The 1,153,433-nt window shown below is 37.9% G+C and overlaps 2 protein-coding genes across 5 annotated transcripts; one reads left to right on the plus strand and one right to left on the minus strand.

Annotated features, from left to right (window-relative positions):
- Window positions 1–31,249: 31,249 nt before the first annotated feature.
- Window positions 31,250–804,785, plus strand: ATRNL1 (attractin like 1). Of its 4 annotated transcripts, none has more exons than XM_087432666.1 (30): window positions 31,250–31,896; window positions 61,267–61,350; window positions 62,513–62,626; window positions 67,801–67,929; window positions 69,314–69,522; window positions 87,813–87,866; window positions 88,222–88,396; window positions 92,676–92,763; window positions 97,622–97,877; window positions 131,146–131,329; window positions 161,533–161,687; window positions 184,939–185,023; window positions 186,275–186,483; window positions 187,521–187,639; window positions 191,125–191,257; window positions 195,469–195,650; window positions 202,961–203,174; window positions 204,008–204,196; window positions 212,934–213,152; window positions 233,488–233,625; window positions 253,914–254,007; window positions 288,963–289,015; window positions 310,710–310,804; window positions 324,614–324,692; window positions 326,617–326,774; window positions 376,084–376,145; window positions 400,703–400,781; window positions 572,178–572,285; window positions 697,549–697,663; window positions 778,031–778,119. In XM_087432666.1, the coding sequence occupies exons 1-30, from the start codon at window positions 31,607–31,609 to the stop codon at window positions 778,102–778,104; spliced, it is 4,143 nt and encodes a 1,380-aa protein (XP_087288792.1). In that variant the 5' UTR covers window positions 31,250–31,606; the 3' UTR covers window positions 778,105–778,119. The 4 variants fall into 4 exon arrangements, with proteins under 4 accessions (XP_087288792.1, XP_087288791.1, XP_087288790.1 ...); XM_087432665.1 differs by lacking the exon at window positions 778,031–778,119 and adding an exon at window positions 720,090–720,187; XM_087432664.1 differs by lacking the exon at window positions 778,031–778,119 and adding an exon at window positions 799,762–804,785 and having other exon boundaries at window positions 31,251–31,896.
- A 108,598-nt stretch (window positions 804,786–913,383) lies between these two features.
- GFRA1 (GDNF family receptor alpha 1) lies at window positions 913,384–1,128,579 on the minus strand. Its single transcript, XM_087432669.1, has 10 exons — window positions 1,128,516–1,128,579; window positions 1,127,923–1,128,216; window positions 1,126,792–1,127,085; window positions 1,125,511–1,125,594; window positions 980,987–981,323; window positions 953,161–953,270; window positions 950,374–950,508; window positions 946,418–946,599; window positions 922,134–922,187; window positions 913,384–920,993 (listed from the first exon to the last, which is right to left on the minus strand). Exons 2-10 carry the CDS (start codon window positions 1,127,960–1,127,962, stop codon window positions 920,838–920,840), a joined length of 1,392 nt encoding a protein of 463 aa, XP_087288795.1. The 5' UTR covers window positions 1,127,963–1,128,216; window positions 1,128,516–1,128,579; the 3' UTR covers window positions 913,384–920,837.
- Between the last annotated feature and the right edge of the window lie 24,854 nt (window positions 1,128,580–1,153,433).

The following is a 1,153,433-nucleotide window of genomic DNA, read 5'->3' on the forward strand; positions in this document are numbered from 1 at the left end:
AACAAGGGAATGGGATACTAGGATTAATCCAGTGTGGGTCAACTGCCTGTCCCTGAGGTGGGAGTAGTGATAGTGGAGTCTCTCTAGAGGAATAGGTGTGTGTTAAGGGGGTAAGGCTAAATACACAAGGACAAGGGCTACTATACCATGTTAAAAATGATTTTCTTTGATGTTTTCCTAAATTTTGCAAATGCTTCTAACAAAGTAGCACAGGGGAAAAGAACACAGGAACTATACTAGTGGGTACTAAGCTTACTTGGTGCTTGCCTTGAATCTCACTCACTGCCTGGGCCTGAGGCTTTAGGTGCCCTGTAAAAAGCTTCTACAGGATTGCTCCCAAGCTGGGCTCCTCATATGGTTCTCTCCCCTGTTGCTTCACACCAGCGATCTCTTTCCTTTCCTGATCCCTGGGACTGATGGCTTATTTGTATGGACTGCCTAGCTTTGCTTTTGTTTTCCTTCCAGAGGACAACATCTTCGGATTATCCTAAACCAAGTAAACCGTAGCCACTGGGCCAGTCTCTGCCTCCCCCAACTGGGCCATGTTCCCAGTGCCCTTCACACTAGCTTAGGTCAAGCCCTCCTGGAAAAGGAAAGGCCTCGTTCACAATAGACATTCTAGAAACTGATTGTTTTTGACATGTTGTAAAATTTATTCACACTTTGGAACTAAAGCATCCCCCTACTGAAACCAACACCAACCAAGCTCCCCTGGAATGTAGGGAGGATTAAATGTGGGTATTCCAGAGAGTTGTGTTTTGGCCATTTAACGTATTCTCCAGAAGTTCTGCTTAGGGCACAGTGCTGAAATTAACACCACTAACTCTGTCATGTCTGTGGAGTTGGTCTCACGCAATGCAGCCTCAGAAGTAGAGCCAATCTCTTTTGTGTGTCCAGCCTTCCCTCCTTCAGAAGTCAGCCATGTTTTCTGCTGACTCTCTACAGGAAAGGCAGTGCCTGAATCGTCAAACCATTACCTGGAGTAGTAAGTAACCCTGCTAGTCTCAGGAAGCACCGACCGCTGGAGCTCCAGAGCCTGTGATACATTACAAGAGAGAAATGAGAAGGCGGAGCTCTTCAGATAAACCTTGCTTTTTACAAGCACCCTAATTTTACTGCATAATTATTTTGAATCCACTGATAATTTGTACAATTTTCCTGTAAGTCATTCACACACAACTCCGTCTCATGCAACACTTGGCTTTGCTAATACGTATCTATTAATGAGTGCTGTGCTTCTCAAGTGTAAATGTTTTATATGTGTTATGGCTCTTGGCTTACATACAAAGGGTATTGAGTACTATGATATTGAGGTCTTTTCTCTACATATGTAAAGAATTCACTGGACTGGCTGAAATAGACTGCTCTTGTCAGTTTCTTTGCTCACTTGTAACAAAGAAGTCATTTAGCTAAGAAACAAAAAATACAATCCATGCAATTAAAAGAACAGACTGACTTTGCCTAATATTAAAATAAGACAAAAGAAACTATGTGGGGCTGGCCCCGTGGCTTGGTGGTTAAGTGCACGCGCTCCGATGCTGGCGGCCCGGGTTCGGATCCCGGGCGCACACCGAGGCACCACTTCTCCGTCCATCCTGAGGCTGAGTCCCACATACAGCAACTAGAAGGATGTGCAGCTATGACATACGACTATCTACTGGGGCTTTGGGGAAAAAAATAAATAAATAAAAAAAATCTTTAAAAAAAAAAAAAGAAACTGTGTAAAAGACAGTATTTCTTTAATCAGGTCATTGAGAGTCTATTAAAAACATTTTTTTCTTTATGATGAAAACTATCTTGACTCAGGTGAGCAGTGATGACCTCTTTGGCCTTCCGTATCCGTGTAGAATGGTGGCTTTCCTTTAAAATCTCTCCTGGTACAGGTACTGAGATAAAGGCCCCAGGCTTGCTCTTAAAAAGCACTCTGGATTGTGTTTTAGTCTTTCAGTAAACCGAAAGGAATGAATAAATCCCTCTGTGAGAACATCTCTTCTATCCTTGGGGAAGCCATTCTGCAGGGTTCTATCTAGTAGTTACCTTTTCCGATTCATTAAATGCTATCTCAAGGCCCCAGCACTGCTAATTTGTCTCTCATTTGTGATCAGTTTAAGCACAGGGAATTAAATATTCAGCTTCTTCCCCTCCAGGATATATTCAGCCTTATCACAAAGATCTTCTAGGGAAGGAACTTAGATTTTTGAAGACTCTGTATCCTCCTCCCGCTTACTCAAACCCATTCAATTGTTAATTCTGCTGGAGACAGGCAAGAAGAAAGTGCCCTTGTAGCCTTCTCCATTCTCTCTGCAAGAGAAAAGTCATTTGTGGCAAGGTTGACCTTACAAAGGTACTCTAATGCCCGATGACAGTGAAGACCTTCTGCAGGTCATTCAGTTTAAGAAAAAATACACACATGCGCACACACTCAGACCACATTACTGCAAAACAGCTGTGATGGCAGTTTACATACTGAACCAGCTGTTTCCAAGAATGGTTTATCCAACATCCTCTTTAGATAGTGAATGTAAAAGTCTTAGGTTGGAAAAGTGCATTAGCTTTTGATTAAAGACTGGATGAGGGCCAGTTAAATTTTTAAATGTGAAAGAGCTTGCTGACTCAGACTCTTTAGCAGCATAATGGACAGACAATCCTCAAAGCTTTCATTAAAAGGGTTTCTGGTAACTGATGTCTGGAGAAATGAGTTGAAATATAATTCACCGAACTACTCAGCTTTCATCTGAAACAGAATATGTAATCTCAAAGAATTCAACTGGTCTCTTGAAATTTTCAGATGAAATTAAATTTAAAGAAGCCAGAGCTTAAATATTTTGAAGAAAGGAAACCTCCACTAGCTTTGTGACTATATCATTTTATCCTTTTGAATCCTGTATTTAACTCTGTTTATTGCATTTTAAGTGCAGCTGGAGTCATTGATCCGCTGATAACGAAGTCTGGAATGGTTTGTGGGAGGTTCTCAGGATGTATCAGAGACTGATTTGATTTGAATTTTATTTTTAATTTTAGGTCCTCTCTGAACTCCGCCTTCTCATTTTTGTCTTTTTTTCCTCAGTAGTAGGAACAAACTGTGTCTTTGCAGAAATCTCCCCAGGAAGTCTGGCCACAAAAAGGCCCCTGAAATTATCCTGACCTTGGAAGCGTTTCATAAATCAGGACCAATCACTCTCAACCTTTAGGCTGTAGCCGGAGATGTCAGCACACTCCTTTTGCAATAACCCTGGAGGCGAAGGTGCTCTCCCTTCTTTTCTTGTGAAAGAATGTAAATGATATATTTTAGCTTCCTTTCCCAGTCCAGTAATATCTTGTTAAATTTATGAGATTGTGGCAGCGCCTCCAGAAGGGGCAGCTACAATGGCTACTTTAGAAAATGGGTGAGTTCTTCGCAGTCAACTCTGAGTTCAATGCTTCTTGTATAATTTGTCTTCCCAATTAGGTTGTGAGTTCCTTAAGGCAGCAGATCTATCTTTTACTCCTCCCTGATCTCCCCAGCCCTTCCATGCCACAGGATTCCAATAATCAGTTACCAAGCCATTTTAATTGTTTTTCTGAAATGTGTAGTAGACACCTTTTAGTGTGTCTGCCGGGTTCCCAAAGACCTCTGTCCTCTCTTGAAATCAGCCCTAGCAGCTGTATTTGTGCTGTATGACTCTTTCAGAGGCAATAGCTGATTGGAACAGTGATGGACAATTGCCACATTGTGATAGACAATGTGGTGGACAAGCTGGGCCAATCAAATTCTCTCTCTTTCTCTCTCTGGAATTTCAAATTGAGATTCAGAAACAGCCATTTAGTCTCTGTATGTGGCCGGAACTATAATATATGAACTCAAAGCTACAGGGATGCAATATTCTACCAAGCGGAGAGAGAAGCAGTGGAGGCCAGCCTGCACAGAGAGAATGAAGTAGCAGCCAGAAGCAGACACGAATGCAGAAAAGCCTGACACCTGTCTGGTTAGATTCCAGTCTGTTCAGAGGCCCAGATGCATTCCTGTCTGGGAGCATTGCCATCCTCTTTTGTAACTATATAATAAATTGTTTCCCACCCCCTTTGCATGTTAGTTTAAGCTCTTTTGCTCTTGAAACCCAAAGAGTTCTAAACGATACAAAATGTTTGTTATACGGAAAGGAGAATGGTGGTTGCCAGGGGCTGTGGGGAGGGGGAAATTGGAAACATAGCTTGTGTTGTGCAAGATGAAAAAGTTCTGGAGATTGGTTGCACAACTGTATGAATGTACTTAACACTACTGAACTATACACTTAAAAATTAAGATGGTAAATTTTAGAAGTGTTTTACCACAATTAAAAAAAAACTATTTAAAAAATGTCTGTTATAGTCAGCTTCCTTTTTTTCCTCACTGCCACAGCCCTATTCAGGTTCCATTGCCCCAGGTATGGACAATTGTAGTTATCAAACTGGGCTCCCCACTTCTGAGCCATTGGAAGATGGTCCCTAGCAATCTTTCTGCATGCATGGAACAATTCGTATTCTTAAAACAGCACTCAAACTATACCTTTCTCCAACATATAAACCTTCATGGCTACCCACTGAATTCAGGATCATGTTCCACTCCCCAGCCTGGTATACAGGACCTAATAGATCCTTTCTAAATTTCTGATCTACTGATTCCCAACAGGAAGCAAACCCTAGCTAGGTTATTCTTATTCATCCAGAAAAGTATTTACTCATGCTATTTCCCTACCTTGGATACCTTCCTTCTGCTCACCACATCTCATCTCTCTTTCAAAGTCCAGGTCCAGGCACCTCCTCCATGAAACATTTTCTGACCACTCTAGTTCATCAGTGATATTTATTATTTGAGTCATACTTCTTAGAATTTAAATAGTTTCCTATGCATCTATCTTGTTGCTTTGCTAGTTTATAAATTGCTTGATGATAGGGACTGAGTCTTGTATTCTTTGATTTTTCCTAAATTGCCCACCAGGATACTGCATTCTTGGTAGGCTCTTACTAATGCTTGTTGAACGAAATCAGAAACAAAGGACCGCTTTACCAGTCTGCCTTCCAGGACAAACAGTTGCAGAGAAGTAGCAGAAACATTTATTGAACACTTAGTATTTGCCAGATATCATGCCAAGTGTTTTACATGGATTATATACCTCGCTTAATCATTCCAACAACCGTATTAAATAGATAGGATTATTATCCTCATCCTATAGACGAGTTAATGCAGGCACGTACAGTTAAATAACTCGTCCAAGATCATACCTACAGAAAGAGGCAGGGTCAGGATTCTGAGCTAAAGCTATTTGGCTCCTAAACTTCTGCTCCTTCTACTACATCACCAGACATTCCCTACTCTATGTTATTGCTAGCTTTTTTGCCTGGTTTTCCTGTGAATTATAACCTCCCCAAGGGCAGGAATCTTGTTTTAATATGTGGTAGAGGCTCACTAAATATCTATTAAAGAAAGGAAAGACAAGCTGCCTTTCTGTCTCAGGACAGAAAGAGGGAAGGAAGAAAGGAAGGAAGGGAAGGAAGGAGGGAGGGAGGGAGGAATAGGGGAGAATAACTTTGGGATAGAGCTTGTTCTGCGCCTAAGCTTGGCAAGGTTCAATCTTGCAAGGGGTTTGGCTAGGAAACACTTGCTCACCTATCTGAACCACATTCCCAATGTCATTGATCCCTTTCCTCTAGGGAGTTATTCAACCATGTGTTCACTGTGTGGATGAAAGTCAATGATGAATATCCTCTTGCCCCAGTCTCTTTTGGCTGGGGTTCCTTGGCTTCCAGCCTGCTTCTTGCTTATTTTGAGCAGATAGTACAAGACCTTCCTCTCTGTCTGGCAAAAGCTGAACTCTGGCCTCTCTTAGCCATCAAGTCTCCAAATAAAAAGAAAAATATAGGGCTTCCTGCCCTGCCCTTCCCACCCTGTACCCTAGACTGATTATGCATGGGGAGCTACAGAATGTGAGTCGTGACAGAGGTTTAAGGATAAGTAGGCAGAGAACCCGTAGCTACAGTTCCTAAAATTATACTATTGGAGATTATTTCTCTGGGTTAAGAATCTCCTCCCTCCCTCCTCCGTATCTCAGTTTAGTTACATATAAAATAGAGATCTTAGAGTTGTTTTAAATAAATTAATGCATATATGTGCTTAGCATAATACCTACCACTCAATAAATAGTAACTATTGTTGTTGCTATTAGTAGCTTAAGTTGCATGGTAACCTGGGAAAAGCAGCACGTTAAGCCAAGAATAATCATGAACTACCTCAAGGGGATTAGTTAACTAGCCTTTTCATGGTATTTCCCAATAGGACAGTTCATTGAGATGAAGAATGTATAGAGATGACTTACTACAGATGTGGAGTCTGGAAATGAGTGGTATGTATTTGGGTGCAGTGTGAGGGGAGGGGAGGGAATTGGGGCAGGGCACAGTAGTGTTGAGTGAGAACTCTTTGGTTTGCAAGTGACTGAAAGCTACTTTGACTAGTTTAAGCCATAAGAGAACTTCTCAGAAGTGTACTGGGTAATTGCAGGGACCAGGAAGCAGGGTCTCTCCTCTCACTCCCCATTCTCCTGAATTCTGTGAGGCTTTATTTTCTCTTTCTGCAAACACACTTTCTCTCCATCTGGTGATGATAACCAATAATATCTCTTAAGTCTCACCTTTCCAGCCTGTGACCAAAAATGCAAGGCTTCTTCTCCTCAAGCTTCAAATTTTAAAAAGAATCCCGGGGCAGAACATTTATTGGCTAGGCCTGGATTACATGTCCAAACCTGGCCTTTGAGTTGGGAAATTCAGAACTAGGAATGGTAGCTCCAACAAGACTCACAAGAACAGAGCAAAATAGGAACTAGTCAAACGGAAAACAACAGATCTCCACTGACTTTATAGTATGTCATTCTTAGCAGGACTGCCGGAAAGCAGACACCCAGAGCCTAGATGGCCTGGACATTTTCCTTTAGGCAGATGAAAACCCACATTCTTCCAGCTAAAATTTTTCCATTCTCTTTATAAGGAGTTTCCATGGAGAGGCTAGCTTCGTGGGAGAGAGTAGGAAGAAAACAATTCATGCTGTTACTCATTGGGGCACATCCTTATTGCTACTTTAGTCCAGTCCTTCCCACGGCTCACACAGTATTCCTTACTCTTACGGCTTCTGGGCTTTTCCTTTTTTTCTTTGCATGCTGCTCATATTCCTTTCCTAAAAGCTACTCTATTAAGAGGGAGATTAGCCAAGTGGGCTGGTTTGATTATGTGCTGATTTAACCCATAATCATATACCTGGAAAAGAAAATGTCAGACACACTTTAATAGCTCAGGATATAAAACACGGAGTACAAAGCAGACTGCAGGCTTTCTCATCACCCACAGACAAATGGAACTGTAATTCTATTGGAACAGGCAAGGAAAGAACATAGTGAATAATGGTATTTAACATCAATTGTGGCAATGTCCAATTTTGTCTGGGAAGATCATGGCAGTGGGGGATGGAAGGGGATGATATCAAGACTTCAGAACAGAGTCTATATATTTAGGGCTCAGGTTAAACAATGAGAGAAAACAAATGAAGTACAATTCCATTGGCTCTCTGACTAGGCCTAGCATGAACTGTGTCTATATTGGTGCTGTTCATTTGGAGACGTTGGACATTGTCCTTCCCTATTTGGCAAGGGCCTGACTGAGATGGAGAGAAATGATCATGCTTTACAGTTTACAAAGCACTTTCCTATATAATATACTGTTTTAATCCTCCCAACTAGTTTGACAGGCAGTAAAATTATTCCCATCTCACAGAGGGGAAAACTTGGGCCAGAGCCCAGGAATTGGTTGATGAGTTTGGAAAGCTGAGCACCAGTGGTTCTCAACTTTAGTGCACAGAAGCTCCTAGTGAGCTTCTAAAAATTATGTTCCTGTTCTCTACTTCCAGAGTGTCTGATTGAGTCAGTTTGGGGAAGAGCTCAGGAAATTGCACCCTAGGCAATTTTGAAGCATGCGGTCCAGTGAGTATACTTATGAAACATTGTCCCAGGCACTAGCTCAGGTGGCTGTGTGAGAAACTGAAGCACACAAAGCATGTGACCAAGTTATTTAACCTTCCTGAGCCTCGGTTTCCTCATCCGAAAAGTGGACAATGATAATGAAAATAGCTGGGCGCCATGCCAAGTGATTTACATACGTTATGTCAATTAATCCTCTCTATAACCCTAGGAGATTGGTGCTATTATTGTCCCCATGTTATAGGACTCAATCTCAGATCATTTCTACTCACTCCTTCTTTGCATAATTGCCAGGAAGATTAGAAGTAAAAGAAAGTAGCACATATTTTTGACATTGAGTGAATGACAGCAGCCGTTATAACTAACTGCTAAAAGTCACGATACTGACAAGACAGCCACTGCTAAAATGCAGGGGTTGAACCAGATAATCTCTGAGGTCCCCTTCAGGTCTACCATGCTATGATTTCAGCATGTCAAGTGTTCTCTATTTGGAGGGGTTCCTCGAAAGAATGTGGCAGTAACGTAAGTCAACTGAGTGACCCAATACTTCCTTTAAACAGAAATTTATTAATTTATTTAAGAGTGAGCCTACAGACAAAGACTAGACAGATACAGAGAAAAATGACAAGAACTATTGTGCTTTGATAGTGTGGTTATGGATGATTTTTTTTATTCAAACAGTTTCCTTTTACATATGTTAATATGATTTCTATATCAAATAAAAATTTGGAAGAAAAGCAGAATATCCAATTTGTCTTGTACTGCCAATTTACAGTATATTTCTTAAATGTATTTTTATCACAATCAGCAACTGAAAGTCCTCTATAAAGAAGAAAAAAATCAACAAAAGAAAGATATCAGAGCTAAAACACTTCTGAAGTGATGGCCCTAAACCTAGTGTATGTGCTCTTTAGCCTTGACTTATCTCAAAATACTAGAATCAAAATATGACCCAATCTGCATCTCTCGCACAGTGTCATATTTTAAATAGAAAGTTCTCAGAACAATCTGTACCATCATTGAAACACTTCATTCAGTTCTAGGGCATTAAATTTAATCCTCTGTTCCTGCTCCATATCATTAAACAGTGCTTTCAACTTCATTCAAAGTCAATTACTAAGGCCTAATACTGTATCTTTTACATTGGACATAAAGCATAAACATTTACAGTTCCAAACCTAAGTTTTCTTTGCTTCAGAAATAAGAGGTGTTGGGCCGGCCCTGTGGCTTAGCGGTTAAGTGCACGTGCTCTGCTGCTGGCGGCCCCGGTTCGGATCCCGGGCGCGCGCCGAGGCACCGCTTCTCTGGCCATGCTGAGGCCGCGTCCCACATGCAGCAACTAGAAGGATGTGAAACTATGATGTACAACTATCTACTGGGGCTTTGGGAGAAAAAATAAATAAATAAAATTATAAAAAAAAAAAAAAGAAATAAGAGGTGTTGGTGAGAGAGGAAATCCCTTAGACCCTAAAAACCTGACCCTAAAAACCTTATCTGTAAGTATAAGAAATAATAATAATCTGTGAGTATTTCATTTAGTGTACTCTTCAGAGAAATTGCAGTCAAGTTGCTATCTGTATTTTCATTTGCTTTTTAATTATCCTTTAGTTTTAATAGAGTGAACTTGTAAATTCATATTCTGGGTTCAGAGAACATGGTCACCGTAGCAATGAGAATAGTCAATGTCTCAAAATCCTGGATTACATTGGTGCTTACTACAGAGCGTGGATTTGAAGAGGACACAGCATAGCAGAGTGGGTAACAGCTTGGACCCTGGACTGGACTGTCTGGATTCAAATCCTGGCTTTCCCACTACTCTCTGTGTAACTTGGACAAGTTAAACTAGCCTTTCTGGGCCTCTCACTCCTTATCTTTAAAATGGCCTACCTTATAGAGTTATTGTGATTATTAAATGAGCTGAGGTTTGAAGAAGATTAATGAGTTGGTTTTGTTAAAATGGTGCCTGGCACATATTAAGCACTTAGTGTTTGTTTAAATAAATGTTACAAAGAACAGAATAGCCATTCCACATACAGCAGTGATTGAAATAGGAAAAAAATGCCTACCCTCACATAACTTACATTCTAAAGACAGAATATAAGCAAAAATAGATTGTACAGTGTACATATAAAGTGAAAATGAAGTGGAGAAGCATGGGGCGAGGCAGACATTGCAGTTATAAATATGGTGGCCATTGAAAACTTCATTGAAAAGGTGACACAGGGCCGGCCCTGTGGCTTGGCGGTTAAGTGCGCGCGCTGCGATGCTGGCGGCCCGGGTTCGGATCCCGGGTGCGCATCGAGGCACCACTTCTCCGTTCATCCTGAGGCCGAGTCCCACATACAGCAACTAGAAGGATGTGCAGCTACGACACACAACTATCCACTGGGGCTTTGGGGGGAAAAAATAAAATAAATAAAATCTTTAAAAAAAAAAAAAAGAAAAGGTGACACAAGCAAAGTCTTCAAGGGGGTATGGAAGTGAACTGTGTGAGTATCTGGCATAAGGACATTCCAGGCTGAGGGAACTGGGAGAGCAAAGCCCTAAAGGCCCTGAGGGTCAAGGAACAGCCAGGAAGCCAGTGTGACTAGAGCAGAGCCCGAGGGGAAGAGCAGCAGGAGATGAGGTGATGGTATGAAGGCACAGATCATGTAGAGTTTCACTGACTACAGTAAGGCCTCCAGCTTTTATTCTGAGCAATGTGGAGAGTCATGAAAGGTGTTTGAACAGAGGAGTGACGATTACTGTGTTTAGAGTAGACTGCAGGAGAACAAGGGTGGAGGTGGGAAGACCAGTTAGAAGCTATTACAATAATCCAGGGGAGAGATGACAGTTTAGACTTGGATGATAGCCGTAGGGGAGGCAAGAGGTGAATTATGGATATGTCTGGCTCATTCACTCTTATATCCCTTATGCCTAGGCATAGTGTTTGGTACATAGCAGGGACTCAATAAATATTTGTTGAGTGAATGAATAAATGAAGGTGAATTTGGGTAAGGTAACTTCTCTAATGCTCTGTTTTCTCACCTCAAAAATGGGGGTTGGGAGAGGGAGGTATAAATAGTATCTAGCTCTAAGGGTTATTATGGGAATTAAATGAGATAATTCCTATAAAGTGTTTAGCACAGTAACTGAAACATAAGATAATGCTAAGATGTATTTATGAAACACATAAATATAAAACATTTTGGGAAGAGTTTACCTTCGGAGAGATGAAGGTGGGTAGATTTTCACCTTTCACCTTATATACTAAAAATAAAGGAAAGAAAGAAGTATTGGAATTATGAGTCATTTTTAACTTCCTTTTTGTGCTTTTCACTATTTGAAATTTTTCTATAATGAACGTGTGGAGTGAAGACAGAAATGAAAGGATAAGATCACTCAGAATTTCAGGTTTTTCAAAGCATCTGAAATGTAAGATTTCTTTCTGCTTCTTGAACATGGCCCATTTCTCTGACTCTTTGAATGTGGGTATTATGCTTATCCTCCTCCTCCTCCTCTCTTTTTGGTTGAGTAAAGTGAGCTTTTGAAGGTCTTACAAAACAAGAACACCAACCTAGTTTATCCTCACGGGTTGGAGCCTCTTATTCCTTGAAAAGAACAAACACGTCTATTTAGTGGTTAAGAGTCCCTTGAGCTGAAACCATTCATCAGGGTAACTACATTCCATCTGTCTGAGGTATAAGTTATCACTGAAGAAATGAGGCCCCTTGTTGCAATTTACAAATTGACTATCCAAAGAAGGGTTCTGATGCTTTTTAAATGGGGGCACCAGAAGGTAAATGTAAGACACTCCGTTGGAGGCAGAGGAAAGGGCAGAGGTCACCAGGAGACTTGGTTGTCAAGCCTAATTGCAGGGAAACATCAAGAAACAATTATGCTAGAATGAGCCCTAGGATGCAAGCACTTTAGCCCAGGATCATGCATGGCTCTTCCTGAGCAAAACTGAGAGGTCATGCCACCTTGCTTTCTCTTGCTCTCCTGGTCTTCAGTGCTTCCTTCCTGTTGGCCTTTCTGGTGCCAGTGTGCTTATTCCTACGTGCACTCCCAGCTGACTTCCAGCTGTCCTTGCTAAGATCCAGCAGTTACAAGTTCTCAACCTTGGCTGTATATTAGGAAACTCCTGGGAAACTTTAAAAAATATTGGTGCTTGGGCCCCAACCAAGACCTGTTCATTTAGAATCTCTTCCGGGTGGATCCTGGGCATTGCTCTTTTTTTCTTTTTCTTAAGCTTTTCAGGTGATTCTAATGTGCAGCCAGAGTTGAGAACCAGACTGATAATTAAAGCTCAAGGAGTGACCCCACCCAGGGAGAGTTTACTTTTCTTAGGGATCTGGAAGGCCAGAAAACTGTTAAGACCCAAAGGAGTATAACAACAATATTAACAATAATAGTAATAATGTTATTGAGATTGTTAGCTAATATTCATTGAGATTTAAATGTGTTAGCTAATTTAATTCTCAACAAACTCTATGAGATAATTACTATTATTAATATAACCATTTTACAGATGAGGAATACGAGGCACCAAAAATTTACATAATTTGCCAAGCAAGCCAGTGCTCAAGCTGGGATTCAAACACAGGCAGTCTAGCATCAGAGCCCGACTCTTTACTATTACTCTCTACTGCCCACTTGCAATGTTGAAATCAGAGAGGGTGGTGATGGTTTTGCAAACATGCTGCCGGCATTTTACCTCCTCCTTGTTAGGCTGAGCCGTTCCACAGTCCAGTGGACTACACCTTAAAAGCAAGATATGGCTAATATATGCAACTTCTGGGGCCGGCCCGGTGGTGCAAGCAGTTAAGTGCGTGCGCTCCGCTTCGGGGCCTGGGGTTCGCAGGTTCGGATCCCGGGCGCGCACTGACTCACTGCTTGGTAAGCTGTGCTGTGGCGGCGTCCCATATAAAGTGGAGGAAGAAGGGCATGGATGTTAGCTCAGGGCCACTCTTCCTTAAGAAAAAGGGGGAGGATTGGCATCTGATGTTAGCTCAGGGCTAGTCCTCCTCACAATTAAAAAAAATATATATATATATATATGCAACTTCTCTGATATAATTTGAACTAACCAGAAGACTCCATCCTCTGTTGTTGTTTGTTTTTTTTTTTTTGTGAGGAAGATCAGCCCTGAGCTAACATCCATGCTAATCCTCCTCTTTTTGCTGAGGAAGACTGGCCTTAAGCTAACATCTATTGCCAATCCTTCTCCTTTTTTCCCCAAAGCCCCAGTAGATAGTTGTAGTCATAGTTGCACATCCTTCTAGTTGCTGTATGTGGGACGCGGCCTCAGCATGGCCGGACAAGCAGTGCGTCGGTGTGCGCCCGGGATCCGAACCCGGGCTGCCAGTAGCCGAACGCGCGCACTTAACCGCTAAGCCACGGGACCGGCCCTCCATCCTCTGTTTTTAAAGCCCTGTAAATTATTAACCAGCATTTTGTGATTCCTTTTGGAATCTAATTCATGGACTAAATCCATGGCTTAACTTAGTATCATAAGTTTTCTATAAATTGCTCATCAATCAGTATGTGATGTAAGATAAAGCATTAAGAGTTTTCCTCCAAAAAAACGGTCTTTCTGTTTGTGACAAATTATTCTTGGCAATGTAGTTAGCCAGTTGGGTTATTGAAACAGATGGGAAATGTTTCTTTCGAAATTTTAGAACTGAAATGATTCTTATTCTGTCTTGTGATAAATGTGATAAATGTCAATTAAAATAGTTTTCCCTTCACAGGAAAAATTAAGAAAAAATAGTTTAAGAAAATATCAACCCGGATTGCCAGAGGAAATTTGTTTTTGCAGTAAAACAAGCAAAACAAATCAAATCCCTTAAAATTAGGAACAGACTATCTTCTGAAGTCAAGTTCACATCTGGAGATTTTTATAAAATTTATTGGATAAGTTCTGGTTATTTCTATTTTTAGCATAACAAAAAGATTCTTATTGTTTGTTGAATTTGATCTAAAATGTTATTTAGCCAAGTCCTGACACAGCTCCTATATGGCTGGAAAAGGTTCTCTATGTTGACGAAGAAGCAAAGATCTTAGATATTGAGGCCAAAGTGGACCATTAATCAGCTGGACACTCTTAAATATTTGTAAATTATGTCTAATGCCCATCCTTAGAGGTTTGACCAACATGCAAAGAACTGACAGTAAGTAGCAAAATTAAAGAATCTCTGATAAACACATTGTGTTTATTAATGCTCTTGAAATACATGAACCTACGTCGCATTTAAAGAATACTACTTATACTAGGCATTTTCACCAAAGATGTTTTTAGTTAAGGTATCAGAAGATAGAAATCTAAATAGAACGTATTTAAAAGGACCCTAGAATGACTGAATACTCACCTGTGAAAATTCAAAGTTCAAATAATTGAAATGTTCTTTCTAACTGCAAAATATCTTTTGGTCATATAGGAGTTTCCACGCTGAATTTTGATTTTTTAAAAATTCATGAATACAAGTCAAAACAAAATCTATTATTTCACAAGTAAACTGCCTTTTTTTTAAGAGAGAAAAGGCAAGGAACTACCCCCATCCAAATCTTTAAAATCTAAGATTAATATATTGAAATTTTAGCCAACATTGAAAATATTCACACTTAAAACTTTTCTTCATTATTTCTTATTTTGGGCATATAGCAGATTTTTTCTTGTCTTTTAAAACAGGAAAAATTAGACAAACTCTGTCTTAAATTCTTATTATTATTGTTATTAAGTCATGACTAGGATCACCTTGGAGGACTAAACACTCTTATCAGCAATGGTTAGATTTAGCGTACCGAGGCATAGATGGAAGGGAACACTCAGAGGGACATACATTTAAATCTAGGCTCAAGAGCAAATATGTCAGTTCTCTTTGACAGAAAAATCTTCACCACAGATCCTAGGTAGTTACGTTGATGGAACCTACTCAAGATGTTGGAATTTGTGGGATTTCAGGTTGGGAGGTAGGGTGTCAGCAGGCACAACTATACGTGACCTTGAAACTGAACTCGAAATACAAATGTTCTGTGAATTAATTTGACATTGCAGTTATCCCATCCATCAACTGACCACATCTTGAGATGAGCTGGTTAGGTCTAGTTAGGTCTCATCTTAGCACGGCAGCATGGGTGTCATTTAGGGCCGCCTAAATGTGGGAGCCCCACAATCATTGCTGGGAGTTTGCTTCTCAAATCAACTTAAGTAACTTTCCTAGGCTGACAGGCTGAAGCTGCTCAAGTACTTTCTATCCGGCATCTGGGGCAGGGCTGAGTCTATGGGCAGGGAGATTCAGACCCAAAAGATTGAGGCCCAGGAGCTACATAGCTGATAAGTATATTCCATGAATGAGGGCTACTGGAATGGCTCCACATACAGGACATGTTGATAAATCATATTAAAATATTTTGCTTTTTCCGTTTCTGGTAACCCATTGTGGATGAAAACTTACACTGAATGACTCTATAGAAACAACAGAAAATTGAACCAGGTCTGAAAATGGCCCAGGTAGCTCTGCAGCAATGCTGGGCACCGTGGTGAGGACCTTAGTGTATCCTTCTTGCACAGTTTGGGGTTTGATGAGATAATCTCAGAAGGCAGCAAGAAATCTGTCAGAGGATTCAGCATGATAAGCACACTGGAAGTAGCTGCCAGGAGCCGTGGGAGCCTGCTCTCTCCGCTCCCTGTTGGTGTCCATGCCATCATGGCCCTCGATGGAAGATTTTCCTACAAGAGTGCCTCAGAGCCTTCCTTATACCCTTCTCCCTTGATTCTTGCACCTCTTTTTCTAGATCTGGTCCATTCATAAGTATAAGTAACTAGAAGTACTTATCCGACAAGCTGGCAGACTTGTATATACTCGTTTCCCTACTTTCCCTATAATTTCTTCACCTGTGCCCCTGTCACTCTTTTCTTTCCCTGTTGTCTCTGGTGTCTGACCCTGGAGGCAAGTTGAGAATGGTGTTGGTCTAACAATAAAGAACTAAAGGAACAGTAAGGCTTCTGTTTATTAATAAGCCTTGCCTTTTATTTCTGGGTCAGTGTCTATGTAATAGGAATTAATGGAATGGTAAAGGAAAAGAATGAATGCATATTAAGTGCCTACTGATAGGGGTTAATACTAGTTCGATGGTATTATGGCCTGGGATCCAGGAATGCTAAAATCCTACCTCAACCTACAGCCACCCCTCCTCTTACGGTTCTCTGTGTGGGATAGATATATGTACAAGGACTAATGGAAAGAAGGAAATCAAAGTACTGCTTTATTATTATCTGGATTTGTGCCCCCAACTTCAATGCAGAGCTTGCTGGTAAAATGAACTGGATTATAGGGCACAGAGACAAGGCCCAAGGGGTGGGATGGGAGGTAGAGAGGGAAATCTCTCTTTTCTTCTAAGCCCAAATCTAAATCTTACAGCTGCTCCATGGCAACTGAGATAAAAAATGATGAGAGAATCCAAGCACACTTGATCAAAGAGGAGAGAGAGATGATGACCTCTCTCTCTTTCCTTCTCATGGGGAAGTGGGTCCTCCCCTTGTTGCTCTACCTACTTGATTAGAGGAAGCAGAAAAAAAATGACTGCCACATCCACGTATGCAATTTTTTACACACACAGTGATGGTGAACACTAGTATAAATACCCAATCTGTGATCTAGAATCTGACCAATCAGGTTGCATTTCCTGATTTTTAAAAGGGAGTTGGTGGGCCGGCCCCGTGGCTTAGTGGTTAAGTGCACGCGCTCTGATGCTGGCGGCCCAGGTTCGGATCCCGGGAGCGCCCCGAGGCACCACCTCTCCGTCCAACGCGAGGCCGAGTCCCACGTACAGCAACTAGAAGGATGTGAACCTATGACGTACAACTATCTACTGGGGCTTTGGGGGGAAAAAACTGAATAAATAAAATCTTTAAAAAAAAAAAAAAGGGAGTTGGGAGGTAGGTCAAATCTCCAGAAGTCTACACTTACGGTGTTCAGATTTGTTATGTATTATTTTATGTAATCTTTGGACCTCTTCTCTAGCTATTTACACCCTTGGGTGACCTCATCTAGTGTCATCATTTTAAAAACTGTAAATATAAATACTCTATCTATATATTATACTATATACATATACATGTATGCTATATACATATAGTATATGTAATAGATATATACTGTATATACTGACAATTCTCAAATTTATATTTTCATTTCTGATCATTCTCTTAAACGCCAACCTCTAATATCCAACTGCCTACTCAATATCTTCACTTGGATTTCTAATAGGCATCTCAAACTTGTCATGTCCAGCGTGAAGTTCTAATCTTCTCTCCCTAACATGTTTCTCTCACAGTTTTCTTCATCTCAGTAAATGGAAATTCCATCCTTCCAGTTGCTCAGGCCAAAAACCTTGGAGTTATCCTTGACTCCTCTCTTTCTCACCCCGCAAGCAATCCGGCAGCACATTCTGAAGCCTCCAACTTCAAAATATATCCAGAATTTGGATACTTTTCTCCACCTCTACAGTTACCACTTTGGTCTAAACCACCATCATCTTTTACTTGGATTATTGTAATAGCCTTCTAATTTACCTTCCTTCTTCCTTCCTTGCATCCCCTACAGTATAATCTTAATGAAGCAGCCAGAATGGCTGCCTAAAAAACTTTAAAATCCTAAGCCAGATCATGTTAGAGGTTTATTAAAAACCTTCCAATGGCTTCTCATGTAAGTAAAAGTCCTTACATTTGTTTATGAGACCCTGTGTTATCTATTCCCACCCTCCACCTTTCTGATCTCATCTCCTGCCACATCATCCCTCAACTCACTCTGCTCCAGGCACTCTGGACTTTTTAAACATGCCACACACATTCCTGCCTCAGCGTCTTGGCACTTGTTTTCCCGTCTGGGACTCTCTTCTTCCAACCGTCTGCTTTGCTCACGCTTTGCTCAACTGTCACCTTATTAGTGGGCATTTCCCTGACTACTCTATTTAAAATCACAATTCCCTCTTGCTCCTGCCCTCCCCATTGCCCTTTCTTGATTTCTTTTTCTCTTTAACACTCTGTATACCTTACTGTTCATTATCTCCTCTCATTAGAGCACGAAAGTACTAGTGAAGAAAATCGAAGGTCAGATTCATCAATTTGATCACGTTTATGTAGGTAGGGGAACCCAGGTCATCTAACCCCAAATCTTTCCAATATACCATGCTATTGGCTATAAGGACTGGTGCTGTTCTTGAGCAAAATGTGCTCTATAAGGTTTAAACATTAATGTATGTAGTAAATCTACAAAGCATACTAGCAGAGTACATTTTGTAGGAAAGAGTACATTTTCTACTTCTTAATGCTCAATTTTTCCCCTTTATTATTGGGTTATGACATACATACAGTATAGTGCTCAAATTTTATATGTAGCTTAATGAGTTTTTACATTTGTATACTTCTGTGTAATGACCACTTAGATCAAGTTATAGAACATTTCCAGCACTCCAGAGCTCCCTTCCAGAAGTTATCCCCACTCTGAGGTTACCATGATTTTGATGTCTATCATCATACATCAGTTTTGCCCATTCTTTAACTTTATTTAAAAGGAATAATATAGTATGTAGTCTGCTGTACCTGGCTTCTTTTGCTCAATATTATATTTGTGAGACTCATCCATGGCGTTGCATATATCCAGTTTTTTTTATTGCTTTACAATGTTCCATAGCATGAATATACCATGATTAATAAATGTGTGCATATGTATGTATCTATGTATGTATTTAACCTACTGTTGTGCCAACTTACACTCTCATCAGCAATGCATGAAAATTCCAGTTGCTCCACATCCTTGGAAATGTTTGATGTTATTATTCTTTTTAATTTTATCTATTCTGATCAGTGTGTTGTGGTACCTCATTGTGGCTTTAATTTGCATTTCCTTGATCACTATTGATGTTAAGCACCTTTTCATATGCTCATTGGCCATTTGGATACTCTCATTTATGAAGTATCTATTTAAGTTTTTGCCCATTTTTTAATTAGATTGTTTATGTTTCCAATACTCACTTCTAAGTTAATATATTCATTAATAATCTGGAGGAGAGAATATATATTAAAGTATAGATTATAGAGTCATTTATTTATCCATTTAGTTCACAGGTATTTATCAAGTGCCAACTATATTGCAACACTAACAAGGCAGTCTCTGCCTCTGATAAGCTCACTGTCTAGAGAGGGAGACCATATACTAACATGAAATGATGTAGATGTTATCACAGAGAAGTGTGTGGAAGACGTTATGGGAGTTTAGAGGGGAAGCACAAGGCGAGGACCCGTGACATAATCTGGAAAAAGTGATTGTAATAAAAGGTGACCTGAGCTAAAAAACAGATCAGAGTGAGTACTATGGTTAGGCTCTTGGGGTGTCTAGGGTCAAAGACTCACTCAAGCCAGCTAAAGTAATGGACTTATTGTATAAATATCTATTCAAGATAGAATCTCATGGAAACCCATTAATGGGAACCACGGAGACTGGAATTCAACGGCCGTTTTGGACCCAAGGCAGCCTATAATCCTCAGCAGCAGTTCATAGCTCATCACTCTGCTGCTTAGCTAGCAATATGACTCAACATCTCTCCATGTGTCTGCTTCTCTCTTTATCTAATTACTAGTAGAGAGAAATCTCTTAATTTTCTACTCTATCATTTCTCTATGTCATAGTTGCTACTTATCTATAATTTTTTCTTCCTCGTAATTTTGACCTTCTCATAACTTGTTACACCTTTTTTACTCCTTCTCTACCCAGCGGTCTCTCTATCTCTTTCTGTACAAATTTTCAATTTTAGTTCCTGCTATTGATTGCTTAGTTCTTTTTATATTTCCTAATTCAAATTCTCAAAAGTGAGAATTTGATTGCCCCAGCTCATCCCTATTTGGTTAGAGCTTTTACGCCAAGTCACCTTGTAAAACTGCAGGTGAGCCTAAGGATTGGCTGCCTCCAGGTTGGCACTTGCCTCTGTGCTAATTATCAGTAGCTCAGGAGAGCAGAATCGTGTGTACAAAACATGGCTGCCTAAGTAGGCTTTATCAGTGGAGGATATGGAAAGGATACTTTTCCTCAGAAGAAGTTAAGGGCTTATCTCTCACAATAATTACCTAGTGCAGATGGTAAAGGACTAGTGGATTATCCAAAACCTACAATCATGGCAATCTAGAAGCACCTAGACATTTTACATAGCCAAGTAGATGAACTCATCAAAGATGGAAATTTACCTTGAAATTCTATGATTCTAATGTCTCTCAGAAAGAAATAATTTAAGTAATATCCTCATGGGTACTGAATTTGTTCTAATCCCTTTGGAAAAGCAGGTAGACATCATTACAAATAGTCTGAAGAATACGTTTTAAAGAGCAGTGGTAATCAGACAAGTAAATAAGAAACTATCCTGGTGAAAAAGGGTTGTAGAGAATATTGTGATAAATTTCTGTTCATTTTTATAAAATGCACATCATAACTTTGAATGGCCTGTTCCATTTTATCTTCTTCATCTCAAAAATAACTGAGCTAGATAAGAAATAATTTAGATGACATCGGCTGAAATAATTACAGCTGGTATAGCAAGATAGAACCCAGAGGTAAATGACTAGGACTTTTTAGTTAGGGGAAAAAAAGTAGCAATCTGATAAGAGCTATAAACTAATAAATGTTAAAGAGAAGGATAATTAGACACTTTTATTTATATTTTCTAATAATTAAGGACTAGGACATTTGATAAAATTAAAAAGCAGAAAAAATTTAAACTAATGGAGTCTTTTTTTTAACTTAGTGAACTTTAGAAATTTAATCATAGGATAGTTTAGTATGGTTCAGAAAGATTAGGCATTCATATGAATGAGGGTAGTGTTTGCAGCAACAGAGTTAAAATAAAAATAATGAACACAAGCAAGTCCTGAGGCTTTAGGGCATACACTGATCATACCCAGAGGAAATGTATCCACCTGATATAATGTTGACCCACCGGGACGGTTGGGCATCTACAAGCCTTCTGAGCATGTGCTGAAGGTTGGCACTGGCTTCATCAGTGGCTTCCCTTGAGTTATTGCACCCTCAAAGGCATCCTACCAACACAATATTGCTGCTTTGCTGTTTATTCGTACATATTTTTGGTGTCTGGCTAGCTCGGAATGCCCATATTCTTTTCCCTTTTAATGAGGTTGATTTTTTCTTATTTTGAGCGATCACTTCCAGTTTCACTCTTTTCAATCTTTCTCTAATAAGTATTTCATTTTGACTAGTCTGCATGTTTAAAAGAAGTTAGGTTGAGCCAAGAATCTGTCTGTTATGATGTTATTACTTATGCAGAGGAGACTTGGGGTAATCTTTGAGACTGACGTTTCTTTAAGCATCCTCCTAGCCATTAAAAATAGTCAAGACTCTTGCTGATGATTCCTGCCAGACTTGAGTTTGGAGAGGGTATTTCCCAGCGAGGACCTTCCATTCTAATTCTCCTCTTAAATTCATTCATTGTGTAGTCAGAGATGCCAAAATCCCACTGCTAGTCCAACCTCCACTTGGAAGTAGTAGCTGCCCACCATGATTGACTTGAGGTACATGTCAAATCTTTCATCCAGGAGCCACTCTGTCTAAAATCCCACCATTAGTATTTAATTCCTTTGTGTTTGTCCCCTCTTTTGGTCTTCTTTTAAAAAATATGAACATTTCCTCCATGGACGTCATATTATACTAAAATAACTAGAAGGTGTTAATGACTTCTCATACTCATTTTCCTTCTAACAGGCCATGTAGTAGTCAAAGAATGTTCACAGGATGTATGTGCTGTGTGTGTTCTGTGTGGTGAGGAGGGGTTGTTGGGGTGGCAATGGAGGTGATACATCTTTCTACTTTGCTTATATTCCTTATCAAAACTATTCTTGGGAATAGATACAAAGTCATTCATAGTAAGATGTTAATGACCGGTATAATCTAAACATCGTTAGCCCTTCGTAGGCATTTGCAATAGAGCAAGTGCTCAAGAACCCTCGTGCTAAAGGACAAAAATCACTGAGCTGGAGTTCCAAGTCTTCACTCAAGTGTGGGGGTAGTGTGTTTTGTTTTCCAGGGCCTTTCAATGGTCGCTGCAGTCACCCACACATGTGGTCACTTACCTCACCTAGGCAGAAGGCAGAAAACTGTGAAGTTGCTGCAACAGGGGATCAAGATGCAGAGGAATTATTGGGCTTGCTCTACGGCTCTCTACTGTCACGGGCCCCAGGGGTTCCTAGAGCAGTCTTCTCCACGAAGGAACAGAAGCAGGCAAAAAACTATGAAGCAGTCAAATAGGGCTTCATAGTTTTTTAAAAACTTTGACATTTTATCTCACTTGGAATTTTGATTCTCCCAATAACATCCAGGGAAGGCCAATATTTTCTGCTGTTTTACAAATGAAGGAACTGAGAGTGAGTGAGGCACATACTGTTTTAGTTGTAGAGATTGGGTCTCCTGGCACTATCTTGTGCTACCTCCATAAACCAGAAGACGTTGTCCACGATGAAGAAATGGCCATAAAGTGGTTTAGATAATTGAATAAATAAAACTCTTGCACACGCATCCTAGTTGTGGATATAACATTTTCTCTGTTTACCGTAGAACAAATTTTCTAAGGAAAATATATGTCTTCTTCATGTGCAGAAAGACTTTCAGACTATATTCTAAAGAAAAAATGGAAAACTTGGGCTCTTGCTTAAAATCAGCAATGTTTGTGTTGACTTTTTTTCCATTTAATTTAAAATTTTGCATCAGCCTTGCAGAGGGACATGGGTGAGGGACTTACAATAAGAAGAATCAAGGCTGGTTTTAATTTACTTGTGTACATTTTCAGAATTACTGTGCCTGGAGTCTTCCAAGACTGATGTTTTTAATAAGGAGAATGTCGTGTTATCGGGATTTGTGGGGCCTGGCTATCATTTGTCAGATATTTTTCTTTTTTTAAACCTGTGCTGTTTGGTGGTTCTTCTTTGTCTCTGAGCTCTGTTCAAGGAAACCTCGCTGTATCCCGATGGCTTAGTTTCTCTTGATCAGAGGGTCCATAATTCTCTTTCATGCTCTTTTCCTTGTAAACATGAACATATTTTCCTGTGTCAGGACCCCAAGCAGCTTTCTAAAAGCTAGTATGTTACTGTTCTTATGACTTGTTTATTTTGCTTGGGAGCTTGTGTTTTTCAAGTACTTCCTGTTTTTCTTACTGTGACTCACTCTTTCTTTAAACAGAGGGAACATGAAACAAACCTTAACTAAAGGTTTACAGACATTCTACCTGGTTTATCTATGTTGATTGTAGCAGTTGTTGGATTTTCTCACAACTAAAATAATCCTTTTTGTTACCCAAAATCACAAGTACCTCTCTGTGTTCAATGACGCTATTTTTCAGTGTGTGACCCTTCTTAAAGCTGGTGTATTTGGATGTAAGATGATACAGCCTAGTGCAGTGATACCAATAAGAGTCATCTTGAGAAAACAGAATTATCTATCGGGGAAAAATTATGACTTCTGAAAATAAAAGAGTGTGATATTTCCTTTTTTGTTACCTGATTCAAATTGAGCAAATGATTTCCTGGGTATGGAATGGAGAAAAAGGTACCTGACCTTTTCATCTTTCCTGTGCCTTCATTCTTTTCAATATTATCCCAACGAGAAGAGGATAGGGAAGCCTACTAGATGTCTTGCAATAGCTTGGAGAGTTCCAAATTTAGGCACCCTTGACACATTTTGTCAATCACTGGGCCATACTCTGTCTTCCTTTGTTTTCTTCTCTCTTTCTCACATCCTTCTCCCATTCAGTAAATAAAATTATTACATCGCCATCATCTCCATTTTCAAGAGATTTTGCTGCTGTCTTGGCTTGTCCAATTACCTTTTTTTGTTAAATATGCCTATTTCCTTTCTGGCTTTGCTCTCTGTTCTTAGGCAGGAAATTTAGTCAGCTGGTTAACTGATATTAATTGATCATCTGTGTGTTGCAGACTCTGAGCTGGGCTTTCAACATATGCCTTTAGCTCTGCTGGTAAATTTCATTCAGTTCCAAGTTTTTGGTTCAAGGTCTGTCCTTTGATTTCGCTTCACCTCTGCTGTCATTAACTTGTGTGATGGTGGGCAAGTCACTTAACTTTATTGAGCCTCGGAAGGCCTTTCTGGAGCTAGGTATGGATGATGGATTAACCTGAAAATTTCTCCTATTAGCCTGAACTATAAGGTATAAGAAGAAGAAAACTGGACTGCATTTCAGAAGAACCAGGGTTTTTAGACTTACCTCTGCCACGGTGTGAGTCTGGATTAAGACTCATCACTTTTCTGAGTCCCAGCTTCTCATCTGTAAAATGGACTAGATCCATCTTTAAAATAAGGTGGCTTTCTTATAGCTCTGCCTGTTTCTTTGTGTTTTTTGTGTTTTGTATCAACCCAAATCTCTTTCAACAATCTCTTCCCTCACACAGAATTAGAATTAATTCTGTTCCTAAGAGTAATTTTTGATTAACGTTAAATATCAAAGCTTGTATAGTGCTTTACCATTTACTGGGTGCTTTTACGTATTATTCTGTTTGGACGCTCATCTCAGCTCTGAAATGGACATTGACAGGTAGTTTGATTATTCTCATCTTATAGGTGGGAAAACTGAGGCACAGAGGTTAATGGATCATTCAAGGGTAACCAGCATATAGGTGGCAGAATTAGAAATCAAACCCAAGTTTTTACGAGTCTTAGGCCCCATGCCATCTTCTTTATTTTCTTATGAACCCATTTATTTATTTATTTATTATTTTTTGGTTTTTTAGAAGTAATTTTTAATTTTCAAAGAGTACTAAAAGCCTTATAATAAAATGCTGCATCTCCTGCCCCTCTTCCCTATCCCCTAAGAGAAATCAGCTTTCAACTCTTTTCTTTAGTGTAGTATGCTTATACTGCTATTTCTGGATTTATCAGTTTTGGACAAGCAATTACTTATTAAGAAATTAAAGATTCAACACTACCCATCTTTACCCCTCTCCCATCTTTTTAATAATATACATATTATACATTTTTGGTTCAATCAACAGTTAGTGTTTACATTATTAGAACTATGTAAGTATTGTTTACTGCTGAACCATCTTGTACAGGTTTTCTTTTTCTTTTTTTTCTAGTCAACAATTGCTTCAGTTTGTTCATTTACTTAGTTTTCTGTGTGCTTTTTCCATTTTCTACCCAAATACTCCCAAGATCTGTCACCTATTATTAATATTTTTTCCAGAAGCTCAAACAGTTCCAAGCATCATATCCATTATGGTCCTAGATACCTTTTTCCCCAGCCCTCTGTTCCAGGTTGGACTGGCTGCTCTCTGAGTCTGGGGCACAGCTGTCTGTCATCCTAGCATATCCCTTCACAATTCTCTCATGTTCAGTCTCTTCACCCTTTATTCCATTCTCCAGGAGTTTCCTAAAGAAGGGTGCCCCAGGAGGTAAATTTTATGAATATTTGTGTGTCTGAAAATGTTTTTATCCTCATACTTGAGGATATCGTTGCATTTGCCTTTTTTCCCTCCCCATTTGTGAATCTTTTTTAACTCAATGTTTCAGGTTGTAGTGGGTCTTTCATCTGGATGCTCAGTTCAGTTCCGGGAAATTTTCTTTTGTTGAAGAAATTGATATAAACAAATTCTGTCTGCTTCTACATTGGAATTGTGCATTAATGTACTATCACATTAATAAATGTACTCATATGATAAATGCTTAATTTAGAATCTTGCATAATCCTTAATGAATCTTCTAATTTTCTTAGTTTTTCCCTCCTCCATAACAGGTGAATGGAAATGAAATATACTCTCCAAAATAGCTAAAGATCCTGGTAAAAGGTTAGTTGTGGAGAAAACAAATATAATTTTCACTATACTTTCTAGGAGATTTCCTAGGCTTTATTTTCCAAACCTTTTATTGCATTTTAATTTTGGCTATTCTATTTTTATTTTTTTGTTCTCTGAGTGTCCTTTTTTGTTTTTTAAGAGTATCCAGTTCTTGTTTTACGGTTGCAAAAATCTTCCATTATTACTTGACAGTGTTTCCTCTGATTTCCTTTTCTCTGTTTGTTTTGGTGTCTATCTTTTATGTCTAATGAACTTTTACTGCCTATATTTAAGAGATTCATGAAAAAAAAAAAGATTGAGTGAGGCTTATTGACTAGCAAGCTTCACTGTAGGGTGGTCCAGAGGCTGGGTTGCCATTTGGTTGGGAGACCCCAAATGACTGTATTGGACAGTATTGGACTGTTCAATTCTGCAGATAAGTATCCTTCCGGTTTCTGCCTGGGGGTTATTCAGTTGGCTGTAGATGTTCGGGGAACAGGTAGGAAAGGAAGCAGAGAAATCTTACCATTTAATATATGGATTTTCACTTAATCTCTCCATTTTCAGCTGTGAACCTCATTCCCTCCTTTCATTTTGCCTGGTGCTCCAAGTCTGCAGCCTCTCTGATTCAGTTTTTCAAGAGATTTAGCCTCCTGTCAGGTTTGAGTCTGGGGTAGTCTTTAGCTGGTTGGGATAAAGAAGGGGACTGTGGATCCTTATGTTGCCCTCAACCATTCTCCTTGTTTTCAACCTAGAACCCCACCATAGTACTCCTTGCCTCTGAGTCCTGAGACTTTCCCGGGCTCTTCAGGAGAAACAGCCTTGTTTCTTATTGTAATTCATCTCTGCAGGCATGTATGTTTTAGTTACCACTTCTACATTCACTTTCCTCCTTCCAATGCGTTGACCTTTCCAACTGCATTGACACCTCTCATCTATACTAGTCGGTTCTTTTCTCATTTTCTTTGTCATTGTGAATTTATACCTTTAAAATATAGGTATACATATTTTTATATACCTATAAAATTTTTAAAAAATTCTTTCCTGCCATATTGGTAGAGTTTGGAGCAGAGGTAGATGCACATACATAGTCCACTACGTTTAATAGGAAGTCCCAGCCCATATATATATATATATATATATATGCATATATATATATATATATATATGCATATATATATATATATTTTTTTTTGTGAGGAAGATTGGCCCTGAGCTAACATCTGTGCCAATCTTCCTCTATTTTTTGTATGTGGGATGCCACCACAGCATGGCTTGATGGGCTGTGTGTAGGTCCGCACCCGGGATCTGAACCCACAAACCTGGGCGCTGAATCAGAGCATGCAAACTTAACCACTATGCCACCGGGCCAGCCCCGTAGCCCATATTTTTATTGAATTAAAATTCACAAAAGAAACATTTCTGCAATTGACTACTAGGAATCAACTTTTTTTTTGGTAACAAGTCTGAATATTTAGGATGAAAAGTTTAAGGATGCTCATTTTATTTCTCAGTTAAAAATAATGTCTTAGCCCAGCATAGTGAATTTAGAGTCTTTGGACTTATTTCCTTGGATTTACTTATAACAATATGTTTGAAATGTGTTAAGTAGAAAAATTGGCAGGATCAGAGTGTATGTCTGTGTTTGCAAGTGTGAGAGCAAGAGAAACCCATGGAAGAAAAGAATGAATCCAAGAGAAAGCAGAGTGTTAGATTTTGGTGGTTGGGGGGGGCGGGAGGGGTGGTATTTCAGGTCACAGCCACACAAACATTTTTAATATCATCAATAATTTTTTAATGAGTACCTAAAGTTGATTTTTTCTTTATTGCCTAATCTCACAGATCATGCATGCTCTATCAGTGTCTTAAAAATACTGCCCCATTTGCACTAAGAGGCCCTTTGAACGAATGCGTTTCTGGCTTTTGGGGCCAGGCTATCTGCAGCTCTCATTATCTTGGCTGCTTTCAGAAGCCTCCTATGAGCCCAAGGATGAACAAGAACCAGAGCAGAGACTATTCTACAGTCAAGGAACTGAGAAGGGGCTGCTTTGGTTCATTAGTTCAAATAGGATCTTCTACTTTTAGAGCAGCAATCAAGAGATCAGTGGATCTATCATTTATCTTGTGCCTTAAAAAAAATCATTTGAATTTCCTTCAAACAATTTGGTGATGTGAAGCCTTAGATTTTTGCCCATGATACTATAGTACTATTGTGAAGTGGTATGAATGGAAATGAAATACACTCCCCAAAATATCTAAAACTCCTGATATAAGGCTAATTGTGGAGAAAACAAATAAAACTTTCTAATCTTTCCTCTTGTAGAAATTTTAACAGATAATTCCAATCTTAACAGCTTCATTCTACTTCAGTAAAACTGACCTTTCCCCCACTACCTCTTTGGAGTAAATTTTTACCTTTCTGCTGGATTTATGACTGCTATTACCAATATGATGAATTATTGTAGTGTCACATAGCAATGCTAGGATGCTGACTCTACTTTGAAAACAAGAGATAACATCATGTTGGAGTTTTAAAATTTCTTGATCATAGATGATACTGAAACATTAGTCAAGATTCTGGGCAAGTTTTATCAGTCACAGTTTGTGTGATGTTTGTAAATCATTTAAGTTTTCTGTGTCTATATTTGTAAAATATTCGACCCTCAACTGTATAAGCAACTCTCAGTCTAGTGAGCCTAATAGAAAATATGCTTATCCAGGGGTAGAAATCATGTTTTATTCATCTCTGTTTTCTCTTGCTTAAATTCATAATAGTTACTCAGTAAATGTTGACCAAAAGAGTCTGAAAGAAAAATAGGATATAGGGCAAGTGGAAATCCTGTGAGATCCTTATGAGAATAATTTTATATGAATACATTCAGCTTGATTCTAAAGGCAATGTTGAGAGGAGGCCTGTGGGGCTGCATGTTCTTCAGTGTAATGTGAAGTAGTGAGCTGACTGTAGTGGTTAGAACATTAAAAGATATATATTTTTAATGGGCGAACTCTTTTCTCAAATATAGGCTACAGTCAGTATGTGGCTGAGCACTGATCTCTCCTGTTCAAGTGGCTCCTGTGTACCCTCTGAATTACCTTTGCACTCAGTGATGGCTTTAAGAGCTTGGCCACTTTCCACATGTCTGAAAGGAACGCTACATTAGATGTGAGAAAGATGTGGCTGACTCTAAACTTTGGCTGGCATGAGGAGAAGAATGAAGAAGGCAGCAGAGATTGATTGTTCATGTATGGCTAATACTAGAAGGAGTTCTTCTGGATTTTATAGTCATGGAAATTAAAAGGTCTGATCCAGAACCATATCCTCCTTTTGTTTCTTGGAGAATGTTCTCTCCTTCTTCCCCCATCCCAGGTAGTCTCTAAGGGTCATTCTGATAATGAAAAGATGAGAAAGGAAGAAAGGGCTGTCCTACTTTTTAGGTTTAAAGATGACATTTTTGGGGCCAGCCTGGTGGCGCAAGCGGTTAATTGCGCGCGCTCCGCTGTGGCAGCCCGAGGTTCGCCCGTTCGGATCCCGGGCGTGCACTGATGCACCGCCTGGCAAGCCATGCTGTGGCAGCCTCGCATATAAAGTGGAGGAAGATAGGCACAGATGTTAGCTCAGGGTCAGTCTTCCTCAGCAAAAAAAAAAAAAAAAGAGGATTGGCAGATGTTAGCACAGGGCTGATCTTCCTCACACACACAAAAAAGATGACATTTTTGGTACTGATATTATGGGGGAATTGTGATTTGTTTTGTTATATAAATGAAAATCATGGTTTTCCTTTTTCTTTTTTACTTTCAAAGGAGCCACCTCTTTCTGGACATTTGTTTTCCTCCTTAAGTCACTGCTGAGGTATTTGCAAACCAAGCCAACACTTACATTTTATTCACCAAAGTAGAACAAAGCATCTGCTAATAGAAACAGCCTGGTAAATAGTGGAAAAAGCATGCAAGTCAGAGGACTTGTGTTTAAACCTCGGTTCATTACTTATCCTAACCTGCCATTGACAAATCTTTCCACCTTTTTGAGTCACTATACCCTCATCTACAAAATAGGGTTAATGGAGGATTTCATTTGCAAAGTGGGGATAACAGAGATTAAAAGAGATGACATGGGTACATTATGCCCCAAATAAACATGAGTTGAATCTTAACAATATTATGACTGTATGGTTACAACTAAAACTTTCTCTCCTTTTGCTGTCAGAAATGCCTTTGGTAGATTGCAAATTCATACTGCCTGGTCTTCTTTGGTGCGGATCCAGTAACATTGCTGTAACTCGAGTGTACATGGCTACAATTTGTGTTCACCTTCCTTTCTCAAGGGTTCAAGTAGCCTGTTTAGAGAAGGCACAAAAGTACAAAGCGAAAATTTCAGCATATGCCATCAAATCTTGACAAGTCATCTAAAGGAGGAAAGACTGCCGCTGAGGAAGGAAAACGGCTCTTTTCAGGGCATCATTTAGGCTCTTCTAAAAAAAGCCCCGATGTGGCAATATTTTTGAAGGCACAATATTGTCCCAGATGGAGAAGGAAACACTGACAAGCAGAAAAGGAGATACCTGGGGTTCCGAGGCAGCGTCGGAAAGGGGGGCGCGCCCCGGGGCTCGCAGCTCTTTGTTGGGGGCGGGGGAGTCATTCTTTCCGTGGAAGAAAGAGCTCCACCTCGGAGAGGTCCCTCCGCGGAAACGGCTGCACGACCCTCGCAGTTCCTAACCCCCGCCCCTCCCAGTTCTTGCGGACCCCACAACGTGGTCGGACTGCGGTGCCTTTAAGACTTTTGCTGCTGCACATGCTCAGCTCTTTGTGTGTTGCTGGAGTTTTTCTCTTTTAAGAAAAAAGGAACTAGGCAGGAGGATGGCGCGGAGGAAGGGGGAAGAGCTGGGGAAAAAGCGCTGCACTTTTGCAGCTGTAGACGGCGGACGGGAAGGGCTTCTTTGCTGAAGCTGCGAAGCGGGTCCCGATCTGATCTTTCGTTTGGGGGGGCTCAGGAGGCGCGTGGTGCGCGTGGGGTGGGGTTCCCCGACGCGCCGAGGGGAAGGGCACCGGGGGCACGCAGGCCACACCTGGGGTGCCAGCCTCCCCTCTGCACGCGGGCCGGGCGGGGTGGACGCGCGCGGGGGAGTCCCTGGTCCCTGTCAGGGCGGGGCGAGACCACGGCGCGAGGCCTGCGGGGGGGAGCGTGGGCACGCGCGAGTTGGGGGAGGCAGCCCAGCGCACCGCAGGCTCCAGTAGCAGCCGTGGCGGCGGGCTAGCGGCATGCGAGAGAAAATGGCTGCTGGGGGGCCGCCGGCCGCCGGCCGGGCGCTGCGAGGCTGACCCCCGCTTCCCGAATCCCCCCTCCCGCGTTGGGCGCGCCCACCTCGGGGCTCCCGCTGGCCCCCGCCCTCCCGGGCGCGCGGGGCTGTGAGCCGAGGCAGTTGGCGCGAGCGGCGGGCGAGGCGGGGCCGCGCACGGGGTCCCCTCCCCCCCACGCGCAGGTCCCCTCCGGAGCGCCCCGCGCAGCCTGCGCCGCCGGCTCCCCGCCTCCGGCCGGGCCCCGGGCGCCGCGGCAGTGGGTCGGCCCGCTGAGGACAAGGTCAGCAGTCGGAGAGGCGATGCTCGAGTGCGACTGGAGAGAGCCGAGCGGAGGCGACAGCGATTGGGATCTGTCCCTCCTGACTGGGCAGCGGGACTGGGGCAGGCGCCGGTGAGGAGGAGGAGAAGCGGCGGCGGCGGCCCGGTTTTTTCCGGCCGGCTTTCCCCTCAGGAACATCCCTGTCCGCGCCCGCGAGCGCAGCCCCCTCCCCGGGCAGGGGCGCCGGGGAAGATGGAGCCGGGGGGCCGGGCCCGCACTGGCCCCCCGCAGCCGGCGTCCCCGGGACTGTGGAGGGCTCGGCCGGCGGGCGGCGGCGGGGGCGCCTCCTCCTGGCTGCTGGACGGGAACAGCCGGCTGCTGTGCTATGGCTTCCTCTACCTGGCGCTCTACGCGCAGGTGTCCCAGTCTAAGCCGTGCGAGAGGACCAGCTCCTGCTTCTCGGGCCGCTGTGTCAACTCCACCTGCCTCTGCGACCCGGGCTGGGTGGGGGACCAGTGCCAGCACTGCCAGGGCAGGTTCAAGTAAGTGTCTTCGCCGGACCCCGAACCTCAGCCCTGCCCCGCGCCGGTCGCGGTCTTGCCCCCGACCCCCGCGGCCTCGGGTCCCCGGGCCTGGAGGGACCCGCAGCGCGTGGCGGGAGCGGTGGGAGCGGGGCCCGCGCTGCCCCTCCAGCCCGCGCGCCTCGGGGACTCCCGGCCCCGCGCGGAGCACTGACCGCCGTGGAAGCGAAGCCTTTCCCGATGGTCCAGAGGTCCGCAGCGACTTCTGGGGTCCCTGCTCATCAACAACGTGTCCACACTCAGTTACGGTGCCAAACACCATTTTGTTAGGACACTGTTTTTTAAGCAAAAATTATGCAAGTAACTCATGAAACACTTGCGCATTGTGATAAAATTCAAACAATACAGAAGTGTAAAGGTTAAAAGTTATGGTCTACCAGTACCTTCCTCTTTCCCATCCTCCTCGTCTCCCTAGAGGCAGCCACAGCTGACATTTTCAGTTTATTTAGCAATAATAGTGATCATAAGTAGAGTTTATGATGGGCTTACTATGTGCCAAACACCGTTCTAAGCGCCTTCCGTGGATTATCTCATTTATTCCTCACAACAACTCTGTGAGTTACTAGAATTGTTTTACTGGATTTACAGAGAGAAACCGAGGCAATGAATTTAAGCAGTTTGCCCAAGATTACACAGTAGTAAGGGCCGAGTCATGATTACAAATCAGCCAGTTTAACTCTAGAATGTTTCCTTTTTCCGATATACTATGTGGAATTTGCTGGGACACTCGAATTGAGAAAAACAAGAGTGACTTTGGGTTAGATAAAAGGATGAAATACCCGGACTTGTTAATGTGGTGAAGATAATGGATTTTTCTAACTGGTTATTTCACCATCAGCTGTTATGTGGGAGCATCACTTTGGTTTTTCTGAAGCTTAAGGCCCTAAGGAGTTTGCTTTACAACAGTAAAGAGACTTTCCCCCTATTGGTTGATGTTTTTTGCGTTCCTGCCAGATATGAAAAGAAATGGGTGAATGTGGGGGAGCAGCTAATAAGATAGTTGAGGCGTTTGGGATAGCCATCTGACAACTTGCAGGTAATAGTCCTTAAGTTCTTAGTCTTCTAGGTAACTTTGGTATGAAGTTTGCTGGCTGGTTTCTGGCTCTGAAATTACACTATGTAGATTACTTATATTTTTTGTCAGGATGATAGCAAAATCTGAGTGAAATGTCTCTTGGGCTCTAAGGCCAATGTAGGGTTATGGTTCACCTTATTAATATATTATAGGAAAATTTCTTGCAAGTTTTAAACACAGCATATTTTGCTTTTTTTTTTTTTTTAACTGTTGCTGGGTAAAACAATGCCCCATAAAACTCATTGTAAAAATGTATTCTTTTAAATGGCACTTTTTAATTTTAGGTAGATCCTACTATTTAAAATAATTTGCAGGAGGTTTTTGGAAGTGAAATCCCAAAATGATGTTTTCTGAAATTCATTTGCAGCAATTGGTTGAAATGTTTTCATATTTTCTCAAATTAATATAGTACTGTAGTTTTTAAAATACATTTTTTTAAAATTTGGGAGAGGTGCTAATTAAAAGTTTTAGAAAGTGTTTCAAGATGAGGAAAGGTATTTTATTGAATTGTGCTTGTTAGTAGCCTTTTTTACTTAAGTATTCTTCAACTTTTGCTATCACAATAGCAGCCAGCCTCTTTACCTAGCAAGAGAGAATTTTGAACATAACATACTGGCAGCCAACAATGAAGAAAACCCCATCCATTTTTTTACATCTTTTATACATAAATAGGAAGATTACCTGATTTATATATATTTTAGGGATATTGACCTTTGTGTGGGTGGATCCGCACCATTTGTCTAAAGAGGACAAAAATTGCTGCAGTCCTGAGATGCTTCTCCCTACGTTTTATAGTAGTGGATCTTGAACGTTAATCAGCTAGATCAGCAGGCTGTGACCTCACTAGCAGATGTTGTCCCAGTTAGTAGGAATGATCAAAGATCAAGTTAAAACTAGCTTAAGTAACATAGAGAAATGGTGTTCATAAACATAAGACATTAGTGAGTAAAAGAGGAATAGCTTTTTTTAAATATAGATATAGTTAAATAACAATAAACCCTGAACTAATTGTTGAATATTCATCGTTTCCATGGCAGCTTTTATTTCCTATGATTCATTGTACTCTATTGGTAAGTAGTTTTTCATTTCTCTGTGGAATACAAGCTATTAATTAGAGTAAATATAGCTGGTACAACTCTGTTTTGTTATGTATACTCTTAGGGGTAAAGAAAATGTGGTGTTTAATGTTAAAGGGAAGAATCAATTTAGAAGAAAAGAATTCTTCCTGGTAAAGTACATGCTAAGCTAAGAAAGGTTTATTTGCGGATGGTGGCTTATTTTATCCAGCATCTGAAGTAATAACACAGTGGGAAAGACTTTAACTGGAAATTCTCACTTCATTAATTATCTTGAAAATCTTTTACTAAACTGAAGGATAGCAACCTAACAACAGACATCAAAAGTGATCAATCGTGGTAAGCAGGTGTCAAAATTAATTGGCTGGTTCCATGGTAACTTAGCTTTTTTTCTACTATAGGGATTTCACTAGGGAATAAGAGTATTCTTCAAATGCTTCCTTAGAATGGAAGATTGGTGGTTGGGGGAGAAATGCAGAAGCAAATATGGTATCAAAAGTGGTACTTCAGTTCTCTTTGTATTGATTCCAGTCTTTTATCTGTTTCCAATTGAAAAGAATAAAACACTCAGAATTACAAGCCATTCCTTGCATAGGTAAAACAGAATGAACACTGATCTTCAGGTAAAGCCAGGCTGAAAGAGTTAGGACTGAGAATCAGAAAGGATAGTGCCATTTGAAATATAATAATTAAGGATATGATATATGTTAATTTGAATTATATTTACTTGAGTGGCTTAGTATAACATTAGGCTAGAAAACACTTTGCTATAAACTACTTGAATGAATGACATTCTCTTTTAGAAGCTAGTTCTTAAGAATTATTTTTGTAGAGTAGTTGAGATTTATGTTTATATAAATTTATATTTTGTCTGAACTTAGACATTTTCTTGCTAGTGTGACTTAGGAACCTATGACTTCTAATTTCTCTTAAGGTAAACCAAGTAACCTAAACTAATGCTCTGAGATTGGAAAATATCTCATATTGTGAATATTTTATAAATGTAAATTTATTATTAAAACACATTTATGAAAATATTTTCCTAAAATCATCTATTAACTCTTATATGTTCAAGGATATAGATTTTTTTTAACCTCTTAGGTTAGTCAGATAGGGATACTGAATTTTACACCTTTGTTATGGAAGTATTCTATTTCTAGTGACAGGAAAATGAAGATGTAATATCAGGAACGAGGTTGCTATTGTAAACAAAAAGGGACAGGGTTAAATGTGTAAATATTTTTCCTAAGCTACTATTAAAAAAAAATGTGTGTATGTATACACACACACACGTATATTTGGAATTCTTTTTATTAATAGTAGGGAAACTATCAGTAACTATAAAGTTAAATTGAATGTTCCCTGTCCTCAAGTCTTCTTTATTTCAAACTAATTTATACCCATGTTTTCTTTTTTTTTTTACATTATTAAACCATATAATCACACAGTAGCAATCTAAAATAATTTAAATTGAGTGTTTCTAAGATCCTAAATTGATAAAGTAAGTTGCTTGTAGTGGCATGGTTTTCAAGACCATGTGTCTGGTGATTTGGCTCCTTTAGCAGATTAGACTCACCCCTCCTTTTTGTTTGCACTGGTCTTTTAAAGTTCCTTGAAAGTGTCACATTCCTTTTGGCCTCAGGAAATTTCACACATGCTGTTACTTCTCTCTGAACCCTCTTTGCTGTCTGGTCTTTGCTTGGCTGATTATCAAACATCCTTCAAATCTTAGTTTGTACTAGTAACTAAAGGAGGCTTTTTTGACTCCTCAGACTGCATTACTCCTTATTATATATTCTACAGCACTATTTTTCCTTTTTAATACTTTCAAAATGAATTATTTAATTACAATTGTAATTTTTCCTTTAAATTATTTTTAAGAGCTTTATTGAGGTATAATTGACATGCAATAAGCTGTACAATTTAAAAAGTTTTGACATATGTATACACCTCTGAAACTGTCACCGTAATCAAGATCATAAAAATATCTATCACACCCAAAAGTTCCATGTGCCCCTTGGTAATCCCCCCCCTTCCTTCCTGCTGCCTCACCCTGTCCCCAGGCAACTACTAATCTGCTTTCTGTCACTATAGATTTGTTGGCATTTTCTAGAATTTCATATAAGGGGAATCATACATTGTGTACTCCTTTTTGTCTGGCTTCTTTCATACAGTGTATTTAATTTGAGATTCATTAATCGTGTATCAGAAGTTTATTCCTTTTAATTCCTGAATAGTAGTGTAATGTATGGGTATGCCACAATTTATCATTCATCTAGTGATGGGCATTTGGGTTGTTTACAATTTTTGGCTATTCGGTATAAAGCTCCCCTGAAGTTTTATGTAGGTGTCTTTGTATGGACATATGCTTTCATTTCTCTTGGGTAAATACCTAAGAGTGGAATGGGTGGATCATATGGTGGATATATGTTAAACTTTTTAACAAAATGACAGACTATAGTTGTATCATTTCCATTCCCACCAGCAGTGTATGAATGTTCTAGTTAATTTACATCCTTGCCAACATTTGGTATGGTCAGTCTTTTAAATTTTAGCGATTCTAATAGGTATATAGTGGTATCTCACTGTGGTTTTAATTTACGTTTCCCTAATGACTAATGGTGTTTAGCACCTTGTCATGTGAGGTGTCTGTTCAAATCTTTTGCACATTTTTTAAATTATTTTTTTCTTTCTTACTGATTTTGATGAGTTCTTTACGTATTCTGGATACTAGTTCCTTATCAGATATATCATTTGCAAATATTTTCTCCCAGGCCGGGGGGTGTCTTTTCATTCTCTTGATAATGTTTTCAAAGAAAAGAAGTTTTAAATTTGATGAATTCCAGTTTATCATTTTTTTCTTTTATGGATTGTGCTTTTGGTGTTATGTCTAAGAAACCTTTGTCTAAACCAAAAATTCTTTGATTTTTTTTCCTAGACCTTTTGTAGTTTTAGAATTTACATTTAGGTTTATAGTGTATTTTGAGTTAATTTCTGCATATGGTGAAAAGTATGGAACTCAATTCATTTTTTTTGTGTATGGATATTCAGTTGTTCCAGGACCATTTGTTGAAAGGATAGCCTTTCCCTGCTAAAATAGTTTTACACCTTTGTTCATATATATTTTTTTTGTGTGTGAGGAAGATCAGCCCTGAGCTAACATCCATGCTAATCCTCCTCTTTTTGCTGAGGAAGACCGGCTTTGAGCTAACATCCACTGCCAATCCTCCTCCTTTTTTTTTTTTCCCCAAAGCCCCAGTAGATAGTTGTATGTCATAGTTGCAGGTCCTTCTAGTTGCTGTATGTGGGACACGGCCTCAGCATGACCAGAGAAGCGGTGCGTTGGCGCGCGCCTGGGATCCGAACCCGGGCCGCTGGTAGCGGAGCGCGCGCACTTAACCATTAAGCCACGGGGCCGGTCCAAACCATTTGTTCATATATTTGTGTGTCTTATTTTTGGACTCTACTCTGTGCCATTGATCTCTTAGTCTATTTGTACGTCAAGACAACAATGTCTTGATTATTGTAGCTTTATAAGTCTTGAATTCAGTAAGTGTGAGTCTTTCAATTTTGTTCTTTTCCAGTTATTTTGACTACTCTAAGTCCTTTGCGTTTCCGTATGATTTTCAGAATCAGTTTGTCAATTTCTACACGAAAGCCTGCTGGGACTTTATTTGGGATTGTGTTGAATCTCTAGATCAATTTGGGGGACAGTTGGTAGCTTATCAATATTGAGTTTTATGATCCATGAACATGGTATATCTCCCCATTTATTTAGGTCTTCTTTAGTCTCTCAGCAATATTTTAAAATTTTCAGTGAATAGTTCTTAAAACTCTTTTGTCAGATTTTTCCCTAAGTATTTAATATATTTTGATGCTGTTGTAAATGTGTGTTTTTTTTAGTTTCAGTTTCTGATTGTTTGTTGTTATTATATGGAAATACCACTAATTTTTGTATGTTGATTTTGTATCCTTCAATCTTGCTAAACTCACTTATTGTAGTAGATGTTTGTAGATTCCTTACGATTTTCTATATAGTTGATTATGTTGTCTGCAAATAAAGATACCTTTACTCCTTTCTTTGCAATCTGGATGCCTTTTATTTCTTTTTCTTGCCTTATTTCACTGGCTAGAACTTCCTTTACAATGATATATAGAGTTGGTGAGAGTGGTCAACCATGTCTTGTTCCTGATTTAGGGGGAAAATATTCAATCTTTAACCATTAAGTAGGATGTTATCTGTAATTTTTTTGTAAATCCCTTTTACCACATTGAGGAAGTTCCTTTCTATTCCTAGTTTGCTGAGAGTTTTTGTTAGAAATGAATATTGGATTATGTTAAATACTTTTTCTGCATTTGTTGAGATGATAATATTATTTTTCTTTTTAAGTTTCTTAATATGATGAATTACATTGCTTAATTTTTGAACGTTAAACCAACCTTACATTCCTGAGATGAACTGCATCTGAATTGATACATTTTCCTCTTTTAAGTATTGTTTGGATTTGACTTTTTAGATTTTATTTAGAGTTTTTATATATATGTTCATGAAGGCTATTGGTCTGTAGTTTTCTTGTAATATCTTTGTCTGACTTTAGAGTCAGGGTAATGCTGGCCTCATAGAATGAGCTGGGACCTTCCTGGTCAATTTGCTGGAAGAGTTGTGTAGAGTTGGCATTATTTCTTCAATATATGTTTGTAGAATCCACCAGTGAAACTCTTGAGGCCTGGAGTTTTCTTTAATTCCAAATTCAATTTATTTAATATAAATCCAATTTATTTAATATATATAACTACAGGTTCAATTTATTTAATATATATCGGGCTATATGACTAGAATCCATTAAAATTTATTGGCCAGAATATTGTCTGTCTTTGTAAATATTGCTTGTACATGTGAAAAGAATGTGTGTTACCCTATTGATGCATAGAGTGTTCTGTAAATTTCAGTTAGGTCAACTGGTTGATAGTTTCATTGAAGTTTTCTAAAACCTTTCCAGTTTTCTGTCTATTTCTATCAGTTATTGAGAGAGAAGTATTGAAATCTTCAATTATAATTTTGTATTTGTATGTTTCTCTCCACAGTCTTATCTGTTTTTGCTTCATATATTTTGAACCTCTGTTATTAGGTGCATACATTTTGTATTATATCCTCTTGATAAATTGATCCCTTTTACATTATGCAATGACCATCTGTTGAACAGACTATCTTTTTTTCGTTGATTTCTTTGCACCTTTGTTGAAAATCAGTTGGAAATCTCTATCTCTATAACTATTTCTTGACTCTATTCTGTTCCATTGATCCATGTGTCTGTCTTTTTGGAATTCTATATCTGTTTTGACTACTGTATCTTTATAGTAAGTCTTAAAATTAGATAGATTCCTCCAAGTCTATTTCTATTTTTGGAAATTCATTTGGTTATTCTAGTTCATCTGCCTTTACACATAAATTTTAGAATCAGTTTGTCAATTTCTAAAAACAAACAAAAAAATAATCCTGCTAGGATTTTGATTGAGATTGTGTTGACTCAAGAGATCATGTTAGGAAGAATTGACATCTAGACAATCTGTAGTTGATCTAGTCTGTCAACATGATATATTTCTTTTTTTTTTCTTTTTGGTGAGGAGATCAGCCCTGTGCTAACATCCGCCAATCCTCCTCTTCTTTTGCTGAGGAAGACGGCCCTGGGCTAACATCTGTGCCCATCTTCCTCCACTTTATATGGGACGCCGCCACAGCATGGCTTGCCAAGCAGTGTGTCGGTGCGCGCCCGGGATCCGAACCAGCGAACCCCGGGCCGCCGCAGCGGAGCGCGCGCACTTAACCGCTTGCGCCACCGGGCCGGCCCCATATATATTTCTTCATTTATTTAGGTTTTCATTGGTTTCTTGCATCAGTGTTTTGTAGTTATCAGGTACAGGTCCTGCATATATTTTGTTAGATTTATACCTAAATAGTTTATGTTCTTTGATGCAATTGTAATTGGTAGTGTTTCTTTTAATTTCAATTTCCAGTTGTTCATTTTCATTAAATGGAAATACAGTTGATTTTTGTATATTGACCTTGTATCTTGCAATGTTGCTAAACCACTTAGTTTCAGTAGTTTTTTTTTGTAGATTCCTTGGGGTTTTCTACATAGACAATCATATTGTCTCTGAATAGAGATGGTTTACTTCTTCCTTTCCAATTATAAGCCCTTTATTTTTCTTCTTGCTCTATTGTACTGGTTAGGACCTTCAGCCTGGTGTTGAAGAAGAGAATAAGAGTGTGTAATTTGGCTTTGTTCCCAATCTTAGGTGGAAAACATTCAGTCTTTAAACCTTAAGTATCGTGTTAGCTGCAGGCTTTTTGTAAATGCCCTTTATTAGGTTAAGGAAGTTACCTACTCTTCCTAATTTTGAGAGTTTATCCTGTATAGATGTTGAATTTTTATCACATTTTTTCTGTATCTATTGAGATAGTCATTTGGATTTTCTTCTTTAGTTTGTTGGTATTAGTGAATTAAATTGATTGATTTTCAAAATGTTTAATCAGCCTTACATTCCTGGGATAAACCCCACTTGGTCATAATATATTATACTTTTTATATATTGCTGGATTTGATTTGTTAATATTTTGTTGAGGATTTTTGCTTCTGTGTTCATGTGAGATATTGCTCTGTAATTTTATTTTCTTGTAATTTCTTTGGTTTTCTTATCATGGTAATGCTAGCCTTATAAAATTAGTTAGGAAGTGATCCCTCTTCTTCTGTTTTCTGGAAGATTTTATGTAGAATTGGTATTACTTTTTTCTTAAATGTTTGGTAAAATTTATCAGTGATGACATCTGGGCCTGGCATTTTCTTCGTGATAAGGCTTGCAACTATGAATTCAATTTCTTTAGTTGATATAGGGATATTCATTTTATCTATTTCTTTTTGAGTGAGTTTTAGTAGATTGTGCTTTACAGAGAATTGGTCCATTTCATCTGAGTTTTCAAATTTATGGGCATAAACTTGTTTGTAATATTCCCTTATTATCCTTTTAAAGTCTGTGGGGTCTTTAGTGATATTTCTTCTTCCATTTCTTATATTGGTAGTTTACATTTTCTTTCTTCTTGCTTAGTCTGGCTAGATGTTCTTAATGTCATTGATCTTTTCAGAGAATATGTGTTTGGCTTAATTGATTCTCGCTATTTTTTCTTTTGTTGTTGTTTTCAGTTTCATTGCTTCCTCCTTTCTTTGATTTTAATTTGTTTTTCTCATTGTAGTTTTTTAAGATGAAAAGCTTAGATCATTAATTTGAGATGTTTCTTTCTTTCTTTTTTTTTTTTTTTTTTTTTTGGTGAGGAGATCAGCCCTGTGCTATCATCCGCCCACCCTCTTCTTTTTTTTTTTTTTTTTTTTTTGCTGAGGAAGACGGCCCTGGGCTAACATCCGTGCCCATCTTCCTCCACTTTATATGGGACGCCGCCACAGCATGGCTTGCCAAGCAGTGCGTAGGTGCGCGCCCGGGATCCGAACCAGCGAACCCCGGGCCGCCGCAGCGGAGCGTGCGCACCCAACCGCTTGCGCCACCGGGCCGGCCCCATGTTTCTTTCTTTCTAAGAAGAGCGTTTTAATGCTATCCATGTTCTTCTAAGCACCGCTTTAGCTGTATCTCACATATTTTGATATGTAGTACTTTCATTTGTATTCGGTTCAATGCACTTTCTAATTTTCCTTGAGACATTCTCTTTGGCTTACGTAGAACTGTTTCTTTTAATTTCCAAATATTTGGGGATTTACCAGAGATTTTTCTGTTTACTTATTTCTAGTTAAATTCCATTATGTTCAAAGAACATACCTTGTATGATTCCAGTTCTTATAAATTTGTTAAGACTTGTTTTTTGGACAAAATATGGTGTATTGTGAATATTACATTTGCAGGTGAAAGAATGTGTATTCTGCTGTTGAGTGGAGAGTTATAGAATGTGAAGTAGGTCAGATTGGTTGTTGGTGTTGTTCAGATCTTCTCTATCCTACTGATACTCGGTCTACTTGTTCTGTGGATTACTGAGAGAGGAGCCTTGAAGTCTCCAACTGTAATTATGGATTTATCTGTGTCCTTTCACTTTTATCAGTTTTCCATCTTGTATTTTGAAGCTTTTTTGGTAGGTGCATATACGATTAGAATTGTATCTTTTTGGTGAACTGACCCATTCATTATAATATAATTTTATCCCTCTTTTTCTTTGGTAATTGTTTTTGCTTTGAAATCTATGTTGATATTAATAGCCGCTCTAGCTTTTTTCTGATTATTGTTTGCATGATGTTTTTTTTGACTCGGAAAGAATTGTGTGTGTGTGTTTGTATGTGTGTGTGTATGTGTATATATATATATTTAAGCCATTATAATAATTTCTGTCTTTTTATTAGTTTATTGAGACTATTTACATGTAATATATTTGGATATTTTTTAGCATTCCATTTTAATTTTCTATTGGCCCTTGGGGTATATGTCTTTGTATTATTTTTTAGTGGCTATGCTAGTGTGCTAGTGATTACAGTATGCATAGGTAACTTTTTATAGTCTATTTGGAGTTAACAATATATTACTTGAGGTAAAATTAAGGAGTTTGGGAACTGGATAGATGCGTTTATCCTTCTCCACTGACCTTTGCTATAATTGTCATACGTATCGCATCTACATGTATGGCAAACCCCATCAGATAAAGTTATAAATTTTCTTCCAACAATTATGCATATCATAAAGAACGTACAAGGGAAAAATAGTCTTTTATATTTTCTCAGCTATCTGCTCTTTCTTTTGCTCTTTGTTTTTCTCTCAAGATATAAATTTCCTCCTAGGGTCATTTCCCTTTAGTCTGAACCACTTTCCTTTGCATTTCTTTTTGAGCATGACTACTGCTGATGTATTTTCATAGTTTTCCTTGATCTGAGAATATCTTTATTTTGCCTTCTTTACTGAAGGATATTTTTGCAAGCATAGAATTCTAGGTTGATAATTCTTTTCTTTCAGCATTTTAAAGATGTTGTTTGACTTTCTTCTGGCCTCCATGGTTTCTGATGGGAAATTTGCAGTCATTCTAATTGTTTATCTCCTATATATAATGTCATTTTTCTCTAGCTGCTGTCAAGATTTTTCTGCATCTTTTGTTTTCAGCTGTTCAGATTATGATGTATCTGGATGTAGCTTTTTTGAATTTACCCTGGTTAGGGTTTGCTGAGTTTATTGAATTTGCATTTATGTCTTTCACCAAATATGGGATTTTTGTGTTTTTTTTGGTGGGGAAGTTTAGCCCTGAGCTAACATCCATGCCCATCTTCCTCTATTTTATATGTGGGACACCTGCCACAGCATGGCTTGATAACCGGTATGTAGGTCCGTATCCAGGATCCGAGCCTGTGAATGAACCCTGGGCTGCCGCAGCGGAGTGTATGAACTTATTAACCACTACGCCACCAGGCCAGCCCCTGGGATTTTGTTTTTAACCATCGTTTTGTCAAATATATTTTTCTGCACCAGTCTTTTTCTCCTCTCCTTCTGGGACTTCAGTGACATTAGTGTTAGGTTTTTGATTTAGCACCACAGGTCCTTAAGGCTCTGTTCTTTTTATTCAATATTTTATCTTTCTTCAGATTGTATAATTTCTATTGATGTATATTGAACTATCATCAACTTCACTGACTGTTGTATCCGTCATCTCCATTTTACTTTTGAACCCATCCAGTCATTTCTTAATTTAAGATGTCTTTTTTCAGTCCTAACATTTCTGTTTTGTTCTTTTTTTTGCTTTGTATTTCTCTGTTGACATCTTCTCACTTTTCATTTCATTTAAGTGTCTTTACCTTTGCCTCATGGAGTCTAGTTATAATAGTTAACATCTTTATCTGATGATTACAATTTCTGAATCTTCTCAGGATTGACATCCATTGATTATCTTTTCCCCTGAGAATTGGTTACATTTTTCTAGTTCTTTGTATGTTAAGTGATTTTGGATTTATTCTGGACATTATGAATGTTATGTTGTGTAGGTTCTGGGTCCTGTTATCCTTTGAAGAATGTTGATTTATCTATCTATCTATTTATTTATTTTTATTTAGTAGGCAACTAACCAGTTCAGTTCAAGTAGCAAATTCTCTGTCTTGCTTTCTGGTTCTAATCTCAGTTCCATTTTCAAAGCCTTTGGATCTGAATGCACACATGCCACTGAGAGATTAGTCTGAGACTTGTGGGATGTTTGTAAATTTTAACTCAGTTCTCAAAACTTTTGTTAAGCTACTTTTAGGTCTGTCACACACATGAGCAGCTCGGATTGAGAATTAGGATATTTCCATCTTCAATTCTTTCTTCCTTGGGATTCCCCCCATACTCTTTGGCTTGTAGGGGCACCTTTTCCCAGTTATTCTTGCTGGAAAGACAGAGTTTCTCTTAAGAGTTCATCTGTACATGCATGTGCTGCTGCCATTCTCTCAAGGTTTGCCGTTCTTTCCATCTCCATGGCCATTGTCTAGTAAAGTCCTAAATTTTTTCTTTCTTGGATTGTTGCAGTAGCCCTTTAATGATCTCTCTGCTTCTATTTTTTGCCTTGCTGATTTATCCTTTATTGCTACCAGAGTTTGCTTTATAGAACACAAATCTGATCATATCTCTCCATTGCCCAAGAACTGAAGTATTTAAGGCAGTGATCTCCAGGTTTCTGATGAGGAATCTGTTGTCATTCAAATTGTTGTTCTCCTCTAGGTAATGTGTCATTTTCCTCTGGCTTTCTTTCTTTTTTTTCTCTTTGGTTTTCAGAAATTTGATTATGATGTGTCTGGGTGTAGAATTCTTTGAGTTTATCTTATTTGTTATTTGTTCAGCTTCTTGCTCTGTAGATGTATATCTCTTTTAAAATTTGCATAATTTTCTATTACCATTTCTTCAAATATTTCTTCAACTCCACACTCTTTCTTCTCTCCTTCTGTGACTCCAATGACACAAATGTTAGACCTTTTGTTATTGACTTTTAGGTCACTAAGGCTTTGTTCATTTCCTTCAGTCTGTTTTCTTTCTATTCATATTGGATGATTTTTATTTATTTATCTCTATGTTCACTGATTCTTTCCTCTATCTTCTCCATTCTGTTGGGCCCATCTTGTGAGTTTCTATAAAAAGTTTCATTTATTATATTTTTAATTTCATTCTTCTTTATGTCTTCTCTTCCTTTACTGAAACTTTTATTTTTATATTTGTTTTAAAAGTACCTGCAGCTGCTTGTTGGGCCATTTTTCTGATAGCTACTTTAAGATTCTTGACAGTTAATTCCAGCATCTTTGTCATATCAGTGAGGGTACCTGCTGATTACCTTTTCTCAAATGAGGTGAGATTTTCTTGTTTCTTGGTATGGCAAGTAATTTTGGATTGTATCCTGGATATTTTGAGTGTTGTCCGTGAGACTCTGGTTTTTATTTAAATATTCTGTTTTGGGAGGCAGTCAACTTGTTTTGGTTCAGCATACATGACCTTCACTTTTTTAATAAAACCTTTATTGAGTTATAATTTACATACCATAATATTCACCTTTTTAAAGTGTATGATTCAATGGTCTTTAGTATATTTAGAGAGTGGTGCAACCATTACTATTATCTAATTTTAGAACTTTTTCATCACCCTATAAAGAAATGCTGTACCCGTTAGCAGACACTCCCCATTTTTCCCCTGCCCACCAACTCCACTAATCTGGGCAATCACCAATTTACTTTCTCTATGAATTTGCCTGTTATAGATGTTTCATATAAATAGAATCATACACTATGTGGTCTTTTGTCATTGGCTTCTTTCACTTAGCATATTTTCAAGTTTCCTTCATGTTGTAGCATGTATCAGTACTTCGTTCCTTTTTTATTACTGAATAATATTCCATGGTATGGATAGTCCACATTTTGTTAATCCAGTCATCAGTTCTTGGACATTTGAGTTGTTTTTACCTTTTGACTATTATGAATAATGCTGCTACGAATTTTTGTGTACAAGTTTTTGTGTGGACATATCCTTTCATTTCTCTTGCGTATATACTTAGGAGTGTGCCGGCTCACTGTTGTGCTGAGATTTGAATGCAAATTTAGTTTCCAAAGCCTTGGCTGTACTATTCTGCTCTTGCCTGCTTGTCTGATACCCAGAGACCATTCTGAAACGCAGATGGTATTCTATACTGTAGTTCAGTTCTAAAAGTTTTTTCTGTGTTGATTCTGATCAGTTTCACATATGGGCTGCCTGAGGATGTGCCCAGGACTTCATACACAGATTTAAAGGATTGCCTTTTCGCCTTCCTCATGTTTGTAATCTCTTTCCATTCTCTAGTTGGGAGGATGAAGGGTGCTGATTCTGCTGGCATTTGCTTAGCGCAGGGCAGAGATGGTCCACCCCACAGTCTCTGCAGCTGCTGTACCCCCAGTGACAAAGGGCAGGGGTGCTACTGCTTTACTGATATTTGCTTAGTACAGAGCAGGAATGGTGGAAGGGTCTCACCCAGTAGGGAGGGGGATATACTTATTAATTTTATAGGTAAAATATAAGCATTTAAAAAATAAAAACACTGTGTAAATTAGAAACTTTGAAATTGATTCTCTATGTCTCTTATAAAAAATAGAAAATTCAAGAGCATTTTCCATGTTTTGATGTATTAAGTTTAATGCCAGGCTTCATTTATACTTTTTTGACAATATGATTATGCTAATAATAAATTTTTTCTAGAAAATATAATTTATTATTCTGTTTCATCTAAGACTAATATTAATAGCATTAAAAGTAGCATTTCCAAACTTAAATTATGAGTTTGTTTGTTTTTTTTTGTGAGGAAGATCAGCTCTCAACTAACATCCATGCCAATCCTCCTCTTTTTGCTGAGTAAGACCAGCCCTGAGCTAACATCTATTGCCAGTCTTCCTCCTTTTTTTCCGCTTTTTCTCCCCAAAGCCCCAGTAGATAGTTGTATGTTGTAGTTGCACATCCTGCTAGTTGCTGTATGTGGGATGCGGCCTCAGCACGGCCAGACAAGCAGTGTGTCGGTGCGCGCCCGGGGTCCGAACCGGGGCTGCTAGCAGCGGAGCGTGCACACTTAACCGCTAAGCCACGGGGCCGGCCCCTAATTATGAGTTTAGAGGAGAAGTAGTATATGCGGTGGAAAAAGCTTTTACATGTAGTACCTTTTTTATTGTTGATGAAGATCCTGTGGGTAGATATTGTTATTCTTGTTTTCAGTGGGAATAGAGGATAAAAGACCTGAAGCAATTATTTATGCAAAGTCTGACAGCTATTAAGTGACAGATGAGTTGCCAAATCATATCTGTCTGGTTCTTTTTCCATATCAAGCTATCTTTTGCTCTTCAATAAGAAGTTTCTCCTTAGTTATAAACTCATAGTCTTCTGAATTTCCAGATAGCATAGATATTACTTAAGATCGTGAGTTCTGGTACCAAACTGATAGAGGTTTGAGATCTCTTTCGGCCGATCTGCCATGAACTTTACATGGATTTGCTTTGCTGCTTTACTGAACACTTGATAAGTTTTATCTCATTACTTTTTTAAAACAATCTTATAAATAAGTATTACTGTTATGACTGTTTTACACAACGAAACTGAGGCTTAGGGAGGTTGAGTAACATATTCATTAAGTGACCAAGCTGATTCTTGTAGCTCTTCTAAAGTTCTGCCTGTTTCTTTCAGTTTCTCAGTCATGTCTTTTTCATTCTTCAGTGAAAAGAGATTATTGTTCTGCAGAGTTCTTACTTGTCCTTTATAAAGTTAATAAGAATGGGTGCATTTTATAGTACACAAAGATACCAAAAGAAAAATCTAAGCTTATCAAACACTTCTCTATGATGTAGCAATATTTTATCTCTGAGCTTTTTGATTATTTGAATGTATATTATAACCAGAGTCTTTAATGTCAGGTTCCTGGATGGGCTGTGAGTGATTGGTGAATCCTCAGACTGGTATACAAATATTATTTATATGAATTTTTCTAGGCAGGGGGGTATAGCTTTTACAAGATTCTCATCCATGTAAATTTTAGGATTCTTTGTTCTATTTCTGTGAAAAATGTCATTGGAACTTTGATAGGGGTTGCATTGAATCTGTAGATTGCTTTAGGAAGTATGGACATTTTAACTATGTTAATTCTTCCAATCCAAGAGCATGGAACATCTTTCCATTTCTTTGTGTCTTCTCCAATTTCTTTCAACCAGGTTTTATAGTTTTCAGTGTACAGGTCTTTCACCTCTTTGGTTAAATTTATTCCTAGGTATTTTATTCTTTTTGTTGCAATTGTAAATGGGATTGTATTCTTAATTTCTCTTTCTACTACTTCGTTGTTAGTCTATAGAAATGCAACTGATTTTTGTATGTTGATTTTGTATCCTGAAACTTTACTGTATTCATTTATTGTTTCTAAAAGTTTTTTGGTGAATTCTTTAGGGTTTTCTATTTATAAAATCATATCATCTGCAAATAGTGACAGTTTCACTTCTTCCTTTCCAATTTGGATGCCTTTTATTTCTTGTTCCTGCCTGATTGCTCTGACTAGGACTTCCACTACTATGTTAAATAAGAGTGGTGAAAGTGGGCATCATTGTCTGGTTCCTGTTCTTAGATAGCTGTCAGTGTTTCTCCCTTGAGGATGATATTAGCTGTGGGTTTGTCATATATGTCCTTTATTATGTTGAGATACTTTCCTTCTGTATCCATTTTATTCAGAGTTTTTATCATAGATGAATGCTGTATCTTGTCAAATGCTTTCTCTGCATCTATTGAAATGATCATATAATTTTTATTCTTCATTTTGTTAATGTGGTGTATCACGTTGATTGATTTATGGATGTTGAACCATCCCTGCATCCCTGGAGTAAATCCCACTTGATCATGGTATATGATCTTTTAAATGTATTGTTGTATTTGATTTGCTAGTATCTCGTTGAGGATTTTTGCATCGATGTTCATCAGTGATATTGGCCTGTAATTTTCTTTTTTTGTTTTGTCATTGTCTGGTTTTGATATCAGGGTAATGTTGGCTTTGTAGAATGAATTAGGAAGCTTCCCCTCCTCTTCAATTTTTTGGAAGACTTTGAGAAGGATGGATATTAAGTCTTCTTTGAATGTTTGGTAGAATTCACCAGGGAAACTGTCTGGTCCTGGACTTTTATTTTTTGCTAGGTTTTTGATTACGGTTTCTGTCTGGTGATTGGTCTATTCAAATTCTCTATTTCTTCTTCATTCAGTTTTGGAAGGTTGTATGATTCTAGGAATTTATCCATTTCTTGTAGATTATCAACTTGGCGTAGTATTTTCTTATAATCTTCTGTATTTCTGAGGTGTCTGTTATAATTTCTTCTCTTTCATTTCTGATTTTATTTATTAGAGCCCTCTCTCTTGTTTTCTTGGTGAGTCTAGCTAAAGGTTTGTCAGTTTTGTTTATCTTTTTGAAGAACCAGCTCTTAGTTTCATTGATTTTTTTTCTAGTCTCTATTTCATTTATTTCTGCTCTGATTTTTATTTCCTTTCTTCTGCGGATTTGGGCTTTGTTTGTTCTTCTTTTTCCAGTTCCTTTAGGTTTACTGTTAGGTTGTTTGAGATTTTTCTTGTTTGTTGAGGGAGGCCTGTATTGCTATAAACTTTCCTCTTACAACCGCTTTTGCTGTCATACCATATTCTGAAGTACCACTTGGGCCAAAAAGTGAATAGGAAAAATATGGTATAGACACCTTAAGGTTTTGAATGCTTAGTAGATGTGATGTCAGTTTAGCCAGAAGGGGAAGAGATTGTCCTTATCATTAGATAGCAGATGAATTTGAAAAGAATGATTACCATGTGAAAGAGACTGTATAACTTAAATATGTTTGGGTTGTATAGTTATCTCAGTGACTTAAGGTGATGTTGAGGAAAAAATGCATTAATGAGCTGAAATCCTCATATTTGGGAATATCATTGTTAGAATTTTAGAGTTCATTGTCAGTTAGAAATACGCCTAGAGGGCTGGGCCCATGGCTTAGCGGTTAAGTGCGCACGCTACGCTGCTGGCAGCCTGGGTTCGGATCCCGGGCGCGCACCGACACACACCGCTTCTCCAGCCATGCTGAGGCCGTGTCCCACATACAGCAACTAGAAGGATGTGCAACTATGACATACAACTATCTACTGGGGCTTTGGGGGGAAAAATAAATATATAATAAAAAAAGTTTAAAAAAAAGAAAGAAATAGGCCTAGAAGTCAGATAGTTAATGGCTAAAATATCAGCTTTATCAGTATTGTTATGGAGAACATAACTTCCATGTGTGGCCATAATGGGCTATCTAATACTTCACTTCAAAATTAAATTTACCTGCAGGCAGAGTTAGACAACTGCTGGTCCATATTTCCAGGCAGGGCACTTGTACATGGAAGAAGGTAGGCAGAATTCATCCCCTCTGCCTAGAATCAGCTGAGCTTTGCATGCCCAGTTTTTTCTGCTTAACTTACCAATCAGAAGCCACCCCTTCTCCACTGGGGAAGGAGGAAGGAGTGAGATGTGGGGAGAGAGGCCAGGAGTGTCACTCTAATTAAAATCCCTCCACATGGAAACAAGAAGAGTGGACAATATGTTCTCTCCCTTACAGTCAGTAAAAAAGAAATGAGTACAACTGAATCAAGTCTCTTCAAAATGAAATATCTTGCCTGGTAGCTTAATTTCTTCCTCCTGTCTCTGCAGCTCCCTTGCTTGGAGTGGAAGTCAACTTGACGTAGCCATATTTAACATGGCCAGAAATCTTGAAGTAAATGCCTAATTATAATATTTGGCCCACAGATGCTCAAATATTTGAATGAAAGTCTTCTGAATACACAGAATAGCTGTTGTCAATTCCAGTATAATTTATCAAGAGTTAAAATGATGAAACCTTTTTGGTATTGGTCTTAGTAACGTTCATCCTGAAGGCACTGTTTAGTCCTGGCAACTATTTGAAGCCCAGTTGAAGGCGAGATTGGGAGAGATTTGCAGTGGGAATACAGTATTTTGAAGGATCATAGACAAAGTTCTCTTTATTTGCTGGAGGAGAAACGATGATGGACTTACCAGTGGCATTCTACCAGAAGTCGATTATTTTCCACCCCAAATCATGGGAAGAGGGTGGTATAAATAGCTCCTTCCTTTGATACCAGACTTGAGAGTAGACTAATGAGCACATACTGTTTGTTATCACTGAGACCAGTCTGTGGAGAGATTTTTGTGTGTGCTGATGGCCAATTCAACTAGTATAGCCAGCTTGGTTAGTGTACTTGCGTGGGAGAAAGTGATTAACTAAGAAAGTCAATAACTCTGTGGCAAGGATATGATTTGTACAAATCAGTGATCCCCAAAGTGGAATGGTACCCAAGATGACTTACTGGAGGATGGGAAGAAAATATTAGGACTTCTATTAGTATTATTTTTAATTTTGATTTTTAAATTTACAGTGCACAATATTTTAAATAGTTTATGTTTATTTACATGTAAATATATATATTTGAGTTATATAATAAAAATTTTTGCTGATTAGGGAGCATGATAAAGTTTGGAGACTACTGCTGTAGCAGATGAGGTCACCTAAACTTTTATTAGGGATCAGGTGGACAGAGAATGCAGACTTGGGAGTGGGGGATGCAGAGTGCACTTGAAGGAAACAAGAAGAAATGCAAACTCAACACAGTGTAATACAAAAATGTATCAATGTGCAGAGAGGAAAAAAATTAATACCAATGGATATAATATAGAGGTCTTCATTCATTTTGTTTAAAAAGAAACCAATAAACTGTTAAATAATATTTTAATTAAAAACAATGTTTTAGGAAGAGACTTCCATGTGAGGATGGCTTACAAAGGTGACCCTGCATAAACACTATCCCTGAGTGGATCTGACTCTTCCTTGTAGAGTGGTTATACCAGCACTAAAACCATATTCTTTGATAAACAGGATTTATTGTTTCAGAGACTTTGTAATATTGAAACTATTGAATTTTCTTATTTTTATAATGTCTTAATCCAATTTTATATTCATAGCCAGGATAGAGAACAGCACTTAAGTTGATTTAATTTTAGTTAATTAACTGTTTAATGTTTGTGCTGGTTTTCTTGCATTTAGTAGTGGCCACTTCTGTGTTAGAAACAGCCCAGCACGCGTATTTGATCAGGGACTCTAGACTGGGCGGTTTCAGCTAGATGAGACACTGGAAGACATATGGGCATGTGGCAGGCATCTAGACGGGGATTGGCAAACTTTTTCTGTAAAGGGCCAGGTAGTAGATATTTTAGTCTTTGCAGGCCAGATGGTCTCTGTTGCCACTAAACTCTGTTCTTGTAGCATGTTAGCAATCTTAGACATATGTAAACAAGTGGGTGTGGTGTGGTGGTGTTCCGGTGAAACTTCATTTACACAAACAGGCAATAGGCCAATAGTTTATGGAGTCTCGATCTAGGTTAACATGTCAATATGGTTCTCAGTTCAAGAACAAGACTGCCACAAAATTAAAATAAGTTAATTGAAACTTAGAATGCACTGTAGAAACAACATTAGAAATAGTAGTTATGTAAGAAGCCTATTTTACCTTTTAAATAGCTGAACTATATGCTACCTAATTTCTGGAGATCTCTACCCAGTTGGGATGTAAGGGTATTAGGAGTAAGAAGTGAAGAAATAGATTGAAAACTAGGTGTTTGTGGTCAGAGTATGAATTTGGAGAGTAAGATTTCTGAATTTTAGAAGAGGAACAGTTACAGATTGTGAAGATGACCAAAGTATGTAATGGGAGTGTTTTGCTCAAGTGGCATGGAGGTGAAGGTTCTTAAGGTTAAAGAAGAGATCAGGAAACTACAAAGGGAGAATTGCTCTTTCCTTATTGTGGAGGTGGCAAGGGCTTTTCCCCCTTACTCCTATCTCTTGGTGGTGAGGAAGGATTTTCCATCCCTTATCTTGTTTGGTGTCAGCCTCCCGTGTTTCCAGCAGAGAGGAAATGCTACAGAGGAAACCTTTTTGCAGTAGTGGAGGCCACGGTAGGCTCTTGGTAGGAGCTTTAGTGCTGGCGATGGGAGAAGAAAGTAGAGAAGGAATTCAGGGGCTATAATGAGTAGAGTTTTCTTTTAAGTCTGTGTAATTGTGCCCCTGAAGTTAAAGAGGATGGGACAGAGTAGGTAGTTTCCATGTACTCCTGTTGTGTAGCCTAGTGGGGGACTTGTAACAGTTCCTTCGCATTACCTCCTTTAGGTGGGAGATAAGGGCTAAGTGGTCGCTCCTAGAGTGTATGTGTTTTTGGAGGAGGGAAGATACATTTTAAACTAAGGGTAAGGAGTTGGGAAACATAGGACAGGACTAGAGCAGTTGGAGGAGTGGGGTGGTAGAGAAATAGGGGGCTTTGGGGGAAAGAGACCCTCAGTAGCAGTAGAGAGAAGAGGCCGTTTCCTCATCTGCAGTTTGGGAGGGGTATTCCCAAGTAGGAAGATGGATTATGTTGTAGGTAATACTTGCAAAGGGGGGCTGCCTGTTCTTAAATTGAATTTCCAGCTTTATTTCCTTTTAAAAAGGGCTATATATTTCTTAACTATGTATTAAGGTGCTTTTTGAATATGTTATACTTATATTCTTGCGTTATAGAAGAAATTAAAATAGAAGTAGCTTTGTAGAGTCATGGACCAAATTAGGATTTTCTTTCAAATTAAGTCCCTGAGGCTCTAAACTGTTATTGCACAGGCTTGATTTATGTCTGATAATTTGTATCATTAAGTTCAGCCCTGATTTTGGAAAGTTTTACAGTTTAAATTATGGCAATATTCTGATTTTAGGGATTTGTTAAAACTATGAATTAGAAACTAGGGAGAAGAATTTCTTTTTTTTTTTTTAAAGATTTTATTTATTTATTTATTTTCCCCCCAAAGCCCCAGTAGATAGCTGTATGTCATAGCTGCACATCCTTCTAGTTGCTGTATGTGGGACACGGCCTCAGCATGGCCAGAGAAGTGGTGTGTTGGTGCGCACCCGGGATCCGAACTCGGGCCGCCAGCAGCGGAGCATGCGCACCTAACCGCTAAGCCACGGGGCTGGCCCCGGGAGAAGAATTTCTTAATGGACCCTGCTGATCTAAGCCTGGTTTAGATCCCTCAGTAGGATAGGATAAAAGGAAACTTTTATACAGAATTTCCTCTTTTATTACCTTGCTTCTTGAGAGAATGGAAATAATATGACTTTGAGGCTATAACTATAAAATTTCTGAATCTTTATTGATATTCTCTATTTGTTGAGATGTTATTTTCCTGGGGTCCTTTAGCTGTTTTCCATGGTTTCCTTGAACTCTTTAGCCTATTTAAAACAGTTGTTTTAAGTCTTTGTCTAGCAAGTCCAATGTCTGTGTTTCCTCAGGGACAGTTTCTGTTAATTTCTCCTGTGAATAGGCAATACACTCTTGTTTCTTTGCATGCTTTGTGATTTTTTGTTGGAGACTGGACATTTGATTATAATAATGTGGTAACTCTAGAAATCAGATTCTTCCCCTTCCTCAGGGTTCATTTTTGTTGCTTATGTAGGTTTTAGTTGTGTATTTGTGACTTTTCTAAATTATTCTTGTAATGATTGTATTCTTTGTTGTTTATGGTGTCTAAAGTCTCTGTTCCTTGAGCTTGTGGTCAGCTAGTGTTTTGACATAGATTTCCTTGAATGCCTGGAGCCAAGTAAACATGAAGAACTCTCCAGTCTTTGCAGATTGACTCTTTTGGGGTACTTCTTGAGTGCTTAGCCAGGTTTATGACTCGGCCTTAGCCTTTACTTCCTTCTTGCTCTGAGTCTAAAAAATTAGCCAGAAGTGAAAGTGTAGAGTCTTCTCAGGTCTTTTCTGAGCATGTGGTCTGCCCTGGGTATGCATGTGGCTTCCCAAATTCCATTGTATAGGCCCACGCACTGCATATAGCTTTTCAATGCCCTAATTCTTCAAAGAGTCTCTCTCCCCAGATTTTCCTCCCAGGCTCTTGGTGTGTGTATTGTTCGCTTCCACTGTAGTCTATTGCCTGAGGCAGCAGGGGTTGTTCATATATTTGCCTTGCAATGTTTTTGAGGAAAAAGCCTCTGTAAAGCTGCTTTTTTGCCCTGAAAGGGTTTCATGTTAGGCATGGGATGATTTTCATACTGTATCAGCAAATGATTTTGTAAATTAAATGCAAAAGTATTAGGTAAATTTCAGTTGCTCAAAAGATTAGTACGATTAAATTTATGGGTTCCTTCCTTGAACCAATCTGAGTAACTGTTAAATCCATCTTCTCCATTCTTATAACCACTGGCAAATGGATTACCCTATATAGTCTCCTCTTTAGATGTTCCCCATTGATCTACTGAATGGTTTGCAGTTCCTCAAATTTATCATGCTATTTCATGGGCTTCCAGGTCTTCAGACATACCTCTCTTAGGAACACTGTTGTATGTTATCCTTTTTAGATACCTGCTAGATTAAATTTGATAATATTTTGTTTAGGACTTTTTATTAGTGATATTTGTGATTTTCATTTCTTCTTGTGTTGGTTTTGTCAAGTTGTGCTTTTTAAAGAATTTTTCCATTTCATCTAAAATGTCAAATTCATTGATATGAAGTTGTTCTTAATGTCTTATTCTTTGTATAGCATCAGTAGTGATGTCCCTCATCCTTTTTGATAGTGATAATTAATATATATGTTTATTTTCTTGATCAGTTTTGCTGGGGGTTACTAATTTTATTAATCTTAATAAAGCCAACTTTTAGTTGTGTTAATTTTCTTTATTGTGTGACTATTTTCTATGTTAGAGATTTCTGTTCTTTATTATTCCTTTCCTTATACTTTCATTTTAATTTACTGTTCTTTTTCTAGTTTCTTGAGCTGTAGTCTTGGATAATTGATTTCAACGTTCTAATATACACATTTAGAGCTCTAAGTTTCCCTCTAACCACTAGTTTAACTTCATCTCATAAATTTTGATATATTGTGGTTTTAGTATTATTAAATTAAAACTATTTTCTACTTATCCTTTTCACTTAGAAGTCTGTTGCTTAATTTCCAAACATTTGGGAATTTTTAATTTTTCTTTTTGCGTGGTCACTGTATATGGGGTTGCCACTAATTGCATGGCTTTTGGATGCATTATTATTGTAGCCAATTGTTGTTGATTGCTTAAATTGATTTAATTCAATTCTGGTGTTACTTGTTGCTATGGCTTAAGAGCAAGAATTCATTTAAAGAGGGTGGGAATTTTTTCTCTGTCAACCCTGGCTTTTGAAAGACTTTTGCAGGCCCAAAGGGCTAAAAAATCTAGGGGTTCAAGCTTCTCAAGTGCATTTACCCAGATGACATCCTCCTAGGTATCAGGGTTTCACCTCCTTGTAGGGGCACTGAAGTCTTTAGCACTGAAGTCTTGCCAGGGCTGTGAATTAAACTTTTTCTGTAATTCTGCTCCTCTCACACTCTGGTCCTGGGCCTGTTTATCAGCTTGATCTACCCTCGGGCTTTAGGTAGAGAGTCTTTTTAAATGTTACAGAGTCCCCTGGCTCTTAACACTATATCTAAAATTGGTGGTTGGTGAACTGAGTCTTATGGGATGTTGGGGAAAGTTGTTCATGTGGAGGTGTCTCACTGGAGGCACTCTGCTGCAGTTTTCTTCCTTCAACATATCAATGGCTTTTAACGGCAATCAACTAATTCCACAGTCCTTATAATTACCCTTGATACTGTATTTCAGATATTAGAGATATTACATATGCCTATTGCATTAGTCAGTGCATCACCTTCCGCTGGTATCCCAGCTCAATTCACCGCAAGTGAAAGTCTTAGTCATTGTGCTGCTATAGCGTGCTATGGGTTCTTACTACTCTGTCCACCACCCTCAGTGTGGCTCTTGTTGCCATCTGGCCAGTGAATTATTCAACCCCAGAATCCCATCCTGAAGATCTGCTTCCTGGTACTCATTGTCAGTTTGGTCACTTTCCCTTCCACCACCCTGAAGCAGATCTTGAGACATGAATTGAGCATGTGTAGTATATTTGGGAGGTGCAGAGACACTGACAGAAGTGATACAGAGAAGAGAAGGAGCCAATAAGACATATGTTATCAAGTCAACTACCACAGTAGGTGACTAGAGCCTAATCCCACAGGGAAATGCTGGGGAAAAAATGCACTTCATTATTAGGCCAGCAAAGAGGTAAGGAAGCTTGGGGTATTTACACTCTTTAAACCAAATCGTTCATTGGCTAAGGGCTGCCACTGGGAGGATGTTGATTCACAGGCACTTTCAGCCCACCGTATGCACAGGAAGAGTGGGTTCCAGCAGCCGGAGGGGAACCTTTCAACGAAGATGCAGGTGCTGGCCTGAGGAAATCAGGCTGGAGTGTCTGGAAATGGTAAGGGGGTCTGAGAGGATATGGGTGTAGCACGGACACTGTTGGCCACTGCATAAGATATGTCTGTTTTCAACTATGCAAGATAATAACAAATTACTTTCTTCTTTTTTTTTTTTGTGAGGAAGATCAGCCCTGAGCTAACATCCATGCTAATCCTCCTCTTTTTGCTGAGGAAGACCAGCTCTGAGCTAACATCCACTGCCAATCCTCCTCCTTTTTTTCCCCAAAGCCCCAGTAGATAGTTGTATGTCATAGTTGCACATCCTTCTAGTTGCTGTATGTGGGACGTGGCCTCAGCATGGCCGGAGAAGCGGTGCGTTGGTGCGCGCTTGGGATCTGAACCCGGGCCACCAGTAGCGGGGCGTGCGCACTTAACTGCTAAGCCACTGGGCCGGCCCCCAAATTACTTTCTAAAGTTGTTGTGCTGATTTATTCCTATGAGAATTCTTTTTCTCCACATCCTTGCCAATATTTGATATTATCAATCTTTTAAATTTTAGCCATTCTGTTGGGTGCATAGTGGTATATTATTATGATTTTATTTTGCATATCCTTGATTATTGTTGATTGGTTTGGGTCCAATCAGGAAAGAGAATCACACAGTAATTTTAAGAGGAAAAGTTTAATGTAAAGAATTATTGACTATAACAGGGATTGAAGTAATGAGAAATTGGCTAGTAAGAAATCAAGAGAACACTGAAGAATATAAAATAGTAGGTATAAGGAGCAGCCATTGCTGAGACAGAGCACTTAAGTAAGAGCCCCTGCCTCCTGGCCTCAGATCCAGACCTTGTTGGGAGGGCATCGCTGTGGCTTACTGAATGGTGGAAAAGTTGCTGTAATGCCTCACTGGTGGAAGTTGCTTGACATCTGTCCTTTGGGATTTGCTATGATTACTTTATAGGATGCTGGGGAAAGCTGTTCATGGGACAGTGTCTCACTAGAGGCACTCTGCTGCAAAATTGCCTGAGAGGAAGTGCTAGGGGAAGCTGTTGGTGGCTGGGTGCTGCTGGCCATCACGTACTGTAGAAGCCGACAAGCTGCAGGAGCTTGTTGAGTGAGTACATTGGAACCAGGAAGCAAAATTCTTCTCCTGCGGTTTCTCCAGTGCGTTCTACTGACGAAGCATGCCAGCTTATCATGCCATCTGGCAAAGAAAAAATATTTAAAGGGCCCAGATCTATTTTCACAGAGTAGGCAAATAGTGTGAATTTTGAGGTGAGAGGTGATGGATAACTGGTACAGTCTACCCTTTGATTATTCAGCTTCTGTATGCTTCCTTCTGAACACATGTGAACTCCCCAAAAACCAAACAACACTATATTTATACCTAAGAAGATATACTTCTTCCAAGTGAAGAAGTTCTCATCCTTTGTCTAAAATGAGGAAACACAGTCCCAAGAGTCATTGTTTCTGTCATTGGTTATATTAATTACTCTTCATATTCAGTCACAGTCACACCAAATATTTCATTATCTAAGTCTAAATGGTAAAGTTAATTTACGGCAACTTGTATATAAAATAAAAATGTGAAGGAGAGACAAGATGTACATATAATAGCAAATAGAAACTATGCAAAGCTGTTATATATGATCCTTACAAGACCATAATTGATATCTATGATTTTGTTGTGCCACTCCCCATTCTGTATTTACCCTGCCCTCAGCTAGAATCTCAGTTCATTGGAGTCAAATTCTTAATTTTGATTATGATAGTTTTCAGTATTAGAATTTCCCATTATTTTTTTCAAATATGCCGTTACTTTTTACAGTTTTCAATTAACTACCAAAATTTTAAATCTTGTCGTTTTGAACTTAGTAAATTGTGTTTGTTTTGTAGGACTCATCTGATAATCTCCATAATTGAAATATCTTCAGGTTCTCTTCCCATTGTCTGTTGGTTCTTATTTTGTTGTCTTGTATCTTCATATGCCTAATTATCTTTGATCATGCTAGACATTTTATATGAAAATTATTGGTAGAAATAATTTGAGGCCTGGGATAATGTTATCTTGTTTAGAGAGTATTTTTGTATCATCTTTTGGGAGTCTTGGCATACTAACATTTCTACTATCACCTTAAGCCAGTTGTTAAGTCTTGGGGTTTTCTGCCACCCAGATGACTCGTAGCTAGTCCATGTAAGGGCTGGTTACTTCTGGTACACCGTTACCCTAATAGCAAGACACTGGGTCCCAATTCAGAGTGCCATGTTGTTTATTTGAGCCCCTTTTGTGGGCCATTGCCTCCAACATTGACCACCCCCCGCCCCCCCGCCCCGCTGCCAAAAGCGCTCTCAGCCCTTTGGCAGTCTTTATTTCTAAATAGACAAATTTCTGCAGAGCAAAAGTACCTCTGAGTGCCTGGCTCCTCTTAAAGAATTTGTGACTTCTGCATCTTGGCTTGGTAGATCTTACCATTTTGTTACTTATAAGATGCTTTTAAGATTTTAAAATTATTCCTTAGGTTTTTAAGTTGTCTTCAGTGGAGGTTTGTCTGAATTAGTTCATCTGGTATTATTGGAAGTGAAAAATCAGGACAAGTTATTTAACTTGTCATTTAAATTGTGCTTCAGTTTTCTTATCTGTAATATGGGATTAATAATTACTTACTATCTCATAGGGTTTTTGAAATTTTTAAATGAGGTAACACATTATGCGCTTACAGTAGTGCCTGACACGTAGAAAATGCTCAATTTGTTATTACAGTAATTTGAGAACGTTGGAATTTGTCTGTTGCTCTTCAAAAACTTTTCCAAGCATGAATTAGCCCCTTTATTACCCAAAGTAATTTGCAGGGATTATGAAAGATTTACAAATACCATTCATATTGACTGACCTGTCTGTCAACCCTGCTTTAGGTAAATGAAAGTTTTTTTCCCCTAATATTTTTAAGACTCTAAACTATAAGGAAAATTTAATTTTATCTAAAACTAGATCATAACCCTGATATCTGTATGTATATGTGTGTATGTGTATATATGTGTGTTTGGATATGTGAACATATGAAGACCGATAAGCCTTGATGTGTGTATGCATATATAAATATGTAAAGGCTAGATGGGAAAATGTTTTATTATTTAAAATATGGTCTTTTGTTGATAAAATAATTGGGCTAAAGGAGAACAAAATGAAGTAGGTTGGGTTCTTGTTTTAAATACTTTTAAATTCTGAAAATCTGAAGTTTTTTTAAAATTTCTTTTTTATGTTTAAAATAGAAGAGTATAAAACCTTTGATTTACCCTATCTTTAAAATTGATTGAGTTCTTGGACTAGGAATAAAGTAGACAGAGAAAATGATAATAAAAACGGGTGGCTAAACTCAGTAAAGTCTGGTGACAGCTGCTTTAGCAATCCTGTTGCATGAAAAGCAAATATAGTTAACAATGTAACTCCCCAAAGTGGTATGTACTTATACTATTGCTCTGTTCCATACCTGCATCTTTCAAAGTGCATTTGATCTTCATTCTTTGCCTCCACGTGATTTTTGTGCAGAGGAAATTTAACTTGCTTTATTTCACATCAACAGTGAACTCATCAGTACAATGTTCAGTCTTTCAGTGTGATTTTTCCACTGTGTAAAATGAAACAGTTTTAATATTTCAAGATTTAAAGTTCCCAAAGAAGGTTCTTTTGAGATGTGGAGAGATACATGGCAATGTGAAAATTTTCCTAAGGTGTAAATAAATTCTCCCTTTTGGAAATTCCTACATCCCATTCCTTTGGTTTAATGTCTTTTTAATTTTCTTATGCTACTATATGTCTTAAAGTCACTTTAAGATAATTATTTTCATGATTTTGTTTTCTAGGTTAACGGAACCTTCTGGATATTTAACAGATGGTCCAATTAACTATAAGTATAAAACTAAATGTACATGGCTAATTGAAGGCTAGTAAGTATACAATTTGGGTTAAATTAATTTATTTTATTCTGAAATGATAAAGAATCTGTTATATCAATATTAAATTATTAAAGTGTAGCAACTTCATAGTTGTATAGGTTATTCAATTGCATATTATTGGAAAACATTATTCACGATTTTTTTAATGAGATTTACAACTTTTAGATATCAGGTTTAATATAAATTATAGTACCCCTTCACTTGTGGTAATAGTTTAATTTTTACTTGTATTTTATTTTTGAGCTATGTTACTCTGGCATTAAATCAAATAGGCATTTTTGGCTTCTTTTAAATATCTTTTTATGAAATTTGAAGACTCCATGGAAAGTATAAAAATATTCCATGCTGAATTATGCTATTGGTTCATACTGTTCAGCGTTTTAGTTCTAAGGGTGTTAAAAAAAGAACATTTTGTAGAAGAGAGAGTTAATTATCCTTTTAGAGATATTTTTCAGTAATTAGGGCTTGAGACTGAATTTATCTATTTAAACATATTATGAATGGATCATAAATGAATTGATATGAATTTTTTTGAGCCAGTTTATGATTTTTAAAGAGAGTATTTGGAAAACTGGATGGTTTTTTTGGGTTATTTTAAAAGTTTTTTAGAACTTAAAAGTTATTAATTCTCTGTGCACTTATGGTCTCATTTTGTTTATTTCTTAATAGTGTATCATATTGAGACCTTTCAATTAAAATTTGAAGACCTTATTAGAGCCTCTAGTTAAGGGTTCTGTAGAAATAAGAATAGTTGTTTCATGAGTGTTGAATTTTAAAAATCAATTTTATTCAAGTACAATTTGCATACAGTAAAATGCACCCATATTTAATGTACAGTTCAGTAAGGTTTCAGTAATGTATACAGTCTATGTAACCTCTACCTTAGTCAAGACATAGAATGTTTCCTACTGACTAAATTTTTAGAAAATGGTAATACATACATATGGCCTGTTAATAGATTTTGAAGTTGCAAGTCATTTTTACAAATTAGATATGACTGCTTATCAGTGTTTTACTCTGGTGACTTAATTAAGAATTTATAGAAAAATTATCTGTAAATAGGTTTTTAATAAAATATTATGTCTAAAATTTCTTTACACTGTGCTTTATATATTACATATTAATTTAAAAAATATTTTAATTTTTTTTTCAGTCCAAATGCAGTGTTAAGATTAAGATTCAATCATTTTGCTACAGAATGTAGCTGGGATCATATGTATGTTTATGATGGAGATTCAATATATGCACCTTTAATAGCTGTACTTAGGTGAGTAGTTATGTTTACTTGATGAACTTATAGTCAGTTGTAGAAAAGTAACTAATTTATTAATTTTAAATATATACTGATCTGTACTTAAAAATAAATTTAGCATAGATATTGATGGTTAAATTTCAGCGATTGTTATAATACTATGTTGTATACTGTGCCTGTCAACTTAGGTAGATATATAATAATGTAAATATTAATATAGCAAAGATAAATAAGTGCTATATCAGAAATGTAGGTTTCTTATTAAATATCTCTTATTCTTGCTGTGTATAGTTTATTCTTTTAAAGTGATTTGAATATGTTTTCAGAACTACCTATTTGGATAGATTAATGTGAATTCTAGCTAGCAAAGAAATAGACAAATATATATATTTTTGATAGTTGTCTTTTTAATTCAGAGAAACAATAAAATTTTAAAATCTGTAAAAAAAAGCTTAGGTTATGCTTTATGAAATGGTTTAATAAAGGAAATGTTTCTATCAGTTCTCAAATCTTGGGAATTTTGGTTACTTCAAATATTTTATTGTTAGTAGGTGGTCAGACAATTTTAAAATCACAGCATTTTCAGTATCAATTTAAAAATTTTTTCTGTGTGTATGTACAAATTATTATAAAATATTTTGCGAGTAGAAGAGACTATATTAGACACAGAAAAAATTAGGAACATACAGTGTAGATTTTGTGTACAATTTAACTGACATGATTGTTGCAGAGTTATTCATTACATTATTTCTTACTTTTGTTATTTACATAATATCTCATATGTTCTGTCATTGTTAAAAATTTAAATATAGATAAAAGCTTAATATTCCCTTCAAAGTCTTTTATTTTATTTTTTCTTTTTACTATTTATGTCACAAATATTCTGTTTAACAGGAATGTGAACTATTATTGTGTTGGACAGACGTGTGAGGACTTGTATTTCCGAATGACTGTTTCAGAGTGATTCCTTGGGAGCTTAGACGCTTATTCTGTGATATTGCCATTGCCCAAGATACTTTTAAACTTAATTTTTGAGTTGTTTGAAAATTATATAAAAAGTAGCCAGGAGTAGCCCCTTCATCTAAGGACAGTAGATAGAAAATGGAGTAGAGCCTTCTGAATAATTATGTTGTAAGATAATTCATTGGAACAATTAGATAAGGTCCGGAGTTGGTACATTTATTTTTAGCAATTTAAATATCACTCTGCTATCATTCCTCTATTTTTATGACCCCATTGACTGACCATCATTTATATGTGTGCCTTTTCGTTTGTTTTTCTTGAGTCATAATGGCTTTGCATTGATTAACGGTGATCCATTAACACTCTTAGCCCCTTTCTTGATACTAAAGGAAACTTTTGTAAGGTAATTAGGAGGATGGGATTTAGTATATGACTATGAAGATGGAAGCAGTGATTTTTCATTCACAAGTGTTCCTGTTATCTATCCTGAGGGAGATGGAAAACTCATGTTTATTGAATATCCACTTGATGCTAAGCACTGTATTAGGCAGTTTAAATGTCATCTGCTCCTCACAAGGATCTTGTGGAAGAAGTACTATTATCCCCATTTTACAGTTGAGAAAATTGAGACTCAGAGAAATTAAGTTTTACTTTTTTTTTTGCTGAGGAAGATTCACCCTGAGCTAACATCTGTGCCAATCTTCCTCTCTTTTGTATTTGGGTTGCCGCCACAGCATGGCTAACGAATGGTTGTAGGACCGCACCCAGGATCTGAACCCGTGAACCTGGGCCACTGAAACATAGTGCACTGAACTTAACCCCTATGCCGTGAGGCTGGCCCCAAGTTTTTACTTCTAATAGATGGTAGAGCCAGAATTAGAACTTGACAGTCTCTTGACTTAAAAGCCTATACTGTTTGCATTTCACCTTGCTAAGAATTCAGAATCTAAATGTTTGAATTATTCCAGTTGTATAAGTATTTATTATTCAACAAACATTTGATAACCTACTCAATTCCAGAGACTATCATAAGCCTGGAGGATGCAATAAGTAATAAGATACAGGCCACTGCAGTGACTTCAGACACCAACTACCTGGAGTTGGGCCAAACTTCATAGGTTAAGTGCACAGTCCTCTACAAGACTGGTCTCACTTGAGACTGGTTGCAAGTTCTGGGGTCCTCAGGCCACCCACACTTATGACCAGCTGGCTACAAATTTAGGGGGGCGCACTACCCCCTCAGGTTCAATAATTCACTAGAATGAGTCACAGAACTCAGGAAAGCACTATGCTTAGGATTACAATTTTATTATGAAGGATAACAATCAGGACCAATCAAATGAAGAGACTTATAGGGTGAGGTCTGGGAGAATCACAGACAAAGGTTTTGTGTCCTCAGGACGTGTTACTTTCCTAGCACATCAGTGTGTATCACCATCCAGGAAGGTCACCTGAGCTACACATGTCCAGAGTTTTTATTGGGGTTTCATTATGTAGGCATGATTGATTGAATCATTGGCCACAAGGTTGAACTCAATTTGTAGCACCCCTCCTCTCTCTGGAAATCAGATTGATTTCTTGTGGCTTAAAGCCCCAACCCTTTAATCACATGGTTGGTCTTGCTGGTATGGTCAGCTCCCCTCCTGAGTCATCTCATTAGCTTAAACTGTCTAGGGACCCACCATGAGTCACCTCATTAGCATAAACTGTCAGAGCCCACCATGAGTAACAGAGACTCCTATCACTTGGGAAATTCCAAGGATTTGGAGGCTACATCACTACACAGTAGTTAGACACTGGTGGCAGCACATAAACAGATTTTTTTACACAGCACAATAAATGTTATAATCAGGTTATGAAAAGAGTGCTATATGATTTTAGAAGAAGTTACTAATTCTTCATGAGTAGAAGAATGATAGACAAAGTATGGGGGCCAGATAGAACATTCTTGGTAGAGAAAAACATGTATAAAGGCATAGACGCATTAAAGAACATTATACTTTGGGACAGTAGTAAGTAGTTATGAGTACCTTGATCATGGGAAATGTGAAGGGATAGGTAGGAGCCGGATTATTCAATAAGTGGTAATCAGTAACATCTACTAAATGCTCTGATGTGCCAGGCAGTGTGCAAGAGGTCTTTATATACATTAACTCATTTAATCCTCACAGTAACCCTTCAGGTAGGTATTATTATTGCCATTTTATAAATGGAGACTTGAGGCACAGAGAGATTCCTTGAGTGGCCCAAAGTTGCTTAGCTAGTAAGTGATAGAGTCAGGATATGAGCCCAGTTTTTATAATCCCTTAATCACTGTAGTATTGCTTTCTTGTATACCAAACTAAGGAAACTGGACTCGATTCTGTAGGCAACTTTTTAGAATATGGAGAATTGATTGGAATGGAGAAGCGTTATTTTTTTTTTATTATGTACTGGATATCATGTTGTAAAATCATACGTAGTAATAATTTGAGGCCTAGACAGATGTTATTTTCTTACAGAGAGTACCTGGGTACACTAGCAGTCCATAGTTAACTGAATCCTAATTCAATATTCACTTATTGATGTAGTTCACACCCACGCTGCAGTGCAATACCCCGGAGGGCTTGTCTTTTACTAGTTCACTTTTACTCCTAGTCTTTGGATCCTGGGTCAAAGTGAGGGCCCTGGGTTCCACTTTTTGTTTTCCTAGTTTCCTAGAAACTCAAGTTTCTTAGCCCTTCAAACTGCACCTCCAGCTTTGAAATCAGCAAATGTCTGTAAGGAGAAATGGCATCATTTCTGGGCTGGGCTCATCATCATCTTAGTTCTCTAATACCTTCAAGTTGATTTTTTTTGTTTTTAGAAAATTTGTTGTTTTTCCAGTTGACTTCAGTGGGAGGGTTGATTGGTCCAGATTGCTCGGTGTGTTATGCAAGAAGTGGAAGCCCTGTTTCGTTTATGTTTTTAAAACACTTATAAACAAACCACCAAGCAAACAAATCTGTTTTTTTAATCTGTTTCGGAGAGATTAACTATATCTATTATAAAGACTTGGGAATATTATTTTTAGCAATGTACTCATTTTGGTATAATCTCTCTATAATGAAAAATGTATATGTGTAACTAAGATTGGTATTATAGAATTTGAATTCTGTTGGCAATCTCCTTTTAAAATCTTTTGTTCATTCACAGACATAAGCTAGTTGATGTAATAATAATTATTAAAGCATCAAGAGTTGATTGATTAATTTGCTTTTCAGAATGTTACTTTTTAAATTGTTTGCTTTTCAGAATGTATTTGCAAAATAGATTATTTGACTATAATATTTCATTTTGTTCTGTCAAATATGATTTGAATGAGGGAATTCAGTTCCTGGTAGTGCCAAAACATAAGTTTAACAGTGTCTAAAGGAATTGACTATTTTGAGTAATGTCATTTGTTGTTAGTAGCTTTTTTTCTTTCGCATATTGCATGTTGTCACAGATTTAGAGAGGATAGTATGGTGTAAGTAAATGAAGATATATAATTTTTCCCCAAGAACAAGTAGGCTTAAAAAGAGAGAGGTAGTAGTTACTAACCTAGAAGTCTTGCTTTTGCACGTTTATGTTCCCCCCCACAAAGTTTATTTTATTTTGTGTGCGTATGGGCTTAAGTGAGTAATATTGTCTTTTGGACTAGTTACATATTAATATAATTTGTATAAGTATGCAGAATTTTAGAGAAAAAGAAAAAGTGTATATTTTTACATGACCTAAAATACCTAGGTTAGTGTGTTGGAAGTGTACAACTTGAACTAGAATGTCACTGTAGTCTTTCCTGGTGTGGAGTGTTTCTTGTAGCTTCATCAGAATTTGCAACCAGTGGGAAAAAATAAAGTTATAAGGTCACTTGTTAGAGTACCAAGATGGCTTTAAGTGAAGGTTTATATGTGAGTTAAGTAAAAGACCACCCTATAGTATTATGACAGGATGGATAGCAGGAGGAAGGGAGAAATGGGACATTGCAGTCTAAATGGTGAGATGAAGGAGTGTGGTGACGTGAGAATAGATGTTAGTTTATTGGTAGCAGTAGGAGAGCTGATTGGGTGAGAAATGGCTAGGAACTCCTTTTGGATTTATTTCCCTAGTTGCCCACTAGTACAGATACTTAGTGATTTCTGACAGAATATTTTTGAGTAAGTTTTATATGATTAACAGGCATATGTATTTTGATATACACAATGTTCAATTCTGCTCTCTTATAGTGGTTTGATAGTCCCTGAAATAAGGGGAAATGAAACTGTGCCTGAAGTTGTTACAACATCTGGCTATGCACTGTTACATTTTTTTAGTGATGCTGCATATAATCTAACTGGTTTCAACATTTTTTATTCGTAAGTATTTTTTTTAAATTTCATCTTGTAGTGATTCTTATAATTTGACTTAAAAGAGTTTATTGTTTGTTTTTATAAATGTCTTATATACGAGGAGCAGGCTAGTGTGTTAAATTTCAAAATATACAGGATCTTTTCCTAAGTGACACAAAATCTTTAATAATATGCTTCAAAGTACTGTCTAAGCTTGTATTAGGATAATTTCTAAGTCTCAAGACATTATGGCAGCAAGTTAAGTTTGGTTAAAAATTAATTACAAAATTTAAAATTGTTTGTTGGTAAACAAGCTAGTGTAACTTTACTAGTAGCAACCGGGTGTGTGGGATTGCAGGGAGCCCTCTTCTGCCTTTCTGTGCTCCAAGGTATTTTACTCCTACTTTGAAGAGGGTTATAAGAGCTAAGTTTTCATAGTCCTTCTGTATTCCAGAGACTGTACTGGGTGGTACTGGGTGCTTTATATATATTATGTTCTTTAATTCTCTTCACAACAATTCTGTCAAGTGGGTTTTTTCCAAGGAGGAAATTGAGGCTTAGGAGATAAGGTAAGTGGCTATATCACTGTCTCCTCTAAAATTAGAAATATAATATTTATTGAGAATCTATTATGTGTCTGACACTTTCTATAAATTTTTATATCTGGAAGTCCAAGGGTGAAGTGAAGTAGCCAGAGATGCTTTCAGATGCTTTCACAGGAATGGCACAGAGGAACTTGATATCTTTCTTTCCCCTATCTTCAGAAATGTAGAAAATGATAACCAGAGAATTTTTGCACCAGGAGTAGAATATTCTAAATATCTTTGAATTAGCAATTTATTATAGGGTTTATTTATCTCAAGTATGTACACAAGGGAGAATAAGTATATAGTAGAATGTAATCAGTTAAAGTGCCTTAAAATAAAATTTGGTGAACATGCCTTTTCTTCTATAACTGTGTATATATAGGTGATAGGATGCTATTTAAATATTATATAACCAAGTTATATCTTGAGTTCTCATGTTGTTTCAGCATGAATTTAATTGTTCTCTGTAAAATGTGTATTCAGAACATTTGAGTACTTAAGTCTTTACAAAACATTGTGCTTGGAACTATATAGGCCCTGCAGATGTTGAGTGCATAGTCCTTGGAAGTTTGGAGTCTTGGTAGCAAAGTAATAAACTCATTGAGTGAACTAAGGCCAGTTGCAGCTGAATGTAACTGAATTGCATTTTACTGCAACTGAATTTTACTCTGTAAAAGGGTACAGAGTAAAGAATTGAAGTCACATTGTGAAATTGTGTTGTGAGACACATAAGACACAACATAAAAATGATAAAGTTTATGAAATATCAACCGAAATCCTTTTTCAATTATCTTGAATTTGAATATGTGAATTATATTTTACAGAATCAATTCTTGTCCTAACAATTGCTCTGGTCATGGGAAATGTACAACTAGTATCTCTGTTCCAAGTCAAGTATACTGTGAATGTGATAAATACTGGAAGGGTGAAGCTTGTGATATTCCTTACTGTAAAGCCAACTGCGGGAGTCCAGATCATGGTTACTGTGACCTAACGGGAGAAAAATTGTGTGTCTGCAATGATAGTTGGCAAGGTAAGCACTTGTGGTCTGATGGCTTTTGAAACGTTGATTCATGTATCTAATAGATTAATACAGTTTCTCCGCACCTTTGTTAGGCTACAGTTTGCACACCCAAATATCACATAATTATTTTGTTTTTAGCATGTTCAGATTAATAATCAGCTTCTTCATAGTTTTCTTCTTCACAAATAGAATTGGTAAAGATTTTGTCTACGTGCTGTTTTGAAAATCAAGGTTTATATGAAGCTCTTTTTACATTGTAGTACAGTGTATGATCATTATGATCTTCTGTAATTTTTTGTTGAATCTCCAAACATTTAATGACTGGACTGAATTTAGCATGTGGTGCATTCAAATTTGATTTGTACTGGATAACATAAATAATATTTTGCAGAAATAGATGCTTATCTTGGAAGGTACTGCGTGTAGTATATTTAACTTATTTCTTAGGAAAGACTGACCTCTTGTGGCTATTTTTAATAGAACACAGAAGATTTAAAGTATTCAAAAGAAGATCAAGTATTTCAGCTGCTTATTGCAAAAGTGAGATTCCTGGGGAAGAATTTCTATAAATATCTATCATTAAAGATGAATTTTAGACTACATTGAAGAGTTTCAGCTTACTTAAGTGTTTGGGTATAAAATCCTAAATTTTGTAATTGTGGAATTACATGAAGACAGGTCTAGTTATCCATATGCTTACCCATCCAGAGCTTACTTTGTGCTAATTAAATATTTACATATTGAGAGCTTACTTTGTGCCAACATATTAATCCTGTTGATAGAGGGAACTTGACTCAAGAAATACATAATCTGAAGTTATGTGATCATGTGTGTATGCAGTGTAGCAATAGTAGCAGTGGTGCCTATCAGACATGTCTAAGTAAAAACCAAAGAGAATGTGCTCCTCGTGTGGTTGTATTCATCATGCTTGAGAAGACTTTTTGGAAAAATGGTACTGAGTATGCTGAGTACTTATTTAGAGGAATTATTTTAGATTTTGTATGAATCATGCTCATCTTAAATCCATGTTATCTCATTAAAAGTAATTAGTTACTCCAACCACACAAAATACCAGTGATTTCTTCTTGAATTGAATTTGATTACCTATTATGATAATGACTGATACAAATTTCTCAGTGTTCTTTAATTATAGGGGCATGCATTTTGTTAAGTGGCTATTTTAATAATTTGTGACCTTTCTTTGTCTAAAAAGTGCCTTAAGATATCATTTTTTTTCATTTCGTCTTGAAACTAAAATAATGTCCTTTTATTTTTTTTATTTACGTATTTTATTTTTTTAAAAATTATTTTACTCAGGTCATATTGGTTTATAACATGGTGTAATTTCAGGTGTACCTTAGTATATATCAGTTTCTGTAAAGACTACATTGTGCTTGCCACCAGTAGTCTAGTTTTTATCTGTCACCATATATATGTGCTCCTTTACCCATTTTGCCCACCCCACGTCTTTCCCCTCTAGTAACCACTAATCTGTTTTCCTTATCCATGTGTTATATCTTCCACATTTGAGTGAAATCATACCGTATTTGTCTTTCTCTGTCTGGCTTATTTCGCTTAACATAATACCCTCAAGGTCCATCCATACTGTTGCAAATGGGACAATTTTGTCTTTTTTTATGGCTGAATAGTATTCCATTGTATATATATACTACATCTTCTTTATCCATTCATCAGTTGATGGGCACTTGGGTTGCTTCCATGTCTTGGCTGTTGTGAATAATGCTGCAGTGAACATAGGGGTGCATAAATCTTTTTGAATTGTTGATTTCATGTTCTTTGGATAAATACCCAGTAGTGGGATAGCTGGATCATATGGTATTTCTATTTTTAACTTTTTGAGAAATCTCCATACTGTTTTCCATAGTGGCTGCACCAGTTTGCATTCTCATCAGCAGTGTATGAGAATTGCCTTTTCTCCAGAACTTCTCCAACATTTGTTATTTTTTTTCCTGTTAATTATAGCCATTCTGTCAGGTTTAAGGTGCTATCTCATAGTAGTCTTGATTTGCATTTCCATAATGACGAGTGATGTTGAACATCTTTTCATGTGCTTGTTGGCCATCTGTATATCTTCTTTGGAAAAATATCTGTTCAGATCCTCTGCCCATTTTTTGATTGAGTTGTTTGTTTTTTTGTTTGTTTTATGTCTTCTTGATAGATTGCTCCCTTTATCATTATATAATGTCTGTCTTTGTCTCTTATCTATTTTGGTTTGAAGTCTGTTTTGTCTGATATAAGTATGGCTACACCTCCTTTCTTTTGGTTGCCATTTGCTTGTAGTATAATCTTCCATTCCTTCACTTTGAGCCTGTGTTTGTCTCTAGTGCTGAGATGGGTCTCCTGGAGGCAGCATATTGTTGAGTATTGTTTTTTAATCCATCCAGCCACTCTTGTGTCTTTTGATTGGTGAATTCAATCTATTTACATTCAGGGTGATTATTGATTTGTGAGGACTTAATGGTGCCATTTTATCTTTTGTTTTTTGGTTGCTCTATGTTTCCATTGTTTTTTTTCCTTGTGTTTCTTTCTGCCATTTCAGTTTGGTGGTTTTCTGTGATGTTTTCCTCAGTTTCCTTTTTTTATGTTTTGTGATTCTGCTCTGAATTTTTGTTTTGTGGTTGCCGTGAGGTTTGTATAAAAGGTCTCCTAGATAAGATAGTCCTTTTTATGCTGATAGCATCTTATCTTCATTTGCCTGTACAAGTTCTGTCCTTTTCCTCTTCCCCTTCAATGTTTTTATTGCCACAAATTATCTCTTTTTATATTGTGAGTTCATTACCAAATTGAAGTGGTTAAAGTTATTTTTAAGTCTTCCTTTCCCTTTAACCTTTATGTTACAATTGTGTACTGACCTATTCTGGTATAGAATTGGAATTTTCTGCTTCTGTCTACTTATCACCTTGCTCAAAGTTTTGTATACTTTTTCCTTTTTGTTTCAGGTAGGAGATCTCTTTTCAACATTTCTTGGAAGGCAGGTCTAGTGCCAGTAGACTCCCTCAGATTTTATTTGTATGGGAAAGCCTTTATTTTTCCTTCATATCTGAAGGATAACTTTGCTGGATAGGGTATTCTTGGCTGACAGTTTTTATCTTTCAGTATTTTGAATATATCATTCCACTCTTTCCTGGTCTGTAGAGTTTCTGCAGAGAAAACTGCTGATAGTCTAATGGAGGTTCCTTTGGAAGTTATTGGTTTTTTTTTTCCCCTAGCTGCCTTTAATACTCTTTCTCTGTCATTGATTTTTGTGAGTTTTATTATCATGTGTCTTGGAGAATGTCTTTTTGCATTGAGATAATTAGGTGTTCTATTAGCTTCATGGATTTGTATATCCAGTTCCTTCCTCAAGTTTGTGAAGTTCTTATCTATTATTTCTTTATGTGAGCTTTCTGCTCCTTTCTCTCTCTTTTCTCCTGGGACACCCATTATCCTTATGTTGCCCTTTCTAATGGCATGAGATAATTCTTGTACAATTTCTACATTTAAAAAAAATGTTAGTTCTCTATCCTCTGCTACCTGCATCATTTCTGTGTTTCTGTCTTTAAGCTTGCTAATTCTCTCTTCCATATGGTCTGCTTTATTTCCAGTGCTTTCTAATGCACTCATCATCTCCTTTATTGAGTTCTTCAGCTCTAGAATTTCTGTTTGGTTCTTTTTTAGAGTTTCACTGCCTTTATAAGGTATTCCTTGCTCATTGATTTTATTCCTGAGCTCATTGAACTGCCTTTCTGAGTTTTCTTGTAGCTCGTTGAGTTTCTTCAAGACAGCTATTTTGAATTCTTTATCAGTTAGATCACACTCTTCCATGACTTCATGTTTGGTTTCTGGAGAATTGTTATTTTCTTTTTGTGATGCTGTGTTACGATGGCTTTTCATGGTACTTGCTGAGTTACTCCTCTGCTGGCACATTTGTCATAGCGAGCACTTTTCTTTTTTAGGTATAGCTTTCTTTGTTTTGATTCTAACTATTTAACTGGTTGATTAGAGGCCTTTCTTTTGTTTTTCAGTAGGTGGTGCTATAGCACTAGTTTTTGGTTTCTCTCACCTGAGCTGCCTCTGGCTATAGTTGAGGATTGGCATGTTCCACCCTCCACCACCTCCATTAGGGGTGCTGCCGGTACTCTTGTCGCCGCCGGCACCTCTGGGGGTCACTGATGCCTTGCTGTTGCTGGTGTTGCTGCAGTCAGTGGCTTGGCCGTTGGGGGTATAGAGATGGCTGATGCTTCTGCCACATTCTGGGTTGGAAGCTCCACCGCCGTGGCAGGGGCAGAGGAAGGGTAGAGAGAGAGCCGGGTTCTTGGGGCTCCATCTCTGTTGTTGCCCATTTCCTTCTGGCCCCAGGCACTGCTGAGGTTGGAAGGTAGGAGTCGTGGGTGTGCCTCTGCTTGATGCTCCCAGGCTCTGAGCCACAGCCAGGGTCTGTGATCACAGGGCTTCACCTCTGCTGCTGCTCTGCTTCCTGTGGCTGCAGATGCCACTGTAGATAGGAGACCAGAATCATGTGCCCGCTTCTGCTGCTCCCAGCCAGGTTCTCTGTGGCTGAGGGCAGCCGGCTCAGTGGCTGTGGCCAGGGGCCAGGATCCTGGACACCGCCTCCGAGGTTTCCCCACTTGGTCTCCTCTGTGTATTCCAATCCATCCACCTTTGTATGTACTGATGTGTAGATCTCTCTGGCATCCTGGTGTGTTGGGCAGTGTAGCCTTTATTGGGTTATGGATGTTTTATTTGCTGTAGATTGAAGGGGAGAGACAAAAGGATCCTGTTATGCCACCGTGATGATCCCCGGTCCTTACAATATTTTTCAAACTGGTCTTCAACTGCTATTAATGTCCATCTCATTTTAACAGTCGTGAAAGCAAAAGAGGAATACATTTATATAATATTCTCTATGAACGTGTCTGTCCTTTTTTTGTTCTTTACTTCCTTTTATTAGTCATTCTTTGAAATGGTTTATTTTCTGGTGGTTTTGTACTATAGATCTGGTTCAAAATATTATCTTTTGTTTTTCTGGCTTTTGTTTATTGACCTTTAAAATTTTATTATTCTCATCAGTAATGCCTCAAATCATAAAAATTCTCGACTCTTATATTTCTGTGAGCAAATGGAAATGAGGCAAATACTAGGTATGTTAACTTTTAAAATAAAGTTATATGAATTATATATATATATACATATTTTTAATAAATTACAAAATATATAGAAATCAGACGTTTTTATATCATTATTATTAATAATTAAATAATTGATCTCTGAGTTAATGTGAGTGTTTTAAGGGTAGAGTGCTTGCTGAAAGAGATTTTGTGCTTTTTTCAAAAAGATGTGCAGATTGGTTCCTTTGAGCTTCAAACCTGATTCCTGATTCTCTATTTAAGGAAGCATAGCTTAAAGTAGGTGGGATTATGACCAAAATAATTAGGGGAAAAATGATGTTTTTATTTCAGATACATAGAATGGGAATCATTGAGGGAAAAAGACAGAGAGATTTGTTTCTAGGACATCTGGGGAATGATCAAAGAACTAGTGATATTTGAAAATGAGAGTTGAGGAAGCAATCTTTATGAGATTCAAACGCTGGCAGGTTTTTGTATTGTGTTATTCATAACTAGATTCTTTGGTTTAAAAATAACAAATTGTTGCTACCTCCATTGTATTTTATCCTTTTATGTTGGTTAACTTTACTTATTCTGTTTGGTTCTGTGCTAGTATACAAATAAAAAAGTAAGCGTTGCTTTCTAGAAACCGAGATTTTATTAAGAGGACACAGAGGAAAGGCCTGCTTTATCTTAAGTCTTGGATCCCTTCCTAACATCTCTCTAGTGCTTGTCCCGCCTGGTCTTCATGCCTCTTGTTTTCTAAATTCAGTTTTTCTACATGGCACCTCCTAAGACTTCTGCTCTGCCATCACTATACTTTTCCCTCCTTTACTTTCTCATCTAAGTCTTTCTTCCTTAACTCTCTGCCTTCATCTTTTTACTGTTTGAGGCATTTTTCCAAATTACATAGGAGTATGTTTTAAGGATAAGAAGGCACCATTAAAGTCAACTGTCTCCCTTTTCCTATAGAAAGCACTTAACAAAAACCAAAAGCTGAAATAGTAAAGAATATAGAAAATGCCAAGTGTACCATTTTGAAAAGCACTCAAGTTTATTGTATAATGTTTAATTTTGTCATAATGTCTAGTTGTCAAAGATAATGATATATACATATTAGTTAGGTTACTTAAAGGATAGGAACCCATATGGACTCATCTGCTTCTGTGACATTTTTCACGTAATAAAATTTAAGTCTTAATAAGTCACAGGAGGGAAAAAGGCAACTTTGAAAAGCATTTTTCTTTAAGATGGTTTCCAAACATTGGGATAGATGAGGAATTTTTAAAACATCAAAATCAAGATATAACAAATTGTATTTATGTTCATATATAAAGAATATAGTAGAACATTAATTTTCAAAACACACTTCAAAGCACATGGGGTGGTGTCCGCCCCATTATCTCCCTAATCAGGGTGGCTTCATGTTTCTCCCTTTTACATAACTTAAAAAAAATCTGAATCACTGGAAATCTTTGATTTTAAGCAACAGAAACAGTAAGTTCTGGCTTACTTGAGCAGAAAAGGCAGTTAACTGGGAAGTATGGGAGAGACACTATCTCTCAGCATTCCTTCTTTCCTTCTTTTTAGTAATAGAATCCACTGAGTTTTTAGCTTAGCATATGGTCTTCCAGCTCCATGCCACATTTCTCAGCCTTCCTTACAGTTAGTATGGCTGTTGTACTAAGTTTAGGTCAGTAGGATGTGAGTGGAAGTGCTGTGTAGAAATTTTAGATCATTGAGATCTTTCCCAATGGCTGGTAAATGGCAGTAACTACAGTAACCAGTAGCACTTGCCCATTTGCCTCTAGAATGTTTCCTGAGAGAGAAATTAACTTTTAGCTTATTTAAGCAACTTATTTTTGGTTCTCTTCACCTGTACCCTAACTAATACAAAAGGACATGGAGTAGCTCACAAAAGAGATGGGAAGGCTGGAAATACCTTGGTTGGGAAGGGGCAGGTAGAACAGAAGGCTAGGTAGGTAAGTTCGCAGCAGAGATGAAGCCATAGGAAAGTGTGATTAGGATACTCCTGTCACTGCCACTGGTCCCTGGATACCACCACTAGCATTCTTACTGTGCATACTGCATGCATGGATAGAAAGAATTCTAAATTGTTCCCACATCTGTGTATCACTTGTGAGGATTCAAAGTCCTGCTTAGTAGCATCTCCTTGGCAAACTTAGGTCTTACTTGTACCTTGGCTGCCTTGAAATATGGGAATAGAGAATTTAACTTTTCTGATTTTTGTAGTGGGGAGAGATCCTGTTTCTGAACAAAATTCACACAATGAGAGATTTTCCCAAGCACAGGAAGGGGGTTTGAATGATTAGAATCTTCCAAACAAATAAAAAATCCAAATAAAATATTTTTAAGTATAGATTGTTGCCATAATTGACAAGGAATGGGCTGAGTGGTTCTCTCATGTCTACTCAGGAAAACTTTGCAGTGTGGCGTAGATGGTAGGAATTAGGTTATAAAGATACACCAGCAGGCTTTAGCATTTGACTTTTGCTTAGTCCATTACAACAAAACATTTTTTTCCCTATTCTATAGAGATGAAAAATAGGTTACCATCTTTTATATACAAGACTGTTACTTAACCATTTAAAAATTGTCTCTGTTCTTTTCCTATTCCTGAATATCTTGCTCAATTTTATTGTTCAGTCCTTTTAAATGTCTTTAGGGTGTTTTTATGTTCTCAGTATTCCTTTTCAATCTAGTTCAGACACAGTTCTCATATAAGGATTAGAGTTGGTTGTTTAAGCCTTTAAATTATTGATTAAAAGACAATATCTGAATATATATGTCATGTAATTTGATAGCTTTGTATAGTGCCTCTGAATCTTTATTTAAAGTCACACTTTCCTTTGGACTTACTTCAGTTTCTTGCATGATCTTTATTCCTTACTATTTCAAGGCCTTTCTTATTTCTGAACTTCCTCCTAGAATACCCTCACCCCATTAACATTCTAAGACCAAGTCAGATCCCCCTCTCATATGCTTTCATAGGACCCTATGTTTAAATTTATATTTTTATAAATATAAATTTATAAATATAAATTTATATTTTTATAAATGTGATATATTTATATCAAATTTATGTTTGTGTGATTCTTTGATTATCTTTCCTACTGAAATACAAACTCTATAAAGTTAAGAATGATTATGTTTGATCACCTTTGTGCCCCTAGCACTTACTATAGTGCTTGACGTGTAGTAGGCACTCAAATTTTTTTCTTTTTTTGTTGAATGAATGAATTAGAAATAGATTTGTTAGCACAGTGATATATGGACATTCAAGTATAGATGTTTTAGAAGGTGAATACGCCAATAAATTATGTAGTTTACTTGATATAAAAAACAGAATTTTAAATATTGAGAGAAACAATTGAATTTGAGCATCTGGTTCTTGGATCCTTTGTCTTGTATTTGTTTCAATCCTTTGGTTTTAAATTTTAACATTTGCCGTTGGGTGGCAGTATTGACTACCAGAACATACACTTAAACTCCATGGCGTTGTTCAAGTTGTAAAAACTTGATACTTTTGTTTGTTTTAGAAAAATATGAAATCTTTTAACTCAAACTCATGAATATTTTATCCTAAAATACTTTATCCTAAAGTATTTTTTTTTCTGGGTTAGTCATATAACATATTAAGACATAGGTACTTTAGGATAGTGTATAAGTACATGTGAGGTAATAGGTTGCCTTGAAGAAATTCACAGGATAGCTTACATTTTCCTTTAGAAATTTAATAATGATAAACATGATCTCTCTGCTTTATTTAACTTTGTGGAGAGACAAGTGACAGGTAATGTACTAGATTAAATTCTTCTCTTTTAGTTTATTCTCCCACCTAACAAAAACAGCAGATTCAGCTTTTTGCAAGAGCCAATAAAATTGTTTTTATTTCTAACTTACTTGAAAGTTGACTGTTTAAAAATAAAAGTAGCATTGAGAATGTGTGTATAACAAGCCTTGTTCACTAATTCATTCATTTTTGTAACAAAATTTTTTGAGCTTCTGCCAAGTGCTCGACACTGTTCTAGGTTCTTAGTATACATTGTGGAACAAAGCAGACAAAAATCTTTGTGGAGCTTACATTCAAGCTGGGAGAGACAGACCATAGATAATAAAAATAACATATATATTATAAGTATAGTGTATTAGAAAGGGATAGTACAATGGAAAAATACAGTAGAGCTGAAAAAGAGGGATAGATAGATCTGAGGATGGGAGTTACAATTTAAAATAGAATAGTCAGGTTAGGCCTTGTAGAGAAGGTGACATTTAAGCAAATACTTGAGGCAAGTGAGGGAGTTAGCTATATAGATATTTAGGAGAAGAACATTCCAGCCAGAGGGCACAGTCAGTGCAAAGGCTCTAAGGCAGGAACATGCCTCGTGTGTTTGAGAACCAGCAAAAAGACCAGTGTGCCTGGAATTGAATTCCTGAGGGGGAGATTAGTCAGATATGAGCTCAGAGAAGTTAGAGAGCAAGGGGGATCATTAGGGATATGGGGTTAAGGGGTTGTTGGCGTGATGGAGGTATGTGAAGAATGGAGCTAGATTGTAGACCATTGTAAGGATTTTGACTTTTACCCTAAGTGAAATGGGGAGCCACTGAAGAATTTTGAGCAGAAGATTGACGTAATTGGACTTAATTTTTAAGGGTTCCCGTTGACTTCTATATTGAGAATAGACTGGAAGCAGAGTACCAATTAAGAGGCTCCTGCTATAATTATAATCTAGATGAGAGATGATAGGGATGTGGGCAGGCAGTGGAGGGGGTAGGAATTGCTTGAATACTGAATGTAATTTTTTTTTTTTTTTTTTTTTTTAAGATTTTATTTATTCAGTTTTTTCCCCCCAAAGCCCCAGTAGATAGTTGTATGTCATAGGTTCACATCCTTCCAGTTGCTGTACGTGGGACTCAGCCTCGCGTTGGACGGAGAAGCGGTGCCTCGGGGCGCTCCCGGGATCCGAACCCGGGCCGCCAGCATCAGAGCGCGCGCACTTAACCGCCAAGCCACGGAGCCGGCCCCTGAATGTAATTTTAAAGCAGGGTTAATAGGGTTTGCTGATGCATTGGATATGGGGGATGAGAGAAAGAAAAGAATTAAAGATGACTTTAAGATTTTTGACCTTAGGGCCGCCCCCGTGGCTTAGCGGTTAAGTGCATGCGCTCAGCTACTGGCGGGCTGGGTTCGGATCCTGGGCGCGCACCGACGCACCGCTTCTCCAGCCATGCTGAGGCCGCGTCCCACATACAGCAGCTAGAAGGATGTGCAACTATGACATACAACTATCTACTGGGGCTTTGGGGGAAAAAAAGGAGGAGGATTGGCAAAAGATGTTAGCTCAGAGCCAGTCTTCCTCAGCAAAAAGAGGAGGATTAGCATGGATGTTAGCTCAGGGCTGATCTTCCTCACAAAAAAAAAAAAAAAAAAGATTTTTCACCTTAGAGTAAGGTGGTTGTCATCAGCTGATCTGAGGAAGATTTCAGGAGGAAGATCAGTTTGATTTTGGTATGTTAAGTTTGAGATGTCTTTTAGACATCTTAGAGGAGATATTGAAGAGGCAGTTGAAGTTTAATGGAGAGGAGTCTGTACTGTAGCTATAAATTTGGGGGTGGTTGGCTTAAAAATATTAAATTGGAAACTCCTGATCTCCATGAGATCAGATGAAATCACCAGGGATGTGAGTGTAGAGAGAGTAGAACAAAAGACTGAGCTATGGGTCACAATACGATTCACAGAACATTGTATGCTAGGCATATAGGTTCCTTATAGAAGCTTACCTAATGTTGAAATATTTACAACCACTTATTTTGTTGCCTCTGACTTAGATAAGTAGGATAAACAAATTCTGATCTCAATCCTAGCTAACTCTGTATTTGTCATTTTCAACTAATCAGAACCAAAATCTGTAAAGCTTTGTTTTAAGCCTTCCGCAGCTCAAAAATAAGTTAGAAACTGCTGATCTTTGCCAACAGAATGGCAGTTCGTTTCCGTACTGTAATAGCATCATTGACCTAAGCTTTGAGAACCAAGTATTCTTGGAACAGATCTAGAGTAATGATTACCACTCATACACTTCACTGTTCTGTAAAGTTAAAATATTGTCAAAACAGCTGTGGACATTTAAAATACACTAAAATTGACACCTGGCCTTTGGAGATTGGTATTATGGGCCTAGAAAATGTTTAGAATACTTTGGATACTGAAACAAAATGAAATTTTTCTAATGATGTTAGAAGATAAGACTCTTGCAGTGATGTTATCTTGATTTGCCTTTTATTGGAGAACTTCAGATTCAGTACACATATTAAATCATAAGACTGTTCCTGGAATGGTTACAGTAAGTTACATATACCTCTCTTAAAATCTCCCTTCTCAGCATATTTTCCCTTTCCTATTAGCAATCCAATTTCTTCTTGGAAAATTGCCTTTCAGTTATTGAGAGTAGTCTGGATGGGATGATAAATCCAGATACCTGTCTGTTGTAAGCTTGATTTTTCAGCCTCTTTTTAAAATTCTCTGAATTTCCCCATATTTTTCCAATAAATTCCCACTTTTCCTTAAGCTAGCCAAAATTAGTTTCTGTGGCTTACATCCAAAGAAATCTAACTGATATACTACTACCCTAGAGATACTGTTAGAGGGCATATATCTATATTTTTTTGTTAGATTTATTTAAAATACCCAAAGTTATATCTGTAGTATAGAGTTATTTATAGAAATGCAGCTTAACAACTTGCATTTGATATAGTTCAAAGTTGGCTGTATTTATTTAATGTTTTCAATTGAGAATTTCAAAAAGAAAATAAATAAAATTTGACCCTTAAATATGTACCACCTTAGTAGTAAAATAAATATTTTTTTACGATGCCATAGATTAAATATGAATTTAAGGTATGAGCCAAAATGGTATCAAAAAGAAGTCTGAAATTCTGAAGCAAGATTAATTTTTTTCCCTGAAAATTCCTTATTTGACTAAATCACTTTTTGGTTTCTTTTCCTGCTTTAAATGATATAAAGAAACTCTACTCAGACTAATTCTTGTTTTTAGAAATCAAAGCCTACTGTTAAAATATGAGTCAGTAGAAGGAACAACTCATCTGCCTCGTTGTTAGAGAAGATACAATTGTACTGCTAGGTTTTCCATTCTGTGTCTTCGTATATAGCAATTATAGTTTTTCTAGTAACATCAGAAATTAGTATATAAATCTGTTTATAAATTTGGGGGACCTTTGGAGTATTGCTGTTTCACTCACCTGAAGACTTTAAATCTTTATCCTTCTTTATGGAAGCAAAAGTTATTTTATAAATTTAATTTGTGTAAAAGCAAATAAAATTTTTGTACTGATTGCCATTATAAAATCAGAGATAGATTCCTTTAGAAATACTTTTCCAAGGCAAAATAATTAGAATACTTTGGAAAGGAAGAAAGAATGGAATTCAGTAGTCTAGAATTGCTTTGGAAAAACTTTCAAAATTTTGTAGTACTTTCTTTATTCTAGCTTTCGTTCTTTGCCATTATTTCTCAATTCAGTTTACCTGTGATTATAGGAATTTTTTACTTGTAATTTTACTTTTTTCTCTTGTCATGTATATTTATATCTAATAACACTAGACTTCATTAACCTATTTTGCCTGTAGACTTAATTATACTTAGTTTCCTCATATGTATATAAAATGAGGGGTTGACTTAATAACAACAATAAGGTTACTGTTATGAAGCTTTTATTATAGTATTAAATATTAAGTACAATCTCATTTTATTTTCACAGAATCTTATGTTATTTGAGGTATAATCTCCATGATTAAACTGAAGCTTAGAAAAGTTAAGTAACTTGTCCAAGATTTCACAGCTAATAAGTAGGAAAGATAGGTTTGACTTCATAGCTCAGGCTCATAATCTTTTATAGTTCTAAGGTTTTTTTCTTTCATTCATTCATTCATTCATTCATTCAGTGTATAACTGAGGGCAATCACGTAGGGATTGTAGGCTTTGTTAGGATTTTTCATTTTATTTTAAGTGTGATGGGAAATGATTGAAAGGTTTTTTTTTTTTTTTTGTGAGATCAGCCTTGTGCTAACATCTGCCAATCCTCCTCTTTTTTTTTTTTTTTTTTTGCTGAGGAAGACTGGCCCTGGGCTAACATCCATGCCCATCTTCCTCCACTTTATATGGGATGCCGCCACAGCATGGCTTGACAAGCATGCGTCAGTGCCCACCCGGGATCCGAACCGGTGAATCCCGGGCCACTGCAGCGAAGCGCGCTCACTTAACCGCTTGCGCCACCGGGCCGGCCCCCTGATTGAAAGATTTTGAATAGGGGAATGATAGGAGTGGATTTATGTTTTTAGTCATTCTGGTTACATTGTAAAGAGTTGAATATGATGGGAAAGAGCAATGGAAATAAGGACACCGTCTAATTTGGAGGCTGTTTCGATAGTCCAGGTGAGAGTAGATGATGGCTTGGACTAGGATAGTAGTTGTAGAGAAAGGGATTAGTGGTTGGAGTCTGGTAGGGTGATAGAATTTAAAAATGCTTATAATTATAAGATACAGACACACAGACACCAGTCAAAATGGTTGCTGGCCTTAGGACTGGAGCAGGATCCTGGATGAGCCATACTGTGCCAGACATTATCCCTTTAGTTGTTGATTGTGCAGAGGTCTGGATTATCTCAGGGGAGGGGCCAGGGGAACTGGGAAGGGAAGGCAGGTACTTGAGGCAGCATCTGCTTACCAATAATCACTGAATCATTTCCATACTGTAACAATTGGAAAGGCTGTATCCCTGCATACCTAATGAATGTCAGTCCAGGATTTGTTGGTGGATTGGGTGTGGGGCGTGGGGCAAAGAGAGAACTCAAGAATAGCACCATGGTCTTTGCCCGGGACACTGGGTGAGTGAAAGTGCCATTTCCTGAGATGGTAAACACTGATGAAAGAGCAGATTTGGGAGGGAAAAATTAAGATTTTAGTTTTGGACGTGTTAAGTTTGAGATGATTATAGACATCCAAGTGGAAATGTCACATAGGTAGTTTGACACTGAGTCTGGAATTCAAAAGAGATTATGGGGCCAGAGATATAAATTTGAGAGGAATCAGAGTATAGTTCTACTCTGTATGATTAAAGAATAGCTTCCCTCATAAATCTGTCTTTCAGCAGCCTGTCACTAATGCCTGAAGTTATAGCATTAGCAATTCATTTATGCTTTTTGGATTGTTAAACTACACATAACCTGTGGAAAAGGTATCATATTAAAATTTTATGAAAGCCCACTGTAATGTGAATTAGTTTATTACATCCTTTCCAAGACATCTGAGATCTGCTTACGTTGAGGAGATTCCCATGTTGACAGAAGTTATGCAGGGAGAGTTATGCAGCAATGTTGCATAAGGGGCCAGATTATGAAGTGGTAGAAGATTTTTCATGGACGTGTTTTTTTAAAAGTAAGTCTTAGATGGCCTTAAATGTAAGACATGAATATTAGATTTTTAATGGATGACGAAGCCTTTGTGTGTATAAAGTAGTCTTCATAGTTATTTGTTTTAAATTAATATTCAGTTTATAGATTTACATTTTTAATCATTTCAGTTATAGAATGCAGAAAGCTACAAATTAAGACATCTAATTTTTGTTAAACTTTTAAGTCATATTCATAAATCTTTCATCCTGTTTATAAGCTTATTCATTTAGAGTAAGATAAAGACAATGTGAAGAGTTTGGCTGTAGACAATTCCTTCTAATAATTACTAGAAGTTACATAAAGTATGGTAGTAACAAAGATAGGAAGAATTTTGACTGCTGTTTTCTTTTGTGTAGAAATTAGGTATTTTAGATTACAGAGTAAAATGAAAAATCTCTATAATCTTGTTTTCTGTATTAAATAACAGTATTTAGTTTAAATAAATAAAAAAATTAATAAATTTAGTTATTAGTACTAGTTTCCTATAACTGCTCTAACAAATTGCCACAAACTTGGTGTCTTAAAGCAGTACAAATTTATTAAACTTTTACCATTCTGGAGGTTAGAAATCTGGAGTCAGTCTCACTAGGCCGAAATCAAGGTGTTGGCAGGGCCACACTCCCCCTAGAGGCTGTAGGAAATAAACTGTATCCTTAACTTTTCTGCCTCTTAGAGCTGCAGTTCCTACATTCCTTAGCTCCTTTTCCCTTCCTCCATCTTCAAATCTTGCAGCACAGCATCTTGCATCAGTGGCCATATTGCTTTCTTCTGTAGTCAGATCTCCCTCTCTTATAAGGACACTTGTGATTGCATGTAGAGCCCACTTGAATCATCCAGGGTAAACTCCCCAGCTCAGGATCCTTAATTTAATCATATCCACAAAGTTTGTTTTGCCAGATAAGGTAACATTCACAGGTTCCAGTGATTAGGACCTGAATATCTTTGGGGGCCATTATTCAGCCTACCACAAACCTGCACTGAAATATTTTGCTTTAGTGCGGCATAAACATATTACTGATTTAAATATATTCCTGACTTTCTTAAGAGTTTTACATGCCATTATTCCCTATCAAACTCTTTGCCAAGTAATACTCAGATATTACTTGAGTGCTTCCAACTCTGTGCCTTTAGGTGGTAGACTGTTTTTAACTTTTTATTTAGGAAGAGTTTCAAATTTATAGAAAAGTTGCAAGAATAAGAATAGTACAGAGAATATCTCAGTGCTCCTTATAGATTCACCTGTTGTTAATGTTTTACCCTATTTGCTTTATTATTTCTGACTTAGGTGATTTAAAATAAATCTTGTCAACTTAAAAAGAAAATTTGCCTATTTTAACAAAATGAGTTTATTCGGGAATAACAGAAGAATTGCAACTCAGGATGTGCATGCTATGGCAAACCATAGGCAAATCCAGAAAACAAAGGAGGGGAGCTGTTTTTATAGAGAAAAAGGGGAAGTAGGGAGGGACTGTTCTAAATGAAAGTCCATTGGGGGAAAGTAACAGTTCAGGGTGACAACGGCTTCTCATTGGATGAGCTGTAGTACTTCTCATTGGCTGGGCTGTTGCTGGGTGAGGAGAGAAATCTTCCTTCAGTGCTGAAGTAGTTTTACTTCCTGTCAAAGATGCAAACATATATCTTTTCCTGTTTGTAGTTGATGATGTGTGTTAGGGCATGTGAGCTCCCCCTACAGGCCTTCCCAACTCCAGTTTAGTTAAGATTTCTTTTATTAATTTCCACAATCTGCATTTTCTTTTTAAGAAAACAAGATACAAAATTCATACCAATAGATATATTATTTGTATATAATGTCTATATGATCTCATTTCTCTTCAGTTAAATTAGAGGTTGGCAAACTTTTCTGTGAAAGGCCATATAGTAAATATTTTTGGCTTTGGAGACCATATGATTTCTGTTGCAACTACTCAACTCTGCTGTTGCAGTGAAAAAGCAGCCATAGACAATATGTAAATGAATGAGCATGCTGTGTTCTAATAAACCTTTGTTTACAAAAACACGTAGTGGGCTGGATTTTGCTCATGGGCTGTTGTTTGCCTACTTGAGTTAGAGTTCTAAGTGATGTAGAATTGTAGTTAAAAATAATTTTTTTAAGTCATTATGTTCCTTTAATTTCTTCAATTACCAAGGAATACTTCACAGTCTTTTCAATCAGAAGTAGTAAAATTTTCTATATCTGATTTAAAAGATTGTGTCATTATCAAAGAGATAATCTAGGGTGCTTACCTAGTTTGTACCTGAAAAATACAGACTCATAGAATGTAAGCATTGAAAAGGACTTTGGAGCCTGCCCAGTGGCTTAGCGGTTAAGTGAGTGTGCTCCGCTGCTGGCGGCCCGGGTTTGGATCCTGGGCACGCACCGACACACCACTTCTCCAGCCATACTGAGGCCGCGTCCCACATACAGCAACTAGAAGGATGTGCAACTATGACACAGCCCCAGCTATCTACTGGGGCTCTGGGGAAAAAAAAAAAAGGAGGAGGAGGATTGGCAGTAGATGTTAGCTCAGAGCTGGTCTTCCTCAGCAAAAAGAGGAGGATTGGCATGGATGTTAGCTCAGGGCTGATCTTCCTCACAAAAAAAAAAAAGAAAAAGACTTTGAAGACGAATGAATGCATGGGTGAGTGAACAAATAAACAAATGAAAACTGTGTAGGCTAATGTTTCTCAAATTAGGGTCTGTTTGGAAGTTTTACAATTTTGTGATTCAATGATAATCTAAAACTTTTTGATATAAGCAAATTTAAGATCGAGTGATTGATCTCATAATTGAGTGAAAATGCCTCTTGATTGCATTCTGGCATTTGTGTTGACTACTGAGCTGGGACCAAGTAGTATCCCTTATTATAGGCTAAAAAAGAGGAGTATTGTTGAAGTGTGCTGACGCTATTGTGACAAGTGAAGGTCAAATGATGATATGGCATGTTATATGAATTTAAAAGGTTTATACAAGATAAAGAAAAGAAAAGTGATGGGAGAATTATGTTGTCAGAATAATATAGGGTATGCTAAAGTTATGCAAAAAAAGCCCTATAAGAATTAATATCATTTTTAACTTGGGACCAATGATTTACTTTGAGCAAAATATCATCATCCATCATATTAAGTAAACATTAATTTTATTGGTCTTATAAATTGGTTGATATATATAATTTATATATTTATGTTGGTTTAATATTTATAAAAGAACTTTAAACATAAGGAGTTTGTATAGTTTTTATTTGAGCATATTTTAGTTTCATTAGAATTAAAATAATTTATGAGCCCTTAAGTTTGATGAAAATATATTTTCTTTAGGAGCATTCCTCCCATTACTTAAGTTTGAGAAACAATGATCTAGGATAGTTTCCTACATTTTACAGATGAGATAACCAAGATTTATGAGTAACATCATGAATATGCATAGGAAAAGACAGTGTTTTCTACTTACAGTATTTAAGTTATCCTGCAGTAACTAATAATTTTTGTTTTATTATGCATAATAACTTTTTCTGTTTGCAGATAATAAACCTCCCATCTAATGCCAATTTTGGTTGTTCTTGATGATGCTAAGAAAAAATGTAATTTTTATTTTTATATTTGTTTAATAGTTTACAATTTATAAATGCTTTCATTTCTACTGTCTTTTAAAAAATTAAATATTTATGATAACCCTTAGGGAATAGATTGTTATTTCTGTTTTATAGATGAAGGCTTGATGATGGGAGAGGTAAACAGACTTGCCCAAGGTCACGCTTCTAGTAAGTGACAGAACTGGGATTTGAGTACATTGTTTTTTCCATTCTAATATTCTAGTAGCATACTAAAGTAAATCTGAAATTTTATATTATTTAAATGATTCTTTCAGATTGTGATATTTGTTTGAATATATCCAAGTCTGCTTGAGTGTATGATTTTTTACCCCTGTACGAATTACATTTCCTTGTAGAATTTTTCCTGTAAGTTATATTTCAGACCATTTATTTTGTCCGTTAATTACATTTATTAATATGATAAGCATTGAATTCTTAAATTCTCTTAATCCACATATTCTGTTTGTATAATCTAAGGTCTTTGTTTGATGCATTGTTTTGTTTGATTTTTTTTTTTAAATAGGTCCTGATTGTTCTTTGAATGTTCCTTCTACTGAATCTTACTGGATTCTGCCAAATGTTAAACCCTTCAGTCCTTCTGTAGGTCGGGCTTCCCATAAAGCAGTTTTACATGAGAAATTTATGTGGGTGATTGGTGGATATACTTTTAACTACAGTTCTTTTCAAATGGTCCTGAAGTAAGTATTTTTTCTTCAGATTTTCAAAATCTATTTTTTTAAGCTGGATTTTTTTTGGTAGTAAGACTATCCTAAGTGTCTTATATAATTGCTGTCCAAATTTATGACTGGTTGTTTTTGTGATAGTACCTATTTGCTATATGGACTGATTTGAGAATATATGAACTCAGTATATCAATAGTTAATTATTTGTCATTTCGCATATAGATTTGCTTTGTATAGAAATTTCCTTACCTTTCTAGAGTGCTTTTAATAAATTCTGAATTAGAAAATATTAACTTCAAATAAGGGCAGGCCATGCCTGTATTGGGCATTGTAAATCCTGCCACCTTTTATTTTTTCGGAGTGAAGTATAATTGCTTATGTAAAAATACTTTCAATTTGTTCTGTAAATTTTCATTTACCTGAACTTTTACTTTGTATTTACTTTACAACCTTTTGTTAGGAGAACAGTGCCAGTATTATAAAATACATCTCATCTACTGTTGGCTCAATAGAGATTGTCCTCTGCATGATTGGAGGATAAGGGAAATCACCTGGATGGCAGCTTTATCTGATTTTTTTTGAAGCTGGTGATTGTATTTTATGAACGGTTCAATAACAGAATAAAGGAAGAAAGAGGAAGAATAATTTGATTATCAGTGTTGTTTTCAGGGATGATGTAACTTGGGCATCGACCAATCAGAACTGACTCTGAACAGTATATCATAATGGTGTGTGCCCAGTAGGATTGCCAGGTTTGGCAGGTACATAAACAGGACACCCAGTTAAACTTGAATTTCAGATAAACAATGAATAATTTTTTAGTATAAATGGGCCCCTTGCAGTATATATATTTTTTGGTTTTGTACCAAATATTGCATGGGTCATACTTAAACTAAAAAATTATTTGTTGTTTTCCTGAAATTCAGATTTAACTGGGCATCCTGTATTTTGTCTGGCAACCTTACCCACTGAAAAATCCCTTGTTAATTTTGGGGATTTAAAAAGTTCTGTGTATAAGAAGAGATTGCTTTAAAACTATGATTGAATATGACTAGAATTAAAGTATAAAATAAATTCTGCAGAGAGGGAGGAAGAGTTTTAAGTAAATATTTAAGTGAACAGTTAGAATTCTGTAACACAATATATCTAGGATAAAATGTAATAGAATTGAAAGAGAGTTGGTGGGATTAGAATGAATTGTTAAGATATAAAAAGAACCAGAAGAAATAATGAGATTTAAATGTATAAACAAAAAGGAAATTAACTATGATTAATGAAAATGAAAAGCTTGTGAAAATAGAGTAGAACTTTTGATTAAGCTGTGATATTTGCAAAGTAGAGACAATGAGTATAATCGTCAAGGAAACATGGAAATCTTCAAAGTTTGTGTTCTGTAAAGTTCAATAGCATATTTAAAATTAAATGATGAATATTACTTTATATTCTTCTAAACTTACATATTTTCCATTTGAACCGAATAGTTTTTTTTTTGTCTGAAACCTAGTTCTTTTGGTTACAGTGTTTATTTAGTTTTGTCATAAACTATGAGGTATCAGATTAGAAGTAATTTTGTTGCTGTTTTCACAGGTTAGAGAATATTTTTTCATTATTCTGAGTGTAGGTCAATTGTAGGTAAGGATATTTAAATAGCTTGTAGAAGTGATAGTGTCAGTCATAAGTTGATTTATCTTCTGCAGTAGAATTGACTTGAGTAGAATTTAATTGAGGTTACATTTTAAGACAGAATTATTCAGTAAGTAAAAGTTTGTGTTAGTGTCTATTAAATTAGAGTATATTTTACAGAACATATATGCATTGACATTAGTGAACATTAACATGTATTCATGGGCATAGCAAACTGTTTTGAATACTTACTATGCCCTTGATACTTGGGATGTATCAGTGGACATAATAAACGTCCCTTTCTTTATGGAGTTAGTGAGGAAAGACAGGCAATTAGAAAAAAACATACCTAATAAAAAACTACCATAATAAATAAGTACATTATAAGTAAATTACATATAGTCACGTGTATACATATATAGAGATAAATAGCAAGATAGCAGAGGTAAGCAAATCAGGAGTGCCGAAGAGGAGGGAGTTGGAATTATAATGTAGTGGTCAAGGTAGACTTTATGGGAAAGGTGAAAACTGAGCAAAGACTTGAAGGAGGTTAGGCATTGGCGTGCAGTTATCTGGAGGCAGAGAAAAGAGCCAGACAAAAGCCGTAAGGTAGGAGCTACTACTTGGAGAGTTCAGGAAGCAACAGGAGGCCCATATGACTTACATGGAATACATGAGACGGAAGCATGAAATTAGAGGGATAGTGGGAGAGGGAGATAGACTGTGGAAGGCTTTGTAGATCTTTTGGGAGTCGTTGAAGTGTTTGAGCATGCTTTGACTTACATTTAAAAGAGTTACTATGCCTACTCTGTTGAAAATATACTGGGATTGGGAGGAAGAGTAGAAACAGAGATTGAGTTAGGGTGAGATTATCAAGGGAATGAGTTCTAGATAGAGAAGAGGACCAAGAACTGAGACTGAGGCACCATGTCACTAGGAGCTTGGGGAGAAGGGGAGAAACCAGCAAGGGAGACTGAAAAGGAATGAGCAGTGAGAAAGGAAAACCAAGAGTATGGTGTCTTTCACGGCAGAGGAAGAGAGTATATGAGGAGCAAGGATTGATTAACAATGTCAAATGCTAATTGATTAACCAGGTCAAGGAAAGTGAGGACTGAAAAGTGGCCGTGGATTTAGCATGAGGAAGTTGACCTTAACAAAAGCAGTTTTGCTGGAGCGGTGTTGTTAAAAGCCCAACTGGAGTTAGTATAAGAGAGAATGGAAGGTTGTAGGGAGGGACAGTAAAGAAGTGGACTGGTAGTTTGAAGGGGAGTGGTGAGGTCAAGAGAAGTCTTTTTTTTAATAAATGGAGAAAAATAGCACCATGTTTGTATGCTGATGGGACTTATCTAGTAAGACCAAAAAATGGTGATGAAGGAAATAGATGAGAGAACTGCTGGAGTGTTGTGGGATCTAGTGCACAAGGAAAACAGTAGTTTATTTATAGCAGGAATCAGCAAACTGCAGAACTGGGGCCCAGGGCCTAGAAACTAAAAATGGTTTTTGCATTTTTAATGGGCTGTAAAACAGAAAGAAAGATGTGTAAGACCAATGTGGTCCACAAAGCCTGAAATATTTACTATCTGGCTCTTTACAGAAACAGTTTGCCGAGCCCTAATTTATGGTAACTCAGTGGAAAGCAGTGTGTTGGGTGCAGATACTGGTAGGTAGGTAGATGTAGTGGTGCAAGTCTGTGGAAGTTATGTTCTGATTGATTATATTTTCTCATTTGTATCATACACATGTGTCTTATAACTCCAAGGTAGGAAATAAGTTAAACATAATGCCGAAAACAATTTTTGGTAACTGTTCCCTTTTTTTGTGAAAGGAGCTTCCTTGCCTTTTCCTGATGAGTTGGAGAAAGAAAGAGAAGCGGGGAAATAACTGATAGTGAGCTTCTTCAACAAGGTCCTAGTCAGTTCTTGGCTGGGTGCTTCCTTTTGTATATTTTGGCAAATTGAGATTTGAGTGCAGAGTATGATAGTGACAGCTGAACTGGAATGCTGTTAGATAAGCGTTTGATACCCATAGTTTGAAACTACTGTTTTCATATGTGTATTTTTAGATTACTAGAACAAATATTAATTTTCTTTTTGTATCCTGTAATTCAGTAGTACCTTATTTTTTACAGAAGCTTCTCTTACTATATTCATTTTGCACAATCTCAACAAAATGATCAGTAAACGAGCTATATTTGTGCATAGGAGATACATACTTCTTGATTGATTTATATAATGCTAAGTGCGTGTAAAAGAATAAAAATGAATACATAAAGTAAATGGCTATGGTAAAAGTGGAGAGAATTTTCATCTATTTCCAAAAGGAAATGCTTGCTTTTTTTTAAATTTAAAAATGCAGAACAGCTGACTATTGTTTAGGTTAATCAATTGGCTGAAATTATTAAAGGCAACTGATCAAATTAATTCCAGTAATAAATAGCCTACTGAAGTTAATGTTTATTGTACATTCAGGTAGTTGAATCCTAATTTAGAGTAGGTATATTTTCAATGAGTCTTTATTAAAAATTTTTAATATGGCACATGAAATTATGAGTTTATTCTCATTGTTTTTGAATTTAATGAATACTTGAATATAAGTGAAGAAAGCATACTGCAAATTAAGAAACTGAAAATGAATCTTAGCTTATGAAGTTATTTTCTTTTCTTGCTTTTAGTTACAATTTAGAAAGCAGTATATGGAATGTAGGAACTCTGTCAAGGGGACCTCTCCAGAGATATGGACACTCTCTTGCTTTATATGAGGTATGAATCCTGCTTCTTAAATTTTAATCATTTTTTTTTTAAGAATTTACCTTAGAGAAAAAAGTACTAAGTCTCAGATTTATTTCAAACACTAGTAGGAACAAAGGATTATATGGATCACAGTAACTTGAGATGTCACAAACTAATGTACTATTTTAGTGAAAAAATGGATTTTAGTACAATCCTCCATTGAACATGAGAAGAAATGAGGATTGAGTTTTTGTCCATGGCTTTATAGCTAGTCATCAGGTCAGTCACTTTTTTTTTTAACTGTGGCAAATACACATAACATAAAATTTACCATTTTAAACATTTTTAAGTGTAGAGTTCAGTAGCATTAAGTATATTCCATTGTTATGCAATCATTACCACCTTATCTCCAAACCTTTTTTTGTCCTGCAAAACTGAAACTCCATATCATTAAATAATAACTCTCCATTGCCTGCTTCCCCGGACCCTGGCAACCATTATTCTACTTTCTGTTCTTGTGAATTTGGCTACTCTAGGTACCTCATATAAGTGGAATCATACAGTATTTGTCTTTTAATGACTAGCTTATTTCACTTAGCATAATGTCCCCAAGATTCATCCATGTTGTAGCATATGTCAGAATTCCCCTCATTTTTAAACTTTTATAATATTCTATTGTATGTATATACCACATTTTATTTATCCATTTGTCCATCGATAGACACTTGGGTTGCTTTCAGCTTTTTGGCTGTGGTGAATAATGCTGCTATGAACATGGGTGTGCAAATATCTGTTCCAGTCCCTGCTTTCAGTTCTTTTGAGTAGATAGCCAGAAGTAGATTATATGGTAATTCTATTTTTAATTTTTTGAGGAATTGCCGTATTGTTTTCCATAGTAGCTGCACCGTTTTACATTCACACTAACAGTATACAAGTGTTCCAGTTTCTCCACATCCTTGTCAACACTTGTTATTTTCTGGTTTATTGATAATAGCCACCCTATGTGTGTGAAGCAGTATCTCACTCTGGTTTTGATTTGCATTTCCTTAATGATTAGTGATGTTGAACATCTTTTCAAGTGCTTATTGACTATTTGTATGCCTTCTCTGGAGGAACGTATATTCGAGTCCTTTGCCTATTTTTTAATCGAGTTGTTTGTTTTTATGTTGTTGAGTTGTAGGAGTTCTTTATATATTCTGGATAACTACAAATCAGATACATCATTTGCAAATATTTTCTCCCATCTGTGGGCTGTCTTTTCACTCTGTTGATAGTGTCCTTTGATGTGCAAAAGTTTTCAATTTTGACGTAGTCCAATTTATCTATTTTTTCTTTTGTTGCCTGTGACTTTGGTGTCATACCCAAGAAATTATTGCCAAATCCAATGTCATGGAGCCTTTGCCTATGTTGTCTTTTAAGAGTTTTAAAGTTTTAGTTCTTATGTCTAGGTCTAATCCATTTTGAGTTAATTTTTTTTTTATGGTGAAAGGTAAAGGTCCAGTTTCATTCTTTAACATGTGGATATTCAGTTTCCCCAGCACCATTTGTTGAGAAGACTGTCTTTTCCCCATTGAATGGTCTCAGCACCCTTCTTGAAAATCATTTGACCATATATGTGAGGGTTTATTTCTGGACTCTTTATTCCTTTGATCTATGTCTGTGTTTATGCCAGTGCCACTCTGTTTTGATTCCTGTAGTTTGGTAGTAAGTTTTGAAATGAGGAAGTATGAGACCTCCAACTTTGGTCTTGTTTTTCAAGTTCGTTTTGCTATTCAGGGACCCTTAAGAATCCATATGAATTTTAGGATGGATTTTTCTATTTCTGCAAAAATCATTGGGATTTTGATAGGGATTGCGTTGTAATCAGTTATTTTTATGTACGGATAGGATTCATGAATTTAGCATGATTAAAATGACAGGCTACTTAACTGGTTTTTATTTTGAATCAACAAAGATTGTGGTCTGTGACTAGACCCTTTAAATCAAAATTTATATATTTTCTGTGCTTATTTAAGAAAATTCGGAAAATACGGGAGCAATGTAAAGAATAAACTATCACTTTTTTTCTATGCATAGGCGTGTTTTAAAAATAAAATAAAAATCTCTATGTGTATATATGTATGTGTGTATATATATAATATTTATATACATATGTTTGTTTTCTTTGAGTTCTGTTTTTTATTTTTTGTCACTTTATTGAGATATAACTGACATGCTATACAATTCACTCATTTAAAGTGTACAATTGAATGGTTTTTAGTATATTCAGAGTTGTGTAACCATTTCTTGCAGATTTGTGCAAAATTGCAGAGTTGTATAATCAATTTTAAGACACTTTCATCACCTCCCAAAGAAACCCTGTACCCTTTAGCTATCACCCTAAACGTCCTCATCCTCCCAGCCTTAAGCAATCATGGGTCTTCTTCCTGTTTCTATAGATTTGTTTATTCTGGACATTTCATATGAATGAAATTGTATACTTTGTGGCTTAGGACTGACATGTTGTAGCATGTATCAGTACTTCATTTTTATGGCTAAATAATATTCTGTTATATGGATAGACTGTATTTTGTTTGTCCATTCATTAGTTGATGGACATTTGGGTTGTTTCCACCTTTTGGCTATTATGAATAACGCTGCTGTGAACATTCCTGTATAAGTTTTTGTGTGGCATATGCTTTCATTTCTCTTGGGTATATACATAGGATTGGAATTGCTGGGTCAAATGGTAACTCCGTATTTAACTTTTTGAGGAACTTCAGACTGTTTTACAAAGTGGTTGTAGTGTTTTACATTCCTACCAGCCATGTATGAAGTTTCCAATTTCTACACATCCTTTCCAACACTCATTAGTATCTTTTTGATTATAGCCGTACTAGTGGATGTGAAGTGGTATCTCATGTCTTGATTGGCATTTCCCTGTTGACTAATGATGTTGAGCATCTTTTCATGTGGTTACTGGCTATTTGTATTTTCTTTGGAGAAATGTCTATTTAAGTCCTTTGCCCATTTTTAAAGTGGGTTATTTTTCTTGTTTTATTGAGATGTAAGGGTTCTTTTTATATTCTAGATACAAATCTCTTATCGGATATATGACTTGTGAATAATTTTCTCCCATTCTGTGAGCTTTCACTTTCTTGATGGTGTCTTTTGAAGCGCAAATTTTTTAATTTTGATGAAATCCAATTTATCTTTTTTTCTTTTGTGGCTTGTGATTTTGGTGTTATATCTAAGAATCCATTGAAAATCCACAGTAATGAAGATTTACCCCATGTGTTCTTTTAAGAGTTGTATAGTTTTGGTTTTTACATTTAGATCTTTGATCCATTTTGAGTTAAGTTTTGTATATGGTGTGCAGTAAGGATTCAAATTCATTCTTTTGCATGTGACTATACAGTTAACTCAGTATCATTTTTTGAAGAGACTATTCTTTCCCCATAGAATGGTCTTGGTGTTCTTGTCAAATATCAGTTGGCCATAGATGTATGCACTTATTTCTGAACTCTTTGTTCTACTGATTTATATGTCTATCTTTATGCCAGTAGTGCAGTCCTGATTACTTTTGCTTTGTAGTAAATTTTGAAATCGAGAAGTGTGTCTTCCACTTTTATACTTCTTTTTCAAAATTGTTTGGATATTCTGGGTCCCTTGCAATTCCATGTGGATTTTGGAATCAACTTGTCAGTTTCTACAAAGAAGCCATCTGGGATTCTGATAGAGATTGCTTTGAATCTGTAGATCAATTTGGAGAGAATTGCCATCTTAACAATATTAAGTCTTCTGACCCGTGAACGTGGAATGTCTTTCCATTCACTTAGAACTTTTAAAATGTCTTTCAACAGTGTTTTGTATTCAGAATATATGTTTGGAATTTCTTTTGTTAAATTTATCCTTAAGTATTTTATTTTTTTTGATGTTTTTGTAAGTGGAATTGTTTAGTTAGTCTCATTTTTGGATTGTTCATTGCAAATATATAGAAATATAATTGACTTTTTGTACAGTGATCTTGTATTCTGCAGTGTTGCTGAACTCATTTATTAGCTCTAATTGTTTTTTTTTTGGGTTTCTTAGGATTGTCTATATACAGGTTCATATCATCTACCAATAGAAATATTCTACTTCTTTTCCAATCTGGATGCCTTTATTCAGTTTTTGCCTATTTTCTCTGGCTCAAACCTGGAGAACAATGTTGAATATAAGAGGCAAAGGCAGGCGTCTTTGTCTTGTTCCTGACCTTAGTGGGAAAACATCTAGTCTTTCACCATTAAGTATAATATTAGCTGTGTGTTTTTCTTAGATGTTCTTTATTAGGTTGAAGAAATTCCTTTCTGCTCATGGGTTGTTGAAATAGTAGTAATTTATATCAGTTATGTACTGTTCATTTCAGTCATATGTGATTGAAATGGTTTGTATAATTTATAAGTGCTATAAAGTATCTGCCCATAGCCATGAGAAATGGTAATAAGAATGTACTCCACATAATACACAAATGTTGTCTACCTTTTTGGTGAACAGTTCTTGATGAAAATAATGAGTGCTGAGAATAGCACAAAGCAATACACTTAGTTGGTGAAATTTAAATATAATAACTGGGGACTCAACAACTAGGATAATCAAAAATATGGTTAATTGACTATATAGCTGTTTTAAATAAAATATCTTAAAGTAACTTTTTGAAAGCATGGATTTTTTTCCCTCTTCTTATAAGTAAAAACATTAACTATCATTACTCATGTATTCTTATTTGACTTTTTACAAGTAAGAACTATGTCCTATCCACGTTGTGAGCAATTACTAAAATTTAATGTTTAAAGTTAGCCTTATTTTTAATTAATATATGTTACTAAGAAATAACTATTTTGTTTGTTAATATGTTTTTAATTTACAGGAAAACATCTTTATGTATGGAGGCAGAATTGAAACAAATGATGGCAATGTCACAGATGAATTATGGGTTTTTCACATACATAGTCAGTCATGGAGTACAAAAACTCCCACTGTCCTTGGACACGGTCAGCAGTATGCTGTGGAGGGACATTCAGCGCATATTATGGAGTTGGACAGTAGAGATGTTGTCATGATCGTAATATTTGGATATTCTGCAATATATGGTTATACAAGCAGCATTCAGGAATACCATATCTGTGAGTTACTTTGAAAATGTAACTATATACTCTTTTCTTTATTGGTTGAGCATATTTTTATCTTTAATAAAATCTTCATATGAATTTAGTCAAAATGTGGAATTATTTGAAATCAAAATTGTCAGCCAAGAATTAATATTTTTTGTGTTACATTTTGTCCTTTAATATTTATCTTCTTAGCCAAATGTGGAGAAATGTTACATACTAGTCACATTTTTCCAAGAATTGAGAATATGTTTAAATATGAGAAATTCCATTAGATGGTGCTGTTTCTTTGGGATTTACTTATGAACCAAGGGCTAAAACTAACCCCATCTCTTTACTATGCAATCCATGATTGCAGGATTTTTCATTTTTCAGGGTTCTGTTCCTATCTTATTGCAACATCTCTATGTATGTATTACTCTTTTAAAGTAAGCTTGCTAAGGATAGTCTGTTGGCTTCTATAAGAGATTATTATCTGGTGTGTGAAGGTGACTGGGGCAATCTACATATGCCTTTCTGTACTGTAGTCTTAAATACTCTTCTTAGTTTTCTGGTACTTAATTTTTTTTTGAAGTCTTTATGACATTTGCAAACAGTTGTAAGTTTTTGTTTTTTTAAAATTTGTCTACAAATATATATAAGCTGTGGTTGCTATTTAGATTCAAAAACATACTCCATTTCTGGCTCTGGCCATATTAGGAACTCAAGTTTTTGGTTCTTTTGTGTATAGGCAACTATATACAACTGTTTAGAGTCCTTGTGCAGTCTTACTGAGAAAACTCACTTGCAGATCACCATTAGCAGCAACAACCAAGTGCGTGTGTGCTCAGAGGAAGACTCCCCTTCTGAATACTCACTGTTTCCCCTGCAGTCCTTTCAAGTGATCTGTTTTCTTTTCCATATCCCAGTATATCTGGGCTGAAAGTGGGATATGGATCCTCCTTATTTATTGCCATTTCTACTCTCTTTTCCTTCCTTCCTCCTTTAAATCACTCAACTCTGAATCTTATGTCATCACACCAAACCACTTATTACTTCTCATTCTTATGCTCTTCTATTGCTCCTCAGATCACTGTGTTTTATTCCTTGAAGAATATAGCTTATGGCTCACTGTCACTGTGTCCCACATATGTTAGCCAAATACTTTTATGGTTTCAGTATCCACTTAAATACTTCTTCGAATACCTGGCCTCTGATTTTTGGATCTCTCTTCCAGAGATCTTGTTTTCCGTCCTTCTTGAGTCATTCTCTTCCCTTGTCATATTCTTGACCTTGTGCAGCTGCAATGAATCCCTAATTTCCACTTTAAGTATCTTACTCTTCAAGTGCCACTGATCTTTCCAGTTACTCCTTCTAGTACCCACACTCTGACAATTCTTCAACCTTCAGCCTTTAGTCCATTGAGCCTCCTTTCAGTTTTTCATTATCTTTTACTCTCTCTTGTCCATACTTCTAACCTTATCCATCTTTAAGTTCATAATCCCAATCTTTCTTCCAACTGTCCGAGGTGACTATTTCATACATTTTCCTCTCTCTTCAAACTTCCAACACTTCCTTCTACATCCTTACTCTCAGCTGATGACCTTACTTCTTATTTTACTGAGAAAATAGAAGTAATCTAACAAGAGCTTGTGCTGATGGGAGCATTTTGGAGTGCAATGGTTGATAAGCAATGCTACATTGAATAAGCCTGCTTACATACATTATTGTCATAACAAGCTCATGACGGTGTTGAAGCAGGTGTGGCTGAGTCATTCTGATTTTTCAGAGGGGCCCAAGAGTTGTTTAAGCCAGAGTTACAAATATTCTGTATAGAAAGGTTGTTTTGTTTTTTGATTTTGTTACTAATTTTTGTTTTTATTATAGTATTCAGAGGATGTTGTAGGTATTATTTCTACTTTCTGTAATTAATTGAGATTTTCTTTGTAGCACAATTTTCATAAATATTCTATAGGGACTTGAAAAGGAGACAAATCCTAGAATATCAAGATATGGTGTTTGATATATATTTATCAAATCTACTTTATTGATTATACTGTTTAGTTCTTTTATTTCTTACTGTTTTTTTGTACTTGATCTATCATACTATGAATGTTAATTAAAGTCTAAAAATGTTAGTTTATTTTGTGTATTCTGGAATTTGTGCTTTATGGAAGTTGCTATTATGGATATTTATAACTGTTATATCTTTTTTGCATATCTTTTGGTGCTATAATGTGCTTTGCTGCTTTAATGTTTTTTGACCTGATTTCTATCCTGTCTGATATTAATATTATGGCTCTTGGTTTTTTTGGAGGGGTGGGGGTCAATATTTTCCTGGTATAATTTTGTCCATCTCTTTATTGTTAACCTTTCAGAATCACTTTATTTTTTATTTATTTATTTATTTTTTGAGGAAGATCAGCCCTGAGCTAACATCTATGCTAATCCTCCTCTTTTTGCCGAGGAAGACCGGCTCTGAGCTAACATCTATTGCCACTCCTCCTCCTTTTTTTTTTTTTTTCCCCAAAGGCCCAGTAGATAGTTGTATATCATAGTTGCACGTCCTTCTAGTGGCTGTATGTGGGATGCGGCCTCAGCATGGGCGGAGAAGCGGTGCGTCGGTGCGCGCCCGGGATCTGAACCCCGGGCCGCCAGTAGCGGAGTGCGCGCACTTAACCGCTAAGCCACGGGCCAGCCCCCACATTTTAAATGTATGTCTTGTACACAAGAGAACATTGGATTTTGCTTTGTGATCCCATCTGGTTCTTGTACATTTTCTGTACACGTTTTATATTTTTTAAAGTTGCTCTGTCGTCTCTTTCTTTTTGTTTTTAATTATAGCTCCTCTTGTGTTTAGGGAGAGTGAGGCCCATTTTTTTTGTGGGAATGAGTGTGGTAATTATTGAAATCTGCCACCATTAGGCTTCTCCCATACTCCTTGTTTCTCGTCCTCCTGTCTGCGTTCTTTGGCTTTCTGTATCTGGCTCTCTTAGTTTCACTTGCTTTCTGTATATTCTCACCTGATTTGGAGTTTGTGGGTTTTTTTCATTCCTAGTTTCTCTGGAAATTTAATTTTCTTTTACTTTTCCCCCATGTTTTCCTATGTCTTCCCTGAGGAGAATGGGAAGGTTCAGAATTAAACTATCACCGCGCTTGTACTTGAACCATAGGTTTTGAGTTTTGAAGTTTTAAAATGAGTACTTAGTTAAGTCTAAAGTTAACCAGTACTCATACTCTTTGATCAACCTCCAATTTACAGGCTGCTGTTTTCCACTGCTTTAATTCATCTTGTTTTGTTTGAAACACATTTGACATTATTATCAGTATTTTATACTAGGGGTGCACAGTCTTTTCCATAAAGGGCCAGATAGTAAATATTTTAGGCTTTGTGGGCCGTATGGTCATTCTCACAACTCATCACCTTTGCTGTTGTAGCATGAAAACGACCACACAAGACATAAACAACTGTGCACAGCTTTGCTCTAGATTTGGGTCTTAGTCTGCCTACCCTTGCTCTAGAGAGAGAGTGTGTGTGCTTCTGGGGGCCTTGCAACCCTGGTCCAAATTATATTAAAATTTTGGCATGTGGTTTTTTTTGGACCTTGTATGTAGCATGAATTCATGCCCCAAAGTGGCATGGTGTTTGTCTGTGACTGGAAGTTCCAAGAGGAAACTGTTTTTTTCCCTCCTCATAGAACCAAGGCTGAAATAGACATTTTCTTCTGCCTTTACAGAGCAGGTTAAAAAAAACTCACCTTTTTGTTGAGGGTATAGCCCTTCAGGGATCCTGACTTTCTGTAGAATCTCTCTGATCCAATAACTACATGGGCATACCTTCAGTATTGGCCATTAAAACCAAATCTGTAGGACACCTGATTGGTACATGCTTTCCCTACCCCACCTCCTCACTGAATATAGTTTACATTTCACAGAGTGTATTTTACTCTTTTTGTACTTCCCTTTATTGAAGGATAGTCTCGTTCAGCCATGAGACATGGTTGGTGGTTATGCTTTCCAGGGATGGCTAGAAAGGCACAACAGATTTATTCTAATCTTCTATGAATGGTTAATGTTACATAGATTGTTAACTGATAAATTCCTTGGCCAGTAGATTTGGGTTTTCATTTGGAATGATTTAATTACAGAATGTCAATTGTAGTTTTGGTAAATTTTAAACTATTTCTATAGAGTTTCTTTTGGCTTATTCTATAACCAAAGTGCTATTTATAAATAAATTTATCAACAGGGTATTTTTGGTTTGATTTTTGTCTTATTAATTGTATTACTTGTCAGGTATACTTATGAATGTAGTATAAGATGGAAACAAGAAGAATACATGATTTATAAATTTTATGAGAATAACAGATGAATTGTGATTAGTTTTAAAATTCTGTGAATTAAGTATAAAATAAAACTCATCAATTTTTCTGTAAAATTATATCTTAATAAAATTAACTTATTACTAATTTACTCCTAATGCATTTTGAATTTGCTGCTTATTGTATGTGGTGTCAAAAAATAATCTGTAAGTACTTTCACTTTGAAAAGTACTTACAAAGAAAAGAATATAAAACAATGGGTAAATATAGTTTAAAGATGTTATCAGAATAATTAAGTTCTATATACCATAGACAAAGTGATACTTTAGGAAATGATACTATATTAAATAGGGTTGCTTTGAACATAAGTAGTGGGATAATTTATCATCTTAGTTATAAGTGAATGCTTATCACCACAGAAAGAGTTAAAAAAAATTTTTTTTTCTGTTCTTAGTGAGAATTACTCTACTGTGACATCAGTGTAGGTGCCTTTTTCCTGGCTTGATTTTAATGGCATCAACTACCCAAATGTAGGTTGGATTTACTTTGAGAATCCTTACATGTTTAAAGCGTCTAGAAAACTAAAAAAAAAAAAAAATTTTTTTTTAATTAAAGAAGGAATTCTCTCTTTAACCAGTATTGTGGTGTGTAACTGAAAAGAAAGCTGAAATTATAGCATAGTAATTCATGAAAACAGGGTATTTTACTAGATAAAAATTTACTTTGAAATATACTCTAAGGGGCCGGCCCCGTGGCTTAGCGGTTAAGTGCGCGCACTCCGCTGCTGGCGGCCTGGGTTCGGATCCCGGGCGCGCACCGACACACTGCTTCTCCGGCCATGCTGAGGCTGCGTCCCACATACAGCAACTAGAAGGATGTGCAGCTATGACATTCAACTATCTACTGGGGCTTTGGGGGGAAAATAAATAAATAAATAAAATCTTTAAAAAAAAAAAAAAGAAATATACTCTAAGGATATTGATCTCACCATTATGTAGAAATTTTAAAAAGAGACAAAAAACTCCCAGTTATCATACTCCAAAATGACTACTCATTCAACTTTTAATAATAATGCAAATAATTGTGAAGTATTTCTGGTTCTGTGCTTAGTACTGTGAATCTTCTTTGAGATTTTTGTAATAATATGACTTAGAACAAAGGAACCATCTGATTAACTTATCTTTAATTCTCTCAGTTTGAGCATTACAGATTAACATTAAAAAAAATCTAAGATACTAGAAAATATTTTTAAACTGTTGAGACTATAGTTAAAAGTCTGTTGGTATTGTCATTGCTCTTTTATGAGTTTTAGAGTATCTGTTGAGCTAAGGAGTACCTCCAAACATTAGGTTGACTCTGTAACTTATAGAAGTACATTTTTGGTTCCACTTGGTTCCAGACATATGCAATAATGCATATTTGCAAATGATGCGTTGGGTATTTTTCCTTACCTTTGCAGAACTTACTTCTAGCAGGATGATACAGACAATAAAGAATAAACATAATAGGTATGCATACTGTATGATGTGTTAGAAGATAGTAAGTTTTATAAAAGTAGAGCAAGGTAAGGAGATTGAGAATACTGAGGGTTGGAGGTGGTTACAAAATAGGAAGGCCAGGTTATATAAGCCTCAATGAGAAGATGAATTTTGAGTGAAGAATTGAAGGAAGTGAAGGCGTTTGCTATTTGGATCTCTGGGGGAAAGAATGTTCCCTGCAAGAACACTGAAGTAGGAACAGCTAGTGTAAAGGCAAGAACATGCAGAGAATGTTCAAGGAACAGGAAGGAGTCTGGAGAAGAGTATGGGCGAGTAAAAATTAGCAGATGAGGTTAGAGAAGTAATAAGGAGCAAGATCATTGGGTTTTTGCATAGCCTTTATTTTTTACTTGGAGTGAAACTGGAGAGACATTGCAAGATTTTGAACAGAGCAATGACATAATTTTAAATGAATGATTTTGGCTGCTGTGTTGAAAATAAACTCTGGGGAGGAAAGAACAGAAGCAAGGAGGCCAGTTAGAAAGTTGTTACAGTAATCTAGGCATTGATGGTGGCTTAGACCAGGGTGCTAGTATGGGAGATGATGAAAATCAGTCTATTTGTTTTATGTTTTAAAAGTAGAACCAATAGTGTTTGCTGAGGGTTTGGATGTAGATTCTGAGATAAAAGAGAGGAGTCAAGGATGATTTCAAGATTTTTGGCCTGAGCAACTGGAAAGATAAAGTTGCCATCAACTGACATGTAGAAGATTCTGAAGCTGATTTGAGGTACAGGTAGTTTGAAGGTCAGGAAGTCAGTTTGGACATGTTATATGTGAGATATCCATTAAACATTAAAGTGAAAATGTCTAGTAGACAGTTGGATATATGGGTCTGGAGTTCTAGAGAGGTATCTGGGCTGGAGATGTAAATTTGAGAGTTCTTGGGATATAGATGACATTTAAAGTCATGAGACTGGATCAGTTCGCTAAGGAAATGGGTGTAAATAGAAAGAAGAAAAGGATTGAGCCCTAGGATGTTCCAGTTAAGAGGTAGGGGAGAAGAAGAAAATAAGCAAGTAGGAATGCTGGGAACTAGAGGCCAAGTGAAGAAAGATTACTAAACAGAAGAGTAATCAACTGTGCCAAATGCTGCTCTGCTGTTGGGTCAAGGAAAACTAAGGGTTGACCGCTGAATTTGGTATTGTGCAGGTTATTGGTGATTTTACAAGAACAGGTTTTATGTAGTGGTGGAGTAAAAGCTTAACTGGATTGGATTTAAGAGGGAGTGAGAGGAGTGGAATTGGAGATGATGGGCAGAGTCAACTCTCTCAAGGAAATTTGCTTGTAAAGAGGAGCAAAGAACTTAGCGGCAGCTGGCAGGAAATATAGGATCTTTTTAAACTTGGGTTTTCATAGAAACGGACCATGAAACAAGGATTGGAGCGAAAGGATTTTATTTGGGAAAGTGCAGGTAACACTATTAGGGAAGTTGAGAAGTAATGTGGGCATGAGAAGACAGCCATAAAAGGGTTCATTAATAAAGCTAACTGCCACAGTGGTGATGGAGCTTAATTACCCAGACTTTAAATCAACACATAATCTGAAATTTCCTTCTTTAATTATTAAACTTCTAGTTAGTTGATGAGTTCTGTGGGCTATGCCTCCAAAATCAGTCCATTCTTTAGCTGAAGATATGTTTCATTCAGTGTGGGTTGATTTATATGAAAATGTGTATAGATGTATAACAACAGAATACTTAAAAACATAGCTATGTGGAGCACACACAAATAGATGTGGCAGGGAAGTTTTTCATGAGGGCACCCTAGATTACAACTTCTAAAAGTGATGTATGGTTATCAAGTGCTTAGGAGTGACAGTAACCAACAAGCTTCCTGCACAAAATTATTGGAAAAATCAGGAAAATGCGTAATGAAGTCAGTTTGGGGGCCGGCCCTGTGGCGTAGCGCTTAAGTGCGCGCACTCTGCTGTGGTGGCCCGAGTTCGGATCCCGGGCCTGCACCGACGCACTGCTTGTCAGGCCATGCTGTGGTGGTGTCCCACATAAAGTGGAGGAAGATAGGCACGGATGTTAGCTCAGGGCCAGTCTTCCTCAGCAAAAAGAGGAAGATTGACATGGATGTTAGCTCAGGGCTGATCTTCCTCACACACACAAAAAAAGAAGTCAGTTTGCCGTAAAGGCTCCGTAAACTTTTGTTTAAGTAACAAAGTGGAGGTGGCTTTTGTCATTTTATAGTAATGAAAGACTTGTTATTCCGCAACTATATTTACTACCTTTTTCATTTTCTGGAACTGGTTTAATTTTCCTCTAAATTCCTCTATCTCTTTTTTTATAAATGAATATGATACATATACTCCTTTTTATAGGTATTCTTTTTATATTTAATTTTCTAAGAAGTTAATTTTAGAGCAGGAATCCTGCTGCATTCCTCTTTGTGTGTGTACTTTCTAGTAAAGTGCCATGTATTAAATGCTTGATAAATATTTGTGGATGAATGAACAGGGTTTTCAGCAATATTCCTTAAAAGTAAATCTATATATTTCCTGAATATTGTTTAAAGTATATTAGCCAAATTATTTAAATTGTATACTGTACATAGTATTCTCTTTCTAGTGGTGACTCATAAGGTACGATGTTTGATATTCTCCATTTGTCTCTCCAGATCCACCCTTCACCATTTTCATCCTGCTCCCATGCCTGCCAGCTTTCAGTTGGGATTAGCCAGTAGGAGGCACCAACAGTAGATCAAAAGGCAGAGATGAGTGAGGTTGAGATGTTTTATTCCTCTAACTCACTCCTTGCTGGGTCTTGGGTTAGTTGGGTTGCCCTACTGAAGGCTGACTTGTCAGGTGTTCTCCAAACAGCCACTCTGTAAGTTCTGAAACCACTCCCTCTTGCTTTTTTCAGGCCATAGGTTAGTAAAGGCTTCTTGCTGTGATAGTCCCAGGACATTGCCTGGGCCATACTTTTGTAAATAGTCTTTTTATTAGACTCTTTACAGTTACTCATTTTGAGCGTATCATCTGTTTCTTCTCAGGACCCTGGCTGATTGCAGCTACTATTGGTTCTTTAGAGATTCAAATATAACTTTTTACGTAAATGGTCTTTCACATGTACTTAGGTATTAGGATCCTGGAGGTTGGGAGAAAGAGATATTTTGTGAGAGGACTTCATACTTTATTAATGGAGGAAAATGTCAGCAGAAATATAATCCTTTTGAAATAGAATGGAGCTAGATCTTTCAGTCCATTTCTAATACTGTTATTCTTGAACTATTTTTAATTTTAATACTATGTGGTCATCTGTAGCATTTTATTTTCTTTTAATGTTAAAGATTGATATATTTGCTTAGCATTTTTCAAGAGTATCAGCTATTCAAGTTTTTTATAAGCAGGACTCTTATTTGCCTATGTATTACTTTCCGTTTATTAAAAAACATAACCATTTGTTGAATATTCTTTTGAGTTTTCTCTTTGTAATTATATTTACTCTAACTCAACTTTATTTGGGTGTCATCAACATAGAGGCAATCCTGTCTTACTGGCAAAGCTACCCCCAAAAGTGTATCTGATGAGAGGATATTTGTTTTAAGAAACATAACCATTTGTTGTATTCCTTTAAGTTTTCTCTCTCTCTCTTTTTTTTTTGTGAGGGAGATCAGCCCTGAGCTAATATCTGATGCCAATCCTCCTCTTTTTTGCTGAGGACGATTGGCCCTGGGCTAACATACGTGCTCATCTTCCACTGCTTTATATGGGACGTCGCCACAGCATGGCTTGACAAGCGGTGTGTCGGTGCGCGCCCGGGATCTGAACCTGAGAAACCCCGGGCTGCAAAAGCAGAGTGCGCGCACTTAACCGCTACGCCACTGGGCTAGCCCCTAAGTTTTCTCTTTATAATCATGGTCATTAAAAAAAAAAATCATTGGATTTCAAAAAAGTTTTCTGTCCCTCCACTATTCTGAAATCCAGAATTTCTCATTATGTATTTGTTTTTAAAAGTAGTTTTATCACGTATACATTTATGCTTATATGGCATGTTGTTTTACTTGCTTTTAAATTTTATAAAAAGGAAATAACATTTTATGCAGTTTTCTGAGGCTTTCTTTTATTTCCTTCACCGTTATATTACCAAGGTTTATCCATGTTGTTATGTATTATGCAGTTAACCCCTTTGCATTACTGTATTTCATTGTACGACTCTACTACAATTTGCTTATCCATTCTTCTGTTTATGAACTTTTGCGTTGGGTACCTGATAAAATTCACCCACAGCAACAATTTTGAGACATCTTGATAGAAATATTATATTTTAAAAGAGAAAGAAAATAATCTTCAGGCTCTTCAGGCAGAAAGATGAAATATCTTACAAGGGCAAGAGATTAGATTAGTATCAGATTTCTCGAAAGCAACATACAAATCAAAGCAACCAAAGCAAATAGGGCAAATTTTTCAAGAAACTTAAGGAAAGAAAGTATAGGCTAAGGGTTTTATATCTTGCCAAACTGTCCTTCAAGTGTCAAGGCTATAGAACAAACAGTTGAACATGGCAAAACTCAGGTAACTCTCTCTATATATGCCCTTACCTAAGAAATCTACTGGAGTAGAAATGTGCAGACTTTTTTTGTAAATGTCTAGATAGTAAGTGATTTAGGCTTTGTAGACACACAGCCTCTGTTGTCATTACTCACTTCTGCCATTGAAACTGTACACAAGCAACCGTATAAAATTCATAAATGAATGAGTTTGGCTGTGTTCCAATAAAGCGTGATTTATAAAAATAGTTGGTGGGCTGGATTTGGCCTGTGAGCTGCAATTTGCCAACCTCTCTCCTAGACAATAAGCTTCATCTAAAGAAGAGATGAGTGGGAACACTTCAGGTAAAAGACTGATGGAGAACATTTCATGTATTTAATTTGAGAGCCAAGACTAAAACAAGGGTAGGGATGTTGGTAGACGACTAGTATGCAAATGTTAATGTGTTCTGTCCAAATAGAAAGAATGCAACTAAAAATGGGAGGAGAAGGCAGAAAGAAAGGGAAAAGCAGAAAATAAACATTGACTGTTGCATAGGTAATAGGTAAGAATCAAAGGATGTCATTTAACTCTTGGTGTACCATAAGGGTCTATTGGACTCAATTTTAGTTCTTTTAGTCTCTTTTTTGAGCAGGCCCAACTATCTATGAAGACTGTTATTTCATAAATTTCATTGTTTCTTAGAAGTCTTCCAAAGAACAGAGAGAACATTTACTTATTTAAAAAATATGGAATAAAATAGTCTATCTTTAATTACCAGTTGGATCTATTGGACCCTTTTATAAATCTAAGATAAACACTGTGGGATCTTAGTGTTCTTATTTTTCCTATGTTTTGAAACATTTTACTATTTAATCCCAGGAATTAATTCTTTGCTCATCAATTATTCCCAACTATCCTAAAAAATTAAATTAACAAGAAAACAACTTGCTTAGAAGGATGATGCCATGGTGAAATATATTGTCATCTTTCAGTTTTCTTATTGCAGTGCCCAAAGTATTTTATTACATTTAAAGACGGCATAAAAGATGACTGGAGGCACCATTGTTGTAGGCTGCTTTTAACTTTTATTGAACACAGTTGAGAATTTAGAATTTTTCATTTTTTGCCTATAATGGTAAAGATAAGAAATCAAGAGAGGAAGATCTTTCACGATGATTAGACAAATTAGAAGATGAATGCAAAGAGACAGCAGCATTCTAAACTCTAATGATGATAGTGGAATTGATCATTTAAGTTAAATCTCAGACTGTGAATCTTCAGAAGATGATATCCTAAATGCTTTTTTCAAATTCAAGAATTAATGAATGAGCAATATATTTTTATTTTTTAGTGTGTTTGTGCCCCAACATTTATTTGATACAGAGAGATTTGCTATATTTAAATTCTTATTAAAATTCATAAAAAGTAGGTTTTCACTATTCCTTTATTCTTCTGTAAATTATTTATAACATGACTGATAACATAAAACAACTAAAAGGAGTCATTGAACCCAGATAGTAAATGTTGATTGCTATTGTTCCTAGTATACTGAGGTTTAAAATTGACAGACCAGATAATAAAAGTTGTAAGTAGGAATGAAAGGAACTAAGGGCACTATGAGAGGTATAAACACAAAAGAAAGCACTAGAACAAAAATATAAACTTTCCTGAATGCCAAAAGAAAGAAAATATTAGATAGAAAAAAAAAAATCAGGAAAAAACATCATAATACATATAGTAATTATAACACAATATGACAGAGTTGAGACCCAACATAATATTATCAGTAAGTGTGAATGCAGTTAACTTGCCTGTTGAAAGAAAATATTTTCAAATTGGTGCATAAAGTGAAACCCAACTCTATGCTGCACATAGAAGACATCTGAAACACACTGATTCAGAAAGGCTAAAAATGAAGTGATGAAGAAAAATTTCCTAGGAAAATGGATACAATGAGACTCGGGTTGTGATCTTTATACCAGAGAAAGTAGAATTCAGGCCACCAAAACATTATGTGAGACAAGAACACCTTATAATATTAAAAACCACAGTTCACCATAAAGATATATATAATAGAGGAATATCTATGCACCAAATAATCCAGCAACCACCTATATAAAACAGAAACTACAAGTGATACAAAGAGAAATAGATAGCATCACTGTCAGTACAAAACAGTTCAAGAATTACTCTCAGTACATGACAAGATAAAAAATAAAAGATTTAAAAAAATCTAAACAACATAACCAATAAAGTTGATGTTAAGAATATATAACAAACAACATAGCCTGATTATAGACAATGTTATCTTCTCAAGTGCACATGGAAAATTCAGAAAAAGTGAGTTGATCATATATTAGGGTGTAAAGAAAACATCAGTAGTTTCCAAAAAGTGGAAATATTAAAATTAAATACCTGAATATTAAATCAAACCTTTCTATTGGGTGAAAGGGGAAATGCAAACAAATTACAAAACTGCTGAAAAATAATGACAGTATAAACAATGCATATAAGAACCTATGAGATACATTTAAAGCAGTTATCAGAGGAATATTTATAGCATTAAAAAATTATATTAATATGAATGAAAATAAATGAACCACATTCCCAACTCAAAAAGCAAGAAAAAGAACAAACTAAACAAATAAAAAAGGTGCCAGGAAGGAAATAATAAAAATAAAAGCTGAAATTAATGATGTAAGAACAGAAAAATAATAGCTTGATTTAATAGATTACAATTCTGTTTTTTTAAAAAAATAATAGATAAACTACTAGCTCACTTAAGAAACAAGGGAAGAATGACAAATATACAAAATAAATAAGAGAGAAATAATATTTATAGAAAATTTAAAAAAACATGATTATACTGTATACATCTATGCAAATAAATTTGAAAATTTAGAAGAAATAGATAGTTTCTTAGAAAATAACAGTTGCCCAAAATTGAACCCAGTAGAGATAGAAAGTTTATAGAGAGTAATTTCCATAGGAAAAAATAGAAAAAGCACCAGGCCTAAATGACATTACAGGGTAAGTTTAGAAAACCACTAGTAACAACATAGTCCCAATGCTTGTAAATTGTTGTAGAGAATAAAAAAGAAAGAAAAACTTACAAATTTGTTTTAGAAAGCAGGTATAACATTGCCACTTAAACCTGATGCAGTTAGCACAGAAATAGAAAATTACAGACGTCTATGATTAAAAATGAATTAAAATACTTCCTCTTAAATGTCATCACAAAAACGCTAAATAAAATGAACAGACCCCAACATGCATTAAGAAAAGAATATATCATGATCAAGTGGGATATATAATTAGGAATCCAAGGATGGTTCAATATTAAGAAATATTATAAAATTCACTAGTAGGTCTAGGGAAAAAAATCATATAATTATCTCCATTGATGCTAAAAAAGCCCATTCCTAGTAAAAACTCTTGAGGAAATAGGAATGGATGGCCACTGTTTGAACACAATAAATATATATATTTCAATCCCAAAGCCACCATCTTACGTGGGGAAACGCGTTTCTATCAAGGTTAAGATCAAAACAAGGATGCCCACTATCTCTACTACTGTTTAATCTTTCGAAGGTATTAGAGGAAACAATTAGAAGAATAAGAATTGGATAAGGAGAAATTAAAGTATTTGCAGATGATATAGTAGAATTCCTGGAAAATGTTACACAATCAATAATAGGACTAACTGAAACAATAAAAGAATTCAACCAGGTAACAGGTTATAAAATTAATATGCAAAAATCAGTACCCTTCATATATACAATAATTGGCAGTTAGAAGACATAAAGGAAGAGAAAAACACAATAAAGTTAAATCACTTAGGTATAAATCTAACAAGAACTGTTCAAATTTATGTAAAGAAAACTACGAACCATTCCTGAAGGTCGCAGTCTTCAACAAATGAAAGACATCCCTTGTTCTTGGTTAGAACATGTGAATATCACTAAAATGTGATTTCTCTCTAAGTTAATTTATAAATTTAATGTAATTCCAATAAAAATACCATCAGCTTTTTTTTTTAAAGAAATGGAACCAAGTTGATAATAAGTTAATATGGAAAAATAAACCTGCAAGAATAGCTAGGAAAAAATTGAAAAGGAAGAGCTATGAAGAGGACTTGTCCTGCCACATATTAAAACATACTGCACAGTCTCCATAATTAGAATAGTGTGACAGTGTGATAATGAGGCATAAACGTACAGAAGGGCAATACTATAGAATAAAAGGAAATACAATCAACTATATAAGGAGGTCTGGTATGGATTCTGTGTTTCAGAAATTTGGACCGACTACAGCATGGGTGGCTTGTCTCTGCTCTGTGGTGTCTGGGACCTCATCTGGGTAGACCTGAACAGCTGGGGTGACTTGAATGGCTGGGTGCTGGAATCATCTGCAGGCTTTCATTTATGTATATTGTGTCTCAATTGAGATGACTAAAGGCTAAGCTCAGCTGGGACTGTTTTTGGATAACTTATGTCTGGTTTGCATGTAGTTTGGACTTCTAACAGCGTGCCAGCTGAGTTTTAAAAGGGAGTATCCCAAGAGGAAACTTCAGAAGATCAAGCATTCCAAAAAAACCAGGCAGAAGCTGCATAGCTTTTATGACCTCGCCTTAGAAGTCACATAGCATCATATCTGTACACTTTTGATTGAAGCAGTCACAAACCTACACAGATTCAAAGGGAGAGTTCATAGACACCACCTCTCAATGGTAGGAGTTTACAAGAATTTGGGCTACATTTTAAAATCACCTAAGTATCTAACAAAAATACATATCAATTCCATTTCAAGGAATTTATCCTGCAGATACATCTCCAGAAACACAAAAATACGTTTTTTTTGTGTGCACAGGGTTATTCATGTGACATTACTTGGAAACTACTTCAATGCTAAACCTAAGAGAGTGGTGGATAAACTCTGGTACAATCATGTTAGTGGTCATGTACTTGTAGAAAAGAATGAAGAACTCTGAAATCGTATAGAGTGATTTACAAGATATATTGTGACCAAGTAAAGTGCAAAATAGTATGTATAATGTACTACTCTTTGTGTAAGAACGTAAGGGAAATCAGAAAATATATGTATGCCTGCTTATATGAGCAAAAATAAACACTGGAAGGATAAACCAGAAGACAGTGATGTTGGTTACTTACAAGGGGTGGTGAAGAATGGTGTGGAAAGGATAGGAAATGAAAATGTATTTCCCTGAGTTTGCATTTTTTAAATGCAAAAGTTTGAACTTTTAGAAGCATATTGCTTTTAGAAACATATTGATTGTGTATATATAAAAAATTAAATCAACAAGGAAAGGAAGAAAAGAAAATCCTAGAACAATGCAAACTGAAACAAATGAACCCAAACGTCTTTCAAATGAATAACACAGTCATGCTGAAAGGGGGAGAAAAGAACTAACCCAGGTGACTTTTTAACACAGTACTTGACCCTTTGCCCTCAGTCTGGGTGTGGATGTGGGGAAGAACTGCAAACAAATCTTTTAGGTTTGTTTTCTGAAGGTTTTGGTGAAGCAATTCTGAAATTATTTTAGGTGTATTGTTAGATTGAAATAATGAGTAAATGTGTTGATGTTGTTGGGAACTAAAGTTCTCAATGTGGAAGACAGGAAGTACAAATTTGAAATAGGGAAGGCAAGGAAGAATCCTGCCTGGATGGGTTGGAATTGGAAGTATCAGTGTGAGCTTATGATTAGGTAGGTAGGTAGATACATAGGTAGATAGATAGACAGACAGTAATAGACATAGATTCTTCTGAAAGGGCCTAGAAGCTAAGACACTCCAGTAGTAATGAGCACACTGATCACTCATATTCCCAGGTATAGTTTCTAATAACATTCCCATGAAAAGGAAGCAAAGCTCTTTGGATCAATGACTGGTCAAGGGCTGTGGCAGGAATACTAAAGATGGGCCTGGTATGTCTTGTTTTATTAAATAAGGAAGTGCTCAAGAAAATGATGGGTCATGTCACAAAAGCATAGGAGTCAGGTTGAAGGGGCTCTCACTGGTAAAATCTGGGACAATTTGAGCATCAAAATAATTTAGGAAAGTAATAAATTATAAAACATTGAAAAAATAGGAATCCATGAACTTACACAGATGGCGAACAGACTGACAGACACAAATAGATGAGAAGGGAAGCCTCTTTTTTACACAGAATGCTGACTGGCATTACTGGAGTTGAAAAATCATCATTTTGCAATAATCATAGTAAAAATTGGTTTGAGAAAGAATTGACAATGGGTGTTAAATTCGTGAGGATGGGGACAAATTTTTGATGAGATGTGCATGTTATTTAAGTGTCTTTCCCACAGATTGTTTATAGGGTGCAGGGGAAAAATAGTAACTATAGTGGAGAAATCTGTCAGTACTTTGTGTAAATCAAAATTAACATCACAAACCATGGGAAATTGGACATTGTATGCCTCTGGATATGAAACATCACTGAAAGAAACATCACTTATAGCAGGGTCCTGCAAAATTTTTCTGTAAAGGTTTACATAGTAAATATTTTAGGCTTTGTAGATCATGCAGTCTCTGTTTTACCTGTTCAATTCTGCCAATGAAGTTTGAAAGCAAGCCATAGATAATATGTAAATAAATGAATATGCCTGTGTACCAATAGATCTTTAGTGACAAAAATGAGCGGCGAACTAGATTTGGTCCATGGACATGGGTTGCCAACCCTGGCTTATAGTTTTCTGAATGGGAATGCATACCTGAATCTGATCATGAAGCAATATCATACAAACTTCAAATAAGGAACATTTTATTTAAAGGGGAGAGAGCTTTATTCTTCAAAAACAGTGTCATGAGAGACAAAGACAGGCTGAAAAATTGTTCCAGATTAAAGAAGCCTATGACAACTGAATGTGGTAAGTGATCCCAGATTGGATTCTATGCTGGACAAAAAAATGCTATGAGGGATATTATTGGCTCAATTCATAAATTGAAATATATATGTGTATTAAAGCATTGTATAAATATTAGATTTCTTGACATTGATAACTGTAATATAGCTATGTAAAAAGGAAGTCCTTGTACTTAAAATCTGCACCAAAATAATTAGGGGTAATAGGAGTGATGTATACAATTATTGTGTCTGTGTGTACATGAGAGAGAGAGAGAGAACGAATGATAAAAGAAATACGACAAAGTGTTAACAATTAGTGAATCTGAGTAATGGGTGTATGGGAATCCTTTGACTATTCTTGCAACTTGTTTGTACCTTTGAAATTATTTCCAAATAAATTGCTAAAAATAGATTAGGGGAAGTAGATGTACAGTTTTTTAATATTTGGCTGTACTGCATAGGATATATATTTGAATTGAAGATTATAAGAATTCCTGTGAACTTGCTCTGGCAGTAAAGGAAACGTCTGTTTATCCTTCTGCTGTACTTAGAATTACGGCTTTTAGGGAATCTGTAAATCTCAGAGGGGAATTATGTGGATGTTTTTGCTAACTTGGACCATAAAGCTCTTCTGGGTTAGTCCTGAGGGAAATTTACTTTAGGTTAGCAATACCTCATAAACCTTCTAAGAACCTCAATGTGAGTCTCAAGGTTAGTATAATATTAATGTTTTGCTTTAGTATTTTTCATGCCTTTAGAATTTGGCAAGTGTTGTTGGGAAGCCATTATTAATGTCATTTTATGTTAACTTTTTTCCTTTTGACTTAAAAACCATTAGATATGATTTTTTTAGGAAGGTAATTTTTTTCCTCTATAAGTGTAGTGGTGCTATGTGACTTTCTCTTCTCTTCAGCTCTTAACATCACTTGTTTTTCAAAATTCTGTGCTGAATTTCAAGTGTAAATCTGATGTTGCTTTTTAGCAAACTGGTGTCTGAAAATATACAACTATAAAACAGATACATTATTAGGTGGTGAGAATTAGGATTTTTTAATGGATGAAATCTCCCCTTTAAAAATAATTCAATCATAAAATGCAAACTTTTCTTGTGCTTAAATTAGCCTTGGCATTTGCTGTGGAGTTTCATTTGTGAAGAACTTTTCAGGACTAATTTGGTAAAGTGAAACAATTTCAATGTAATAAGTAAAATATCATTTTAATAAATTGCTAGGTCTGTGTGACAAAGGCTGCTGTTAAGATTGTAAACGTTTTTATGTTTACTCATGTTTCAGAAAATATCACAGTAAAAAGACTTTAGTTTTGGTAAGTGAAATTATTACACCGTATGCTTTTAAAAATATTTATAAGCTGCATAAATGTTATACATATATTTGAAAATATGCATAGTTATATTAAAAGTTTCAGTAGATGTGCATTCAGGATTCAGAAAATTCTGCTTTCTTTCCTGCTTAACATTCTTTCATTGATGGAGAACCAGTGCCTTAAAAGGCAGCCATTTTATTCTTTTATATATTTTAAAATTTTTATTTATATTTAGAAAAAATGTGCACTTCTTGTAGTTTGTACTTGGTTTTTCATGACTATATAGAACTGTACAAGTGCAATTTAATCCTTCTTCTACATAGTGGCCCTACAGATGTTTTGAGATATCTTGTTTTCCACCTACGTTCTATTCTTTAAACAAGCATCCCTAGTTCCTTCAGTCTTCACTTAACAAGGTTTCCATTCATCTTCTTGATAATGCCTTATATTAACACAGATGTTAATGAATTAAAAAATATTTTCTAATAATAATAACAGCAGCTCACTTTTACTCAGGACTTATCTGTGCTAGGTGGTGTCATAAGCACTTTACACATATTAACTCCTTTGGTCCTCCAGGTAAACATGTATATTTGTGCTCTTTTTACTCCACTTTACAGATCAGGAAAATGAGGCATAGATGTCTCACACAACTGGTCAATGATACCCAGCTAGTTAATGCCAAAATCGGGATTATGTAAATATAAGATGCACATTATCTTATTTAACCCTTTCTCATCTTTATCACCCTCTCTCGACAAACTATACTTTGTAACGACCCATTCAAAAACAGAGTTTAACAGAGTGTGGCATGTTACCTAATGTTAGACCATTACTCTCCCTTGTTCTGGACATATTTTATTAATATTTTTAAAGCAACCTAAATTTATATTTTATACTAATATTATGTTGACTTATAGTTAACCTTAGTTGTCTTTAGACAGCAAAACTTCTTACTTAGTTCATTAGTTTTTGTTTTTTATATAGCTGCTGTGAAGCAAGGTACACTTTCTCCTGTACTTGTCTATTTAATGTTGGAATCTCAGTGACATTTATTGTTAAAATAGCTTCAGCCCATCATTGTTTTTGATTCATAATTTTGGTATCTAAAGATTTAGTTAGCTCCTCCTTTTATTGGGTCAATAATCATTTAATAAGTACAGCTTCCTTGCCTTCATCCTAGGAATTGACAAAAAATGTTGAAGAGCAAACTATTGACAATAAAAAAAGGGATGGAGAATGTATGGATTAAAAGAGACTTAATAGACGTTATCAGACCACTGCAATGTGTGGATCTCATTTAGATCCTGATTCCAACATGCTTTTGAAAAAAAAGAAGCTTATAAGATAATTATAAATTTGAACACTGACTGGATACTTCCTGATATTAAATAATTATTATTAACTTCTTTTTTTTTTTTTTTTGAGAATCATAATGCAGACCTCTAGGGTTTTGGAGTAAAGCCATAATCTCTATAACTTTTCGAGAAACAGTTTCTGCTTTGTTAGCCTTGCTGCCTGTTATATGAGTATAGTTCTTTTTTGTGTTGTCTGGAAGACTCTCAGTTTTTACTACTTTTCCCAAAAATGTTTGGTAGAAGTTGGTGAAGCTCTCTGGGTCTGGAGCTTTCTTTGTGGCAAGGTTTTAAAATTACAGATGCAATTTATTTGATAGTTATAAGGCTACTTTTTCTCATCGGATTTGGTAATTTGATTTTTTTTTCAGAATTAGTCCATTTTATCTAAATTTTCAAATGTATTGACCTAAAGTTTTTCATCATATGCTTTTAATGAAGTTAGAATATTTTATAACCATGTCCCCTTTTATATTGGCTGCTTGGGACTTCTTACTTTTTGTCTTGATCGGATGATTATTTTGATTTGTTATGGTTTTTCCCCTCTTTATGTTGATGCTTAATTCATCATCTTTCAGGTTTTCTTCATTTAATTTTTTTAAGTATCTGTATTTAAAGCTATAATGTAAACAATATAAACATAGCTATAGTTATATGCTACATGATTTGGTATGTAGTATTTTAATTGTTATTTAGTTCAAAATATTTAAAAAATTCCATAGTAATTTCTTCGACTCATGGATTATTTAGAAATGTAGTTTAAAATTTTCAAACATGGAATTTTCTAGTTATTTCCTTTTTGTTATTGATATCTAGGTTATTGTATTATGGTCAGAGAACATAGTCTATAGGCTTTCCCCCTCTAAATTATTATGAAAATTTTTAAAAATACATAAAAGTTGAAAGAATTTTGCAATGAATTCTCATAGACCCACTACTTATATTCTATAATTAACCTTTTGCTTTTTCACATACCAGTATATGTATCCATATCTCTACCCATCTGTCTGTTTTTTTGTGCATTTTAAAGAAAGTTGCAAACATCAGTACGCTTGACCTCTGAACACAATGGTATGCCTATTATTAACTAGAGTTCTATACTCACATTTTTAAGGTAAAAGTTACATACAATGAAATGCACAAATTTTAATTGTACCATTCAATGAGTTTTGACAAAACATACATCTGTAACCTAAACTCAAATCAAGATAGAACATTTACCATTACCTGAGAAAGTTCTCTTATGACCCTTCCCAGTTGATACCTGTCCTGCTTCTGGATTTTTTTTCACCATTGAATAGTTTTTCCTATTCTAGAATTTCATATAAATGGAATCATATATTATGTACCCTTTTTTTTTTTTAAATAAGGCTTCTTTCACTCATCATGATGTTTTTGAGATTCACACATGTTGTATGTATTAGTAATTTGTTCCTTTTTTATTGTTGAGTACTACTACAGTGTATGGATATACTGCAGATTGTTTATCCATTCTCCTGTTGATGAATACCTGGGCCATTTCCAATTTTGGATTGTTATGAATAAAACTTCTATGAATATTCTTGTACAAGTAAACTTGTAGACATGTTTTTATTTCTCTTGTCTAAATACCTAAGAATGCTGGGTCAGAAGGAACATGTATCTTTAACTTTTTAAGAAAGTGCCAGACCTTTTTTCCAAAATGGCATAATACATTTGTTTACTAAGTTTAGTTAATTGCTTGTGTTGTTTAAATCGTTTAGATTCTTACTGATATTTTGACTGCTTGTTCTGTCAGTTATTGGAAAGGATACATTAAATTTTCCATGATGATGTTGATTTTGTAAATTTTTCCTTATAATTCTATCAATTTTTGCTTTATATATTTTGAAGCTTTGTTACTCTTCTAGAATATTGATCTTTTAATATTCATATGTAGTGATCTTTATCTTTAGTAATGCTTTTGCTGCTTTTGTCATAAAGGCTATTGTGTTCTGATACATTGTGGTCATCCCACAGAATGGACCACTCTACCCAAAATTTGGTTTGGATGTTGAGACTGATGGTGCCACACACACTCAAAGAGAGTATGAGAGTGTGAAAAGTTTCTTATTCGCAGAATGAGGCTTTCTGAGGAGAGCAGGGCAGGCTCCCAAGCAGGTCTGAAAATGGCTTGAGAGAGCAGGAAAAGGAGATTCGCTTGGTTTTTATGATTGGAGGGTTGGGGTAGAGTAAGGGAAGCATGAATGCAGGCTGGGTCTTACTTGGCCTAAAATTCCCCTTGGCCCTATAGGAGGGAGTGATACAAATAGTTGATGCTTTATTAGTAGTCTTTGTGAGTCTGTATCACAGATCACTAAATTAACTAAATAAAAATCGTTTCTCCTGTGTTGTGCATTTTCCGTGATTAGTCATTCAGGTGAATAATGATATTGTCTTGGAATAGTGTGTTAGCAGGGGAAGTGGTGAGAAGTAGTTGGATTCTAGATTTGTTTTGAAAGTGGAGACAATGGGAATCACTGACAGATCATGTGAAATGTGAGGGAAAGGAGTCAAGGATATCTCAAAGATGTTTTATCAACTAGAAGAATGGAGATGCCACATATTAGGTTGAGGAAGCCTGAGAGAAGCAGATTTACTTGTCACCAGCACATGCGTGTGTGTGTATATAAAAATACCAATTTTAAGAGTACAACTTGATGAGCTTTTAACAAATGGATACAGCTATGTAAGTACCATCTCACTCAAGATATAGAACGTTTCCATTACCCCAAAAACTTTACTTGTGCCCCTGTGCAAGCAATCTCTCGTGATCCTCTGGCCCTAGGGAACCACTGATCTGTTTTGTCATATTTTTACCTCATTTCAAATTTCATATACAAGGAATCATATAGTATGTGGTCTCTTGGTATGGCTTCTGTCACTTAGCATAATAATTTTGAGATTCATCATCTAAATTTTTGCCTGTATCAGTAGTTTGCTTCTTTTTATTCTTGACTGGTATTCCGTTGTATGGATAAAACACAATTTGTTTATGCATTTACTAGTTAGTGGACATTTGGGTCTAGTTTTTAGGTCTTTTGAATAAAACTGTTATGCATAGTTGCATATATAAGTCTTTGTGTGGGCATATGTTTTCTATTCTCTTGTGTAGGTACTGAAAAGTGGGATTATTGGGTTATTTGCTTGCTAATTATAGGTTTAACTTTATAAGAAACTTCCATACTATTTACCAAAGCAGTACTACTATTTGCAACCCATCAGCAGTGTATGAGAATTCCAATTATTTCACATCCTCACCAACACTTGGTCTTGTTAGTCTTTTTAATTTTGGCTATTCTCCTGGGAAGGTAGTGATATCTCATTATGTTTTTTATTTGAATTTCCCTGATGGCTAATGATATTGAATATCTCTTTATTTCAGTGTTTGCCATTTGTATATTTTTGGTGACATGTCTGTTCATACTTTTTGTTGATTTTAAAAATTGGATCATTGACTTCTTTTGGAGTTGTAAGAGTTATTTATGTATTCTGGATATAAGTTCTTTATTTGACATATGTTTTGCAAATATTTTCTCCCAGTTGTGGGACACTTTTTCATCTCTTCAGTGTCTTTTAAAAGGTTAAAGAGGTTTTTAGTTTTGGTGAAATACAGCTTATCAATTTTTTATGGTGTGTGGTTTTTGTTTCTACCTAAGACATCTTTTTCAAGCTCAAGGTCACAAAGGTTTTTCTCTTATGTTTTCTAGTAGGTGTTTAGAGTTTTGGTTGTTTTCCTCAAATCTGTCATCCATTTGAGTTAATTTTCATAAATGGTTTAAAGTAAGGTCTGAGATTTTTTTTTACAACAAATAAATATCAACTTGTTCCAGCAACATTTCTTGAAAAGATTTTCCTTTCCTCATTGAATAACCTTAGTACATGTGTTGAAAAGTCACTTGACCAATATATGAAGGAATCAATCTTTGGACTCGATTCTGGTCCATTGATGTGTATTATACTTACTCCAATACTACATACACTCTGTTGATTACTGTAGCTTTATAAATCAGGCAGTGTAAGTTCTCCATCATTTTTTCTACTTTCAAAAATCTTTGGACTATTCTACGTTCTTCACATTGCCATATAAAATTTAGAATCACCTTGTCGATTTCTTTAAAAAAAAAAGCCTATAGGGATTTTAATTGGGGTTGCATTATGTATATAGAGGAAAGTTGAGTCCTTAACAATATTGAGTCTTCTAACTCATGGACGTGGTGTATTTCAGCCTTTATTTAGGTCTTTAAGTTTTTCAGCAATGTTTTATAGTTTTCAGTGTACTGGTATTGCACATAGTTTGCTAAATTTATTCCTAAGTGTTTCATGTTTTTTATATAATTGTAAATGGCGTTTTGTATTTCCATAGTATAGTGGTTATCACATTTGCCGGGAAATGGCATTTTAAAATTTCAATTTATAATCATTGATTGCTATATATAGACAAACAATTGATTTTTAATATTGAACTGGTATCCTGCAACTTTGCTAAACACACTTATTAATCCTTGTAGCTTTTTGGTAAATTCCTTCTTATTTTCTACATAGATGATCATGTGCTATGCTCATGCTAATAAATGTTCTTCTTCCTTTTCAATCTGTGTAACTTTTACTGATTTTTTTTTTTTTTTGTGTTATTGCACTGGTAGATCTCTGGTACAACACTGAGTAGAAGTACTGAGAGCAGACATTCCTGCCTTTTTTTCTTATTTTAGGAGGGAATGCTCCAGTCTTTTAATTAAGTACTATGTTAGTGGTTATGTTTTTTAGATGCCTTTTATCAGGTTGAGGGTATTCACTTTTATTCCTAGTTTGCTGAGAGTCTTTTTCATGAATGATGTTAAATGTTGTCAGATAATTTTTCTGCATCTGTTGAGAAGATCATTTGTTCTTTTTTTTTTTTTTTTGATTTCTTAACATGGTGAATGACATTGATTTTCAGATGTTAAACCACTATAGCATTCTTAGATGAACGCTACTTGGTCATAATGTATTATCCTTTTCATATATTGGTGGAATTGATTTGCTAAAATGTTAAGGATTTTCATGTTTATGCTCAAAGGAACTATTGGACTATAGTTTTCTTTTCTTGTAATGTCTGTGTTTGGTTTTGCCATCTGGGCAATGGTAAAATGATTTGGGGAGTGTTGCATCCTATTCTATCTTCTGTAAGAGTTTGTGTAGAATTGGTATTATTTCTTTTTTAAAATGTTTGGTAGAGTTTCACCAGCGAAACTCTCTGGTCCAGGAGCTTTCTTTGTGGGAAAGATTTTGACTATTGCATTTATTTTCTTTAATATATGGTAGGGATATTCAAATTATCCATTTATTTTTGAATGAGCTTTGGTAGTTTGTTTTTTTAAGAATTTGTCTGTATCATTTAAGATGTTACATTTATTGGCATAAAGTTGTTCATTATATTCCCTTATTATTTTTAATGTTTTAAGATCTGTTCTGATATCTTCTCTTATATCTGATATGAGTTATTTGTGTCCTCTCTTTTTCTTGTCAGTCTGACAAGAGATAAGTAGGTTAATCAATTTTATTGATCTTTTCAAATAACCAGCTTTGTTTTCTATTTTCTGTTTTATTGATTAATGCTTTATTTGTTATATTTCTTTCCTTCTTTGGATTTTATTTACTCTTGTTTTACTAATTTCTTAAGGTGGAAGAATAGATCATTGAATTGGGATTGAGACCTTTTTCTTCCTTTTTAAAATATAAGTATTTATTGCTATAAATTTCCCTCTGCGCCAATAGTTCTCAACTTTAGTATGCATAGGAATCACCTGGAGGGTTGTTAAAATACATTGCTGTGTGCTATCCCCTGATTTTCTTGTTCATTATGTCAGGATTGGTGCCAGGAAATTTTCATTTTTCAGCCTTTTTTGTTTGTTTGTTTGGTGAGGGAGATCAGCCCTGAGCTAACATCCGTGCTAATCCTCCTCTTTTTGCTGAGGAAGACTGGCTCTGAGCTAACATCTGTTGTCAATCCTCCCCCTTTTTTTTTTTTTTTCTGTCCCCAAAGCCCCAGTAGATAGTTGTATGTGATAGTTGCACATCCTTCTAGTTGCTGTATGTGGGACGTGGCCTCAGCATGGCTGGAGAAGCGGCGTGTCGGTGTGCGCCTGGGATCCGAACTCGGGCAGCCAGTAGTGGAGTGCGTGCACTTAACCACTAATCCATGGGGCGGCCCAGGAAATTTTCATTTTTAAAAGTGAAAAAGTTTCCAGGTAATGCCAATTGCTGCTGTCAGGGACCCACCCTTGAGAATGATTGCTTTAAGCTGTGTCCCACACATTTTGAAAGGTTGTATTTTTGTTTCCATTTAGTTAAAAATATTTTCTAATTTTCTTTGTGATTTTTCCTTGGTTCCTGAGTTGTTTAGTAGTATTTAGTTTAATCCAAATATATGAAAAAATTTTAGATATCTTGTCATTATTTCTTGTTTAATTCTGTTATTGTCAGTGTCTATATTTTTTATAATTAAAAATTTTTATAATGAAGAAAAATGAACAGAGCCTCAGAGAGCTGTGGGACACCATCAAGCATATCAACATATGTATAATGAGAGTCCCAGAAGGAGAGAATGGAGAGAATGGAGAGAAAAGAAGAGGTGAAAATTTCAAGAAATAATGGCCCAAAACTTCCCAAGTTTGTTAGAAAACATTAATCTACACGTCTAAAAAGCTCAATGAACTCCACAAAAGATAAACCCAAAGAGATATCCACCCCTAGACATATCGTGGTCAAATTTCAAAAGTCAAAGAGAGAATCTTGGAAGAAGCAATAGGAAAAACAACTCATTGTGTACAAGAGATCCTCAATAAGATTAACAGCTGACTTCTCACTAGAAACCATGGGGGCTGGAAGAAAGGATGGCATATTAAAGTGCTCAAAGAAAGACTGTCAAACAAGAATTCTATATCCAGCAAACAATCCATCAGAAAAGGAGAAATTAAGATACTCCTAGATAAATTAAGAGCAGAGAGACTTTGTTACTAGCAGGTATGTCCTACAAGAAATACTAAGGAAGTTTTTCAGGCTGAAAAGAATGGACACTAGAAGATAACTCAAAGCTACATCAAGAAGTTAAGAGTTTTACTGAAAATAAATACATTAGCAAATGTAAAAGTAAAAAAAAAATTTTTTTTTTGTGAATCTTATTTTCTGACCTAGAATATGGTCTGTTATGGTGAATCTGAAATGTGAATTTGAAAAGGATGTGTATTCTGCTGTAGTTGGTTGGAGTGTTCTATAAAGGCCAATTATGTTATGGTTGATGGGGTTATTCAAGTCTTCTATATCCTTACTGATATTCTGTTCAATATTTGCCTTAGTTATGGAAAGACTAGTGTAGAAACTTCTAGTTGTGATTGTGGATTTATCTACTTAATTTTTCAGTTCTATCAGTTTTTGTTTCATAAGTTTAGATGTTCTGTTGTTAGGTATTTACACAATTAGAATTGTTAGATCCCTGTGATAAATTATCCTCCTTCATTCCGAGTTTCTTTCTGTTATCATTGCCCTTCTGCCTGAAGAGCTTCTTTTAGCATTTCTTTTAGAGCAGGTCTGCTAGCTATGGATTAGAATCCCTTTGTTTCACATAGAGGGGAAGGATAGTCTGTTGTATGTACTCAACTTTATTTCATGTTCATCCCTGAAGGATATTTTTGCTAGATGTAGAATTCTGAGTTATAGTTATTTTCAGCTCTTTAAAAAGTGTCAGGCCACTTCCTTCTGGCCCTCAGGATTTCTTAGGATAAAATCACAGTCATTGAACTGTTGTTTCCCTATGAGTAATTTGTTGGTTTTCTCTAGTTGCTTCTGAGATGTTTGATTCATCTTGAGTTTTCAGCAATTTGATTGTGATGTGTTTGGGTGTGGACTTTTTGGAATTTATCCTGTTTGTGGTTTGCTCAGCTTCTTGACTCTGTAGGACTATTTATTTATTAATTCTACCTTTTTGTTTTATTTTTGTAGAGCTTGCTCTAGGGTTTACAATATGCATCTTTAACTTATCTGTTTCTACCTTTAAATAATGTTCTACTACTTCACATATAGTGTCAGAACCTCAGAATACTATACCTGCATTTCCTTCTTTTTCCTTTGCACTAATATCATATCTCATATGTTATGAACACCATAATAAATTTTTATAACTTTTGCCTTTGACAGTAAATTATCATTTTAGGGAGAGAAAAAATGAGAAAATGAGAAATGATGCCAAAATATTTTGTTACCTCGAATGTTTACAGAGTCCTATGTGCACATTTCCAAATGCAAAAATAGTAAGAATATAAGGAGAATGTAAATCATAATTAATTTTATATTTCAAGTTTATCACCTGTATCTGAACAAAATGCTTTCTTTAATTTTTCATTTGAAACTGACGTATCACCTGTGAGTTTCTTGATTGAATTGCTAGTGACCAAACCTTGAGAAATACTGCTGTAGTATTTAAGAATACACCCTTTGGTGTTATAACTGTCATAGCTCTTACACTTTTAATTTTTTTAATGTTTGACAAATAGTTGTGTGGAATATTGTATGTCATGGTGAACTGCCCATGACTAGTAAGGTGAATATATATATATTTTTAATTAAACTTTTAATTTTGAGAGTTGAATTAAGATTCATATATACTTATAAGAAATAACAGTGATCCTGATGTGGTTTTCCTCAGTGGTAACATCTTGCAAAAATATGGTACAATATCACAAGCTGGATATTGACATTGATATAAGCCATTAATCTTATTCAGATTTCCCCAGGTTCATTTGTACTTGTTTGTGCATGCATGTGGTATGTATGTGAGCATGTGTGTATGTATTTAGTTTTGTGACATTTTATCGCATATTGTTTCATGTATCTACCACAGTAGTCAAGATACAGAATAGTTCTATTACCACAAGAATCCTTCACATTGCCTTTTTTTTTTTTTTTTTTGGTGAGGAAGATTAGCCCTGAGCTAACATCTGTTGCTGATCCTCCTCTTTTTGCTGAGCAAGATTGGCCCTGGGCTGACATCGGTGCCCATCTTCCTCTACTTTATATGTGGGACGCGTGCCACAGCATGGCTTGATAAGTGGTGCGTAGGTCCATGCCTGGGATCCGAACCCATGAACTGAAGTGGGAGTGTGCAAACTTAACCACTACGCCACTGGGCTGGCCGCCCATGTTGCCTTTTTAAACCACACCCACTTCCCTTCTATCCTCACTCCTCTCTCAACCCTAACCCTTGGCAATCACCGATGGATCTGTTCTCCATTTCTATAATTTTGTCATTTCAAGAATGTTATGTAAATGAGCCATTTACATTCAAGGAATTTTGATATGTTAGTGCCTAAGTCTGCTATTTTATTATTTGTTATCGATTTGTTTCCTGTTTCTTGTACCTCTGTTTCTCTTTACTTGCTTTTAGTAGAGGTTGCTCTGGCTATTACTGTCTACTAGTATCAACATTTTACCACTTCAAGTGAAGTGTGGAAACTTTGCTTTCATTTACATCCCCTCATCTTCCCCACTTTTAAATATCATTGTCTTGAGTATCAGATGATGTGATAATTTTTGTTTCCTTCATCAAATATGATTTATAAACCTCACAGAGGGGAAAGGATAGTGTATTATATGTCTCATATTTCTGCTCTATTTGTTGTTCTTTCCTGATGCTCCAAGATTCCTTCTTTTATTATTTCATTTGTGTTTGGAGAATTTCCTTTAGCCATTCTTTAAGGGGAGGGCCACTAATTTCAAAGTCTTTTATTTTTTTTCATCTAAGAGTCTTTTTTTCTCCTTAATTCCTGAAGGATAGTTTTGCCGGAAGTAGGATTCATACCTGACAGTTCTTTTTTCCAGCATTTGAAAAATGTTGTGCTGCTTCCTTCAGACCTTTATAGTTTCAGATGAGAAATCCACTGTTATTCAAACTAATGTTCCCCTTTAGGCAATGTGTCATTTCTTGCTGGCTGTTTTTAAGATCTTTTTTCTTTGTCTTTAGTTTTTACAAGTTTACTTATGATGTGTCTTGGCATGAATTTATCTGAATTTATTCTTTTTAGACTTCTCTCAACCTCTTTAATCTGTGTTTATGTCTTACAAAATTTGGATGTTTTTAGCCGTCATTTCTTTAAATAGTCTTTCAGCTCCATTCTCTTTTCTCTTATTCTGGAATTCCAATGATATAAATGTTGGATCAGTATGTATTGTCCCAAAGGTTTCTGAGACTCTGTTGACTCTTGTTCAGCCTGTTTTCTCTGTTGTTCAGATTGGTTAAATTTTATTGATCTGTCCTCAAGTTTAGTAATTCTATCCTCTATTAGCTCCACTCTACTATTGAGCCTGTCCATTTGGTTTTTATTTGTTATTGTATTTTTCTGTTTTTTTTCCTAAATTTCTTTTTTTTTTTTTTTTGGTGAAATTCGTTGTTTCAAGAGAACTTATAATTGCTTGTTGGGTATTTTTATCATAGCTACTTTAAAATTCTTGTCAGATAATTTCAGCATTTCAATGTTAGTGTCACTTGATTGTCTTTTCTCATTAAAGTTGTGATTTTACTGGTTCTCGGTATGACAAGTAATTTTTGATTGTATCCTGGATATTTTGGCTTTTGTATTAGGAGTCTTTGCATCCTATTTAAGTCTTCTGTTTTAATAGGCAGTAACTCTGTTTAGGTTTAGCATTCAGGTCTTGTGGTGAGATCTCCCTTTAAGTCTCAGGCCTGGTGGGGAAGAGTTCCTCTTCCCCTCTCTGCTTATTATAAGCAGTGTTTGGTGGATTCCTCTTGCTGGTGCTGCTAGGGTCATTTAAGGTTGTCCATGGGACTCTTGTTCAATCTGGGGGAGGAATAAGCCTACCTGAGTTGCCTTTCATTGCTAGGTTAGAGGTTGAGAAATGCTGGGAATAAGTAGCCATCTTCTGTTGGGTGGGGAGTCATGAGACACCCATACTCTAGTCCTGGAGTCCCTAACCTGTCTTTCTCTTTACACCTTTAAGATTTCTCCTTTAGTTGTCTCTTTATTTTAGTCTGTTGTTGTACTTAGTGGTGAGGAGAGAGAGAAATTAGTCTACACCATCTTGTCCCTCTTCTTAACTTTTAAACTTCTGATGGGTTACTTAATTTTTCTAACTCTAAATTTCCTCAGCTGTAAAGAAGGGATAGCAATAGTAACCTTTCAGAGGGTTATTATTAAATGAAATATTAAGCTACTTCCTGAGATGAAGTATGTGCTCTCTTAGATAATGATGCTACTGCTGATTGCAAGATTGTTTATTGCATCGTTGTTTTTAAGAACAAATTGAAACCCAAATGAGTCACAATGTAGAGTTATTTAAATGAGTTATGTATCATTGATACAATGGAATTTAGCTGTTAAAAAATAATAAATGGGAGGGGCCGGCCCGGTGGTGCAAGCGGGTAAGTGCGTGAGCTCCACTGCTGCAGCCCGAGGTTCGCTGGTTCGGATCCTGGGCACGCACCCGTGCACCACTTGTCAAGCCATGCTGTGGCGGTGTCCCATATAAAGTGGAGGAAGATGGGCATGGATGTTAGCCCAGGGCCAGTCTTCTTCAGCAAAAAGAGGAGGATTGGCAGATGTTAGCTCAGGGCTGATCTTCCTCACCAAAAAAAAAAAAAAATGGGACATGGAATGTGCCCCTAATATTTTGTTAAGTGAAAAAATATTAAAATAGAATGATTTTTTGGTACAAATGTTTATAGGTATGTATGTACATCTAGGTCATTTACATGTGTTTTGTGTATGTGTAATAAAATTATTCACAACTATAGTTTGAAAATAGTTTGAACATAACACTGTGAAAATTCCTCTAGATAGTGGGCTGAGGGAGAAGGTAGTATTCACTTTTATATTATATACCTCTTTATTACTACAATATTTTTTGGTAAGAAGCATGTTTATTTTTATTAAGAGAATGAATAAAAATATGAAAAACATTCAGTTTGGCTATATATGTAGTTTTAATAGGTGGTTAAAAAATATTAAATTATTTCCGATAAGTTATTATTAACTTCATTCTTTGGAAATTACCTCTAAAATGTAATGCCCATTAGTTCCAAGAGTACTCTGAAATTTCTTCACATATGTTTAGTTTTCTCAAAGTAAAATTGGCTTTAATGACTCCTTTTTGACACTTCTGTGTTTTATGACCATTGAAGTATCACTTTCTTCACCTTCACATTGTGTAAGTGTGAAGAATGTTTAAGCATCATCTTTATTTTCTGTTACTTAATTTGAGTATTTTCAGTGAGCGTTCTAGGATGCCAAAGTTTAGGTGACAGTTAGAGGGAAGATGGAGGTGTGGTCTGGGTGGATGTGTAAAGACTAATGACGGATTTCTATATAATTGCTCTTTATAATCTAAATTTTCTAAGACCAAGGATCTGTGTGTTTTTTTTAAGGGTCTGTGTTTTTTATCTGCATATTCTTAAAAGCATGCCTTGCATATGATTAGTGCTTGTATCAGTGAATTTGCAGTAAGGAGTTCTTTCTAGATATATCAAGCAGAATGGAATTTAGTACAGGGAGTTAATTACAAAAGTGCTAGAAACACCAAAACGAGGAGATCACTCAGAAATCTGGAGGCTGCTACACACCCAAGCTGGAGCCTATGACCACATTTGCCATTGAGCTACTTACTGTAGGTACCACTGCTGTCACTGAGCAGGAGCTACCCCTGCTGCTGTTGCTATAAAGCCACCATTCTTGTTACCTAGTGTAGTCTCCTGCCTGTTCCTGCTGCTAGAGATGAAAGCAGAGTGTCTTTCTTTTTGCCTTGTAATCTCTCACCAGTACTCCCTTTGGTGGAACCTAACAGTAACACAACTGTCAAGGGAGTCTTGGAAATTTAGTTTTTAGGTTTTCATCAGCAATACAAGGTATTCTAGTAGGGAAAGTGGGACTCATAACCAAGAGATAAAGGATCAGCACAATGCTAAAAATTGTTAAGGGCTGGGGTCATGTCTTTTTTTTATCTTTGTAATATCAGTGACTGACTCAGAGCCTTTCACATAGTAGCCTGTCATAACCTATTTGTTAAATCTTTTTTTTCAGGGTTATTTACAAATACAGAAATGTATGTGAGAATAAAATTTTCCTTTTTCTCTTGTACACACAAATATTTGACATTTTCAATATTTCAGAGTTTAATTTATTAATCTATAGAAAGACCAGTCTTACTCAACTTCAACCCTAGCACCTAACATGGTAACTAGCGCATATTTAATAATTGTTTCTTGATTAGATGAATATCAGGTATACTTTATTTACTCATAAAAATGTGGTGTTAGAATTGACTAGCTGGTAGTTTGGTGATGTATTAGTTATATTTTTTAATACTACTTGAAGTTCACGATTTATCTTCTTTTTCTTACAGCATCAAACACTTGGCTTGTTCCAGAAACTAAAGGAGCTATTGTTCAAGGCGGTTATGGCCATACCAGTGTGTATGATGAAATAACAAAGTCCATTTATGTTCATGGAGGCTATAAAGCATTACCAGGCAATAAATATGGATTGGTAGATGATCTTTACAAGTACGAAGTTAACACTAAGACTTGGTGAGTAGATTGGGCAGAAGTATGATGAGAAAATTTGTCACTATTATATTTTATATTTGGGGCGTTTCTAAATATTTTCAGGGAGACATTCTTGGCCTTTTTCCATCTTTGTTTCAACTTATGATGTTCTATTATGTAGCAAAGGCACAAAACAGTACGTTTTCTATGTAGCCATCATTACTGTAAATGATCGACCTTAAAATGGTTTCTGATCCTGTAGATGTGCTTACTCTGTATGCATTACTTATACTTATAAGTGCTGATATCATGTTCAATTCAGATGAGCAATTTTGCTTACCAGTATAACTTTGAGCTTTGATATTGTATGTCCTGGGATTTGTTTTTCTTTACTCACATTTTATTGTCATTTGTAAATTTTAAAAACCTTTCTTCAGTTTTATCATCTAGTTTCCTGTGTAATAGAAAGCTTGAGGCATTTAGGTAGATTTTCCCTTTTTGTTGCTATAAACAGTGCTACATTGTACATCTTGTACTGGTCTTCTCATGCACATATACAAGAGTTTCTCTAGGGTATATACTTGAAAGTGAAATTGCTGTGTCTGAGGATATTCATATCCTCAACTTTACTATATGTTGTCTAATTGCTCTTCAAGTCACTCTGGTAATGTATACTTCCACCAGCAAGATTTGAGTGTCCCTGTGTCTTCATCTTCCCACTGGACTTTGGTAATTTTGCCAACACAATGGATGCGAATGGTATCTTACTGATATTTTAATGTGCGTACACTGAGTACTACTGTGTATAAGCATCTTTTTATGTGTTCATTTGCAGTTTGTGTTTCCTATTTAGTGAATTGCCTATTTATAACCATAATGTTCTCTTCATGTTTGAAATATTATTCATTAATTTTTCATTTATTGATTTTTCTAGGTATATGAGTCTGAAAATAGAATTTTTGTTGTATTTGTTTCCCTTTGAAAACCTGGGAAATGACTCCTTTCTTGTTTTAAGACACTACATATTCTTTTAAACTTTTAGCCTGAAATTACTTTATGTGTTTAAATTAAATATAGTTTTCCGGCAAATTGTGATTTCTTTTGCCCTCTTCACTTTCAATCATATAGTCTAATTTTTACTTTATTTGAAAAAAGAAAGATGGAATTTAAAAAAATTAAGACTTTTCTTTTGCGTGATTTTAATTTTCATGTTTTTTATTCTAATAAAATGTAGTATTATTTATATTTTTATAAATATTAAAATAAATAAATCATTTTTTAAATTTTATATAATTTACATATTGCATTTTATTTCCTAATTTTAATATTTCTAATTTTTCCTCTTTGACTTTTTGTTATGATAGCAAGAGGAATTTTGGTGTAATGATTAAGGCACTATCATTATGCTTAACATATTTTTGCATATATTACAGATATTGTATCATACCAAAAGGGAAAAGATAACTGCTTCTTCATGAAAGAAGCAGCATAGTTCACAGTAATAATAATGCGTATAGTAATGCTCAGGGAAGGATCTTAATAGAAGAGAATGGATAAGAGAGCCATGGGTATTATTTGAATAAAGTCAAAATGAGAGAGTTGTTGCTCACCACTTGAATGGAATTTGCTCAGATTTTACATGCTTCCCTACCTGAAAACTTTCCATAGTGAACTTTTGCATAGAAGAATGTAATTATCAGTCTTGGCAATTTTAGTATATGCACAAATAACATTGGCTACTTGTTCCTTAGGAGAATTTAATAAAATAATTTGTAAATTATTTTGAGTACCTCATTAGATATATGTTATAGATATATATGATGCTTTAATATTTTACTGAGTCCTATATTTATTTATTTATTTATTTTTGATGAGGAAGATCAGCCCTGAGCTAACATCCATGCCAATCCTCCTCTTCTTTTGCTGAGGAAGACTGGCCCTGGGCTAACATCTGTGCCCATCTTCCTCCACTTATATGGGGCGCTGCCACCACATGGCCTGACAAGTGGTGCATCGGTGCACACCTGGGATTCGAACCCGGGCCGCCAGCAGCGGAGCCTGTGCACTTAACTACTATGCCACGGGGCCGGCCCCCTGAGTCCTATATTCTTTAAAAAGATCAGTAAAATTATCAGAGAGCACTAAAATGATATTTTCCTGTTATCCTTAAAGTTTGTAGTGTTGTTAAAGTTTTGATGCTTTTTGCGAGTTAATTTTTCGAATTTGCTATTATATATGGATTATAGTATATATCAGGTTTATTTGTCAAATGTGATGTAATTTTAAAATGTCATTATTGTGTGTCCATTGTACAGACTAATTTTAAATTTTTACCACCTCACAACTGGCTTAATTTTTTAGTAGATATAGTTTAGTAGATAAGTTGCTTTGTTGAGATATTAGTAAATGTGTTTGGAGGAATTTTAAATGGTGAAATGGATTATTTTGGGATACTAATTCTACTGAGAAAAATTAGGAATTACATCTTTTTAAGGCATCAGAGAACTATCAAGGCAGTGAGAATTTGTGGTCAAGATGTAGGCGAGGTAGAATGTCAAGGGAAGTAAGATTGGCATTTTGTGCAACTTTTGTGCTTAAGACAATTATAAATCCTGAAAACTGACTGAGAAACTCAGAAGAATTTTTATCGATCAACATGGAGGACCAAAATTGGATTTTCAGGTGCCAAGGAAGAGAGTCCTTGGTACACACGTAAGGAATTTAGTCCGGTCCCTGAAGTTCTGAACCTACTAGTGAGGATAAGCCCACCTTTGAATCATCACAGTCTTTAATTGGATTATGGGGATCCACCACAGTCTAACTAGCTAGCAGAGCAAAAGTAAATGCTCTCTTGAGGAAGATAATATCATACAGAGTCTCAAATTATTTCTTCAGTATATCATATGTAGTATCTGATATAAAATAAAAAAAGTAAGGCTTAGAAAGAGACAAGATATTAAAATAAAATAGCCATTAGAAGCATACTTATAGGATAATAGTGTTTTTAGACAGAAACTTTAAGATAATTAGGGTTTTATGGTAAAGGAATTAAAATACAAGGTAGGAAATATTAGCAGACAACTGGGAACTCTTACTAAGAATAAAATGGAAATTATAGAAATGAAAAATACATTAAATGAATTAAGAATTCATTGGATGGGTTTAACATCAGGTTAGACACAGCTGAGGAGGAAAGTAATGAACTAGAAGATAGGTCAGAAGGAAATACCCATGCTAAAATAAGGAAAGATAAAGAATGAAAAATAAAAGAGGGAAAAAAATAAGAGGGACATGTGGAAATGGTCTAACATTCATGTAACTGGAGTCCAGAAGAAGAGGAGTGAGAAAATAATATAGAGCACTTTTTGAAGTCTTAATGACTGAAAATTTTCAAAAATGATAAAAGACATCAAGCCACAAGTTGAAGAAGTTCCATGAGCACCAAGGGGGATAAGTACAAAGAAACTTACACTTAGAAATATCATAGTAAAACTGGTGAAATGAAAACCCAAACATGAAGAGACAAATTTGAAAGCAGCCAGAAGGACAAAAGGCATGTTCTTTTTAAAGGAGCAACACTAAGACTGACAACTGATTTCTTAACTGAAAAAATGGCATCTAAAGACATGATGTCTTCAGATGGCTGAAAGAAAATAATCATCAGCTTAAAATTCTGCACCCAGTGAAATATCCTTAAAAAATGAAAGCAAAATAAAGACATTTTCAGAAAAAAAGAATTGAGAGGACTTGACAGTAGCAGACCTGCAATAAAAGAAATACTAAATAAATAAATGAAATGCTATTGAAGTAGAAGAACAATGATCTCAGATACTGGAAGGAATATAGACATGGAAGAGGTAAATCTAAGTGATTACTTATTATATAAACTATAATAATAATAGAGGCTTAAATATATACAAAATTTAAATACATGATAATAACAGACATAAGTCAGGAAAGAGAGTAAGTGGTGTTCAAAAGCACTAAGGTCCTCTTATCATGTGGGAATTGATAAAAGAACTAATACCAGACAAATAAGAATTTAGGTTAGGCATCTACCTAGAAGATATAAGAGTTCTGAATTTATATGTACCTTATAACACTGTATTAAGTAAAGCAAAAATTGAAAGAATAAAAGGAGACAGATCACAGGATATTTTTAACCCAGTTGTCTTGGTAACTGATTGTATAAGGGAACCAAAAAAACAGTAAAGATATAAAAGATTTGAACACTACAATTAATAATTTTGTCTTTTTTGATATTTGAGAGCATATTATCTTATGACTGCCAAATATACCTTGTTTTTGAGTACATATGGAACATTTTCCAAAATTTACCATATGCTGGGTTTTAATGCAAGTAACAAGAAACTTAAAAGGATTGAAATCATACAAAGTAATTGACCACAGTGAAATGAACACAAAAGTGACTACAAAAACCCGAAGATGTCTGGAATTAACAAACTCCTTAAAACTAATTGGTCAAAGAAATTATGCTGAATTTTAGAAAATATTTAATATTAAGTGATGATACGTCAAAATGTGTATGATGCTGCCGAGAGGGACATTTGTAATTTTAAATGCATTTATTAGAAAATATTTTAAAAAGCCTGAAAATCAGTGGTCTAAACATAACCTTAAGAAGTTAGAAAAACAGCAGATTAATCCCAAAGAAAGGATAAAGTAAATAAAGATAGGGAAAAGGAAGAATATAAGAAAAAATTTAATGAAATTTAATGAAACAGAGAACAAATATATGATGGAGATGACTCATATAGCCACCAAAAATCAACAAAGTTAGTTGTTTGTAAAGAATAATAGATAAATCCCCCCTAGCTTAGAAACAAAGATTATACTCAAATAATCCATATCAAGAATGAAAAAAGACATCACTACAGATCCTACAGACATGAAAAGATAATAACAGCACATGATAAGCAACTTATGACAGTAAATTTAAAAAATCAAATGAACCATGTCAAGTTTCAAGAAAAGTGAAACTGACCAGAATTGGCACATGAAGAGATAGAAAATTGGAATAATCTTATATCAAAGAAATAGAATTTGTAATTGAAACCCTCTATCCTTAAAAAACAAACATGCAAACAAGACAAAACAAAACCAAAAACTTTCTAGGCCCAGATCACTTTACTGGTGAATTTGCCCAAACGTTTAAGAAGTAAATATTTAAGAAATAAATAACACCAATCCTTCACAATCTTTCAGAGAACAGAAATAATTATCTTGAGATTAATGAGGCTAGCATAACCTTGATACAAAAATATGAAAAAGATATTACAGGTAAGGAAAATTATAGTATCATCTTTTTCATGGACATAGATACAAAAAAAAAAAATCAGGGGGACCAGCCCGGTGGCATAGTGGTTAAGTTTGCATGCTCCGCTTTGGCAGCCTGGGGTTCATGAGTTTGGATCCCAGGCATGGACCTATATAGTGCTCATCAAGCCATGCTGTGGTGGTGTCCCACATACAAAACAGAGGAAGACTGGCACAGGTGTTAGCTCAGCGACAATTTTCCTCAAGCAAAAAGAGGAAGATGGACAACAGGTCTTAGCTCAGGGCCAGTCTTTCTTACCAAAAGAAAAAAAAATGGGGTGAATCCAGCCATTTATGAAAAAACTAATACATCATTTGGGTTCATTCTAAGAATATATGGTAAATTAAAAATTCATAAAATCAGGGTAATTAACACATTAAGAGAATAAAGAAGTAAAGCCATATAATCTTCTCAAAAAATGCAGAGAAAAGTTTAGATACAATTTAACATATATTAATGATAAAAACTCTGGTAAAGTAAGAATAGAAGCAAACTGTTCATGTGGTAAAAGGTACAAACTTTACTGCAAACATTATAGTGTAATGTTGAAAAACTTTCATTTAAGTTTAGGAATGATATAAAAGGGCCCACTGTCACCATTTCCATTTAACATTGTATTGGAATTTCCAGCCAGTGCAATAAAGCAATTAAAGTAAAATACAGTAAAAAAGGTATATGAATAATAGGTTGCTGGAAATAAGATCAATATAAAAAAACCAAAAAGTGTAATTCTATATACCAAGTCAAATAGAAAATGATGATTTAAAAGCAATATAGGGCCGGCTCCGTGGCTTAGCGGTTAAGTGCGCGCGCTCTGATGCTGGCGGCCTGGGTTCGGATCCCGGGAGCGCCCCGAGGCACCACTTCTCCGTCCAACGTGAGGCCGAGTCCCACGTACAGCAACTAAAAGGATGTGAACGTTTGAAATACAACTGTTTGCTGGGGCTTTGGGGGGAAAAAAACTGAATAAATAAAATCTTTAAAAAAAAAAAAATAAAAAAATAAAAAAAATAAAAGCAATACAATTTATGTTGTCATCAGAATATCAATAACCCAAGGAATAAATGCAAAGATATATATGCAGGATTTTTACACAGAAAACTATAAAACCTTATTGTGAGAAATTGAAGACCTAAATAAGGGGAGGATACACTATGATAATTGATTGAAAAACTCAGTATTGTAGAGATATTTATTCAGCCCAAATTGATCTATAGATTTAATGTAATCTCAAACAAAATTGCAACAAGTATTTTTCTTTTAGAAATGGACATTCCTATTCTAAAATTTATATGAAAATGCAATGGACAAACCATAGCTAAAAGAAACTTTTAGAAGAATGAACTTCTCTACCAGATCTAATGACTTTTGAAGCTACAGTAATTGTGTTGTTGTAAAGATAGGGAAATAGACCAATGCAGCAAATGGGAATTCCACAGGTAGACCTATACATTTATGAGCTCTTAATTTATGACAATGTTGGCATTACAGAGCCATTTTTTTCTTCTTTTTTTTTTACAGAGCCATTTTTTCAGTAAATTATTCTGGGCCATTTGGATATACAATTGAAAAAAATGAAATTTGGGCCCACTTCACACCATACACAAAAATCAGTTTCAGATCAATCGTAGATCTGCATATGGAAGGTAAAATAATAACTATTGTAAAAGATAAGAGATGCAAATATCTTTATATCCATTGGTAATGAAAGACTTTATTTAAATAGGATTTAAATAGTACTCTTAATAGAGGAAGAATTATAAACTGAACGATATTTGTTTAAAAATATCAGTAAGAAAGTGAAAAGGCAAACTGCAGTGTGGGAGATATTTGCAACATGTAAAACTAACAAAGGACTCTATTCCTGAAAATATAGAAAAGTAATACAGATCGGTAAGAAAATGTCAGATAACTCAAGAGAAAATCAACAAGAGACTTTAACAGGTACTTCACAAAAAAAGGGTATCCAAATGGCCAAAATACACATTAAAAGGTGCTCAGCCTTATTAGTCACCAGGGAAATTTAAATTAAGACAACATTTAGGTACCACTACACATCCACTTAAGTGTCTAAAATTTACAAACTGCTAATATAAGTGTGTATAAAGCGGTAGAACCACTCTTAAAACCTTTTGACAGTTTCTGCTAAATTTGAATACACTCATACGCACATATGTAAAGTATGTATCCTATGAGATAGTTATTCTAGTTATATACCCAACAAATGCATATGTGTGCACTGCAGTCACATAGAAGAATATTCATGACAGCATTGTTTGTAATAGTCAATAATTGGAAACAAATGAAATATCCATCAACAATTCAAGTAGATAGTTATATATTCATACAATGGAATGTTATGTAACAATAAAAATGAAAGAATTGTCTCTGCGTGCATCCATGCAATTGTAGCTCACCAAAATAATATTGACCAAAATAAGCCAAAGACAAAAGAATATACAGTATATGACTCCATTTATATAAAGTTTAGCGCCAGAAAAAACTAATCTGTGGTCTTAGAAGTTATGACAAGGATTGCCTTAGGCTAGGGAATTGAATGGTGATTGGGATGGGCAACAGGGAAGCTTCTGGAGTGGTTACACATATATGTTCACTTTGTGATAACTCATTGAACTATATCCTTTAGATTTGTGTACTTTTGGTGTATATGTTGTACTTCATAAAAGTTTATTTAAAAATAGAAATCTGTGTTTGATTTGACTTCTCGGGTTTAATATTGTATGCTAATAGTTTATGATCATTTGGAATACTAAAAGAGGGTCAATTTTTAATGTACAGTTACCAAAATACATTTTTTTTGCCTTTGTTAGAAAAAGATTGAGACATAAAAGTTTAGATACACCCAAAGGATTGCTACTACCCCAATATTCAGGACTAGTGGAGTCTGCTTTCTTTACATTTAAAGAATAAGAGAGCAAACATCCTGCATTTATAGGAATTTCCATTTCTCAAAAATGATTCCTTTTATATTGTTAGGACATTCTATTAATTGGTATTATCCTTTGCTAACAGACTTTAACTTTGCTTAATGATTTTGAGTACCAGGGCCATTGTAGTTTTGATTTCTTAGCCTTGTTAAATGAGATATCTCATAACATTCTTTGCACATATGTTTGTCGAGCTAACTGTAGGAGCCTACACCTTCATTGTTCTTCTATGTCAAGGCTTTTCTGTGATAGTAGAGCCCTCAGATTTTCTCGGCCTGTTGTTGAGGTTCTTCCCTCTATTGTTGTGTTCCTTTATAGAAGCACAATAAGTTTTTTTTTTAATTTTTTGTTTATTGCAGTAACATTGGTTTATAACATTGTAAAAATTTCAGGTGTACATCATTGTACTTCTATTTCTGCATAGATTACATCATGTTCACCACCAAAATACTAATTACAACCCATCACCACACACATGTACCGAATTATCCCTTTCACCCTCCTCCCTCCCCCCTTCCCCTCTGGTAACCACCAATCCAATCTCGGTCCCTATGTGTTTGTTTATTGTTGTTATTATCTACTACTTAATGAAGGAAATCATACGGTATTTGACCTTCTCCCTCTGACTTATTTCACTTTGCATTATACCCTCAATGTCCATCCATGTTGTCACAAATGGCTGGATTTCATCGTTTCTTATGGCTGAGTACTATTCCATTGTGTATATATACCACAGCTTCTTTATCCATTCGTCCCTTGATGGGCACTTAGGTTGCTTCCAAGTCTTGGCTATTGTGAATAACGCTGCAATGAACACAGGGGTGCATGTACCTTTGCAAATTGGTGTTTTCAAGTTCTTTGGATAAATACCCAAGAGTGGAATAGCTGGATCATATGGTAGTTCTATCCTTGATTTTTTGAGGAATCTCCGTACTGTTTTCCATAGTGGCTGGACCAGTTTGCGCTCCCACCAGCAGTGTATGAGAGTTCCCTTCTCTCCACACCCTCTCCAACACATGTTGTTTCCTGTCTTGTTAATTATAGCCATTCTGACGGGCGTGAGGTGATATCTCATTGTAGTTTTGATTTGCATTTCCCTGATAGTTAGTGATTTTGAACATCTTTTCATGTGTCTGTTGGCCATCTGTATATCTTTTTTGGAGAAATGTCTGTTCAGATCTTTTGCCCATTTTTTAATTGGGTTGTTAGTTTTTTTGTTGTTGAGATGCATGAGTTCTTTATATATTTTGGAGATTAAGCCCTTATCAGATGTATGGTTTGCAAATATCTTCTCCCAATTGTTAGGTTGTCTTTTCGTTTTGTTGATGGTTTCCTTTGCTGTGCAGAAGCTTTTTAGTTTGATGTAGTCCCATTTGTTTATTTTTTCTATTGTTTCTCTTGCCCGGTCAGATGTGGTGTTTGAAAAGATGTTGCTAAGACCGATGTCGAAGAGCGTACTGCCTATGTTTTCTTCTAGAAGTTTCACAGTTTCAGGTCTTACATTCAAGTCTGTAATCCATTTGGAGTTAATTTTTGTGTATGGTGTAAGGTAAGGGTCTACTTTCATTTTTTTGCATGTGGCTATCCAGTTTTCCCAACACCATTTGTTGAAGAGACTTTCTTTTCCCCATTGGATGTTCTTGGCTCTTTTGTCAAAGATTAGCTGTCCATAGATGTGTGGGTTTATTTCTGGGCTTTCGATTCTATTCCATTGATCTGTGTGTCTGTTTTTGTGCCAGTACCATGCTGTTTTGTTTACTATAGCTTTGTAGTATATTTTGAAATCAGGGAGTGTGATACCTCCAGCTTTGTTCTTTTTTCTCAGGATTCCTTTAGCTATTCGGGGTCTTTTGTTGTTCCATATAAATTTTAGGATTCTTTGTTCTATTTCTGTGAAAAATGTTGTTGGAACTTTGATAGGGATTGCATTGAATCTATAGATGGCTTTAGGAAGTATGGACATCTTAACTATGTTAATTCTTCCAATCCAAGAGCACGGAATATCTTTCCATTTCTTTGTGTCTTCTTCAGTTTCTTTCAGCAATGTTTTATAGTTTTCGGTGTACAGATCTTTCACCTCTTTGGTTAAGTTTATTCCTAGGTATTTTATTCTTTTTGTTGCAATTGTAAATGGGATGGTATTCTTAATTTCTCTTTCTTCTACTTCGTTGTTAGTGTACAGAAATGCAACTGATTTTTGTATGTTGATTTTGTATCCTGCAACTTTACCATATTTGTTTATTACTTCTAAAAGTTTTCTGGTGGATTCTTTAGGGTTTTCTATATATAAAATCATGTCATCTGCAAATAGTGACAGTTTCACTTCTTCCTTTCCAATTTGGATCCCTTTTATTTCTTTCTCTTGCCTGATTGCTCTGGCTAGGACTTCCAATACTATGTTAAATAGGAGTGGTGACAGTGGGCATCCTTGTCTGGTTCCTTTTTTTAGAGGGATAGCTTTCAGTTTTTCACCATTGAGGATGATATTAGCTGTGGGTTTCTCATATATGGTCTTTATTATGTTGAGGTACTTTCCTTCTATCCCCATTTTATTCAGAGTTTTTATCATAAATGGATGCTGTATCTTGTCAAATGCTTTCTCTGCATCTATTGAGATGATCATGTGATTTTTGTTCTTCATTTTATTAATGTGGTGTATTACGTTGATTGATTTGCGAATGTTAAACCATCCCTGCATACCTGGAATAAATCCCACTTGATCATGGTGTATAATCTTTTTAACGTATTGTTGTATGCGATTTGCTAGTATTTTGTTGAGGATTTTCACATCGATGTTCATCAGTGATATTGGCCTGTAATTTTCTTTTTTTGTGTTGTCCTTGTCTGGTCTATATTTCCCTCCAAGTGTTTTATAGTTTTGCCATTCACATTTAGTTTTTAATCCATCTGGGTAGGGATCCATTTTTTTAAATGTGGAAATCAGTAGTCCCCGAACCATTTAATGAAGACTCCATTCCTTTAATAGTCTACAGTACTAACAATTTCTTGTTAGAATTATTCCTAGGTGATTGATATTTCATGTACTTTTCTAAATGAACTCTGTTGGTTTTCTAAGGCTGAAATAACAAATTACCACAAATATGATGGCTTAAAAACAACAGAAGTTTATCCTCTCACAATTCAGTAGGCTAAAAGTCCAAAATCAAGGTGTTATCCGGGTCATTCTCCCTCCAAAGGCTCTAGGGAAGAATCCTTTCTTGCCTTTTCCAGCATCTGGTAGCTCCTGGCAATCCTGAGCATTCTTTGGTTATAACTGTATTCATCCCTCTAATCTCAGCCTCTGTCTTCACGTCGTGACCTTCCTCCTGTGTGTTCGTATGTGTCTTCAAATGGCCTTCTTATAAGGACACCAGTCATTGGATTTAGGGCCCACCCTAATCTAGTAAAACCTCATTTTAACTTAGCTAATTACATCTGCAAAGACCCTATTTCCAAATAAGGTCATATTCTGAGGTTCAAGGTGGACATGAATTTTGGGGGGATGCTATTCAATCAGTACATTATCTTTTTATCTATTTTTTTCTTTATGGGTTGATATATGGAGATGCAATTGATTTTTAAATTCCTTTTATGTCTAACGACTTCCTGTATTTTAGTAATTTATGTGTAGACGTTTTTCAGTTTTTTACAATAGATACTCAGATTATATGCAAATAATAGCAGTTTTGTTTCTTCCTTTCGGGATTCTACAGTTTTTTATTTTTCTTACCTTATCATTTCAGCAACAACCTCCAGTTTAGTGTTGAATGGAAGTGGTGATAACAGGCATCTATTTTTATTCCTGAGCTTTAAAGAAATACTTTCAGTGTTTCTCCAGTAAGAGTGATGTTCACTGTGGGTTTTGTAGGTATTGTTATTAAGAAAGTTTCCTTTTTTCCTAGTTTGCTAAGGGTTTATATTATGAATGGATGTTGGATTTTATCAAAGGCATTTTTGGGGGATGATTATCTGATCTTTCTACTAAATAACTTAATGTGGAAAATTATATTTATTTTATTTTTATCCCAATTTGGATTGTCAAACTTAGTCAAAATGTATTACTTGTTTTTTGGTTTGCTAATATTTTGATAAGCATTTTTGCACTGATGTTAATATGTGAGATTTGCACATGGTTGTCTTAAATATTCATGTCTGCTCTTTGGTATTAAGGTTATATGGGGCTCATAAAATGAGTTGGGAGTGTTCTTTTTAATACTCTAGAACAGTATGTATAATATTGGAACTATTTTTTCCTGAATATTTTATAGTAATAATCTTTGTCAAGTTGTTAGAAAACAACTTTTCTTTGTGTGTATAATTTTAACTACTAAATTCAGTATATGTAATGGTTATAAAAATGTTCAGATGTTTTATTTGTTCTTGAGTAAGTTTTGATAAGATGTCTTTTCAGGAATTTATCCGTGAAATCAATGTGTTCAGTTAAATTGTTATCAAGATGTTCATAGTGTTCTCTTAGAATCTTTAATATCAGCAGCATCTACAGTTATGTTCCCTTTTAATTATTTTTTGAGCACTGTCTCTCTATCTATCATCTATTTTTTTTTTCTGAACTAAGAGTGAGTTGCCAACATGATGTCCCTTCAATCCTAAATATTTTTAAATGTATTTACTAAAAAACAAGGACATTCTCTTACCTAACCACAATACAGGTATCAATTTAGGAAATAACATTGGTAGAATTTTATAAACTAATCTATAGACCTTATTTAATTTTTAACAATTGTCCTAATATCTTTTATTAAAAAAGTAGAACTTTTCTTATTGCTAAATTTGGTTTCTTAATAAATTTTGCATCTATGTTCACATGTGAAATTGCCCCATGGCTTTCCCTTCTTATACTGCCCTTCTCAGGTTTTGATATTTTTTTCTTTGCTAGATTTGGGTATCTTTTCCTGAGCAGGATCATATCCAGGATCGTTCACACATATAGTTGTCACGTCTTTTACTGTTCCTTTAATCTGTTTTACTTGTTCCTTTAATCTGGAACAATCGCAGTCTTTCTTTTGAAGAATGTACCCAATTTGGGTTTGTCTGGTGTTTCCTCATGGTTAGATTCAAGTTTTGCATTTTTTGGTAGAATACCAAAGTTTTGTGTCCTTCTCTTGTGACTATTTTGTTTTGAAAAAAACTTTTTTATTGAGATAAAATTCATATAATATAAAATTCTCCATTTTAACCATTTTAAAGTGTACAATTCAGTGATTTTTAGTGTATTCATAATGTTATGCAATCATCATCACTAGTTTCAAAATATTTCCATCACCTCAAAAAGAAATTCCATATCTTCCTTTACTCTCTCCCTTCATCTCCTGGAAACCACTAATCTACTTTCTATCTCTATGGATTTGCCTATTTGTGATATTTCATATAAATGGAATATACAACATGTAGCCTTTTGTGTCTGGCTTCTTTCAGTACATATAATGTGTTCAGGGTTCATCCACGTTGTGGTGTGTTTCAGTACTACATTCTTTTTTATGGCTGAATAATATTCCATTGTATGACTATACCACATATTGTTTATCCACTCATCAGTTGATGGACATTTAGATTGTTTTCACTTTGGGCTATTATGAATGAAGCTGCTATGAACATTCACATAGAGGTTAACTTTTATATCTTGGTTAAAGTGGTTCCAGGCTTTCCACTAAGATATAATTTTTCCTTTTTAAATTAATAAACACCTTCGGGGAGATACTTTTAGGCTATGTAAGTATTCTGTTTCTCATTAAACTTTTACCCAATAGTTTCAGCATCTATTGATCATTCTTGGAGAAACAGTTATTACTACAATGGTTACCAAATGGTCATAGTCTAATTTTATTATTTCTTCTAAATCACCCTGATTTGGATGTTCACTTATATCAGTATGAATTGTTGGATTTTTATTTTATGTTTTATAATCAATTACTATTCATCTTCATTTTGGTGCTCAAAGTGTCCTAGATTTGGCCAGTGTGAGCTCCTTTCAATCAAGCTTCTGTATTCTTTAGAGATGTCCCCATCATTCTTTGTGCACTCCTCCAATGTCTGGCATGTGTGCAAAAAAAATTCTATTCATATTTTGTACTTTCCCTGCTGGAATAAGTCATTTCCTCAAGGAACCCAGATTCCTTTTAGTGGAGAATGGTATTTAAAAACCAAGGTTAGGGCACTAAGTATGTTTATTGCTTTTTTGATGTGTTTACAGGCCCTCTCAAGAGATAGTGCCAGAAGATATACAAACACACACATATCTATATCTATTTATAGAAATGGGTATATGTCTCCACCTCTCTATATCTGTCTGTCTGTCTGCCTCAACTCTATCTATCTAAACTGCATAATGATGCAGTATAACATCACAGGATTTATTCTAACCTCCCTCCTTTCCATATTTGTAAATCCCTTCTGACAGTGAGAAATCTGAATCCCATTTTATACTTCATATAGTTTTTGAAAATATTTGCATACTAGGTTCTAGGGGCTGGGTTTATTTATTGCAGTAAAGATACCGTATCTGGGAAAGCAACTGCAATTTTTATCACCACCATTTTGTTTGTTTTATTGTTGTTTTTTAATTAATATACTTTATTTTTTAAGAACAGTTTTAGGTTTATAGAAAAATGAGTAAAAAGCACAGAGTTCCCAAATACTCCCATACCTACCCGACCCCAAGTCCCTCTATTATTAACATCTTGCATTAGCGTGGTACATTTGTTACAATTAATGTCAATATTGATACATTATTACTAACTAAAGTCCATAGTTTACATTAGGATTCATTTTTGTGTTGTAGGCTCAATGGGTTTTCATGACATGTTCCACCATTACTATATCATAAGAATAGTTTCACTGCTCCCAAAATCACCTGTGCTTACCTCTTCATCCCCCTGTCCTGAACCCCTGACAAGCACTGATGTTTTTAGTCTCCATTGTTTGCCTTTTCCAGGATGTCATGTAGTTGGAATCGTACTGTATGTATCCTTTTTTAGAGGGCGTCTTTCACTTAGCAGTATGCATTTAAGGTTAAGCCATGTCTTTTCATGGCTTAATAGCCCATTTACTTTATTGCTGAATAATATTCCATTGTATGGAAGTATCATAGTTTGTTTATCTATTCACCTATTAAAGAACATCTTGGCTGTTTCCAAGTTTTGACAATTATGAATAAAGCTGCTATAAACATGCATGTACAGGCTTTTGCATGGACATAAGTTTTCAACTCTTTTGGGTAAATACCAGTGAGTGCAATTGCTGGGTCATGTGGTAAGAAAATGTTTAGTTTTATAAGAGTATGATAGTTTTGTAAGAGTGGTTGTATCATTTTTCATTTCCACCAGCAATCAATGAGAGTTCCTGTTGCTCTGCATCCTTGATAGTATTTGGTGTCAGTATTTTGAATTTTAGCCATTCTAATGGGTGTCTAGTGGTATCTCATTGTTATTTTAATTTATAATTCCCTAATGATGTGTGATGTTGAGCATCTTTTCATATGCTTCTTTTTGCCATCAGTATGTCTTCTTTGGAAAGGTGTCTGTTCAGACCTTTTGCCAATTTTTTAATCAGGTTGTTTGTTTTCTTCTTGTTGAGTTTTGAGAGTTCTTTGTATATTTTGGATACCAGTCCCTTATCACATATTTGTTGCAAATATTTTCTCCGAGTCTATGGCTTATTGTTTCATTCTGTGAACAGTGTCTTTCACAAAGCAGAAGTTTTAAATTTTGACAAAATGCAACTTATCAATTTTTTTTCTTTTATGAATTGTGCTTTTGGTGCTGTATTTAAAAAGTCATCACCAAACTCAAAGTCATCTAGATATTCTCTTATATTATCTTCTAAGAGTTTTATAGTTTTACATTTTACATTTAGGTCTATGATCTATTTTGAGTTAATTTTTGTAAAAGGTGTGAGCTCTGTCTAGATTTTTTTTTTTTTTTTTGCATGTGGATGCAAAAAAAATTGTTGTTCTAATACCATTTATGGAAATGGTATTTTCCATAAATACCATTTATGGAAAAGGCTATTTTTTTCTCTGTTAATTATTTTTGCTCTTTTGTCAAAGATCAGTTGACTGTATTGGTGTGGGTCTATTTCTGGGCTCTGTTCTGATCATTGATCTATATGTCTGTTCTTTCACCAGCACCACACTGTCTTGATTATTGTAGCTTTCTTTATGTAGGTCTTAAAATCAAGTAGTGTCAGTCCTCTGACTTTGTTCTCCTTCAATATTGTGGACCCAATATTCTGGGTCTTTTACCTTTCTATATAAATTTTAGAATTAGTTTGTTGATATCAACAAAATATATTTCTAGAATTTTGATGGGAATTGCATTGAATATACAGTTTAAGCTGAGAAGAACTGACATCTTGACAATATTGAGTCTTTCTATCCATGTATATGGACTATCCATTGTTTAGTTCTTCTTTGATTTCTTTCATCAGATAGGTCTTATGTATTTTGTTAGTTTTATACCTATTTTATTTTTATTTTTTTGGTGCTAATATAGTGTGTCTTTTATTTCAGATATTAATTAGTCATTGCTGGTATATAAACAAGCAGTTGACTTTTATATGTTAACCTTGTATCCTGCAAGCTTGCTAGAATCACTTATTAGTTCAAGGGTTGTTGTTGTTGATTGTTTGGGATTTTCTACATATATGGTCATGTCATCTATGAACAAAGACAATTTTATTTATTCATTCTCATTCTGTGTATCTTTTCTTATCTTATTGCATTAGCTAGGACTTCCAGTACAATGTTGAATAGGAGTGGTGAGAGAGTACATCTTGCCTTGTTCCTTTTCTTAGAAGGCAAGCATCTAGTTTATCACCATTAAGTATATTTTTTTGGTAGGTGTTCTTTATCAAGCTGAGGAAGTTCCCCTCTGTTCCTAGTTTACTGAGAGTTTTTATCATGAATGGATGTTGGATTTTGTCAAATGACTTTTCTGCATCTGTTCATATGATCATATGATTTTTCTTCTTTAGCCTATTGATGTAATGGTTTACATCAGTCAACCTTCCGATGTTTAATCAGCTTTGCATACTGGGATAAATCCTATCTGCTTAATTGTTACATTTAAATTATTTTCAGCTTAAATTTCTCTCTAGTAGCTGAATATTTTCTCCTTGATCCATATTATTCCTTTGCTATTCACTAGATAGCATTTGTTTTGTAAAGAGAGATTAGAGACCTACAAATTTTAAAAAGAAGATGAGCTATATTTTTGTTTAAAAATGTTCAGCTTGGAAGTCTTCTATATTTGACATAAAGATATAATTTTGAATCCTTAAATTTCTTTTTTAACGTGAAAGGCTTAGGAGAGAATGGAAGTCAAATTGCTAGATGAAGCTATCTATAGTAATTTATTAAAAAAGCCTAATATTCTTTCTTTTATTACAGCCTTATTGAGATATTATTCTTCTACCATAAAATTCACCCATTTATAGTGTACAATTCACTGGTTTTTAGTTATTCACAGAGTTGTCCACCTATCACCACAATTTTAGAACCATTTCATCACCCCAAAAGGAAACCCCGTACTTATTAGCAGTTACTCTCCATTTCACCTCAAACACACAGCCCTAGGCAAGTGCGATTCTACTTTCTCTGTAGATTTGTCTTTTGGACTTTTCATATAAAGGGAATCATACAATATATGGTGTTTTTTTTAAAATTTTTTTTATCTTTTTGGTGAGAAAGATTAGCCTTGAGCTAACATCTGTCACCAATCCTCCTCTTTTTGCTGAGGAAGATTGGCCCAGGGCTAACATCTGTGCCCATCTTCCTCTACTTTACACGCCTGCCACAGCATGGCTTAATAAGCAGTGTGTAGGTCTGTGCCCAGGATCCGAACCTGTGAACCCCGGGACGCTGAAGTGGAGCATGCAAACTTAACCACTATGTCCCCGGGCTGGCCCCTATATGGTGTTTTTTTATGACTGACTTCTTTAAGCATAAGTGAAAGCATGATTTCAGGGTTTATCCATGTTGTAGCATATATCAGTACTTAATTCCTTTTTGTTGTCAAAAAATATTCTGTTGTATGGATATACCACATTTTATTTATCCATTCATCAGTTGATGGAAATTTGGATGGTTTCCACTTTTTAGCTGTTGTTACTAAAGCTTCTATGAACATTTGTGTATAAGTTTTTGTGTGGAGATAAGTTTTCATTTCTCTTGGGTATATATTTAGGAGTGGATTTGTGAGCTCATATAGTTACTCTATGTTTAAACTTTTGAGGAACTGCCAGACTGATTTCCAAAGGGCTGTACCATTTTACATTCCCACCAGCAATGTATGAGGAATCCAATTTCTCCACATTCTTGCCGACACTTGTTACTGTCCCTCATTTTGATTATAGCAGCACTAGTGGTTCTGAAGTGGTATCTTGTTATAGTTTTGATTTGTGTTTCTATAATGGCTGTTCATGTTGAGCATCTTTTCATGTGTTTAGTGGCCATTTATATAGTTCCTTTGAAGAAATATCTATTCAGATTCTTTGCCTATTATTTAATTTGATTTTTGTCTGTTTATTATTGAGTTATAAGAGTTCTTTATATCTTCTGGGTACAAGTCCTTTATCAGATATATGATTTGAAAATATTTTCTCCCATTCTGTGTGTTGTTTTTCACTTTATTGACAGTGTCCGTTGAAGCTCAAAAAAGTATTTTTGATGAAGTCCAATTTATCTAGTATATGTTTTGTCACTCATGCTTTTGATGTCATATCTAAGAATTCATTGCCTAACCTAAGGCCAGGAATATTTACTTCTCTATTTTCTTCTAAAAGTTTTATACTTATACCTCTTAAATTTAGGCCTTTTATCCATTTTGAGTTAGTTTTTGTGTATATTGTGAGGGAGGGGTTCAATTTCTTTCTTTTACATGTAGATATCCAGTTGTCCTAGCACCGTTTGTTGGAAAGAGTATTCTTTCCTTTCTTTGAATTGGCTATTCTGGTGCCTTGAATTTCCACATGAATTTTAGGATCAGTTTGTCAATTAAAAAAAAAAATCCAGCTGAGATTTTTATAGGGAGTGAGTTGAATCTGTAGATCACTTTGGAGAGTATGGTCATTTTAACAATATTTAGTTTTCCAATCCATGAAAATGGGATATTCTTACATTTACTTAGGCCATTTTTAATTTCTTTCCTCAATATTTTTCTAGTTTTCACAGTATAAGTTTTATACTTGTTTTGTTAAATTTATTCCTAAATATATTATTCTTTTTGATATTATAAATTGAATTGTTTTCTTATTTCTTTTTTAGGATTTTTTATTGTTAGTGTATAGAAATATAACTGATTTTTGTATATTGTTCTTTTATCCTCCAAACTTGCTAAACTCATTTATTAGTTCTAACGGCTTTTAACAAAGCTTTTAACAAAAACTTTTGCAGAAAAAGCTTTTGACAAAAACCAGCACCCCCATCATGATAAAAACACTCAACAAAAAAGAGAAGAAAGAGAACTTCCTCAACCTGATAAAGACTGGATGGTTCCTCACCCCACAAAAGTACATCCATGTCCTAATCCCTGGAATCTGTGAATGTTACTTTATTTGGGAAAAGTGTTTTTGTAGATGTAATTAAATTAAGGATCTTGAGATGAGGAGATCACCCTGAATTATGCAGTGGACCTAAATCCAATGACAAGTGTCCTTATAAGAGACATACAAAGAGGAACAGGTAATATAATTGTGGAGGCAGAGATTGGAGTGATTCAGCCCCAAGTCCAGGAATACGGATAGCAACCAAAAGCTGGAAGAAGCAAAGAAAGGAATTTCTCCTAACACCTCTGGAGGGGCCATGGCCCTGCTTACACTTTGGTTTTGGATTTCTTGCCCCCAGATCTGTGAAAGAATACATCTCCATTGTTTTAAGTTACACAGTTTGTGGAATTTGTTATGGCAGCTGTAGAAAACTAATACAAAGGATATCTACAAAAAAAAAACACAGCTGGGCTGGCACAGTGGCGTGGTGGTTAAGTTTGTGTGTTCCGCTTCGGTGGCCCAGGGTTCGCAGGTTTGGATCCTGGGCACGGACCAACACACCACTTGTCAAGCCATGCTGTGGAGGCATCCCATATAAAGTAGAGGAAGATGGGCACGGATGTCAGCCCAGGGTCAATCTTCCTCAACAAAAAGAGGGGGATTGGCTACGGACGTTAGCTTAGGGTTAATCTTCTTTGCAAAAAAAAAACAGCAGCAGCAAACATCATAGTAAATGGCGAAACACTAAATGTTTTCCCACATAATCAGGAACAAGACAAGGATGTCTGTTCTTGCTACTTCTATTCAACTAGAGGTTATAGGCAGGGAAATTGGCAAGAAAATGAAATAAAAGGCATTCAGATTGAAAACAAAGAAGTAAAACTCTCGCTATTTGCAGATGGCATGATCTTGTGTATAGAAATTCTAATGAATCCGCAAAAAGCCATTAGAACTAATACATGAGTTTAGCAAGTTTGGAGGATAAAAAAACAATATACAAAAATCAATTGTATTTCTATACACTAACAATAAAAAATCCTAAAATAGAAATAATAAAATAATTCAATTTATAATAATATCAAAATGAATAATATATTTAGGAATAAATTTAACAAAACAAGTATAAAACTTATATTGTGAAAACTAGAAAAATATTGAGGAAAGAAATTAAAGATGGCCTAAGTAAATGTAAGAATATCCCATTTTCATGGATTGGATGATCATTGAGAAAAAGATGATCCTTTGGTTTTTTTCTTCATTCTATTAATATAGTGTATTACATTTGTTGATTTTCAGATGTTAAACTAAGCATGCATTCCTGGGATAAATTCTGCTTGTATATGATCCTTTTTACATATTGCTGGTTTTGATTTGCTAGTTTTTTGTTGAGGATATTTGTGTCTATATTCATAAAATATATTAGTCTGTAGTATTTTTTTTCTTGTGATATCCTTGTCTGGTTTAGGTATCAGAGTTATATTGTCTTCCTAGAATGAGTTGAGTGGTGTCCCATCCTATTCTGAATTTTTGAAGCATTTGTGAAGAATTCACATTGCTCTTCTTTAAATATTTTGTAGAATTTACCAGTGAAGACATCTGACAATTACTTTTCTTTGTGGAAAGTTTTAAAATTCCTCTTCAATCAATTTATTTTTTATAGGTCTATTCAGATTTTCTTGTGTCAGTTTTGGTAGTTTGTATCTTTCTAGGACTGCTTATTTCGTACTGTTGTTTGTAAGTTTCACAAAGACTTACAGTTGTTTAGTATTGCATTATTATGTGTTTATTCCTGTAAAATTGGTAATGTTCCTTCTTTCATTCCTGATTTTTATAATTTGAGTTTTCTCTCTTTTTTTTCTTGTTCACTGTAGCTAAGGGTTTGCCAACTTTTTGATCTTTTCAGAGAAAGAACTTTTGGCTTTCTTGATTTCCTCTATTGTTTTTCTATTCTATATTATATTATTTTCTGTTCTAATCTTTATTTCCTTTGTTCTTCTTGTCGTAGGCTTGGTTTGCCCTTTTTTCCAGTGTCTTAGGGTGGAAGTTTAAGCTATTGGATTTCCATGTTTCTACTCTTTAAATAAATATGTCTACAACTATAAATTCCCTCTAAATTACTGCTGTTGGTGTATTCCATATGTTTTGATATGTCTTATCTTCATTTTCACTCATCTCAAGGTATTTTCTAATATGCTTGTGATTTTTTCTTTGGCCCACTAGTTATTTTAAAGTGTGTTGTTTCATTTCCACATATTTGTGATTTTCCCAAGTAACTATTATTGATTTCTAATTTCATTCCATTGTGGTCAGAGAGTATACTTTGTATGATTTCAATCCTTTCAAATTTATTGACGTTTATTTTGTGATCTAGCGTATGATCTATCTTAAAGAATGTTCCATGTGCACTTGATAAGAATGTGTATTTTGGTGTTGTTGGCTATAGTATTCTATATATGTCTTTTAGGTCTAGTTGGTTTATGGTATTACTCAGGTCTTCTATTTCCTTATTTATCACAAGTTGTTCTATCCATTTTTGAAAGTGGGTATTGAAGTTTGCTACTATTATTATTGATGTATCTATTTCTCTCCAATTCTCTGAGTTTTTGCTTCATTTTTGGAGGGGGCTCTGTTGTAAAGTTGTATATGTTTGAAATTGCTGTATCTTCCTGATGGACTGACACTTTTATCAATATAAAATATCACTATTGAAGTCTAGGAACATTTTTGTTTTAATGTCTGTTTTGTTTGATATTTTTATAGCCACTCCAGCTTTCTTATGTTTATTGTCTGCATGATATCTTTTTCTATCCTTTTTCTTTAATATATTTCTAATGTAAAGTGTCTCCTGTAGAGAGCATATAGTTGATACCTATTTTTTTATCCTGTCTCACAGTCTTCGCCTTTTATTTGTGTATTTAATACCTTTAATTTAATGTTATTTTTGATATAGTTGAATATATGTCTGTCACTTTACTCTTTTTAAAATCTCTCATGTCTTTTTGTTACTCTATTTCTTTTTATTGCTTTTTTTGCATTAAGTAAATATTTTCTAGTATAACATTTTAATTCCTTTAATTTTTTAAAAATACAATTATTTTAGTTACTTTCTTAGTGTTGGTTCTAGGACTTATTATATATCTTAACTTATCAGAATATACTTCAGGTTTGATTCCAGTGAAATACAGAAACATTACTCTTACATAGCTCTATTCCCTCTTCTATCTTTTCTTTGTGGTATTATAATTATATAACATCCATATGTGATGCGAACTCTACAATATATTGTTATACTTATTTCTTTATATAAATTTTATATCTTTTAAAGAGACTGAGAGCAATATATATTTGTTATGTTAACCTTGTTCTTGAATATTTTTGTGTACTTTTTTTCATGCGTTCCTGTTGATTTGAGTTACTATTTGGCATCATTTCCTTCCTTCAACAGAGCTTTGCTTCCATCCATCCCTTCCTTTGTGCTGTTATTGTCAAATATATTACATTTCTATATGTTATAGGCCCAACAATACAATTATATATGTATTGTTTTATAACAATTGCTTTTCAAATTTATTAGGAAAAGAAAGGAGAAGAAATATGTATTCATACTTTGTTTTATAATTACATAACTGCTTTGATAGCACTCTGGATTGGAATCACTTATCTAAGACTGAACAACTCCTTTAGTATCTTGTAAGAAAAATCTCCTACCAACAAATTTATTAGTTTTTGTTCACCTGGTAATGTCTTTGTCTTTATTTTTGAAATATAGTTTTGTGAATGTAAGATTCTTGGTTGACATTTTTTCTAGCTTTCTTGAGGTATAATCGACAAATAGAAATTGTATATATTTAAAGTGTATAATGTGATGTTTTGATACACATATGCACTGTGAAATGATTACCACAGTCAAGCTAATTAACATAGTCATCATATTACGTAGTTACCATGTTTTTTGGCATGTATGGTGAGAATACTTAAGATGTACTGTCTCAGCAAATTTTAAGTATACAATACAGTATTATTAACTATAGTAACCATGCTGTACATTAGATCTCCGTAACTTATTTATCCTGCATAAAACTTGTACATTTTGACCTACATCTCTTCATTTCCCCATCTCCCAGCCCCTGGCAACCAACATTCTACTCTGTGCGTTTATGAGTTTGACTTTTTTAGATTCCACATATAAATTATATCATACAGTATTTGTCTTTCTGTGTCTGGCTTATTTCAGTTAGCATAGTGTCCTCCATCCATGTTGTCACAAATGGCAGGATTTCCTGCTTTCTTAAGGCTAAATAATATTATATATATTAATATATATTACGCATTATATACATATTATGTTTTCTTTATCCATTCATCTGTTGACAGACACTTAGGTTGTTTCCATATCTCAGCTAATGTGAATAGGCTGCAGTGAATAGAGGGGTGCAGATATACCTTTGAAATACTGATTTCATTTCTTTTGGATATATACCTGGAAGTGGGATTGCTGGATCACGTGATAGTTCTTGGTAGTTCAATTTTTAATCTTTTGAGGATACTGTATTCCAAATGTATTCCAAATGATATACCATTTACATTCCCACCAACAGTGTACAAGAGTCTCTTTTCTCCACACTCTCACTAGCATTTATCTCTTTTAAATTTTATTTATTTATTCATCTATTTATTTATTATTTTTAAATTGAAATATTATTGACATATAATATTGTCTTGGTTTTAGGTGTATAACATAATGATTTGATGTATATATATATATAGTGAAATGGTTATCATAATAAGTTTAGTTAACATCCATCACCACGCATAGTTACAAATTATTTTTTCTTGTGATGAGAACTTTTAAGGTCTACTGTCTTGGCAACTTTTAAATGTACAATACAGTATTGTTAACTATAATCACCATGCTGTACATTACATCCCCAGGACTTATTTGTCTTATAACTGGAAGTTTGTACGTTTTGGCCGCCTTTACCCATTTTGCCCACCTCTTATTACCTGCCTTTGGCAACCATCAATCTCTTCTCCATATCTATGAGTTTTTTTTAGATGTAGAATCTAAATGTAAGTGAGATCATACAGTATTTGCCTTTGTATGATTTATTTTACTTAGCATAATGTTCTGAAGGTCCATCCATTTTGTCGCAAATGGCTGAATAAATTCCCTTTCCTTTTTTATGGCTGAATAAATTCCCCGTGTATATACACCACATCTTCTTTATCTGTTCGTCCATTGACGGACACTTAGGTTGTTTCCATGTTTTGGCTATTGTATATAATGCTACAGTGAACATGGGGTGCATATATCTTTTTGAGATAGTTATTTCATTTCCTTCAGGTAAATACTTAGAAGGAAAATTGCTGGATCATTTGGTAGTTCTATTTTTAATTTTTTTGAGGAATCTCCATACTGTTTTCCAAGTGACATTCGTTACATTCCCATCAACAGTGCCAAGGGTTTCCTTTTCTCCACATCCTCACTAACATTTGTTATTTCTTATCTTTTTGTTAATGGCCACTCTAACTTGTGTGAAGTGATATCTCATTGTGGTTTTGATTTGCATTTCCCTGATGAATAATCATGTGGAGCACTTTTTCATGTACCTGTTAGCCGTCTTTATCTTCTTTGGAAAAATGTCTGTTCAGATGCTCTACCCATTTTTTAATTGGATTGTTCTTATTTTCTATTGAGTTTTATGAATTTTTATATATTTGGAATATTATATTTTCTCCATCCTGCAAAGCCAGGCTGGGTGCTGGGAGCCTCCCATTTATTTTCCCTAGAATAGTGCCTGAAGTGTTCAAGGTTATGCACCTTCTACCAGTGCAACAGAGTTGAGCCAGCTATCTGTGTGTGCTCGTGCATGATCTGTAGAAGCTCAAGTGTACTGTCCGCAGGGGTGTGTGTGGGTTACCAGCTACATGGGGGAGGGATTTATGGATTGCTGGGGATATGTGTGTACTAGTTGGGCTGAATCTACAGGTGATGCATCCTGTGCAGTTCCTGAGTGGGCCTTTTGGTGGAGTTATGAGGTGGTTAGTGAAAACCTTGACTCTTTATTCAGTTTTGTGCTCCTGTTGCTGTGAGCCCTCTTTTTCCTCCTCTGCCAATCCCCTCATTGTTCTGGATGGAGTCAGAAAGAAGTGGTCCTCTTGGGTATCATCCTGCTTGGCTATGGAAGCCAGGCACTCACTATGCTCTCACAGTGGGAGAAATTACAGGTTGAAGGAGTCTCTCTTGGCCATGAGCTGTGTTGCCTTGGGGGAGGGGTGCTGTGATAAAGTGAAACTGTTCTTCTTACCCTCTTCAGCCCTTCTGTTCTCCTAATTTTTGTCTCAAGTGGCGCTAGAACTTCTCGGCTCCCACAAAGGTACTGTTGTCTCTGGGCAGTTGATAAAATCATTGTTTCTGTGGGAGGATAAGAGTAGAAAACTCTTACTCCACCATCTTGTTGATGTCACTTTCTGTATTCTGACATTTTTTTTTTCACTCAGCACTTTGCATAAGTTATTCCACTGCCTTGTGGCCTTTATTGTTAATAATGAGAAGTCAACCGTTTGTCTTGTTGGGGTCATCTTGTATGCAAAGAACCATCTTTTTCTTGCTGCTTTCAGGATTTTCTCTTTCTCTTTGGCCTTCAACATTTTTACTATTTTATGTCTGAGTGTGGATCTTTTTGTGTTTTTTCATACTTGGAGTTCATTGAGCTTCTTGGATGTATATATTAATGTTTCTCATCAAATTTGGGAAGTTGTCAGCCATTATTTTTTGAAAAATTTTTTACCTCTTTCTCCTCTGCACTAGTATACCCAGTAAATGTATGTTGTTGCTGTTAATGGTATTCTATATTTCTCATTTTCCTCTCTGTTCTTCAGATTGCAGAATCTCTGTTGATATATCTTCTAGTTCACTGATTATTTCTTCTGCCTGCTGAGATTTACTGTTGAGCTTCTTTAGTAAATTGTAAAATTTAATCATTATACTTTTCAACTCCAGATTTTCCATTTTTTATGTAATTTCTAGCTCTTTGTTGATATTTTATGTTTTATAAAATGTTGTCATAGTGTCCTTTACTTCTTTAAACCTTGTTTTCTTCAAGTTTTCGACATATTTATAATAGCTGCTTTAAAGTCGTTTTTGCTTCATCTGACATCCAGGTCCTCTCGAAGGCAGTTCTGTTACCTGCTTTTTTGCCTCTATGGGTGACACTTTCCTATTTCATTGCATGTCGTAATTTCCCCTGAAAACTGGACATTTTAGATGATATATTGTAGCAATTCTGAATCCTGATTTTTCCTCCCTCTCTGGGACTGTTGTTATTTTATTTGTTCAGTGACTTGGCTGAACTCTTTTAGTGGTCTCTTTCCTCCTCCAAATGCATCCTCTGATGTTGCTCCTCAGAGGGCACAACCTGGGGATGCACACATTCACCCTGGGATGACAGTAGTTTTAGCACGGCTGTCTTGGACTTTTTCCTCTGAGCTCTCTGTTAAGCTATCTGCCTCTGTTTTTATCACACCCATCTGGTAGCCTTCACTAATTGCTGACTGATTGCTTTATTATTTTCAACAATGCTCTGGGGCATAAATTGTTCCGTGGTGTATTTGAATTCAATTTCAGTCATTTTTCAAGGGTAGTCTTTGAGTCCAGTCTTTGAGGTTCCGACCTCAGTAGGGCTCTTATTACCTGTTGTTGGGGGAAGAGGGAGAATCCCCTCTGCCCTTTCCCTTAAGGTTCTTATGGCTGGCCAAATAATTAACAAGACAGGTTAGCAGGAGAAAATATTACCAAGTTTAATAACATGCATACATGGGAGAAAGCAGGGACACTGCATTTCTCAACACAATAGCAGAAATTCTCGTCCTAAATACCATGTTCAGCTAAAGACAAAGGAGGATGTTGGAGGTTGGGGGTGTCAGTTACAGGAGATTACCAACAAAGCACTGTAAACAAGGGTAAGGTTATTATGCGGATTTAAGGCCCCACTTTCCACATTGATAAGTTTCTAGAAATGAGGTCATCCCCCCTCTTCCCAATACAGAGAGGGAGATACCTTTACAAATGGAGATTTCCCTTATAAATGTAAATGTTTGTCTGGCAACTCCTCGCAGGGCCATCCAGAGAATGTGGCCAGAGAGACAGAACTTCTGATAAGATGGACTTGTTGCTGCCTTTTCTATTGTAACATCTATTTTGCATTATATTACAGCCATCAGATGGAAGTTCTGTTCCAGGAAGGAGTTACTACCTCAAATTCTTTAGGCAGTTAGTGGGGGAGGTCAAATGTCCATCAGAGAAAACAATCAAGGTAAAGAGAGATATTTCAGGGTGGCCAAATCTTCATCTCCTACATTGTCTTTTCCCCTGGTTCTCTCTGGTAAACTTCTGTCTGGTCTATGTTTTATCTTATTGTTCTCTTGGAGCTACTAGCTATCTCTTAATTACAACCCAAACCTACATTGTTTCTGAGAGTGCCCTTAAGTTTCCCACCCTGTTCCAAATAAAGTCAGTTCCTTTGGGAAAGCTTTGGAACTCTCCTTTTCTTGACCTGGCTCTCCTTGTGGGAGAAAACCTCTGTGCCAATGCTTAGGAATTGTAGGTGGGCTTAGTAGCCTGTTCCCCTTGGAGTGACACCACTGCATTATGTGCGGGGCACTGGATGGGGATGGTAGCCTTTGCTTTTCTCAGCTTGCTTGTTTTGGCATGTAACCTCTGCCCTGTGAGTGAGGTGGGGTGAAGACTTTTTGGTCCTGTGTTAGCCTGCTATCCCTGGTGTATAGCTTCTACCCTATGAATGGGGGCTAGGTAGAGGGTGAGTACTCCAACTTCCCATGCTTTCTCCTTGAATAGAGCTTCTGCCACCCAGAGCTGGGGGACATGAGAAGTATTGGCAGTCTGCTGCTCCTGGTTAGATATCAGTGGCCTGGACTAGGAGCTGAGGGATGAAGGAGCTCTCTGTTCTTGGCTCCACACTCCTGGGGTTGAATATCTGTCTCGCTGAACTGGTTGTGTGTGTGTTTGTGTAAGGATGGGAGCAGATAGTGGGTCAAATATCATAAACTGTTGCTGTTCTTACTGAAATTTAGTAGGTATTCTTGAGTAAATATTTCTTTACTTGTTCTTGCTCTTAGTAAAATCTTCTGAGGCCTTAAATGGTTGTTTTTTATAGTTTTTACCAATTACAGTTGTTTCCCTGGGGAGAGTGCTTGTGGAACTCTGCATATTGCCATTCTGGAAGTCAGCTCCATGTTCTTAAAGCATTAATTGCTATTATAATAGATGATTTTTGAGATACTACATATACCTTACTAACTATACTATATATACTATGTTTACATTCTGATTTTTAGTTTGTACCAGGGATTTATTTAGAGTATTATAAAGTATTGATTTATATTGTCATGCACCTTTCTTGTGTGTCAGTTCTTTCAGGTGAAATATAATTGTGAGCATATATTTATAGTACTTTCAGAGTTCACTTTAATTAAAAGAACATTTATATTAATTTTAATGTTTCTCAAAAATGCATTGGGATTTTCAGTTATACACAATAATATGGGTGTACAGTCAGCCCTCCATATCCGTGGGTTCTACATCCATCGATTCAGCCAACTGTGGATCGTGTTCTGTGTTTACAGTGTGTGGTTAGTTGAATCCACGAATGCAGAATCTGTGGATATGGAGGGCCAACTAAGGGATTTGAGCATCCACAGATTTTGGTATCCGTGGGGGTCCTGGAACCAATCCCCTTCAGATACCAAGGGACAACTGTATCTCAAAACAATCTTGAGCAAAAGAATGTACACAGAAATAAATACAAACTGTATGATTCTATTTTGTAAAGTACAAAGACAACAATACAAATCTGTGCTGTTAGAATCAGAATAGTGGTAATGTTCTTTTTTTAAAAAAATCTTGGGTGCTGGTTATTTAATTGTATTCCTCCTGTGAAAATTCATTGAGTTCTAGACTTATGATATGTGCACTTTTATGGATGTTATACTTAAAAAGTTAACAAGTGTATCATGGTACCCATGTGAGTTGTGTGGTTTTAACTGAATATAGGTTAGAATAAATTTGTTATATTTTACTTTTTATTTACTTTGGTATTTAAAACTGATGGTGTATTGGTCCTCTAGTTTTAAGGAAACTTGTTTCCTACTTTTATAAATGAAATAAAAATTCAAGATATAAGTTAGTATAAAATCATTAACAATTGTGTTTAATATTGTGTTTCCTCAAAGCATTTTAAGATACTGTGACTCTCAAAATATTTATTAAAAAATATTGAAGTTTAGGGGCCATTTATGAGTTGTTAAAAAAAAAAAGCATGTTATTTGCACAATTCCAAGGCAAATTCTATATGCAAATTAGACCCTTTATATAATATATATAACCTCAAGGAGGTCTTTTTATCCTTTGTAATACATTTTTAAATTTTATCCTGTAGGACTATTTTGAAAGAAAGTGGGTTTGCCAGATACCTTCATTCAGCTGTTCTTATCAATGGAGCTATGCTTATTTTTGGAGGAAATACCCATAATGACACTTCCTTGAGTAACGGTGCAAAATGTTTTTCTGCCGATTTCCTGGCATATGACATAGGTATGTATCTGTTAGGATTGTACAAAGTAGGAACTATCAGAAATTTTTCATGTAGAGATTCTCAAATACATTACATGACAGCATGTGTATATGTCATTTTAGAGATAAATTCAGTGACAGATTATGAATGGAATTCTCTTAATTTCAGCATAGTAGTAGCGTAGGGCTAGGAGAACAGACATACTGAGGTGAGTTAGTGGTGGAGACAGGGGAATTCAGAAATCTAGGTTTGAATGTCCTCTTTGAAGGCTTTTATGTATTGTATCCCTACATGAGCACTGTATCAGTCTATTGTGTTTGACTGTTACCATACTAGTTTTGATAATGGGTAGATATGGAGCACTATCAAATTATGTAAATTACAAATAGTAGGAATGTAAGCATTTTAGAGTTAGTGAATACGAGCAAAGTTGCATTTAAATTAAACACACCAGATATACTTACTGAAGCTGATAGAACTAAAGAAAGAAATACAGAGACAGTAGAGCTAAAGAAATAAGATGTTGGGACAAAATGGAATCCAGAACATACGTAGGAATGGAAGTAACTAAAAAAAGAATCTTTTCCAGAGAACCAGAAATATAGTGCATCTATACAATTCATTTAATTTTAATTATGCTATCTATATTCCTATCAATTTCTGAATATTAAATGAATGTATTTATTGATATACTCAACTTAGCTACCCAGTAGATCATTGTAGTGAAAACCTTTTTTCTCTGTATATCATATTATAGATAAAACCTAGCTGATATTTAAAATATATTTACCAGTACTTAAGAGCACCTTTTACTGATGGTATAAATATACTAATTTTAAGCTATTAAGAAACATTTTGATAAATAAAAACAAAAGAGACCAAAGAATAACACATTTAATAGATGTAAGAAGTATACTTTTGCTCTTAAATATCATAAAGGTACATAATCTACTTTGGAACATTATTTCAAGTTGGCAGCATATAAAGAAAATTATGCCTATTAATAAGCACTTGTGATCTTTATACTATTATAAGTTTGGAAGGAAGTTCCTAGTAATGAAGTTAAGCGTGCTTTTTATCTCTAAGCTATTAGTATCTGTCTGTGATTAATCATTTAAAAAGATCCACTGTCTTTAGGATTTTTAGGTTTTAAATAAATCTTCACCTTTTTGAAATAATAATTTGAAGTGATGATTTGTAACGAAAATGGGATTGTCTCGGCTTCTAGAAGGCTTATAAATCAGTGCCTGAGATCCTGAAAAATGGTTTAAATGAAGTACTGTATCTAGGCTGGCTTATTGTGATCTGTCATTGCCAGGCTGGGACTGTCAACAGATTGTTTGGCTATGGCGATGAGACAGTAAGCTTATTTCTCTGGAGGTAAATGAAAGTTTTGTTTGTTTATTTTCCTTCTAAGAATAAGTCCTAGGAAAAGTGTAGAATTTTTGTTGTTATTGTTAAAAATCCATGAAGTGAGAATTTGAACTTTGGCAAAAGATACTTCAAAGACTTTCCACCCAATGTCTATACCTTAATGAAGAAATTAATGTTGAGCTATTTTGTAGTTGACATATTGAAAGTTTCTTTTTATTTCTTCTATATTGTTCAAGATTATCGTATTTTAGGTTTTATGTTTCAAAAAAGGCTTACTTTTTGGGCCGGCCCCGTGGCTTAGTGGTTAAGTGCACGCACTCTGCTACTGGCAGCCCGGGTTTGGATCCCAGGTGCGCACCAACACACCGCTTCTCTGGCCATGCTGAGGCTGTGTCCCACATATAGCAACTAGAAGGATGTGCAACTATGACATACAACTATCCACTGGGGCTTTGGGGAAAAAAAGGAGGATTGGCAATAGATGTTAGCTCAGAGCCGGTCTTCCTCAACAAAAAGAGGAGGATTAGCATGGATGTTAGCTCAGGGCTGATCTTCCTCACACACACAAAAAAAAAGCTTACTGAGGTGAAAAATCATTAGAGGTGTTGGTTTCGCAGAGAACGAGAGAGAAAGAGTACGGATTATCATTATTCTAATTACTACTATTTGTTAAGTGTCTTCTGAGAGCTAGATACTATGCTAAGGACTTTAACCTCTCTAATAACTTTGTAACAAGGTGTTAATAAACTCATTTCCAGAATACCAAGCAGACCCAGAGTAAAAGGAACTTGCCCAAAGCCATGCAGGTAGTAAGTGGTAGACCTAGCTTTTGTAACTCCTACAGCTTGTGGTAATCTTTCCACTTGACCACACCATGCTGTTTGGTTGGGTCCGTTGCATGTTCTTAATTTTGGCAACAAATTACCAGATACCTTATGTTTAGTAATGTTTCTTAATGCTGTGGAAAAATGGAAGCAAATATCAGTTTCATTTTTAAAGCAAATTGTTCAGATTGGAGGAAGCATAACATATTTTAAACAGTTTTATATTTTAACGTAGGATTTTTTTTTGCCCTGTGCTAACACTAACAATAAAAACATAAAGCAACCATACAATTCAACAAAGAATAAAAGTGTTTTATTTTATATCATTTGATTATTTCTATGCAGTTCCCAATAATCTCTGCCCCCCCGACATCTGCATTTATTCTCCTGAGTTTGTAGCATCAGATGTTGGAATATTTTCTTCGGAAAAGTATTTTTCATATTTCAGAAAATTCTTCCAAAATAATTGTTTTCCTTATGGAATATATTTTTGTGGAAATAAAATACAACTGTTGCATAGTGAACCAACTAGAAAATAGGTCTCTTTTAGAAGAAAAAAGGTCACATTGCTAATTTTTCTCTTTAGTATAATACACTAGGACTTTTATGACTTATTTAACTGGAATGCACCTGAAGACTTAGCTGACTGCTTTGCGTTATATGATGTTTAAACAAATAGGAATATTTGTGCCAATACTAATTTTTCATTGCTCTAAAGTGTACTATTTCAACCTTACTGCCATAGTAAATTTTATATGGTGAATATCATTGATCTTTGAAGATATAAGCTTGCCTTCACAGTTGTCATTATATTATACAGGATAGATGTAGAAGGCATGTGATGGTGATTTTCAAACATGGCTGTACCTTGGCATCCCTTTGGGGGGTTGTGGGGAAAAAAACCAAACCTATATAATCTGATTCTCTTAGATTAGGCCTGGCATCTGTATTTTTAAAAAGTGACTCAAGTGCAACTGATAATAGAGCCAGTGCTGGTGAATGAGAATGGATCGACTGTAACATCTAGAACGATATATTACTTAATATTCTAGTTTGTAAACTTAGCTTGAAGTCAGGTTTTAAATACGAAAACTTTATTAATATTTTTTGTTATTGTTAGTGGTATTATTATTGCTTTCAGAAAGCCACCATGACACTTTACTGAAGATTAAAATGATCTTTCTGGTAAAGATAATCTAGTATGTTATGAGGCTAAAGATACAATGGAAAAACGTCTCACTGAGTTGATCTCATGTTATTAGACATATTTATACTTTGAAACTATGTGGCTGTGGAAAGTAAATAGATTTAAAAGATTAGTTTTCTAGGCTCAGTAAGAAAAAAGGAATCAGATTGTCTGTTTTTTTATATCTCTTAAGTGTTACCAGGTGGTTTGACTGAGGATTTCAACATTTACAAGTGAGAGATTTTTATGAATTGAAACATACCTTAAAATTGAAGTGAATTTTGAGACAATAATTTAGAATCATCAAATGAATAGCTATTACACAATTTTAAGTATGCTTAAAATATAATTATGATGCTTTTAGTTATAAATGGTAGTCATTATTCTTCAATAAGAAAATTTACTTCAGAGTTAAGAGAATGTATAGAATTCTGAAACAAGATGAAAGACAACTCAGAAATACAGTGATCATATTTTTTTCTTCAAAAACGTAGGAGAAACTTGAAAATGTAATTTCCTGAGTTGAGTATTTCAGAATAGGGTAAGGAGGAGGATTTATATCAGAAATATATCTTGTAGAAAGCAGAATGGCTAAAACTTCAAATCAGATCAAAATAATAATAGAAGTGTTTTTTTTTTTTGTGAGAAAGATGGGCTCTAAGCTAACGTCTATTGCTAATCTCCCTTTTTTTTTTTTTGTGAGGAAGATTAGCCCTGAGCTAATATCCAATGCCAATCCTCCTTTTTTTTTTTTTTTTTGCTGAGGAAGATTGGCCCTGGGCTAACATCTGTGCCCATCTTCCTCCACTTTATAGGGACACCACCACAGCATGGCCTGATGAGTGGTGTGCCAGTCCACACCCGGGATCGGAATCTGTGAGCCCCAGGCTGCTGAAGCAGAGCGCGTGAACCCAACCACTGTGCCACCGGGCTGGCCCCATAATAGAGTTTTTAAAATAAATTTCCTGAACATGATAGTTTTACTTATGACATTAATTTCTTGATAGGTGATTATTTAAAAATAAACTCAGTAAACAAAACTGAGAAGTAATTCCATATTTGAATAAGTAATATTATTTTAATTGGTAATTTATAGTAATGGTTAACCATTTTAAAACACAATGGAGTTGTAGTTCAATATACCCTTAAAAATCACTTACCTAGTTTATGAAGCATAACATACATGATTTTGTACAACCCTGTAGAGTGATATATATGTATACATGTATAGTGGATACAATTTTGTAAGGCACATAATTTCGTTAAAAAGTCATATTCAAATTAAAACATCTAATTATTTAATTTTTTGGAACACTCTAGTAAGATTATAAAAATTCCAACTTGCTTGCTCTTCATGTTTATATTTATTTTCATTTTCTGGAAGTTATTTTATTAGTTCCTCTCTTTGTTAATCAATATTTCTCTATGCACTTCGTGGAACTCTTAGGGCTCTTCCTTGATGAAAGCAGCACCCTTTGCCTGGCTACCTGAAAGAATCAGTTTGTTTCTTTGCCCACCAGAAAAACTCTTAAAATCATTCACACATTTTTTTTTCAATGAATTTGTCCAACATTGACTGTTTTAAGCTTTAGTGTATCCTTTGCTCAAGGTGTTCTTTTTCTTTCTATAATATACTATTATATAGAAGAAATAGTAGTTTCTTCTTTTTAAAAAAGAGGCCAGTAAGTAAAGGAAAAAGTGATCTTTCATTGTGAGGAAAGGGAAAGCTAACATTTGCCGACTGCTTCCTATAGTTCTTGGCACTTTACACTTGCTTTATAATGTAATTCTCATAACATCTTATAACATCTGTGTAAGATGTACTATCATATTCATTTACAGAGGAAGAAACTGTGCTTTAGCATGGCTGAACCCAAAGTCACAGAGGTCATAAGATGGTGTATTCAGATTTTGAACCCAAGTCCAAGTTCAAATTGCTTTTGATTCTACCACTATACTATGATGCTGATTGTTTCCTGATTAAGCAGGAAAAGATGTGAATGAACTTTAATTGGGGAAAGAGCATATAATATTTGTTAATGTAGCAGGACACTCAAAATTAGTTTATCAGTAGATTTAGAGTTAAGTTGCGTTTTAAGGTGTATTTGAATTTTTTTGTGTCTCTCCAGTTCAACAAATTAATCAGAAAATAGTGCCTTCAAGATAGAAAATCAAGGAAGAAGAAAAGAGTAATAAACAACAGATCTCTCTCTTAACAAGCATTTTTAAAGGTTGTTTTGAATGCAAAAAATTGCTAAATAAAGATTCCTGAAATAAAATATACACTGAAAGAAAAGTTTTTAAATATTTTAACAAAACTCCTGGGGAGGGAGGCAGGGGAAAGCAGTCATGAATATAGAATCAAAAATTTAAAATTAAATATTAGCAATTAGAATTCAATGATGTTTCAAAAGTATGATAAACTATGACCAAGTAGGATTTATTCCAGGAATTCAAGTGTGATTCATTATTGGGGAATCTATATATATATAATTTTTTACATCCTGACTATTTACTGAAGCCAACAGGAAATAGCATTGTATGTTAAAACACTATAAAATGACAATCAAATAATGATGCCCACTTTTCCTGGCAGAGAGTAAGAAACTAAGTAAATATTTCTTGAATGAATGCCAGGGAACAAAATCCTGAGAGAAGCTGTGGGCATGAACGAGATAACCTAGGAAAAGTGTGCACCGGTTAGAATAGTAAGAAAAGTTTTGACCTAGTGGAGGAAAAAACCCAGTGAAGCACCGTCTTCATAAGACTGACTTATTAACTGGCACTTCAAGTGGAATTTTAAAAGAATTTAAAAAATGTGTCCTTAAAGGATTACAGATGCATATTTTCATGAAAAAATATGAGCATTTGTAGAAAAATCAGCCAATGAATGTGCATTTCCACCTGTACTATTTTATGCATTAATTGATAAAATAAACCAGTCCCTAAATTGCAGCATAGGTTCTTAATGTAATAATGTGCCCTTCATAGGTAAATAGTTCTGACAGCACAGTATTCTGATTGCTGAAATTTGGGTTTGAGAGAATAGTAACTCTAATTTCTTCAACTTACGTTTATTGAGAGTATGGTTTGTAAATTAATGTTAGTACTTGTAGGACAGATTTTAAAAAAATCTGTATTCCAGAGAGGATATTTTACTTGCTCTTTATTCCTATGTGGCTTTTCTGTTCGTAAGGAATTGTATTTCCATCAATTTTCATGATGTCAATAACAGTGTGGATTTTGCTTTAATTCATCTAGCCTTGAACAGTTTATGAAGTGATAATGACCTGAGTGCTCTGGAAATGTATTTTCTTCTTGGCAAGAAATATAATTATAGATTGCAGTCAGACAGATGAATAATATAAGAGACTTTATAATGTAAAAATGGGAAGAGACTACATGTAAACAGATTATGTTAATTTAATATTGAGCTTTAAGGCATTTGATAACTTCTACATTTTACAGGAAAACCAACCTGTATTTTATAGAGAATCCTGATCATGAACGTGAAAACTCAGCAACAGAATTTATCTAGCCCTACATTCTGTTTAGAAGTTACTGAAAAAGCTGGAAGCATGTTTGTAACAACTGCTCCTGTCTTTTCCTTTTCCCATTCTGTTGAAAAATCCTGGCAGTTGAGCAAATATTAGCAAGCAAGAAATACTGTGTCTGTAGCTACAAAAGTTGCTTGCCTCAACTAGCTTTTCATAAGCTTGCAAATTAAATTCTGTTCTTCCTAAACAATTTTATGAGTGAAAACAATTTGCTAGCTATTTTAGGAAATGGCAGAGGAAAATTCACATTTATTGTACTGTATCAGTCGGTACAGGTTAAGTTATAGGGGCAACAAACAACCCTGCTTTCCCTGTCACAGTTTGGGTTCTCTGGAAAGCAAACTGAGACAGAGTTCAGTGTTCAGGGTGCTTCTTAGGTCCTTGAGATTAACCTGTGAAAGGGAGGGGAGAAGCAGGATTGGGCAGAGGGAAAAGTCGGGCAGAGGGTAAAGTCAAGCAGACTTCACAGCCTCAGCCAACCCCAAGGGAACTCTGGAGTTGAAATGCCCATCAAAGTTGTCCCTTAGTAGGATGAAACAGCCAGGCCTTGATCAGTCATTGTATGAGGGTCACTCCTAGAAGGGTAGGACCTTGGGTGAGGAAGCTCTCTGTAGCTAAAGCAATCTCTGCAGGGGCTGGCAGCTGAATGATGTCCAGTAATAGCAATCCTAGCAGCAGGGGCAACGAGTTCTTCCCTGAAGGTATATTTAGCCTGCGCATTTCCATGTTCATCACAATTCATTCTTTGAGCAACTCAGTCCACTTCTTTAAATACATTTGTCAAAAGCTTCTCTAGAATTCCACTTGGCCTTTCGTCCTGAGGGAAACCTAGATTATTGCTCTTGCTTCTGCAGCTGGTCTCAGGGCTGCAACTGACATTCCTCATGTCCCTCCTCCATTATTCTTTCTGAATATCTCCTACCATCAGCTAGAACCTCTTCTGGTCTCTGTGTCGTACCTGGTGGCATGACCCAGACCCTTACCCTTAGGTATCTGAGCCCTTGATCATCATGTACCTCCTAGTCTGGGTTTCTGTACTTGCCCATTTACCATCACACTTGGCAAGGGGATACCCACAGACTCCTAAGTGGATAATCTGTGTACCAAACATATCCCCCTGTCCTCATTTTGTAACAGCAGTCCTACCTCCTTTTGATGGTCAGGGCCAATTACCCCTGCCAAGATGTTGACTCCTTTTTTGTCTGCTTGCTGGTTCCTTGACATGAGGAACCTGAAGTGTCCAAGTGGCAACTGTAGCTTATAGTTCAATAGGACAATGCTACGTCCCCTGCCACAGTATTTCCCCTCTGGGCAATAGGACCTCTAATCCTGCAGATCCCAGAATTGTGGGATGAGAGGCATGAAGTTCCCAATTGTGTCAATGAAAGTGAGGCCACTAGAAGTGTCCTTCAATCCTTGATCCCTGGACCTATATGTTCTTCCTACTGGGGACACAGCACCGTTTAAAGGTCTTTAATTCCAAGGTGTATCCTGCATCCTGTGCTTCAACTGTGCCTATCCAAGTCTCTATCAGGTTGTGTGGTGTGGGATCCAGTGGATCCCATGGCCATGGGCCTATTCCTCTACCTCCTTTGCTGTAAAGTGTATCTCTTGATTATATAGGATCCCATGCTGGTTGAACAAACACTTCATAATTTCTAAGATAATCATGCTGGTTAAGACCCTGTGGGTAGAAAAAGCAAATTCATAATCAAAATATGTATCTACTCTTGTCTTAATGAATCGTTAGCCCATCCAGGGTAGAAGAGGCCCAATGTAGTCAACTTGCCACCAAGTGTATAGTTGGTTTTCTTGGAGAAGGGCCTTATCAAGGGATCAGAGTTGATATCTTGGTGTCATTCTGGACATTTGGCAGTAACTGTAGCTAGATCAACTTTGTTCAGAAGGAGCCCATGCTATTGCACTCCTGGGTGGCCTCCATCTCTCCATCATGGCTACTTTGTTCATCTGCTTATTGTGCTAGCACTGAGGTGTCCTATGATAGAGACTGACTGATGTTAGTTGTCTCAGTCATTTGTTTACTTGTTGTTTAATGTCTCTTCCATGTTGAATGCTCTCTGATGGCCTTTAACTTGTGTCACAAAGATCTTCAATTTGATGCTCATCCAAATAAATCCATCCATGGGTCTCTACCCCACTGTCTCCTTGTTTCTGATCTTCCAGTATTTCTTCTTCTAGGCTCCTAACCAGCCGGCTAGGCCATTAACTACTGCTCTTGGCAATTTCTCTTTCCACACAGTGTAGGTGAGGCATACTGCCCAAAGACTTGTCCAGTTGTTTCCACTATTCTTCAAGGCCACTCTTGAGTGAGGCTGTCTTGTAAGTGATGTCCATTTTTGACTTGTGCCCACATATCAAGCTGACATATTTGTATTTTCCTCCTCTTGTTATCTGAGCATAGAGGATACCCTATATGGCCATAGCTGTAAGATGAGGGATGGGCACTGGTGCAACAGTGGTGGATGACATGGAGTCTGAGCTACCTGCTTATGCAGATTGCTTGTGCACTGTGGTCTTGCTCATGCTTGATCTCGGGTACCACTTTCATTTTATGTTCCTTTGATTATTGATAGCAGAGCCAGTTTATGATACAAAACTCTGAACACATGGTCACTTGATTACTTATATTAGGCATTCGATCACTACCAGGGCCCAATAGCATGTTAGGAATAGAGGTGTAAAATTTTCCACTGCAGATGGCATGGCTTTTGACATGTGTATGGGGTCTGCACTGGGATTCTTTCACTGGAGCTTTCTATATATTCCACATGAATATATATTTCACACTCTTTCTAGCAATGACACCATCAATAATATGGTGTCTGCTGGTTCATATGGCCCTAACTGCATGGCTGCTTGCAGTGTAGCCTGGACTTACAGCAGAGCTATTTCCTGCTCTGGCATGCACTCACAGCTGGCAGCCTCTGAGTATATGGGCTGGAGCAGTATTCCCAGGAATGAAATATGCTGCCTTCAGAACCCAAAGAGACCTACCAGATGGTTTGCTTTCTTCTTTGTAGTGGGAGTTGCAAGATGTGATAACTGGTCTTTCAATTCAGATGATCTGTTTCAGAATGCTCCTGACTACTGTACCCCTAAATATTTTACTAATTTGGAAGGTCTCTGAATCTTTATAGGTTTTATCTTCCACCCTTTGAATCATATATGTCTTAAAAAGGCTTCCAATGCATTAGCCATTCTTGTTCACCTGGCACAATTAAAGTGATGTCATTAATGTAGTGAAAAAATGTAATGTTCTGCAAGATGTCCAGCTGGACCAAATATGTTCTGACTATGTTATGACAAAAAGAGGGAGATTTCATATAATCCTGAGACAAAATTGTGAATGTATGCTATTTTCTATTCCATATGAATTCAAACTGTTTTTGATCCTCTTTTCTGATTGTGTTAGGAAAGAACACATTTGCGAAAAATGGCCGTGTTAATCTGCTCTAACAAAGATATGCGTCTTGCATGGTGCCTGCAATTTGGGCTACTACTTGGTAGTAGGCTCTTGTCATCCTCGAGTCTTGTTTAGTTTGCAGGAGCCAGACTGATGATTTAAATGGAAATTTGATAGGGTCCATTATCCCAGCATTCTTTAGATTCTTTAGGGTAATACTAATTCCTGCCACCCACTCCCTCTGGAATGTAACATTATTTTAAAATTTATTATATTATTCAGGGAGTAACAGTTCCAGAGGCTTCCACTTGATCTTTTCCACTGTGATAGTTAAGGACCCATTGTGAGGGTTGTGCCATTTGTCAAGAATGTCTGTTTCAATTATACATCCACGGCATGACCACTGGTGGGTCTGCAGACCCAGTCACTCATTTTCGGCAAGATCTTGGCCAGGATGCCAGTTATTTCCTCATTGCCATATATCCCTACTATAAAGAGAGGCCATGATGACACTTTATATCTACAAGTGTCAGTGTCAACTCAGACTTTGTGTCTAATGGTACTTGAAATGTTTGTGTTACCTTTTTCCATAGGCTAGAGTTACTCAATGGAATGACCACGGGTGCCTTTGAGGAAGAACTAGGGGAATTATTACCATGTACCCTTGCTGTGGTATTGCAGGGTCCTCCCTCCTGGGACCCAGAATTTTAAATATATTAGCCCTGGATTCATTTGTTTTTTTGCTCAAGTCCAGAAATTGAGCAATAAATTGTGAGTTTTTATTACAAATCTACCATCAGCCTCCTGATCATGCATCCTTGATTTCTTCTGATGAAGAAGTTAGGTATACCCTTGTTGGCTGCTTATCTATTTTGCTTCTAGGGATGCTGTATTCTGTTAAACATCTCTATAATTCTCAATAGGTCTGTCCCCTTGACTGACACGCCAACCTTGCTGCTTATTACAATAATTGCCCTCTACTTGGATTGGATTCTGATGGTTAAGTGTCACTGGTTGGCCTCTATTGTCCTACTGTCTCCATCACTGAGCTCAGTTCTATTACAGTTTCTCCTACCATCAGCTTTGGCCTGTGGAAGAGAGCGACCGCATTCTTAGAGATGCTAGTGTCCCTCTCACCATCATATTCTTCATGGCTTTGGTAATAGCATATCCTCTGGACCTTCACATAGATATAGTGACCTGGTGGATTTTCTGACGTTACATAGTATATCCACTCCAGAATGCCCACATTCCTAGACTTTTAATCTATGCCCTTACTCTTTGCTATGACAGTTCTGGCATTTGGATCTTTCTTAGCATGGGCTATATTTTTCCATGTTTCTAGGAGTCATATTTTTTTCTTTTTTCAGCTTTATTGAGGTATAATTGACAAATAAAATTGTAAAATCTTTAAAGTTTACATCATGATGATTATGTACTTGATACTTCTATCAATAAGTATACATTGTGAAAAGATTCCTCCTATCTAGTTAATCAATGCATCCATCACCTCACATATTTATCTTTTTTTTTTAGTGAGAACATTTAAGTTCTACTCTCTTAGAAAATTTCAATTATATAATATAGTGTTTATCAATTGTGGTAACCATGTTGTACATTAGATCCCCAGATCTTATTCATTTTATAGCTGAAAGTTTGTACCCTTTTACCATCCTCTCCCTATTTCCCCTACCCCCAGCCCATTGCAACCACTTTTCTACTCTCTGTTTCTATGAGTTCGACTTTTTTTTTTAGATTCCACATATAAGTGATACCATGCAGTATTTGTCTTTCTCTGTCTGACATTTCACTTAGCATAATGCCCTCAAAGTCCATCCATGTTGTGGCAAACAGCAGGAGTTCCTTCTTTCTCATTGCTGAAAAATATTCCATCGTAGATATATCTATCTATCTATATCTATATCTATCTATATCTGTATCTATATCTATACACCACATCTTCTTTATACATTCATTCACTGAGGGACACTTAAATTGTTTCCATATCTTGGCTATTGTGAATAATGCTGCAATGAATATGGGAATGCAGATATCTCTTCAATATCTTGTTTTCATTTCCTTTGGATATATACCCAGAAGTGGGATTGCTGAATCATATGCTAGTTTTGTTTTTAATTTTTTGAGGAACTTCCATACTGTTTTCCATAGTGGCTGCACCAATTTACCTTCCCACCAACAGTGCACAAGTATTCCCTTTTCTCCACATCCTTACCAGCATTTGATATTGCTTGTCTTTTTGATGATAGCCATTCTAACAGGTGTGAGGTGATATCTCACTGTGGTTTTGATTTGCATTTCCCTGATGATTAGTGATGTTGAGCACCTTTTCGTGTGCCTGTTGGCCATTTGCATGTCTTCCTTGGAAAAATGTCTGTTAGTTCCTCTGCCCATTTTTAAATTGGCTTATTTGGTTTTTGCTATTGAGATATGTAAGTTCTGTCTGTATTTTGGATGTTACTTGCTTATCGGGTATATGATTTGCAAATATTTTCTTCTATTTCATAGGTTATCTTTTCATTTTGTTGGCAGTTTCCTTTGCTGTGCATAGGAGTCATTTTAATAGTGAGTTCACACCATCTCCTGGGTCCTTGTCAGGGCATAAATCCTGCACTTTGCGAGAGTGCTTTCAAATCAATAAACTTTCCCTAATCCAATATAAGGTTCTGGCCCCTTTGATCAAGCTCCTCTCAGTATGTAGTACCACGTGTACTCCCCTAACTTCTCTCAGTATATTCTGTCCAGGTCTTATAGATCCTTTGGGGTATAGTATTTTTCTTTCTATAACAGTCCCAGCCTGTACCTGGCTGAGTTATGCTGAGCCAAGTTTAAGCCCTGTAGCCAATAGGGAAGGTATGAGCAGATTCTGAGCTGGGGGCACAGGTGTTGCTGGAGAGAAGCCTCTGCATTGTGTTCAAGCAAGGCCAAGTACTATCACTTATTAGGATAGGGTGGACCTCTTCTGCAGTCTCAGATGATTCAGGAAAATTTGGAAATTCAAAATTTGGGGAAATTTTTGGGTTCGTCAACTCACATGTCCCCATCCCATGTATCAGGGTCTTATTCTTTTCCTATTAGGGGCTTGACTTTGGAATAGCAGATCTTCTTTAATTTGCAGAACCTCTATGTTTGGCAGCCTCTATATATGGTACTAAGGAGGCCCTCTGGCATTCTCAGCCTTTCATTATCTTTTTCGAGAGCTCAGTGGGGCTAAGCAGTAGATATGCAATTCCAGTGTATTAGTAATTACCATTTTCCTCATACTTTTCAAACATCTGGTGCTTCACACCTGCTAGAGTATTCCCTTCATGCGCATACCTTCCTAACTTACCGTTGGTTTAAGTATTAATAATTGATGGCCACCTTGTGCCAGGGGCTTTCTGTGCTCCACCTACCACTAATGATGGGTTCTTCATTGCTAGCCTGGCAGCATGTGATTCAGCTCTCAAACATCATCTCATTTCCTGCTTTCTTGTACCACTCCTGACACCACATGTCATGGTTTGGGTTCTCTGGGAAGCAGACTCTGAGATCGAGTTTAATATTCATGATGTTCGTTGGGAGTACTCTTAAGATCGATGCCTTTGGAAGAGGTGAGAGGAGGAAGCAGGATTGGACAAAGGGAGAAGTTGAGTTATGATGCTGGATGGACAGTTTAGTCAATTCCACAAGGAACTCTGGATGCAAAATTGTTGGTCAGAGTTGTCCTATGTTGGGCTGAAAGGGAAGGGCCTTTAAAACCCCACAGTGATCAGTTTGTGGGTCATCCTTGGAAAGATGTGGCCTTGAGTGAAGTGGCTCTCTGATACTGAGGCAATTCCTGAGGTAGCTTGTAGCCGATGACTATTCACTGACAGCACTCCCAACAAAACAGACAATTCCTTCCTTGAATGATAATCTGGGCAGCACATATCCATGTCCACCACAAATCTCCAAACTTCAGAGGATTAAGACGAATAAAAGTTTATTTTTCACTCATGATGCATGTCTAGTGTCGGTTGGGAGGGCAAATCTGCTCATTGTCATCACTTAGGGATCCAGACTGAAATTGTACTGTCTTTCATTGGTAATCAAATGGTTCCATCCAGAAATACAAGTGTCACTTTAGCTTGCACTTCATTGGCTAAAAAAAATCATATTGTCACATCAAATTTCTAGAGAGTGTGGGAGTATAATTTTACCATGGGCCTGAAGAAAGAGAACTGGAATGTGTGTTGAACAGCACCAATGTCTCTCACAAATATTGTATGTAATTCTTTTAAAACTTGTAGTATAGTTGAAGGTGATGTCTTGGAGATAGTAATACAGCCTTCACTTCCTACTAGCATATATGTTAAAAGGCAAAGAACTTCTAGGAGTAGAATTGCATTGTATTATTATTTGTCTGAATTGATTGCTCTCGTGTATAATTAAATTGTTATTATTTTACTGTAATGTTTTTCTTCTGCAGGAACTTGTGTACTTTAAAAAAATTATTATTTTAAAATTTTCATGAAGTTGATGTTTGTATCAAAAAGGACATTTTGATGGTGTAGTAAGGCAGTATAGTGTAGTAGTTAAGAAGATCTGGTTTTGAATGCTGATTTTGCCATTTAAGTTAAAGGAAGTTACTTAACCTCTAAAGACTCTGTTTCCTTATCTAAAACTTGGTGACAAAAATATTTACTCCTCAGAATTGTCTTTAGAATTAAATATTACATAGCACTGATAAGCAATTAGCATATTATTTTATTAGGTAAAAGGTCACGACCACTTATTTTAGGAAACTTTTCCCATTTAAAAATACCATAAAAGGTTTTATGAATTCTTCAGTTTATTTTATAAAATATTATTATAGTAATTTTTTAAATGTTTAACTATTAGCAGCAACTATGTGCTTTTTATGTTTTGGGCTCCCATAGCACTCTTTATATATCTCTCTTAATACTTATCACATCCTATTGTTATTGTTATTCCTCAAGAGGAGGAACTCAGTCTTATTCAACTTTATATCCATAATGTCATTGGATCTTCATTACATCTAAGTTGATTTCCTTAAATAGTGATGATCCTTTTTCTTAGGTCTTACCTAAATCCATTAACCTAAATTTTATATACTTTCCTCCTATTCTTAGTTAAAAACAGTTGAATTCTCAGTCTTTCTTTCTTTAGATTGAAACACTCAAGTTAATCTTTCACTCTTGGTTTTATTTTTCAAGACATAGTTTATGAAAAAAATGTGGCTTGGAGAACATTCAGAAGATAACTCCCTGACCTTTAGAATGGTTACTAAGCTGGGATGTACAGTTTTAAATGTGCAAACAAATATTGCCTTAATAGGAAGAAACTCACTAAAATGAACAAAATCTGGAAGCCAAATGCTTTTGAGTTTTGAGCCTTGCTCATTTATGTTAGCTGTGTAATTTGATCAGTATATATGTGGTCTGATGGGTTAAATCTCACTATTTCACGGTCTTGGACAAGCTCCCAGTACTCCCCATTTTTTTGGGAGTTGAGTTGGTGTTGTTTATCTCTCTTTTATTGGTATTATTAAGTACTTCTGAAAATGGAGATGCTCGTGGGCCTGAAAACAGAAAATTTGATTAGAAACCTATACAATTAGCTGTTAAATCCCCAGATCCCCTTCCTCAACTTGTGCACATGAGTACCTGCCTCTCTTCTACTCTGCTGGAAGACAAAGGTTTACTCTCTATAGATGTTGACCCAGGTACCTTATACTTAAGGTTAGCAGAACATGGCTGAGGGTGTAAATACTCTTTTGGAAACAGTGGGATTAAGTGCAAGTATACATACTTAAGAATGAAACCTCTTTCTCCTTCCTTCAACTTAGGTTCAGAATACTGTTAGCCAGGTTTATAGCTTATAGGCAGAAGATTGGAGGATTTAACTGAAAGAATCAGATAAGAGAAAGCATGTACAAAAACTGACATTTGGAGGTCTCCAACTGAAATGGCTCCACCTAATCAGAATCCCAACACTGCTGTACGGTACATATGAAAGTTGTTAAGAGAGTAGATCTGAAGAGTTCACATCACAAGGAAAAAACCATTTTTTTCTTTATCCTTTTTAAATTTTTGTATCTATATGAGATGATGGATGTTAATTTATTGTGGTAATCATTTCACAATTTATGTAAGTCAAATCATTATGCTGTATACCTTTAATTTATACAGTGCTATATGTCAAGTATTTCTCAATAAAATTGGGGGGAAAAAAGGGAACGTTAAAAAAAAAAAATAGACTTCTGACAGTCAAGATGTCTTACCCAAGCACAAAATTTCCAATCAGTTGTGTTGTGCTCACACCTAAATTTGAAAGGGCAGCTAGTTATTATTTAGATATTTGCAAAAAGCTACTAAATTTTACCAAAATATCAAAGAAGTAGGAAAAATTTAGAAATTAGAGGAAATTGAGATAATGCTGGGAGGAAATCATAGCTTAAGTCTTTTTGGACAGAAGGTGTTACAATCATGAAGCAAAAATGTGAGTTTTAAAAATAGATCAGAAAGCAAAAAAATAGGGTCTTTGAAATTAAAATTAGGATAACAAATTAATAGATGATTTGAAGATAAAGTCAAGAATATGTTCCAAAAGTATTATGAACAAAGAACAGATGTAAAATAGGATAAAATATAAGATATTTAGATGATTATTACAGAAAGTTCGATGTTTGAGTAATAGGAGTTACAAAAATAAAGAACAGAAAATTTTAGATGAGGAGGAAAATTATCAAATGAGTAATTCAGGAAAAATATCCAAGTTTGAAGTACATGAATTTTCAGAATGAAAGATCCCACTGAGCCCCAGAAAAATGAATACAAAAGACTCACAGCAAAACACATCATGAAAAGTGAAGATAGAAAGAAGACCCTAAAAGCTTATGTAGAGAGAAAAGAAATAGTCCAAATAAGTCATTGGACTCCATAGCATAGGGCCTTGCAAGAGCAATACTAGAAGCCAGAAGATAGTGGAGTAATACCTTCAATATCTGAAAATGCTTTCCAAGTTAGAATTCTAAATCCAATCAAATAATCATATAAGTACTACAGGGAAATAAAGTCACTTTTAGAATTGCAAGGTCTCAAAAATTTACTTCCAGTGTACACTTTCTCTGGAAGCTGTAGAATTTTGTCTCCTACTGATATATGAGATTAAATAAATAAATTAAAACAGATAAAAATTAAAATCCAAGAAATAGAATACATAACAGAGGGGAGATGTGAAGGGAATCCTTAGGATAATGTAGCAGGCCTAGAGAGCAGCATGTTTAGATTGGAGAATAAAGATGGAGTTTTAGGAGGGATGTCTTCAAGAAGTAAATGAAACTCATAGATAACTTGGTATAGTAGAAAATACTGAGATGAGACGTATACATCTGGCAAAGAGTTGGGGATGAATTAGCAGTAGATATGTGGACACCTAACCTAAGTGAAAAATATAATTTGCAGGGAAAGTAAAAAGTTGTTCAAAAATAAAAATGTAATCATAGTATGCTACATGGTTTATCTGCAAATAATATCATATAATAAATACTGAATATTGATCTAAACAAAATTATAATATAAATATATGAGGAAGATGGAGGGAGGGGAAGTATTTGTGTGTGTGTCTGAATAAGAGTTAAATCTTCATCTTCTAAAGAATGAAGTCAGAGATGTTATGTGAAACTAAGAACTAAGTCTGCCATTTAGAATAAGGAGGTAAATACCAAAACAAACTCTTTCTAACTTTTTATTTAGAATTGAAAGTGCTTACCTCTGTGATTCTGGACTAAGCGTTGGGAAGGTAGAGAACAGGGGACTTTTTTGTGATAAACTTTGTGGGATTATTTGACTTTTAAAATTTGCACTTATATATCTTCAGTTAAAAACAAGCAAAATAAGAACAAACCACAGCAGTACAGTAATTAAATGGTCACAAATTAGTGGGTCAGGGATAAATTTTCAAAAAATGATTCTGGGAAAATTGGTGTGGAAATACACTGAGAAATATCTGGGAAATGTGGAAAATATTAAATTAGATCCCTGCAGCAATGCAAAAATAAGTTCCAAATGGGTTGAAGGTCAAAATAGTAAAAGCCGAGCTATATCCTTTAGCAGAAAATTAGAGATTATTTTTAAAATCTTGAGTTAAAAATAAAAAGAATAAATCATAAGGAAAACAATAAATTTGACCAAATTAGTGTACAAACTTTTTGTAAAATAAAACTTCATAAACTAAGTGAAAAGACAAATCACAGTATAGGAGAAGATATGGTAATGCGTATCACCAGCAACATTTAATAAAAATTTCTTTAAATTATTAAAAAAAGCCACAAATATCAAATAGAAAAATGGCCAAAAGACTTGAACAGTGATTTTACAGAAGAGTAAAAAAAAAAATAACCTATAAACGTGAAAAGATGCTTGATCTCACCAGTAATGGGAAAAAGATGCAAAATAAAACCATTCGTCAGACTGGTAAAAATTAAAAAGTCTGATAGAGCCACATGTTGGAGAAGAATGTGAAATAAAAATTATTATGCACTGCTGGTGTGAGTTCAAGTCAACTACTTTGGCGAACAAATTGGCAAAATCAAGTAAAATTGAAGTCGTGTCTTTCCTTAAACCTAGTAATTTTCCTCTTAGAAATCTACCCGGAGAAACTCTCAAAATGTGCACAAGAAGATGTGTATAAAAAAGGAACATACCAACATGACTTGTGGTAGAGAAAATCAGGGAAAAGGCTAAATGACCATAAACAGTTTAATGGATAAATGTGTTTTGGTGTAATTGTAAAATGGAATGCTATACATGGTTAAAATGAATATATAGCACCACATAAATGCATAAATCTACATGGATTGTTGGATAGACATTGCTCCAAAGAATATATACATAAGGCCAATAAGGACATGAAAAGATGCTCAACATCACTAATCCTTAGGGAAATGTAAATAAAACTACATTGAGATACAACTTCACACCCATTAGGATGGTTATTATTATGAAATAGAAAATAACAAGCATTGGTAAGGATGTGGAGAAATTGGAACCTTTGTGCCCTGCTGGTTGGAATGTAAAATGGTGCAGCCACTATGGGAAAGAGTATGGAGGGTCTTCAAAAAGTTACACATAGCATTACCATATGATTCAGCAGTTCCACTTTGGGCACATGCCCAAAAGAATTGAAAGCAGGGACAGGAAAAAATATTTGTATACCCATGTTCATAGCAGCATTTTTCACAGTAGCCAAAATTAGAAGCAACCCATGTGTCCATCGATAGATGAATGGATAAACAAAATGTGATATATACATACAATAGAATATTATTCAGGCTTAAAAAGGAAGGAAATTCTGACATGCTACAACATGGATGAACCTTGAAGACATGCTAAGGGACATAAGCCAATCAGAAAAGGACTTAGACTATACAATTCCATTCATATGAAATACTTACAGTAGTCAAATTTGTAGACAGAAAAGTAGAATGGTGGTTGCCAGGGTCTGGGGAGACAGAGAAATGGGGGAATTATTGTTTAATGGGTACAGAGTTTCAGTTTTGCAAGATGAAGGAAGCTCTGGAGATGGATGGTGGTGTTGGCTGCACAACATTGTGAATGTACTTAATGTCACTGAATTGCACACTTAAAAAAGGTTAAAATGGTGAAAAAACCAAAAAGCAAAACTCACTGGGTTGAACAAAATAAGCAGGTTGTGGAGGAATCTATATTGTATGATATCATTTATATTAATATAAAGTTTTACAATCTATAAAAATAGTTTATATGTATCATAAATATAAAAACATTAATAAGTAAATATAGAATAGTGGTTTAATCCAAAGAAGGAAGACATAAAGAAACTTGAACTGGGGAGGGAGTGCACAGGGAACCTCAATCAGGTCTGTAATATTTTCTTTCTTTAAAAAATCTATAGTAAGATGGTAAGATATTGGGTTTGGCAGATCTGGGTAGTGGTACATAGGTGTTTGTAATGCCATTCTTTAGACTATTCTGTGTGCTGAAAAAAATTTCATCATTTTCCCAAAAGAGAGTGACTTATGGAGTTAGAAGAAATCTTCAAAAAGCCCAATTTTTAGTTAATGCTGGTCTTTATTCTCTCAGCTCATTTTTCTAACTCACTTCTTCTTCTTTTTTTTTTTTTTTTTGTGAGGAAGATCAGCCCTGAGCTAACATCCATGCATGCCAGTTCTCCTCTTTTTGCTGAGGAAGACCGGCTCTGAGCTAACATCTATTGCCGATCCTCCTCCTTTTTGTCCCCCAAAGCCCCAGCAGATAGTTGTATGTCACGGTTGCGCATCCTTCTAGTTGCTGTATGTGGGACGTGGCCTCAGCATGGCCGGAGAAGCGGTGCATCAGTGTGCGCCCGGGATCTGAATCTGGGCTGCCAGGAGCGGAGCACGCGCACTTAACCGCTAAGCCATTGGGCTGGCCCCTCTAACTCACTTCTTAGATGTTTTTCTCTGAGTATTTTCTCTGTTCTCATCCTGACGATCTTCTTTCCTTCCCTCCTTCTGCCTGGGTTGTGTTGGATACTGGGCCAAATTACTTACCCTTTAGTCCTAGGTAGGCTCAGATTGTTGGGTCGCTTTGTTTTCTGGACTCCAGATGTTCCAAAATGATCTTGAAGATTCTTCTTCTTTGGAGATTTTTATAATAAACTTGTTTCTGGAATCTCTACTTTCTGGAAGTCCTGCTCTTTGCTGTTTCATATCTCTGAAGCATATTCAGGTTTCTAATTCTGTTGTTGGAATACTATAATCAACACGCAATTTATAAATCAGCGGCCATGGGATGTATGTGTGAGTGTGTGTTAGAGTTGGGTGGAACGATTGAAATCTATCTGCCCTAACTCATTAGGTGTCTCTAACATTTCTCTCTCTTTCTCAAAGCCTGTGCCCTTTACAGGTCACTCTTTCTCTCCAAATGGGAATATGTAATCTTTCAGAATCCTATCAATATACTTTTGTAATATCAAACATTCATAAACATAACTTATAGAAAAACAAAGGGAGTCAAATGGGCCTTAAGTAAATTGTTTAACTTCTAGATCTAATTTTTCATTTCTAACATATGGTAATACGTACTCAATCAACTTCACTGGATTCTTACAAAGACAATTTTAAGTTCTGTAGACAAAAGCACTTTGGAAGTTTTGTAGTACTACACACATATAATGCACATTTCTTAAATGAACTCGAACATGTAAAATTGGCAGACTGTTAATCTTATGCATAGGCCTCTATGATAGTATTTCCCAAAATGTGATCTTCAGAGCGTTGGCTCCTGGAAATATTAATAGGTGTTATGTGAAAAGTGCCTCTATGAATAAAACACTGGGAAAACACTGACTTAAGTAAAGTTAGGCTTCTAGACTTTTGTACTCTGTCTTTTGAGAGTATTTAATAGACAAATGTACTTTGTGAACTAAAGGAGAGATTATACAAACTAAGGAATACCCTTTTTTTGGGAGGATTTGTGGTCCTTAGAATACACTTTGGGAAATATAACTCAAGATGTATTTTATTGCTCTCAGTCTTCTAGTTTCATTTTCTAAACTATGATTTTGGTTTTTGTAATTCCTTTGATCTTCATTAGTAGTAATATTGAATTAAAACCAAATTTGTTATTTTTTTTACTAGTGTTATAGAAATAATTACTTAAATAGGAAAATAAATAATTCATTACAACTTTAACTTTTACAAGTGACGGTATTTTAGATTATTTTCTTGTTCCAAAAGGGCTTCTAAGCTACCTAAAAATAAAGTAAATTTGTTTTTAAAAGCTCGTTACACCTATGTGCTTTTATTAGAAGACTTGCCTTTAGATATGGCCTAAGATGATGAAATCTAAAACACTGTCCTGAGACTGTCTCTAGTTACTGAACACTGAATCATTTGACATCTCAAAATCTATGTTGTGGGCCGGCCCCGTGGCTTAGCTGTTAAGTGCGCGCGCTCCGCTACTGGCGGCTGGGGTTCAGATCCCAGGCGCGCACTGACGCACTGCTTCTCTGGCCGTGCTGAGGCCGCGTCCCACATACAGCAACTAGAAGGATGTGCAACTATGACATACAACTATCTACTGGGGCTTTGGGGAGAAAAAAAATTAAGGATGAGGATTGGCAATAGATGTTAGCTCAGAGCTGGTCTTCCTCAGCAAAAAGAGGAGGATTAGCATGGATGTTGGCTCAGGGCTGATCATCCTCAAAAAAAAAAAAATCTATGTTGATATATGTCAATTTTGAGGCTATGTTGAAATGATATACAGTTTTCTCTAACCATTTTTCTTCCCAGTGTCTTTATATAGCTCATGAATTATTTAGGTTAGTCACTTTTTTGTCTAGGTTTTTGAAACTGAAATTATTCTCCTTTACATGAAATGAAAACTATTCTTTTGAAATATCAAATCATTAAAGTGATTTAAATATTTTATTTTGATGATTCTGTTTTAGGCATTCTTTCACTGAATATTATATATTCTATTTAATTTTGTATACGTGCGTGTAAAATTTGATTTAGTGATTTAACTTTCTAATAGGTTTACCCAATATTGATATTCATGTATTTTACTGTATGAACTTTGATTTATTTAATAAAGATATGTTGTTGAAATTTTTCTCCAGTATAAAGTATTCCTGATTTCTTTCCTTTCATTTCCTTTATTCTCATACACTTAGATATATTTGTGAGAATTTTAGACAGAAGATATTTTTATTTCGGGAATAATGCTATTTGAGTAACAGAACTAAATTGTAGGTCATGGAAAATTAATGAAAGGCTTCCTAATTTTAAGTACTGTATCTTTAATTTGGCCAATGATTGTTTTATCATATTTGTCTTATTCTTTTATTTCATTTTCTGCTTTGCTGTTTTCTGTATTCTAGCTTGTGATGAATGGAAAATATTACCTAAACCAAATCTTCATAGAGATGTCAACAGATTTGGACACTCTGCAGTTGTCATTAATGGGTAAAAGAAATACATTTATCAGTCATACTATCCACATATTCTGTTATTCTTTTAAAAAATTATTGTTTATACTTAATGACATCGGATTTTATGTATCCCTACTCTACTGTGGAATACATTTTGGTTCATTAACCATATCCGTCATTTTTTGTTTAAATATATTTAAGGGGCAGGGGAATAGTCAGAGGAAAGGTGCTGAGATAAAACTTCAGATACTTGAAGAAAATCTTCCCGCTTTCTTTCCTTTTTCCATAGATCAGATAATGAATGACCTCCTGAAAAAAGATCAAACTGAAATGATAGAAAGGCTAGGCCCATATTTCTGTGAACGAGAGCAAGGAAAGTGAGAAGAATTAGATTCTCATTTTAATTCTGTCATTAACTAAATGCATAATTTCTGACAATTCTCTTAACCTCTCTGGACTTTCATAAACTTATATGCATTGGGAACTTGGACTGAAAGATCATTAAGTTACCTTCTTCCTTTAAGTTACTATGGTTTTTCTATTTCTATAGCAAAAATTTGGTAATGTGGACCAAGTGACAGTAAACAATATGCTAGCTCATTAATTAGCTTAAAATTTGTAATTCATAATGACATTTTTATAAGTTTATTCTATTACCACCTTATTCTAATTAGGTAATAATTCTCCAATATGATACTCAAAGCAGGTACAAGTTCACCACAATGAAAATACTACTGACATCAGTTGGCTTTCAAAATAGTAGTAAATGAAATTCAGAGGGTAAACATAAAACCTCTAGGCTTCTCTTTGATCAATTTGTGTTTGGTTAATTTTTATTTTACTTCTTTTAAATAATAAAAAATATTACTGAAGCATTTTCTGATCTTTTCTATTGTATTAATAATATTTTTAGAAATAAAAATTATACTCTTTTGATTAATTCAGTAATTATCTGGGCTTTTCTTTCCAAATTGAAAATTTTAAAATATTTTTCATTATTTTACTCTTGGTCTTTTTATTTTATAAAAGCATAGTAAAACACTGTAAGAAGAATTCTGTATTTAATATCTAAATTCTATGTCTATATTCAAAAGTTGTAATTCTAGATAGCAAATCTAAAGTATATCTTATTATGTATAGCTAGTGTTTATTTCTAAAATAATTGTTTCCTACTTTGATAAAATAATGTAAAATGTAAATTTAAATTTATTTTTAAAACTAATTTTTTAGACAGAGACTCTTTTTTAATGTTGTTTCTTTAAGATTCTTATCTTGTTTCTAATAGGTCCATGTATATATTTGGAGGATTTTCTAGTGTGCTCCTTAATGATATTCTTGTATACAAGCCTCCAAATTGCAAGGCTTTCAGAGATGAAGAACTTTGTAAAAATGCTGGTCCAGGGATAAAATGTATTTGGAATAAAAATCACTGTGAATCTTGGGAATCTGGGAATATTAATAATACTCTTAGAGCAAAGTGCCCTCCTAAAACAGGTATAGTTTTATTTTCTTTTCCTTCTCTCTGGCGCAAAACTTCTATACTTGGCTAGAAGTAGAAATACATTTTGCTTATAAGAATTACCTTAGTAGCTTTCAGAAATTAAAAACTCATAATCCTCTAATTAGGAATTGTGTGTTTGAACTGAGCAGTGATTAATAATTTAATATCTTTATTAGCTTTTTTTAGTCTTTTTTGAATTCTGTATGTAATATTATATAATAATATTTTATATGTAACATGGTCATATATATATGTGAATTATTTTCTGATATAAGTAAAAAATGCTTTCAAATACATCCTTTCTAAGAAATACTGTGTTCTTCAAAGTTCTTCACTTTAAAGTGTTCTTCAAACAAATAAAGTGAAGTAATTTATTCTACATTTGGTAGTTTTTTTCCTTCCTGAATTATTGCCAAACCAGACCATAAAGTTAAAAAATTTTCTATAATTTTGATGACTAATGTTCTAGTTTAATATTTCTTATAAAATATTGAATAAATAAATCTAATTTATAAAAAGTTGCTAGTAAATATTTATGAATGAATGATTTGGATAAAAATTATTCAGTTTTTTAAATAGGTGGGGCTTTTATCCATTTTTGATGCTACAATTAACAAATGTATTTTCAAGTTTTGCTAATCTATAATAACTCAGATGTCTCTAAATATCTTTATGAAGAATGATAAACAGTATTTGTTATGATGTTTTCTTTTAGATGTATAGTAATACATTTGTTTAGTAAAATACCTATAAGTCTTTTTCCCCTTCCATAATGTGTAAATTTTAAATGGCTGTAGGATCCTAAGGTTGAATAAGTGAGATGAGGGTAGAAGGTATCTAAAACCCTGTTAAACTACAATTAAACTACAAAGTTGACTTCATATTGAGGAAGTTATTTTGATACTCATGGTCAAATTTATGGTTTAAAAATGTCTTAGTGATTCTTAAACAGATTTAAAAATGTGTGAATCAAGAAGTGTGACATTTTCTTTTTCGTCCTGATGTGTTCTATCTCCCATTGGTATTACAGCTACTTCTGATGACAGATGTTACAGATATGCAGATTGTGCCAGCTGTACTGCCAATACAAATGGGTGCCAATGGTGCGATGACAAGAAATGCATTTCAGCAAACAGTAACTGCAGTATGGTTAGTATTTATGGGTAAATGATGATGTAGTTAACATTGCTGCTTTATAATCATTAGCTTACCATTTAATAGCACTGCACAAAATAGCACTTCACACATCAAGACGTTTAGAAAATATGTAGGGAATCGCTTACTTCTTGGTACATTGTAAATTTAGTCTGTAGTTTGTGGCTCAAATTTGTCAGTCTAAATTCCATTTTGAATCTAGTAACTTTTACTTCTTTTCATGAGTGAGACTGGGAAAATTCTTTCAAAACTGATTTTAAAAAAAAGACTGTAATTGTAAACATTGTCTTCTGTGCTGATGGAAACAGGATTATATAGGCAAGTATTGAAATCATTTCTGTAGGATTCTTGTCAGACATGCATTAATAGTGATGTGGTCTAGTGTTTTGTTTAAATACTTTGTGTGTAAGTTCAACCTGGGGGATTGACAGTGGTAGTTTTCCTTTTCTCTGTCTTGAGATCAGTGGTTCTCAACTGGAGCCAATTTTGTGCTCCAAAAGACATTTGGCAATGGGTGTAGACATTTTTGGTTGTCACAGCAGTGGGGCTGCTACTGGCATCTAGGAGGTAGAGGCCAGGGGTGCTGCTAAATACCCTACAATGCATGAACAGCCTCTCACAAAAAATAATTATGTGGTTCAAATGTCAATGGTGATGAGATTGAGAAACTCTACTTTAGGTAGACTATTGAAAGAATTATAAAATTAATACTTATGGTAGATGAAATGGAATTAGCAGCAAAAATTAACCTTTGAAATGAGTAGTGTCAAAATGTCCCATATTTTTTAGAAGATGTCAACAAATTGAAAGAAAAATTTTAAAAAGTATTAAAAAGCATATTTAGTAGGATTAAAGATTCTTTTATTGGGCTATAGCTTAAAAAACCAAATAGTGTTCATCTGGATTTCCAACTAAATGTAATACATGTTATTTTTTCTTTTTCTGAATTTTTATTAATCAACCAAAGTATCCACTTATTTTTTAAGATACCAGGCAGCGGTGAAAAGTAAAGAAAAGGGAGTTTGAAAACTATAAAAATTTTTTATTGTATCATCTAAAAATTTTCTCCGGTAACCAGTTATATCTCAAAATATTTGTTGTATGATTCTATTCTAAAATGATACTCAAAACTTAAAACGGAGGAAAATTTTCAGTTTATTGACTCATAAGATTGAACTCTTTTGCTTTCATACATATTATGTTGGTATATACTTTCCAGTGATATAAGTCGCTTTAATAACAATATATACTTCAATTTTATTTGAGTTTTAATGTTAGTATGACATGATTCTGCTTTGAAAATTTGAATTACTTTTTTGTATTTGCATTGATATTCATATAATGGGAGTTATTTTAGTGAGTAATGTGGAAATAGGAGTTAAGTAAGATAAAGCATGGGAATAAGGGACTAAAATGGAGAATGTTATTAGATAAAAATTGCAAGCAGATTTTATTTAAAGCTTTGTTGGATAACTCTGAGTTAATTTGTGTTTAGACGTTTACACGAAATGAAAATACGCATATCTCAAAAATTGTGTTATATAAATTGCTGTCAGGTATTCATTTTATAAAATGGCTTTTTGCTTTATATTTTATTTTTGATGATGTGTTAACAAGGAAAGCACTAGGTGAGATAGTATAAGTGAGCAGATGGTACTCACTTGTAATTTAGACTTTGAAGTAATGTGTCTTTTAGACAGTTTTATCAGAATGTCTGGTGATTAAGCTAAAACAAATGCTAATGGATACAGAAAGATCTATGAGATTTTAGTGCAAATGATGTCCATGGATATCCTATTTCATTATTTAGTCATATTTACTGCAAGTTGCATATTTTGTGCTCTACTAGCTCAAATAACCTGCTTACTTCTCACAGATTTTCATTTTAAATTTACATCTAAATATATTAGAGTGAAGATCAGTAGTGTAATGGTTACTCTTCATAGTCTGTATACTAACGTACATCTGGTTCATTAGGCCAAAAAATGCTAGCCATGTTTCAGAATAGCAGTCAGCTTTCTTCCATCATTGATTCAGTTAGCCCTGTGTGTGACTGAAATATAATTTCATCTGTTGTACTGGTTCAGTATCAATAAATGACTATACTCTTCTTAATGAGGAGCAGCAGAGTTATTTGGATGGTGACTCTAATGATGCTGTTGGTATTCTAAAGACTGGCATTGAGCTGCTATTCTTTCTCTTAATCTAGCGTGTTGTTTAGCCCTTCTCTTGTCATTTTTATAGGTTATTCTCTTTATCAGATGATTCAAGTAAATTTGCAGTTAGCTGGCAAATGTTTGGAACTGTACTCTAAAGATCATATAGAATAATACTAAGATTTATATGCTATATGAAAACAAAATCTATGAATCAGAAAAAATAACAGGAAGTTTCTATCTTCCCAGTGAAAATGTGGTGGTTGAATAAGAGTCACAAAATAATTTGAGATTTAAAAAAAAAGTATCTTCTGTGATTTTTTAGAATGAATAAAGGTAAACACTAGGATCTATGTACTTTTTATCTGTCATCTTATAGTGTATGTAATTTGCCCTAAAGAAATTAACATCTTTGGAATGGAGGTGACTGCAATGTAGTTTATGTAAGACAGTATAGTAGTTTATAAATAAATATTTGGTGAGTGACTGTTAAAGTATTTAAGAGGATAAAAATTTCAATTTTATACGTCTGATAGTTATAACCAAATTTTAATGACTGAAAAGAAATATTTAGCTCCCTTATGTGAGAAAGCCTGAGGTGAGCATTTATACCTATAGAAAAAAAGAATGAAGCAAGGCTCAGGGTGCAACATTAAGTCCTTTGTGGTTTTTTCTCGAAGAAGAGTCACAGGAGAGTTTAACTTTTTCAGGTTCACAGATCAAAATTTAACTTTTTAAGATCAAAATTTAACTTTTTCAGGTTCTTTGCAAGCTAAGTAAAGGAAATGTGACAAACACATACATGAGAAACATGAATTAACCAAAACCATTATTTAGTGTCCATGGAAGTAAAATTAGTTTGAATTATTAAGAAAATAATTTATCTTTTTAGATTGTATTGGATTTTGATAAAGCATCTCTTTAATTTTTTGTATTTATCATTTCTACTTAATGCCAGGGGTTTGCACGATAGTTTTCTTATGACTAGAATTCTTTCATGTGATCATTAAGAGACATGACTGTGCATTGGCTTTATTTATTGAATTGGAAGCCTGTTATCAGATTCAATAGAAAAGGTTTTTATTAGGTGGTTTCTGTTTCAAATTGTATAATTTGTGCTTTTTTTTCAATAAGCACACATTCCAATTCCAAGAAGTATAATTTAACTAAAGAAATGAATAAGATTCTGATTCAGTAGAACTTGATTTGGGGTTAGAAATCTGTATTCTATAATTCACCAGGTGATTTATGTATACGCTGAAATTTAAGAATCATTGCCGTACAAAGGTGAAAAGTAACATGCTTTATCTTTTAACTTTCTAGTCTGTGAAAAACTACACCAAATGTCATGTGAGAAATGAGCAGATCTGTAACAAACTTACCAGCTGTAAAAGCTGTTCACTAAACTTGAATTGCCAGTGGGATCAGCGACAACAGGAATGCCAAGCTTTACCAGGTAAAGATTTTGATTTGGTAAATGAGTTTTATAGTCCACAAATGAATGCCATCATAGTAAAGAGTCTTTAGTAAGAACATTCCCTTTTATAAAATTAAATCAAAAGCAAATAAACAAAAATATTGGAGTAATAATAGTATTGTTTCTACAAGACAAGTTTGATGTTTGCTTCCAATTCTTTTAAGATGTTCAAGGTTTGTTATATTTATTATCCTATTGATTTGATCGGAATCCTTTTCAATTTTAAAAAATTATGTCTTAAAAACATAGAAAATAATAAGCACTCAGACTAATATCCAGGTTTAACAAATGTTAACATTTTGTCGTATTTAATTTGTTTTTTAGTGCCCTTTATTTTTTAAATTCCAGGAACTATTTTTACTGACTGACTGCCTTTTTATTATAAATTGTAACATTTACAATAAATATTACATGATTTAGTGAGAAACTAAGTTGTGCCAACCAGAGCAAAGTTCATTTTAAAAAGCAATTTTAATTTGGTTTTTACAGTTAACATTCTTCTTAGTAGACCCTAAGTACTCTTCCTTTTAAATATAAAGGAAAAAAAATCAGAAAATCAAAAGGTAATGTAGAGATTTAACTAGTTCCATCTTATTGTTATACAGATAATCTGAGACGTGTACTGGTTAAGTGACTTGCTCAAAATTGCATGGCTTGTAAATGGCAGGCATAACTATTAACTGTGTGTTTTATCTCTGTTCTCTGGGCGTTTTTGCCTCTCTCTATCCCATGGTTTTTTGTTTGCTTTTTAATTTTTTCATAGAAAAATTTCTGAACCTATGTAACTATAAAAAGTATTGGGAAATTCCATCACAAGATTTATGTCTTTCTTACAAGTTCATGTAATAAAATAAAAATTAGATTGCCTTTAAAAGTATCATTGAGGTATTTCATTCGCATTTTCAATTTTGTATATATACTGACCTTTAAAGCTTTTAAATAGTGATATATGCATATGTGTTCACTATGAGAAAATTAGAGAATATTAGTGCAGTAGGCAGGATTTGAGGAGCAATACTGAGATGACACTAAACTTGAAAGTAATATTGATTTCTAAATGTTAAACTCTAAAATCAACATATAGGACTGTAAAAGTACTTACAAAGTGTCTTTAAAAGAGAGAGTAGGGCAGGCCCCGTGGCATAGCGATTAAGTGCGCGTGCTCCGCTGCTGGTGGCCCTGGTTTGGATCCCGGGTGCGCGCCTCTGCACCGCTTGTCTGGCCATGCTGTGGCGGTGTCCCCCATAAAGTGGAGGAAGATGGGCACGGATGTCAGCTCAGGGCCAGTCTTTCTCATCAGAAAGAGGAGGATTGGTGACAGATGTTAGCTCAGGGCTGATCTTCCTCACACACACACACACACACACAAAAAGACAGAGTAAATTCTGGACCAAAATAAGATTTGACTGAAGGAATGTATATGTTTAAAGAAAGATTGCATCAATAAGAAGGGAATTTGGTTGCCAGTGGAAGTCTGGAAAAATAATAGCAAAGTTATATTTGGTAGTATTCATCTATCATTGCCCAGGAAAAAATGCTGGTTTGGTATAAGGGCTTCACTTGACCAGGCTATTATTTTGGAGAATAATGAATACAATACAATAAGTACAATAAAACATTGTATTATACACTAACTTCCCTTGTTCTCTGTTCATATTTACTAAGCAACCAACTGCGTATACATAATTTGGTTTCCATTCAGCTTGTTTTAAGGAAGTGATTGCTCTAAATGGAGGGTGCAGTCTACAGAGCAATTGCACTTTTCCATGAAAATTTGTGAATTGCATTTTTTTATTGCTCTCATATAAACTTGGCAATTTGAATTTATCTCACTGAACTTATTTAAAAATTAACTGCTGTCCTTGTAACTCTAAAGCTGAGTTGATGCTCAATACTACAAAAGCCTAAAACATCAAAACATTTGGTTCAGTGGTGTAATTTAGCGTGGTCTCAGAGGCCCACGTGTTTGTTTTCATTTGTATGATTTGTCAACCAGGTATTTTGTATCTCATTAAAAGAAAGGAGACAGGCAAAAATAATCTAAATCTTCCTTGACTCAGTAAGATAAGAAAAAGCCATAATTTAACAAACTTTTGCACTGTTTGCTTAAAGTGATTTGTTACTTTGGATTCCAGAAGACAAGGAACGTTGCTATATGTGTAGCCAGAAAACGAAAGCAAAGGTGTTTTAAACAATCTTATTAAATGATAATTACAGTTTATTGAGGGATTACTCTGTTCCAGGCACTATTCATGGTACCCAATTTAGTAGGACAGCAGTTATTAAAGAACAGCAGTCTGCTGTTCATGGACCCTTGCAGAGGGTCCAGGAGGTCAAAACTAATGATACTAAGATATTATTTGCTTTTTTAAAGATTTTTTTTATTTATTCAGTTTTTTCCCCCCAAAGCCCCAGTAGATAGTTGTATGTCATAGGTTCACATCCTTCTAGTTGCTGTACGTGGGACTCGGCCTCACGTTGGACGGAGAAGTGGTGCCTCCGGGCGCTCCCGGGATCCGAACCCGGGCCGCCAGCATCAGAGCGCGCGCACTTAACCGCTAAGCCACGGAGCCGGCCCTTATTTGCTTTTTTTAATTTTCATTCTGTCATGGGTTTACTATGGAGTTTTCCAAAGGCTAGGTGATATATGATTCCAGTAGATTGTAGAAGCAGATATGAGAATAAAGTTGTCTTATATTAAACCAACATTAAAGAGATTTGCAAAAATGTAAAACAGTGCCACTCTTTTCACTATTTTGTTTTTTGTTTTGGAGACTATAATTTTTAAAAAATAAAATATGCTATTTATTTTAAGTTGTAATGTTTTCCCCTCAACATTTTATTATGAAAATTTTCAAACATACAGAAAAATGGAAAGAATTGTAGAGAGGACACCCAATACCCACACCCTAGATTCTACAAAGAACATTTTGCTCTGCTTTATCCCTAATCTCTCTGTCTGTCCATCCCTCTGTTCATTCATCAATTCATCTTAATTTTTGATGCCAGGGGCGTAATTTGAACTGTCAGCTGCTCTCTCTTAGGGAGAGAATTTGATGGTACATCTCTTTTAGACCTGTGTATACCATAAAGGGGCAAGACATCCCCGAAGCTGGAAGAGTGTGTTTGTAATGAATTTTTAAATTATAATTTTAAATTAATAAATAAATATATTTTTAAATGATCGGTTTTAATTTTTAATATAGTCAAAAGCAATAGATATAAAATGCATAATGAAAGGATCTGTGGGGTCCTCAATAGTTTTTAAGAGACCAGGGGGTCTTAAGACCAAAACATTTGAGAAATTCTGTTTTAGAACAGTTCCCTGAAGTTTGCACTAATGCATCTAAGGCCTCAAGGACAAGGGGCACTGACATATTTAATGTGATAATGGAAACTAAAATGTAGTCAAACTTCATGGATCAGTGTGTTGATGAAACACTGCTTTGTTAGTTAGTGCACACTAGAGCATAACTTGATAATGTATTTATAAATCTGTGTTTTAGAAAATAGGTGCTGTTTTAAGTTCAATTTGGACTCTTAGGATAAACCACTATTACTGAATAGTATGTTTAAACTTTAGACCTGAATAACTGTGTAAAAATAAACATTAGAAAGCAAAGATTATGGCTTCTTTACTAAACATAAATGAAATGAGACTTCTCTCCCCGCAGTTATAATTAAAGAATCAAAGAACCCAACTTATATCAAAATAGTACACCTGGGCTATGGAAATTAGATTTGGAGGATAATTAGCTGCACTTGTAGAAATAACTTTGAAATTGCTTTTGTTTTGTGCTGGTTATTTTTCTATTAAAGTGGTCTTGTGTTATGTAAATTGGACCTTGGGACGTAAATATAGTAGTGATTTTACTTGTTGTGATACCATATGCCAAAACACTAGATTTATAGGAAAACCTAGCAAACAGTCAACATATTTTTACCTATGTTATAGAGCCATAGCTTATCTTACATTTAAGAATTAAAGAAAAAATTAGGATCTTCTGTTCTTATTCTCCACCAAACTATTAGACAAATTTTGTTTAGTATATTATATTGATATATTTAAATTTTTTATTGTTAAAAATTATTTAAACAAATATAGAAGTTGTATTAGAATTCTGAAATAATTAAAAGATACACATGCTTTTTGATAATCTAAATTGAGATATAATTTTTTTTTTGACTAGCTCATCTTTGTGGAGAAGGATGGAATCATATTGGGGATGCTTGTCTCAGAATAAATTCCAGTAGAGAAAGCTATGACAATGCAAAACTTTATTGCTATAATCTTAGTGGAAACCTTGCTTCATTAACAACCTCAAAAGAAGTAGAATTTGTTCTGGATGAAATACAGAAGTATACGCAACAGGTAACAGCTATACTTGTTTATATTATGGAAATATGCTGACTATCCTATAATTATTGGCTATGATTCATTCTTCTTGTTTTTTAATAAATTCTTTTCACTAAATCTTGAAAGTAAAAGTGGAACTGACTTCAAAAGTGAACTGGCAGAGGACTCATTCTGTATGTGTATTTGGCAAAGTTTTCTAAATTACTCATTCATGTTTTGCACAGTACACCACTGCATTATCTTACCAAGAAGTCAATTCATATACGTAAATACACTTAAAATACATATGCATATAATTTAAGAATCTACTTTGAAGCATAATTACTTTGTAACTTGAGATGTCCCTTATAATTTAAAACAGTAGACCAATACACTAGCTATATTTGCACCATTTTTTGTGATTGTGTGTGTGTATTGTGAGTTAGGTTTTTGAATTATACTATTTTTCTAGGTATGGATTTGCTTGAAATAATATAATAAAGGTTAGCAGGACTAAAACCGATTTTTAAAGTTTGTGGAATATATTGGAACATACAGCACTTGGAAATAGTTTCAATTTTCTGGACAGTTGTTTCATGGAAAATATTTCCATAGAAAATGGAATATTCCTTTGAAAACTGTGTCAAAATATCATTTTATAAGAAATTTCTAAGAGGAATTTACAGTTTTTTTCCCTAATAGTTCACCTGAGCACAGTTTATTTAAAAAAATTGACACTGTATTTTTCATATTGCCCACCCTTATTCACAGTTGAGACCTCGAAAATCTATTCATTTTCTATTCTTGGGATGGTAAAATATAGTCAACTCTGAAGAGTAGATTATGTAAGATATTTGGAAATAATTTACTAAATCCAGTTTTGAATACCTTATTTAGTTCATACGCTTACTTGAAATATACTAGCATAATGTAAACTGTCATGGCATCATAGCAGATTTTTGTATTTTGTTTCAAAAATAAAATTAGAACTCAAAATAGATCAGGTAAGTGGTAAGGCTAAACAATAACAAGTGCCTTAAAATCTGAGATTTGTATTAGATTTGGCCTGGGGTTTAAGATAAATACACACACACACACACACACACACATACATAGACACCCTTTGGTAAGTAATATACAAAGTGGCACAGTTTCTGTACATCCAGTGAAGGATGGACCAATATTCATTCATTTAGAACACATTTATTGAGCACCTTCAGTGTACTTGGCAATCTACTGCTTGCTGAGAATAGAGATCAAAGGACAATCACTGTTTTCAAAGAAAGACAAACACAATTATACTGAAGCGTGATAACTGCAATAATAGATACACACAGGGTGATCTACGAAGATAGAGAGTGGATATCTAGCCAGTAATGTGGACTTAAGGAGTTTCCTGGAATAATGCCCTAGCTAACTTTTGCAGGTTGAGTTGGCCAGCACATAAAGATATTTGTAAGGAGGCCATAGAAGCACCTATGTTTTTTTTCCCTTAAGTTGTCTTGTTTGAGAGCTACTAGCCTTATGGCTGGAGGATAAGATGCATGTGGTGTCATGTAGAGACCTACTGATTTTTCCACATTTGGAAAAATGTGAGAGGGTGTATTTGTAAAGTTTTATTTTTAACCATATGGAGCATACACATAAGTTAGGATCTGTTTATATTCTTGTGATACCAGGAGCTTCATTTCTTTAATTACAAAATTGAGGGACAGTTACCAAAGAACATTTGAAAGTAAGTTCTAGTGAATATGTATCACTTATAAAGAGCTTATTATTGGTAGATCCACATTCTTTGAGTTATAGAAAGTACTAGTGTTTGGCATTAAAGCTCTATTGCTTTTATCCTTGTTTAAAATATATTATTTTTAGTTCTTGCACTATAACTTTGAAATGTGCTATTTTAGAAGTTGCATATTTCAAGATTTCTTGTGTTAGTTGCTCTTTTTTTCTTGCTTATTATTATAAGTCATCAAGATTGGACTAACAATTATTTTGGATGTGTGATGAACTTAGATTCGGTAGTCTGTGGACTAGCATGCCCTATAAATTAAGAATGTTTTGTTTCATTAGAAAGCTGAGCTTTAGCAAAATTTCAAAGGTTGAGACTTCTGCAAGGCAATGTTCCATTAAGCCTGTCTTTATAGAAAATGAATTATATTCTGAGTCATTGCAGTTGTGTAAATTTAAGATAACCCTTCCTTGGCAAATAAAGATCGACAAATTCATGCACTTTAAAGAGATACCCTGGATCAAATAATCATTTACTTATCGGAAATGGCTAATGAAATATTGCAATGATTTATGGTGTGCTGTAGTAAATTTTCATAATATAGTAATTTATCTTTCATTTTCAACTGCCTGTCTAGTTCATTTACTGGGTAATAGTTACTTTAAATGTTTTATCAGCTGCTTCATTTTTCTGTTCCTCCCCTCTTCCTCTCAGATTCTTATCATGTTGAGCTAGGAAGTAATATTTCATTTTAAATGACTTGTCTTTACTATAGATAGTTGGAAATATAGGCAGAGTTACTGTAATGTGAAGCACAATCATTAATCTGAAATATCTATGTTGGATTGACTTCTGCTGTCATTATCAAGAACTGTAAAAATGTTATAGCTTTTATGTTATCTAAATATCTTTCAGAATAGTGTATGAAATATGTGATGATCACAAGGCAAAGTAGCATGTGTATTTTTGTAATTACAAACATTATTTATTAAATACTATCTCCGTCTCAGGAATTGGATGATGGAAAATAACCATCTCTGTTCTAATGAACTTTGTTCAGCAAAACTTATTGACTACCTACTATGTATACAGTACTGTACTAGATGGTATGAGATCTATTGTCATAATGAATATTCATCAGATATTTTAATTTTATCTAAGAAATATTTGTTGAGTGTTTAATATGTGAAAATTGTCTTATTTATACACTTTACAAATTTCTAAGTTTATAGCTATCTTTATAGGCTCTCTAGGACCATTTGTACAAATATTTAGAATAAATACTGAATATATGTTATTTCTAGTTAAAGATTCAGATGGAGAGACATAGTTTTCTCTGACAGTCCATAATGTAAAAAGGATGATGTGGAGTTTTGAAACCACCTCACATTATAATATAATATCATTAACTTAGTGACTTAGAAAATAAATATATCATCATGTATATTAAAGCAGAAGTGTTTAGAATAATGTCAACCAGATGACGGAATGGGAGTTTCCAGCACTTATCCCCTCATGGAAACATTGATTTGAACATCCATCCATATACAAAAATACCTTCACAGGAGCTAAGGAATCCAGGTAAGAGTCAAAAGACTCTTTGAAGAGGGTAGAAAGACAATTTCACATTGCCTGTATCATCCCTCTCCCAAGCTCATGCAGGGCAGTGAAGCATGGTGAGAGATATCCTCTCCAAAAAGGAAGGAGAGTGAAGTGAGCACCCAACTTTGCTGCAGACACCAACTCTAGGCCTGTTCTCATGAACCCCAATACCTAGCTGGTCCTTGTGGACCCAGGCACCAAGCACACTTCAGTGCCAGACTGGCCTCCATGGCCTCAGGCTCCAGGCCGGCACTCATGGACCCAGAATCCTGGCCAGCCCGCTGTGGCCCTAGACTCCAGCAGACCTAGGATCCAGGCTCTCCCCAATAGAACTCAGCACTGGGCTGGTCCCTGCAGGCCCACCCCAGAAGACTCAGGCTTCAGGCCCTCCCCTGTGGACCCACCCTTCAGGCCTGCCCCCAGGGACTCAGCCACCAGGCTGTCTTCCACGGACGCAAGACCAGGCCTGCCCCCATGGTTCTAGGCACCAGGCCTGCCCCAGTGAACCCTGGCATCAGGCTAGCCCCTACAGACTCAGGACCAGGCCCATACCCGTGAGCCCAGGTGCCAGGCTCTTCCAGGCAGCAGGATGGCCCCAAGGGACTGAGGCTTAAGACCTACCCAGTGCCAGGTCAGCCCCCATGTTTCCTTCAGACTGGCCCCCACAGATCCAGGCTCCAGACTGGCCCCTGTGGACCCAGGCTGTAGGTCTGCCATCATAGACCCAGTCACCAGGCTTATACCAGTGGATCCTTGTGCCAGGCTGGCCTCCATGGACCCAGGATCCAGGCCCACACCCATAGACCCAGATGCCAGGTCCACCTCCGTGGACCTAGGTACCTGGCCAGCTCATGAGGACCAAAGCTCCAGACCCACCCGAGTGGACCTAAGCTGCAGGCTTGCCCTTGTGGACCCAGGCACTAGGCAGACCTCTGTGGACCCAGATTCTAGGTTTGCTCACCCAGTGACCTAGCCACCAGGCCAGCCCACCCAAGCACTCTAGCAGTAAGCCTGTCCTTGGACCCTACTACCAGAATCCCTGGATGGGCTGACTAGTGAAGGGCTTTTCTTACTGAAGCCAGTTTGTAAAGACTGGAGGAAGTGATTACTTCTTCAAATGCACAGACACTACACAAGGCCATAGGGATCACAAAAAATCAGGGAAACATGACACTACCAAAGGAACAAAATAAAGCACCAGTAACCAACCCTAAAGAAATGGAGATCCACAAACTGCCTGACAAAGAATTCAAAATAATCATCTAAAAGAGGCTCAGTGAGCTGCAAGAGACATAGATGGATGGCTAAATGGTATTAAGAAAACAGTACATGAACAAAATGAGAAGTTCAACAGAGATAGAAACCATAAAAAAGAAACAGAAATTATGGAACTGAAGAACACAGTGACTGAACTAAAAAAATTTCATACAGATCTTCAACAACAGACTCAATCAAGCAGAAGAAAGAATTAGCAAGCTCAAAGATAAGTCATTTGAAATTACCCAGCCAGAGGAAAAAAAAAGAAAAAAAGAATGAAAAAGAGTGAAGAAAGCCTGTGGGCTTATGATTGACCATCAAGTGAATCAATATATACATTATGGGAATCCCAGAAGGTACAGAGAAAGAGAAAGGGGCAGAAAACTTATTTAAAGAAATAATGACAAGAAACTTCTCAAATCTGAAGAGGGAAGTGAAGATCCAGATTCATGAAACCCATAGAATCTCACATTGATTAAGCACACAGAGATCTTCACCAAGACACATTATAACAGAGAGCCCAGAAATAAATCCATACATTTATGATCAATTAATTATCATCAAAGGTGCCAAGAACATACAGTGGGGAAAGGACAGTCTCTTCGATAAATGATGCTGGGAAAACTGGATATCCTCATGCAGAAGAATGAAAGTAGACCTTATCTCACACCATATGCAAAAATCTCAAAATGGGTTAAAGACTTAAACATAATACCTGAAACTGTAAAATTACTAGAAGAAAATGTGGGGGAAAAGCTTCTTGACATTGGTCAGGACAATGATATTTTAGATATGACCCCAAAAGCACAGGTAATAAGAACAAAAGTAGGCAAATAGGATTGTATCAAACTAATAAGCTTCTGCACAGCAAAGGAAACAATCAAGAGAGTAAAAGGACAACCTATGAAGTGGGAGAAAATGTTTGTAAACCATATATCTGATAAGGAGTTAATGTCCAAAATATATATAAGGGACTCAAACAACTCAATAGAAAAAATAACCCAGTTAAAAAATGGGCAAAGGACATGAATAGACATTTTTCCAGAGAAGACATACAAAGGGCCAACAGATATATGATAAAAAGCTCAATATCACTAAACATCAGGGAAATACAAATCAAAACCAAATTGACATACCTCACACCTGTCAGAATGGCTATTATCAAAAAGATAAGAGATAACAAGTGTTGGCAAAGATGTGGAGAAAAAGAAACCCTTGTACACTGTTGGTGGATATGTAAATTGGTATAGTCAATTTGGAAAACAGGATGGAGGTTCCTCAAAAAATTAGACATAGAATTACCATGCGATTCAGCAATCCCATGTCTGGGTATATATCCAAAGGAAATGTAAACAGTTTATCAAAGAGATATCTGCACTCCCATGTACATTACAGAATTATTCATAATAGCCAAGGTATGGAAACAACCTAAGTGTCCATCGGTCGATAAATGGAAAAAGAAAATGAAAAGTAGATAGTATAATGGTGGTTACCAGGGTCTGGGGGGTAGGGGAAATGTGGAGATGTAGGTCAAAGGTACAAAGTTTCAGTTATGCAGGATAAATAAGTTCTGGAGATTTAATATACGGCATGGTCACTATAGTTAATAATATTATATTGTATACTTGAAATTTATTGAGACTAGATCTTAAATATTCTCACCACACAAAAAAAGTAATTATATGAGGTGATGGGTATGTTAATTAGTTTGATTGTGGTAATCATTTCATGATGTATATGTATACCAAAACATCACATTGTACACCTTAAATGTACACTATTTTTATCAATTATACCTCAAGCAAGCTAGAAAAAAATTAAAAAATAAAATTCTGGAAAAAAGTCTAACTTTAAAGCAGAAACAAGAAAAGAAAAAGATAGAGGTGTTTATAATCTAATAGAATTTTGTAAAGACAGTAGGTTAGACCAAGAGTATATCATTATTTTTTGATTATAGTAAGAACATATTTTAAAATTGAGTAATGATTAAAATAAGGTATATAAATACAGAATATATTTTATTTTCAAGTTACTTTTGAAATATTAGAGCAGTAAGAATATTTAGTTTTGTGGCATTCATCAACCTCCGTTAGTTAAATTTTAGGCACAAGAGTCAGAGATTTTATCAGTTTTTTTGATTTCTTTAATAATGAAAGTAGATGACATAAATTTATCTAAAATTGCATGGAAGTCATAATGTACTATTAGAAGTCTGAACTAGGAGTGTGGCAATTATTCTTCTTACTCCTTTTGTGAACCTGAGTCCTTCACTCAGTCAGCCTCTATACACTGCTCATTTTGTTTTCTATTTTCTCACAGTGCATATGATGGCAATTTAGCTTTAGATTCTTACTTCCATAACTGATTACATTGGTAGCAGTAGTAGCAGTAACAGCAGCAGCAATAGCAATAGCAATATGTTAAGTTTTTAATGGTCTTGTGTCATAAGGTCGGTATTTATATCCGATATTTATATCTCCATTTTATAGAAGAGGCAACTGAGGTTCACAGGGCTAAATAACTGACCCCAATCGTGTAGCTAAACACAAATCTATGTTTTAAAAATAGTATTCTATTCCACATCGTTCTTCAAAATGTGCGGGAATTGTTAATTATCCTTGGTACTAGACGTCATTAGAAAGGCAGTTGTATACATTTTCAAATGTGATTTCTAAGGCTATGAACTATTTGCTAAGGAATATGACAGTATTTTTACATCTAACTTTTTTAATGCCCCTTTTGCTCTTGTTTACAGAAAGTATCACCTTGGGTAGGCTTGCGCAAGATCAACATCTCCTACTGGGGATGGGAAGACATGTCTCCTTTTACAAACACAACACTACAGTGGCTTCCAGGTGAACCAAATGATTCTGGGTTCTGTGCATATCTAGAAAGGGCTGCAGTGTCAGGCTTAAAAGCTAATCCTTGTACATCCATGGCAGATGGCCTTGTCTGTGAAAAACCTGTAGGTAAGTAGTCCACTAAACTAATATTTTTTAAAAATATAATATTTTCTACCCTTCTTTCCACCACCCTTTTCCAGGGTGTGACAGTCTATGGGCCTGAAATAACTTTCACTATTTCTTTATGATACTGTACAAATATCTTTTCCAGTTTCTGCTTTTATGCATTTTGGTTATATAGCCAGAAGTGGAATTGCTATATCATATGGTAATTTTATGTTTAATTTTTTGAGGAATTGCTATATTTTTGCCGTAGAAACTGCACCATTTTACATTCCCTCTGGCAACATACAAGGGTTTCAGTTTCTCCAAATCCTTGCCAACATTTAAAAAAAAATAATAGGCATCCTTAAAGGGTGTGATAAATATATTTTATATAAAGATTTTTTAGTAAATTGTTTTATTTTTATTGTTTATTTATATCAGAGACATATTCACTGACAGGACATTTGCTTTGATACGGTGTGGAACGTTTATGGAAAAGATTGTAGCTAGGAAAGGAAATGATGATAGTGTACGTAGTATTTAGGCGATAGGTAGAAAAACTAGGTTATGTACTTCATTTCTATTTATAATTTTTTTAAATTATACAACTTTATGCACTTTGTAAAGGAATTAAAATTCCCAAGGAACTATAATTTTCAAATTTGATAATAAGTTTAAGAAATATTGACATGTCATCTTCATTTTCATTTACCTTATGTAATTTTTGCTGTAATTTGTATCCCACCCTTGGCTTCACTGAAACAGTTCCTAAATAGCAAAACAAATGAAACTCATATACTTCTGTTAAAGTACGGTTAACAAGTAAAATAATTATATTTGTTGATTTATTCCAGTTAGTCCAAATCAAAATGCAAGGCCATGCAAGAAGCCATGTTCTCTAAGGACATCATGTTCCAACTGTACAAGCAACGGCATGGAGTGTATGTGGTGCAGCAGTACAAAACGATGCGTTGACTCCAATGCTTATATAATCTCTTTTCCATATGGACAATGTCTGGAGTGGCAAACTGCCACCTGCTCTCGTAAGTACTTATCTAGAGTGACTTTTCATTTAACAGCAACACAAATCTCTTTTCTGTGATGGAAAGATGAATTAAACTTTTGAGGGTGTTTTTAAGAAATGAGAAAAAATATTGTTACAGCTAGTTTTAAAACCTATTAATCCTATAAGCCCTTGATTTGTATTGTACCCTCATTTTGAATTCCACTAAATATCATACCAAAATGTTAATATCATATTAACATTTTGCCACATTTGTGCTCCCTGCCAACTCTGAGTGTATGTTGCAAACAGCATAACACTTTATGAAAGTGCTCACTTCAAGGATCACAAATTGCTCTGCTGTGCTTCTTTAGGGTCCTTTAATCTAGCACAGTTCCCATGTCTTCTTTTTTCTTACATGACTGTGATATTTTTAAAGAATCTACACCAGTTGTTTTGCAAGTTCCCCAATTTGGATTTGTCTAATTGTTTCCTCATAATTCGATTCAAGTTAAGCATTTTTTGGGCAAGAATATATATCAGCGCTGGTATATCTGCTACAAACGCAGGATGCACCATCCTGGCATCACATGGAGAGTCATATCGTCAGGGCAGTACTGGACTTGCTGTGCGTTGTGCTTCAGGTGCCCCTTGCTGGTCTCATGTTTTATAAGGACTGTGGGATAAGGATGCACCTGACTGAGTCTGTGATACTGGGTACTGTGTGGTTAGGCGAGTGGCCTTCCTTGCAAAGACAAATTGTGTCAGGATGCACTGCCGAGGGAATTGCATAGTACTACTGATAGCACTTGGTGTCCTTGTAGGACTTTGAGACCACATGCACCTCGTTTTCTTGGGAGAATGTTGAAGCTACTGGTCTCAGCTAGCTCATTGTTAGCGGAAAATATGGTTTATCAATCCACCCTCTGACACTGAGGCTCATCAAAAAGATGCCTATCCATCAGGGACATGAATTAATTGGTCTGTTCAGATTTGTAATAAGGTAGAAAGGATTATTACTTCCACTGCTCTAACCACCTGCCTCTCAGTGTTGAATGCTTTCATTCATGTTCCACTAATTGGGGTCTGTTCCTCTTGTGATTGATTCAGACTTTCTGCCCTTTTTGGGGGAATAATATGCTTTGCAGGGGCCCAGGAGTCACCATTTCATAGCCTCGGTTAGCTGCAGAATCACCTAAGATAAAGTTGGAGTCCAAGTTTATTTCCTTTCAGAAATCCTTTCTTTGAACAAGGCAAAACATCCGTTCACTTGCTAAATCCAAATAAGCATAGATACAGTGAGAGGAATATTTTGTTCCTCTTCAGTTCCCCACTTCCCAGCTTGTGAATGTCTAGGAAGCTTGCTAGGACAGAAGGACCAGGAGTCCTTGTTTTATTTTGCTTTTCTCCCAATACTTTTACCTATAATAAGCAAGATTTGCAGTGAGTGAATCCAGTTAACATGTGCCAGGCCAAAGAAACTGCAGCAGCAGTGCAGTCAAAGGAGATAAAATAGCAGCCACTTGAGGTCCAGTATCAATTAGACTCAGGCATGTGTTGTAGTTGAACGATATTCAATGGGATAGGGAATAGTTTCAATCTTTTGATAGTTTTGGTCTTTACAAAGGATCCCCAGAGTATCTTGTCATCTAATTCTGTTTCCTTTCTCCTAACAATTGCTCTAAATTATACAGTATTATCTCTTCTCTTATCCCCATCTTTGTAATTCTTGTAGGTCCGTTCCAGGTTTCTGCTTCAGTCCACTGGTTTTCCTCTGTTCCTTTCCCTCCTGGAAGCAGCCACTTGCAGGTTTCCTAGAAGTGTGGGCCATAACACAGCTTGTTCTTGTAACTTTCTTAAGTACCTTCTGGACCTTCTTATCAGCCCATTGGCTTCCTTGCATTCTTTCCATAGGAGGAGCCACTGGTAACATGACCGTGATGAAATACAGAAAACTATCCTAGCAGCAACATGCATTGTCTGCCCATCCATTCTTCCTTCCATCCTTCTTCTGAGCTCTCTTGTTTTTCTTCTAAGAGGTAGGCTGTTACAGTTAGCAATCAGCAGTTTCATAATTCTGAGATCCCTTTTGGTGATGAATCTACTGTTTGAGGCTTGCTTCTGGGACCCAGTAGCCCTCGGATGACATGGTCACCCAGTTATTAGCCCTTTTTGCTCCGATGAGTGACCTTCTCATTTAGAGGTAGCCCAGCTGCCTAAGACAATGCAGGTGGAGTCTCACTGGCTTTTCCAGACCTTCCATCCCTCCCAAGGAGAGTGCCTCCATGTCCCGAGGGTCCCACTCAAATCCATGTTTGCTCCTTATGGGCATCACTATTACATGAAGAGCTGAGACAAAACAGTAAGTGCCACAGTACAGGCTAGAATACCAGGCTGTGGCTGCTGGGTACATTTGTTCCCCGAGGCTTTTGGCATCAAGTAGAGAGGTATTCCTGAGATGGCATGGCTGGATGTATTATGGGTTTAGTTCCCTGTTGCTATCCCTTTTTAGGAACTTTGATAAGGAATGGGGATGTACCTGATCAAGTGTGTGGCAGTGGGTTATTGCCGGCATAAAATAGTCTTGCTTGCACAGAAAACATTTTGTAATGTAGCGGGAGCCAGCTGCCTAGAGGAGATGAATACCAGTGCTGGGGACTTGTGGGAGGTTGAGACAGAGCTTAGCCTCTCCTGCCTCGATAGTCATGTTTGTCTCTTCACAAACGTTAATGTTCAGTGAAAGAAGCCAGACACAAAAGATTACATACTCTTTGACTCCATTCAGATAACGTTAAAAGATAGGCAAACCTACACTGTGTTGTTTAGGAATGAATATTTAGGTGGTAAAACTATAGTAAGGCAAAAGGTTATTCTTATAAATGTCAGTGGATACTGCTGGGAAAAGATTAGGGATGCTAATTAGGAAAAGGGTACACAGAGGCAATGTTCCACTTCTAGGCTGGGTGCAGGTACAGAGTATTTATTTACAATAATTTATTAGTCTGACATTTTTCTTTATGTACGTCTCTGCATATGTGTTATATTTCACAATAAAAAAGGCCAAAAGGTAGGGAAAAGGAGCTTGGAAACTTTCCAAGCTCTTATACTCTTAAGAAGTTTCTAAAAATTATTTAGAGTTGTGTTTAAGTTGTCTTCTCGGCTCACAAATCTTTCTTGTATTTCATTCCTTCCTTCTCATTTATTCATCTTTTGGAGAATAGTCTTCAGCAATTATTTCCAAATAAATTTGTGGCTAGTAAGCTTTTTGAGTCTTTGCATGTCTGAAAGTATATTTTTCGTGTTCACTTGAATGATAAAATGGCTAGAATGTGAAGTTCTAAATAATTATTTCCTCAGAACTTCTAGCATTCGGTGTTGTGGATGAGAATTCTCATGCCAATTTAATTTTCATTCCTTTGTGGGACATCTTTTTTTTTCCCCCCTTTCTTTGAGAACTTTTAAAATTTTTCTCTCTATCCTTGGCATTTAACATTTTGCAGTTTGTTTCAATTCAGTTTTTCAGTAATTGATGTGGATTTTTCAATCTGAATCTCTTCAATCTGAAGAGTAGTTTCTTTTTTTTACCTGCTAAAAATATTCTTTAATGTCTTAGATTATTTGTTTTCTTCTGTTTACTCTTTTTGGAAATCTTAAAATAGTTGTTGGGATTTCTAGATATATCTCAGTATCTCTTAAATTCACTTGTACTTTTCATCTCTTTGTTTTCTAAGATTCAGATATTTTTCCTTTTTTATTTGCTTAAAATTCACAAATTGAAGAAAAGAAATATATTTTAATACAAACTTTGCCTAATGGTTTTTAAGAAAGCTTTCTTAATAATTGGAATTATTAATAATTGATATATTTTAAGTAGTTATTCTATTTGTGAAAATGAATTCCAAGGGGATCATTTAAAGCAAGCATAGAAGATTTACTTCTTAATATATAAAAATTAAAAAATTGCAATTAAATTAATATAGTGAAAATGGAATAATAAGAAACATGAGAATATAGTATACCTCTCACAAATCTATATTTTTTCCAATATTTTACAGGTTATGTACATTCTCACTTTAAACATTTTTTTTCTTAGCAGTTAGGGAAGGTAATCTTTTTTTTAAATTAATTAAACTTTATTTTTTAGAGCAATAGGTTTACAGCAATATTGAGAGGAAGGTGCAGAGATTTCTCACATATGCTCTGCCCCCACACACGCGCAACTTCCCCCACTATCAACATCTCTCACCAGGGTGGTGCATTTGTTATAATTTATGAACCCACATTGACACATCATTATTGTCCAAAGTCCATAGTTTACATTAGGGTTTTACTCTTGGTGTGGTACATTCTGTGGGGTTTGACAGGTGTGTAATGGCTTGTGTCCATCATTATGGTGTTATACACAGTACTTTCATTGCCCTAGAAATCCTTTGTGCTCTGCCTATTCATCCCTCCCTCCCTCCTAACTTTGGTCAATCAGTAATCTTTTTACTGTCTCCGTGGTTTTGCCTTTTCCAGAATGTCATATAGTTGGAATCATACAGTATGTAGCCTTTTCAGGATTGGCATCTTCACTTAGTAATGTGGATTAAAGTTTCCTCCATGTCTTTTCGTGGCTTGATAGCTTGTTTATTTTTAGAGCTGAATAATATTCCATTGTCTGGATATATCACAGTTTATCTACTCACCTACTAAAGGACATCTTCATTGCTTCCAAGTTTTGGCAATTATGAATAAAGCTGCTATAAACATCCAAGTGTAGGTTTTTGTGTGAACATAAATTTTCACTTCATTTGGGTGAATACCAAGGAGTGTGATTGCTGGATCATATGTTAAAAGTATGTTTACATTTGTAAGAAACCGTCAAACTGTCTTTCATTGTGGCTGTACTTTGTATTTCCACCAGCAATGAATGAGAGTTCCTGTTGTTCACAATCCACATACTCACCAGCATTTGGTGTTGTCAATGTTCTGGATTTTGGCTGTTCTAATAGGTGTATAGTAGTATCTCACTGTTTTTTTTTAGTTTGCAGTTCCCTAATGACATATGATATGGAGCGTCTTTTCTTACTTGCCATCTGGATTTTCTTATATGTTATCTTAAAGGAGTTTTATAGTTTTGATTACGTAGATGGTCTGTTCTTGCATGCTGTCTACTTTATCCATTAGAGCCCTTAGCATATTAATCATAGTTGTTTTAAATTCCTGGTCTGATAATTGCAACATCCCTGCCATATCTGGTCTGGTGCTTGCTCTGTCTCTTCAAATTGTGTTTTTTGCCTTTTGGTGTGCTTTGTAATTGTTTTCTTGATAGCCAGATATGATGCATGGTTAAAAGAAATGGCTGTAAATAGATCTTTAGTAATGTAGCGGTAGGGTGTGGGGGGAGGACAAATATTCTATAGTTCTATGATTAGGTTTCAGTCTTTTGGTGACCCTGTGCCCTGTACTGTGAACTTCACCAGTGCGTCTCAGTTTTTTCCTCTCTTAAATGGTACAAGATGGCTGGACGCAGCTGGAGTTGTGTATTCCGCTTCCCCCATGTGGAAGGCTAGAGAAGGCTAGAGTTGGGTATTTCCCTTTAACCAGGTCAGTTAGGCTCTGATAAAACACCAGCAGTTTAGGCTCTCTTAAATAGTTTTTCCAGGCCTTGTTAAGAAGAACAGAATGCTCTGGCATGTTTCAAAATAGTTCCTTTTCCCCTCCGCCTGCTGGAAGCACAAGGGAGTTTGTCTTTGATATTCTCTGTGAGACCTGGGAAAGCTCCTGGAGATAAAATTCACAAAAGTATGGGAGTCCCCTATGACTGGCTCCTCTTGGGGATTTTAACTCTCAGAATTGTCCACATGGAGCCTCCAGCAATTCGTCAGTTACAGTCAGGTTTTCTTACCCTGGCACTGGTTCCTGCAGAGGTTTCTACTTTGGTAAATTGTGATTCTCTGTATCTTCCTGTCTGTCTCTCTAATATTGGGAGCTGTGGTTTGCTCTGTGACTTCACTTCTCTGATGGATATAAGAAGAGTTGTTGATTTTTCAGTTTGTGCTGCTTTTTACTTTTTTTGAGGATGGAGAGGTGACTTCTAAAGCTCCTTACCTCCTGGACTGGAAATTGGAAGTCTCCAGTAATCTTTTGATAGCATAATTTCTTACAGATTGATATTTCAAGTTCTTACACATTTCAAAAACCATGTTGAAGGGGCTGGCCCCGTGGCACAAGCAGTTAAGTGCGCACACTCTGCTGCAGTGGCCCGAGGTTTGCTGGTTCGGTTCCCGGGCGCACACTGACGCACTGCTTGTCAAGCTATGCTGTGGCGGCGTCCCATATAAACTGGAGGAAGATGGGCATGGATGTTAGCCCAGGGCCAGTCTTTCTCAGCAAAAAAAGAGGAGGATTGGTAGATGAGGCAGATGAGGAGGCTGATTTCACCAAAAAAAAAATTGAATATTTAACAGCTTAATATTTCAAAAAGCCAAAAATAGATGAAATCAAATAAAAATGATTAATTACTTGTAGTTCATACATAGTCTCTATACTATCTATAACTTAGGAAAAATAGCACAGCCTAGAAAAGCTTTCCTATATTACTGTTTTCTGTGAGGAAAAAGAAAAAACACTAGAATCTGTCAGTTTTTGAGTCACCATTAAATACCAATGAATGAATTTTCTGTTAATCTTTCAGCAATGCGTGTTGCTTTCCACTCTTGAGCAAAAACAAAAATATTACCTTATGTACTAGTTTCACATTTAAATAAAATCTACGAGAATAGAATGTTGCTCTGAACATGACATTTTGTAGCTCATTATTAAAACCTAAAATTAAATAGACAAACAAAACTAGAAGATTACTAGTTTTTCCTTTAGTCAGTGCAAGAATCCGAGGATTCTTTCATCTAAGATTTCCCTAGCTGTTTGAAAAGCATTAATAGGAATGTTGTATTTGAGAAGAGGTTGGATTTAATTTGTACGTAGTGCTCCTTCAAGACATTTTATTGGTTATCTTTCCTTAAAATATAATCCTAAAATAAAATATACTCTCCTGGGAGCTATCTATAGACTATAAATATAAAATTAGATTTATTCTGGGTGAGACAGTAAAGATTTACTTCAATTCATCACATGATAGTAATAATTGGAATTTCAAGATAACATACCTAATTTGGTATTTTCCATTGTTTCCCATTGATTTCATAGCAACCCAATATAGTTTTGAACACAATTAAAATAACCCAGTCAACAGTACTGTGGGCTAGCCACAATAACAGATATAAGAGAAGTACTTCAAAGCCAGAAAGCTGAAGAAGAGTATGGTAATAGATGAAACGTTCAGTTGTCTAAGAACCTTTTAAATGAAGTGTCATTTAACACTGTGTATTGCTGAGAAAACATAAATTTCAAAGGGAAGTGTGTTCGTGTCAATGAATTATTTATCTGCAAGATTAACATTAGTCACTTGTGTTCAATGACTCAAAGAATATTCTTCCTTTTTAAATTTATTCTTAAGGAAATATAGGAGATGATACTCATTTTCTACCTTCTTACATCCAATCTCTGAAACTCAGTGTCCAAAAAATTCATAACAAGTCATATTGTAATTGGTGAATACTTTAATCCAGTATTCTATTATCTCCTCACAGTCCCCTATATTGAGTTCCTGATGGTCACTGAGAAGCTTGTGCCATTCTTGTTTGCAGCAATGTGAAAAACATTTTTATTTCTGGTAATATTAAAACATTGAATGGTAATTAAGTTATTACCACCACAACAATGAAATCGAGTCTGCCAGAAATCTATCATTTTTGCCCCTCTGCGGTTTTTCTACTATGTGACTAGAAGACATCATTCCTGGTGCCTATGTTACTTGTACCTATCTTCTATGGATAAACAATTCCCAAGACAAAGTGTGCCTTTTCTGGCAAAACATCAGCAAAAGTAATTAAAGAAAGTCTCAGTCCAATATAAGATACTCTGATTGTGAATTAAAAATGGAAAGCATCACATAGCAACTATTGTGAATGTGACGGAAGACTATAATATGTTCATCCTTGGAAAAGGCATGACAATATTCATAGGCTTTGTTGAGGCTCATAGGTTATACATCAATTAAACAAAAAAGGTTGAGCTTCAGCAAGTGAGTCTGGGAGTGAGACTCTGCAGCCCTGAAAGTCAGAGAGAGCCTGTGCTGCTGGTTGCCTGGCTGAGGCAGAGTATCTGGTTTCCGTGTTGCCATTCAGTTTGGCTTTTTGGGTGAGATTGAGTTTACTCATCACATGATAGCCAAATTCTAGTATCTTGGACCCTTGGGAAGAGCGCTGTCAATGAGAGGCAGTCTCAATGGGGCTCTGCCATCTCAGGGAATGGGTGGCATCACTTACATTGGATGTTCACAGGCAGATGCAGAGTTTTTCCTTGAAAGCCCTCACTAGGCACAACAAGAACAATTAACATGGCTCTACATCTCAGACAATGGTAAATGTAGTCTGTAGGCCACTGGGTCAGCTCCCAGGAATCTTTTAAATGCTGACTTCGTTTTTGTTTATGTTATGGTTACCACACCCCTTCTCACCCTCAAGTCAGTCCGTTTATCTCCTCTTTGTTCTCGATGTATGTTTTATTTGCCTTAAGTAATTGCTGTCTCTTAGGTATTATTAAAAAATGTTTATATTAACTATAGATGGCCTTTTACTGTCTCTTTTTCAGATCATATTTTTTCCGTTAGCTTATAGTTCTATTTGAATATAAAGTCATATAACATATTTGTTAATGTTCCTGTCATGCAGCTCAAAATTGTTCTGGATTGAGAACCTGTGGACAGTGTTTGGAACAGCCTGGATGTGGCTGGTGCAATGATCCTAGTAATACAGGAAGAGGACACTGTGTTGAAGGATCTTCACGGGGACCAATGAAGCTTGTTGGAATGCACAATAATGAGATGGTTCTTGACACCAGTCTTTGTCCTAAAGAAAGGAACTATGAGTGGTCCTTTATCCAGTGTCCAGGTAATAAAAATGTGATGAAAACAATTTCAGTTTCTGCTTGAGGAAACCAAGAATGATTTTTCCTTTCTTATAATAAAGATTTAGAAAAAAATAGCAATGAAAATGAGAATCAAATTTCAAAGATAAAAAAATATTCTTCCCTAAATCTGTCTCTGTTGTATACATAGTATTCTGTTTGGAATCGTTAAATAGGCTAAACCAGATGCATGGCATATAATTACTAGATTTGGTTTCATGTGAACTGTTAAGAGGAAAAAATATTGGCTTCATGCCAGTTCTCTACCCTGTGGTATATTGTACATAGTATTATAATATCTTAGAGTTCAAAGACAACTCAGAGGATCCAGTTAAACTTCATGCTAACTATGAGAATGTTCTCTATAATATCTATGATGGAGTCAGCTGGCCTCATTTTGAAAGCTGCCATTGGTATTCACTACCATTCAATTTTGAAGGTCAGTAAAGTTTTCAGGGTTTTTTTCGTAATAAGTCTGTTCTTATTCTGAATAAAATCAACCTTCTTGAAAAATTAATTTATTCAATATGTTTTTATTGAGTGCCTAGTATGTGCCAAGGAGTGTTTTAGGTGCTAGGGACACAACAGTTAGCAAATTAGGCTAAAATCACTGCATTCTTGGAGCCTGTATTCTAATTGAAATTAATACAATTAATTTATACATCTATGAAGTTAGATGGTGATAAGTGCTATTAAATAAATAAAGCAAGGAAGGGGGATAAGGCTTGCAATTTAAAATAGGTTGGTAAGAGAAGATCTTACTGAGAAGTAACAATTAATAAACACTGCAAGTAGATGAGGGAGTGATTCATGGGGATATTTGGGGAAAGAGTGTTCTAGAAGAGGTAACAGCCTGTCACAAGGACTTGGGTGAGATTGTTTGGGAGGTGAACCTTGGAAGCACGATTGAGGGAACAGAGAGGTTTCAAAGATGGGAGAAAAACCAATAATATAGGCATGATTAAGCTGCCTACTACATTGGGATATTTGGACTCAGACCCTCTAGGGACTAAGAGTAACCATGTAGAATGCTCCTCAGAGTTGACTCCCTGAGGGCCTGGGAGGGTGGGACATTTATCCACTAGCTCTCATCTCCCAGTGGTTGAGTGATGCCTCTGAGAGTATTGTACTTCTGAGCTGTGCCAGCATGTCTGATTAATAGCTTTCCCGGGCACCAGTGAAAATTCTGAGGCAGAGAAGTAGAAAGATACTGCAGAACTTGCTTTAGGTGAGACACTGACAGTATGTTGCACTGAAACCAGATGGACTAGGGGAATATGGCACAGGATGCAACAATGCCTGCTACATAAACTTTGAAATATATGAAAAGCAAAGAAGGAACAAACTATTGATTCACACAACATTGCTGAATCTTAAATACATTTTGCTTAGTGAAAGAAGCCAGACCCAAAGGCTTCTTTCATACATGTCGTATTCTATTTCATTTATAAAACAATCTGGAACAGGCAAAACTATGGGGGTGGAAAAAGATCAGTTATTTTCCAGGGGTAGTAAAAGATATGGATTGACTTCAAGAGACCTCACGATGGAATTTTTTGGGTTTTGAAACTGTTCTTTATGCTACTGTAGTAGTTCATACATGACTCTATGCATTTGTCTGAACCCATATTGTATACCACAAAGAATGAACATTCCTGAATGTAAATTAGAAAAGTCAACCAGGATGTCAGGGGATCCCAGGAGGGAATGCAAACTGTGACAAATAAATTTAACTGTATTACAAATGCCATAACCTCATCAAAAAAAAAAAAAGGAGCTGACCTAAGTAACTTTGGAAAACAGTGTTTTGACTTGGATACTGTAAAGCTAAAGAAAAAAACGCAGTAGATAAACATTGTATTCTGGTTAGTAAATTTGTTTCTCACATAGTACAGGTTAACAATTCTAACAATATTTTATATGTTTACTAGGTTTGGACAAATAAATAAATAAATTTTGTTTAGTGTGAGCCAGGTTTCCCACTGTCAGAAAAAGAGGTTAAAAATAAGCAAGGAGTGAAGACTACCAAGAACCCTGTGGTATGGGATTAGAGTCTGAGAGAACAGCATGAATTCATGTTTATTTTAATATATATGTGCAGAATTTATATTTTAAAATCTATAAATAGAAAATCTATATTTTAATATAGATATGTGTGTATACATAGGTTAATATATATACAAATATTTCCTAGCTCTGTTTGCCAAGAGGGCCTAGAAGCCATGACGCTCGAATAGCAATGAGCACATCCAGTGCCCTCATCTTGGTGTCTAAATACTGTTTTCCAATGAAAGGAACCAGGGCTCCTTGAAGAAATGGCCAATTCCAGACCTGGGGCAGGGAGAATGCAAGAAGGGGCTGGAGCATTGGTTAGTGCCAGAACGTAAGAAAATGCTCAAAGAAAAAGAAGACTGGATCATGTGTAAGGGACACAGAGCCAACCTGAAAGAGTTCTCAATGGATCAAATCTGGACAAAAAATAAATAATAATTGTATTATATAATACATACATACATATATATATATATATATATAATTGGATTATAAACCAAAGAACAAAATACATATCCATGGTTCTATACTGATTTAAATGATTGACTAAATAATAAATGGGTGAGAATGGACAAATATTCGTCATAGAAAAATTCCAAATAATAAATGTAGAAAGAATGAGGGAAATAAAAAATCACTATGAAAACCCCGCCGTATTAATTGCTGTAAGAATAATCCACTTAAGAATGTTGAAATTAGTGGGTGAAACTTTAATGAGAAACAGGATATTTGCATAGCTTCAAAGTATCTCCCTCAAAAATATTTCTTAATTACTGTGGTGTTTTAACATATGTCCGCAAATTCTTTGACACTTCTTCAACTAGGAGATGGAGCTTAATTTCTCTCCCCTTGAGTGTGAGTTGGACATAGTGACTCGCTTCTAATGACTAGAGTATGGAAGTGTAAAAATTGTAACTTTGCAGTGGAAAAAGCAAGTAGACATCATCTTAACCAAGTGATCAAGGTTAAAAACACCAGTAATGAGTCATGTTAATATCATGCATCTCCTGACATGATGTGGTAAGAAGGGCACTTCATTTCTGCAGTATTCTTCCCCCAAATCTATAACCCAGTCTAGCCAAGACAAAACATCAGACAAACTCTGATTGAGGGACATTCTATAAAATCCTTGACCAGTGCTCTTCAAAACAGTCAAAGTTATGAAAGTGAAGGAAAGACTAAGAAACTGTCACTGGTTGTAAGAAGCTAAGGAGACATGACAACTAAATGCACTGTGGTATCTGGATTAGATAGTGGAACAGAAAAAGGACATTTGTGGCAATACAGGTGAAATCCAAATGAAATCTATAGTTAATAGTATTGTACCAATGTTAATTTCTTAACCTTGATAATTATACCATGTTTATATAAGATATTAACATTTGAGGAATCTGGGTGAAGGGTACACTAGAATGTGCTGTACTATTTTTGCCGTTCTTTTATAAATATAAAATTATTTCAAAACAAATTTTTTTGAAGATGTGGCAGTTTAGAAAAATAGTCAAAAGAAACTTCTAGAAATGAAAAATATAGTCACTGAAACTAGAAATTTAATGGATGCATTAAATAGCAGATTAGACATAGTTGAAGAGATCATTGCCAAACTGGAAGATAAATATGAAGAAATAATTCGAAGTATAGGACAACAGAGATAGAAAGATAAAATGATGCAAAATATGAAAAAGAGGTTAAAGGCAGTAAGGATAGAATGAGAAGTTCCAAATATACCTAATAGGAGTTTCAGAAGGAGAAAATAGAAAAAGGGAGAGGAAATACTTAAAAATATTGTCATGCAATGAGGATATTGACACACACACACACACAATTACTGCCATCTTGTCCAAATATAAAATAAAAAACCATATTTTGTTAGATGTGTGTATTTTGTTATTTGGGTTAAAACAGGGAAAATCTTATAATATGAGAAGTAGAAGAGTGTGTATGATTTCTAAAGCTCTCAATATGTGAAGAAAGTTGTGTTTAGACCAGCATTTCTGAAGAGAAGGATACTGATCCCACGATACTCTACAATTTTTTAGGAATGAAGCAAGGAACATCTATGTGACATGAGGGATGAGTACTTCCTAGTCAAGAAACTGATACTTTTAATTAAAGATGGCCTCTAGAATTCTGTGGCTGATATCATACTAATTTTCCATTGAGCCTTCAGAAAGCAAGAAGAAAAAAAAATAAATAAAAATTCTTATGACTGCAGCTATCAACACCTATGATAGATCTATAGTAGTTTAGACAGTGTGGAATTAGTATATGAATGGACAAATAAACCAGTGCAAGAGGATTGAGATTATAGAAACAGATCCACATATATATGATTACCTGATTTATGACAAAAATAACACTGCTAGTGCAATGGGAAAAAAGATGGCCTTTTTAATGATTGATGCTGGCTGAATTTGATATCTGAAAAATTGTATCTAGACTCCTACCTCATATTATGCAAAATATTAATCCCAGATAGATTGTGGATCTAAATGTGAAGGCTAAAACATACAGTTTCTGGTCATCAGTGACTTCTTAAAGAGGACACAAAAGATTAACCATATAAGAAAATATGGTAAATTGTACTATTTTTAGATAAAGAAATTCTACTCATGAAAAAAGCACCATTTAGAAAGTGAACAAAGCAAGCTATAGAATCAGAGAAGATATTTACAATATATATATCTAATAAAAAACTCTTATCGAGAATAGAGATTTATTACAAATCAGCGATAAAAAGACAAAGCAAATGAAAAATGGGCAAGAGAATTGAATAGGTACATCACAAAAGAGAATATTGAAAAGGCCAATAAATATCTGAAGAGGTGCTTAGTTTTTTCAGTCATGAGGGAAATGCAAATTAAAACCACAAAATGATACCACTAATCACCACCAGAATGTTTAAAATGAAAAAGATAATTTTTAAGTGTTAGCAAGGGTGTGCAGCAAGTGGAAATCTCATATACTGCTTTTTGAGATCCTAAATGGTATAGACTCTTTGGAAAACAGTTTAGAAATATCTATTAAAGCTGAACAAATGCATACCCTATGATTCAAGGATTCTGTGTCTAGGCTAGTGACTGGCAAACTACATTCTACTGTGAAATTTAGCCTGTGCCTTGTTTATATGTGGCCTGTGAACAAGAATGATTTTACATTTTTAAAGAGTTGAAAAGAAGAAAGAGGAAGAGGGGGAGGGAGGGAAGGAGGGAGAAAGGAAGCAAAGGAAAGGAAGAAGGGAGGGAAAAAAGGGAAGAATTTTTGACAGAGTCTGTGTATGCCCACACTGTCTAAAATATTTACTATTTGGTCCTTTACAGAAAACAGTTGCTGACTTCTGGTTTAGGTCCAATAGACCCAATAGAAAGCACACCTAGGTTCACTTGGAAGACACATACAAGAATGTTCATAGTGGCGCTATTTTAATAGCTCCAACTTGGAAATCATCTAAATGTTCATCAACAGTTAGATGAATAAAGAAATTGATCATCCACACAATGGAATACATAATGTGAGAATGATTAAACTAAAACTACATGCAACAATGTGAATGGCTCTCGCAAATATAATGTTGAGAGAAAGAAACCAGACACAAAAGAAGACATACTTTATGATTCCATTTACCTAACATTCAAAAACAGGCAAAACTATTTTATGGTATTAAAGATTGACAAATAGATTTCAAAGCAAAAAGTATTACCTGGAATAAAGAGGGTAATTTCATAAAGATAAATGAGTGAATTCATCAAGAGGACATAACATTCCTGAACACTTTCACCTAATAACAGACTTTCAACATAGATGAAGGTTTAGTGGTGTATGACAAGGATCCTCTTTTAATTTCCATATATATTGTAGGTTACCACTTTCTGCCTTGATTTGTGTAGCTGCCACTGTACTGGTTTGTTTTTCTCTCACTGCTTTATTTTGGAGAGTGTGTTAGTTTTCTATTACAGCATAACAAATTACCACAAACTTAGAGGCTTAAACAATACCAATCTATAGCTCACAGTTCTGTATGTCAAATGTTGGGGCATAGCCTGGCTGCTTCTCTGCTCCAGGTCTTAAAGGCTGAAATTGCGGTGTCAGTAGGGCTGAGTTTTGTTTGGAAGCTCTGGCGAAGAAAATGCATCTAAGCTCATTCAGTTTGTTGGTGGAATTCAGTTTCTGACAGTTGTAGGACTGAGGTGCCTGTTTTCTAGTTGGCTGTTAGCTCGTGACCACTTCAGCTCCTAAAGAATGCTCACATTGTCTCCCACATGCCCTCCTCCATCTCTGAAGCTAGCAATGTAGGGTCTCGAAAACTCAAATGGGATCTCTCACACTTTGAATCTCTTTCTTCCGGTAGAGACCAGTTCCTTTTAAGGCATCATCTGATTGGGTCCATCCAGCATGCTCTCCCTTTCTTAAGGTCAGCTGTGCCATGTAACATAACCTAATCATCAGTGACTATCCCATTATGTCTACAGGTCTCTACCACACTCAAGAAGAGGCCATTGGTGTTTGATTAAATAATTGAGTGCTATAACCTAGCTTCACTGACATATATGACTAACCATTGCAGCATACAGTTTACCTATTTAAAATGTGTAACTCAGTGGTTTTTAGTATATTCACAGTTATGCAACCATCACCACAATTGACTTAAAAACATTTTTATCATCCCCAAAAGAAACCTTATACTTATTAGCAGTCACTGCCTTTGAAACCTCCCAGCTACCTTTGTCAACCCTAGGCAACCACAAATCTTTATATCTCTATAGATTTGCCTATTCTGGACATTTTATATAAATTGAATCATACAATTGTAGTCTTTTGTGACTGGCTTCTTGCACATTGCATAATGTTTTCAAGGTTTATCCATAGTGTAGCATGTAGCAGTACTTCATTTCTTTTTATTACGAAATAATATTCCATTATATGGATATACCACATTTTGTTTATCCAATTAACACTTGGTAGACATTTGGTGTTTCCAGTTTTGGGCTTTTTGAATAATGCTTCTGTGAACGTTCATGTACAAGTTTATGTGTGGACATATTTTCGTTACTTTGGGAATGGAATATCTGGATCAAATGGTAACTTTTTTTATTTATTTATTTTTTTGTGAGGAAGATCAGCCCTGAGCTAACATCCATGCTAATCCTCTTCTTTTTGCTGAGGAAGACTGGCTCTGAGCTAACATCTATTGCCAATCCTCCTCCTTTTCTTTGTTTCCCCAAAGCCCCAGTAGATAGTTGTATGTCATAGTTGCACATCCTTCTAGTTGCTGTATGTGGGATGCAGCCTCAGCATGTCCGGAGAAGCGATGCGTCGGTGCATGCCCGGGATCTGAACCCGGGCTGCCAGTAGTGGAGCGCGCGCACTTAACCGCCAAGCCATGGGGCCGGCCCAAATGGTAACTACCTTTAACCTTTTGAGGAAATGCCAGACTGTTTCAAAGCTGCTGCATTATTTTACATTCTCACCAACAGTGCACAAAGGTTCCAATGACTCTACATCCTTGCCAAAACTGGTCATTTCACATCATTTTGATTATAGTCATCCTGGTGGACGTATCGGTATCTCATTGTGGTGTTGATTTGCAATTCCTCGGTGGCTAATGATATTGAGCATCTTTTCATGTGCTTATTGGCCATTTGTATTTCTTCTTTGGTGAAATGTCTATCAGATTCTTTGTCCGTTGTTTAATTGGAATTTTTGTCTTTTTATTATTGAACTGTAAGAGTTCTTTGTATTTTCTGAATACAAATCCCCTATCAGAGATTGAATTGCAAATATTTTATCCCATTCTGTGAGTTGTCTGTTCACTTTCTAGATAGTGTCCTTTGAAGTACAAAAGTTTTAAATTTTGATGATATCCTATCTATTTTTTCTATTGTTTCTTTTGCTTTTGGTGCCATACCTGTGAAACCATGTATAATATGAGATTGCAAAAATTTATGCCTATATTCTCTTCTAAGAATTTAATAGTTTTTAGCTCTTACACTTAGGTCTTTAATCTATTTTGAGTTAACTTGGTGTGTGGTATGAGATAGGGATTTCAACTTAATTCTTTTGCATGTGGCTATCCAGGTGTCCCAAGACCATTTATTGAAAAGACTACTCTTTCCCCATTGAACTTATTTTTCATTTTGCATATTTTATTTTTCAACTTTAGAAATCATATTTTAGTCATTTTTATATTTCGCATTTCTCTTTTTCTTGTGTTCGTGTTTTACTCTGTATTCTTGAGCATATGGTGCATAGTTTTAATAGCTTTAAATCCTTCTCTGCTCATTCCATCTTGTTTGCCATTTCTTTGTTTCTATTGATACTTTTTTTTACTGATTATGGATCAGATTTTCCAGATTGGTTATCTTTGATGGTATCCTACATGGTGAATTTTTATAGTTTATTATTCAATTTTGTTCTATTTCTTTCCGTGTGTTGGACTTTATTCTAGCATGCAGTTATATTAGGTAGGAATTGTATGATTATTTCAAAAATTGTTTTTTAAAGTTTGTTAAGGCCTGTACATAGCAGCCCTAAGTCCAGTGCTAATTTATTTCTGCTACTAAGTCAGTACCTTTCTGTGGTCTCTATACAATGCTGTTTGTATTATGAGGTGTCTGCGCTCTGACTAGTGGAAATACAAATGATTCCCAGTCCTATGTGAGCTCCTGGCATTGTTTGACTTACTGTTTTCTGGTGGTACTTCCTCAAGCTTCATGGAGTTTCACACCATGTGTTCAGTTGATTAGTCAGCCAAAGATTCAAGGGGACCCTTATGCAGATTGCTGTGTGGAAGTCTCTCTTCTCTTGTATTTTACCCCACAATTTCTAGCCACCATGGCCTCTCTGAACTTTGATCTTGGTTTCCTCAACTAAATGAGATCTCTGACCTTTGTTTGGGTTTGCCTTCTTGGGCTGCATCCTCAATTCTGCCTCCAGGTAACAAGCCAGGGGAGTCATAAGTTCAGCTTATTTGTTTCTGTTTTCTCGGAGATACCATTCCTGAGCTGCCTATTATATTTAAAAGTAGTTGTTGCATATATTTTGTTTTGTTTTCTTGTTGTTTACAACTGGAGGTCAGTTCTCAGAGTGGGTAATCCTTCATGGGCAGAAGTGGAAGTCTTCTATCTGTGTGTTTTTATTTACAATGAATCTCTTGTAAACAGCATATAGGTCTTGCTTTTTTTGTTTTTCTAAATCTAGTCTGACAGTCTCTGCCTTTTATCCGAGTGTTTAGTCAATCTAGATTTAATATAATATTGGTTTTAATGAGTTTAAGTCCTGCCATCATGGTATTTGTTTTTGAAATTTCTTTTACTTTTTCCTCTGTTATTTGTTCCTCCTTTTGCCTTTTTTGGATTAATTGGGTGTTTTTAAAGTCCGTTTTTATCACTTATATTGGATTTTTAGCTATACCTCTTTTGTGTTTTTTTTAGTGACTGCTGTAGTGATTGTAATAGTCATCTTTATCTTATCACAGTCTACCTTGAATCAATATTATACTACTTCGTGTATAAGGTAAGAATATTACAATAGTGTGATTCCATTTGCTTCTTTCTTGTCCTTTGTGTAATTATTGCCATATATTTTACTTTAGTATGTTATTAACCACACAATACATTATTATTTTTGCTTTAAACAGATGATTTTCTTATAAAGAAATCATGACAGGAAAAAAATCTTTTTATTTACCCATGTATTGACCATTTCTTGTGATCTTCATTTTTTTTTCCTATAGATCTGAATTTTCTTCTGCTGTAATATTTCTTTAGCTTGATAAACTAAGTTTAACATTTTAAAATACTGTGTTTCTCAGTTGAGGCTATAAATTATCTTAGCTTCCATATATCTGAAAGAAGTTTTTACTGTGTAATTTTGTGACTTTATATTTGAAGGATATTTTTACTGGAAATAGCATTCTAAGTTGACAGATGTATTTTTTCAGTAATTTGAAGATGTAATTTCCTTTTCTTTTGGCTTCCACTGTTTCTCTTATGAATCTCTCTATCAGTTTTATTGTTTCTCTTATGAAAGCAATATGTCTTTTTTCTTCCTTTGACTTTTTTAAATAGATTTTTTCTTAGTTTTTGTATGTCAGTAATTTTAATGTTATGTAGCTAAGTATCAGTTTCATTTTTTATTGTTTGTGAATTGTATGGTTTATTTACCTTGTGGCTTGATGTTTTTCATCATTTTTGTAAAGTTTTCTGCCTTTATCTCTTCAAATATTGTGTCCATCTCATTGTGTCCCCCTGTCTTCCATTTCTGAGAGTTTGCTTCACTTATGTTAGGCTTTTTCACTATGTCCCTGATTTTTCTTACTGTTCTCTGTATTTTATATCCTTGTATCTCCTTTGATCTATGTTTTCACTTAACTAATTCTTTCTTTAGACATTTCCAATTTTCTCTTAAACCTGTGTTTCAATTATTTATTGCTATTTAACATAGCACCCCATGATCACTGTATTAAAGCAGTTTTATTCATAATTCTGCATCATCTGCATCAGATTATTAATGAATTCTGCTAGGCAGTTCTTCTGCCAGTCTCTCCTGGTTTTTCTCCTATGGCTAGAGTTACCTGGCAGCTTGACTGGTTTTCAATGGTCTCAGAATGTTTCACTCACATGTCTGATGGTTTGAGCTGGCCAGTTGGTCTAGAAGTCCTTAGATACAAATGGTTCTTCTCTGCTGTATTTGGCCTATCATCCTCCAGTAGTATAGACTGGGCTTCTATACACGGTATTCTTAGAATAGAGTTCTGAGGAGAGAGTAGAGTATTTATGCCTCTTGAGGTCTAAGTTCAGAATTTCTACACCATCACTTCTACATTCTATTATTCTGAGAAAGTTTTGATGCCAGTCCATGTTCAAAGGATGGGAAAAATCTCACTTTTTTGATGAGAACAAGGATAAAGTAACATTATGAATGTTGTATATACAGAGATGGCAAGAATTTGTCAGTTATTTTTCAGCTTATCTAATTACTTCTAATTATTTTGTTTGTTTGTTTATTGACATATAATTCATATACCATAAAATCCACTCCTTTTTCTTTGCTGAGGAAGATTAGCCCTGAGCTAACCTCTGTTGCCAATCTTCCTCTTTTTTTTTGCTTGAGGAAAATTAGCCCTGAGCTAACATCCATGCCAGTCTTCCTCTATTTTCTATGTGGGTCACAACCACAACATGGCTAACAAGTGGTGTAGGTCCACGCCTGGCATCCGAACCCAGGCCACTGAAGCAGAACACACCAAACTTTAACCACTATGCCACGAGGCTGGCCCCTAAAATCCACCATTTAAAAGTATACAATTCAATGATTTTTAGTATAATCAGGAGGTGTGCAACTATTATCATCATATACTTCCAGAACATTTTAATTACCCCCTAACAAAACCCCATACCCTTTAACAGTCACTTCCTATTCTTTTTTCCCCCCAGCACCTAAAAACCACTAATCTACTTTAGTTCTCTTGGGATTTGTCTATTCTGGACATTTCCTTTAAATGCAGTCGTACAATATGTGGCCTTTTATGTTTGGCTTCTTTCGCTTAGCATGATGTTTTAAGGTTCATTTATATTGTAGCGTGTATCAGTCCTTTACTTCTTTTTATGGCTGAATAATATTCATTTGCATACCACGTGTTTATACATTCATTAGTTGACGGACCTTTGGTTTATTTCCACACTTGTTATTATGAATAATGCTGCTATGAGCATTTTTATATAAGTTTTTTTGTGGACATGTTTTAATTTTTTTTTGGTATATACCTAGGAATAGAATTTTTAGTCATGCAGTATATCTATATTTAAGCTTTTGAGGAATTGCCAGACAGTTTTCCAAAGCTACTGCACTATTTTACATTACCACCAGCAATGTATGAGGGTTCTAATTATTCTATGCTCACCAACACTAGTTATTGTCCATCATTTTAAATATTACTATCCTAGTGGATGTGAAGTGGTAGCTCATTGTGGTTTTCATTTGCATTTCCCTTACGACTAATGATGCTCTTTTCATGTGCTTCTTAGTCATTCGTATGTCTTCTTGGGAAAATACTCAAATCCTTTGCCTATTAATTTTTTTTTTAATTATAGAATTTTAAGAGTTATTTATGTATTCTGGGTAATAGACCCCTATCAGAGATATGATTCTCAAATATTTTTTCCTATTCTGTGAATTATCTCTTCACTTTCTTCATGATATCCTTTGAGGTGCGAAAGATTTTTATTTTGATGGTGTCCTATATGTTTAATTTTTCTGTTGATTCCTTTTGCTTTTGGTGTTGTATCTAAGAAGCTCTTGTCTAATTCAAAGTCATGAAGATTTACACCTATATTTTCTTCTAACATTTTTATAATTTTAGCTCTTACATTTAGGTCTTTGATCCACTTGGCATTAATTTTTACATATGGTGTGAGAAATGGGTCCAAATTCTGTCTTTTGCCTGTGGATATCAAGTTATCCCAACACCATTTGTTGAAAAGGCTATTCTCTCCTCCGTTAATGCTCTTGGCACCCCTGTTGAAAATCAGTTGACCATAGATATATGGGATTATTTCTGGACCTAATGCAATTCCATTGATCTATATGTCTATCCTTTTGCCAATACCACACTGTTTTGATTACTGTAAACTTTGTAGTAGGCTTTGAAATTGGGAAGTGTCAATCTTCCAACTTTTTCCTTTTTTTCAAGATTGTTTTGGCTGGGTTCTTTGTAACGCTGTATGAATTTTAGAATCTGCTTGTCTATTCCTAGGAAAAAGTCTTTTGGAATTTGAGAGATATTGCATTGAATTTGTAGATCAATTGGGATGAATTGCTATGTTAATAATATTGTCTTTGGCTCTCTTAGAGTTTTTTATATGTAAGATCATGTCATCTGCAAATAGAGTTAGATTTACAAATTCTTTATAAATCTGGATGCCTTTCATTTCTTTTTCTTGCCTAATTGCTATCCAGAACCTGCAGTACAGTGTTGAATAGAAGTGACAAGAGAGACATATTTGCCTTGTTCCTCATCTTAAAAGGAAAGGTTTCAGTATTTCACTGTCAAGTGTGATGTTAGCTATGAGTTTTTCATATATGTCCTTATTCAGGTTGAGATAAATCTCTTCTATTTCTAGTTTGTTGAGTATTTTCCATCTATTGAGATGATCGTGTGGGGTTTTTTTCCTTTCTTTATTAGTATGGTGTATTACTTGATTGATTTTCATGTGTGTAAACAATCTTGCATTTCCTGGGATAAATTCCACTTATTCATGTATAATCATTTTTTGTATACTAGTAGATTCAATTTGCTGGGGTTTTTTTGAGGATTTTTGCACCTATAATCATAAGGGATATTGGTCTGTCATCTTCTTTTCTTGTGATAACTTTGTCTGGTTTTTGTATTAGATTAATATTGGCCTCACAGAATGTGTTAACGAAGTCTTTTTGCGTCTCTGTTTTGAAAGTGTTTGTGAATAATTGGTGTTAATTCTTCTTTAACCCTTTGGTAGAATTCATGAGTTAAGCCAGCTGATCTTGGGCTATACTTTGCTGTACTTTGTTGATTACTAACTCAGTCTCTTCATTGTTATAGTCTATTCATATTTTCTGTTTTTTCTTGAGTCAGTTTTGGTAGTTAGGAACTTTCTAGGAATCTGTCCCTTTCATCTAGGCTATCTGATTTATTTGCATACAGTTGTTCATAATATTTCCTTATAATCTTTTTTTCCTACCCTTTGTCAATGGTATGTCTCATCTTTCATTCCTGATTTTAATAATTTGTGTCTTCTCTCTTTTATTTCTTAGTCAGTCTAGTTAAAGTTTTGTCAATTTTGTTGATCATTACAAAGAACAAACTTTTGGCTTTATTGATTTTCTTTATTGCTTTTCCTACTCTGTATTTTATTTATTTTTGCTCTAATCTTTATTCTTTCCTTTCTTCTGCTTGCTTTGGGTTTAGTTTGCTATTTATTTTTTAGTTTCTTAGGGTGCAAAGTTAGGTTGATTTGAGACCCTTTTCTTTTTTAATGTAGGTTTTTACAGCTAATAAATTTCTTTCTGAGCAGTGTCTTTGCAGCATCCTATAAGTTTAGGTATGTTATGTTTTCATTTTCATTTGCCTGAAAGTAATTTTTAATTTCCCTATGATTTGTTCTTTGACCTATTGGTTATTTATGAATGTGTTGCTTCATTTCCACATATTTCTGGTTTTCTCAAATTTTTTCTAATTTTATTTCATTGGGTTCAGAGATCACACTTTATATGACACCAGTTCTTTTAAACTTGTTTAGGTTTGTTTCATGACGTAGTATATAGTCTATCCTGGAGAATGTTTCATGTGCACTTGAGAAGAATGTATGTTCTGCTGCTGTTGTGTGGATTCTTCTATTTATGTCTGTTTGGTCCAGGTGATTTTTAATGTTGTCAAAGTCTTCTGTTCCCTTGCTTATCTTCTGTCTAATTGTTCTATTAATTATTGAAAGTGAGGTACTGAAGTCTCCAACTATTGTTGAATTGTGGATTTCTATTTTAATTTCTGTCATTGTTTACTTACATTGTTACATGTATTTTGAGGATCTGTTGTTAGGTACATATGTGTTTATAATTTTTATGCCTTCTTGATAGATTGTCTTTTTATCATTATAAAATGTCCTCTTTATCTCTAGTAATATTTTTTAAAGTCTATTTATCTTGTATTTGTATAGCCACTCCAACTTTCTTATGGTTGCTGTTTGTATGCTATATCTTTTCCATCCGTTCACTTTCAATCTGTTTGTATCTTTAGGTGTCGATAGTACATTCTTGGATCTTTGTTTTTTTATCCAGTCTGTTAATCTCTGCATTTTGATTGAATTATTTAATCCATTCACATTTAATGTTATTATTGACGTAATTGGGTTTATGTGTATTTTGCTTTTTTCCTCTATATGTCTCATGACTGTTCTGTTCCTCTGCATTTCATTTATTTATTTTTCTGTAGAAAGTGAATTTTCAAATGTACCATTTTATTTATTGATTTTTCACTATATTTTTGAGTTGTTTCCTTAGTGGTTGCTCCAGGCTTTACCATATACAATTTAAATTATTAAAATATGCTTCAAATTTATACTAACTTAATTCTAGTGAGATAAAATAGTGTTACTCATATGGATCTATTCTCTTTCTACCTGTTTTGTGGTATTGTTATACATATTACATCTATATATGCTGCAAACCCAACAACATTTTTACAGTTAATACTTTATATAATTTTATGTCCTTTAAAGAATCTGAGAGAAGAAAGGAGGGCAAATGTATATTTATAGCTTTTTTTGTATTAATCTTTGTATTTACCATGTCTGGTTTTCTTTGTTTGTTCCTGTGAATCCAAATTACCATCTGGTAATACCATGTTGTATCCTTATCCCAGTATAAATTTTCCCACCCACTTCCTTTGTGCTGTTGTTGAGAAATATATTACACTTTTATGTGTTATAGGCCCAAGAATATGATTATATATATCTTTTTAAATATAATTTTTAAAAAATCAGGTAGAAGAAGAAAAGAGATGAAATATGTATTTTTACTGTCTTTTATATCTTTTATAATGACATAATTACTGTTACTGGTACTATTTGTTTTATTGTGTAGAGTTTAATTACCTTCTGGGGTCATGTGCTTTCACCCTGAAGAACTTCCTTTCATATTCTTGTAAGGTGAATATGCTAGCAATGAATTCTGTCAATTTTATTTTTTTGTCTGTGAAAGTGTTTATTTCACTTTAATTTCTGAGAAGTAGCTTCGCTGGATAGAAAATTTTTGGTTGGCAGTTTTTCTTTGAGAGTTTTAAATATATCATTCCTGTTACTGGCCTCCATTATTCCTGATTAAAAATCAGTTGTTAATCTTATTGGGCTTCTTTCTAAGTGAGGAGTCATTTTTTTCTCTTGTTATTTTTAAGATTTTCTCTTTGTCTTTCATCATTTTTATTATAATGTGTCTGTTTGTCAGTCTCTTCATGTTTATATTACTTAGAGTGTGTTAAGCTTCTTGAATGTGTAGATTAATGTTTTTATCAAATTTGAGTTTTTAGGAATCATCCCTTCAAATAAACTTTAGCCTCCTTTCTCTCTCTTCTATCCTTTCAATACTCTCATTATCCATGTATTGGTGCACTTCATGGTGTCCCACATTTATGTGAGGCTCTGTTCATTTTTCTCCATTCTTTTTTCTCTCTGGACTTCAGCTAACATAAGCTCTATTGATCTATCTTCATGTTTACTAAATCTTTATTCTGCCAGTTCAAATCTACTGTTGGATCCCTCTAGTATATTTTTCATTGCAGTTATTGTACTATTCTACTCCATAATTTTCATTAGTTCTTTTTTATAATTTCTGTGTTTCTACCGATATTCTCTATTAGATTGGACATTGTCATCATACCTACCTTTACTTCGGTAAGCATGGTTTTCTTATTTTTTCTTTCTTTAAGTATTTTGAATATTTTTACTGTTTTCTAATTGTCCTTTTACTCCCATTCTTGAGGTGTCAATTCTCGTTTTTATTATCTCTCTCTTTCTTTCTCCTAACTCTCCTTTATGATGCTTTGTAATTTTTCATTTTGAGGTTTAATTCAGTAAGTGTTTTTTCTTCTATGTCAGAGGTTTGAAAACCAAGGCCTGAAGGCCAAACCTAGTCCACTGCCTATTTTTGTTAATAAAGTTTCATTGGAGTACAGCTATATTCAATTGTTTGAGTATTGTGTATGGTTGCTTTTGCACTACAAAGGCAGAGTTGAGTAGTCGTGACAGAGATTGTATTGTTTGCAAAGCCTACAATACTTACCATCTGGTCCTTTACAGATAAAAGTTTTCCTGTCTCAGTTCTGTGCTATCTTTGTGTGACCTGAGTTGTACAAGTATTTCAAGTGGCCATTTACATCTGCTTTTGTAAGGTGTATGAGGCTTTACTTCATTACAGGACAGGTTTTACATTAATGTTTGATATTGGGGTTTCTCCACCATATGGGCAATGTGGATTTCAACCCAACACATATGCCTGGCGCAGGCTTTAAGTTCTCACAAGTGACTTTTTTGTTTCATACACATATTCCAGTGTACTTAAGGTTCTTTTCTGCTTCTTTGGGCTTGTCATGTGTTTTAGTACCTTTTTCACAGTTAGGGGCTATAATTGAAGACTTCGAGCATTGTAAATATGGTTCAGTTTAGCTCCCTTGCTTGAGGGTGCCAGAGATTATATCTCCTGGCCCTGTTGGATTTTGAAACCCATGCCTCCTAGCTCTTGCTTGTCTATCCCATGTGTAGTAAAATTCTGCCAAGCTGAAACTTCTCGTTAAGATTCTTGTTTTTAGTCCCTGCTTTATTTCTTGCATCTGATAATTCCCTTTTGTTTTAAGATAGGCTATGTGTTGAAAAATGTTTTGGGTGAATTTTAGCCCTGATTTTCTGTGTATATAGTTTTGAATTTTATTGAGAATGTCAGGCAGATATTTTTAAATGTTTTACATCTGTTTTTGAGAGCACATATTTTTTAAAACTATGTACTTCATTTGCATATCAAATGCTGAGTTTTTCATTATGTTTTACTTTCATTTTTTTTTCTGTTTGTGTATCCGTAGATGAGGAGCCATCTGGGCTGGTTTTAAAATTTAGACAAAACAGTATGGATGGCTTCTCTTTAGTTTTATTCATGTTCCACAGCCAGGTTCTTATTAGAATCTTTCAAGTAACAATGTATCCTGGAAGAATTATTAGATGCAAGCTTATATTGCCTGTTGCTGCAACACCCTGATGGTAGTGAGAAGTAACACACAATCATCAGCTTACTAGTGTATCCTTTTCTTGTCTGTGTTTGGTACAGCCACTATGCCTGGGTTCTGCTTTCTATAACATGCTTTCTCCTTTGCAATACCATACTAGTTACAAGCTATGACAATGACTATCCTTTTTTTGCTAGAAATTTTGCCTGCAGTTGGGTCCAAATTATACCAGCTTTCTGCATGGTATATTCACTACATGAAACATCAGACTTTTCTGTATTATACTTTCCAGTGGCTGTATGGAGGCATGCCAGTGATATGCTTCTTGATTGCCCCATGGCCCCAGACTGCCTTTAGAACTTCTCACTTTCAGGAAGGGCCATTTGAGTGGCGTTTGAGTGGCATTATACCAGGGCTCCTTTTTAAATTTATATATAAATTTTATATATTTATATATATAAATATAAATTATATATATGTATCTATATATAAAAAGGTATAGTAGTTCACTACTTTGTAGTTTTATTTGTGTAGTTGTCACTGTACCCAAATTCCTGTTGTTGCTGGCAAGTTTTCTTGTTATTTCAGTGGTAATCTGAAGGGAGGATGTTAGATGTGACCGCTAAATTTAGCTGTATTATGCAGAAATTAAAGCATCTATTTTTCTGATGAAAAAATGCAGCCAGGAGTTTCATAAAATACTGATAGTAACCCACGTCTTATTTTGAAATTTTCATGTAATGCTTTACTTGTAGTGGGCATTCAATAAATTTTGTTTTTACCTGAGTGAATTAATTAGTGGTGTGACATAATAAATTTTCTATGAAATAACAACTTAAACTTTTAAGCAAAATGCTAAAAAATTGAAGTTGTTAACATTATTGTTTCTTATTATTGAAGTAATATGAATTTATTGTAGAAAATTGATGATGCAGAAAAATCTTACTAAACTAAGATAACCATCATTAACTTTTCTGAAGGCATAGTTACACATTTAAAAACAGAATTATGATCATTCTAAACGTAATGTTTTGTATCCTTATTTCACTTAATTTATCTTGAACATTTTCCCTTGTTATTAAATTTTCTTCTAGTTGTTTCATAATGTAATATAAAATTTGAAAACTATAATTTTACTCAATTTCATAAAGAAGATGAAGATTATTTAGCATTTTCCCATGATGACTGCGTGTCATTTCTATACTATGTTGCAACAGAGTTATGCCTATGAAAATTTCTGAAAGATATAGGTATTTGGTTCTTACTCTTTTTGCATATTTCTTCATCCTTTGGTGTTAATTCTTGTTGATGATATTATGCTAGTCTCTTGGGATTTCTCTCTCACTTTCAAATTTTCTGCATACAAGAGGTATGGTATTTAATGTTTGATCTTTTGATTCATACTTCTTGATTGTGTATTTGTTTCTGCCATTGATTATCTGTATGACTTTGGGTAGTTGCTTAACCCAGGCTTCCTCATCACAGAAGTGGTCTGAAAAATAGTAGCTTCCACAGAGAATTGTTGTGAGGATTAAATGATATAATTCATGTATACACCTGGTAAACTATACGGCAATGGGGTGTTATTTACGATATTTTTAAACTGATGCAATGTGTACACTGACCAATCAGAATAGATGCCAGCCACAAACCATTGGAATCAATTGAACACTGGCTTTCCTGGCTAGAGTGAGAGAGAGGTCAATTAAATGCTATCTTAGTTGTAATAATGATGAAAATGATTAGGAGGGTGATAATGATGATGATGTTGGGGCAAGCAGTTACCAAACTAAGTTAATATTATGCCTCAAATAGGCACTAAAGGCACGAGCTTTCATATGAACTTTATCTCTCATCTGAAATTTTTGGATTCTGTTGTAATATTAATATCAAAACATATTAAATCTCATATTATGAAGACATAAAAAAAATCTCATGCTTTAAATCGGATTCTGTTTAGTTCACATTCAAATAGAATTTCAGTTAAGCCTTTGGCCAAGCTTTTCTTGGCCAAAGAAGATAAACATTTACACAAATTATTTTAAAAGTGCTATTTTTCTTCATGTATTTTCTAGAAGTAAGGACATATTGCCACACAATTTTCTATATTTATTGTTCCTTTGTTATTAGGTGTAAATATAATTAAGATGCATCTTAACATTTGTTAATCAAAGCTATATTATTCACTCTTGTGTTTATGTAATTTAATAGACCTAATATTCACATGAATCTTTAAGGAATATGTTAAAAAGTATTTCCTCCTTAGCTGTAATTTTTATGTTTCATTTTATCTCTAGTCCCTACATTTTATAGAGCATAAGGCAAAATTTCAGCACAGAATTTATTGTATATATTGTCCTGCATTAATATTTTGAGCCACATACGTTATATATTAACAAAACTTGGGAAATGTTGCTTGAGCTTGGCTGCTGTTCAGATTTTTAAAATACATTCTTTGTTTTGATAGCTCTTATACCTGATATTGTTAAGTAGGTATTTGTAATATTTTTTACTATTTTTTTTAGCTTGCCAGTGTAATGGACATAGCACTTGCATCAATAATAATGTGTGCGAACAGTGTAAAAATCTCACCACAGGAAAGCAGTGTCAAGACTGCATGCCGGGTTATTATGGAGATCCAACCAATGGAGGACAGTGTACAGGTAAGTATTTTTTCTTTTACCTCAGTGTATTTTTAATACAGAAAAGAAAATTGAGAAAGATATGCCACTTGTGGAAAATATATTTTATTAAAGAAAGTTTTTTTCCATTGTCTCAATATTTTTAAAATGTAAAAATATTTATTAGGGATTATGTGAACTATAAAAATTCTGTGATATACTTGCTTTAAAAATTTTTACTTTTTCTTATTTCAGAATGGATACATGTTTATTATAGGAAATTTATCAAATGCAGATAAATTAAAAATTACCTACAATCTCACTATTTAAAAATAATCACTGCTTATTGTTTTTTTAATAATAGTTATCATTTTGACTTTAGAAACAAGAAATAATTAAAGGTTTTGTGTATGCCTTATATGAGGTAAGAGTTTTTTTTTTTTTTGCACAGGGTGAGTGGGAGTATAGTATTATGTTTAAGAGAAAGGGTTTGGAATCAATCCTGGGATGAAATCCCAACTCTGCCACTATTTGCGTGTATGGCCTTTGCTAATTAACTTAGTTAACCTCTCAGAGCCTCATTTTTCTCGTATGTAAAAGGGATATGATAATACTTCATTGGATTATTGTAAAGATCAAATGAGTTTACGTGTAATAGAGACACATGTAATAGGAAGTGAAGCACATTAAGAGAGCATATATAAGTGCTGGCTATTACTATCACATTTTTTGTTCACTAAACCGTACTTTTCTCTATCTTCCGCTCTATCCTGCTGTTTCTTTCTCCTACTTTTTAAAGAATTTTTGGTCTTTCTTTTAAAATTTTCTTTTTAAATTATAAGTTTACAGTAATCCTTCTTTATCTCTAGGTTAGTCTTTGTCCCTTAAATTTTTTATCTACTTTTTCTAAATGGAGATTGCCTATATAGCGACCACAGAAAACCCCAGTTGTTAGCTATGAAAGGATGAGGAATCTTGAAAGAGACAGTTGGGCCTGGCCTAGTCTAAATAAAAATTTTAACACTACCTACATATTAAAACCACCTGAAAGCTTTCAAAAAATATCAATGTCTAGGCCATTCCCTAAAATAATTAAATCAGCATCTTGGTTGAGGTTGTAAGGTGATTCTTGGACATTGGTTCTTTTCAAAGGCTTCCCAAATGACTCTAATATGCACTCAGGGTTGAGAAACACGGAGAATGATGGACTCAGTCTTTGAGTCAACAAAATTGCTCAGGCAATAGCAGGTTTGGTGCTAACTGAAGAAAAGTGAATGAAAGTTTTGTGATATGGAATGCTCTGACCTGTTTGAATCCCTAACACAGATGAATTGGCTGACATTTGCATTTTCTGTGTTGTAGGCGCTATACTCATAGTGTTATATTCATTATCTCGTCTCAACTTCACAACAACTGTATGGGAGGTATCACTTTTATCTCCATTTTACATACAGACCCCAATTCACAAAGAAGTTAAGTAAAATACCCAAGATCATACGCTAGTAAGAGGAAGAAAATGTTTGATTCTTAGGCTTTGCTCTTAACTCCTAATACAGATTTTCTGTTAATATGGACAGGGAAGATCCGGTATCCCCTAGCCAAAAGCCACAGCTTAGTGCTCTGTCCCGTGTATAACAGGAGGAGCAGTAGACATGGGCGCGGTGGAATCCACGAAACTTAGACTTCATCTCTTGGAGTCATAGTATATTGTTATTTTATGTTTTTTAAGTAAGAAGATAAAGGCTTTGGAGCCATCCTGTTTTCCAAAGCTTTTTACTACTGAAATTTCTACAGCCGAGAATTTCATTGGACAAAAAATATACTTCAGATAGATTATTTATATATATTAATGTTTTGTTTCCACAACTTTAAGAAAAAAATAAAACCCTGGGATGTTTTTTCACATTACAATTTATATGTCTCTGCAACCTTTAAATATTCAATATATAACTGTATATGTTTTATTTTACTTTAATGACAATGATTTCATGTATACTTTCCAACTTATTTTAATGCCTATGTAATAGTCCATCAGATTTTTGTGAAGTAACTTATTTAATATATTTCTGTTATTTATGTAACGCTTCCAACCATAACCCCAATTTTTGAGCATTATTTTTTTAATTAATGTCAAATCCACATAACATTAAATTAACTATTTTAGATGTATAATACAGTGGCATTTAGTACATGCATAATATTGTGCAACCATCACCTCTGTGGAGTTCCAAAACATTTTCATCCCTCCAAAAGAGAAAACCCCATACTTACCAGGCAGTCATCCCAGCCCCCGGCAACCACTAATATGCTTTGTGTGTCTGTAAATTTACCTATTCTGGATATTTCATATAAATGAAGTCATGCAATAGATGACCTCTTGTGACTGGCTTATTTTACTTAGCATAACGTTTTCAGTGTTCATTCTTGTAGCATATATCACTACTTCATTCCTTTTATGGCTGAATATTATTCCACTGTATGGATATACTACAATTTTTTAATCCATTTATTCATTGATGAACATTTCGTTTTTTTCCCACCATTTGGCTATTCTAAATAGTCCTGACATGAACATTACTGCAAAAGTTTTTGTATGAATACAGGTTTTCAGTTCTTTTGTGTATAAACTAGGAGAGGACTTGCTGGATCATCTGATCATTCTATGTTTAAGTTTTTGTGGAACTGCCAAATTGTTCAAGTTGTTTCCCATAGTGGCTGCACTGTTTTACATTCCCACCAGAAATGTAGAGAATTCTACTTTTTTCACATCCTTGCCAACACTTGTTATTTTCCTTTAAAAAAAAAATTTTAGCTATCTTAGTGGGTGTGAAGTGATATCTCATTGTGGTTTTAATTTGCATTTCTCTAATGACTAGTGATATTAACTATCTTTTCATGTAGTTGTTTGTTGGCCATTGTATATTTTCTTTGGAGAAATGTCTATTCAACTTCTTAGCCCATTGTAAAACAATTTATTTTTCTTAATTGTGGTAAAATATATGTTACAAAGTGTACCATTTTAACTGTTTTTAAGTGTGTAATTCAGTGGCATTAAGTACTTTCACATTGTTATACAATCATCATTATCATCCATCTCCAAAACTTTTTTCATCTTGCAAAACTAGAACTCTTTAATAATATTATTATTAAATAATAACTCCCCATTCCCCTCACCCCCAGCTCCTGGCAACCACCATTTTACTTTCTGTTGTTATGACTGTGATTACTCTAGGTACCTCAAATAAGTGGAATCATACACTTTTGTGTATGATTTTGTCATTTAGTGATTGGCTTATTTCACTTAGCATAATGTCTTCAAGATTCATTGGTGTCGTAGCTAGTGTGTGTCAGAATGTCTTTCCTTTTAAAGGCTTAATAATATTTTGTTGTGTGTATATACCATATTTTGTTTATCTATTCATTCGTTGAAGGACACTTGAGTTGCTTCCACCTTTTGGTATTATGAATAATGCTGCTATGAACATGGGTGTACAAATATTTGTTTGAGTCCCTGTGTCTTTTCATATGCTTATTAGCCATTTGTAATCTTTGGAGAAATGTCTATTCAATTCCTTTGCCCATTTTTTAATTGAGTTATTTGGTTTTCTGTTATTGTTGTTGAATTCTAAGAGTTCTTTGCATATTCTAGATACGAGGCCATTATCAGATATGCGATTTGCAAATATTTTCTTCCATTCCGTAGGTTGTCTTTTCACTTTCTTGATAGTGTCCTTTGAAGCACAGAAGTTTTCCATTTTGATGAAATCCAGTTTATTTATTTTTTCTTTGTTGCTTGTGCTTTTGGTGCATATGTTAAGAATCAATTGCCAAATGCAATGTCATGAAGATTACCAAAGTATTATTTTAATTTTTTGCCAACATAGGCAAAAAGAACTTTTGAATAACTGTATTAGCTACAAAATGTTTTAAATTAGAATGGTAAGTTTTATCATTCCGAAAGGCATAGTGCTTTTAGAAATATGTTCCCCTTTGGGGATGATACTGTTCTGCTAGGTTTAAGACAAGTTCAGTTATTCCATATTAATTGTTGTTACTGACATTGCACATCTGGCAAGTTGTGGCACAATGCAATGGAAAATGAAAGGGAATGGAAGAGAAATGCCCATCTTGTTCACTCTCGCACATTCTCTGGTAGTTTAGGAAGCTTTACACAATTCCTTATAGTTTCCTTGTTTCCTAAAGTTGGTAAGAAAATGTTTTGCTGTCTGACTTCTCTATGGTGATTTGACATATAAAAGTCATTTTTATTTCTTAGAGCCACATTAGCTATCTAACTAAGTAAATAACAACATGCCTAGTAATTATTTTTAATGCAGCAATGGCTAAAATCAATTTATAAAAAACGAGAAGTATAAATTTACTACTACTTCTTCATTTTTAGTTCACCTTGTTGAGAAAAGTTGATTTTTTTATTGGTGGATGAATTTATTAAAATTCAAAGTCTGTGATGATATTAAAGGAAAGAAGGAAATAGATTTATATTTCAATAGTGAGGCTTTGAATATACTGCAGATTTAGATATTATTTTTTAAATTAAGTCTACTAAAGCCAATATAACATTGTTGTCAATATTATATAAATGTATTTGTAGATTTTCCTGAGATTTTTTTTAGACTATGGCATATTTGTGGCTACTCTGTTATTGCAATTAACTATTACAAGTGTTTTATTATTAAAATTGTTTTATTTCTCATTAATGTTCAAGATGATTCTCTGATACAAACTTGCTCTGGGGCTGCCATCCTTCCATCTATCTATTTATATCTATCTATCTATCTATCTATCTATCTATCTATCTATCTATCTATCTATATCTTTCTATCTATCTATCATCTATCTTTGTAGCTATGGAAGAATACAGCATTGGTAAGAGCTTGGGCTTTGGAATCATACTGTTGGGGTCCATATCCTGGCAATGCCACTGTCACCTTTGGTAATTATTTAACCTCTTAGTGTCTCAGTTTTCTCACCTGCAAAATGCAGCTAGTTTAAATTATCATGAGGCTTAAATAAAGTAATTTACATATTAAATAATATGTGTTTCTGGCAAATGTTAACTCTACAATGCTAGTTATTACTGTGAATATTATTATTAATATTATTACTATTTATAACATTAATAGGCATAAGTATGTTAATAAAAATATATGATTAAGACTTTGGAACAGTCTTATTTTTGTCATATTATCTCCAATCTGACATAAATTTTAGTAAAAAGAAAATAAGTGAAAATTTCGTTGAATAGAACAGCTCAATACACTACAGCAGCTCAACACTCAATATACACTACACTGCTTTGCAATGAAGGATTATCCTTGAATTCCACAAACAAGTATTGAGTACTTACTATATGCAAGCTACTGTGTTAGATCTTAAATTTATATACCTTGTGTGGGTGCTATGATAGTGTTATGAAGAAGTTGAATGATAGAATCAGGGACAAAGAGACTAATTCTGATAGAAGGATCTGGGTAGGCCTTTGAGAGTTGAGGGCAATTTACAAGCTTCAATTTTATGTGATGATCATTAGTTACATGTTTTTCATTGTCACTTGTTCTAAATATAAGACAACTAAGCTATAAGGTTATTAATCTCAAAAATATTTTAATATATTTATATGTATTTGTTGTATTTGATTATTCATAAAAAGATGTAGTACAAGAAAAAAACTTTCAAAATCATGAAATATACAGACATTTTAAAAATTGCAGTCTTGTATGACTAATAGTTTTCTTCATCTAGGTCTTACTCTCTTTGGTGTATTGCAAGATGTTTAAGAGGTTTAGCTGGTATGATGAATAAATTCTTTTCCTTTAACATTGCATCCATAATTGGTTTTAGTAAAGTCTACTTTTTATTAATTTATGTCTTTTAGTTCACTTCGTTCTTTTTCTACGTTCTTGAATAGTATACTTATCTGATTTTTTTTCTTTCTCTCTCTCTTTTTTACTTTTAATAGTGATAAACAAACTTTTGTTATTTTCCACTTTGGGGAGAAAAGAGTTCTTTCAACATAGTGACAGTTTTATTTTTTCGTTAGTTTCTTATCAGTAAACTTTTGCTTTTCTTTTGGCATATTATGAATATCTGTCCATATCAGACTTTTACAGAAGTATTTAATACTTTAATAAATGCAGTGGGCTATGACACAAATATTCTCTGAGACTAGAGGGTAATAAAAAGGAAGATGAATTAACTCTTCTTAAGTTCGCACGCTCTGCCACAATGGCCTGGGTTCGCAGGTTCGGATCCTGGGCGCAGACCTATGCACCGCTTATTGAGCTATGCCATGGTGGCATCCCATATAAAGTAGAGGAAGATGGGTACGGATGTTAGCCCAGGGCCAATATTCCTCAGCAAAAATGAGGAGAATTGGCAATGGACGTTAGCTCAGGGCTAATCTGCCTCAAAAAAAAAAAAAGAAAGAAAGATAAAAGAAAACCAAGAGAGACTTTTTAAATTATGCAGAGCTGCCTGTTTCCACTGCATGATTAAAAAAAAAAAAAAAAAAACTACTTCATTTCATAGCTTCTATAATATTGTTAGCTAGTTGGTCTTTTCTCTATACTAATTTTTTGAAATCCTTGTCTTCCTTGGAAGAAGTGTTCCTCTAACTTCAGATGCTCAGTAACCCTAAGTTTTCTTTATCTACTCTATCTTTTTGATCTCTTTTCATCCTTTTTGTTCTCATAAAAGGAATTGAAAGGACAAGATGAGCGGAGACTATGAAAACTATTTGGCCCTGATGTTGTCAGAAGTTTTAGAGTGACCTTTGGTTGTGGGTTATTAGAAGATGCAGTTTACTACTTTTTTCTGTTAGATGCGATTTAGAACTGTCTGTGGCTGGGTCTTGTGAAACTGCTGCAGACATAGTCACTGACCTTCTGAGTGCTGGGGCCCTGCCAGGTGTCACTCTAGCACCTCTATTAACCTCCCCATCCTCAAGATCTCCCTTCCTATTTTTCATTTGCACAATGTTCTACTTTCCGCCTATCCTAGCTTAAACTTTTGCTTCAACTTTTGGCATTTGGATTGTGTTTTTTTAGGCTCCTATGCCTGATGCTATAGAATATTTTCACCTCTGGTTTGCAAGATTTTGACAGTGAAATGTGTCATTTGCATGCTTTCTTTTTATTAGTAAATTCACTAATATATCTCGTATGGAATTTTAAAAGCCATTCAATGGTTTTAGATCTACAAGTACAATACTTATCTATTTGGGACCAGATAGAAACCGTTCTTTTTTCTCGTGTTCAATACTTCTCTTTAATTTCATTTGGTGGGATGCTTAGCTCCCTTATCATGTATTGCTTGAGGTTTTGTGTTAGAAGGATCTGGCACTATTTGGCTCTTTAAAAAGTGATATAAGTGCCGGCCCGGTGGCGCAAGCAGTTAGGTGCCTGCGCTCCGCTGCGGTGGCCCGGGGTTTGCCGGTTCGGATCCCGGCATGCACCGACACACTGCTAGTTAGGCCGTGCTGTGGCGGCGTCCCATATAGAGTGGAAGAAGATGAGCACGGATGTTAGCCCAGGGCCAGTCTTCCTCAGCAAAAAAAAAGAGGAAGTTTGGCAAATGTTAGCTCAGGGCTGATCTTCCTCACCAAAAAAAAAAAAGTGATATAAGATATTATAATTTAATTTAACAATAAAAATGGCTCTTACATTGACCTACAAAGGTTGAGGAATTCCTGTTTTCTTCAAATGACAGGCCTAGGATGAAAACTAAAAGGTAAATTTAAAGTGGAGGATACTTCTCATATTCTAAAACATATAAAACATTTTATACTACAGAAAATTAGAGGTTAACCTAAAGAAACTCTAAGCATATATTTGGTTTTATTCTGATATTTATAGATTTTTTAAAAACCAAAATCAAACTAAATGCCAATTTGACACACACTTTTCATTGCTCAGATAGTGCACAAAAACTAATTAGTGATGGCGGAGAAGTTAATTATATATCAGAAATGCCTAGAGCCGGTGGCAGAAAGCATCAGCATAAATATTCTCTGTAAATATTTCATAAACATATTAAAATCCTCCTTAATATATATTTAAGAAGCAATGCCTTTTCTTTCAAATGTCCATTTTATATACCGTAGGACGTGAATATGAATATTTGCTTTTCTGTTAATCACATATAATTTTATCTATACTTTTTATCTTGCTTTTTCTTTATAAGCCAATTTACTGATTTTATAATAATCGTAATCTACATTTTTAGGCTGTAAAGGAAGTATATAAACATTTAGTTGTATATTTAGTGAATAGTATAGCCTACTTTATTAAGCAATTTTAACTTTTTTTTGACTTCCTGTTAAACATTTCTGTACAAGGTCACTGCTATTCAAATTAATTAGTTCAAAAACTGAATTCAGTGACTTTATTATTTAAAAAATGTTCTTCCTTCTCCCTCATCTTAGTTAATGATGATGCCATCCTTTTAGGCTCAGTTTCAATGGTACCTTTGATTCATTCTTTTACATTCTGTCCCTAGCTGATCCTGGCTCTCTCCTGTCTCTGACATCTGTCCCTCCTTTGTAGTCCGTCATCCTTATTAGTTTAGGCCCCCAGGATTCCTCTGTTCTTCTGCCGCTGCTGGATGTTACAGATTACGTGCAGTGGAAAAGGTTCTTGTGAAATATTTGTTGGATTAGTAAATGGATACCCTCCCTGTATACAATCTCTCCATATGTAATCCGCCTTTATATTTCCTTTATAGGAGGAGAAACAGTTTTCTTCCTAAAAACATTCAGTGATTTTATTACCATTTCTAAAATCTTTCATTGTCTCCAAAGTGTCTGTGAAATAAATTAAAAACTCTTTAACAAGACTTTTATGCTCTGACCCCAAATAATTTTTCTGGTTTCATATCCAGGTGGTAGAATATTTCACATATTCTACCACATCTTGCTTCTCTTTTTCTGTATGTCTACATTTTGGTTAATGACTCTAACATATTCCTTGTCAGCCAGCTCCAAGCATTACATTAAAAAATATATAACTAATATTTAATGGTAGTTTATTTATGCCAGGAACATTGCTAAGAACTTTGCATAAATTTTTTCATTTTATCCTAAGCAATTTATAAAGTATATACTATTATGTCCATTTTACAGATGAGTAAACCAAGGACGTAGGCCTAAGCACCATGTTAAAGGCTAAGCCAACAAGTTCTGGAACCAGAATTCAAGTGTGAGATACCTGACTCTTGTGCTCCAAACCAGTATGCTCTTACATCTTCTTTGAATCTCAGATATAATTAGTGGTCAACTCTATCCATTTCAAAGCCATAATATTGAACTGCCATTGTCTAGTTGTGTCTATCTTTATTTTAGCCTAGACTATTGTAATAGTTTTGAAACAGATCAGCCTCTCTTTCTTTGAATTGATCCTTTATTCTGTTTCCAGGTCATTCACAATATTGTGTACCTTTTCACCTCATATCCAACCACTCCTTCATATAAATCCAGCTCTTTACCCACTTGAACCTTTACTTCCCTGGTCACTACCATGTTTCTGAACTCCATTACTCATTTTTCAAATCTCAGCTCAGGGGGTATTTCAACCTGAAAACCTGTTGTAACGTCCCTCCTAACATTAGGCAGAGTTGCTACCTCCATTATGATGGCCATAAATGTTTTTTAAGTCATCATTTACGTGTCTTTCTATGTAGGATGTGAAGCTTTTGATGAGAAAAGTTTTATCTTATTTGTTTTGTATTTTGTTGTTGTTGAGGAAGATTTGCCCAGACCTAACATCTGTGCCAGTCTTCCTCTATTTTGTATGTGGGTCGCTGCCACAGCATGGCTGCTGATGGGTGGTGTAGGTTCATGCCCTGGAACCAAACCCAGGCCACGAAAGTGGAACACATCGAACTTAACCACTGGCCATGGGGCCAACCCCTGTTTTGTATTTTTTATGTTATCTTTGTATCCCCAATGCATAGGTAGGAGTACTGTGCTTGGCATATAGTTAGCACTTTGCTATCTTGACATTACTAAGAAAATATAATATGTGTCATCTGCTTTACTCATTTTTATATAATCCAAAAAAAAATAATTCAGACTTTCTAGCTAGATAGCTTTCTAGTTTCAATGAATATTTTCACTTTAGAGCAAGAGGCAAAAAGTGGCTTACTATTTTTTCCATGTTGATTTTTCTGCTTTCTTTTATTTTTCAGTAATAGAGCCAACAATGAAGCAATATTGGTTCCAATGTGTGTATTTTATGTTGCTCTGAATGAGGATTAGTTTTAATAATTATAAATGATATTTCATTCTGTACTCATAACTTATTGAGCAATAATCTAGTGTTTTGTACATAAATTTTTCATTAAGTACTAAGAGAAGTTATATAAAGTTTAGATAAGGAAGAAAAATGCAAATTTAAATATACAAATATAAAATTTGTATAATTTTATTCAGTTTCTAGTTTTTCTAGAGAGGATTAATAGAACTTTGGTGTCTGACTTCTCAAAGCTTACTGTCTACATTTTGTCTCACTAACCTATTTATTCTGGGGTCATTTTAGCAGAATGTATTATCCTATAAATTTTATCAGGTAACTTCAAAGTGTCTATTTCACTATACCATATAATTTGTATTTTAAATGATTTTTAAACGTATATTTTATATATTCTATCTGTCAGCAGCTAATTCTTTCTAGTTCAAAGCTATATTGCTGTATATGACTCCCATTATTAGTAACAGAAGATGTTTCAGTAATTATTCACATAGGATGATTTTTTTCTTGAAAATGTAAGGACTAGTGTTTTCTTGAGAAATGGAACCACTGTTTATTTTACCAGTTGCTAACAACATCCCTGCTGCCCAAAAGGAAAAAGCGTGTAAAATGCTTGATAACATATAGGAAAAACGAAGAACTCTTCAAATAAAGTTGTTAAACATAATGTTATTAACTTAGAAGTCAAAAGCATAAAATTGTATTTTATTATCTATCTTTTAAGTGTGGAAATGTTTAATACTTTCAAAATTGAAAAGGTCTATTTAATTTTTTTTGTTTTGACATAATTTCACACAGAAAAGTTGTGAGGATATACAGAGTTCCTCCAAGTTTCCTCTCTGTATGTCTCAATTAAACATTGCAGGTGTGATGTCTCTTTACTCCTTAAAGACTTCAGTGTATATTTTTTAAAAAGCAGGAATTCTCTTAACCACATTATAGTTATAGAAATCAGGACATTAACATTGATGCATATTGTTATTAAATAGAGACCTTATTTATATTTTACCAGTTGTCCCAACATTATTTTTTAGAGCAAAAGAAAATTCAAGATTATTAGTTGCATTCATTTGTATGTCTCTTTAGACTTCTTTAATCTGGAACATTTTTCTTTTTATTTAAAATGACATCGACATTTTTTAGGATATAGCTCATTTTTTTGTTTGTATATAGAACATGCTAGAATTTGGCTCTGTCTGACATTTCTTCATGACTACGTTCCAATTACACACTTTTGGCAGGAATACCACTGAAGTTATGCTAAATTCTCTCACCATATCAAGAGCCACATGCTGTCATTATTCCATTAATGGTATGTTCACTGTGAACATTTGGTTAATGTGGTGTTTGCCAGATTTCTTCACTATAAAGTTACTATTTTATCCTTTAATGAAAAAGTATCTTATAGGAGATACTTGGAGACTATGTGAATATAGTGTTATTTCTCAAACTTTCACTCACTAGTTTTATGACTTTTATGAAATGGTGATTTTCTAATTCCCTCATTCTTTCTACAATAATTAGTTGGCTTTCTTCTACAATGAAGAGCTTTCTCTGCTCTAGTTTGTCTGTGTTATCTTATCTATGTATCTATCTATTCTTCTATCTATGTATCTAATACATCTATGTATGCATGTGTCATCTCTCTGTCTATTCATTTATCATCTCTCTCTCTCTCTCTCTGTCTACTCTTTATCATTCTTTTAGCATTTCTTTATATTTTTGGCACTCATCTTATTCTTTTCCTGCCCTAACTGGAAGCTGTTATTTCTCAAACAGCCCTAGTTCCTTTAGTGGGCTCCTTTCTACAGGGACATCGTTGTTTCTGGATCATCTCAGCAGACAGAACTAGAGAATAGATGTGTGTGTACACTCGTGGTTATTAATGTGTCTACCCACAGACACATGTATATTCTCATACATACACATAACTACACACACCATACCCATTTCTATATCTACCTATACTCTGTGTTAAAAATCAGTGAGTTCACACTAATACCTCTCATCTCCTATCCCTAACTACATGGTGCATTCTATACTTCCTTCTTTCCAAATTTTTAATTTCCTTCTCTGCTGGCAAAGAATCTGGCTTTCATTATCCACAATGTGTACTTTTTTATTTGCTCCATCTTAGAATGTGCAGAAAGTAGTTTCAGAATTGCTAACCATGGCTCTGTGAAAAGGAAGTCTACTAATTAGAGTTTGGTACTTATTTCTTTATTTTTGTCTTCAGTCTGAGGACATAGGGTCTGTAACTGTATTTATTTTATTTATTTATTTATTTTATTTTTTGTTTATTGCAGTAACATTGGTTTATAACATTGTATAAATCTCAGGTGTACATCATTATACTTCTATTTCTGCATAGATTACATCATGTTCACCACCCAAATACTAATTATAACCCATCACCACACACATGTGCCAAATTATCCCTTTCGCCCTCCTCCCTCTCCCCTTACCCTCTGGTAACCACCAGTCCAATCTCTGTCTCTATGTGTTTGTTTGTTGTTGTTATTATCTACTACTTAATGAGGGAGATCATACGGTATTTGACCTTCTCCCTCTGACTTATTTCACTTTGCATAATACCCTCAATGTCCATCCACATTGTCACAAATGGCTGGATTTCATCGTTTCTTATGGCTGAGTAGTATTCCATTGTGTATATATACCACATCTTCTTTATCCATTCGTCCCTTGATGGGCACTTAGGTTGCTTCCAAGTCTTGGCTATTGTGAATAACGCTGCAGTGAACACAGGGGTGCATGTATCTTTACGCTTTGGTGTTTGAAAGTTCTTTGGATAAATACCCATGTGTTGGAGAGGATGTGGAGAGAAGGGAACTCTTATACACTGCTGGTGGGAGTGCAAACTGGTGCAGCCACTATGGAAAACAGTATGGAGATTCATCAAAAAATTAGGGATAGAACTACCATATGATCCAGCTATTCCACCGCTGGGTATTTATCCAAAGAACTTGTAACTGTGTTTAAAAGGTCCTTGGGTTAGTTCTTCTTCTCTCCTTCAGTGTGGTGGTTAGTCATTTGAATAAGGGTCATCGTTTATTTCTGTATCGAGTCAGCTTTAGGTCCACCTCCAATATCATTGATGTTGCTTTCTTTTTTTAATATGTGAAACATTATCATGGTCCGGAAAGTCAGGAATGTACAAAAAACCCTTTCCTCCTCACCATTCCTGCTATTCTTTCCATGCCATTCCCACTCCTGCCCTGTAAGAAACCTATCTCAAACCAGTCTCTGATTTATCCTCCCTCTGTTATTTTTCTTTTTTGATTAAATAAGCAGACACATGCATATTTTCTTATTTTTCTTTTCTTTCCCCTACACAAAGGGTAACATATTCTTTCCTACTTTTGTTCATTTAATAATATTTAGGTTACTTGCAGTAATTTTCAAGTGTCAATAATGGTGTAGTGGAAACATTTTTGTGCATATACGTATATATTTTTTGCATGTGTGAGGAAGATTGGCCCTGAACTAACATCCATTGCCAGTCTTCCTCTTTTTGCTGAGGAAGATTGGCCCTGGGCTAAAATCCATGCCCATCTTCCTCTACTTTATATGGGACGCTGCCATATCATGGCTTGGCAAGCGGTGTGCATATATATTTTTGTACTGTAAGAGGTATAGCTTCAGGATAAATTCCTGAAAGTGAGTGCTAAGTTAAAAGATAAATGCATATATAGTTTTGTTAGCATATGGTTGTAGCAGTCTGCATTCCTACCAGCAGCGTATGAGAGTGCATGTTTTCATGTAGTTTCATGAACAGAATATATTTTTATACTTTTTAACTTTTGTCTAATAGGTGAGAAACAGTAAAGCAGTGTGCTTTTAATTTTTAGTTTTTTTATTATGAGTGAAGTTAAACTTATCTTCATATATTTAAGGACCATTTTTATATTTTTTGTGAATTTGTCGATGTCTTTCACTCAATTTTCTGTTGAAATATTTTTGTCTTTTCCCCTTAATTTGTCAAGTTCTTTAAATATTAGGAATATTATCTTTTTATCTGTTGAAAATTTTTCTCCAAATTTGTATCTGTCTTTTGACATTGTTTATGGTGATTTTTGTTTGTTTGTTTTTGCCATGCTTAAATCTTTTTATTTTAATCTCATCAAAGTCATCACTCTTGAATCAGAGCTAGACTATGTTTCCCTACATACAAGTTATAAAGGAAGTCACCTATATTTTCTTCTATTACTTGTATGGTTTTAACTTTTTACATTTAGATCACTGATGCATTTGGAGTTTAATTTTGTGTATGATGTGAGGTATGGATCTAAATTTATCTTTTTCCACAGTTGTGCCATTACCATTTATTTAAAAAAATTTATTTTGATCCATGATTTAAAATACAACCTTTTTCATATACTAAAGTTTCATATGTATTTGGTTCTATTTATGGATTTTCTATTCTACTCTACTGATCTATTTGTGTATTGATGTGCCACTATCACCCTTTTTTTTTTTTTTACCCCTTTTTTAGTGTTTTCCTGGCTATTTTTGCATGGTTATTTTTTTGTATGATGATTATTATCGATTTATCAAGTTCCATAAAAAAAACTTGTTGGTATTTTTATTGAGATTGGATTTATAAATTAATTCCAATAGAACTGACGTCTTTATGATGTTGGTTGTTTTTTCCAAGAATAATGTGTGTTTTTCCATTTATTCACAACTACTTTTATGCCTCCTATGGGTTTTGCATATTTTTTGTTAAAATTTATTCCTAAGTGTTTTATCTTCTTCATTTCAATCGTAAATGAGATTTTCTATCCTTTACCAGGTTACTGTTAAAGGGCTATTGATTTCTGTGTATTAATTTCTTTATTTGTTACCTTACTGAATTCCTTATCGTTTTAACGCTGATTCTCTAAGGTTCCCAGGCATACTATTATATCATTTGCAAAGAGAGATAGTTTCACCTTTTTTCCAGTTCTTATGCATCAATTAATTTTTCTTGTATAATTACATTGGCTAATATCTCTAATACCGTGTTAATAGTAATAGAGATATCGGGCAATTTTGTCTTGTTTCTGATTTAGTGGAAGCAATGCTTCCAGTGTATTCTTATTAAGCAAGATACTGGCTATTATATATATATGTGTGTGTGTGTGTGTATGTCTATGTATATGTGTGTGTGTGTGTGTATAGCTATGCTAAAAAGTATCCTTCAATTTCTATTTTCTTGAATGTTTTATAAAGAATGGGCATTGATTTTTGTCAAAGATTTATTAGCATCTATGGAGATAATCCTATTTCTTACTCTTTAGATTCATTAATATGGTGTATTAATGAATTCCTTAATGGTGAATCAACTTTGTAATCCTAGTACTTATTTTTAGCTGTGCATTTACTGAATAGATAATTATTATTGATGTTTTCAAGTTAGTTTTCAGCTTTCAGACATTTAAAAAAGTAATTATATAACATATTTGAAATTAACAAGCATACGTGGTCAATAATGGTACATTTTGTCTGTATGTGCACAAATTCATCCGCTCACAAACATATTTTCTATCAAGAAGTTGGAAAATCTCAGAATATAATTCTTAACTCTGCTACTTACTGGATGTGTAAACATGGACAAGTCTTTTTTCTTTTTTCATCTCTTTGAAGCTGTTCCTCTATCAAATGGGTATAATACATAGTGTAAAGATTAAATAGGTAATGTGTGTGAAAGTACTTTGGAAATAGTACAGTCATATATAGATATAAAATATTGTTATTGTTATTGACCTACTTCATGTCTTATATTTTCAACATAATGAATACTCAACTTTTTTACATATGATTTGATTCATAGATTAATAACTATTAAAAGCAATATTTTAAAACAATCTCATTGAAAACAATATGGATTTAAAAATATACAGTAAAAATTCAGTAAATTGGAATTTAAGAATTTGAATTTGAGGCAAATAGTAATTTTTGGTGGTAGGACTGAATGTGGGAAAAAATGCCTGTATTTCATTTGGTGTTGATGTTTGCTTTGTGAATCAGTTCTAATAATATTGTCGTTCTTGCCTCGTCTATAGCCCAGGATATTAATATTTTGTTCTACTTTTTTAGATGAGTGAAAATTTCAGATTAAGGAAATAAAGTATAAGAAGTCAATTTTAAAGGGTTTAAATACTTTAATGGCAGTCATTAGAGGGGCTCAAGAAATTTAGCTAGAGTAAGAAAATGAAATATGACTAAAGTTTTTCTTTTATCAAAGCTAAACACAAGATATTAAAAATGCAATTCCAGAAGAGTTGGGTTAAAATTTATTGGGTGACATTTTTTCAATGTTTATGCTTAACCCTGTTCTATTAAAAAAAAAAAACTTTTTTTAAACGAGGTTTCAGTTTTTAACCTTCAATTAAAATGTAAAACTGATAAATTATGTGACTCCAGGCTTTGTGATTATAGATCAGGGATTGGCAATTTTTTTTCTGTAAAGGGTCAGAAGTAAATATTTTGTTTTTCTGTGGGCCAGATACAGTTGCCACTGTTGCTGTTGCTGCTGCCGCCGCCTCCTCCTTCCCTCCATCTTCACCTCCTCCTCCTCCTTCACAATCCTTTAAAAATGTAAAAACCATTCCAGCTTATGGGCCGTACAAAAATAGGAAATGGGCTGGATTTGGCCTCAGGGATATAGTTTACTGACCCTTAGCATATATGGTTAGAGTTTCTTCTTTTTGTTTTTCAATATGTTAGATGGCTCTGGAAGGTAAAATATAAATCTTACAGCCCTCTTGGCACATTATGACTTTCCAACCTATAATTTAAATCCTTGAAACAGTGCCATTTGCTTGAAGGTTCCAGTTAAGTTCTAGACTCCTGTTTATCATCTTATTCACAGTACTAGAGCAGTGCCTCACACCCAATAGCATTCAATAAATACTGGATCAAGGACTGAATAACTGAGTTTTATTGTCCTTTTTCTATTGGAGAAAGAATCATTTCTTAATTTCCCACTTAATCTTTATTTAGGCAAGTACATGGGCCCAATATCCTAAGTAAACAAAATAATCTCTGTAAGTCAAACGGCCTGTTTTAAGTTATGAGAACTATCACCTTTCCAGCAGAAAATAAAATCACACTCTCTTAACAACAGATTAATACATGGCAATAGTTGTAATTCTGGAATTTTTTGTGATGAAAATCAGATTGCTAAGATATTATTGATATCAACATTTCATGTTTATGTATATCAAAAAAACCCAGCTATATTCTGTTTCCCCTTTTCATAAACCACACATTGGTGAAAATTTGGGCTTAGAGCTGTAAATCAAAATATACAGTTGAAGAATAGAATTTTAAGTCATGTGGCTCTTTGAACAATTGTCTTTGCCAGAATTCTTATTATATTTGAAATCTAAAGTATGGCATATGTACCAAATATCAAGTATAGTTATGCTAGAAGTATACAAAGGAAATTAAATGGACATGATTTCCTAACCTGCAGAAGTTATTGTTATATGTGTATGACAGAGAGTAATGACATAGCAATGAAAGGACCTAGGACCTTTGAAACAAGTACTGCCAATGACTACTTTTTTGTTTCATGTTTCTAAAATATATTCATTACATACGATTTGTTTGAATAACCTTTATGGCATCTTCTTTTCTATGCCTATTGTTTAGTTTTGGTTATAAGTTGATATTGCAACTTTATATTATAGGGAAACAGAAATATCATGTGACCACATAATGTCCCCCTAGTGTATGTCTAGGTTGTGAAATCATCATCATATAACATTTTCCAAACAAAAGGCCACTGTATGATAATTTCATAGGTGCTTATTCAGCATAAAAAGACAACCTCAAATGCTGACAACAAGAGAATAATTTCAACACTGTCATGAAGTATAGATTCTAAACAATTGAATTTAAAATACGTTTGTGCCATTTTAGCATGAAGTTTAGTACCACAAGGGAATTCTCTCAAAATGAGCTTACATTAAAAGGTATTTTAACAGTTTTTTTTGTTTCAAAAATTATTAAAGCTACTATACAATGATAATTCTTTTAAGAAACTCTGCAAGCATAACTATTTTCCAGTTCTGCCATAAAGGATAAATGAAAGGTTTATCCAAGTTTTTAAATATTAATGTGCATCGTTTGTTTTTTTAGTGAAGTTCTGAGTCCAACACAGTATTAATATGAAACTCTGCAAGTTAATATTAAAAGATATCATGGAATGTTCATTCACTATTTATGAAGTTATGTGTTATCAGTATATCTTTGCGTCCCTTTATTCCTTTATTGCTTGAGGATAGGTTTATTTTTTTGGTGAGAAAGATCAGCCCTGAGCTAACATCCAATGCCAATCCTCCTGTTTTGCTGAGGAAGATCGGCCCTGGGCTAACATCTGTGTCCATCTTCCTGTACTTTATATGGGACGCCATCACAGCATGGCTTGACAAGCGGTGCGTTGGTGCGTGCCCGAGATCCGAACCTGCGAACACCGGGGCACCGAAGTGGAGTGCACACATTTAACCGCTGCGCCACCGGGCCAGTGCCTGATGATAGTTTTTTTTTATTCCTTGTATTTCTACACCTTGTTATTTATTTCTATAATTCTCACGTCTTGTGTTTCCATAGTTAATTCTACAAATTTAAAGGAAAATTATGCTGATTTATTTAAATATTATTAATGAAGAAAAATTCACACTTTGATGTAGAAATCTCTTCTAGCAAAAAAATGAAACAAATCAAAAAAACAGATTCTTAAAAATCTATCCAGTACCTAACTTATATGTGTGTTTAGGGGTGTGAGTATTTACTTTATATTAATTATCTATTGTTTCAAAGCAAATTATCATAAAAAATTATCAAGAAGTTTAGTGTTCTAGAATATTTTGTATTTTGATCAAAACCAATGACTCATTAGCTTATTTTTATATGTTTATGTGAATCAGGTAAAGATCACATTATTTCATTTTTATCAATAGAGTGGTTTAACTAGCTGCTGATAGGCAGGAACACGATAGTTCTCATTAATCGTTTTTGAAAGGGCTAGTGACATGATCAGCCATGTCTCTGTAGAATATGTCTCAGGATTGGAATGAGTTGTAGCCTAGAAATACTGAAGGTGGGAAGATCAGATATGTGATTGTATTGGTGTCAGTAAGAGAACGTGAGTGACGTACTTGAATGATGGCTATCACAATGAAAAGGAGGGGTCAGATTCAAGAGAGAGTGTGCATGTCGAAACTAGAACTTGCCAATTGGTTGGATGTTTGGCACAATAAGGTGTGAGGTTTATGTCCTAAAAAGTGAGAATGCTGCTCTTGAACAAAGGAATGTAAAAATAAGAAAACGAGACGACTTCACATGAACCAAATCTACTGTGAGTAACTATTATACCGTGGAATGTTTCAGTTAGTATTCTGGGATACTAAAACTGAGAATGATCTCAGAAGCTTAAAAGGATGATTTTTGGGAATATAAACAGACATGCTTTTTTACACAATATATAACTATATATTATTGTTGGAAGTGGTAATAGTAGTAGAAGTAATAGCTGCGTTTATTAAGTGCTTGATATATGTTAGATATTTTAAAATACATTATCTCATTTACTTGTCACATCAATCCTGAGAGCTAAATATTATTCTCCTTTTGCAGATGAGGAAAGTAAGTCTAGCGAGGTTAAACAAACTGCCCAAGGTCACATAGCTAGTGATTATAGATGTACATTTTGAAGCTAAGCTGTTTGACTCCAAAGCTCTTGTGGTCTTTGAAACTCATTTCATTAAGTAGAGGTACCAAATTAGAAATGGAAAGAAGCCCAAAGAAGAACGCAATAAATACTTGTATCTATACTAGACTTTGGGATATCCCAAAGACTTCAAAGAGTTTCACAAAATTTTTAAATAAGTGAATTTACTTTCCTTTAATTAAAACTAACTTATATGGCAACCCTAGTTTTTGGATGGCAAGAGGAAAATACGTGGCATAAAAATAAGATAACAATAAAACCTTCCCTGAAATGTGATGCACATGTTTGTGATGGAGAATATTCAAAATACTTGTTTTTCCTTACAGCTTGTACATGCAGTGGCCATGCCAATATTTGTCATATGCACACAGGAAAATGTTTCTGCACAACTAAAGGCATAAAGGGTGACCAATGCCAATTGTAAGTAAAAATGCCTTTATAGAACTTTCGTGGATTGAATTTGTGCTGTAGAACTCATTGTTATAGGTTTTCCTTTTTAAGTTTAGTGTTGTGCTAGTTAAGCAACTGATATTATTGTAAGCTATGTTTACTTGTGTTTTATCAGTTCTCATAAAAAATTAAGCCTTTTAAAATGACAGTTTTGGGCCGGCGCTGTGGCTTGGCGGTTGGGTGCGCGTGCTCTGCTGCTGGCGGCCCGGGTTCGGATCCCGGGCGCGCACCGACGCGCTGCTTCTCTGGCCATGCTGAGGCCGCGTCCCACATGCAGCAGCTAAGAAGGATGTGCAGCTGTGATGTACAGCTATCTGCTGGGGCTTTGGGGGAAAAAATAAATAAATAAAAATTATAAAAAAAATAAATAAATAAATAAATAAATAAAATGACAGTTTTGTGGAGGCTTTAAAAGAGAGGCCATAGAGTATGTTTGTCTTTTGTATCTCTCTAAAACACAAAACATTCTTATTTTTTCTGGAAAACACATCTTATATATCGTCTGCATTATTGTCTTTATAATTTTCCTCTCTATCTTGTTAAATAACTCAAATCCAATGTTTCTATGCTATTCTTTCTTTTTGAATCTTTCATTATTAATTCTGGTAATTGTAGTCCTTTAAGCCTTTCAAGTGGTTTCTTATACTCTTCCTCTTCTTTTTCTCTGTTATTTCTGTAGACGTGAACCCACTCTTGCTGTTACTCTGCCTTGAGTAGTTTTATGAGTGGTTTTTGCTTTTTATAATTTAGTTCTTATTCTCAAGATTTATTCTCCCCCCAAACTAACTTTAAAAAGAAGTTGTTTCATGTTATTTAAATGTTTTTTCTTTTTTTCTTATTCATATACATCACATTATTAAAATTGTTTTTATAGTTTTGAATTGTATGCATTCAAACAGATGTTTATATTTGATATAAATGTACTATATTTGGCACAAACCATAAATTCCAACCATAGTACTTATAGAATTATTAAAAAATTAATAAAGGATTCTCCAAAACTAAAAATATATAAAAATTTATATCCAAAGAAGTCTGTTAACCATGGAAAATGATCTTTTTGTTTTTATTTAGAATAGATATGTTATTTGCTATAGAATTATCCTAAACATTTCAAGTTAGATGATCATGTCTTTGACGAGCCACTGAAATATCAGGTTTTCAAGTTCAGAGAAGGTGAGCAGAACCAGTTTTTATTCCTTCTCTATAGTCTTTTTTTTTTTTTTCCCCTCTATTTTCTTTTTTTTTTTTTTTTTTTAATTTTTTGTTTATTGCAGTAACATTGGTTTATAACATTGTAAAAATTTCAGGTGTACATCATTGTACTTCTATTTCTGCATAGATTACATCATGTTCACGACCAAAATACTAATTAGAACCCATCACCACACACATGTACCGAATTATCCCTTTCACCCTCCTCCCTCCCCCCTCCCCCCCTCTTACCCACCAATCCACCCTCTGTCCCTATGTGTTTGTTTATTGTTGTTATTATCTACTACTTAATGAAGGAAATCATACGGTATTTGACCTTCTCCCTCTGACTTATTTCACTTTGCATCATGCCCTCAATGTCCATCCATGTTGTCACAAATGGCTGGATTTCATCGTTTCTTATGGCTGAGTAGTATTCCATTGTGTATATATACCACAGCATTTTTATCCATTCGTCCCTTGATGGGCACTTAGGTTGCTTCCAAGTCTTGGCTATCGTGAATAAGGCTGCAATGAACACAGGGGTGCATGTACCTTTGCAAATTGGTGTTTTCAAGTTCTTTGGATAAATACCCAACAGTGGAATAGCTGGATCATATGGCAGTTCTATCGTTGATTTTTTGAGGAATCCCCATACTGTTTTCCATAGTGGCTGCACCAGTCCGCACTCCCACCAGCAGTGCACGAGAGTTCCCCTCTCTCCACATCCTCTCCAACACATGTTGTTTCCTGTCTTGTTAATTATAGCCATTCCGACGGGCGTGAGTTGACATCTCACTGTAGTTCTGACCCGCATTTCCCTGATAGTCAGTGATTTTGAACATCCCCTCATGTGTCCGTTGGCCATCTGTATATCTTCCTTGGAGAAATGTCCGCTCAGCTCTTCTGCCCATTTTTTAATTGGGTTGGTAGTTTTTTTGTTGTTGAGATGCATGAGTTCTTTATATATTTTGGAGATTAAGCCCTCATCAGATGTATGGTTTGCAAATATCTTCTCCCAATTGTTAGGTTGTCTTTTCGTTTTGTTGATGGTTTCCTTTGCTGTGCAGAAGCTTTTTAGTTTGATGTAGTCCCATTTGTTTATTTTTTCTATTGTTTCTCTTGCCCGGTCAGATGTGGTGTTTGAAAAAATGTTGCTAAGACTGATGTCGAAGAGCGTACTGCCTATGTTTTCTTCTAGAACTTTCACAGTTTCAGGTCTTACATTCAAGTCTTTAATCCATTTGGAGTTAATTTTTGTGTATGGTGTAAGGTAAGAGTCTACTTTCATTTTTTGCATATGGCTATCCAGTTTTCCCAACACCATTTGTTGAAGAGACTTTCTTTTCCCCATTGTATGTTCTTGGCTCCTTTGTCAAAGATTAGCTGTCCATAGATGTGTGGGTTTATTTCTGGGCTTTCGATTCTATTCCATTGATCTGTGTGTCTGTTTTTGTGCCAGTACCATGCTGTTTTGGTGACTATAGCTTTGTAGTATATTTTGAAATCAGGGAGTGTGATACCTCCAGCTTTGTTCTTTTCTCTCAGGATTCCTTTTGCTATGCGGGTCTTTTGTTGTTCCATGTAAATTTTAGGATTCTTTGTTCTATTTCTGTGAAAAATGTTGTTGGAACTTTGATAGGGATTGCATTGAATCTATAGATGGCTTTAGGAAGTATGGACATCTTAACTATGTTAATTCTTCCAATCCAAGAGCACGGAATATCTTTCCATTTCTTTGTGTCTTCTTCAATTTCTTTCAGCAATGTTTTATAGTTTTCTGTACAGATCTTTCACCTCTTTGGTTAAGTTTATTCCTAGGTATTTTATTCTTTTGTTGCAATTGTAAATGGGATGGTGTTCTTAATTTCTCTTTCTGCTACTTCGTTGTTAGTGTACAGAAATGCAACTGATTTTTGTATGTTGATTTTGTATCCTGCAACTTTACCATATTCGTTTATTACTTCTAAAAGTTTTCTGGTGGATTCTTTAGGGTTTTCTATATATAAAATCATGTCATCTGCAAATAGTGACAGTTTCACTTCTTCCTTTCCAATTTGGATCCCTTTTATTTCTTTCTCTTGCCTGATTGCTCTGGCTAGGACTTCCAATACTATGTTAAATAGGAGTGGTGACAGTGGGCATCCTTGTCTGGTTCCTGTTCTTAGAGGGATAGCTTTCAGTTTTTCACCATTGAGGATGATATTAGCTGTGGGTTTCTCATATATGGTCTTTATTATGTTGAGGTACTTTCCTTCTATCCCCATTTTATTCAGAGTTTTTATCATAAATGGATGCTGTATCTTGTCAAATGCTTTCTCTGCATCTATTGAGATGATCATGTGATTTTTGTTCTTCATTTTATTAATGTGGTGTATTACGTTGATTGATTTGCGAACGTTAAACCATCCCTGCATCCCTGGAATAAATCCCACTTGATCATGGTGTATAATCTTTTTAACGTATTGTTGTATGCGATTTGCTAGTATTTTGTTGAGGATTTTCGCATCGATGTTCATCAGTGATATTGGCCTGTAATTTTCTTTTTTTGTGTTGTCCTTGTCTGGTTTTGGTATCAGGGTAATGTCAGCTTTGTAGAATGAGTTAGGGAGCTTCCCCCCCTCCTCAATTTTTTGGAAGAGTTTGAGAAGGATAGGTATTAAGTCTTCTTTGAATGTTTGGTAGAATTCCCCAGGGAAGCCATCTGGTCCTGGACTTTTATTTTTGGGAAGGTTTTTGATTAATGTTTTGATCTCCTTACTGGTGATTGGTCTATTCAAATTCTCTACTTCTTCTTCATCCAGTTTTGGAAGGTTGTATGATTCTAAGAATTTATCCATTTCTTCCAGATTGTCGAATTGGTTGGCATATAGCTTTTCATAGTATTGTCTTATAATCTTTTGTATTTCTGAGGTGGCTGTTGTAACCTCTCCTCTTTCATTTCTGATTTTACTTATTTGTGCCTTCTCTCTTTTTTTCTTGGTGAGTCTAGCTAAAGGTTTGTCAATTTTGTTGATCTTTTCAAAGAACCAGCTCTTGGTTTTATTAATTTTTTCTATTGTTTCTTTGGTCTCTATTTCATTAATTTCTGCTCTGATTTTTATTATTTCCCTTCTTCTACTGATTTTGGGCTTTGTTTGTTCTTCTTTTTCCAGTTCCTTTAGGTGCATTGTTAGATTGTTTATTTGAGATTTTTCTTGTTTGTTGAGATAGGCCTGTATGGCTATAAACTTCCCTCTTAGAACCGCTTTTGCTGTATCCCATAAATTCTGGCATGTCATATTTTCATTTTCATTTGTCTCCAGGTATTTTTTGATTTCTTCTTTGATTTCTTCATTAACCCAGTCGTTGTTCAGTAGCATTTTGTTTAATCTCCATGTATTTGTGGCTTTTCTGATTTTCTTCCTATAGTTGATTTCTAGTTTCATACCTTTGTGGTCAGAAAAGATGCTTGGTATTATTTCAATCTTCTTAAATTTATGGAGACTTGTTTTGTGGCCTAATATGTGATCAATCCTGGAGAACGTTCCATGTGCATTTGAAAAGAACGTGTATTCTTCGGTTTTTGGATGGAATGCTCTGTATATATCTACTAGGTCCATCTGTTCTAGTGTGTCGTTCAAGGCCAATGTTTCCTTATTGATCTTCTGTTTGGATGATCTATCCGTTGGTGCAAGTGGAGTGTTAAAGTCCCCTACTATTATTGTGTTACTGTCTATTTCTGTTTTTATGTCTGTTAATAATTGCTTTATATATTTAGGTGCACCTACATTGGGTGCGTAGATATTTACAAGTGTTATATCCTCTTGTTGGATTGTTCCCTTGATCATTATGTAATGCCCTTCTTTGTCTCGTTTTACAGTTTTTGTTTTAAAGTCTATTTTGTCTGATATGAGTACTGCTACCCCAGCTTTCTTTTCATTGCCATTTGCGTGGAGTATCTTTTCCATCCCTTCACTTTCAGTTTGTGAGTGTCTTTAGGTCTGAAGTGTGTCTCTTGTATGCAGCATATATATGGGTCTTGTTTTTCACCCAGTCAGCCCCCCTATGCCTTTTAATTGGAGCATTTAGTCCATTGACGTTAAAAGTAGCTATTGATAAGTATGTACTTACTGCCATTTTTAACTTTTTTTTTTTTTTTTTCTCAGTGTTTAAGTAGTCCTTCTCTGTTCCTTACTTCTTCTATACAGAATTGATGGTCACTTTACTTTGACCTCTGTCTGAAAGCTGTACTCTTTAACTACCCTCCTCCCTCCTTTTATGTTTTTGATATCATATCCAACCTCTTTTTGTGCATTTGTATCCATTACGTTCTAATCGTGGAAATAGATAATTTTTCCTATTTGTGGTCTTCTCTTTTCCCCTTAAATCAGTCCCTTTAACATTTCTTGTAACACTGGTTTCTTGGTGACAAACTCCTTTAATTTTTGCTTATCTGGGAAAATTTTGATCTCTCCTTCCATTTTGAACAATAACCTTGCTGGGTAGAGTATTCTTGGCTGTAAGTTTTTTCCTTTTAGCACTTTAAATATATCATGCCATTCTCTTCTAGCCTGTAAGGTTTCTGCTGAGAAGTCAGCTGATAGCCTTATGGGGTTTCCTTTGTATGTAACTTGACATTCTCTTGCGGCTTTTAGGATTCTCTCTTTATCTTTAATTCTGGACATTTTGATTATGATGTGTCTTGGTGTGGGCCTCTTTGGGTTTATCTTGTTTGGGGCTCTCTGTGCCTCCTGTACCTGGATGTCTGTTTCCTTCCTTAGGTTAGGGAAGTTTTCATCTATTATTTCTTGAAATAGATTCTCTGCCCCCTTGTCTCGCTCTTCTCCTTCCGGGACACCTATAACACGGATGTTAGTGTGCTTGATGTTGTCCCAGAGGTCCCTTAGACTGTCCTCACTCTTTTTAATTCTTTTCTCTTTTACCTGTTCACCTTGGGTAATTTCTTCTAGTCTTTCTTCCAGCTCACAGATCCGTTCTTCTGTATCCTCTACTCTGCTTTTGAGTCCCTCTAATGAGTTTTTCATTTCCAGTATTGTATTCTTCATTTCTGATTGGTTCTTTTTTATATCTTCCATTTCTTTGTTGACATTCTCACTGAGTCCATCTATTCTTCTCCCCAGATCAGTGAGCATCCTTAACACTCTTAGTTTGAACTCTCTGTCAGGTAGGTTGCTCATTTCTGTTTCACTTAGTTCCTTTTCTGGGGTTTTGTCCTGTTCCCTTACTTGGATTGTATTCTTTTGCCTCTTCATTTTGCCTCTTTCCCTGTGCTTGTGTCTACGTATTAGGTAGGTCAGCTACGTCTCCTGCTCTTGGATAGGTGACCTTATGTAAGTGATGGCTTAGGAGGCTTCCAGTGTGCTTCCCTCAGTTCTCAATGTTCCAGGGGTGACCCCTATGTGGGCTACGTGTATCCTTCTGCTGTGGCCTGTTTGCTCTCCCTGTAGGCGCCCAGGGAGGCTGAGTTATGCTCCTGGCCGGCTGTTGTAATGCTCAGCTGCTTGTAGTTGTTGTGGGCCCTTCAGTCTCTTTATCAGGTGTAGGGAGCCCCAGCACAGTTGGCTGCAAGTTCTAATACCACATTTGTGTTGCAGTATTTCTTTTAAGTGAGTAGGCCCCCAGCGTGGCAGGTTGTTAGGCTCAGGGCCTTACAATTGCTGTAAGCCTCTAGCCTATTAGATCTCTTGTCAGCTCTCTGAGGATTGCAGCTGGGTGGGGCTGGCCTCAGGCACAGGAGCACCCAATTGTTTCAGGTTTTGGAAGGTGGAGCAAACCTCCTATGTGGGTCTTTGAGAAGCACAAGTCTTCTGCAGCTGACAAGCCCTGTTGCCCACAGGTCCACACACACAGTCAACACAGTCCTGCCCCGTGTGAGCGCCCCAACCTCCCCAAGCGGACCCAGTTTCTCCACGGCGGGAGTCCCCCACACTCTGCCACCGCCCCACACTCTCCACCCGCTCCTTGTGCACACCCTGCCCCGCTCAAGTCAGCTCAGTTGCCAGGCTGCAGAGAATCCAGTCACCAATCTATGCAGGCCCACACGTTGCCTGAGGGCTTGTTGTTAGGTGGGGCTAATCTCTGGGGTGGGCTGCCTGCCCTGGCTGAGCTGGATTAAATCGGTGCTCTAGCGGGTGGAGCAGACCCTGGGCTAGCAGGTCTCAGGGAGAACTCCAATGGCGTCTGTGTCAGCAGGCTCACACCAGGCCACAACAATGGCCGCCGCCAATGTCCCAGTCCCTGGAGAGGTCTCACCCCTCACCTAGATGCACTCAGGGCCTGTTAGGTGAGTCTCTTGTCACCGAAGCACTGTGCACCTTTCTTTCTGGTGATTTTAGGATGCTTTCTGGAATGGGTGAGTTTGTGCGCGGGCCCTTTAAGAGCCAGTTTTAGTTTCTTTGTGAACCGGGTTTTCTGGGGGTGCTCCCCAATGCTTTAGTAGCAGGCACAGTCAGATATTATGCTGCTGGTCTCAATTGTGCTGGGTCCACAAAATGCCCACAGCGGGGGCGCTCCCCGGCTCAGGGCCCCGCGCCTCCAGGGAGGCTGCGTACCTGTGCGCTGCTCCCGGCGGCCGTGAAGCTGGCGGCTTGTGAAGGCGGCGTTTTTCCTCTCCAGAAGGGAGTCTCTGCCTCTTCTACCCCAGTTAGGATTGTCCGTTGTTGCAGGAGTTCCTCTCATCCAGTTTTCAGTTCTGTCTCAGGGGTAATTTTTCCACGAGTAGTTGTAAATTGGCTGTGTCCACGGGAGGAGGTGAGTTCAGAGTCTGCCTACGCCGCCATCTTGACTCCCTCTATAGTCTTTAAACTTAAAAATGAGGTCAAAGCATAAGGTCTTAGAGAAATTAAGGAAGGCTATTTTGGTCTGAATACAATGGGATTAAATCAGAGTCCTGTGCTCTAAGACAGAAGGATGCCTCCAATATTTTGCAACACCAAATACTGGTTGTCATAAGCAGGACCGACTACATGGGTGTGTTTCCCATGCATTTGCACAGGGCCTCGTGCTTAGAAGGGCTTCATGCTTGGTTTAATGCCCTGCTGTCACCATCTTGAGATTCTTAATAAATTTTTAATAAGAGCTGTACATTTTCATTTTGCACTACTCCTTGCTTCCCCCTTCCCCTCACAAATTATGTAGCAATCCTGGCCATAAGCAACAAATATTTTATTTTTGTTTTGAGATTCCATCATGATGATAAACACTGACAATTTTAATTTGTACTGCATTTTTGCATAAATGATATAATCATCTGTAATAATTATCTCTTATGTGATGTAGTACTTTAGTAACATATTTATATTTCCAGATAAGAGAGAGCAGTATTTTAACTCATTGAACTCTTGGGCTGATAAGCTTCGATATATAGAATTACATGGTTTGTCATATGTATGAAATATTAAAAAATAAATTATATTGTTCTGAATGATGAAATAACATTTTTCCCTAGTTCTATTTATGATTTTTTATAAGCAAGGTTAAAATTGGAATACTAATTTGTAAAGAGTATTTTGTAGATAGAATTATGTTCATTACTTTTTTTATTTAGCTTTTGAGTGTGGGGCAATGAAAGATAGGGTCATTAAAGCAATTATTTCCTACAGTTTGCTTAAACTGGAAAAAATGCTCTTGTTAGAAAGCAAAGCTAGTCATTCAAATTAGTAAACAATTATTAAATGAGTGTTTGGTACTGTTAATGAATATGAATAACACATGGTTTTCCTTAAAGTATCTTTCAGGCTAGCAGTGGAGACACTAGCCACAATATAATATACTAATTTATTACATTAGTGATTTGAGATGCTTATGAACCCTTCCCTCTTTCCAGGATAATTTCTGTTTGGCTTTTAGTTTGTAGTCTGACATCACATCTTTTCATATATTTTTGATAACTTTCCCAAACTGAAATTGATTCTCTTCCCATTTGCTATTTTCTTCCTTGTTTTATCTGTGTACTTGCCCATATCCTTTACTAGAGTGAACTTCTTTGGGAACCATTGCATCAGTACCACAATATAAGTGTCCAATAAATTTATTTAATGGAATGGAATGAAGAAAGTATTGAAGGAGTACTGCAAAGGGGGTGATTAATTTATCTTGGAGGGATAAGGAAAGTTTGAGCAGAGGATATTTGAGCTGGAACTTGAAGGAAGAGTTAAAATTTTCTGGGTAGAGAATGTAGTAAACAGAAGGGGAAAATGTATCAACATTGCAAAGAAGTAAAAATGAACATGGTCGTACCATTTCCAATTTTTGCTCAAGGATGTAGAGAGCTGGAAACAGCATCACTCCCATCTTTACAATGAAAGAAATAAAAGCTGGGCAAACTCCAAATTCATGAGTTTTCTTGAAACCATTGGAGAACTGAGATTACAGTGTAACCAAATGGCCAAAAAGCTAAAGAGAAACAAGAGCTTTCAGGGAGAGAGGAGACCTGAACACTGGTTTACCTAGAGTGAAGCCAACTGGAAACTTAAAAGAAGAGCTCAGCTGAAATGACTGATACATTGGTGCTCAAGTGTGCACTGTCAATAGAGTGGGAAGCTCCTGGGGGCCACAGGAATTGGTGGAGTCCACACTCTTTTTAGAGTTTTCTTTCCGTGAACCCCACCGGTTGCTCATGGAAAAAATTGGAGAAAATTTTAAGAATGTGTTTTCTGTGGTGTAAGATGAGGGAGAGAAATGGCAGATATGGTGGGCAGGGCTTCAGTAATGGGTCAAAATATTCCTTGAAAGGGGCACCAAATTATTTATCTTGCCAGAGTAATGAAAGTTCTCATTTTGGCCCTGACCTGTGTTTTAGGTCAGGGCCAAAATGAGAAACTTAAAAATGGTAACTTAAAAATGAATGTATCTTAAGACTTGTTTTTCCCAATTACCTCTGTCTTTTTTTTTAAGTCTTCTATATTGGGAATGGGGAAAAGTAGTACCTCTCCTATCTCTATGCCTTCATCTACATTAAGTTCTTATAAAAGAGTATAGAGGAATCATTGGTACAACCTGCTTTTTTACATTGCATCTAATTTGCATATAGGTCATCAGCTTTATAAACACAATTGGATAAGCAGCTGGTGAATATAGTCTTTAAATACTAACACTAAATATAGTTAGGATTTTTCTAGGTCATTTTTGCCCACTGCAGTTGCAACTGCACATAGGGCTAATGGTTTATTTGTGCTGATGAGCCATACAGCCTTGATATCTAAGAAATACGATATGTGGGGAACTCCTATGTTTGCTTTATTCTGAAAACATTTATTCAGTGGGAGGCCATAAAGCAGTACCAAAACCCATAAATCTCAAATTACCAGTTCAGAAAGCATATTTCTAATGCAGTTTAAGCTTGCCCAACATGAAACCACATTTGGTCGAGTCCAACCCCTACTCTCCAGGAAGGTGCTTTTCTGGTAAGAAGTCTAACTTCAACAAAAAAACTTCTCATGTCAAGTAAATGCTTGAGTTCTTTTGGAGTATGTCTTCCTGAATTTAAAGCTCTTCAATTTTTAGGAATTTACTTTTGAAAATAAGTATTTCTAAGCCAACACATCATCCCCCAGAACTGTACTAGATTGAATTTCATTTAGTTGTGAAACTAAATGAAATTGTCAGTTGTCAGTTGTGAAAACTTTCTGAACACAACTAAGCTGTGTTTCCCATTTTCTATTAGAGTTAGGTTGGAGGTCATATAATTGGGTTCTGACCAATACGCATTAAGTAATGTCCACCACTCCAGGCCTGGCTCCTAAAAAGCTCCTGTGCCACACATCCTCTCTTTCCTCCTTCAGTTCAATGGGGAGGAAGATGAGGACCTAAAAGATTGCAGAGCTCAGGAGCAGCACAGGTCCTGGAAGACTACATGGAACAAGACCTCTTCCCCAACTCCACCCCTCTACACTGGTCTGTGCTTTAAGCTACAATAAAATGTTTATTGTGTAATATCCTGAGATTTTAAGGTTGTTTGTTGCAGAAGTTAGCATACCCTTCTATGAGTAACTACTATTCCCTTGGCACCTTGCTTGACATCCTTAATTATTGCACTTTCATTTGAATAACCTTAAGTGACCTATTCACTAAGTGTGACTTCTGGGGTTAGGTTAGTGAACTGTCTGTGGGATGTTTAAGGTCAATATGTTCTTTGATCCCCATTCATCTCTTAAAACTTTTTGCAGACTTTTCCATCTCTTTTATCAGAGCTATTCTCATTGAAGGCTGTCTCTTAGGAGACTTGAGCATAGTCCTTGATCTTCTCAATTTGATTATTACATTGACATATGAGGCATAATAAAGTTAAGTGATTTTCACTCTAGATGGTCAGAATAGGTCTCAATACATATAGAATTGTTGAGATTGTTAGTATAAAAGAAGTACACTTTAAGGAACGGTGTGTCAAGTTAAGGTGTAGGATATACTAATTATAAGTTGGAAAACAATTACAAAAGAAACAGATTTATGTGCCAAAGAGTATACACTTTAAGCTTTCAATTTATTTCGGTCTTCTATATTTATTATTAAAAGTTATCTTGAAATATCAGAGGATGAAATAAATAGTGTCCTAGTATGTTCCAACTTAACCTTCTCTGAAGAAATGAATTACAGTAAATTTCAACATTTTAATGTAGAAAATATATCTGGTATATGTGTAGATATTTTATCAAAATATGAAAGCCTTTCAAATGCATTATAAGATGAACTACTGCTATACACTACTGTTTCAGTTTGATTCATTTCTGGGGGACCCAGTGCAGTGGCTGTATTGTACATAGTTCAGCACTCTTACTTCTAGGGAAAAAAGACAGATGATTGAAAATATTTCAGTGTAATCTCTTTCTCAAATAATTTTCTTTTTTATCTTGCTTTGACATTTGCAGGTACAAATATAATATTCTCTATTTTTATTAATGTTTTTCCTCTTCTTCCTTGATGTTGTTGTTGTTATCATCATCATCATAGTTAACATATATTGAACCCTACTAAATGCATGTCTCTGGGCTAAGCACGTGTATTTAATTCTTATAACAATTCTCTAAAGTAGATAGCATTATTATCCCTATTTTACTGTAAAGGAAATTGAAACTTACAAAGTTAATTTGTCCAAGGTCACACTCTAATTAGTGTTGGAGTAAGACTTCTACCTAGCTTTCTTTAACTAAGAAGTCAGTGCTCTTTACCTATTGTATACTCATCATTTTTTTATTAGGATAATTGGCAAATGAGGATTGAGGCACTATTTCCAGACTGAAAAAAATATACTTCATTTCTCTTATTGAGAATTTGTCAGAGAATATATGAATAGTATTTGTGAGCTATGTATTATTCTATCTTTTAATTTCCAAATTTTAATATAAAATATTTAGTAATTAATCAAAATTAAATATTCTTTGAATAGCAAAAATTCTTAGTCCTGTTTTTTTCCTAGGGGAAGATTTACATAATGTAGAGCTTTATTTTATTCCTCAGAGACTTGTGCTCTAACTATACAAGTTTCAGATTAATCACTATTCAGTTTGTATTTGTTTTTTTTAATGTGAAATATTTTCTAAATTATCAGTAATTTCGATTTTTATTTTATTTTGATCCAGTAATTATTTCTTGATTTTTCTAAATTTCGAAGACGTTAAATTATTTTTTTAAATCTTTTCATTGACTTGTTTTATAAATCTGGATTTTTTTTTAATAGACTATTTTCTAGAGCAGTTTTAGGTTCACAGTAATATTAAGCAGAAGGTACAGACATTTCCCATATACGCTTTACCACCATACGTGATTAGCTTCCTCCATTATCACTACCCCTCACCAGAGTGGTACATTTGTTACAATATATGAACCTTCATTGCCACTTCATTATCACCCAGAGTCCATAGTTTACATTAGGGTTCACTCTTGATGTTGTAACATTCTATGTGTTTGACAAATGTATGATGACATGTATCCACCATTAAAGTATCACACTGCCCTAAAAATCCTTTGTGCTTCTCCTATTCATCCCTCTCTCTCCCCTAACTCCTGGCAATCACTAATCTTTTTACTGTCTCTGTAGTTTTGCCTTTTCCAAAATGTCATATAGTTGGAATCTTAAAGTATGCAGCCTTCTCAGATTAGCTTCTTTCACTTAGTAATATGCATTTGCTTCATCCATGTCTTTTCATGGTTTGATAGCTTTTCTTTTTAGCACTGAATAATATTCCATTGTCTGGATGTACTACTGTTTATTTATCCACTTACCTGCTGAAGGACATCTTGGTTGCTTCCAAATTTTGACAGTTATGAATAAAGCTGCTGTAAGTATCCATGTGTAAGTTTTTGTGTGCACATAAGTTTTCAACTCCGTTGAGTCAATACCAAGGAGCGCAATTGCTGGATCATATGGTAATAGTGTGTTTAGTTGTGTAAGAAACTGCCAAAATGTCTTTGAAAGTGGCTGTACTCTTTTGCATTTCCACTTGCAGTGACTGAGAGTTCCTGTTGCTCCACATTCCACATACTTGTCAGCATTTGGTGTTGTCAGTGTTCTGGTTTTTGGCTAGTGATGTCTCATTGTTGTTTTAATTTGAATTTCCTTGATGACATATGATATGCAACATCTTTTCGTATGCTTGTTTGCAATCTATATTTGGTGAGGCGTCTATTAAGCTCTTTGGCCCATTTTCTAATTGGATTGTTTGTTTTCTTGCTGTTGAGTTCTAACAGTTCTTTGTATACTTTGGATAACAGTCCTCTGTCAGATAAATCTTTTGTAAATATTTTCTTCTACTCTGTGGCTATATTCTTTTGTGTCTAGTGTCTCTCATTCAGCATAATGTTTTGATATTCATCCAAGTTGTTAATCCCTGTAGCCATAATTTGATCTTTTTAAATGCTGTAGAGTATTTCATTTTATGATTATTGCACACTTCCTTTATTCATTCTCCTATTCCCCTATTTGATAATCCTAGTTTTGTTGTTTTTTTTTTTTACCTTTACAACTAATGTGCTTATAAGTATTCTCATATATGTCTTGGGTTAACAAGTGTATATATTTTTGATCAGTATGTATTGGGTATCTATATTTTCAACTTTAGAGGATTAACTCTTTTGTAAAATTGTTATATCAAATTATACCTCTTCTAGGGCTGTATGAGTTTTCTTAATGCTCCATACTCATGACAATACTTAGTGTTATAGGACATTTTAATTTTAAGGATTCTGATGGATGTGTAATTGATATGTTGCAATTTGAATTTGCATTTTCTTAAGAACTAAAGAAATTATTTAGTTTTTTATATGTTTAATATGTTTAATCTTTTTTTTTTTTTTGTGAGGGAGATCAGCCCTGAGCTAACATCCGTGCTAATCCTCCTCTTTTTGCTGAGGAAGACCGGCTCTGAGCTAACATCTATTGCCAATCCTCCTCCTTTTTTTCTTCCCCAAAGCCCCAGTAGATAGTTGTATGTCATAGCTTCACATCCTTCTAGTTGCTGTATGTGGGACACGGCCTCAGCATGGCCGGAGAAGCGGTGTGTCGGTGCGTGCCTGGGATCCGAACCCGGGCCGCCAGCAGTGGAGCGCACACACTTAACCGCTAAGGCACCGGGCCAGCCCTATGTTTAATCTTTAAGAGGTTTCATATGTTTAATCACCAATTGAATTTCCTCTTTTATAAACTAGTGCTCTTTCAAGTTTCTTGTGATTTTTTCCACCAAATTCTTTCTCAATCATTTGTAATGATGTTTTATACATTTTGGATGCATGTCCTTTGTTGATGACATGTGGTAAATACCACTTTGTGGTCTGGATTTTCACACTGTTTTGTATGTCGTTGATGAAGAGAAGTTTTTAGTTTTAATATAATCCAGTGTGTCAATCTTTTCCATATGGTTAGTGCTTTTGAGGGGTTCTGTTTAGAACTTCCTTGTCTTCCTCATTATTAGGTAACATCACCAAAGTGGCCTGTTGGTCCCAGATTTTTGTTTGTGGAAAGGTTTTAATTATTTCTTTAAAATAAGATATAAACTATTCCATTTCTTTAAAAGATATAAACTATTCAGATTTTTAATTTCTTTTGTCTATTTTATTCTTTGGCTTTTTAAAAATATTCCTTTTTGTTTTACCTGTTTCACTATGATGTGCTTAGTTATTATTATTATTTTTTCATGTGATACATGAAAAACATGATATGTTGGGGGGTTTCTGAAAGTTCAGCCATTACTTTTCAAAGGTTTCTTCTTCTCCATTCTCTCTCTCTTCTGTTTTTGAAACCCAGTAACACCATATCTTTTATGTCTCTTTCATATTTTTCCACTCTCTCCTGACCTATTTTTCAGTTCACTTTTCTCTTTTCCACTGTGTGTAGTTTGCTGTTAATCTCATTCATTCAGTTCTTAATTTTGGTTATTGCATTTTCATTTTGTTCTTTTTACAGTTTCCAATTTTTCAGACTAAATTCTTAATCATATCTATTGTAGTTTCTAATTGTCTTTTGTAGTTTCCAATTATAGACAAATTTTTAATCTTGTCTACTATCTCCTCCAATATAATAAAGATAATTATTTTAAAGCCTGTGTCTTTTCTTAGTATCTGAATTCCCATGGCTCTATTTCAGTTATCCTGTTTCTGCTGATTCTTGTTCTTGTTTTCTTGTCTGTTTCCATAACTGGTTATTTTTTATTTTGTACTGGATACCATATTTGCAAAATCTATTTATAGATAGGTTGAGACCTTGGATGAAATCTTTTTCCAAAGAAAATTTAATTCTGCTATGGGCCTAAGGGCAGTAGCCCCTTAATCACTTTCAGGGATAAGGATGGTTCAAAGTAGATTTACAGTCTCTAGAAAGCCTTTCTGTGCCCTTACTCCTAAGGTTACCCTTTGGGACTTAGCTCACCAACCTTTGGTGGGCCTAGACTGCAGTCCTTTTTCCTGTGAAATACTCTTCTCATCCATAATCAGGGACAAAGGGACCCCCCAATGATTTAATATCCTGGAATTCTATCCTTCTCTGCATCTTGACCTGGTAATATTTCACTCTTTTGCTCTCCCAATGCTTTTAAGCATTAAAAAATGAAATTTACCTATTTTAGTTGTCTTGAACTTACCTAGTTAGTTCTACTTACCACTATTGGACTCTGAAATTCATAAATAGCCTTATAATTTTAGAATCTATACCTTCTCTACTAGTTGAAGATTTACTATACCTTGATGTCTGAATTTTCATGATAAATTGTCTTAGAAGTATGGTATCAATATGGATACTATGATACTCTTTAATATCATATTTTTCTTCATATTATATGATATGACTTTTATGGATGTCTTTAGAAGAAAAACAAAACAAAAGAAAGTGTGTTTTTTTTGTTTTTTTTTTTTGAAAGTGTGTTTTATCTTGTGTATAATTTTCATAATTTTTCATAAAAACATAAATTTATTTATCAGATTCTTAGCCATTTTAAACATTTGTCGTGATATTTCAAAATTGTAGCAAGTAAATGTCCCCCTTTTCTTTAGTTTCTGAGTAGAAAAATTATATCCCATGATAAGATACATATGTACATATATTTAAATATTTAAATCAATAGGGACAAAATGAAATGCTATATTTTAACACTTAGAAATGTGGAATTATTTTATATTTTGTTTTTTAAAAAGTGATATTTATAATGTAATATGATCATTCATATAAGTCGTGACCAGTATTTAGGTGACATATAAAGTCAATATTTACTCGTTCAAAGTCCCTAATAAATATTTCAGCCTAAATCTGTTTTCTAAAAAGGTCTGGCTGTTTGCTTAGTGGGAATAGAGGATGATTATCTCTTTGCTTAGATGCAGAAATACTTTGAAGTTATGTTTTTAATTAAGCCATACAGAGGACTTCTGAAGGCTTTTAATGTTTGTATTTAATTTTTATACAGAAGGATTCTGAATTTTAAAAATATTACTTAGTTTACATATCAGAAATATTAATGTAATATATATAGTATAATTTTAATGTAATTTATATAGTGCAATATTAATTTCTTTAAAGAATTATTATTTATATCTACACTTCTCCCCTCACATTCTCTTTACCTCTTATAATCTGAGTTTGAACTTGATCAAATAATTTAACTTCTGAACTTATTCATTATGTGAATTAGATTAGTATGTGTTCATATCTCAAATAAATACATTGAAATATTTTATAATAAAAAATTTTGGGGGGGGCTGGCCCGGTGGTGTAGCAGTTAAGTTCGTGTGCTTCGCTTTGGCGGCCTGGGGGTTCGTGGGTTTGGATCCCTGGCGTAGACCAACACACTGCTTGTCAAGCTATGCTGTGGCAGCGTCCCATATAAAGTAGAGGAAGATGGGCATGGATGTTAGCCCAGGCCCACTCTTCCTCAGCAAAAAGAGGAGGATTGGCAATGGATGTTAGCTCAGGGCTAATCTTCCTCACACACAATTGTATATGGTGGACAGACCCTAAAGTGACTATCTGCCTTCTGGTATTCACACTACTGTATAATCCCCTTTCCTTGAGTATGGCCAGGACTTGTGACTGACTTCTAAACCAGAAAATATGGCAAATGTGATGGGATATCACTCCTATGATTATGTTATATTATATTGTAAAGGTGTTGGTGTGTCATTTCCATGAACATGCTTTAAGTCAGTGTCTTGCTAGAAGACTTGCTCTATAGTCTTTCTCCTTTGCCAGCTTTGAAGAAGTAAGTGGAGCTGAAGGCATCCTCTAGGAACTGAGGGCAGCCTCCAGAGAATACTAATTAAGAAACCAAGGCCCTCAGTTCTATAGCCACAAGAAAATAAATTCTGCCAACAACCTGAGGGAGCTTAGAAGCAGGTACATCCCCAGTCAAGCCTCTGATGAGAACCCAATCCCAGCTGACACCTTGATTGCAGCTGTACAGTGGACCCCAGTGCCAGTCAACACCTTGATTGCATCCCTCTGAGTCTCTGAATCAGAGAACTCAACTAGGCCATGCCTAGACTGCTAACCCACAAAACCTGTGAGATAATAAATGTGTTGATTAAAGTCACAAGTTTGTAGTAATTTGTTACTTAACAATAGATAGCTAGTATAAGTATATCGAATTGCACTTTTGTTTTATTCACTGAATTATATATTTGTGTACTAAATATTTATATAATACACACATTAAGTGCTTTAAGAGTTTTCAAGCTATGAAAGGACTAATTTTTTCTAAAGAAAATATACTTTCTTGGAATGGGTAAAATAATTTCAACAATGCAAATGAAGACTTTTCTAAAAACAGATTATTTAGAAAGAAATTTTACTTTTGTGTTACTAAACATAGTGGTCTATTACAGAATAAAACATAATTTAAACATTTTTTATTAATCTGATTATTTTACTCATATATGCAAAATTGCCTTAAGAAAGAATTGACGATTTTCTTTGTTTACAGTACTGCTCTTTCCTTTTGTTGAAAATAGTTGTTTGTGAGACCCTCTATTCTGATTTTTTAACTTGCATTTATTTATGAGGGCTACAATGAAATTGATAGAGTATGATATTCTTGGTTCCAGATCACATTATTGTATAGGTTACATGAAAATCTATAATGGCTATGCCAAACATTTCAATATATCAGCTGATTATATTTACAATAGATTAGTGTAAATGGTTTTACCAATTGATTTTGCCATGTGGAAATGAGATGGGAAGATCTTGGTTTGCATAGCACTACATTGGGTATAAGTGATACATTTAAACATAGATTTATAAATTTATACATTTATGTATGTATATATTTATGTATTTATTTGAGATTTCATTCATTTCATCCCTTATAATGAAGATATCTTCCTAGGGGTGGTGACTCTGCTTAGATATAATTATATTAGAATGCATTTACTAGTCCATAAGGTCTTGGTATTTGTTTAGAGATGTGATAAGTGACCTGAATTCTTTTTCTTTTTTTTTGCGTTTTTTTGAGTTAATTAGACATAAGACAAATTTATCTAATAGGACATGACATATTTATGAGAAGAAAAAATTGATTCCTCTTGCCTGATCTCAATCTTTACTATAATGATTACCAACTCCCATACTTCCTCTACATTACCTGTCAGTCCTCAGAATTCTACTATAAGCAAGAGCTCTCCCTTCTCCACCATTTATATTTATCTATTTATTATTGGTATTAACTCATGAACCCCTGTTTTCCCAAATGGTTTATAATTCACTGCTCTACTTAATCATTTGGCACTCATATTGTCCCAGATTTGGCCAGTGGGAGCTACTTCAAGCTGGCTCTTGTGTTTTTGTGATGTGCATCTATCATTTTCTGACTACTTCCTTACTCTCTGATATAAGAAGATGTTCCAGGCTCATCTTATGCCTGTCCTGCCTCTGGAATCAGCCATTTTTTTTTTCAGAACTCTGGTTCCTTGTAATGGAGAGTCATATTAGAGAACAATATCTTGGTGCTAGGTATGCTTTTTACTACTAAAGTGTCTTTACTTAGTGGCCGGTTCAGTGAACAGAACTAGGGAATAATAATTTACTTATATACACAAATAAATACACATAAGTACATATATATGGAGTACACACATACATATACATGTGCACATATGCTTGCATATACACATTCATATACATATTTTAGAAAGTATTACTTCATACCCAAACTTCCAATTCCAGTCCATCCCCACAAGGTTCTTTTGGGTGTTCTCCAGTTCAGTATTTGTATATCTCTTCCTCCTCAGTCAAAACACTGGCTCCCAATGACATTAACACATTCCTTATTTGCTCAATTCTATAATATGTTTAAGATACTTTCAGAATTGCTTTATCTATATCACTTCAATAAACAAACCTACTAAAATGATTTCAAAGTTTGATTACAATTTTCCCTACTCCACCTTACCCTGTCCAAGATTGAGAATATGTAGTCAAATACCGTGTTCATAAGTTACTTGGAATTCTCCCTCCCTCTCCCTCCCTCCCTCCCTCCGTCATTCCATCCTTTCCTCCCTCCTTCCAACCTTTGCTTCTTTCTTTCCCTCCTTTCTTTCTTCCTTCCCTCCTCTTCCCTTCCTCCCCAGTCGCCTCCTCCTACTCTTTCCTCTCTTCCTTTGTTTCCCTTCAGGATGGCTACATAGTAGTCACTTGAAATCATTAGGTTCATTTCTTTCAGTTTACTTTCTGTTTTAGGTTTTTTTCCCTTTCCCATTCTTATTGGTTTAATATATTTTTTTTGGAATATATTGAACATTAACATTCTTTCAAAAGACAAAAGTATTAAAATAATATACTCAGAGAGATTAATCCCATTTCCTCTTTCCTCCTCTAGTAGGTAGCCAGCTTCCTTGTTTTGTACTTGATCCTCCCTGTGTTTCTTTTTGTAAAGGTAAAACAATTTAAATGGCTTCGTGTATCCTGTGTGTGTGTGTATATATATATAATGTATATATATATATCTACATATGTATACAATATACATATATACAATGTGCATTTGTATACATATATACAATAGATACAATATATACAATATAATGTATCATATGTATATATACACACACACACATATATATACGTTCATACTTTTCCTTCTTACACAAAAGTTGACATATTGTGGGTATATATCTATATCAGGTCATAAAGATGTTCATTATCTTTTTGTTTCGTTTTGTTTACAAATGCATAGTACAACATTGTGTGTATGTATCAAGGTTTATTTAACAAATCTCCTATGCGTGGACATTTAGATATTTTCCAATATTTTGTAATTACAAATGATGCTGCTGTGAATAAACTTGTGCACATGTATTTTCATATTGTTGCAGGTTTATCTCAAGAGTAAATTCCTGTAAGTGGGGTTGCTGGGTAGAAGACTAAATGCATATGTAGTTTTGTTAGATATTGCTAAATTCTCCTCCACAGGGATTTTCTCATTTTGTATTCCCATCACCAATATATGGGAGAGCCTGTTTACCCACAGACTCAAAAGCAGACTATATTGCTGTGCTTTTGAAATTTTGACAGACAGTCTCATGGGGGAGAAATGGTTTTAACGTATATTTCCCATATTATGAGTGAAGTTGAACATCTTTTCATATATTTAAGAGCCTTTTTTAATCACTTTTTTGTGAATTGTCTATTCATGTCTTTTGCCAACTTTTCTATAGAATTATTAGTCCCCATTATTTTTTTTAGTTGATGTTTTAATAGTTTATAACATTGTGAAATTTTGGGTTGTACATTTTTGTTTCTCCATCACCGTATATATGTCTCTCTTCACCCCTTGTGCCCACTCCCTACCCCCATTGTCCCTGGTAACCACAATACAATTTTCTCTGTCCATGTGTTGGTTTATATTCCACATATAAGTGAGATCATACAGTGTTTGTCTTTCTCTTTCTGGCTTATTTCGCTTAACATAATACCCTCCAGGCCCATCCATGTTGTTGCAAATGGGACTGTTTTGTCTTTTTTTATGGCTGAGTAGTATTCCATTGTATATATATACCACATCTTCTTGATCCAGTCATCAGTCGAGGGACACTTGGGTTGCTTCCACTTCTTGGCTATAGTGAATAATGCTGCAATGAACATAGGGGTGCATAAGCTTCTTTGGATTGTTGATTTCAGGTTCGTTGGATAGATTCCTAGTAATGGGATAGCTGGATCATAGGGTATTTCTATTTTTAATTCTTTGAGGAATCTCCACACCATTTTCCATAGAGGCTGCACCAGTTTGCATTCCCACCAGCTGTGTATGAGGGTTCCTGTTTCTCCACATCCTCTCCAACATTTGTTGTTTTTTGTCTTGGTGATTAATAGCCAATTTTTTTTTTTTTAATTTTTTATTTATTGCAGTAACATTGGTTTATAACATTGTAAAAATTTCAGGTGTACATCATTGTACTTCTATTTCTGCATAGATTACATCATGTTCACCACCAAAATACTAATTACAACCCATCACCACACACATGTACCAAATTATCCCTTTCACCCTCCTCCCTCCCCCCTTCCCCTCTGGTAACCACCAATCCAATCTCTGTCCCTATGTGTTTGTTTATTGTTGTTATTATCTACTACTTAATGAAGGAAATCATACGGTATTTGACCTTCTCCCTCTGACTTATTTCACTTTGCATAATACCCTCAATGTCCATCCACGTTGTCACAAATGGCTGGATTTCATCGTTTCTTATGGCTGAGTAGTATTCCATTGTGTATATATACCACATCTTCTTTATCCATTTGTCCCTTGATGGGCACTTAGGTTGCTTCCAAGTCTTGGCTATTGTGAATAACGCTGCAATGAACACAGGGGTGCATGTACCTTTGCAAACTGGTGTTTTCAAGTTCTTTGGATAAATACCCAACAGTGGAATAGCTGGATCATATGGTAGTTCTATCCTTGGTTTTTCGAGGAATCTCCATACTGTTTTCCCTAGTGGCTGCACCAGTTTGCACTCCCACCAGCAGTGTATGAGAGTTCCCTTCTCTCCACATCCTCTCCAACACATGTTGTTTCCTGTCTTGTTAATTATAGCCATTCTGACGGGCGTGAGGTGATATCTCATTGTAGTTTTGATTTGCATTTCCCTGATAGTTAGTGATTTTGAACATCTTTTCATGTGTCTGTTGGCCATCTGTATATCTTCTTTGGAGAAATGTCTGTTCAGGTCTTTTGCCCATTTTTTAATTGGGTTGGTAGTTCTTTTGTTGTTGAGATGCACGAGTTCTTTATATATTTTGGAGATTAAGCCCTTATCAGATGTATGGTTTGCAAATATCTTCTCCCAATTGTTAGGTTGTCTTTTTGTTTTGTTGATGGTTTCCTTTGCTGTGCAGAAGCTTTTTAGTTTGATGTAGTCCCATTTGTTTATTTTTTCTATTGTTTCTCTTGCCCGGTCAGATGTGGTGTTTGAAAAGATGTTGCTAAGACCAATGTCGAAGAGCGTACTGCCTATGTTTTCTTCTAGAAGTTTCACAGTTTCAGGTCTTACATTCAAGTCTTTAATCCATTTGGAGTTAATTTTTGTGTATGGTGTAAGGTAAGGGTCTACTTTCATTTTTTTGCATGTGGCTATCCAGTTTTCCCAACACCATTTGTTGACGAGACTTTCTTTTCCCCATTGTATGTTCTTGGCTCTTTTGTCAAAGATTAGCTGTCCATAGATGTGTGGGTTTATTTCTGGGCTTTCGATTCTATTCCATTGATCTGTGTGTCTGTTTTTGTGCCAGTACCATGCTGTTTTGGTGACTATAGCTTTGTAGTATATTTTGAAATCAGGGAGTGTGATACCTCCAGCTTTGTTCTTTTTTCTCAGGATTCCTTTAGCTATTCGGGGTCTTTTGTTGTTCCATATAAATTTTAGGATTCTTTGTTCTATTTCTGTGAAAAATGTTGTTGGAACTTTGCTAGGGATTGCATTGAATCTATAGATGGCTTTAGGAAGTATGGACATCTTAACTATGTTAATTCTTCCAATCCAAGAGCACGGAATATCTTTCCATTTCTTTATGTCTTCTTCAATTTCTTTCAGCAATGTTTTATAGTTTTCGGTGTACAGATCTTTCACCTCTTTGGTTAAGTTTATTCCTAGGTATTTTATTCTTTTTGTTGCAATTGTAAATGGGATGGTGTACTTAATTTCTCTTTCTTCTACTTGGTTGTTAGTGTACAGAAATGCAACTGATTTTTGTATGTTGATTTTGTATCCTGCAACTTTACCATATTCGTTTATTACTTCTAAAAGTTGTCTGGTGGATTCTTTAGGGTTTTCTATATATAAAATCATGTCATCTGCAAATAGTGACAGTTTCACTTCTTCCTTTCCAATTTGGATCCCTTTTATTTCTTTCTCTTGCCTGATTGCTCTGGCTAGGACTTCCAGTACTATGTTAAATAGGAGAGGTGACAGTGGGCATCCTTGTCTGGTTCCTGTTCTTAGAGGGATAGCTTTCAGTTTTTCACCCTTGAGGATGATATTAGCTGTGGGTTTCTCATATATGGTCTTTATTATGTTGAGGTACTTTCCTTCTATCCCCATTTTATTCAGAGTTTTTATCCTAAATGGATGCTGTATCTTGTCAAATGCTTTCTCTGCATCTATTGAGATGATCATGTGATTTTTGTTCTTCATTTTATTAATGTGGTGTATTACGTTGATTGATTTGCGAACGTTAAACCATCCCTGCATCCCTGGAATAAATCCCACTTGATCATGGTGTATAATCTTTTTAACGTATTGTTGTATGCGATTTGCTAGTATTTTGTTGAGGATTTTCGCATCGATGTTCATCAGTGATATTGGCCTGTAATTTTCTTTTTTTGTGTTGTCCTTGTCTGGTTTTGGTATCAGGGTAATGTCAGCTTTGTAGAATGAGTTAGGGAGCTTCCCCCCCTCCTCAATTTTTTGGAAGAGTTTGAGAAGGATAGGTATTAAGTCTTCTTTGAATGTTTGGTAGAATTCCCCAGGGAAGCCATCTGGTCCTGGACTTTTATTTTTGGGAAGGTTTTTGATTAATGTTTTGATCTCCTTACTGGTGATTGGTCTATTCAAATTCTCTACTTCTTCTTCATCCAGTTTTGGAAGGTTGTATGATTCTAAGAATTTATCCATTTCTTCCAGATTGTCGAATTGGTTGGCATATAGCTTTTCATAGTATTGTCTTATAATCTTTTGTATTTCTGAGGTGGCTGTTGTAACCTCTCCTCTTTCATTTCTGATTTTACTTATTTGTGCCTTCTCTCTTTTTTTCTTGGTGAGTCTAGCTAAAGGTTTGTCAATTTTGTTGATCTTTTCAAAGAACCAGCTCTTGGTTTTATTAATTTTTTCTATTGTTTTTTTGGTCTCTATTTCATTAATTTCTGCTCTGATTTTTATTATTTCCCTTCTTCTACTGATTTTGGGCTTTGTTTGTTCTTCTTTTTCCAGTTCCTTTAGGTGCATTGTTAGATTGTTTATTTGAGATTTTTCTTGTTTGTTGAGATAGGCCTGTATGGCTATAAACTTCCCTCTTAGAACCGCTTTTGCTGTATCCCATAAATTCTGGCATGTCATATTTTCATTTTCATTTGTCTCCAGGTATTTTTTGATTTCTTCTTTGATTTCTTCGTTAACCCAGTCGTTGTTCAGTAGCATTTTGTTTAATCTCCATGTATTTGTGGCTTTTCTGATTTTCTTCCTATAGTTGATTTCTAGTTTCATACCGTTGTGGTCAGAAAAGATGCTTGGTATTATTTCAATCTTCTTAAATTTATGGAGACTTGTTTTGTGGCCTAATATGTGATCAATCTGGAGAATGTTCCATGTGCCTTTGAAAAGAACGTGTATTCTTCGGTTTTTGGATGGAATGCTCTGTATATATCTACTAGGTCCATCTGTTCTAGTGTGTCGTTCAAGGCCAATGTTTCCTTATTGATCTTCTGTTTGGATGATCTATCCGTTGGTGCAAGTGGAGTGTTAAAGTCCCCTACTATTATTGTGTTACTGTCTATTTCTGTTTTTATGTCTGTTAATAATTGCTTTATATATTTAGGTGCACCTACATTGGGTGCGTAGATATTTACAAGTGTTATATCCTCTTGTTGGATTGTTCCCTTGATCATTATGTAGTGCCCTTCTTTGTCTCTTTTTACAGTTTTTGTTTTAAAGTCTATTTTGTCTGATATGAGTACTGCTACCCCAGCTTTCTTTTCGTTGCCATTTGCGTGGAGTATCTTTTCCATCCCTTCACTTTCAGTTTGTGAGTGTCTTTAGGTCTGAAGTGTGTCTCTTGTATGCAGCATATATATGGGTCTTGTTTTTTTATCCAGTCAGCCACCCTATGCCTTTTAATTGGAGCATTTAGTCCATTGACGTTTAAAGTAGCTATTGATAGGTATGTAATTACTGCCATTTTTTAACTTTTTTTTTTTTCCCTCAGTGTTGTAGTAGTCCTTCTCTGTTCCTTACTTCTTCTATACAGAATTGATGGTCACTTTAGTTTGACCTCTGTCTGAAAGCTGTACTCTTTAACTCCCCTCCTCCCTCCTTTTATGTTTTTGATGTCATATCTAACCTCTTTTTTGTGCATTTGTAACCATTACGTTCTAATCATGGAAATAGATAATTTTTCCTATTTGTGGTCTTCTCTTTTCCCCTTAAATCAGTCCCTTTAACATTTCTTGTGGCACTGGTTTCTTGGTGACAAACTCCTTTAATTTTTGCTTATCTGGGAAAATTTTGATCTCTCCTTCCATTTTGAATGATAACCTTGCTGGGTAGAGTATTCTTGGCTGTAAGTTTTTTTCTTTTAGCACTTTAAATATATTGTGCCATTCTCTTCTAGCCTGTAAGGTTTCTGCCGAGAAGTCAGCTGATAGCCTTATGGGGTTTCCTTTGTATGTAACTTGACATTCTCTTGCGGCTTTTAGGATTCTCTCTTTACCTTTAATTCTGGACATTTTGATTATGATGTGTCTTGGTGTGGGCCTCTTTGGGTTTGTCTTGTTTGTGGCTCTCTGTGATTCCTGTACCTGGATGTCTGTTTCCTTCCTTAGGTTAGGGAAGTTTTCATCTATTATTTCTTGAAATAGATTCTCTGCCCCCTTGTCTCGCTCTTCTCCTTCCGGGACACCTATAACACGGATGTTAGTGCGCTTGATGTTGTCCCAGAGGTCCCTTAGACTGTCCTCACTCTTTTTAATTCTTTTCTCTTTTACCTGTTCACCTTGGGCAATTTCTTCTAGTCTTTCTTCCAGCTCACAGATCCGTTCTTCTGTATCCTCTACTCTGCTTTTGAGTCCCTCTAATGAATTTTTCATTTCCAGTATTGTATTCTTCATTTCTGATTGGTTCTTTTTTATATCTTCCATTTCTTTGTTGACATTCTCACTGAGTTCATCTATTCTTCTCCCCAGATCAGTGAGCATCCTTAACACTCTTAGTTTGAACTCTCTGTCAGGTAGGTTGCTCATTTCTGTTTCACTTAGTTCCTTTTCTGGGGTTTTGTCCTGTTCCCTTACTTGGAATGTATTCTTTTGCCTCCTCATTTTGCCTCTTTCCCTGTGCTTGTGTCTACATATTAGGTAGGTCAGCTACGTCTCCTGCTCTTGGATAGGTGACCTTATGTAAGTGATGCCTTAGGATGTTTCCAGTGTGCTTCCCTCAGTTCTCAATGTTCCAGGGGTGACCCCTATGTGGGCTATGTGTGTCCTTCTATTGTGGCCTGTTAGCTCTCCCTGTAGGCGCCCAGGGAGGCTGAGTTATGCTCCTGGCCAGCTGTTGTAATGCTCAGCTGCTTGTAGTTGTTGTGGGCCCTTCAGTCTCTTTATCAGGTGTAGGGAGCCCCAGCACAGTTGGCTGCAAGTTCTAATACCACATTTGTCTTGCAGTATTTCTTTTAACTGAGTAGGCCCCCAGCGTGGCAGGTTGTTAGGCTCAGGGCCTTACAATTGCTGTAAGTCTCTAGCCTATTAGGTCCCTTGTCAGCTCTCTGAGGATTGCAGCTGGGTGGGGCTGGCCTCAGGCACAGGAGCACCCAATTGTTTCAGGCTTTGGAAGGTGGGGCAAACCTCCTATGTGGGTCTTTGAGAAGCACAAGTCTTCTGCAGCTGACAAGCCCTGTTGCCCACAGGTCCACACACACAGTCAACACAGTCCTGCCCCGTGTGAGCGCCCCGACCCCCAAGCGGACCCAGTTTCTCCACGGCAGGAGCCCCCCACACTCCGCCACCACCCCACACTCTGCACCCGATCCTTGTGCACACCCTGCCGCACTCAAGTCGGCTCAGTTGCCAGGCTGCAGAGAATCCAGTCACCAATCTATGCAGGCCCACACGTTGCCTGAGGGCTTGTTGTTAGGTGGGGCCAGTCTCTAGGGTGGGCTGCCTGCCCTGGCTGAGCTGGATTAAATCGGTGCTCTAGCGGGTGGAGCAGACCCTGGGCTAGGAGGCCTCAGGGAGAACTCCAATGGCGTCTGTGTCAGCACGCTCACACCAGGCCACAACAATGGCGGCCGCCAATGTCCCAGTCCCTGGAGAGGTCTCACCTCTCACCGAGATGCACTCAGGGCCTATTACGTGAGTCTCTTGTCACCAAAGCACCGTGCACCTTTCTTTCTGGTGATTTTAGGATGCTTTCTGGAACGGGCGAGTTTGTGCGTGGGCCCTTTAAGAGCCAGTTTTAGTTTCTTTGTGAACCGGGTTTTCTGGGGGTGCTCCCCAATGCTTTAGTAGCAGGCACAGTCAGATATTATGCCGCTGGTGTCGATTGTGCTGGGTCCACAAAATGCCCACAGCGGGGGCGCTCCCGACTCAGGGCCTCGCGCCTCCAGGGAGGGCGCGTACCTGTGAGCTGCTCCCGGCGGCCGTGAAGCTGGCGGCTTGTGAAGGCGGCGTTTTTCCTCTCTGGAAGGGAGTCTCTGCCTCTTCTACCCCAGTTAGGATTGTCCGTTGTTGCAGGAGTTCCTCTCATCCAGTTTTCAGTGCTGTCTCAGGGGTAATTTTTCCACGAGTAGTTGTAAATTGGCTGTGTCCACGGGAGGAGGTGAGTTCAGAGTCTGCCTATGCCGCCATCTTGACTCCTAATCCTCGATTAATAGCCAATTTAACGGGCGTGAGGTGATATCTTAGTGTTGTTTTGATTTGCATTTCCCTGATGATTAGTAATGTTGAACATCTTTTCATGTGCCTATTGGCCGTCTGTATATCTTCCTTGGAGAAGTGTCTGTTCATTTCCTCTGCCCATTTTTTTGATTGGATTGTTTGTTTTTTGTTGTTCAGTTGTGTGAGTTCTTTATATATTATGGAGATTAACCCCTTGTCAGATATATGTTTTGCAAATATTTTATCCCAGCTGGTTGGTTGTCTGTTCCTCTTGATTCTGGTTTCATTTGTCTTGTAGAAGCTCTTTAATTTGATAAAGTCCCACTTGTTTATTTTTTCTTTAGTTTCCCTAGTCTGGGTAGGCATGTCATCCGAAAAGATTCCTTTATGACCAATGTCAAATAGTGTGTTGCCTATATTTTCTTCTATGAGTTTTATACTTTCAGGTCTCACCTTCAGGTCTTTGATCCCTTTTGAGTCAATCCTTGTGAATGGCGATAGCAGATGGTCCACTTTCATTCTTTTGCCTGTGGCTGTCCAGTTTTCCCAACACCATTTATTGAAGAGACTTTCCTTTCTCCATTGTATGTTCTTAGCTCCTTTGTTCAAAATTAGCTGTCCATATTTGTGTGGTTTTATTTCTGGGCTTTCAATTCTTTTCCATTGATCTGTGTGTCTGTTTTTGTACCAGTACCATGCTGTTTTGATTACTATTGCTTTGAAGTATGTTTTGAAGTCAGGGATTGTGATGCCTCCAGCTTTGTTCTTTTTTCTTAGGATTGCTTTAGCTATTCGGGGTCTTTTGTTGCCCCATATGAATTTTAGTATTCTTTCTTCTATTTCCGTGAAGAATGTCATTGGGATTCTCTTTGGGATTGCACTGAATCTGTAGATTGCTTTAGGTAATATAGACATTTTAACTATGTTTTTTCTTCCAATCCATGTGCATGGGATGTCTTTCCATTTCTTTATGTCATCATCGATTTCTTTCAAAAATGTCTTATAGTTTTCATTGTATAGGTCTTTCACCTCCTTGGTAAGATTTATTCCTAGATATTTTATTCTTTTTGATGCAGTTGTAAGTGGTATTATCTTTTTGAGCTCTCTTTCTGTTAGTTTGTTATTAGCATACAGAAATGCAACTGATTTTTGTAGATTGATTTTGTACCCTGTGACTTTGCTGTAGTTGTTGATTATTTCTAATAGTTTTCCAAGGCATTCTTTAGGGTTTTCTATATATAAAATCATGTCATCTGCAAATAGTGAGAGTTTCACTTCTTTGTTGCAGATTTGGATTCCTTTTATTCCTTTTTCTTGCGTAATTGCTCTGGCCAAAACCTCTAGTACTATGTTGAATAGGAGTGGTGAGAGTGGGCAGCCCTGCCTCGTTCCTATTCTCAGAGGAATGGCTTTCAGTCTTTCCCCATTGAGTATGATGTTGGCTGTGGGTTTGTCATAAATAGCCTTTATTATGTTGAGGTAGTTTCCTTCTATATCCATTTTGTTGAGAGTTTTTATCATAAATGGATGTTCTATCTTGTCAAATGCCTTCTCTGCGTCTATTGAGATAACCATGTGGTTTTTATTCTTTGTTTTGTTGATGTGGTGTATCACGTTGATTGATTTGCGGATGTTGAACCATCCCTGCGTCCCTGGTATAAATCCCACTTGATCATGGTGTATGATCTTTTTAATGTATTGCTGTATTCGGTTTGCCAATATTTTGTTGAGGATGTTTGCGTCTATGTTCATTAGCGATATTGGCCTGTAATTTTCCTTCTTTGTATTGTCTTTGTCTAGCTTTGGTATCAGGGTGATGTTGGCCTCATAGAAAGAGTTAGGAAGTGTTCCATCTATCGGCTTCACTTACTGGTATTTCCTGCTCCTTCCCCAGATTTGGGAAGTTCTCAGCTATTATTTCCTTGAATAGGCTCTCTGTTCCTCTTTCCCTCTCTTCTCCCTCCGGAATACCTATAATTCTTATGTTACATTTCCTAATAGAGTCAGATATTCCTCAGAGACTTTCTTCATTTCTTTTTAGTCTTAGTTCTCTCTCCTCTTCCATCTGGAGCATATCTGTATTCGTATCCTCTATAATGCTAATTCTTTCCTCCATATTGTCAGCTCTGTTCTTTAAAGATTCCAGATTCCCCTTTACCTCTTCCATTGTGTTCTTCATCTCCATCAGTACTGATTGGTTTTTCTTTATGATTTCAATCTCTTTTGTGAAGAAACTCCTAATCTCATTGAATTGTTTGTCTGTGTTATCTCGTATTTTGTTGAGTTTTTTTTTATGATAGCTATTTTGAAATCACTGTCGTTTAGGTTATGGATTTCTGTGTCTTCAGGGTTGGTTTCTGGGTGCTTGTCATTTTCCTTCTGGTCTGGTGATTTTATGTACCTTTGCATTGTGGTTCCTGTATTGGCTTTATTTTTCCTCATCCTGGAAATATCTGGTGTAATTTCCACGGCTGCCACCGTGTGGGGGTTAAGGGCTGTGTAATCTGATCCTCCTGCACTCTGCCCCGGCTGTTTGCTGTGATCCGCAGGCCACTTGGTCTGGTTGGGTCACCTGAGCTGCAGTGTCTGGCTTTACGGAGAAGGGGGGGGCTCTCTCTTTTGCCCACTGGGTCCCTGGCGGGGGGGGGGGCTTCTCGCTCACCCCTCGTTATCTGCTCTCCTGGAGTGCTCAGATGTTAATGGTAGCCCTGTAGCTGTTCTGAGTCCTGTGTGAGGGAGTTTCCCACTGGCTGAGAGAGCCCGAAGAGCTACAGTTTCCCCGCAGAGGGCCGCCCCTCCCCCCTCTCTGGGACTCACTCGGACTGGGATCACTGATCTGATGGGGAGGGAGAGGAGTTCTCCTTACCTCTCCCCACTTCCTCTGGGGGCCCAGCATGTTCCTCTCTCAAATGTGTGGCAGTGTGGATCTTTCCGATCTTGCTTTTCACTGTCTAGGAGTCCGTTATTGGTCTGTGACTGTTCCTTTTGTTGTATCTTGTCAGGGGAAGAGTTTACGGGAAAGCTCACTCCGCCATGATGCTGACGTCACTCCAGTCCCCCTTATTTTTAAAGAGTTCTTTATAAATTAGGGATTTTAGCCCTTTTTATGTGACATATGTTGCAGATATATTTTCTCCCAATTTGTCCTATGTCTTTTGACTTTACTAGTGGCATTTTTTTTTTTTTTACCATGCAAATATTTTTTTCATTTAGTCATATTTCTTAATATTTTTTATTTTTATTTTTTTCTTAGTCTTTTTGAAATTGTATTTGAAATTTTATTCATGCTTAGGAAGCCTTTAATTATATCTATGTTGTTGTGCAATTCACTCATCTTTTCTTCTAATATGTTTAAAGTTTTACTTTTTACACTTAGGTCTCTGATGCATTTAGAGTTTTTTTTTGTGTGTGTACCGTGTGAGGATTGGATCTGATTTTATATTTTTCCAAATGGCTATCCAGTTGTCTCAATACCGTTTGTGAAAAAGACTATTATTACTGCAGTCCTTCAAAATATTACTTTTATCATATACTAGATTTTTAGTATATGATAGTTGAGCCTGTTTCTGGAATTTCTGTTCTGTAACTTTGGTCTTTCTATTGATGTGCTAATACCACACTATTTTAATTATATAGACTTTGGGTATATTTTAATGTCTTTTAGGTTTAGCTCCCCTCAAAGTTCTTCCTTTTCATTGTTTTGCTAGCTATTCTTATATGTTTACTTGTGCATGTGAACCTTAAGATCCACTTTTTATCACATTTTAAGCTCTTTGGAAATTTTGTTGGATCTAATTAGACATTATCTTTGAAATTAACTACCTTCCTGATGATGTTGAGATGTCCTAATGAAAAATAAGGAATGTCTTTCCATTTATTTATATGTACTTTTGTGTTTTTCAGGCTGAGTTTTATGCCTAAAATTTTATTATGTTTCCTTTGGAACTATTTATATCCTTTGTTGTTTGTAGGCACTAGTGATTCTTTAAATGATACCTGAAATTAAACTACCAAAAATTGATATTTAAACTCAACTCATAATTATACATTTGAAAATACTTCTAATAATGCAAAATTATCTCAATATTATTGATTAATGTAAAGCACTTTTGACAATATGTTTCTAATTGCTTTTTTGATTTTGAAAATTTAAAAGAGAATGTAATTCTTATATTGGATACCTTCAAGAACACTGTAAAGTATTTCAATTTACTTCTTAAAAAGATGGTGTTAATTTCTTATTTCTGTTGAAATTCTGAGTTTGAGTAATGAAAGCTAGCAAAAGTTACTTCCTAAACAAGAGCATATAATTCATCCTTCTGAGAAAATTTATGGTTTGGAGAAAAAATTTTAACCATTCCTTTGTAAAAATTATGTTATGTTGAAGGTAAACATATTACAATAATTTCCAGTCCAATATAATATATAATTTGAATAAACTGAATACTATTAACAAAAATGAAAACTTTATAATTTTCATATTGGAAAATAAGTTTGTATCCAGAGCTCTTAAAGTCAACATACAGATCAAGTAAAAAGTACTTAAGATACCTTGTCATTTGTCAAAGTTAGTCATTTTAGATTGCTATGGGACTTTGAAAGCCATCTATTTAGGCAAGTAACATATGTAGGGAGTATCATGCATAACAATGCAGGGTATATTATGTTGAATATTTTTCTATTCTAAAAGTAGTATTGAGATACTCACTTGCAATAAGTCAAGTTTATTTTTTGCAACAGAAAAAGAAATTATATTGGTATTGTAAATCCCTTCTTAATATATATATACATATATATATATATATATATATATATATATATATATATATGTATACTTGGTACAAAGTGATGGGATTTAAGGAGGCAAGCCTAAAGAAAGGAACAATAGTATAGGACTAGTATAGGTTCTGAAGTGCTTAACCCAGCAATAATGAGTATGATCATTTTCTAAAGCTAGAAAACTGCTATATGTATCATACATTTTAAAAGGAGCATTTGGAGCAGTCATGAAAAACCTAACGTCCAAAGTTCCTTTGTTTCACAAAGAATAAAGTTAGTGGTATAAAAGGCTGTTACATTTTTACTTTGATTTTGTAGTTAGTGTAGAAAAAGATTTACTCTTCAACTCATTTTTTTGCATAGATAGAAAAACTAGCAAGCACGTGGCTGGAAAATGCATTCAGAGTGTAACCTAATTATTTAGCTTCTTATTCTCAACTGTTTAGCCCTTTATTAATTATAATATATATGTATTAAAATTATTCCTCTGTTCTAGTTAACTCTACTAAAATAAAGACATTTTAAGAAGGTCTTTCTCACCTTTTAAACTTTTATGCATAATTTAAATATTGTCACTTTATTCAGTTACCCTGTTGTATACGTTTTATAATAATTTATTTTGGAGGGTGTTCCAAGAAGTAACATTATGCAAAACCAGGCTATATCTCTGTTAGGCACTAATTGTCATTTTAATTGAATTCTAGAAACAGTGATTGAAAAATGTTAACCTCAGAAATTTTGAAAATACTTACAATTTTCTCCCACTGCTATCGTTGACCATATTTTTGAAGAATTTAATTTAACTTAGAATTCATGAGTTTGAATGCTCATATGTTCTTTCACTTTTTATAATCTGCTTCCATGAATTCAGTTTGAGCTCCTGAATTTAGAGTTGGATGATTTAGAGAAAAGTCTCCATTACACAATTGAGGAGATCTTTTTTAAAATACAGATTCATTGGTGTAGAAACTGGGGAAAAGTATATTAATTTCAAAGAATACAGGAAGTAGAAAACAATGTGGGTTTATGAATTCCCACAATTTTCTTCCTCTACTTAAAAATGTCTCTATATCTTTATCCAGACTTTCAATTCCTCCTCATATTATTGAGGAGAAATACATATCCCCAAACTCATCATCTTATGGATGGCATCTGCCTTACGACATCTCCTGTATTCCTTTTGTGTGTGTTTATTTGTCTTCACTTATTTCTTCTCTCACTCATACTCATATATAGGCTTTCTACATTAGGACTTTTGAAGATTTGTTTTTAAAACTTAAATTAATGGTGTAGTGTTTAAGATGTTTTAATGTGGAGTTTAATTACTTTTTTGCTCAAAGAAAAACATGAGGCTTTTGAATTTTGTTGTTTAATAGTAAATGAGTTTTTGCATTTCTACAGATGTGACTCTGAAAATCGCTATGTTGGTAATCCACTTAGAGGAACATGTTATTGTAAGTATTTATATTTTTTCATTTTACATAGTTGTTTTGTACAATTATTTAGTTAAAAAAATTCATAACTGATGCTGTCATTTCTGTTACCATTTTTATTTCTTCAATTTTATAATACAACTCCATATATATTGCTAAGAAAGACAATATCTTTTTGCTATATTCTCTTAATTGTATTTGGTGCATTTTTTTCCTACTCTGAAGAGTGAAATAGTAATACATTTTATTCTGAACATGGAACAAAATATAGAACTTGAGTAAACTCAGCTGGATTTTAATGTAATCTTTTTCATTATGAATAAATTTTGAACAAATAGAATTTTGTAATAGATTTTTGCAGGGGGCAGTTTTGGTCATTACTAAAAAGCTGTAGTGATTTTGTACTGAAAGATACTTTCGTTAGATAATGATCATATGATAGATGTATGTTAAACTTTTTAAGAAACAACAAACTATTTCCCTAATGGTTGTACCATTTTACATTTCACCAGCAGTGTATGAGAGTTTCAGTTCTTCCAAATCTTGCAACATTTTGTATGATTAGTCTTTTTAATTTTAGCCATTCTAATAGGTGTGTAATGGTATCTAATTCATTTATTTGCATTTCCCTAATTACTAATGATGTCAAGCATTTTTTCATGTGACTGTTTGCCATATGTAGATTTTATTTGATGAGGTTAAATCCATTGCCAAATTTTTAAAATTGGATTATTTGTATTATTGGTTTTTCAGGGTACTGTATATATTCAAGATACAAGTATTTTATCTGATGTATGATTTGCACATATTTTTTCCTAGTTTGTGGCTTGTCTTTTCACTCTATTGAGAGTATTTTTTTGAAGAGCAGTTTTTAATTTAGACGAAGTTCAATTTATCACTTTGTTCTTTTGAGAAATCTTAGTCTAACCTAAGCTCACAAATATTTTCCCCCTGTTTTCTTCTGGAAGTTTCATATTTTTAGGTTTCCGTTTAAGTATATAGTCCATTTTGAGTTAATATTTGTATACATTTCAAGGGATGGGTCAAAATTTTTTTTCTCCACGTGGCTATCAAAATGTTCTAGCACCATTTGTTTAAAGACTATCTTTTAACCAATGAATTGCTTTTACCCCTTTGTCGAAAATCAGTTATCCATATATATATATAAGACTGTATAAGACTATTTCTGAACTCTTTATTCTGTTCCATTAATTTGTTTATTTTTATGCCAATATAGCACTATTATAATTAACTTGATACAGGGAATAAATACTACATGATTTCAAGACTTATTATAAAGCTAAGTCTTGAAATCATGTAGTATTTATTCTCCAATTTTGTTCTTTCTTTTCAAACTTGTTTTGGCTATTCCGTTTCCTTTGTGTTTACATATGAATTTTAGAATCTGCTTGTCAGTTTTCACAAAAACATATGCTAAGATTTGGATTGAGATTTTGTTTAGTTTATAGATAAATTGGGGGAGAATTGATATCTTACTACAGTAAGTCTTCTGACCCATGAACATAGTATATCTCTTTTATTTCCTTAATTATTCTTCAGTTTATTCTCAGCAATATTTGGTTGTTTTCACTGTGTAGTTATTTCAGTTTTTGTTGGATTTATCCCTACATATTTTATATTTTTGATGCTATTGTAAATAGTATTTTTTTAATATTTCATTTCTGATTGTATCTGGTACGTACAACTACAATTGATTTTTATATTGATTTTGTATTCTTCAGCTTTGCTAAACTCACTTATTAGTTTTAATACCTTTTTTTGTAGATTCCATCATATTTTTACATAGATAATAATGAGTTCTGCAAATAATGGAATTTGATTTTTTCCTTTCCTCTCTGGATCCTTTTTATTTCTTTTTCTTGCCTTAGTGCATTGGCTACTAACTCTGGTACCATATGAAGACATGTGGTGAGCATGAAAATATTCTTGTCTCATTCCTGATCTTAGAGGGAAAGCATTCAGTCTTTCAACATTAAGTGTGATGTAGGTTTTTCCTAGATGCCTTTATCAAATTGAGGAAATTCTCTTTCATTCCTACTTTGCTGAGCATTTTTGTCAGGATTGAGTGTCTGTTTATGTCATATGCTTTTTATGAATCAATTGAGGTGATCATAAGGTGTTTCTATTTTACTTTGTTAATATAGCAATTTTAGTTTTTAAAATTAATAAATGGTATAACATTGTATGGATATACCACTTTATTTTTGGTCCATTCACCAGTTGATGAACACTGGGATTGTTTCTAGGCTTTGGGTATGATGAAAAATGCTAATATGAACATTCAGATGGTCTTTGTGTAGACATATATTTTCATTTTCCTTGGGTAGATTCCTAGGAGTGGAATTGCCAGGTCATATTATAAGCTTATGTTTAACTTTTTAAGAAACTGCCAAATGATTTTACAGCATGGCTGTAACCATATTACGTTCCCACTAGCAATTTATAAATGTTTCAGTTTTTCCACATCCTCATCAACACTTTTTGTTGTCTGTCTTTTTGATTGTAGTCATTCTAGAGTATGTGTGGTAGTATCTTGTGGTTTTAATTTGCATTTCTCTTATGACTAATAATGTTGAACTCAATTTCAAGTGTCCATGTCTGGAAGATGTTTTGTTAGATGTGTAAAATACTAATTGCCTAATACTTCTGTTGCTGTTTTAAATAGTATCTTTTAAAATTACATTTTCTATTTATGTTTGATATATAAAAATAAAATTCATTTTAGTACATTGATATGATATTCATCAACTTCAGTGAACTCTGTTATTAATTCTAATGGTTATAGATTTGTTTGATTTTTAAATGTAATTATATTACATGCAAATAAGGACAGTTTATTTCTCCCTTTCCAATTTTTTTATCCCTTTATTGGGATGGTTGGGATCTCTATTTCAGTGCTGAGTCAAAACGATGGTAGTAGACATCACTTTCGAGTAGAGAGTTTGCTATATTTTATGGAATATTCCCTATATCAAGTTAAGAAAATTCCTGTCTATATTAGTGTGCTACAAGACTTCATCATGAATGACTTTTTTTCTGTACATTGTTAAATGTGAAGTTGCATTAATTGATTTTCTAATGTAAAATGACTTTTTATTCTGGAGTAAACCAAACATTAAAGTTAAGTTGTATTATTTGGGACACTGCTAAATATTGTTTATATTTTGTATAGGATTATTTTCAGTATAAATGAATACAAACTATATTTTTATGTTATTTTTCCTAATGAAATGACCTTTCACTGTAATTTTTAGTTTTTCTTTTCTATCTTCATATTGGGTAACTACAGTAATAGCTTTAAAAATGAATTTGAGAAGATTGCTTTCTTCTTTTAAAATAGGAATAGTTAAAAATATTAGATATTAAAATTAAATTTGTTTTAACTGAAATTAGTTAAATTAGTTGAATATTAAATATTAAAAACTTCAAAGATTAGCTAAATTCAACCCAGATCTCTGGGTCTGGTGCGTTTTTATTCATAGCTTTTTTGTTCCTCATTTTTTTTTTAATAGAATGAGCTTTTGGGTTTATTCATCCTTTTCACTGATTTTGTTTTCTAGTTCATCAGTATTAGGTTTTGTGTTTAGTAATTTCCTTCTCTCTTATACTTTTTAATTGTTCTTGTTTTGCCTACATTTGGTATGTTTTCTTAATAACATTATTTTCTACATAGTTTATGGTTGAATTTGTCATCTTCTTTTTATATATATGTAAGAATTTTCTTAATTTCCAATTAGGTAAATCTTTTTAAAACCAGCTTTTAATTATTTCTATAATTTTATTGAGAATGTGGCATGTAAAATCCCAAATCTTATTAAGGTGTTTTTTCTGGTTATGGGACATTTGACACTGTTTGGAGACATTTTGGTTTATCACAACTGGGCATGGGGCATGGGTTCTATGGACATCTGGTGAGTAGTGGCCAGGGATGCTGCTACACCTCCTACAATGCACAAGACAACCTTCTTCGAACAAAGAATTATCTGGCTCAGAATTTCCAGAGTGCTGAGGTTGAGAAACCCTGATTTAGAGGTTTAATCAGATTCAGATTTGGTGTTGGAGGAAACACTATTTCATAGGTGGTTTTGTGTTTTTCATCTAGCAGAAGCACATAATGCTTGCTAGTCTCTCTTTACATTCTTAGCAGACATTGATACTCAATGTTTAGATTGTAATTGATTAGGGCTGCAAAACTGTGATATTCCAATTCTTTCTTCATTTTTTGATTGGAAAATTTCTGTAAAAACAAATTTCCTCTCATCAGATATTGGGTTACTCACTGCTACAGTTCATCTAGGATAGGCATGATAAATGCAATAGACTTTCTTTTTATTTATCAGTTTTCAAAGTAAAGAATTGTTTGCTCAATATTTGTCAAATGTGACAACTAGTTTTTTTGTTTTTGTATCATAAACTTATGGACTCATACATATTTAATATGTTTCAACCTGTTTTCAATTATTATTCTTACTGATGCTCAAATTATCTATTTTCTATGTCTTTTAAATTATCTTTATTCTCTATCTTTTCCACATTCATTTTGTTTTTCTTCTTTCAAACATTCTTGATTTTATGGGGATATATTTTTGTCTTATTTTTTAAAATTAGAAATTCCTCTTTGATTCTTCTTGAATCTTAACTTTTATTGTGTCCCAAAGGAGTACCTAGTTACAGTTATGGACACCTATAAATTATATTTCATTTTTTAGAAATAATAAATATACTAATATTTAAGCTTTTTTTGTGTGTGTGAGAGGAAGATTTGCCCTGAGCTAACATCCGTTGCCAATCCTCCTCTTTTTTTGCTTGAGGAAGATTAGCCCTGAGCTAACATCCGTGCCGGTCCTCCTCTATTTTTTGTATGTGAGATGCCTCCACAGCATGGCTGATGAGTGGAGTAGGTCTGCGCCGGGGATCCAAACCCACAAACCCGGACCGCTGAAGTAGAGCATGCAGAACCTTAACCACTTGGCCACGAGGCCCCCTAATATTTAAGCTTTTGTGTTTAAGACTAAGAGAAGTTTTCTTCTAGATCAATGCTGTACAAAAAAGTAAAAGGAAACAGGTGAAATCAATTTTAATAATATATTTTATTTAACTCAACATATCTAAAACATGTAATTTTAACATGTAACAGTATTAAAAAATCATCAGAGAAATACAGTTTGTATTCTATATTTATAGTAATCTCAGTTTAAATCAGTCACGTTTCGATTGCTCAATAGCCACATGTGAATAGTGACTATCATATTGGACAGCTCATCTCTAGATTATTTAGGACTCTCGCTCTCTTTTAAAAAAGGAATGGTCATTAAGCACTAGATGGCAGTCGTGTCATTTGTTATGAGACCTTTAAAGCTTAATAATGTTTGAAAGAAATGGTGTTAAAAAAGAGAAAAGGTCAATAGTTCTTGTAATAGTGTTAATGGAAACTATTCTGCTTTTAAAGATTCAAGTGAAACTTAAAATGCAGGTCCACACTGTAACTTAAAGCAATTGAGTGCAACGTGGTGTTAACTTAATTGAAAGTAATACACCAGCAGTTGTATCCAATAGACAGTTTTAGTAGTTTTTCAAACTTCAGTTTAAAACCCAAAACTGAATGTATTAGAAAGCTGTCATGCCTCACATGGAAGAAGAAAGAAAGTTTTTTGCAATGATATCTAATTTGATTGACCCTTGTAAATGTTGAATTACTCAATTTATCTTGGCAAGTATAAAGTAGTAGTCACAAAGTGGTGTAGTTTCTTTTTTCTTAAATGCTTTCTTTTCAATTATAATAACAATTATAACAAAGAAAACCTGAAACACAAAATGAAAGACTGGACTATGAAAATGTTAGATAGATGATATCTTTCAGTGAGTAGAGTCCGAGGACAAAAAGTCACTTTCTCCAGTTGTCTACTTTCTGCTCCTATACATTAATTCTTTAAATACTTATAAAGTCCAAACTGCTAATTATTGTGTTTTAGTATATTTCCAAGTAATCTAACATGTTTTGGCTTACTTCACCTTTTCCTCTTTGAAAAATTACTGTTTTATTTTGTATTTCTTCTATTGCCATTTAGAGTTTAGGGTACAATTTTGTGATGATAATAATACACTGCCTCTTTTAAGAGCAAGGTATTTAATTACTACTTTACATTCAGTGCTCACCTCTCCCACTCATCACATCTTACCTTAGTTTATATTACCAAAAGAATGAAATATTTATCCATTCATCTCACTCTAAACCCTTTAATTATTACTGGTTTATTTAATTAATCTTTATGTCTTGGACTGAAAGACATTATTTATAAGCATATTATTTTATTGGATTTGATTTTTTCTTTTATTTGATAAACGAGAGATAATATTTCTAATAAATGTTAGTATAGCTATAAATTAAAAAAAGAATTATTAATCTCAATTTATTTACTTAAAATGCTATGTCATACAAAACAATGAAAGCAATTAAAACTTGAATTAACCTTGTATTTAGTGTGATTATTTGTTTTGTTCTAAAATGGAATAAAAGAATTTTCCTGTTTTAAACTAAATATATTGTATTTTGTTAATGTTTTATATGAGGTTTTTTTTTTTTTTGGTGAGGAAGATTGGCCCTGAGCTAACGTCTGTTGCCAATCTTCTTCTTTTTCCTGAGGATGATCAGCTCTGAGCTAACATTTGTGCCCATCCTCCTCTACTTTGTATGTGGGATACCGCCACAGCACAGCTTGGTGAGTGGTATGCAGGTCCATGCCCGGGATTCAAACCTGCGAGCCCTGGGCTGCTGAAGCGGAGTGTGCGAACTTAACCACTATGCCACTGGGCCGGCCCCTTATATGGCTTTTGAACCAGTCAATGTAAATAGCTGTTTAAGTAGGATGTGGCTGGTCCATCTGCAAATAGAGCAGAAGTGCCCTTGATGAACACAGAGAATCTAAATTCTTATGTTGCACAGATTGAAGACATGATGGATTGAGGATTATCTGACAAAACAGAAATGAGCCACATGGTTGGCATTGTAACCTTATTCTTTGATTCATCAGTATTTTTATTAAATATCCCAGTAATTTTCAATGTTCATTTCAGAATTGTTTAATATTTTAGCATATTCCAAAATGCAGGATAATATAGCACAGTTATGAGAAAGTTAAAAATAGCTGAGAGAAAAAAATTGCTATTGAATTAATCTAGAAGAGAGATGAAAAATTTATTTGACTATATATTTTATAATACAAGTGTTGTGTTGTGTTATTCTGGTTGTGTAGATTACAGACTCACTGTAAAAAGAATTAAATAAAACAGTTTAAGGAAGAAAATAAATATGTTTGGAAACCTCCCACCAGGGCTCCCAAGTGGAGTCGTCCAGTCTGTGTCCTCTGCCAAGGTGCCCAGCTGCAAGGAAGAGGGCAGCTGGTATCCCTTACTTACTTTTCTAACTAAGCCATGGAACCTAGTGAGGGCTTATCTGCCTGGAGCAAGGGTTAATAGTTCCTTATTAGCATAAAGATTCTGAATGGGCTGATGAAGTATATTCTAAATACTGCATGCCTTTCTAAATGAATCGTGTCCTGAGAACAATTTCACATAAAGAGGTTATAACATATATAATATTCTTATTGTGAAGAATTTTCTTCAGAGATATATAGCTCATTATTTAACAACATTTATTAAATAAAACATAGTTTTTGTCCAAAGTAGAAAGCAACCACCTGACTTTAGAATAATGATAATACTAGTTAACCGTTATTGAGCACTTACTGTGCCAGGCTATTCTAAGCTTTTTATATTTATTAGCTTATTTAATCTTCAAATGAGAAGGGTATGCTTATTATCCCCCTTTTTTATTTTAGGGAACAGAGGCAGAGAAGGTTTAATTAATCTGTGTAAGATCACACAGCTGGGAAATGGCAAAGTCGGTTTCAATCCAGGCAGTCTGGGTCTATAGCCCACCCTCTTGACCACAGGTGATAAAACGAGAGCAACAAAAATTAGCAATATATTTAACCTGAGTTGTTTTTATATGAGTAAAATAAAACAACGTGTTGAAGGAAATAAAAAAAGGATCTAAACAATTAAAAATTCATACCATTTTCTCAAATGTCTTCATATGAAAATATCATACTTACCAAAATTGATATATAAATTTTATGCAGTTCTGATTGGAATTTCATTCAGTTCAGTTTTTTGAAGCATCTGCATTAGAATAAATTATCTTAAAATTCATTTTAAATAATACACTTCTAGAATATTTAGTAAAATCATGAAAAGGAAGAATAGTGAGAAATTCCCACCTGATAGATATCCAGGTATACTGTAACTCTGACTATACTGGTTTCCATAATGGTATAGGAATCAATGAATAAAATAGAGTCCAGGATTAGATTCCTGAGCATTTTGGGAATTTATATGGTGACTTTTACTTTTATAAAAGTCCTTAATGACTTAATCTGCTTGTTCTTAAATATCCCCGACTTTATCTTAGATCATGGCTTTTGCATTTACTATTTTTCTGCCTCAAATATTCCATCTCTAGCTAATATTCCACTCCTACCTAAAATGGACTCCCTTGGGTATCACGATAATCTTTTTTCCCTCCATTCTAACACTTACACAGTTTGAAATTCTCTCTCTTGTTTGTTTACTTGCATGTGGATTTTCTTTACTCACTAGAATGCAAGTCTGTGAACCCAGGACCTTCTCTTGTTGGAACACATACTTAGAACAGTGTATGACAGGTGACAGGTTTTCAGTAAATATATAATGACAATACACATATAAATTATCAATAAACAAAGGAATATACTGTATTGTGGCTGTATGGGAAAGTATTTTTATTCATTGGGTGTTTGACCAAAAATGTTTGAAGGTCATGTTATAGGTTATCAAGTAAAAGTTGCTTTACATTAATTTTTAAATTTATTTACATAAAGTAGTACAATTCATCATTGAAGAACCTTAAGCATCAGTCATTCATTTAAATAAAAATGAACTTCAAGCTTTATTTTTCTACTTAGCCTGTGGAACATTTGCTTCAAATAAAATCTAAGCAGATTCTCATAGGTCATTGCAAAATAATGGAAAGTTTAGCTACTTGGAGATACTATGAAACAAAGGAAAGTGGCTTCTGAAGAGATCTGGCATATTATTTGAAAACCCCTAAATTAGAATCATTGATGTATCGGCATTGGTGATCATCGTCCATCCTCTTGTAGTCATTGATGGAAAAGGTCAGACCCAATGAGTTTAAGTGTATATCCTAGACCACACAATCAGTCAGTTTCAGAGTGTGGATAACAAAGGTTCTGTGCTTTTTCTGTGATACTATATCTAACAAATATTCAATTTGCAAAATTCCCACAGTAGATTTTACCTCTGGAATTATTCTAAATGTTCCAAGCTCAATAGAAGTTCTTAATTAATAATTGTAAGCATGGATAGTACTGTTCAGCAAGCAAGGAAAACTAATATTTATTGAATATTTATTATGTGCAAAACATTTTAATATTAATTTTTAATTTAGTACTCACCAGGTTGACATAGTTTTTTCTCCTTAATTTACTTACTGAAGAGTTACGCTATTAGAAATTGGAGAGAGTGTCAGTTATTGGAATTGACTCACTTTTGTTTATTCATTCAACATATATTTATTGACCAACTACTTTGTTGGACTCTGGGCATATTACAGTGAATAAAACAAGTTCTGCTCCATTGAAGCTTATAAACTAGTAGGGAAAATAGATAATAAACCTGTTATAAAATTACCTAGATATGATTGTTATAAGAACTCGGAATGAGAATTATAGATGCTTTGGGAAATTATTACAAGAGAGCCTGACCTAATTAGTGGGAAAGGGAGGAGGAGTAGATGAGGCAAGAGAATGATGGAACTCTGGCGTGAAAGATGACTTGGTAGTGGAGTGGTAATGGTGTGAGTGTGGGAAGAAGTAGAATCAGTGGGGGCAGCATGCACAAAGGTCTGTGGTTAGAAAGAACGTGGCATGTGGGATACAAACACTGAAACCCATAGAACTCAGTGAAGAGAGGCAAGAGATGGGGTATGTGGGATCTGCAGGATCTGCAGATCCACTGAGATCTGCAGTGCTTTATAGAACATGTAAGGGTTTGGGTCTTTATCGTAAGAAAAGTAGGAAGCCATTGAGGGTGTTAAGAGGAAAGTAAAATGTTAAATTTTAATTTTAAAATAATCACTCTGCACACTTGTCAAAGCTTGGTGAGGGCAATAGAGCATGAAAGAGACCATTTTAGTCCTTTTTCTGAGGTGTATTCCTGGAGCTACATGTTAAATATGATTATGAGACATTGAGACTGTGAATATACTTGAACTTATATTCACATAAGTTTTATCGTTTACTAAACAATTGTCTAAGTTGGCAAATACATATATTTATACATATGCCATTGTTCAAAACATATTTGGATTGTTGATATTGTTGTCAAAGTTCATGTGCATCCTTTTTAGAGCCCTCAGGATGGCTTAATATATGATCATGAACTCATATATTAATGAACAAATAAATAACTACATATAAAATTGCATGTATGAGAACCTGTTTGACTTTTGAAATCTTTTCAAATTCATTCAGAGCCAATATAGTGATTAAGGAAAGTGAAATAACATTTATTGAATGCCTTTGTTTTATGAGACAAATACAATCTCGGACAATTATCTTTAACCCACAAAGCAATCCTATGAGATAGGCAGTTTTATCCCCATTGTACCATGGAATCTCACTGAGGATAATTAACCTGCATAACAACCCAGGTAATAAATGGTGATTACAATGGAGATCTCCTTAAATACTGTGGATAATGCTAAATTAAGTGTGAAATACAACATTAACTAATGAAAAAAGCAAATCATTAGTCCTCAGTGTCTTTCTCAAAATATTCAAATTAAAAATTTCTGGATCATGTGATATTTCTATTTTTAATTTTTTGAGAAATCACTATGTTGTTTTTCATAGTGGCTGTATCGGTTTGCATTCCCACCAGCAGTGTATGAGAGTTCTTGTTTCTTCACATCTTCTCCAACACTTGTTCTTTATTCTAAAAAAAAATTGGAATTTTGAAACATACATATATTGTAGGATACAGCAAATAATACATTAGTGTTATTAGGAACTAATTTTCACTGCAAAGGATATGTAAATTAAAAAATTTAAAAAAATTTCTAAAACAATTCAAAATTTATATAATAATTATTCTGGTTCCCAAATGAGCTGAAATTTGTATGAACAGTGCCATTGATAATAGCATACACAAATCAAAATTAATTTCATTTGTGATCCTGGCATGTTTGCCTTCTTGGATCTCAGATATATAGTTATTTCCATAATACACTTTGGTTATTTTTATCACTGGTTACTATTTTCTGAAAAAAATACGTTATTTTATGTAGCTTTTGTTAAAAGAGCAAAACAAATATTTACTATTTGCTCATCACCCCAAATATATAATGCACTCAGAAACTTTCTTCATAGTTCAAGTTCTCTTTCAAAATGTCTTTTTCTATATATAAATTTTTAGTCATCACTTTCCAATCATCTGACCTCCTTAAACATTTTATATGTTAAAAATCTTTTCTCTTGATATTTTATTTGCTGAACCTCGTTTTGTCATACTGTGTTTTACTCATGACCTTAATTTTGTATATAATTTTTCTTTTTTACATATTACATATTTGATAGATGTCAATCAGGGGGTAATTTTTTTTAATGGCATGATGATGTGATCTTTACAAGTCAAGTTTCTTTTGTTTTTGGGGAAGATTGGCCCTGAACTAACATCTGTTGCCAATCTTCCTCTTTTTTCTTTATTCTCCCCAAAGCCCCAGTACATAGTTGTATATCCTAGTTGTAGGTCCTTCTAGTTCTTCCATGTGAGATGCCACCTCAGCATGGCTTGATGAGCGATGAGTAGGTCTGCGCCCAAGATCTCAACCGGTGAACCCCCCGGCCGCTGAAGTGGATCGCACGAACTTAACTGCTACGCCACCGGGCTGGGCCCTTTATATAATTTGTTAGTAATTCTTTGTAGTAAATAGTAGTCACTTTTTTCTGCTCCGTGACTCCTAGTCCAGTACTGACTGAACTACCTGAAAAAATCTGCTGCTGGACATTGGAACTTCACCCTTGGTTTGCTCTAGTCATATAAGATTAGGAGGAGAGACTAATTATCTTACATGTTTTTGTTAGCTTATACCTAAGAAGTTAAGTGTATTAGGAATGAGATATGCCATTTTTGGAAGGATATATAACCATACAAATCTTTACTTAACACATAAGTGTAAAATCATGTGAAAAACAGGTTAAAGATCAAAAATCAAAAGAAAAAAATTGTCTGAACATTCCTTTTAAAAATTTTCCCCTTTTTTGGCCTAATTATTGAAGTAGTGTGTATTCATTTTAGAAAAGAGGTAGACAAAAAGGCAAATTAAAATACCTGATAATTCCTCTACCCAGAGAAAATTGTTGCTAACATTGTGTTAGATATTTTCCCAGTCTTTTATCTATGTACTGACACTGTGGTAGGCTGAAGAATGCCCCTCCCCTCCAAAAGATGTCCGCATCCTAATCCCTGAACCTTTTGATATATTACTTTAAATGTCAAAAAGGAATTTACATGATCGGGGCCGGCCCGGTGGTGCAAGCGGTTAAGTGCACGTGCTCCGCTGCGGCGGCCCGGGGTTCGCTGGTTCGGATCCCGGGCGCGCACCGACGCACTGCTTGGCAAGCCATGCTGTGGCGGCGTCCCATATAAAGTGGAGGAAGATGGGCACAGATGTTAGCCCAGGGCCGTCTTCCTCAGCAAAAAAAGAGGAGGATTGGCGGATGTTAGCACAGGGCTGATCTCCTCACAAAAAAAAAAAAAAAAAAAAGGAATTTACATGATGAATGTAATGTAATGATTAAATTAAGGATCTTGAGATGGGGAGATTATCCTGGTGGACCCAATGTAATCACAAATGTTTTTATGAAAGGAGGGCAGAGGGAGATTTGACTACAATAGTGGGAGATGTGATGATGGAAGGAAGATGTTGGAGAGATAGGAGGAAGGGACCATCAGCCAAGGGATGAAAAGTCTTTAGAAGCTGGAAAAAGCAAGGAAATGGATTCTCTTTGAATGCCCCCAGAAGGAATAGTCCCTAACACCTTGGTTTTACCCTGTAAGACTAATGTGGACTTCAAACTTCCACAGAGAATAAAGTCTTGTTGTTTTAAGCCACCAAGTTTGTGGTAATTTGTTACAGCAGCAATAAGAAACTAATATATACTTTTTATGTATTTGTTTCTTCTCCAAGCATGACATCACAAAGAAAATATTTCTCAAAATTATTATTCTTTAATTTATCCTTAATATCTTTATGCATGTCATTATCTATTCTCTTGTAACCATCAGCATACCATAGTTTTAAGATAATTTTATTTATTTTTTCCCAACTTGGCAGTTTTTAAAACTAAATTAAATTAAAATTTATCTTATTTTGTTTTATTTTTAACATGAAAACTACCCTCAACAAAATTTTAAATGTACAATATAGTATTGGTAACTATAGGAAAAATGTTGTACAGCTGGTCTCTAGAACTTATTCATCTTGCATAATTGAGACTTCATGTCTGTTGATTAGTAACTCCCCTCTTTCCTCTCCTCCCATGCTCTTGGAACTACCATGCTTTTCTCTGATTCTGTGAGTTTGACTATTTTAGATACTTCATATAAGTAGAGTCATGCGGCTTTTGTCTTTCTGTGTCTGGTTTATTTCACTTAGCTCCAGCAATACCATTTCTGGGTATTTGTCTAAAAGAATTGAAATAAGGATCTGGAAGAGATAATAGCGCTCCAGTGTTCACTGTAGCACTATTCAACATAGCCAAGATGTGGAAACAGCTTAAATGTCCACCGATGGATGAATGCAATATACAACATGGATGAAACTTGAGGACATATAGACAGTTTTTTAAAAAGTTCTTTCGAAATTTTCAATGTGAAATAATTTCAGACACAAAAAATTTGGAAATTTTTTTTTATGACCTTGACCTTTGAAAAATATTGGACAGTTATTTTATAGTATATCCCTCAATTTGGATTTGTCTGATGTTTCTTCATGATTAAATTCAGGTTAGGCAGTGATGTGTGTCTGTCAGTGTATCTTATTGGGAAGCGTATGGTATCAATTTGTCCCATTATTGGTACTGTTATCTTCGGTCACTTGTTAATATGTGGTGTCTGCCAGCTTCTACACTCTAAAGTTCCTGGTTCTTTTTGTATTTAGTGAGTATATTATGGGGAAATTATTTGAGGTTATGTAAATATCCTATTTCTCATCATACTGTTACCCACTATCTTTATCATACATTGATTATTCTTACCTGAATTATTATTAATGTACTTGCGAAATGGTGATTTTCTATTTCGTTATTTTTTCTACATTTACTAACTATAACGAAGAGCTGTCTCTTCTTGCTCATTTATTTGTTTATTTAATTATTTGCTTATATCAGTATGGACCCATGGATATATTTTTTATTTTATGGCTTATAATAAAGTACTATCATTATTTATTCTATATCTGAAATGGCTCTAGATTTGGCTATGGGAACCCCCTCGAATTGGCTCCTGTGTCCTTTTGGCATGACTCCGTCATTTTCTGAGTACGTCCTTATTTTCTGAAATTACAAGATATTTCAGACACCTTGTTCTTTTCCTGACCTATCCCTGGAATCAACCATTTTTCCAAGAAGCCGTGGTTCCTCATGTTGAAGAATGGTATTTAGAAATCAAAATCTGGAAGCTAAGTATGCTCATTGGTTCTGGAGTGTTATTCTTTCTTTTTTAAAAACAAATTATTGTTTTTTAAATTAAATCACCAAGTATATTCTTGTTGCCTTTTTGGAACTCTACTATTTTGCTTTAACTGAAACTGGTTGTATCTTGAAACCTGGCTGTCCTCTAAGGGAAGTGTTGACTGTTTTTGCTTTTCCAATATTAATACCTTAGAATCTGGATATGGGAATGGTATCTGCCTTGCTCCCTTTGATACTGGCAAATAATTGCTTTTCTTTACCCATTGAAAAATTTCATCCCCTTGGAAGCAATATTCCACCTCTCCTTATTGCTGCCTTTCACTGAAATCCTGTGCACTCCATGTAATATTTTATCCATTTAATACTTTTTCACCTGCCTGACTGTCTTTCTCTTATTATCTTTCTTGACATCATTCTTTTTTTTTTTTTTGGAGGAAGATTGGCCCTGAGCTTACATCTGTTGCCAATCTTCCTCTTTTTTTTTTCTTTTTTCTCCCCAAAGCCCCAGTACATTGTTGTATATCCTAGATGCAGGTCCTTCTAGTTCTTCTAGGGGGGACGCTGCCTCAGCATGGCTTGATGAGCAGTGAGTAGGTCCGTGCCCTGGATCCGAGCCAGCAAACCCCAGGCTGCCAAAGTGGAATGTGCAAACTTAACCACTAGGCCACCAGGCTGGCCCCGACATCGTTCTTGATTTCAATTTCCACATGTACTTTAATTATGCATTAATTATCTTTTTTTTAATTTCTGAAAAACCCTATAGGACTCAAACAGTCTGTACTCTCCTCACAGCTTTCTTATAAGCAAAGGATATGCGTTGAAAGAAATCTGGAGATCTTAGATGTTAGGGCTAACGATGTAGTTACAGGAATTAAGACAGTGTGGTTTTTTTGGTGGAGAGATAGGCATAATCACCAATGTAGTGAAATAGACCCAAATAAGAGCTGTAGGTGTTTATATTTTTATATTATATCTGGCCAATACTGAAATCATTTATTATTTTAGTAGCATTTTAGTTGTTTTATATTTTTTGGTAAACAATATTATTATTATTATTAATTTATTTATTTTTGTGTGGGGAAGATCAGCCCTGAGCTAACATCCATGCTAATCCTCCTCTTTTTTTTTTTTGCTGAGGAGGACCGGCTCTGAGCTAACATCTATTGCCAATCCTCCTCCTTTTTTTTTCCCCCCAAAGTCCCAGTAGATAGTTGTATGTCATAGTTGCACATCTTTCTAGTTGCTATATGTGGGACACGGCCTCAGCATGGCTGGAGAAGTGGTGCGTTGGTGCGCGCCCGGATCCGAACCCTGGCGGCCAGTAGCCGAGCACGCGCACTTAACCGCTAAGCCACGGGGCCGGCCCAACAATATTATTTTAAACATAAAAAGATAACTCTGTTTTCTTCTTTTATTTTAACTTTAAATCTGTCATCTATTCACTGCCAGATCTTTTTGCTATGCTATTTTCATATTTGTATTTGTCTCTTAGTTGTAGTATGTGTATGAATAATTTTTTTTCATGATGAGTATGTAGGTCATATACTTTTAGGGCATTTGCTTCCCAGAAATTATCACTATGTTGTTTTTGTATGTAGACAGCATGGCTGAGCATACATATTCATAAATAGTGTTCCAGTTTCTTGTCTTTTGATATATATTTTTACTTAAGAATACTTGGCATCTTGCCTGATCTTTCTTTGTAAATAACTCATTTGTCTGTGTGAATGTGTGTGTGTGTGTGCGCGCACGTGCTCACATACCCACATGGATGTGCCTGGATGTCTATAGTATTTTTTTAATAATAGCTTTATTGAGATATAATTCATATACCAAAAATCTCACCCTTTTAAAGTGTACAATTCAATTTTTTTTAGTATATTCACAAAGTTGTGCAACTTTCAATTCTATTTCAAAATCTAATTTTAGAACGTTTTCATCACTCCTAAGAGAAACCCAATACATGTTAGCAGTCACTCCTCATTCTCCCTTTCCCCAGCCCCTGGCAACCTTCTTCCCATCTCTACGGATTTGTCTACTCTGATGTAGCATGTAAATGATGTCATGGAATATATGGTCTTTTGTGACTGGCTTCTTTTATTTATCATAATGTTTTCAAGGTTCACCCATGTTGTAGCAGATATTAGCACTTCATTCCTCTTTATGGCCAAATAATATTCCATTGTATGGAGATGCCGTATTTTATTCACCATTCACCAATTGATGGACATTTGGTTGTTTTTACGTTTGGGCTATTATGAATAATGCTAAATTCTTTTTATGTTTTATGCATGGTATTTCGTTTCAATATTTAGGTTTTGGTCTTCAACAGATTTTTTCTATCATGTATTTAACATATATTGTATGTGCTTCTTTTCAATTTGTTATGTCTGCTTTAACAACATTATTCATGCATATATTGAAAATTTCTGTGTCTATTATTCTTCATGAGTAATTTTCATCTCTGTTCTATTCTGGGAGGCTTTTTCAGATATTACCTACACAGCACTGATTCATTCTTCTGTTTATTTTATTGTCTGATTCTATTATGTTTAATTTTGCCATTATATCATTACTTTTTTGTTTGTGTTTTGTCTTTTACAGTTTTAACTTACTTAGCTCTCTTTTTATTATAGTCTTCAGTGTTATTACCTCATCTTTCATCTTTAATTTTGCGGAATTTTTTAGATTTCTTTTTTCCTCTGATACACATAGATATTTTACACACTAAAAATTCTAAACATAGATACTTTAAATGACTAAACACTTTACTCATATTAAATAATTATATATATTTACTCTATTGTTGACAAAATTATATTTTTCTTTTTCTCTTCACACTATGCAAGTCAAACTAACTTAACAATACAAAAGATGTCAAATTTTTCTTTGTTTTCTTGATTTTTTTCATCTATGCAATTAGAATTTGGAGCCAGAAGTGTGAAGAGGCTCAGATTCAATTTAAGGTCTATCAAGTTCATACAAAAAGTGAGAGAGGTATAAAGAAGACTAGTGGTTCTTCTTTATATCCATTTTACCCATATTTGTAGGCTTCGTTTTTAGATACAATTGGGAAATTAATTGCCAACCTCTGGTTTTCCTGGAATTACCAGAGATAGTTTGCTGATTGTTTGCCAAAATATTTAAGAACTAGCTATATCATTTATGATTGTTTCAACCTTCAGGGCTCAGTCTATGAAATCAGAGGATTGATTTATGTAGTGTTTGGTTTCTCCTGCTTTGAAATGTGTCTCCTTGGTATTTTTTTCTGTTCACAAAGTTTTCAAATAATTGTTTCTAGTCAGTAATATATTTAAACATGCAGAATACAGTTTATCTTTTTTTAATTATGAAAATTTAAAATATGCTGAAAAGTATAGTATATACACTTTCATATATATATATAGTATACATACTTTTATAGTATATGTAATATAATTTAAAAATTGTGTACCTGCCATTGAACTTGAGTAAAGCTTAACACCTTGCTATATTTCCTGCAGCAACTCAGGCTCCACTCTGCTTATGTTAGTGCAGGATGGGAATGCTTTACAGGGCTCCACCCTGCAGTCTCAGCAGCAGGATTTTCTTAGTGCTTTTTTTTTTTGGTATAAATTTATTGGTGCTTCCAGATTGCAGCTGCTGTAGCACCCAGGTGGGGATTTATAGGAAGCAAAAACAAACAAAAGCCCTGCAAACCCAGGGAACTCACCACTGGGTCATCCCTCGAGGTCATCCCTCGAGTTCCAAGGTCATCATCGCCTTTTACCTACCCGGACATTGTTCTAAAATTTCTCCTCTCTCTCCTGTCTTATCAACGTTTCCTTTTCTACTAAATTTTTGTTTATGCCAATCAGTATAAAAACTCACTATTTCTCCCAATTTAAAAAGCAGCTCTCTCACCTCTCTTGATCACACTTAGTCCTCCTGCTACTTGATCATTTCTCTGTATTTATGAATAATGCTATAAATTAAGTTGATTCATAGTCAAACATGATTTCCTTTTTTATACCATAATAAAGTGACTCATTAATGCAGTACAAAAACTTATTTTCAAATTATCTATATTTGCAAAAACTGGACATATATTTTAAATTTTAATGTTTTATGTCCTGTACCCTACTTAGCTACGAAGTTCAGAGAAAATTTCAGCGTTAAGGTACATGTTTTAAGTACCAGGTAATTATTAATTCACAACACCCCTAAAAATACACCAACATCATATCTAAAATTGGGGGGAGAAATATATCATCTCCTGATTAAGTGGAAAATTGTGCACTTGGCTTCTGAAAGACTTTAATTTGAAGCAGCTTTAGAAGGAAACATTTCAGGTAGAAGTCTAAGCTTTCTTCAGTTTATAATAATTCACTTTCGCTGAGTGGTACTCTTCCTAGTCACTTGAATTGAGTAATACTCCTATTAATTTTGTTTGAGGCTTATTTTTTTAGCTCTGCTGACATTAGGATTGATCATTACCATACATAACATACATTGTGCTGATCTTGTACTTCCAATTCTATAAACAAGGACGAAGAAATCAAGCTTGAATGCCAATGCCTGGCCAAGAATTTGGTGGCACATGATTGTGGCAGAGGGCTAGAGTCCATAAAGGCAGAAGAATGTCTGCAGGCCTGGGGCACTGCAGCCTCTGCCTAGACCTGCTCATGTGTCCCAAGTCACCCACTCTCTACTTCCTAAAGGCCATCTACTCATGGCTTCTTAATACTTAGTTTCAAGCTAGAAAAAAATAATCGTGCAGACAAATTCTTGGAAATAGCTTTGAAGTGTTTACTTTTCCTCAGGGGTATTTTTCCTTCATTCTGAATATTACCTTTCCTGAGCATTGCAGCCCTGCTTCTGAACCCGTGTCAGCGGCAGTTGACCAAGGCGATCACTACTCTCCTTTTTAAACATTATATTGACTTGGCTCCCGTTACACTAAATTCTGGTTTTATTTCCATCTCATAGGTTGCCCCCTCAGTGTCCTTTGTTGGCTCCCCCAAGGATCTGTCTATTTAACATTGATGTGCCTCAGGGCTCATCCCTTGGACCTCTTCTCTATCTACAACTGGTGATTTCCAGCTTCATGGCTTTAAATCCCATCTAAAGTGTTGATAATTTCCAAATTGTTATCTACTAGATGTGCTCCTGAGCTCGACTCAGCATATCACTTGGATATTCAATAAGTAACTCAAACTTAACATCTTTAAAACTAAGCTCCTAATTATTCCCCCAACTCCCAACAAATAAAACCTATTCTTCTTACCCACCTCAGTTAATGCTGACATTTTGCTAGGTCTTGGGTCAAAATCTTTACCTTTCTTTCTTTCAAATGCTACGTCCTTTTATTCAGCTCATCTTGTTTGTTGTATCTTCCAAATACATTCTGTGTGTCTGACCCCTTCTCATGACCTCCACTGCTATTACCGCGCCACTGTCACCTCTTGCCTGCATTCTTGCCACAAGCTCTTTACAAGAATCACAGTTAAGTCTTGTCCTTTCTTTGAGGTTTTTGTACTTATTTCCTCTGCCTGGATTACATTTTCTCTAGTAAACTCCATGGCTTATTCTCTTACTATCGTTTATCTGTAAATGTTCCTTCTCAAAATTGCAGGCATACTCCTATCCCAACAGCAATTTCTCTCCTCTCCATTGGTTTTTTATTCTCCAAAACACTTACTGTCATCTTTTATACTATATACTTAAATTATTTATTAATTTCCAATGTCCATCCAAAAGAATATAAATTGCATGAGGACAGAAAATTTTATCTTTTATTGGTGTATCTCCAGTGCCTAGAACAACACTGGCCCATTGAGTTTGCGTCTGCATTTTTTGGCAGTCAGGTGAAAATCAGAAATATGACCCATTGCATAATTCTCATTATTACGTGTATAAGGATGCCTATAAATTCTTAGAGAGAGTAAGTATTGCCTTACACTAAATTATGCAAGAAATATATAGGGTGGACTTTATGAAGTGTATATTAAACAAAATAAAGAATGCTGCCTTGATAACTTTAACAATAAATCTAGTGATATTATTCCTATTTTTACTTTTTATTTTAATAGTGTTTAATGGCTGAGGGCCTAACATGAAAGGTATGTATCCAAATAGACGTCATTTCTATTTAAAATAATTTGAAATATTTTTTATAAAGGAGGCAGTTTAATATTCTGAATATTACTTCACCTTGTGTAACGTGAAGCTACTCATGACTTGTCACATTCAAATGTTTTACCTTGGTTTCAGCATTATACACGGACAAAATTAAGAATTGTTTACCTCTGAATTCTTTTTATCAATTGTTCACTAAAGTCACTTCTTTAGAATGATATTTACCACAGAGTCATTTTAAAATTGCTAAAAGTAAAAATTGCCACAATAATAAAGGAACAAGTAAATGCATTATAACATCTGATGAAATATTATTTAGCTATTAAAATTTATATTTTCAAAGAATTTTGATTTTATGAAAGTAGTGTACCAAAATGTCTGCCTGTCTTTCTATCTACAAAATTTTAACTGGAATAAAATGCACCAAAATGTTACCTATATTTTTCTCTAGTTGTAAGATTATGGATGACTTTTATTTTATTTTTTTACTTTTGTGTAGTTTCCAGAATGTCTACAGTGTTTGTAGAACTTTTATAATGACAACAGAAGTAATGAATATAATTTTTAAAGAAATAGGACTTCTTCCTTATCTATAGTTTACTTTTTGTTGCTTGACGACAAAGATTTATATTTTGGCAGTCTTGGATAGGCCACTAATAATTAATGCTAATCATTTTCGATACTGATATGCAATATGTTTTCACCTAACTTTTATCACACAGTTTTTAAAAGTACATATCAGGATTGTATTTTTTTCCCCACAGACAGCCTTTTGATTGACTATCAGTTTACCTTCAGCTTATTACAGGAAGATGATCGTCACCATACTGCCATAAACTTCATAGCAAACCCTGAACAGGTGAGAAGATCATTTAACTTGTGTAATATAATTATACTAATATCAAGGGATACAACCCTTTTGTCATCTTTCATTGTAATTTTACGTCTTCTCAGAATTATCACACTGTAGGACTTTTGGAAAAAGACTCATCCTATTAATTTTTCTTTTCATAAAACTTAGGTATCCTTGTGATTCAGAGAACTTGTGAGTTTGATATTTCGGATTTTGCAAACAGTCCTACAATTTTAATTATATATTATTTTTATTATTTTTTCAGGCTTATGACAGTGTGCCTATACTTATGCTCTCAAACTAAGGGTAGTCTTATTTGAAAATTAAACCCATAAATTCAAAACATGCTAATATTAAATATATTTTCTTTCTCTTATGTATCATTACGTAGTAGTAGGTTTTGACTGTCTTTCTTCTAAATCCACTGGTTTATCTGAGTTATATGGATGCTGGCTTTTTAAAAATCATTTTTATTGAGATATAATTGACGTGTCACGCTGTGTAAGTTTAAAGTGTGCAAGGTGTTGATTTGATACATTTATATATTGCAATATGATTACCACTGTAGCATTAGCTAACACCTCTATCAGGTCATGTAATTATCATTTCTTTTTTGTGATGGGAATAATTAAATAGTATCTTTGCAACTTTGCAGTTTATAATACACTTTTGTTGTCTAAATTCACTATGCCGTGCATTAGATCTCTAAGACTTATGTATCTTAGTTGCAATTATGTACCCTTGCACAACATCTCTCCAATTCCCCCCACCCCTTAGCCCCTGGTAAACACCATTCTACTCTCTGTTTTTAGGAGTTTGGCTCCTTTAGATTCCACATATAAGTAATATCATACAGTATTTGTCTTTGTCTGACTTACCTGACTTAGCATAATGGAATGCTAGCTTCTTTAAGCAACTTACTGCATCAGTGCCATAATTTTACAAGTTTATGAAGTTTAAATGTATGAAAGATTAATTGTGAATTTGAAAACCAAACCATCAATTCAGGAAAAGACTCTGTTTGTTTAGAAATGATACACATATACTGCGCTATCCATCTGAGACTTTATAACGTTAAAAAGTCCAGGAAATGGAAATATCAACCATATAGTTTACTTGGATGGATTTTAGTTCTTTTGAAACTGAAAATAACTCTTTCAAAATGAAAATGTTCTGTGAAATATTTGAATTATTCTTTTTTGTTTATTGTTTTTAGAATATTTAACATGAGATCTACTCTCAAGTTTTTAGGAGTACAATACAGTATTGTCACTATTGGTATGATGTCGTGCAGCAATCTCTAGAACTTATTCCTCTTGCGTAACTGAAACTTTATATCCCTTGAACAGCAACTCATTTCCCCCTCCCTCCAGCCCCTGGCAACCATCATTCTATTCTCTGCTTCTCTGAGTTTGACTATTTTAGATACCTCATATAAATAGAATCCTGCAGTATTTGTCTTTCTGTGACTGGCTTATTTCACCTCCAGGTGTTCTGTGTTGTCACATATGGCAGGATTTTCTTTGTTAAGGCTGAATAATATTCCATTGCATGTATACCACGTTTTCTTTTTTTTTAATTGAAGTATGATTGACATATTACATTATAGTAGTTTCAGCTGTACAACATAATAATTTCATATTTGTATATATTGTGAAACGGTCACCACAAAATATCTAGTTAATGTCCATCACCATACATAGTTACAAAATTTTTTTCTTGTGATGAGATCTTTTAAGATTTACTCTCATAGCAACTTTCAAATGTACAATACAGTGTTATTAACTAGAGTTACCAAGCTGTAAATTACGTCCTCATGACTTATTTATTTTATAGCTGGAAGTTTGTACTTTTTAACCCCTTTCACCCGTATCACCTATGCACCCCACACCTCTGGCAGCCACTGGTATCCATGACCTCAGATTTTTGTTGGTTTGTTTTAGATTCCACATGTAAGTGAGATCATACAGTGTTTGCCTTTCTCTTTTAGACTTATTTCACTTAACATAATGCCCTCAAGGTCCATCCATGTTGTTGCAAATAGCAAGATTTTTTCTTTTTTATGGTTGAATACTATTGCATTGTACCCCTATACCACAATTTCTTTATCCATTCATCCACTGATGGACACTTAAGTTGCTTTCATATCTTGGCTATTGTAAATAATGCTGCAATGAACATGGGAGTGCATCTATCTTTTCAAGTTAGTGTTTTTGTTTTCTTCTGGTAAATACCCAAAAGTGGAATTGCTGGATCATAAGGTAGTTCTATTTTTAATTTTTTGAGGACAGTCCATATGGTTTTTCATAGTGGCTGCACTAATTTACGTTCCTACCAACAGGGCACAGGGGTTCCCTTTTCTCCCACACTTATTATTTCTTGTCTTTTTGATAATAGCCGTTCTAACAGGTGTGAGGTGATATCTCATTGTGGTTTTGATTTGCATTTCCTTGATGATAGTGATGTTGAGAATCTTTTCATGTACCTGTTAGCCATCTGTATGTCTTCATTGGAAAAATGTCTGTACACATCCTCTGCCCATTTTTAAATTGGATTTCTTTTCTTTTTTTTTTTTTTGCTATTAAGTTGTATGCATTCTTTACATATTTTGAATATTAATCTCTTATGAGATATATGATTTGCAAATATTTTCTCCCATTCAGTAGGTTGCTTTTTCATTTTGTTGATGGTTTCCTTTGCTGTGCAGAAGCTTTGTGGTTTGATACAGTCCCACTTGTTTATTTTTGCTTTTGTTGCCTTTGCTTTTGGTGTCAAATCCAAAAAATCATCACCAAGACCTATGTCAAGGAGCTTACACATTTTATTAATCCGTTCATCCACTGATGGATATTTAGGTTGATTTCTTATCTTGGTTATTGTGAATAATGCTGCAATGAACATGGGACTGCAGCTGTCTCTTCAAGATCGTGATTTTAATTCTTTTGGATATTTACTTAAAAGTAGGATTAGTTGATAATATGGTAGTTCTATTTTTAATTTTTATTTTTTGGTGAGGAAGATTGGCCCTGAGCTAACATCTGTTGCCAATCTTCCTCTTTTTGCTTGAGGAAGATTGACACTGAACTAACATCTGTGCCAATCTTCCTCTATTTTGTATGTGGGATGTCACCATGGCATGGCTTGATGAGCAGTGTATAGATCTGTGCCCGGGATCTGAACCTGTGAACCCTGGGCTGCTGAAGCAGAGTGCATGAACCTCACTATTACAACACCAGGCCAGCCCCTATTTTTAGTTTTTTGAGGAACTTATGTACTGTTTTCCATAACAGTTGCACCATTTTACATTCCCATCAATAGTGTACAAGGGTTCCAATTTCTCCGTCTCCTCTCCAACACTTGTTATCTATTGTTTTTTTGGATAATAGCCATCCTAACAGATGTGAGGTGATATCTCATGGATTTAATTTGAATTTTCCTGATTATTAGTGATGTTGAGCATCTTTTCATGTACCTCTTAGCCATTTGTATGTCTTTAGAGAAATGCCTATTTAAGTCCTTTTCTCATTTTTTAATTTGGTTATTTATTTTTGTTTTGTTTTGCTTCTTTGCTATTGAGTTATAGGGGTTCCTTATATATTTTATATATTAACTCCTCATCAGCTATAAGGTTTGCAAATATTTTCTCCAATTGCATAGATTGCCTTTTGATTTTGTTGGTTGTTTCCTATGCTGTGCAGAAGCTTTTTAGATTGATATAGTCCCAATTGCCTATATTTGCTTTTGTTGCCTATGCTTTTAGTGTCATATCCAGGAAATCCTTGCCAAGACAAATGTCACGAAGCTATTTCCCTATATTTTATTCTAGGAGTTTTATAGTTTCAGGTTTAATATTTAAGTCTTTAATCTACTTTGAATTGTTTTTTTGGGTGTGGTGTAAGATAAGGCCTATAGACTGAATGTGTGTCCCCCCAGATTCATGTGTTAAATCCTAAAGCTCAATGTGATGGTATTTAGAGGTGAGGGCCCTTGGGAGATGATTAGGTCCTGAGGGTGGAGCCCTTGTAAGTGGGATTGGTGCCCGCATAAAAGAGGCCCCAGAGACCTCCCTCAGTCCCTTCCACTATGTGAAGACACAGCTAAGAGAGACTTGTCTATGAACCAGGAAGCAGGCCTCATCAGACACCAAATTTTCCGGCACCTTTATCTTGGAATACCCAGCCTCCAGATGTGGAAAAATAAATTTCTATTGTTTAGAATCCACCCAGTCAATGGTATTTTTGTTATAGCACCCCTAATAGACTAAAACAATAGGGGTCCAATTTCATTCTTTTCATGTGGATATTCACTTTTCCCAGCACCATTTGTTGAAAAGACTGTCCTTTCCCCATTTTTTATTCTTGGCACCCTCATCAAAGATTAGTTGACCATATATGTGTGGGTTTATTTTTGGGCTCTCTATTTATTACATTGGTCTATATGTCAGTTTTTATGTTAGTGCCATATGTTTTAATTACTATAGCTGTATAATATATTTTGAAATAAGAAAGTGTGATGCCTCCAGCTTTGTTCTTCTTTTTCAAGATTGTTTTGGCTTTTTGGGATCTTTTTTGGCTTTTTGGGATCTTTTGTGGTTCCATCTGAATTTTAAGATAGTTTTTTTTTTAATTTCTGTAAAAAATATCACTGGTATTTTGATGGGATACCATTGAATTTGTATATTGCTTTTAAACAATATTTAGTTTAAACATTTAAACAGTATTTAAACAATTTGTTTAAACACTTAAACAATGTTAAGTTTTCCAATCTGTGAACACAGGATGTCTTCCCATTATTTGTGTCTTCTTTAATTTCTCTCCTCAGTGTTTTGTAATTTTCAGTGTACAGATCTTTCACCTCCTTTGCTAAGTTTATTGCTAAGTAATTTATTCTTTTTGATGCTATTGTAAACAGAATTGTTTTCTCAATTTCCTTTTTGCATAGTTCATTGTTAGTGTATAGAAACAAACCTGATCTTTTATGTTGATTTTGTATCCTGAAACTTTACTGAATTTGTTTATTAGTTCTAACAATTCTTTTTTGGTGGAGTCTTTAGGTTTTTCAACATATAAAATTATGTCATCTGCAAATAGAGATTATTTTACTTCTTTCTTACTGATTTGGATTCATTTTATTTATTTCTCTTACTAATTGCTTTGGCTGCGACTTCCAATATTTTGTTCAATAGAAGTGCTGAGAGTTGGCATCCTTGTCTTATTCCTGACCACAGAGGAAAAGCTTTCAATTTTTCTACATTGATTATGATATTCATTGTGGGCTTATCATATGTGGCTCTTATTATGTTGAGGTACATTCCTTCTGTACCTAATTTGTTGAGAGTTTTTATCATGAAAGGATGATGAATTTTGTCAAATACTTTTTCTGCATCTGTTGAAATGATTATGATTTTTATCCTTCATTCTGTTAATGTGATGTATCACATTAATTGATTTGTGTATGTTGAACCATCTTTTCATCTCAGGCATAAATCCCACTTTCTCATGGTGAATGATCCTTTTAATGTGCTGTTGAATTCAATTTGCTGAATTTTGTTGAGGATTTTTGCTTCTATGTTCACAGGGTTATTGGCCTATAGTTTCCTTTTTCATGTATTGTCTTTGTCTGGCTTTGCTGACCTCATAAAATGAGTTTGGAAGTATTCCCTCCTTTTCAGTTTTTTGCAAGAGTTTGAGAAAGATTGGCATTAATTCTTTAAATGTTTGGTAGAATTCACCAGTGAAGTTATCTATTCCTGAGCTTTTCTTTGTTGGGAAGTTTTTAATTACTAAACCTCAATCCATGTTATTGGTCTGTTCATATTTTCTATTTCTTCATGATTCAGTCTTGGTAGGTTGTATGTTTCTAGGAATTTATCAGTTTTTGGTAGGTTATCCAATACCAGTTTGTTGGCATGTTATTGTTGATAGTACTCTCTTATGATTCTTTTTATTTCTGTAGCATCCACTGTAATGTCTCCACTTTAATTTCTGATGTTACTTTTTTGAGTCTTCTCTCTTTTCTTCTTAGTTAGTTTTGCTAAAGGTTTTGTCAATTTTGATTATTTTTCAAAAAACCAACTCTTACTTTGTTGATTTTTTTCTATTGTTTTTCTACTCTCTATTTCATTTATCTCTGCACTAATCTTCAATATTTACTTCTTTCTGATAACTTTGGACATAGTTTGTTCTTTTTTTTAGTTCTTTGAGGTCTAAAGTGAGGTTGTTTTCTTGAGATCTGTCTTCATTTTTAATGTAGGCGTTTGCCACTATAAATTCTCTCTGAACTGCTTTTGCTGTATCCCGTAAGTTTGAGTATGTTGTTTTTTCATTTTAATTTGTCTCAATATATTTTCTAATTTTCCTTTTGATTTCCTTTTTAACTTATTAGTTTAGAAGTATGTTGTTTAATTTCTACACACTTGTGACCTTCAATTTTCTTCCTGCTACTGATTTCTTGTTTCATTCTGTTGTGGTAAGAAAAGATAATTGATATATTTTCCATCTTCTTATATTTGTTAAGTCTCGTTTTATGACCTAACATGTGATATATGCTGGAGACTGTTCCAAGTGCACATGAACAGAATGTGTATTCTGCTGCTCTTAGGTGGAATGTTGTGTATATATCTGTTAGGTCCATTTGTTCTGTAGTGTTGTTCAAGTTCACTTTTTTCATGTGGATTTCCTCTTTGAATGTTCTATCCATTGTTGAAAGTAGGGTGAGGTCTCTTACTATTTTCTGTTCTGTCTATTTTTCTCTTCAGTGTGTCAGTGTTTGTTTTATATATTTAGGTGCTCTCAAAGTGGGTGCATATATATTTATAATTGTTATATCTTCTTTATGAGTTGATCCTTTCATCATTATATAATGTTCTTATTTGTCTCATGTTAAAGTTTTTGACTTAAAGTCTATTTTGTCTCATATAAGTGTAGCTACCCCTTCTCTTTTTTGTTTACCATTTGCATGGAATATCTTTTTCCATCCCTTCACTTTTAGTCTATGTGTGTCCTTAAATCTAAAGTGGCTCTCTTTTAGACAGCATATTGTTGGGTATTCCTTTTTTTTTTTTTTTTTGTGAGGAGATCAGCCCTGTGCTAACATCTGCCAATCCTCCTCTTTTTTTTTTTTTTGTTTTTTTGTTTTTTTGCTGAGGAAGACGGCCCTGGGCTAACATCTGTGCCCATCTTCCTCCACTTTATATGGGACGCCGCCACAGCATGGCTTGCCAAGCAGTGCGTTGGTGCGCGCCCGGGATCTGAACCAGTGAACCCCGGGCCGCCGCAGCGGAGCGCACGCACTTAACCGCTTGTGCCACCGGGCCGGCCCCTGGGTATTCCTTTTTAACCCGGTCATCCACTCTGTGTCTTTTGATTGGGAACTTTAATCCACTTATGTTTAAAGTAATTATTGATAGGGAAGGACTTACCATTGCCATTTTGTTAATTGTTGTTGTCTGTCTTATTGTTCTTTTGTTCCCTTTTCCTCTCTTGCTGTCTTCCTTTGTGTTTCCTTTTTCTGTCCTCCTTTATCATGAGGCTTACATACAACATTTTATAGTTATAACAGTTTATTTTAAGCTGATAACAACTTAACTTCAATCACATACAAAAACTCCATACTTTTACTCCCCCCTCCCATTTTGTTATTGATGTCACAAAAATTTAACATTTCTTATAAGGCAGGTCTGGTGGTGATGGCCTCCCTCAGCTTCTGTTTGTCTGGGAAAGTCTTTATCTCTCCATTTTGTTAGGACAGTCTTACTGGGTATAGTATTCTTGGTTGGCAGATTTTTTCTTTCAAAACGTTGAATGTGTCATCCCAACCTTTTCTGGCCTGCAAAATTTCTGCTGAGAAATCCGCTGATAGCCTTTTGGAGCTCCCCTGTATGTATTAAGTCACTTTTCTCTTGTTGCTTTCAAAATTCTCTTTGTCTTTGACTTTTAGCAATTTGATTATAACGTGTCTTGGTATAGATGTCATTGTATTGATTATCTTTTTAATCCTTTCAGCTTCCTGAATCTAGATGTTTGTTCCTCTCCTCAGATTTGGGACATTTTTGGCCATTATTTCCTTAAACAAGATTTCCACTCCTTTCTCTCTCTCTCTTCTCCTTCTGGGACTTCATAATGCATATATTAGTTTTCTTTTTGCTGTCCCATAAGTTGATTAGGCTTTCTTCAGTCTTTTTCATTCTTTTTGTTGTTGTTGCTTCCCTGGGTAATTTCAAACGATTTGCCTTTGATTTGCTGATTTTTTTTCACATGCTTGGTCAAGTCTGTTGTTCAAGTTCTGTATTGAAATTTTCAGTGAAGTTATTGTATTCATCTGCTCCAGAATTTCTGTTTGGCTCTTTTTTATGGTTCTATCTCTGTTGATATTTTCTTTTTGTTCATGTATCATTTTCTTGTTTTCATTTAGTTATCTTTCTGTGGTCTTGTATTACTCCCCTTTAGCTTCTTTAATACAATTGTATGGAATTCTTTGCCAGGCAATTCTAGAGCTCCTTTTCTTTAGGGTCAGTTACTGGAGATTTATTTTGTTCTTTTGGCTGTGTCATATTTCCCTGATCCTTCATTTTCCATGTAGCTTTGCTCTGGTGTTTGTGCATTTGAAGAAATAGCTATTTCTCTCAGTCTTTATGGATTGGCTTCACAGGGAAAGCCCTTCACCAATCAGCCCAGCTAGAGATACTGGGAGCATCTCAAACCTTTTCTATGGATCATCATGCTCCATTCCTCTTCCTTCCTCCTGGGGGAGAAGTCTCAGGGTTGTGCACTTTCTTTCAATCTCACAGAGCTATTCTGGCCATAGTAAACTGTCCACCCCTTTCCCCTAGTCTAGTGAACTGAAAGGCCAGGATGTTGGAGGCACATTCCATTCCTCTCCCTCCTCAGGGAGAAGTTTCAGGGTTGTGTGCATTTTCTCAATCTCACAAAGCCATGCTGTCCATAGTGAGATGCCTACTCTTTTCCCTTTGGACAGTGCACAGAAAATCCAGGATGTTGAATAAACACCCCACTCCTCTCCCTCCCTCCTGGGGGAGAAGTCTCAGAGTTGTGTATCTTCTCCCAATCTCACTGAGTAGTGCCAGCTGCAGGAAGCCACCCACTTATTTTCTTTGTTCTTAGCTGCTCTCAGATGTCCACACTATGCTTAATCTCTCAGTGCTTTGGGTGAGGCAAGACAGAAACAGGTCCTTTGGGCAGGGCCATGAAAGGCCAAAGATGTTGCATGTATGCTACACCCTTCTCTTTCTCCTGGGTGAGAAGTCATAAGTTATGGTGATCTCTCTGATGCTGAGCTGTGCTGGCCTGGAGAAGGGGCTAATGTGGGTAAAGTGAAATTGCTCTTCCTACTCATTATAATGTGGCTATTATTGGCGTTGTATTAACCTTTCATACTGCAACTTCTTAATTGGATTTTAGTTCTCTTAAAAAGGTATTTTTGTCCATATATAGTTCTCAAATCTGTGTTTTTGTGGGGGATGAGGGCTGGAACTTTCTATTTTGCCATCTTGCTGATGTCACTCTCTCTCTATTCCTGTAATCTTGTTATATATTAATCCATCTTATTAAATACAATCATGTTTTAATACTTTTTGAAATAGGTGAAACCTCAAAATATCTCCTGATATTTGCTAGCTTCTTTCCTCTAAAGTATTTTATTGGACTTGCCAACAAATAATATAATTTCTTATATTCCTTTCCAGTAAAATAGGATCCCTCTTTCCCCAAAATAGAACAGTTCTTTTTATGTTACTCCTTATTCTTAAAGATGTTTTCTTTCAAGTATAATCCTTTCTTCCTTGATGCTGTGTGCTTTTATAAAGACATATTAATAATATGTCAGAAACTATATTTATCATTGTTATAAGAAAGTTTTTATAAATGCATTATAATCACCATTGACTTGTTTATTTATTTTATTTTTTTGTGAGGAAGATAAGCCCTGAGCTATCATCCATGCTAATCCTCCTCTTTTTGCTGAGGAAGACCAGCTCTGAGCTAACATCTATTGCCAATCCTCCTCCTTTTATTCCCCCCCTGCCAAAGCCCTAGTAGATAGTTGTATGTCATAGTTGCACATCCTTCTAATTGCTGTATGTGGGACGCAGCCTCAGCATGGCCAGAGAAGCGGTACGTCGGTGCGCACCCGGGATCCGAACCTGGGCGGCCAGTAGCGGAGCGTGTGCACTTAACCGCTAAGCCACGGGGCCGGCCCCTGACTTCTTTTTTATTGTGGTAAAATATACATAAAATAAAATTTATTATTTTAACTATTTTTCAGTGTACACTTTGGTAGCATTAAGTGCATTTGCAGTGTTGTGCAACCATCACCACTATCTATAGCCAAATTTTTAATCATTCTAAACAGAATCCCTGTATCCATTAAGCAATAACTCCCTATTCCTCCCCTCCTCCCAGCCCCTGGTAACCTTTATTCTACTTTCTGTCTCTATGAGTTTGTGTATGTTAGGTACCTCATATGTGTAATCACACAATATTTGTCCTCTTGTGTCTAGCTTGTTTCACTTAGCCTAATGTTTCCAAGTTTATCCATGTTGTAGCATGCATCAGAATTTCATTCTTTACTGTTGGCTTCTTGAATATTTAATAGTAATTCCAGAATTGTGGAGTTCTTTGAGGATATAAAAAATTTGATATAAGTGGGATATCTGACTCAAAATGTAGATGTGAATAATATTCCTTCCCAGTATTATCCATAATGTCATACACATAGGTCCAGATTAGCCATAATTCTAGTTTACTTCCATCTCGACTATCCTCTCCTTTTTCAGTTTCCAGAAATCCTTGAGTGCTACCAAATGTCACAGCTTTCAGTTTTACTGTCTACTGTCTTGTCCAGTTGAAGCCAAGAGCTCAGGTACATGTTCTTTGAAACTGAAGGAAGCTAAACTATCATGAGAGGTGCCACTAAGAATGCTTATAACATCATTATATATAATTTACAATTATATAAATGTAATTTATTACTAAAGAGATATTCCACTTGGAAAAATTTCTGAAATTAATATGAATTATTGATCAGGGCTTCCTACTTATCCTACAAAAAAATAATAAAAAATTGGTACCTTAATTATTTATGCATTTCCTACATTTTGACAACAGGTTTAATTCTAATGCACTATGAATTAACTTCTAGCCAGTGCTTTCATGTGAACAATTTCTGGAGTAGTTTCCTGTATAACATGATCACGCTGAACTTATCCACATCTAACCAACAATGTTCTAAATGACTAGTTTTGTCATTTACTGTGGTAATCACAGTTTCACTTCTTTCAGTCTACCTTTTTTTCTTTGGCCTTCAATGCATTTTATAAGGCTTTAGTGATAGTACCATATATTTTAGTAATGCCTAAACTTGGAATTGATAGAAGATGAACTAAAAATTCAAGAAGGGTTTTATAGTTTTCTATATCAATTGGAAATTTTGTGTGACCTTTTTACCAACAATAGCAATTATTCTCATATTCCCCCCCCCAAAATAAGGTATACACAATTATGAAGATGTGACTTCAAGATAAAAATAGTGATTTAAGCTTTCTTAGAGGTAGTTTCTATCATGTTTTTCATAAAAAAGCAACTGGTTTTGAACTACTTCATTAATAATAAAAAATCAACCCCTTCTCAGATGTCGGCAAGCATGCCTTCTTTCTGAGTCCCCTGGTGAAGATGAAGAGGAAGAAGGAGAAGAAAAAGAAGACATCCTGTGTCCTCAGACCTAATAAAATCAACAACACTACCATTATCAGTACCGTGGGTTCACAAGAAATTCTTTAGGGAGGTCATCGTATCCCCATTTTAGAGATAAGGAAACTGATTTTCGGGAAGGATGAGTAGCTTTCCCTAAATCAATCAGCACGTATATTAAAGAGCTAAGGTTTGAACCCCAGGTCATGTGACTCAATAATGCATACTCTTCATTAATTCATTTTATTGCCTCATGAATGTGATTTAATGAATATGAAGCAACAATTGGTTTTTAGGTCTGGTTAGTTCATTATGATGACATATATCAGTATTTGTTATCAGAAATGTTTCTTCTTTTCATATCTGGGTTTTCCTTAATGCAACATTATATATATGTTGAAATAGATGTTGCTTACCACACCAGAACAACATAGTCTACTGAATAGACCTATCTGCATGCTGACATAAAAGCATTTTGCATTTATTATTAGAGTCGTTAGTAGTGGCATTATCACGGTTCAGTGTCAGCTGTTTTCACTCATATCTTAAAAGAAGTAGGAACGTCTCAAGAAGTTGGATAGTTTTGTAGTACACATTATGGAAGGTATCTTAACAGCTTATCAACAGAACTCAATAAGTTAACTTCCTCCTTAGGTTCATGGCCATTTATGAGTATGACTCTGCTGGATAATGCAGTATCCTTCTGAAAAACTGTATATATTTAAACTCCCAGAATTTATTTTTCTTTGATTACTTCCAATTCTCAGGTGATATCTCTGCAATATTAATGAGCAATATACCCTGAAAAATCTGTATGACAATCGTTCAACCTTTTTATAACATTTTATCTTGCATGCTCTTTCAAGATGACCATTCTTCTTGAATCTTTATTTGCTTCCTGGAAACTGTGAAGAGAATGTCTTGAGATGATTATGGAGCATTGTTAATAGTTCTCCATAGAGGCCCAGCTGTCCCTCTGTCTATGGCAGTCATTAAGAGTAGATGTTATTTGGAAGTAAAAAAATTGGATCTTAGTGTATCGTTTAAATGGGATGACTATCACACATCATCCAGCAACCTTTGCCTTTTATGGTGCTCCTTCTGTCTACTCTTACCCATCAGGGAAGGGCCGTGTCCTTCAGTCAGTCTCCCTCTAAGATTGTTATGTCAGATATGAGGAGCTTAATTGCCTACAGGTTTATTTTCTCACAGAACCACTCAGATATTGAAGATGTATTTCCCATCGGCTTACCTGTTTCATCTTATTTAGAACAAAAGAGTAATACTAAAAAATTATTTTTTATCTTTTTAGTAGCCAGGTCTCAGTGATACAGGTTTTTCTACAAGCCTTTGCATATTTAAAATATAGCACAACACACTCAATAGCTGAAGCTAAACTTATTCAATATGACTATCATTCTTTGCCTTTCTGTAGGACTAAATAGTTGTAATCATACATATTTTCTGTTCCTCATCTCTTGGCGTAAGATAATAGTAAATAACATTTAAAGAAATTTCTTAGGCATTTGTTTCCTTGAAATTAAGTGGAAAAGGTTTGTACTCTACTAATGAATGGCAAGAAACAGGTTGACGTAAAATTCTTCAACGTTTCTCTGTACAGATGTTTAAATGATGTGATCTCTTCCTTTTCCCCAAGTAGGTTCATTATTTTTACCTGAAAGTTTTAGTTTACATATTTTAAGTTTTTTTTTCACTAGAAAATGTGTGTATAATAATACAATATGCACCTAACAAGAAGTCTTTTAATGAAACTATCTTATAATGCTATTAAATTACTTTGGACTAACCCAAACCTGTATCTTTTAAATATTAACTACAGGTAAAGCAAAGAGAATCAAAATACAAATATTGAATTACAGCAGCCTTTGGCTTACATACAGAAGGCCAAATTATAGATGAGACCTTAAAATCTATCTTTGAATTTATCACCTATTTTTTTTATTAAAAAAGTGTAATGGGCATCTACACTTAGTTGAATAGTGACATAATGTATAGAGTTTGAGAAATATAGCATGGACATAATTAAATCATTAAACATATCTATCTAGTATAATTTTATTTTTTTAATCAATATTTTCTTTCTTTGTAGTCAAACAAAAATTTGGATATTTCGATTAATGCATCAAACAACTTTAATCTCAACATTACATGGTCGGTTGGTTCAACAGGTAAGAGAATTTTGCTGTCACGTGTCTTTCACATCTGTTACTATATAGAAGATATTCTAACATGACCTTTTACTATTAATTTAAATAGTTGAAATAGAAAAATATTATATACCATAATCATTGTACTGGTTCTGGTAAAAATAGTAAGTAGCGTTATTAATAAAGCTTCATTTTTGCTGAGGGAGGGTTACTTAATATATCTTCCATAATAAGATTTATAAATTGAAATTGTTTACTTTTAAAAAAATCTAAGAAGTACAAATCTGTATGTTGGATTATTAAAAAGCATGCTCACTTTTTTTGTATTTACATCTTAGGAAATTGATTTCTATTTTCTACGTCAAAGATGTACTGTTGCGTAAAAGTGCTGGAAACTTGTTTTTGAAAAAATATATGAATTCTTAGAAATCTATGTTTGATTTCTGAAAATTAAGTCATTATGCTATTTTAATATGTAGAATCATGGAAACATAGAATTCCAGAGTACAAGGTCTTTGCAATTCCAGAACCTGTATTACATGTGTAAAAAATGAGAAGTTCAGGTAAATATATGGATATTTTGTTACAATAGTGTCAAACATGTAGTAAAATCTTGGCACTGTGAGTTTCATTAATTAAGAATTCATGATAACCTATACTGTCAATTTGAAATTTACTTCTGCGCAATAAACTGACTCCACAAGAGTTTTCAAATTTGTCAACAACAATATATAAAACCTCTGTAATCACTTTAGAACCGTGATTTTAGTATGCAAGACATCTTGTAACTTTCAGATTCTTAGAACCAAATCTCAGAAATTTTGATTCGTCAGGTTGGGAGATGGGGTCAGGAAATATGCATTTATAAAAAGCATCCAAGGGGCCAGCTCGGTGGCGCAAGTGGTTAAGTGCGCGTGCTCCACTTTGGCGGCCTGGGGTTCGCAAGTTCGGATCCTGGGCATGCACCCATGCACCGCTTGGCAAGCCATGCTGTGGTGACATCCCATATGAAGTGGAGGAAGATGGGCACGAATGTTAGCTCAGGGCCAATCTTCCTCAGCAAAAAAAGGGGAGGATTGGCAAAGATGTTAGCTCAGGGGCGACCTTCCTCACAAAAAAAAAAAAAAAAAATGAGGAAACAAAAAAGCATCCAAGGGAATTTGGGAAGGTGATCAGTTAGAAATTAATTCAGTTGCTCAGTATACTAATTCTAATTATTTTGATTGTTTGTTAAGGTGGAGGACTTGGTAAGATTGTTGGAAATTCTTTGTTCTATTTGGTTAATTTCAGTAAATATTTATTGAGTACCCAATATCTATTTAACTAATTGAACATTTAGCTCATATTTTAAATTATAGCCTCCTCCCAATGTATTCAAAGTAGTCATGGTTCAGTTTGTAGTAAGACAAAGAAATAGATTTTCTCCATTTTTTAATTGGATTGAGACATATGAAATATGTTGATTTGTTTTGAAAGGCTCTGTGAAGTAGTAAGTAGAAAGAACTCAGTTTCTGGAGCCATATATACTTGAATTCTAAAATTCCAAAGAGGAATTTACTGTTCAGTAGCTATAAAGTTGAGGCAAGTGCTTTAATCTTTCTGAAGCTCAGGTTTCAATTTGAAAAATAGATATGGAATACCCCTGGGATAGAGTTGTTTTTAGAAAAGAATATAAAGTCTCTAAGCCAGTGCCTAGTACATAGCACTTAATCTGTGGTGTCATTGTTAAAAATAATTTTTATACTAAATCTATTTCCATTATATTTATGGAAAATCTTATTTTCTTTCTTCCTTATCATTCTAAATGGAAACATGAGTTTATTTTGATAATTATGTTCTTATGAGTACAGTTATAAAAATTAAGTATGACATATTTTTAAGTTCATAAAGATCCTTATTTCCTATTATAAATTATTTAAATTTGTTATTATTATTTACGTTTTAGCTGGAACAATATCTGGGGAGGAGACTCCTATAGTTTCCAAGACTAACATAAAGGAATACAGAGATAGTTTTTCCTATGAAAAATTTAACTTTAGAAGCAATCCTAACATTACATTCTATGTGTACGTCAGCAACTTTTCCTGGCCTATTAAAATACAGGTAAGTGTTAATAGTATTTAATCTAATGACCACTGAGTATTTTCATTACAAAAAAATGCTGGTCTTTTTCAAAGAGATGTTATAGGTAGATTTCTATGTTTTGAACAATATGAAAACATGTATTAACCCTTGATAAAAAGAGTACATGAATGTCTGTGATGATGAGTGTCTCCATAAAAACTGTTCATACAAATAATATGGAATCAACCAAAGAATATACTAATTTTTCAATGAAATTATGTTCTTAAAAAAATGCATCAAAACTTGAAATAACTACATTGTTTGGGTTTTGTGATTAATGGTATAATTAACTTGAGGGTTAAGTAGATACTCTTTTCTTATAACTCCACTTATAATTATTTGCTGTGTTTAGTGATCTCACTTTTGCTTTATTATATACTGAACATAATTTAAACTTTCATTAAAACTAACAGTTCTTTAAGACCCACCACCTCTCACCATTGATTTCTTTATCTGTTCATATGGTGTAGGTTTCATTTTTATTGTGTTTAGTGAAAGGCTGCTAAAGCCTACAGATTTGTTGTTAGGAAATATTTAGAATGTTCTTTCTATCTTAAAATAGTCAAGTTTTGTGTTCTTAATTTATGCTTTTATAAAAGAAAAGCCTATATGCTGTAATGTTGGGATTTGTTCATTTATTCATTCTTTTGACTGATTGTTTGATTAGATTGAATTCAGATTAGTTTATTGAATAGCTCATACATGCCAAGCCCTGTGCTAGGCCATTATGTTTTAAAATGTTTTTAAAATTTACAGATCATTCCTTCCCTTTTTATATTAATGAATGGCAGCTTGTGATCTGTGCTTAGAGATATTGGCATGTTTTATTTATATTAATTTCTATATGATTTGTGGGAGGACTGAGTAATTTTTAAAAATCATATGTTTACTGGAAAAATTCTTTCTTCTTGTTTACAAGGTTGATATAACATCTAAATTAAGGAAATTATTTAACTGTTCAAGAAATATTAGTACAAATTACTACTCAGTAAACAACAATGGAAATTAATTTGATAAATTTATTTCTTCATTGTATAATGATTGATTTAGATGCTAATACAGTCAGAAAATGCCAGAAATATTTCCGTATAGTTTTTAAAAGTTTACACATAGATGGGGCCGGCTTGGTGGCGTAGTGGTTAAGTTCAGCGCACTCTGCTTTGGCGGCCCGGGTTCGAGAGTTTGGATCCTAGGTGTGGACCTACACCACTCATCAAGCTATGCTGTAGCGGCATCCCACATACAAAATAGTGATTGAACGTGACAAAAGGACTCATGTAGAGTTTATCAAATAGTAATTAAAATTGATATAATTGTTATATTGTTAATTGTTTCATGCCCTTTATTTCTTGGTTATCTAATTATATTTTATTTTTAAGCAAATTACATAGTTACTTTAGAGTGTTCATGAATATCTAATGGTTAGAAATTAACTTTCTAAATTGGATTATCTTTTGAAAACATACTAGTAATATGTTCTAGGAGCCAAACCAGAATTTGTGTAATAAACTTGAAATAGTCCACTCTCCCAAAATAATAAAATGTGCAAAATAACTGTGATGGTCAAGATAGGTAGAGCCTAAATCCTACTGTTTCATTAAAATCATTACACTAGTCCTGAGGAATATGTTATATTAAGGCATATGAGTATGTATGTTTTTTTTAATAGGACTATAATAAACTTTCAATTATTAAACATAAAATAGTAAAATTATTTTACTATTTTGAGATTGATTTAATAAATCTCAATAAATCAATTGAGATTTATTTGCTAATAGAATTGAATTACATTGATTGATTTTTGAATGTTTAATCAACCTTGCTATAAGGGGTAAGTGGATGAGGGATGTTAGTCTGTAGTTTTCTATTCTTATAATCTTGGGTGACTTTGTATCATGGTACTGCTGGCCTTATAAAATGAACTGGGAAGGAGTGAACTCCTTCCTCTGTAATTTTTTGAAAGAATTTGTGTAGAATTGATATTATTTCTCTCTTAAATGTGTAATAGGATTCAACATGAAATGTGTTTGGACTTGGGATTTTTTTTTGTGTGTGGGAAGGTTTTAACTACAAATTTAATTTCATTAATAGATTTAGATCTTTTCTGGTTACTTCTTTCTTCTGGAGTGAGCTCTGTCAGTCTCTGTCTCTTAGTTGTGTCTTTCCCATTTCGTCTAATTTGTAAAATTTATTGGAAAAAGATTGTTAATAGTATTCACATATTATCCAGTGATGTTATCTCTCTCATTCTTGATATTGGTAATTTGTTTCTCCTCTCTTTTTTTCTTTTCTTGATCAGTCTGGCTAGAGAGTTATCAATTTCATTGATTTTTCTTAAAGATATAGATGGTTTCCTTATTTTCTCTATTTTTACTATTTCATTAATTTCTTCTCTAATTATTCCCTTTCCTTTGCTTACTTTGACATCAGTTTGCTCTTCTTGTTCTGGTTTCTTAAGGTGAATGCTTCCTAATTTTCTTTTTGATTTCGTGCTTGATTAATGCGGTGTTTAGAAGTGGGATATTTCGTTTCCAACTGTTTGGAGAATCTCTAGAAATGTTTCTCTCACTTATCTCTAATTTAATTCTAGTGTGGTCACAGAACATATTTTGAATGATTTGAATTCTTTTAAATTTATTGAAATTTATTTTATAGCCCAGCGTGTTTGGCAGAATAATGGCTCCACAAAAGTGACCATGTCCCGTCCTAATCCCTGGTACCTGTGGATATATTATCTTATATGGAAAAGGAGGACTTTGAATGTGTGGTTAAGGTTAGGACCTTAAAATGATTATCCTGGAAACCTGGGGTGGACCCAGGCCAATTACATGAGTCCTTAAAATAACCTCTGCTAGCTGAGGTCAAGATCAGGATGCCTACAGAAGAATGGTCAGAGAGAAGCAACACTGCTTGCTTTGAATATGGGAGAAGGAGGCCACCAGCCAAGGAATATGGTGTCTAGAGGCTGGTAAAGTCAAGGAAACAGATTCTTCTCTAGAGGACCCCCCCAAAACAAAAACAAAAACAAAAAAACGCAGACCAGCCAACACCTTGATTTTAGTCCAGTGAAACCTCTATCAGACTTCTGACGTAGAACTGTGAGATAGTAAATATGTGTCGTTTTAAGCCGCTGAGTTTGTGGTAATTGGTTACCACAGCAATAGAAAGTGAATAAACTTAGTGTCTTAGTCCATTTGGGCTGCTATAACAAAATACCCCACTGACAGAGTAGCTTAAGACAACAGAAATTTATTGCTTACAGTTCTGGAGGCTGGGAAGACCAAGATCAAGGCACCAGCATGGTCAGGTTTTGATGGTAGCTCTCTTCCTGGTTCATAAGCAGGCACCTTCTTGCTGTGTCCTCACATGGTGAAGAGGATAGGGAGCTCTGTGGGAGCTCTTTGATAGGAGCATTAATCCCATTCATGAAGGATCCACCTTCATGACCTAAGTGTCTTCCAAAGGCCCTGCCTACTAATACCATCACCTTTAGGAGTTAAAATTTTAACATATGAATTTGGGGTGCACATAGACATTCAGACCATAGCCCCCATGATATGATCTATTTTACTAAATTTTCCTTGGACAGTTGCATAAAAGGTGCATTCTGCTGTTGTTGGGTGGAGTGTTCTCAAATGTCAATTACGTCACGTTATGTTGATAGTTTTTTCAAGTCTTCTAATGTCCTCGGTGATATTCTATCAGTTTGAGAAATGAATGTTGAAATCTGTGACTGTAATTGTGGATTAGTTTATTTATTCTTGTAGTTCTATCAGTTTTTACTTCATGTATTTGGAAGCTCTCTTACTTAGATGCATAAATGTTTAGAGTTTTTATGTCTTCTTGATGAATTGATGACTTGACCTTTTTATTATTAGGAAATTACTTTCTATATTCCTGGTAATATTCTTTACTCTAAAATTTATTTTGCCAGATATTAACATAGCCACTCCAGCTTTCTTTAGATTATTGCTAGAATGCTATATCATTTTTCATCCTTTTACTTTAACCTATTTGTGCTTTTACATTTAAAGTGGGTTTCTTTTAGGCAGCATATAGTTGAGTCTTTCTTTTTTATCCAGTATTAAACCATGTGCATGTGATGTACATATATTTATATTTTTTGGTTTAAATCTAACATCTTGCTATTTGTTTTCTGTTTTATTTCATTTTTTTGTTTCTTCTTGCCTCTTTTTCTGCCTTCTTTTTGAATTGAGCATTTTTTTATGATTTCATTTTATCCTCTTTGCTGGCCTGTTAGCTACAACTCTGTGTTGTGTTATTTTGGTGGTTATTTCATAGTTTATTCTATACATCTTACACTTTTCATTGTCAACCTTCAAGTAATATTACATCACTCATTTTTTGTATATTAACCTTAAAAAAGTATACTTTCATTTCCTTCCTCCCGGCCTATGTGCCATTGTTGGATATATTTTACTGCTTCATATTATAGAATCCATACCACACTGTTACTATTTTTGATATAGTCAATTATAGTTAAATATTTTAAAAGTAAGAAATCATTTTCTATTTTACCTACATATTTACACTTTCCAGTATTCATCATTTCTTTTTCCTTTTTGTGGATCCAGATTTCTATCTAGTATCATTTTCCTGCTGCCTAAAGGACGTCCTTTAATACTTTAGTGCAGATCTGCTGGCAATGAATTATATCAGCCTGTATTTCTGAAAATGTCTTTATTTCACTTTTTTGTTGTTAAAGTATTCTAATTGTAGCTTTTTTCTTTCATTATTTTAAGGATATTGCTCTACTGTCTTTTGGTTTGCGTTGTTTCTAGTGAGAGTTCTACTTTTAACCTTATTGTTCCCTTGCATTTAAAATTTTTCTCTTTATCACTGGTTTTGGCCAGTTTGATTTTGATGTGCTTAAGTGTGGTTTTCTTCATGTTTGTTTTGCATGGTTTTTACTGAGCTTCAAAAATTCATAAAATTGCAGTTTTCACCAAATTTGGAAAACTTTCAGCCATTATTTCTCAAATTTTTTTCCCACTTCTCTCTTCTCTTTTAGGAATTCCAATTGTGTGTATATTAAACTGCTTGAAATTGTTCCTTAGCTCACTAATGCTCTGTTCCTATTTTTTATTCATTCTTTTTTTTTCTTTCTGTGTTTCATTTTGGATATTTTTTCTTCCTGTATCTTCAAGTCTCTTCATCTTTATTTCTATAATGTCCAATCTGATGTTAATCCCATACAGTGTATTTTTCATCTCAGACATTATATTTTTTATCTCTAGAATTTTGATAAGATTTTTTAGAAAATATCTTCCATGTCTCCACTTAACATGCTCCATCTTTTTACTGCCTTCTTGAACATAAGGAATACAATTATAACTCTTTTAAAGTTCTTGTCTACAAATTCTATCTTTTGTGTCAGTTCTGAGTTTCTTTCTATTGTTTTATTTTGCTCCTCTTTATGGGTCATATTTTGATTGGACATTTGAATTTTACCTTTTTGGGTGCTAGATCAATTTCATCAATTTGGGTAAATAAGTTTTAGCTTTGTTCTGGGATGGAGTTAATTTACTTGCAAAAAACTTGATCTTTTCAAGGCTTATTTTTGTGCTTTGTTAGGCAGAGACAAAGCATCATTTAGTCTAGGGTGAATCTTTCGTCTCCTGAGGCACTGCCCTTCTGGGTACCCTACTGTGTGACACATGGATTACAAGCTTTTCCACTCTGACTGGTGGGACCATGAACCATTCCCAACTCTGAGTTTTGAGGGTTTTTCTCTCTGCTCCTTTCAAATGATTCTTTCCTCAGCCCTGGATAGTTTCCTCACTGGTGGTAGCATTCACGTGAAGACTCAGGAGGACCCTCAGCAAATCTCTGGAACACTCTTGGCAGTACATTGTCCCATGCAGTACACTGTCCTATAAACTCTACCCACCACCTACCTGTCTCTTCTCCAGTACACTGTCCCATAAACTCTAGCCACCTTGGCTTCTCCTGATTCCCAGCTTCATCTCCTCAACTCAGGAAAATTTCTGGGATGCACGTGTGTTCACTCTCCTTTTGATGCAGCCTCAAAACCATGATAATCTGTGGCATTTTTAAGCACACCTCATTTTTTCTCCACTCAGGGATCGTTGCCCTGCATTGCTTGATATCCAGTGTCTAAAAACCAGTGTTTCATATTTTACTAGTTGTTTTGGAAAGAGGATAAATCTATTCCCTGTTACTTCATTTTGGGAGGAAGTAGAAATCCTACATATAATTTTGAGTCTAGGTAGTAAATAGAATAAATATGGTAGCCATAAGTTTGTTCACTAAATGAGAGGACTGTTACTAGATATGTGGTTTTATGTTTATTTTTGTAAATTGTTTTATTTGGTGGCTTGGATCTGAGCTTCCAAGTACTTTTTGGATAAATGGTAGGCTGTAGGCCTATGTCTATGTATTTTAGATTTCATAAGCACATACTATTGCAGATTCCAACAAGCTGCAAGTTATGAGAAACTTTACAATCCATAGATGAAATTGTTCATAAATATTTGCAAATGACGTTCTATGGAAGCAGTTATTTTGAAAAGTGGCTGAAGTAAAAAAGTACAAAAACCTAATTTCTATTGAAAAATATCCATGAGACCATGAGATACCAAGAATGCTCTGTCCAAAAATAAATATCACTGTTTTCTTTTCACAAAATTTTGTCAGTGATGTTTCTAACAAGCAAAAATAAAAAATTTCTGATAAAAATTAACATTTAACTTTTGTAATCATTTTTATGTAATTTATTTTAATATTTGCTTCAGTCGAGTTGCTACACAGGGAGAGAACTTTGTGACCATAGCTGAAAGAAAGTGCTTCAGGTTACTTTAGCCTTTCTGTTTATAATTTAATTCTTTTTTTTCTTATATGCTATAGCATAAAAGATATATGAAGAGTCTAATATTTAATTATTTGTTGTTTGCATAACAAAATATCTTTGTATCATATCCTCTTTATAAGCCAAGCATGTCACATAGATTTTGCTTCAATTAATATCAATAGTATTTTCATACTTTTATGTGATAGTTAATGTTTTCCATCACAATTCTTTTGAGCACTTTTAGTTGTAATGTTTCCATATGTATTTGAACAGATTCAACAAATCAATTTAAAACGTGAATAAGGAGAAGTCTTTACTGATATGTAAGAAAGTAAAAAAGTGTTTCTTTTGGCTTAATCCAGCTTGGGTCTAATCCTGTTATTAGCGGGATGAAATTTACTAGCATGATAATAGAACTCTGTCAATTTCTACAAATAATGAACAAAATAAAAAGGCATAGTAATGATTGTTATTTACTCAAGATCATCTGTATTTCGTTAGTCAGAGGCTAATATAAAGTAGTGCATCTTACAGAAATGGCAGATATTGAAGATTTATGTGAATTTTTGGCTACATTTTCAAGCAGATATTTATTGTCAATCACATACAAGACACTTTGCTATGGGGATAAAATAATATACAAAGTAGTCTCTGTCCTCATGTGGCTCATAAAATATATTAGTCTGCGTTCTTTCTGTTGTAGATAAAGAAATCCAAGTTTAAAGCTTTAAAGTAAAACAAGAGACATCATAGGCTTAGAAAACAGGGCATTCCTCCAGGAAGAAATGTCTTTGGAAACTTCAAGAACTCAATATCCCTTTCTCTGACCGTCTTACCTAAAACTGCATCCCTTGACATTCTTTATTCTGTGCTATATAAGTAATTATTGAATTGACTAATGTGATCATTGCTTCTCTATCTCTAGGTTGTGTTTCACAATGTATGTTGACCATATTCTATTCTACTTACGTTGTTGGGTTTATAGCATCCTAATTTAGTCATCTCAGAGAGAAAAGAGAAAAGACTCTTTCTTAGAGTCTTTATATATAGAGAGAGAGAGTCTCAGGGACATGTTTTGGTTTGGTTTAGGTCATAAAATTTTCTCCGAGCCATTCACTTTGGCTGATGTGGATGTAAATAGTATTTATGAGTTGGAGAATCTAGATTATGTATCCACTTCTGTGACTGTTACAGAGGCGATATTGATTCAGGAAAGCTTCTTGGAGAGAGTTATATTGAAGCAAGATTTTGAAGGATGAATAGGAGTTCAGCAAAAGGACATAATGCATGAGAGGGAATTCTAGACAAGACAGATGGCTTTTCAAGGTTATGATTAAAGAATTTTCATCAGGAAGCAAATAGATTTTTTAATGGCTGGAAAACAGGTTGTATGATAGAAAAGTGATGGTGTAGGATGATAGGAGTGGAGGAAAATGGAGAGGAAATGTGGCTGGAAAGTTTCCTTGGAACCAGATGATAAAGTATTTGCAGAGTTAATCATCAAATGTGCATTTTAGAAAATTTTGACAATCATCTGGCTGAAGGGTTGGACTGGAGAAAATTTTTCTGAAAATTAAATCTAAGTTGTGTTTATATTTTAAAGTTGACATTTAAAAAAGACATTTAAAAAAGGAATTTTGTATATTCTGAATTAATATAAATATTCATTTATGTTGCTGATTCTTTTTTCTTCAAGTTCAAATCTACTGTTGAGCCCTGCTAGTGAAATTTTCATTTAGGTTATTTTATTTTTAACTTCAGAACCTCCATTTGATTCTTCTTTGTAATTTCTCTCTTTTTATTGATAGTCTCTATTTCATGAAACATTTTTATCACACCTTTCTTTACTTCTTTCAGCATGGTACTCTTAGTTATTTGGACATATTTATAATAGCCTCTTTGAAGTCTTTGTTAAAGCCAATGTCTGAGCCCTCTCACAGGCAGTTTCTGTTTTTTATTCTGTGCATGGGTTACACTTTTCTATTTCTTCGCGTCTTGTATTTTTTTGTGTTGAAAACTCTCCTTTTAGGTTATATGTATTGTAGCATCTTTGGATACTGATTTTCCTTTGTTGTTTGCTTGTTTATTTGACTTGGCTAGATTATTTTAGTGAAATCTATTTACTCTGCAATGTGAAGCCTGTGACATTATTCCTCAGAGGCCAGCCTTGGGCCTGAGCACAGTCACCATGGGATAACAGTGGTTTTAACATTGCTCTCTTTGAGTGTCTCTCACTCCCTAATCTCTTTCATAAGCTGTTTGCTGCATTTGGTATCACAACCAGCTGTTAATCTGCACTAATTTGCCACTGATCGCTCTATTGTGTTCAACAGTATCCCAGGGCATAAATTGCTCCACAGTTCTGATCCGATTAAATTTAGGCAGGGGTAGCTTTGGAGCCAGTTGTTGATATTTTTTCCCAGCCCTGGTGGATTCATGTTATCTCTTTTTCCCTGGTTCCCTCTGATGAACTAGCTGGACTATATTTTAATGTGTTGCTCTTAATTAAGAAAAGCTGAAAAAGACAGAAAACTCTTCAGCAAGTTAGGAATGGAGGGGAATTACCTTAACTTCATCAAGAGAACATTTTAAAAGTATATTTTTATATACTGACAATTGTTGGGGGAGGAAGAGTGTCCTCTACTCACTCTGGGTCCTTCTTGGCTGGGCTACAAATTAAATTGAAATGAGACTGAATAGCAGGAGAAAATCAAACAAAGTTTAATAACATGTGTACATGGGAGAAACCAGGGAAACTGAGTTTCTCAACAAATGGCGGAGGTTTTTCACCTTAAATAGATTTAGATAAAGACAAAGGAGGATATTGAGGGTGGGGAGAGAGACAGGAGGGAGACAGAAATAACAGTAATCAAGAGTATGCAGATTTAATTCCTCTCCCTCAGTACTCATAAGAGTTTCTAGAGATAAGGTCATCTCCCTTCTTCCCAGTACAGAGAGGGAGATACCTTTACAAATGGAGATTTCCCTTATAAAAGTAAATGTTTGGTAAACAGAACTTTGAAAAGAATGGGTTTAGCAAGAACCCTCCCAGTCTGACACTTTTAGGCATAAGTTTGGGGGAAGGTTAAAGTTTCTTTCAGAAAAAATAATCAAGGTAAAGAAATATATTTTGAGATAGATATATTTTGATTTCCCACACAATGAACATGTAGAAATTGAAATTGAAAACACGATATTACTTATAATTGCTCCAAAGATAATGAAATACTTAAGTATACATTTAACAAAACATATACAGGATCTGCCTGCTGAAAATTACAGAATGGTGATGAAAGATATCAAAGAATACCTAAACAAATGGAGAGACATACTGTATTCATGGATTGGAAGACTCATCGTAATAACTACACCAATTCTTCCCAAATTGGTCCTTAGGTGTAATGCAATTCCTATCAAAATCCCAGGAAGATATTTTGTAGATATAGGCGAGCTTATTCTAAAATTTGTATGGAAAGGTATAGGCCCTAGAATAGCTAATACAATATTGACGAAGAAAAATAAAATGGAAGGAAATACTCTTTCTTACATTGTCCTACTATAAGGCTATAATAATCAAGGCAGTATAGGGTTGGTGGAAGAATAAACACATAGTTGAATGGAACAGAATAGAGAATCCAGAATAGACCCACAAAAATATGTTCTACTTATTTTTTACAAGGAGGCAAAAGTATCTCAATGAGAAGGATAGTCTTTTCAACAGATGGTACTGGAGAAATTGGACGTACATGGCAAAAATGAACCTGGGCCTAAAACTCACACCTTGTACAAAAATCAATTCTAAATGAATCATAGGCTAAAATGTAAACTTAAAACTATAAAAACTTGAGCAATGGGAGAAAATCTTTATAGGATATAAGACTGAGTTAAGAGTTCTTGGACTTCACACCAAAAGCCTGATTCATAAAAGGAAAATTTGATTAATTGGAGCTTATCAACATTGAAAACTTGCCTTGCAAAGGTCCACATCAAAAGGATGAAAAGTATAAGCTATAGACTAGGAGAAAATATTTACAAATCACATTTCCAAGAAAAGACTAGTATGCAGAATATATGAAGAACTCTCAATACTCAGCATTAAAGAAGCCAAACATACCAATTAGAAAATGGACAAAGACATGAACCGATGATATAAAAATGCCAAATAAGCACATTAAAAGAGGTTCAACATCATTAGCTGTCAGGGAAATGCAAATTAAAACCACAACAAAATACCACTACACACTTACCAGAATGGCTAAAATAAAAAAATCACGACAATGCCACATGTAGTCAAGAATATGGAGAAAGTGGATCTCTCATATATTGCTTATGGCAATGTAAAGTGGTATAGCTACTCAGGAAAATAATTAATCAGTTTCTTATAAAACTAAACATGCAATTGCCCTCCTATAGCCATTGCACTCTTGGTCATTTATCCCAGAGAAATGAAAACTTATGTTTACACACTTCTACACAAATGTTCATAGCACCTTTATTTGTAACAGTCAAAAACTGCAGTCATCCCATATGTTTTTCAGCAGCAGAATAAACAAACTATAGTACATATATACCATGGAATACTACACAGCAATAAAAAGAACAAACTATTGATTCCTATAATGCTTTGGGTGAATCTCTCAAAAATTATGCTGAGTGAAAACAAGCCAGTCTCAGTAGGTTACATACTGTATGATACCATTTAGTTAACGTTTTTAAGTGACAAAATTTTAGAAATGGAGGGCAAGTTAGTGAATGCCTGGGGTTAGGGACCATAGTGGGTGAGATGGAACAGGGGTGGAAGGGAGGTAGATGTGGATTTTAAAGGACAACACCAGGGATCCTTGTGGTGTTGGAATCGTTCAGTATCTTGATTCTGGTGCTGGATGTATGAAACTACATATGTGATAAAATTGTGTGAAACTTAATACACGCATAAATGAGTACAAGTAAAATTGGGAAAATCTGAGTAAGATCAATGTTAATCTCCTGATTGGAGTATTATACGACAGTTTTGCAAAATATTACTTTTGGGGGAAACTGGGCAAAGTAGAGAAGGGCTCTCTCTGTATTATTTCTTACAACAGCAAGTGAATTTACAGTTATGTCAATCCAATTTTCAATTAAAAATTATATTGCATAAAGTGGTAAAAACCAATATGTATAAAGGGTCAAGGAGTTGATGTTCCAAAATGGGCAAACTGAGACAAATGTAAAACATCTGTCAGAGTTCTAGTTCTACAGTTCTATGAAGAAGAGTTAATGACATTTTACACCACGATTTGCTATATCTTTTTACCATGTGTATATGGGTTGAACATAATTCCACGGCCAGAGAAGGGTCTCAGTCAAAGATGCAGGTACCTGGTATAAGAAGATGCTATCATGCACTGGAATGTAAATTCTGAAGGGATAAGGGCAATGCACAAGTACCATCTGTTACTCATGGTTCTAGGAAGATGAAAATTGGATTGCAAAGCCTGCGAAGGAGAACAGAAACTGGCAAATTCTCTGTGCTTTCAGTTGTGTCCCCTTAAGGGCTTTACTTACTTATGTCCTGTAAGTAAAGTCACACCAGAGAGCTTCAAATTATTTTGTTTCCTGATTTGATCAAGGTGATCAGTCCTTCTTTCACTACATGTCTGAGAAATAGAAGAATCTTTCTAGAGGAATATAACATCATCCACTGCATCTGCCATTTTTTATACACAGTGTCAAGTAAAGGATTAAAAATTACCAGTCATTAAGGGAGATTGGACTAAAAGACCAAAATCCAAGAGAAAAAACATAAAACTACAGGAAAACAAAGGTAAACAGGAATTTATCAGTTTTTGAATTTATCAGTTTTGTAATATCTATGATTAATATCGTCAAGAAAAAAGATGAATAAAAATGAGAATTTTATTAAGGAAATATAGTCTTTAATAAGAATCAAATGGAAAAATAGATTAAAAATAAAATTGGTGAAATTAGGATCTCAACATATGGGTTTCACAGTAGATTAGACCAGGGGAAGAGAGAAATAATGAATAGAACATAGTTGTGGTAGATTGCATTATTGTCCAAAAATTCTTCACCTTTTGCAGTAGCAACACCTTTTTTAGTCCATGTGATTTTACAGTTTCTTGCATTAAAGTGGTTGAGTATATTTTCCCATCCTTGACTTTGGGTTTAGACAGTTGTCCTGGTTTTGTTAATTAACGAGACAGTAGTGCGGGTATGTGAGTTTTGAGCCTGGCACTTACGAGGACTTGCATGTTTCCACTTGCCCTCCTGCCATCTCCATGAGACTTTCATGCTCAGACTAGCCTACTTGTCCCGGGACTAACAGGTGACTTCTCAATAGAAACCAACAGCTGGGAGACAATCAACAACATCTTAACATGCTGAAGGAAAATATCTGCCAACTAGAAACAACGGAAACATTTTCGAAATCAAGGTCAAATAGAGACATATTCAGTTAAACAAAATCTGCAGGATTTTACTCACAGTAGGTTGGAGCCAAAAGAAATACTACAGAGAGGATGTTAGGCAGAAGGAAAATAATCTCAGATAAAAACATTGGAATGTGAGAGTAAATGAAGAGCAACAGAATAGGTAAACTTGAATATTGAATGTAAAAAAAATAGCTCATGGAGTTTAAAATGTGTGTAGAACAAAAAATATATGACAACAGTAATGCAAAGAGCAATGGGGTAAATAGAGCTAAAGTAGCCTAAGATGCAGCAATATCAGTGAAATGGTAAAAGTAATAAACCTTAAGAGTCTCTAATTGCTATGATTTCTAGGGTAAATCTAAAGAAGAATAACGGAAAGAATGAGCTAACAAGTTGATTGAGAAGTTAAATTGACTAATAAAAATATTCATAAGCTAACAAGAAGGTATGAACAGAGAAAAAAGCTACATAACAAAAGTGGTTCAAATAAAAATTAAATAGTAAGATGGTAAGTCTGAACACAACTATATCGGTAATTACATTAAATTTAAATGGACTACATATATCAAGTAAAAGCCTAAAACAGTTATACAGGATTGAAAAACACTGATGCTTAAAAGAGACACACTTCAAATATAACAATTCAAAATGGTTGAAAGTAAAAGTATACCAAAAGTATTTTATTTGAACCTAATCAAAAGAAAACTCTATTCATCAGAAAAAGTAAACTTGAAAGGAAGCTGTATTACTAGAGCTAAAGGAGGATGTTTCATAATGATAAAGAGGTAGTAGATCCACTGGGAAGATGTCACAGTCCTGAATCTATACATGACCAAAACGTAGCTTCGAAATGTATGAAGCTAATGAAACAGATTGCTGTTCCACAATCCAATGGAATAATAATTAATTACAGTAGGTCCCCCTTGTCTGTGGGGGATCCGTTTCAAGATCCCCAGTGGATGCCTGAAACCATGGTAGTACCAAACCTTATATACACTATGTTTTTTCCTATACAACATACCTGTGATAAAGTTTAATTTATAAATTAGGCACAGTAAGAGATTGATAACAATAACAACAATAATAAAATAGACCAATTATAACGATATACTGTAATAAAAGTTATCATAAATCTTAGCAACCTCAGCACACGATTTATTGCTTTCCTTATTAAGTGGAGAACTTTCACCTTTTCACTTAAAGGAAGCACTTTACGGTGTCTCTTTAGGCATATCCGAATTGCCAGCATCACTACTCTTGCACATTGGGGCCGTTATTAAGTAAAATAAGAGTTACTTGAACACAAGCACTGCAATACTGCGACAGTTGATCGGATAACTGAGATGGCTGCTAAGTGACTGATGGGCGGGTAGCATACATAGTGTGGATACCCTGGACAAAGGAATGATTCACATCCTAGGCAGGTGTGTGATTTCATTACCTGCTCAGAATGGCACACAATTTAAAACTTATGAATTGCTTATTTATGGAATTTTCCACTTAATATTTTCAGACAGAAGTCCACCAGGATAACCAAAACCTCGGAAAGTGAAACCACAGATAAAGGGGGACTACTGTACATAGGGCTACGCGAACTGATGAGATAATTCAAAATGTTGTTATTTGTATAGGAATATTATGGTATTATTTTTAATATTCTATTTTCTAATAGATATATGATGAAGGCCTTTCTCTTTCTTCTTGATTTGTGCTTTTGCTAACTAAACAAAACACACTCTAAGTGGTATCTTGTTCTCATTGCTCCTATAGAATTCAGCAATACACGCTTTTTTTAAAGAGTAAAAATCTCTTTAATTTTTATATCAGTATGATTATTTGCATAGTTTTAATAAGAATGTGTCCTCCTTTTTACCAGAATATAATTGGACAAATAGATTGTCCAATTAAAGCCTTCCATATGATGTTAAATTTGAGAATAACTTGCATTTTTTCAGATATGACAAGCCTGCCATTAAAGAACAAGTGTTGTATTCGTATGTGAAATCATTACCTAAGCAGTTGCTTGTCTGGTAACGTGTTCTATGGCTTATCAGGTCCAAATCTCACATGTAGTAGTCAAGGTCGTTTCCTGGATCTTTAGGAGATTTGGAGGACTTCGAAGAAAGAGTAATTCACTCACATGTTAGGTGCTGAAGGCAGAATTGGTGGAGATGAATTTCTTAGATTTGGTTTCCTAGCTTTAGAATAGAAAAGCAAGTAAGATCAGTTAAAAAATCTTTGGGAAAATAGAAGCTATTGAATATCCAATCCTAGATAAGGAAGCTCAAGACAAATTAATTTTCTTGACTTAGTAGTGGCTTAATACCAAATGGCTTTAGATTTACTGATGAGTCTACAAGGAGGCTGTATATATATCAATTAACAATTCTTGCTGCACACATGTAAATGAATTAGACATCATGAAATCAGCTTTTTAGGGAGCTCAAGAATACTTTTTGGATTGTGGTTTGAAGGGAAATTTTGTTGAGTAAAATTGTCTAAAACTTGGAACTAGGCAAAAGTGATTACTGTCTAACTTGTTATTGTCTAGCATTATGGCTAGGTGTTGTATAGCTATTCCCCAAGGGATTATCTGATTCTCTAAGAATGTGTACCTTTGATTGATTTGCTATTTTCTATTGTTTGGAATAATTTGTAATTCTCTAATTATAGATATTTTAACCTGTAAAAAAACTAATAGAGATGCAAATGATTTTTGTCTTATAGCAGTGCAAAAGATTCTTGTCTAACAGTAATGCAAATGAATTTTGTCCAACAGAAATACAAACGATTATAGTCTAGTAGGAAATATAGCCCCAGAGACTACACTTTTATTGATATAGAGGTATTATAAATTTTGTATTTAAATTAGCAGTTTTAGTTAAGCATTCTTTCTTCTAGCCACTATAAATGCTTTCTTCTGTGCAGTTTTCTTACTATGAATATTTCTCTCTCAGCAATTCCACTTTCTGCATTTCTTTTTGAACCATTCTTAAAACCTTGCTAATTCTCTCATTAATGACTTAGAGAAGTCTATGAAGTCTATGGCATTTGCCTATATATGTATATCTGTGTATGTATGTGTGTGTGTATAGACAGATTCACAGTTGTCATGGCAGAGACTTTAACCCACTTTTAACTCTCGTTCACTAATAGCGTAAGGAGGAATAAAATCTTTTAGTATCACTAAGATAAAAGAAGATCTATACGGCACAATAAACATAATTGTGTCTGTGTGTGTAGTTATATGTGTGTATATATACATGAGAGAGAGAATATAGCATCCAACAATAACAGAATTGATGTATTTCTGAAGTACACATGGAACTTTTAATAAAAACTATTAAAAGACTATTTGTTGGACCAGTCCTTAAATGCATTCCTGTTCCAGGTAAGAGGTAAGATGGAGTAAACACTGTCAACCTTTCTCTCTTGCTGAACCAACCAAAAAATTCTGTACGGAATGCATAATATAGCTATTTGAGGTCTCTGAAAAGTAATTATCAGTAGGCAGATTGGGTAAAAATACCAGAATTCCAAAGTACCACTGAACTGGTGGTGGGATTATTATTTTTACCCCTGGGATTCTCTGGCCTGAACTCAAGACAGCCCCAGACCCAGAAGTGAGCGCCCTGGTGCAGAAAGAGTGAGATGCAGAAGAAACCCTCTGCTTCTGGCCTAAAGAGCAGAAAAGGGAACTCCTAAAGTTCAGGGAGCATGGGAGATAGCCACCTTCCTTCTCTCTTTTTTTCCACTCTCTTGGGTCTCAGTAATCAAGCAGTCAAGTGGTGGGCTGGTAGTGGCTGCAAAAGCCTCTGGGAGTGTGAAGCTGCAAAAGTCCAAACTCCTGAGGGCAGGAGACCTTCCTTTCTGTTTGGTAGAGGCACAACTCCAAGAGGGTGGGACTGAACCTCCCTGTTGGTTTTTGTTTTACTTGCTCTCTTTTGTTTTCCTGCCACTGTTGCACAGTTGCAGAAGTGGGCAGCTTATGGCCAGAGGACTAAAAAGGAGATTTCCAGGGAACCAAAAGGTGTGAGGAGGGAACAGAAAGTTAAGAATTCAGATGTGCGGCCCCATAAGGCTGTTTATTAACTTTTTGTTTCACCCTTGACCTGTTAATGTGTGGAACTGATCCTAATTAGTATACCAAAGACTTTGAGAACTAAGTTCGTGGAAAGACATCTGCCCAGGTCTCACACTGACCACTAGGTAGCACACATGTGGGACAGATCCACGCAGCACTGCAAAAACTTTGAAAACTGAACTAACATTGGGCCACAGCCCAGAAAACGGGTTTATGAACTTGAGACTGGAACACAACCTGGTCAAGTGCCTGCTGAAAGAAAAATAATTAACATTCACCAAAGGATTTCAACAAGATTTAGAGAGCCTCCTAACATAAATATTCAAAATATCCAGGATACAATCTAAAATCACCCAGAATTCTACATTCAGCAAAAATATCCTTTAAGAATGAAGGTAAATAAAGACATTCTCAGATGAAGGATTTAAGACTGTATAGTTGGAGCAAGGATAGACAAACTGGCCAATCAGGGTAGAAAGTCAAGAAACACACCACACAAATACAGCACCGTATACAGGACAAAGGTATAATAATAAATCATAAAATCCAGATCAGTTACAGAACTAAATACTAAACAAGAAATTTTCTAGAAAAAAATATAGCAGAATATCTTTATGATCTTAGAATTATAAATATTTCTTAAACAGAACAGAAAATAGCTACCCATAAAAGAAATGTTTGATAAATTAAATTACATTAAAATGAAAATTTTTGTTTATCAAACACACTGGTTGTAGTGAAAAGCAAATCACAGTGTTGGAGGAGATGTTTTCTGTACTTTGTCCAACAAAGAGCTATACTCAGAATATATAAGGATCTACAAATCAAGATGTAATAACCAGACAACCCAGTTTAAAAATTGGCGAAATACTTGAAAAGTCCTTTCACAAAAGAATGCCTCCAAATAACCAATGGGCATATGAAAAAGCAGTCAACCTCATTATTCATCAGGGAGCTGCAAATTAAATCCATGATGAGATAGCACTATACACCATTACAATGGCTAAAGTTAAAAGAACTGAAAATTCCAAGTGCTTACAAAGATGAGCAACTGGGAATTCTCATATGCTCACTGCTGGTGAGGGTTCAAATGGTACAACTGTTTGGCAGTATCTAATAAAACGAGCATAAGCATATGATATGACCACACAATCCCATTCTTATGCATATGTCCTCTTCAACAGAAATACATACACATGTGCACCAAAAGGCTTACAGAGAGTTTTCATAGCAGCTCCGTTCATGAAAACCCTAAACTGAATACATGATTTAAAGTAAAATGTCCTGATTTTTTCAATTTTCTTTTTATATCTTAACTATTTGCTTTTTAAATATTATATATCAGAGATTATTTTAACTTCTGAATCATGTTTTTAGTTTTTTTATGTGAATTGTTTATTCTACATCTTGTCTAATGAGTTGTATCCTACATTAAGATTTTGTTTAAATTGGAAATCAAATAATAATTTAATTTTCCTTACCTATTTGTTTTTTCATATTTTTCCAAATTGGGATAATTATTTTTGACAACCTATATACGGCTATGGATTTCTGAATTTGAAACTGAACAAGAGTGTGAATAGGGTTAAGTTAACCATGAATATTTGCAGAACAAGCCTATTTATGATTCATTCTTCCAAGCATGAAGAAGCTGCAAAAAGGGAAAAAATATTTATTATTATATTATATTATTATTATATTGACTAGAGATTAAGTAAAGATGAGGAATCTTAAAAGTCTTTTTGCTATCTTCTTAATTGATTGTGGCTGGATCATCCCAATAAGTGAAGATACTTAGTTCTTTTCCTGGTATTCCTAGTTTTTTTTAGAAATAAAATATAATGGCTGTATTTATTTTTAAGGATTTTAGAAGGCTATATGGTCATTGATATTATTTTCCTTTTAAACCTACAGTTAGTTTTATAACTAGGGAAATTATGCACATGAGTCCTAAAAGCAAAATTCTTTCATTGTCTTATAGCCCTTCCATATATGAAATGGAAGAAGCAAAATAAATAAAAATATTAATCAACTTTCAAATTCAAAGAAAATTTCAGTGTGAATAGCAACTACCAACATATCACTGATTATAACATAAATCTTTAAAGCACCTAGTAAGTAAAATCCAGGATTATATAAATGCAAAATAACTGGACAATTCTCAGTACATTTTACAATGTAACTTTAAATTTGGGGACTGCAAACAAGAGTTTCTAAAATAGCTTTTTTTGAATAACTGTAAAATAAACAGTTGTTCAATATCTTGCTATTCAAGTCTGGTCCAGGGATTAATCAACAGCAGTGGCATAACCTGGGAGCTTGTCAGACATGCAGAATTTCAGGCCTTTCCCTAGACCTACTGAATTAGAATCTGCATTTTACCAAGATCCTCCAGGTGATTAATATGCACATAAAAGTTTGCGAACTGCTGTCTAATAGAAAAACAGCAACAACAACAGAACACTCCTTGCCTTAGTCCAGGAGTTGTTTGCAGTATTTCCAGTCATCTCTGTGAAGATTTTTAATTTTCTGGAATTTGAGAATTCACTTAAATTATGTTTCACAGCATAGTTTAGTGAAATGTTTAGTGTTCTTTTTCTCCCTCCTTCTAGATTAGTAGAGCTATGGTGTTTTTAACACTTTTTAAATTTTAATGAGTCTTGGAGATATATTGAAAGCAGTTAATATATAATGAATAATCCTTTATTAAACTACTATTTTAATCCTGCACTTTGTGTAACTGTACATTAAACAAAAACTTTCTTTCTTTCCTTCTATACATATATGGATAACAAAAAAGAAGGATAGTTTTAAACAGAAATTGATGGAGTCTTTGTCATTCATAGGAGCAGAAATACCTTTATATATACACATTTGTAGTGAAAGAGCAGAAAACGAAATATAAGTGTGATTAGAAACCAATTCTAAAATTCCAGAAAGTTTTCACCTTTTTCAATTGCTGTAACGATAAGCTGCTACCATTTAAATGTATTATGTCATGTATTCTGAAAATCAGATAGTTAGTGTGTAGCAAAACAACTTTAAACTATACCTGTCAGTTTGGCAGTAATGATGTCCTAGCTACCGTGCCCTGTGGATACTTGTTAATCCTTATGCTCTTCAGTTCTCTGTGGCATTTCTCACTCATTTCTTTCTGCAGCTTGCACTACTTCTTCTTTGATTTCTGTTAAATCTGTCTTTCCCACATTTGTGACTTCTTTAAGTTATTCACTTATCTGAGCTTCAGTTACCTCATCTATAAAATGAAGATAGTAGGGCTTCCATTATATTATCATGATGATTAAATGAATGATTATGTAAAATAGAACCATATCTTTATATAGTAAATATTGCAGTAAGCAGTAGATAGATGATAATCATCTTTATTTCCTCATCATCACCATTATAATCATTGGTGTGTAAGAGGGTTTTTGATCTTCTCATATACCTCACCTGTTTATATCCTTCTGTGATTTCCCATAACATTTAAGATAATTTTTTCTCTTCTATTTTACTTGTCTATGTTAGGTTGATTAGTTAACCACAAAAAGTAGTACAAACATGAAATATTTAGTTTAATTTAAACAATTTAGTTTAATTCACTTTTTTTAGCTTCTTAAGGTGAGAGTTTAGATCACTGACTTTAGAACTTTCTTCTTTTCTTATATACGCCTCTAAAGCTATAAATTGCCCTCAGTGAACTGCTTTAGCCATATTCCACAAATTTTGATATGTTTTATTTTCATTTACATTCACCCCAAAATATTTTCTAATTTCCCCTGTGATATATTCTTTGACCCATGAGTCATTCAGAATTATCTTATTTAATTTGCAAATACTTGGGAATTTTCCAGGTGTCTTCCTTTTATTAGTTTCTAATTTAATTTTTCTCCGTAGTCAGAGAAGAACTCTATATAATTTTAATCCTTTTAAATTTATTGTTTTTTTTTTCAACCCAGCATGTGGTTTCTTTTCCTGAAAATCCATATCTGCTTAAAAATAGAAGGGCATTTTGCTGTTGTTTGTTATTCAAATGTTAATTGGATGTTTGGTTGATAGTGTTGTTCAATGTTCTATATCCTTATTTACTTTCTTTCTATTTTTTCTATCAATCACTGAAAATATTTTTTACATTTCCAGCTATATTTGGTGATTTGTTTGTTTCTTGTTTCAATACTGTCAGATTTTTCTTCTTGTTCTTTGAGGTTGTGCTATTTTGTACATATACATTTACATTGACCAATATTCCCTTTTATTTATATGAAATAGCCGTTTTGTCTTTATTATCTCTACTTCTTGCCATACCAAACTACTTGCAATTCCCCAAACATCTATTTTCTCTCTTTTCTTTGTCTCTGTTGGGCATTTTTACATTTTGCCATTTTTCTTTCAATTGACCTTTGTTGTCTTACCTTTACTAACTCTTGCTTAGCCTTTGCCTCAGTGCAAATATAACCTCTCCTTTATACCCAACTACTTTAAGTTACTCTTCTCTTAGAACTGGTTCATTTTCCAGCTAATCATACTTAGTTGTAATTGTTGTTTCACTTATTTCACTCCTGTTAGCCTTAAAACTCCATTACTGTAGATGGTATCTTTTATTTCTATATCCTCAGCACTCAGTTGATATAATTCAATGAATAGTTTTTAAATTAAGAGATGAGTAATATATTTTTCCTGAGGGAGAAATGTAACGATCGTAATACTTTTCTACTATACTCTTTTGAAATTTTTTTTTTTTTTTGGTAAGAAAGATTAGCCCTGAGCTAACATCTGTGCCCATCTTCCTCTATTTTATATGTGGGACGCCTGCCACAGCATGGCTTGATAAGTGGTGCACAGGTCCGTGCCCGGGATCTGGACCTGTGAACCCCGGGCTGCTGAAGCAGAGTGTGTGAACTTAACCGCTATGCCGCCGGGCCAGCCCCTGATTATTTTTAACATGTAATGTAGATAGTTTATTAGTGCAATAAAGGATTTTCCCATCATATTTATAAAAAGTCAAATGGGCTTCTTGTAAAACTAAACAGACTTTTTCCTTCTCCAAAAATGAAATTTTATAGTAAATAGTTTTATTAGTTAAGATTCTTTGTAAGGAACAGAAACTATCTCTGACTAACAAACAGATGGAAAATGTGTTATCAGTATAACATGCTGCTAACAATGTGAAAGGGAAGAATAAATAATCGGGCTTGCAATAGGCAGAAGGCTGTCAGTTCCAGCAGTTTTCAGTTATATGAATTGCTTTACATTCTCACGTGGGCGTGACTGGTGGAGTGAATGGAGTCTCACGGTTTCTTCAATCCATCCCATGTTACTCACTCAAGATCTAAAAATCTTAGGTGAAGGAGTCTGACTGGCAAATTTAGGTCACATGTGTATCTCGCTGCTATACCAGAAGGATGGGAGGAAAAAATCTCCCAGAAAGGGCTTTTTGGCTTCTGTACTGGAATATATGGGACTTGGATGCACTATCCCAAAAAGAAAACAAATATTTGAAGAAAGCCATTCCTTGTTGGGACAGGAAATGTTTACTGGTGACCAAAAATGGAAAAAAAAATTACATCAGCATAGGTAACCCTGATAAAAGTGTATCAGTATCTAGGGAATAAGAAGATCTTTCTGAAATTGATATTTGCTTATATTAGGAAAGTATCACAGATTTGACTGAGGAAATAATGCAATTGTTATTAAAGTGAGAAAGGAGGCTTCACTTATTATGTTTTTAAAATATACAATTAATTAACCTGCTGCATGGTAAATTATATATGATATTCTTCATCAATGCCAGTCTTATGTGAATGTTCTTATTTAGGTCTCCAGGTGACAGTTGTTTGCTTTCTCAGTGGCAGTAAAGAGTAGGTATTAAGAACACAGATCCTCAATCAGACTTGGTGAATTTCAAATCTCCATTTTCATGTTATATGATTGGGAGGAAGTTTTTTTAAGTGTCAGTACTTCGATTTCTTGATCTGTAAAACTGGAGATAATAATAGTGCCTACCTTTATTAGTTTCTCTTGCTGGGTAACAATTTATCACAAAGTTATCAGCTTAAAACAGTACCCATTTCTTATCTCACAGTTTTGGTGGGTCAGGAATCTGGACATGGTTAGCTGGGTCCTCTGCTCAGCATTTCAGGGTGCAGTTATGGTGTCACGCTCTCATCTGTGGCACAAGGACTTCTTCCAAGCTCACTGGTTGTTGGCAGAATTCAGTTCCTTGCAGTTGTGGGAAAGTGCCCACTTTCTTGCTGCTGTCAGACATGGACTGTTCTCAGTCCCTAGGAGCTGGCTGCCATTCCCTGCCACCCGATCCTCTCCACATCATGGCACTGTGCTTCTTCAATGCCAGCTGTAGAACCTCTTTCGCTTAAAATCTCTCTCTTCAGTCTACTAAAGTGGAGTCTGATATAATGTAACAATCACCAGAGTGACAATTCTATCACCTTTCCCATATAATGTAACCTAATCAAGAGAGTGACTTCTCCATCGTTTTCACAGATTTAGGGGAAGGGATGTACAGAGTGTATACAGCAGGGACTGGGAATCGTGGAGGCCATGTTAGAATTCTGTTACCACACTATCTTAGGGCTGTTTTGCAGGTTAAAAAGATAATAAATGTCAAACAAAATATATAGTAAGTGCTTAGTTAGTGTTAGCTATAATTAGTGTTATTTAAATGCAGAATTCTTGATTGTCACTAAAGTAGTCATCTGAAACTAAAATGGCCTTCAAATGTGAAGAAGTTGTAAAGTAATTTCTAGCTGGATTATAGACTAAATATATATTTTATTAGTAAGATATCGACTCGTATTTAAATATTGAAATTAATTCCACATCATTCTGATTCTTATTATTATGTGGTATACTTTCTCTCTCTTAAGAATTTATTATTTTCTATTTGATGTTCTTTAATATTACTCTGGTTCTAGGTGTGAAATTTTCATTCATTCTAATTCAAGGAAACATATCTATATTATGCCTTCAAATACTTCTTCCAGTGCATTTTTCTTTGCCATTCTGAGATTCTTTTTATTTATATGATCACATTTCTATTTCTATCTTCCATATCTTGCTTTTTCTTTTAAATTTTGTATTTCTTTTTTCTCTCCTTCTCCTTCCTCAATCTGGTCTTCTAGTATCCTAATTTGTTCTATTTATATATCCATCCATGCTACTTTTTACTTCACCTATTTTATTTTTAAATGTTTTCTGCTTCGCCTTTCACATTGCTCATATTTTCTCTTAATTTTTGACTATACTTGTGGGGATAATTTGAAATTCTTGAGCAAATTCTTGGGCCTAGGGATATTGGCTACTCTGGCCACGCCCTGGTCTGTGTCACACCCAATGACTCAGGTGTTAGAAGAGATGTTGAAAATCTTTAAGATGGAAATCTCCATGGCACTAGAAAACTGTTATTTCCAAATTTATACCTCAACCCAAGCCTCTTTTATAAAGACTAGACTTGCATATCCAGCTTCCTTCTTGATATGCCCACTTGAATGTATAATAGGCATTTCAAAAACTATTATGTCCAAAAATATAGTCCATGATCTTTTCTCAAAAACCTGCTTTATTCCATTGTATTATAAGCATTTAGAAGACATCCACTACTGGTCATATATTAACAGGGACATTGACAAACTGGGATACATTCAGAAAGGGTAAACCATAGAAGGGAATTTTATCATATGAAGAAAGTTTAATGAATTAGAACTTTTACATGGAATAGAATTTTAACTATTTCTATGGAACTCTAGAAAGTGAAATTAAAATCACTCAATCGATGTTACAGAGAAATATAGTGCAATGTAAGGCAAAATTTCTAATGAATAGAGTTGCCCAGAAGAGTGGTTTGCCAGGCTTAATAGTGAGCATTCCACTTCCAAAATTGAGTAGAGGCTTGTTAAAATCTAAATATTGTAGAGAAGATATATGTGGCTTTCTGACTATCTCTAGTACTTCATGAATCTATAATTTTATAATCACACTATAAGATTTTACATTTTAAATAGATGAGAAAATTTTTATGCCATTAGTTATTAGAATGCTTGTAGTAATTAATATGTGCTTGATTTGTGAAAAGTTTCTCATTAGACTTTGGAGATACTATCACTCGCATAGTTTGTTTTAGGTAGGCAGTAGATTTTCTGGAAAAGTCAGAGCTGACGAAATACATATGGTTTAGTTTTGAGTATGTAAAAGTAAACCATTGCAAATTCTTTTGGCAACTAGGGGACTGAATATTATATATATCAATGGATATGAGATATTACGTATATAATATATCTGTGTAAAATATTTATTATAAATAAATATCTATCTATCTATCTATCTATCTATCTATCTATCTAACATTTTTAGACTTAGGGTAAAAGAAAAATAAATGGAAAAATATTTAAGCTGATTTTGTTATATAGTGAAGATCTTGACTGAAATAATATTAGTATTTGTATTACATTTTCTTACATATCTTGTAAGATTTGTATGTATTCTTATAATGTATGTATTGTATGTACATACATACCTTGCATACATACAATATCTTGTAATGTGCAAACAGTATCTTGTAGTGTAATATCTTGTAATGTATGTATTATATTTCTTATATACATTTCTTACGTTCTATTACATAAAATAGTTGTTTCTCTTTTTAATAATGTGTATTTTATTACAAAGTGTATTATCAGATATGTTTTTGTTTCTTACCTATCTCCTGTCCCTTTCCTCAATAATCCTGTTAGGTTTTTTAATTTTATTTTTTACTAATTCCTTTATTATTCTGTAAAACATTTTAATATGAATTACATGACAGTCGAGCAGTCCTTGTGGTATTAAGACTGTATGTGTGTAAAGACTGTGACAATTGCTGAGTTAAAAAAAGTTATGACTTTTCATTCTACAAGCATTAATGCTGCCAAAATCCACTGGCTCTATGACTTTTTTTAATGTTTATGAAGATGTTTGGAGAATAAACATCTTTGTTGAGGATTTTTATTTTACTTTTTTGTAAGTATTATACCAAATTTTTTTCTTTTACTTCCTGTTGCTGAGTTATATATATAGTAAAAGCTTAGTTCTTATAGCATCATAAATCTTATACTTACTAATGGAATTCTAGAAATCAAGAAAATGATTACTTTTTCTGTCAGATACATAATATGCCTACTAAAGTAGAAAATTTTAAGTAGGTGGCTATTTATACAGTTAATCAGACTTTAATTTGGCCATTGAGAGCCTCTGCCATTTTAATATATTATTTGATCAATTGATGTATTTAAGAAAGCTGTTTCAGTTGAATGTAAATCATTCATTTTAAACAAATTTTCTTCATTGTCTTTGATAGAGTATTTTATGTTTTAGATTGCCAACCACTTTAGCATTCAGATACCCTTAAAAATTCTAATTGTGACTGTGAGACACAAAGTGGTGCTATATGATAAATATGCCAATAATCTAGTAATTAACCAGGAAATTTTTTTTTCTTTTGGAATGGTGGGAATCATGCTACTGAGTTGATCTGCATCAATTTCTAAAGTGAGATTTTATTTTGGTAACACTTATTCTTTATGACTTGTAATGCCATGCAATTGAATCTTGACAATAAAAAAAGAGAAAAAAATTACTACTATAACTGCAATGCTAATAACTTGAAAAACAGAAAGAGTGAATTGAACTCAAGTACTTTGTATTCTCCTACAAGAGTGCTGCTCATCAACACTTATACATCACTGTTTAAATTAAATTAAATTAGATTGAATCTAAAATTACCTGTTTCTGAGTAAATAGGATTTGGTAATTCACTATTAAGTCAATCTGCAAACTGATGTCATAATTTAGATTTGATTGTTTTTTATGAGAATGATGCTTGGAATCATTCTTCAATTTGCAAATCTAATTTCCATAGTAGACTAGGTGATATCCTCTTACTAATAATGGTTAAGTTATACAGAACAAAACAGAGAAAGAATGGAATCCTAATGCTGATGTCTGTAAATTTTTATCACAAGTGTGTTAGTATTTTGAACATAGAAGATGAGTCATTTGAGCACAAAATAAGATGGTAAGCTACTGGATAAACAGGTATTGAAGTAAGGGGAAGTTTTATCTTATGCATATGGTTTGAAAAGTGAGGGTTATAATACAAATGTGCCGATAAAGATGTCCTTGTATAATTTTTTCCCAAATTATCCAAAAGGACACATTGTTATTATTATGTTATTATTATTTGTTGTTGTTACCTTCCAAATTATTATAAGCTTGAGGAATTTATCATGTATATTTTCAAATATACTTTTTTTAAACCTCAATTTTTTTGTCATTAAACCTAAGTTGGCATAGTTCAAGAAGTAGTATTAGAAGTTGTTAATCAAGTAATTTTATCAATTACTTAACTAATATATTAATTATACTAATAAGAAAATATAAATGTGAGGAATATATGAAATAATACTTAAGAAACATATTTTTATATAGGGCAATGGGAAGTTTTATGATAGCTACAAAATAAGATTGGTATGATAAGTATAAATGTTCTAGAGAGTCAAGGGAGGAGGATATATCAAGTTTACACTAATGTCAGAGTTGACTAGTAAAAACAGAGACCATATTGCTCACAAAGCTGAAAATATTTATTATCTGGCCCTTTACTGAAGAAGTTTGTTGATTCCTTATTTGAAATATTACTACTAATGCTATTCTTTATAAGCAATAAAATTGTTTGAATTAGATAAAATGGATTAAGTGTAAAATATGGTTTTATAAGAAAAAATTCTGAGAGAAAACAATTGGAATACATATATCTGACAAAAGATTTAATTCCAGATATATATATAAAATAACTCATACCTCAATAATAAGACTAGCATCCGAATTTCTAAAACAAGGCAAAAGAACAAGATGGCAGAATAGGGGGCTCCTGACTTGCCCTCCTTCCTTGGTTGCATGAAATATACAACTGTACATGAGTCAGTTCCCTCTGAGAGAAATCCAGAAGCTAGTTGAATGACTTCTACACATCAGGCAACAGTGTCTACATCCAAACAGGTAGGAAAAGCTGAGACACCCTAGCAGCATAAACCCCACTGCTAGCACAGAGCCTTACAATTGGGAGGACCCCCAACTTCCAACCTCTTACTGAGGAACAAAGGGTTTGGACCAAACATCTAGTGTCCCAAATTTTATGGCTGCCATCTAAGGGACTGGCTCCCAAATCACCTATCTCAGATACCCAATCTAGCTTGATATTCACCAATTCCCTGAGACCTCAGAAAACAAAGAGGTGGTTTTTAAATGGGTGCATGAGTACTTCTATGGCTATCCTGCAGAGATCTGTCTCTGGCTATCTGGCTTCCAGGCACAGCTGCAGAGGGAGCAGGCAAGAATGCCCAGTTCCCAATTTCTTTCTGGAAGGAGTTTGACTGTATACTTTCCCAACTGCAGCCTGAGGGTCAGGCTTCTAATCATCCTGAATCTGGGAGCTGACTGGGCTCCTTTGGGAGCCTGAAAGGGCTTGTGGGCACTTTCTCTGCCTTCTCCCAACTCACTTCAACAGTAAAACCATGTCTCCAGCAAGGGTCCCAATTTATCCCTGGAAGGGGTTTGACTGAATACTTTCCCAGCTGCTGCCTGAAGGTTGGGCTTCTAATTAGTGTGCATCTGGGAGCTGATGGGGTACATAATAAGTAGTCCTGCAAGAGCCCAAATGGGCTTGTGGGAACTTCCTGTACCTTCTTCCCCCAGCCTGCCCCAGCAATTAAACCAAGTCTCCGGCTTCTCCCTGAAAGGAGTTTGTCTACACATCTAGCACCCCAACTTCACCAAATGCTACCACCCAAAAGACTGGCTCCTAAATAACCTAGTTCTGGGAGGTGATGGGGCTCAGCACTTATAACTCATCAAGGACCACAGAGAATGAAATGGTTTTTCTTGAGTGCCCAAGCACTCTTAGCAGCTCTCCCCCTGGTTCAGCCCAGAAGTAGGCGAAAACACCCAGCTCCCAATTTCTCCCCCATAGGGGCTAGACTGCATATCTTCCCTGGCTTCTGCCCAAAGGTCAGGCTTCCAATTAGCTTGTATCTGGGAAGTGATAGCACAGGAAATTAGTAGTCCTCTGGGAGCCTAAACAGGGGTGTGAGTGTTTCCCCTGGCTTTGGGGCACTGATGGGACTTGGCACACTCTAATCTCCTGGGAGCCAATAAGAACAAAGAGTGATTTGGACAAGCACACAGGTTTGAGAGACACTCAGAATCATGGACCAGGCTGATTGGTGAGGTTTATCTCCAACATGAAGCTGATCTGTCAAGACTGGGGGAGGTGGCTGTTTTATCTAATGCATAGAAACCAACACAGAGAGTTAAGAAAAATTTAAAAAATAGAAATATATATTCCAAATAAAAGAACAAGATATATATCCAGAAACTGATCCTAATGAAATCGAGATAAGTGATTTTTCCAACAGAGAATTCAAAATTATTGTCATGAAGGCCCTTACCAAGGTCAGGAGAGCAATGCATGAAAAAACTAAGACTTAAAGAAAGAGATATAATATAAAAACGTACCAAACAGAAATCATAGAGCTGAAGAATAAAATAATTGAGCAGGAAATTTTAATAGGTTCCACAGCAGACTAGATCAAGTAGAAGAAAGGATCAGTGAACTTGATGACAGATGAGTGGAAATAATCTAATCAGAGGAGGAAAAAAGGACGAAAAAGAGTGAAGATGGCTTAAGGTACTTATGGGAAACTGTCAAATGGAGCAATATATACATTATGGGAGTCCCAGAAGGAGAAGAGAGAGAGAAAGGGAAAGGAAACTTTTATTCTAAGAAATAATAGCTGAAAACTTCCCAAACCTGGAGGAAAAAATAGACATCCAGATTTAGGAAGCCCAAACAACACTAAATAAGATGAAACCAAAGAGATCTACACCAAGACACATTATAATCAATTTGTCACACGTAAGGCGAAGAGAGCATCTTGAAAGCAACAAGAGACAAGTAGCTTGTTATATATGAGGGGCCTTCCATAAGACTATCAGCAGATTTTTCAGAAGAAACCTTGCAAGACAGAAGGGGGTGAAATGATATATTCAAAGTACTGAAAGAAAAAAAAACCTGCCAACTAAAAGTATTATACCTGCCAAAAATGTCCTTCAGAAATGGAGAGATAAAGATATTCTCAAATGAACAAAAGCTGAAGGAGTTTATTACTACTAGACTACTAAAGGGAGTTCTTTAGGCTGAATTAAAAGGACATTAATTAGTAACATGGAAACATATGAAAGTATAAAACTTACTGGTAATGGTAAATATATAGTCAAATTGAGAATACTCTAATATAGTAATGGTGGTATGTAAATCACATATAACTCTAGTATAAAGGTTAAAATACAAAAGTATTAAAAATAACTACAGCTACAATAATTTGTTAATGGATACACAATACAAAAGGATGTAAATTTTGAGATTAAAAACAAGATGTGGGAGGGAGAGTAAATGTGGAGAAATTTTGTATGTTATTGAAATTAAGTTATTATCAGCTTAAAATAGACTTATAACTATAAGATATTTGATGTAAGCCTTATGGTAACTACAAAGAAAAAACCTATAGTTGATACAGAAAGATAAAGAGGAAGGAATCTAGGCAGAAAAATTATCAAATCACGGAGGAAGAAAGCAAGAGAGGAAGAAAGGAACAAAGGATCTGCAAAACACCCAGAAAACAATTAACAAAATGGTAATAGTAAGCCTTTACCTGTTAATAGTTACTTTAAATATAAATGACTAAATTCTCCAATCAAAAGACATAGAGTGGCTGAATCAATAAAGAAAGCAAGATCCAAGTATATGCTACCTACAAGAGACTCACTTCAGCTTTGATGACACACATAGGCTGAAAGTGAAGGGATAGAAAGAGGTATTCCATGTAAATGGAAATCAAAAGAAAGTTGGAGTTGCTATACTTATGTCAGATAAAGTAGACATTAAGCCAAAAATGGTAACAGAGACAAAAAAAGTCATTATATAGTGATAAAGGGGTAAATCCAACAATAGGATATGACATTTATAAATATATATGCACCCAACATCAGAGCACCTAAACATATAAAGCAAACTAACTCATCTGAAGAGAGAAATAGATAGCAATGCAGTAATAGTAGGGGATAGTGTACTTTTAAAAATGGATATATCATCCAAACATTAAATCAATAAGAAAAATTGGATTTGAACTACATTTTAGACCAAATGGACTTAACAGACATATACAGAAGATTCTATCCAATAGTGGCAGAATATATATTCTTCTCAAGCACACATGAGCATTCTCTAAAATAGACACGTTAACTGACAAAACAAGTCTTAACAAATTTAAGAGGAAATACTATCTCACTGTGGATTTTTCTTTATTGGGAGATTTATGATTACTGATTCAATCTTTTTTGTTATTAGTCTGTGCAGATTTTCTGATTATTCATTATTCAGTATGGATGGTTGTATGTTTCTAAGAATTTATCGATTTCTTTTAGGTAATCCAATTTCTTAGCAGAAAATTGTTCATAGCATTCTCTTATGATCCTTTATATTTCTGTGGTATCGGTTGTAATGTCTCCTCTTTTATTTCTGATTTTGTTTATTTGAGACTTCTCTCTTTTTATCTTAGTTACTCTAGCTAAAGGTTGTCAATTTTGTTTGTCTCTTCAAAAACCAACTCACAGTTCTGTTGATCTTTTCTGTTGCTTTTTTAGTCTCTATTTCATTTATTTTTGCCTGGTCTTTGTTACTTCCTTCCTTCTCCTAACGTTTGGATTTTCTTTTTCTAGTTCCTTGAGGTGTAAAGTTATGTTATTTATTTGAGATCTTTCTTTTTTCTTAATGTAAGAATTTATTGCTATAAATTGCTATAAATTATTTATTGCTATAAATTTATTGCTATAAATTAGAAATGCTTTTGCTGCATCCCATATGTTTTGGTATGTTGTGTTTCCATTCTCATTTGTCTCAAGATTTTTGTTACTTCTCTTTTAATTTTTTCTTTGACCTCTTTGTTGTTCAGGGGTGTGTTGTTTATTCTCCACATGTTTGTGAATTTTCCCGTTTTCCTCTCATTATTGATTTCTAGTTTCATACCATTCTGAAAAGATGCTTGAAATGGGTTCAGCAATTGTGAATTCTACCAAACATGTAAAGAATAGTTAATGCCAATCTAGCAAACGCCTCCAAAAATTTGAAGAGGTGCGAACACTCCAAAATCATTTTACAAGGTCATAATTATCCTGATACCAAAGCAGATAAGGATCCTACATTAAAAGGAAATTACAGACCAATATCCCTGATGAACATAGATGCAAAATTCTTCAACAAAATACGAGTGAACTGCATTCCACAGCACGTTAAAAGGATCACACACTGTGGTCAAGTAGGATTTATCCCTGGGCTGCAAGGATGATTCAACACATGCAAATCAATGTGATACACTACATTAACAGAATGAAGGATAAGTCATATGATCACCTCAATAGATGCAGGAAAAGGATTTGACAAAATTCAACATCCTTTCATAATAAAAATTCTCAACAAATTAGGTATAGAAGGAATGTACCTCAACATAATAAAGGCCACATGTGACAAGCCCACATCTAACATATTCAATGGTGAAAAGCTGAAAGCTTTTCTTCTAATATCAGGAAGAAGAAAAGGATGCCCACTCTTGCCACATCTGTTCAACATAGTACTTGAAGTCATAACCAGAGCAATTAGGCAAGAAAAAGATATAAAATGTATTCAAATTGGAAAGGAAGATGTAAAATTATCTCTGTTAGCATAAGACATGATCTTATATATAGAAAACCCTAAAAATTCCACACACAAAAATGTTAGAACTAAAAAATGAATTTAGTATAGTTGCAGGATACAAAATCAACATACAAAAATCAGTTGCATTTCTATACACTAACAATGAACTATCAAAAAAAGAAATTAGGAAAAATATTCCCATTCACAATAGGATAAAAAAATAGTTAGGAATAAATTTAACCAAGGTAAAGCATCTATAAACTGAAAATTATAAAACATTGATGAAAGAAATTGAAGAAGACACAAAGAAATGGAAAGATATCCTGTGTTCATGGAATGGAAGAATTAATATTATTAAAATGGCCATACTACCCAAAGCAATCTACAGATTTAACGCAATCCCTTCGAAAACCCTAACAGCATTTTTCACAGAAGTGCAGAAAACAATGGTAAAATTCATATGTAACCACAAAGACCCTGAATAGCTAAAGCAATCTTGACCAACAGGAGCTAAGCTGGAGACATCACACCACCTGATTTCAAACTATATTGCAAAGCTGATTTCAAACTATATTACAAAGCTACAGTAACCAAAACAGTGTAGTGTTGGTTTATTAAAAGACAAACAGATCGATGGAAAAGAATAGAGAGCCCATAAGTAAACCTACGTATATATGGTGAACTAATTTTCGACAAAGGTACCAAGAATACACAATGGGGAAAGGATAGTCTCTTAAATAAATGGTGCTGGGAAAACTGGATATCCACATGCAGAAGAATGAAATTGGACCCCATATCTTACATCACTCACGAAAATTAACTCAAAATGAATTAAAGACTTAAATGTAACAACTGAAACCATAAAAGTGCTAGAAGAAAATGTAGTGGGAAAGCTCCTTGACATCAGTCTTAGCAATGATTTTTTGGTTCTGACACTCAAAGCACAGGCAACAAAAGCAAAAAGTAAGTGGAACTACATCAAACTAAAATGTTTCTGCACAACAAAGGAAACAATCGACAAAATGAAAAGTTAACCCATGGAATGGGAGAAAATATTTACAAACCATATATCTGATAAAGAGTTAATATCCAAATATATAAGGAACTCTTACCAATCAATCGCAAAAAACAAATAACCTGATTAAAAAGTGGGCCAAGGACCTGAATAGACATTTTTTCCAAAGAAGACATACAAATGGCCAACAGTTATATGAAAGAATGCTCAACGTCACTAATCATCAGGAAAATTCACATCAAAACCATGATGGCATATCACCTCACACCTCTTAGGATGGCTATTGTCAAAAGTCAAAAGGTAACAAGTGTTGGCAATGATGCAGAGAAAAGAAAACTCTTGTGTGGTGTTATTGGGAATGTAAATTGGTACAGCCATTATGGAAAACAGTATGAAGGTCCTTCAAAAAATTAAAAATAGAACTACCGTATGATCCAACAATCCCACTTCTGGGTTTATATCCAAAAGCTGGAAATAACCTAAATGTTCCTCAACAGTTGAATGGATAGGGATAAGGTGGTATATATATACAATAGAACATTATTCAGCCAGAAAAAAGGAAATCCTTCCATTTGCCACAACATGGACGAACCTTGAGGACATTTTTGCTAAGTGAGTTAAGCCAGACACAGAAAGACAAATATTGCATGATTTCACTTATATGTGAATGTATATACACACATACATATATGTATATGTATATGTGTGTGTGTGTGTGTGTGTACATACCTGTATATATACATATAATAGTAATAGAGAGTAGAATAGTGGTTACCAGAAGCTGGGCTGTGGGGAAAAAAGGGAGATCAAAATTATAATTAATAATAATAATAACTGTAATAAACAATGTAGAATGGTGCTTGCCAGGGGCTGGTGGTAGGAATTCTTGGGGGGTTATTGTTTAATGGGTACAGAGTTTCAATTTTGCAAGATGCAAGAGTCCTGGAGATGGACAGTGGTGTTGGTTGCACAGCAATATGAATGTATTTAATACCACTGAACTGCACACTTAAAAATGATTAATATAGTAAGTTTTATGTTATGTGTATTTTACTACAATAAAAAATAAGGCAATGTAAAATTAGCCAATAAGCACAGGAAAGATGCTCAACATCACTAGCCATCAGGGAAATGTAAATTAAAACCATTGTGAGATACCGTTACATAGACACTGTAATGACTAATTCAAAAGAATGAAAATGCCAAGTACTGGTGAGGATTTAGAGTAACTGGAATCTGCATACATTGTTGGTGATGATGTAAAATGGTACTGCAACTTTGAAAACGATATTACTTATTTTATAAAGTTCATCCCACATTTACCATAGGACCAGCAACCTGGCTTCTAGTTATTTACACAAGAGAAATGAAAACAGGCTACATGAAAAGTCTTAATAACAAATATTTCTAATACCATTACTCATAAAACCCCCAAACTGGAAAGAACCCATAAGTATATTAACTGTGGATGGATAAACAAATTATGATCTATCCATACTGTGGAATACTACTCAGCAATAAAGAAAAATTAAATATTTATACCACCATTGACATGGACAAATCTTAAAAACACTATGCTAAATGGAAGAAATAAAACTTGAAAAATTACATATCCTATTCTATTTATATGAAATTGTAGAAAAATAAAAACGATAGTGATATAAAGTAGATACGAAATTTAGGGTCTGGAGAGAGGTTCAACTCCAAAGAGTCAAAAGACGTTTTAGGTTGATGAAACTGTTCTTTATCTTGATTGTGGTTGCAATTATATAACTGGAAAAATTACTCAAATCCATCAAAATATGCACTTAAAATGAGGGAATTATAAATTATAATGTAAATTATACCTCAATAAAGGTATTATTGACCTGTAATTATGAGTGTATTGCAAATGTTATGATCTTTCCAAATATGAAGTATTTGAGTTTTTATGTCACCACAATATTTAAGAAATGGTAAAATATTTCGAGAGAAAATCTCTTATTATTTAAATTGCAGTCTTCTCATATTTCCCATATCATATATCTGCTTGAAATCCAAAATTAAAATGGTATAAATGAAAATTATACTACAAGAGTTATTCTCTCAATTCAATAACTTAAAAAACATTTAATACTTGTTTAATGAATTACTAGTACAAAGCTGTACATTCATGTTTTATCATAAGCTTCAAAGAGCCAATTTCAAAAATGGGTGCATGATTTATTTCATTTGAGTAATTTCCTAGGAGATTAGTGCAAGAATGTAGTAAACAATATAAAGCAATATTAAATCTAGAGACATTAAAATCCTAAAAGTAAAACCCATTAAAACCAAAATAAAAGTATCTAAAAATTATTCATAGTGAATCAAGATAAAAATAATAAATAAAATACAGAATTTTAGATTTTGTGTATACGTGAATACATATGTAGAATATATCTCAGAGTAGGTCAGTATGTATATATTCCTTTAAGCTCATCTTCTTTAAGTGTGACTCTCATGTTCCTATTGTCATACTTAAATTATATCCGTTAACAAATTGCCATTTGGCATAATCGACAATTTCTCTTTTTGTTTCTTCCCACTTTCCCATACATCCTCTTAAACCAAAACTTTAACTCCTACTTAAAAGTAGCGCAAATCAAAGCACCCAGTCCAAGAGAGGCGTTAACCTATGTATGGTAAGAGTTAACCTTAGTTTAGGTTCATATTTTCCTCTAATTTGTCATGGATGCTGTCTCTTCAGTCTATTTTCTTGCTCTGGCAAGAACTTGGACAAGGGAATAGGGTGAGAAAGTTGGAAAACTTCCTGGTTTACTGGTTTGAAGTGTGAGATCCTAGATTGGACTCTTTTTCTAGTGTAAGAAACATTGGAATTCTTCACAGATAATTCCAGGTATGCTAGAGCTAATTTTCAGTGTGTATATGTGTGCAGCAATTGAGAGGATTTAGCTGTTATTAAACTTATCCCCATAATAATTTTTTAGAAGGGCAATGTTATTATCCCTGAACATTTTTCAATGAAGAAACTGGCATTGAAAGAAATTGATTACTCGGAACTTCACAATGAGTCAGAGACAGTGTTCTACTCATGCAATACCAAAATTGCATTTAGATCATCTATATTACTCTGTTATATTATTTAGACTATTTATGTGATCTGTAATCATTATAACCAGAGTAAGTGTACTAACAGTGTAATTGAAAAAAACATCATGAAAGGATCCATGGGTGATTGAACAGTCATCATGAAGAAGTTCCTCAAAGAGCAAACTGCTTTATAACTGTGCTATTAAATTGATACCAAATCTGGAATTGAACAGTGCTCAGCACCATCTAATTTTATTTCATACATTGGATTCAACTTAAATATTATATTTACCAATGATTTAAGAAAAGAATACTCTTAAAGATTATATAATATTTAAAGATACTACCTGATAGTCTTGACATATTTAGTTTTTTTATCTCCTTTGCCTATTATTTTTTCCTGCCTACTACACTGTGGGGTGAAGGGCCTGCTAAAGACCAGAATTGAACAGATTTCCAAAACTTACAAATGAACTCCTGTAATTATGTTATCTGACGTCACATAATTTTCAACTACATCAAATAACCGTATGATTTCATGATTTTTTATTTCAAAGTCGTGACCCCTCAACTTGGGTTTTAAAATTTTATCATTTTTTATTATAAGGAAACCTAAGTTCTATGACGCCATTGCTTTTGATGTAGTTTGAAAATGAAAATCTATTCATATAGGGGCAAAAAACATCAGAGCAATTGTGGGGACTTACTAAATCATCTTTATAAGCTCTTCCTTCTGGAAGGCACCTCACTCACTGCATTCTGTTTCATTAGTCTGTGTTTAATGGAGAGAAGAGAATAGTGAATTAACTTTCAAAGTATCCAAAATTAAATTTCATCATTTTAGTTGTTTCCTTAACTATTAATGTATTTTTGAATGGAAACGGTTTTATTACTTATCTAATAGGAATACTTATGTATGGAAAATTGACATTTGAATAATACAACATGCTTTACTAAGGCTATTGGCTATACTTGCTACTTTGAGGTTTTAGACATAAATCCATTTCTAAAGTTTTAGAGGTAGGACTGAATAATGAAGTAGGTTTAGTGAATATCGCTTGCTAAAAGGAAGCTCCTTAACAAATTACAGAGGAAAAGCTAGGTTGTGAAAAGAAAATGACAATTTCTGAAAGTGGTGTTACAAGCATAAATTGCATATAGACTTCTATATTCGTCATTATTCTTGCTGTTTATCTTTGATTTGTGAATTAAGACCTGAGGCTCTTCAAGAGACCTCATAAATATGCTAATACTATAATTAAGAACAGGTAGTGTTACAAATGCAGATTTTTATCTTGTAATTTTAAAGGTTCTGTTTCATTTTTTAACATTTATAACAATATTGGTTTTTGGAAAAATAACATCCTTTTTTTTTTTTTTTTAAAGATTTTATTTATTTTTATTTTTGCCCCCCAAAGCCCCAGTAGATAGTTGTATGTCATAGCTGCACATCCTTCCAGTTGCTGTATGTGGGACGCGGCCTCAGCATGGCCGGAGAAGCGGTGCGTCGGTGCGCGCCCGGGATCCGAACCCGGGCCGCCAGCAGCAGAGCGCGCACACTTAACCGCCAAGCCACGGGGCAGGCCCGGAAAAATAACATCCTTTAACTTCAAGAAAATGTACTCTCTGGACATGTAGATATAAAGTTCTACATGTTTTAACTGACATAATCTTGATGTAAAAGTAATTCCTGTTTTCTTGTACAGCTTGACCTTTAGTAAAATTAAACTGTTTTAAGACTTTCTATTTAGGACATTAAGATATACATCTCTAGAAGTTACTGCAATTTATTCACTAAACACGCACAAGTAAAAATGCTAGGTTCTTTGCTAGTTGCTAGGAATGTAGAACCAAACATCGTAATGCCTGACTTCACATATCTTGAAGTCAAGTGGAGAGAAAAGACAGGTAAGCTAATTTCACACTACACCGTGACTAATTAGAATTACGAAAGTGTAGAATTTAAGAACTAGAGTCAGAATGCATTGATTTCCGTTTTAGTTCCACTGCTTATTGACTGGGTAACCTACAAACCTTTATTTCCTCATCTATAAAATGAATTTAATGACACTACCTATTTCATGGGATTATTCTAAGGATTAAATAAATTAGTGTATGAAAAATAGCACAGTGCCTGGGCAATAGTAAGCACTTTATAAATATTAGCTCTTTTTAGTAGTACTGTGGTAGAAGTATGTGGTAGAGACAATGGGAGTACAATCGAGGGCCGCCAAAGGACAAGATCCAGAACTGCCAGGAAATGAATCATTTGGATTGGAGCCACCCAAGAAGAAGGTGTTAGGAGGGGGAAGCAGTTTGTGCCAAACGAGGTACAGAGGTGTAAGAATGTATGGCAAAACTGTCAACTGCTGATACTGTTATCTGATGAGATTGCAGTGTCAGTGCTACGTGTAGAGAGAGGAGCAAGGGACAAATTTTGAAGATCATTGTATGTCAAGGAGGTTGGGCTTCAAGCTAAAAAGTGATGGAAAAAATTTAAGGAAATTTAAGCAGGGGAGTGAAGGATTGTAAAGAGGGGAATTACAGAAACCTCTTTCAGTTTTTTTTTTCAATTTTTAATTAATTTTTTTATTGCCATAACATTGGTTTGTAACATTGTATAAATTTCAGGCATACATCGTTATACTTCTATTTCTGCATTGATTACGTCATGTTCACCACCCAAATACTAATTTCAATCCATCACCACACACATGTGCCTCATCATCCCTTCTGCCCTCCTCCCTCACCTCCTCCCCTCTGGTAACCACCAATCCAATCTCTGTCTCTATGTGTTTGTTTGTTGTTGTTGTTATCTTCTCCTTATGAGTGAGATCATGCAGTTTTTGACCTTCTCCCTCTGACTTATTTCACTTTGCATAATACCCTCAATGTCCATTCATGTTGTCACAAATGGCTGGATTTCATCGTTTCTTATGGCGGAGTAGTATTCTATTGTGTACATATACCACATCTTCTTTATCCATTCGTCCCTTGATGGAAACTTAGGTTGCTTCCAAGTCTTGGCTATTGTGAATAACGCTGCAATGAACACAGAGGTGCATGTATCTTTACGCATTGGTGTTTTCGTGTTCTTTGGATAAACACCCAGCAGTGGAATAGCTGGATCATATGGTAGCATACAAGAGACACACTTCAGACCTAAAGACACTCACGAACTGAAAGAGAAGGGATGGAAAAAGATACTCCTCTTTCAGTTTTAAAAAGAGCATTTTGTCAGCTGGGTGAAGGGTGACCAGAGAGTTATGAAATTGAAGGCGGAGAGACCAGTTAAGTTTTTGCATTACACCAGGAGGAAAGTTATAAATGCCTTCACTAAGGCATTTACTTCCTCTAAAAAGAATTAAACCCATTAAATTTTTATAGACAATATTCCAGGATTTATAACCAGAGTAATTTATGTAATATTTATGCAGAATTGGCTGGTATGTTTATTCCTCATGTTTTTATACAGAAATAGGTCTTATTCTATCTTTTAAAAATCATTTATTTTCTGTTTAACCATATTTTTTGAAATATTGCTTTATCAAGTATGATACACATTATTATATCAATAAGCAGTGTGTTCATTAACTGTAGGAAGTTTATGCTTGTCTGGAATAGATTATCATAGTTGGTCTTATCTGGTAATCGCTAATTTAAGCCCCAGTTTGCTTTTATTTATTTTAAAAATGAATAAATAAAACCTAATGAGATCTTGAATTGCTTGCCTGAAACATAGCTCAGTTGTCTTTGAGACATGACTAGTTGACTTAACTGCCATTATCCAGCTATGGTTTTATGTCAGCATTTTGAAAGACTATAATCCAAACAGTGGTTTGAAGAACCTCTCTTTGACTTTCAGTTTGTTAGATAAACTTCATAATTGTAGCACATCCCTTTATATCTTCATTTTTGTTTATCTCAAATATTATATCAGAGTTTATTTATGGCAAGCTGACATTTTGCACAAACACACCAATTTGTTCTTCAGAATAAGAACATTTTTTTCTCCCTTACAAATTCTGACATTTAGTGTAAAATATCAAGCTATTAATCTACTTCTCTATTCAAACGCACTTAATGCAACCTTTTTTGCATCGAATCATAAAATTCAAAATGTTGATCATTATTATTAATTAATGAAAAATATAGCATATCTTAAATTCAGGGTTTAGATTTTGGACATGTTTTCAATATGAATTTGCATGTAAGCTCAAATGGACAAAATATATTATCATCGCTGTTACTGTGGTTTCACAAAAATCAGTTTTTTAGTGTGTCACTTGATCAATTATTTGGAGGGCTCTATAAAAACGTGGGGAAAATGAGGATATTATGAAGATTTACCATTAATTGGTCTCTTGATTTTGATTAATTTTCTTTGAATAATCATTGGGTAATTGAATAAAATTGTTACAGGAAAGGGAACTCCAAAGGTGCATTCATGCTGGCTGAAGTTTTAAAGCTAATTTTAAATGCAACTTGAGTCAACTTTTCATATTTTTCATGGGAATGACCACAGAACCAAAATGAAACATATTGATTATCTGTAAAGGGCCATGTTCTAGCCCTTTTAGCCAATGGAAATCTTTCTAATTGTTAGACTTTGTTAACAATTGTTGTTATTCATTTGTCTCACTCACTGTTTTCTAAATAAAATTGGCTAAATAATCACTCTTTTAAGGCAATCTCATTTATTTTTTCATAGGTTAAAAAAATATTTTTGGTAATACTACCTACTTTAAACTAGAAGATTATAGTCTGATTTAATTCACCTTCTGTAAGAAATTCCTAGAAGCCAACATAGTTAAAAACGTTCATTGATGCAATTAAAAAACTGAGGTAAAGGGGCCGACCTGGTGGCACAGCAGTTAAGCGTGCGTTCTCCGCTTTGGGGGCCTGGGGTTTGCAGGTTTGGATCCCTGGCGCGCACTGACGTGCCGCTTGTCAAGCCACACTGTGGCGGCATCCCGTATAAAGTAGAGGAAGATGGGCATGGATGTTAGCCCAGGACCATTCTTCCTCAGCAAAAAAAAAAAAAAAAAAAGAAAACAAAAGAGATGGATTGGCATTGGATGTTAGCTCAGGTCAGGGCTAGTCTTCCTCACAAAAGGGAAAAAAAACCTGAGGTAAAAATACATATTAAGAAACCATTTCAGATATCTTGGTTTCAAAATATTTTATTTGTATTGTAACTAAAGGTATAAATGTTAGATCTTAGAGGAATTTTTCTATGATTAAAACCAAATAAAAACATATTTTTATATAGGAGTGCATATTTTCCATAGTGTATGAACTCTACAATAAATATCAATTTTATAAGGAAAAATAATATTTTTGGTCTGAAATTGGCAAGTACTTATAGTCCGTATGATTATTGATTTATGAAAGAAATTCAAATAAATAATTTTTTAATATTTCTTAGAATAACATCTGTACCTACTTCCTTTAATGGCTTTTATTAAGGATATATGAAGTCCTAACAATACTCTTGTGCTAAATTTTGCTATTAAATTTTTTCATTCATTCAGCAAACCTTTATTAAATGCTTACTATGTACTCTGTACCATATCTGTGCTAGGTACTGGAACAGTGCCATGAAGAATGTGAACAAGGCCGCTCTTCTGAAGGAGCTTACATTTTAGTGGGGAAAGACATTTGAACTAATGATCAACCAAAAGAATAAGATCATTTCAGATTGAAGTATAAAAGAAATAGGTTCATGCAAGAGTATAGAGTAAGAGAAGGGGCAGCTACTTTAGATGAGGGTCTTAGAGAAGTGTGATATTTGAGATGGGAGCTAGAGGATAAGGAGCCAGCTGTATGAAGACCAGTTGCCCAACATCACTTGGAATGGTTCTCCCTCTGTCTGCACTTACTCATTTCTCTATAGGCGGTTCAGTCTCATGGAGTTGCTGGAGGCTGTTCTAGGTAGAGAAAAACTGACAATAGCCAGATACATAGGAACCTAATGCTATGTTTCGTTTCTTTCTGCTACCTCTACCTTTTTCTCCTGTCTGTTCTCAGAACTTCTGCATATTTTTAGACACCAGGGAGTGATTTCTTGTCCCACATATGTTAATAATAGAAAATAGGGTACTTTCTATGTTTCTTTTCTCCCATAGCACTTATCAAGGTTTAACACCCTATATAGTTTATTATTGTTATTACAGTTTTTGTCTGTCTCCACACCACCACTAAGAATTTTATTATTTTTTTCACTAATGTATCCAAGAACCTGAGATGGTGCCCAGAATATAGCAGATGTTCAGTGAAATATTTGATGGATGTATAAACGGCACCCCATAAGAGGGAATCTTGAGAAGGAATCTGCTGGAGTTAGTGTCTGCTTAGCCTTGCTTACCAAATCATCCTTGGATCTGCCTTCCATTTCCAGAATCAGTCCAGTCTTATTTTTAAGCCTGGGCCTGACAATGGACTGTCTGATACGGTGTTTTCCATAGGCTATCTGCCGGGGAACTTCCTATAGAAAGTCTCAGGCGGAGAAATATTTTGAAAGATTTATATAACACATTGTAGTGCTGACTCTCCTTTTGAACAGCCAACATTGAATGCTGTTCAACCTGAGGCTCTATCACCTGGATGGTGTGCTGAGTACAGAGACTGCTTGTGCCAAGTCTACATTTACTCTTGAGTACAATTATGTTAACAGGTGAGTTACTTTGGGGTGTCCCTTCTGTTTTTAAGGCAGTTTGTGTTTCAGGTGTGGTTTTGGACGGAGACCTCCCCCATCAATTTTATCCTACTGTTATACTCCTTATTGTGAAAGATAGGAGATTGTTATCTGTACAAAAAGTTGGTCAAGGTCTTTAATCAGTGCTTTACTTCATGTTCAAGCATTACATTGCAACTTCATTTGTGAAAAACTGCAGCTTTTGTTTTCGACAATTTAGATTTTTGGGAGGTCTAGGTCTCAGCACCCCTTAGTAGTGGTATCTCAGCTTCTCCTCTAAATATCAGCTGGAGTCAAAATATCATTCACATCTCTTGTGAAAACTTTTTTATTTTTTATTAATAGGTACAGATAGTAGTATAATTAAAGCTTTGGACTGTTTCAGTGCTTTAGTTCATGATTATAACTTGTAGATCTTTCCCTGACTACTTTATTTATTCATATATTCTTTGGGAAAATGTAGGAAATTGTAGATATTTTCATGTGTATCTGTATTTTGCTTACTTGCCTCAAAACATGATTTTTCTTCCAAGGTACTTAGTTATATGGACCCAGACAGGACAAACACACCATAATAAAAGTCTGCAGGACCAGCTTGAATCATGTGCTTTGCCAGTCTACATTTATTTTAACTCTATCGGTTAGTCTCACTATTTATGCATCAATTATCTGTTCTAGCCCCTTTTAGAACTTCCCAAGGACCCCTTGCACTCATGTTAATGAATGACAAATATTTGAGAGTGATAATGAATTACATTGGCAGTACACAAAGAAATTAATGGCAAAACCCATATTTGAATATATATATATTTAATGATGAATATGGTTTTGTTCCCCTAAAAATGTGCCACTTGCTTTTAAAGATTTCCTTGTTCTGTTCCTCTGCCCTATGGCACCTTCTTCCATTTGTCTCTATTTTCCCTGCTCTGTTCACTTTTGATTTCACTTCCAACAGTTTCTCCTCAATGTGGGGCCTATCCTGGAATAGGGGTTTGACTGGTTGTTTTTAAAAATTCATGTGGCCCAAGCTGTTCTAGCCCCTTTTAGAACTTCCCAAGGACCCCTTGCACTCATAAGCTCTTGGACTGGGCGAAACCATTTCCATTTTCACCTTCTGTATTCAAATTGGCCTGCCTGGTTCCAATGAAAACCGTTTGGATTTTTTTTTATTTTCTTGTTGATTCCCTCTTCTTACTTCCACGCAGACACTGGTACCACAAATACCTTGTGTTGTGGCTTATCCATACCTGTTTGTGCTTTGGTATTCAAGGGTATAATTTGTCACTTTGTTGCCATTGTTTTCCATGTATTTTTTTAATTTTGCAATTTAGTTGTTATATATTTTTTATGGAAACTCAGGGATTTTAAAAAGTATCCTACCACCACCACTGCCCACCTAGAACTCTGTCCCATGGATTATATTTCTTAATTTCCAAGTAATTAAGCTTGCTTTAGTCATCATTGAAATTATAGTTTTAATTTTGATTTTAATCTGATAATCAGTGCATAAAATCACTACCATTTAGAATTTTTAAGTAGTTTCTCTGCGCAGTGTACATTGTCTACTTTTCTAAATGCTCTGTGGATTTAAGAAGAGAATTTTTTTTTCATATCCTATGTGTTCTTGATTATTTCTTCTCTGTTTTTTAACAGATCTTTTTGAAAGTTCAGTCAGTAGTTGCTGTCTCTACTTCCTCATATTCCATATTATCATTATGGTACTCTGTTTAGATTAACATCCCCATCACTTCATTGAAAGTGCATTTGTTTAAGTTACCCACGAAGTTGATGTTGTCAAATGTAATAATCATATTCCCATCCTCATCTTAACCAACAAAACTAACCACTGCTTTCTTGCAACATTTCTTTTCCTTGAACATCCTTGACACAACACTCTCCGGGGTTTTCTCCTACCTAATTGATCACTTTTTTTTTAGCTCTCATAAGGGGGTGGCCTTGAATTTCCTCTTAGAAGTTTTAAATGAGTCATATCCATTCCTTCACCAAGTCTTCTCACCTCTCACTCTAAATTATGTGCCCATCTACTTATTTTTGTCTCCATGGCTACTACTCTTGTGCAAGCTACTATCACCTCATAACTAGAAAAGTCCAATATTCTTCTCTCTTATCTCCCTGCTTTCCTCTATCATCTCTTCCCCAGCCAGCAGTCAGAATGATTTTTTTCTTACAAGTTGGATCATGTCACTCCATAGCTCAAAATATTTCATGAGTTCCCATTGCCCTTATAATATGTTCCAAACTCTTTATCGTGGCCAAAGACCAAGTGACATTGCCCTTATAATATGTTCCAAACTCTTTATCGTGGCCAAAGACCAAGTGACTTAACCTCTGCTTGTCACTCTGAACCTATTTTCAACTACTCTGTCCCTAGCTCACAATACTCCAGCTGTTGTGACTTCCCTTTAGTTTCTCAAACATGTCTAGCCCAAGCATACTGTTCCCTAAGCCTGGAAACCTCTATTAACAGATCTTTGTGTGGTTTTACCCTTATTATTTGAATATCAGCTCGTATATCATGTCTTCAGTAAGGCCATCTCTAACTAACTGATCTAAATTGGCCACATATCCTTCTACTTCATCATGTCACCTGTTTGTTTTCTTCAGAACACTTACCACTATTGAAAATTAAGATATCCGCTTATGAGTTTACCTGGTGATTTTCTGTCTCCTGCTATTAGAATGCAAACTCCAAGAGACCAGGGGCTTTGTCTTATTTATAAAGCTGTCACCAGCACTTAAAATAGAGCTTGCTTAACCAGTATTTCTTCGAATATTTCTTTATGATTTAAATGACTGAATAAATTAATTTTTGTCTGCTTGATCAGATAGGTTCTGAAAGAGATATATGTATTAAAAATTTCTTCCGTCATTATGTTATTATCATTCTCCTAGTACGTCCAGACATTATGTTTTTATTTATTTCACCTGTGTTTTTGGTGCATATAGGTTTATTATTGTTATGTATTCTTTGTGCCTTATACATTTTATTTGATCAGGTTTTGACTTTGAATTCCAGTTTGCCTTAATATTATCTTTCATGCCTTTTTTATTGTTGTTTTTAAGTGCCTATTATATTTTTTTACAAACCTTTATATTTTGTACATAAATGTGTCACTGCTCTGGATGTGTTTTCTGTAAAAAGACATAAAGCTGGGGTGGGCCCAGCGGCGTAAGCAGTTAAGTGGGCACACTCCTCTGCGGCCGCCCGGGGTTTGCCGATTTGGATCCCGGGCACACACTGACACACTGCTTGGCAAGCGATGCTGTGGCGCCATCCCATATAAAGTGGAGGAAGATGGGCACGGGTGTTAGCCCAGGGCCAGTCTTCCTCGCAAAAAAAGAAGGAGGATTGGCAGATGTTAGCACAGGGCTGATCTTCCTCACAAAAGAAAAAAAAAAAGCCATAAAGCTGAATTATGCTTTTTCATGTACTGCGGAAATCTGTCTTTCAATGAGAATTCAGTCTGTTCATATTTAGTGCGATTGCTTATACTTTATCTTATTCTTTTATTTTTATGGTGTATGTATTATTTATTTTATTTATTTCCTCTTTTCTCTTTTCCATGAATTTGCTAATCTATTTAAGCCTTTATTGAAGCTCTTTTTCCCCCTTTTTATTTAGATATTTTCCAACACTAAGGTTACCTTCCTATTCCAAATTGTCTTAATCAAACCAATTTTATTTATTATGATTTCAAAATAATTATCCTTTTGAAGATTATCCAGCTAGTTCTCAATTGCTATATCCAGAATTCTCTGCCCATGGATTTAAGTTACTGTTGGCAATATTGTTGATAAGCTGTGTTTCTAACACACTCTCATAGATAATCACCTGGGGAGAAAATTTATTTGTATCTTTTTCATTTTAAAAGATGTGTTTTCTTAAAATTTTTAAGATAGTTTCACCTATAACCAATCTCCTACAATAATTATCTTTCCTCAGTCTCTGTATGAGTGCTTTGTAATTCTTCAAATGCTTAGAAGCTCGTTGAAATGAATGTTACTATATTTAAGCTTTCATGTGTATGCCAAAAATTTTACCATCTTCTCAATTGACTGTAATTCTTTATTTTATATAAGAAATACTGATATTTCTTATTTTAAATTTAAATTCCTTAATGTTATTTCTTTGCACTGAAAGCTGAGACAATTGTTAAGACTCATCTTCTTTGTTTTCCTTCACTAATGAATTATATCCTCCTCTGCCTTTTGTCCAATGTCTGAAAATGGTTGTTTCATATATTTTGTGTAGTTTTCTAGTTGTTTAAGGCAGAAGAGAAATCTCATCCCTCTTAGTCCATTTTCATTGGAAGTAGAAATTCTATTATATGTTTTTGAAAGATTTTCATAAAAGATTATTAAAGGAAAAAGCGATTTCAACATCTTAATCATTTAGTTTCAGCTATCTGGGAAAATTCACTTATGTTGATCATATCCTTTATACATAATGTAAAAGTATAATAATATTCATTATATTATACCTATTATTTGCCAGATATGTGAGAATTTTATTTTATTAATTCAGTTAATCTTTCCTCTAACACTATAAAGTAGGTGCTTTTACTATTCACATACAGGACAGCTGAGACATGATAGGTTAGTTTCCCAAAATATATACACCTAGTAAGTGAAAAGCTGGTTTTCAAAATCAGATATTCTCTATTCAGATGCTGCATTGTTGGCTAATACACTGTATAATACTTTCTCAAGAAATGCGTTAAAGTGTGATCTCTATAATGTTAACAGAAATGGTGAAAACTTGAGCTTATTGGCTAGTTTCACCTCTCAAAATTTACTTCTTATTAACATGAAGTTGTAAAATGAGGTAACATAAAACATATTTTATTCTTTGAGGATGTATAACAAAATATTTGTTTGTATGCATGCAGCTTACCTAGGCAAGACATATGGGCAAAAACAAATCCCCTCAGTTTTCTTAATCGAGTTGAAATTTATTTTTTTGGCTTAGAAGCAATTATCAATTGTATTAATAGAAAATGTGATTATTATTAGATGAAGAAACTCATTTGCATGTTTTAGTTAGGCACATTTAATATGTCATAGGCTTTCACATGAAATTCTTAGCATGTGTTGAATTAATTTTATAATAATTTTCAATGTTATAGTCTATGCAAAGTCATCGTCAATAGTTGAAGATACTAGGTATTCTAGATGAAGTTTTAATTCCAGCATATGGGATTTATAGTATGGTGATCCAAATGTCTTGATGATTTAACCATATTGTACTTACAAATGCTGTGAAACATCACTACAGGTATTGGAGAAGAACGTAGATTCAGTAAGTTTCCAACTTTCTTTATTTTGATTTTTCAGATTGCGTTCTCACAACACAATACAATCATGGATCTTGTGCAGTTTTTTGTCACCTTCTTCAGGTAATTTGCTTTTACTGACTTTGAATTTGTTAAGCCTATATTCTGATATATGTTCTGTCAATCAATTAGGTAATTTATTGATTCTTTGGCCTCAAAATAACATATAGTGTGTCTTGAATAGTTTTATATGCTTAAATATATACCACAGAGCAGAGGAAACATACTTTCAATATACTTTTGCAAGATTATTTTGCTGGTGTACTATTTAATAACTAATGGGTTCAGTGGAAAGAGGATGATAACTTTGTGTTCCTGTCACAGAAGTAATTAAAGCCTGCTTTAATTAATGAAATTAACAGTATATTCGCCATATTGATTAGGTACATGTTTAGAATTAAGTCAATTCAATTATTTCTTAGGAAATTGTCGTATGTGTTTACAATGTGCTAAAATCTGTAGGGGGTAAGAAAAAGTAGGTATTTTCTGTCCTCAGCAAGCTAATAATCTGAAAGTACTCAATATGACTTTGAATAAAGCATCATTACCTAGAACATTAGTTATTTGAGATATTAAGAGTAGTTTCATAAAAAAGAGTTCCATAATTAAACAGCTTTGGAAAATGCTGTGTATACTAAAGTTAAATAGGGCTCTTTTGGTTTGTTTTTAACTGATATTACTTAGAGTTTTTAATATGCTAATTTGCAATGTAATTTTCTAAAAGAGAGGGTAGGGTTTCTAGCATTTCTTAAAACATAAAAACAATTTTCAGGGAACATCTGTCTTCATTTCCGTGGGGTGTAAAGAAAGAAACACTGGGTTAGGAGAAGAAGCTGAGTTTCAGTGATAGAATATCTGTTATAGATCATCTGGATTGGAAGGGATGTTATTTTTGTTAATATGATTAAGATATGTTCAGCTTGTGCTGGTCCATTGGGTGCCTTTGTGCAAATTAGACAAATGTATCGCCTCCTTATGGCAGACATAGTCTTACGTCATGGCACACAACTTTACAAACAGTGCAGCATGAATTTTGATCTCCACTTACCAGGTTGACTGGGCTGCCTTGTACAGTAAAGACCCTGCACAACCCATTCCTTGACACAGATGATATAACAAGCACTTTCCTAAACACCAGAGTATCCACTATTGGGTATTTTTGTCCAGATATCCATACAGTACTTGAATTTCTAATGCCTTCTCCACAGGGGTCAGCAAAGATTTTCTGTAAAGGGCCAGATAGTAAATATTTCAGGATTTGTAGCTACATGGTCTCTGTCCCATCTAGGCAACTCTGCTGCTATAGTCCTAAAGCAGCCGCAGCCAATATGGAAACAAATGGGAGTGGCTGTGTTCCAGTAAACCTTTATTATAAAAACAGCTGGTAGGCTGAATTCTGCCTGTGGACCTAATTTGCTCAACCCCTGATCTAGCTTATGCCTGAATGCCTTTAATGACAGGAAACTCACCATCTCCTGAGATAGCATTTTCTATCTTCCGATAACTAATTGTTCTTTATAATTGAGATGAAATCTGTCTCCCTGTAATATCTCTTGTAACTCATCCATATGGGCCCATAGATAGCAAGTCTAATCTTTCATCTCTATTTACAGCCCTTCAATTATTTAAACTCTTTTCTCCAATTTACACATTCCCTGTTCATTTATTTGCTTCTGTTGTCAAAATCTTTGCCATGTTGGTCACTTTGCTCTGAAAACAATCATGTTTGTTTATGTTCCTTAAAAAGTTGTAATTTCCCGAATTTAATGCTATAAACATATTTATCACTAACGTGAGCAAAGGTTATTCATACTTTAAATCTGTCCCTAAAAAATGAAATTTTGGGAAACATCTTAGATATATTTAGTATTTTATGACTTTGTACTTCTGAATATAAATGGATTTTAAAGCTATTAATTAGTTTACAATATGTTTTGGGAAAGTATTAGAAGTTACAATCAAGTGAGCATTATTTAATGCATCAAAATCAAATTGTTTTTGATGCAGAATAGTGTGGATGGAAATATACTGAAAATTTCAGCTCTGTAAAAATTCACAATGCTGACTATATATGTAAATTATTTAAATTTTTAGGGTTTTATTTTAAGCTTTTGAATTCTTGTGCATATTTAAGTTCAATGGCTCTTTTATTAAGTAAAAGAAAGCTAGTGTTAATGTGTACCATGTCTTAGAGATAATCCTATTTATTATGTTGTCATCAAAGACAAAGTGAAATAAAATATTCTAATCATTGTGTGAGATAAAATATATTTGATGGTTTTTTTGTCATTTAAATTTCTTTCAGTAGTGAAATGTAAATTAGATAGTTTTATAATTGTCTCATTGTTAAGAAAAAACAAGGACAGAATATTTTGAATTTCATTTGTTTTCAATAAGGCCACTGCTAAATTTTAAAAGAGACTTTTAAACAGATCAGCATTTATGGACATCTTTCAGTTAGGCCACCATTACTGCTATTGCTGTTTCTAACAGTTACTGAAGTAGCAGAGGTGAATGTGTCAACTTTTCAGTTTAGCTACTGTTCAATGGAGTCCAGTTCACAAACTCTGTCAGTTTTTTACCTCTATCTTGGGCAAAGTTCTGGCAGTAACATAATTGGGCCAGCACTAGGGAGATAATTTTGAGACATAGCCTGTCTCTGATCTTAGCTTTCTGTGCCATCTTAAGTAGGTCACCTAGCATCTCTAAATCTCGGTCCTTTCATATATAGAATTAAAGGATTTTGTTGTTGTTCGAGTCTGTGGTGTAATATAGTAAATAATTAGGAAACTGAAAGGAATTATTTAAAAAGTAAATACTTTTTTTTCTGGTATGTAAAGTGGAAAAGTAAGTCTGTGTGAATCTGAAAAGTCTGAATTACTTGTTTTAATAAAAGTTAAGCCAGACTGGTAAGTTAAATGGTGACATAGTAGGGACCACTACCCCTGCACCTTTTAGATTTTTAGTGGTGTTACTAAGTTTCACTATCCCACTGGGATGACATAATGTTTTTGATTTACCATCTTGACCAAATGGAGAATAGTTTCAGAGGTTGCCAGTTGGTCTTTCTCACTATGATAGATCTTACCCTACAGGCCAGGGATGTAATGTAAAGGTTACTCCAACTACTGTGTACATAAATTCTAATTATACACTCGAGAACTAGGGAAATTATCACTGGGTGGATCCATATACACGATTAGCCTGCTGTGAGCCAGAATTTGTTACCCAGCCTCTGAAGATGCCTCAACTCTAATGAGTCGCCATGATGACATTTTAGTCCTTGGGTGTCTGTGTTGTCTCTAACCTTGTGTCTAATAGTAATCAAAATATCGACTTATTCCTCTTGCGTTGTGTATATATACCCATATATATACACTTTTGTGTATACCCAAATATACACAGGTCCCTTTGTATAGGGATCATTTTATACACTTTCCAAGATGTCCTTTCTTCTCTGGACACAGCCACCTGTTCCATCAGTGGATTCTGGATTTATAAATTAGCTCATCTTGGAACTGAGCAGAAGATTATGATTTTTTATTAGGGCAACCCCCCTCAGACTTCCGTTCCTCTATTCTTAAAGTAAAACTAAACGTTAAATAGCCATTGTTGGTTGCCCACCCATTTTGCCCCTTGGGATACCCTGCATTATTAATCAGTCAAGCTTTTTGTGGACCAACCCTCTTGGCTGCTCCTCCAGTCTTGTTGATCATTATGGTAATTATGGCCTTGGATTCTGTCAGTTAAACACTGATACCTGGCCTCTTTTACTTTGGCCCCTATCACTTAACAAACCTAGCCCTGTGACGGGCTCTCCTGTTGTCAGCTCTGGTTTGCAGAAGAAAGCCATCACTGAGCTTCTTAGTGAAGCTGGTGCCCCTCTCATCAGCATTCCTTATTGCCTTGAAGAATAATGTGTCCCACGGAACATAATCTTCTAGTAGTTCTTCTGGCCTTAAATAGTATATCCATTCCATCACATTCCCTTCTGTTGGCTTCTTTATTCCTTTCTCTTCCATCTGCTAGGGCAACTCAGGAATTTCCATTTCACTTTGCATTAGCCATTGCTTTTTCCAGCTTCTAAGAGTCGCTCCAGCAACAAATTTGCCCCATCCCCTGGAGTCCTCTGTAGGGTATTACATCTCTTGTGGTCCTGAAAATATGCACCAAAATTCATGAATTCTTGCTTATCCAGTCTTACATTCCATCCCACATGATCAAATACCGCCAAAATCCAATTCCTGTCATACTCCCCTGGCTCCTCTCCGTACATGCTCGCTAATCCTTGCAGCTCTTTCAAGTATATAATCTCTTCTCTCTCTTATCGGGCCAAATCCCCATTTTACCTCCTGATTACCCAGACTACAAGTCCTCAGAGAAGCAGACACCAAGATGGAATTAGACATGCAATAAATGTATTAGGGGATTATGCTGTCATTTAACCCTAGTTATCAGTTTGGCAATCAGGAGAGGAGGTGGTGGCAGCTTGTTAGGGGATCATCTGTTGTTTCTATTACTGGGAAAGGGAGCTGTAGAACCAACATCCTCAGAAGCATCCATCTAGATATTCCATTCTAAATATTCCTGTTCCGTATTTCAAGGGCTCAGGTTTTCTCAACCATGGCCCTTGCCTTTGCATAAGAGAACTGCTCTGGCTGAGCATTCTATCATCTCTGGAGCTCTGTAACTCTAACAATTAGATCATCAGCCTGCTGCTCATCCATATTGGCCCTTCCACCGTCAGAGATAAGGGTCTCATTTAAAGCTGTAAAAGAGACCCTCTATCTCTTATATTAAGCCAGTAATGTTGTTATAATGGCCTTCAGTTTCTCAATCTGCCTCTCCAGGTGTTGACACAACATAGCAGTAATCAGCCAATGCCATTCCTTTTTTAAAGCGTTTTCCCCAGTCACCACTGGTGAAATCTTTAGCAATTGAAGCCTTCTTCCAGGGGCTGTCTGTGCCCCACTTACTAACATGGATGGTGTCCTTTTAGTCTACCAAGTAGTGAGTGAGCCAGTTCCAAATCCCCATTTTACCTCCTGATTACGCAAACTATAATTCTTCAGAGAAGTAGACACCAGGATGGGATTAGACATGCAATAAATGTATTAGGGGAAACTTCTGTGAGGGAAAGAGCAGGGGAGAAGGTGAGAGATCTTAGACTATAGTGTCGATCTGATCTTTGTGAAGCTGATCAGGAAGAAAGGGAAGTTGACTGAGACTGAGATTGCAGTGCAGTTCTAAGAAAGTTTGACAAGACCAGTGGTGAGTCCTCAAGCCAAATCACCCATCAGAGGAATTCTGCGTCTCCCAGGATCAGGCTTGCCTTGTTATCACTGCCATGCTCAATCATTGACGGAGAACAGCTTGTGGGAAGTGTGGCCTCGGCATGAACACAATAATGGATTTCAGAGTGCAGTAGCTGGGGCCATTGATTAATTATGCTCTCAGAAGTCAAAGAGGCACTTTTTTTTTTTTTTTGCTGAGGGAGATTTGCCCTGACCTAACATCTGTGCCAGTCTTCCTCTATTTTGCATATGGGTCACCGCCACAGCATGGCTGACGAGTGGTATAGGTCTGTGCCTGGGATCCCAACCTGCAAACCCCGGCCGCTGGAGCAGAGCGCAAAGAGGAGCACGCTGAACTTAACCACAGAGAGGCACATTTTAATGATTGGCACAATAGATTTGTCTGTTGCTTGAAGGTTTGGTAGAACTGACCTATAAATAACCATTTGAATTTGGTAAGGTTTTTAGATTTGTTTTTGTATGGTTTGATTTTTTTTGTGGAGATTTTTCAATTTCTGATTAAATTTTGTTAATAATTATGTCTTCTCAGGTTTTCTATTTTTTCTTGACATAGTTGACAATTTTCTTTAGGAAATTGTCCACTTTATCTTATTTTTAACATTTATTGGCATATATTTTCCAATATTAATATTTAAAAATTTCTCCTTAATTAGAATTATGCCTCTTTTCATTGTGAATTTTGCCTCTTTTCCCATTTCATTTTTTTCTTGATAAGCTATGCAAGAGCTTTGACAGTGTTGGGAGTCCTTTCAAAAACCAGATTGCATGGCTCCTTACCATTGTTTTCTAATTCATTATTTTCTGCTCTTATTTCTTCTATTTTTTTGGAATTACTCTATTAATTTTCCAACTTTATGATTTGCAGGTGAAATAAAGCTCATTAATTTCTAGTTGTATGGCTCTAATATATGCATTTAGGGCTACTTATTTATTTTTAATATTCTATTTCAGCTGCATTCCATGGACTCTAATAAATAGCATTTTTATTGCCGGCAGTTCAAAATATTTTCTAATCTCTTTTATGATTTCCACATGAATTATTTAGAAGTGTATTTTTGAATTTCCAAATGTGTGGGATTTTTTCAGTGTGTGTTTTTTATTGATTTCTCTTGAGTCAATGAAAGATCTTTATGATACTTTGGTATTTGTTGAATTTTTTCCTTTTGTCAAATATGTGATCGATATTTGTAAATGTTCCACCTGCTTGGTAAGAATGGGTTTTCTCTGATCCTTGGATTCAAGATTTTATAGATGCCCATTAGATAAAACTTGTTATTTTTTCCTATATGTTCCTTTTTAATTTTCATGGTCCATCTGCCTGTTATTAAGTGATCTTTTTTAATGTTCACTCTATTATTTGTGCATTTGTCAACCTTGCCTTAATATATTTCCATTTTAATATTATGTGTTTAGATACACACAAGTTAGAATTATTTTTTTAATGAATTGTTGCATTTTTTCCTTCAACTTTTTTATCGTGGTAAAATACCCATAACATAAAATGTGCCATCTTAACCATTTTTAAGTGAACAGTTCAGAGATATTAAGTACATTCATATTATTGTGCAACCGCCGCTATCCATCTCCAACTCTTTTTATCTTGCGAAACTGAAAGTCTATACCCGTTAAACAATAAGTCCCCATCTTCCTTGCCCCAGCCCCTGACAACCACCATTCTGTTTTCTGTCTTTATGATTTTAACTAGTCTAAGTACCTCGTATTAGTGGTATCATATAGTATTTGTCCTTTTATTACTGGCTTGTTTCATTTAGCATTATGTTCTCAAGGTTCATCCATGTGATAACATATGTCAGAATTTTCTTCCTTTTTAAGGCTGAATAATATTCCATTGTATGACTATACCACATTTTCTTTATCCATTCATCTGTCGATGGACGCTTGAGTTGCTTCTGATTTTAGCTATTGTGAATAATGCTGCTTAAATAAGTAGAAATATGTATAAATATTTATTTAAGACACTGCTTTCAGCTCTTTTATTACTAGTGTCTGGCTGGACGCCCAGTTGCACGAGCAGTGCAGGATATGTTGCGGAGAGACTGAGGAAAAAGACCTGGAGATGGTGTATGAGACATGAAGGTTTATTGGGTCTTACTTACAGGGAATGTCCAATGGTGGCCAGCTGGGTGGAGTTACCACTACTGTGAGCAGAGAGGGGGTTGCTTATATAGGCGAGGAGCAAGGGCTAAGAGGGCCTGTCTTTGCGTGGCCAGCATTCCAAGAATCAGTAGCTCACATGGAAGGGCTCTGTGTTCCCTCAAGAGGTGATGTTCTCTGAGAAGAAGAGTTACAATACTGGATGGTTGGCATCCTTCCCAGAAGAGGGCCAGAAGGACACATGGTTGCTAGAGGGCACATAGGTTATTGCTGGGCAAGCATGACCATACAGCTGGGTCATAAGGTAATTCCATTTTTAATTTTTTGAGGAACCTCCATACTGTTTTCCATGGCAGCCGTACCATTTTACATTCTCACCAACAGTGCACAAGGGTTCCAATTTTTTCATATGCTCACCAATACTGGTAATTTTCTATTTTTTGATAGTAGCCATCCTAATGAGTACGAGGTGGTATCTCATTGTGGTTTTCATTTGCATTTTCCTGATGATTAGTGAGGTTGAGCATATTTTTCATTTGCTTATTTGCCATTCATATTTATTCTCTGTAAAAATGTGTATTGAGTCCTCTTCCCGTTTTTGAATTGTGTTTGTTTTTTTGTTGTTGAGTTGTAGGAGCTTTCTGTATATTCTGGATATTAATCATTGATAATTAATCAGATATATGATTTTCAATTATTTTCTCCCACTCGGTAGGTTGCCTTTCACTCTATTAATAGTGTCCTTTGATGAACAGAAGTTTTTAATTTTAATGAAATCCAATTTCTCTATTTTTTCTTTTGTTGCCTGTGCCTTTGGTGTCATATCCAAGAAATCATTGCCAAACCCAATATCTTGAAAATTTTGACCTTTGTTTTCTTCTAAGAGTTTTATACTTTTAGCTCCTATGTTTAGGTCATTGATCCATTTTGAGTTAATTTTTGTGGGTGGTGTTAAGTAAGGATTCAACTTCATTCTTTTGCATTTGGATATCCAGTTTCCCCAGCACCATTTGTTGAAAAGACTGTCCTTTCCCCATTGAATGGGCTTGGCATGCTTGTCAAAATCATTTGACCGTAGGGCCGGCCCCGTGGCTTGGTGGTTAAGTGCACGCGCTCCGATGCTGGTGGCCCGGGTTCGGATCCCGGGCGCGCACCGAGGCACCACTTCTCCGTCCATCCTGAGGCCGAGTCCCACATACAGCAACTAGAAGGATGTGCAGCTATGACATACAACTATCTACTGGGGCTTTGGGGGGAAAAAATAAATAAATAAAATCTTTAAAAAAAAAAAAAATCATTTGACCGTATATGTAAAGATTTGTTTCTGGGATTTTTGTACTATTCCATTGGTCTGTATGTCTATCTTTATGCCAGTACCACACTGTTTTGATTACTGTCGCTTTGTAGTAAGTTTTGAAATTAGGAGGTATGAGTCCTCCAACTTTGTTCTTTTTCAAGATTTTTTGGGCAATTTGGAATCCCTTGAGGTTTCATATGAATTTTAGGATGAATTTTTCTATTTCTGGAAAAAACATTTTTGGGATTTTTGATAGGAGTTGCATTGTATTTGTAGATTGCTTTGGGTAGTATTGACATCTTAACAGCATTAAGTCTCCCAATCCATGAACATGAGATGTTTTTCCATTTATTTCTCTTGTTTAATTTCTTTCAGCAATGTTTTGTAGTTTTCATTGTACAAGTCTTTCACTTCCTTGGTGAAGTTAATTCCCAAGTATTTTATACCTTTTGAGGCTATTATAAATTGAGTTGTTTACTTAATTTCCTTTTCAGATTGTTTATTGTTAGTGTATAGAAATGCAACTGTTAGAGCAACTAGAAGGATGTGCAACTATGACATACAACTATCTACTGGGGCTTTGGGGGAAAAAATAAATTAAAAAAAAAAAAAAAAAAAGAAATGCAACTGTTTTTTATGTGTTGGCTTTATATTCTGATACTTTGCCGAGTTTGGTTATTAGTTCTAACTTTGTGTGTGTGTGGAATTTTTAGGGTTTTCTACATATAAGGTCATATCATCTGCAAACAGATATGATTTTACTTCTTCTTTTCCAATTTTGATGCCTTTTATTTCTTTTTCTTTCCTAATTGCTCTATCTAGGACTTCCACTACTATGTAGTAGAAGTGGCAAAAGCAGGCATCTTGCCTTGTTGCTGATTTTAGAGGAAAAGCTTTTAGTCTTTCACCATTGAGTATGATGTTCACTGCAGGTTTTTCATATATGGATTTTATTTCGTAAGATAGTTTCCTTTTATTCCTAGTCTGTTGAGTGTTTTTATCATGAAAAGATACTGAATTTTGTCAAATGCTTTTTCTGCATTAATTGAGATGATCATTTGTGTTTTTTTATCCCCTTCTTTTTATTAATGTGGTGCATTATGTTGATTGATTTTCATATGTTGGACCATCCTTGCGTTCCAGGAGTAAATCCCAGTTGGTCATGGTATATAATCCTTTCAATAATAATAATAATTTCCTCTTTTGCATCATTGTTCATAAAGGATATTGGTCAGTAATTTTCTTTTCTTGTAGTGTCTTTGTCGGGCTTTGGTATCATGGGAATGTTGGCCTTATAGAATCAGTTAGGAATTCCTCCCTCCTCATTTTTGGAAAAGTTTGAGGAGGGTTGGTATTAGTTCTTCTTGAAGTTTAAATGTTTGATGGAATTCACTAGTACAGCCATCAGGTCCAGGCCTTTTCTTTGTCAGGAGATTTCTGATTACTGATTCAATTTCATTACTAGTTATAGGTGTATTCAGTGTTTCTGTTTCTTCATGATTCAATCTTCTAGGTTTTGTGTTTCCAGGAATTTTTCCGTTTCATCTAGGTTATACAATTCATTGGTGTACAGTTGTTTATAGTACATTCTTATAATTCTTTTTATTATTGTAGAATCAGTAGTAATATCTCCACTTTCATTTCTATTTTTAGTAAATTGAGTCTTCTTTCTCTTTTCCTTAGTCAGTCTAGCTCAAGGTTCATCAATTTTTTTGATCTGTTTGAAGAACCAACTTTTGGTTTTGTTGATTTTCTCTATTGTTTTACTATTTTCTATTTCATTTATTGCTGCTTTAATCTTTATTATTTCCTTCTTTGTGCTAGCTTTGGGTTTAGTTTTCTTTTTCTAGTTCCTTAAGTTTAAAATTAGGTTTTCAATTTGAAGTCTTTCTTGTTTTTCAATCTAAGCATTTATAGCTGTAAATTTCCTCCTTGGCACTGTTTCCACTACATACTATAAGTTTTATGTTGTGTTTTCATTTTCATTTGTCTTGAAGTACTTTCTGCTTTCTCTTCTAATTTCTTCTTTGAGCCTTTGGTTGTTTAAGAGTATGTTGTTTTATTTCCACAAATTTGTGAATTTTTCAGTTTTCCTTCTGTTATTGACTTCTAACTGTATTCTGTTGTGGTTGGAGGAGATACATTTTGTGAGATCTATCTTTTTAAATCTAATGAGATTTAATTTGTGACCTAAAATATGGTCTGTCCTGGACAATGTCTCATGTGCACTCAGAAGAGAGTGTTCTATTTATGTCTGTTGGATGTAGTTGGTTTATTGTGTTATTCAAATCCTCTGTTTCCTTACTGGTGTTTCTTTCCATTATTAAGACTGGGATTGAATTGTTGTTTTAAACATTTTGAATTCTCTTTGTCCCTGTGCTACTTTTGGTCTTATTGTATATTTTCTTTTGTATAAACATAGATATAGTATTGTTTTCTTATAATTTCCCAGGTACATCTTTTTTCATTTCTTTACTTTCAAGATTTTTTTGTCTTGTTATATTGTAAATCTGTTTCTTATATGCCACAAATATCTGGATATTGTTTATTTTGTTTAAAAATCTGAGCATCTCTGACTTTTAAGTCACAGGTTTAGTGAATTTACATTTGTTGTGATTATTGATATATTTTAATTTTTTCTCCGTCTTGCTTTTCACTTTTTAAAATGCTTTCTCAAGTCATCTTTTCCCCTCTCTGTTTTCTATTTAACTGGATGTGCTTCTAATATTCTCTAATTTTCTTCCTTTTAGCAGTTGAGGAATTATACATTTTATATATTTTTTTAATGATTACCCTTAAATTGTAACATGCATATTTTTCCTTACCAACACTAATGTTAATCAGTATCTTTTTTTCTCCTGAATCATATAGGAACACTAGAAAATTTGAAACTTGCAGCTTTACATACCTCTGTCTAATTTTTAACTCATTTTCTAATTTCTAATTTTAATTTGTTTTTTTAAACAGCTTTATTGAGATATAATTCACATACAGTACAATTCACCTGCGTAAAGTGCACAACTCAATGGCTCTGCAGCCATCATCACAATAAATTTTAGAACATTTTCATCACCCCAAGAAGAAACCATGTACCATTGCAGTCTCTTTCCATTCCTCTTCCACACCCCCAGTTCCTAGACAGTCACTAAGCTACCTCCTTTAGATTTGCCTATTCTGAACATTTCATGTAAATGGAATCATACAATATGTGCTCTTTTGTGACTGGCTTCTTTCACTTAGCACAGTGTTTACAAGGTTTATCCATGATATAGTGTATATTAGTACTTCATTTCTTTTTATTGCTGAATAACATTCCATTGTAGATATAATTTTATTATTCTCTTCATCAGTTGATGGGCACTTGGGTGGTTTTTCTTTTTTCCCCTTTTTGGCTTTTGCGAATTATGCCACTATGAACATTTGTGTCCAAGTTTTTGTGTGGAGATATGTTTCTATTTCTCTTGAGTATATACCTAGGAGTGGTGTTGCTGGGTCATATGGTAACTCTAGATTTCTCACAGTGTGAGAAACTGGCAAACTATTTTCTAAAGGAGATGTATGAGGATTCCAATTTCTCCGTATTCTCACTAACACGTGTTATTATCTGTCTTTTTTATTATAGCTATCCTAGCGGCTGTAAGTAGCAAGAGAGATTATAATTTGGAGGATCCGAAAGGGAAAAGTTTAGGTAGAGGAATGTAAAGAATAGAAAAACAAAAGAAAAAGTAGGAGTTAAGCAATTGAAAACAAGAACAATCAAGGATGACTCTGTAGAAGTGAGCATGTGAGTGGGAAGAGTAATGCAAAGTTAGCACAATGATCAAAGATCTTGGGGAAATGAAACTTATTCATGTTGTATGTGAATATATTTCAAAATAATAAAAGAAGAGATGTAGCTCCCTACAGGGAGAGAAGTAAACCTAAGTCATTAGTCACAAAATACATATATCAAAGTAGCATAACCTAGAAAGAGTATTTGGTATAAAGGTTTTTTTATAAAAATAATACAAGGACAAAGAACACTGAGAATAATGAAAAAATAAACAGATGTCTTCCTTTTCAAAAGTGAGATTATGATAATGGATATATTAATGGAAGTGATGCTTGAAGATATGTGGATTTAGCTAAGTAGAAACCATAAATTACGTCTTATTATATTGGAGGTTTACTCAGGAATTTTATCCATGGCTTTGCTGTAGAAGAAAACAGATATTTAGGTGCCAGCTGCTCTTTTAAACCAAAATATCAAATGTAGCTTAAGTAAAATGGTTATTGTGCCAAGTTTATTGCAATTTAGTTAACCCAATGCTCTACATCTAATTTTCGATGCTGAGGTTTGGAACGCTAGAGGCTGAAACATAGTTCTCTAAGAGTGATATCAGTAACTCACATTTTCACCAAAATATTGCTTAACACCTCAAAATTAACATGTCCTAAACTAAATTTGCTGTCTTGACAAACAGCCTCTTTTTTGCAGTATTCTAGCTCAGTTATGGGTACCACTATTTACCTAACTGTAATACCTGGGGATCAACTAAATACACTTCTTTTTCCTTAATCTCATACATAAACCCTGATTCTTCCTTCTGTCTATCCATCTATTATATTCAAAACAGCCAAAGTGATTTTTTAAACATAGATTAAATTTTGTGACTCCACTGTTTAAAAGCTTCCTTTCACATTTATAATATAATTCAAACTATGACTTTCAGGTTCCTATGTAACCAGGCCTAATTATCTGCCTCCTCTCATATTATTCTCAGCAAATTTACTATATTACAGTCACTTTTTCTTCTGGTTTATTCCTTGTCTGGTTTTTGTTTTTGATTTTTACTCATTTCTGAAGTCTTTTTAAATTTATGTGCAGTAAAATTCTGTTTTGGGGGGTACAGACATATGAATTCTAACACATGCATAGCTTCTTGTAATCATCAGCTCTACCAGGATACAGAAAAATTCCAAAATCTCAAAGATACCTTCATAGGGCTTCCTTTGCAGTCAGACTTTCTCTCTGCCCATATGCCCTGGCAACCACTGATCTGTTCCCTGTCCCTGTAGTTTTGCCTTTTCCAGAATGTCATATACATGGAATCATATAGTATGTAACCTCGTGAGACTGACTTCTTATCCCTAGCATACTGCATTTGAGATTTATCCAAGTTGGTTTTTTGTATCAATAGTCCATTTTGTTTTATTGTTAAGCAGTATTCCATTGTAAGGACATACCACAGTTTGTTTGATCTATTCACCCATTGAGAGATATGAATCGTTATACTTTTTGGTAATTATGAATAATGCTGCCATGAATAATATACATACTTACAAGTTTTACACCATACATAATTACAAGTTTTGTGCAAACATAAATTTTCATTTCTTTAGGATAAATATCTGGAAGTGGGATTGGTGGATCGTATGGTAAATGTATGTTTATCTTTATAATAACTGCCACTAGTTTCCAGAGTAACTGTATCATTTTGCATTGCCACCAGCAAGCGTGAGGATTTCAGTTGTTCAACATCCTTAGTGATTGGTCTTGTCAGTATTTTTTATTTTAGTCATTCTAATAGGTATGTGGTGGTATCTTATCATGATTTTAATTTGCATTTCCCTAATGACTAATAATATTGATTATCTTTTCATGTGTTTATTAGCCATAGTTTTTTTTTTTTTTTTTTTTTGTGAGGAAGGTTAGCCCTGAGCTAACATGTGTTGCCAATCCTCCTCTTTTTGCTGAGGAAGATTGGCCTCGGGCTAACATCTGTTCCCATCTTCCTCTACTTTATTTGTGGGACGCCTGCCACAGCACAGCTTGATAAGCGGTGTGTTGGTCCGCACCCGGGATCTGAACCTGTGAACCCCGGGCCACCAAAGCGGAGTGCTTGAACTTAACCATTATGCCAGTGGGCTGGCCCATATTAGCTATCCTTTTATGTTCTTTGGTGAAGTGTCCACAGATTTTTTGCCCATTTTTTATTGGCTTGTTTGTTTTTTATTGTTGAGTTTTAAATGTTCTTTATGTATTCTGGATGTAAGTCTTCTGCCCGAGATGTGATTTGAAATAATTTTCTCCCAGTCTTTGATTTGTCTTTTCGTTCTTTTAACAGTGTCTTTCATGGAGAAAAGGGTTTTAATTTTGATAAAATCCAATGTATTTTTTTTCTTTTATAAGTTATGCTTCTGGTGTCTTATCTATGGCCTCTGCCTACCTCAAGGTCGTAGATTTCCTTCTAAGAGTTTTATACTTTTACATTGTACATTTAGGTTTATGATCCATTTCAGTTATTTTTTGTTTATGATTGAGATGTAGGTCAAGGTTTATTATTTTGCATATCGATGTCCAATTGTTACAGCATGACTTGTTGAAAAGACTGGTATTTCTCCTTTGAAATGCCTTTGCAACTCTGTCAAAAATCAACTCACCATGGGGCTTCCAGCTCTGGTTAACACTGCATAAACTATACATCTCTTTTTACTTTCTGCTGCTCTCAACTATATTTATTTATTTATTTATTTATTTGTGAAGAAGATCAGCCCTGAGCTAACATCCATGCTAATCCTCCTCTTTTTGCTGAGGAAGACCTGCTCTGAGCTAACATCTATTGCCAGTCCTCCTCCTTTTTGTTTTCCCCCCAAAGCCCCAGTAGATAGTTGTATGTCATAGTTGCACATCCTTCTAGTTGCTGTATGTGGGACGCGGCCTCAGCATGGCCGGAGAAGCGGTGCGTCGGTACGCGCCCGGGATCCGAACCCGGGCTGCCAGTAGCGGAGCGCGCGCACTTAACCACTAAGCCACGGGGCAGGCCCTGCTCTCAACTATAAAACCTGGATAAAATGCATGGGCAGCTATTTGATAATTCTGAAAAGTAAATATCAGCAGGCAGATCAGGGAAGAACACTAGAATTCCAAGTGCCACTGAACTGTTTGGAAGTTTACCGTTTTTTCCTTTAGTAACCCCTGACCTGAAACTCAATATGGTTTGAAACCTGAAAGTGACTGTTGTGATCTAGACAGGAAACATCCTGGAAAAATTCTCTAGTTCTGACTTGTTGTGTGGAAAAGGAAACTCTTTAAAGCTCAGAGAGAGTAGGGGAGGAACCCCCCCCCCCCAATTTCTTCTCTCTTTCCTTAGTTCACTCGCCCCCAATCCCAAGCAGTCTCACAGTGGGTACATTGGCTGCAGCAAAAATGGCTACGAATGAGAAGCCGCAAAAGCCACATCTGCAAGGGAGGGGACTCTTCTTCTATATAGGGTGGATCTGTGGTTACAAGAGGGCCAGGACACATGCCCTTGCTTTTCTCTCTTCCCTGTCTTCCCAGTGCAGAACCTGGCACAACCCTGGAAGTCGACAGTTTCTGACTAGAGGATGGAAAAGTGGAGATCAGGGAACCAGAAAGGATCTGGGAAATAACAGAGAGAGAAAAGCCATCTCATAAAGTTGTTTATGAACTTCTGGGATCACCCTTGAGCTGCATGTGTGAGGATCTGATCCTAATGAGCATACCAAAGAATTTGAGAACTAGGCTAATGGTTAGAACTCTGCCCAGGCCCCCAGACTGAACCTGCAGGACAGACTCAAATAGCACTAAGAAAGCTTTGGGTACATTGTAACTACAGCCTACAAATGGCTAAAACAAAATATCTGCATAGAGATAGGATATAAACAAGACCCCAATCCCTCTGTAAAGTTGATATAGCATGGGAGAGCTCTGGAGTAAAGGGAAAGGAAGGGCTCTGATGGAAGTGGGCTGTTCTTAAGTTTCATTAGCAAGTCAAGACTGTCTGTTAATGTTTGTGGCTTTAAGAAAAACTTTATCAGGTGCTGGATCTATTAACCATCTACATGGGGGAAAAGTAAAATTTGACTCCTACCTCATACTAAGTCCTAGAACCACCACAACCTTTTTTGTTCCTAAGAGGGAAACAAGAAAGAGAATAAAACTGATGCACAGCAGAGTGTATAGTCCAGAGAATCTGAGAGAAATGTAGCCAGGGCACTGATCAGACCAAACCTGGAAGTTATTCTTCCTTTTGATTTTGGGAAGTGTCTTAGTCTGCTCGGACCGCCATAACAAAATGCCACAGACTGAGTGGCTTTAACAAGAGAAATTTTTTAATCTCACAGTCCTGGAGGCTGGCAAGTCCAAGATCTGCATGCCAGCATGGTTGGTTTCTGGTGAGAGCTCTGCTCTTGGCTTGCAGATGGTGGCCTTCTTGCTGTGTGTTCACATGGCCTTTCCTCAGTGCATGTGCACGGAGAGAGAACACGAGCACTCTGTGTCTGTTTTTGTAAGGATACTAATTCTATTGGCTTTGGGCTCCACCCTTATGACCTCATTTAACCTTAACTACATCCAGAAGTCCCTATCTCCAAATACAAGCTGGTTTGGAGGAACACAATTCATCCATAGCATTCTGCCTTTGGTCCCCCAAAATTATGTCCTTGTTGCATGCAAAATACATTTCATTCCATTCCAATAATCCCAAAAGTCTTAATTTGTTCCAGCATCAACTCTAAAATCTGAAGTCTGAGGTCTCATCTAAATATCATCTAAGGGCCTGCCCCGTGGCTTAGCGATTAAGTGCCCGTGCTCCGCTGCTGGTGGCCAGGGTTCGGATCCCGGGCGCGCACCGAGGCACCACTTCTCCGGCCATGCTGAGGCCACATCCCACATACACCAACTAGAAGGATGTGCAGCTATGACATACAGCTATCCACTGGGGCTTTGGGGGAAAAATAAATAAAAATTAAAAATTAAAAATAAACAAACAAACAAATAAATAAATAAATAAATAAATAAATAAATATCATCTAAATCAGATATGGGTGAGACTCAGGGTACGATTCATCCTGAGGCAAAATTTCTCTCTATCTGTGAACCTATGAAACCAGACAAGTTATGTGATTCCAAAATACCATGGTGGGACAGGCACAGGATAGACATTCCCATTCCCATTCCCATTCCTTCAGATAGAAGGGAGTGATGGGGCCCAAGCAAGTCTAAAACCTAGCAAGGCAAATTTCATCAGATCTTTAAGACTCAAGAATAATCTTCTTTGGTTCAATGCTCTACCTTCAGATGCACTGGGGTGGCAGTGTCACCCCCACAGCTCTATGGAGTCACCCCCACAGCTCTATGGAGCAGCCCTGCCCTTTTAGCTTGGTAAAGAGGCCCTGACTCTGCAGTAATGTGTCACAGCCTTGCCCCCCGGGCACTGGGTGGTGGCATCCTGTTCCCCTGAAACTAAAGAGGCCCCACCCTTTGAGACTGAGGAGAAACCAGCCTTGCCCCCTGGGCCTGTGGTGGGAGTGGGAGCCCTGATTTTCTCTGAATCACCTTCAGGGTCATTCTTCCCTTTTCTTAAAGAATAAAGCATGTTCCCAACTGAATAGCTCTGTGGTCCCATCCTGTAGAATCCAAGAAGCCTGACAGCCTTCCTTCATTCCATCGTGCTTTCCCTGTCCCTGTTAGTTCAAAGTTGCATTGTCTCTGTTGGTATAATCCCATCTCTATTCTTGGTTTCTGCTGAGATGGCTGATTAGTCCATGAATCACACTCATGAACTCTATGGAATGGTTGTTCCACCACACTCTCAGTGTTTTCTTAACGAGCTTCCTCATTTTTTGCAATATGGATAGGCTGAGAAATTTCCAAATCTCCAAGTTCTAGTCCCATTTTTGCTTAACAATTCCTTCTTCAATTCATCTCTCTCCTTTTGCGTTTGGCTATAAGTAGCAAGGAGGACCAAAGCTACATCTTTAATACTTTGCTTAGAAATCTCCTCTGCTAAATATCCAGTTTTATTGCTTGTAAGTTCTACCTTCCATAAAACACTAGAACACACTTCAGCCAAGTTCTTTACCATTTTATAATAAAGATGGCCTTTCCTCCAGTTTTCAATAAGCTGTTGCTCATTTCCATCTGACATTTCACCAGAATGGCCTTTAATGTCCATATGTATATCAACATTCTGTTCATGATTATTTATGTATTCTCTAGGAAGATGAAGGCTTTCTCTCCAGCTTTATTTGTTTCTTTTTGAGCTCTCACCAGAATTGGCTTTAACATCGATGTTTACCAAAAGTCCCTGCATAGCAATTAAAGCTTTTCCTAGCATGCACCTCAAAATTCCTCAAGCCTCTGCCCATTACCAGTTCCAAGGCTACTTCCACAATTGTAGGTATTTGGTACAGCAGCACACACTTCTTGGTACCAAAACCTGTCTTAGTCTGCTCATGCTGTCATAACAAAATACCACAGATTGGTGACTTAAATAATAGAAATTTATTATTGCACAGTTCTGGAGGATGGGAAGTCCAAGATCAGGGTGCTGGCATGGTTGGTTTCTGATGTGGGCTCTCTTCTTGGCTTGCAGATGGCCACTTTCTTGCTGTGTGCTAACATGGCGTTTTTTCAGTGTGTACACACAGAAAGAGAGAGAGAGAGAGCTCGTTTGTGACCTCATTTAACCCAGTTACCACCTAAATTCCTTATCTCCAAATTTAGTCACATTGGGTGTTAGAACTTCAACATGTGACTATTTGGGGGGAATACAGTTCAGTTCATAGCAGTTGGTATAAAATCTGTTTAGTCTCAATATTGTTTATACCGTTTTGTGTTAGGTTTCTGTTACTGTGTTTGAAATCATCTTAGCTGACAGTGCATCCTAAGGTATATTAGCAGACATTTGGTCCTATTCAAAATGTCCATAAGACATTTGGTCTATGCCAAAAGGTTACTGATATTAGGATATATTTGGTCCTGTCCAAAATGTCCATTGAGACAGTTGGTCCACCCCAGAAGGTCCTTGATATTTGCGGGACCATTTAGTCCTGTCCAAAATGTCCATAAGACCTTTGGTCCATGCCAAAAGGTCCTTGATATTTAGTTATATTTGGTCCTGTCCAAAATGGCCATGGAGACATTTGGTCCATGCCAAAAGGTCCTTGATATTTGGTTTTGTCTAAAGCCATTTGGCATGGACCAAATATGCTCTTGGATGTTTTGGTCAGGACCAAATGTCAAGGACCTTTCAGTGTGGACTAAATGTCTATGGACATTTTGGAGAGGACCAAATGTGCTGCAAGGCTAAGATATAGTTAATTGTTGCTTAACAACCCTCAAAAAAGCTTGTAACAATTTATACTATGAAATATTGCTTCCCCTATTTTCACCCACTAGGCTTTGCCGGTTTTTCATCTTTGCCAGTCTAATAACTGAAACAAGTAAAATTTTTTTAATATGCAGTTTTTATTGCATTCTAAGTTAGTAATTTATTTTGTTAATATTTTAGTTGGTAAGAAAAAAATCCTTCAAGTGTTAGGGAGATACTTTTAAAACCTTTGAGAGAGATTTTCTGGAATAGCAGTTATTAGGAGGTAAATTACCTTTTAAAATAATGTGTTTCTGTATTTCAACACAGTTCCCTAGTTTATAACATTTTTCAGTGAAGTAAAAGATTAATGTGCCCAAATCATCTTTTAAAATATGTATTTAAGACTTGAATTTTATGATGAGTTAACCTCAAATTGCTATAAAATAGTGACAATATTATCTCTTTTTGCATTTGGCCAACTAGATTACTACCAGAGGGTATTTCTTTGTCACTAGAATCCTGCTTCACAATATAACCTTATACCACACTGTGTTACTTTTATTGAATTCTTTTTAATTTTCCCTAAATGAGAATACCTAATGAGTTCCATGTTTTTTCACACTAAGAATCCTTTCTGTAATGACCATTTTATGAAGGTTAAAATCAAATTATTGAAATATCTCTCCCTAAGTTCCTATGCTTCCCTTTTTTTTTTTATCCTTGTAGCTCATGTACTTGCCTTTTTATGTTTCTTTTCCTGTTTTTCCTATGTCCATTGGGAGGATTTCACTGAAGGGTGTTGAACCTTTCAGATCTTCTGACACTCTTATACAGTAGATTTTTTTTTTAAAAAAAACAAAAGCCCAATTATTACCACCCCCCCATATCTATACAAAGAAGCAATACAAGCTATTGTATAATATAACAGGAAAAAAACAAGATCTGAAAGAAAGCAGTGAAACTAATTTTTCTCTGGCAGACTTGCCACAATACTAGATAAAAGATGCTAATATTTGGCGTTGCCCATTAAAACCTTTGACTTAAGAATTATATTAGAGACAAGCAAATTGGAACAGATAAACCCAGAAATCTCAGTCATTTTATATAATAAAAGTTTATTTCTCTCTCACTTAAAGTCCAGTGGGCAGAAGGAAACCAGTGGAAGGGACAAGGTGGTGTGCAAGACACTGCTCCATCAGGGAATTCAGACTGATGGAATTTTGTAGTTCTTCAGCCTTCCAGGATTGTCAGTAGACACTGGGGTTTTCTGATAGTCATGAAAGGATGAGTGTAACTTTTCAACTCTGCTGGATAAATTTGTCAAGTGTTTTTGTTAGTTTGCTTTTTAATGAAGCAAGTGTTCTCAATAAACTACTTTTTGTTGAATGTAGATATTTTTAAACTATGATTTTAATTTGCAATGTGATTTATTAGAAATCAAAAATGTTTGTAAGGTATTACCTTGATATAAGGATAATAATGCCAAATAAGACATTCAATGTCAGAAAAAATTGTAAGATATTCAAATCAATTAAAGAACCAATTCCATTGTTTTAGGAAAGTTTAATGACAACTACTCTATTCCAGGAACTGAGATATTTTTTACTGGGTTTTTAATATTTATTGCAGATTATTAGAAGAATATTTTCTTAAACTATTTATTTATTTTACCAGTCAATTTGTTTACATCATGATTTGTCTTTACTTTTACTGCTAACCCCTAAGGACTTTTGTAACTTAGGCAATTTACTTAAACTCTCCATGATTCAGCTTTCTCATCTTTTAAATGAGTACATAACAGTATACATGATATATCATTTGTGATTGTGTTAATTAAAGACATAATGCATGTAAAACACACAACGATAGTGCTTGGTACATATTATTCAATAGATGTTAGTTGCTTTTATTATTATAAATGTTATTCATGAGTTCAGTTTGGACGTGGTAGATTTGAGGTGATATGTATGTCTCTTATGTCAAAAAATTTTAGGGGTATAATGGTAGAACTGCAATTCAGATAGGTGCATCCTTGGACTATATCTATATCTAAAGTATCAATTTTCAGTACCATATTTTAACAGTTACAATGTTAACCTGGATATAACAAGGAAAGTGTAACCACTATAATAATAATTCAGACTGGAACAGGGTTTCAAAACACTATTGGCATGTTGGGCTGGGAAAATCTTTGCTGGGGGAGAGGAGCTGGCTGTGTATTGTAGGATATTTACCAGTATCCCACTAGATGTCCAAATGGTGACAACCAAAAGTGTCTCCAGACACTGCCAAACATCCTCTGGAGTGCAGAACTCTCCTGGTGGAGAACCACTGGACTAGAGGGAATCACGTAAGCTTCTTCAAATATATGAAGAAGTTTTAGCATATAGAAGAAAGAATTGGCTGATTCAGTGTAACCCAGAAGACAGAAGCAGCACTGATTGATAAAAGTTAGAAAGACAGCTTAATAGAACGTTTTCATAGTTTGAGCTAGCTAAAAATAGAATGCACTGACTTGTGAGTCAGCAGCTTCTCAGCTATGGTGATTATTTATTTAGGGGCTGGATCACTATCAGCGTTGTCCTGGGCATTTCTTTCCTGGGAGGGAGTCTGAACTAAATAATCTCTTAGATCCCTTTTAATGATAAGATGCTCTCATTTTGGCAGGTATAATGATATAGATTTGGAAATCATTCCAATTGAGGTCGTAGTTGAAGCCATGAGAATAACTGAACTCTCTCTCTGAGAGCAAGAGAAGATAAGAGCATGGTGTTGTGAACTGAATTTTAAGAAATGTCCATAATTTAGAAGAGGGAATCTGGAACCAAACCTACCTTCATTGACCCTGTAGTATGTCAGGAAGGATGAAGGGAAACCAAGAAAATAAAGTATTCAGAAGGAACTTCAAAGAATGGATGGTTGGTATTGTCAATTGAGAAGTGAAAGTCAGTCCATAAAGAACAGTTTATTTAATTTTTAGAAAGTCATAGTGAGGCAAGTATCCTCTAAAATGTTATATAAACATTTATCATTATTAATATTAATATTAACATTTTTGTTAGTATACAAGCCATATGCCAGATTATAAGGAGTTAAATATGACTAGGTTATGAGGAAATTGACATGGAAGTGGCTGCATTGACCATTTGGTCAATAAACTACAGTGTCAATAAAGGAGGGTTATTGTTTTTATTTTTTAGGAGATATGGGACTTGAGCACTTTTGAAAATTTAAATTAAGATGAAACAGAAAGAGAGAGTTTATAAATATTAGGGGGAAAATAATTATGTAGGAAACAAAAAGGCACCTCAGTGGTTGGAAAGGTTAGGGTCATGGGCTTTTTTCTTTCCTTTTTTTTTACTCCATTTTCTTTGATACTGGAGAACAAATTAGAGAACGGATATGGAAATACAGCTGTTGTGAGATGGTGTGCAAGCTCAGAGTCCTCAACAGATGGGGAGGAAAGAGTTGGAGGCTTATATAGCTGGATTTGAATTTTGGCACTAGTGCCTAGTCCCTGTGTGCCTATGAGCAATTTACTTTGAGCTCTCTGAGCATTGGATTCTTCTTTTCTGAAATAAGAATAATATATCCTATCTGGAAGTGTTCTTATAAAACCAAATCCAGTCATTAATGTGAAGTATCTAGCACAGTATCTGGAATGTGTTCAGCACTCAACAGATAGGTGCTAGAATTGTCATTGTCATTATCATCATTGGAAGATATTCTGAGATCTTCTCTTCAAGTGAGGCAAGGAAAAAAATATATTAAGGACTTGACGAGAGTAGAAAGTGTCAAAATTTGTGCTGCTTATGAGTGAATCAATTGATGAATTATCCATTAAGGGGGTTATCCATTAAGGATGAAGACCAGGTTTTTTGTAGTGGCCAATGACCAGTGAATTTGTAGTGGCCCAGGTCTTTTTATAGCATAATCTTTGACCACAGAGCAAAGGAAGAGAAAACAAACAGTGATACATGGTTGGGATTCATTAATCAGATTCACATAAATCTGTTATTTTGAGATTTGTCAGTCTCAAATTACTGCTAACAAAGTATCCTGCATTATCATAGCTTATTGCATATTGTACCTAATATGTATAGACCACCTGTATAAACATTGTAACTGAATTATTTTTTAATTTAAACATTGGCATATACCAGAGTTTCTCAACTTCAGCACTACTACCATTTTGGACTTGATAATTCTTTGTCGTTGGGGGCAGTCCCGTGTATTGCAGGATGTTTGGGGTCATCTCTGGCTCAACTCACTAGAGGCAAATTGCACCCCTCTCCCAGTTGTGATAGGCAAACATGTCTCCTAGACATTGCCACATGTCCCCTGGGGGAGGGAGGGACAAAACCACCTTCAGTTGAGAACCACTGGAATATTCTCATCTCTAAAATAGTTGCTAATAAAGATAAAATGAATGAACATGTATGATATTTAAATTTATAAAATTGCCAGATGTTATGACTCAGTAGCAATTCTAAATAGATTTCTGTTGCTTCATAAAACTAACAGAATTATAAATTTACATTCCTTGTGACAGAAAAGATCTTAAAGATAGACTATAATGTATAGCAAGGAATATAAAAAATTTTTTTCTATCTGTATACTTTGATTTTACTTGAGAACATTTTAAACACTGCTAATTTATCCTTTTTTGGTTGAATTATTTACCAAGGCAAAGTGACTACTTCTATATATTTTTAAATCCTCTACATAATCTTTATTATTTCATTACATATTTCAAATATTTTAAGCAAAAATTATTTGTGTTTTATTTTCCAGTTGTTTTTTATCCTTGTTACTGGTAGCTGCTGTGGTATGGAAGATCAAACAAACATGTTGGGCTTCTCGACGGAGAGAGGTATCAGTAATATTATTTAATCTTTTGTTTAAAGATCTGAGCAAACATATGGATCTCCAGTGCTTAATTAACATGCTTCTTTCAAATACTGATTTTCAAACCACTTTTATTTATTAAGATTGAACAAATTATTCTAGTATTTTTTAAGCTTTAGAGTAAACTTTACCAGTATCTTTTAAGTCAATATCTGTAGAAACACTAGTTCATTGCAAACAGATTTTTTTAGTAGTGTTAGAATTTATAGTGAATACAAATATTAGTTCTGTTGATTAAATATTCTTCAATCTCTTTAATAAGTAATTAGTTATATTATAAAAACATTATTTTTATAACTGCCTCTGTGGCAATTTAAAAGAAAATTCTGAGTGATAAATATTTATTTTTGGTTTTTATCTCCTAGAATTTTTTTTTTTTTTTGGTAATCAGTTCTTTTCCATTTCATGATTATCTGGTAATCCAAGTATGTTTGAAATGCACCTCAATTTGATACATTTCTGTATCAGAATTAATCATGTTTGTTCCTGATAATACTACAATTGATAAAAACAGTAATACTCCCACAGAACAACAACTAGTGATATAAATATATTAAATAAATAGTTTCTTAACTTTGTATATATTAAGTAATTGAAAGGAACAAAGAAATTTAATAATCTGAGGAGCATAAGTGTGCAGTAGATTTATTGTTCTATACCTCATATAATGAAAAAGCAAGTTTCTGTTTTTATTAGTATTATATTATTATATTCTAGTTCTATTAATATTAGTATTCTAGTATTAGTATTATTAGTATTCTATTTGTTGTTGCATTTCCCAGCATGTTTCTATATGTATAATTTCATTCAACAATATAAAGCAGCGGTATAGTTGCTTACTTTCTTTATTCCACATACAAAAAGATTATATTTAAAGATAGAAAACAATCCAGAGTATTCTACACTATGGAATTAGTGAATGACATGAGTTTTTCTTAATTATTCTCCTATTTTCAAACATTTATTAAAGCTCAGTCCCTATCTATATTTGTAAACTTGACACCCCCCCAAATAAATTATTCATTCTAATCCTCTCCACCTCTCTGATTTTCTATCTAAGGCCACTGTGACGTCAATGAGAATTTGCTTGGTATGACCCTATGATAAAAAGTAATCCAATTGAAAAGGAGCTTATTAAATATAAATATTTGGCAAGAAGTAGAATTCTTTGTGGACATAAACAGTCTTCTACACTTGTTAGACAGTCTATTAAGGTGAAATTATAGATCCAGGAAGAGAAAACAATCCGTAGGTGGGCGGTGTGAAGACCTTCCATAATGGAATAGGGCAAGTGACAATTTATGTCTCTAATCATTAGAAATGAAGTCAGAATCACTTCATTATGACTAGCAATGTTTAAATATCTGATTTCTAAGCTTTATAAAATGCAACTGTATAAATAAGCATTGTGAAAAGATCAATGTACAACTCTGTCGTTAACTGGCTTCTGAACATGGGTAAGTGGTCTAACTGAATTTCTTTTCCTCTAAAGAGAAGATATTATACTAGATAGCAAATTCCCAGTTTGAGGTTCCTAGAGCTCTAGAAACGTTTATGTGTAATAACTAAACTCTAGAAACAGTGCTAAATATTTGAGAAAACTAACGTGAAGAGTTCATTTACCTACAAAACTTTTCACGCTTCTCAAAATGACAAATTTCTTTTGGTTAATATTATATCATCTCAGTGTAGTAATGTTGTTTATTGCGTATTATCAGAAGCTCTGGTAAGCTGATATTACTTTAATTTAAAAAATACAAATGTGAATCTGTCTTCTGTTTGGAAGTCAAAATCTTTCAAAATATGTGTTGCATGTGGAGAGAACGAGGGAGAAATACGAAGGGAGAAGCAGATTAGAGACCACTGGGCCAGTTCTAACCTGTGCTGCTAAATATTACTGTGTCCTCCTGCGAGTCCCTCAGTAAAATGCCCTGCTTTCCAAAACCCATCTATGTAGTGAGTTTTTGTTAAAGAATATAACAATAATGTTTGCATTTAATTTTCTGTCTCTACCGAAATACAAAATCTGTCTTGTTGAGAGGTTGTGTCATGTTACGATATCATATCTTAAAAAATATTGTGAGAAATTTTCTCAAATTTAATTTTATTAAATCCTTTAAATACAAAATTCTAAATGTCTTAGAAACCGTTCATATGTTGATGCCCAAAGTAAAGATGGCATTATTTTGATGAGTACAAGAGATCTATTATTAGATAATAATTTTTATATTATTAAAAGATTGTCGGGCTGGCGCCGTGGCGTAGCAGTTAAGTGCGAGTGCTCCACTCTGGTGGCCCGGGTTCAGATCCCAGGCGCGCACTGATGCACTGCTTGTCAGGCCATGCTGTGGTGGAGTCCCACATAAAGTGGATGAAGATAGGCACGGATGTTAGCTCAGGGCCAGCAAAAAAAAGAGGATAATGGGCATGGATGTTAGCTCAGAGCTGATCGTCCTCACACACACAAAAAAAGGATGGTCATTTTGGTCTTTGGGGCTCAGACTTTTAACTACACTCGGTGTAGCTCGTGTGATAGTCCTAATTTATAGACTGTATGTGAATGGAGGTAAAAATGTGTTTTTATCTGATTCTCTGTTTAGTTTTAACTATTAGAATAACTCTAATATTTCCAAAAGGAAAAAAATCACAGTATTTTTTCTTTATGTGGATATGTCACTTTCTCCAAAACATTAAGACATCAATTATTGTAAACCTAAGAGGACCCCTGTGATTAGTAGAAGGACAATTTATCTGTAATAGTAAATGAAAATTATTTAAAGGATTCTTCCTTCTTAGTATTTCCGTAATTTTATTACAGGAGTTGTACTTGCTTTTCTAAATATGAGGACTGTTTTAAAATGAAAATAATATTTGGACGTTTTTTAATTTATTAATTCAGCCAGAGATATTATTATTATTATTTTTAACTATTTGAAGCTTTGGTTTCTCATAAACACACACATTTGTTTGTGGTATAATTTTAATATCAGAAGGCTACTGTTAATGTTATGCCTTTTGAATAACACCTCTGAGAATTCAGAGGCTCTTTAAAGCGCAAAAATGAAACTATGAAGGACTTCAATTTTAATATTACCTCATCATATAGAATCCCCAAACTCATTTCTATGATAACCCCATAAGGAATATGAAAGGGTTTTTTTTGGGGGGGGTGCTAATTCGTGGAAATACTAAGTGGATATTGATCAGTGGAAATATATAATACACTAGAAAGATGAGTTCATTTTTATAGCTTATGCTTATCACAGAGGTATTAAAAACATCTAGTTTCAGTGGCACATTCAGTTTTAAATAAATAGCCATTACACTACAAAAACATTTGTTAGGAGCAAGTGTATGTTAAAAAGAGTCTCTTGAGGGGCCAGCCCCTTGACTTAGTAGTTAAGTTCGTGCGCTTGGCCTCAGCGGCTCAGGGTTCGAAGGCCCGGATCCCAGGCATAGACTGACGCACCACTCGTCAAGCCATGCTGTGGAGGCATCCTTCATACAAAATAGAGGAAGATGGGCACAGATGTTAGCTCAGGGCCAATCTTCTTCAGCAAAAAGAGGAAGATTGAAAACGGATGTTAGCTCATGACCAAGCTTCCTCCCCCCACCCCCCAAAAAAACAGTCTCTTGAAATATTGTCACGCTTAACAATTTTCATTTTTAAACTGAAATTTTAGTTTTTAATAGGTATCTCAAATTTCCTGCACATTTCATAATCTCACAGCTTAAAACCTAGATTTGACTTTAGTGTTATAAACCTGCAGTTTTAGTTAAAACTAAAATCCATAGGTAAGATTCTACTAGCTCTGAGTAACAAATTACTTTCCTAGAGGGAAATGCATTAATTCTTTCCTTCTATATCTAACTGGTTTGTGGGCACAAAAACAGAAAAGTAATAATATCATTAAGTTTTACTTTACTATGGGTATGTCATGGGTAAATAATTAATGATAAAATATTCTCTGAGATGCTAAATTTGTGGTGAATGGGTTATCTAAATATTATTAATGCAATACAGCAATGTTTTACAAAATGAGTTACTCTACCTCCTTAGACAATATATAGAGAGAGGAGAGCACAGAGTGAAGAGAGTAATGAGAAAATGTTATTTTGGGGGGAGAAATTAAAATTAATTAGGTACTATATGCAAATTCTTGTAGAATTTCTTACTACTTTAAAAATATTTTATATAATATTTTTATAAATAATTTTATATAATATTTTAATATTTTAATGTCTAGATGAAGCTTTGAAAAAAGCAAGAAAGTTTTTTTTTAATTTTTTGCAGGGGAAGATTCACCCAAAGCTAACATCTGTTGCCAATCTTCCTCCTTTTGTCTTCCTTTTTCTCCCCCAAAGCCCCAGTACATAGTTGTGTATAGTTGTAAGTTCTTCTGGTTCTTCTGTGTGAGCCACCGCCACAGCATGGCTACTGACAGACAAGTGGTGTGGTTCTGCGCCCAGGAACCAAACCTGGGCTGCTGAAGCAGAGCGCACCAAACTTTAACCTCTAGGCCATGAGGCCTGGCTCAAGAAGTTTTTTTAACCATTATTAAATAATGCACTCAAATAAATATCTAACTTTGCAGTTAATGGTCTCAGTGTTAACTTATTTTTGCTTATAATTTTTTCCTATTGAATTGCAAAATATAATGATTACCATTGCTTTACATTTTTTTTTTACTTTATCCTATAGACTAGAAATTGCAGATGTTCAGCATGCCTATTTATATTATCATAATTTTAAAAATTAGCATAAGTCTACTTAGAAATAACTTGAATTGAGAAGTCAAATGTGTACAGGCGCATAAGATTTGAAAGTTAACTGATTCTTGCCTTGTAAACCTGTTGCCAGAGATCTTATTGCAGATGCAGTGCTTCCATTTTGCTCAATTCAACAAAGATGTATTAATCTTTAAAATATTCCAGACAATTGATATATGCTGCAAATATAAAGAAAAAGACACGGACCCCAGTTTTAGGGAATTTATAGCTTTAAAACATTTTCAGTAAGACACACACACACATATATACACAGTTCTCAAAGGAACACCTTGATTTACTTTGTTGTGGTGTCACCCATAGGGGGAGATATAGTATATTAAAAAGTTTTTGGAAGTGGAATTAGTAATGGAAATAAATGTGAACTGCTGCATAACTATACATAGAATTAATTTCTAAAAAAAATAGATAGCTTTTACGCTTGTTTTTACTATATATATACGATATGAAAAATTTGCCTAAAATCATAATTTTTTATTTATTACATGTCATTATCTTTAATTTAGACCCAATTATTTATGTAGGTTAAGAAATGGCCAGGAATATTGATTTCCTCTCAATAAATTTTAATCAGGCTAACCACAAAATTTTATATATCTGATACACAGACACAAATATATCTGTATATATATGTCTTCAATGTTTATGTGTATGTATGTGTTTTTATACTAAAAAAATTCATTGTTCATCTAAAATTCAAATATAACTAGGTGTCCTCTATTTTCATTTGCTCAATCTGGCAGCCCTATTTACAAAACAAGTGCTCACCCTGGAGCTGGGGGATGGGTTCAACCCTACAAAATCCACATGGACGAGAGAGAGAAAGGACTGATTATCCAAAGTAAAATGTTGATTTGTTTTCTTTTTTTTTTTTTTTTATTTTTTGTTTATTGCAGTAACATTGGTTTATAACATGGTACTTCTATTTCTGCATGGACTACATCATGTTCACCACCAAAATACTAATTACAACCCATCACCACACACATGTACCGAATTATCCCTTTTACCCTCCTCCCTCCCCCCTTCCCCTCTGGTAACCACCAATCCAATCTCTGTCCCTATGTGTTTGTTTATTGTTGTTATTATCTACTACTTAATGAAGGAAATCATACGGTATTTGACCTTCTCCCTCTGACTTATTTCACTTTGCATTATACCCTCAATGTCCATCCATGTTGTCACAAATGGCTGGATTTCGTCGTTTCTTATGGCTGAGTAGTATTCCATTGTGTATATATACCACAGCTTCTTTATCCATTCGTCCCTTGATGGGCACTTAGGTTGCTTCCAAGTCTTGGCTATCGTGAATAAGGCTGCAATGAACACAGGGGTGCATGTACCTTTGCAAATTGGTGTTTTCAAGTTCTTTGGATAAATACCCAAGAGTGGAATAGCTGGATCATATGGTAGTTCTATCGTTGATTTTTTGAGGAATCTCCATACTGTTTTCCATAGTGGCTGCACCAGTTTGCACTCCCACCAGCAGTGTATGAGAGTTCCCTTCTCTCCACAACCTCTCCAACACATGTTGTTTCCTGTCTTGTTAATTATAGCCATTCTGACGGGCGTGAGGTGATATCTCATTGTAGTTTTGATTTGCATTTCCCTGATAGTTAGTGATTTTGAACATCTTTTCATGTGTCTGTTGGCCATCTGTATATCTTCTTTGGAGAAATGTCTGTTCAGGTCTTTTGCCCATTTTTTAATTGGGTTGGTAGTTTTGTTGTTGAGATGCATGTGTTCTTTATATATTTTGGAGATTAAGCCCTTATCAGATGTATGGTTTGCAAATATCTTCTCCCAATTGTTAGGTTGTCTTTTTGTTTTGTTGATGGTTTCCTTTGCTGTGCAGAAGCTTTTAGTTTGATGTAGTCCCATTTGTTTATTTTTTCTATTGTTTCTCTTGCCCGGTCAGATGTGGTGTTTGAAAAGATGTTGCTAAGACTGATGTGGAAGAGCGTACTGCCTATGTTTTCTTCTAGAAGTTTCACAGTTTCAGGTCTTACATTCAAGTCTTTAATCCATTTGGAGTTAATTTTTGTGTATGGTGTAAGGTAAGGGTCTACTTTCATTTTTTTGCATGTGGCTATCCAGTTTTCCCAACACCATTTGTTGAAGAGACTTTCTTTTCCCCATTGTATGTTCTTGGCTCCTTTGTCAAAGATTAGCTGTCCATAGATGTGTGGGTTTATTTCTGGGCTTTCGATTCTATTCCATTGATCTGTGTGTCTGTTTTTGTGCCAGTACCATGCTGTTTTGGTTACTATAGCTTTGTAGTATATTTTGAAATCAGGGAGTGTGATACCTCCAGCTTTGTTCTTTTTCTCAGGATTCCTTTAGCTATTCGGGTCTTTTGTTGTTCCATATAAATTTTAGGATTCTTTGTTCTATTTCTGTGAAAAATGTTGTTGGAACTTTGATAGGGATTGCATTGAATCTATAGATGGCTTTAGGAAGTATGGACATCTTAACTATGTTAATTCTTCCAATCCAAGAGCACGGAATATCTTTCCATTTCTTTGTGTCTTCTTCAGTTTCTTTCAGCAATGTTTTATAGTTTTCGGTGTACAGATCTTTCACCTCTTTGGTTAAGTTTATTCCTAGGTATTTTATTCTTGTTGTTGCAATTGTAAATGGGATGGTATTCTTAATTTCTCTTTCTGCTACTTCGTAGTTAGTGTACAGAAATGCAACTGATTTTTGTATGTTGATTTTGTATCCTGCAACTTTACCATAGTCGTTTATTACTTCTAAAAGTTTTCTGGTGGATTCTTTAGGGTTTTCTATATATAAAATCATGTCATCTGCAAATAGTGACAGTTTCACTTCTTCCTTTCCAATTTGGATCCCTTTTATTTCTTTCTCTTGCCTGATTGCTCTGGCTAGGACTTCCAATACTATGTTAAATAGGAGTGGTGACAGTGGGCATCCTTGTCTGGTTCCTCTTCTTAGAGGGATAGCTTTCAGTTTTTCACCATTGAGGATGATATTAGCTGTGGGTTTCTCATATATGGTCTTTATTATGTTGAGGTACTTTCCTTCTATACCCATTTTATTCAGAGTTTTTATCATAAATGGATGCTGTATCTTGTCAAATGCTTTCTCTGCATCTATTGAGATGATCATGTGATTTTTATTCTTCATTTTATTAATGTGGTGTATTACGTTGATTGATTTGCGAATGTTAAACCATCCCTGCATACCTGGAATAAATCCCACTTGATCATGGTGTATAATCTTTTTAACGTATTGTTGTATGCGATTTGCTAGTATTTTGTTGAGGATTTTCGCATCGATGTTCATCAGTGATATTGGCCTGTAATTTTCTTTTTTGTGTTGTCCTTGTCTGGTTTTGGTATCAGGGTAATGTCAGCTTCAGTAGAATGAGTTAGGAGCTTCCCCCTCCTCAATTTTTGGAAGAGTTTGAGAAGGATAGGTATTAAGTCTTCTTTGAATGTTTGGTAGAATTCACCAGGGAAGCCATCTGGTCCTGGACTTTTATTTTTGGGGAGGTTTTTGATTACTGTTTCGATCTCCTTACTGGTGATTGGTCTATTCAAATTCTCTACTTCTTCTTGATCCAGTTTTGGAAGGTTGTATGATTCTAAGAATTTATCCATTTCTTCCAGATTGTCGAATTGGTTGGCATATAGTTTTTCATAGTATTCTCTTATAATCTTTTGCATTTCTGAGGTGTCTGTTGTAACCTCTCCTCTTTCATTTCTGATTTTACTTATTTGTGCCTTCTCTCTTTTTTTCTTGGTGAGTCTAGCTAAAGGTTTGTCAATTTTGTTTATCTTTTCAAAGAACCAGCTCTTGGTTTTATTAATTTCTTCTATTGTTTTTTCGTCTCTATTTCATTTATTTCTGCTCTTATTTGTATTATTTCCCTTCTTCTACTGATTTTGGGCTTTGTTTGTTCTTCTTTTTCCAGTTCCTTTAGGTGCATTGTTAGATTGTTTATTTGAGATTTTTCTTGTTTGTTGAGCTAGGCCTGTATTGCTATAAACTTCCCTCTTAGAACCGCTTTTGCTGTATCCCATAAATTCTGGCATGTTGTATTTTCATTTTCATTTGTCTCCAGGTATTTTTTGATTTCTTCTTTGATTTCTTCGTTAACCCAATCGTTGTTCAGTAGCATTTTGTTTAATCTCCATGTATTTGTGGCTTTTTTGATTTTCTTCCTATATTTGATTTCTAGTTTCATACCGTTGTGGTCAGAAAAGATGGTTGGTATTATTTCAATCTTCTTAAATTTATGGAGACTTGTTTTATGGCCTAATATGTGATCAATCCTGGAGAATGTTCCATGTGCATTTGAAAAGAACGTGTATTCTTCGGTTTTTGGATGGAATGCTCTGTATATATCTACTAGGTCCATCTGTTCTAGTGTGTCGTTTAAGGCCAATGTTTCCTTATTGATCTTCTGTTTGGATGATCTATCCGTTGGTGTAAGTGGAGTGTTAAAGTCCCCTACTATTATTGTGTTACTGTCTATTTCTGTTTTTATGTCTGTTAATAATTGCTTTATATATTTAGGTGCACCTACATTGGGTGCGTAGATATTTACAAGTGTTATATCCTCTTGTTGGATTGTTCCCTTGATCATTATGTAATGCCCTTCTTTGTCTTGTTTTACAGTTTTTGTTTTAAAGTCTATTTTGTCTGATATGAGTACTGCTACGCCTGCTTTCTTTTCATTGCCATTTGCGTGGAGTATCTTTTTCCATCCCTTCACTTTCAGTTTGTGAGTGTCTTTAGGTCTGAAGTGTGTCTCTTGTATGCAGCATATATATGGGTCTTGTTTTTTTATCCAGTCAGCCACCCTATGCCTTTTAATTGGAGCATTTAGTCCATTGACGTTTAAAGTAGCTATTGATAAGTATGTACTTACTGCCATTTTTTAACTTTTTTTTTTTTTCCCTCAGTGTTTTAGTAGTCCTTCTCTGTTCCTTACTTCTTCTATACAGAATTGATGGTCACTTTAGTTTGACCTCTGTCTGAAAGCTGTACTCTTTAACTACCCTCCTCCCTCCTTTTATGTTTTTGATATCATATCCAACTTCTTTTTGTGCATTTGTATCCATTACGTTCTAATCGTGGAAATAGATAATTTTTCCTATTTGTGGTCTTCTTTTCCCCTTAAATCAGTCCCTTTAAGATTTCTTGTACGCCTGGTTTCTTGGTGACAAACTCCTTTAATTTTTGCTTATCTGGGAAAATTTTGATCTCTCCTTCCATTTTGAATGATAACCTTGCTGGGTAGAGTATTCTTGGCTGTAAGTTTTTCCTTTTAGCACTTTAAATATATTGTGCCATTCTCTTCTAGCCTGTAAGGTTTCTGCTGAGAAGTCAGCTGATAGCCTTATGGGGTTTCCTTTGTATGTAACTTGACATTCTCTTGCGGCTTTTAGGATTCTCTCTTTATCTTTAATTCTGGACATTTTGATTATGATGTGTCTTGGTGTGGGCCTCTTTGGGTTTATCTTGTTTGGGGCTCTCTGTGCCTCCTGTACCTGGATGTCTGTTTCCTTCCTTAGGTTAGGGAAGTTTTCATCTATTATTTCTTGAAATAGATTCTCTGCCCCCTTGTCTCGCTCTTCTCCTTCCGGGACACCTATAACACGGATGTTAGTGTGCTTGATGTTGTCCCAGAGGTCCCTTAGACTGTCCTCACTCTTTTTAATTCTTTTCTCTTTTACCTGTTCACCTTGGGTAATTTCTTCTAGTCTTTCTTCCAGCTCACAGATCCGTTCTTCTGTATCCTCTACTCTGCTTTTGAGTCCCTCTAATGAATTTTTCATTTCCAGTATTGTATTCTTCATTTCTGATTGGTTCTTTTTATATCTTCCATTTCTTTGTTGACATTCTCACTGAGTTCATCTATTCTTCTCCCCAGATCAGTGAGCATCCTTAACACTCTTAGTTTGAACTCTCTGTCAGGTAGGTTGCTCATTTCTGTTTCACTTAGTTCCTTTTCTGGGGTTTTGTCCTGTTCCCTTACTTGGAATGTATTCTTTTGCCTCCTCATTTTGCCTCTTTCCCTGTGCTTGTGTCTATGTATTAGGTAGGTCAGCTACGTCTCCTGCTCTTGGATAGGTGACCTTATGTAAGTGATGGCTTAGGAGGCTTCCAGTGTGCTTCCCTCAGTTCTCAATGTTCCAGGGGTGGCCCCTATGTGGGCTACGTGTGTCCTTCTATTGTGGCCTGTTTGCTCTCCCTATAGGCGCCCAGGGAGGCTGAGTTATGCTCCTGGCCAGCTGTTGTAATGCTCAGCTGCTTGTAGTTGTTGTGGGCCCTTCAGTCTCTTTATCAGGTGTGAGGAGCCCCAGCACAGTTGGCTGCTAGTTCTAATACCACATCAGTGTTGCAGTATTTCTTTTAAGTGAGTAGGCCCCCAGTGTGGCAGGTTGTTAGGCTCAGGGCCTTACAATTGCTGTAAACCTCTAGCCTATTAGGTCTCTTGTCAGCTCTCTGAGGATTGCAGCTGGGTGGGGCTGCCCTTAGGCACAGGAGCACCCAATTGTTTCAGGCTTTGGAAGGTGGGGCAAACCCCCTATGTGGGTCTTTGAGAAGCACAAGTCTTCTGCAGCTGACAAGCCCTGTTGCCCACAGGTCCACACACACAGTCAACACAGTCCTGCCCCGTGTGAGCGCCCCAACCTCCCCAAGCGGACCCAGTCTCTCCACGGCAGGAGCCCCACACACTCCGCCACCACCCCACACTCTCCACCCGCTCCTTGTGCACACCCTGCCCCGCTCAAGTCAGCTCAGTTGCCAGGCTGCAGAGAATCCAGTCACCAATCTATGCAGGCCCACACGTTGCCTGAGGGCTTGTTGTTGGGTGGGGCCAGTCTCTAGGGTGGGCTGCCTGCCCTGGCTGAGCTGGATTAAATCGGTGCTCTAGCGGGTGGAGCAGACCCTGGGCTAGCAGGCCTCAGGGAGAACTCCAATGGCATCTGTGTCAGCACGCTCACACCAGGCCACAACAATGGCTGCCGCCAATGTCCCAGTCCCTGGAGAGGTCTCACCCCTCACGGAGATGCACTCAGGGCCTATTAGGTGAGTCTCTTTTCACCGAAGCACTGTGCACCTTTCTTTCTGGTGATTTTAGGATGCTTTCTGGAATGGGTGAGTTTGTGTGCGGGCCCTTTAAGAGCCAGTTTTAGTTTCTTTGTGAACCGGGTTTTCTGGGGGTGCTCCCCAATGCTTTAGTAGCAGGCACAGTCAGATATTATGCCGCTGGTCTCGATTGTGCTGGGTCCACAAAATGCCCACAGCGGGGGCGCTCCCTGGCTCAGGGCCCCGCGCCTCCAGGGAGGGTGCGTACCTGTGAGCTGCGGCTTGTGCAGGCGGCGTTTTTCCTCTCCAGAAGGGAGTCTCTGCCTCCTCCACCTCAGTTAGGATTGTCCGTTGTTGCAGGAGTTCCTCTTATCCAGTTTACAGTTCTGTCTCAGGGGTAATTTTTCCACGAGTAGTTGTAAATTGGCTGTGTCCACGGGAGGAGGTGAGTTCAGAGTCTGCCTACGCCGCCATCTTGACTCTCTCTCCGTTGATTTGTTTTCAAAACAAGGGGGAGTTATACTGGGCAAGCAAAAATAAAAGATGTTTACTCTGGATATTAGCTATCAAAATTAAAAGACAAACTCTTTGACTCAACAATTAGGTTTCCGAGAATATATCCTAAAGATATATGCCTGCCTACTTTTTCAAAATATATTCATACAAAGATATTTATAGAGGGGTTTTTGTATATCAAAACAATTTCATGTCATTCAAAAAGATTCTTAAAATAATTCTATTTTCTTATAATTGGGATATTATGTAACTGAAGACTAAGAAGGAGGTAGACAGCTATGTGTAAAATGAAAAATTTATTCCTTCATTCAACAAATATTTATTGAACAACTACTACTGTTCAAGCACATTTTTAGATGAATACAGTAGTGGAGAAAACCAGACAAAAATCACAGCCTTCAAAAGGTTAGATATCTCAAATATATATTATTAACTGGGAAATACTTGATATGGTTTTATAATGTTTTTATTTGTGTAAATCATACACCCACAAACACACACCCATGTATTACATACATGGAAATTTTAAGAGAATTGCTAAGATTATCTCTAGGTTGTGGGATTGGTGTTTGGTAAAGAAGGATGATTGTGTTATTTCATGATTGTAACACTAACAAGTAACTGAATTTCAGGAAAGTAGAGGAAGCGTGATCTAATGTTTTGGACTTAGGCATTTTACAAAAATAGTATTTAATCCTTACACTCGAAGATATATATTATTTCCCTTTTAACTGTATAAGGAATTTCAGGAGAGTTGAGTGCAGTGCTCAACGATTGTAACCAGCAAATGGAAGAGCTATAATGTTAAATTGTCTATCAGATTCCAAAATTCAAGCTCTTTGATCCAGACAGAGAACTTCAAAAATAGCCTGAGTTTGAACAGATTTGATTCCCTAATTGACCACTTATAATAAAACCTATGACTCTGTTGTAGGGGAAATGTGCTCTATTTCATCTAATATTGTCATGCATCAATCATTATTTGATGTACCACTTAGAAAGAAAAAACAGTGCCAATTAAACTATGGCACAGTGTTCTCTTACCACTAAGAGTGTTTATTTTATACTTATTGAAAGAGCTCTTATAGAATTACTTAGATATTGATTTTATTATATATCATTCACATATATACGTTGAAAGGAAGGTAGAAGCAAAATAAATTGGTTAAGGTATTACTAAAACTTGTTCACATTCATAGTCTAATTTTTCATAAATCACTTTCTGCCTCTGGTAAAATGTTCTGTTTGTTTCACGTAGTGTCGTTAACTAGAATAATCAAGTCTGTGTCTTTGTAGGCAATGATAACTATATCGTAACTGCCCTCTGGCCAGCAGTGGTTGTATGATTTCATTGATTGTAAGACACATCAGATTTCAGACATATTAAAATGTGAAAACAAAATGTGTCTTAGAATCAATAAAATATTGTAGGGCCTATTTTATAAGGTTTTTAGTATTAAATGAGTTAATACAGGCTAAATGCTCACCCCATTGTCTTTTACTTACCAGAATTCAACAAATATTAGCTGTTATTGCTGTTGATATGTAATATAAAGGATGATTGGCATTATATTATATATTAATATTAGTAACAGCAACTCCTGTATATCTTGTATTCTTCTCCTCCTCCACTCATATCCACTCTTAGAACAGTGGTTCTCAATTCAGTAGGCCCTTCAGAATCACCTGTGGATCTTAAAAAATATATTTATATATCCCTGAGTGCTACTTCACTGTTCCATCCCCACCAGAGCTATAAATCAGACTTTCTTTGAGGCTCAGCTTGATGTGTCTTTTGTTAAAGCCCACAGTTGTTTCTAATATGCACCATTGACATTGAAACTCTGCTTTGACTTCTACCCTTAGAGAAAACCATAGAAGAATTTTCAGTGGTGGACACAGGGAGACTGGTAAGAAGGTCAATAGCATACCTGGTGAGGGATGATGATGGCTCAGATCAAGATGTGGCAGTGGATATGGCAAGAAGTGATCGGATCATGGATATATTTTAAAGATAATAATAGGATTAGATGGAAAGGGAGGTGTAAGAAAGAATTAAACCAAACATGACTTCAAAGGAATATGAACCAAGCGTGACTTCAAGATTTTTGCCTGAGCAACTGTAAAGGTAAAGTTGCCATCAGGGGCCAGCCTCATGGCATAGTGGTTAAGTTCGGCGTGCTCCACTTCAGCGACCCCAGTTCGCCGGTTCGGATCCTGGGAACACACCTACACCACTTGTCAGCCATGCTGTGGCAGCGACCCAAGTATAAAGTAGAGGAAGATTGGCACAGATGTTAGCTCAGGGAAAATCTTCCTCAGCAAAAAAAAAAAAAAAAAAAAAAAAAAAAATTCCATCAACTGAGATTGAGTTGATTGCAAGTAAAATTGGTTTGGGAATAGAAGTTCAATTTTTACATGTGAAGTTTGAGACATCTATTAGACATCCAGTTAGGTAAGTCAAGAAGGCAAGAGTTGGCTCTGGCATGAGGAAACAGATCTGAGCAGGAGAGATAAATTTGGGAGCCATGGTATATAGATGGCATGCAAAGCCACGGGAGTGGATGATATCACTGAGAGAGGAGAATTAAGCCCTGAGGCGTTAAAATTAAATGCTATGGACTGAATGTTTGTGTCCCCTCCCAAATTCATATGTTGATGCCCTAAGTCCAAATATGATAGTATTTGGAAGTAAGACCTTTGGGAGGTATTTAGGTTTACATAAGGTTATTGCCATCACAATGGGATTAGTGCCCTTATAAGAAGAGGAAGAGACGTGAGAGTACTTTCTCTCTGCTAGTATACAAGGAAGAGGTCTGTGAGTATATAGCGAGATGGTGGCCATCTGAAAGCCAGGAAAAAGGCCTTCTGTAAGAGCCAAGTCAGCCATACCTTGATCTTGGACTTCCCAGCCTCCAGAACTGTGAGAAATAAATGTCTCTTCTTTAAGCCACCCAGTAATAGTATTTTGTTACAGTAGCCTGAGCTGATTAAGAGACAAGAAGTCAGAGAGAAGACAAACAATCAGCAAAGAATACTGCGAAGCTGGAGAAAAACTAAGTGAATGTGGGCTCCTAGAAGCTGAGGAAACACAATATAAGAGAGGATAGAGTTATCAACTGTCTCAAAGGCTGCTGATCGGTAAAGTAAAATAACTAAAAATTAATCATTGGATTTAACCATTACTTGGAAGTAATTGGTGACCCTGACAAGAACAATTTTAGTGGACCCATAGCTGCAAAACTTCTGTTGAAGTGTGATTAACAGAAAATGGGAGGAGACGACTTCCAGAATGGCAGCAAGAGGAGCTCCACAGACCTACAACCATAACTGATAAATGACCAGCACTGGTGAAAATTATTTTAAAAACAAACAAACAAACAAACAGCAATTTTAAATCTCTGGAATCTGTCCTAAGTGCATGCAGCAAATGAAGAAACATTTATTCAAGAAAATCTATTAAATCTCAGTAAAAAAAGCAAGTCTATAGCATTTGAGCCATGACTTGCTCTCTTCCTGTCCTCTCTCAGCTCAGTATGAGCAGCATTTCTCATCCCCCACCCCACCCCACCCAGTTCTGTATTGCAGAGGTTCTATTCCAGGTAAAGCAGCTGAGATCTGAAGCTTTCTTCCTTCACCAAGCCCCTTCTTGTAGGACAGAAGCTCTTCCCCACAGACAGAAGGCTGAGAATACCAGGGCCCCAATTGCCCTCATCACACCCTGCGCAAAGGGTGGAAGTTTCATGCCAGGAGGCACAATTTGAAAACACAAGAGGCTACCATACCTGTCTAGCACCCTCCTCATGAAATAGGTGAGTTGTTTGAGAGATGTGTGGGCTACTGTTCTCACCACCAGCTGTGGTGCAGTGGCACAGAAATTTTGCCCAGCTGGAGAGGCAGGCTGTAAGAACAGAGAGCTCCAAGCTCTCTCTAAGTGAACTGACTTTATTTGGAACAAATTGTGGAGAAGTTCCACGCTAATGGTTCTCCTGAAAAAAATGGAGATTGTGGTGGTAAGCAATATAGAGGAAACTGATACTGCATGAGAACAACAAGTTAAACCATAAATCAGCTAGAAGTCTACCAGAAAGATCCAGGGATAGAGAAAGTTAAGAAGATCCCTCCTGGGGTTGTAAAAAAGTCAAATGTAGGTCTCAAATATTACCTCTACAATGGGCCCCAAGTTAATTGGGCCAGATTAGGGAGCAACTTAAGCCCCAGAGCATTATCAAAAACAATAGAGTAATCAGTCTTCAATTCATGGAGGCTAACAGCGGGGTGTGATACCAAAGGAGACAGACAGCTTAACAGAAAGACCTGAGAAAGAAACAGTTGGAGAGATCCCTAATAAAACCACTGTCATCCCAGATGACTGTGCACATGCCCAAAGGTATGCCCTCTGAGGAGCAACATCACAGGCTGCACTGCAGAAAAAATAGACTTCACTAAAATAACCCAACCAAGTCACTAAACAAATAAGCTTGTAAAAACAACAAGTTTTGTGTGGGAGAGGGAAAGGAATCACTATCCAGAGTTGTCACAATCTGTTAACTAAAGTATCAGTGTTTTTCAACAAAAAATTCTGAGACATGCAAATAAAGAGGGAATTGTGGCCCATACACAGGACAAATAGCAGGCAATAGAACCTGCTTGTGAGAGGATAGAGCTGTCAGATTTAACTGACAAAGACTTCAGAGCAGCCATTGTAAATAAATACAAAGAACAAAAGAAAACTGTGATTAAAGAAGTACAGGAAATCTCATCAAATAGAGAATGCCAATAATGAGATAGAAATTATAAAAAAAGAGAACCTAATGGAAAATCAGAAATTGAAAAGTACAAACCACAATGAGAAATTTACAAGAGAGGCTCAACAATAGATTTGAACTGGGAGAAGAAAGAATTCATGAACTTGAAGATAGATCAATAGAGATTACGAAACGTGAAGAACAGAGAGAAAAAAGAATGAAGAAAAATAAACAGAGCCTCAGAGAAATATGGAACAACAACAAGGACACCAATGTATGCATAATAAGAGTACTGGAAGGAAAGGAGAAAGAGAGGAGCAGAAAAAATATTTGAAGAAATACTGGCTGAAATTAAAAAATACTTTGAGATGAATGAAAATGAAGATGCAATATACCAAAATAAGATTAGAGAAGAAATCAATGAAACAGAGAGCAGAAAAACAACACAGAAAATCAATGAAAACAGAAGTTGGTTCTTTGAAAAGATCAATAAAATTGACAAAATAGCTAGACTGACCAAGAAGAAGAGAGAAGACTCAAATATCTAAAATCAAGAATGAAAGAGGGGATATTATTACTGACCTTCCAGAAATAGAAAAAAATCTAAGGGTACACTATGAACATCTGTATGCCAGTAAATTGGATAATTTAGATTAAATGGAAAATTCATAGAAAAGCACAAACTTCCAAAACTGACTCAAGAAGAAATATAAAATATGAATAGACCTATAATAAGCAGAAATATTGCTTTAGTGATTTTAAAAATTTCCCACAAGATACATCAACATCTTTTCTTCAACAAGCACATTTAGTGCCCAGATCCTGCTTTCTAATACAATTTTCCAGTAAAAGGAACCAGGGCTGTTTGGAGAATTGGCTGATTCTAGAACTGGAGTAGGAAATATACAAGCTGCGTTTGGAGTTTCTTGTAGTGCCAAAATGAAAGGAAGTGCCCACAACACACACACACACATACACATACACACCCCCCCCCACAATGGTGGGAATATGGCAACAGGACACAGGAGCCACCAGAGACAGCTCTCAGTGATCAAAACTGGAACAATTTGAGCAATAAAATAAACAAAGTAGTATTGGAGTATAACCCAAAGTATAAAATGAATATCAATGAACCCATACTGATATAAACAAGTGATTAAATAAATAAATGGAGGGGAATTAGCTAGACTGACCAAGAAGAAAAGAGAGAAGACTCAAATTTCTAAAATCAAGCATTTGACAAAATCCAACACCCTTTTGTTATAAAAACACTCAACAAACTAGAAATGAAAGGGAACTCCTCAACCTGATGAAGGGCATCTATGGAAAACCCATAGCTAGCATCATACTTAAAGAATTCTCTCCCCCTAAGATCAGGAACAAATCAAGGATGTCCATTCTTTCCATTTTTATTCAACATTGTACTGACTGTTCCAACCAGGGCAATTACATAAGGAAATGAGGCCAAAGCCATCCAGATTGGATAGAGAGACGTAAAACTATCTCTATTTGCAGATGACATGTTTTCTATATAAAAATCCTCAGGAAACCACTAAAGAATTTTTAGAACTAATAAATGAGTTCAGTAAGGTTGCAGGATGTAAGATCAATATATAATAATCAGTTATATTTCTATATACTAGCAGTGAACAATCTGAATATAAAATTAAGAAAACATTTTGATTTAAAATAGCATCGGGGCCGGCCCGGTGGCGCAAGCGGTTAAGTGCGCGCGCTCCGCTGCGGCGGCCCGGGGTTCGCTGGTTCGGATCCCGGGCGCGCACCGACGCACTGCTTAGCAAGCCATGCTGTGGCGGCGTCCCATATAAAGTGGAGGAAGATGGGCACAGATGTTGGCCCAGGGCCGTCTTCCTCAGCAAAAAAAGAGGAGGATTGGCGGATGTTAGCACAGGGCTGATCTCCTCACAAAAAAAAAAGAAAAAATAGCATCACAAATAAAATACTTAGGAACAATTTTAACAAAGGAAGTATAAAACTTATACTCTAAAAACTATAGCACATTGTTGAAAGAAATTAAAGAAAGCCTAAATAAATGGAAAGATATTTCTAGTTAGTAGATTGGAGGACTTTATATTGTTAAGATGACAATACTTCCCAAACTGGTCTACAGATTCACTGTGATCCCTATCTAAACACCAGCTGGCTTCTTTGTAGAAATTGACAAGTCGATCCTAAAATTCATATGAAAATTCAAAGGACCCTGAATAGCCAAAGCACTCACACTTCCTGAATTCAACTTACTGCAAAGCTACAGTAATCAATTTGGTGTGCTACTGGCATAAGGATGGACATATAGATCAATAGAGTAAAATTGACAGTCCAGAAATAAACCCTTGCATGTACAGTTGGTTTTCTACAAAGGTGCTAAGACAATTAAATAGGGGAAAGATTAGTCTTTTCAACAGATGATGCTGGGCAACTGGATAGACACATGTGAAACAATGAAATAGGACCCATACTTCACACCATCCACAAAAATTGTCGATAGGGATCAATATACCTACATGTAAGAGGTAAAACAATAAAATCCTAGGAAGAAATCACAGAAATAACTTTTTCTGGCCTTGCAAAGTCTACTTAGATATGACACTAAAAGCATAAGTGACAAAAGGAAAAAATAAGTGGAAATTTCATCAAAATGAAAAACTTTTGTGCTTCAGAGAACACCATCAAGAAAGTGAAAAGACAATCTAACGAGTGAGAGAAAATGTTTGCAAATCATATATCTGATAAGAGACATATCTAAATATATAAAGAACTCTTACAACTCAATAATAAAAAGAAAAATCACTCAGTTAAAAATGGACAAAGGATTATGAATGGGCGTTTCTCCATATAAGATATATGCATGGCCAATAAACACATGAAAAGATGCTCAGCAACATTAGCCATCAGGGAAATAGAAATAAAACCACAATGAGATACCACTTCATACCCACTAGGATGTTTATGTTGTGGTCTAGTGGTTAAACTTAAGTGTTCTCACTGCTATGACCTGGGTTCATTTCCCGGTCAGGGAACCACACCACCCGTCTGTCGGTTGTCATACTGTGTCCGCTGCCTGTTGCTGTGATGCTGAAGGCTATGCCACCGGTATTTCAAATCGCAGGGTCACCCATGGTGTACAGGTTTCAGCAGAGCTTTGAGATTAAGGTAGACTAGGAAGAAGGACCTGGCCATCTACTTCCCGAAATATCGGCCAAGAAAACCCTATGAATAGCAGTGGAGCATTGGCTGGTATAGTGCCAGAAGATGAGAGGATGGGGCGGAGTTCTGCTCTCCTGTACACAGGGTCACTAGGATTTGGAATCCACTGAACGGCACTAACAACAAAGGATAGTTATGATCAATAATAGTGTATGTTATTTTTCACAAATAATTATCACCACTAATCACCAATAAATACACCAATAATAAATGATAAAAAATGAAGTGAGGATGTGACGAAATTGAATCCCTCATACATTGTTGTTGAGTATGTAAAATGGTGCAGCCACCTTGTAATACAGTCTGGCAGTTCCTCAAAAAGTAAAATTTCCTTGTGACCCAGTAATTCCACTCCTAGGTATACACTGAAAAGAAATGAAAACATAGGTCCACACAAAAATTTGCACACAAATGTTCACAGCAGATTGTTCATAATAGCCAAAAAGTAGAAATAGCTGAAATATCCATCAACAGATGAATGAATAAATAAAATGGGATATGTTTGTAAATGGGAAATTATCCTGTATTAAAAAGGAATGAAGTACTGATACGTGCTATAACAGTGGATGAACCTTGACAACACCAGGCAAATCTATAGAGACAGAAAGTAAATTCATGGTTGTCTTGGGCTGTGAGTGGCTAGTGGGTAGGAGGAGTGGAGGACCAGATGGCGAGTGATTGCTAATAGGCACAGAGTTTCTTTTGGGAGTGATGAAAGTGTTCTAAAATTAAGTTGTGGTGATTGTTGCACAGCTCTGTGAATATACTAAGTACCATTTAATTTACACCTTAAATGGGTGAGTTCTATTGTATGTGAATATCTCAAGATAGCTGTTAACAGAGGAGAAAGAGAGAGAGAAAATAGGAGGAGAAGGAAAGAACTTAAAACACCGAGTGAAGATAACTCTTAAGAGGATATTTGCCTCAGTGGGGCTTTTGTACCTGTAGAGTATATATATTCTACTTTCCTGCCTTTTGTTGTAGAGGAACTTTCAATGCTTCAGTCTAAAACAAATCCTTCCACCTGTGCACTAGATAATAGTTACTGAATCATGTAGATAAGGCAACCATATAGTTGATTGAACTTAAAAAATCACACATTTTTAGCTGGTTATTTAGTTTGGTGTTTTATAGTGTAAATGGAGTCTTGCTTAATATAGTACAGCAAAACAAGTAAATTACATCTTATGCTTGAAGTCCGACATAGCTGCTTCTCATTTACAATCATTTATGTAGCTCAACATAGAAAAGAAAACAGAAGTTTAAAAGGGAAAGCCATTTTCGTTTTATGTAAATCTGCTAGATGACTAGGGACTAGTATGTTCTCTATCTTACATCTAAATACCTGGTTAGTAAAAGAAGAATTTTTTTAAATCTGACTTTGCATTGTTTTTGCTAAAATAATATCTTTGTCAAAGCAATGGTGTATGATCTTCTGTGAAATGATAGAAATAGAATTTCTCTGAATTGTATTAACATATAGGATTTGACGCGTTGAAAGTTGAGTATGTAGGTGATAATATTATCAGCATTCCATATAATGCTGATACCATCATTCATATTCTGTAAATTGTTGTTTAAAATACAGAATTGTCCCCATTTAAAGAATGTGCCATAATTTTCACATCTATTTTTGAGCATCCTTCCTTCTGTCACCCTCCCCCCCCACACACACACACTGTACATTTGTTTTGCTTACTGTGTACTGTTAACACTTGGGCATTTATATACACATTTAAACCTAACACAAAATGGAGCAGTATGTATAATTTTATGAGTTAAAATTTTTTCTCTTTGTGGGCTTCTAAAGTATATTCTACTGGTTCTAATTTGAAAGAAAAAACTGCTTCCAGCAAAATGATTTTATTATGACTTGAGCATAGTTATTATAATGCATTTCTTTTTAATTGTCCAAAAATTAGTTTAGTCGTCTAACAGTATGTAGTTATCTTAATCATTTACTTTGTATTTTTACTTCAGAATAAAAGTAGTTTTACAATAATATCAGCATCCCAAAGAATTGGTTTTCCTAATAATTCAACCATATTAGAAAGAACATGAAAATAGGTAATAAATTAAAACATCTAGATATTGTGAACCTTCCATCATTAGTCAGTGGTTCACTATTATAGGATTCTCAACCAAAGAGGACATTTCAAAATTGTATAATTTGAAAAAGCCTACTCTGGTTGATTTTGATGTCACCTTTAGGGAAGCAATTCTACTTTCTTTTTCATCCCCAAGAATCACAGCTCTACTGAAAATAATCCTAAATTAGCATTTGACATGTACTGTTATTATCTAGAAATCACCTGGTATTCTTGCTACGTAGTATATTGTATTTATTTATTTTTAAATTCTTTTGATATCAGCATAATTATGGTCTAATTTGGTTTATTGTCATTCACTGAAATGATTCATATACTTTAATTTTGATATTTAGGCAAACTACTATTACAGTACATTAAATGAATATGGTATTAGATTCATGAATGAACCTAATTTTGAAAACATTAGCTATTTTAGTGTATTAATTATTTTGAGTCTGAAATCTACTATTATATTATAACCAATAGTTTGAACAAGAGCAGGCAACCAAAGCCTGATTCTTTATTCCCATAGCCCATTCAAACTCATTTCCTGTGGCCGATTTGTTCCTGTTCCTTGAGTAACTAGGGACAGGCATGATTTTTTTGCCCTCCCTGTTTTTCTAGACATGTTTTCCATTTCCTTGGTAATTTGATATCACAAAATTTTATTCTAGTAGTGGAAGAGATTTTTAGAAGTCATTCTCCTCCCTATTGGAAGTAAACATGGGCAGATTGCTATCAAATCAAGCGTCATTTTTGTTCCTTTTACTTGTTTGCTTTTTGTTTTAATATCTATTTTTAATACTGATATATCTGTTTCAAAATTCAAAATTTGCACCCCTGTTCTTTAGTCACTCAGTTGTCTCCTCCCCAGAGCCAATCAATGTTGTCAGGGATTTTTTTTGTATGCATTCTTTTGAAGTTATTTTATATGTACACAAGTAAATGTGAACATACATTCTTTTTCCATATTACTTACTCAAATGGTAATATACTATATATACCCAGTTTGGAAGATTTTAGCATGTAATTTTAAAATTCTAATAAATTCTTGTAATTCTAAATTATTATTCTCTTAAAAGTAATATTTCATATCTATTAGTGGGGAGTCAAAATGTATAAACTAACATTTTCAGGATACATCATATTTTGATCATTTTTAATTTTTTTCTCATTACTATTTATTACTCCAGTGGAGTTATGCACTTAGAATACTCTTTCAAAGAGATTTTCTTGTAAGAAATTCAGGATACAATTCTAGCTATGTAGTTCTGAGAAATAATTCTTAAAACCACACTACAATGGAGTACCTCTCAAAACTCATGGCTCTTACTCGCAAGATGAATTATAATCTTAGAGAGTTAAATTAAAATATTGATAAACTTCTCTAGACCATGTTGTAAATTCTTTGAAATATGATGAATAAATGGAAATAATAATAAAATTTGGCATCTGCTACTTTTTCCTTCATTTAAATTAAAAAAATATAATATAAACAACTAGTTTTTATGTTGGTGTAGAAAGACTATATAATTGTATAATCATTATATCATGCAATTATAAATTCGTGACATGTCATCGTGTTAAGGAATGGTACAGACTTATGGCACTTAAGTACTGGTCTTCCACCTAGTGCCTTTAGAATAATTTGTATTTACTTATCTTGGCCCTAGTTCTTTGCTTTGGAAATTGACTTACAAGGATTTTGAAACACAAACTCTCTAACTGCTAATAATTTAAAGTGGTACAATAACATCCAAATTTAAAATTTACGTATAGTCAGTATTTTCGAGTAAAATATGTGAGATTATAATTAAAAATCCAGAAGTCATCATTTATATTGGAAATTTCCCTTTTGACTATCTTTATTTTTAATTATTGCTCTCTATCAATTTTTTTACTAGTATAAAAGTATATTTTTCTTAAAAATGCCTAGTTATTACTGTAAAATAACATTAATTTCAATAAAATACAGTTTAGCAAGGTCCTACTTAGTCTATTTCTTTTAAAGTGCCCTGCTAAAAATATTAACTTTTTATTTCTTCTTAATACATCCTGAAGTACTGACTTTGTGGACTCCAGTGAGGTTTATAATTGCAACATTATCTTGACTTTCAAAAACCATACATAATTGTTAAACAATTCTATATAAGGCACATCATTTCCTAATCAAAATGAGAGAAATACACTATTCTTTGAAGCTGGTTTTGTATTATATCATTGAATATAAAACATTTATCTCAAATAGATGCGGACAATTTATTATTATTTTCGGAATAGTTATTTGCCTAACAGATGAGCTAACATGAATTAAGCAGTAAATCAGTTTTGCTTTCTTTAGATAATTAGTAATTTACATATAACCTTTGGCTATTCCTTTATCTTAGGGTATTAATGTAAGTTGCATCAAATTATTTTCTGTATAGAAATGCTTTGAAATGCAAAATCTAATTAAAATGCATTATTATTTGAGGACAGTTGTGTTGCTAAATGATACTATTGAGACTATTGGGAATATTTGAGGAGTCAATGGAATGGAATGTGTAAGGAAGCTAAATTATAACCTCTATGGACTACTACAGGTTATTTTATCAATCAGTTGGAACAAGTGAAACTGCCAAAGTATTTAGAGTATTGCATTTTTTTTTTACATATACTGTATTTAGAAATAATGCTTTTGTTACCATATTATACTACCTAGCCTATATGTCAAGATACACATTAAAAGGATAAGTCTGTAAGATGAAGTTAGATAAGTAGGTAAGGTTGATTGTGAATGCAGGCATCCTGCCCAGGGGCTCTGACACAGGCCCCTGGAGGCTGCCCAAGAAGTGAGGGCATCAACGCATTCATAACCAATTAATTGCACACTAGTTGGTGAACCATATCCCAGGTACTAGCAGCTGAAATCTAGTTTTGGAGAAAACATGGTAAATGGTGTACCTCTCTGTCAGCAAAGTCATGCAAAAAGTATTTGTCAATGTTGCATTTCATTTTAAAACTTTGAGAAGTTTATGTGTTTTTAAAGATTGAACATAGAATCTTGTGGTGGCTGGAAATTTATGTAGCTAGATGATTATTGTCCAGAATATTAATATCTTGGATCATAGTTTAGTAATCTTAATATTTTACAAATTAGGGTTAATGCTTTTTTAGACTGCTATCCCTTTTTTTCTTTAATATGTATGGTAAAATGGACTACTGTGTTTTACTTATTCATTGAGATGTATTGGGGTAATTATTTTTCCTGATGAAAACATCTCATTTTATTTCAGAGATTAATTCAAAATCAAGGTTTGCCTAATTAAATTCATTTTCCATTTAATTTTGATAGATCTATTTTATCAAGAAAAAATATATTAATTAAAAGTATATATCAGATGAATTGGTCAGGGATGCCATGCATGCCAACAACCTATTAAAAGATCAAGAATTGTTAAGATTCATTTCACTTTGATGTCTCTGTTGACAGTTTTAGTCTGTTTTTAATTCAAAAGTATAATCATATACTGATTCAAATTCTATGTTAAGGTGTAATTTTAGATCAATGCACAAGTATATTTTTTCCTTATTTTGTTAAGACTTAGTCATTTTTTACATCTCCTAATTAGCAAATTACCTGCTCATTAGTGAACAACTAGGAGGTATTTTAATAATAATAAGTTTAATTAGGGTGGTGAAAACCAAATAAATTCTCTAGCAAGTGCTTTCAGGGAGAATAATGCATAATAAGTAACAATCACAATGTCTGTGATTCCCTTTTGTTTAACCTTTATAAAATCTTTATAGTTTTCATGAGTGAAATATTTGGTGGCAGCTTGAGTACTATCCTTTATCTAGTTGTTACTCTACTAAATATGCCTCATTATTGTGCTTAGAATTACTTTTTATTTTTCTTAAGATAAATGTTTGTTGAATTTCAAATGAAGGTGACTTTGATGCTGAAGGCTGGCAGTTAACGATAACAGTGGAATAACTTTTTATGAGTGTGGGTACGAAGAATCACGTCTGGTAGAGAGGGTATTGTCATACATAGTAAGTGGCCGGCAGATTTTCTGCAGGCTATTAAATCTCAGTGATATGTGTTATTTCAGCTAGAGGAAAAAGGATATTATGGTTAAGTCCTTTCTCCACGCTGAAGTTCACAAGAAATGGAACAAATTCTAATTGGCTTCGTCTTTTTTTATGCCAAAAATTTAATATTGAAAGTGAACTTAAGAATCTGAATACAAGAGGATTAAACAAAATAAAGCATATCTATTGAAGATGGGATATCCAATTACTAAAGTCATGTTCTAGCTTTTTGTTGAATTAAAGATTTTAAATTTCAGCAACATCCCTTTGGTAGCAATATTTTCAGTTAGCATTGATCATAAAGACATATTGATCCTGTCTACAGGGACTGGATGTTACCTTAAATTTCTTTGCCAGAATTTAGATGCTAAATATAAAGTTGTCAGCAAGTTCTCAATATTTGGCCAAAACTCACATTTTGTCTTAGCAGGAGTATTATGTGGTGAGTAAAGCAAATGTAGACTCTTTTGAGGAATATTTTTAAAATTTATCTTGCAGTATATATTTTATTTTAATTAAATTTACTTTTTAGATAAGTAATACATTCACATAGTTCAAAAATGAGAACAAAATAAAAATTTATAAATTTAGAAGTTTCACATCTATGACCTTATCCACCCCTTTGCCCCCTGCTCCCACAGAGCACTGTTTTTTATGTGTCCTTCCAGTTTTTTTTATGCAAAATCAACAGATGCAAATATGTTATCTTATTTGCTGCATTTCTACACAAAAATAATGTATTTCCATATTTCCTCAAACCTGAGACATCATGCAGTGTAATGCACAACATCTTTATGTATCATCAAGAAAGAAAAAATGCTGGCAATTAAATTGTGACATGCCATTGATTATAAAGTACATCACAATGTCAGAAATATTAAAATAGGAAGAAATTCACATCTTAGACTGAAGAGATGTGGTATGTATCCTTTGTTACACATCACTTTTGTCTTTTAACAATACAACTGAATGTCTTTGCATTGCAGACCTTCTTTATTCCTTTTTTTTCGCAGGTACATAGTATTTCATAGTATGATTGTACCCTAGTTTATTTAGCCCCTATAAATGGACACTTGCCTTTTTTTTTCAGTCTTGGAAACTTTTTATATAGGTCATTTTTATATGTGTTGCTGGTATAACTACAGTAAAAATTCCAAAGAGATTGCTGGCTTACTGCTAATCACATTTCTAATTTTTATAGCTTTTACAAGAAAGCACAGTTTTACCACTGTGTTTTTCCTGTGAACTGCATGAAGAGTATGTTGTCAAACTTTGGATTTTTGCCAGTTGATAAGTGAGAAATGGTACTTCAGAGTGGTTCTAGTTTGCACATCTTGAATAAGAGTAAGGTCAAGAATATTTTCCTATGTTTAAGGGCCATTTGTTTTTCTTTTTCTACAAACTGTTCAAGTTCTTTGCCCATTTTCTAGAAATAAAGCAGCTTTATTTCTAGAAACTCTTTACAGGTACTTAGGGAGATTAGCCTTTTCTCTCTGGTATGAGTTGTAAATATTTTTACCAGCTTGCCATTGATTATTCACCTACTTTTTTTTAAATATGAAGATGTTTATGTTTAATGTCAAATCGCTCAAACTTCTCTTTTATGGCCTCTGAAATTTGAGTTATAGTTAGAAAGATTGCTCACTCCAAGATTATGAAGGCATTTCCAGTGTTTTCATCTAGAAATGTTATGGCTTCATTTTTATATTTTGGGCAGACTATCACTTTTTGACCCCCCCCCCCCAATGACCCATGTGTCCAGATATTCACACCCAGTGTACTCCCTTCCTATTCTGACTCTAGACTGGAACGCTGACTGTTTTGACCAAGCAAATGTGGTTGGAGTGATACTTGGCCAGTTTTAGGACTAGTCCTTAATTAAGGTGGCAGTTCTTCTTCTTCCATCGTGGAAGCTCACTAATGAAACCCTCCTTGGAACCCGATCACCATGTATTAAGGCAGCCCCAGTTGAGAGGAGGCCCATATCAGGGAGAACCCACACCGCCAGACAGTGGCCTCAGCTGAGCTCCCTGTTGGGCCTCCAGATGAGACAGGGATCCAGGGGTGCTGGACCTTCCAGCTCAGGTGAGGTCTCACTTGATCCTCCAGTTGCTTGCAGCTGTCCCAGGACACAAACCAACACCAAGTAGGACAGAACTTTCCAGTTAACACACAGAATTGTGAGAGATAATGCATTGTTGCTTTAAGCCACTAAATTGTTTCATACCACTTCAAAATTTAGTGGCTTAAAATAATAAAAATCATTTGCTCAGAATTTGGGTAGGGCTCAGCAGGGATATCACATCTCTCCCCAACAAGGCATCAGCTGGGGCAGCTCCATTGAGGCTGAAGAATCTTGAAAGAGGGCTAAATTACAGTCTCACCATTGGCTAAGAGCTCAGCTGGGGCTATTGGCTAAGGGACCTCAGTTTTCCTCCATGTGGGCCTATCCATGTGGCTGCTAGTTTTTCTAATAGCATGGTAGCTGAGTTTTGAGATGGAAGAAATGGAGCTGTAATTCCTCTTAAAGGCTAGGCCTATAATTTTCACAGTATCACCTCCGCTGTATTATATGGGCAAAAGCAGTCAAAGGACAAGCTCAGATTCAAAGGGGTGGAGAAATAGATTGTTCCACCTCTCTATGGAAGAAATGATGAAAAATTTTTGAATATCTTTTATCCACCACACATTTAAATATTTGTTCCAACTTTATCTTTTCCGGATGGCTATTTCCAAAAGGTTATTCCACCACCATTTATTAATAAATTCTTCTTTTCTCTCAATATTTTGAGATGTTTTCATTACCACATTCTAAATTCCCCTAATTTCTGTACTTTCTGTTTGCTTCCATTGGTCTGTCTATCCACGCACTACTACCACATTGTTATAAATATTGAGGCCTTATACTATATTTTCTCTCTGGTAGACTACCTACCTCTCATTCTTTTCTCTTCCTATTCAAGAGCGTAGTATGTCTTACTGTCTCCTTTTGTGTCCTTACGGATTGTTTTAAAGCTTTCTTCAGATAGATTTTGCACATTTTCTTTTAAGTTTATAAACACAGACATACACACATGGACATGCACACATATAAATATTATTGATTAGATTTATCAATTTAACATGTATTTTGTGCTGAATTCTCTTATTTGTAATAGTTTTTCAGTTCTTGCTTATGGGTTTTCCAGGTGTACAATCACATCAGCTGAAAATAGGATTCTCTCTTTCTTTCTAATATTTATACATCAGATTTATTTTTTTCTCTAGTTATACTGACTGATATTTACATTACAAGGTTAGTAGTGGTGGTGGTGATGGTAGACATCCTTGTCTTGTTCCTGACTGGTGGAAACGTCTCCAATGATGTCCCATTAAGTAAGATGCTTTGGGGCTTTCAGGCTGATTGATTAATCTATTTATTCATGAACTTATATTAAAATGTATTTCTATTTTATTGAGTGTATTAAGAATTTGTATCAAATATCTTTTTAAAGGTATTTCTGGAAACATGACATTTTCTTCTTAAATCAAGCAATATATTGTAATAACATATTTTCTAATATTTAACCATCCTTACAATCTTGTGATAAATCCCCTGGAATATGATAAATTATTCTTTTAAGGTGTTTCTGGATTCTATGTGCTTGTTTGATTTAGAGTTTTGCATCAATGTCTATAAGAGATATTGGTCTCTTGGAACAGTAGACTACCTCTTATTCTTTTGTCAAATACCATTGGAATTTTTGCTGTTTAAAGGTTTGGTAGAATTCCTCTGTGAAAACGTTTGGACTATTGCTTTTTGGAGTTACAACAGTCTGACAGTTTTTTCCTACTTCTATAGGAAATTGTTGGTTTAGACTTTCTATCTGCAAGAATTATCTATTTTATCCAGATTATTAAAATTGTTTGCATAATATGCTAAGTATATCTAACTCATAAAGAGTTTGTTCATTTACCAAAATGAAATCAAGTTAGAGCTAAATAATGGGAGTATAAATAGGAATTTCTCTATATTTGAAAATTAAGGAATCCATCCTAAATAACCCATGGGTCCTAGATAGCATTATAACAGAAATTCAAGAATATTTTGGATTGAATGATAAATAAAATACTACATATCAAAATTTTGTGACACCTAGCTAAAGTAATGCTTACCAAGAAATTGATGGTTTTAAATGCTTGCATCAGAAAAGATGAAAGGCTGAAAATCAGTGACATAAATATCCATAACAAAAGTTAGGAAAAGAACAAAATTAAAGTCAAATAAAATGGATGGAATAAAATAATAAAGATAAAAGCAGGAATTAATGAAATAAAAAATAACATACAATAAAGAGATCAATGAATCCCTAAGTTGATTCTTTGAAAAAATTAATCAAATTGATAAACCCTGAGGAAGATTAATCGAGTCCTTAGGGTCTTCACACACGCTGTTCTCTCCACCAGAAATGCTGACCTTACTCAGGTTTCTCCTCCTTTCATCTGTCAATACCTATTCATCTTTCACATCACAGTTCAAATGTCACTTCCTTAACAAAGATTTACCTCACCCTTCCGGATAAATTTAGACCCCCTGTTGAATTCATTCATTCAGTAAATTTGGGTTTCATTTTAAGTAAGATAGAAAGCCATTAGATTTTATGTAGGAATTATATGATACGATTTATGTTTTTAAAAGATTTCCCTGTACCCCCCAAAGTGATCTATAGATTCACCATAATACATATCAGAATCTCCAGTGACTTTTTGAAGAAATTGGCAAGCTGATCCTAAAATTCACAAGAAAATGCAAAGGACCCGAAATAACCTTGAAAAAGAACAAAGTTTGAGGACATGTGCTTCCTGATTTCAAAACTTAGTACAAAGCTACAATAATCAAGAGTGTGTGGTATTGGCATAATGATAATCCCATAGATCAATAGAATATGATTGATAATCAAGAAATAAACTCTTACATTTACGATCAATTGGTTTTTGGCAAAGATGCCAAGACAATATGATTGTAGAAAATGTCTTTTCAACGAATTTTGCTGGGACAGCTGGATATCCAAATGCAAAAGGATGAATTTGGATCCCTACATCACACCATACAAAAAATTTAACTCAAAAATGGATAATAGACATAAATGTAAGAGCTAAAACTATAAAACTCTTTGAAGAAAACATAGGAATAAATCTTAATTACCTTGGGTTAGGCAATGATTTTTTAGATGTGTCACCAAAAGCACAAGCGATAAAAGAAAAAGTAATAAATTGGACTCCATTAAAATGAAGAACTTTTGCACTTCAAAAGACACCCTCAAGAGAGTGAAAAAGTGGGCCCAGCCCCATGGCCAAGTGGTTAAAGTTTTGCATGCTCTGCTTTGGCTGCTCGGGTTCTCGAGTTTGGATCCTGGGCATGGACCTACTCCACTCACCAGCCATGCTGTGGTGGTGTCCCACATGTAAAGTAGAGGAAGATTGGCAGAGATGTTAGCTCAAGGTGAAATATTCCTCAGCAAAAAAAAAGAAAGTGAAAAAGCAACCCATAGGATGGGAGAAAATATTTGCAAATCACATATCTGATAAGGGTTTAGTGTCCAGAATGTATCAAGAACCTTTGCAACTCAGTAATAAGATGAATAGCCCAATTTAAAAATGGGCAAAGGATTTGACTAGACATTTCTCCAAAGAATACATATGAATGGCCAATGAGTATGTTAAAAGGTGCTCAACATCAATGTCATTACGGAAATGCAAGTTGAAACCACAATAAGACTGGAGGACAGGGAACCCATTGCTAAGTGGGTACAGAGTTTCTGCCTGGGATGATAAGAAATATGAAAACAGTGATGCTTGTTGTACAACACTGTGAATATAACTGATGACATTGAATTGTATGCTTAACAATAGTTAAGATGGCAGATTTTGGTATATATATTTTAACACAATGAAACAATAGTAAACATACACATACACAGTGAGATACATTTCACACTCACTAGGATGGCTACAATAAAAAAGACAGACAGTAACAAGTGTTGACAAGGAAGTGGAGAAATTGGAGCCCTCATACATTGTTGATGAGAATTTAAAGTGATGCAGGGGCGAGCTCCAGTGGCCTGGTGGTTAAATTTGGTGTGCTCTGCTTCGGCAGCCTGGGTGTAGTTCCAGGGCACAGACCTACACCACTAGTCAGTGGCCATGCTGTGGCGGCAGCCCACGTACAAAATAGAGGAAGATGGGCAACAGATGTTAGCTCAGGGCATCTTCCTCAAGCAAAAAGAGGAAGATTGGCGACAGATGTTAGCTCAGGGTGAATCTTCCTCAGCAAAAAAATAAATAAATAAAAAATAAAGTGATGCAGCTATTTTGGAAAATAGTTTGTCAGTTTCTCAAAATGTTAAACCTAGAGTTACCACAGGACCCAGCGATTCCACTCCTAGGTAACTGCTCAAGGGAAGTGAAAAATTTGTCCACAGAAAGACATGGATGTGAATGTTCATAGCAGCATTATTCATAATAGCCAAAAAAGTGGAAACAATCCAATTATCCATCTCCTGGTTAGGGAAAAAACAAAATGTAAATGAATGAAGCCACACACAAAATACCACATATTATATGATTACGTTTACATGAAATGTGCAGAAAATGCAAATTGTAGAAAGACTACCTAGGGCTGGATACAGGAATGAAGAATGACTGCAAATGGGCAAGAGGTTGCTTTTTGGGATGATGGAATGTTCTAATATTACACTGTGTGGTGATGGTTACACAACTCTCTAAATATACTAAAAATCATTGAGTTGTGCATTATGGTGACTCTTATGGTATGTATATTATATTGCAGTAAATTTGTTAAAAGAAAATCAGATAGCTCTGGCTACTGTGTAGAAAATGGATTATAGGGGAACAAGAGCAGAAGTAGAGAGACCATTGTGGAGGCCAGGTAGTAGTCCATGTAAGAGATGATAGTGGTTTGGACTAGGTAGGTGGTAGTAGAGATGGAGAGACAGGTAAATTTAGGATTTGTTTTAGAGGTAGAGTATATAGTACTTGCTGATAGATTTGGATGTAATGGGTGAGGGAGAGAGAAAGACTGGGTCTCACTATTAGACCTACAGTTTTGTCTTCAATGACTGGCTGTATGGTGGTACCATAACCTGAAATAATAAGAACTAGGAGAGAAAAAATGTGGGAGGAGAGTTAGCAATCAAAAACACTATTTGGTCCTGTTAAGTTTGAGATGCCTAATAGATATTCAAGGGGAAAGGTCATACAGGCAGTTGGGCATAAAGACAGTTGGATGTACAAGTCTGGGTTTCCAGAGAGATGTCTGGGCTGAATATGTAAGTTTGCAAATTATTGCCATGAAAATGATATTTAAAACCTAGGGCTGGATGAATGTTGAATGTTGTTTGCCAGGTCACAATGAGCTCACAGCTCAGTGAGCAAGTATGCTCCAACTGTATACACAAACTGCTAAATTTCACCACCAGGTGGAGGACAGATGGTTAGAATAGGCCTTACCAGAGAGGAACCCTTTGAGCTATCAAGAATGATTAGGCAGTTGCTCAATGGAGAAATTGGTTAGGATGTTATTCAATGTCAATATGGGTAGAGGAAATACCATTGGAAAATACTGGAAGATGTGAAAGTACCTATTGTTTTCCAAATACTGAATAATCCAGTGTGGATGTGTTAGTTGAAAGATGAAGCAAAAAGGGAATTCTGTGTCTGATTATAGGGGAATTTATGACAGGCAGGAAGAAAATTGGAAACAGAGAATTGGATAAATCACTCAAAGCAGTATATTCTTTGGGAAGTAGTTGTTTCAGTTTTTCCTTACAAAATCATGATGCCATTTCTTCTACTTTTGATAAGAATCAGACTGACTATAGCAAAACATCCATATATACATGAAGCATGAGTATGCCATGCATTTTCATTTTTCAAGAAAAATGCCTATAGTTACCAATATTATTTCATTGAAACAAGTTCCTTCAAATTTACTTTGGCTGTTTTTATGAACTTATATCAAAAGAAGTAACTGGTGTATATTAACTATCAAGTATTTTAATAACAAACCTTCCTTATCAATCTTTTATATTTTTTCTGCAAACTATGCTGAACATTTCCAAACTGAAATTCCTTGCTAAATGCACTATACCATTTTCTTCTATTTTAATCACTCTAAATTCTATGTTCCTTGGACACCAGATGTTTCTTAATTGATTTCTGTATGCAGATTTCCACTAGCCCCCGAAATTCCCTGTCCATTGCTAGCATCAAAGCCAGTTAGATTTTGCTCACCCCTCTTCTTGACAATTTTTCTACTCATAGCAGGGTGCTAGGACAAAACTTTCTCTCTCCTCCTTGCTTATTGACTTCAGACAGGCTTAGCCTATTTTCTTTGTAAACACTTAGAAGCATCTCTTAATTAAATAAAATAGCTAAATAAACAGATGTAAATCAATGTAAATTATTTTGAAATGGTTGTAACTTGTGGAAACTTGTTGAGATAATATTTGAAAATAATATATAGCACTTTAGGTCTGACAATTATAAGGGGAATAATTCAGTGTAATTCGTAAATAGTTAAAAATAGAATTGTAATCAGCATTGCTGCTTTTTTCTTAAACCTGTTCAGCTGATTGTTTTAATGGAAAGTGTTTAAATACTCTTAATCTCAAGAATTTATAAATTATTTTAAATAAGTTTATTTAAATTAAAATTATTTTAAAACATCAGATTTTGGAAAGTGGTTTAGGTAGAGCATATAATATATATTCATCTTTTTCCATTTAATGTTGAATCTTAGAAAATGTATATTGTTAATGGGCCATCCACTTTCAAGTCATTTTGTTTACTAGGCTAGAACTGAGATCTGAGCAATTACGTGTGTAGTAAAAATTTTATCACAGAATGCATTGCATTAAAGAATGTTCATGTTCATTTGCAGTGAAGCAGAGGATAGTGTCAGAATTTTGCCCTACCTAGGATTAAGTTGATAAGTAAACTCTGTGTACATTGTTGGCATTTATTATTATCTGAATGTCTGAAGGTTTAATGTTATTGACATCTGGACTTTTTTTTTTGTGAGGAAGATCAGCCCTGAGCTTACATCTGATGCCAATCCTCCTCTTTTTTCTGAGGAAGGTTGGCCCTGAGTGAACATCCATGCCCATCTTCCTCTACTTTATATGGGACACCCCCACAGCATGGCTCAACAAGCAGTGCGTCGGTGCGTGCCCGGGGTTCCAAACTGGCGAACCCCGGGCCGCCGCAGCGGAGTGCGCGGACTTAACCGCTTGTGCCACCGGGACGGCCCTGGACTGTTTTTCAACATGTTTTACTCTCTTTTCATTGTTGATCACATAGCCATTTCCATTCCTGTAGTGTTTTCCAAGTGTTAGAAACCTTTTTTCTTTCTGCATGTTAATGACATCTACTTGCCACAACTATATTTTTGCAAACATCCTAGATGTAGAATTCAGGTAGACTTAAAACAACTATATGTGATTTCATTACATTTGTAGCACTTTCCATGTAGAGTAATTTTGCAGATGATTAGACTATTAATATCAAGTGCTAAAGAAATTATGACTCTATCATTCTAGCTGATAGTAAACTGAACAGTAGTGCTTGTGAGAAATGACAAGCAAAATAAAAACTATAAGGAAAAGTGCATGTCTCTGTGAGTTGTAATGGTGGATACTGGGAAAAATGAATATTTAGATAAAATTAAGCCATGACTATAGCATAATATATTGAAATATCTTTAAAGATTATTAAGATGCTTATGATCTATAAAGCATAAGCTAAATTCTTCCAATAATACCAAAGAATTGTGTGTAAAGGTTATTAGTTATATGAAGCTGGAGGAATATTTAAGTGATCTATTTCAAATCAATTACTCTTTGAGCAATAATCTTGAGCAAAAAGTCCTTATCATCTTACAAAAGAGCTACCTAGACCAGTTTGGGGATTATCATATTTATTCAGAGTCTTTTATCATTATATCCTTGCTTTGTCATTGGATTCTCGTTTGCTTAATGAAGAAAACACACTGAATTGTCATAGGGACTATATTTCAATATCTGGCCCTTTGACAGTAATTGTGTAAGAGCTCCAGACCTCACACAGCTGGTCTTAAATTCTAATTGTATGACGACTACTTTCAAATACTTGAAAAAAAAACAAAGAAACTTCCTTCTCTTCTTTGTTCTTTGAGTGTTTAGGATAAGATATATTTCCTGGGCTTAGGTCATCTACACATGCTTGTGGCTATCTTTTTGGCAATAATTTTTGACAGATTTAACAGCTGTCATCAATTTTGATTTTAACTTTGAATGACATTGTTTTGAATTAAATTTGTTTATGTAACACATAATTTTTTCCAAAGTCTTTTGAATCAAAAATGTCAGAGTGGATATTGATGAGAGATGAGGCTGTTAACCTTCCAATAGAAAGGTCAGGAGTCCGTGCTCCATAATAGTCTTATCAGACAACTCCGTTTGGCAATAGGCCATCTCCTTTGCTGCTGTTTATCATTTTTTGTGTGAAACTAAATTATAGCTGACACAGCTTTGTGTTGATTCTCTGTAAAAAAGAGTTCCAATATAGCAGCTTACTCCAGCAATGTAAAATTCACAGTATAGCATATACTGTAGCAAAATAAAAGAATCCATTGTTGTGCTAGTTAAATTGAAAGTATTGACTCTACCAGCCTTAAGAATAAATCTGAATTGTAAAGAGTCTCATTGTTAAATGACTACAATCATTTACTGCCATAGGCCACAAAAATTGAAAAGGTCTAAGTGCTTCTTTTAGACAGAGATGCAGAGACTAATTTTACATGAATGCATATCCTAACAAGATTAGTAGGCTTATTCTGTGAATTGTACTTTTGTTTATCATGTTGAACAGGCTTGTATCTTCAGTGTCACCGTATTTTACCATAATCTTAAGCTCTTTGCTTTAGTACCATGCTTTCTTTGTGTGTATTAACCTTTAGTTGCCTAATTATTGTTTCCTTTGGTAGCTATTTAATATTTTTTTGGTTGTGTTTTCCATTATTTGTGTTATAAATCTGTTACTTGTCCAATAAGTGAGTAAATATAAAAAGAAAATCTACTCCTCCCACAGAGTGGGAAGGGGGAAGAGGAATATTTGTGAACAATAATAAAATCTACTACAGTCCATTTTCTCACACATAGGAACTTCCCTTCCTTTTGTATGTAAAATATACTCACTACCCAGCTTACTCAGAGAAACTCAGGAGTCATATCTAATTGTTTAATAACCTCGAAGTAAAAATGCAAGTTGTCTAGCCCCTTCTCCCTCCACAGTCGACATTCAGTGGTGAAACAGGACAGGATATACGTAATAATCGCTTCCGTTGGAAAGGGAAGAATAGAAGGCATACAGCAGTCCCTGAGCATAGCATTTCTGAACTCCTATTGGTCAAATGTTTTACCTACCCCTTCCTATGAGTGGGAAATCTTTGCTTAGGTTTTCCAGGGGCAACTCCCTAGTCTGTTGTTTATGGCTCTTGGCTTTGCCCTCTGGGAAATCCTTCTGTTGCCATTATCTTGCTTGGTGGTATCTGAAGAGGACATTGCAGAATCTATCTTCTTTGGAGTCTAAGTGTTGAGGCTGAACCTGAGAAGAGTTTGATATATTACTATACTTGCACAGATATACGTATACACACACACATACATTGATGTGCATATATGCCATATATGTATGCACACATGCACACACGCATCTATTAAACAGAATCTTGAGAACTCTGGTTCAGAGATAGACTGTTCGCTCACATAGCAACTTGTATCACTTCCCTATGCCTCATTTTCCCACAGAGTGGGAAACCAGTGAGAACAGATGTATTCTGCACATGCAGTGGGGTTTGTACCACAGTGAGAACCCACAGTGAGAACAGATGTATTCTGCACATGCAGTGGGGTTTGCACCACAGGAGGAGTTATGAATCTTGGAGCTTCTATAGGGCAGCTGGTGCATGTGCCCCTCCCTTGTGGATATGGAGAGAGGGACCTTTGCTCTGGAATGTAAACAAATATCTCTGGGGGAGATGTCCTTAAATCTTCTTGGAGGTTTCCACCTTTAACTTCCAACTTGCTGTTTAATCATCCTGTAACTATTGTCAGTAATTTTTTTTTCAGAAAGCCTTGATTGTGCAGAAACATGAAAATATTCATGGAGCATTGCCTCCTGACATTGAAAAGTTTTCTCAGCCTGTCCCCTGCCCAGAAGGTTGGGGGTCCAAAGGTGGCCCCTTTTTAATAACTACGTTCTTTAAATATAATTCATAAACTATACAATTCACCTATTTAAAGTGTACAGTTCAGTGGTTTTTATATATTGACAAAATTGTGCAACTGTCAGCACAATTTTAGAACATTTTCATCACCCCAAAAAGAAACTCCATATCCATCAGCAGTCACTCCTCATTTTCTCCCACTCTCTTCTCCCACCAAGCCCTAGGCAGTCACTTGTGTTTTCTGTCTCTATGGAATTACCTATTCTAGACATTTCATATAAATGAAATCATACCAAATGTGACAGGTGTCTTTCACTTAGCATGGTGTTTTCAGCATTCATCCATGTTGTAGCATGTATCGGTACTTCATTCCTGTTTATTATTGAATAATATTAAATATAGTGTTTTTATTTCTCCAGGAATCATAGTCTCTTTTCATCCAGGATGGTGGCACTTTTGACAGCACAAAGCCCTCAAAAACATAGTGTTTTTGCTGTTGTTACTACAACAGTCGGCCACGTGTCCCTACTCACAGTTCTTTGCAGGAAATGCCAGGGTCTGCTCTCTCTCTCTCCCTATCTAATTACAGCTACTTGGAGCTTATCAGGCTTCTTTGGTATCATATTTTTGATTTATCTTCCCTAAGACATTTTGTCCAATGGAATGGATTTACTGGGGACCAGCTTAATCCAAACATAAACTTTAACAAATGCCAAGTCACTGAATTTCTGACCTCTTTATTTTCTCTTTCATCTCTTCCTGAAAACAAGACAGTTCTTTTCTGAGCTCACTTCTTTATTGTATTAGCTTATCATTTTTAGCGATAATAATTAGTTCACATTACTGGTTATCCTTTGAGAACTGGTTGTCCACAAACACTTGTTGATTATACATTAAACCATTTGTTATACATTAAATGGTTATAGGTTTACCAACTGTTTTGACGCTGCATAACAAGTGTTGCCCTTTTCCAGCCTCCGATAATACTGACCTCTTATTTACCTCTTAGCCTTGAAGCCAGTGCTGTGTATTTTAGTTTGTGTTAACAGCACCCAACCTCTAGATATCCTTTTTTTGTAAACAACCCCCAAATCATAGTAGCTAACAAAGCCACTCATGTTATATAACAGCTGGGGTAGTTAGCTGTGGCCCTGCTCCAGACAGCAGATTGACTGTGAGTCTATTCCACATTTTTCTCGTCCTAAGACTGATTGCTGGAGCAACCTCCTATCTGAGAGGACACGCTCTTCTTATGGCAGAGGGCAGTAGTAACAAAGATGTCAAACCAAACTGTGCAATTGCACTTAAAGCTCTGTCAGGACATGGCATATATCATGTCTTAACACATTTCATTGACCGAAGCAACGAAACATGATCAAGCCCAAAATCAATAGGATGGGAAGAACATTCTCAGAACACATGAAGAGAGGAGTGGGTCACAAGAGGAGTATTTGTGGTCAATAATTCTATCTGCTGTAGAAAGAAAGAAAACATGATCCTTTTTCCTTTGTGTGAATGAGCAACTCACAGTTTTTAAGAAAATGAATGAAATAATCAGTATCTAAATAGTATCAGTATCTTTTTCACTGTTTCAGAATATTCTCTGTGATTTACTGCTACACTTGATAATCTACACTTGATAATCTTGATAGAAAAGAAGTAACAACCCCGTTAACCATAGAATTAAAGATTTATTTTCAATGTGGGCTGATATATTGATGATGAAGCACTGAAAATGACTGGATTATTGGGAATCTGAAAAATCAGTATTCTTGAAATTTGTTTAGCTTCTGAATCAAACCCAGTATGATTTTGTTTTATAAAGTCGTTTTCTGAGACCCATTAAGAAACATTAGCTCATTTGCCACTTTAGAATATTATAAATATTTGAATGTGTGCCGGTTCATAAATTTCACTGAGCAAAGAGTTTGGTTTGAGGGCACATAATTGATCTGAATTTCATTTTTATTCCAGAGACCTTCTCAGAAAATCAAGTGACTCTAAACATTTAATTTTAACAGATTACTAATGGGTTTATTTTAGTATTACACCTGTATGCATTAAGATAGTAAGTCATGTGTCAGTGTTACAATTTTAAAAGTTTTTCCTTTTTATTGAAAAGTAATATATCATTAAAGTAAAATTTGAAAATGACACAAAACAAATCATCATAATCCCATCACTTTACCACAAATGTCTACTCACATCTATAATTAATATGTTAGCATCATTGTATATGTGGAAATTTATATTATTTTTTTAATCAACATGATATCATAAACGTTTCCAACACATCTCTATTTTAATGACAGAGTCTTAACAATTATATCTAAAATTTACATTGAAACAAAATTGGTATTGACACTTCCTTATAAGCATTCTGAGATTGTTGTTAAATGGGTAATTTTGTCCTATTAAATAAAGATTTTGCTCATACATATTATCATTATCTTCTTTTACAGTGAAGATTTAATTGATTATCTTACCTTTTCGCCAGGTAGTCTGTGATTATTTTGTTCAAAAAATATATATACTTTATTTAATCTATTTAAAAGACCCAAAAGAGATGGATTTTCATACTTTGCTACAAAATAAACTCTAAAACATATCATTTGGTGAGTAAGATTCCAGATATCTTTGTTTTTGGTCTATTTATATGAGCTGTAACACCATTCATATTTACTTTTATTGGTTTAGGAGGAATAAAACTATACTTTCATATGATTATGAGTGATTTGCAATTCTTTGTGAAAGAGGAAGAAACTCTTAACCCATCCTTGATATCTAAAAGCAATAAATGCCTCAAGATTCTGAATACTATTATATATATGATATCATATATAAATTATATATTGTAAATGAAATATTACCTAATATTTCATATTCCTCCTTAAATATTAAATACTATATAATTGATTTTTTTTAATTATATACATTTTAAGCTAAATTTTAGCTGATTTTCAGACCTTTTCTTTTTTTCTCTGGGGGAATTTTCCCTGTGCTTTAATAAACTTGCTTAAGAAACTCTGAAAATTTGAATTAGATGAAGTCTTAGGTAGTGTGAATCTGGGTGGGTCTTAATTTGCATTTTCTTACCAAGAACTCTAGGATAAGAAAGTAATTCTTCAGTAATGCTATTTCGGAAATCTATTATGAAATCCTCTAAGTCCCTGAAGAGGTCACCAGGCAATTGATGGCTCCAAATCAAAGCAGAGTTGTTGGAAGTTATATGTCATTCTTCTTGTGCCATCTTCCCTTTTCAAGTCTCTAGTCATGGATGCTTAGCAATTCTTTCTTTGATTTTTTTAAAATATCTTTTCTTTGTTAGGTAAACTTTCTATTGAGGTATAATTTGTATACAGAACAGTAAACAAATCAGAAGTATATAGCATGATGCATTTTTACAGAATGAACACTCCTGCCTAAGCACCATCTACATATATTTATATAAAGAAACGAAGTACCACAGAAGGTTCACTCAGCCCCTCCCAATCACAGTCCTCTCCAAAATAATGACTATTTTGACATTTTAATTAAAATCATCTATGGTTACTCTGAGTGTTTGAAAAATGTTTCTTGGTTCCTTCCCTCCTTCCTTCCTTCCTTCCTTTTTTCTTTTCATTTTTTTTTAACTTTAAAAGGGGTCAAATATGAGACACTGATATAATCTATGTAATAGCATCCATTTCCAAATGGAAAGAATCAAGCATAAATGAAATGTGTTTTTACTTTGTCTGAATATAGACCTCCATGAGATTTGTAATATTATATATATATATATATTTTTTTTTTTGTGAGGAAGATCAACCCTGTGCTAACATCTGTCAATCCTCCTCTTTTTTTGCTGAGGAAGACTGGCCGTGGGCTAACATCCATGCCCATCTTCCTCCACTTTACATGGGACGCCGCCACAGCATGGCTTGCCAAGCAGTGTGTCAGTGCGTGCCCGGGATCCAAACTGGTGAACCCTGGGCCGCCGCAGCGGAGCGCACACTTAACCGCTTGTGCCACCAGGCTGGTGCCTGTAATATTATATTTTATCTAGTAAAAATACCTATTAAAAGTAGCTGTACTATCTTTCTTTTAGTTCTTTATTCATTTTTAGGTTTAAATTATTATTTGGTTAATACGTTACGAAAATTATTAAGGCAATAGTTAAGAGCTTAATTTTCATGCAAAAAAATTAAACAGTTTTTTCATTTCCTTGAATGCTTATACTGTATTACACTCTCATTCATGTTGAGTAGATAGAGCTATTTATTAATTTTTTTCCTTTAAGATTCACTGTCACAATAAGATTTGATTCATTTGACTCTTTTTGGACATGAAAATAACAATATGGCCATTGTTCAGTTTTTTGTATTTATGACTCAGCATTTTATGAACTGATTTGTTCTTCACTTGAAATGTTACAGTTTACTCTCATTTTGAAAGGTTAGAATTAATTACAATGAAGCACTGAGGATTGATAAAATAGAATTTGAAATCAAAATGTCAGTATATTTATTGTGAAGCTACTTGAATGGGCTGAAAATTTCACTAATATTTGACAAGCATTGATAGTAAATACTCCAACACAATTCTAAAGGTAACACTGTCTTTGTTATCCTTCAATTTTTTTCTCTCCATGATCTTGTAAGTATAAAACAGATATGAGTTATAATAAGTGCTATTAGTAACAGTGATAATGGTTTGTATTTATAGTGTGTATTTGGAAATGAGTCAGACTTGAATTATCTCATTATTCTCATTTGAGTCAATAGGCGTAGATTATAATTTAAATATATGTCCATGTACTATTTTCACCTCATGGTAAACACAGTGACATTCATAGATAAATAAAAGGAGTAACAAATGAAAAGGAAGGTCTTCATGCTTTTTTGTGTGTTGGTAATTTCACCTAACATGTTAGAGTAGAGAAAATTGGCTCTTATAGAAGAGTAGAAGCTGTAGTCATGGTCAGTGAGTGGGCGGATGTACTGGACTTAAATTGAGGATCCTTTCGCAGGCTGTGGTGGTTGGAATTGGGTAAAAGGTAGAGCAAGGACAGTACTGGAGTCCTGTGAATGTCAGATGAATTGACATTTAACATGATAGGCAATAAGAAATAAGACTGTATGTGAGAAATTACTTTGTCAAGCTTTAAGTAGTATGAAGTTATTAGTTATTATTATTAATCCATTTATTTTTAAGAATATTAATTTAAGAATATTATTTTAATATGGAATATTAGAAATAATACATCTCAGATCTATCTTTCTTTGTCAAAAGGACCACAGTATTGGTATCCTAAAAATCAAGTTAAATTTATTGTTACCTACCATAACTGATTTATAACATTACATTTATTTCTTATTGATCTAGTTACTTGACAGTAAATATGAAAAACAGCAAATTAAAAAGATATATCCTAATTTCTTTTGGTATTCATAGCTCATGTTTAAACCAAATATTTCAATCAGTTTAATTTAGCTTGCATAGTCTAGTAAAATATTTTGACTATATTTACCCCAAAGGATGGATCATTAAATTATTTTAAAAGTAAGATCATATTTTTTCCTCTGCATTTGCTGAAAAATTTTTCCTCAATGGAAAAGATGGAGTTAATTTTTATTTTCATTGTTTTGCCAAAGTGAGTTGAGTTTCTCAATTAAGCTAGTAAATCACATAAGTTCTAAAACACAAATATTATTCACATGTAAATTTCAAAACTAATTAAAATAGTAATATATCCATAATTATAAAAAATTCTTAGGTTTTTGAATGGTTGAAAAATAAGATGATGTGAGTGAAATGTATAGTAATATCTATCTATCCACCTATTCTATGATAAAATTTTAGAAAAAGATTTTGTAGCTTTACTAAATACCTATTATGTGAACTAAAATAGTAATTAAGTATAAGTATGGTTTAATTGAGTTTAAAAATTTATTAGAAAATATTAGAAAATATTTTGAAAACATGATCTGAAACACTTCATTTATGCAAGCTGTTTAAACAAAGATATTCTCAACATTATTGTCCAGTTTCTGTAGTAGGGAGCAGTGTATTTGTATAACTGAACTTGCCAACTAGTGGTATACACATTATGTTAAGCCTGCCAACACTATTTGTTGGCCAATAGAGGGTTTAAAAAATTAAGAAACCTCACATAAAAATTCAGATTTCCAGGGCCAGCCCTGGTGGCCTAGCGGTTAAGTTCAGCGCACTTTGCTTTGGCGGCCCGGGTTCGGTTCCCCTGGCGCCAACCTACACTGCTCTTTTAGCGGCCATGCTATGTTGGCGGCCCACTTACTGAAAAATAGAGGAAGACTGGCACCGATGTTAGCTCAGGGCAAATCTTCCTCAGCAAAAACAAACAAACAAACAAACAAACAAACATATTTCCAGTTTTTAGTAAAGAATTGTAAGACACAGGAACAATAGACTTAATCCAAAATGACAAATTAACTGCAGGAGAATAGTGTCCACTCCATTTAAACAGGCTGAGCAATATTCCAGTTCACTCCTGGTCTCACCACGTTCTATTGATTTACACATGGAGTTTGTATCACTCATTTATGTAACCTGCTTGTAGACATTTGTGTTAGCCACCTCTTTTGTTTATCAGTCTTAATACTGACATTTATTAGCTGTATTACCTTGTTTCCTCATCTGAAAAGCAGAATAACAATTTTTTTCATTTTTGTGCTACCTCTCAGCAATAGGGAATGCCCCACTCCATTAGGGGTTGAAGGTCAAAATTCATGTGCTGAAAGCACAAGTTCGCATACTGGATGCATGTGTCAAGGAGTAGTCAGGGTTAAGATAACCTTACCTAATTATTGCATTGAACAAGAGGAAGAAAGAAATGGGGAGAAAGTAGGCTGAGAAACAATACCAGGCAAGCAATGGTATTGTCACATTGACTGCAATGTACTCCATTCAGTACAGCAACTCTCAAACTTTTTGATCTCAAGATCATTTTATATGCTTCAAAATTATTGAAGACTCTCAGAGAGGTTTTATTATATGGGATACAGCTATAGATGTTTTCCATTTTCAAAATTAAAATTGAGAAAATTTTAACTTTAAATTTAATTTAAAAATATATTTAAAAAACAATAATGAAAAATCCATACCTGTTATAATAAATAACATATTCTTTAAGAAAAATAACTATATATTTTTAAAAGTCAGTGAGAAGAGTGGCATTGTTTCACTTTTTACAAGTCTCTTTAATATATGGCTCCATAAAAGATAGCTGAATTCTCGTACCTGTTTCTCATACTTAATCTGTTGTAACATGTTGGTTGGGTTGAAGTATGTGAAGATAATCTGAGCTCATACAGATACGTAGCTGGAAAAGAGAGGAGAATTTTTAAAGTCATTTCAGATAATTGTGGATATTTTTCTTTCATACTTCATTGAAACCTGAGAAGTGTTTCTTGAAGTTAGTTTCAATATGCAATCTGAAAATAAAGCAATGAAAATTTTGTACACATGCATAATTTTATAGCATTAGGGACTGGTCACTTGGAGAATGCTGATTCACTGAGTTATGCAGGCCTTCTAAATATTGACCCATTTCATTTTATAATATGAAAAATATCATCACTAATTTAATAAAAATAGTCTTTAAGTATTGGAAAGCTGTCAAGCTCACAGTGTATGATAGAATTTCCCCCAATTATAAATTTTGCTTAAATCTCCTATTTTATTATTGCCAACAAATATAGTCAGTTATTTTCCTTGAAGTGATAGGCATACTTCATTCATTTAAAAATGTCTGCAAAATACCCAGTCTGAATAGTTTGTCTGTCAGTCATTCTTTCAAGTAAAAATGGTGCTTCATGAAAAAGGCAGCTAGATCAGCTTGCCACTCAATTGCACAAGTGCATTTCTGGGAGACCTTTCATTATGAAATAGAAAACCTATATGCATACTTCCCATTTTATGCACTCGAGAGTCAAGATTTAACAAAATTCATAATTTTTACTTATTCATCAAGGAGATTTTTAAGTAAACCTGGCTTTTTGTTGTTGCTCTTCAAGCTCTTGACAGTGAAGAATTCAGTTAGTACTAGTACTCTGATTTATGCTAAGGTCCCAGCAGTTTTACCCACCATTGCTTTTGTACCATCAATGCAAATGTCAATACAGTGCAAAAGGCAAATGACATCTTAGAATTACTGTTAGAAGAATTTTGAGTTACTGGATGCTCAGAAGGGTTCTCTAGACCTTCCTGTCTTCTGTAGTCCACACTATGAGAACTGTTGCTCTATAAGCAATTTGCTAATTTTTAAAAATCAATTTTATGGAAACATAATTTATATACAATAAGGCATACCATTTTAACTGTACAGGTTAATGAATTATGAGAAAAGTATTTATCCATTTATCCACCACCACAATCAAGATAAGGAATATTTCCATAGTCTCAAAAGGTTTCCTTGTATCCCTTTGCAGACACTCTCCACTGTCATCTGCACCCCAGACCACCACTGATGTGCTTTCTAGCACTATAGATTTTATTTTTCTTTCCTAGAGTTTCCTAGAATCATACAGTGTGTAGATTTTTCTGTCTGGCTTCTTTCACTCAGCATAACAATCTTGAGATATATCAGTATTTTTGTGTATAATCCCAGTTTATTCCTTTCTATTGCTAAGTTATATTCCAAAGAGGTTATGAATATTTGTTTATAAGTTTTTTTGTGTGGACATTTGTTTTTCTCGGATAAATACCTGGGAGTGGAATTTCTGGATATTACTATAAATGTGTTTAACTTTATTAAAAAATACCAAACTCTTTTCCAAAATGGTTGTATAGTTTTGCATTCCACCTGCAATGTATGATAATTCCAATTGTTCTACACCCTTGTCAACTTATAGTATTGTCAGTCTTTTTTTTTTTGGTGAGGAAGATTCGCCCTGAGCTAACATCCGTTGTCAATCTTCCTCTTTTTGCTTGGGGAAGATTTGGCCCTGAGCTAACATCTGTGCCAACCTTCCTCTATTTTGTGTGTGGATCGCCACCACAGCATGGCTTGATGAGTGGTGTGGGTCCAAGCCTGTGCCACTATGCCACCAGGCCGGCCCCTTAGTCTTTTTTTTTTTGTGTGTGTGTGTGTGTGAGGAAGATCGGCCCTGAGCTATCATCTGCCAATCCTCCTCTTTTTGCTGAGGAAGACTAGCCCTGGGCTAACATCCGTGCCCATCTTCCTCCACTTTATATGGGACGCCGCCACAGCATGGCTTGACAAGCAGTGCGTCGGTGCGTGCCCGGGATCCGAACCTGCGAACCCCAGGCCGCTGCAGCAGAGCGCGCGCACTTAACCACCTGCGCCACTGGGCCGGCCCCTTAGTCTTTTTAATTTTAGTTATTCTAGTGACATTATGGTGGTTTTAATTTTCATTTTGTTGGCTAATGATATTGAACATCTCGTGTTTATTTACGATTTGTATATCTTCTTTTAAGTGTATCTTCAATTCTGCTCATTTAATTAAAAAATATTATTATTGAAATGTAAGAGTTCTTAATATATTGTGGGTTACAAGTCTTTGTCAGGTTTATGCAATGCAAATATTTCCTCCAGGTCTATAAGCTTGCTTTTGAATTTTTTAGGGTCTTTCAAAATATATATAGTTTTTAATTTTGACGAATTTTTCTTTTATGGTTTGTGCTTTTTTTGTACTAAGAAAACTTTGTTAATCCGAAGGTCACAAAAACGGTTTCTCCTATCTTTCTTCTAGTTTATGGTTTTAGCTTTTAGTTTTGAGTCTATGATCAGTTCAAGTTAATTTTGGAGTATGGTGGAAGGTAAAGATTGAGGTTCATTTTTTTTCCTCTATGGATGTCGATATGTTTCAGAACCATCGTTGAAAATACTACCCTTTCCCCATTGATTTTCCTACTCTTTGCTCTCTTTCTGCTTTCACAGCATTCCACAATTTTGATATGTTGTATTATCATTTTTGTTTGTTTCAAAATATGTTCTAATTACCCTTGTAATTTCTTCTTTGACTCATGAGTTATTTAAAAATATGTTGTTTAGTTTCCAAATATGTGGTGTTGTTTCCCAGATGTATTTCTGGTTTTGATTATTAATTTAATTCTTTATTGGTCAGACCACATACTTTGTATGATTTCAGTGCTTATGGAGACTAGTTTTATAGCTCAGAATATAATCTATATTGATGAATGTGTGCTAGAAATAAATGCAGTTGTATTAATGTCAGTAGATGAGGTAATGTTTATTTGTGGTTTCAAGTCTCCTATATTCTTAACTTATTTTCTGTCTACTTATTCTATCATTAGACAGAGAACAGTTTTGAATATCCAACTATAATTGTGAATTTGTCTATTTCTCCTTTCAGTTATGTCAGTTTTGCTTCATGCATTTTGAAACTGTGTTATTAGGGGCATACAATTTTAGGATCAATGACTTCTTTATGAATTGACACCTTATTATTGAAATATTCCTTTTTATCCCCAGTAATAACCCATGTTCTGGAGTGTATTTTTTTCTGATATTAATATAGCCACTCTTGCTTTCTTATGCTTAATGTTTGCATGGTATATCATTTTTCTTTTTACTGTTTTAATATATTTCTTTAGTTTAAAAGTAAGTTCTTCTAGACGGTATATAGTTTTTCTTTATCCAACACAATAATCTCTTTCTTCATTTTTAATTGCAGTGTGTAGACTACATATCTTAATGTAATTATCAATATTGTTGTGTTTCCCATATAGATATTTTTTTCCATCTTTTTTTGCTCACTTTTTCCTCTTTTCCCTCCTTCTTTTGGATTAATGAGTACTTTTTGGATTTATCTCCATGATTGTTTTATTGGCTCTACTTTTCTTTCATATGGTGGGTCTAGAGTTTACAATATGCATCTGGAACTTATACAGTCTACCCTCAAATTATATTATACATCTTCACATATAAATGTAGGAACCTTACAACAGTTTATTTCTATTTTCCCTCTCCCGTCCCCATACATTTTACTCACACATATTTTATAAACATCATAATACATAGGCATCAATTAATTTTGAAAAATTTTTTAAATGAGAAAAAAATCTTTTATATTTATCTAAATATTTCTCATATCCAGTGCTCTCCATCCCTTGGTCTAGATCCAAGTTTCCTTCCAGAGTCTTTTTCCTTACTCTTGAATAACTTCCTTTAACATTTCCTGTAGTACAGATCTGCTGGCAACAAATTCTTTCCACTCTATCTGGAAAAAAATCTTTATTTTGCCTTCAGTTTTCAAAGATATTCTCACTGGGTACAGAATTTTAGGTTGACCTCTTTCAGCCCATTACACATGCCTTTCCTTTTTCCTCTTTGCATCGTTTCTGATAAAAAAAGAAAATACGACTGACTGTCTTTTCTCTGTTCATCTGCACATAATATGTCATTTTCTTTGGATGTTATTTATGGGGCTGTTTTTATTCATTGATTTATTTGTCCCTTATTATGGTCTATTTCCTGCTTCTTGACATGTCTCATAAATTTCTATTTGATTTAAGACCTTGTAGGGCCAGCCCTGGTGGCCTAGTGGTTTAGTTTGCCATGCTCTGCTTCGGTGGTGCAGGTTTGGTTCCCAGGCATGGACCTGTGCCACTCGTCTGTCAGTGGCCATGCTGTAGAGGCAGCTCACTTACAAAAAGAGGAAGATTGGCAGCAGATGTTAGCTCAGGGCAAATCTTCCTCAGCCAAAAAAAAAAGAGGTTGTATATTTTACACTGTTGAGTGTCTGGATTTTGTTGTTCCTTTAATAACTGTTGAGTTTTGTTTTGGTAGGCAGTTAAGTTATTTATGCTTAGGTTTAATCCTTTTGAGGCTTGTTTTGAGCTTTATTAGAGCCGTCTAGACTAGCCTCTTCTCTAGGATTCAGACTACTCCTAAGGTATGGGCTTTCTGTATTCTCTACTGAGTACCCTGAATGACCCCCAGAGACTCTACATCCTGCCTGGTGGGAGCTCAAATGTCTTCCAGCCCTTTGTGGGCTCAGAAAACTGTGCAACTCACCATTCTTTGGTCGTTCTTTGCCTGGCCTGACCCTTTTAGTATTCAGGGGAAATTTAAAGAGATATTTGGAGCTCTTTTTCTGCATATATCCCTCGTCTCCATTCTAGAGAGGATAGAGTCCTACAACTGGCAGCTACCTCAGCCTCCCTGAATTTAGTTATTCTACTCCTTGAGTCAGCTCTCATTTAGGATGCCCTTTCTGCTCCACAAGCTGTAATATGCTGCCAGACAGAAAACCAGGGCAATTATTGGCTCACTTCATCTTTTTCTCTTCTCTCAGGAATTACAGTGCTATTCTGCCTGTTGTCCAGTATCTAGAAGCAATTCTTTCATATATTCTATCCACTTTTCTAGTTGTTTCTGGCATGAGGATAAATCTCATCTCTGTTACTGAATCATGGCAAGATGTGGAAATCTTAATTTGCTTTTTAACTTTTTATATTAACAATTTGATTTCTAAAATGGGTACTTGAAATATATATTATTAAAGATATTTCTCCTAATTGTCAGCTTTGTGTAGAAAGATTCTAACTAAAGAAGAATTGTAACATTTTTTACTATTTTAAAATGTTAACATTTTTACATGAAATAATTTGGAGGACATATTAGGGGTTGGATAAGTAGGCATGACAACTATTCACCAAATATGGTATGTATATTTAGTGTCATTTTTATACAATTTTATAATTATACATCAATTTAAATGTTTATTTACTACAGTTATTACCTCCTTATAATGCCTTGGCTCACAGAGTTTTTCTAGGTCCAATGTTGCTATCATATTTTGTTCACCAGGAAAAATAGCTCTGATCCCTGGAAATAGAACAGGATTATTGGTTTCCCTCTCCATTTGAAGGTAGTAATTTGCCTTATTACTTCAAATAATATGTTAGATCTTGATGATGGATTAGGCTTACCTCTTGAGGAATGTACAAGCATAACTATTAATAATAAGAATGCTCTGTAGCTACAGTTAGCATATATATGTATATGTACATATGTATATATACGGAGAGAGAGAGAAAGAGGGAGAATATTTTACTGATACACCTTTACATAGATTAAATATATTTATTCTCATCTTTATATTTCAAACATCTTTTATGGTAGAGCAGTGAATAATTAAATAGACATGTGTCTTACAGTATGTATATAAAGAAATCCATAGGCAAAATAGTGGATATCATTCATCAAAATATTCAATCTTTTTGTATTATGATAACTATTTCCAAATTATTTTTATTGTACTTTCTATAGACTAAGTTACTATATAACTTAGTTTTTCTAAATAAAAATTTGAGTATGACAGTCTTTACTACAGTAGCAAGAAATTTACATACATAATGGTTTGAACAACAAAAAGGGAGGGAGAAAAAGAAGAAAACTGAGGATGTTTTTATCTGAGCCTATCATATCCCCATGTGTTCAAAGTCCAAGATCCATTCCCTGACATTGACTGTGCTGGAATAAATTGAAATGTATTAGAGATGATTTGGATTGTCATTTTGCAAATGTAGGATGTTGTGTTTTTCAGAAATACTTTTCATACAGACCCTCTAATTGAGAGGCAAAAGTTCAGATAGCAGTTATACAGATTAGGCTTTCCATATTTGATTCTAGAAATGTACATTTTCAGCATGGTACTCATAGAATTAAATGCACAGCTGCCAAAACTGTTAATGGGAACTGCATGCTTAATTTAGTGCTACACTGAAAATCTGAAAAATCATCCCTTTCTGCTCAATATAATCAATTGAAAAAATTCAGTAAGAAGTGTTCTTATCTACCGTTCATTTTCAAGGTACAACAAGAGAATGTTATATTCTGTTAAAAATGAATGTTTAAGTAGCAAATTTCAGAAATAAAATATTGACTTTTTGAAGTGCTTTTTGGGAAAATTTAATTTATGAAAAAGAAAACTCTTGGAATGTGGTTGTAGCATTTTTTTTCCTTGTAGCTTTTTTTTCTGTGCTTGCAATTATTATGCAAATATTATTGCCATTGCAAAAGACCTTTGTCATGAATTGCTTTGTAATGGAGCAAGGTTATTGAACACTATTTTTTAAATAGATGTGTCTATGACAGTGTTATATGTAAGACCTGAAGATAAATTGCTGGTGGTAAAAGACTAAATAAATGCACTCAACTTTTTTTTTCCTAAAGTTCCAGAATTAAAGATGTTTATCCAAGTGCTTTAAATCAATTAGTTTTTATATTTTCTAACTATGCCTGTGGTAGTAAATATGAAACAATGATTGTACTAAACTTTCTTCTTTAGCTGTCACTAAGATGGTGTTGTAATGTTTAGAGATATGCTCTCTAACTGTCAGCATTTGTTACAGTTCATTGATGCGTGATAAAGTGTGAGGGACATTGTCTTCTTGCACTGCTAAATGTGTTAATGCAGTGATAATATTTCCCAATGACTCCATACTCAAGGTCAAAATAATGAGATTCATCTGCATTTTTCAACAATTTTTTTATTAATCAATATATTTTCTATCTCAGTCTGTTTCCTTGAGTTTAATAGATGCTTTCTAAAATTTGAGGCAAATATATATTGCAATTTAAAGAAGAACTTGTCACTTTTAGCCTTTAACTGTATTTTAAATAATCAACATGATTTCTCCATTCATCTTTTAAAATAAATAAAACCACATTATTGTTTGTTCTTTTTATTGCTACCTATGAAGATATGACTTGAGTTAGAACTCTAGATTTCTCTATTTACATTCTCTTTATGAAAGATTTTATGAAAATTATTTTATAAAATAATAATTGTTATATGATAACCAATCATCATTCTATTTATCCAGTAATTGTCTCTTATTCATCTAGTGCTTTAAAGTTTACAACTTGCTTTCACCAGTAATATTTATTTTCATCCTGATAACAAGTCTATATGGTAGATACTTCAGAAAATATTTACCCCCATTTTACAGATGAGGAAATTGAGTTTAGGGATGTTAGTACCTTAAGTTCACACAGCTTGAACTTAAAGCTAGGCTTTTTGATTTCAATTTCAGTATCTTTTTTTCTATTCCATTCTTATTTGTTTATATTTATTGAGAATCTTGAGATTGCATAGCCCTGGAATAAATATTACGATGTGTTTTATAGAATAACAAAGTTACCACTACTGCAATTAAGTATTCACAGCTTCTAGATTAGTCTTTCTAAATCACCGCTCTAAGTGATGTCACTCCATTGCTCACAAAACTTCAGTGGCTCATTGCCAACTCTGCTCCTCCTTCATGTATCCATATAACCATTTTCCAAGAGAATATTAGCTCAGATAAGAGATGCCATTGTTTGTAGATTTTCATTTACTGTAGTTGATCTCATTTCCTTGAGTAGAGCACATATTGATAACAAACATTTGCATGGGATAATTTCATTTTATTAGATTAATAGGAACCAATGTATGCTATTTAGTAGCAACAATCTTTCCAATTACAATCTACCTATATGTCATAAATGGTCTTTAATTTTTCCCCATAGAATTTTTAATGACTCAATTTACATGGAAAGCTGTACTATCCAATGGTATTTTTCAAAGCAGGCTCTGTAAATCTTTTAAATGTTGTATTATTAGCAATGTTATATGCATCTATTAACTTCCATTACTTATAACTACCCTTCCACAATGAAGAGTCTAAAAGAGTAAAACGTATAATTCGGAAATCTGAACTCTGCTGTTCAAAAATCCTCAAGATCAGTAGAAGTAGTACTAAGAGGTAATTCAAAAAGCAGATCTGAACTGTGAAGTTCTATGTCAGAATTTTGGTCCTGAAAGCTTCTGGTAGGTCAACGAACAAGGATCATGATCACAATGTACTTATGTAGATACTTTTGGACAAAAGTTTATTATAACCATATATTGTAACAGCCCAAATATGTGACAGTGGATTCACAGTTATTGCTAAAAGCGTGCATTCATGTTTTCAGCCATTTAAATTATGACGTATGTATAGTAACTAGATTTTTTATTATTAAAGATCTGTAAGGGACCGGCCCCCTGGCTTAGCGGTTAAGTGCGCGCGCTCCGCTACTGGCAGCCCGGGTTCGGATCCTGGGCGCGCTCCAACGCACCACTTCTCCAGCCATGCTGAGGCCGCGTCCCACATACAGTAACTAGAAGGATGTGCAACTATGACATGCAGCGATCTACTGGGGCTTTGGGGAAAAAGAAAAAAGAGGAGGATTGGCAATAGATGTTAGCTCAGAGCTGGTCTTCCTCAGCAAAAAAGAGGAGGATTAGCACAGATGTTAGCTCAGGGCTGATCTTCCTCACAAAAAAAAAAGAAAAAAAAATTAAAGATCTGTAAAATAGAAATGCATAATATATCAATAATATATACTATTGTCACTAAATAGAAGAATTTCCATTGTTGGAAGTTTGAAGTTATTTTGCTGTTGTGGAAACCTAAGATCTTAAAAGGATTAGGTTCAGCAAGAGTGCCACAGGTTAAAGCTACACACTTTAGTTTTTCTCAGCTTTCACTTTCAAAAGAATATAATTTGAACCTTTTATTGGAAGTAACGAATTCCTCAAATCTTCAAAAATCTCAGTAGGCAAAATTGAAAAAATTGCTTCAAGCTTTTGTCTGATTTACTGTGTAAAAATGGTAATAGTTACTGGAGATTATTTTTAAATTTGTAATTGTTTGGATAACGTGAATTTACCAATTATGTATAAGTATATGTAAGTACTTGTAAGTATACTATTAATATAAAATACCTTATAGCTAACAGATATTTTTAAATATAGAAGTTAAGTTGAAATGTTTATTTTAATGTTATTAAAATAGAATAATACTAATTCATATGAGTTATATTTGGTGAAAATTCTGAATTTTTTTTAGAAAGGTATATAATTTTAATAAGGCTATAGCGGCTTCATGGTACCAAAATTATATAGCTTTCTCCACAAGCTTCACTGCTTCTTCAGTTTCCCTGCACCCTGTTGATAGGATGTGGAGCACACTGAGCACCTGCCAGTGGAGTAACCAGGATGTGTGCAGTAGACAGCACTGGTACAGAATGCAGTGAAATCCAAAGAATGAGCCTCTTCTCTGACCTGCCAGAAGTTGCATCCACGAGGAACCTTACCCTAACTTCTGAGTTGAGGTAGCATAGTCTATAATTATAAATTAAGAGTGTTTAATTTAGAGTTTAAAAAAAATGAGTGATTAGGGTCGGCCCTGCGGTGTAGCGGTTAAGTGCATGTGCTCCACTGGTGGCGGCCCGGGTTCGGATCCCAGGCGCGCACTGAGGCACTGCTTGTCAGGCCATGCTGTGGCGGCATCCCATATAAAGTGGAGGAAGATGGGCACGAAGATTAGCCCAGGGCCAGTCTTCCTCAGCAAAAAGAGGAGGATTGGCATGGATGTTAGCTCAGGGCTGATCTTCCTCACACACACACACGCAAATGAGTGATTAATCTTTGTGTTGTGAATAACTATTCCATAATCACCATTAAAATTGCATCACTCCTTTAGGAACTCTCATTTTAAAAGAGAGAAGATTATTTTTCTATGTTTAGAAATATACACAAATGTATTTTATTACATCTACTCAACACACAAGAATGATTGTTTTGCCTACTTTCTCCTGTTCATTTTTTGGCACAGTGCCTTAAAAACAGGGAAATGAGCAGTGTGGGTGGAGCTGAGGGGAGGCAAGGGATTGAATCTCAAATTTGGGCACCATCAATATAAGGCAGAAAAGAGTAAATCTGATAGTTAAACATTTGGTTACACTGAGCAGAGGTGGAGGGTGAAAAATCTGGCATCTGTGGTGCCCTCATTAGAGGTGTGAGGAGGATAGATTCTTCTTAAGAGATTCATGGCCTCTTCTGTGCTTCTTGAACAATAGGGCATATGTATGCTGATCGTATGAGATGTTAGGAGTCTAATCAGGTAGACATAAGACAATTGACAAAAGGAATAAAATTATTACCTTTTATTATGCTGCCTTCTATGCTACGTGCTTTCTAAGAAAACCTATTCCATTTTTTCTTCACAACTTGTGAGATAGATAAAATTATTATCCCCATTTTATAGATCAAGCTTGTAGAGGTCATGTAACTACTTAACATGACATAGCTAGTAGTGGAAAAACCATAATGCAAACCCAGGGTGTCATTATTCCAGAAACTATGCTCTTAACCACTACTTTCTGGTACACTATATGGCCTTTCTATACTTGCAATAAAACCAAATTTGAGTAGCAAATAGAATAAATTTAATAAATAAATGGAAGCAATTGAATTCTTTGATTCAGACAATCAAAGAATCAACAGTTCTTTTGTTCTTTGAATTGAACAATTGAAAATTGTTTCATAGTATGGAATCTGTATGACTCCAAAAGACTTCCATTTTCTCTTGGTAGCTTTATTTCTATAGAAATGATGAGCCAAAGCCTCATCAAGAATTTTTAATTTTTTTGTGCAGTCTCCTGAATGTGATAGTTGTAATTGCTTATAATTTTATTTTTATAGGTAAATTAAATTTGGTTATGATTGACCCTTAATAGAGAGAATTAGAATAGCATGGCTGCTTAGAGCCAGTTTGTCTGAGTCAAGTCTCAGTCGTGTTATTAAACTTCTTTGTTCCTCAGTTTTCTCATCTGTGAATTAAGGAAAATAATAATACTTATATCATAAAGTTGTTGTGAACAATAAATTGCTGCATGTAAAGTTCTTAGAATAGTTCTTGCCTTGTTTATGCACTTAATGTTATTTAATTAGCAATTATTGTTAAAGAGAATTGTATGTCAAAATTATGGAATCCAAGGTTAATTTTATTTTTAACAAAGTTCAACTAAATAGCGTCAGTTTTGATTATATTCTTAAGCAGCATTCAAAATGACAGAATGAATACTGTTTGTAACATTTTGAGTTGATGAAGATTACCATGAAAAGAAAATAACGAATATAATCCTTTACTTTTGTTTTAAAGTTTCAAATATCTAGATGATATATTACACACATTTAGAGTTTCAAAATATAAATCCTTTCCAAACAACACAGTAGTTTTCAAAGGACTTTTTTACTATGTATTTCATGCTACAATGAGATAGTCAAAGAAGAGCTTAATAAGGTGGAACTGATTGGATTGGACACTTGTATACCTCTGTGGGTGTTGTTTAATTGTCCATGAGATTGAGTTGTTAAATAAGCAGATTAATATAAGTAACATAAAGAAGGAAAATAATAAGAACATTGCAAAAATAATTTCTAATGTACACTTCTTAATTATAGGTAGCATTTTTGGGCTTGTAAAATACATACGTTTCATTTGGAGAGAAATTTTTATTTTACTTATATCAGATTGTTTGGATTCTATTTCATATATCATTTGTTGAATATTATCAAAATAAAGCATTTAAAGTTAAACAGAAGTGGACATATCAGAAAGTATAAATTGATAGAATGGCTACTGTATATCTTTTTAGGATGATTTAATTCCATAGGTTTAGCTTATGTCTTAATCAAGTTAAGTAAACTCGTGAAGGATTTCAGTCTACTGTCTTTCAGGTATTTATATTCTAGTGTAAATATTTATGTAACGAGGGAAAAAGTTCAAAAGCACAATTTTAAATAGCTAAATGATATGATATATTTAATTAAATGCCATCCAAATCATCTAATGCGTATAGACATAAAGTTTTTCATTAATATTAATTTTATTAATATTATTTGAATCATATTTTGTAATTTAGGATAATGTTTTATTCAAAAAATCAGAGCCAGTAATATAGGGACTTCTGTTGACAGGATAGGTTAATCAGACCAGCCTTTCCACTGGATTTTAAACTACGGGATAATTTTTTTTTTTTTATTATTTCTTAAAAACATCAGAGAGCTAGGTTGACAAGATAGACAGTAATTACAAGGCAAAAAACTAGGGAAAGAAGAGTGGAGAAGTAAGACGAGCGCTGAGGCAGTTTTGCCCTTTTGGCATTTGTCCATCAAGGCAAACTTGACATTTAGTTTGTTGACCTTAGAGTGTAAGGGAGAACAAGTGAAAGCGCAAGCCCTACCCAGCATTGGAATCTAATAGAAAATGCTCACCATGTCAAGGTGGAAAGTCAGAGGGATGCGCATTCAGGGGAAGGGTAAATTGGAAGTCAGTCTGCATCACTCCCTCCATTTTGTAGCCATGAGCTATCTCTTAATTACTTGCATGATCCAAAAATATCTTGAACCGTGAATTTAGTTTAAACTAGCTTCTGGCAGAAGAAGAAGAAAATCTTCTGTGAAGAAACATACCTTCACCCGGGCTTCAAAGAATCTCCCAACATATTGTTTTTTTAAGGAAAATAGGTAGCATACAGTCGAAAATTACCAAGCACATGGGAAATAAAGTACCATGAGCAAGAATCAGAAGAAATGGCAGATGAGTAAAACAGACCTGAAGATTTAAAATATTGGAATGATCTGATGCATATTGTAAAACAGCCATGCTTACTATGTTGAGAAAAATACAAAGAAGTTTGAAAAAATCTGGAAATGACAGAAAACTAGAAAAAGTAACCTAGCAGATTTGAAATATAACCAAATAGAACATGTAGAATTGAAAATTAAATCAATTTAAAATGTAAAATTCTGTACCCAGTGAAAATATCTTTCTAGAATGAAGGCAAAATGCTTATATTTTCTACCTCAGTGAACAACCTCTCCTCTCTCCAGAAGAAACTTCAGTGCCCCTAAATCAAAGCCCCTCAAGCAGACCCAATTTGCCCCTCTGTTTGTGTAAACATTATCCTTGACCACTCACCCTTACTTAACTGATCCACACACCTTTTCTCTCAGCTCCTGAATTTGCCCCAGCCTGCCTTGCAGAGTAAATATCTTATTAATAATTCCTACTGTATGCTGTATCTCCATGCCACCTGAGATTGGAACTGACCTGAAACAAGATACCCAGCAGTATTAAACCCTTCTTAAACAGGCTGGATATATAACATCATCATTTACACAGACACAGACACACACACACACATACACACACACACACGTTTTGTTAAGAATATATTGATTATAATTAAACTGAAAAATGATAGCCTATAAATAACCTAAAACTTGTAGGGTGATTGTTTTTTTCTCTGTGTCACTTGTTTCGGGGGGAAATAAAAAGGGTTAGGATTGATTATTCTTTATATGTTGCTCAGTAGCCAGAGCAGCATGGGTTCATTTGAAACATCAGCTGTCCTGGTAATTATCATACTTAGAGTTAACAGTAATTTGGCTCAAATAATTTATTTTTGGCCTCTGTATTGCTTAAGCATCTGTCCATGAATTAGTTTTTGTAATGTTTCAATATGTTCTGGTTCGTGTTTGGCATATTTGGTTCTGTTACAATAATGAGATAAAACCATAGATTTTCTAAGTAGTCTTTGGGTAATATTTATACGTTCCCTTAGACAGGCAGCAAATTAAATTATTTTAAGTTGTTCTTAATAAATCTGCTTTCATCTTATTCATATTTGATACTAGCAGTGAACTTCAAAATCAGTATCTCAGAGTACACAAAATAAATTAGGTCCAATTTGAAATAAAAATAAGTGAAATGTCACAGAAGAAAATATTTTATAACTGATTTATAGATAGATATAATATAAAAATATTTTTTTCCCTTGAACCAGCCCTGATGGTCTAGTGGTTCAAGTTCAGCACGCTCCACTTCGGCAGCACAGGTTCCCCGGGCATGGAACCACACCACTCGCCTGTCAGTAGCCGTGCTGTTGCGGCAGCTCACACAGAAGAACTAGAAGGACTTAAAACTAGAATATACAACTATGCACTGGGCTTTGGGGAGGGGATAAAAAGAGGAAGATTGGCCACAGATGTTAGCTCAGGGCTAATCTTCCCCAGCAAAAAAAATATATATTTATTTATATATGTATATATACTTTTTTTTCCCCTAACTCAATTTATGACATTATTTTGGGCTTACATATGAATAAGAGAGAATCCATCATCTAGCACCTATGTAAGAGTCATTTCCTCATATAGAAATCATCAATAAATATGGTATACTCATGATTAGCCACTCTTGAAAATCCTTGGCACATATTTATTTCCATATTTTGATGTTTAGCAAGTTTCTGGCCTCCATATAACCTCCATATTTCATGCTTTAATGATAGAAATATAATTAGGCAGATAAATGAGGCAGTTTTAAAAAATATTTTTTAATGAAATGAAATTCACAAATCTTAAAATTAACCATTTTAAAGTTAAACAATTCAGTGTCTTTTAGAGCATTCACAGTGATGTGCAACCACCACCGCTATCTAGTTCCAAAACTTTTTCATCACCACAAAATAAAACTCTGTACCCATTAAGCAGTTGCTCCCCAATCTCCTCCCTTCCCCCACCAGATCCATGGCAACCACCAACCTGAGTTGTCTCTATGGATTTACCTATTATGAATATTTCGTATGGAATAGAATCACACATGTGACCTTTTGTGTCTGGCTTCTTTCACTTAGCACAGTGTTTTCAAGATTCATTCATGTTATAGCATGTGTCAGTATGTCCTTGTATGTGTATATCACAATTTGTTTATCCACTGATGGACATTTGAACTGTTTCTACCTTTTGGCTATTAGTGCTGCTATGAACTAATTGCTATTAGAATAGTGCTGCTATGAACATGAGTGTTCATGTATTTGTTTGAGTACCAGTTTTCAGTTCTTTTGGGTATATTCCTAGGAGTGGAATTTCTGATTGATATGGTTATTTTATGTTTAACTTTTTGAGAAAGCACTGAAATGTTTTCCACAGTCCAAAATGAACATTTTATATTCCCACTAGCAATGTAATCGTGAGTGTGAAGTGGTAACTCATTGTGGTTTGAGTTTGCATCCCTAATGAATAATAATTTTGAGCATCTTTTTATGTGCTTTTTGGCCATTTGCGTATATTCTTTGGAGAAATGTCTATTCAAGTCCTTTGCCCATTTATTAATTGGGTTGTTTGTCTTTTTGTTGTTGTAGTGTATTCTAGATACTAGACCCTTATCAGACATATGATTTGCAAATATTTTCTCCCATTCTGTAGGTTGTCTTTTTACTTTCTTGAAAGTCTTTTGTGATAAACAAAAGTTTTAAATTTTGATGAAGTCTAGTTTATATGTTTTTTCTTTTGTTTCTTGTGCTTTTGGTGTCATATCTAAGAATTCATTACCAAATCTGAGGTCATCAAGATTTGCCTCTATGTTTTCTTTTAAGAGTTTTATGATCTTAGCTCTATATTTAGGTCATTCATCCACTTTGAGTTAATTTTTGTGTATGGTATGAGGTAGGGATCTGACTTTATTTATTTATTTTTTTTGATATCCAGTTTTCCCAGTACCATTTCTTGAAGACACTATTTTTCCCCATTGAATGATCAAGGCTTGGCCCCCAAATCAATGGGCCATAGATGTATGGGTTTATCTCTGGACTCTCATTTCTATTCCGTTGGTTTATATGTGAACCATTAGAAGTATTTTAAGGCTAAATAAAATAGGAATTGTGAATTATTCATACTTTTATAAAATTATTGATCTATAATTTTTAAAGTCACAGTTATATAGATTCTGGGGGTTGTAGGTACTGTGCTGGGCAGAAGGAACATAAAGATGAATATGACACTATCCCTACTCTCAAGAAAGAGCTTAATGTTTAGTGTGTGGCCAACATAAGTGAATCAAGAACTTAAGTTCAGTCTGATAAGTGCTAATATTGAGATGGGCGTAGGATGCTATAGGAGGGTGGGAGACATAATAAGTATTCACCAATGTCCATTCAACTCCAGGTGATTAGTCTAAGCCAATTATGGAACCCTATCCTCTTGCCAGGGATTTTTTTTTTTTCAGGGATGGGTATCCTAAATCAATTTACGCCAGAAAAGGCCTAGAAAAGGTTACTGAGGGGTTCTGGAAATGTTTTATCGTTCTAAGAGAAAGCCATAGGAAGTTGGTCTCATTCTAGTGGAAATGAATGAGGAAATATGTTTCCCAAGTGGTACTAGCAGCCTTCCATGAAGCCACACTGTTGACGTAGAGCAGAGTCAAAACTGAACTACCTTGATCGTATCATTGATCACTGGCCTAACCAAGCCTGAAGACTGACCTGTCTTGATGTGAGCTCATAAATTTACTTACTATTTATGGCAGTATGAACATGGAATTATGTTTCTTGAAGATGAAACATCCTGATTATGGGGAGCACAGTGCCAAAGGTGTCTCAACATATGACTAAGGATCAGATACAGCTTCCCAGAGATGGTGATATTTGAATTGAATGTTAAAGAACAAGTAGCAATTAGCTATGCAAAGAAGAAGGAAAATGGTATTGCAAGAAGGAGCATGAAACGGGAATTACACAGAGTAAAACGTGAGCCCTGCTAACAAAGATTTTACGATATAATTAGGATAATAGAATATTCATATAAAAAGACAGTGCACACTCTCGCGTGTATTATGCCTCTTAGTTTTCGCATCCACCCTGTTAGGAAGGTAAGTGAGTGTAAGGGAACAGATAGGAGAGACACTCAGAAATGCCAGATCTCAACAGTAACACGATTAAATAAACAGTTGTTGAGGTCAGATGTGTTGATACCACATCTTAGTAATACCTTACCTGAGGAGTTTTCAAATCATCAAGAGATCATGGTATGTTCTAGTTAATGTCTGCCTATGGTAATATATTAAATCTGTGACATACAGTCCTGTGCTAATGCTAAGATGGTGACACCTTCTGACATGATCAAGATTGCATTCTGAAAAAAGGAGAACACCTAGAGACCATTTTCAGTGGGTCTCCAGAACTGAACAGCAAAATGGTAGTCATATCCTGACAAAATGGCAATCTAGTCTACTTGACAAGAGAGAGGAATGCCTACAACTGTGGCAGAAACTCAGTTTCTTCAGATGATAATGCTTACCATACTACATTTTCATTGTGATAATAATTTCCCAGATAGCGTGGGTTCAGTGAAAGAATTCCCTATTCAGGCTGACAAAACTGCTGATTTTGCCTGACAGTTTTTTCCCCATATAAATTAAGAATTTGAATTTTATTTTATTTTTTAGATTTTTTTGAGTCTTGAATCTGATAAAGCAGTATGGTATATTTGCTAAGACTGCACACTCTGGAATCAGACTGCTTGTCTGGTTCAAATACTATATTAGTAACATAATAATATTAGCAACATAAATAGCTGTGTAACCGAGAGCTGCTTGTCTGCCTCAGTTGCCTCATCTGTAATGAGGGATAATAATTATAGAACCTTTCTTATTTAGTTGTTGTGAGAATTAAATAAATTATCCATGTTAAGTTGCCTAGAACAGTACTTGGCATAAAGTTAGTAGTCAATAAATGTTGTTTTAATAGCTATTTTATTAGTATTAAATTATTCTGGGACTGATTTTTTTCTAAAACATTGATAAAAATGACTTTTTGGGTATCTGAGACTGAGCGCCAGAAGTCATACTATGTAGGGCCAGCTAATGCATCCCTACTAAAAGACAGGCTTGAGCAAGTAGCCAGTGCCCTTGGGCTACATCACTGTCTTTCATGCGTTGCATGCTTGGTAGCACTGCACACTATGATAGACTAAGTGAGGTAGTCATCGGATAGAGGAATGGGCTCCTAGAGTGAAAGTGATTTTCCCAGTGTCATGGAGCCAGTAGCTGTTATGCTTGGGGCTTGAACCCTGGTCGTCTGACTCCATAATCCTGTGGTTGTTTCATTGTGTAATGAAAATATGAGATTCTCTAGCTCTCTTCTGCTTCTCTTGTTTGAAGATTAGTAGAATTTATATAAGCAAGTAAAGTTTGATATTCCCTAAAGAGGTTCTGTTGGTTAAAAGCAGTGTATTTCCTGCAAAATCATACCCCCAGCTATGTGGATGCTTTTCATTCTAGAGCAAGTTCTGCTAAAAGATAATGCAGGAAGAGCTCCTGGAAAACATAGCATTTATGTGATGGTGAATGTTTATCCTTTAAACATTAGTCTCCTCAAGAACAATTTTTAATTCCTCTCATTAACATAAGCATCATGTATCATATAATTGTTTAACACAACTGTGGTAAACACATCTTGATTTTTCAAAGCAGGCACATGTAATTTATATTATTTAGGGTACAGGCTGAGTGCTATAATGGAGGCTCAGAAAAAAACCCAACATGGTAGGAATGTCTTTGTCTACTGTAGTGTCCCAGGGCTCGTGAGTGGTTCAGGGCAGGCAGGCAACTCTGTTCCACGAGCTCATCCAGGAACTGAGTTTCTTTCTCTCTCATTCTCTGCTGTGCTCTAGGGTTGTCCTTGTTTACATGCTGAAGCTGGCTCTCAAGCACCACATCCTTATATTCCAGCCCATGTGACCAGGAGAGATGAGAAATCAGAACTTTTTCAAATTCATTTTTAAAGAATATGTATCAGAAGTTGCACCCATCACTGTGTTCACGTTCCACACTTCAAAATTTAAATACTAGCTGTAAAGGATTCTGGAAAATATTGAGTCTTAACTATGCAGCACTGTACCTGTCTAAAATTTGGGGTATTCTATTACTAAAAGGAGGAAGGGAAGAATTAATTCTGGAGACAATTAGCAGTGTTCTGTAAATCCACAGGGAGAAGTGATTTCCAGGGACTAGGTAGAGGCAAGGAGACATATAGGCAAGTAATCCAGTTACCTGGATGTGAAGTAATAAATAATACTACCCAGCTTATGAGGTCAGAAGGGAATACGATTGTGTGAATCCAATAAATGTTGCAGGGAAAGAAGCACCATGTCTTTATGACTGGGATAAAGAAAGAAAAAAAATTGGTTTGATTATTTTTCTATGGTCTTCAGTGAATAAGCAAGTTGGCTGTAAATAAGAACATCTTGTCTATTATATTCAAAGTATAAATAGGGATCAAAAAGATCATGTTTCTTTCTTTAAGCATTTTAGAGTTTTTTAAGAATCTTTTTGGCATAGGACATCAACTCTCTTTCTTTCTTATTTCACTCAAGTTTGTAGCTGATTTTATTTATCTTAGCAAGCTAACTAATTTTACATGTTGTGATTTTTTTTTTGGTATTCCTTGAGAGTTCTCAAAAACCTTTAATATAAAGGAATATGCGTCTGGTCATGGACTATGCTCCATTATTTATTTGTTATTTATCCTACTAGAAAATTCTGATAGGTAGAGAATAGTAAGATTATCACGCTCACACACAATTTTTTGATAAGCCACAGTACATGAATAATATAAAGCCAAGTTTTTAAATCCTGAGTCAAAATTATAATACAAATCCTAGGCCCTAAAGCTAAAATTTCAAGAGACAGTCTTCTTGTCCATTATTCATTGCAAAAATGCACATATCTCTAACGGGAAAACCACTTCTATCATGAAAAACGGAAGATGCGTGAGTGTTAGTTCTGTCTATGCTAATGTAAGTATTTTTATCACCATAAGTTTGTAGGTTTGGTTGTTTTGGGACTCATCTTGGACAGTTTCTTTCTGTGTGTCTGAATTTGGTCTATAGATTTACACTATGAGGAAACAAGCTTATTCTTTTCTTCTATAGGAATTTAAAATCATTTCAAAGGCAATGAGTTAAAATGTTTTGGTAACAGACTATATAGCCATGGGTTCTGACACAAAAATAAGTCCAGTCAGTAATCTAACAAATGGTTACTTGCATTTGTTTCTAATTGTTTCCAAGATAAATAGAATTAATAATAGTTTATTAGCATTGTCCCCCAAGCCATCCTATTTGGGTGTGTGACATATATATTTTAAAAGTTGTAGATACTACAAGCATGAGCTAATATATTTTTTTCTCATTAACACTTTTAGCAACAAGTCCTTTATACTCTAGAAATAATCAAACAGAGATCCTGAAGTACTTTGACACCAATGATGCCTTAGAAAGTGAGCTTTTCATATTTCCTTTGGTAGGAATGAGAGAAAGTCTATGTTTGGTATTAGCTGTGGGTAAAGGTTTTTTATTATAAAATAAATTTACCTCTATTATCTATAGTATTATTTATTATCCTCAAATTTGTCATAATTACTACATTAGAGAAAAGGGGGGGGAGCAAGTGTTATATGTAATATAATGATACCGAAATATTAATATCAAGATCTGAAAATTAAAATTAGTATCTATGAAAAGTCAGCCAAACTAATTTTATCTGATAAAGCATCTTAAATCACTTCAACTTTTGATGTATACAACACACCATGATTATTATGCACTCTTATCTTTGCCAAATTATCCTTACCATTTTCTAAGTCACTACAGTGAAACAGATTTTCCATTTCATGCTACACAGTAGCAATTCATTAGTGTCTATAATGGTACTTGAATTCAATCAACCATATTAAGCACTGACCTATTTCCAGGATAGTTCAAAGAATAGTGGTATATATATTTAGATTTTGATAGTCTTAGATTCTGGTAAAAGGTAACTTATTTTATGGCTGATAAAATTCATACTGGAACATTGAGTTTAATTGACCACCAGACAGTAAGCAAATAAGATGTCAAAAATCTGTATAATTTATTAGTCCATTAAGCCTAAGGTAGTTATATCCTACAGAAGCCAAAGGATTTGATTAAAATTGTATTTTAGATAACCACCATCATCCTTTACTATTTGAATGAAGCCTAAAAAAATGCTTAATCTAAAATATTTTAAACTATTTATTTGATTTTTTTACTACATAAAAGTAAATGTTATACTCGAGCTTTAAAAAAGTAGATGCAATTGATCAATTCTAAAGAGATTATGTATCTAAATGTGAAAACAAAATATTTATTATTTATTAAAACATCTTTTCATGACCTTAGAGTAGGTATAGATTTCTTAAACAGGACATTAAGATCATTACCCATAAAAGAAAAAAGTAATGAATTGGACTATATTAAGATTAATAACTTCTCTTCATCAAAATACATGATTAAGATAGTGAAAAAATAAGATACAGAGTGAGAGCAACTATTTTCAATGCATAAATCTGGCAAATGACTCATATTCAGAATATATAAAGAACTTTTTACAAATCAATAATAAAGACAGAAAAGGGGGCAAAAATTTGAACAGACACTTTGCAAAAGAGGATATCCAAAAACCTATAAGTGTATGTAAAATTTTCAGTTTCATTAGTCATTAGAGAAGTGTAAAGTAAAACTACAATTAGATAACACAACACATGTACCAAATGGCTAAAATGAAAAAGATAGACAATACCAAGAGTTATCAAGGATGTGTAGCATTGAAAATCTTATTCAGTGTTCTAAGGAGTGTAAATTGGTACAACCCCTTCAGATAACTGTTTGGCAGTATCTATTAAAGCTGAGCATATGCATACCTTATGACTGATAAATTCCACTCCTAGATATATACCCAATAGGAGTGCATAGATCACTTCACCAAAAACACATACAAGAGCGCTCATAATGGCATTATTAGTAATAGCCAAAATCAAGAAAATCACAGCTTACATAAGAAAAGATAATAACTGATGCCAACATAGATGAATTAAATGTTGGAATTATCAAACGACGACTTTAAAGCAGCCATCATAAAAATTTCAATAAGAAATTCCCTTTAAGAAACGGAAAAAAAGGGAAATCTCAGCAAAAAAATAAAAATTATAAAAAAATCAATATACAAAAACCAATTATATTTCTATATACTAGGAATGGACAGTGTGTAAATGAAATTGAAAAATAATTCCATTTACAATAGCATAAAAAAGAATAGAATACTTAGGAACAAATTTAACAAAATAGTTGTAAGACTTGTATATTGAAAATTACAAAATATAGTTGGAAGAAATTAAAGACCTAAATAAATAGAAAGATATCTCATGTTCATGAATTGGAAGACTTAATATTGTTAAGATGGCAATACTCCCCTTTAGTTCCACAGATTCCACACAATCCCTATCAAAATCCTAGCTGCCTTCCTTGCAGAAGTTAAAAAGCTGGTCCTAAAATTCATATGGAAAGGCAAAGGACCCACAATTGCAAAACCACTCTTGAAAAAGAACAAAGATGGAGGATTCACACTTTCTGATTTCAAAATTTATTGTAAAGCTACAACAATCCAAAGTGGTATTGGTATAAAGATAGAAATATAGATCAGTGGAATAGAATGGAGGGTCTGGAATAAACCTTAACATTTATGGTTAATTGGTTTTTTCCAAGGGTGCCAAGACAATTCAATGGAGGAAAGAGTAATCTTTTCAACAAATGGTGCTGGGATAACTTGATATCCACATGAAAAATTATGAAGTTGAACCTCCTTCCTCACACCGTATGCAAAAATTAACTAAAAATAAATCATACACCTAACTGTTAGAGCTAAAACTATAAAATGCTTAGAAGAAAACATTGGAGTAAATATTCATGACCTTGGATTACATAGTGGTTTTATAGATATGACACCAAAATCACAGCAACAAAAGAAAAAAATATATAATTTAGACTTCATCAAATAAAAAACTTTTGTGCTTCAAGCGATATCATGAAGAAAGTGAAAAGATAACCTGCAGAATGGGAGAAAATATTTGCAAATCAGATATCTGATAAAGGACTTGTATCCAAAATATATGGAGAATTTTTATAACTCCATAATAAAAAAGAAAAATAACAATTTAAAAATAGGCAAATGATTTGAATTGATATTTCCCCAAAGAAGATATATAAATGTCTAATAAGCATATGAAAAGATGCTTAACATCATTATTAGTTTGGAAAATGCAAATCAAAACCACAATGAGACACCACTTGATACCCACAAGTATAGTTATAATCAAAAAGACAGACAATAACAAGTGTTGGTGAGGAATGTGGAGAAACTGAAGCTTCAAAAATTGTTTGTGAGAATGTGAAATGTTGAAGCCTCTTTGGAAAATAGTTTGAGTGTACCTCACAAAGCTAAACATAGAACAACTATGTGACCAAGCGATTTCACGCCTATGTATATACCCAAGAGAATTTTAAAAATATGCCGACACAGAACTTACACATGAATGTTCATAGCAACATTATTCGCAATAGCTGAAAAGTGGAAACAACCCAAATGTCTGTTAACTGACGAATAAATAAGTAAACTGTGGTAGATCCATACAATGGAATATTATTTGGTAATAAAAGGAGTGAAGTATTAATATATGCTATAACATAGATGAACCTTGAAAACATTATGCCAAGTGAAACTAGCTAGACACAAAAGGCCACACACTGTATGATTCCATTTATATGAAATATCCAGATAGGAAGATCCATAAAGATAGAAAATAATAGTTTCCAGAGACTAGGGGAAGTAGAGAATGGGGAGTGACTGCTAATCTTTTGGAGGTGATGAAAACATTCTGGAAATAGGTAGTGGTGATAGTTGCACAACTCTCTGAATACATTTAAAAACCACTGATTTGGATACTTTAAGCAGGTGATTTTTTTGATATGTCCTTTATATATCAGTAAAACTGTTATTTAAGAAAAAAAGAAACAAATGAAAATTATAAAACTAAAAGATTCAGTAACAGAAATTAAAAAAAAAAAAAACCTTGCTGGATGGGCTCAGTAGTAGAGTAGAGAGGACAGAGAATAGAATCACTGAACTTGAACAGAATAATAGAATTCATTCAACAGAGAAACTGGACTCAAAGGTCATGAACAGAACATCAGGGGCCTGTGAATGACATTGTCAATGTACAAGATTTAATTAACATGTAAGAACAAGTAAGAATACTCTACCCAACAACAACAGAACACACATTTTTATCAAGTGTCCATGGAACTTTCACTAAGATAGAAATTATCCTGGGCCATAAAAAATTTAAAAGAAATCATACAGAATGTATATTCTAACCATAATAAATTCAAACTAGATATCAATAACAGACAGTGAGAAAATCTCTAAACATATTGAAATTAAACAACAAACTTGTAAATAATCCATAGATCAAAGAGGGTCTCAAACAAAATTTTTTAAAAATACATGGAACAGAATGAAAAAAAAAAACACAACATATCAAAATATTTGGGTTGCAGCTAAAGCAGTGCTGATAAGGAAATTTATGGCGCTAAATGCTTACCTTAGAAAGGAGAAAGGGTCTCAAATCAATAATCTAAGTTCTCACCTAAAGAAACAAGAGAAAAAGATTAAAAAATAAACCCAAATCAAGCAGAAAGAAGTAAATAATAAAGATAAACCAGAAATCAGTAAAATTGAACATAGGAAAACAGGGAGAAAATCAATGAAACTTAAAGCTAGTTCTTAAAAATAATCAATAAAATTGATAAGTTTCTTGAATCTAAACTTGATAGCGTCTAGGAAAAATAGAGAGTACACAAATCACTAATATCTGGAATGAAATAGGGAATATTACTACAGATTCTGCAGTCATTTGGGGAATACAATGAACAACTTTATGCCTATAAATTTGACAAATTGAAATGGACCAATTCCTCAAATATAAGAAATTAGCAAAACTCAACCAAGATTAAATAATCTGCATAGCACTATAACCATTAAAAAAATTGAATTTGTAATTTAAAAAGATCCCTTAAAAGAAATTTCTAGACCCAATTTGGTTTCAATGGAGAATTCCATGAAACAGTTAAAGAAGAATTAACACAAATTTTATATAATCTCCTTTAGAAAATAAAAGAGGAGGGAACACTTCCCAGCTCATTTTAGTCCATTACTCTCATACCAAAAACCAGACAAAGGCATTGCCAAAAAAGAAAATTCCAGATCAATCTCTTTCATGAACTTGGAAACAAAAATCTTTAAAAAAATATTAGAAAATTTAATTCAGCAATATAAAAAGAATTATACACCTTGACCAACTGGGGTTTTTTCCAGATATGCAATGCTGTTCACCACTGGAAAATCAATTAATGTAATGTACCATATGAACTTGCTAAAGAAGAAATATCATATGGGGACCGGCCAGGTGGCATAGTGGTTAAGTTTGTCCTCTCTGCTTCTGTGGCCTGGGGTTTGCAGGTTAGGACCCTAGACATGGACCTGCACACTGTTCATCAAGCTATGCTGTGGCGTTCCATATACAAAAAGAGGAAGATTGACATAGATGTTGGCACGGGGACCATCTTCCTTAAGCAAAAAGACAAAGATTGGCAACGGATGTTAGCTCAAGGCCAATCTTCCTCACCAAAAAAAAAAAAAAAGAGAGAGAGAGAGAAATATCATATGATCATATCAGTCGATGCAGAAAAAGCATTTCACAAAATCCAACACCCACTCATAATTTTAAAAAAACCTAAAACTATCAGCTATTTGGGAATAAAGGGGAATTACCTCAACTTAATAAAGAGCATGTACAAAAATCTAGGGCTAACATCATACTTCATGGTGAAAGATTGAATGCTTTGCCCCTAAGATCAGGAACAAGGCAAGGATGTCCATTCTCCTAACTTTAAGTTTTGTTATTTTACCATAGGACTTAGAATTTAATTTGAACTACATTCTTCACTGACTTCCCCTTTGTAGTTTCAGCACTGACATGATTTAAAGCACACACACATACAATGTAATATGATGAAATGATAAAAAGTGTGCTTTTTAAAAGTAGGAACAAAATGCAGATACAACCATTGTTACTATTTTGCACTCTTCTGGAAGATGAACCAGTGCAACTATATAAGAAGCATATGTATTAAAAATAAAATAGAATCTACTGAAAAGTCAGCAGAAACAATAAGATAATTCATTATTATAGATAATTACAAAAGTAATATAAAAGCTTTTTCTTCTCCTATATGATAATTACAGCCTCCTTTCAAAATCTGATTTCAACTTGATTGTATAATCATTTGATGAGCTATATATGGTCTTATCGGCTGGAATGTAATAGGAGCTATCATCTTACTTATTTAAGAGACTTGTCAACAGAATAGATAACCCAGAAATAAACCCACATATATACAGTCAACTAATCTTTGATGAGGGTGCCAAACGCACAATGGGGAAAGGGTAGTCTCTTCAATAAATGATGTTGGGAAAACGATATCCAATGCAAAAGAATGAAACTGGACCCCTATCTTACACCACTCACAAAAGTTAACTCAAAATGGATTAAAGACTTGAATATAAGACCTGAAAATATAAAACTCCTAGAAAAAAACTTAGAGAAATAATTCTTTGACATTGGTCTTGGCAATGATTTTTTGGATATGACACCAAATACACAGGCAACAAAAGCAAAAATAACCAAATGAGACTACACCAAACTAAAAAGTTTCTGCATAGCAAAGGAAACCAACAAAATGAAAAGGCAGTCTATGGAATGGGAGAAAATATTTGCAAACCATGTATCTGATTAGGGGTTAATATCTAAAATATATAGGGAACTCTTGCAACTCAATAGCAAAAAACAAATAATCTGATTAAAAAATGGGCAAAGGACCTGAACAGACATTTTTCCAAAGAAGACATCCAGATGGCCAACAGGTACGTGAAAAAATGCTCAACATCACTAATCATCAAGGAAATGCAAATCAAAATCATAATGAGATATCACCTCACACCTGTTGGGATTATTATCAAAAAGACAAGAGATAGTAAATGTTGGCAAGGATGTTGGTGGGAGTGTAGAATGATGCAGTCACTTTGAAAAAAAGTATGGAGGTGTCTCAAAAAATTAAAAATAGAACTATCATATGATCCAGCAATCCCACTTCTGGGTATATATCCGAAAGAAATGAAATCAGGATCTCAAAGAGATATCTGCACCTCCATCTTCATTGCAGCATTATTCACAATAGCCGAGATATGGAAACAACCCAAATGTCCGTTAACGGATGAACGGATAAAGAAAACGTGGTATATACATGCAATGAAATATTATTCACCTTAAAAAAGAAAGAAATCCTGCTATTTACAGCAACATAGATGAAGCTAGAGGACATCATGCTAAGTGAAGTAAGCCAGTCACAGATGAATAAATACTGCAGGATTCCACTTACCGAGGCATCTAAAATAGTCAAACTCAAGCAGAAAACAGGAAGGGTGGTTGGCAGGGGTTGGTAGGAGGGAGAAATAGAGAATTGTTTTTCAAGGGGTATAAAGTTTCGGTTATTCAAGATAAATTCTAGAGATGTCCTGTACAACATAGTATCAATAGTTAAAAATGCAGTATTTTACACTTTAAAATATGTTAAGAGGATAGATCTGGATAGATCTCATGTTCAGTGTTCTTACCAAAAGATACAGACATGTACACACAAAAGAACACAAGAAAATTTTTAGAAATGATTGGTATGTTTAGTACCTTAGTTGTGATGATGGTATAATAGGTATATGCATATGTCCAAACTTATCAAGATGTGTACATTAAATGTGTGCACTGTTTTGTATAGCAATTATAACTCAGTATAACTAAAAGAAAAGTACATTATGTAGTATAATACTAAAAGGTTTCAAAATCAGTGAGTTTAGAAGGTCAGAGGATACAAGGCTAATACGTAAAATCAGGGTTATTCTTATATACTATCAGGGAACAAAGAGAAATAGAAATAAATGTAAAGAGTGCCAATTACAATATCTCCAAAAAACATGAAATATTTAGGTAAAATTTAGCAAAATATGTGATGAAAACTAAAAAACACTGATGAGAGAAATCAAGACCTAACTAAATGGAAAAATATACTTTTTTCATGGTTTGGAAGAATAAATATTGTTAAGAAGTCAGTCATTCTCAAATTGATCTATGGATTCAACATAATCCTAGTTAAAATTCCAGTATCTTTTTAGTATAAATTGATAAGCATTTTTATGTAAATGCAAAGGAACTAAAATAGCGTAAACAATTTTGAGAAATAACAAAGTGGGAGGGTTTACAACACTCTATTTCAAGGCTTATTCTAAGGCACTGGTTCTCAATGGGAACTCTTTTGCACCCCCAGGGAACATTTGGCAATTTTTAGGGACATTTTTATTCTTATAAGTGGGAAGCTGATACTGGCATTGAGTGGATAGAGGCTAGAGATGCTGAGAAACATTACAATGCACAGGATAGCCCCAAACAAAGAATTATCCAGCCCAATATATTAATAGTGGTGAAGTTGAGATATCCTACTCTAGAGCAAGACTGCAGCATTGGTGAAGGAATAGATCCATAGATCAGTGGAACATAAATATACCCACATATATATAGTCAATTGATTTTCAGCCAAGGTGAAAAGGTATTTCAATAGAGAATGGACAGACCCTTCAACAAATGGTGTTGAAACAATTGGACATCAATATGCAAAAAAATAAACTTCGACTCATACTTCACAGTCATATGCAAAAATTAACTCAAAATTGATTATAAACCTAAACTTAAAACCTAAAATCATAAAATATCTAAAAGAAAACTTATGAGAAAAACCTAGGTTAGGCAAAGATTTTTTTAGATATATCAAAATCATGATCCATGAAAGAAATAATTGATGAATTAGACTTACTACATGAAAATGAAAAACCATAGACTGGGAGAAAATATTTGCAAAGCACATAGCTGATGAAAAACTTGCATCTAAAATATACAAAGAATTCTCAAAATGCAGGAAAACAATTGATGCAATTTTTAAAGTAGGCAAAAGATTTGAACATACAATTCAACACAGACAATATTTGGATGCCCAATAAACACATGAAAGATATTCAATATCATTAGTCTAAGAATATGCAAATTAAAACAGCAATGTAATACTATTACTACTACTAGTGCACTCACACACACATTAAAAAACAAAAACAAAATACCTTACAATACCGGAGAAGAATGCAGAACAACCAGAACTCCTATACACCACTGTTGGGAATGCAAAGTCATATGGTTGCTTGGGAAAAAGTTAGGCAGTTTTTTATATAGTTAAACATACATACCATATGACATAACAATCCCGTTCCTTTGGATTTACTCAGAAGAAATAAGAACCTATGTGCATACAAAAGCTGTATGAGAACATTCATAGTGGCTTTATTCATAAACACCAAAACGTGGAAACAATTCAAGTGTTTATCAGCTGGTGAATGTATAAACAAAGTGTGGTACATCCACATAATGGAATGCTACCTAACACTAAGTGAAAACGAAACTACTGGTACAACAGCATGGGTGAATCTCAAATGCATTAGGCTAAGTGAAAGAAGTGAAACTCAAAAACTCAAAAGCTCCTTATTTGGTTCCATTTATATGAAATCTGGAAAACACAAAATTATAGGGAAAAAAATAGATCACTGGGAAGATTAGCTTAAAAAAAGGACCATCAGAGAATATTTTGATGTGATGGAACTGTTCTATTTCTTGATTATGGTGATTGTTACACAATTGTATGCATTTATCAAAGCTCAAAAAACGGTAATTTAAAGGGTGAATTTTGGGGCCGGCCCAGTGGTGTAGCGGTGACTTGCGCACGCTCTGCTGCTGCAGCCCGGGCTTCGCAGGTTTGGATCCCGGTCGTGCACCGACCCGCCGCTTGTCAAGCCATGCTGTGGCGGCGTCCCATATAAAGTAGAGGAAGATGGGCACAGATGTTAGCCCAGGGCCAGTCTTCCTCAGCAAAAAGAGGAGGATTGGCGACGGTTGTTAGCTCAGGGCTAACCCTCCTCACTAAAATAAATAAATAAATAAATTAATTAATTAATTAATTAATGGTGAATTTTACAGTATGTAGATTATACCTCAAAAGACCTGACCCCAAAATTTTAAAAAATAACAAAAATAAAACCTGACCCAATGTCTTGTTTAATAAAAATAAAAATGAAATACATAAATAAATAAAATGTGTGCTCCTCTGTCCAACTACATATCTATATGCATCTGGCTTTTCTTCATATATTCAACCAAAACAGTAAAACACATTGAAAACAGAAGCATAGGGGCCGGCCCCGTGGCATAGTGGTTAAGGGTGCGCAGTCCGCTGCTGGCGGCCCGGGTCCGTATCCCGGGCACACACCGAGGCACTGCTTGTCAGGCTATGCTGTGGCAGCGTCCCACATGAAGTGGAGGAGGATGAGCACGGATGTTAGCTCAGGGCCAGTCTTCCTCAGCAAAAAAGAGGAGGATTGGCATGGATGTTAGCTCAGGGCTGATCTTCCTCACAAAAAAAAAAAAAAAAGAAAGCAGAAGCATAAATGAGAATCAGTTATCCTCTTTTAAGCTAGGCATTAACGAGATTTGCACACATGAAACAGTGCCACTCTTCTCACAAATTTTTAGTTTTGTTAAAAATAGTTTTTTCATAAAAATGCATTGTTGCTATTCTAAATGAATTGATATTTTTTTCAAATGCTCGGTTATTATTTCTAATATGGTAAATTTTGATAGCAATAATCCACAAAATAGAAGCTGTTTGGGATCCTCAATATATTTTAAGAGGGAAAAGGGGTCCTGAGACCAAAAAGTTTGAGAGCTATTGCTTGAAAGAGTGAAAAACCAGCGACTTGAAAGGAAACTGGTGTCCTGAATGACCACAAGGAGCAGAGCTGCTCCGCAGTCTGAACTAATCACATGTTATGTGATACAGAAATAAATTCCTTTGTCCTTTAATCAATCTGCTGTTGGATCCCTTTGTTACAGCAGCCAACCTTACCTTAACTAATATAACAACCATGAGCCACCTGCTACACTAAACGATGCTACATTCTCACATTTAATTCCCACACCAATATTGTGTGTAAGCATTTTAAACTCATTTTTATAGACGAGGAAAATGAGTCTCAAAGAGATGAAATAACTTGCTCAAGGTCACACAGCTAAAAAGTTCCATATTCAGGTCTTATTCCAAAACCTGTATATTTGCATCATATCGTATACAGGCTTGGAGTCAGATCTGAATTCATATCCTTGCTTAACCATTTATTCCTTTTAAGACATGATAGATATTGAATGGAAATTTGGATAGTACCTATTTCACAGTGCTGTGAGAATTGAAAAAATGAATTAATATAAAATTTTATCCAAGGTAAATGCTAAATAAATGTTAACTATTATTATGTCTCAATGCCTCTCCTCATCTGTACCTAGTAGGGGTTTCATGGTAATTAGAAAACTATGTGTTAGGTACTTAGAAGCAACATATCTGGCATGTTGTTAGCGAACAGTAAGTGGTAGCTGTAATTATTATTCCTGCACTTTGTTGTGCGTGATTATTTGAGGAAGCCTCCTTGGTTCTAGCAGGCTCACTAAAAATCATTTTAAGTGCTCTGCATTTCATCTAAAATGTCTGGTGAAACAGTCACAGCTCTGAACTAGTTATTTGCAAGACAGAATCTGATATCATCACTTCTGACATTATTTCTCAGTTGAATTTAGAGAATATAGAGATATCAAGATTTTGCCTCATCACTCAAGCCTAATGGACAGGCTGAATAGTTTATTCTTCTAAGGGACTCTGAAGCACTCTTAATAAGATTTTCATTGCTTACTGTGTTTTTCCATGTTCAACAACAGGAGGATATACATCCAGCTTGTCCAGTCCATTCACACTTACATGAAATTTTACAACATAAGTGAGAAACTATATAAGATACTTCTCTATTTAAACCTATAACTTACTCATGAGAGAAAAAATGTATTATCTTAAGTACACTGTCCCTCTTGAAGAAAGTCATCAAAAAAGTAATACAGTAAAAATTTTCCTTACATCCTTGTTCCTCATGTACACAGTTTGCACCCCATTCCTAATGGGTTTCCACTATTATTCGTTTCCTATACATTGTACCAGAGATTTTTCTTTTCCTTTTTTTATGCACATACAAGCACCACAGGATTTGATAAGAATTTTGGCATTTAACCAAACTGGGTTCTTGCCACAAACATTAAGATGAAAAGATCCGTGTCATACCATGTGGATCCTTAGTATACCTGCTGGGAGACTTGACAACAGTAGGCATTAGAAACGTACTCTGAATGTTTATCTGCTGGTTTTATTTCTTCTGTTTGTCTCTGGCAGTGATTCAGGATGGAGTTAGCATGAAGTTGTTATTGAACTGTTCTGGAAGTCCCACTCATTTCCTGCCACCCCAACCCAATTGTGTTTGAAGTAGAAAGCTGAAGGGTTAAGATGGTGAAGGTAAACACAGACATGTTTTAGTCCTTGGCATCTTAAGGCACAACTGGTACTTGAAACCGGATCTCTGCCTTCAGATCCCATTTTCTTTTATCTATACCATGCTCCAGCCCATTCTATCCTCTTTTGTATGTTTTTTCAAACTTTCAAAACTTGCATTGTATATGCGCTTAGGCCAAGGGAATATCAGAAGTTATGGAAGATTTATGTAAAAGGGATAATCTTTATTGAAAAGACCTTAAAGTTATATTGATTTTAAGAAATAGGTATAATTTTATTCTAATGTTCATTTAAAACTACACATTGATATTTTATAATAATGACTGCTGTACCATGAAAATTAGTGTCCATCAGGTCTGCTTTGGACCATTTATTAGTTAGATAATGTAGTAATGCTAATTATAGTAACCAAAGGAATTTATTTCTCTCTCATGGACTAGTTTAATGTAGATGTTCCTACCAGTAAGCTATTGTCCTCCAGAGAGGAGTCAAGGACCCCTTTCCCTTCCATCTGTGGTTCTCTCATTCCCTAGGTCTTCCAGTAAGCAGAATGGTAAATATACAGTGGAGAAGGCCCACCTGCTTCTTAAAAACTATGGCCTTGAAGTGATACCCATCCACATCTGCTGCATTTCATTAGCATGAAATAGTAATAAACAACCTTAAAAGAGTAGTTTTATCCATTGGTAGATAGCTAGTCATCTCTGACACAGACTCTTTTAAGATAGTTCATTACTTTACCTATTGTCTCATTACGTGGCCCTGTAATTTAGTACATTAGCAGGATTTGTGAAATTTTGTTTTAATCGAGTGAAGCAGCAAAATGGCAACCACCATGCTTTGTGTAGAACATTTATCTTTAAGTTCTCATAGTCAGTGCAAAGAGTATTTCTAGAATGAAGACCAGGTCCGTGTTTGTCTCTAGTCTCGCTAGGTGTGTGACCCTGGGAAAATCATTTAATCTCTCTGAGCCTGTGTTTCGTCATCCATAAATTCAGGAGGTGTTATGATCTCCAAAGGTCCTTTCAATCTTAAAATTCTATGACATTTGAGTTATGTAAATTTTAAAAGTGTGTAGTGTCATTTTTGTTTCACTTATTTATTTGTCATTTTAATTTAAATGAAATATAATGTCATTATCATTTTAAGTCAGTAGTCCTCACTGAAAGAGTAAAAATTTGGTATTTGTATTTATTCATGCCTAGTTAAATTTAACAGCAACATGAAATAAATGATTACCTGTTTAGATATAATTTCATAATAAGGTCTCTGAAGGTCGTTTGAAATACTGCACTAATTAATGTTTTATTTCCAGCCTTCCTTAATTATTCTGGCCAGATGGTCCTTTATTTATGTTATTGCTAGAGGTTTCCAGCTGAGGTTGTTTGATTGTTGAAGAAAAATATGTGATGGCACCGTAAGATAACTGTAATTGAATTGTTAGGTATGTTAGAGCATTTGAGCCTTCTGTCCCTGTTCTGTCCACATCTGGGAAATAAGTTTGTTAACAAAGCACTTTGACACCTCATCTGATGCTTGAGTGAGATTCTGAACTGTGTAGAAGGAATTCAAATGGGAAAATGACTCTGCATTTTATGTAAAAGGAGGCACTTTGCAAATATTTCTGTGAAAAATTCGTTTTGTAAATGATAAAAAACTTTAAAATAAGTACACTTTTAAGGACATGATCTGTGTTCCAGTGTCCTAATAACTTCAGGAGTAAGCTGTTCCATTAAGGTCAAATTCAAAATTTGTGCAGATTAACCACCATTTAGGAAGCAGTTAAATGGAGTTTTTATGGCATAGAACTTCAAAAGTCTAAATGAATTATCAGCTGAATAGATAGTCCAATAAAAGAAACAGACTTAAAGTGGAAGATAAAAGTGATAAAGTGACAGTAAATGAGAGAATAGAACTAAAAGCTCCATTGTTATGAAGAACAACAATAGACCTCTGAATTATCTATGTTTCTTTAGAAAGTATCTCTTCTCCTTCCTTCACTTGTGAGTTTTAGAATTACTAAATAAATTAATAGCATTTGAGCTTGAAGCTTCTATAAGCCAAGTTAGGTAGGAAGCTTTATTAACATGGCCATTGGCAACTTAACACTGGACAATTTTCTTTTAAGTGAACGTGATTTCATTATTATCGTACTTAAGCTGTGCACATGCAGAATAAATCAGTTCAATGACCTTCTTCCCAATATGTTCAAATACTGTGAAACCTTAGTATATGCGGAGCTGATGCATTTGGACATTACTCTCCAAAGATCTTGGTAGTTCAGTCTATATGCTCTTTGTTTGTGTCATGGAGGCTTTGTCTTATCTTTGCTTATCATGATTTATATATGTAAATAAAATTTTATCAGTCAGAAGACTGTTTTCTTTAAATCAAGTTACTGCTTGAATATAATATACTTAATAGATATTTATTATTAATGATTAAAGAGTATCAAATCTGTGAGATAATTTGATACTTAATGGGCAAAGCAAAACAAATAAGTAACTCCGGATACAGTGTACATACACGCATACGTACATATATTTGCTTGAATAGGAAAATTGACTTTGTGGATTTTAAAAGATTTTTAAAGAAACCAAAGAGGAAAGTAGAATGTAAAAGGATTGAATTTTTGTTTTGTCTTCTTTTTTTAATTTCTTCTATCATTTTGCTTTCTTTTGCCAATTAAAATTAAATGGCATATTTAAGTCAGCCATCTTAAAAGCACTGAATGCTGCTTCATAAGGGAAAGAGCTTAATAGAGTGGTGTTTGGGTGTTTTTCCATATTAACTTGTCTCCATTTCTGCCTTTTGGTTAGTTGATTATTCCCACCTGAATAGTTTCTCTCTGCAGTTTGGACTAATTGGACCAATTGCTGAAGTAAATCTAATTTATAACCCTGAGCATGTTTTAATCTGACCTTGTAGCTATGTGCTTCAGTAAGTGTACTTAGTTCCAGGCAGATGAGAGTCAATTTGAGTGTTCTCTTGACTTGCCATGGAAAAGCACTTAACCACAATCCCTTACTTCAGCTATTGGCCACCATCCAGTTTATAAGGGGAAGATCAATATTCCCAAAGTCACCATGAAATAAAAGAAGAAGTATGTTTGAAAAGATGACCAAGGCATTCATGAAACTCATGTAGATTATGAGAAATAGAGATGGGGACTTTTACATAAGCATCTTGCTGGGAATTATTAAATGTGCTTCCACTGGGATTCATAAGATGAAAGGGTACCTTTGGCCAATTTGCTGTAATTATTTATTTTGCAGCTGACTTCTCTAGTTCTCTTGTCATTTACCAATGGTCGGTTAGTGTTGAATTTATCTCCCTTCCAAATGGCAGTATTATATAAATACTGTATGTGGAACTTAACATTGGCCAACCAAATGACGTTAGCAGGAAATATATGCTAGAATGAACTCTTTAGTTATCTACCATTGTGATCATGAAGAAAACTGTGGTTTTATTGTTTAAAGGATTTATAAAATGTTATAGGAATTTACTTTTTCTATGCACTCAGGGACAATCTTGTTAAAAAATTTTTTATGTATTTTTTTGTGTGTGTGTGTGGAAGATCAGCCCTGAGCTAACATCCGTGCTAATCCTCCTTTTTTTGCTGAGGAAGACCGGCTCTGAGCTAACATCTATTGCCAATCCTCCTCCTTTTTTTTTTCCCCCAAAGTCCCAGTAGATAGTTGTATGTCATAGTTGCACATTATTCTAGTTGCTGTATGTGGGACGCGGCCTCAGCGTGGCCAGAGAAGCGGTGCGTCAGTGAGCGCCCGGGATCCGAACCCAGGCCACCAGTAGCGGAGCGCGCGCACTTAACCGCTAAGCCACGGGGCCGGCCCAAAAATTTTTTATGTATTTTAATAAATTTCTGCTACAAAATAGAATCCTGAATAATTTTTAGTAAAGAATTACTCTTTGCAGTTTTATATGACTTTTATATGATTATGCACATTTTCGTAGCTTTAAAGATAGCATTTCTCTATCCACAAGTACCTGCCAGAAATCAGTTTGTTTTAACTTTAGCTAATATAGTCCAAGGAAAGTTGGAGCTTTTTCTATTTTTATTTTTTGCTATATGTTTGAAATGACAAAATCATTTGTCATTTTTAATTACTAGAAAACAGTTCACTGAGTGTAATGTGAGCTAAAAGCCAGATGCCTAGAAAATTCCTGCACTGACCAATAATAGTAGATCCCGATGCATATTTTGTCTCTAATATATCAATAACATTCTCTTTTTCCATTGATTTGTGAAATATACCTGGTCAGTGCAAGTGGACATGGACAGATGGCTTGTAGAGTGGAGGAAATATTTAGAAGAACCAGAATAATGGAAACATGTATATAACCATTCCTGTTATTTGATAATGAAATGTCATTGATTTTTTTTAAAGGGCAAAATCTTAAAGAAGCAGTATACTCTGGATCGCATTTATTCTCAAAGCGTCAGAATGAGAGCATACCACCCTGCATATATATTATTTTTAAGAGACTTGGAGCACATGAAGGTTACATATTTGTTTGTAATGGTTACATTGTTGTATTATAAATGACTATGCCATTATGTGTTCTTAAGTCTAAAAACTATTAGGTAAGAAATGTTTGCTATTTGTCTAAATTTTATTTTGATGAAGATGGACTTTTTTCTGAGTTTGTCTTATTTTCTGAATCATTATTGGTCATTTATTATAGATGAATGATTAAAAGTTTACAGTGCATGTAGATTTCTCTTCAATTTAGTAAAAAGAAAGTCTATTATTACCAATTTAAATATTATAGTTATATACATCCTAGTTAAAAACTAGAGTAGAGGCTTTTGTATTAGTCACTTCTTAAAGAGTAGTTTATACTTATCACTGCATGAAATAATTCTAACACTGAAACTGTAAACACTAAATCAATAAGTAATCTACTAAATGCAAGCAACTGATAAAACACATTTGGCTCATAAATAAAACCCTTCAGACTGATGACATTAAATTTAAAAGCTTTCACGTCCTTTTATTTTTGAGCTCTGATATGTGACTTTTCAATAATATTATACTGGCTGTTTACAAATATGCTTTTTTATATGTGGCTATGCACATGTTAAGTATTAATCAGAAATTATCATGTTCTTTTATTTTGTCGATTATTACCTCCTTGTGGCTTTCAGTATGAAATCCATACTCACCAGCATCAAATAAAACACGTGACATGATCATAATTCTCTCTCTCAGGCCTGTCTCTCAATATGTCTTTCTGCCCAAAATTGTCCCCCAGTTCTCCCAAAGCCGCACTGGCTTTGCCCTGAATCCACCCTGATTTCTCTTTTCCAGATCTGTTCACAACCTTTGCCCCTCTGTTCAGAGTGTTTGCTAACTCCTCCATTACTCAAAAGTGGCCTCCATTCTCAAACAACAATAACAACAATATTGGGCCAGCCCCATGGCTTAGCAGTTAAGTGCTCGCGCTCCGCTACTGGCGGCCCGGGTTCGCATCCTGGGTGCGCACTGATGCACCGCTTCTCCGGCCATGCTGGGGCCGCGTCCCACATACAGCAACTGGAAGGATGTGCGACTATGGCATACAACTATCTACCGGGGCGTTGGGGGGCGGGGGAAAGGAGGCGGATTGGCAATAGATGTTAGCTGAAGAGCCGGTCTTCCTCAGCAAAAAGAGCAGGATTAGCATGGATGTTAGCTCAGGGCTGATCTTCCTCACAAAAAAAAAAAAAGAAAAAAAAATAACAACAATATCCTTCTACTGGACCTTCAGCTGTCAGGTTGTCATTGTCCTCTGGAGAGTCTTCCCAGGCATATCAACCCTCAGTCTGAGCTAAGTATTTCTCCTACGTCCTACAGCAGCCTGCACTTATATTTTCCATGGGACTTCTCACTCTACTACAGAATTACTCATTTACTCATCTTTCTCCCCAACATTCTAAGTTCCTTGTTTGCAAAGATGATGTCTTTTTAAATCTTTATATCTCCGAAACAATACAGCACAATGCCCTGGCACATAGCAAGCATTCAATAAATGTTTGTTTCATTAGTGTTTATCGAAATCATTCATGAGGTCCACCTACAAATGCAATCTTAAATGTGCCTATGATCACATCTTTTTTATGCCTCATTTCTGGGTTTAGATAATGTATCTTGAATACTAATATTAAATATGATTATCTCTGGTTTCTCTTGTGAGACAAGAAAATAGCCCACCATATTTGTCTCTGAAAATGTGTTTATCCTCAGAACTGAATGCAGTATATGCAGCCTGAAACATTGTATTCATTATTGACATTTTGTCAAAATAGAGAATGTTTTCCGGTTATTTGCACATGGGGGAGATTGGCATTACTGTTGTAGACAGAATAAAAATCTGTGGATTTCTAATATGTCTGTTTCTCACTCCTATCATTCTCCTTTTCTCCTTGACCAGTTTAAAATATTACCTGGAAAATAGTTAACTGTTTATAGTTGCATTTTTCATTTTTTTGAGTGAAATTTTTAATTCCTTGAAATAAGAAACTGTGTTTTGTATAGCTCTTAGCATGCTGCTTTACATGTAGTTTGTATTCATTTTTCGCTGAGTATGAGAATTACTGACAGGAAACAGAATAATTTATTATTGCTTCAAACAAGATGTGATGGATTTGAGATCACTACAAATTCTTTGGCATTACTCAAAAAGAAAGGTAACATTATATTCTCTCTTCTTGAATTAGGGTGGGCCCTGTGATAGCTTTGTCCAGTGCTGCACTCGGGAAGTGACCCTGTACTAGTTTCCAGGCCCAGGCCTTAAGAGGTTGCTTCTTCCACTTCTTGTCTCTTAGACTACTTGCTCTGAGAATATTTGCTCAGAGTAAGCCAGCTACCATGTGGGGAAGTCTGTTTTCCCTGAGACCTCTGTGCTGTGAGAAGCTTAAGGCCTGTGGCTAGAAGGAAGGGAAAGGAGAAAGAGAGAGAGACAGAGGGAGGGAGGGAGGGAGGGAGAGAGAGAGGCGCCAAGAAGCATGAAGATACCAGATATGTGACTGAAAAAGCTATCTTGGAAGTGGATTTTCCAGTCCCACTCCCCTCAGCTGATACGACATGAATCAGAGATGAACCACCTATCCAAGTTTTTCCAAAATTCCTGACTCACAAAACTGTGAATTAAGTATTGGTATAGTTTGTTAAGCTACAATAGATAACCAGAACAAAGGGTGATAGTTTTAAAAGACATGTAAGCTTAACATAGTTTAGTCTCTATTTCATGAATAATAAGTGTAAAAATATATTATTATCAAGGCCATTATTTTATTTTATTGAAAGCTGTTAAGGGATGTTGCAAATGTCTTTATTACATAGCTTAAAGAAGAGTGTCTCATCAATTATATCTTTATCTTCCTTAGCAACCATCACATGTTGCCAAAAGTTTCTTTTTATATTTCTTATTAATTAATAAATTATTCAAATTATACTTTTTTTCTTTATATATTGGCATAAAAAAGTTTGAGGGGCTCCAAAGAATAAAATTTTAGGGGATAAAGTGGAATCCAAGATGACTATCTCATCCTATAATAACTGTCTGTTCTAAATTTTATAAACACTTTCTTTGATTTGCATGTTATTGTTTTGAGGCTTAATTTTACCCTTTTTGGCAAGCCCAACCCACTTAGGTGGCAGTAAGATAAGGGAGAGCAATTAAGGCAAGCAACTGCTGCAAATTGCTAGTAATCCAAATCAACTTGAATTCTTTCCATATATTAAAGTTTAAAACTTAAAATGATGAGGCAATGTGAATTAATGAAAACTCAGTTTATTTACCCTGACAGTAGTCATGTCAGTAGAAGGAAAAAGAACACTGATATGTTAGGCTTAATACATTTTCTTTCATTTATAACTAAGGTCATTCGCCTTGTGATTTTATCCTTTGTCTCTTCAAAAGTTCCTCTCCAAATTCCTCCTTAGACCATCCACTAAGTGGGAAAATATGTACTGCTGCCACTAAATACTCTTTATTTGCACATAGGTTTTCTCATTATGGTGTTATTAGCATAAGTCAGGGACTCCATGATCAGGAGAACTGGGAATAGCACCTCTGCTCTTTGGTATTAGCCAGGCCTTCTGCTGTTGTTGATCTCCAACAGTATTATTGGCTCATATCACTCTTGTCCTTCCAAGAATTTTAACCAGTGATTCTCAACTCTGTGCCATTATAACAAATATTTTGTAGTTTCTCCTTTATTAGCATAGAATGAAACTTATTACCAATATAACTCGTATAAATATGTGATTCTAAAAAGCAGTAAAATGCTGTAATGTCAAAGAGACATAAAAGAAATTTATGAAAAATCAATATATATTTTAATATCCAAATGTTTGTGTATGTCTATGTTATACGACATAATGAAGTAGCCAGATGCTTTCATCTAGTCACAGAATTACCACAAATATGACATCTACAGATGCTGACAGACAGAGGTTGGTTGTATTGGTGACTCATCCATAGAGCAGCATTGCAGTATAGTTACGTAATTTTCTGAAAAGGTGAATGACTCACAGTAAAGTCAGGAACAAAGCAAAGAACAGTCTTCTCTTAAAATACATGGTAGTTGCATTCATGAAAAATAAATTGTTAATAACAATTGTGTAAAACATACTTACTGTTCATATAAAAATGTAGTTAGGTGTTGGGCTTAAATAATTATGAACAGATGAACACTTGAATGTCATACAGGAATCAGGACAGTTTGTAGTGGGGGAAGTGTCTTTCTTTGTGCATTGAAGGACATTTAGAATCTCTGGCTTCTGCCCATTAAATGCCAGCCCAGTCATTTCTCTCATTCATTGTAACAATTCTCACACTGACACACACCCAACAAATTTCCATAGCACGCCTATGGATGGCCCTTCCACCAGTTAGGAACTTCTGCTTTAAACACTCTTTCTTTTCCTTTTCATCTTCTTTGTTTATACCCCAGCATCTTGCTGACAATACATGCTTCCAGAATTCTCTGGGTTAACACACATAATTTCTGCTAACTAAACATAACACAAAATGTTGTCAAACTTATACAATGACGTGATTATAACTTTCCCTTTATGACATCTCTTACCAAATAAATTCTATATAGATAAATCTTGACATACAAATTTCATACTCCTAATACTGCACCTTTTAACTAATATTACTCATTGTACTTTATACTGTTCAGTTTGTACTCTTAGTGTATATATACTCATTTATATTATAACCCCATTAGGGCAAGAACAAATTTTATGGGAGAGATGAGGATTGGTAATATGGTTATAGAGTCCTCAATATAAGGTGATCATTGAAGTGAAGGAGATTAAGATGGAGCAGCCAGGGAGGCAAATCAGAAGAATATCATTATGCCACATGCCAAGAAAAGGGCATTTTAAGAATGCTTTGAGAAGACAAAGTAAGGACTGAGAGGGCTTAGAGAAGGAAATGAACAAGTTGACGAAGAAACCTTGACTGAGGCAGTGTCAATGGAGAGGTGGGGATGAAAGCCAGATTAGAGAAGTAGGATGTGAGAAAGTAAAGAGAGTGAGTACAGACAACTCTTTCAAGTATTTTTTCCCTGCATGGGAGAAGATGTGGCTGTAGTTCTGGTGGATATGGTGGTGGCTCAGGGACATGGATTGTATGTATGTATGTGTGTATGTACATTAAAGGAGGTATCTTGAGGTTGAAATGCTAAGGTTAAACAGGCAACAGGGAGTGGATTACAGGTTCAGGAAAAGGAGAATAGTCAATAGGTTTAGATTCGTGGGGAGGTAGGAGAGGAGCAATATTGTTATCACTTTATATTGTTCTTTTCTACCAGTCTGAGCCCTGAAAAGGCAGAAGCTATCCATTTCTTTGTGTCTTGAACACGTAAAACATTACCTAGGGGGTACTAGGATATTCTATATTTTATTTGAAGGAAAGAAGGAACAGTAGCCTGCTATAAGAGTTAATTTACCTCAGAACTCTTCCAGGATTCTGGGCCAATATTTTCATTATATCCCACGTTCAAAAATTGTCAAACATATGTTCTTTATATATTTAGTGACATTTTAGAATTATCCCTCTCAGACATTAAACAACAGTTTTAATAATTTTGAATTAATATTAAGTGTATAATTTCAGTGCCCTTCTAATATGCACTAAATGAAAAAAAGTGATAAATGTAAGAAATGAATTAAACCAATATGGTTAGATTTAATAAAATACAAGTTGAAGAACCTACATTATTTCTACGGTAATATCGGTAAGATATGTGACAAAGACTTCCTCAATCTATAGGTTTCGGTAGTAAGAGTAAGATGATTATGTGCAGACAGCTTTGTTTTCTTGGCCCTGTATCTCACCTGTTCTTTTTTATTGATTGATCCTATTTCAAGAGACTTGAGTCTGTTTACATTAGATTAGACTGTATACCAGCCACATGGCTTTTTGTCATACTAAAATTTAAAATTTAATAAATGATCAGAAGTAATCTAGGTTCTATAATAATAAATCGTGATATAGTCCCATCTAATTATATTGTGGTGGTGGGATGTTATTTGGTGAGAGTGTGATGTGTACTCTTTTATCAGTCACAGCCTATTGTCGTACTTTCTTTCTGAAGTGTATTGAATAATCACATATTCTTAAAAATACTTTACATTTGGAGGATTTTGGGTAAAATACTTATTTGGGAATACCATCTGATTTATGAATTTAGATGCTGTCCCTCATAACAGAATTTCAAAACATCAAACAAGTTATTTTTTAAAGGATAGAACAAGATAAATTCCAACTATCTGATCATTCTAAGGGTAGAATTACTAACTTGATGGTAAATTTTCTTTTATCATAAAAAATGATGTTCCAAATAAGACAAAAATAATTTTAACGAAAATCTTCTTATTTATTTAAAGGAAAAAGAAAACAGTTTACATCTCCTTGACATTAGCTGATAAAAATTAAGATTAGTTTATGTTAACATTTAAAGTAAATAATATTAAACATGGAAACTGTTAAGTGGAGAAATACATACTGTTATCTCTTCTGAAAAGTGATTCAAATTTTTATTATAGTATAAATTAAAATTTAGTGTAATTTTTTAAACTAGTTTTCTCTTTGTTGCACTGTTAGTATATGTCAGGGCCTGTACCAAGTGCTTTACATACATTATCTCATTTAATCTACACAACAACCCTATGAACTATTATTATTCCTATTTTACTAATGAGTAAACTGAAGTTCAGAGAGTTTAGCTAACTTGATATGGTCATAAGTTAGTAACTAGGCAAAACAAGGATTCAAATCTGGGTTAGTCTGATTGAAAGTCAATGCCTTTGACCACTATGTGTGTGTGTGTGTGTGTGTGTGTGTGTGTGTGTGTGTGTATAACAATCTTGGCAATCTGTAACATTTGATTTATACTTTAAGGATAATATTTATACGTGCATAATATAATTGGCTATATTTGTTTATTTTTAAATGCATTAAAAGAATATTTATATAGTACCTGTTATTATGCCTAGAACAGCACTAGGCATTATGGGTTTCAAAATGTATAACAAGCTATCTACTCTCAAGGAATATTCAATCTAGATAGAAAAGGATGACATACACAAATAAAATAATTAATGAATGGTATAGTCCAAATTGTATGCTATATCATATGATGCTATAATACCCAAAAAACATGTCTGTTAGAGACAGTAAATCCTATAGGAGTTTTAAAAGAAGAGTTCAATGGCATATGTCATTTTGGAGGAGATGAGAACTAAGCATTAATGGACGTAAAATATTTGAGTTGATTTGGATACACAAAGTGGACTTGCTGAGATCCATCCACGTTAGGATTAAGGTTCCTCTAAAACTGAATAGGACCATGCATTTTCTGGTTCTGAAGGTACTTTTAGCGCTGTGGTCCCATATATTACTCTGATGTAGCCAAGGCAGTTTATTTGGAATCCTGTCACCTGCCTTGGCTAATTGACAGATCTCTCTGTTTGATCCATTCCATTTTCCCACAACTCCTGCCTTACCTGAGTTTTATTCTGGAGCATCTGCTCCATCACATTCTCATCTAAAGGCAACCTTCTTAATGGTAGCGTCCTTCCCTGGTTTCTGTTCTCATTAAGCTTGCCTTCCTGATTCCTTTACCAACGTTGCCCACTGAAGGGATGACTAAGTACTTGCCAGCTTCTGTGGCTAGCAGAAGTCCCAGCACTTGCTGAGTCCCTATACCAATCTACAGCAAGCCTCACAGTCAGTAACATGCTGTGGTCTCCATGGCAGAGTCAAATATCCTGAACTGGAACATCTTCATTATGACAAAGGCATGGCAAAGCAAGTCAGTGAATCATTTCACCATTTTAAATCCCAAATGTCATTTTTCTTGCTGTGCTATTCGATATGAACAATTATAATATACGAGGATAATATGTAGGTTTTTGATAAATTCTGTTTCTAATTTTCTGAGTAATACATATATGGAAAGAAAATATTTTTGTTCAAGATAGTGAGTCATTATTTTGCTCAACATTTTATGTCCTGTCACTGTGTATAAATAAGCATACAGCTTTGAAACAATTTAATGTTTTGCAGTGAAAAAAAAATTCATACATAAAATAGTTGTGCATTTTTCAAGTTAGTCTATTGTTATCTTCAAAGGTTACAGTCACTTTCCAATATATGAAAATTATCATATGAATAATCTGACATAAAATTTTGTTCTCTTCACATTTCAAGGTTTATTTTTAGATGTAGAAAAGAATCAGACTTTTTTCTCCATTCCATTCCTAGAATCAGAATCCAAACCAATTGTAGGTATTTTCTCTTCCTACTTACTTTTTTATTTACCTCACTATAATTGTATCCAGTGGTGCAGTCTACAGGATCAAGGTCACCTTGTTCTATGTCAAGCTACTCCACTTCTTAACTGTGTCTGTATTTAAAAAATATGGTATTAGATATTAAATTCTGATGTTTTGTTTATTTAATTTTAAAGCCAGAGCTAAATTGGTTCAGCTTAGGAACATTATCCCAGAAACGTTATGTGCACTTGGTCATTTGGCTACGGAATCCAAAGTTCAGAGGGGAGAATATCTAAAGATGCTCAGTAATACAGAGAATGCAGCTATAGAAGAAGCAATATGTTTGTTGTGGTGGCTAGCATTAAAATAAAATAGCAGTTATCAAGAAGCTAAAGACTGCTGATGTGGGATTGGGGACAGGAGTTGGGGAGAGGAGTTGAGGCATTATTTCTATTTGGAATATCTTGCAGAGCCATGGATTATTAAATCTGTGAAGATACCTACAGATCTTCTAGTAAAAACTCTTCATTTTCTGAGAGGAAACTCAGAAACTCCTAGCCAAGAGCACCCAGCCAGTTAATAATTAACCCAGACTAGAACTCCATCTCATTACTCTCAGCCAGTACTCTTTGGCCTTTAAAAAAAAATACAAACACACTTTTGTGTTTATATGCACCAAAATTTGGGGGAAAACATATACAAGAAACTCTTAACATTGTTACCTTTGGAGGAAAAGATGAGTTCATTCTATATTTTTTAAAAGTTTAAATATATAAAATATATGTGTTTATAATTTTAAGTGAACAAATAAAACTTTAGTACATATAACTAGGATTTTTACATTTAACATTTTCATTTCTCACTTTAAGATTTGAATTGGGAATACTGAGTCAAACTCGATTACACTATCTGGCTATTCTCTGAATGTTACTTTTGAGGAACTAATAAGGAAACAATGTTGGTCTGTTCAGCAGTTATTTACCTCCTGTTAACATGGCCAATGTGAAATTAGCAATATTTTTGTGAAAAATAATTGTATTTTGTGTATTACATATAATTATATAATATCTTGCCTTACAGAAACGATTCTTAGTGGGGGGTGGGGGTGCTATTTTGACCTCTAGAGAATGTTTGGTAATGTTGGTTTGTAGTTTTGGTTGCCATAACTTAATGCTACTGGCTTCTAGTGAGTAGAGGCCAGAGATGGTGTTAAACATCCTGCAATGCACAGGACAGTCCCCCCCCGCTATAGACCAAATGTTTGTGTCCCCCTAAAATTCTTATGTTGAACCCTAATGCCCAATGTGATGGTGTTAGGAGGTAGGGCCTTTGGGAAGTATTTAGGCCATGAAGATGGAGCTCTTATAAAAGAGACCCCAGGGAGATAGCGTGCCCCTTCTTTCCACCCTGTGAGGTTAAGGGAAGAGACATCTATCTAGGAAGCAGGCCTTCACCAGACTCCCAATCTGCCAGTGCCTTGATCTTGGACTTACCAGCCTCCAGAACTGTGAGTAATAAATGTTTGTTGTTTATAAGCCAACCAGTTTATGATATTTTGTGACAGCAGCCTGAACAGACTAAGATAGCCCCTACAGAAAGCAAAGTATTATCTGGCCCAAAATGTCAATAGTGCCGAGGTTGAAAAACCTAGCTTTACGAGTATTAACCACTCGATTGGGCAGTGGTAAGGTAGAAATCAGTAAATGTATAACACAGTGCAAGGCATACTAAAAGCAATCAAGTACTCAATAGATATTGAGTTAAAATAGCACTGATTGTCACAACCACTGTATCTCTTTTTAGTACCTTTAGAGTTTCTAGCCTGACAAAATAATAATAATACCTCCCGTTACCTTAAAAGTAGAAAATGAAAGCCAAAATGGTAAGCTTGTCAATTTTATGTCACAGAAAAAGTAATAATATTAATTTTTTTAACTTTAAAAAAATTAAAAATAAACTTTTTATTTTACAATAATTTTAGATTTATAAAAAGTTACAAAGATAGTACAGAGTTCTCATATGCCCCTCACCCAATTCCCCTCTCTGTTAATATCATCTATTACCAGTCACCTTTGTCAAAACTAAGAAACTGACGCTGGTACATTACCATGAACTAAACTCTAGACTTTATTTGGATTTCCCCAGTTTTTCCATTAATGTCCTCTTTCTGTTCCAGGATCCAATCCAAGGTACCACATTGTTCATGTCTCCTCAGCCTCCTCTTATCTGTGACAGTTTTCAGTCTTTCCATGCTTTCCATGACCATGACAGTTTGAGAAGTATTGGCCAAATATCCAGTAGAATTTTCCTTAATCTATGTTTGTCTGATGTGTTTTCTCATGATTAGACTGGGATTATGAGTTTTGGAAAGAATTCCACAGAAGTGAAGTGCCCTTCTCATTACGTCATGTAAGGGAGTACATCGTATTAGCAGGTTTTGTATCAGGAGTACATCAAGATTGCTGATAATGTTAAACTTCATCATTTGGTTAAGCTATTGTTTTCCAGCTTTCTCCATTTTAAAGTTATTCTTTTTCTACTTCCCTACTCTATTCATTAGAAACAAGTCACTAAGTCTAGCCTATGGTGGGAGCGGGGAGAGAGAAATAAGGCAGGAATTAAGCCCACCTCCTAGAGAGGAAACTAACAGGACTGAAGTGTCCAATTGCCCCAGGTTCTTGGTCAGCATAAGAGAGGAATTCAGACACCGACACAATGGCAACAGCAAGGAAGAAAAGCTTTATTAGAGGAAAGGTCAGATATACTTCAAGTGAGGAGAGGGCGGTGCCAGGGAACACATCTGCCCCGTGTCTTGGGTTAGTTTTATTTTTATTTGGGCTGTTTAGAAGGGAATTTGCATTATCTGGTTATCCACCAATAATGATCTTTCCTCCACCCACACGTCTGGAGGGCGAGTTCTTGACCTTTTAGGGAAGTCTCCGGAACTGTCATGGCGGTCATCCCCTGCAGAAGCGGGGCTAATGTATATGGAATCTGTGTGTAAATTAAAGAAAGGTCAGTGTCCTCTAGCGGTGTATAGCAGAAGGCTTTGTATGTGCTGTTTGTGCACCTGTTATTTTTATCGTCGTGGTTGATGGCCTCAGAGTACGGTGGTGGCGCCAGGCAGGTCTCAGTTCCCCTTTATCTGCATCTTGTAGGATGCCAGCAAGACACTTCGCTGATGCAGTAAGGTCTCCATCCATGATCCCCTGCTCATATCTGGATGCCAGTAAGACGCATGCCAGTAAGACGCTCCACTGATGCAGCAAGGTCTCCAACTATGATCCCCCACTCATGTCTACCTACCTACGTATCTCAGAAACTATCTACATATATTCTTTTTTTATTATACTTTATTTTTTTTATTGAGGTAACATTGGTTTATAACGTTATGTAAATTTCAGGTGTACATCATTATATTTCAATTTCTGTGTAGACTATTGTCATGTTCACCACCCAGAGACTAATCATCCATCACTGTACACATGTGCCCTTTTATTCCTTCCACCCATCTTCCTCCTTCCTTCCCATCTGGTAATCACCAGTCTAATCTCTGTATCTATGTGTTTCTTTGTTGTTATTGTTGTTTTTATATTCCACTTATGAGTGAAATCATATAGTATTGACTTTCTCCGTCTGACTTATTTCACTTAGCATAATACCATCAAGGTCCATCCATGTTGTTGCAAATAGCAGGATTTCATCTTTTTTACAGCTGAGTAGTATTCCATTGTATATATATACCCCATCTTCTTTATCCATTCATCCACTGATGGGCACTTAAGTTGTTTCCAAGTCTTGGCTATTGTGAATAATGCTTCAGTGAAATTAGGGGTGCAAATATAATTTTGGATTACTGTTTTTGAATACCGTGTCTCACCATGGTATTCATGGTGAGAAAAGAAAAAAAATGAACAAATGGGACTACATCAAACTAAAAAGCTTCTGCACAGCAAAGGAAACCATCAACAAAATGAAAAGGCAACCTAACAATTGGGAGAAAAATATTTGCAAATCACATATTTGATTAGGGGTTAATATCCAAAACATATAAAGAACTCATACAACTCAACAACTAAAAAATGGGCAAAGGATCTGAATAGACGTTTTTCCAAAGAAAATATACAGATTGCCAACAGGCACATGAAGAGATGTTCAACATCCCTAATTATTAGGGAAATGCATATCAAAACTACAATGAGATATCATCTCACGCCTGTCAGAATGGCTGTAATAAACAAGAGGAGAAATAACAAGAGTTGGAGAGGATGTGGAGAAAAGGGAACCCTCATACGCTGCTGGTGGAAACGTAAACAGGTGCAGCCACTATGGAAAACAGTATGGTGATTCCTCAAAAAATAGAACTACCATATGATCCAGCTATTCCACTTTTGGGTATCTACATATATTCTTTAGAATTCTTCTATAAAGAAGATTTGTTTCTCTTCCCTCATTTATTTATTTATTCAACCATTAATTTATATCAGTATGGACTCACGTGTATTTTATACTTTGAGTTATAATTGAGTACTGTGTTATTTATTTTATTTCTCAAATTGTTCCAGCTTTGGACATTGAGAGTTCTTTCAAGTTGTCTCCTGTGTCCCTTCTATATAACCCCATCCTTTTGTTTTTTTTGAATACTTCCTTACTTTCTGGCACTGCAAAATACTCCAGGCTCATTTTGTATTTTCCCTGCCTGAACCCAAGAATGAATCATTTCTCCAAATGTTTCTTTAATTGAGAATGATAATTGGAAACTAAGATTTGGATGCTAGGTGTGTTCTTTGCTACTGGGTTGTCACTGCTTCTAGGCCCTTTCATCATGAAGAGGTGGGCAATAAATGTGTGTATACTAACCCACGTACACATACATATCTATAATTATTTCTATATCTGTTCACTGTGTGTGTGTGTGTGTGTATTAAGTTAAGCATGATTTCGTGCTGATATCTCTGACTCTACCCAGTACCATGGGGTTCATCCTAACTTTCTTTTCTTGTTTATCTGTGATTTCCCTCTCTTACAGTGAAAAACCTGGCTCCCACCATCCATCACTGGTATACTTAATTGTTTGACTCCGGTATACATATGCAGCAGTTTCAGAGTGATTAACATTTACTCCTATTAGAAACAAATTTGACAACTAGAGTACTGGGGTTTTTTGTAATTGCATACATGAAAGTTCACTCTTTCTGATGTAAAGTTTATAGGTTTTGACCACTGCATAGTTTTATGTATCTACCACCCCAGTAATGCACAGAACATTTCCTACACTCGAAGAGTTCCCTTGAATGGCTTCTCAGTAGTCAGCCACTCTCCAGTCCCTCAACCCCTGACAACAAATAATCTGTTTTCCATCCTTATTTTTTTATCTTTTCCAGAATATCATCTGAATGGCCTCATATAATATGTAGCTTTTGGGTCTGTCTTCTTAAAATGCATTTACGTTTCATTCATGGTGTTGTGTAAATCAATAGCTCATTTCCTTCATCACTGAATAATATTCCATTGTGTGGCTGTACCACAGTTTCTCATCCAACCCCATGTTGAACCACATTTGGGAGCTTCCAGTTTTTAGTGATTATGGATAAAGCTGTTAAAAACATTTATGTACAGGTTTTTGTGTGAATGTATGTGTTCAAATCACTCAGTAAATACCTAAGAGTATAATTGTTGGGCAACATAGTATATATATCTTTTTTTTAAGGTGTAATGGAATTTTTATTTTCATTTTTTGTTAGCCTTCATGCATTTTGATTTTTAAACAGTGTTCTGTCATCAAATCAGTCAAGTTGAAAATTGAACTGTATCAATATTGACAGCCAGTCTTGATAATTCAAACTAAAAAGACCCTTTCTCAAGGGATATATTCTCCCTGGTTTATTTAGTCTGAATATTTCTTTTTCTCCTCCAGCTTTATTGAAGTATAATTAACAAAATTGTATATATTTAAAGTGCGCAGTGTGACAACTTGATATATGTATATATTGTGAAATGATTACCACAATCAAGTTAATGACACATCTATCACTTCACATAGTTACCTTATTTTTGGTGGTGAGAACTCTTAAGATCTCAAATTTCAGGTATACTGTACAGTATTATTAACCATATTCACCATGCTATATATTAGATCCTCAGAACTTATTCATCTTGTAGCTAAAAGTTCATACCCTTTGACTAAATCTTCCCATTTCTCCCACTTCCCATCCCTTGACAACTATCATTCTACTCTCTGCTTTGGTGAGTTTGACTTTTTTTTTTTTAGATTCTACATATAAGAGAGATCATACCATATTTGTCTTTCTTTCTCCACTTATTTAACTTAGCATGGTGCCCTCCAGGTACATCCATATTGTGGCAAATGGCAGGATTTCCTTCTTCTTCTTCTTTTGTTTTTGGTGAGGAGGATTGGCCCTGAGCTAATGTCTGTTGGCAATCTTCCTCTTTTTCGCTTGAGGAAGATTGTCCCTGAGCTAACATCTGTGCCAGTCTTCCTCTATTTTGCATGTGGGATGCCACCACAGCATGTCTTGATGAGTGGTGTGTAGGTCTGCCCCTGGGATCTGAACCCACGAACCCCAGGCCGCTGAAGCAGAATGCGCAAACTTAACCACTATGCCACTGGGCCGCCCCCAGGATATCCTTCTTTTTGATGGCTGAATAATATTCCATTTTATATATATATGCCTCATTATCTTTATTCATTTATCTGTCAATGGGCATGTAAGTTAATTACTTCTAACAGTGTTTTGGTGGAATCTTTAGGGTTTTCTATGTATAAGATCATGTCATCTGCACACAGAGTAATTTTGCTTCTTCCTTTCCAGTTTGGATGACTTTTATTTATTTTTCTTGCCTAATTGCTCTGGCTAGGACTTCCAGTACTTTATTGAATGAAAGTGGCAAAAATGAGCACCCTTATCTTTTTCCTGTTCTTGGAGGAAAAGCTTTCAGCTTTTCACTGCTGAGTATGATGTTAGCTGTGGGCCAGTCATATATGACCCTTATTATGTTAAAGTACATTCCTTCTAACTTAATTTGTTGAGAGTTTTTATCATGAAAGGATGTCGAATTTTGGCAAATACTTTTTCTGCTTTTGTTGAGGTGATTATGATTTTTATCCTTCATTCTCTTAAAGTAGTGTATCATGTTAATTGATTTGCATATGTTGAACCATCCTTGTATCCCAGAGATACACTTGTATCAAGTATATCCCATACAATTGATCATGGTGTGCGATCCTTTTAATGTGCTATTGAATTTTAATACTTTTGTCTTTTAACCTTTGTACTAGAGTTAAGTGATTTTCACATTGCTATTAGAGTACTGGTTTTTCATTATGGTTATATAGTTGCTTTGCCAGTGAGTTTTATACTTTCATAGGTTTTCATGTTACTAATTAGCATTTTCGGTAGGACAGGTCTAGTGGTGATGAACTCCCTCAGCTTTTGTTTATCTTGGAAAGTCTCTATCTCCTCTTCATTTCTGAAGGACAGCTTTGCTGGGAAAAGTCTTCTTGGTTGGCAGATTGTTTCCTTTCAGCACTTTGAATGTATTATCCCACTCACTCCTGGCTTGCCAAGTTTCTGCTAAAAATCCACTAATTGCCTTCTGGAGGTTCCCTTGTATGTGATGTGTTTCTCTTCTCTTTCTGCATTCACAATTCTTTCTTGGTCTTTGACTGTTGACAGTTTTATTATAATGTGTCTCAGTTATGTCTTCCTTGTCTTGAATCTGTTTGGGGACCTATGAGTTTCATGTACCTGGATGACCAAGTCTCTCTCCAGATTTAGAAAGTTTTCAGCAATTATTTCTTTAAATAAACTTTCTTCCCCTTTCTCCCTCTCTTCTCCTTCTGGGACTCTCATAATGTATAAGTTATGTTGCTTGATGGTGTCCCATACTTCACATAGGCTTTCTCCATTCTTTTTCTTTTTTCTTTTTTTCTTTTCTGATTGGCTAATGTCAAATTATCTCTCTTCAAGTTCATAGATTTTTTCTTCTGCTTGATCAAGTCTGATGTTGATGCTCTTGATTGCATTTTTCATTTTACTCCTTGTAGTCTTCAGCTCCAGAATTTCTGTTTGGTTCTTTTTTATGATTTCTATCTCTCTGTTGAACTTCTCTTTTTGCTTGTGTATTGTTTTCCTGACATTGTTAAGTTGTTTATCGGCGTTCTCTTATAGCTCACTGAACTTCCTTAAAACAATTATTTTGAATTCTTTGTCAGGCAATTTGTAGATCTCCATTTCTTTGGGGTTGGTTCTAGAAAATTATTGTGTTCTTTTGGTGACATCATGTTGCCTTGATTTTTCGTGTTCCCTAAAGTCTTATTTTGCTTTCTTCACATTTGAAGAAGTAGTTACCTCCTCTAGTTCTTAGTGACTGGCCCAGGAGAGAAATACCTTCAGCAGTCAGTCTGGCTAGGGATTCTGATGCTTTCTTAGACCTTTCATATGGATATGCCCACTCCACACTTCTTGTTCCCACTTGCTGGTGGGGCAGGACAGCATTCTTAAGATTATGTGTTTTCTCTTTATCCTGCAAAGCCAGGTCAGGTGCAGAGACTCCTGTTTGCTTTCGCTAGTGTGGTGCTTTGAAATGCTCAAATGTGTGCTTTCTCCCAATCCCACAGAGTTGGGCCAGTTCTATGTGTGCTGACTATCCATCTGCAAAGGTTTGTACTTGATACCTGTGGTACATACACAAGGGCTGACCCTTGGTTGTACAACCCTTGGTTGTCCAGATCACCTCAGTATTTTGGGTAGAATGAGAAAGAAGAAGCCTTCTGCAGCAGCATCCTGCACAGCTGGGGAAGCTAGGCCTTCACCACCTATGCTCTCGCTTTCCTCTGTGGGAGAAATCGTGGGCCAAGGGAGTCTCTCTTGGCATTGAGCTGTATCCCTTGGGGGAGGGGTGATGCTGGTTTTACCCTCTTCAGTGAGTCTATTCTCAGATTTTTTGCTCCAACAGTGTGCTAGAACTTCTATGCTGTATTCTCAGAGTTCCACAATGATTGTCAATGAATGATTGTCAAAATTGATGTTTTATGGGGGGATAATGGTAGAGAACTATTCTGCCATCTTGCTGATCACTCTGCTATATATATATATCTTTATACAAAACTGCCAACTGTCTTACAAAGTGGTTGCGCCATTATGTGTTCCCCATAAATGCAAGTTTCTATTGCTCCACATCCTTGCCTACATTTCTTATTGTTAGTTTTTTGGATTTTAGTTATTCTACTAGATTTAGAGTGGTATCTCATTGTGGTTTACATTTGTATTTTCCTCTTGATCATTTTCTTATGAGTTTAATTCCTTCTATATATCTTTGAAAAAGTGTATGTTCAAATCTTTACCCATTTTTAAATTGGATTTCAAAACTTTTAAGGGTATAAGAATTATTGTTGGGTTTTAAGAGTTCTATATATATTCTCCAGTTCTGTGTCAGATATGTGATTTGCAAATATTTTCTGTGACTTCTCTTTTCATTATCTTAACAGTGTCTTCCTCAGAGAAAAAGTTTTTAATTTTGATAAACTCCAAGTTAAAAACTTTTTCTTTCATGGATCATGCTTTTGGTGTTGTATGTAAAAACTCATTGGCAAAAACTCAAGGTCATAAAGAATTTTTTCCTATATTTTCTTCTGGAAGTTTTATATTTTTATCTTTTACCTTTAGCTCTATAACCCACTTTGAGTTAAATTTTGTATAAAATGTGAGATATATTTCTAGGTTCATTATTTTTGCATACAGATGCCCAAATATTGAAGCCCCATTTGTTGAAAGATGATCATCTTTCCATTGAATTCAGTGGAATTGAATGTTTCCCCTTTTTCAAAAATCTGTTGACTATATTTGTCAAGGTCTATGTCTTTGCTTTCTATTTTGTTCTGTTATAATTTTTAATTAAACATTTTGGAATAAACATCCAAAAATATGCTCTCATTTTCAAAATATGTTTACCTCTTAGTTTTCCCCAAGCACTTGTTTTTAGATTAACTATAATAAAAGAAAAGAAGAAAGAGGAGGAGGAGGAATAGGAGGGGAAAATTATTATAGATCACCTTTAAAAAACTATTGAGAATCAATGAAAACTTCTAATAACCAATGAACACCAGTTTGGATCTACTGCAATCTGGGAATACTCTTTTGCCGCCATACACATTTAAGGGTTACTAAGTAAATGTTAGACACCCAGCAAAAACAAAGTTTTGACTCCTCTTGAATTATAGTTTGACCACTCTTGCTTCTCCAGAGAGAAACTATGACGATGAGTCATATCTCAAAAGGTTAAGCTGAATAAGCAGAATTTGGACTAAAGCAGTCTCACTCTATGACTAAGGCTCAATTTCAGTAAGTGTAGTTCCTATATATTTTTGTTCAGAAAATGTTACCTACTCCTTACCGGGCTAGCAGACTTGGTAGAAGTTAAGGATTATTAAATGGATTGTAACCCTGACGCATCTTCTGTTTTGTGTTTTTTGGTTTTGTTTGTTTGCTTGTGTTTCATAGTGTGAAAAAGTTGAAAATAATATTGGTATAGTAATTTGATTGTTATGCATCTAAATCCAGGTTCAGTGTTCCAAGCCATGACGAAATTGAGAGGACACTTATAAGAAAGTAGAAAGATAGCTGAGATAATCTCACCGACAAGATTACAGATTCTTAAGCCTCACTTTCAGAAATTCTGATCTGGGAATCTATAATTTTAAAGGGGACTGCCAGAGGATTCTAAAGCACATCCAAGATTTGGAAACCACTAACCTACACTGTCTACATATTGGATGTTGTGATTAGTTTATAAAGTTTATATTCAATGCATTTTGCACCATTTTTTGATTAATTTGATGTTGCTTTTTTGTTTTTACTGTGTATTTGGATTATTCATGGCTTTCTTAACTCCCATTACTCTGGTTTATTGAGAGTTGGGTTGGTTGCCTTGGAAAGCTATATTTCTACAATTCTACAACTCTATAATTCTGCAATTAAAATATAACTCAAACTTATTATTGGGAACTACCTTCAAAGATAATTGGCAAAACACATAAAGAAACCAGCCTCACTATGCCTTATATTTTTTCCTTGAAAAGATGAATAGCTCTGAGCTGTCCAGTATGGTAACCACTAGTCACATATGGCTATTTAATTTTTAATTAATTAAAATGAAATACAATTAAAAATCCAGTTCCTTAGTCACACTAGCGTCACGGCAAGTGCTCAATAGCCGCATATTCTTAGTAGCTGTTGTATTGAACAGCACAAATATGGAACATTTCCATCATTGCAGAAAGTTCTGCGGACAGCACTTATCTAGAGTGACTATCAACTTTCCTCACAAGACTTGTCTCTAGAGCTTTTAACTATTTGCAATATTCACACCCACTTTCAAAGGGTAAAAGAATTCACCAACCCTAAAGATAGCCAAAGAATTTTGCCATAGGCTCTAAAGGCAAGTTCAACGTGCAAAAGTATTTTGAGCAGTATCTCAAATACATGCAGTTTAGGCACTATAGATGAATAATTTGCAAAGAAAAACTTTTATTTGAATGTGTACATTTTTGTAGGTGTGCTGGCTATTTTCTTTATGCCCCTCCAGATCCACTCTTCACCCCTTTCTCCCCTGCTCTCTGCCCTAGTTGCTGACCTGTAGGTTCTATGCCAATGGACCAATTGCCCAATTTCCTCCAGTAGGTTTGATTGATCTCATAGGTGGAGTATGAGATCAGGGCATTTATGTCCAGTTCTCTCCTTGCAAGGCGCCACAGGCTGACTGTACCTCACTACCCAAAACGTATCACTTACTTACTGTTATATAACAAGCAATCCCAAATTTTGGTCGCTTAAAACAACAATTTATTCTTTTTCACAATTCTCTGTATTTTCTAGATTCCCTCTGGAAAGTTCCTCTTTTCCTTGTTGTGTTGGCTGGGATCACTTATGTGATTGCATTCAGCTAGGAGGTCATCTGGGGCCAGAACATGTCTGGTATCTCAGCTGGAGTAGCTAGAAAAGCTAGAAATGGTTGGTCCTAGATTATCTATGTTCAATAGAATTCATTTCCTTCAGTATTTTCATTAATGTTTATTTCTATTCTGTCTTATTTAATTGATTTCTGTTTGAACACTTGAAATTTAAAACAGATGATCACATGGCAGTTCTATCCTTGATTTTTTGAGGAATCTCCATACTGTTTTCCATAGTGGCTGCACCAGTTTGCACTCCCACCAGCAGTGTATGAGAGTTCCCTTCTCTCCACATCCTCTCCAACACATGTTGTTTCCTGTCTTGTTAATTATAGCCATTCTGACGGGCGTGAGGTGATATCTCATTGTAGTTTTGATTTGCATTTCCCTGATAGTTAGTGATTTTGAACATCTTTTCATGTGTCTGTTGGCCATCTGTATATCTTCTTTGGAGAAATGTCTGTTCAGGTCTTTTGCCCATTTTTTAATTGGGTTGGTAGTTTTTTTGTTGTTGAGATGCATGAGTTCTTTATATATTTTGGAGATTAAGCCCTTATCAGATGTATGGTTTGCAAATATCTTCTCCCAATTGTTAAAATAAGTCAGAGGGAGAAGGTCAAATACTGTATGATTTCCTTCATTAAGTAGTAGATAATAACAACAATAAACAAACACATAGGGACAGAGGTTGGATTGGTGGTTACCAGAGGGGAAGAGGGGAGGGAGGAGGGTGAAAGGGATAATTGGGTACATGTGTGTGGTGATGGGTTGTAATTAGTATTTTGGTGGTGAACATGATGTAGTCCATGCAGAAATAGAAGTACAATGATGTACACCTGAAATTTTTACAATGTTATAAACCAATGTTACTGCAAAAAACAAAAAATTAAAAAAAAAAAAAAGATAAAACAGATGATCACATAATCTGTCTTTAAGGATCCAGGAGTTTCAAAACTAAATTTCAGTGATTCCCTCAGACATACTGATTTCTTGGTATTAATTTTTTTTAGAGTTCATAGATCCAGGTTCCTATTAAAAATGGAGGAGGACTAGCTCCTTCTGCATTGACATAAAAAATGTTTCCAAATGATTATTTATTTAATGACATATATTCCTTTAAAATTAGTTTTTGATTTTGATTAGAGAAAAAAAAGTCTTTAGCAACCTTAATTAAAGTGAATCACTACCCTGAGACTTAAGGAAACATTTGTACTAAACTATTGAACAATATTTGTGTCATTTCATTGAAAGTCTGAATTTTTGTTTCTTATTCATATTGCTGGTAGAATGTAATAGTTGTCTGAAGAATATATGACGTTTATAAATGAGGATGTAGCAGATACACACTAGAATTGGAGTATATCTAGACATAGAAATATCAGATTTCTTTATTGAGATCACATCACTATGGTATTTCATCGCAGCTGTAAGAGATTTGTATGACTTATCGTAAGGTAAATGCTAACTTTCCAACATGTATCATTTGTGTAACTGACATTCTGTGTTCAGGTTCACTGTGTTCCTGACATATTCCCATCATTTCCTTTCATGAGAGAATCTCTTCCTTGTGAACTACTTTTGTGTCTTTTTTATTGACATAATACAAGTGCAAAAGCTTTATAGCAAAGCATTATTTTATAACAATAGACCGGAGACATTCTGCCAAGCAATAAGTAATCTATATATTCACTGGAGCACAGAAATATTTTACTGATATACCAGGTAAAATTGATATTCTAGTAGAGAGATTTTGATTCAATGCCATTTCTTCTGCAGCTTTGGTAAAATTTCAGGTATTTAGTTCCTATATATAATTATGTTTCTGAACTTCATATGTACATTGTTATGTTTTTCAAGTGAATTCCCAGCTGCATATAAAAACTGAGAACAAGAAGAGGTGTTATTACTTAGAGGTGTTTTTAACAGTTCTCCAATTTTATAACTTGTCATTTCCTTTTTCTTTCATTTAGAAATGTGTTATACTCCTGGAAATTTTCATATTTGATATATGCAAAAAATAAAAAAAATTGAGAGAGATTATACTAGCATAGTGGCTAAGGGCTCAGACTGTGAAGCCAGACAGCCTGGGTTTTTTTATAATTTTATTTATTTATTTATTTATTTTTCCCCCAAAGCCCCAGTAGATAGTGGTATGTCATAGGTGCACATCCTTCTAGTTGCTGTATGTGGGACGCAGCCTCAGCATGGCCGGAGAAGCGGTGCATCGGTGCCCGCCTGGGATCCGAACCCGGGCCGCCAGCAGCGGAGCGCGAGCACCCAACCGCTAAGCCACGGGGCCGGCCCCAGCCTGGGTTTTTAATCTTGGCTCTGCTCATTACTTGCTTTTAATCTTGTGCATATTACTTATCATCTCAATATCTCGGTTTCTTCATCTTTAAAAATGGGAATAATGGGAGTAATATCTCATAGAGTTGCTATGAGGATTAAGAGTTAATATATGTAAAGTACTTAAAATTGTGAATATTGTATAGCAAATTCTATGTGTTTGCTGTCATTATTGCTACTGAAAGAAAATGAAAATACATTTGCTCCAATCTTTGAGCAAAATTAGTTCCAATCATTGTTGATTTATTTTATTTCAATTTTCCTACAGTGGAAAGAAATGCAATGGATTCCTTTGCCATTATTTGATATTTTAAATTTTATTTATGTTTATATATGAAATATCCCATAATGTTTCACAATATGTTAGATATTGGGAATTTAATACTAATTTGTGTGAGTAATATCTCCATTCCCAGAGATTCTAACATCATCCTAACTAGAGAAAGCAAGTTGTTCTCTCAACTACTAAGCATGTAGTCTCCTTAAAATCATCCCATTTTGTCGGTGCCATATACATGTTATTCTTTAAGCATTGTATTTCTCGCCTTGAGTGGAGATTAGGACCTTGTTTTGTTGAGAAAAAGAGATTTCTTTATGAGGAAGAAGGAGAGAGAGCCCTGGTGTTTCTTTTTTGTTCCCAGTTTTATTGAGAAATAGTTGACATACATCACTGTATAAGTTTAAGATGTACAGCATGATGGTTTGATTTACATATATTGTAAAATGATTACCACAATAGGTAATCTTGTATAGATCTATCATCTATATAGATCCATCATCTTATATAGATACAATAAAAAGAAAAGAAAAAAATTCTCCTTGTGATGAGTACTCTTATGATCTACTCTCTTAACAGCTTTCCTATATATCATAAAACAGTGTTAACTATTCATCATGTTGTACATTACATCCCTAGTACTTATTTATCTTATAACTGGAAGTTTGTACCTTTTGGCCATCTTCCTCCAATTCCCCCTCTCCTCACCTACCCCCACCTTTGATAACCACAAATCTGATCTCTTTTTCTATAAGTTTGGTGGGTTTTTTTCTTTCTTTCTTCAAGTCGCCACATATGATATCATACAGTATTTGTCTTTCTCTGTCTGACTTATTTCACTTAGCACAATGCCTTCAATGTCCACTCATGTTGTCACAAATGATAAAATTTTCTCATTTTTTATGGCTGAAATAATATTCCACTGTACGTATATGTATTTACCACAACTTCCCCATGTGTTTCTTGAGTGAGGCAATGAGGTATATGGTAAAATGAGCAGTGAAGTAGAAGGTAGAACTCCTGAGTTCTGGCCCTGTCTCTGCCATTTATTCGCTGTGATCCTGAGTTGACCTCTTACCTTTCTGACTTACAGTTTCTTTGTTAGCTAACTCTGTGATTATTGTAAAAATCGAATATGAGAGCCAGCCCTGGTGGTCTAGTGATTAAGACTCAGCACTCTCACCGCAGCTGCCCGGGTTCATCTCCCAGTCATGGAACCACACCACCCATCTGTCAGTTGTCATACTGTGGTGGCGGCTCACACAGAGAACTAAAAAAACTAGCAACTAGGATACACAACCATGTACTGAAGCTTTAAAAAAAAATCAAACATGAGAATTAGTGCAAAGATACTTTGGATACTGAAAATATGATAAAATAAAAAGCAGTATTATTGTTAATTTTGATTAGAAGCAACTCTACCTTTACCTCTGTGAAGAGGTTAAGGATTAAACAGGTTTTTAGTATGCATTGTGTAGACGTGAGGTTAGGATACTACAGAACATGCTGATGTTCTTGCATAGGGAGAGGGACAATGATGATTTTCAGCCAATTCTTAAAGTGGGATGGCAACTCTCAGAACTGTGTGATGGTTAAAGCACAGGCTATGTTTGGCAGAAGTGATAGTTTCTTAATGCCTAATCAAAGCTAGAGGGCAGATCAATGGTGTCCAAAAGATGATTTAGAAGCCTTATTTTTGTTCAAAAGCTAAAAGACATCTCCTTCAAATATTTTCCTAAGATGATTAATAAGTCACAAAATTAACAGATTTCAATTGTTTCCCCTTTTCATCCTTACTCATTGTGGTGGATATGCTAGTGGCTCCAGATAACAGCCAAAAGGAAAGAAAAAATAATGGACACATTAGATGCTCATAATATAAAACAGTTACCAATTAACTGAGTGCTGTATAATAAAAAGGAAAAATATTTATGTTATTTTAACAAGTATTTATTGTGGTACACATTTTGATCGAGTTACAAAGATGATCCTTGTCCTCAAGATTCTTCTAGTCTAGTTGAGGAAAGACATGTATCAAGGAAAGTATCTATACTCCTCCTTTCCAAGCTACCTAAAAGAGATCCATTGTTTTCCTAATCAGGATGTTGGGTAAAGACAAAGATGAGAGCGTGGGTAATTGACTGTGGGGAGGGGATAACATAGACAGACACACCACTGACTCAACCGGAAGACAGGGAGCAACTGAGGCAGCTTCCAAAGAGAGTGGTACTTTGGAACAAGAGGTTTAAAGAAGATTGTTTTTAAGTAATGTAACCCTCTCTTCTTATCCCAAAAATACCATCACTGAAATTTTATATTTCACTTCAAGGCTTTTGAGTTGGATTTGTGGGTACTTGGAGTTGTTTTTGAATACGATATTATGCTGAGACTGGTCATAAGGTGAGAAAACAAAATGGCCCAATAAACTTCGTATATAGATTTAAAAAAAAATACAGAGACAATGCCACTAGGTTTTTAACATAATGTTCATTTTAAATACAATTTTTACATAGTAAATATTATTGGTCACAACCTCTAAGCAAGTAAATAATTGACAGATCTAAAAACAATATAATTATATATAATATATTATGCTTTTGATAATAAATCTACTACCATATATGAGTGCCACCACCAGGAATTATTCTAGGTGTTTTTATATCATCCAATCCTAACAATAACTTGAAACACGTAAATTTTGATATCCTCATGTTACAGATGAGAAAAAGGAGGTGTAGTGGTCAAGTGATGTTCCCCGGATTACACAGCTAGAAAATTACAGAGCTAGAATTTCACTTGAGGGTGACTCTGAAAGCCTGTTCTCTTTCCAACTTATTGTGTTGCTTTTGAAAGAACACAACTTATTTTAGGAATTACTTATAGAAGCATCTCCCGTTAATTCTATATTTGTAAGCTTCTATATTCAATCTTAAATTATAGCATTTTAGAAAATAGTATATCAAAAAGTAGAACATATTTGGACTGGTACCAAGAAAATGATTAAGAGGATAAAAATAACCCAAACCAACAATATTAATTTAAGCAAATTTAAGCTGAACATTAAGAAGTTAAGAATATAAGCTTCTTAGATTTTCAAAGCAATAACCCTTCCTATTGCAGAAAACATTCACTTTATGTAAGACATTGATTACTAAAAAAATAAAATAGACTAGTCATTTGTTATTAATCTCTCCAACTTACTGAATTAGTTATATTGGCCAATTTTTGTATTTATTAAATTATTTTTGATCTAGTGTTCCTATCTCATTTGAGAAAAAAAAAAGAAGGAAAAAGAGAAAAGAAATCCCTTTCTGAATCTTCATACATGTTGAAGTTTTGTGTTCATAGTAAATTAAGTCATCGTATTTGTTCAGTTTATGATGCTTTTGTGTTTATTTCCTCCACTCCCACCACATCTTGTTTCAACGACTTAGTTCATTAACAAATCCTGCCACTTCTCACTTTACTTTACTCCCATTTCCAATCCAGTTAATATTTTATTTTAGTGATTTTGACAAAAACAGTGAATATGGTCTCTTTATTCACTAAGAGGTGCCCCACAAGTTTGTGTTGTTTCCTAGTGTTAAGTAAAGCATGTGGATATTGAAGTGTTATGGGACATTCTGAGGGAGATGCCCAGCATGTGTTTAGGATCGTGTAAGTGAAGTCTGAGTTAGGATACTTATTTGAGACAGTTGTTTCACACTTGAATGATGTAATGCTTACCTTTAAAGGAAATAAATAAAGAACTCTCATCAACTTTATGGTTGACTTAGGTTTATTTTTTATTCTCTTAGTTGTATGTATGTAATCATTAAATTAGATATAATCAATCCTTGCCCTTATAAAGCTATGAAACCCAAATTAAAATATCTTTAAAATTTTGAACAAAATGAAAATCCCAAAATTCAAAAATTCTGATGAATTAGAAGACCTTCCATGCTCCTCATTTTCCTATCACAATCTATGTATTTCTTAAGATTTGACTATAATGCTGCCTCTGCCAAGAAGTCTTTCTTAATCATCCCAGATATAATAAGTGATCCTTCTCCCCTAAAACTATGAAAATCACACATTTTTTTCTTATGGTACTCATCACATAATATTTTATGCTATAACATTACCCTATTCAATCATATATGTTTCTTGAGAACAAGTACCATATCTCATTTATCTCTGTATACCATAATGCCTTGAACATAGTTACTTATTCCTGATTATAAAAATAATGCATGTTCATTTTTGAAAATTTAGAAAATAAAACTATTTAAAAAGGAAATCATCCATAGCTCCAGAGACAGCCACTACTAAAATTTTAGAGTGTATCTTTCCTTTCCTTTATTCTAATCATCACAAAGATGAATTAATAAGTTATTTGTAAGGGCAAGTGTTTAAGGATATGTATGTATATATGTATTGTTTTACTCATTCAACCAATGTTTTTGGTGATCCTGCTCTTTACCAGGGTTTTTTTTTTTTAGAGATTATTAGGATCATGTTATCTCTGTGATTTAGTATCTTGCTATTTTTACTTATCATTATATCATGAGTATTTCCCCATATAATTATTCTTCAAAATATATGTTTTATGACTATACACAATTACAGAATTACAGATGAATCTTAAGTTATCTATTTTAATGACTTTACAATTATGGATGTACCATAGCCTCATTCTATTTTTGTATACATTTGTTTTGTGTAGATTAGTATCTTGCACATAAATATTTGTAGAATAAATCACTTAATGAGTTGTATTGTAAGGCTGTGTGTCTGTGTAAGCATATATATGTTTGTTTGCATTGTTTTTTTCATTCAGTCAGTACTTTTGGAGATCTGATTATGTGTCAGTCATCAGGTAATGTCTGGAAAAACAGAATTAAATACAATTTCTGCACTAAAGAAGCTTAGGTCTTTTAGAGACGACAATTCTAGTGCTGTTAACGATGAGCCCGGGATAGGTCCAATTCACTGATGAAAACTTACAATAGGGAGGTTTCCAGTTTCCTTCCTAACTTGCATAAGGCTAATTAAATTAAGCACTCAACACCCAGCACTTGAAACTGAGACACTTAAAACTAAGGGATGCAAAACCCACTGTAGGAAATATCATATATCTCATGCCTTTCTTTTTCTCTCCTCCCAACTTAGATCTCAGCTTTTGGTTCTAGGGATAGAAAACTTTTTGTGATGGAGCTTTGTAGGGCTGTGGAATGAGCTCTTTTTGAACTGTCAGATGCCTTATTCCCTATTTCAATCTCCACTTCCGTCTCCATTTCAAATGCCCTTGACTTTAATTTCTCTTACAGTGACCTACAGATTAATTTTTGTTTTTTTCTGATGCACATTTATCATGATGTGATCACATCTGATATATTTTATAATTTTAATTACTAAAAAATAAACATAAGACACAACTGTTTGAGCAATAAAGAGCACTAAGAGATGAAACTTTCCCTCAAATCATTTACAACCCAGTCCAGGGCCAGCCCAGTGGTGTAGTGGTTAAGTTCACGTACTACTCTTCCATGGCCTGAGGTTCGCAGGTTTGGATCCCAGGCACGGACCTACGCACCGCTCATCAAGCCATGCTGTGGTGGCGTCCCATATACAAAATAGAGGAAGATGGGTACAGATGTTAGCCCAGGGCCAAGCTTCCTCACCAAAAAAAAAAAAAAAAAACCCACTACACGTATAGAGTGTTACATGTATTTTTTTTTTCTTTTTTTTAATTTTTTTTTTATTATTTTTTTTTTTTTAATTTTTTGTTTATTGCAGTAACATTGGTTTATAACATTGTAAAAATTTCAGGTGTACATCATTGTACTTCTATTTCTGCATAGATTACATCATCTTCACCACCAAAATACTAATTACAAGCCATCACCACACATATGTACCGAATTATCCCTTTCACCCTCCTCCCTCCCCCCTTCCCCTCTGGTAACCACCAATCCAATCTCTGTCCCTATGTGCTTGTTTATTGTTGTTATTATCTACTACTTAATGAAGGAAATCATACGGTATTTGACCTTCTCCCTCTGACTTATTTCACTTTGCATTATACCCTCAATGTCCATCCACGTTGTCACAAATGGCTGGATTTCATCGTTTCTTATGGCTGAGTAGTATTCCATTGTGTATATATACCACATCTTCTTTATCCATTCATCCCTTGATGGGCACTTAGGTTGCTTCCAAGTCTTGGCTATTGTGAATAACGCTGCAATGAACACAGGGGTGCATGTACCTTTACAAATTGGTGTTTTCAAGTTCTTTGGATAAATACCCAACAGTGGAATAGCTGGATCATATGGTAGTTCTATCCTTGCTTTTTTGAGGAATCTACATACTGTTTTCCATAGTGGCTGCACCAGTTTGCACTCCCACCAGCAGTGTATGAGAGTTCCCTTCTCTCCACATCCTCTCCAACACATGTTGTTTCCTGTCTTGTTAATTATAGCCATTCTGACGGGCGTGAGGTGATATCTCATTGTAGTTTTGATTTGCATTTCCCTGATAGTTAGTGATTTTGAACATCTTTTCATGTGTCTGTTGGACATCTGTATATCTTCTTTGGAGAAATGTCTGTTCAGGTCTTTTGCCCATTTTTTAATTGGGTTGGTAGTTTTGTTGTTGTTGAGATGCATGAGTTCTTTATATATTTTGGAGATTAAGCCCTTATCAGATGTATGGTTTGCAAATATCTTCTCCCAATTGTTAGGTTGTCTTTTTGTTTTGTTGATGGTTTCCTTTGCTGTGCAGAAGCTTTTTAGTTTGATGTAGTCCCATTTGTTTATTTTTTCTATTGTTTCTCTTGCCCGGTCAGATGTGGTGTTTGAAAAGATGTTGCTAAGACCGATGTCGAAGAGCGTACTGCCTATGTTTTCTTCTAGAAGTTTCATAATTTCAGGTCTTACATTCAAATCTTTAATCCATTTGGAGTTAATTTTTGTGTATGGTGTAAGGTAAGGGTCTACTTTCATTTTTTTGCATGTGGCTATCCAGTTTTCCCAACACCATTTGTTGAAGAGACTTTCTTTTCCCCATTGTATGTTCTTGGCTCTTTTGTCAAAGATTAGCTGTCCATAGATGTGTGGGTTTATTTCTGGGCTTTCGATTCTATTCCACTGATCTGTGTGTCTGTTTTTGTGCCAGTACCATGCTGTTTTGGTGACTATAGCTTTGTAGTATATTTTGAAATCAGGGAGTGTGATACCTCCAGCTTTGTTCTTTTTTCTCAGGATTCCTTTAGCTATTCGGGGTCTTTTGTTGTTCCATATAAATTTTAGGATTCTTTGTTCTATTTCTGTGAAAAATGTTGTTGGAACTTTGATAGGGATTGCATTGAATCTATAGATGGCTTTAGGAAGTATGGACATCTTAACTATGTTAATTCTTCCAATCCAAGAACACGGAATATCTTTCCATTTCTTTGTGTCTTCTCCAGTTTCTTTCAGAAATGTTTTATAGTTTTCGGTGTACAGATCTTTCACCTCTTTGGTTAAGTTTATTCCTAGGTATTTTATTCTTTTTGTTGCAATTGTAAATGGGATGGTATTCTTAATTTCTCTTTCTGCTACTTCGTTGTTAGTGTACAGAAATGCAACTGATTTTTGTATGTTGATTTTGTATCCTGCAACTTTACCATATTCGTTTATTACTTCTAAAAGTTTTCTGGTGGATTCTTTAGGGTTTTCTATATATAAAATCATGTCATCTGCAAATAGTGACAGTTTCACTTCTTCCTTTCCAATTTGGATCCCTTTTATTTCTTTCTCTTGCCTGATTGCTCTGGCTAGGACTTCCAATGCTATGTTAAATAGGAGTGGTGACAGTGGGCATCCTTGTCTGGTTCCTGTTCTTAGAGGGATAGCTTTCAGTTTTTCACTATTGAGGATGATATTAGCTGTGGGTTTCTCATATATGGTCTTTATTATGTTGAGGTACTTTCCTTCTATCCCCATTTTATTCAGAGTTTTTATCATAAATGGATGCTGTATCTTGTCAAATGCTTTCTCTGCATCTATTGAGATGATCATGTGATTTTTGTTCTTCATTTTATTAATGTGGTGTATTACGTTGATTGATTTGCGAATGTTAAACCATCCCTGCATCCCTGGAATAAATCCCACTTGATCATGGTGTATAATCCTTTTAAGGTATTGTTTTATGCGATTTGCTAGTATTTTGTTGAGGATTTTCGCATCGATGTTCATCAGTGATATTGGCCTGTAATTTTCTTTTTTTGTGTTGTCCTTGTCTGGTTTTGGTATCAGGGTAATGTCAGCTTCGTAGAATGAGTTAGGGAGCTTCCCCCCCTCCTCAATTTTTTGGAAGAGTTTGAGAAGGATAAGTATTAAGTCTTCTTTGAATGTTTGGTAGAATTCACCAGGGAAGCCATCTGGTCCTGGACTTTTATTTTTGGGGAGGTTTTTGATTACTGTTTCAATCTCCTTACTGGTGATTGGTCTATTCAAATTCTCTACTTCTTCTTGATCCAGTTTTGGAAGGGTGTATGATTCTAAGAATTTATCCATTTCTTCCAGATTGTCGAATTGGTTGGCATATAGCTTTTCATAGTATTCTCTTATAATCTTTTGTATTTCTGAGGTGTCTGTTGTAACCTCTCATCTTTCATTTCTGATTTTACTTATTTGTGCCTTCTCTCTTTTTTTCTTGGTGAGTCTAGCTAAAGGTTTGTCAAAAACTGTAAAAAGAGACAAAGAAGGGCATTACATAATGATCAAGGGAACAATCCAACAAGAGGATATAACACTTGTAAATATCTACGCACCCAATGTAGGTGCAACTAAATATATAAAGCAATTATTAACAGACATAAAAACAGAAATAGACAGTAACACAATAATAGTAGGGGACTTTAACACTCCACTTACACCAACGGATAGATCATCCAAACAGAAGATCAAGAAGGAAACATTGGCCTTAAACGACACACTAGAACAGATGGACCTAGTAGATATATACAGAGCATTCCATCCAAAAACCGAAGAATACACGTTGTTTTCAAATGCACATAGAACATTCTCTAGGATTGATCACATATTAGGCCACAAAACAAGTCTCCATAAATTTAAGAAGATTGAAATAATACCAAGCATCTTTTCTGACCACAACGGTATGAAACTAGAAATCAACTATAGGAAGAAAATCAGAAAAGCCACAAATACATGGAGATTAAACAAAATGCTACTGAACAACGACTGGGTTAACGAAGAAATCAAAGAAGAAATCAAAAAATACCTGGAGACAAATGAAAATGAAAATACGACATGCCAGAATTTATGGGATACAGCAAAAGCGGTTCTAAGAGGGAAGTTTATAGCGATACAGGCCTATCTCAACAAACAAGAAAAATCTCAAATAAACAATCTAACAATGCACCTAAAGGAACTGGAAAAAGAAGAACAAACAAAGCCCAAAATCAGTAGAAGAAGGGAAATAATAAAAATCAGAGCAGAAATTAATGAAATAGAGACCAAAAAAACAATAGAAAAAATTAATAAAACCAAGAGCTGGTTCTTTGAAAAGATCAACAAAATTGACAAACCTTTAGCTAGAGTGTTACATGTATTAAATGCCATGACTCATTCATTTGCTCTAACACATTTTCTGAGGCCTATTTCATACTAAGCTTTGAGCTAGATCCTAGAAATACAACAATGAATGAGAGACAAATTTCCTGCTCTCATAGAAATTATATTCTAGTGGATGACAGAAGTATGTGCAAGATGCCAAGTGTTTATTTATAACTTAGTTTTATGAATTTTCCTTAGATAATATTTACAGATGGAGTTATATTTATAAGAACATCTTTAAATAATTTATATTAAATAAAAATTATAATGCTAATGACTCAGTAGACTCTAACTCCTGGAAAAATGTATGCCAACGTTCAAGTTGAAATGCGTATGACACTTATTTCCTTATGGAATGAATAGTGGGAGCCTGAACACTGTTAGCACCATGAGCATCTTGGGAATCCCAGAAGCAGAAGCAATTACAGTAATAGCTGGCATGCAAAGGTTGCTGGACGGCAATACCAGACAGACATGGGAGTGTCAGTGGCAGCAGCATTTTCTAGGAAACAGTGGTAGAGGTGATGGAATGGTAGGAAAGGCCATTCATATGTACCAGTGATTTTTAGGTCAAGTATAGTTAAGATCAAGAACTATATGCAATCAAATACTAAATACTAACTAAGGTAAAAGTAAACCAAATAGATATAACCAATATCAACATCTGTGACAGACTTTGTTTTCCAATAATGGCCCCAATATCTCCTGTCTCACATGCTCTTCTGCAATGTGACTTTGCTACTCCCCTATCAATAGGTGGAATCTTATTCTTCTCCCCTTGAATGTTGACTGGCCTTAGCAATTCACTTATAACCATTAGACGACAGTGGAAGTTATGTGTGTGCCTTCCAAGCTGGGTCAGAAAAAGCCTTGCAGCTTCTTCCTTGGCGCCCTGGTCTCTTGGAACACTTGCTTTCTGGATAATTCCTCTCAGGATGCTTTCTTTTGGTAGCTTCCGTGCTGTTAGAAGTCCAGGCCACATGCAGAGGTCACATGCAGGCACTCTAGTTGACGTACTCACCTGGGCCCAGCCTCCAGGTCATCCCAACCCAGGTCCCAAACCTCTAAGTGAAGTTCTATATGTGCAAAGAAGAAAGCAAAGAGATATTTGGTGACCAGAATGATGCATTGTGGCAGAGACAGTAATGCTCACCAAATATTCCTTGTGTTCTTCCAGATTTCTTGGGCTCCTTGCAGTTAATTAGGGCCAAGTGATTAATCCTGAGGAATAGACTGTGAGCAGCAGTGATAAATGTCATTTCTGGGCCATAGCAGAGAAGATCTGGGGTGAATAAACAGTGACATATCAGTTGATATTTAGATAACCTAGATCCCTAAGTCATTATGTGAAGTAGAAAAGCCTAGACTATTCTTGAGTAATCACTCTTCATTATTCCATTTTACTTAGTCACTCATTCATTACACTTATTGAGCTCCTACTGTGTGCCATCTTAGTGCTGGAAATACAAAGATGAATAGGATGTAGTCCCAGTTCTCAAGGAGCTCAGAGTCTCATGGTGAACTTTTTCGAAGTACTTAATTGTTTACTTGCCACTTGCAGACTTTCTCCAGAAGAGATCTTTGGAAGTCTGAATTATTCATCCTAGAACACAAGGCCTTTCAAATATGACCTTAACTTATCATACTTGTATTTTTTTCTGCAACACGTTCCAACTACACCAGAAATCTCATTTCCTAAAAAATGGCCTATCTTTCTAGACTGTTGTGATTTTACATATGCTGTTAACTTTGCCTGAAATGACCTAAATTATCTCTGTTCATCAAAATTCAACTCACTCTTTTATAACCCAGTTTAAATAAAACCTTTTCATAAATATTTCCTGACATCTCACCAAATATGATACATTTCTCTGTGAAAACCTCAGTGACAATTTGTGTCTGTTTCTTTGTACTCCCTTCCCACTATAAGTTCCTCTAGAACAAGGGCTGCTTATTTATTTCTGTACCCTACGTACCACCTAGGGTCAAATATTCCACATAGTAAGCACTCAACAAATATTTATTGAATTGAGTTGAGCTGAACACGGTGCCTTGAACTGCACCTGCATCATTTGTTCATGAATGCATCACGGATTTCAAAAGTATAGGAGAAAATTTGATATAACATGAATATACAAAAATGAGATTCCAATTACTGTCCTTGACATTATTATTATAAAACAAAGGATACTGTATCAAAAGTGTTATTCAGATGAGGAGGGGGGAAACCCTGAAATGTGAACATGCTTTAAATAAACACAACAATCCTATAAAATATAACATCCATGAATCTAAACTTGCTGTATAAAGTTGACCATTCATTTAATGATTTAATATTAATGAATGCTTTTAAATCATCAAATTTCACCTCTATGTACAGATTTTTGTAGAGTGAGGAGAAAGATGCACTTAGCTACATAGATAATCTACTCTGACTTCAAAATTCAATAAAATTTGGAAATTAAAATATATTAACATTTGGTGTGAACCAAAGACAATGCAATGTTCATCAGTTTCAGATTGAAAATCTCATTTTCTGTCCTGGGCCATATTATTAATTTGCTTAAGCCAAACAGACTCTTTAGGAGCTTCTGTCTTGCCTTGTGTTCTTGTTCCCCTGGAAATAGATAGTAATGAAGGTCCTTTTAACAGATGTTCCTCTAGACATATTAACTTCCGAGGTTCATTGTTTATTTTATTAACCACAGCTATTTTTATTACAGAAAATAAGAATGGGAAAATGCAAAAGGTCAAAGGACTTCTACTCTAGTATCTACTTGGTTATATACCTGGCTAGATGTCTTTAATAATGGTATAATAGCTACCTTTTATTGAATGCTCACTATGTGCCAGTCAGTCTTTTTTTTTTGCTGAGGAAGACTGGCTCTGAGCTAACATCTATTGCCAATCCTCCTCCTTTTTTTTTTTTCCCCCCAAAGCCCCAGTAGATAGCTGCATGTCATAGTTGCACATCCTTCTAGTTGCTGTCTGTGGGATACCGCCTCAGCATGGCCGGAGAAGCAGTGCGTCTGTACGCGCCCGGGATCCAAACCCAGGCCGCCAGCAGGGGAGCATGCGCACTTAACGGCCAAGCCATGGGGCCGGCCCCTGTGCCAGGCAGTCTTATAAGTGCTTTACATATATTATTCAATTTAATTCTCATAATAACCTTATGAGATAGGTTATTATAATCCCATCTTATCGATGAAGAAAATCTGGCACAGAAAGGTTAAATAACTTGCTCAAGGTCAAAAAGCTAGTAAGCTAATAAACAGTGAGTCAAGATCTCAGAATCCCAGGCTATCTCTCTCCAGCCAGCAACCTTGGCAATGTTCTAAGCAAGGAAGGAAGTTCTAAAACCTGAGTAGTTGTTCCTAAATAACTTGGAGCAAAATTTTACAAATCAGTCTTTCTGGAAAGAAAATCTAATAGCCATTTCAGTGATCTGTACTCATTTCCCAGTTCCTGTTTTTTCTACTATATCCATGATCCATGACTAGTGTTTCAGTTCAAAAAAAGTAGAAACAAAAGATAAATGAACTGTTGCAATTCCTGTTACATACCTTTTCTACTGTACTTATTCCACTACTGTAATTACTTGTTTTTGTATCTCTTTGCCTTATTAGCAGATATAAGCCTCCATGTGAATTGATCATTCTTTATTTATCTTCGTTTTCTTAGTACCCAGCATAGTGTCTTACATATAGTAGGCATTTGTTTAATAACTGTTGAATAAATGCATGCATGCATGAATGAATAAAAGAAAATAAGTCAATAAAGGGTCATTGATATGCATAATTAGTCTCATGGCATAAAGGCTGTGAATCTAAGTGTAGGGGATTTGAGGGATTTCGGGGCTGGTCAAAGAAAAAGATGAGACCACAAAGTGGCAGCAACACACACAAGCTTTATTTGGGTAACACTGACAAGTTTGCATGTAGGGGAAGTCCTTCACAGCAGGAGACTGTCTGGAAGCTACCATGAGGGGGCCATTATCCAGAAGGGGATGATGACAAGGAAACTCCTAGGGGAGAAGGGGAAAAGAGAGTGTTTACATGTCTAGGTGATGTTGCTCATCAGCACCTAGAGGAATCTCTAGGTCAGAGAGCTCGAGAAAGGGCATCTGTAGCTTGGGCTCTTTTTAGCCTGGGGCCTATTTATAGCCCGGGGCTAGCAGATGTGGAGCCTAGTTTCATGGGGTATACAAAGCAGGCAGGATCTAACTGACTAAAAACCTGTTTAATTGGGCTATGTTTAAAACAGTTGGATGTGTAAAATTTTGAGTTTGGTCCTCGTGGGCTTTTGAGCTAATAGCTCTCAGCCTTCTGTGAAGAAATAGACAACCTAGGGGCCAATGTACAGAGACCATCTTTGGCTCATTTATGTAACAGTAAGGAAACATGATGTAAAAGATAATTCAAGAAAGAGAAGTAAGTTTCTTGGCTTTTACCAAGCATTATTTCATATACTTTATTTTTTCAGGCACATCAATCTAAAAGATTATATCACGCTAAGAAATAGGTTTACACCACTGAACACATACTCAAATTAAGGATCATTTCTATGATTTGTGTTTCAGTAAAAGCACAATTGAATAATAAATACCAATCTCTATGGATTAAGAAATAAGCTATGAATCTTTTTATAAAAATTGACTATGAAGTAAACTTTAACTTTTATTTAAAAAAAACAGAATATTATGTGGAGAAGTTCAAATTAATTAAACCTTCTGAAGAAAAATGTATCATAATTACACTTACTTTTATTACCACTCTACTAGTTCAGAAAACTCAGTCTGGCTTCTCTTTTAGGACATAGTTTGTAATTGTTTAATATCATTTGAGCACCTATAATATAATACATATATGAGTTAACATTGTCTTGTATTATCTGTCTCCTCCCAAAAGGAACTTATATCTTAAATCAAATGCCGTGAGTGCATCTACGTTACATATGTCACAGCTATCACTAAGGGTGTCATATGTCATAGATGCCAGCAAGGAGAACAACCCAAAAGTCCTATCCAATCACTGCATCTCGCTCAAGTCTAGGTATCTGGTGACAGGAGGTAGTCTCCACATTAGGTCTGGTCCTGAGACCTATGAACTCAAGAAATATGTACCTGCTCACTCCATAATCAACAGATAATGGTAGAAGAGGGACAGGATAAACAGAGTAAAGACTCCCATTTACTCTGTGGGAGGAATGGCAGACATGCAGCAGGTATTTGTCTGTAAGCATTTTGAAAACTCACTGTGCAGTGATTGTGAGTTTGAGGAATCCTGATTGTCTTGGAAGAGGTCCCTCCCTTATTGTTCCTCAGAGTCCCTACATGTACTCGAAGGAAGGTACTTCCTTTCTATTATTTTTCCTTGGCCGTGTCTGAAGTAGGTCTTGTGAAATATGCCTTACTTGAGGGCTGTGAAACTTTCTTTTCCTACTTCTTGCTTAAGGAAAGTTGGTACCCTAAGTGTAATTTTAAGTCTGGAACAGTAACATTATTTTTTTTATTGCGGGTTTGTGGTTCCTTTGGCAGTACAAGCCTCTCAGAAACTCATGGGGTTTCTTCTCTGTTTGATTACAGTGAGTTCCATGTACCAGCAACCTTGCCAACAGTTCTTTTAGAGACATAATTCTCAGATCAGTTGTACTGCTTTGCCTTCTCTCCCCACAGCTCCCTCTCTAGACTTAACAGCGGCTGCGTTGAGGCTATCTGACTTCTGTGGAAAGGCTGGGCTTTCAATCTGATCTTTGCTCTGAGTTATTTTATCCAATTGAAATATTTTAGAGTGCAACACCTCTTGTCTGATATTTGCCCTGAGGCCTCATAATCACCTCAACAATTTTAAAAATGGGCATAAGGCTATACCTTTAATATCATCTTTGACACGAGATTAAATTGTAATAGGCCTTTGTCACTCAGTCTTTCTCAGCTGCATTTCTTACTGATTAGGGTCTGTAGCAGTTAGCTTTTCCAATATTGCAAGGCCTCAAAGTTTTGGACTCTATCCGATTTTATGTCTTTTTGCAAACTGACTGGTTCCTTCCTGAGTAAAGGTCTTTCCTTAATACCTTGCCAAATGCAAGTCAACACACTTTACTAATGCTCTATTTTCCAATCTCTTCCTCTAAAGCTTAAACTCACTAGGTACATGATCTGTTTCCCAAGTTATCAAAGACAACATTTAACCAAATGTTTTTCCACTAGATAATATGGATTGCTATCTATTCAACTTCCAGTATCAGTTTTCTCATAAGTTGACTACTAAATCAATGCCTCACAGTTTAGATTTTTGTTACAGCAGTGCCCTATTCCTGGTACCAATTTCTGGATTAGTCAAGATAGGCTTTGTTATGCTGTGATAATAAATTAACCTTGAAATCTTGAGCTTTATGCAGCAAAGGTTTATTTCTCACCTGTATAACATGTCTAAAGGTGATTAGCAAGGGGTCACTGTTCCATACAGACACTCAGGGACCTAGGCTAACAGAAGATCAACATCTAGATTCTTACTGGTCAACCAAGGCAGATGTAGAAAGTGCTTGGAGAATTCTCATCTCTGCTTTGGCTCGGAAGTAATAGATGTCAATTCCACTCACAGCTTGTTAGACAGAATTAGTCATATGGCCTTGCCTAATTACAAGATGCCTAGGAAATAGAAAATCATATGAAATATTTGGTGAGCAATGCAGTCTGTCCTACAGAGAAAAACTATTAAAGTATATACAGTTATGGAAAAAATGGATAAATTGAAGGATTTATGTATTGCCAAATTTGTAGTTTCAAAGCTACTAGGAATTGGTCTCTGTAGCCTTGAAAGATGATATTTCAGATAAATAAAACTAATTCTCTTTCAATGGGTTAATATTATAGATCTTAAATTCTTTATGGAATGATGTGGGCGAAAATTATAAAGTAAGTTCAAGAAAGAGATGTATTTAAAACAATAGCTCTGTATATAGCATGTAGATTATAGGAAACAAGTGGTGTTTGAAGTATATCCTTGAGTTTTGGAAAGATAATCATGGGAATACCCATGCTATCCAACAGGCAGACCCTTGGGGTGTGTATTAGACTGAATGCTGGACTAGAGAGACCACTTTTCTGACCTAGTATAGCACTTCTTTCTGTTTCAGGAGAAATGATTTACACTTATAGTATATCAAGGTTTGAAGTCAAATGTGCTTCTGCTTCAATTGCAGTCTATGAATGATGTGCCTTTTTAAACTCAAAATTTACATTACATACCTCTTTCCAGACATGTAATGAGATTCTGCAAGTACTAGGGAAAGTATTATGATGAGTCCACCTTTCTTACATACAAAATTGAAGTATTTATTATATAGCTTTGAATATTAATTAGTAGATTAAAGAAAATAGATTTGTTTGGTCCTTTATGCCATTTGTTAGTTATAGGCTAGGACCTTGAAAGTTAATAGATTAAAATTAGCACAAAATAAATATTGGACAGACTAAATAACTATACTAATAATGTTATTCATTGAAGTATCCTGCTTAAGATTTTTACATGCATTATCTCATTTATTTCTCAGAATAATCTTATGGAGTGGTAAACTGATAGCAATAAGGTTCAGCATTTGACCCAAGGTCACACAAGTAGCAGGTCTGGTATTCAAACCAAGCAGTCCTACTCCAGAGGCCACATTCATAATTACTGCTGTATACTGCCTCCCTCTGTATGACAGAAAGTTGTGTTTGTTTTGGATCACTGAATTAAACCATCTTGAAAGTTTGTGTTGGTAGACTCCAACTCAACAGTTGCTATGTCACAGTCAGCTAAGCGGAATTTTTCAACTTGCACAGCTCTTCTTCTTACTCTTTCCCCTATCTCTTCGTCACCCATTCTCATATGTTTTCCTAGGTGAATGTATCTTTAAAAAATACTTTCATATTATTTTAATACACCTTCCCACCCACCACTTCCTTTGAGCACCACTGCTCTAGTTTGTATTGGTAACTATTTTTTGTTGTGTAAGGGGAAAAGTGACATGTAAAAGAAATATAGATGTCTCTGATCTCAGGCAGGCTTACCATAAATTGGTCCCGAAATGCAATGCAATGGTTAAGAGTGAGGGATTCATGATCAAACAAGGTGTGAACTTTGTGTGCAACCTTTCATTGTTGTAATGATATTTTTTAGACTAATACTCTATGTCTAACAGTGGTTCTTACTCCAGCTGTGAGAATAAAGGTCCCTTAGGGTTTTCTTTCCGTTCTCTTTGATAGCTAGATGGATAAATTAAATATAGGGCTTACATCATATCTCCACAACTTAATCACTGCATGAACTTAGGCAAGTTGCTTTAGGGTTCTATACCTTTGTTTCCTAATCTGTTAAATAGAAAAATAAGAATATGTACTTCATATGCTGTTGTGAGAATCAAATGAGCGACTACATGTAAACTGCTTAGAAATGTGCTTATTATATAGTAAGCACTCAATATATAATAATAGCTGTGATGGTAAAGATTACTATTATGTGAGAGGAGCTAGCTAATTCACTACCTTTATGTTCTTATGCCTCCACCAGAGGAAATCTCCCACCACCAGAATAAAACCATTGGCAGCTGATAGTTCCAAGCAGCTTTAGACTTCTAAGTCACACTGTTTCTTAAAAGAACCTATAGAATAGTAACTACATCTTTAACTATCACAACAGAGGCACTGTTAGAAAAGAGATTAGAAGCACAGAATCTGGAATGAGATTACTTGGATTTGAATCCTGACTCTACCTTTTACTAGCCATGTAACCTTTCCTAAGTTACTTACCCTCTTTGGAGACACAATTTCCTTTTCTTTAAAAAAGGGATGAAGGAACAATCATAGTCCTTTTCTCTTAGGGTTATTATTAGGTACATATTAGCATTACTTAAGTGTTTATAAAATAAATGAACAAAATTGTAAACATACTTTACCAACACATGTATTATTCCATATTAAAGTATCTTTTCTATTATATCATGGAATTCTGGACCAACAATGGTGCAAGTATTAAACTTCAGATTTGACTCTGAGCTAGAAGACAAAGCAAAAAGAAGGACACTGTCATTTATATAATTATTATTATGATAAAGAAAGAAACTTTTCCCAATATTGAATTTGTTGTCACTGAACCTCTCTGAGGCTTAATTTCATTAACTGTAAGGAAATGATCATTTCTAACCTACAGAGTATACCTACAGGGTTTTGTGAAGATCGCTCTTCTGACATAATGAATGTAAATGTGCTTTCTGTATTGAAAGGAACCATACAAGGAAGCCAGGTGTGTGGGACAAGAACAGGACTAGCCATTTTTTGCGTGCTTAGTATGTTAAACACCTTTTGATGTGTTCACCTATTTAACTTCATAACAACTCCACTAACTAGATTATTTACCAATGAAAATACTTGTCTAAGATCACGTAATGAATACGTTGTACTGTTGGAAATTTCAACCCAGATTTACCTCCAACGCCCAGAGAGTGCAAATAATTGAAATTGAGATGAATCATAGAGAATTGTACAGCCTAGTAACCAAATTCCTAAGTTGAAATTTGTCTAAACATCCATATTCTGAAAAGATTTACTATAAATTCCGTAAACATTGATGAAGCATATAAACATAGATGTAGAATATAAATCAGTTCTGCCCAAGAAAATTTTCGTTGACCACTATGTGTCTTAGCCCATTAAATTTTAGATAGTAATCTAGATATTTGATGCACACAGTTTTGTCTACTAATGCGTAATAAGCTCTTCTAGGAATAATATCAGTATATTGTTCATGATAATTGTTTCCTTATTCAGATATTATTGTTAATTTATAATAATTATTACATATTAGTTTAATTGAAAGGGAAGGTTTTTGGAAAGCTGATAATTTCTGTAAAATTTATGTATTTTTCTTGCCTAAAGGTTTTTTGTTGTTGTTGTTGTTTTTTGTGAGGAAGATCAGCCCTGAGCTAACAGCCGTGCTAATCCTCCTCTTTTTGCTGAGGAAGACCGGCTCTGAGCTAACATCTATTGCCAATCCTCCTCCTTTTTTTTCCCCAAAGCCTCAGTAGATAGTTGTACGTCATAGTTGTACATCCTTCTAGTTGCTGTATGTGGGACACGGCCTCAGCATGGCCGGAGAAGCGGTGCATTGGTGCATGCCCGGGATGTGAACCCGGGCCGTCAGTAGCGGAGCGCGCGCACTTAACCACTAAGCCACAGGGCCGGCCCATGCCTAAAGGTTTTTAAACTTGCTGCTACTTGGCAATATATTGTTTCCTTAGTATATTTTATTTAATATTTATGTCTTAATAAGATATTTCCAAGAAAATAATTTATCTTGGGCCCTCCAAAATCAGTGCATTTTAAGGATATGTTACGACTTGAATATGAAGCATAGCAGGGAACGTTTTTATGTTTTTCTGATGACCTACTGTGAGGATTTTGTGTTGTCTATGTGTGTGTATAATGTTATTGAAAGTAAATATTTTTAAAAAAATTTGGTTCCCCTTTCGATTTTAGCCAAAACAATTTTATAGGTCTAAGGTGTTTTTTTCTTTTTAATCTCTAAGGGTCAGGATATTTATACAAAGAAGTAATATTACTAGACCTTCATTCAAATGGAGTTGAGTGTTGTTCATAATAAAATATAATTTAGGGGCCGGCCTCTTGGTGTAGTGGTTAAGTGTGCGTGCTCTGTTGCTGGCGGCCTGGGTTCCGGGCGTACACCGATGCACGGCTTGTCACGCCATGCTGTGGCAGTGTCCCATATGAAGTGGAGGAAGATGGGCCCGGATGTTAGCCCAGGGCCAGTCTTCCTCAGCAAAAAGAGGAGGATTGGCATGGATGTTAGCTCAGGGCTGATCTTCCTCACACACACACACACACACACAAATATATGTATATAATTTGAATTAAAATATGAACTTCTGAGTAAAATTTCCCTGAGAAAAATTCACTATGTACTGTATCAATGATCTTGGGTTAATTATCTAACCTCCTTGAATCTTAGTTTCCTCATCTATAAAAACTGGAATGACAGTATGTTCATTACAGAGTTGTCGGGTAAATTAGATACTGTATGTATAAGCAGCTGGCATGTAATGGTACTTACGAAATGTTAATCTTCTTTCTTATTTTTTTCCTTGTAATTTAATTGATTTGTCACTACTCTTGCAGAATACAGTATATTCTATAATTATGTTTCTTTTACAGTAATTTTCAACACATGAAACATGGGTAGCTATCAACAAATAGAACTGACTGCTTGGAGTACGTCAGTGATTTCCAATCACGAACCTATGGATGGGTACTGGTCCATGACTACGTATTCACTCTATGACTAGAAAAATAAGGATAATAAAAGAAAGTTTTTCATAAAGCTAAATTAATTCCAATGAAATATTACATTCTTTCTAATTGTGTTATAATTAAGATATCTTCCATGAAATTCTAGTAAGAATAGTGATGTTTGGAGGTTTTGAAAAATATCCTTTCATAGCAAAATAGAGAAGTTGGAACTCCTCTGTGAGTGACCCAAATTTCTTTTAAAATTTCTTTTAAATATTGACTCTACCACTTACTACATATGTGACCTAGGGCAATCTTTCTATGTATCATTTTCTCCCCTGTACAATGGGAATACTAATAGTAACTACCTAATGGATTCTTACTGAAATAAAATTAGATAATACATCAAGACTCTTGGGCCTGCCCCATGGCTTAGCAGTTAAGTGCGCGCGCTCCGCTACTGGTGGCCCAGGTTCGGATCCTGGGCGTGCACCGATGCACCGCTTCTCCAGCCATGCTGAGGCCGTGTCCCACATGCAGCAACTAGAAGGATGTGCAACTATGACATACAACTATCTACTGGGGCTTTGGGGGGAAAAAAAAGGAGGAGGATTGGCAATAGAGGTTAGCTCAGAGCCGGTCTTCCTCAGCAAAAAGAGGAGGATTAGCGTGGATGTTAGCTCAGGGCTGATCTTCCTCACAAAAAATAAATAAATAAATAAAACTGTAAAAAAAAAAAAAATACATCAAGACTCTTAAAACAGCTCTGGAACGTAATAAACATTCCATAAATAGCTAACATTACTATCATCATGACTGGTCCGTGCATCCAAAATGCTGGGAACCATCCATTTAGATAATTCATCTTATGCCCAAATCACTTTTAAAGTAAGGAAAGCTTATATTTGCAGATGATATAATGCTTAAAGTCAGAGTAGTCTTTGTAGACATATGAAATTGTTATTCAGTATGAAAGTACAAAATATCTCTATTTTCTGCAATAAATTGAATATTGTCATTGAACACCATCCATAAATTATTTGGTGATTTTTAAAGGCCTTTCTTTATTTTTATATTATATTAAGCTTTTGATGCTTTTGTTAAGCCCAAGAAAACAATTTATGGTTATACTATATTTTGTATTTCATTTAATTATCAAAATTTTCTTTCCTTAGTTTTTCAACATTTCTTAAAACAAAGCTTTTCTGTATACCAACTGCACAATGATGAAGCCCTACATAGTTTTATTGCAAATAGAAATAAATAATAGCTAAATATAGGGTATAATTTTTCTTTTTTTTCCCACATCGAGTTACCTTATATAGTTTATTTCTAGAAGTTTGGGAAATTAGAGTGGTCTTTATAAGTTACTCTTTTTGCTATTCTTGTAAAGCATAACAAGGAAAAAAACAATAATTAGATAACTTTTTTAAAAGCTTAGCATTTCCCTTAATTTGAATAGCATTTGTTCTGTTTTCTCAGGAGGAAATGCTGTTGTGTTAATTTTGAATTATTAATGCCATGCCACACCATGAGAAAAAAAACCTACAACCACGTGTCTGAATGGTTGAAGACAAAGCATTGTCTTTTGAGGAACAAAACAGTACAGTGCTGCAAATGGCTCCTTTATAGCAAAAAGCATTGCTCCCTTACGTACTTTGTTTTTGTAGAGCATTCTTAATCTGACCCTATCTTGACATATGTCCATTTAGAAACCTCAGTCACATTTTTCCTATATATGAAAACTTTGCCTTTTGTTTTCACAGGAGAATGGGAGGGTTTGTAGGAGCTGCCATTAACCCTCATTAATATGCATTTTTGCAGCAATAATAAAATTCTCTTCCTAGAATGTAAGGTCTGAGTGCAGGGACTTTGTCTTATTTACTTTTCATCCCTAGTACCTGGTATGATGCTTGCTTGACACCTTGGTAGATGCTCAATGAGCATTTATAAAATGAATAAATTTCAAGCCAACTGACCGAACCAGCACATGTCAAATATGTGTTTAAATTTAAAGCACTTTCAAATGAGCATTTAATTCAAGTTTCACACTCATAGGCTTGATATCCAAATCGTCTTCTTCCATTTTTCACTGGACCTGTTACAGAATTGATAGAAACCCTGACTACTACATTTGGAACACAAGTTGGCCAAGCACCTTATTGAGTGATGAATACAAAATTCTGAACTTCACCAATGAAGCATTTTTGATTTGTAATGTTCTGACGCTCTTCCCTAGAGTGGAATAAAATAATATAATTTAAATTCCTAATTCCTGAACAATTAAAGAAAACACTATATTATGCTCAACTACAGTAAATGTTTTAACTATTAACAGATAGCTGAACTCTTTTTAATAACGTGTGATGCTGATAGATGTCTGATGGGACCCCATTGCTTGGTGGATTTCGTTGCAGCCAAAACTGTTCTTCTGCTACTAGACTCTTGAAGCAGGAGTTCAGGAATAATTGTCAGTAAGCAAGACAGTGCAGGAACTTGCATAATAAATTGCCATATGGCACTGGCAGTGTACAAAGTTGCAGTCAGGAACCATGAACCCTAAGCACATGTTGTACTAGATATGTTGTAGGCAAAGGCCACTCTATTACCTTTATGAGCCAGTGGGCTCTAGAAGGCTTTACTTGACAACAGATGTTAAAGCACTTTTTAAAAATAGCCCCATAAGAAATTCATAGAATGGATTTTTTTTAACCTGCTGAGATCCAACATAAATAATATGTACAAAATAGTTATAAAACCAAATACTAGTTATAGAAAAGGTTAATATTTTAGAAAACAAAGTTTTGACTCATTGTTCAGTGTATGCCAAATACTTAGGCCATTATCAGTTGACCATAGGTATAATCTGTGAGTAAGGCAGACTCTTTGCTTTTCCATAGCCTCTTTTAAATGCAATGTACCTCTTTATATATAGGCATTATTGCTTCCAAGTTGCCATATTCTTAAAAAGGCACTTAGCAAAACCATTGAAATTTATACATTTATATACTGAGGAGCAATTTCTTTGGAAATTTCTTCCCTAAATTAGTTGGATTTTTTGTATGTAATAGAATAAAAAGGGAAGGTTTTATTCAAATAAGGGTATATCACCAACCTTTGCTTTTATGAAATATAGCAATACTTTTGTTACTATTTAAATAGCAGAGAGGTAACTACTTACTTCAAAATGTTTTTTATACCTATTTCTTTTTTAATATCCTATTATGGGCAGAAGTGAAACTGGACTTAAATTCAGGTTATTACCAATATTCTAATAGCTGTAAATGCCTCACTATTTCATGTGAGCAAACATTGGCTGAGATTTAGCAAAGCTTTTGGACCAGAAAAATCTATTTATCCAATGGCTAGTTTACAGTTTTTCAATATAACATTGGTTTTCACACTTTTTGTTAACTTCAGTACCTTTTGAACCAAATTACTCACAAGCCTAAATGTAAGAAAAATATAAGAAAAATTGCTATATTTAATGGGAGGATGGGCAGAAGGGGCCAGAGCCTTGCCAGCTTTTTCCTCCTATTTCCCCAGCCCCATATCTCTACCGTCAAAGTACATTTCAAAAAAGGATACTTGAATGGTTAATATAACATGTAAGTTAAATGATTTTTGATATTTCTGATAAACAAATTATAGATCCTAACCTAGTCATAATACTGGCTTTTGACCTAATCTCTTTTTTTTATTTGCCATTTTCCTTTCCTAGATATCACTTTCCTGTTTCTCCCTTCCACCGCTTCACCACCCCCACTTTCACGGGGTACATAGACACACACACATGCTGACACACACAGACACACACATCCCACCCATGACCACTGCCACCTTCTTAAGCATATCCTATGATGGCCAAAGATCAGATCAATAGTAAAATTTTAAAGTATATGAAGAAGAGGCTCTTTCCATCACTACTCTTGCCTCTCTCAGTAATCTCTCCCTAACTGCACTTGGTCATTATATCTTTTCTGGGTAGAACTTGTATGCTCAACCTACTCAGCTGTTTGCTGTCTATCGAAGTCAGTCTATCCTAGGCTAGAGTTCATTCTCTCAAAGACCTCATAAATGACATGGATCCATTAAAGAGATGGCTAATATATTAATAATATGTAATGAATTTAGGTTCTTTCTCTCATCATATTTAATATTCCAATAGTTATATTCAGTTGCATAATACAAAGAATTAAGTTTTATGGAACATTATTAATAGGACTGGTTAAATAAATATTTTTATGAATATCATACAGTCAGGTGACAACTTAATAATGATAATATCTTAGATTTGTATAGCACTTATAATCTAAGTTATTGAAATATATTAGCTCAGTGTTTCCCAAAATAGGAGAACTAGACTACCACTGATGTGGAATGTGATTTTATGTGGTGGCCAAGGCAGTTTTAGGTGATATGTAAACACCTGACATTAAATAACACTGAATTATATGTTCATTTGTAAGTTATTTTTTATCTTCTGAAATTCCAAGGAGAAAGCATTATTTTGGTGCTAGTTTTATTTTGAAATAAATTTGCCTAGTAAAAAGGTGAGTAGATTTAAATTAAAAGATGAGGTAAATAATAGCACAAGTGGTATTTAGGGAATGGCAAAATTTACAAAGGCAGTGCTGGAATTGTTTAAATTTGGGAAACTGCATTAACTCATTTACTCTTCATAAAAAACTCTTGGGTGAGGGTTGTAGCTATTCTGTCTCCATTTGTCAGCTAAAGAAACCAAGGCTGAAAGGTTTAGTGATTTGTCGTGTATACACAATAGCAAACCTGAACCCCCTCTTCTGACAGTGTCAAGTGCTATTTATTCTATATCAGGGTATAAAACAAGACTTGTCTTATTGGTTATGTTTGTAAATATGTGCATATTTATAGTAATAAATTACTGATAGGTATATAGATATATGAATTCAGAAAAAATGAAATGTTTAACATATGAAAGTATGTTTTGAATAAGTACAATTAATTATAGATAAACTTTGGGTGTTCTAGTATTGGAAAACTAATTTGGATAAGTTTTTTTTTTTTTTTTAATTTTTTGTTTATTGCAGTAACATTGGTTTATAACATTGTAAAAATTTCAGGTGTACATCATTATACTTCTATTTCTGCATAGATTACATCATGTTGACCACCAAAATACTAATTACAACCCATCACCACACACATGTACCGAATTATCCCTTTCACCCTCCTCCCTCCCCCCTTCCCCTCTGGTAACCACCAATCCAATCTCTGTCTCTATGTGTTTGTTTATTGTTGTTATTATCTACCACCTAATGAAGGAAATCATATGGTATTTGACCTTCTCCCTCTGACTTATTTCACTTTGCATAATACCCTCAATGTCCATCCATGTTGTCACAAATGGCTGGATTTCATCGTTTCTTATGGCTGAGTAGTATTCCATTGTGTATATATACCACATCTTCTTTATCCATTCGTCCCTTGATGGGCACTTAGGTTGCTTCCAAGTCTTGGCTATTGTGACTAACGCTGCAATGAACACAGGGGTGCATGTACCTTTACAAATTGGTGTTTTCAAGTTCTTTGCATAAATACCCAGCAGTGGAATAGCTGGATCATATGGTAGTTCTATCCTTGCTTTTTTGAGGAATCTCCATACTGTTTTCCATAGTGGCTGCACCAGTTTGCGCTCCCACCAGCAGTGTATGAGAGTTCCCTTCTCTCCACATCCTCCCCAACACATGTTGTTTCCTGTCTTGTTAATTATAGCCATTCTGATGGGCGTGAGTTGATATCTCATTGTAGTTTTGATTTGCATTTCCCTGATAGTTAGTGATTTTGAACATCTTTTCATGTGTCTTTTGGCCATCTGTATATCCTCTTTGGAGAAATGTCTCTTCAGGACTTTTGCCCATTTTTTAATTGGGTTGGTAGTTTTTTTGTTGTTGAGATGCATGAGTTCTTTATATATTTTGGAGATTAACCCCTTATCAGATGCATGGTTTGCAAATATCTTCTCCCAATTGTTAGGTTGTCTTTTCGTTTTGTTGATGGTTTCCTTTGCTGTGCAGAAGATTTTAGTTTGATGTAGTCCCATTTGTTTATTTTTTCTATTGTTTCTCTTGCCCGGTCAGACATGGTGCTTGAAAATATGTCGCTAAGACCGATGTCGAAGAGCGTACTGCCTATGTTTTCTTCTAGAAGTTTCACAGTTTCAGGTCTTACATTCAAGTCTTTAATCCGCTGGCACGATATATTTAAAGTGCTAAAAGGAAAAAACTTACAGCCAAGAATACTCTACCCAGCAAGGTTATCATATCAGAAAAGCAGAGAGAAGTTTTGAAGTTTTACTCAGAAGTAAATTAGATTATCTGAAACTTTTTATTACTTTTGTTTACTATAAAAAACAAAAAGAATAATTTCTACATTTTTAAAAATCATTTTTATTTTGATCACAAAAATTTTCTTTTATGCTCTGCTAGACATTTTATAGTTTCATTTTTTTACATTTAAGTTTATAATCCATTTCAAATAATTTTTGTACATGATGTGAGGTGGAAGTGGAGTTTCATGTGTTTTTTCTCTGGTATGTATATTCAGTAGTCTAGTGCTATTTGTTGAAAGTTGATGTTTTCTTATTGAATTTCCTTGGCCATATATATGTAGGTCTCTTTCTGGATTCCCTATGTCAACACCACTCTATCTTTGCTATTGTAGCTCTATAGTAAGTCATGAAATTTGTAGTGTACCTCCTCCAAATTTGTTCTTCATTTTCAAAATTGTTTTGGCTACACTAGTTTCTTTCCATTTCCATGTTGAAGTAGCTTGTCAATTTCTTACAAAAGAACGACTCTGATTATGAGTGGGATTGTTTTGGAGCTATAAGATCAAATTGAGAAGAATGGAAGTCTTAATACTGTTTTCCTATCCATGAATATTGTATATTACTCTATCTATTTAAGTCTCTTTTTTTAGGGTCTTTGTGGTTCCACACAAATTTTAAGGTTGCTTTTATTATTCCTGTGAAAAATGCCATTGAAATTTTGATAGGAATTGCATTGAATCTATAGATGGCTGTGGGTAGTTTGGACATCTTAAGAATATTTATTCTTTCCATCCATGAACATGAGATATCTTTCATTTGTCTGTGTCATCTTTGATTTCTTTCATCAGAGTCTTGTAGTTTTCAGTGTACAGGTCTTTCAACTCCTTGGTTAAATGTATTCCTAAGTAGTTTATTGTTCTTGGTGCTAGTATGAATGGGATTGTTTTATTTCTTTTTCAGACATTTCATTATTAGCGTATGAAAACACGACTGTTTTCAGTATGTTGATTTTATATCCTGCAGATTTACTGAATTTGTTGACTAGTTCTAACAGTTTTTTGGTGGAGTCTTTACGATTTTCTGTATATAAGATCATATCATTTGCAAATAAAGTCAACTTTACTTTCTCCTTTCCGAATTGAATGCATTTTATCTTGCCCAATTGCTCTAGCTAGGATTTCTAGGGCTTGTTGAATAAGAATGGTGAGAGTCGACACCCTTGTCTTATGCCTGACCTTAGAGAAAAAGCTTTCAGCCTTTGAACCTTATGATGTTAGCTGTGGGCTTGTTGTATATAGCCTTTATTGCATTGAGGTTTGTTCCTCCTATAACTGATTTGTTGAAAGCTTTTATCATGAATGAATGTTGTATTTTGTCAAATGCTTTTTCTGAATCTATTGAGATGATCATATGATTTTTGTCTTTCATTTTATCTTTTCATTCTACTAATGTGGTATATCAAGTTAATTTATTTGTGTATGTTGAACCATCCTTGAATTCCAGGGATAAATCCCACTTGATCACAGTGTATGATCCTTTCAATGTGCTGTTAAATTCAGTTTGCTAATATTTTGTTAAGATTTTTTGCATGTATATTCCTCAAGGATATTAAGTAAAAGGTTTTCTTTGAAGTGTCTTTCCCCGGCTTTGGTAACAAGGTAATGCTGATCTTGTAAAACGAGTTTGGGTGTGTTCCCACGTCAATTTTTTAAAAGAGTTTAAGAAGCATTGGCATTAATTGTTTTTTAAATTTGTGGTAGAATTCACCAGTAAAACCACCTAGTTCTAGACTTTTCTTTGTTGGGAGCTTCTTGCTTACTGATTCAATCTCCATACTCATTATCAGTCTGTTCAGATTTTCTATTTCTTCATGATTCAGTCTTGGTAAGTTGTGTATTTCTAAAAATTTATCCACTTTTTCTATGTTATCCAAGTTGTTGTCATATAATTGTTCATAGTGGTCTTACGATCCTATGTATTTCTGTGATATCAGTTGAATGTCTTCTCTTTCATTTCTGATTTTATTTATTTTTTTAAATTTTTTGTTTATTGCAGTAACATTGGTTTAGAACATTGTATAAATTTGAGGTGTACATCATTATACTTCTATTTCTGCATAGATTACATCATGTTCACCACCAAAATACTAATTACAACGCATCACCACACACATGTGCCAAATTATCCCTTTCGCCCTCCTCCCTCCCCCCTTCCCCTCTGGTAACCACCAATCCAATCTCTGCCCCTATGTGTTTGTTTGTTGCTGTTATTATCTACTACTTAATGGAGGAAATCATACGGTATTTGACATTCTCCCTCTGACTTATTTCACTTTGCATAATACCCTCAATGTCCATCCATGTTGTCACAAATGGCTGGATTTCATCGTTTCTTATGGCTGAGTAGTATTCCATTGTGTATATATACCACATCTTCTTTATCCATTCGTCCCTGGATGCGCACTTAGGTTGCTTCCAAGTCTTGGCTATTGTGAATAACGCTGCAGTGAACACAGGGATGCATGTATCTTTATACATTGGTGTTTTCAAGTTCTTTGGATAAATATCCAGCAGTGGAATAGCTGGATCATGTGGTAGTTCTATCCTTGATATTTTGAGGAATCTCCATACTGTTTTCCATAGTGGCTGCACCAGTTTGCACTTCCACCAGCAGTGTATGAGAGTTCCCTTCTCTCCACATCCTCTCCAACACATGTTGTTTCCTGTCTTGTTAATTATAGCCATTCTGACGGGCGTGAGGTGATATCTCATTGTAGTTTTGATTTGCATTTCCCTGATAGTTAATGATTTTGAACATCTTTTCATGTGTCTGTTGGCCATCTGTATATCTTCTTTGGAGAAATGTCTGTTCAGGTCTTTTGCCCATTTTTTAATTGGGTTGGTAGTTTTTTTGTTGTTGAGATGCATGAGTTCTTTATATATTTTAGAGATTAATCTGTTATCAGATGTATGGTTTGCAAATATCTTCTCCCAATTGTTAAGTTGTCTTTTCGTTTTCTTGATGGTTTCCTTTGCTGTGCAGAAGACTTTTAGTTTGATGTAGTCCCATTTGTTTATTTTTTCTATTGTTTCTCTTGCCCGGTCAGACATGGTGCTTGAAAATATGTTGCTAAGACCCATGTTGAAGAGCGTACTGCCTATGTTTTCTTCTAGAAGTTTCATAGTTTCAGGTCTTACAGTCAAGTATTTAATCCATTTTGAGTTAATTTTTGTGTATGGTGTAAGGTAAGGGTCTACTTTCATTTTTTTACATGTGGCTATCCAGTTTTCCCAACACCATTTGTTGAAGAGACTTTCTTTTCTCCATTGTATGTTCTTGGCTCCTTTGTCAAAGATTAGCTGTCCATAGATGTGTGGGTTTATTTCTGGGCTGTCCATTCTATTCCATTGATCTGTGTGTCTGTTTTTGTGCCAGTACCATGCTGTTTTGGTTACTATAGCTTTGTAGTATATTTTGAAATCACGGAGTGTGATACCTCCAGCTTTGTTTGTTTTCTCAGGATTCCTTTAGCTATTCGGGGTCTTTTATTGTTCCATATAAATTTTAGGATTCTTTGTTCTATTTCTGTGAAAAATGTTGTTGGAACTTTGATAGGGATTGCATTGAATCTGTAGATGGCTTTAGGAATTATGGACATCTTAACTATGTTAATTCTTCCAATCCAAGAGCATGGAATATCTTTCTATTTCTTTGTGTCTTCTTCAATTTCTTTCAGCACTGTTTTATAGTTTTCGGTGTACAGATCTTTCACCTCTTTGGTTAAGTTTATTCCTAGCTATTTTATACTTTTTGTTGAAATTGTAAATGGGATGGTATTCTTAATTTCTCTTTCTGCTACTTCGTTGTTAGTGTATAGAAATGGAACTGATTTTTGTATGTTGATTTTGTGTCCATTCATTTATTACTTCTAAAAGTTTTCTGGTGGATTCTTTAGGGTTTTCTATATATAAAATCATGTCATCTGCAAATAGCGACAGTTGCACTTCTTCCTTTCCAATTTGGATCCCTTTTATTTCTTTCTCTTGCCTGATTGCTCTGGCTAGGACTTCCAGTACTATGTTAAATAGGAGGGGTGCCAGAGGGCATCCTTGTCTGGTTCCTGTTCTTAGACAGATAGCTTTCAGTTTTCACCATTGAGGATGATATTAGCTGTGGTTTTCTCATATATGGCCTTTATTATGTTGAGGTACTTTCCTTCTAGCCCCATTTTATTCAGAGTTTTTACCATAAATGGATGCTGTATCTTGTGAAATGCTTTCTCTGCATCTATTGAGATAATCATGTGATTTTTATTCTTCATTTTATTAATGTGGTGTATTACGTTGATTGAGTGGCAAATGTTAAACCATCCCTGCATACCTGGAATAAATCCCACTTGATCATGGTGTATAATCTTTTTAACGTATTGTTGTATGCGATTTGCTAGTATTTTGTTGAGGATTTTTGCATTGATGTTGGTCAGTGATATTGGCCTGTAATTTTCTTTTTTTGTGTTGTCCTTGTCTGATTTTGGTATCAGGGTAATGTCGGCTTCGTAGAAAGAGTTAGGGAGCTTCACCCCCTCCTCAATTTTTTGGAAGAGTTTGAGAAGGATAGGTATTAAGTCTTCTTTGAATGTTTGGTAGAATTCACCAGGGAAGCCGTCTGGTCCTGGACTTTTATTTTTGGGGAGGTTTGTGATTACTGTTTCAATCTCCTTACTGGTGATTAGTCTGTTCAAATTCTCTACATCTTCTTGATCCAGTTTTGGAAGGTTGCATGATTCTAAGAATTTATCCATTTCTTCCGATTGTCGAATTGGTTGGCATATAGCTTTTCATAGTATTCCCTTATAATCTTTTGTATTTCTGAGGGGTCTGTTGTAATTTCTCCTCTTTCATTTCTGATTTTACTTATTTGTGCCTTCTCTCTTTTTTTCTTGGTGAGTCTAGCTAAAGGTTTGTCAATTTCGTTGATCTTTTCAAAGAACCAGCTCTTGGATTTATTAATTTTTTCTATTTTTTTTTAGTCTCTATTTCATTTATTTCTGCTCTGATTTTTATGATTTCCTTTCTTTTACTGATTTTGGGCTTTGTTTGTTCTTCTTTTTCCAGTTCCTTTAGGTGCATTGTTAGATTGTTTATTTGAGATTTTTCTTGTTTGTTGAGATAGGCCTGTATTGCTATAAACTTCCTCTTCGAACCGCTTTTGCTGTATCCCATAAATTGTGGCATGTTGTATTTTCATTTTCATTTGTCTCCAGGTATTTTTTGATTTCTTCTTTGATTTCTTCGTTAACCCAGTCGTTGATCAGTAGCATTTTGTTTAATCTCCACGTATTTGTGGCTTTTCTGATTTTCTTCCTGTAGTTGATTTCCAGTTATATACCGTTGTGATGAGAAAAGATGCTTGGTATTATTTCAATCTTCTTAAATTTATGGAGACTTGTTTTGCGGCCTAATATGTGATCAATCCTGGAGAATGTTCCATGTGCATTTGAAAAGAATGTGTATTCTTCGGTATTTGGATGGAATGCTCCTTATATATCTACTAGGTCCATCTGTTTTAGTGTGTCACTGAAGGCCAATGTTTCCTTATTGATTTTCTGTTTGGATGATCTATCTGTTGGTGTAAGTGGAGTGTTAAAGTCCCCTACTATTATTGTGTAACTATCTATTTCTCTTTTTATGTCTGTTAATAATTGCTTTGTATATTTAGGTGCACCTACACTGGGTGCGTAGACATTTACAAGTGTTATATCCTCTTGTTGGATTGTTCCCTTGATCATTATGTAATGCTCTTCTTTGTCTCTTTTTACAGTTTTTGTTTTAAAGTCTATTTTGTCTGATATGAGTACTGCTACCCCAGCTTTCTTTTCATTGCCATTTGCGTGGAGTATCTTTTCCATCCCTTCACTTTCAGTTTGTGAGTGTCTTTAGGTCTGAAGTGTGTCTCTTGTATGCAGCATATATATGGGTCTTGTCTTTTTATCCAATCAGCCACCCTATGCCTTTTAATTGGGGCATTTAGTCCATTGACGTTTAAAGTAGCTATTGATAAGTATGTACTTACTGCCATTTTTTAACTTTTTTTCTCAGTGTTTTAGTAGTCCTTCTCTGTGCCTTTCTCCTTCTATACAGAATTGATTGTCTTTTTAGTTTGACCTCTGTCTGAAAGCTGTACTCTTTAACTCCCCTCCTCCCTCCTTTTATGTTTTTTATATCATATCTAACCTCTTTTTTGTGCATTTGTATCCATTACGTTCTTATCATGGAAATAGATAATTTTTCCTACTTGTGGTCTTCTCTTTTCCCCTTAAATCAGTCCCTTTAGCATTTCTTGTAGCACTGGTTTCTTGGTGACAAACTCCTTTAATTTTTGCTTGTCTGGGCTAATTTTTGATCTCTCCTTCCATTTTGAATGATAACCTTGCTGGGTAGAGTATTCTTGGCTGTAAGTTTTTTCCTTTTAGCACTTTAAATATATCGTGCCATTCTCTTCTAGCCTGTAAGGTTTCTGCTGAGGAGTCAGCTGATAGCTTTATTGGGTTTCCTTTGTATGTAACTTGACTTTCTCTTGTGGCTTTTAGGATACTCTCTTTATCTTTAATTCTGGACATTTTGATTATGATGTGTCTTGGTGTGGGCCTCTTTGGGTTTATCTTGTTTGGTGCTCTCTATGCTTCCTGTACCTGGATGTCTGTTTCCTTCCTTAGGTTAGGGAAGTTTTCATCTATTATTTCTTGAAATAGATTCTCTGCCCCCTTGTCTCGCTCTACTCCTTCCCGGACACCTATAACACAGATGTTAGTGTGCTTGATGTTGTCCCAGAGGTCCCTTAGACTGTCCTCACTCTTTTTAATTCTTTTCTCTTTTATCTGTTCACCTTGGGTAATTTCTTCTAGTCTTTCGTCCAGCTCACAGATCCGTTCTTCTGTATCCTCTACTCTGCTTTTGAGTCCCTCTAACGAATTTTTCATTTCCAGTATTGTATTCTTCATTTCTGATTGGTTCTTTTTTATATCTTCCATTTCATTGTTGACATTCTCACTGAGTTCATCTATTCTTCTCCCCAGATCAGTGAGCATCCTTAACACTCTTAGTTTGAACTCTCTGTCAGGTAGGTTGCTCATTTCTGTTTCACTTAGTTCCTTTTCTGGGGTTTTGTCCTGTTCCCTTACTTGGAATGTATTCCTTTGCCTCCTCATTTTGCCTCTTTCCCTGTGCTTGTGTCTACGTATTAGGTAGGTCAGCTATGTCTCCTGCTCTTGGATAGGTGACCTTATGTAAGTGATGCCTTAGGAGGCTTCCAGTGTGCTTCCCTCAGTTCTCAATGTTCCAGGGGTGACCCCTATGTGGGCTACGTGTGTCCTTCTGTTGTGGCCTGTTTGCTCTCACTGTAGGCACCCAGGGAGGCCGAGTTATGCTCCTGGCCAGCTGTTGTAATGCTCAGCTGCTTGTAGTTGTTGTGGGCCCTTCAGTCTCTTTATCAGGTGTAGGGAGCCCCAGCACAGTTGGCTGCAAGTTCTAATACCACATTTGTGTTGCAGTATTTCTTTTAGGTAAGTAGGCCCCCAGCGTGGTAGGTTGTTAGGCTCACGGCCTTACAATTGCTGTAAGCCTCTAGCCTATTAGGTCTCTTATCAGCTCTCTGAGGATTGCAGCTGGGTGGGGCTGGCCTCAGGCACAGGAGCACCCAATTGTTTCAGGCTTTGGAAGGTGGGGCAAACCCCCTATGGGGGTCTTTGAGAAGCACAAGTCTTTTGCAGCTGACAAGTCCTGCTGCCCACAGGTCCACACACACAGTCAACATAGTCCTGCCCCGTGTGTGTGCCCCGACCTCCCCAAGCGGACCCAGTCTCTCCACGGCGGGAGCCCCACACACTCCGCCACCGCCCCACACTCTCCACCAGCTCCTTGTGCACACCCTGCTCCGCAAAAGTCGGCTCAGTTGCCAGGCTGCAGAGAATCCAGTCACCAATCTATGCAGGCCCACAAGTTGCCTGAGGGCTTGTTGTTGGGTGGGGCCAGTCTCTAGGGTGGGCTGCCTGCCCTGGCTGAGCTGGATTAAATCTGTGCTCTAGTGGGTGGGGCAGACCCTGGGCTAGCAGGCCTCAGGGAGAACTCCAATGGCGTCTGTGTCAGCACGCCCACGCCAGGCCACGACAATGGCCGCCGCCAATGTCCCAGTCCCTGGAGATGTTTCACCCCTCACCGAGATGCACTCAGGTCCTATTAGGTGAGTCTCTTGTCACCAAAGCACTGTGCACCTTTCTTTCTGGTGATTTTAGGATGCTTTCTGAAACGGGTGAGTTTGTGTGCGGGCCCTTTAAGAGCCGGTTTTAGTTTCTTTGTGAACCAGCTTTTCTGGGGGTACTCCCCTATGTTTTAGTAGCAGGCAAAGTCAGATATTATGGCACTGGTCTCGATTGTGCTGGGTCCACAAAATCCCCACAGCGGCGGCTCCCCAGCTCAGGGCCCCGCGCCTCTGGGGAGGCTGTGTACCTTTAAGCCGCTCCCGGCGGCCGTGAAGCTGGAGGCTTGTGAAGGCGGCGTTTTTCCTCTCCAGAAGGGAGTCTCTGCCTCTTCTACCTCAGTTAGGATTGTCCATTGTTGCAGGAGTTCCTCTTATCCAGTTTTCAGTTCTGTCTCAGCGGTAATTTTTCCACGAGTAGTTGTAAATTGGCTGTGTCCACGGGAGGAGGTGAGTTCTGAGTCTGCTTACGCCGCCATCTTGACTCCTCTGGATAAGTTATTAAAAAGGAAATATTAGACAGATATCTTGCTTAAAGTAAAATGCAGGTAGCACTGTTATATGCAGAAGCATGACTTTTGAGTTTATATATAAAATGCATTTCCAAAGAAATTGATACCGTTGTATCCATTTTATATGCACTTAACATCATTTCTGATGTTCTTTTAAATTCTTGATAGTAAATAAATGATATTTTGGGGAGTAATAAAACTTATTTAAACCTGATTTGGTTTTCAACACAACTAATAAAGTTGTGAGTAGAACACAAAGATACTATAACAGAGTCTGCATTTGGAAAAGAATTTCCCCAGATGTGAATAGGGCATTTGTTATGACTAGACTAAATAACACATTCACTTTTCCTTGCTTTATTTTGGGAGGATAAAGGCTTGTAGAAATTTAGTTTCAAGTGATTGAGTGCATTCTACTTTTCCAGTTATTTACAAATGTTATAAAATGCCACACACACTGCAGATGTCTATCTATTTATATGACACCTTGGAGATAAAAGAGATTGGAAAACATGGTTTAGATTTAGTTAATATTTTCTAAATATCAAAAGGATACTGACTTTGATGAAATAAAAGTTATGGTTTCAAAACTTGCTTTGGGAAGATAACTGACAAATTAAAAGACAAAGAAAAATCTCAAACTTTCTCTTAATTTAGAAAAGGACAGTTGTCAGCAGGTTGACATCTTCCAAATTTGACTTTAGCAGTGCTAATCTGAAGGAGAATTTTCTATGATCATCAGGTCTAAACTCAAGAGACCGTTATCAAAATCAAGAATTTAAGGGCCAGCCCTGATGATCTAGTGGTTAAAGTTCAGCGCTCTCACCGCATATGCAGCATGGGTTTGTTTCCTGGTCGCGGAACCACACCACCTGTCTGCCAGTTGCCATGCTGTGATGGTGGCTCACATAGAAGAACAAGAAGGACTTACAACTAAGATATACAACCATGCACTGAGGGGTACTGGGGAGGAAAAAAAAGGAGCAAGATTGGCAACAGACTTAGCTCAGGGGCGAATCCTTCCCTGCCAAGAAAAAAAAAAAAAAGAGTTTAAACTGTCCCTGAAATTCAATACTGTGATAATATAGCTTATTTCTGTGACAGTTTCATTTTGAAAAGTGTGAAGTATTTATAAATAATACTTAAACACTCTTTTTTAAAAAGGATGGAAAGTGAAGTTGGTAAAAGGTAAAATCTCCTAGCATTCAGTCCAGGCTTTCAGTATTTTAAACTTAGCGTAATGTCATTCTAAAACTCACATAGCTCCTTGACATTGGTCTTGGCAATGATTTTTTGGAGTCGACACCAAAAGCACAAGCAACAAAAGCAAACAAGTGGGATTACATCAGAATAAAAAGTTTCTGCACAGCTAAGGAAACAATTAGCCAAATGAAAAGGCAACTTGTGGAATGGGAGAAGATATTTGCCAACCATATAACTGATAAGGGGTTAATATCCAAAATATATAAGAAACTCATACAACTCAATAGCAAAACAAACAAAAAAAACTCCCAAATTATCCAATTAAAAATGGGTGAAGGACTGAATGGACAGTTTTCCAAAGAAGACATACCAATGGCCAACAGGTATATGAAAGGATGCTCAACATCACTAATCATCAGGGAAATGCAAATCAAAACCACAGTGAGATATCACCTGTTAGGATGGCTATTATCAAAAAGCCAAAATATAAGTGTTTTCAAGGATGTGGAGAAAAGGGAATCTTTGTACATGGTTGGTGGGAATGTAAATTGGTACAGCCACTATGGAACATTTTGAGATTCCTCAAAACATTAAAAATAGAATTACCATATGACCCAGAAATCTCACTTCTGGGTATATACCAAAGAAAATAAAATCACTATCTTGAAGAGATATCTGCACTCCCAAGTTCATTGCAGGATTAGTCACAGTAGCCAGGATATGGAAACAACCTAAGTGTCTGTCAATAGATCAATGAATAAAGAAAACATAGTGTGTGTGTATACACACACACAATGGAATATTATTTAGCCATAAAAAAGGAAATCCTGCTGTTTCCGACAACATGTATGAACCTGTAGGGCATTATGCTAAGTGAAATAAGCCAGACACAGAAAGACAAATATCACATGATCTCACTTATATGTGGAATCTAAAAAAACCTCAAACTCATAGTAACACAGAGTAGAATGGTGGTTACCAGAGGCTGGGGAATGTGGGAAAAGGGAAGATATTCTTCAAAGGGTACCAGCTTTCAATTATCAGATGAATAAGTTTTGAAGATCTAATGTATCAGCATAATGACTGTAGTGAATAATAATGTATTGTGTACTTAAAATTTGTTAAGAGGGTAGATCTCAAGTGTTCTCACTATAAAAAATGGTAACTATGTGAAGTGATGCATAAGTTAATTAGCTTGATTGTGATAATCATTTCACAATATATACATATATCAAAGTGTCATGTTGTACTACTTAATATATACAATTTTTGTCAGTCACACTTGAGTAAAGCTGGAAAAAGAAAAGAAAAGCCAAGATCAACAAAAAGATAAAACCACAAAGAGTAAAAGTGATCTGTATTTTAATCTACTTTATGTATAAAGTACACATTCATGGTGTTGACAACCCTGTATATATTAGAACTATGTCAATCTTTTATCATATAAACAGATAAAATATTGATATTAAGTTAAATAAAAATAAAAAAACATTGGTATAGTCATATGTAGGTAGTGAGAAAAATCATAAAATAATGAGAAATTAGTTGACTAAATATTTCCAGCCATCCAGTAGTAACACAATAAATAATAAGTAGTTAAAGAATGAATGTCACAACACATTTTTTCAAAATTCCTAAAAGGCAGGAACTGTGTGTTATTTAGCTTTGTGGTTCCAGTACCTAGCACAGTAGCAGGTATATAATAAAATGTTCAACTAATGTTTGTTAAATCAATATACTTTTCTTTTTTCCTGAGGAAGATTAGCCCTGAGCTAACATCTGTTGCCAGTCTTCCTCATTTTTTTTTTTCTTGAGAAAGATTAGCCCTGAGCTAACACCTGGGCCAATCTTCCTCTATATGTTGGTTGCTGCCACAGCATCGCTGATGAATGGTGTAGGTCTGCGCCCGGGATCTGAACCTGTGAACCCAGACCACAGAAGCCAACATGCAGAGCTTAACAACTATGCCACGGGCCCTCAATATACTATTTTTAAATATGCAAAGTCTTATCATCTTATAGTCTTTCTAGGATTGTACCTATCTTTTCCCTGAATGTTCTTGTTTTCTACTACGTAAAGTATAATGGTATGTCTTACTATACTCTGTATTCTGTTTGTCTGCCTCTGGGAGTTGTCAGCTAATGTGATCATGTACTCCCCACGTATTTGCCTTTATTATTCAACTTCAAAGCCAAGAACTCCATGACAAATCAGCACAACCTGCCTTGGCTATTGTTTACATTTGCCTTGATTCCAGTTAACTAAACTAAAAATGTTTTAGTCTTCCTGTTTGGTGTCATGGGTAGGCTGATACCTCACTCAGTAATGTTTGTAAAATATGAGAAATATGTCTCTCTGAAGGAATAATGTAAAGAACTGGTTATATTCTGCTGTGTTAACAGAATGTCATAGTTGGAATTTGTACTTTATAATACAGGCATATCATATATTTTTAATTAGTGAAAAATTTTAATGTTAGGTATAAAATTTCATTATAAACAATTTTTATGAATGTAACTATTATGAGATATATCGTATTATATGCTATTCTGAAACTTCCTTTGAGTTCAAGATTTTTACTTTAATGATATGTTAATGGTACCAAAGCAAAGCATTTTTTATAACTAAGAAAACAGAGCCTCCCTTTGACTCTGTCATTGCTACTATCCTGTACTTGGCTGTCCTTTTTGTTGTAAATTAAAATAGATGAAGGCTGTCGAGCCAAGTCAATGATGGTGGCTAATTTAATGTGATATAATTGATGAACTCTAAATTGTCCCACTTTTCCTTTTGGAGACACACTCAGTAGTGCTTAAAATTCCAGACAAAGTGTTTTGATTTATGCTCTTTGTCACATTGATATTGAATAACTCATTGTAGTGATAGAGAAACAGGAATTAACTCTTTATGGGTACTTCCATAGTTTCTGTATGTTTGGCTGTACAACAGTCAGAGAAATGGACCCAGTTTAAATATACTCCCAGAGTAACCATTTTAAAAAAAGAAAAAAAGAAAAGAAATGTTACCTGAGAGAGGAAATCGGGGGGATATAGAGGTTACCAACATACCTAATGCAATTAGTTAAATGCTATGAAAATAAAGTATTTTAAAAGGGAAAAAAAATCAAGGAAAAAAAGTCCAAGTAAAATACTGGACTTGTGTCACCATGATTTTTTTGAATTTTGGTGAATCTGAATGTCCTTGAACCAGAATACCTGCCAGAATTTGCAAGAGGAGAGATCATCTAGGCATCTCAGCATGCTGAACCTTCCTAGCATATGGCATGCTGATAGAGTTTAGTAGAATTTGAAAGATGCTATAGTTGTTACTAGTATCCAGAAGCGATGTAAGACGGCAAAAAAAAGAGCAGCTATTCAGAAATTACCATTACTACCAATATTCTGTTCAGTGCTTTTTCCATTAGATTATGTCAAAAAGACCATCAACAGTGCACATCCATAGAATTGTGCTTTCTGCTCACATGATCTGTGTAGGGCAGCTAACACAGAGGAACAAGAAAAAAATCAAGACTTTTTAAAACAATATTCTCACATTTTTACTGTTTGGCAGAAATGTTAGGGGCAACACTAAGGCTGCTAATCACTAAATTTGGCAGCTCATTGACTTTGAATTGAAATATTGTGGCTCTTCTTTAATCTTATGATCAATCAGTAGCATTCTCCTAAATAGATGAGGCACACTCAAAAAGTGACAAGTTATAAAAATAAAATTTTAACCAAAAAACCAAAAATATTGCACAGCTGCCCAATGTGAATAGAACTGCAAATCCAAACCACAGTCTTATTTGTGTAGTATCTGCTGTTTTTGGTTGTTGTTTCCTTGTTTGTTTTAATGAGGATTATAATGCTACTACAAGAAGAGTTCTTCAGAGTAAGGACCATCTAGTGCTGTTGATAGGCTGAGAAGTGCGTCGCCTAAGCAGTAGTCAGCTACAACGCCCTGAAATTTTAGTTTCCTGTTTGTGAAAAATTATTGTCAGGAGAAGAGAGCCAAGGCCATCCTATTAAACTTATAAGTTATCAGAAGTACAAGAATAGTTCTGGGCCAAGAATATTAAAGAGCCAATAAAATTAAAGTGAATTATGGAGTAAAGTACATCCTTAAGAAATGGAAACCTGTTGCCAAACTAAATTCAAAAACATGGTGCATGAACTCAATAAAGCAGATACATTTTTTTAAAAAGTGTCGCTAATACTAGGTGAGGACAATATCAAGAAGAATTAGAAGCAGTATAATTGAGTCACACAGGCTGTTAAAGGTCAGAGATAAAAATCAGGAGCAGGCTACGTCAGCTACATTTGAACACTCTTCCTGTTAGAAGCTCTATCTTCCTTTAGCATCTGTAACTTCATGCAGTTTTTGTTCTTTAACCACCTCCATGATTATTCCTTTTCATTGTTTGTCCACTGCCCAACTTCTGAATATGGGTTTTTATCGTATTTATAGAAGAAAATTATATTCATCATAGTAAATACAGAAAATTGAACATCAGTCATAATTTTAAAAAATAGGGCCAGCCTGGTGATGTAGTGGTTATGTCCGCGCGCTCCACTTCAGCAGCCTGGGGTTTGCGCAGATCCTGGTCGTGGATCTACACACCCCTCATCGAGCCATGCTGTGGGAGGCGTCCCACGTATAAAGTAGAGAAAGATGGGCATGGATGTTAGCCCAGGGCCAATCTTCCTCGGCAAAAAGAGGAGGATTGGCAACAGATGTTGCTAATCTTCCTCACATACACACACACAAAATAAAGCTTTAAAAATAATAATCTTAGCAACCTAGGAATACAAATGAATTCCCTTTAACTGATAAAAAGTATCTGTAGAAGTCTAACATACAGCAAACATGGAACTCAGTGGAGAAATGTACAAAGCACGCCTTTTTAAATCATGAACAGGGGAAGGATACCCTCTATCCCCACCTCTATTTAAAACTGCGCTGATACTCTAGCCAGTGCAGTAAGTCAAGAAAAGAATTAAAAGGAATACAGATCACAAACTAATAAATAAATTTTTCATTATTTACAGATTATGTAATTGTCTACATAGAAAATCTAAATGGATCTATGAAAAATTTTAGAAATATTAAAAAGTTAGCAAGTAACTGGAAATAAACTAAATACACAAAAGAAAATTTCATATTTTATATACACAAGCAACAAATAGTAAATATTATTTTAAGAAATGTTATTTATAATAGCAACAAAAATATAAGCTATTTAGGAACAATTTTAATGGATGTGCAAAATTTTTATGTAGAAAATTATAAAGTTATAAAATTACAGAGTTTTATAAAGCTTTATTGAGAAACATAAATGAAGATCCAACTAAATGGAGAGAAATATCATGAAGAGGAAGATTCAGTGTAGTAAAGTTATCAGTTCCACTCAAATTGATCTATATATTTAATGAAATTCCCATTGCAACAGGTTTTTATAGAACATGAAAGATAATTTTAAGATTTATGTAGAAGAGCAATGTATCAAGAATATCCAAGACACTCTTGACAAAGAAGAATAAGATTAGATGGCTTGCCGTTCAAGATAGCAAGACTTATTATAAAGCTAAAGTAATTGAGAAAGCATCATTTTTTTGCACAGGGATAGACAACTAGATCAAGAGAACAGAATGAAGAGGCCAGCAAAAACCCACACATATTTGGAAACTTGATATATGTCAGTGCAAATCACTGGGGATAAAATAAATAAATTACAGCCTCACGCAATAACATGAATAAATGTTAGAAACATAAGCTTAAATGAAAACACCAAGTTGTAAAGGACTCTTTACAGGTAGAGAACGTTTTTATAAACATCAAAAAGAACCCAAACTATTTACAATAGTGGTTACCTTTGGAGTGAGGAAGCAGAGGAATGAAATAGGAAAGGAGCACATAGGAGGAGGGAAATTTTAGTAATGTTCCAATTTTTGAATTGGATGATGGGTTCATGGGTGTTCATTATATTATGCTTTTAACCTAATGGATATATGTAACATGCACATTAACTTATAGACAAACATATATGTATATATATTATATATCAAACATGTCATCTTTTTTATGTCAAAACATATTTTAAAATAAACTGATATTAAATAAATGAAAGAAAACCAGGATAATCTAGAAAAAGATGAAAATGTTTGGGAATTGCCTTTCCAGATATCAAATTTAATATGGTGCTTACTTAAGGATAGATCACTTATAGAATTGAATTAAAAGTCCATAAATTGACTCCACATGAATATATGGAAATATATGGGAATTTATCTATGGCTTGATTTGCATATCAGAGGGAAAAGGGTAGAATATTCAATAAATGATGCTGGGACAATTGATTATCCATAGAGAAGAAATGAAATAGGATCCCAGCTTGTTCATGCTTGAAAGTTAGTCTCAGATGGACTAAAGGTAGTCAAATTTCATTTAAAGTGAAAAGCAAAAATTTTTGATTTGAAAAAATTATAGGACTATGTCTTAGCAAAGTTGAAGATACACATTATATACTCCTGGGTGAATAGCCTGAAGAAACTTGCACATGTGCCTTAGCAGATGTGTACAAAAATTTTCTTGGCAATATTATTTGTGATAGCAAAAAACTGGAACTAACACAGATGTCTATTTATAAATTGTGCAGTATTTATGTAGTGGGACATTATGAGAATTAAAAAAATTACTTAGGGAACATCATGAATAAATCTCAAAAACATTAGTGCGCAGGAAGAGCAATTGCACGATGTATACCACATGTAAAGAACGAAAACATCCATATCTAAGCCATATGTTGTTTAGCAATATGCACACATACGGAAAACTATTTAACATAAAGAGAACAACTAACACAATATTCAAGATATAGGTATCATCTGGAAGGAGAGAGATACAATCTAGGAAGGAAACATAGGCGCTTCAAAGATACTGATCATTCTCTTTCTTAAGCAATAGTAAGTACATGGATAATCATTAAGTACCTGTATTGGTTTCCTAGGGCTGCTGCAACAAAGTACCACAAACTGGTGGCTTAAAAACAGAAATTTATTATCTCACAATGCTAGAGGCTATAGTCCAAGATCGTATGCTAGAGGCTATAGTCCAAGATCGTAATATTGGCAATAAACATTCCGGAGAATGTTTCATGCCTCTCTCCCCTCCTTCTGGTGTTTTGCTGGCATTCTTTGGCTTTCCTTGGCTTGTAGATGCATGGCCCTGATCTCTGCCTTCATCTTCACATGCATTCTCCCTTTGTCTCTTCACATTACATTCTTTTTATAAGGGTGTCTCATATTGGAATAGGGAGCCCACCCTACTCCAGTATGACCTCATCTCAACTAATTACATCTGCAACAACCCTGTTTCCAAATGAGGTCACATTCTGAGGTACTGGAGGTTAAGACTTACGTATCTTTTGGTTGGGGGACACGAGTCAACCTGTAACAATAATTATTCTTCAAAATTGTATACATGAGTTTTATACTATTTTCAAGATACATTTCATAATTTAATTTTTAAGAAAAAAAATACCCAGGATAAATTTTAAAGAAAATATAACTTATGAATAATGAAAATTTTGTGTCTTGCACTAAAATTTTTTTTTTTTTTGGAGTTCAAACCATATCTTTATTATTATTATTATTATTATTTTTAATTTTTTGTTTATTGCAGTAACATTGGTTTATAACATTGTAAAAGTTTCAGGTGTACATCATTGTACTTCTATTTCTGCATAGATTACATCATGTTCACCACCAAAATACTAATTACAACCCATCACCACACACATGTACCCAATTATCCCTTTCACCCTCCTCCCTCCCCCCTTCCCCTCTGGTAACCACCAATCCAATCTCTGCCCCTATGTGTTTGTTTGTTGCTGTTATTATCTACTACTTAATGGAGGAAATCATACGGTATTTGACCTTCTCCCTCTGACTTATTTCACTTTGCATTATACCCTCAATGTCCATCCATGTTGTCACAAATGGCTGGATTTCATCGTTTCTTATGGCTGAGTAGTATTCCATTGTGTATATATACCACATCTTCTTTATCCATTCGTCCCTTGATGGGCACTTAGGTTGCTTCCAAGTCTTGGCTATTGTGAATAACGCTGCAATGAACACAGGGGTGCATGTACCTTTACAAATTGGTGTTTTCAAGTTCTTTGCATAAATACCCAGCAGTGGAATAGCTGGATCATATGGTAGTTCTATCCTTGATTGTTTGAGGAATCTCCGTACTGTTTTCCATAGTGGCTGCACCAGTTTGCGCTCCCACCAGCAGTGTATGAGAGTTCCCTTCTCTCCACATCCTCCCCAACACATGTTGTTTCCTGTCTTGTTAATTATAGCCATTCTGACGGGTGTGAGGTGATATCTCATTGCTTTAGTAGTATTCAAAGCTTCTTTGCTTTCTTCTGTAGTAAAACTTCCTCTGCCTCCCTCTTCTAAAGACACTATGATTATATTTAGGGCCCACCGGGATAATCCAGGATAATCTCCCCATCTCAAAATCCTTAATTAAGTCTGTAAAATTCCTTTTGCCGTATCAAATAACTTTCACAGGTTCCAGAGATTAAGACCTGGATAACTTTGGGGACCGTTATTCAATATACCACAGCTGTGATTTGACCAAATCACACACTACACTTTTCTCTGCCATGGCTTTAATTTTATCCATGAGTTTATTTAGTACCAAAATTGTGTTCACATTTTTAGACCCAGTTCAAAATTCTGTCATAGAAACATATTAAGTGAAGACATCGGATTTGTGTTACACTGACCACCAGATGGCAAACTTTGTCACTGTATTCTTAATCCCAATCTAAACTAATTTTACAGACTAAGTAGTTAAATAAACCAATTTAAAGTTACAGTGTCATTGAACTTTTATCATACTAGATCATTTCTGATGAGAATAGCTACACGCAATCAGATTTTTTCAATTGTCCTCTGGGCTACTTTAATGGCCCCTGAAACAGATTACTTCATCTAGCTCTGACATCAACAGTTAAGCTTGTTTGCATTTAACAAAGGATTCTTCCAATGCTGTATTCAATTATTTTTCCATAAAGTGCTTGTAAGTTTCCTAAACTTTAGTGAGTTTATATAAATAATTATGATTAAGATAAATACGACTATTTATCTAATTATATACAGGATTTCTCCTAGAACTTGTTTCATTAAGATTTTTATCTCAGGCAAGTGCTGATCCTTGCTACTTTTATCCTGTAGTATCATGTAATATATAATATAAATAATAGTCACAAATATGCCAGCTTTCTAAAGTACTAAAAGTTATTACTTTATTACTCTATTGTTTTTGTTTTCTAAATCATACATTCTTATGGTAACAGTTCAAACAATTCAGAGGCATCAAAATAATAGCTAATATTCTCCTTCTTTCTCTGTTATACAAACTTCTGTAGAAAAGCGGGGAAAAATATAAATTTAAATGATTTAAAATTTATGTTCTGGAGATAAAACTTTCCTGTATTTCCTCCCAAGCTTAGAGATATAGGTATAGATGTAAATATTGATGATATAAATATAGATATATAATTGAGATCATTCTTTATATGATCTTTTTTTCTTTTGCACTTCATGTAACATATCAGATTAATTGTATTGGCCCTCCTCCATTCTGTCTCACTTCGTCCCCCAACACAAAGTTAGCATCATTCCAAATCTTATTTTTATCATATATATATATATATATGATTTTATATATGTGTATATATATATTAATCTGATTTTTCATCTAAAGTTATATCCTTGACATTTTCCAATGTCATTAAAAATTCTTTTAAAGTTTAATGAATATTTAAATAATTTTAGTGATCATATAATATTTTATCTTTTTGATATTCCAGTTTGTTTAACCAAACTGTAACTAATTTTTCACTATTATGAACTATTCTTTGGCAGGAATTTACAAATCTCGCTTGTGTTTCTTATTATTTCGTTAATATAGAGTCATAAAGTGGAATTACTGAGTCGAAGGGTGTGTGCGCTTTTGATGTTCTTGATATCTGTTAGCAAATAGCTTTCCAAAAAAGCCAAACCAATTGCATTCTCTTAATACAATTACTGAAGTTCTTCATTAATCTAATTTTGCTAATTAGCTCAAAATATTCCTTGATATTTTCTGGTTACTTGTTTATCTTATGAGTCTCTTTCCTTTTAAATTATTTAAATTACATATATAATAAAATTGGTATAAAAATCATCATTATCTAGCCTACTGTACTAATATTGGGGAAGGGAAATAAACATTTGGGAGGATAAATATAATTTCTAAAGATGGCAGGAATTACAGGATGGAACTAAGAATACTTGTCACCTGTTAGCCTAGGGTTCGCAAGCTTCTTATTTTGAGTAGATCAGAGTTGTCAGGACTGCAGTAGAGAGACAATGAGAATAAAAGTAGATCTCTTAACTAGAGTTGTTTTTTACCCGTTAGCAAGTCCCATATATGCTTTGTGCCTTACTGTTCCCTGAGAGAATTGGAGCCTGACCTTACAAGGTTCTTGTGAAGACACAATCACTTTCAAGTGTGATATTCCTAAAGGGAATTATTGTTTTAATAAAATGGTATGACAATAAATAATAACAAAAAATACATTTGAAAATTCATAAACTCTTGCTCTCTTTTTAATACTATTCATTTGAAAGGGTTAAGAGATCTTTTTGTAGAAAGAGGACATTATTTCCAATGACATCATACTTGGTCTTCCTTTCCTTTTGTTTGCACTAAAGAAAATCTTGCCAGCTCTGTTACATTATTCTCTGAAGGTATGTTTGCATCATTTCCAATTAAATTTTTTAAGTCAGCAGTGTACGGTAAATTATCATAAATGTTATTGTAAATTCAAGCTGAAGTGTTAGCAAGAGAATTGCTAAAGGGTAGCATTTACACTCTTATTGGCTCTGTGTATTTGCTAATGTCTGTGGTATATATTACTTAGACTGATGAGCTTACAGTAGCTTCTAACTTGAATTAAAATATGCTTTGGTCTCTTTTTTTTGAGATCAGTACAACATTTAAATTAGAATAACATTTCTTAGTTAGTCATCTCACTTTTTTAAGCAAGTAGGCAATGATTTGGGAAAATAAATTATAATTGTTTACTTAGGATTCTCAGAAAGGAAACATGTATGTGTTTTGTTGAAAACTATGATATTCAGTGGATTGAGTGATAATTTATGCTATGGTCTTTACTTGTATTACTGTTGGAGAGAAGAGCTTGTTGAAAAGTAGCAGAGATCAATTAAATTTTCAGTTCTATTTTAATAGTATTTATAAAAATTCATTCACTTTCCAATAATCTGTATATTCCTTTGAATTTTGACCTCCTTGGCCTTCAAATTGTCATTGGAGATAAAAGTGATTTCTTAATTAACAAAGCCTAATACATCCAATACAATGGTAGAATTCTTTTGGTATTTGTTGTCATGTCACCCATTTGGATACCATGCATGTCCAACTACTATATATTGCAATGTTTGATGAGCAAAGCTTATGTCAAAGAAATGATTGATGCAAATGTGGTTATGTTTTTCAAATCCTGGTATCACAAATTTATTCCAATGTGTTTTAAGGGTAAACACTTATTTTCTGTGGTTTCTCTACCTAAAAAGGAATAGAAAAGGCAGGGTGGAAAAAGATTTGTGGGATTCAGAGATGAGATAATTTGAGAGATTTCAAGAGAAAGAAGGCAGGAGAGAAAAACAATGTATAGTGTTTGACAAAGAGAAGGAAGAATATACAGGAATTTGTAGTATGAAGAAGAAAGATAAAGGGCTGCATTTATTCTCATAAAACAGAATTGTGAAATAAAAGAATTATTCTGACCCAAATTATTATTTAATTATCATAATGTGGTTCATTCAAATCCTACATGTCCTTTAAGTGTCAGCTTTGTCTCACAGACTTCTTAAGACCTTTCATACCAGTCCTGTCTGTGGAGATATTGTCTTTTTCTGAGATCATAGCATTTGTTTATGCCACTCACTTGACAACTGATCATACATTGGCATTTCTGACTGGTTTTGTCATTAAAATCTTCTATTGTGAGTTAACATTTTATGCTTTAAATCTCAATTTTCTAAGTAGAATATAAATCTGGAAGACAAGCACTCTGTCCTATTTCTCACTAATCTTCACAGCTTTAGCAAAGCATCTTGCATTGCGAAGGATTCTCAATTTCCTAATGATTGACTGAGTGTAGTATATAGCCTTTTTCACCAAAAAAACTCATTCATCCTGTATTAAGAGAAAAATCTAAAATAGCATTGAAAGCATGCAGAGACTTGGGTGAAATTTAGAAACTTTGAAACATGTAGTTCATCAGTTAGTTACTTATTTTGGTTGTTTGATAGTCCTAAAATGGAGGATTGGTGCTTCTGAGCCAAGATAGTATTGATATAAGTGGTGTAATAAATAGAAAAGGGGTACATGAATCAGATTATTTACATTTTAGAGATGGTGGTCCTAATGAGTACTGCACTTGAATTAATTCCAAAATATATCCCTTAAGCTGAAAGTGTGTGTAGTCATAATTGCATGACCTGTGATAAATTGTCTTTGTCCCAAGACAGATTACAAAACTGGCACTGAGCCAAGACAGAGTAATTGTAGAAGATAGAAGCTGTCTGGACATCTGCTAGGAGGCACATTCTGCTGAAAGCTGCCTATATGACCGAATTCTTGACTTGCTTTGCTGACAGCTTCACCTCTCAGAAGGTAGAGAGAATAGTGAAAGAAAGTACCAACCAGGTGTGGGTGTGGAAGTCCTGAGAAAGGGAAAATTGATCATATCATTTTAGATTATATGAAAGCAAAGAAAAGGAATTCAGAATGTTTACAGAAAAGCTGTTTGATCAAATGGCAAGAGGTGCTAAAATAAAGTATCCTAGTTAATCATTCATTCATTTATTCATTCATTTATTAAGTAAAAGCAATGGTGTAAGAAAGTGTAAAGCTACAAGTGAGTTAAGACTTCAAAACCAACGTTTTTTTCTTTTTTGTTACAATAATAGCAAGGATATGCTGCACATACGATGTATCTTGACTTTAGGAAAGAATTTAACAATATCTGATGTTCTTTTGAAGTGGATAGAAAAATGGACACTGGGTAACAGTATAGTTATTATTGGTGGTTTCTGAGGGGGGCCCAATAATTAGCACTCTCTTCTCTGCCTGGATTCTAAACAAATGTGAACTAAACAATTAAATGGCTTTGGGTATATAAACCTAATGAGCTTGCTAATTCTAAACTCCAGAATTAGGCGGATGTAGTCACCTGACATGGAGAATGCTAGACTAGGGCATGCTTTCCCCTGTGGGGATCTTATCAGATAAAAAGTTATGACATGAAGGGTCAGAGTAGAATTCACATTATCCGTAGACAGATTAACTTCTGAGAGTAAGAGAGGAAGACCTGAGTTGAACACACCCTGATTCATCAATAGAGTAAGTCACTGCATCTCCTGTGGTCAACCATGAGAGTGGTTATACACCCTGGGGGAGTAGATGAGCAATTTGTCAAGACAGCTCTGTTCCCACCTTCAGGAGGAAGAGTGCCAGTTCCAATCACTGCTTCTTTGGGGATGCTCCAGTACCCATAGTGTTCAGTTTTGACTTTACAACCAGGAAACTTTGAAATGGGTTGGAATAGTACATATATCAAATCAACTTCAGAGACACTCAGTATGTAAAGCTGGAAATTTATCCCCAATCTATTCCTCATCTCAAATTATGTCTAACTATTTATATGGCCACATTACATAACTCATTAAATACTAAATTGCATTAAATACTAAAATGCATAAAGATACGTCGATAATAAAATTTCAACAACATAGAAAAGCCTGGAATTGAAGAAAGTCTCCTCACTTTGTCAAATTTCCTGTGAAAAATCATTAAAATTTAAAATATTACATTTGTTTTTAAGTTAAAATCGTAAGTAAAGGCCAAAATAAAACTATTTTGACTTTGTGAGTTAAAAATTCTTCGAATAAATTCCATAAGCTCTCTTTCAATATTTCTTCTCCTATTTAGTCTCAGCGAGAAGCATTCTTCATTCACAGGTAGAGCTGAGGTTTTCTATTTCTCGTCAGAATGCATGCAAGTTCCTTCAGGGTCAAGACAGTTGCATTAGTTTGGTGTCAAGCCTTTCATGGGCCTTATTTTCAAAGAGTTCAAATCATTGCTAATACACAGAACATTTTCACGGCACTGGTCCCACAATCACCAAATTTACAAAATAGGTCAATCCTTAGCCTCTAAAGGAGCTATCTCCGGCAAAATTATATTGCCTAAACCTAGGTCTTAGTGTAGACAAACGCTATAGCAGAGACTAGTGGTATCTGAAGTAAAAGGGCCTATACAAGTTGTCCAAAATAGATGACCTATGAGTTTTAAGTCCAAGCGGGAGAAATCTCTAAGCCAAAGGTTAAGTTTGGTCTTATGCATACTTATCTCTTAGAGAGATAATGTTGCCTTCACCCAAAGTTTAGAAGTTTCTAATGGTATCAGCCACGAGCACATCTTATTCAAATGACTTTTTACCCCTGACTGTATATTCAAAACCTCTTTGTTTCCTTTCACCCTAATACTAAATGGAGAATGACTGTATTTGGCAGGTAGCACCCATGCCAAGCAGGCATGAGCAGGCATTCCATTTATTTCACTGTGGCTGTTGCCACTGCATATATGTATGACATTGCTTCTGAGGAAAATTTGTCTCTCATATGTTATTAACCAATTCAGAGACTACCTGAGACCACATGATGGAGAGTGACCTTGAGCCTGTATTCAAACCACATGATTCAAGGTTCATCCATAGGTCCCTCCTCTGTCCTAAATTACTTCTTTAATTCAACAAATATTTATTGAGCATCTGCCATGCACCAGATATTTTCTAGATGCTGATATTTTTAACATAGATAAAAATCTATTGTACTCTCAATGGGGAGACAGACTATAACCAAATAGTAAGCAAAATACATAGCATGGCAGATGGTGGAGAATGCTATGGAGACAGCAAAGCAAGGAAGAGGGATAGCAGCAGTGTGTGTGTGTGAGGCAGTGATTGACATTTTAAATGAGGTGGTTCAGAAAAAAGTACAGAATGGAATTTTAGGCAAAGTAATTAGTACTGGCTACCTAGGCCTATCACTAACCATTTAAAGCTCACTCAGGTTCTATAATATATATATATATGTATGGAACTTGACTTCTTTGTAATTTAATAACAGCAAATATTGTTCTGTCCAACAATTTCTAAAGACTTTTGTTTTCCATACAATTAAATCACTGCGTTAGCTTATCTGCTTAGGAAAAGTTGCACCTACATAATAAATTGCACCTTAAGGCTTTGGCGCTAGCTGAAGCTCAGTGATCTGCATCTTTGTTTGTTAGGTTGCACCATTACTTGTTCTACCCTTAAGGAAGTAGAGTGACATTTAATTTGTAAATTTAGGTGAAATAAACAGCATCATTAATAAAGATGATATTATGTCCTTTATCTTCACTTTTTATTTTTTCAACTTGTTCAGAATCCCAAGTGGACAAGAAGGGGCTACTTATTGGAAACCTTATGCGAGACCCCAACAGTTCAATAGATTCATTGTTGATTGCTAAGTAAGTTTCTATTTCTAGAGAAAGGGTTCTAATAAGGTTCTAAAGGGTTCATTTCTTGATCCATTTAAAATTTTCATCAACCAGGAAGTAAATGGCTTGATTATAAAATTTAGAGATTTATAGGCAAATTGGTAGAAGGGACATATATTGTATTAGAATAAAGGGAATTTATAGGTTGTATTAAGTATAGATAATATATTTGTTGACAGTTAAAATACATTTGGTATAGGGAAAATAATTATATATGTTAGATATGTTTTGTTAGTAGGAATATACTATAAGCCAATAAGTTCAGGAAAACATGTACCAGTCAATAGGTGAGGCAGACAAGATAGACAGGAAGAAGTAATAAGGTTCTTGGGAGCGTTCTTGGACCATGAGATTGGATGAGCCAAGAAAGCTGTTTAGTCATTATTGGTGAGGGACTGGCTAAGACTGAAGTATGCAAGGACCTCTCTCAGTGCCCCAAGTTTGGGACCTACTCCTCATACAATATATATACACAAAGTATAAAAATTAAAATTCAACAACGTATGATCCAAAAAGCTGTACTTCATGGGAAGGTCTAGGGAGGATACATTTTGGGTAAATTTTTACAGTAGACAGAGGATGATTTCACAATGTTTGAAAATAAAAGATAGTGTTCCTAGTCTGCTAGGTAGGGAGCTTTTTATGCACTGTAGATCTGTTTTCTCCAAGGGTGGATATGTGGCTATAACCTGTGAAAATAAACCAAATGTTTCTAAATCCATATACCTTATCTGTTCTATCTTTTGACATCACTATATGGAGGAAACCCTGGAGTATAAAAAGCAAAAGTCCTTCTCTTGGTGGCTTTTATGATTTGCCTTGGATTATTAGTAAGTAAGGCAACTCACTGTCTTGATTGGTCTCTTTGCCATCAAATGATGTTGACCTGCTCAAGGGAATGGAATAGGGCTCAACACAAATGACAATATGGGGAGAGATAACTGTTGGTTATGTTAGTTGAAAGTTCAAAGGATCAAAGAGAATTCTGCACTCGAGGAAAAATAGGTTAAAAGAAATAACAGCAATAAATCATGAAAAATTAAACAAATACAATGTGGCCCGTGGTGTAGTGGTTAAGTCTGTGCACTCCGTTTTGGCAGCCCGGGGTTCACAGATTCAGATCCTGGGCGTGGACCTACACACCACTTCTCAGGCCATGCTGCGGCAGGCGTCCCATATATAAAGTAGAGGAAGATGGGCACAGATGTTACCCCAGGGCCAATCTTCCTCAGCAAAAAGAGGAGGATTGGCAACAGATGTTAGCTCAGGGCTAATCTTCCTCACACACACACACAAAAATCACTTGTAGAAGTGTTAAGTGGGGAACACTTGTTTTGATCAAAATTCGTGTGATAAAGACCTGGAACTATTGATTGGGTCCAACAACAGAGTGGTTCTAAAAATAAAACAAACAAAAAACTATTTTTTAGAAAAAGAAAAAAATGCATGTGAGTTTAGAATACATTAAAAGAAATAGTTCTACCATATTCTGAATCAATCAGATCACATCTAGTTCATTTTACATTTTAAGAGGGTCATTGAAAAACTAAATGCTGAAAACCATGTTACATGAGAAACAGTTTTTTTCTACTTATGAGACTATAAGTAAGCTCCTTGAGGACAGGACTATGTTTCATATCTCTTAAATGCCAGTGCTTAGCCTTCTTCCCAAAACATTGGAGTATTTCATAAATGTTTGTTGCATAAATAATGAGTTAAAAATTTAAGATATTGGAATTGTTTAATCTGAAGATGTGAGAAAAATTTCAAATATATACTATATATTTAAAGAAATTTTAATCAATGAGTATTCTATTTAACTTTAATGGTCCAAAAGATTCCAAGACTATAAGTTTTTGTTCAATATAGTGAACTTTCTAACAGTGTTATAAATGTTTGGGAAAAAATAATGCCTTGATAAAAAATGGTTCTTTTGCCAGATATATTCAAGGGTGCTAGATGACCATCTGTCAGAAAAGTCATAGCACTTTTGGCCCTGCTTTAATGGGAAAATTGGAATAGCTAACCTCTAGGATACCTTCCAACTCTGAGAATGAGTTATTCCAATGAGTCTGTTATGACCATTGATTTTCTTACATTCTGATTTTTGTGGTTTAACACACCATTCCAAGTAGGTAAGAAAGCCAATTTAGATCAGTCATGAGTAATCTATGCTCCATCAAACTGCCCTTCAATTTAAAAAGTTCAAATGATTGAAATTAGTTTTTTAAAATATTTATATCATATCTCTTTTCATAAAATATTGAAAACAAATAACACTGCATGTTAATCTGTCACACTGATTAGTCAATGAACAATCAACATGATAGGTATCTTCAAATAGAGACTTAAAAAATTATGATTAGCAGATGTCTTATTTCACAAAAAAATATCTTACAAAAGAACCATGTTTAGAGTTTCTCTATATTGAACTGAAAATGACACCATTAGCTAATAGCAAAATAATCACATTTTCCTTAAAGGGAAAAAATATTTTTAAGATATTGATTAAGAGGAAAATGCCAGAGTTTGAGTCATTTATGTCTCCAGAAAGATTTAAGTACCTCTTGAAGAACTTCAAAATTATTGTCACAAACTACTTAAATGTTCAACATGAACTCCTTATACTCTAAATGAAAAAACTAACTGGATTATGTTGCATTTAGAATTTATGAACCTAGAAGCTGGCATATTGTGGTTCAGAATTGAATCTTGAGCTTTGTATTGATTCCCAGAATCAGGGAGAAAAAATATCTTTCCTTAGTAAATTAATTCTTAAGGGGGGGGAAGCTACTGAGGATTGATCGTAGCTTTATTGTAACAAGAGCCTCCAGTCATAGATTACTGGCACACAAGCAGGAGTCAACGTGTCATTTCTATTGTAATCCGCTGCTTTTATGTTTCCACTCATCAAGGTTGACTTGATCGTATTGTGCGCCTCTTGGATGTCAAAGACATTCGTTTGCTCTTCTTCTTGAGAGCAGGACAAGTATTTCTCTTACAACGTAGACCTCCAACTTGGGGAAGTAATATATTCCGCAATATGACTGTGAGGGTATTCTATGTGGGAAAAATTTTTTCAAATGCAAGTTTCAAAATTTGAAATTATCCAGCTTCCCATTTTTGCTCTTTGAAGAGTAATATGTATTAAACATCCATTCTGGGGATCTAGCTTTTAAATGACCTTTTCAGTACTCATCCTTTTGCTCATTTTGATTTGCTCAGATAAATTACAACCACCTGCCCTTTTGTATTAAAGAAGGTTACACACAAAATTGACCTTTTGATACTTATTGGGATAGCTGGGTTCATTGTATTTGAGATTAACTGCTGTTGCTGTTTTCTGGGTTATATCTTAAATAACTTTATCTGAGGATGGTAAAGCCTGTTTCTTTTGCCTGTTTCTTCCAAGCTACTTCTAACACCATAGGAATGGACTCTCTGAGCAATACAAAGAGAAATTATGTTTTAAAAAATAATTAATCTGATTTATTTGGATCCTGTGGTGCCTGATTATTTACATATGTTATTTAAATTTTTCTTAACCTTGATAAAGCCAAAATTATCCTTTGTCCCTTCTGCTTCTTGCCACTTTGCTTCGTAGGACTCAGCCTTCTTTCTGTTCCTTGAACACTTTAAGCTCAGACTTGATTCAGGAACTTTGCACTTGCTGTTCCCGCTTCCTGAAATGTTCTTTTCTGGCTTCCTCTGTTTCATTTACCTAATACTCTGCTTGTTCGCCTATATTTTCTAGCTCCTGTGTAGTTAGGGTAGGCCATGTGACTACTTATGGAAAGTGATGTATGTCACTTCTGGTCTGAGGCATTGAAAAGTCCATACAGGATTCACTAGTCTCTTTTCTGCCCTTGCACTTGAAATGACAGAGCCTAAAGATTGAAGCAGTCTGTATTGCTGAGTTACTAGATGGGGCTTTACCTGGACCAGTAGAAGATTTTGTGTGAACCAAAAATACACTTCTCTGTTTTAAACTGCTGAGTTTGGGTGGAGTGCATGCCTATTCTGACTGAGTATTCAAGATTTCGGTTAAATGTCATTTCTTAGGAGACCTGTAATCATCCTTTCTAAAGCACTTTCTCCCTCCACTGTCTCTTTTTCTCTTGACCATTATATGTTTTCTGTAGTGATTTTTTCTGTAATATTTTTATTTATTTGTTTATATAAGTATATGCTGAACAAACAAGGATTCTATATGCTGTAAATTATGATTTTTAAGTGCCCAGAGTAATCTCTAAAATTGGTGATAAGCCTTTCATTTTTTGACTTTTTGTTTTAAGGTCAAGAAATGCAAATAAAACAAAACAAAATACTGCCTTACAAAGGTTCATTCAATTTCCTATTGCTCACAAGAAAGGACGGTCTTGTGTCAAGCAATAGCTTAGTTTTTGACTCTTCTGGATGAATCTATTCTGCATGATTTCTTTCTTGTGGAAGTGAGATCATCTTTGGCAAAGTCTAAATCAGTGATGCCATCTATGTCAATAAGGAAAGGATTAAGAATCCCAATTTTAATTTCAAAATTGCCTGAAGTAACCTTCAAAAAACTCTGCAATATTTTTACATATCTTCAGGTTTTTGCCCACTAAGAAATAGATAAGGCTTTGTTGTGTTCAAACCCAGGCTACATAAATAGTACCTCCAACATCAGAATGTTCCCCTAGTTGTCTGCCTCTAGTCTTCTGGTAGATGGTCCAGAAGAATCCCTGATATTTTTTTAATAGCATGGAAAAACTTGCTGAGTAGACTCAAATGACTCATATAGCCATTCCTAGAAAAGTGTCTGGCACGCAGTAGGAGCTCAGTAAAAATTTTTTCAGTGAATGAGTGATCACAGTCAAATTCATTCACCAAGTAAATCAAGATACAAAAGAACTCTATGAAACTGTTCTAAGAATAAGCTTTTATTTAAAAAGAAAGAAACAGAGAGAGAGAGAAAGAAAGGAAAGGAAATAAAAGAAAATTCTGCCCAGAATTTTAGGCTAAACTCTTCGAGATTCATCCTTTGGAATGCCAAGTAAAGAACTTCAGAATCTGCTTCTGCTCCTTAATGAAATTTCTTGACAAGCTAGTAAGACTTTACTGACAATTATTTTCTTATTGCCAATGCATGACATATAGTCAACTTCTTTTCTCATTAGTGAACTAAGAAAGATATGTTGCCAAGTATTAGATAAAAATAAATATACACAGGTATATCATCTGCATAATCAAAGTTTTGCATGGAAAGTCAACTGTTTACTATTATTGATACAAATGATTTTCTTTGGAAAAGTGTTCACAAGACGGAAGTCTTCATTAATGCAGTCAACAGGCACACAGTGATGCAAACCAGGAATTGACTGTGCTGGGACATGTTAGTATTTCATTTAGACTAAAGAGAAATGATGAAGTTACCAATTCTTTCCTAATGTACTTCAAAATATTAAAAGAAATGTTAGTAAATATCAGAAGTTTCTGGAGTGTATGTGATAATTTGATAGGAATATTGTTTTACTTTTCTTTGTTTTCTCCACACCACAAACCAGCTGGATCTTTCCAAACAAAATGGTTTTACCAACGTCTATCCAATGATATGAAGCTTAACTGATTTGATAAACAACCTTGTGGGGTGCTTCAAGGTACAGCTTTTGTATTAAGATAAGTTAGAATTTTGGTAAAGTTCTATCCTTTTTAAATTAAACCTACCTTCCGTGAAAACTTATAGTGATTGATATATATGGACAGTTGTCAGATGATCCTTCATTTTCTTGGCTTCAAACTTCAATTGGGAAGAATTGTGCCATGGAAGAAGTATGATTTTGGCTCCCACGGTATGTAATTAAGAATGCATAACCATGAATACATAAGGATAAGGAAGATCTGTCATACTTCTTTTCTTTGAGATTGCCTAAATTAACCTAAACAAAGACAGCCCATACTTAAAATGCCCATACTTATAAAAGCGAAATACGTTTTCTTTAATTCCTGTCAGTAGAAAGCTTTTAAGGCCTTATTACATGCAAATCATGGTGATACTATCTGGCCAAACAGTTTGTGCCACTCTGCTCTTGATGATATTAACAATTTTTAGAGTTCTGTGGGACTTATTTTACATGGAAGTTTTGATCTAAAATCAGTATATAAGGCTGATATCTTACAGAGACAAAAATCATTCAGTATAGCATATAGGTCATGTTGCACATACAACCTCATGAGTACCAAAGTTTGAGAACCACTGAACAAGCTGAATGGAAGATATAAAAGGAAACTTTAGAAACGGATTTTTGAGCTTTGAACCCATTCTGCCTTTAAGGTAATTTTCAGGTTCTTATGTAGCAAATAGGGACGTGTAGGGGATTATAAAGTAGTCTTGCTTGCTTTCAGAATTTACTCCATTCTTTTTTATTTTTAAGCATTAATATATGCTGATAAATTTGTTGAAAAAGTTTAGGAAAATAGTGGAGTTATACTTTGGTTCTGGATGAGGGGCAATTAGCTTCTAAAGACAGCATTAAGTTAGATGATTGAATCCACTGAAATTGCAAAAAAAAAACTTTTGAAGAAAAGTATCATCTATTAGTGCCAAGTTCATAGATTTTCTAGTGCTCATCTATTTACCCTTTAAAGGTCTGTGGTCTACAGGTTGAACAATTCTGGCCTAAAAGATCTGTGAGTTCCCTTCTGGGTCTAAAAATCTATGAGGACTATATCTTGGTCATATCAATTGTATGCTTGGTCTTATCCAAATGGCAAGAAAGACCCTTATTTCTGGGCATTATTTAACCCTTATCTTGGCCTTTTATGTATGAATTTTAGTTTTAATTTAAGTTTGAGTTATAATGTATTTACTTTGAATTACATGTATAATTTTTATGCATATTTACACATACACTTTCACAACATACATTGACATGCATGCATATGTAATGTTTACATATATATATAAATTGATATAATCTATTAGGATTTTAGAGGAAATATTGAACTTTATATTTTGGGAGATTTAGAAGCATTTTCCATTATTCTTCTCTCATTCCTCTATCTGGTGGCAGGCTTGATGATATTAAAGGTAGGGGTTTTTATTTGGTACCTTACAGCTCAAACAACAACCCTGCATACCTGAGCAACCTACCTGGAAAATCTGCTATGGCCATTTGACAACTGAGGACATTTTGCTTTCAAATAATGAAGAAAAACCAAGTAAACTTAGGGTTTAATGGAATCTTCTGATCGATGAACTCCCTTCTGGGTAGTCACTGGAGTTTATTTTGCAAGTTAGTACAAATATTACAAAAATACCAATTGGCAAAGAAATTTCAAAAATTATTGGAAGTGAATACTTTCAGTAAACTCAGTGAATACCTGTCAGGAAGCTACTAGAAAATTTTTATTTTTATGTAAGCAACACTATTTTAAGAATAACATAGTCCCAGGAGGTCGAAGATTGTATAGGCCTAGAAAAGAGTAATTGAAGTAACCTGAACAAAGATATTATGCCAAACCGCTCCCGTTAGGTACTAACATCACTCTCTATGAAAACCAGCTTCAGACTGGGAGAGTAGAAGAAAAAGATCCCAAATATCCTGAATAAGTGTTTGAGGCTTGTGCACGGTAGATTTAGTTATAAAAAATGATTGAATATCATGCTTTCCTGATTCAATGATACAAAAAGATATTGCCACTTCTCTATTTCCTCACACCATCCTAACACCAAAAGAACAAAACTGATTATTTACTTATATTACTCTGTGTTAAATGTGTTTGTGTTAATGACAGAAATACTCTTTTTCATGAAATGTTGCTTAATCTCTAATTCAAACACTTTGTTCATTTTATTATGTAAGCTCAAGAGTAATGACTAAATCATTTTGATTGCTCCCTTTATACCTTTCCAAAAATCTTAGGAATATATTTGCTATTAAAAATATGAATGCATTATGATGACTTTATGGCAGTTTTTTCCGTAATCTCTGCAGTATTGCAGTAAGGTAGATGAACAGCAATATGAAACCTAATGTTGATTTGTTGGGTCTACAAAATTGCCCCATTCTAAAAAAATAAATATCCACTTACTTTGGAGGATAAGATAAATTCTAGAATATCAGAGGACATATACTTTTAAAGGCATATTCATAATTAAAGTCAGTTTTATTGCAACTTGCCTTCACTCACATTCAGATGATACAGATTTTTATATTTTAAGTCACTCACTCATTCATTGTTCATTCATCAAATACTATTGACTACCAGCTAAGTGCTGTGGGGAATAACAAGCAAATAAAAATAGATTTTTGCCTTAAAAAAAATTTCAGAAAAGCATGAAGATATAAAGAGATAGTGCCATACTAATCTAATATACAATTCATAGGTGAGATGATCACTTCAAACTTGGGGTGGAGCCGAAGGACATTTGCAGGTGGGGGAGAAGGCTGGATAGAACCTAGACACAGGAGGAAGGAGATGTTGCTGACAACTGGGAACAGTTTGTTATTGATTTGTGTATGTGTTGTTAAGGATTATTATTCTAAAATCTGTTAGAGAGTTGTATGCCTTTAGGGTGGTTGGAAAGGTGGCTAGTATGAACTTTTGAGAATGATACAATATTTGAAGTAGTAGTATTGAATGGAAGAATTATCACATATACGTTTGATAGAATCAATGACTATTTCTGGTTGCCACGTTTGATCATGGATTTTCATATTATTTTTAATTTCATGGTTTGTTTTGTAAGAGATTTTGAATAATAAAAGTTATTACAGACAACAAATGTGATAGTAAGAACATCTCTGTAATTTTTAGATTTTCTTCACAACAGTGTTTATGGCAGCATGATTATAATCCATGGTATTATGATCAATTTGTTTCTTTGGCTTTATCTTTCTGCAGAATAATTGGCAATAGCAGATTAGTTATAAAGCAGCTCGTCTGTTATATGGCTTCTTATTGATGTACAAAATGTTAAACTTGATTTTATATAAAAATCACAATAATAAAATAAATTAGTTTTCAAAAATTAAGAGAGTACTCTATATTTCTTCTTAATTTTTAGATTGAGTTTTTATCATTCTTAGTCACAAATGACAGAAAGCAGTTCCAAATCTAAATTCATTTTACCACAATCATGACATTTTCCAACTGTCTCATAAATTCACAGCATTTGTTCAAAGGGAGACGAGTAGAGCAAAATGTGTCACTAGTGCTGAAGAAAATGGGCCTGTGGCAATTAGTATACCACCTTCCAAGAGAAAATTAGTGCTTGAAATTTAACATAATAATTGTACCAATGAACAGTTACTGAGTGCTCACGGTGTGCCAGCCTCTGTGTTAGTGGGCCAAGTGCATTGTCTCTTTAGTCCCAACCTTATGATATTATTGTTATTCCCATTTTATACGGAAAAAGAATAAGCCTTAGAAAGGTCTCTATAATTTGATTATGGTCCAATAGGTAATAGGTGGAGAAGCTGGCATTCAAAACGTGTCCTCTGAGGTATAGGTGTAGGTGTAGGCACTCTTAATATCCCGACTTTACAGATGAGAAAAATTGAGGCCTAGAGAGGTCTAAATAATTTGGTTAAGCACAGACAGCTAATAAGTGGAAAAACTTGTATTTGAACACAGGCCCTCTAACTCCAGAGTCTAGCTTCTGCTTATCAGTATTTATACTAAATGTTGACAGAATTTAAGTTGTAAGACTGTTGTTTACATCTCCTTTGTTTTGACATAGAGGAGACAAAATTTGGGAAGTAAAGCATACAGATGTTATTTGGCAAGAGGGAGGGCAATTGTTAAGGATGTGGCTGAAAGCCAGAAATTAGTAGCAATTTATTCCATTTTACTATTTTAGGGCTATCACATCAAAGCAAGAGTGTTTCAAGAGAAAGTGATTTCCCATTCCTGTTTCAGTCAGAACATTTCCATTAGTGTTTCCCAAAGTTAGTAACTCAGTATGTCAGCCAGAGTCCTCAAACTAGTCCTCCGCTAAGTGGCCCAGAGTAAATTCATTTGGCCTCTTCCCTATTTGTATCCTTCACTGTACCCTTCACTGCCTTGTGCCCTAATTATTTTTATTTTACCGTGTCTTGTTTTACAAACTATAGTGTTATGGTTCTGAAAAAGAACAATGTTTATCTTCTTTGCAGAGAGTATTGTAGTAGGCATTCAATTCTTGAAAAGTGATGGAAACTCAAAGCTTGGAAGACAAACTGGAATCTTTAAAAATATTTTAGTATTCTACTAATAAATTTTTTTAAATGAGCAAAAGAATCAGACAGTCACTGATTTTTCTTTATTATGAGTGTTGGGGGTCACAATGATACATTATATTCCAGAGAAAGCTATTCTTTGCCAAAGATAATGATTTTGAAATATTTATAGATTTAAATTACAATTTGTGGTATTGAGTATTCATTATATTTTGTAGACCTTTTACTTTTAGGTGTAGGGAAAAGGTAAGATGAGGAAACAGAAACTGTTCATTTTGTTAAAAATCACTTAATTATACAAGACGCCATTTGTAAGCTGAGGAGAGTAAGTACAAATGAAGAAACTTTTTAATACAAATGTTAGAAAATTGTGTTCAAACCCAAACTAGAATTTACAATGTTCTCAAGTCTATTTTTATATTACTATAGGAAAGGTAGTTTGTGTGTGTGTGGTTGGTGTGTGTTGGTGTGCGTGTGTGCCAGACACCAGACAAAGAGTGTGGTGTCTTCTACATTTAGTATCCCTTGGCATTTGAAATAACATTATGTTTGCATTTTGCGCAGACACAATACAGATCAATTGGCCACTTCTATTGAGAGAGGCACAAACTAGATTCTGTTGCCAGCAGCTGTATTTTTAATAATATAATTTTGAGTTTATATTAAAGCTAATAATTTTGTGGTTTAGATCACATTTACTTTTTACTTTAAGTATGTTTTTTAGTGTGTCTTCATTACTTCTAAAAATGTATATGTTTTAAGAACTTAAACTAATACTCAGTAATAGCATTATTTCTATCCCATATTAGCATGTGGATGTTCTCTTTTCAATAATAACAAAGCAAGGCCTTAAATTATTTTTTAGATGCTTATTTCATGAACACTGTCACTGCTGTGTGACAAATATCAGAATGAAAATGTTAAATAATGAACTGCCATCAGGTATTGGCTTGTGTTCCTTCATCATCTGAAAGGGGATTTTATGAATGATGCATCACGGTGCTACATACATTTACATTCAAAGACCAGTTGTTAACGTTTTAAGTTAATGCCAGTGAATCTTTAAAAATCTCTGTGAATAATGAAGCCATTCATTGTGTTCAAGGATTTTGCCTTTCTTCAATGATATGATTTTCTTCTCATTTGAGAGTATTTAATTGCATTGCTCATCCACTTTTAATATTTAATAATAATTTTATTAGCTGTATAGAATGAGAAGGGCAAGATTTGCAATATCTAATGCTGGTCATCAATTTTTTCTTATCATGACTTAATGAATATTATAATTACAGGAGAGGCAGAAATATAAATTAGCTTGGTAGTTGGTTGGAACTTGCTAGTTTATTGGTTTCAGCTTGGAAAAAAACCAGAATAGGCACAAGGAGAAAGAAACAAATACCTGGAGGTGCCCTGGAAAAAAATTTTTGCAGTCTACTAATCATTCCTCATTTTAAACAATGAACACATAGGCTTTGAATGAAGTTATAAACACTGCCAATAACAATTCCTGCTGGTTCCATAGCAGTTGACAGGGGATCTTGACAACTTATAAGGCTTAATCTTGGCAGGTATATGTTCCTTTAGTCTCTATTAATGCATTCTGACAACTTTTCATTATCTTTTCTTAAACATTTTTACTGTTATTGGCTTTCAGCTAAGACAAAAGCATAAGTTATTTTGAATGGAAAAACTTGGCATAGCCATCATCATAATAGCACTTTTTACTTAAGTAGCACCTCTCACCTGAAGTTATTAAAGTGCTTTTGAGTACATTTCATTAGGCTTGTGGGATGGAGGTCAGGGAAAAAGTTCTTTGTAGGCACCATAATGTTTAAAGCCTCTATGGAAATATAACCCAGACCATGGGGAGAAAATAATTTTCATTTTTAGTGATCTAGATATGGACGTGTATATTAGATGATCCCTAAAATTTGAGCACCATTTGTTCCAAATAGAACCAGATATTGTTGAATTTAATGTGCTTCTAAACCTATTTTAAAACAAATCATTTTTAACCCCCTCCAGCAACTCCTTCGAGAACGACAGCAGATGGCCAGCCGTCCCTTTGCTTCTGTTGATGTAGCACTGGAAGTAGGAGCTGAACAAACAGACTTTCTGCGAGGGCCATTAGAGGTAGGAACAGTGGTGCTGAAAAGGGACCACTGTGATTTGCATATTTATATTGCTTCTCTTATCTGTAGCTGCTTGTGAAGCCAGAGTCTGATTATCTAGAGTTGACAAGATTCAGCTACATATGTTATGCCATTTTTAAGGCACATAGTTTTAATAGTATGACATGAGCTGTAACAAAAGCCACTGGAGAATCTATTAGCCTAGGCAAGAGTGACAGACTGCTCACCTGGCAGCCTTTCCTTGACAGATAGGAGCTGAAGGAATTTAAGACATAGCTATGATGGAAGAAACAAAGTGCCTATATTTAGTCCTTGGAGTGCCCAATGCTCCTTGGTTAACAATTCACATCTATCTTTATTAACAAAGTTGACTATTAAAGGTGGTTGGAGATGAGTTGCATTTTTTTTGAGGTAACATCGATTTATAACATTGTGTAAATTTCAGGTGTACATCATTATATTTCACCTTCTGTATAGACTACATCATGTTCCCCACCAAAAGTCTAGTTGTCATCTGTCACCTTACACGTATGCCTCTTTACACCTTTCCCCGTCACCCCACCCTCCACCCCCTCGTAACCACGAATCTGTTCTCTGTATCTATGTGTTTGTTTATCTTCCAGATTTTAATTACATAGTTTCATTTTTGAATGTTGAGAAGTGTAGAATATAGTGAATATTTTTATTTGTGGTTAATGGTTGTATTAGTATATTCTTTTATTGCAAATGTAGAAATAGAGTATGGTGAAACAGAAATCATTATGTGTGAGTAGATGTGGTATTAGAATCCTGAAAAGTTGCATGGAATGGTTTTGAAAATGATAACCCTCAAAAAGGAAAAATTCACAGATTGTGATTAAGGACTAATCAAAGCATTTTGAGGCATAATAATTTAGTTGTATGCTTGTTATTTTTTAATTTATATTTTATATATGGTAAGATGTTTAAGTAGGAAGATTAAGAAAGACTGTAGAGTTGAAATATTTTATTCTCTTTTATAAATACCCTTATATGACTAATTTCATGTTGCTGTTTTCAGATTTTGCTTTTCTTCAAGGAAAGTAAGAAATATAAAAATAGACTCCTTCAAAAACCTAGGTACAAATATAATTAATTCTGCTGATAGCATTTTTGGTTATTCTGAAAAAAGTAAAACTAAATCAGAGCTCATGGATGCTATACAAAGGGTCAGTTTTTAGAGGACATTTCCCTATGAACTTTTTTAGCTTTTGTGTTCATGATTTTTTACTACTCTAGATCACAGGTTGCCATGGACACTTAGAACATTAGGAAAGTTGTATGTATATCTTCCATTACTTGGGGAGAAATTAGAAAAGAGACAGAGTAATTTAATGCAAGTTACAGTAAGTGCTCTAATTTCATTTTGGCCTCTAATTTCAAATAACTTTAGTGCAAAACTTTTAACAAATGGAAAACCTAGACTGAATCCAGCTTCTTTTTTCTCCTTATCTGTCTAAAACATTCTCAAATATTGCTAAAACTCAAGTAACAAGAGAAAAAGGAATGTAAACAATACATACATAGGCCAAGGAGGAAAAAGACTAATCAAAGAACTAGAAAGCTCACAAACTTAAGGAGCAAATGTAATTAGCATATATACATATCGCTATAGTTAGTCAACTGCTGCTTAATAGTGTTCAAGAATGTACTTTTAGGTGTATATGTGTTCATAATCATTCTATTTCTTTTATTTTTTCCAAACTTGTTTCCTTATCATTGTGATGTTTTTTAACCTTAAATTTTGTTTTGTAGAGTTTAAAATTTTCCACCTCTACTTTCTTTTAGTTCATATTTGCCTGGTAGTTTTCTTTTATTTTTTTATTTACAACTTCTCTGAATCCTTTTGTTTTACACCTATCTCTTGTAGAAAAGATTATTAGCTTTTCATTTTTCCACTCACTCTGAGTTTGTCTTTTGAGTGCTAAGTTTAATCTGCTTCCATTGACAATAATTACTGTTTTACCAAGGCTTATTTTAGCTACTCCATTGTGTGTGTGTACGTGTGTGGTGTTGTTGTGGTTACTAGCCTTGCTTCTTTTTTATTCTGTTGCCCAGCTTCTTCTGGATAAATTGATTTTCTTCTACTAAACTGAGTATTACATTTTCTGTTTCTATGTTTCTGATAGTTACGTTACTTATCAAGATTCATAGTGATGGTTATTTTCCCCTGTCAATGTCTGAAGCTTATTAATACATATTCCTGCCCTGCCTGTCTCAAACAAAATTAATAACTTAGCATGCTCTCAACTCCCTCTTTTCCTCCCACCCATGCTAATGGTGTCCGGAATTTTTGATCCAGATATTATGGATATAAATTTTTCTTTATTATGGCATATTTAAATAACAATGAACTTTCTTTACCCTCCTTTACTTTTTATGTCTAATTGCTTGCTCATGCATTTCTTTCATTGTTCACTAAAGTAAACCCTCTAAGATATTGTTTCAAAGAGAAATTTCACGTGGCCTACTCTTTGAGACCTTAAGTGCCTACCGATACATTTATTTTGTCCTCTTATGTAAATAACAGTTTAATTAGATATAAAATTCAGTTCAAAGTTCTCTTCTTCAAAACTTTCAAGATATCACTCCGGTGTCTTAAGTCTGATGTCGGTTTGATTCTTTGTCCTCTGTAAATGATCTCTTTTCTTTTTGAAATCTTTCAGAATTTGCTCTCATTTCTCAATGTTCTTAAGTTTCTCTCTGATATGTATATATTTTCTGATTTGGCAGTCTGTGCACCCTTTAAATCTGCAGACCTATAACTTTGTATAATTCTGGCTAATCTTTGGTTACTGTTTCTTTAAATATTTCTTACTCTATTCTCTCTCCTTCTGGAGTTCCTATTAGATACTCTTGACACTTCTCTTATCCTCTATCTTTCTTAACTTTTCTCTCATTATTTCCACTTTTTATCTCTTCCTGATACTTCTGGGAACATTCCTCAACCTGGCATTCCAGTATACTAATTTTTTCTGAGTGTATCCTTTCTGCTATTTAAGCCATTCATTGACTTCATTTCAACAATTATATATTTTGTTGTTAATACCTGCAATTGGTTTTTCTTCATAACTGCTTGTGAATGCTTCATATTTATGATACCTTCTCTTATTTTTCTGAAACCATTTATTATATTTAATGTAAATATTGTTCCATGTCTTCCGTGATATTTTACTTACTTTGGTATAGATTGTTTCCTTTTTCTATTTCTTTCATGGTGCTTATACTCTTCAGAAGTCTCCTTTATTTTTTTCTATGTACACATATTTTATTTTAGTTACTAATATCTACTTAGGAAGAAAAAATCCTTGACTATAGACGGTGCTCTTACAGGTAATATAGTGGTTGGAGGTGGGAAGCTGCCCATAGTGTATAATCTGGGCTAAGTCACTTTAGCTCATTTGCCATAGATGTCCCTTTTACTACAGAGAACTTTCTGGTACCTCCTTCCCAAGCATTATTCTTATCAGATGGTAGCCTCCCTCTGATGTAATTGCCAGGTCAGCAGTTAAGGCAGGGAGAAGTGAATGCTTAGGGCTTGTCCAGCTGTGGGATTCCTCACCCCACCTGAGCTCTAGAGCTGCTCTGTTAGTTTGCAGCCTTGGGCTGGCACTGGGCTGGTTTTACTGCTTTCCTGCTCCATAGCAGGCAGGATAGATGGATCATTCCATCCAGGACAATGTGGACTCTGGCCCTCTGCTAATGTAGGCCACCATTTACTCCCTACAAGAGGCCTAACCACGTTACATCTTTCCAAGTGTTCCTTCAAGATTTTGTATGAATTGCTGAGTATGTTCTGAGAGTCATCAACCTTCCTGTTTCTTACATGTTATCTCTATGTTCGAACTCAGGGAAGGGGAAAAGTGACTCATTTTGCTTTATCATTTGTTGGCTGCAGGACCATGTGTGCAAGTGCTTTGTATTCCGTAAAGAGTTATGTTGATGTTGGTATTCTTATTATTTTTCTCACTTTTATTGTTACTCAGTTATATGAATAACTGATGTACCTCTATTTCTTTTGTACCACTTGTTTTCAGAAACTTAAATTCAAAAAGTCAAAGAAGAAAAATATTTACCTGCATACTCTCACTTAGAAAGCCCCTTTTATCTGGAAATCAAGTTCTACTTATTAATGTATAATATTGTTGGGTTTTTGGAAAGCGCTTTATTAAAGTGTAATTGAACTGAAATTCATATACCACACAATTAACCCATGTAAATTGTACAATTTGGTGGGTTTTAGTATATGCGGAGTTGTATAACCATCACCAAAATCAATTTTAGAACATTTTCATCACCCCTGAAAGAAACCCCATGCCCTTTATTGGTCACTCCTCCTCATTTTCCCCCAACCCTTCCTCTCAGCCCTAGGCAAGGACTAATCTACTTTTCGTCTTTATAGATTTTTGTATTCTATATTTTAATTCAATTTCATATAAATAGAATCATATGATATGTGGTCTTCTGTGACTAGCTTCTTTCACTTAGCATAATGTCTTCAAGGTCATCCATGTTGTGGCATGTATCGGTACTTCATTTCTTTTTATTGCCAATACTCTTCTATTGTATGGATATAGCACATTTTGTTTATACACTCATCAGTTGATGGACATCTGGGTTGTTTCCACTTCATGGATATTCTGAAAAATGTTACCCTGAACATTCACAAGTTTCTGTGTGGGCATATGTTTTCATTTATTTTGGTATGTAACTAAGAATGGAATTGCTGGGTCAAATGGTAATTGTTCGTTACTCGTTGAAAGGACTTTCTTTCCCCATTGAATGATCTTGGGACCTAGTTGAAAATCAATTGACCATAAATATGAGTATTTATTTCTGGATTCTCAATACTATTCCATTGGTCTATAGGTCTATCATATGACAGTACCACACTATCTTGATTGCTGTAGCTTTGTAGTAAGTTTTGGAATTGGAAAATGTGAGTTCTCCAATCTTTTTGAAGATTGTTTTGGCTCTTCTGGATCCCTTGAATTTCCACATGAATTTTAGGATAAAATTGTCAATATCTGCAAAGAAGCCTGCTAGTATTTTGATAGGGATTGTGTTGAATCTGTAGATCAATTTGGGGGAATATATAGTATTTTAACATTCACTTTATTAAGGTGGTAGTTTTGTTAATTGAGTACCTTCATGCTCCATGCTCAAAGTTCTAAATTCAATATCAGAAGTCTTTCATCTTGGTAAATAATGATGATTTCTGATATTTAAAATTCCATATAGCCATATATGTTCAGTGATCTCAAGTAAATCAACAACTTAAAATTTTTTAAAAATTCAAGTTGAAAATATTATTGTTCAGTGTATTCTTTTATTTTATTTTTTTTTTTTGTGTATGAGGAAGATCAGCCCTGAGCTTACATCCATGCTAATCCTCCTCCTTTTTTTTTTTTTTTGCTGAGGAAGGCCAGCTCTGAGCTAACATCTATTGCCAATCCTCCTCCTTTTTTCTCCCCCAAAGCCCCAGTAGATAGTTGTATGTCGTAGTTGCACATCCTTCTAGTTGCTGTGTGGGACGCGGCCTCAGCATGGCCGGAGAAGCGGTGCGTCAGTGTGTGCCCGGGATCCAAACCGGGCCGCCAGTAGCGAAGCGTGCACACTTAACCGCTAAGCCACCGGGCCGGCCCAGTGCTTTCTTTTAGAACCTTGTTTACTTCTTCCTGTAAAAATTAAACTTCAGGAGTAAATTTCAGCAGGCAACTACTAATTTCTTCCTTCTACATACTTTAGAATATAATAGAAGTAGAAGCAGAATGTGAAAATTATATTTTATTTTCTCCTTTGCTAATCATTTTGTAGTAAGTAGAAGTTATCTATCATATATGTATACACGTACATATGTGAGATTTATTTTCCATTGTTATGGTATACTGGTAGCTGCTCCAAATCTCTCTTTTTAAATATATACATATAACTGATTATGATGTGGTTTATTGATTTGCTTACACAATGTATTTTGAAGCCTAGGTCTATTCTGAAATCACATTAAGGATTTTATTTAAACCTAAGAATCAAAGTAATTTTAAAGTTCCTCTGCTGGGTTTTTCTTAAAATTCAGTGTTTAAATTCAACACAAAGCCATGGGTTAGCTGGCTACTACTGTTCTGTAAATATTCATTGAGTATTCATAATGTGGTAAGTTAAGGAATGAATTTCTTTTAAATTAAATTTGACTCTTAGGTGTCACTCTGAGTTCCACATCTGTACCGTCAGGGGGAGAATGTAAGGTGCAATATGAAATGAATTACCTTTGATACATCTGTAGGTAATTGTGTACTGCTATACACTGAAGTGTCTTATTCTATGAAGTAGATGTGTTCCTGAAAATTTTTATCTGTAAGTTAATTATATTTTTTAATGAATGAGGAGTATTGAATCTTTATAGGAACTTGCTGTAAAACTGTAGGTGTAAAACGCTTTGGGAGTGAAAAAAAATTATAATATGAATAATTACCTTCTAAATGATCTATTAACAAGTCTGAATCATTGTATTTTCCTATATTATAGTGACAAAGTAAAAAACGTTATTAAAATTTAATAAATGCACTTAGAAGGTGAATTTATATGCTAATACAATTTATTAGTTGATTTTAAACTTATCTTAAAAAGAGAGTTATTTTTGTAGCGATTGTGTGATGCATAGTATATATTTGTTGTTTTTCTTCTACCAAGCAATAATGTGATAATTTATGGTAATTGTTCAACAGATTTTTATGGAATGCTTCCTTTGTGTCAGGCACTGTTCTGAGCACTTGAGAACCGTCAGGGAACACAACAGATAACCCTGTCCTCGTGGAGTTTATATTCTAGCAGGAGAAAGTCAGTTATTTAATACGTAAGGAGGTGGTTAAGTGTAACAGAAAAAGAAAAAATAAAGCAGGATAAGGGTTTGGGGAGTGCTTTGTGGAGGTCAGGGAGAGTGTACTGTATTGAATAAGGTAGTTGTCAGGGTGACCTCATTGAGAAAGTGAGATTTGAGCAAGTCTTGAAAGAGGTGAAGGAGTTAACCAGGCAGCAGATTCCCAGGGAAAAAGTGTTCCAGGCTAAGGGCGTAGTTAGGGAAGAGGCCCTAAGGAGGGGCATGCCTGGCAAGTTCATGCAACAGCAAGCGTGGGGGTGGGGGGTAAGCAGATGATATAGGACCTTAGTAGACCATTGTAAAGATTTTGACATTCAATTCCGAGTGAACATGAAAGCCAGTTGCAAAGTTTTGAGAGAGGACTACATAATCTGACTGTTTTAAAAAGGATCACTCTGCCTTTTAGCTTGAGAATAGTTTGAAGGGAGATATCTTCATATGGTTCCCTGAGAAGCAGACACTGAGACAAAGAATTTTTTTCGTTTGGGATTGAAGAATATGCTGGTAAGGAAGTGGAGCCATGAGAAAGGAAATGAAAGCCTGCCAATACCACTATGGACAACTAGAGCTTAATCCCATTGGGGAAAGTCTGAGAATCAGGATAAAACGCATGTCAGACTATGGAAGCCAGGGGCAGTGGAGCTGAGTATTTATCCCCAACTCCCTTCGGTCACTGGTTCAGGGCTACTTCCCAGGAGGCAAGAGAAAGCCTTCAGGCAAAGAAACGCAAGCTTCGGTGTTAGAAGTCAGCTGGAAAACTGACATGGTAACTGAGGGGTAGTGGAAATCAACCTACAGTTTCTGCTACTAGGGGCAAGGACAGAAGCAGAAAGACTTGTTAGGAGGCTACTGTAGGGATCCAGGCAAACGATAATGGTGGCAAGACCAGGGTGATAACAGTAGAAGTGATGAGAAGCGTTCAGATTCTGGACTATATTTTTAAGGCTATTATCAGTATAATGTTCTCATTTTGAAAGTCTTTCCAGTGACTATGTTTGTAAGGTCCAAATAGAAAGATAGGAAATGATTTTCTCTCTTTAACTGGCACTGTAATAGCTCTAGAACTTCTGATGCTGTTGTGTTTATTCATTGAGATGCTTAATAGTTCTGTTCTCTCTTAGTATATCCTCTCAAATGACAAACTATGTGCTTTTCTTAAGTAACTGATAGAAACCATAGGAAACTGAGGCAAAAGCACCTAGTGCCCCTTAAGTGACTTAGATTGGCTAGGCTTGTTAGATCTGGTGTCACACTAAAAGTATAGCATACAATTTGATCACAAACAAGTTAATTTATAGCCCTTTAGTTGAAATGATGATGTTAAAAATGTACATTCCCTGTTTGTGGTTTTTTTGGTGGAGTAGTGGTGAGAAGGAAGGAGGGAGGGTATTGGCCGTTTTATAAACTTGTGTGAATCCTTAGTGTTATTGACAGTTTTTGCTGGGATATTATTCTTTGTTTCTATTTTTATTTCTAAGTATTTTTTAGCCAATTATTCTTACCCTGCTGCTTATAATACTGAAAAATTGGAAGGCACTTTAATAGCCAACAATAAAGGATTTGTCAGTTAATTTATTACATGTTACACAATGGTGTGTGCATTGTGATCTTATTTTTGATAAACATAGAAAAGGATCTGGTCTAATAAATTCTTAATAGTTGCTTCTCAGTGGGTGGTATATATGGATTATTCTTTTTGCATATCTTTAATGGCATATCTTGCTTTTTCTTTTTTTTTGAGAAGAAAAAACAATAACAATAAAGTGAAAGTATAAAATGTGGGTTATCTTTTTCCCAATTTTTAGACCTTTACGTTGACTCTGCATATTTTAGGGGTTTGAAATTTCTCCAGTTATTCAAAATGAATGTTTCTGGTCATCATTTCTGTTGTAGGGAATGAAAACTCTTATGCATATTTTACATTTTCTGGACTGCCCTGTTACCTTTAACCCACCATAATTAATTTATCCACATTTCAATTTTTGAAAATGTAGGTGACCATTGGGGTATATTCTATAAGATTAGTACTTAGGTGTTCATCAACCATGCACTAGAGAGAGCTTTCCAGACAGTAGAAATGAGGATTTATATGCCAAGGTAAGGATCTTGAACTTGATCTCCCTAGGTCATGGGAACAATTGAAATGTTTAAATTGAGTTTAAGATACTGTTTTTCAAAATTTATATAATACACTATCTCAATCTCCTTTGAGCCTTAGGTCAATCTTATAAAACAGGCAAAGGAGTTTTTGTTTTTTCCTGTTAACTACTGAGGAACCTGAGGCTCTGCGAGCTAAAGACCTTTATTCAAGATCACAAATGCAGTCACCAGTAGAGCAAGAACCGGGGTCTGAATCTTAGATTGGCTCAAGAGTTTCTCTCTCTTTGTACTTTAAACGTACTGATTTTAGTTCAAATTGAGAATATGTCTTAGGCCTAACATATCTATGGAATATTTTTTCTGGTAAAGCTATTTATAAGTATCAAGTTACTTAAAGTTCATGTGCTATTCTTTGATTCCAGGTGCTCAAATAGTCATGAATATTTGAGACAGTTCAGCCGAGTACACTATGTAAGAAACCTCTCACCCAAGGTCACAGGGATGCTGTTCAAGTCTGAGCTGGAGACATTGAGCAGCTCTCATGCTAAGAGCATTGTTGGCTTCACTCCCAGAGCAGCATGAGCCCAGTTCTCTGCTCTTGGGCACAGCTAGTGGCCCCTCTGGCACTTCATTCCTGGCCTGCCATCTTCATGGACAGTAATTCCACAGGCTGGCCTGAGAAGCTTATTTACTTTTCCCTGGGTTTCTTATTTTTCAGAGTGGTATAGCTATCTTTTGATATTTGATATTTTAATTATTTTATCAACATTTACCATTAATATTCTGACTATATAAATAATAAATCCTCATTGTAGTAAAAAATAATGCAGAAATAATCAAAATTAAAATTAAAATCTTTCAAACCACCCCCCCCACCCATAAATATCTGCTACCAGAACTTTTATTTCCTTCTGGTAACATTTTCCTTTTCAATAGACATCTTTTTACAAAACTGAAAGTATATTTTATATGTGATTTTGCATTCTGTTTTTTTTGCTGTTTGATATTAAAATGCCATGTTAATTATTTCGTAGTAAAACACAATTTATTTGCCTGTTTTATTTTTAATTAGCATGATTCTAATTTCACACTATTATAAATAAGGCTATAATTAATTTTTGTACATAACTCTTCATCCTAACCTATAAAAGAAAAATTGCTAGATCAAAAATTATGACCCTTTATGGATCTTGAGATATATTGCTTATTTACTTTCCAGAAATGTCCCTATTCATACTACCTTTAGCGAAGTTTGAGAATTCCTATTTTCCTGCATCCTTGTAGAACATTATTTTAAAAATATTTTAAAAACAGTTTTGTTGGGCCGGCCCCGTGGCTTAGTGGTTAAGTGCTCGCACTCCAATGCTGGTAGCCCAGGTTCGGATCCTGGGCGCGCACCGACACACCGCTTCTCCAGCCATGCTGAGGCTGCATCCCACATACAGCAACTAGAAAAGGATGTGCAACTATGACATACAACTATCTACTGGGGCTTTGGGGGAAAAATAAATAAATAAATAAAAATTATAAAAAAAAAAAAACAGTTTTGTTAATTTGATACATAAATGTTATCTTCTCTTAATCAGATGTCTTATTACTTGTGAAATTAAATATTTCATATTGTCTTTAACCATTTCTATTTGTCCTAGTTCATTTTATTGATCATTATTCCTTTGTCTTCTTCTATTTTAATAGCATTTATTGATAGTAATTTGATAGTGCAAGAAATTCTTTATTAGTTACAGAAAATTTGAAAACAGTAGAGTAGCTTATTCAGTATCTTTCTTCATCTTTCTATTAGAACAGTCTTTGCTTATTTAAAAATCAAATATATTAAACATTTGTAAATTATTAGTTACAAATATTTTTCCTTCTGGATATTGCTATTAAAATTTTATATTTTCTCTATTAATCAGACTGTGTTAGTAATATTTTCAGACATTATCCTTGCTTTCTATTTATCCTGGATTTTTTATTATTTTTCACTCTTCGTTGGCCTTTTTTTGAATTGAAGATTGGTAAAAAATCTATATTGTCTTTTTTTCTCAACTGATTTGCATGTTATACACTATATTTCTCATCTTTTAGTGATTATTCTTAAAATTTAAACAGGCATAGTTTAAGTCTGAAATTAATGAACATTTCTGTCTCTTTCCAAACAATATAAGAACCTAAAAACAATTTAAATATTGTTTCCAATTACATGTCATAGTTACCTTTTCTGTAGTTCTGTGAGTTTTCTCACCCCTTGAATTAAACATTATTATTGTTGTTGTTTTACATGACCAATAAGTGTTTAAATTTACTTAGATATTTACTGTTTTCTTTTTTATTTATTTATTTATTTATTTATTTTCCCCCAAAGCCCCAGTAGATAGTTGCATGTCATAGCTGCACATCCTTCTAGTTGCTGTATGTGGGACGCAGCCTCAGCATGGCCGGAGAAGCAGTGCGTTGGTGCGCGCCCGGGATCCGAACCCGGGCTGCCAGCAGCAGAGCGCGAGCACTTAACCGCTAAGACACGGGGCCAGCCCAGATATTTACTGTTTTCTTTGCTCACTGTTCTTTGCATTCAGAGCTTGCTTCTGAAATGTTTCCATCTTCCTATTATTTATCTTTAGAAATTCATTTAGTGCATGTCTGTCGATAATAAACTCTCTTAGTCAGCTTGCTGGTCACTGCTTTCCAGTGACCTCTCCACTGCTTGCTGGAGAAACGTTTTTAAGAAACACTTTATCAAGCATCTAGTTGTTTTGCAGTGGAGAGCCATATTGAAACATTTTGTTTATATGAAAATTGTTCTGGCTTTTGGCTTCCATTGTTGCAACTGAGAAATCTTCTGACAGTAAAATTGTCATTCTTTTGTAGCTAATCTATCTCTTCTTTCTAATGGCTTTTAAAATCTCCTTGTGTTTGGTGTTCTGCAGTTTTACCATGATTTCCCTAAACATAAATTTATTTGTATTTGTCCTGCTTGACGTATTTTGTGTTTCCTATATCTGAGGATTCAAGTCTTTGTTTCCTTCTAAAAATTCTCAGTTATTATCCCTTTGAATTTTCCTCTCCTCCATTTTCTCTATTCTCCTAAGATTCTGATTAGATGTGTGTTGAATCTTCTCATCCTATCTTCAAAATCTCTTAACTTCTCACTTGTGTCTCCCATCTCTTTCTCTGTCAGTGTTTCTTATGTCTTATTTCTTCAGAGTCTTGTTCCACTTCACTAATTCTTTGTTCAGTGGTGTATAATCTGCTTTCTACCCTATCCATTGGATATCTTTCAATACATATTTTTTTCATTTTTAAAGTTCTATTTGGTTCTTTTCCAAATCTGCTTAGCAGTTTTTTTAAAAGTCTCTTCTTCCTTGTGTGTTTGGTGACTTTGTGAGCTCTTATGTGTTTGATCTTATGTGTGGTTTTCTAATGGCCTAAATAAGGAATGCGTTCCTCCGAAGAGGATTGCTTCTGCCAGAAAGCAAGGGACTGCCATGGTTCTTGAACCACTTCTTCCAGGGTCCCTGGCATAGTGCCAGGATCTCAAGCTCTGCTTTCTTACCTTGCTTATCTTTTGTCCTGAGGGAAGCTCTGCTTTCGTCTTTGCTTGCTGTTCTCTGCTCCCCGTTCTAGCTTTAGCTGGTTGCTTTGGAGCATCCCCTTATTGCCTGCAATCTCAGCATTGTGATAAAAAGTATTAAGAATTTGGTTATTTTGTTGTGGGAGGCCCCTACTTAGAGTATAGTTTGTCTTCTATAGCAGCTCTGGTTTACTAGGCACAGGTTCTCTTTGTTTGGATTGCTGTTCCTCTTCCTCATATGGGCTTGTTATTTTCATTGTCACTACTCTGAGACTCCAGTTTTGGCAACCTCTGAGGGGATGGCAGGCAGGGTTGGGAGATATCTCTCTCCTTGTTAATGGGCTAGTGGTATAGAAACAAGCAAGCCACCAATTCCCTACTGACCTTCTTGTACTCCATAAGGCTCGGGAACAGGGAGGACTCAAACCACTGATTATGCCTTTTCTTAGCCTCTTGGGGGCCGAGAGTCCAAGGACACTCTTTTAGGGACTTTGTAAACCTTCCTCTTGGTGTTTACCAAGCTTCTGTAAAATCCTTCCTCTGGGCCTTGATGCTGATTTCTATGCACTTACCCAGTGCAAAGAGGGCAACAGTAGGCACAGGTTCCCTCAGCCAGAACTTCTACAGGATCCAAGCCCTATTTACACACAGTTATCCATAGGCCCCAGGAGCCATTTGCCTCAAAGATGAAGGTGATTTTCCTTCTCTCTACTGTGAAGGAAACTGTGTTAAGGTCACATCTTCTCATATTCCTCGTAATAAATGCTTTAAAAGATAAAGACTTTCTTATTTTAGGAAAATTATTTAGAATAAATAGGAGATTTTTATAGGCACATCTTTGGTTTTTGAAGTAGAGAAGTATCTGGATTCCCAGTTGCATTATAGAATTTTCTTTATCTTTTAAAATTATAAAATATCTTTCTTCACCAAGACCATTTAGCATACAACATTTCCAGATTTTTTTTAGAAATATAAGATTTGGAGTTATAATAGGTTTATCATGAATTTCATGAGTGAATAGAGCATGAATTAAGAATTAAAGATGATTCTTTGGAATTAGTGTGATGTGAACAGAACCTATTAACGTGGTGTGAATATAATGTGTCACTTAAATTATTGGAATCTACATGGTGCTGAATTAATATAATCAGAAGTCATATGTTTAAGCATGAGAAAAGTCATCTGTTTACGTTTTTAAATAAATAGCTTTATAAATGCACTAGATTAACTGTACTTATAAGTAAAATGCTGATAGCATTTTTCATTCAGAATTCAGTAAGTTCAAAGCTAAAGTATATATTTATATTTTTTATACACTTTCAAAATTAAAGTTTTACAAATGGAAGTTTTCATTGAGCTATTAAAACTTTATGTTATCTTCTCTTAAATCATTTAAAATTAATATAAGCTATGATGGAGAAGAATGTAATGATGAAAATGAACAACAACAACAAAAAGATAACCTGGTTTCACCTCACAGTGTCTGATATGATAAACAGAAACCTTTGCAAATACAAAAGACTTATAACCCTGGTCACCTATATACATATTGGCTGTCAGTCAGCAGAACAATACACTTCTTAAGGATACAGTCATATCACAATTGGAGCAATGTCAGCATAAACTACTTTTTATACAGCAGTCTTGCAAGTAAGAACTGGCTATGAAAAGTAAGGCTATAATATCATTTATTGGAAAGTCATAAATACAGTTTAGCAGTTCTTGGGCGCAGTGTTCCAGCTCTGAGTAAAAAAGACTGAATTTCCAACCTTACCACCCATCCTTTACCTACTCTCAGATAAAACAGATAATGTATTGGACGCATCAAAAAGAATCATGTTCAACAGAATGGGCAGATTGTATCTGCTGCAACAAAAAACACACAGATTGTGTTTCACAATTGGTGAAATACAGTAGGGTATTTTTGAGCACTATCAAACACTTTTAACACTCGTTACTTGTATATATGCTAAAAATATTAATGTTTAATATATTAACATAAAGCTAATATTAATATATTAATATTGTTTACTCAGCAACAACAACAATAAAACCTAGTTATGATATCTAACTTTTTAGATTGTCTTGATGAGTTTGTTGTGTGTCAGATAGTGTGCAATAGTTATTTTCTGATTTTCGTTTAAATATTTTATTAGGCTATAGTTTCCTACAACAGTTTCTATTATACTAAATTTATGTTTATGTTTAATATACTTTTTGCTTATAGTTCATGTAAAATGTTACTAATTTAACTTGTATTTTCTCCTTTTTTCCGTTACATGCATTAGTAGATAATCTGATCAGGTTCATATCCTCAATGGGATAACTGACTGTAAGAATTCTATAAAAATGCTGTTAAATCAAATAAAAATCTTATAAAGTAAAATCGCAGGTATTGGAATTGTAGTGCTAGGTATTTTATATGTAGAATCTAAGAAACCAATAATTTTATACCTCAGCTAAGTAAACATTTTCGTATGTTCTTATACTTTGCTTTCCTAGAAAATAAAATAGCAACTAGGTCAAAATTTAGGATATTAAATTTGAAAATTTACCATAAGTCTTAATATACATTTTCCTTTTAATCACAGGTCATAGCTCTATACTATTTATACCAGAGACCTTTGTTCATATTTATACCTTATAATTTTGTTCATAATTATTGTAGGCATTTTTTATTGATGTCATAATAGTTTATAACATTGTGAAATTTTAGTTGTACATTATTGTCAGTCACCATACAAATGCGTCCATTTACCCCTTGTGCCCACGCTGCCAACCCCTTTTCCCTCAGTAACCACCAAACAGTTCTCTCTGTCCATGTGTTAGTTTATCTTTCACTTATGAGTAAAATCATGTGGTGTTTGTCTTTCTCTGTCTGGCTTATTTCTCTTAACATAATACTCTCCAGGTCCATCCATGTTGTTGCAAATGGGACGATTTTGTCTTTTTATATGGCTGAGTAGTATTCTATTGTATATATATACCACATCTTCTTTATCCATTCATCAGTCAAGGGACACTTGCGTTGCTTCCGCTTCTTGACTATAGTGAATAATGCTGCAATGAATGTAGGGGTGTATCAGCCTCTTTGGATTGTTGATTTCAGGTTCTTTGGATAAATACTCAGTAGTGGGATAGCTGGATCATAAGGTATCTCTATTTTTAATTTTTTTTTTTTTTTTTTTTGTGAGGAACACTAGCCCTGAGCTAACATGTGATGCCAATCCTCCCCTTTTTTCTTGAGGAAGATTGGCCCTGGGCTAACATCCGTGCCTATCTTCCTCTACTTTTTATATAGGATGCCGCCACAGCATGGCTTAAGATGCGGTGCGTTGGTGTGCGCCCGGGATCCAAACCTGTGAACCCCGGGCCACCGAAGCGGAGTGCACGCACTTAACCACTTGTGCCACCGGGCCGGCCCCTCTATTTTTCAGTTTTTGAGGAATCTCCATACTGTTTTCCAGAGAGGCTGCACCAGTTTGCATTCTCACCAGCAGTGAATTAGGGTTCCCATTTCTCCACAACCTCTCCAACATTTGTTATTTTTTGTCTTGGTGATTATAGTCATTCTAATGGATAAGGTGATATCTTAGTGTAGTTCTGATTTGCGTTTCCCTGATGATTTGTGATGTTGAACATCTTTTCATGTGCCTATTGGCCATCTCTATAACTTCCTTAGGAAAATGGCTGTTCATATCCTTTGCCCATTTTTTGATTGGGTTGTTTGTTTTTTGTTGTTCAATTGTGTGTGAGTTCTTTCTATATTATGGAGATTAACCCCTTGTTGGATATATGATTTGCAAATATTTTCTCCCAGCTTGTGGGTTGTCTTTTCATTTTGATCCTGGTTTCCTTTGCCTTGCAGCAGCTCTTTAGTCTGATGAAGTCCCACTTGTTTACTTTTTCTTTTGTTTCCCTTGTCCAAGTACACATGGAATTTGAAAAGATCCCTTTATGACTGATGTCAAAGAGTGTACTACCTATATTTTTTTCCAGGAGTTTCATAGTTTCAGGTCTTACCTTCAAGTCTTTGATCCATATTGAGTTAAATTTTGTGTATGGCAAAAGAAAATGGTCTACTTTCATTCTTTTGCATGTGGCTGTCCAGTTTTCCCAGCACCATTTATTGAAGAGACTTTCCTTTCTCCATTGTGTGTTCTTAGCTCCTTTGTTGAAGATTAGCTGTCCGTAGATGTGTGGTTTTATTTCTGGGCTTTCAATTCTGTTCCATTGATCTATGTGTCTGTTTGTGTACCAGTACCATGCTGTTTTAATTATTATAGCTTTGCAGTATATTTTGAAGTCAGAGATTGTGATGGTTCCAGCTTTGTTCTTTTTTCACAGGATTGCTTTAGCTATTTGGGGTCTTTGTTGCCCCATATGAATTTTAGTATTCTTTGTTCTATTTCTGTGAAGAATGTCATTGGGATTCTGATTGGGATTGCATTGAATCTGTAGATTGCTTTGGGTAGTATGGACCTTTTAACTATGTTTATTCTTCCAATCCATGTGCATGGGATATCTTTCCATTTCTTTATGTCATCGTCGATTTCTTTCAATAATGTTTTATAGTTTTTATTGTATAGGTCTTTCACTTTTTTGGTTAAATTTATTCCTAGATATTTTATTCTTTTTGCTGTGATTGTAAGTGGGATTGTCTTCTTGAGTTCTCTTTCTGTTAGTTTGTTATTAGAGTATAGAAATGCAACTGATTTTTGTAAGTTGATTGTGTACCCTGCAACTTTACTGCAGTTGTTGATTATTTCTAATAGGTTTCCAATGGATTCTTTAGGGTTTTTATATATAAAGTCATGTCATCTGCAAGCAGTAAGAGTTTCACTGCTTCATTGCCTATTTGGATTCCTTTTATTCCTTTTTCTTGCCTAATTGCTCTAGCCAAAACCTCCAGCACTATGTTGAATAAGAGTGGTGAGAGTGGGCACCCTTGTCTTGTTCCTGTTCTCAGAGGAATGGCTTTCAGTTTTTCCCCATTTATTATGATGTTGGCTGTGGATTTGTCATAGATGGCCTTTATTATGTTGAGGTACTTGCCCTCTATACCCATTTTGTTGAGAGTTTTTATCGTAAATGAATGTTAGATCTTGTCAAATGCTTTCTCTGCATCTATTGAGATGATCATGTGGTTTTTATTCCTCGTTCTGTTAATGTGGTGTATCACATTGATTGATTTGCAGATGTTGAACCATCCCTGTGTCCCTGGTATAAATCCCACTTGATCATGGTGTATGATCTTTTTAATGTATTGCTGCATTCGGTTTGCCAATATTTTGTTGAGGATGTTTGCATCTATGTTCATCAGCAATATTGCCTATAATTTTCCTTCTTTGTATTGTCCGTGTCTGGCTTTGGTATCAGGGTGATGTTGGCCTCATAGAATGTGTTAGGAAGTGTTCTGTCTTCCTCTCTTTTTTGGAATAGTTTGAAAAGGATAGGCATTAAACCTTCTTTGAATAGTTGGTAAAATTCTCCAGAGAAGCCATCTAGTCCTGGACTTTTATTTTTTGGAGGCTTTTGATTACTGGTTCAATCTCTTTACTTGTGATTGGTGCATTCAGATTCTCTATTTCTTCTTGATTCAGTTTTAGGAGGTTGTATGAGTCTAAGAATTTATCCATTTCTTCTAGATTGTCCAATTTGTTGGCATATAGTTTTTCATAGTATTCTCTTATAATCCTTCGTATTTCAGTGGTATCCATTGTAATTTCTCCTCTTTCATTTCTAATTTTATTTATTTGAGACTTCTCTCTTTTTTTTTTTTTTTTTTTGTGAGTCTGGCTAAGGGTTTGTCAATTTTGTTCATCTTTTCGAAGAACCAGCTCTTAGTTTCATTGATCCTTTCTACTGGGTTTTTGGTTTCAATTTCATTTATTTCTGCTCTAATTTTTATTATTTCCCTCCTTCTGCTGACTTTGGGCTTTGTTTGTTCTTCTCTTTCTAATTCTGTTAGGTGTAGTTTAAACTTCCTTATTTGGGATTTTTCTTGTTTGTTAAGGTGCGCCTATATTGCCATGAAGTTTCCGTCTCAGGACTGCTTTTGCTGCATCCCATATAAGTTGGTATGGTATATTTTCATTTTCATTTGTCTCCAGATATTTTTTTATTTCTCCTTTAATTTCTTCAATGATCTATTGGTTGTTCGGTAGCATGTTGTTTAGTCTCCATGTCTTTGTCACTTTTCCAGTTTTTTTCTTGTAGTTGATTTCTAGTTTCTAGGATTATGGTCAGAAAAGATGCTTGTTATGATTTCAATCTTCTTAAATTTATAGAGGCTTTCCTTGTTTCCCAACATATGGTCTATCCTTGAGAATGTTCCATGCATGCTTGAGAAGAATGTGTAATCTGCTGTGTTTGGATGGAGTGCTCTCTATATATCTATTAAGTTCATCATGTCTAGTTTTTCATTTAAGTCCACCATTTCCTTGTTGACTTTCTGTGTCGATGATCTATCCATTGATGTAACTGGGGTGTTAAGATCCCTACTATTATTGTGTTGTTGTTAATATCTCCTTTTAGGTTTATTAATAGTTGTTTTATGTACTTTGGTGCTCCTGTGTTGGGTGCATATACATTTGTAAGTGATATGTCTTCTTGGTGGAGTGTCCCTTTTACCATTATATATTGCCCCTCTTTGTATCTCATTACCTGTTTTATCTTGAAGTCTACTTTGTCTTGTATAAGTATGGCAACACCTGCTTTCTTTTGTTTCCCATTAGCTTGGAGCATTGTCTTCTGTACTTTCACTCTGAGCCTGTGTTTGTCTTTAGAGCTGAGATATGTTTCCTGGAGGAAGCATATTGTTGGATCCTATTTTTTTTTTTTTTTTTTTTTTTGTGAGTGAGCTCAGCCCTGAGCTAACATCCATGCCAATCTTCCTTTTTTTGCTGAGGAAGACCGGCTCTGAGCTAGCATCTATTGCCAATACTCCTCCTTGTTTTCCCAAAAGCCCCAGTAGATAGTTGCATGTCATAGTTGCACATCCTTCTAGCTGCTATATATGGGATGCCACCTCAGTATGGCCAGAGAAGCGGTGCGTTGGTGCATGCCCAGGATCCAAACCCAGGCTGCCAGTAGCAGAGCACACACACTTATCCACTAAGCCATGGGGCTGGCCCCTGGATCCTATTTTTTAATCCATCCTGCCACTCTGTGTCTTTTGATTGGAGAATTCAATCCATTTACATTTAGAGTGATTATTGATATGTGAGGGCTTAATGTTGCTATTTTATTGCTCATTTTCTGGTTCTTTTGTATTTCCTTTGTTTCTCATCCTGTGTGTTTCAGACTACCAATTCAGTTTCATAGTTCTGTATGATGGTTTTCTTAGTTTTATCTTTGTTTGTCATATGTCTCTGTTCTGATTATTTGTGTAGTAGTTACCATGAGGTTTATATAAAAAAATCTCGTGGATGAGATAGTCCATTTTCTGATGGCCTCTTATTTCCTTAGACTAAGTCAATTCCATCCCTTCCGTCTTCCCCTTCTAAGTTATTATTGTGACAACTTATTCCATCTTGTGTTGTGAGTTTGTGTTTAAAGTGATGAGATTATATTTATTTTTGGTTTTTTCCTTCCCTTAATCTTTGATGTTATAATTAAGTGTTTGGTAACCTATTTTGATAGATAACTGCAGTTTTTCTGATTTTGTCTACCTATTTTTCTCCTTGCTCAAAGCTTGGTATCCCCTTCCTCTTTTTTTTTCAGGCATGAGGGCCTTCTTGAGCACTTCTTGTAGTGGGAGTCTTGTCACAATGAACTCCCTTAGCTTTTGTTTATCTGGGATAGTTATTATTTCTCCATCATATCTGAAGGATATTTTCACTGGATAGAGTATTCTTGGCTGAAAGTTTTTGTTTTTCAGAATTTTGAATATATTATTTCACTCTCTCCTAGCCTGTAAAGTTTCCGCTGAGAAATTGGCTGAGAGCCTGATAGGAATTATTTTGTACATTATAATTTTTTTTGTCTTGCTACCCTTAATATTTTTTTCTTTGTTGTTGACTTTTGCCAGCTTTACTACTATATGCCTTTGAGAGGGTCTTTTCATGTTGGTATATTAAGGGGATCTGTTGACTTCATTAACTTGTATTTCCAGCTCCTTCCCAGGTTTGGGAAGTTCTCAGCTATTATTTCTTTGAACAAACTCTCTGCTGCTTTTTCTCTCTCTTCTCCCTCTGGAATACCTATAATCCTTATGTTGCATTTCCTAATTGAGATGGCTATTTCTCAGAGAATTTCTTCATTTCTTTTTAGCCTTATTTATCTCTCCTCCTCCATCTGCAGCATTTCTGCATTCCTAGCCTCAGTATTGCTAGTTCTTTCCTCCATATTGTCAGCTCTATTCTTTAAATATTCCAGATTTTTCTTTATCTCCTCCATTGTGTTTTTCATCACCAACATTTCTGATTGGTTTTTCTTTATAGTTTCAATGTCTTTTGTGAAGAAATTCCTGATTTCATTGAGTTGTCTGTATTTTCTTGTAATTCGTTGAGCTTTTTTGATAGCTATTTTGAATTCTCTGTTGTTTAGGTTATAAATTTCTATGCCTTCAGGATTGATTTCTGGGTGCTTGTCATTTTCCTTCTGGTCTGGAGATTTAATATATTTTTGCATACTGCTTGAGGACATGGGCTTATTTTTCCTTATGCTGAAAATATGTGGTCACAGCTTCCACCTGCTGCCACTGGTTGCAGGTCAAGAGCTGTGTATCCTGAGCCTGCCATGATCCATGGGCACTCTGGCTGACCAGCTGTGCTGATGTGCCAAGTGGAGGAAGGGGCTTTTTCTTTCACCTGCCTGAGTCCGGGGGCTTCTTGCTCTTCCCTCGCTATCTGCTCTCCCGGGGTGCTAGCTTGATGAAGACACCCCTGCAACAGTTCAGTCCCCTCCATATGGGAATTTCCCACAGGCTGTGAGAGAACTTGGAGAGTGACAATTTTCCTGCAGAGGGCCACCCTTCCGCCTTCTCTCTCTGAGAGCTGCACAGTCCTGGTCCCAGGGTTGCTGACGTTGGGGAAGGAGAGGAGTTCTCCTTACCTGCTTCCACTTCCTCTGGGGGTTCCTGCACCTCCACCTTCAGATGTAAGTTCGCATGGGTCTCTCAGATGTCTTTTGTGTTGTATGAATGTCCTCTCTTGGTATATGAATGTCCTTTTTGTTGTATCTTAGTGGGAGAGAGTCTAAGGGGGAAAGCTCATTCTGCCATGATGCTGGCATCACTCCTATTGTAAGCATCTTTTAACTTTTGGTTCATGAAGAAAGGCTCTTGATTAACCATTAATGGCATATAAAAATAGGGCAGACTAAATATCATGTAGATAAAGTTTATGTGCAATTTTTCATGGAGAAGGAGTCATTATTTCTTAAGGCCTTTCGCATCTCCAACACATCTTAGGAAACAAGAGCGAAAATAACCCAATTTCATTTTTCCATATATCATAGTGGAAAGTCTATCTTAGAAAGAAACTCTATATGCTGTGAAAAATTGGTTTAACAAATATCTTCCAAACTGTATGTGCAAAGCAGTACAGGAGACAGATATGGAAAAGGCATTGTTTCTACCTTCTGGAAACTTAGAGACTAATAGGAGAAATAAGACATAAAATACCTCTAATAAAAAATATAATGTGATTAATGCCAAAAGGACAATAAACACAAAGAAGAGGCAAAAAAGAATTTAAAAGTCAAGATATGGCTGAATGTTTCAAGACACACTATAGTGGAAGATCTTGGCCTTTAAAGATAGATAAAATGTCAATAGGTAGAGGTAGGAGTAGAGTTGAGATGGAGGAAAAGTAAAGAGACATGCCAAGTCGAGGGACCAATATAAGCAACAGACAGACAGAAAAGAGTGTGGTATGTATGTGAAACTGTAAGAAGGTAGGATTAGCTGAATGAGGCAGGAATTGTGGGGATTAAGGTAAAAGATGTAGGAGTTTATTATGGAAGTCAATGTTAATGAGATGCCAAGGATCACACAGAAGATATTTGAGCAGAAGAATTTTATGATTGATTTTATAAAAATTATACTGGCAACCTTTCATAGCATCAATTGTTTTGGAGAATAATTGAGAGAGAGAAACAAAATTGGCAAGGTAGGCCCTGAACCAGTGACTGTCAAATTATAAAGGAATAAACAATAGAAACCTATGAAGAAGTAGAATTTATGGAACTAAATAACTCTTTGAATATGGAGATAGAGTCTGGGGCAAAGAAAGGGATGGATCAGAATGCTGGGAGTTCTTCATACATACTTGAAGTCACCGGAGTGAAAAGAGAAAAGAGAATCAAAGACAGAATCTAGGAAAATTGCTACAACTAAAATGTTGGAGGCCTATTGAAGGAAAGAAAATATCAAGTGAAAGGCTGAGAAAGAAGCAAGTTGAGAAGGTTTAGGACATTAGAATTAATAGAAACAAGATATGCCAAAAAGGATGAAATGGCAAAAGACATCATCCACTTCATAAGCAGTCAATGGAGATGAGAACTAAAGAGAGGAGGTAGAATTTGGTAACTGTGCAGTCATTGGTGACTTTTGAGGAAGTAGTTTCTGTTAAATGGCAGAAACCAGACAGTAAGGGCTGGGTTGAAGATGAGAAGGTGGATGCAACAAGGCTAGACTGCCATTTTGAAATTGATAGTGTTGAAAGGAAGGAGGGAAATGAGATGGTAGTTTGAGAACTTGCAGATTCAAGAGAAAGTTCCACTGGGAGAAGAAATATTGAAGGGGAAAATATGTACATTAGGATAAAGGAGAGGTAAAAGCAGAGAGAGAATTAAGGAAACAAGTATAAGGATTAATTTCAGAAAGATAAGAAAGGATGAGAAAATGATGAGTAAAGATTAAAGGGAATTTTGAGCTGTTCTGTGTGATAGGGGTTTACCTTTGATGATCTTATTTTTTATGGTAATATTAGAAGTAAGGTCACCTGCAGAGAGTGAGCTGAGAGTGTAAGGCTGAGGCTCAAGAACAGTAGAAGTGATGTAGAACATTTTTTGGAAAGGCTATGATGGTTAAGAAAGAAAATTGGGGGTTATCCAAGATTTCTTCTTCTATTCCGTTCTCCATTTTCTATCAGTCACTGAGCCCTGTCAGTTCTACAACCTAAATATGTCTTAAACCCATCACTTCATCCCCTCTACTACTCCTCTAATTTCAAGCCCTCAAGATCTTTTTCCTGAACTTTTTATATTGCCCTCCTTACTGGTCTCCCTCCCTCTATCTACTTCCCTCTTCCAGGCTTTTTTCCATATTGCTACCAAAGTGATCTTTCTAAGGTGCAAATCTGCTCATATCACCCTGCTCAGAATTCCCCAATGGCTCCTCATATCTTGTAGTAAAAATTCAAACTCCTCTGCATAATGTACCATATCATAGGGGATCCAGTTCCTTCCTTCCTATCCAGTCATTTCTTGCCATCTCACCCCAATAACCTGATCGCCACCCAACATCCCTGCCGCTGTCTTTGTTTCTTTTGTTCCCTTGTCCTGAAAAAACTTGCCTATCTGGTAGAATTCAACTAATTTTTCTAGTCTGAAATAAAAAAGCAAGAATGCTTGAATAAAGGAAGAAATGAATGAAAAACATTGTATTAAGTTGACAAAAGGAATTTCTGAATGGTAATGAAAACCCAAAGGAACCTAGCATGAATTTTAGTAAGGATAATGACTTTGTCTTGCAATGACCTTAAAGCGACAAACAGAAGAGAGGAAAGCAGATAGTGGGATTTACTCAGGGTTAGATATTAGCAAGGTAAATAAAGATAGAGAATCAAATTAGTGAGAGATTCTGGGATACCAATACGAGAACCTCTTTTAATTTTGCTGAGGGTGGGAGCGAGAATGTTGATGGGTGAAGGGAAATGTCTGTGGCTGACAAAATGGGTAACTCGAGATAGGAAGGGCCGGCCCCATGGCTTAGCAGTTAAGTGCGCGCGCTCTGCTACTGGCGGCCCGGGTTCGGATCCTGGGCGCGCACCGACACACTGCTTCTCCGGCCATGCTGAGGCTGCGTCCCACATACAGCAACTAGAAAGATGTGCAGCTATGACATACAACTCTCTATTAGGGCTTTGGGGGGGAAAAAAAAAAGGAGGAGGATTGGCAATAGATGTTAGCTCAGAGCCGGTCTTCCTCAGCAAAAAGAGCAGAATTAGCATGGATGTGAGCTCGGGGCTGATCTTCCTCACAAAAAAAAAAAAAAGAGAGAGAGAGATAGGGAGTTGAGATTAATTCATTATTTAATTCATTATTTACTTACTAATCTAACATTTACTGTGTACCTTCTATATGTCAAACACTGAACATAGAAATTAATATAGGAGCACAGTCTGTACTCTCGTGAATAACAGTTTAATTAGGAGAGAGGGGGAAATTCAGGGTTTAAGATCTTAAAGAGATTTGAGTTATCAAGTAGTTACAACTGCCTGATTTTGCCTTATTTATTGATTATTCTCAATTAGGTAGATCTGTGTTCTAATAACTCAATTTCACAATTTTCTTATTTTACTTCAGTACACTAAAATATACACACAATGTCCCAGAATTAAAATAATCAAGCAAACGGAAAACAACTTTGTTTAGAAAAGATAGTGATTTTGAGTGAACAGGCAAAATCTTTTGGTAGCCATGTTGGAAAATGTCCAACCAGTATGTTGTATGCATGCACACATATTATTTATCCTAGAAGAAAAGTAAGTATAAATGATTATGTACTCTATGTGAGTAAATGTAAGTAAGTATTGAGTATTATTAAACCTAAAGTCTTTTGTTTAAAAGGCTTTATTTTTTTAGAGCAGTTTTAGGTTCACAGCAAAATTAAGAGGGAGGTGCAGAGATTTTCCATATGCCTGTCCCCTGCCCCAACACGTACCCTATGTAAGTTTTTTACTGATAACTTCCTGTTAGAATATTTGTTCTTTAAAAATTATATGAATTTTTGAAGTATGTATTGCATAGGTGGCCTTTGAATCTCTCTTTGAAAAGGATGCATTATGACCTCTGTGTGTATGTTTTTTGGAATTTTTAGAAAGTACATTCTCAAAATAGAATAATTTTGTCTTTTATGAATTGAATTTCAAGCAGTTTCATATAACATTTTATTAAAAGTACATTAAATTTTGATGACCCCATCCATAAAAAAATTAAGAAAGAAGTGTACAATGCACCATACTAGGCACTGCAGACAACGCAAAGATGTTTATGATGCAGTCAGCGCTCTAGAGGAGTGTCTCAGAATCCACTGTGAGGAGTGATGTTAATTACCTCAGTCCTGTAATCATCCCTCTCCTGCTGCTGCTCCTACTTCTTTCTCTCTCTCTCAGCCTCGTTCTGTTGCTCCACACTCTCTCATGCGTTATAATAACTGGTGCATGTGATGATAAACCTGAAGCACCACAAGATCCCAGAACACTTTCATTCATTGAAGAAAGTTTAATTTTGGTATAATTAGTAATAAATATATTTTATTATAGTTAGATTAATATATGGTTACTCTTTCCATCACAATATTTGATTAAATACTTCCAGTCACTCACTGTATTGAATGAAGTATAAGTACATGCATACATAAATGCATATATAAGTGAATATGCACAGTTTTCATCAAATACTGAGAGAAAAGTGATTGACATATTATCGACATATTGTTTAATTATTTTCCTATGTATTCTTGAATTATCAAGGCAATATAATTGTCATAACATCAGTTATTAATTTTTAAATAATGTTAGTTTCTTTTTATCACTAGAAAATTAAAATGTTCTGATTATAGAAACTTTGGAAAATACAGAAATGTATATTATAAAAATAAAAAGCCTCAGCCATACTCCATCAGTTCTAACAATGTATACAGTCGTGTAGTGACCACCTCAGTCTAGAGAAAGAATGTGTTCATCACCATAGAAAATTCCCTCATGCTCCTCTGCAGTCAATCCCATCCCTCTGCCCTAAACCCTTGGCAACCACACATCTGATTTATGTCCTTATAGTTTAGCCTTTTCCAGAAAGTCATATAAATGGAACCATACACTATGTAGGCTTTGATGTCCAGCTTCTTTCACTTGGCGTAATGCTTTCAAGATCCATCCGTGTCATTAAAGGTATCAGTTGTTTGTTCTGTTGCTGAGTAGCATTCCATTCTATGCATGCACCACAATTTATTCATCCAATCACCAGGTCATGGACATTTGGATTATTTTCAGTCTGGAGCTATTATAAATAAAGCTGCCATTAACATTTGCATACAGGTCTTTGTATGGAAATATGTTTTATTTCTCTTGGCTAAATACCTATAAGTAAGATTGCTGGATCATATAGTAAATGTATGTTTAATTTAATGATTTTCCAAAGTGGCTGTTCCATTTTGTATTCCCATCAGTATTGTATGAAAGTTCTAATTGCTTTGCATCCTCACCAGCACTAGGTATTGTTGGTTTTTTGTATTTTGTTTTGTCATTGTAATAGGTATATAGTGGTATATCATTGTTATATTTGATTTTAAGGAGATCTAAATTTCTTTTCAACATAGGTGGAGCCTGTTTAGCCATTTATAAGTATGCATATCTTCAAATGTTAATTTTTCTGTAGATGTATATGCATAGACATTAACTGAGTGATACTGTAAAATAAATGGCCAGGAGCAGGGTATATCTAATGTGTGCCTATAAAACAAGAATCCAGAAATGTAGCTTTGGAAAAATATCTTCCTAAAATAATTGTATTTTTTCCAGCTTTCTATGAGCCCCTCTTTAGTGAAATAACTCATTAAATAAGAAATAAAATATTAATATAAAAGATTAATTTTTAACTTTTAATAAAAAAAGTAAGCATACAGAGAAATAGAGAAATGAATCATATCGCCAAGCCTTAGCAATTGGTGACTCATAGTCAATCTTGTTTCATCTCTACCCTCCTTCTCCCCAACCCACCAGTGATTATTTTGAAGCAAATCCCAGGCATCAAAGATTAAATTTTAGTTGAATCTCAGAGTTCTTGATTTATCATATTAGTATTGAAAGCTACTATTTTAAAATGTTTAAATTTTAAAAATTAATTTTTAGTATTCATCTCTAAGTTTTATTAGTCTTTTGGTTTGACCTATGTGTATGTCAAGTGTCAAGTATTTGCTAGGTATATTATTCCAGGCGTTTATTCAATAAGCAATGGGAAATCATCACACCTAAATGGGAGTAAAAACTCATTAAGTGAGATTGTTTTACTTTATTAGCGTATCGTGTGTATAGTTTCTTTAGTAGTATTGTATAGACGTTAAATTATAAGAACTGCAGGTTTTGCTTAACGGAAAGTGCTACTTAAGTTAGCAATATAGGTCATTTGATCTATTTTTTTAATTTACTATATTATATTTTTTAAATTACACATTGACTATAATCCTAGGAGTACTTTCTTGATTCTTATTATAATACTCATCTAATTTCTCTCACTGGGAAGCTCAACTGAAGTGCATAACCAGTTTTACTTAAGAATGAAAAAGTAAAAGAAACTTCACATCATTAGGAATTCTGATTTTTGCACTCTAACAAAGAAGAGCATGAGCAATATGAGATTAGTCAGGTGTGAGAAATGATAAGCAATCGTGTTAGGAGCTGCCTATGACAAACTACAATAATTGGAGAAGTTACCTTGACATATTTCAGTCCAAATATGAGTATCTATAGTTTATTATATTCCAGACAGTATTCATTACCAAAGATGTAGGGCCAAATTAACTTTAATGTTGCACTCTTCACAAGACACTCCATAGCTAGCAATAACATTGAGATAATGCTGTTAAAATAAGAATTTCAGTTATAAGGCAGATGAGACTGTGAAAAACATGACAGCCTTAATGAGTAGTAGGAGTTGGCATTCACTTTGATAAGGAACATAGCTATCATAGATGGAAAGGAAACAAAATACAGCCTGCCACCTCTTTTTATTGTGTCATGTCACCCTCTGTTGATAACGGCTTGGGTTCCACTTCATTTCTGTTCATCCTGCCAGACTGGTGCTAGGATGATGGTCCTGGGACTCTTTCAGTTGCAGCTACACCACCTTCAATTTCTATAGTGCTTCGTTCTTCCAAACAGCTGAAAGCATTTTATCTTATTTGTTCTTATGACACTTTGTTAAGAAAGAAAGGGAATCAAGATGTTGACCCCTTCTTGCAGGTGGGAAAACTGGATTACTAACTCAGTGGTAATGGTGGAATTAGATTCAAATTACGTGAAAGATCACCAAGGGCTTATTTTTTTTTTTTTTTTTTAAAGATTTTATTTATTCAGTTTTTTCCCCCCAAAGCCCCAGTAGATAGTTGTATGTCATAGGTTCACATCCTTCTAGTTGCTGTACGTGGGACTCGGCCTCACGTTGGACGGAGAAGTGGTGCCTCGGGGCGCTCCCGGGATCCGAACCTGGGCCGCCAGCATCAGAGCGCGCGCACTTAACCGCTAAGCCACGGAGCCGGCCCACCAAGGGCTTATTAAGGGGACTGATTTTAACCAAGGCATGTGTAATGAATATGACCCAAGTACAGTATCATTCTTTGTGTTGTATTAGACCTGCCCTTGTTTTTTACCTAGTGGTAGGGAAAGAAGGAACGAGTGAATATCACAGGTGTGGATAGTAAAATCAGAGGAGAAAAAGGCTGCCATTGATAGCTGTCTATTCTTTGTACCCCCTAATCACGAAGCCACTCCTATAGTGGCTGTCCCTACTAGCTTTGTTAGTCAAGCCTGTGAGTCATGTACAATGCAGTGTTATTGTTCTGTTGATGTGGTTTAACACAGAAACCTACCCCCAGGGCAGCTGGCGATGTTGAAGCACACTCTTACCTGTCCTGAAGCTTCAAAGCTGTTGGATACAATTAAGGAAGGTTAAGAGGCCATCCTGCTCATCTGATCGGTAATTCATTTGATTAGTGTTAGTGATCAGCTGCATCATTTTTGCCTCTCTGTTGTAAATTGGTGGGGATTGTAGTTTATTCTTGCTTACTTTGGATTTTTCCATTTTATGTGCAAATGGAAAATTTTCTTTATGTCAAGAATAAACCTCTATGATAATTTTGGCTATTTTTAAGCCTCTGGAACTCTTTTCTGTTTCTGGAAAAGACTAAATAACTATTTTGGTTTTAATTTACCCTATATATCACTCTTTATTCCCCAGTTATATAATTAATATAAACATTTCCCTCAATTTCTTCATAAATACATTTCTCATAAAGCATTTTCATTCATATTGCTTGCTCCAGAGCATGACCAATTTTCATAGTCTTTACTTCAATATGCTGTATAATACCCATAATGTTTGTGCTGTCTACTCTCGTATTTACTTAATCTATCATCAAAGGGAGCATGGCTGATGCCTTTAAGTGAACCAATCGATTATACAGCATTATGTTTATCTTCCACAAGCAGAAATTTCGTTTTCTCCCTTAGGAACCTTAATTCTGGAAATGAACATTCCATCTAGATTCAGAATGTTCATTTATTAAATGCAAATGTATTTTAGCTTACATAATACATCTTTAAATGATAGATCTGTAGAGTAACAATAAAATGTGTAGTGCAATTTAATAGCATCTATGATGATTTTAAATATAATCCCAATGAAATTGATTTAAATTACAAATATTGGTAGTATTACTAATATGTAATATGTAAAATTACAAATATTACAGTAAATCTTCCAAAATGAATCACAGAGCTCAAATTTAAAATTGATGTTCTTAAATTTATCAGTCAGTTAATATATTGTCTAACAAATTAAAATATAATACCATATTAGTGGAGCACCTTTGCTAAACAGATCTTATACTTTTTAAATGTAAGAACATAGTGGATTTTAACCATATTGTTACAGTAATCTCATATCTGTTTTTCATGAAATCTATTTTATTTTCTTTCACCCTTTATCACTAGAAACAATGAACCAAGAATTCCAAAATAATGAAAACTCACTATTTTTCTTCTTGTTCATTCTTTTTTATCCTGTTAATTGTACTTAGATACATAGTGTTGTCATTTACTGGGCTTCTTTTGTGTATAGCCTTGTGACAGTATCTGAACATATAGATTTATATATAAATTTTAAAAATTAGCCTTCATAATCTTTTAGTAAAAAAAGTGAAGTATAAAAATAGTAAAAAACGTATAAACAGTAAAAATGTTGAACAAAAATCTTACTGTTTTTTAAATTATCAATATCACCTTCAGACATATAATTAATATTATCACCCTCAGAATGATATTTAAATCCTGTCTTTTGAAAATGTTATTTCAGTTCTCATGCATTCCTTTTGGTGGGGAATAATTGGTTCATCTCATTGTTAATCAAGTTTAGACCTTGGTAACATGTACATCTCTTGGATGAATATTATTTTAGAATTGAAAGAGAAATAAAGAGGAATGAAATCAAGGCCAAGAATGTTGTCATTTTACCTCTAATGTAAAGAACATTAAATTTGAAGTCAGAGGACTTAATTCCAGTTCAGTTCTACTTTTTACTTATGTGACCTTTGAGAAAGTAACAAGCATTTCCGAACTTCAAGTTCCTCATTTATAGAGGAAAGAAATACCTGCTATGCCTAGCACTTGGAGTTCTTGTTGGATCAGATAAGGTTTGCTACATTTAGATGACAAACTCTTTAATTGCTATCTAAACATAAAGTATTCTAGCAGAGATTTACTGTCCAACATTTTCATTTATACATTTTTAATAATGATTTATTGATTATCCTCAAATTGTAAGGAACATTGCCAGACACTAGGGAAATAAAAGTGGATAATATAATACCCAACCACCTCAAATTCTAGTGGGGAAAACATATGAACACATAATAAAAGACTTTACTTTCAGTCACTGACTTTGACTTGTTGTTGGTTGAATGTTTGCCAAGTACAAGTAATTATTATATTAATGAGATATTATAAAAGTTTAAAAGAAAGATCTAAAATGAAACAGAATTAAAAATCTAGATATAGATCAAATTCTGTGTGGAAATTTAGTATATGACAAAAGTGGCATGTCAATAGTGGGGAAAAGATGGGCTTCTCAATAAGCAGCACTCAATAACAGAAGATTTATATGGATAAAAGAAAACAGAACCTGTTCCAAATATAATAAAATCAAATTCTAAAAAGATCCAAAATTTAAATGTAGAAACCATTATGTTACTGGAAAAAAACAAAGGTGAATTACTCTTTTTTTTTTTTTTTCTGGGAAAGCTTCTCCCTGAGCTAACATCTGTTGCCAATCTTCCTCTTTTGTTTTTTTTTTTGCTCCCCAAAGCCCCAGTACATAGTTGTATATTGCAGTTATAAGTCCTTCTAGTTCTTCTATGTGAGCTGCTGCCACAGCATGGCGACTGACAGACGAGTGGTGTGGTTCTGCGCCCAGGAACCGAATCCAGGCCGCCGAAGCGGAGCACACCGAACTTGAACCACTAGGCCATCAGGGCTGGCCCACAAAGGTGAATTACTCTATAAACTCAGAGTGGCCAAACTTTTCTAACTTTGACTCAAAATCTGGAAGCAATAAGGGTAAAAATTACTAAAGTCAACTATATAAAAATTAAAAAAAACTTTCCATGGCCAAAAAATTTCAGAAGTCAAATGAAAAATGTGGAAAATACTTGCAGTATATCATGGACAAAGAGTTGATATCCCTAAAATATAAAGAGCTTTTAAAATTAAAGGGAAATGAAAAGACCAACAACTCTAAAAACCGGCAAGAGATATGAAGAGACAGTTCACAAGGAAAGAAATGCAAAGGGCGTAGGACATAAGAAAATATGTCCAAATTCACTCATATAAATAAATGCTAATTAAAATGATCTGAGATTACTATTACTTTTCAGTAAGGTTGTTAAAACGCCAAAAAGATTGACTGTTACCTACTTGTGGTAGGAAGAATAATGGCCCTCAAAAATGTCTACATCCTAATCCCCAAAACTTTGCATGACAAAAGGTACTTTGCAGATATGATTAAATTAAGGATTATTAGATATGGAGATTATCTTGGATTATCTGGATAGGTTTAATGTAATCACAAACGTGCTTGTCAATGAAAGAGGAGGCAGGAGAGTCAGTCAGAGATGTGATGATGGAAGCAGAGGTCAGGGTGATGTGATTGCTAGCTTTGAAGATAGAAGGTGGTCACAAGCCAAGGAATGCAGGCAGCCTCTAGAAAATGGAAAAGTCAAGGAAACAGATTCTCCTCTGGAGCCTCTGGAAGGAAAACAGTCCTGCTGACACCTTGATTTTAATCCAGTGAGACTATTTTTGACTTTTGATTTCCAGAACTATAAGATAATAAATTTGTATTGTTTTCATTTACTAAATTTGTGGTAATTTGTTACCACAGCAATAGACAACTAATTCAATACCCTAAGAGGGAGGTCGTGGGAAAACAGGCACTTGCATACCTTGTTGGGAATGCAAATTGTACAACTGCTATAGAAGAGAAGTTTACTATATTTAAATATACACTAACCCTTATATCCTGCAAACCCATCTCTACCACTGTCAAAAATACAAAAAGATATGCAGAAGACTATTCTAGCACTGTCTGTAATAGCAAAAAAGACTGTTAACAATCCAAATATCTGTCAATAGTGGACTGGTTGAATGAAGTGTGGTAAAATGTTGTACTATGTAGTTATTTTTGGAATGATATCAGGCCATGTTGTTAAGGGAAAAAAGCAAGGTGGAAAAAAGTAGGTATAATATGCTACTATTTAGCTAAGAAGGGGGAGAATATTAGTATATATAAATACAAACATATTTTCTTTTAAAAAATTAAGGGATAAATTAAACAGTTTTTGTGTGTGCTTGTTTTGTTGTCACTGATGGTTTTTTAGTGATTATTCATAGAGCTGAAATGGGAATAGCATGAAGAGAACAAGGATGGATGGTAGATCTCTTTAAGTGTTCTTTATTTTGTAGATCTTACCTAAAACCATATAAATGTGTTACAGTTATAAAGCAAAACTAAATAAAAATAGGAAAAGGAGCAATCTCCAAAAAAAATCAACCTCCGAATTAACAAATTAACTTAAACTGGAATTGAGTCAGTGGCAAGACCACACAGAGAGGACCTATTTCAAGTGATTTTAAATACACAGTATTTGATTGTATATCCTTAGTGGGATATACCCTTAGACAAAAAACTACAAAGAAATCTATTTTTATTAATTGTATTATCAGATATAATATATATTTTTAAATTATACTATAGCATAAAAGTAATTATCAATATCATTAGGTATCAAGATTTTCAATGTAAGAGAAAAGAGAAGCAAAAACTCAAAGAAGTTAAGTAAAAACTTAAATTTGAATTAGTAATGTCACTATGAATTCGTGGTATATTTTTCCTCTTTAAAAAAATTCTGATTATGGAGGGCATGCTGATATTCTATACAGATACCCTTTTATTGAAGACTTGTTGCCTTAGCTTCTGGGAGTGCTGTTGCCTGTCTCTAGCTGTCAGTCCTTTCAGGGATGACAGCTAAACAGCAGAGAGCTGCCTTGTCCAAGGTCAGGACCCTTACCAGGGCAACCAATATGTTGGGATTGATCTTTTAGGGAATATAAAAGTCTGGCCCTCTTGGTCCAACTTGACTATTGCAAGATCATTCTAGTTCCAGATCTCCTCATGGGCCTGAATGACAGCTTGACCCTTTCCCTCTGTTTAATCAGGCTTCCTTCCTCTCCCTTCACATTTTGCTTAGTCCATAGAAATTTCTGCTTGCTAACTCCATCTCCCAGGGAGTCTGCTTCTTTGGGAATCCAATTTATGACATTGAGCTCTGTTGCCCAAAACTTCCTAGAATAATGACCAACCCAATATCAGTAAATGCCTCTACTGTCCAGAATGAGATCTCTAAATACCATTTCCCAGCAGAGGTCCTTAGAGAAATGTCTGATTCCAGGTCTGGGACAGGCAAAAGACAAAAGAAGCTATTAAAGTCTTTTGCAGTCATGTCAGAAGAACTCGGGAGCCAATTTGAAGTTCTCATTGTTCAAAGATAGTATAATTTTAACAATTAACAAAACATATTAACAAAGGTAATAGCTGCTATTAGTTGAAACACATCAGAAATGTTTTTTTTATGAATTTATAATAATAAAAATTGTCATGTTTGGAGAATGCTAGCAAGTAATTATTTTGAAAATTGATAAAGGGAAATAATCAAGCATTTAGCTTACTTTCCCTATAACAACTGTATAAAACTCGCAGTAAACTAGGAATAGAGGGGAACTTCCTCAACTTGATAAAGAATATCTACAAAAAACCTACAGCTAACATCGTGTTTAATGCTGAGAAACTCGAAGCTTTCCCACGAAGATCAGTTACAAGACAAGGATGTCCCCTTCCCACCACTTCTTTTCAACATTGTACTGCAAGTTCTAGCTAATGCAGTAAGACAAGAAAAGGAAATAAAAGGTATACATATTGGGAAGGAAGAAATAAAACTATGTTTGTTTGCAGATGACATGATTGTCTATGTAGAAAATCCAAAAGAATAGACAAAAAAAAACTCCTGGAACTAGTAAGTAGTTATAACAGGTTTGCAGGATACAAGGTTAATATATGAAAGTCAACTGCTTTCCTATATTACTGCAATGAATAACTGCAATGAACAAGTGGAATTTGAAATTAAAAACACAATACCATTTATACTAGTATTCATCAAAATGGAATACTTAGTATAAATCTAAAAATATTTGTATAAGATCTGTATGAGGAAAACTACAAAACTCTGCTGAACAAAATAAAAAAGAACCAAATAAATGGAGAAGTATTCCATGTTTATGCATAGGAAGAATCAATATTGTCAGGATGCCAGTTCTTCCCGACTTCATCGATAGAGTCACTGCAATCCCAATAAAAATCCCAGCGTGTTATTTTGTGGGTATCTACAAACTGATTCTAAAGTTTAAATGGAGAGGCAAAAGACATAAAATAGCCAACACAATAGTGAAGACAAAGCTGGAGGCCTGACACTACCCAACTTCAAGACTTACTAGAAACCTACAGTAATCAAAACAGTGTGATATTGGAGAAAGAATAGACAAATAGATCAATGGAACTGAAAAGAGAGCCCAGAAATAGAGCCACATAAATATAATCAATTGACCTATGATAAAGAAGCAAAGGCAATACAATGGGGCAAAGACAGTCTTTTCAACAAATGGTCCTGGAACAACTGGACGTCACATGCAAAAAAATGAATCTAGACACAGACCTTATACCCTTCACAAAAGTAAACTCAAAACGGATCATAGACCTAAATGTAAAATGCAAAACTATGAAACTCCTAGAACATAACATAGAAGAACACCTGGATGACGTGGGGGTATGGTGATGACTTTTTACATATAACACCAAAGGCACAATCCATGAAAGAAATAATTGATAAGCTGGACTTCATTAAATTACACAGATGTAATCTGCACTATCCCAAATGTAAAATCTAAGTGGCCAACATTTTTATTTTTTCCACAAAAAAATTAAAAAGAAAATAACATAAGGGAGTCTATAAATTCAAGCACATTATGAGGCATCAACCATAAGCAATGTTTGGATTATGATTTTCTGGCTCAAAAAACAAACTGTAAAAAAAAAATTAGAGAGAAATGAGGAAATTTGAATACTGAGTGGATAGTTAATGATATTAAGTTGTGTATTTTTTTGGTGTATTAATGGTTTTATGATTATGTGTTTTAAACTAGAGTTTATATTATACATATTGAAATATATAGAATTTTATTTAAAATAATCCAATAGGAAGGGAAGAACTTGAGGCATATAGATGAAACAACTTAGGCCTTGAGTTGGTAATTACTGATGCTAGATCATGGATACATGGAGGTTGTTATACTATTTTCTCCATTTTTGTATATACTTGGAAAAGGTACTTACATTAAAAAAGTTAAAACTAACAAAAAAATCGTAAAGAATATCATGAAATACTGAGAGATTATGGAATAACTGTGCATAAAAATTTAGGGGACATAGGTAAAGCACTGTTTGGAGGAAAATACACAACTTGAAACATTCTATACTTTAAAGATTAAGAATTTAAAGATAATGGCAGAAATTAATGAATTTTAAAAGAGAAAAATTACGGAAGTAATACACAAATCCAAGAGCCATTCTTTGGAAATGAATATGTAAACTTTTAGCCACCTAATTAAGAAGAAAAGAGATAGAGTAAGGCACAATTACATAAAATGTACGAAATGATCATAGAAATGCAAGCACAGAATTAAGGGAAGTTACAAGAAGCATAAGTGATGAACTGTGGCTTAAATATGTGCACATAAATTTGAGGGCCTGGATGATACAGAATATTTTCTAGGACAATATAAATTAGCAAAATGGGCCCTAAAAAGATACAAAATTGAGACAGAGCAATTAAAATATAAAAAAATAGAGACAGAATGTTATCAGAAAGTAAGAAGAAAGACAAAGGGAAAAGGAGGAGGGGTTGGGGGAAGAACAGAAAGAAGAGAAGGAGGAGGAGGGAAGGGGAGGAGAGGAAAGAGGGGTGGTTTCATAGGGGAATTTGACTACGCCTTCAGGGAACAAATGATGTCAGTGCTATCAAAACCGTTCTAGAGTATAGGAAGAGAAATACATCCAAAAGAGAGGTGTGATGGGATTTCAGAGAAAGAAGAGAATATTTCCACCTAGGAGACTAGAAAAAACTTTGTATTCATTTAGTCAGTTATATATTCGACAAATATTGAGTACCTACTATGGGTCAAACTCTGTTGTAGGCACTGGGGTTCAGCAATTATTAAAACAGTCAAAACTCCTGCCCCTCACATAGCTTACATTCTAGTGGGGAGAGGGGTAACAGACAATAAATAAAAAATAAAAACTGAGAATTAGCCATTAAATTTAGTATTGTAGAGCTCTTATTGACCATGACAAGAGCAGACACAATGCTATCACCAAGACACTCATAGCCCGCATGGATGGAGGCAGACATTTACATAACCAAGTGGTATGTAGCGTGCTATATCCTATCTACCTTTTTTTTTTTGCTGAGGGAGGTTCCCCCTGAGCTAACATCTGTTGCCAATCTTCCTCTTTTTGCTTGTGGAAGATTTGCCCTGAGCTAACATCTGTGCCAGTCTTCCTCTATTTTATACGTGGGACGCTGCCACAGCATGGCCACTGATGAGTGGTTTATGTCTGTGCCCAGGAAGCGAACCTGGGCTGCTGAAGTGGAGCGTGCCGAACTTAACCACTAGGCCACAGGGCTGGCCCCCCATCTACTTTTTAAGAGCTTCATAGAGCTTGGGTTATATTAGGCACTTAATAGACAGTGAGTACTCAATGAATGTTTATTTTTTCCATAAACAGACAAAAACTATATTTATACAAATTAATGTTAGCAGTTATTTTGTACTCAGTCATACTGTCTAGCTTCTGAATTATTCCTATAAGTAGAGCTCACTGAAGATAGATAAACTTAAATATTATTTGACATATCAGTAGATAAGAGAACATTTACAGAGATGATTCATGAATTCCAACTTGTCTAGCTATCAAAGAGCACATCTACATCTTATAACCTTAAAATAATTTCAGTCATAGATCTTATGACCTTAAAAATAATCTCAATCATAAATTTTAAGTGTATGAATAACATTTAATTATGTAAGTGATATGTGTGAATAATTATTCAATCATGTGTACCATTTAGTCTTATAATTCAAGATTTTACTGTAAACGGAAAAAAATTGAATTTGTTTTACTCCTCTGGAGAGTCTTTAAGTACATTAGTAGCATTACTTTATTAATGACAATAAAAGGAAAAAGTAAAGATATTGAGCTAAAATATAATTACTGAAGACTAGAATAAAATTAGCAATGCTTTTAAAAATGAATCTGCTTTTTAATTATCCCAATATAAGTACATACAGTTGAAAAACAATAATACATATATAAGCAAGCTGTATTATTTATTTGATCTATAAAAAATGCTTGATGCATAAAAGAATTCCTGAACTCTTCCCCGTAACTCCATAACTCCCCACCCCACAGGTGCTTGGCCCATAGATTGGAAGTCTTTACTGGGAATGGAGCTATCTTTTGGGCAAAATATATGGTGGTTATCCTTTTCATTTGATTTGCTTTAGCAATAAAATTCAATAGAAGCAAAATATTTCCAATACTTTGATAAATTGGGCTGTCCAGAGAAAGAACCGTCCTGTATGAGTTTGGTCAAGGGCTAAGGACAAATGCGGGAGACTCGCTCCTTCCACTTAATGTTGTATGACACTAGGTGAGTTAGTTTACCAATGGTTCCATTGCTTCATCTAGTAGATAGGGATAATAATACCTACCTTCATGATGTTGTGAACATGAATGAGATACACAGATGGTAGTTGTTGATGTTATTAATGACATTATTATCAATAAAAAAAAATTTTCAGGTAAACTTAACTGTAAATGTTTTTATATTTCAGTTCTTATAGGTTTAGCATAAATATGTTAAAAATAAATTGATTAATTTTCCTACCCTAAGTATAGAGTACATGTAACAGAATCAATTATTTCTTATAAGAATCTTTTTGTTATTATATCAATATCAATAAACAAAATTTGTATTACACTTTAAAAATGCTCTATTTAGTCTTCACGGCAGCCCAGTGAGATAAGCATTTACACTATGGCCGTTTCAGAGATAAATAAAATGAGCTCAGGCACACCATTTTGAAAATTAGCCCTCATTATACTGTATTGTTTATGCAGATGCAGAAGTTCTGTGTACTTATACTGAATGTGTCTTGTCTTGAGGAAATTGGCATTTTAAAATAAATTTCTGTTTTGATTTACCTTTATCTTTAAACCAGGGTTTCTCAACTTGGCGCTACTGACGTACTGGGCTGGTAATTCTTTGTTGTGGGGGGCTGTTCTGTGAATTGTAGGATGTTTAGCAGCACCCCAGGCCTCTATTCAGTAGATGCCAGGAGCACTCCTGCTCCAGTTGTGACAACCAAAAACGTCTCCAAACTTTGTCTAATGTCCCCTTAGAGGTAAGTGGGGGGCGTTTGTGAGAACAAATGAGTGAGAACCACTGCTTTAAACTTTGGCGCAGCCAAGTTTTACTTAGTTAGTTCTGATTAATATGTTTTGTTTTATACTAAAAAGTAAAGATGATGATTTTTAAGGTATTTTATGATATAGTCACTAAATATTTGAGTAAATAGGATTTTCTAATTGTGAACATATGAACTTGTTCTGATAAAAATTTACAGAAATAAAAATATGAATTTTAGTCAATAAAGGGAAATACATATATAGAAAATTCTTTCCATATATCTCATTAAATATGATTTATTCATTTCATGATTCCCATAAAACACTGCTCGTTACCCCACTCTCCTTGCAAAAAAAATGACTAAATTTGTACTAATATTTGTGTTTTTGGTTTTCATTAGTTTTGTTTTTGATTTTACAAACACTAATTAAATTTTTGGAGGGAAGAAGTTCGTTTTTATTTTTGCTCTAGTACATGCAGTATCATTCTGTAAACATTTTTCAGAATTACATGACATTTTCCTCCTTCGAAAAAACAGTTTATGGGGGCCGGCCCGGTGGCGTGGTGCTTAAGTTCACGTGCTCCACTTCGGCAGTCCTACACACCGCTCACTAAGCCATGCTGTGGCAGGTGTCCCACATATAAAGTAGAGGAAGATGGGCACGGATGTTAGCCCAGGGCCAATCTTCCTCAGCAACAAAGAGGAGGATTGGCAATGGATGTCAGCTCAGGGCTAATCTTCCTTACCAAAAAAACCCCACAAAAAACAAAAAAAAACAGTTTATGAATGAAAAATATATTTATTTTTTCATATTTTTCATTGACATTGAATTTTCAATTAAAATAATTCATAACTAATTTTAAATACTCCTAAATAATGTCTAGAAGATTTTAAAATATTGAATAATACAATTTATAGTTTAATTATATTCCTTACTAGGGCATATCATTTCCTATTATCCTATTATCCTCGATTGAAAGAAAGATCAATATAAATATTGGGTTATCATTAGTGTAATTAAGCTATTGAATTTTAGACACCTTTCTTTTGAAACAAAACAAGTATTTAATATGTACAACATCACAATTTCTTACTAGCCTTGAGTAAAGGAAATACATTTATATATACTGGATAACAGATAACAAAACCAGATAGAAGATAGTGGCCGAAATTTTTTGTTCTAGTTGTCTGAAAGGTTATCAAGTAGTAAGTAATGCCAGCAGAGCATGAAAATGACCAGTAATTCAAGAATAAATTGGACAAGGTATAGTTTGTTGTGTTTTTAACTACGGAAGGCTGGTCAATAGCTGTACTCAATTTGCGGTTGTTTCCTCATGGAAAGCTCCGTTTGTTAGCTCTAGGATAGGCTCAGTCAATGGATTCTTTTTTACTAAGAGAAATAATCCATGGGAGGTCCCCCAAGGAGTAAAGTCATGAGAAAACACAGGCAGCCTTTCATGCTGTACAGCACAACTAGGGAAGTAAGACTCTGACCTATTTGAGGTAGAGTTTCAAAGATTGTGCTGTTGAAGCTTTTTTTAAAAAAATCAATTCACATTATCAAAAGAAAGCTGAAAATGATCACAAAAGGCTGTTTTTATTAGGAAAACTTTTTCTCTATTGTAATAATGTTATTTGAAGTGCTTGAAATTTGCTTCAAATGATATTAAAACACATATTAAAGAAGACAATAATTACACTTTATAAGTTTGCCTGTTTGTAGGGACCCTTTGTGATCTCCTAGTAGAATAATTTGAGAGGTGGGGAAGACATACAGGCTTGGGTGAGATAAGCAAAAACATGCATTCATTAAGAGTATGTGACTTGATTTCAAAAAAAGGATGCAGCATCTGGTGATTCATATACATGTGTTGATGAGACACAAAAACCATACATAATTTTCCCTTGTTAAGTGTTGCTGACAATTAAATTCTCCATTTGGGTAAATAATATTGAAGAGCAATGTCCTTATAGAGAGTATTGGGATATTTTTTTTCGTTATTGTTGTATTCTCTCCTATTTCCAAAAAACAACAGAGGTGACTTACAATGAAAGGGACAGACAAAACAAAAGCACAGTTTATGGTGGTGGTGGTGTTTTTGTTTTGTTTTGTTTTGTTTTTTAAGTAAAGAGTGGCATATTAGAATAAACTTGGAGTCAAACAGGCTTGGATATAAATCCTAGCTTTTTCTCTTATGTTTGTCTTGCGTACTTTAATTCAGTTCTTTGAACTTTAACTTTGTTTCCTTAAACAAAAGCAGGCACAATAATGATGACCTAACGATTGTTGCTAGGATTAAATGAGCTAAAATAGGTAAAATATCTAGCATAATACCTGGTCAATGACACTGGGTCAATGACAGACTGAATATATGATAGTGGTCTCGTAAGATTAGTACCATATAGCCTAGATATATAAAGGCTATATTATCTACGTTTGTGTAAGTATGCTCTGTGTTGTTCACACAATGAGGAAATTGTCTAAGGACACATTTCATCTCAGAACGTCGTTAAACAATGCATGATAGTATATATATACATATACGTAAGTATGTGTATTTTTTAAACCTTCTATAGCATGAAAATATTTTCAGAAAAAATATTGAATTGTTTTAATGGGTATTAAAAGCCTATCATATAGAATTCATATTCAAAATTCAAAAGATACAAAAGGGGCTATAGTGAAAATGAAAAATAAACCATTCTCCCACCCTGATCCCCTAGCCATCTCTTCATCTTCCTAAAAATAACCACTATTTTCAAGGTTTTTTCTTTTTTTACAGAGATATTTTATACAGGTACTAGTATTAGTGTTCTCTTCTTTATAGATGTAGTGTTCTTTACCTTGATAGGTAATTACATATTGGCACTTTTGGAACTAACGTTTTAATGGCTGCATAGTGTTCCACAGTACTATAATTTATTTAACCAGTCCCCCACTGATGTACAATTAGACTTTTTCCAATCTTTAGCTATTTCAAACAATGTTGCAGTGAATATTCTTGTCCAGTTTTCTTTACTAACCTTCTTTTTCCCTGCACTCTCTAAAGCTCTTATCATCATCTAATATAGTTGTCTTTTCCCTATTTGTTTCATTGTCAATCCCTACTCCCACCCTACACTAGCATGTTAGCTCCAGAAAGCAGAGATTTTTCTTTAGTTTGTTCTCTGCTGTAATCCTAGCTCCTAAAATAAATATTCAATGAATATTTCTTGCATGAATGAGTTTTGCCCATGTGTAACTATATCTAGGAAAAAATAGAGGTAGAATGACTAGTTCAAGAGGAATATGCATTTGTGAGTTTGACAAATTTGCCAAATTGATCTTTATAGGGCAGGATATCTCAACATCAGGACTATTGACATTTTGGCCCTGATAATTTGTTGTGGAGGGCCATGCGTTGTATACTGTTTAGCAGCATCCCTGGCCTCTAACCACTAGATGCTACCAACATCCCCCTGGTGTGACAGCCAAAAAGGTCTCCAGACATTGCAAATATCCCATGTTAAGAAGCACTGCTATAGAGATTATACTGCCTTAGACTCCCACCAACAATTATGACAATCACTGTTTCCTACAGCTTTGCCAATACCAAGTTTTAGCAAGTTTTGCTCTTTGAAATCTGGTGGTGAAAACTAGTATCTCATAGTTTTAATTCACATATGAAGTCTTTTTACATTTTAATGAAGCTTTGGTATAATGAATCCCTGGCATTGTACACTGTAGTGATGAAGGTAAGTTTGGTTTTCCATTGTAGAGGGAAAGGGATAGAGTGAATATATGAAATCCAGAATCATCTGGAAAAAAAGGTATGTCCCTTATTTGTCTTTGTTAAAATATCTAAGTTTTACAAATTCTTTGTTATCTTCAGATTATTATGCCTTCATGGACTGAATCTTCTCTAGAATTATATAAATTGGCCTTAATTAATGAATAAAATTTGGAGTCAGAAGACTTGGATTTGAGGGCAGGTTTTCCTAATTACTAGTTGTGTTACCTTGGGGAAGTCACATAAACTCTGAACTGCAATTTGCTCATATGAAAATTATGGATAATAACATTTGCTCTCTCTACATCACTGAGTTATTGTAAGAATTATTTTTTTTAGATTGTGAAGCCTTTACAATTACAAGGGCTTAGGATAATTATTATGAAGGTTTATGACCCACTGCTTTATCTTATGACTCACAGTCCCAAGAGTTTATCTCTTCTCAGTGCTTCAGTAGTCGCTTCAAACTGTTCTCGCTCATTTATTTATTAAACATAAGCATTTTATACCTTTACCATACTTCTACTCAACTCTGTAGTCTTAAATCATCACAGTACAATTTTCCTCATAACTGAGCAAGCTCCAGATAGACTCATCATTCATTCATTCATTCATTCATTCAATGCACATTAAATAAGCACCATTATTTCCCCCAAACTGGCTTTCCTTTCTGACAGCTCCGTTTTTGTCAATGCAATCACTAATCTAGTCTTAAGGGTAGGAACTTTGTAGTCATCCACCTTGCTTGTGCTCCCTGTCCTATTGATCCTGCATGCCATGACTAGACTTATTATGATGGAGTACCACCTTTTTAAGTTCCCTTCCTCTGATTATAAGCTTATGAGAGTCCCCTGTTGGCTGCCACATCAAATCCAAATTATTTCTTACTAGCACTCCTTATTACCCTTACCAATCCAATCTCCTAGCTACTTTTCCTTTCTTTGCACCAGGCTCATTCCTGCCCTATGCTTTTGTTCTTACTGTTCTCTGCCCTAGAATTTTCTTCATCTGTTCTTTGGCCTATCAACCAGCACCATTTCAAGACCTGTATCATTCCCATTATTCCATGTTCTCCTTTTCTTGATATTTCAGCTTACTCTGATCTCTTTATCACTTAAGTCTTACTCTTTTTTAGCCAGTTTCACTTAGTGTGTCATAGTGGATCTCAATCCTGGTGCACATTCGAATCACCTTAAAAGGATTTTGTTTATCATCTTGATACGCAATCCTAGGACCACCTTTGGAGACTCTAACTCTGGCTGGAGCTTAGTCATTGTTTTCTTATTTTATTTTCTTATTTTATTCTTTATTGTCTTATTACATTTTCTTATTTCAAAGAGCAAATGCGTGTCCCCTTTTTTGACCATCCATCCATTGACTGTTCCCTTGGTTATAAGAGAATATACACCATTACCGTTTTTTCTTGTCAGCAGCAACTCTAAGCCATGAACATTGTAAATTTATGCATCCTATTCACTTCACCTAACATTGTCAAGTGGCTGTTTCTTCTTCCTAACTGCAACTTAAAGGAAAATTTTTGTTAATTTAGCTCACTGTTATTTTACAGCTTATAATTATTCCATGTAACTTTTAGATTAAAGGAATAATAATATTATTCTATTAAATTTAGACTCATAATAGTTATTGTGTTCTTGTGAGAATTAGCAAGAAAACAAAGTATTTTGTTTTCCACAGAAGGAAGTTGTTACATAAATTACCTTTATTAAGTTCTATGTCTTAAATGAGTTATTTTTCATCTTTTTCTTTTCTCAGTAATGAAAAAAATTGAAATTGCATTTTTTAAGTAAAATATATAGACATATGAAAAAACAAGCATTAGTTAATGACTTGTCTCCATTAAATTAGAGGAAAACAGTAACAAAGGAATTAACCAAAGTGGCACGTTGTCAAGCATAAGACAGGAGATAACGTCCAGAGCAATTAAATGAAGGAAATTGCTTCTTCAACCATGGACATTAATACTGGTTTTTCAGTTTCAAAGTTGTAAAAGTAATATATGGAGGCCATCCCCTGCTGCACTGGAACTAGAAACTGTGCAGGTTTCTTTGGAATACCTATCAGCATGCAAGTTGTTCCCATAAGTTAGTCAAACCTAAAGAAAAGCATTGCTAAACAGCACAAATTTTTCTAGTTCCCAAAATGTTTGAAGCTGAAATTTATACAGATGTCAACAATACTGAGGGCTTAGGTTTAAAATGAAAGTTCTTGAAAAATATTGTGAATTACCCTTCTTACAGCAGATTTATGGGGTCAGACAGATGTATCTTTGATTCTCATCTCATCTGTTATATTAATATATTGGTATTCACTCCATCAAATTGTTGGAAGGATTAAATACACAGTATGGAGCCTGACACATAGTGAGTGCTCAGTACATTGCAGTAGTGGAACATGCTGTTTTGAGAAGAGGGTGTGGGGGGAGGAGTAATCCTAACTGCAGTCTTCTTAAGAGGCTTTATTTTTCTACCTGTGTTTTATAGTGGCTTCAAAGTGGGATTTCTCAGGGAAAAAAAAAAAAAGAAAGAGCTCTGGTTAAATCAGTCTTGAATATCTCTGACTTTGGAGTTATTCACACCTGGCTTTATATTCCAGACCTATCACCTGATAGTTGGCTGATTTGAGCCACATGACTTAACTTCTCTGAACTCAGTTTCCTCATCAATAAAATGAAAAGAAATAACAGCAGCCTCACAGGGTGGCCTGCAGATTTAATGAGATCATATATATAAAGGGCTTTCCAGTGCATGGTACATGTTATAAGCACTCATTAAGTAGTTGTTATTACTCTTATTCTTACTGCTAAGCATGGTGTCTCCGGTTCTAGATTTCTTTGCATGCAGGTCTTTGAACAATATGGAAGAGTCAAACAACCACTGCCCCAGGAGTAGATTGACTTGGAAGCTAATGAAGATTAATAAGCCTAACGTCCCCTCATTTACACAGGCCCCTTCCAAGGACTGTACTTAACACTTAAGGACTGTACCTTAATATTAAGGTACTTAATACTGTATTCTTAATTTTTATGTTCTTTTTCTTAAAGAGGGCCTCCAAAACTCCAAAGGTTTCAGGCTCCATGAAACCTGGATCTAGGTTGTACTACCCTGAAGGTTTTGTTGTTGTTTTTCAACTGAAAAATTCAAAGGAAAGTCTTTATAAGGAAGTCCAAAAATTTATGCCATCTAATAAACACATTGAGGGCCGGCCCCGTGGCTTAGCGGTTAAGTGCTCGCGCTCCGCTGCTGGCGGCCCGGGTTCGGATCCCGGGCATGCACCGATGCACCGCCTCTCCGGCCATGCTGAGGCCGCGTCCCACATACAGCAACTAGAAGGATGTGCAGCTATGACATACAACTATCTACTGGGGCTTTGGGGGGGAAAAATAAATAAATAAAAATCTTTAATAAACACATTGATAGGAATACTTATATTAAATTAGTATTTTAAACTCCAATTCCATAAATTCTGTATTGTACATTCAACTTCAAAATGATGCTGCAAGTAAAAATGCATATTAAGCAATGAAAATTGGAGGTAACTTCACTATGACAGTAAAACCCCAAAGAAACGTAATCAATGATGTAGAATTGTCTAATTTTTTAAACTCAATATATTTTCTGTTTTTCATAAAGAGAGGAAAATAGGTGTAACAGATCAGTGAGAAAGTTAACTGATTAAACTTATTCAAAATAAATATCAGTCTTCTTCAAGTTAGAGTGTGTCTAAAGCATATTGAGGCATAGACCTTCCAATAAATTGTAAATTAAATGTCTGTTACTCACATGTGCAATAATTGAAGCTGAGAAAATTACATACTTGAAATCAATAAAACAAACTCTGGTGTTATAAAAATAAGCTGCAGTCCACAGAAAATATATTTCTACTTGAAATGGTTAGCTTCCAAACTTTGAAAAAAAATCCTTTGAGTTCTTTCTGATGACATCAATTAGTGAGTTATTTGAATAAAACCACTGAAAATGCCTTGTAAATTTACATTGTTCATCTTGGTCTTTAAAAGAATTTATTGATGGATTTTCTTAACATACCTACATGTTCAGTAGGTGTGAAATATGAAAAATATTGTAATGTAAAGCAGTTCAGAAAAATATTCTTGATTTACAAGTCATGTTTTAAAAATATGTGCCCTACCTTTAAGAAGTGTATATCTACTTCAAGATAAAGTGTATTAAAAATGTTTCACATAAAAGATACAAAATTTCAATCTTACTGAACAGGTGATATTAACTTTTTAGGAAGCCAGATCTTATAGAAATTGAAGCACACTTAGTAACAGAAAAGATCTACTATTATTTACAAATATGTTACCTTAACATTGTGATAAGAAACATCAATTCCATTTTACAGAGAAAGAAATATAAGAATGACTAGGGTTAAATAACTTTTCCAAGGCTATTGATGCAACCAGGACAAGCATTCATAGGATTGTTGCTTTGGGTCTGTCTCTTAATCTTAGTAGGTAGCATCATCTCTCAGCTTTTTTAGAAGATGCCCTTTTTATTATGTTTTTGGCACATTGTGAATCGAATACACCAGCTTTGCTCTTTTCTATGCTTTCCTTTCTTGAGAGTACTTTCAGGAGAGAAATCAGTTATAGTTTTCTATCTCTCCCATATAGTTAAAAACATAAAAGATCATAGATGAAGTAAATCAGTTTAGAAGCTCGATGACTTGATTGGGATGCTCAATTTTACTATAATAGCCTAATCTGAAATGTTATCTGAAATGCTTACTCCTTCACAGTTCTTTTCTACACTACAAAAATTGTTCATAACAAGAACAATCTAGGGGAAAAAAATAAGATGAGCTGTTTCAGACAGCTTAATGGGGTTGCCACTGTACTAGATAACCATTGTTTAGAGGAGTCTTGGATTAGCTAAAGGCTAGTGTAGGCTGAACATATTGAACAATGTCTTAAGTTGCACTTTAAAAGTCAGGATAGACAGTCCTTATAAGAAATGAAAGCTCCTTTGACTATTATAGGTGTTCTTGACTAGAGATGAAGTGCCATACTTACAGAACAAAGTTTGCAATTTGCGGAATTGGATTCCAAGGTGACAATGAAGGTTAACAATTTTGTAAAATTCTTCTTTCCTAAGAGCAGAAATTCTAAAATTATTGAATGTAATATTCTCAATACCATTTTTATATTGTGCCTGGTGCTTATAAGTAGGAGTTAGAGAAAATATCATATTGTTCAATATTTTGGCAACTAATTATAAGAGTTTCTCTAACCAAGTCTAACTGAATTGCTCCCTAACAAAAATTTAAACCTTATTAAGTCTCTAACTCATTGACATGGTCCATTTGAAGAAGCAATTTATTAGTCTAATGGTTAACACCTGTTAGATGAAGCTGAGCCATGAAAAGATTTTAATTGAAAGCAAATGCAGTAAATTCTGGCTCTTTTTTTCTGGTTTTATAAAAGATTGATACGCATACATATATAATCTCCTTTTCCCCAGACAATTTTAGTACATTTCCCCTATGAGCTAAAAGCCATAAGTATCCCCACAGATATTTTTTTTGCAAGTGAAATTGCCTTTCATTTGGCAAAAACTAAACCTGTGATTCATAGCAGCTTAGAGCACTCAAGGCCAAAGAGTACATCTTGCTGGCTTTGACTGACATTTTTGCAGGCTAAATCAGACCTGCATGATTCAGCTGCATTGAGATTCATTATGCTGTGAGAGGAGAGATTTGGGGGTGGTGTAAAAGAGCATAAAGGGACGTTGTCTTGGATATTGTGGCCAGTGACTGAGGTAAAAATCAACCACAGCCAATAGACAGTTTCAATTGGTATTGGACTGGGGAGGCAACGTTTTCCTGCCACTGCCTTTATATGAAGAGCTAGCAAAGAGCATCTGCGAAGATTTAGTAAAGAAAACTGTTGTGAGGAAGCGGGAAAAGAGGGACTTTCCTTGGCTATGAGAAGTGAAGTCAAGGTAGGGAGCAAGAGCAGGGTAAATGGCTCTTTTTAATAGTTCTTAGCTCAGGCCTTAAAAGTAAGTCAAGTGTGTATTTTGTATAAAAGAAAAGGTAGAGAAAAATCCATCGCCAAAAACATTCCCCCTAAATGTCCACCATTAGCAATTCATTCCTTTTAGATTTCCTCATCAGATTTGTTTATCAGTTCCCTTTAAAATTCATATGCCCAGAAGGAGTTAAAATCTTCCTACATCAGGATCTTTCCTATCCAGACAGTACAAGGAGAACCCAAGAAAATTGCTTGGGGAGGATGGCACATCAGAAGAGTGGGGTGTTTAAAAAAGATTACTGTATGGTTTACCCTAGCCAACACCCCATTTCTGCTTAATATTTGGTTTATTCTCTCTCACTTTTGATATATAAATGAGTCATAATGGATTTTATTCAGGACTAACTACATAATATATGGTGCAAAATGAAAATATAGAGTCTCTTGTTCAAAAATTATTAAGAATTTCAAGTTGGAGAACTTCAAGAATTTCAGCAGAGCATTTAACCAAGCGTGGGGCCCTTCTAAGCACAGGGATCTCTGTGCTCTGTGCAACTGCTGACTGTGAAGTCAGCCCTCGTTTTATTCATTATAATAGTAGAAATGGTGAACTCCAAGCTTGGTTAATGAAAGTGTTTCATTAAAGGTATCCAAATATTTTGACTTGTGACTTGTGAACACTAAAACCTAACCTAACTAATAACTAACACTAAAAGAATTTGAACCCAAATTCTTTTTAAGTTAGTGTGGGGCTTTAGAAATCACTAAATTTGACTTTTTTTTCTATCTGACTGATCTATCTTATCTGCCTATTTATCTTTCCTTATTTGCCCAACCTTCTGTGGGAATGTGTAGGATTCATGAGTTCCCACCTTATTTCAGGTTTGGACACCATGCCCTTACCCTTAAACCTGAGGTTCAAAAGCCTAGTCCCCACTTACCATTCCTAATGCATGAGCCATCCAGGTGCAAAATGCTGAGGATTGCTCCCTATAGCCTCCCCAAACCAGCACTCATCCTAGAACAAGCAGCCATTTTTCCAGCCCCAGGTTTGAGATTAGGATGCATGTGGATGATTCCTGGCTATGCCAAATCCTAGAAGTGGATTTTAATGAAAGCTAGGAGTGGTTTAAGACAAGGTTCTCTAAGATCCCAGGTAATAGAGAAATTAAGCCTACAAGAGTCTTGGTCACCTAAACTGTAAAAAGCACCTCTGGGTAGAATAGGTTTCACAGTCCTATTCAAATTTGAGTAAAATGCCATGTAAGCCAATATTCATTTCCCTTCTAGCATATGTTTTGACTTTAGTCCAGTTCATCAGTAGGATGCTTTTTGATTCCTCTATTAAACTCTCTCTCTTCATCTTTTGTTGACACATCGTTGTAATTAATATTCCATTAATCCCACCACTGACAGAATGCCCCAGGATTTTTATTTTATTTTTCAAGATCAGGTATCACTGATAACTCTTCTGACTTTCTAATCTTTTACTCAATTGTGTTTGGAGTAAATGAGGTCATTCTTTTGATATAAGGCTGTCTTTTCTTTCTCACAGCCCCATCCCACAGACATCAACAAAAGTCAGATGAAATAATGGCATTTTTATGATGTTGACGAATAGTCACAAGACACTGAGAAATGAATAGCATTGAGGTTTTGAATCAACTGTTAATTTTTAATGTTACACTTTAGAAAATAATGATAAATCCTGCTTTTGATCAGAGTTGACCATTAAAAACTCTTTTTTAAGTAATATATATTAACTGCATTATGTCTAGTGCAGTTCTAAATATGTACTTCTAAAATATTTACCTCCAAATTTTCCCTTCTAAAACATCCAACCGTAGCTTGTCAGTGTACTAGCGAGTGAATATGAATAGTTCAGTTAAAAAATGTTGAATCATCTTTGCAATACTTAGCTGGATTTTTAAAAATAGTATTATTATTTTATCTTTTTAAAAGAAAACACCTAAATAAAATAGTCCTTTATTTTAATTCAATGTATTGTATGCAAAGTGTTCTGTTATCAATAGATTACTTTGACTTTAGGAAACAGTATTAACAGCAATTTCTCTTCAATCAGAAAATGTTTACCTACTAAGTATCATTTTATAGTATTGGATTATTCTTCTGAACTGGACCTTTTTAAGATTTTATAGGCTTCTAGTTATAATCCCATATAGCAAAATGAACATGAAACCAAGTCTCTATAACCAAATATTAAAAGTTATAATGTTTGAACTTAAAAAGACAAAAGTAGTATATGGATTTCAAAATATATAAGAAACCTGGAGGTGTATAAGTACAATAATTTGTTTAAGGCAAAGTATGTAGGAGAAAGGTCAAATATTCTTTTATTGAAGGAACTTCAGTACGCTAGAGGTCACATTTAACCAGTATTATAGGCTTTATGCTTTCTTGATGGCATAGCCAGTTAGTCTGTGATCTAGTCAGTTACCAAGCTTAATCATGAATGCAAGATAACACATCTTTAAAATAATGAGATAGTTTGAGAGTAAGTAGTATATTATCTAGAAAGTAAATTCAGTACCAAAATCAGTCTCTAAGACCTTCCTCCAAAGTAGACTTTTCCCTCTAATTATATAAGGCATATGTTAATCCTGACATGGAGTATCTGTAGCTAGGTGTTACATATCACTACGCAAGTGCCATTTGGCCTCCCTGGAAGAATTTGAGCTGGCGAAGGGTAAAGAAGCTTTCATAATAATGTACAGTCACTTAATAATCTTATCTTTTTGGTAGATTAAAGGTGGCTTCAAATTGTTTGACACTTCCTGGGGCCGGCCAGGTGGCGCAAGCGGTTAAGTGTGGGTGCTCCGCTGCGGCGGCCCAGGGTTTGCCAGTTCGGATCCCGGGCATGCACCGACGCACTGCTTGTCAAGCCATGCTGTGGCAGCGTCCCATATAAAGTGGAGGAAGACGGGCATGGATGTTAGCCCAGGGCCATCTTCCTCAGCAAAGAGAGGAGGATTGGCAGATGTTAGCTCAGGGCCGATCTTCCTCACACACACACACACAAAAATTGTTTGACACTTCTTTTGTCAAGAGGTAGGGTCTAGGTTTTCTTCTCTTTGAATCTGGGTAGGCTCGGTGACTGCTGGACCAATAGAACATAGTGGAAGTGAGACTTTCCAGTTTTAGGGTTCATGCTTTAAGAAGTTGGAAGCTTCCACATCCTGTGTCTTGAAATATTCGCTGTTGCAACCAAGCTGCCATGCTGTAAGATAGCTCATACATCCCAATGTTTGGAGAGAACCACGTGGAAAGGAACTAAGGCCCCTGATGGCAGCGCATGCTGAGCTGATAGCTGAATGCCAGCACCTTGCTAGGCATGTGAGCAAGTCATCTTGGAAGAGATCCTCAGAGATAAGCCACCTCGTCCAAGTTCTGGCCAAATCACAGATTCAATTACATCAGGGTATTCTGGGATTGGCTGCTGTATAGCAACAGTAGTTAACATCATAAGAATTCATGGGGTGTAAGGAGCCAAGATATGAAAGAATAGAGGATTTGAAGAGACGGAATACATCCTTGGCTTTTATCTCTTGTTGATACATTTCCCCTAGTATCTCTTTAGATTGGGAAACAAGAAAATATCCCTTTTTACAAAGGCAGGAGAAATGTGACATCTTGGCCCTTAGAATGGTTGGTGATGGCAAGCTTGTGCATGTGCATGTGCAGCAAGTATTCAAAACAGGTCTTGCCCCACATCAAGAACAGTGCTGAACCCATAATTATTGGAGTGTACCAATGGCTAGTTATGATAATTAGGGTACTCTTGTGCTGTTCTAGTTAGAGCAACTTCTCTAAGAGGTTTCTTTCTTGCAGTTACATTTTCCTAAAGATATGAAACACCATTTTTATCATGCCATTCAATTATTCTCTTAATCCAAACCTCCCAGAGTGCTCACCAGAACCTACTAGTAAAGTTCAAACTCAGCCTGCCATTTAAATGCCTCTGAAATGAAGCAACATCCATACTGTTCAGCCTCATCTCCCTCTGCGATTCCAGGTCAGATCTCTGTTCTTAACCACATTAAACCTAAAATATGCCTCTATGCCATGCTCCTGCTAATCTCTCAGCCTTGAATTTTTTCTTATGCTCCTAAAAATCCTATGACGGAGTTCAAATTTTTGTGAAGCCATTCTTAATCATCGCGGCTGGTATTTCTTTTTCCATTTCCCATACTTCTATGTACCACTCGTAGAACACACGGTGTTCTTTATTTTGTATTTCTTTCTATCCACGTCTCACCTCTCTCGATAGACCATAATATTCTGAAAGGCTGGTAATAAGTCTTACATTTCACTGCAGTCCTTCATGGAGTCTAGCAGTGTATTGAACAGAGTAGTTGAATTTGTCCATTGATTAAATCTTCACTCCTAATGAAGATATCAGAGTAGATGCTGTTTACATTACAGATGAGAAAGGATGACATTACTCCTTTTCTTTTACCATCAAACAGAAATTACTGTTTGTAGGTTTCTAGTCCTTTGCATCTCATGATCGCTTTTGCCAGAAAGGTTCAGTGAAGCGTCTCAGGCACCTACCCAAAAACAAAACAGAAACAAAAACACATTACAACTATACAGCACAAACAACTCTCTAGGAATTTTATAGAAATCAAGTAGGTTTGAAAGAGTGGTGTATTTCTCCTCTTGAGTTCAGAGCCCTTTTAGAGTATGGAAAGAAAATTTAGTCCATAGTGTTAAGGTCACTTCCTACAAACTGGAAGTTTTATTAAGAACAAAATTAAACATTTCCAAACAGCTTAGCTATCTTCTGGATTTTATTCAAATGAGATTTGACCTGCAAGTCACCAAGTTGGTTGTATTTTTATTACATTATAACTGGGGTATACCTCTAAGTTTTTTCTCTCCAGAAGCAGCCTGTTGCTGTTCTCAATCATTGGTTCTCAAATGTGGGTGTGCATCAGGATCACCAGGGAAGTGCTTGTTTAAATGAAGATTCTCAGGCCCAGGCCCCTCTGACATTTTAACTTAGCTGGTCTCAGTAGGGTCCTGAATTTTTCATTTCAATAAGCATCCCCATTGAGTCTGTTGAGCCTCTAACCAATGTTAGAGTCTCTAATCACTGAGAACTAATACTCTAAATGATACTTTTTGTTTTCTGTAACTTTTGCTAAGTTGGCAAGAATTCAGAAGAGAAAGCTTGGGCATGGAGAATGGATGAGACTCAGGATGCTCTAATCTGAGCTATTCAGTCACTACTGATGGCATTGTCCTCTGTGACCCATCTCATGGAGAAAGTAAGTAAATATTCACCCACTGTAACCCTTAAGTGAGCATAACCACTGGGAAATGCCCCATCCCAGCAGGCACTAGGGTTGGAGCAAGAACCCTGAAGCAGGTCAGTTACCTGGGAATCCTGATGAGTAAAACCAACAGCAACATTTTAGAAAAATGCCAGTTTCTCATCCCTTCCTCACAATTATCTTCATGATTAGAGAGACACTTCCAAAAACCCAGGTCCTGGTAGGAGTTAGCACTGAAGAGGAACTTTATGAATATGTGGGTCACTTTTGATATCTCATCACCATCACAAAACTCCAAGATAACTCTCAGGAGACCTTAGGAGGCTAACAGCTTCAATATGACTTCACTAGCAAATATTACCAAGCACATAAGTTATCACAGTAGTGTGGAGTGGGTACAAGGGGTAATGTGCATATGTGCGTAATTGTCAGAGAGATATGAAAACTTTAGAACACAAGAATTGGTTTATTATTTGGGCTCTTGGATTATAACTGTCACAGGAAACATCATGACATCTCTGACTTTTTTTTTCTGTATATGTGTATCAAAGAAACTGGACAAAGACAATGTAAAGGGTCTATCATTTTCAGACTTGGGCCTACCAGCTTAAAATTGACATAGATAGTAGAATGCTTGCCTCATTTAAGGAAATATGAGAACCAGCACTTTCACATCACATTCCATATGACATAGATATATATATAGATATATACTGAAAGATATGATAGAGAAAGTGTGAAGATTTGAATTGCCACATCAAGAAAAATGTTTCCAAAGAATTTTTGAAAGTCTGTGTGCTCAAGACCTGATCAAATTAAAATTCTCTTCAGAACAAATAAGTTTGAACATTCATTGATTAGTAACACATACTGAAAGTTTTAGCAATGAAATGTATTGATGTCTGCAACTTATTTTGAAATGTCTCAAAAAATGGATTATACATGGACAAATGGATAGATCTGTGATAAAGCTATGATAAAGCAAATAAAGCAAAACATTAAGAATTGTAGAATTGGGGTGACAGGTATATGGTCGTTACTATACAATTCTTCCAACTTTTCTGCATGCTTGAACATTTTCATAATGAAATGTTGTTGGGAAAAGCATTTATCAGTAGAAAAGAGGAACAATCTTTTTTCTGGTTGGGAAGGCAGTCAACCTACAGACGTGAACATAGGATTTATAGTCAGACAGACCAAGACCGAATCCCTGTTCTTCCACATAGTGTCTTTGTGACCCTGGCCAAGCTAATTTAATCACTAAGCTCTCATTTTATCATCCGTAAAAGGAGTGTAACAATACCTACCATATAGTGTAGATGTAAGAATTAAATATACGTGAAGTGTCCACTACCTAGTAAACATTCAAAAAGTGCAAGTTATTGTTTTTTTAATTGTTACTAGTTTTTATGTCTACTAGTAATTGAATAAAGTAAAATTATTTATACATCTTAATTTCCTTTAAAAAATCTTTCTAAATTTAAAAGATTCATTTCAGTCTAGGAATTGTGACTTTAATTATTATATCAAGAAATGTAAAGTTCTTGCTAAGGAAATAAGGTATTTCCATAATCTCTAAATTCAGCAATAAATCTATAGCATTAGGGAAAACTAATTGATATAAATTCCATGGTATTTGATACATTTTAAGATTAGTTTTGTCAAATTTAAATTTAACTCTATTAAGAAGAAAGAAGGAGATATCTAGTATAAAATTCTAGCCAACATACTGTTTTCAACAAAACAATTCATTCAACGAAAAGTAGCCCTGTGTTAGATGCTAGGGGAGAGAAATTGGAGCTTGGTACAAGCCCCTCACCCACAAAAGACTTTCAGTGTGGTTAGTAAGAAATATCCAGCTCTTGGGAAAAAAGAACAATGCATTAGTTAAAAATATAAGACATGTAACAAAGAAGTATATGATTAAGAACTGAATGAATAATGTAGATAATATGTGCTGAGAGTTCAGAAGAAGAAAAAAATCATTATGGCCTTGAAGTGAAAGTTTTGGGGATTCAATGCCTATTTAAGCCCTTTGGAACATGAAAGAAATGTATTGAGAACATGTGGTTTTGATGGAAGTCAAAATGCAATTGAATAGATAGTAATGTTCAGGGCAGGCCTTTCCTTGGGAATTATGAACAGGCAGGAAGGATGAGAACAGAATATTTAACAACAATCACAAAATTAGTAGCTGAATATTATGCCCTTCTTTCATTTCAAGAGATAATTATTTAGTGTCTAGTTTACATAAAGCATTGGGATAGGTGCTGAGGGCTAATATGAATGAGATTTGGCCCTAACTTCAAGGAGTTTATAAGTGACAATAACTATAGCCATCTGTTAAATGCCAAGTGTATATGCCAGGCTAGTTGAAGCTTACAGTCCTTAGAAGAGCTAAAAAAATCTGTAATACACAAAGTATAAAATAGCAAATGCCATAAAAGAAACCAGATAAAATGCTAGGTGAATTCAGAGAAGACAGTTTTCTTGGAGTTGACATATAAGGGAGATATTCACGCAGGAGGTAACCTGAGTTGGTCTTTGAAGAGGAATGAGTAGAATGTGGACAGAGATACAGTGAAGGAGTAAGGAAGAGAATAGGCAAGAACCAGGGCACAGAAGTAAAGCACATACATGAAGTAGAGTACGGAGTTCTTTCTCGAGATTGTATGGAGAGAAGGATGGTTGAAAGGGAGATTAAGCCAGACCACCAAGGCCTTGAGTACCAAGCTAAGTGTTTTGAACTTTATTATGTCGGCAATAGGAAGCCATTAAAGGATTATGAGCTGAGGGATGAAATGTTCAGAACTTTTTTGTTATTTGTTTTTAATCTGGTAGCTTGTGTAGGATGAAATGGAGGAAGAAAAGTCTAGGTGCAAAATGACCATAAGGCAATGAGAGCCTGAACCAGGGAAATAGAAAGAGCTATTTCAGAAGATAAAAAGACATAATCTTGCAACTAATTCAATGTCAAGAGCATGGGGACAGCAGAGCGTGCCAAAGTGGGGTGTGGTGGGAGACTGACATTGTTTAGAATTGCCAATAAATGGTGATAATGAAAAGCCAGCCAGTTTTTAGTTATGTTTATTATTGTTCTTAAATTCTTTACAGACAATTCCCCCTTTATTGCCTGCATTCAGAACAGATTGCTCCCACTGCCTCCCACCTTTGCATGCCACTGCATGGGAGTCGAAGCAATTAAAGAAGTAGTTCAATTTTAAATATGAGTTACCGGTGGGATGGCCAAGTGATAATACAGTAGTCCCCCCTTATCCACCGGAGATCCGTTCCAGGGCCTGCAGTGGATGCCTGAAACCTCTGATAGCGAACCCTATGTATACTACATTTTTGTCCTATACATACGTACCTATGATAAAGTTTAATTTACAAGTTAGGCACAGTAAGAGATTCACAATAGTAACTTCTCTTTGGCATATCTGAATTGTCAGCATCACTACTCTTGTGCTTTGTGGCCATTATTAAGTAAAATAAGGGTTACTTGAACACAACCACTGTGATACTGGGACAATTGATCTGATAACAGAGATAGCTACTAAGTGACTAGTAGGCAAGTGGCGTATACAGCATGGATACGCTGGACAAAGGGATGATTCATGTCTAGGGCAGGATGGAGTGATATAGAGCAAGATTTCATCATGTTACTCAGAATAGTGTGCAATTTAAATCTTATGAATTGTTTCTGGAATTTTCTTTTTAATATTTTCAGTCTGTAGTTGACCACAGGTAACTGAAAGTGCAGAAAGCGAAACCATGGATAAGGACTACTATATCTAACAGTGGGAATGTGAGAGTGGATGTAGCTTAGCTGAGAAGTTAGGGTAGAGATCTAGATTAGGGAGTCATCTGCCTAGAGCAGTGGAATGCTTCTAGTTTTGAGGGCTATGATATTGACAGCTGAGTATCTACAATATCACCCACATATCTGTCTCTAAAGCACATGAATCTTGAGCCAAATAATACTCAGAATATGTACAATCAGTGGCACCTGCCAGGAATCCCCATCTTGAATTGCCTTCCTTTCAGCTCCTACCAATATTACAGTTGAGATCATTGTTTCTTGAAAGCTAAATATAAGAAGGATTTTAAGTGGATTCCTCTTATTTTTTTTCTAAATTCTATCAATGCAACTTAGTTAATTAACTAGATTTATACCTAAACTTATTTTATTTTATTTATACCTAAATAAATTTAAATATCAGAAAATAGCTTAGACTGATACATTAGAACTTAACTTCCTAAAGAAATACTCTTGATTTATAGGGTAATGTTCACCCTTTTCATTCTTCCATGGTTTGTACAAAACATGAAGAAAATGTCAAAGTAGTCTGCAAAACTAGCATTAAACACATTGTCTGTTCTACACACATAATATGTCCCTTTTATAATTTAGTTCCTGGAAAATGGTTATCTTTTCCCAGGAATTGTTATGCTTCCTTTTGTCTGGCAGTGAAGACCCCTTTGATCTTGCCTGCTAGAAATTTCAGAACTATATTTAATGATCAAGTGCATTAGTCATCTTACCTTAAACTCTTCATAGAACCATCTCTCTGTGTCATCTATATGGGTATGGACGTCTCTTTTAGGCTTTATCCTTGATTGCCCTGGTATACGTGTGAGTTTTATTGTTAGCTACTTCAAATATTTTAGGGAATAAGTCAGGTTATAAATTATACATAATGATAGTAAATAGTTGAAAGTGTAATGTTAGACAATATTTTTTTTTTAAATTTTGGTTGAGGAAGTAGCCAAAAAGGAAGAACCAGAAAGAATAGCACAGTATATTGAAAAAAAGTACCATCCTGATAATCTGAATGAGAGCAACAACAACTGCCATTTATTACACATATATGGTGCTAGGTACTTTACATAATTATATCTAGTGACCACAATATCACCATATTACAGTAGAGAAAATTAAGGCTCAGAGAGCCAATGACTTTTTCTAGTGGTAAAGCTGGAGACTGAACAAAGATCTCACTAAATCCCAGAGCATGTGTTTTCTCCACCCATCAAGACTCTCTACATATATCCAAACTGTTTTCTGTCTCTTGCTAGCTGTTTTCTCTGGGCCCATAAGGGACTTTTCAAGTCTAATCTTCTATGATTTTAGAATGAAATTGAGATAGCAGACAACTAACACAGTATGAAATATAAAAATTTTACTATTTACAATAACATTAAAACTATTAAATACCTAGGAATAAATATAACACAAGAAGTGTGTAGGGGGCTGGCCTGGTGTTGCAGTGGTTAAGTTCGTGTGCTTCGCTTTGGTGGCCTGGGGTTCACGGGTTTGGATCCCGGATGCAGACCTACACACCGCTTGTCAAGCCATGCTGTAGCGGTGTCCCATATACAAAAGTAGAGGAAGATTGGCACAGATGTTAGTTCAGTGACAGTCTTCCTCAAACAAAAAGGAAAAAGAGGAAGATTGGCAACAGATGATAGCTCAGGCCAATCTTCCTTACCAGAAAAAAAAAAAAAAAGAAGAAGTGTATAGGGCCTCTACACTGAAAACTAAAAACGTTATTGAGAAAACCAATGATGTCGTAGTAAATGGAGTGATATACCATGTTGAAGAATCAGAAGACTCTACTATCATAATGTCAGTTCTCCCCAAGTTGAAAATAGATTCAATGTAATCCCAATCAAAATCCTAGAGATATTTTTTGTGGAAGTTGACAAACTGATTTTAAGATATTTGTGGAAATTGAAAGGAAAAGAATATCCAAAGAAGAAAATTCTACGCTATGAGATATCAAGACCTATTATAAAGCAGTATTAATTAAGACAATTTGGAATTGCTGCAAGGAAAGCCAAAGAGACCAATGGATAGTGTAATATGATATAGGACAAAGGTGACATTGCATTGTAGCAGAAAAAGAATGGTCTTTTCAATAAATCATGATGGGTCAACTGGATATCCATATAGGAAAAAAAATTATTGGGACTCCCACCTCACGCCATACACAAAAATCAAATTCAACTGGATTGCAGATCTAAAGTGTAAAAAATAAAGTAATAAAGTTTTTACAGGAAAACAGAAAATATCTTCATGACCTGGGACTATTTAATGATTTCTTAAACATGACACAATAGTGGTAGCCATAATGGAAATTTTGATATATTAAACTATATTAAGAACCTTTTTCATCAAAGGATATCATTAAGAGAGTGAAAATATAACCCATGGAATGGGACAACGTATTTACTACGTAAATATCTAACAAAGGACTCATGCCTCATATATAGAGAACTTCTCCAAATTAATAAGAAAAGATGCAATCAACTCAATAGAAAAAAAGAGCAAAACACTTGAGCAGGCACTTCATGAGAGGATGTCCAGATGGCCAATAAACACATGTAAAGGTGCTCAACTTCATTAGTCATCAGAGAAATGCAAATTAAAACCACACTGCAGCACCATTGCATATCCACAAGAGTAGTTAAAATTAAAAACAGGCATCAGCAAATCTTGGCAAGGATATGAAATAACTGTAACTCTCATACATTGCTTTTGGGAGGGTAAATTGGTACAACCATTTTGAAAAACTGTTGGGCTGTATATTTTAAGCTAAACATATACATACCCTGTCATCAAGTAGTTCCCTTCCCAGACCCAAGCCCAACGGAAACGAGTACAGTGTTCGTCAAAACAACACTTACAGGATTGTTCATGGCAGCACTATTCATGATAGCCAAATATCAATCAAGATTAGAATAGATAATTTTGGCTCCTTTGTCATAAATTAATTGACCATATATGAATGGGTTTATTTCTGGGCGCTCTCTATTCTGTTTCATTGATCTATGTGTCTGTTTTTATGCCAATACTATACAGTTTTGATTACTATAGCTTTGTAATATAGTTTGAAATCAGGAAGTGTGATGCCTCAAACTTCTTTCTTTCTTAAGATTGCTTTAGCTGTTCAGGGTCTCATGTGGTTCCGTACAAATTTTAGGATTATTTTTTCTGTTTCTGTGAAAAATGCCATTAGAATTTTGATAGAGATTGCATTGCATCTGTAGGTTGCTTTGGGTAGTGTGGACCTTTTAACAATATTAATTCTTTCAATCTATGAATATGGAATATTTTTCTATTTATTTGTGTCTTCTTCAATTTCTTTCATCAATATCTTACAGTTTTTAGTGTACAGATCTTTGCCCTCTTTGGTTAAATTTATTCCTAGGTATTTTATCCTTTTTGATGCAATAGTAAATGGGTTGTTAAAGGATAGTCTCTTAAATAAATGGTGTTGGGAAAACTAGACAGCCACATGCAAAAGAATGAAACTGGACTCCATCTTATACCATCCACAAAAATCAACTCAAAATGAATTAAAGACTTGACCGTAAGACCTGAACCATAAAATTCCTAGAAGAAAACATAGGGGGTAAGCTTCTTGACATCAGTCTTGGTAACGATTTTTTTGGATTTGACACCAAAAGCAAAGTCAACAAAAGCAAAAATAAACAAGTGTGGCTACCTCAAACTAAAAAGCTTCTGCACAGCAAAGGAAACCATCAACAAAATGAAAAAGCAGCCTACGAAATGGGAGAAAATATTTGCAAATCATATATCTGATAAGGAGTTAATATCCAAAGTATACAAAGAACTCACACAACTCAACATCAAAACAAACAAAAAAAATCCAATTAAAAAATGGGGAGAGGAACTGAATAGACAGTTTTCCAAAGAAGACACACCAGTGGCCAACAGGTACATGAAAAGGTGCTCAACACGTTTTCATCAGGGAAATGCAAATGAAAACAACAATGAGATATCATCTCACACCTGTTAGAACAGCTATCATCAAAAAGACAAGTGATAAATGTTGGCAAGGATATGGCAGAAAGGAAACACTTGTGCACTGTTGGTGGCAATGGAAATTGGTGCAGCCACTATGGAAAACAGTGTGGAGGTTCCACAAAAATTAAAATAGAACTACCATATGATCCAGTAATCCTACTTCTGGGTATTTATCTGAAGGAAACAAAAAACGCTAATTCAAAAAGATATATGCACTCTTGTGTTCATTGCAGCATTACTCACAATAGCCAAAATACAGAAATAACCTAAGTATCCTTCAATGGATGAATACATAAAGAAGATGTCGTGTATATATATACACACACACACATATATATATATATACACACACACATATATATACACACACACACACACATAGATGTCGTGTATATCTATCTAGATGTATATATATATAAATATATATACACATACACAATGGAATATTATTCAGCCACGAGAAAGAAAGAACTCCTGCTGTTTGTGACAACATGGATGGACCTTGAGGGCATTGTGATAAGTGAAATAAGTCAGACAGAGAAAGACAAATACTGCATATTATTACTCATATGTAGAATCTAAAACAAAAAAGTCAAACTCATAGAAACAGAGAGTAGAAAAGTGGTTGCCAGGCTGGGGAGTAAGGGAAATAGGGAGAGGTTGGTAGAAGGGTACTAACTTTCAGCTATAAAATGAATAAGGTCTAAGGATCTAATGTACAATTTGATAATTATAGTTAATAACACTGTATTGTATAATTGAAATTTGCTAAGAGAGTAGAACTTAAAGTTCTCACCAAAAGAAAACAAAAAAGATTACAATAGATAAATTGTAGTATATTCACATAATGGAATACCAGAGTGAACGAGCCACAACTGGATGCAACCATATGGGTGAATCTCACAAATGTAATGTTGAGCAAAAAAGCCAAACACTAAAAGAGTATGCCACTTATATAAAGTTTAGTAAGAGGTAAAACTAATCTGTGATAGTACAAGTCAGCATAATGGTTACCCTTTTGGAGGTAGAAGGAAATCACTGGAAGAGGGAATAAGGCAAGATTCTGAGATGCTGGAAATGCTTTGTTTTGATTTTTTCTTAATATAGGTGATTGTTCCACAGGTCTATTCACTTCATGAAAATTAATCAAGCTATATGTTTAAGATTTTTTGTATTTTTCTATATGTATGTTACATTTCAATAACAACTCCTCCCCCTCAAAAAAAAAGTAACAGTAGGGGCCAGCCTGATGGCATAGTGGTTAAGTTCATGTGCTCCCCTTAGGCGACTGGGGTTCGCAGATTCAGATCCCAGGCGCGGACCTCTGCACTGCCTATCAAGTCATGCTGTGGCAGGCATCTCACATATAAAGTAGAGGAAGATGGGCACGGATGTCAGCCCAGGGCCAATATTCGTCAGTAAAAAGAGGAGGATTGGCAATGGATGTTAGCTCAGGGCTAATCTTACACACACACACACACACACACAGACACACACACACACAAGTATAGTCTTCCCCACTGGTTCAAATCTAGGTTGGGTAGTTATGGTCAGCTAATAGTAACTCTTTTTACCCACAACATTTTTTATTCTCTTGCTTTTCTGCCCTAAATGACAATTCCTGTGGGTCCATGGATATATTTAGATAATTTGGGATATTTGTGCCAAACAATGACCCATGAACCCAAGAAAGGGCTAAAGAAAGAGTTAATATCTCTTTGCTTTGGAAAATGGAAAGGCTGCAAGTGTCTGGGTTTAAGTGCCTTCATGCTAATTTAACATATATAAAGTGGTATATAAGGAAGCCACGTGCCACAGAGCCCGGATGTACCATCTCAACTTCATGGTTTGTTTAGCTAATCTCCTTGGAGACTTTTAGAGGCACATCAAAGGATATTTTGAAAGTACCCATATTAAATTTTGGATCAAAGGAATAAACAGAGGAAAATTATCACTCCTTTAGGTTCAATTAACATTATTTTAACCCTAATATTGACTATTGTTCCAGTTCAAAAATAAAGGTGAAAAGAAGAAATGTTGATATAATCACAACTTGCCACTTTGTTAACTGTTGAGGTCTACCTTCTCACAACGTGTGATTCCACTCACCTGTTTTTAAGTAGCCGATTCCATTCACCTGGCTATAGAAGACCAACTGTAAAGTGACTATGCCTATCCTATAGCATGACTCTTCACTGCTTGGAAAAGAACAAAGGGCTGTGAAGTTGAAATTGGAAGTCTGTCATATTCCTGATTGCACTGGCCGCCCTATTAGGCCTTTTAGGAAAATCAGTTTACCTCTTTGACATTCATATTTTCAAGCTATAAGTTAATAATAACCCTTGGCAGTGAAATGTCTTGAATGGTGACTTTTAATATAACAGCAGTCATAAAAATGTAAGATTATAACTGTATAAAAGGGTTTCCAGGATGTTAGTATTGGGGCAAAGCTTTTTGTGACACTTTATTTTTAAAATACACAAGATAGTGATGATAAGTTCTGCAGAGTGTTGGTATGTTAATTGATCAAATATATTTGTTGGAGGCAGTTTTATTAATGCAGTACACATGACTTCTCCTCTTATAACAAAAGTCTCCAAATCTTAGATACTACATTTGAGAATATGAAAAGTGCTTGGTGATCTGGTCGGTATTGTTTAGCATAGATCCATATTTCTCCTAAAAGTGAACAATGAATATAATTCATTGTGTGCATCTAGAGTCTAACGGCTCTGTAGAGATGATGGTGAGCTATTAGCCTGTGTCAATAGCTAGGGAACAGAACGGAAAATTAGAGGCTCTGGATTCCCATTGCATCTATGATACTAAACATGCTCACCCGTGTGGACGCATGCACACACAAACATGAAGGCGTGTAATAAAGAGAAAAGATAAATGCTTTTCAAGTTCTAAATTAGACTGATAAAGATTGATATGGATATGGGGCTCAGTTGTGATATAATAAAAATAATTCAGATTTGGAGACAGAGGTAGAGGTTCAAGTTCCTTAGACTTACTAGCTAAATACCATGAACATATTTAACCTCCATTCGCCTTGACAGGCTCATTTTGAAAAATAAGATAATAATTCCTGTTTGTTCTGACTATTAAGTATGATAATAAATGTTAAAATATGTATAAGTTTCAAAGTACCTGCAAATGTAAGATATTATTAAGATAATCTTTGGGTTTTAACATTCATATACAATTTGTTTTTAGGCTCATAGACCAGTTACTCTTTACCTAATTCTTGTGAGTGAATTACTTACAGGTGGTAAGCAGGAATTCCTTAGCTTGGGTAGTAGTGAGAGAGAGGTGTGAAGTGTTTTGGAGTCAGCACTGTGTTGAAGACCTAGCTTTGTCACTTATTTGCTTTGTTAGCTAAAGCAAGAGATTAACTTCTCTGAATCTTAGTTTCCGTTTCTGTAAAATTGAAACAATACACTTGATGCAGTGTTGTGAAACTTAGAGGAGACTATCTATATAATCACAATACATAATGCCTATTAGCTATTGGGATTTAGATTTTTATTTGTGCCAGGCATAGTCCTAGATGTTTGGGATACAAACAGGGAAAGACTTGGGCCCTGCCTTCAAATCCTTAGACTACTGTGAGGGAAATAACATATAAAGAGATAATGTCAATACAGAGTAATATATCCTGTGATAGAAGTATGCCCAAGGTGCGTGGACCAGTGGAATCAGAGAAGACTTCTTACAGGAGATGGTCCTAAACTCAGAGGTGACAAATGAGTAAGATATGTGTCAGTTGCAAGATGGGTTCTGTATTAGTTTCCTGGGGCTACTGTAACAAATTATTACCACAAACTGGGTGACTTAAAACAACAGAAATTCATTCTCTCCCAGTTGTGGAAGCAAAAAGAATTGGTTCTTTGTAGATGCTCTGAAAGAGAAACCATTTCATTCCTCTCTCCTAGTTTCTGGTAGTGGCCAGGAATCCTTGGCATTTCTTGACTTGTAGCTGGATCACTCCAATCTCTGCCTTGGCCTTTACATGACCTTCTTCCCTGTGTGTTTTCACATGGCCTTCTAACAAAGATAGCAGACATTGGATTTAATAAGACCCACCCTAATCCAGTATGACCTCATCTTAACTAATTATATCTGCAAAGACCTTCTTTCCAAGTAAGGTCACATTCTGAGGTTTTGGGGAGACATGAATTTGATGGGGACACTATTCAACCCAGTACAGTTGCCCTGCCATACCCTAAAATTCATGTCATCCCATGTGCAAAATACATTCACTCCATCTCAGCATCTCCAAAGGTCTTAATCCATTCCAGCATTAACTCTAAATCGAAATTTTCATCTAAATATCAACTTGAAAAGTTCCAAATCTCATCATCTAAATCAGGCATAGGTGAGACTCTGGGTATGATCCATGCTAGGCCAAAATTCCTCTCCATCTGTGGATCTGTTAAACTAGAAAACAAGTTATCTAATTCCAAAATACAATGGTCGGACAGGCATAGGATAGATATTTCCATTCCAAAAGGGAGAAAATGGAAGGAATAAGCAGATTGGTCTTTGATTGGTCAAAACAAGTCTGAAACCCAGCAGAGCAAATTCTATTAGATTTCAAGACTTGAGAATAATCCTCTTTGGTTCAATGCTTTGTTTTCTGGACCTGTGGTCACCCTCTCTGGCCTCTGCATCTGTAGCTCTGCCCTCAGAGTTATTCTTCCTTCATTTCTTCCCATCTCTGTCCCTTTCAGTCCAAGCTGGAAGTGTTTCTGTTGGTATAAAGTTCTCGAAAATCTTGTTGGTCTCTCATGCAATGCAGCGAAGTTCAGGCCATCAAAAAAAAAAAGGGTCTCCACAGATCTTTCCTGGATAACCCCATCTCTACTGCTGGCTTCTGCCAAGATTGGCTGATTGGATCCATGAGTCACATGCCTAATTTCTTCAACAAAATGTGGTCTAGCTACAACCTTTATGTTATCTCCAGAACACTCTTTCTCACCTTTTGCTATCTGGATAGGCTGAGAATTTTCCAAATGATCAAGTGCTGGTTCCGTTTTGTTTATCACAGTTTGTGCCTCAGTTTATCTCTTTCCTCTCACATCTTACTCTAAGCATCAAGGAGAAAACAGGCCATACCTTCTACACTTTCCTTGGAAATCTCCTCAGCTAATTATCCAAGTTCATCATTTACAGGTTCTTTCACCCAACAGTAGAACACAATTCTGCTAAGTTTTCTGCCACTTTATGACAAGGATTATCTTTCCTCTAGTGTCCAATAACATGTTCCTTATTTTCATCTGAGACTTCACCTGAAGCACCTTTAACATTCATATTTCTAGCAACATTTGTTAATGACAGTATATGTTATTCTCTAAGACGATAGAAGCTTTTTCTACAGCTCCCTTCACTTCTTTCTGAGCTCTCACCAGAATCACCTTTAATGTCCATATCTCTACCAACAGTCTTTTCAAGGAAATCTATGCTTTTTCCATGTGCCTCAAAATTCTTCCAGCCTCTACCCATTACCTAATACCAAAGTCACTTGTAGATTTTTAGTTGTTTGTTATAGCAGCACCTCACCTCCTGTTACCAAAGTTTGTATCAGTTTCCCAGGGCTGCCATAACAAGTTAGCATAGACTGGATGGCTTAAAACAAAAGAAATTTATTCTCTTCCAGTTCTGGAGGCCAGAAGTCTGAAATCAAGGTGTTGGTAGGGCCATGCTTCCTCTGAAGGCTCTAGGGAAGAATCCTTCCTTGCCTCTCTCCTAGCTTCTGGTGGCTTCTGGGCAATCTTCACCATTTCTTGGTTTGCAGCTGCATCAATGCCATCTCTGCCTTCATCATCACATGACTGTGTGTCTTCAAATGGCCTTAGAAGGATACCAGTCATTGGATTTAGGGCCTATCCTAATCCGATATGACCTCATCATAACTAATTACATCTGCAAAGAACTTCTTCCAAATAAGGTCACATTCTGAGGTTCTAGGTGGACTTGAATTTTGGAGGGACACTATTCAACTCAGTACAGATTCTTATAGGTCCCTGATTCTCCTTCATCCCTCTTTTGGTTGACAATAGTAAATTGCTGCGGTAACAGTTTATTCATTTGACCTACTGTCTCATTCTAATCCCGTTTCTTTTCAAACTCTGTTTCTTTAAATGTTAAACCTTTACACTGACAGATAGACTGATGCCAGTGTCTTGAGAAATCTGAACATTATGTTTATCTGGAGATGGGAATTTTGCCAAGGTGAGGTCAGAAACAGTAAAACATTGTTTTTAGTTCATTGGATTAATATGTCTGTCTGCTACTGACTGTGGTTAAATAATAATCTTGGTTTTTGCTCATAGTTAATTACTTGCTCAAGTTGAAAATATCAAGGTTCTTTAACTGATTCTGTGAACTGATATTTAATACATGGTCTGCCATGGTTACCTAGCCTGGGATTTGTTACTTTAGCATATCAATCAATGGCAAAGTCAATGTGTAATCTGCTGGTGGTTTTGAAAGTGTCTTTGTATTCAATAGTCTTGTACCTTGTTTGTAATTGAAGGTCATTCTTTAAGAAAAGAATGATATCTAAGACTGTAAATTCATTGTACTTTCTAAGCTCTTGAGAGTAGAGATTTGCAACGTCAATATATAGCTGAGCTTTACCCATTCAGGCTACTGAGACTGATGCTCACAGCTTCGATTATTTTTACCTGATGCAGCTAATTCCAAGAATATTATTCTTTACTTGCTTGGCTTTTAGAAAATATATATCTATTTTGTCATTTGAAACCTATGAAACAATACCCTTTTTTGTTTTAGGGAAGCCCCTTCTCTCACAATATGCTTATTAGGTTTTACTTGTCCTATCTTCCCATAGCAATCCATGAGCCTGGAGTATTATATTTGGAAATTCCACCTCCTACTAGTTATAAGCTGGAGTGTTGTTTCTTGAAGTTCTTTACAAAAACAAGCTCCAAGCACCTATTTCATTTAGTTATTGTTGTAGGCTAAGCCACCCCCTCATCCCCTGCCAAAAAAAAAAAAAAAGGGGCCTTTCACATGTGGTTAGGTTAAGGATCTAGAGATGGGAGAGAGAGTATCCTGGGTTATCCACGTGGACCCTACTACGATCCCCTGTGTCCTTACAATAGAGAGGTAGAGGGAGATTTGACAACGGAAGAGGAAAAGGCATTGTGACCATAGAGGAAGAGGTTGGAGTAAGGCAGACACAAGCCAAGGAATGCCAGAAACTGGAAGAGTCAAGGAGCATATCCTCTCCTCACGCCTCAAGAAGGAATGTAGCCCTGCCAACACCTTGATTTTGGCCCAGTGAAACTGATGTTGAACTTCTGGCCTCCAGAACTGTGAGAGGATAAATTTGTTGTTTTAAGCCATCAACTTTGAGTAATTTGCTATAGCAGCCTCAGGAAACTAATACAGGTATATAATAGTTTCCCTTGGAAGATGTGAGATACATCATACCCTACCAAAAACATAATAACTTACTGGATTTATACATAATAATTATGTTTTTCAGTAGTTCTGTGAAGTAAGAACATCCTCTGAGTTGACACTGAGTTTTGAGTGACATCTCTCCCCTTTCATCTTAGGTGTAATACCTAATCTGGCTATCGAAAGTAACTCGGAACTTCCCTACAGAATTGTTTCTTAAACTGGGAGACTATTTCAGTGAAGTCTTTTAAAAAGAAGCATATATCTCCCCACCTGAATTAGTATATTTCAGATTTCCTCCTTCTGTAAACATTCTTATTCATCTATAAAGCCTCAAGTTCTGTTCAGTTTTCATTTCACATTATAAATTACAAATTAAACCAAAGCTTCCTTCCTTTATGGATGCAAAATTGATGGTACAACTAATTGTTCTCGCAAATGGCTAATTATATTTCTAGTCGCCTACTTGAAGGTCTAATTAGCCAATTGCAAATGCTTATATGGGGGCAAGGAGATAATTGGCATTCTCAAGCAGGTAATTAGAAAAGTAATTAGTAGTGCCCACAACTAATTACAAGAATGAAAATTGTACCCACCAAAATGGTACCAGTGTCTACCGGGCAGAAAACCAGTCGCTGGGAAGTGGTAGGAGACTTATACATCTGGCAATATCATAATGAGAGGCAGTAAAACAAACCACAAACTAGACCTACCTGGATATGAGCAACCTTCTCTGAGGGGCTGTCAGAGTCTTTCTACCTCTGGCAAAGAGCTGCAACTGGGGGCAGTTTCTCTATTGCCCATAATAACCTAAAAACTTGCACCTGAACTTACATCCATGCTAGGAGCACTATGATCTTCCAAGTTCTTTCATTTCTGGAACTAACATATTGTGAAATCCGTTCTGGAGTAGTGATTTTTGATGATGTTGTGCTATCAGCATCCATTTTTCACATCTTGTAAAATAAAGGGTCCTATGAGAAACATCATTTTATTTGGGGTTGCTTTTCAACTCTATCTGACCAGCTCTTCAAGTAACAGAACTTCAGTCAAATGTTCCAGTGAATTCACCTTTAGCAGAAGGCTTCCTGTGGTTAGCAGGTTTTATTGTTGAAATCCCTGCAGGTTCTATGCCCGATTAAGCTTCTGATTGTGGTCCTTGTTCTTTGTTACCCAGTTGTAACCTAGCGATTCCATGTAAATGAGAAAGGGTAGAAATAGGGAAGTTTGTTTTATCTGACAACAAGTCAAACAATTTAGCTCTCAAGTAACAAGAAAATAAAACTTGTTGAGAAAGTTGGTACTCTAAATACCTGAAAATATTAAATCGACTGTCAAGAAAAATGAAAAAGCCTGAATCACCACCTCTCCTGACACATTTCAAAATGGGTGTACACAGCACAAATTACAGTGTGCTTGATGTTGCTGGTGATAACAGCCCTCGAGAGCTCCTCCCACAGCACCGAGTATGACTGCTAAAAGGGTTCCGCTGTGTGCATTGTGCATAGAGAGTTGCCTGGAAGACCTATGGGAGGGCAAGGTCAAAGTTTCCAAAAATGGAACAAGTATGTCAGAAGAATTAATGAATTAACTGGGAAAAAATGTCTTTGTCATTTTTTCCTATTTTTATATTTCTTTGCCCTACACTGAAATTACCCATCATTCCTCTTGTCCAGTCTTAATCGTTTACTTTAGTCAGGACCTCCTGCCTTGTAAGCCAGGGCAAAATGTCTAGGACTATGGAAAAATTTACCTGAAGTAAAACTCAAAACAAATGCAAATCTGCTGTTATGGTTGAGCAATTTAAATGCTGCAGCACAATTGAGGATTAAAATCTGGAAAAGTGTGTCCAAAATAAATACACAACCAAGAGATTATTTTGTTAAATTAGCAATGATTGAAGGATAATACAGAAGAAGGATTAAAGGCATTAATTACACAACAGGTAAAGAATAAGCAGACCTTGTTTAAAATATAGTATAAAAGTCTTATTAGCCAAAAAATAAAGATTTTTATTCTATTAAACATTTTCTTTACTTTCATTTTTCCAAAGCACATTTCCTTTGTGTTTGTTTCTTTATGTGTTTATGGGACCATAGAATATGTGGTCTGAGATGTCATCTGCCCAGAGCAGGACAATCTGACAAGTGGTCACCCAGCCTCTACCTAACCGTGAACCTAGTGACTCCCAAAGCAGCCTTGTCAGTTTCCAAAAAAAAAAAACCCTCTTATTTTTTGAAGGAGCTTCCTTACTTTGAACTGACTCCTTCATTGTGACTTCTACCCACTGGTTTTATTTCTGTTCCCGAAAGCTGCCACAGGAAGAGTCTGACCCTGATACAATGGCAGCCTTTCAGATATCAAAAGGCCCATGTACTAAACGTTTCCTCTTGATCCCCAGTGCCTCTGCAGGCCTTTGCCTTACTATTGTATTTTAGCTGTCTGTTCTTGAACAGTGGCAAAACAATAGCTCAACTAAACTTATATTCAACCAGAGGTGCATTATTTCAAATTGGAGTGAGGGTGGAAAGAGGGAGGGAAAATAAAATACTCTGCCTCATTTAACTATAAAAACTTGTAACTTGATTTAAAAAAAAATTTTTTTAACTGAATATGTTGGTGTCAGAGAAACCTAGCCTGTTTACGTCTTTAGAAATTCCATGCTTAATATTTCATTTACTTTTCTCTCTCTTATTCTTTCTACTGTCTTCTACTAGTTTAATAAGCTTAAAGTAGAAAAAAATTAAAAAGCTTCTGTTTTCTTTACTCTCAGTTTCTCACTTCACATATATTTCATGCTTCATGTAGAAATTTCGTTAGTATTAAAGAAAGGAATGTTAGGGGGTCTTGAACTGGACACATTTTCTTGTACTCTGCCATCTCCCACCCGAATGCCGTTTCTATGTGATTTACTTGAAGCAGCCAGAGGAGCCAAAGACATCAATGAAAGCTAAGAATCTGTAAGGCAACTACTAGTAACCATGGTAATTTTAAGAAAAATATATTATGACATGTTCCTGTCTCAGGGCCTTTTAACTTCCTTTACCTCTTCCTGGAAATCTTTCCCCACAGATCTACAAAGCTTACTCCCTCACCTGCTTCATGTCTTTGCTCACATGCCACTTTTTCAGTGTGGCCTTGCCTGTTTAAATTGTATTTCCCACTCCCCCTGCCCACACGCTCCTAGTGACCTCCTTTCCCTGCCTTATTTTTGTCTATAACACCCATCATCATGTCTCATTTCATTTGTGAAATATGTCATTCATACAGGACAGTGTATAACACATGGTTGTAGAATTTAGAGCAAACACCTGGGTAAACAAACACCTGTGTAACCACCACCCAGGTTAAGAAGAAGCTCTCATGTATTCTTCCCAGAGATAACCACTACCCCGACTTTTTTGATCATCATTCTCTTATATTTCTTTTTTGTCTTATCATCGATGCATGCATTCACTAATAATAATACATAATTTACTTGTTTATTATAGTTAAAACAATAGACCAAGGTACCTGGCACTCTTTGTACAAAGAGTCTAAACCTATTCTAGAGCACCGAAAACCCATTCTTAGCCCAACCAACTTGCCTCTTCCTTCACCATCTACCTCAGTTATATCCGTTTCACCCCAACCTCTCAACCTTTCCCAACTTTTATTCCCTAGTTTGGTATTTATTTCAGCCTCTGATACTTACTATTGGTCAATTTTCAGATTCTTTCCCTCTTCCCTTAACAGGACAATCTTCACTTTTGACTTAGGTCAGAATTAACTGACCAAGTTAATCTAATTTTACTGAAAATAATTCACTCCTCAGCATCCAAAGTAACTATTAGGAAAATGGCAGGTAATTTCTTTTATTCCTGAAATAATCTTAAGTGGTTATGGAGTTTCTGATATTGGTTACCCATTCTAGTAGCAGGAAAGCTCAGGCTTGTCTTGACAGCCAAATTCTCTGTTCTCTGGTCCAATCCTTAGAGTGACTTTGCTTTGCTTAGGGGTATCACACGTACAAGTCACAATTTCCATTTCAATTCATTCCAAAGATTCTAGCAAGCAAACAGCTTCACAGATGATCTCATTTTGTTTTGATAATGTGCCCAATCATTTCATATACAATCAAAATGTGTAATCAGAGGTTATGCAAATGAAACTTTATCATCATTGGTACCTCTGCCTATTTTCAAGTGTCCTTCATCCTCATCTAGTTGAAGTTAGCTCTTATTCTCTTCTACGGAGTTTTTGGTTGAACAATGTCCACCTTTCTTTTGTGCACTACAGAGTCCAGATAACAATGCTCGTTTTCTTTTTATGTTGTTAGAATTAGATGTATCATTCATCTATAATCTGAGTTCTACAATAGCTGCAATCACTGTGTCACTGGCGCCTGAAATGAATCCTTAGATTCAGCAATCACTACACTATCAACATATATTAGGTGTAGCATCTAAACCTTCTGTTGAGAATATTGCCATTTTATCTATCCAAAGCAGTATGCAGTAACAGTATATATCTAAATTAACTTCCCTTTTAGCATGTTATCAGTGTTCTGCCTTCTTTCTACATTGGCTGCATTTTACTAGAAGCAAAAGTTGTGGAACAATAGATTATCTGTACATTATCTAGGAGCTCCTTTGTTTAAAGGAGAAATATTAAAAGTTTTACAAGAAAAAAATTTAATTCTTTTGGTTTAATTTTATGTTTTTTGTTTATTAGCTTCAGTATTTTTGCATTTCTTTCTTCATTCAAAGAACAGATTTTTAAGTGGTGGTTGTGATTATTATACCCTCTGCTTAATAAATTGAAGTGTAAATAGGCTAAAACACACACAACTCTACTTCAGAAAATATAATTGAAGTATCTATTTCAGCTTGAGAATTTACTTGACAGCAAAAGTCATTCTTTCTAGAGTTAATAAAACTCTTTTCTGTATCAAATTAATCCAGTTCTTTGAGAGACTTATTACTGCCAGACATTTAAAAATAAGTAGTATTTGGAAGAATAAAATTATATAAATGATTCTAAGTACTAAAATTTTAAGGAGATACTTTAAAGAGTATCATTTTTTCATCATTACCACAAAAGAATAATTTGACCATTTTCTAGTGTTATGCATTGAATTGCTCATAAAAAGAAGGTCTTGGTGACAGTCTTCAATGAAAATAAAATACAATTTATGAAAAAAGTATTTGTATGGTTATGCATAATTTGTGCTCCTACTACTTTTTTGTCATAAGGTTATGTATGAAGAAATATCTTCTTTTATATGTTTGTTTCCAGCTCAATCGTGTAGTAAAGTTATCCTGCATTTGAAGAATTTTACTTGGTCTATCATCATAGAAATTGATGGCAGGTTGCCAATGTGGCAAAGGTTGTAAGTTCAAGTGTGTTGATTATTATTATCTATGTTAAAGTGGCTTCAACACTTTCCAAAACATATTGATATAATAGTAGGTCATCATCCATATTCTGTTAGACCACAATAAAGATAATACGACTACCATAGATTTTATAAAATAACTTTCAAGAAGCTGAAAGCTTCATTTATTTTAGTACAAAATGCTTGAGGACCACTTTTTTTTTAAATGAAAATATAGGAAGTAGCTGATGGGAAACAACCATAAAGGTGCCAGTCACAAATAGGTATAATATCAATCAGTTGGCATTTCATTCATTCATCAAATATTTATTGACTATTTACTACGTACCACCACATCCTGTATAAGTAGAACATGAAATGTTTTAAAAATAAAATTAGTAAGGATGGAAATGAGGAATGACTGCTAATGAGTATGGGATTTTGCGAGGAGGTGATAAAAATGTTCTAAAATTAGATTGTAATGATGATTGCACTAATTGTGAGTATATTAAAAACCACTGAACTATGCACATGTACCTTAAATGGGTGGATTTTATGGTATGTGAATTATATCTCACTAAAGCTATTTAGAAAAAAAGCTTTATTGATGGAAGATAAAAAAATCATAGTGAGATTGATTATAATATTGGCTTCTGGCCAGTGTTGACGAACTAGACAAGTAAGCATCAAACAGTTTATGAGGCAGTCCTGAAGAAGATGGACCATGTGGATTTGGGATTAGTGTTCCCTCTACTCTGGATGAGCAAGAAAGCTAAGGCCTTGTAACACATTATGTTTTTTTTTTTAAATTAAACAATCACAACTTTACAGAAAATTCCTATGTCAAAAGAACTTTTTTTCTGGTACCATTTAAGAGTAAGTTGCCACCTGAAACTCTCAATACTTCAGTGCATATTTCCTAAAAATAACATTCTCCTGTATAACTACAATATAGCCATCAAAATGGAGAAATTAACATTAATATATTACTGCCATCTACTCCTCAGACCCCATTCAGTTTTCACCAATTGTCTCAATCATTTATAGGAAAATCATAGCAGAAGAATCCAGTCGAGCACCATGCATTGCATTTAGTCTTCCTCAGTCTGGAGTAGTTTCTCAGTATTTCCTTGACTGTTATGAGCTTCACACTTGTAAAAAATTATTTTATAATGGATTTTAGAATGTCCCTCAATCTGGATTTTTCCACTTTTCTTCCTGATTACATTCAGGTAATGTAATCTTTAGCAGCAATATTACAGACGTGTTCCTGTGATCTTCTCATTGCAGCCTTTCAAGATGTGCAAAATTTCAATTTGTCCCATTACTGATCATGTTCATTTTAATCACTTGATTAAGGCAGTGTCTGCAGGACTTCTCTAATATAAAGTTACCTTTTTTTAATAATTAATAAGTATTTTATGGAATGTACTTTGAAACTACATAAATTTCACATTTCCCATCAGAGTTTCAATTTATTATTTACTTGTTTATATAACACAGTTTCCTATTCACTGAATAGTAATCTATTACTGTTATTATTTTGATGCTCAAATTATCTGAGATCCGGGCATTGAGAACCTCTTCAAGATGGATTCTGTGTCCTTTTCATAAATCTTCATTTTCTCTGAGTACTTCCTTTCTTTCTGGTACAACAAGATGTTCTGTCTCAACTTGTGCTTTCTCTGCCTCAGTCATTTCTCCAAAAAGTCCCTGTTCCTTTTAGTGGAGAATGGTCTGTAGTAGTAAGGATCTGGCATTAGGCATCCTCTTGTTATTGAGGTGTTGCTGCTCCCAGGCCTCTTGGTGGATAGAACTAGAAAATATATTTAAGTGTATATACATTTACTTGTATATTAATTTCTCTCTATTGAAAACCATAAGTTTATAATAATAGCTATAATTCCAATCTAGTATCACAGGGTTCATTTCTCTTTCCATATTTATAACTCCTTTCTCTAACCAGGTGATGAACCTGGTCACATAATATAAGTAACCAGTCTCCCATCTCAGCTGCTATCCCCTCCCCAGTGCAGACGCCCTTCTCCTCCCACTCAGTCTTCTAGCACCGCATGCCTGGCTAGTCCCTGCCCCACATGGATGCCCTCTTCAACCCTGCTAAGGCTGTCATACTATATGCCAGAAGACTGCTCCTACATCTGGACCCCCTCCTCACTCTGCCCTAGCACTCCAAATCCCAAACCTTATGTGGACTTGCCCCTCCCCCATCCATGGACACACTTCTTGCTCCATTCAAGCTCTGAATCTCCACACTTGACCATACCTTCCCCACCTGCTCGGGCTCTGACACTCCATGCTAGGCTGCCTCTCTGTGGAGATGCCTTCATCAGCCTGCTTGGACAGCTCTACATAAGGCCATGCTCACACCTGGATGCCCTCCTCGCCCCACTCAGATTCCGACTCCACATCTGCCCTCCTTCACAATGCCCCTCCTCACCCCACTGGGGCTCTGACACCCTGTTCTGACACACTGTGACTTCCCTTTTTTCCCTAGTATGGACACCTCCCTTGCTGAGCCCCACCTAATGGCTTTAGGACTGAATTATCAGAAATGGAAGTGAAGAGAAGCAAAAGAGAAGGGGAAGGGGAAAAGCTCACATTACATTTTAGCTTGACATGTCTTTCTCACCTGAAGTCCGTGGGGGGAAGGAACCCTCTTTTTTACATCTTTTAATTCTCAGCTCTTAGCAAAGTATCTGACACATAGAGGTAGGAACTCAATAAATGCTTGTTAAATTAACCTCATTCAGGTTGAAAGCTGAGAGCTTACATAATTCCAGGCTTTAGCTATTATCTATGATCTCAGTAAGATTGTCTGAGCGTTATTACAGAGAGGAAGTTGAATCTTAAGCAATTTGCCAGTTGTCCTCCAAAGAGGGTGTTTCAGGAAGAATGCAACAAAATGAACTTGTTTTTTCACAGTGCCTGAACCTTTCATATACAATTTGCCGATAATGTGAACAGAATCTATTGATTTATTTTGAAATCATAAATTTAATAACAGAAATGTTAGATACACAGGTTTTATTCTTATTTAGCATCAAAAATCATTGTGATCATAATTATGCCTTATTTCTTCCATTTTCATAATACAGATAAATGGATTAACTTCTATATATGCTCAATCTTATAGCTAATCCAGGAAACATAATACATTGAAAGAAAAATAAAAATGATGTTTGAGATGAAGCATTACATAGGAATAACAAAAACTGAGGGTTTACTCTGAAATATAAGGCCTTGACTTTTAGTTCCTGTTATTGGCGGGAACAAGCTTTTATTTGTTGTAACAATCCTGGGAAATTTATTCATTCTTTCAAAATGTAATTATTGAACAACTGAGGGCCAGCTACATAATTTGCAAGGGCTAGTGCAAAATGAAAATGCAGGGCCCCTTGTTTAAAACGTATGAAAAAGATACCTTTAAAAGTACTAAAATATAACACTTTTTCCTTTTTTCTGTGGTCTCTCTCTTGACCTGTGCGGTGTTCATTTGCTATTTAATTTTGTGCTTCCTCAGGCGCTGGGATACTCACCAAGCAAGTGGGAATCTTGACAGGCACGGGGGCGGTGCCCTGGGGCAGGAGGGGATGGGAGGACGCAGTCACACATGGCCGCTGTGTGCAGGGTTTCTCCTCCTGACAGTCGCTGGACCGACACTGGGGATACGAGAGTGAACAAAACAGCGGGAAAGTCCCTGCATACATAAAACTTACATTCCAGCAGAAGACTCAATAAAAAGTGTGTGTGTGTGTGTGTGTGTGTCTAGTATCTGTTAGATGGTGATAAGTCTTGTGATAATAAACAGAACAGGAAAGTAGGGTTTGGAGTACTCAGGGTAGGGGTAGAGGCGGGTTGCAATTTAAAAAGGGAAGTTAGGAAAGCCTTCACCAAGAAGGTGACACTCAAGCAAAGACCTGAGGGTGAGGCAGCCAGCTGTGTAGATATCTGCGGCAAGAATGTTGCGGGCAGAGCAAAGAGCACACGCAAACTCTTTTCAGTAAATGACGCAAATATTTCAGAGTCAGCTTTGATTTCTCCTCTCATTCTCTGCCTTCCTCCACATCACTAATCTTGTTTCTGCAATCCGATCCATCTTCTCCTTTCCTGATTTAGTTATCCCAGCTGAGATTCCTGCCATTTCTCACCTTTACAAGAGGCTTCTAACTCCCTGCTTCAGATCTCTCTGCACCCCCCACCATCACGGTCCATCTTCCTTACACGGCTGATTGTGTCCTCGCACTCAGAAAGCCAGTTGTGAGGCTTTCACACATCATACCAAAATACAGAAGTGTAGGACCATATGTTATCTCCAAAACACCATTAGGCTAACAGAACTGATTACTTCCTGTTAGGGAACATCGCCTGCACACTTACACCTCCTGCCTTTACTCATCCTGGAATATGTTCTTTCAGTCTCACAACTATTGAAAACTCACTCATAATTCAAATCTCACTCCAATGCCACCTTCTCACTGGAATGTTTCCTGATCTATCCAGTTAGAATGAACGACTTACCTGGCTTCAGTTTTATTTAAATCTATCTCTGCCAATTGGATAATAAGCTTTCTTTAAGTCAGAGATCCTGTCTTATTCATCTTTACATTCACAATACCTATCTGTTTGCTTTGCACGTGATATGTACTTGATACATGTTTGTTGAATTTAGTATTATTAATACAATCAGTGTTATTAATTGTAAAGCAATAAATCCTGCAATAGAGCAAGCTGGAATAACTTGCGTTCAAACATAGAATGATTGGCAAGTGGCTCCTGTCCTCTACCTGATCTCTTTACTCAAAGTTCCTCAGGAAGGAGAGAGGGGCACTTGGAGGCTAGGGTGATGCTGGACTGGGAAAATTTAGGCAATTCTGTCTCAGGAAGCAGGGAGGTGGGGAGTAGGTCCTCAGTATTCTCTTAGCCCAGTCTCTCTGGATCAGGCCAATAAAATGTGCATCAACTAACCAGGAGATTCCTGGAATCAGTGCTGTTGTCCCACAAGTCCCAGCCAGTTGCAGGTTCCAATTAATTGTCTCCATTAATTTTTAAGCTAGAGTGATCACCACTAGGTGGTGCCAAACATCAGCCCAGAGTAGGTGGCGTTTGGGTCAATTGGATGCTGAATTCCTAGATGGCCTGATGCACAGGCTCACCTTGGTCATTTACTTAATCTTGTAATAAAACAACCTCACATTTTACACAGATGAATTTTTTGAACACTATCTTAGTCCATTTGAGCTGCTATAACAGAATACCATAGATTAAGTGGCATATAAACAACAGAAATTTATTTCTCACCGTTCCAGTGGCTGGGAAGTCCAAGACCCAGCCATGGGCAGATTACATATGTGGTGAGAGCCCACTTCCTGGTTCATAGACAGCTGTCTTCTCACTGTAACCTCACATGGCTGAAGAGACAGGAAACTTCTGGGGTCTCTTTTATAAGGGCACCAATCCCATTCATGAGGGCTCCACCCTCATGTCCTAATCACCTCCCAAAGGCCCCACCTCCTAATACCTAATTCAATTGCATTGGGAGTTAGGATTTCAACATATGAATTTGGAGGGAGACACAAACATTCAATCTATGGCAGACACCATTGATTGCATTATGGCAGGGTTCTGCTGTACCATTTTCAAGATCTTACTATGTGCCAGATACTGTGCCAGCCAGTTTACATCCTTTATCTCTAATCCTTATAGTAACCTGCAAGGCAGTAGGTACTGATATTTTTGTTGTTGGTAAAGAATCTGATGCTAAAAGAAAAAAAGTCCCTGGCAAAGGTTGTACAGCTAAGTAACTGGCAGACCTAAGTAAGAATTGAATTCAAGCCTGACTCTCATGTCATACTTTTTGTAATTCTGCTCATAAAAGAAGAAGGAAAGAGTGGAGAAAGAAACAGAAAGAGAAGGGGAGAAAACATGTTTAAAACAGAGGAGAAAAGTAAATGAAGTACGTGGCTGTCTCTGTTTTCTTAGCCCCAGAGGTCTGATTCTGCCCAAGAAAGAGAAGCTTCTAACTTTGTCCTTTATCTCTGTTCCTTCTCTGCTTATCTCCCACACCAGAGACTCCCCCCATGACTGTTCTGGACTGAATGTTTGTGTTTCTCCAAGTTTTGGAGCCCCAAACCCTAAGTGATGGTATTAGTACGTGTGGCCTTTGGGAGGTGATTAGGATTAGATGGGGTGGTGAGGGTGAGGTCCTCATGGTGGAATTAATGCCCTTATAAGAAGAGACATGTGAGGGACAACAAGAGGGCAGCCTCCACAGGCCAGGAAGAGGGTTCTCACCAGAACCTGACCATGCCACACCCTGATCTCAGACTCCCTGCCCTCCAGAACTGTGAGAAAAAAATGTCTGTTGTTGAAGCCACCTAACCTGTGGTATTTTGTTATAGCAGCTGAGGTGACTAAGACATTGACTTTTTATTCTCTTTCAGTAGGCAAGTGCAAGGCCTTTTGCTCATTCAGACTTGTCTCAGAGGCAGGCTCACATCCGCATTTCCCAGCTCTTGATCGAGATGGCAGACTTTTTGTCTTTCTGTCCGTTGTCTGCACCTGAACCCAAGGCTTGCCCATCTATCTAGCCTGGTCCTTGTCTCTGGTAAGGGTAAGTCCTTCTTCTCTCTCTTTAACACCCTGTATTTTCCATTAGTTAGAGGCTCAGACCTCTGCTAATGGTAGGCTAGTTAACCCTCTGTCTTGTCTGACTTTAAATGATTGCCTGTTTTGACCAAGAGGAAATATGAGTCCTCTACGAACTACAATCTTTATGGCCACTTGGAAAACCTTGAGGTGGGATAGGGTACTTTGCCACAGAGGAAACAAATAAGGAGAACAAGATAATAAAGATCAGTAAGACGAAGAGAGAAATAAAACTTTCGTGCAGAAGGTTCTGAAATTTCAGTAAATTATCATGCTTCCAATCATGTTTAAGAAACCATTCTGCCCTTTATTTGCAATAAGATTGTTGGAAAATTATTACCTTTGAAATGTAAGTTATGTGGTTAGCCACTGTTCACTTTCTAAACTCTTTAATTATTTAACTTGAGGATGAGGGATATTGTTCATGGACTGTATTAGTTAAGAACCAAAATGATCTACACCCACACAGCCTAGTGTCTACATTAACATGATTTTACTTTTCAGTTGTCTTCATTAATGTGACTTTACTGTTCTGCTGTCGTCATCAACATGATTTTACTATTCCAAGAAACTCTTACCCAGGAAGATAAAAATTGCAAATAACTTTCTTGTCCCTTTCAGGAACTTTTTGAAAATCCATTTAAAGGAAGATTAAACTACTCAACTTTCAATAGATAAGATCAGATGACTGCTTAATCTCCAGGATTACTTTGAAACCCTCACCTTGTGTGTGCACCAGTCCTAAATTATTGTGTTGTAATCCTTCGCCAATCCCAATCAGTCCCTCTACTAGTGGAAGACCTGCCTTAAACCAGAACTTCCACCCCACCCCCACCCCCCACTTCTTAAATATCCCACCTTTGCCCTCTCTCTTCTAAGAGACTAAATACTAAAACTGTGTCACGGAAGCTGTCTCCCTTGTGGTGGTAAGCAATAAACTCAGATTTGTCTTATCAAAAAGTCTATTTTGTTGGTATTTTGAGGGAGCTGCCATTCAACATGGAAGTGATTGAAGTCGTTTCCTCTCAGGCTTATGAAATTAAACTAAAGGTCTAATTCTGCCCAAGAGAAGCCTCTTGTCTTTATCCTGTAGACTCTGTAAGCTCATCATATTTTTTATTGAAAAGAAAGTATACTGACTGTCAAAAGCTCACAATAGTAAGCACAGAAATGGAAAAAAGAATTAATCATTTTTGTCAGAGAAAACTTTGGAAAAAAATTACAAAATCATTACAAATACAATTTATTTGAAGTTATATTTTGAGATTACATTATTTTCTCTCTGACATTCAGACACCTGAAATTCACTCTAAAATATGTTGATGAACAATTCTCATTCTCCAGAAGTATATTTTAAAAACAGCAATATTTCATAATAACACTATAAAATGAAAATAATTGACTGTCTCTTGCCTTATGAGATTTGGCTTTTAATCTAAATAGATATGAAACATAATGACATTCATCTATATGAGACATTTGTAGACTTAAGAGAAATTAAGTCACAAGCTTATAAGAATAGTTCATAAATCAGCAAATCAGAAAATTGGTAAAACTTTTCCAGAGTGCTATCCAAGGACCCCTTACTCCTTTACAATTCGTTACCTGTTTTAAATGTCCTTTTGGGAAGGATTCATCTCCCATTGAATGTTTGGCAAGGAATATATAAAATTAGAATTTACAAGAGCTTACACCATTTATGTCATTTTTGATTTAGTAATTTTAGAGGCTTGTTCAAAAATTACTTCTGATTTTAGTTTTCTTTGTAGTTTTCTAAAATGCTGCTACTATCAGGACATAAAAGCCATACAGCCAGTAGTAGAAATGCTGTCATGTAACCATTAAGACTGCACTAAAAGGCAAAATGTTGCAGCTAAAAATATTTTTAATGACTCGAAGTTGTTTGGAGTGCTTTCTAGAAGTAAAAGGATGCTGATTTATTTACCTAGTATACTTACCTAAATTAATTTGGCGGGATTACTTTGGTCCTAATCCTCTTACAGTGAAATTTATATGTTAATATTTTTAAATGGTGCATCATTTTTTTTCCTGAAGGATATAACATATTGCAATGACACGAATCTACCAACAGTCATTAAAGAAAGAAGTAAATTAACCCAGTGCTAAAACATGAGCAAGGACTACATTTTTACATAGACTACACTTATGATTTTATGTGACCTTGCAGATAAAACATCACAATGTAAGCTGTTAATGAGAACAAATAGAAAGAATCATGATCTATTTTTAGTTTCCCCTGATCTATACTTTCCACTAGAAAAATGGAAGGGGCTTTACTCTGGCATAATTTTGTGTGATAGTGTTTTTTTACATTCTAAATGAATGGGCGTTTTGTATACCTTTATGGTTAAGCACATTCTCTAATACAGATTGGATCCTAATGAGATTCTCAGTATAGACCATTTTTACGTGTATTTTTTCCCTTTTATGGAAATAGTAACTATAATTACTAACATGTAAATAGACTCTTCCAAAAGCAAAGTCAGAACAGGTGTACTTTGTTATGTACATATTCACTTATTCCAGTTTTATATATAGTTTTATATATTATATATAAAATTATATATTTTATATATTTTCTCCAGTTATGGACATCTCCTTGGTACTTAGGGTCATGGCCTTGCCAATAAAGAGAAATATCATGAGAAGTGTATGAACTATTAAATACATTCTTTGATGATTAATAAGTGATGTACATTTTAAATGAATGTTAGGTCCATATAGCTGACATTTAATTCGTTTTTACTGTGTGCCAGGTACTACGGTAAGCACATGTTATGGTCTGAATGTTTGTGTCTCCCCCACCCCAAATTCACATGTTGAAGCCCTAATCCCCAATGTGATGATATCTGAAGATGGGGGCTTTGGGAGGGAATTAAGTCATGAGGGTAGAGCCTTCATGAATGGGATTAGTGTCCTTAAAAGAAGAGACAGGAGGGGCCGGCCCCGTGGTGTAGTGGTTAAGTGCATGTGCTCTGCTGCTGGCAGCCTGGGTTCGGATCCCAGGCGCACACCGAAGCGGTGCTTGTCAGTTCATGCTGTGGCGGCATCCCACATAAAGTGGAGGAAGATTGGTACAGATGTTAGCTCAGGGCCGGTCTTCCTCAGCAAAAAAAAAAAAGAGGAGGATTGACATGGATGTTAGCTCAGGGCTGATCTTCCTCACAAAAAAAAAACAGACAGGAGAGAGATGAGCTCTCTCTCCACCCTGTGAAGACACAATGAGAAACTGGTTGACTGCAAACAAAGAAGAGGGTCCTCACCAAGAACCTGACCATGCTGGCACCTTGAACGTGGACTTCCAGCCTCCAGAACTATCCGTTGTTTAAGCCGACCAGTCTATGATGTTCTGTTATAGCAGCCTGAATGGCGTGTCATATAATTATCTTTTTTAATTCTTACAGGAACGTTGTTATCGTTACTTTAGAAAGGAACAAACTAAGGTTAGAGAGGTTAAATATCTTGTCCAAGACACACAGCAATTAAAAGGCGTCCAGGACTCTAATCCAGGTTTGTTGCCTACCACTTCCTAGATAGGGCTCTTAACTACTTTCATACACTGGCTGTCAGACTTACTTGTCTTGAATGTCCATTTAACTAACACCTCCCCAGGACATACAAAGTACTTGAATCCGTGCATGCCACAAACAACGAAGGCACAAGAACCTTAAAATGAAAACCATGATTTTTGAGTGAGTTGTGATATTATATAGTGGAGGTAGATTTCCTCCCTCTTACATATCCGCTAAGTGGAAAACATATTAAAATTATAGGGAGTCAGCTTGAAAAAATATTATTCAATCTGAAAAGAATTTATTTTCTACAACTCCTTGGGAACATATCTCAATTTATTTTTTAAAAAGTTAGTCTAACGATAGGTTAGTTTATAGGTTAGTCTAATAAAGTATAGATTAAATCTAAAGAATAATTGACAAACTGTGTGTGTTATATGTGTGTGGGGGGTGGATGCAGATGGGGTTCAGTGCAGTATGCCTCCAAAGAAAATATGTAAAAATCTAGGAGGTATTTTTCAAGGGAAAATTCCCCATCTCCCTACTAATGGTAGAAAAAGACGCTCCTCTCTTATTTGGCCCAATAAGTCAATGTGGCCTTATCCACAATCTTATCAGTCAGTCCATCATGTTCCCTTCACTCTAGGAAGCTCTGCCCATCCCAGAAGAGGTCATTCTAAGATTGTTCTTGGATGCTTCACTCTCCTGTGAAAGCAAATTGTGTTGGTTTCAAGATGCTGCATTTTTTTTAGCAGTGTCATGATTCTTTCTTCTCTTTACATCTTGGAGTTATCTACTTTCACGGGTCCATTCTTTCTCTGTTCACCATTTACGATTCTGTAAGGTAATTTTCATAAATATATAAAACAATGGTTAGGTAATTTGGAACTTCCTTCCACTCATGTTTTAGCTGTTCTAAATCAAACATTTACTACTCACTATTTCTTTCCATCTATTTCACTCCAGTGCAACATCACCGACTTGCCCCTGTTCTGCTAGGAGTGTGGTGAGGGAGTATCAGGGAGTTTAGTTCTCTGTAATATGACAGAACCAAAAAGCAACTTTAACTTGACAGGATCTTGGTTTCCTCAGCAGCAGGGGCGGGGATGATTAATCGACACACAGGTAGCCTCTGTGGCTTGAAGACATACCTGGCATGTTTGTCAGTTAGGGACTTTTACAGGACTAGATTCTAAAAATCATCCCAATAACCTTTTATCATATAAGAAAACTCTACAATGGAATGGATTTTCACATTCAGAAATTATGTGCATTTTCCCAGCATGGCATCCACTTACCTAACACTTTATGCCACATAAAACGATAAATTATCCAGTGTGATCTAAAACTATCAGAAACGTTTAAAAGTTTTATAGTATAGTATTTTAAAGTTTACTAACCATTATATAAAATTAATAATATAGTTTATACAGTTTCTTGCTTTATTGATTGTGGGTAATAACCTGTAGATAGGAATATAGTAGAATGATGTGACTAACTGCCTTTAAAAGAAACTTATTTAAACTTGAGTAATTTATTTCGGTGTTTCTCGGATTCCTTTCACTTCTGAAGTCTTAGAGAGGAACGGTCAGATATTGAGTTGCTTTATTCACTAAAAGTTTTGTGGAGAGTTTCTTTAAGGGAAGATGTGGATTTTAATGCATAAATTTTTTAGAGAGACTATTGAAGTTGAAATTTCATTTCAAGAGGCAGTCAGCTTTGTTTAACTCTATATTTTTAGTATCCAAAGTTACTGAACCAGACTTTGCTTTAATTAATAACTATAGGATGTGAGGCAGTTCCAGTGCTGCTTTTTCTATTAACTTGCAATTTCCTGCAGGAAATTAATAAAATGAAAGAGGGGGGTGGCCAGCAAGAATAAATACATGCTACAGTTGCAAGTCGCTAAAATTCATCAGAATAAATTAAGCTGCACAGTTGTGTGTTTTGTTTTGTTTTGTTTTTTTAAGATTTTTTATTTATTTATTTTTCCCCCAAAGCCCCAGTACATAGCTGTCTGTCATAGCTGCACATCCTTCCAGCTGCTGTATGTGGGACACGGCCCCAGCATGGCCGGAGGAGCGGTGCCTCGGTGCGCACCCGGGATCCGAACCCGGGCCGCCAGCAGCGGAGCGCACGCACCCAACCACTAAGCCACGGGGCCGGCCCTGTTTTGTTTTTAATTCTATGAGGTTTCTTAATTCTTAAGGGAAAGTTGACAAAAAAACAGGGTGATCCAAAAGTGGTCAATTTTAATGTAAAAGACATTATTTAATTAATTGATTAAGAGATAAAAATTTGCTAGGCAATGTAGCTTAATGGTTAAGAAAATAGGTTCTGGAAACAGACTGCCTGAGTTTAAATGCTGTGTCTGCCGTTTACTAGCTGTGGAATTTGGGCAATTTACTTAACCTTCTATACTTCTTTATGTTTAAAATGGGGACCATAATAACACCTATCTCAGAGGCTTGAGGTGAGGATTAAATGAGTTAATACATATAGTACCTGGTACATAGTAAGTGCTATATTTGACTATACTTAGCATTTTTTTTCTTCAATATTAAATTTTTTTAAAAAACATCTTTTAATTTAGCTATCTTCTCCTACGACCACTGGAGGCAAATCATTAGAGGAGAAATTTAAGGTTTTAAAATACTCCCAAATTTTGCTTGGTTTTTCTGTCTTTCACCATTAATTTATCTGCTTTTTAAGTGATTCACCTGGGCATGCAAAGGGTACCCACAGTTGTGCATAACATACTTCTAAATTGATATTATGGGTACCGAATTCCAAGTGTCTGATAATTTTTTTGAGTAAAAAGATTCCTCTTGCTGAGATTCCAGAAATTCTTAAAAAAATATTTGGAAGAATATTGCCAATTGACCAGAATGTACAAAGACACACAGCAGCTGGGACCTTTAATTCCTAGCATTTAGATCTGCAGCTCAAGCACACTAGAAAGGGTGGCCGGCTTTTCAGAGTGTGGCTGCATTTTCATAGTTATGCTTATGCTCACTCTACAATCAATATGTATTGCCATTTAAATAAAGACATCATAAAGTGTAGAATTAAGGCCTATACTGCTTTGGCTGTATTGTTTATCCAGTTAATAGCATTAACAAATTTTAGTTTTGGCTTCATTTGAACTGCATGTAAATGCCTAGTCAGTGACATACCTGAAATAGCTTCTTGTTCTTTTTTATGTGCTTATGTGCTCATCTGAGCGAGTCTTGTTACTAGGATTGCCTTATAAAAGTTGCTTTTAATTTTCCAAGTTAATTAAAGGCTTCTCTTACATGTACAGGCTCCCTAGTTTTGAGAGCTTTTTTCTGGGAGGGAAGAGGTTGGAGGAATAGTACCTTTTATCATTTCATCTTATATGATTTATCTTTGCTATATGAATTATTAAGCTATTACTTTTTATTAAGTAACAGTAATGAGTGACTGAAACAAATGTTAATAAAATGACTAAAATATGTAGGCTGACACATTCATCTGTTTTTTTTTCTTCCTAGCACTGGTTTAAATGGATTATACTTGAGAAAGACATTATTTGGAAAATGTTGTTAATTTGTTATTTTCATGTTGAAAAATGACATTTGCAAAATTTTCAGAATGATGTCTTTTTCAGTGTAGCACGCTTAAATCAGTGCCAGGAAGAACATTTTCCTTTTTATTGTAAGCAAATAGAATTCTTTAGTATGAACAATCCATAATTTATCTCTTCATCACTTTATGGACTTTTGTCTTGTTTCCAGTTTGAATTTATTATGAATAAAGCTGCTATGAACATTTGTGTAGCGATTTTTTTTGTGGACACGTTTTCATTTCTCTTAGTTAAATACCTAGGAGTGGAACTGTATTGGTAGATTGTATGATAAATATATGTTTTACTTTATGAGAAACTGCCAAACGGTTTCCCAAGGAACTATACTGCTACACGTTCCCACCAGAAATCTATGCCAGTTCCAATTGCTCCACGTGCCAGCACTTGGTGCAGTCAGATGTTTTTAGTTTAGCCATTCTATTGGGTATCTTATTGTGCATTTTTGCATTTTGCATTTCCCTAATGACTACTGATGTTGAGCATCTTTTCATTTGTTTATTGGCCATTCGTATAACTTCTTTGGTGAAGTGTCTGTTCAAATTTTTTGCCCAATTTTAATTGAGTTGTTTGTCTTGCTATTAAGCTGCAAAAATTGTAAGATTTTTAAAAATACATTTTGGATACAAATATTTTATCATATGTGTGTTTTGCAAAATATTCCCTCTCAATCTGTAGCTTGCCTTTTCCTTTTCTGAAGGGTGTCTTTTGAAGAGTGGATGTTTTTAATTTTGATGATGTTCAATTAATTGTTTTTTTTTAATGGAGCATGCTTTTGATGTCAAGTTTAAGAAATCTTTGCCTAACTCAAGGTCACAAAGATTTTCTTGTGTTTCCTTCTGAAAGTTTTATGCTTTAGCTCTTACATTTAGGTCTATATTACACTTTGAGGTTTGGTTTTATTGGGTTTTGTTTTGTTTTTTGTTTAATATAGTGTGAGGTAAGAGCTTAAGTTCTTATTTTTCATATGGATACCTAATTGTTCCAGCACTTTTCTTGCCCCCATTATATTAACTCGGCTGCTTTGTTGCAAATCAATTGACCTATATATGTGTGGTTCTATTTGTCGACTCTATTCTGTTCTATTGATATATATGTCTATCCTTATGCTAATCCCACAATATCTTGATTATGGCTTTATAATAAGTCTTAAAGTAGTGTGATTCCTACAATTTGTACTTCTCTTTCAAATTTGTTTTGGCTACTCTAGGTCTTTTGCTTTTCCATGTAAATTTTAGAATCAACTTTTCAATTTCTTAAAAAAAACCCAGCTGGGATTATGATTGGAATTGGGTTCAATCTATGGATCAATATGGGTAGAATTGACATCTTAACAGTCTTGTTTCTTCTAGTCTATAAACATGGCAATATCTCTCAATTTATTTAGGTTTTTGTTAACTTCTCTCAGCAATGTTTTGTAGGGAAATATTTTGTTAAATTTGTACTTATTTTTTGATGCTATTGTAAATAATACTTTTATCATTTCAATTTCCAATTTTTTGTGGCTATTGAATACTGAAATACAATTAATTTTTGTATATTGACCTTGTGATCTTGTGATCTTGCTAAACTTGTTATTAATTTTAATATTTTTTTTGTAGATTCCATAGTATTTTCTATGTAGAAAGTCATGTCATCTGCAAGTAAATAGTTTTATGTCTTCCTTTCCCGTTTGTATGCTTGTTATTTCTTTCACTTGCATTATTGCATTGGCTAGGACTTCTAATATATCATTGAATTTGAATTTTGGCAGCCAACATCCTTGCTTTATTTCAGATCTTAGGAAGAAAACATTATTTTTCATCATTAAGTATGATGTTAAATTTAGGTTTTTCTAAAATGTTCTTTATCAGAGAAATTCTCTTATAGTCTTAGTTTGCTGAGTATGTTTGTCTGGATTAGATGCAGACTTTTGACAATGTTTTTCTGCATTTTTTAATATAATCTCATGGTTTCACTTTTTTAGTTTGTTGATATGGTAAACTAACTTGATTGATTTTCCAATGTCAAACTGATATCACCTTTTTGGGATTAACCTCACTTAGTGATGGCATATTATCATTTTATATATGTCTCAAATTGCTATTTTTTAAAAGTTTTTTGCCTCTATGTTTATTAGGTATATTGGTCTGTAATTTTGATTATTTGTCATGTGTTTGTGCAAGTTTGGTATCAGAGTAATGCTGGCTTCACAAAATAGGTGGGGACGTGTTCTTTCCTCATCTGTTTTCTGGAAGAGTTTGTATAGAATTAGTATTATATCATCCTCAAATGTTTGCTAGAAATTACCAAGTAAAGCCATCTGGTCTCTGTTGTTTTGTTTGTTTGTTTTGTTGTTGTTGTTTTTGTGGGATAGTTTTAACTAATTATTTAATAGATTAGATTTCTTTAATAGATATAGATAGGGATGTTCAGGTTATATAGTTCTTGAGTGAGTTATGGTAGTTTGTGTTTTTTGAGGAACTTCTCATTTTATCTAAGTTTTCAAATTAATGGGCATTTCTTTATTATCTTTTTAATGTTCCCTTATTATTTTTTTAGTGTCTGTAGAATCTATGGTGATGTCTTCTCTTTCATTCCTAATATATGTCTTCTCTTCTTCTTGATCAGTCTGGCTAGAGATGTATCAAATTTATTGATATTTTCTAAGAAACAGTTTTTGATTTTATGGATTTTTTTCTTTTTCTTTTTTTCTGTTTTGTATGTCATTGATGCTTGTATGTTTATTATTTCTTTCTATCTGTTTGGGTTTCGTTTACTATTTATTGCCCAGTGTCTTAGGAGAGAAGCTTGGATCATTGATATGAGACCCTTCTTCTTTCTTAGTATAAGCATTTGAAAGTATTAATTTCCCTCTAAACACTCCTTTAGCTACACTGCACAAATTTTGAGATGTTGTGTTTTCATTTTCATTCAATTCAAACATTCTCTAATTTTCCTTGTGAATTCCTCTTCGATCCTTGGGTTTTTTAGAGGTATGGTTTAATTTCCAAATATTTGGGGATTTTCCAAATATCTTTCTGTGATTTATGTCTAGTTTAATACTGTTGTGGTCAGAGAGTATTTTTGTATGATTTCCATCCTTTTAAATTTGTTGAGGTGTTTTTTATGGCTCAGAATATGGTCTATCTTGGTGAATGATTCATGTACACTTGAATAGAATGTATGTTCTACTCTTGTGTGGAGTTATAGAATTGTCAATTAGGTCAATTTCGTTGATAATATTATTCAAGTCTTCTACATCCTCAGTTCTGCATTCCTACCAATCCGTCCTTAGTTTTATGTTCTTACTGAGGGAGAAGTGTTAAAACATACAACTATAATTGTGGTCTTGTCTAGTTCTCCTTTAAATTCTATCAGTTTTTGCTTCATGTATTTTGAAGCTCTTTTATTAAGCATGTAACATTTAGATTGTTATGTCGTCTTGATGAATTGACTTCTTTATCATTATATATTGTCATTCCCTTTTCTTGGTAATATTTTTGGGTCTTAGATTTACTCTTTCTGCTATTACAGCCACTCCAGCTTTCTTTTAGTTAGTGTTTGCATGAAATATCTTTTTTTAATCTTTTCACTTTTAACCTCTCTGTGTGTTTATATTTAAAATAAGTTTCTTGTAGACAGCTACACTTAGGTCTTGCTTTTTTTCCAATATGACAATTATACCTTTTAATTTGTATGTTTACACCACTTACATTTAATATAATTGTTAATATGGTTGCGTTAAAATCTATTATCTTATTATTTGTTTACAAGGACCTTGTTTGGGTCTTGCCCTACCTTTCCATTCTCATACATATTTCACAGCATTTCTTTTCTCCTACTCTACATGTAGACATCATAAGCTTATTCTAATTCCTTCAATGGGCCACATTTTCATAGCCTCCTGACATTTCCACAAGCTATTCTCTCTACCTACTTCACTCAGCCCAGTCTTTCCCTGTTTCTCAACCTTACTTAACTGTTGCTTATCCTTCAGACTGCAATAAAGGTTGTATTTCTCTAAGAAGCTTTTCTATATTTCAAGTCTGGGGTAAGTGCCTTTCCCTACGTTTGCTTCACCTACTCTAGAATTTGTTGTATTAGCATCAGTTGTTTAAGTTCTGTGTAGAAGGAGTATGCCAGAGAATGAATGAGAATGTCTTCCCTTTCAAAAGGAGAACCCCCTAGCCAGATTGCCAGGAGAGTCTGTCACTCTGTCACACTCTTGGAATCTCCTTTTGGACTGCCTCTGTAGAGTTCTTTTGCCTATCCTGCCTGAGATTATCTCAATTAAGCTAATGAGAGAGTTCCCTGACATCTCTGCGAGAATATCTTTTCCTTGTATATGGTCTAGCTACGATGTAGGCATTTTTGTTTCATTGTTTTCTAGAGAGTGAGGCTGAAAGGAAGGTTCTCTTTCAGATAATTTCTGTTTTTATCAAACTAAAAAAGCATGTGTACATGTGTAGAAAACTGAAGCTGAGTTGTTGAAAATTCAGTGCTGTTGTTTTTCACTAATGGTGGTCTGAATTGTATCACTGGCAGAATACCAAAATCTGATTTTATGCTATTGCAATAGGATAGCTGCTGGTTGTGCTTGGTATTCTTATGAAACAACATTCTTTTTGTATTAGATTATCACAAAAATTTAAATAAACTTTTCTAAATTGATTTTTTAAATTTCTACAACAAAATTCATCACCGTTAATACATCAAAATAGCAGCAACTGTAAAATGGTACTAAATAATAGATAGATGTCTCAAGAACAATAAGTAGTTTTTTAAAAATCCTTACAAGACAAATTATGGTAATAGGTATTGACGAGAAATGTGGTTTATCTATTTATAGAAAACATAATTATAGCCGACATTTTCAAGTATATTTTTTCTTAGCCTCTTAATTAACTTTAATCAGACATTCTTAGAACATGATGTACCTACAAAAAATATTCTTTGACAACCAAGTACAATCTGAAAAGGAAGATCTTATAAGATAAGAGTTCCTTATTTTTTTATTTGACCATAACAGTGAATCTCATTTTCAGTATCTTGGTGGTAGGAAGCTACAGTTATGTTTTGTTTTATGGAAAAAGGAGAAAATTATATCCTATTAAAAAAAAAACTGAATAAAAGAGGTCAAAACCTAGCTCACTCCCTCTCCCTGAGCATCAAATAAATGTAAGATCAAGTAACTGAATGATCTAATTCAGCCTTCTGAATATTCCTATACCTTAATTTAGGGAGCAAATATGAATCAGTTAATACTTTTTAAAATCCTCCTTGAGTCATCGTAATGTCAGCCATAGTAGGAAAAATATTATGATGTTGATTTAGTCAGCAATGGTAACTTACATTCCCAAAAACATATATTTTTTAATTAAAAAAATTTTTTTTCCAAAGAAATTTTTTTAGAACTTGTCATTGGCTGAATGTTGTAGTAGTTCCTTTTTTAATAAAAAAATATTATATGCTGATTTTAATTATTTTAATCTACCCGATCTATTTTAATAGATCTTATTAATATCAAAATATAGATTTTAATATTTGAAAATAAGTTCCTAATTTTCAGGAAGCATTCTAGGTATATAGACAAATGTGATAGTGAGGTGCCAGCCATGTTGAGATTCAAGTGTTGAAAAAAGCAATTGGCTGACTGGACTAGGCAGACTGAATTTTTTCTTCCCTCAGTGTGATTGTGTTTAGTGTTATTTAACATGCCAGTTGAAGTTAGTACAGAGCCTTAACCCTCAGGACTGAGGAAGGGCTTTAGCCAAGAGGATAAGGCAGAGGGAGGAAGAGGAGGCGGCGTCTCTGGAGTGGCTATAGACCAAAGCGTTCTTGTTTTCACAATGCCTGTCTTACTGTCCAGCTTAGTCGGAAATCACACAGGAATTAGTCATGAGACCTAGGCGTGAGTTCCAGCTCTTATACCTACTAGGTGTAAAATCTGAGGTGAATTATCAAGCCTCTGTGGGCCAAAGTTTCTTTATCTATTGAAAATATGATAGTAATATCTACCTCACAGGATTATTGTGCTCTCTAAATTCCATAAACATGGGGAAAAATAACTTTTTCAAATGCAAAGCATGGTACATATTTTAGTTACAGCTCACATAATCAGATTAGAAGAAAATCTGAGGAGCACATTTCCAAAATTATCTGCCTACATAACTCTGGTATGAATAGGCAGTAGCCATTACGTAAAGCAAGAAACAAACACTAAAATGTCAGTCCCACGGTAGTAGGAAATCCATAGTCCATTTCAGCACTTCTTTCAGGCTTATCTTTTTCTCATTTCAAATTGGATATAATAAAGACTTACAAGCTGAGACTGGGGACTGAGACCCTCCTCTTAAATTGTGAGGATGCTGCATTGTAGAAAAATACAGTTTTATTATTTGAAAGTAATAAAATTACTCTGTTCATGTGTTTGAATTTTATTTTAAGTACCTAAAAATGAAGGTGCTATTGAATTACACCACCACAGATCCAGGCACTCATTGGTGTGTGTGTGTGTATATATATACACATATATGTGTGTATATATATATATGCGTATATATATATAAATATAGAATACCCTGAATTCATTTTTTTATTGTGCTCTCTTCAATGCTTTTCTTAAATCTCAGATTATGTGAAGCTTGACAAGTATCCAGAAAGACTTACTAACCTAGCTGCAAATAGCCTACCATCTTTAGGTCAAGGTTAGTAGACTAGCTGTAAGTGGAGGTTGACTTCAGAACAGAGATTTTGTCTTTTTCTTTAACCTATCTTTTCAAGGAGAAAAAAAATCCTTATCAGGCAGGATTTAATAAAACAAAAAAACACATATTTTGGGGGCCAAGAATAAGTGGACGTAGGAGGAGAAGGCTGTAGACCCACATCTATTTCAGAAAATGAGAAAGTGGTACAACTCTGAACAGATGTTGTACATTGTATCTTCTCAATGATTTCCTGCCTTATAATTCTTTAAAAAAATTTTTTTCAATCTCAAATTCCTGGGTAAGAGTAGAGTAAATAGGCAGCCAAGCTGATTCCATGAACCGTCAGTACTGTCCCACATAAGCATGCAGTGTGGGACTAATTATGTTCTCTGGGAACACTCCCTAGAAACAGATTCAGTCAATTATAGTCTTAGGGCTAACCAAGACAATTTTAAGCAAAAAGAAACCCTTCTTCAATGTGACAGTAGAAAATAAGAAACATTCATGTTATCACTAAAATTCAGTGAGCACAAATTTTAATCACTTCACATCTAGCTCTACCTGCCAAATTGCTCGGATTCTTTGTGTCTGTGGTCACACAATCTGATCTGCCAACTGCAGTTTCTCACAATCTGCGGCTTTGTTATGCAAGGGAACCCTGGCTACATTGTGTCACATTCTTTCGGCTGTTGCCCCACATGAGTGATGCTAAACCATGAGAAATCCAGTCGAATAGTGGCTTAAGAATTAGATGTATTATAAGTCATTCATACATTCATTCATTCATTCAACAAATACTTAATGAGCACCTACTGTGTGCCAGACTCTGGGGCACATGTAGAATTTTTATTTAGAATTTTAAAAAGTCAAATATATAGAAGCTGAGCGTAGAATGGTGGTTACCAGGGGTAGGGAGGTGGGGAAATTGGGGAGATGATGGTCAAAGGTACAACGTTGCAGTTAAGTAGGATGAGTAAGTCTAGAGATCTAATGTACAACATGATGACTATAGTTAATAATACTGTATTGAACACTGGAAATTTGCTAAGAGGGTAGATTTCAGGTGCTCTTATCACACAAAAAATGGTGACTATGTGTGGAGATGACAATTAGCTGTACTGTAGTAATCATTTCACTATGTATATGTATATCAAATCATCATGTTGTACACCGTAAATATATACAATTTTTATTCTTAAAAATTAAATTAATAAATAAATATTTCAAATCCAGATATTTCTGGCTGTAGTGCCTGTTACCTTTCATCTGTAGCATATGCCCTCACTGTGGGGAGTAGAGGGAAGAAAATGAATAACTCTGATCTATAATATACCTCTCAACTCTTTTTTTGACAATTAGAATCATGTCTAGAGTAGCATGTGGGGCATAACAGGTATTTCCCAAATCTTATTTTCTTATTACATCAAATAGAAACTCTTCCTTTACCTTACTTTTCCTTTTCCTACTGCACTGCTAGATAATTTGCAAGGAAATCGATTCTCTAAACATGTCTCAGGCCAGATTGGAAATAAAGAGCTCATAGTCCATTTTTGGGTACTATGCATCATCCTACTGCCCCTTCAGAATCCCCATACCTCTTTCTGCACGTTTCCTTGTACAAATTTGGCCCCAGAGCCAATGGAACACAGAGGGTCTCTAAGGACATCTTCTTTAAAGCCAAGAATTTAAGCTCCACCTCCTGGTCTAATTTAAATAACTAAGAACATAAGGTTATTCTTTGATTCTTTGAATTGAGGAGCAAATATGATTATCCTGGACTACTACTATTTTTAAAATTTCAGAAAAAAAATCTTGAAATTATTTATGAGGTAATAATAAGCATGATTTAGATTATTACTGTAGATTTCATGAGATTAAATTGTCTGAGGGCTTCAAGCACCTGAAAACTCATAGTTTGTTTATTTAACCAATATTTATTGAGCACTAAGTATAAAATATAGGGCTCAGGCAAAAATGAATGAGACACAGCCTTTGACCTCAAAGTTATTTACAATCTAATAAAGACAGACATGTGCATGTATGATGGAAGAATATGAAGAAGAGTGAGCCACGTGTGTCCCCCTGATGAACAGTTAAGGGTGATTGTATTGAGGCAGACCTTGTTAATCTTAGTTTTCCTTCTTCTACCTTTTCTGTTTAACTAGGAAAATAAAATGTAAGAAGAAAAGAAAAAGAAAAACTGTCAAGATGTTTCATGAGCTGAATTAGCACTTAGCATTAAATGTCTAATCTAAATGGCCCATGAAAAGTGGTTTTCCGTTTTGTTTTGCTTTTTAATTCAGAGATAGTTAGCCCTGTGAGATAGGTTCCTCTTTAAAATACAAAATTTTAGTAAATGGCTTTGATTTGATTTTGTATTATTTTCTGTGTTAATGTACAGTCACACAAACTTGAAGTTATCAGGGCACAAACAGAAAATTCCAGATGTCATTAGCCAATGTGTTATTATCAGGGAGAGACGGTTTTACAACAAAATTCCAAAACAAAACTTTTCTTCCATTACATAGCACCCATTCTCGACTCCCTCCTCTCTTAGCTACTCCATTAGTCTGTACAAATTGCCTTTCATTTTATTACTTTCCAGGGCTTCTAAGTGCTTGTTTAGAAACAAATTTTCTTAAGTCTAAGCTAAAGTCCAGGATTTATTTGATTCCATTTTTTTTTTTTTTTGACAATGAGCCAATCCTTTACTTACTAGTTTTAGTTTCTATGAATGAGAACCAGAGACACGGAGCTGCTGAAGCCTTATAGAATAGATGTCCATTTAGTCCATGCGGCCACACTGTAAGCAAGTTTTGGCCATTATGTTCCTAAAGGAGTTTCAGGTTAAGCAACAATTGGAGCTTATTTGCTTCAGGATTTTAAAATGATTATTCAGGATTTTAAAATGATTTAGCAATTATATTTACGGATGAATGCCCTGTTTAAAAAGTTTTTAATACTTTTATTATACCTTCTATTGTGTGTTATATTTTCATATAAGTCTAGCAATCAGCAAGTAACTAATATAATGTAATTCCATTTTAGTTAAAGAAGCTATTGTCAAAAAAAGGATTATTGTCTAGAAACTGTGTTTGCTATGCTCTCCCTGACAGTTCTTTACATTTCTAATATTTTAAAAGCCAGCGTTATTATCTTTCCTTCCAGCCACTTAAATTGTTCTTTCCTCTGCTAGCAGGCATCAGGAGATGCCTGGCAAACCCAGTAGATGCTTTCCAGTCCTTGTCATACTGCTGGTTACTCCTCTGTTAAGTCACTCAAACATATATATAAGGTACCGCTCTTGTGCGAGATTCTGTGCTAGTCATTGGGAAGACAAGGTGAGCAAGAGAGCCACGGTCATTGCCCACACAGTGCTGACAGTCCAGTGAAGAATTCAAAGAAAACAGGTGATTACAAAAAACAAAACTCTCTTCCCTAGAATTTCAGAACTTCATTCAATCCAGATTTTATTTACCTTCTCAGTCCTCTCCATCGCAACATATTTGGCTGAATGCTCTTCCTTTATGTTAAATATTGCTGTTACTTAGGCTTCCTTCCTAGGCCCTCTTTTTACTCTACCTGTTCTCTATAGATGATCTCACATACTCATCAGACTTCACCCACCTTCGTGATGCTAGTTCTCTTGATCTGCAAACCCATTAGCCGGCAGCTTGCTAAATATCTCCACGTGAGGGTCCATGTGGCGCCTCAAACTCAGCATGTTCAGAATTGAACTATTCGTATTAAGATCTGTTCTTCAGACCCTTTTATCCTCTCTACTTATACTCTTTTTCTTAGTTAATAGTATCACTATCTATCTAGAATATTTTCACAATTGTTTTCTATGAGGGCAGAGAACTTTTCTCACCAGGTCTGTGTCTCTAATTCTTAATAAATTTAGGCACTCAAAATTTGTGCTGAGTAAATTAAGAGGTTTCTTGACTCCCTCACCAATAATAAAATTTGTTCAAGTGATTCTTTTTGTTTTTTTCCCGAGGAAGATTTGCCCTGAGCTAACATCTGCTGCCAATCTTCCTCTATTTTGTATGTGAGCCACCGCCACAGCATGGCCACTATGAGTAGTGTATGTCCATGCCCAGGAACTGAACCTGCGCTGCTGAAGCAGAGCGCACCCAACTTGACCACTAGGCCACCAGGGCAGCCCTCAAGTGATTCTTTAGTCCTGAAAATTACACCACCAAAGTCTCTCTAGAATTCCTTCCTTTGTCATTATCTTCACAACATTGTACCTAGTTCAAGGCCTTTCTTTTATACTTTTAAGGCACTGTTTTTGTCTCTGTATCTTTGTCTCTATTGCTGGTTCTCTCAATAGCACCCTATACCCATGTGCTTTCTATGCCAAATTAAATTCTGTTTTATAAAATACCTAGTGCAGATGCAATTGCCTGAGATGTGCAGAGTCAATCATGTTCTTCCACCTGAAGTCACTGGCCTTTGCCTCTAAACACTAAAGTAAACACTAACCATTGCCTCATCTCATAAGCAGCTCTCTTTCTTTCCCTCCTCCTCTTTCATTCGTAAGGCAGAATTCTATTTCTGGGAAATACATTTTTTTAAATCATAACGTCTGGTTAAAGTGAGGAATAGGACTAGGTAGGGGAGGAGGCAATGAGGTTGTTTACTAGGAGGTGAAACCAGAAGATGCTCTAACACTACACTATTATTACAGCCCTAAATCTACATGTGGAAATGGCCTCCAGAATGCAGCCCAATTTGAGGCTGCTCTCTTGTTATTGTTTATGTAGATCCCTTTTTAAGGCCTGGGTAAAATACAGCTCTTCCTCTGATCCTCTCTCTGAAAATCACTGTGATTTTAACATTGGCAAAAATTCCATAAATTATCGGAACATGATATTCATTTTCCTTTTCATTGTTTCATTCTGTCACACTTAAGTAAATGTCATCTTCACGCCCATCAAATTCACTCTAGTGCTGATTAGTAAGTTTTTGTTACAATGGAATATATTGATTGACTCCTTCAGCTGTGCGCACCTCCACCTTTCCACAGTATTTATGGCAGGGAGCCCCATTACCTGAGTCCCCCAGAACTACAATGCTTCCTTCATCAGGATCCAGAAAGCAGATAAAGCCGTCTTTTGGGAAAATCACTAAGTGCTTTCTGCAAAACATGTCAAGGCCTTAGATTTTCGTGAGTTGACAACTGACCTCTGAAAGTTTGTTTTTTCTAATGAAGGCAGATAAGCCTGAACTATATCATGTCCAGTTACTATAGGCTGTCAGAGGCAGTTCTCTGGTTCCAGTGTTTTCTCCTCTCCAGTCCATTCTTCGTAGTCTCTAGAGCTCCTCCTCCAGATCCTCATCGGGAAAGCAGTCCAGAGTCGCAGTAAGGAGTGTGCGCTCTGCAGTTAGACTGTCCTGGGTCTATCGTGTAGTAGTTTTGTCACCTCTGTCTCACCTTTCTGTGCCCCAATTTCTTCATTTTCCAAGGAGAGGATAAAAGCACCTACCTCATAGGTAGTCATAAAGATTATGTATGTTTATTCATGGAAAGTGCTTAGAAAAGTATCTAGCATGTAGTAAACTTTCTATACCAATTTGGCATTATTACCATGCTATACCCATGCTTAAAATCTTCTTTACCCCCTCTTCCCCCAACCCCCCACCCAACCATGGTTTCCCATTACCTAAAAGATGCATAAAGTTTTAAATCCTTGGCCTACAAATGGCTTAGAAGTCCCTTTGAGATTTGTCCACACTCTGCCTTTCCAGCCTTATCTCCCACCTTTTTCCTATTTATGACCTCTGTGTTTTAACTATGTCAGGCTGCATACCAGGCTCTCTGAGGAGCTCACACACACCAATAAATACTAGTCCTATAAAACCCAGCTCTCAGGCCAAATATTCTCTTCTCTGGGAAGGTCCCTGGCCCTAGCAGTAAGTCTTTGAACAGATAGGCAAGCTGTGTAAGCTTGCGCAGCCCATATTTTGTTGCATCACCACCCTTTGTTTCCTTATGTGTCTTTCCCACTGTAACTACTCCACCTAGTGAGCTCAGTGCTCAGCGTCTAGCACACAAATCGTGCTCAATAAGTTTGCTGAGTAAATGAGTGCTGTAAACAGAAATTAGTATATATGGACATGAGGTTTTAACCTTTATTGATTTAGGTTTTGGTCATTTATTGTTACACTTCTTGAAGCTTTTTGCAAGATTGAACTAACATGAAATATAAACATCTGATAAAAACTAGCTTCTTGGAGAGCTGTTTTCTGGGGAAACTGTAGATGGTCATGCTAGCCATGATTGTAGCCCCAATGCATTTTCAGAAATGGATCAACCAATATACTATGCCAGTTTTTCCAGATCTGTTTGTCTCTGAATTTCTCTCAAGCTGCTGGACGCTGGTATCCTCTATTCGGGTCTCATATATCATGGAGCTACACTTTATCAACGCGAACATACCCATAGGCAGATTCATTTGTGAAACTGGGTGGGGGTGAGCATCATGGCTGCCCCACTCTTGTGCTGTGTGACAGGACGTTAACATGTCCAAAGTCAGAGCTCCGGAAAACAGTGTCCCTGCCTTAGAGGACCCTCAAAGTCTGAAACTCTGATAGCATGACTTCATCTCATTGCTTTATTAAAGGTGTAAACAACTAAATGCACGAGGAAAGAGCCAAAGTACTACAGCTCAGGCTACCAATTGTTACCCTCTTGCCAACTGTTTCAGGATAGAAAAGTTATAACGTTGGCCTGTGCTCTGGGATTTCACAATTTCAAATATGCTCAATTTGTGCCTACAATTAATGTGTTATCTAAGCATACACATACCAGTTTAGCAAAGAATGCTGGCAGGCCTCGAGCTGTCTCAGATTGTATTTCCCAAGTTTTGTTGCATCAGTCTGAAGCCTTCTGAGGTCAGAGGCAGGGTGTTGGTTGATGTTCATGTTGATGATTATCCAAAGGAATGACCACATCATGAATATATTGCACAATGTGGCATGGGTTTCACTTTTCTTATGGACAAAAGAATCCTGACAGCATCCTAACAGCTGTACCAAACTGCTGCCTAGGATAGATATTAAATCAGAGAAGGGATGAGAGCTCCCTTGTCAACAGAATGGCTTCCATATGCCACATGTTGGCATAGGTAAGAGATGACATAAGAGCAAAGACAGTTGTCAAATACTGACACAAGGGAACTACCCTGGATTCAGTGAGCACGCAGGTGGTCAAACATGAAACCCAGACTAGCCTTAAGCAGTGGTCACAATGAAATCATGGCTCAAGAATGTTCCCCTGGGGCTGCCTCTGAAGGCGGTACCACCAGAGCTGATTCTCGCTCAGCACCCAGGAGAGGTGGGCCTCAGAGAACTGCAGCAGCCAAGTGGGGTAGAGGGCAGAGCCATTAACAGAGGCCCTAACACACGCGGAATGGGATGACTCCTTCAAGAAACACCAAGCCTGGCACAAGGCTCGGAACAGCAGACTGTATGCAGCTGCTAAGCCTGTGTGGAAAGGCGCTGTGGAAAATGGAAATCAAGGAAATAAAGCGGAGATTCGTCATGGCCTGTCAATTATTTTACTCTAAAGGACATTTCAATTGCAATGAAAGGTTTGAATAGACGGGTAGCTACAGTTACAATGTTTGCTTCTCACTCTGATGCATAGCGTGGTGGCAGCTGTCTACCTGTTTTTTTTGTTGTTTTTTTTTCTAATTTCTCAGGGTTTTATTAATGTTTTACATTTCTGTATGCTTTGGAAAAGCTCAAATGGTAGTCATTATATTTACATCCCTAAATTTTATTACTATTTCACCAGTCTGTTTGTAGGGGGAGTTATTTGCTAATCTAACCTTCAGATGGTCTATTAAATGGCTTCAAAGTTTATCCTCAATCTAGTCTGTGCAAGTAGTGAAATATGTATGCATTTTTTAGCCTATGTAGGGCACATCAAGCATTTCTGAATAAATTTAAAAGACTGCTACTAAATTCCTGTTCTAAAAAATGTGATGTCACATTATTAGCCCTTTCCAAATTCCTAATGTTATTAGAAACCTCAAGATGTATATATGTTGACAACATTTTTAGGGAGAGGACCTTGCATTAAAGATAAAGGGTCCTAACTTCTGCACATGGGCATTATTTTATAATCATCCTTTTCTTCAGTCTTCCTATCTGTAGAATGTCCCTCCATAAATATTGCATGAGGACCAGAAGCAATAGGTGATGATTTATAAACTATTTTGAGCACAAGAGAGATGTGCCACATAGCATCTGAGGGAAAAAAATGCAAGGAATGACCAGACCTACAGCAAGATGGTACTTTATTCCTACAAATTTTCTCTACTCTAAGAAAACAACGAAAATTTTGGCAAACCAGAGTTGAGGGCATCAGAGGTGTCAGGAGGAGGACTGGTGGAGCAGAATGTGATGACCAGCCCTGGCCTGGGTGGGTTTTACTAGGGAAGAGCGCAAAGAGAGAATGTCACGGGTGAGATAGAGAGGAATTTTAGGAAGAGTTATGCTGTGTTATATGGTCAAGTTTATGTTGATTTCCATTTTGCAGTCTCTTCTTAAGAAGATTTCAGTGGGCTTCCTTTTGAAAAATAAAAATTTAGAAAGTAAAGTACTGTTGCTTGCAACAAGAGCAGAGCAGCACAAGGCTGCCTGGTGTATGTTATGCCTTTCCTTTCCTGAGCTAGCATATTCTTTTAAGCCAAAAAAGGATACCCTTTTCCAAGACCCTATATCTTATGCCACCAAGGAATTCCGCTTCAGTAGTTGCAGGGCCAGGAGATTGTCTTTACTTTCTGGTTTTGGGGACTCCTAAGCTAAAGCAGAAAAAAAGTCAACACTAGATGGCCCTGGAAGATATACTCTTCATGGTTCAGCCTCTTGTCAGACTACCCTGGGAATAGTTCCTTAGGCATTTACCAACACACAGTGATGCCACCTTAGCTCCACTTTTTCTGGACTTTACGTGACTAATGCTCCATAATTTAATTAGATGATAGGAATTCATCTTGGTCTATGCTGTGTAAAACACTAAATATAGGGACTGACCCTATTCTACAGCAAGTGCAGTAAGGGTTAGATACTGTTGCTTGTTGCAGTAGGTCTGCAGTAAGGTTATGCTTTGTTACTGCAAAATTCTCCTGCCCTAATATTGCCTAAAGCCTGCAGCTCTAACTGCATATGTGCAGTGCCTGGTGCATTGTAGCTTCTCAGTAAATATTTGGTGTGTGGATGTACAAATGAACAAACAAAAGGTTTTTCAGCAAAAACTAATTCATTTGGCCAAATTACCTAAGGATATGTAGAGATAGAGTTACAACCAGAATAAATTCTTGCTTGCTCCTTATGTTGTTGAAAGTGGTTGAAGTAAGATTTGAGGCATCTCTTCATTAAGAATTCAGCAAGCCCAACCTTCTCATTATATGGAGCAGCACACTGAGTAATAAGAAATCTGGCATGGCTACAATATCTTGCACAGAGGCTATGCTCAATAAACATTTATTGAATGACTGTCTTGTTACCAAGACTTTGCAGCAATAAGCTTTAGAGGTTTTAGTCTGACCATCTGCTTGAGTGGGATGAGTTGTGATGATGATAGTTCACATTGGGTTTGTGTTCACAAATTCCTAAAATTCAAGTAAGATAGATGCAGACCCTCTGTCAGAAAATATTGCAGTACCTGGATATCTATTGCTTTTCAAATAAATGGCACAAAGGTGGGAGTATTTTACACTGATGGTTTCAGGTGGAACCAGGAGCATTTGGAAACATATTGAAGAAGCTTCCACAATTGAACTTTTGCCCTTGGGGAACCTTGACCAAAGCTTCCTGGTCATTTCCCATGGAAAACTGGATGCCTTCGACCGGTTGTGCTAAGATGGCTTTTTGACAGACCTTCTGATGTCAGCTAATTTCTGTCCATCAATCCTCACTGCTTGAGTGAGTTTTCTCTAATTCATATGAAAATATGCAGATGGAAAACTGGAAAACGCAATTCAGGATTTGCCCTCTTATTCTATGGCTGTGAGCTAACTAACACTTAGCCACATACACTATCCTGTCTATTGCTCCCTCCAACCCCCCACATTCCTTCACAGATTTCCTACAAGCATATTTTGTGGAAAAAAAATGAAGAAAGCCATTTTCTTGATTAAACACCCCCCTTCCGCTTGTTCACCAAGAAACACACCAAGATTGGTTTGTTTGTTGATGTCAGCTTGTTTGTTTCCCTTTTCTTGCTGTGGTTCAGTAGCCTCTGGGAGGTTCTCCCTAAGTGCCATTACTACTGTTTGCTACTAGGAGAGAAAGAGAGTGTGAAAGACAAAGGATGTTGGTGTGTGGTCCTTTCCCTTCCTAGCACCTCTTGTCCTCCTTCCTTTTATGTGTCTCCCTTCAACCTTGCAATCTTACATCTTTCATGTTTACAATAGTACAGAATTGTTAGAAGAGAGAGATCTTGAGATCTAGAAATTTTTTTTTTCAACAGATTGTCTTCGTCACTATTCTTTAATAAATAGGAATAAGCATCTCATAGATGAGTACAAATGGGTGGGCATGATAAAGCCTGGAGCCCGTGTGATCTCATAAGAAAATTCCTGCAATGGAAAGGATACTGGAGTGAGGGTGGGGTGGGGTATGGAAAGCAAACCAGTTGGGAAGGTGAGTATCTGTAACATTTCAGAATGTTAGAAGGAAGGAAGCATTAGCTACTCAAAAACTGGCTGTTCTCACTGTGTGTATCACTTCTACGCCCATAGCTGACTTTATCCAGCCTCTAACTCTCTTACTGATGCTGTCCTTGCTGGCTTCAGTGAAGCGCCCAGGAGTTGGTGCCTACCTGTTCACGTCTTGCCCCTGTCAACATAGTGTAGCGACTTTGTGTCCTGAAATCTCCTAACATTCAGAGCGCCAGTTTTGTCATTTGTGAAGTTTGCATAGTAAATACTCTTCTAACCACCCCACAGAGTAGCTGTAAGGGTCAAGTGAGATTTTTTTTTTCAAGTGAAATTTTAAAGAGTCAACTGTCAGGTGGTAAAAAAGAAAAAAAAAGATAAAAACAGTCAGTAGAGATTGTTATCACTGAAAGAGACACTTTTTAAAATCACTATAGCTACCTGCTATTAACTAAAGGCATTCAGCAACTTTACAACCAACACCAAGAAAAACAATATGATTAAATTCTCTGACAAATAGTAATTTCGTCTTATTCAAATAGTCTTCTTCTGAGGTGATCTCAGAAAATATAGAGCTATTTACAGAGATTAATAGGTCCTAACTTTCCTTTTATGAGGTAAATAGAGGGAAAAAAGCTAAAGTCATGGAAAATTTGAGGGCTTGTGGTTGCTAGAATTGAAGAAATTAGTTTATATTTCTGTTTTTAAATGTTTAGGTTCTGTGGAAAGGAGGTATAGTCCTTTTTAACATAAAACTGTAGTCTGCGTCAGAGAGCTGACTGGGAGCCGGGGTAAAATAGGGAAGAACATAGCGTTTTCTCACAATTAGTTGGTGCTGGTGGTGTTTGCCCTGTGAACCTCATCTTGGTCAGGAGCTGCCAGTTACCTCCTGCCTCCACCACCCTGGTTGGGAAGATTGGCTCGTATCGCCAAGAACGAGAGGACAGTGCTGAGGGAGAGAAAGAAAACCTTTGTTTGGGGGTTCCTTCTACATTTCCTCATAACTTGATATTCTTTTTGCTCTCGTCTCATTCCTTCTTAGAAATCTCTGGGTTGTGAGCCTTGGACTTTGAACAGCCATGTGTCCAGCTGTCTCCTGTGGCATCTCATGACTTCTAGGTGCTAGTATGGGAAGAGGGAAAGAGCCGGGCCTTAGGATCGTGACAGATGTGGGTTCAAGTCCTGGCTCTTCCACTTTCCTTGTGCAGGCAAAGGAAGCATTAGCTACTCAAAAACTGGCTGTTCTCACTGTGTGTATCACTTCTATGCCCATAGCTGACTTTATCCAGCCTCTAACTCTCTTACTGATGCTGTCCTTGCTGGCTTCAAACCCACGCCTTCTTGATGCTGCGTCTCTGCCTCTCATCTGACCGCTGACCCCTGGCTGCCCCTGCCCCAGCTCTGACAATGACATGAATTACAGTTTCAACGTACAAAGATCTATGGTTGGGAGATGCAGTTAAGTAGCAAGGTAATTCCCTTCTAAATGGAAAATGACCATCACAAGTATTTTCATGATGCAGTATTTCATCTTAGTGAGTTTTTAAAAAAAATTCTTTTAAGACATGTAAGAAAGGAGAAAAAAGGGAATTGAAATAGCAAACTAAGAATTTATTGTGTTCAATTATAATAAGCAGGCAAGTTAAAGGTATCTCTAATTAAGGAGGAAAAAAGGGCTAAATAATAATGCAGCTGCCATTTGTTGAATGCTTACTCTGTGTTCCACAATATACCAAGTGCTTTACATAAGGTATCAGGTTTACTCATTACAAAAACGCTTTGAGTTATTGGCACTATTATTATTGTCTTTTTACAGCTGAAGAGACTTGACCTAGAAATGTTCATCTCATTGTGTACAGTCACATGATCTGTAAGTGGTAGAGGCAGGATTCAAAGTGAATTTTGCTCCTCGTAGAACAGTGTGCTGAATCTGGAACCTGCCTGCAAGAGCTTCCTCAAAGTCTGTGTCACACCAGAGCCACACAGAAGCCCCTGGGCTGTTCCATCATAAATGAAAGGATTTAGGCTAAGTTATAAAAATAAGTTATTCTTAGAGTAAAAAAGTATAGTAAGCTAAACAGACCATTAAAGAATGACAAAACTAAGTTACCATAGCTAACATTTATTGGACATTTGCCCTATGCCAGGCAGTATCCTGAATGCTTTTAAAGTATCAACTTATTTTATTGTCACAACACCTAATGAAGGAGATATTATAATTATTGCCATTTTACGGGTGAGGAAACTGAGCACAGAGAGTTAAGAAACTAGCCAAGTTCACACAGTAAGAGGTAGAGTTAAGAATTGAATCTAGGTAGCGTTGTAACAGAGGCCATACTTATCACCTCTATCCTATACCAACTGCCTACTTAATTATACTCCTGTATTTTAATTTCTTTGAATTCTAATATAAAATGTATTGTCTTTTAAAGCTGTGGTGGAAAGGTCTGCCTCAGAAGCAGCAGTGACCTGCCCTTCACCACTTGTCTTTGGTATCTGGATGATTCTCGGTGAGGGATGCTGGGTAGCAAATATTTCTTGTGGAATGATTCTCCATGGCTGCGCCCTGCCCATCCGCTGGAGCACTTCCCTCGTACACCATAATGGACTTGCCTGTAACTGACCATTTTCTCTCTAAAGTTAAGTCAGTTGCTGCCGCTGTGCTTTCGGGGGCCAGCTCTCTGTCACATCTCTCCATCCCACGTCCTCAGTCCACTTCAAGAACTTGTTGCCCTGGTAGGCCTGTGGAGTCTGAGGTTGTATACTCGAACTTACCTTACTGCCATCCATTAGATAACTACACAAAATTCCTTCTTTATCCTTTTATTGTGTTTTAGATTGTGTATTTTAAATCTTCTGGTCCCTTGAGCCATATTATTTTAGATTCTCTAATATTGGAATTATACCTATATTTTTTCTGAATTTTTTGAAGCCCGCTTTCCTAAGTACCAGTATACTTGTCTGAACCCATAATACTTAGTACTTCTCCTTTCGTGACCTAATTGCCTACTTCTCCCTTGCCCCTCAAACTCTTCCAACTTGCTTTCAGGAAATCACAGTGCCATTAGGCAAACTCCTATATTTTCAGCCTATTCAGCCAATTGGAATGTTCTCTTTACCTTTTGCTCTACTTGAAACCTGGCTGTTCCCTGAGAACCTGCTTCCCCTGCAGTTCTCTCAAGTGGTGGTTCCCGTAGCCCCTATACCGTTAGACCTGGAAGCAGGTTGTGCTTCTCTAGCTCCTTTGAAGCTATGCCATCACTGCCTTCAAATACTTGATTTCATATACGCTATTCTCTGACTCCTGCCCTCTGCAGTTCTGGCTCACTTACTCTATTAACCTCTACTTCAAAAATTCTTTGATCTCTACGGGGACCTCCAATCCATAGACTCTACCACTTTTTCAATGGTGACCACTTCCCTCCTTACCCCTCCTTGCCTTTACTTCTACACACCCTGAACCACTTTGCCTCTCTCTTTTGCTCCTCTCTCCCCTCATGCTTACTCTAGCCTTCATTAAACCCAACTTGCCCAATTCTGTCTACTCCAGCCCTGCACCCAAGCAGCAAAATGAGGCTGGAGAAACAAAAACAAAAAATCCTATGTTTTAACTTTATGACCACAACTTTGATGAGTCCTACATTCCCCGAATCAATTCATTGGTCTTCTTGACCAATGAATGTGCTTGAACGCACCATTCCCAGTTCTTCCTGAATGCCTTAGCCTCTAATGCTGCTTCTCCTTGGTTTCTAGATCTTCACATGGTTTCACTCCCTCACTTTATTCAGGTTATTCTTAAATTTCTCTTCCTCCAAGGGCTTCCCCGATTGCCCTCTTTAATGGAGCACTCGTCACTCTCAATCCCCCTTCACCTGCTCTAATATGCTACTTATCATTTATTCTTCTTCAATATTATGTTACACATTTGTTTGGGGTTGGTTGGTTGATTTGTTTTTAATTTTTGTGTTTTTTTTTTTTTGTGAGGAAGATCAGCCCTGAGCTAACATCCATGCCAATCCTCCTCGTTTTGCTGAGGAAGACTGGCCCTGAGCTAACATCTATTGCCAATCCTCCTCCTTTTTTTTCCCCCAAAGCCCCAGTAGATAGTTGTATGTCATAGTTGCACATCCTTCTAGTTGCTGTATGTGGGACGCGGCCTCAGCATGGCCAGACAAGTGGTGCGTCGGTGCGCGCCTGGGATCCGAACCTGGGCTGCCGGTAGCAGAGCACGCGCGCTTAACTGCTAAGCCACGGGGCCGGCCCCCATTTATTTGCTTTTTAAGCATCCTTTTCTTGTCTGTGAAGGGAAAGATCCTATCTGTCTTGTTCACTGCTCTATGCCTAATGCCTGGAACAGACCTACTCAAAGAATGTGCTTCAAAAGTATCTGTAGGATGAATGAATTACTTTTGTCCAGTATTGTAAATCCTAAAAGAGCAGGGTCATGCTTTTGAAAGTTCTTATCACATTTCTGTTCATGTATCTGCTGGTTAGAACCAGCCCAGAATGTCGGCTTCTTTATTCTTTAGCCTGAGACATGAAACTGTCAACTAGTTAAGTTAGGTATTGTGATCAATTTCTGCTCGCTTTGAACAGAGTGAGATTGCCAGCAGCCAAGTAGCTGCTGTTAGGTTTGGAATCTGTGTTAGGAAAGCATCACCCTTGCCTTTTCTCTAATTGGATGTCTACATCGTAGTACCTCAGAGTTGTTACCTCATACCTCGTCCCAGTACCTTCTCTCAGGTATCCATCCTCCATACATCTCCTGGTGTGTATCTTCTTGTTATTGCGATAGGACCCAATCTTTATCTTAAGGATATTGATGGAAACATTCTCCTCAAAGGGTTTAGTTTGTTTGAAGCAGTAGTTTTCACAACCAAATATGACTTAATCATGTCCTGGGTTCAAAAAATCTTGTAATCTTGCTAATACTTGGAGCATATACTAGTATTTAGCACAGTGTCCAGTAATTGCTTTTTAGTTCAATTATTCCCTCTGCCCAAGTGAGTGCTCAATAAATAATAAGTGCTTAATGAATAATAATTGCCTTTATTATTATTATTAGAAAAAAATCCATATAAATTTGCAGCTTACCAAAAGAGACTATGACTTAGCAGGAAACAGAAGAAATTGCTATCTTCTCTGCCATTCATTTTGATGCCTTATAAAACCTCAGTGATATTAATTAATTATCTCACCTTGCACTGTGCCTGCCTGCAAAATAAGGATGACCCCTCTCTCTGGAGGCTTTGTGACTTAATGAAAAGTATGATACATCGAGTCACTTAAAAAATAAGTGTGAAGGGTAAGCAGTGCTCACTCAGTTCTTTAAACTATTGACCTAGCCACGGAGTTAGCACTGAGATCATAATTTTTGCCCTTTTTGGAAGAGAAAAATAACAATCAGAGTTGCTAGCCAATATAGGAAAATTAAAGAGGAGAGACATGGTCTTGAAGAGCAAGCATTCTCATGGGAAGGTTAGTGATGGCAATAATAAAGTAAATAAAGTAAAGCAGCTTCACAAAACCCTGCGAGAAACAAAAGTGCACATGACCAATAAAGTTATCCAGACCATAATATGTTGTACATAGGTCTGGCCAAAGTCACTTTCTTAGCTAACAAGGACATTTTTTTTTGTGCATGAGGAAGATTAGCCCTGAGCTATCATCTGTTGCCAATCCTCCTCTTTTTGCTGAGGAAGACTGGCCCTGGGCTAACATCTGTGCCCATCTTCCTCTACTTTATATGAGATGCTGCCACAGCATGGCTTGACAAGCGGTGCGTCGGTGCACGCCCGGGATCCGAACCTGTGAACCCTGGGCCGCTGAAGCAGAGTGCGCGCACTTAACCGCTACGCCACTGGGCAAGACCCAAGGACACTTTTTTATTAGAATTATGAATACTATGGTAGGGCTGGGATATGCTGCCGAGATCCCCTTTCAGAACTGAGCATCTTATTTTCACAGCTTGCAGCTCAGTCCCTCTCCAGAAATGACCTCTGCTGAAAGAAGTTGCCTCACCTGCCATTATGCCACTTTCCCGGGAACAGCCTACATCCATTGGGAGCCTATATCCATGGGAAGTTCCAAGGCTTGGCCTCTTGCCTCGATTTGATACAACTTTAAAGGACCACCTCACTCAGGCAGAGGCCTCTGTTGCAACTGCATCACAGATTAACTTCTCCCTCCCGCCATCTCTGCTTCTGTCACCCCGCACAGATGTTGTTCCTGAGGGTACCTCCCTATAAACTTCCTACACACAAATCTTGGAGTCTCAGAATCTGTTTGCTAGGAAACCTAACATATAACATATACTATGTCTACATTCTAAGGAGCAGTTATTATGACTATTTCCAATTTTATGAATGTCATCAATTTTATGATGATCACAAAAATCCCATAACTGAGTGAATTTTCCCATTGACATTTGCCATGCTATGTGATATGTGGCTTACTTCTCAAATGAAAGTAGCTTGAACAACCCCCAAACAGGAGAAATGCCCCAAGGGACTGGCATTAATCACAGTTTCAATATTATACTTCACGATCATTTCCAAACACAGAAAAAGATGGCCACCAATCAATACTCTCTGGCAGTTCTGTCAGGGGTCAGATTGTGACTAGGGAGCCTATATTTATTTCCTATGGCTGCCGTAACAAATTACCACAAACTTGCTGGCTTAAAACAACAGAAATTTGTCCTCTCATAGCTCTGGAGGCCAGGAGTCTGAAGTGCAGCTTTTGGCAGGGTGGGCTGCTTCCGGAGGCCCTGAGGGGGATTTGTTCATGCCTCTCTCCTAGCTTCTGGTGGTTGCCGACTGACGTTGGCATTTGTTGGCTTGTAGTTGCATCTCTTCAATCTCTACCTCTGTCTCCACATGGAGTTTTCTTCTGTGTGTCACCTCTGTATGGCCTCTCCTCTTTTCATGGGGACAGTGGGCCCACCCTGCTCCAGTATGACCTCATCTTAACTAATTACATGTGCAAAGGCCCTGTTTTCAAGTAAGGTCACATTCTGAGGTTCTGAGCTGGCATGCACTTTTGGAGGATACTCTTCAACCCACTACAGAGGCCATGTGAGGAAACAGGATTTGCTGCCCTGTTGGTACCTTTATTTGTGCTATGAATCTTTTAATTAACCTGCCGTCCCTTTTAAAGCAAACACAGTGAGCCAGATGTGTGCAGTGGGCCACACCCAGTGACAGAAGGCTGCTGGAAAGCTTAATCAATTAGACAATTAGGAGGACCAAGAGGGAGTTGGTAAAGCAGCATGAGTAAAACCAGAGGAAGGATCATTACACAGACTCTGACCGTTAATTTTTAGTCATACTGAAAAAGGAGCTTTGGGGGAAAAAAAACAGATTTGGAGAGATATTTTATTCACTTTTACATACTTCCTCTTCTAAAGCAAGCTCTGATGAGGTAGTTGAGTTCACACAATCAAGTCATTTGCAGCAAAGGCCAAGAGGAATGCTGTGCGACTATGTTTAGTTTGGTCACATAAGGAGTCCACATATCTCAGGCCATCGGTGGGGCAGCAAGCCTGTGCTGTGGGTTGCAGAGAGCCTGGGAATGACCAGGATGACCGTGTGAGGACCCCATGGTCCTGCTTAAAGCATCCTCTGCCTACTATCCACTTTCGTCACATTTTTTTCCCCTCTCAGTCCTCTTGATTATAAAATTAAGGAAATTTTAACCTAGCAAATAATAGTGAAAGAGTTGGTGAGCAAAGAGGCTTCCTAGGCCACATGGAGACACATAAAAGCACACTTAGGAACCATTTCTATGCATGTCCATCCATAAAATAGTTTTCTCTTTGCTGTATAAGCAGAAAGATTTCAGTAGAATATTTATCTTTTTTAATGGCTTTTGCCCCTGAACTTTCTACCACTTGCAACGATTGATTATCTTCTCTACAAACTTGGAGCTTGGTTCCAACTTTAATACACAGACACTATAATATTGGCCCCATACTTTGGAACCAAGTCTAAGAGAGTGAAAGTACCCAGGAGGGAAAGATCTGGACATCTAAACCTCCCTTACTGCCCTGCCGTGGGTCACCAAAACTAAGGGGAAGGGAACTGTTATGGTGGAACCAGATAAATGGCTGATATTCAATTGGTTTTGACTAAGAAAAATTGCATTTGTAAACAACTTGACCTAATATAGACGTTTAAAGACCTACTTTTTGCCAGGCACTATGCTAAATGCCTTATTCATATATTATCCTTTATAGTCCTCAGACTTCGGTGTTATAAACTCTATTTTTCCATATGAAGAAGCTGAGGCATGGTAAAGTTAAACAATTTGTCTGAGATCCCATAAGATTTGAACCCAAGTCTGCTTCACGTGCAGTAAAGTCATTTGGGCCTGATGAAGTATTTCCAGACTTTATAATAAGATAACTTCCAAACACTGTCATCAAAATTCTTGAAATTAGAAAGGCCACTCTGCCTACAATCTTCAAGGGTCTTAGGAGGATTGTTACTAACTGTCAAGAAGATGTCTGTGGAACACGGGATTGGTGATGTAGAAATTAGTTAGTGCATTGAATGATGCTCACAGGTCACAGCATACTGATAGCAACAAGGAAAAAGATATTGGGGATAAAGAGAAAGCCCCTTGAGAAGGTCACTTCCATCTTTGCGTCATTGATGGGTTTTACAGAAAAGCGGCCATATCATCCACTGGCAGCTGTGCAATCTCTAGGTTGCCTTTATATAAAGAGGCACATAAGCAAAAAGCAAGCTGGCATTGGTGGCTTCTTAGAAAAAAAGAAATAAAGAAAAAAAGAAATCTCTAGAGTTACAGCTATAATGTACATATGCATACTTACATTGGCAACTCCATGTATCTTCAGCATATTGTGAAAACTAATATTCATAATGGTGATCATGAGACAGTAAGACACTGTTAATTTATGTTTAATATAGTATAGTCTGGTTGAGAAGCAGAGAAATGGATATTTATTTTAAGAGATTTTACATTTACTAAAAAAAAAAAAAACCCCTAAAATAGCTAAGTGTTAGTCCTTATAGGGTTAATGTTCAGCTTTCTGGGAAACCTCTGTCATCCAGAATGACTCATTCTCTAAGAGATCCAGGTAAGCTTTACTGTATCATAATTATATTCATGTTTTTGTAACAAGTCAAATAAGCTCTTTCATTCAGAGTTTTGTCCATGCTTTCGTTACTTATAATAGGCTGTGATTGGTGTAATAATCATAGTAGAAAGTCATTTATTATGCTGGATCTATTAACATTTGATTCCTCATTAAGAATATTGCCGTATCTGCACTTTTATTCTTTCTGCTGACAGTTAGTTTTCACAGTGCCTCTTGATTTAGTTTTATGATTGAAGTTTCAGAAATAAATGTTTTAATTTAACGTTCACTCGGTATAACAGATTTGACCAATAGTTTAACAAAAGAGCACTGTGAGTTGCTAATAAAGGTTTGCTGGTATCCATGTGGGATGATTTTGCACTGTGTCTTGGTGAAGGTTGTACAGAGGCCCACTGTGTGCTGCGCTCGTCAGGTTCCATCTGAGCATCTACGCATGACTTTCTAAGCAGGTAGTGATAATCCCAGTTATGGCCAGGAAGAGTGCAAGGGGCTGATGAGAGGCCTGTTGCATGGAGCACCCCAGTGTTCCTTTCAGGTCTCTTCTCATGCCTGTCTAGCAAACACTTGCTAGGCTCTGTCCACAATGAACTTCTAGCAATTTCCCAAACAAGCTATGTGCCTTTACATCCCTGTGTCCATGGTTTTCCTCCTGTCAGAAATCGCCATCCTTCCTCATTCTCCTAGTGAACTCCTAGTCATCCTCTGCAAAATAAAGTCCTTTCCCAGGAGAACTACTAGTACTCTCTCTCCTCACTCCACTCCCACCCCCATGGCTCTGTGCATAACTGTGAACACATTCAACTCTAATGTAGTCATAGTTGCAGTCAGCTTGATTGCATGAAGGAAGCTCCCCACAGGGCAGGCTCTGTGCCTATGTAGCTCTCTACAAACCAGTTGCCAGCAGGGGGCCTAGCACATTTACGTTTTCAGTTGAATTGATCTATCAGCTGGATGGCTAAGGTCACATTTTGCATTAACGATATAATGTGACAAGGAATGGACCAGCCTGGGGGCTACTACCAAGGTCTTGATTTTCTAACTTTCCTGTTGGCTTATATCTATCTGCTATAGATTGAGCTTCTGTTTATAACTTTTTGCCACAAAATTTAGAGATTTACCTTGTGCACAATTTGGAAAAGAAAAAACAAATACCCATATATCCCTGAAATATTTATTGAACACCACAGTCTTAGGTGCCAGGGAAAGTCTACTCTATGTAGCACTCAAAGCCAGATCAGGCTTCTTGATAAAAGCAGGGAACAAAAATGTGAAAAATAGGCCAGTACTCAGTGGCAGTGCTGATGGGACACCTGTGGGAAGTGTGGCCTTGAGATCAGATTTTCCCCACCCTATAAGCCATCCGTAAAGTTCTCTCCTGCAGGCTGACTTTCTTAATTAATTCGTTTCAAACCATTAACAGAGATTTTTAAAGTATAGTCCCTGCCCTCAAATAACTTACTTTTGAATTGAGCATATTTTTCAGATGGAACATAAAACAATTCTAAAGCAAAATGGGAACTGGGCAGGATGGCATAATAATGATAGCTGACTTTTACCAAATACTGTATGACCTATCTACCTACCTACCTACCTATCTATCTATCTATCTATCTATCTATCTATCTATCTATCTATCTATACATAGTGCATAGATATCTATTATAGAGATAGATATCTCTAATCCTCATAACAACACTATGAGTAAGGTATTGTTAGCTCCATTTTACAGATGAGAAACTTGAGGCACAGAGAGGTTAAGTGATTTCACCAAGGTCTCACTTAGATGGATGAGAGAGCAAGGCCTTGAACTCAGGCAGTACTTGCTAAAAGCTGTTGTCTTAACCACCACATTACACTTCCTCTCAATGGTTACAACTGGAAAGATGATTCACTCCTAATTATTGAGATAGAGTAGAGCGAGGAGGTCCTGGAGTGGCCTAGGATGACCTGGGATGGCTTCTTGCAGATAGAGAGTTCTGAGCCAGATCTTGCAGAAATGGTAGATGTTGCCAAGTAGTCCAGGTGGATGGAGTGGCCTGAACAATAGCACAGGACGAGGCTTAAGCAAGATGGGGAGTCCGTTGATCTGGCAGGCACACTTGTCTCTCACACTTCACGGTACTTTTCAAGGTCAGAAAGGATGGTCCCAATTTTGAAATTAGTATGTGAAGTATAGTGGTTAGGTTGCTTTTTTTTGCACTGCAGAAAAGGACAGGTTGTTAAAATCTAATTATGGCAATTATTTGGTTGATAATCGATTTCAAATTTTTGACAAATACTATCAGGAATCAACTTTTAAAGAGAATCTGTTCCAAGTCACCTCCTATTACCATTCATATTTATTGACCAACTCAGGGCAAAGCATGATTATATAATATCTCAAAAAGAGAAAATATCCTCATTTTCTGGGACCTAAATACCTGTGAAAAAATAGGTAGTAAAACTATGGCTCTCACAATCCAGCCTCTTCATTCCCCAAGTCAGTGCCACACAATTAAAATAACCACAAAATTCAGTTAAACCAGATATTATACTATAAATATAAACCTTAAATATGTGTGTATATGAGTGTGTGTGTGTGTGTGTGTATTGTGTGTGTGAGTATAGTGAGAGATTCTGAACAGAGGTTGAACATGGAGGCATTTCAACAAAAGAAAAAATATTTGTATGATATGAAAATTAAGTTTACAATTGGACTTTGGAACCTCAGGAGCAGCATACAGATTCTGTGAATATTATATTTTATTCCTTTAACTATTCCCACATGTAATACTTTATTCTTTTTGAATTTGCTTCTAATGCAGTTTAACCCTGGTTTTGAGAGTGTCCATTAGCTTAATTTCTCTTATTAATATGAATTCTTCTCCTAGCAAGTAAAGATAGCTGTGTGTTTTTTCCCTTTATCATTTCATGCAAAGCAAAGATTAAATAAGGAAAGAATATGATTTTCACTTTCATTTTTTCCCAAGTCTAAGCAATGAAATCAGAGAATCTGTTTTTGAGATCTGGAATCTTGGTATTTGTTGCTCCTATGGAATCAACACGGTTGATTAGCTGTGAGCCAAGCCAGCAAGCTGATTTAATTCGATGCTCAATAAATTAATTCTATTTTACTAATGTGACTAAAAACTAAATTTCATATCAATATAAACACTCATTAAACTGGAAATACCAAGTTGTGCAAGCTGCTGAAAAAGACTCATTTTTATTTATAGATGGATTCTGATAAGAATAGCATTAAAAGTGTTTTAATAGGGAAATGTTAGAGTGATTAATGTGCAGTTGTTTGCATTTTTAATATTTCACTCATCAGATTAGTATTTGTGCATACTGTCAGACTTTATTCTGTCCTTGTCAAAACACTTATTACTGCTGACAGGTATAACATATCCACATTAATCCTTAATTCCTTGATTCAATTTTCTAATTGCTTTTTTGGCATGCGATGGTGGCCATTTAGTCTTATGTGATGTATTCATCATATGGTATAATAGTGTGCTTTAAAAATTAAATGTGTCATTTGAAGAACAGGAAAAAAAATTACTAAAAATTGGAAATTTCAAATTGCACTATACTTAGACGAAGTATTAGATATTGGTATGTCACACATTCTGGAGGTTGTCCATAAATCATAGTCACAGAATGTTAAAGGGACCCTAAAACTCATCCAAGCTACTTGTTCATTTTCCGGATAGGAAATTGACTTAGTAACATGCTCAGGATCACACAACTAGATAGTGGCAGAACTGGTCCTAGAACTCAAGTGTTCTGAACCCTGGCCAGAAATGGGGTAGGTTTAGGCATATAATGTTTATAACTGACATTTTAATTTGATTCCTATTATTAATAGCCAAGCTGAAAGAATGGGAGACGTCTTGGCTTCTGAAGCTATATTTTTTAGCAGTATCATATAGTAGTTAAGAACCAAGATACTAGAAGCATACAGATCTGAGTTCCAATCCTGGATCTGCTCCTCACCATCTGTGTTACCTTAAGAATATTATCTGACTTCTCTGAATTTCAGTTGCTTCATCTGTATAAAATAGAAAATAACACAATAATGCCTGTAAAATGCTTAGCACAGCAATTGGTGCCTAGAAAAAACCTAAAGAGTAATTAAGGTTTATTATTAGCTAACAATAAATGTTAGCTAATATTATTTTTCGGTGTTTTTGTTATCCTTTTAATAACCATAATTTGGAAAGAAACTGAGTCATGCCTACCAGTTGTCTCACCATGTGACAATTTCATTTGTTCTTTCATTCACTCATTCACTTACCATGTGCAAAGTGCACTCTAGTAGATGCTATAGATCAGGCAAAGAAGAATACAACATGATACCTGCCCTGGAGGAGCAGGAATCTGAGAGACATACAATGCCTACATTAATACTTGCAATAAAAGATTGGGAGGCATAAGTTCCCAAAAGATAGCACAGGCACTGTGCTTAGGCAATTCAAAGAGAGAAAGTGAGTACAGAGACAATAGAGATGAATAAGAAACTGGACCTGCCCTCAAGGAGCTTGTTTCAGTGTGAAGATAGGACGTTTACCCAAGTGTCATTCAAGGTAGAAAATGAAGGGGGCCATAAAGGTACAATTAAAGAACTAAAGAGAGAAAGACTAAATACCTCAGACCAGGGAAGCCTTCATAGATGAGTTGGCTTTGAGAGATGTGTAATTTTAGGAAAGTTAGAGCCCTGTAGGAAGGATCTCCTAGACAGTAGGAATATTATGAGTGAGGAAGGCACAGATTCTGGACACCCCGGGCACAGTTGTTGAACAGTGAGCACTTACATTGACTAAAACATGGAGCTTGTGCAAAATAAAAGATGAAGTTTGATGAGTGGGTGGACACAAGAGCCTGGCAACCCTGAAATGCCATTTTGGACTCCATTTTACAGAGATTGCAAAGTGGCAGCCCTCAAACCATTTTGATTCATAGACGTGTACTTTTGGCAGCAAAAATTTTGAGATTTAATGTCTTCAAAGAAATCTTGTACATCTCAGTTCATTGTAGTGCCCACCACTTTTTACTGTCTTATTCTAGAAGTTGAGACAGTCCTCTTACCTGTTATAGGTGGTATGCATTGGGGTTAGACATACAAGCCCAGAAGATAGACTACATTGTCCCAAATCCTGGTTTTGTCACCTATTAGGTTTAAAACCTTAGTTATGTTACTTAAGCTCTTTGAGCTTTAGTTTCTTCATTTGTAAAATGGGAATAGTGCCTACCTCATGGGGTAGGATTAAACTCACGTAAGCATGTAGCATAGCACAAGGCATATTGTAAGCACTTAAATGTTAGCTTTTATTAAGTTACCCTCGCGGGACTTGAAGGAATTTGAGTTTGCAAGCCCTACTTTGAAATTACTGGAAGTTTTTGAGAGAGGAAATAACATCTTTTTTATCTTTTGAGTACTACAGTATTGGACTAAACTCTACTAAAATTGCAATGACTAGTCCAAAGACCTCAGATAATTCTGTTAAATCCTCAGCTGCTGGGGTTAGGGATTCCAACGATGGGCTTCAGTGTGATTTCTAGAAGTGAATCACTTGCTCATTCACTCATTCTTTGAGTAGGACAATGGAGGAAAGAACAACGACGTAGCCAGCTTTGCCCACTCGTATCCTCCAAACATCCAGTAATTCTTGTAGCAGCAGTTTCCCAAGATAGATCCTGGGTTCGAATGGTGGCCTCACTTGCAGAACATGTCGTTACGAATTTTAAGAACTGTAATCTTGAAAATCCTATGATTCCAGAAGCTTCTCTGGTAACTTGATTATTTTTAATAGCTGAAAAATGGAAAGAGTTTAACATAGAATTGTTGCCCCCCAAAACAAGAACTTGAAAATATGAGTACAGTGGTTTCAAAAACACTTAGAGTGAACAAAACAAGTCTTTTGTAAAAGTGCTGTGTGCTTAATAAACAAAGACTGCTAATTACGTAACTGTCAGTGATGTTTTCTGGAAGGGTCTAATACCAGCATCTTGCAGTACAACAAATATGAAAATGCCTAGAAGTAAATCACAGTTGCTGAGTGCTGTGGGCAAACAAACCCATGCCTTATCTCTTTCAAAGGTAGCCATGGAAAATGCATGATAAATTGCACAGTTCAGTGAACATGTTATGTCATTGTGAAGTGATTTTGATTCATGGTTATGTATTTATCACTAAACAACTGACAAACCTCAGGATATCAGAAATATTATTCATGGGCTTTTACTATTTCTACTGTAAATATTCAAATGCTATAAATTATTTTTTCTTTTAAAATCTGTATTGAAACTGAGATTTGCCACAAATTCTTTGGAATATTTTTTTAAATTATGTGAATTCCTGGCAGAAGTTTCAAAGAGCTGTGCTAGTCACTAATATTTTAAACATAATGAATAATTCATATTTTCGCGAATATCCTTTTATGAAAATTTTATAGCTAAAAATAGACAAAGTTGTAAGCCAATTTCATTTTAAAATAGAATTATAATTTCCTTTCAGATAGCTTATGAATATAAAGAAATTTCTGAATATTTTCTGTACATTAGCAGTAGAATTAAGAATGAGAGAATTATTGTAAGGAAGATTTTACAGAAGTGGCTTTTATGCAAGCATAATTCCCTTTCCATGGTCAAGATATTTTACTACTGTCTTTACCTGTAGCTGGGTCTCAGAAGTTTAAAGTATTGAATAATTAAGTCATTTTCCCCCTGAAGTTTACAGTTATTTTTTACTAATTTTTCTCTCAGTTGGTGCTTTTGGCATCAGCATTTGATGTTTAAAGCCTTTTCTTCTAGTGTTAAAAACAGCAGAAATGTAACCTAACAACGCAATCAACAGATGTACTCTCAAATTGCTGCTTGTTTTTCTAGATCCTCTAAACCAAGAACCACTGTTTCTCGGCCGTTGTGGTTTTTTGTTTTGCCATAATCATAAAATTCTTGGCTTCTAATTTTTGTAATCAAGTATTTTCATGTGACTTTGGATATTTTGAATAGTACCAATTATTGCATTGAGAGCTTAAAAACAAAACAACAAAGACAACCTTGCCTGATGGTTAAAATGATAAATTATTTCTTAGGTATATTAAAAAGGATTTTGATATTTCTAATATATCACCATCATTTACAGCTGAATTCATTTTATTTTCTCTTAGTATATTTTAACCAATTGACCTTTACATATACTTTGCATTTATTAAATTAGAATAAATTTCAGTAGCCTGGAAATATGGTTCAAAACATTCATAGTATTTTTCTTTTAGCCTTGGAATATGACAAGCCTATTCTCTAAATATTTACATCATTGGAGAATATCTGTGTACTTATGCTGATTCTGACTTAGCATTTTCAAAACTACGTCTGTTAAATTAAATGTAAGCTTTAAAGTGTAAAACCAGAGATCATGTAACTTGATACAAGTATTGCAACATGGCTCACAGCATTTTCTGGGAAGATTTTTATGCCCTTTCCTTCTACCACCATGGCCACTTTCACCTTTATATTGAAAACTCTCAAAATGTATCTGTATGAAGATAATTTTAAAACATGAGATTTATGTTGCTGTAAAGGAGAAATCCTTTATAACCACATAAAACCGTTGTCACCAGAAATTTCAGTCTAAGTTTTACATGAAAGGGGACATATTTTATCTTTAATGCCTCGTTAAACTTTCTGGAAACGGCAGTATTCTAAACTATTCTAGGTGAATGACTACATATGTCTGTATTTCTTCTGAAAAGTTCAAATATCATCAGTGAAAAAAAACTAAACAAATCATTTGCTCTAATAATTAAAGCAGTGGTATTTTTTTCTTCTATTTAATTTTGCCTTTATGCATAGATTTTGCTTTGACATGTCAAGCATGCCTCACCTGCAGTTTTTTGAGTGAAACAGCCAAAACCACCATTCCTAGGCTGAAATGATATCCTCACCGTTTCAAAGGTGACATTGTATTTAAACTCAAATTCCTTCTGTGTTTTTCTGTGCACACATGTGTGCTTGCACATGTTTCTGGGTGCATGTGCGTGGGTGCAAGTTTGTACATGCACACATATGATAAACTGCATTGTATGGTTAAGAACACGGACTCAGGAGACAGCTTGCCTGAGTAGAAATCCCAGACCTGCTACTTCCTAGTAATGTGAATTTGAGCAAGTTTTTTTAACTTCTTGCTTCAGCGTTCTCATCCTACAAGGTTGTAAGGTTTAAATAAGTTACTATATTTAAAGCATTTTGAACACCTAATCCGTAGTAAGTACTTAATAAAATACCAGCTATTTCTGTTATAATCATTATCATATATTCCTCTATTTTATTCCTAAAGTCATATTATTTATACAAGTGCATTGGTGGGTGATTATTACATATCTATTTCACTGAAGTTTAAAGATTTGCCAACAGAATATTTTGGATTGTGATAATTAGATAAATTGTGTTATGTACTACATCATTGGTGAGAGTAAACAATTGCAAAAAAGCAAACAAAGTTGCATAACTTTGTCGCTTACAGACTACACATTAAATATGGTGAAATGCATTCATTTATTCAAATGTAGGCCTATTGAACATCTACACTGTCCCAGAATATAGTGTTAAAATGACGCATGGTACCACATGATCCAGCAATCATTCTCCTTGATATTTACTCAAAGGAGTTGAGAACTTATGTCTACACAAAAACTTGCACATGGATGTTTATAGCAGCCTTATTCATAATTGCCAAAACTTTGAAGCAACCAAGATGTCTTTCAGTAGGTGAATGGATACATAAACTGTGGTACTTCCAGACAATGGAATATTATTCGGCACTAAAAAGAAATGAGCTATCAGACCATGAAAAGACATGGAAGAACCTTAAATGTATATTTTTAAGTGAAAGAAGTCAATCTAAAAAGGCTAAATACTATATGATTCCAACCTATGACATTCTGAAAAAGGCAAAACTATGGAGAAAGCAAAAAGATCAGTGGTTTCCAGGGGTTGAAGGTGGAGAGAAGGATGAATAGGCAGAGCACAGAGGATTTTTAGGGCAGTGAAACAACTCTGTTTGATACTATAATGATGGATACATGCTGGTATACAGTTGTCCAAAGCCATAGAATGTACAACACCAAGACTGAACCCTAAAGTAAACTATGGACTCTGGGTGATAATAAAGTGTCAATGTAGGTTCATCAATTGTAACAAATGTACCACTCTGGTGGGGATGTTGATAATGAGGGAGGCTATGCATGTGTGGAGACAGTGAGCAGATAGAAAATCTCTGTACATTCTTCTTAATTTTGCTGTGAACCTAAAACTTCTCTAAAAAATACAGTCTATTAAAGAAAAAAACAAGCTAAAAACAGAACAAAGCAAAGAGTACTTTGCAAAAATTGCAAAAATATGTACCAATATATAACACCCCAAGAAAAATGTCTTGTAAATGTTAAAGACCACCACTACAAAAAAACTACATATTACTATAATAAAATATTCGATTGAATTAAAAAAATTCAGTTGAATTCCAAAAAACATGGTGTGTCCCCGACCACTAGGAATGTATAATTTAGCTGACTGAAGCAGAGATAGTAAAATAGCTGTGTCATGTCAGTTATGCAAACTTAAAATGGATTTTCTTTTTCAGGGGGCACCCAAACCGATAGCCATTGAACCATGTGCTGGGAACAGAGCTGCTGTTCTGACTGTGTTTCTTTGCCTACCGCGAACATCATCAGGTGCCCCTCCCCCTGGGCAGTCAGGTAAGAAGAATGAGGAGCCATCAGCAGTTAATCAAAACGTGTAGACTGAACAGAAAAAATAAACACTACTACCAAATAGCACAGTAAAGATATTTACATGGTTCTAATTTAGAGCATGGTAAAATTTTATTAGAATACAAACTTTTACCCAAATATCTAGATATCAGCATTGCTGTAAATTCATACATGTTGAATCTGTATATGTGTTTGTGTGTAAGATATACATGTACGTATGTTCACACACACGCCCCAATTTGTTGTTGTAATTGCAATGAGAAATCTCACTAGCAGGGCAAACAACTTCCTGACCCTTTGGGGGCAGCTTCTTTTCTCCTGTATGTGTGTCACGTAGGATGTCAAATTATAAATATGATTTGAAATTTGCTTTGTAAGTATAGAACCAAATGAAGGAACTTACTTGTATGTTTGGAATGTTTAGTGGCATCAGAGGATGACAGCTTGATGTAACCATCTCAGTATGATTAGGATTGTTCTTGCTGTCAGCACCAGACAGGTGCAGTTCATGGGCCAGGGAATCCTCTCTCCTAGATGGGCACAGCCAGCCCTTGCCTCCAGTTCTCTTTTTCCTACATGAAAAGCATATTTTGAATTTTGTGGTGACTATATATATATCCTCTTAGAGGTCTTCTCATTGCTGTAATGTTGTCCACGTTGTAAACATGCTCAATATTAAGTATAACTTGTTAAATCACAAACCATGCTTATTTCTCTCTTTTTACATATCCTATTTCATCTGCTTACAATTTCTAATTTTTCTGTTTCCCAATTGTTTTCTCTAAACAACTTTTAGTGAAATGGATGCTTTTTAAGGGTAAGGGTGATTTCAATTCTCCCTTAAGCAATAAAATAAGGTGCCAGAGATCTGGCAGGTTCTCAATAACAGTAATAGATGATGAACTCTCCTTTCTGCTTATTTTATCTTTTCTTGGTTCCCTAGTTAGCTTTGACCTTGCTGCTCACTGTCTTGATTTGTGTCCAACCATACATGAAAATGGAAGCTATACTTCTTTATATCTTATAAACTTAAGATATTCATGTATCAGAATTTTTCCCACATGGGGACAGAGGATTTCCATCACCTTTAGACTTGTCATTTGTGGTACCTGATGATATCTTGTTGCAGGAATTTCTCCCCAAAGTTCATTTGAAGGTGTTTATTCAAAGAAAGAAACATTCTCTTCACCTTCTCATACATTGAGTGAATGCCTCGCTTTTCTCTCTTCAGAACCACTAAGGTAAATGGGATGCAGTAAGGAGAATAGTTTGGCACTGGTCAGATAAGATGGATAATTATAGGTACTGTGCCCAGCTAATGGAAGTATTGTTTTAAGGCTGGGATGATTTCCAAAACAAACACTTCACTAATGAAAACAAGTCTATGTGATATACACCAAGGTTCTTCTAGATCTTTGACAAGATGACATACTGATGGGCAGAGTGAAGGCAACTGCCAATACTCTGTCCCTTTAACCTTTGAAATCTTTTTGACTGATTTGAAAGAGCCAAGTAGCAGTTTGGACCATTACCTCAGCTATGTCTTATTACGGATGCATTATGATTACTAACAATAATGCTATGATAGATGTGTGTAGTGCCTTACTCTTTACAAAGTGGTTTCCTGTTTTTCACATTTGATCCTCATGACAAGCCTATGTGATTGGTATTATAAAACTCACTTTATAAATGAAGGAATTGAGGCATAGAAATCTCTGTATTTCTACACTCAAGAAATAATTGGGAAAATACTAGAGTACATAGCAAAACAACAAAAAATACTTATTGCTAACATTCCAGGTAATTTTTCCTGATGATCTACAGCAGAGACCTTATTTCTGTATAGTCTACACCCCATGTCTTCACAAAGCCAAATATTTGGAGGAGTACTGAAAATGTCTACAGGGTTGATACAGGTAGACAAAACCTTGAGTTAACTTACTATACTTTTTTACAGCACCTTTTTTACAGCACCTGTAGATTGAACTATGTTGAATATCTATGTGCGTGACTCAGGATGAGCTTGTTCTTTGTTTAAAAAAAAACTGATAAATTTTTTCCAGCTATCTTTATAGGAAGATTCTTTGATTGTACTGTTTCAAAATACAGTATTATCTACTGTCTGCAGTCTACTTTGAAATGTACCAAAATCATATGATATTGATGAATGGATAGTAAGATGGGGAGATGGACAGATATATCGTAAAGCAAGTAAAATAAATGTTAATGGTAGAATCTAGGTGGTGGGAAAACTGGTGTTAATTATAAAATTCTTTTCACTTTGCTATATGTTTGAAGTTTTTTATAGTAAGGTGTGGGAAACAATAAAATAAAAACTCTTGGCTTTACTGGGGAAAAAAAAGGCAGTGTCTATAGAGAGAAATTTTTTAATGTTGACATCTAGGCTTTCCCTAAACAGAGCAAATGCTAACACCAACATAGAAACTAAATGACTCATTTTTTTCACTCTTCATCAAGATATTTGGTATGTAGACAGCCAATTAAAACTTAACATAGTATCATCAAAAATTTGAGACAAAATGCATTCCAATGATTATTTGAAAACCATATTGGCTCTTGGAGGGGAAATGACTTTGGTTGTCTCATTGCTAGAGTTTGGCTTATCTCATATCTTTACAGGAGGTCCATCTATGTGCCTGTGCTTATCACAGCTCCCTACACATAGAAAGCAGTTCATAAATGCTTTTGATGGTGGTGGTCATAGGAGACCTGGGAAACGTGTCCTTAAGCGACCACTTCCTTCTATGAGCCTCAGTGAAATACAATAAAATGAGCCATTGGACTAGAATTCATTCATTGTTTCCCACATTGCTTTCCTAGGAGCCCTGTGTTCTGAAGAGCCTCCTCCAGTATTGATGCAGTGTTAGAGGTTTGGGGGAGTTGAGAAGGACGTGCAGGAAAAGTCTCATGGACATCCCCACTGTGTGAAAGACAGGATGCCAGAAGTCTTCTCTTGGCTCTTGGGCTGTTTATGTCTCTAAATGTTAGCATATCTATTCAATGACTAACTAGTATTAATTATTAGATTAAAAGACCTCTTGCAGTACTTTGCACAATCTCAAAATTTTTTATCAGGCCTTTTTTCGAAATGTAGCTTCCTGAATGTCGAGGGATGCTTTTCATAATGTACTCTTGATTACTGTGAATAAAAGCGTTTAAGAGAAGGATGAGTTTGGGGATTTGGAGAAGGTGGAAGCATCCAAGAGCATGGTGGTTTTCTCTCAGAAACTGAATTTCAGCGCTAACAAATAAGTGATTCAGAAACATACAAGTGCTAGTTTTGGCCATCTCTTTTCTATAGCAGCTAGTGATTTTTTTTTTAATTTAAAATAATGGCATTGTCTTTGGACTTTATTCTTTTTCCACGAGCAAGTATTTCAGTATTACTTTGCAAATAATAATTAGACATGGCTCTTTTAGCATCTGTCTAAAATGTGTGAAGTCCTTTCCATGGTTCTCCTCTTAACAGAGGTCAAAAGAAAAACTGCAGATTCATCCTTTAGATTACCCCATGCGCTAATTTTATTTTTTTAACGTAATGAATTTAGGTGTTTATGAACAATTCCCCCTCTAGGTGGCTTAGAAGAGTAACAGCAAAATACATTAAGAAGGCTTTTTGGCATTCCTGGAGCTGGACTAATTAGGTTCCCTGCTCCCCCACCCTGTAAACCTGCTGCTTCATTCCTGTGTTTTCTGTGAGCAACCACTGCCAACCATGCCTGACTCGCTTGGGTTAATGTGGAATTTCTGCTGTTGGCATATGTATGCTGTGCAGCCACTTTCTCTGCTGACCTCCAAGTGGCTGAAAGACTGACGTCCCCATGAAAACAGGGCACACCAGGTAACTGCTGCGTGACCCTAAACAACCAAGCTCGTCTCCAATCACCTTGGACAGCAAGGTCCCCAATCGTTTTAGAGTCACATTAAGATGAAATGTGGACAAAGTAAATAGAGGTCGTCAAAAGCATAAATTGAATATGATAATGATTGCTGTCACTTTGTGATGGAGTATTATGGATTTCATAGTTTACAGATTCTTGCTAATAAGAAACAGATTAACTTTTCTCACTGGATTAAAAATCCCCATGGCCCAAATGTCCACTGCCAAAAAGGAGCTCTGTGCTTTAACTAGAAGTAGAATTTTGCTCTGATCTTGCCTCATGTTTGATTGACTCTAACATTACCGAAAAGAATACTGTGGGAAAGTCTAAGGTTTTGAATTTTTTTTCTTTAGGCTTAGAAGTTTTTCCAGAATGACCTGATTATTTAGAAAAATCTAGGAATAGTGTATAATGTTTAAAATGATCGTCTACTCACAGTGTCATGGATGCCTCTCCTCTTTGTAATGATGACAGGAGACCTTTGGTTTAAATGAAAAGAGGTGGGAGAAACAGAACTAGTAATTTCTGAGCATTGTCAGGTGCTTTATATACATTCATTGGTTTAACCCTCTTAATGACACTATGAAGTAGCTATTATTATTCCACTTTTATAGATTAAAAAAACTGTGAAGCTCAAGAGAGATTAGATGATTTGATCAGGGCCAATACAACTGGTGAGTGAGTGAACCAGAATCAAACCCAGAGCCACCTGGATCCTCAGCCTGAGACTCTCTCTCAACACTGTGCTTCTCTGGATAAAGATACAGCAGTACTCCGGATAGCCCTTATTCCCGAGAAAGCTTTATATCCAGAGTAAAGAGGAAGGATCTGGAGGATTCTGCTAAGCATTGGGCTTAAGGAGGCAAGGATAGATTTATTTTTCCTAGTTATTTAGCTCCAGAAACTTGGTAAAATGCAAATATGTACGTGCCATAGACACATCTGCTAATGAAACTATAACTCAGTGTGTGTAATTGCAATAAGGGGCATGTAATTACAGGAAAAGAACTTAAGCTTTTATGTGTGAGCTGTGGACTTAGAGTCACAAATCCTGAGATCTGGATCTAGCTCTGCCACCAACTAGCTGTGTGACCATGGGCAAGTCTTTTAGTCTCTGTGGCCTATTTTCTCACGTATGAAATGATGGGCTTGGATTAGATTCCTAGGATGCATTTCACTCCAACCCTGTTGTACAGTTCTTTTTTTTTTTTAATTAATTAATGTTTTTGGTGGTTTCATTTTTTTACATTTTTAATTATTTTTTGAGGTCACAGTAGTTTATAACATTGTGTAAATTCAGGTGTACATTATTATATATCAGTTTCTGTATAGACTACATTGTGCTCACCACCATTAGTCTAGTTTTTATCCATCACCATACGTATGTGCCCTTTCACCCCTTTCGCCCTCCCCCTCCCCTCCTGCCCCTCAGGTAACCACTAATCTGTTCTCTTTATGCCTGTGTTTGTTTATCTTCCACATATGAGTGAAATCGTACAGTATTTGTCTTTCTCTGTCTGGCTTATTTCACTTAATATAACACCCTCAAGGTCTATCCATGTTGTTGCAAATGGGATAATTTTGTCTTTTTTATGGCTGAGTAGTATTCCATTGTACATATAAATATTTATTTATTTTTATTTATTCATATATATATTTACTTATATATATACCACATCGTATTTATCCATTCATCACTTAAAGGGCACTTTGGGTTGCTTCCACGTCTTGGGTATTGTGAATAATGCTGCAATGAACATAGGAGTGCGTAAATCTCTTTGTATTGTTGATTTCATATTCTTTGGATAAATACCCGGTAGTGGGATAGCTGGATCATATGGTATTTCTATTTTTAATTTTTTGAGAAATCTGCATACTGATTTCCATAGTAGCTGCACCAGTTTGCATTCCCACCAGCAGTGTATGAAGGTTCCCTTTTCTCCACATCCTCTCCAACATTTGTTATTTTTTGTCTTGTTAATTACAGCCATTCTGACAGGTGTAAGGTGATATCTCATTGTAGTTTTGGTTACCATTTCCCTAATAATTAGTGATGTTGAACATCTTTTCATGTGCCTGTTGGCCATCTGTACATCTTCTTTGGAAAAATATCTGTTCATATCCTCTGCCTTTTTTTTTTTTTTTTGGTGAGGAAGATTGGTCCTGAGCTAACATCTATTGCTGATCTTCCTCTTTTTGCTTGAGGATAATTGTCACTGAGCTAACATCTGCGCCAGTCTTCCTGCATTTTGTATGTGTGACACTGCCAGAGTGTGGCTTGATGAGCAGTGTGTAGGCCTGTGCCCAGGATCCGAACCCATGAACCCTGGGCCGCTAAAGCAGAGCCTGCAAACCCAACCACTACACCACCAGGCCAGCACCCCTCTGCCTATTTTTTGATTGGGTCATTTGTCTTTTTGTTGTTGAGTTGTATGAGTTCTTTATATATTTTGGAAATTAATCCCTTCTTGGATATATGATTTGCAAATATTTTCTCCCAGTTGGTGTGTTGTCTTTTCATTTTGTTCATGGTTTCCTTTGCCTTGCAGAAGCTCTTTAGTCTGATGTAGTCCCATTTGTTTATTTTTTCTTTTGTTTCCCTTGCCTCAGTAGACATTGTATTTGAAAAGATGCAGCTAAGACTGATGTCAAAGAGTGTACTGCCTATATTTTCTTCTAGGAGTTTTATGGTTTGAGGTCTTACATTCAAGTCTTTAATCCATTTTGAGTTAATTTTTGTGTATGGTGTAAGATAACGGTCTACTTTCATTCTTTTGCATGTGACTGTCCAGTTTTCCCAACACCGTTTATTGAAGAGACTTTCCTTACTCCATTATATGTTCTTGGGTCCTTTGTTGAAGATTAGCTATCCATAGATGTGTGGTTTTATTTCTGGGCTTTTAATTCTGTTCCATTAATCTGTGTGTCTATGTTTGTACCAGTAACATCTGGTACAAACTTTGTAGCTTTGTAGTATATTTTGAAGTCAGGGATTGTGATGCCTCCAGATTTGTTCATTTTTCTCAGGATCACCTTGACTATTTGGGGTCTTTTGTCATTCCATATAAATTTTAGCATTCTTTGTTCTATTTCCATGAAGAATCTCATTGGGATTCTGATTGGGATGGCATTGAATCTGTAGATTACTTTAGGTAATATGGACATTTTAACTATATTTTTTCTTCCAATACATGAGCCTGGAATATCTTTCCATTTCATTATGTCTTCTTAGATTTCTTTCAATAATGTCTTACAGTTTTCAATGTATAGGTCTTTTACCTCCTTGGTTAAATTTATTCCTAGATATTTTATTCTTTTTGTTGCGATTGTAAATGGGATTGTATTCTTGACTTCTCTTTCTGCTAGTACATTATTCACGTATAGAAATGCAGCTGATTTTTGTAAGTTGATTTTGTACCCTACAACTTTGCTGTAGTTGTTGATAATTTCTAATAGTTGTCTGATGGATTCTTTAGGATTTTCTATATATAGAATCGTATTTTCCATAAACAGCAAGAGCTTTACTTCTGCCTTTTCAATTTGGATACTTTTTATTTCTTTTTCTTGCCTAATTGGGCACCCTTGTCTTGTTCCTGGTCTCAGAGGGAGAGCTTTCAGTTTTTCACCATTGAATATGATATTGGCTATGGGTTTGTCATATATGGCCTTTATTATGTTGAGGTACTTCCCTTCTATGCCCATTTTATTGAGGGTTTGTGTCATAAGTGGATGTTGGATCTTATCAAATGCTTTCTCAGCATCTATTGAGATGATCATGTGATTTTTATTCCTCATTTTGTTAACATGGTATATCACATTGATTGATTTGTGAACGTTGAACTATCCCTGCATTCCTGGTATAAATCCCACTTGGTCATGGTATATGATCCTTTTAATGTATTGCTGTATTCAATTTGCCAATATTTTATTGAGGATTTTGCATTTCATAAGCAATATTGGCCTGTAATTTTCCTTCTTTGTGTTGTCCTTGTATGGTTTTGGTATCAGGGTAATGTTGCCCTCATGGAACCCCAGGCCACTGAAGCAGAGTGTGCGAACTTAACCACTATGCCACTTGGCCAGCCCCTTATCTCTTTACTTTTGACTGGTCTATTCAGATTCTCTATTTCTTCTTGATTTAGTTTTGGGAGGTTGTATGAGTCTGAGAATTTATCCATTTCTTCTAGGTTATCTGATTTGTTGGCACGTAGTTTTCATAATATTCTCTTATAATTCTTTGTATTTCTGTGATATCTGTTGTAATTTCTCCTTTCATTTTTAATTTTATTTATTTGCGCCTCTCTTTTCTTTTCTTAGTGAGTCTGGCTATGGCTAGGGGTTTGTCAATTTTGTTATCTTCTCAAAGAACCAGCTCTTTGTTTCATTGATCCTTTCTATTATTTTTTAATCTCTATTTCATTTATTTCTGCTCTAATTTTTATTATTTCCCTCCTGCTGACTTTGGGCTTTGTTTGTTCTTGTCTTTCTAGTTCTTTTAGCTGTAGTTTAAGATATTTATTTGAGATTTTTCTTGTTTGTTGAGGTAGGCCTGTATTGCTATAAATTTCCCTTTTAGCACTGCTTTTGCTGCATCCCATAAAAGTTGGTATGTTGTGTTTTCATTTTCATTTGTCTCCAGATATTTTTTGATTTCTCCTTTGATTTCTTCATTGATCCAGTGGTTGTTCAGTAGCACGTTGTTTAATCTCCATATATTTGTGCCTTTCCCAGCGTTTTTCTTGTAATTTATTTCTAGTTTCATGGCTTTGGTTAGAAAAGATACTTGATATAATTTCAACCTTCTTAAATTTATAGAGGCTTGTCTTGTTTCCCAACGTATGGTCTACCTTTAGAATGTTCCATGTGCACTTTAGAAGAATCTGTATTCTGCTGTTTTGGGATGGAATGTTCTATATATATCTATTAAGTCCATCTGGTCTAGTGTTTTGTTTAAGGCCACTGTTTCCTTATTGACTTTCTATCTGGTTGATCTATTCATTGATGTAAGTGGGGTGTTGAGGTTCCCTACTATAATTGTGTTGCTGTCAATTTCTCCCTTGAGGTCTGTTAGTAGTTGCTTTGTATACTTTGGTGCTCCTGTGTTAGGTGCCTGTATATTCATAAGTGTTATTTCCTCTTGGTGGAGTGTCCCTTTTATCATTATATACTGCCCCTCTTTATCTCTCATTGTCATTTTTATTTTGAAGTCTGCTTTGTCTGATATGTCTGCTTTCTTTTGCTTGCCATTTGCTTGGAGTGTTGTCTTCCATCCCTTCACTCTGAGCCTATGTTTTTCTTTAGCGCTGAGATGTATGTCCTGGAGGCAGCATATTGTTGGGTCTTTTTTTTTAATCCATCCAGCCGCTCTGTGTCTTTTGATTGGAGAGTTCAATCCATTTACATTTAGAGTGATTATTGATATATGAGGGCTTAATACTGCCATTTTGTCTCTTGTTTTCCAGTTGTTCCATATTTCCATTGTTTCTTTTCCCTTGCATTTCTGACTGCCATTTCAATTTGGTGGTTTTTTATGATGGTTTTCTCAGTTTTCTCTTTATTTGTGATTTGTAGCTCTTCTCTGATTTTTTGTTTAGTGGTTACCATGAGGATTGTAAAAAGATCTAGTAGATGAGATAGTCCATTTTCTGATAGCCTCTTATCTCCATTAACATAAGCAGATTCCATCCCTTTCCTCTTTCCCTTCTGAGTTATTGTTGTCACAAATTATTCTTTTTTATGTTGTGAGTTTGTGACTAAATTGAACTGTTTATAATTATTCCGATACTTTCCTTCCCTTTATTTTTTATGTCGTAATTAAGTGTTTGCTAACCTGTTATGATAGAGAGTTGTGATTTTCTGATTTTGTCTGTCTATTTATCTCCTTGCTCAAAGTTTTGTAAACCTTTGCCTTTTTGTTACAGGTAGGAGGATTTCCATCATCGTTTCGTCTAAGGGAGGTGTAGTGGCAATGAACTCCCTCAGCTTTTGTTTATCTGGGAAGGCTTTTATTTCTCCATCATATCTGAAGGATAGTTTCACTTGTCTGAAAGTTTTTGTCTCTCAGTATTTTGAATATATCATTCCATTCACTCCTAGCTTGTAAAGTTTCTGCTGAGAAATCTGCTGAAAGCCTGATAGGGGTTCCTTTGTAGGTTATTTTCTTCTGCCTTGCTACACTTAATATTTTTTCTTTGTCATTGAATTTGCCAGTTTTAATATTATATGCCTTGGAGAAGTTCTTTTTACATTGGTGTAAATAGGAGTTCTATTGGCTTCATGTACTTGTAAGTCCAGTTCTTTCCCCAGGTTTGGGAAGTTCTCAGCTATTATTTCTTTGAACAGGCTCTCTGCTCCTTTCTCCATCCCTTCGCCATCTAGAATACCTATATTCCTTATATTGCTTTTCCTAATTGAGTTAGATATTTCTTGAAGAATTTCTTCATTTTTAAAAAATCTTAGTTCTCTCTCCTCCTCTAGCTGAATCATTTCTATATTTCTGTCCTCTAATTCACTCATTCTGTCCTCCATAACATCAGCTCTATTTTTTATGCTTTCTAGATTATTTTTTATCTCATTAATTGTATTCTTCATATCCAGAATTTCTGTTTGGTTGCTTTTTAGAGTTTCAGTCTCTTTGGTGAAGTATTCTTTCTGCTCATTAATTTTATTCCTGAACTCACTGAACTGTCTTTCTGAATTTTCTTGTAACTCATTGAGTTTTTGTTATGACCACTGTTTTGAATTCTCTGTCATTTAGATTGTAAATTTCTGTGACTTCAGGATTGGTTTCGGGAGACTTTTTCCTTCTACTCTTAAGTGTTACTGTAGTTCTTCATGGTGTTTGATGAATTGATCCTTTGCTGCTGCATTTGTGGTAGTATCAGGTCACAGATTCCACCTGCCACTGCTGGGGAGTGCAGGAGCTGTGTTTTCTGATCCCACCCCATCTGCTGGAAGTCTTGCAGGTAGGGCTGCTCTGAGTTTGCATGTCTGCAGGCACTCTGTGGGTGGTACTCACATGGGCAGGGCCTCTGTGCTTGGCAGATGGGTCATTCTCATGTGGACAGGGCCGCTATGCTCTGGCAGGGGACTGACTGAGCTGCTGTGCTAGGTGAGAGGGGCACCTACTGGGGGGCTGTGCTGCCACTCAGTGAGTCCTGTGGGCTGCTGTGCTCCGCAAGCAGGGTACCTTCTGAGCAGGCAGGGTGCCTTCTCACATGGATCTCTCAGATGCCCTGTTGTGCTGTGCAGGGAATCCTCTGGTTAATGAATGTCCATTTAGTTGTATCTTAGAGGGGAGAGACAAAGGGAACAACTCATTCTGCCATGATGCTGACGTCACTCCCCATACAGTTCTATTACAAATTATGGTAAGTCTTACCAGTTTGGGTAAATAGTGAAAATAGCTTGTTTCTAATTGGTATCTTAACTTATCTTTCCAGCTGCTCAAGACCAGTTAAGAAACTTTATTCCTAAATATTGCTTGTTAGTGACTAAGAATAATTAGCACCACTCATTAAATTAAAAAAAATTCTTAATAATTTTATTAATAAAAACTAGTTCCCAGTCTTCTCAGGATGTTTGAAAGATGTTTATCGTTCATATTGCCCTCATTTTAGAAGTGAGTAAAAGGAATCTCATAGTACCAGTGAGAGGTAGAAGGTCCTCTGCAATCTCAGAGACGAACTGGGAACAAATTCCAGGTGTGCTGGATCTCAGTGCTCTACTCTTTCCTCTGAAGCCAGTTTTTTAAAATTGATTTACATTTTCCAGAAGCTTCTGGAGTTTCCTGTCCCTTAAGACTCTGTTTTCCTTCCATAACTCTACCACTGTATCTTCACACTTGTAGAAAGACACCTGTTGATCTAATGTTAGTGCTCTCTTTGTTAGCAATGGCTGGAATAAGAAATAAAACTACTGAATTGTGTCAAAACTTTGTTATAAAAATCTGGCATGTTAGTTACCTTTTAACCTCAAATCCAAATACTGTTTACATCCAGCATATATGTTTTCAAAAGAAGAAAGAAAAAATGGGCACTTCAAGGCAAAATAAACTACAAAATTAGGCAGAGAACCCAGGGAACAACAGAGATAAGAACACATGTCTGAGATTATTGTTAATAAATATGACTTTGTGACAAAAAAAAGTTACCTGATATTAAAAAGACCCTAAAATCAATAGTGGAAAATGATTTTATCTTCTATCCAAAGTACAGTTTTTGTGAATCTTCATTTGCTACCTTTATTTATTCAAGAAATATTTAAAAGTGTCTGCTATACTGCCAGGCACTGGATATATGGTAGTGAACAAAACAGAAGAAATTCCTGCCTTCATAGAGGTTACAGCCCATGTGGAAATAAACATGAAACAGATAGTCATGCAAATAAACCCATAATTACAAATTTTGTTAAGTGCTGTGAATAAAGAGTAGACAGTGCTATGAGAGAAGTAAAATAAAATTGATGTAGGATCACTAAGCTTATTATCTTTCTATAGTAGTAACAAAGTGATAAGCATACTCATTAAAATGCCCTTCCTTCAGTTCTCACTTGCCATCATGTCTCTGTAGTGTATGACTGTTGAGTATTCCCTACCTTACCTCCTCAACTTCTGGAAACTTTCCCCTCCTCTGGTGTTCTGTGCCTTGATCTATCTCAGATACCTTAGAATTTACTTAGAAATAATGGATGTAGAGCACTTCCCTCCATTCATTGTCTCCATCTGCCTTCTAAATGCAGGTAGGTATTTCCCAAGGTTTGATGGTTTGATCCTTAGCCAACTTCTCATCCTTCTCCACTCTCTCCATTTAGGATCATGCCCTTTCCACTCACTTAGGGGGGCTTCTCAGCAGCTAACTCCCAGCTCTGTGGGTCTACAGCCAACACTTCTCACCTGTTGAACAATAGCATCTCAACGTAGATTTGCTACTGTTTAGGTAAAACTCACATTTCCTTCCATCTCTCCTGCTACCACTGCCTGCTCCCAGACCAGCTCTTCTCCCCTGACTTTACTGCTTTTGTAATGCCCACTTCAGGGTGGCTCAAGTTGGAAACCTTGGAGTTAGCTTTTCTTCTTCTCTGTTTCTCCTCTTTTACATCCCAGTAATCGCGAAGCTCTTTAGATTTTACCCCTGTAGCAGAGAGGGCAGACATCTTCTTTTTGCCATTCTTACTCCCTCCATTTTTTTTCAGGCACTGGTTGCCTCTCAGCTGGACTTCTGCCAAAGGAAATAACAATTCTAATCATATCCATCCCTTCCTCATAAACCTTTACTGACTTTTCATTGCCTGTTGAAGTAAGTCCAGACATTTACTGTAGGGTGTAAGGTCTTCCTTGACCTCTCTTCGTCCTCTTTCAGGTTTAGCACCCACAGAGTCCTTGCCAGTCCCTACCTGCACAACACCACTGGCTAGCTGGGGGCCCTTGGGCAATTATTTTAACCTCTCAGATGCTCAGTTTCCTCATCTATAAAATAAGGAAGATGACTAAATGGAATGTTTTCGTGATTGCTGCTAGGCCTATTATTCCACATGTGTGTTTCTTCCTATGATTCCATGAGTGTACATGTGTTGTCTGTCATATTCACTATTGTTTTTTGTACCTGAAATGCCCTCTCCCCCTTAGGTGCCTATTTTCAAAGTCCAGTTCAAACGCCACTTCTTCTTTCCTGAAGCCTTTCCTTCCTCCACAAATGTGACCTCACTCTCCCTGAAATCCCATAGGATTCACTGGTTCACTTCTATACTGCCTTCTAACACATATCAAAGTCACTGTGTACTTCTCTTAACTTTCTTCCGGGGTAGTAAGCTCTCTGAGGGCAGTGGCTATGTCTTATTTTATCTTTGAATCTCCAGCTGCTAACAAGTTCCTGGAACTTAGTAGTTGCTTGATAACTTACTAATAAAATTAATTATCCTTAAATGATAGAACTTTTTCACCAAAAAATATGTGGAAAGTATGTAGACATATATTACACAAATGTAAACTTTACTAGGTAAAATTTCACTTCAGGCCCATAATTTTTGATAGACAGGATTTTGTCAGTTTTTTTTTTCTTTTTTTGGTGAGAAAGATTAGCCCTGAGCTAACATCTGTTGCCAATCCTCCTCTTTTTGCTGAGGAAGATTGACCCTGGGCTAACATCCGTTTCCATCTTCCTCTACTTTATATGTGGGATGCCTGCCACAGCATGGCTTGATAAGCAGTGTGTAGGTCCGTGCCTGGGATCCAAACCTGCAAACCCTGGGCCGCCAAAGTGGAGCGCATAAACTTAACCACTACACCACCGGGCCGGCCCCTGGATTTTATGTTTTTATGATTCATGTAGGATTCAAGCTACATGTCTTAGGGACTAAAATCAAGCCCAACACTGTACCTTTGATGAAAAATATCTGTTAAAACTTAGTTGTTTAGATTTAAATTTCAGAGAAAATCAGAATATTAGTGAAAGAAGACACAAAACAATAAAGCAATTTGTATTTCCAATGTAGCATGTACTAAACCTATCATAAAGTTATTCTATTTTTATGATTTGAACTTTGATTTCTTTCTTGGATAATAATTTTTACAAAACCATTTTATTTAAGTTTGAAAGAGTACAATTCAGTTCTACCCTTTATGACCAGAAAATAACTTTGAGTCTTATGGAATAAATGTTCACATGTTAGCTATACTCAGGGCAGTTAACCTCACAAAATATATCTGGCAAGTAAAAAGTATCAATTGCTGTTGTAGTTGTTATTAACACATACCATTGGCAGTGAATCTCTTCTATGCTCATTACTATTCTTTGAATTATTTCTTTCGCAGGGGAGAAAAATGAACTCACAGAGGTTGAGTAGCTTGCCTGTAGCTACATAGTAGATAAGTGCTGGGGCCAGAATTTAAAACCAGAAAATCTCGCACCATAGTGGTCTTTCCAAATCTTTTATTTTATTTTATTTTATATTGCAGGGCTGGGGGGATAATACTTGGTTATGATCAAAGACCATTAGCTATGTGCTTTTTGGGAAAGCACAAGATTTTTCTTTTACCACCTGGCGTCACTGTGAAATGACATGGCCACGGTCCTCCTGTTTGAGTTTTTAAAATTTATCTTTCTGCCATTGTTAATCGAGTGAAATTGATTAATGTGTAAAGGAAACAAGAAAATAAGGAAAAGAAACTTGAAGAAATAGTGAACATGGTTAATTAAACTTGCTGCAGAAGTGGATGAAATACCCTAAAAGTTAACTCAAATACTTTCAAGATAGAGCACTTAGAAATAAACTCACATAAAAAGTCAGAACTTATGGACATGAAAAATGAGATCACCAGCACTGAAAACACAGCCAACACATTTTTCTTTTCTTTTTCTTCTCCCCACCTGCCACCCCTTTCAGATATTTCTAGAATTGACTGGTAAATAATTACTGTGGTCAAAGAGAAAAATAGGAAAAGATAAGCAACTCAACAAATCAACCTACAAAGCCAAAAAGGAAAATCAAGATTTGTTTGGAATAAACAAGCTGCCTTTGAAGCAACAAGAATTTCGTGCATATGAATAAAATGTAAAGGCTAAATCGGCCCCCCACTATTTCTTATGATAGCTGACACCGTGGTCTATATAAAACTGCCGATTAGTAAGACATTTTACTTTGAACTGGTTATTAATTAAATAGTCCTGCTTTACATAAGTTTAGGGGAATTTAGCAGAAGACAACCTCCTGCATTTAACAAGGATGCATGGGCAATTCTGAGTGTCAGAGAATTTTAGAAATTTTGGAGCTTTAGAAATGGCCTTAGAAATCGTCTAGTTCTACCCACATTTTGCAAAAGAGAAACCTGGCAAGCCAGAGATGGGGGAGACTTGTCTAGGGTCGATGCATTTGCAGCTGAGCAGGGACTAGACCAAGGTCTCTGGTTCTCTCATGCAGGGAGGGACTTTAACCCTCCCTCATGTTTATTATGCCACGTTGCAAAACCTAACCAGAAAAAGAAAAATAATAATCCACTTGTTATCAGAAGTCAGTACTGTACACTTTGTGCCACCAGGGCCCAGAAATGACAGACAGAAGGGAACGCCCTAGATCCAAAAAGGAAAATTAAATGACTTGAGAAAATGTCTCTTTACCAGCAAACTGATAAAGTGCTAAGAAAATGTGGGTCAAAGGCCCTGGGAATTCCTTCTTTTCACATAAACGTATTTCTGGGGACCACTTGAAAGAGTCAGTGGTCCCTTATTGCTAAGGGAGTGGGAGTATATCCAAGTTTTGATAAAAATTCTATGTTATACTGATAGCTGATTTAACTCAGATCTTACCATTTACTGTAAAGTAGTGCCATAGTATCTAGCAAAGGCATTTTTGAGTGTGAATGTTCCTTCATTCTTTGTGTGTGTGCGTGTGTGTGTGTGAGGAAGATCAGCCCTGAGCTAACATCCATGCCAATCCTCCTCTTTTTTGCTGAGGAAGATCAGCCCTGAGCTCACATCCCTGCCCATCTTCCTCCACTTCATGTGGGACGCCGCCACAGCATGGCCTGACACGCGGTGCATTGGTGCGCGCTCAGGATCCAAACCCGGGCCACCAGCAGTGGAGCGTGCGCACTTAACCGCTGTGCCATGGGGCTGGCCCCAATGTTCCTTCATTCTTAATGAAAGGCCCAGTGGAGGAAAGCACCAGCAGCAGTAGAGTTGTATTTCTAAAAAAGATAAACATTGATTATAATTACATTAACTCCTTAAGGCCAGAATGATCTTTCTCTAAGGGCTTTTAGGGAAAGAGTTAATGGCCGTCTGAAAAATGAGTACCTTACCTCTTTTTATCCACCTTATTATTTGCAAAGGAACATAACTCATGTAAGTTGGGCCAACATCCCTAACTGATGGGCAGCAAGTTCAGAGTGTCACACAAATAAAGCACTGGCAAAACTTGTGAGAGAACTCGTCCTCTTCCTTAGGAGCTGGGAGACTAAATTGGTCCACAGGACTCCAAGGAGGTGGTTTGAGGAGTCCTACATGGTCCCTGGGATCATCATTTAGAAGCCTTGGAGGAATAAATGGATTCTTACCCCATGAACCTGCTGTCTGACATAATTTGAACTGAACCTTGAAGGCCCTAAAAGTCTGGATGCAGTGACCATACATTCAGTTCCATTTATTCAACAAGCCAGGCAAGGATCATCAAATCAGTAACATGACTGTGCCATCTGCTTTCCCCTTGCTCACCATCATAATGAAAAATGACTCCTTAAGTGATCTGTGAGGCAATTAGCTCCGAATGTAGAGCTGTAATGGGGAGAGGCTGAGTCACATTTGTATTCAAAACTTTACTGGTAAAATGGAAAGGGAACTTGTCCATATTAATAGATACATAAAGTGTATAAATGGGGTGATTTGGTAGTACTCTATTTATACATAATATTATATAACTGCAGAAACACAGAGATGGGAAGGGCACTGAAATGACGTCTGGCTCATCCAACTGATGGGAAGGGCACTGAAAGGACATCTGGCTCATCCAACTGTTTGCAACCACAGCTGGTGACCCTGTCCAGAATCATCTCGGACAGACAGACTTTCTAAAGACTTTCCCAAAAGGCATGCCCATAACTTCCGGGACTAATTCATTCTGTTATATAACAGTCTTCACTGCAATTTGATCCCATTTTTTTTTGTTCTCTTCTTGTTCTTATCTTTCCAGAAATAGAGAACAGCTGATTGTGGTCCTTATAATAATCCATCACGTGGTAGAAGTCAGTTTTGAAATCACCTCCCAGCCCTCAGTTCAGTTTCAATGCCTACTCCCAGTCCTTCCATCGCGCCTTGTAGAGCCTATGTCGTCCAACATTGGTCCCGTCATGACTCTGAGAATGCTCTTCAACCTTCCCAAATATCATTGGCTCGAGAACCATGGAATAGAAAGGGATTCTAGAGGTAGTTCTGTCCCTTTGTTTGACAGATGAAGAAACTGAGGTTCACTCGAAGAGACTAAGGAAGTACCTTAGAGTCCACCATTTATTAGGTTGCAGGGCCAGTGTTAGAGTCCAGGGGGCTCTCTCTGACTTTACTCTCACTGTTTGTTACTCAATGTCTAATCTCTTTTAAAACCAGCTGCCCTGCCCTCTGGTTACTTTCCCACTTATAGTTCAGTAGGACTCCTCTGACCCTTCCTGATCTATTGTGCCATTCTGCATTTTGTATTTATACCCACTGTTTTTTTGCACAAGAAAAGGAAGCAGTTAATTTCAGTTTCTCTGATGTTTCAAGGTCATTTTTAAAGTTTAATCCTATCCTTCTAAACACCATTCTCATGCTCTGTGCCAGATTTCTGTTATCTGCAAATATGATAATTTTAGGGAGATATTAAATGCCTCACACTGCTGGATTCCAAAATGACTTTTAAAATACCACTTGTTATAAATACACTATACCTCTGTCCCTTTGCATGTACCAGTCCCTCTGCCTGGACTATCCTTCAACACACACTAACACCCACACCTCCCCTTTCCCACTGAGAGAATTTCTAATTCAAGGGTCACCTCCTCTGTGAAACTTGTCCCCATCTCTATTCATTCTCAGTGCACTACTTTGTTTTTTTTACTTATTACTGTAAAATTTTTATTACACTGTCTCTATTCTACCCAAACAAGCTAAAAGCAGGGATTTTCCCCTTATTTATCATTATATCTCTAGGGGCTAAGTGGTGCCTAGAGCATAAGAGAAACTCAATATATTTGCTTACTTATTTTCCCCCTTTGTCTTACCTGTACTTATTGATGCTAACTTCCTGGAGTCCAACTCTTAAGCTGGCTGCAAATTCATCTTTTTACTGCATTTTATCCACGTACTTTTTACATGTATCTTACTATAAATTAATTCTAGATCCTTCTCAGGTTTTAAAAATGAAAAAACCTCCTTGATCTCTGGCCTAAAATTTGGCTTAAGAAATAGAATTGAAAACTTGACTGAGGTTAAAACAGCTGATACCTGACTACTAAATAGGGCTATCGTTTCAGCCCCATCCTGGAGACCTGTTTGTCACAAGTCATGTTAGTCATTTTGCCATATGTGATTTTTCTATGTTTAACAGATTTCTTTGGGTCTTTTGTTATTTTTTTCCATATATAAAAATCTTCCTTTGATAGTTTGGTCATTCATAAGATCATTGTTTGATCATTTCTAAGACCATCCTTTTTTCCTATTCTTAAAAATGAATGTTTCATAGGCTCTTCTTTATTCTCGTGCTTTAAGTAGGATCAGAGTCCCTACCACTTTTCTTGGTGGCCCAGGTGTGAGTCACCAGACTCTGCTTCTACTGTTTGGACCATCCATTTACAGCCTCTTCTGATTCTTGCTTTGCTGTATGGCTTCTATCTCCCTTGATGCTGGTTTTTAGATCACAGTTGTTCTTTAAGACTAAGATTTTTCAAATACTTTGTCTCTCTATTTTAAGCATTATTTGTTGTTAGCTTTTTCCCTTGCAGGTAAAAACAAGTCAATGTTTTTAAACTTATCTTATGCTTAGTGCATTACAGATTATGTTCTATTTCCCTTTATATCTCCAGTGGGTAGCTTTAGTCTTTTCATTAACGCTTTTCAGTTTCTCCAATACTTTAGAATCATCATCTTTTCCTAGGCTTCTTAGGTGACTTGTAGTCTTGTTAGGACACTTCCAAGTTCCATTGTAGCTCTTTATGCAGCTCTTGTCTGTCCATCTGAGCTTCCCCTCAACTTCCTTTTTCCATTTGCATTAAAAGTATTTCTAAGAAATGCAAATTAAAGCAATACTGAGATACCATTTCTTACGCATCATGTTGGTGAAAATTACGAAGTATGACAACACGTTGCTGGTGAGAACACAAACTGGTACAGCCCTGCTGGGGGGAGTTTGGCAATATCTAACAAAATTACACTTGTACTGTTGTGACCCAGCAATCCCACTTCTAGGAATACACCCTCAAATATGCCTCTAGCAATGTGAAAATATATATGCATTAGTAATTGATTTCAGCATTGTTTGTAATCACATATTGGAAACAACCTAAATGACCATACATAGGGAAGTAGTAAAATAAATTATGGTATATCCACAAATGGAGTACAACACATCTGTCAAAAAGAATGAGGAAGATCTCTATGACCTGATATGAAATTATTTACAGAGTATATTATATTATTAAGTGAGAAACATAAAGTACAAAAGAATATCCAGAATATGCTATCCTTCATGTAAGAAATAAGGAAATTTAAAAAAATGTACAGGTATCTACTCAATTTTGCAAAAGATTACAAGAAAGACAAAGCAAAAGTGAATGACATTGGTTAGCTACAGGATAGGGGTGGGAATGTAGTATAAAAATGGGGAATTAAGAGATAGAGTAGTAGGAATGAGGAAGAAGTGATGCTTCTTTGAGCAAGCCTTTTGTATGCCTCCAACTCTTCGCAACATTGTAATGTTGACATACTCAATGAACTAATGAATAAAATCAGGATGTGGGGAACCCAAAATGGAATAAAAACCATAAGAAAAGAAGCTAAATGTATTACAAATGAATAACATAACTACACTGAGGGGGTAGGGAAGAAAAGAGCAACTTAAATAACTTTGGAAAATAATATTTTGACTGTATACCATAAGGCTAAAGGCAAAAAGAACTATATACAAACATTGTGCTATAGTTAGTACATTTGTTTCTTCTGGAAACAGGAGTATGGATTAGCAATTCTGACACTTCTTTGTGTCTCTGCTAGGATTGAGCAAAGAAGTAAATACATTGTGGATAACGAGAGCTGGGTTTCTCACTGTCCAAGAAAAAAAAATACATATGAGGAAAGTGAGAAGGGTAGAATGAATTCTGTGGTATTGGATTGGAATTAGAGGGATCACTATGAACTCATTCACATCCAGGAACATGTATATATATAAAATACAGAAATACATGGTTAGTATGCATAGTTTCTTAGTTGTGTCCACTGAGAGGGCCTGGAAGCAATGATACCTCAATAGCAACAAACACACTTAGCACCTATATCTTGGTTTCTTGACACCATTCTTCAATAAAATGAACTAGGGCTTTTTGGAGAAATGGTTGACTCCAAGGCTAGGAAGGGAAAATGCAAGTTGAGCCTGAGACATCTTATGGTTCCAGAAAATAAGTGTTCAAAAAATTATGAAGACATATTGAAAAGACACAGGAGCTCACCTGAAGGAAAAACCAATTGCCAAAGCTGGAACAACTTGAACAACAAAATAAATAAGTATACTATTGGATTCTAACTCAAAGAATAAGTTAAATATCCATGAGTCCATATTAACATACATACATATTTGAAAAAATAAATGGGAGAGGAGGGGCAGCACTTCTTTACAGTAGAACTCTAGTTAATTAATATATAAAGAATAAGGTAAATAGAAAAATCACCATTAGACAAATACCACAGTAGTAATTATTGCAGGCCAGAACCACTGACAGAATCTAGAATTAATGAGAGAAAATATAATGTAAAACGGCACATTTGCATAGCTTCAAAGTATCTTCCCAAAAGACGTTTATTAATTACAAAGGAGAAAATAAATTTATAGTAGAAAAATGTAGCAGACATGACCTTATCCAAATGATCAAAGTTAATATCACCAGTAATAAAACATATAGAAATTGTAAACCCCCTGATATGTTGTAATGAAAAGAACAAAACATCACTTCTGTGGTACTCTTGTTAAATTCATAACAGCCGTATAATCATGAGAAAAGATCGGGCAAATCCAAATTGAGGAACAGTCTACAAGACAAACTGACCAGAACTCTTTAAAAGTGTCAAGGTCATGAAAGACTGAGGAATTAACACTGATTAGGGACTAATGACATCTACCTGCAGGGAGATCCTGAATTAAATCCTAGACCAGAAATAAAATATTAATGGGAAAACTGGTGAAATTCAAATAAGGTCTGTAGATGACTCAATAGTATTATATCAAGGTTCATTTTCTGGTTTTGATAACTATATTGTGATTATGTGAAATGTTATCATTAGGGGAAGCTGGGTGAAGGGCAAATGAGAACTCTGTACTCGTTTGTAACTTTTCTGTAAGTCTAAAGTTATTTCAAAGCGAAAAGTTAAAAACTATTTTTCAGGCCTCTTCTACAAATGGGTCATATTCCAAAAGTTAATTTATAAACTACAGACTATATTTTCCCATAGAAATTATATTTACCTGGTTATATGGTTCCTGGGCCAGCCCTCAAAAGCTTACTTAACCTAGAATTTTTGTATGTATGTGTGTCTCTGTTTATTTATTAACTATCCTCACTGTATTCTAGGATATAAACTATATACTCTGGCTGTGTTCCTTAGGATTTTAACCAAGCAGACAATGGATTAAGAATAGATAATACATGCTGAGGGTTCCTATGCATATGAGTTCACACACACACACACACACACACACACACACACACACACACCCCTTTGAACATCCGGGACACAGATTTCTCTAGTTCTAAATCTCTGAAAATGGTTCTTGTGCAGGATCTAGCAAAGCAGGGACTGTTGGAAGAATGGGTGAACAGCATGCTGAAAAACTCTGGGAGAAACAAGACAAGAGGTGGTGAGAATGGTCATTTTCACGATTGCCCCCTGGCCTCTCCTGTACTTGGAAGAATGATTAATCATCATCAGGAGTATTGCTGCTTCTCACCCTAGAAAATGCTGCACAGAGTTGCCCAGATGAGAAGCAGCTGAGTCACAAACCTAACTCCTGCAATTTGGAGTATCTGTCCTTGTGACTTTCAGTTTGGGGCTCAAATTCTGAAGTCACCGTTTTCTCTGTCCGTGGTCTCTCCTAATCAGCAACCGCATCAGCTTTTTGTGCCTGAGTTTCAGCTGCTCAAGACAATGGCTGTCACAGCCTGTGAAGCTCTTCCTCATAATTTCCAAAGTGAATCTTGTATATACCATAGTTTATCTTAAGCCAGGCCATTTCAAACATGCCTCCAAATTGGGGAAAATCTATCTAGCCACTATTATGTGATATGTTAACATATAAATAAAAACTTAAATTTCTTAACTTACAATAGCTAAATAACAACATTAGATATGTTTTTCCACGATTACTGAGCACCTGCCGTGGACAGCCACTACCCCAGGTGCTTTATATATATACATTAAACCATTTAATTTTCTTACTACAACCCATGAGGGAAATTATCCCTATTTTACAGCTAAAGAAACCAAGCTTCAGAAAGATTATTTACTTGCCAAAAATGTTTTAGCTCCCCAAGATTTTAAAGCAAGCAAGTTGTGGAGGTGATTTTAAAGCCAGGTCTATATGACCCATATGTCGAGCTGCCCTATTGTCGAAGTCGCTGAGGCCTCATCTGCCAGGCCACTCACTCACATATTAGAGACATTGAAAATGAGCAAATTTTATGGATGCTTCTGTTCTATCCTCTGGAATTTTCCCCCTGATTCTTGAACTACATGTTCATCTTTATGGTGTCCATTAGAACACCTTCTTCTTAAAATATTAATGTTTAAGTAGTTTATGGATTTTTTCTCTAATTCTGCCTCCCATCTTTAAATCTGATGGATAAATCAGAAAAGCATAGGATTTCTAATGCAACATGAGGAGCAAAGTTAATAAAAGCTTAAAACAAGATGATACACATTTACTGATTTGTTGGTACTTACAGTGTGTTGCCATACTTTTTGTTAAAATTTTGAAAATGTTTTAAATAATTAAGCATTCAAGACCACGATGGGACTAAGAAGCTCTTTCTATTAAAAATATCCTTAAATTATGTTGACATGGACATGTTGTACTGAACAGTTATAGGTGCTGGGGCTCCTGATGCAAATGTCATTTCTATTATGGATTTTTCTCAATTTAGAAAATATGTTCAGTAGGCTAAGTGTCCAAAATGAGCAAAGATGCACACACTTGCATGCACACAGGCACACACACACACACACACACAACAAAGCCTATCATTTATTGGGTATTTACTATGAGTAAGTTGCTATAATAATCGTTTTCTTATATTTTTTATTTAATCTTTTAATAATCCTATAAATTAGATACTACTATTTGTATTTTACAAGTTAGGAAATTGAGGTTCAAAAACTTGCCAATAGTTTACAGAGCTAATAACTGACAGAATCAGGTTTTCAACCTAGTTTTTTTCTGACTGTCAAGTTTATGCCTTTAATTCCTATGCTCTAATGTTTCCCTGGTGTGGAAGAATTAAATACAGCATAGAAAACTAAGACGGAAAAAGGCACTTACATGAAGTATGTTAAGCTCACATTTAATTTGCTCTGTTTTATGATTTGGGGGGGAGGGGGAAGAGGGAAGAGAAAGAAGGGATTTTAAAGAGTGACTCAGAGATCAAACATTATTTTATCTTTGTCCCAGAGCACTTCAGACTCAAACCCGAGGCTTCACTACTGCTGATACGCATCCCCCTCCATGTCTTGTAATTGGTAAATTTACATCATTGTGTGTCACCAGCAGCTTAAGAAAAGCACAGATGTCAGTTTTAAGAAATCCTGGGAATTTCAGGCTTGCTCGGACTAATTGGCCCCATCAATAAAATGCTAATGAAAAAATAAACCCAAACCTTTACTGTAGTAGCTCTGAATTCTGATCACAAAGATTAATCTAACTGCCTTTCTGAAATCCTTGTATTTTCACACAGTAAAAATAAATATTTTTTCCTTTAAAAAAAAACATATTTGTCTTTTAAAAAGTTATTAGTACTAAATCGGTAGTGTAAGGATTACCAGAAATTCTAATTGCAAATGTTAGCCGTTTTATAAAATTAAATTCCACTGTTGCATTTTCTTAGAACAATAGAATTCCATGTTGTCACTTGTTGGTTTTAATGTCATCTTGATAAGACATCTAGGAATTTCAAGCAACTAACTACTTAAGCATTAGCATCTCTCTAATGTTATATAATCAGAGGAAGCTTCCATTTATTTACACCATCTTTACTAGCAAAAGAATGGTACGAGACAAGGTCAGAGCCCGCTTACTGGAAGCAGCAGCCTGGCAGGCTGCTTAGGGTTCCTGGTATGCTTTTTTCTCCCTGAACTGTCCCTCTTTCCTCTCTTCCAATCTCAGTGTTGTTAGCATAACAGGATCAGACAACGAGAGTTCATCTTGATCAGCCCCCTATCTTGTGCAGCCTCCATCTCATAGTTTTAAACATATCCACAGCCTGACTACACAGGTTCTCATGGGTATAATTTCCAGATCTTGATTTCCTTTTAGTATTTGGAATGTGGCCACTGCTTGGCTTATTTTTATACAAACATGCCAGAACTTATGCGTTGAATTGGTTGCTGCCCCCTTCAAGGCTGTTACCTTGGAAGGTTAAATATACTTGTTCGAGTGATAGGAACCTTAGTAGTTTAGAAACGGAGAGGACTATGAGACTTAAACGCACTCCAGCTCCTGCCCTTCCTGCTGGTTCAGCTTCTTCCCAAACAAACTTCAGACGGTGTCTTTGTCACCATCTTCACTTACTCCCCAGCCCACTGTAATCTGACTTCACAGCCACCTCTCTATTAAATCTCTCCTGCTGAGGTGGCCAGTTACCTCCATGTCTCTTAATGGGGACAATTTGGTGAACTCTTGTTTTCCCTAACCCACTCATTACACTAAAAATTATTTATCTGACTGCGTACCTAACTAGACTGTGAGCTCCCTGCAAGCAAGGACCATCTTTCTTTATCACAGTGTCTTCTATGTCCAGCATGGTGCCTGAAACAACAGGCCCTCAATACTTAGCTGAATGAATGAATGAATGAATGCATTCATATATTCAGTCCCTCTGATTTTACACATACAAAAGAAGTCGTACAATGTGCCCATGGTCGTACAGCTGAGTATTGGCAGAACCAGCAGGTGACCCCAGGTCTTCTAACTCCCAGGCCAATTAGTTTCATACCATACTGACATTGCTCAAAATAAGTTTTGGCTTCCTCTTTAGAATTGCTTTCAAAGCCCATAGTATATTCTCTTGAATAGACGTAGTGGCAAATCTTTACTCTCTTGGTTGGTGACTTTGATATTTGGAATCATCCTAATGTTACCAGGAGCCTCTGTGATCTGGCCTCAAGCCACCTTTCTCCATTACTACCACCTACAGATCCTTCACTCCGCAGAAACAGAATACTCACTTGTTTTTCTTACATAGCCTGATGTTCCCAGCCCTATGTCTTTGTTTAAAATGTTCCCTCTGCCAGGAATGTCCTTCCTCTTTTACTCCCCAAAGGCCCAAATCCTACTCATCTTGGTTCATATTCTTTCCAAAACAATAATTTGACCTGTAAAGACAGAAGGAGGAAGGAAATGAGCATTGATTGACCTAGTATTTTCACATATCTCATATCATTGTATCTCACTAAATGGAAGCCAGAGGTGCACAAGAACTTGGTGTTCAGTAAAAAGAGGAAGAGCCAATGAGTGTCACAACCTATAATGCATTACAAAAATGTTTGAAGGGGGCCTGGCCCTGTGGCATAGTGGTTAACTTCAGCGCAGTCCGCTTCAGTGGCCTGGGTTCGTGGGTTTGGATCCCAGGCGTGGACCTACACCACTCATCAGCAATGCTGTTGTGACCCACATACAAAATAGAGGAGGAATGGGACAGATGTTAGTTCAGGGCAAATCTTCCTCAGCAAAAAAAAAAAAAAAAAAAAAAAATTGTGTGAAGGTATGTGTAAAAGGATATTCTAGTTTTAGGTATTCTAAACAAAAATGTAAGAAATAAAAGGATATTCTAGTTTTAGCCTAAAGAATTTAAGGCCCCAGAATGGGGACATTATCATAGTCAGGCTTCAGAGTAATTTGCTTAAAAATATACATTGAGATGATTTGACTCTGTTTATATTTGTAGTAGCCATTTGGAATCCCCAACTTCTGTGGGGAAGAGCTACATGAGATTGGTAATCAGGTGATTTGTATATGTGTGTACATGTGAATACATACCCCCCACACACAGGTGCTGAGGACTGGGGAGGTGGAGGAGGGTGCAGGGGAATCGGATATTTCTTCTGGAAGAGGTGGCTTCATTTCTCTTCTGCTTCCCACTTCCCCCCACCTCCCATCACCACCACCACCACACACAAACATCTGCCACTTCTCCCTGAAGCTCATGGGTGTGTAGGTTTTATTGGTTGGTTTTCTGATTATGAAATTAATGTGTTGTCACTTTAGAAAATTTGGAAAAGAGAAACCAAAATCTTATAGCTCAGAGATAATCAACCAAAGACATATTTCCTCTCAGGACTTTGGATATATTTAGATTTTTTTCTTTTTACATAAGTGGCATCATTTTTTTATGAAGTTCTGTATTCTGCTTTTTCACTGAATGTTATATAATGAGTATTTCTCTGTCATTAAAATTCTTCAGAAACATAATTTTAATGACTACATAATATTGCATTTTATGGGTGTATCGTAAACTTCTTAATTATTCTCCTCTGTTTGGCTATTTATGTTGTTCCCAGGCTGCTGCTTTTTTTTTTGGTGTTGTAAATAACGCCGTGCTAAAAGATTCTCATGTAAAACTTTTGTCCACATCTTTGATTACTTCCTTAGGATACAATGCTAGTTCTGAAACTGATAGGTATGAACCTTTTTTTTAGGTTTTCAGTACATATTGTTAAGTTCCTTTTCAGGAAAATTTTACCAATTTATATTCAGCCAACTGAGGCATTTTGAATGTCACGAAAATGACTGTAGTAAATTATGGCCACATCCCCTCCCTAATGAATATGCCCATGGGACATAAGGAGACAGTCAGATTCCACAATCAAAGGATTAATTGCAATTGACTAGTGACAGGCCCCTGCGTTCAGCAAACCAGAAGCCTCTGCAGAGGCCTAGTAGAGGAAGAGTACAGTAGAAGTTATCTGAAATTAAGACAAAGCCATCCATTAGCACATGAAGAAGCTGGTAGTAAAGTTTATCATTACATATCTAGTACATTTGGTAGTATGTGCTTTATTATTACACCCCACCTGCATCCTAAAAGCATTTGAGGTGAGCACTGGGCACCTGGGCCTGTTCCTCCTGGAGTGTCCCCTGAGCTCCCCAGGCTGCACAACTGAGCAACCAGATTCCAAAGCAGAGATAATCATCCCCGTGTTCAGTGGGTCCTAACTGATCCATCTCTGCTTGATTACTGATAATATCATGAACATCTTTATACATCAATCCAGCTTTTATGAAAGGCAATAGAACATTAAAATGGTTAAGAGCACAGACTCTGGAGCCAGACTGCCTGAAGTTTAATTCCTAGCTCTACCATTTAATAGCTGTGTGATCTTGGGCAGGTTACTCAATACGTCTGTGCCTTAGTTTTCTCATCTATAAATTGAGGATGATAATAGTCCTTTCCTTTAGAATTGTCATGAAGAGTAAATAGGTTAATACATGTAAAGTTCTAGGAACTTAGTCCTTAGTACTCAGGCCCATAGTAAGTGCTATGTAAGAATCTCCTATTTTTATTTATTTATTTTTTGGGGGGGTGAGGAAGATTAGCTCTGAGCTAACATATGTTGCCAATCCTCCTCTTTTTTTTTTGCTGAGGAGGATTGGCCCTGGGCTAAAATCCAGTGCCCATCTTCCTCTACTTTATATGTGGGATGCCTGCCACAGCATGGCTTGATAAGCAGTGTGTAGGTCCGCACCAGGGATCCAAACCTGCAAACCCCGGGCCACCGAAGTGGAGCACGCAAACTTAACCACTACGCCACTGGGCCGGCCCCAAGAATCTCCTGTTTTTATTATTTCAAGTTGCTAAGAATTAACTTTGATAGACAAACTGATGTTAGATAATAAAAATATTTTAAAACAATTGCTTGGACTCTGGATAGAAAGGAAAACTCTTTTTCAACTAGGTTCCCAAGAATATTCTAGTTCTGTCTTTGCAAAGTTTTTTGTGACAACTATACTTAGTTTTATGACAACTAAACTTTTGCATCTCAGAAATACTTGAAAGTGGTATCTTATACTAGAGACAAAGACCATTACCATCCCATCTGATACATTTCCCTCTCATATGAAAGAAATGGTATATTTTATCATCAGACATTAAAAAAATCTAGTCTTCTATTCTGTCTGAGGTAAGGAATTTCCTAAATTAACACTTAAAAACCATAGAACTTTGCCCTAATGTCACAACCCAGATATAACAATGGCAAAGAAACAAAAGGCATATTTCCTTTCAGAACATTTTTTTTAGCCATACCCTTTCTCCTGGATTCATCTAGACAAAAATCTCAATGAGGTTATCAGTGTGTGTTTAGAATTTGACAGTTCCAGCCCTGGAAAGGCTTGGTCAGATTCTTCATATATGTATTGGACTTCCAACAATGAATCGTTTGAAATATAATTCCAGTGAATGATCCTGGTGAATAAGTGAGCTCAATGAAAAAGCATCCAAGTAAAGGAACTATTCAAAGAATCAGGAACTGCTTGACCAGCAGAAATTGGGCCATGGACTTTAGAGTCTATAAACTCCTGGCCATCATGGATAATTGATAGTCATAATCTTCCAAAGAGCTTTAATTGAATATTTGGAAATCTGTATGAAAATAAACTGAGTCAACTAAATAAGAATAAACACAGCTAAACTAAATACTATAAATCTTCAAAAAAAGAACCCTAATTAAAAAGATATATTGTACTTCCTGGACTTTGCCATCCTGGTTGTTTTCAAAATCATGCCACTGGGAAAGTACAACTGTTTCAAATCAAATAATTTAATCTCCCATGCTGGGGCTTAAGAGTGCGTTCTCCCATTTTTCTCTTGCTACTTGTTTTGGGGATAAAGCAGTGCGAATTATTCAGACACCAATCAGATTTATCATCCTGTGCCTTTTGATGACATCCATCTGTTTATCTAAGAAGCCATTAAAGACTTATTGAGTTACAGCACTATGGAGAAAATTGGGTTATCATCTACGGTTAAATCCAATTCTTGCATCTGCCATCTTTTCAGCTTATGTGGTATATTCTGAAATTACCCTGACTTGCAGACCTACACTACAAGAATACATTTGCTTCATAGCCTTTTTATGTCATTTCTAGAGAATTTCTAATGCATGAGCAATTTGTGGTTCAGGAAAATGTTGACAGAAAGATGTCAGTGCTTTCTCTTGTTAAAAGTTCAAAAGCCTAATAGGGCCTGTGCCAGCTTAAAAGCCTTATTCAAAAGTGGGTACTGTTCAGTTCCGAGGTTTGTGTTTAGAGGAGCCCCTTCAAAGAAAAATTTGACTCTAGGTCATAAAGGTAGAATTGTGTTAATCAGAAGATAAGGATAAATTAACATCAAGTCAAAATTCAAATGGACAAAAAAATAGTGAGAGCTCATCACAAATGGTGTTAGATAAGTACCAGCAGGTAAACTGATAAGACACAAAGGACCCAATCTTCCTAGGGAATGACTAGGTAGGAGTTCAGTGCTTATCTCACAGGTCAAGCAGCTTAAGCAATACTAAAAGTCATGTTTTCTGAGCTGGCTGAAGAGGCAGTGGACTGTACGGAGAAAACTAATTGAAATAAAGTGAATATTTGCAGTTTCCTGGAGATACTGTTATATCCTGACTTCAGGAGCTCCAGAGAAAGAGCAACTGTAAATCGGGCGGATGCTTCACTTTGCCAATTTTTCTAGCATTTGTCAGAGAAATAATGAAGAATCCATGAGTAAAACATTTCCTTGATTTGTTTATGTAAATCAGGCCAGAATTCTGGGAAGCCTAGATTTTCTGGGAATCTTCAAGGATTACAGCATAGCTGCTCTTCATTAAAATCTAGCTGTACACACCATTTATTGGCCATTTAAGGAGATCCTTCCGGTCATATTTCACAGTGTCCTTTCGTTATTTTCCTCATTGTAAAATAAGTACTCTGAGATGGAGACAACAGCTATGCAACAGCTGAGCATAATCAATTGAGACCTACATGCCTGATATGGCTGGTTTCGGAAAAATATTTCTTTGTCTGTCTATCTGTTTGATTGTCTGTGACCTTCGTACATCTCTGTCTGTGCTGTCAGCAGAGAAAGTGTTTCTGTAAGTCACTAGTGATGCCACAATGAGAGAAAGCTATCGCCAAGCCAAGGATGACCAGGAACCAGGACCTAGACCCCAGAGTAGCAAATAGGAGGCAGAAGAGTCTCCTGGGATTATTTCATATCCTGCTAAATTCATCCAAAAGGTGAATTTGAGTAGGACTGAAAAACCTCTTGTTCAGAGTAAGAAGTTGTATTCTTTATGATTTTAAGAGCTGTGGCATTTCTCTCTTCATCACCCTAGTCCACGCGTAAAATACTTCCCCTAACTTGCTCAGGTCTGAAATTCTATGCCTTAAGGTAGTTTCTAGTCGGTGAAAGGGAGGAATGAGGGCCCTTTGGGCCAGAAGGAGAAAACACTGTTTCTCCAAAGCTTTTGTCTCAGATCTACTCTATTGATTGCCCACTTGGTAAACATTTGACTTTTATTCAGAATAGCAGAGGAAAATATACTGGCCACTTTTCATTCACTCATTCAAAGATTAGTTTCAGAACACCTACAGACTATTTCACAACATTTTATTTGATAACTTAATTAATTTTAGTGTTCAGGTAGGAAAAATGATATTGAGAATTCTTTAAGAAGTTGTTCAGTAATGCCATTGATTGATCAGTTAAGAATGTTAACCCAGATGCAAATAACTACCGGAATGGCTAAAAGCAAGGTTTTGAAGATGTATTGGGAATTGCTGGGGGCAATAGTTCTGGGAGAACCGAAATGACACAGCACAGTAATGCCCAGAGGTAGTACCACCACTCTCCTCTCTTTCATCTTTCCCATCCCCTTATCTCCTACCCAGCTCTCCATGCTTCTCAACTGGGAGGCAGATGTGGTTGCTCTCTCTCAGACAGCCTGCTGGAGAAGGTGTATTGCCTTTTCTGTCCACCAGTGACATCCACCTCAACATCTTGGCTTTACTCTATGGCTTCTTTAGAATGCAGAGTGGAAGGCCAGAGGTGCCGTGTACTTGCTGGGCTGAGTTCTTCCAGCTTGAAGTTCTCCTTGTGTGCCCAACCTCTCAACTGAAGTTTCCATTCTCACCCTGACCACTACTAACTGAAGCGGATAGCATCACCTACTGATCATCAAGTTTCTGCCTGATTTTAGGTTGCCCTCCATTACTGACTTAGGAAATGAAGATATTGTTTACCCTTACAGGTGTTTCTTGAGAGTCCATTTCTCAAGTACTGGGCACTATTGAAGAAAGAAATTAATGTTAATTATACATAAACTTTAGGAATAGAAAAGAAAATTTAGATAATTACTTTTCTAAAGGAGACTGTAATCTCCTTGGGCAATTGATAAATTACTTTGTGTAACTTCCATCTCTGCAAAAGGTAAAATGAGAAAGAAAAAACACTAAGTGTTATGGACTGAATTGTGTTCCCCCAAATTCATATGTTGAAGCCCTAACCCCCAATGTGACTGCATTTGGAGATGGGGCCTTTAAAGAGGTAATTAAGGTTAAATGAGGTCATAATTCTATAGGAATGGTGTCCTCATAAGAAGAGGAAGAGACACCAGGGTGTGTGCACAGAGAGGAAAGGCCATGTGAGGACACAGACAGAAGGTGGCCAACTGCAAGCCAAGGAGAGAGGCCGAAGGAGAAACCAAACCTGCTACACCTTGATCTTGGGCTTCCAGTCTCCAGAACCATGTTCTATTGTTTAAGTAGCTCAGTCTGTGATATTTTGTCATGGAAGCCCTAGCAGAGTAATACACTAAAAGTTAAATGAAGTCAGCGGAACTTGAGATTTTCAAATGCTGGGCAGGACTTGGGCAGACAGTATAGAAGGAGAAAGTCGATCTAAGCGGAGGGATTCATGAGCAAAGAAGAGTCAGAATCAGAGTGATTTGGAAGTGGGGAGTTGCTAAGTCTGATAGAAGATGGCAGGAAGGCCCTCACTCCCAAGATGCAGTTGAATTTGATCTGGTAGTAATTGAGAAACCATTATGGGTTGTTGAGCAGGGACTCACCTGCAAATGCAGGGTTTTAAGAAAATTAACTTTGCTGCAGTACACAAACTCAATTATAAAAGATTAAGACTAGAAGTGGAAGACCAGTTAGGAAAATATTACAGTAATCCAAGCAGATAAGGGTCTAGATAGTGGTAGAAAGGGATGGTATCTGATGAATTTGAAAGTTATTGCAAAGTAGGAATTGATAGTACTTGGTGACAAAATTGAATTAAATTGACTAGTAAATCATTTCTTCTTCTGTGCATCTCAGCATTATATGTCTCTACCAGTGAACTCATTAAAAAGATTGTTATGTTTTTGCTGTTGCAAAGTTCTTAATATAAGTTGATTTGAGAACTCTTTTCCAGTTGAATAAAGTTAGTGAGCTGTTGGAAGTACCCTAAAGATTTTAGTAAGCCAGGCTTCATTAAAAATTAGGTAATCTAGGGGCCAGCCTGGCGGTGTAGTGGTTAAGTTCGTGCACTTGGCATTGGTGGCCCAGGGTTCACAAGTTCAGATCCTGGTGCAGACCTGTGCACCACTCATCAAGCCATGCTGTGGTGGCATCCCATAAACAGAGTGGAGAAAGATGGGCACAGATGTTAGCTCAGGGCTGATCTTCCTCAGCAAAAAGAGGAGGATTGGCAGCGGATGTTAGCTCAGGGCTGATCTTCCTCACTCCCCCCGACAAAAAAATTAGGTAATCTATATAAATAAAACTTTCAAACAATTGAAACTTACTGTCATTACTAAATTTGGGGGATGGAGAGTGGCTAGTCCCTCTGATAGATAGCACATCAGAGGGGTTAAGTTATCTTGAGGGACAAATGGAGGAACAAGTTCAGCGTCAATTTCTCTAAGAATAGTCAGGAAAGGGACCCCACAAGAAAGCCCTCTAAATCTAGGTATCCAGGGCCGGCCCCGTGGCTTAGCGGTTAAGTGCGTGCTCTCCGCTGCCGGCGGCCCGGGTTCGGATCCCGGGTGCGCACCGAGGCACCACTCCTCCAGCCATGCTGAGGCCGCATCCCACATACAGCAACTAGAAGGATGTGCAGCTATGACAGACAACTATGTACTGGGGCTTTGGGGGAAAAATAAATAAATAAAATCTTTAAATCTAGGTATCCGTCCCTGAGACAAAAGGGAATGTGGAATGAGGGTAGAGATCCAAGGATCTAGGTAGATCTTGTACACTAACGCACTAATGTGTAATGAGCATCTGTTATGTTAGGCTTTGCGTAGATTGTTCATTTCATTTATACCCATTGAGCCCTTAGTAGGTGTTAGCTCAGGGTGAACAAAACAGGCAGAGTCCCTGCCCTTTTGAAGCTTACTGTCTGATGTGGGAGACAGGCATCAGACAAATAATCACACAAATACATACCTAATTACAAATCATGATAATTGCAGTGAAGGAAAATACAAAGTGGTATGAGAAAGTATAACAAGAGTTCCTCATTTAGATCTGCCAGTTAGAGATGGCCTCCCTGAGTAAATGACATTGCAGTGGAAACTTTGAAGGATGACCAGGAATTATTCAGGCAAAGACTGGAAGAAAGAGATTTCAGGGCAGAAGTGAGGCCAGTGATTTGCAGGGAGTCAGAGTGCTGGCTGTGGCATTCCAAAGATGTGGCAGCACGGGGGTTGAGATCTAGTCATCAAGAGACTTGAGTTTGTTTGCAGAGAGCATAATCCCTGATAAAACCTACCGTTAAAGACTAGGGGTGTGGCTTAAGGCAGCATTCAGTCACAGGGACATTGAAAGGCCAAGTAGAAAACCAAATATAGAGAGTCTTGGATACAAACTGACAATGGGACACCTGTAAGTGTAAGCTGTTGAACCACTGCCTGTGAGGTCCTCATATTTCCCAGCCCAGCACCTATAGGCACAAGCTAAATGGAAAATGCAGTGTGGTTTAATGGTCAGAACGTCGGATATGTAGTCAGATGCATGTGGACCACTTTCCAGGTTTTTTATCCTGGGAAGCACACTTAGCCTTTCTTAGCGTCAGTTTTTTATTCTGTAAAATGGGGATAACACTACATATCTCTGAAGAACCGCAAAAAGCTCAAATGAGATAATGTCTATAACATGCTCAATTTACTTCCTGATGGACAATATATGCTCTTTCTTAACAAGTCACTATTCTTTTGTTGTTCTATTTGGTTCATATTTATTTGAGTAATAACATGAAGATACCTACATACTTAGTAAAATGCATGAACTTTATAACCAATGTTTTCTTTCTACTCAAAACCTTGTTTGAGTCTTTTCCACTTTTCCTCGATTTATAATTGTGTTTCATACTTTTGAGGCTCTCTGAAATGAAATCTCCAGATTAGGGGAGAGTGAACGGATTAGTATGTAAATTTACTCACTTAGACGTAGAATTCAGTGTGTACTCAATTAAGATTTGATCAATGAATGATTACTGCATAATTACAGAGATTTGACAGAGATAAGCATTGTTAATTAATTGCTAAAATAGTATATATTAAAAAAATAATTTTAAAGCATTTTTTGGTAATTTATGTTTTTAAGTGGTTAGTAAACTGAATTCTAACCTCTTGCTCTCCGAATATTCTCTTAGCTATAAGCCTACCATGTTTTAATTAGAAAACTGTTCTGACAGTTCCGGGAAAGGAAACATTTTTTCTGTTTAAAACATTTCTAGCATTTCAGCTAAAGAATTTATCTAGAATGATTTTCCCTTTAAAAGGAATAGTAGATAATTAGAAGCATAGTACAGTAAATTTTCTGACTTATGGATCCAAGCCAAGAACCATACAACTTTTGTGCTTTATAAGCAATTGCAAACTAAAATGAGTAACTGGTATATTGAAATAGAGCTGCTTTGAGCTGCTATTACCATAGAATACTTTTCCGGCTTTCTTAGGAGCAGAAGAACAAAATTGAGAAGGCATCCATCTGATTGAAGCTAGAATGCTGCTTGCATTGTACTTTCCTTCAGGCTGAATGGTGGTCATTTTATTGGCTATTAATGTGAATAGAGAGATCACTCATTTTCAGAATGTAGCCTGCAAAAAAGATCTGTAGCCAATACACATGGCTAGAAATGAAGCTGCCTGTATAGACGTAGATGTCCCTGAGTCTGGTCATAGGATTCTGGAAATCATAGTAGAAAGATCATAGATTTGCTCAAATCAAGAATGTCTGTCGGGAGTTACTGAAACCTCCCCTTAGCTCTTCCTCCAGGTAGGCCCAATGCAGATAGTCGCTATTAGTATGTACTGTTGGGTCAGGAATACGTTAGTGACAACTAGTCAGTAAGGTACACTGGTCTTCAAATATTTCCTCTATGATAATACCTGGATGAGATATTTTATTTGGACTTTGGGAACAAAAGCATTGCTTGAGAATATTTAAAACCTAGTAAATATAAACAGTAAACAAAATTTAACACAATTAACTTTATCTCAGTCAACCACATATCTATAAAAATGCTGTGTTGGTTTAACCTCTCTAGGGACTTGGTAATATTTTTCCCTTGACAAATAGATTTCAGTTTTTATTCATTTGTTCAAAAGTACTTACTGAGTACAGGTAAAATCCTAAGCACTGTGCTAGGCACTGGGTGTGCAGCACTAAGTAAAATCAACTCTGACTCCCGCCCTTGTGGACACTCACAGTCTAGTGCGCGAGACAGAGAGGAATCACATGGTGCCACAGTATCCTTTCTGCAAATGAGATCTTTGGAGGAATCCCAAATATCTCAGATGACAGTGGAGCAGGTCTGGTAGAAATGGAACAGGCAAGGAACCTGCCGTCCCCTTCTCTTCACTGCCCTCTTGACACACCTCCTTAGGTTCTCTGTGGACCTACTTTGAAAGTCACTTTACATGCGGCCTGATGAACAGAAAGACAGTGGAAACTTTGCTCTGTGGGACACCATCCTGGCTAAATCTGTTTCAGATCTTGCTGGCCAGCCTCACCACGATGGCCACACACCAAGGACACAGGACTTCACTCCAACCAACCTAATGCTGCACAGTTTGCTCTTTGCAATGAGAGACACGATTTATTTATCACTGTGGTTTGGGCAGCAGAGAGTGCCACTAGGAAGACCTTTCTCCCAGGAAATAGAACTCTAAGAAACTATAATTATAAGAAAGAAATAGATATGGACAACTTATAGAAAACCTCAGTGCACCTACACACACACAGATACATGCACACACATGCACACACACACATGCACACACACTTATGTTAGCCAAATGTTTTGAACCTGCCAAAGGGGTCTAAACTTGCAGAGCATCAGATAGTTAGACCAGTGTGCCTCTGGTCGAGATAGATTAATCTGGGGCAGGGGGCACGTACCTTACAAGCAGTTTTCTTTTGCTCTTTCCCTGTCCAAGAAGAACCTGGAGATGTGCTTCATTTATACTGAGAGTGAGAAGGTCCCACTTGCCATTGTATTATGGCCCTAGAGTTTCAAGATTCTCTGCTCTCTGATGCGTAATGTATGTGTTGTGTTAATACCCATTCCATTTAACACTAGTGCCCCTGATACTGTGTATACATGAGTAGGACAAGTATGGCTCAGCAGCACCATGGCCCACACTTGTAGAAAAATTTACTTCCTAACTCCTCAAATATTAATTGTTTGATTGAAGGGTTGGAAGATTCCAGTGGTAGGAATGAGAAAAGATGAAAATGTGGAGTTTTAGGCATAAAAATAGTATAAAGAAGAGAAAAATTATAAAGGCTATCACATATATGTTGCATATTCTATGCCAGATACTATTAAAAAGGTATATGTGCATGCATTCACATACTCACTTAAGCGTTACAGCAGCACCATGTGATAAACACACTTCTTACTGAAATTTTATAGATAGAGAAGCCAAGGTACAGCACCTTGCCCAAGATCACACAGCTAATAAGGGAGAGAGTCAGGATTTGAAGCCAAACAGTCTAGCTGCCAAGTCGGGGCTTTCGGCACAGTACTATGCAGCCACGGGGCTAGGAGAGCCCTCTGCAGGATGTGTAGGTAGAGGGCAGTTTTCTTTAAAAGCCGAAGGTGGGTGTGAACTCAGTGAGGCTATATAATAGGATGAAGAGAATTATGAAGAAAGAAATTAGGAACTTTGAAAGGAATAGAGGACAAGGTTACCTGTAGTAGACCTTGACTATGATGATTAAAACTGAAAATAATAATAGTCACTTAGCTGCCTTAAATCCTTTTTTAAACATAGATAGTGGATAAATTTTAAATAAATACTAGTCATCATGAGTTTCTTTGAAAGGAATACTAGAGATTCTGGCAAAACTGTGGTCCAAGTGGCTGCAAGGAAAACATTTTCAACCTGAAACTGAGGTTTTACTCACTCATGGGCATCAGTAAATCAGGGAGCCAAGAAGAGGCTGTGCATGATGGGTGAGAACAAGCTGATGGAACAGTATGGAAAAGCCTGGGGTCACAGTGGAGCAGTACAAACTGAGTTCAGGAGCCGGGAAAATTTTCAGAAACTGAAAGTCAAAATTTACTAGATGGTAAAAGCTAACATACCAAAGATGATGCCAGAAAGCATCTGGAAATGAGGCAAAGCCTGCCTCAGACAGGAAGCATCTTATATGCTGGACCAACAACCAAAATTATTTCAGGAGACAGTCATCTTGCTCAAGCCCTCACTACAGTGCTTGACCTAGATGGGCAGGTGCTGTCAGCCCAGGACCTAGAACTGTAGCTCAGACTGACAAGCTCACTTTTTGAAGGACCCCGGGGACCTGGGACACTGGGTTCAGCCTGTGCCTGGCCATGGGAAAACGTGGACTCAAGAAAAAAGTAGGGAGTCCTAGGCTCTGGCTAGAGGAGACCAGTGATAATTAGAAAGGGAGCAGAACTGGAAGGGCCTAGAAGAATGTGATTAATGTTGTAAGACAGCCAGGCCAGCTGTGTCCCTGTCATTCACCTAATCGATATTGAGTTTTCATCCTGGCCCTTCTGTGCACTTAAGTATAGTGAAGCCCTGAGTATTTCCTGTGTACAGTAGTGAAGGAGGGTGAAAGGACTCCTTAGAAGAGGAAGAGGGGAAGCAGTGAGTCACAAGATAAGGGTTTTTTTTCCCCCCTTGAGACACTGAAAAGGACAAGCTTTGGATGGGTAGCTATGAGGACCCTTCCCACTTTGATATTCTCTGGGTCTCTGAATCTCCTGATTCCCTGAGAGTGAAAATTACTCAGAGATGTGGGGGCTGCCCACCCATGTGTTTGTGGAGCTGCACTGGTACCTGTGTCCTCAGAGCCTGACTTGTCTTTGCAGAGGCTGCGGGCTCCCTCTCCCAAGGGCTTTCTCAGTTTGTGCTTAGGGCAGTGCCAGGCTGGTGTGAGGCTGGGGCTTTCCCATCTCTCAGCACTCCCTCTGGGGGACAGGTCGCCTCCCTTGCTCTCCTCTCAGTTGTCGATGGGAGTCTTGTATTGCCAGGGCCACGCTAGCTCATTTACAGCCTCTGAGCAAACGCAGTTCCACCCCAGAGTTCAAGCATTGGCACCCAGAGTGTGAGCTGCATTTCGGCCCACACTCACCCCTTCTCCGGGAGTTCCTGTCCAGTGAGGAGCTCGCACAGCTGCCTGCGGCACCCCGAGCACTGCTGCCGTTTCTGCTGGATGGTAATGCACGGGCACTCAGGCACACCTAGGCCATAACTTAACTCAGCAGCTTTCTCCCACACATTTCTTTTCCTGTATTCTCTCTTGTTTGCCTAACCAAAATGTTAAAGTCACTTTTGACTCCTCCCTCAACCTCTATGTTTAGTCGAACACTAGTGTTGATCCTACCTCTGATTTCTCAAAGACTATTTCTGTAGTTCAAAAAGCCACATACTGTATATCTCTTTTACTCATTATAGGTTGTCTTTCTCATCCATTATGTCCATGTGGAAACTGATGCTTAGACAATTTAAGTATTTGGTCCCAAATGAGTGCTACCACCCAGGTCTTCTGACTCTGAATCCCAGGCGCTTTTTCACCTGCATTGCCCTGTGCTCCTCAGTTGGCTTCCCCCGCCTCCCTCTCCCCTCCACCAGCCCATCCTCCACCCTGGGGCTACAGGTAACATCCTCAGACACATTCAGCCTATTCTGTCACTTAAAGATCTTTGAGGGCCAGCCATTTCCAACAAGGTGAAATTCACCCCTCAGCATGGCAGCCTCACTTATTTTCCCAGCCTCATTTTCTAGCACTCAGGCTTTGTCTCCAACACCGCCAGACTGAGACCAGCACAGCCAGGTCCTGGGCTCAGATGGTACCTGGGAGGTGCTGCAGGCTCAGCACTCAGCATTCACAAGCAGGTGCTGTCTCTGGGGAAGGGGTTTGGAGGGTGGGGAAGCTGAGCCCCAAAAGGCCTTGAACAAAAACCAAGAGCTGTGCAAATAATCACAGACGTTGTAATCCTTGCAGGGTGTCCAGACAAGCTGGGTATGGTGAGTTTGGGGAGAAAACTAGCAGTCAGGTTCACCCTGCCCAGGGCTGCTGGGGGAATTTTGACTGAACTGCCTAAATAAGTGGCCTTAAAAGCACCACTCAGGCTCTGACACCCACGTTCTCCTTTCTAGTCATACTGAACTAGTCATGGTTTCCATAGGCGCCCTGTGTTTCATACTTTCATTCCTTCACCCATGATATCCCTTCAGCCTGTAAGGCATTTTGTCACCTGGAAAAGTCCCATCACTCCCCAGGGTTACACCTCATTGTCACCTCCTCTGTGAAGCCTTCAAGACTCCTTCTTGGCAGTGTTAGAACTGTCCTCTGGTTTTGTAACAGAGGAGTAGAGAGGAAGTTCTGGGAGGGAAGGAGTCTGAGTGGAAGAGTGAGAAGCAGAGCGGGGAACAGAATGGCATGTCCCCACTGGCTCCTGGGTGTTTGCTCATCGTACTGCTATAGCATTAGCGACTCTGTGTGTTGGCTGGTTTTATAATTAGCCAGATGTCTATGAATACCTCAACCCTTGCCAGATAGCGAGTCTTTAGCGCTCCCTGCCTGCCTCCCAATAGGCTGCTAGTTATTGCTAGAAACCCCCAAAGAAATGAACCATAGTCACCACTTGACTTCAGCTCTGTTTGAATCCTCTGGCTCCAGCTGTCCCTTGTTCATAAAGCCTTTAGATGCCTCCCACTGCCATGGCCGATCAGGGGAACAGATGCCAGTAGCTGTCCAAGGCTGCAGCCTCTTGATAATCCCAAACTCTTGTTCTCGAAGGCACCAGACCTGGGCTCGGCTTTGCACAGGATGGTGAGACTGTACCCTCTGGCTCCTGGACACCTCTCCTTCTATCCATCCAAACCAGAAAGCACCTCTTTACCCCTCCTGCCCAGGGGACCCACATCCAGCCCACAAGCTCCAGTTTCCCAGAGTGCTTCTCACCCCATCTCAGACCCATTCCTCAACAAAGATTTCTTCTCTTCTTTTAGAAAAACAAAGCTGTCTTGCGTATCAGTGAGTGAGTTTCAGCTGTTAGGAGTTGGCAGGCAATTATATCTTTAGGTGTAAACCCAACAGAAATGAGTATATATATGTACCAAAGGACTTGAACAGAGGTGTTCATATAAGCGTAATTGTGATAGCTAAAAGCTGGAAACATGCCAAACAGGCAACAGTAGAATGGATAAAGTGTAGTATATTCATACACAGAAATAGTATACAGCAGTGGAATAGATAAACTATTGCTACATGCAACAGTACAAGTGAATCTCACTTACATAAGGTTGAACAAAGGAAGCCAGCCACAAAAGAGTATGTAGTGTATGATTCCATTTATATAAAGGTTTTTTTTTTTTGCTGAGGAAGATTGGCCCTGCGCTGACATCTGTTGCCAATCTTCCTCTACTTTTTTTTTTTTTATTGTATATGGGACTCCACCACAGCATGACTTGACGAGTGGTATGTAGGTCCACAGTCAGGATCTGAACCCATGAACCCCAGGCTGCCAAAGCGGAGAGCATCAACTTAACCATTACTCCACCGGGCCAGCCCCTAAAGTTTTTTTTAATGACAATTAATCAGTGGTGAAAGGAGTCAGTTTAGTGTTTCCCTTTGGAAAAGAGAAAGCAGAGTGAGTCCTCTAGGGTTTTGGTATAGAGAGAACTGTGACTTTTGGGGGATGAATGTTTTTACCCCTTCTGCTGGAGTAAGGATCTCTGATCTGATCTAAAATGGCCTGCACCTCTCAGATACAGTCTTTTTGTACTCTCCATCTCAGCCTGTGGTGGGGCATTTGAGGTGGACGTGGAGAATGACATTTTCAGTAGCGTGGTGTCCTCTCTGCTCATAGGAAGGAACCTGGTGGTTGATTTCTGTAAATAAAATTCCGGGGAAAACTATGTACATTTAAATATGGGCTCTGGTAGCAGCAATACTAGAGCTGAGGAAAAATGGAACCAGTTGTCATAAACAGGCAAAAGAAAATAGCAGTTTCCATCTGGACCTTACCTTTCCATGGCTATTTTAGCCATCATCATTCCAAAATGGATTTGAAATTGTATTTTACCTCATTTCTCTTTATATCTGGTGCAGTATTTCTTTTGGTAATCCATGCTTATGAAGCACTTAAAAACAGAATCCTGGCCTATTTTCAAGGATGGGAGATATGAAACACCAATTAACTATAGAAAGGTTTGAATTTAGGATGGTTTTATTTCACCATGCAGGATGTTTCTCAACATAGCCGGCTACGGCAAACTGCACTACCGGAATCACAATACTCCCATTGTGGATCCCTTGGCTGTCAGGAGATTCTCAGCAAACAACAACAACAACAAAAAGCATTAAGCCGCCTCTTCCTAATTATGTCTCTCTCTAAATATCTAATTATCATTGAGAACAAATTGCATGTTACAGAGATAATATTATGGGGAATCATTAATCTGTTGGGCTTCTGCTTTTGAATTCCTGTGTCAGTGTCGCAGCTGCTAGAGCAAAAAATTTTGCCACCTGGACACTTCAATATGATTTCATATTTAAATGCAAAAACTGCTGAAGAGAGGTTCTATTTGATGGACTTGGCTTCTTCAGGCATTTTGTACTTACACATGCATCACGTGTACAGCTTTTCCAGATTTCCCAGGTAGCTGGGAATATTGAATAATTGAGCATTTAGAGGGACAGAATTACAAGGGAGCAATGGGAACATAGTAATACCAATAAGGTGGCAGCAGAATTAACTTCTCTAATTCTTTCTTTTATCAGTGCACAAAGGTCTGCAGCTTTTCGTGACATTCCTCAGTAACTACATGGGATTTCCCTAATAAGTGCTGATCCAAAAAGTACACATGCCCAAAGATTACCTGATAATTGCACCTACTGTAATATGCTTAAAGCTAATTAACATTCAGTCTTCACTTTAGAGAATAGAAATTGCCAGGTACTTATCGTATAATTACATCTTTGTGCATTCGCTATTGTAATCCATGGCATTAACTATATAATTAAATGATGAACAGTGACTGTATTAGTAGATAATACTTATGTAAAATTTGTGCCTTATCCAAAAAAATAGAATAAAATAAACAGATTCAAAGAATCACATCTCATTGTAAATTTCATTGTTCTCGGGGAGATTGTATAGCATGTCAAGAATTAATAGTGATGCTGTTAGCTCCTCGGAGTTGGGAAGATGATAATACTGCCCCACTGTCAGGAAGATGTCCACTGTGGTTCATCTCACTACTAAGGATGAGTTGCACTAAGAAGTTCTTACTGCTTTTTCCCCAGAAATGCATCAAATACTAAGTACTTAGAAGTTGACTTACTAAAATGACCTGTCTCTAAGCTAAGTCCAGCTGTTTTGTGTCAGATGCTTTGTTTAAGAATTCCTTTAAAAAAATGTTTTCATCTGATTATAATGCAAATATATATTCATTGAAGAAAGTTTGTAAAATATTGAAAAACACACAGAAGAAAATAAAATTCAATTTTTTTTTTTTTTTTTGTGAGGAGGACTAGCCCTGAGCTAACATCTGATGCCAATCCTCCCCTTTTTTCTTGAGGAAGATTGGCCCTGAGCTAACATCCATGGCCATCTTCCTCTACTTTATATGGGATGCTGCCACAGCATGGCTCAACAAGCAGCGCGTCGGTGCATGCCTGGGATCCGAGCCATGAACCCCGGGCCACCACAGCAGAGCGTGTGCACTTAACCGCTTGCGCCACTGGGCTGGCCCCACTTTTTCTTTTTTTTTTTTTTTTTCGTGAGGAAGATCAGCCCTGAGCTAACATCCATGCCAATCCTCTTCTTTTTGCGAGGAAGACTGGCCCTGGGCTAACATCTGTGCCCATCATCCTCCACTTTATATGGGACAAGCATGGCCTAACAAGTGGTGCCTCAGTACGCGCCCGGGATCCGAACCCAGACCACCAGCAGCAGAGCGTGCGCACTTAACCGCTATGCCATGGAGCCAGCCCAGAAAATAAAATTCACTTATAATACCATATCAGTGTTAACTTTTTGTTAAGTTTTTGTTGTATATGCTTCCAGTCTTTTTTCTAGATGAATCTCTCAATAGATGGATAGCTAGATATATACATAGATAGACATCTATCTATATAGAACCTCATATATATATATAAAACATTGCAATCCACTTTTTTTAAGCAATGTATTATGAACATTCTAATGAAGTGTTATTTCTCATCATATTTCCCATGATCTCATAATATTCTGTAATATTTATAGTTCTTAAATTATTTAACTTTTTAATGGACATTTAGGTTATTTCCAATTTTTCACCATTGATCATTATTATTTTACTCTTCACCATATGAGGGTTGTCTAAGAGAATTTTTAAATGTTATGTTTTTATGAAAGCATATTCTAGACTATCGATTCTAAATAATTACCTTGTGACAATTTCAGTGCCTGAGTTTGCATCTGTATTCACAGTATCCTGGAGCCATGGTGTGTCACTTTCATTGTTGTGGACTGATAAGAAAGGGCAGAGGTCAACTTAATAAGTAAATGATGGTATACTTGGTTTCACTAAGTGAAGCCAAAGACTTCATAGCGTGCAAGACAAATGGAAGTTCAAATAGAGAAAAGTGGTTGCAGGATTGAGTCATTACATGGCGGTAACTTAGATACATCAAACTCAAAAAAACCCCAAGAAGTTCATACCATATTTGCAGAGCAAGCAGTAATCAAGTTTCAAATAAATACCATCAGTTACCCTAAATGAATGCTGTAGATTTGAATTTTGTTTGTAAATATTGTATTTAATTTGTAGATTTGTTTTAAATTTGTTTGGGTTGTGTAGTTGTATAAGAACTATAAACATAAAGAGTTGCTATGTAATTTGATATTTTCACACATTTAAGTAACATAGTAAAAATAATTTAAGTTAACATTGGGGGGTCTATAAGAAGTTTTCTTTTAAAGTAGATCCAGACATTTTCTCAATTGGGTTGTACTGTGCTCATAGCTACTTCTTTATGCACATCCTTAGAATAAATTATTTCCTTAGGGAAATTTCCTGGACATAAAATTACTGTCAAATGTTGTAAACATTCTAAGGCTTTTGATGTTTTTTGTCAAATTTGAGTACAGATTCTTCAAGTTACTTTTTCTCCCTTTAGTTTTGCCTTCATTTTTAATATTTTCCACAGTAGTCCATTTTTTAGTTTATCAAATATTTATTGAGTACTTACCATGCACAGGCATCATGCTTGAAACTGGGTCTTCAAAGATGGAAGGACTCAGTCTCTTCCCCAAAGGAGCCCACCCATGAATATGGAGGTGATGGCATAAGACAGCAGTTCTCAAACATTTGTTTTCACTTTTAAAAATGATTGAGGACCCCAAAAAGCTTTTTTTGTGTGGATTATATCTATTGATATTTACTGTATTAGAAAGTAGAGAGCCAGCCCTGATGGCCTAGTGGTTCAAGTTCGGCACTCACTGCTTCGGAGTCCTGGGTTCGATTCCTGATCGTGGAACCACACCACCCGTCTGTCAGTAGCCATGCTGTGGCAGCGGCTCACATAGAAGAACTAGAAGGACTTACAACTAGGATATACAACCATGCACTGTGGCTTAGGGGTGGGGAAGAGGAAGATTGGCAACAGATGTTAGCTCAGGGCAAATCTTTTCCTGCAAAAAAAAAAAAAAAAGATAAATTCTTTAAATGCCATAATTCTTATTTTCACTTTAAAGCTTATATTTTAGCATTGGCCACACATACTGCCAATTGTTTTCCTTGAAGTGAGAGGCTTATTTTGTTCATTTTTAAGAAAATGTCTGCCATATACCCAAGTCTGAATAACCATCATTTGTCACTCATTTAAGAAAAAAATGGTATCTCATTTAAAAAAATGTAGCTAGTTCAGCTGGCAATTCAAACAATCATATAAGTGCTTTCCTTGAGACAACCATCATACTTCAGTCTGCAGCAGAACTGCTTTCTGTGTACTTTCCATTTCATCACACAGAATATTAAAAAGACATGTATGCAACAGTCAAGATTTAATGGATTAAAACATTCTTATGTGAAATTGGTATTATTTTTTACTACAAGTGCATAGCAGATGAAGAATGCCTGACTGCTATTACAATTTGGTGCCACAGCCTTGATTCATGCTAAAGCTCTAACAATCTTAGCCAACACATCGCTTCCACCATCAGTACAAATATCTACACAATGAAAAAGGCAAATAATGTCTTAGTATTATTTTGGTAAACAATGTCTTAGTATTATGAAATGGTTTTGACCTCATGACCCCCCTGAAGAAGCCTTAAGGACCCCTAGGGTCTATGGTCCATACTTTGAGAACCATTGCTATGGAGTATGATTATTATGAGATGGATGGATGCACAGTGTGCTATGACAGTATAGGGGAAGGAATGCCTCAGTCTGCGTGACAGGATTCACAGCTAAGTAATGATTAAGCTGAAACTCAAAGAATAGGGAATTTACCTAAGGATATATCATTAAAAACAAGAAGTCCAGAATCCCACAGTTACCTCCCACTACTACTTCGTCTCTCTTATCTCTTCACACTGAGCTTCTCTGAGGAATTTTCTCTGGGCACTCCCTCCACCTCCTCACCTTTGACTCATTTGTCAATCCACTCCAACTGACTTTCTGGCTCCATTATACCCCAAAATGGTCTTGCTCCCTCTTTCTTAAAATACTCTCCTGCCTTGACTTCGCTTGTATAATATTCTTGGGGTTTTCCTCCTGCTTTTCTATCTATCCCTTTTCTGCTTTTTTTACAGGCTTATATGCCTCTAGCCAGCCATTAAAAGTTAGTGTTACTTAAGGCTTACTTCTAGACTCTCATCTTTTATCACTCTCTCTATGCGCTTCCACCCACACCCAAGGCTTTAATTATAGTTTCTCATAAATTTTAGCTCCAACCAGACTTGTCCTCCAAACCCTTGCTCCTTAAAGTGTGGTCTGTAGATCAGCAGCATTGGCATCACCTGTGAACATGTTAAAAATGCAGAGTCATGAAACCCCCTCAGACCTACTGAATCAGAACCTGCATTTTAACAAGATCCCCCGGTGATTTGTGACATATTCAAGTTTGAGATGCACTGTTCTAAGAACCTGACTCAGTGGTAGAACTGCTTCCCTGATATTTCCCCTTGGCTGTCTCAAAGAACCTCAAGCTCAACATGTTCAGATAGAACTTACAATTTTTTTCACCATATCTAGTTCTTTTTTTAGTTTACCTTAACTCAGTGAGTTACATAGCCATCCGCTGTGTCATGCAAACGGGAAAAGCATCCTCTATTTTATCCCCCACATCTAATTGATCCCCAAGTTCACAGTCTCTTACATCCCTCCTATTCTCTGCATCTTCCTCTCCACTGCCACCATCCTTCTCTAAGCTACCATTAACTATAACCTGGATATTTTGCAGTATCTTCCCACTGGTTCCCTTGCTTCCATTCTTACCGCCTTCAATTTATTTTTCACAATAAATTGTGGAAAAAAGTAATATTTTGGATATGCATATTAGATTTTATCACCATCTTGCTTAAAATATCCCAACGATCTTCCATTGTTCTCAAGATAAAGATGAACACCTGTAATATAGTCATGGGAGACCTGCCCACTGCCTGCCTCTCCAGACTTGTCCCATGTCACATTCTCTAAACTATCAGTCCTCTCACACCTTGCTGTCTCACTACCACTGCAATTTATCTAGTAGATTCTTGCTGTTAGATCTTAGCTCAATCATTTCTTCCTCAGGGAACTTTCTGTGGCCTCCCTAATAGATCCATTCCTCTTACTCTGTGATCTCATATTTCACCACTTATTCTCCTGCAATTTGTCACAGTTGTAACTCAGTGTTCATTTCTTTGTGATTCTTTGATTAATATCTGACTCCCCCATGAGAGCAAGCTCCATCAGGGCACAGACCACGCATATTTTTTCCGACAGTTGTAACCTAGCTTAGGGCCTGGTTGTTATTATTGCCTACAATGATAGGCAACGTACTACAGGTTCTTACCCCTCTGGCTTTGTTCATAAGTAGTTCTTCCACATGGAATTCCTTTCTTTCTCCCCCAGTGTCAGATAGCTAAATAATACCTGTCTTTCAAGATTGAACTAAAATGACATCTCCTGCATGTGGTCTTCCCAGCAGAAGTCCTCTTCACATCCTCTTATGTGGTACTTATTACCTTCTGCAGCAATTACTATGCGTTTTTTTCTCTCTCTGTATTAATTGGTGTAAGTAACCACTAGTTGCTAAAAAGATAAACAAAAGTTTAATTTTCACTTTCACCCAGTCCAGTGGGCTGACTGAAAGTCCTCCATCCAGTGACTCACAGATTTGGGTTCCCTTCGTGTTATCATGCTGTTTTCCTAGCACGTGGCTTACAAGGGTGTTGTAGGGCATGGAGATGCCTCAGTCTCTTAAATGTACTAGCCCAGAAATGGCATGTCACTTCTATTAGAACTAGTAATATGACCTCTCCTAGATCGATGGAACAATGGAGTATAGTCTCCTCATATGCCTAGGAACGTACATAGAACCAAATAAAAGTGAAAACTAGTAATCTCTACCAAGCCATAAATTCGAGAGAGAGGACAAGATCTAAGTCTGAGTCACCTTTACAGAACACTGAAGTATTCAACCTTTCACATTTGGCAGTTAATGCAAATTGCTGGTTCAATGAATAAGGGAAGATTTCAGAAGATAAAAACAGAGAGGGAGATAGAACTGGAGAGAAACAGAAAGACAGATACAGAATAAAACTAGCAGACAACATTTCTTTCATAACCCGTTGCTATTTGTTTTCAGTACTGACACATTTGGGCAATGCTAACTAACCTGGTCAACAGCCTGAGCCCCTCCCCGCCAAAAGTCAGTTTTGTTATAATATTGTAGCTTTTTATGCTGTGATGATATTAATGAAAATTATCAGAGTAATGTTTTTGTGCTGGGTAGTGTGCAAAGGTGTTTTAAACATACTGCCATAGAGTAATTCTTTCAACTGTTCTGTGATATTGTCATTCATTCTTATCTCAGAGCTCGTGTGTCCTGTTCTAGACCACACAGCTCACAATTACCTGTCTCAGGATGTGGGCTCAGATCTGTCTGACTCTAAAACCTATGTACTTAACCACTATGCCACACTGCAGAGTTTATGAAACATCTGAATATTTATCAACCCTGAGAATGAGTACGTATAAGTAGTGTAATTAATCTACCCATTGTAATCCCCATGACTTAACTAGGATAATAGACTCTGAGGGATCCCTTGTAGAATTTTGCCAAGACTGTAGGCAAATTCCAAAGAATGTAAGTATCTGTATTGAATTAAGTTACATATTCTAAAGCCATGGTGATATTCTCACAATTGGTCAATGTTGTTTTGGATAATGTGTTTCTGGTGTGTGTGGGGGAGGGAGGTTTCCAGCTAAGAGAATGGCCACAAAATGCCTTGTCCTTTTCTTTTCTGATACATACACTCATCTATGTTTGCATAAATGAGACTAGCCTTTGGCTTTAAGCTTAGCTTAGTGTACAGTCAAAATACTAAATTGTGAAGGTGTGCGTCACAGGAAAGCCAGAGAAGCCCCCGTAAACCCTTTTATCGTTATCTATGTGCCCACTTCGCTGTGGGTGGCAGCTGTGAAAGCACACTAGGAAGGGTGGCAACCTGTGTGGTGTATTAAGAATGTGGAACCTATTAAACACAGACTGAGAAGTTGAAGGATTCCATTTTCACCAGCTCTAATACGGTTAATTTTTAATGCTATTTATTGAACACAAAGACATTTGATCAGGCATGTGGTAGTATGAATCTTTCTGTACCACTCTCATTCATCACCTATTTTCATTGTATCTTTGTAAAAATTTGCAGTAATGGTGTTGTATAAAGGGCCTTTATGTGGCTCATAGTACCTATAAAATAAGGTTTTTTTCTCAGATCATCTTTTGAAAATTGCTATTTTTTGTTATTTCACATTATTTTTTTCCAAGTGCTCTAAGTTTACGTGCTACAGGAAAAGATTATTTAGAGAAATGTACACTTTCTATTTCCTTTAATAGCTTGTGTTACGGTATGTTTGATAGTTCATGAAGGACACTGTCAGGTTTGGAGAAGGAGCCAATAAACTTTAGGTATGAAGAAATATAGCTCCATAATGATGCCTACTCATATGCAGAGATATTTTATCAGCTTAATGGCACCTTTTAGTATCTGACACTTTTGGTTTACAGATTTGCTCAATGGCCTCTTTGCCTCTCTGCCAAATTAGTGTTGAGGGAGCTTTCTGATGAGAAGAATAGTCAGTTTGGATATTAGAGTTATGGTTGTCAAGTTGGAGGTGGTCAGTCTAGTTTATCTCAAATGGTACCTTTTACTGCTAATGCAGACTGGGGACTCATGAAATGCCAAAGAAACTCCTGTTTGGCTTTAAAGGTGCAGATCAAGGTGTATGGGCATGAAAGGGCACCTCCAGCCCACAGCATAAATGGGAATTTTCTTCTGTAAAATGTGTTCTATCTTCCCTGGGTAAAAGTAGAAAACAAATCATATTTTCATCTTATTTTAAACATATGCTTTTAATGGTAAATGAAGCTTGCAATATGTAAAATAGCATCCATTATTATATTAAAAACATGGGAGGCCAAGGAAGAAAATTGAGAGTGAGGACATTTATGGAAGGAGAAATTCAGATCGGGAAGCAGAGAATGTAAGGTACAGTGTTCTGGATGTCCAGGGGAAGTGAGAAAGCCAATTGTTATCTCTAAACTGCCTAGGCCTGTGAACTTCGTCTAAGAACAGACGTGGGACTGGGCTTGTTGGCTTTGTCTTTCTCTTTTGAATGCAGAGTTTGGCAAATAAATGAGGGGATACTTAGTTATTTTCATGCAAAAACTTCATGTGGGCAATAGATCAAATTAAATTGTACATAGAATTATGCCATGTTTGGAGGACTGAGTTTCAAGGTGAATTATCATGGATTTCCTATCAGTTACTCCTCTGTGCTTGGGTAGATATTCATTCGATATTCATTCCTCAATTTCTTCTGTTTCAAAATGGATCTTCTCCAAATACTATAAGATCACTTAGTTCCTTGTTGTAAAGAATTTGTCTTCTTACAATGGATAGGAACTTTCAAATGTTACAAGAAATGATAGCTTTAGTTTTCTTTTGTTTTGGCAATTAGATTATCCGGCTGAGATTCATTTAACTAGGTCAGGTAAGCTAGTAAAATTTTGTTTTTCCCTAATAAAACTGATATTGTTTTGTTGCATTGATCAGATAATTTTACATATTCTGAATATTCTACAGTTTATAAAGGACATTATTAATTCAGCTAATCACTTCATTACAAACGTGTGGTGCAGATGCTCATACATTTAATTATTGAATGATAGATGCTGAGTAAAAAAAAAGAAAAAAGAACTCCATCCTTATATGGATGAGAGTAAAATCTTGTGAACTAAGACTCATGAAAGTGAATAGGGATAAGAATCTACTGAGTCTGCTGAAATGCTATCAAATAGTTTTGGGGGTTTTTTCTGCTATATTTACCCAGTTTATTCTAGAATCAGGGCACACGAAGCTTTTTCTTTTTTTCTCTCAGAAGGATATTTCTGAAATTTCAAGACATTGCAAAGGTGGTTTTCATTAAATCAAAATTTGATGGCTTTTGTTTAAGAAACCTGCTAGACAGTACAAACGCAGCCAGTTACTACTGCCTGTTAAAGAAGTATAGCAAAATTTTGTGTAAGAAACCATTTACCCAATAAGGGGGAATTTACAGTTTCCAAAAGTGTAATGTAAAAATTATTTAATTTCTCCTTGTAATCCATAATCTGGTAATATGTTTTCTGTCCTATTTAGCCACCAGTAATTTCAATATGTACAGTGAATCTTAAAAACTTTTATGTGACACAGAGTAATTCAAAGTGATACTGCTTTTCTTGTTATCTTATAAAAGCAGTGGATTCCAGGCTAGCAGTGTTTCATGCTGACAATATGTATCTTGTCAGACTATGAAAGCAGGCATAGCAAGTATATCATTTAAACTATACTATTATGTTTATTTAGGGAGGAAGCAGATGGAGATTACAGAGGACCTAAAGCCCCTCAAGCCACCCATGTTAATGAGTTGTAGCACTGCATATTGCGCAACGGATTCGAATTCTGATAGAAATCTTTCGTGATCGGAGAGTATTTAGATAGAGGAAATTCCGACAACTGGAAAAAGAAGAGGGATTGAGTTGTTTCGCAAGCCTGTTCATGCCCCTGTGTTTGCAATTGTAACTCTAATTATATTTGTGCTGTATTATAATTAAATGATCTAATTAAATATTCTGTAAACTGATAAAACGTTAGCTCAAAAAATGGTTTCTATTAAAATTAATGCTTTAGAAACACTTAAGCAAGACAAGTTGCTTTAAAAAATTGCTATTGAATTATACTTGAACATGTATGTCGTGGAAACCCAGGAAGGAAAGAGTTTCAAGAAGGAGAGTATGCTCAATTTTGTCAAATGCCCCAAGAATAGGAGGAGAATCGAGAATATGAAAGCACCATGGATTTGTCAACTCAGGAGCCACTGCTGACTGTGCAGGTTAGAGTTTCATTATATGGGTGAAAGCAAAAGCTAAATTTCAAGATATTAAGCATGAGATGGAGGGAGACGGGTGTAGGACAGGAAGACTGTGACTGTGTGGATCATTCAGCAGGCATGTGAAGTGGTGAGAAAGGAGACATCACAGAGATGATCTACAGCTGGGAAGGACTTTATTAAAGAGTATGATGCAGAATAAAAGAGCAAGGTTTTGGATTTGCAAACTGTGTAACTTTTAGCAATATATTTAACTCCTTAAGCATCTCTCTGTTCCTTCTGTAAAACTGAAATAATGATACCTAATTCAAAAGATTGCTGGGTGGATAAAATTAAATGTAGACTATATAGCAGAATTTTTTTTCTTCTTTATATCTCACCTTTATCCTAGGAATGGTGAGTCCTGTCCAATTGGAAGACTTTGTGTTCTGCTGGACATGTTGATGGATTAGTGAAAGCACTCTGGGAGCAGGCGTGGGGAGAGCTGAATTGCCCTGCGTCTACAGCACAGAGATCTGGCTGCTCCCAGAGGAGATTCAGGAGGCTGGGGCTGGGCAGCAGGGATGGCAGAGGGCAGTGGAAGGCCAGCAAATGGGACAGACAGCTGACATAGTATCAAATGTGACTCCTTCCCTGGGAACCCCATCCAAAAATAATTTTTGTAATTACTGTAATTTTATAATCTACTGAACTCACAATTGCCTGGTATGGATATTTTTAAGATGTGAACCAAATAAGGACCTTTGTTTTATGCCTGGGTCAACATGACAAAGGAAAATTTCTCCAGGAAGCCAGAATTCAAGGAAATTCAAAACACTACTATAACCCCCATCTTCAAGAATAAACAAAAATCTTTGGAAGGATCTTATTCTTGCACAGCATGAGGAAAGAGGCAACAGGGATATAGGGGAATTTCAACAAGACTTCAGGGGCCAGGGAAGCCCTGAGCTGACTCCTGGTACCTTGAACATAATTGATATGGAATCAATGATGCTAATTAGCATAACCTTTGACTGAAGATGCACCAGAGGGGATTGTTGATGGGCCACTACCCACAAAGTGGTTGGAGGAATGGGACTGAGATGATGGTTAGATTTCTCTGCTTTACAGGCCATGAAATTAATAACTGCAACAGAACTTTGACATCGCGTTGCTTTTCCTTAATTTTGCTGCTGGTTAGGAAGTCACATTGAGCTTTGTTCAGGAACTTGCTAGACTTGTTACTGTTTATCCAGTAACAATACTTTAGTGTCACCTCCACAAAAATCCAAAAGCTTTGAAATTGGCTGCAGACAGGTGCCGAGTATGTAAGGCAGGAGCACCTAAGGGAATTTTATTCCTTCTCTAAAATTACAAAGACATTTACCAGGCCTCTGCAAAATGCTGGAGTCGTAATATAAGTGTTCTGGCAATCTTCAAAAAAACCCCAAGGAAAGTTACTTTTTGAAGTAGCTACTAAGATATTGACCATTGTTATAGTGGTCAAGAATATGTTCTTATTAAAAAAAAAAAATCTTTATCCTATTTGTTTACGTTAACAGCAAAATCGTGTGGTGTCTGTGACGCCACCACATAACACTCCTGGACAGTGAGAGTGGCAGTATCATTTGTTTTAAAATCCGACACAGATATCTACCTCCTTCTGTTTATACAAAGGCAACCATAATGACTTGTACTTCTGGCAGAGTGAAACAACATGTGGGGCCTGTGTAGAAACACTTGGAGTCTACAAAATGAGCTTTTAGTTTATCCCCTGGTAGTTAATTACTATACCTCCAGGTCAATTAGATGGCTCCTAATCGCTCAGTAACTGTGGTTTCACTCACAAGCTGTGTGTGGTAATTCTGGTTTACTTGTTTTCTTAAGTAAAACTCAAATTGCCGTGTGCATGAGATCCAGAATAATGATCAAAACTGAAGTACGCCAAAGTGGGCTATGTAATTAAAACAATTTCATCAAAAGCTTCTTATTTTAAATTGCTCTTATACTGTTAATGTTCTCTTGGTTGCTCCAAAGATGATTTCTAAAAAATAAAAGGAGCATTTTTACTTTCATAATTTTTGTGCAAATGATCAGAGATTTGCATGATCTGAAATGAAACAAGAGGTACAAAGTCCAAGGTGGCTGTGTGTATAGGAACAACTCCTCTCTGGTCCACTGGGGATACAGCTGAATCTCCTGGAGGTATCTGTTGTAATTCAGTATTCTCTAGTGCGATACAGTCCCAGCTGCCAAAAGGTTACTCCTCCAGCAGCATGTTGCACACAGTCTGTGCTCCTCCTGCTGTTTCAACATGAATACATTATTTCCAGCTCTGGGACACTCCAGCAAGAGCTTGTGATCACTTCCTCCTCCTTCTTGCCTATGACTCCTCGATCTGAGAAATGCCCAGTGAAACGTCTTCCACTTGCCTCTGCTGCCCCCCCGGCCCAGGAAAGCCACCATCCCTGCTTTGTGCATTCAGCAAACACTTAGTGAATATCTACTACATATCAGACAATGCTAAATACTAGGCAGACAAAAGATGAATAAGACCCAGACCCTGTGCTCAAAGATAATGTCCTATGAAGGAGATGGGGTTTTAGACAAGTAATTACAATAAAGTATCATAAGAACTCTTAATTGAGCTGCCCACAAAGTGCCATGGGCAAAAAGAAGAGAGAACACCTAATTATATCCAAAGGTGATATGCAGAAGAGGAATCATGGAGGCCTTCACAAAGGAGCTGGTGCTTAAAACAGGTCTGGAAAGATGAAAGGAATTTGTTAGGTGGATCAAATAAAGAGCTGAGATATTTATATTACCAGACAGAGGAAAGAGCATGAGTGAAGGCAGAAAGGATGGCTTTGTTTGCTAACTGGATCAACCAGATGTATGAGGATGTCATAAACCAAGAAAGGGAATATAAAAGGAGAAAATGGGATGCACATACGGAGCCCAGTTAGCTTTCTCTATATTATTGTCACCGTCATTGTCATCATCAAACCATATTTCCCTAATCCATTCCCCTAATACAATCATCAGATTGTTAAAAAAGCCACATTGCCTGTTCTATATGGATCCAGTGGTATGTTGTCTTACATGTACTCTTTGATTATTGTTCTGCCTGTATTGTACTTTAAATTATAAAGTAACTTATGACCCACAAGTTGGAAAGCTTAAATTGACCAATAATCACAAAATAACTTTAGTAAACTGTTTTAAATATACCCTCTAAAAAGTGCTAGATCCACATGGTTTTATAATAAGGCAAATTATTTTAAACCTTCAAAAAATAAATAATTCAATGCTAATTAAACTATTTCAGAGCATAGAGAATGTCAGTTTTTTTCTGAAGCGAGTATAACCATAAGGAAAAACCTGACAAAGAAAGCACAGTAAAAGATTACCTTGACAAAATGGTTATACCATTTATTTAAAACAATAAAGGTATAAAAATATCTAGTAAAAGCCTGGAAAAATAATAATGAAAAGAATAATAGAAAAAGAATAATTATTATAGATATTAAAACATAAAGCTATAGAAATTAAAGCATTGTGGGGCTTAGACTAAAAACAAATCAATAAAATAAAGAATACAGAAAAGTCCACAAATATATATGGTAATTTAGTGCAATAATAAAGAATATCAAATAAGTGGAGAAAGGATGATTTTTCAATAACAGTATTGAAACAGTTGGCTTGATACTATTCAAAAAAATATGAATTCATACATCACTCTCTAAAATAAGTTCCAGGCGGATAAAGTAGTGTACTGTATAAAGCCACACATGAATATATTAAACCAAAATATGAGTAAACATTTTTACAAACTTTTAGTTGGGAAGACACACAAAGAAAAAAACTAATGGCCGTGACTGCAATACTGACACATAAATTCTATAACCAAAGCCACAATGAAAGACTAAAACCCAACTGGGAAACTATTTACAACATTTATAACGAGTTAATATTCTTAACATAAAGAATCCTGATTAATTAATTTTTAAAAATAAATATGCCAATAAGAAACTAGGCAAAAGACGTGAGCATGCAATTGACATACATACATGCCAAAGAATGAAATAGGAATGGCCTATAAGAATATGGAAATATGTTCAACTTTGCTAATAAAGAAGTGCAACTTATAACTATAATAAATTATAATTTGTGACCTATTAGATAAGCAAAGAAGAAACAGCTTCATAATATCCAGTGTTGGCAGTGCTTGAAGAAAGGGGCATGCTTGTGCATTGTTGGAGGTATAGTTTGGCAATATTTATCAAAATGTGGAGTGTACTTTATCAATCTCTCTTAGAAATTAAAGATATTTGAACAGATACTCAAGGGTAGATTCAAGGCTATTGATTTCAGTGTTTTATATTACAATGAAAAATTAGAAATATCCTAAATGTTAATCAGAAGGAGTTACAGTTTATCTATACAGATATAAAAAGCTTAAATGCCTAGATGCATCATGACGATAGTTAAATGAGGGAAGTGGGTCAGATGTGAGACAATAGGGAATGGCGGGGACTATAGAGAACTGGAGAGCAATTACTTTCTCACGGGGTCAGCCACTCTCAGCTCCAACTATTTGTAGCCATGAGATAATGCTGAGTCAGGCTGCCAGATTTTCCAATTTTTCTGCTAGAGAAGCTGGAAATTGGATTTGAAACCCAATGATAAAAGAAAAGGCCTTTTGGGTCGTACATACACATGCCAAATTTGACTTAGAAAACACCAGTTTGCAGCATCTGATTTATACAATGAAATACTATATAACCATCATTGTGTAGATTGTTACATTGTCTCCACATTTGCATTCCCTTCTCTGAAATAAGATTATATATCCCAACGTCTGCTGGGGAGCAGTGTACTGCCCCACCCTGTTAATGTCAGGCTCAGCCATGAGTCTCACTTTGACCAAACAAATGTGAGTAGAGGTGACACACACCATGTCCAAGAAGCTTTAAGAGCCATTACATGTCTCCACCCCACCTTTCCCTCTGCCTCTGTCCTAAATAAGGGCTGCCTGAATCCTGGAATGAGACAACATGTGAAGCAGGGCCATAGCAGGTGACTCTCAACCCCAGACATGCCATGTACACAAGAGATAAATATTTGTGGTTATAGGGCACTGACCCTTGGGGTTGTTATTACAGCAAAACTGGCTAATAAAAAACTATTAAAAAGTATAACGATTTTCATTGACATGGATAGATCTCTACAACGTGGTGTTGAGTAAAAAAAAAAGCAAGCGGCAAAACAGAATGCGTAATATGAAACTCTTTATGTAAAAATATGTATATTAATATACCTCCATATAGAAGAGTCTGGAAGATACACAAAAATTGTTGATGGTGATTGTCCTGAGATGTGGAACTTAGGACAACGTTTACTTTTGTTTTTGTATTGTCCTGTATTTTTGATTTTCTGTAACAAATCATCTTTGTAAAAAAAATAATATTTTTATATGATTGATGGTTGAAAGAAGCTCAAGAGCCACATAAAGCGTTATAAAATAATCTCCTTAGGGCCGGCCCTGTGGCTTGGTGGTTAAGTGCGCGCGCTGCGATGCTGGTGGCCCGGGTTCGGATCCCGGGTGCGCATCGAGGCACCACTTCTCCGTTCATCCTGAGGCCGAGTCCCACATACAGCAACTAGAAGGATGTGCAGCTACGACATACAACTATCCACTGGGGCTTTGGGGGGAAAAAATAAAATAAATAAAATCTTTAAAAAAAAAAAATAATAATAATCTCCTTAAGAGAATTTTCCCCCTGAAAAAAGTAAATATCTGTCTTCTCATAAAAACTTGATTGTAGAGCCAAAAGCAACCAAGGCACTCCCAAAGAAAATCAAAGTGCATAAATTTGCTTATCAGGATTTGAAGAATTATTATAAAGCTGTACTAATGAAGACAATGTGGTATGGGCACAATACAGGTATATGAACAAATAAAAAAAAAATGAGAGTCTACACGTATCCAGAACTTGATTCATGACAAAATTGGCATTGTAGACAAGTGGGAAAGAAATGGACTTTCCATTAAATGGCGTTGGAAAACTTGTTGTCCATATAAAAATAACATTTAATTGAACCCCTACCTCACATCATAATTCATAATTAATGCCACATGGCTTAAAAAATTTTATATGAATACAACAATACGTTAAAAAGATTATACACCATGATCAAGTGGGATTTATTCCAGGTATGCAGGGATGGTTTAACATTCGCAAATCAATCAACGTAATACACCACATTAATAAAATGAAGAACAAAAATCACATGATCATCTCAATAGATGCAGAGAAAGCATTTGACAAGATCCAGCATCCATTTATGATAAAAACTCTGAATAAAATGGGTATAGAAGGAAAGTACCTCAACATAATAAAGACCATATATGAGAAACCCACAGCTAATATCATCCTCAATGGTGAAAAACTGAAAGCTATCCCTCTAAGAACAGGAACCAGACAAGGATGCCCACTGTCACCACTCCTATTTAACATAGTATTGGAAGTCCTAGCCAGAGCAATCAGGCAAGAGAAAGAAATAAAAGGGATCCAAATTGGAAAGGAAGAAGTGAAACTGTCACTATTTGCAGATGACATGATTTTATATATAGAAAACCCTAAAGAATCCACCAGAAAACTTTTAGAAGTAATAAACGAATATGGTAAAGTTGCAGGATACAAAATCAACATACAAAAATCAGTTGCATTTCTGTACACTAACAACCAAGTAGCAGAAAGAGAAATTAAGAATACCATCCCATTTACAATTGCAACAAAAGAATAAAATACCTAGGAATAAACTTAACCAAAGAGGTGAAAGATCTGTACACGAAAACTATAAAACATTTCTGAAAGAAATTGAAGAAGACACAAAGAAATGGAAAGATATTCCGTGCTCTTGGATTGGAAGAATTAACATAGTTAAGATGTCCATACTTCCTAAAGCCATCTATAGATTCAATGCAATCCCTATCAAAGTTCCAACAACATTTTTCACAGAAATAGAACAAAGAATTCTAAAATTTATATGGAACAACAAAAGACCCCGAATAGCTAAAGGAATCCTGAGAAAAAAGAACAAAGCTGGAGGTATCACACTCCCTGATTTCAAAATATACTACAAAGCTATAGTAACCAAAACAGCATGGTACTGGCACAAAAACAGACACACAGATCAATGGAATAGAATCGAAAGCCCAGAAATAAACCCACACATCTATGGACAGCTAATCTTTGACAAAGGAGCCAAGAACATACAATGGGGAAAAGAAAGTCTCTTCAACAAATGGTGTTGGGAAAACTGGATAGCCATATGCAAAAAAATGAAAGTAGACTCTTACCTTACACCATACACAAAAATTAACTCCAAATGGATTAAAGACTTGAATGTAAGACCTGAAACTGTGAAAGTTCTAGAAGAAAACATAGGCAGTACGCTCTTCGACATCAGTCTTAGCAACATCTTTTCAAACACCACATCTGACCGGGCAAGAGAAACAATAGAAAAAATAAACAAATGGGACTACATCAAACTAAAAAGCTTCTGCACAGCAAAGGAAACCATCAACAAAACAAAAGGCAACCTAACAATTGGGAGAAGATATTTGCAAACCATACATCTGATAAGGGCTTAATCTCCAAAATATATAAAGAACTCATGGATCTCATCAACAAAAAACAACCAACCCAATTAAAATATGAGCAGAAGACCTGAACAGACATTTCTCCAAAGAAGATATACAGATGGCCAACAGACACATGAAAAGATGTTCAAAATCACTAACTATCAGGAAATGCAAATCAAAACTACAATGAGATATCACCTCACGCCCGTCAGAATGGCTATAATTAACAAGACAGGAAACAACATGTGTTGGAGAGGTTGTGGAGAGAAGGGAACTCTCATACACTGCTGGTGGGAGTGCAAACTGGTGCAGCCACTATGGAAAACAGTATGGAGATTCCTCAAAAAAGCAAGGATAGAACTACCATATGATCCAGCTATTCCACTGTTGGGTATTTATCCAAAGAACTTGAAAACACCAATTTGCAAAGGTACATGCACCCCTGTGTTCATTGCAGCCTTATTCACGATAGCCAAGACTTGGAAGCAACCTAAGTGCCCATCAAGGGACGAATGGATAAAAAGCTGTGGTATATATACACAATGGAATACTACTCAGCCATAAGAAACGATGAAATCCAGCCATTTGTGACAACATGGATGGACATTGAGGGCATGATGCAAAGTGAAATAAGTCAGAGGGAGAAGGTCAAATACCGTATGATTTCCTTCATTAAGTAGTAGATAATAACAACAATAAACAAACACATAGGGACAGAGATTGGATTGGTGGTTACCAGAGGGGAAGGGGGGAGGGAGGAGGGTGAAAGGGATAATTGGGTACATGTGTGTGGTGATGGGTTGTAATTAGTATTTTGGTGGTGAACATGATGTAATCTATGCAGAAATAGAAGTACAATGATGTACACCTGAAATTTTTACAATGTTATAAACCAATGTTACTGCAATAAACAAAAAATTTAAAAAAAAAAAAAATTTTATATGAAAGGCAATATAAAACATTTAGAAGACAGTCTACAAAAGATTTTAATGACTTTAGAAGAAGGGAAGGATTTCCTTAATATAAAGCTCCAACCATGAAAAAATTGATTAATTCAGCTACATTAGAGAACTTCTGTTCATCAAAAGACTTCATTAAAAAATGGAAAAAAAACTACAAAACAGGTGATATTTAAAAAAATCTGAACTAGCAAATAGTAGTATTTAGTAATTTTTGAGTGCTTACTATGTGCTAGATACCATACTCAGCACTTTACATATATTAATGCATTTCCATTTCACAACTACCCTCTGAGACAAATCATATTATCATCCTCATTTTATAGACAGCACTGAGACAAAGAGGTTAGGAAACTTGCTCAAGTCCACACAGTAAGTGTTAGAGCTGGGATTTGAACCCAAGCAGACTGACTCCAAAGTCTGTTCTTTTAACCACTCCAACACTGCATTATACTGCCTCAGCTATATTAAATAAAGGGTGATAATCCAAAATATGTAACGAACACCTACAAATCAATAACAAAAAGACTAACAACACAATGAAAAAAGGGCAAAAGATTTAACAGTGACTTCACAGAGGAGGAAATATCAATGATGAATAAACATGATTAGTGTTCAATTTCACTAGCGATCAATGAAATGCAGATTAGAGCTACAAAGAGCTACAATTGCACATCCACCTGAATGGCAAGGATGAAGAAGTTTGCCAGTATAAAATAATGGCAAGGATATGGACTCTTCTACACTGCTGGAGGGACTGTAAATTGGGAAATATTAAAGTCATCTTCATAAGAGTTACCTAATTGCTATTTTGGTCCTACTGTCTAAAGTTTTTATGAAAAAAACCCCTTTCTTTTTAGGCCACGTTTTTCTTTCTTTAACACAACAGTTTAACATGGACACATGAAATAGTCCCATTAAAAATAGAAGCAAATATGTTTCAATTTATAAAATATGCATATGGAGTTTATTAAATGTCTTATAAAATATAAAATTAGTCTTTAAAAATTGATGGAAAAATTGAGCCTCATTCAAGTCTATTTTAATTAAAAAGATGGTACATATTTGAATGAAAAAATTATTTAACTTGTTCTTGAGAACCTATTTAAGAAGGATTTTTATACCAACTTGGAGGGGTTGACAAACCAAATGGTAACTGTTAATTGATTGCAGGTTTTAGGCTGTGTCTTTTCCATCATTTGATCTCGTGCCCTTTTCCTCATTTCTCACTGTTCCTCATATGACATTTATCTTAAAATATTGAATCAGCAAGGGGAGTGTCAGAAGATTACAGCTCAGTTCATCTCAAACCACTGCATCTCTTTACACTGACCTGCAAAACAGTCTTAGGGATGTTGTTATAAAAAGGCCACAGAGGAAAAGAATTAAAAAAAAAAAAGAAAAAAAGCCTTGCTGTTCTAGACAGTTTCCTGATCTCCTGCTAAAAATCATCATGCTTTGAACTATCATTTTCACTAGGTAGTACTGAGAGAGAGAACCCCTCCAGCCCCCGAATCCCTCAGTCCAGTCCTGGAGAATTAAGTCCGAGGCCCTCCTGTCCAGTTTGTTTGAGATATTGATCTATGAAAAATCCCCACACTATCAGCAGTTTATGGGGCCCAAAGTATCGTAATAGAGTAAATTATGTTTTCTTTTCCACATCTGCAAGCTGAGATTGTTTTGGAGATCTTTCAACTTAACTCATTATAATCAAGTTGTACCAGCCTTTGTTTTAATAAGATTCTAATCTCGAGGTCTATCCTTCGCATCAATGACTTTACACTGTTAATTGCTTTCTTGTCCTCCATTAAATTGCGGTTGCAATTGCTTCATCTTAACAGGCGCCGTGTGCTTTGTATTCTGCCCCACGCTCTGCAGACACACTTAGTAACATCATCTTCCTAAACAACAAAATTACCTATTATCCCTTTAATCTTGATGTACTTTTTTATGTGTTTGGTTCCTAGCTAGTGTCCAACCAGGAAGCTACATATTATCTTCCTTTAAAAAAAAAGTGTTTTTTCAAAAGCAGCATAGTATGGATGGCCAGAATTTATTTCTAGATAGAACTCACATAGTGCATTCATTTATTGTTTTATAGGACCAATTAAAAAGACAAAGGGGTCTATTTCTCCTCTTGATACAGAAGAGTGACTTCCATTAACATTAATGGAAGGGAAACACTTGCATGGAGATGAGTTGAACCATCATATTAGAAAGTACAAAAAGCAGAATCTGGAATGAACGTCTCCATGGTTTTCACTAAAGAAGCTACACATAAAGCAAACAGCTCAATTCACAAATGTGTTTCCCTCCTACACTTTCTGCTTGTTTGTATATTAAAGAAAACCAGTGAATAATTTTGAGGCAGTCCCTTCCTTCACAAATCAATCGGATGTGAATTTGTTGTTTTAACACAAATGACACAACTTACAGAAGGAATTCAGTAATGAAAAGCAGTCAGGGGATTTGACAGGTTTTTGCTGAAGTGGAGTCCTGTGAGACCTGCTTTTGGAGGCAGAGGTGAAAGTAGAAATTGGTTACCTGAAGAACTCTGTACACAGAAGCTTAATTTTCAAGGGAGACAGGCTGTCCATGTCAAGCTTATCTTTTGACACATCTTGCCTGAAATCTATCAAAATCTGGAAACTGCTTCTGACTTTTCAGTGTAGCCTCTGAATCTCCGATCCTTTTGGCCCCCCTGTCTACCTTAGAAAGTTTTAAATTTTAGACTCCTGTAATCTGGCACAAAGTAGGGAAGTCTCCCTTTTATCATTTCATTTTTTCGTCAGTTGCTTGGGAGTTAAATTATTTAAAGTGTGACTAGCTCCCCATGCCATCACCTTTTCTTAAAAAACTGTCGCATTCATTTTGCATCTGGTGGATGTTGGGTTCAAATTAGATTTTAACCTTTGAAAATGTGCCTCAAAGCGACAAGTGGTCTTCTGAGTAACAGCCCTCTGCTTGTCATCTTTCAGTCTGTCCTCCGTTTCCTTGGCCTGGACTTTCATTTACTACAAAACCAGGCTCAGTGGTATCGTTTTCTGCCTCCAGTCTCTCCCTTCCCATGACTGCTTAGTGCAATGACTGCTTAGTGCAGTCGCTGGAATGTTGCTATTCATACTGACCTGGAAAATGCTTCTGAGATAGTCTCTACTTTAATTGCTTCCTGTCTTAACTGTGACAAATTCTCTGCTTCAGAGCATTACCTGCAACTTTCTTTGGAGCCAAAAGAGAGTCAACTCTTTTAGCCAGAATTCCTTTTTTAGCTTAAAATGTGACGGTATCCCTGTCCTCTATGTTCACCTTTAATATTCTCTCTTTTGTCTTGGGATCCAGTTCACCCTTATCTCATTGGGTCAGAGTTCCCTAAAGAATCATCTTTATCTTCTTCTCACAGCAAAACTGTGTTTTTTTCCATTCTTGGTATTGTGATTTGCGTAACGTATCCAGTGGAACCTGGGGTGAGGGGAGGTGGAGATGGCAAGGAGGAGGTCCCACAAGCATTTCATCTTAACTACATTTTAAAAATGCTTTCATTCCCCCTAACATTCCTCAGTGTGTTAGTTCAGGTCCTATGAGAAGCTGACACCAAGAAGAGATTAGGTGTGCAAGAGCTTTATTGGGGGAAATGCCTGTGAAGGATTCAGGGAGGAAGCATGAATAAGAAAGGAGAGTGTCAGACCAAGATGTATGTCTGACGCCTGTGAAAGGAGAGGGGGAAGGAAGAATGCTTGGGTAGGCCTGGTGCAATTCTAAGAAAGTTTTGGATAGATGCATGGGAAAGTCCTGAAGCCAGTCACCTGCTAGAGGAGTCTTACATCAGGCAGGAGTGGGGCTATGCTATCACTCCCACCATGCTCAGTAACGGCTGGGAGTGACCCAGGAGAAACCTGGCATCAGTGAACATGATGCTGGACCCAGAGGGGTGGCAGTTGGGCCTGTCAGGCAACTGTGCAGGAGATCTTACTCACACCTTTCTAGGCCACCACACCCGAGCTATTTGTTTTCCTTCTTGTAGTGTGGCTATTGCCCTTAGGAGAAGAAATCAGCAATCTATCTGGCAGTTCTGTTTCTGCTGGCCATTACCCCAGTGCCAGCTACTGCTCCTGTGGGAATCACCCTGGGCTCACTGGCAGGCAGTGTAGATTTTTTCCCCCTGAAAGCTCTGGAATTGATGAACACCATACGTCAATTAAATTAGCTCCAAGGCTGTGCTGTAACCAAAGCTGAAAATCCATTCCCTGTTCCCTGCTCCAAATGACGTGCAGCCACGCCTCTGATAGTGCGCATGACAGGTTGTAGAAGTCAGTCACCACTAAGATACTTTGATAATAGACCGCCAACATGAAGATGCCCTAAGTTTGAATACAAAGCCCCTACCATTTTCAAATTCCTGGAGAGAAATTTAAGTCCAAATATTTCATTACTTTTACAGATTCAAGTCCAAAGAAAATCAAGTCTGCAGTCAGGTTTTCTTGCCATAGTGAATTAAATTTTTTAAAAACATCCAAAGTTCATTCTCTCCAATTTCTTATATTGCTCAGTGCCAACTAGTGGGGTTCTTGATACCTAGGGGGAGTTAGGGTTTCTTTAGCAGCTTCATCCTGGACTGTCCATCACTGGGATGGATGTAGCTCCTTCTGTGCTTCATAAATTACAGCCTAATTGTGAAAGAGTCCAAAAAGTTCATAGGAACCTCAAGATTATTACAACCCTGACCCCAAACCAGAACAGGAGCTGGTCTCTAGCCCCTAAAGTAATTATCGCAGTACGTGGGGCCACCGAAGCTGTAGCAGGGATCCAGTGGTAAGTGAGTAAAGGAAGGTAGATGGAGAAAATCTTGCTTTTGGTTTTCCAAGGATGCCAGTCAGCTTATGCCTAATGCCCAGAATCTATGACTTGTGAGTATAAATTGAACTGGGAAAAATCTCTCCATGAGAGGTTAATTAGACCCTCTACATTCATATCTGTGGGGAGAAATCCATCTGTAAATGTTCTACTCCAGTAAATGTTCTTGACCCAGTACTTCTCCTTTCAAAGCACTCATCTCGAGGCCAAGAACTGTGTCCATGTCATGGAATCCCTGGCATCCTGTGCCTATAACGTATAGCAGAGGCTTGCTAAATAATTGTTGTTAATGAAATAGAATTTAATAGAATTTAATTCCCACTTATGTTATTCAAACTTCTGTATCAGTTTAGTTGAAGAATAGCCTGCTTTGCAAGGTGACCGGTTAAAAATCTGTTACAATTTACAATTGTGTGATGCAGGATTTTCTAAATATTATGCAACAAAAAGAAAAACAGAAGTAAATTAGGCTCTGAAACCAGTATGACTATGACTATCATGCATAACCTCTGATTTCAAATATTTATGTTCATCACTATAACCACGTTATTTTCATTGATTGACTTTATGACAAATAAATGTTTACTGTTTTAACCATAACTGTTAAAAAAGTTATAAACTAACTTATATTTGTACTAATAAAATAACACATTTACCAATGTAAGATTTTTTTGAAGCTAGGTTTCTGCTAATAGAGTTTGAAAACCACTAGTTCAGCAACAGTAAAATTGGCTTTGAGCCTGACAGTTTTATCTGGATTCAGATTCTTCTCTACCTGAACATATTTGAGACTCAGGTAACTCTTGTAAAATGGGAGTGATTATATATGTCTCTAAGTTTGTTGTGAGATTGAGAGAATTAAATAAGAAAATCTTAAAAGCCCCTGGCACAGAGCAGGCTCTCTCTATGCCTTTATAGAGAAGAATCTCAGTGAACCACAAAGGATGGCAAACAAAATAGGCACTCAATAGATGTTTTGATTAATTTTGTTTTCAATATTTGGAGATATTTTATTTTGAACAATTTCAACTATAACCAGGTAAAACAGTTTTCATTATTAAAATTAGCTACTTTTCTGTAAGTTTTATATTACTTTGTTTATACCTCTGTCCCAGCACATGCCTCCCACTAGACTTTCTGTGCCTTGAGGAGAGGGATGTGTCCTAGTCTTCATCTCCACAATGGGGGCCATATAGTTGAACTCAGTAAGTTCTGAATAAATACTTTAAAAGAAAAATCAGGAAGCACATATATAAACTTATTATTTACCAGTCTCTGTTCTAAGTGCTTTGTAAATATTAACCCACTTCATCCTCATAATCCTCTGAGGGGGCTACTGTTATTACCCCCATTTTATAGATGGGGAACCTGAGGCAGAGAGAGCTTAAGTGACCTACCCAAGGTCACACAGCTAAATAAGTGGTAGACCCAGAACTGGAGCTCAACAGTGCCTGGCTTCCATGTCCTTTCTCTTGATCCTGGCACTATGCTGCCACCCGTTAATGAAAATGATGATCATATCCTCAGAAAGAGAGTTGTAGTAGCAAGTGACTGAATTAGTAATAATTCAGTGCTAGAATGTGTATTATGGTATATGTACATTATAGCCTCTTGGTATGGTACATTCGTGTCGTTGATCTCAGTCAGCTGTAGGTAAGGTGTTAATATATAGACCATTTTATCCATCAGCACTATGAGCACAGTGCCTCGGGCCTATGAAAATGTTTAAGAACTGAAACCAAAATTTTACTCTAAAATAAGAAAACTACAAACTTGAAATTTACAAATATCTATAAAATGTAATATAATGCCAACATTATTAATTATTAAATTTAGTATTCATACATAAACATTTCAGTACACTTGCAAACAATCTGTAGGTTTAATTTGCTCAGTTCATTAGAATTCCTAAGTAAGCGGGATCATCACTGAATAATCATAACCAATCATGTATTTACTTATAGTAAATATTTAAAAATAAAAATTATAAAGAACTTTTTCAAATGTTTTATAATAAAAAACCATATTTCATGTTAGTATATTTGACTGCGTTTGACATGACATACAGAGGGGTCTCTGAAGGTCTTAAAATGGCGTTGTTATGACTCACTTCATTTCAATCCTTGACAAACGACCCAGCGCAGCACGCTGCCTGCTTCTCTGTACACAAGTAGCCATGCCGAGTGAGGTGAACGAGAAAGTATACACGGTCTTATTTATGAATTTCATAAGTAACCAATTTTTAAAAATTAATAGATATTTTTCCTAAACATTTCTATGCAAATACCTAAATTATCCCTCCTTCTCCATTTTCTGAGAAGTATTTCCCACAAGAAGCAGCAGAGAACAGCATTGTAAGGAGGAAGGAAAAGAGCTTGAGAAGGGGAGGGCTGGGAATGACTGATGAGCTCTCTCACAGCTCAGATCATAACCTCCTGGAGGACGATGACACATCTAGGCCCAGAAAACTCAGATTTTATGAATACATAATGTCAGAGCCCTTAGTCTATTTGCATTATTTTGAATATCCCATGATTCCCTCTCAGCACCTAGTACAGTTCTGAGCATGTAGGAGGCTCTTGTTTCCTAATGCTGCTATAACAATTACCACAAACTGGGTGGCTTACAACAACACAAATTTATTATCTTACAGTTGTGGAGGTCAGAAGTCAAAAATGAATCTGAAATGCTGCATTCCTTTCTAGAGGCTCTAGGGGGAGAGTCTATTTCCTTGCCTTTTCTAGCTTCTAGAGGCTGCTGGCATTCCTCAGTTCCTGGCCTCCTGCCTGCATCTTCATAACCAGCTATGTCTGGTGGAGTCTTTCTCGTGCTATATCACTCTGACTAACTCTTCTGCCTCCCTCCTCCACTTTCCCTTGTGATAATTTGGGCCCACTCAGATAATCCAGGATTATCTCCCCATCTCAAAGTCCTTAATCACATCTGTAAAGTCCCTTTTGCCAGGTAAAATAGATTCCAGGGATTAGGGCTGGGTGTGGGCATCTTTGGGCGGGCAGGGGGGTGAGAGGACATTATTCTGCTTACCACGGAGGCACTTGGCAAGCTCTAGGTGAAGAGATTCCTTGGGAAACTTGAGCAACTACTGAGTACACTGCTTTAGTGATTCTCAGAGGCATGTCTGGTTCATCTTGCTGTTCTCCTGCTGCGACTTCCCTAATGCATCTTACATTCTGCCTCTAAAGTTGCTGCGGCCTCTCTTCCTACTCATTACTTTTCCCTTAAACCTAATGATAGAGAAGCTGTATGATTCACTGTCTTCCTTTTATTCTCTTGGTAATAATACCCTGTGAGATAGACCTCTGTGGGAGGAGGGGAGCAATGTTCACAGACACGTGTGTGTGAGAGACATCTGCATATCCATACTGATATTTTTCTCTCTCATCTTTATCTCTGGGTTTTTGCTACTTTTTATTCAGAATTTTTTTTTTTTTTTTTTTTTTTTTTAGAAAATTGCCACCTGCAAGGAGTCCTTTCAAGACTGTGTGTGAATTAATAATGTACATGGCTAATAGTGAACTTGTTCTCTCCCTCCCCCTGTGCTGGTCCCCACTCCTCTTCTTCCTCATTCTCTGTCAGTTAAAGGTATCAAACAGCAATGGAGTAAACTGCCAGGGTCAGATCTGCCACTTAGCTCTGATGTCGTCACCAAATTTCTTAATCTCGTCGTGCCTCAGTTTCCTTATATATAAAATGTGAATAGCAGTAGCATTTCCACTTCATACTGTACTCAGGAACCAGTGTTTCATCTTTGTCTTTTATTCAAACATATTTGATTTCTAAAACAGCCATCAAGGCTACTGAAGTCAGAGGCCTACAAGATAGAGGCCAAGCTCCTCAGTGTAGAGGCTCTTCAAAATCTGATCCTGCCCTAACTTTCCAGCTTCATCTTCCGTTGCTTCCACTGCTCACAGCGCTCCGACAAAACTGATCTGCTGGGGCTGGCCCAGTGGCGTAGTGGTTAAGTTCATGTGCTCTGCTTCAGCAGCCTGGGGTTCGCAGGTTCAGATCCTGGGCGCAGACGTATGCACTGCTCATCAAGCCATGCTCTGGCAAGCGTCCCACATATAAAATAGTGGAAGATAGGCACAGATGTTAGCTCAGGGCCAGTCTTCCTCAGCAAAAAGAGGGAGATTGGCGACAGATGTTAGCTCAGGGCTAGTCTTCCTCACAAAAAAAAAGAAAGAAAGAAAAACCGATCTGCTTGCCAGGCCCCAAACATGCCAAAGAGAAGAGATGACTTGAAGTTCTCTCTCTCTGTTGTTTTTTTTTTTTTTCACTTTGATAAATAGGAAAAAGGGGGAGGAGAGAGCAAGTGTCAACCATTGTTAGAGGGATTTTATAAAATATTACAATGATTATCTCGCCTTGGAAAAGGAGAAAAAGTATAGTGAATGTGTTTAAATTCAGATAAAATATATGTTTCAGTTTATAACATATAGCTAATCAGCGATAATGTTGTAGTGGTCAGTGATACCTGGCCGGAAGGATGTTTTAATTATTATTAAACCTTATCTTCCCTAAATAAAGTAGATAGGAGAGCCAAGAATAGCCGAATGCCTACTTCCCTCAGTTGGTATTAGGAGTAAGTAAAGAAATGGAGAGTCAGCTTCTACTTGGGATGTTGTAACTTACTTTGGGGAGGGCTGGGGATGGAGACTATGAGAAGTCTCACCTCTGGCAGGGCTTGGTACTCCTGAAGCGTACCTCTTCTTATTCACCTGATGCCTTAGCACCAGTTTCTTGGTGAAAAAGCAACCAAAGACAACTCAAGAAGAACCACGGACAGCACATCCTCCCCGAATCACGTCCCTGTGGAGGAAGAAGGCCTAAACCATGAGCATATTCTGCAGAGGGATCAGGGCTGTGAGAGCAGAGGGAAGAGGTTGCTGTTACTACATTCTCAGCTTCAATCTTTGTCCTTATACCCTTTGCATGGACCTCTTTTACTTTTTAAGAACTGTGTTAAGGGTGCTCAATTTGATTGTTCTGGGTGGATGAATTTTTGACAGGTTGTTTTCCCCAACACCCATCTCTGCCTCTCAGAGAAGCCATTTAGGACCCATGCCGTGCCCTTTCCCACCTCAAGACCTCTGTATGTGCTGTTCCAGTAACTGAACCCTCCCCACTTGCACACCAGGCAATTCCTGCCCATTGTCAGTACTCAGCATCGTATCTGTGAAGCTCTTCCTAATGACCAGCACACCTCAACGCACACAGCAAGGAAAGGTCATTAATTAATATTGTATGCTAACCTTTAATGTAGTATACAGGATGTATGTGTGTATAACAGAATTTTCCTGCAGACTTTTTATCAAAACATTTTGTTTAGCAGGCTACGCTGGCCACCATAGAAATCAAGTTAAATGACTATAGTGCCTGCATTTTAGGGACATTTAAATGTATATCATGGGGCAAGGGGCAAGACGGGGTGGGACAATGAAAAGAAACCAGAGTAATCATCTGAGAAAAATCATAGCTTCTTATTTTATTTGGCGATGAAATTTTCCTTTAAGGTACTAAATACTACAGCAAAACTTATATGAAAATTCATGACATATTTCCTTTTTGCTTTATAGTTCACGAATTGTTTTTATATTCATTGTCTCACTGAATCTTGGCAACAACCCTGTGCAATACCCATTTCACAGATGGTGAAGTTGAGGTTCAACAAGGGCAACTGATTTGTCTAAAGTAACAGAGCCAGTGGGTGGCAGTCAGGAGAGGAGGGTGTGGTCATCCATCTACCCATCCTCCAACAAGGCCTTAGCAGACAACTGATGTATGCTGGGCACTAATGACAGCACAAGGGAGCGCAGATAAGTGAGCTATAGTTTCTCCCCTCAAGGAGCTGCTGCCTTGCTTTTCCCATGCACCATCCTGTGTTTCTCCTCCTTACGCCTGATTTGAGCTGCCTGTTATTTCCATAACTTGTTCCATGCTCAGTTGGAAAGTTTGAAGTCTGGAAAGTCAGAATTTGTGATTCATTTCCTATGTCTCCATACCTTAATAGAGCTCCGTATGGCGTGCTTCCTTTATATACTGTTTTTCTTACCACCACACCATGTGCTGACATAAGACTATTAAGTGATTTAATCTCATGCTTCTGACTTAAACAGCTTCCTACCCATTGGGGTGACAGGAAGAACTTGGTTGGAAGAACTACAGGAGACAGTGGCACCCCAGTCCTAGAGGTCTTCATTGATAATGACAACATCAAACGGCAGCTAAAGCAAGGGAGGGAATCTAGGGAAGTATTAACAAATATGGCAAAACATTGATTGTTTTATTATACAGGAAGCTCATATAACGAAGGAAAACCTAACACATAGGTACAAAAAAGGGACGAAATACACAAAGAAGCAATTGATGAATAGACTAATGACTAATAAAAAATATGAAACGCCTATAATCTAACTGGTAGTCAATAAAATATATAAAACAATAATCCTCACCTGTCAAATTAGTGAAAAATTAAGTATATATCACAAGTATATACGAAGAAACAGGCATATTTTAAACACTTCTGGTAGTGGTACAGTATGAGTCTTTCTGTAAATAAAGGGGGACTATGTATCAAGAGCTTCAAAATAGTTCATATTCTTGCACTTAGTGATTTCATTTTTAGAAATCTACCTGAAGGAAACAATCAGAAATTTGGTCAAACAATCAAAAGCAGAGATGGTCAACCCAAAGTTATTTATAATAGTGGAAAATTGGAAACATATAAACAACAGTAATAAAAATTTACATAAATTATCATATAGCTATGTGTTATACCACAATAATGCAAAGACTATTTAATGACATGGAGAAATGTCAAGTTGTCAAATGTCAAAATTCATTCACCTAAAATCTTGGAAGAATGTAATCGCTCTTCATATGGTGGGAATGGTGAAGTAAGAAGAGATCTTCTCCACACCTGGAAGGGTGTGAGACAGGGAGCCACCCCTGGGCTGAGGACCCATGCCCTGGCTGCTGCCACTTACTAACCATGTCGCCTTGGCAAATCACTAGACTGCCCAGAGTTTCCAGTTCCTCCCAGTGCCCCCCAGCACCTCAACAGAATTGTGAGATGATGTGTATTAAAACTGCCTTGTGGTGAGGAAGCTGGCTGCTGTTAGCACAGAATGCAGGTACTAGAGAAATTATTAGTGGGTTGGATAATAAACTGTGAAAGTACTTTATAAACTAAATTGCAGTATATATGTAAGATAATATTTTAACTGATGCCTAACATTTCTTTCCACATGTAGGACATACATCTCCCCAGCTGTCATCAAGTATCTTAAACGTAATCCCAATTGCCTAATTATTCGAAGCCCTCCACAAACAGTCCTGAGTCCTTTGGTCACTCCCACCTACACCAGCTCCCCATGATGGCTCCAGCCTCACCCAGACCTTTGTGGGTAGCGCTGTGATTAAGACCACCAGCTCTAGGGTCAGGACAACTGGTTCAAATCCCAGTTTTGTCACACACCAGTTGCAAAACCTCAGCCAAGGTACTTACTTGCTCTAAAGAGTTCCCTCAACTATGTGGAGATAGTAACATCTACGTCACTGGGATGGTGGCAGGATTAAATGAAATAATTCAGGTAAAGGGCTTGGCTAGTGTAAAACCTGGCACAGAGTGAGCAATAAATGGTAGATTTTCTTATTACCGCTGCCCCTAACTCCTAGAGGGCTTTCAGCTGCCAGTTAACAGACCAGTGTTTGTGCCCTCCCCAGCACTCTCAATCTGGTCTGGTTACAGAGGGTAGAAGCAGCCCGCAGAGCCCAGGATAATGTTAGCCAATGCAGAAAGCATAGATGACGTTACAGAACATGGCAGAAAACCTTTGGATGTGCAGACTGCTGGTGGATACCCCCAAACTCTGGACCCCTACTCTGATGTAGGTTTTGAGTATAAGTGCAAATTGGGGATGTGGTTAGCATTTGAAAACACTTCATGGAGAGATTGGGAGGAGAAATGTGTCAGGGGAAACAGAAAACACTGAGGGAGGCTGCGAAGGGAAAGGAAGAAATGTGGTATGGTCCATAAAACATGTGGACGTGGTGGAATCCTGAGGGAGTGTGACCAGGATTCAGGAATAGGCCACAAATGAGTCAAAGCAGATGGAAATAAGTTTGTGTCACATTTGTACCCAGCTAGAGTGGTCATGCCGTCAGTGAGCGAGTGAGTGAGGGACACGGCCTTTCATTTCTGCTGGACAGCCAGTCCTCATCCTTTTCCCTCTTGTCACTTTGTGTCCCTTCAGCTTATCTGTACACCTACTCGGTACTTCTCTACGCTGACGGCCATGTAATCGTCATCCTTTCTTACTGTTGACTGGTTGAGACACTTTCTGTTTTATAAATGTTTCCTTTCCTTATTTTTCAAACATTAAGCAGTGAGATAAAGGAGGTTAAGTATGGGTTTTGGAGACAGAAGTGATTCAAACCTCAGATCTGCCATTTCCTATTTCTGTGTCCTTAGGAAAATTATTTAATGTCTCTAAGCCTCCATTTCTCTATTTGTAACATAAATATGAAAATACTACATCCCATCCCATTGTTGTGAGAATTCATTGAAAAAAATATTTATAGAGTAACTAGCATATAGTAGGCAGTTAGTAAATACCTTCTTTCCCTTCAGTGGAGAAATGTTTAAATGCAAATATTGCATTGCAGTGTTTAAAGGCAAATATTGTTCTTGTGGCTTTATGAATACCTAATCAAATATGCTTGTAAGTGTCCTGATGATTGAAAATATTTGACAATTACAGGCAGGTCAAGTGCTAAGGATATAGTGATAAATTAGACATAGTTCTTCCGAGCTAGAGCTTTCCTTCTAGTTGAGAAAGACAGCAGATAATATGTATAGAAATGATGCGTGGACAAATATTTTTATAGAAAAATAAGATATTCATATGTGCTTAGTTTGCATGACTTTGAAATGGAGATTTTGCCAATTTATTGATTGATGATCTTAGCTGGTGATAAGGGCATGTGAATGCAATTCCAGACTCCAAGGTATCAGGTGCTAAAGAGATTAGAGTGAGAAGGTAAATTTTGAGCAGAGAAGGATCACGTGTTGATGTCTAAGAAAATGTATTCTATAAATTGTGACACCTCTGAAAATGCAGTCAGCTGGCTTTCCCGGGCCAGCAAATTGCTGGTGACCCTCGAGAATTGTGTGAGGCCACAATTTAATTGCACAAGCTTTAAGAGATCTGCAGTCCTTTATCCTATTAATTCAACCTGCAACTTGGTTCTCATCCTTTTGAATATGCAATTCTCATTGATTTCCATGGGAGTTACAGACACAGAGAAAAGGAAGAATTGGGCCAATTATCTGTCAAAGCAGAGCATCATTTAAAGTACAGTTTTAAAGTGTTTGCAGGCACATTAGTGAGTCAGCTCCTTCTCACTCATTCGTCCAGAAGGCTTTCCAGTTTGAATGGACCATTTTAAAAGGCAAGCTCCTTCCCTAAAATCTCAGTGTCATACTCATGCACCAGTAATTTGATTGTGACTGCCGGCAGGCAGTGACCTCACATTTTAGTCTCGATTTTACTGCTGAACTGTTTCAGATTTAAGCTATAGCCTAATCATAATTAGCAACCCCAAATAACGTTGTAAATTCCTAGGATGCCTATTGGGCTCTGACGGGTGTTCCACACAGAGAGTTAAGTCGACGTGGCCCTCGGAGACCTTTTGTTTGAAATAGTCTTGTTCCATCCGTGCTACACCAACAGAGTGCAAAGGGGGAAAATGGTTGTAAATATAACATTTAAAGCAACTGAGCTTGGACAGACGGTGAACACAGCGTTGTAATTTCAGCTCTCCCTCACCTTATGGACTATGTGTTATAGCATTTGACTGCATGGTAAATTTCTGTACAGCACATCTATTTTTCTATATTTCCATTTGATTTCCATTCTGTAATTCCATGTGCATTAGAATTCATGAAAGTCTTATTTGAAAACTTCTGTTGGGGAGAGATCCAGGTGACGTGGACTGCCAGACACCCCAGCTCCCAGCTCCTCTGTGTCTTTGAGGGACTTCTCAATGCTGGACCAGTTGCAGCCCTGGTCTCTCAGGATCTTCTCTTTGCTGGGAGCTCTTCCTCTGGCCCGGAGAAAGTTATTTCTCCCACACTTTGAGATATCCTGACTTCATGCTCCAACGGCCCTCCTTTTCCTTTTGCTGGGTGTTTATAATGCTTAGTAGGACCAGGCTGAGGATTGGTCTCATCAGTGATTGTCTCTGGGTATGGCACAAAAATTGAGTTAGAAGTTTTCACTTTTGCAATACAAATGAAGAGGGCTGCCATTTACAGCCATGCAGGTTGTGCAGTCCACCCGTACACTGCAAATGCTCTCACTTTGCAGCAAGGTAGAGGAAATATTGTAGGAGCTTTGGGGTGAGTTCTGATTCTGCCTTCGAGTTTAGTAGCTCAACTTGAGACCTTGGGCAATCTCTGGGATTCTGAGTTTCTTCCTCTGTAAGATGGGACCATAGTATTGACCTTCCAGAGTGATTGTGTGGACTGGATATGATAAAGTATGCAAAAAGCCTGCTCAGTAAGTAGTGGTTTTGTTTTTTGTTTGTCTTTTTTTCAATGAGAAGAGTTATTTAAACATATTTATAGACTTTTCTTGGAGTAAAAAGTCCATGTGTGATAAATATTTTAAAGGAAAAACTCATGTGTATTTTTTCTCAAATGCCATTTCATAAGGAACACAGACCCTGTAAAACAGGTCACCAAATAGTTATGATAACCCCATTTTGTTCATAATAATGCTTGAGTGAAAATTTTCAGCAGGGCTTAGTTATTAATATTTCAGGTCAGCTCAGTGCATACTCACCTGGTATTCTCTGTGTAAACAAGTAATGATAAAATAAGTGGGGGCAACGAAAATCACTGCTATTATAATTATTACAAACAAGTGTTCTTTGATTGATTGACTTTTCTTATATGAAATGCTATTTCTAATAATTATTAAAATAGTAAATAATATGTTGCAGAAATAAAGACTACTATCATTTTTAAATCCTTTTTAAAATGTTTCTTGCCTTGCTGTAAAATAAAGAATCTGAGATTTGAGTGATATATGTCCTAGCTGACAGAGATCTATTTTCTAGTGTCTTCTCCTTGCCTTCTAAGTAGTTAGGTAGGAGGACTAGCCACGTTCCTTGTGGAATATACGGTTAAGAAATTCTCAAGAAAAGTTTAAATAATTTTAAGGCAATTATTTCAGTAAATTTTAGAAAATAATTAGATTATTTTAAATTAACCAATGAGTATTTATATATAAGTGTGGTGGGGTTAGAGATTTGAGGATCCTCTTTAATCTTAGCTGTTAACACAACGATAAACAATAAAAACACTAGAAGTTGAATTATGTAGTATGGGCTTCAGGTGCTAAAGAAGTTCAGGAGAGAAATTTAGTGAAGTCTATGGTAATCAGAAGAGCTTGCTCAAGAAGTTAGGTCTCAGGCTGGATCTTGAGGAATAGAGGAACAGAATGTAGATAGGCAGAGGAAACATGTTCCTTAAGTGTTGTATATCTCTGATCTGCAGCGGGAATCAGTGAATTCTTTCACATTATGAGTGTATAAAATATTTCCAGATAATTAGCAAACATAAGAACTTTACTGTGAGTGGTGAAAATGGTTGACCCTTATTCCATGGTAAAACTTCACCGAGATGACTCCCTGGAAAGAGGAAACACTCCCACCAAGACCCACCTTTCCAGTTGGCATCCAGTATTGCCCTGAGTTTTTACATGCAAATCTTCAAAAGATAAGGGGTCAACAGATTGTGTTTATGTAAATGAGATGTGCCAATTCTACTTGGGAGCACAAGTAAATAGCAAACAAGAGAACCTGAAAGTTAGCTAAATTGAAAGCTGGCTGCAATGCTAAATAGAACATACTTGGTAAGAAAAGATGGGTTCACTCAGCCCGCAGGAAGTGCAGCAGAATGGAGAATGTTTTCTAATACAGCTCTACTCATTATGGTCTCAGCTCAAAGTTCTCCAGTGATAGGTACAGAAGGCATATTGGAAGCTTTCCACATGTCTAATTATTTCCTGCTAAGTCTATCATCAAAAAGTGCAGACATTTAGGAATCACGGTGAATTCTATCTGTTTTTCTTCAGATAAAATGATGATGAAGGTTTTAGAGTTCTGTGCTATAGATGATATATGTCAATATGTAGATATAGATGTATAGATGATATATAAAATGAAACTTATAGTTGCCTTAGAGTCTGCTCACCTGCCTGTTTTCCCCCAGTAGCCCCTTCTCATCGCACTCCAATCCCATCCTGCGTAACTCCTCTCAAAACCCAGACCCACTGATAGCCATTCTTCTTGTACTACTTTCCATCACTCCATGCCCATGTTATATTAGATTCATGGGAAACCTCTTAATTCTCTAGGTCTTTCATATTCCAAACAGGGACAGCTTGTCCCTGGTTTTGATGACTGTGGTAGTTTTAAAATATGTCCACAAATTCTTTGATACCCCTCCCTTCAAAAGATGGGGCCTAATTCTCCTCGCCCTGAATGTGGGCCAGACTTAGTGACTCACTGGTAACAACAGAATAAAGCAGAAGTTACAGTGGGCAACTTTCGAGGCTGGGTTGTAAGAGGCACTTCAGTTTCTCCTCATTCTCTCTCTTGGATCACTTGCTCTGGGAAAAGCCAGATGCCGGGACATGAGGACACTCACTATGGAGAGGCCCATGTGGTGAGGAACTGAGGCCTCTGGTCAGCAGCCAGCAAGGAACTAAGGCCTCCTGCCTATAGCCACGCAAGTGAGCTTCAGAGTGGATCCTCAGGTCCCAGTCAAGCCTTCAGATGACTGCAGCCATGGCCAACATCTTAGTTGCAACCTCATGAAAGACCTTCAGCCAGACCACTCACCTGCTCCCAAATTTTGACTCACAGAAGCTATGAGATTAATAAATGCTTATTAATTTAGGCATCTAAGTTTGGGTATAATTTGTTATGTTGTTGATACTTAATACAGTGACCTAACAGAGTAATGTGCTATGCTGAAGTAAAAAAGCCAGATAAAGAATTAAGTGAGAATTCCTCACATTTTGATAGGCTTTGAAAAGGGAGAATAAGCCTTGTTCCATCATTGCTATTTTTCACATCTTAGCCAAAGGAACACATTTGCAACAGTGATCCTCAATGGGGGCAATACTGCCCCCTAAAATTTTTTCAGAGATTTGCAGGACATCTTGGGTTTTCAAAATGATTGGGGCCCTATAAAGGCATTTAGTAGGCAGGGCACAGGGATCGTAGATGCCCTGTGGAACATGGAAGCTACCACACAATAAACTACCAGTTTAGAGTGTGCTACTGGACATTTATGAAGGTAAAAACAAAAACTGTTCAAAATTGTCTGAACTTAGAACTTCTGTTTTACATTAAACTCAATTTTGTTATGGTTTTAATATAGACTGCATTTTCCAGAAATAGAACCACTATGTAAATTGATAGAAAACTATACATATTTTTTTTGCTTAGAACCTTTCTAGAGTTGTTCACAACCACCCCAATTGCACTAGTGCTCCTCATCTATTGAGTCACCGATAAGACACTCGTATCGGTCTGCAATTATACCTGAAGGATTCTTAATTATTCTACAAATAGGTGAAAGTATCTGACTACTTCTGATATAGTCATATGCAGGCATTACATATGGAAATACACATTGGTTTAAGTTACTTTCCATTTAGTTCTCCTGCATTTTACAGTTAGAGCATTATATTGCTGCAGTGAAAATTATTTGTGTAAATATTTGACATGTTCTGTGAATTTCTTTGTAGGTAATGAGAACTACAAAATATGTTTTAAAGGAGGGCACTGGGTCTCATAGTGTTGAGAACCATTGCTCTTGATCATTACAGATGTGTTGAGAGGCAGTGTGGCAGAGTGGAGTGACAGACCTGAATTCAAATCCTGGTGCTACCATTTGCTGTAAAAAGTTATTGGCTTTTTACCTCTTTTGGGATTAAGTTTTCTCATCTGTGAAATAAGGTAATAACAACTACCCTGCAGATTGTTGGAAAGGTTAATGTATTAAAATGTTGAGGATAGTGCCTGGCCCATCATGGGTGTGAATTATGATATATGTCATGGTGAGTAACAGTACATGTTTTGATCCATTCTGTAATGGGTAAATCTGTGTGCTTATTCCTCCCAGGTGTGCTACGTAGGATGCCAGCTTGATTCTGAAACCTAATAATCATGCTTAAAAATAGCAAGAGAAACCCAATGAGATATAAGGTATCATTTAGCTTAAGAGTAAAGAGAGCCTCAGTTAGTGGTGAGCTTGAAAGTAGCACATTAAAATTATTGGCAAGCTAAGGGAGCTCCAGTTTTTTCAGTATGGAACAGCATTTGCAGCTGTATTTCTGATGCAGAGTGTAACTGTCACCCATGCCATACAAAAGGTTACACAAAAGCTATAGTAAAGACAATGAATTTGGGATCTACATTTCTCGCATAGTCACGATGGGTCCCACCATCCACATCCCTTCTCTCCATGAGAAGACAATGATTTGGCTGTAAATGTTGAGAGTTGGTGTGTTCTGGTGGATGCTGTCTTCTGATGTCTCCTCTGGGCTCATTAGTGGACAGAGCCTCATGTGGACTCTAGCACATGTGTGAGGTTGTGCTAAAGTGTCTTCTGACCTCACCTCAGTCATCGTTGCTGCTACTCACAGAACTCAGGCCAGCAAAAGCCAAAGTTGTCACAAGCACCTCCAAAGAAATGGCAAAAGCTAGATTGTGAGCAAGAGGGAGTAATATTAAGATTGCAATTCTGAGAAACTCAACTATCCCCTGCTTGCGATAATTAATCTGCATTACAGATACCCAGAGTCTGAGAGGGGCACAAGAACCCAGCTAGCCAGATCTGGCATGAGACTTGTTTGCTAGAAACCTCCAAGGGGAACTCTTAGAAAAGGCAGAGCAGCTCCAAAGTGCATGATAGATTTAAGCTTTCTCTTAAAGTGACCTCACATTGTTAACCAAAATCTGGATTCATTTCCACTGTGCTTTTAAAAAAATCACCTTCATGACCTTAGATGGAAACATTAATAAAAGAGGGAGCTCTTCCAGTCAGTATACATAAAAAGAAGTCATATAAATGCACCATTTTATAGATATTGGCACTAAAATTGAAAAATAAGTTCCAAGAGAAAATGAAGATATTAAGAATTATCAAAATATCAGTACTTATTTCTATAACTGATGTGTAGATATATAGAAGATATTTAAATATAAATTATCTGTGAACCAAAATGAGAAGTTAATAATACAGTAACAAAACTGGTTATTGAAACCATCTGAAATTTCCTCTAAGTTCCACAGTATCAAATTATGATGTGACAGTCTAATTTGCTCACAGGATAAGACAGCATTAGAGAAATTTTAGTAGACATCTTTGTAGTTTCATAAAAGGAGGTCCTTGAAGACTAAAATATGGTTTAGATAATGCAATTATTTAATCAAGAATGTCAAATACCAGCCCTCACACCACCTGCTTTTTAAAGAAAAGAAAGCCAGGAACTAAAGAGGGTGGTTTAAGAAGAGGCAGAGGAAGAATCAGCGACGAAAGGAAGAGAATAAAATAGTTACACATAGTCTAAAGGAGATGGGTGTAGATTGTAGATAGGCAGTGTTTTTTTGTCTCAAAAGTTTGCATATGAACTAGTATTTGTTAAAAGATAAAAAGAAAACTAGAAATGAGCTACTTTTTTTAAAAGGATGGGGTAAGAGGCTCAAGTTACAATGTCTTTCAGTGTTAAGGTTCGTACATTCTTTTATACCTCTTCCTTCCACGTTGCCAGTTTTCACTGTACTGCAGTTTGAGGACACATTCCTCATGTACCTTCCGCAGCTGTTCTTTATTGTTAGGGTTGCTTCTTAAGGGGATAGCTCAGGTGTTGAGAACATCAAGTAGCAGGTGCCACGTGAGACTACCTAGTTTCAGTACCAGAAGGAACACAACATGAGTAAACGTCACTTCATGCAGTAGCTGATTTTCTAAAAAGTTGTGTCAGTATAAAATATTGGTGAATCCTCTCATTTTGAAATGGAATTATCCTGAATTTAATAACTCTACATTTTCAAATATTGTAAAATAAAAACATTAACTGAATATCGTGGATAACTCAGGGTTAACCAAAAATTCCCATGTTTCAAACCTATAAGTGAAAATGTTTCTTTTTTTTATTCCTGTGATAAACCATAGTTCTTTGATATTATCATTATTTTTTTATTGAAGTATAGTTGACATACAATATTATACTAGTTTCAGGTGTACGACCTAGTGATTCATCTATTTACATTACAAAATGATCACCCAGATAAGACTAGTAACCATCTGTCATCATACAAAATTATTATAATCTTTTGTTAGCTATGTTTCCTGTGCTGTACCTTACATGCCCATGACTTTTTATGTTATGACTGGTGAAAATGTTTCCTAAACACTAGTCGGCTTCCCTGCCTTAGTGATTTTGATTCCGCTAGAGTGAGAGGGCAAAGGTTTGCTTAGCTGATCGAGGCTGCTGCTGGCCTCCTTACCCAGGGCTGTAGGTCGAGATGGTACTGGATCAGGGTCTGAAACTCCTCTGAACCCAGCCCCACATGCTCGCCAAATATTTTGGCACTAAGATTTACTTGAAGTGAAAAAATTCTGTGGATATACATAGGCAGTTTGGCATTGCCTGAGTTTGGGAAAATATTTTTATTTTAATCCTTGTCTTTAGCCAAACATTACTTTTGTCATTTGGGACTTGGATGTTTTACTAAAGAAAATAGAATGAAGAGTGGGTTGTCTAGAATCATTTAGCTAAAATTTACTATCATTAACATTTTCGGCAGATAAAGAGCGCATCAAAATTAAGGACACTTTAAAATAAAATAACATGACCCTTTTACATATATAATAAGTAACCAGGATAATATTCTTTCTCGAAAGTCAGTAAGGATTATCTCTAGCAAAAATATCCCATCAATACTGACTTTTTCATGCTGACATACGTTGCAGCATAAGAACAAATTTTAAAACTAATAAGAAAATAAATAAGGCAAGCTCTTTCATATAAAGAATAACATGTAGAGAGAAGACTCAAAGATTAAGAGAAAAAATTAAATTTATTTCTACAGAAACAAAGGCCCAATGGAGTAAAAAGGATTTAGAACTTTTAGCACAAGGAAGATACAACTCATGCATAGTAAGTGGGCACATGGGTTATTTTCTTCCTATTCTTGAGATATTATTATGTGTTTCTTTACTCCACAGTAAAGGGAGAATATGAATCATTTCCATGATTCGACATAATGTGTGAATCACAAAAAGCTTTTTGGTTTTTTGTTAAGATCGTTTTGTAGGCACTTACAGTATTTTCTTGTCCAAAGCCTTTCCTTAAGGATTGAAATGTTTCTAATGATGGTGAAGTGGCTCTAATGAAGTGGTCCCATGATTTAAATTATTATATCAACATCTTCAGGTAACCAGTTACAAACACACACACATACACACACACACATAACTATAATATGTATGTAGTGGATCTAAAATTAGAATTCCATTTCATTCAAAAGTGATAAAATTGGAACACTTGCTAAGAATATTGTGATTACTGTTGCTTTCAATAACTTCTTTTGTATTTTCTTAATAATACAAAATTTAAATAAAAGAAACAATAGAAGACAACATGGGACTTCCTTGTATGGTCTAAGTAGAGAAGCCCTTTTCAAGCAGCACATGCGAGTCATATGACATAAGAATCATAAAGGTGATCTGTAACTTGAACTACATATAAAAGCAAAAGTTTGATGCTAAGAAAAAACAAATAAAACAAAGTAAAAATACAAATACCAAAATTAGAGAAATATTTGCAATACAATATATTGCTGTTAAATGGTTCTTTATCCAAACCTTTTCATAGTGATACAAACTTGTAAATGTATTTGACAATATTTCATTCACTTGTCAAAAGAATGAGTACACAGTGTAGGTGTTGGGGACAGTTTTAGTGCTGTTTTCATGCTATTTTTTAAAAATCTAAATTCTGCAATAAGTGTTTCATATTGTGATTCAGCATCATCTCTGAGCTCAGACTATACTCTCAAAACCTTAGGGACAAGAAGTAGCATGGTTCAGGAGGAGCCTGAGTCATTTCAAAGCCAAATTAGCCAGTCCTTGAATAATTCTAACTTTTGTGGTGGTTTCGAATGGAGAAAATGACAATAATCCCCGTTCACCACTCTGCTCATCGGACAGTTTGGGAGACTCAATTGTTCTTTCCCCACTTGTTAAACCGGGGACTCTCGAAGATTCCTTCCAGCTCTAAAATTCTCTGGTTCTATGAATATCCCCATTATTATCATTACATCTCATTTTGCTTAAAGAATGTTAAATCAGTAGTCTCTTATCTTACATCTACCTATGTGAGAAAAGACTAAAGAAAACTGAATTCGGTTTCTTCATGATGAATGCATTTGTCAAATTCTTTCCAAGTAGCAAATTAATTTATTGTGTTTTTTCAAAAATGCAAATTAAAGCTGTACAAACTATTGTGGTAAAATTTAGCAGTCTTTTTTCATAAATTAAAGCTAACTGATTTAATGTTAATGAAAAGAACTATATTCAAATACAAATTTTAATAACTTGGGTGGAAAGAAAATCTTAGACTTCATAAGCTTTTCCTTACATAAAATTCATGTAACTTGAACAGAAAGTCATTAAGATGAAATTTTCCATAGTGAAGCCTATATTAATTACCTTGTATGAAACTCTGAAAAGTTCCTTAATAAATGTCTGATCCTATGTGTCCCTGAGAAAGAGAACTGTCTATTGATTAGTTAATTATCTCAAACCAAGGGCCCCAGGTTCAGTTTTTGCTGATTACTGTCTTACCTTGTTTGAATATTCTCACCAAAACCAGAAGGAAAAGTTTTTTGTTTTTTTTTAAATAAGAGTATTTTGCTTCTATTCATATTGATAATACAGAAAGTACTGGTATAAATTTAATAGAATATTTTGTAACTTGTTTGTTCTTAGGACTTAATCTAATACTCCATGTATATATGTATGTGTTTATGTGTGTGGAAAGAGTCTTGATTAGTAGAATAAGATTTTAAGAATGACTTTAGAAATGTGTCCTGTGAGCTTGATTCTCTCATACTTTCAAGATTGTCAAAATTCACTTCAATAGGATTATAAGAAACAAAGGCATTTCCAAACTCACTGAATCCTAGTGTTCTCCTTTGACATAAATATCCCACAAACTGCATTTTATAGAATACTAATCCTGAAGAACAGGAAAAAATCAAAATTGCTATTTTCTTTTGCATTTGTGTTGTTACTGCATTTGTGCTAGGTTTTCACTCAGTTAAACAAGGAGAAATTTCAACTTTTTATATTGACTAGATAAACATAAACTGTAAGGGCTAATTTATGCTCACATTTTTCAAAAGGAAAAGTTTGTAGATGATAAGTTTGATATACATACTTCATACTGGGATTTAGGAATTTTTGCATAATAATATAAGTACCTGCTTTTTTTTTTTTTTTTTTTTTTTAAAGATTTATTTATTTATTTTCGCCCCAAAGCCCCAGTAGATAGTTGTATGTCATAGTTGCACAGCTTTCTAGTTGCCGTATGTGGGACGCGACCTCAGCGTGGCCGGAGAAGCGGTGCGTCGGTGTGCGCCCGGGATCCGAAACCGGGCCGCCAGCATCAGAGAGCACGCACTTAACCGCTAAGCCACAGGGCCGGCCCAGTACCTGCTTTTTTAAAATTGAAGTTTGCAACGTTCACTAAATTCAAAAGTTAGTGCCAGATTAGATTTAATGTTCACTTAATTCTAGGGCTAATCATTTAAATTGAGAAAGAGAAATCTAAACGTAAATCTTTGACACATTCTATCTTATTTTTATGTCATACTAAAAGTCATAAAAATCGATAAAGCAATGAAATTAAAACTGAAACACATCCAAAATCTTTTTGGCTCATCATCTAAGAACCAGAGAAGTGCCAAGTCTGAAGGAGCACATGCTTGAGTAGGTCAGAGGGTCCACTTAGTTTATCCTGCCTCCAATAGTCGTCCCTGTTGGGTTTTACTTTAACAGAAAATGAGCTCATGGAGGAGCACTATAGGCTTTCTGTGATGAACATATGTAATAATTTTCACCCACTTTTTAGTTTAGCTTGGCTGCCTTAACATCTTCTTTCAAAATGTCAGCAATGATTAGACTACATTATGGGATAATTAATATGAACTTTTATCTCAAAGCTAATTTTGAGTAATACTAGAACCAAACACATGTCAGTATGTTAAAGATGGAGAATTGAGCAGATTGCTTTTCTATATAAAAATATATATTTTCTCTTTTCAGTTCACCTTTCTTTTCAAATATCAATCCAATATAAATGTTTGAGAAAGGTTAAAAAACCTGTGAAAGAAGCACCTTTTGAAGTTTGGTGGTATAGTTTCTAAGATCCTTTCACAGGCTGTGGTATAGATTCTTGCATATTGAAATATTGGTCAGGGGGCCGGCCTGGTGGCGCAGCGGTTAAGTGCGTGCGCTCCACTGGGGCGGCCCGGGGCTCGCAGGTTTGGGCCCGGGCACGCACTGATGCACCGCTTGGTAAGCCATGCTGTGGCGGCGTCCCTTATAAAGTAGAGGAGGATGGGCACGGATGTTAGCCCAGGGCCAGTCTTCCTCAAGAAAAAAGGGGAGGATTGGCATCAGATGTTAGCTCAGGGCTAGTCCTCCTCACAAAAAATAAATAAATAAAATAAAATAAAGTATTGGTCAATTTATGGAGTTTAGGAAATATTTCTTCATGTACCTGGACTCAGGGGGTGTGGCTGTGGTTGATTATGTATGTCCAGTTCATACTTTAATGCCAGTGCTCCATCTTTTAAAATTATCTTCATGGGGCATCCTGTGCCCTATTTCCCTCTTCTAAACAGGCCTTTTCCCAAATTAGTTAAAATTACTAAATAATCTGTTTCATCCCACAGTAATTCTAGAGATTTATTAGACTTTTCTCTTCCCCGTAAGTTGCTTCTGCCATGTTTAATTACACATCTAAATAAAGGCCATGCTCAGAATTGGAGTGTAACAATTCTTCATGTTAGGTCGTAAAGTTCAGACCATGATCTAGTCATCTCATGAAGGGCACCATAACTGGTACTGATCTGAACAGTTCAGCCTAACAGCCAGGCAATTCAGCCACCTACAATTCAATTGTTGCTTTTATTTGAATTAAAATTAAATTTTGGATATAATTGGTTTAGCTGTTGATTCAAGTAGGTACAAGTAGTGCTGTGCAAAGACAGCCATATTTTGTCTCAGGCAGCCCACCCAATATTTTTTACAGATAGCATTGTTTATAATCCTCTTCAGAGTGCTCTAAGTATGCAACAAAGAGTAATGCTGATAGACGGTGCACATCTAGTCATGAGCATTAGGATCTGCTTTTTTGTACACTGACTTTCCATCCTTGCAGATTATCCTAGCTCTCTAGAAATAATGGGTAGCCCTTTGGCATTGTGACTCATTGACTCAAGATCAGTATTTTTACCTCTCCGTTCTCTTCTCTCAATTAGTACTTGACTAAAGAAATAAAAACAACTGGTCAGCTATTTGCAACCCTAGAAAATGAAATGGGAACAAAATATAATTAAGTAAAACCTGCAGTTATTCATAGGGAACTTGCTTTTGTTCTGATTATCATGATCCCAGTTTGTCAAAATGCTTTTAAAATGAGTCTTTTACCAAAAAAGTGGGGGAGACTCAATGTACTTAGTCAAGTATAAATAAGCCATTTATAGTTTGTCCTTTCAAGATCGCTTTTAACATTGTTGTAGGGTAAGTCATAAATACCTTTGCAAATAAAAATTATAGTCTGCATTTCTCCAACTTTAATAAGTGAGGGTTTGGAGTTAGAGAATATGAAACAAAATCTGATGAAATATATATACTTGTTCAAACATGATAGTACCATACATCTGCTATACTTCTCCACTTTCTTAGATTTAATGCCTCTAAAATGTAAGTTTCTTTTCTTTACTTAAAAACAAAACAAAAACAGAAACACTTTTTGTCTAATTATGAGAACTCATCGACCATTGGGCTGCAAGTCAACAGCAGCTGGGTGGTGAATTGGCCCCTTGCCCAGACCTCAGAGTAAGACTAATTTGAAAACCCTTCACAGAATGCAGCCCAGAGCTGCTCAGAAGATCCTGCTCTAATCAACCATTGATCATAAGAGATTTCCTTTATTGACCTGAAAGCAAGTTTTTTCATCTTCCTGCCAGCTAAGGCATTTACTGAAAGTAGGTAGATAACATCCAAAGTGAATATGCTTAATAAAGAGGGCAGAGTCTTCCATCTTTCCCCATAAATGACATTCTGATCCTCTCTCCAGTGGGCCTCCTGTAATGACATGTGCTAATAAGAATTTCTATCTCCATCCATCTCTTAACCCATTTCGTTGCCACACTATGAGAAACCTATAGTTAGCAAGATGTTCCTTTTACAAATACACTTGGCAAATCACTGAGGAAACTGTAGTGAGGGGTTGTGGAACCAATGTTCAGAATTCTTTGGGTCTGAAGATACCTTGGAGGGCAATATTTATCCTCTTGGAGAATAACATCAGAAAGTTCCAGATCACTCTGAAGTCTGCTCCTTCTATGATTTACCTGCCTGTGGAGTTGGAAAGGTTCCTGCTAGTGCTGACTCTTGGTGACACTTCTCGATTTACAGTAGCTCAGAGGGCGCTTTGAATTGCTCTCAAAGGCAAAGTGGGGCAAAATGATACTTTTTTCACTCAGAAAGGTCGGCGTTTATGGGACATGCTCAGTCAGATTCTCAAAATTGCTTCAGAGAATGAAGGTTTCTTTTATACTACCCTCTGTTACATTAAAGGAGGTCATTTAAACAAACTATTTCCCAAAAGTTCCTGTTTTGAATTACTGGAGAGAATGTGTACTATCTAGGGTCCTGGACCACTTAGCAAACGTCAGAGGAATGGTTTGAAGTCTGTTTTGCGAAATACACTGTCCAGCTATACTGCCTTTTCTTTCAGCAGAGGAGATTTCTCAAGGGTCAATTTGGCTACAGACACATCTGTTTTTGTTAAAATGCCTTTGGCCATTAAGTTATCTGTAATAACTTTTAGTAAGGTCTAAGCAATTTATAATAATATTAATGGAAAAATCATGATCTTTATAGCATTTTTCTCTTCCATTTTATGTAAATAGCTAGAAGTAAGAATTTGAATAATTTTATCTAGATTTTTTTTCTCCCATTTTTGCTATGATCTGAGAGTTTTATAAAGGCAAAAATGTGCTTTACCATTGGAGTTTGTTAAAATAATATTTTGACTTTGCATAGAGTTGCATATTTTCAATTTCTTTTAATGTTGAAATTTTTTAAAAAACATTGACTGCTATGAGCTTAGGGGAGCAGAAACATCATGCTGGACAATACTAAAATTCATTTTTTCAGTTGATAGCTTGTCTTTTAATATTCACTGTGGTATATCTATGCTATATGATGTTATAAGCTTTATATCTGTCCCCTATACTCTCATGTACTCTCATATTAAAGCCATGTAAGGCAATGATTCACATCACTACCCAACATTGTTTAACCTTGATTTAAAATTGTAATCTAGTTTCTTATAAATAGGTATTTGAGCTTAAAAAAAGTGATTTGTGTTTTTGTGTTGGCTCTAACTTTGCACAAATCTCAAGAGAGATTAGAACTGATGTTTCCCTTTGGGAAGTGATTCATTCAGGAACTGAGGGAAGCTTATGGAAGGACTTCCAAAGTTGATTTAAAATACTAGAAGTCTCTCCAAAGACGTTCAGGGAGAGTTGAATTGCTAACGCTTTGATGCCAAGCGAGTGTGGCAGCTGTTTCAATTTTTCATCAATATTGTACACACAGCCACAGATATTAAAACCTGTTTAGAGACAATGTTGACCGAGATACTGAGCCAGATGCTCAGAGGTGTAGCTCTCACTCTCTGGGCATTAGCATGTCCAGTCCTTAGGGAGGGGCATGAACACTTTTGGAGCACAATGGCACCATCCAGGAAAATCTCCCTTGGGTCACCTTCTTGGACAATAGATTAACTAGGGCCACATTGGTGCTATGCTGTTCCTTCCCCTGCCCTGCATTATTCACATCCTTCACTCAGTAACTTCTCTGTCACTAGGTACAAGGATTAGAGAAACATAAGGAGGTCAATCTACATTTCCAAATACCTTTAAGGTAAAATAACACTGAGACTTTTAATCAGAATTCATTTCGTTAGCAGCACACAGCATCATGATACATCATTTAATTCTCATTCAAGTAATATTTATTGACCACCTATCTTAGACTAAGCATTGGGATATAAAGGTGAATGAAAGCATAGTCCTTACTTTTAAGGTGCTTCTGGTCATGATGAGTAGGCAGAGTTATAAAGACAAAATTGTATTATAATGTAAAGAATTAGAAAACCATACTTTAAAAAAATATATATTAGGTTGTTCAGAGATTGCTAGACATAAGATCAAGTCCCAGCCTGGTCTTTGATACTGCCCAGTCTCTTTACTTCTCTAATATGAGACTTAGAGTCAGTTTCTTGACCAGTGTTATTAGCATCATAGAAACCACACCTAACAGTAAGTACAAACCATACCTAATATTACCAGTGTGGTTCTCACTCTGATAGAAGTATGTCCAGTCCTTTGTAAGTCCTTAATTAGCAAGACCAAATGCATATTTCTAGCAAGGAAGTTCTTGAACCCAGCCCGCCCCCTGACTTCACAGTGTTGCTTGTGGCAGCCCACACTGCTGCTGCATGAGAGCAAATGAGAGAGAGGAGGCCAGCAGTGACAGCGGGTCCTTGCTGCTGGCCTGCTGTAGAAAGGCAGCTGCAGTCATAAATTCGTAGAGCCAGAAGTGACCTTAGCAGCCACCTACTTCAACTTCCTTCCAAGAGAAATCTCTCAGGGGACATTCTGAATTTCCAATCAAGAAAAGCTTGGAAGCCACAAATTCAGCTGGCTTACAGTTGTCATGGAATTTTTGAGCTATTTGTCACAAACAGAAACAGGATCCACAGGTTATAACTAGCTGCTAACTAGTCTTATACGCTCTGTGGACAACCTCAGTCTTGGCTTTCTCCTGCCTCTCTGGGTGTTTCTGTCTTCTCATGGATTCCCCTCCTCTATTACCAGTCCTCTTTGTCTTTTCTCCTTACTCTATTCTTTCTACCAGGGTGGCCTCATCCACTCCAGTGGCAGAGACTACCGGTTTTCCACCCAAGATTTGCACTCGGCTCTCCTAGTGGAGACTTGTTTCCTGGAAGTAGTACTTGCTAATGGCATTGGAATAGTGTTGTATGAGCTTTTCTGGCCCAAGGTGGTTTAGAAGGGGGTGTATCTTTTCTACCCTTTCATATCCCACCTGCCACCTAGATGTCAATGCTCAAGGCAACCACGGAAACCCTGGATTAAAGAAGACAGAAGCATTATCAGTCTAGGTCCCTGAGTAACTACATAGAACAGATGCTGCTATCCCTCCCTCTCCCCCTACACACATCCCGACACCAATCAGGATTACCTGCCTTGGACTTTATTTAGTGAGAAATAAACTTCTATTTTGTTAAGCCACTGAGATTTCAGGATTTAACCATTGCAACAGCTAGCATTACCCACCTATACAACTGCAAAGTCTTCATAGTCCCTCCATGCAAATAACCCCAACTGTACATCTCTGGGCCAGGCTTTATTCCTGAGCTTCACACCTGCATATCCACCTAGACATCTCTGCTAAGATGGCCCACAGGTCACCAAACTCAGTCTGTCTAGAACAGAACAAGTGATCCACCACATTCCCACACACCCTGGTTGTTCCTGTTCCTCCTTCATATTCTAGTGAATAGCATTTGTATGCACTCAGCCACACGTGCCAGGAAGCTGGGAGTCATTCTAGACTCCTCCCTATTTTTCATCTCCCATATTAATCTCTCCTAAATTTCTGTCCTGTTCCTCCCTTTTCTCTCTCCTTGTTGCTGCTTTCTTGTCTGATTTTAATAATAGTAGCCTCACTCCCCACTCCAGTCTGTCCTCCATGCTACCACTAGAGATGTCTCTTTGAAATAAAAATCTGATTCTGCCTCTCCACTCCTTAAAATCATTCCATGGCTCTTTCTGCACATTAAAAGTCTCTTTCTTGCATTAAAAGTTGATTTCCTAGTTTGGCACCTAAGGCTGTTTTATGGACCCCCTTCTGCCTACCTCTCTTCTCTCTCACCATTCTCCCATTTACACCCATGTTCCAACCATAGCAAATGTCCTGAAGTTTCCCCCAAACCCTTTCTCTCCACGCTGTTGAATTTGTAGTTCCCTCTACCCAGAACACACCACACCCCTCATGCCTGTGTTCCTCATCTGACTAATACCTTCCAGTCTTTCAAACCTCAGGTCAGAGATTATCTCCAATGGGAATCTTTGACCTCCACACCCATCTTGGAGATGTCACCTCTATATTTCTTTCCCTCGTACGTTATACCTACTTCATAGGATTTGTCTCTGTGCAGTTGTTAGCAAATGTAGGAGCTCTTGCCATGTTGCCTTAGTCTGATGCTATTTGGTAATGACTCTTTGAGAACAACCAGCTTTAACCATGCTGCCTGCAATATGCCCTCAATACATGTTTATCGATATAATCTGTATTGTCATCCACTCCTATGTGCATAAATGGTTAAAATAATGCCTATAAAATGTTGAGGGCAATGCCTGACATATAATAAGCATTTAATCAATGTTAACAGAATAGTTTATTATTATTATTATTGTTGTTGTTGTTGTTGTTTTTATTACCATCAGCATTCATTAATACCTTTGACCATAACTGATTTCACACTCCTACCAATTTTTGTTTTTCTTTTTCTTTTGATTCAAAATCATGTGTTAGTCATTTGTATCAGAGCAGAAGTTTCGGTCTACTGGCTGGAAAGTGAGCAGAGTGCAAGTCAAGGTGTCTGGAGTCCTGGGTTCAGACCCCACCACTATCACCAGCTGTGTGACCTTGAACTAGTCATTTAATCACTCTGTGCCTCATTTTGGCCATCTGTGAAGCAAGGATGAAAATAGCTTCCCGACCCACTTCAACAGAATAGTCTTGAGGAACAACCTACATAATGAATGTAAAAGCATTTTTTAACTCTAAAAAATGGATAAAAGTTAATTATTATTACTATTTCCAATAATACAATCGATATTAATATAATCAGTGCTTTCTCTGTTGAATAATGTCATTTTTCTATTTTGCTATTATCACTTTCAATTATTTTCACATTTCCCAATGAGTGGGCAACACATAAGTCATCTATACTTTCAATAGCAAGTTCTCAATTTTGTTATCCAAGGCATCAAAGTAATTCTGGCTTGAGGACTGAACACAGTATCACCTCACTGACAGTGTTGCTCTAAATTGATGCTGTTTGTGAGTCTTCGAGTCTATCTGTCTATCAAATTTTGGCCCTTATTTGGCATTCCACATGGTAGGCATACTGGATTTTAAATGAATGATTGAATGCTACTAAAGGGGAGAGGCAAAATCTTGAGTGCCCAATGTTTTGTCTGCTGCTTTGCTGTTTGACTTCAAACTTCTCACTCATCCATGTTGATGTTGATGATGATGATGTTGGTGGTGATGATGATGATGGTGATGATGATTTACATTTTTGAGCTCTTATGTGCCAGGCACTTTTCTAAGCCCTTTACATTTAATCCTCACAATAACTTGGTCAATAGAATACATGAGCTTGATCCATGTGATGTAAGCTCCATGAAGTACAGAATCTTCTATGTCTTGTCTGTCTTCTTCACTGCTAAATCCTCAGGGACCACAGCAGTGCCTGACGTGTAGTATGCACTCAAGAAATAATAGTTGAATAAAGTGATTTGTTCTTCAAACAAATTTTTGATCCGTAGAACTTTGGAATTTTCTGGACATTTATAATTTGATTGTGATTTATTATTAGTAATAATAAATTATTGTTTTATTATTGAAATTATTAACTAAATTTGTATAATACTTTATTTTTTATAAAATAGTTTCACATACAATTTCATTTTATTTAAAGCCACCAATAACATTTTGCTACTAGAAATGCTAGAATACAATGTCTCTACCTAACTGAAAATAAAATATTGAGATTATTACAAAACTGCCAGAGTTCAATTTCTTCAATGAACAGTAAGTATTTTAATTAAATTAAGAATGATTAAGGCTTAAAATAAGGGATTATTACATATCAGATTTTTTTTAATTGAAGGAAGAAAATACCAGAAAATGTTTCCCCAGTTGGCTTAGAAAGAGGGAATTCTCAATTGGAAATTTACTTAACAGCATGGAAAGGTAGCTACAAGGATGATTCTTGTAATGTTAGTGGCTCTAAAGAAAAAAAATCACAAAATATTTTAAATGAATCAATGAAATTTCCTAGTATGTAATTAAAATCAGAACTGATAAGATCTGAAAGAAGCTTTACTTGTTAAGAACCATGAGGATTTACATTAAACAGTGACTTGAGACAGTAATGGCCATGATTTACGTAGCACATTCTAACCAATGAGAGAATAGTTCATATAAAATTTAGGGAGTGCTTGGCAATGTTATAAAAGTGGCGTCTGTGGTGCTAGAGTAGGATTACATTTTATAGAACTTGTACAGTGTGTCTTTAAATGAGATTTTAAAATATTATGATGTGTTAAAGGCCAAACAAAATTTTATAACCAGAATACAATTACCATTTGTATTTATATATTAACATGTGTAGTTGTCATTAGTTTTTAGTAGGTGAAGGGAGACATTTCTCTAAACTCTCAGACAAATATGACTAGTCCATTTGTCATTCCAGTGTCTTCGGTGCTTAAAGTATTTCAGTTTTTGTTCAACAATGTAACCTTTGGAGTTTTGCCTAATAATGACTTCAGTTGTGCTGGCCTTCCAACAGATAAATTAAAATGGAAATGCATATTTTCTAATTATGCATCCAGCCTTAGTTGCATATTAGCTAGGGTGGCCACATTGAATGTTAAATTAAGTCTGCACAATAGCTAGAGTCTATGTCACATCAAAGTTTCCCAAAGTCACTTTCTTAATCATGTGAAGGATAGCCAAGACTCTGATAAGTAGTATGTAGCTATATACAATCAGAGGGAAAACATTTAAACATCCCAGCATGGTATTTCCATTTAAATCTGATTACAGTGAAATAAAACTGTAGCCATTAAAGGTTTAGAAGAACTACAAATACAAGCTGTAAAAGAAGACAGATAGTAAATGAGGTAGTAAAACATTTCAGCAGGGCAAACAGTTTACAGCTCTCATTCAAGTCTTCCCGAAGCAGACTGTGCAATTCACTACAGACCCTGCACCATTCCCAGAGCTCCACTTAAACCTGCAATTAACCTTTCACGCCTAATGAAGCTGTTTTCCTGGAAAATTAAAATATATAGTGATGCCTGCTTTTACACAGACTTAGGAGGAGAGCATTCCAAAATGAATGACTTTTCTGAGGCTTTGTTCAAATGTAAAATGGAAGTGCTATGTTTGTATACAAAGTGAGAATGTTCTTTCCAGGGCAATTTCATTTGATGTGCAGTGTTTTATTACTGTACTTATTAATTGTTCGGCATAATTGTAAAAAAACACACATCAGTAATTTTATGATTAGCTTGTTATTGCTGGAGCCTACTAATACCATTTCACTTCCATTAGGAAAAACTAGAGTTTACTCAGGATAACTAAATTCCTGATGTTTCTCCTTGGTGGTTTTCATTGCAAATTTAGTGATTTAAAAAGATATATTTACCATTTAAATATTTCCCTGTTAGTCATTTACACTGCTTTCTCTTTAGGGCATGTCTGCACGTGTTTATTGAGAAACAAAGTTCTTAAATTTTAGGAAGAAAATATTGTTTTATTCTGAGCTTCTGGGCAAAGATCTGATTTTGGAGCATCTTCGACTTATTTACTAAGTATCTGTGGTAGCTCTTGGCATCCAAACCAATGACTGCTAAATTGTGCCCATGTTCTGAAGGAAATCTGCATGGTCCCAAAGGAGCCTCTTCCTTCACAGCTCGCCCTGCCCTGGGTGAGGCAGAGCAGCCACTGGTAATGTTCCACATTAGCAAGCGCCTGTTTGAAACACAAGAGGCCATGGGAAATGGAGTAGGAAACAGAAGATGATACTTTCTTTCTTATGAAGTTTATAATTCGTATTTAAATAATCTAAATGTCATAATGTCTGGTATTTAAGAACTAAAAGTGCAAAAAGGTAAAGCTCATAATAAATATTTAAACCCCAGCATTTTTATTGAATCTACCGGCATATTTTAATGTAAATTCTGCTAGCCTGCAGCGTCTGTGCATCATCTTGACATGGTAAATGAAATTCCTTTAGACCACCAGTCTGAAATAATGAATTGTTCCCCTAGTTAATTGTATTGCTTTGATAACAAGGAACTATGCTAGGCCTAGAGAACACAATAAGTGGATTTCATCAGATGATTTGTGTGACGTTTTGAAAAATGATCTTCTGGAGTGACCTGATTTTAATGGAACTCTAACGGCATGCAGCGTGCACCACTGCGCAGCACCCTACTGGGAAGACGCACTGTCTCCTATGGCACGGGGAGGGTGGGGTCATCACCAGAAAACCTCTCACCAGGAAAAAGTTCCTAGGAAAACCTAAACCAGGAGAAAGTGTTTCCTTCAAAGGGCAATACAGAAAACTTATTTCTAAGTTGCTTTTATTTTATTGATGATATTTTTTTTTAAATCCAGGAAATATCTCAAGCTACCTTTATCTCTTCATTGCCAGTGTGAAAATAAACCAAGACCAACCAAATAAGAAGCAAAGGCTATTTATTCAGAACTTGCTCTAGCAAGGGAGTCATCCACCATTGCTTGCTTGTGTTTTGGCAGAGACTAAAAGACAGGCAAATGTGTGGGAACAGTTTATAATGGAAAAAAGAGAAGACTCCACGTGCACCCTGATTAGAAGCTGTTGGCCTGGGGAAGTTGGAGGCAGGTTAACTGGAAGTGGGGCATCCTGTGTGGTTGGTTAAGGGTGCCTATTTGCCTTTCTCTGGTTGGTCCTAAGTTGGAAGCAGGGAGAAAAATTAGGGAATCTGTCAGTTACTAATCAAGTCCTGGCTGTTTGGGGCCCATTGTTACAGGAGTAATTGTTTGACTTCTTGGATTGTTACTGGAGATAGCAGTCGGACTTCCCACCTAGCAGGCTCACTTCTGCAGGCTGGTTATTAAAGATAAGGGGTTGATTTCCTGGGCAGGTTGCTACAGCTTGTGAGCTAGAGTTCTGTTTTTATGTATGGTCTGGGCATTGTCTACTTGTATATTCAGTCTCTCCTCAGCATGTAAATGTTACATTTGAGGTGAGGAGTAATATTGTCTTTTTAAAAGAGCTACTGACTTGACTTTTATTTTTATCAATTAAGAAACTTAGATTCCCTACAATAAAGTACGCTGAAGGGCAATGATAGAAATTATTTTAATTTTTCTCTCTCTCTTTTTTAACGAGTCATCCACATACTATACAATTCAGGAAGATAGGGACCTTGTCTCTCTTGCTTACTCGTGTCGAGGGCCTCATGTAGGTTGAATGAGGACCTAGCAATTTCTGGGATGATGTTGTTGCTTTGTAAAGTTCTCCATATATTAAAATATGAAGAAATACGAACATAGTAATAAAAACTTACACTCAGCAATTTGACACTTAAGATACATACACATGGTTATTATGATTATTGTGCTGTTCATAATTAAATTTACGGGATTTATACATAATTAATTACAGAATAACTCATGGTGTGCCACAAGCTGTGGCCCAGTAAAGAACCCAAGCTTAAATCTGAAGGAAAACATCATTTGGCCCATCAAGAAGATAAGACCTGGGCAGATAGCCCTCTGAGCATCCTCTGTGAGTATACATGGTGGTGGACACTCAAATATCACTGCCTAGGGGAATGCAAGCTTTCCTACATACCTATTGCCATTTATGCAGAATCTGAAAATGCAGTTGATTGTTCCATTTTCATTGGAAGGAACAAAAAGCTATCAAATTAAAAACAAGCATGATTTGCAATTTTATTTGTGAATTAAGGACTGAAATATGGTTTATGATCTATAATTTTTAACTGAATGTGTTACCAATCTTATGAATCATGAGTAAACCCAGGATATGCTGTGGGAGATGCTACCTTAATTAGGCTTTGGACTTCATAAACCCAAAAATACAAAGATACAGTGATAGTTTCAGATTAGCATAGAATTTCCTGTTTTGGCAACTCAAGCTGTTTACTTCTCCCCTAGTGCTGTATCTTCTGTAAGGAAAACAACATTTGCAGCCACTTATAAGTGGAAAAGTATTGTTTTTCAGAGCTCCTTTGGACTAGGTCATGCAGTAGTTTAATGAATAACGTGATTTCATATTTGGATGCTGTGATCATTGAAATTAGCGTTAAGTGGTCTCTGTCCACATTAAAGGAGACATATATTATTGGTTATATTTGGCTGTCTCTGGGTAGGATGGTGCCAGGAATGAAATAATAAAAGATTGTAAATTATGACAGAAGGATGCCGGGAGATCTGTAGGAACTTAAAGTCTGCCTGAACTGAACTTTTGTTAGCACAACCATGGTCTGTGATTTTTTTTTAAATAATGTGCTTCAGTTCCATCCCTTAAAGAAATAACAAAATAATTATTTCCTACAGCAGAATAAGTGGTTAAAACACCTATGCCTGACACTTTAGAAATTCATATGTGCTCCTCAAAGGTCAAGGAAGCAACTTTTATTTAAACTTTGAACCTTTGAACTTGCATTATCTCTAGGAAATTCAGGATAATTATTTAATATCCTGAAAGAGTAGGTTATTTAACAGCAATCCCTAAAAGGTAAATATGTAAGATTATCAGCCTACCCAGTGATTACTGTGATTTTTTAATCCCTTCGCTCTCTAACATCATTAATTTCTCCTTCTTCATAAATACCTTCTCTTCTATTTTAAGATGTGCTTGATGTACTTGTACTCCTTTTTCCTGTAAAAAATATATGTACTCAGGTGGTCTTATGTATCCACGTACATTTCGTCTGACCCTGCTGCTTCCCCTATATACCAGCTTACTTATCTCTTTCCATTGCCAAACGTCTTGAACATGGGACTTAATGTCTGTTGCCTCCACTTCCTCTCACCCCATTCCCTGCTTAACTTTCAAGCTCCCATCCTCAGTTAGGTATGGTAATGACTCAAATATCATCAAAGTCTTCTTTGAGGAAATCTAATGGCTTCTGTGGCAAACCTCATCTGCTGGCACATTTGGTACTTTTTGCAGACTCCTTGAACTCTGTCCTCCCTGGACTTCCACAACATCGCACTAGGCTAGTTGACCTTCCTCTCCCAGTGTCCATTTCCTTTCATTGGCATTTCTTTATGTTCATAAATCTCTAGAGTTCTATTCTTGTGGGGTCATATTTGAGGCTTACCTAGAATAAATTGGTACATAGAAATAAAATAATTGAATGACATCTTACATAGGAAAAGGTCCAAAAGTGAGGCTTGCCTCTAAGAGCAGCACATTGAGAAGATGTCTGTGGGGGCTCAGGGATTGGTTCCGCTCAATTTGGAGTCAAGTCTCCAAGACTTTGGAAAAAGGAAAATAAACCAAAAGTCCTTGGTGACCTCTTCTTAAAGCAAGCAGTCTGTTCTCTTGGTTTAGTATGATGGTTTGGTACATTTTGTTTTATTCAAGAATTATGTGGGAGTCAACAGAAACTAAAAAGATTTATGTGCAACTATGATAAACGAAGGTATCTTGTTGAGCCATTTCTTGTACAAATTTAGGAAAGTCTTTACTATCCCTGAACATCTTACCAAATATTCTTGTCAATCAATGGACAAAACAGTGTAACAAAACAATATTATTTTAATTATCTATGATGGCTAGAGGTCTACTTTTGTATTGATATTCTGTTGATAATACTCAAGGTCCTTTTCTTATATTTAAGACATTTATCAGCTAAATTTCTGCAAGTTGTCTTTCTTCCATGTCCACTTGTGCATAGTACAACTCTTTCTTACTTCTCAAAAATAGTTTAAGAGAATGAAAAGACGGGCCACAGACTGGGAGAAGATATTTGTAAAACATATATCTGCTAAAAGGAGTGGTATCTAAATTGTAAAAGAAATCTCTAAACTCAACATCAGAAGACAAACAGCTCAATTAAAAATGGGCAAAAGATCTGAACAGATACCTCACCAAAGTAGATATACATATGACAAATAAGCATATGAAAAGATGCTCAACATCATATGTTGTTAGGGAATTGAAAATTAAAACTACCATGAGAAACAGCTACACACCTATTAGAATGGCTAAAATCCAAAACACTAACAAATGCTGGTAAAGATATAGTGCACCAGGAAGTCTCATTCATTGATGATGGGAATGCAAAATGGCACAGCCACTTTGGAAGACAGTTTGGCAGTTTCTTACAAAGCTAAAACGTAGGCTTACCATGTGATCCAACAATTGTACTCCTTGGTATTTGTGAATTGAAAACTTACGTCCACACAAAAACTTGCACATGGATGTTTATGGCCGCTTTATTCAAAACTGCCCAAAATTGCAAGCAATCAAGATGTCCTTCAATAGGGGAATGGATAAACAAACTGTGGTATATCCAGATAATCGAATATTATTCAGCTAAAAAGAAATGAACCATCAAGCTAAAAAAAGATATGGTAGGCATATTGCAATAAAGGCATATTGCTAAGTGAAATAAGACAGTCTGAAAAAGCTGCATACTATATGATTCCAACTATGTGACATTCTGGAAAAGTCAAAACTATAGAGGTATTAAAAAAAAAGATCAGTGATTACTAAAGGCTCAGGGGAAGGGGAGGAATAAATTGGTAAAGCACAGGAGATTTTTAGGGCAGTGAAATTACTCTGTATGATACTGTAATGGTGAATATATGACATTTATGCTTCTGTCAAAACCCATAGAACTGTACAACACAAAGAGTGAATCCTAATGTAAACCAGGGACTTTAATTGGTAATCACGTTGGTTCAATTTTTCTGTAAACCTAAAATTGCTCTAATGTTTTTAAAAAAATCTTAATACACTGAATTTTGTTACACACACAAAAAAAAACAGTAACACTGAAAATTCCTTGTACATCCAGAGCAAACTTGTGTTCAGACGTAGAAACTAAAGTATGGGGTCACATCCACAACCGACTGCGATGTTTTGTCACACACCGAATTTGACTGTCCAAAGTCAGAGTCAATTAACTTTGTTAGATCCTTGTTCTTCTTCATTGTGAAGTTCATATGTCCAAGTGAAGAAACTTTTTAAGTGAAGGGTAAACTACTTGATAACTTCCAATAAACAGCTAAATGTTTGATACTGAATTAAAATAGTAAAAATAGAGTGCAAAGCCACCATTATCGCCATCCCAGAAATGTCTAACCAAACATTTCAACACCTTTCTTCTTTTCTTCCAGGCCTTGCAATCGCCAGTGCCCTAATAGATATTTCACAGCAGAAGCCTTCAGATAGTAAAGACAAGACTTCAGGAGTCCGAAATCGAAAACACCATCTCTCAACACGTCAAGGAACTTGTGTCTGAGAAACAGAAACTGCTCCTGGGTGTTCTGTAATGCTTCACTTTGTAAACGGCTTCCGTTAAGGCTAGTCTACAGCCTCAGTTTTTACAGAGGTAAATCTCTGTATGGTCCCAGGGCCCAAGTACAGTTCCCTCCAAATGGGTTGTGACCTCAGTGGCCAAAGAATGTTCTTGAGTTTTATAAAAGTAACAGTATTGATGGTCACAGGTGATAAAGTCAGTTTTTACGACTCTCTTAGGCTTATCATAGATGACGTTAAAATACTCTGGAAAAAGATGTATATTCTTTCTTAATGCAGATGAAAATATGACATTCGTATAAACCAAACTGTTTATATCCCAAGACTTTAAAGAAAGACATTTTATAATGCCTGAGTGATGAGAATTGTACAGTTTTTGCCTCATAAGCAAACTTAAATCACTTGTATATGAACAGGAAATGAACAAATTGCAAAGGCTTTAAATGCTATTTTATCTCACTGTAAATGTAAAAGCAAGATTTTTATTTAGTAGAATGTAGGTAATATATTTAAATATTTCACATGACCATATCATGTCCAAACTCAGTTTGAGAATGTGACTACTTTCCACCTAACTGGAATGCAGACCAAAATAGGTCCATTTGGATGGATGGTATGTGCAACTTCACAGGAGGTTTATTAGAATTCTGACTGAAGAGGACATTCTTGTCGTCCATGCCAACTGCCTAACTCATTATCAGAGCTGATAGAGCATGGAAAAGCCTGTCCAGCAATCACTTTTTCCCCTTCTTCCAGAAGCAGCTTCCAATACTACAAACCTGAGGAGAGCTGAAATAGTTATTTTACAGTGTGCAAGCTTCTGCACTAATATGGTAATTTTTTAATTGCCTAGGAATCATTGGATCAGACCTAAATGATCCATCTGCATTTTTATAAGAACAGAACATCTTCTTTTGGCCTTCCTCTGCTAGCTGCTAGATTCTATCTACCTTTTACAAGTGTTATGAAAAGCATTTTAGCGGTGACACCTCTCAAGTTATAATATGACCCGGGCTCCTTCCTGCCAACTATTTCACTTAGAATACAAGCAGAGAAGAGTATTTGCTGGCAACCATCTACACTATTCTTATTTCTAACATGAACATATTGGTGTCATGAGAGAAAGTCTCCAGTTTAAATAATAGAATAAGTTCATTGTTGCACACATTCAGCATATCCTTAGTGACTCAAAAATCTGAATTATGGCAGAAAGGAAAAATGATACAAAACAGCTTTCACATCGGAACATAGAATTACTGGTGTCCTAATTTTGACAACAATTCACTAGAACTCAGTAGCATTAACAGATCTTGTTTGGAATTGCAGTTTCTTAACTTCAGGGTGATACAGGATGTATGTAGAGAGCAGTGACAAAGATATCTAAAGCTGCTTTATACAATATAGTTTTGTTCAATATAAAAGGCATTTAAATATAATTGATGTTTAGTACTATATATGTACTTTTCATGTTCTTTGGATTTCTAGAAGGTAATGACACTTCACTGTTTACAGCTAATGCATAGTTACTTGCATGCTATGGTTGTGCAGTAGTGGAATACAACCCTATTGTGATATTAAATGTTTATTTCAAAATACCATTTATACATAGTCAGCTTAATTTGATGAGGATTGAATGTAATATATAACAGGAATGATCATACAATATGTAGTTGCATCATATATAAGATTGGTAGGTTGCATCTAACCATGACTATGACATTGTTTTGATAATTAGGCATTTATCAATTATAGTATATATTCCTTAAGTTGGCATGGTAATTTTGCTATTTTCCATGCATTAAAAATAAGACTAAATCTTACAGTAAATTTATCTGTAGCCTTTGGGGTTTGGGGATGGGGAGTGGAGCTAGTTTTTACCTGAAAGATATTTTATCTCTCAAAAAAAAGTGAGCCAAGTTTGTAAATGTCTCCCAAAATCAATCAAGAAATTTTATTAGCTTCTTTTTGGACCCTATAAATGTTGATTTTTCTCCTGGAAAAATAGACTGACAAAACTGGTGATTACAAAATGTAATCATTTAAAAATAAAATAATTGCCCAGTTTTTTTAATTCTCTAACAATTGTCATGAGACAGCTTATATAACAAAAACACAGAAACATATAGAGTTGTATGTAAAATCTATTTCAGCTATATTTTTAGAGAGGCTGAGCAACAGTATTACTGTGAAAGAATTGGCAAGCTTCATCCACCTCAAATCCCATCAAGTTCTTAAAACTTGAAATTTTGAATTTTAGAGAATTATTGGACATAATGCAATGTTAAGTTAAAGTCGTACTATACCTTTCTTGGCCAAATATTGCTAATTCTGTGACTAATTATGCAATATCTTCTCGACTTATCAAAGCTTTTTACTGGCAATAAAATTCTTCACTCTCAGGTGAAGTGGATTGAAAAGACTTTAGGGATAATCACTTTGAATCTGTGTCATGTTCTTTTTTCCCCCACATCCCAAACACTTTAAATTTAGATACTTCCTTTTTTTTTTTTTTAATCAAACCACAGGTATATGCAGATACTCTTCAAGAAGTTAGAAATTAAATGACTGATTCTCTTGAAAACTTATCTTAATGGAATTCTGTACATTTCAGTTTAGAATGACTTAGGAAAATTCTTTAGATTTAGGATTTCTTATTCTTCCAAGTATGCAAAGTTTTGGTTAAATAGAATGGAGTTTTTTAAATTAAGCTTGAGGACACTATTTGGACAACTAGAGAATTCTTGTTGAAAGAGATGCACGTACTTACAGATCAATTTAATAAATTTTAAGAAGATTGGGATTTTCATAATTGCTTTTAAATGAAAATTTATTTTACTGATACACATAGAAGGAAAATGTATGCCGTATACTACTGTGTTATGTTCAATAGGAAAACTTCAAATAGGACATATTTCAATGTGTAATTGATATTTGCTATACTTCCCAATATCTCACTTTCTTTGAGGTCCAGTAAGAGAAGTGACAGAAGTGACTGTATGGCTGTTGTCCTGCTACAGGGTTATTTACAATGCAGACTGATGGACAGGCCTGAGAACAGACGTTGGAACCCGCTTTGAGCTGTGTGGTGCTGGGCACGTTTTAACCTTTTGAAGGCTCAGACTCTCATCTGTGAGGGGAGGTAATGGTGCCCACCTTGTGGTGAGCCTAGAAGATAATAAACAAAGCTCCCATAGCAGGCCCTCAAGTCAGTATAGCTGGTATTAGTAATCATGGGGCCACCAGGCCATTTTTTTTTCTACCAACCATTTCATGAATCCATCTATTAATTTTTCATCCATCTTTCACCATAGATAAAAGCATGGTAGGTTTATGCAAATGAAGATTTCATGAAAATCTTGAGTAAGTTCCTATATTTCTAGAATGTAGAGATTTCTAAAAAACTACTTTGATATTTGAGTCAATAGAGGCTTTAACTCTTTCAAAATATGTTGGTTTTGGTAGAGTACTTTTAAAATACTGCTTGATGACATTTAGACAGGAACATCAGTTGCCACTTTCATGTTCAAATCAGGCAAGAAGGGATCAGTCCTTACATTTGGTTGTTATACATGGTACGTATTTTTTTCACTGAACATAAAACTATGATTTGAAAAGGGTTGTGTATAAAAGGTTTTAAAAAATTAAAACTGATCAAATGAGCTAATTCTACCCACATACACGTAAAAAAAAATCAACTTCCAAAGCCCATTTGCCATTTTCCTAGGATGAGTTCGGAACTTACTTGATCATAAGAACTACCCTAGTTAGTGCAGATTCCTACCTTTGCCTCTAGAGATTAACATTCAGAAGGACTGGATTGGACCCTGGAGATTAATATGCTTAATAAACATGTCAGTGATTCGTACAATTAGGCAAATTAGGGAAACACTGCACTGGACCAAAGAGCTGCCTTTATCTACAGTTACAAGAATTTCTTTAAATAACGAAGTTCTCACCCTAATTCAAATGCTTTAAATAATTTTCCAAGGAGTACAAGCCATCTGGTTGGTGTTACAGCAGTGTTTTCATTATAGTGTACATTTAACATTTTAGTTTTATCAAATTTTTTAAATTAAGAATTAAACCGTATCAGTATGTATGTGTACAGGTGTGCATGCCACTGTGAAAACAGATTGTGTAAAAGTTCAAACCTGCTTTAAAAAGCCAACATTTTATGATATAGTGTGCTATTAATCAGTTTAACTGCTGAAATAAAAACATTGGATCTTCCAACCCCCACTGCCAAATTCAGTTTTGTTATTTTTTTTTATCCTTCCAAGGTCGTACTTTGAAAAAGTACTCAACACCTGAAAAAGCCCTTCTGCCATCTAAGACTTGGTTATAAAATTTGTGTCATTGAATTCCACATTCAAAATATATTTTTTTCTTTCCCTCTTCTCCCGATATTCTTTGGCTTCTTCTGCACGTTCTCTTTGAATGGAGTGCTGAACACTTAGAATGTTCCTGAGAATGGAAGCAAAACACACAAGAGCCTGAGTGGCCAGGATTCCAGCTATAACTGAGGGGTTCTGCCCCTGACCATGTGTTTTGCGTTACATAAATTGTCCTTACTTACAATAAAGTCCTCTTTCTGAGACTGGTACAGCCATGGCATAGCTAAGGTGTTTTCGAGAAAAGTTTCCTTGTTCTTTGGCAAGCTTTGGATTTAGTCCCCAAGTTGTCCCTTGCCTCTCAGCCATATGTCAGTGTCACTGCTCTGCTGGGCCTTAGTCCACAGTTACTGAGAAAGAGCAGCCAAGGAGGATCCAAACGACTCTTTTCTCTCCAGCCCCCACAGAAGGACCAAGCATCTGTGACCCCTCTTGGGCTTAGGGCCCCAGGGCCTCAGGCAAGCCCTCTGCTTCCCAACCCAAGGCCTAAACGTGAGGTTGGCCCTGCCTCTGCTCTAGGGGATGGAATGGTGGTCTTCTCCTCCTAGGCAGCCCTCCATCATATCTCCCAGAGGTCAGACCAGGGAAGAGGCGGATCAAGAGGCCCACTTAACCCTCAGAAACATGCCAGCCTGGCTGGCATTTCTCGGAAGCTTTAGAAAAGAGAGAGACGCTTTGGGAAGGGCCTGGATAAAGATGTGCCTGAAGTGGGTAGAGCTCAGAGTTGAAGCCTGGAGCCCCTTTCTCTTACAACAAAAAGAAGCGGCTAATCCGAACATCTGAGCCTTGCATGCACTTCTTTTCAGCTTTTTGATGGTGGAACAGTGGCTATCAGGAGATTTGAAGGTTTTAGCTCAAAACTGATTTTTCTCTGCCCTGAGGAAGTTTCTTCACAGAAGTCACCAGTGAGTGTCCAAGTGAGGCGCAGGCATTCTTTCAGCTGTAACCTACAGCACTTTGTGACAAACACACAACTGCTTCTCCAACTTCTAATGGGCTTCCCTACTTGCTTAGCGTTATGGTACCTGGCATAGGCCATAGAAGCCAAGATTTTGTTGAGCTTTACTTTCTCCAGCCCTACTAATGAAAACAGTAAGTATTATTATTTTGCTTTCCAACTATGAGACTACATTATAATTTTTGATGAGCTTTTGTAAACTGCACCTTCCCCCCCCCCCATTCTGACCTGTCTGCCTCCCAGAGCTCCCACTCTTTGTTGAGGAAATTATTCTGTCCTGTTCAAGGATTGGTTGTGAAGCAGTCCTAATTGAACAAGAAACCAAACCCCCAAAGACCACTAAAGAAATGCTGTATTCTAATTGCTATCAAAAGGTTTGACCAATTTTATTTTTCGCAGAAATGAAATTTTCACTCAGGCAAGATAGCATAAGCTTCTTTAAACAGGCTGTGTGCATAGTCAGGTAGGAAATCCAGCTCTAGAAAATTTGCCTAGGAAAATTAGCATTAGCAAATTCTTGTAACAATTCTTTGTGCTTCTGTGGTCCCTATTGCCAAAAGATATCTTAAATTTTGTGCTTTCCAGTGATGTATAGGTTTATCTTAGAATAGATCCTGTGTGGGGACACAGTTGATTTTTAATATGAACTCAAATGCCAACTCTTTTTAATGCCTTGGGCCAGTTGTCTAAAACTATTTCTAAGTAAACTGGGATAAAAATGCTCACCTACTTCCCCTAGGTGTTGTGATGGGTTCCTTCCCATTGTTGAAATGGGAAGTAGATCAGAGTTAAATGTTTTCTCCTTTTACTATGAAAAGATTAAAGGTTAAATGCAGTGTATCACAAGCAATAATTTTCCCTTCAATTTTTTTTAGTAACACTAAAGTGCATATATGTGCCAAAGTTCCCAAATAATTAAATTGCAATAAAAACCACTGATATATGTTACCTGGTGATCCAGAGTTGTGCTTTTCAGGATTTTTACAATGTCTATTACATATTTCAAATATGCCTCAACTTTAAATGGTAATTTTACAGCAAATGCTAACATATTGTTTTAGATTTTCTTTCCCATCGTCACACATCTCTCCTGACCCTTCGTTGACTAGTCAGCTCATTTCCCCCAGCAACAGACTAGTGCTCTCATACCTCTATCAATGCTTTGAAAATAAATAAATAACATAAAATCTGTCTTGCACATCTTCGTTCCCTTGTGATGATGCACGTCGGCAGCTGTAATCTTTTCCTTTAGATCAGCTTGTTTGAAATACGATGGCACTTAAAAGGGAAGGCCGGCTGGAAGGACACCAATAAAAACACCAGCTCAGCTTAAAACAATTTGATTTCAACCCAAAATGAATTACCTTACAACACAAATAGATAATGGCAAACTGGATATTCTACTTATCAAGACTATTGCCTGCTGAAAGTCATAGCTCCACATTCATTTGAACCTGGTTGCCCTGTGAGGATAAAAGAATATGGGCTCTCCAAACATTTATGTGCAGATGAACTAGCTGGAAGAGGAAACAAACTCTGGGTATCCAATGTCCATTCCTTGCTGATTTCTGAAGTTACAGCTCTAATTTGGGCTTCCAACGGAAAAATTCAGTGTTAGCTGTTAAAGGGAACAGCCTTTCTGTATGGGAATACTACCAAATGACATTATTTTCTTTCTATGGTGGCAGAGTCTATGACGAGCTTTACAAACTAGAAGTTAATAAGGATGTATAAGAATGTCTTGTTTGCGTTTTTATACATAACATGTAATGCTCTAGAGACATGGTTTCCCTTTTCTAAACAATATCCAGAAGATGGTTATGTGGCAGACTTTTTATTAGTGATTCTTATTTTTGTAGTTTATATGAACCATTTAGGTTTTGTGCATTAGTGAACTGGGAATTATTTTGTCCTAAAGTAGAATGTCCAAAGAAAACACATACCTTCGTGGGGACTGGGAAGAAACAACAATTCTAGTGTTTCAAAATATTATAACCATGGTTATATCCTTCCATACTGCATTAATACAGTTAATGATAGCCTTCTTTTTTTTGGTGCAAATTACTTTGTGTAGATATTCTTGATGTAGTCTTGATAATTGCCTTTATTATGTAGTCTCTAAGGGATTATTTACAATATTTGTAAAGATTATGGCAGTGTCAAGTTTATCATATTGGTGGAATGTAAGACAAAGAATAATGATTAATAACTTCTACAAAGTTTGAAGCCTACTATGACTATTGGTATAAAATTTTATTCCTCTTGTAAAATAAGTTGCTTGTGTCACTAAAAATTAAATGCAGATTTCCTAAATTGGGTCTTAGCAACGTTAATATCAATCTGAAATGGCAGCATTTTTTGGTTTTTTTGTGCTTTATGTTACATGAACCAGTCTATAAACTATATAGTGAACCAAAAATCACCAAGGAAATAAAGGTAGCTGAATCAATTCTGTCAACTTTTTCAAAGTCTGTTGAGGATGCGTGATCTAGTGGTTGAAGTGAAGACCTGGGAAAACTAGAATAAAACCAAGATTCTATTCACAGTGGAATGACTACGCCTCACCATGCTTTATTTGCTCCATGAAGAAAAATGAGAACACTGTACCCTATTTGTAGGGTGTTTGTGAAAAAATAGTCAGAGGGTTTTCAGAACCTCAGATCCAGTCCCATACCACTGTTATTATCAGAAGGCTGTCCATATGGTACTGTGTATAAACCTTTGATGATATTCTTTACATTGTCAGAACACCTATGACAATTTGATTTCCTAATGACATTCCTATGAGTTATTAGTTAATGTTTTCTAGATTTTGAGGGTGGAGGCATGCACCATATCTCACTGACCTACAGAAGCTGTCGTAACTATTGTATGGGAATATGAAGGAATGAATGACTAAGGGGCCATATCATGATTTGAATTTCCATTTTTAGCTAGATTTTGTGAAGTTTAACACTTTGGTACTTTCTGTTCCACTGTTAAATGATAAAGTTACTCATCTGTACATAAGCATCTGAAATTTTATCAGGTAATTGCATAAATGAAGTATTTTACACAAAGCATTAGAATTTGTATCAGAAAGAACAGCTCACATTATTCCTCAATCAATATTGGCATATGTAAAACACTTTTAAAGCTCTCAACAAAATAATAAACTAAAGCATTTTCTTCTCTTCCTGTTAGTCATCTCGATATTTTTCTTTTAGATAAACAATCTACAGTGTGTTTACTGAAGCTTGCATTGATATTCCCCAATAGCATTTGCAACTTGAGTTTTATTCCAGCAGCTGCACGAAATGAGTCCACAGTGCAGAGCAGTCAAGCCCCTCTGGAACCTGAGATTATTTGTTCTCTCACTGTTCTAAAGGTAATTAAGGAGCATTGCATGTTTCTCAATTAATGATTTCTCATTCAACAGGGGATCTTTGATGCTAATGTGTTTTAATCAGGGCAGAGGCTGCTCAAAAACTCTAAACAATTCAGTGAAGAGGAACTAGGAATTTTTAATCAAGTGGAAGAGATTTAAATGCTATGAGGGACACCTCCATCCTGCACTTTCAATTCCTCTTCATTTAACTATGTTCTTTTGAGTTTTATAAAGCAATGTGAGAATTATTAAATAGAGTACACTGTATTACATAATATGATTTTCCTTTAAGTTTGTGTGTATATATAATAGATTTCTACTCCTGTTTAAAGCTTATTTATATATAACCTTCATTTCTCTCTCTATATGGAAGGTTTTATACACACATCTAGTATCTTTATTTATTGTATACACTTGTAAATGTAGCACATGTATATGTAGGAGTATATTTACATATATGTAGCAAAGAATAATGGAAGTATGTTATAAATGAGCATGAGGTTTAAAACATTCTTTTCATCCTTCGGACAGCTGTCCCGAGTGGCTGTTCATAATTTGAGCTGCTAGATCAAACTGCATTAAGTACAGGTACTTACAAGCTATGCAGCATTTGCACCTTGAACAGGCGTTACAGTATGATTAGACCTTAGTTTGTGTAAAACATGACTTCACCAGGTGACTATGTCTTATGAAAGTAAATACTCAAAGTAGTGAAATTAGAATCCTGTCTTTCTTTTCTATCAGGTTCTGATCATCTCATTCTGATGTCTTCAAATCAAGGCTGCTTTGCAGGAATGTCAGTCAAGTGAAAATGAGATTTTTTTTTCCTTCCTCTGACTGAATATAGAAAAATCTGAAGAAATTCTTGAGAGGTCTAACTACTTAAATACTTATTGGTTCACTGTATTGAAATAAGTGGGAAAGCAAACTTTTTTTTTTAATCATTGGTTCTCAAACTTTAGAGTACATCAGAATCACCTAGAGGGCTTGTTAAAATGGATTGCTGGGGCTCACTCCTAGAGTTTCTGATTCAAAAGGTATGGGATGGGGCTCAATATTTTCATTTCTAACAAGGTCTCGGGTGATGCTGAGGCTGGGGCTGGCGACCCCACTTTGAGAACTCCTGTTAGAAATAAATAAATCGGAAGGAGGTGGCCATGGTTTGAATGCAGCACTGAGCAATGACTCTGTGTTCCTCATATATTCCAGTGTATTTGTCACAGGTTCTCTGCCAGAGAGTAGGTGGGCCTTGTGTGTTTCTGACGTGGCCACTGGGTGAATTTCTGGACCAGTTGGGAAGGGGCTGTGTGGTGGACAAGAGCAAAGAAATGACATTACTGCCTGTATTTTAATTCATGAAGATTTCATGGAGGGTTTGCTGGAATTACAAACATTTGAAAACAAACTTTTGAATGGAAATAACAATCTAGTACCCCTGTGCTAACGGGCAATGCTGGAAGCCAAACTGGCTTGTAAGAAGCTAGACCATGATGATGTTTCCCAGCCCTAATAAGCTGTGAATTATTCCCAGCAATAATAAGAATGATCTGGGGCTCTGTCAGGAGCCTGTGTTTTTAATAAGGACTCCAATTAACTCAACAGACAAGTTTGGAGAACTCTACTTAGGCACCCAATTTTTTTTCCTTAGAACAATTCATAGTGGTGCTAAAATTGCTGATATAGAGCTTTGGAGGGAAGTCCATTTGTAAAGACTGTCTGGGGCAAGTGCCTGCCCACTACACAGGCTGACCTTCTTCGCTCAGCTTTCCCTGACATGTGGCATAATTACATTGGTGGGCCATGAATTAGGCCACCGTGTCTCCCAGCCGTATAACTATCGCACATAGTGTGATAAGGTCAATTATGATTTGCTTTGATTCTGTCAATGCTGTGGGTTTTCTCTGACTCCCACGTCATAAGCTAGTATGGGGGTTGGGAGCACCAGTTTCTCGTGTGTAGATATGAATGGTTATTTAATTGCATTTACATTTGCCCTTAGAATTAATCAGTGGGCATGGAATCAAATGCTTAAAGATGACCTTGTTTTGAAATATATCTTCTGAAAGTTCAAATAGTCAATAGCACCACTGCGTGCCTGGCACTGTGCAAGTTATTTAATCCTCCTACGACCAATAGGAGAGGAATATTAGAATCCCTATTTTACAGGTGAGAAAACTGAGGTTTAGAGCATTAACCTGCCTAAGTTCAAGTGGCAGATATGGGACAGAATCTACCACATTATGCTCCTTCTCCCAAACCTGCTGGTGGTTAATTAACACACAAGCTTCAGACAATGGCAGGAAACTTCAACCATCATTCCTTTACCATACTTGCCAATGACAGAAACATTTTTAATTGAAGGGATATTTTCTGTTTTCTAATGAGCAATCTAATCTTTTGGCATTATCGTGGTTCTCCCATGTAAAGAAAAGGAGCCCTCACTCTACCGAGCTCCAGACAGTCTCAGACTCTCAGATGCCCGCGACCCGCCGTGCCCATGAGTCAGCCTAGTTAATCACACAATCATCGTGCGTGTTCACGGGCTGGCTTCAGACCTAATCATGTCATATCAGTGGGTCACAAAAATGCTAGTGATCTAATCGAAAGTGACTTGGCAATTACAAGTTACATCTTGATGTGATCATATTGTCAGTATTCCACTTTGCTGGGATTTAGAAATCTCTTGAATGTAGTTGGAATGTTTGCTGAAGCCCAGTGCAAAAAGTCATCAGAAAGGAGATCAGGGCCCTTACAGTGACTGGCTTGTCTGTTATTATTACTTATTCTGGATAGTGCTAAGCACACCGCCCTCCTTGACTCTCTCCGCAGACCTTTTCTGAGCAATCCTCTCTGGATCCTGCCTTGCACCATCACTTCCCCAGCTCCTTCCTGGATTCTAAGCTCCCAGAGACTCAATCTGGGGTTATAATGGATGCTCTAGGTTTGTATCAAGTCAAATCACATTACAAGTTGCTATGAGAGTTATTAAAATTCTTTCCTAGAACTCTAGTGTTGCTAATAAATACTATCTAAGCTTGAAAGTCATTTCTTTACTCAGATCCCACAAAAACAGACGCACAAAACTTTTCAGATGGGACTAGTCAAGCTACTTCTTTTTCTCTCAGTCTGTTTTCTCATCTTTCTAGTGAAGGCCCATCTCAGGACACATGGGATAGTTCTCCCTGGATTCTTACAGGGTGACAATGCTACTGTGCTCAGCTGAGTTACTGTGCCTTAGATTTTTATGAAATCAGCTCTGAAATGGCTGTGTTAGAACCCATCAGGATAGTTCAGCTTCACAAGAAATACATGTCCTTAAAAATGGCACAAAAATTTTCATAGGAGTAGCATTTACAAGGTCAAAATTTTCATTCATTTGAACTGCTTTGGTGACGCTTTGGATTGGCATCATTCAATACCCATTGAAGGCAATGGATGTTGCAGCCTTCTCACACATTTTCTTTATCTCTTCTGACAGATCCTTTGAATTGTACATACTTCAAATATTCTTTATTCACCACCATCAAAATACTAAATTCTTAATTTATTTCTCAGTGAAGCTTCATTTCTACCCAAAGGACAGCATATTGTGACTTCATTGTTTCAGCTGTGTGTCGAATTTTCATAGCCTCTAAAGGGACTTTATGAAATACGTTCTTTCTACTCAGAAGATAAATTGAAATGTAGAGAATTTATTTGGGCTTCAAAAGATTCTATATAAAGAACTTCTAGTTAACAGAGAGAGGAATGTTAATGTCCTTTGGTCCCCTAAAAAGATTGTTGGAAACATTTTTGTGGCAGCCAACTTTCAGAAGAAACATCACAATTATTTTATGATTATATAGAAGAGGAACAATCATTCTCCATTTGGGGCCAAAATAAATGGTAATTCTCTATCAAGCATGGCCCTAACAGTTTAGAAACATGCAAATACTACATAACTAGCTGGTGTGTTTATATGCAACATGCAGATATGCGACCTAGATACATCTCTAAAAATTAATTTAATGGTACTGCCCTGGGCCTAGCTAATACTCTAACAAGTTTTTTTTTTTTTTTTTTTTTTTTTTTTTATGATGAGCGTAAGCCTTGAGGGCATCATGTTTGATAGAAGTGACTGCTCTGCAAGATGCAAGCTCCTCCAAGAGTGAGTGTGCTGAATCAGAAAATAGGACAGCCCTGGATAGGAGGGGAGTTGTCAGACAAATTAGTAGCCTTCTAGATTAAAAATTACGTAGCTATTCAGTACTACAGGCATACTTTAACCATATCCTAAAAGAGGTGCTGTCTTCCTTAAGATTTATTTCTTAAAAGAAAAATCAGTATAGAGCCTAGAATCTGCATTATGAAATGTCACAGTTCTTTCTTCTTTGATCGTCTACCATATTTTGAATTCCATATCATCTGAATAAAGGAGTTTATATATTCTTCTTCTTTCTTTCTTTTTTCTGTCCATTAGCCTCAGGAAGATCCATCGTGTTCCTGAAAACACACAGGACATTGAAATCTTTGTCTTTCAAATATGCTTAGAAATAAAATCGCAGATGTTTGTGTATTTCTAAGATATTGCATAATTAAGTTTGACATGGGTGAGGGAATTCAAACAAACAATTCAGCAAGTTAAATATGTATTTATGTCTATTTTCCTGGGATTTTCTTTAAAGTAGCTTAAGTTACACTCAAGACTAATTAATCCTGTGGCTGATTGCTGTGCTGCGTGGATCTGAGGGAGCATCCGTCTGATTTGGAAAGTGTGTGCATGAGATGTGTTGTACCCAGACTGAAATAAGCATACCAAAAAGGGCATGCTTGAAATATCTAAAAGGAGGGCTTTTAGATATTTTAGATAAAAGGGCAAGTGAGACTTACATGGTTTAGCAGTTCAATGTTGGTATCGATTATGTCGGTATCATAATCCTAATTATTATAGGTAAGATTTACCCAATTCAGGTATCATTGTACTTAAAGAGAATTTTGAGTGATTTATGAAGATGATTAAAGGATTCCTGAGACTGTCACAAACTCAAGAATGAGAACTGTAGACACACTTACCATATAGGAACTCTGCCTAAAGATGCACCAATGACAAGGTACATTTCAGGGGGCTCAGATAGCCACTGAAAGTTGCTCCTCACTATGAAGAACTGGTGGGTGCTTAGTCTCCTTCTGGTGGTTGCATCTGGACTCCAGTTCTCTGTGCCTTGTCCCTGTTCTGTTGGTTCCTTCTGAGGATCCCATGTTTGTTTTGTATAAGTTAGGTGTATCCAGCTACAAATAATAGACAACCTGACAGTGGATTAAACCATAAGGAATTTATATTTCACTTAACAAGAAAATCGGGCAGTAAGAGTCCCGGGGTTTTGATGGCTCAAAGATGTTCCCCTCCTCCCCACCCTCAGTGGATCAGTTTGGTCACAAGATGGCTGCCACAACTCAGGGCCTCACCTCCTCACATGACATTGCACAAAGCAGGAGAAGGGGAAATATTTCTTTCTCTTTAGAATTCTCTTGACTTTCATCAGGAAGAAAAATCTTCCTCAGAGGCCCACTCTGCCCTTTGGCACATCCTTTCTTAGCTTTCATTGGCTAAGACTGAGTCACATACTTACCCTAGACCATGTGATTGCTGTGATTGGCTTAGACTCTCTCTACTCAAGGTTTAATCCAAGGAGAAGTGCATCCACATCACCTGGGAGCCTATTAGAATTGCAGGGTCTCAGACCCACCCCAGACCTACTGAATCTGAATGTGCATTTGACAAAAGTCCCTCTGGTGATCAGGTGGGCATGAAATTGTGAGAAGCTCCAGCTTTCAACCAATGATGATTCATCCTCTGGGGCTGAGCATGTTACAACTTGGGAAAATTCGGATTACCATAGCAAGAAAAGTGGGAATGGCTTTTGCGTAGGCAACCATCAGTGTCTGCCACAATATTCTAATCCCTCATCACTTATACTGGATTGTCACTTGTTTTGGTGCCTACTACTTTCTCTCCCAAAAGCTCTGCAAAATGCTGTCTGCCTATGTTACTTGCTAACCCAGGAATGGTTTTGGTCTACTTGAGTGGCCCAGTAGCTCCTTCCTTTGTCTGCTGGTGCTTGGATCATGTCAATATTCTCCCTGAGGGCTGAGGCAAAGGGCACATGTGCCATCCAGTCCCTTTGGCAGGAAGGATCACTTCCTGAGTAACGTCAAGCTGAAACTGGTCCCCCATTGTGGTAGGCTGAATAATGCCCCCCAAAGATATCCATGTCCTAATCCCTGAAACCTGTACATGTTACCTTATATGGCAAAGGAGACTTTGCAGATATGACTAGGGTAAGGATTTTGAGATGGGAAGATTATCCTGGATTATCCATTTAGGCCCTAAATGTAATCACAAGTGTCCTTATAAGAGTAAAGCAGAGGAAGGTTTGACTTCAGAAGAAGAAAAGACAATGTGACAACAGAAGCAAAGATTAGAGGGATGTGGCTACAAGCTAAGGAATGCCATTAGCCACCAGAGTCTGGAAGAGGCAAGAAATGGATTCTCCCCTAGAGCTTCCAGAAGGAACCAGCACTGCCAAAGACTTGATATTAACCCCGTAAGACTCCTTTCAGACTTCTGGCCTCCAGAGATGTAAAAAAAAAAGACATTTCTGTTGTTTTAAGCCACTAGGTTTGTGGTTGTTTGTTACAGCAGCCACAGGGAGATAATACACCCATCTTACAGTCCCTGACATTCTCTGTGCCACGACTTTTAATCCAGCAATGTTACAAGATTAATTTTTATAAGACATTCAAGGATTATTAAAGTAAGATCTTGGTTGGGTTAGGGTAAGAAACTAGACACTAGGAAGCCTAGAGAGACAATTACCTGCCCAGGATAGTTGCAGGTCCTGTCCTCGGTCATCATCATCGTCTCATCCCCAGCAGCAGAAAGGGTGTGGGTGAAAGCAGAGAGGGAGGGAGGGAGGGAAGGCCTGAGATTAGTACCCCTCCCACACACACACACACACACAGAGCTTGGCTTGACTCCAGCAGCTCATAGAGCAAAAAAAAAGATATACAATTAGAAAACCAACTTCACATGTGCTTTCCAGGTTCCATTCTATAGCGAGCTGGGTAAATTGCAGTTTTCTCCACCAAAACCACTTGACAGGACGATAAAGACTGAGAAAGGTCAAAAGCAGAAGCTCTGAGGAGACTAAACATGCCACTGAAATGAATAAAGGGGTGGTCATTAACAGCCTTGAAGAGACAGGAGATGGATCTGGAAAAGACTTAGGGGGGACAGAAAGGTCTCACACAAAGCAGGGACTGCAGCCGAATGGGCAGAGGCCACAGCTCAGGCTGTGAGGGAGGCTGTAATTCTGCAGACGGTGGGGACTGACCTCTAGAAGGGAGAAGGAGCCGCTCCTGGCGTTGGCACGTTTGTGCTGAGGGAGGCTTTTAAAGAAGCTCTTTGGACAGTGTTCATCTGAGGCCAATTGGATGGAGATGGATGAGGGTCTGAAGTGAGGCAGACTAATGTGAAGAATCATTGTTTTCACTGCTGGGAAGGAGGGGGAAGAGGCTGTCACAATCTTGCAAGCACAGCTTCTTCTCAGAAATGAGCTCTCAGCCCTGAAGTCTGCTCCCAAACTCCCGGTACCGCTAAATGGTGCTAATAATGCGGGATCCACCCTCGCCACTGAGGGTGAGTCATGGCACTCTGGAGCGATCTTCTCTACTTCTAGTTCTGCCAGGCACAGAGTCTCGTCCCCCAGTGCTGACTCCTTTGTTTGGAAAGAGCCAGCATGCCTTTCAGAGCTCGGCTCCCTCACGGCTATCGCTGAGACTTTGGTTTTGGTTTGGGGTTTTTTTCTTTTTTTGGACTTTGTCTTTGAAATTCCTTTGTTCACATCATCTTGGTGATGCCCCTCCCCAAATAAAATAGATCGTCAAGAAAAGCAGACCTTAGCTCCTTGTCCCCAGAGAAAGAGGTCCAAGTGAAATACAAAAAGAAATAAAATACATTAATATTCAGTTCAGGATCTTGAGATTACAATGGCCCAAGACCTAGCACTCCATAGGTTTAAAAGAATATTTAGCCAATAGGCCCCTGCCCTCAGCTATCCTCAGCCACAGGGAGAGGCCATGATAGACGTCTACATGGAAGATGGGGAGAATCTATAGAAAAAGAGACAGTTGGATAAAGAGTTGAAGCCCTTGTCCCTCTTTTTGGACTAAAACCAAAAGTTGTGCAAGAGTGCATGTGTGCACATATGCATGTTGGGAGTTGTAAGGTCTTGGCTATTGGCAGCAGCCTGTGGACTATGTAAGTCTAAGGCCAGTGGAGGACCAGCTGCCTCAGCAGCTACCAGTGGGGATAGATGCTGATGGTCAGAGCAAAACAGCGTGGTGGCCATCACCAGAGATGCCACCATGGACAGAAGGTAGTCAGGGACAGGGAACATCTTCCCCATTGACACGGGGGCACACGCCCTCCTTCCCATCACCCTGCCCACAAGAGCGTAGACGTGGCTTGAGGGACTGAAATGACTGAAAACCCTAAGAGAAACCTTCAAGTAGTCAAATTTCCTTAACTTGCCTAAAGTTCTACCATAGTTGGAATGGAAGCTTGAGAGAAGCATAGGTCAAATTAGAGGGGTATAGTTATTTTTTCCACATACCGGCATATGTGGCTTATGAAGTATTATACCCAATATGCCAAGTTTATTCTGCCTACCATGAACTAAAAATTTACCTTAAGCTCTAGATTTCAACTCATTGTGTGGGGAGAATTTTGTTGGACATTTCATTCACTTTTACTTACTTCTCTATCCTTTTCAGCAGAGGTCATCTGAACAGATGATGGCTTCCTCAGAATGGTCTCATTCACCCCATGAACTCATTGAGTGTGAGCCATATGTGACTAAAAGTATTCATGATACAAATAAATAACCATCCAAAGGGGACTAACGCTTATTAAGTACTTATTATAATTCCATTCCAGGAATGTGGTTGTAGTATCTTGCTCCATTCAATTCCCACCAGTCACCTGCGATGTGGCTGCTATTATTCTCCACTAACAGAGGAGGAAACAGAGCTGCGGCAGCCTACCCAACAATGCACAACTCGCACTGAACTGCCTTGCCAAATAAACTCAGAAGTGCACTGAATATAAGATCCATAGGAGACTGAAGAGTTAGACAGTTGGAAACGTCAGGTTTGAATAAATTTAACTCTCAAGCACCATTTTCCTTATGCTTCAGTTTTCTCCTCTGAAATCACAGCCATAAAAGTGCTTTGGTGAGAGTGGAGAGCTTATGATGAAAGGGCGTGTGGGTAACAGGCCCTGGAGTGAACAAGGACTACAGCAGTCAGTCCTGGAGCCCTGTTCTCTCTGGAAGAGAGAAGACAGTCCAAATGGCTTCTTGCCTGGGATTGGTGGTATCTTTGGCATTCCCAGGTGGCGTGGAAGTCTGGAGCACTGTGCTGACCCTGCGGATGTGCCCAGCCCGGCTCACCTGAGCTGTGCGCTCTAGAGCAGGGAGAGGGCAGCGTAGCACAGTGGCTAAACACATGGGATATGAAGCCAGGTAGCCTGGGTCCACATCCCGGATTGGTCCTGGGCAAGTCATTTAACTTCTCTGTGGCTCAGTTGCTTCATCTGCGAAGCAGAGAAAATAGCAGTATCTACGTCAAGGCATTGTGGAGATGAGCAAGTGAGTAATATACATAGGTATTTAGGACAGTGCCTGGCACATGGTTAGTGCTGTGAAGACATTGGCTATTATTATTAAGTGGTCTTGGGACCAGCTGACAGGACTCACCAGCTCAGAAGCTGGGAAAGCTTCCCCAAGGAGCCGGTTCAGAGTCTAACTCACAAACTGGTTTCCTTGTTACTCTGTAATGTCTGGTACTGTAAGAAGGTCTCTTTTAATACAGTGGGACCTCTAATGCATCCTTGTTTTACATCTTTGGAAATTGGGAATGGCATGCCCTCCTTTGCTCTGACAGAGCTCATGAGATAATTACTCAATGGGCTTCAGAGAACTGAGGCATTTTCTGGGCAATCAACCCTACTTCCAGGCTGATAGAATAAAAGCCTGGTAAATGGCACCATCTACTTGACCAAGGAAGGTGGGCCGCCAGGCAGTGGAGCTCCTATTGCCCACCAGGCACTGGTCTCCCACTCGCCCTCCTGACACCTCTGTGTGTGGTATCATTGGACTCATTTCTGTAAACAAGGAAATGGAGACTCCAGGGGAGTTAAGTCACTCCCAAAGGCCAGAGGCTAGTGGGTAGAGCAGAATTCACACCCAGGTCTGCCTGATGGCAAAGCCTTGGGCCTTTCCCCAACTCCACCGTGTTTATCCTTTGTTTTTTAATCATTTTGACTTTCTTCGTCTTATCTTTCAGGGATACTGCCCTCAGCCACTCTACACTTCACTGCCTGCTCCCCACACCCCACCCCCGGGCCCTTTCCCTCCTTCTTTGCTCAGGACAATCCCTGGGCTCCTGTTGGCCAGGCTCTCATCTTCTCACTCCTCAGAGAGCTGCTTCAGAAAAAGCTAATAAAGTCACTCACAACAGTGTGTGCAAGTGGATAATATATTAGACCCCTAGGGACATTAGATAAGCCTCAACCTAGGGGACTGCCTCTCCAGAGGCTGGGATTCAGTCTGGTAGATGGTAGTTGAGGAAATCATTTGAAATGAGACATAATCAGTAAATACTGGGTTGCAGGACACTGAACAGTCTGATTAAGTGGATGTCACATGGCAAATCATAAATCCACAGGTGGTCAAAGAAGAAGATGCATAGTAGAATCTAGTATAACCACAGCTTCCAATGCAGAACCAGAAATCCAAGAAGTGTCATTTGCAAGTGAAAGAGCCAGGCGTGGCCTGAGTGTCACTGACTGCCACCTCCTCTACCTGTTACCAAACCAACGTGAGTTCACTTCCTGGCGAATTAAAATCAGACTCTCCACCAGAAGTAGTTGTCACAGGAAGTAAAGTATACTTGCAGCAAATAGGAGACCATACAGAATCATTTCCAAAGTCGTGGCTGTCCCAGAGCGTGGAAAAGCAGGAGGCTTTTATTTGAATGGGGAATGAATATTCTTAAGGGAGAGGTGGATATTCACGTGGGCAGGCTCAGTTGGCACCTCTTGGCTGCTCTTGCGGTGGGACTCGGTCTGGTTCAGGGTGGGTGGTGATTGCATCTCTTAACATAGCAACAACAACAAAACAATTTGGAGAAACAGTTAAATGCTTCTGAAACCTGCCTTCAGTTCCGTGGGGTGATTAATTGGTGACATAACCACTTCAGTAATGAGGTGAAGAGGCGTTGGGCTCTAGAGAAACATTTTAGTTCAGGAAAGCCTTTCATCATCTCCTGAAGTGACCTTCCCCTCACCCTGGTGGCCGTCACTTGCACACACACGAGCTAACCCTGGCATGGTCCTCAGGGTGACAGCAGCTAGCTCTGTGATCATGGATCAGTTACTTCTGCTGAGTAAGTAGCTGTATGATTAGAGATCAGTTACCTCTCCTCTTGTGTTGTCCTCTGCAAGATGAGAGTACTGGGGACAGCTAAGGTCACTCCCCGTTCCCACGCACTGTGATTCTCTCATTGCAGTAAAGTGGGTTTAGCCCTGATGTCTTTGTTCAGGCTGCTATAACAAAATACCATAGACTGGGTAGCCTATAAATAGCAAAAATTTATTTCTCATAGTTGTGGAGGCTGGGAAGTCCAAGATCCTGGCACCAGTAGATTCAGCGTCTGCTGAACAGTGAGAGCCTGTTTCCTAGATAGCCATCTTTTTAATCTATCCTCAAACTGCAGAAGTGACCAGCTAACTCTTTGGAGTCTGTTCTCTAGGGACACTAATCTGGATCATGAGGGCCCCACCCTCATGACCTAATCACCTCCCAAAGGCCCCACCTCTTAATACCATCACCTTTCCAGTTAGGATTTCAACATATGAGTTTTGGAGGGACACAAATGTTCAGACCATAGCACCCAGCAAAGAGAAAATTGTGACTTCAGCCTTGAGTAAATGCCATCTGTCCAAAGTGTTCATTAGAGCCAGGGCTGCTTAGGAGAAATAGCATGCTCCATTTCTACGTCCTTTCTATGGATTCACCCACCCTTGGGCATCCTAAGAAGGAGAACTGACATTTATTGAATACCTACTATGCGCCAGAGCCTTTTCACACCCATATCACAGTCTCTGGAAAAGCCTTAATGATCGTACCCACGCCGCAGGTGGATATCAGGAAAGCAAGTTGGGTTGCTTTCACCTGGGGTTGCCCCATGTGCACCCCATGAGCTCAGTTCTACACTCACTCCTCCTGCCTTCCCTGGCCTGTCTGCTGAAATGCTGTTGGTCTTTTGAAGTTCCCTCTAAAGCCCCTACAATGCATTTCCTGACATCCTCATGACCAGCGCTTTGGTTTTTGGGCCTGTGTGCCTGTATGATTTGATGTGAGCTTGTACTACGACAATTGGCTATGTACAATCCGTGTCCCCCAAAGCTCCTTGAGAAGTTCACAGAACTCAGCTGAAGCCACGTTCCTCACCACAGAGAGCAGGGAGTCATGGTTAAGGGCAACCCAGAGGGCTGATCCAAACCCCTCTTCTGCCATTTCCTGGCCATGTGACATTGGGAAAGTCCTTTAACCTTCTTTTTTTTTTTTTTTGTGAGGAAGATCAGCTCTGAGCTAAAATCCGTGCTAATCCTCCTCCTTTTGCTGAGGAAGACCGGCTCTGAGCTAACATCTATTGCCAATCCTCCTCCATCTTTTCCCCAAAGCCCCAGTAGATAGTTGTATGTTATAGTTGCACATCCTTCTAGCTGCTGTATGTGGGACACGGCCTCAGCATGGCTGGAGAAGCAGTGCATTGGTGCGCGCCCAAGATCCGAACACCGGACCACCAGCAGCGGAGCGTGCGCACTTAACCGCTAAGCCACGGGGCCGGCCCATGTCTTTTAACCTTCCAAGACTCTTTGTAAAGTTAGGATATAAAATTAGGAGGTATTAGTCTCTCCAATGGTTTTTGCGATGATGTTATGAGATAATGCCAGTAACGCATAAGCCTTAATAACAGTTATCATCCATCAGCATCTTTCACCAAGACACTCACTTAGCCTGGAGTCTAGCATGCAACACAGTGCCTAGCAAATAGTGGGCACTCCAGTATTGTTTTGAGTGAATGAAAGAGTAAACTGGAATGCCCAAAATAAGAACTCTGGGAGACTGAGATCAGGGCATATTCAGAAAAATACATATTTTCCCCTTTCTTTAGTCTCAATCTGATTCTAACTCAGCTTGAAGAATTCCTACAACCCAAGTTTCTTGACCAGGATGTCACATAAATTACTAGTTAGCTTCATGCCATGTTGGATTCAAAGTCACTTCCATATATCCATTAATCCTGTCATCCATTCATGTATAGCATGTTCATTGAGTTTCTACTCTGTGCCAAGTCCTTTTCTAGACAGTAAGGATATAGTAGCCAACAGAATAGACAAAAATACCTTCACTCATGGAGCTTACATTCTAGTAGAAGGAGACAGACAATAAACATAAGTAACTAAATAATGTAGTGTAATGGTACGTGACGGAGGCTATAGAGAAAAATAAAGAAGAGGGGGTGGGAAAGGCTGGTGGTCAGGAAGGGACTCACTGAGAAGGTAGCATTTAAGCAAAAATTGAAGGAAGTAAGGAAGCAAAGCTTGCCTAAATCTGGAGGAAGAGTGTTCCAGGAGGAGGAGAGCCAGTGCAAAGGCCCTGAGGTGAAGGTAGGCCTAGCTTGCCAGAGGCCAGTGAATGTGGAGCCCAGTGAGTAAGGGGAGCAAGTAAGAGGGGCCATATCTGGCAGAGCTGAGTGGGCTGCAGTGACACTTTGATTTTGACTTCAACTCTGAGTGAGATGGGACTGTCGGAAGGTTTTGTTTTGTTTTGTTTTGTTTTTTGCTGAGGAAGATTAGCCCTAGCTGACATCTGTGTCAATCTTCCCCTATTTTATGTATGGGTTGCTGCCACAGCATGGCTGACAAGTGGTGTAGGTCCACATCTGGGATCTGAACATGCGAACCTGGGCTGCCAAAGTGGAGTGTGCTGAACCTAACCGCTAGGCCATGGGGCTGGCCCCATGGAAGGTTTTGAACATAACAGTGATTCAATATGACTTGCTCTCCACTGGATCGGTGATATTTGGAATAAAGATACCAAGAAATAGATCTTACTGTGCTCTCAGTAGAACTTGTACTATTAAAACCAATTTTCTTTTACAACCATGAACTGCTCTAATTTTAAAAGTACTTGTTTTGTATACATAGATTCAAAGAACTCAAAATTTGCACCAAATATTCTATGCCCATTGCACATGAGCAGCTACAGAAGATTTCATTTTCTTCATTAGTCTATTTTTAAATCTTAATTTATGCAATTAACTCAAAAGTTGTATTCTTTATTGAAGTATAACATATATATATATATAAAATCACAGAAATCACAAGGGTAGGACTTGATGAAATTTCTCAAAGTGAGTGTGCCTCTTTAAGCAGGACCAGATGGAAAACCACATTCCGGCATCCCTGCAGCTCACCGTGTGGCTTCTTCTTGTTGCTACTCTGCCCCCACCCAAGGGTAATTTCTTCCTTGACTTCCACCTCCATAGACTAGTTTGGCCTATTTTCAAGCTTGCTGAGCGGATGATGAGGTATGTTCTCTCTCGTGTCTGGTTGCTTCTGCTCAATGTTGTATTTGTGAGATTCATCTGTGTCGCAGGAGTGGTTGTAGATGGTTGGTTCTCCTTACTGTGTCGTTGTGTGGATGGACTATAATGTATTTCTCCATTCTGCTGTTAGTGGGCTCTTTTGGGCCCTTCCAAATAGTGCTGCTATGAACATTCTCATCTATGACCTCTGGGAAACATATGAACACATTTTGAAGTGACAACATAAGTTACACTGTCAGCTTCGGTTCTAAAGCATATTTTAAGAGAACCACTTTGGCTTGTAGGGTTAAGAACAGACTCAAAAATGGTAAGGGCTAGGGTGGACATAAAGAAACCAGTGAGAAGGCTTATGGGACAATCTGGGAGATATGAGCGTTGCTTGGACCAGGATGGAAGTAGTCTTGGTGGTGAAAGGTGGTTGGTGTCTGGATGTATTTTGCAGGACCCTTGCTAGAGAGCTGTGGTTCTGCTGGTGGTCAGTAGCCCAGCATTGGCTTGTCACTTCAGAAGAGGTGCCACGTCAGGAGGGCACAGGAAAGCGTTTCACAGCATTGCCTTGATGGTCCTTTGGGCATTAAGCCTTGTGGTAGGCCCACTCCTTGACATGGTAGCCACAATAACTACTACCACCACCATCTTGGCCAAAGAGGAAATCTCAGAAAGTTCTGGATGGCCAGTAGTAGAAGATAAAGCAAGATTAGAGAGTAGCTTTTTAAATGGTTTTCTTCCAAGGAAGCCTGCTACTCACGATGAAGCAACTTCCATTAAAAGTTACCAAGATTTGTTTATAAGATTATCTCCTCATGTCTCAAAGGAACAGACTTAAACTTTATTCATGTGTAGCTCATTTTCCAAGAGGTTTTTCAGTGACCAAAACTTCATTATTGTCTAAAATGCCTGACCCTTCGTAAGGCTCCTGTGATTGCCTTTCCTCCTCCACACACACTGACGTTTCACTTTGCCATCTTTACGATTGAGTCTCCAACTCCCTCTTCACGTTCCTCCCAAGAATTCGTGTCTGCAGACATCCAACACCAGAAATGTGGAACCTTCTCTCTCGTGCTCCTCCACATCCACCCCGCTTCCGGGCACTTGGGTCTCTCTCTCCACTTCTGAATTTTATGGGAAAGCCTCCCCCTCTTTGCAGACCATCATTTTCACATCACTTTCTGGGCCCTTCTGAATTTCTGGAGAGCTTAGACAGCACTTGGTTTTGTTATTCTACCCCAACAACTTCTGCCTTTTTTATGCTAACAGAACACTTTTTGACCCACACAGAGTTTCTCTCCCACATAGTACAAGACCTCTTTTTCTTCCAAGTAAACAGGGTTACATACACCTGCTTAACTCAATCAATAAACAAATGGATTATCAAGTATCCTTCAAATAAATAGCCTCTACCACTTGACTGCCAACGCGAGGGACATCTTTGAACTAAATCTAATATAGACTGGAATAACGGATTCCTGTGTGTTTTTTTTTCTTTCTTGAGATAAGATGAAACTTGAGCCTTCAGACAACTCTGTCATTGATTTTTAGTCTTTTATTCTCCATGAAAGAAGCCCCCTTGTTCCAGCTTTAGCAAAATAGCAAACAGCTTTGGCTTCTATTTAAAGCCCTCCGTGCTCTCTCTTTCTCCCTTTCCTTGGATTGAGGAGTTGCACGGTCCATGGTGATGCCAGATGGGGAAAGAAAGACCTCTGAACTGCCCTCCTCCACTGGGCCCCTTGTAACCTGTTAGAACACAATGGGCTTAGGGGCAGTAAGCTGGTAGGAATGTTCACAGTTTCTGCTGAGAACAGGCTTAATGGAAAAGGCTGTTGAAGAAGGGTGAAGGGTGGCATTCAATGGATTTAAACAATGGATTTGCACATTTATAAGATGTGCCTAAAGATGAGGAAATATTCAATTATTAAAGACCAATGACACAAACATCTGACAAATGAGCTCACAGCATGCCCAGTGCCACCATTGCAAGAGGAGCCTCAGGGGTCGTCCTGCAAATGGACTTTTTATCCAAGTCCGCATCTGATAAACTGTGCTTTCTCCCCAGATTTTCCTAGGATTATGGCTCCTTTCTGGGATCCCTCACAAAGAAGCAGCTAATTATTCCACTTGATCCTTGAGTGCCTCTGAATTGTCCAGCCAGGCAGCCTGCCTTCTCTGTCCCCTTCCCCCAGCATCTCCATAATTCAGATTATTGTCGAGCACCTACTAAGTAGTCAGGACTGTACCCAGGCTTGTAGAGGAGGAAACCATGTCTTTAAGCTTTTTATGATTTGATGGGGGAAACCTCTGTCTACAGCACAATGTGATAAAGTGCTGTGAGAAAATAATCAGAGCAAAGAGTTGAGTGCTTCTATCCCTAGTAGCAGCTCTGAGTGATTTACATGTATTATGTCATTCAATGCCCACAACAGCCTGGATGTGGAAGGTACTGCTGTTACTCCCATTTTATAGATGTGGAAACTGAGGTGTCCAATCTTAAGGAATTGTTCAAAGTTGCAGACTTGTCTGCAGGAGTCCAGGGCTGGAGCTCTTACGAATGCAGAGCCAGAGGGAGCTGATGGGTTTCTGAGGGCACCTTGGTAGCTTTCCAGCTGACTTTCCCAGACACGTGGAGGTAGAGCTAGATCTGAATGAGAAGCAGGGTTAAATTTGGCCTGGGAGGAGGGAAGTCATTTCAGACAAAAGGAGCAACTTGGCCCATGGGCACAAAGTTGATCTGGGATTTGGCTGGTCTGATGACAATGACCCCATGGGGATCCTGACGGGGGGAGAGGTGGGTGACAGGGTTGCAGATGAGGCCATAATGAGATGCCCATGCATCCTGGTGTATGCTGTTGTCACAGCACGACTTCTGTTTTTTTATTTCCTTTGGTTAGGAAGATTGGCCCTGAGCTAACCTCTGTTCCCCATCTTCCTCTTTTTGCTTGAGGAAGATTGTCCCTGAGCTAACGTCTGTGCCAACCTTCCTCTATTTTGTATGTGGGACACTGCCACAGCATGGCTTGATGAGAGGTGTGTAAGTCCGCACCCAGGATCCAAACCCGGGGCTGCTGAAGCTGAGCGTGCAAACTTAACCACTACTCCACTGGGCCGGCCCCCCGGACAACATGACTTCTGATAGGGCCCTCTTTACTCAGAAGTGTCCTGGTTTGTATGGTAAATTGCATGGTCACTTTGGGCCAGAAAGAGAAGCTGGGGGGGAAGCTTTAGCCTTTAGCCTTGCTAAAAAACAAGGCTTTTATCCTGGAAGTTCTGGGGAACAGCCAGGGTTTATAAGTAAGTCTCTGACTGCAGGCGTAAGTTTGGGAAAAGTTACCCTGGTAGCATGGAGGAAGGGTTGGAGAATAAAAGAATGAGGGACCCAACAGGAGGTCACGGCCGGGCTCTGGGACGTGGGCCTAAGCCCAGGCAATGGTGTGAGGTGATAGGAAGGGGACAGATTCTAGACCAGAGGTGCCCAGGAGGTTAATTTTCGTGATCTCTGGAGCTTTTCAGTGGGAGAGCGGAGGGGAGGGTTCTCGAGTGGGCCGGTAGGCACGCCCTTCACAGAGAGAGGGCACACAGGAAAGACTTGCTTTTCAAACTCTTGAACTTGAGTTGCCGAGGAGCTTCCTACAGGCAGGAAGAAATGTGGGACAGTCAATGGGAAATGAGCAGGACTTGGAAGGTAGAGTCAAGAGTGGCCCATGGAGAGATGGACATTTGAAGCAAAAGGAATGCATGAAATGACGGAGGGAGAGAGGAGCAGGAACAGAGGCCAGGCCCAAGGCCCTGGAAAAAGCCATCAGAGAAGTGTGAGGAGACAGGAGCAGTGGCAAGAACAGAGACACATGGTGCGGGCAGAGTGTGGTCTGTGGGCCAAGGGCTGGGCACTAAGGGCCGTGTCTTGGGAGAGCAGGGCAGGAGGTGGAATGGAGACCCGGGGACAGTGGGGTGGAAGCTCCCTCAGGGGCTTTAAGAGGATTGAGGCTGGTGAAGCCAGAGCCTGGAATCCAGAGGCAAGGTCCTTGGGAGTGAGGGGTCACCAGGGATCTCCACCCCTCTCTGTACCACCCCATCCTGCCCCAATGGCTTTCCAGCACTGTTTCTGCCTCCCTGCCTTTGCTCTGGCTGTGTCTGTCTGACGCCAGGCCTGCCCTCCACCTGCCTCACTACTTCACTCACCCCAGACCCTCCTTCTCTAATGTTTTTTCACAACCCAGGGGGAACCAATCAGCAAATCCTGTCTCCATTACCCCAGATGCCCCAAATCAGACCACCCCTCATGCCCTCCACCATCACCTGCCTGGTCGGAGCCCCCATCACCTGTCACCACCTAACTGGCCCCCTGCTCCACTGTTGTATACTAGGCTCCATTCTCCACATCCAGAGTGACCCTTTCAAGGTGTAAGTGGCATCATGTTACTCTCCGGCTCAAAACCCTCTAATGCCCACCTGCCAACTTAAAATCTAAAGTGTTTGCTGGGATTTAAGGCTGCAGCTCTGATATCCACCCCCTCACTCTCCAGCCAACTGTTCCTAAAACCCTCCCTGTAGCATCTGCCTCAGGTCTCTTCCCCGTGGCCCTCGACTTGGAACAGGCTCTCCTAGAGATTCACATGCCCCACTTCCCTCATTCAGTCTCTGCTCAAATGTCACTTCCTGTGCCTTCCCTGACCACGCATCAAAAATGCACCCCCGTAGCTCTCTCCCCTTATTCTGCTTTATTTTTCTTCATAGCAGTTATAACTTCCCATTATATTTTCCCCCTTTTCCTGATACAATCTACATACAGTAAAATTCACTCCTTTTAATATACAGTTCTCTAAGTGTTGACAAAAACATACAGTCCTGTAACCATCACCATAATCAAGATGCAGAACCATTCCATAACCCCCAAAGTCACCCATGCCCCCTTGAAGTCAACCCCTCCCCACCTTTTCCTTGGCAACCACTGATCTGTTTTCTGTCATAGTTTTGCCTTTTCATAACATCTTATAAAAGGAATCATATGGCACGCGGCATTTTGAATCTGTCTTCTTTCACTTAGCATCATGCATTTGGGATTCATTCCTGACGTTGGATGTAGTCCATTCCTTTTTGTTGCTGCATAGCATTCCATTGTGCGGGTAGACCACAGTTTGTTATCCACTCACTATGGAGGATATTTGGGTTGTTTTTAGTTTGGGGGGAATATGATAGATCACAGCTGCTATAATCACTCATGATCAAGTTTTTGTGTACACATCAGTTCTCATTTTTAGGGGGTAAATACCTAGGAGTGGGATTACTAAGACACATGGTAAGTGTATTTTTAAATTTATAGGAATCTGGCAAAGCCTTTTCCAGAGTGTTTGCACCATTTTACGTTTCCACCAGCAATATATGTGAGTTGCAATTGCTCCGCTTCCTCACCAGCATTTGGTGTTGTCAGTTTTTTGGTTTTTTTTGGGTTTTTGTCTAGCCATTCTAACCGGTGTATAGTGGCATCTCATCATGGTCCCATCATCATGTATTGATTGTGAGAGACAGTATACAAACGGACAATGGCCAGACCATACATGACACTAGAACTCTGACGCTCCACCTCTGCGGCAGCCCATCCAGAATGGTCCGGACTTGATCAGTGAGTGCCAACTCGTCCTAATTTTTGTTCCCACTTCCAGCTCAGGACCCACCTGAGAAGGGCAACTATGCTCCCCTAACCAAGCACGCAGGTCTCCCTGCTTCTGGTTAGCCCACTTCCAGCTTCCCGAGGCCAACAGCTTCCAGTCAGAGCACATGTGAAGCCTCCCCTTTCGTCCACTCTAAAGCTGCCTCACTTCCCTGACACTTTTGAGTCTCTGCCAAACACAAGTGATGGCGGCTGACTCCCTGCTCTAGCAAACTCCCAATAAAGAGCTTCTGCTTCTTCCCCTTTGGGCGGTCTTGGTTTATTTTCCAGGTTTGTATGGTCACTGTCTTCTTCCATCAGGACAGGGTCTCTGTGCTTCTCTGGATCCCCAGTGCCTAGAACAGTGCCCGGCGTGCTAATAGAGCCTCCAAAAATGGTTGTTGACTGACTATAGGGAACTCCAGCCCTCAGTTGGAGCCCTTGGCTAATCTCTTTTTAGCCAGGGCAGAAACTGCAGCCCAGCAGCAGGGCCTGGGGCTTTGGTGTGTCCCCCAGCCACTACTGGGCAAGGGGGCCCAGCTCTGCGCCCTCTCCAGACCAACCCTCGACCCTTGTCTCCTGGTTGCCTGCTTCCCTGCCCTGTCTGAGCAGCCTCCTGCTCACAAGGAGAGGCTCAGAGGATGTGAGCCAGCTCAGGGGTGCAGGGTGAAGGCCTTCCAGTTCTTTCTAAAGATCATGTCTGCTGTGAAAGAATGTAGAGCCAAGGGAAAGAAAGCCTACAGAAGCCTCTTTCAGAGGCAGCTAGAATCTTCTCTACTTTTGGAAACTGCCTCATGAGTAGGGAGGCCTGTTAGACTAAATATCATGCTGTTCCAAATTGGGCCAATTTTGGAAGCTCCTCGGGCTATGCCTTCTCCCTGGGAAAAGGGATTTACACACTCTTAGTCTGAAGCAGCTCTGAGTGCATCTCAGCTCAAGGGCTTTCAAAAGGGCCTTCCGGAAGTCAACTTTCAGAAATTGGACCAGCAGTAGCAAACAGCAGATGCCCTAGACCGGGGCAGGTTTGGGGCTCAGCCGTGATCTTGTAGGGTCCAAGCCTCAGGAAGTTTGATGGGGGATGGGATTAGTGCTGCAGGGGGACCCCAGAGCTTGGGAGGTGCCCACACTAAATCAAACAATAAAAAGAAACAACAGAATACAACAATGTTTGCATCTCTGTATGTGGGGGTTTTTTCTGTCAGTATGATGTCAGATTTATTTTCTTAAAAATGACTGATTGTTGCTTACTTAGCAGTTGTTTAGAACACCTCCATTTCACCCCAGATTAAGTATTTAATGATCTGCAAACCAAGATTTGAAGATGCTACTTAACAGGGTTCTGCTCCTTTTGTAATGTGATTCATTTCACCCTCTATCTGTTCAGAAACCAGCTGCTGGGCACTATTGTCAAGAATGAGTTGGGGCCAGCTTGGTGGCGTGGTGGGCTCTGCTTCGGCAGCCCGAGGTTCGCTGGTTCAGATCCCAGGTGCAGACCTACCCACTGTGCGTTAAGCCATGCTGTGGTGGCATCCCACATACAAAATAGAGGAGGATTGACACAGATGTTAGCTCAGGGCCAATCTTCCTCACCAAAAAAAAAGAATGAGTTAAGTAGGTGCTGCAGGGAGAGAGAGAGCTCCCCCCCCACCCTGAGACTCGTCCGCATAAGATAACTCAGCTCAAGGAGACCCACGCCTTTGCAGGATGTCGGTGGAACAGATTGTGGGTCTGGGCTCTCGACTTCCTAGCAGTGAGTGAGGCAGCAAATCTTCACATTTCCCCCGTCAGCAACCACAAGGGACTCACAGGGTTTGGGCTCTATGGCTTGGGAAGCACTGGATGAACAGGAGCATTCATTGTTCTTACTACACACACCAGCACAGCTATTCCAGACACACAGAGACAGGTTGAAATTGGAAAGGAATTGAGCAGAATGACCATGTTTGAAGCAACTACACCTTTTGCCTAAGGCTTTTGGTTGTGTTTAAGTGAGAGAGTTTTGTACAAAATTTGTTTCATTTTTATTCGGTTAGTTTGCTATTTAATTAAACTTTTTTATTTGGCAACTCCATGTGCAGGCCACACTCCAGATTTATTCCTGGAGGGGAAATAAAGACAGCTAAGTTATTGACAATGAATGGATGGATGGATGGATGGATGGATGGCCATTGAATTCCTGGAATGTGCAGGTGTTGGGTCACGGGGCTTCATAATTTCTCTTTGCATTTGCCCAGCAAAGACTTCTTGTGAAGCATCTTCCAGAATACCGAGGCTCGCTCAGGATCACTGAGTGGCAAAAATGGAGTTTGATCCCACATGAGAGGGTTCTTGGGGACAGCGAGCTCCTGGACTTGGGTAGAACCAGCGACTTCATTACAGGCCTCAGCGCTGTCCATCCTCCCCTCGTCCTGCCCATCTTGGGGAAGGAGCCCCTGCACAGCTGGGCTGCTGAGATGCACCGTGCTGCAGGAGGGAGGGGGAGAGGCGCATGCAGATGAAGGGATCCCGCACCATCTTCCCCTCCTCTGAGTTTTCCCCCTGGAGCTTTCCAAATGATATTCTGATCCCTGACACCTTCCATCTCCTGCATTGGTAATGACTGGCCTCCCGGGCCCTTGGCTGCTTCTCCGCTGCGTTTCCCTGATGCAGCACTTTTTCCTCGGTGCATTATTTTCCCCCGGATTTTCAAATTCCCCCTGGATGATAATCAGACAGCGCACTCCGCACACTTGGCAAGTTTTGAGTTTTAATAAAAAATCATATTTATTCCCGTGAAGACTTTTTTCTTGCCCCATGAATTCTCCTAACAAATGCAGTTTTTACTCAACTCAGGCTTTTTCTTGAGTTTGGTTTTTTAAAGCTGACTCTGTCCTCAGATTCTTTCTGCTCTCATGAGCCTGGAGCCTGCTCTGTGGCTCTGGCTTTGACAGTCCCCCATCCTGGGGAAGACTTGCATTGTCCCTCTTCTGGTTTTAAGTTCTAGTGTGTCCAAAGCAATTTAGAACATCAATGTTAAATGGAAAAAGAAAGAAGAAATGATTCCTGCCCCCGTGAGGTCTGTCCTAGCCCAGACTCCGTGTAGAAGGTGCTCTAACGCCATGAGCAATAAAACAATGGCACCTTGTGTCACAGTCAACAGCTGTGGGTACAACAGGCCATCTGAAGTATCTATAGCCTGCAATTCTGTCCCAGCGTCACCTTGGCAGGGGCCCATCCCTGTTGTTACAACATGCTGGTAAGATGAAACTTGCAGCGGAGTGGTGGCCTCTTCAACCCACCCCTTCCCCCGTCCAAGTCACAGCAAAGAGCTGAATGAGGTTTCTTCCTTCTCTCCCTCCCCATCAGTGAGGCAGTGAAAAAGGTGACGATGAAGAGGTAGCAAGAAGGGGTAAAGACCTTGGAATGCCTGCCTGTGGCTGAGAATTCTTTAGGTATGGGGCCAGTGACACAGGTGGGAGGCTATGGATGCCACTTCGAGAAAGGCCCATAATCCCATGGTCTTTATGGTGAGCTGGAGTAAGAAATACAAATCAGACACACTGTGGAACGGGAGGCACTGGGTTAGACTGGTTAAGAGCCCAGGTAGCTTGGAGTCAGACTCTAGTTCAAATTCCAGTTCTGCTCTCACTAGCCTGTGACCACAGGAACGTTTCTTAACCTCTGTGAGCCTCGGTTTCCACCTGTATAGGGAGACAGTGCCTACTGCTCAGGTTCCTTCTAAGGGTTGCATGAAATAACGCATATTGGTGGTTAGCACGAGACTGATGAATAGCAGCTTTCTGCATGTGCTGGCTGCTATGATTTTTTATTACTATTATTCATTTCAATGCAAGATGGTCATAGGTTACTCTGTGACAGCAGAGACGGCATTCCAGAGCCCTGACTCCGGGCTGAGAAGACTATGTATCATCGGATAAGTTATTGATCTCTCTAGGCGTCAATTTCCTCCTCTAAAATGCAGATGCCCATAATGCTTACATCACAGGGCTGCAGCAAAGATAAAATGAGGGCATGCTGTGAGCGCTTGTGTGGCGCTAACACACAGCAAAGGCTTCCTAAATGTTAGCTTTCAGGGTGGCTCTTTAATTATCATTACAAGGTCCAAGTCACGGGGCAATCTTAGAATTGTAAAGGCAAGTGGATATGAATGCTCCTGGTTCCCTGAGCACACACAGTGGGCAGGGAAGGAACCCTCTTTAGTTGACTTGGGGAGGGGAGACTTTCAAGAGAGACCTAAACAGCTGCCCAACTCTCACCCTCCCAGGCTTCAAAAGCCCGTTGTGTGCAGTGGTTAGCCCCAGAGTTAGGACCAGTGCAGAAATCACAGGACACAGGTGTCCATTTTAACTGAATGTGAGAAAGGACTTTTTAAAATTAAATTTTATATTTTGGAGAAGGTAATATATTCACACAATTCAAAAATCAAAAGGAAATATTTTGTCCACACAAAAACTTGCACACAGATGTTTATAGCAGCATCATTCGTAATTGCCAAACTTGGAAGCAACCAAGATGTGCTTCAGTAGGTGAGTGGATACATAAACTGTGGTGCACCCAGACAATGGAATAGTATTCAGTACTGAAAAGAAATGAGCTATCAAGCCATGAAAAGACGTGGAAGAGCCTTAAATGCATACTACTGAGTGAAAGAAACCAGTCTGAAAAGGCTACATACTGTATGATTTCAACTATATGACATTCTGGAAAAGGCAAAACTATGGAGACAGCGAAAGGTCAATGGTTGCCACGGGTTGGGGGTGGGGAGAGATGAACAGGCAGAGCACAGAGGATTTTTAGGGCAATGAAACTACTCTGTATGATACTATAATGATGGAGACATGTCACTGTACATTTGTTCAAACCCATAGAATGCACAATATCAAAAGAGAACCCTATTGTAAACCACAGGCTTTGGGTAATAATGATGTGTCAATGTAGACTCATCAGTTATAACAAATGTACCATTCTGGTGGGGGACATTGACAATGGGGAGGCCAAGTGTGTAGGGACAGGGGATATATGGGAAATACCTATACCTTCCTGTCTACTTTGCTGTGAACCTAAAACTGCTGTAACAAATAAAGTCTTTTTAAAAAAATCAAAAGGATACAAGGACGGATACACAGACAAACTTTGATCACACCCATTCTTGTCTATCACACCTCTTCTGCTACACCCACATCCACATTTATTAATTTATTGAGAATTCTTAGTGTTTTTTTTAATGCAAACACAATCAAATACAAATATGTGTTATTTTCCTCTTCTTTTGTGGAAAATGTAGCATACTTTATACACCATTTCATACATTGTGTTGTTTGTTTTTTCTTCTTAAAATATATCCTGGAGATGTCTCCACATGTGTACAGGTTGTTGCTTCTTTGTTAGCGTGTGGTAGATCCACTGTGCGAACGTGTCATGACTTATTTGTTCTCTGCTGATGCACTCTTTAGCTACTTCCAGTCTTTTGCTACTATAAAGAATGCTTCCTTGACCAACCTTGACTGTATTCATGTAAGTTTGTATATGTGTTGGGGTATGAGAATGATACAGACCCAGAAGAGAAACTGCTGAATCGTAAGTTAAACAAATTTGTAATTTTTTTTCTCCCAAGGAAGATTTTCCCTGACCTAACATCGGCTGCCAATCTTCTTCTTTTTCTTCTTCTTCTTTTTGCTTAAGGAAGATTAGCACTGAGCTAACATTTGTGCCAATCTTCCTCTATTTTGTATGTGGGTTGCCACCACAGCATGGCTGGTGAGTGGCGTAGGTCCGCGCCCAGGATCTGAACCCACGAACCCGGGCCGCTGAAGCAGAGTGTGTGAACTTAACCACTACACCACGGCGCCGGCCCCAACAAATTTGTGATTTTGATAGATGCTGCCAGATTGCCCTGCACAGAGATCACGCCATTTTGTACTCCCATCAAAAATGCACGAGAATACCCATTTCGCCTCAGGTTCCGTAACTGTTACCAGGGTTTTCGATTTTTTTGGGGGGAGGAAGATTGCCCCCTGAGCTAACATCCATTGCCATTCTTCCTCTTTTTGCTGAGGAAGATTAGCTCTGAGCTAACATCTGTGCCCATCTTCCTCTATTTTGTATGTGGTTTGCTGCCACAGCATGGCTTGATGAGCGGTGCATAAGTCTGCGACTGGGATCTGAACCTGCAAACCCCAGGCCACCAAAGTGGAGTGTGCACAGTTAACCACTACACCACCGGGCTGGCCCTCAGAGTTTTGGATTTTTGCTGGCCTATCAGTAAGACACGATGTCTCTAGCATTTTATTTCTCTCTTTTATGAGTGAGGCTAAGCATCTTCTCATCGGTATATAGGTCATATCTACTTCTTTTCCTGTGAACTGTCTGATCATGTATTTTGTCCATTTTCCAGTTAAGTGGTTGTTTTTTTTTTTCTTGATTTCCAGAAATTGTTTTTATATTAAGAAGATTATCCCTTTCTAATCAGAGTGGGAGGGAAGAGAGAGCTGCCCATCAGCAGAGATGTTGGCAAGGATGCAGTAGGGCCTGGAGGCTGGATGGGCAGATGTTGTTAGTAATAACAACCTTGTTATTTCCACTGCCCATGTGTCAAGGCCCAGCTCAGATGTGACTTCTGTCAGGAAGCTTTCCCAGATCAGCCTGGTTGGATTTATCCCCGTCTATGGCCAGGGCCCACCTCCACAGGCATCATAATCTGTCTTATGGTGGTGATTGGCCAGAAGGTGAAGATGAAAGAGATTGGTGGGGCAGCAGGGAGCTATGAAACCTGCATCTCAGCAGTGCTGCAGGAGTTTACCTAAGTCATGTTCCTTCCCCAATCTGGGCTTCACTTCCATCTGGACGATGGAAGAATTAGACTAGACTGTTGTCTGGCAGAATCATATGGGGAGCTTTTTAGCACCACACCTGCCTGGTCCTGACCTCAGATTTGATAGGCTCTGAGGGAGGGGCAGCCTGTGTATTTTGATGTGCGTCCCTTGGTTGAGACTCATTGGCGATGACTTTCAGGATCCCTCCCCATGCAGACACTCAGTCAGTGCGTGTCCCCCGCCTGAGATCGTAAACTGCTGGGAGCTTGTTTCTTCCCAGAGGTGGGCATATTCCCCATCAACAAATAGTAGGCACTCAGGAAACATTTGTGGAATCAAGTAGATAAAGTTATCTTCTTCTTAAGTTTCATTTTCTTATTTCTGCTGCTTAGGAAAATACATAGGTGGAAATGAACAATTTTGTAACCTCTAAACTGTGTAGATGTGATCCATTTATAGCACAAAGTTAATCTAGCCCAAGTTAATCACCCTGAAGCTATTAGCCATTTGGAATCTCTCTCCAATGGGACGAGAGGTTGTGCATTTACAACATCTGGGTTTTATGAATAATTGTTTCCTCTTCCACGCTGAGCTTGTGTTTTCTTGATGAAAAATCCATGATTTTTTCCCACCTGATTTGAGGCTATGGTTCACACTTGGAGACTTCTCAGCCCTTGCTTTAATAACTCTGGCTTCTTTGACCTTTCATCTCTGCTTTCCTACTTATGCCGCTGGACGTGGTAGAAGAATCCAGAGTATGTGTCCAGCAAATGGCCTCCAGGGGGTCCTGGCTTATGGGCTCACTGACTGAATTTTCTAGTGCTTTCACATTTTAAATGCTCCTAAACAAACAGCCGGCACCATTGATCATTAGGGAGGCTGTGGACGCTGAGCCGGTGCATCAGCCCAATTACTCGGGCACAGGCTTTACATTGTGGGTTGGGGCCCACAGCACTTCAAGTGTAAGCGGTGCTCTGGCAGCGAACAATTTGTTTTAGGCTTAATTGGCCTGAGGCTGGGACATGGACCTCAGCTTTGTCCCCTAAAGCGATGCACATGGCATCTCAGTCAGAGAGCGGATGAGGTGCTTCAGCAAGGCCCTTTACTGGAGGAATAAAGCCCCTGGGGTGGTGTTTGCCACATCAAAGGCGTGCGGCAGAGACAGCATCCCCCCCCCACCTACCACACACCTCACCTCAGGCTTGCTGCATAATGTGGCACGCAGCGTACCTGAAATGACAAAAAGCACATTTCTTTTTAATTCTCAGCTCCAACCAAATGCTTTCCCATGATGTTTTTCTCCCATAAATCAGTTTCAAGAATAAAGCATGTGTACACAAACATTTCTTACCAGTCAGCCTTTTCTTTACCACTTTGTAGTAAAATAAATGACAGTGGTTTCCCCACCCCCTGTCCAGTTAGTGGGTATAAATAGCACTGGAGGGGAAATCAGAAGACAGGCTGTGGCCCTGGCTCTGCCCTGGTGTACCATGTGAACTTGGGGTTGACATTTAACCTCTTCCAGCCTCAGTTTACCCACGGGAAAAAATAGAATGGGAATAACACTACCTATCCTGTCTATCTCACCGGTAATTATAAAAATTGAGTGAAAGCAATCTCTGAGAAGTGCAAAATCATCCAAATGCACGGTGTTATGAATTTCACTACTTGAACTGAGTGTTTTTTTTCCTTTGTGTCTTGTGTGGTAGACTATTTTTCATCCACCACAGAAAGTTTCTTCAGAGCCAGTGTCTCTGGCAGCAGAAGTGCAGCTCACCTTCCTCATCTGTCACCATTTGTCACATTTTCTAAAGAAGATCTCTGTAGATCATGCGCCAATTTGTTGGGAGCAGCTATCCATCAAGGCGGAACCCGGGTCATTCATCTTTAAACTGGCAGCTGCCGCCGTCACAAAGCAGATGCTGCCCTGAAGGGGTAAGAAATGACAGGAACAGCTTCTCTGAGAGGGAGCCACAGCACCTCATGACTTGTGGTGTGTGTGTTCAGGAAAGAAATTCCAAAGAGAGGAGGTGTGTTTGAGATGATTGCCCAAAATAACCCCAATCATGTTCCATGTGTCTCTTGCCCAAGTCTAACACCCACGAAGGAAGGAATGGTCTCAGGAGACTCTGGCCCCATTTTCAGATCTCTTAAATGTAGACATTACTTTACTATTCAGTTCACAGAAGTTATGGAAAGCTCAGGTGAGGCTTTTGTGACCACTCAAACTTTGAGGGAGTAGATCATTTGTGCAGTGAATGTTTGAGCATGTGCTCCACTCCAGGAGTACAATGATGAACAAGCCAGACAGAGCCTTTGTTCCAAGGATCCGAGGGCCAAGGGGAGGACAAGATGACAGGTAATAGGCAACCACTGCATAATGTGACAAGAGATGTAGAGGGGGCTTTTGGAGCATCTGGAGGAGGCAACTAATCAGGATATGGAGATTCAGGGAAGCTGACGAAATGTTAACCAGGGCTGGGTGGCAAGGCTGTGGGAGTTGAGAAGGGTTGAAGGCAAAGGGACAGCAGGTATAGAACCCAAAGTGAAGGCAAAGTGTGCTGCCTTAGAGCAGTGCTTCCCAAAGTGTGGTCCTGGACCAGCCTCTTGAGCATCACCTGGGAACTTGTTAGAAATGCAAGTTCTTGGACTCCACCGCAGGCCTGCAGAATCAGACATTCTGTGAGCAGGGCCCACAAGTCTGTTTTAACGTGTCTTTAGGTGACCCTGAGCATATTCTAGTCTGAGAGCCACTGTATTAGAGGAACTGGAAAGCATAAAGCATATAGCCCAGAGTTTAGCTCAACTGAGCATCTTTCCTTCTAGAAGAGACATTACCACTATCTTTGCCACTGTGATGGGGCGCCTCCTTGTACCCTGCACTCCTGTAGTCTCTCAAGCCACTGCCCTTCTTGCCAAAGTCACCCATGGTGTCTTATTCTCAGCTCCTGGGGGGATGCTACTCAACCTTCTGACCCCACACTCTCCCTACCCCAAAGAACTTCAGAGAGAAATAGGCATGTCCACAACTATAGTCAAAGATTTCATCAGCCCTTTATCAATAATTGAAAGAAGAAATAAAAACAGGAAACCAATAAGGATATAAAAGACTTGAACTACAGTATCACCCGACTTGACCAGATTAACAATTATAGAACATTCTACCACAAAACAGGAAAATACTCATTCTTTTCAAGTGTGCACAGAACATTTACCAAGATAGACTATATATTCTGGCTTACAAAACAAGTCTCAATAAATGCAAAAGGATTCAAGTTACACAAAGTACTTCTTTGAACACATAGCATTAAATTAGGAATCACTTACAGAAGGATACCTGGAAAATTCCAAAACATTTGGAAACTAAATAATACACATCTAAATATCATGTGATCAAAGAAGAAATCAAAAGGGAAATTAGAAAATACTTTGAACTAAATGAAAATGGATACACAATGTATTAAAATTTGTAGAGTGCTGCTAAAGCAGTATTTAGAGGAGCGTTTTTAGTTTGAAACGTTTCTATAAGAAAAGAAGAACAGTCAAATTAAATTAACTCAGTTTCCACCTTAAGAAACTAGAAAAAGAAAAGCAAATTAGACCAAAAATAAGCAGAAGAAATGAAATAATAAAGATCAGAGTAGAAATCAATGAAGTAAAAAACCAACAACAGAAAAAGTCAATGAAACCAAGTCTAGTTCTTTGAGAATACCGATAAAATGAATAAGCCCCTAGCCAGATTAATCAGGAAAAAGAGAGAGAGACAGGACATAGATTACCAATATCAGGAATGAAAGAGGTGATTTTATCAGATTCTATAGATATCACACGAATAATAAGGGTATACTATGAACAAGTGCATGCCCATAAATGTAACAGTTTGAATGAATGGACAAATACTTTGAAAGAAGCAAACTACCAAAGCTCACTCAAGAGGAAATAGGTAACCTGAGTTATCCTGGAGCTTTAAATAAATTGAATTTATTTAAATTTGAATTTATTTAAAATTCAATTAAATTAAAATTGAATTTATTTAAATTTTAAATAAATTAAAAATCTTCAAATAAAAAAAATAAACAAAAAACCTCCAGACCCAGATGGCTTCCCTGTGAATTATAGCCAAACATTTAAGGAACAAATGATATCTATTTTACACAAACTCTTCCAGGTAATAGAAGAGGAGGAAATACTTCCCAAATCATTCTGTGCAACCGGCATCACTCTGATATCAAAACTAGACAAAGACGTTGCAAGTAAATTACAGACCAGTAAATTACAGACCAGTATCCCTCATAAACATATATGTGAAAATTCTTAACAAAATTTTAGGAAGTAGAATTAAAGAATGTGTCAAAAGAATAATATACCATAACAAGTGGAGTTTATATTAGGAATTCAAGATCAGTTTAACATTCAAAAATCAATCAATTTAATTCACATTAACAGACTAAAAAAGAAAAACTATATAATCCTCTCAATAGATACACACTAAAAGGGATTTGACAAAATCCGGTATTTATTCCTAGTAAAAGATGTCTGCAAACTAGAAAGAGAAAGGCATCTATGAAAAACATGCAGTTAACATTATAGCAAATGGTGACGATTACTTTGTCCCTAACCTGTGAACAAGGCAAAGATTTTTGCTCTCATCACTTCTATTCAACACTGAAGTTCTAGCCAGTGCAATAATGTAAGACAAAGGTATAAAAGATATACAGATTGGAAGTAAAGAAGTGAAACTCTCTTTATTCACAGTCAACATGATTGTCTACATAAGAAATCTATCCAAAACAAAAACAAGAACCTATATGTAAGAACTAATAAGTGAGTATAGCAAGGTTGCAGGTGGCAAGATCAATATAAAAAAGTCAACTATATTTTTAATCACTAGAAACAAACAATTGAAAATTGAAACAAAACATACCATTTACTATAGCATCAAAAATATAAAACCTAGGGATAAATCGAACAAAAAGATATGTAAGACCTGTACACTAAAAATCCAGACATTCTGAGAGAAATTAAAGAAATTCTAAGTTAATGGAGAGATTTACTGTGTTAAAAGATCAGAAGACTCAATATTGTTAAAATGTCAATTCCTCCCTAATTGAAATATAAATTCAATGCATTGCGGTATACACATACAATGGAATATTAACCAGCCTTAAAAAGGAAGGAAATTGTGACACATGCTACAACATGGGCGAGCCTTGAGGACATTATGCTATTTGAAATGCCAGTCACAAAAAGACAAATACTGTATGATTCCACTTATGTGAGGTACCTAGAGTAGTCAAATTCAGAACAGAAAGTGGAATGGTGGTTGCCCAGAGCTGGGGGAAGGGGGAAAACGGGAAGTTATTGTTTAATGGGTATAGAGATATAGTTTTACAAGATGAAAAAGTTCTGGAGATGGATGGTGACAATATTTACACAACAATGTGAATGTACACAACAATGTGAATGTACTTAATGCCACTGACCTGTACAGTTAAAAATGTTTGAAATGGTAAATTTTATGTTATGTACATTTTACTACAATTTTTAAAAAAAATGACACGAGGAAACTCTTGGAGGTGATGGGTAAGTTCATTACCTTGATTATGGTGTTGGTTTCATGGGTATATACAAATGTCAAAACATCAAATTTTACACTTTAAACATGTACAGTTTGTTATATGTCAATTATACCCAATAAAGCTATTTAGAAAATTTAATTAAAATAATTGAATAAATAATGTAACGATGCAGATTCTTGTGAAGTCCACGTGTATTTTTTTAAGTGTTTGAAAAAATTATCTTAAAGTTTACCTGGAAGAGTAAACAAATGGGTGTAGCCCTTCCTACCTTGTTACTGCCTTGTATTCATGTCATTCCCTTTCCCACAAAAAGAATCCCAGCACAGTGTTTTATCAAGGAGCAAATTATTCACTTGTTCTTTCTGTCTCTTTCTCTTACATTTGAGATCCCACCACCGGCCAAGCACCTATTGTGTTAGCTGATGGAGCTCCAGAGAGGAAGAGCACCCAGTTAGGGGTGTCTGGCTCCCAGGCTAGAGGGAGATAATTGGAAAACCATCATGCAAGGCACACATGAGGAAATGGGGTAAGAACCCCTTCTAGGCCGTGTAGGACTGTTTGTGGTGACATTTCAGTTGAATCTTGAGAAATGTATAGATGTTGAAGGACAAGAGGTGAGAGAAGAGCTTTTCAGAGACATGGACCAAAGCATGGAGGTGTGACAACACAGGGCAATGTGTGGAGAGTCTCTGTTGCTTTCCTGGGGCCGCCATGACAGAGTACCATAAACTGACTATTAGCCTAGAATACTAGCCTCACAGTTCTGGAGGCTAGAAATCCGAAATCAAGGTGTTGGTAGGGTCATACCCTCTCTGAAGGCTCTAGGGGAGGATCCTTCCTTGCCCATTCTAGCTTCTGGTGGTTGTGAGCAATCCTTGGTGTTCCTTGGCGTGTATCAGTACAATTCCAACTTCTGCCTCCTTCTTCACGCGGCGTCTTCCCTCTGTATGTATCTGTGTCTCCACATGGCCTTCTTATAAGGACACCAGTCTATTGGATTAGGGCCCACTCAAACCCAGTATGACTTCATCTTGACTAACTACATCTACGAAGATTCTATTTCCAAATACATTCACATTCTGAGGTTCTGAGAAGAAACCGGTTTTGGGAGGATACTAACCCAGTCCAGGCTCTGTAAAGGATGCATCAAGAAAACAGGAGTATAGCACATAATAAAGCTGGAATTTTAATGTAGTGCTAGATCATGCAGATCCGTGAACAGTTTTGAAATTATTCTAAAGGCAATGAGTTGCCTTTTAATGTTTCTGAACAGGGGACAGATGGGGTCAGATCAGTGCCTTTAGAAAGTGTGTGGTATCCACATAGTCGATAATTTCAGAGGGAAGAGTTTGCACAAAGCACGCCCAATTCGGGGCTATTATAATTGTCCTCCTTATATGTAAGTAGGTAGAGCCCATGGGGGGGCAGGAGCATGACTGACTTATGAGGAAGGGTACAGCCTGGAAAGAAGGAAGCCTTTACAGAAGGAATTTCAGAACCCTTACAGAAGGAATAGTGATAACATCAACCAACAGAAATGACTGACAGAAGGAGCAGCCAGTTATTTTAGGGGCTATTGGCTCAGAAGCTGGGAGCCCAATTTGGTTGTAAAAATTGAGTCCTAGCATGAATCCTGTGGAACAACCCAATAGATAAACAGTTTCAGAATGGTTAGGGGACAACAGTTCTCTCAAATGCCAGCCCATAGCTTTGCCCATGGCACCACGCTGAGATTCCTATGAGCAGCTGGAAACAGGGAGCTGGAACTTAGGAGAGATGTTGAGATTGAAAATGTAGGTTTGAGAATCGATTCTGTAACGGAGATAACTTGGTTCATCAGGCTGGGGACTTGGTTGCTTCTGCTGAGTGGAGAAAGGAGACTGCTTCTTCCTAAGGTTTTTCTTCCCCTCAAATTTAGTTGGCTTGGATTGGGCCACAAGCCTGTTTCTGAGCCAGTCAATAGCAAAAGGAATTGAATCAGCATGACTGTCTTGGACCAACCATCTAGAGGCAGGGGGATGGAATAAACGTCTGGAAGTCAACCAATGCTCCCAGCGTGTGTAAGTGCTAATGGAGCTTGTGGGTCACCAAGAGAAGGCACAGACTTCCCCACTCTGATTTAAACAGAACATTTTTTGTATATCCAGGAAGACTGGATATACAAAATGGATATCCATTCGTATATCCATTCTCGAGGAAGAATGTCCCACAGAAGCAGTAATAGCCAGATAAAGACTAAGCAGGAATTGCCAGAGAGATAGGAGGACAACAGGTGCCCAATGGATCAGGCACATCAGGACTGAGTAGTTTTAAGGAGGTGAATTCTTTCTCTAAAGACTCTGTTTTAATCTTCATCCAAAAGGTAGTTTGCAATGTGTTGGCCTCAGGTAATGAACACCCATGTTTTGAAAAGCCCTCTTCTCCTTCCCATCCCCCACCCCCTACCTATGCCCCATCTGTTCTGCTTTAACAGATTCCACAAGCCGAGAGATTCTACTCAGTGCACTGTCAAGAGCAGCGCCCATGGCAGCAAATGTCCAGGCGACCAATGACGGTGTTCTGGAGCAGGACCGTGTGTGCATGCGCCACCATCACAGATGTCATTCTCCAGCAAAAGGAGAGAGGAGAAATTTCCAACAGGAAAGTTAATGGCCAACGTCGTGCTATTCCTGCCCCCCATGGTGGCTACCAGAGCTCAAAAAGTTCACAGATGGAGCCCACTTAAGGAAAATGGCACCTCCTAAAAACCACTATGGCATCTACGATAATTGTCAATCTGGGGGCAGAGAGGCTGTTAGATAGCAGAAGGGACCTGTGGTTGCCTGATTCTGAATGAAAGCTGCTCCACTCAGCTGCAGACTCATGACAAGGAGGAAAGTGCTCCCTGGAGCAGGTATTCAGCATAAAGTCCTCGGGCCTGATGCGCCCTGTCCACTGCTCACTGACCCTGGTGGACCAGTTCCAGTGCACAGGCTCGTTTTGCTCACCCAGCTGTCTTGTTTTAGAAACTTGAGGGAGTTCACGATGGGAAAATGAACTTGGTGCATGCATTTCTAATAGGTGTGGTGTCTGCTGCCTGCAGATACACAAACTGCATTGTTGCTAGCTGGGGTTTTCACCCAATGAGACAGAGATTAATGACAGGAGGCAAGCAAAGAATCCCATTCATGAATTTGGGACCATGCAGTGGTGAAGACAGAGACAAATTAGGAGTGCCTACACCCATGGTGCCTGTCAGAGGAGAACTCCAACAGATGGGCCTTCAATGCGTGTACTTCAGAGGATTTTTTCTTCCTCTATTGCAGGAAAAGCTTCCCAAGGAGGGTATCCAGATACAGAACAATAATGTCCGACATCTGCGTTTCAAAATCAATGCAGACGATGGCTCAGGGATTGAAAGAGATGTTTGAATAACTATCTCATGGAAGTCACTTTTAATCATTGCTCTTAGAGGCTGGCTCATCAGTCTAAGCAACAACTGTTACTGACATGCAGCTTTCATACATTTAGTACTAAAGTGTAGCCAAGAGACCTCAATCCCTTTGAATTCTCTTCAGCCCATTAAGCTACTCCCAGTGAGTGGGAACTGGTGACCTTGAAAAAAGAAAATGATGAGGCTAATAGAAGAGATGCACTGACCTCGTCAAAGGTGGGATGTTGGGACAGTGGTGTGGCAGTGTCTTTCTGAAAGAAATTTACTCCCTAATGGATAGACATGCATTGACAAAGCCTTAACCCTGTGCAAGGCATGTGTTTCTGAAAATTGCTGGGAATCTGGAGTCTGAGGTTCCTGTTCTCTCCAACACCCACAGCAAGATGATAGAGGGGCCGAAGGGCTGAGCACATCCCCTGCTCCCGTCCCTGGACTGGGGCTTGGCTTCAACGGGCCACACAAGTCAAATTCAGCCCTGTGGCCCTTGGGAAGACAGATCCAGCTGTCATCTGGGGAAGAAAGATCCTACAGTAAGAGAAGGTGGGTGAGGGATAGAGCAGGAGTGGGTGGGGGGTGAGTGGGAAAGGGGAAGCCAGCTAGATTTTAATATACTTTCTCCCCACTAAATCTTAAACTCTGCATCTGATTTGTTTGTCACTGTTTCCCCAGCAGTCAGAACAGAGACTGACCCACAGTAGGTTGTTGCGTGAATGTTCTTGCCTCTCTCCCCAGTCTTTCTGTATGGCAGTGGTTCTTAAACCCTAGTGTTCACTCATGAGCCTGAGGGCCAATCCACTGGATTGGAATCTGAGGATGAGGTTGGGATGGGACTAAAATCTGCATTTTCACAAGCTCCAAGCTCCACAAGCTGGTCTACATTGTGCAGGATCTTAAGGGGGACTTTGCTTCTGGAATTCAAATGTAATGAGACTCTTGGGAGGTGGGACCTTCACAGAGTCCTGCAAAGCATAGCGTCTTATTCTTGGTTTTGATCTGTCTCATCCGTAAGCCAGTCAGTCAGTCATTATTTACTCATCAAAACAGACAGTTAGAAGGAAGGGGGGCATTAGGCTGTCTCTCTGTCTTGTACTGTGAATAAGCTCTTATATATTCTATTTTTTACTGAAATTGAAATTAATCAAACACAGAACATCCTGTTTGATTATAAAAGCCTTCCTTAAATGCAAGCTCTCGGATGAAACGTTGACTCCAAGCAGTGCTGTGCTTGGGCCAGCTCACACTGGCCGGTGGTGTGCATCTCTTCCCAACTCCCCGTTCAGTGAAGTCATATTGGTAGCTTGAAATTAACCATGGTGGGAGTATTTACACCACAGAAATTGGCCACACATCAGGGCTTTTGTTAATCATCTACCAGAACACCACTGACTCTGGGCTGGCCAGCCATGTTTGCTCTGAAGGTGCAAAATCGTACTTTTGAAATCAAGGGAGTGTGAGAGAAAGAAATCTATCAGAACAAAGCTACACCATCACTGGAGCCAGGGCTAAAAGCACATCCAGATGGTCCCTACAGGTTGCCAAGCTGGGGCAGCCAATGCGACCTTCTGTGCTATACTGTGGAGCCTTCTGGGAACCCCCTCTCCACAACTTTCTGCCTACAATGGTCCCCTCCTCTGACTCCACCCACACTTATCTTCTTGTTTATCTTGTTGATCAGCAACACCAGCCAACAAGCATTTCCTGAACACTTACACGCTTATTCTTGTGCCTGGCACTGAGGGGTATGCAAAGGTGTTTGAGGCTCTGCCCTTAAAGAAATTAGAGTGGAGGGAGGGAGAAAATAAAGCTAAAACCCGTGAACAAATTCATGAACAGTGAAATGAAAAACTATCAGCAACCTGAAGTTCAGAGACTACAGAAACCAGGATGTGCTGGGGGCTTCTGAATTAGGTCCTTGCTCCTCTGTGATCCTGCAGGGAGCCGTTCCTGCTTCCTTATGCTGCAACCTCACTGCATTTGAACGCCTGCTCCCACCTGTTTCCCCTGCTCCCGCTCCCGGGAGCTCCACAGGACACAACCGTGGTCTGCTGTCTTCATAGTCACACTGTAAAAGGCAGTTTCCAGCAGATGCCTGACACCCAGCAAGTGATGGCGGGTGGAGGGCAAGTGGATAGATTTGAATCTGAAGAATGAGCAGGACTCAAAAGGCAGGGGGAAGTTGAGAGTCATGGCAGGGGAGCAGCATAAACAGAACACTTGAAAAAGACGTAACCAGGGACCCTGAGAAGTCAGCCCACCTGAAGCTGGAAGAGCCTGGCGGGCGAGCAGAGGGAATGAGGTCAAAGGGGAAAGTGAAATGCAGGTGAACTTGGACCTGGCTGAGCAGGTTGGAGATTTTCTAATCATGCTCTTCCAAACAGCCCCAGGGCCCTAGAGAGGTGCTCTAGGAGCTCTGTAAATAATTTAAATTTAATTTTCCAAATTACATATTTTAAACAGTAATGCAATTACATCGGCACACTCGAACTTGGTTTACGGTAAATTTTAACACGTTGTCGACCTCAGTGGGTTGACTTGTGCTACCCGATCAGTTCTCTGAATAAAACTCAGGCCATAGCTGTTTAATTGAAGACTGCTCTGAGATTGCAACATGTGCTATTAAGCTGTAAATGGTATCAGTTTTACTGATATGGATCAAAATTTTCTCCATTGTATGCAACTTAAATCAAATGAAATAAATTACATGCCGAGGCTGATACAAGATTGCCATTTTCTTGCATAAACCCGGATTTCAAATTTTTATGTTCATCAAAACAGCCTCATTATTCTCATTGACTGACTTCATTGTATTCACAAATGTTTGATCATTTGAACTTATGAAATAAATTTAGATTAATGCTGCAGAGGACCTAAGCAGAAAAGTAGACCATAATATTTTTGAAATCTTATTGAGCTGAAGGTAAAAAGCAAACAAGAAAACCCAACCTGCCCTTTAAAAACCAAAATTGATCATCTTATAAGAAGTAGTGATGTCAAAACTCCTTTTGGGTTAAACGATTTCTTTGTTTTGGAAAAACACCCAACGGGGGCCTTTAATTATGGAAAATGTAAAGATGAGACCCTCTTCTGAAATAGAGATATTTGAGATCCAAGCTACAGGTTTAAGAAGCTAAAAACTGCTGTGGGCGTGGGGAACGGGGTTAGCTGAGGTTGGGGGACAGAAGCAAGATTCTTCTGGGTATGTGCTATGGGTGGAATTGTGTCTCCCCAAAAAGATATGTTGGATTCCTAACCTACAGTAATTCACAATGTGACCTAATTTGGAGATAGGGTCTTTACAGGGTCTTAATCAAGTTAGGATGAGTTTATTAGGGTGGGCCCTAACCCAATATGACCGATGTCCTTATAAAAAAGGGAAATTATGGACACAGAGACAGACATGCACACAGGGAGAATGCCATGTGAAGATTGTTATGTCACCACAACCCAAGGAACTACCAGAGCTAAGAGAGAGGCCTGGAACAGATGCTTCTCCAGTGACTGCAGAGGGAACATGTTCCTGCAACATCTTGGTCTCAGACTTTTAGCCTCTAGAACTGTAAGAAGAAATGTCTGTTGTTTAAGCCACTGTGTTTGTAGTACTTGTTACAGCAACCCCAACAAATACAATATGCTCGGGCTGCTTTTGGAGAAGATGACAGAGGGTGTCACGGTACCTGTTGTTCAGCTAGCCCCCCTCCCCAGCCCTGATAGAAGTTGAGCCCCTGTGGCTAAAAGGAGAGAGAAGGTCAGCACCTGAGAGCGAGTTCTGAGGGATTTAGCACAAGGCCGGTGCTTCAACGCCCAATTCCATCATAAACTGGGATTCAACGTGTAGCTGTTCAAAAAAGGAATTCTGATATTAAAAGAATTCTTGTGGTAGACCACAGGTAAATTTTGAACTTTAGGATGGCAAAACAAAAGAGATATTTTGGGAAATTCATTTGTTGGTGTTAGACAGCTGCAGGCCCCCCAGGACTTGGAGAGACAGTCCAGGCAGCTCAGGTCACCGAACCCGGGCCCGGGTGGTCCCACTTCACTTGTGGCCTGCCCTTGATCAGAGCACAGCATCGCCCAGAAAAGTGATTGGACTCCAAGCAGGGAGCTCTCAGGAGCCCCAGGTTATCACCCAAGGTCAACCCTGCACCTTTTGCTGAGTTCTTGAGGCCACTGCACACTCGCCAGTGAGGGGAGAGGATGTCGTGACCAGATAGGGCTTCTGCTCAGGACTAGTCAGGCTTTTCCATTCCAACTTCTCTCAAGCTATTGACCTTGTCAAAGGGAAGACTTGCTGCTCTGAGTACCGGGTTCCTGCCTTAGTCTCTTCCCTTTCATCTACAAATTGAGAGGGAAGGGACAAGGAGAGCAGAGCAGGGCAGGCTGGAGTTCTTGTCTGAAGAGGTAGTCGCTCTGATGGCCTTCTGAAGACCCCTACCCAAGGATCCAGGTCCCCCTGAACATCTGCAATGGTTACCTTAACCTGGGTTCAGAGAGCCACCTTTTAACAACTTCACCCACCCTCAGATGTGAGGTCACCTGACTCCTCATCAGTGCTACTGGCTAGGCAGATGGTCATTTGATACAATGTGCCATCACCGCACTGGTCACATAGCCTGGACATTATAGGAGAGTCCTGACTTTAGGTTGTTCTTACTCTTTTCAATAAAGCTTATTATATGTATAATTCATTGTGATTTCACGTTTATACTTTGTAGACTTTTGCCTAAAAATTCACAAACATCCTCTGTCATATCTCATATCCCAAATCTGGTTCAAAAAAAAATATCTGGTCTGTGCTAGACTCATGTCCAGAGCACTGGACATCAGAGCCAAAAGACAGGAGAGTTAGAAAGGTCATCATAATACCCGCTCCCTTATCAGACAGGGTTTTTGTGAAGCTCGAATAAACCCTTTGCAATTTCCGAAGTGCTGTGCACGCGTAAGGATTTGCTGTTTGGCAGGCATGCCTTTACCGAGCAGCGTGGTAAATGGTCTGCACACCCTTTAATGAGTTGTGTTTAACTTGGTTGCTGTGCTTGATTTGAGCATTTGGCTCCTTCACATTTGCCTGGTCTTTGTAGTTGGTTGCTGGTAAGACACGACTGTTTGTTCAGAACTTGTATAAATTCAAGAGAACATTGACCCCCAAAGAAGGAAGGTGGGGCTTAAGCTTCCAGGTGTGGAGCAGGATGGAGGCCTGCCTAGTGGCCTACCAGGGCTGCTCGGAGTAGCAGACCATGGGACGGGATTGGAGGGTCTCCCTCACCCCAAACATCTTACACAGAGGCCTGCACTAGGGCCAGAATTCCCACCAACATGGTGAGCTTTTGGGTTAATTAATGGGCTGTAACATTTGTGGAGAGGGCTCACTCCACTGAGGGCAATTATATTTTCTTCTTTCTGGGGTAGCTGTTAATGTCGTTGGACCTTCACCCTACACTGCCAAGGGCATAACCTAGCATGGAGCTGGCACAGGTGAGTCTTGGTGAAAGGAGAGAGGATGACAAGGGGCCCCCAGCACAAGTGGCTTTTCCTAGCATGGCCTTGCCTCTCCCCCAAACCTCAGGGAGCCCTGCACCCCTACCTGATCCTGCCCTCTACTGACTACAGCCCTCAGCTTTTGGCCAAGCACCTAATTAGATGCTGATTACTTCACGTGTAAAGAACATTGGCCTTGGGCTCTCTTTCCTCCCTTAAATTAGTCCCTTACTCTATCCAGCTTTATTTTTTCATCTTTCTTAGAGATTTCTATGGTTCTTTAACTCCTATCATCTGCTAGCCTGAAAGTTTCTTGCGGGCAGGGACGGCAGATTTTCCTGGCATGGGTATATTTCACCCTATAAGACCTAGCTGTGGGCAAAGCACATTAGGGGTGCCCTGTAGTCCTGGCTGGTTGACTTGTGGGTAGGGGGTCTTTACCTTGTCTAGCGTAGCCAGAATCACAAAAGAAGAAAGTCCTGACTCTCTTGGCCATATTTCCCTGAGCAGACCTTGTTAATGACAGTCTCAGTGACCAGCATTTATCGAACGCTCTCTATGCGTCTGTGCTTGTGTTGACTTATCTCAGACTTAACCCCCGAGAGCTACACTGTCCTGCATGTAAGGCTGTTGAACACTTGAAATGTAGCTAGTCTGAACAGAGATGGGCTATAACTATAAAACGCACACTGGATTTAAAAGACTTAATGTGATAAAAAATACATAAAATATCTCATTAACAACATTAATAATATTTTATATTGATTATACGACTATATTGATTACGTATATTGTTTATATGTTGAAAAGCTACTATTTCAGATCTACTAGGTTAAATAAAATGTAGTTAAAATCAATCCCACCTGTTTTCTTTTTACTCTTTTTAAGTTGTTAACTGGAAAACTTTGAATCACATACATGGCTTGCATTTGTGGCTCTCAGTGTATTTCTGTTGGACAGCGCTGCCGCAGAGCCGTAATTGCAGGTGCTATTATGTTCACTTTACAGGTGAGGACAGTGGGGCTCAGAGGGGTTAATAAATGACTCAAGGTCACATGGGCAGTAATTGAAGGAGCTGGGATTTGACCCCAGGTCTGTCTGACTCTAAACACTATACATGTGACCATTTTGTTTTACTGTCCCTCAAATTTATGACTCACTAAGTGTATTTTGATTCTAAACAAGAGGCTAAAGGCCACCCATTGGCTAATGAAGGAAGAGGTCTGTATGTGTTTCACACACCAGCATCACGTAAGATGAAAGTCTCATCAGTCTTTGGACCAACCTAAGCTGGGAGCCTGTGGGTTCAAGTTCAACCTCTGGACCCCAGCCTACATGCCGTCCACAGCTGAGCCCACCACACGTACTTGGCTGGCTGGTTCAGTGTCTTCTTCTAGGAGTATGGCATACAATCCTCCTTCTATACAAATCTGTTGATTGATGGACGAGTAAGCAGAGGGAATTTTGCTCTGACATATTCTCAAGGTCAAACAGAGGTCAGAATGACAACTGTCCTGGGCAGACCGAACAACAGGGGCCCGAGACACACTCAGACCTGTGAATCCCATCAAGAACTTCCAATCTGTCACTTTGATCTATCAGCCGTTAATAAAAGGCATTTCCCTCTCCCTGAAAGCTAGAAGAGCAATATTATATATCTGTAGTTTGGGATCTGACGGGAAATTAGTAGCTTACCCAGGGATGCTGGGCAGGGGGAGGGGAGAGAGAACCGAAGTGCCACCTGGAATTCATGACATGTTTTGGAGAACGCTTTTCTATCAAGAAAAGGCGAGAACAAAGCAGCCTTTGAAGATAGAGCTTTTATTTCTCGTCTCAAAAAATATCCAAACGCAGTGGGGTTGTACAAGTGTCACAAAAGAAATTAGGTTTCTCCATTTCCCTGGAAGAACAAATGTTTATAAGTGTGTCATTCGCTCCGTCTCATGGTAAGGAACATAAATAAACGATTTTGCTTTGCTTTCCACCCAGAGCAAATGTGAGTGAAAACTATGAGCATGTGTAGTGTTGGGGGCTAGGGCCTGGGGGCTGGAAGGAACTTGCAAGGGAAGATAAAGAAAAAAAAATGCCCTCCCTTTCCCCTTTTGTCTGCCTGGCTAAAAACCCAATTAAAACTTTCCTGCCCATTTGTGGGGCTGCTGACAACAGGTTCCATGTCACTGAGCTTTGGCTGCTGTCCTGCTCCAAGGAAAACAATGTGAGCCTTCTCAACTGGGCTTGGTGTTAATCAGGGCTGCAGGGGATGGAGCTGTACAGATTGCTGGGGCTCTGATCCAGTGTGTTCATTCATTTATCTTGCTTTTCCCCGACATGTTTGCTGTCAGCTGCAGAGCTAAATACTGAGGCATTCTGAAGTGGTTAACTTCTGCTGAAGCTGAGAAAATAGCTTTCGGAGCCCCTTATCACCAAATCAATCTATCCTGTAAACCTCTGAAACGCAAATAATGTTTTCGCAAATTCTCTTCTGGTGTTTGACGGCCCCGAGAAGTAATTTTTTTCAATTTAGTTTAATTTGTCTCTCTCTCTTTTTTTTTATTTTTGCAAATTGAGTTTTTATTTCCCCTGTTCATTATTCAAAACTCCTTTGGAGGCAAATTTCTTGAGAGCCTCATGTGGATTTTTTTGGATTTTAACCCAAAGCTGCCCTGCCCCTCTGGTCCTGTGGGCTGAGAGGGAAACAGCTAAGCCAAGTGTCCCTGGAGGCTGCCCCTCCAGGCACTTCTAATGATCTCCCTTGTCCTGGGGACCTGTCACCTGGGCAGTCTGTGCCTTTGAGCTCCCAGGGGAGGGAGGTAGCCTAAATCAGAGTTGTCCAGTTGAAAACTGATCTGAGTCACATATGAAATGATAAATTTTTTAGTAACTACATGAACAAAAGTAAAAAATAAATAAGTGAAATTCTTTTTAATAATGTATTTTGTTTAACTCAAGATATTAAGATATTATTCCAACATGGAATGAATATAAACAAATTATTAATAAGATAGTTTACGTTCTTTTTTTAGTACTAAGGCTGCAAAATCTCGTGTATTTGACACCTACAGCACTCCTCCATTCAGCCTAACCACATTTCAAGTGCTCAGCTGCCACGTGCGGCTGGTGGTTACCATATTGGGTAGTGCAGGTCTAAGTCAACAGGCCCAGCTCTTTCAGTGCCTCCTGGCTGCTTGGGAACAGGCATGTGATGGTTTAGGGAGGACTGTGCCGAGTCAGCATGGGAAGTAGAAACCACGTCTCTGTACTAAATTACTAGGAAGAAATGAATACGGTGATAGGGGCTGGGGACTTGCCAATAAAGGTTCCCAGAGGAGGCAGGACACAGAAGAATCCACGATGTAATCAAGGACAGAGGAACCTATAAGGTGGGCTGGAAGCATCAGCATCTCCAGAGGCAGAAAAACTGAGGCAGAACGTTTCCCTTCTCTTCCCTCCCCCACCTCCCCTACCCTGAGTCAACTTCCCAGGATGCATGGCCAGAGGCAGCCTCTCCACTCAGGGTGATGCTGAAGACCTGGCAAGTATGATAATGGCCCTCAGAGACACTCCCTGCGCTCAGCACAGCATAGTGGGAGAAGTGGAGGCTTCCATGCCAGCCGTCCTGGCTTTGCAACTTAGCAGCTGTGGGCTTTGGACAAATGGTTGAACCTCTCTGAGTCAGTTTGCCTCATCTGGAAGATGAGAACAACAGTAGCACCTACATCATGGGTAGTTGACAGGATTAAACGGAGTCCTTGGCACAGGACCTGGCACCCAACATAGTAGCTCTTCTGTGTTGTTCAGAGCTGTGAAAGGGGGTCAAACGTATGTTCTGTTACAGGCAGTGTTAGCAGGTACAGTGTGTGTCTGGTCGCGGGTCAAGGGTTTTCAAGATCCGAATGATAGGAGAGAAGAAGGAGGTCGGGTTACAGGTAGTTCTCTTGCTTCCTGTTGGTTGTTTGTATGGAAAGTTCCACCTGGTACATTCAGTTGAAGCATGGCTTTCTTCCTTTCAGACTCACACATTTTATACCCGCATCACATTTCTGATCACTTCAGTTCTGATCAGGCAGTCCCTTTGTCATACTGCCCTCTTCCAAAATTGATAGCCAAGCTAGAGGAACTGTATTTCTTATATCTCCTCTTTTGGTAAGGGAAAGGGGGTGTTGCGAATGATCATTCTGGTATAATCAGTGTGCACGTGTGCGTGTGTACCTTTGCGTGAGTGCGTGTGTGTATGTGTTTATGTCTCTAAAATAGGAGCCCACTCTGACGGGTCATGATATTTTTCACAATGTCTGTGTCTCTTCTGTATTTCTTTGAATTAAGCTTAATCTGGCCTCCATGTATCCATCTGCAGCAGCACCTACTTGCAGCCCCTGGATGGGAAGAGGATTGGGGTAGGTCCCCTGTCTTTCTAGATGCTCCTTTCTATGGTTGGCCCCTGCCCCAGGACTATGACTCAGTGTTTATGAGGCAGGCCTGGTAAAACCTCTCAAAGCCAAGGCCCACTTCTCCAGGGTTGCAGGCCACAAAGGCCCCTACCACTGCATTGCCAAGTCTCGGTACTCTTCATTGCCATCATCATCTCCACCATTTATTAAACTTTTACTATGTGCCAAGCAGTTACATGCATTTTCTCTATCCTTAGAATAGTTGAACAAGGTGGCGATGGCTATGCCCGTTACCCATGTCTCTCACTACAGGACCAACCCACTATCCTCCACCTCTAAGCCTTTGAGTTACACTTATCCCAAGAGAAATAAACTTTGTTAAGACAGTTCTGTAGGAGAATTGACTGCTTCCAAGCTTTTATCTGCTCTGGGCACTATAATTTTGACTGCAAAGTCAGGCAGGGTCTGCTCAGGTCAGATACTTATCTGTAATGGCACGTCGAAACGTTCTTTCACTGGGGACTTTATAAAGACAGCCAACAAATTAGTTGGGAACAACTGAAACCATAGTGTGGAGGGAAAACTATATACATTTTACCATAGTCAACTAGGATATTTACTACAACTACTATTCTTAATGTTCCTCCTCTTCCTCCTCCTCTTCTTCCATCTCTTTATAATAATAATAATTATTATTGTTATTACTATTATTGGTATTTAGTGATATTCTGATTAATTTCTAGTTCTCTGTCACTAAAGAACTAATAAATCTTTCAATAAAAATGGCTAAGAAGAGAAGAGACTTCATGGTCAAAGACTGATACAGCTTTTCAGGCATTGTCCAAGTTCTCAGATTCTCTGTGTGTACCATCTGTTCTTTTGTTTTCCACCTGGCACTCAGATTTTACTTCATTGTACTAAACGTCAATCTCTCAGTCTCTGCTTTTGAAATTGCTCAAATTTAAGCACAGACTTATTAATTCCATTGCATAAGAGACTGTGTTTTCCTCCGAAACAGCCCACCAAAATGCTGCCACCTGCTTTTCTCATCGCCCCAAGCACAGCTTCTCTCTCTCTTGGTTGGATGCATAAATCTACCTGAGTCCTCTTGGGTTGCATTTTTCTTTACATAGTGCCCAATGCCATGATTGCTGGGGCATGTTAAACAGCTTTTGGGGTTTAAACTAAAAAGGAAATCTCTCACTAGACGAAAACGTGAAGACCACGTGTGACGCTATTCAACATTTTTCCTTCTAGATATAGAAGCTCAGGGGAGTCTTCTCATCTTAATGTTTCGTGCTCATTTGCACATCATGGTGGTCAATGTGAATGGAAGAACGAGCATATGGTCTCACTGCTGTCATCTGTTCACTTTGCAGCTGTGCTGTAACCATACTCTGATCATGGGTAAGGCATTGGAAGAGTTGGAGATGGAGGAAAGGGAATGGTACAGAGTGTTCTTGGTCAAGAGCTCACAATCTCGAGAAGTGGTCTAGACAAACCCAGAGGACACCATTTCTTCAAGAGCAGCGTTTCACTGAAAAACAGAGTGAGCACTACAGGTGAAGTCTTCTGGAAACTAAGCAAGGGGGAAAACACTGATAACTGGACAGTGAAACTTCTGGGAGAGAGCGGGATGAGGATTGGACTTGGAGTGATGGGTGGGCTTTGATAAGTAGAGGAGAATGGGAAGGGCAGTCAGAGGGAAAGGGTAAGCATAGAATGAAAATCTTCAGTGACATAACTCATTCAAAAAGGACCAGCCTGGCTGGAACAGAGGGTTCATGCTGGGGACAAGCTGGAGAAATGGTTAGAAGGAGAGACCAGTGTCCACCAGATTGTCTAGGACTGTGTTGTCCACTACGGTAGTCAGTAGCCACATGTAGTTCTTTAAATTAAGTCTAAATTAATTAAAATTTAGTAAATTAAAAATTCAGTTCCTTGGTTCCACTAGTTGCATTGCTAATGCTCAGTAGTCAAACATGTCTAGTGGCTACTACATTGAACAATGCAGTTATAGAACATTTTCTTCACTGTGGAAAGTTCTAATGAACATCCTAGGATGTTAATGCCAAGCTGAGGAATATGGACTTTTTCATGAAGGCATTAGGGAACTATTTATGGTATTTAAGCAGGTTACATGAGGGTAAAATCGCTTAATTTTTTAAAATTAGTGCGTGTTGAAGACTTTATTTAACTCACTAATTAATGAAAGAACTAGTAAGATGTTACAACCAGCTCAGTAATTGAATTTTTTTTAATTCAGGTGAAATTCACATAACATAAAATTAACCATTGTACAGTGAGTAGCTTAATTTATAGTTGTGGTTGAGAAAGAGTTTTTTAAATATTAATCTGATGTGTGAGGATGTACTGGTGGGGCAAGAAATAGGAGACAGGGAGACCAGTTGGAGGTCTGGGCAGGGCACTAGGTCTGGGCGGCTGAGGTTTGTACCAGGGAAGCTGGAGTAGGTGAGGTGGGTGAGGAAGAGGCAGCAACTTTTATAAGCAGAGCGAGTCAGACTTGCAGACTGGAAAGAGCAATAAGTGAGAACTAACAATCAAAAATTCCTGAAAAATAGAGGAGTTACTGGCTTGGAGGAACAGATAAATTCAGATAGGCTCTTACTCAGGCTCTTACTCCGAATTGATGAGGAGCCATCCAAGGAATGGCTTCTACAAAGCATTGGGGGTGCAGTCAGAGAGGGAACAACATGTGGGGCTGGCATGTCAATGGCTGTATGGGGGGAAGATGTATGGATGTGTTGACATCGAGAAGAGCAGAAAGGCAAAGGCTGAGCATTAAGGAACATCCACAGTTAGGAATGTTCGGCAGAAGAAAAGGAGCAGGCAGAGAAGTAGGAGCAGGGAGGAGGGCATGGTTCATTTAGGAAATATTTATTTAATGCCTGCTGTATGCAAAGCATTGTGCTGGTGCTGAGGATATGGCGGGGATGATGATGCTCAAACTCAAATAGCTCCCAGACTCGTGGTGCATATGGCCCAGGGAGAGAAGATAGAATTTCAGAAACAGGAGGTGGCCATTTCCAAATGTTGCCAAGAAGTCAGCGAGGAAAGGGAGGCCCGAGTAAAGCCTTTGGGTCTGACAAGAAGGCAGCAGTTGCCAGAGGCTTGGAGAGACAGCAATCTCGGGAGATAAAGAGAGCAGAAGCCAAATTCCAGAAGACTGAGGAGCGATTGGCAAGCGAGGAAGTGGAGACAGGGGCCATCATCACCATTTCAGGAGGCTCATCAGAAAGAGGAAGAAGAGAAAACCCATCTCCAGAGGACGCAGCAGATCTGAGCAGAAGCTTTGGAGGGGGACTGTGCTCTTCTGAGGGCAGACAGGAAGAAGCTGGTGAGAGGCAGGCTGGGGAAACTACTGGAGGGAGGAGCTAAGTGTGGGGGCGAAGTTCCTGGGGAGCTGAGAAAGCATGAAATCTAGTGTGCAAGTGATGATTTTCTTTTTAATGAACTCTTTGTAAATGAAAAAGCTATGCGTGCTCATGGTAAAAATCCAGGGAATGAAAAGATGTCTCTCTCAGCCTTTCCAGAAGCAACTGGATACCAGTTCCTTGCGTATCCTTCCAGAAATACTGGATGCATATGCAACTATGTGTGTGTCTGGGTATGTGGATACAATCTCAGCACCCCCCGCCCCCCCCCTTTTTTATACAATTGAGAGCATACCCTGTTTTCTTGCTTTTTTGCATTTTACAAATAAGGTTTGGAGATCATTTTCTATCATTTCATAGAGAACCACCTAATTATTTTTAATGCCTACTTTTTCTTAAATGAGCTATAATTTTTGTACCGGCCCCAAATTCGCAGGCACTTAGGTTGTTTCTGGTCTTTCAATATTACACACAACATTGTAAGGAACATCTTATACTAACATTTGTTTCCATTTTTGTGGTAAAATATGTATAGCATAAAATTAACCATTTTAACCATTTTTGAGTGTACAGTTCAGAGTCATTAAGCACATTCACATTGTTGTGCAAACATCATCACCATCCACCTCCAGAACTTTTTTGTCTAGTAAAATTGAAATTCTGTACCTATTAAACAATAATGCCCCTTTCCCTGCCCTGGCCCCCACCACTTGGCCTCCTCCCCCAGCCCCTGGTAACCAGCATTCTCTTTTCTATCTCTATGAATTTAACTACTCCAGCTGCCTCATATAAGTGGTATCATACAGTATTTGTCTTTTTGTAACTGGCTTATTTCACTTAGCATAATGTCCTCAAGTTTCATCCATGTTGTAGCATGTGTCACAATTTCCTTCCTTTTCAAGGCTGAATAGTATTCCATTGTATGTATATACCAGACTTAGCTTATCCATTCGTCTATGGGTGAACATTTGTGTTGTTTCCACCATTCAGCTATTGTGAATAATGTTGCTACAAACATGGGTGTGCAAACATCTGTTTGAATTCTTGCTTTCCATTCTTTTGGGTGTAGACCTATAAGCGGAACTCCTGAGTAATACAGTAATTCTGTGTTTAATTTTTTGAGTCCACAGTGACTGTATCATTTTACATTCCCACCAGCAATGCACAAGGGTTCCAATTTCTTCACATCCTTGCCAACACTTGCTATTTGGGGGATTTTTGTTTCATTTATTTATTTATTTATTTATTTATGTTTTAATAATAGCCATTCTAATAGAAGTGAAGTGATATCTTATTGTGGTTTTGGTTTGATTTTCCTAATGATTAGTTATGTGGCACATATTTTCATGTGCTAATCAGCCATCTGTATATCTTCTTTGAATAAACATCTATTCAAGTCCTTTGCCCACTTTTTAATTAGGTTGTTTGTATACTAATATTTTTATACACATTTATGAGATAAATTCCTATCTGTAGAGTTGCCAGGTTAAAGGGTAGGCACTTTTGAATTTTTGTACTTATTGCCCAGTTACCCTCCAAAGAGGTGGTATGGACTGAATGTGGTGGTGGAATGTGTGCCTTCTGTGGAATTTTATATGAGCAGAATCATACATTATGTACTTTTGATTTTCTGTCTTCTTTTGATCAGCATAACTATTTTGAGATTCATCTATATTGTTGTGTGTATCAATAGTTTGTTTCTTTTTATTAATGGAAGTATTCCATTGTATGAATATGCCACAATTTGATGGACATTTGGTATATATCCAGTTTCTGGCTATTACAAATAAAACTGCTATAAACATCCATTTATTTATAGATCTTTATGTAAACATGTATTTCCATTTCTCTTGGCTGAATACCTAGGAGTGGAATGACTGGGTCATATGGTAGCTGTATGCTTAAATTTTAAAGAAACTATCGAACTGTTCTCCAAAGTGGTTGTACTATTTTACATTCCCAAGAGCAGCACATGAGAGTTCTAGCTGCTTCATATCCTGGTGAGTACTTGCTTTGGTCAGACTTTGCAACTTTAATCGTTCTAGTTGGTGTATAGTGGTACGTCAATGTGGTTTCAATTTGTATTTCCCTAATGACAATGTTGTTGAGCATCTTCCATGAGCTTATTTGCTATCTGCATATGTTCTCTGATAAAGCAGCTTGTTTCTATTCTTATTATTGAGTTAAGAGTTCTTTATATAATCTATCGACAAGTCCTTTTTAGGATATATGTTTTACAAATATTTTATCCCATGCTGTGGCTTGCGTTTTTGTTTTCATAATAGTGTCTCTTAAAGATAGTTTAGATTTGATGAAGACCAATTTGTTGATTTTGTTTCTTTTGTAGTTTATGCTTTTTGTGTCCCACTTAAGAAATCTTTGTAAAATCCAAGCTTGCTTAGATTTATTCCTATCTTTTCTTCTAGAAATGTTATAATTTTAACATTTACATTTAGGTCTATGATCCATTTTGTGTTAATTTTTGTGTAAGGTATGAGGTAAGGCTTGACATACTTTTTTTTTCAATTCAGTTGTTCTTTTTGGCTTTATTCAGTTATTTATATATTGGCTATCCAGTTATTCCAGCACCATTTGTTTATAAGATCATATTTTCTCTATTGAATTGCCTTGGCACCTTTGTCAGAATCAGATAGATCCAAGTAGGTCTGTTTTTGGACTCTATCCTGTACATTGATCTATATGTCTGTCTTACACCAATACCATATTGTCATAATCACTGTAATTTTATAAGTCTTGAAATCATCTAGTGTGAGCTCTCCAACTTAGTTCTTCTTGTTCAAATTTGTTTTGGCTTTTCTAGGTCCTTTGCATTTCCATATAAATTTTTGAATCAGCCTGTCAATTTTGGACAAAAAAGCCTGCTGAGATTTTGATTGGGATTGTATTAAACCTATAGATCAATTTGAGGAGTATTGACAGGTTGCCTTTCTAAGCTCATTTCTTCAACTTCAAAGTAGAGGAACAGTTATGAAGCCAGAAAATGTGAGGTGAAACACTGACTTAGCTTCTCATCTTCATTTTTGAAAGATATTTTTGCTGGCTATAGAATTCTTGGTTGAGAGCCTAACCACCCCTCCCGCCCCCCAAAAAAGGGGGCCAGCCCAGTGGTGCAGTGGTTAAGTGCATGTGCTCTGCTTTGGCGGCCCAGGGTTCGCAGGGTCGGACCCCTGGCGCAGACCTATGCACCCCTTATCAAGCCATGCTGTGGTGGCCTCCCATATAAAGCGGAGGAAGATGGGCACAGATGTGAGCCCAGGGCCAATCTTCCTCAGCAAAAAGAGGAGGATTGGTAGCCAATGTTAGCTCAGGGATAATCTTCCTCACAAACAAACAAACAAACAAACAAAAAACACTTTAACAATGTCAATCCAATATTTTCCAGCTATTAGTTCTGACAAGAAATTTTCTGTCACTCTTATGTTATTCTCTGTACATAATGTATTATCTTTCCTCTGGCTGGTTTTAAAATTTTTATTTTTTATAACTTGTTTTAAACAACCTGATTATGATGTATCTTGATGTATTTTATATATATATTTTTTGTTCTTGAGGTTTCTTGAGATTCTTGAATCTGTGGATTTATAGTTTTCATCAAATTTGGAAAAAAATTGGCTATTATTTTTTCAAATATTTTATCTGCCACCTCTTCTACACCTAGAGGATTTTATGTTGTTTTTTGTTTTGTTTTGTTTTTAGTCTTTTTTCCTTCTGTGCTTTATTTTGAGTATTTTCTATCACTCTGTCTTCAAGTTCACCAGTCTTTTCTGCTGCATTGTCTTATCTGCTATTAATGCTATCCAGTGTATTTTCCATCTCTAGAAGTTTGGTTTCAGTCTTTTTAAATATCTTCCATGTCTCTCCTTGTCATGGAATGTCGTTATAACTGTTTTAATGTTCTTAACTACTAATTCTTCCATCTATGTCATTTCTAGGTCTATTTCTAGTGTTGATTTTTCTCCTCTTTATGGGTTGTTTCTTCCTGGTTCTTTGCATGCCTGGCAATTTTTGATTAGATGCCAACCATTGTGAATTTTACATTGTTTGGCGCTGGATATTTTGCACCCCTTCCACAGCATCCTGGTCCTTAACCCTTTATGGCACCCACCATAATTACAATAGCTTGTTTCATGATCATGGCTATCTCTGCTGCTGAGCTGGGGGCTCCAAGGGAGCAGGAACCAAGTATGTCATGTTCTTGCTGATTCCCCAGCAACTAGCAGAGTGTCTGGTATATAGCAGAGGTATATACTCAGCATATATTTGTTAAATGGACAAATAAATGAATAAATCAATGAATGAATGAAAAAACAACAGTTGGATGCCCTTGTGTTTCAGTTATCCTTTGTTGTGTAACAAATTACTGCAAAACTTAGCAGCTTATAACAACCATTTTATTATATCTCATGGTTCTGTGCATTGACTGGGTTCAACTTGGAAGTTCTTTTGCTGGTTTTACTTAGGTCTCTCAGGCAGTTGCAGTAAAATGAGGCTGGAGTTGTCTGAATGTTGACTGGGATGCTGGGACGGCTGGGCCTCTCTCCCTTTCCATGTAGTCTCAAGGTCTCTTTCTCTGCACAGTCTCTCCATATGTTCTCTCCATCAGTGTAACCAAACTTCGTGCTTGGTGGCTCAGCCTCCCCCAATCATACACATTCCAGGAGGAAGGACTCTGAAGCTGCCAGTCTTCTTAAAGGCTAGGGCCAGAAATGGCTCAGTGTCATATCCACAGCCTTCTGTTAGTTAAGCAGTCACAGGACAAGCCCCAATTCAGGGGAGGGAAATTGAATGCACCCTTTCTGTGCAGCACCTTAAATGCACCTATTTTGGGAAGAGGTCCTGATGTCAAATGTTCTTTTCCTTGGAAGGACTTGTCTGACTTAGATTTAGCTGCAACCTCAGTGGGAAGGCCAGGAGGGCCTCTGGTCTCAGGTCTTTCTCCTCTGGGACCCTTACCTGTTGGAGGACTGTCCATAGGAATAGCCTCAGATCTAGACACAGAGTTCCAGGTCAACATACCAAACTAGTGCTGAAGTGACCCAGTATTCTAAATGGAGTGCAAGTTTCCTATAAACCCTAGACAGTCATTAGTTTGCATACCACCACTCATTTTTTTCTATGCAACCACTTTTATAACTCATAATATTTGGAATCAATTTCTTTTTTTCTTCTTTGACATTTCGTTTGGCTTGTGAACTTGCCTTGAATGTGGAATAGTTCTCGTTTATGCCAAAAATGTCCTTTTCCTTGACTAGTATTTGTATCTTAAATCTTAACATGATTTGGATAATTGGGCGGAAAATAGGAAGGGGGGGTAAACATAGGTCTTCTAGGGTTGGAAGGCTCTTGGAAAAAGTCCTTTCCCAGTTCTCTGCCAAATCTTAATTCAGAGAAAAATAAAAACCCGACGAAACCCTCAGTAACTTGTTCTCTAACACTGAAATCACCAAGAGGGCAGGGAAAAGGCCATGAAGTTCTGTTTTCACAGCACCTCCTACCACAGGCATTTAAGAACTTGAGACATGCTTGTCAGAGCCGATGTTAAACAGAGGCTTGACAACCTCCAGGAGTTTTGATTCTTTGGTTTCATTTCCTCATCGGCTGCCCCTGAAGATCACAGTTCCCTCAGACTCAGATGTTGTGATGATCCTGACCCATTGCCTTTCTCTCTGAGGTCACTAGAAGTTCAACTGAACTGACTAGAAAAGCACACATTTCCAAGTTTTAGATTCTACTGCAGACATTCTTACGAAGAGCTGGACTTTTCAAGTAGTGTTTCTCTACCTGGAACTTCTGACTCCATACAACAGCGATGGAAATGCGTGTTTATGTTCCATTAGAAGGGGAAAAAAAAAGCTGCTTGCTCACATGCACAGATTTACACACCAGCAGTCAAGCCCTTTTCCCTGGAGATTATCTGATGAATAAATTAGCCTTCTATAAATATATGTTGCAAGCACTCTGTACCATTCAGAGCCGTTATAATTCATCAAAGCAAATAGATAAATGGGATGACTACATCAAGGAGGGAAGAATTAGGACATAAGGATTTACCCATATTTTTGGGCAGATCCTTTACTTCAGTTTGGTACCCTCAGTATTTGTCCTTCCCAGTGTCCTTGGAAAACACAGCAGCCCCATACCTGGCCACCTTCCCACTTTCTTGACTTTTTTGCTTGGGATACAACACATTGCGTATGATGTCTGATATTTCCTGCTAGATAATGCTTTGGGCGATTTTTTAAACCGAGCACTTTAGCTGATAAGAGTCATATTTTTCCCATCTGTATTTCCAACATACTGCCAGAGGTTCTGGGCAATAAGATATGTTTTTGAGTAAACAGAATACTAAATTGAGGCAGTGGATCATAAGCTTAAGGCAACGAGGCTCTCTCTTCACCATCCAATAAAAAAGGTCACTAGACAATGAGAAAGAGATGGAATGGTGGGAGACAGAAAGTTTTAATAATAACGGTCATGGGAAAGATCAGTCAAGCTTTTCTTCCTCTTCTTGGACCTGAGAAGATAAAGTTCTCATCAGAACACAGGAAACATGCCCATTTCCATCCCAAATGACGTGTGGTTCTGGGGCATCGATCACAGCAGTCCCTGCTCTAATCGCCTGAAAATTCATCAAACTTGTCTCTCCTGGGTGTGGGGCTTGAGTCATTGCCCTGAGGAGGTACAGAGAGGCACTCATTTAGTGGCCTTTTGTGCACTTTAAAGAAAAACGAGAGCCGCTTAACCTTCCCCAGGCAGGCAGAGCTTTCTGTCACCTATGAGACATTTATTCTAGGTGACCTCTTGCTGTTGGTGGAGGGGGGAGCAGAACAGGGTGAAAGAAGAGCCCACACCTTTAACGGCTGCTTGGGTGAAAGGGTGCACAGAAATTAGAGGCTAGAAAAACTTCTCAGCTCACTTCCATCCAATCCCACGCCAATGCCTTTGACATGGTCTGCATTTAGACTGCCAGGAGGAGCAGGAGGGGCCAACGGGTTAGTGTGCGATGGAAGGATAAAGCTGAGGGCTGGTGTTCTGTATTCTCTGCCTTTCTCTCTTTGAGGTGCCATTACCACCCCACCCCACAAGCTTGAAATTCTGAACCCTGGCCTTGTTTTCTCAGGAAAAGTTGACAAAAGGAGTAGTTGAATTTTTAAAATTTTTAATAAATTCTGCAACAGTGCCAGGAGACCTTGATTGTGAATTACCTCTTGCAGCGCAGATGCTGCTGTTAGAGTTCTCTTGATCAAACAGACATATCACTTTTTCCCATAATAGTTCCTAGCTCAATGGTGGCTCAATTCCTCGTGTTGTTTATGCATTCAGTTTCAGAAGCAATAGGCCATAATACAGTGTCTTGGGAAGTTAGCTTCTGTCTTGGGTTTAACTGGCATCTGTGACTCTGCTAAATTTTTTCTAACTTTTTTTTCTCTCTCTCCTACTGCTTCTAAGCTTTATGTGATGTTTTATTTAATATGGCATGCAAGATATTGGTCTTCAGTCCAAATTGCAATTTCACATCAAAACCGATTCTCCTGACAGTTGGAAGTGGATGGTCCATTTCTAAAGTTTACATGCTGCACTGGTTCTTGAGGGGAAAAATGGAACAACTCACCTATGCTGAAACTTTGCCCACAGTAAAAAAAGATTTTCCGCCCAACCAATGTGATGTAATTTACTAGTCTCCTTCAAGTGCTTTGGTGCAGTAAAGGATCGTGTTACAACACTGCAGACATTTCCCAAGAAACAGGTCCATCAGCACTGTAAATCTACACTGGCCTGCCTCTCTAACATTAGCAAGAATCTGGGGTTATGAAGCAATTATCTATGAATTTTTGAGTTTCTTCTTCACAAGATCTGGGTACTGCCTGGCCTCCCATCTCTTTATGGAAAGTGCAACTTGGATCACAAGCTTTTATAGACCAGTCTTGTTAATGACAATTGGCCAAAACCACTGAAAGAAAAATTTTAAACTCACATGCTGGATATATTTTTAGCTCTAGCAGCCTATATAATGTATTCCAAAATGGTTGACTATGAAAAATAAAATTACAATTTAGACAGTATATTAATAATTGTTCTTAAGGTTGAAATGAACAGAAATGCCCTAATTCTCTACGGAATGCTGTAGGGTGACATTCAGCTCTCTTTAAAGTAAGACCCCAATTAACCTTCTTGTTTTATCTCCCACTGCTTCCCTGTTTGTTGATTAATTTATTCAGTCTGTGCAACCAATATTCATGAGTATCTCCTACGTGCCAGGCACTGTGCTGTGTGCTAAATGAACTTGGCCCCCTTTCTCTACCTATTGGAATCCTGCCATTCTTCAAGGTCAAGGGATAATTTCACTGCTTATACGTTCTCAGATGCTCCCAGGCCATAGTGATATGTTGCCTCCTCTACATTCCCCTTACAGCTCATTTTGTACTTATTCTCTCTTGTTCCCCAAGTAATTCTTGCAGGTTTCCATGTCCTGAGTCGTCAATGGGCTTGTTTCCCCCTTGGAGGCTGGGATTGCTTCTCTGTTTCTCTCTAGGCCCTACAGCTCACAGTAGACACTCAGCATGCGTTTGAGGGAGAGAGTGGTCATGGAATCCCACTGTCCTGCCTCCCCTAATGCCAGCCATCCTTCCCTCCTGTTCCTCCCAGCACACTGCTGCTCAGAAGCTTGGTAGTCGCTGTTGCCGCCATCTGGAATATACTGCTCTTGGTTATCTGCGTGACTTCCTCCCTCACTTCCTTCAGGTCTCTGCTCAGTGTCACCTCAGCAGAGAAGACTTCTCAGGCCACTTTGTATGAAATAACACCACCCCACTCGGCTTCATTCTTTATCACCAACCACTGAACGTATTATTTGCTTATTGGTCTGTCTGTCACCCCTCACTAGAAGATAAGTTCCTTGGCTTAATGGAGTTTGCTTCTTTTGTTCCATGCTATATCTTGAGTGTCCAGAACAGGGTCTGTTTCATGAGAGGGGCTCATATATTTGTGGAATTAATGAATGGAAAAGCAAGTTTTTCAGTACAGCTCTGCCCTTGGGGTAGGTCCCTCCTGAAGGATTTGTGCAGCACAGCGGTGGTTGTCAGCACCACTCAGGGGCCCAACTTCAGTTGGATTTGAACTAGCCAGGATTGACAGCATGAGGGCTGCCGGCGTCCCAGCCCTGGTCTACCCATGTGTCTCCCAGCAAAGTAACCTCTCTCATCCTTAGTTTCCTTACTGCAAAGTGAGAATCTTTACCCTTGTAAAGAAGAAGTAAGATAATGCAGCAAAGATGTTAGCACACTCCCTGGCACACAGGAAGTGCTCAGCTGGTGTCAGTTATTACTGAAGTGTACAGGATGGCTCTGGTCAGCTCTCATCATGTGTTAGCCACTAGAAAGGCAGTCTAGACAACGAGGTTAGTGTGGACTCAGAGAATGTTCCTAGTTCATGAATTTTTGAGAATGTGGATGTTAACGGCTGTTACTGTCCTGAAACTCCACTCTGAATGCAAGTGGGCTTTCAGCGACAGGTCTATAGGGTGTCAGTCAGCTGCCCTAATAAGAAGCATCACGGCCATAAACTTGGCTGTGCCCTTCACTCAGGCCCATCCTTCTGGTTGCGCCCCAAAACCCAGGTTTCAAGTGAGGGCTGTGGGTTTACCATTGTTTGGTGCTGGTCTGACACAGAGATAATGGAAGAGAAGAAAGAAGAAAATGGGAGAGAATTCCAATGTCAAAAGCTAGATGAATTTTGAGCTGATTGGTTTTGAGGAGTTCTCTCCTAAGCTGTTTTAACTACACAGACAGTTTGACTTGTTCTTTTTTAAGTGTTCCTTTCATGCCTTTGTTCAGACCAGGGGAAGGAGATAAGAGCTTCCAGTGTTTCATTGTGATGGCTTTCTGTCTTGTTCCCATGGTAAGAGCAAGTGTGTTTCCTGCAACCTACCTTAACAGAGTTTATTGTAACCTGAAAACATGCACAGGTCCACTGGTCTAGCAGCTTCCCTATGTGCATGTCAGAAACTTGGCATCAACCAGCATTGGCACCAAAGCAGAACTAACCCGGGGCCCACCCGCCTGCCCATCTCCAACAGTGTGTCTCTCTCTTCACACAGTACATATTTTTCTCATTACCTAAGTTTAGCATTTGATTAATTCTCATAAGTCTAAGGGGTTGGAGTTCTTTTTCTATTGCCTATCATTAGGATGCCTAAAAGTAGTTTTCCTTCAGTGATCCCAAATATTCTTCAAAGACTAGTTTGACCTTGAGAAAAAGCGTTGTTTTCATAGGCAATTTGACAGTAGATTTGAAAAATCACCTCTGTGCATCCTAACAGGCACTCTCTTTGGGAAAAGCCAAGGAAAGCTGAGAAATGATGTGTAGACTCTCTTCAATCATGTTTTCTCAAAAGGCATATCCAATCTTGAAGTGATGGAGCCTGGGGGAGGAGATCAAGTTTAAAAAAACAAAAGGAAAGACTAAAGGTGTTTCATTTCCCTGATCAAGTTGAGATATAGTGGTCAGACTTTTTTCTATCATGCTACCACCTGACATTAAATTTCTTACTTGCTGGAAATTTAAATAAAAAGAAAGTAAACAATTGCCTATCAGTTTCTTGCAAGCATCTCATTTTTTATTGACAACACCTTTATTCTTTTCTTGCAAATGGCTGATCAGCTAGGACCACAGCCTTCCAGAGAAGGACAGACAGTTGGTTGAAGAGATGATGCTTCAGCAACCTCCCTGTTCCTGGCTTGGGCTGTCTGGACTTGGGCCTCATTGTGAATTTCCACCTTTCAGAGCACCTGATGATGCAAGAGCATTGAATGACAGAAAGTTGATCCGTATAACATTTCTAACATTTAAGAGGAGAGGCTCTGGACCTGGGTTCAAATCCAGGTTCCTCCACGTACTAGTGATTAGTTCTGTGTCTTCGTTTCTGCATCTGTAAACTGGATCATGATCCCTCGCCTGAGAGTGGTGGGGGCTGGGATGAGATAATTTGGGTCAAGGACTTAGACAGGGCCTGCCGCTGTATGGTTCAGACATTGCTGTTGCTGCTGCGGGTCCCAGTGTCTCTGTAACAGATTGAGTCTCTGGATCTGGGAGAGCAGGATTCCTGGAAGCAGGACTTGGGAGACTTTTAAGGCATAGAATTCAAACATACACATCGTTTCACTTCTGCTTTTCCATTTCTACGTCAAAATTGAAGTCTGGAATGTAATCTTCAAGACCACGTGTTGACAACCCTGGGAATGCTAACTGGTGTTGTTTTTAAGGCCACTAGCGACCATTGACGCATGTGAGCTCAATTTGAGTGTTGGACACATGCAGTCTACCCTCACATACCCTCCCCTCATGCTAGCCCTCTCTCCTGGCGAAAGGGGTCCGGACTTCTGTCTTGTCTCTCTGGGCAGAAACAAAGTTTTGCAGCAGTGGTTTTCAAACCTCAGTTATTTTCAAACCACCTTCACGCCTCCCGCCACATCTAAAGAATACCTGTATTATAATTTTTGTATTGTTGTTCTTCATGTTTACCTAAATCCACTGACTTTTATTATTTTGCCTCATTCGAAATAACCCTGCCTCTGAAATTACATTTGGATGTGATAATTGTATTTTTAACAATACACGAGAAAGTAACTGCATAACAATTAAAATGAAATCCACATCTGCCTCACCTGAAACGATCTTCTCCACCACATTTGAATCAAAGGCACCTTTTGGGAGGACACAGCCTGTAAGAGTCTAGTGGGATAGTGAATTTCTAAGGAAGGAATGTTCTATTTGAGGCAGAACCCTCAAATGAGAGGCCCCTGCAAAACTGTGGCCCTGGGTTCATTGGTTTTGTTCTACTGTCAGCCCAGAGCTGAGGACTCCAGAAGGACAGACTCAGAGGAGCCGTTTTCTGTCAGTGACAAGAGAGTGTGTCTCAGACAGCTGTCACTGAACAATTAATCTTCAAAATGAGATCTCAATTACCAAACATGTGTTCTCATGAGCAAGGCCCAATTCTCATCATCCAGAGCTGCTATTAGACAGAAATAATATATATTTTTTCCATTCATAATTATCTTCTCTTAATGTAGGCTCGATGATTATGATGTATGCTGTAACTGTTGACTCCTCGCTGTTGGAATTGTTAACATATTGTGAAAATATGCACAAAATCATTCTTTCCAAGCTGAATTTTGCTGTTAAAATTAGAAAGACCAATATGAGTTTGAACAGCATGAATAGGGAGAGTAGATGATCAATTCTTGTGCTTGGAAATGCAATTGCCTCTCTGGAGCCAGGATTTCTTGCTTTTGCATCTTATATCTTCTTGAGCTTATTATAATAAAAACAATAAAGTAAAGTGAAAGAGGGTGGAGGCTGAGAGGAAATAATGGAATATTTTAGTATAAAATGATTGTGATTTTAATATTTTTCTATTTGTATTAACAGATAGACTTAGCTATTAGAAACTTGACACAAATAAAATACATTCGGTTTTTCGAGGGGTTTTGAAGTTTTTTTATTCTAATGTCTCTTGAGTTGCTGCTCATACAGAAGAGAGATAAAGTATTGAAAATTGAACTGAAAATCCTGACAATATACATATTTTTAAAAAATTTATCACTAAAATTAAACACATATCTATTGAACCGACAAAGACTAATCCCGTTTGTTCAGATCTGAAACTTGGCAATGGTGTCGCCCAAGAGACCAATGAGTCTTTTGATTTTTAATAACAATTAGGATTTTTGTTTTAACAATTGTAACTGGATGAAAAATACTTCCTTACTCCATTAAGGAAAATAACCACTTTCCGTTCTTTCTCTCATTCCCTTTGAGAATCTCAATGGTTTCCCGCCCAAGATTGGTTTTCTTTCTGCCACTGTTCCATGGGCATTTTTTTCCACGGAACTATTAGGGGAAACAAGTCAGTCATTCACAGAAGCTGCAATTAAGTGTGTCTCCAATTCTTCATTCAGGAAACATTCTGTGACCCACAAGTCTCAGAACTGAGGTCCAAAAGCCACTCCCCACCGCCACCCCATCACCAAGACAACTCATGCCATTTTTCCACGACCCTAAGAAGATCTCTCCCTACTCTCGGTGACAACAATGTCATCTTTCCTGCAGGGCCTCCAGCATTTGTAGAAGAGCATAGCTTGTCCTGAGAGTCGAGTGGGTTTGACATCTAGAAACCAGAAGCCTGGCTTGGTGAACCCCAAAACTTGTTTTGAAATGTCAACACTTTTCTTATTTTGAATCGTAAGCATAGATTTGTTACAGATCAGTAGAGAGCTGTCTGTCCCTCTGCCTCGAAGGGGTATTTTAAAACAAGTATTTTACTCATGCCCAGCACTAATGAGAACAGGAGGATGATAGGAAGAGAGGAAATTCCCATAAGCACATATTATGAAAAATTAATGTCACCCCCAAGCAGACCACCCGGACAGAAAACCCATCTCCTATACTAAATGAGGGGTAAGGGAGACTCTTCTAATTAAAGTTTCAGTACTCCATCCAGATCCGTGTGTTAAAGCATTAATATCATTTTTGTAATGTTTGGTTTCACTATGGCTATTTTGAAAAGATAACATGAGGTTTTGCTTAACACCAGAATCACCGTTAACATTTATTTCCACAGAGTCTGGGCTCAGGAGATTTTTGTGGGAAAGGAGCTACCAAAATCCCAGCTACGGCGTTCTCTTTGGATGACTTTTTAAATTGTACGTAAGAGTTTATTATTTAAAAATGCACAGAGTGTTTTACGGAAACATCCTAACTTTCAAAGTTAGGATGACCTGATTATAAACACTTGTAAATTGCACATAATGTTTTAAGAAAACATACCTTCAAAGTTAGAATAACCTGGGTATAAACTGTGCTTCTGTTTCATCAGAAATCTCTGGAGTTTCGGACTTTAGGGAGTGAGAGAAGTGAAAGTCTGGAACGTTCTTGAGAGAGCCCTGGTCAGGTTTGCCGTGAGGTTGATGTGTAAGTCATCTTTGCTTAAGGACTTCCCTTGGTGGAGTATTGATCAGAAGCTGCATATATGGTTTAATTTGATGTCTTGACCGTTGCAATGGATTAAATGTATTTCAAATAGATAAGCTGGAAGATGGGGTTTTAAATATGCAGAACAACAGAGCAGGAAGTCCATATGGCATGGAATAAAGACACACACACTTCTGAAAACTTAAAAGGCTGTCATCTGCTAAGCCTGCCCGTAATAGCCACTCTCAAAGATAATTGCCACCCATGTGTCTTTGATGAAAAGTGCATCACGCTGCCCAGGAAATTGGCTTAGACTGCCTTAGATTAGCTGAGGCAGAACTTCCTGCCTGAACAACCTGGGGTTGTGAAAGTGAGGGGTTGGAGGTGAAGTCTGAGATGGGCCCATATGTCTTCAGACTTCCATCCTTCCTCCTTCTCTTTGGGCCTTGAACTTCTCCCTGAGCTGTCAAGTACACAGGTTGTTACTATCTCCAGCATAATTGGACATAGGGGAAAAGGAATTTTAAGGAGCTTAGCTTGTTTTCTCACTTGCCATTTGTGCAACTGTGACAAATTTTGACAGAATCAACCTACAAACGATGACTGAGACCTGCTCGATAATGCTGGGCACTGTTCTGGGTGCTGGTGGCTGCCCTCAACAGCTTATCATCTGGCCAAGGAGGCAAGCCATGGGCACCTAGCAACCTCACCCACAGGTAGAACTGCAGGAAAGTGAGAAAGGGGACAGGGCAGGCAACGGGGACCATCCAGGAAAAGATTTCACCCTCAAAGCAAGACACCTTCAAGTATGGATGGGTGGGCAGGGGACTGAGGAGAGGGAAATGAGATGTTGGACGCATAGCCAGAGTTCACGAATTCTTGAAATTCAGAATTCACGAAACTTGAATTCATGAATTCCAAATCCATGCCTACAAGAGTCGGGGCCAGGGACAGGAAGAGTCAAAAAGGGAAGCAGCCCAGGCATGAGAGCTTACATCCTGAGCGTGGCTGCATCCTGCATGCAACTGGCATGCAGACCCAGCACGGCTGGGATTACCAGGGAAACCAGTGATTAGTATTCCATTTGCAGGTAAAAGCTTTTGATTCTTAAGCATGTTCTTGAATCTCTTGAAATGTGAAGGTCAAGAGCATCCTGGCCACTGATGCGTTCGCCACTTCTGTACACAGTTAATGTGCCGTTAAGCCTGTTGTGGGATCCCTTCAACATTTGGGCAGACAGACCAAATGCTGGTGACTTTTATTGATGCCTCAGAGCATATGTCTATGGAGTCCCTTCTGACTCTAGAGCACTTTCATCCTAGGAGCACTGCCATCTGCTTTGGCAGCTCACAGAGGCCTGAGGCGGGGAGGCTGGGGGCAGGAGGGAGCAAGCAGCAGTGTATTTGCAAGTCTGGAGCAGTCGCAGGGGCCTGTCCTCCTCTCATGAGCCACACAAGATTTTCGTGCTGAATGTTCCTTGGTGCCCACCCATGTCTTCCAGGGTGAGGTGTGCCGCGGCAGCCATGGGGTCTGTCCCTCCCTGGCCCCACTTCCTTTCAGAGCCCTGCACGCCCAGGCAGGGAATGCAGATGGAGCCTGGGCAGCCTCCGCCAGCCGGGCATCAGGATTCAGGACCCCACACCTCCTTCAGTCTGTGTACCAGGCCCGGGTGCCGTTTGAGCAGTCCTGGCAAATGCTCTTGAGCCGCTTAATTTGCACTCCTGCTTCAGAGACCAGAGTATTAGACAGAATTATAAACACTTGTTTCTGCAGATTCTGGGTTATTTTGTCTATTTGGGGTAATAATTCTCATTATGCTTTGTGGTCCTTTTTAATAAAAATGACATTCCCCTTATCTTTAAAGGTTGAAATCTCAGCCTAATGTATGACCCACACTATCCTTGGAGAGTTATAAAAATTAGATTATGTAACCTCACATTTTCCAGCTAATGAACATGGTGGTGCTTCAGCCCAATGAGAGGGAGACAAGGGATGGGGATTTATGCTTTAATAATCTTGCTTAGATTGGTGTGTGTGGCTGCAGGCAACGGGCTGCCGATGGGCGCAGCAGGGACTATGGCTTTCCTGGCCAGCAGGGCAATATTTTTTATGGCAGTAAATCTCTCTTGGGTGAGGGCTTCTTACACTGAACCAGGGGCTGACTCTGGCAGTAGCTTGGTGTATGAAATTGCTCTGAAATAAGACTATTCTTACCCTCTAGAAAAATGCTACTTGGTACTGCCGTTCTTTGGTCTTAATGTGTAGATGCTGTTGTGGGCACTCACGAATACGAGGCATGACGCTGGTTGCCATTCATGCAATTTTTCCATTTTTTCCTCATCATCTGTCTATGAGGTAGGCACTATGAGTGTTACTGTTTTACACTGTGACCTTTCTGAGGGCAAGGACCATGTCTTCATTTCAGTACCCCCAGTGCCTAGGGCAGCTCATATTAGCCAATGTTGCTGAATAACGAATGAGAGACCTGTGATGGTTAATTTTATATGTTGACTTGGCTAGGCCACAGTACTCAGATATTTGGTGAAAAATTATTCTAGATGTTCCTGTGGAAGTGTTTTTTGGATAAGATTAAGCATTTCTATCAGTGGACTTTTGAGTAAAGTGGATTACACTCCATAATGTGGGTGGGACTCATCCAGTCAACTGAAAGCCTTAATAGAAAAAGACAAGCCTTAATAGAAGAAGACTGGTCTCCCCAAACAAAAGGAATTCTGCCAGCAGACTGCCTTTTGACTGGATGTGCAACTCTGCCCTGAGACTCTGGCTTGCTGGCTTACCCTGCAGATGTTGGACTTGCCAAACTTCTGCTATCATAACAGCCAATTCTTTAAAATAAACCTGTAGACAGACAGAGATAGATAGACATATCTGTCTATATCTATAGTTAGAGATATCTAGCTAGCTAGCTAGCTAACTATATCTCCATCTCTATCTATCTCTACCTCTATCTCCTGTTAGTTGTATTTCTCTGGAGAACCCTAACCAATACAAGACCCAATAGATTTTCAAACATGAGCCACATGACAAGCACCTAGGGAGTTAAATAAATACTGATTCCCTAGGCTCCTTAACCATATATTCTGATTCAATTGGTCAGGGTATACAGAGGAAATCAATATTTTTTAAAAGCTCTCCAGGTAGCCATCAGGGAAATTCAAATCAAAACCGCAATGAGATACTTTATACCCACTAGGATGACTATAATCAAAAAGACAGATAATAATAAGTGTTGCCAAAGATGTGGAGAAATTGAAATCCTCATCCACTGCTGGTAGGAATGTAAAAATGTGCAGCCACTTTGGAAAACAACCCAAAAGTTCCTAAAATGTTAAAAATAGAATTATCATATGAGCCAGTAATTCCAATCCTAGGTATAAACCCAAGAGAAGCAAAGACATACATTCTCATAAAAACAAGAACACAGTGTTTACAACAGCATTATACACAGTTGCTAAAAAGTGGAGATAACGCAAATGCCCATCACCTGATGAACGGATAAATAAAATGTGGTATATCCATACAATGGACTATTATATGGCAATAAAAAGGAATGAAGTACTGATATATGCTACAACACGTATGACCTTTGAAAACATTGTGTTAAGTGCAAGGAGCCAGATACAAAGGACATACATTGTATAATTTCATTTATGTGAAATACCCCAAAAAGAAAAATCTATAGAGACAGAAAATAGATTAGTGTTGCCTAGGGCTGCAGAGAAATTGGAGAAAAATGGGAGTGACTGCTAATGGATATGGAGTTTGTTTTGGGAGTGATGAAAATGTTCTGAAATTAATTTCAGTGTTGGTTGCACAACTCTGTGAATAAACCAAAAACCATTGTATTGTACACTTTAAATGGGTGAATTGTATAGTATGTGAATTATGTCTCAATAAAGCTGTTAAAAAAAGTTCTCCAGGTAATTCTCCTGTGGCCTAGATTTGAGAACACTTCTTAATTAAAGTCTGGTCCACAGAGTGGCCACACTGGTCTCCCCTGGCGCTTGTTAGAAATAGAGATTCTCAGACCCCACCCCAGACCTAGTGGATCAGAGTCTGCATTTTAACAAGAGCGCCAGGGGCTTTCTGTGCACATTCAAGTTTGAGAAGCAGCTACCATAATAGACCTCCCCAGCCCTCTGGAGTCACCCATCGTCTCTGTCCACCCTGAGAGCCTCATCCTGGAGTTTCCTGGGTGTTTTGGGAAGCGTCTCCAAGAGAAAGAAAGTCATTGCACCAGCTTCCCTGGAGTATAATTTTCAGGAAACATCTGTGTTGTACTTGGGCAATTTTCATTTATTAAAAGTGATGACCCTTCTGCCAGTTTTTACATCTTGAGAGGATGAGCAAGAGAAGACCCTTAGGAGGGCTCCGTCTACCATCTCTGCTGCGGGGGTCAAGGGAGCTCATGCTTGGATTTAAAGGGTGGCCCTTCCCTGGGGCTCTCTGAGGGTAAGGAGCTCATGCTGAGGCAGCTGCTTTGTAAATGATGCATTCATTCAGGGGTGTCCTTCAGGAGCAGGAACTACACCTGATGCATCCCAGATGCCCGGTGAGTGTTCGAATGCTGAAGATGATGGCTGCATTTATGCAGGGTGAGTTTCCTCTGTGCCGGGCCCTGTGCTGAGCACATCCCCTCAGTTGTCCCATTTACTCCTCACCTCAGCCCCAGGAGGTGGAGGAAGTGCCATCTTCAAATCCATGTGGCAGATGAGGAAAACAGAACTTCAGAAGTAACTTGTCCGTGTCACTCAGCTAATATCTAGCAGGGCCAAGATTCAAATCCAGTCTGTCTGACTCCAGTGGAAAGGTGGATATCAGGTTAATTTGGATGATTTGGGTTTCTTGGTGTCTGGAAGTGGGGTAGCGTTATGATGGAGGGAAGCCCTCTGGGGCTGGCTGTCCACAGGCGGACTCCCAAGAGCTGGGAAGCTGCAGCTAGTTCCCAGGGAAGGTTGGCTAACCCCACTCTCCATACCCCCATTCCCAGCAGCCACTGGCTGGGGTCAGTGAGGAACCTGGCTGGTCTTGCCACCTTCTCATCAGGGCTATATCTGTTCACCACTGCTTCCCATAACTCCTGACTCACCCAGCCCACCACCTGCATTAGATCATAAACGCATTGCAAGTTCAATTCCATTACGATTCTTCTTTGTAATCCTTTTTGTTGGAATGGAGGCCAGTGCAACAGATGGCACTTCAGAAGAGCACCTGCAAAGTGCAAACCTCTTTCTTATCCTGCTGATTGTTAGTAGCACATTTCCATTCCACTAATTGCAGGAAAAGTGCCCCCGAATGAGTGACTAGTGGTGTCCCTGGCTCTCTGCAGCCTCCACTTAGTGAAGACATTCCACAGGCCCTCTGCCCAGGGTTTCGATCTGATCTGAGTCTGCAGCCAGAGGGTCGAGTCTGAGCCGGCTGCCCCTGGCGCATCTGGAAAACCCATCCACCCCACTCTGGGCACTCCATCCACCCCCTCTGGGCACCCCATCCATATCCTCCCCCTAGTTCCCTGCCCTAAATACTCTATTTCCTGAAGATTACAGACCAGCGCGAAAGCTGGCTTTGTGAATCTTGGAGAGGCTCTCAGGTCCTTGAAATCTATCCCGCTGGAAGAAAAGCAGCCCCCAGACCCTGGGATTTTCCCTCCCATGGCTCTTCCCTGTACCTCGGCAGCACCAACACCAGCAGGGGCTGGGTCCCCAGCCTCCCGCAGGGCCTCAGCCCTGCCTGTTCTGCTTGCCTTCAGCCTGGCACTCACTTCCACCTTGCTGCTGCATTTACCCACTCCCCAGCCTTGCTCCTCATCAACCATATCAAATAGCTGTTGCTGTGTTACAAACCACTCCATACTTGGTGGCTGAAAACAATCACCATTTATGTGGGTCACAATTCTAGGGGGGCTGGTGATCTGGTCTGAACCACGTGGTTCTTCTGGTCTTTCCCCTGCTCAGGCATACAGTGAGCTGCTGGGCTAGCTGGGGCCTTGCTGGTCTAAGATGGCCTCAGCTGGGACATGACGGCTCTTCTGTGCATGTGATCTCTCATCCGCCCTCAGGCCAGCCGAGCTTGTTCATGTGGCAGTGGCAGGGTTCCAGGAAAGTGTGAAAGTGCTCAAGGCCTCTTGAAACCTGGGCTCAGAACTGTCACCCCTCGCAGATCACTGCCACTGTGCTCTGCTGGGCAAAGCCTGTCACAAGGCCAATCCTGGTCCACGAGTGGAGAAATAGATATCATTTCTTGAGAGCGGAGCTGCCAAGTCACTTTACAAAGGGCATGGGTACAGGGAATCATGGAACTTTGGGTAATCAATGCCATTCCTGTAATCAATCTACCCCACCAAACTCCATCCATATGCTGGGCCTGCCCTTAGCCTTCAAAGCTCAGAACTGATACAGCCCTTATGACCTCTGCCTGCTTCTGAAAGACAGAATTTTATTCTCACCCTTTGGCTCAACCCACCTCAAGATGCCACTAACTGTACCAGGGCCCCCTTGCCCACATTCAATCTGGCCCTCTTGGAGTGAGATGGCCCTTGAGCAGTGAAAAGCGGCAAACTTGAATGGGTGCCAATTTACTATGTTAAGCTTTAAGAGTACCTCTAAGATTTTTTATTTTTAGACCCCTGGGAGAGGAATTTAAAATCACCATCTGGAATAGTAAAATTTCAGACATAGTGTAGAAGCCAAGAGCATGGACTCTACATTCAGTGTGTCTGGGTTTAGAGACCAAATTCACCACTTCTTAGCTGCAGGTAGGGTACTTCACCTCTCCGTGCCTCAGTTTCCTCACATGTAGTTGGGGACAGGAATAGCATCTAGCTCCTAGGATTGTTTTGAGGATTGCATGAGAACATACTTAGGACATATTGGGACACATGGCACATACTCAAATGGGAGCTATGGCTGCCAGCATCAGGCAAGAGAGTCATTAGGAAAGGGGGGCACTTTCCCCAGGAATCCTCAAATCTAACCCTGCACAGAACTCGTGTGGTAATTATTTCAACTGCCCATGGTGAGGGATTCATCAATGAAGACACATACCTGCCCAATGTGACCTCCTCTTTCAGGAGGATCAGATGCCTTGTGAAATTTATCCTGTGTGGCCAGCCCCTCTGTTCCATCCCTTAAGCTGGTGTGCTGAGATCAGGGCAAGGAGACCTCTAGGCTCTCCAGCTGGTCGTCTGCTGGTGGCTCATCCCTGTGGACTATGTGGTTCTGCTCTGGCCCAGCCACCATCTTCCTCATGTGCCCCTAAGCCAAGTACACAGTGATCTCAGATGGAGGTTAAATAGATTCTTTCCTTAAGTCCCTGAAAGTGGTACAGATTCTGAAGACCTGGGATTGCAGGTTGGAACTTTATTTAGCCCACCACTGGGCTCAGCCTGCTCAGATCCCGCTGCACTGGCCATCCTTCTGTTTCTTGAGCACACCAAGGCCTGGCTTCTGGCCTTGACACAAGTTGTTCTCCCTGCCTGGGATGCTCTTCCTCCAGAACTTCTTGTCACTTAAGTCTCAGCTTAAATGTCACCTCTTCAGGGAAGTCATACAAGTTAAAGTAGCTCCCTAGTTTCTTTATCACTGAACCCCAATTTAAGATTCTCCATAGCACTTATCAAAATCTTATTTCTCTTTTTTTTGTTTTTTCACTTATCTGTTTGATTCACTTTTGCTGATTCACTTATCTCCCCCACCCCACTAGAATGTCAATTCCAAGATGGCAGGGACCTTGTCTTGTTCATTACTGTATTTCCAGTGTCTAGAACTTGATTAGGTACTCAATAAATATCTTTTGGGTGGATAGATGGTTGGACAGATGGATGGATTGGTGCATGGGTGAGTGGATAGATGGATGGATGGGTGGGTGGATGAGTGGATGGATGGGTGGATGGATGGATGGGTGGGTGGATGGGTGAGTGGATGGATGGGTGAGTGGGTGGGTAGATGAATGGATGAAAGAATGGCTGGATGGATGGATAATACAGAGTGGTTTTTAGCAGGGCTGTGCTAGGCTCTTGAGAGACCAGATACAGGATGAAGGGATGCAGTTTTTCTTATTTAAAAGATCACTCTGACTGCAATGCTGTGATCAGTTTTACTTCCAGATAACACACCTTGTCCCTAGGAGTTTATTTGACTTCAAAGTCCACATGGTCTATTCCAAGGAGTAATGTATAATCCTCATTTCTAAAATGTGCCAAAAATGATAACCATAGCTTTATTTGTTAGAATCACCTTTATTTGTTGTCGCCTTGCTGGCTGGGCTTTCACTGTAATGGATCTGCACATGGTCAGAAAAAGGCTTTTCTAGAGCCATCATCTAAATTCCTCCTGGACAACAGTGGGAGAGTGGGAGATTCAGCTCATCTTGTCTCAGAATATCTGAGATACAAAGGGAGGTGGATCATTGTATTAGTAATATTGCCGCTTCCTATAAAAGAAAGTTCTATGGAATAGAGTAGGACAATTGTTGCGGGGGAGCTCTCTACGTTCCTATTAAACCAGCCCCCCTCTATTGTCTACCATCTTAGAATGTAAAGGACAGATTGAAAAGGCTCGTTTTCTTCCCATTCTAATCCTTGCTGTAGCTGGGCCAGAGCATATCAGGAGATTAAGAGACGTGGAAGGAATCCACCAAGCACCTTCATACTCAGTGGTCACCCTGTTCCTAGTACAGAACCGTCTATAACTATCTCCAGCGTTTGAAAAGTTTGAAAAATTTCTTCTGTCGTCACTTACCAATGGCTTGTGGATGACCTAAAACTAGTTCTCTCTGCTATGCTTCCCAGAAAAACTGCATCCCCTCATATTATATCTGCTTTCACAAGGACTTCCAAGTAGCCTAAATAACAATGACAAACAAACAAACAGAATACAACAAATGTGCCAAGTTTTTGTTATAACAAATGAAGTAAAAATCAGAAGTGGCTATTAGGATCTCATTAAAATTTAAAGGTTATCAAATATTTCTCATTGTGTCAAAGAACTTAGGTGAATTAACCCCCTTGGGAAGGCTGAGTCTGGCAGTCAGATCTGCTCACGAGAGGGATTTCTGGGGCATAGTTAACTGATGTGAATGCGTTCCCAGGTTGTATTGACCTGGATTCTGAATGATACCTGGGAGGCTAGCTCATAGCTTCACAAACCAAAGTCTTGTTATTGCTTTAGAATTGGTGACAGCCAAGTGATTTTGCCTTTTATTGTATAATTGGTCAAAAAGCTAAAGTTCTGTAAATGCCCAGTTAAGATTTCTAGTCCCTAGAACTCATCAAGAACTGCGCCCTCCAATCCTTTCCAACTCACCTTTACCAGCCTCACAGGTACGACATACCTTATTTCTCTCATTTTTTAGGGAAAGAAAATATTTTTCTTCCTTTATTATTATGAAATATTTCAATTGTTTCTCTCATTTTTTAGGGAAACAAAATACTTTTCTTCCTTTATTATTATGAAATATTTCAATTGTTTCTCTCAATTTTTAGGGAAAGAAAATATTTTTCTTGCTTTAGTATTATGAAATATTTCATACTTTCACAAGAGGATGTGAATATGCACGTACAGTTTAAAGAATAATAATGAAAACCACCTGAGTGCTACCACCCGGGTTAAGAAAGTTACCTGTGCCTTAGTGTGTCTCGCTCTGGTCAATCCCTCTCCCTCCCCACCCCAGAGGCAGTCTCTGTCTTGATGTTTGTGTTAACCATTCATTTTACTTTTATCACCTCTGCTTATTTTGAGCCCTCACATCAGTGGGGTCAATGGAATCATTGTATATATATTTTACTGGGACTTGATTCTTTCAGTTAGAATGGATTTTGAAATTCACCTATGTTGATGCATATAGTTATAGCTCTTTCATTTTCTCCACTGTATAGTCTTCCATTATTTGAATATACCACAATTTATTCATTCATTCCGCTTTTAAAGGGCATTTGAGTCATTCTCAGCTTTTATGGCTTTGTTTTGCTATTGTAAACAATGCTGCTAATGAAGATTCTTTTACATGTCTCTTGAGAGACATGTGCAAGAGTTTCTCTAGGGGAGCACTGTGCAATAGAAATATAATATAGTTACAAATGAAAGCAACATATGTAATTTCAAATCTTCTAGTAGTATTAAAAAAGTAAAAAGATGAAATTAATTTTAATAATATATTTCATTTAATCCAATATATCTAAAACATTATTATTTCAATATGTAGCTAATATAAAAATTATTGAGATATTTTACATTACCTTTCCCTTAGACTTTGTCTTTGAAATTGGTGAGTAATTTACACTTACAGAACATCTCAGTTCAGACTAACCACATTTCGATGGCTCATTTGCCACATGAGTGGCTAGTGGCTACTGAATTGGACAGCACTACCTAAGGACACATACATAAAAGTAAATCCAACTACTTGCTGTCTACAGGAGACACACTTTAGATTCAAAGATACAAAGACATTGAAAATTAAAGGAAAAGAGATATCATGCAATCAGCAACCACAAGAAAGCTGCAGTTCCTATACCAATATCAGAAAAAATAGACTTTAAAACAAAAAATGTTTTAGCGATAAGCAGGCACATTTTATAATATAGAAAGATCAACTCATCAGAAGGATATAGTGTGACTTTACTAGATAATGCCAAATAAATTTCCAAAATAAGTTACATTCCCTCCACTGATATGTGTGCTCCCAATGGACTACATTCTTGGCAAGGCTTGGTATTGTCAGACTTTCACATATTTGCCTCTGGTGGGTTGTAGTGGTATTTCCCTGGGGTTTTAATGTGAAATTCTCTTACTACTGATTAAGTTAATCATCTTCTCATATGTTTATGGGCTACAGCTGTAGTTTTCCCCATATTTTTCTATTGGATTCCTTGTCTTTTTATTATCTATTTGTAGGAATCCTTTTTATACTCTGTGTACTATTTCTGTCAGTTATATTTGATGTAAATTTCTTCTTCTGTTCTGTGACTTGCCTTTTTACTCTCTGAATGGGGTCTTTTTGTTATTGTTCTTTTTAAAAACTTAACTTTTATTTTTAACAGTTTTATGGAGATATAAAAAATACCATACAATTCACCCATCTAAAGTATACAGTTCAATGATGTTTAGAATATTCATAAAGTTGTGAAAACATCATCACAATCATTTGTAGAACATTTTCTCACTCCAAAAAGAAATTCTATACCCACTAGCAGTCACTCCCCATTTCTTCAGAGATCATTCTTAACCACTACACTTAAAATATACATTATCTAGAAAATTGCTCAATCACTCAGGGTGGCTGAGTCCTGGGATGAACATAAGGAGTGATGGGAGATGATTTTGGTGAGGTCAGCAAAGGTCACATGTGAAGAGATTTGAATGACCTGGAAATTTGGATTTTATCCTAAAAGCATTGAAGAGCCACTGAAATATTTTAAACAGAGAAGTAGCTCCATAATATTTCATTAATTTTCACTCTAATCTTTATTATTTCTTTCTTCTGTTTGCTGTAAGTTTATTTGGCTCTTCTTTTTCCCATGGCTTAAGGTGGAAAATTAGGTTATTGATTTGAGGCATATCTCCTTTTTTTTAATATAGGCATTTATAGCTATAAAATTTCCTCTAAGCACTGCTTTAGCTGCATCCCATAATTTTTGGTATATTGTGTTTCATTTTCATACATCCCAAAGTATTTTCTAATTTCTCTTGTGATTTTTTCTTTGACCCATTGATTTTTAGAACTGTGTTGTTTGACATCCACATACTTATGAATTTCCCAAATTTATTTCTGTTATTGATTTCTAATTTTATTCCATGTGGTAAGAGAACATACTTTGTATGATTTCAATCCTTTTAAATTAATTGAGATTTGTTTTATATCTGAGCATATGATTTATCCTAGAGAATATTCCATGTGCACTTGAGAAGAAGGTATAGATGTCAATTATATCTAGTTGGTTTATAGTGTTCTTCAAGTCTTCTATTTCCTTGTTGATCTACTGCCTAGTTGTTCTATCCATTATTCGAAATTTAAGTTTTTAACTTAAAGTATTAAATAAACTTAAACTTTAAAGTAACTTTAAACTTAAAGTAAGTTAAGTATTTAAGTTTCCAACTATTATTATTATTTTTTTTTTTTAAAGATTTTATTTATTTTATTTTTTGCCCCCAAAGCCCCAGCAGATAGTTGTATGCCACAGCTGCACACCCTTCCAGCTGCTGCACGTGGGACTCGGCCTCAGGATGGACAGAAAAGCGGTGCCTCGATGCGCACCCGGGATCCGAACCCGGGCCGCCAGCATCGCAGCGCGCGCACTAAACCACCAAGCCACAGGGCCGGCCCCCAACTATTATTATTGAACTGTCTATTTTTCTCTTCATTTCTGTCAGTTTTTGCTTCATATATTTTGGGATTCTGTTGCCAGGTGCATATATATTTATAATTATTATATATTTCTGATGAATTGAACTTTCTACATTATAAAATGTTTCTCTTTATCACTAGTAACCTTTTTTGTTTCAAAGTCTACTTTGTCTGATATTAGTACAACCCCAGATTTCTTGTGGTTGCTGTTTGTGTGAAATCTCTTGTCCTTTTCCTTTCAATTGCTTTGTGTCTTCAAATCTAAAAGTGTTTTTTTTGTAGACAGCAAAAGGGATCTTGTTTTTTTTAATCTAGTCTGACAACCTCTGCCTTTTTTTTTTTTTTTTTTAAAGATTTTATTTATTCATTTTTTTCCCCCCAAAGCCCCAGCAGATAGTTGTATGTCATAGGTTCACATCCTTCTAGTTGCTGTACGTGGGACTCGGCCTCGCGCTGGACGGAGAAGTGGTGCCTTGGGGCGCGCCCGGGATCCGAACCCGGGCCGCCAGCATCAGAGCGCGCGCACTTAACCGCTAAGCCACGGAGCCGGCCCTACCTCTGCCTTTTTATTAGATTGTTTAGTCTATTTTCACTTAATGTTATTATTAATATAGTTGGGTATATGTCTTCCATTTAAATTTTTGTTTTCAGGGCCAGCCCGGTGGCGCAAGCGGTTAAGTGCACACGCTCTGCTGCAGCAGCCCGGGGTTCACCGTTTTGGATCCCGGGTGCGATCGACGCACCGCTTGTTAAGCCATGCTGTGGCCGCATCCCATAGAAAGTAGAGGAAGATGGGCATGGATGTTAGCCCAGGGCCAGTCTTCCTCAACCAAAAAGAGGAGTATTTGCATCGGATGTTAGCTCAGGGCTGGTCTTCCTCACAAAAAAAAAAAAATAAAATAAATAAATTTTTGTTTTCCATATATCTCATGTCTTTTTTATTCCTCTGTTCCTCCTTACTGCTTTCTTTCGCATTAAGTGAATATTTTCTAGTATAACATTTTAATTCCTTTAATGATGTTTTACTATATTTTAAACCTATTTTATTAGTGGTTGCTCTTGGTCTTACAATATACGTATTATCATAGTCTATATCATATTTATACTAATTTAATTCAAATGAGATATAGAAATGTTGCTCCTATATAGTTCTATTCCTTCTTCTGCTTTTTTGTATTACTATTGCTATGCATATTATATGCATATATGTTACAAACTCAACAACATATTGTTACAATTACTTTTATGTTTTTTTTAAAAGATGAGAAGAGAATGGAGAAGAATTTATTGGGTTTGTTATATTAACCTTATTTACCATTTCTTGTTCTCTTCATTTGTTCCTGTAGATTTGACTAACTGGTGTCATTTTCTTATTCGAAAGCAGCTGTTCCCACCACCTTCTTTGAATCGTTATTGTCAAATATTTTACATGTCTACATGTTGTAGCCCCAACAATACAATTATATGTGTTGTTTTATACAACTGAATTTTAAATCAGTTAAGAGAAGGTAGGAGAAAATATATACAATTATATTGTCTTTTATAATTACATATATAATTACCTGTACTGGTGCTCTTTATTTTTTTCATGTGCATTTGAATTACCATGTGAGTCACTTGCTTTCTGCCTGAAGAACTAACTTAAGCATTCCTTGTAAAGCAGTTCTGCTAGCAACAAATTTTGTCAGTTTTTGTTTATCTGTAAATGCTTTTTTTTGCCTTTGTTTTTGCAAGATAATTTTGCTTAGATATAAGATTCCTGGTTGACAGTTTTTTAATTTCAGTCCTTTGAATGTGTCATACCATAGACTCCTGAACTCTGTTGTTTCTGTCGAGTAGTCAGCTGTTCATTTTATTGGGGTTCCTTTGTACATGATGAGTCCTTTCTCTCTTGCTGCTTTCAAGATTTTTTCTTTGTATTTGTCTTTTTACATTTTGTCTATGATGTGTCTGTTTGTGGATAGCTTTGCATTTATCATGCTTGAAATATTTAATCTTCTTGGATGTGTAGATTAGTGTTTTTCATCAAATTTGGAATTTTTTCAGCCATTAATTCTTAGAATAGTTTTTATGCTTCCATCTCTCTTTCTCCTGCTGGCACTCCCATTATGTGTATGTTGGTGAACTTAATAGTGTCCCAATTTCTCTGAGGCTCTGTTCATTTTTCTTCATTCTTTCTTCTCTCTCATCCACAGATTGCATAATCTCTATTGATCTATCTTCAAGTCTGCTGGTTCTTTCTTTTTCCAGTTCAAATCTACTGTTGAGCCCTTCTAATGAATTTCCAAATTTGGTTATTGTATTTTCAACTCTAGAATTTCCATTTTGTTCTTTTTTATAAATCTCTTTTTCTTTATTGATATTCTCTATTTGATGTGACATTGTCATCGTTTATTTCTTTAAGCAGGGTTTCTTTTAGTTCTGTAAACATATTTATAATGGCTACTTTTAAGTTTTTTTGTTGTTATATATGACGTCTGGTTATTCACAGGCAGTTTCTATTGCCTGATTTTTTTTTTTTTTTTGCCTTAGTGGATGGGCTGTTCTTTCCTGTATCTTTGTATGTTAACTCTAATCATCCCTTACCTCCCCTCCTCTATAGTGTAAAGCCTTTGATGTTGCTTGTCAGAGGCACAGCCTTGAGCAAACCCACAATCACTCAGGGATGACAGTGGTTTTCACAGGGTTCTCTTTGAATATCTTTCTCTCTCCCTGACCATACTCAGCTGTTAAACTCCACTAATTACCATCTGATTGTTGTATTTTTTTCAACATTTCCCTGGGGACATAAACTGATCTACAGACAAATCCAATCTAATCTAAGCTCCTCTGAAGGGATGGTTCTCAGAGTCAGTGTTTTAAATTTGGGCTCCTCCCAGATGTCTTTTTCCCTGGTTCTCTCCAGCCAACTAGCCAGTCTACAGTTTAGCCTGTATCTTCAATGAATCTACCAATATCCTCCCAATTACCTTTAATCACAACCTCCACTGTTTTTGAGAGTGCCCTTAGACTTGAACTTCTACACACTCCATTACAAATGAAGTCAGTTACTTTGGGAAGAGATTAGGAGTTCTCTATTTTTTGGCCTGCTTCTCCTTCCAGGCAAATTATCTGAACTACAGCTGTGGAGCAGTGTATGAGGACAATGGTGTGATTCTCTTTGAGTGACAACCTTACTTTTAGGAGCTGAGCACTTGGTGGGGGTGGGGGGAAGTAGACTCAGAACTTTTCAATTTTCCCTCCTGGCATGGAACTACAACCTTGGGAGCCAGGACAAGGGTGATTAGGGACCAGTATTCTTAGTGGTGCCTTGACCAAGGCAGAGATTTCATCTCTTGAATAGGGGCTGAGTGGAAGGAGGAAGCCCCCACCTTTCAGTTGCACTAGTTAATTATATTATGGAGAGAACATACTTTGTATGATAACAGTTATTTGAAATTTTTTGAGACTTGTCTTAAGGCTAGAATGATCATATAATTCAATATGCAAATAGGGACAACTTCGTCTAGGATAAATGCTAAACTGGATAGATGTTAAGACAAGAGGTATAAACTGGTACTGTCCTAGAAACTAGAATGTGTGTTACGCTATTTATGGCTGAGTATGTGATGAAATTTTTAAATGTTTCATGCGTATTTGAAAGAATAAGTATTATATGTTTGTCTGCTGCAGTGTTCTATACATGTCCATTAGACCAGACTTGTTGATCATGTTCAAATATTCTTTATTCTTGTTGAATTTTTACCTCTTTAATCTTTCAGTTGCTGAAAGATATGTTTCAAAATATTCCAAATGATTATAAATATGTCTATTTATCCTTGTAGTCTGCAATATTTGTATCACATTTTGAGGATATGATGCATACAAATTTAAAGTCAGTATACATTTCTGCATGTTCTACTTTTATCATTTTAAAGATCTTAATCTCTTGTAATGCTTTTTTCTCAAAATCTATTTTTTCTGTCACTAATAGGGCTACACTAGCTTTCTTCTAGTAGAAATTTGGTTAGAATTTAACCCTCAAGGCATTACTATTACTATTATTATTATTATTATTATTATTATTATTTTGGACAATCAGTGTCTCAATTTAAAATCATTCTTTTCTCTATTCCTTCTTTAATCTCAGACCTTCCATGCAGAAAGTTTCAAGGAATACACAAGAGTATAATGAAGCCTAATAAACTCTGGCTTTTTAAATATTTACTCTTTCTCTTCGGTGTATTAAAGTTTCATGTGTGTGCATTTCCTCTTATAGATTTTTTGGGGAGATTCAATGGGATTGGTTTCTTTTACCTCTTCAAATACTACTTTTGCCCCATTCCCTCTCTACTCTAATTCTGGAACTTAATGTAGACCCAGATTTCTCAACTTCAGCACTATTGCCACAATTCTTTGCTCATTGTGGGATGTTTAGCAGCACCCCTGCCCTCTATCCACTAGATGCCAGTAGCACATACCCCCCACCCTCCTTCACTTGTGACAACCAAGAATGTCTCCTAGAGGCAAAACTGCCCCTGGTTGAGAACCACTGGTTTAGACATCTGTTAAACCTTTTTATCTCTCTTCCCTAATTGTTAATGTCTCCTTCATATATTCTAAATCTTTGTTACTTCTGGACTGTAATTTGGATAATTTCTTCACTACTTCTCTCTTCAGCTGTATCTTCATAGTCATTTTTTAGTTTCTTTATCTCTGCTTATATTCAAAATTATATATATTTCTATAAACATAATCATTGTATGTTCTGTCTCTGATAATTTCAGTCTCTGATTTTTGTTTTTGCCAATTCTTACTTCCCTCAATTCCTTGTATGCTCAGCAAATGAGTTGCTCATTTTCCTTGGAACTTCATATGTGGGAATTCTTTATTGTGGGCTAAAGGAGGCTTTCCCTAGGGAGGACTTAATTTAGCTTCTGCTGGATGCTTGGAATCAATACTAATCTAGGAACACTTAAATTGTTGGTTTGAGGATTTTCAGACTCCAGATCATAAGAATTCTGGCCGCAAACCTGAGTGAGGGCCAGCTTATGGGTATCAATTCTCAGAGATTTTTTGTTCCAAGGTTCAAGAGAGGTAACATTTCTAGTAGTCCCTTTGGTGGTAAGGAGGTAGTGGAGTTATTTCTAATTCACTCTTACACTGAAAGTTAAGCTCATGGGATCTTGGTTTTATCCGAGTCTCCTATTCAACTCCCTTCCTCCCAGGTGGACCCTGCACTTTGTCTCTGCTGCCCTGTGAAGCTGTGAAAATCTAAGCTCAATATACCTGGTTCTGCAAATGCCCTCAGGGTGAAAGCTGTTCAGTTTTCTGCTTACCTCTTGGGTTCATACCTTCACTTCATTTTTTGCCTTTGTGCTCCTTATTTTCTTGCCAGCTCATCAACGGACTTCAGAAAGTGTCTATAATTTTTTACCAGCATTTTTAGCTATTTTCAGTGGAAAAAATCGGTCAAGATACCTCGTTTATCTTTTTGCTAGCAATGAATATCAAGTTACCCTTTTTTTATCTCCCTAGTTACAGACCAATTCGTTTATTGGGCATGCCATTCAAAACTATACCTGTTTTATCCACGATACACAGCTAGCCTGAATTTTTTAGGTCAGTGTTTTACAGGAGTTGCAGATGGAGAAATAAGCCAGGAACACGATTAGATTGCTGTTTTCACAGACCTTTCCTTTGCTGTTGACTCTGGCTGGAACCAATTATAGGCCAACATGTGTGAACTTAATGTAGTCCCCAGTTCTTGAGGCTTGCCCAGAACATGCACTGGGATACCACTGAGCAAATCACTGTCTTAGCCCAAATGGTTACTGGGCTGATCAGTTAATAATTTCAAGCATCGTGTTAGCTCAGAGCCGGTCTTCCTCAGCAAAAAGAGGAGGATTAGCATGGATGTTAGCTCAGGGCTGATCTTCCTCACAAAAAATAAGATAAATAAATAAAAAATACTTTTGAGCATCAAGGAAACAATTTCTGGCATCCACATCTTTCTCACTTGTTCCTCAGTGATTGGATGCCACTTTTGAATGAGCTTAGAGTGTGCCCACCTGCAATGAAGAAGAGAAAAATATGCCAGGGAGATAGTTTGCTGTTACTGGTTGGGAATGGCTAGTAATGATAATGATCATAATGAGCCCGAGGATGACAACAGTGGTGTTTACTCTGTACCATTCATCATACTTGGGACTTACCTGGATTAATCAATTCAGATGATCTCATTTAATTAATCTCATGAACAACTGGCCCTGCTATTTAAATATTGCCAGAATCAAAACTGATTAAGAACTGCTATATGGCTAATAAACCACCTCCACAGCTCACCTCATTCACTCAGCTTAGCATTAATCTTGGCAACTAGCTCATGTAGGTGGGACCATCAGCATTGCACCCCATGGATCTTTCAGTGGTGCAATTTTATGGATAAGGTAGGTGTTTAGTTTTCCTATTGCAAAAACATTCTAAGATAAAATTATTACAGTTACACTGTATGATGTGAAACTTTTTGCCTGTAATAGATGTTTTGGGATGTGCTCTAAGGAAATTCTTGGCTCTGTCTACAAGTATGTCTTTGGTCACCTCTGAGTGGAGATGAAGTAGTGTTCTCTTCTACGTTGAGGAGCTTGATATGCAGCCCATCCATTCTGCTATACCAGTGATTTTCAAACTTTTTGTGAAACAATCTTAAACCTACTGAAAAGTTTGGTAAGCACACTGCAAATAACTTTTTTTGTCCTGAAGTACTTAAGAGTAAGTTGCTGACGTGATACCTCATCACCCCTGGATACTCTTTTGTATATTTCCTACACATAAAGACATTCTTCCACATTTGTACAATATAACCCAAATCAGGAAGTTAGCATTGCTATATTGCTACCATCTGATCCTCAGACTTGATTCAAATTTTGTTAATCATCCCAATAATGTCTTTTGTAACAAAAAGATTCAGTTAAGGATCACATGTTGCATTTTGCTTTCCTGTCTTTTCGTGTCTTTTTCTTAGTCTTTCCTAAACTTTTATTACCATTGCACTTTTGAAAATTGCAGGTCAGATATTTTGTAGAACGTGTCTGAATTTGGGTTTGTCTGATGTTCCCTCATGATTAGATTCAGGCTATGCATCTTTGGAAGGAATGTCACAGAAGTGACCCCAAGTTATTCCTATTCCTCCTATCAGGTGGCATACAATGTTGATTTGTCCTATTTCTGATAATGTTAACTTTAATTACTAGCTTAAGGAGGTATCTGTCAAGCTTCTCCTCTCTTCTGTTACTCCCCCCCCATTGTAATTGATAAGTATTTCATGGGAAATTTCTTTGAAACTACGCAAACACCCCATTCCTCATCAAACTTTCAATTTATTCATTTAGTCATATCAACATGGGCCCATGGTTTCCTATTTTCTTCTGATTTATATATTTTGATATTCAAATTTTCTCAGATGTGGCCAGAGGTTGCCCCTTCATTTGACATGTCCCCATCATTCTTTGACTATCTCCTTACTTTCTGACACAACAAGAAATCCCAAGCTCATCTTGTCCTCAGTCCTAGAATCAGCTATTTCTCCAAGGAGCCCCAGTTTCTTTTAGTGGAGAATGGTATTTAGTAACCAAGATCTGGCCGGTAAGTGTGTTCACTGCTATTGGGGTGTTGCTGTTCCTAGTCCTTCTCATAAACAGAGCAAGGGATTATATGTATGCATATACATACATATACATCTACATCTATATTTATTTCAATATCGATATGTTGAAAATCATGAGGTTACATTCATAATTCCAATTCCAATCCAATACCACATAGCTCATTCTAATTTTCTCCCCTTCCTTATTTGTAACCTTAATAGTGAGAAACTTGACTCCTATTGTCCTTAATATACCAACTTATTTGACCAGTAACTTATAGGTAACCAATCTCCTGTCACTACTGCCCACTGCACCCCCTGCATGGCCGCCCTCCTCACCCCACCCATGCTTCAGCACTCTTGCTGTGGCATCTTGCCATGTGAAAGTCCTCCAGTGGGGCTGCCCTACTCATCTTGCTTAGGCTCCGACACCCAATGAGGATTGCTCTCCTCACTCTTCTTGGGCTCTGCTTCCCCATGCCAGACTGCACCCCCCACCCTACCTCCCTGCATGGATGTCTTCATCACCTCTCCTGAGCACTGACTCCCCAAGCCAGGCCACCTCTGCACATGAAGCCCTCCTCACTCTTCTCTGGTGCTGACACCTGTGCCAGGTGACCTTTATTCCCCCTTGGGAATCCAACACCGTGCACAAAGCTGCTCCCCAGTGTGGACATCCTCCTTACTCTTGTTGGTCTCTGATACTCTGCTCATGTCCTAGACCATTGTGGCTCCCCCCACCCTACTGGTGTGGTCACCTACCTTGCTCAGTCCCATCTAATGTCCTTTGGGCTAAATTGTTAGAGAAGGAGAAGGACAATTTTAAAACTTTCATAGCCACAAATTCCTTTCTTTAAGTGAAATCTTATATGGACCATCAACATATGAAACAGATTCACATGACATTTTTATATATTTATGTAGTTATTTTAATTTAAGTGTATAACATTTTTTATAAAGTTAATAAATGCAAACAATGAGATTGTTTAAAAATTTTTTAAATATTTTTTATTTTGAGATAATTTTAGTTTTGCAGAAGAGTTGCAAAGATAATATAAAGAGAAGTATACCTTTCATCCAGTTCCTCTAATGTTAATATCTTATACAATTGTGGTAAATTTTTCAAAAATTTGAAATTAATTTTCTTATAATACAATTAACTAAACTGCAGGCTTGATTTAGATTTCTCCAGATTTTCCACCAGTGTCTTTTTTCTGTTCCAGGATTCAGGGTACCATATTGCATTCAGTCATCATGTCTTCCTAGTCAATGAGGTTGTTCTTATGAATCCTAACTGAAATTAGCAGTTCTGGGGGAGAGTTGAAGACATCTATCTTTCCACCTAATTTGTGCCTATATTAGATTTTGTTCCTGTGGGTTTAACACTGTCCCGATTCACATAGATAAGTGGGTACAATTGGAAATATTTATTTCTTTAATGGCTTATCTGGCCTTCTCAGAACACTTTTCAATTAAAACAGTATGGTAACAGCTTCATCAGGACTACAGAAGAACACATCAAGTCAGCAGCATGATTCATCAATTCAGGAGTTTCCCATATGTTAAATTTGTTACACTACACATTTGCATGTAGGTAATTTGGTTATTTAATTAAATACATATTAAATACATATTAAAAATAAAATTTAAGATAAACATTGGCAGAAATCTTGAGGCACCTATTCAGGACCTTGGGGTCTGGTCACCACCACTCACAATACTGTAAAATCTGGACTAATTCAGACATTAGTGAGCAAGAGTCCTGGACCCAATTATGTGGCCCACTAGAATTGCATTTCCTGAATGGCATGTTGGAGTGATGCCTTTGGTCTGTGTCTATAAGATAAATCCCCTTGAGAGACACAGCTGACTTACGGCAGGGATGTTGTTGAGGACATTGATCATTATTGCATCACAAAGGGTCATCTTTATGAGGCGTTCTGGAACAAACGCCTGCCCATGGTAGTTTCAAGAATAGTTGTGCTTCTTCTAAGAAGCTGGTTTCTTTTGATCTCCTGAGTGCTATCAGTCAGTGTAACTGCAATTAGTGTTCCTTTCTTTACTGTTGTCAGCTGCAGCCAGCTTTACGGCCCAGTTGAGAGGGGAACGGACTTGGATGGCATGCATGCTGGGACCCAACACTTGTTTCCTGTTCCCTCTTCTTCCTCACCTATTTCAAATTTTTATCTGACTAAATTGTACGTAAGCTGCCAAGGTTCATCTTGGAACCAAGCAAACATTAAATAAAGAAAGAAAGAAGGAAGATTATAGTCTGATAGGTAGGATAGGAAAGTAGCTGAAAGGGAATCCAGAAACTCCTGACTGCATGTGCCAGGCTGTGGGGGGATACCTAGGGCCTGTCTTTCAAAAGTTGTCCAGTAATTCATGTTCATAGCAAAGCCTTACCCTCCTTGGGTGTCCTTATTCTAGCTGATAAGTTTATAAGTTGATACATATTTTTAAAGTAGAGTTGGATGTTCTTTTAATTGTACAAACTAATTGTTCAATGTTGAACATGTAAAACTTATATAAAAGTCGAGAGACATCATCCACAGTCCTGCCACCTGGAAGAACCACGGTTAACGTTGTGCCACTCCTGAAGACTTCTGGGGCTGAGGACCCCAACAGACACTGGGGTTGAAAGCTGTGCAGAGCCTGGTTGTTCTGAGAGATGTGGATCTAGCTGGGCCTCACAGGTACACCTGGGCTCCAAAGAGCTGGAGGTTATGATCTGCCCGCGTGTCCACCAAGCCCTCTGCCTCCACCCCAACCTGCTCTGCCTGTCTGCTGCTTTCCCGTCCTCCCCTCCTTCAGCTGCTACAGACATCAACTTCTGTAAAGACTGTGCCCTGAGAAGCAGCCCTACTGTGAGGTGGGTAGGAGACAGTGGTCCCTGCAGTTAGGCTGTGTTGAGATCCCGACTCTGTCACTTGCTGGTTGTGTGACCACAAAATAAAATGGCCTCTCGAGGCCAGTCTGTAAAATGGGGATAAGTGCACCTACCTAGAGGAAATGCCTCTAGAAGCACTCAGCAGAGTTCTTAGTGCACCATCAGTGCTCAACAAAAATTAGATTTTAACTCTTGTTTTCATCATTTAAAGTGAAGCCAGGGGCCATTCTAGCATAGTCCTAGGTGGCGAATTCTTAGTTAAACTAGCTTAGTTGAACCCCCAAGCTTTTCTGTGACCTCAGCTAGAGAGAGGTAATCCTCACATCACAGGCGGTTTCACCCTGGAATTTGGGCAATGGGCCATCTCGGCTCCTCTCTCTTTGGAAATATGTTTTCCTGGAGCTATTTGCAGATTACCACCTCGTTATTTTTGTTTCCACATTGGCGATGTTGTGTCTTCAAGTCATTTGTCAGTTTTGCTTCCTGTGTGGGTAAAGACTGAGGCAAACTTAATGAAGTAAAGACCAGATGACACCAGTCTTGCCAACAATAAGGGAGATGACCTATTTGTCAGGAACACGGGCAGCAGCATTTGCCAGCTGGGGTTTGGTTCTCACACTGTTCTTGGTAAACCTGGGTGAGGCATCAGATGGGCATCTGAGGGGCAGGGACCCTGTCGCCCTGGTTGTGAGGTCTCAGACTTGCTAGTGAAGAGCTTGACAAAAAATTCTTGGAAGTTTCACGGCTTCACATTGACATATGTGAGGGTTAAGGGGAAAGAAATCTTTCCTGGCAAGTGATCCAGTAAAATAAGGTATTTGGTGGTAATAGGAAATGCTTTGCCCATTTTCTGCCAAATTTTGTATCCCTTCCCTGGACTTCTGTTCTCGGGACACTCTCCATCTATGCTCATGTTTAGACATCCCTCTTGTCCTTGCAGGAGGGGTGACCCCAAGCTGGGGCGAGCTTGGAGAAGTGCCTGAATGGCCCAGCTGTGTTGTAAATTAGCATAACTGGCAGGTCCCATCTGTCCAGCTTATACTGTGTAACTGATGCTGCTCTATCCTTTGTTTGTAAATTCTTAAGATGGCCTGGGTCTTATCCATGTCATCATGGGTAGAGAGGAAAGAACTTGAGCTTTGGAATCTTACTTCTCAACATGCTCACTTAGGAGTGAGATGCATTTATTAGCCTCATCTGTAAAACGGGAGAAATAATCGTGTCTTCCTCATGGGCTGCCCCAAGGAGTAAATGAGGTGATACTTACAGCGCTTTGCTGTGGCCTGGCACATGGTGGGTGCTGCGTGAGGATAGCCGAGATGCTGATGGCAGCAGTACTTGAACTCAGTGAGCCTTTTCTACCAAGTGGGCAGAGCAACCATCCCTGGCACTGGGGTCTTTTTCAGCCTCACTTGGGAATTGGTTGGCTGCATTGCCTTCTAGAAGAATCACCAGCCACAGGTGATTCCAAAATAAATGTCAAGTGTCCCACCTTCCAGCTCCCAACTTGTCTCCTGACCTCCAGAGGGACTTTCCCACCAACACTCTTTGCCAGCAGGTTAAACACCCTGGGCCCAACACCCAGTGCAACCTCAGCCTCCACCCTCACCTCCACCTGGTCCCATTTCTGGAAGCATCTCTGAGCCTACTTCTCTACCCTCTGCCCCTTCCCTTGCTTGCCCCAAGCCACAGGTTTTCAAATGTTTTCTTGCATGACAGCATTCCCCAATAGCCAATATGTAAATGAGAATGGGGAGTGTGGGGTAAGAAGACAACAGGATGAGGAATCCTACCTAACACCCCGTCAGCACTGACCCTGGGACTCACCCCAAAGCCTCCAGGGTTCTGGTGAGCAGCTTGAAAGGCACTGCTCTGGACAACTGAAACTGCCTCCCAAAGGGCTCACCTCTGTCCCCAACCCCTACTGGCTGCCCCTGTCGCTGGGGAAATCTTTGTTACCCCCTGCTGTGTTCTTCCCCTGCCTAAGGTGTTCAGTCACTGCCTACTGCCTGCCTAATAGAGCCCATTTCTCAGCTTGGCATTGCTGGTGTGTGACTTTGAGCAAGTTACTTAGTCTCTCTGTGACTCAGTTTCCACATCTGTAAAATGGGGTTGTGGCGAGGTCAAATCCAATTGTGCCTATAAAATACTCAGCTCTGTGCCTGGCACATTATAAGTAAGTGTTCAGGAAATCTCAGATGACAATATATTTGTTATTCATATACATATCATACCTTTCTTACACAATTGTAAACTTAATCTAGAAAATTTACAATCTAGTGCTTAATATGGGTCCTGATACGTATTTGCTCAGTGAAAAGTGTGACTCCTATATAGTCTTGCAGAATTGTGGCTTAGGGCTTCTAGACCATTATTGTTCAAAGTGGGCCAGATTCCACCTGTATCAGAATAATCCTGAGTGAATGCAGATGCCTGGACACTATTTCAGACCTACTGAACTAACATTTCTGGAAGAAGCGCCCAGTAATCTGCATTTCAACATAATCTTCTAGGGATTCTTACATGCCCTGCAGAGAACCCCCGATGTGGGTGTTAAATCTTCACCTCCCGTTCTATCCTAGGCTCACAGGACCTCTCTCAGCCTTGGGATGGTAATTCTTTAGTCCCATTCCCCTCAATCTATCTGCATCAACATTTAATTTCAAAACCCTCCTCCTGCCCCATGCTGTCATACAATCAGCCCCATGCCAGAAATATTGACTTCAACCCAAAAAATTCTTGCAAAATTATTTCTCCTCTGCCTTAAGTCAAGATGTCATTTTTTGAGGATCGGGTTTTTTTTGTGTGTGAGGAGGACCAGCCCTGAGCTAACATCCAATGCCAATCCTCCTCTTTTTTGCTGAGGAAGACTGGCCCTGGGCTAACATCCGTGCCCCTCTTCCTCTACTTTATATGAGATACCGCCACAGCATGGCTTAACAAGCGGTGCGTCGGTGCGCAGCCGGGATCCGAACCGGCGAACCCTGGGCAGCCGCGGCGGAGCACGCGCACCTAACCGCTTGCGCCACCAGGCCTGCCCCAAGGACTGGGTTTTTTTGAGTGCCAGCTCACTAGTAACGACAAGAGGCTCTTCATGTTTCATCCATTTACCTTGATGATGAAGGCTTATTTTGGTTCCATGGAGGCAACTAATTAATTAGTTAATGTTCTTTTGTATTTTTACCAACATTAAGCCAAATTTACGTGGTGGAGCAAGCCATCCATACAGTATGTGTCATAATTACTGTTTTGCAATTTCACACTAGCAAAAATTTATTAAAACTTCACGACTCATTAATAGTAAAGTGATCATAATCGTCTAATAGAAAAGGAAACTCTGCTAATGATGGCAGCTTTGATTAAGATATTTGACCTTAAGTCATGAAGTCAAGAAAAATTAATATTGCTGAGTGTTGAACATAAGGTTTTTTACAGTGTACATCGTTTCAATCATCATAAAAGGCACACAAACTAGTTTTGAGTTTGACTAGATTTGAAAGCCTTTTAACTCTTCACAACAAATTAAGGGAACGTTAATGAACTCCTATACAATGACAATTAAGTGACAGGATGCGAGTAGACGCAGAAATGACTCTTTTCTATCAAGTGCTGGAGCAATGTCATCCAATTGGCTGGGTAAACGTGCAGACACATCATTAGGGTAGAAGTCTGTCTCAAAAGAATTTAGCGTATGGTCTGAAGGGACTCGACAGTTATTTGAAGACTTCACTCTCTCCTAACCAGATGAACGGATGGGGGTCTATGAGGGATTGTAACCCAGAAGAATCTTAATCTCATTTAGAACAACTAGCTACCCCTTTGGATGTCATAGACTCTGTTGTGTGTCCCAGACACAGATCTGATGGAATGGCCTCCCTGGCGTGAAGGAGGCTCTCTCCAGGCCCTGGGAAGTCTACATTCTTCAAGGCCCAGGCAGAGAGAGGAAATAAAGGTTCATGAGGGCAGGGATTATATTTCTTGTTTCCCAAAGATAGTATCCATCATGCGGCCAGCCTCCAGTGAATTTGTTATAGGGGGAAGGAAGAAGCCTGGGGGAAACTCAGTTCATCTATTCTTTTAAGAACAAGTCAGTGGGTACTTAGATCCCCACTATGTGCCTGGCCTGGGTCCCAGTGTCACCTTGAGTTTTTACTGTCAGTGTCACTATTAGCTTTTGTTGTCATCCTCTTTATGGCAGCAGCCGTTGCCAGCGTAGGAACCTCACAGCAACCCCTGAGGTAGGTTCTATTACTTACTCTACTTGACAGCTGGGGAAACTGAGGCTCAGAGAGGTTAAGTAACTTTATCTCCAGAGTCTGTACTCTTCACCACCCATAGGGGATGCACAGAGGAGTTTGTCCTTTCTTTTGAGGGGGGGATGCTTAGAGCCTTGCTGGGGAGGGGAGTCTCATGCACCCAGAACTGAGTGACAACACAAGGTCACATACGAGCACAGGAGCAAGTGAGATTGACTGTGAGAGCCGTGGGCACCCCATAGATGGATAATTCATTGTAAATTGGAGTGACTTGGGAGGCTTCCCAGAGGGGAGCTGCAGGATGCGTTAAGTGGGGCAGCAGGCGAACATGGTTGGTGGATGGGTAGAAGGCAGTGATGGATCTGCCTATGTGGGTGCAAGGAGAAAGCAGAAGAGAAAGTTGAGAGGCAGCATGGAGTCAGCACCTGGTGACAGTGATGTTTAGGAAAATCAGTCTGGAGAGGGAACGGCTAGAGGCTGAATGCAGATGAGAGCCCATGGGGACAGAGGGAAGAGTGCACACAGAGAAGGCAAAGCCCTGCTGGCTGATGGGATATGGGCAGGGAAGGAGAGAGTGAGGCACCGTGAACGCTGGAGCTGGAAGCTGGTGACGATGGGGGCGGGGACTGCGGGGGCGGGTCCGTAGGCATCCCAAACTTAACAGGAGAATTTTGCATCTCTTCCTCTTCCCTGCCCCCCATACCTGCTGCTCCCTCCTGTGTCCCTCCTCTGCAAAGGGGCCACTGTTCACCTGACTGCTTAAACTCAATCTGGGAGGATCCTCATTCACCTTTCACTCCCAAGCACCGAGTCCCGACAGTTCTACCTCCAAATCCTTCCGCTTGTCTTGCCCCAAATGTGAGCACCGCACACCTGACCCCCTCCTCGAGTGGGCCATGTACCAGCCCTAATGGTTCTCTCTGCCTCTTTGCTGGGCACGTGGGTGTAGGTTGCCCACCTGCCAACAGCGCTGTGCCTCTCTTGGGTCCACTGGGTCCCTACCACCTTTCCAGCCTCCCCCGTCCCTCTCCCCAGTCCCTCTGCACCAGCCACGCTAGACTGATTTTTCTTTCTTCAACGCACTGCGTCCATTCCCAACTCTAGGCCTTGACAAAGCTGTTTCTCCACCAGGAGTGCTCTTTCCTCACTTCTGGCACCTTCTTAACACTTAGGCTTTATGTCTGAGGACACCTCCTCAAAGAGACGCCCTCTGGTCACTCACATTAAAGCTGCTTCCCAGTCCCTTCCATCATCGCACACTATTTATTTCACAATAATCATCATCTTACATTTATTTACTGCTTTACTGTGCACACACACTGTGAACACCTTACCTGTATCAGCTCACGTAATCCTCAGAATCACCCAGTGATATAGATGCCATTTTCATCCTTATTTTAAGGATAAGGAATCTGAGAGCACTGGTCATTGTCACATTTTATTTGTTACCATCATAAATGCTCCTCTCATTACTGTGTAAGAAGTAAGGCCTGTTCTCTTTTATCCTCTGCTCTATCTCCCCACCCCTGCACCAGGAGGGATGCTTGGCACAGTGTGGGCATTGAGATGTGTCAGGAAAGTGGCAGGAGGGGGAGGGGGAGGATTGAGGAATGAAATGTCTGCTGTGGGCAGGCTGGTTCGAGGAGATTGTTGGTTCTTCCCAGAGAGGCTGGAAATACCGGAAGCTGAGTGAGGACACATGGGAAGGCAGCCCCTGAGTCATCTGCTCCAGGTGGCAACTGACGCTAGGGATGAACGAGCTCTCCAAAGGGGGCAGGACAGCAAGAAAAGGGCAGAGGAGCAGAAACGGAGCCTTTCCAGGCAGGGGAGCTGTGTGAAGATACACAGGCAAGTACAGAGTCAGAACTCATGAAAATGTCACCACAGAGATGACTGCCTAAAGGACAGTTGTGTTTCACTGTCAGTCAATCCGAAATTAAGAAAAAAATCCAAACACATACGTTGGTTTTTCACATTACAAGAGGATTACCAATTTTTTTTTTTAGGTTTAATTTTTGTTTATTGCAGTAACATTGGTTTTTAACATTGTATAAATTTCAGGTGTACATCATTATACTTCTATTTCTGCATAGATTACATCATGTTCACCACCCAAATACTAACTACAGTCCATCACCACACACATGTGCCAAATTATCCCTTTCGCCCTCCTCCCTCCCCCCTTTCCCTCTGGTGACCACCAATCCAATTTCTGTCTCTATGTGTTTGTGTGTTATTATCTACTACTTAATGAGTGAGATCATACGGTATTTGACCTTCTCCCTCTGACTTATTTCACTTTGCATAATACCCTCAATGTCCATCCAGGTTGTCACAAATGGCTGGATTTCATCGTTTCTTATGGCTGAGTAGTATTCCATTGTGTATATGTACCACATCTCCTTTATCCATTCGTCCCTTGATGGGCACTTAGGTTGCTTCCAAGTCTTGGCTACTGTGAATAACGCTGCAATGAACACAGGGGTGCATGTATCTTTACAAACTGGTGTTTTCAAGTTCTTTGGATAAATACCCAGCAGTGGAATAGCTGGATCGTATGGTAGTTCTATCCTTAATTTTTTGAGGAATCTCCATACTGTTTTCCATAGTGGCTGCACCAGTTTGCACTCCCACCAGCAGTGTATGAGAGTTCCCTTCTCTCCACATCCTCTCCAACACTTGTTGTTTCCTGTCTTGTTAATTATAGCCATTCTGACGGGTGTGAGGTGATATCTCATTGTAGTTTTGATTTGCATTTCTCTGATAGTTAATGATGTTGAACATCTTTTCATGTGTCTGTTGGCCATCTGTATATCTTCTTTGGAGAAATGTCTGTTCAGGTCTTTTGCTCATTTTCTAATTGGGTTGGTAGTTTTTTTGTTGTTGAGATGCATCTGTTCTTTATAGATTTTGGAGATTAAGCCCTTATCAGATGTATGGTTTGCAAATATCTTCTCCCAATTGTTAGGTTGTCTTTTCGTTTTGTTGATGGTTTCCTTTGCTGTGCAGAAGCTTTTTAGTTTGATGTAGTCCCATTTGTTTATTTTTTCTATTGTTTCTCTTGCCCGGTCAGACATGGTGCTTGAAAATATGTTGCTAAGACCAATGTCGAAGAGCACACTGCCTATGTTTTCTTCTAGAAGTTTCATAGTTTCATGTCTTACATTCAAGTCTTTAATCCATTTGGAGTTAATTTTTGTGTATGGTGTAAGGTAAGGGTCTACTTTCACTTTTTTGCATGTGGCTGTCCAGTTTTCCCAACACCATTTGTTGAAGAGACTCTCTTTTCTCCATTGTATGTTCTTGGCTCCTTTGTCGAAGATTAGCTGTCCATAGATGTGTGGGTTTATTTCTGGGCTTTCAATTCTATTCCATTGATCTGTGTGTCTGTTTTTGCGCCAGTACCACGCTGTTTTGGTTACTATAGCTTTGTAGTATATTTTGAAATCAGGGAGTGTGATACCTCCAGCTTTGTTCTTTTTTCTCAGGATTCCTTTAGCTGGGGTCTTTTGTTGTTCCATATAAATTTTAGGATTCTTTGTTCTATTTCTGTGAAAAATGTTGTTGGAACTTTGATAGGGATTGCATTGAATCTATAGATGGCTTTAGGAAGTATGGACATCTTAAATATGTTAATTCTTCCAATCCAAGAGCACGGAATATCTTTCCATTTCTTGTGTCTTCTTCAATTTCTTTCAGCAATGTTTTATAGTTTTCGGTGTACAGATCTTTCACCTCTTTGGTTAAGTTTATTCCTAGGTATTTTATTCTTTTTGTTGCAATTGTAAATGGGATGGTATTCTTAATTTCTCTTTCTGTTACTTCGTTGTTATTGTATAGAAATGCTACTGATTTTTGTATGTTGATTTTGTATCCTGCAACTTTACCATATTCGTTTATTACTTCTAAAAGTTTTTTGGTGGATTCTTTAGGGTTTTCTATATATAAAATCATGTCATCTGCAAATAGTGAGAGTTTCACTTCTTCCTTTCCAGTTTGGATTCCTTTTATTTCTTTTTCTTGCCTGATTGCTCTGGCTAGGACTTCCAGTACTATGTTAAATAGGAGTGGTGACAGTGGGCATCCTTGTCTGGTTCCTGTTCTTAGAGGGATGGCTTTCAGTTTTTCACCATTGAGGATGATATTAGCTGTGAGTTTGTCATATATGGCCTTTATTATGTTGAGGTACTTTCCTTCTATACCCATTTTATTCAGAGTTTTTATCATAAATGGATGCTGTATCTTGTCAGATGCTTTCTCTGCATCTATTGAGATGATCATGTGATTTTTATTCTTCATTTTATTAATGTAGTGTATTACGTTGATTGATTTGCAAATGTTCAACCATCCCTGCATACCTGGAAGAAATCCCACTTGACCATGGTGTATAATCTTTTTAATGTATTGTTGTATGCGATTTGCTAGTATTTTGTTGAGGATTTTTGCATTGAAGTTCATCAGTGATATTGGCCCATAATTTTCTTTTTTTGTGTTGTCTTTGTCTGCTTTTGGTATCTGGGTAATGTCGGCTTCATAGAATGAGTTAGGGAGCTTCCCCCGCTCCTCAATTATTTGGAAGAGTTTGAGAAGGATAGGTATTAAGTCTTCTTTGAATGTTTGGTAGAATTCACCAGGGAAGCCGTCTGGTCCCGGACTTTTATTTTTGGGGAGGTTTTTGATTACTGTTTTGATCTCCTTACTGGTGATTGGTCTATTCAAATTCTCTATTTCTTCTTGATTCATTTTTGGAAAGTTGTATGATTCTAAGAATTTATCCATTTCTTTCAGATTGTCAAATTTGTTGGCATATAGCTTTTCATAGTATTCTCTTATAATCTTTTGTATTTCTGAGGTGTCTGTTGTAATTTCTCCTCTTTCATTTCTGATTTTACTTATTTGAGCCTTCTCTCTTTTTTTCTTGGGGAGTCTAGCTAAAGGTTCGTCAATTTTGTTTATTGTTTCAAAGAACCAGCTCTTGGTTTTATTAATTTTTTCTATTGTTTTTTTAGTCTCTATTTCATTTATTTCTGCTCTGATTTTTATTATTTCCCTTCTTCTACTGATTTTGTGCTTTGTTTGTTCTTCTTTTTCCACTTCCTTTAGGTGCATTGTTAGATTGTTTTTTTTATTTTTTTATTTTTTTAATTTTTTGTTTATTGCAGTAACATTGGTTTATAACATTGTAAAAATTTCAGGTGTACATCATTATACTTCTATTTCTGCATAGATTACATCATGTTCACCACCCAAATACTAATTACAACCCATCACCATACACATGTACCAAATTATCCCTTTCACCCTCCTCCCTCCTCCCTTCCCCTCTTGTTAGATTGTTTATTTGAGATTTTTCTTGTTTGTTGAGATAGGCCTGTATTGCTATAAACTTCCCTCTTAGAACCGCTTTTGCTGTATCCCATAAATTCTGGCGTGTCTTATTTTCATTTTCATTTGTCTCCAGGTATTTTTTGATTTCCCCTTTGATTTCTTCGTTGACCCATTCGTTGTTCAGTAGCATTTTGTTTAATCTCCATGTATTTGTGGCTTTTCTGATTTTCTTCCTATAGTTGATTTCTAGTTTCATACCATTGTGGTCAGAAAAGATGCTTGGTATTATTTCAATCTTCTTAAATGTATGTAGACTTGTTTTGTGGCCTAATATGTGATCAATCCTGGAGAATGTTCCAATTGCATTTGAAAAGAACGTGTATTCTTCAGTTTTTGGGTGGAATGCTCTGTATATATCTACTAGGTCCATCTGTTCTAGTGTGTCATTTAAGGCCAATGTTTCCTTATTGATCTTCTGTTTGGATGATCTATCCCTTGGTGTAAGTGGAGTGTTAAAGTCCCCTATTATTATTGTGTTACTGTCTATTTCTCTTTTTCTGTCTGTTAATAATTGCTTTATATATTTAGGTGCTCTTATGTTGGATGCGTAGATATTTATAAGTGTTATATCGTCTTGTTGGATTGTTCCCTTGATCATTATGTAATGCCCTTCTTTGTCTCTTTTTACAGCTTTTGTTTTAAAGTCTATTTTGTCTGAGTATTGCTACCCCAGCTTTCTTTTCATTGCCATTTGCATGGAGTATCCTTTTCCATCCCTTCACTTTCAGTTTGTGGGTGTCTTTATGTCTGAAGTGTGTCTCTTGTATGCAGCATATATATGGGTCTTGTTTTTTTATCCAATCAGCCACCCTATGCCTTTTAATTGGAGTATCTAGTCCATTGACATTTAAAGTAGCTATTTATAAGTAGATACTTACTTCCATTTTTTAAACTTTTTTTCCCTCTGTTTTAGTAGTCCTCTACACAGAATTGATGGTCTCTTTAGTTTGACTTCTGTCTGAAAGCTCTACTCTTTAACTCCCTTCCTCCCTCATTTTATGTTTTTGATATCATATCTCACCTCTTTTTTGTGCATTTATATCCATTACCCTCTTATCATGGAAATAGATCATTTTTCCTATTTGTGGTCTTCTCTTTTTCCCTTAAATCAGTCCCTTTAACATTTCTTGTAGCACTGGTTTCTTGGTGACAAACTCCTTTAATTTTTGCTTGTCTGGGAAACTTTTTATCTCTCCTTCCATTGTGAATGATAACCTTGCTGGGTAGAGTATTCTTGGCTGTAAGTTTTTTCCTTTTAGCACTTTAATATTGTGCTGCTCTCTTCTAGCCTGTAAGGTTTCTGCTGAGAAGTCAGCTGATAGCCTTATAGGTTTCCTTTGTATGTAACTTGTCTTTCTCTTGCGGGTTTTAGGATTCTCTCTTTATCTTTAATTCTGGACATTTTGATGATGATGTGTCTTGGTGTGGGCCTCTTTGGGTTTATCTTGTTTGGGGCTCTGTGTGCTGCCTTTACCTGGATGTCTATTTCCTTCCTTAGGTTAGGGAAGTTTTCATCTATTATTTCATCAAATAGATTCTCTGCCCCTTTGTCTTGCTCTTCTCCTTCTGGGACACCTATAACACGGATGTGAGTGCGCTTGATGTTGTCCCAGAGGGCCCTTAGACTGTCCTCACTCTTTTTAATTCTTTTTTCTTTTAGCTGTTCAGCTTGGGTGATTTCTTCTAGTCTTTCATCCAGCTCACAGATCCATTCTTCTGTATCCTCTATTGTGCTTTTGAGCCCCTCTAGTGAATTTTTCATTTCCACTACTGTATTCTTCATTTCTGATTGGTTCTTTTTTATATCTTCCATTTCTTTGTTGACATTCTTACTGAGTTCATCTATTCTTCTCCCCAGATCAGTGAGCATCCTTAACACTCTTTGCTTGAGTTCCTTTTCTGGGGTTTTGTCCTGTGCCTTACTTGGAATGTAGTCCTTTGCCTTCTCATTTTGCCTCTTTCCCTGTGATTGTGTCTGTGTATTAGGTAGTTCAGCTACGTCTCCTGCTCTTGGATAGGTGACCTTACATAAATGATGCCTTAAGAGGTCTGTAGTGTGCTTCCCTCAGTTCTCAATGTTCCAGGAGTGACCCCTATGTGGGCTACGTGTGTCCTTCTGTTGTGGCGTGTTTGCTCTCCCTGTAGGCGCCCAGGGAGGCTGAGTTATGCTCCTGGTCAGCTGTTGTAACGCTCAGCTGCTTGTAGTTGTGGGCCCTTCAGTCTGTTTATCGGGTGTGGGAAGCCCCAGCACAGTTGGCTGCAAGTTCTAATACCACATTTATGTTGCAGTATTTCCTTTAAGTGAGCAGGCCCCCAGCGTGGCCAGTTGTTAGGCTCAGGGGCTTACAATTGCTATAAGCCTCCAGTCTTTAGGTCTCTTGTCAGCTCTCTGAGGATTGCAGCTGGGTGGGGCCAGCCTCAGGCATGGGAGCACCCAATTGTTTCAGGCTTTGGAAGGTGGGGAAAACCCCCTAGTGGGTCTTTGAGAAGCACAAGTCTTCTGCAGCTGACAAGCCCCACTGCCCACAGATCCACACACACAGTCAACACAGTCCTGCCCCATGTGCGTGCCCCGACCTATTGAACTGGACCCAGTCTCTCCATGGCAGGAGCCCCACTCACTCCACCACCACCCCACACTCTCCACCTGCTCCTTGTGCACGCCCTGCCCCATTGAAGTGGGCTCAGTCACCAGGCTACAGAGAATCCAGTCACCAATCTATGCAGGGCCACAAGTTGCCTGAGGACTTGTTGTTGGGTGGGGCCAGTCTCTAGGGTGGGCTGCCTGCCCTGGCTGAGCTGGATTAAATCTGTGCTCTAGTGGGTGGGGCAGACCCTGGGCTAGCAGGCCCCAGGGAGAACTCCAATGGCCTCTGTGTCAGCATGCCCACACCAGGCCACAATGGCCGCAGCCAATGTCCCAGTCCCTGGAGAGATCTCACTTCTCACCGAGACGCCCTCAGAGCCTATCAGGCGAATCTCTTCTCACCAAAGCACTGTGCACCTTTCTTCTGCTGATTTTAGGTTGCTTTCTGAAATGGGTGAGTTTGCCCATGGGCCCTTTAAGAGCCAGTTTTAATTTCTTTGTGAACCAGCTTTTCTGGGGGTACTTCCCAAAGCTTTAGTAGCAGGCAAAGTCAGATATTATGCCACTCGTCTCGATTGTGCTGGGTCCACGAAATGCCCACAGCAGGGGCGCTCCTGGCTCAGGGCCCCACGCCTCCAGGGAGGGCTGCGGACCTCTGAGCTGCTCCTGGGAGCCGTGACGCTGGCGGCTTGTGAAGGCGGCGTTTTTTCTCTCAAGAAGGGAGTTTCTGCCTCTTCCACCTCAATTGGGATTGTCTTTTGTTGCAGGGGTTCCTCTTATCCAGTTTTCAGTTCTCTCTCAGGGGTAATTTTTCCACGAGTAGTTGTAAATTGGCTGTGTTGGCAGGAGGAGGTGAGTTCAGAGTCTGCTTACGCCGCCATCTTGACTTCCTTCGAGGATTACCAATTTTAAACCTCAGGTTTTCTTAAAGATCTCATCCCCTTGAGGCTTTGAAAAACGATGCAATTTTCAGGAAGCCTTTTTGGAGCCAGGCGGTTGCAGGATAACACCGAGGTCACAGTGCAGACCCTCCAGTTGGGCTGCCTGGCTTTGAATCCTGGGGTCCTCTGTCTGTGGAATTTGCCAAGTTACCTAACCTCTGAGTCTATTTCTTTATTGGCAAAATTGTGACAGCAGCACCTGCCTCATAGGGCTGCTGTGAAGATCCAAACTGATGGTGAGTGTTATTTAGAAGAGTAAGCACTCAATGAATGATGGGCCCAGGGGGAAACACAGGTCTTCTACAGGAAGTGTGAAAAGGCAATGAGCAAGCAGGGACCAAACTAGAAATGGACTCGATGATGGGGGCTATGGGCAGATCTGGAGATCCCAGGTGGCGCCTGAGTAATCTGGGCTTTGCTAGCTCTATGTGAGTTCTGTGGCTGAGGCGATGCTGAATGTGGGGGCTCCCTGAAGGGCAGGGCGAGGCCAGCTCACCCAGCACCTAGAGGTAACCAGGTCTGCCAGAGGGCAGCACTGGCACCTCCCTCGTAGCGCCTGCCCCCACACCTTGTGTGCAACCTCGAGGCATTTTAGTGTCCTGCAAGGAAGCCACCATCCCATGCCTCTGCTCCATTTGTTGGTCCACCAAGGCTGAGGCTTATGAGCAAGTGAACAGCACATAGCAAGACTGCCTAACAGCTGGGTGCCGAGTATCTGAAGTTAGCTATCTCTAAATTACAGAAGGGGTTATTCAAAGCACACTTAATACTCGGTAAAAATTGCCTTAAAAAACTCAGTGGCATAGAAAAATAAAGTATATAGATGTGCTTGGCAGAAGCTGATAGTCAATTAAAACAGTTCGCAATTCCTGAGTGAGTGGAAAGATGCCAGAAAAAGAAGAGAGGATGCTGAAAGAGAAGGTCACACATGGGGCGGGGGGGAGGCTGGAGTAAGACCTGCCCGGGTAAGGGCCTCTCTGGGCCTCTCTTTCTGCATCCATACAATGGGGATAATCTACTAGCTCCTCACCTGCCAGTGGGAGGATCAAAGGAGAACGTGAGTGAAGGTGCTCTGCAAACCGAAAAGACTTCCAAGTTGAGGAGACATTATCTACATACCCTACAGATCCTCCAGGGAATGAAATATTTTGGAAGAACCAAGACAAGCGAGCTTTGTGTCAGAGCATGAATGCTTTCTTATTCTGACAGGAAACAGGGTACTCGGGGGCGAGGATGGTGTCAGGGATTCATCTTCAGTTGACTGAAAGGGGAAGCGAACTTCCATGAGAAACAGGCATTGCAAGAACGACCTTTTTCTTCTAGCCTGTCGTACGTTTTCTTCTCAACTTGAGTAAGACTTTCTGAAGGTCTTTTCCTGGAGCTGGAATGAAATCTTTGCAAATCAAGGCATAAAACCCACTTTCCATCACCAGTCATGGTCTGCTCAGTTTAAAAGTGGATGCCCCAGTCCCGAGGTAAGACGAAGGCAACTCCTTCAATGGTTTGACAGAAGTCCTGAGATGAAGACTGCTGAAGCCATATGCTCTCTCTTCTCCCCCATTTTCCAGGTGGGTGCAGAAGTGGGAGAGGTCAAAATTTAGGGCGAGCCAGGTATTAGAGACTCAATTTTCCTGAGCCAGCCGCCCTGCCAGGGGTCTGGTTCCTGCCTTCCACCACCTCCCCAATGGCGAGAGCTCCCATTGTCTGCTGTCACTGTTCTAAAGACAGGAGAGGCCCAGGAGTGACGGCTGGGGGATCTGAGGAGGGTGACTGGGCGCCCTCGAAGTCGGAGCGGGGCCGAGCACTTCCAAAGTTGTACAATAACAGGCTGGCTACGTTTTTCTGGCACAATCTATGGGTAAATTAGATCTTTAAAACACTTAGGCAGGCTTTTGTCACTTGGTGTTAACTGTGTACGTTGCAACCACTTTAATTGGTTTCATGTCTAGAATGAGGGACGGAAATGGAAGTGTGACTCTCAGGGGAGCAGTCCCGGCACTCAGATGGCTTGTCATATTTCTTTTTTAATCTGCTGTTCCTTTCCTTAAGGCGAGGGAGGTAATCTAATTATCTTTTGAAGACAAGCTCATGCCGCAATATGTCAACTTGGGCTACTCATATAACATGGCCCCAAGTATGAGTGGAGGGAAATGAAGTGGGGATGTGGGGCATACCTGTCAGAAGCCAGGAGACTTTTCCCCCACATGGCTTGAGGCAGAGAATAGTTTAAATGGGCACTGGCATTGGAAAACTGAATTCGAGTCCTGCTCTGCCTCCCTTGGCTGTGTGACTTTGCATAGTCACTTGCCCTCTCTAAGCCTCAGTCTCTTCAGTTGCAAAATCAGATTAATTCTCTCTTGGAGTTGCTGTGAGGACCGAATGAGATCGTGTGCATGGAGCCCATCCATCCTGGTGCTGGAGCACCCAATAACCGACAGTCATTATTGTCCAGCCATTATTATCATGAGCCTTCTGAGGGCACTATCCACAGGACGGGGCTCATCCTTGACACTCCTGTCACGAAAAGAGCTGACCCAGTCCCACCTTGGGCTGGGGGGGACTGCATAGACATGACTCACCCTGAGTTGCCAACCAGAAAGTGAGGAATTAGTTAACAACCCTCCTATACACACAGTGTATCAAATGCCTGTAAGGTGCCTCTTCCCCAAATCACAGCAATTCCTCTAGGAAGAGGTTCTGCGAGGCAGCTGCTCACTGCCTCTTGGGCTCTGCGGGGCTCTGACAGATGCAGTAGGAGACTCTAGTCCTGGGAGTGCTCTGAGCCAGGGCTGCATCTGCCTCTTTCCCCCAAAGAGCAGGGGCCCAAACCTGAGCTGGCTCCCAGCAGTTGCACAGCTCATTCTTCTTTACTTGTTATTCTTTAAAAAATAGTTGGTAAAAATAATATACAGACACAGTAAAAACTATATATCTAGGTAGTATCTATCTATCCATCCATCCATTCATCATCTATTTATACAGCCATCATTTATCTATCTATCCGTCCATCTATCTAATCTATCATCTATCTATTTATGTTTCTAAAATGTGTATAAGTAGGACCATGTTTTCATTGTCCTGTACCTTGCCTTTTCAATTAATATACCATAGGCCACTTTCCATTTCAGTGGATGTACATCTACTTTTTTTTTTTTTTTTGCTGAGGAAGATTGGCCTTGAACTAACATATGTGCCCATCTTCCTCTATTTTGCATATGGGCCGCCGCCACAGCATGGCTTGATGAGCTGTGCATAGGTCTATGCCTGGGATCCGAACCTGCGATCCCAGGGCCACTGAAGTGGAGCACATGAACTTAACCACTATGCCACTGGGCCAGCCCCACCACATCTACTTTTTTTCAGTAGTTGCGTAATATTTCCTCGTTTGGATGCACCCTGAGTTCTTTCCCCAGTTCACTCCTGATGGACCTTCAGGTTGTGTCAGGCATTTTGCTATTACAAATTATTCCGCGATGAAAATCCTTGTGCATGGATCCTGGCATGCTGTGTAAGCATGCAGGGTAAGTTCCTTGCAGTGGAATTGTTGGCTCAAAGGGGATGTGGATTTTAAATTATGATACATATTGTCAAACAGTTTTCTAGAAATAGGGACAATTTACATGCCCACCCAAGGTATTCTCAGGCCAAACGCTCACCTTATCTTTTAAACATGGTGAATTTGCCATCTCCCAGCCTGGATGGGAGAAGTCTTCCTGAGGATAAAACCCGTCAGAGCAGCCAGCACTGCCAGTTTATGTGACTTTTATGGCTACCCCTGCTTGTATCTTTCATGTCACTGTGTTTTCGTTAATGCTTTAAATATCACCAAACACAAGCATTCTTGTATCTTGTTTCTGTCACAGTTTTTATTCACTTTGTTGGCATTTCTCTCAGGGTTTTATCAGTCATTTCTTGTTCCAGCTCCTAAAATTTCTATCACCTGCATCCTGGGGATTTGGTCGTATTCGGAAGATGATTAGAATTCTAACTGCGGAGGAAACGCGAGGTCCCCAGAGCGCTGCTTCTTCCCCATTTCCACATGGTGATCAAGGGGACGTCAGTGTCCTGTCCTTGCCTAGGGGCCAGCCCCTCTTGGGGTGCTGTCAGGAGGCGGTTCCCTTCCCTGTGGCTGAACTTGGAGATTTCTGCTCAGGCTGCCCTGAGAAACCCAGACCAGGCGAGCTGTTAGGATCTGGGGTTTTGTGATAGCTCTAAAATACCAGGCCCAGAGCCAAATGCTCAAAAACTTTGTATCCACACTGTGGAGTCTGCCGGAAAGCATTATAAACTCGGTCATTCGAAAGCAGCCCAGAAAGCAGGGGAGTAGGAAAACCTAGTTGAATGAACAAACACACAAAGAACAAAAATGTGTCCTGCAGAATCCCAAGCCAAACACAGGTTTCTGTCGTGCAAGGGGCAAGGTCTTCTGCTGTTTAGTGGACCACAAGTTGCAGACTGAAGCAAACAACAGTGGTCAAATTAATTACTATGTTTTGTGTTTAAATATTTTGCCTTAAAAAGTTCTGGTGGTGATAAGGTGCCAGAGATGATAACTTCCCCAGGGAAGTGGGGAGTCATATTTTGAGCAACCACGATCATGATGCTAACATCCAGGGATAAGATCTGGCCTCACGTGATGTAAAGTAATGCTTCTTTTCCAGGCAATGAGCAAGATGCTGGAAATAAGGAAAACAGCCCACTGTCTTTACTTCTTATCAAAGTACTTACTATCTGTAAGTTTATACAAATAGTGCAATACATATATGATAGTAATCAGAGAACCCACCAACGCTGTCCTCTCACATAAAACTGCATGTTGAAAACATAAAATAAATATCAGGTGTGGCCCTACACTAGAAGCTGGCTCTTTGTGGTACCCATATGTGAGCTATTAGTTTGGGTCTAAAGCAGTGGCTCTCAACCAGGGTGATTTTGCCACTGGCCCAACTAAGGGGGTGACAGTCTCTTGCAGGGAGCCAGAGGATGCTACTGACATTTAGTGGGTAGAGGCTAGGGATGCTGCTAAATATCCTACAATGCACTGGTCCAGACACCCCTCCCACCCCTGCAACAAAGAATTATCTAAACATATCTGTGTTAACCACACTCAATCCTTGGGAATCTTACCTCCTCTGCTGTCAAAAACCCGGATATCTTGACACTGGGGTTCTCTGTGTGTTTGTAGATTTCGAGATCATTTTCCAATGAATTAAGATAAAAGAAAAAGACACCACTACAATCTTTTTGTTTTTTTTAATCAAAAGAAAACAATGTTTATTAGGATATTCTGGGGTGGGGGAATGGCTGGAGGAACTATATACGTACATTCTGTAGGGCTTGAGCAATATGCTAACAGAAAATTCAAACATCACAAAACCACTTCCAAAGTTCAAAGAGCAAAACTGGTACTTCTACAGGTAGATGTTCTTCCGTGGGTGTCGGCGATAAAGCACGTCGCAGAACAGCTGTGTGAGGAAGCCGTGTGGGAATGACCTCAGGAGAATGCGCAGGCTCCTCAGGAAAGCAGATACACAGGACGATGAGCTAAACGTGTTGTCTCCTACAAGTGGAAAACTCAGGAAGCACAATATAAAATGGAGACTAAAGGGAAGTTGTTCATCTGTATCCTCTCCTGACTGGAGGCTTCAATGAAGCTCACTTGACCCCTCACCCCAGCTCTGGCGAGGCTGGGTGTCTGAACCCCTCACCAAGGACAGAATTCTAAAACTATCCCCCAAAGCAGAGTCCTTATCTATTCCACCTGTATTGTTAACCTGCATGAAACAGAACGAACATAAACTGAGACATATCCTCGGGTTAAGAGAAAAATGCAACACCATCCAAAAGAACAATGAAAGAATCCCACATCCTAAATCTCACACAGCTTCTCAGCAGGAGCTGGATTAAACAAGAGAAAATAATTTCAATATCAAGGGGTAATGCACAGAGGATGAGAAAACTCTTTAAAGCAAACTCGGTGGTGAAAAGTGTTTCCCTCCCTCCCTTGGGGGAGAAAGAGAGAAGAAAAGATAGATAATTAGGAGAAATATAAGGCCCTGGATTTCAGGTTTCTGAAACGATTTCTTCAATCCTCTGAGGACAATCAGCTACTTCTGAATCCAGAAAAGCACATTAGAAATGTCTGAGTACTCTAAGACCACAGCCAAAGAAGGTAGGGCAATCTGAGACGTGGTTCTACGGTTTCCATTCTCTTTTTTTTCCACATTTCAGAAATGCCTTCAGCTAAAGCTAAAAAATGAAAAACCAAATTCCAGATCAAGCATGCTTTGCACGCCAGGAAGATAATGCTGGACCATATAGCCCTGCAGCAGCTGTGACAGAGAGAGAGATGGGGAGCTTTACGGATTGAGCCTTAAGAGCCAGCGTGCCAAGAAGACCCAGAGAACCTTCACCTGTACCTGCGACAGATGCCCTCTCTGGCCCAGTGACAGACGACAGAACTTTACCCACCTGTAACAGCCCTCCGTTTCCCATACCCAGGGCATCCACTGGTTGTTCAGTTCTCCATCCTACTTTACTCAAATCTTACGATCTATGCTATGTTTGGCAGGCATCAGGGGTCACTGTGCACATTCAAAGTTTTGCTATTTTGAAAGAGCACTGCTGATTGCTTTCCTTGGCTAAAGTAGCTCTGGTGTCTCCTATTCCCACCTGCACCATGGCTGGGACTTCACAGCTGGGACAGTCCCCCTGGCAAGCCCACTTGGCCAAAATCATGGCCCTCTGAGGCTCAGAGGGTGACCCTACTTGGTTCTCCAAGGCAGCCTTTCAGGCTCAGGCTGAGGGTGGGTGTGTCTGCCTTCTCCATACGGGGTGAACTGGGTGGGTTGTTGTATCCATATGGACTGGGACTTACCTCCAGAGATCAAGTCTGAAAAACAGCTTCATGGACTATTTATAAAAAGAATTTAGATTCTCTGAAGGATGTCAAAGTGAAGGATTCTGCCACTCTGGAAAAGATGGGTGCTTCCCCTAAGCTGCTGTCAGAGGGCCCTATATTCTCAAGTTACTCTTGAGGGGGCTTCAACTCCAAATGGTGGTTCATTCAATTAGAGTAGATGTTCAATAAATGTGCTGAACTGTTAAGCACCTGAGTTTGCTTCTCAGCATGCTGGCAGGGGCTGCATCCCTGGGGTTGGTCTGGGACTGGTGGAATGGTCCATCTGTCTTGCCAGCATCCTGCACTTGGGGCAGATTAAAACATCAGCAGACTCACTGGCTAATTTCCCACAAAGTCCATCCTATTTTGGGTCCTGTCCTTCTTGGTGGATGCAGTCAGCCTGCTGGGTCTGGCTGGTCACGCTCAGCTCCTCCCAGGGACAAATGCTAGTTTTTCATCTCTCAGTAGGGAATACAGTCGGCAGATTTAAAGTTTCTTTGATTCTAATGCTTTATTAGACTCCTTCTCCCAGGTCACCCTCAATAACCTCAGGAAGACACCTTCAGTGTCGATGTATAATAGCCAAGTGCTGGCAAGATGATGCAAAAGGACCAGTTCTTGCTACTGTATTACAGAATGAAACCCTTCAACGTCCCAAAGCTTTTCATTCACCCAGCGTTGTTTAAGTACCTACTCTGGGTCATACTTTCTCCTGGGAAGGCTGGGCGAGTGGGAAGAGATGTTAAAACGAAGGAAGGGGCTGATGGTCTCTGGCCAGTTGCTTGGCACTTTCTACAAAATGAAAATAGGGATCGGTAAGAAAGCCTGGCGTGCGATCAAGAGAAGAAAATCAGAGAAAACCTTCTATTGATGCTGGTGCTGGGCTTGGCAGCTGCCCTTGAGCAAAAATAAACTCCCCGTGGCAGTGGGACAAGATGCTGATATTGGCACCTGCCAGAGGCAGACAGCCGAAGTCGCAGCTGCGCTGGTCAAATGAGCGTGGAGACCTCGGGGGCTGGGACCTCGAGTTCTGTTAGCAGGCTGCGGTTCTCTGCAGGAAGTTTACTGAAACAGAGTTTGTGTGCCTCCCCCTCCCCTCTGGGCTGGGTCTCAGAACAATCAGAAGTGCAGGTGGCGCATCCTGCTGAACAACCCGTGCCGTCTCCAGAAGGGAATAGAAGCTCATCAGAGAGCCCCGGAGCAACAGAGGGGTGCCTGGTGAGGATAGCTGACAAGACAATCCCAAAGCTAAGAAGCGGGGGCTCAGGGGAGGGTTGGATAGAATAACTTCCTACTCAGGGATTAGCATCATCTTCAGATCGCCTGGCTCCTGAGAGAGGCTTCTCTGTCTTCAAAAAGCCAGGGTTACGTATAAAATGGGTATCTGACGGAACAAGAATTAATTTGGGTAGGGCTAAATTTAGAGTGATTAAGATGAAGAATTGATGGGAAGGGATCCTGTTAAATACTTAGGCAATAAAGAACAAGGGTGGGGGCTGTGGGCATCAATAATCAATATGAAAGAAAAAAGAATCAGCCAATATCTTAAGACAACTCTCCTTGCGAAATGAAACGTCTCACCAAATATATCCCAAGATGGAGGCAGTGGCAAAACTCACAGATTTAAGACCTCTGCAGTGAGAGCATGTTTCAGAGGTCTAGTCCTCATGAAGAATTCTAGACCATAGACTTAAAACAAATGGTCACTTGAGAATAAAAGCTGTGTCAAAGTCAAGAGGTGTCAGATCTATACATGAGATGCCTATCTTAGGGGTAACAGAAAAATGTAGCTTTCTAAGGGTATCTAACCAAATTCCCAGCTGTTTTATTGTTTTAGAATTTCTAAAAAAAAAAAATTCCTTCCTCTATTGTCCAGATATTAGTTCTGGCTTGCTTCCTGCAAAGACACTGCTGTCTAATTTAAGGAACTCTGGCTGTTTTGTTAGGACAAAGTTCCTGTTTGGATCAGACTGCGTGATCCGGTCACCCGTGGCACGTGGCCTCTTACTGCTCCTTAATTTTGCTCCATCTCTCCAAACTCCCCACGCTTACTGCAGACAGGCCCTTCTGCCATCACTGTGCCAGGGCTGTTGGTAATTCACTCCCATCTGTTGCCATTGCTTTTCGGTCTTTCTTGAAAAGATGGGTCTCACATGGTCTCATTTGCTTTATCAAAGAGCAGAAGCCACAGAGATCACGGGGGTATGAATCTGGGAGATCAAGAACAGAGAATGAGAGAGAATGAGACAGAACAAGAAAATGTGAATTCATTTAAGCAGCCCTTTTCTGGCCCACAGTTTATTGACTCAAATAAGTCATGCGTGTCTGACTACATGAATGAAAACTTATTTTCCCAAAGATAGCTCCTCTGAGACCACTATTTTGTAAATAATAACAACAGAAATACATTTTTGCTGGATTCTAAGAAAAGAATTTGCTAATTATATAAACTCCCACTGCTCTTACATCTCTTTTCCCAAGCACTTTACACTGACTCAAAAATGCTTCCGCTCTCCCACTTTCCTAGTTTAGCAGATGGAGTGTTGGGGAGTGTCTGACTTAGAGTACAGAGGCAGGTGGGAAATGGATGCAGCTGGTGACAACCCATCCTCGGAGAGTATGCAAGACAGGAACAGTCTTAATATAGACCAAATCAAAGGCCACAGCAGCTCTGAAGGAGCCCTGTCCTATATTTGATGAACAAAAAGACACAGCTTCTAAGAAATGTTTTACTACAGGCTAAAGAATTGTAAAAAAAATTTTTTTAATGGAAACCACACTCTTATCACACTTTGAATACAGTTTGCTATACATAATGAAAAATAACCTATGTAATTCTTAACTTATACTTTTTTTACTAGAGGCTTGAAAAAAATCAGATATGGAAAAATAAATATTCAGGTGGGCATTCTGAATTCCCTCTCTTTATTGTGCACTTTTTCCTTCATGTGCTCTATTAAAAAGATACTCAAACACATATTTGTCAAAGATATTCAACATCAAAGTGGAATGAATGTGCTTCTAATCAGTTTGGCAATCTTGCCTTTTTTTTTTCTCTGAAATGAGTAGGGAGTGGCTAGACTTGATCTGGGAGTCATGGTCTACACAGACATAAGTTACTGTTTTGTTTTGTCAAAATCAGCTACAATGAAATGCTTTCTGCAAGAGGCCCAAATCTCCACAGACAGCCCCTATATTTGGTGGCACCCTAAACGCAGGACCTGAAGGACAGGACGTAGTGAATCATTTTTAATTTTAGCATTGCAAGAGGAAATCAGATAGGTAAAAGATTTAAGTTGCTTGCCTGCTCCAGTCCTGGGGCAAATGATGGTGTTTCAGGGCCACCATGTTAAACTGAGATCACACCAAATGGCAGAAACACTTGCTTGGCATGATTTTATAAGAATCTCTCCAATGTGTTGTCACTGAACATCCATCCCCCTGTTTATTTAATCAGCAATTTATTTTCAAATTGAGGATCTGGTAACTCGAATATGCTTCTATCTCTGAAGAAAAATGAGATATTTATTGATGATAGATGAGGCTTTTCAAAATTTAATTTATGTGTTGCACATCCACGCGTTCTTCACTGACGGCTACCCTTGTTAGCTCTGATAACTCCCATTTCCTCTTTGGTCATCTGAAGCTAATTAGAGCCGCTGTTCACTGCAGAAGTAATCAATAGCTTTCTACAGTAGATCACATAGAATCCGACCCATATGCAATTAGTCCAGTGTAGATACACAGAGATACCTTAATTAAAACAAAATATGCTCTGTAAGAGATATGCTTTCATAGATGACTGGAATTCCAAATATTTCTACAGATTCAATGTGTTTATCCAAAGTAAGAGTCTTTACAAAACCTTTCACTAGTCAAATTTGTTTGACGAATTTCCCTTGAAAACATTTTGAAGTGAAAAAAGTCGGTACTTAGTATTATACATTTATGTTTATTAACATTTGGACATAAATGTACTTCAAACACCAATAGAGCTAAAAGACTATGCCTTTATCTTGGATTTAATAGATTTATCACCCCAGTAATTTGATCAATTCTTACAAGGCAAACATCAGCGGGCAAAGGGGGTCACTATGAAAATGTGTACCATGGGTTTCCTCCTCCAGCCCCGCTACTGAGGCGGGAAGAAAGCTAAGGCTCCCAGCCTCTGTTACGGTGGAATCTCTTCTCCTCTATTTAGTTTGGGAGAACCATGGCCACCAGCACTCAATCATCGTAGATTCTGAATCTTGCCATTTCAACCAGACTTCAAAAGTGCACTTTAGGGTCTAGTGGTTTAAGGAAGAGAACGATGGAAGATGATGTGCAGTTAACAAGCCAGATGCTTATATCCAGAGTCCTGTTCTGTGTATCTCTGCCAACCAGCTCGTCTCCACAGACCTAACGTTGATCCTCTTGATCCACAAACCTTTCTTTCTCACATAGTCAGTCACAGTCTGTCATGGATGCAAGCAGATTTCCGATGACCTTCAGACCAAACTGCTCTAAACAGTGGCCAAGACTTCACAGTCAGGAGCAAAGACAATCCTTAGGAAAAAACTGTGTACCGGCACGGATCTCTTCAGAAGAGAGGGCAGCACATCCCCATCCCCTGTCCCAATCAAAGCTGCCTTTGTCAGGGAACATGAAAACCAAGGTACTGGATTGTGTCACCTGGCAAGGGTGCCATTAGACACTGCAGAACATTTACAAGTGGCTGCCGGTTTTCTCACAGGTACGCACACTTGCATTTCAAGAAATGATGAAAGACAACGCTTGGCTGCTCTGTTTCCTCCCGCCTGTCCACAGTAACGTGATGCAGAGCTTTCTGCTAAAGCATGAGGCTCCTCAGAGTCTGCTTTTGAAGAGCTGTATTTGTGAAGTTAACATTGGAGCTGACACTACTTATGAGAGGAAAACAAGTTCCATATATATTGTATTAAACCATCAGTAAAAAATGAAGACAATATCATTACTTTCAAAATATAGAAAGCCAATAGTTGAAATCATTTAGTAATAAAATCTTTTTTTCTACATATAACCTCATACGTGTAAAGAGTATTAGAGTGATGCTTCGGCTATATTTGACTCTTGTTAGTTTAAGGGCTTCTAACTCAGGTAAGGCTTAGGAGAGTGTCGTTCAATGATCAAGGTACTGCCAAGTTTCATGCCCACTCACTCTCTCTTTTGACTAGAAGACAGACACTACGTTTCGAGACGACAGGTGTTTTTTTGTTTTGTAGGAGAGTGCAGAACTGTTCACAATACATAAACATTAGCGCAGAAAATGCTAGTACATATAGAAAGGTGAACATTGGTCCAAGCTTGTTTGCCCAGAGTCTATCAAGATTTTCTTGATGAGAATCTTCACTTTGTGACAAAAAAGCTTGGCATCCATGTTAGGCTGCTGTTATGTCATCAGAAATCAAAGCCATTACATGAGCTATGGAAGATTCTTGAGAAATACGAACTCCTTCTCTAGCTAATAAAGGCCAGAGTTAAGCTGTAAAATCATAGTCATCATCATCATGAAAAACATGGCCTCAGTTTGCTTTACAGCTCAACTGACAAAGGGTCCCTTTACAATACAGCATGCCCCAAAGCCTTTTGAGTCTGGAATGTAGCACTGCATTGTGTATTCCATAGAAGCCCTAAGGATCACAAAAAGCTTTCTTAAAAAAAAGAAAAAAAGAAAAAAAAAGTTCCAGTTGGATAAAACTGTTTTAGCAGTGTCTCAACTGAGCTCCTAAAACCGGAATTTCAGATATACAAGAGGACAGGAAACAGATAACTTGGTTTTTGTATTTTTACATGTCCATATTTTTTTAAATGCAGCTACAATGTTTCTGCCAAAGAGAAAGATAATAGGGTGGACACGGTGGTTACCACCAGAACCAGCAGTGGGCTCAGACCGCAGCTCAGAGGAGCAGCCATTGATTTTGTGGTTATGTGGCTGGAAGCGCCAGCGAGACCATCCTTTTCGTAATCACGCTGTAAGAAAGAACGTTTTCATTATCACTCGCTGCATGTATTCATTCTGTCACAATATATTTTAACCACTCTTTCTCTCTCGCACCTCCACCCCCAACTAGCTATACCACTCACCAAAGCTGACCCAAGGTTTTACCACTGAGATTTCAACTCACTGACTTGTAGTTTTATGGGAAGGAATCATGAATCTGGGTAAGAACCAGATACTTCTGATAAACTGTCTGTCCTTCTGGCTCCTCTGTTATGGATAATTAAAATCCACTTGGGAGAAGAGATTGAGTCTAGGTATCCCTGCCATTCTTCACTCCTACTCCCCAGATCCCCAGTAGCTGTGCAATATGGAATCCTTTTCCTTCTGACTGCCTGAGGAGGAGTGCTACTGTCTCTCCTCGTCATGGAAGGAGGGCAGGAAGAATCATCTCAGAAAACTTGTTCAGGAAGTACCAGTTCATGTAGAGATGGGTCACAAATCACATCGGAGTAGGCAGTAGCCTTTCCCTCCATCGACCAGTTCAATCCTAGATTCTATAGAGGAAAGAGCCCGCCTTGCCTCTCAGCTGGAGAGTCTAAACCAGAACCCAGGCTTCCAGACTCCCGGACAGCACAATTGTCCTTCCCCAGCATCGATTCCTCCATCCCCACCCCCAGGACCTGCTCAATCACATAACGCCACATCCCGCCACAATGAGCTATGATCGTGACAGAATCATCCATCTGCTCACCTGTAAATTGGGAAGTGTAATATGACCTGCCCTAGCTACCTCTGGGCTGCTATATAGGTCAAAGGAACCGTATATAGAAGACATCTGGTAAGCAGTGAGAGTTGTTATGCATCTTCTCTGTGCTGGAAGATTTTACCTGACCATGATCATAGACAGTCTCATGGCATTGGGACAATGGTATTCATGCTGGGACCAGTTCTGCGAGGAGGATCCTAGGTCCTATACTTAGTTCTAACTTTGTGCACTAGGATCTGAGCACTGCACCTTGTTCAAAGGGCAGAGGGCCATCCAGGGTGCCTTAGATTTTTTCTGGACCTGAAACCTTGTTGTCTTTGAGGTCTTCAAGCATACCCTGCCCCAGGGGCCCAAAAGCTCTATCTCTATAAATGCAGGAGACCCGGAAAGAAATACAACTTACATCAGAAAGACAGAGGTGTGTACTGCCCGACACATTGGATTTCAGCTTCTGTGCCTGGGAAGAGACAAAAATACACCACACCCACAAAATCACTCACACATAATATGGAAGAATAATTACCGATGATCCATTAATCAACTGTCTAGGGCAGTGCCACTGATAGAAATATGTGAGCCACAACTATGAGCCCCCATATATAATTTTAAATTTTCTAGTAACCACATTAGTAAAGAGATGATAGGTAAACATAATTTTAATAACATACCATTTCGGCACGTAATAATATAAAAAATTATTAATGAGATACTTTACATTCCTTTTTGTTCTTTTTTTTAGTCTTCAAAATTCAGTGTGTTTGACATAGCACATCTCAATTAGGACATTACCCATTTCAAAGGCTTAATGGCTACCTGTGGCTAGCAGGGGCAGCACAGGACTAGGTTACTAAAGAAAAAGTTTTGAAGTTATTTACATTTTGAACTAATTTATATTTTTTAATGTTAACTTTTAGGAAACTCCTTCTAAGTAAAAATGTTGCAATAAAAATCCTCATTTATTAGTAATACAGAGATAAGTCTTCCTGAAGCTTGTTTGTCTGTTCGTTTGTTTATTCGCTGGGCCAGTCAACAAACACTTATGGAGCTATTTTCCGATGCTGGGCATAAGGTGATTTGACAAAAGAATGGGATTCCTGGGATCAGGGGGCTGCCCCTAGTGAGTAAACCTCCCATGGCTTGGGGGCTAAGGCACAGGGCAGGGACTCTGTCAGATAGGGCCCCTCGAGGAATCGTGCGGGGCATTACAGATCCCTGATTCAGCTATCTTACAACTTCTACGAGGGGTTGAGCTGCAAAGGCTTTAAGCTCCCTATTTCTTTGCAGCTGGAACAAGTCTCCACTGGGCTTCTACCTGAGAACTGAGTTGAAGGAAAGGCTCCCTTGCTCAAACAGTTACAATGAAAACTTCTGACCCAGTACAGCCCTCTCGTTTTGTAAAGGAAAACAATTAGCGTGCAGAAAAGTTAATTGACTTATCTAAGGTCACACAGCAATTTTCTTGTAGAATCAGGATTTAGACATGATGCAAAAACTCTTGAATGAAACTGTGCTCTTCACCGCATTACAGTGTTTCTCCCAGGCAATCCTGGCATGCTTGACTCTTCATGTTCTACCTGTCCCAAAATCCACACCAAGAACCCCTCCCATGACCCTCTCTCCCCACAAAAATAGGAGTCCAGTGGCACTGAAAGACAGAGAGCTCATTTGCCAACAGGATGACCCTGGTTAAGCATCACTCCTGAATTAAGGAGTATCTGGACAGGCAGCTGTGTCTGTGTGTGAATGGCACCGGCAGGCTGCCTGTCACAGGAAGACTTTTGCAACTCACTGAAGACATGCTAGGCTGAACTGATAGCATGTTCACCCAAGGAGTAATTCATTGACCATAATGCTACTTGGGAGGCATCATAATCTTTACCTATATTTGCATATGCCAGCTGTGAATATGAAATAGAAACCTTTAAACGGGCATCAAGAATAAGACACTGTGAAGCATCCCCAGGCTGTTCAAAGGTCACTAAATGTTACATATAAGAAGATCAGAGGGGAAATTGGAAGAGGAATTGAGCCTGACTCAAGAGCCTACTTTTAATCTATATTAATAGCAAATCTGGTCCATTGCATTGTTATTTGCAGAGAATAATGTGTAGAACTTTACATGTTTTATTTCTGTTCAAGACTGGAATTGTGCCCAGACACCAAAATGGCCCTAAAACATTCTGTCTATTCTTTTCTAGGCCATAATCTACAAAAGACATAAACCCTTGCTAAGGACCTTGGCATAACTAAGAAGTTCACTAAAATGTACAGGAAAGGCAGACTGACTTCTAGTCTGGGACACATTATACCTTCAAGTTGTTCTTGTGCTTGTGGTCACAGCTAAGCACTCAGCGTCCTGGACCACAGGGGCCTCTTAGAGTTCTAACAGTTGGGTGGGCCTCTTTCCTACTTGTTCTGTATGATAGCACCTGTGTACGGTGTTTTCTTCATTGTACACACAATCTGAAATACCCACCAGCTACACTTCTTAGTCACTTCAGGAACCTGTCAAAGTACTCGTAAATGCCCACCATTATTAAATGACCACAAAGGGGCTTCCACCAATGGACTAGAAAAGGCCTCTATCTTAACAGATTTTCTTAAGCAGAATCTGGATGTGTAGAGGTAGATTTCTGGTCCTCATTTGTCAACGAGAGTTCAACTGTGTACAGGATTACAGGTGTGCAACCAGGTAGACATACAAGGGTCTAAACTCCTAGGCTCTTGTCTTCCATCTGAGAATGGCTGGGATAAGTGTTCAGCCACACAAGAAAATGCATTTCTTTGCATTATTTGGACTACACAGCTCCAGGTCTGTGAAGTCTCTGAGTTCTTCTTCCCCCAAAGTGGGCATCTTGTTGGCCTCTAGATAAAGGAAATGGTCAACTTCTGGCCTTGTTTCCCTGCAGCCTCATTGGTTTCACTAGAACTGGAGGCAGCAGCTCCAAGCTCCTCCTGCCTTGAGGCCCATTCTGGTTGGCATAACTGGATGAACTGCTGAGTAAAAGTAATAATGTGCAGCCAGGCCCCTACAGATGCCCTGAGACAATGTTAACTCCTGTTAAACACCTTCCTGACCCACAGAAGCACTTAGCACTCCAGAGGCTGAGCAGTCCACAAACACAGGCCTTTAAATACTCTGCTTACCCAATTTATTAACACAGCTTCCCACCGAGACGTCTGGGTGCCGGTGGAAACTCCCATGACTGCAGAGGCGGCGCAGACCCGCCCTGGAATTCCACTTGAACCTAGCATAGACCTCAGTGAGGTCTGTGAGTCTGATTAGAAAGCAAAGGGCAAATGCTACCCATTATTGGAATGGCAGGGGGCACCTGGGTAACAGAATCAAAAGATTGCACATAGACATGAGATCTTTTGAAATCCCACACCAAATCTGTGGTGCACATTATGAAATGAGAGCCAGTGGGTCTGCTGCCTAGGCTGAATGGTGTCAACTACAGGCGGAGCATTGTCCCACTGGCCGTCCAGTGCCTCTAAGAGTTCATAAGCTGCAGATGGAGGGGCAGAGCCTGGAAATTTAGACCTGTGTATGTCTACCTGGTTGCACGCTTGTAAGTCTGTATGGAGTCTGAACCCATCTAGTGACCACTGAGGGTCAGAAATCTACCTATGCAGATCCAGAGTCCACTTCAGAAAACCTGGCTCTTAACGCCCATTTTAGAAGCCTGAGCAACCTGTTATTTCCACAGTTTAAAGGCTTTTATCCTGAGCATTTTTGAAAACATCATCAAGCTATCACTGTCTTGCTAGTCAGGTATGATAAATGCAAACAGATAAAATTACAGGGCGTCCCCTACTTTCAACTATTGCAAAGAGTATTTACATGCTTTAAACGTTGTCTCAGTTGATGCAAATTGGGATGGTCCCAAGAAAATTAAAAAAAAAAAAAAAATCCTGAGACCTTGTAAGGTCTAAGGTAAGTTAGAAACTGGAAGGGCACCTTTTATTGGTGAGTTCTAAACCCATAAAACCAAGAGTGTGACAAGGGAAGCGCTGGCACAGCGCTCAACGTCCTGTCTGTGAGCCCTGCAGCCCTGCTCATTAACAGGATATGCAGGGACCCAACATAGAGCTTGGCCAGCCTGGACCTATCTAGACACCACGCTTTACAGTTAGTGGCTTTAAAATACGATATCTCTTTAAAAAGAGAGAGGGATAAAGAAGACGAGAAGAGAATGGATTTCATTTTTCTAAATGTCAATTTTAACCATTGTTACAGCGTGCTGAAAAATGCATTATTTAATCTCTTTTATAAAAGAGCGTTCCATAACAGTCAATTCATAGTTATGTGGTTATGGGGGAAGCTGCCTGACTCCTAGCTGGAGGAAATACCACCACCAAAAAACAAAGTACCACGAGGTTTTCATCTCGAGAATGGGGAGACGAAAAGGATGCTTGAGAAAACTGTTCCCAAACCAGTAGCTTTGTTGTCATTCTGGAAAACCAGGGAACCTGTTCTTTAGGCACTTCATAAGCCTTGTCTCTCCAGCAGTGTTATAAAATTGTCACTGGCGGTCATCCACAATAGATGTAATATCACGTAATAGAATTTCCAGGGCACTGTAATTGCGGGGCCAGACCTCGCCAGTCCCTGACATTAGAGGGTTAATAAATGCATTAGATGCTGTTAACCTCTGTTACCTGGAGTCAGAATGATGACTCTCCTGCCTTTTACCCCTGTGATTAGCATTTGGAAAGCCTGCCATGGTGCCAATGGCTTTCCTGTACAGAACGCACAGACATACACATAATTCATAGCTCTCAGTGGAGCCCACTCATCGGCCACCGCATGCACACACAAGTTCTGCCCACAGTAGGCTCTCCTCGAGCCTCAGGGACAGGTCAGGCTTTGGAGCAGCACGCTTGCTCTGTTTATGGAATTGGAGACTTAAAAGCGCACCTACTCGGAGCCTTGCCTTTGCTGCCCGAGGACTCCATTTCTGCAGAGAAGCCAGTGTTTAATCTCCGGTTTTTAGGCAGCTGTCAGCCAGCAGGGCATGGAACATTTCTCTACTCTCCTCCATGCATAAGAAAAGCCAGTTTCTGCTCTACCTCCAGAAAATAAAACCAGAGAAGTTGCCCAATCCAATAGCAACAGACTGTCCAGGCTGCAGCCAAATGGTCATAATTAATGATGCTTCTGTTTCTTTTCTCCCTTGCTTTACTGATTAGAGAGATTTGCTATATTAGGAACCTGTTTGCTTAATGACAGAATACAAGCAATAAACAGAGAAATACACAGACTGTAAAATGCAATCAACTTTGCTCTCCAGCACTCACTAAGTACCTAGCTGCATCTATCACACTTGTCAATATCAGTTTATTAGCATCTGAGTCTCTTCTGCAGCATAAATTGGACCTTTGCTAAGGAAAACCACTGCATGAGTTCTTCCCTAAACAGTCCAGAACTCAAAGCCATTTTCAGTTGAAATCTACACATCTTACATTTTCTTGTAAGACAAAAGGTAGGAAGAAAGGTGCACACTTAATTCTCAAGGATAACCGAGCAGAATAATCTGCTTCAGGTTGTATTTTTCACATTGTATTTTAATAAAATACTCACCTGATTACAGACTTTTATGGGTAGAGCTTACTATGTAATAATCATATCGTGTACTTGATACGTATTTGCCCAAATTAATTTTGACACATAAAAAAAGACAGTAAAAAGAAGCTGCCTGGGGCCAGCCTGGTGGTGTAGTGGTTAAGTTTGTGTGCTCTGCTTTGGTGGCCCAGGGTTCGCAGGTTCAGATCCTGGGTGCGAACCTACACACTGCTTATCAAGCCATGCTGTGGCAGGCGTCCCACATATAAAGTAGAGGAAGATGGGTATGGATGTTAGCCCAGGGCCAATCTTCCTCAGCAAAGAAGAGGAGGATTAGCAACGGATGTTAGCTCAGGGCTAATCTTCCTTACCACAAAAAAAAAAAGAAGCTGCCTACTAGTGAATCCAAGCTAAGTAATGGTGGTGTCCCCAGGGCTCTGTAGACTGACACTCTTTTCACCTTGTGCCTGTTGGATTTTGGAGAGCCAGGGGAGGTTTTACTGTTGGTCTGGTCATAAGCAGTTGGCCAGCCTTTGTAAAATCCCTGCCACTGTCTATTTCGAAACTCACCTTCCTGGTGATTTGCTTTTCCTACAAACTTGGTAACAACCACTGGTCTGAATAATGTGCAGTAAAGTCAGCTGCATGAAACAAGTGGACACATAAATAAGGCCTGCTCTGAGCCCCTGGGCTTGGGTGTTTGTTTTTCAGAGACTGCTCTGCAGGGAAGGGATCTATTGCCTCCAAGCTGATTTCTGCCAGCCCCATGGGCCCTGGAACAGGCCGGGCAGGGACTGAGGGGCTATGAGGAGAGAGAGGCTGAGATGGGACAAGTATCCTTCTGAGAAGGGGGTGGGGATAATCCTTGGGCAGCATTTCTACCACATTCCTTCTTCTTGCTCCCTCCAAGACACTGTGTCTACACACTGCCTGAACCTCAGCCAAAAACCTTTCATGACATGAAGCTCTAAGAAGGCCTTATAAAGATATTTCACTCAGCACAAGTTTAGGAAGGCCCACTGAGTGCCAAGTTTATTTAGTCACCAGGCTCTGGGCAGGCTGAGTCTGGTCATGAGATGGGGTTGGGAAAAGGTTTGGAGGCCTAAAGTCGTGCTTCCTAAGCCAGGGGAAGTGCAGGCTCAGATCCCGGTTGCGCTGTGTAGAGGAGGCCTCCAACAACATGAGAGCAGTGAACTGACATGAGACCAGATTGGGGGGGTGTGTGTGTGGGCGGGGAGGTGGTCACAGCCTTGAAGATGACGTGGATTCATGTTCTAAAGTTAGCAGGTCTTGGATTCCTGGCACCTGTGGGGGGTTCCAAGTTTGTGCAATTTAGGTTGAGCTTAGAGCCAAGTCTAGAGTAGAAACCCTCTTATCTGACAGAACTGGGGACCAGGACCACTGGTCATTCTTCAGAAATTAAGTTAAAGGGGAAAACCATTAAATCACTTAAAAATTACACATTTGTATCAAACTTTTTCTTTTGTGAGGAAGATTAGCCCTGAGCTAACATCCGTTGCCAATCCTCCTCTTTTTGCTGAGGAAGATTGGCCCCGGGCTAACCTCCATGCCCATCTTCCTCTACTTTATATGTGGGATGCCACCTCAGCACGGCTTGATAAGCGGTGAGTAGGTCTGTGCCTGGGATCCAAACCTGCGAACCCCAGGCCGCTGAAGCAGAGTGCGCGAACTTAATCGCTATGCCACCAGGCCAGCCCCTATATCAAACTTTTTATTATTTCAAAGCTTCTTCTTTTTTCTGTTATTGTGGTAAGGACACTTAACATGAGATCTATCCTCTTAACAAATTTTTAAGTGTACAATGCAGTGTTGTTAACTATAGGCTACGCTGTACAACAACGTTGTATAGCAGATCTCCAGAACTTATTCATCTTGCACAAATGAAAGTTTATGCCTGCTGAGCAACAACTCCCCATTTCCCCCTCCCCTAGCCCCTGGCAACCACAATTCTATTCTCTGCTTCCATGAGTTTGACTATTTTAGATACCTCCTGTAGGTGGAATCATGCAGAACTTGTCCTTCTGTGACTAGCTTATTTTACTTAATATAATGTCCTTCAGGTTCACTCATGGTGTCACATATTGCAGGATTTCCTTCTTTTTTAAGGCTGAATAATATTCCATTGTATATATTGTATCAAATATTTTAATTTAAAATCTGAATGTCATTCATTTACTGATTTTTGGACACATGACCAAGGCTACCTTCTTAAAACAAGTTTTTTAAACAAAGAATCTGCTAATTGGAGTTCCCTGGCTTATATTCTCTATAAGCCACACCTATAATTCATAGTCTACAATTTCTAGTTTTAGCTTCTTTAAAACAGGAGTGACATTTGTTTGATACCCACAGAGGAATCTCAGTGCAGAATCTTTCTACATTTTTATAATTTTTCTCAGTCTTTTGCAGTTGTCTCACCCACACTCAATTCAAAGGCATTTCTTTTTTTAGGAATTTGCCTTTTCCAATATAGTCAACTTAGTTTTTATTCCAACAACTATGCTTTCTTTTGTGCTCCTATTTCAATCATTCATGTAATATTTAATTAAATGATGTAAGCAAAACACTGAATACAACAGCACAAAAAAGTTTTAGAACAAATGTACCTGATCCTTTTAAGCCTGCATCTCAGCTAGAGAGAGCCAGCGAGTAGGTGAGCAGAGCAGAGGCCCACTAGCTTGGGGCATTCAGTCTGCCTTGGGCATTAGACTGTTACAGGGGAGTGGAGAGGCTGGCTTCTGTGGTGAGTTGGTTAAAGGAGGGTCAGTTAAGAGAGCTGCTACTGTGATTTAGCACTTACTCCTGGCACTGGCTTGATTGACATGGGATGGTAAAAAGAACACAGGTTAGAAGGTCCTAGTCCTGGCTTTTCAACCATCAGCTATAATTATAATAACCCGTGCCCTAGTGCCTACCTCACAGAGTTGTGAGAATCAAATGGGATACTCTAGGTGGAAGTCCTTTTAAAATCCAAGTTGCTGTTGATCTCTAAGCCTCCCTGCAGTCCCTCTGCTGGTCGTCCTTGGATTGGAGCAGGGGTGGGAAAAATGCAGAAGCTCAGTGTGGCTTGTGAACATGATATTGACTAGAACTGGCTCATGATATTCCTTGGATTTAAAAATGAATGCAATGAAAGAGATACAGTCCAGTAAGATATATCAACAGTCCTCCATTAGCTAAGCGGTCCCTCGGGGGCTTGACTGTCAGTCTCTGGCGCACCAGAGAAAGGATGCCCGCAGCCCTGCACTTGTAATTTAACACTAATGGCAGGATGGCAAGGAGCGCTGTGTGCAGACACTGTCTACAGCAGGGAGCTTAACACCACACTGGAGCTGGCCCTTCTTCTTTCCATAACTTCACAGGATCATCTTACATCTATTTTGCTTTTCTCCAAGTTGGGGCAAACACAGGTTGCCACCCACATCAGAGAACTGTGTGTTTTCGTTCATGGTTAACTGGCTTGATTGGTAAAATACTCAGACAAGAAGCAATTATGAGCTGTATTTTAGAAAATTACGCCCAACTAACAGAAAGATTATGCCAAACAATCTGTGAAAGACGTTTGGGTTTGGGGTGGGGGAGTTTTGTAGAGCAAACATTCCGCGATAATGGTGTAAAGGCAATGAGGGGGAAGGCCCCAAAATGAAACATTTGTTTTCTCAAACTGTGCAGTCGGAAATGCAAATGTGCAAGAGCACCAGAAAAGATTCATTGTGGTCCCTGATGAGAAGTGCACGAAGCCTCCTGCATCAGACACGCATCCTCATCACCATCAGATAATATTTATTAAGCCTCTCATTCTCCTGTGCATTTATGTGCAGCTGAGTGCGGCCCCGTAATGGCTCTGTGACTTATGATGGTAACTAAGGTTTGATATAAAACCCCGCGGTCTGCAGACATCACGGACCCAGGGCCTTTGTTCACCCTCTGTTAAGATGGAGCACTCTTGCAGCTGCGAAAAGCAAGGTGAAAGCAAAAAATTTATACACTTTTTTAAAAAAAATGTGCTTTTAGTAGACAGAGAAAAATATTCTAGAAAATAGAGGAAAACCAAGTAGACTAATAGTGATGATGACTGTGACGATTACTGTTGATAACAGCCTCCATTGATAATGATCCCATCTGCGTTTTACTGAATACTCCCAAGGATCCAAACGACCTTCTGAGGGGGCGCTCCCCTTTTGTACAGATCAGGAGACGGGGGCTCTGAGAGGCTGGGACTTGCCCAGGTTTCCACACCTTGGGGTGGTTGTGCTGAGATTTGAGCCTGGTCTCTTCAACTCCAAATCCCATGCATGTTGACTCTGTGCCAGACACAGTACGTCCCATAATCCTTAGATCACGTGTTGGAAATAGTTCTTGTTATCCTGCTGACTGCTGAGGAAGGTTCTGAGGGGGGCAGTAATAAGCCGGGGACAGAGTCGGCTCAGGCAGCCTAAAATCAACAGAGTGGCTGACACGGGGTACACAGCACTAGGGGGTCCTCCTAAGCCTCACCGAGAAACCAGAGCAACTTATATAAATGTGGCTTCTGTCAGAAGTCAGAGGTCAGGCCAAGCCTGGTGGTTTTTGCTCCCCTGAGAGCCTCAAAGGTGAGCACCTCTCATGTCATACCTGAGGTCCCTGTAGCAGAGGGACAGGCAGGGGGACAGCCACTCTGGAGAAAACTCCTACAACGTCTACTCTGTGCCTACCATCCTGAGCTCCCTCTCTAGACAGCCTCATCCGTGATATGACTCCTCTTGGGCCTTAAAGATGAGAGGTGCAGGGGAGGGGAGCCCTTCATTGAACCTCGGCACCAAGAGAACCAGAGCCCTTGGCTCAAGCACAAGGCAGAGCCTATTATTCCGGGAGGCACGGTTGCTAGAAGTCCTAAGGATAAAAGGTCAGCAGGGGATATAAGAAATTGGATTTATTTATAGTATGTGATCTAAGTGTGCTCAGAGGTATTCACGTAGGCTACCCAGAACAAGAGAGCATATTTATAGCCAAGATGGTGCAGACATCCTATTCCTTTTTATTAAGCATGTTTATTACCCAGCAATTAGGTTAAGCAATTGTCCAACTGCTGAATTACTGTCCCTCCGAAAGGCCAGCCTCACTGCCCTCTGGACCACAGGTGCAGGTGGCCTAATGGCTCTTCACAGAATGCACTGAGGGGGCCTCGTCTTCCCATCCCCATCTTTAAGTTGTTATTCTCATTTTTTGAGAAAAGTGGTAAAAAAAAAAAATGTTTAGGAGAAGACATCATAAATGGATAATCATAAAAATTGGTTCAACCTAAGGCCCACTTCTTGGGGGTCCATACCCTGTATATTACCCAAATTCATTTCCTGGATGACTTTGGTGTAAAGGTCACCAAATGCCCCCTCAGTACAGGCTCCTTCTGTCTCATGGTCAACAAAGATGAACCAGGAGGATAAAATAATGATAAAAATAATTACTGTGCTGGAGGCTCGGTGACTGTGCTGAGGAATTTGTTTAATTATCACCACCCTCCTAGGTGGTAGTGCTCATTATTCCCATATTATAGATGATGAATCCAAGGATTAAGAAGATTAAACTAGTCTCCATTGTAGTCCACAGGAAAGTTTGATTTTATTGTAGCAAAAAGCCTGGCCCTTCAGTATTCTCTACTCTTAAGCACAACAGCCTCTTTTTCTTAAAAAAGCAACTTTGAGAACTAACCATGCTGCTGATGGCCGATTGTCTGCATAATCCCTTGTTGAGCATTGGCAGTCAATGCTGTATTTTGTTCAAGCTGTATTACCTTAAAGTGAGCTTGGTTTTGGAGTAAAGCAAATGATGGTGTTGCCTCCATGCTCCACAGGACCTCAGAATCACTAAGGGCTACCCTTCACCCCCATTATAATGTAGAGGGTGTCACGTGCTGGGGCAGGGAATAGGAGGGACAACAGGTGAAACCTGGAGCAAATGCACGTTGCCAGGCAGCAAGAATGGCTTCCAGCTGTGGCACTGGGATGACCATGACCCAGCAAAAGACACCCAAATGCGGTTGGGACAGACAGCCTTAAATTGTTTCCAAGCAACACCAAATTTCAACTAGAAATATTTTGGAGCTGACGAAGAAGGGGGAGGCAGCTAGGGAACTAAGTGAGAGGCAGAGAAAAGAAGGTTCAGATCATTTCAGGGCAACCCAAGAGAGGAGTTCTAGCTGTTGCAGGTGACCTCTGCCCCAGCTTACTCACTGTGTCGGTAGTTCCAAGTCAGCTTCCCCACCACTCACAGAAAAGGCACCACTGTTTATAACACAGAGTGGAAATGAGCCAAGAGCCCCAAGTCCCTGGGCTGCACCCCAGAAAGGAAGGAGCCTGGCCACATGGGACTTCCCCTGACTATCGCCATTTCTGTGTAACAGAAACAGGGCTCTGAGCCAGAGCCAGTCTGCCCAAGAACCACTCTGCACCCAAGGGTCCTGGGACTGTATTCCCAAGGTGTGCTGCATGTGTTCCTTGGTAACCGTGTTTGTGCACCTGGCCCAGGGCCTCCTGTTTTATTGACTTCAGTAGTCCGACAACATGTCCCTGGAAAACCTCAGAAATTCAATAACAAGAACTCTAATTCCAAGGACAATGTGAGATAGTGCCTTCTCTCCACTGCTACATGCTAATATTTTCATTATTCGTAATGATAGTATACAATTATATTAGAATGCAGGGCTCCTCATTTTACCACTCACTTCACAGAATGATGAAGTATGCGTTATCTGGAGGCAATAAGGGACTTTGTTAGAGTAAGGAGGGGGGTTGAAGCGATGTGATAAAACAAGCCATCTGTAAAATGAGGAACCTTCTCAAGACAGACCCAATTTACTCTCTGTTCCTGTTGAAGCTCTTCTGGCCTAGCTGGTGTTCACCTTGTGCTTGGCAAATAGGCTTATTCCAGCTATAGGAAATTAGGGATAAAGGAGAAAAAAAGGAGAAAAATTATAACCCAGAGATACTGCACTCTGTGTGCTTAATTTGGAGGGCTTTGTGATTGAGGAAAATAGATGCCACGATCTGCCTTTGTTGAAAAGGTGACATCTGGGTTCATTAAAGGTGTGCAATAGATTTTGATAAAGGCTATTTTTCTAAGTCATTAAATTGGTTTTTAGGAACTTTACACTCTCCTTCATTTGAACAATTATTAAACTATAAAATAGAATTGCACAATTGCTAAAACCGTAATCTGAAATTTTATAGCCAGCTATAAAATGCTATATTATTAAACTATACTGAAGATGCTCAAGCCCATTACAACTTTTTAAATGAATTATAAAACCCTTTACTGCTGATAAAACAATCTTAAATTACAGTATTGTGTATTCTAACAATACTTTGAACTAAAGTTTGTTACAATGCAAACATGCCAATCACAAAGAAATCATTAGTTGAATTAAGTTTGCAGAAGCATGAAATCTGATAGCATCTGATTCAGCAAGGCAGGGAGCACCTGAGGCCTGCAGGCGGGGCGGGACAGATCATCCTACATGGGAGGGGTCTTTCTCCACGTTCCTTCCATCACAGGACTAGCCAAGAGTCAGAGCCTCACGTGTTCAAAGGCTGCACAAAGGACACTTACCAGAACCCTGGGGATTGAGGAAAGGCTTGTGGTAATAGCAAATTTTTCCCCTTAAAGTCACCCCGTAAGGGAGATTTTTAAAATGTCAGATGTTTAGTTATTGAGTACCTGCCCCTTCCACATATGTTATGAGCTGAACTGTGTCCCTCCAAAATTTACATGTTGAAGCCCTAACCCCTGGTACCTCAGAATGCGACTGTATTTGGAAACTGGGCCTTTAAAGAGGTGATTAAGTTAAAATGAGGCCGTTAGGGTGGGCCCTAATCCAACCTGACTGGTGTCTTTACAAGAAGAGGAAATTTAGACACAGAGAGACATCAGGGATGTGCACACACAGAGGAAAGCCATGTGAGGACACAGCAAGAAGGCACACACGTGCAAGCCAAGGAGGGAGGCCTCAGGAGAAACCAAACCTGCCGACACCTTGATCTTGGACTTCCAGTCTCTGGAATGGTGAGAAATAAATTTCTGTTGTTTAAGCCAACCACTCTGTGGTATTCTGTTATGGAAGCCCGTGCAAATGAATACACTGTACAACTTACACTCTGTGATATAGGGTGATATGCATACCTACCTACCATGAAGCCTGGCCCCCAAGATGAAATTACTATTTTTTGGTACCAGCTATACCCCGCAAGCTTCCAGTTCCGGTAGGGTTTGAATACACAATTGAAAATGCATTTAGGCATTCTGGATTGGGTGGCAAACTTAACAGGGTAATACCCAATTTCGAGCTCTGAATTCAAGCACTCTCCTGGATGAAGGACTTTAAAAATGCTCTATAAGCAGTTATTTCAAAATGTTTTTACAACAGCCTCTTTCCTCCCAGGGTTAACGTGGGTGGATTCTGGGATGCAGCTTCCCTCTGAGCTCATCTGCTGGCACCTGGAGACAGGAAGTTTAAGTCCCAGGAGGCCAGTGGCAGCCTCTCCACGCTGGAGTAGCCAGGCCCATCACACAGGGCCCCGGGACCACTTGGCAGCCAGGTCCAGAGTGAGCGGTGAGTCTTCCAGGGGAGCCCAGAAGCAGCCTCGGGGGGTAGCAGCTTAGCACTTCCACTAAGGGAAGACCCCCACAGCTCATTTCTCCCAGAGTGGGTAAATAAGCTTGCAATGAGCAGGAGACCATTATGCAAAGGAAATGCTGGGTGTAGCCAAGATTTGTTTTTTTTTTTTTTTTTTTTAATGAGACCAAAACCACAGTGGGTGTTAGAAAACAGTCAGAATAATACACAGAAATGATGGAATACATCACAGAATATACAAAAATACACAGAAGTGTAATACACAGAAATGATGGAAACCTCAAAAAGACCAAAGACCACAAATAACACGCAGCAGCAAGACTGTTTTCTTAAACAAAAGGCTCAGGAAATGGCATCCGTGTTGCCATAGTCATTTAGATTCAGCGCATGTGCTGAGGGCTCAGTGTTGACATGTCTGACACTAGCCATACAATCCCACTCAATCCCCATTCCTCCTAAAACTCCTCCGTCCTCAAAGTCCACGTGTGAGAAACCTGACTGTTTTGGTATAAACACTTCCATCACCTCTGGTGGTGGGCAAAAGTCTTCTTTGAAATGTCACCTGTAGGGTACTGTCCAGGGTGCTGGACAGGTAAAAGCATCACTCAGAAGAAGGTGAGGGTGTGAGTCCAAAGGCCATGGACTCCTTCAGGCCTCTGGACAATGAGAACCAGGGCAAGAGCCTCAGTTAACACCACCTGTGATATTATCCACAGGTCCCACTCTGGGGGGAGTGTGGCCTTGGGAAAAATAATTTAAATGTTCCCAAATGGGCATCTGGTGGTAACTGCAGCCCCTTTTCACTGTCCAATGCACCAGTCTGCTTTTCCATCTCCTTAAGCTGCTTACCACGTAAGGAGGAGAAAACCTGAAAAGACTCTCCAAGGCCTCCATTTCCTTTGCTAGTGGGAAGGAAAGGAGGTCTTTGAAGCAGCCCTCATTTCCTGGGCAGTGATCCTCAACCAGGGGCGATTCTTCCTCCCAGGGGACATGTAGCTCCGTCTGGGGACATTTTTGATTACCACAATTGGGGAAAAGTGCTACTGGCATTTAATGGGCAGAGGCGAGGGGTGCTGTTAAACATCCTACAATGCACAGGACAGTCCCCATCACAAACAGGGCCAAGGTTGAGTAAGCCTGACCTGGAGGAACTGTTCGATTCATAGTCAAGAGGTGACTAAACAATCCTTTTTGAAGTTTCCAACATTAGCATAGAGGTGAACAGCCCGCCTTCTGCAAAAAATGCCAGGGAAGCAAGTGACTTCCCATGGAGAAGCATCGGACTCCAAATTACATTTCAAAACCACCACTCTGACAAGGCCACACCTTTTCTTATCCATAACAAGTCTACTCTATAGGGGCAAAGCCCCACAGGCTACCAAGACTAGAAAAGCTGCTGGAAAACAGGACCCAGGGCCAGTGATATCCAAGTGCCATGAAACTTACAAATAATAAATCTTACATAGTACCATCTCTGAGTTGGGCACTGCTCCCAGCATACTTTCCATGCAGGGTCACATTTAATCCTTGTAACACCCCAGGAGGCTCTACTACTGTCATCCTCATTTCATAGATGAGGAAGTCGAGGCAGAGAGGATAAGTAATTTGCCCAAGGTTTCATGGCTGTTAAGTGGTGAAGTGAGCCCATGCTCAAAATTTCAACTCCAGCTTCCTTATGAGAAGTTTCACAGTTTGTCCCTAGAATTAAAATTAGAATTTGACTAGCTTTTGTTCCTGGTTCCTGGGAGATAATCTCTAAATCCTTGGAAGTTCTTGAGTAATAGGAGTGTTTTGTTATTCATGAGCCCTTTGGATCATACCTGAATTTATGTAATGAGATGAGTCAGGATGGGGGCTGGTCACCAGAAAGACCAACCGTGGGTCAAGGGGTTGGGGCTTTGAGCCCAACCTCTTGACCTCCAGGGAGCAAGGAGAGGTGGAATACTGTGTGGAATTACAGGTCCAATGGCTCAATCATGCCTGGATAATGAAACTTCAATTAAAACTCTGGTTACTGAGCTCGGTGGAGCTTCATGGTTGGTGAACACATCAATGTGCCGGGAGGATGATGTACTTTGGTTCCACAGGGAGAGGGCACAGAAGTTCTCCACTGGAGACCCTCCAGACCTCAGCCTAAGTACCTCTCCATTTGCCTAGTCCTTATCTGTACCCTTTATAATAAAACTCTAATATAAGTATAGCACTTGCTTGAGTTCTGAGTTGTTCTAGCAAACTGAACCTGAGGGGGTCATGCGAACCCCTGAATTTGTAGCTAGTTGGTGAGAAGTGCAGGTGGCCTGGGGACCTCTGAAGTGTGGCTGGCATCTGAAGTAGGGGCAGTCTTGTAGAGGACCGTGTCCTTAACCTGTGGAATCTGTGCCAATTCCAGGTGGGTTAGCGTCAGAATTGAGTTGTATTGCAGGGCACCAGTTGGTGTCAGAATAAGCATCATTACCTTTCTTTATGCTAGTTCATGAACCATTCTGGCACCTCAATCTGCCAGATGTTCAACAAGAATTTAGGGACTGATTTAATCCATATTGAATGAATAATGTTAACCAGAAACAAAAAGGTAAAGTGCTCTGATTTAGGTAAAACAGTGTAGCCTTTAAAACACATAGAGGGGAAAAAAGCTACTCTCTATTTCTCCTCTCTTGATGAAGTCTCTCTGTGTCTCAGGTCTATTGTCTGAAAAATGGAAATAATAATAGTACTGACCTCATGAGGTTACTATGAGGATTAAATGATTTAATATATATATATAATGTGCTTAGGACAGTACTCGACTCACGGGATGTGCTATATGCACATTTGCTTTATTAATACCAAACTATAAAAAGCAGAGGTGATGCAAGTTATCAGAGCAAATAGTTTTGGGATCTGTCATATGATTAGATAGTTTATAATGTTTCCCAAAGTGAGGTTTGGGGACTACTGGTGTATATGACATTATTTAGGTGGCATACAAACATTTTTTATTGTCTTAGTTTTAATGTTTATATATTGATTTTAACATATAGAGAGCTAGCACATTGACTCACATATGTTTCACATATGTTATTAACAGCTTTGGATGAGTCTAAAAACGGTAGTGTGTATATAAATAAGTATATCTAGTAATTAAGTTTAAAGATAAATATTAAGCCAATCATAGTACCAGTGGAATGCAGATATGGGAGAGGCTGCGAAATCCTCATCTTTGAGGCTAAGAGGTGGGCCTGGTTCTCAAACACCACCTTTTCTGCAACTAAGAGTATTTCCTGTTTACAGTTGTGTCACCTCTTCCCAATGTCAGCACTGGTTAGAGATGTGGCAACGGCCTCTGGCAGACAGGCCCCCTCTGGTGCCCAGGCTGGACTAAGATCTGACTATTGTCACAGCTCCAAGTCACGGCACCAAGAAGCTGATGAGGCTCCCAGGACACTCCTTCGGGGCATGGAGAGATGGAATTTGGACCAGTTCTAACCCCTCAAGACTGGCTCCTTTTTTTATTGCATTTTTTGTTTCCCTTCCTTGTTGGCCTGGTGTCCAAAGAACATCCCCTCCCTTCCCCTCCTTCCTTGGGACTTTCTACAATGACTACATCTTAGAACTGGCATGATATCCCTCGGTTCAAACCCCTTTTTACAAATTAAGAGAGTAAAATTTGAAGAGCTCCATTTTTTCCCCTCTTCGGCCCCAGCCCCTGGGACCAGCCAGTCCTTTAAAGCCCCGGTGTCCAGAGTTAAAGCTCTAACATATCTCATCAATCATGGTAGGAGTGGCAGCTACTTACCAAGTGCAGAGGGTTGGCCAGTCTTGCTGGGCCCTTTGCACAATGGCACTAGTTCTTTAATCCTCATAACAAACCCAAGAAGTGGGTGATATTTTACAGCAGACATTCAGAGAAACTAAGAAACATGCCCCAGGTCCCAGAGCAACAGGAAGTGAGCTGGGATTCTCACTCAGGTCCAAACAACTCCAAAGCTCATGTTCTTTCCAGCAAACAGACTCATAGGCTGTCAACCACGGTTGAAAAGAAAGTGTTGAGGAGGTGCCCGCAGGGTAGCTCTGCCCGCTGGAAGGGTGGAGTGAGTATAGGGGATAAGCATCCTCAGGCCTGGTGTGGAAATAAGTACCTCTCTCTCCCCTTCCAGCTTCCTGCCCTCCCACCAGTCATCCTGTGCAAAATCCCACCACCCTGGCCTTGCTCTCAAGCGCCTCTTCTCCAGTGGAAGATTAACGGGACGCCAAAGCACCCCATTGCTCTGCTAGCATAAATTGCAAGGAAAACATTTAGAATATTGATTAAGTGCTTCATGCTAGAAGATTTAAATTTACCTCCTGTATTTCCAGGATTAGCTGACATAATGGGGTCAGTCTACTGGCACAAATGATTTACAGAACACCCATTGGCAACTTTCCTTTTAAAACTCAACACTTAAAATTTTCACTTGGTCACAGCCAGAGGAGTCCTGAGTATTTAGCAGGTTGGATAATTGCCCTCCTGCCACATCCAGACTTTTGGGGTTTGGCCCTGGGAAGAGTCTCAAAATAACTTCCAGTCTGGTCTGGCCCTATCCGATACAAATGGACTTCATTTAGGTCTCATGAGGTACTGGGGCAGTGGAGGGTGTACTGGTCTTCCGGGATGAAAGGTCTTGTTTCAGATACAGATTACTTTCGATATGCTAACACAGTATTCTAATATTCAATATTCAAATTCAATATTCGAATAGTACTCTAAGATGCAGAAGTTAAACGGATTGTGTTCAAGACGGGCAAATGCCGCCTGCCCTTTGCCCCTCCTACCAATCTGCAAACATCGTGCCACACCCTACAAGCTTCAAACCATACTCTTCAAAGAGAAGGGACTGGATTGAGGCTTTCCCAGCAGGCCAGGGAGGTGTGGACCTAGACTGAAATCCAGTGGATGTTGCAGGTTCTCTGCTCCAGGAAAGATGCCCACTGCCACAGCCCACAGAGGGCCAGCAGTGTCCCCACTGTGGGACCATTAGGGTTAGCATGATCTGACCACCAAAGTAAAGGATGAAATTGTTGAGGCGGGAAGGGGACAGGTGGCCTCTACACTGCTTATTTTAGCAGTAAGCATTCTTTCAAAGGCTATCCATTTGGACCCTGCTCACATCTTTTAAGACTAAGAAAGCTGCTTTGTGAGTTCCTTTCTAGAATGCTGCCTCAGAAGTCCCATTAAGATGAGGAGAGGAACTTGAGATCTACAACAGCTGGCCCTCCATGACTCACCCACAGATATGTTTTATTTCGCTCACAAAAAAGCTGACTTTGAATACGGCTTGCACTGTTCACTAGGGCTCCCACCAACTGCCCATAACTATCCTATGTTCATCATGCCTTGGCTCTGAGCGTGTGCCCTGATCTGTCAGACTTTCTCCTCTCAATCATCCATCACATCTCTTTGGGGGAAAGGGGCAGAGGCGGCGAAACTTTCTCAGGGATCCTCAGCCCTAGTCCCAAGGCTGTATTTCTCAGTCTTGATAACTCTATTTGACCATGGAAATCAGGGTCTTACAAATCCCACTTAAGAGGTCTTCACTTCATGCTACCAGAGTTAAGCAGTGTACAATGATGCAAAATAGAGATTTTTCCAACACTTACACCTTCCAAGCATATTTAAATAAGCGACAAGTACAATCCACTTAATTTAAATATCCTGAGATTTTTCCAGCTACCAGACCACTCAAGTGCACAGAAGATGAAATAATTGGTAGAATTTTTAATGTTTCTCTGTTTGTCATGTGACCATTTTGTACAAGTCAAAGGGATATGTCAACAATAGCACAGCCTGTGTCACACTTGTTACTGATATGACTGCCAATTAATCCTGACATGGGAGCTTGGCGGGTTACCGAAAACCTGGTATTTTATCACCTCAGGGAGTTAGCACTTGGACATTTCTATGACATTTTAGACTAATCAATCAACTTTCCTTTTTTAACGCTGAGCCTTTCATAGGAACTGTAGATGAGCCCTATATGCCCCACACCCAAGGCCACCCATTTCCCCAAACAGAATTGTGTTTGGTTTGTTGATAATTACACTTTGAAGCTGACTTCTGAAAATGTTTATTCATTTCTTCCCTTCCAAGTGGGAAATCTATCTCAAATGTTAAGACAGAAACTCAAGTCCCTGAGAGTTTTCTCATATTATTCTATATTTTAAAATATTACAAGAGGGTGCTTCTCAAGGGAAGTGAACTTTAGAGCTGCCAAAGATAGTTGACTTTCTCCAAATCTGTAACCAATGGATCCCAAGCTGCTTTAAGTCAGTTCTATTCTGAGTAATGACACACGCGGCTGGGACAAACGCCATTCTAAGATATTTCTAGGACCCCCTGGCGAACGGTAATTTATCTGGAGATAGCCAGGCACGCAAAGGAAGGACAGACGGGGAGAATGAGTCTCTTGGGAGCCCTACAACGAAGCAAGAGTCCTAAATCAGCACCGGGGACCATGGTCTCCCGGGCTAAGGCCCATCTCTCACCACTCACTCATTCCCCCGATCCTCTGGCCTCCAATGATTCTTTCAACCATTCTTAATATAGGTCATCCTAAAGAGATCATCAAGCTGCAAAGAGTTTTGTGGGCAAACTTTCAGTCCTTCCACTATACCCTGTTTCCTGGTACTGTGGCATGAAGAAGCCCAGCCCGAAGTATGAGCTTTGTGTTTTCCCATCATTCGAATTACTGCCTTCAGGAAGAACTGGGGCATACGGCTTCTCAAAACCAGCTTCCCCTTTCCTCCTTTTCTATTCTTTTCTACCCCCAGCTTTACTGAGGTACAATTGACAAATAAAAACGGAATATGTTTAAGGCGTACGACGTGATGTTTTGATATACGCATGCATTATGAAAGGTTTACCACAGTCAAGCTAATTAACCTATTATCCATCATCTCACATAGTTACCATTTTTTAGGGTGTGAGAACAAATAAGATCTACTCTCTTAGCAAATTTCAAGCAGACAATACAGTATCGTTAACTATGATCACCATGCTATACATGAGATCTCCAGATCTTATTCATCCTGCATACCTGAAACTTTGTACCCTTTGACCAATATCTCCCCATTTCCCTCACCCCCTAGCTTCTGGAACCACCATCCTACTCTTTGCTTCTAAGAGTTTGATCTTTTTAGATGCCATATGTAAGTGAGATCACGAACCTAGGGGACATTATGCTAAGTGAAATAAGCCAGACACAGAAAGACAAATACTGCATGATCTCCTTTTCTATTTTTTTTACTTCCTCCTCTCTGTCCATTCCTAATCCAAAGAAAGAGCCCAAGTTGTCCTAGGTCATGGAACAAGACAAAAGCAGACTTGTATCAGAGCCAGAAATCCCAGCCGCACCAGAAAGTTTCTGTGTGATCTTAGTTAAGTCACTCGCCTTTCCCTGCCTCAGGTGCCTCATGTGTAAAAGGGAAGGGTGTCTGCCATACTTGACTCATGGGCTGCTGTGAGGAGTAAAGGGCACAAAGCATGTGAAATGTTTTGAAAAATAAAATATACCATACACCTGTTAGTGCTAACTCACACCAGTGTTCCCAAGCAAGGCACACCACCACCATCCATCTGTTGTCAAGGGACCAAGTGGCCAAATGACTTGGGATCAGACATCACATGTGTCATTTTCAAAGCACCATTCTGGAGTGTTTACTCTGCCTCAAGCACTGAAGCATCACCCCATTGAATCCTCTCAACTCGACCAGCTGGGCCATCCTCGCATTTTCTAGATGAGGAAGCTGAGGCTTGGAGAGGCCATGATGCTGGTGAGGACAAGAGCCGGGTCTGAACACACACTTGGCTGCAGAGTCCATGCCCTCATCTCCTGCCTCACGTGTGCAAAAATGGGCTCAAGCAGGTAGTCATCTTAGGAGGAAAGGTGAGGTTTTGTGGAACTCCGAAGGGCTCCCTGGAAGTGAAATGCTGCTTAGCTCCAAGATATGTGGATTCTGTGTGTCATAGAGAAGAGAGGTGTGATTGCCCCCTCGTTCCTCGGTAGTCCCACACTTCTATTTCCCCCTCTGCCCGGAAGTTAAATGGCAGCCCTGAGATAAACATCATCCTTTAGTTTTACTTTGCTGTATTTGAGGCAGAGTTCCTAACACTAATACAGGTGAAGGAAAGGCACCGTGTCTTGGGAAGAGAGCTCATGTGTCCCCTGACGCTGCCAGGGCAACCCTGCAGTGGTACAGAGTCCTCCTTGCAGGGAGGGGTGGTTGGGCAGATCTGTGTTGGAGGCCAAATATCATGTGGCCAAGCCATGCACTGCACCACAGGAAGCCAAAGTCAGGTGCTGTGACCTGGGCGGGGCGGGGAGTAGGGACGTGGGGAGAACACGTAAGGAGAATTCCTTATGGCTGACAGACTCCTCTCTCATGGGGGAAACTAATTTCATGGAGTTTCCAGGGATGACTGTTCTTCTGAGATATCATCTATTACCTTAGTCTGATCTTCCAAAGATGTTGACAAGCTGCATCTTGCCTACTATTTGTAAATTCCCTGAGGAGAAAAATCTTTTTTGAATGCCTATCTCCACAAACTTTCCAAAACACAGAATGAGCTTAATAAACAGGCTGAACACTGCCTCTGCAGTCATGCTCTGTGCACGCAGACACGTGTAGAGAAGAACCTGGTTTTGCTGCAGCCAGATCTTGCCTCTTCTATGGGTCAGTGACCACCTCTGGCCCACTGTTATCACCTTATGATAACAGGGTCCTATCCCTCATCTGGCCACTTGTCTTTTCTGACGCTAGAATCTGAGTGGACCCAACAAGAACAGAAGGCTGACCTAGGAGGAAGTGGAATGCTGAGCACCGGCCAGAGATAAAGAAGAGACTCTGTCTCTGTGGTGCTTAGTCTGGCTCTAGACCCCCCTCTACCCAGCTGGGGGACTTTGTACAAGTCACTTCCCCTCCCTGAACCGCAGGATGCTGTTCTAACTGCTGTAGGATGGAGCAGTTAGATGCCACAGTATTCCCCAAGCCTCCTCTGAGTTCCAGCATCTTCTGCACAGTGCTTTGGAGACGGAAGTACTCACAAAATGCTTTAGCAGTATGAAGAACATCTGGGTGACCCTAGGCAGTGTGGCTTCCCTACCTGCCTTCTCCTTAGTGTTGTGTGTGTGAGTGTGTCTGAGGGTGTGTGTTGGGGGGTGGAGACCCTGAAGGACAGAGGATGGAGACCAAAGCTCAGATGAATGGCACATAGGATATCCAAGAGGAAGAGGGGAGACATTAGGGACAAGAAGATAGCAAGCACATCGGAAGTGGAAAACTGCCCCAATACTTTCTAGGGAACAAAGTGGGTTGTGAGTCAAGAAGGTAGCTGGCGAAAGGTTTCTGGTGAGCATTCTGGTGAGGCTGATCCTTGGCGAGGGCAGGGGTGGGGGAGCGAAGGGATGATGTACTCCAGTGACAAGTGTGAGGTGACATCACAGTGCCTGGCACACGTCCCCTTCCCTAGCACGGCAGGAGGCAGAAGTCACCATGTGGTCTCCATTACCCCCAAAATACAGGAAGAACCATGAAAAGAAAGAACACGAGGCTCCTGGATTCCCAGTGCTGGTTCTGTGACTCACCAGCTCTGCAGGCTCCAGCAAAAGTGTGACTTCACCGAGCCCCCGTGTCCTCAAAGGAAAGAACAAGCTTCTAATACTATAATAACGGCATCCCCCCAACAGCCATCAGGAGGATAACATCCAGAGATGTAAAGTGTGTGAAAATACTTCATGAACATATTAACATGTAATATCTTGCCAAATAGCTGAATACTCATTACTATGAAAAAAATCAATAAAAAGGCAGAATAAACACTCTGCTTGACTAAATGTCATTGTGGTTCTGCCCTTGGAGATCTGGATTAAGCCCAGAAAAGTTTCTTGGCCATTCTCACTGGGCTCTATTCACCTGAGGGGTTTGCAGGGCAGCTCCTCACAGCTCCTCTTACTGTGGAAGAGTACTTTCTTCTGCTTTCTGAAGAAGGAACCTATACCAGACTCTACATTTGTGTTAATGCTTCACTAGTAACACTGTCTCTGGTTCATCTTTAGAGTTAAATACTCCATGTTAAGTTTAAATGGCAGAGCTCCTTTCTTTTCAATATGCTGCTTGTAGAGAACACAGAATAAGCATAGTAAATAAATAAATAGCCAACTCAACTCTACCGCCCCACAAGCAGAAAGCTTAAGGATTCACCTGTCCAGCCACTTCACTTTATAGGTGAAGACACCAAGGCCAGATACAAGTGCCTTAACCAAAGCCACGCCCCTAGTAAACGGCAGAGTCAGTACCAGAGTCCTTCTTTCTCTCCACTCTATTACACTTCCCAATCTCCTTTTATCATGGTTAAAATGCACTTTGAAAATTCAAACCCGAGCAGTATTTGCCATCTATCTCTAAATGCATCTCAGAAAAGAAGTCTGTGTTCCCCCCAGAAGTGAGCTCCAACAGGGAGTTTGACCCCCACTCTTACCTGTAAATTTGCACAAGGTGGTAAAACATGAGTGGGGATCTCATTCTCAGACCCTGCTGGCCCCAGGGGCTTGTTCTTGACCCGGAAGGCTGTGGTGGTGGTGGCAGTGGTGGTCTGAACAGGCAGGGCTGGCTGCCACACAGTCACATCGGAGCCATTGCCAAAGGCTTGAATTGCATTTTCTGCAGTAAAACAGGAGGAAATCCAATTTCAAAGTCAAGCAGCAAATGTAACAGACAGGATACATGAAGCCAGAGAGGCTCACTAGAAATTCTGATCGCAGCACTGGACTTCTCTGAACAAAACCCATCCATCCATCCACCTACAATTGCTGAGAGCCAGCCATTGGCTCAAAAATCGATTCATTCATTAAACACTGAGCTGGACACTTAGCTATGCTCCAAGTGCAACAAATATTTACTGTGCTCTTATTTATGTGCCAGGTGCTAAGCAAGATTCTTGCCCTAAAATACTCATCATTTGAACCCTTTGAAACTCAGCCTTGGACCTGTTATTTGGGATTACAGTCACTGTCCCATCTTCCAAGAAAATCCTTGTGCTCCATCAAAATGCTATACTAAAAGCAAACGAACTAATACCTTTTTTTTTTTTTTTAAAGGACAGCATCTCTAATTATGAGACTGAGGCGACTCAGTGGCATTCACACTAATTTCACAGCCAGTAAAATGAAACAGCACAAACACGTGATTCACTACCGCAGAGCACCTACTATGAGCCAGGCATTGTTCAAAGTACCAAATGCAACCAGTTTCTTTAAAAGACGACTCTACCCCAAACCTTATCAATATATAGGGAAAATTTAAGTAAGATTATTTTTTCCCTTTCTGCTCCCAGCCTTCCAAACAAAATCTACATAATTAGGTAAGAGCAGCCCTGCTTAAATGAAAAGTGTAACAAGTAAAACTTGAAAAGGTTATTACAATTTCACGGGATTAGCTTGTTTTTATGGCAAGAGTAAATTGGTTGTGTGTTGTTCCCCTTCCCAAAAGGAATAAAAACCAGTTTTTAATCAGGTCTTCAGGGATTTGGCCTGGATTTAGGAATTTTTTCTTTCATATTCATTGTATAAGAAACCAAACTCCTCCATTTGGGACCTGAATGTGCAAATTGTTAATATATGACTCTTAGCTGGCATTTTTCGATGTACAAGACAGAATAATTTAAGCCTAATCTTCCTCTTAGAAGTGACATTTTGTTCTAAAGTTGTTATCCTTTAAGTTCAGCAAATTGGAAGCTTGTTTTTTAAAACTTTACATCTTTTAGGCTGCAAGAAACAGCTTCGAAGTAACATAAATGCTTTTTATGCTCCTAGCCATGTTACATGGCTTAATGGGTGGGTGTAGGTGGAATATAAAGAAAGGGGTACATGGCAAACCAGTTTCCTTGAATGACCCAGAACAACAACAACAACAAAAAATACCAGTCTTCCCTGTTCTCGTTAAGACACGTAGATGCAGGAGACCCTTGCCACTGATTGAAACTACCTGTGCTTTCCAGTGAGTCTGCTTTGCCTCTTGGGAGTCTGTTCACCTGCTCACTCATTCATTCAAATGTCAGTGGAACATCCACTAAGTGCCAGGTACTGCTCTGTGCTGGGGATGCAGCAGTGAAGAGCAATGACAGCAACAAAAGACAAAAGGCCTTGCCCTCATGGAGGTCACATTCTAGTTGGGGAGGCAAATAAGTAAAATACACAATACATTAGGTCGTGAGAAATGCTTGGAGAAAAATGAAGCAGAGGTGGGGTACAGAGGGCAATGGGGTGGGAGTGGGGAGCTGCAGTTTAGAGGAAGTGGTCCAGGGAGGCGAAGGTGGCATCTGAACAAAGACTTGAGTGACAGTAACTGATATCTCCACTTCCACCTCATTCTTCTCTCTTCCCTTCACATCTGTCATGTACTTGGGTTAAAATAACTGTTTCCTCCCCAATAACCAGAAGTAACCAATAGGTTGAAGCTGTGTTCACAATTGAGGAATTTGGGAGAGGTTTGGTTAATCTGAAGGGAGCAGAATTGGGTTATTGCATTCAGGCTGGAATCTACAAATTTCAATTCCTTCTACTCTAGGGCCTTCTGCAAGAGTGTGAATTTACAGTCCGGTGTCTTTGGTATGCTGTACCTCTTCTAATCAAAGTATAAATGGAATGACTCTGAAAAATTCTGGCTGGCTTTAGTCCCTGTTGAAGACCAAATGCATTTATTTTTATTGAAAAGTCATTAGCAATAAGATACCAGACTATTCTCCCTTCACCAAAATATTATTAAGCAGGGACAACTTTAATTTCTCTGTGAGGGAGCGGTTTTCCAGCCAGCATGATGAGTATAATCTTTTCTCACGCTGATCTCTATTGTCATTGCTTTATCTTCATTAAAACTTGTATTCTGCCAGAAGAACATGCAGGATGTGAAAAAGAATATATATAACTATAATTTTTTTTAAAGTCAAGACTGAACGAGAGGCTCAACGTGTGGTTCCATGGTATGCCCAATGGCTTAGTAAATGTCTCTATATTTGAGACTTGTTTTGAGGGTTTGAATTTCACTTAAGTGTTCAAAAGCTTCTCTTAGATTTAAGATGATCAGAGCGTTTGGTTACAGCCACATTACTGAAGTACCTAGTGAGAAAATCACTCAGATTTGTCTTTTCAACAAAGGAAACAATGACGAGGTTTTAGAAGTAACACTTAAAACTTTCCCATGTGCACATGGTAAATTGTTAGCTAATTCTTCAGAAATCAGTCACTATTGAGCAGAGCTTCATGGAGAAATTGTCACTTGAGGAAACGGCTCTCAGAGGGGTGGCTGAACCTTGATTTCTAGAAATGTGGTCCACACCTCCCACCAGGAAGTCACACCTGGTCCCTTATGTTCAGGCATATGTTCTTGTCCAGTGGGCCCTTCAGTATCAGGCACAACCCAAAAGCCCTCCGGAACGGGGGCTGCAGAAGAAGGAACTCAGGCTTTGGATCCTATCTCTGGCATGAGTGGCCCATGTGAATATCAGCCATTCACTCAATTGTGAAATGGAGATAATAAAACCTATATGTCCTAGGAGTCTTGTGCAGATTACAGTAAACAAGATAATGTATATATTACACTCCCTATAGAGTTTGCACACACAGAAGGCACCCAATAAATTAATGGTGGGTGCCACCAAATGTCAGTAAGCTACTCAAGCATTCCAGCTGGATCATCACCTCAAGTGAGCACATCTCGGTGGAAAGAAAGGAGACCTGGCACAGCGCTTTTGGAGTTCGTCTGATAAATGCCACTGTTCACACCAGTACATTTCTCTCTATCCCTCTCCCTTTGGAAAACATGTTTGCAAATTGCCTAAAGGACACTGCAATATTAACCCATACTGTTTCCAAGGAGTCCCCACTCCGCCCCGCCCCAAGATATCGTCTCCCGGGATAACCAACATCCTGAGGCTCCTGGCTACATTGTCAGCTTATCCCACTCAAGAAGTGTTGCTTCTCTGAGCCAACCCTGAACATCTAGGGGGCTGTTGACATTAACATTCTAATTTTTCTCAGAGAGCCCTTGGAGGTCTACCCCCACCTAATTTGTCTGAGCTTCTCACATTGTATATTCTACCCAGGTTTCAAGAACCTTTGGAACAGACTGCGCTGGTTGCCAAGATCAAAATTTGATCTGTGGGTAGCAGTGTTCTTTCCCACATAATGTGCCCTCAGTTAGTTGAATCTCTTGCTCTCTCAGGCCTTTGGATTCACAGTCTTGGCAGCACCCAGTTCCTCACTTGCTCCGTTCCCTGCTGCCTTATACAGTGTGGCCAAAAGGAGCTGGGTTCACCACCAGTGATCAGGAAAAAAAGACAGAGAGATAGAGAAGGCAGACACAAGAAACACGAAAGTACAGCTTGAGCTTAGAGAGAAAAATGTTTGTGTTTTTGTTTCCTACTTTTTTTTAACTCACTAAGGCATGTATTGTCCTTGAAGAAATTCAAAAATTTCAAGCACTCTTCCAGGTCATTCCCACTGTTGTTGCAGTCACACCATGGGGCCACGCTGAGGCTACTGGAGTCTATGTAGTTGGGAGTCATGACTGTACCTAAAAGAGTAAAAATAAGGTGTTTTATTTTTTGTGTGATGATATAGACTTTTCTATTGCCTAAAAAGAAACAAATGTTCCTCTGACGGCAGTTGCACCGTGGATAATTACAAACATTGTGTTTGCTGAGTGGGAAATTATGTTGAGCAGTGCATTTTCTTGGCAATTTATCTTGAGCACATAAAATAATTTACACATTTACTTAAAAAATTATAACAGACACCTTGAGCTGCACTTAGGATATTTTTTTTCTGCACAAATGGTATGGATGTCATGGAGTAGGAGAGAATTAACTTAGAATGCATGAGTTGCCAAATCCCTTGCATTTTCTTGAAAATGTCAATAATCTTCACAAATAGATAGAACTGGTTTTACATATCTTAAAAATCCTTTTAGGACTTTGAATCTGCTTCCCTCAGAAGCAAATGGCTTCCTCAGAGCAACACAGGGAAGCTTAGAAGCTATCCTTATGGGTTACACCACATCCTGAAGGTATATAACAAGGCCTCTGCTCACCAGACTCAATTGATTTAAAATCTTCAAAGCTGTGAAGGAATTGGAAACAAACAGTGGAAATTCTCTAAGCTAATGGCTCCTAGAGTATTGTCTAAATAGTCCTCAAAAGTCCTCAAAGAAATGCCGGGTGGTCTCTCTGGCCTACATCTTCCTGTATTCATGTTTTCCTGATGAGTTCTGTACTGGCACAAATAAACAATGCATTTATACTTAACACAACCCAAATGTCTTCCTTTGGGTGGCTCACACCAGGCAACACCTACTCATGCCAAGAAGCCTTCTGTTTTTACATATTTTTTGGAAGTAAGTAATAGGCTGTCAGTAATCCACAGGATATATTTGGTTCAGAAACAGAAAAAAAATTTCTTGGTAAGGTCTTCTGGGTCAAGGGCACGTCTTCTTTGCGCTACATTCCTTACTGACTTGAGCAAAGTAATATCCCATTATACCTCGGGATGAGAACTTCAACCCACAGTAGACAGGGAGCTCCCAACTTTGGGTGAGAAAGAAACAGGCACCCTAAACACTTATCAAAGAGGTTAAAGTATGTCTACTAAGCACCCATTGTATGCCTGTCACCCTAGTGGATCTCTGACATACGGAAGAAGTAGGAATAAGCTTTGTCCCGAAAGAAGTTGGAATCCAATGACCAGTGTGGAGGGAGAGATCCGGGCCCAAGAGAGAAATAAATTTTGGTCCGTAGAATGCATTGCCTCAACCAGTTATTCCTTTAAATGATGAGGATTTCATCATCGTCAGGCATGTAACAGTTCACCTTGGCCACTCATGGAGAATCTAATGAACATGTACGCCTAGAAGGATATGGACTAAGGTGTTAATATCGATTATATCTAGGAGTAGGGTTGTAGATCTGTAACACTGTCTCCTTTGGGTTTCTCTGTATTTTTTTTAACTTTTTACAACGAGCATGTCTTCATTACTTCTGTTATTTCTTAAACTTGTAATTCCACAGTTGATAAGTAATCCCTACTAGGGACTAAGTTATTTAAGGAAAGGAGAGAGTGCATGTAAATTTGGAATACTGACTTAAGGAAGATACATTCATTGGACATATCCATCGGAATGGTCAATAACTGGTGAAAGGTATTACCCAAGAGAGCACAGGTATCCTTTCAAAAAAAGTTGGGAGGAGTGTGCAGGGACGTGTAATTTCCTGCATTAAGTACCCTCATTGATTTTCCCAGTGGCTCTGGCTGAAGACACTCTGGTGACAAAGAATTTAGTGCCGTCATTCTTGGTGGGAAGTTCTTCCTGCCTGGTGACTTGTGTGATCCTGGCAGGAACTCACACCCTGGCTGAGCCATCAGCTTCTGACAACGGTGATTTCCCTCACCCCTCCACAGCCTTCACTACGTGTTCGTTCTCAAATGTCAAGCATTGACAGAGCCCTGCCACCAAAGCTTCTGCAGTCTCCTGGAGCACCCGCCTTGCCTCCTGCCTGCTCTGTTTACCCACAGGCACAAATGTGCCCCACTTCTGGCTCTCTTCCAACTCACCGGTGCCTTGTCTAATTGCACTGTTCTCCTGAATGCTGAGAACCTGGTTCTTCTAAAGTCTCAGGTTTCAAAAGACAGAAAATGCTTTTTCTGCTATATCTGTTCTCAGAAAAATAATTTAGGCTAAATCACTCCCTGCACACCAGGAGCTGAATTACCAAGAATATTAATGGTGAGAAGGACCCCAGTATTTAGGGGTTTTCTTTCCAAAGGGCCATTTCTGGGAAACAGCCTTTTTGACTTCCCCAGACTGAACGACTTCCACATTCCCTTAATTCAATTAACTTGGTTTGACTTGCTCTCCTCTTCCACAACCACGCTTTTCTCCTCCTTTTGTTCTGTGTGGTCAGTTCTCCAACTGAGACGCTTCACAGGTCTTGACACTTGCCGTCTTCCTTCTCTTTAATAAGCCCTGCCTCTTGCCTTTGCTTTGTGCCTTTGTTATCCTCTTTTCTCCTCTTTTTACAGGCGAGTCCTAAAGGGCTTACTATCAAACTCCCAGCCCAGAGGCTTCCTGGGAGATTTTTACTCTCACAGATGGCGGCAGGCTACAATGGAAAGAGTCTGTGAGTGTCTGTAAACCAGACTTTCCTCCCATCCCTCTTCTCCCCAATCTTACCAATAAGCCCTGAGTAGGCGAGGAGGCAGTCAGCGTAGTTTTCCTTTAGACAGCTGCTGACAGACCTTGACTCCGGCTGGCAGTTGGTAAAAAAATCTGCAAGGCGAGATCTGCAATAAGAAGAAAGGGATGGGGAGTGTGCTTTAAAATACCCTAAGCCTCTGGACAGATATAACTCTTCTTTATTCCTTTGTGGATATGCCTTTTTCCACCCCCCAAAATATAGAAAGCATAAACTCTTAAAACGTTAGCATCCTCTCTAATACAACCCCAACCGTCTGTTCCCTCATCCAGCCCTCGCCCACCTGTGTGTCTGCTTGTTTGCAGAAAAGTCTTCAGGGCCTATAACTGGAGAAATCTAGATGCTCTGAAGTTTCCATTCAATATTTATTTCTGACTAGACTTATTTGCATCTTTAGGAAATTTGCTTCTCTACATATTCACCGGAGAACCACACTGGGAAAATATTTACTTTATACAGCAACATGTCCCTGGCATCAAAATAGGCTCCTACAGCCCATCTGCTCCCATAATTCCTACTGGCTTTAAAAATACATGTATCTGTCTTGTAAGTCATCTCTCATCCACCAGCCCAGGGGGCAGTGATTTATTCCAGCCAAGTGACACTGAGGAGAAGCTTGCCTTTCTGGAACTGAAGGGAAAGGCAAGAAGGACGGGTGAGGCTCACTTTGGCCATGGTTTCGCCGTCTCGGGTGTGGTGGGCTTGTGGTTGGAGGTGGTGCCTAGAGGGTCCGCTGATCACAGTGCAGCGCCTGGGTGGTGGTACAGCTGCAGAGACGCGGAAGTGTAGAGGGGCCGCAGACACGCTGGCCTGGGGAGGAAGAGGGCTCTCTGTGGCCAGCTGGCTGTTTTTCAATCTGAAGGGGATATTGTTGGAGAAATTCTGAATGAAAGCTGGCCACCTCTGAGGTCATCTCAGCAGACAACAGCTCTGCTTCGATGTGAAGAACACAATGGACTTCAAGAGAATTTAAACACTCTGGCAACTATGGGAGACAATGGATGGCTGTCTCAGCTTTCTTCTCTTGAGCTCACTCGAGCCAGCGGCCAGCATACCCAGCGCTGTTTTTTACTTCTTTCCACTCAAGAAACTGTATTTACGCGGCATGGTTTATGACATAAACAAGCTTCCGTGAGTGGGGCAGAGCAAGGTAGGATGTGTGGAGATCATAAAGATTTGTGAAAGGCCTAGAGGAAGCCCAGATGTGTCCCTTTACTACAACTTTCACTAGAAGGGGATTAAAAAGCCTGATAAAATTATCTGAATTCACAGCACACTGCGAAGGCTGCACAGTGTTCATGCGGGATTGGTTTCTTCTTGAACCCTTGTAAACAAGGTGTGTCTGAGCCTCCATATCTGCGCTGATCTGTGCGCTCCGTATGTCGTGTGCCTGGTTCCATCTCTGTGAATCCCCGGGGCAAGGGCTGGAGCTCTGCTTTATTTTCTCTGCACAGCACCTGACACTCCTCAGAGGGGCCCTTTATAACGCTGCTCAAGCAGGGCCATGTGCTGAAGCTAAGTGGCTTGGCAAAATCCTCCAAATGAGGCTGTGCATGTGCCTGTGTGTGCGCCTGGATCTCTCCACAGTCGGAGCTGGTTGGTGTTTTCTGACTGTAATCGAACACACTGAAGGCCATAAAACCTGGCCACTTTCTGTAGCCTGGTTAAAGGATTTATTTTTCGGAGGAAATCCCTAAAGGTGGCTCAGGCTTACTCAACTAGCTCAAATGGCATCCAGCTTGGATTGAGTGTTAATTTCAGAAGAATTTTCCTGGTCATGAAAGTTAATGATCTAGGGAACTCAGCTTCTAAGTTTGCAAAGGCCAACTGTGGTTCAGGCAGCTGGGGTTCCAGTTCTGCACACAACCTGAGCAGCTCTCTGACCTGGCAGCCCTGCGCTTCTGGCCCATCCTCCGAGACAGAGGAAAGGTGGCTCTGACTCCTTGTCTCCTGTTTCTCCTCATCTCTCAAGCAGACTTTTAACTGAACAGCACCGTGATATGGATTACTGTCCTTCAGTGCGAGGCTAATGCCACCAGACTCATTTTGCTTAACAACCTCAGAATTGACTCACAATTGGACTCCAGAATGAAAGGCTAATTGAGTCAGTCTGCTGCAGAGAGCACAGCCCTGACTGAGAGGATAAAACTAGATATACTACTCTGAGCAGAACCTCGGACGGGCTGTTTTTTGAGAGAACATCACTAGAATAGATCCAGGCCCTAAGATGAACCCAGCCAGTGGATGGAAAGAGAGTTTCAAAATAATTGTGAGTACATGCAGCATTGCTAAAACACTAACATTTCCAGGATTCTTTCACATTTGACCCACCTCCCCCTGACATTTACACTTGGAGACAGGATGGTCACATTATAGGATTCAGACTTTACAGATAGAAAAACTGAAGTAAGAAGCTAGTACAGTGGCGTGCTGGAGCCAGCACATTACTGGCTGACTGGCAGATTTTCAGGAATTTTGCGAGTTGGTGAACATCACAGTGGTAGCTTGCAAGTGGCCTTGGTGGGAGTACTTATACTATGGTAATCAGCAAACACTACAAATCAGGGCTTTGTGCTGTTCTTGGAGAACCAGTTGTTTAATATTCACCGGCACAACTCTCTTTAAAAACCAGTATGATGTGCTGAATCCCACTGACAAAGTGTGTGTCGTCTTTTGGGAGTCGAGTCTCAGCCCTTCCAGGACAGGCTTCCTTTCCCATCCCCAGGTACCACTGCGCCAAATGAAATGGTGTAGTACCAATTAACCTCCAGTCTTCAGCACCTTCCACAAACAGAAAAGTCATCCCCCAAAGATTCTTCCTTCTCAACATCTTCCCTTATCAACATAGTCCTCTGGAATCTCTTAAAGCAGTGTGTGCAAATGGTTACATTTATCAACAAAAGCAGCTGAATTCTTGTCCGTTCCATTGACTGACTGATGTGTCAAGGGCCTGCAATATAATGATGAATAAGTTCCCTGTCCCTGAACTCAAATAACTCACAGTCTAGAAGCTGAGAGCAACAAGTAAAAAGATTATAATAATACAGTGGCTCGTTCTTGATAAAAGGTAAGAAAGGTTGCTAATAAAAATAATACCTAATATGAACAAAGGACTTAGTCTATGTTAGGTATGTCTTTACACACTTTATATTTTTTCCTGACAACTTTAATGAGGTAGAGACTATTATTTTATTATCCTCATTTCATAGAGGAGGAAACCATGGCTTAGCAAGTTTAGACTAGAATCAAACAGCGAGTTGGAGGAGCAGGATTTAAAACCACACATTCTGACCACACAACGTAAGCTTTTAACGCTACCCAGCTACAGAAGCTGGTTTTGGAGAGGCCGTGATATTGAGACTGAGACATGGAGGATGGATAGGATCTGTCAGGTAAAGGTGGAGGAGGGTATTTCAGGCAGAAGGAAGCAGCATATGACGAAGTAACCATACTTATCATAATCCCAAGGTAACAACAATGGAGTGTTTGTATGTGCCAGGCACTGATCTAGATGCTTGACACGTATTCACGCATTTAATTCTCACAACCTTAGTAAGTGATACTATCAGTCCCATTTTACCAATGGAAAAACTGAGGCAAAGAGAGTTTAGGTGACTCCCTCTAGGTTGTAGAGCTCTGTGGTGGGCTGGAATGTGACTCCATTCAATCCGACTCCTGAAATGGGGATTATTCACAACCACTACACTTAATACATGCATCATCCAGAAAATTATTAGTGGTTCCCTTGGGATGGCTGGACCACAGGATGCAAATGGTGAGTGATGGGAGATGGTGCTGGCAAGGTTTCAAATAGTCTGGGATGACCCAAGAGTTTGGATTGTATCCTAAAAGCAGTGGGATCCACTGAAGGATTTGAAACAGAGCAGTAACGTGATCAGATCTGCATAACAGGAAGACTCTTGGGTCTCTCAGTCGTTCAGCTAAGATTTGCTTGAGACCTACTCTGTGCCTTCACTGTTCTGGCAGCAATGGGGACAGGAAACTGGCCAAAGGTGGGAGGAGGGATGGTTACTTAGGAGACTGCAGCCAGCGGTGAACCAGAGGGAAGAACTGTGGGCTGGAAGGAGAGGAAGAAAGGAGGCTGCACTGAGAGGCAGGTATCATTAGAATGGAAGTCAAGACTGCAGAGAAGAGGCAGAATCAAGGCATGGACAACTCAGCAGACACTGGTGCCATGGTTGCGGGGGGATACAGAGGAGGACAGGTCTGCAGGGAGGATAGTGAGGTGGATTGTGGCTGTGCTGAGTTCATGGCACCGAGGGGAGCCAAGCATTAGGAAGGTTGTTAGAACCCCAGACCTTCATCTGTCCAGTCGCCAACCATGGCCTGAGCACCTGCTATCCATCCCAGCATCCCAGCACATACTTCTTCCTACCTCCCCTGGTTTAAGAATCACACTGTAACCTGTTTCAGTGGTTTCCCTGCCTGGGCTGCAGTGATCCAGACGTGAAAGCTTAAACGTCCAGGGTGGGATTAACAAAGAAATTCCACAATTGGATTTCTTCTGGAGACATGAAATCTCCATGACTACAGCGTGATGAACCTGATTGTTCTCTGAAAAAAGGGAAATGAAATGAATAGGCGCTAATGGAGAAATGTATCTCCCTCCAAAAGAGAAAATTTCCCACCCTGAAAGAGGAGGGAGACCCTGGCAAATGCCAGGCTGGCTTTAGGAAATGTGCAGAGGAGAAAAAGTGGTTTATGCAGAAAATATCATATTAAAGAGGCATGCAGCTAACTGGAAATAGAAAAACGATGATAATGATAAAATCTAGGAGAGTCTTCTCAAACAGCAGATGGTCTTTTGGCAGCGGGGGCAAAAATCACTTATCTACTTTTTCTGTAACACTTTTAGGAAAATAGTATTATGGTGAACAGGTAAGAAACATACTAGAAATGCCCAGTTTAACTCGTCCTGGATCAGCCTGATCCTTTAAAATGTTTTTTCCAGGATAAATCCCATACTTGGATACAAACTGTGTGGTTGGTGGAATTGAGCCCTGGACTACGGATTGCAAGATCTTGAATGAGGTCCAGGCTCTGACACTAATTAACCAGAGTTCCTGAATATGTTGCTTAACAACTTAAGCTCTTGGATTTCCCTTCCACTTCAGAAATACAGTCTATGGGACACTTGAAGCTACTTGGGAAAAAACACTTGTTTTCAAAGCATTATTATTACTCTTACCCATGAGTCCATTCTGCCATTACAGGTGATTTAAGGGTCAAGGTATTTGGTTTCCTTTGTGTATAGAAACCAAAATTTTTCTAGTGGATCCCCTCATCTCACATACAAGAAAGCTGAGGGCCAACGAGGGTAAGCTCCTGCTCAGAGTCACATACATGGTGGGTGGTGGCAGATGGCCTTCACTAGAAGAGGAATTGCCAACTGCCTGTAACAGCCCTGGATTTTATTTAAGTCATCAAATGTATAATCGCTCTCCTCCTGCCACCACTTGACCAGATCGTTCTTCAGAGACTTCTTCCTAATGTTCCACTGACTTAGTCTCAGCAAGTACTTTGAATGCCATGCAAGAGCACAGCAGGGGCCAGAGGATGCAGACAGAACTCTGCCTAAGAGAGTGGTGAGTCTATCAATGAATTAGGCTTCCCTACATTAGGGAGTCTTTGGGACCACACCAGTGCCCATACAGGACCACAGGACTTGACCACCCAGTGGAAACCCAGAACCTTGGGACAGGATCTCTTTATTAATCTGCTTGTGTAAGAAATCACTAGCATTTTTCTCTGAACCCAGTGTGAACATTAAGGCTTTACAGTCTTGTTTTTCAGTTTGAGCCATTTAGTTTCTGAAAGCTTTTCTCAATGGGTCAGTTAGAGAAAACAAAATATGACAGGCCTGGGGTGACACGCACCTGTTTCTAATCCCTGCCCCACCTTTTACACTCTTACACCTAAGCAAGTTATTTCACTTCTCCAATCCTGTTTCTTCACCTGGAAAATGGGGCCAATGCTATCTACAGTCACTTTAAATGGCTGCTGTGAAACCTAAATGACAGTTATATAAAGCGCCTCACCCAGAACCAGAATACACATTGCCCAATAAATTTTTCCTTCCCATCCCTTCGTCTTCTCTCTCCAATTCCTGGTCTATGCCAGCGTTAAGCCCTTGCGGCAAAAACACACGGCAAGCTCAACACAGAGAACCACATAATTTAATCTATCTTCTGCTGGTCCTTGGATTACATACTTAGAACAGCCTACATCTGTGTAACTGAAAGCAACAACTTTGACCAAAACAAATTTCAGAAGTCCGAAGCCAGGAATCCTATGGTGTTACTTAACACCTCTCAGTCATATGAGCTCATAGAATAAAGGCTTTTTAAGAAAAGCTACTTTTTCCCAGGGGTTTAGGGAAAAAAGATATTTTTTAAATGACTAAATGTCAGTAAGTTTGTTAATACTGCTAATCTCTTATGCAGAATAAAAATAATTTGAAAAACATGCTGCTAATATTAGACCCGGGATGACAAAGCAAGAGCACTGGGATGGTAATTTTCTGGTACAGTGACACAAAACAGATTTTTCTCTTTCTGTTTTTAGAAAATTACCTTAGCCCTTCTTCTCTGGCAGCCTACTGGAGAGCACATCTGGAAACCATCCTTCAGCAAATCAGAGCCTATATTAAATACATTTTGCTGGCAGTGTTTTCTTGCCTCACTGTTCCCTACTTTGTGCTGTGCGCGCTGGCTTCCTGAAGCAAAGGCCCAGCATTTGCAGGGGGCAGGCTGTGGAGCTGGGGGGCTCAGGCCGCCCCTCAGAAAACCCGGGTTCTCCCCCAGCCTGGGAGTGAGTGTGGTCACTCTGGAGCAAAGGGCCTGGGGCAGGTACACACGCCCCAGGCGCAGATGCCCAAAGCTCTGCATATCTTGTGTTCCTCAGCCCATGGGTTCCCACTCCTGGTGGGATGATTAAAGTATCAGCCAATTGATAACGCTTCTCGGCCACTTAGCCAGACCGTGGCCACATGTTGTTGGGAAGGGGCGCTACAAGGTCCAAGAAGCCTTCAAGATTTGCCTACTGCCTCTGTCTCCTGGGACAATATGGCCCCTGTGGCCAAGTAGAGATCAATGCCTGTTCCCCCCAAATCCCTGCTCAGCTTCATCCTGATACTCAGGAGGCTACAACCTGTTTAACAAAACCCCCCGCCCCCCACTCGCCCTGGGGAGGCCCTGGTCACAGCTGCTCCTGGCCCAGCACAGGAGTCACAGGATGGTCACTGCCCTCTGAGCCTGACCCACAGGGCTGTGAAAAAGCCTCCTCTACGGAGGAAGGGATGCAGGGAACGCAGGCGGAAGCACACATCATTTTGGTCCACGTGTCCTGCTCGTGGTGTCTGTCCAGGGTGAGAGTTTGTGAAAGCAGGCTGCAGGGCAGAGATGTGATGCTTCCTCAGCTTTTCTGATCACATCACACTGCAGCAGCCCCCAGAGGGAAGTCCGGGTCAGCATCTGATCAGTCTCGGCATCCCTCACGAAGCCACCTTGCATGAACACTGACAGCTGTCAATCAACATCCAGGGAGCGGCTGACAGGGCTTGACAGCTAATCTCTACGTGGCAAATTTGAAAAGTTATGGTAGTTGGCAAGAGAATCCATTCCAACCTAGAAGGGGCTCTCGACAGCCTCCGTTCGGATGCCCCAGAGCTGCCCTTGGGCCCGGACTCCTCCCTCCACCCCCTCAGCCAGTTTCTCCAACGCACACACTGATGGCAGCAGTATAAGCAGACTGTAAGGAGTAACGGGAGCACGGGGACAGTGCAGACAGCCCCACGCTGCACTGCCGAATCAATCAAGTTGTTCCGTGTCATCCATGCTACAACACGTCCATTAGTGCAGAAAACCTAGCTTTGGCAATACTTGTTTTTATGGGAAGAATTGAGAGAGAAAAGAGGTTTTCTCAATGTTGAAATTATCATAAATCTCTCAGATATCCAATAGCTATCTGCTGGGATAATGGCAGGCAATAAATACGCTAAAACTCGTTAGGAGTAAATCTTATCCAACAAGTCTTTTCTATATCGGCAGGCAAACTTTAGAAATCAGTGCTGTGCCTTTTGGCCACACAGACATCTAGATGTTCGACTAGTCTTTCACCAGTAGAACTACACCTTAAAACTCCAGACCAACATGGTGTAAATTTACTTCATGTAGAATGCTGCAGGCACCTCCATCTTCAGGAGTGAATTCCAGAAGTTGCCTCACACTTATCCTGGAACCTAAGAAGCTCCTAGTCACTTGCTCAGGAACTCTGGGCAGCAAAGGTCACCCACTAGGGTTCACTTAATTACTTATGCCCACTCTTGCTTCAGAAAGAATTTTGAGATGCATTCGGACGTAGCTTCAATGCAATAGAATAACGTAAAAATTTGTGAGGGAATTGGGGGCTGTAGAAAGATAAGCTAGAGGCAGTGGTGCAGCACACATAGAGGTGAAAGCTGCATATTCGGCTCCGTGCTTTCTAGCAACCACTGGGAAGAGGAGGGAAGTAACTAGTGCCACAATTCATGATATAACAAAAATTAAAAACAAGATAGATGCTTGGAAGAAAGACGACTTGTAGGTAGAATAATGCCCCCCCAAAGATGTCTACGCTCTAATCCCCAGAACCTGAGGATATGTTTCATGACATGGTAAAAGGGCCCTTGCAGATGTGATTAAGGCTGTGGACCCTGAAGTGGGGAGATTATTCTGGATTACTGAGGTGGGCCCAATGTAATCACAAGCATCCTTAAAAGTGGAAGAGGGAGGCAGATGAGGAAGTCAAAGTGACACGATGTGAGAAAGACTAGACTGGACTTGCCTTTGCTGATTTTAAAGATGGAGAGAGGGGCCACGAGCCAAGAAATGAGAGTGAAAAGGCAAGAAAATGGATTCACCCCTAGAGCCTCCAGAAGGAACTCAGTCCTACGGACACCTTGATTTCACCCAGTGAGATCTGCATAGGACTTCTGACCTCCAGAACTGGAAGAAAACAAATTTGTGTTGTTGAAAGCCATCACGTTTGTGGTAATTTGTTATAGCAGCAACAGAAAATTAAAACACTACTAAAAAGCACTATATAGTAGGGGTTTTGAATATAGAATTTGAAAATGGTCCAGGACTTTAATTTCAATTCAACCACTTACTAACCATGACATTTTGGGCAAGAATCTTAAATTCTCTGAAGCTTAATTTACTCCAGTTGAATGACAGCAAGTCCTTCAAAGCATTACTGGAGAATTAGCTGTAGCCGGCACCTAGCACCTGTTTATGACTGGAATCCTAGATGAGGACAGGACTTATCAGCACTGGTGTCTTCTGTTCTGCTCTGGACCAGCCCAGAAGGTCCACTCTGACCTTGAGACCTCCATGAAGCCCTAGGGTAGAGAGGACCACACTGATATTTAGAATTCATCTGCTAATAACTTGACATATGAAACTTTTCTTTTTTTTTCTTTTTTTGAGGAAGATTGGGCGCTGAGCTAACATCTGTGGCCAATCTTCCTCCTTTTTTCTCCCCAAAGCCCCAGTAGATAGTTGTATATCATAGCTGTACATCCTTCTAGTTGCTCTACGTAGGACGCTGCCTCAGCATGGCTTGATGAGCGGTGAATAGGTCCCAACCCAGGATCCAAACTGGCAAACCCTGGGCCGCCGAAGCGGAGGGCGAGCACTTAACCACTATGCCACCAGGCTGGCCCCCAATATATGAAACTCTTTATCCTGAGGTCACTAATCCACCTGTTCAAGGTCTGGATGTGCTCGATAAACTCACCATTAACATCAGGCTTATTCCTACCATTAAGACCAAGGAGACATTTCTCCCATGAGCCCTCCACATCTTCAAGTAGAGAAATGTGTTTTATAGGCCAATAGAATCACACGCAAGGAAATAGGTCAATTCTACGCGTCACTACACTGGTCCCCATATGCTGCCCTCTGTTGGCTTGGCTGGCATCAGGCCTGTGTAAATTTAAGGAGGTGCTGTCTGCACCCTAACAAGTGTCACATCATGTTTATAGCCAGAGAAACTGAACTCTAATTACTTTAGAGAAACAGATAAATTCTAGAAATTATCCCAAATGCTGCCTGGCTTCCTTCAGTCAAATTCTCCCTTCCTTTGCTTCTTTGGGGGTTCCCAAAAGATGAAAAATTAAAATTACACAGGCTCGCTTGACTTTAATTTTATTTATTTATTTTTTTCCCCCAAAGCCCCAGTAGATAGCCGTATGTCATAGCTGCACGTCCTTCTAGTTGCTGTATGTGGGACGCGGCCTCAGCATGGCTGGAGAAGCAGTGCGTCGGTGCATGCCCAGGATCCGAACCCGGGCCGCCAGCAGCGGAGCGCGCCCACTTAACCGCCAAGCCATGGGGCTGGCCCTATCTTGACTTTAAAAATTTGCAAAACTCCTCCCCTTGCCCCCACCCCCAAAGGACAGGCACTAAATATCTTGTGGTACCTGAACCCCAAGCTCCAAGGCCTGCTCAAGGGAATGTTAATTTACCTTCCTCTCATTAAAGGAGCCTAGTTTCTGTGTGCCCTGGGGGGCAGTGGGGAAGGGGCAAGGCCAATGGATGTCTGAACGGCTAACAGCCTACACTTGCACAAACAGACCTTAAGCAGAAACATATGAAAATAAGATCCCCTATTAATCTTTAATAGGGTTGCAGACTTCCTAAGGAAAATTATGTTCAATAGTAAATATACGCTAGGTCATTCTTCTTCCAGGCAAGTTGTTTTAAGGTCAACAGAGACTTTAGCTCAGCAAACAACTAGTCCCTAATATCTTCCTTCCTAGATGCGGCATTGCTCAGGAGACGGGGAACTGTGGTGTTAGATGTCAACAGAATAAATCACTTACTCCACTGCCATCAGATGATAATTCTCCCTTTTTTCAGAAAATTCATAACTCTTCTTAGTAATCCACTCTTACGTTCAACATCCTCTCGTCAGCAGCACAAACCTCCTCCCCTCTGCTTAGCCCCATTTTACCTAAAGCTCTCAGCTGAATTTAAAACTACATTCCTCCCTTTTTTTCTTCAGGGAGAGGAGCTGATTTCCATGCTCCACATAAGCCATTTTCTAATAAACTGTCCCCTCAACCACTCCACCCAACCAGGTGATCTTAAGGCTTATTTGACCCATTCACAGTGACTGCAAGGGGCTCCTCTGAACCGTCCCACCAACTCTCCTCACAGGCTCTGAGCCCCAAGCAGGGCACCAGCTTCCGCCTTCCTGCTCACACCTCCTCTCCATCACTCTCTACTTTTGCCTGTACTTTGTTGATAGTCTTGCCTCCACCATGAGAAGGTGAGCACCTAGGATTATGCCCAGCACAAAGTAGATGTTCAGTAAATATTTGTTGAATGAATGAGTGAATCGATGAATCAATGAACTCAAGTGCCATATACTATGGCTCCTATCACCTACAGATCAATACTCATCACAGACATCTTGGTGTTACAGTGTTGGCACAGGTGAGGAGAAACAGCAGCCCACGTCTAATTGTTTCAGACAGTGCACTAACAACAAGTACATTTATTTAAAGTCAGTCACTGTGCCCAATGCTTCACAGGCCTGTGTCATTTAACACCCAATAACCTGACCAACCAGGTTAGCCTTATTTTACAGTAGAGGACACTGGGGTCCAGATAGGTGAACCTCCAGCCAAAGTCATGGAGCTGGTAAGAGTTAGAGCCAGATTTTGAAAAGAAGACCACAGATTTTCAAGCTCACACTCACCCCCATAGCACTTAAATAAGAATTAATGGTCCATCTTTTAATTTTAGTTCTTGGACTTTTGCCGCCATTTTGATGTGAGTTGTGTGCTCGAGAAGCCAAAATCTGATTTAGGTGGATATAAGTGATCTTTACTAGGCCCAATAAAGTGTAATGACAGAATTAGTGGGCATTATTTTTATTTAATAGTGCTTGCAGTTTAAAAACATAAAAGAATAATATCTGTTGTTACTGTTCAGTAGGGCTCAAATGAAATCCCACAACACAACTGTGTGGAGAAGTTATCTTGGCCCAGGCCTTCCCTCACTGAGCACCCCAACTCCCCAGGCTGTCTGTACAGTCACCCCCAGAGGACACCAGAGAAGTCAGGAAGCAGCGAGTGCAAAAAGTGGGGCTCCCCAGGCCCACAGGGAGAAGCCAGCAGCCCCCTAACCAGCCCTTTCCTGACTGCGGGGACCACTCTTGATACTGGAGACAGGAGGCACCTGCCAGGTCTGGCCTGGCCAGGACCACCTCCTTGGATGCCTCTCCCAGAAGAGCAAACACATGTGTGGAACCTTCCCAGAGCTGGCGGGTGCTGGGCCTAGTGGGAAAGGGCTTGAGCCCTGAGGTCAGGCCACAGGTTCCAATCCTAACTACCCCTGCTGCTGGGTTTCATCTCTGCATCTCTCCATGTATAAAACACAGGCACTAAGAGTACCCCCTCCACAGGGCTTTGGGAGGATTAAGGCCTAGAATGCAGTGTCTGGCACAGAAGTCAGTGCTCAATAAAGGGCTGGATATGAATGGGCTGTTACTACTACTCGAGGTGCTTTCAACCGGATCTCTCTCTCTAGTCACAGGCCCACGAGGCAGGTAATGGGGCAGGTGTTGCTCCTCCTTCACATGAAGGTACAGGTATAGAGAAATCAAGTGGATTCTCCAGGATCCTCAGCCAGGGAGGGCCAGAGTCGACATGGGAACACAACATCAGCTGGCTTCTGGAGGCACCTGAGGCCAGCACACCCTGCCTCCACATGGACAAGGAACACAGCCTGGCTCCCTCAAGAGGGTGCTCTCCCATGTGGGTTAGACTAGAGGCTTGTGAACAGGCAGTATTCGGTGGCGTCTCATACACCCAGAAAACACCCATTCCCGCATGCTCTGAGCCCAGAGACGCTGGGGAGCAGCCTAGAGAGAGCCCTTGGCCTGAGGCTTCTGGGGTGGACTCACAGAGGTGCCTCAGCATCCGTGGAACCAGGACAGAGTGCACACCTTCAGCTTTGGAGCCCAGCGACTGGCACAGTGCCTGGCACAGACTGCACAGGGATTCAACAAAGGCACCAACCTTCCAAAGACCACGGTCACTAAGCACGTACAATGCAAGATGCTGTGTGTGAGGTGGTGGCCGTGGTGGGACAGGGACAAAGATGAAAGAGATACAGTCCCTTTGGGATACTGCATCCAACCTCCCACCACCTGCATCCACCACCTTTCCTCTCCTATGACCAGCAACGAGAGAGGGGTGAGACAGCACTATATTTTTAGTTGTACAGGTCAAGGTTCATGCCTGTACATGAACCTCACGGAATCATAGCATTTTGAATCCCAAAGATACGTGGGTGTTTGAGTAATCTGCATCATAGCTCTACCACAGGCACAGTCCACCCCCAGCTCCCTCCCGACAATCAAAGATGATTCCACTTGGAAAAAGGGCCAAGAGGAGCAGAGTAAAGCATGTCAGCTTTCCTTATTTGAATAGCTCAGGTCAAAGACTGCTCCGAAGGTCATTTTGGAAGGAGGATTCCTTTTCAAATAATTGCCTTAAAACTTTCTGTTTTGCTTTGCATTTTTCAGGCATAACGTAGCCAAATGAATTCCAATCTCAGGCCACGCTCAGCCTATGGACAACAGACTTCTCCTACCTCTGTGCAGTGAGGGCAAGGTCCCGCCTTGTAGTGGGGCCTGCTCAGGCAGTAACTAAATAGATGTACATTAGCCATGTCTCAGGATCCTCGTTCCTGAGGAGCTATCACCCAGGCTGGCATTAGAGACTTCACAGTGGATCCCCACAGCCTTCCTGACCTTAGCACAGCACAGAAACTTGCACAACATAAACTTTCCAAATGTGGTCTCCTCCCACCTCTCACTGGGCTGACAGCCCATTCCCCAGCCATAGCCGTTCTGCCTCTCTCCTAGGTCCCCTCCTAAGTTTCTGGCTGCCTACTCCTCATCCTCAACTTTGCAGAACCCTTTGAGAGCAGGGTGAAGCCCAACAGCCTAGGTCACCTGGTCAACATTCCTTAAGGCAGTGGCTCTCCAAGTGTGGACTCCAGACCAGCAGCAGCATCACTGGGAATGCTCTAGAAATGCAAATTATCAAGCCCCACCCCACACCTCAGGAATCAGAAACTGATCCTGATGTGATGTAGGTAAGCTAAAAATGGAGAACCACTGGCCCAGAGGAATGGCGTTTGGGAGAAGTCCCTGAGTGCACCTCTCTCAGGTGTGCACGGACACTCTGTGCTGACAGCTCACTGGTCTCTGACCCTCTGGGCCCTGCAGAGCACCTGGCACTCCAGTCCTGCTGAACTAGTGAATGAACTGGCCACCAGCCAATACCCTGAGCAAAAAGCAAACTTTTTCAAACCACATACCTTATTTGTAACTAAAAATGTTTCAACATGAATTTTTGAACCTGGAACATGGAAGAAGTTATTCCCATTTGCTTTTGTCTATTTATTTCCACAGAAAGATTTTCTAGCAGGACAGTGTCAAGATCCTTTGCTGGAGTGAATATTCTTGGACAGATGGCATTCTCTCTCCGCAGACCCCCATCCTAAAAAGTTCAAAGCTGCTGGATAAAGCCAGCTAACTCTCCAATAGGAATTCCAACTGCTGAGTGCTCACAAGGAATCTCGAACTTCTAGCTCCCTGGCATTTCCAGTTCTAAGGGTTATCCCAGACCCCACGTCGTTATAATCCTTTAGCTATTGCCATGGCAAATGATCACAGAGCGGCAAGAGCAGGGAGGAGCTGCCCCAGAGATGGCCCGCAGCAAGGTCCACCATCTCATCCAGCATTTCAAGGAGCAGAGGCTTACCTGCGACACTCTCCCTAAACCGCTACTGAAGAGAAAAGCACCCCTGAGTCTTTCTGGACACAGAAGGTTTTGACACATCAGCCTAGAGTTCTGTCTGACTGAGCTGAAAACAACATTGAAACTCTCTGGTGTGCTAGAAGAGAGAAGGCAGGTGCTGTCTGTCGGGAGGGCATCTCTCAAAGCAAGAAACCAACCTGGGCCAGGCTCACCAGCCTGCCACACAGGCCCAGAGTGACAGCTGACAGGAAGCTCGGCAGTTCTCCAGCTACCAGGACTCATTTCCACCCAGAAGGACTCCAGCAGCCGGCTCCCACATACGTCCCCTAGTCTCACCATCCTGACCTGCTGAGCTGAATGGGTTGGGTACAAGGCAGGTGCACACACCCAGACTATTAGTTCAATGACACTAGTTTGGGAACCTTTGTGCACACACACATCTTTGAGCTCAAGATTATTCTGGTCTTTCTAGTGCAATGGTTTTCAAAGCGAGGTCTGGAAACCCTGGCAATCTCAGAGAACCTTTTAGAGTCCATGAGGTCAAAACGGTTTTCCTAGCCATACTAGGTTCTCATTTATCTTCCTTACTCTCATGCTCTCTCGAGAGTCCTAGTGGAGTTTTTCCAGAGGCCACATGATGTGGGATACTGCAACAGACTGAATGTCAAAGCAGATACGTATAAGAATCCAAGAGTCTTCCAGTCAGACACTAGATTTGGAAAAGAGTAAAACAATGCCACACTTCTCCCTAAATTTTTTTGTTTTGGAAAATATAGTGATTTTTCAGAAAAATATGTTCTGTTATTATGGTAACAGGTAATGGGCTTCTTGGTGTTATTTTTAAATGAAGTAACAAATACGTAAACATTTCTTCAGCTTTGATTCCCAATATGGTAAGTACCAATAGATTTAACCCACATTAACAAAAGCCCTTTGGGATCCTCAGTAATTTTTGAGTGTAAAGAGTCCTGAAATGAAAAAGTTTGAAAACCACTGTTTTAACAAGAAGTGAAATATGTTTGGTGAGGGGCACTTAAGCCCTATCTTGACAAGATCCAAAGGTTTCCTATTTAAAATTTTTGTTTTAAAATGAATAAATAAAAAAGTGAAAACAAAGTCATCCCCAGTACCCAATGCCACACACCCTGAGTGTCTTAGGAAAATTATGTGGGTGGTTGCAAGACACCCTCTGTGCAGAAGCAGACAGAGCAGCATACAGCACCCAGGCTCTGCAGCCCACAGACCCTCCAGGCTTTTGTTCCAGGGGCACCACTTGGGCGCCTCCAGAAACTGATCACGATCGCACCTCCTCATCCATAACGTGGGGAGGATCACGACAGCCCCCGCTTTCTGGGTTGTGGTGAAGTGCTCAGCACAATGCCTGGCACACAGTAAATGTCAAATAAATGTTGCTCTCCTCGTCATCACCCTCATCACCATCACCATCATCCACACATTCCTGCAACGATGTCCCAGATCTGCAGATTCGGGGCTCCTGAGTCCTGTACAACGAGCCACTCTGCCCCCGGTTGTGGCTTGCTTCCTAACAGGCTGATCGCATGATTCACAGCACAGAACCACCCAGAGGAGAGGAAGGTTCAGACTCAGCCGCACTGAGTCAGTGACTGCCCTTTACTAGATGGCGCGCATCACTGACTCAGACAGAAGCACCTCTAAGAACCCTTGATTCACGGTTACTTTGGGTCACTGAAGCAGCACCCAGGAGGCTGCCAGGGGTCCCCCCACTGCCTATTCAGTTTAAACAATCGTGAATCTACCACTCCAGGCCCAACAATCTCGTGGCCAGCTCTGTGCACGTCTTACTGTGTCTCTTTGTGTGTCGATAATTGTCTATTCTGGACTGGAATGTTCTTGAGATGACACATACTCCAAACACCTCTGGACTTTGTCTACCCCCGCCTCTGCCCCCCCAGTTTTCCCTAATAGTACAAAACTGAAAAGATGGTGATGTATAAATCTTAGCAACACGGCCTCACATAATGGTGTTGGCATTTCCACATGCAGCTTAGTGCTGTGGGTGTGTGCAAGTGTAAAGCAGCCCCTCCACCCACAAATCCTAGTTTAAAGGTCTCTGTCTGCTGTTGGGGGAGGGGAAATGTTACATTTGGAATCTTAAGCTTTCTCTGTCCTCTATGATAAACACTTGTGGAAAGAGTAAGGGAGAAAGAGAGACATATTTATTGAGTGGTTTCTGTGGTAGGTGGCAGGCACTGCGTTGATGTATCTGCAGAGACATCTCATTTAATCCTCACAGCTGCCCTGTGAAGATGGAGTCATTCCCTCCATTTATCGATGCGAAATTGAGACCTCGAGCTGCTCACATCCTAGACCTAGCAGAACGAGGATACGAGCCCAGGCCAACCTCACTCACAAACACACTGACAGCAACTGAGGAAGGAAAAAAAAGTCCCAACTCCTTCTTAGTGTAGTATTTTTCACATTGATGGTTCTTTAAATTCTTGTTTTTCTTGGATGCAAAATTTTCTGCATAATTAATTGCTTTGGAAATTACAGAGCAATTTCCCATTCACTGAGTTGGAAATGCCCCATAGAAATGTAAATGCCAACGTGACTGCAGGATACCTAACTGGGGGTAGCGGCTGCGTGGGGCTCTGGGGTCTCCTTGAGTGGAGCAGGACTCCAAGCCTGGCTGTGAGACTCGGGTGTGAATTACACACGACAGTCACCAGGTGACGGAGGGGGCAGATTTCCCACCCCAAAATGAGACTGCTCCGCATCACAGGCTATGGGTGCTTATGTCAACTGCAAATCGTGCATGACCAAAAGAAGAAGTCTTGTCTCCTGTGGGGGGCCAGCACAGGGAGGTAACAGCCTCAGCTTATGGGACCAGCATGAGATGCCCTTGGACCCCTCAGGCTATTCGTCTGGATGAGGGGGCAGCTCCCTAGGAATACTGGGGTTTCTTGTTTCCCCATTCTTTTGACCCCACTCCTTGCTCAGTGGATAAAACACATTTGAAAAAAGAGCTGTATGAAATGGAAACATCCCCTGCCCTTGGAATTAGAAAAAAAAGAGATCACAAAATCTATCTGGTTGGGTTTAGCTCTGGCTTGAAGGGGAAGCGTTTGCCTGTGAAGTGCAACGGCTATGTGAACGGCTGATGGGCAGGGCAGAAGGGTCCCCTTTGAAGAGGAACAAGCTTCAGGGAGTGGCAGAGGACATCAATTGGGGTCTCTCTGAGCTGCCTGCAGTCTTAGACAAGGTGGTCTGAAGTCTAGGGTCCCAGAGATCCCCGTCAAGTCCCCGACCCACCCCCACTTCAGCACTTCTGGAAATTATCCCAGGTCTGTCACCCAACACACCTTTTACCAGCGCTGCACTCAAGATGCAATCCACCAGATGGAGGTTTTCCTATGATTAATGGAATGGCCACAGGGCAGGGAGAAGGTAGGAAGGCAAACACCTGGATGACTCCAACCTGGTGACACAACCATGGATTATTTAAGTTGGTTGTCACTCTGTAACAGCAAAGAATTCATCTCGGGTGAAGATACACAGCCAGGTCCCTGATATCTGCTGCCTTGGAGTAGGTGAGGGTCGAAGACTCTGAACTCTAGTGACAGTTCAGCAGGGAGTTACGGAGTCCACCCTGGTGAGTGGGAGCTCCTGGGAGACAGGCACATGACTTACATATCTGGGACCCCTGAGGTCAAGTAGACTTTGCTCAATAAACGTGCCCTGAGTGAATGATTGAGTTAATAAGAACAATAAAAAATCCAGTGTGGTCTGTGAGGATTTTTTTCTTATTTGTAGAAACGACTCTTGCAATCAGTAAGCTGTCATATAGAAACCACTCTGTAATAAGCAATGAGTGCTCAAAAGGAAATTAGATAAAGTAAGAACTTAATGAGCATGTATTACCAGAGTAGCTTTTTTAAAATTTTTTTAAATGATGCTAAGAGGCTCTGATGGACATTATGTCCTAACTCTCTGTGAAAACGGTCTTTAAAACTGATGCCGTTGTAGTCACTGAGCCGTAAAGAGCATCTGGATTCAGAGGCTGGCCGGGGTTATCATTCTGCCTGTCTGGAACTAGTAAGGTAGTAAGGCTGAACAGTGTAAGAACATTGTATTCTCGTCATGAAAGCCAAGCATTTGGAAATAGTGACAGAAACCAGGTTTCAGAGTTAGCAAGACCAGGTTGATTCCAACTCCTCCACGTAGGAGCTGGGCAACTCCACTGGTCGTCCCCTTGTGGGGCAGCTGGCTGATTAGAGACCACATTTGAGAGGTGTGTGGCCCAGTGCTGCTCATCATCAAAACCCAGTAAACGGGCTGTTGTTTTACCTCCCAGGCTTTCCTCAAACCCATAGCCCCATGCCTCCATCTGTTACCCCCACAGCTGCTCTCCTGCATGCCGCTCATCGTCCCAGGTCAGCTCAGATGGCCGCTTCTCCAGGAAGCCTTGCTGACCTGCCAGGCTGGGCTGGCCGTTCTCACCTCTGCTCTCCCGTAGCGCTTCTTGCCTTCCTGACCACAGACTAGCACAGCAGGCTGCAGTGATTGTATGTTGCCTGCCTTCCTCTCTGCACTATAGGTGAGAAGCCAAGTCTTCACTCCTGGCACAGTAACTACAGGATAGATGGATGGATGGATAGATGGATAGGTAAGTGGATGGACAGATAGATGGGTGGACAGATGGATGGATAGATGGACTAATAGACGAACAGATGGATGGATAGATGGATGGATGGATGGATGGATGGGAAGATGGATGGATGGATGAACAGATGTATGTACGTATGGATGGATGGATAGACAGACGGATGGATGGACGAACAGATGGATGGGTGGATGGACGCATGTTTTAAATTTATTCATTCATTTACTCATTCAGCAAATATTTAGCAAGCAAGAATACTGTCTAGGTATAGTTTTAGGCACTTGGGATATATACCAGATAGAGAACCTTGACTGTGGATCTTATATTCTAGTGAAGAAAGAAGGAAACAATAATCAAAACAAATAAGTCAGGGGCCAGCCCCGTGGCTTAGCGGTTAAGTGCTCGCATTCCGCTGCTGGCGGCCCGGGTTCGGATCCTGGGCACGCACCGACGCACTGCTTCTCTTGCCATGCTGAGGCCGCGTCCCACGTACAGCAACTAGAAGGATGTGCAGCTATGACATACAGCTATCTACTGGGGCTTTGGGGAAAAAAAAAAAAGGAGGAGGATTGGCAATAGATGTTAGCTCAGAGCCGGTCTTCCTCAGCAAAAAGAGGAGGATTAGCACGGATGTTAGTTCAGGGCTGATCTTCCTCGTTAAAAAAACAAAACAAAACAAAAAAACAAATAAGTCAATTACATAGCGTGTTAGAAGGTGATAAGTGTTCTGGAAAAAAAAATGAGAGCAGGATAGGGGGATTGGGAATGTGCAGGGACTTGCAGTATTAAATAGGTTGGCCAGTGTAAGCCTCATTAAGATGAGATTTAAGCAGATTAGGGGTGAGGGAGTTTGCCTGGGAGCATCCGAGGAAAGAGAGGTCCTGGCAGAGAGAACAGCTAAAGTAAAGACCTAGGGGTGGGACATGCCTGGTCATTTGAGGACCAGCAAGGAGACTAGTGTGACTGAAGCAGAGGGAGCAGAGGCAGGACAGTCAGAGAAAAGCCAGATGGGTAAGGGGCAGGAGGACAGTCCATGTGGGGCTTTGGGGCCATTGAAAGGACCATGCCTTTGACCCCAAGTGCCTGGCTATATGAGCCTTCCATCTCCACATGGACATCCTTGTGCACTGTGGATCCAGTCTTGTTTTTCTGAGCCCAGTGCTCCTTCCTTGCCTTCTGGTAGTCAACTCAGCTGACCCTGGCTTCAAATGGGCCATAGTATACTTTCCCTCTGGCCTCAGTGGCTGGTCCAAGGATGGGTACATACTCTAAGCAAGGCAATCAAAGTTCTCACCTGGGATTTTTTTAAACAGGTTTTGGGGGGTGGGGGCGTTAGGGTCTCTAGCTCTGTGATCATGAGGTGATAGGATATATGTGTGGAGCTGCTGGTGGCCGCACTCACTGAGAAATAGTACAAGAGAAGGAAGCAGACAAGCAGAGGGTAACAGAGAGGTCAAAATGTAGCTCATGGGGGCACTGAGCCCTCAGTCCTGGCTGTGTCCAACTGTGCTTCTCCCCAAGTCCTATGAGTTAATGCAACCCCACTCTTTAGGCCTAGCAAGCTTAAAGTAGATTTCTAGCGTGGATCAAAAGAGTCCTGATGAACACGCTACCCAAATGCAGCATGGCCAAAACAATTCATGATCTTCTTGCCCTGCCTCCAACCCAAGAGACAGGTCTGCCCTCTTTCCTTTGCTCCTCATCCTGGCTACTAACTCCATCACTGCCCCGTCACCAGGCTGTAGAGGCCCATATTATCCTCTGTTTATGCTGGGTGTTCAATAAATCATCAAGTTCTCCCCTCCACGGCGCCTATCAAGCTTCCCAATTTCTCACCTGTTCTCCTGGCCACCTCTCATTTGGTCCACTGCAAGAACCTCTTACCTGGCCTCCCAGCCTCGCTCCACTCCAATCCTCCCTCTACATGGCCACCTGAGAGCTCTTCGAGGCCCAGCTGATCATGTCTCTCTTCCCTCGTATCTTTGGCAGATAAAACCCAGCACTTAAACATGGCACTGGGGGCCTCCAATGTCTTGTCTTTATACCACACTGATTTTTCTCCCTCTGCCTCCAGGACAATCCCCAAGCCCCTACCTCCCACCCATTACTGCGTCCTCCCAAAACTGAGCTGCTTTCCTTCTGCTTGACTTTCCCTTCCTCTCAGCCACTGAGACCCGGGCTGAATACGGCTCTGAGACCCTCCGCTATGACACCTCCTCCCCCAAAGAAATATGGGGCTCCTTCTTTGGGCTTCCTGGGCAGACTCAGTTCCGTTCCTTTTCCATCCACATTCACACTCAAAGACAGTAAAAGACAGTTCTGGTGCCAAGACTCCCTCTGTCCGCATGGATCTAATATCTGATAGAATGTGCAAATGTAAAGAAAAGGAGTCTCTGATTCTTTCTGTCTCAAGGCCAAGAACAGCAAAATGATTTTGGTGAGTACAAGGGCAGGTGAGGAAAGGGGTGAGGAAAATGAGGCAGGGACTCTGAGCCTGGGCAGGCGCGGGGAAGGGGCTGGCTGGAGAGAGGGAGGCTGCAGAGTAAATCTGGACAGGCGTTTTTTAGTGACAGGCTCCAGCAGAAATAGACAAATGGCTTCACACCCGCCTCTGCCAAAGGAGAGATAGAGAAAGAGATATGAGGCAACAAGATGGAGCAAGTTGTAGTGGGCTCCCGCCTGATTCACAGCTAAGGTTACCCCCGCGAGCCAGGGACAATGGCAAGTGCTGACACAGCTCAGCTGGTGCTGAACGGCCACAGTCTGGACGCACAGGCTAGGGGTGGAGGCCGGGGAGACACAACAAGAACCACGCTCCTCCCCGCCTGCTGGAGTCAAAGACGAAGAGGGGGCAGCAGATGTAGGAGGACATCCTTGCTCTTCTCTCAGGATTTTGATGCATCCGCTACTCATATGCAGGAGTCTCCCCACATGAGTCCAGGGGGCCTCCAGGGCACCGACCGAGTGGCAGGCAGCTCATGCAGGTGCGGTGCATTAAAAACGAGCCATTCGGCACTCTGAATCCACTGCTCAAGACGCTCATGTAATCATTTGAAATGAAAACTGCTCAAATGAACTGGAAAATGTTTTACTTGTATTTTCTCATATTCCCGAACCCTTCTTTCCATGGTTCAAAAGTTTGCATTGTCTAATTGCTGATTTCCATTTGTGAATGAATCAGCGTAAAATAAAATTAAGTGCCAAATTAATCTACCCATCTAGTTTTAGGCATTAATTATCCTCTGAGCCATTTTCTCCTGCACTTGCCGCACGTCAAGACAAGTCCAGATATAGTGATGTAGAATCCAGTTTTCAACTCAGGAACTTAGCCCAAGCAGCGGCGGACATCCTTGATCGCTAAGACCCACAGTTTATCGTGTGAAACGGGTCTGAGTCCACGCAAATAAACACATTCCTCACCTTGTAAAGGTGCACTAACACTGTCAGACCACGTAAGTTACTGCAGCAGAAATGCTGCTTGGTTTTGTGACATGTTACTTCAATTGTCCCAGGTAACAAATTAGCAACAACACGTTTCCTCTAAGTATAACAGGGTCAGCCCCAGTGTGGAAACCGTAGTGCCACGTAGGGCAGAATTTTGAAAATTACATATGCTGTTTTTCTGGAGCTGCACCAAGAGAGACCTTCTTGGCTTTGCTAAAAATCCCCCAGGTCTCCAGGATACAATGATAGGATTCTCAGTCCCCGGGGAAAGGTAGAACCATATACTTGGTGACTTGATCAGAGCCACCACTCTTGGAAACTATGGGGACACAGAAGCTGGGCACCTGGAGGAGCAAGTATATCTCCAGCGGAGCCAAGAAAACCCTGGGGACAAAGGGCACGGAGGCCCCAATCCCTTCCCTTTTGAGCTTCAGCATTATCAGAATCTTTCTAAAAGGAATGAGATATCCTTGACCAAGGACTGTTTCAGCCTTAAAAAAGCAATATGTGACAACACTGGATGAACCTGGAGGACTCTATGCTAAGTGAAATAAACCAGGCACAGAAGGACAAATACTGCATGATTCCACTTACATGAGGTATCTAAAATCGTCAAAGTGATGGAAGCAAAGAATAGAATGGTGGTTGCCAGAGGCTGGGAGGAGGGGGAAGCAGGTAGTTGCTGATCAACGGGTATAAAATTTCAGTTACACAAGATGAATAAGTTCTAGAGATCTACTGTACAATATTGTGTCTATAGATAACAATACTGTATTGTGCACGTAAAAATCTACGAAGAAGACAGATACCATGTTAAGTGTTCTTACTACAATAAAATTTTAAAAAGCAAGCAAGCAAGCAAATACAACACTCAATTCCACCTAGGATGCAATGACAGGAAAGGGAGAGTCTGGGATACTGTGTGTTCAAGTTGGAGGGCTGGCTGTGGCTGGCACCCCTTAGGACTCAGCCCCCAGGGCAAAACATGATGCCTTGGGAAACAGCGGCTGCATACTGAGTATGAACTAAGACCTGTTACTCTGGCATCCAAGATGCAGCACCTCTGCTGCATGTACAGAATAACCAAGAAGGATAGAGCTGCCGAACCACCAACCATCCTCCAGGCTGTTCACAACAGCGACATGGTGTGTTGGCTGTGAGTTGGTTGGCAGCCTCATGCTCCCTCTTTGCTTGGCACTGGAAGCAGAATGGGTTTTGGAATGTAACTCTGTAACTCTTAAATGAAAATAGGAGGGGACATGCTCGAGAGGAAGATGTTAGACCTCTTCGCTAGCCTCAAAGAATAGCTGAGGCATCTGAGTGAATAAGTAGAAAAACAAAAGATAGGAACATATTTGTAGCACCCCAAACCAGTGCTCAAGTGCTGGGCTTATTTCGCATTTCAGGGTTTGGGGGAAAGGAGGTAAGGCACAAGTTTAAGTTTTGTATATGTAACAACTTGCATCAGGAATAAAGGAATATGCTTCCTTTAAGGCCAAACCCAGTCCTGACATCCTTCCGGGCACTAAGGAAAGCAACCAGAGGAAAACTGGCAAGGTAGATGCTGTGCTTCAGGGGAAGAATGGGAGGCTTTTAAATTTCAGCACATCCTTCTAATAATACCTCCGTGTCTGCTTTTCTGTAGACGAGCTTGAAGGCCCAAATAGTCAAGCTCTCACCTCTCCCCAACCACCCCAAGAGGAAAGGAACCTGTCAGCTTCCCTAAAAGAGAAAAGGAAAAAAGAAAACAAAGTCAAAAGAGAGAGCTCAAGTTGCATCTCCCCTGTTTGAAGGCACAGACAGGAGAGAGACAGGTTTTGCACAGAGGCACCCTTGGGCCCTGGGGGAAGGAAATCTATGTGCTGCGAGTTGGAAAACATTAAGTGCAGGGAAGTTTTAATGAGCTTGAGCAGCCCTTTGATAGTCACTGATGTTGAGATGGAAATGGAGCATTTGAAAACGTGAGCTTTCAAAGAATATGGTTTTTAGGAGGCGATTTTCCCTCTTGCCATCCCTTTGCTTTGGGGATATTCAAATGAAGCCTTAAGTCACCCCATCAGCAGCACCTCCCTCTCTCTGGATGGGTATGGGTCATAATGTGAAACCCCACAGAAGCCCCATCTCCGGCAAGTAGCAGCTGCTGCTCTGGGTAGTAGTAACTACAAGGGCCTCCCCGAAATGGATGGAGAAAGGATGGAATAAAATGCATAAAGTTAAAGACAAGATTAATAAAATCTGATGAAAGCAAACACCTAGCTGCCTACCTAGCAGCTTAAATTACATTTACCACATCTGACAGGGAGGGGGTAATCATGAGTAATAAGTCCAGGCTTTGGAAAGAAACTATGGGATAAATAACTTAAGGACAGCTAACACCAGGGGAAGTCACTGATTCACCTTCCCAGGGGAGACTCAAGACCGAGTATAAAACCCATCAATCATGCTGAGATCAATTTCACTTGGTAGGGCGCCTAGATAGTCTAGGATCTGGATTCCCAAATAGCCTCCAAGTTCTACCCAGAGCCAGAAGCGTGGCAGGAGCACAAAGGCTGCTTCCAGTTGTACCTTCCAGTCCAGCACGCCTTCACCCCACTGCATGGCGGCTGTTGTCACCACACCCTGACCTTGATGTGACCAGGCACAGTCAGTTATTAGGTGAGGGCTGTCCCGCTGCCCGTTGTTCATTTCTGCCCCATTAGCTAAGGCCACTGTATGCTTCTGGGGCTGTCTCAACACAAATGATTCCTGGAACCTTCCTACAAGGTCAGTCTCAGCCCCCAAACAGAACCCAAACCATCCTGTTATCTGCAGGTTCCTCTTGCCACCTCACCCAGAACACCCCAAGTTCCCAGACTCCCAGCTATCTCTCACTAGAGCTCAGCAGGAAAGCAATCGGATTTGACTAGTTCATACCAACCCTCCAAGGAGTCTCTCTTTTTAGAAGAGCAGGCTAGGTAATGCAAATAAACCTCTCAGGGTGGGCTTTCAGCTTGTACAGAAGATGTCAAGGACCTTCTCTGGACCTCACGTACAAGATGAACCTCACGAGAAGAGAAGGAAAAGCCTCCATCACCACACTCTCCCCCACTTCCCAGCCATTGCCCAATGGACAAGGGCTCACCCATTGCTCCACTCCCTCTCCAAACTGCTTCCCATCTGGAGGCATCCTGGCTTGGACCCATCAGTGGAAAGGATAACGTCTTACTGTAGGGACAGGGAGGAGCTGTAGCTGTCTGGCTTTAAGCCAAAGATGACCCTGGAAACCCAGTCCTCCTCCTAGCAGAGTGATCCCTTCTGCTCAATGACTAAAGGGGCCCAAGAACTCGGTTTTCAGATCCAGGGATCTTCAGAATCTCTGCTCCCTCCCATCCTACACCCCGAGTGAAGCTCCTGCAGCTTCTTCCTATGTCCTGCTCCCTGACCCCTAGTCTGCAGCTAAGAGGCTCTCAATGGAACAGGGGCATGGGAGTGAGAAAGAGTCCTTGGAGAAATTGCATTGCAGGATCATCTGACTCCTTCCAAGACATACTTTGTCATCCGAGTTCTTCCTCATCAAAAAAAAGTGGAGGAACAGTACTCCCAGAAAATCTTCAGCATGAGAGGGTTCTACAGATAACGAGAAATTTTACTTTTCTTTAGTCACTATTAGAGCACATTTAAAGAAAGAATGAGATCCCATTCTACCAGAATAAAACTTAAATTGCCCAGAAACTCAGCTCACCAGAATCGTCAAAATATCAGAGCTTTTTTTCCTGCTCTCTGCTCTTTAGAAATGGGAAACCTATAAGGAAACAAGCACATAGCCACACCCTTACCTACTTGCCCACCTCTGAACATTTATTGAGTGCACAGGATTTTGTCAGGGATGGCGTCTGAAGCCCCCAGCTCTCCCCTGGGGATAAATCACAGGTGTTGTCCAATGTGATGCCCCATCTGAATCCCCAGCCTGGGATCCAGCCTGCGCATCTGAACCCAGCACGAGCATCGCCTCAGGCTGCAAAGACTCAAGTCTCTGCTTATCAAAATCTACTTGCTTCCATCAGCAGCTGAATTCAACCCAAAGTTCTGGAAGGACACACATCAAATTGGTTTTGGGGAGGGAAGTTGGGAGCGAGCAGGAGCAGAGTGAAGGGGAACCTTCTCTTTCTCTCTACCTAATTTTATATTGCTTTTTTTTTTAAACACATAGAAGGTGTTCCTGGACTTTTTCAAACATTAAAATAAATTAATAAATGGCAAAAAGGAAAAGGAAGCAACTGTTTTCAAGAGCACAGCCCAGGCTTGGCAGGATCTCTGATGGGGGCTGAGACCCGGAAGCCTCACGGAGCAGGAGGATGCCCACTCTTCTTGCCCACGTAGATGACTGAATGACCCAGAACAGATCCAGGCATTCTAGAAGTTCTCCTCTGCAAGGCTGGACACTGCTCAATTCCTCTCGCTAGTCTCTTCCAGTTTTCTGAACTTGATGGTGGAAGCCTCTTTATCTCCAGCCCACCCCTCCCCTGACTGACTTAACCCCTTGTGATCCCCAGAAGTGGCTCAGGCTTGCAGAGTGGGCAGGTGCCTTCAAGATCACCTGGCCTCAGGTGACCCTCTGTGCTTACTAAGCGCAGATGTATTTACCTCATTCCAGCACCTCTCAAAGCTTTCCCGGGTTAAAGATAGGAACCTTCCCCAGCGCGAGGGAGCCTGACCAGCTTCGGAAGAACTGTGTGTTGGATGCGGAGCTCAGTGTCTGGCCAGTCCATTCCAATGACTGCCCTCTTCTCCCTCCTGCCCCCGTAGAAACACAGAAAATGCGAGTTTGGCCACTGAAGCAGCCGCCAAGGCTCTCCCCGCCACCTCATTAATCATCCGGCTGCGGCGCACTTACCTGCAGATGTAATTTGTCTTGCAGGAGTCCTGCAAATTCAAACAGTTGGGCTTCTCCCTCTCCTCATAGGAGCACACAGGCACGATGGTCTGCCGCCGCCGCTCGGTGCAGGCGATGTCCCGGCAGGAGCAGAAGAGCATCCCATAGCTGTGCTTGGCTGGCACCTTGTCGAAGAACTGCCGGAGGGCCTTGTGACACTTGCGCCGGTTGCAGACTTCGTTGGACATGCTGGTGGTACACGGGGTAATGTATGCGGACCTGTACTTCTTGCAGGTGTCGTCGAGGTTGCAGGCCTTGGCCGCATCCAGGCAGTTGTTCCCTTTGGGGATGTGCTCCACTGCAAAAGAAGAGAAAGGCAGGTGTGATCACGGTGCGGGGCGCCTGGGCTGCTCACATCTCCTCTGTCTTAATCCAGATCTGGCCGTTTACCTGGCAGTGCTGGGAGCTCTGATCAACTCTGTGTTTTGAAGCTAATAACTTAATGAGTTCATGACAAGGAGGAAGTATTACGAATGCAAAGGCTGGGAGCCCACGGCAGCCCGCAAACTCCTAGCGGTCTCTTAGATGTATAATTAGGAGGTATTGAGTGAGGCCAAAGGAGCTCAGGCACTTTCCCAACCAGGTATAAACAAGGCAACAGGAGAATAAGTTTCCAGCTCCTGGTTGGTAAACTGAAATTAGGATAAAAGAAAAAAGCAACGAATTATATACTTGTTCATTATACAGTACATAAAATGATATGCTGAATGTAAGTATAATTACCATGCAATCCTCCAGGAATATAATTATGTAATAAATGCATATAGTACATGCTAATTACTATATGATTACAGAGTAATTACATGGTTATTTGAGCCCAGAAGACAAAATATTATGCCAGACTCTCTAAACAGGAAGAAGTAACTACAACAAAGCTGTATTTAAGTTCTAGCTCACAGGCCATTGGAAGAAAACCAGAATAAATTACATAAAAATTTGCAAACCTCAATTGCCACTTAATTTACCACATACAAAATGTGGGATCTGTGAGTATTGAGGTTGCAGATTAGAAAAATTCAGCTAGAATTTTGGATAGAATTTCAGTGGGCTTACAAACCATAGGCCTTAGGAATTTCACAAAACATATGCTGCCCTCTGCCCAAGCCCCCTGTGCTCATGCTGTCAGAAAAACCAGGGCCATCCACTGCCACACTGCCTGCTGCGCGGCCTGGGGAGAGAGCATGGTAGAGGCAGAGCCTACTGGAGTGGCCGGGTGGGCTGGCCAGGGCCAAGCCCAATGGGCAAAGTTAAAAGATGAGTGGACAAGAGAAATTCAACTCAGTCCCTACGATACACGTGTTTTCCACAGGGAGGGGAAGTGATGGAAAAACCTTCCAGAGCCCAGTTATAAGGTGGTCCATGGAAAAATTGATAATTACGTGTAGCAGCGACCCCCCCACAGAGACAGCAGGGAGGTGGCAGACAAGCACCATATAATTGTGGGATTGGATCCCCAGCAAGTTCCTGCTCAGGTCTCAGCCCCTTCTGGGTTCGGGAACCCCCTTTCATTCTCTTTATGCCCTGAGTGGACGGGGACCATGAAAGCATTTGGGAAATTACAAGAGACTAGAGAATTGACAGGAGAGGAGAGAGTCCAGGTCGGTTGAGCGGGACTGAAAGGCAGGGCAAAGCATTTAGCATACATCTAAAGGGCACAGGGAATATTATTCAACCTTAAAAAAAGAAGGAAATCCTGCCATATGTGACAACATGAATGAGGCTTAAGGTCATTATGCTAAGTGAAATAAGCCAGTCACAGGAGGACAAATACTGTATGATGCCACTTATATGAGGTGTCTAAAACAGTCCAACTCACGGAAGCTGAGAGGACAACGGTAGTGGCCAGAGTCTGAGGAAGGGGGAATGGGGAGCTGTTATTCAAGGGGTATAAAGTTTCAGTTGTGCAAGATGAATGAGTTCTAGAGATCTGCTGTACAACATCATGCCTATGGTTCACAATCCTGTATTATACACTTAAAGATCTGTTAAGAGGGTAAATCTCACATTAAATGTTTGTACTACAATAAAATAAAAAATAAATAAGTAAAGGGCACACAAAGCAAGACCAACATTTCAGGGAAAGAAGAACTCTCCCTGTCCTACTGATGATGTGCCTCGCTTTAAGAAAACCCGATATGCAAAAATCGGAAATCACAAAATTATACTCTGGCACCACCAGCAGTGTTTTACTGTGCCCCAGGTTCATGTTTCTGCATACGACATCTGAATCCAACAATTTGATGGGGAAGGCGATAAACAAGACATTCAGCCCTTCTTGAGTGAGCAGTGCAGGAAGCCAGCAGCTGCACACACACATCCCTGCTGGTTTAACAAGCACAGCTGGTGCATTTTCTCCATCATGACCTCCCCAAACCGGCTTCTCTCTGGCTCCTCGGTTTTCACATAGAGCCTCCTTAGGACTCAAGGAGTGAAATATTCACCATGTGCCCTGACAGGATCAAGGCCTCCAGGCCTTGGGAACACTTCTAGCCTTTTCCTCTTTTGAGACTTCTAATGTTGTGCTGTTGGGCCCACAGGCAACAGTGATTTATATTCTTGAAGGTCTACAGTGTACTAGGAGATTTCTAAATTATGCATTTTTTCTGATGATAATCCAAAATAAATTAATATGACCATATTCTGGATCATCTGAATTAGACCCTTAAGGCTGGATATTGGTACACAATTTCACTGCCTGCATTTACACTTTCATTGGTGTTGAATGGTACTTTATGATCTCTGGCTAAAAAGAAAAGAACAGAGGCACAGAGGTGGACCTAATGCTTAAATGATGTAGCCAGTGATATATGAACAAACAGTTCACGTAAGTTCCAATGGAGAAAAATGGCAGAAGAATAAAGTCATCACACGGCACCCAGTAATAGAGGCCTGCCAAACTCAAAAGAAGTCATGCTAAAACAGAGTACTACATTCCAACGGTAAGCACCAATTGAGATTCAGCAAAACAATATCATCCCTTACATTAAATTAATGTTGTTAACTTGCATTTCATTGTTTTCAAAGTTTTATTCATATTTAATTTGTGTGTTGCTTTTATAATTGTGTAAATAAAGATCAAGAGCTTACAGTTTTATGTTTATAAATTTCGAATAAAATTATAATAAAAATAATAAAACTCAACATATGAGGTCCAGAAAATTTATTTCTCTCTGAAAGTAGTCTATATAATACACAAGTTTTAAAAAACTGGCCTGGAAAAGAGTTCCTTGACAAAGGTCTTGGCAATGAATTTTTGGATATGACACAAGCAACAAAATCAGAAATAAACAAGTAGGGGCCAGTCTCGGCGGACTAGTTGTTAAGTTCGGCGCACTCTGCTTCGGCAGCCCGGGTTCGGTTCCCAGGCGCAGACCCCCACCACTTGTCTGTCAGTGGCCATGCTGTGGCGGGAGCTCACATAAAAAAAAAAAGAGGAAGATTGCCAACAGACATTAGCTCAGGGTGAATCTTCCTCAGCAAAAAAATAAATAAATAAACAAGTGGGATTACATCAAACTTAAAAGTTTCTGCACAGCAAAGGAAACCATCAACAAAATGAAAAGTCGAACTATGGAATGGGAGAATATATTTGCAAATCATATAACTGATAAGTGGTTAATATCCAAAATATATAAAGAACTCATACAACTCAATAGCAAAAAACCCACATAATTCACTAAAAAATGGGCAAAGGACCTGAATGACATTTTTTCAAAGAAGACATTCAAATGGCCAACAGACACAAGAAAAGGTGCTCAACATCACTAACCATTAGGGAAATGAAAATCAAAACCACAATGAGATATCACCTCATACCTGTTAGAATAGCTAATATCAAAAAGACAAGAGATAACAAATGCTGGTGAGGATGTGGAGAAAAAGGAACCCTTGTACACTATTGATGGGATTGTAAATTGGTACAGCCACTATGGAAAACAGTATGGAGGTTTCTCAAAAAATTAAAAATAGAATTACCATATGATCCAGCAATTTCACTTCTAGGTATTTATTATCCAAAGAAAACAAAAACACTAATTCGAAGAGATAGCTGCATCCATGTTCACTGCAGCATTATTTATAATAGCTAAGACATGGAAAAAGGTAAGTGTCCATTGATGGATGAATGGAAAAAGAAAATGTGGTGGACGTATATTTATATATATATACACACACACACACACACACACACAGTAAAATACTATTCAGCCATAATAAAGAAGGAAATCCTGCCATTTGTGACAATATGGATGGACCTTGAGGGCATTATGCTAGGTGAAATAAGTCAGACAGAGAAAGACGAATATTGTACGATCTCATTTATATGTGAAATCTAAAAAAACAAACTCATAGAAAAAAAAGAATCAGATTTGCGGTTACCAGAGGCAGGGGATGGGAGTGAGGGAATTGGAGGAAGGAAGTCAACAGCTATGAACTTCCAGTTATAAGATAAACAAGTACTGAGGATGCAATGTACAACATGATGACTATAGCTAACACTGCTGTGCAGTATATTTGAAAGTTGCTAAGAGAGTAAATCCTAAAAATGTTCATCACAAGGAGAAAAACATTTTTTTTCTTCTTTTTTTTCGTATCTATATGAGGGGATGGATGTTAACTAAACTTACTGTGGCAATTGTTTCGCAATATATCTAAGTCAAGTCCTTATGTTATACACCTTAAACTTACACAGTGCTGTATGTCAATTTTATCTCAAGAAAAATGAAAAAAAAATTGACCTAGTGTTGCTTGCTTTGTCATAATGTTAGCTTCCTCTTTAAAGTTGTGTAGTTTTAAAACTACAATAACTACTAATTTTTTTCTTCTTAATGTTATCGAAAAAGAAAAGCAATATTTCAAAGCAATCAGTGTGACTCAGCCTCACTTTCAGCTGATTCTGTTTTCATCAACATATAACTCTGCCAGAGCACCATTTCCTTACCATTATTTCATAGCCTGTGACAAATTCCAGAATGTACAACCTGGCACATTCGGAGAAGCAAAAAACTATTAATTGATTTCCAGCTCACAGGTCAATGAGTGACTTCCTTTTTGTTTCTGATTCTTATTCACAGAAAACATTCTCATTACCCTTCCCAACTTGATATATGAGCCCAGCATTTCCCAAATAGAAGAATGTGACAAAGACAAAAGAAGAAAATTACAGACTAATATTCTTACAACATAAATTCAAAAAGTTTAGTAAATAGTATTTAGCAATACATTAAAAGGATAGTGCGCCATGACCAGCTAGGGTTTATCCCAAAATGCAAAGTTGGTTTAATATTTAAAAATCAATGTAATTCACCATAGTAACAGACAGGAAGAGAATCACATGATTATTTCAATAGACAAAGAAAAAGCATTCAACAAATTCCAACACTCATTCCATAATAATAAATGCTCAGCAATCTAAGAATAATGGAGTATCTTCTTAATCTGATATAGGGCACCTATGAAAAACCTACAGCTAAAGTCATATTTAATAGCGAAATATTGACAGTTCCCTCCTAAAACCAGGAACAAAGGAAAGATGCCTATTCTTACCACCTATAGTCAACATTGTACTGGAGGTCCCAGCCATTGCAGTAAAGCAATGAAAAGAAATAAAAGGTATAGAGATTGGAAAGGAAGACATCTCTATTTGCAGATGACTTGGAAAATCCGAAAGAATCTACAAAATAGCTACTAGAGCTAATAAATGAATTTATCAAAGTCAAAGGATATAAAGTTAATATATAAAAATCAATTGTATTTTTATAAGCTATCAGCAAAAATATTGGGAAACAAAATTTGAAAACATAATTCCATTTATAATAGCACTAAAAAAAAAAGACACTTAGGAATGAATTTAAGACACACAATACCTCTATACCAAAAACTAAAAAACATTACTAAGAAAATTAAAGACTATCTACATAAATGGAAATATACACCATGTTCATGTATCAGAGGACTCAATACTGTTAAGATGCCAATTATCCCAAAATCATAATATGTTTTGAAATTGGCAAGCAGATTCTAAAATTTATATGCAAATGCAAAGGACATAGCATAGCCAAAGCAATTGGAAAAAGAACAACAAAGTGAAGGACTTTACACTGACTTCAAGATTTACCATAAAGCTACAGTTATCAAGACAGTGTGGTACAGCATAGGCATAGACAAATCAAACAGTGGGACAGAAAACAGAGCTCAGCTTAAATATACCCACACATCTATAGTTATTTGATTTTTCACTAAAGAAATACAACAGAGAAAGTTTTTCAACAAACAGTACTAGAATAACTGAAAACCAATGTAAACAACAACAACAACACCTCAATCCCACCTTCACATCATACATAAAAATTAATACAAGATAGATCACAGACTTAAACATAAAAGCTAAAATCACAAAGCTTTCAAAAGAAAACATAAGATAATCTTGGACATAGACAAATGTTTCTTAGGACCACAGAAAGTAATAAGCATAAAAAAAATTGGTACGTTAGATTTCATCAAATTAAAACTTCTGCTCATCAAAAGACATTGTTAAGAAATTAAGAAAATAAACAGACAAATCACAGACTACAAGGTAATATTTGCAAAACAAAAATCTGACAAAGGACCAGTATCTAAAATATATTAAGAATGCCTAAAACTGAATAATGAGAAAGAAAATAACTCAATTGAAAAATGAGTCAAATATTTGAAAAGACACTTCACAAAGGAAGATACATGAATGGCTAATAAGCACGTGAAAAGTGTTTAACGTCATTAGTTATCAGAAAAAATGGAAATTAAAACCACAATGAGATACACTATATACCCACCACAGTGGTTAAAATTCAAGTCTGACAACCTCGAATGTTGTCAAAGATGTGGAGCTCTTGGTATCTCATACATTGTTGGTGGGAGTGTAAAATGGTCCAATCACTTTGGAAAAACGTGGGGCAGCTTTTTTATAAAACTAAACACATGCCTACCCCAAAACCCAGCAATTCCACATCTAGGTATTTATCTAAGAGAAATTAGAACATATGTCCACAAAAAGATGTGTACAAGAATATCACGTAACACTATCTATGTGCTATAACATATAATATATAGAATAACACTATATTGATAATAACCAAAAACTAGAAACAGCTCATGAACCCATCAATAGGAAAATGGTTAAACACTGTGGTCTATGCACACAATGGAACACCACTCAGAAACATGAACAGATGAACTGCGGATACACACAATAGCATGGATGAATCTCAAAAAAACTCTGCTGGGTGAAAAAAAGCCTTACACAAAAAAGTACACACTGTATGATTCTATGTATGTGAAGTTCTAGAATAGGCAAAACTAATTTATTATGAAAGAAATCAGAAGAGTGGTTGCTTCTACAGGATGGAGGTGGGGATTGGCTGGGAAGCAGCAAGAGAGAACTTTCTGGCATGACTGGGCACACACCGACGCACCACTTCTCCGGCCATGCTGAGGCCACGTCCCACATACAGCAACTAGAAGGATGTGCAACTATGACATACAACTATCTACTGGGGCTTTGGGGAAAAAAAGAGGGGGAGGATTGGCAATAGATGTTAGCTCAGAGCCGGTCTTCCTCAGCAAAAAGAGGAGGATTAGCACGGATGTTAGGTCAGGGCTGATCTTTCTCACACAAAAAAAAAAAAAAAAAAAAGAAGTTTGGGTCAAAACTCAGAAAATGGTACACTTAAGGTTTGTGCATATATAAATTTACCTCAAAAGGAAAAAAACTAAACAAATAAGGAAAACTGGTTAATGATATGTATGCTGAAGCATTTAGGGGAAGCATATTGATATGTGTATTTTAAAAACTTAGATGGATTGACACACGGACACAAGGATGGAGAGAAGATACGTACAAAGCAATTACATTCAAACTTAATGGTAGAATCTAGGCGGTGGGTTGACTGTAAAATTCTTTTCACTGTATGTTTGAAAATGTTCAAATAAAATATTGAAAAAAAATAGATTCATGTATACTCTATTCCTTTTCAAAAAGTTTCATGCAGAATATGGAAAACAACTCTTAGCACCTCCTTTCGCCTCCCTTCTTAGTCTCCTCACAAGTTCACCTCCAGTTCCCTCTCAGGCCCTATTGCTGTGTATCCTGCTGCAACGAAGCTCAAAATAAACACTCCTGCAATCACAGGACATATAAATTAGAGTTCAGTTTTCACTTGGTAAGAAGATTGATCCCCTATCTCTATTAAATGGATCCCCCAGTGCACAAAAATGCTACCTCAATGACTTGAGGGCAGAGGGAGGAATGAGCAGAATGATTCAAATGAGGCCACTCGAGTCACACTCAATTCCATCAGCTCACACACCACACGGAGAAGCAGGCGCACGCCGATGTTTTACGGTCTGGGCACAAGCGCCTTCTCGCCTGCGTGGGAAGGCTTCTGAACAGCTTTACCATAACTCTGAGTGCCATTCTCTCCACAGCTCATTTTAGAGCTCAGCATTAAAATGTTGCTTTTCCCCCCTCCCCTCCACCTCTAATCTCTCCCTCCATCTGCTGTTATTCATTCTTTAACTTGGTAGAATGTCTGGGATGCTGTCTGCATGGGAAGTACTCTCAGAATGAGGGCTGTTTACTAGAAATCCTTTTTTCTTGGGGGAGGGCATACGCGTGTGGGTTGTCCTGGCTAATGAGCTCCTTCCAGCATCAGCCCAGCACTGTATTCTGGAGCATGCCGTTTAACCAGCTTTTCCTTTCTAAGGTAGACATAACCATGTTGTTACTTTGCAGGTTACATATTGTTTTCTCTATCGTCATTCTAAGCCTCTCTGGCTGTGATCACATCTGATGTGACTTGTTTCCTGTTTTCTGGGGCACGGGAGGTATAACATTCATAGCGACTGGAGGGCCACCTCCCAGACCATGGAATGAAAAGGGTCAGGTGCTGCTGAAGGGGCAATGAATTAGGAGTCAGAGGGTTTAAATATGGTCCAATCATTTGAGTGTCTTTGTATAAGTCAGCTTTCCCCTCGTGGGCCTCAGTTTCCCCATTTGTGAGATGATACATCCAAGGTCCCTTCAATTCTCAATATTCTTTGATTCGATGGTTATAATATAAATTGCCTTTTCTGATTATAACTTTAAGTATTTAGGATAAAACTTGATGATCAAGGACAGAATGTAAACCCTGGCACTCGAACGCGCTGGCCTCTCAGCTGTTTGCTGCATCAAAGAGTACACGGACCAACGATTTCAACCCTGACCTACAGGCAGAGCAAATGTAAAAGATCCCTCCAACACGGCGAGATGTGGAGGTGTCAGGGATGATTTATGCACTGGGAGAAGCTTTCAGATTCTAAATTCCTCCGGAGCGAGGAACTGCCTTTATCCAAGTACAATACTCACACTGTCCCAAATCAAAGAGGCCATCACTGTGGCCGGCAGCCCCTCATTATTTACACTTAGAAAATGCCACTGTTATTGGCAAATGCCGGGGCCAGCTAACCAGTTAAATGATTCAGGGTGAAACACAGATGAAAGCAACTAGAAATGCACTTCTACAGATTATGAGGTGGAATAAAACAGTAAATATATTAAAATTTGCATGGCCGGCACGAAGATGTGATTCATTAAGCAGAAAGTTCACAAGACAGTGAGAGAGTGTTGTTTACAAAGGCTTGCCAATTTCCGGGTCTCTTTCTGCCTTTCTTTTTAGGGTTGTAGAATTGAATTCACAACTGGTTTCCTCTTTCTTTCTGACTTGATTAATTACCATGTTAACATAACCACTGTTCTTCTTCTAATAGACTCCCTCTAACATGTTGTCCCAGCAAATAAAAAATAGGCAAAAGGCTCCAGGATCTTCACAGGGGTAGGGCAGGCTTTTCTGGAAGCTCACATTTACAGTCCGGTCTTTTGATTTCCACGTGGATCAGATGGCAAATCTGATCATACAGGTTTTGACCCTGGTAATCGATCCTTCAAGAGCTTGGCCTTTTCCAGCTGGGGTGCTAAAAATTACATTTAAAAAGCACATGTTGGCTCTTTGGAGCCCATTTTGTCATTCATACACCATTTCAGACATATTGTATTACACGATGATAAATTTCCTCCTTGTTCTGTTTTTTCATACCTTGTACAACTACATTAAGCCTCAAGCCAGGCCCCATTTTTCTCTGGAATTCACAGTGACTGAATTATTCTGAATACCTGTGAATTTGGAAATAATTCTTCTGTCTGGTGAAGACAGTCCCCAGTGTTAACCACAAGTCACGGGCTCACCCCCAAGCTCACCCATTAGAGATTCCATTTCCATAAGGCACACACTGTGGCCCACCCCCCCACCCATGCCTTAAAAAATTAGATGTCTCCTATAAGTGGTGTGCAAGTCACATGCTTACTGCTGCAAAATGATTAACAGTGCTGTCTCAGCAAATGGGATCATTACATTTTTAATTAACCTTTCCAACCTCCTCTACCTTTTCCTTTTGTTATACACTGGATCTCTGAAGTTTTCTACTTGTTTATGTTCAACTAGGTTTGAAACAAAGGCATGAAAAATGATAGCAGGTGATGCAGGAGTTGGTGCCCAGGTGAGATGCCTGGTGAGGTGTGTGGCCTCATTGTACACAGGTTATGGGGACAGGCGCTCAGAACTTGGTGGCTAGGTTCCCACCTAATTTTTGTTTTGGCAGCTTAGCGTTGTTTAATGGCTTTGGCTACCAGGAAACTGGCTTTTTAAAATCTCTTTCAACCTAATTATAATTACTGTGTATAAATCATACAATGATCAATTATAAAAATCTCGGGTTCATAAATATTTAACTTAGCATTTAAATCCACACTGCAGGAGTGCATGAAATTTCTGAGCCCATCTCTTTGCAAACAACTGCTTTATTACAGTTCCAATGCCAATTACTGAAAACTGAACCAAGTTTGTCTTGCAGCTCACTCAGGCACATATTGGAGAATAATGCCTTTCCATGTATTAAGATGGCACAATTTAGTTATTTCTGAAATATGCATGCCTCTCATTAAAAAGATATTTTGCAAAGTCTTCTTCCGCCGTCTTTTAATTCCTCAAGTATAGAGAGGCACAGTTATGATATTTAGACATAAAAACGCTCATTAAAATATATTTTATCTAATGTAAGATTGATTCCAAGATAATTGAGGTCAGATTTGTTTGGAAAATGTATTGAGACATGTGCAAACGCTAATGCAAAGAGGAAATGATCTTCTAGGAGGACTCAAGCAAAACAGCTAAATATTTTTCAGCAAAATCATAAAGCCGTAATTGGATTTCAATTTAGTAATAGTCGGCCCAAGACAGGCCATTTTTAATAATCTAATTATGTGTTCGGGGCCTACCCCAGAACTCAACGCCCGCTTCAGAACTATTAATTGTACTCAATCCTGTTGCATCTTCAACCATGAAATCTGCTATTACATGTAGGACTGGCTCTCAGTTATGAGTATTTTTTTTCACAATCTCAGATAATCTTTAAAACATCCAAGAACGCCTACTCCTTTAATTTTCTAAAAGCGAAATCTTTTAATGCCTTTCTCTGGCCCAGAACGCTTGATCCCAAGTAGCTCAGATTTGTGGTCCTTCTACAGACAAAAATCACAATGAGATCTACAAACACACATCTCCCTATTTTGATGAAGACACAGAAAGCAGCCCTTGCTTTTGTCTGATTTTCATTAATTAAAGGTATTTAATTGCTAACATCTCATTAGCAGTAAAATTAATGAGTACTTCAGCTACAGGAAAAGATCTGCATGATAATGTAAACCTAATTCATTTTACGGGGTACGAACTGTAGCTCCACTAATATTTAGCCTGCGCAAGCTCCACTGATATTTAGCCATTTCAACAGTAAAGGGCTAAATAGGCCTTCAAATCCAGTGCTGCTTCTCTAGAGAAAACATCAAATGTGGCCCAACCAAGTAACAAAGAATCCAAGAGCCCCTTTATTTTTCCATCAACATATCACCACAGAGAGGACTAATTGGAAGGGAAATATGGAGTGGTTTGTTTTTAATAATTTTCTAAGTTACTATTAAATAAAAAGGTGCTTTAAAATAATGTGCCTGAACTTTTAAACTAGCATACCCAAACTGAGAAATTTCTAAGTGTGTGCCATGCAAAGTCATCACTCTGGGAAGCTGGACACGTACCCCAAGGAGGCTGCCAGCACTCCAGACATTTCATGGAACTCTTCCTTAGGAAGAGGCATCTTCTTTGGACTACTCAGCAACAGCAAATCTCTGCATCAGGGATGGATTTTAAAAGCCAAATGCCATTTAGCACTAAATGCGTTAATGAAATAGGCGATGATGTTGGGCAATGTTTAGGGGTGGAAAATAAGTGACGAATACAGGTAAGGATTTTTTCACGTGGGTGACTTACAAATTGGCTCTGAAATTAACCAGCGAAGTGGCTTTCCTGGAAAGGTTTTGAGCCAACGATAGCAGTGGAATAAACGTTTTGCTTCTCAAGGTGGCTATTTTGAAGGACAATATTCATTTGGATGTATGAGTTCATGGTAATCTCATAATCCATAGTCATACTGTACATTTGCTGTGTTTCTCCAGTGAGCTAGAGAAAAAGGATGCCACCAGAAGACAGGCTAGTGGCCCGAATGTCTCTTCCACTACACAACCTACAAAAATTGTTCTGGCTTCTGATATATATATAGAGAGAGAGAGGAAAAAGTATGCATTCTAAAGCCAAAGGATCAGCTGAAACAATGAAAAATAAAGAGGCTGAAGATCCTATTAAGTAGCCTGGATGATGCTGAGATAATAATGAATCATTGATGAGGTTGGCGGTTGTCAGGGCCCTCACAGTGCGGGATTTCAGCAAAGATAAGCTAAATATCAGGTCTTTATTTTTAGTTAAAGAGCATAAAATTCAATGCATTTCCTCCCACGAGCCTATTTACAGACCTGCTGTAGTACCTGTTTGCCTTCACCTGCCTCCCCATTGATACCCCATTAAGCCGCTCCACCTGCAGTGGCTTTTCCCTTCTCCACAGCTCTGCAAACACCGCCCATCTGCTACAGCTCAATTGCTTCTTTTGGGAAGATAAACAAAAGCTGTATGAATAATAATGGCAGGCTTTGTGTCTATAGGGTGTGTGTTCTAGAAAGACAGTAGCCAGAAGCTAAGGCCATTTCAGGGAGAGAAGCCACTAGCTGGGCAGAATGTCTCGAGTTAAGCGTAGCCATGCTCCAGAAGATTATGGGGAGAAGGAATGTCCACTTTAATTAGTTAGATTTGTGAATCTGGATTATATATATTTTTAATGATATTTTGCTTCATTCAAGAAGGTATTTCATGTCAATTTGGGTTAATAAAATTTCTTTTGGTTAAGGATTGTTAGGTGACCTATTTTAATGAGGATTAGCGTATTATTTCTCTTTTATGCCAACAAGTTTTAAGCATTTGAAAAGTTGGTTCATTCAAGCAGTGACCAAACTTCGGGGGCATCAGAAGGCCCTGGATAACAGACTTTAAAAAACAAAAAATCAGTGGCTGGCCTGATGAGGTAGTGGTTAAGTTTGCACATTCCACTTGGGCGGCCTGGGGTTCATGGGTTTGGATCCTGGGCACAGACCTACACACTGCTCATCAAGCCATGCTGTGGCAGCATCCCACATACCATAAAAAAAAAATAAAAAGAGGAAGACTGGCACAGATGTTAGCTCAGGGACAATCTTCCTCAAGCAAAAAGAGGAGGATTGGCAACAGATGTTAGCTCAGGGCCAATCTTCCTCACCAAAAAAAAAAAAATCAAAAAAACAAACCCCACAGATTCCTGGGTCCTGTCCCATCCTCTGAGAATCTTTATTTTTACAAAGCTCCCAGGTACTTCTGATGGTCAGACTTGGAATTTGCTGATCTTCAGTAAGTTAAACCATTCCTTTTTACTACCCACCAGCACCTCCACTCATCTTTCTAGTAAATCCTGGCTATCTGGTTGGTACTGGTCACATTTTCAGAAATGTGGTCCCTAAGAGGTGCCTTCTTGTGGAGAGCTCATTCAGGCCTCATTCCATGAAGATCTTGTTGATGAGAGGGCTTTCTTTGCTTGCATCCCCAGTGTAACTTCAGAATTAAGCCTAGACTATATTTACCACATGGCCCTAGCACAGATACTTCCAAGGCGGGCTAAGACAAAGCTCCTGCCGCCCTCCAATCCCCCACAGCCTCCCATGAGCTGCAGAGGAAGCCGACAGCAGAACGGGCGTGTGTGTGCCCATCTACATGCCTCAGTGAACTCTGTGTTTTATTTTAATGGTGTGTTGGCAAGTGTTCCTGCTCATTTCATTTCTAGCTTTAAATTGGTTCCAAATACATTCACACATTTACCCTTCTGAGCCCCAGGATAACTCTTGTTAGATCCCCATTTGAAGGACTACACCAGTTAGCTCAAGGATTAGGTTTAAACCCTGGAATTTCTACATTAAAATTCTTTAGGCAGGACCTGCATTGTGTCTCTGCAACTTCATCGGCAGCTCTGTCTCCCGCTGGAATTGCAGAGGAAATACAGCTATATCCGCATGGTGTTCAGTGGGCACCAAGCCACCTCTCCCCGGGAGGTGTTCTGCCACCTGGCTCCTGTCCATGGGATGCTGAGAGTCTACTGAGGCAGGCTGAGGCAAGTGGGTAACCCACCACTCTCAGGCTGCTTCTGGAACTTTCCTCAGTTTCTCACACAAGCATGTCAACTATGGAGTTCCTGTGTTCCTAAGGTACATGTAGTGTCCCTGATGTACACGTAAATTAAGGACCCTGGGCCAAATGAGAACAATCCCAGCTCCTAGAGCCTATTTCCACTTAGCTTTTTGCTTAGTAAAAACAGGTATAGTTTAGGCAAAATGCATGTGTTCTGCCCCAAAACTCCTTCAAGCTTTAAAGTCTGCCTTTTCTGATAGAGATCTGGACTAGCGTATAGCTAGTTTTTGTGAGAAATAGTCACTTGAACAGTTACATTTAACCCCAGGCGAGGCTGAAGCTGGATGTGAGTATTGGGGTCAAGATGATTCCCTCAGCTTTACGCCTGGAGAGATCAGAATGACATTCAGCACAAGTGCCGGGGTGCAGGCCAGCTGCTAATGGTGCTCTCAGCACCCCTGGACATGCCAGAGGTACAGGGTCACCCTTTCGCTAGGGCATTCAGGGACGACACAAGTGAGGAAGGCCAGCCTCACCTGGCCTGCCATGCTGTTCTTCGGTCAGGAAGGGATGGAGGGATGCAAAGCTGTGGTGAGTTTCTGCCCTATACGAGGACAAGCCTGGGTCCCTGAACAGCCCTGCACTCATGGAAGAGGCTCTGTGTTGCAGAAAATCCTGTTTTAAGACACAGGAGAACCACACGAAGCCAGACCGTATATCTCTGTGATTTAGCCTTCTCACCACATTACCAAACACAGGTATTAGCTTTTTGCCCTTTGGCCTTAAAAAATGAATAATGAATAGCTCCTGAGAATTCCCCCTAATATGTCTAGAGCTGCCTCCATTACCAGGAATGATTAGACAGTCTCCCTGTGGCATTAGCTAGTGAACTGACCCAAGAGAAGTGAGAGAGTTCCTGAGGTGGAAAACATGGTAGAACTATGGTTCCTAAGATAGAAGCGTGAACGTGGAAATGAGGACTGGTCTGATTCAGTACAGAAGCTGGCATCCCCAGGACCATTCCCTCCAAGAAGTTCTCAAAAAAAATGAAATGAAAGTAAGTCCAGTTGGCTGTTCGGTGGGGAACAAGGCTTTCCCAGTTTCTATTTTATTTATTGTGTGGGACAGACCATCTTCAATGCTAGATTTAAGAGCTATTAGTTTTAAAGAAGATACATCCCCTAGAGTCTTCTACGAGCCCTTTAAGGATTTCACATGAGAAGTTCTCTGAGATATTATAAATGGGATCGTATTTAGTAATGTTTGGGGGTTGTAGTAGTGTTTGTGCAGTTCAGAGATTTGGCTTATGAATACATTTGTAAAAAAAAAAAAAAGCAAAAATTAAATGTAACTTTAAGAAAGACAGGTCAATAGCATAATAACAGAGAACGAAAATTTTGAAAATCTAACCTATACCCTGAATCTGAGAATGCATTTCTAGTATGGTGTTTGCATGTTAGAAAGGAACAAAAAGCAATTGTCTAAATCTATTTCTATTGTCTATTTCTTGACACCAATGAGGGGTCCTCTTAATGTGGTGAAGACTTCTTTAAAATACCAATAACTCAGAAGTACTTCTGCATTTGAGAGAGAATAGAAAGGAAATTATAAATGTGATTACAAACCCTACACAGTCTTCTAAGGAGAGAGATCACAATCATCTGCTAAAACTGAACACCGCAGAGGGGAAAAGGTATCCACGGGAGATTACTGTGTCAGTAAATACATAAAGTACAGAAGTCCCACATATTTGACATCTGAAGAACAAAGCTATCCATCAATGTCCTGGCACAGATCGATCAAACAGAATACTACTGCTGAAAACCTAATAGTATGATGGTAATAATGTAGCCATAAAACCTCTGGTCTATAATTGACTGCTTCCACTTGGAGCTAACATGTCTAAAACAGTGACTAATGTTCACCTAAAGATTTCACTTGCGTTGAATGGCAATCAGTTACACCTGACACTAGTCCCAGTGGATGGCTTGTGCTGGATAATGGCCCAGGGACAGACTCCAAGGGGGTGAGGGGAGAGCATATCCCCAAACAAGAGATGCAGGTATGTGATGTTTAAATGTGGATCTCAGGTATGTTTCCTCTCGGTCACCTCCTTTGGATGTGATGAGGCTGCCACTTTTTGACAAAGTAATTAGAAATGCACGAGGATGGAGAGTCCAGCAAGTTCCTCAGGGCACCCAGGTCTTAGCTGTCGAGTTTTGTTTAGTGAGCATATTACTATAAACCACATTCCTGGACCATAAGAGCTTACGCCCTGTCTCTCTCCTCAAAATAAGTAACCAGATGCACAGAACCCAAAAGTGGTGGGCTTAAGAGAGGGGGCAGCATTCACATGACTTGGCCTTCTCTCTTCCTTTTTTTTTTCTTTAAAGCTCCTGGACTGGCTGTGAGTTCTGGATGCCAATCTGGTGAATAGTTTGGTTAAGCAGGTCTCTCCTTGGACAAGAGATGTGGCTGGGCTGTTGGCAGTTAGAACCGAAGTTTGAAAGGAAAGCTTATTGCTGCTTTTAGATGACAAAACAAAAGATCATTTACCTCTCAGCACAAATTCAGAGCCTTCCACCAGTACAAATGGCTGCTAAAGGGGCCGGGACCACACAGGATGTGATTTTTCATGTGGGCATTTGCCACAACCAGATCGATCAAGTTCAACAATGCCCAGCCACACAGTAGGACCGAGAAAGGGCCGTGTTACTCTCATCTCAGTGTTTTGTTTTGTTTTTAATCTCCAGTGAGGCTCTACCTGCACTGCCTGTAAACCACTGCCACTTCAGTAATGCCTAAATTTCAAAGTATGAGAATTCCTCCCTTCCCTTCAACACACAGGAGAGAAGCCCTCTGCATCTTTTGGTTCACAGTCCCGAGTAAAAGCTCTTTATATGTTGGATTCAAGTAAAACGAAGTCATCCCTGGGTTTCATTAGGGCAAAAATCCCCAGACCCTCCTGTGCCCCGAAATGGATTTGCAAGTTTCAGCTTTCAGTTAGCCAGCAACTGTTTGTTACCCAAAACAGGCATTTTTATCCACATTGTAAAGTTGATTGTAACTAGAAATTTTAATTAATATGTCTGGTGGCTTCTAATGGACTTGAGTATTCGTCAGATTGCTTTGTACCCTTTGATATATACTTAAAGGTAATTGAGTAGTCTTACTGATGTATTTTTAAAGAGCAAACTATTGATTAATAATGTTTCAGTATTAATATAACCACTTTGTGTGGATCAAGAAACATCAATAGTAGAAAACCCATATTTATCTACAAATTAACAACTCTATATAGATTTGTTACTTTAAGCTAAATGGGGTGCATCCACTCATTACATTCCAACAGAGACTAGACTTCTCATGATAGAGATTAAAGGTGAAGTTGGCCTTATTTTTCCACGGCATGAAATGAATGCTTTTCACCACTTCATGCCCTAGTGCCGCTGAAGAATAGCCACAGTAAAGCACAGGTCCACTTCCCCTCTGACAGGCCAATATTTTTAATTCCTTACTTGGTGAAAACATTTCATACTTTGGGAGTTTTAATTGCTGCCACTGCAGAGCAGAATGAAATAAAAAATGATTGTACCATTCAGGATGGAGATGGGGATGAGCCCAAATTTATCCCTGCTTAAAACCAGTTGTACGGTTCATATACTTCGAGTGTATGGTCCATTCAAATTGAATTACTGCAAAGAGGAAAAGTTGGAGTATTTCGGAGACTTGGGGTGAACCAGTTCCTGAGGCTGGGCTGTAGGACACTGGGCAAAGCACTTCTCAAACAAATGGAAACTGTCAGTTCTTTTTTTTTTTTTTTTTAATACCTAGCAGGCCTAATGAGTCCACTGAAGAGGCTGATTTGAAAACATTCTTAGGCTGACTTTAGCATAGCATGATGGGTCCACTAACATTCAGACAGTCTGTGTAAACAACCGTGTGACTGGCCAAAACAACCTACAAATGGCAATGATGGCAGTTTCCATGTTGGGACCCCAAGCCAAATTTCTGAAAGGGTCACTTTGCTCTGAGCTGATGACAAAATGTCCATACACTGCAACTGCTACCTGAATGTTATTTAGATTTATGGAGAGAGAAAAAGATAGCAGCTGGCAGGGCTCCTTGTCCTAGTTTAATTCTCTCTCTCTCCCCTACAAGGAACATGGCCGATTTAACTGTAACTCTCCAACAAGCTGCAAGAGCTAAAGATGGAAATTAACATACAGAAAACTGAGGAACATGCACAAGGAAGTTGCATGATAAGTTATCAGTGCCCTCAGAAGAGGACTAGAATATAAGACTCCAGGATTTCGATCCCAGGCCAATGTTCTTTCCACTCTAATGTGTTATGACCTGCAAGTCTGATGGCTTTGTTAAAAGAGGTGCGCTGGCCTAAATGTCACTCCTCTTTTTGGTCAAACATCTGAATGGGGTTGTGAATGACACTTTATTAAACTAGTGACTCTTAAATGTTTTTGAGCATAAGAATCTCCTGGAGAGTTTGGATCCCACTCCCACAGAATCTGATTCAGTGGATCTAGGGTGGGACCCTGAATTTTAACACACTTCTTATGTGATTCTGTTAGACTACATTTTGAAAAATACGGCACTACTAAAGGAAAATGGCTTTCTGGAAAGCTAAGTCCATTAATGAGATCAATTTCCTGCATCCCCAAAAATAAAATAAGCCAATAATAATCCAAGTATAACAAGTATTCTTTAATAATTCTAACATACAACTCATTCATTCATTCATTCATTCATAGTATTTACTCTCAGGCTAAGAAACATAAATTTTGCCCTTATTATTCTAAGACCAACCTACCCATTCACATTCAGTTCAAGTTAGTGAATATTAACTAAACAAATGGCAGGGTGTAAATGGGCTGTTTACTTGTGAAGAACACAAGATAATGTCAGCTAAGCCAACAAAAAGCCCCTTTTGGGGGCTGGCCCTGTGGCATAGTGGTTAAGTTCGGTGCGCTCTGCTTCGGCGGCCCAGGTTCACAGGTTCAGATCCCAGGCATGGACCTACACCACTTGTCAGCCACGCTATGGCAGTGACCCACATATAAAGTGGAGGAAGACTGGCACAGATGTTAGCTCAGGGTTAATCTTCCTCAAGCAAAAAAAAGAGGAAGACTGGCAACAGATGTTAGCTCAGGGCAAATCTTCCTCAGGAAAAAAAAAAGTCCTTTTGTTAAAAACTCAAGGAGCAAATACACTCAAGGAATAAAACAGTGCTAGATATATATGAGAATTTGGCAGTAACTATCAGTTGGCAAAGGATAACTACTTAAAAACAGTCCTATGACAACTGGGTATCCCCTTGGAAAAGGATAAAATTGGATTTCTAAGGCATCCATACACAAAAATAAATTCTAAGTGGATGAAAGAATTAAATGTGAAAAACAAAACTTTAAAACTTTTAAAAGGAAACAGAGGAGATTATCTTTATGACTTTGAGATAGGAAAGAAATTTTTAAACAAGACGCACAAGCCCTCAAACCATAAAAGAAAGACTAATAAATTGACTACATTAAAATCAAAAACTTAGGACCAATTGAAAAATTCCTAAAAAAAGTACAAAGATAAGCCATAGGCTAGGAAAAGATATTTAAACTCACAAAATGAGAAAAGAATGATATCCAGAAATCACATAGCACTCCTGTGAATCAATATGAAAGAGAGAAACATGATGAGGTGATCAATAAAAGACTGTCAAGCATAAAAATATATTGCATTAAGATAAAATTCTGAGGATGGAAAAGAATGGAATTTCAAGTTCAAAGGGCAAAGAGAGTGATACAAACTTTCTATTAAAAATCTTAGTAGTATATTATTTAAATGGATGCTAGTGAGAGTCAAATCATTACACTATTGTCATTTCATTGAATTCTTTGAAAAGAGTGATCTTTACTTTTATCTTTAAGTGTCTATATTACAATATCTATATTACACAGATTAAATCCTTTCCAACCATATAAACTTAGGCTGAAATATTTTAGATGTCTATTTACAAATGTATGAGGAGGCACACAGTTTTCCAAAATTCTTTTACGGAATATTTGAGCAAAAGAGTTGGAGGCCCACAGCTGTGAAGAACCTCTCACACATATGAATAAATAAAAGATTTTCATTGTACATTATTTACTTCCAATTAGTCATGATTATAACCCAAATGCCCATTAACAGAAGATAGGACAAATAAGTTATGATATATTCTCACAGTAAAATACTATAAATGGCAGTGAATATGAATAAATAAGAGCTATATGTTTCAAGATGAATAAATCTCAAAACAATGTTTGAAAATGAGGCAAGTTGCAGAAGTATAGGTACTGAATAGTAACATTTATACAAAGAGTAAAATCCCAGAAAACAAATGTGTACACATACAAGCACACAGCACTCACATATATGTATATATTTATATATGTAGTAAAGATACAAAAAGCACGCAAGAGAATGATAAACACCAAATCAAGAGGGGAACAGAATCCAACATCTGAGTGGACCCCAGGTTTTGTGAGGTCACAGCATGTATAATTTAGGAGGATCTCTTTAAGAAAAAGAACATAGAGTTTTGAAAAGAAAAATATGACGTGTTATCCTTGTATATCCTACATTAGCAAGCATATCTCTGATAGGAGAGCACTTCCAGTTTGAGCAGGTATTGATAAGAATAGAATCATTTGCTTATAATTTGCATGTTTTATGATTTGCCATTTTTCCATGACTAGCTTCTGGCTCTATACGTCATACTTCGTTTCTCCCCTACTACTCATAAACATCAGGTATGGGCACCACGGGACACATTCAAGTTACTCCACCACCTCTAGTTCTATGCCTTCATGACACGCAGTTGGCAAGTGGGAACAGTGAGCAGTGGGCGTATTCCTGGAAGCCACCATTCCTCCACTGGGATGTCCAGCAATAACTTAACAATACATGGAAGTAACGGGGACCCACACAAATATATCCTGTTAAACCCAAACTAAATGTATCCCCAATGTCAACTTCCCCTTAGCCAGATGTTCAAGTATCTGAGACCCATCCAATCCTGCTGGACACAGGAGGGAATGTGTGACAGGAGGAAAGGTAAGAGTGGAGGGAGACAGTGATCTTCACCAATTGCAGCTAAAATTTCTTACTTTTGCAAATTTTATAAATTTTTACAAAAACATATAATCATGTAAACACATTGCTAGGGTCTTTCCTAGGGCTTGTGGAAGGAAGGGGCCAGCATCTAAAGTTTCATTAGCTTCACCGTAAATCCATCCCTGGGGATCTGGGGATGATAAATAAATCTGTAATGATTTATTTATCTGTAAGTGTGTGTGTGTGTGTGAGAGAGAGAGAGACAGAGAAAGATCAGATACAAATATGACAACATGTTAAGATTTGATAAAGCTGGGTTGGTGGGTACTGGTATGTACATTTATATTACTGTTTACATTTGTTTGTATATTTGAAATGCTCCATTAAGAGACAGAGACAGAACACGCTGAGTGTGCTTGCATCCTGAAGTCTCCTGGGGAACAGTGCTGGAGAGTTCTGCAGAAATGGCTGTGAGAGAGCTGTCTGGCCCTGGGGGGAGGGGCAGCCTGACAGCTCTTGTGACAGCTGTCAGTCACCAAAGGTCAAGCTCACCTGCACTTCTGGCTGGAGCTGGCAGTTCACACCACACCGTCGCATCTAAAAACACACGTGGTGACACATCCTTTTTTCCAGAAGAGCCCAGCTTATGCCCCCACTCCTGACTCCCCACAGAAAGGGCTACCTGTTTTATCAAGACAAAAGAAATCGCTAGCGCCAAGCGTGACTCTGTCACCACACGTCACTTCGCATCAGCTGGCACGTGTCAAAGAATGACACAAAAAGCTGCCACCTGCCATCCTCTCACAGTGCACATCAAACTTCTCTTTGTAAAACACTTCAACAGCAACCAAGAGAAAATTCCTTTATGAACCACGATGCCATCTCGATGAATGAGAGCGAGGTGAAATCTCATTTCCTAGAACTAGAGACAACAGAGGAGGAAGCAACTCTGCAAAAGGTCTCAGGTTAAAAATAGACCCTCCACTCCTCCCACCTACAAACGTTCCTTCCCCAGAGATCCGTTTCCTGGGGACACAGTGGAGGTGTCAAAAAGCCACATGGAGCCTTTTTTGGAGTATGAGTTGTAACAATTTCTGCCTAAAATGAAGGATATTCTAGGATGTGACAGTTAGGATTCTTTCCTCTGTGCTTCCATCAAGAGTGATAACAGAAAAAATTATTCGTGGGGGGGGGGGACGTTTTGAGAATTTTGCCATTTGTCTTCTGGCTTAACCTTGGTACACTTTAAGATAATTACCAAGAATTATAAAACTTTAGGGCCAAATGTGACCTCAAGAGATAATCTAGTCTGATATTCTAATTTAAAGGTGAGGGAAAGCAGCAAGCTGCCAGGAGCCACAGAGCCAGCTGAGAGCAAAGCCAGGGGGAGAACTCAGACCTTCCCACAGAGAGGAAACATGAGTGGTGCCCAGTGGTTACGGGCACAGACCCTCAAACCAGACCCCCACGATCATGCGACGTTGGGCAAGTTAACCTTATTCTTCCATTTCTTCATCTGTTAAATGGGGAAATGGTAGTAATAGTACAAACCTCACAGAGTTGTTGTGGGGATTAAATGAGAGAGTTCAGATCTAGCACATCACAAGTGCTGGTGGTCTTGGTTTTCTTAGTTTTATCATTAACCATTTCAATTACTTCTTCCACGGTGCCATGACGCCACTCTCCAGGCATTGTTTCAGAAAGAGCTTTACTGGGGGAACATACCGACGGCCTAATAAACAGAAAATGATTATTTCCGTACGATGACTTTTGTAAAATAATTGGCTTTGATCTTAAGAAAAAAAATCATCAAACACGAGGATGCAGCTTATTCCAGGGCATGGAGAAAAGAGAGGAAGGACGACGAGTTGGGAGCACTAGAAATGAGACAAGTGAGAAAAATGCCTCTGTGCCCTAATGGGATCAGTTTTTAACTTGATTCAAATTAAATTTCGAATGCATTATTTTTCAAGAGAAAGAAATTGTTCTAATAAGAAGAACACACTGGGTCTAAGGACTGCTGCACACGTCCGGACAAGGGACTGGCTGGCACTGTCACCACACAAGCTCCCCACAAGCCTCGGGGGATCACCAGCAAATTATATGGATCAACTACTTCCAACGTTATGCACATCTTTAAAATATGCTTCCAGGATGTTCCTGTAAGACAGAGCCACTGTCATGTTGGAGAAGTTATAGCAAATTAATAAGTCTCTCGACATGCTTGAGAATACGTGGGGTACAACAATGAAATCATTACTCTTTATCTCCTTGAATTCCAAGAAAGCAAAAAATAGCAACACAAGAAAAAAATCTTTCATAACAGTGGATTAGAAAATTTGGCCTGCAGAAAATCAGGCTCTTGTCACACATTGCACATTAAAAATCCAAATACGTTAGAGAAACCGGGATTTTTAACCCCCCACAGCTTTAATACAAAGGATCACATTAATAAGATACAATTTAGATTTGCATTTTTTAATAAGCTCGGGATCAAAGGGAATGCATAGCTGAAGGGGTATTAAACTGTGAGCACACAAACTCTTCGCTACACATTGGAGGAAGAAAACACGTTCCCCTTCTGCAGGAAGACACCCACCATTTGAGAAGGAGAAAAATGTATCCTTTCTTTGGTACATCATTACTGCTTAACAATTTCCAAGCATTTCCAATTGGTCCAGGTGGATTCACCTGCCAATGTACCTAATGGACTCAGTCCATCCTAATGTTACATGGTTCAACATGTTAATTGAGGACATCAATGAAGGAACTGATTTAGGCCTTTCTCTCTTACGTACATTTCTAGTTATGTAAAGACAGGAATCAGTCCTTTAATTCCCCAGGTTAGGTAGTATATGAGTGTGGTTGACTATTTATCAAACCATTCTTCATTATCATTAAAAACAAAACCACTACCATTTTAAAGCTTAAAATAGGGTCCCAGGGGCCAAGAGAGTCTCACACAGAAATCCTCCTTCTTAATGTGTTCCAAGCACTCCAAGAATGACCTCACCGGGGGCAGATGCAGTTAGAGCCTTCTAGAGATTAATGGTTATATTCGTTAATATTTACTGAGGGTTTACTACGGGGCTACCATGGTACCAATTAAGCACGCAACTTACATTATCTTACTCTGTTCTCCCCATTTTAAAGATGAGGAAACGGAGGCCCAGAAAGGCTAAGTGGTGGGTTGGGATTTGAATTCAGGTAGGTGCCTAACCTCTGGGTCTGCAGCATTCCTGGAGGCCTATTACTCCTCGTCTCTCATCCACTTGCTCCTCCCACCCCAGCCCACCATATTCCAAGCCTTCTCAGTAGTGGTTCTCTGAGTCTGCATGGCTTCTCCTCCTTCCATCCTGGTGAACAATGGCTCCTCCTCCTTCCATTCCTTCCTCTAACCTCCTCTGCTGTCCTGCTGCTCATCATTAAAGAAAAACCATGGCCATACTGCATTTCCTTCAGGAAGCTTCCCAGATAGGGGCTGGCCAGCCTTTCTTGCTGATGTTCCTGCCTGATACGTGATCTTCTAGGCAAGGGGCATGGAAATGCCTCTGAGGGGTTTCACAGTAGGCGACCCCCTGGGTGTCTGCACAGTCCACATCTCCCTAAGAACTGTTTTCACATTCAAAGAGCACCTCCTCGGTGGTCCCCTCCCCAGCCACATCTGATTAAACACAGAAGGGTCACTACTCAGATCAATCAAATACTGTCTCCCAGAAATCTAGTGCTGGTACTCTCTGCTGACTACTTAAATAGAGAATGGATATCAAGGCAAGGCCCCTTATAAGCCCTGGATGTGCTTTCTGCTCCTAGTTTCCATAAAACGTGCCTGGGTTCTTATTTCCCTCTGTGGATTAAGCAAGTTGAGTTGGTTTCTGTTATCCCCAAGAGACCACTGACTAAGAAACATGTCAAAGGGGAGCCTTAGTAGTTTATGTTACTGAACTGATGACAGGAGGAAGCCCCTCCCCTGGCAGGGATGCTAGGAACACCCACACCTGCTACGAGGCCAAACAGGGAGGGAGCACCCATTAATGTCACAACCACTGACTCTTCTCTTGGGGGGAGGCAGTTGATGATCATTAATATGGGATGGGAGCAGTAACTTTTGTCACTGGATAAAATGGGATTTAAGAAGATACTTGAATGGAAACAATGGATCTGCTAGGGAAGTGAGGGGCGCAAGCTCTTATGGCAAGATAGAAGGAAGAGGGCCCATCTGGAATTTGTGAATGACATCGAAGGAGGCAGAGAGTAGACCTGGTCATTAGTGAGGGAAGGAGGCAGGAGGATATATATGTGATGAAGACCTGGCAGGCTGGTGGTCTTAAAAGCCAGGAGTGGGGGAGGCTAATAACAAATGGTCATTCATTTATTTATTTGGTTATTGAGCATCTACTGTGTTCCAGAAGTGAACCCCAGTTTAGATTCTAGTGGGAGAGAGAAGCAAGGCAAACAAACACACAAATAGACAAGATAGGTATTATGGAGGGAATAATATCATGGGAAGATGAGTCAACTCTACCATGCAACTTTAGGGAAAGAAGTCAAAAAACAGCTCTCCCAGAAGGTGAGGGTTGAGCCCAGCCCTAGGACAGGGAAAAGCTAGGTGATTTGGACAACAGGAAGGAGACTTTTTTGTGTGGAGTGCAGTGTGAGAAGTGGGAGAGGTAGAAAATGAGGTCAGAAAAGCTGACAAGGATCAGGTATGCACTGACTCACAAACATGGAAACAAGTTGGATATTAGTCTAAGGACAATGCGAAATCATTGAAGGGTTCTGAGCAGGGAAGTGACATGATCCAAATTCACGCCTGCTGGGTGAAGAATGGATGGGCATGGTGGTGTAAGGTGGACCAGAGAGCAAGCGGGAATACCAGTTGGGAGGCTACTGCAATAATTCATTACTCCACACTGTGTAATCACACATCATGTGCACAACCACCATTTAAAGATTTACAGATGTTCACCAAAAGGCACCTCTCTAACAACAACAACCCACTCAGCAGCAGTCAGGTATACTCCAATTTAAACATTTTAAGGCAGTGTCTTTTATGTATTTATTTATTTTGTGGATGTTTCAAAACCACACATATTTGCTACCATGATCATAAGGTAAAGCTGCAATGTGGAATTCTCTTTTTGTGTGTGTGTGTGAGGAAGATCAGCCCTGAGCTAACATTTGATGCCAATCCTCCTCTTTCTGCCGAGGAAGATTGGCCCTGGGCTAACATCCGTGCCCATCTTCCTCTACTTTATATGGGACGCCGCCACAGCATGGCTTGACAAGCAGTGCCTCGGTGCGCGCCCGGGATCCAAACCTGCGAACCCCGGGCCGCTGAAGTGGAGCACTCGTGCTTAACCAGTGCACCACCGGGCTGGCCCCTGCACTGTGGAATTCTTAACGTAATTTAGACCTATTTTAATATCTGCTGCACTAGATTCACTAGGCCGGTGACATTTTATTATTCAGCAAGTAATTATCATTTGTTAGGAAGAAGTCAGAAGACAAGTCCTTTCATTGAGCACTGAACTGCGTGTTAACACTGGACTGAGTACTTTACAAACCTAGTCTTATTTAATGGTCGACACAATCGATCAAGCACTCACTCATCCATCCATCCATCCATCCATCCAACCACCCATCCAACAAATAAAGACTCTAAGTGGTCCTCTTTATTGTCCCACTTTTACAGATCAAGAAACAGACTTGAGACAGTGAAGTGATTTGTTTAACACTACAAAGCCAGTAATCTAAGGAGCTACTGAGCCAGGAGAGCAGGTTTAGAAGTTGGACACAAATGTTTTCAAAAGATGCAGAGACAGACTGAGCAAGAGAAGTGCTGAACCAAGGATGAAGCTTTACCCAGAGTTCCCAGGGCTACCATTTCACCACGTCCCCTCCCTTCATACATCTTTCTGGAATTCCTCGAGTAGGAGCAGGTTTGTACACATGAGGATTAGAGCACCCGTGAAAAGTAAGCAATCTCCTATGGCTACTTGGTCAAGGTCAGGCCCTCTGTAGAGCAACAGGACTTTGTAAATACATCCCACCTAAACAATGCTAGAGTTCCTGCCAGGTTGGGTGTTTGCTGCTGCTTTGGAAATTAAATGTCCATCACCTTAAGATATCACTTTGGACAGCCTTCCATTTATTTGAGAGCTCTTTAAAAAGTAGTGATCCTACTGACTGTGGAAGTAAATAATAAAGCTTCTAGAAAATAGGAAAATATATTAATAAACTGGCATAAGCAAAGATTTCTTCAACAAAACAGAAAGAGCACTTACTATAAGGGAAAACTAAGGACTACATTAAATAAACAACCTTCTGGTCATCAAATGACACCATTTCAAAAGTGAAAGGCAATCTACAGTGTGGGGGGAGACATTTGCAATATGTTTATTTCACAAAGGATTTATATCCAGATTTTATAAGCACTCTACAAATCAATCACAAAAAGATAGACAACTTAGTAGAAGTACTCAACCATCCATGTCACAACAAAGAACGTTTGAGTGCCCAAATACACATATGGAAAGGTGCTTAACATCATTAGTCACCAGAGAAATGCAAAATAAAACCATAATGAGATACCACTACACATCCACCAAGATGGCTAAAATGAAGGAACAAAATTTAAAAAAAAAATGAGTGAGAATATGAAGCTTCCAGTACCCTTATAGTTTGCTGGTCGGACTGTCAATTGGTACAACCATTTTGGAAAAATAAACTGGTAGTACCAAAGCTAAAGATAAGCATTCTCTTATGACCTAGCAATTTCATTCAACAGAAATGTACATACATGTTCACCAAAAGAACGTACAAGAATTTTCATTGCAGCACTATTCATAGCCCCAAAGTGGGTATAAGAAAATGTCTAACAACTGTTAAGACAGATAAATTGTGATGTAGTCGTATTACGGGATACTATACAGCAATGAAAATGAACTGTGACTACATGCAATAACATGGATGGATCTCATGAACTTCATAATATTGGGTGAAAGAAGCTGGTCTCAAAAATACATATTATATCATTCCATTTATGCAATGTTCAAATGGGTAAACCTAATCCATGCTGAAAGGAGGCAGAATGGTGGCTACCTTTTGCGGGGATGGTGACTAGGAGGGGTCAGAATGGGGCTTTTGGATCCTGGCAATGCCCTATTTTTCCATCGGGTGGTGCTCACATGGCTGTGTTCACTTTGTAAAATTGCATCTAGTGGTATTGCATCACTATTCTGTTAACTTCAATAAAAAGTTAACTCTAAAAATAGTGACCTCCCTTACACCTCCATCACAAACACTTATTGAGCACCTACAATATACAGGTCCTAAGCTGGCACAGAGGGGAGAGGGGATCAGCCCATGCATAAGACCAGGTCCACACCTGAGTGGCGCTCCATCTTGGAAGTCCCTGCGCCTCTCCCCCTTGGCTGCTGCTGACTAATCAATAGACTATTAAATCAATAGAGACTATCAAATAGAGACTAATCAGGGGAGACCCTACTCAAAGTAACTCTGCCAGTTCTTCAGAAAAGGGAATCATTCTGAGTAACACAAAGTTAAGGACCTTGCCTGTTTTCTAGAATGGGTATTTATATACCAGATACAGTAAAGCTGAAAACACTGGCCATTTTCAGGCCCATTTTGAAGTCAAACTATTGTTAATAGCGTCTCAGAACTCTTATATGTCAAGAACTTTATGTCATTTAATCCTCATGACAGTCCTATGAGATATGTATTATTATTCCCATATTAAAAATACGGAAATAGATTTAAAGCAAGTGAAGTAACTTGCCCACGGTCACAAAGCTGGGCAAGAGGAAAATGGATTAAATTCAGTTCTTGTGCCCCATGCCCTTTTAAGAATGGGTGGTGCTGTTCCAAACACGGTGACACACTCTCCCTCTAAATCTTCCACCTCTGGTGGAGGGAGGGAAGAGGCAAGTAACAGATGCCACCTGTCACCTGCCTGTCACTCGTGGGGTGGTGACAGGCAGCCCCAAGATGAGAGTGATTTGCTCCAAGTCACCTGCAAACATCTAGAGAAGACCCCAATGAAAACAAAGACCTTTCTTCCGGAGCCCAGACATTGACAAAACATTGATGGAATACAAAATTATAAAATATGGCTTTACATTTCACCCCCAAATCCACTGATTTGCTGAGCAACTTTTATCCTTCAAGCACAGTCAGGTTCAGGGAAACACATTAACAAAGGAAAAGCTCTGAAAGCATTGTGCTGAGGAAAATGCGGGAAAGCACAATTATTCCTTTAGCATCTCATGAAAAATTGAAGGTTTGGCTGTCAGGGTGTAAAACAGCCCTGCTTCTGTGCCACCAAATCATCACGCTCAAGGCATGCTGGAACTACAGGCAGCGCCAGAGCCATAGAAGTTTATGGACATGGTAAAAAAAATAGACGGTTGTAAAGACAAACTCTGGTTTATGAATCTGGCCAGTTAGAAAGGGAGAAGGCTCTCCAGCAGATGCACCGAAAGAAAATACTAGAAAACAAAGAAGGCCACATCCCTCGCAGGCCTGAGTGGCCCAGGAGAATCAGTTTCACATGAAGCAGGCACCGGATAACACTATTTCCATTCACAAATAGGTCTCTTTAGCCACTGAAAGAAGCAACACAGAGCCCCACCTCCAACCAAGCCAGACAATGTACGCTACTCAAAACAAGGAATGGAGCCACAGCATTCCGAACTGTTCCTGGTTCAAGATTCTAGATGGTAGATCGGCAAGGACAACAAAAGAATATTCCTTCTAATGAGAATAATCTATCACCACTACATCAATCTGATTAATGTAATGGGACCATTTCAAAAGGAGGAAATTACAGGTCATTAGGAGTAATTTCAAATTAAGTTATGGGTTTCAAAGATTTTCTTCAGTTTTCTGAAGAATTTACCCAGATTTTTATTTTGCATGTTTCATTCAGAGGACAAATATTGTTTACATGATTTTACAAACCATTCATGTGCAAAGAACCGTGTGGAGGCCTGAATGTTGGACTATAACTAAAACTTTCAAAAATCTGTCTTGCCCCCCCATTTCTCTCATGCAGTGTTTTTCCAGTTCAAACAAACATGTATCCCATCCCTACGTATTCTTTCTTTATTTTATTCAGTGATGAAACAAACACCTCAATTCCGAGTTGTTTACAAAACAGTTTGATAATCTGATTCCAATTAAACAGCTAAGAACTACAATAAGAACAAAAACATAAATCATGTTAACCATCTGTTTTTGGCTGACAAAGGCAGCAAATGGAAAGGTTAAGTTGATACTCTGCATTTAATCTGTGCTATTGTGGAAGGAAAACCCAATTAGAGAGGATATTTCATTGCAGGCTTTACACTGTTTCCCTTTTGTTCTTTAATTTGAGTTGTATCCATTGTGTTACCAAACTAGGGGAAGGTTCATTATCTCCTCCTCCAACGTGTTGCACAGGGTGCCCTCATTTATAAATTTAACGTTGCCAACACCGCTAATTATAACCAGCTACTCTCAACTGCCGAGTAACTCCTTTGCAGCGTTTAGCGGCAGAACCGTCTTCAAACCATCAGAAAACACGAGACTCACTTGCAACCCGCTTTGCTCTCCCAGCTAGAATGAATAAGGTGGGAACTCAGGGGAAAGGTGCTTTTAAACATTAAAAATTTAAAGGAAAGGTTAATCCAAACATCTCCTCTGGCATTAGCTCCCTGGGCACCATTTGTGAACGGACAGTGAAATCTAGAAGAATATTTGGAAGCAGTTTATTGAAGAAATGCTGCTGGCTGACCTGAATGCAAACTGCTCTCCATGTGGATTCCAAAGTAGGGTTTTAGTGACTTCTTCTGAGGGTCCAATACTCAAAAGCTGCTAGATCTGGGTATCAAATGTCCAGGCAGGGCAGACATGCTGTTTCTTGCACTTTTCTGAACTAGCCGCCTGGGGAAGACCCAGCACACTAGCACTCTGGTGACTACTGGCAATGGGCGGCACCATCCTACTCACCACTCTCCCAAGAACCTAGAGTTCTACTCATGCAAGCCTTCATTCTTCTCAACATGCTGTCCCCATGCCTTCAGCCCCTCCTTGTCCTCCTGGTGATGTCCTACTTGTCCTTGAAGAAAAAGCCTTCGCTGCCGATTCTTATCATCCTGCCCTCTCCTCCAATGAGGCTCCTCCTCCTCCTGGCCCTGCCACACCCTCACAGAACCAAGGACACTTGGCACATATCTGTTCGTGTGTCTGTCTGTTCTGCTAAATGGGGAGCTCCTTGCTACCTTAGCAAGCTTTATATTCCCAGCACCATGTACAATGGATGACAGCCTGACGAATGAACGAATGAATGATCCACGACCACCCGAACCAGTGGAGGCAGAAGATGTACTCTGCGAAGCGTAAACAGCCACGGGGCTAGAAGGTGGTGGCATTATTCCTGGTCACTGCTGCCCAGAAAGCAAGGTAGTGAGAGTTACCCCGTGACTGAGGATTTCCCTGTGACAGTGACCACCAACTGCATTCAGAAATTACATGACTGGATTGCTGGGCTGCAAGCGCCATGAGGGCTGGGCCAGTCTCAAAACATATTCATTGAATGAATGAACGATTCAGGTGGGAGCTGGGCAAAAGTGGTTTTCCCTCCGTTTTATTCATGAGAAAACTCTGCAGGCCCAGAGAGTTTGCTCTACGCAAGCTAGAGTTGAACTTCCGGCCCAATGCAAGGCAGAAGGGGGCTTAAGGCCCTGGAGTAAGGCCAGACCACCAGAAGGGAGAGCGTTATTCCAGAGAAGAAGCCAGCAGTGCTGGGAGGACAGTGTTAGCTTGAGGATGTCAATGTCTAGCCACTCTCAGTAAAACGCTGTGGCCACCAAAAATAAGGAAGTCAGGGAGATCTGCTCCCACTACCTCAAGGGGCACTCAGAGACAACAAAACAATGAGGTCTTCTACAGAAAGCCAGAGCCCAGAGCCCATGGGATACCCGTGGTGCAAAGGCAGTGGGTGCCCAGGGCAAGCTCACAGGGGCCCAGGGAGCCCCAAGCTCTACAGCAGCACCGAAGGCCTAATACTAATGCACAGACTTGGACTCCAAAAGCCGTGCATGTGGTCCTTCCAACCATGCACACACAGCGGACCCCTCAGTGCCACCAAACACAGGGGCTGCCCATCCTCGCCCCAAGAACGTTGCATTTGAAGGAAACAGTGCATTGTCATACCCTCAGATATGGAGGTGTGATATAGCTATGTTTAAAAAAAAAAAAAGCCAAGATGTATCCTGGCTGTATTCAATATGGACAATGCAGCTATGGGCCCAAATCAGTAAGTCAGACCAAAACACGAGAGGAAAAACAAACTAGCCTCTATCACGACCTCAAGTCACTAAAATCAGGGTCCCAAGTTACATTCTGACCTTGCCTCTCTGCAGAGGGCAGAGTAACCAAGAACCCCCTCTGGCCCAGCTCATTCTAGTCTCAGGGATCTTCTAACCCAGCACTTCCCAAGTGTGTTCCTCAGAACTGGATGAACAGGTCATGTGAAGGTTTTCTCAGTCAAATAAACTTGGGCCATCCTGGCTTAAAAGAAGTTGAGCACATTTCTTTTTTTTTTCTTTCCTTCACTTATCCCCCGCCTCCCGCCTCCCACGCCCAGTCCCTCCCCTCTGAGCACATTTCATCAGTGCAGAATTTGTCAGAGCCTTTATATATGCCGTCTGGTGGACCCTCAAGCACGTGACACTCAGTACTTTGCTGTATTTCCCACCTTACTTTGTAGAATGGGTCACAGAACAGGGAAGTGCAGAACTTTGTGTCACAGGAAACTTCCCCAAAGGAAGGTACTTCTTTCGGGGTATAAAGCTCCATGTGGCGTGGGCCCTGGGTCTGGCTGTGGATGTCAAGGGCTGGCGGGAAGCGAGCACTCTGAACTCGCACTATATGCCGCACTGCTCTTGTTTGGTTCACACCCTTCACGGACAAGTGAGGTGAGAGACTGTGGCTGCAGGGGAGCCTGGGGCAAAAATGTGCTCTGCTGACCACCTGTAGCATGCGGGCCACAGGTGACCACACAGAGGGCCAGAGGGATGGCACATCCCCCCTGCTCCTCCCAGCCACCAGAGCTGCCCTTAGGTAGATTCAGAAAACAAAAAGTGAAGTCCACCAGTAACTCCACAATTTATGAATCATATAAGTTAGTAATTAATCTTCCCTCCCATTGATAACTGAACCATAAAGATTCCAACATACAAACTTTTTTCTTTACAAATCCAGAATCATGTGAAATTTACTTTTTTTCACTAACCAAAATATGAGCAACATCTTTCCTGGCCAACACATGGAACTGTCCCATCCATGCGACTAACTTATTCTACTCCCTTGTAAGAACTGTCACTTATTTCCCAGGCCCCTACTGCTGGACATCAAAGGCTTTTGGTTTTCATCTTTTGGTTTTTATTATCTGTTGTTACAAATAATGTTGCAGTAAACATTCTGGAATTTGTGTCTTTATGTACCACATTTGTACACTAAATTTTTAGAAAGAGGATTGCAGAGTCAAAGGAAAGGACATTTTTAATTTTAAAAGATACTGTCAAATTACTCTCCCAAACTGTTGCAACCATTTTACATTCTCACCACCACTATAGAAGAAGGGTGCTAAGCACTTTCCCATAATAGTTATTTGGGTATATGTATTATTTCTGCAACCACTCAGAAAATGCCTGGAAGGCAGCAAACATCACTTATCCATCTCTGTGTATCACGTACTTGGCGTTTCATCTCACTCACAGTAGATGCTCAAGGAACATTTGCTGGATGAATGTCAGTAAGAAATCATTAGACATCATTCAAGTGCCTGGGATGAAACCATAATCCACAAGCAATAAACTAAGATCCAGTGTTATACAACATGACAAAGGCATACAATTATCTGTAAGAATAACCGTCCTAAATGGGCTGGAGATCAATGACCAATTAATGGGCAATATAAGTTTCACAAAAGGATGTATTGCCTTTAACAAATCATGCATTTAGACAACCCTCAAGTGGCGGGGACCACCAGGCACACAGCCATGAATAGATCTGAATATCCACTCACATGCCACATTCTATTCTACGCAAGCCAGCGTGGGTTCCTAAACTACGTGGAAAGGAGGACACCTGTCAATAACAACAATGAATTATTAATTCTTTGGTTACAGGATCTTGATTTACTCCTCACCTCCTCATAGGAAATCCATGCAAGAGTGGAAACCAGGACATACCCAGGACTCATGTCTCCTTCTCAGGAGAATACTGGGCAAGATGATAAGCAGAGATAGGATGGTTTCCAGCCCAGGAGGATGGGCCTGGGAGGCAGAACTCAGGAGAGGCACAGGACCTGTAATGCCAAGTGGGAGACGAGAGGGGAGCCCTGGTGCCCCGTGCTTCATCCATGAGACTAACCAGATGGAGGGGAAGGTGGATACACATCTTTAAGTGCAGTCCGGGGAAATTTCAAGTAGGAAACACACTATCTATGATCTTCTGGAACTCTAGGCTTTCCTCATTGTGGTCACTGGAAGGTCAGTCCTCCAGCTTGATGCTTCCAACCTGACTCACAGCATCTGATGTGCTGTTTTTCTTTCTGGTTCTGAATCCAAGACCCTCGCCTTCCAGCTCCCAAACATGCAGATTCTCATTTATGATGAATCCCACCATGTTCTTCGAGAACAAATTTGGAAACAGTGGCATTTCTGTAATAAAGCCTGGAAACTTCTTATGTCAAGAAGGAAGTTGATTACAACTATGCCATGAAAAAGTACATCCTATGTATAATTTTACTACTGTTGTGCAAAAAAATTGTGGCTAATCTGCAAATAGGTCACTTGGCCTTGTTAGAACAAGAAGCAGCATTTAGGAAGTCGTTTAAAACATTTAGAATTACATTAAGACACAACTTCAGATAATAACATGCGGGGCTAGTTTTCCAGGTTGTTCCCTGATTACTGCTTTTTTTCTCAAACTCAAGCTTTCTGAGCACAATTCTTTCTTGACTTTGTTTTCTGGGATTATCCCAAGTGCTGACCACATGATGTTTTATCAGCTCTCCCAGAATCTAAAAGGCACCAGGACTGCAATAACCAGCAGTAGTTGGACCTGGAGTCTATGCAGCCAGGCCTGGTCTGGCCCATATCGTGGAACTAAGCAGGAGGAGGTCAAGCCAGAGAAAAGTAGGGACCTGAGGTCTAGGTAGAGAGAGGCCAGAGACCAGAGATCCTATGAGAGCAGCATTAACTCTAGTCTCAGAGCTCAGGTATTTCTCCACCAGCTTAAGCACTGCATTAATCGTGGTCAGGAGGTGGCTTGGGCGCTGAGGCAGCCCTGAGGGTTGCAGTGCTGGCCTCCTGGGTAGGACTTCCCAAGCTCAGCTGGCTCCAGGTCCCTTCTCACCAAGCTCATGTGGTCAGGCCTCATAGTCCATTCCAAAGAAGTTCATCTGCAGATGCTCTGGAGAATGTGCATGCACACACATACACACAAACACACATACACAAACATGGGCACTTCACTTAGAAAAAGCTCACAGGAGAGCAAAAATCCCATGTTGAAAACCTTCAACTCTCAAAACAGATTTTTAAAAAGACAATTATTCCACTGTTCAGAGGACTCAGGGTTGTGATGGTTGCACAAGCTTGTGAATATACTAAAAAGCACTTTAAAGGGTGAAGTCTATGGAATGTAAATTATATCTCAATTGTTTAAAAAAAAGACTGACTTAGAAAAGATTTCCTTGCCAGGGCTGTGCATGCCTTTGGTGGATGGACAATGTGACTAGATTCACAAAGACAGATTTGGGATCCGGATCTCCTGTCTTACAAAAGGCAAGATATACCTGCATGTGGGACAAGATGGGAAGACAGCTATGTCCTCATTGCAATGGTCACAAGGCTGCCGGCCGTTCTAATGTCACATGCTGCTGCTGGCAGACAACTCCTGGTCCACAGTGTGGGAAAGGCCAAGTGCCCCGCTCTTAATCTCCCCAGGCCTGGATGAGGAAAATCAATGTAACGACCCATAAGAGGAACCTGCTCATAAAGAAGGTCACTAAACACCTCTAGTTATTCGCTGGCTCTTTAGGAAAGAAAATACCATAAAAATCTATGAGTAGGGCATAACCCCATGCTCTATTAACACACGTGATTTGAGGAGGAAGAAGACCCATGGACATTCATGCTAACATTTTCTTCCTCATTTCTGTCCATACCAACTTCCCTTGCTCGGGTCTAGCATTCACGAAGCGCTCACATGCCAGGTACTTGCTTGAGAAACACCAGAGGTCAAAGCACAGCCCGAAACCACAGACAAGCCTATTTGTTCTCAACATATTGAAGATGTTGCTGGAAAACAACTTATTTACAGACCCAGATTTCCAGCGTCACTATGGTGCCTTCAAGGCCCATTTCATCTTGGGTTGTCAGTTGCTAAGTGCAAACGCCAAGCAGCATCTTGAAATTCATGTGAATTCATGAATAAATACAATTTGCTCCTTGGAAACATGCTTTTGCCTTTCCCACAGGGCCTCCCTCCCCCCTAGGCTGGGCTGCCTCGCTCCCCCAGTGTCACATGGCCTGAGGCAAGTCCACAGAACCCAAAGCACATGGCCCCCACTTGGATGCCCTGCTTCTTCCACCTTCCCTTTTCAGACTGGAATGCACATGGAAAATTCATGAACCATGGAGGGTGGGGGATCTAGATGAGCCATAATGTCACATTCTTCTCAAAAGTTGGCCACCCATTTCCTTCAAGTGGCCCTACTCATCTAGAGATTCAAATTCAAGTGAACCCTCAAAGGTCTGTGTCCTCAAGTTTAATCTGTCTCTCCAGCACCAGGGAGGTGTTAGACGTCGAATGCCACCAGACCTTGTGAAATATGAACAAGTCCTTGCCATAGACACTCCATAAATGCTCCCACTGAACCCCCAGATGCTTCTTTTCAGCAGACACCAATCCTATTCCTGAAGAGGTCCACCACAGCACTAGGTCAGAAGAACCAGGCTTCTATCTTCCCTTGAAGAGATCAACAAAGGACAGCCACTCTTCTCAGCCCTTCTCCTTGTCACACTGGTCCTATCTGCCACAGACAGAATCCTGGCTAATTCAGGCTGACAAGCCTACAGATTAGACTCTACTGGATAGCCTGTCATACCTTAACTCCTCATTACTGGATGTCTGAATGCTCTGTATCAAGTAACAGCAAGACACAACCTGGGGCTTAGCACCCTTCACTGGGCTTAAAAATTAGCCGCACCTCTCGAGTTGTGCATTTTCCTTTAAAAAAAATTCAACGCTGACCCCTCAAAAATCTCAGATTGTTTTGTTTTTCAGTAGTTTTTGTGTAACCAATTAGTCTCTTTTGTGCTCTTGGTCCTGCTTTGGTTTGGGTAAGAGTGACCGGCATTTAAAATGAAGGCATTGTTTATTCACAAATCAAATAAGCTCCCGACAGCTGCCCCAGTGGCTTCCTCATTCAGTTAAATTAATGCCCAAGGCCTCAGGGTGAATGGTCTTCTGGGGAGAATGTGGGCATTTATTTTCGGATTCCCATTCAGTGTTGGGTCTTTTAATGCCAAATCCTATTTAATGTACTTGTGTTATGTTAAACTGTGTGCAAATTTATTCCATGGACTACTTGACAGAATTCATACTATTAAAGTCAAATACGATTTGCACTTGAAAAATAAGATCTTTACCTCACTTTCAAACAGCAGCAACTCAGTGTTGCCTTTAGCAGAGTTTAAGCCAGACCAGACCTTGCCATCCCTCCAAAATGAGCCCTCATTTTCTTCCCAATGACTATTGTTGGGAAAGGTCATTTAAAAGTACCACAGGGATTTTGTTTCTCACTCATGAAACCATTTAAATGAAATTTTTTGTAAGTTTCTTATAAAGACTATTGTTCTTTTTAAGTACGTAACCAACACTACTTACTAATATTGTGTTTTCTCATTCTACCTTGCACAGGACAGAGTTCTTAATAACATATTATTGAATTTTATAACTGTCCTTCAGACTTTACATTCTCTGGAAATACTGAGCTTATAAGAGTTTTTGGTCCCAAAATCTCTGAGTTTGAGATGAGTTTTGAATAAACCAGAGTCTTAAGTTTCTTCAGTGGTTCTATCTTAATATCTTGGCCTGCCTTCAATACATCCTAGTCCTCAAAAATATCTCAGGAATGCCCAAAATAGCAGACATATGGAGACTCTGTGTTGCAATATTTTGTTTTTATCACTCAACTATCCTTCTTTTACTGTGAATAATAAGAAATTACTTTAAATATTCCTGAAATGTTTGGTCCTTTTTTCTCCTTGTGACACTGAGGATATCCCAAGAGAGAAACTTACTCAATCACAGTGCCAGGCTGTAACTCTCATGAAATTGTACTTTCTGCTCCCTCAACTGCTAATTCAGATCAGTTATCCAACCATGGCCATTAACAGCATTTTCCTTGGTCCCTGAAATCACTTCTAACCAGGATAAGACTGGTGGATTACTGTTACTCTCCCAGCTCATGAAACAATTCTGGAACTCACTGTGCACATGTGAGGTTTCCAATTACCGCCTTGGTCTTGATCTCCCCGTCTCTCTCTCTTTCTCTCTCTCACTCACACACACACACACACGAGAGATAGAGAGAAACAGGACCTCCACACTACACTAATGCTGCCAGATCTTATTCTATAGGACTACTTCACTTCTCTCTTGCATCTTCAATAAATCTCTCTCTTTCCAGAAAGTCCTCTTCTGTGAATAAGCACATTCAGATCTTCTCTCCTAAAAACACCTTACCTTACCTCCTCAAATTGCCATGTAACTCCCAACTACCCACTATCATGCTCCAGAATCAGGAAGAGAGGAGCTTACACTTCAGTCTCCTTTCCTCACTGGCCAGTTCGGCACATTCCTTAAATAAATTCCAATTTCAGCCAAAACCTGCCATGGAATTTCCTCCCTTGAAGGATCCCAACAAGCTCCTTAAACTCAAATCCAACAGCGTTTTCTCAGACATTTTTTCTTTTCTTTTTTTTTTTTTTGTGAGGAAGATCAGCCCTGAGCTAACATCCATGCTAATCCTCCTCTTTTTGTGAGGAAGACCGGCTCTGAGCTAACATCTATTGCCAATTCGCCTCCATTTTTCCCCCAAAGGCCCAGTAGATAGTTGTATATCATAGTTGCACGTCCTTCTAGTGGCTGTATGTGGGACGCGGCCTCAGCATGGCCGGAGAAGCGGTGCGACGGTGTGCGCCCGGGATCCGAACCTGGGCTGCCAGTAGCGGAGCGCGCGCACTTAACCGCTAAGCCACGGGGCCGGCCCTCAGACATTTTTTCTTTAACCTTTAAATAGCAGAAGACTGTCAACTGTCCACTTCTTCATGGACTTGCGTTCCCTGACATCAGACCATCAAGGTTTTCCCAATTTACCAGCTGCTTTTCAAGCCTTTCGCATATCAATACTTTGGCTAAGAAATTCCTCAACTTGAGCTTGTCCTCCCCACCATCATCACAGGTCCAGCTTCATCAGAGCTTCCCTTTGTTTCCCTCCATCTTTCTCTCCCCTGAACAACTGGAACACTTCATCTGACATAGCTCTCTACTTTCTACTTCACGATTATCTCTATTCCCGTCATAGCTCCCTGGCCAGATTCTATACTTGTTGCAGGTGGAGAGTGTCTCAATCCTCTTAAAATCTCTGTGCATTTGGCCCAATGCCTCATTCTGCTGAATGTTGAATGAGTTCATTTTCAAAATTAGTTGTAACCAAAGTCATGTTTTTCCTTCCCAATTTCTTTGTTAGACTCTCATTTGGCACCACTTTTAAGACCAAAGCTCTCCATCCTTACTGTGCAGAACAATCCAGGAGCCTGAGTTTAAAATGGGGATCCCCAGGTTCCACCCTCAGATAATCTGAAGGAGTGGGTCGAGGGTAGATCCCAAGAATCTGCATTTTTATCAAGCACTCCAGGTGACCAGGCTAAGCTTTGAGGAAGGCTGTTTCATATCCATAATCCCAATATAAACACTGCTTCAAAATACCATGCGAGTCAACCTTCAGGTCAGGTACAAAATTCAGTCCCAATTCATGAAATTCTTAATTCTTATTAAGAGTTAATGGCCAAAAACCTCATGGATTTTTTTTTTTAGGTGAGACAGGCAAGTGTGATGTCAATCAGCAATTATTTACTGCGGGCCTACTAAGTGCAAGGAACTGTTCTAGGCACTTGCAATATGGCTGTGAGTTAGAGCAAAAATCCCTGCTTTCCTGAGGCTTGACTTCTGGAGAAGCCTGGGTGCCAGTGCACGCTCCACCATGTTATCATTGACACAGATCTAAAGAGAGGACTGAGGACAAGCCAGGGAAAAACGGGCTCCTGAAGTTTAGGGTCAAAACACAAGTGTTTCCGTAGCATATGTAACCAGTTCTCACACTGGGTGGCCCTGGCTCAACGTTCTTCTGGGTCATCTATTTCCTTCCCCAAATGTCTACCTGCTCTTGTGTCATCCTTGGTCCTGGCCTCGCTCCACCTGTTCATCAGGCCTCTGAAGGAAAAGCGTGGTGCTGCCTATGGAAGTAAATACTCAAGCCCCCTTCAGGCCAACTATGGCTAGTGAGGGGGCAGGGCAAGCCTGAGGGGGCTGGGATTCTCTTAAGGTCCCCAGAGAGCCTCCCTTCCACTGTTTGTTTGTCAGGCAAAGGCTGTGGGGCTGGTGCTGAATCTTTCATGTGTATTGGCTGCTGCTAGAGTTGTTTTATTCATCATTACTTTTATTTGATCCAACTGTTTCTTGAAGCCATCCACATCCAGCATGCAGATTACATGCCTACCAGATTTTCTTTCAAAAATAAACCCCACAATGACTCTGCTGTGTAAACAAGCTCTCAGTACTTCAGAGTACTTCAATAGCTTCCCTTTGAAAACAAAACCCTCAGTGGTATTTAGAGGCGGGTTCCAGATGGGGCAGTTAAATGTACCTCACCCCTGGGAAATGAGCACGGTTTCACTGCTGCAGATGCGGTGGGCTGGGCCCCATTCCCTGGCCCAGCCTCCTTCCCGTGGTCACCTCGCACCCATTCCCTGCACTGGCTGCCCTCCTCATGACAGAGTCCTGCCTACAACTTCAAGACACAGGACTAACTCCAGGGCCACTGTCAAACTCACCCAGCACCCTGAGATCATGAAGATTCTTCTTGGCTTGACTGGTATAGTTTAATCTTTGCTGGCCTGGATCCTAAACTTTAAAAAGTGAAATAGAAAGTTCCTTCTCCCAAAACTGATCCTAATCACCCACTAATCAAAGGCCTACAATGAGCTCACTTTAAAGTTAGGACCAGGAAGAAAGTCACCAGGGTTATCCACAACGTGACCCTGAGCCTGTCCTGATATGGATTCCACCAAGTAAAGAGGACAAAACAGGGAGAATCCTTAACTACTTTTCTAGCATCTGCTAGGTGTATGGCATTGAAAAGGAAGAGGGAAGGTCAACCTCATCCTCTCTCTGGGTTACATGGCTCACAAGGGTCTCACTCTTTACTTCCAAGTTCTCTATTGAGATAATTCACATTAAATGCCTGGAGTATGACCTGGACATTGCAGCTACTCAACAGATGGTGGCCCCGCTCACCCTTCTAAACTCCTGTCTTTGGGACCAAATCAAAGGAAACCTATACCCTATGTGTTATTGACTGCAGAAGCAGAAGTCTCTTTCATCCTCTTCTCTCCCCACCTCCTGCCCTTAAACATTTAAAATGCAGGCTCCCCACCTCATGACTTTCGGTTGCTCAATAAATATTTGATGGCAACTTATTCATGTTCATCAAGGCTTTGGGAATTTTGAGTTAAACGACTCAAGGAGGCTCAGAATTCTGTTCTCCAATAGGCCCCTGCTTTTTCCAACCTGATCTTAATAAATCAAATGAAACGAACTATACTGTTTATGTAAATTTAAACCTATCAGTTGATAAAACTGGGCTCAGATAAGCAAGGAAACCCCCAAGAGTTTAGACCAGAAGGCACCAGACAAAGAGCTTCTCCTGAAAGCTTATCTGTTCTCTGGGGACCTTGATTTCAACCGCTGCTGTAACCTGATGTCTAAACGTCCTGGAAGAATTCATTTTAAATTCTAAATATTCACAGGACACTTCCTTTTGCTAACACACCCTGGCCAGGGCTCCAAAGTCACCCTCACAGTATTTGCAGGCTAATCTTTCTACGTTTAGTTGTAAAAGCTGTCAATTAGGAAAATCTCTCTCTCTGACAGTCAGGAACTGCATCCTATTTTCATGTACATAGACACACAATGAATCACAGGCTTCACTAATCCTTTAAGAGTGTTAGAGGTCCCACAGGACTGTTCCAATGAAGGCAAACCCTGCCCTGTATTATGCTATTTCCTACTAATCCTAGGAAAATGAATGTTAATTTATCATGAAAAAGGGTTAATTATGCATTTATTTCCGACGTAGGTACATGAGATCAGGCTCAGAAATACTGAGTATAATTCTCCTTTAAATGAGGATTCCATTTTAAGGATTTTTATCAAACAGATGCTAAACTCAGAGCAACTGTGCAGAAGAAAAAGAGTGGCTGGGTACGGACAAGACCCAACTATAATTTTAATTAACCTTCTGATCCTGCTTAAATATATTTTGCCTTGTAAAAATCTGTAATAACATCTATTCCAATCTCCTCTGCTATTAGTTATTAAATTGAAAATGGATGCCTAGACTGATTTGGCAAAGATATTCAAGAAATTTTTCTTTATTCTCTCTGGTTTATTAAAGTGATAATTCGTAGCATAAAAAGTTCTCTGATTAAGTAATTTAGTGTAATTAAATCACCAGATTTATTAGGCTTCCTGAAGCAACACACACACAGCTGGAATGATGGTGACTGTTGGCAGATGCTGAGCCACAAGCACATCTTGGCGGTGGCTTTCCTTGAACTTCCCTGCCGCTCGGACCAAGGATTCATCAGATTCACATGCCCTCTCCCCTGGGCTGTGAGGGTCTGAAGGCCTCTGCCTCCTGACTCCCTCCTGCTCACAATTAAAGAGGAGTCCTCAATAAGGATCACTCTGCAGGTGTCAGTGTGGAAAGAGGCAGACGGAGGTGTAGCGAGGAAATAACCCTCCGATTAGCCCACATACACTTGTTTCATGCCCTGGTTTGGGAGTTTCTCCTCTTCCCTTCCGCTGTATCCACTGGGATCCCTAACTGCTCCATTCGGAATGCCTTCCCTTTCCTGAGGATACACTTCAAGACTTTAGCGTTATCTATCCTCAGCCCTGAGAAACCCTGGAAGATGGGGCCAGGTTAAATGTTCCTGAGCCAGATTCTGTCATCTTTACAAAGCCTTCAGAGTTTTGCTGGAAGAAGAGCAGAAAGAATCGGGGATTACTCACAAATCTTAACAGAATATGCAGTCCCTAATCCTTCTGCCGTGCTGTTTGCTCCTGAAAATTGACACACCAGAAGTTATAAGGTAAGACATGGGGGCTTACGTATCTCTAGCCATCCAGCCACCCACCCACCCAACCAGTGTTTACCTGGAGCCTATGATGTGTTTCCCGCTGAGGTGGTGTGGGGGAGAAATGAAGGCCCAGTAATCCCATTCTCAATAAATTCAGAGTCCAGTAAGGAAGGTAGACATGAAGACCAAAAATTACAGTTCAAGACGGTAAGGTTGTCAGTGGCAAACAGAAGAACCCCAGACTTAGTTGGAAGAGGGGATGAAAACGTTTTCAAGAGGAAATGAACACTTGAGTCCCTCCTTGAAGGAAGAACAGGTTCAGGGAAGTCATGCCAGGCAGAAAGGAGAGCAGGTGTGAAAGCAGGAGGCCACCGAGGGACTGGCACTTTTGGGAAATTCAGGTAGTCCCAGCTGGCCTGGAGGGAATTGTGTATATGAGGAGAAGGCTAGAGAGTTGGCAGGAGTCAGAAAATACAGGGCCATGTGTCCCAGCCCGAGGAGCAGGAACCTTATTCTGTCAGAGCTGGGCAGTCGCCACCTGAGGGTTTCAACACCCACCCCTCTTGCTGGCTGGAGCAGATACACTTGCTCAGATCTGCCCTTGAGGAAGATCTCTCTGGCAGCTCTGAGGAGACAGTCATAAGAAAAGGCATGCTCAGAAGCCAAGAGCCCCTTGTTTAGCTGTTGCAGACACCCGGAGGTGTGAGGACAAAATACTGATATGTAAACATCCTTAGTAGGCTGTGCGCAGCACTTTCCAGGGGTCTACTTTGAAGGAGACCATTATAATTTTAATATATAAATTCATTCACTCACACAACAAATATTTGTGGAATATATTCTGTGTGTCTGGTATTGAATATAAATATCTACATTTAAAATTGGAAATTGTTACATGCTCAGTTTCTTACATCAATTTACTTTTAGACGTACTTCCACATAGATGATTCGATCTCATTCTCACCCCTGCAGCCCTGGGTACCAGGCAAACCCCAGTTCCTGGCGATGGGTGCTATGGGACTGGTGCTTTTCCTGGTTGCTGAGCCATGCTGTCTTTGATCCCTGTATAGGAGAGGCTGAGGATGCACTTGATGGAGGCTTGATGGGTGCTATGGCTCGCATTTTATAGATGAAGAAAGTGAGGCTCAGAGTGGCCAGTGTCACATTAGCTCAGTGATGGAGCTGAGACAAGATGCCCCCTTCTAATCTTCCTAGCACAGTGGTTTCTCCTGCACTGTGCTGCCTCTGGTATAAGGCACATTTTATATGTTAACCCATATATCATAAGAGCATACCTACTACTTTCACAGAACCACCTTTCCAGTAACTACACGTGTCCTCTGAAGGGCAGAAGATAGAATATCACCCCCAAGGGATTCAGAAATGTTCCCCTACTCTAAACTGAGGCACAGGATCTGATTTCTCAAAAAACAAAACATTGCATTAAATACAAACTTGAACTAGAGAAAGCTTTCTGTAATGTGTCTGTTTAACGTGAGCCGAACAGGTTTTTTCCCAGGTGAAAAAAGCCAGCCAGTGGCCAGATCTGCCAACCTTGATCTTTTCGACAAATTAGGCTTCTCGAAAAAATCGCTTTGCTTTTTCTTTGCAAACCTCCAAAAAGTGATTGCGTCCTTGTGGGCTAAAATATGATTCCAGTATATGTCTGATCTATATAAATTTACCATGTAACCAAGAAGTCCTTTTCAGACTCAGATATATCTATATTTCAGGAAAGAGTGCTAAGTGAATTCTAAGCAACGAAATGAGCTAATTCTGTGAATCTTCCAACTAGTCTTTTCCCTGCATTCTTCTCCTTAATAACCTATAAATTTTAGTCATGAGAATCATTCTTCAGTGTCTGGGGCAGTAAAACTCTTGCTAAAAATCAATAGTCTGCCTACTTTTAAGACTTCAATGTGTTGTTAGGCAGCAGAGGCCTTTCTTTATAAAACTCCATAATGACCTAAAACAGATTTGATTCTAAAAATCAGAATTCTCACACTAATAGGCTTTCATTTAAGAGAGCTCTCCTAACTGAGAACTGACTACCAAATGGGTTAGATTTTTCAATTTTATACCTTAGTCCATAAGTGCTAATTTCTCAGTGGAACAGTCAGATAATATACTACTAGAGATTACTGAAACCTCTAGTCACAGTTCTGAATTATTAATTTAAAAGGTTATGCACCAGTGCTAATATAAATTATCTTTTAAAACTATCTGTAGGGGTAACATTTTAATAAGTTTTAAAACATGATTTTTCTCTCTCAGTGTTGAAAGCAAAATATGATATATAAATGGTTCTGAGAGAGCTATGGATTTATTGTATTTTTTTCCAAAAGATCTGCACGACCATTTCCCATAACTGACGAGAAAGCCCCAACCGTGGGTCCTGCCTGCAAAGGCACTGTCCTAATCAATTTAAGGCAGCAGGCGCTCCTGGCTCCCTCTATCCTAGGACTCTAAATGAAATCTCTTTCTTCTGTAACCTGTTAGAAAACCTGTACACGGCATTCAGGCATCACCTGAGCACATCACGGGGAAGAGGCAGGAGACGGTCAGGCCCCAAGGGAAGCAAATAAAATACCAACACTGCAGCAGCCTGCAGAAATGTCAGCTTTCCTCCAGGTTAACAGCGTTTGTTCTCTGCCTGGTGCAGAATGTGCACTGGGCTTTATCCTCAACATGGAGCCATATCCTTGGGAAAGAGGATGACTTGAAGGAAATATGTGACTTCTTAGCTGTCTAACCTCGTGCCAGCTCCAAAAGATGGCTTGACATTTATCAGAAAGCCTGAGCAAGCGGGAGCCCAGCAGGCTGCCTTCCGCCAAGGACAGAAGAAGAAAAAAAATTGCAATGTTAGATTACCATGCATAGATCGTTAAAGGGCGCGATTAATGCTGGTTGATTTTATGCTCCTTACAATCCTTGCCTGGGAACCTAATCCAGAATTTCCTTGCTGGCTTTGCTTTATGAGCTAAATTAGAAGCTTCAGAAAAGTCAGTAAAGGTACCTGGCCCAGACCTCTGCCATCCCCAGGCTCCCTTTAATTTGCCATTGTCCTACCATGGGGAACTGCTTACCCCTAATCTTTCACAGTGGGACTGCTCCATTACCATAGTTACAAAATGTAAACATCAATATGGTAATAAAAGGAAACAAAGCATTCAGTTGCGCTGCTTTTCAAATTCAAGAGGAAATGAAGGTCTTGGTTTTTCTCTTTTTATATTCACCACCTTATTTTCCAAAGGGACCTGCCCATTGCAACTTTGCAAGGCCTAAGCATTAAGTCAAAAGCAGGCCCCCCTGTGAGATGGAGTTCCCAGCTGGTTACCAAATGACCTTCCTTTAGCTTTCTTCTAAGTGGATGTTTTTTAAAAAAAAATAGGGGCTACTAATGTCTGACGCAGAAAGACTGTTTCCACCACAAATAACCCAGCAAATGCACTATTTTTTTAAAAAGATGACAAACAAAATCTTTAATTTATAAGCATACAGAATATCAACCAGTTGCCTGTTTATTTTACAGCCTGAGAATTTTAAAGCACATTTTCCACAAACATGTCAATCTTCAAACATTTACTAAGAGCCTACTATGTGCCAGTGCTACTGGTTAGATCTGGAGTGGGAAACAAAGAGTACACGACATCCTTAGGCATCAGGGAGACAAGACAGACATGCCTGCATGCAGAATATTTTAGGATTCTGAATGGAATTCATTCATTCCTTTCTTCCATCCTTTGCTCTCTTTCCCCTCCCTTCCTTCCTTCCTCCTGTTCATTCATCCATCTGTCCTTCTATCCTTCCAACCATCCTCACGACCACTAATGTTGGGCCTACCACCGACCAGGCATTGGAGATATAATATAGATAAGACTCAGTGCCAGCCTTCAGGAAGTTCATTTCCACTAATAAGCTAATAGACAAGCAGGAGATTGCCATGCAGTGTGGCAGGTGCTATAGTAGAGTTGTGGTCCAGATACACAGCTTCACAGCTGGGTCTTCAAGGGTGAGCTGTCATTCACTAGGGAAACAATGTAGACAGAGCCCAATGGACACCATGAACAAAAGCACAGAGGCTGTAACATAGCCGGCTCATCTATGGAAAGGTAAAAAGTCAAGTTCGTCTAGAACATAAAGAATGCTAGAGAAGATGAGGCTGGAAAGACAGGTGGAGGCCTGACTTTGAAGAATATCATAGGCTCTGATAGGAAATGTAGGCTTCTGCCTCCAGCAACGAGGAGTCATCCAAGGTTCGCAAACTAGACAATTACAGGAGCATATCTAAGTGTTATGATGGTGACCCTAGTGACAATGTGGAGGGCAGAGAGAGAGTGGCCCATCAGGAGGCTTGTGCAATGGTGCAGGAGAAATAATGAAGGCCTGGGCTAAGAAAGAACACACAGGAATGGAAACAAGAAAAAAGGATTTGAGATGAACCCAGAAGGTGGAATCCCAGGTCCTGATGAATATCCATGTGCTGAATGGAGGAGGGGAGGAGCAGGAGGTAAACAGGCTCACTCCAGGCTTGGGGCCAAGGTGGTGCTGCCATCTGTGACAGGAAACACAGGATGACGGGAGGCCTGGGGTTGGGGCAATGATGAGCCTGAGGAGGCTGAGGGAGAAGCACCAGAAATAAGGATCTGGAGCTTGGAAGGAGGATCTGGGCCAGAGTTGGCAGTTGTCAGAATACAGGTGGGTAATTGAAACCATGGGAGTAGATGAGAGTATGCAGAAGAGAAAAAAGGAGGCACCAAGCATCCACTCTCATATTCCAAAGGAACATGGGGTACCATCAAGGAGACGCTAATTTAGCTGGGAAATGAACCACATGCAGAAGAAACAATAAAATTGAATGTTTCCTGAATATCTGAGTGGTATCACTATAAATTAACAAAGAACACCTCTACCCACCCCCTACTATTTCTTCCTGTGGACATATAAGTATACATACTTGCACTTCTGGGCGCTCCGAGGACAAAGCCAAATGTCCCAACTCCTGAACTGGAACAGGAACATGCCATGAAACAATGGCCACCAAAGAGCCCAGGCTCATGGCAGCCAGAGGCAGGAGGCCCTAGAGACCCCCAAGCCCGAGCCCATTCTGCCATATCCACTAATGATGGGGTCTAATAGCTACTGCCACAACTGCATTTTCAAAATGGTTCCTCTTTATAAATATACACATTAGACTTATCAAATTCACACTTTCAAAAGCAGGGATAGTTCTGCCTGCACTAAACCTGAGGTTGAATTGCACATGGATTTGGTTTGGGCTTGGCTTTTTTCTAACTGGTAAATCGTAAAGTTTTTAAATAAAGCCAAAGTATAAACACAAGGATCTTCACCAGGAGGCGTTCCCTGGAGTGCTCCAGGCCACAAGGGGTTGGGGGGAGAGGGGGCTTTCTCTCCCCCTAAACTCATACAGTATATATTATCTTTACTGTCTTGTACTGTTAATTAACTACTTCTTGATTTATTATTATATAATCGTCATTTAACTAGATGTCAGGCTTCTTGAGAACGAGCTGAGTTACACTGTTTTGTGTGTTACAAAACAGGTGCTCAATGACTACACCACTCCAAGAATCTAATTCAGCAGTTTAGGGAAGCAATCCAAGGGTTCAAAATTGGGTGCAAAAGGCAGATTCATATCCTATGAGTAACTGAACTAAGTTCTAAAAGAGGTAGAAATGGTGTGCAGTGGATGCCCCAGAAGAGGGCAGAGATTAATGCCCACCTCTGATCGGACGGTGTCCCCCACAGCATGTATCTTTGCAGGAGTCAATAAATACACTCGAGCCAAGAGAGCCCTGAGCGGGACTAAAGAAACACTGTCAAAAGGAAGAGAGACATGCAAACAGAAAATCATCATCCTGTCTCTTCTGCAGACTGAGGGCTTTCTTTTACATATTCTTCAAAGGTTCTTCTCCAAAAGGGTCATCCTCTCTGGTCACTGAGAGGATAACCTGGGGTGGATCCCTGAAAGCCCCTGTGTGCACTGGAGCTTGATGTATACAGGTGGAGCACACCTGTCTGCAGGAGCCAGACCTCTCCCCAGCCAGGGCCCTGCTCTCCATCTGCTCCCTCCCTTAACAACAGCTGGTGTGCATGGTACAGTATTAGATGCAGTGGGAGTTACACAGAAGCACCAGGCTGGCCAGCCCCCAAGCAGCTTCAAGTCCAGATGATAAGACCAAATACAATCCCAAACTAACCAACTATGCCCTCAGTACCAAGTGGACTTATCCTCAGGATTTTATTTGATTTAACTTATTAAGCCTACTATATGCCAGGCACTGGTCTAAGCACTTTACAAATGGTAACTAATTAACTCCTCATAGAAACCCTGTGAGATAACTGCTTTCATCACCATTTACCAATGAGGAAACTGAGGCATGGAGATTAAGTGACTAGCTAGTGGTCACATGACTGGTCAGTGGTAGAGCCAGGATTTGAACCCATGCTCTACACCATCTCAATACACTGACTGCCTTTTACTCATACAGACACAGAACTGGACACCTGAGACAGAAGATACAGCCAGCCCTTTGGGTCGAGTGGTCTGAGATGATGGTCTGAGACAAAGGTGTGCCTTGGGCCTGGATTAATGAATGGGATTTAGATAGGAAGAGACAGCTAGGAACAGCCACTTCACACGGAAGAGATGTCAGAAAGAAAGCTAGGAAAGTACACAGAGGGGACCATGAGTAAATTGGCTTGGCTGGAGTATTGGGAACATGGAGAGAGTCAGTGGGAAAGAAGGCTGGATCATATGCTGGGCACAGAGCAAAAGGCCCACCTCTAAATGGCAGCCGGAGACGACTTGTCCCACTCCTGAAGGCTCTGAAGAGCCACAAGGGTTTGGAAGTGAGCAGATACTGTATACAGAGGGGCATTTGTGTGTGTGTGTGTGTGTGTGTGTGGCTACAGAAAGGCAAGGTGCAGAATCTAGAGTTCCAGGGGTTGTCAGCCCAGAGAGGCTGGCCCTGTGCACTGTCCCTTAGAGATGAAACAGAGGTTCTAGGTGTCACCCACCAAGCTGATCTTGCAAAGGAGACATTTTGTGTCCTATACTGCAAATCTTGTAAATCTGGCAATCCGCGATTTGTCAAATGCATTAGATTCCTCAATAATCATTATTCCAATCCATGCCAGTTAGCAAATATTTCTTTCCAAACAAATACATAATTAACTCAGACAACACCTTTTTGACTCAAAGGGTTTAAAGTGCCTGGCTGAAGTGAACATTCACGAAAAATAATGACATTTCCAAAGGAAAATTCATACATAGTTCAATTTACAATATTGTAATAAGACTCTGAAGCATAAATTCCAGCACACTGGACAGAAAACCTATTTGTGTAGTGCGTGAGAATATAAATAAAAGCCAAATACTTATACTGTCCTCACAAATATGAAATTTTCTTTTGTGAATCTACACTCCCTGACACATATTCCAAGAAAGTTGGGTCCTATGATAAATATTTCAATTTGAAAGTCTTCATCAATATCAACTCTCTCTCTCATTATTCAGTTACTAAAGAAAAAAGATGGTAATAATAGAGTAACACATAACAGAATGATATAATTAAAGTTATGTATCAACTTTCATTCAATATTCAGTGACTAAATTTTGTCACCAACTTCTTAAATTTTTCTCCCAACAAAACTAATTATCTCATCCTTACTTTCTAGCTTCTACACCCAACAATGGCCAATCATTGGCCTCTTTTTACCTGTTTTTTCAGCTCTTTCTAGCCTCTTCTTTTAAGATATCTTTCTAGGTGCTCTGTTTAGGTTTTGAATCCTTGGATTGGAGCTTCTTTTTTTGTTCCACTTGGAAGCTCCATCCCTTTTGGGCTTCCACAACCCCACCATCACCCCCTCCAAATAACGTTCTCTCTAGACCTTTCTGCAAACTGCATCTTCAGTCTCTTTTGAGAAAGCACCCCTTTTCTAAGATCTTTGTTCCATTTCTGAATATAGTATTTATAAGCCTTTTATGGATCCACAATTTTAGCAAGGAAGGGCTTTGAGTTCAGAAGCGCAATCTTTCCTCTCTTTCTAAATCATCACTCGCAACTTCTGTCATCCGTAAATAATGTGTTTCCTGGTAGAAAACCAATTTTGATGAAACTCTTGAGGTGGATGATAATAATGAACTGAAATAAGCCTATTGGACTCCATTTGTGAGAACCTAGGAACAAAGACGCTATTATTCTTACGCCTATAAGAATAATAACATGCCTACAATATTATCTTTGCTCTAGCGTGTGGGAGACACTGCTATCTCTTGTTGAGTAGCAAAGAGCAGGAAATATAGGTAGAAATGGTCTGTGAGTACAGCTACATGTGCAAAATAAGAGAATGAGGTGCAACCTCATTGGACTTGATAAGGATGCAACCATCAAGACAACCAAGGCCAGAGTGGTATACAGACTCAAGTCACCAAGGGGCTTAAGAAAACCGAGGTCACTAGCCTAGTAGTGGAAAGGGCACTGGGCCAGGAATCAAGAGGAAGGCCTAATTTTGCCATGCAACTTAACATATGTCCTTGGGCTGGAAGTCTTAGTTTAGTTATCTGTACAATGGCCATCATAACACCTCACTAGCTTTTTGCTTATTTCTTCTCTTTTTTCAAGAATTTATTAAAAAGCTCATGCAGTAGAAGCTATGAGCTAGCTATACTTAAAAACACACGGACTGATCTTTAAAAATTTTGAGTGGAAATGGTAAGAAACTGAGCAAGCTTTGTAGTGCAATATCATTTGTATTGAAAAACAAACAAATATGGACACAAAAAATATCTTGTTCAGTTGGGTCAGCCCGGTGGCATAGTGGTTAAGTTCGCGCACTTCGCTTCGGTGGCCCGGGGTTCGCAGGTTCGGATCTTGGGCGCAGACCTGCTTTACCGCTCATCAAGCCATGCTGTGGCAGGTGTCCCACAAATAACATAGAGGAAGGTGGGCATGAATTTTAGCTCAGGGTCAATCTTCCTCAGCAAAAACAGTAGTATTGGTAACAGATGTTAGCTCAGGGCTAATCCCTCACACACACACAAAAATATCTTGTTCAAGGATACACACATATTCAGGAACACACACATATCCAAGAACACAGATTAAACACATGTGAGTGGGGGTTGGGGGTGAGAGGAGGGCAGAGATGGGGAATGGAGTGGGAAAAACTAGATCAACCAAAGAGAGGGGCTGTCCCTTTGACAATGCAATGATGACAGTATTCCATAAATCAAGGAGGATGACTGAGTGACCTAATGATGCTATTAATAATAATAATAATAGTAATAATAATAATAACACAACTATAAGTTTATTGCTGGCTGTGTATTTTATTTAGGAACTATAAAAAGAAAACATGTCTTAAATGTTTACTTAAAAAGCAAACTTGTTTTAAGCGGCAGAATATGAACTGAACATTGCTCAGTCTGCAATCGCTCCCCTACCCCCAACCCCCAGAAGTCAAAAGCCTAATTAAACAAACACTTCGGAAAGTCACCGAGTGAGCAGATCTGGAGAGCTCTTGATTCTGTGGTCAGTAGCATTCACTGAACTACATTTGGGAACCCCCTAGATGCCAAGGCCAGTTCTAAAACAGATCAAGCTATTCCCCATCTTCTGAATTGGGGATGACCCAGAAGCAGCTCAGTGACTCAGGAGCCAACAAACCACCATGTGCCTCATGTCTATTTTGTGGGAGCACTAGAAATTCCACTCAACTCGTTCCCAAGGATCACAAAAGGAAAGAAATGCTAAGGACTTGTCACTATGACTTTGCCAGCTCTGACAGATGCCCAGGCCCATGCTGGGAGGGGAGCAGGAAGCCAGCGACGCCTGGGTAAGAAGGATGTAGTCACTAAGATACCAGGTAACGACATCCACCTTCACTTCTTACCAAGAGCTGAGTGCTCCAGGAAGCCATTTCACAAGAATCTTGAGATCCTGGTTTTCCCATGCTTCCAGCCAAAAGCAGCCCAGTGGTTTGTGACAACCCAACTGTGTAGTTTATCTTTTGGAATCAAGGTCACTCAAAGGCCTTCCCAAATGTCTGGCTGGACACATTTTGTCCTCTTCATTTTTCTTTACCTTCCTGACTTTTCCCAAGTCTTGAGTATTGAAGAGAAAAATGCATTATTTTCCTCCGGGAGAACAAGCATAGCATTTGTTGATCAATTTCCTTTTCTTTCCTCATTTCAAACCATCTCATTAGTGCACTCCAAAAAGATGAGGAGGAAAGCTTTGCTCACTGGGCCTGGGGTTCAAGACTGATCCCCTTAGGTCAGCTAAGTCCTGGTGGGTGAGGACAGCACCATACACTGGGAGGTTACCCACCATTCAGAGAGCACCCCAGTGGGCCCAACCCAATTCTAAGAGCTCATACTCACTGAACGCAGTGAGTGCCACATGCCAGTGTCCACTAAGGACTTTACGTGCATTATGTTATGTAATTGTCTCAAAAGCCCCATGAGATGCCCTTTATTATACCCATTCCATGAGGGATCTCAGGCTCAGAGGGGTTAACTCGCTCAAGATAAAGAGGGTGAATGTGAACACTGGTCAGTCTGAAATGACGCTCTTTTGCCCCACCTTCAGCACCAAGCGGGCAGAGCCCAGTGGTTGGAGCGCAAGGTGCTCATATGCTGTCAACTGATAATGGCATGAGGGGTGGGCAGAGAACACACCACCAGGTTCTCCCTCATCCCAGCCGCCTCCTCTCTGGGAAAGGCCCAGGGCTCTTGCAGGCCGGGACGAGATGTCCAGCTTTTGGTCCTCCCTCTTCTTTAACCCAGTCCCCCTCTCTTCCTTTTGCTAATTCACTTACTCTTTCTCCATGTCCACCAAGTCTCTCATTCAGAGAGGGCAACAGAAGCTGATGCTGCTTGACCCAGCATCTTTACGCCAGGCTCCTCTGTGTTTGGCAGCACACCAGGGCCACTGATCTGAGCGCCACAGCCCACCTATCAGTCCACTTTCTGCTCAAGCTCCCTGAAGCCTGAGAGAGGGTTTGCGCCATCTCAGCATCCCTAGGGACATGCTCTAATTTCACTATCAGGACCTGGGACAGCTCTCCAGATCACCAGGTGAATGCTGTTCCACATGGCCCCACTGCCTCCCCTGGGAAATTTACTAGACTGAAAGTCACTGCCTTGGCTAGTGCTTGGGAGCATTCCAGGGTCCTGGATACTAAAAGTGCTTCCTGAGGTTACATGCAACATTTTCACAAAATATGGTGCCCACCCCACCTGGAAGCCTTCTAAGAAAGGCACTTGCTTTTGTATAAGCCCAATTGTTCATGAAACGCACACTGTTAACAAATCCTTTGATTCTCCCTGCGCCGTAAAGATAGCTCAGAAGAGCAGCTTCCCTGACCCCCTAGTAACCAGTTCATGGAATCTCCAGGCATACCGAGGAGTTCCCCGCCAAAGCCCCCAGATGGCTTGAGGGAGCCCCTGAAAATCATGGGCTGCCAGGACCAGTCACCTCCTGACCAGCTGTTAATGGAGAGGTCCACACAGCTTGGAGGAGGATGGACAGCAGCCTTCTCTCTGGGCCCACATGCCAGCATCCATCAGTTTCCCCAGTTCTCAGAAATGCCCTCACTCACCAAGCTGACAATGAATGACAGCATGTCCCCAGAAGAGCAATGTATGTTCCTTTACTAGGCCTAGCAGGGACCTGCAGCTGCCGGTACAGCCCCAAACCAACCCAGCAATACGCCGGGGGTGGCTTCTGGCCACCAGAGAAGGCCATCTGTCTCGCCAGGCCCAGATCTCCAAGAGGACGTGGCACCGCAGCTGGGCTCCCTGGCTGGCTGCTCCAGCTCTAATTGAAAAGTCTCCTCAGAGGTCACAATAGAGACAAGAGGCCCCCTCAGTGCATCTTCCCTGCTCTAACGTGAAGCTGGATCAAGTTCTCAAAGCAAGAGGCCCAGGGAGAACTGGCCGCATCAGTCACCCCCGAGTTCCTGGCTATTTAACCAGAGCCCTGGCCATCAGGAACCAGAAGCTGCTCGCTCCTGGAGCCAGGACCAACGCAGAGAGTCTCCTTGCTGGGACACCTCTTTCACCAGGAGCCCACATGCCCTCAAGAGGCCTCATCTGAATTTGCTTTGGTTTCTTCCACTTCTCTGTCCTGCGTCCCCTGCTCCCTTACTAGTTTCTTCAGGGAGCACTTCCTTAAGAAACCATCTGCACACGCATTCTCATCTCAGAGACTGCTGAAACCAGCAGGACAATACAGGCTAGGCGCTACTGACACTGTGGCTATTTTAACTATTATTGTGCCCTTCACAATGTCCCACAGGACTGGATTCCCTAGTCGATATCTAGGCATGGACTCTGTACCTCCAGGAAAGCTGCAGTTTTGATCCTTTTTATTTTATTTTACTTTATTCTTTTTTTGGGGGGGGGTAAGGGGGATTGGAGAGAGGAAGTACCAAGGGGAATTTCTTCCCAGGGCCTTAGAACACAGGGTCAGCCAGCAGCAGCTATTCTGCGGTTTGACCAGGCCCTCAGCACAGGACCCAGAAATGGCACCATAGGCATGAAAGCCCCCTGTGCTAACGGGGGATGACGGCGGGCTCTACTGTCCCAGTGACAGTCCCTGGGAAAGAAAGACACTTCTGAGGGTTCAAATGCACTTAAAACATGGACCACCTTGCCATTTTCCAAACAGGCTTGTATTTTACCAGTGATGAAATCTGACTCCCTGCCACCCCCCAAGAAACTAAGCGACAAGAGAAAAAAGCCACATTACTTCACGCAGAGGTGATGGAAGTTGCTAATTACTGATGCACCACTAAGCAAGGTCTTGCCAACAGCCAAATGAGCTGGTGCACTTACAAAACGAGGGCACGTGGCACAACTGATTGGTTTACACATACATCTGTGACATTACACAATTCTGAAAGGCCAATCTCTCTTTACAGTCAAAGAGGAAAGGCTCTTTTAAAAAAAAATCCACATTTAAATGCCATATTGTTTCCAATCCAATTATCTCTGTACTCTGTATACAGACAGGGGAAAATGCTGAATGTTCATTTTAAGTGCCATCTATCATCTGCTTAATTAATCGCAAGTAAACTCCTATTTGCATTTCAGGTGAACAGAACATAAAAGAAATGAGATTTTCTTGGCAAATGAAAGTACTGTATTTATAAAGAGTATGACTTTCCCCCCAAAGAAATAGAACAATTCTAACTGCACTTCATGTCTCAAGCCCCCGTGAGCTTTACACAAACTTCAAGTGCTTCTTCCCCTTGCTGGGCTCAGGCTCACATCCCTTAAAGCTGTGCCCCGAAAGCTGGAACATGACCATTCACACAGGGTCACATCTCAGTCCATTTCTCAAGAACCAGGACTGTTCCTGGGAACTTTAATGTTAGAACTCAATGAGGAAGGAAATCGAGGCTTTTCACAGGTGTGTTCAGATAACTGTGCTATTTAAACGATCAAAGCATTGTATTTGTTTTTTTGTTTGTTTGTTTTTATTTATTTTTTCCCCAAAAGCCCCAGTAGATAGTTGTATGTCATAGTTGCACAGCCTTCTAGTTGCTGTAGGTGGGACGCGGCCTCAGCATGGCCGGAGAAGCAGTGTGTGGTGCGCGCCCGGGATCCGAACCCGGGCCACCAGCAGCGGAGCATGCGCACTTAACCGCTAAGCCACGGTGCCGGCCCAAAGCATTGTATTTGAATGAAAGATGGGGTTTTAAAGGCAACGAAGTATAAAGTGATAACTGCAATACTTGCATTGGTTAATAAAAGTACCAAGTATTCTAGAAAAAGACTTAGTTCTTCCTGAATGCAAATATTCTATAAATATTCAGTATTTGTATATTATTTTTTCATTCAAAAATGCCCATTGGGATCATGAGGCCAGAGCCCTGGGTTCCAGTGCTGGCTTGGTCAGCGTTTCTGGAGAACTCTGGGTGTCCCCTGATGTCACCTGCCTGCAATTTTCTCCTTCATACAATGAGTGAGGTGGAGTAAGTGCTCAGTGAGGCCCCTCTAAGACTTCAGTCTTATCCAAGGAGTTATGTTCTAATTCCCCAGGCCTGAAAACTGCTATCTTATTTTTAATATTAATAAAGTCTAATTAACATAATAATCTAGGAGTTAGTGGCTTGGATAATCCAATGAAGGAGCTCATCCAGAAGGCAATTTATCAGGCACAAGAACGCCGGGACTGACTTTTCTATAGCAGATTTTAGCTTTTAATTGTATTTTATTTAGGTTGATACTAAAATCTGTTTACCTTCTCTGAGCACACATCCATGGAGGCACTAGAGCAAAGCAGTCCAGAATCTTATCACGCTATGACGGGAGTGGTTAGAAATCCAAATATTTGTCATGGAAAATCTATGGGAAGGCAGTGCAGACTCTAATAAGAGTGGCGGCATTAAGTTAACATTTATCTCTGAGGCGCTCAAAACTCAGTCACATGTATGATCTCACGACGGTTCTCCACCAAGGCTAAAGATAGAGATGCATCCCTTCACTCTTCCCTCTACCCTGCAAGTGTTTACTGAGCACTTACTATGTGATACGCACTGGGTTACGCTCCAGATATAAATCTAGACAGTAGATGTCCCAGCCCTCTCAGATCTTAAAATCTGGTGGACCAGTCAGCCAATGAGAAGGAAACCATAAACCTACATATAATTACACACAAAAAGGAGAAATAAGGGCCAGCAGCAGAATACATGGAGGGAGAATAAAGGGAGACGGGATCTCTTAAGAGAGGATGGTTGGGGTGGGGGCCTCTTTGAGGCAACACCATTTAAGCTGAGATCTGCAAAGTGAGGGGTCCAGCCATATGCAGAAGTGCCCACGGGAGCTGAGGTTCAGAGGGATGAACACCAGTGCCCCCACCACATAGGCTCCTGGCTATGATCAACCAGTCTTCAAAAAGAGAGGTAATAGTGAAAGAAGACAGAGACAAAAGGACAAATGTTATATGATTCCACTTATATGACCTACCTAGAATAGCCCAATTCATGGAGACAGAAAGCAGAATGATGGTTACCAGGACCTGGGGGGAGGGGAATGAGGAGTTATTGTTTAACGGGTACAGAGTTTCAGTTTGAGAAGATGAAAAAGTTCTGGAAATGGATGGTGGCGATGGCTGTACAACAGTGTGAATGTACTTAATGCCACTGAATTGTATAGTCGAAAATGATGAAAATGGTAAATTTTATGTTATGCATATATTACCACAATTTAAAAAAAAAAAGGTGAGCAAGCAATCAGGCATTTTTAATTACCTCACCCTGAGCCATTTAACGAATCCAACCACAGGCAGAGACATGGGTCTGCCTCTTCAATGACTTAAAGGTGGAATAACCGTCCTTCCCCTACAAGGGTCAACTGTTTCAGAGGGCAGGTCTTATCAGGAATCATCTGGCACAGGAGCTTCTGTTGGTGTTTCTGTTCCTCCAGATTGTAACTCAAGAAACACTTCCTCCAAAGAGCTTCCTTGATTAACACATCTTGTTTACCAAAGGACTAACATCTCCTCAGGCCCAGCATGCTCTTCGGTGCATCTATTTACATGTTTGTCTTGCTGTCTGTCTTAGACAGCAACAGTTATCCCTCTCTCCTCTTTTCTTTTTTTTTTTTTTTGTGAGGAAGATCAGCCCTGAGCTAACATCCGTGCTAATCCTCCTTTTTTGCTGAGGAAGACTGGCTCTGAGCTAACATCTATTGCCAATCCTCCTTCTTTTTTTTTCCCCAAAGCCCCATTAGATAGTTGTATGTCATAGTTGCACATCCTTCTAGTTGCTGTATGTGGGACATGGCCTCAGCATGGCCGGAGAAGCCGTGCGTCGGTGCGCGCCTGGGATCTGAACCCGGGCCGCCAGTAGCAGAATGCGCGCACTTAACCGCTAAGCCACGGTGCCTGCCCCTCCTCTCTCCTCTTTTCTTCCCACCCACTCCAGCTACACTCCAAGCAGGCTCTACCCTTTGGGGCAACATTTACATTTGTAACTAGATACATTAACCACCTTAAGTTCAATTCTCTTTAAGTGTTAATCATAGCAGAATTATTACATAAACAGATTCATTCATTCATTCATTCGTGCTTATTGAATGAAACATCTCCATAGGCAATGGAAATGAGGAAAGCAGGTTGAAAACCACTGACTTCCACAATTTCATTCAAGGCTTTGAGTTTGATTTTCTATTACAGTTTACATTTCTAAATTTATCCAGTACAATGCTTTTTTCCAAGCCAAAGACAGAATTTTCCATGAATCATAGATATATAATAGTTATCTATTTCTCCACTTATAGTACTCATCATTTTAGAAGGTCAAGGCAAATGCATTAGGCCAGAGGTTTTTTTAAGGTCTCTTTTCCTGATGAAGGTGAAGATGGGTATAGCTCTCTATGAGAAGACAAATGCCCCCCAGGGAGACATTTCAAGCCTGATGAGAGCCCCAGGCAAGGCAGAGAGGGGGACCAGAGCTCGGGGAGGGCACCACAGTGGAGCAACCTGGATGCAGCTGCGGGAAGCACTCCTGAGTCAGGCCCAGAGCCAATGGGGCATGTGAACATAACAGCGTACACCCAAGGAATGAGAGAAGAATCATTCCTTCAACACGATGACTGAGCTTCTTCTCTATGAAGCGTTCAGTGCCTCTCAAGACACAGAGCAGGTGTACTCAAAACTTGATGGGTGTTTGAAATCAAACTTCTAGAACTAAATCGTCACCAGACTGCTCCTCTCTCAACCTAGACAGGAGAGATAAGCAGAGGACCCCTCTTGCTCTAGCTCAAGAAGAACAGTGGGCTCCCAGGAGGTCAGGTCCATCCCAAGCCAGTGCTATGCAGACAGGAGATGGAAGGAGCCAGATTCACATCCTTCGCCAGAGCCCCATAAAGGTGCAGAACCAGGAGATAACGTTCCTGCACAGACCTGAAGGATGCTGCTTGCCGGGATGCAAGCCTCCGCTCCACCTCCTATGCGGGGAAAGGATGTGTTTCATTCAGTCCTTCCCCAGAAGCCTCAACAAATCCCTCTCCAAAACACAGAATTGTGATCTACCAATTCCCAAAAGCCATTTACAAGAGGTTCTGAAAGCGAAAGAAAGAAAAGGAAGGGGAAGAGAAGGAAGAAAGAAAGAAGGAAGCTGGATCTGACTTTGCCTAAGGAAAAAAAATCCACAAAGCCTTTCCTTTCCTTCCCCTTTGTGCCACAGATGCGCGTCATTTATTGGGTGACAAAGCTCTGAATGTTAATTGAATGTATTAAAAGCATAATCACACAATCCGCAGAATTGTTTTGCTGTATTTTTAAACTTTCAGGGCCGGCCCTGTGGCTTGGTGGTTAAGTGCGCGCGCTGCGATGCTGGTGGCCCGGGTTCGGATCCCGGGTGCGCATCGAGGCACCACCTCTCCGTTCATCCTGAGGCCGAGTCCCACATACAGCAACTAGAAGGATGTGCAGCTACGACACACAACTATCCACTGGGGCTTTGGGGGGAAAAATAAAATAAATAAAATCTTTAAAAAAAAAAAAAAAAAAAAAAAAAAAAACTTTCAGTGTGCCTGGCTACCTACAGCTGAACAAGAGCAGGTAAAAGATCTCCCCGAAATAAAAACAAGGGAGCCTGGGGGGGAAGCAGGCTCCTACTTGAGAGCTCACGGGGTTCCCATGGAGAAAAGGGCAACTGCCTGGTGCAAGGCAGTTTGGTATCAATGCAATAATTTCTGGATAGCTGCCAGCGCTAAGGTTAAAAAGCAATATTACAAGGCTTCTATGATGACAGCCTACTGGGAGACATTTGTTGAAAATTGCTTTGCCTATCATTTAGTCAGCAAAAAACCCCACAGTACTAGTTATGCTAGAACTCTGTTGAGTGTGCATCTATAAATGATTCAAATTGTAAGCACATAAAGCCCCCATACAGGTAGATGTAATCACCATAAAAGCCTGGAGCCTCAGCTCTGTTCTTTTACATTGATAGGCCGTATAAATTTTCACCATATGTTGCCAAATAAGAAGCATAATTATAAAGAAAGTATATTCTGAGTTTTAAATTCAACTTTCAAAAATGAAATCAGAATGACTTTTTTTGGCACAAGGCAATAAACTTTTCAGGAGCCACGTCGTGAAGAACTGATGTTCTAAATGGTATAGCATCCTACAGCCCAACTTGGTTTTAACTACACCTTTCACCCCACAAGAAGGGGCAACCTACACATTGCCAGGGGAAAATTACAAGGTTTTACTAGACTGTCTCCTCAAGTCTCCAAATACCTGAAAACATTTTAAAGTGAGCTAAAGCATTTAGAAGAAAAATAAAGGTCTGGTATTTCAATGATCAGGGCAGTGTGAACAGATCCGAGTTAGTCTGCAGTTAACAGGAAGTTAGGAGTTGCCTGGCTAACACTGCAGAGTCCTTGTGAATTCTTTCTTTTGTTCCTCACTTTGATTTAAGGAATAGTTTCATTTCTTAGTGGTTTGGGGCTTTTTGCCTGCACTGAGATAAAATGCCCTTGCTTTGAATGGGTCCCTCATTCCTCGTCCCCATGAGCCAGAAATAGCTATCTTAATGCATCAGATGAATCCTCATTCCTACCACAGACCAGGAGCTTGGGTTTGCAGCTTGGATGTCCTGAGGCCTCTTGCCTGAGAAAGGGGCTGGGATAGGCCTCTGATGCACCCCTGCCCTGGACCCCCAGATGCTAGGGGCAGGCCTGCCCAGGAGCCACCATTCCATGACCTGCCCTGATCACCACTAGAGTCTTTGAAAATTCATCTGAGATGGTTCTCCCCCTGAGAGCCCCTACTTCCAGGGCACCCCAGATGAGATCAACACCACAGTCTAGTGAAGGGTGAATGAGTCATCCAAGGCAAACACAGAGCTAGCTTTGTTGGGAGGCTAAATCCACAGCCAAATCAGAAAAGGCCGCCAAGCACACCTTTACCCCAGGGGGAATCATCTCTCAAAGCTGACAAGCTTCCATCCATCTGGCCTCAGACTGAGCACATCTTAGAAGCATGGTTCAGAAAAACGCGGAAAACTCCATATGAATGTGGCTGGCCAGCCCAGCAAACGCTTATGGGCACCAAGAACAGACAAGGAATAAGAGATGCTTCCCCTTCATTCTCAGCCACGCTTGGAGAAACAGAGGCAGTCCCAGGGGAGTGTTAGAAAGTGCATTTTCTATCTTTATGCTTCCTTGTAAGTGGTCAAGGGAAGGCAGAAACAGCTGCCATCTTGGAATCAAATCCCTACACCCTTTTTACAACTCCACCTCCTCATCTCTCCCCAATTCACACACACACGCCAACCTCCATGACAAAGAGCTGTTCTTGATCAAGCTGGGAAACCATAGTCGTCAGACTAATTTTCAGAAGTTGCTAAAGTGGCCTGGAAAAATGGGAGCCAAGGAGCCTCAAGATTATATAATAAAAATAGATTTTTTTTTTTTATCGAGGCATTTTAAGAGCAATTATGTTGCTGCAGTCATAACAGCCACTTGTGCAAACAGCAGGTTTAGAGAGCACAAAAGACTCCTGCCACCTCTACACCCACTCCAGGGGCTATTCAAGTTTGGGGAGGGGAAGGAAACAGAAAGGATTTTTAAGACTTTGGGGTTTTTTGAGTTGATTCTTAAAAATCTATTAACATATTCTTCACCATTCAAAGGAAAATAAAACCAAACACACTTTGGGGTGATGAAGTGAAAAAAACTACACGTTGGGGATAAAAGATAAAGGGTTTCATTAAGTCCCAAGTTTCCAACCTCTCACCATCAATCACATCTGTTTTATATTTTCTGATGTAGCCAGCAGACAAGGACCAGTCTCCTAAGAGACACAAATCCTGCTTTTGTTGGGAAAATTCTGGGCTCTGCTACCTGAGAAGACTGGCAGAGGGGTGCAGATAGTCTCTAAGCCAACCTCGGTGGGGTACTCTTGCATTTGGACCTGCTTTCAGGTAGCCCTTCCCCTCTCCCCATTTACCTGTGCCAGCCCTGTCCCAAAGCCACCCATAGTCAACAATCTATAAAAAGGAAGCTCATTAAAAAACTTTTTAATGACGGCCAGAGACAGCCAGTGAGTTACTAATAATTTGCTGTCTCTACCTGCTGTATATGCAGAAAGTAGTTTCTAAATATTCCCGTGAATTTGTTTTACTATTTACAAATTGGGTCTGTTAGGTAAATCACTGTTGCCAAAGCTGACTGATAAATGAGAACAGAATACCTAAAAATAACCACATGAATTCTTTCCCACCAGAAAGTCAAGAAAACAAAGCCATTTCCAAGGAATCACTCCTGACCCAGCTCACCTTTCTGGGTCAACTTTAAACTACCCCTCACTGTGGATGAACCTGGTAGACACTCTATGCTCTCTAATTTATCCTGATGAAATCGAAAGGGAGTTTGAAAGGTTAATTAAAATTTCTGGTGTACCTCTTGTCAATATCTAACTAAGTATACAATGTTTAGCTGGATCAAGGACTGGGTTTCTGAATAATTAACTATTCTGGTTGATACAGAATTACCCTACATCCATGGATTACTAATGTTCAATAATTAGAAGAGAAACAAAACCACTGAGAAACATTGGTTTGTTTTTTTTTTTTTGATGATCCAGTCCTTAGTCTACTGATTCACACATAGCAGGGCATCAATAATTGTTTGCTACATACTGAATTAAGAAGATGCTTCACCTTTTAGCAGCCCCTCTGAGCCACTGGTGGGTTCATTTTATCACTTATCAATATCTTCATCTTAATTCCCTAAACAGACTGAGAACCATTTCTGAAACTTTTTTTTTTTAATTTTTTGTTTATTGCAGTAACATTGGTTTATAACATTGTATAAATTTCAGGTGTACATAATTATACTTCTATTTCTGCATAGATTACATCATGTTCACCACCCAAATACTAATTACAACCCATCACCACACACATGTGCCGAGTTATCCCTTTTGCCCTCCTCCCTCCCCCCTTCCCCTCTGGTAACCACCAATCCAATCTCTATGTCTTTGTTTATTGTTGTTATTATCTACTACCTAATGAAGGAAATCACACGGTATTTGACCTTCTCCCTCTGACTTATTTCACTTTGCATAATACCCTCAATGTCCATCCATGTTGTCACAAATGGCTGGATTTCATCGTTTCTTATGGCTGAGTAGTATTCCATTGTGTATATATACCACATCTTCTTTATCCATTCGTCCCTTGATGGGCACTTAGGTTGCTTCCATGTCTTGGCTATTGTGAATAACGCTGCAATGAACATAGGGGTGAAACTTTTGATTCATTAGGGCTTCTGACCAAATACGTGCTGTGGAGGAAAAGGGTTCAGAAAACCCTTTCTGTAAAGGACCAGATAATAAATGTTTTCAGTCTGTAGACCATACAGTCTTCATGGAAACCATTCAACTCTGCCACTGTGGCACAAAAGGAACCATAAATAATATTTAAATGAATGAGAGTGACTGTGTTCCAATATAACTTTATTTACAAAAATAAATGGCCAGTTGGCAGGACATAGTTTGTCAATCTCTGCACTAAAATAATATTTTCTTTCCCTTCATGGCCAACTTCAGAAAACATCTCCCCATTGAGCCTTCTTTAGTGCCTTCTGGAAAGATTCTTTCTCTCCTTGAAGTTGCCCTATTGATTTAGTTCTGTCTTTTTTGTTATACTTTCACAGTCAGACTGAGATACATGGCATGCCAGGTAGACAGTTAATTTTGTGCTCTCCAAACTGATAGCCTTTAAATAGTTGCTCAGCATTCTTGTAGAGGGCAGACTGAGTGCTATGTCAGTGGAGAATAAGAGGGACCATCAGTGGGGCACTCAGACTCCCCTGCCTAGTTCCCAACAATTCAGCTCAGACCCAAAATTGCAAACCCTATTCAGTGAAACCTAAGCTTCACCAGAAAAGAGGGTTCCTTGAGGTTCTACTTCTTATCCCAAACTGCCTATCAAATAATGTTTTCCATACACATCCCAAACTCTTTTTGAGAAGAGTCCGTATAGTCTTTTCTAAGCCATACTTGATGATGTTTTAGCCCCCCTTATAGATGGGTGCCTTAAGCAGCTGCTTAGCTGGCCCACCCATCATTTGAATACGAACCATTTTCAGCCGTGTGGTATTATTCTTATACATGTCTTATCTTCTCTACAGAACTGTAAAATTCTCGAGGGCCAGATCTATGTCTGTTTTTTTTTCAATTCAGCACACCCACTTTGTGCCTCACACAGTGCCTGGCACACAAGAGATGCTCCACAAATGTTAATTGGATGAAAGAATATAGAATCATCTTGCCCAAGTAGCCCTCCTTCCCTTAGTATTTTTAATCTCATAGTAAAGGCCTCCCTATCTGTGTTAGTTTCTTACGGTTGCTGTAACAAATTACCATAAACTTAGTAGTTTAAAATTACACAAATTTATTATCTTACAGTTTAGAGCTCAGAATTCCTAAAATCAAGGTTAGCAGGACAGTGTTCCTTCCAGATTTTCTAGGAGAAAATCCTTTTCCCTGGCTTTTCCAGCTTCTAGAAGCCACTTGTATTCCTTGGTTTTTGGCCCCTTCCTCAATTTTCAATGCCAGCAGCATAGCATCTTCAAATCTTTCTCACCTCTTCTTCCATCATCAGATCTCCTTCTCTGACTCTGATGTTTCTGACTCCCCCTTAGAACAGCCTTTGTGATTGCACTGGGCCCACCCAGATAACCCTGGATAACCTCCCCATATAAAGATCCTTAATTTACTCACATCTGCAAAGTCCTTTTTCCCATGCAACACAACACATTCTCAAGTTTCAGGAATTGGGATACCAACGTCTTTGGTGGGCCATTGTTCTGTCTACTACACTATCTGTAAGTCTAAGAGAATGGAGGGAGTGGAAACAAAGAGACAGGCATTCAAGTTTCTGAAGGAGGGGCTGGCCTGGTGGCGTAGCGGTTAAGTTTGTGCACTCCGCTTAGGCGGCCCAGGGTTCACGGATCCCGGGCGCATGCACACCAACCCACCGCTTGTCAAGCCACGCTGTGGCGGTGTCCCATATAAAGTACAGGAAGATGAGCACGGATGTTAGCCCAGGGCCAATCTTTCTCAGCAAAATGAGGAGGATTGGGAACAGATGTTAGCTCAGGGCTAATCTTCCTCACAAAAAAAAAAAAGAAAAGAAAAGTTTCTGAAGGAGAGGTGTGCCGCCAGCTGAGCCTCTCCCCACTGGGAATTCCCACCAGATAGAAAGAAGAGCTTGGATCAGCACACTTGGCTTAAAAATCTTTCAAGTAAGGCTTCAAAATCTCCCCCAAAATCCTGATTGATTTTTTAGCAATCCATAGACCACTATTTTAAATAAGAAGCAAATTCACAGAAATTACACAGTCCTAAGCTATTCCAACAACCACAGCAATCTCAGGATGATTAACACTTCACCCAGAGTGAGGTTAAATACAGATGCCATCCTCAGCTAACCACATCACTGGGGCTGCAGTGATGAAGGAGAGGCTTAAAACCTAGTTAAGAAGGAAAGATAGATATGGGAGGAAAAACACAGGTAAAACAGTTTAGTGTATCACTACAGAAGTGATTGGAAATCACCATTTCATAGAACCATAGACCATACAGGATGAGTCTTCAAGATGATGTTGAATCCTCTCATTTTACACATGAGAAAATTCAAGCATCAAGACTGACTTTCCGGGCCGGCCCCGTGGCTTGGTGGTTGAGTGAGCGCGCTCCACTGCTGGCGACCCGGGTTCGGATCCCGGGCTCGCACCGACGCGCTGCTTCTCCGGCCATGCTGAGGCCGCGTCCCACATACAGCAACTAGAAGGATGTGCAGCTGTGACACACAACTATCTACTGGGGCTTTGGGGAAAAATAAATAAATAAAATCTTTAAAAAAAAAAAAAAAAAAAAAAAAAAAAAAAAAGACTGACTTTCCCAATACCACACAGTAGTTAGGCAATGGTGCCCAAAAGTCCCCACGCCCTTTGAATGCCAGTCTACTATGACATGAATTTTCTACTTTGTATCTATACTTTTTCTAGATTTTAGAACAACCACAGTTTAGTGGCTATGGAAAACACAAGAAAAGACAAGGATTTAATGTACCATTGATCCACTCAAACACGTAAGCCATAACCATATACAGCCAGGGGCCTCCTTTAACAGAATAGAATGCTGATATGTACTTTCAGAGTAGCCACGTATGTAATCATTTTTCTAAATTCCATAACAAGTTCTTTTTCAGAATTGCCCTCACTGCAAAGCTGTAAGTCAACCAATCATCCATCCATCCATCCATCCATCCATCCATTCAAACATCCATTAAACACCTACTGTGTTCCAGGCCCTGGAGATAAAAAGACGACTAAGATAGGTCCCCCCCATAAAAAGCTTGTAGTCCAGTGGGGTGAACACAGGAAACCCGTTCTGCTAACCCTAAAGCCATATCCTATTTCTGTCCTAGATTGGCAGTACCAGGCCTGATGATTTGCTCACTATATTTAGCAAAATGAACTTTGAAAGAGCTTTAGTTTGTTTCTGAAAGCCAGATTTATCCTCATATAACCAAGACATGCACTAGGAAAGGATATTAGAAAACCTATACTATATACTATTTTTTTTCCCTTAAGTAAGAACCAAGTTTTATTTATTTACAAGAAAAAGAAAGTTGGGGCAAGGGGGAAGACAAGTTTTACACAAAGTACTAAAACGGTAACTCCCTTTGGTAAAAAGTGTAATCAGTGTCTTGTACCTCTGTTCATAGGTGCTAAATCTGAAGCTACATGGTACTAGGGCACACAAGAGCAGTTATGCTAGCACATCAAAGTGTATTTCTTTTTTTGTTTTTTTCTTGCTCCCCAAAGCCCCAGTGCGTGGTTGTATATCCTAGTTGTAAGTCCTTCTAATTCTTCTATGGGAGCCACCACCACAGCATGGCTACTGACAGACAGGTGGTGTGGTTCCATGACCAGGAAGCAAACCCGGGCTGCTAAAGTGGAGCGTGGCAACTTTAACCACTAGGCCATCAGGGCTGGCTGGAAGCATATTTTTTTTAATAAAAAATTGATAGTCTGGGGCCGGCCTGGTGGCGCAGCAGTTAAGTGCACACGCTCTGCGGCCCGGGGTTCGCAGGTTTGGATCCCAGGCGTGCACCGACACACCGCTTGTCAAGCCATGCTGTGGCGGCGTCCCATATACAGTAGAAGAAGATGGGCACGGATGTTAGCCCAGGGCCAATCTTCCTTGGCAAAAAGAAGAGGATTGGCATAAGACGTTAGCTCAGGGCTGATCTTCCTAACAAAAAAAAAAAAAAAATGACAGTATGTATATTATTTATTTAAAAAAAGAAAGAAAAACCAAATTAAAATTGTGGGTGTGTGTGGAGCCAGCCCTAACAGCCTAGTGGTTAAAGTTCGGCGCTCTCACCACTTTGGTGGCCTGGGTTCGCTTCCCAATCACAGAACCACACCACCCATCTGTCAGTAGCCATGCTGTGGCAGCAGCTCACATAGAAGAACTAGAAGGACTTACAACTAGGATATACAGCCATGCTCTGGGGCTTTGGGGAAGAAAAAAAAAAAAAGAGGAAGACAGGCAACGGATGTTACCTCAGGGTGAATCTTTCCCTGAAAAAAAAAAAAAAACTTCACTGATTAAAAAAAACAAGTGTGTGTGTGTATGTGTCAGAGAGTAAAGCTGGTGGATGGGACTAGTAAAGAAACAGGTATAAAACAGTTCCACGGGAGCTAAAAAAGATGACTCATTTGAACTTGTTGAGGTTGAGAACCAGAGGAGAGAGTAAAGGGTGGCAGCAAGGGATTCGTCAGGAATCAAATCCACAAGATGATCACTCTCAAAGCCAAACTTTGGGTCCCAGATAAAATCTAATGGATGATCTAGATGTGCTCAAGTGACCAGAAAAAAAAAAATCAAATCCAGGTCTTTTTCTCCTCCTGTGGCGAGAGGAGCGGAGCAGTGACCATCCAAGTTACAATCCATCAGAGTGTTAAGTCCTTCCCAGTCTGTTTGTAAATGTACACCCGTCCAGTCAAGGTGGGAACAGCATTCTGCTCCCTCATGGACGGTCAGACCCCAGGAGACTCCAGTCTCAGCTCTGGTGTGTGTGAGCAAAGTGCATGTCTCTGTGCTTGCATAGACTTCCTTCCCCTTCAGGGCAGGCTCATACCCAAAACTTCTTGGAGAAAGTTCCAGCTCCGGCTTTGTAAAACTATGTACTATATACTATAAAGCTATACTAATTCTTTTTGATCCATTTCAAAATAAATGTAAAGATACTAAGGATAATTTTTAAAAAAAAACAACAACAAAGCTGCTGTGATGTGGTGGAATAAACCTGAACTTGAGGACCAGAAGGCCTGAATTTGAATCCTGACTCTTCCAAACATTTGACTTTGGGCAAGTTCATCAACCTCTCTGGGTGTCAGTTTCATTAACCAGAGAGCAAGACAATTCCTATCTCACAGGACAAAGGAAGAAAGGACAAATACTTATTAAGCACTTATGTGCCTGGCACTGTTCTAGACACTGGGACATAGGGAGGAAGAGCACAGCAAGGCCTCTGCACTCATGTGGTTTATATTCCAGCTGGAGAGCCAGGCAAGGAACAAGGAAGCAAAAAAATGAAGGAAGTAATTTCAGACAGTGTTGAGTGCCATATTCATTTCCCAGGGCTGCTGCAACAAATTACCACAAAGTTAGTGGTTTAAAATATCAAAAATATATTTTCTTACAGTTCTGGAGGCCAGAGGTCAAATGAAGGTGTCAGTAGGGCCCTGTTCCCTCTGAAGGTTCTAGGGAAGAATCCTTCTTTGACTCTTGCAGATTCTGGTGGCTCCTGGCATTCCTTGGCTTGTGGCAGCATCACTCCAGTCTCTGTCTCTGTCTTTAGGTGGCCTTCCTCTGTATCTTTCTGGGTCCTCTCCTCACCCTATAAGGACAACTAGTCATCGAGTTTAGGGCCCACCCTAAATCCAGGATGATTTGACTAACACTTTTTCCAAATGAGGTCACATTCTGAGGTTCCAGATGGACATGAATTTTGGGGGTACACTCTTCAACCCACTACCCATTGTGTACAAGTGCTACATAAAGAAATTAAATGAGGAAATGGGGGAGAGTGTCTGGGAGTAAAACTTCAGTCAGGATGGCCAGGGAAGGTGTCTCTGAGGAGGTGATTGCCCAACAAAGAGTAGCAGCTATAGGAAGGACATTCTGGGGCCCTGAGGCATGAGTGAACTCAAAGGATGAGTCCAAGCGTCAGAATGGAAGCCTGAGGAGGTGACTGAGCCAGGTGAGGGAGAGACAATAGAGAGAGGTGAGACCAGCAGGATGCCTGGGGCCAGATCACGTGAGCTGATGTGAGAACTCAATGTGGTAAAGGATCTCAAGAACTAGCATACATTACCTCCTTCTCCAACAGGGCTCAAAGGGCTGAATTTGTAATCCACCCACCAAAGATAGTGGGTGGTCCAAGCTCAGGAAGCCCCAAACCACAGCAGGCCTGTGTTCCCAGAGCACGTTAGTTTATAGGCCTCGCTCTCCAACTCCCCCTCACAATGCAGGTGGTTTCCTGATGCAGGATATTAACTTTCAGCTGCTGGAGGTCCCTAACCTCCACGCTGGCCTAAAAGGTTTCGTCAGGTTTGGATAAGCCTCAGATAAGGAGCTGAACTTTTTGCGGGCTTATGAGAACTGCACCTCCAATCCTTCAGAGATTCGCTCATCATGAACCTTAATCCATCTCAAATAAAACCCGTGCATACAGACGTGGTTTCCCACCATGGCTGTTTAACAAGGAAAAAGAACAGCTTTGTCTGTTCTGCAAAACCACCTCTGTTTATACTCTGCCCATGGATTTAATTTCCGAGATTTACATTTTAATTCTTTAAGATATTCAGGAGATAAATGGATAGAGAGGCCTATGGTTCAGGCATGGCCCTTTCCTCCAAAACCTACTTGCCTTGTTTTCCTTTCTTCTGGGCCCTTGTTTCTTTCTCTTGCCAAATTTACTCTGATTTCCTTCTCCACTCTCCTCAGGATTTCCTCTCTGTCTTCCAGCCTTTTACTCTCTTTTCTGCCCTAGTCCTCCTTTAATGTTCTCTCCTCATTTTGGGCCCCCCAGGTTAGTGGTCACCTGTCATGGTTGAATAGTGTCCCCCCAAAATTCATGTCCACCCTGAATCTCATCATGTGACCTTGTTTGGAAATAGGGTCTTTGCAGATGTCATCAAGTTAAGATGAGGTCATACTGGATTAGGGTGGGCCCTAAAGCCAATGACTGGTGCCCTCATAAGATGAGGAGAGGACACACAGAGACACACAGAGAAAAAGGCCAGGTGATGACCAAGGGAGAGACTGGAGCCATGCAGCTGCAAGCCGAAGAACGCCAAAGACTGCTGGGAACCTCCCAAAGCTGGAAGAGGCAAGGAAGGCTCCTCCCCAGCGCCTTCAGAGAGAGCACGGCCCTGCCGCCACCTTCACTTCAGACTCCTAGCCTCCAAAACTATCTGTTGTTTTAAGCCACCACGTTTGTGGTACTTTGTTACAGCAGCCCCAGGCAAGTAGCAGACCAGAGCCTGGTCTCCACCCATCTGTCACCTGGAGCCTCCACTTCCCATGAGGCTCTGCAGCCAGACCCCAGGCCCTGCCTCCTCCTCTAGGGCGGTCCAACCTCTGACTGATCTCTGCGTTGATGACTACTGAGGTCACATGACGCCTATATATATAAAAGACCCCAACTGAGTTCTCTCTTTTTTCCTCAACATTTTATTATGAAGTTTTCAAATATATAGCAAAGTTGAAAGAATTTACAATGAAAACCCATATATCTACCACCTCCATTAACCACTAACATTGTACTATACCTGTTTTATCACGTTTATCCATCTATCCACCCTTCTATACACCCATCAATACATTTTTTTGTTTTTTGGATGCATCTCAAAATAACTTGCAGACGTCAGTGCACTTGCTCCTGAAAACTTCAGTGTGCACATCATTAACCAGAGTTCAAAACTTATTTACAGTTTTCTCCTTTTAGGGTAAAATTTACATACAGTGAAATGCACAAATCTTAAGCATACCTTCTCTGAGTTTTGACCTGTGTAGGCCAAACCCCTATGGAGACAGAGCATTACCATCAGCCCAGAAAGTTCCCTCTTGCTTCTTCCAAGTCAATCTCCACTCCCATTTCCCCAGAGACAACCAACATTCCGAGTTTTGTCCTCATAGATTAGTTTTAAGATTTTCATACAAATGGAATTCATACAGAGTGTCCTTTTTTGCGAAAGGCTTCTTTCACTCAGCACAATGTTTCTGAGATTCATCCATGTTGTTGTGTGCATCAACATTTCGTTCCTTTTTATTTTTGAGGCATATTCTTTTCTACACGTGTACAGACATACCTCATTTTACTGCACCTTGCTTTATTGCGCTTCGCAGACGTGTTTTTTACAAATTGAAGGTTTGTGGCAACCCTGCATCGAGCACGTCTATCGGCACCATTTTTCCAACAGCATTTGCTCACTTTGTGTCTCTGTGTCACCTTTTGGTAATTTTTGCAATATTTCAAACTTTTTAGTTATTATTATATTTGTCATGGTGATCTGTGATCAGTGATCTTTGATGTTATTTTTATAATTGTTTTGGGGCTCCACGAACTGGGCCCATATAAGACAGCAAAATTAATTGATAAATGCATGTGTTCTGACTGCTCCACCGACTGGCTGTTCTCTATCTCTCTCCCGCTCCTCCAGGCTCCCTATGCCTTGAGATACAACAATACTGAAATTATGCCAATTAATAACCCTACAATGGCCTCTAAGCATTCAAGGGAAAGAAAGAGTCACACCTCTCTCACTTTAAATCAAAAGCTAGAAATGATTAAGCTTAGTGAGGAAGGCAGGTCGAAAGCTGAGATGGGCCGAAAGCTGGGCCTCTTGAGCCAAACAATTAGCCAAGATGTGAGCGCAAAAGAAAAGTTCTTGAAGGAAATTAAAAGCGCTACTCCAGTGAACACACGAATGATAAAGTGAAACAGCCTTACTGGTGATATGGAGAAAGTTTCAGTGGTCTGGATAGACGATCAAACCAGCCACAACATTCCGTTAAGCCAAAGCGTAATCCAGAGCAAGGCCCTAACTTTCTTGAATTTTATTAAGGCTGAGAGAGGTGAGGAAGCTGCAGAAGAAAAGTTTGAAGCTAGCAAAGGTTGGTTCTCGAGGTTTAAGGAAAGAAGCCATCTCCATAACCTGAAAGTGCAGGTGAAGCAGCAAGTGCTGACGTAGAAGCTGCAGCAAGTTCTCCAGAAGATCCAGCTAACGTTATCAACGAAAGTTATACAAACAACAGTTTCAGTGTAGATGAAACTTCCTTATATTGGGAGAAGATGCCATCTAGGACTTTCACAGCTAGAGAGGAGAAGTCAATGCGTGGCTTCAAAGCTTCCAAGGATAGGCTGCCTCTCTTGTTAGGGGCTAATGCAGATGATGACTTTAAGTTGAAGGAGTGCTCATTTACCATTCTGAAAATCCTAGGGCCCTTAAGAGTTATGCTAAATCTACTCTGCCTGTGCTCTAGAAATGGAACAACAAAGCCTGGATGACAGCATATCTGTTTACAATATGGTTTACTGAATATTTTAAGCCCACTGTTGAGACCTACTGCTCAGAAAAAAAGATTCTTTTCAAAATATTACTGCTCATTGACAATGTACCTGATCACTCAAGAGCTCTGATGGAGGTGTACAACAAGACTAATGCTGTTTTACATAGGGACAAAGATTGGATTGGTGGTTACCAGAGGGGAAGTGGGGAGGGAGGAGGGTGAAAGGGATAATTCGGTACATGTGTGTGGTGATGGGTTGTAATTAATATTTTGGTGGTGAACATGATGTAATCTATGCAGAAATAGAAGTATAATGATGTACACCTGAAATTTTTACAATGTTATAAACCAATGTTACTGCAATAAACAAAAAATTAAAAAAAAAAAAAAGACTAATGCTGTTTTCATGCATGCTAACACAACATCCATTCTGTAGCCCATGGATCAAGGAGTAATTTCGACTTTCAAGTCTTATTACTTAAGAAATACATTTTGTAAAGCTATAGCTGCCATAGACAGTGATTCCTCTGATGGATCTGGGCAAAGCAAATTGAAAAATCTTTGGAAAGGAAGGACTCAGCATTCTAGATGCCATTAAGAACACTCACGATTCATGGGAAGAGGTCAAAATATCAACGTTAATAGGAGTTTGGAAGAAGTTGATTCCAACCCTCATGGATGACACTGAGGGGTTCAAGACTTCAGTGGAAGAAGTAACTGCAGATGTGGTGGAAACAGCAAGAGAACTAGAATTAGATGTAGGGCCTGAAGATGTGACTGAATTGCTGCAATCTCATGATTAAACTTTAAGTGATGAGGATTTGCTTCTTACGGATGAGCAAAGAAAGTGGTTTCTTGAGATGGAATCTACTTCTGGTGAGGATGCTATGAAGACTGTTGAAATAACAATACAGGATTTAGAATATTACATAAACTTAGTTGGTAAAGCAGCTGCAGGGTTTGAGAGGATTAACTCCAATTTTAAAAGAAGTTCTACTGTGGGTAAAATGCTATCAAACAGCATCGCATCCTACAGAGAAATCATTTGTGAAAGGAAAAGTCAATTGATGTGGCAAATTTCATTGTTGTCTTATTTTAAGACATTGCCGCAGCCACTTTAACTTTCAGCAACCACCACCCTCATCAGCCAGCAGCCACCAACAGCGAGGAGAGACCCTCCACCAGCAAAAAGATTATGACGTGCTGAAGGCTCAGATGATGGTTAGCATTTTTTAGCAATAAAGTATTTTTTAATTAAGGTATGTACATTGGTTTTTTTAGACAGAATGCTATTGCACACTTAACTGACTACAGTATAGTGTAAACATAACTTAAATGCACTGGGAAACCAAAAAATTCATGTGATTCACTTTATTGCAATATTCACTTTATCATAATGGTCTGGAACCAAACCCACAATATCTCCGAGGTATGCTTGTACTACAGTTGGTCCTTTCTCCTACTGATGGACACCTGGGCTATCTCTAGTTTGGGGCTATTATGAATAAAGCTTCTAGGAAGGCTTGTGCATGAGTCCTCTTGTTGGACATACTGCATTCATTTCTCTAGGGTTTGGCTCGGACTTCCTGCCTGATCATGGCACTGTCTACCCTGACCAATTAATGAGTCTCAATTCAGTCTCCTGGTCCCTCCAAGATGACTGTGTTACGTGGGCATTAAGAATTTAGACTGTTTTCCATAGTGGCTGTACCAGTTTGCATTCCCACTAGCAGTGTATAACGGTTCCCTTTTCTCCACATCCTCTCCAACACTTGATATTTCTCATCTTGTTAATTATGGCCATTCTGATGGGTTTGAGGTGACATCTCATTGTAGTTTTGATTTGCATTTCCCTAATAACTAGTGATGTTGAACATCTTTTAATGTGCCTTCTGGCCATCTGTATATCTTTTTTGGAAAAATGTCTGTTCATATCCTCTGCCCATTTTTTGGACATTTCTCAAAAAATTAAAAATAGAAATAATATATGATCCAGCCATTCCACTACTGGGTATTTAACCAAAGAACATGAAATCAATAATTCAGAAACATTTATGCATCCCTATGCTCATTGCAGCATTATTCACAATAGCCAAGACATGGAAGCAACTCAAGTGTCCATCAATGGATGAACTGATAAAGAAGATGTGATATATATATATATGTATACACACACACACACACACACACACAATGGAATACTACTCAGCCATAAAAAAGACAAAATTGTGCCATTTCTAACAACATGGATGAACTTTGTGAGTATTATGCTAAGCAAAATAAGTCAGACAGAGAAAGACAAATATCTTATGATTTCACTCGTACATGGAAGATAAACACATAGATAAGGAGAACAGATTGGTGGCTGCCAGAGGGGAAGGGGGTGGGGGGAGGGCAAAAAGAGTGAAAGGGTACATGTGTATGGTGATGGATGAAAACTAGACCATGGGTGGTAAACACAATGCAGTCCATACAGAAACTGATATATAATAACGTACATCTGAAATTTACACAATGTTATAAGCCAATATGACCTCAATAAAATAATTAAAAAAAAAAAGAATTCAGACTAAGTCCAATTGCCTGGGTCTGAACTCAGACTGGGTCCTTTACTAGCTGGGAGACCTTCTGCAAAGTAAAACTACTTAAGCTTTTGAATGTATTTCAGCATCCAAAAAACGGCGGGGAAATGGAGATAAATGAGTGTGTGAACCTCACAGGGTTATTCTGGGGAAGAAGCGAGTTAATGAACACAAAGCACTTAATGATGTTCCTAGCACATGCTAAGTAAGTAAGTAGAGGCCATCTTTATACTCTGCCAGTCAACACACAGCACGGGAAGTTTAATCATGCGCCCAGTGCATGCTATTTCTCTGCTCAAAAAGCTATAATGGCTTTCTTGGTCTTCCTTGAACAAGTCTAAACTTTGCTGCCTAGATTTTAAAATAACCAAGAAAGCCATTTCTCAAGCTATCTAAAATATCAAGCTAGTTTTTTTTATGGACTGGAATTTCATCAACTTAGGGGAATAACACTCACTGTGCTGATCAGGAACACCGACTGGCTGATTCATAATTCTTAAATAGCAAAAGGAATAATAAAGTGGGTAATAAAAAATGGGAAAATTCAATAACCAATACTATTCATTTGGTAGACAAAATCTGTTCAATCATACTGGGAGTGTTGGGGGACATGAAGAAGCAAAGAGGTTTTTGGGAGTCAACAGGTTGTGAAGGCTCCATAACTGGCCCCATCCAATCCCACCCCAGAGCCTGTCAGAGTCACTGCCCTCTCAACATCCCATGAACACAACATGCTTGTCTTCGTCTCTACCTCCATTCAGACTGTCCTCCCCCAAACCCATCTGCCTACAGGCCCGTCCTGCCCACCTTGTCCTGCCCACTCAGATCTGTGCTTCCTTCAAAACCATCCCCAGCACCATCCTTTCAGCAGTGCCTTCCCTCCCCCAGAGACCCTTGTCCTCCACGACTTCCTCCGGAACTGGGTGAGAACAGTACCCCCGGCCCACAGAAAGACTAAGCCTTAGGTCTCCAGTGAAATCGTCAGCTCTTGGAATCGTCAGCTCTTGGAAGGTAGGGACAGTGTCTCCTAACTCTCCCATGTTCATATCCTGCTCATACCTGAGCAGGTAAATACTTGCTGATTCATTCTAGGTCCAAACACTGTCCCTGCCAAAAAAAAAATGGTGATGAAGGAACAGAATAGAAAAAGATGTTTGCACTCAAGGATAGGATGTGATTTGGCCTGGCTGTCAACACAACCATCTATTACACTGCCAGCATTCTGCCTCGACTTTATTAAAGAACCTAGACTGTCAAACACAAAAGATGCACGTGCATGTGCATATGCTTGCACACACACACACAGCCACGCACAAAATGCCAATTCCTCTGAGCCTTGTTATTTCATTTCCACTTTCATTCATCAAATATCTATTGAGTACCTACTATGTGCTAGGCACTGCATTTTATGCTAGGGATTCAAAATAAAAGACACGATCCTTTCTCTCTAGGAGCTCAATCTGTTGTCACAATAGTTGTGAATATTGTAATAATAACACATTAGTGGACCAGATGAAAATGAGAGTCTGCCTCTTGTACACATTGGAGGCATCAGCATCAGGCTGAAGACTCACAGCACCCCCCCTGGGCCAGCCACCATGATGGCAGAACCTGGGTACTTTTCTGAGGGTGGGGTGCAGAACAGGAAAATGGTTGCTGAAAAGAGGAGAAAGCATTTCAAATAGAGCAATCAGTAGATCCAAAGGCACAGAGCTGTGAATGAACACTGTGAAGAATAGAGATCAATCTGGTAGAGCTTTATGGGGATGAACGGGGCAAGATGGGGGAGGGGTGTCAGAAATGAAGGGCGGGCTCGAGGAGGTCTGGCCTGGTGTCCCCTAGAAGAAGCTGCTTGTTAATGAGCAGCTACATCCAGCCATCAGCCTGGGAACACACCATCAAACCACTGTCAAGTCTAAAGAACATATTTCTATCAACTCCCAAAATGCTTCCCCAAAGACTGCTTCAGCTACAAACAAAAAATTTGAATGAATCAACTACAATTGTTTGTAATGTTCTGTGGCTTCCACCACGCCAGGCTCCAAAAACAACAGGAGTGAAGCTCCCTGACATCATGGGGTTAAGAGCCCCCACTTCCTGACTGCTGGGCTGGAGGGGACCAAGTGCACCAGGGGTAGCAGAAGGCATTGTCAAATGGGCGCCACCTACCTCCACAGGCACCGGTCAGCCAGCTGATGAATGCAGCCTCATGGGCAGGCCTCCAGATGAGGACATCCCCTCTGCCTGGAGGGGACAGTGCACCAGCATGGGCATCTGGGAAGGGGCATCAGAGAGAGGAAGCTGGGGGAAATCGGCAGGCAAGTGCCAGCCCAAACAGATAAACATGCTCAACCTCCTATGCTCCCTCCTGCCCAACTGGGAAACACTTGCAGCTTCATCGTCTGTCCTCAGGAAAAACTCAGCAACTTAAAGAATGGGTCTATCTTGGTCCCCAGTGAGCAGCAATCAATCTAAGGAAGATGCAGGGGCCTTTGAGCATTCAACAGCTGAAATATTACAAACAGACCACTTGATTTGTCCCTGGCTTGCAGGCTATGGGAGAAAGTGCAAATGCCTTTGCTTTAGATAAGGCAAATCCACTTAGAAGCTTGCAGAGCTAGAACTGGCTGAGGAGTCAAGAGGACAAGCCTGGGTCTGGTGTGGAAGCAGAGGGGCACTGAGACAGACCGAATGTTTGTGTCCCCCCTCAAATTCATATGTTGAAACCCTAACTCCCAATATGACGCTATTAGGAGGCGGGGCCCTTTGGGAGGTGATTAGGTCATGAGGGTAGAGCCCTCACGAATCGGATTAATACCCTTATCAAAAGGACCCCAAAGAGCTCCCTTGCCCCTTTCACAGGGAGAGGACAGACATCTATGAACCAGGAAGATGGTCCTCTGCAGACAACTAATCTGCCAGCACCCCGATCTCAGACCTCCAGCCTCCAGAACATGAGAAATAAATGTTTGTTGTTTGAGCCTCCCCAGTTTATAGTCTTTTGTTACAGCAGCCCGAATTAAGACAGGTACCCAATAAACTCACCCCTCTGCACCTGGGCAGTCATGTTAGGCCTTGGGAAGGGTCAAGGATCTGTGACTGTGTCCCACCAGGGGTAGACAAAAACCCTTCTATAGGAGTCAGGTGACCATATTTGCAGGATCTGAAGTCACACTACCTGGGGTCAAAATCCCAGCTTACGTGTCTCACCTTGGGAGTCGGAATGTACAGATAAGCAATGGGAGGAGGCTAGAATGATCGGTAATGGATAAGAGTTAGAGATGCCAGTAAGAACTCACGCTTAACTTAATATAGACACACCTGGTTACATATAGAAATAGATATCCGTATACCCATGGGTTAGTATACACACATATATTTCTTTACTCTGTCAGCTGAGAGGGCCTAAAAGAAACAACACTCCAGTAGCAACAAGCACACCTAGCACCTGGATCTCGGTTTCTAATATCATTCTCCAATAAAAGGAACCAGGGCTCCTTGTAGAAATGGCTGAATCTAGGAAAGAGATGGGAAATATACAAGGTGACCCCGCAGCATCTTGTAGTATCAGTAACTACTACAGAAGTACTCAAAAAAATTGACAGGGATATATCAAAGGGGCATAAAGAGCCCACTGAAAGAGCGTCTGATGGCCAAGCTGGAAAAGAGCTCCCGGTGGCCAAAGCAAGAAGATAAATAAAATTGTACTGCATTATAACCCAAGGTATAAAATGAATATCCATGAGTCCATATTGATCTAAATAAATGACTGAATAATTTATAAATGAGGGATAAGAGCCAAATCCCGCATTCAGAATAGTGTATGTAGATACTGTCCCCTCAATGAGGTGGAGCACAACTCCCCCCTCCTTTAGAGTAGGCTGTGCGTAGATTTCCTTCCAAGGAGTAGAGTATGGAAAGGAGGAACATGAAAAGTAACTCCGCAGAGGAGAAACTTGACCAACACTACTTCAGCCAAGTGATAAAGATCAACATCAACAGTCACAGACCATGTTGATAGCAGGTGCCTTTGATACGATGTGATGCGAATGGCGCTTTACCTTTGTGATCTTCCCAAAAACCCATAACCTCAGTCAAATCATGAGAAAAACATCAGATGAATTCCAAGAGAGAGGTATCCTACAATATATTCCTCAAAATACCAGTACTCCTCAAAACTGTCAAGGTCATCAAAAACAAGGGAAGTCTCAGAAACTGTCACAGCCAAGAGGAGCCTAAGAAGACACGACAACTAAACCTAATGTGGTATCCTGGATGGGATCCCAGAGCAGAAAAAGGACATTAGGTAAAAACTAAGGGACTCTGAATAAGCTATGGACTTTAGTTAATAACAACGGATCAATATCGGGTCATTAATTGTAACAAATGCACCATACTATTGTAAGATGTTAATAATAGGAGAAATGGGGCGTGGGGTCTATGGGGAGTCTCTGTACTGTCTTCACAATTTTTCTGAAAATCTAAAACTGTTCTATAGACTAAGTAAGTCTCTCAATTAAAAAAAAAATCCTGGCTCGACCACTCATTAGTTATATGACCATCACTAGGTTGATTCCACTCTGTGCCTCAGTTTTCTCCTCTGTGAAGTGGGATTATTCTTTAAAATACCTACTTTCATTAAATTTAGGGGCAGATTGAATGAGAAAATGTGTATAAAGTGCCTGTTCCAATGCCTGGAATATAGAAGGTATGCAAATGTTGACATTATTATTATTATTACTATCATCATCATCATCCCAATAAAATAAAATTTAAAAAAGATAAACTGCTCGGGCCAGCCCAGTGACGCAAGCGGTTAAGTGTGCGTGCTCCACTGCAGCAGCCCGGGGTTCACCGGTTCGGATCCCGGGCACGCACCAACGCACTGCTTGTCGAGCCATGCTGTGGCGGCATCCCATATAAAGTAGAGGAAGATGGGCACGGATGTTAGCTCAGGGCCAATCTTCCTCAGCAAAAAAAAAAAAAAAAAAGAGGAGGATTGGCATCAGATGTTAGCTCAGGGCTGGTCTTCCTTACCAAAAAAAAAAAAAAAAAAGATAAACTGCTCTTCTTATTAGCAACCATCTCAACAGAAGAATCTAAAAGCTTTCCCCTTTACTGTTCTGGCAATTTTGAAACTCAAGTTACTGGGAGGAGAGGCTCTGAAACCTCACACCAAACTCACGCCCTGAGATTAGAGCGGGCACACAGTGAATCTGCTACAATGAAATACCCACCCCAAGGTCACCTGGCAGGGAAGAGGCTGCTGTGCACAGCCCACGCAGAGTATGATAAAGCATCTCAGAGAATGTGATTATTTAAATATGGTTATCGTTTTCCTCATACATCACACACACACACACAAAGTGAATCTATGTAAAATTAAATGGTAATGTTGTTCAGTTTGTGCTGGAAAGATGGATGCATTTCCTACATGACTCAGAATATTCTACTGCTTCGGGACAGAATGGGGGATGATATACCCACACAGTAAATATTCGCATATAGGAAGTGCGCCCAGGGAACCAACCACTTTCCACCATAAAAATGTTAATGCATTTTTCTCAGTTACTAGTTAACATCATATGACAACTTGGAATTTTTATCTGGAAGTAGTAACAATAGATTTAATTTATTCACCCAAATCCCACACTCATAAAGAAAACAATATTTCATAATGTATAACATTACCTGGGGGACCATAATTCACGGCTAACAGGTCGGAGCTTTATAATAGATGGGTTTTCTGAAGTGGCTGGGAAAACCCAAGATCCAGCCCCAGCAGTTTGACCAATAAGTTTGAAATATGCAAAAGAGCTCAAGTCAAGCACATTATAAATGGCAGAGCTCCCTGTCACCACAAGTCTACCCCAACAATTAACAGGCTTAGCCAGGCTGCCAGAAACCAAACCATGATTTATTGTTCTCTTCAAATTAGTAAAAGCAATGCCATCCATTGTGAATTCCAGTATTAATCCATGCAGGAAAGAGCTGATGTTTCAAAATGGCCGTGCGAGTAGGTTACACTTCTAAAACCACAATTCCTTTAACCTTAATTTTCAGCCACTAGGGAAGCCTCTGCTTTCACCCAAGTTCTCTAGAGAACAGTCAAAATCTGTAGCATTAGATATTTCTGTACTCTATTAACTCCAATCCACTTAAAACTTCTCAAGATAGAGCATCAGCAGGAAGCCAAGTTGGGTTAGGAATCTCTCCAACTCTCTCATTTTACAGATGGAAAAACTGAGGCTAGAGGGCAAAGCAACTGGCCCAAGCTCCCCTACAAAGGCAGCAACCCTGCTGGGAGCCAAACTGAGGTCTCCTAAGCATATTAATATATATATTAATGTACAATACACATACACACGTATGTTTGTATTGGAGAAAAGTGGCTTTTTAAAATCTGAAGACAAGTATAGGAATATTTTAATGATGCTCTTGAGCAGAATTTGCCAACCTTAAGGAGAGGAGGTGCAAGTCAGGGGTACAAGACACCCCAGAAGCAAAGCAAGCAGAAAGTTGAGCACTCAGTAGAGGCGAGCTGGCTGGGAATGGGGCCGCCCACTCCCACTGCCCAGGACTGCAGAGATCCACTAAGGGGAGCACTTAGGGCCTGTGGGCAGGGCCCCATCTCAGCCTGGCCTGAGCCTGCTCAGCACTCAGCCCCAGTTCCGGTTTTAACTTCTCGCATGATGTTCTTGTGCAGTTTTACAGCAGCCAGCGAAGCGATTTTTAACGTAAATAAGACCATGCCACTCTTCTGCTTAAAACCCACTGCCAACTTCCTTCCTCCCATCCCCAGACTACACTCCAGCCCCCCTCTCCTTGTTCATTTCACAGAACTCTCTCCTTCACTCCGGCTTCCCTCTGATCCTGGAACACTGTGGTTTTCCTGCCTAATGGGCTTCTCCCTTGCAAGTGCCGCTGCTGTCCCACACATCCTCCAATAGCTGGTCCTTCTTGTCATTCTCTGGCCACCCCATCTACTAGCCACTAGCACACCATCCTGTGACCCTTTCTTCTCCCCAGAATTTACTTTATTTATTTGCATGCTTGGCACCAGTGTCCCCCAAGCTAGACTGTAAGTTCCAGGAGAACAGGGGCCTTTGCTGTCTTGTCCACTCTCTTATCCTCAAGGCCTAGAAAGTGTCTGGCACATATTTACCAGGTGCAAAATAAATGACAACTTTGAGAGGTATCAAAAATAACTTGAGCTGGAAGAAAACGCTCTCAAATAGCAACATCCCAGCTCCAGGTGAGAACTGAGGAGGAGGATAGGCTATGCCTCTTTGGGCGCAGTCTTTAAGGAACTTCAGTTCATAGCTCAGAACAGAGAATTAACTCAATGGTGAAATCTTACACTGTGCCCACTTACACTTTCAAATGCCCTGCTGAGTGGTATTGTTCTGATTTCCAAGCTTCTCGCTTGGTTTCTGTTCAATTTCAGAATCAAGGTTGAGCCTACGGGTGAGCATTCAAATGGTGCTTCAGTAACTTCAAATGAGGCGTGTGTGTGTGTGGTCCTGACTTCATTATTAAACGATTGGTATAAAAGTGCTCTAAAACTCGATATTCTAGACACAAGTACACACATAGCACCTTCAATTGCATTTGATGTTGTGAAGAGCAATTCTATGGCACTTTGGAATTTCTGAGAGCCATCCAATGGCTCATGAGCTCTATGGACAACAGAGAATGTAGGTCAATTAAGGCTCCTTGAAAACGTGGCCCCGTGGCCCTGGAACTCATACACACCAAAGGTCCAGCTGTGGGCCCACTGGTCCTTGACAGTCCTCATGCCCTGTGGTCTAACCACCACAGCAAGTGGTATTTACAGATGAAAGAACTGAACAAGCTATAAAATGGCACAGGAGCAGAGTAGAAACACGCTCCCACGTGTACACACCACGGATACAGCAGAGCAAGGCCCAGCAGTAGCTGCTTCGCTGTCACCTACTATAACAAGATTGATCTGTAGTGAAATAAAAGATAATGCAAGCCAGAGGAAATAACTTTGGTTTCCTCTGAGAATGTCTGATGCTGTCAACTTGCTTCACTCTTCTGCCTGCCACAGTGCACAGAAGCCCCAATACGCAGGGACTCCTCTGGGCAAAGAAGCCTCACTCACTCACTCACTCACTGCCAGAAAAACACGTTTGCAAAGCAGCACCTCCCTCAACTGTGCAGGATGCCTTGGCCAAGCCAAAGCAAGCAGGGCCTAGATGCCCATGGCGGGTCAGAAGGCCAGAGCCACTCAGAGTTACCACTGTGTGTATGGATGGGCTTCAGAGATGACCCAGTGGCTTCTGTTCATCTGAAGCCACATAGTTTTTCGATTGTTTATTTCTAGCACAATTCATGGCCCCTGGGTTTCAAGTTAATGGCACAATTCTGGAACAGAGTTTCAACCACGCAAGATGTTGTGAAGCCATGCCTTAGATTCTGTCTGTAAGACACAGAACCTTTTGTCTTGGTCTGATGTGACTTGTCAGCAGCACATTTTTATTGTCACCTTTTACTAAGCATTAATTTCAGAGGCAGAACAGCTAGAAGCAAAGGTATGGAGGGGATACCAACTGGCGAGATTTTTGCCATTATTTCATGCAACGTCTTTCCATACAAAATGGTCCTATAATGCCAGAGCCATGTATATAATTCACAAAATCAAGTTCAATTCTCTCCACTTGAAATCCTAGTAATATCTATAAGGGAGCTGCTGCCCACCATCACGTGGCGCAACGGGTAGCTAGCAGCTTTCACCTCTGGAAGATGCTATTAAGTCTCGATAGCCAGTGATTTGCAGATGATCATAACTTTTGCTCCGCATATCATTGTTCCTGACAGGCAAATCCCATCAATCAAATGGCGTGACTGATTAAAAAAGGAAGCACACTTGACAGAGGCAGTCTGATGAGCCATTTTTTATACCCACTACAATGACCATGAACACTCACCATCAAGTGTGGAAAAGCCAGGTCTGATACAAGCCTATCCTCTCCCCATTCTCCAGGGGTCTCGGCACACAAACACCAGAAAGACTTTCCAAACTCACGCGTTTTATGTCTCAGAAGGAGAAATGTAGTTCAGCGTTGGGTAGTGCTTGCATTCTAGTTCATAGAAAAAAAAATATTCTCCTCCCAGAGCATCCCACTGAACATCTGATTTGTCAAGGAAGAAAACACTGCAGCAACGGGTCCTGACAGCAGCACTTTCATTCACGAACAGCCCCAGCACCCTTTCAGCTTTGCTCATCTCTTAGTCTCTAGCCAAATGGAACTTATTACTTATAGCTTGTTGGGATTTATGAATTATTTATAACAGTAGGTGTATGACTCTAGACTCTTAAAAGACAACACAGCAGTCCCCTCGTTGGTACCCATAACTGCACTTCTATCAGAGAGAGCAGATAGACATTCTCCATAACACATGCAGCATGTTTGGGGTGAAATAATTGGTGTGAAAATACGGAGCTTGTAAGATTATTTGGAAGCTATTTATGGAATGCCTGGATGTATTTTTAAACCAGTCTCTTTTATTCTAAGCCAGGCTTGGATTCAAGAAAGACGCATCAGATGTGTGCTGCAAACATATTTCCCAGCTTGAATACAAACAGTTATGCCCTGTTGCTTTCACCCAGGAGTTTCAGACTGTGATAAAAAAGAGAAAGAGGCAGTTCCCCCTTACTGTGTGTCTCACAGGTTCAACAACGCCATGCCCATGAGTCTCCCACAGCACAGCAGCTGCGTATCGTATCCTAAGTGGAGACTAAGACACGTGCCAAAAGACGCAGCCTGGGGGTAGGCTTATAGTCTCCAGCTCCCCAGAATACCTGCCCTTGGCAAAACAGATAAGACACTGCACACCCTCACTCGGCCCTGTCTCAGTCACAGGCCCAGTTGGAGGGGTTGTGATGCACCCCTGGGTTGTAGGGCTCAAAGCGACCAGCCAGCCACGGTCTTGCCCACACCTCCAGGACAGTGACACATTTGCTTGGTAAAGAAATTCCCATGTGGAGCTGGCATATGGAGCCCTGACCAAGCAGCAGCTGGCCCTGATGCAGGAGTCCCGAGGGACAGGGGCCTTCCACCTGACCGCCCCAGAGATACCTGCTCCTCACCAGTCTCACAAGTCCCACAACATCCCTGCCCCTGACAGGGGCCCAGCCTTGAACCCCTCCCCAGTGTCCCTGCTGCAACTGTCCAGTCCCCACCCTACCCCCAAGCATGGTCCAGAGGGAGCAGCAGAAGGTGGCCAGCAGAGGCCCAGGGAAGATGATGGTACTTCAGGCCAGCTCAGGCCAGTGTCTTCATGAAGCCTCCTAATGCCCTCAGAACATGTCCACAGAGAACGCAAAGCCCCATAACCCTCCGCACACAGACCACACCCTTGTTCCCAAAAGAGCACAGTCAATGGAAAAGCAGGCAGGAGACAGTGAGCTTACCTTGCTGGAAAACATCTGCCAGGAGGGAGGAAAAACAGAGGAAGAGAGTAGGGGAGAGAGAGAAGAGAAAAACATATTAATAAAGATGTTGAAAATGACAACAATGATAATCATAGCTAATATATGCTGACTTTGCTAAGCACTCTTCATACAATATTTCCTTTAACTCAGAGCTGGCAGTGGTTAAGAGCTCAGAGTCTGGAATGAACTGCTTGAGTTTAAATCCTGGCTCGACACTTACTAACTCTGTGCCTTAGAGTTCCCTGAACCACAAATAGATAGGAGTACTAGAAAGATTAAACAAATTATGTCCTATGTTTTAAGAGCTTAGATCACTGCCCAGCACGTAATCAACATACAAAATTTGGTGGTTATTATTAATATTATTATTTTTACAACAACTCTATAAAGTAGGTTGTATTATCATCCTCATTATATAGATGGGGAAACTGAGGCTCTGGAAGGGTAAATACCTCAGCCAAGGCCACAAAGGAGTAAGCAATGGGCTCAGGATTGAACCCAAGGCTGTCTGATTCCAAAAAGCATCTTCTTACCCACCACTAAGCTGCCTGACTGGTTTATAAATAACAACAAAAGCAACAAGGACACACAAGAAAAGAAACAGAGGAAAGGTCTGTGAATAGATGAAAATTCCATATTTAAATCACAGAAACAAAACACTTGTATGAATTCTCCACATCATAACCCCCAACTAATAACACCATGACTTCATAATAAATCCTAGGTCAAAGTCTATTAAAAGGTGAAAAAAATATTATTTTTTTCAACAAATATTCGAGAGGTTACTCTATGCCAGGCACTATGTCTGGCAACGGGAAACACACATCTAGCAAAGAGCATAAATGAACCAGCAGTCACTAACATCCATCTAAGGGGACCACTAGCATGACTTCTACCACCTTACATTCGTCTTGCCTATTTCTGAACCTTATATAAAAGGACCGATACAGTATGGATTTTTTCTGTCTGCCTTCTTTATTCTGTAGTGATTGTGGGAGGCATGCATGCTGTAGCATGCAGTAGATCATTCACTCTCACTGCTGTATAGTATTCCACTGTGTTTATATCATAATTTATTTCTCTATTCTAATGTTGATGGATATTTGGATTGTTTTCAGTGTTTGGCAATTAAGAATTGTGATGAATATTTTCATACATCTCTTTTGGTGAACACATGTGCATAAACCAGGTACTTTTTGACATCTCTCACGTGCATTCAGGCTCACCCTGCTTCTACCAGCTCCCAGTGGCCTCAAAAGTACACTTGTCTGCTCATACTTTCTCATTCAGTAACTTAATGATGGAAGATAGCGCTGGCAGGAATACAGACAGCAACACCCAGATGTGAGCCAGTTCCTGCCCCACTGGTGGGGTTATTAGTAGGTACAAAACTTCTAGAAGACAGTTTGACAGTATGCAAAGAAATGTTAAATATACATTCCCTGACCTAAAAATACCACTTCCAGGAACTTAATCTAATGAAATAAGTAAAGGTACAAAAGAAGTCTACAAGGATGTTCATCACAGCATTGTGTATGATGGCAAAACAATGGACATTGCCTATTCATTTGTCAATAGGGAATCATACCAAAAATAAACCAAATGGATTGTGGTGCAGTCATTTAAAATGGTTATTTAAAGACTCTGATTACTTTTGAATGAAAAAATCAGACAGCAACATGTACCATGTATCCTGAGTCCACTGATGTGCGTGTATGTCTATGTGAAGAGAGATCTGTGATGACAGTCACAGAAATGTTTATTTTCAGGTGATGGAATCTGAGGTCATTTTTTTTTTAATCTTATGTAAGCATTTCTGTATTATTTTAATTTTTAACAATGGGCATGCCTTCCATTTATAATCTGAATTTTAAAACAAGTTATTTCCATCTTAAAAACTAAATAAGAACTATATCATCAACATCTAAATTTGCTATCAGTCATCAGCTAAAACATCAGCTCTTACAAGGTCACGAAGAGCAGAGGACGCATGAATGGTGCAGATAAAAGATGCACCTGGTGGGGGAAACAGAGCATAAGGAGAGAATACCTGTGGAAGTACTGGGGCACACGTGACCCCATGAGGGATATCATTCACGTGCAATACACACGCTCCCAAGGGCACACCCAGGCCAGTGGCTGTGGCCCAGATACGGCAGATTGCAGGCTCACAATTCCCAGGGAGTTGGCTAAAACATCACCCTTTCCCTCACACTCAGGAAAACCAACTGGAACGTAAATGGGCCATAGTGGTACCATTAGAGAACAACTTTAACTCTGCTCTCAGTAATTCAGTAATTCATTATTAGTACAAATTCTGACACAGCAGTGTGTGGAATGCCACTCACCTCCCATGCCCTGACACTGTCCAGAGACTGGGAGAAGAATCACGTACAGCTCCCTAAGTAAACCATTTTCACATGCATTTGCTGCCTGGAACACACAGTCTGAACCACGCACCCTCTGACCAGCCTGCACACCTGGAGGAGTACTCCTCCTCAGCCTTCAAATGTCACAGCCACTGGGAAATTTCTCAGAGCCTATCCCCACAGAGAGGTAAGCCACTGTTTCCACCTCTGTGCTCCTCGAGTAAGTTGCGCACATTGCCACTATAGCTTATACTATAATTAGTTATTTACGTAGATCATGAGCTCCTCAGGACAAGAGCTATGTGTCCTAACCACCTTTGTGGGTTCTAACTGTCTGGCATGGTATGCTCCCACATAAGGGAGGGAAAGAGGGCTGCCTGTCTCCGTACTCATCTGGTCCAACCCCCTCATTGTACAGATGAGGAAACTGAGTCCCAGAGAAGTAAAAGTCCAAGATGGTATTAAAGGCTGAGCCAGGACTACAGGAGATTCATTTAACCTTAATGAAGCACAAAAGCTCATCCCTATTATTAGCAAAGGACCAATTAGAGATTTATCATTCTCCTCTAATGAATACAGACAAAAATTTCCAACCTTGAAAACATCAGTGAAACAAGATTAGTCTTTCAAATACGGATCCAGTCTCGACATCCGTCCAGAATCCTCAACCTCCTCTACATGGCTTTTGACAGGGAACACTTCCTTCGAAATTCAGTACTGATTTGAATCACTGGAAAGTATCAGTGGGCAGGGAGGGAGGAAATTCAGGCAGGGAATTATTGACCTATTCCTTCCAATTCCACTGTATATTTCATGCTTTAGCAGACAAATCTGCATAGAGTACTATTCATCTCTTCTAGTCCAAAAAACCCTCTTGATTTTCGTATAAGCTGTTTTAGATGCCTTTTTCAGCTTCATTTACATTTTGCACCTTTTTATTCAAATGTAAATTTTAATAAACACTAGTATAAATATTGCAACAATTTTGCACATGAGTTATCTTGTAATTTACACTCTAAATTTATGTCTTTTGTAGTCTGTGGCATAAATAATTCTGTTCTTAGCATTATTTAGCTCTTTGCTCTGTATATGATGGCTGGGGTGCCTTCTTTAAAATTTCACTTTTCCAGACTGAAACAGTCATCCAGGCTCAGGCTCAAATGATTCATGGACAGAAGAACGGAAAATAAGTGAGAAGGTAGATTCTGTGCTGTTTGGCTACATTTTACCCCCTCAAAATTGTGAACCTTGGAGGATATTAGCCATAGAAATACTCTTACCATTTTCTACTCTGCTGTTCGTGTCCACTACTCCCAACTACCAAACCACAGGGACTGGTCACTTATAAATATCAAAGGGCTTCAAATTTGAGTGTGATATTCTCCTTTTAGTCTAAACAACCACTAAGAATTATTTGCAGGGGGGCCGGCCTGGTGGCGCAAGCGGTTAAGTGCGCGCACTCCGCTGTGGTGGCCCGGGGTTCGCGGGTTCAGATCCCGGGAGTGCACCAAAGCACCGCTTGTCAAGCCATGCTGTGGCGGCGTCCCATATAAAGTGGAGGAAGATGCGCACGGATGTTAGCCCAGGGCCAGTCTTCCTCAGAAAAAAGGGGAGGATGGTAGCTTAGGGCTGATCTTCCTCACAAAAAAAAAGAATTATTTGGGAGTCAACCACATCTACTCTCTGACTCTGAGTTGCCTCGTTGCTGACCTGGGGAAGTTTTAATACCCACGCCATGGTGTTGGGGAGGTTAAGTTAGACAATTTACACAAACATTTCCCCACCAGCTGTCGCGGAGAATCACAGAGAGTAAGACTCAGTGCCATCTTTTCTGCTCTCCCTGGAACTGGAAATCACACAAGTTGATAGTTTCCAGCGCCCACCCCAGCCACAGTCAGGTTGAGCCCAAAGCACGCCAGGGATACTTGTGCAGAGGAAATGAACTCCTTCAGACAAAGCTCTGCTCATACTCACTTCCCAAGGGAGAAAAGCTCAACCCCAATCATTCACGTGAACAAAGAAAGCCTGTTCTCTGGCCCCACCCCCACGCCCCAGAGCCATTCTGGTCCTATAGATAGATGAAAGGGCATGTATGGTTGGTGATTCAGATGTGGGAAGGAGAAAATAAGAAAGAAGGAATTCAGATTTGCCTGTCTTAGCCTCGATGTTCAATTTCTTCCCTTAGGAATGAGCATCAAGGATACTTGCCCTCCTCCCCCATTGCTACTGAGAGATTCACACCCCAGAGATCTTTAATGCACTGAGTCCTCCAGAGACAGGGGCCATAAAAAGACTAGATTATTTATTATTATTAATAAGTTATGGCAATTAGGCTGGGTGATTCCTAACCGTTGCTGATTAAAAACTTTCTTGAGTGCTACTCATCCACATGGCTAGTGTTTACCTCTAATAAAAATGATTTAACTACACTCTCCGTGAACCCCTCTCTTGCTCCTGGGTTAATAATTAGCAGCGCACAGAGCCATGTGGGTTAAGTGAGTTAGCTCTCCTTTATTTATCTATTGCTTTGTTTTACGAGGAGAACTGGATGGCAGTCTTATTGCCCATTCAGTCTGCTAGGCATAATTTACTATTTCAATCCACAGTCCATAGCTATGGTTAGAGAAACTCTCACTATTATTACAATATCACACTTAGCCCACACCCCACAGCATTAAAGATACGCCAAACAGTGAAAGTGTGCATGACTTCCGTAAGACTGGGGGAGGTAAGTTACTAGTTCTCAAACAATGTAATCACACTCCTCTCTCAATCTTGCTTTCTTTTCTAGGTTAAATTATATATGAGGGGAGTTTAGTTTCTTGAAAATGCATGCACTTAACTCCATTTAAGAACTCTCACCTAGGGAGACAGCTGTCTTGTGAGTCCTCCTGTGGTTTGAGCTACAGAAAGAAAATTCTCTTTCAAGTACAAGCGCTTTTACAGTAAAGCACTGGAAATTTTACTGGGACCCAACTAACCAGGGGCAAAAGAAGGGAGGGAGGAAACAGCTGGAATGAATGCTGCTTCCTTGAACGGGGTCAGGTTCACCATTAACCAAAGCCAATTTCAAGATCAGCTGAGCTGCCCCAACACCAAATTTCAAAAACCAGCAAGCCATATGCATGGATATGAAGAGTAACTTGAATTCAGTCTGTGTACTTCTTCTGCAAATCTCTGTGAATGAAGTAAATTCTTTCTTTTCTACGTTGAAAAGTGGGGCCCACCAATGCTTCCCTTCTGGCCAAATACCAGCATTCCAGAGTAGTTCTGCTTCAAATTGACAAAGTGTAGGTCCAAAATGGCAGGTGGGCTTCCCAAGGCGGGCAAGGTTAACTCCTTCTCTCCCAAATACGATCCAGGGCCAAGTCACCAAGATTGCGGCCACTGGATCCCAACAACCTAGGATTGGGTCCCAGCCCCTCACCAGGTGGAAACTGAGGATGGTCACTCAATCTCTTGAAGCCTGTGTTCTCATCTGTAAAATAGGGATGGTAGAGATAAGCTTTTCCCTACCATAGGGATATCATGAGGATCAAGTTGGAGAATTTAATCAGCACAGAGCACATGGATTTTGGAGTCAAATAATACTAGGTTCAAATCCTTGCTAGTCCACCATCCTAGCCATATTGGCCTAGCTATTTAACCTCTCTGAGACTCAGTTTCTTCCTTTCTAAAACGGGGATAATAAAACTTATCTTACAGAATTCCTGAGGACAACTCAGATTACATGAGTAAAGCACTTTGCATGAGGTGGCTGGTTTAGGGTACATGTTTAATAAATGCAAGTTAATTTTATGATAATAACGCAATAGAACAGGGTAGCAAAGAGCTCAGGTCCTGCAGTCAAAGCTGGTCTCACATCTGGCTGTGTGACCTTGGGCACATTACTCAACCCCTCCAAGCCTTGTTTTTCTCATCAGCAACATGCAGATAATAACGATTGCTAATTACGTTATCTCATAAATTGCTATGGCGGTTAAATGAGGTAATGCATATAAGAGTGCACAATAACTAATACTTAGAAAGACTTCTATAAATTGTAGTATTATTAGTTAACATTTATTGATTGCCTACTATTTGAAAAACCTTTGTGACTTGTACAGGACTGTAAAAGTATCATAAGAGGAAAATCTATAAAAATAAAATCATCATTTTAATTCCTTCTTGTCATCATGTAGCTACATGCCATTAAGAAACTCCAAAGCGATTCTCAAATATTACCTTATGAATGAATTATTTTTAATCTTTGAGATCAGAAGTCCAATGACATCCTATCTTCAAACACCAATGGTCTAAGCGGTTGTGATTAGAACTCACAAGTTCCAGAAACCCAGGGCTTTTCCTTTATTTTCAGCACCACTCACCCCTCTGACACTGCCTGTCACCTCTAGACCTGTCATTACTTCTCAAGGCCACCATGTAAGGGGTTCACCCAGCCCTGCTGTGGGCTTTGATCAGTGTTTCAAGCCATGCTCCCTGGAGGCCTAGGGTTCAAAAGAGATAGAAAAATGCATGGGGGCAGCTGAACTGAGAACCACTCTGTTCAGTACAGTGGGGTTCTATGAAGAATTTGCCTGAGAAAAAGGTTTTGCTGCTTTATTAAATAAACGTGTTAAAGTTGGAACACAACAAACCACTTAAGTGGAGCCCCTTCCTGTCCAGGTGCGGGTCTGTGCTCTCCTGGAGCACAGCCAGAGTCAAGGGCTCCTCCAGAGCCACCACTTGGCCTCAATGGCACCACACAGGGGCTGTGATTAGTTTTCGTGTCTCCAAAGCCAGACAGCTCAGGCAGCCATGTGGCTACACAGTCAATATCCATGCCCCTCCTGCTACTCCCAGGCTCTCAACTGAACAGAGCCTGGCGAGTCTTGGTTATTAAGGACTAACAGGAAGGGCTCACTCAGTCTCCAGCCCTTGACGCCAAAACCTAACCCGTTCTTTAATGTGGGAAGACCTCATATCTCTCTCTCCTTTTTCTTCTCTGTCTCATTTTGGATGCAGGCCATGGGAAGTTCTATCGTTTTCCTTGCTCCTGGCCTCCTCTCACCTCTTATCATGTTCAAAATGAAGACCAATACTTCACCTGTCATTGTTGTACCTCTGAAGGCACATAGTACTCAGTAAGTGTCTTGTATTTGTGAGTAAGAAAAAAATTTTTTAAAAGCCCTGAAGTATCTTCCTGCTACATTTTCTAGGGAATGTGCTACCAGCATCAATCTTAGGCCATGTGCTTGTAACCCATTAGCCTACAGTGACTTGGGAAAGCAGTACAATGGAGGCAAGCTAGTAAGTCCCTAACATTTTTATGACATTCTATCCCTAGTATATCTTATTCCTAGCACAGAGGGATAAAGCTCTTAACTACCGAAAGAACATAAAAAAATAGATTTAGGAATAATACTTTTTATGATTGCATTCTGTATACTGTGAAAGTTATGTTCAAATCTGCTAGTACTTTATGGACCTGATAAAGTAGAACAGTATGGCTTCCCAGCTAACAGTGTATTTTATATCCATTTAAAATGTTTTCTCTTAAATTGAATTACTTTTTGAGTAATTATAATAAGACTAATCTGGCCTTAATGAATTCACATACAAATACTTTAGACTGCATTATTAAAACCTCTATGATATGAAACTATATTAAACTCAATCCCTCTCGAGACCAGTGTTTTCCTTTGAAAAGAACAGTATACATGACTTTCTCTGAATTCTTTTAAATCAGCTGAGAAATCATAAGAAACCACATTAATAGCTCAAACAAAAGCAGAGGTTGACAAATAATATTGTTCTAATTTCCCTAAACTTATGTAATTGAGTATTAATTAGGCATCACAAAAAGTATTTTGCAATCCGCATATGCTAACGGCTGAAGAGTTGGTCCACCCTCCAGAAGAAATCAGGTTATAGCTCTGACTGGCAATGACACAAAACCACTAGTGTAAAACACTAAAAGTGAGCCTTTGGCTATCAAGCCTTATGTTCTAAAAAGTCTTCAAATCCAATGGTCTAAATATCTGGATTCTAGTTTGCACTGTAGGCAAAGCCACTCACCTTCTCTGACATTCGGGTCCTACATCTGCAAACTGATTTGTACTAGATGAACTCTAAGGTCCCTTCCAGTTCTACAACACGATGGTTTTAAGTTTAAAATTACACGCATTATATTAAATGAGCTCTTACTGCATATATCTTATTCGTCATCTTATCCACACTAAATTACATCCACAGAAAAAACATTTCATTCCCTGAAATTCACATACATCCACAAACACTTCCATAATGTGGCTAGAGATTTCAAATTTATCCTAAGATATTGTCTCAGTAGTAAAGTATTTTTCCCATTACAGATAAATTATAATATAAACCATCTGAAACCTTTAAGGTTGCAGTGCCTTCTTGAATCAATTTCTATTTGCGTCCCCCCCAACATGCAACTCCTGAAGGATGCTCTTTCATCTCCATTTCCAAGTCAACCGATTAGTTTTATCACGTATATATTCCTCAGGTATGTCTGTGAGACCCAGGTTTTAATCAGATTGGTTACCCAGTCTCCTAAATACAAACTAGATGTTTACAAATGTCCAGCAGAATAAATCTCTGTCTTTGCCAGGTGATTATTACCAGGATGGACAACTTTAAATTAAATATAAGACAATGGCCATCATCATTATTCTGATGGCTTGGCACAGATTCTATCAGGAGAACTCCCGGGAGCCAGAGACAATTAGAGTCTGAGTTTGGAGAAGCTACCCCCAACACCACGCATTCTTGATTAGAATTATTTGGGAGTAAATATGTTTCAGCAAATTGGCCAAGTCTTCAAGGAGGAGGTTTGGCCACGTGATACACTCTGGCCTGACCTGAGTTTCAGGAGGTACAGGTTCTGGCCTGGCCCTACCACAAATCCCCTAAATAAACTGAGACAAATCATTTAAACACTGTGGGTTCCAAAGGGGGGTTCACTAGAAAACCTCTGCAATCTCTTCCAGTTCTAGAGTTCTATAACGAACATGACCAGGGTCTTCCATTAGGACCCTCTGCTATATGCTCCCAAATTACTTGCACGTCTCTGTGGTGCACTAATATACACTTGTAATTCTCTTTCTCTCTGTCTCTCCAACTAAGCTGAAAGCACCATGATGCCAGAGATGTTTTGTCCATTGAAGTCCCGAAGTCCACAGCAGAATATGAGAGCACAGCAGGCACATATTCATATTAACAATAACTAATGTTTTCAGAGCTTTTCTTGTATCAGGCACTACTGTAAGTGGTTTACATAGATTGCCTTAATTCTCTCAATCACCCTAAAAGGTAGCTATCATTATTATCCTCATTTCACAGACAATGAAACAGAGGCCCAGAGAGGTTAACTGAAGTTGCCAAAGGTCACAGGGAAGAAAGTCATCGGGGCTTCAACCCAAGCAGTCTGGCTTCAGAGCCCAAACTCTTCGCCACTACGCTACACTGTCTCTCAATGAATGCCCAGTGGAAGGATGAACCAGAAAACAAGCCTTATTCCTTCCAAAACACTCCAGAGAGTTAACTCAAGCTATACCCATAATATTTTTAATATCATACTCCCCGTATTTCTAGAACTCCAACCACACTTTTTCTGTACCTTTATTATCTGTGGACTTTGGGTCCAAGTGCAGAAACCACCAGATATGCCTTTACTTTTTTAAAACTTCACAAATTCTCTTTTTGAAAAAATGCAACTATCTCAATAGGTTCATGGCAACAGCTAAGGTAAGGTAAGGACATGGGGAAAGAATGCAGAGCTGGGTGAAAAATGAGCACTGGGTGAGCAAAGAGAGAACAATACAATACAAGGGACACATGACCGAGCTACAGAAATCTGTGCAGCTGCTCCCAATCCAGTTGTCATCCCACAGGATTCACAAAAAGGAGGGTGTGAGAGGTGGTGAGAGGGAAAGACCCAGGGTAAGAGGTAATGCAGTGCAGGCAATACACATACGGGTTCTGGAGTCAGAGGGCTTGAGTTTTGATCCTGGCTCTGCCACTGGTAAAGTTAGATGCTCTCTCTAAGGCTCAGCAACTCCATCTGATACACTTGGAGTCACAGAGACTGTTGTGGGGATTAAAGGATATCACGCTCGTAAAGACTTAACACAGTACCTGGCACATAGAAGGCAATTCATGGAAGCAGGCAATTTGGACAGAGACTTGTGGGAAATTAAGTTTCAGGATATCATTAAGACTAACACAATTCTTTGGCACTCTGGCAACTATGCTTGTTGTGATGAATAAAATGTACTTGCATGGATTCTAAAACCGAAAAATCAGGAGTCCAGTGAAATATCCCAGAGTCTACTCCCCCAATGCCCACCGGCCTCCAGCATGGAATGATGCAGCCCAGGGAAAAGATATGAGAGAACATCTCTAGCAATGGAGTATTCATTCTCTCCTAGTGATATTTGTTCCTTCGGAAGCAGGATCAATGTTTATCACATGAACGAACGTTAAACCCTAGAAGTATTACTCCACAGTCTATATCACATAAGTGCTAGTATTTTTCAAAGGTAGTTGGGAGCAAGTAATTAAATGTGAACTACAGGTACTTCATGAATCTTTCAGAGCACAGGTCTTTCTTCTGGAAGGCAGCATATTTTTAAAAGTCACCCACTCACAGGCTCGGTAGCTAACACGGCTCCTCTCTCTGCATTGTCCCACGTCATGGTTCTGTATCACAGGACCACACACTGAGCTGGGCTCTTCTACAATGAAGCCAGGCACTTCAGAGAGGCAGGGTACCAAGAGAGCTGAGGACACTTTCCAACCCACCTCTGCGGCTGTGAATTTTCATCCTTGTGAAGAACGGTCAGCAAACAGTAAATGTGGTTACCACAGATCATACCTTACTGAGCACCTTTTCAAGAAAAGAAGGGGAAGTTCATTTGGCAGTTAAAGAATCTTTTAAATCTGCATGATATTATTCATACTGGCTCAACACAGTCATGAAATGTAAATGTCATTTTCATGAAGGATTTGTGCAGCTGGCTTGCCCTGAAAAAGGGATTCTAGCATCTTACGGAGCTTAAGAAATTTTAATCTTGCTTTATGTATATATACATACATATTTTTTCAAGCATCATGGTTATTATGCTTCAAGTCCAGAGAGCTGGGCTCTACCTCTGTCCCTAACTGGTTATGGCTAGTGGCTTAGTCTCTCTTGGAGCACCTCAGTTTCCTCATCTGTAACTGAGGATAAAGCCTGCCTTCACTACTTCTTCAAGAAAAAATAAGATAGTGGACGTGATCACACTCACACAAAATAAACTTAAAATTTCAGGTACTTTTTTAATGTCCAACGGAGCTGATGCATATAATGAGCAACTAACAGACCCAAAGGAAGCTAAAACCCAGACCCTACAGTCAAAGAGCTTATAATAAAAAGGAGAGTCAGACACACTCAAGGCAACAGTGCTAAATTCTACATGAAGAAGAAAACAATACAGTGAGGAAGAGAGAAATTTCAGGGATGGGGCTCTAACCAGGCTTCATGGACCAGGTATAGTCTGAGCTGGATCATGAAGAGCAGTCCTAAACAAAGCCAACATTTATTGAGCCCTTATTTCTAAGGGCTTTACCTAAATGTTTCATATAATGCTACCATACATGCTATGAAGTAAATATCATTCTCATCCTCAATTTACTAATAAGTTAATTTGCCAAAGATCTCACAGGCAATCTGACTGTAGGGGACTCCCTTGTCACCACTGCACTGTAGGATTCAAACGGTGGAAATGAGAGAAAAGGCAGCAACAGGACAAGTGCGTCAGAAAAAATAAAATGGGCTCATGGGAAACTGATGAAGACCTTAATAAATGGAGATATATGCCATATTCACACAGTGGAAGACTCAATATTGTTAAGATATTGGCTCTCCCCAAATTGATCTATACATCAAATACAATCACAATGACAATTCCACCAGAATTTTTGTAGGAAATGATAAGCCAAATCTAAAATTTATAAAACAAATCTAGAATAGCCAAAGTAATCTTGAAAAAACGAGAGCAAATTCAGATGATTGACATTACCCAACTTCAAGACAGATAACAAAACTACAGTAATCAAGACAGAGTATTATTGGCATAAGAGCAGACAAGCAGATCATAGAGAGCCCAAAAGCAGACCCGTGATTTTACAGTCATTTGATTTTTGACAAACCAGCAACCACAACCCAGTGGGGAAAGGCAAGTCTCTTCAACAAATGGTAGTCGAACATCCATATAGAGAAAAACAAACTTAGGGTCCTACCTCACACCATACACAAAATTAACTCATGATAGGTCATAGATAAATGAAAAGTAGATAAATAGACAAATAAAAGGTTTAGATAAATGCTAAAACTATAACATTTCTAGAAAAAAACATAAGAAAATATCCTAGTGACTTAAGAATAAGTAAAGATTTCTTAGCCAGTAAACTGAAAGCAATAGCAATAGAAGAAAAAAATAAGTTAAACTTCATCAAAATTTAAAAGTTTTGCTCAATAAAGAACGCCATTAAGAAAATGAATTTATAAGCTCACAAAACCTATATCTAACAACAGTCTGGTATCCCAAACATGTAAAGAACTCCTTCAACTCACTAATGAAAAGACAAACAACCCAACTTTTAAAATGGACAAAATATCTGAACAGACACTTCACAAAGGAAGATATACAAATGACCAATAAGCACAAAAAAGTGTCCAACGTCATTAGTCATAAGGGAAACATAAATTAAAACTACAATAATATATCACTATACACTCACCAGAAAAGCTAAAATTAAAAAGACTCACAACACCAAATGCTGACAAGGATAAATAACATTCACTGTTAGTGGCAGTGTAAAATGGCATGACTTTGGGAAAAGGTCTAGCAATTTCTTATAATATTAAACACACACCTACACCATGATCCAGCAATTCTGCTCCTAGGTATTCACTCAAGAGAAATGAAAACATATATCCAAAAAAACAACTTGTACATGAATTCATAACAGTTAGAAATATCCCAGGTGTCTATCAACAGGAGACCAGATAAACAAACTTCAGTATATTCATACAATAGAGTACTACTCAACAATATAGAAGAACAGAAATTGTAACAACACAACAACATAAATGAATCTTATTAACATTATACTGAATGAAAGAGGCCTTACACAAAAGAGTATATACTCTGGGGTTTCATTTATATGAAATTCTAGAACAAGTAAATTAACCTATAGTAAAAAAAAAAATAAAGTATTAGTTGCCTCTGGGGGGCTGGGAAGAAGGCGTTGAAACTGACTAAAAAGGGAAAAAAGGGAATTCTGTGGGGTGACAACAGTATTGTATGTCTTGATAAGGATTTAGGTTACACAAGTATATGTATTTGTCAAAACACACAAATGGTACACTTAAAATTTGTATATTTCATCATAAGTAAAATATATAAACAAATATTAAATTCTAATTGATGATGTACATGCTGAAGTGTTTAGGAATAAAATATACTAATGCCTGTAACTTACTTTGAAGTGAATAAAAAATAACATGAATTGATATAGGGATAGGTAGGTGAAGAGAGAGACAGAGAGGTGATAAAGCAAACATAGTAAAGCATTAATTGAAGAATTCAGTTGCTAGGTATTTAGGTGTTCAGCATACAGTTCTTTCAACATATGTTTGAAATTTATCATAATAAAATATTGGAAAAATTAACTCATGGAATTGGGTGTTAATATATAGTAGCCAAAGATATACATCATACTAAATACTCCACATATAATACATACTGGAGTTTTTATTTCATCAAAAGTGATTTAACTACTCTACCCATTTTCCTTCTAGATCTAACAATCTACTGTTCTCTGAATTATCAGGTAAATAATAGGGATCAAGGTCCTTTTACAAAGTTTCACAAAGTACAATGATGTCTCTCTGTGGGAGAGTCGAAAAGGCACTAAATTGGGACCAGAGTCCTATTCACGGATCAGAAAACTTAATAATTGTTAAAATGGCAATATTCCCCAAACCGATCTACAGATTCAACACAATCCTATCAAAATTCCAACTTTCTTTGCAAAAATTGGCAGGCTGATCCTAAAATTTGTATGGAATCTCAAGGGATCCCAAATAGCCAAAACAATCCTGAAAAAGAAGAACAAAGTTGGAAGACTCACACTTTCTGGTTTGAAAGCTCACTACAAAGCTGCAGTAATCAAGACAGTGAGGTATGGGTATAAAAGATAGACATATAGATCAACAGAATAGAATGGAGAGTCAATAAATAAACTCTAACATTTATGACGAATTGAATTTTGAAAAAAAAATTCAATACCAAAAAAATAATCTTTTCAACTAATGGTGCTGGGACAACTGTATGCCTACATGCAAAAGAATTAAACTGGACCCTTATCTCATACCATACACAAAAATTAACTCAAAATGGACCAGAGAGCTAAAACTATAAAATTCTTAGAAAAAATAGAGGTATAAATCTTCGTGACTCTGGATTAGGCAATAGTTCCTTAAATAAGACAGGAAAAGCACAAGCAATGAAAGAAAAAATAGATAGACTAGACAAAATCAAAATTAAAAACTTTTGTGCTTCAAAGGGCACCATCAAGAAAGTGAAAAGACAACCCACAGAATTATAGAAAATAATTGCAAATCACAGGTCTGATAAGGCACTTGTACCTGGACTCTATAAAGAACTATTATAACTCAAAAATTAAAAAACAACCAAATTTAAAAATGGGAAAAGAATCTGAATAGACATTTCTCCAAAGAAGATATACAAATAGTCAATAAGTACATATGGAAAGATGCTCAACATCATTAAAGATCAGGAAAATACAAATCAAAACCACAATGAGATATCACTTCACACCCACTACGATGGCTATAATCAAAAAGACAGATAATAACAAGTGCCGCCAAAGATCTGCAAAAATTGGGACCCTCACACACTGCTGGTGGGAATGTAAAATGGTGTAGCCACTTTGGAAAACAGTCTGGCAGGTCCTCAAATGGTTAAATATAGAGTTTACCATATGATCCAGCAATTCCATTCCTAGGCATACATCCAAAGGAAAGGAAAACATGTTCACACAAAAACTTGCACAGAGATGTTCACAGCAGCATTATTCATAACAGCCAAAAAGTGGAAATAATCCAAATGTCCATCAACTGGCTAATGTATAAATAAAATGTGGTATATCCATACAACGGGATCTTATTCAGCAATAAAAATAAATGAAGTACTAATACATGCTACAATATGAACGAACCTTGAAAACATTATGCTAAGTGAAAGAAGCTAGTTACAAAGGACCACATATTGTATGGTTCCATTTATATGAAATGTCTGGAATAGGCACATCTAGAGATGGAAAATAGATTAAACGTTGCCTAGGGCTGGAAGAGATGAGGGGATGAGGAGGTGATGACAGCTAGAGAGTGCCGGGTTTCTTTCTGGGGTGATGAAAATGTTCTAAAATTGATTGCCTTATGGAGGCACAACTCTGTGAATATACCAAAAACCGCCGAACTGTACACTTTAAATGGGTGAATTGTATGGTATGTGAATTATATATCAATAAAGCCAACTGAAGGAAAAAAAAGTCTTGGGTTGTGACTACATTTCTAACGATTAGCAATGTCAGCCTCTGCCTCTCTGGGCCACAGCTGGGTATGCCCATCCTCATAACCGCATCCGGCTCTTCATCCTATGAACACATCTAAAGAACCATGCTCAGGTGCTCAGCACCACACTGGGGACTGAGAAAGCTATGCGCAGATGAAAGATAACATCCCCCCTTCTCAAAGGGTCACCACCTGGTGCTTCAGTCTACAACCGGCCACGTGTGGCTACTGAGTACTTGAACATGGTGAATCTGAACTGAGATTGCTCTAAGTATAAAATAGACAGTGGATTTCAAAGACTGGGTCAGCCAAAAAAAGCAAAATAGCTCATTAATAATTGTTTATATCAAATTACATGCTGAAATGATCTTTTGGATAAATTGGGTGAAATTAAATGTTAAAATTAATAATTTCACCTGTGTTTTTTTATTTTTTGAGTGTGGTACTAGGAAATTTTAAATTATATCTGTAGCTCACACTCTATTTCTATTGGGTAGTACTGGTTTAGATTTTTAAATATAAATAAATCATTGAAAGTTTCCTGATCCCCAGTGTTTGGAGGATTATTTTATGCAGACTCTAAATGGTAATTAACTTTGAAGTCCACTCAGCAGTTATAAAATGCCTGCTGCTCTGCAATCGTGGAGACACAAAAAGTTCCTTGTTTGCTGCCCTCTGCCAATTGGTCCCTTGGACTAGAGTTGAAGATGCTTGGCATGGCCTTTTAAATATTGGCGTGCCCGAGTCTTTACAAAGCACAAATGTTTCCCAAATAAGGCAGGCCCAGAGAACTTCGTCTGAACTCTTTAAGACTCATGATCAAAAGGGCTGCCTTTTGAAAATGATTAAAGTTCAGACTGAGATGACACACCCGTATTCACAGAAGAAAACTTCTTCTCAAAGGGGTTTCATCTAAAAGTGGCTTTGCATGTCATCTGTGAGGGTTTCCCCCTTCAGCCCTCACTTGTGAGCCCTCAATTGTTTAGGGAGCTTTTTGCTTCCCCTTCTCCAGGTTCCTCTTTGATCCACACATCCAGGGCAAGGAGAACGGAGCCCGGGAGGGAGAGGCAAGCTCTGAACTTCTGGCTCTGCTGAAACTTTACAAAAAAATCTGAAGTTATGTCTGCCCCAAGAGAGGAAATAGGAGTGGATCTCAGATGTGGTAGGCTCTGGTGATAAAGATGTTATCACAGAGTGGCAGAGCTGAGACCCTTACCAACAGGTCTGGTTGCTTCTTCCTTACCCAGCCGAAGCCCAAACAACTACGTCAACTGACAGTTTCATTCCCCACTCTCTGGAGTTAAAAGAGCAGGTTTAGAGCTGAAGTCACATGGCCAGAGCTGGTTAAGTGACAACACAATTCCAATGTGGGGCTGCCTAATTCCAAAGCTACAACTCTTAATAAGCACTGAGCTACACTGTCATCCTTTCACTCCACAAACACTACTCCCTGCTGCGTGCTGTGGGAATAGGGCGTGATCTTTTTAAAAAAGATGTATCAACTAGAATTTTGTCTCCTCAAATAAGATACTCTTAAATTCTTGCACCTGCTTTTGTTCCGAATCTCCAGTAAACTGAAATAGAAGACAGTTTCACTGGCTTAATTGCCTTCATTCTGTGCATTACAGAAGCAGAGACAAAATATCTCAGGGTCCTTAATTTCTTCTGGGCACACAATGGGTAGAAGAGAGAAGCACAGGGCTTAATTCTGCATTTTTTCACATCAGACCTGTTTCTTCAACATGCTCATAAACTGGAGAGCATACCATGTACCACACTTGATCTAGCACCGAGGGCAGGCCATGCATTGTGCTCAGGACTGGGTATTAACAAAGATGATTATACCACAATCTCTCTAGGATGTTCCTCAGTAAGTGTCTTCCAAGTTGTTTTAAAGGGCCTGTGTTTGGGGCAAAGTGTGCTATAAAGAACAAAGGTCATTTCTGGAGCCACTTTGTGGCTTGAGATGTCTTCAAATTATAGCAGTTGTTACAAAATGTACCTGACTTAGAGTTTCAAAAACTGGCTGTAACATGGCTATTTCTAGATGGACTGTTTCAGGGTCTGAGTAATCAAAGCCATCATTTTCCACTCTCCTCCCACCACTCCCATTATCTCCCAGGCCTGGTAGTCAGTAAGCAACTGGCTGCCTTAGAAAGCCCTGAGTGGTGTGATTTGGAAAGTTAAGAGAATTATAATGGTAATATCATCGCAGGGCCCCCCAAAATGGAGCCCTTTACGAGGAGATTTAAAGGAGTCTCAATCATCTCCTAGCTTGGCACGCCTAGAAAGCCAGGATGGCTCCCAAGGATGACGAAGGGCACCACCCCTTCTCTATCTCTGGCTATGGTGAGAAGAATAATGGCCCCCAGAGATGTCCATATTCTAATCCCTGGAACCTGCGACTATGTTACCTTACATGGCGAAAGGGACTGTAGATATGATTAAATTAAGGATGTTGAGACGGGGAGATTTTCCTGATTTTCAGGGTGGGCCCAATCTAATCATATGAATCCCTATATGCAGAGAACTTTCCCGAGAGAGATGTTCAGACAGAAAAAAGGGTCAGAGAGATGCTGTTTTGCTGACTTCGAAGATGCAGGAAGGGAGCCATGAGCCAAGAAATGCAGGTGGCCTCTAGAAATTGGAAAAGGCAAGGAAATGGATTCTCCCTTAGAGTCTCCAGAAAGAACACAGCCTTGCTGACCATGTACCACACTTGATCTAGCACCAAGGGCAGGCCATGCATTGTGCTCAGGACTGGGCATAAACAAAGATGATTATACCACAATCTATACCACAATTAATTTTAGCCCGGTAAGATCCATACTGGACTTCTGACTTATGGAACTGTAAGGTAATAAATTTGTACCGGTTAAGCCACGAAGTTTGGGGTAATTTGTTATAGCACAATAGAAAACTAATTCACTGGTTATACACAACCAAACGGTGGGATGGTCAGGCAATGAGGCCAAGTGACCAGCAGAATGATCACACAGTCAAAACAGCTGGCTTAACCAACTAGTCAATTTTGTCCAAAAGAAAGCTCAAGTATTTCTATGGAATGACCAGGCTAAGACGGGACTGCAAGTACAAACTGCATCAAAGTCCTGGGCCAGAGAGAAGGAGCCAGCACTTTGGGTTGATTCTGTATGCTCTTGTTGGCCCTACAGAACCCTCAGTCCTTGTCCATCTGGGGCTTGGTCAGCACTAATAGTATCAGACAGACCTCTTCTCATGTGGAAGGAGATTAGGGAAAGGAAAGGCAGTATTCCCAGAGTCTTATTCCTAAGACTTCGACCCTCCTCAAACCTCCTTAATTATGGCATAATGTGTTCTATGCAAGATAAATACTTGGAGTGACTCACGAAGGTGAGGAGGTGGCTCCTCTCCTAGCTTAAAACATAGACCTATGAAGCTTCTATACAGACAATCAGCAATAGGACTGTCTTTGGCCCTAATACAGACACATTTTAAGTAAATACTTTAGTGCTTGGACTCTGTAGGGGCACAGTTCATGATGGAGGACTGGATGGTTGGAGGGACCGGTGGGTGTCCTTCTCCTTCTTCTTTTTCCTTAAGGATGAGAAGGTAGCTGATCTTAAGCAGTTCTCACTGATGCAACTCTTTGTGTCAGAGAGGAGGCTGTTCCACAGTGTCACATATCCCCACCTGGGAGGCTGCCCTTTCCCTGGATTTCCCTGGAAACCTAGGAGCAAATCCTTAGCTCTGTCTTTGACTCAGGATTCCCAAGGAGCTTCTTTTGGCCATTTTGTACTTTACCCAACCACCCATCCAAGGGAGGAGTCACCCACCCATTTGACAACTCTCTGGAGGTCTCAGTCAGTGTTTCATCTCATCAACCTGAAGGGCATCATCAAATAGCAAATGGGGTAAGCGAGGACTTACAAACCTGTCTACAGTATGGTTCCTAACCAAAGGGATTCCTGATCCATCATGATGATTCTTACCACCATTTCCCGAGCGCCTACTCTAGTCCAAGCACATCACATGTTATTTTCTGATTTAACCTTAACAGCATCCCTGAAAGATGAGTATTAGTATCCCATTTTAGAGAGAAGGCAACTGAGACTGACAACTTGCTCAAGGTCACAGTGACAGTAAATGAAGGAACCAGATTCAAAACTAGGTCTCTCTCATGCTGAAGTCCAAGTTCTTCTATTATGTTGCATGACCTTCCAAGACAAAAACCATCTGCTCCCCAGAAGTTACTGGAAAAGTGCCACAATGAAGACAAAAAGGCTGCTATATGTCAATTCTCAGTTGAAATTCAGTTTCTCTAGTTAGCTCTGGGAGGAATTCTTGATGATATAAAGAAGACTGGTTTCAACTCCAGAAACATTTATTGAGAAACTACTAGACAGAGGCCATGCACATAAAGAGACCGGAGCCCATACCCTCTACTAAAGAAACTAGGCATGCACACATACACAATTACAACATAGGAAAAAGAATAAGTACTTCATCAAGGCTACCAGCTAGCAGAGCGTTACAGAAACTAGCAGCCGCCACAGCAATTAATTCAGGAAGCTTCAGAGAGGAGATACACTCAATGTAGAAGCAGAGGAAAACATGGGGATGTGGAAATACAGAACGTCTCTGGACGAACTGAGCATCTTAGTGTTCTTAGAGGAAGCTGGAAAGATAGGCTAGGAGTAGATTACAGATTGGGAAAGACTTTGAATATGATGTTAAGGAAAGTTTGGACTTTATTTTCTATTTTAAAAATACTCTTACATACATATTTTAAATTCATTCCATGGGGAGCCATGAAGACTTCTGAGCAGAGAAGTAAAACGTCCACAGCTGTGCTTTAGGGAATTCCTAAAAGAGGTATGCGGATTGGCAATGGCAGATGGGTCCCAGAGAAGGTGACAACCAGGCATAAAACCTGTCCTCACGACTATTCTAACAGTCAGTGAGATCTGACAGACAGCCTCGATTTCCAGTCCTAGCTTTTCACTAGCTGGCTCTGTGACATGAGTCAAGTTACTGAAACTTCCTGAGCCTCAGTCCCCTCATGTCTTCAGTGATGAGGTTGAACTAAATAATGGCTAAAACCACAGGTACTTCTAAAATGCTATAATTCAAAGTTATAAATCTGTACACACCACAGCAAATGTGCCTTTGTATCATATAAAGCATGGTGATAACTAGTCCTAAGATATTCGGATCTCAGTGTGGATTCAAATGGTATCATTTATACAAAGTATTTTTTTCAATGTATATAGGTTAGGTAAATTCAGGAGAAAGCTTCTTGTTCTGAATGCTGCCTTGATTAAATAATGCTTTCCTTTCCCAGTCTTAAAAAGTATTCCCCTTTTCCCTTTCCAAATTCTAGACCTTTGTCTTAACTAAGAACAGCTGCCAACCTTTTCCCAACTCACCTGCTTAGCGAAGAAAAATAATCTGTTGGAATATATCCATAAATTTAAATTCTAACTACAATATAAAAGCTAATGCTCTGCGACAGGCATTACTTCATATTTCCCCAACACCTAAATCAAGACCTGGGCACGCAAGCTTATTTAAAACTAATTCAACCAAGTTGTGAATCAACTGCACTTCCTTCGGCACACAGGAGCATTTCAGAAGGATTTCCTTAAAATGTGGCCTTGTCTACAGTGGACGAGTAGATGTTATTACTGGGATCAGGGCAGGACCCCAGCATGGAGAGGACAGCCAAGGAGGAGAGAGAAAGAAGGCAAACTTATCTCTTTCTTCTTCAATGGCTCACTTTCTCTTCTCACCAACAAACATCTGATAATTCAAATTGGTGGGAATTTCAGGTAAGAATATTGCCCCTTTATGTCAACTAATCAAACCTGCTGTTGGACTCTGGACCCTGTTAAAATAAACAGGTTAAAAACTAAACATATTCCATACTCTTCAGAAATAACGTGTGCAAAAACACCAGCGATTTCATCCGCCCAGGGAATATACATTACAGAGTGTAATTTGGCAGCCCTCCAGGATCTTGTCTTAAATAGCTGTTGGGTGATTTAAAGAGATGAGTATTTTAGTGCCTTGACTTCTTTTTAAATATATACCATTGAATGAATCCATTTATTGTAAATATCAAGGCATTGTGTTTAAAATTTCATATCTCAAGGAAAAGTTCTCTGCCGTTTTTCTTCAAACCTTTTAAGATATTTAAACTATTCCTAATTTTAAAAAAATACTAATCCTGGTGTTTAATGATGATAAAGGACTTGTCTATTTTTGTAACAAATCACCAGAACAAAAAGCTATTATGGAGTAATTAAACATCACATTCGGCATAGATATGGAGAAAGGGAGAATTGCAAATTACTTTTTACAGCTTGTTCTGAAGTTTTCTGAAGTGGAACACATTTTAATCATTAAACTCCTCAAAGGTGTTAAAAAGTAATCAGGAGGGTTATGGGACAACCTCCAATTCCAGGGTGCCAAAGCCTCAGATCTTCCCAGGGCCTCCAGCTAAGGGCTGTCACCAGTCTGAGGCCTCATCTTTGAGAAGCCCATCTAGAGGTAACTGCTGGAAAGCCCACTTTTTCAAGTGTTTTCCTGCTTCAAGGGGCCACAGAGATCTCTGACCTTTAAATATTGTTTGCTAGGTCAGGCCAAAGAACAAGTTATTTGAAGTTCAGGCCTAAACTAGGATTCTAAGAAGCCATCTTTAGTTCTTTCTTGTTATTATTTAAAAGGTATAATTATTTTTAATTGAGTGAGTTAGCTTTCTGAGTACACCTGGCAGTGTGTAAGCATTTTAAAATAAAAGGATTCCCTGCCATAGGGAGTTCCCAGGATTTGCAGTCCCAGCGTCTCAGCCTTCCAGTTAATGATATCCCCACAAGACATCCTGGGCAGATACTGCTGCAGCCTGGCCTGGTCCAGCCCAGATGTCTCTTAGTTTAAGCACCCATGGCTCACTATTCTCTCTTGTGATACTCTCCTCGCTCTGCCCTGCTAGTCCAGAAGCTCCACAGAGGCACAGCCTGCCTGCTCCCTGTGGTCACCTGGCCCGTCCCACCATCTCACCCAGACCACAACACACCAGGCGCTCCCAATCTAGCAGTATCTTCCTCCTTCAAGGGCATCTATCCTGCCCAATTGGCTTCCTCTTTAAAACTAAATGATCTCAATACTTTCCCTGGTTTCTTTTAACAAACACACTTGATTTTTCATTTTTCCCCCAACACAAATTATGTATAAAGGCCCATCTTACATAAAAAGGAAGAAAAAGAATTATTTTCCTAGACCTCGCTAACACAGCTTTGGGGAAGAGTCTGCCATTTACTCTAATCAATGTTCTTTACCGTGAACGACGGCAACGGGCAGCTGCGAATCGATTCATTTTTGGATATGGCTCCTTTTGTCTCCTTCCTCAGCCCCTGGGTTGAATGAGCATTTTAAATCTCCCTACTCTTTGGGAAATGGTAGGCTTGTGCTCATATTTACAACCCTGATGAATGCAGGATTTTTGCGCTAAACCAGAACAGAGCTCTGATTACCCCACTGTCATTTTTTTTTTTTTGGTTACCTTTCAAGGAAAATGCCTACAACCAGGTTGCCTTTTTCTGTCTCTAGTGAAACTTTTAAGGTGCCAGGAAGAACTTCTAGCTCTGGGAACCCCTTCAATCTCATCTGGCCAGGGTCAAACCTTTTAACTGGACAGCAGCTCAGGATCTAGTGAAATGAAGGGACAAGCATAAAGAAGAAACCACCTCCAGTTGGTGTTGAGAAAAAGGGTCCAGAATCCTAAAATTTAGCCAGCCTTTTTCACTTGGGATGAGAGTTTCTGAATCCTCAGAGTACAGCTTCAACTTGGTATACACAGCAAGAGACCTCACTTGGGGAGGTCCATTCATTTGGGTCCACTTCAGTTAACTCTTCATAGACATGGGTCTGTAAGCCTAGTCATGCCCTCCATTAGCTCTCTTAGTGGCCTTGGGCAACGCATTTGGCCTCTTAATGACCCTCCTAGTATATGCAAACATTCTATAATGTGAATTATACTACATACATACAAAAACAGTATTACTAAGGCAGCTATGTGGAGCCCTGGGGTGGTACAAGGACCCAGACCACTAACCCAGCGTAGCATTGGAAACATCTCAATATTTGAGCATCAGACCCACTGAGTCAGGGTCGTCTGCACCTCTCTCAGCGAGCAGACAACCAAACCAAACCCACCCTTGCAGCTGGTTTGCCAAGGCCAGTCATGGAGAAGAGACATGTAGCTAAAATGGGCACTGCAGCTTGTCTGAAAACTATGGTTAGCCAGAGTATTCCCAGGCTGTTAAATTAAAGTTTCTTTTTCTGATCCACAGTTTCTTTTCATAAGAAATGAGTCTCACAGCACACGTTCTCTTTCCCTAACAATGAGAAAAACAGCACTGGTAATATCGGATTGGATATCCAAACGTCTTGCTAAATTGTTGTATAGAAGGTCACTACACCTCTGAGCACCAAGAAACAACCCCCATCATGACAAAGCACCTGGAACCCTAATCCAAACCAAGGAACCAGATCGGGCCGGTGGCTGCCCCAGCGGGGAGTCCACCATAATGTGCCTCCAGCAACTGTCCCTCCCCAAACTGGCAAAATGTCCACCCCACTTGTTATGGACTTTGCTTGTGTCCCCCCAAAATTCATTACGTTGACACCCAACCCCCCAGTGTGATGGTATTTGCAGATGGCACCTTGAGAGGTGATTAGATTTAGGTGATGGGATCAGTGCTCTTGTAAGAAGAGACACCAGAGAGCTTGCTCACTTTCTCTGTCTCTCCCACTTGCTCTCTCTCTCCCTCCCTGAGCACGCACAAAGAGGTCATGTGAGCACACAGCAAGATGGCGGCTGCCTACAAGCCAAGAGGAGAGGACTCAGAATGAAACCTACCTTGTCAGCACCTTGATCTTGGACTGCCAGCCTGCAGAACTGTGAGAAACAAATTTCGTTGTTTAAGCCACCCAGTATACATACAGTATTTTTTTATGGCAGCCCAAGCTAACTGAGACACCACCTATCTGAGCTTTGCCACTGCCCTTCAGGACAGTGGCAGAGGAGGAATTCGAGAAAGGGAGCAACAAAGGTCACCTCTGTTCTGACCAGAACCTTCCTTTGCTTGGGCATTTCTTACAAGCACATAAGCAGCAGGCCATGAACGTGGGCGCCCCCTAGTGCCCTGTTAGGATAACCACCCCAGCCCACAGTCCCCACAGCGACCTGTCCCACACCAGTGGGGTGGGCACTCCCTCCCATGCCTCACCCGAATCACTTCCAATGCAGCCGGAAGTCAACGCCTTTGCCAGGAGCCACAGAACTGGGAACAACAATTCCCCTTCACCAGAGAAAGGGGCCTAGGGTGGAAAATCTCCCTTCCATGCCCAAAAAAGAAGGCTGCCACTACCCTTCTCAGAGCAAATGGAGAAAAATGCATACTGTTTCAGATTTATAAAAATTACCAAGTAAGAACAAATCACTATGAAGAAAACAAGCTAAATTAATATGATTCTTGCCTTCCAGGAGGCAGGTGATCTGAGAAAAAACAGACCCAGGAAAAAAAAAGTGATTAAAAGCAGGCAAATGATGAAAACTACTGAATAAATCCCCAATACATATACAAATTAAACGTACGCTATATGTATCCCACATGAGGAAAGGGGGAGCTGGCAGGATTAAATGACACATTTATTTAATCAAGAAAGGAATTGAAGGAGGAAAACAAGGTACAGTCTAGACCACCTCTTTGAGGCTCCCTGTCTTACCCTAAAAGCTGAGGTACAACCTCATCTGTGCTTCCAGAACATTTTACACCTTCTCCCATCACCACATTGCTTATATTCTGTGATTATCTATCTGTCTTCTCCACGGAACAGGAAAAGTTTATTTCTTGTATGCAACTTTGTTTCAACACTACCACCACAACAACAATGTTAGTAAAAACAGAACTTGAGTGCTATTTTGAGCCAGGCATTGGAATAAGAACTTTAAGTGCACTGTCTCATTGAATCCGCACAAGAAACTTACAAACCTGTACTATTACTATTTTATAGGAGGTAATATATTCACATGGTTCAAAAATATAAAAACATAAAAAGAGGTATACAGTGAAGAGTCACCTTTCCTGTTCTGTCCCCCATGTGTCAAGTTCCCACGCTTTTCACATATTATTATTATTAGTGTCTTATGTATCCATCCAGAGTTTATGTATATATAAGCCTCATGTTTTATACAAAAGGTAGCTTATTATAGAAGTTGCTCTGCACTTTGAAATTTTTACTTATCTTGAAGATCTTGACATAGAAACCTATCTCATACTTTTTAGAACTGTATAGTATTCCACTCTGTGTTTGACCCATAAAATATTTAACCACACTTCTATTGATGAATAGATGGATGCTTCCATTATTATATTTTACAGACGAGAAAGCTGAGGCTTAGAGAGGTTAAGTGACTTATCCAAAGTCACACAGCTGGTATGTGGCAGAGGAATGACTCCAGCTGAAGTGGGTTAGATTCAACCCTAAGCTCTTAAGCAATTTGCTGCATTTACTGCCTGGCACAATGCTGGTATGTAGCAGATGCTCAGTAAATACTTGGTGAATAGATCATTGAACCAACAAACCAACAGCCAAAGAAGAAATGAAAAAGTAACAAGAGAAGCAATTCTGCTCTCTCCTGCATCCTTCACCACCATCACTGCTCTTCTTTTTCCATCTCTAGGGATCTGCATCCACACGCCCCCACTCCTGTATATTATCAGAGCAGTAGAACAAAGAGGTTTGCAACCCTTCCTGGGTCTTCCAAAAACCTGGGCCCTGATCCCCACACATTCCGAACCCTGGATAAAGGAAATCCTAGAACGGACGCAAGTGTCACCTCTGCTGGTCAAAAGCCCCACAGGTCTGCTCACAAGGTCACAAGGGCGTGGTGAGAGGCCCGGAGGCACGCAGCGCCTGTGCCGAGATCCCCGGGCGTCACACCGACACCTCGGAGCGTCAGTGCCCATCAACCGCCCGTGTCCACGCCTCGCTCCCCCCCATCGCAGCCGGTTTTCCTCTTCGATGCAGACATCCTGAAAACCTTCAGCTCCTTCCAAACGTGCCATAAAGCTGACACATGTAGCCTCGTTTTTACACTGTGTTTTGCATTAGGCTCAGCCATCCTATAAATTTAACACCGGAATTATATACAACATTAAGTGCATTCAAACACAGCTGATTTCTTCACAAGCTCTTTCGTGCACAGCTGCTGGGAAGGTGCAGCGTGTGACAGGAGAGCTGTGTCTTTCCACAGTACAGGCCCTGGAGAATGCTGGCCTGAAAGGTAACCTCCCGGTGACCTCGCAAGGTATCAGAATGGTTTACTTCATCTGACTTGTAAGTGTTAGAAGAACATTGCAAACTTCGCCATCTGCAATCAGCCGTCCAGTCCCTCAAAAGATACAGAACGCCTGCCTTCGGAAGGGCCAGACTGAAAATTACTCAGAATGTGACAGACACCATTCCCTGTCCACATTCTTTGTATATAGTCCATAAAAATGTGGAATTTCTGGAAAGTGAGTGACTGCATCAGAAAACACACACCCGTCTTTCCTCTGACACTTTGCTCTCCTGTTTCATAATAAGAGATATTTAACAAGAGCTCAAAATTAAGATTTAATTGGTTATAATCTGCTCAGCGAAAGAATAATGTCCTCTACACTTACTCTAATCTAATCCATTTAATCTAAAGTCTACGAGACATTACAGATTTTTCTGAGATGGAATATTTAAATCTCTTCCTCCACATTTAATTTTAAACTATTGACACACAAAACAAATGGCCATTCCTTTTAAAGGCTGCACTACCAAAAAAAAAAATCTATAATTTTTGCCCATGTTTAAGGCTAGCTTGCCAGCTATAGGATTAGCATTTGCAATTCCCCTAAAGTGAGAAACGTTTAAAGCTTATGTGTTTGTTTTTCATTTTCCTCAACTGGGTTCACACGGAAATATGTGGAATAGAAACCTCAAAGCAGGAATATCAAAAGCCATGTCCAGCTATTTTAGAAACAAATAGGAAATATGTATTTTACCAAGATGCCCAGAGAAAGAGAGAGAGAGAAATCAGCTAGCCATCAATCAACAAAGATGTTCATCTTCATTTGTGGGTTTCCATTAAAAACATTTATATTTATGGTTCTTCCTAACACATCATGTTGATAAATTTTGTTCAAATAAAGCCTGTGTCTAAACACTGCTATGCTTTGCATGCCTTGTATTTCTTAGGTTTCATCTATAGTCAAAATGCAGATCACGAAGGAACAATTTCTTGACATTTTTGTTTTATAATTATTATTATCACAGTGCAATTCTAGTGGGGCTTTGCCGGATATATATCAGAGGTGAAAATCTTTTAAAAGTAAATCATTATAAAATCCCTTTCCTTTATACCATGCTGGAAGTGCAGTGTCTAAAGGTCTTTTGGGAAAATAAATAATGGAAATTTTATTATTGATCTCATGCAGAGGCAGTGAATCTAATGAGTTATTGTTATTTTACCCACAGCAAATATTATGAGACCCAAAATAATAACATTCAATTAAAGAAAGAAAGCCAGATAGGATGTAAGATAAAAACATAACTTAACAATGAATTCCTTTCAGTACTTCCTAAATACTAATTTAGTCTGTCATACATTTAGAACGGAATTCTTTTTAAAAAGAAGTTTCCCTTGCCACAGTATTAATTAAACTGATTCTTTATCTTGTGATAGACAAGTATCATCTTCAACAAAAGAAGGTTACCAGTCTTTGTTAAAAGATAACTTATATACTTGGGTTTTTTAAAAACTCTACCAACAACAACAAAACATTAATCTGACAGTCAAGTCTTCTAGGATGCATCAAAATTTCTGAAGACTTAAATTTGAGCAAAACTATAAAAGCAATTTTGAAAGTGCTGCACAATAGAGCCCTGTTAGTATGGCTCATCATCAGACGAAAGGGTCATCAGACTAAAAGGTCACAATGTGTCCCTTAGAGCTTCACTAGATCCAGGACATCACAGCACTTCATAGAGGGGAAAAGGACATCTACAGCAGGTGTTCGTCTGATTCCTCTATGGTGTATTATAAAAAATGGGAAGCCATTGCATTTTCAAATTCTGTATCTGGTTCATCAAGCCACCAAGAACATCCAAGTGACTTTGAGTTTTAGGAAGCAGCTGCCATAATCTTAAGTCTTCAGGACAAAGCTCCCACTGTTTAGCCACAGGCTGACCTTACGGACCCGCCTTTTACTCCCATTGTTGTGACCAAACCACTCCGCAGCTCGGTTCTTGCTGGATGGTGAGACTTCCCAATCCCAGGCTCACTTACTCCACTTCATCCTTCCAGTCTCAGATAATGCCCCACCCATCTCCCCACCCAGCAAAAATTAAGACTAAATCCTTGGCATCCAGGAACTATTTTTTCTCATAAACAGTAACAAAACCACATTTATAAAGAGGCATTTTCTAGAGCTGGATTTCTCTTCAAGGAGTCAAGTCATCCCATCTGTCAGAAATCAAAGCACCGGAAGAGTGAATGATTCCCTTTGAACTTTTGCCCTTGAATAAACGAATGAATTACCAGCTAAGAGGCAGAGTGCTCACTCTATGTCAGGGATGACACTAAGCTTTTAATCTTCAAGACAATTCTATACAGTAGGTACAATTAAGATCATCCATTTTACAGATGATGAAACTGAGGCGTAGAGAGGTTAAGGTTACTTAGCTTAGACTTGTGGAGTTGGGATCTGAAACCAAACCATCTGCTTCAGACCTTATGCTCTCAACCACTGTGCTAACATACTAATAAATTACCAAAATGGCTCTCAATCCTCAAAAACAAGCCCTTACTTAAGATGCACCTATTTTCACATAATGGATAACTTATAATTTCATAATACATTGGATTTCTAAAGCACGTGTGGTTTTCCAAAACAACAGTCTCAGATACGGAAGTGAAAGAGTGTTTTTTGCCGGAAGAACTTAAAGAACTTTTAAAACTAACAACAGGGGGAGAAAACCAATTCACACATTTCCAAGAACCTGTCACCAAGAGGTTCACGGTCCCCATGCTTTCATCCAACTATCTTGCAAGCATTTCAAATTGCCTGGAAGAGACTGAGAAAACAGAGAGGCCTTGGAGAACCAAATCTGTCAAAACAAATCTCAACCACACAATTTCTCAGTTTTTATACTGCCTTCATTCAGACACAAAAATGCAGAATCTCAGGAGGTCTCAGAAGCCTCCCAGCTGAGTGTCTCAGCCCTGTCTCCCTTCTGCATATTAGCATCCTCAGCTGATTGAAGCAGCAGCTCAATGGGTATTAACACGCATTGCCACATGATTCAGATGAGTTTGGGAATGGAATTAAAATGCATTGGCTGAGGTTCCACTTTGGCAGTAAACAAAGGCTCATCAGAAGCAGGTACCATCTGGAACTGATAAGATGGTCAAATTGGATATTTTTCTAAACATGAGAGTAGTTGCCACGCTTTTTGTGATTGTTAGATACAGGTGAAGACTGAAGCTTTTTTATGTGCAGGATTTGATAGCACTGGCTAGACTACTGTCTATTTCCTCTAGAGGCCAGCTAGAAATATCACTAGATTCGGAAAGAAGTTTCTTCAACACCAGGATTAGGAAAATCAACTTGCTACCCAGCCATTTTCACTAGAAGGCAGTGAGTAATATCCAAGGATCTGGATATTAAAAGTGGGTTCAAGTACACAATCCCTAAGCAAGAGTTTTGATCTTGAAAAACGGTCATTCCAAAAGGGAGATTTTTTTTTTTAAAAAAAACAAAAAAGTCAATCATACAACAGCTGTGTTTACACGTACACATTGAAGTGGAAAAGTGAGGCAAGTGCCCAGATGATTTCAATCAAAACATCCCCTCAACTGAAATATCCAGAAAATTCAAGATATAACATGGGGGATTCTTATTTTTTGGCTTGAATTATCCAGGTAATGGCTTCAGCTCTCCACTGTTCTTATTTAGACATAGCTTAAAACTCATCCTGTGCATGGGCAATTGAAATTACAATTATTTGCAGATGTACATACTTAGGGACACAAGTGTCTATGGTTACAATTATGTGCAGATGCAACTCAGCTTAGACCAGAGTCAAGTCTGAAGTTTTGGAAGCCTATTTTGAAAATTTGACTATAAACAGAGATCATTCCTTTTAAAAACTCCACTCCCTATAAAAAGTCACTTAACCAGATAATGACAATTTGTCCCCAAAAACCAATGCTTATACAATAAAACATCTCCTTAAACCTGCCCTACTTTGATCCTTTCATTATTTGAGGAGAGAAGGTATCCATGAAAACAGAGTTTTTAATAACAAATAACCCCTTCAAAAACTGCCCCCTTTTCACTTTAGAAATCACATTTACATCAAATATATTTTCTTAAATAAACTAGAAAAACCAGCTCCCTTCTAAATATCACTTTTTCTCACCTTGATTTTTGAACAATCTACTTTCTCCACTTCCCAAAAAAAAAACAATTTCCATCATTTCTTATGTGACATATACAATCTTACTACATTTATGCCCCCCAATTTATCTTATTTTATTTCGGAATGTATTCTCCAACTACAGAATACTTTCAAATATTTGTATCACAAAGGAGAAGCAGAGAATGCTACTAACTCAAATTCAGCCCCAAACTATAAATTCATTTTAATTAAAGATATGTGATAAGCACACATGCTGAAAGAAATGAAGGGGGGAGGGCGCCAGAAAAAGAGTTATCTTTTGCAGAGAAATTAAAAATCACAGGAAGAATTCAATAAGCCAGTGAGGCCTCTTGAAATATTCTGTTTGAGTCCTTTTATCTAAGCATGCTGGTTAAAATTTTGGTGCTTCTCACATCAGGTCATTATGGTAATCTGAACTGATGCAAGTATATAGACCCACCCAAAAAAAGAGGAGAAAATACTAAATGTAATATAACAAAAACAACAACAAAAAAATGAAAGCGAGAAAAAACTGGGAAACTGGGCACATGCCTATAAGGCAATAATTTTTTACCTGGGCTCCACATTTAGAATTATTTCGGAGGTTTAAAAAAATCTCTGGGGATGAGGTCCAGGCATCAGGACACTAGAGTTCCCAGGTGATTCCAATGTGCAGCCCATCTTGAGAACAACTGTGCCAGGGACATGAGAGAGCAGCCACCATGGTCACAGGCCTTGGCCAGGAAACTCTCAAAGACCTTCCTGCATAAAACCAGCAGCTCAGAAAGTCCAGATCTTGAAAACAGGCCTAGAGTAACTCTGCTCATTGGCTTAGGGACAAGATACAGAAAGAAGCCTGAATTGCATACGAGTGTGGAGTCCCAAGGGAATTCTTCACATGATGTGTGAATACTAAGCCAAGGAATTCATTTAAACATGGCCCATAACTCATGAAAGGCCCAGCCAAACAAATATAGATTATTTCAAGATCCTATGATCTTTAATATGGTTCCTGAAGCAAAAGGATGGCAATTTTTAAAGGGTTTTTTTGTGATTAAAAATTCTGTTTTTGTGGATACTTTCTCTCCTCAATTAATGGAAGAATCAAAGTAGGGCAGTTTTAAGGACATGTTTTATTGTATATGGATTAGTTTTTTGGGGATAAACTGCCATTATCTACTTAAGTGACTTCTTATAGGAGGTAGAGTTTACAAAGAATGATCTCTGTTTTTAGTCAAATTTTCAAAATAGGCTTTCAAAACTTCAGACTTGACTCTAGTCTATGCTGTTACACTGCCTTCAAGTCCTTATGTAGGACTCCTAGGGAAAGCCACTGTCACTAAAGATGAACTTCTTATAGGTGAAATATTAAAACATACAACAAAATAAACAGGAGCCACAAATGGAACAACGAGAGAACAGATCAATCTGAAAGGAGGCTTTAAAAATATATATGTTCAGTGAGACAGAGGAAGAAATGGAAACCATAAAAACACATCTCATAAAAAAGAATAACAAGATTTTTAAAAAAATATATAGGAATTCTAAAATGAAAATATATAGCTATTGAAACAAAAAACTCAATAGATGGGTTCACTGAAACACAGAAGAGAGAATTAACGACTAGGACCCAGAGCGTACCTCAGAGAAATAAACGGAAAATATGAATCCAAAGTTCTGATAAATGGAGGAAAGAATAAGAGTTCTGTCTTACAGAATTCAAAAGAAAGAGAATTGAGAGTATAGAGACGTATTAGAAGAGATAATCATTGAATTTTCCAGAAATAAAGACACAAGTATTCAGATAGAAGAAAAAAATACCTAATACCAAACAGGAGAAATTAAAAATGAAGCCATACCTAAATATCAGTGAAATCAGTAAACCAAAAACAACAGGGAAATCTTAAGCTATTAGAACGAAAGAAAAATAAAACAACAGCTCAAAGGAACAAGAATTAGACTGACAACAGACTTTGCATCAGCAACAACAGTTACCAATTGGCAGTGGAATAATATTGTAAAAGTGCTGAAAGCAAATAATTGCCAAACTAGAATATTATACCCAAGGTAATTATTCAAGAATTAAGACTAAATAAAGACATTTTCAAACACACAAACACAGTGAAACACATATCTGATAAAGGATTTGTATCCAAAGCATACAGAGAACTCTTCAAATTCAACAAGAAGAAAACAACCCAATTTTAAAAATGAGTAAAATATCTGAACAGACATCTCACCAAAAAGATACACAGATGGCAATTAAGCATATGAAAATATGTTCAACATCATATGCCACTAGGGAATTGCAAATGTAAATAAAACAACCATGACATACCACTATACACCTATTACAATGGCTAAAATCCAAAAACTCAACAATACCAAATGCTGACAAGGGTGCAGAGCAATAGGAAATCTCATTCACTGTGGGTAGGAACACAAAATGATATAGCCACTTTGGAAGACAGTCCAGCAGTTTTTACAAAGCTAAACATAGATCTAAAACACAATCTAGCAATTGCACTCCAAAGTATTTACCCAAATTAGTTGAAAACTTAAATCCACACCAAAAATCTGAACACAAATGTTTATAGAAGCTTTATTCATAATCTCTAAAAACTGAAAGCAACCAAAGATGGAAGGAAGATGTCCTTCAATGGGGAAATGGATAAACAAACTCTGGTACATCCAGACAACAGCATATTATTCAGTGATAAAAAGAAATGAACTATCAAGCCACAAAAAGACATGGAGGAACCTTAAGGGCAACTGCTAAGTCAAAGAAGCCAGTCTGAAAGGCTGTATGATTTCAACCATATGACATTTTGGAAAAGGCAAAACTATGGAGGCAGTAAAAAAGACCAGTGGTTGCCAAAGGCTCAGGGGAAGGGCAGAGATAATCAGGTGGAGCACAGGGGATTTTTAGCTTGTGAAGCTATTCTGTTTGATACTGTAATGGTGGATACAGGACATCATACATCTGTCAAAACCCATAGAACTATATAACAGAAAGAGGGAATGGTAATGTAAAACGTGAACTGTAGTTAATAATAATGTATCAATATTGGCTCATTAATTGTAACATATGTACCGCACTAATGCAAGATGTTAATAATAGGAGAAACTGTGGGGGAGGAGGGTATATGGGAATTCTCTGTACTATCTGCTTAATTTTTCTGTAGATCTAAAACTGTTCTAAAAAATATAGTCTATGAATTAGAAAAAGAAATATGAAAAAAGACAATGATTACTATGCATGGACACTTGATGAAATAACTGTGAAAAGATGAGCATCAGCAAAAAGGACCCTCAACCCAGAGGTTAGCAAAGAAAGTGGCTAAATGTGTTAGCAAATTGAAAGATGTACTGACTATTTAAAAACAAAAACCAGTTGTGGAGGATTTAAAAATAAGGTGAAAATGTGCGTCCCCGTGTATGCTATATGAATTTTATCTCAATAAAGCTGTTACCGAAAAAACATGCACAGCCCATAACCCAGCAGTTCCATTTGTAAGTATAAAATCCCCCATATGTGCACAGAGGGGCCAGAGTAGGAACATTATTGCAGCATTATTGATAATCTCAAAAACAAGGAACTAACCCAAATGCCCATCCTGAGTGGAATACTGTTCATGGAAAAACATACATGCGGTAAAGCATAAACTACGGACAGGATGAACAGCAGCTCCATAAACACTGGATTCTGGAGAGGCAGAGAGGAAGACATCTGCTCAGAAGAGCAAAAAGCATTTCAAAGTTAACGTGTCCAAAATGGAACTCCAAATCCTCATCTCCCAAAGCAAAAATAGCACTCACTCCCAGTCTTTCCCGTCTCAGAAAATGGCACCATCATTCACCCAGGTAAGCGACAACGCCAAAACTGCCTAGAAGTCATCCTTGAGTTCTCTTGCTCTCTCACCCTTTTCAACCAATCCATCCGTAAGTTTGGTGCATTCCTTGAGTCTAACTATTTCTTATCACTAACCCAGTGCAAGCCCCTGTTAGCTCTGGGGTTGATGCTACATCAGCCTTCTAACTGGCTTTCTGCTTCTCCTCTTACTCATCTACATTCTAGAAATTGTGCTAAAACATAAATAAATCATGACATGATTCTCCGCTAAATCTTCCAGTCCCTCCAAGAGGTTCTCATCACACCTGGAACAAAACCGCAAGTCTTTATTGTAGCTGGTGAGGTCCTGCAACCACGTGACCGGCCCTTGCTCACTCTGCTGCACTTCTACTTGTCACCTTGTTCCCACCACTGGGCCTGGGCACTGGCTGGTTCCTCAACCTCAAAAGCTCTTTACCAGGTTTCACTGTGACTTTTGGTCAAATGTCTCACCAGAGGGGGCTTCCTCTATTTAAAATAGTGCTCACCCCTATTACTCTCCATCCCTGCTCTCCTCAATTTGTCTTCATTATATATTCATTTATCATCTGTCTCCCCCTAGACAGAGCGTAGGCTCCTTGAGGGCAGGGCCTTTTTCCAGCTTGTCCCCCATTGTATCCTCAACATACAGAACAGCACCTGGCCCAGAGAGGCACTCAGAAAACACTTGTAGCATTAATCAATTATTCTATGATGCTTTAAGGAAACTTCAACTTCACCTACAATAGTTTCTTTTTTAAAAGATATGAGGCAAATTGGGGAGCCAGTTGTGTGTTCCACAGGTGAATCAGACAGATCTGTGGTCTTGTACTCCTTCCAGACTGTGGCCCAGGTGGGCCAAGGGGCAGGGGAGAGCAGAGGGCCAGACACAGAGCTGGAGACCAGGAGGGCCGCTGGGCTTTGCCTTTCTTTCCCTCTCTCTCTCTCTCTCTCTCTCTCTGTAGGGTCGGGGGGTGAGACACCTACAGTTTCTAGACCTGAGCTTCACCTACAACATGCCAGCCTTGCTCCAATCAGGTGAGAAGAGGAGCAGCTGTTCCTTCCCCTGGAGCATTCCAGGGCGTGGAGAGGATATGCTACTCACAGGGGATGAGAGGTGGCAGCCCTTGAGATGACCTCAAATCCCCAGTCAAGAGACAGCCTCAACAATTCAGATCTCACCTTCCACAGCTGAACCAAAAGCTTCCTCAGCTTCTTCTGTTCCCAAAGCTCTAGGACTCATTGTTTCAAACTGTCTTGAATCCGTAGCTTTTCCCACATTTGAAAGGAAATCAAAACACCCAAAAGCAACTTGGTTTTGAGCTGTGGAGTTCACAAAGCATTTTGCCATGTGTCATTTCACGCAAGCCTGCCAACAAGTCTAAAAAGTACCCAGGGCAGGTAAGAACATGACCCAGTTCACAGCTGAGGACACTGAGGCAGGGAGGGTGGAGGGGCCGCCTAAGGGAATGGGGTTCTTTTTGGAAAGCAAGTGAATTAAATCCCTAGTATTCCAGCACTTGTGTTCCAGGGGCCTCTATTTCCCAGATGGGTGTAGCTGGTCCTCCTCAAATGTGACAATGACGACAAAGGGCTGAGAAAACCACGCCGGCCCCACAGATCCTGCCATGGTACATTCCACTATTTAGGCACACAGGCCAGGTGTGCAGGCCTGCTCCTCCCCCGCCGGGTCCTAATCAGCCTGAGCTGACTTCCCCAGTCTCATCTCACACTGGCCTTCCTCCTTGCCGGCTACCTCACACCACACTGCCTCTCCCTTTCTTTGCCTGGAACGTTCTTCTCACCCAGACCAATTCTGACCCCCATTACAAGTTCCTATATACACCACCCACCTCTCCTTGAGAGCGCTTTTTACACTTGGAATTTTCTATGTATCTGTGTCTCTCTCCCCTGCTAGACTAGAAGCTCCATGAGGGCAGGGCCAATCTGGCTTTTTTCACCATTGTATCGCCAGGTACCTGGCCAGGGATGGCATGTGGGAGGTAGAGATGGCCAGAAAGGCTGAGGCCCTTTTGTGACCATGAGGGAGAAGTGTGGAGCTGCTGGAAGATGTCACTCTGTTGACCCTGAAGATGACACCTCAACACAAAAGGCAGATCCAAGAGCCGCAAGTCAAGAAGTCATGTTCTTGGTGTCAGTGCCAGAAACCTGCCCTGTCTCTGGATATATGATAAATTCCAAGATCTAACAAATTCTCTTTACCATCCAAGCCTGTTAGAGGTGAGTTTTCCATCATTCACAAGAGAAAGAATCCTAACAGATGCACCTCCCTAGCAAAACTATAAGCTCCCTCACAGCAGGGTTTTGTACATTTCGGTCCTATTTCACCTAAGTGCTGAGCACCAAATAAGTACTTAATAATTTGTTTTCACCTACCTGGCTCACTCACTGCATGTTCTTTCATTCATTATTCATTCAACAAATATTTGCTAAGTGCCTACTATGTGGCTTTCCAGGACCAGGGACAGAGAAGTGAACAAGCAAGACGAGGTCCTCGCATTTATGCAACTTAACATTCTAGTGAGAGAAATGGACAAACAAGTTAATCAACAAAATAATTTTGGATAGTGGTTAAGTCCTATGGAGATAATGAAACAGTGAGATGTAATAAAGAATGAGGGAAGAGGGAGAAATACTTAGGTAGGTGGTTATGGAAGACCTCTGGGTTAAAAATGACCAGGAGGCATCAGCCAAGCAAAGATGATGCAGAAGAGCATTCCAGACAACGGGGAAAGCAAGAGCAAAGGTTCCAGGACAGAACAAGCTTAATGTGTTTGAAGGGCAGTAAAAAGGCACAGTGGCTTAGAGTCTGTGACCCTTCCCGGGGAAATGAAACAAGATGAGGCCAGAGAAGTGGGCAGGGACCCAATTATTTAAGAATTCTTCTTCCGAGGACGGTCCAGATGTCTGCAGGTACAGAGTCATCACGCCTTCGCGTCTCCCCATCCTTCAGTCCTGTCTTACTTGGACACACTGCCTATGTCAGCTGAGGAGAGGGAAAGAGTGCGGGAAGCAGTTCCAGCACCAGTTCGTCCTCTGGCAAGTCCCTTAACTATTTTAGTCTCCAATTCTGTCATCCATCCATCAACCAACGGCCAGGACTTGGGGCTCATAAAAGACTCTTTCAATACACTTATTTATATATTTCAATATAATTATTTTCCTTTGTCTTTTAAAAAAGAAACAAATCAATGGAAAATACCAACCCAGCCCTAAAAGGGAACCATCACTGAAGAATCACATTTTCTAAGCATACATCGGAAGTGCAACAGGGCAAAGCTGGTCACTCCGGTCACACTCAACACAAAGTCTCCTATTCAGACAGCTATTTTGTTCACATCTCAGAATTCTAGAAATTCTGAGACGTGAGCAGATGCAGCCACAGCTGTTTTCTTGTGTAAGGTATGTGAGTCCCCGAAAAGCAGGTGCCATGGCCCTAGGGCCTCCTAGTGCCCTCACGACCCCCGACCACAGCTCCCTCCTGATCCCTGGTGGTATGTCTGCCCCCATCTCTGGCCCCCTGCCCAGGGCAGCAGCAGGAGATCATCGCTGGCAAAAAGGTCCCAAGGCTTCGACCACACTGGCCCGGTTGCCGAGAGGGCACCAGCCTTTTGCCCACCTGGGGGCCTTTGCACTCTGCTAACAGTGCAATTCACCTGGTGCTCAGAATGGCCAGTTCTTCCCTGTCGTTTAGGTCTCAGGGCAAAGTCACTTCCTCAGCAGGACCTCCTGACTTCCCTGTTTATTGGGGTTCCCTCTCCTCTCTCTTTGCTGTCACATTCATCTGTCTTCTTCAGAGTACTTACTACCATCAAAAACCACTTGTTTGTTTCAACTCATTATGTCTCCTCCACTAGACCATAAGCTTCACAAGTTCAGGGACTTCACGTGTCCTGTCCATGCCCATGTCCCCACAGTGTCCAGCCCACAAAAGCTTGGCTTGGTAAATATGTGTTGATGAACTGAAGGAAGAAGTCATCCTAAGATCCTTGACAAAGCATGGAAGAGTAGATGGCGGGTCAGAACTGGAAAGTTCCCAGGGAAATCATCTACTTGTAGCACAATTTCCAACCAAGACAGCACATCTGGGGTGGGGGTGGAGAGAGCTATCAGAATATCCTACACCTCCCCCACAGGACAATGACTGCACAAAAGGCACGATGCTGCTCCGTTAGAGCCACGGTGTGGCCCACATAGTCTGCTTTGCCAGAGAGGAACAGAAGGGTCTAGCAAGGGAAAGTAACTTATTTAAAGACATTCAGAGACTCAAACCTGAGTGTCTGACACATGCAAAGAATTTCTCAAGTCCCCAATGCCAGTCCTCTAGGAGTTTAAACACCTCCGTCAATCGAGTTCCTTTACTCCTAGCAGCTGGAGGGGAGGAAAATTTGCCAGTGCCAGCATCGCATGCTTGGCACGACTTATGAGGAGGGCAAGGAGAGATGGTGCTGGGTTCCAGAGCAAAAACACCAGAGTCACTCGGATGGAGGGAAGGTATGTGTCTGAGAGAGAAACCCGGATGATGGGTGACCGAGCTAGGGGGAAGGTGCAGGAGTGAGCAGGCCAGGGAGGCCACCGCTTTGTCATTCGTGTTCTAAAAGGCAGCACAGAGGAAATGGAAAACAACAGTAGACCTTTTTTTTATAATTACCAAATATAAAACCTTGAGTATAAATTTTTCTATTTTAGAGTTTTCTCAACAACATTTAACTGAGTGAGTGGTTTATATCTAGGGTAAATATTTGCCCTGCATTCCTGGCCCATAACAGAGTGCTTATGTAAAAAGCTGTTTGGTTCTGCTCTTAATAAGAAAATTCTACATTCAACTCAGGATACTCACCCTGCGTGTGAACCCACAAGCACTCTCCTTCCCTCAGTCTCCAAGGTGCACCCACAACATGAGCAGCCAGCCAGATCTGAATAAAAGCCCTTTCTGGAAGGTCTATCTGTATATGCCACACTTTCTCTTAATTAAGGGCAAGGGCATGGAGGAACAAGTCAGTGACTGACCCTACGCTCAGAGCACTACTACATCAGCTCTGCCAAGCTGCAAGAGGTTTGGAAAAATTAAGAGACTATAAGGCAGGCACACAGATTATAACAAGGGAGGTACACAGCTGGTGCGTACTGCATGGTATGGCTGCTCTGTTTTACAGGCAAACCAGGTGTTCAGTGGTTCTGCAGCTCAAGATGGCAACTACAAATGCACAAAGAAGTCTGCAGAAGCAGCCATGAAGCCTGAGAGAAGCTGGAAGGATGAGCACATGGACCACCACCCCTCCCTCGGTGCAGTGGAATGTCTTAAGGACAATGAGTAAGTTCTTATTTTTCAAACAAGAACTTCGATCATTTTGAGGCCCCTACGATGTGTTATATACTGAAACACATTGTCTCACAACTCACGTCCAGCCCTCACAATGACCCTGCAGAGCAGATATTATCCACACTTGACAAATCAGGAAACTGAGGCTTAAAGAAGTTAAACAACTTGCCTAAGTTAGGAACCGATAAAGTCAGGATGCAAACCCAGGTCCGACTCCAAGTCCACATTCTTTCCAATATAGCACTGCTTCCCCCCAAATAGAAAAATCCTTCCCGGGGCTGGCTGCATGGCGTAGCAGTTAAGTGCTCATGCTCCGCTGCTGGCGGCCCAGCTTCGGATGCCGGGTGCGCACCAACGCACCGCTTGTCAGGCCATGCTGTGGCGGCGTCCCACATAAAGTGGAGGAAGATCGGCATGGATGTTAGCTCAGGGCCAGTCTTCCTTAGCAAAAAGAGGAGGATTTGCATGGATGTTAGCTCAGGGCTGATCTTCCTCACAAAACAAAAAAAAGAAAGAAAAATACTTCCCTAAGATTCTAATTTGCCTCTGCCTTATCACCCAGGTTTAAGAGAAAAGGCAAGTTCAATATGGGACATGTTTGAGTTGTGGCCAGGATCTCTTGGTGGAACTATCCAGCAGGCAGCTGGAGGGATATATTCTAAAAGGGAGCCCCTCAAACTGAGAGTGCAGAGCCTCCAGGGGTCCTCTGAAGCCCACATGGGAAATAAAGAGTGAAGGACTCAGCAGAAACTCCAGATGTGCAGCCTTGGCACATAAGTGGAAGCAGAGAGCACAAGAGCACCCATATCTTTGGAGGGCTACAGTCAGTCCAGCCAGCCAGGGCAGGCATTCAACAAACTAAACCAGGATCAAGGGCAGGGAAGCATCCGGGAAAACTTCTGGCCAAGTCCAGGGCCTTCTTTCTAAGCCTCCCTAAAATTAGAAGGATGTTCTTTTTTACTGTTCAAATCCAAAATAGTGCTTAGGCCAGAGGTAGCTGAGAAGCCATCTTGCATTTAGTTGCTTTTGTTCTTGACCTAACAATCAAAAAGGCAACAAGCAGAAGAGCACGCAAGGAGCTAGGCCTTTGGAGCTGGACACATTTGGCTTAAATTCAGGATCTTCCACCAACTAACACTGTGGCCTAAAGCACATCACTCAACTTCTCTGAGTTTTGGTTTCCTCTTACGCAAAATGTGAATAATGCCCCCCACCCCAACTCTAGGCCAACACTCAGGGTTTTTGTGAGGATTAAATGAAATAACCTATGAAGGCATCCCGTATCCTCCTGCAGGGCACCCAGCAGGCATTTCACAATTAATGTTTTCACAACTGCTCTCTGGCAATCACAGCCAGCTTTGACTCTGACCTCAGGGCTGGGACTTGAGTTCCTAGGGACCATCACAGCTAAACCTTCAAGCCTCTTAAAGAGGCTTTCCATGGAAATCTTGACTCTTGCTGGCAATGCCAATTTTCTAAGGAGAAACCTTGTCACAAGAAGGTTTTCCAACAGCCAGATCCTTAGAAAAGGTACACACATGACCAGCCAGCCAGCATTCACGAAGCAGCTGCCACCAAACCCAAAAGGAAGTCATTTCCAGGCAGTGCCGTTCTAAGAGAGGATTCAAGAGGGATCTCAAACCCAGACAAAGGGGACTGAGATGAATGGGTGGTGCTCAAGAATTCTGACCCTCACCTGACCCCGTGCATAGTATAGTAGCAGTAACTTCACTTTCTCTGCAGAGTGACACAGCCACCAACAGCTGTGGAATGTCAAAAACAAGGCCATTTAGGTCTAAAGTTCCCCCTCCTCCACCATGAAAGGAAAGAAAACGCATTTCTGAGCCTCTACTTTATGTTTTGCTTATGAGGAACAAATGTCGGCAAGATATAGAATACACTGCTCTGTCTGCCACCAAAATGCACGGAACATAATTTTATATGAAGCTACACCCGCTTAATTGTGATGCATTAAGTATTATGTTCATTGTTTCTGAAACTGGGTAGAAATGAATAATTTATTTCAGACAAAGGAAACTCTTGAATATGAAATGCCTCATCTTTTAAAATTACAATTTGGAAGACAAGAATGAAAAACTACCCATAGCCAGCGAACCTTATCCTGCTAATAGAAAACAATGCTTCCACTGTTTCTACTTTGTTTGCAAACATTACAGTTTTTAAACATTCTTGAGAATAATCAGGGAAAAAAACTACTAGGTTTTCACCACACTCATATCCGTTCAACACATGGCTAGCATATCCAATATTAATTTTCCACGCCTGGTGAACACCCTTTCCTTTCCCACCAACGTGCCTGGGTTCACCTGGAATCCACTCTCCACATCCCTGTACCCCAGTTTCTGCCACCTCCTTCCAGAGCTTTCTTTCCTGCATCCTACTTTCTTTCCTCTCTCCTTCTCCTCCCCTCTCCCTCCGTGGCACTTCACTCTGCTCTGCACTTTCTTTCTGGGTTTTCCACCACCTCCCCAGCAACTAGCACAGTGCCAGGCACAGAGAAAGTTCCCAAAGAATGTAATTACTGTTATTTTTAGAGTAGATAAAAAACGTCTTAGACTGACTTGAATTGGTGATCATCATTCCAGGTGTAACTATTGGTGTCTCTTCTGTTTTGTTTTGTTTTGTTTTCAGAGCAGAAGAGATCTGCATCCACTCAAATAATCCACTATTCCTGTTTCATGCTAATACCTCAGGAGAGGAGGAAGAAGGGAGTTAGGGTGCCTACAAAAGGAAGGGACTGGCAGTCCCTCACCTAACCATTTACCGAGCATTTTCGAGTGTCCTTTCCAAGTGTTACCTCCAATAACCTTATGAATTGGATACTGTTATTATCCCCATTTAAGATGAAGACCTATAAGGGGGTAAGTAACTACGTCAGTCAGTAACTGGTCCCACAGCTAGTAAGTGCTGGAATGCGGAACTCAAATCTGGGTGTGTTTAACCCCAAGACGTTTGCTCTTTCCCACTGCTGTTCTGCATTTCATAATTTCCTAGGATCATCAGGACCTCATCCCCTGCCCCTCCCTAGCCCCACCTTCATCTCTGGAATGAATGCAGATGGTCTGTCCAGTGGTGCTTGAGGTAGGAAAGTGCTGCCCGGCTCTGGATGCATTCCTACCCAGAGGTCAGCTGCAGCCAAAAAGGGCAGCACCTCTCCCCACTCCCACACCAAAGATATCATTAAAACTATGTCATAAACACACCCTGGGCTCCAGAAAGGACACAAGAGAGGGTTCAGTAACTTCTTCGGAACCAGCTCCGTGAGCTGTGGTAATTACTGGCTGCAGTCCCAACAGCCCTCCCTCCTCCTCCTTCCCTCAGCGGGCATGCCCTGGGGTTAGCGGGCATCTCTTTCAATTAAGACAACTCCCTGCATTTAGAATCTTTGAGATTTGATTCACACACACTCTTGCGAAATGTTCTGAAGCCGGTTGAGAATTTGGCGCAGAAAACAGCCAAGTGAGACAGAGGACTAGGGAGCCAGCAGAATAAAACAGTGTACAGAAAACAAACGGAAAAACAAGCCCATATGTCGCGTCCTCCATGTCCAGCTCCCCGTCAGGATTCCAAAGGTCCAGAGAGAGGCTGGGCAGGGGGATCCCTCCCAGCCAGGAGGACAGCGCTGGCCTGGGGATCCAGACGCCCATGCCTGAGCCACTGGCCCCAAGTGACAAAGGAGAAGCCCATCCTGAGCCCGGGGACAGAGGGCAGCACTGGGGCTGGGGCTGGGGTGCTGCAGAAAGGCAGGTGGGAGCCATTCCTCTCAGGGGTCCAAGACTGTCCACATTCCACTGCCCACCAGGGAGGCACGTGCCCACCAGAGAGGCCTCCTTTCACCAGCCAGGTCACTCAGTGTCCAAGGGGCCCCATGGAACAATGTTCAGGGACACCCTCTCTCCTACTACAAGCATTAAGACACTTCATGACCTGGCTGCAGACCACTCTGCTTCCTGCACTCACTCCTGGTGCCACCTCTCTGCTCTGCTGTCATCTGCTCTACATGTGCCCCAGCCACCTTCCCAGGACCACCCCATGAGGCCCAGGCAGCCTCACCAACTCCTGCTCCTCTGCCCACTGGTGGCACCTAAATGGGGGGCTGTGTGCACTTGGTCCTTGCATTCTGGAGCTTTGTGCATCTTCCCCACCCCCCCACCCCCCCAAGCAGAAGGTCAGGCTGGGAGAGAGGAGCTTGAACTTGACCTACACTTACTTGCTCCGTGTCCACCAGGAGCTGAGGCAAATGACACGGCACTCCCGGCCTCGGTTTTTACTTCCCCAAAAGGTGCCTTCTGTGATGAGGTGTTTCTCACCCACGGGAGGCCTATATCATCCTCTAGTCTAGAAGCATCCAGGGCCCTGTGTATGCTTTTATGACACAAAACTATATTAAGTTGAACCATATGAAGTTTCTGCTTTTCTACTGTGTTGACTTACAAAAATGGCAATTTCATATGATTCACCCTAAAAATTCCAGCAACGCTGAGGTGAATTAGCCATCGTCCTTCCCCGGTTCTGCTGAGACAAAGATCAAGCCCCTAAGATGGCAAACCTGCCCTTCGGCCGAGCTCTTCTCTCACCACAGCTCATACCTGGTTCTCCAGCCATAGCAGGCAGCTCATTCTTAGCAGCCTCGACGCTCCGTGCCTCTGCCTGGGCTGTTGCCTCTGCCTGGAACGCCCTCCCCAACCATCTCTACTTATCAGACTCCTACACATTCCTCAAAACCCAGCTCAAAGTCACCTTCAGCAAGCTTTCTCTGACCCACAACTCCATCTAGTCAGTTGTTCCCTCCTTGGGGCTATATCTGAGCCTTGTACAGAGTTTTATTCACTCACTTACCACTTTGCATCCTAATTTGTTTTGTTTATACCTATCCCTAAACAAAAAAGAGAATTCTTAGACGGCAATGGCAGGGTCCTATTTACCTCTGAATCACCCAGGTTTCGCACTAAGCTCATAGGACGTTCTCAGTAAACATCTGATGAATGAATTTGGCAGAAATGTCATTCCACCACACTGAAAACTGATAGAGATCACAGAAACTGACCAATTCTTCTCTTCATTCAAAAATAAATAAATACATGTATTATATATATTATATAATTGGTATTATATATGTGTGTGTATGATATACACACACATATATATATCACTCGGTTCAAAACGCGTAATAATCCTTCATGCAGTTGGTATGCTTAACTTTCTGGGACTAGTTTCTCATTTGCACCACATGCAAATGGGCACTGTAGCATGGGTTCTGGAGCCAGAACTCCTGGACGAGAATGGGGCTCCATTAGTTCTCAGGTGTGTGCCCTCAGACAAGTTTCTTACTTGGACCTCAGTTTCCTTATCTATCAAGTGGGGCTAAGAGTACCTATTATTAAACAAGGCTAACACAAGTTATTCCATGTAAAATATCTAGTTCACTGCCTCTCACGGCTGTTGTAACTATTATTTTTATTTCTCTTGAGGTCTCATGGAAAGGGTAATCATTTCCAATTAGGAATATGTCTAGCATTTCAGCCTGGCCACTCCTTTTCCCATTCAAATGCCACTTGCCCTTCCTAACCGTATAAGAATACAGTGGTTCCACCAAGGATGCTCCAGAATTCACTGATCTCCTGGTATTTCCTTCATCAAGAGTTTATTTGAAACTCATAGTAACAGGGATCAATGAAACACTTCATAAACATGGGCTTTAGGAAACCTGCTGGCCTATTCCTGCAAAGAATGCAATCAATACTTATTTTCATACATTATTAACTGTACACAAAACGATAATGTGCAGAGGGCAACAGAAATAACATTCGGCATGGTGCTTCTCAGAGTATGGAGAGGGAAGTGAAGGAAAGTGGTACCAGCATGTGGAAGACAAATGAATAGCATATTAGGTCACCTTAAAGTGGGACTAAACTATGTATTCCTTTCTTTACCACTGTGTAATGCTATTTATATGACAACATGACAAAAAATGGCCCTAGGCACTCTGCTCTACTTTAGAAGCCTTCCATCTCACACTGAAATGAAAAAAGATACGATCCAGAAATTGCTTCTTTGGTTAATATTTCTGCAGTTCCGCAGGAATGATTTTAATAGCGTGCGTGTTCTGGATTTCGGTTGTCAATTAAGAATTCATCAGAATGCAGGGATAAATATTAAAATAATAGATATTGGCTTATATTTCAACTTTCAAGACACTTTGTTGAATAGCGTTTCAAGGTGGAAGACAGAGGAGGAGAAACTGGGAATTAAGGAGGGAGAGAAGGGACCAGATATCTCCTCCTTAATAAAGGATTCAGGTCTATGCTTAAAATTTCATCACATAACAGGAGAAAGAGCACAGGCTTTAGAGATGCAGGAACAAGATGAGTATCTGAACTCTTCTACTTATCAGCTGTGTGGCCCTGAGAAAGTTACTCAACCTCTCTGAGCCCAGGTTTCCTCCTAAGAAATCAGAGATAACACCTACCTTTTAGGGTGGTGGGGGACCAAAAGGAAATAATGCCTAGGAACAGGCTGCGAAGTACAAGGCACTCAGCGGGGGACCCCAGGGGTAATTCTCTCCTCACATTTACTTCCTCTCTAAAAAGAGGGCAGATTTGGAGATTACATAGTTTTGGGACTTATGGGCAGCATCCCAGAGGGAACTGTGGTTTGATCAAAAATAGGCCATTTGACCAAATGATTAAAAGTCTGTCATATGCTAATGCTCCGACGGGGCGGACCTTGGGCCAATTTAGTAGGAGTAAATTGCAATTGATTTTCGAAGAAATTGCTTGTTCTCCTGCCTTTCCTCAGCTGTGTCACACTCTCTCACACACAGCTGCCTTTGTCACGGCCAGAACCAACTGAAACACATGTCAAGAAAGATCTTTTGGGGGCAAAATGTCTAATAATATAGACATCCACACTCACACACACTATAAATGTACACATGTGAGCAGACAGATATACAAATATACTTAGATTTGTGTGTGGCTACAGTTTATATAGATGTTCTACAGGGCTCTAATTTAGAAACAATTCTGCACCATGGTTGTACCCTTCTGTATGCTTTGCAAATCCCTCTGCGGCTGGAGAGCTATCCTGAGTCATTTTTATTTTTACAACAACCTACTATTTGAATAAAGATCATCAAAGAGCACACCCCTAAAATCTCCTTTCCATACACTCCCCAGCCCTATCTGTGTAAATCCCTGGATATGAAAAGAAAATGGTTAAAAGATCACAGAAGATAAAAAATCATAAGAATAAAGGTTAACAATGGCTGCTTTCACTCCTAATTTCTGATATGGTGATAGACCCTCTTAGAACATTAATTAGAATAGAAAGAGAGATGAAAGAAATGCCCAGGGGACATAATAAATTAGCCCCTTATGCAAATCACCCATTCGTTTTCATCACTGACCCAGCTAGTTGAGTCTCTAAATTACGGGAAGTGGTTAGCTTCTTTAACAAAAAATTCCAGATGAATGATTAATTTTTTTTTTTAATCCAAAGGCTGGGAGGGCTTAAAGTAACAAATAATTTCTCAGTTTCCCTTGCAGACAACTCTGAAAGGGCCAAAAGATATGAAAATTAACCTTCTGGCTACTCGTTCCTGTTGCCAAACAGACACCAATTAATTAACGCTTGTTCCGAAACAATGGACAACTACCCCTTTAACTGAAGTCGATGGCTGCAGTTCTCACCCTGACTGCATAAAAACAAAGTGTGGCATCCTAACAGGTGCAGAGACCTGAACAGGTGAAGGACAATTTAAACACCATGGGGAAATGCCAGGATGCGGAAAGTTTCGAGTATCAATTTAAAAACAAACACACACCTAATTTTACTTGTCATCACTGTCCTACACAATTTATGTTCTACTGTCCTAGAAATTTATGGAACTCTCAGTTTTCTTATCAGTAAAGTAAGGGGATTGGACTAGGTGACCTCCAAAATCCTACTGCAGCAACAATCCAGTGATTTTATTTATCGCCTTGTAAAACAAACACAGCACTTCCAACAATTTGTTTAAATTTGTTGTTAATTTGTTTAAATATAATCTTATGATATGTATTTTATCTGCTGAACTCCCTCCTGGCTTCATTTTCTCCTTGTCCCTATTTTCTACACTTATTTCTTATTTTGTTTTATCTTTTTCCATGTATTCAAATGAGATGCTTTAAATACATTCTGGTTCAAAGTAAGGTGTATATTGAATAAATCATGCTTTATAAATGTTATTAATATGAAAAATATATATGGCCAGATCACAAGTTTCTTTGGTATGAAGAAAATGCTGGAAAGAAAAACAGTAAGTCCCAGAAAAATATAAGATTCAATACGCAGGCCCTTAGAGAAGGACGGAAAATATGTTACAGATCATCCTGGTCCACTGCCCTCATTTTACAAAATTAGTAGATGCCTCTCAGGAAGGGGAAACACTTGCCCAAGGTCACTTGACTGGTTAGGAGCAAAGCTGGAAGCAGAACACCAGTCTCTTGACTTCTGGACCAAACAATCCCAATTTGATACCTTCTCTTGAGAATTTGGTACTGTACCCTGAAGAACAAAAACAGGACATCCTTTAGAAAGAACAAGCTACGACAGCAGAAAAATTAAGAGAACGGCAGAAAGAAATACTTCAGAGGACTAAGGAGAAGGAATGAGGACAGACATATTGGCTATAAATAATTGTGCACCTTGTAACAATCTTCAGTTCATGCAATTACCTGTCACTCACTGATGTTTTATCTCCCCTCTTCTGGTAACAGGACCTACAGTCACTCTATGCAAAGTATTTGACTGTCTCTACCTTCATAGCCTTCACTAGAACATTCAGGCCTTTGCCATAGGTATCTAGATACTTATTGAGAACTTTCTGAGGTTGACAGTTAATCTAAATAATAAAATTTGTCTTTAGGAAGTGGTCAGTGACACAACAAGACCTAGATTTCTCAGGTCATCAGGCAGATCATAAGAAAGTACGTGTAGACTATGACTTCATTTTTCCAAAAAAAAAAAAAAAAGATATACATATATATACACACACACATACATATTCATATATGTACGGAAAAAAAGTCTGAAAAGTCTTATATCAATGTGTTTACAGTGGTTATCTTTGGGAGCTGGGATTATGGCTGATTTAAATTTATTTTCCTTTTTTACCTGTTTGGAATTTCTTATTGTTCTACAAAAAAAAAATGGATTGCGGAGGGGCCGGAGAGAGAGAGAATAAAAACAAAAAGTAGCAGTCTGTGAAAGTGAAATGTAAGTGTACTTAGCACAGCCCGTGGAGACAGAAGCATCTCCTAAGTTTAAGGCATGCCCTTCTCAGGGAGCAGTAATTCTTCCTGCTATGAGGGGCGCTGGAAAGAAGATTTATGGGAAGAGGTTAGAAGAATGGGAATCAGTCAAGCTGAGAAGGGAAGGCTGATCACAAGAATCCTTAAGCACAGGAAGAGCTCCCGCCCGGGTGATCACCAGCTGCAGCGAACTCACCTCCGGCCAAAGAGCATACGGATCAGGCCCCGAAGGAACAGGGGATTCCAAGCAGAAATAAGCAAGACCTTCCCCAAAGGGGAGTTAAGACTCAAACTAGGTTATTAAGAGACAGGACTTTCCTCCAGGGCCCTTTAGACAGAGGATAGATTTTTCATTTCTTGTCTAAGGTAGTTTATGAGCAGCCTTTCTGAAGGCTCCAGATTGCTATCCTTTTTGAGACATAGAATCATTGTTCCATGATCAGGGAATATGGTCTGCTGCAAAGAGTCCCAGTCTTACAGTCAGGAGCGAGCTAACAGAGCCTTGGCACAGCATTAAAAATGACTGAGATTTATTGAGGACCAAGTATGTTTCAGGCACTATGCTAGGTATTTTACATATAGCATCTTTAATTAGCAGGAACCTGCAAGGTAGACATTATCATCCTCTCATTTTACATCTAAGGAACCTGAGGCACAGTGAGTTCAAACGACCTGCCCAAGACACAGTGAGTGGCAGAACTAGGATGCACCCAGGTCGGTGGAACTCCAGAGCATGTGTTCTTTCTCCAGCACCAGCAAGTACAAAGATGTGGAGGCACAAAGCTGCCCAGAGAGCTGGTGGAACAGCAGCTGGTCAACCCAGCTTGTTCGGACACAGGGTAGCTGGGGCGAGACGGAGGGTCTATTAGTAGAAGAACCTGTGGAGGAAGACTAAGTCAGATAGTTCCTCTAAGTCACCAAGGTGCTAAGATAAGACCTGGCAATGAGGACGCCACGTTGGATTAGGAGAAACTAGACACAGGGAGGCCAGTAAGAAGGCCAATGCAAAGTTCAAGTGAGAGGTAAGAGGGGAATATTAAGGGAATGAAGAGAGGAGAGCAACACAAAAGATAGAAGGTAATTTCAGCAGGACTTGGTAATGGGTCCAGCTGAAGAACTGAGGTTGGTAGAGGGGGCAGAGATGACCCCAAAGCTTATAACTTAAGCAGATAATGCCATTACGTGAGACAGGAGACTCGAGAAGGGTGTAAGAAGAAAAAGGGAGAGATGATGAGATCCATTTCGAATGTGCTGAGTTTTAAGTAATTGAGATACATCCAGATGGAGTTGTCCAGGACTCAGCTGGAAATATGGGTTTAGAGCTCAGGAGAGGCTGAAGTGGGAGGGAAGGCTCCGAGGCACTGGTGTAAGCTGTAGCTGAGGTCCCAGGAATGGATGAAGTTTGTCCAGCGACTATAGAGAACAGATAGAGGCCAACACTGGCCTCCCCTAAGGCAGTGCCAGGTCCTGGCAAAGGTTCTGGAGGCTACCCTCAAGAAGTGTGGCCCTGGCCAAACCACTTCCCCTCTCTGAGCTTCGAACCTGTAAAAGCAGAGGGTTAGACTAGATCTCTAAGGCCCTTCTTCTGTGATATTCAACTACCCATGGTTAATGGGATGCCTACTCAGGACCAGGAAGGATGCTTTGTGCTAAGCAGACACCCAGCATAACAACCAAGTCCCCGATTTTGCAGTGGGAAAGGCAGACACATAAATAAGTCCTCCGGATATGCTGTGATTAACAGCTATCATAAGGGCAGGAGCAGAATGCAGCATGCAAGAATCCTGAGTGGAAGTGCCTCTCTGGGGGAATTCCAGCATGGCCCTCAGAGATGAAATCTGATCTTGGTCTTGAAGAACTAACAGAAACTTCCCCAAAAGAGGCAAAGCCATAGCAAAGGTGCAATAAAGTGAATGCATATGAAATATCTGAGGAATGGATTGCTCAGTGAGTGTGAGTGGAGAGGAGGTGATGGTGATGAGGCTTGGAGAAGGAGGGCGAGGCCAAGCTGGCCTGCTAAGGAGTTTACCATATGCCAGAAAAGATAAGAAGGAACTAATGGAGGTTCTCAAATATTGGGACAACATGATTACAGAGCTGTTTAGAGAGTTAAGTGCAAAGGAAAGGAACACCATACAACCCTAGCAGCTGGTATTTACAAGCCCTTCTCTCATCATTTGACAAGACAGCAGATGACCTTAGAAGGCTCTCCTTCAACGTGTAAAATTTTTAAGAAAGCTTTTTTTTAAACACTGACATAAATATGATGGTACATTAAAACAGAAATGCTAAACACGGCTAGTTATTCACAGTATCACTCAGAAAAAGCGGCCAGACTCAAAAGAAGGTTTAAGAGCATCTCATCCTGGAGCAAATCATTTCCAATTAATACTTGGGAACCGATCTCAAGATCCTAAGGCTTCCCCGGAAGGTCTAAGCCACTCCTGGGACTTAGTAGGAAATGATGACAGAACCACAGAGGTAGAACTTTGTCCTTCACCAAATCAGATTTAGCATGTTCAAATCCTAACACCACTCTTTTCCCACCATCTCCCCACTTCATTCTTGTTTGCAATACCACCGACTTTGATTATATTCGAGGAAGGCCTGGCATCACTTCACTCTTCTCTACAAAAACCAACCTCCCAATCAATATTTCTAAACCTTGGAGCCCTCTTTTTTTCTTGCTGCTGCAGAGGTTCTTACATCCTCCCTCTAATCCTCCATTCTCAGGCTTTTCTTGGCTCCCACAGTACTTGCAAAATTTCTCTCTGCTTTGTTCTCGCCCTCCAGAGAGTCCAAAAACATCGCCAACAGGTTCATCTGCCTTTCAAATCACTATTTACTTTTTGCTGCTTCTTGAACTTTTGTGAAGAAGAAAAGGCGAGGCAGAATGGAGGTTAAAGAGCAGAGAGATGCAGATGTGGAACACCACGTGTTGGCTGGTCCTCTGGGCCTCGGCACTGCCCTCTTGGCTGCCAAGACACTTTTGTGTGTTTTCTCCTTGACATCCTCTTACGCTGGCTCACTTTTTCCTTTGTATACTCCCACTCACTGCCTGATTCTTGATGTTCAAGACCCCTAAAACCACACCGGCACCAACCCACAGGAAAGGCACCTCCTTGAGCCCTTAAACGCGCCTTAGAGGCCAAATGCTTCCACTATTAAGTTTCCAGAAGAGTAGTCCCTCCAACCTCCCACCACAATTCTTGCCTGACTAGCCTGCTTGATTTCCCTTCTGCAGACCGGGCTTCAGAACACAGATGACAGTTTTTAGATTCTACCTTATTTTTCTTCCCTTCCTTTTTCCCGTCAGGCCACTGATAATACCTCAACGTGGCCTTTTCACTGGCCATAAGTAAACAATGGCAAAGATGGCTGTGGGTTTGAGGAGTCCAAAGAAAATGGAAACGCAAGTCAAACATGTCTTGTTCAGTGAGAGGATTCAGCTCACACTTAATGTATGTAGATAAACATTCTCTTCACATTGGGCAGAGAAATCCAAATATGGAAACTCTGATTGCTACCATATCTGTAAAAGGCAGAGGCCCTGTTGTCCTGGTTTTTTCCAAGAGATTTTCAAGACAGAAGAGATGTTCTAGAAACTCAGATTCAAACCATGAAAAGCAACATTCATCATCCTGTTTCTCTGTCCTTCTCCATTCTACAAATGCCAAACTGGATAATATGCATTATTCAAAGACTTAAAACCTCTCAAAACTCCACTTTGCTTTCGTAGACCCACTTAAGGAAGACAGTCATTGTCAGAGGTCAAAGCTCATTCGTGCTGGAACCTAAAGTCAATGCCCTTGAGATATAAAATGAAGCTCTAGACAAGGCCTTCCTGGCTCTGATTAATTCATTATGACTTCTGGGTTCTCAGCAGGACAGGTCTCACAAACTCAGGATCATATCTGCTATGAAAAGAAACCTGGCTGAGATGGATCCAAAAAATGAATGAGCGACACTTTGTTCATGCAAAAGAATTTCTGATACTCATAAAAGAAATTCATGGGGCCCAGCCTGGGGGCGTAGTGGTGAAGCTTCAGCGGCCCAGGGTTCACAGGTTTGGATCCCGGGTATAGACCTACACACTACTCATCAAGCCATGCTGTGGTGGTGTCCCACATACAAAATAGAGGAGGATGGGCATGGACGTTAGTTCAGGGCCAATCTTCCTCAGGAAAAAGAAGAAGATTGCAACAGACATTAGCTCAGGGCCAATCTTCCTCACCAAAAAAAAGAAAGAAAGAAATTCAGACAAACCAGTGGTATCCGAGAATGACCAAGCCACTTTAAGTGTAGCGTGAATGCAAGGATTGAAATGCCAATGCAAGAGCATAGTGGAGGCATTCTGGAGGTGACCTCAATCTTCCCTCAGAATCATGGACTGTTGGGACTGGAGATTATGTACTCCAGTGGCCTCATTATATCAAGAAAAGAGACACCCAGAGAGGGAAAATGAGTCTGGTCAAGTCCCGTAGCTCATAGCAGTTCTGAAATTAAAACCCCAAGGAACCTTCTTCCTCGTCTGCTTCCTCACTCTCACTGTCCACGGGGAGGTTCACATCCTTCTAGGCATCGGTACAAAGACTAAGGAGTAACACTTTCATGGGGGAGGCAGCAGGCAAGAGGCACTGCCCCTCAAAGCACTGGGACAGCCAGGTTCACTTCTGGTACCCCATGTGCCACACCCCATGCTAGTTCCTCCAGACCTGCTCCCATGAGGGCCTAGATGGTCACATACACTTCTCTGTGCATCTCTCCTCCACTGCTTGAGCCACTGTCCTGGCTGGACCAAGGGAACAGAGAGCATTAGTAGGGATTTGGAGTAGTAATATCAGCATTATTCAGGATAACATATGAATGCCTCTAAATACCCTTATATCTTATCCTGAAACAGACAGAGACAAACACACACACACAACACACACACCCATACTTTTCTCTGAACCAAAGACAGGATAACACAGAGGAGTGCTTCTCAAACTTCATGTGTATATGAAGCACCCAGCCCAGGGATCTTCTTATAATGCAAATTCTGATTCAGTAGGTCTGGGATGGAGCCTGAGATTCTGCACTTCTAACCAACTGCAAAGTGAGTTCATGCTGCTCATCTGACGACCACACTCTGAGTAGCAAGAGACAGATGTTACAAAAGCTTGGAATAGAACAAATCTGGATTTAAATTCTGATTCCATCAATTAGGAGCTTTGTGATCTTGGGATGGTTTCCTAACTTCACATTGCCTCGATCGCTTCATCTCCAAAATGGAAGAAATAATCCCAAAGAAGCACTTGATGATGATTACATAAGTTAATGATGTAAAGCTCTTAATACAGTGCCTGGCATTTTAAAAGAGTTTAATAAATGTCAGTTGCTGGCTGCCTCCAAGATTCATGAGGGTAGGGACAACATTTTTCTGGCTCACTTCCAAAATCCTAATGGCTAGAACTTAGTAGGTGCTCACTGGGTATTTGTGAATGAATAAATGTATGTGTAATACACCCACACATAATATCAGTATTTACATACTCTCTTGGTTCTATGGCTTTCTGAAGGAAAACATTTAGAACACCGGAACACTCTCACCAGTAACAAACCATCATCCCACAGAATCAAATTCAACATTAACCACCACATTTAACCACTGAGAAATGTATATACACTTGAGAAAATTTCTTAACTGTAAACAAATAAAGACAACATCAGTCTGGAATCTGTACGTCATTAAGAGAGATTACTGCCTTGCTCATTATTTATGGAGCTGTTTGAATGCAGATGCTATAAAAAACTTAATTCTAAAACTAAGTTCACTTCTAAACCAAATGTAGAATTGCAAAGAGAGACAAAACAAACCATGTAAGCGAGACTACTTTTTAAAGGGCCATTGGGACAGTAATACATTCTCTTCTATACGCTCATACTTGCTCAGGAAAAATTACAAACACAAGAAGTGTTAACAAATGGTAGAGCTTAATCTTTTAAATCAAAGGCAGACAAGTGAGTCTATCCAAAATTCTTCAACAATCCAAGATTATCTTCAAACGTCTTGAAACTTACTTCAAAAGTAAGTGGCATCATTTGAAAAGATCCCATTTCCAGGCAGGCACTGTGTAAGGTATGTAGCAGCAAGAAGGGAATACGATTGCCACCTACAGACAGAAGTGGCCCTCCCTTTGCAAGAGTTGGCCAATCATATTTTAATGTGAAAAAAAAAAATTCAACCAAGTCACTCCCTCCAACCTCTTTCAAACCACCACACCACATTACTTCATTTAGAATTACTTTCAAGTCATACAATCGGCTCTAGGCATTTTGCCTCTTCATTATCATCATCTTATTTCTAATTTCCCAGAAACACTGCACCATTCAACTATCTACTTATACACGATTTGAGAGCCAAAGAGAATGCAAGCCAACAGATTTCAAGCAGACAAAGGCATCAGAGTGGAAGTATAAATCTGCTTACCTGGTATGAATGGGACGACCCGGAATATATCAGACAATCTGCTGTTAACTGGTTCATACGGGGAATCTTCGAGCAGATCATTTCCTAAAAACAACAGAAAGATTGGGCTCAGATCTGGAAAACAGACATATTTCATGCAGTTTTTGTTGCTGAATCTGAATTCTAATTATGTTATGATTGTGTAACAAAAGGATGCTGAAACTTTCAAAGATTTCAAATGCATCTATTCGGCTATGGTTATTTCTTTTCACTCCCTCTGCCTTTGTTGTCCTTGCTCTCTCCAGAGTGCCATGAAGACACTGGAGAGAAACCCAGCCTGATCTTGCCAGAAAACTCTCCCACTCTTTGCAAAGGAATGAAATCAGAGAGGAAGGAAAAGTGACGTCACAAGCTCAGCTTGCCTCCAGGAGCCAATGGAAGAAAGGTGACCCAAGAGAGACTCCCATTTCTTTGCTCTCACAACAGGGCATGCGGTCAGAAAGCAGGTACCCTGGCTATTAAACAGTCAGTCTCTGAAACAGGTTTTCATTAATAGGTTCTGAAGAAAGTGGCAGCTGAGAGGTCAAATCTGATATTACAAATTATTGGTGTGAGTCTCAGTGGAAAATGAATGTACTGGATGTTTGTGTTAGATTTACAAACACGAGCCACCTCTGGCACACAAGTACCAAAGAATTCCCATTGGAATAGGTGCTTGTGACAAGTGGACCTTTCTCTATAGCTAAGCCACTTCTGTATTAACCAAGGTTGAACCACACCAGCTGGTTCAAGCCTCAGCTAATCTAAAATGACAAATGGTTTTTCCCACATCTGCCTTTGATCGGGTTTGAAAGAGGTAAAGACAGAATGGATTCTACTGGACCTTTTCTTTATCTTATGTCAGAATAGATAGAACGGAAGAAGAAAGGGGTAAAACTCCAGGCAGGATGCAGGGCAAGTCTTTGTATTATTACTCCCTGAAGCCAGCTCTCCTTGGAGAGAAGTGGCAGGTTCCTTGCGTGGCCTTTAATGGGTTCCTACTCCAATACTCTGACCAGGTTTCAGAGAGGTCAGCGGGGTCCCGGGGGCGTCCCCCACCCCCTCATGAGTTTTCCAACAACCAGGCCCCAACAACGCTGGTCGGGAAGCAGCAAACACCAGCTGCCGCTGTCCCTGGGGGCCAATGAAAGGTCCTCATTCTGCAGCTGGGGAGAAGCGAGTGGAGGATGAGGTCAGCGTGACCGGGGGCCGAGGGGCCCGCTCCCCTAGGGGGGGCGGGGGGCGAGGACCGTCTGCGCGTACCCTGCAGGCTCTGGTACATGCTCCAGTAGATGCGCAGGCAGTTCTTCTCCTTCTTCATACCCCGCTTGCAGCGGCAGTTGTAGAGCGACTTCTGCTTGAGGGCCTCCATGGCGCTGCGGCACTCGTCCTTTGCCTCCAGGCCGGATGTCAGGCTGAAGTTGGTCTCCTTGCCCGCCACGCACTGCCTCAGCGTGCGGTACTTGGTGCTGCAGCTCTGCTCCTTCTGGCACTGATCACTGGCTTTCACACAATCCAGGCGGTCCCCGCCGCTCACCTCGGCCGCCAGGAGCACGTCTGTGGGTGGAGGGGAGAGAGCGTGAGTGCAGTGGGGCAGGGGCATCGGCCCCTGACTCGGGGGAGGGCGTGTGCTGGACCAGGCTTCTGGGGCGCGCTGCGCAGCGAGCGGGCCCGCCCCTCTATGCCCGGGGGTCCATCTTCCCGCCCGGGGACCTCCTGCCGCCTCTGTCTCCGCCACACCCTACCCCCTGGGCCCGTGAGGCTTGAGGGGCTTTTCGCGGTTTGCCCCAGAGTCTGCGCTGCCCACTGCGCGCGCCTGCCGCGCCGCCCCAGGCAGCCCTGCGCAAAAGGCTGCTTGGCCTCCAGGGCTGCCCTCCCGCCGCTCCCAGCTCCAGCCACTCGCTCCGCCGGGCCCGACTGAAGCCCGCGGGCTATCGGAAGAGGAGAGCAGCGGCCGGCGGGGCGCGGGGCGCGGGAGCCCTAGTTCGCAGCCCGCCCGGCGAGGAGCACCGAAACGCTATTCGGGGAGAAGTTTTCCCTTCGAAGTTTGCTCTCCCAGCCCAGTGCTCGCCCACACCCCACCTGACCGCCGCGCCTCTGCGAGCTCCCCGGGACTCGCAAGGGGCACCGGGCCCGGGGCTGGAGGGTTCGGACCCCTTAATTCCCCGCCAGGCTAGGCCATTAAAAACCACAGAAAATAAAAGCCAACCACGAAAAGCTGCGGGCAAGCGCCGCGCCGTCACCACCTCCCAAGCCTGGGGCGCTGAGGATTCATGATCCTCTTCCCCAAAACGAAACTTCGCCCTCCTACACCCAGCAATTTTGGGGGGACTGCCGCGAGTACCCCTCGGAAAGACTCAGCGAGTAAGAAAGCTAGCGGCGGCCTCAACTTACCCAGGAGCGGTAGCGCGAAGTACAGGGTCGCCAGGAACATGGTGCCGGCGTGCAGGTGGTCCCCGCCCCCCAAAAATTCCCGAGCCGCCGCTGGGTCTCGCCAAGAGAGCTCAGCATGCAGCGATCCCCGGACAGCCGCGCAGCTCTGGCCGCCCAAAGTTCAGCTCCATCCAGTGCGGGAGGAAACTCCCAGGTCCGTCCGCCGCCACCGCCGCGGGCGACTCAGCTCCGGGCTGGCGGCTGGCGTGAGGGCGGGAGGCGGTTCCGCTTTTAGGGGTTCAGGTCCGACCCAACCTGGAAGGGAGAGCGCGCTTTGAAATGAGAGCCAAGAGCGCTGGAGCCTCCCCCGCCCCTCTGCCCACCCCTGTTCCCGCCTTGGGGGACTTTCCAGCGCCCGCGTGAGGGCCCACCCCTACGCGGGTCGGGGCGCGGGGAGGGGGCACGGGGGGTGCATGTGCGTATATTCCCGGGAGCCGCTCTCGCGGGCAGGGTGGGGGCTGGAGAGGTCGGACGTAGCCTCCCAAAGTCCAAGGGGGTGTCTATGGGGTCCAAGCCAAGAGGCTGAACGCAAGCAAATAAATAAATAACGTTACTTTCCGAGCGCTGCGAGCCGAGGCGGCCGCTGCCCGGAGTCGAAGCACACGGCGGCGTCAGCTCTCTCGCCAGCCCTGGCGCGGAAAGAGCCCCTTCTCCCGGGAAGTTCGCCGCCCCCTCCTCGCGCCAGCTCGCTTGCTCAGCCGCCGGCCCTCCCCACCCAAACCACCAATCGCTGCCCCCCGTCGCCGTCTCCCCTCCTCCTGGGTCTGCCTCCTTCCAGAGGCAGAGCCGGGCGAAGAGGAACCGACGTCCGGGCTGAGGCCGAAACCCGGCTCATGCGCCCCTACCCGCCGTGCGTCCTCCGCTCCCTCCCTGGCGTCCGCGCCGCCCCCACACTAGCCCAGTGCCCTGGACTCGGGCGCGTCAACGCCACCGCCACGGACGAGCGCACTGGCCAGCAGCCCCGGAGCGCCAGGGCAGGTGCAGCCCCGCGCCACGCGCGCCCCTGGGCCCCAAAGTTGAGGGGCGTTTTCAAGAGGGGAAGCCAGGAGTGGGAGAGCGGAGAGGGGTTCCCAAACCAACAGAACGAGAAAACGCTCTCCAAATGCCACCAACCTGGACTCAACCGACCACGTCCAGCTGCAGCGAGGAACCAGTTTGTTTGTTTATGTTGGAGAGGTCCCCGCCCCCTCCTTCCCCTTGCAGGTTCACTTCTCTGCGCTAGGAAGAGAGATGCGGTAATCTTCGAGAGCTGGGAGGACCGAGTTGGGGCAGCACGATTTCCAAGGAGAGCCCCCGGCTCGGATGCCCCTTAGGGATGTTAGTGGTTATTGGGAGCTGCGCGGAGGATAGCAGGTTCCGAGACTAGATTTCTTTGCCAGAGGACCCTCTGTTTGCTCCTGCTCCCGCCACCCGGCAACACACCGCAAGTCCCCTCGGATGATCCCCTGCGCGGACCCTTTCGGTGAACACACTCTCTGGCGGTGGGACTCGGGGCCGGACCCCGCACGCGCGCACAGGACACGCAGCGCTATGCAGCCGGCCGGGAGCGCTGCCAGACTCACAGTGACTGTCTCCCTCTCTCTCTCTCTCTCTCTCTCTCTCTCTCTCTCTCTCTCTCTCTCTCACACACACACACACACACACACACACACACACTCAGAGGCACAAAAGCGCACAGTGCAACAAGGGCTCTTTCTTCTGTCCTAGTGCAATCGAACCAGACCCTTCTTCCAAACATAAAGTTTTCCCCCATGTCGCTCGCGGCTGTGACTCTAGACTTGGCGCGTTAAAGACACTCAAACCAGGCCCTCGGAGCCGCGATCGCGGGATGCGCCCACCCACTCATCTACGCCGACGCGCTCACACATGCACACGCAGTCTCTACCTCTCTCCTAGAGCTTGAACAAGGAGACAAAAGCGGAACCCCGGCCCATTCCATTTAAACCGCATCAGACCTGGCTTTGGGAAATTTATAAGCTGACCTCCATCTTGGCTGTTTCAAGAGTAAATTTAAAAATAATAATAAATTAAAAAGCCCAACACATACACAGTCCTTCACCCCAACCTCTGGGACCACTGGCGCTACCCCCTACCCTGCCTCGAACACACGCTCCCCTCCCTGCACGCCGGGGGGCGCCCGGAACACCCAAGTCAACACTGGGTCCAGAGAGGGGTCTGGGGAACGGCCCGCCGTGGCGGATGGCTGTCTGGCCGCTCAGGGCTTCTATTTGGGATCTTTGCTGATGTCCAAGTTCATCCCTCACGGAAACCGAGTTTGAATCAACTAGGGTTGAGCCCAGCTGTCAAATCTGCAAACCGGTCACACCAGACAATGGGCTGCAGAGGAGAGGAAAGAAACGCTCGTTTTTATAGAGGGGGGTTAATTGAAAAGGGCACGGGCTTTGGTTGAAGTTTGAGGCCCGGGTGTAAGGGCGGGGAGAAGAGGAGGAGGAAAGAGGAGGGGTGGGTAGCTCTCTATTCAACTACACATCAGCCAGGCGCGCCCCTCGGCTGTGGCGGTGGCTTGAATGCCTGCGGCGCATTGTTTGGAGTGTGTCTGCGCCAGGATGCGCGCCCCAAACCCCGGAGACATCCCACCGATCCACGCGTCTGCGCACGTGTTCCTCCCGGGCAGCTATGAGGAAATTAACGCCCTCATCAGGCACCCTCCTAAACACACACACACACAGTCAACCCGTACACGGATTTTTTTGTTGAATATATCAGTTTACACTCGGTTGTTCAGTAAACAAAGCAAACATATGTCACATTTTCGCGACAGATGGTTCAAACCAAGGGCTACTTAAGTTCTCTTTCTCAAGCAGTGGTAACAGTCTAAGTTGCAGGGTGGACTAAGCGGAAATGTAATTAAGTCTTCCAGTCGGTTTCTTCATTTAAAGTTTATTCCCGTATTTTCACACACAAGCCAGAGAAATCCTGGGGAGGTGGTTTTAGTGAGACAAGGACCAAAATGTGAGTGTCCGTGGACACTCAAAACATAAAACCCTCTTTCATCATTCCATGTTATAAGCAGAGGTGAATGTGTCCCTTTGGAAAATCAGTAATTGGAATTCCAGTCCTCAACGGATGGACCAGTGCCTATCGTTGCTGACCACGTGGTATGGTTGAACAATGAGATTTCATTTAAGGACATCATCCACATCTTTTGTAAGTGTTCTTTGTTTAGAATTGACTCTATCTTACCCTGATATTCCACAGACATCTTTTAAATCAAATTTTAACAGGGTAGGGGAAGAGTAGAATAAAAGTTCTCCAAATGTAGAATATGAGACTTCTTTTAAAATGTTTATAGCTTCGAGAATATTTCAGGATCATTCACCTACACTAGTCCTCAGTGAGCTCTTACTGATGATGAAAACAGAACTTTATTTTTTAAAAAAAATAAACCACAGCCACTATAATTGTGTTGTCCAATACAATAGTCACTAGTCATGTGGCTATTTCAACAAAAATTAATTAAAATTAAATAAAAGAAAAATACAGTTCCTCAGCAGCACTAGCTACATTTCAAGTCCTCAACAGCCTTGTGTGGCTAGTGGCACCATATTGGACAGCACAGATATAGACCATTTCCATCATCACAGAAAGTTCTATTGGACAGCACTACCCTATAATGTTGGTGTGAAATTAGTTAATGTAGTGTACATATAAAGTTCTTCACATAGTAGAATAGTGCAGGAATAATGTGAGTGCTTTATAAGAAGCAGCAGTAGTAGTAGTTGTTGTGATGGTTATGATGATAAATGGTGACCAGTTGTTACTCTTTTGAGGAAGTTGAAGAATCCATGAAGACACAGCCCACTGCTGGTGTGTCCTCCACTCAGAATGAGATCAGGAGGCAAAGAAGCCAAGGAAAGTAGAATAGATACGTCAAAAGCTGATTTCTTGAGGAGAACTGTTTATGGAAAGATGTGGCCCTGACTCTACCCTAAGACTTCTTGTAGTAGGAGCTAATAAAAAAATCACTGTTTTACAGCTATATCCACTAACTTCCAAAAGTGAGAGAAACACACAGCAAGCCCTTGGAATATGAAAGATAGAAATGCAGTGTGACTTACCGTATTAATATTATCTCTGTTTCCTTGGAGCTTACCGGTTCCCATGTGTACGGGTCTGATCTCAGGATGAATGATGACATCGAAGTATCAAATATTATTAATAATTATAAAGGTTCATGCCATCCTCTGTGACATGTTTTCTCAGGGGGAAATTGGTTTTAATGCTACAAAATTAGGTTCAATCCAACCATAAGCACGTGAAGTGAGCAATTTTCTTGCATTTCTTGATGTAAATGTATTTTCATAAGTTAACAGATGAGTCATGGTGAGAATGACAGTTTTCCACACAGTATTGTGTCTCCTACTCTCATTGCCTTAGCCCTATAGAGTATAATGTAAAATACATTCATTTTGTAAAATTATGCTGCTCAAAAATCACTCAAGTTTCTTTAACTCAAACTAATCCATCAAAGTATTTGACATTAGACAGTTTGGCAGGCTTACCTCTGTAGCTACACAAAACCGCTCACCATTCCTTAAATGTACCGTGCTTTTTTTTTCTACTGCTAAACCTTTGCCCATGCTGTTCCATCTGCCTAATATGTGCTTCATCCTGATATTTTAAGATCCAGCTTAGCTCTAACAGGCCACTAAGAATAGCAAGGACTCCTTCAGCCATAATGAATAGTTCTTTGTAGTGTACTTCCATGGCCCCGTTGGAATCTCTATTATAGCTCTTGTGACATTGCATCGTAGTTAGTTGCTGTATCTGTCTCTTCCACTGGAATGTGAGTTCCTTGAAGGCAGGAAGATGTTCTATTCATTTTTTTGGATCCCCAGCATTTAGACTGATGACTGACACACAGTCACCCCAATAAACATACTATATTGATTGTATGGATAATGAGTGATGCTGTTTCTCATTTTCCTTTGACACAATAATTCTACTGAGAGGTTTACATAAAATCCCTTTACTAGACAAACAATACTAAATATAAGTACCTCATGCAATTACTGGTATTGCTGTTCCAATAATAGTATCAAATATGTATTATTCCTTTGGGGATTTGACATTTACATTTTTTTAAACAAAACCCATTATTGTAATAGAATGCTCTTTTTCTGGTTCACTTTAATAGCAACATATGACATATTTCATTTCTGGGAAATGATAGCTTGCCTTAGGTCATATTTTAAGGCATAAAGCCAGAGGCAGAGTAACGTTCCCACCTGAAGTTCTCTAATCATCTAGAAATGTGCGTCTCTCTGGGAGAGAAGGATTTAGAAGGGTCAGATTACAATTGCCCTGGAGACTTCATCCTCAGAGGCAAATGTTTAAAAGCCAAATTGACCCAAAAGTGTTAACAATTCTTCTATAGCACACAAGACCTCGTGCAATCTTTTAGGAAAATGAGAAAATAGTCATCATTCCAACCCTGGAAAGCTGGTGGAAGGGTCTATATGCTGACACAGATCTCACCTTCTAATGCTATGCTTCAATGTTTGCCCTTTGGCGATACAGGAAAAGCCAGTTGCTCTCAGATTTCAGAACCCTTTTCCAGGCTGACTATATTAAGATGTGTCTTTTGAACATTATTTGCAAATGGCAGCTTCGTATTGGCTGTCAAGGTGCCTGACCCCTAGGAACCTATCTTAGGAAACCTCTCTTCCTCCTTAGTTTTCAAGTAATTTTCATTTCTTAGTACTAATACGCCAATGCAAGGATTTTAATGCATTTGTGAATGAATATTGCATTTTGTGAGAGTTGAAGTCATTTGTACTTTGGCCTTATGCCACAAAATGCATTCAAGGTGTGCAGCCTTGATGAACTAAAGTGCCTGTCACGTCTTATTGCATGGATATATGGCAAAAGATACCCCATCTTCAGGGGACTTACAAGGTTTTCTTAGTGATTGCCAAAGGTGCTGGATAAAAGCCCTGTACATTTCAGTCCTCTTTATCCACAAAGGGTGGGGAATGGCTGCACTGAGAACACCTTTTCTCTCCACCACTCTCCTAATAAGCCCTAAACCCCATTCCAGAGGGACTGTTCCTTCATAAGGGCAAGAGGGAAGCTTAATCCCCAGCTTTGTCCAGTAATTAGCCTCCCTCTCTCTGGAGGCAGCAAACACAGATGCCGATCCACATGAGCTCTGGGATGCAGAATGAAAACCAGACTGAAAACACTGACTCATTTCTTCAGAAGCCTTTTATCAGCCTTGAAGATGGTACGAACTTCTGATTTCTACTGATGTTCATTAGGTCTAAAGTATGGGATGGGGCCTCTCCCAGCAGTGAAGAAGCAGTAAAGGCTCCCAAAAACTTGGGAGTGAGCAGCTCAGAGGCCCTGCCTGCAACAATGAAAGGCTCTGTCGTGCAGCATGTCCTTGTCATGCCACTTACCCAGGGCGTCTTTCAATAAATGCCATGGAAATGCACTGTTTACCAAAACCAAAACCTCTGGCACTGCTGTGGTATGAGCCCACTAACACGATTAGCTTGCAGTTAACGGTGATGCCCCCACCAGAACTAATTAAGTCAACAGTGCTTGTAGCACAAAGGATTTGGGGCCTGTTTTAAAGCATCTATTGTGACATCATTTAAAAGTCATTTCAAACTCATCCAAAACTGCTGCTCTGAAAACAAATGCAGTGTAATGTTCTTAGAGTTGTTGGTTTTATTTTCCCCTGTCAAAAATCTGACAAAAGTCAGTTGAAACTGTCAAGGAAAAAACATCACACGATATGAGGTTTTCCTCAAATCTGAAGTACAGAAAGAATGACAAATCTGTTATACAGATGACTCTAGCACAAAAGTGAATTAGGATAGTCTAGGAGATACGCTATAGCACTGAATGAGGTTGCCCTTGATGCAGTTCACAAGCTTGAGGCCATGATGAAGAATTAAAACAAGATCAATTTGGTTTGGATCTGAATTATCTGTTAAGCTTAAAATACAGAAGGATCAATGGGATGGATACTTGTGTCAGTGTTTTATCTACACACAACCCATATTAAGAGACAAAACGACTTTCTTCTTTTCCCATCCCTAGAGGATGTCTTGGTGAAAAGGCCCCTCTAGCCTTCAATATTTTGTCTCAAGTGTCAGTAGAGACTCCACCTGCACTCTCTAAGATTTCATTGACTACTTGATTGATTAGTGGACTGATTGTTTTGGTTGATTTATTTATTTTCCTGTGCCTATCCAGTAGCTGGTACTGTGAAGTATACTACAAAGAATGCAAGTAAATGATCTTGCCTAAGGTGAGACCGGACTTCTTCCTTCCCAATGGTGGAGACTCTAATTACCCCCTAGGATTCTTCTCTCATCCTTCTGTAGTGCTACCTTCCAAATTGCAGTCCATGCTCCATTTGTTAGGCACAAAAAACATTTATTATGTAAAGTACATTATTATGTAAAGTATAAAAATATGAAAATGCATTACATAAAGTATGAGTAATTATTGTTTCAAAAAACTTTTAATTCCTATATTTGTATGGTGCCTGTATTGGATTGCCATGTAGAATACAGTTTTTATTGTGAATCATGGTTAAAAACTTTGAAAACCACACCTTTATATTAATAATACTCTGATCTCTGATTTTTATTTGGACATCTGACTGCCCAGAAGAAAGACTACACTTCCCAGCCTCCATTGCAGCCAGTTGTGGTCATGTGGCCAGGATCTAATGAATAAGATGACATAAATGATGTGAAGAATCTCTGAGAGATGCCCTTCCTCTACAGCTTTCCATTGTGCTCCATCCTGCTGCTTGGTGTGCTACATTCAACCAGGCAGGTGAGAATAACTAGAGATGGCAGAGCGACAAGATAGAAGGGACCTGAGTCCCAGGATGACCTCTTGGAGCAAAGCTGTCTGCCCGCCTTGGACCTTCCACTCCCATACTTTGATGTGAGAGACAAATAAACGTGTCTTATTTAAGCCTCTGTTACAGTGGGTCTCCAATACATGCAGCCACTTGTGGAACTAGTGCATCCAACTTCTAATGAAAGAAGAGAAAGAAAGGAAAAGAAATTCAATTCAACAATTATTTACTGAGATTCTGTCGTGGACTAGCCCTCTGCTAGGTTGCTGTCGGAAATACAGAACAACGTTGGCTCTGAAGGAAAGTGTAATCTCATTGAGGAACTGCATATCTGAAATAATCAAAAATGTTGTAAAGGAGTGTAGGATGAAATGTCAACAGGAATGGAAATAAAAATAAGCCTCTACAAAGTCAGAAGAGATAGATAGAAAGATAGAAAATGAATGGATCCGTAGAATTGAGAGAAGGGGAAAAGAGAGGGTAATAGAGTGAGAGGAACATTCCTGAAAGGTTTTCAACTACTCTGAAGAACTGGAATGAAATTAAAGACCTCCAAAATAGAAGTGTCCTTGTATTTCAGGTCTCCTCGTTCAGCCCCATCTAGCACTCAACCAAGGCTACCAGCAGGGGTCCATGATATGTCAAAGCGGCCCATCTACAGACCTGCTCCTCATGGAGACACAGACTCATTCTCATTTGTCAAAAATCTTGTTACTGTCATGACAGACCAAAGGCCAAAGGCTCTTTGTTAGAACCTCATGCAGAACAAGATGCTGTCCTGTGGGAAGTCCTTCTGGATTTGATGAGAAAGACTTCCTTATGGGGGCATAGCTACCCCATCCAGACACACCTCCACTTTAGGATAAATTGATCTTTGCCCTATTCTACAAGATTTTGATGAAGCTTCTATTATTCATCTAGGTAATTTGAGCCCTAACAACATGGATACTCTGGAATTCTGTCTTCTGCATACCAACTTAATGCCATTTAACACTCTGGCCTCCCTACTTGGAAGATGCACGACTTGGAGATGCCTTGCTGGCAAGGCAGGGGCATGTGAAGAGCAAAAGTGTTATTTCAGCAGACTCGCCACAGAGGTATGTGTTAATTAAGTTAATTGTGCCATCAGCAATGCAGACGATGACAGTGACTGCTCCCCATAATGGGGCTGGGTTATTGCCACCATTTATTAAACGTGCTGGTTTTCTTAAATGCAATCACTTTCCCTTATTCTTTAAGCCCTCACACACACATACACACACACACACACACACACGCACACACACAATTTGATTTATAGTTATCAACCACTCCCACATGAATTCAATTACATTATTTGATCCTTACACCTACTCTGTGATGAAGGATAGATGTTACTTTCTCCATTGAGCAAATGAAGAAACTGAAGCTCAGAGCTGTCTAGTGACCTGCCCAAGGCCATCTAGCTTCTTGGTCCAGGAGCCAAGTTCTAAGTCCAGTGTCCCTTCCTGTATGCCACACTATCTATCCAAGATTCATTCTGAAGGGCAAAAACCAAGTTTTTATATTCTACAGCTCCTAGCATATTGAATTGACAAGTGTTAAATGCTAATTTATCTTTGAAAATCATTAGTGAATTGTCTGATTGCCCCACTTATGAAATACTACGGTAGTAACTGCATAAGGATTGATCAGAACCACACACAATCTGGATAAATAGAAATTTGGATGATTTGGAGAGTTACCCCAGACCCCTTCTTTTACATGCCTCTCCAAAATACTGAGGGACCAATGACTTAACCTGAGTTAGTCTCACTGTAGTTACTGTGAGGACTAAGAAGGCTTCTGAGTAGTCTTTCAATGGGCAAAGCGAGACTTCTGCTGAATGCTACTTATTCCCCAGTGAGTGGAATGCCCATTCAGGGCTTCAGGACAGCTCCCTGTCGTATCAAAATGATTTCCTACTTTGCTGGCTTATGTCGAAGGGTCCATATCTAGAGCTTTGTTATAATGCGTCCCCTGTCAAAACATCAACGTCCTTGGCAGAGTTAACTCAGAAGTGTTTTTGGTCATTTCACTTTAGTGGGACTGAGTGTGTGGCCCCTTGGTTGAAAGGAGAAAGGGCTACTGCACCGCATCACATGATGTTCTGGAATGGATGAGGACTGAGCTCCCAAAAAGAGACACATTTCTGGAAACTTGTCAGACTTGGGGTTGGTGTGCAGGAGGACTTCAGCCATGTCTAACAGCACCCAAATGCTTAAATCTAATGGTTCTAAGAAAGGTGCAATAAACTCGCACTTTCACCTCATGCCTAAGCATGTTGTAGAAGCAGAGATAGAGGAGGGTTTCTTCACCAGAGAGCTGAGGCTCACTGTGTGCCGTCTTTTACAGGCTTCTTAGAGGAGTCATCTTAAATTGCTAGACAGAAGAAATCTGAATTCATTGACAAGTGCATCTACTCAGCATGAGTAGGAAAGAGCATTCAGAGAAGCTGATTTGTGCCTGAATTTGCTATTTTCTGTTAGTGTAAACACTTATTAGCAAAATCTAATGAGTTTTAGAAAACACACCTTTGGAACTGTGCAGAAAAGAGTTAACACAGCAGGCCTGAAACTGCTATTCTTAGAAAGGACTGCTTACAAGGTTGGTCCTTGGCTGATGTCTGGTGATTTGGATTTCAGAATGGTTCCCATCATTTCCTGATAAGAATGGCTCACTCTGCCTAATCAGTTTGTGAAAATAATATGGTTTATGGTTTATGCTAAAAACTCACTTTCCTTCTGGGAGTCCAGAATTTTGATTCATGCTAGGAAGAGGGTTGTTATATGAACAGCCCCTAATAGAAATCTTGGGTACCAAGTCTCTAATGAGCTTCCCTGGTAGAAAACATTTCAGGTGTTATCACAACTCCTTGTTGGGGGAATTAAGCGCATCCTGTGTGACTCCTCTGGGAGAGGACTCTTGGAAGCTCGCACCTGGTTTCCTCTGGATTTTGCCCCATGTGCCTTTTCCCTTTCTGATCTTTCTGACCTTTTCCCTTTCTGATTTCACTGTAATAAATTATAGCCGTGAGTACAACCAGATGCTGGGTTCTGTGAGTCTTCCTAGGCAATCATCGAACCTGGGGGTGGTCTTGGGGACCTCCAACACAGAATATTCTAAATGTAATTCATCCAATGAACAGAGAGTAGAATAAGATTGTAAAGGATTTTGTGGACTGGTCAAGGCAGTAGCCTCCATGAACATGAAACTTATGCAGTCACACAGGGCCCCATGCTTAGAAGGGCCCAGAGGTTAGTTTAATGCTCTGCTGTCGCTATTTTGAAGTTAATAATTTATGAACAAGGGATCCTGCATTTTCATTTTGCCCCGCAAATTATAAAACTTGTCCTGGGTTAAGGTGATACTTAACATCTTGTTGCCCCAAATGCTTGCTTTCTCACCACTAGCAATTTTTCACTCAGCTTTCCACAGGGGTTATGTTAGGAATGTTAAGTGGCTGTTAGTTATTTACAGCATAGGGTGAACTTGTTTACTCATTCACTTACTGGATATTCTTCTCCCTAACCTTTAGCTGAGTTCAGGGTCCTAGGTCAGCACTTCCCAACGTGTGTTCTCCAGAATACTGATCCCCAAGAGATGCACTGGGGAAAAAAGCTTTATTGTCAAATAAGCTTGGGGTGCTCTATACCCTCTTGGAGATTTAGGGTGTACCTTAGCATATTAAGGACTCCGAAAAGTCTTGCACTATAATAAGCTGTTTAGCTTTGTATCAGTTTCCTAAAGCTGCCATAACAATGTGCCACAAACTGGGTGGATTAAACAACAGAAATCTATTGCCTCACAGTTCTGGAGGCTGGAAGTCTGAGATCCAGGTGTCAGCTGGGTTGGTTCCTTCTGAGGGCTGTGAAGGAGAATCTATTCCATGCCTCTCTCCTTCTTCTAATGGTTTGCAGGCAATCTTTGGCATTCCTTGACTAGTAGATATATCGCTCCAATCTCTGCCTTCATGTTTACATGGCATTTTCCCTGTATGTGTGTCTCTATGCCCAAATTTCTCCTTTTCTTTTGGTGAGGAAGATTAGCCCTGAGCTGTTGCCAATCCTCCTCTTTTTGCTGAGGAAGATTGGCCTTGGGCTAACATCTGTGCCCATCTTCCTCCACTTTATATGTGGGATGCCTGCCACAGCGTGGCTTGATAAGCAGCGCGTAGATCTGCACCTGGGATCTGAACCTGCAATCCCCGGGCCGCTGAAGCAGAGTGTGCGAACTCAACCACTACACCATGCGGCCGGCCCCACAAATTTCTCCTTTTTTATAAGGACACTAATCATAATGGATTAGGGCTCACTCTAATGACTTCCTTTTAATTTGATATCTCTGTAAAGACCCTAAACAAGATCACATTCTGAGGTACTGGGGGTTAGGACTTCAACATATGAATTTGGAGGGGGACACAATTCAACCCATAGCAAATTTTATCATCATTTCCCAACACATTTAACTATTTGAGGACCTAACTCCTATTAATATCCCATGGAACCAGTGTTTCACGACATAAATTGAGAGATGCTCTTTCAACGAGGAAAGGAAAGTCTGTGGGGCTACATGGCCACAAGGCAGGGTGCCAGGGGTGGGAGTGGAGTGGGGGAGGAGGGGAGGATGTGGGGCAGGGTGGAATGGCAGGAGGCCAGGCTGCTGAAGTAGACTGGGGCCAGAAACTGCTCTGGATTCTGCACTCTGGCAAAGCAGATTTATCAGAGGTTCATCTAGGACTTCTCACGGATTTCTAACCAGGGAGGTGACGTTATTAAAACTGGCAGCAGTTTGGAGATTGGAAAGGGGAGAGGCTGGAGGCAGTGAGACTGAAGAGGTTATTTCAAAGTCTTGGAGAATGATGAAAAAAGCATAAACCAAGGCAGCAACAGTGGCGAGGGAAAAGGGCTCCATTTAAAAGACAGTAAAATATAAAAGACACACACATTCGTGTTCATATATATGTGTACATATATAAAGATATATATGAATATATTGTTCATTTTTAAAGTATATATAAATATATTCATATATAAATGAATATACATATGTATATATTCATATATATAAAGAAATATATATGTATATCTACACATATATATATGAAGGATTTCAGAGGAACAACCTTTGCCCTTTGAGCCTTTGCTCTGCCTGGCTGGGGGCACTCAGGTGAAAAGCTCACAGAGGCCTGGTCTGGGAGGTGTGTCAGGCTGGGAGGATCCTGTTTTGTCCCTATTAGTGGCCGTGACTCTGCCACGAATTCAAAGAGGCATATGGGGAACCAGGGTCCTGCGTGAGCTGCCCCAGCCTCGTCCTGCACTCCTCCCCTCCCTTTCCTAAGCTCTAGCCACACTGACCTTCTGTATCTTCCACCTCAGAGCTTTGCACTTGCTGTTCCCTTAGCCTGGCTCTTCCACTCTTTTGTTTAGCTGAAGGAAACTTACAGGACACTTCCTCTGGGAAGCCTTCTCTGCTCTCCCCTGGCATTCTCTCATCAGACTTGCAATCCCTTGTTCAATATCTCTCTTCTCTGCTGGACTCTAAGCTCCACGAGGGGACCATGTCTGCCCTGTCCTTGCCGTAGCCCCAGCACCTAGCACAGGGCCTGGCCCAAGTGGCTACTCTAAATAGAACTTGAGTGAGTGAATGATTTACTACATAAAAAGGATTTGAAGCAGTGTAATAAATGAAATGATAAAAAGAGATGAGGGACTAGGCAATGTGATCGTTTAGAAGTGAGTTTAGAACCCACGCTTACTGAAATGACATTTAAGTTCGAAGCCAGAGTCAAATCCTAGAGAGTTTATATTAATTTAATCTTATCCTCCCCCAAAAAAACTTCCTCTCTCTTAGAAAAAAAGAAAAAGGTACCAAGATTTATTTTAAAAGCTTCATAGACATCAAATCACTTCCATAAAGAATAAAAAAATAGAACGCTTTAGATAAATGTATTTGAGTAGAAATGTCCAGAAACATGTGGATTGCATTTCCCTTAAATTCTCTTGGGTTTGCAAATTGGAAAGAAGGGTCTGGAATAAAATGCATTTCCTATTTCCCTGCAGTCAGTATATTTGGGAAACAGTGATGTTTGAGACGTTCAGGAAACTGAAAATATGTGTGGGTACTTGTTTAAGTACTGTTATTTCCAGTAGTACACTAAAGTGGCTGATAAGAAAGAGGAAGTGAGCATTTAGCATCTGAAAAGAACCAATTCAAAAAAGAATTTTTTTCTGTGTAGCTTTCACACAAGAGAAATCTCACTTTGCCTCCTTCCCTGACCACGATCAATCTTTCTAGGGGATGAAGGCAGAAGGAGGAGAGAGTTTATTCAGGCTTTTGTATGCAACTGAGCTGTGGAAACAGGATGAAGATTTTGCTAAATCTGTCCATTAAGTGCTTCTAAGTGCTTTTAAAACTTGTCCTAGAGCAGAGTGGAGGGCGCAAGAAAGAGAAACTGGGAATTAAGGCTAAATTATTACATTTAAGTGTCTTGATAGTGGAAATGTCAGAAAAAATAGCAGGAGTGACAAGCAGATAAAACTTCAGATGCTCCACTTAAATCTTCTTTTGTTGAGCATCCCTAAAAGCTGAAAAGTTGTTTTGATTCTAAAATGGTTAAATTATATAATTTTTGTGAAGTGAAAATCTGTTTTTCTTATCTATCAGTATCAATATATAGTTTTCCCCTAGATGTGCTAGATAAGAATTGAGTTAAAATATACCAACCTAAATGCTTAGCATGATTACCAGGCATTTCAGTAATTTATCACATCAGTAGAAATTTATTTTCTAATTTAGATAATTTGAAGAACACTGTCAACATAAAATCAAGAAGCTTCATTACATATAGAAAAAAATTTTTAATGAAAAGGAGAAAAAAGTGAAAAAAAGAAAATAATTTTTGACAAAGAATATCAGTAATTTTGTATATGGATTAAATAATGCTAAGACAACATTAATCTATTGATATTTAGAGATGACAACAAAGAGTCAACCATTTTTAGATTTGAAACTGTTACAGTAAATCCATTTGTGTCTGAAAGGTGGACTGCTAGAGCCCCCTAGCTGTTGGAAATAATTCTGTCCTCCTAGATGCAGGTAAATAACCTAAATGCAAAGGCAATGAGTAGTTCACCAAGAAACCTGCTGGAAAAGAATTAAATAAAAGCATACAACATGACCCTCCACTATTGTTTACCCTTTGGGCAGGTAGTGATGTCCACACTGCTGTGGACATCCCTGGACCTCTATCTTGGCCCTGCATACCCCTGAACTTCTTGACAGGTCAATTATAAGGACACTGTCACCACTCTTTCACCTATTGTTTTGATTGGCTTGAACTAGACGATCCCCTAAACCCAGAAGTACAGTGAGCCAGATCAAGATGGTTGATTCCAGTTCCAGTTTCAGTAGAAGGATGATCTATCTTAGGACCTAGGATACCCTGGACTTTGGGATGAATCAGGGCATATAAACCAATGGCCCGTGGACAAATGTGTTTTGTTTGGCTTGCACAGAGCTTTAAAAACCTTTACATACCTAGATGCCTTTTATAAATTAGCAAATTTCAGGTGAAAATTCATATTTCCATCTTTTCTTGAAAAATCAAAAGATCTGGTAGCTCTGGGCCTGAGTACCCATATAGCACCAATAGGCAAGAGCTGAGTAGTGGTAACCTCCTTTATATGGCGTATACAAGTTTGGTTCACCACGGTTCCAAGAACTTCCTATTGGATTATATAAAACCAGCATGCTGAGTGCAATTACATTACCTGCTTGGAGCCTGTAGGCATCTGAGTCTGTACCCCTGGTCTAAACCCTGAATAATTATACTCTTCCTCCTCTGGTAATAAAATAATAATAATAATAATAATAAAGCAGCTTCTAGTGATTGAACACTTCTTATGAGTCATGGCATGGTGGGAGGTCCTTTATGAATATTATCTCAAATCTTCAGATCAGCCACTCAAGATAATTATTATACTTATTTTACAAACAAGGAATATGAAACCCATGTTCAAATAAAGTAATTCAATCAATATATAATGAGTGACACTCTGAGCCAGATATTGTGCTGGCTGAACAAGATAACCATAGTCCCTGCCCTCATGGAGCTTACAGTCAAATTACAATCATGATCACAAAGTGAAAGTGTAGATTACTATGGAGGTATAAAGCAGGGGGGATGGAATGCGGTCTGTACCAGTGTTCTCAAATTTTTATATCAGAGTCACCTGGAAAGCTTGCAGGTTCCTGCTGTATCCCTATTGCCTCCTCTCAATTTTCCTTTAAATAGGCCAGAGTGGAAGCCAGAAATCTTCCCCTTTTTTATTGTAGTAAAGTATAGATAGCAAAATATTTACCATTTTATTATTTGACATTTTTAAGTGTACAGTTCAATGGCATTAACACATTCACATTCTTGTGCAACCATGAGCACAATCCGTCGCCAGAACTTTTTTCACCTTGCCAATCTGAAACTTTATATAATAACTCCCCACTCCCCTCTACCCCAAGCAGCACAATGTCTTTAAAGTTCATCCATGTGGTAGCATGTATCAGAATTTCCTTCCTTTTCGAGGCTGAATAATATTCCACTGGATATATATAGCATATTTTGTTTATCCACTCATCTGTAAATGGGCACTTGGGTTGCTTCCACCTTTGGCTGTTGTGAATAATGCTGCTATGAACACAGGTGTGCAAGTATCTGTTCGAGTAGGAATCTGCACTTGGACCAATGACCCAGTTGAATCTAATACAGGTGGCTCATGAGCCAAACTTTGATAAATGCTGATCTAGGGGTCAGGGAAAGCCTCTTTGAGAAATTGATGTTCAAACTGAATCTCAAAGGATGAGTGAGAGGTGATCAGGTGAAGGCAAGGTAACAGCAGTGATTCTGGTAACCTGGAAGTGTGCTCTCTCATCTTCACCCAAAATACTGAGATATTGGAATTGCACCAAAAACATTCATCAGCACTGAGAACTGTAAATTGGTGTCATAACTTAGTTGAGTACCTAAAACAAGAGTTATTAATCTATCATTCCTTTACAAATATGTGTTAAGTGCCTTCTGTATGCCAGGCACTTTATTAGGTACGAGAAATATCATGTGCTCATTCATCTGTTCACATACAATGGGCCAAGCACTGTGCTGGTTGCTAGGAAATTGTTGTCTATATAATTTTTTTAATTGCTTCACAAAATCCACATATATCACTTATCAATATTAATAATTTCCCTCCATCCTGATCCTGGGGAATGTCAAAGAATTATTTAATACTTAACTACCTATCTGTAGGCACCTGAGATGACAACGTTAAAACTTTTTTTCCTTAACCATGAGGGAAGTGTCACTGGTGATGACTTCTGCATTTCTGAGACTTTCTTTATTTCACTCATTAATCCATCCTTTTGTTATTGATGAAATATTGGCGTTGATTTCTTGTTTTCCACATTTAAAAATGACTCTCACATTTACCAGAGGTCACCAATGCTATATAAGGATTATCTTGACACATTGACTAGGAAGCTGTGGCTCTTTGAGAGGGAAAATAGAGGAAGCCTTCATGGCTAAATTACTTTATTTTTGGTGAGCAAGATTGGCCCTGAGCTAACACCTGTTTCAGTCTTCCTCTTTTTGCTTGAGGAAGATTGGCCCTGAGCTAACATCTGTGCCCATCTTCCTTTATTTTGTGTGTAGGACGCTGCCACAGCATGGCTTGATGAGTGGTGTAGGTCCGCACCTAGGACCCGGACCCACGAACCCCTGGGCCACTGAAGCAGAGTGCGCCAAACTTAACCACTGTGCCGCCAGCTGGCCCGTAAATTACTTTTAAAAGATCTGGTATTATGAAAGAACACCTGGTGGGAGACGATTTTTTAAATGTGTAAGTCAGAGATAAAAGTTTTAGGCTGCAGGAGTCTCAATGAAATTCGGGAGAATGATTTTCTGAACACTTAAATCATTTAACTTAGATGATGTTTATTATTTATGACAATCTACCTCGTAGGTTATTGTGAATATTTATGACTTTACCTTACCAGATTGTTAGTTTCTTGAAGGTGGAAACTATTTCTTGATCATCTTTGAACAGATCTCAGCATCAGCACTGAGTAACTCTCAGCACTGATTAACTCACAGTGTATTATGTGCTGGATACTTTCTTAATAAAATAGAGAGCCAATAAAAATTCAGTGAATGAATAAAGAAATGAACAGGATTCACAGAACAGCCATTTGGAAAGAAGCAAAAATGGGTTATCATTTGCTTAAAATTAACACATTTATGTGTTAGAGAAGGTAGGCAGCAAAACAATTATGAAAACAAAAGGATGCAAATAAAATTTTCACTTTTTTTTTTTTTTTAAAGAAGAGAGGTACCTCAAGAAGCTTGTGGCTTATCCTTCAAAAAGTGCTACTTTTGAAGCGGGACTGCTTCTTTTTGGAAGGGCAAACCAGACCAAAGTCAGACCAAGAGAAGCTGAGGACCCCATACCGCCTGGACTAACGTGACTGTTCAGAGTGAGTTATAGAATCCGCGAGAGCAAATAGACATCTTTTGTAGTCTGTGCCTCATGGAATCCAGGGGCTCGGACTGACATGTGATCAGTGCTTTAGCCAGGGAGAGGGTAAGGGGAAAGAAAGAAGTACAGGACAAGGGGTGCAGAGGGAAAGGAAAGACAGGATGTTTTAACTTGAAGTTTGAGGCTCTTTCCCCTCTAATCCAGAGAGAGAAAGAGAATTAAATAAAGAGGTCATATACAATGGAATATTATTCAGCCTTTAAAAAGGAGGAAACCCTATAATTTGCAACCAAATGAATAGACCTAGAAGATATTATGCCAAGTGAAATAAGCCAGGCACAGAAAGACAAAACTGCATATTCTCACTTATTTGTGGAATCTGAAAAAAGTCTGACTCATAGAAGCAGAGAGTAGCATAGTGGTTATCAGGGTCTGAGGGCGGAAGAAGTGGGGAAACATTGGTGAAATGGTATAAAGTTGCAGTTATGCATAATGAATAAGTTCTGGAGATCTAATGTACAGCATGGTGACTACAGTTATTAACACTGTTTTATATACTTGAAATTTGCTAAAAGAGTAGATCTTAAACATTCTTAATACAAAAAAGATAAATTATAGCTAATAAATAAGTCAATAAAACAAACATGGAACCTCAAATATTGTTTTAAGAGACTTTGAAACCTTTTATTTTTCTGAAACAATTTTTTCTAAAAAATATTTTTATATTTGGTCATTTTGGGGAAAAAAATTCTTGCGATCAAAGTTGTTTATTTTGAAGTTCACATGTACCTGCTTATCTACCATCCACTATTTCTGAGAGTTATTCATGTCCCAGTTACTGCTTCACTGGTTTTAGTGGGAGTTCAAGAAAAATCTTAAATCTGTTTATTTCTATAGATCTAGGTACCTGACTTCCTAGGCATTTTACTCTACTGCCCAATGATTCCCAGTTTTTTGACCCACATTTAACCAGAACAATTACTTTTAGGTAAACTTTGGTTGAGGCCAAATTCTTTGTAAGCTAGAGGAGGCTGAATTAGCCCACTGGGGGGAGAATCTAAGAAGTCAAGAGAGACGACTTGGAAAGACAGAGGGAAGAGTTCGCACATCTCTCCAGTTCTCTCCAAATGTAAAAATGAAAAGGTCACGCTGGCTGACATACTGTAACTTAAACCATATTTTTTCCGGAGAGTGTAATGCTTATACATTTTTAAATCCTGTCTTCTCACGGGGATGACTTAGGGAGTCTGGGCAGAGGGATTCACAGTGTATGTCAGCAAATCAAAATCAAGTGTGTAGGCTTCCTTTTCGCTTGTTCTGGGCTGTATCTTATGGAACTGGGAATAAATGCAACAACTTCCCTCCACCATCTGACACCGTCTCATATATCATTCCTGATAACTTCACTGGCTCTGCTAAAAAGAAGGGAATTTTTTTGAAAACTTGGGAATTATCAACATAGAAAAATGACCATGTGCAGCCATTACTCACAGTAATTTCTAGCTTCTAAAAGGACACAATCTGAGGTACAACCTCAGTCTCTCAAACACTGGGCTCTGGAGAAAATCGACACCATGGCTGGCATCTAGTCCTTCTAGTCATCTCTCAATACCTGGCATGTTGTCGAAGCTGCGTAGATGTCTGTGGCATGGAGTGGAATGAATGCAATGATACTATGCAGAGGACTGTATGGCATATAATTAGGAAGAGCTTTCTAATTCATAAAGCAAGCAGTTGCCCATGTGGAGTGATTACCCAATATAACAACTGTTAATTACCCAGCCCTTTGGATTAATTCAATGTTGCCAACAATATACCGTTTTTATTAGGGTGAGCCATGTGAAATCGCAAACACTTGACCATTTTTGATCTCCCAACTGGCAGTTTACTATGGTTCAATCTAATCATCATAATAGTAGCAGTAGTAGGTTGAACCATATGAGTTTGCTATTTTGTAGGTCAAACATTGTGACTACCAACAATTTCATACGGTTCAACTATATTAATAATACCTACCTACTTAGGTATGATATAACTATTTGTCATTAACTAGCAATAACAGCTACTGCCACCTATTGAGTATCAACCATGTCCACACACTTTGCTAAGTAGTTTATACACATTATTTCATTTAATCTTATGAAGTTAGATTATATATAATAAGGGAATCTTATTATCCCTCAGATTATGAATATACTCCAAGAAATAGTAAGACATTAAGCTGTCTTATTTTCACCTCATGAGATCAGCTTATCACTGGGACTCATGGCATGTTTTCAGGGCCATAAGGATTGAAGGTTGAGGCCACAACTCTACAGGGAAACAGCTCCAGCGAGGCAGGAGCTTGGGGCCCAGGATCCAATTCCAGGTGATCTTTTGTGGAACACACCTGGATTTCATATGCGGTTCCCAATTGATCCTGAGGTCAGAGCTATGCCCTGGGAGAGCAGCATATACACTGGTGGGAGACAAGTCACACACACATACACACACACACACACACGCACACACACACACACTTACACATAGAGAAGAGCTTACAGATGGTGCACTGAAAGCTAGGGGGACCATATGTCCCATTGTACCCAAGAAAGTACTGATTTATGCCTGCTGTCCTGGCATAATTTTTAAAAGTCTCCCATATCATCCTCAACAGCAGGGCCAGAAGTAGGGGGATGAGGTCAGTGAGGTCCTTGCCGAGGGCACAAAAGTTAAGGGGCACCCAAAATCTCAGTAATCAAGATAAACCATATTTTAAGGCAATACTTTCAAAAATCTAAATTAATGCCAAAATCCAAACAAATACAAATTTTGGATTAACAAACTATCAAAATTTTAAATGAAAGAAGAATCAGTATTGCTGATTTTTCCTTTTGCCTCAGGCTTCCATATGGCTCCACAAGACACTGCTCAAAAGCATCCCAGTTCAAACAATAAATTATATGGTGAACCTAATTCATAGTACTTCATCAAATAATGGCTAATGCTTACATAGAGACTCCTAGATGCCAAGTACTGTTCTAAGTGTTCTACAGGGGTTAACTGTGAGGCAGGTACTGTTATTACTCCATTTACAGCTGAGGACACTGAGGCTTGGAAAGTTTAAGTAGTTTCTTTAAAAGTCACATGACTAAGAAGCAGAGGGCCAAGTTGGGAGTGCAGGGAGTCTGGCTCCAAAGTCTATAACCATGACCCTGTACCACGTCTCCGATTAAGAGCTTAACCATTGTTGCTACTATAAATGTTATTATAAATAATAAAGAAAGAGGACAGTCTGCGAAACGGAGGTGGAGGAACAGAGACAAGCTCTACCTACTTCTCAATTTGGACTAAGTACAGCCCAGAATACAGCTGTTGGCTGGCTGTAATTTAACCTTTTTGAGCCTCTGCTTCCTGTCAAATGAAAAGATTGGATCGACTGATCTCTAAGGTCTCTTTCAGCTCCAGATAATAGCCTTTTATTCTATGCATCCTCATTACTATATCGCATTTCCCTGGCTCTCGCCAGTCTTCCAAAGTACTTTGTTTATCCTCTCATTTTCAGTTTCCTCTGTGCTCATCCCGGTCCTCCCTCCATATGGTTTTTCTTTGGTGATCTCATCCATTCTCATGGCTTCAACTCTCACCTCTCCGTGGCCCACTCCCAAATCTTTATCTTAGCTCCATCCTTTCTCCCAATCACATTTCCAGCTGTCTGCTGGACTCTTCTAAATCTCACACTGGAAACTTCAAGTCAACACATCCAGAATTGAATTCGTCACCTCACATCCTCCTCTCCTTACCCAGGCTCGACCCCCTCCGTCTCTTGCATCCCCCACTCAGCAGTTGCTGAGACCTGACGGTTTTACCTCGTCCACGTCTCCTTTATTACTCCCCTTCTCTCCACTCCAACTGCCCTCACCCCAATCAGCTGCTCACTGCCTTCCTCCTGGACGTCTTCCTCCAGTCTGTCCCAGTCCTCATGTACAAGAAGAATGGTGCTGAGATGACCTTCCGGGACTCTAACTAGGATATGGGTCTCCTACCTAAGAACATTTCATGGCCTCCCAGTTCCTGCAGAGGAAAGTCCAAATACTGTTTTTGTCCTTTAAGATCTGCCTTGCCACAGTTTGGCTCCAGTCTGCTTTGTTTTTAGTCTCATCTTCTACTTCTCTACTCTGTATGTTTTATATGCCATATATACTGGACAATGATTCCTGAATATGCTACATATTTTCCTGCCTTTTGCTTATATGATTCCCTTTTCTTAATGCTCTTCCCTCCATCTCCCTTTACCCACCCTTCAAGATTCAACTCAAATGCCCTCTCCTTTATAAGGTCTCAAATTCCTCTGGGCAGAGATAGTCTTTCCCGCTTGTAAATATTTATAGCACTTTATCTATCCATCTCTGCAGGCACTTGTCTCTTTCTACATTGTCTTGTAGTTCTATACATTTACTTTTTTATCCCACTGTAGTAGAGGCCTCTTAGACACAAGGTTCATGTCTTTTGTCTCCCCCTCCCACCTCCCCTCCAAGGGGCCTATCACATCATCTCACAGGAGGTGCTTGATAAAAATGCAAGCACGAAATTGCTTGATGTAATTTTTTAAATCAGCATGTCCACAAGATAAAGTAACTGACCTATACTTTTGAGTGAGTGAGAGGACAGAATCCAGATTATCACTCTCTGTCCCAGAGGGTAGTTATCCTCTCTGAAGAAGATTCCTCCCTTGCTGGCAGCAACAATTCAGGGACAGGCTTACCTGCCCAGCCTAAATCTTGTATCCCTTTTAACAGCTTGAGAGCATCTCATCCCTTGTGAGAGTCTGAAGCCTTCCTTTTTGTGTGTGTGTGTGAGGAAGACTAGCCCTGAGCTATCATCTGTTGCCAATCCTCCTCTTTTTGCTGAGGAAGATTGGCCCTGGGCTAATGTCTGTGCCCATCTTTCTCTACTTTATATGGGATGCTGCCACAGCATGGCTTGATAAGTGGTGCGTCAGTCCGCGCCTGGGATCCGAACCCGAGAACCCTGGACTGCTGCAGTGGAGTGTGCAAACTTAACCACCATGCCACCGGGCCGGCCCCTGAAGCCTGCCTTGTCTTTCTGAAGATGCTCCCAGGATTCTTTGGTGGCACTCTGACTTTTCTTCTTCCCAGGAGTCCTGAACTCGGGCGTTCCTTGTAAGGGTCATTACTCAGCTATTTCAAACCCCAAACCTATCCCTGTGTGTTCGTGTGTAGGGTGGTATATTTGGGGAGGGCAGAGGAGGGTTTTGAGATAGGCTGCTGTAATGATTACTAACTGAAAACACCAATGACACTTAGAAACGGCTAAAGATAACTTTCCACACTACACTTATATTTGGGCTAAGATCAAGCATGAGAAATGGGTAAAGAGCTGATCGTGAAAGGTCATTTGTTCTTAATCTAACAGCTAAGAGACAACATTATTTAAAAAAATGCATTTCCTACTCAAGTTTGTCCTTGAACTAATAACTGATTATGGAAATTTAATTTAATATTACAGCATATGTTGTCTTTCTGAATTAAAAATCCATGACTTGACTCCAAAATGTTTTCAAGTTCTGCAGAAGAATATTCTCACCAAAATAAGGTCATCAGTGGTGGTATTTATAATAAATTTACAATTTCTGAAAAAATGGAATCAATATATACAATTAATATTGCAAATAAACGTCAAAATGATGTACTTCCCACCATATAAATGAACCCTGTTTCACACATAAATGTGCTCTGTGGCAATGGTTCAAAATCCTTTTTCTTCAACAGTAAGCAGATTGAATGAAATAAAAAAATGATGTGCCAGGACTTAAAGGTACAAATGGTACAAATTTCGAATTATTGATTGCTGACTGCGCTTACAGACATCAAACAATACTTTTTCAGGCAGCTATAATAGTCCACTTCAATGGAGACATGATATATTACAGGAAAATTGAAAAGGTGAGGACTGTTTGACTGGTCAATGGTCATTTTAAATTACTAAGGTTTTGGGTTTTGTTTTATTTTTAGGATATAGAGAAAACAATGCAAACTCAGAGGAATCTCATTAACTTCAAACCTTTCTTACTAAGCACTCTTATTATCATTTGAAAAGTACCAAGATATTCAGTTAGAATATAAACCCACTTTATGTTAGAAGAAGTGCACATTTGGGTGGAATCCATAGGCAGTGACTTCCCTTAATGGAAATTCTAGCAGGCCAAAGTAATCACTCTTGAGGGACCCAGAATGTATTCATATAGGCAAGAGATTTTATCAGGAACTAACTTCAGATGAATAGGTGAGACGTGTGGTCTAATGGAGTCTGAATCTTAACTCTCTCAACCTTGTCATTCCTTTAAAATTTTCTTAGGTAACATCTTCCCAAAAGTAACAGTCAAGTATAGCATCAAAATTAAGTCAATGGCCTTGCGTCATTGCACTTGAAGTGCTCTTCCCATAACCTGGAAATGGGAAGCAGATTTGTGTATCAGAAAAATTTATTGGTCAGAACTCTTTCAGTTGCAAGTGACAGAAACCAAAGTCTAGCTAGCCCAGGCCTAAAAGATAATTTATTGTCTCATGTTATTGGAGAGTTCAAGCAAGGCTAGATCCGGGGGTTCAGATGATGTCATCAGGAGTGTGTCTGTTTCTCTGCATCTCTCAGCCACGCTTCCTCTGTAATGGATTCATTCCCAAATTGGCTGGAACCATGTGGAGTGCCCCTGACAGTCAGGGCTGCTGAGAGCTGGTGTGGCTAGAGGATATGTTTTTCAGACACTCCAGCAAGGGCAAACTAGTTAAAAATCTTTACACTGGTTTTGTGTTGATGGGTACACTGAGGTCTAGAGCACTCTTCTGGATCTCTTACCCTGTGACGCGTACTATCTTCCCCCCTCCACACGTGAACTGCCAACTCTGTCCCCTCTCATTGGTCCAGAACATGGGCTTCCATGACGATTTCACAAGGCAAGAGTCTCTGTCTGTCTCTGTCTTGCTGTCTTTGTTTCTCATTCTCTCTTCCTCCTCCCTCCACCTCACATCTCCCAATCCATATCAAATTTTGAAACAGGACACCAATTGGTCCTGCTAAGGTAA

The sequence above is a fragment of the Ceratotherium simum genome, chromosome 6, assembly GCF_057802395.1.
Source record: "Ceratotherium simum simum isolate JZ-2026a chromosome 6, ASM5780239v1, whole genome shotgun sequence".
NCBI lineage: Eukaryota > Metazoa > Chordata > Mammalia > Perissodactyla > Rhinocerotidae > Ceratotherium > Ceratotherium simum.

Excerpts from the sequence above, each read along its gene's own strand:
- ATRNL1 (XM_087432664.1), top strand. The coding sequence starts at position 31,607 with ATGGAGCCGGGGGGCCGGGCCCGCACTGGCCCCCCGCAGCCGGCGTCC. Across the intron at positions 67,930-69,313 it reads GGTTTCAACATTTTTTATTC|AATCAATTCTTGTCCTAACA; the intron begins GTAAGTATTTTT and ends TATATTTTACAG. Across the intron at positions 185,024-186,274 it reads TCTGCAGTTGTCATTAATGG|GTCCATGTATATATTTGGAG; the intron begins GTAAAAGAAATA and ends TGTTTCTAATAG.
- GFRA1 (XM_087432669.1), bottom strand. The coding sequence starts at position 1,127,962 with ATGTTCCTGGCGACCCTGTACTTCGCGCTACCGCTCCTGG. Across the intron at positions 1,125,595-1,126,791 it reads CATGTACCAGAGCCTGCAGG|GAAATGATCTGCTCGAAGAT; the intron begins GTACGCGCAGAC and ends TGTTGTTTTTAG. Across the intron at positions 950,509-953,160 it reads CGCCTACTCAGGGCTTATTG|GTACAGTCATGACTCCCAAC; the intron begins GTAAGATTGGGG and ends TTACTCTTTTAG.